The 1,153,433-nt window shown below is 44.9% G+C and overlaps 9 protein-coding genes, 1 long non-coding RNA gene and 4 pseudogenes across 44 annotated transcripts; 7 read left to right on the plus strand and 7 right to left on the minus strand.

Annotated features, from left to right (window-relative positions):
- Positions 1–21,728: 21,728 nt before the first annotated feature.
- Positions 21,729–196,314, minus strand: ESRRB (estrogen related receptor beta). The gene is made up of 8 exons (XM_067729811.1): positions 196,235–196,314; positions 195,825–195,977; positions 76,251–76,660; positions 57,165–57,281; positions 40,540–40,650; positions 39,472–39,633; positions 31,033–31,302; positions 21,729–25,477 (listed from the first exon to the last, which is right to left on the minus strand). Coding segments are annotated over exons 2-8 (1,317 nt in total). The 5' UTR covers positions 195,827–195,977; positions 196,235–196,314; the 3' UTR covers positions 21,729–25,232.
- Positions 196,315–223,939: 27,625 nt separating this feature from the next.
- LOC137224912 (small ribosomal subunit protein uS10-like) lies at positions 223,940–224,374 on the plus strand (annotated as a pseudogene).
- Positions 224,375–288,477: 64,103 nt separating this feature from the next.
- On the minus strand, positions 288,478–355,089 carry GPATCH2L (G-patch domain containing 2 like). Of its 8 annotated transcripts, none has more exons than XM_067729855.1 (10): positions 354,977–355,089; positions 351,918–352,589; positions 338,589–338,653; positions 333,994–334,170; positions 332,367–332,446; positions 329,043–329,110; positions 328,003–328,057; positions 325,991–326,076; positions 309,133–309,239; positions 288,478–296,840 (listed from the first exon to the last, which is right to left on the minus strand). In XM_067729855.1, exons 2-10 carry the CDS (start codon positions 352,577–352,579, stop codon positions 296,680–296,682), a joined length of 1,461 nt encoding a protein of 486 aa, XP_067585956.1. In that variant the 5' UTR covers positions 352,580–352,589; positions 354,977–355,089; the 3' UTR covers positions 288,478–296,679. The 8 variants fall into 8 exon arrangements, 7 of the variants coding, with proteins under 7 accessions (XP_067585956.1, XP_067585937.1, XP_067585927.1 ...); XM_067729836.1 differs by having other exon boundaries at positions 309,145–309,239; positions 354,993–355,071; XM_067729826.1 differs by having other exon boundaries at positions 354,993–355,071.
- A 69,923-nt stretch (positions 355,090–425,012) lies between these two features.
- Positions 425,013–513,116, minus strand: IFT43 (intraflagellar transport 43). Of its 6 annotated transcripts, none has more exons than XM_067730004.1 (10): positions 513,047–513,116; positions 510,220–510,312; positions 494,622–494,687; positions 480,393–480,457; positions 448,959–448,991; positions 448,262–448,308; positions 426,322–426,394; positions 425,996–426,071; positions 425,416–425,478; positions 425,013–425,284 (listed from the first exon to the last, which is right to left on the minus strand). In XM_067730004.1, the coding sequence occupies exons 1-10, from the start codon at positions 513,098–513,100 to the stop codon at positions 425,162–425,164; spliced, it is 693 nt and encodes a 230-aa protein (XP_067586105.1). In that variant the 5' UTR covers positions 513,101–513,116; the 3' UTR covers positions 425,013–425,161. The 6 variants fall into 6 exon arrangements, with proteins under 6 accessions (XP_067586105.1, XP_067586107.1, XP_067586106.1 ...); XM_067730006.1 differs by lacking the exon at positions 513,047–513,116 and adding an exon at positions 512,859–512,994; XM_067730005.1 differs by lacking the exon at positions 513,047–513,116 and adding an exon at positions 510,469–510,545.
- On the plus strand, positions 509,970–538,500 carry TGFB3 (transforming growth factor beta 3). 2 transcript variants are annotated; one of them, XM_067730002.1, is made up of 8 exons: positions 509,970–510,385; positions 517,691–518,893; positions 526,300–526,463; positions 526,757–526,886; positions 531,961–532,068; positions 533,819–533,987; positions 536,180–536,333; positions 537,270–538,500. In XM_067730002.1, exons 2-8 carry the CDS (start codon positions 518,407–518,409, stop codon positions 537,426–537,428), a joined length of 1,371 nt encoding a protein of 456 aa, XP_067586103.1. In that variant the 5' UTR covers positions 509,970–510,385; positions 517,691–518,406; the 3' UTR covers positions 537,429–538,500. The 2 variants fall into 2 exon arrangements, with proteins under 2 accessions (XP_067586103.1, XP_067586104.1); XM_067730003.1 differs by lacking the exon at positions 509,970–510,385 and adding an exon at positions 516,895–517,160.
- Positions 538,501–541,298: 2,798 nt separating this feature from the next.
- TTLL5 (tubulin tyrosine ligase like 5) lies at positions 541,299–847,814 on the minus strand. Of its 16 annotated transcripts, none has more exons than XM_067729894.1 (35): positions 847,685–847,814; positions 845,922–846,090; positions 839,723–839,829; positions 827,701–827,783; positions 825,872–825,978; positions 814,366–814,496; positions 807,016–807,098; positions 800,169–800,238; positions 799,646–799,730; positions 790,282–790,383; positions 788,378–788,469; positions 787,500–787,607; positions 775,858–775,939; positions 774,195–774,256; positions 772,931–773,025; positions 770,118–770,159; positions 762,145–762,258; positions 761,778–761,869; positions 749,736–749,798; positions 744,527–744,565; positions 736,950–737,107; positions 735,715–736,021; positions 731,067–731,187; positions 728,254–728,400; positions 727,042–727,145; positions 725,391–725,518; positions 722,800–722,883; positions 721,826–722,227; positions 714,915–715,102; positions 687,467–687,621; positions 668,056–668,157; positions 638,124–638,319; positions 620,285–620,502; positions 597,194–597,384; positions 541,299–541,951 (listed from the first exon to the last, which is right to left on the minus strand). In XM_067729894.1, the coding sequence occupies exons 2-35, from the start codon at positions 845,993–845,995 to the stop codon at positions 541,929–541,931; spliced, it is 4,155 nt and encodes a 1,384-aa protein (XP_067585995.1). In that variant the 5' UTR covers positions 845,996–846,090; positions 847,685–847,814; the 3' UTR covers positions 541,299–541,928. The 16 variants fall into 16 exon arrangements, with proteins under 16 accessions (XP_067585995.1, XP_067586029.1, XP_067586007.1 ...); XM_067729928.1 differs by lacking the exon at positions 847,685–847,814 and adding an exon at positions 847,397–847,627 and having other exon boundaries at positions 735,715–735,979; XM_067729906.1 differs by lacking the exon at positions 847,685–847,814 and adding an exon at positions 847,397–847,627 and having other exon boundaries at positions 714,915–715,099.
- LOC137224949 (small ribosomal subunit protein uS5 pseudogene) lies at positions 668,955–669,669 on the plus strand (annotated as a pseudogene).
- Positions 795,660–832,607, plus strand: LOC137220405 (uncharacterized). Of its 3 annotated transcripts, none has more exons than XR_010941705.1 (4): positions 795,660–795,961; positions 799,351–799,440; positions 800,625–800,749; positions 832,542–832,607. It is a non-coding gene; the product is annotated as an uncharacterized lncRNA (long non-coding RNA). The 3 variants fall into 3 exon arrangements; XR_010941699.1 differs by lacking the exon at positions 832,542–832,607 and adding an exon at positions 812,939–814,246; XR_010941707.1 differs by lacking the exon at positions 832,542–832,607 and adding an exon at positions 807,663–809,315.
- ERG28 (ergosterol biosynthesis 28 homolog) lies at positions 847,638–856,379 on the plus strand. 3 transcript variants are annotated; one of them, XM_067730013.1, is made up of 5 exons: positions 847,638–848,008; positions 850,354–850,516; positions 852,810–852,900; positions 853,397–853,553; positions 854,251–855,362. In XM_067730013.1, the coding sequence occupies exons 2-5, from the start codon at positions 850,384–850,386 to the stop codon at positions 854,266–854,268; spliced, it is 399 nt and encodes a 132-aa protein (XP_067586114.1). In that variant the 5' UTR covers positions 847,638–848,008; positions 850,354–850,383; the 3' UTR covers positions 854,269–855,362. The 3 variants fall into 3 exon arrangements, with proteins under 3 accessions (XP_067586114.1, XP_067586113.1, XP_067586112.1); XM_067730011.1 differs by lacking the exons at positions 853,397–853,553; positions 854,251–855,362 and adding exons at positions 855,386–855,504; positions 855,628–856,379 and having other exon boundaries at positions 847,667–848,008; XM_067730012.1 differs by lacking the exons at positions 853,397–853,553; positions 854,251–855,362 and adding an exon at positions 855,628–856,379 and having other exon boundaries at positions 847,640–848,008.
- On the minus strand, positions 853,473–920,815 carry FLVCR2 (FLVCR choline and putative heme transporter 2). 2 transcript variants are annotated; one of them, XM_067730001.1, is made up of 10 exons: positions 919,788–920,815; positions 890,215–890,356; positions 887,566–887,706; positions 877,776–877,843; positions 876,474–876,577; positions 865,852–865,962; positions 864,933–865,038; positions 864,671–864,782; positions 864,032–864,087; positions 853,473–853,608 (listed from the first exon to the last, which is right to left on the minus strand). In XM_067730001.1, exons 1-10 carry the CDS (start codon positions 920,454–920,456, stop codon positions 853,582–853,584), a joined length of 1,536 nt encoding a protein of 511 aa, XP_067586102.1. In that variant the 5' UTR covers positions 920,457–920,815; the 3' UTR covers positions 853,473–853,581. The 2 variants fall into 2 exon arrangements, with proteins under 2 accessions (XP_067586102.1, XP_067586101.1); XM_067730000.1 differs by lacking the exon at positions 853,473–853,608 and adding an exon at positions 858,350–860,014.
- Positions 867,459–868,129, plus strand: LOC137224985 (ras-related protein Rab-15 pseudogene; annotated as a pseudogene).
- Positions 920,816–946,721: 25,906 nt separating the features above from the next.
- Positions 946,722–968,049, minus strand: BATF (basic leucine zipper ATF-like transcription factor). The gene is made up of 3 exons (XM_067738451.1): positions 967,614–968,049; positions 965,206–965,310; positions 946,722–947,254 (listed from the first exon to the last, which is right to left on the minus strand). Exons 1-3 carry the CDS (start codon positions 967,674–967,676, stop codon positions 947,045–947,047), a joined length of 378 nt encoding a protein of 125 aa, XP_067594552.1. The 5' UTR covers positions 967,677–968,049; the 3' UTR covers positions 946,722–947,044.
- A 49,609-nt stretch (positions 968,050–1,017,658) lies between these two features.
- On the minus strand, positions 1,017,659–1,058,895 carry JDP2 (Jun dimerization protein 2). Of its 2 annotated transcripts, none has more exons than XM_067730014.1 (4): positions 1,058,580–1,058,895; positions 1,048,784–1,049,007; positions 1,027,153–1,027,257; positions 1,017,659–1,018,775 (listed from the first exon to the last, which is right to left on the minus strand). In XM_067730014.1, exons 1-4 carry the CDS (start codon positions 1,058,878–1,058,880, stop codon positions 1,018,590–1,018,592), a joined length of 816 nt encoding a protein of 271 aa, XP_067586115.1. In that variant the 5' UTR covers positions 1,058,881–1,058,895; the 3' UTR covers positions 1,017,659–1,018,589. The 2 variants fall into 2 exon arrangements, with proteins under 2 accessions (XP_067586115.1, XP_067586116.1); XM_067730015.1 differs by lacking the exon at positions 1,058,580–1,058,895 and adding an exon at positions 1,058,175–1,058,312.
- Positions 1,058,896–1,113,877: 54,982 nt separating this feature from the next.
- LOC137232840 (glutamine synthetase pseudogene) lies at positions 1,113,878–1,114,947 on the plus strand (annotated as a pseudogene).
- The last annotated feature ends 38,486 nt before the right edge of the window (positions 1,114,948–1,153,433 follow it).

A 1,153,433-nucleotide genomic window follows, 5' to 3' on the forward strand; every position in this document is an offset into this window, starting at 1 on the left:
TGGTGCATTCTCTGTGTTTTCTTTTTGCCTCATAAGCCCCCAAATGGAAGCTGAAGAAGCTCGCAACATGAAACACCAATAAGCACAGATTTTTAAAAGCCCAAACAAAAGCCTGCTCTCCCCATCCAAAGGATCAGGAAGGGCAAGACAGAAAACTTACAGACGATAACTACTCTAGCCAAATACCACCGGAAAAAATGAGGCCACATCCCCTCCCAGCAACAAAGACAAAGGCGAAGCCTAGGTTTCCATCCTTGCCAGGTTGTGATGAGGTACCCTACCCCTCAGGGTAGTGTCGGAGAAGGCCATGTAGGGAGCTGGGAATTTTACCCCATCAGTTGGTAATGAGGCCACTCCCTCACTCTGTGGTGTCAGTGAGGCCACATGGAGAGCAGGAACGAGGCACTCCTACTCCTCCCAGCCAGGGAGGTGTCAGTGGACGGCTGGTGAGGAGCCAGAGCTCCCACCCCCACCCAGGAGTAATAAGAAGCACTGTCTTCGGGCTTCCCTGGTGGTGCAGTGGTTGAGAGTCTGCCTGCCGGTGCAGGGGACGCGGGTTCAGGCCCCAGTCCGGGAAGATCCCACATGCTGCCGAGCAGCTGGGCCTGTGAGCCATGGCCGCTGAGCCTGCGCGTCCGGAGCCTGTGCTCCTCAACGGGAGAGGCCACAACAGTGAGAGGCCCGCGTACCGCAAAAAAAAAAAAAAAAAAAGAAGAAGAACTGTCTTCTACCCTCACCTAGCAGTACAAGGCTGCACCCCCTCACTCCCTCCTGGAGTGGAGTCAAAAGAAAAGTAGCTAAAAGTGAAGGCTTAAATAAGATCCAGAGTTTCATAATATAATACCAAGTTTTAATGAAAAATTATCATACCAAGGTTCAGGAAGATCTCAAACTGAAAAGAAAAAGACAATCAATAGATGTCAGTGTCAAGATGACAGAGATGTTAGAATTAGATGACAAAGATTTTAAAGCAGCTATCATTAAAAGGCTTCAATAAGTAACAAACATGCTTGGAATAAATGAAAGAAAAACAGTCTCAGAAAAGTAATAGAAAATATAAATTAAAAAAGTGGACATTTTAGAACTGAAAAGTTCAATAACCAAAATAAAAAAAAAAGACAAAATTCAATGGATGGGCTCAGCAGCAGAGTGGAGAGGGCAGAGGAAAGAATCAGTAAACTTGAAAATAGAACAACAATAGACTTTAAAAATGAACAGTCACAGGAATCTTTGGACTATAACAAAAGATCTAACATTTGTGTCATCAGAGTTCTAGAAGGAGAGAAGGAGGGTGTGATTGAAAAGTACTCAACGAAATAATGCTGAAAACTCCCCAAATTTGACAACAGACATAAACCTACAGGTTCAAAAGTTAAGCAAATCACAAACAGGGTGAACCTAAAGAAATCCACACCAACACACATGATAGTCAAACTTTTGAAAACTAATGACAAAGAAAAAATCTTGAAAGCAACAAGAGAAATGACACCTTACTTATAGGTGAAAAATAATTTAAATAGCAGCAGGTTTTTCATTAGAAGCCATGGGGCCAGAAGGAGGTGGCACAGCAGTTTTCAAGCACTCAAAGAAAAGCACCATCAACCAAGAATCCTATAACCAGAAAAAATATCCTTCAGGAATAAAGGAGGAAATCAGGACATTCCCAGAAGAAGGAAAGCTGAGATAAGTCATTGCCATTAGAGCTAACCTTGAAAGAATGACTAAGGGAATTTAGTTAAACAGAAAGAATAAAAGAAGGAACTTTGAAACACAAGGAAGAAAGAGAGAATACAGTAAGCAGAAATTCAGGTAAATACAACAGACCTTCCTTCTCCTCTTAGTTTTTCTAAATTACATTTGACAGTTGAAGAAAAATTATAACACAGTCTGATGTGGCTCTAAATTGTGTAGAAGAAATATTTAAGAAAATTATATAATAGAGGAGGGTAAAGGAATATAAAGGGGAGTAAAGTTTCTACAATTCATTTGAACTTATAAAATGATGATACCAGTAGATTGTGATTTGTACATATAATGTAATCTCTAGAGCAACCATTAACAAAGCAATACAAAGAGAAATACTCAAAAAATAGATGAATAAAAATGAAATTCTAAAAAATGTTCAAGGAACCCAGAGGAAGTCAGGAAAAAGAAAATACAGAAACAAAACACAGAGAGAACACAAAGAAAAAAACCTCTAGCATATCTATAATTATATTAAATATAAATGACTCAAAGATACTACTTAAAAGAGAATGGGGACTTCCCTGTGGTCCAGTGGTTAAGAATCTGCCTGCTAATGCAGGGGACATGGGTTCAATCCCTAGTCTATGTGCCACAACTACTGAGCCCGTGCTCTAGAGCCCACAAGCAGCAATTACTTAGCCTGCGCACCTCAACTACTGAGCCCGTGCACCACAACTACTGAAGTCTGTGTGCTCTAGAGCACATGTACCACAACCACTGAAGCCCACGCGCTCTAGGGCCTGCAGGCCACAACTACTGAGCCCGAGTGCTACAACTACTGATGCCCGTGTGCCTAGAGCCCGCACTCTGCAACAAGAGAATCCACCACAATGAGAAGCCTGTGCACCACAATGAAGAGTAGCACCCGCTCACCGCAACTATAGAAAGCCCACGCACAGTGACGAAGACCCAGCTCAGCCAAAAATAAATAAATAAAATTAAAAAAAATAAAAGAGAGCGGATAAAATAACATGACCCAACTGTCTTAGCTCAAGCTACTATAACAAAATACCATAAATTTGGTGACGTAAACAACAGAAGTTTATTTCTCACAGTTTTGGAGGCTGGCCATCCAAGATCAGGGTGCCAGCATGGTTGGGTTGCCTCTTCTGAGTTGCAGACATCTGACTTTTTTTATCCTCAAAAGGCAGAGAGAGCTAGCAAGCTCTCTGGCCTCTTCTTACAGAGGCCCTAATCTTATTCATGACCTCATTACCTCCAAAAAGCCCCACCTCCAGATATCATCACATTGGAATAGGGTTTTGACGTATAAATTTGGAGGGGGGACCCAAACATTCAGTCCATGACACCAACTATATGCCATCTATAAGATATTCACTTTATACGTAACAATATAGGTAGGTTGAAAGTAAAAGGATGGAAAAGATATGTCTTGCAAATACAAATCTGGAGAAAAGAGAAATGTCTATATCAATAACAGACAAAGTAAATTTCAGAGCAAAGAAAACTATTGGTGACAAAGAAGTACTTTACATAATGATAAAAGTGTCAATCCACCAAGAACACCTAGCAATCCTAAAGGTGTATGCACCAAACAACAGAGCTGCAAAATATTGATAAAAATGCAAAAGTTGATAAAACTGGAAGGAGACATAGGGAAATCCATAATTAATGTTGGAGACTTCAATACCCCTCTCTTAGTAATTGATAGAACTAAACAGAAAACCAGCAAGAGTATAGAAAAATTTGACAACACCATAAACCAATAGAATCTAATCCACTCCACTCCACAAAGCAGAATACACATTCTTTTCAAGTGCCCATGGAACATATATCAAGACAGATCATATTTTGGGCCATAAACTAAATCTCAACAAATTGAAAAGAGTTGGAGTCATTCAGGGTGGTTTATCTGACCAAAATGGAATCAAACTAGAAATCAATAACAGAAATATAATAGAAAAATATCCAAATATTTGGAAATGAAACATTACAATTCCATGCAATTCCATGTAATCTATAGGTCAAAGAGGAAAGTCTAAAGGGAAATTAAAAAAAAATCAAACTGAATGAATATGAAAGTGGTTAAAACTTGTGGTTTTGTAGGTAAAGCCATGTTGAGAAGGAAATTTATAACATTAAGTGCTTATACCAGAAAAGAGGAAGAGTCTTAAATCAATAATCTAAGCTCCCACCTCAAAATCTTAGAAAAATAAGATCAAAATAAATGCAAAGCAAGGAAATAAGAAAGATGAGACCCAAAATCAGTGAAATTAAAAACAGGCAAAAATTTTAAATCAATGGAAAACAGAGCTGGTTCTTCAAAAATATCAATAAAATTGACAAACCTCTAGCAAGACTGACAAAGAATAAGAAGAGAAAATGCAAATTACCAATATCAGAAATGAAACAAGGGGTAACACTATAGACGCTGCAGATATTTTTTTTAAGTAAAAGGATACTACAAACAATTCTACACATAAATTTGACAACTTAGATGAAATGAACTCATTCCTCAAAAAATACCAACTACCACAGCTCACCCAATATGAAGTAAGTAATTTGAATAATCCTATACTTTTGAAGAAATTGAATTTGTAATTTAAAAACTCCCATATTAGAAACTCCTGGCCCAGAAAGCTTCACTGGAGCATTCTATCAAATGTTTAAAGAAGAATTAACACCAGTTCTACAGTAATCAAAACTGTATGGAATTTGGCAGATGGATAGACACATGGATCAATAGAACATAATTTTTACAAAACAGAAACAGACCTCCCATAAACATGCCTACCCTTAATTCTCCTTTGTTATATAACGTAACCCCCCAGGAATTAGGACATGGGCATCTTTGGGACGCCATTATTCTGCCTACCACAAATATATCTAGAGAAATAAGTTTGAAGTAAGAGCAAGGAGTATGAGAATATAAAGAACAACTTAAATAGCTGGAAATAAAACAAAAGGAACTTGTAGAAGTGGGAACATAATAATTAAACTTAGAATGTCAATGAAAGGATCAAACAAAAAATTAGACACAACTGAAGAGAAAAATACTAATAATATGAAAGATAGATTTAAACATTTTCCAGAATTTAGTTCAAAGAGACAAAGACATGTAAAATATGAAAGAGATGTTAAAGAGGCATGGAGGGTGGAGTGAGAAGATCTAAGATACGCCTGTTTTGAGTCCCAAAAGGAGAGAAGCAGAATGAAGAGCCAATGCTTGATGAAATAATGCCTGAGGATTTCCCGGAGTTGTTGAAAGACATCCTCACATCCTGGATGTCCAATAAACTCTAAGCATAATAAATCAAAACACATTCATTCCAAATACATCAGAGTAAAATTGCAAAACATCAAAGAAAAAGGGATTTAAAAAATAGCCAGAGAGGGCTTCCCTGGTGGCGCAGTGGTTAAGGATCTGCCTGCCAATGCAGGGGACACGGGTTCAAGCCCTGGTCCGGGAAGATCCCACATGCCGCGGAGCAACTAAGCCCGTGCGCCACAACTGCTGAGCCTGCGCTCTAGAGCCTGTGAGCCACAACTACTGAGCCCGCGTGCCACAATTACTGAAGCCCGAGTGCCTAGAGCCTGTGCTCTGCAACAAGAGAAGCCATCACAACGAGAAGCCCGCGCACCACAACGAAGAGTAGGCCCCTCGCCGCAACTAGAGAAAGCCTGTGCACAGCAACAAAGACCCAATGCAGCCAAAAAAAAAAAAAAAAAAAAGCCAGAGAGAAAAGACAGATCACTTAAAAAGGAACTGCAACTGGGTGGTGGCTCACTTATCAATAGCACTAATGGAAACTAGAAGACAGTGATGATATTATCTTCAAAATGTCAACCTAAGATCTATACCCAATGAAACTATCTTTTAAAAACTAAAGTTAAGTAATACATTTCATATGAATAAAGACTCAGTTTACCTCCAATTAATATTTTATTAAGTACCTACTATGTGCTAGGCACTCTGTGTGAGCCATCAGTCTGATGAGGTAAGCATGATCATTCCCATTTTAAGTATAGAAAAACTGAGGCTCAGAGAGGCTAAGAGACTTTCCCAGATCCTTCTGATTCCAGAGTCCATGTTCTTTACCCCACACCAAGGAGGTGCATCTTACATTGACAGTGGACTTTCCAGGATCATCCTATTTCCAGGCTGGATATAGGATGGACATTTTGAAGACAGGAAGCCACCTATTTGAGGAAGTGAATCTTCAGACTCCCAGATCTCAAAGAGTTTACCACTTTCATCCAACAAATCTGGGTAAGTCTGTGCACACAAGCGATCAGGGCTTGGGTGGAAGAACTTTCTACACGTGGTGGTTGTGTGTGCGTGTGCGTGTGCGTGTGTGTGTGTGTGATGCTGCGGGGGGAGGGCTCTGGGAAGAGCAGTTCAGCTTCATTCTCCCTTTTCTCTCCTCTGCTTTGCCCTCTCATACCCACCTTGCAGGTCCAATGTTCCCCAGCTTGGACAGTCCTCATGATAGTTATAATATCATTTACCCTTGGTTGCCATGAAAACTAAGTGAGCAAATGTCCAGGAGAGCAACTCCCAATGTGTACACCCCGTCAACGTCACTCTCCTCCTCTCGGTCCTGTCCTCATCCCCATCAGCAACATTTGATGCCATGTTCCGTAACTGGCACTGAGAATCCAGTGACAAAAATGCCAGAATGGGATGAGCATCACCCAGCCAACATTTTCCCAGTCCCCAGCGGAAAGAAGAAAGTCAAGCGAAAATTCATAAAGAGGCAAACATGAAGCCTTTCTGTGGGAGGAGAGGAAAAGGAGATAGGGGAAGAAAGGGGAAGGGAAGTGGAAATCACCATTATTCTTAATCATTACATGGGGCATTAGAATAATATGATTATGCATTGGCATTCTAATTGGGCTTAATGGGTATGAGAGAAGGCCTAGCATATACATGGTTTTATATGCTGTACATACCCCCCTGCCAGGGAAGCACAGGACCTCACATCAGGACCCCAGGACTCAGAGGCTAGAACAAGATGGTGCCCAACCATAACTCCCTACATGTGTGGCTGATGGCATTGGTATCTGGGGAACCATGATACCAATGTGTTCAAGAACAGACAGCCCAGGATTTCCCTGGTGGTCCAGTGGGTAAGATTCCACGCTCCCAATACAAGGGGCCCAGGTTCCATCCCTGGTCGGTGAACTAGATCCCAAATGCCGCAACTAAGAAGTCTACATGCTGCAACTAAAAGATAACGCACGCTGCAGTGAAGATCCCACATGCTGCAACTAAGACCTGGCACAGACAAAATAAATAAATATTAAAAAAGGAAGAACAGGGTGGGGACGAGCAGAGGGACATTCTGTGAGCTGTGAGTGGTATGGACACTGGCTGAAGGCAAGCTGGTAGGTGGCAGGGGTGTGATATTGTGTGAGTTGTGACCTCCTCCCCCCTCAGGGTGTGTATACCTACCTATAAAGGTTGTCTCAGGGTACATATGAGTTAGGAGTGGGATGAGGGTCAGATTTAGAGGGTAAACACACTGTGAGTTTTAAGGATCCCCAAATAACTGGCTATATAGAGGACAGAGAGGAAAACTACCCAGCTCCCCCTTTGCTGTCTGAGGGTGGGCTGGGCTGTCTTCATGGCGGTGAACTCACTATGGACTTCACAGTTCTTTTTTTTGTGTGTGGTACGCGGGCCTCTCACTGTTGTGGCTTCTCCCGTTGCGGAGCACAGGCTCCAGACGCACAGGCTCAGTGGCCATGGCTCACGAGCCCAGCCACTCCACGGCATGTGGGATCTTCCCGGACCGGGGCACGAACCCGTGTCCCCTGCATCGGCAGGTGGACTCTCAACCACTGCCCCACCAGGGAAGCCCTGGACGTCACAGTGCTTGAGGCCATGTCTCCCAAGTGGCCATTCAGCTGGGTTCCTGGTTAATGGTATGATGGCTTTCCTTCCTTCCTCCCTCCCTTCCCTCCCCCCTTCCTTCCTTCCTTCCTTCCTTCCTTCCTTCATTGTTTCTGGGTGAGAGGGGGCTGGTTAGGCAAGGGTCAGCATGAGCAGTGAACTAGACCAGAATGAAGATAGAAGGATAGAATATAGTTTAGATTAAGTCCTTTGGGCCCCAGGGGCTACATGGGTGTGTTAGTTGTGATAGGTAACGCTGGTTAAACAAAAAAAATCAGAAACTTACTGTAACAAAGGCTTATTCTCATTTATCCCACGTGTTAATCACAGGTCAGCAGGGGGCTCTACTTGGCATTGTAGGCACTCTAGGATTCTGACTGATGGAGAAGCCACCATCTGGATCATTGCAGGTTTTCAGAGCAGAGAGAGGGAGAGCTCTGGCATTAAATGCTTCAGCCTAAAAGTGACTCTTGGTAATTCTGCTTATAACTCATTGACCACAATAATCACATGGTCCCCACCATGTGGGGGGCTACAGGGGGGCCAGGGAGTGCAATCCTACTGTGCGCTGAGCAGGTGGGAAGTTAGAACTACTTGGTGGATAGCACTAATGAGTTTAAGAAGCTCCATGGTTCCAAGCCCCTTTGTCAGGAGCTTTCCCAGGACTGTGGCCATCAGCTACTCAGTTGTCAAATATTTGCTGAGGGCCTATTCTCATCCATCATTGGGATGGGTTCTGGAAATATAAAAGTGAATAAGCTGGGCTTCCCTGGTGGCACAGTGGTTAAGAATCTGCCTGTCAATGCAGGGGACACGGGTTTGAGCCCTGGTCTGGGAAGATCCCACATGCTGCGGAGCAACTAAGCCTGTGCGCCACAACTACTGAGCCTGCGCTCTAGAGCCCGTGAGCCAGAACTACTGAGCCCACGTGCCACAACTACTGAACCCCACGCGCCTACAGCCCGTGATCCGCAACATGAGAAGCCACCGCAATGAGAAGCCCGTGCACCGCAACGAAGAGTAGCCCCTGCTCGCCGCAACTAGAGAAAGCCGGCGCACGGCACCAAAGACCCAACACAGCCAAAAATAAATAATAAATAAATAAATTTTTAGAAAAAGGTGAATAAGCCATGGATCCTGCCTTCAAGGACTTTGAGGATTTATGAGGCAGGTGGACAAAAAACAACTGGGACTCATTATTCTAAGTACTAGGATAAGTAAGGGCAGGTGCTGTGGGAACATGAAACCCAAATTGAAAAGTCTGGGCTGGCTTCTTGAAGGAGGAGAAGCTTCAGTGGATCCTGAGGATTGAGGAGGAGTGAGGCAGAAGAAGAAAGGGAAGGGCATTTCAAGCAGAGGGAGTGGTGTGTGCAAAGGCCCAGACACATGGTGCTTTCAGGGAAAACTACAATATGGCTGATGAGTGGGGTAGGGAATGCAATTGGTAAGAGATAATGCTGGAGAGGTAGACAGAGGCCAGGTCACGAAAGGCCTTGTCTATCATTCTAAAGACTGTGAGTTCAACCTGTGAGCAGCAGGAAGCCATCAGGGGGTGGAGCTGCATTTTGGAAACAATCCATTGGCTGTTGGGTGAAAAAAATGGCTTAGATGTGGTAAGACTGGAGACAGGGACAGTAGTCAGGAGATAGCAACAAACAATATTTCAGGTGAGAAATATTGGTGGCCTGACCCAGGCAGTAGCAATGGGGATGGATGGCAGTAGACAGAAGGGATGGTTTTAAGCTACTTATCGAGTGGTTGGGATTGGTTGACCAGTTGGACAGGATAAGCGTGCTGTGAAAAAGGGCTAGAATTTGTGTCATGCTTTGTTTCTGTGCACGTCTACTCTGTGTCGTCTGCTTTAATTGTTTTCTAGAGCAAGGCAGGGCATAAAACTATTATTCAATCTGTCAGTACTTCCTATTTGCTGGCTGTGCACTAGACACAGAGGAGTCAATGTGAACGAAGCCTAGCCCGTGCCTGGAGGAGCTCACAGACTCAAGATAGGTTCCTCACCCAGCCACGCAGAGGCAGAGACGTTGGCTGGAGGTGGCGAGGGGGCGGGGCAGGAAGTGGGGGGAGGCTCAGAGCTTCTCTTACACAAGTGCTGCCCAACTTCAGTTACTCCAGCTCCACCTTCGCAAAGGTCACCAAATTCATATCCCACTTATACTGTTACCTACTTGATATCTTTACTCAGACGAACTCACTTTGTAGCCTTATGGACCTACCTTAGCTTCTTCCTAAGCAAAATATCTGTAGATCATATTTGGGTAGGTTAGTAATATTTTCTCTAATACACATTAAAATAAAATAAAGCAAAACAAAATTTAAAAATAAAATTTCTTTTTTGGCCACACCATGTGGCATGTGGGATCTTTGTTCCCTGACCAGGGATCGAACCCGTGTTCCCTGCATTGGAAGTGCAGAGTCTTAACCACTGGACAGCCAGGGAAGTCCCAATAAAAATGTTTTAAATATCCAAGCGCCATGAGAAAATGTTTCATAATCACACTTTGAGAAACACTGTCCTATAGGGAAGAACTAGAAAGTCCAAAATAGAGTTCCTTTTCAGGTCTGCTCCCTAAGTGGCCAGGTGACCTCCCTTCATCATTCTTTTTTTTGCGGTACGTGGGCCTCTCACTGTTGTGGCCTCTTCCGTTGCGGAGCACAGGCTCCGGATACGCAGGCTCAGCGGCCATGGCTCATGGGCCCAGCCGCTCCGCGGCATGTGGGATCTTCCCGAACCGGGGCACGAACCCGTGTCCCCTGCATCGGCAGGCGGGCTCAACCACTGCGCCACCAGGGAAGCCCCCTTCATCATTCTTATACTCAAATTCATTTAGCAAAGATGAAGTCCCTGACCTCCACTCTTGCTCCAGTTCTTTTCTTTCCAGCTACCTAAGGTTTCAGACGTTCGACAGCACACTTGTTAAGGGCTTCTTGGAAGGCCAGCTCTATAAGCCCATGGAGGGCACTCAGTGGCTCCTTCCTTGTTGACTTGTTAAATGCTATTGGGCAGTGTTGGGTCAGGGGCAGTTGCTGAGGTTATGTGAACTGCTGACTTACCTGGCCTGGCCTGTTGGAAGCATCATTCAGGTCACAGGTGCACCCATGTCTGGGCTCAGGCACAGAGGAATACCCTGGGTGGGAAATGCCAAAAGACACTGGCATATATGGCATTCTCTAAGGGAGCCTCAGAGTTTTCTCAGAATTCTCCAAGGGATCCCCAGTTGCTGAATAGGCACCCTTTTCTCTCAGGAGCAGACAGTAAAACTTAACAAGATTACTCCCTGTTTCTCTATTAAAAGTCTCCCCAGCCGGGAGGCAGCTTTATTGACAATTCAATCTGCCATCTCCAGTCACTTTCTGATCCTGGATTCAGGATTCTAACAATTTATCATCAAGGTCACTGATTATAAACACCAGACATTGACCCTGGAGAAAAAGGGATTTTATTGGAGCAACACTGGAGAGTTTGAAGAGCTGAGGAGACGGACAATCTGACCTCAGGCAGGGCAGGAACCGGGGCAGCTGGGTAGCTGGACCCACGGCAGGTCCCTTGCGGGGGCTGCCGACACGTGACCCTGTCCCAGAGTCTGATTGGCTGAGTTTGGATCCTGGCCCCACCCCTTGTTGGGGAGGGCAGGATGGTTGACAGCCTGGCCAGGACTATGTGGAAAGGGAATGGTGAAGTGGGGTGCTGTTATCATAAAGACAGAAATGGGCTGAGAACACCACAGATGCCCATTGCTGAGTTGCACAAGGAATAACAGAATAAGAAAATAGGAAGGTAACTTGGGGTTCATTTACTCAACCCAACAAGTTAGGGATTAGGAAATCAAGACTCAGAGAGGTGAAATAACTTTTCCATGGCAAAGCCAGACCCCGAATCCAGGCAGGTTTCTTGACGGTCAGAGCACGGCTTCTTCCACTTCACACCCTACTGTGGACAAAGGAAGAAAATATGCAACAGTTAAGTCTCTGGGATCTTCTCATCACCCCCAGCAGGTGGTTTCAGTTTGCTTATTCTTAGAGCATCTTTACTTTAATATTTTAGTGCTCCATAAAAGAGGGTGGGACAAATGCCCTGCAACACGCATGGGAGCCAACGCCATCTGGTTGACCCCAGGCAAGGAAAGGACCCGTAGGGTCACATGAGACCACTACTGCCCAGGAAGGGGACGTTGAAGAGGACAGCTGGCTCAGGCTGACTTCCTTCCGTCTCACCAACCCCAGGATACACATCTCCCCCCAGTTTCAGAAGACACCCCAAGGAAGACGAGCAGAAGGGGACTGAGAGTCTGTGCCTGTTCCGAAAGCAAGGCACTGCCAGGTGCCCGCGTCTTGGAATGTGTTGGCTTCATTGCTCTGACAGCATGAAAGATGTTTGGTTTTGTTCCCAGCGCTGCTATCATCTATCATCCTCTTATAAAAGCTGGCACCCTCTGCCTGTTCCCCCTTCCTTCCCTCTCTCTCCCCACCCCCATCTCCAATCCAACCTCCTCATTCTGCCACTGAGGGGAGCCCTCTCACATTTACCCCAGAGGAAATTCTCTCACATTTGTTCCCAGAAGTGTCCCAAGAGACACCCCAATTGAATTCAACTCATAAATATGTACTGAGCGATTCCTCTGGGCAGAGTAATGTGCTTGGGGCTTTGGGTGGTAAAACATAAGACAAGTCCCTGACTTCAAGGACCTTGCATTCAAGCAAGGAAATAACATGATGTCCCAGGCAGCAGAACACAGACCGGTGCAGAGGGTGAGGGAGAAGAACCACATGTTTAGGAAGTCTGGGAAAGGCGGTACTGATTGCCTTTCAAAGAGCAGAGGCCATTGGGTGGAAGATGGCAGAAGACAGAAGGCATGCGTGAGGAGTGAATCGGGAGGGAAACAATGAAGACATCAATATCTCCAGAACAGAACAGCTAAGAGCACAGAGGAAGAGATGAAAGTCACAGCTGGAAGAGGAGCTATCAAGTTTGAGCTAGTTTGAAGGTGAAAGAGGAGGAGCCAGTGGAATGGGCAAGGTTGAAAGTACAAGACAGAGGAAATAATTGATGAAGCAAAGGCCCCAAAGGGGCTGAGGGGAGGGCTGGCTATGGAGGGAAGTCAGAACAGATTTCAAGAACAAAGGAAAGGAAGAAATTGGTGTGTGACCACGGGAGGAAACTTGGTGATAAAAGGAAGTGTGTTGCCTCCATCTTCTTAGTGCATCAGGAGGTGAGGTCACCTGCTAAAGGATGAGATTGGCTTGGGATCTTAAGAATACTGGAAGTCAGAATATCCACTGAAGATAAAAATATAGGGCTTCCCTGGTGGCGCAGTGGTTGAGAGTCCGCCTGCCGATGCAGGGGACGTGGGTTCGTGCCCCGGTCCGGGAAGATCCCACATGCCGTGGAGTGGCTGGGCCCGTGAGCCATGGCCGCTGGGCCTGTGCATCCGGAGCCTGTGCTCCGCAACGGGAGAGGCCACAACAGTGAGAGGCCTGCATACTGCAAAAAAAAATAAAAAAATAAAATAAAAAATATAAATATAAAATAAAAGTTCTGGGCAATGAAAGGGTTGGCTAACATTAAGCCCCACTGCTGAGAGTCATTCTTACCCCAGGGCCTTTGCACATGCTGTTTTCACTATTTAGAACATACTTCCACTCACTCTGCACAGTTAACATTGTCTCATCTTTCAGAGCTTGGCTTTAATGTCATCTCTTCAGAGTGACCCTCCCCAATAATCCCACCTAAAGTAGCTTTCCTCCCCATCCCATAGTTCTCCATCTCAGCTTCCTTATTCCTTTCTATCCCTCACACTTATAATTACTTTATTAGCTGCTGCTGCTTCTTTTTTAAAAAATCTGTCTAACCCAAGTAGCATGGAAGCCCCAGCGAAGCAGAGACCACAATTGTCTTTTTTACTACTGGATCCTCAGTGTCTACCCATGTGTCAGACACATAGCATGAACTCAACAAACAGTTGTTGAGTAGAGGAATGAATATTGAAGACAGTGTGTTTGGAGTGGAGCTCACAGCAAAGCTGAGCGGTTTTCCCCAGGGTTGAGGACCACAGGCAGAGGCTAAGATGGGGTTGGGAGTGCAGGACATTTATGGGTGGGGGGAAGTGGGGGGAACCTGTGAAAGATAAAGGGAAGGAAGTAAAGTTGTTGCGTGTGGTCTGGAAGGCAGAACCGGGATGGGCTGGGATGCGTAGAAATAACAAGAAGGCAGAGGTGGGCTCAACCCATGACTTAGTGATTAGATATGTGCAGAAATGGAATGGATCGTCCAGGCTGTAGGGTTGCCAGATTTAACAAGTAAAAATACAGGACACCGAGTTACATTTGAATTTCAGGTAAACGACAAAAATCTCATGCAATATTTTGGGCATGCTTATACTAGAAAATTATTCCTTATTTATCTGAAATTCAAATTTAACTGAGCATCTAGGATTTTACCTGGTAATCCTGCCAGGCTAAGTTTTTTCACTGAAGTTATACAAGCCGAGTCTGGAACACCATGATGAAGAGCAGGTACGGTGATTGGCTGAGATACCAGATGGTGGGCTTGAGTTTAAGAGCCCCACCCCACCCCTAACCAAGCTTCGATTTCCCCAGTTTTCCCGGGGCAGAGTGTTCAGGCAAGGGGCATCCTCCCCGCTCACCCATAAGGATTTAATTCACTGTCCCTGAGCCTGTCAGCTCCTTGTTTAGAGCTCTGTCCTTCTATCACCTGCAGCAGCATCCCACGCCCCGCATCCCCATCCAAGAGCAGCTCGCCTGGGGCAGGGGGTGGGCGGTGTGCGCAGGTGGTGAAGCTCATCCCTACTGCTGGGGATCCACCGACACCCCGACCCCATGCCCAGGGCTGGGCTCCCTCCCCCCACCCCCTTAGCCAGCCCCTCTCCTGGGTGGTGAGCTGTCACCCACCCTTGTGCTGCTCCCGCGGCCTGCCGTCACCACACGCACTCGATTAGGGGATCCGAGTGACTTACAGGGGCTCCTCTTCCCCAGGGTCTGTATTTGCATAGGGTGATGGATGCTAAGATGTCATCTAAACACATCTGCACTTTGCATTTTAAACAAAGCAATTTCCAGAGGAAGCTGGGGGAGCTTTGTCTCCTTCCAGGCACATTGCCTCTGAGTCAAATTCTCTCTCTCTCTTTTTCTGTTGGCCAGCTTTTCACATCTGTCTCAGGTCCCTCTCCTCTACTGGCCTCCTACTCACTCCCCACACCCACCCCATCCTCATGGTAGTGATCTCAGTGTGGAGCAGGGGGTTACATGTGCCGTAGGATGAAGAGGACGTAGGGCCTGGCCAGGGACAGGCAGGGATCGCCCATCCCCTCCTCTGTGCTGGACACTTGTACCCCCTCCCCATGTCCACTCTGCAGGAGACCTGTGACTAAGAAAGTGACCTTAGGCAGAACCAACCACCTACCAGACATGGTTTGAGGGACACAAAGTACCTGCGCCAGGCATCCCTGTCTACCTCCACCTCCCAGGGTACCCTACGATCCTCTGTGTTTTATATGGGGACAGAGGATCCCTTCTATCTAAGCTCTGACCTCTGGTAGCCTATAACTGAGGCTTTTCCTCTTAATGAGTCTACGCCTTCCATCCAGGGACCTTTCAGATGATGACAGAAATGTCATCACAATATTGGCCCATGAGGCAAGGCTGAAATTTTTCAAAGACAAGTGGGTAAGAATGAGGTATGGAGATCCTGGAATTTTGTCCCCAGTAATGTGGTCTGAAGGCCAGCGGCGTCACCCCAGCTACCTGCAAGGGGCATGACTTTGGGTAAAGTCACTTAACTGGCACAGCAAGACCCCCTCCAGAGGCCCCTTTGTGATCGTGCACATGAGCTGACCTGGATGGGCGGCGAGCTGGCCCTGGCAGGGGTGGGAGCAGACATCTGTGGCTTGGGGTGGCTCCTGTGAGGCCATGTGGCCCCCTGCTGTGGGAGGAGATCTGGGAAAGGAACAGACACTTGCTGAGTGCCTACTGTGTGCCTGGCCCTTAAATAATTAGTCTGAAATATGGTGTGGTGGTTAAGAGAAGAGAGTTTGGGCTTCCCTGGTGGCGCAGTGGTTGAGAGTCCGCCTGCCGATGCAGGGGACACACAGGTTCGTGCCCCGCTCCGGGAAGATCCCACACGCCGCGGAGCGGCTGGGCCCGTGAGCCATGGCCGCTGAGCCTGCGCGTCCGGAGCCTGTGCTCTGCAACGGGAGAGGCCGCAACAGTGAGAGGCCCGCATACCGCAAAAAAAAAAAAAAAAAAAAAAGAAAGAGAAGAGAGTTTAATTGAACTCATACAGATCTGGATTCAAATTTGAGCTCTGTGACCTTATGCAAGTTGGTTAACCTTTCTGAGCTTTAGTCACCCATCAAAGGAAGACAGCAGCATTCGTGTCAAACACGCATCATGAGGAACGAATGGGATAATACGTGTAAAGTGTCTGGGATGTAGATGGGGTCCCACGAATACGTAACTTGTTAGCATCTTTACAGGGTATGGTAAGCTCCATTGTGCAGATGGAAAGGGAGGGGCCTGGCCTTGGCCAGTGAGGGCAGAGCAGGGACTTCTGAGTCTAGGCCGGTCTGAACCGAAAACCTGTGCTTCATGACCGGAGCCAGTCCATGGAGGACAGAAAGCTTGACCCACTATCTCTAGGTGGGAGAGACGGATCTGACTATGTCCCTTCCCTGTTTAAAACTCTGCCAGGCTTTCCCATTTGTTCTGGGATAGAGAGCAATGTCCTCAACAAGGTTGGCCAATCCCTACGCAGTCTGGCCCCTCTGACTTCCAGCCTTCTCTCCTCTTCCACCCCTTTGCCACCGACCAACCAATCAAGTGGTCTTCCAGTTTCTTGAGCAAGCCTGGAGCACATCATCCTCTGTGTGTGTGTGTCTCTCCTCTCTCTAGTCTGGAAATTCTCTCCCCAAGGCTCACCTGGCTTCCTCCTCTCCTACAGGTCTCAGCCTCCAGCTGCTCCCAAAAGATGTTTACTTGCACAAACCCCACTCCCCCAAACACCAGGTTGGTTGCCCTGTTACACATGCCCATATGTTGCTGAAAGTCTCCTGGATAAGGTGGCCTCATAAACCGCTAGTTCGCCATCTATCTTCTCTGTTAAATCAGGAGCCCTCACCATACCCCCAGATCTAGCCCCATGCCGGGTGAAGAATGAATGAGTAAAGAGAGCAGGCCAAAGTGACTAGAATTAGCAAGGAAAAAGAGGGCTTACTGGGAAGAGACAGCACATCCTGGATCGGAAAAGATTTGCCTTTCTGGGTGTTTCCCTAAAACAGCTGCCAGACTTTGAGCCTGGAGGTGGGTTCCTGGATGGGCACGTCCTGGTTCTGTGGGACTGCAGTCTGCACGGCAGAGCCTCGGGGCAGGTAAGGGGCAGCTCTCTGGGATTCCAGGTAGCATCTGCTCCTTTGGGGGCGAAGTGAATTTGCATCAGAGGCAAAATAAAATATATGAGGTGGTGAGGTTTTCAGTCTTCTTCTACTGCCCCCACCACACACCCTCTGCTCAAGAAGAGATTTTGCTTCCTGGATCAGCATCTAACTCCTCTTTAGCTTGTGCAGAAAAGTGAAAGAAGCTGGGGAGGCTGAGCTGATCTAGGTAGCAAAGAGCCGAATCAGGGATGGGACAGTTGAGAAGGGGCGCCCAGAAGACTGAGTTAGGGGGAGCTGGGACGGTATGGAGAGGCACAAGAGAGATTTCCAGGAGCAGGTGCTGCCTGGGAGAGAGAGATGTAAAAAGAGGTTCCTGATGGAGCTTTGCTGTACATTGATAATTTAACATCTCACTGGTGGTGTTAAGCATATGCTAAGGGTAAGACTACAGTCACTTTAGTTATTTTGTGGTTGCTGGACTGTTGTTTCTTTGGAAGGGACCAGCTGGGCATTGAATGTGGTATTGCGGCTTTACCTGGAACATGTATTTAACGAGGGTTCTTGAGAACGGGGTCTAGTGCAGTCCGTGTGGCCCATGGGTTGCTCCGGAGTCTTCTCTCCTTTATGCCAGCCCCTGTCCCAGCCTTGCTCCAAGCTTGACTGTAGGGCTTGTCATGTGCGTGTGTGGGAGGAAGTGACGGGAAGCTCTGGTGTTCCTTCTTCTCCGCAGGGGAGGTGGGGAGACTCTTCAGTACCCAACTGAGAACCACAGTGCCCTCGCTTTGACTTGAAACAGCTGCCAATGGGATCTTTGCACAGATGGGCTGGGCATTTGGTCTGAGAACGGGGGGTTGACTGCAGAAGTGAGACCAACTTCCTGGAAAAAGTAAATTGGAAAAAAAGTCTCCTGTAGAGAAGAAGGCTTGGCATCTGACCATCAGACACGGGATTTTGAAAGGCTAAGCCCCAGGTTCCCTGCCCATCCCAGGCCAGCGAGGGAAATGATGAGAAAAAACTCACAGATGGAGCTGAACTTGTAGGGACAGTCATGGGAAGGCCACTTGAGGCCTAGAGGAGGTGGAGGCACCTTCATTCTCAGCACCTTAAACAGGGAGCACAGGGTTTGCCAGCAAGGCTCTCCACTTCTTCCAGACAGGAAGCCACAGGTGTGATCTTGCTTCCCCAAACCAAAAGTTTACATGTAAAAGGAAACCAGATCGGCCTGACTGCAGTACCAGACCCCTCTCTCCTCGTACCGCTAGGTCGAGTCTAAGTAGGAATCGTTCACATAGAGCGTGGGACATCTGCCCCGACAGATGTGTCGGAGCCAGAGCGAGACCAGGTGAGGCAGAGGTGGCATCTAGTGGTGGGAGGGGCTTGGTAAGGTGAGTTGACACCCCCAAATTCTGTTCCCTGGAACTCAGAGTGGGGGGTTTCCTTGATAATGCCAAGAATGTGTGTAAATTAGGGTTTTTCAACCTCAATGCTGTTGGCATTTGAGGTCAGATTATCCTGTGTTGTGGGGCCTGGTCTCCACCCACTAGATGCCAGTAGCGCCCCTCTTTGTGACAGCAAAAGATGTCTCCAGACGTTGCCAGTGTACCCCTGGGGACAAAGTCGTCCCCATTTGAGAACTTCTGGTCTAAATCAAGTCAAGCAGCTGTGCATGCCTGAGTCCAGCACCCCGCACTGTTTTTGAGAATCAAGGGTGAGGTTAGAGTTTAGGCTCATTTCTCACAACTGTCAAATGGGGATATAAAACGGTAGTTGCTAAGCCCCTTCTGTTCCAAAAATCTGTGTTTCTAAGATGAATCTACTTTACTGCCTTAGAGAGCAACGGCTGCTGGTGGCTGGATGTGAGAAGGAATCCACAGCCGCTGAAGATGGTCAGTGCTAACGTCTGCTCTCTAGGGATGCTCTCATTCCCTGGTCCCCATTTAGCAGGCCCCACACCTGCTGTCTTCTTGGTGTCTCCTCTGGACTTTCAATAGCTTCTCAAACGTAACACAGTTGATTCCCCGCCTCTGGCTCCCAGAGCTGCCTTCTCTGAATCTTCCCACCTCAGTGGATGACAACCCTAGACTAGTTGTCGGGGCCAAAATCTTTGAAATCCCATATGTCTCCTTTTTTCCCTCACATTCCACATCCAATCTATCAGCAGATCCTGGTGGTTTCAAAACTGATCCAGGACTCAAGCACTTCTTAACCCCTGCTCTTCCCTGACCCCGGTCTAACCCACTGTCACCTTACCTGTGGTCTCCTAATTGGTCTTCCTGCTTCCATCCTTGTCCTTCTATGGCCTGTTATTAACACATCAGCCAAAGGCTCCCATTGAGACATGAGGTCATAGGACTCCTTTATTCAAAATCTTCCGCTTAAAGTGAAAGCCACACTTACTGTGGCCTCAAGCCCCCTTGTGATTTCCCCACTCCCCCTCGCGTTACCAATTCCACTTTGGCCACACTTGTTCCCTTGATGTTCACTGAACGCACCAGGCATACTCCTACCTCAGGGACTTTGTACAGGCTGATCCCTCTACTTGGAGAATTTTTCCTCCAGACACTCACATGACCCTCACTTTTTCAACTTACTGTTCAATGAAACAGTCTCATTGAGGCTGCTCTGACCACTCCTTTAAAAATTTTTTGTTTGTTTGTTTGTTTGTTTTTGCGGTACGCGGGCCTCTCACTGTTGTGGTCTCTCCCGTTGCGGAGCACAGGCTCCGGACGCGCAGGCTCAGCGGCCATGGCTCACGGGCCCAGCTGCTCCGCGGCACGTGGGATCCTCCCGGACCGGGGCACGAACCCGTGTCCCCTGCATCGGCAGGCGGACTCTCAACCACTGCGCCACCAGGGAAGCCCTAAAAATTGTTTTTTTAATTAATTTATTTATTTGGCTGCGCTGGGTCTTAGCTGTGGAATCTTTAATTGCAGCATGCTGGATCTAGTTCCCTGACCAGGGATTGAACCCGGGCCCCCTGCATTGGGAGCATGGAGTCTTAACCACTAGACCACCAGGGAAGTCCCTCCTTTTAAAATTATATCCCAACCCCCCCATTCTTGATCCCCCGTATCCTGCTTTTTTCCCCTCATGGAACTTATCACATTCTAACAAACTATATAATCTGGTTATTTATTGTGCTCATTGTCTCTCTCTTTCTCCCACTAGACTGTGTGTCCATGAAGACAGAGACTGTGCTTGTTCTCTTTACTGATATAGTCTAGTCTCTCTGCCCTGGCACAGGGCAGACCCTCAGTAAATATTTGTTGAATGAATGAATGACCCTCAGTTGTGTTTTTTCCCCTTTCTTTGAAGCTTCAATTCTTTTGCTAACATGAAGGGGGGAATATTTGGAGAACGAACAAAGAGAGATAAAGAAATGGATAAGGGTTAAGTCTTTGAAAAAATGAGCTATTAGCTAGTCTGATCACAATTATCTAGACAAATTGAAGACGTAGTACAGAAAATCCTAAAATAGAGAGTCCAATAAAAATTTCTATTTTGATTGCATTATATGATGCTCTGGTTGACTCTTTCCTAATTATTTTTTCTTAAGGTAGTAGCATGAATACCAGCTGTGTGTTTGTGTACACACATGTACACATGCACCAGATGTAGGTGAATTGGGAATTTACCTAAAATAATCCACAGACCAGGTACTTTCATTCCCACAAACAGTTTATGTATCAAGTGCACAAGACTTGCTAGGTATTGAGTTCAAAGACTGCCATGTGAATCTTCTCTTCCAAGAGCTTCAGGAAACCTACAAAGAGCCCACTGAAAGTTGACCAGACCTTGAGTTGTCTAGGTGTGTGGGTTCTGTGGGCATCATGATTGGTTGGTCACCTCCTAGACTTTCAACCTAACCCTTTTTGTGTAGCAGCTAGACTGATGTGAGACTGGCCCCACCCCCAGGTGGTCACAGTGGTCCATTAATGGATAGGCACAAAAGCCGCTAGGATTTGGAGTGAAGCTCTCAGATATTTTCCATGGTTGTAGGAAGATTTTTTCTCTCTCCCCATGATGCTAAATAAAAATCTGGCAGCCTTCTTGCTACTATGAAAGAGGCTAGTTTGAGGACAGACAGAAGAGGGCAGAACTGAGAGAATCACAAATGTAGAGCCAGAGCCCTACTGATTTTGTGAACCTCTGGATCAAACCCTGCCTGAAGCCTGATCCACTTTTAGACTTCACATATATCCAAGGCAATAAGCCCAGTAAGCCTTATAAGCTCTGGTGTCTTTAACTTGCAACAAAAAAAATCCTGATACAGTCCTCTCGATTTCTTTCAGGTCCTCCCTTCTGCCTCTCACAGGTCCTTAGTGTGTCCTGGTACAACACGTGGGCTTTCTGCACTGTCTGCGTCATGTGCATGCATACACAGATGCATTTCAAAATCCTAAGGCCATGAAATGTTTTTGGTTCACATATACTTGATGCTCCATTTCTCTGACATTAATGAAAATAATAAAGGGCCTCACCATTAATACTAAAAGTCTGAAAAGCAGCAGAAGTGGTTCTCAGACCTGTATCAGCTCAAGTTACGTTCCTGAGTTTTGCTGCTGAATACACATTTTAATGCTCACTTGAATCCCCAGAGGACTCTGAGGCTGAGGTGGTTCTCCTGACGGTCTCTTCTAGCATCAACCTGAGACCTGAGGGCAGTGCTGTCCAGGGGACAGCCAGCCAGCAACGATAATGTGTGAAGAAACTCTCCGATAGGCCGTTCCTTATTTATTAGATTCCAGATACATGGGACCCGGATGGAAGCATCCTAGGGTGTTTGGGAGAACATATACAGAGGTGGAAGTACGTACAGGTGGGTGATGCAATGAGGGACCGCCATTTTAAAAAATATATACATCTTAAGAAGCCATTCCAGCCATATTATCATTATTAGAAAATAAAACAATCTCCACATAGTGCTTTTCTTTGGTGCTCTTCCGTGGGCATGGGCCCCTCTGTCTTCTGGTCACGAGTTTGTCACTACCTCCCCTCGCCACAACCCCCCTCCACCTTCGCCAACTGCGCAGGGGGAGGGGAGAGTCTGGAGGGAAGGGAGACCCTGACACAGAGGTGGGTGCAGATTCCGGCTCCTCTAAGGCCCTGCCATGGCCTCCCACCCAACATCCTACTCTGGTCTTCCTACTCGGTTCTTAAATTGTGCCCTGGGAAATCACCGAGGTTTCCCCTATGCCCAAACTGGGAGCCGCCATCAAGGTTCACATGAGACGAAACCAGTCTAGAATCTTTAGAAAGGGTGGGGACATGGGGACCAAACAAAGCCCAGCCAATACCACCTTCTCCATGGTTGGATTTTCTTCATTTTATTTCTTGGTTCATTTCAATGACCTGTATCATGAGAGTACAACAGAGAAGGGCTATTTCCTCTTTACAGATTTTCCAGGAAGAGCGGATTTGTGGGTAAACTTCAGTTTTGCTCTGTTTGGGGGGATGGGGTGTCCTAAACTCTCCTTGCTCCACTGTCTTCCACTAAGTCAGCCCCCCACCCCTTCCCAGGGAGGTCCCAAAGCTGGCTAGACTTCCAACTAAGAAGCTGGCTAGACTTCCAACTAAGAAGCTGGCTCCTGAACTTTTTCTCTGAAAGCCAGTGGATCCTTCAAGTACACACCAGGGCCTTTCCCACTGGACAGAATTCTCATCATTACCGATACATTTCCTGTCGCCGTTGGCGTTTTTTAAGTGTAAAAGCAGCAGCAGCAGGAGGGTCCACCTCGTTAGCACCAGGCCATCAGGACCACTGCCCCCTCTTTGCTTTAAAGGGGCTCTGATGCCGGGACACTTGCAGATGCGTGTGATCTGGCGAGGCGAAGCTGCCCTGCGTACAGAACACCCACCCACCGCAAACCAGTTGTTGCACTGTGAGCCAGAGATGCTTTTTCTAGAAAAGATGGACTGCAAAGGCCAGCTGTGCACAAGCCCCTGCCGCAGCTCACAGCTTGGGTCCTCATGCTTGAGCAGGGACGCTACAGACAGCGAGGGTGATGAGGTGCGACTCTCTGCCCCACCTCCTCGAGCACACAGCAGTGAGGGGCTAGGGGAGGCTCCCGCACAGCAGACCCCAAGTTCTCGCACCGTGCCATCTCCCTAGTCCAGACTTCATGGCATGGTCCCCAGTGGCTAGGTTAGGCCTGGGTTTTACCCCTGGTCCCTTAGAGGCACCTGTGTATCTGTCCGCCCAGATTGGAGACTGCAGAGAGAGATAGGGCTGAAGCATCCCGGATCATCCCAATGCTGACTGACAAGTGACTGTGGCAAAAGGGAGGGGGGGCACACTTTGCTGGTCTGTGAAGTCTCTTGGAACCCCTGACATTTTCTATGTGAAGGTATCTGAGAGCAGCTGCTAGGATTTAGCCAACCCTCCTGCCTGGGGTGACCTCGGCACGTCCCAGCAAAAGTTCAGAAGGAGCAGAGTCTGGGGGTGGAGAGCTGGAGCCAGCGGTGGCTGCTTCCCTTGGAAAGCTGCGAGGCTGTGGCGGAGGGCGCCTGGCCTCCTGGTCCTAGCGACGGGTGGGTGGGATCTGCCTGCCTCTCCAAGTGACTAGAGGTCGGGTTAGAATGTGTGTGTGGATTCCCCAGGGATGTGCCCCAGGGGGGATGCTCTTATCCCTGCTTTAGAAGGCAGCCGATAGGAAGCAGCTTCTCCATAACGCTCAAAACCATTCATCCTCGGGCGATCCCCTGAGCGGCCCTCAGCCAACCCCGTGACCACCGGATGGCATGTTCAAGGCTGCCCCCGACCTACCACAAGTGGGTGAGAACAAACTTTCAGAGCCACTCGCAGAAATGGGTGACCAACTGTCCCCATTTGGGCAGGACTGAGGGGTTTCCTGGGAAATGGACTTTCAGTGCCAGAACCGGTCCTGGGCGAACTGGGGTGGTTGTCACCTTACACAGCAGCCTGGAGGACTGATGGGGGTCCGGAGTGGTTGTCCTGCCAGAAAGCTGGTCTTCTAAGTGCACCAGGGAGCTACGCTACACCTCCTTAGGCCAAGGATGGCAGGAGCAACCCCTCCTGTGGCGCTGATTCACCCAGCCCTTGGGATGCAGGGGAGGGGGCCTCGGTGTCCACTGCCCCTGGATACCAGGAAAGATCAGGTGGGCTGGTGACCTCCACCGAGCCTCTGTCTTCAGGGTTCCCCCGCCTGCTCATCTCTGCTTCTGGGCCTTTCTGTGCTCGGCAAAGATTGGTTTGGGCTCTCCCTACTATCCTGACCCGGTCCTCCCAGGGCTGCCAGAACCAAGTGCCCAGGGTGCCCTCAGACGGGGTCAGGCCCCTGCATCTCCCTCGCTTCCCAAGGCCTAGCTGCTCTGGACCTGCCCCCGGGGAGTGGGAGAAGCCAGAAGAAGGGGGAGCGCTGGGGAGTTTTGCCTGGCCCCTGCTCTTCTCCGAGCCAGCACCAGTCCTACCCACGGGCCCTGAGGTCTTGGCTGGCTGAACCCACTGTGGGAGTGAGCTCTGAGGTAGGGCAGGAAGTAGCAGCAGGACTCCTGGGGGAGAGAGGGGGAGGACAGGCCCTGGGGCCGCGGTGACAGGCGGGCGGGGGGCGCACCGAGGGGTGGGGTCACCAGGGAAACGCATGAGTTCTGGCGCTACTCTCCTGATGGTAAGCCGGGCCTGGGAGCTCAGAGGAAGGATGGAGGGAGGGAGCCGTCTGGACTGTGGAAGGTGTAGGGCCTCTTGAGGGGCCCCACAGAAGCCCAGAGTAGGCAGCACCCCTGCAAGAAAGTTAACTGCACTCTGGGAGAGGGAAACCTCCAGAAGGTACCCCACTTGAGTATGCTGGGCGCTAAGCACTGCCCACGCAGGCCATGGACAGAGGACAGGGGTCGGGCATGGGGTTAGGAAGTGTGTTCTGCTAGTGCTGCCTCTTGGTGATTTGGCAGGGAGAGGGGGCACTTCCTCGGTGGTCTCCAGCCTCAGGGGAGTCAGCTCTGGCCCAGGCCTCAGCGTTGCCCGTGGCGGAGGAAAAACATACCAAAGAAAAAGCCAGTTACAGATGAGCCCCGCGCCCTGCCCTCCCATCCCCGTTCCCTACCCCACAGCACCCAGGGCTCTGCACACAGCCAGGAGGCCAGGAGCCCCTTCCTCTGGGACTGCTCGCGGCCATGATACAGGACTTGAATGTTGAGGCTGGTGGCTGTGGAGGTCTCCCCGTCGGTTTGTCTGTCCTTGGGTGCGACTCGGTCCTTGGGCCAGGCCATCAGACCTTGGCCTCCAGCATCTCCAGGAAGAGTTTGTGCATGGGCACCTTGCCTTGCAGTTTGAGGCTGTGGAAGTGCTGCACGGCCTTGGCAGCCGTCTGCCGAAGCAGGGGCAGCGTCAGCAGCAACTTGCCCGTCCTCCGCGGCTCCTCGTGGCGCTGGCTCAGCTCGTAGTCCTGCAGCGCCTCATGCAGCAGGTCCTGCAGCTTCTGGACCGCCTCCAGATCCTCGATGTACATGGAATCTGTGGACACAAGGCAGAGCATCAGCGGGCGTGGCCGGAGAGCACTGCCCTGGGCGTGGGGGCCACCCCGGGGTCCTTGATCTCTGCTTTGGAGCCAGAGAGAGAAACCCAGGCTCAGAGAGGTTAAGGTGCCAGTCTGAAGTCACAGAGGCCAATGACGGAGCTGTGGTTCACACCCAAGAAGAGATCTGTATCCATGGAGGACTTTTCTTGAGAACCCACCAAGAGGTGGCAGTGGAGACCCTGAAGGGCTTAAACACGAGCAGACCTGTCATTGTCCTGCAGGTGCCAGGTGGACTCTGAACCCAAACTGGTGGAATTGTAATCTTGCGTCCCTCACCTGCTAGCTCTGTGACTTTAGACAAGTTATTTAATTTCTCTGTGCCTCATTGTCCTAATTTTTGAAGAGATAATAGCCATACCTACACCTCAAGAGGTTAAGTGAGTTAATATAGATCAAGGGCTTAAAACAGTACTTGTCACAAAATAAGTGCCCAGCTAGTGGTATCATCATCACCATCACCACCACCACCACCACCAGCATCATCATTAACACCATCACCATCATCATCTTTTCACCACCATCGTCACCGTCAATCATCATCAATACCACCACCACCATCACCTTCATCATCATCGCCATCGCCACCATCATAACCGTCATGACCGTGACGACCTTCATCATGATTATTATTGTTGCTGCTGCCACCAGGCACCAGCTCAAGTCTTCAGCGCATTCACTAACCTTACAAAATAGCTGCTACAGTATACATACACCGATAAAGGGGCTGAGCTCTGTGTCTGCGTGCCATGCGGTGGGGGATATGGGGGCGCTAAGAGAGCATGGCTGGACACATGGGGCACAGTGATGGAAGATGCTCTTGGGAGTTCTACAGAATCCTGCGGAAGGCTTCGGGCTCAGGCCATGAACTTCAAATGAAATTTACCTAAATCCCAAAGGGACAGGGAGGTGCCTGCTGACGGCTGGGTCTGAGCAGAAGCAAAGTAGAACCCACTTCATGGCCTTGGGGAAAATAACCAGCCCTCTGCTGATGTGCCTGAACTGCAGCCCCCAGGGCCTGCCAAAGGTGGGAGAGGATGGGTGCATGTGAATCAAGGGAACTTGAAGCTCTGGGTGGGTTGTCAAGGAAGACTGGGCAAGTTTCCTGAATTCTTCAAAAAAAAAAGCAGGGCAATTCCTTTGCATGCTGGGTTGGTTTAGATACCAGACTGCCAAGGGCAGTTGTACCAACTGGCTAAGCCCAGTAATTCCCTCTGACATTTTGGATCCGTACTCAGCCCATGCCTCCAAGGGTCCTGTCTCTTTTTCTTAGGAGAATAGCAGTAGAATGAGGTGGGTAAGACTCTGGAGTCTCAGATGCTGTGTGACTTCGGCCAAGTTACTTAGGCTCTCTGAGATTGTTTCCTGTCTGTGAAATGGAGCAAATGAGAGTGCCTACCTCACAGGGTAGTGGTGAGGGTTAAATGAACTAGCACGTCATCAGGCACTAATAAATGTTGTTATTATCATTACTGTGAAAACTCAGACTGCAGGAGAGTGCTCTCGCAGGGCCGGCCCCATACCTAAGACTCCTCCACATTTTCCTGCTCCTTGTTACCAAGGCGGTGAGGACTCTTCCTTTGCCAGCTGGGGATGAAGCGTGGCTCCATTCCTACACTCTTGGCTGATTCCAGAGCCTGCAGCCAAGATGCACTAGTCCCTGTAAGGCTGGGACCTGGCCGTCCAGATTCCTCTCCTTCCTGCAGGTTTCCTCTCCCCACCACCCCACGCTCCCCAAGGAGGCCAAAATTGGCAGCTGCCTTCGACCAAAACTGAAATAAAATAACATTGGAAGATTAATTCCTTTGCAATCCATCAGCGAGTCTGTATCGATGGCATTGATAAACTGTTAATTACAAAATCAATGGCTATGAATTTTTTCTGCTGTCAGGGAGCCTTGGAGAGGCCGGGAGGTGGGGTGAAAGACAGCCAGCAGGCTCCGAGGGGGCGTGGTTTGGGGCCAAAGCCTCTGACCTGCTACCGCCCACTCAGCCTCCGCAGTGGCACCCGTGGTGGCCCTCGGGGCTGCCACCAGCACCACTCCAGTGATCTCCTAGCCCCTGTCTCTCCTCCAGCTAACACGCTGTCTGCCTGGGTGACTGTCCTACCTCGCTGCTGGGGACAGGTCGCTCCTCCACAACCTTTCACGGCTCCCTATACTGACCCTATTCCACCCCACTCCCTTCAGAGTCCTGGAGCCTCTGCTCTGACACCAACAGCTCTTCTAGCCTAACCTCCAAACAGGCCTGTTCTTTCTCTGTTTCCTGCCTGCATCTGATCGCTCCATGACGTAGCCAAGGCCTGAGGCATCACAAACTCCTCTTTTTCCACTTGGAGCTCTTGAACCTGCACAGAGCTGCAGGATGGCCTGGTAAATGCCACTGGGGCAAGAAGTCCAGATTCCCGGCACTTTGTCTCTCATGGCAAAGCACCTACTCCGGCAAAGCTTGATGCTAGCAGCAGCTCCTGCCGGGCTCCGTCGGTCCTCAGGTGTTTTATATTTGTATGTGTGTATGTCTGTGTGTGCGCATGTGCATGCGTGCATGTCTGTATGTATTGAGATCTAAGGCCAGAGCAGCTGGCAGAGCTAAAGAGTCCTCTGAAAGCTTGGCGTTGAGGAGTGGGTGGAGGCGACAGCTGAGTGGCCTCCTACCTCCTCACGTTCCTCTCCTGGCCTGGGCAAGCGTGAGCTCCGGGTCTTGTGAGAAGTGGTCAGGAGAGTCCAACATCCAGGAGGTGCCCTCCAGGGTCTGGGCGGCCTTGCTGCATCTCGCTGTGCTTGCCCTGTGTCCTCTGATTTCACTGGTTTCCTCTCCTCCTCGGCCCACCCAAACCCCCAGCCCCTCTACAACCGCTGATGACAATGCTTCCCTTGGAACAGGAGAGCGCAGGGAACTGTGACGGTGTGAAACTCTTCTGCATGATATGTGATGACGGAGATTTGTCGTTGTGCATTTGTCAAAACTGATAGAACCAGACAACACAAAGAGTAAGCTCTGAAGGCAACTGTGGACTTTTGTTAATAATAGTGTATCAGTATTGGCTCATTGGGCTTCCATGCTGGCTCAGTGGTTAAGAATCTGCCTGCCAATGCAGGGGACATGGGTTCGAGCCTTGGTCTGGGAAGATCGCACATGCCGCGGAGCAACTAAGCCCGTGCGCCACAACTACTGAAGCCCGCGCACCTAGAGCCCGTGCTCCGCAACAAGAGACGCCACTGCAGTGAGAAGCCCACGCGCCACAACAAAGAGCAGCCTCCGCTCGCTGCAACTAGAGAAAGCCTGCGCGCAGCAATGAAGACCCAACGCAGCCAAAAATAAATAAATAAACGAAACTAAAAAAAAAAAAAGCCTTCAGATTAAAAAAAAAAAATTGGCTCATTAATTGCAACAAATTACCAGACTAACACAAGATGTTAATGGGAATTGTGTACAGGGGCTGGGGAATGAAGGTGGGATGGTGTATGGAACTCTATATACTATCTGCTCAGTTATTCTGTCAATCTGAAACTGTACCAGAAAGAAACCAACAGCATTAGCATTCTCTAACAGACTACATTACAATTTTGGAATCAAGGTGTGTGTAAATGGTCTCTACAGAAGTATGTAAAATGTTTAACTCTTTTTTTGCATTAGTTTTTTAATAAAAGGGATTTGAACTAAAAAAAAAAGCTTCCTTCTGACTATTAGGTCATATTCCCTGGAAGCAGAGCCTGAGATGGGGGTTCGGGTGCATGGGATTTGTGGCGAGTGTGCTTTCAGGAGAAAGGAAGGTGAGGAGGCGGGATAGGGCGAGGGCGGGGCAAGCACGGTAAGGAGGCACACAGCCTGGCTTGTGCCTGATCCCACTCCGGGAGTCCAGCCTTTGGTTCCCCTGTGTGGGTCTGCTTTTGGCTGAAGGTGAGAAGGGGGTCGGGGGTTGGATATGTAACCCTCCAAGCAAGGCAGGTGAGGGTAGGTCTCTGGCGAAGGGGGCAGTTGTGTGCTATCAGCAGCAAAATTCAGCAGCTGGGGCACGGATGCACTAACCCAGTAAAGGGGGTCTGAGTGGGGCAGTGACAGCATCCCCTGTATTCTCTGTGAAGCCATTTGTTAGGGGACCAACTGTCTCAGTTTTACAGGGATTGAGGTTTCCCAGGACATGGAACTTCCAGTGAAAGTGTGACAGCATTAAGCAAACTGGCTGGTTCCCCTATTTGTACTGTCTCCATCTGGAACCAGCTCTCTCTCTTCCATACACTGATAACACTTGTTTTCTCTAATATTAATAATAATGATAATAATATTTATTGAACATTTCCTCTAGGCCAGGCACTGGGCTAAGCGTGTTATCTTCAGTCAATCATTTAAAAAAGTGCTTGGAGGAGGGATGGGGACATCCCAACTTTACACACAGGACAGAGCTACGGAAGGTTGCCAACTTGCCCAAGGTCACACTGCTACGAAGTATCAGAGCTAGAATTTGAACTTGGGTCCACTTTGAACTTGACTGAGATCTGAGCAATTGACTACTGCATGCGCCCAGCAGCAGAATTATGTGTCTGCGTGCCTGACACTCTCTCTTTAGGACAGGGACCCTGCCTTTCTCCTTCTTCTGCAATCCCCACCACAACCCCTGCACCTGGCCTGGTACCTGCAGAGTGTGGACACAGGTTACATTGAAGCTCACTCACCTGAGTTACCAATGCCCGGTCCCTCTCCCCAGATAGTCTAGCTAGAAGTTGGTGGGCGCTAAAAGAAATGGAGTGAAGCCTCCTTTTTAATGCCAGGAAAGTTTTCTCTCTTGGGCCTGAGCAATTTGAGTGGGAGATTCAAGGAGTGGGTATAAGCTTGGAGTTGACTTTGGAATCAGAGGACCTTGGTTTGGGTCCTAGCTCTGTCTGACACTCTTTAACTGTGTGACCCTGGGCAATTTGCTTCACCTTTCCAAGCCCCAGTTTCCCCATTTGTAAAATGGGGTTAAAATAATAACTTTGCTCATAGGGTTGACTGTAAGATGAAATCAGTTCATGGCTAATTGATTTAACAGACTGAGTACTTATTATATGCCAAGCATAGTGTAAGCATAACTATATATAAATAAATCCCTTCCATAGTCTTCTGGACTGTTTGTTGTTCCCATTATACTGATGAAGAAACTGAGGCACAGAGTGAAGTGCGGCACAGACTTGCCCAAGTGGCAGGAGCAGGACTTGACTCTTAGCAACCTGCCTCTGAAATCTGTGCCCTTAACCCTGTGCTGATCTTCATGGCAAGGGCCCAGCAGGATGCCCTGCAAATCAAGGCCTTAGGAAATACTCAGCCAATGCCAGCCTCCATCACCATCTCTTCGACTCCAGGCCACCCCTTGCACAATCTTTGGTGACAAGAAGCTCTGGCGTCCTCAGACCATTCCTGCCCCTTACAGAGGTCCTGCTCACAGGCCCCAGAGCTGTGCTCCCCAGGCCCAGAAGACCTCCTGGAGCTCCCCCTGGACGCCCCACACCCGCCCGTACCTGAGTTGGCCAGGGCCAGGGCCTTGAGCGTCACAAACTCCTCCTTCTCCACCTTGAGCTTCTTGTACCTGCGCACCAGCTGTAGGATGGCCCGGTAGAGCTCCAGCAGGCCCGCGAGGCGGGAGCGCTCCTCATCCATGATGTAGTCCTCAGCGTACACCAGCTTGTCGTCGTAGGGCAGCGAGCGGTACACGATGCCCAGGATGAGGATCTCCATCCAGGCACTCTGCAGCAGACTCATCTGGTCCCCCAGAGAGAGGCTGGAGAAGCCTGCAGGAAGAGGGCGCAAGCAGGGCAGCGGAGGTCAGGGGGCCTCCCTGGCGCTGGTGGGGAACCTCTGGACCCTGCCTCTCCCTTTTACCTGCTGGTCTCATTGTCCTTCCCTTGGTGAATGAGTCAGACATGGAATTCATGGAAAAGACTTAACAAAACAAGAGCTCAGTCAATGTTGACGGTTGTTATTATCATTATTATTGTTAGTTCTATGGCATTTTTCGAATGTGCAGAGAGGCTTTTTGATGAATGAAATGCATTTGTTATTTAAGGAGTTATTGAATTCATAGTAGAATCAGGAGGTGGCAGTATAGGGTGCCTTCCACTCAGAGGAGTTTCCATATCCCCCTCTCTGCTCAGTGTAGGGGACGCTTTAGTGATTTCGAGTGACGCCTGACCTCAATGCAGTCTCAGCTGTGCCGAGACCCAGGGGCCCAACCAGGAAGGAGGAGGAATCAGCTGTTCCCGGCCAGTGACCACAGCCTGGGGCTGCTAAGAGCTCAAGAGTGCCCAGGGTCAGGGGGCACTTTCTCACAGGCAGCCTGTCCTCCCAGAGGTCAGACCCCCCCTGGCCTGGCCATCACTCTCCACCTAACAATGACCCAAGCAGTCCTGTATTCTGGGAGCTTGGATCAGGGGTGTTTCCCCCTCCCTACTAGCAAGGAGGCTGAGTTCAGAGTGAAAGAAGGATGGGGGCAGGGGGGGCTCCAGAGTTATGGCACTGTCTTGTTCAGTGTGCTCTGAAGGTTGCCTGGGCTTGAATCCCGACTCTGCATTTACTACCTGTAGGCTGACCTTGTAAGAGCTGTGCTACTTCCCCAAACCTCAGCTTCCCCATCTATGAAATGGGTATAACAGTAGTGCCTGCTTCAGAGAGTCACTGTGAGGTCTAAATGAGACCATGATTACAAAACGTACATTTACTGAGCTCTTACTATTATTATTAACGATGAGAAGAAAGTCTTCATCTGCAAAATGAGAATGACGCACTGGAACTGTATTATATATGCACTTAACTTAGGTAAAGTCAATGAACATCTTGATTTAAGAGAAAGAAAAAAGAAAAGGAAGGAAGGAAGGGAGAGCGAGGGAAGCAGGGAGGGAGGAGGAGAGTTGATTTTCAAATATCTTGGTCACTAAACACAAGGCAGTAACTTCAACCAGAAACTCAGTGATGGGTGCCACGACTGACCACATCCGATGTACCAAAAAGGAAAGGTATCCACAAAGCCATTGCACTATGCACCCGTCACGGACAACTGAAATGAAGGGAGCTCCACGGGTAATTTTGCTTATGTAGGACTCTTTACTTGCTGACCTAGAACCTAACCCCACTTAGATGCAGTGTTCTGACTCAGGGTGCGGTGGGGATGAAAAGAGATGGCCGCGGGAAGCACCTAACACCTCCCCCTGCACACAACTGGTGCTCAGTACACGTGAACGAGGAAGGTAGGTACTATTACTGTTGTTGTTGTTGTTGTTAGCACGCTATTGACGTGATTCTTCTCCCCCACCCCCAGACTGGAGGCCCGGGGCGGTCCCAAGCCTCTGGATTGGCCCATCCCTCTGGGTTCTCTTGGAGTCTATTTCACCCTCATCTGCTGTCCTCTGTCTCTAAGAGCCACTGTCCCTCCCTGTTTTCCAACCAGCGCAACAACCAGTGTCCAACTATAAGGGGCATCCAGGGAAGGAAGCCCCCCTTCGCTCAGCAGGTACCCCTTTCCCAGTAAACACCCTTTTTAGTCTGACTATCACAGTTCGCAGGCCGATCTGTACAACCCGGACCTGGGATCACCACCCGGCTGCTGGCATCCCCGGTGATCGCCCACAGAGCTGGAGCGATTATACTGCCGACACGGGGTGAGCGTGGATTGATGCGTCTTCTCGGGGGAGAGGCTGTGGCACAGAGGGGTCAGGTGCTCGTGTGTTGTCGTCCAGATCCCAGAGTGGGAGCGGGTGTGGGCTGCCCGTGGTGGCGGGGAGAGCCGGGTGGTAATGAAAGATAGATAGAAATGGACATCCAATTTCCCTTATCGGGCCTCTGAGCAGGAGAGGCCTGGGGCGACATTAATTAACAGATAGCAATCAGCTAGCACGGGGGGTGTGTGTACGTAGGGACGTGTGGGACTGCACTGGGGGTGCGGGTCTGAAGGCAGACAGACTGGGAGGGAAGATGTAGGAGGTGGACGGGGCAAAATTAATAGACAATTGAACTGGAAGGTGGCAGAGAGGGAGGGTGAGGTAGGAGCTAGGCTTCTGGAAACGAAAGACAAAAGATTCACGAGAGGCTCAGGGCTAGGAGAACATGGGCAACACGCTCTGCCCCCTCGTTCACGCCCCACATATTTTCTGAGCACCTACTAAGTGCCAGGCCCTGTGCCAGGCACCAGGGACATAATGGCCAGCTGGAACCAGAGCCGATCCCTGCCTTCAAGAGCTCAGTCAAGAGGGAAAGCCACACCCCAAGTTACAGAGTGTCCCCATGAGGTTACAGCTGTAAGAAGAGCTCCAGTGAGATGAAGGGCTGAGAACATGCAACGGGGGAATGTGGCCCAAATGAGAGAGTCCTGGGGACTCTGCAGAAGAGGAGACTTTGGGGCTGAGCTCTGAGGGGCGAGGTGGAGCCCTGAAGGGGTGTGTCTGCACGGACCGCAGTCACTCCTGTGCCCCAGACTCCCGGGAGCACGGGCACCAAGCCGCTCACCTTCCAAGCCCCACTGCCAACTGCCCAGCGTGGTGCAAAGGGGCCCCACAAACATTCCTGGCACAGAGGCAAGAATGGACAGATGCCACCGGGCCTCGACTCCTGGGTGACGAGAAGATGGGCCAGAAGAACATAGATGGACCCTCTTAGTCCTCTAGACATGAGTCCAGATTTAGCTGCCTTTGCTTATCATGCCTGAGTCAGAGGCAGGCCTACAGGGCAGGTCGGTGGCAGAGGGTGCGGTGGAGGGGGGGATGGAGCAACTTGGGGATGTGGGACCACCACCTGAGGGTGTCCTGAGGCCTGTGTGCACACCCCTTGCTAGGCTGGTTTGAGGAGTGACTCAGCCCCTGACTCTTCTCTTCTTCCTTGAGCTTCTTCAGGAGGATCTAGAAATAGCTTTGAAAATCCAGGTGCACACCCCAAAGTGCTGCACAGCGGATAGAGGCTGCTTGGTTTTGTGCAAGGTCGGGGGGAAATATTGGATATTTTCTAATGTTTGAAATAGCTCCAATATTTTCTAATGTTTGACAAAAGAAACACAAGAAGGAAAAATGAGAAATAAAAATTATCTCTAGGAGAAAGGAGGGGGAGGGGATGGGGATGGAGGTGAGAGTTCTGCCTACGCGTTTTTGTCTAGTTTTGGCTTTTGAACCTGTCCGTGTTGAAGAAGTGACATTAAATCAAGCATGACACAAAAGGCATTCTCCCTTCAACCTAGCAATCTCACCGCTAGGAATTTCTCCTAGAAAGAAAAGTATGCATAAACATAAAAAGATAAATGTGAAAAGGCTGTTTGTTAGATCTGTTTGTAACGACCCAAAGCAGGCGACAACGTGAATGTAACCAATGTACTATATGTACTTATTATATAAATGTAATAAAATGTAATTATTAGCTGGGTGAATGGAACAGTAGAAGCCACTAGGGAGAATAAGGAAGAACCATGAATGTGGATGTAGAAAGATACTCACTGCCCAAGAGAGATGTTAACTATGAAGGGCACAGATGCCAGAGCCAGCCTGTCTGTTGGAATCCTAGCTCTGCTGACCACTGGCTGTGACCCTGGGCACGTTTTCTGTGCCCCAGTTTCCTCATCTGTAAAATGGGAATAATAATAGTACTTACCTCATTGGGTTGTTTGGATTAAATGAGCTAACGTGTGGACCGCTTAGAACACGGCTTAGCATATAGTAAATGCTACTATTTCATATAACTAAATGAAAAAAGCAGAGTGTAAAGCAGTGTTATAGTATGAACGATGGCAGGGAGGGGACACACACACAGTGGCTATACACATACACAAATTCCCAGAATGAGGCTTAAGAAAGATGGGTATTTGGAACACATCACTTCCACCCCTCTGCCACATCTTTACTGGAAGCACATATTCTTTCTTTTATTAAACCCAAACAAAGGAGCTGAAGCACTCCTCCCTGCCCTTCAGCAATGCACCCTTCACTTCTGCGTTCCTGTGCTGGGCTGAGTCTCCTCCATCAACTGATCAGCAATTCTGGGGCAGAGGGGCTGCTGGGAGAGGCTACGTGTGGCCCGTGCCCCTGGGGCTCTCCCAGCTGGCTGCCTACTCCCACCTCTCCCACCTTGAGCTCTGCTGCCCCCGGAAAGTTGCTTTATCTGCACCAACTGATCTAATAACATTCGGGCTCTTCCCAAGCCCCCATCCCCCAGTGATTTGACAGCATGAGCTTCTAGAATTTAAAAAAAAAAAAAAAAAGAGCACATAATTTGTGGCAAGTGGAGTTCATAATCTGTTAATTTATTATCGTTTCTGTCGACCTGGAGGGCCATTAGCAGAGGTAATAAAGGGAGATGTAATTATAGGATCTGAGGCCACTCCAGACACAGCTGCTGTCACTCGTCAGCCCATATTTCATCGGCCGCTGGTGTTCTTCTCTCCCCAGTGTGAGCCAGACAGTGGCTTCCTGGTAGCAGGGTCTCTGAGGGACCCTCCGCTAGGAGGCCCCTTGGGGGTGTCCCCTGCAGAAACCGTGCACGTGTCAGCCTGGGCTGGGCAGGGCCAGCTGGTTGAGGCTGTCCTGGCTGGGGCACCCTCGGGGCTGCCTGGGCTGGGAGGGTAACACCTAATAACATCTGCAGGCTGCAATTCATCAAGTGATACCCACTGCCTGTGAATATTTGTTGCCTCTTGTTCTAATCTCTCGCTCATGGGGAATAAGAGGCGGACACTCTAAAGACTTGGGCTTGTTCTCTGGGCAGCCCAATACTTGGAAAACTCAACTCAAGGGAAAAGCCTGTGCTGGGGTGGGCAACTTCAGACTGACTCAAACGAAAGAGTGGCTGCTGCTCTGGGGGAATCACAAGCAGCCCCAGCTTTCCCACGGAACTCACCCTTGCAGAAGTATCCTGTGTGTTCAGTAATATGGGGAAAAGGGAGAGGAGTGCTGGGAATGAGTTCGTGCTCAAATGAGCCTTCCTTCCGGCTAAGCTGGCCACTCAGTGCCCGCATGAATATGTCCGCTTCTGTGCACAGCACTTAATGTCCCTCTGGACTTTTCTTCCATGGCCACTTGCCCATCAATCCTGAAGGCCTCACTCTTGTTCTACTCTCTCCCCGCAAGCCCGCGGCATCCCTCCTGCCTCTGCACTCCATCCTGTGGTTCTTCCTGTTGCATTCTAACTAAGCATCTGCCTTCTCACGTCTGAGATACAGGAGGTGGGAAATGGGTGGGTAGAGAGGAAACAAGATTGGCCGTTGAGGGGATAACTGTTGAAGCAGGGTAATGGGGAGGTTCATCATACTCTTTGGTCTACCTTTGTTTGAAATTTTCCATGAAAAAAGGTTTTTGTTTTGTTTTTTTAAATTATCTAACTTATTCCCAAATGAGACCCTTAGGGCAGCAATTAATCTAATTCTTTAGATGGGCCACAACTCCTAGCAAGAGAGTTTACATACAGTTAGTACTCAATAAATGCATGCAAAAGCAAGTAGGAAGCACCCTCTGTGTGCCAGGCTCTGGATTAGACAATACTGACGCATGAAATGTGGTATCCTGTGCTTAATTCAGGGCAGCGGCTTGGGCTCCTCTCCAGAGCTCTAACCTGAGCGTCTAAAGAAGCCAAGCCAGTCCTTCTGTCTGTCCAGGGACCAAGATGGACAGTTGCTGACAAAAGTCCCAGGGTGGGGCCCTGGCTTCCTACTCAACCTGCCCTGTTTCTCATTCTCTTTCTCATTCTCTGACCAGGTCTTCAGATAAGTTTTCCATCTAATCTGAGATAGGATTAAGTCAATTAGTTTAACTATATCAGGCACTGGATTATGTCATCACCCTTAATATGAGGTTTACATGCAGTAGCAGGAGACACTATTAATTAATTTTACCTTAAACACTAGAAGGTCAGGCCCAAATAATTCAGCATGCAAATGTATGCAAAATAGGCAAATTAGCATTTGAGACAGACAAATGAGCCCCTATGTTTATTTTTTAAGCAAAAAGAATTCAGCTTTGGACAAGGAGAAATGATGATGTGAAAGGAGGCTTTTAATACTATTAGCAACGACCATGGTCACAGTCTCTGCCATTTATCAGGTGCCCACTCTGTGCGGGGCCTGGGCTAAGCGAGCCAGGTCCTCCCAGCAACCCAGTGAGGGAGGCGCTACTACTCACAGGTGGGGACCCTGACGCACAGAAAAATGAAGCATCTCGCACAGAGCCAGTAAGGACGGACCTGGGATGAGAGGCCAGGTCTGCCTGAATCCAAAGTCTGTGCCCTCAGCAACCATTCTGCTCTGCCACTGCACCCTTGGTTGGGCACAGACGGGAGGTGGGGCTGGGAGATGAGAAGGAAAATGGGTGCAAGGGAGGCACTGCCTCCTGGTGCTACTCTACCCCCTGGGGGTTACTGTGGGCACGAGGTGGTAGAAGAAGCGGGCAGTGACCCACGGGCCCGCCAGGAGCCACTCCTGAGCCGTGGCTGCGATGCAGTATCTGCTCAGCCTGGAAGAGGAGTGCGTGATGGGAAGGGGGTGTGTGCAGGGGGAGCTGTGCCTAACCTGGCCCTGGGTTAGTGGAGCAATCCAGGCTGAGGTGTCTTAAGCAGTGGCCTGACCCCACAGTGGTGCTGAATCAGCGCAGGGCAGATTCAAAAACTACTGAGTGTGTAATCCCAAGAGGCTGAGCTCCTTAGTAAGGGCGCTCCAGCCCAGATCCCCAGGGAGCCCACCCGTGAGTCAGGGAGTCCCTGTGGAAGGAATTCTAGGCTTCCTGCCAACTAAGTGACACCAGCACCCCCTCTGAGCCGTTGTCCGCAGGAAGGCTCCTTCCTGTAAGCTGTGCCCATAACATCTTATATGAGGACTTTCTGACTTGCCCCAATCAACTGTGGGCCTTGGCATCTTAAGTTTCGGACACCTTTGCTACATAACCATGCATGCTGTATTCATCTTTCAGAGCCGGTGGCAAACACAAAAAGGACGTAGAGACAGGAAGATAAACTGTCCCACATTACAAAGCTAGGAAGAATCTGAGTCCATGGTAGGTCACTGCCAGAGAAGAACAGGACGTCTCCCCGATAGTATGAGCCAAGCTGTTAGGACCACAAAGGAATAAACTGCACAGACTTTAGAAAGCCCCCCAAGAAGGGTGTGGTGCAGAGTATGTGGGTATCGGAGTCTACAAAAACTAATTAAAAATCAGCTCCCTCCCTCTATCCAGAATGAAAAGACTGAAAGAGCAGTTTGGGGCCACATGCAACGAAGAGAAGTCCGGATCACCCAAAACACATTCGTAACATGTACTTTTCATGCCAGAAATGATCTTAAAAATCACAGAATCCAAACTGAGAGACAGGCCTCCCGTAAGATCAGGCAAATGGCAAGAGTGAGCATGCAGCTGACGTCAGGATGTGCCAAGCATCATACACACGCTCGCATTTCAGCCCCACGTCAAAGCCCACGAAGGAGGTACTGCTGGTGTTTCCTGTTTGCAGAGAGGTCGGGCGACCTGCCTTGGGTTACACAGCTAGCAAGTTGCAGACCCAGAACCTGAATCCCAGTCTGATTCCAAAGCGCATGTTCTTAACCACTCCACTTCACCTGCCTCTAATAGGAAACAAGAGTCAATCCCTCTTCTGTGTTGTTTTCCGGTATATTGCCAATAAGATTTAGGATAAAACCCTGTTCTTTGGCCTTTAAGGATTCAAAGAACCTGCTCTGATTCTTACCTATTGTAGAAGCAGTCATACCCCTGCTAGAATGATAATCCGTTCTGAAGAGCCCCCAGCAGTTCAGGAACATCACTGGACCTTCCAAACAACGGCTCACCTCCAATCCCACAAAGAGAGAAAGGAGGCCAGAGAAAAATAGTTTTGCCAAGATTCCACAGGGCTCCTGGGTCACGGGTTCCCATGCATCAGGACCAGAGCCACGGAGAGAGCGGCTGTGAGCCTCTGACTACACTCTCTCCCAGTCCTCTGGGACTCACCTGGGATGTGCTTGGCCCAGCCAATAATGACCACGAGCTCCCTGTCTGCCAGGTCACAGAGAGTGGTCAGAGCCTTGATGTCGCCCTCTGGCATGCCAGGGGGTGGCATGGCGTAGAGTTTGTCCGGCTCAGCCACCAGCAGGTAGGAGACGATTTTAGTCACTGCAACAACAAAAGGGAGAATGTAAATGCCTGGGCAAAGAGGAAAGGGGCCGAGGTGGAATCTGAGATGGCTCAGGAAGAAAAGCCGGGTTCTGAGGAGCCCCAGGAAGCTCAAACATGGCTAAAAACCCCCTCCATTCCTCCCTCCCTCCCTCCCTTCCTTCCTTTCCTCCCTCCCTCCCTCCCTTCCTTCCTTTCCTCCCTCCCTCCCTCCCTTCCTTCCTTTCCTCCCTCCCTCCCTTTCTTTCTTTCTTTCCTTCTTTCTTTCTTTCTCTCTTTCTTTCTTTCTTTCTCTCTCTTCCTTTCTCTCTCTTTCTTTCTCTCCTTCTATTTTATTGGTGATAGTTGATTTATGATGTTTTAATTTCTGCTATATAGCAAAGTGACTCAGTCATACATATATACATTCTTTTTTATATTCTTTTCCATTATGGTTTATCCCAGAACATTGACTATAGTTCCCTGTGCTACACAGTAGGACCTTGGTGTCCATCCATTCTATATGTAATAGTTTGCATCTGCTAACCCAAAACTCCCAGTCCATCCCTTTCTGACTCCACAGAGTTGCTGGCAGTGATGGTTTGGGCTCTTGGGAGATATCCCAACAAGGGAAGTTGCCTGGTGGATTCTCCTGAGATGAACGTGATTCGAGCGGGAGGCGAGGGATGCTGGGCCTGGGCCCTCTTAGGATCATGCTGCATTTGAAGCTACATTCTGTAAATGCCACAGGAAAGGTCTTCTGAATGAAGCCTGAAGTACCCGATACCAATGCCAGACACTGATGCCCCTCCCCGTGACCCTCAGTGCCCCATAACCCAGCAGTGTGAAGATGGCATTTCCCCAAAGGGACGCCAGATGTTCCAGGAACAGATGCTGGCAAGAGGGGCAGGGATGCCCTGCACTCACGTGGCTTTTTAGCAGGAGGAGAAATCTGTAAGCTCAGGTACGGGCTGCTCTCTGAGTCCAGCCGTCGCTTGTATTTCTGGCGGCCTCCACGCACTCGATCAAGGCGCACACCTTTTGGGGAGGAAAGGGAGAAGGTCTCAGAGTTGTTCAACATCACCAGGGGTGTTAGCGCTGACTTTGGAATTTCAGCAACGACTAAATCTTCAGGGCTGCGCGCCCATGGCTTTTTTTACAGCTGCCACATGGCCAGCCTCAGGCCAGGTGATTGGACAATCCTAAGATAACTGTCTTCACGGTCATAATGGCCCATCCGGGTTGCCCTAGGCCTGGTCCTGCCTCTCTGGAGTCAACATCCTCCTGAAATCCATCCCAAGCAAACTTCAGCTCTTGAGTCTTTCTGTCTCCAAAAGACAAAGCACAACAAACACGCTCCTCCAACGGCTGGGGAAAGAAGACACATCATTTTAGATCTGCCGTGAATCCAGGCAGGACTGAGTTAGCTTTACGAAGAGAGGAAAGGAATGCCTGCCATGCGCGGCCCCTCCAAAGAGCTATAACAAAGACTTGCAAACTGCTCACATAAAAAGCATCTAGATGGGCACTCGTTACAGATGTCAGTTTCTGGATCCCTCCCTCAGAGATTCTAGGATTCAGTTCTGTCTGTCTATACGAACGCCCCACGGGATGAGCATGCTGTTTGTCCTGGCCACACCAGGAACACCGGTGCCCGGAAGGCTCTCAACAGCAGGTATGAAAGCAGCTGTGGCCATTCCACCCTGACGTCCCTTTCCAGGAGTGAGGCCCTATCCTAGGGAGACAGACCCCTTATCGTCACTGGGTCCATACCACCTTCAAGAGTGCTGCCCACCCACAGCTCCTGCTGTCTGGACAGAGCTGTTGGTACCATTTGACAGCCCCACCATTAGGCAGGGTGGACAGGACCTCCAGGGGGGGTCCTCACCCAAGGCTACACAAGCCTGTGTGTAGCCACCAACCTATGTGACCTGACATGAAAAGATGGATGGGACACATCGACTGAGCTCCAAGTGAGAACGAACACAGAAAGCAGAGCGGCTCTCCTTTCCTTACCATGAAATGGACCTTGACTAAAACACATAAGAAGTCAGAGACAGAGCCAGCATCCCCAGAGCGAGCAAGCTCGGTGGCTTCAACTCCTCCTCCTTTCCCCAAAGGTCAAGAGCGTCATGGGCACAGAGCCCCAGTCAGGTGATCTTCGGGGCCCTGTCTTTCCCCGGCACTTCCTCCTGCCGGTCCTACCTTCTTCCATCTTCCTAGCTCACGGGGGTGCTCGGAGGGCCAGGAGGATGCTGTAAGCACACCCAGCCAGACTGCCTGAGGGGACTGTCTTTTGGGGGCCAATCAGTGCTCGCCCTTTCACCAGCAGCATCCTTTTTACTCCACAACCTGGTACTTTTGTGTTTGATGCTGAACATGGCTGTAGTGAACTCTTTTCCCCAGGAAAGGGTCTACCCAGCATCCCACCCCTGCTTCCTATTTCAAGGCAATTCCCCTGTTGTGAGTCATCTTACTGGGGAGGGTAGCAGTAGTGCTGTCAGCCGCAGGGGTGTGGGCAGCCCTGGGCCAGACTCTCCTGATTACTGCATCTCCCGTGCCTGGGCTCTCAGCGGCTTCCCTTGGTCCTTGTCTGGCTAAGTGTGGTCCTTGAGCCTCCTGACGGGTGTGCCATGAACTCCCCTTCTGCTTCGAGAGTCAGAATGGGTTGCAACTGACCACCTCTACAATGGGTTCTCTGGGACAAGACACTGCGATAAGGACATGAATGTAGGCAAGTTTATTTTGGAGGCGTTCTCAGGAAGAAAGTCAATAACGACCACCGCTTCCTAGCGGATGTGGCTGTATCATCCACGTCCATCAGTACCTCGGACCTTGAAGGGGCAGCGGAATCCCATCCAGCACAAGACCACACTCACGTGCTGATGGGACTCTGGCTCACCCCTCCCGGCCCCTTCTGTGAGGGCAGAAGGAGCAGGCACATAAGGGCAGGAAGGAGGACAGTTCCTCCCTTTGGGGAAAAGGTTTTTGGGGAGAAGTGCCCTGTTTGCAAGAGTCTTCTTGACCCCATCCTGTGACACAGCCACAAAGCAGCTCAGCCCTGCCTACTACACCCGAGGCGAGTCAAACCCTCCACCAAGCTTCTCCCCCTGGAAAGCTGGCAAGACCAAGAGTGAAAATGCCAAGCGTCAGGCATAAAGGGCCGTGAGGACCCCAGTTTCCTGAGCACCTACTATATGCCAGGGTCTGACTTGGAGTCCAAGATGAACCCCTTCCCCGCTTCACTGACTCTGTCTGCTAGATGCCAGTCTCATGAGCTTCCCCCTCCCACCCAGGCTGCCCGATCCCAGACAGATGTCAGCAGGAGAGTGAACTGCTCCACAAAAGTAAAAAGAGGCGCCCATCCCTCAGCAAGGCGAGAAGATGGGCAGATGCCACCTCTGTCGCGGCATCCATGTGAAATACTCTCTGTCCTGATACAGCGCCTGGCTCTTTGTGGGTGTTCAAGAAAGTCTTGACACATACAGGAAGGGATATGCCTCCACCCAGGCTGGGTGCTTCTTCCTGGGCTCCAATAACACATCGGGCTTCCCCTCACGACTAGGCGCCCCTTACAGCCAGAGGCTGCTCACCGTGCTACTCCAGGGACTGTCGTGGCACCCGACGTGCCACGTGTTTGCTTAGAAAATGTGAGCTGTTACTATGATCGTCGCTGTCATCATTATTATTGCTCTTCCCCTGTGCTGCGTACAACCCTCTGGTAAGTCACATTGATAATGACAATGAGAACAGCCTAACTTACGGAGGACTTTCTGTATGCGTCGCCCTATTTAAGCCACAGCATATAAAGCAGGTGCTATTATCCCCATTTTACAAACGAGAAAAACTGAGACTCACAGAGATTTAGCAAGTTGCCCAATAAATGAGCCAATATCCAAGCTCTTTGCCATTCCAGGGTATGACCTCCCAGGGCACAACAGGTATAAACTCTCTAAATTTTCTCCACCAGATCTTTATAGCACAATGGTCAATAGCGCCAATCAATAAGTGTATCAATTAACAGGTTATTCTGTTTAAAAAAAAGAGTAGCCTGTTGCGTTTGATTATGCACAAATTGATACCTGGTATGAGGTGTGTTTGTCCTCCTTGCTACCTGTCTGCTTTCCAAGTCCTACTCTGAACACAAACCCAAGGCACTCAAGCCCACGGGATCCAGTGATCAAGGTCCCTTATGAGTTGTGTGGCCTTAGCCAAGCTGGCGCTCGTGGCCTTGGTCTGGGATACAGCGGAGGGGGCAGTGGTAGTAACAACTCTGCTCACCGCATGTGGCTGTTGTGACAAATGACATCATAGTGGGAAAATTATTGGTAAATTGGGAATTGGCTTCAGTAGCCAGGTGAGGCCATCACTCCCATGGCTCTGTGCTCTGACACCCACCTGGTACTCCACATGCCACCTCCAATTCAGTGGGCTCTTGGAGGACAGGGCCCAGGTCTGCCCCATTTTCTGAGTTCTCCCTTCCCCCCCTACACTGCCCCACAGTCAGGGTTTATCAAAGACCATTTAGGGTAGAGGGGTCCTGGGGCATAGACCCAGGCTGGGGCTGGGCAAATGGGCCCCCACCTAAGTGACCTGCCCATACCATCAAAGGTACCCTTGAAGGCCCCGTTCAACTATTATCTCTACCGGGAAACCTTTCCAGACTCCCCTGGCAGAGCTGGCCACGCCATTCTTGGGCTCCCTTTGTTCTTTCTCTATACAGCAACCAAGGTCAAAACAACTCTTCACCATCATGCACTATGTGCCCATCTCCCTGGCGGACTGTGGGCAACTTCTGGACAAGGACTTTCATTTATCGTTGCAGCCCAAGCTCAGCACACAGCCTGCGGTCAGTAACCAAGTGTCTGAGTAAAATGACGCGCCCAGTTAAAATGAAGCTCTTCAGAGTTAAGAAACGAAAGAATCTCAGGGTCTGATCCTTGCCCCAGCTTCCATTTGTCTCTCCAGCCTCCAGAAATTCATTCTCTCAAGGCAGCCTATTCCTCATGAAACTTTCTCCTTGTATTGAGCTAAATTCTTTCTCCAGATCACTCCTTACCCTGCATCCCATCCAACAAGGCCACCTCCCTTCCATAAGACAACCCTTTATGGACTTGAACATCCTTGGGCATCCACCTTCTATGCTCAAGTACCCTTTATGTTCTACATTTGTACAGTGTTTTAGGCCAGCCACCTCCTCGCCTTCCACACATTTGTCTGTACTGATGCGACCTGATGCGAGAAAGGTCAGCCCCTCAAGGGCAGAGGCAGTGGACAGAGGTCTGAATTCCTTTGCACTCTGCCTAAACAGACATTGGTCTATGTTTATACTTATTATCTGCCAATGTGTGTTTTTGGGGGGACTTCCCTGGTGGCACAGTGGTTAAGAATCCACCTGCCAATGCAGGGGACACGGGTTCGAGCCCTGGTCCGGGAAGATCCCACATGCCACGGAACAACCAATCTCGTGCGCCACAACACGAGCCCACGAGCCACAACTACTGAGCCTGCGTGCCACAGCTACTGAAGCCCGTGTGCCTAGAGCCCGTGCTCCACAACAAGAGAAGCCACCGCAATGAGAAGCCCGCACACTGCAGCAAAGAGTAGCTCCCGCTTGTTGCAACTAGAGAAAGCCAGTGCGCAGCAATGAAGACCTAAAGCAGCCAAAAATAAATAAATAAATTTATAAAAAAAAAAAAAAAGAAAGAAACAGCCCCTCCCCAAGAGGTAATACAGCAAGATGTTGTATCATGAATCCTTTAGAAGTGCATCACCAAATACTAACAGTTGGATCTGGCAGACATTATTAGTTTCCCACCCGATTTCATTCCATTCCCCCTCTTCCATGCTAACAGAGACTGGATTTTCTTCATAGGCACATAGGGCTTTCTTCATAGAGAGCCCTAGCCAGTCCCAGCATTCCTGTTCCCCACTTTCCCAGTTTCCCTGGTAACTAAGGCTGGTCATATGACCTGGTTCTGGCCAATGGGATGTAAGGTGAAGTCCATGGTGGGGGCTTCTGGGAATGGTTTTGTTTTTCTGATAAAAGAGACAGACATAAAAAAAAAAAAAAGAGACAGACATAGTTGGTGCAGCTCTTTTTGCCCTTCTACTGCCCTGACCTGGAAGATGAAGCCTAGAGCTGTGGCAACCACCTTGTAACAATGAGGCAGCCATGTGAGGATACCAGAGAAGAAAGGCGGAGCCTGAGCCCTTGATGCTGTGGCTGAGAAGCCTGTGCAACTGGCCATTTCTGGTCTTCTTAGGTGGGGCAATCAATCTCATTTATCGATGCTTAAGCCACTAGCAGTCAAGTTCTCTGTAACTTGCAGCAGAAAGCAATTTTAACTGATAAAATGGGCAATTACTTTTTAAATTAGGATGCTTAAGTCTTACAAACAGCAAATGGAAAAAAATAAAGGCGGGGACTTGAACCTGAAATAAGAGTTGCCTTATTGTTTGTGTTCTTATGTTAGTGAAATATCTAAAAAAGTAGGCTCAGGGAGCATATTAAAATACTAATTAACTTAAAATTGCTGTCCAGGATTATTAGATTATATCATCTTATTGATACTTTCTGAATTTAAAAAAGCATCAATAATATTCTCATGTAAAGTATACCAGAGCTCCAAATACTATAATAAATACTTATCCTTTGTTTTAACTACAGTTCAACACTGTGTCATCTTTTAACATGTGCAGGCCAAAATTTAAGTATTCATAAGTGTGTCATGAATACGTAGTGAGTGCTCAATAAATGTTAGCCAATGTAATTATTATTAAAAATATCAATACTTCACCCTTGAAACTGTTCCGTATCTTGACTGTATCAAAGCAAATATTCTGGCTGTGATATTGTACTATAGCTTAGCAAGATGTTACCATTGGGAGTAACTGGGTAAAGGGTACATGAGATCTCTCTGTATTATTTCTTACAACTGCATATGAATCTACAATTATATCAAAATTTAAAAGGTTAATTAAAAATTTGTTTAACTACTTGTGGAAATGTAACCCAGCGATTCCACTCCTAGGTCTATACTCGAAAGAACTGAAATCAGGACCTTGAACAGATACTCATCTGCAAATGCTCATGGCAGTATTATTCACAATAGCCAAAAGGTAGAAGCAACACAAGTATCCTTTCTTTTTTTTTCAAAGGTCCTTTTAAAATTTTAAGGTTTTTTTTGGCTGAGCTGTGTGGCTTGTGGGATCTTAGTTTCCCAACCAGGGATCGAACCCAGGCCCTGGCAGTGAAAGTGCCAAGTCCTAACCACTGGACCGCCAGGGAATTCCCCAACCTAAGTATCCATCGACACACAATGTGGAATTATACACACAATGGAATATTACTCAGTCATGAAAAAAGAATGAAGTTCCGATACATGCTATGGCATGGATGAACCTTGAAAACATTATGCTAAGTGAAATAAGCCAGACACAAAAGGAGAGATGTTGTAGGATTTCATTTATAAGAAATAACTCGAATAGACAGAAAGTAGATTGGAGGATCCCGGGGTGGGGGCTGGGGGAGAAATGGGAGTTATAGTATTGTTTCTGTTTGGGATGATGAAGAAGTGTTGGAAACAGGTAGTGGTGATGGTTGCAAAACACTGAACGTGCTTAATGCCACTGAATTTTATGTACACTTAAAAATGATTTTTAGGGAATTCCCTGGTGGTCCAGTGATTAGGACTCAGCACCTTCACTCCCATGGCCCAGGTTCAATCCCTGGTTAGGGAACTAGGATCCCACAGTCACACAGCTCAGCCGGGAAAAATAAAAAGTTTTTAAAAGGTGAATTTTGTTGAATATGTTTTGCCACAATTAAAAAAACAATGTAATATACCTAAAACCACTGAATTGTACAGTTTAAATGGGTGAATTATATCTCAATAAAGCTATTAAAAGATTTTTAAAAATACTTCATTTTTCTCTGATTAGTGGAATTAAATAACATAAAATGTATGAAACATAGTAATGTGCTTAGTACACAGTAGGCCCTCAATAGTCATCTCTTTCCTCTCATCTGCCTATGAAAGTGGTAGTGTCTGCCTTAAACTGCTAGCTTTCTTCATGGGAAGAGAGAGAAACACACCCCTTTAGTTATAACTACCGTAGGTCAGATGTGTTAAACAAAACTCTCAAGAAACTAAGGTTCAGAGAGGTTGGATATTGTGCCCAGGGGCACACAGCACCAACACAGGTACTCTCTTGAATATGCTCGGCTGCAGCCGTATAGTCCCCAACCCCCAGCGGTCTCATCACTAGGCTGGTGGCCCTCTATCTACAGCGTCCAATCCCACTTCCCAGCTCAGGGCACAGGAAAGAGCAAAGAAGCTGCTGGGCTGCTCTGAGGAAGAAACTGCCTGCGGGGAGGGGAGTGGGGCTCCCCCAAGCCCCTGCCCCATCGACTGACCTATCCACACTGCAGGCACGTCAGAGCAGTCAGAGCCTGCGGCTGCCGTGTCCTGGATCACATGTCCACTTGCTGACTTGATAAGATGAGGCTTCTGACTTTTTTCTTAATGGAAGTAAAATAATTCCTGCTTCCCTCCAACTCCCCCCTTTCCCCTCGGTCGCCGCCCCCCCCCCCCCCACTAAGCTGGATGAGATCCCAGCCTTTCCGAAGTAAAAATAGCAGAGTGTGCAGGGGCGGCAGCAGCGTGGGGGCAGTTTTAAGTTTCTTTCTTTTATCCCAGGCACTAAAAATAACCGGTTAAAGCTCAGAAAAGCCTGGCCCTGCACCTGGCCCCCAGCCTGTCCCAGGTGCTGCCCCATCACATTTCTCTTCCCACAGGAAAGGCTCAGACAAGGCAGAGAGGGAGAGGTTCTGAGCCTGTGTCCTTCTCCTGCCTCCTCTGCAGAGCTGCCGTCCTGACACTGCAAAGCTGTCATGGTCAAGACTCTTCTCTTCCCCTTACCTAGAAACCCGCCCCCCACACACACACAATTTAATGTCCTTGGTTTATTAAGGATGTGTGCAATGCTTTACAGTTTACAAAGCTATTTCCATATGTCATTTGATCTGTGTACCAGAATTGAGGGAGGGAGAACACATGATGATTATTATTATTCCCATGTGAAAACTGAGGCTCAGAAAGGGCAGGTGACTTTCTCAGGGCCACTTCCTCAGCCAGGAAAGGTCTGAGGGAGGATCTGAACCTTAATCTCTAAGTCTTATCTCCTTTGCCCTGAACTTGAGACCACCTACCCTGTATGATCGTCAGAATGCCCCGAAAGCCTTTGAACTACACAGACCTTAAGGACTTACCCACTTCGAGGTTCTAAGTCAATAGGGGAGATGTACAGGAATGGATAATTTTGCAATGCTCCTCCAATGGTTCTTACTATCTACCAGGTCTGGGGAGCATGCACTAAACCTATTTTATGCAGTACTTTTGTCTAACCAGTGTTCCTTCCAGGAGACTTAGGTGTTGACTCTCTACCTATAAGTTCTACCAAACTATAGCTGACCCATCTCCAGAAAGAGGAACAAATCACACAAAAGGTGAGAGGAGTACTCTGGGCTCCTGAGGGCCCAGGGGCTGTGGGTCACATGGACACACTGATGGACACCCCAGCCCAGCAGAATGCCCTCCTAAACACTCATCTACACCCCCCGCACGATCTGAGCTCCCTTCAGCCACCCTGTCGGGCAGGAGGTCCTGGGTGACAGGTGAGCTCACCTTGCTGCCTCCGACAGGACAGCCATCTCGGGCTGCCCCTTACCCTGGTGCTATATCATAATGGTGAAGAGTGCCTCACTCCTGACTCACTATAAGCCGAGAGAGCCTTGCGGGCGGGTAAACACACATGCCACCTAATATTCCAGGGCTTGTGCCAGCTGCTCCAGGATGGTACTGGGTGATGAGACCCTGGCCTTCGGCTTATTAAGGAGGTGTCCACTCTCCTGCTGCTCTCTCCTCTGGACCCTTCTCACCCAGGGCACCGTGTCCCCAAGGACATTTCAGTAGGGCTGTGCTATCCTTGCATTCCCAGCTGCCAGAAAGTCTCTAAAACTGAACACCTAACCAGGAAAGACTACTTCAGCTCAGCCTCCCTTTCCACTCCCTTCCTCTTTTTCCCACTTTGAGGAAGGGCTACAGACTTTGCTACTGGCCAAGGCATCTCAATGAGTTGGATTGGGCTTCTTAGAAGGAATTCTTGTATAACCAAGGAGACTAGATTCCACCCAGCTCTGTTATTTACTAGCTGCATGGCCTTGGGCAAATCACTTAAACTCAGTTGCACTAGATCAGTCATGACAAAAAGCTGTCAGCTGTGCCACCACCCTCCATTTCCTAGTCTGTGGCAGACATTGCTAATCAGTCACAGCACTCCTGCCTACTGATCCCAGGCACTGCCTAAAAAGCCTTCCAATCATGCATTCTAGGCGGCTGCTCCCCACCCTACAGTTGACAGTCCAGCTGAAAGCAATTTGCCATCCTGGAGCCAGCTCATTGTACTCAAAAGTCAAGTCCAGCAGGATCCAAGACCAACATGGGTAAGGCAGATTAGGAAAGCATCTTTACAGTAGCAGGTTAAGTAGATAAATAATATATATTTTAATGACACAGAAGTGCAAACCATAAAGGAAAAGACTGATACATTCAATTTATTAGAATTACTAACTTCTGTTCATCAAAGGATGCCATAAAGAGAAGAGAGCTACAAATGAGATTTTTACACCACCAGCTACTGAAAACATGACTCATAAAAATGACCAGAACATACAAAGATTTCTAAATGAAGTAGAAAATCTGAGGAAAGGCTCAGACAAGTACCTCACAGAATACAGCTCTGTTTACTCCTCTACGTACTGTCTGTGGCCACTTTCACATTACAACAACAGCAGATTTAAATAGTTAAAAGCATTTTAACTTCAAAAGTATAGTTAAAAGTATTTTAACTTTAAAGTATTTTAACTTTACTTTAAAATACTTTAAAAGTATTTTAATACTTTTAAATACTTTAAAATACTTTACTTTAAAATACTTTAAAAGTATTTTAACTTTAACTAGTTAAAAGTATTTTCACTTTTGGCCCACAAAGCCTAAAATATGTATCCGGCTGACTCCTGTAATACAGAATGAAAATAAATGAATGATAGCACCATGCAACAGGAAGCATTCATCTCGGAAATACTGATTAAAATAATTAAGATGCAGAAGACTATGTATAGTATAATTTCATTTAAAACGGAAAAACATGATATGATTTGAGATACAAATATATGATAAAACCATAAAGAACGGCAAGGGAAAATAATGTGGAATCAGGATGGTAGCTGCCCCTGAAAGTAATGAATGTGGCTCAGACACAGAGGGAAGCTCAAAAGTAAGGGTAAAATTTCTTTTTATTAGACTGGGTGGAACGTTATCAATGTTCTTCCTACTTCACGTATGTTTTTGGCAAATGACAATGCCTGTCCTTTAAAATATGTTATTCTTTTCCCATCCCAACATAGTTTTAGCTGGACACATGGCATCCCAGCTAAAGACTACAATTCCCAGACATCCTTGCAAAGACGTGTGGCCGAGTGACTAGATTCCACCAATGGGCTGTGAATGGAAGGAACTTGTACTACTCTGGGTCCTGCCCTTCGAGGGATCGGATACAGGCTTTTCTTCCTTTTGGCTGTCTCGGAGATGGGTCCACAAGTGGAAACCACTTGCTAAGGATGGCAAAGCCGCCAACCAGTCCTGGATCACCTTAGACATATTGGACTGTTATATGAGAGATGAGAGAGAATTAAAGTTCTATCTTGCTTAGGTTTGAGTTTTTTGCTTTGAGGGAGCGAGTCTCTTTGTACAGAAGTTTAGCCTTACCCTAACTAATATAACATACTATAAATATTTTTCTGGATCTACTTGATGCTTACTTAAAAAAAAATTATTTATTTATTTTGGCTGCGCTGGGTGTTAGTTGTGGCACGCAGGATCTCTTAGTTGCGGCATGCGGGCTCTTAGTTGCGGCACGCATGTGGGATCTAGTTCTCTGACCAGGGATTGAACCTGGGCCCCCCGCATTGGGAGCACGAAATCCCACCGACTGGACCACCAGGGAAGTCCCTCAATGCTTACTTTTTAAGGAAGTGTTTTGTTTGTTTTCATTTTTATTTTTAAAGTGGATAGATATATAGTAAGTGCTGTCAACCCTTCAGGAAAGTTTTGTTGAGAAAGGGAGCAGGGTAAGGTAGCAGCAGCTGAACAGAGATAAAGTTTGGATCAAAATACACTTGTGGGTGTTTTAAATTAAATTCTGTTTGGGTGCTGATGAAAATGATCCAGCAGTGAGGAAGGGTTTGATGGGGTTGGAAGCAGACATGATACTATAGGAGTGAAGTCCCTAATAAAGAAAGAGGAATGCGATTCAGCGCAGAGATGGGGAGCCTGGCTTTTGATAGGAACAGAAATACCTCTAACAAGAGTGAAGACAGAAAACAAGTAGGTAGGTTTGTGGATTCAACAGCAGGAGGTTTAGAAATTCCCCACTTGACTGTTTCTATTTTCTCAAGCAAATATGAAGCAAGGTCATCGGCCAAGGAGCAGGGGAAGAGGCTACAGGAGAGTCACAACTGCCTTCTGAAACATAGAAGGAACCAGTGATGTAACATGATGCAGAGTATCTCAAATCAGTGACTAACATTTTACTCTGTGGTACAACTCCAGGAGTTTCCCTGGTGGATCAGGAGCAAGATGAAACAGCAACTAACTACTAGCATTCCCATTTTACAGAGGAGGAAAGGGAGGCTTCAAGAAGTTAGTAAATCACCCGAGGAGTGTATACGTGGTGCCGCTGGGGTTTTATCGGGTCTGTGTGACCACTGAACCTGTTACCCAACGTCTGATGAGCCAGAAGCCCTGAATGGACAGTAATAAGGGCTCAGCACAGACGAGACCATCTTCTGTGACTTCATTCAATTAACACTTCCCCAACCAGAGGTCATCAGGTCATCGTGCCTGAGTGGCCCAAGGTGCGAGGCCACATGGGAAGATCTTGTGAGGCGTCAGATGTGTGTGCGTGAGCATGTGTGTGTGTAGGGTGGAAGGTGGTTCGGGGGATACAAACAGCCATCAGAGTTCTTGGGCTCTAGTTCAAAACTATTCTTTGAAGTGCTCGAGAGTTGTTTTGTTTCAGAACACTAATGTATTTTGGAAAAGAAAAAGAATTTTTAAAGGCAAGTCATCTCTCATCCTCTTTCTTCATTCACAGGGCCAGAAAAGTGGTATTTCTGGCATGGGCTAGAGGCGGGATACTCTATAAATACAAAGCCATTAAATCCCATGCAGCGGGAACCTGATCAGGGCCTCCTTTTAATTTCCTGACATGAGCTGGCCACTAACCCAATTACCCAGAATCCCCGGAGGAGCCCTCCGCCTTCCCAACAAGCACAAAGAGATTGAGAGCGTATCGCATGGATGTCAGCCCAGCTTTCACTGAAATCAAATATCTTTTCGAAAACACTTGGGGAAAGGCAGACCAGGGGCTGAGGGGAGGAGGAAATGAAGCGGGCCCGGGAGGCTGGTGGCCTGAGGGAGGTAAAGTGAGGTGAGCAGAAGAAGTTTGCGCGGACAGTCTGTGCAGGAAGATCTGCAGAATTCCCGGATGTACGGGTGCCCCCTGTGACACGCAGCAAATGGTTCTCCAGGTTCTCCTGGCTTAGAGGCCATCAGGCCACACCCTCACCTATCTGGGGAGGGCTTCTCCATGGTCCTCCCAAGGGACCCTCTCATCCTCATTTTAGACCCCAGACGGGGTCAGCCTAAGGCGATGCCACCTCTAGGTCTCCCACCAGCCAATCCAGGAGGAAACTCAAGGCAGCTGGACACTAGTAGGCCCCACCTAACACAATGGGCGCAAACGAGAGCATCTTTGAATCCAATACTACTTTAACACGCCCAGGAAGCTGACATTTTAAAGCGGTCCCACAGCAGATCTTACCAAGGAGTCGTCCCATCTGGTCCTCACCTTGACCTAGTGATAGAGAGCAGGTTTCAACACCCCTGCTCCACAGGTGAAGAAATGCAGGCCCAGGCTCGTAAGTGAGAAATCATAGACAAAGCAAGGATACCTAAGAGCCAGGAGGGGACACAGGCACTGACGCCCAGCCCGGAGCAGATTTTGTATTCAGTTTCCTATAAAGAGAATCGTCACTCTTTTCTCTGAAAATACAGATTTTCATACACGGGATTTGCTTGAAGCAAGACAGACCCTTGGACATCACCTGTGCTCCACAGCCGACGCTTCCAGAACTGACAGCAGCCTCGAGGCAGAGGCTGAGCCAAAGAAAGCCCCACTTCTGACCTTTTCCCTGGCAGTTGCTGGGCCCCCAAATCGCGTGGCGCTCTCTCAGGTTATTTTACTTAAGAAAGGAAAGACCGAATAAGGATCCAGAGCTGCTGGACAGAAGAGGGAAGCAGCGTTCTGACGTGCAGGTGAGATGCGGAGGAGGGGAGGCTGGCCTTCCATTCTCCCCTTCTCCATCCCCCTCCCCCAGAAGACCCAGGACCCCAGCCCCTGGCTCCCCGATGTCGAGGAGCCTTGAAGATGGGGTGCGGGGGGTCACCTGGGGAAGGCTGGGGTCTGCATTTCAGAGTCAGGTCAGAGTCTGAGGGAGACAGAGGGAGGCTGCGTGCCTGCACATGATGGGGGGTGGGGGGACGGGCACCTAAACAAAAGCAGAAGCCAGGGCAGCTCCCTGGCAGGGACACAGCCTTCTCAGGGAGGCGCGCTCCTCTGAAGGGGCCGGTCCCCGCGGAGCTTCAGAGCCCGGGACCTTGCCAAGGCTCTGTACTGTGGGGAAGAGCTAAACGAAGGCGCCTTTGTGTCATCTTCCCCCGTCAGCAGCGGGGGCAGGGCAGAGCGGGGGGGAGGGAGCGTTCTGGTGACTGCCCTTCTCCTGGGGCACAGCTCCTGAGGGCTGACCCCCGGGAAGTTCACCTCGGCACACCTGCCCGGCTCCCGCCAACAGCCTCAGACGCCCAGCACGCGTGTGCTCCCCACCTGAGGCTCTCGTTCCCCCAGCAGCCCACACCATCATCCTGGGCCACACAGCATCCATCTCGCTCCTTTTAAGTAGCTGGCGGGGCGCCTGGCCTGCTGTTGCCGATGGACTGTGCCCCTGGCCACCTGCTTCCCTGCCTCTGTGGATCCCCTCATCATTCTGCCTTTCTGGGGCGCCACTGGGAAGTACCCCTGCTCTCTTCCCAGCACTGGGTAACCCCTCAAGAGACTCTGCTCAAAGGTTGCAAGGTGGTCCTGGGATTTCAAGTGGCGGTCCCCACTTTTTCCTTCTCTCTCCCTCCCTGCTCATAATCCTGGGGGGAGGGCGAGGTGGCCTGGGATTAGAAGCCTCCCCACCCCTGACCTGGGCCATGCGGAGCAGACACAACACAGCAGGGAGAAGCTCCAGGCTCTGGGACCAGCTCCCCTCAAACCAGCGTGCGTCGCTGCAGGACTCAATTTTGTCTGCCTTCAAATTCAGGAGTATATTGATAGCAATCAGCTGCTTCTGTTCCAAGCTCCTCAGACGCTGTGAAGTAAGCCAGGAAGGCTACACGCTCCAACCAGGAAAGGCTGTTGGACAGCTGGCCCCTGCCCGGGTCAGGGCCCTCACACCTGGCTTCCCAGAACATCCTTACACACTTAAGAGCAGAGTCTCTCCAAGGCTGACAAAGCCTTCGGTTGCTTCTCAGCAGCATGCAGAGGGGGGATCAGGAGACCAGCGCTGAGGCACGCTTCTGAGGGCCTCTGTGCCTCAGTTTCCTCATCTGTGCACCCCAGGATGCTCTGGAGCAGCAGAAAGGACCCGGTACAGAAGACAGAGGACCTGGTTCAGCCACTAGCTGGGGTCACACCCTACACGGGGGTAGACCAAAATTGGGGAGAATCAAAATGAACAGACACAGTCTTTCAGCAGGTCCAGCGCAGCCTGTTTCTAATCTAGAAAGAGAGCTGTTTCTTCAGTTGGTTCCCCCGGTGGAGCAGCTGGCATGTGAATAAGAGCTGAGGGGCCTCCTCCATGTCAAAAGGGTTGCATGAAACAACTAGTAAGAAACGCAGTTTAAGGGTCAATGTGCCATGTTGACACAGGGGCGGTGGAGGAACCGGGCTCAGTGGAGGTGAAGGGGGCACCCGGAATGGAAAACGGACGGAGTCCCCGATTTCCACATCACAACAACGTCCAAGTCGTCCTACTAACAAAGCACCTTAGATTCGGGCCCTCTTCCCAGAGGGCGCCTGGAAGCCAGGATGGGAGGAGGGCCTCGGGCTCTTAAAGGCTGGGCTGGGCTCCAGAAGCCCCTCCCACTGAGGGCCTGCATTCCAGTCCTGCCCTTTCCTCTCCTCTCCCAGCCCCTCTGGATCCGATAATCTGATCACCAGCACACACCTCTTTTCCTGACTCCTCTCATTTCTGGAAGGATCCCAGGGCCCAGAATCATAAAAGCAGATCTGTAGAAATTGCCACTGGCTCCCCTTGAAAGCAGGGGAAGGGGAGACACACACACACACACACACACACACACACACACACACACACACACTACCCGTCTCCAAAAATGGCACTAAACGAGGTTCATCAGCCTGAGCAGATCAACAGGGAAGGCGGTGCGGGAGACCGAGAGCTGTGCTGTCCTAATAACGAGAGCCACAGGTCACTTACAATTTTCTAGTAGCCACGCTAAAGAAGGTAAAAAGAAGCTGTGATATCAATGTCATAATACGTTTTGTTTAATCCAATATGTCCAGAATATCATCATCTCAACATGTAATCATTTAAAAAATTATTACCACAATATTTTACACTCCTTTTTATCATCCTAGTAAATCTTCAAAATCTGGTGTGTAATTTACACTTAGAAGACGTGGCTCACGCTGCCGTGTTGGATGGCAGGCTCTAGAGGAGAAAGAGAGGCAAAAGGTAGAGAAAGGAAAGGGAAGAGAGAGGATGGGGGTGGGGGCAGGGGACAGGAGGAGGAAAACACTGGCCAGGGGACAGCCATGTCCTGTGCACCTGCTGGAAAACAGAGGTTGACCTTGGCAGGTGAAGGGTACATGACGTGTCATTCTGGGCCTCAACGTCTCTGCTCTCCGCATGCCCACACTCCATGGGCCACCGAGAGGTGATAAAGCATCCCAAGGCTTCCTTCCCAGGGTGGAGAGGGTTCTTGGCCCCGACGAGGGCCTTCCCCAGAGCGCCAAGCCAGCTTTTCTAAGGCCCAAGTGGGGTCATGATTCCCCAAAGGATCTTTAATGGAGAACTTCCACCTCCTGTTGCCCAGCAGCGTCCCGAGAGCGCGGAGAGCTTTAGCTGCCCACGGGGACTGGAGGCTGCACACCTGCCTGCAGGCTGTGTGAGACAGGCAGCCCGGGGGGCAGGGCCTTCACCCGGGCTGCAGGGAGAGGCCCGTTCCCGTGCGCCGCTCAGGGAGAAGGTCCTGGGCTTGCTGGCATTTCCCGGGGGGCTGAGGCCTCCCGTGGGAAGAAGAGCTTGCCCAGGACCCAGGCTTCGGCTCCGCCTTGCGTGGCCAAGCGGGGCCTCTTACCTTCCTTCAGCATCCCCACTTTGAGGCATTTCATGAAGCGACAGGCCTGGCAGGACTTGCGCCTCCGTTTCGTGATCTCACACTCGTTGGTGGCCGGGCAGCTGTACTCAATGTTCCCTGTAAGCAGACACAGAAGGGTTGCCAGGTACTGCCCCCATCTGCCAGCCACAGGCTGCATGGGGACTCACCGACCAAATCACTACTCTCCAGCCCCGAGGTTCCCACAGGGCAGTGGTTCTCAAAGTAGGAGGTGCTCCGAGACACATGTCAGGGTGTTTCCTCCTCTCTTAAATACAGAGATCCCAGTGCCAGAGGTCAGGTCGGCCAGGCAGCCACAGCTTTGAAGCCACCACTGAACTGGGACATCAAAACTCACTGAGCTGACATTTTATCCCAAGCAGAGAAATTTTATCCCACTGCTGACCAAAACGTCAGTGTGGCCCACCGGCCCTATGCCCTCAGCCTGGGCCCCAACTCATGGGAAAAACCTCTTGGCAGCTCTGAGCCCGCAGGGACCAGGGCCTGCATCCCACATCCCAAGGCAGAGGCCCAGGCCACCCAGCTTGGCTGACCTTGAGAAAATCACTTTCCTCTCACTGAGTTGCAGTTTCCTCATCTGCAAAATAGTGTGATATCTGCTAGATGAAGGATTAAGCAAGATCAGGTATATAAGATTGCTTTAAAAATTGTAAAGCACGATTTGAAGTGAGCTGGTGATTTTATAAGCACAGTTCATTACTGCAGAGGGAAACTGTGATTAATTTTCCATGTCACCCCTTAACTGGGTGATAATAATGGCTTCCGTGAACCTGACCCCATGCTCCTAGTAGGCTGTGAGCACCTACTCAAGGCAAGAGGTGTGCTGTTCATCACGTCATCTCTATTGCACTGAGATCAACCCCTGCTGCACAGAAGGCGTGCAAGACAAGCCTGCTGAATAAAAATCTACCGAATCCTCATAGCAACTCCATGAAGTAGGTACTGATACCATCCCCATTTTACAGATGAGAAACCTGAGGTTTACAGAGTGGTTTACAGTCTTATTCGGGATGAGCTGATCTTCGAATGCTCTGGGGAGGCCATTGTCCCTTTGCAGGGCCTCTTCCTGGGAGGGCTGACAGCACGGTCGGGAGAGGCTGCAGCTGCCTTTCTAACGTAGGGGCACAGCATCTGCCCTGAGTGCTCTTACGTGTCTGCACTCATGTCACAAATGTGCACTGTGCAGCTATAACAAGCCTGGAGGCCAAAGGAAAGGCAATGGGAGGGGGAAAGGGACTGGAATTGTTGGGGGTGGGCGGAGAGACAGGCAATAGAAAGATACAAGGGCAGGACAGCGGACCACTGTGCCGTTTTGGATTTTATCATGTCTCCTCGGCCCCCGTCCCAGTCAGTGCAGTCTGCTTGAGTCTGTGGTTTTCAGAGAACAGACTCTGAACTACTGCAAACCTTTCATCCCAACACCCATCCAGCTGCCACCTTCTCAGGGAGCAGGGACAAGTGATGCCCAGCAAGCCGCTTGTCCAGATTCCCCTCCCGGGCCCAGCTCACCCAACAAGGACAATGCCTGGCACGGAGCAGCCACCAAAAGGCCACGCCCAGCCCTGCACCGTGCTAGAAAGGGCAGCTCCAGGCCTGCCTGTGCCCAGAACCCCGCCCCCCCCAACACACACACACATAACCCATCCACTTTAGCAGCAATAAGAGCCACCTTCATTGTGCACCTGCTAGGAGCGTGACCTGCCTCAGACCCCTCCATCCTCACGGCAACCCTCTGGGACCCACCAGTGCCCCATTTTACAGACCAAGAAACTGAGAGTCAGGGAGCTGAAGTGAGTTACCCGAGGCCACACAGAGCCGCTGTGCCACCCCTGCACCCCACAAGAAGCTTGGGGACTTCAGACAGGCCCCTATGCTAACCCAGCTACTGAGGTGGTCTAGAGGAAGGGGAGAGGGGCTGTCCTCAGGTGACCCTGTGCCTCAGCCTCCCCAGGTAGCATTTGGATTTTCTGAGAACAAGCATGAACCAGGTTCCACCACTGACAAAAGTGTTTTGAAGCACTGAAATTATTGAGCCCCAATTACAAGATGCCTAATTACACTGAGTACTCACAACGTCCCAGTGAGCATTCCGATCCTCATTTTGTACAGGTGAGAAAACTGAGGCTCACAGAGGTCGATTTGGCCGGAACACCTTACAGATCTCTCTCTCTCTCTCTCTCTCAAGTCCAGCCGGCACCATCCTTCTGTGGGGAGGGGGGCCAGAAGCCATCCTCTGTGCTGGAGGATGGGAGGTAAGAGGAAAGGGGAGGAATAAAGATTCCGTGTGCCCCTCCCTTCCATTACCTGACCCTAACCATTTCTTAGGTCACTCTCTTTATGACTTCTTGGGAAATAATTTCAACATTCACATAAGCATGGTAAGATTAAAAAGAGAAACAGGGGAGGGATAAATTAGGAGCTTGGGATGTACAAATAAACACTATTATATATAAAATAGAAAAACAGGGCCTTCCCTGGTGGTGCAGTGCTTGAGAGTCCGCCTGCCGATGCAGGGAACACGGGTTCGTGCCCTGGTCCGGGAAGATCGCACATGCCGCGGAGCGGCTGGGCCCATGAGCCATGGCCGCTGGGCCTGCGCATCCGGAGCCTGTGCTCCGCAGCGGCAGAGGCCGCAACAGCGAGAGGCCCGCGTACAGCAAAAAAAAAAAAAAAAAAAAAACACATAAACAACGAGGACCTATGTATAGCACAGGGAACTATATTCAATACCCTATAATAGCCTATTATAGAAAAGAATCTGAAAAAGAAGAGATATATATGTATAACTGAATCACTTTGCTGTACACCAGAAACTAACACAACATTGTAAAGAAAGAGAGAGAGAGAGAGAGAGAAACAGAAAGGAGGAAATCCCATACGTAAGCTAGTTCATCCAGGTCTATCCCGGCTTAGAAGGTTCTGTAGAATTTGGCCCCGGCCTCCACCCCACTCCCCTCCTCTCTCTCCAGCCTCACCTTCCCCATTGCTCTGCATAACTCAGTTCCTGGAACTCAATGACCTCCTAGGCTCCCAGGCCTTTGCTGCTTAGGACAAGGCCACTCTGCTCCCTCCGCCTCCTGGCCTGGCCTGCCCACACCTCCTGGTCCCCCTTGGGAAGGTGACCCTTCTCTCCATCGCCCGGTCGCCACTGTGTGTCTCCTCCTCCCAAATCAGCTTTTCTCTGTAGTCCCAGCGCCTGGCACACAGTAGGTGCTCAATACACACTGAGAGCTGACACCGACGAGAGCTTGTTATGAAGCAGCTGCGGTTCTACTTTTCTTATGTTGAATCTTTAATTTTCCCAACAACACTGGAGGTAAACATCTTCCTCTCCACCTTACAGATGAGAAAGGTAAGCAGAGTCCAGGACGAGGCAGAGCAAGGACTTGAAACCAGGGGGTCTGGCTCTGCTCTGCTCCCCTGGGCGGTGAGTTTACAGGGCCTGGGGCCTGGGGACTCGGGTCGCCTTGGGATGCCACTTGCAGGTGGCTAACTCTTCACGTTCACTGGTCTCAGCCCCCCAGCCAGCCTGTCAATCCCTTGAAGGACAGATCTTAGGTTGTCACTCCAGCAAGGGGTCCATAAGTATCTGTTGATTTGGCACTGCTGCTCTCCCAGGACAAGAGACTGAGCATTAACAAGAACCTAGGGATGTTCTTGACTCTGTGGGTGTGGCTGTGTGTGTGTGTGAGAGGGAGAGAGATCTAATTTTATTTATTTATTTTTGTTCCTTTCAATTTGTTTTATGGCCCCAGCGGCTGACTGCCAGCAAAGCCAGGCTGGTGGCCCTGCCTTGTAATTTCTGTAAGTGCCTCCTTGATAAAGTGATGAGATTAATTCATCAGAATTCCTGTGGTCTCTGGAGGGCAGTCTAGGAGAGCACAGGAGCAGGGAGGGGCGTGTATACACACACACACACACACACACACACACTCACTCACTCACTCACTCACCAGGGGCTGAGGGGTGGCAGGGTTGGGGATGGGCTCTCACAGGACAAGGACACAGCCAACATCTAGCATAAATTCAGAGTTCTAACCTGGGAGTGTGCCCAGTATAGACATATGCAGACTCTACCTCAGGCAAATCACCCAACTTCTCTGGGCCCCAGCTTCCTCATCTGTAAAATGGGCACAATATGTTCCCAACTATACAGTCCTGAGGATTCAGCACATAAAGGGCTTAGTGAAGTGCATGCACTGGGTGGCAAGCAAAGTGAACATGCTTATTTTTACATGCATCAGGGCTGCCAGGGTACATATAGCCAGAAGACCCCAGGGTAAGTCCTTTCCAGGTGTCAGACCTGAGGCCAGCCACCCATTCTGCCATTTAAGAACATTAGGACTAGGCCTCCCATAGATAGACCTCAGAGCTCATGCTGCCTGTGGGAGGGAGAGGGAGTCAGGAATGATCTGGATTTCAGTGTGACCTCAAGGCACAGGGAAATCCCCACCATCAACTCTCTTCAATCCTGTGCCCCAGGAGAAGGAAAGCCCAGGGGCATCCCCATCAGCTGTCCTGAAACAGCTGCAGGAAAGTGGGCAGTCCCCTCCCTGGGGCTCAGGGATGGGGGCTGCAGAGCTTAGATAAACAGCTCGTGAGGAATTTATGGGCTCAGGGGCTGCTAGCTAACATTCTGAATGGCCACCATTTTTAGCTCTGAAGTGATAGGGCTGGGCTGGGAGTCACTTGGTTCCATTCCCTTATTTAGCTCACTCCTGGAGGAGAGAGACTCTCCCTTTCATCTCTGCACGGTCCGCTGTCCTCAGCTCTCCACCCTTCCCTCCTCCTTACCCTCCAGCTGATGATCTCATTCATGCCACTGGCTTCAGCTTATGTAATTGGCAAGGACGGGCAGCAAGAGGCACTGTCTGTGCTTCAAACCCTTATATCCATCTGCCTGCTGGCTACTTCCACCTGGAATTCCCTTGGGTTCTTCATACTTCCTCCACCTGAACCCATCCTCACCCAGACTTTCTCTTACTGTGTTCCTTGTCTCAGCAAAGCCATCACTAAGCCACCTGCCATCTGGGTCAGAAACTGAGGTGGCATCGTAGATTCATGCCTCTCCTTTACTTCTAAGGTCCTTTTCATCCCACCTGCCTGATATTTCCACCCTCCTTCCCCTCCTGCCACAGCTAGTTCCCACGCCCATCGTCTCTTCCCTCTCCTCTAACGCACTTGCTTCCTCTTGTCACCATTGCCCTTTCCAATCAGTCTACCCTCCACACCGCCCCTGGAGAGACGTGAATAACTCCTGTGCAAAGTGCCTCGATGGATCACCCACTTCTGTCTGCATGCCTTCCCAGGAGCCCGCCAAAGGGCAGTAAGGGAGTGAGAACAGTCACGGAAGAATGAAGGAAGTCAAAACCAAAGTAAACGGAGGGGATTCCGGATAAGAAATAAGCCCTTGTACCGCAGAACCTCAAAAAGCCTCAGGTGTTGAAGACACAGTGGAAGATGGAGTGAGGTATGGGAGTAAAAATGGGAATTTGCTGGAAGTCTGTATTTAAGGAGTACTTAGCTGCCACTACGGGTGGCCTCCAAGGATCTCCCCACAGCCTGCACAAGAGAAGCCAACTACATCTCTGGAGAGTCTAAGCAAGTGAATCCGGACTCAGGGGCCCCAGGCTTAGCTGAGGGCAGACGGGAAGCTGAAGTTTCCGAATACTGCACACCAAAGAGTGAGACCGCCCAGCCCCACTCCCCAAGCTCACCCCCAAAATTCTAGCAGGCAGACATCTACTCCACACCCTCACTCCCACCCTCCACTCCCTACTCCCCTAGCCTGAAGATGGGAATTTGTAGCAATCTTCTCTGGAAAAACAAATGGCATCAGAGAAAAGACCAGCAGGTATAGGGGCAGGACAGGAATAAAGACACAGACGTAGAGAATGGACTTGATGACACGGGGGAGGGGGAAGGGTAAGCTGGGACGAAGTGAGAGAGTGGCATGGACATATATACACCACCAAATGTAAAATAGATAGCTAGTGGGAAGCAGCCCTGTAGCACAGGGAGATCAGCTCGGTGCTTTGTGACCACCTAGAGGGGTGGGATAGGGAGGTTGGGAGGGAGGGAGACGCAAGAGGGAGGAGATATGGGGGTGTATGTATATGTATAGCTGATTCACTTTGTTATAAAGCAAAAGCTAACACACCATTGTAAAGCAGTTATACTCCAGTAAAGATGTTAAAAAAAAAAAATCAGCAGATAAAAAATAAGCCAAAGGAAAGCTCTTTCTATGCTTTTTATCCCTGTTTGCATTTAAGACAGCCAAGGATTATCACTACGTCTGTGAAAAGCTTCAATATAAAAACTAACCAAGATAAACAGGGGGAACATTATGTGGGAAGAAACCAGGACAAAGCAAGAAGGAGAAATGAACCTCCACAAGCAATACTCAGTATACTGTTGACTTGAGAAGATAAAAATACTGCATTCATGAAACAAGAACAGCATGCAATAAAAATAAAGTATAAAATGGAGCTCAGGGACTTCCCTGGTGGTGCAGTGGTTAAGAATCCACCTGCCAATGCAGGAGACATGGGTTTGAGACCCGGTCCGGGAAGATCCCACATGCCACAGAGCAACTAAACCCGTGCGCCACAACTACTGAGCCTGTGCTCTAGAGCCTGCGAGCCACAACTACTGAAGCCTGCACGCCACAACTGCTGAAGCCCGTGCACCTAGAGCCCGTGCTCCATAGCAAGAGAAGCCACCGCAATGAGAAGCCCGCACACCTCAACCAAGAGTAGCCCCCGCTCACCACAACTAGAGAAAGCCCGTGTGCAGCAACAAAGACCAATGCAGCCAAAAATAAATAAATAAATTTATTATTTTTTTAATGGAGCTCATAGAAATTAAAAATACAAAAAAATTCCAAAGAATCAACTAAGCAGCTACTCTAAAATAGAACAAAAAATCAAAGAGATGGACAATAAGCCAGAAAAGAGGTAAGAACTAGAAGATTGGTCCTGGAAACTCAATATCCAACCCTGAGGAGTTTTTGAAAGAGAAAACAGTGGAGAGGAAGTTATCACCAAGGGAGAAAGGGAAGGCGAGAAGAGGGGAGGGACGAAAATGTCTAAGACCAGAAGAATATGAGTTTCCAGGTCAAAAGGCCTGCTGAGAGTCCAGAAGAATGAATGAAAATGACCTGGACAGCATTATAGAGGTGGAGAACAGATCAGTGGCTGCCAGGGTCAGGGAGGGAAGAGACAGGGAGGTGGTGTGGCTGTAAAAGGGTAGCACCAGGAATCCTGTGTGATGGAACCGTTCTGTATCTTGACTGTGGTGGTGCTCACAGGAATTTGCAGTGATAAAACTGCACAGAACTTCACACACACACACACACACACACACAGAGATGAGAGTGTACAACTAGTAAAATCTGAGTAAGCCTGATGGATATCAATGCCATTTTCCTGGTTGTAGTATCTTGCTATATATACTTATGTTATATAGCCCATGTGTGTTATGTCATATAGCTACATATAGTTATATATGCTACATTGTTATGTAAGATGTTACCACTGAAGGAAGCTGGGTGAAATGTATGGGATCTATGTACACGGAATCTCTCTGTAATATTTCTTATAACTGCATGGGAATCTACAATTACCTCAAAACAAAAATATAATAATAATAATAATATAGGGCCTTCCCTGGTGGCGCAGTGGTTAAGAATCTGCCTGCCAATGCAGGGGACACAGTTCGAGCCCTGGTCCAGGAAGATCCCACATGCTACAGGGCAACTAAGCCCGTGCACAACAACTACGGAAGCCTGCGTGCTCTAGGGCCTGTGCTCTGCAACAAGAGAAGCCACCACAATGAGAAGCCCGCCCGCTGCAATAAAGAGTAGCCCCCGCTTACCGCAACTAGAGAAAGCTCACGCGCAACAACGAAGACCCAGTGCAGCCAAAAATAAATAAAATACATAAATTTTTTAAAAAGTATCTGAAGGTACTAAAAAAATAATAATAATATAAAGACCTATACACACAACATAGATTTTTCATCATGGAAGACCAAAAAAAGATCCTAAAAACTTTCAGCAAGAGTGTTAAAAACAAGTCAAGGGCTTCCCTGGTGGCGCAGTGGTTGGGTGTTCACCTGCTGATGCAGGGGGCGTGGGTTCGTGCCCCGGTCTGGGAGGATCCCGCGTGCCACGGAGCGGCTGGGCCCGTGAGCCATGGCCGCTGGGCCTGCACGTCCGGAGCCTGTGCTCCGCAGCGGGAGAGGCCACAACGGTGAGAGGCCCACGTACCGCAAAAAAAAAAAAAAGTCAAATACAAAGGATCAAGAATAAGATTGGCCACCATATCTCAAACCATAAGGGAAAAAACCCTCTCTGTACACACACAGATACACAAAACTAGTGCACATACTCACCACTCTTTTTTCTTCTTAGCACTCATCACCTGACTTTTGTTTATTTAGCTTGTTTATTATCTGCTTTGTTCATTGCTGTTTTCCAACACCTAGAACCATGTCTGGGAAAGAGTGAGGCCTCAGTATACATTTTCTAAGTGAATGAATCAAACTTCTGGACAGCAGCACTAGAAGCTAGAAGACAAAGCAGCAATCGTGTCCAAATTCTCGGGAGAAATTATTTTCAACTAGCATCTAATGTATGGGTTGAAGGATTGAGTAAAGACATTTCCACACATCCAAGATGTCAACAATTTTACCTCTCCTGTGCCTTTCTAGCATGAGCTTCTCCCCCACGCCTGACCCCAAAGGGAAAGACCAAAAAGAGGAAGAGGACAGAGGATCCTACCAGGAGAAAAGTCAAGGGGATATCCAGGAGGAATTGGCAATAGACAAAGAGATTTAACCAAAAATTGTGATATAACCATATTCAGACAATGGGAAGACGGGAAATGTATGTGTGTTGGGATGGTTTGTATAATGGGAACTAACTCTTCATCTTCCATAACAGGAAGTCAAGAAATAATGTAAAATTGCTGTAAGTATAGCTGTAAAATCATAGTCGTAATTAAGAAGACAAAGGGCTAGAAGAAAGATTTTCTTAAATGGCTAACTCTAGATCACGGAGGGAGAGAATGGATAGGGTCAGGGACGCTTATTTTTCATTATAAGAGTTATACTTTGGGTCTTTTTAAACTATGTGCATACATTATTTTGGTAAAAGTTAAAAATTAATTTAAAATTAATTTGTTCATTGTGTAAAGATGAAATCTAACCTCCAGGGAAAAGCACATCGGGCCCTTTACGATCTGGCCACCTCTGACCAGTCCACTGTAATCTCCCTCCACCTAGGCCCCCGGTTTGTAGGCTCCAGAAAACCACATGGCGCCTCTGGGCCCTCTCATACCTCCCTCTAGCTGAAACCCCTCCTGGCAAACTCTTCCACATCCTCGGAGCCTCGGCGTGCATGTGGCCTTTTCAGTGACGCCCTCTTCCCTTCTGTCCCAGGTAGGCTTACATGCCCCTTCCTGTTTGCCCCCAGAGGCCTCATCCATCACCCCGCCTGCCACACACATACACACACTGAAAGCAACTAGCTTAATGTTTCATAATCAGGATTTTGCATGCTGTCCTCCCTTCTGAACTGCGTGCTTACTGGGGATAGAGATTGTTAGGTCTTTCATTTCTGTATCTCAAGTACAGTGTCTGCCCCCTGAAGCACCCGTTGATCAAGACAAATAAGTTGAAAGCAAGAGTGCCCACCCAGAGAAACCTAGAATTCAACAATGACCTTCCAGTTGTCAAGTGCAATCCCCTCCCTTGGGCCTTCCCCATCCTGGTCCTTCCGGAAGCAGCAGACACCCATCACACCTCTTAAAACCCACTCTGTTAGATTTCATCTCCCTTCTCTCCAGGGACTCTTGTAACGTCTCTGATCGCTTCTATATTTATTGCATAGAATCTAAGATGCTTTTGATGGTAAGATTGCACCATTGTTTTATATACCACCAAGAAAGAGAGGAAAAACATCTGCCAATCAAAGTACGGCTTGTGCTTCCTCGCCACTAGCATTTTCTCTTTTTTTTTCTTATTAAAAGAGCTCTTTGAGACTTATTGATAGATACAGATTTGATCATACAGCATTCTTGTGGATACATGAAAGGGAAAACATAAGACAAATAAATTGAAGATATTGCTAAAATTTCTCAGAGTGTGACTCTTCTTAATCCTTTTTGATCAAAGTCATTGTCTTTGTGTTTTTCCACAGATCGGTCCTCTTTGCTGACAAACGAGCTGAGGACGCTGTGCTTCCTGAGTGTCCCTTGTTCTCGTAGGGGTTTCCTTCCAGGTCACTGGCCCCTTTCTGCAAGTTTTAATGTGCTTGTGAGGGCAGTGACAACCACATACATCTGTCACCTAGCAGACAGTAATCGGCCCAATTCAGAGACGTTACACGGGGGAAATGTGCATCTTAGAACTGACAAAATATGGTATTTCTCAGTCTCCTTTCAAGGCTCTGACCCCTTCCTTTCACCAGCGTCCCTCCTCCTGGCGCCTTATCCCTTGACCCTCTCCTTCAGAGCAGCTTTCCCTAGAACAAGCTCTCCCAGAGGGCCTGTTAACTCAGAGCCTCAGATTCTGCAGGCCTGAAATCTGCATTTCTAACCGGCCCCCTAGTGAAGCCTGTGCTGAGGTGTGGGGACCATACTTTGAGAACCCCTGCCCTAGAGGATCTCATTAGACCCAAAACCCCACTCGGATTTTACTCTTGGGGTCTAGCCCTGCATTTCCAACTGCCCAGGTTAAGGCCTGTGAACTGATCAAACTCAACATGCCTCAGACTTCAGCCATTATCCCAACCTCTCCTCCCTGCCCACCCCCCTTCCACCAGCAAAATTATTCTTTCTAGGTTTCTCCCCCGCCAATGGCCTGACCATCCTCTAGTAGCCTAAATTAGACATCTAAGAGCCAGTCTCACAATCCAGTTACTATTTTTTTATACTGAAATCACTTTCAAAATCCTAACCTCTCCTTTTAACCCTTCTGCCACTGTTGGGGTTTGGATACTTCTAAGTGGACTGTTAACTAGATCTCTGAACTGGACTGTTAAAATCGCCGCCTAGTCTGCCGGCCCCTAGACTCTCCCATTTCCAGCCCATCTTCCCTATCACTGCCAGAATTATCTTGCTAAAAGGAGATGTGATTAATTCCCTGCTCAAAAATCTTCAATGGCTTCTCGTTGCCAAGTATAAATTACAAATAACAAATCCTATTTATCTAATGGTTATCATAGGCCAGGCTCTAGGCTAAACACTCTACATTCATGTCTCATTTAATTTCTGCAAGAATATCCTGGGAGCGGGAACTATTTATTAGCCCCATCAGTCCCCTTTTACTGACAAGGAAATTAAGGACCAGAGAAACGAAGTAACTTGCCCAACTTGACACAACTACGAAATTGTGAAGTTGGGGTTCTAAGCCAGGTGAAGCAGCTCAAGCAGAAATATTACTCTATACTTTTCCTACCAAGGGCCTGTGAAAACCTTTGACATCCGGTCCCAGCTTCTGTTCCAGCCCCTCACCTACCACTGGTCCCCTCTTGCTGAGCAGAGCACACTCAACTCCTGTGGGCCTCTTCATGCTGTTCTTTCTACCAAGGATGTTCACTTTCCACTCCAGCTTAAATGTCCCTTCCTCTGGGAAGCCCTCCCTGCTCTGTCTGGCTGTGTCTCACCTGACTTTCACCCTGGCTGTGCCTCTGAAAAGAGGAACTGTGATTTGTTCTTCCTCTCATTGCCTCAGTGCCCAGCAGACAGCAATGTTTTGTGGGTTTAATTGACTCTTTTTATGCATTTGTACAGATGAGGAAACTGAGGCCAGAGGATCCTAGGCCCTGCTCAAGGTCAGCTGGCTGGCGAGTGGCAGGGCTGGGACAGCACTCCACTCTGGGCTCCCACTTACTCCTGGCTTGTCTCTGCATCCCTGTCACAGTCTCTGTCTCCTGGGATCCCAGGCCTCATTCACCAGGACAAAAGGCCTGGAGGTGGTCCAAGGCAGGATAAGCCATCAATCATCCCCCCGCCCCTCTCCTTGGGGAGTTTCCTTCCAAGCCTGCATCGGGGCCCCATGTGAACAGAGGGAGCTCGGTGCCAGGGCCTCTTTCTTGCTTGTTCCTCCTCATCTTAAGGAGCTACTCAAGGGGCCTCCTGGTGACCTGCAAAGTTGGCCACTTGCCCTGGGAACACAGGGAAGGGGACAGGGCAGTTTTACCCTCTGCACAGCCCCTCATGGCCACGCAGCATGTGTTGTCAACGGCTTCCGTCCCACCTAGAAGAAAATCCAAGTGCTGCACTCACCACGGCCTGAGTTTTGTCAGCCTCTCAGCCCCGTCTCCTTCCACTTGGCCTCTACTCACTCATAACAGCCACAATGGCCCTCCTTCTGGTCCTGAAACAGATCCGCTGTTTCCCCTGCCTGGAACGCCTGAACTTCCCCTTACCTTGAAAGTCGCCTTCTTAGCACGGCCTTACCTAATCCTCAGGCTAAATTAGACCCCCTCTCTCAGCCACCTTTGCTCTCATCACTGGTTTTTCTCTTTCACAGTACTCACCTGGGTCTGTCATTATGCCTCTTTGTTACCGTATATACTGTCTGCCTTACCCCCGAGAATACAAGACCACAGAGTAGGGCCCATTGTTCTGTCTTCAGCTCCCAGCACAATGGTTGGGACTCAGTAAAGTATCACCAAAGAACTGAACAAGTGCTTCCTAAGCTCAGATGTAAGGCAGGAGTTTTCCCCGAACACTGTCCTTTAGAAAAGAGGAAGTGGGCTTCCCTGGTGGCACAGTTAAGAATCTGCCTGTCAATGCAGGGGACACGGGTTCGAGCCCTGGTCTGGGAAGATCCCACATGCCGCGGAGCAACTAAACCTGTGAGCCACAACTACTGAAGCCTGCGCATCTAGAGCCCGTGCTCCACAACAAGAGAAGCCGCCGCAATGAGAAGCCCGCGCACTGCAGCGAAGAGTAGCCCCGCTCGCCACAACTAGAGAAAGCCCGCGCGCAGCAACGAAGACCCAACGCAGCCAAAAATGAATGAATTAATTAATTTTAAAAAAAAGAAAGAAAGAAGAGGAAGTTGCTTAATATCTGCGTCTTTGTGAAGTCTCTTATCAGAGGTGCTGTGTCAGTCCCTTCATATTGAACAACTGCCTTTTGGGGAGACTCAGTGCCCTGAGAAGACCCCAATCAAGGCTCGTCACCGGACTGAATCAGTAACAAAGGCAGAAAGAAATTTAGCCCAAATTTAGTTATTGCTGGGGATATGAACCATAATTAACAAACACTGAGAGTCAAAAGCAGTATGGGTGCTTCCCTGGTGGTGCAGTGGTTGAGAGTCTGCCTGCCGATGCAGGGGACACGGGTTCATGCCCCGGTCCGGGAGGATCCCACATGCCGCGGAGCGGCTGGGCCCATGAGCCATGGCCGCTGAAGCTGCGCGTCCGGAGCCTGTGCTCCGCAACGGGAGAGGCCACAACAGTGAGAGGCCCGCGTACTGCAAAAAAAAAAAGAAGCAGTATGGTACCTGATATGTTGTGGAAACCATGACTATAAATTGACCCAACTATATAAAATAGGTAAACATCAAAGATCTACTGTGTAACACAGGGAACTCTACTCAATATCTTGTAATAACCTATACAAAGAAAAAGAATCTGAAAGAATATATATATATACACACACACATATATATGTATAACTGAATCACTTTGCTGTACACTTGAAACTAACACAACACTGTAAATTAATCAAACTTCAATTAAAAAATACTGACACAACTAAAACAGAACTATCCTAATGGTCTAGGAAATGTACTTAGTGCTCAAAATAAAAATCTGAGGGACAGCAGCACATACACGCTCATATAATCTCCCATAACCAAGATGAAGTGAAGGTGGTGTGCTCTGAAACACTGCACCAAATGATGCGGAAAGCGGCAAAGACACTTTCATCAAAGAGTCATGTGAAACATTTGATAAATCTCGTCTTCCAAAATGTTAAGAAAAAGGTTTTCAAAAAAATAATACATGGTCTTACATAATATGACTGAAAATATGCAAGTTTAACAAAAGGGCATATTGTTGTGCTTTTTGTTTTGTTTTTGGCCACGCAGCTTGCAGGATCTTAGTTCCCCAAACAGGGATCAAACCCGTGCACCCTGCAGTGGAAGCACAGAGTCTTAACCACTGGACCTCCAGGGAAGTCCCAGAAGGGACTTTCTTTTAAGACTGGAGATACTAACAGTATTTAAATGCTGATGGAAAGGAGCCCATTGGGAGTGAGATGATGAAAGAGAGGAGATAATGGGTAGGAAGGTCTCTGGGAAGTGGTGAGGAGATGGATTCCAAGCCTGAGAAAAGCTGAGCCTGGGGTGGGAGCCACCTCTCCCCGCACGAGTGGGTAGCAATGAAGATGTGTACCATCAGTGAATGAGAGATGCTGCCGAGAGTGGGCAGGGCTGGTGGCAACAAGCTGAGGGAGTGCCCACCTGAGGGCCTCCACTTTCCCCATGGGACAGGAGAGGAGGCAGGGTGGCTGCTGAGAGAGGGTCAGAGTTTGGGGGTATAGCTTAGCAAAGATCCCCCAGGTGGCTCCCCGAAAGGCCCCCTCGTCACTGCGGTACTCATGACAAAGGTTTTCATTACTGTGGGTCAGCGTCCCAGTCCAGAAGCTGGCGCTTAGCCCTATGATCCAGAAGCCTGACTGTGTCAGCCACAGAAAAGGGCTCCATCTCTCAGGGGCTGACTCCCATTGACCCAATTCAGGGACCAGATGTATAAGCCCAGGATGCCTGCACACTCAAGTATGATAAGAAATTGATCTACCCAGCCAGCATCCTGCCTAACCAGCAAGGTGGCTCCAAGCAGAAGACCAACAGGGTACCCAGATTATAATCAGAAAGATGTTAATCAAATCCATTGAATGTTTAATCACAATAGGCTGTCCCAGGCTGACTCCCTTTACCTCGGGTGGGGACTTTGCCAAAGTCAGCTTTCTTTTTCTGTGCCTCCAGGGCTGATCCATCCTCTTTTTTTCCCATAGATATGCTAGTAAATTCAATCAGGTTGAGGGTGGTTCCTTTGCCATGGAGCCTTTCTGTCCCTTCAGGACTGTGCCTTTTTGTCTATCTCCGAGCTCATCTACTCTGGGTGAGTGACATAAGCCCCAGCACTGACGGCATAGAAATGGGCAAAGTGTAATGAACACTTAACATGCATTACTAGGCATTGAGGGCTAGTGGGCTGCATCTACCTGTTCAGTGCTGAAGTGCAGGGCGGGGGTTACAAGTTTTTACTGTAAAAAGCCAGAAAGTGTCAATGCTTTCTGCGTGTGGCCAGGTCTCTGACAACTACTCCACCAAAGCACCAAAACAGACAATATGTAAACAAATAGGTGTGGCCCTGTTCTAATACAACTTGATTTACAAAAGCAGGAAGCCGCCGGCAAACTGTACTTTGCCCACCACTCCCATCCCCTCCCCCATCCACACAGCGCTAGCCCCCGGCACAGACAAGCACACACTGAGTGCTCGATAAATATTTGTAGGCAAGGAATGGCGGTCTGAGGGCTTTCTCCCTAAGTCTATCGTGACTTCTTTGTTTCCATAAATTTCTTCCCATGTTGACGTAACCACCGAATTGGGCAGATGGAAGGGATCTAAGGAGGGAAGGGGGGGTTGTGAGCTAGCATGATTTTCAGAGCTGTCCAGGCGTTTACTTTGCGAATGGATCATTCTGTGACTAAAGGCCTTTTTAAAGATGGCCTACGTACCCTCCTTAATTGGGGAGGTGCTTAGAAGACTGCCCCGGCTGGGCTAAGGCTCTGCCTGCAGCCTCGTGTGCTCTAAGCCTCAGATTCCAGCTTCTTGAGGGCAGGTACCCTGTCTCTTTCTCTCCCTGAAGCACCTTACTCAGGGCAGGGACTAAATTAATGCTCTCTTGGTACTAAACTGACTCTGGGGTTGTCCAATTGTAGATCATTTGTTTCCTCTTTATATTTTCCCCATTTTTCCAAATTTCCTACAACTATTATGCTCAGAAACAACAAAATCAAAATCTTTGTTAGAAGAAAACCAAAGAATTGATAAGATAACCAGAGCAATCCGTCAGCCTTAGAGTTCACTGGTCCCTGTTTCAGATAGAGACCTTTCTGGTTGGAAATGAGTAACTCTTCTTGTGACAAAGAAACGAGAGTACTTCAGTTCTGATCGCAATAAAGGCTGCTGTTTGTCTTTGGACTTCTAGGAAGAGATCTTTATCCTTTACGTGGTAGCAAATAACTAAGACTATTTACAAATCCTTCCTCTGGGCTCTTTATTTATTTATTTAAAAAAATTTTTTTTGGCTGTGTTGGATCTTTGTTGCTGTGCGCGGGCTTTCTCGAGCTGCGGCGAGCGGGGGCTACTCTTGGTTGCGGTGCGTGGGCGTCTCATTGCGGTGGCTTCTCTTGTTGCGGAGCACGGGCTCTAGGCACGCGGGCTTCAGTAGTTGTGGCATGTGGGCTCAGTAGTTGTGGCTCGCGGGCTCTAGAGTGCAGGCTCAGTAGCTGTGGCGCACGGGATTAGTTGCTCCACGGCATGTGGGATCTTCCCAGACCAGGGCTCGAACCCGTGTCCCCTGCATTGGCAGGCGGATTCTTAACCACTGCGCTGCAAGGGAAGTCCCTTCCTGTGGGCTCTTGACTTGCAGAGGATGTTGTCAGCACCCAGGCCGCTGTTGAGGGTGTAGTAAGGTTCCTGAGTCTACACCAGGCTCTGCTTTCAGAAAATTTAATCCAGAACTCTCCAGCACATTTAAGAATATGGACAGAAGAAAATGTAACTGTCTCTTAAAAAGCAATTTTTCAAAAACCGCCCTCCGAGAGTCTAAAATGGTGGCAATCTTACCAAGATCACTTCCCAATTTGTAAAGAAAAACACTGTTATTTCAGTAGCTTAAATTGGTTTAAACATCTCATGTTTATTTGTCAAATATCCAATGATACTGATTGGATATTGGACTGGAGGTTTTCAACCCTGGTTGAGGCAGGATACTGAGAATTAATGCAGTGCTTTTGACATCTAGAGATTCCAGGGCCTCCTCCCAGACTGGAGAATGTGAAGCTGGCAGGGATCAGGATGCATCCGTTCACTGTGCTGAAGGCTAGCACAGTGCCTGATACAAAAGTGCTCAATCAATATTTGCTGAGAGAAGTTGGTATCATGACTCCTTTGGGGAAAGGTCTAGGGAACTGGGGCCTAGGGTTTTAGGAAAACTTACTCTTTACTGTCTTATTCCTTCGTACTGTTTGAATTTTTACCATGTTTATATTTTTTTAAAGTGTTCACTTAATGAATAAATTTATCTATAACTAAAGTAGCTAAAATAGTTTAAATCCTGTTAAGTCAAAATAGTGATCGTACTGTTTCATTTAAATGTACGTTAATTACAAAGGCCTGCTCTGGAAGATAAAACAAATTTGGTCTGTTGTCTTAATATGTCCTAAGTGATATTGCGAAAGTGAAAATAATAATTGCAAACATTTATTTAGCGCTTACTAAGTGCCAGGCAAAAGTATGAGTGCTTTAGGGCTTCCCTGGTGGCGCAGTGGTTGAGAGTCCGCCTGCCGATGCAGGGGACGTGGGTTCGTGCCCCGGTCCGGGAAGATCCCACATGCCGCGGAGCGGCTAGGCCTGTAAGCCATGGCTGCTGAGCCTGCGCGTCCGGAGCCTGTGCTCCGCAACGGGAGAGGCCACAACAGTGAGAGGCCCGCGTACCACAAAAAAAAAAAAAAAAAGTATGAGTGCTTTATAGCCATTAATGCACTTAAGCCTGTTTTAGCAGCTCTATGTGAGGTAGGCATGACATCATCCCACCTTACCCAAGAGCAAACTGAAGCAGAGAGAGAAACTGAGGCAGGCCCCAAAGGCATTGAGCTATAAGGTAAGGGATGGAGCTGTGTGACCCAGGAGCCCGCCTGGCAGTTGGCCAGGACACCACACCATCTCAACTAATACATAGAACTGGAAACATAGACAATCCTAGCGCCCTCAATTAGTTTAATAAATAACTCGTCACAAGAAATTGAAACAAATATTCGCTGAATGAACAGAATCACCCCAGGGAAGCTCAGCCTGCCTCTTCCAAAAGTGAAATAGGGGAGTGGCGGAAGGGAGGACACCCTCGGATCGCCGGGCAGGACGGGGACAGGATTGGCACCCCTGGGTTTCCTCCAGTCTGGTTTGCAGTTTCTGTCCCCAGGGGTCGGCATCTGCTCATCTCAGTGACCTCCACGAGCAGGGCTTTTGGTCTATCCTAGCGTCAGGCTGGACGGGAGGGAACGCATGAAGCAAGTGCCCCACGCGTGACCTACTGTAGAAAGAATCTTGGCTGGCATGCCCAGCCATTCCTCTGCGCTGCACCCTGTGCCATGACCTTCATAACAGCCCTGTGAGGGCGGACCCATTGTTATCCCCAATTTGCGCAGGACTGACTTCCTCAGAGTGAGTACCCACCGAGAGAGACAGCCACCGCATGGCCTTTGGAACATGACTCAGCTGATATGCACATGCCCTCAAAGAGCAGCCCCACGGGGATGGGACAGGATGAGTAGTCAGGGGGAGATTTCCCTTGCTCTGTGGCCCTGACCGTTTCACGATGAAGAAAATAGTCACATTCCATTTGTGCAATTAAAAAAGATAAAACCAAAAGGAGAGACCCATTACAGTTCAAGAGGTCTGGAGTTGCAGGGCAAAGAGGGCTTTTTCTCCAAAACATTCAGCTTTCTAGGGACACTCATTTGACAGCGTTCCCCATCCTAGCGAGAGAGACACCTGTGCTAAGGCATTTGTGTGGATTTTCTTTGGGTCTTCTGGGGCTCCCTATGGGGGTGCATGCCATTTCAACAAAAGCCTGGGACTTAGAACCCTTGTCCAGAATCCCAAAATGAGAAAACCTGGGATACAGAGAAGGGAGCCTCCAGAACTTGGGCTCCAGTGGCTCCCAGACCCAAGCTGGCAGCTCGCGGTTCCCTGCCGGGCCCGCACCCCGCCTGGGCCCACCCTGCTGCCACGCACCTTGGATGGTCCTCTTGAAGAAAGCCTTGCAGGCCTCGCAGGAGGCCACACCGTAGTGGTAGCCGGAGGCGATGTCCCCGCACACGAGGCACAGGCGCTTGGGGATGGCGTTGAGCATGTACTCGCACTTGATGGCCGAATCCTCCATGATGCCGCCGGCACAGTCCTCGTAGCCCTTGCGGCAGGGGGTGCCTCCCAGCCCGGCGCCCGCGAACATGGGCGGCGAGTCCAGACCGTTGGCGTGGGCGCCCAGGGCCAGGCCGAAGCCGCCACTGGCGTCGGACGAGCCGCTGGGGCTGTGGTGGCTGAGGGCATCGATGCCCGAGGACGGGCTGGATGGCTCGGTCTTGATGAAGGAGCCGCAGCTGGAGACCAGGTGCCGGTCGTCTGCGGACATCCTGTTCAGCAGCCTGGGGACACAGAGCGCAGGAGTCAGCTCGGAGAGGGTGCGGTGGGTGTGACGCTGTCCCCAGGAATTAGCTTTGGGCTCCGGGCACCGGGTGGGCGGGGTGGCTGGGAGGGGCCCTACATTAAGGCATCGGTGAGATAAAATGCTGGCCGAGAAGGTCAATTGGGCTGAAAAACGGCACAGCCCAGAGCAAGTTTCTGGCATTACCCACCAGAACCTTCTGAGTCCTCCAAACAAAAACTACATTTTGATCGATCAACAAACTTCAGATGAGGCCCCCCAGTCCTTTGCAAATTGCTGGTCTGAGGGTGACAAAAGTGGTAATAATTCAGCCAAAATATTTGGCCAACCTTCTGGCACAACAATAATACATTTGAAAGTCCAGGGGTGCCAGCTCCTGGACCAGACACCCTCAGTACAATGACCTGATGACCCACTTCACCTGAGCCCCGGGGGCAGCAGGTAAGCCCGAGCTTGGAGCTTCCCACAAATGCCACCATCGCTGAGATTGGGACCAGAGACGCCAAGCCACCTGGCCAGGGCAAGAGGCAGGGCTTGTGGCCAAGGCGTCCGCCCAACTGGCTGCCCTCCGGGTTTTGCCTCTGGCCCAGGGCACATCTGGTGGGTGGCCCCCAGGCCCCCTCTTTCATTCCTCTTCATAGCCCTGATCAGGCTGGCCTCCCCCTCAAGAGACTGTGCCTCAATCATGCAGCATGAGGAGGCCTTCCAACCCCAACTCCGCGCATCCCCCAGCTGTTTCTTAACTCAAACTTCAACCTCTAAGGTCCCTGCCTCACTGTAGAGTCAAGGGAGCGTTAACAGTGAGGCAGGATCACGAGGAAGGGTCATAAGACAGTTCCCAAAACGAAAAGCCCTCCTCCCAGAACCATGCTGAGAGGGTAAGAAGGCAAAGTGCGACCCTCACACATCCTAGCTCCCAGGATGAGGGGAGGGGCTTCTCTCCCACGTGAGCAAGGAGAGGGAAGGGCCGGGAAATGCATTCAGGAAAGCCCAGCTGCAGTCCATGCCCAAGAGCTCTGGGCCAGCCAGGCCCTGGAGTCGGGAGGCTGGGTCAGGGTTCATCTGTCCATGTCCTGGCCTGGCTGGGTGGAGGTAAAGAGGAGGCCAAGGCGGATGCCTAAGGAGCAGGTGAAAGTTAATAGGGAAGGGTCCTGCAAAGGTTCGATCCCTGGTCTGGGAAGATCCCACATGCTGCGGAGCAACTAAGCCCGTGCGCCGCAACTACTGAGCCTGCGCTCTAGAGTCTGGGAGCCACAACTACTGAGCCCGCGTGCCGCAACTACTGAAGCCCACGCGGCTAGAGCCCGTGCTCTGCAACGAGAAGCCACCGCGATGAGAAGCCCACGCACCGCAACGAAGAGTAGCCCCCACTTGCCACAACTAGAGAAAGCCCGCGTGCAGCAACGAAGACCCAACACAACCAAAAATAAATAAATAAATAAAATTGATTCTTTAAAAAAAAAAAAAGAGAGAGGGAAGTGTCCTGGAGAACGAAAAGGGCTGGAGAGGGTGGCAGTACAGCCCCATTCATCGAAAGATGGCCCCAGTGGGGAGGGAGGGAGTGTCCCAGTGCTGGAGGGCCCACTGGGGAAGCAGCCACAGTCCAACGATGCTCAGAGGTAGCCCCTGTTTTCTGAGCAGATCACTGGGGAAAGGATTATTCACCATGTGGGGAAAGGCCTGTCTTACCACACCCACAAAGCCCACCCTCCCAAGAAAACCTTGGCCACACACTTGCACCGCCAAAAGCAATCTTATGATGGGGAGGGGCCTCCACTGTCCCTGGTCCCACCAGTGATTTCATAGTCAATACCCCTCCCAGGGCACTGTCCCATCCATCTACACTTGAACATGTCCGGAGGCAGGGAACACATTGCCCCGCAGACAGTTCTAATCAGAAGCTGGGAGCTGCTTCTGATAAAAAGATAAAAGATACCTATAAGGATCCTACTGTCAAGAAGTTTATTATCTACTGGAATGTAGTGTTTGAAGATAGAGGCTCCCAGGTCTGTTCTGTTCCAAACTGAATATTTCTGAGTCTTCTGAGATACCTCTCCTACTAGCCCATCCCTTACATTGGCAGAGGGTACCACACTGAAAGTCTTCTCTGGTGGTTTTTTTTTTTTTTTACATCTCTGGCTGGTGCCCTGTCATGTCCCCAGCCTCCACAAGGCTACCTGCCACCCCCTCCATCCACCAGAGGCTCCCTGGTGTGTTCTCAGGAAATGCCATTGGCCTGAGAAACACAAATGCACCTGTGGGTTAACTCCCCACAGTGCCTTGTGCTGGGCCTGCAGGGAGAGCAGACCGGGTGCTCTTACATTTGTAATCCCCTCCTCCTGCTGCTTTAGGCTCTGCAGTGCCCAGGAACATCCCAGGCCCACTGTGACAAACACTGCAGGACAAGGCAGCTCCCAGACCCAAGCCCCCCATCCCATTCCTCTCCCAGGCTGTGAGTGCCCCTGAGATTTCAGGAGATACACTTGATATAAGCAGTAATGATAGCATCTGCTATTTAGTGAGCACGTGTTATATGCCACCCGCTTCAGATCTGTCCCTTGGACGGATGAGAAGCTTGTGCCCTGAGAGACGCAGCTGGGGAGACCTACAGCCATGCCTGGTGGACAGCAGGACACAGTTTCCCCAGCTGTCTTCCCCAGACTCACGGCTCAGCCAGCCCTGAAGGACACTCAGGGCAGGCAGTGGTTTCATACCCTAAGCCACAGGTCTCCCCTCCTGCCTCTCTCCTTATTGGTTCAAAGCCTTCTTTAGTGACCGCTGCCCCCAGGCCCTGGTCAGAGACTCTAGGACTGAGAAGGAAGTAAACTTGACCCTGGCCTCAGCGTTGGCACAGAAATCCACCTACTGGTTTAGTGCCTGAGCCCCAGCTGAGGAGGGTCTGATGATTTCATCCCTGCAGGTGTCTCACTTCTGTGACCATTATTTTGGCCCCTAGAATGTCTTTTCCAGGGTGAGTCAACAAGTACTTCGGGCACCTACCATGTGCCAAGTGCTGGCCAGACAGCAGGACGTGACCAGCGCAGCCCATGATGTCAAGAAGCTCATCCTCTCACCGGAAGGACGGACACAAAAGAAACACACGTGTGCAGAGCGCCAGCAAGGCAGGGGCTGGGGGTGTGGAACACGACACCGACAGGGCTCCCTCCGCCCCCCCCGCCATGCCCCTTTGGTCTGACTTCATTCATTCACTCATTTATTCATATTTGCCTTCATTTTCCCTCCAGGAAACCTACCCCTCCCTCCACCCATCCTTGACCTCCTGGACATTGTTCCTTTACTCAAAAGCAAAATTTAAAGGAAGGACAGAGGGAAAGAAGTCCAAGAATAGGGCAGAGAAGAAGTGGCCAGAGGAGCTGGAGGAGACGAGAGAGAGTCGTGGACATGCAGTGAGGAGAGCCATCGCGAGGGAGGTGGCGGCACGTCACGTGCAGCCACAAAGTCAGGTGAAGTCAGGAGTGCAGTGTCCCCTGCAGTGAACAGTCAGGATGTGGCTGGTCAGAGCAGTATCACGCATGGGGGGATGGGAGCCACAGGGCCGGGTCTGCAGGAGGCATTGAACAGCAGACAATCCTTTCAGGGAGTTTGGCCATGTCTGGCCAAGCCGGGCAGAGGAGGGAGTAGGGGTGGCGTCCTCCTTGCTCACCTGTAGGCAGCACCATCCCCTTGAACTTAGGGGCGGTGGCGGCAGGGAAGGAATGTTTTTGTTGTTATTGTCCGTAATTTATCAGCCTCTTTGATGAGGAGGGGGTGTGTCAAGAATGTAAGGAATTTAAAAATTACTTTCCAGTTTGCCCTGGGCAATCGTGATCCCACCTACTGACCCCTACTGACCCCGTATAATTATCCATCGCTCCCCATTACTCCCCAGAGGAGGCAATGAATTCTATGGTGACTCCATGTTACATGCTAATGGTAAAGAGCGAATCAAGATGGAAAGATTGCAATCACAAAAGATTTTTCTCAAATTCCAGTCCAATCTTCATCAGAGTCAGCAAACGTGCTGGTTGAACAGGTAGCTTCCTGGACCCAACCTCACCCCAGTCATATTCTGGACACTCAGCCCTGCAGGAGGGGCCCAGAAATCTGCATTTAAAAAAATCTTTTTAATTTATTTATTTTAGGCTGTGTTGGGTCTTCATTGCTGTGCGTGGGCTTCTCATTGCGGTGGCTTCTCTTGTTGAGGAGCACGGGCTCTAGGCGCATGGGCTTCAGTAGTTGTGGCTTGTGAGCTCTAGAGTGCAGGCTCAGTAGTTGTGGCGCACAGGCTTAGTTGCTCCACGGCCTGGGGGATCTTCCCGGACCAGGGCTTGAACCCGTGTCCCCTGCATTGGCAGGCGGATTCTTAACCACTGCGCCACCAGGGAAGCCCCTGCATTTTTGGTTTTGCTTATTGCTTTGCTTTCAGCACCCCAGATGTGAATCTTAGGGGAGTCAAGTTTGAATCCTACAGGAATAACACATGCAGTCAGGGGACCTGGTGGGAGTTTGCAAGGTATCTGGATGCCCTGGAAGAGAAGAGAAACGAGCCAAAGCAGTAAGAGGGGGAGGGAGGGTTGGCTGTGCAGAGGGGAAGTTTGGAGGTGGCCTCCCTTGCCCCCCACGTGGCCTCTCCTCATTCTGTGAAATGGGAGGTGAGGTCAGGAGATCCAGGAAAAGGAAGAAAGTTTGCAACAGCAACTGTGGGAGGAGGAGAGAACACAAATCAGGGGCATAAAGCTTTACCAGGCCCCTTAACTCACTCTGCAGGGCCAGCAACACAGGGGAGCTTTGATCTGCGTTTCTCAGCCCGGGCACTGCTGACATTTGGGGCCAGTGATTCTTCACTGTGGGCCATCCTGTGCGCTGCAGGACGTTTAGCAGCACCCCTGCCCTTTACCCACTAGAAGCCAGTAGCACCCCCAGCCCCAGATATGACAAGCCAAACCTTCTCCAGACACTGCCAGATGCTCCCCGGGGGGCAAAATCGCCGCCAGTTGAGAACCACTGACTTGGACGTTGGCGGGAAAGGGGTAGGCACAGGGCCCAGGAGCTGAAGCGTGGGCACATGGTGTAGTTTGGGGCTAGAGTGATGTCACAAAGAGAGGAATTGGGAGAAAACGGAGCGCCCGAGAGCATGGGGGTTTCCAGGCGGGGGAGGCTGAGGTACGGCAGGAGGAAGGAGCAGGACAGCTGCAAGGATGGGAGATTGGGTCAGGGAAGATCTCAGAGGTGGAGCCTGGATGCCAAGGCCCAGGAGGATGTGGCCACTGGGTAGGTGGCTAGGATGGGCAGCAGGGAGAGCACAGCCTAGGGGTGAAGGGGAGGTGGCTAACACTTGCGCTCTGGGGAGGAGAGGGTCATGTCGAGTCCATCATCTGTGGTTGGCTGGGTCCCAGTTCCCAACTGGTCGATGACTATTGACTTTACAGGAGGGGACCGCTGCCCCATCTGAGCCGCCTGTGAAAGAGCAGTAGTCAGTGGTCGAAGCCCCTCGAGGCATCATTTTCCCTCTGATCCATCTCGTAACAGGAGCACAGCCAGAGCTGCCCTGGCCTCAATGTCACCACCATCTGATTAATGTGGGTCCCCTCCCCCACCTAGGCCTGCCCCTCTTAGTGTCCAGTGTGGGACCCTTACCCCAGAGCGGCCTGACCTCCAGGGACGCCTGAGCTTACTGGGGACTCTCTGCCTCTGCTGGACATCACCTTGCTGGACAGTGAAGTGGGTTGAAGTTTTTCCAAATACAACAGAATCTTGGAAGTTCTGAAGGAAACCCAAACTCTTCAGCTATTTAGCCACGGACCTCTAGAGGAAGAGAAACTCCAGGGTATCAGCAAGAGACAGTCATAAATCTTTAGGTTGGAACAACTATACTGCAATACATTTTTTTTAATAAAAAGAAATAAAAATAAAAAATTTTAAAAATAAAAATCTGAGCTGGAATCCCAGGGACCTACCCCCCTCAAGGCTACCTACTGGTGGGCAGGCAGCAGAAGAGAAGCTTCTGGAGGAACAGAGGCTCCTGGAGGGAAGAGGGATGTGATGGTCTGATTAGGGCCTGGCTTGTTGTCATCTACTGAGTAGAGTCCACCCTACAACACGCCAGAAGCCGGATCACATGCCGAGGGGCTGCCCTCACAGCCGCCTTTTGGCTCTGTGCTGGGGTTGCCCCTGTAACAGCAGAAACAAGCCACTGAGTCACTTAATGGTTAAGAGCCATCACTCTGACGTCAGATGAGCACTGCAGTTCACAGTAGCTGCTGACTTTGCGTTAAACAGGTCACCCTCTCTGGGCCTCAGGGTCCTCATCTGTAAAATGGGCTCCACCACAGCACATCCTTCCTAGGGTTGTTCTGGGCGAGCAGGGGCTAATGCAGGCAAAACGTTTAGAACGTGCTAGAGCCCAGCAAGCTCTCAGGGGACAGTGGCTGCTGTTGTGATTCTCCCAGGAAGCCCCTTCCAGAAAATCCAGCAGCTGGCGGCAGCCTGTGGTTAAACCTAGCAAAGCTCTTCGCTCGGCCAAGTATAATAACTCCACAAGGAACCTGCCATTTACCAGGAAAGAAAGTAGCAGGTTAGGTGAATTAAGAGGATAAATAAGCCTGAAATGGGAATCCACTCTACGGAAGAAAAATGGTTCCCTACACTTGAGAAACTCTTACATACATTTCCATGATTAGTTTGCTAACCAGGGGCCACTGAGCTATTCATTAAAGCAGACCTTCAGACCCTCCAGCAAGGCTTTATTTGTTATGAATCAGCCCCTCAGGCACCTGAAAGTAACAGAGCTAAACTTCCTTTAAAAATATTATTAGACAATGCACAATGGGCCTTTAATGGACATATAGGATGGGGGGGGGGAACCATATGGCTAAATTGACAAGGTCCCAGTATTCCTGTTGGGACACGGATCCATGGGTACTTATTACACGGGAGGGACGGAAGAGAGGGGGAAAGGAGGAAGGGAAGGGAGGAGGAAGGAAGGAGTGGGAATGGGAAGCCAGTGATGAAAAGTATTACTAACCAAGGATTATAATTAATCCAATTCCATGCATCTATTTGTTATATATTCTTTCCTTAAACTCAGATATTTCTTTAATTCAAATTGACCTTCCCTCGGAGTGGTCTGAATCACCTGTTTTAATAAACAGTGTTTTTATCACTCCTTGCGAAATCCTGCAATGAGTATCTTTCATCAGTGGATCTATTTTTCTGGACAGACAGAGCACAGAGGGAGTCAGTGAATCATAAGTGCTCAGAGATTCTTCTGCCTGGCCTGGTGGCTTTCAGATGAGGAGCTGAAGGCCCTAGAAGTCGTGACTCACTCAGAGACACTAACTAGAGAGCCAGGCTGGCTGGGGGCTGGCTGGGGGCTGGCTAGGGGTGTAGAGACACGGTGGGTAGGTGACCTGCGCAGGGGAGCAGGTTGACTCAGCCCACCTGCTACCCTCCATCACCACGTCACTACCACAGCACCGGTCCTGTGCTGGTTCGATTTTGTCTGGTCTCCTCAGGAATACTTTCCTCATTCTTTCTTTCTCTCTGTCCCCTCAGGGGACCCTCTGGGACTTAAGACTACAAAATGACCTGATAGCAAACTGGCTTCAGTGAGAGCTGCCTCCCCCTGTACGCCAGAACTCAGGCAAAAATCTGTAATTAAGCATCTTGTCGTTAGAAAGATTAGTCAAAACCAGGTTGATCCCAGACAACTGATTGAAATCTCGTTCCATACAAATTACTGCATGGAAAATAATGATGGGTAATTAGTGCCTTTCAATCGGGGCTTTTTATCCATGATGTCCCAGGCTGCATCCATCATCATGAGAAGTGAGAGGCTCGCCAAAGCAGGAGGAGACCTCTGGAAGCAAAGTGGCTGCCACGGGACAGCTGGAAGGGCCCAGTCCCCCGGCAAAGCTCCGGCCCACAATGGGCAGCCGCTGCTGGCTCATTCTGTGGCTGTGTGTGGATTAGAAAGAGGGGCCCCCTCTGGGGAGACCAGTTCGAAATTTCAGCCCTCACCTCGGTCCTCTCAAGGGAGTGTGCTCATGCAGGAGCCAAAGGTACCTGATGGCTCTTACTTTAGCCCATATGGCCAACTCTAGCCTCTGACACCACAAAGGGGTGTGTCTGGAGGAAGGACAGCTCACAATTTCAGAAGATGCCCCCAAACACACCTCTAGCGATCTTCCTTTCAATATCTCTTGGAGATCTGACATCTGTGAATTTATCTTAACTCTACTTGAATCTGTTTTATTTTTACCCCATATCAAGCAGTGATACAGCATAAACATCCCACCTACTGTCACTGAACAAATTCAGCAGTTTCCAGATGGCATTCAGTCCTGGAGGAGCTGAGATGCTGGGCCGTAGAGCTGAGTCGTTGGAGCTGGACTGACTGAGTCCGAATTCCAGTTCTGTCTCTTACAAGTTATTTAACCTTTCTGAGCCTCAGTTTCCTCATCTGTACAATAGGGATGATAATAATTATTGTATTCATCTTATAGGGTGGTCTTGAGGGTTAGCGAGTTAATACAGAAAAGAGCTTAGAACTGTGCCTGGCGAAAGTGCTCAATAAATACGTTAGCAGTTGTTACTAGCACCCTTTTTGGTAATGAGCAGATGGCTTCCATTCAGTCTCTAAAAAGTCCATTCCCACAGCAAGCAAGACTGTCTTGCTCCCTCTCTCCTTCCCATCACCCATCCATCCGTGCATCCGTCCATCCACCACTTAGTCATGCATTTGTGTGCCTCTCTGCATGCGGGAACTTCCACTGAGGAAGTCCCTTTTCAGACAGAGGGATTCCTTATTCAGGCACTACTAGAACCAACTATTAGAACTAACTAGCCTCTCTTCTAGGAGCTGACAACTGACTCCAGCCTCCTTTCTCTCTTATTCCTGTGTGCACACCAAGCTCCCACAGGAATCGCCACCTTCGCATGCATCTCCACCTGCTACCCAGCAGAGTCACCCAGGGCTGCGCAACTGACCCAGGCTGGGCAGTGAGTCTCTCCCATGAGACCCTGGTGTCGTGGCTGCCTCTCCAGGGACAGAGGCAGTAAGACGGACAGCTCAAGTGTGAGCGAGGTCATACTTCACACCAACGTGCAGCGAGAAAGAAGAATACGGAAGCTGGCAGCAGAGAAGGGTGCCAGCCAGGGGTAGGGGCCCGGGAGCCTTAGTTAGCAGCTGCACGGCAGCACGGCAGCACCTCTGTTCAGGTGAGCGACGAGGCCTGACTCCCCGGTGTGGCAGCTCACACAAGGGGGTTCTGATAGCTAACCAACTGACACGCCGTCTCGTTCGTTCATCCACTCGCTCCTTCCCTCCCTCATTCATCCCATTACTATTCCTTGAGTACCCTCGGTGTGCCAGATACCGTTCTAGCCCTGGGGATGGTTGGTGCCCAAGGTGGACGTGTTCCTTTCCTCAAGGAGTGACAGCACCATATTTCATTGACTCTAAACTACACCCTTTTTTCACTTTTTAACATCTTGGCAATCAGAATGCATCTTGAGTGGATGGCTTGCCATAGTTTAATTTAATTAGTGGTTCCAGAAATAATGGTGTCTATGATGTCAAAGATTCAATGAAATATGATAATGAGTAGAGCTGAGACTGCCACGAGGTCATCAAAAGCAGTTTCATGTTCTTTCTAGACCCAGGAAGACCACATTTCCCAGTCTCCCTTGCAGTTAGCTGTGCGCATCAACCGGGTCCTGACCAATGGAATGTGGGCAAAAGGATGTAAGGCACTCCTCCCTCCGGCCCATAAAAATCTCCCATGGCCCTCCCCGCCCCCACTTCCTCCCTCTCTCTGTCCTCCCCCATCTGCAGGCCACACAAGATCCATGCAGAGGCTCCAGGAGGGGACTCCAAGGCCCTGGGGGATGGCAGAGCCACAAGTTGGAAGGAGCCTGGGCCCATGAAAAACCTCATGAAAGGTGATCTGCCAAGTACCTTCACCAAAATGTTCTGTGAGCAAGACGTAACCTGTCATCCTAAGCCACTGAAAAACTGAGGTTGTATGTAACAATAGCTAGCGTGACCCACTCTAACTAATAAATAAGTAAACAACCAAATAGTATAAATTCAGTTAGTGATGAGCGCTATGAAGAAAGAGCAGGGCTGGGGACAGATGGCAGAGTGGAGGAGTGTCCAGACACAGTGGCCAGAGAAGGCTTCTCTGAAAGGGTGACATTTAAGCAGAAGCCCGAGGAAAAACAGATAAGGAGGCATGCAGGGAGAGCTCCGTGTTGAAGGAATAGCAGAGAGATAGGGAGAGGTAGGCGGGCAGCGCCCTGTCCCAGCCAGGAGCACTTGGACCAGGCCAGGACCTCAAAGGGCTCCTGGTCTGTCCCATAGGCTGCCTGCCTTTGCTAAAGACCCCAGTGATAAGGAGATCACTAATTCAGGCAGCAGCTGTTTCCGTCTTTGGACAACTTAGTTTTTTTTTTTTTTTTTTTGCGGTACGCGGGCCTCTCACTGTTGTGGCCTCTCCCGTTGCGGAGCACAGGCTCTGGACACGCAGGCTCAGCGGCCACGGCTCACGGGCCCAGCCGCTCTGCGGCATGTGGGATCCTCCCGGACCGGGGCACGAACCCGCGTCCCCTGCATCGGCAGGCGGACTCTCAACCACTGCGCCACCAGAGAAGCCCTTTTTTTTTTTTTTTAAGTTCTTTGTCAAGAGCCAAAATATTTCTTCTTTCTGGAGCTTTCAGTTATAGTTTATACAGCTCCCTCCCTCAGGACCTACAGAACAAGTCTAACGCCCCACTTCCATCTGACAGCCCTCTAGATTGCTGAAGGCAGCTTCCTGCTCCCTGCTGAGCCCCGTCTTCACCAGGAGCACATCTCCTGGACCTAGAATCACTCCTGCACACATTTTGCCCTCCTTTGAGAACAGTCCATCTGCTCTGTTTACTCCTCACAGAAAGGAGCATCAGAATACAGCACAGCCTTCCAGGTGAGTTCTGACCAGTGCAGAGCAGTTCTGACACCTCTCTCGTCCTAGATACTATACTTCTGGGTTTTTTTTTTATCCTCTAAAGCTAAGTTTGTTTTAAAAAAAAAAATTTTTTTTTGATACTATACCTCTGTTGATGCAACCCTAGATGGGATCAGCGTTTAAGGCCCTTGGTTCACACTGCTAACTTCCCCTCTGCTCCTTATGCAATCACACACCTGAGTCTCTTTCATGTGTGCTGTTCCTGGGTGTCACCACCCCCTTCTTATGTGCGTTCCTGCAGGGCAGTGTGCAAACCCAGTGAGAGGGACCACACTTCCATATATCACCTGGTCACAGCAGTGGCCCTTTCCATGTGGCCTTATGCACAGCAGGGATGACACAGGAAGTTTGGGGCTCCCAGTATCCATTTCTCTTCCTGACTCTCTTCTGTTTTTCAGTCTTTGTGCCAATGGGCAGCCTGGGCAGATGACAAAGATACATCTTAACTCGGGTGAACAGGTGGGGACCTGACACTGCAGCCAACTGGGAACCTGCTTCTGAGCTCCATAATGGTGACGACAGAGGGCTCACTCTGCACTGGGCACGAAACTATACGCACGAGGTCAGCGATTCCTTTCAACAACCTGTCGTCATTTTGCAGATGAAGAAACAGAGGCCAGAGGGGCTAAATATCTTGGCAGGGGTCTCACTGCCAGAAAGTGCTGGAGTGAGTTACAATGCAAAGGGGAGTAAGTCACAACACTCCCCTGCTCCAGACAGCCAGGGACTTCCCATCACACCCCCAGGAAAGCAGGAGTCCTTTCCACAGCTGCCCACTCCCCCACGGGGCCACTCCGGCTGTTTCTGGACCAGATCACATGCTTCCACCTCGGGGCCTCTGCCCCCCGCACAGGAGGGCAGAGGCTGCCTCTGCTTTCCTCTCTGTTGCTCTCCACTGTCTAGGACGCTACCGGACACAACAGATGCTCAGAAAAGATTTGTTGAGTGAACAAATGAAGCAGGAGGTCTGAGATTTGGGTGGGATACGAGTCCCCAAGGCCTGCCCCCCCTCGGGCTGTGACAGTCACAGGCCTGAGCCACAAACAAGATAGGGCCAGAGTCAGGGCAAAGGAGTCAGCCAGCACCTCAAGAGCAGAGGCCCAGCCAACAGTCCCACTGAAACCTGCCCCCAGTTCCCATCAAATTCCACTAATCCTGGTGGAAAAGGCTTTGCTTATGATGTATGGATTTTTCTTACTTTTATTTATTTATTTTTTTAAGCACCTGAATGCCTGTCATGTGTTTGGAAGGAACTTAGAGAAGCTAGCACCTCAGACCCACTTATCAAGAAATCTAGTTTTGAAACGTTAAAGAAGATATTTTAACACAAAAGGCAAAGTAATTCATGAAAACCTGTGGGAAGTGAGGTTGGAAAAAGCTCGCCTTGACTTCAGAGCCAGGACCCGAATCTGTATAAGTGAAAAAATAGCCACTGCCTCTCCCTGCCCTCTAGAGGGGACAGAACCAGGCCCAGGCACAAGGGTTCTGGGCCCAGATCACCTGGGTTCGAATCCTGGCTTTGTTACCTACAGGCTGTACAACTGGTTGCTTTACCTCTCCATGCCTCAGTTCCTTCATCTGCAAAATGGGTAATATAAAGATACCTACCTCCGAGAAGTGTTCTGAGGATTAAATGACACAGTAAATGGGAAGCACTGACACCAGCGCCGGCACATAGTAAGTGCTCAATAAATGTGAGCTGTTACTATGATTCCTCAGGCCTCTGGGATGCAGGTCCTTCCAGCCATGGCAGGTATGGTCTGACAATTTGGCTCTCAGTCTTCTCCTCTATAAACTGGATATAAGAAGAAAATGAGGAAAGGGGGAAGCAGTGGTGGGTCACTCCCAGGCTCCTTGGCTCTCCTTAATCTAAACCTTTGGGAGTGAGGGGCTGGATTCACCAGGCTTGCCCTTGGAAATGCTGTCACTTATCACGCGGACTTCTCCAGATGGGGCATTTTGACTATTGATCTGATAAATAAACAGCCTGCTGGCTCGATCAAAATGTTATTTTGCATTCCAATTACTGCTCACTAATGCAACCTTCATCCTGCCAAGATGCTGCTGGCAATGACACCAGCCCTGCCACTGGCTTGAGAGGTGGAGCCACCCCCTGCCAGTACTAAGCAAGGATTAGGGCCCTTCTCCCTGGGAAGTCACAGCCGGGGTGGGGAAGACAGCTGCTCCAGGAAGGCGAGACAGGAGGATGACAGGAAATTGTCCTTTTCCTTCATGAGGGGAGCCCCAGAGGGGCAGGGGCTGCTGTCATTCCGGACAGGAAAGGCCCTTGGGGCTGCAGGTATGCCAGACTGGGATACCCCTAGGGACCTCAGGGTCAGGCCTCAGTGCCTCCACTGCCTTGTTGAGTGGCCTTGGACAAGTCACTATACTCCCTGCATCTCAGGTACTGCACTGGTAAACTGGATCCAAGAAAAACCACCCTACTTTCCTGGGTGGTTGTAAAGACTCAGTAAGAAAATAGACGTGGAAGCCCTTTAAAGGAAAAAAAAACAATTAATGCTGCTGTATTATTTAACGCAGTAATTATACTAAATTTCCTGTCTTGTTTAGCAGGCATTTACTATGTGCGAAGCGTTTTGCGCATGCAAGCTTATTTAATCCTCCCAATAATTCTGGATTTTTAGCCCTGTTTTACTGGGAAAACGGGAAAGTCTATGGGGGCACCGATGGGCCTCACGGGCCACACAGCTTCTAGGGTTCACTGAAGGTTGTATGTTAATCCAACCTGACGCCCACGGTGAGGGGTTCAGCCACTCTGCCCAACCTGCCCCCTTCCAAAGATCAAGGACTATCCCTGGAGAAGTGTGATGACTCCAAACAGTTACTTTTTCCCTTTCTTGGCCAGTCTGGTCTTTAAAGGTGGCAGAAGAGAAGCTCTTTCCTCCTCCTAGTGGGTCTGGCTGGTAAGAGGGGCAGAGGCTACTGACAGCCAGAAAGAAGACAGCAGGTGTCATAGACCCAATGTGTATGTCCTCAGCCCAACATTCATACGTGGAAAACTAACCGCCATTGTGATGGTATTAGGGGGGCCTATGGGAGGTGACTGGGTCATAAGGGAGGAGCCCTCATAAGTGGGATCAGTGCTCCTATAAAAGAGACCACAGGGCTTCCCTGGTGGCGCAGTGGTTGAGAGTCCGCCTGCCGATGCAGGAGAGGCGGGTTCGTGCCCCGGTTCGGGAAGATCCCACATGCCGCGGAGCGGCTGGGCCCGTGAGCCATGGCCGCTGAGCCTGCGCGTCCGGAGCCTGTGCTCCGCAGCGGGAGAGGCCACAGCGGTGAGGGGCCCGCGTTCCGCAAAAAAAAAAAAAAAACAAAAAGACCACAGAGAGCTCTCTCCCCTACCCCTTGCACCACATGAGGCCATAGGGAAAAGACAGCTCTCTATGAACCAGGAAGTGGCCCCTCACCAGACACCGAATCTGCCAGCACCTTGATCTGGGACTTGCCAGCCTCCAGAGCTGTAAGACATAAATTTCTGTTGTTCATAAGCCACCCAGTCTACGGTATTTTGTTATTGAATCACAAACAGACTAAGACAGCAGGTCTGAGCAGAAACTCTTCTCTGGATCACCCAGGTACGGTGACCCATGTCCCAAGGCCAACCACCAGGGCCAAGAGGAGGAGGGAGCGGGCGAACACTCAGCCCGCTCCGTGAGATGCTAAGCTTCTCAGAGATCTGAAAACCTGGGCACACCTTGGTGATGGGGGACACACAGAGGAGATGTCACTTAGAACCAGAAGAATTGCCAGGGCCACATCATCCTTGTGCAGAGCTACGAGGGGCTGGGGGCAGCCTGTGAGCCCCAAATGTATGTAGCAAGTTCAAAGAGGATGGAATGGGAACCTCAAATATCAAGGGAATGGCAGCCACAGGCCCCAGAGGTCCTTTCAGAAAGGACTGCCCACCCCTCCACCCTCTGTGTGCCTTGGTGGAATAGAGGGTACATTTTGGCTGTCAGGCTTAAATGCCAAAATTGCTTTGTTCTCTGTCCTCATAGTGTGCATACACACACACACACACACACACACACACACACACACACACACACACACACGCCCTCCAGCTCCCTTTTCTAGGGTGGAGTTGCCATTTTGTAGTTTACATTTCAGGTTTTTAAAGAAATAGTAAACAGCACAAGGGTCTTCTGAGCTCTTATTATACCAGGTAGAAAGAGCCCAGTGACTAATAAGGCTTCTGCCCCAGCTCCAAGGCTGTGTGTTCTTGAGACAGTCATTTGCCCTGTCTGATCTCAGTCACTCCATTTCCCTTTCTGCAAAATGGAGACAGCCTAGCCATCTGCAGGAGAGGCCTGAAGACACATGACACAGGAGGTAGCACAGTGGGCCCTCTAGGGGGAAGCTGGAGCCACTGGTCCCGAGATTTCCCCAGGAAGCAGGCCCCAGTCACAAGCTTTTGGCTCATCCCAGTTTCACAGGTAATTCAAGGGTTAAAAATGAAATCACTTAAAGAAAAAAAAAAAAAAAACCCCACATTACAAAATGAAAACACTCCCTGGGGCTTCCCTGGTGGCGCAGTGGTTAAGAATCCACCTGCTAATACAGGGAACATGGGTTCGAGCCCTGGTCTGGGAAGATCCCACATGCCACGGAGCAGCTAAGCCTGTGCGCCACAACTACTGAAGCTCGCGTGCTTAGAGCCCGTGCTCTGCAACAAGAGAAGCCACCGCAACGAGAAGCCTGCGCACTGCAACGAAAACCCAACACAGACAAATAAATAAATAAATAATTTAAAAATAAATAAAATAAACCAGGGTTAACTCATCCTGCTACCTCATGGAGTTACTGTGGGGATCAAGTTAGGATCTTAGTTTCAAAAGCTTTGCAAAGTGTCAGCTTCAGACAAAGTTGTCACACCTTCCGGGCCATCCTGCTCCCTCTGGCATTTCACAACCCTGGCTCCTGGAGAGGAAGTGAACAAGGTCTTCAGGGCAATCAGTCCCAGCAGGTGTCCATCGAAATGAAAACGAAAATGAAACCTGAATTTCTGAGCACTTAAGCAACCATCCAGTGAACCCTCACCAGGTCCCAGCGGGAGGCAACTCACGCCCACTGTAAGGGGGGAGGAACGGAGGATAGAAGGGTTCCTCAGTCGCCTCCTGGGTTGGGGGCACAGCCAGGATTTGAACCCAGGCCCTTCCAACTCCTGCGTTCCCAACGTCACGATTTCAGATGGAAATAGAAAGTTTAAAAATGCAAAAGCAAAATACCTAGCCAGCAAGCTTCAAAGCTGTCAAGGTCATGAAAACTAAGAAAAGTCAGAGAAGCTGTCACAGACCAGAGGATATTGAGGAGACATGACAATTGGATGCAGGGTGGGGTGGTGAGCTGGGTCCTGGAAGAGAAAAGGGACAGCAGTGGGAAATGAATGAAATCTGAACAAAGTTCAGTGTTTAGTTAATAGTGTCCCCATGTCATTTTCATCATTGTGACAAACGTACCATGATAACGTTGTAAGAAGTTAGTGACAGGGAAAGCTGGACAGGGGTATACAGGAACTGTCTACACTATCTTTGCAATTTTTCTGCAAAAGCAAAACTATCCTAATAAAGTTTTTTAAAAAACTAGAAAAAAAATGGGGACTTCCCTGGTGGCGCAGTGGTTAAGAATCCGCCTGCCAATGCAGGGGACACGGGTTCGAGCCCTGGTCCGGGAAGATCCCACATGCTACAGAGCAACTAAGCCCGTGTGCTACAGCTACAGAGCTGGCACTCTAGAGCCCACGAGCCACAACTACTGAAGCTCGCACACCTAGAGCCTGTGCTCGGCAACAAGAGATGCCACCGTAATGAGGAGCCTGCGCACCGCCGTGAAGAGTAGCCCCCGCTCGCCGCAACTAGAGAAAGCCTGCGTGCAGCAACCGAGACCCAACGCAGCCAAAAATAAATAAATAAATAAATAAATTACTTTTTAAAAAATACTGGAAAAAATGTAAAAGCTCCAACTTTGCCTCTTGAAGAGAAGGTGAAGCGCCACGCGTGCTGACTGTCCTGAGGTGGCATCTACCTTCCCATCGCCCACCGCTCCTTCAGGGCCAGAGGCCTCCGGACAAGCCTTACTCTTCCTTGGCTCTGCGCCTTGGCACTCACACATCCGCTGGCTGCAGTGCCTTCCCCTCTCTCCACCGCAAGTCACAGCCTGGCCGTGCTGGTCTAGTCACACAAATGATCGATCACCAAACCGGTCACCTCAATGCCTACTGCTTTAGACTAAGAAAGTTCACCAGAAGCCAAAAGCCATATGCCTGAAATGCAACCTGTAGTGTTCACTTCAGACACACACGAGTGCACACACACACACAATGCACACACACTGCCCCCTGGAAACAACCTCAGTGTTGGTAAATAAGGTCACATCCACTGGGTTGACTTTTGAAACAACAGGAACTGGAAGACAATGGCAAAACCTGTAGGGAATAAAAGCCAGCCCCTACCAAGGTCTACAAAGCCCTCATGCCCTAGCCCTGGCTGCCTTTCCAACTTCACCTTCCACCCTTCTCCCCATGTTGCAGCCATCCTGGCCTCCTTTCTCGTCCCCAAACATGCCAAGGGCATCACCACCTCAGGGCCTTTGCACTGGAGAGATGTATATATTCACAACATAAAAAGGGTATGCGTGGAAGATAATGTACAAAAAATGAAAAGAGAAGTGATATTTGGGGAAATCAGCTGAACATTTTAAAACCCTTTCTCAAACTATTGAACACTGTACATGGTAGAAAACTATATAAAGAGAACATGCTTTCATATCGTTCACACCTCATTTACTTGCTGTGTAGCTTTAGGCAAGCCATTTAGCCCTGCCAAGTTTCAAGTGTCCGTCTGTAAAATTGCTATTGCATTCCCCTAGTCACAGGCTTGCTGTGAGGATCACAGAGGAAATGAGAAGAAAGGGCTTAAGCACAGTACTTGGCACAGAGGGGTGACCTCCATAAAGGTCACTGCCCCCCATCACAGTCTGTTTTGTTTCGCTTTGCACTGAGGTCACCCCCTCTATGCTTTCCAGAGTTAGGGACTCCCCTCAAAACCCTGTTGAACCTAGAACACAGGGAAGTTATAAATGCTGGAATCTGCTGCTGGTCAGGCTATCCCCACCCCAGCTCCTGGAAGGCAGGGCCCTGGTCTCACTCACATCTGGATCCCACAACACCTGGCTGAGTGCTGGGCACAGGGTCTCAGTGACGCTGAATGAATGAATGATTCACAGCCCAAGGCGGGAGCGGGGGCAGGGGTGGGGGGTGGTGGTACTTAGATGTAGAGTCTTTATAGCATTTTTGGGCAGGAAAGGATCAGAAGGCTCACTGAGTTCAATCCCCTTTTTACAGAGGAAGAAATTCAGGCTCAGAGAGGGTAAGGAACTCACCGCAGGTCACTCAGCCAGGTAGGGTCAGGTGCCTGGCTCCCAGCCCACTGAGCCATGTCACTGCATCCCTAGGGCAGGAGCCCTGGACCCTAACAACCAGCCCAGGTACTCTCTGGGCAAAGGTACAGGCTGGGGGAGGAGAGGGTTACCGAGTATCTCCTTCCAATCAGTGATTGTGCTAATCAATCAACTCAATTAAATCTTGAAGGCTTTAAAAAAGTAATAAACAAAAACAGCAGCAGAAAGTAATGACTAATAATCAAGTAAAATTGGATTACTTCCGTGCTGACTGGTTGTGGTGGGGAGGGAAGTGAGAAAGTTCACCGGAGCGAGGGGAGAGACAGAAATGGCAAGCTCAGCAACTTGGGGGCGTGGGAGGGGGTGAGGGTGGGCTGGGAGGATCCGCAGGGGCAGGATTCCAGAGCCCTCCGGAATGAAATCCACCGCCCGACACAGAACGATGTCCAGGCCCTGTTCTAAGTGCAGCACTTACTTCATCTTAGCAGCAGCCCTAAGAGGTCTGAACTATTACAGTCCCATAGGAAGGGTGGGGAACCTGAGAGGCAAAGTAATTTGGTCACAGAGCTGGTGTAGAGCCAGGATTAATTTCGACTCCCATGGTCTAACACCAGGGTTTGGTTCTTAAGGACATGCTGTATGCTTCCTGGGGGATGTGGTGCCTGGGGATGAAGCACCTTTACCTCACATAAAAAAAATTTCATTTACTACAAGTTTACTGAGTCAAACACAAGGACCCTGCCCCAATCTCAGCAGCTCATAGCAGCTACAAACAAGTGAACGCTGACAGTAAAGTGTCCAGTAGTGTTCTGATAGAGTCACACATGCCTATGCACGGGGACTCCTGAAGCAGAGAGGAAGGGTGTCTAACCTTCCTCAGGGGAAAGGGGGTCAGGGAAGCCTTCCTGGAGGCGGTGTCCTCTAGGCTGTCTTGAAGGACAAGTAAGGTGTTCGCTAGGCCAATAAGGAAAGCGGGTGTGGAATGGCCTCTGGGTAACGGGACCACCACGTGCAAGTCACAGATGGGAAACAGCAGTATACATCGAGGAATCGGAATCTGGAAAGTCTAGGACAGGGGCAAATGAGGGCATGACAGGGGATCTGGATGGAGAGGTGGGCAGGGGCTCGTTCCAGAAAATCCCTGGGGGCTACGTTAGGGCGTCTGGACCTCTGAGCTTTTGCGGGGCGGCTGCGGGGCTCTGGAGCATCTGCTGGGCTGGTGCATCACACCCACAGCGCGTGAGGCGGGTCTGTCCCCCGCGCTGCGGTTCGAGCTGGGCGCCTTAGCTGTGCAGCGCAGCCTTGACACAGCGGTTGGCGGTCCTCCTGCCGGCACCTCAGGGCAGACGCTTCTCATTTCCGTCAAGGAAACTGAGGCTCCACGAGGTAAAATGCCCGTCACGCGGCAGGCGTAGAACGAAGACCTTCTGCCTCACAGTCCTGTCCCCTTTTTTCTCCCACCCCCTTTCTCTGCAGTACAAATGCATTAGCAAAGCCAGCTATTTAAAGGAACCCGCAGCTAATCCTTGTGTAAGCAGAAAATCTTTAAGCAAAGCTAATAATCGCCCCGTAATCCAGCTGTTACATAATTCTGGGTTTTACACTTCAGCGTCAGGGCTGAGGTCTTCTGGTCCCTACAGAATGTGGGGAGAGGGAGCCTAGCCCTTTACCCCATGCACTTCCCAGTCCCCCCCAAACAGCTTGGACTGCGATTGACTCCCCTCTTCTCATTCTCCCCTAGAGAAATTAGATTCAGAATGGAGATAAAAGAGAACCAAGATCTCGATTTAAAGCTGGTAAAGGGAAGGGAAAAAAATGCAAAATCACATTTATTGAGCGTTTCTTGTATGCCTATCATTACACTAATTCTGTTCTTTAAAAGCTCTATTATGGAAACAGAATTATAACTTAAATAATATTAGCTATTAAGTAATAGTAAATAACAGTATAATAATATAAGAACAGTACTATTCTTACATTTTGGTTGGGGTAACTTGTACAGAGTAGATGAGTAATATATGAAAGTTTACCTAGGTAGTATTACTAATAATTGCTAATATTTATTGAGACATTACCATGGGCCAGGTGCCATGCCATCATACCATTCAGACCTCCCAAGAACCTTATGAGGTTGGCACCAGTACCAACTGTAATAAGCTGGGCGCTGACCCTGGGTTCTGAAGCCACACTTACTTTACAGCCCACACTGCCACTTGCACACAGTTCTTCCCTCCTCCACACACATACAAGTGCCTGGTAGGGAAGGGGACAGAAGGAGGCCGCCCACCATATCCTGATAAAACAGACAAGGATTCACTCAAGGCCGTCTCATGAGGGCTGTCGAATTGAAGGAGTCTCCCACCAAGATGCCCTTGCAAGTTTCCATCCTGTTTTGAAGATTCTTGAGTAAAAGTGGACCAAATGACAGCACATGAGTGGACTCAAGAGAAGAGCTGGAGAAATAAAAATCCAAGGGTCTAGCTTTAAGCAGTCCCCTCTCTTTTCAGGACTGACACATGATTCCATGAAAAGACTCCAGGATTTAAAGCCAGGCCATTGACAATTTGCATCCTGGCCCTGCCACTCACCAACTGGCATTTTACCAATCTGAGCCTCAATTTCTCCATCTGTGAAATGAGACACCCAGGCTCCCTTGCAGGTTTGCTGGAGGCATTAAGAAAGCTCTGTATGCCCATGGAAAATCTGAGAAAACATAAGATTCATAGAAAACTTGGTAACAATGGTTACTTTGGGAAGGCTGTCTGTGGAACCAAGGATTATGGGAGAAAGAATAACTTACCAGTCACTGCCTATACTCTCAAACTCTTTGACTTTTTTGGTTATACATGTGAATATTACTTTAAAAAAATTGTAAAATGAAAAAAAGATACATATAGGGGCTTAATAACTTGGCAAGCAATGCAAGTCCCTTTAAAACTTTGCTTCATTCTCCTGGACTGGCTAAAACCATCAAAAATGCACACCCTTGGCTATGCTGGGTACAGCTACACCCAGGACCTGCGCAGAAAGCACCTCTTTCATCTCCTCAGCCTTCCCACCATCTCCCTGCCTCGCCCCCCCCAAACCCTCTCCCCAAAGGAGCCCCCTCAGCTTGTTTGGCTAATGTATTCGCAAACCAAATTAGGGGCCCTGGCTCCCAGGGAGGCCCCCAAGCCAGTTGCTAGATGCAGGGAATTAGATACCATCTAGTGTTCAAATCCGATTAGGCCCCCCCACTCCCACCCCACATGCAAAAGCCCACTTTCTAATCAATTTTACAAAGGGCCCTCTGCAGATATACACTAATGGTATTGAGCTGAGATCTTTAAACCAAGTCTGCAAGAAGTCTGCAGAGATAAAATTACACACTGTACGAAGGAGGAGGCCTGTCGCCACAGTGTCCCGGCCCTCAAAGAGAGGGGCAGGGGTGCAGGGGGACTGTCCGCTGCCGACAAATGCCATCCCTGCTCTAGGGATACCAGCCTCAACACTCTTTCTCCTCCCAGACTGAACCCTCACCCCAACTCCTTCCCCTTAAGGTTCCTTTTCACTTAACCTTTACACACTAGAGCCCAACAAGTGATCCAGAGATTACTATGTTATTTCCCGTCTCCTAATTCTTGGTCCCCTAACAGCCTCCCCACAGTAACCCCTGCTACCAAGTTTTTTTGTGAATCTTGTATCTTTTCACAGATTTTCCATGTGCATTCATGCATAGCTTTCTTAATCCCTCCAGGAAACCTGCAAGAGAAGCCTGGGTATCCCATTTTACAGATGGAGAAATCGAGGCTCAGACTGATTAAGTACCAGTTGGTGAGTGGTTTAACACCTGGCTCTACCACTTACTACCTGCATGGCCTGGAGCATTAACTTAACCTCTCTGGGCCTCGGGCTATGCAACTGTATAATGGGAGTGATAGCAATCTCCAAGGGTTAAAGAGATTGCTATCACTCCCATTATACATTGGCATCGCCTGAGGGTTAAGAGCATGTGTAAGAACATTGCCTGGTTGGGACTCAGTGTTTAATAAAAGTTAGCTCTTACTTCTCTCCTCTACACTGCCACTCACACCAAATTTCTTGGCACTCCCCGAATATTTTATGACTCTCACACCTTTGTCTGGAATGCCTTTTCCCTTGTCCTTCGAGAAGAAGCCTTCCCTTGCGCCATTCTCTCTCCCTCCTCAATGTTCCCCTGCACCTCTCTCTTCAGCAGAGATTTACTGGGTGTCTGCTGCGTGTAGCACTGCGCGTTTAATGGCTGCTTGCTGCTCTGTAAGTGCTTGTGCCTTGGGGCATCGTTTATTGGTTAAGTTCCTTGAGGACAGGGACTGTCTTATTCATCTTGGTGTCCTCATAGAAGGTGCCTAATACATTTTTGTGGAATGAACAAAAGAACGAGTCAGTGGGGCTTCCCTGGTGGCGCAGTGGTTAAGAATCCGCCTGCCAATGCAGGGGACACGGGTTCGAGCCCTGGTCTGGGAAGATCCCACATGTCGCAGAGCAGCTAAGCCCGTGTGCCACAACTACTGAGCCCGCGTGCCACAACTACTGAGCCTGCGTGCCTAGAGCCCATGCTCCACAACAAGAGAAACCACCGCAATGAGAAGCCCGCGCACCGCAACGAAGAGTAGCCCCCGCTCTCCGCAACTAGAGAAAGCCCACGCACACAGTAACAAAGACACAATGCAGCCAAAAATAAATATAAATAAATAAATTTATATATATAAAAAAAAGAACAAATCAATGAGTGAGGCCAGAGTTCTGGCAACGGCCACCTGCACTCTTTTTGGGCCAAGTCCTGATGGCCCCTCAAACCGGCCTCATGACTCGGGGGTCCCAAGTCTGCTCTGCAGATGTGAGTAACTGTGGCCAGATACCCTGTCCTCGAAGATTACTGGTGCATCTGTGACCTGCACACCATGTGCTGCCTGGTGTCTGTCAGAGGGCTGGGCAGCCAGGACGCACAGTCCAGTGTCAATAGTCACCCAGCCAGGGGCTGCACCAGAGGAATTCACGGGCGCTTTGCACAAGCAGATCAGGCTGGGAGGATCTGTCCTGCTTCAGAGAAGCAGCCAATCAGCTGCCTCCAACCACACTGGGCTCATTAGCTGTGGGCTGTTCAGCTTCCAATGCCAGCAATTCTGTGCCTCGTGCCAAGGGCTTCAGGCAGTAACCGGTTACCTCTGACCTCCTGGGGGCACCCAGACCTGCTTCTCCAAGACAGTTCAGCCCCTATCAATGTTCAGGCTGAGTGTGAATCAGGCCCAGTGGCCTGGCTGGCCCCGCAGGACCTGGTGTGCGCCCTGAGCTGCCTGTGTGGTTGGCAGCTCCCAAATCCTCTGGTCTAAAAAGAAGAAATAGGCAAACCAGAACTCCAGCACCCAGGGGTACCAAGCCAGAGTCACGGTTCTCAGTGCAGGCTCCTGGGACCTTCAGAGGGGCAGCCCCATTCCCGCCTGCCACCAACTTTGGAACCATGGGCTCTGGGGTCACACTGCATTCCAGCTTGAGACAGCCCAGGGGCTCTGGGTTCTTGTCTTGATCTGCGAAATGAAGCGAAAGTTACAACTAGTGCTCGGTGAGGGCTTCTCTCAGTGTGGTCTGGTGACCAGCAGCATCAGTATCACCCAGAAAGTTTGTTCAATTCAGATGCCAGGGCTCTGCCCCAGACCCATGGAATCAGAATCTTTGGGTGTGAGGCTTCAACCTGCACTTCAACACGTTCTCCAAGCGACTGTTACCAAGATGGAAGTTTGAGAACTGCTGTCCTGTGAGCCACGTCGTGAACACCTGGAAAGCCCTCTGCAAACAGAAAATGTGCTCTGACTCCTGGGGCCCCTGGCACATTAGTTTATCATTTGAAGAGTGCATCTCTTCTTACCTGATTCTCCTGACAGCCACTGGAGGCAGGCAGACAAAGATCATTCATTCGCTCATTTATGGAGCCAACAAGCATTTACCGTGTGGAGTTACTAGGTGCCAGACACTGTCCAAGGAGCTGGAGACGCCGCCATGAACAAAACACAGTCCCACTCAGGAAAAGGGTCCAGACAGACCACACACAAGTAAATAAACTAATGCACGACAGTGGACACCCCCTACTTCCTTGTCCTGATTTATCTGTCTTCATAGTATTAGTGGCTTCTTAACACCGCATCATATATTGGAGAAGGATGAGGTACCATTTTAACTAAGATGACATTTGAGTAGGGTCTTGACTGAAGAGAGGGAGGGAGTTAAATGGCTGTCTGGAAGCTTGGAGGAGAAGCACCCCAGGCAACAGAACAAGGCTTCAATGCCTTTTTACAGATGAGATCAACTAACAATCAGAGAAGACTCCAGAACACAGCCCTGACTCTTAGCCCTAGCTCCACCCCAGTTGGCTCTCAGAGACCCTGGGCTTCTCCAGCCATCACCTTCCCCTTCCCCACCTCCCCCTCCTGCCCGTTCCCTACCCTGTAACTCCCAAGGGTGGAACAGGGTCGGTTTGTCCACTCAGCTCTATATACACAGAGCCTCTGGCCTGTGAATTTTTTCAAAGACCTTCATATGTTTGAAATATGCAAAATATTATTAATGCCCAAATATGAAAAGGAAAAAAATGCAAAATCAAAAAATTTTTAATGTTTAATTGAATGTCCACAAAGCATAACATGATGTCAACTTGCCTCGTTAATGATTTATTCATAAACATTTCATCACATCTGAAAATAATCGGTAGGTTAGATTGTTTTTTTTTAGTAAGAATATCTGAGTTGGCTTAATGATTTCCAAGAAATCAGAGTCTATTGTAAATTCAATGAGTTATTTGCATCCCTGAAATTCCAAATGTTTTTCAACCTTTCCAAGTAATTTTTACAATAAAAATTATATTAATGAGGCATTTAACATGGATGCTTTGATATGGATTTGGGAAGATCTCAAACAGCCTTGGCTGGGAGCGTGCAAGGCTCTGTGCTAAGCTGTGAGAGCAGCAGCAGGGGCAATGGCTCCAAACCAGGCTCAGTGCCCAGTGCCCCAGGATCAGGGCTCCCGGAGCTTGGGCAGAAAGTGGCAATGCAGCCCAAGGGCCAGCGCTGTAGACAGAATGAAGGGCCTGCCCAGCAAGAGGTAGTCTGTGAGGCAGGGCACAGCCGTTCTGTCCCACCCTAACTACGCCCAGGGGTAACAGGGCCAACCTCTGCCTCTGCGGGGGTCCATCCATCACAGGAGAAGGGCCTGGCTTCCTGGGTAGCTGCTCTCCCAGGCAGGTAGTGAGCACAGGGTGGAATAAGATGCAAGCCCAGGAGAGAGGAAATCAGAGTGGGAGGAGTCGCTGCCGAGGTCCCACAGTGACACGTCAAAGGCGGAGGGAAGGCTTGGCAGAGAAGAAGAGCTAAATTAACCTTGGTTTACCAACCTGACCAAAGCAGGCCCTTGGAGATTCTGCGCTTTGTCCACTTCCCTCTCCCCTCTGGGATCTGTTTGCTGAAGTTCACAGAGCCTCACCCCCAGGTTCACTAGGAAAAACTGCCGGGAAAACTCTACCCTCTTCTGGTCATGCCCATAAACTCAGCATCCAAGCTCCCAAACCACCTCAGAAGGAAACTTAGAAGGCAGTTCATCCCACCCTCTGGGCGCTGGGCTGTCTTCCAAAAGGTATTAATATTCAAAAAAATATTAGTCTGATTACTACTACACTCATTTATCATCTCTGGGTTAGTGACCAACTTGGCCAACAAACCAGCTCATATGCTGGGTTCCAAATGACCTTTGTCTCTTAGAAAAAAAGGTAAAAATCGTCATTAAGGATATTCAAGAGGCTGGGCTGAAGCCAGAGATGACTCTGAGCAGCAGGGACCTGGAGGGGAAACTGAGCAAGAGGGAGGGGGAAGAGGAGACGAGGGAGGGGGAGGAGGAGTAGGGGGAGGGAAGGGGAGATGAGGGGGAGGGGAGGGGGAAAAGGAGGGGGAAGGGAGGGAAGGAGGGGGAGGGGAGGGGGAAAAGGAGGGGGAGGGGAAGGAGGGGGAGGGGAGGGGGAAAAGGAGGGGGAAGGGAGGGAAGGAGGGGGAGGGGAGGGGGAAAGGAGGGGGAAGGGAGGGAAGGAGGGGGAGGGGAGGGGGAAAGGAGGGGGAAGGGAGGGAGGGGACAGAGAAAGGAGGGGGAGTGGCAGGGGGAGGAGAGGAGAGGAGGAGGTGGGGGAGAGGAGGAGGGAGAGGGAGGGGGCACAGAAGAGAGGAGAAGGGGAGGGTGAGAGGGAAGGGTAGAGGGAGGGGAAGAAGGGAGAACTGGAAGGGAAGGAGGAAGGGGAGGGAGAAGGAGGGGAAGGGGAGGAGGAGGAAGGGAGGGAGAGGGTGGGGGGGAGAGAGAAGGGAAGAAGGGAGGATAGGAGAGGGGAGGGGAGGGGGTGGGGAGGGGAAGAAGGCTGAAAGAGCTAACTGAAGTTTCCGAAGGGCTCTGCTGAAGGGGTGCAGTTCACAGGAAGGTGTAAATTTCAGGACAATTTACTAAAAGATTATACCTAGTGGTCTGTCCATTCATCCATTCATTCATTCATAATATTTATTGGGTACTTCAGTGCTCTGGACACTCCCTGGCAGTGAAAATAAGGTCTGTGACCTCAGGCAGCTTTTATTCTCTTGGGAGGGACAGATGATTAACAAGGATATAATACAATATAATACATACTTATAATATAATTGAAATAACTTAAAAGTACTGTGTGATGCAGGAACACATTTATGTGTGGTGTGTACACAGTATGCAGACACACTCCTGTGGGTACCTCTGTGGCAGGAGCCAGCCCCTCCCTGATGGGCACCGACCGCTGCAGACAGACATGGTCACACACGCACGCACACACACCGCCCCTCCTCTGTGGAATACCCTTGTGCCAAATCGGACGCAGCCGCCTTGCTCACTTAGCAGATAGGCAGACAGCACGCCAGCTATTTGGGAGCACCCAGCTTGTCCAAGCCAGGCCTATGATTGGACCAGACGTCCTGCTCCCGGTTAGCAGGACCTTGCTGCCTGTTACCACCTCAGCCCACTGGCGCTCTCAGGGATCATCTCCAAGGGCACCAGGCCGTTCCTGCACCAAGTGAAACACACAGCTGAGCAGGGTCTGTCTGTCACCAGCAAGGGGGACCGTGGGCCAGGACATCCTAAGCTGATGCTCTTCTGCCTTTCCCTCTGGAACATGAGCACATTTTACAAACACAGTCTCTCTTCCCTAACTGGCATTATCTTCCTCCCCTTCCCTAACCTCTCCAATTTTCTCTTTTGCCATCAATAGACCGATTTCAAACTACATGCCTGTGAGAACTTTGCTTCCTTTGTTCCTAAAGGTTTCCCAGTCACACATTGCAAATCAGGGTAGCACGGTGGTAAAGGGCATGGTTCTGGAGCACATGGGCTCCAGAACCCATGTTCAAATACTGACTTCCCATTTGCTAGAAAGTAATGGAAACTCTGTGCCTATTTCTCTCTTTTTTTTGTCTGCGCCACGTGGCATACAGGATCTTAGTTCTCCAACCAGGGATGGAACCCGTGCCCCCTGCAGTGGAAGTGCGGAGCCCTAACCACTGGACTGCCAGGGAATTCCCACCGTGCCTAGTTCTTTTTTTTTTTTTTTTTTGCGGTACGCGGCCCTCTCACTGCTGTGGCCTCTCCCGCTGCGGAGCACAGACTCCGGATGCGCAGGCTCAGCGGCCATGGCTCACGGGCCCAGCCACTCCGCGGCATGTGGGATCTTCCCAGACCAGGGCACGAACCCGTGTCCCCTGCATTGGCAGGCGGACTCTCAACCACAGCGCCACCAGGGAAGCCCATGCCTATTTCTTTATCTGTAAAATGAGATACCAGTTCCTAACTCAAAGGGTCGTTGGAACAATTAAATGAGATCATGCATATAAATAAGGCACTTAGCACCAAGCCAGCACTGAGTAAGTACCTAAGAAAAGCCACCTAAATAAGAACTCTCAGAAAGTTCTCTCCTAAGTCGTTTTACATTTGGCTGCAGTTTGACCACGATAGTGCATGAAATCTTCTACATGCACAATAGCCCCAATCATGGACAGGCCACCTTTGTGCCAGCTCAGCATGGGGGAGAGCAGGGAAGAGAAGCCCAAGAAGCCAAAGTCAAATACTTGCAGGGAGGCAGTTATGGCAGAGGAAGTTCTGAGGACCAGTGATGTCTCAGCTAATGTCTCCAGGGCAGTGTTTCCCACTGCTTGGTCCACAGAATCTAGTTACATGAGATTTTAACAGGTATCTTGTCTGTTCCCCACACCACCTCCACAAAAATAAAAGAAAGAAAAAAATCATTGTCAAATAAATAAGCAAAACACTTGGGCGAACAAGTCAAATAGGTTTTTTTAACTGCAGAACTTCTCCGAACCTTTAATATACTAACGCACACTGGAAGGTGTGAGACACAGCTATAGTACACAGAGTATCCCAAGTTCATCTGACCACGTGATGGTTAATTTTATGCGTCAACTTTACTGGACAACAAGGTGCTCAGATATTTGGTCAAACATTTTTCCGGCTGTTTCTGTGAGGGCCTTTCTGGATGAGATTAACATTTGAATTAGGACACTGAGTAAAGCAGATTGTCCTCCCTTATGTGGGTGGGCCTTGCCCAATCAGTTGAAGGTCTGCATAGAACAAAAAGGGCCTCTCCCAAGTACGAGAGAACTCTTCCTGCCTGACTGCTTTCAAACTGGGACATCAGCTTTTGCCTGCCTTTAAACTCAAACTGAAACAGCAGCTCTTCCTGGGTGTCCAGTCTGTCGGCCTTTGGACTGGAACTACACCATCAGCTCTCCTGGTTCTCAGGCCTTTGGACTAGCTGACTGACCCGCAGGTCCTGGGATTTGCCAGCGTCTGTAATTGCATGAGCCAATTCCTTAAAATCTCTCTATATATACATATATATGTGTGTGTGTATGTGTACCTATATGTGTGATACACACACACACACACACACACACACACACACACACACACCCTCCCTATTTGTTCTGATTCTCTGGAGAACCCTGACTAATACAGCCACAGAAACCTTTTTTTCCCCCGAAAGCATCTTGCAGTCCCTAAGTTCCACGAATGCTTCAAGGAGCGCTGTAGCTGAGGGTCAGGATCGAAGAGGGCTGTAGGATCTGCTCCCACCCACTGCCCAGAAAGTGGAGCCAACCCCAACCTAAATCCTGGGGCGCTCTCTGAAGTAATGTGTCACTGTGGTCACTATTCATCATGGCCCTTTAATCTGAAGTCTTCCAGGCTGGAAAGGCTGGAGTGGGGATTAAGAAGACATGCTCTTTCATGGATGACAATTCCCAGTCTGTTTCAGATTTTCCTTTATTGTTCCCTTCTCCTTTGACGCAAGGAGTTACTTGCTTTTCTCCTCTCGATCCTCCCACGTGAATATCTGGGGCTATGCTGGCCTCAACAGTGGCCTGGCCCTGAACTGCCATTACCACAAAGGGTAACAGGAGCCTTTCTTCTCAGACACGCAGCTGCCGATGCCTCGCAGGAGGCCAGACCTTCGGGCGGAATCCAGGGAGGGTGAAGACAGCGTTCTCAGCAGCACTTGGCCAAAGCCGAGAAGAAATCTCCTCTCTCTGTGACTTCTAGTCAGCTGCCCTTTGAACAGCACAAAGAGCAGAGCTTCCAGGGGGAAGAAGATTCCTGGGTGGACGGAGCCCCATCTCGTAGGAGCCTCCCCTTGAAAAACATCAGGTGCGAGCACTAGTTTCCCGTGTCTGCACTTGCTGCCCCAGGTTCCCTGCAGAGCCCGTGGTCCAGCCTGAGGACAGCTGGTGTCTGGGTTCTGTGTTCTAGGCCAGTGGGTCCCCATCTTTCAGTCTCACAGAATGAACCTCACTCTACCCCACTACCACCAAATTTGGGAATCGGTACAAGGTTGACTATTTTGTCAGGTAAGAATGTTAATGAAAAAAAAAAAAAGAACCTAGTATGACCATCATTTCATAAAAGAAGAGCCATTTAAAAATAAAAATCTCACAATAAGGACAATCTTGCCCTTGAAGTGAACGCTTTTGGGAGGTTCGTGGTACTGCTCCTTTCCCATTCTGTTCTGATCTCTAACGGTCTTCAGACCAGCATTTGAGGTCCACCTGCCACTATTCAGGGTTCTCTGCCCCCGTACTCTGCCTTTCTCCCCAAGTTATGTTCTTGGCTTGCTATTTTCTTATTCAAAACTTCCGAATTTCTACGTTTCCCAGAACGGTTTCTCGGGAAGTTTTCCCAGAAGCAAAATGCCAGGGGATGGCAGTACCAGCAAAGGGGAATGAAGTGCCCATTTTTGGGGCTCCCACTGCCAGGCTAATTCTCGAGAGCAAATGATGTCCTGGGGGTCGGGGGGGGCTGAGTGTCCTTTTTCGCTTTTGCCTCCCGCTAGACTCTCCAAAGCTCCGGCTCATTTGGCCTTCCTGGCCGAAGCAGCATGGGTTCTGCTGGGTAATTTGCAGGTTTGGCTGGTAAAACGAGAAAGTTATAGGCATCTTGCTGGGCCGTTACTTATTCTGCATGGAGCAGGGACTGAGACTGACCCGCGGCTGCCACAATTACCCAAGTTCCCCTGGATGCCTGCATGAGCCCCCCGCCCCGCCCCAAGTCTGCTCTGCCAACGGGGGCAGCTCGTCAGGAGCAACGGAGTGTGACTGTGAAGTCAGGAGACCAATTGTGACCAACCGATATTTATACACCTGGAGAGTGCTGTCCCCTTCCACGTGGTCACCTTGGGCATCCCTTCCCAGTTCCCAGCGATGCTGTCTTTGGTCAAAGCCTTTTTGAAACTCCTCTTGGGAACTGCCTTGAGAGCTAGATTACCTGAGAGAGAGTCACATCCTCACTTTTCCTTGTAATCAAGAATCGCTTTGTCACCCAGCTAATTCCATACACTTGCCTCCATATGACCTTGGCTACATTAAAAATGAAATCACCCCCGTAGGAAGAAGACTCGCCACCAGCGGGCAAATTCAGAGAAGATGATGCAGACTGTGGGGCCCACCAAGGAGGGGTGGGGCATGGAGGCACTGCTAGGCTGTGCCTCCCAGGGAGTCGCATCTCACCGTTGTTGGAGACTTGATTTCACCTAACCCTCGCATGTACCCAGTGAGCTGGGGTGATATTATCTGCATTATACAGATGCGAAAATGGAGGCTCAGAGGCTGACTAGTTAAGATGACAGATCTACCAAAGGGGCTGAGCTAGGGCCTCAGACTCCACCACAGGGAACTTCCTGTTGGACTGGCCAAAGCATTCCACCTGTTTAAATCGGGATGTGAGTACTGATTTAAAAACAAGCAAAAAACAACCAGCCAGCCAACACATCATCCAGTTTCCTCCCCTTGCACACAGCCATGTGACCATTTCCTTCAAATTATCAGCATCTACTGTTTGGACCCCTCTGCAAAGAGAACAGACCGGAGACAGGGGACAAGGAGGGGCCTGGCGGTAACTTTGGTCCCCAACCTCTGACTTCAACAAGACACTCTGGGGCCTCACGGTCTTGATCTGGAAAAGGAGGATTAGAATAATCCCTCACTCACCTACGCAACTGCGTCTCTTCTGTTTCCCCATATATTCCCTCAACAAGAGAGCAGAGACTGATCTCTACGATATGCAGGATGGCGGTGGAGAGACTGAGTTAGGAATCAGGTAGATTCTGATCTGATCTGAATCTGACTCCACTGTCCACTAGCTGATCAACCACGCAGCCAATCTGGGCATCAGTCTCAGTGTCCGTGCAGCGAGGCACAGGAGAGCTTCTGCTCCACTGCGTTATTGCAACGACTGGATGAGCGTGTGTATCTGGGGCCTGGGAAGGCTGACCCTGAATGAGGTGCCCGACGCTAAGCACCCCCTACCCCAGGTGAATGCCCTCATGTGGCAAGAGTGTTGCCCAGAGAGTCCTCTTCTTGGACCCCCTCCCCTGTAGCCCTGCCCTCCTCCCAGCCATTAGGCCTGCCAAGGCAGGAAGCAGCAAAGCAGAGACCACCCAGTTTCTTGACTGCCTTTAAACTTTGATAGCGTAAAGAGTGACAAAAAGGAGAACCAAACAATTTCCAACGGGGAGCAAAGAATACACAGGGAGCCATTTGTCATCCACAAGTGTGTCCAGCAGAGTGGACTCGGAGGTGGATCTGGGTTCAAATCCTGGCTTTGCCTTTTATTAGCTCTGTGACTTTGGGGATGCTACTCAACCTCTCTGAGCCCCGGCCTTCTCATCTGTCAAATGAGAAAAATATATGTGCCTACCTTGCAGTACTGTTGAGATTCAAAGATGAAAAGTAGATAAAAGCATGCAGTGCTGTGCCTGGCACATAGTTAAACACATAGATATGTGTTAGCTATTAGGGTTATTGAACCAACTTTCCAATAAGTGCAAGGTAGCTCAGAAGGCGCTGCCCCATGCTGGAAAGATCAGAAGTAAAAAAGTGAGACGCTGTCCAATGTGGCCCTGTGCAGGTGCACCGTCTCCTCCCCGCCGCTATGAAACGAAGGGGGTTTTTCTAAAGAGCAAAGTGTACAACAGCAAGCTCAATCCAAACAGGTCCCCTTTCCACTTACATGCCCCTAGTGATGGAGAACTCACTGCTCAGAAGATAGTCCAACTTTGAGTACCAAACATCTAGGTTAACCAAAGACCCTCTCCTTTGGGACTTCCCTGGCGGTGCAGTGGTTAAGAGTCTGCCTGCCAATGCAGGGGACACGAGTTTGATCCCTGGTCCGGGAAGATCCCACATGCCGTGGAGCAACTAAGCCCGTGTGCCACAACTACTGAGCCTGCGCTCTAGAGCCCGCAGACCCTAGAGCCCGAGTGCGGCAACTACTGAGCCTACGTGATGCAGCTACTGAAGCCCGCGCGCCTGGAGCCCGTGCTCCGCAACAAGAGAAGCCGCCGCAATGAGAAGCCCGCGCACCACAACGAAGAGTAGCCCCCGCTCGCCACAACTAGAGAAAGCCCGCGCCCAGCAACGAAGACCCAACGCAGCCAAAAAAAAAAAGACCCTCTCCTTTGCACAAAATTACTTTACCCCAAATCACTCTGTTTTGGAATTACTCTAAAGCCAGCAACCTCTGCCTTCCTAAAGCAAATACGGACCTGAGACTAAAGCCGATATTCCCAGGGCCAAGGTCAAACTACACACATTTGCTGACACCCCAGACTGGGTACCTGGCACTTTGGCTATTTTGTGTGGGAAGAGTCAGACTGCAGGGAAGGAAGCCCAGAGCTGGTAGCACCAGGAAGTTCTGGGGCCAGGCCTGGCCCGTGGGACTGGCCTGCCTGGGGCAGTGAGTAGGGTCTTGCCCTCTCTGCGGTCCTGGGCCTCCCTGAGCAAGCCCCCTCCTGAGGCATCCACAGGACGGGAGGCCCCCGGCCCCGCAGGCAGCCTCTGGAGGCTGCACCTACCTGTGACCTTGAATCAGAAGGCCCCGCCAAAGGAATAACAATGAGAAATGTCACCAGACACAGCTCTATTTGATGTGTCCCGACCTGGGGAATTCGTGTCAGAAGACACACAGAAAAGCCAGATGGTGTGTTCCAGGGTCACGGTCCACCACAGAGAGAAGCCCAGGGCCCCTTTCATGTCCTTTTCCCGAGTCCGTCTGTGCCAGGGCAGCGGGGGTGGGAGGCCGAGGAGACACAAGATTAATGGCTTCTGAGGCAGGGGGGCAGCCGCCCACTCATCCAGCCAAGATCCTCCAGCGACTCCCCTGGGCTGGCTCTGCGAGGCGTGAAGCGGAAAACGGCTGTGGTGAGGAGGCCAGCCCTTGCCAACCCGGGAGAGCCCGGCTGCCTCATCCCCTGTCAGCACCACGCCTGCGAGCCCAGCCTGCGGGCGGACCTGCACCCAGGTTCGTCTCTGCGGCTGCTGCGGGCAGAGGTACCCACCCCTGCGTGGTGAGGCGTGCACTGCAGGGGCCAAGGGGGAGCAGGGGGGCAGGGAGCCCGGCAAGGACAGAGCCCCGTTTCTGGAAGTCTGTCTGTCCAGAGCGCTGGCTTCCAAGCTTGTAGAGGACCCTTTTTTATTTCGATGTTTTTCTTGGGAGCATTTGCCAATGTGCTTGCTTAAGTCGGTTTCCTTAACTTTTAAATTACAATTGTTTTCATATAGAACCCATACTCACATATGACCAAAAGGGTAAGGTCAAAAGAAAAATCTTTCCCAATTCCAGGATTCCCAAGCAGACTCCCCAGAGGTAACTCAAATGACAGCTTTTTGTGTCTCCTTCCCAAAATTCCCAAAGCATATGCCCAGCATTTGGAACTTAAAAAGCCATAAATGTAATTTTACTATATATTCTGCTCAGCCTTCTGCTTTTTCACTTAACTCTATGCTGTCTATATTTCTGCATCAGTCCATATGGACCTAGGAGGGCTTTTTCATATCAAAACATTTCCTGATTCTCCTGTATCATAATCTTGGTACCTTTATTCTTCATCAGTTGGAAAAATACATAATAAATTCACAATTCAGTCATACTTTAAAATGAATTTGCACGTTTCCTTTCAATGACCACAGAATGTTTACAGAGAATGCTTGGGGCATAATGGACATTATGAGGTCCTGTATGAACATTTTACAAGCATTATTGTATTAAAGCTTCTCACAACCCTTAAGGGAAGGCTTATTATTTCTTTTTTTTTTTTTTTAGCCGCACCGCGTGGCATGTGGGATCTTAGTTCCCCGACCAGGGATCGAACCCGTGCCCCCTGCAGTGGAAGCGCAGAGTCTTAACCACTAGACTGTCAGGGAAGTCCCAGAAGGGTTATTATTTCTATTTTTCAGATGAGGCCAGCGTGGCACAGGGAGGTTAGGTGACTCTCTCAAGGCTGCACAGCAAGGGGAGCCAGAATTACCAGGTGAATTCAGACCAGTCTGACATCAAAGTTTCCACCCTCTCCAGCACATCACACAGGGCTGGTCTATTCCTGCATGGCCGCTAGTGTGAGTCAGATGTCAGGAAAGGGTACCCTCTCCTTCCTCCAAGGGGCCCTTCTCTAGCCTCGCCAGCCCAGCCGGGTGCATTTATGTACCCGGGAGTATTACAGACCCTGATGCTGACCTCGGATCAGGGATGGCCAGTTAGGTGCTGACCTTGGACATGGGCTGCAGCAGCTTGGATGCTGCCTGAAAGTGCCCACAGGGTTGGCAGCAGGGCAATGTGTTCTTTTTTGGTGCCAGCCATGGGGTGAGGCACCAGGAAGGCCAGCGTGAGCCAGACAGAGCACGTGGTCATTACTGTCACGTGGCTCAAATCTCCCACCTTCTCCTCCACATGGGGAGATCCTTGCTGTCTCCACCTTGGTCACCGAGAGCAGAGCCCAGTCTAAGAGATGCCTTGGGAGGGAAACGTGAAGGAGCTCACAGGCGTGCATTGGGGATGGATGGCAGGGGAACCACGAGGAGTGGGGGGCCTCCTTGCCCAGGACCACCAGCTCATCTCTCTTCCTGCCAGTTTCCAACTATTGAAACTCTCTCAATCCTTCGATGTTTTAAAATGATTGGAATTGTTCATGTCAGTCTGTCCAGCACCCCTATGATTCTCTGTCTGGCTCCCACCGGCTCCTTCTGTTGCCTGACCCAGCCCAGCTAGGGTGGACGCACAGGGTAACAGTGGAAGAGAGAGATGGTAACGAGCACTGCTCGGCCCTGAGGCTCACAGTTCGGGTCCTGGAGGCCCTCCCTGAAGCTGAGGGCAAAGAGGATTTCCATCCAGAAAGATAGACAGTGCACGACCAGGTGCTGGGTGGGGCCTGGGCTGGATTCTGCACATGAGCTGCAGGACTGCAGACAAGACCCTCATCCGCTCAGGGCCTCAGTTTCCCATCTGTCAAATGAGGGCTGAGGCGCCCATGAGCCTCCTGGGTCTTCCGCAGCCCCCAGATTCTGCCTTCTCCCTTTGGGAAGTAGGGAGTCCCACACGCCACCCATGTATGGTGCTCAGGGGCTCCCAGGGCTGAGTCTTTAGAACAGAAGGTCTGGAAAGAGAGGACGGAAAAGATGCGAGTGTCCACAGGAAGCGATTTGCACGGTGCCTCACTCATAGTAGGCATTCAGCAGATGTTAGTGATGACGACTGTGGCCATGAGCAGCAAGAAGAGAAAAATACAGTGAAACAAGCCTAGGATAACAGAGGCAGGACTACAGGGCTGGGAGGCAAGTATGATGGAGAAACAGAAAAGAGCTGCAGACGCGGAGAGAAAGTGGTTTAGCCTGGAGTGGCTGGGTCTCCCGGTCATGGGCACCATCTCTGGCCTCACCTGCATGGCCAGGAGTTGTGATTACTGAATAAACCAGAATCCAGTGACCCCCCGAGAAGACTGCGGCTATGGCGTCCCTCGCCCGAGTCCCCGCCTCTACACCCCTCGGTCCTCCTGCATGCCCGTGGAGAGGCCTCTGATTCAGATCCTGCAGGTATCTGCTGCACATGGCCACTGGCTGCTGGCTGGGCCCCTGCTCGGCAACACTGCAGACCCACCGACCCATGAGCAGCGGCCCACACCGGCCACACCCACGATGACGACCTGGCACTGCCAGGACCCCTGCCTCCCGTCCTGACCTCTGCACTCCCTGTGGGCCTGGCTTGGCCGCCAGGGGTCCCTATTTTCTGGGACTGCTCTGATCTCAGGTTACTTTAACCTCTGCCATAAAGGTATTTCATGCAATATCTAGATGTCACAACATGTAACAGTTTTTAGATAAATATATTTACAGACCAAATAAAAAAAGATCCATTGCGGACCACTGTAACTATATTTTTTACTATTACCGGGGGAAAGCACCTGGCAGAGTAAAGACTTAGGAGGTTGCAGGGGTGGAGAAGGGGTGGGCAAGGCTGACAGCCATGAGCACACGTGCGGGTGTCTAGTTGGGCCAAGTTGGGGCCCTTCCCAAGGCGATGAGAGCCTTTTTGCTGAGGGGTGCCTGTCCCCAGGGAGGGCAGGGTGGGTCCCCCACTGTTGCCCCAAGTCAATCCTGAGACTGCTCTGCTGGTCGGGGTGGAGCTGCGGCGATGGGGAGGTTGGATATACAGGAGAGGGAAAACCTCAAACCCAAACCCAGGCCTGCTAAACACTGGCCACAGCACAGACAAGCCAATGCAGGCTCCCTCTCCACTGTGCCCTAAAGGCTACACGCAGGACCCTGGCCTCTGGAACATCCCCTCCCCCACAGACCTGCATGGAGGCCCCTGGAGGCACCACCACAGGCCTGAGTTCCAACTCGAGCAGGCTGACTGCTCTCAGCAGCTCCAAGGCAGCTGACCTGGAAGCAGCGGGGGGTGGGGGGGGGTGGGGGGGGTGGGGGGGGTGGGGGGGGTGGGGGGGGCGGGCGGGTACTTCATTCCTCCTCCTCCCTTTTTGGCGAGAAGAGGCACTTCCCTCAGCCCAGCACAGACATCCACAGGCACCTACATCCACACTTCCGGATGCCCTGACCCTCTGCTCAGGTGCCCCGGGCAGCTCGAGAGCCACATGCCCTCCTCGGGGGCTCTGCTCCCGTTCCTGAGCCCAGGGGCAGCTCGGGACCACGTTATCGTGACAGGGGAAGTGTCAGGAGGGCTGGTCTGGAGCGCTGCGCTATTCAGGCAGGTTCGGATTCGCAGCCTGGACCTTTAAAGTGGACCCACATGTCACCTTGGGCAAGTCACTCAATCTCTCTGGACCTCCAGTTCCTCGTCCCATAAAGGCGGATAGGACCCCCTACTTTACGGAGGTGTTACTGTAAATTTAAAGAGATCCTGCCTGTGAGCACCCGATCAAACGCTAACACAGCAGTTCCCTTCCCTTTCAAGTTACTAAGCTCCAGCGCTCCCCAAAATCTACTTACCGAGGCCCTTGGGGCCCAGGGACCATGTGAGACTCTCCCTCTAACATGCCCTGCCAGCCAGGGCCCCCGCCTGCCCACACCCACACACCACCCGGCCCCTTGAGTCTGGGAACACAGGGGCCCAATGTGTTGGGCAGCAACAGAACAGGGCCTGGGTGACCCTTCCTGGTCTTGCCTATGGAGAGCTCTGGGGGCCCACTAAGAACTGCAGTTAGACAAAACAGAAAGCTTTCTGAAGACCTTATCAGGCTCTAAACTCAGGCTGCAAGGATGGTGCTGAGCAGACAGAAACACAGCGGCTTTTAGACAACCACGGCATATGTTAGTTAGGGGGGTTGTTCCCATTGTGTGTCAGAGCCTGAGACTCCTCAGCCCCTCTAGGCCCTGAACTTGAATACTCACCGCCTCTCCTCCCTGCCATGTGTATCTTGGGGTTAATTAGAACAACTAGGTTCAGACCTCACCCACACCCTCAACCAGGAACTCTTGGTCAGTGAACAACCTGTACAACTGTACAGGTGGCCCATCAGCAGCTCAACTCAGTACATAAATTTTCTCAAATTGTATCCAAGCTTTCACCTCGTATTTACTGAAGGCTCCTCCATGCCTGGCCCTGCACTGCAGATTCACAAATAAATTGGACCCAGGCCTTTAAGGGGCTCAGGGTGATGGGGCAACACTCATGGAGATGTGGGAAAGAGGGTTTGATTCTCAAGGCTGCCTCTTCCTTGACAAGGCCACTTCTAAGGGCATTTCTCTACAGAATAGGGATTCAGAGAACGAAGTGAGCCCCCAGCGATGAGATGCACCCCTGGCCTGGAAAGCTGTGCAGATCTAGCTGTTACCCATGTCTGCAGGCTTGCAGGCCACCCAACACTGAAAGCGGGCTGGCCTGGCCTGGGGGCTGTGTGTGACTGAGTCATTGAGCTGAACCTCCTGATGCCAAAGGTCTGAGCCAGAAGCAATTTCCAGGGAACTGCCAGTGCAGAGACCTCCTCTGGGGCCAGAGTTGACTGCGGCCCGAGAATCCAGCCGAGGAAGAGTCCAGGAGAGCCTAGCGCACTCTGGCCTCTCCTGGGCCTCTGCTGTGCTGGGAGCTGTGGATTTTCCTGCGGCTTCCCCAGCAACTGCAGCATGGCCCATGCAACTCCAGCTCAAGCTGATTACAGCATGTGTGCTAACTTGGGGATGGTCTGGAATATTCCTTCAACTCCCAAACCAGGGCAGCCCTTTTCTCCGCAGGCATGGCTGCACTGCCCAGCATTTCCTGGGAGACGATCTGCCCCCTCATGTGATCTAAGGGACCCATTGTAGCCACTGCACAGCCTCCCTTCACCCTGGCGCTTGGCTATTCTTTGCATCTGCTCTGTTTCTCTCCTGACTTCACCTGTGCCCACCTCACCTGCTCAGCCACATTGGTGGCTGCTGTGGTCCCAGTTCCTCTCTTGGCCCGGAGGCTTGAGTGTGCCTCTCCACAGGGGCCTTTCCCCCTGGAAGATTAGTGCTTTCTGCCTCCTGCTCTTGGCTACCACAGTTAAACCCCATGGGCAAGGGTCCAGCAGGGAAAAACGATAACCTTACACTCTAAGGATAAAACTCACACTCTGCTATCTGGGAAAGTCATTAGTTTTGATAGAATTTCAATAGGGACATGCTTGGAACCGTGAGGAAGAAACACTAAAAAGAGTCAAAATTTCTGGAGCACTTACTGTGTACCAGTCTCTGCTTTAAGTACCTTATATTGATCAATTTTTAATCTTTACAGAAATGAAGGTCGTCACTGATAATGAGGAATCGGAGGCACAGAGAGATTAAGTAACTTATCCGGGGTCACAGAGTTGGGATGTCACACAGCCAGGCAGTGGTGTGACAGTAAATGTTTAAGAACTGGATGGAAGAAGGGGAATGATTTGCCTGCTTCCATAGTGTAAATACCATCGTGGCCAGCTTCAAGCTACCAATGTGACATCACTGATGCCGTGTTACTGTGAAGAGATGGGCAGTTAACAATCCGTCATATAGTATTCCTACCATGCAGACATACTAGATGCAAATTTAGTTCAAGAACATAAAGGTAATAAAATATTAAAGTAGTGAGTTTTGAGTATTTATTACCTTTGAGTTTTTTTGTTTTGTTTTTGTAAAAACAATTATTTTCTACTTAGCTTTTTTAAAAAATTTATTTATTTTATTTGTTTTTATTTTTGGCTGTGTTGGGTCTTTGCTGCTGCATGCGGGCTTTTCTCTAGTTGCGGCGAGCAGGGGCCACTCTCCGTCACGGTGCGTGGGCTTCTCACTGCGGTGGCCTCTCCCGTTTTGGAGCACGGGTTCTAGGGTGCGTGGGGTTCAGCAGCTGCGGCACGTGGTCTCAGCAGTTGTGGCACAAGGGCTTAGCCACTCCGCATCATGTGGGATCCTCCCGGACCAGGGCCCAAACCCGTGTCCCCTGAACTGGCAGGTGGATTCCCAACCACTGTGCCACAAGGGAAGCCCTACCTTTGTTTTTAAGACAATGTATTTACTAGTAAGTTTATATAATTTCATTTTTAATGATGATTGTGTTTAACAATCAGCTACAAAATTCCTGAAAATGGTCGGTTCTCCCGAGCCAGTTTGAGCTGGTTCCAGCACACCACTGGGGCCAGGATTTAGACTCAGTCATTCTGGAGCCAGCGCTTTCCCCCCTAACCATTACATTATACTGCCCCCAAGAAGGGCATGGAGGCCACCTAGCCAGCCAGATCTGCCCTCATCGGTCAACAGGGCAATAGATGCTGCAGAGCCAGGCCCCTCCTGGCCACTGTTTCCATGGCCTTCTACCTCCCTCTTATGCCTGCAGAATTCCCCTTTACTCATATCTGATCTCCCTAGGTGAGCCCCACCAACATGCATTAAGCACCTTCTTCATACCAGGTGCTGTTCTAGGCGGTGGGGACAGAGATGAGCTTGTACTCTAGGGGCTCATGAAGTTGTGGGAAAAGATAAGCATATATTCAAATCCAACAGGTTACAACGCAGTCAAGGTCATGGGCCAGACTGTAGCTGCAAAACGAGAGAGATTACTTCCCCCTGGGAGGCGTCAGGGATGGCTTCACTCAGAGGGGGACACATGAGCAGGGCTTAAAGGATAAATAGAGGGGACTTCCCTGGTGGTCCAGTGGTTATGATTCTACACTTCCACTGCAGGGGTCTCGGGTTTGATCCCTGGTCAGGGAACTAAGATCCTGCATGCTGCGTGGTGCGGCCAAAATAAATAAATAAATAAATAAATAAATAAATAAAAATTTCAAAAAGTTGAATAAAACTTACAAAATTAAAGTTAAAAAAATAAATAAAGGCTAAATAGAAGTTTGCCAGGCAGACTGGGGGTTGCGGGTATATAACAGCACGAATAGGAAATAGATCTGAGGTGTATATTTAGATAGACGCTCCATATCCTAGCTGGGGGCCCCTGCGTCAAGGGAGGGCGAGACAAGGGAGACACGGGGAGAAGCAGTTTGGAGGGCGATGCTGCAATTCTCTTTTGCACGTGCTGGCGTGAGGTCCAGCCAGGAGCCCAAGCTGGACACCAGAGTCCAACCCTGAGATTCAGACTTAGGAGCTGTTGGAGAGCCGGTGATAAGAAAACAAGGGGAAGGCATGAGATGGGAGAAAATTACAGCTTCAACATACATTGACGACAGTCTCAGAGGGAGGCACGAAGCGGGTGCCCCTGGAGGTTGGCCATGGGCTCTTGGAGGATGAGGTCAGGAAGACTAAAAGTTCCTTTCTCCAGCCTTCCCTTCTGCCCATGACACAGGCTAAGCGGGGAACAGGGCCCAACCCGCTGTGGCCATTCTTCCCTCTGCTTTTCTAGGAACAAGACATGAGGCCCAATTTCCCCCTTCCACCTCCACCCCAAATTTTACCTATGTGTTCGACCCACACAGCTAAGAAGGGGTGGTGTAAAAGCTGGAGTTAGAAAGCTAGAATTCTAGACTCACTGAGTGACATACAACACATATAGCACTGGCTGGAGTGCAGGCACACAGCCAGATTGCTCCTGAGCAAATCCCAGCTTTGCCAGCTGTGTGACCTTGGGCAAGTGACCTAGCATCTCTGTGCCTTAGTTTCCTTACCTGTAAAATGGGGATAGTAATTGGACCTAGTTCCTATTTTCTAATTAACCCCAATAGGGTTATTGTGAGAAAGCAGTGAGTTAATACATGAAATGTTCTTAGGACAAAGCCCGGCACCCAGTAAGTGCTCGATAAATGTTAACGACTGTTATTATTAGTAGTATTACAATTGTCCACCTCTGACCCTGCAGTTTATTTTCAGCTCTCTTGTCTTCCCCCCAATTTTTCTTCCAGCAAACCCTAAATGATCCCCAGGGAGTTAGGCGTCTTGGAGAAGACAGTCTGGACACAAGTGTCAATTGGGCTCTGAAAATAGCACTGGCTGCGGTGACGCCTGGAGGGCATTCCTTAAGCTGAGTGAGGCCTGAGCACTGCTCAGCCTGTCGGGAGGTCAGAGTCCTGCGTGTGTATGTGTGCGTGGGGGGAGGGCATTGGCATACCACACAAGGAGGCAACTGCAGTGCTAAAAAGCATGGAGCATGGCTCCGAAAGGCGATTCCAAAACCAGAGCTACTTTCTGAAGCCGGGATCCTAACCCTAACCCACTCCTCCAGGATCCTGTGTTGCTGCAGGCTCACCTGCTGGGATCCTCCACATTCCTTCCCACCCTCATAAGGCTCTGTAAGTGGGAGTCGCCCACGAGGTGCAGTGCCACTGATGGCCTGCAGGAGGCTCTAGAGCTCTTCCATTTCCCATATTCTGGGCTGCGAGGGTACCACGCTTAAAACAATGGGTTGTGTTTACCGGGCTGAGCAACTATGCTGCTCTGGGAGGTGAGTGAAGAGAAGCTGGGGTTTGCTGGTCCCTCGTATGTCCCAGTTCATCCATGCCCCCAACTGACTGTATCAGGTTCAGCCGCTTGGCCTTCCTACTCCACCACCTAACACTACTTTGGGCCGTTTCCCTCACAGCCCCCTAGGGGATGCCTCCAAAAGGTCAGCCTCTTGTCCTTGTGTGGGAAGGCAGGGAGAGGCCGCTGCTTTGGCCTCCCAGCTGCAGCAAGGGTAGCTTCCAATTGCTGGGATGTCAGGTTCTAACAATCCAGCCCCTCAACCTGCTTGTCAGGGAAACATCACGCAGAGGCAGGTTCCCGAAAAGACTGCTTACCCTGTTTCTCCGTAAGGCAAAATTCAGTAGCTCCGGGTGCTACGCTAGGAGACCTCATTCGGCAGGATCTGTTTACCTGATTGCAACTCTATCAATATATCTGGATGACAGAAATCACTTCTACGCACTAACTTCTAAGGACATGGCCAACCTAACAAGTTAATATTGGCAAAAAGTTAAAGATAGTCATTTAAAAAACACTTTGAAAAAACTACACATAATTGTTCTTTGGGGCTTTGTCGAAAGTAGAAAAGATAAGGGAAATGTGTTTTTTAATCAGACCAATTTAAGAAAAACACCCATGGTAGGGTTGCCAGATTTACCAAATATCACATGGGACATACTTATACTAAAAAATTATTTGTTGCTTATCTAAAATCCAAATGTAACTGAGTGTCCTGTATTTTACTGGGCAACTCTACCCATGGTCCAAGGATATAGGGATTCATTCAGAGGAAATTTCCTATTCATCACCTCGGCCCCAAATCGTAATTCCCTCTGTAATCCCCTTGTGTTACATATGGAAACCCAAGCCACATTGATCGCATTAAACAAAGTAATCAGTTCAAGCACCCCAATCTCACTGCTGAGTAGGAAGGACTTTCATTGTGAGGTTATATCAAAGGAATGAAAAGTAACTTCCAATAAGATAGCATCAAAAAATTAACAAGAACATCAAACATTTAATGTACACCCACTATGTGCCTGACACTTGTGAATTACCTCTGTTTAATCTTCACAATAACCCTGGGAGGAAGATAGTATTCTGGAAACTAAAGAGTATCTACAAGTCTAATTTCTCTGCTTCTTGCAAAGGCATGTAAATTTCTAGTCAATTACTTCCCAGGGAAAGAAAGGGGAGGGAAATCAAGAGGCAGACTCCATTCCATCAACAAACTGGCTTATTCATAATGCAATGCCGGGTCTGTTGCTCTTTGGTTATGTGCCACTTACACAGGAAACTGTCTTAATTTCAATGAATGATCACTGACTTGCGGTATGGGATCGTGGGAGAGAACTGGGTGGGAAACCCGTAACGATCTTCAGTAAGTTGGCCTTACAACTGAGGAAGACGTGTTACACTTCGGGATAATAAACAGCTCATTTGCTGTGAATAAAGGCACGCTCAAGCCACCCCGAACACTCGGTGACAATGACACGCAGATTCCAAATGTTCTCTGTAAGAAAAAACACCCTTTCTCCTAATCCTTCTTAACTCAACAAGACTGATTGGTTTTTATTATTCATGAATTAATTTTTTACTCAGGGTCCAGCAAGGGAATTGAAGCTATAACGTTTCTCACCGACTGAGGGGGAAAAAAGCAGATCTCAGCCTCAGCAACACAGCCAGATCCTTGCTGGGATTCCTTGTGGGGTAGGATGTTTTGTTTGTTAAATCAGATAATAATCAATTAATAACCCAAAAATTTAGGTTGTTGGGTATTTTTGGGGGAAAAATTGAGTAAGAACACGAGTAAGAATACTGAAGTAGAAAAAAAATACAGTCATGGGACCTTGGTATATTAGGTGTCTCCTGTTATGTTAGGCTGGTATATTAGGCTGTCTCCTATTTCCAAGTCGCACATACAAAAATAGGGGGTGGTGGTGAAAGAGGAAATAACAAAGGCAGCACCAATTTCAAAAGTAATGCGCAGATGAGCAGTTTGCAGGTGAGCAGGTCCAGGCCTGGGACTCGGCATGAAAAGTCACAAGAGGGGTCTCAGGGATCCAGAGGGGGCGGCTCCCTGGTGCCCTCCCTCTAATTTCTGCCTCCAGAGAACAGGTTGAGGTACCCAGGAACAGGGACAGCAGCCCTGGGAGACGCTGAATGGCCAAGAAGGTGATCAAGGGTGGTGAGGTGACTTTGCCTCTCTCTTCACCCAGTTCTTTTCCCAGCTATTCACATGTGCCAAGTCATAACCCCTCTTGTCCTCTGTGTGCCTTTGGTCTGCAAACTTCTCCTGAGATTGCAGCCAGAGGAACCAAGGAACGTTGGGGGCATGGAGAGGCAGAGCCTGGCATGGACCTCAGATGCTTGTGACAGGAGGGTCAGACCCGACCCAGTGTCCTTTACAAGAAACATTTCTCCCTTCCCAGTTCAAAGGCAACACACCTAGCATTTCTGAGGGGGACCGTGTGGCTGACACCATATTCTCCTTCACCAGTCTGTTCAAATTTCAAACACCAGGCATTTTTTGCTCTTGGATGAATTTAGACATGCAAACCTGAAGCCTGTGCAAGTTATGTTTGCAGAAAAACATTTATGTTCAGAGGCAAGACACAGCAACCCTCACCCAGTCACTACGAGGTAACTGGTTATGAGAATTGCTTTGCGCTTTTGGGGAAGAAAAAGCTGCAAGCTGTTATTACTGTTATAATTATTACAACCATCACATTCTTGCTATTATTTCTGTGAAAGCGGTGTTCTTTCTGCCAAAGCTTGTTAGCCTGACTGCTTAGGTAGACAATGTCAACACACCCAAGGGACAAATGACAAAGAGTGAGGCTAAAAGGAAAAGGATAAATACTGCACTCTGCATTGCGTGCTGAAGACATGTCTCACCATCAAAAGGGAATGTTTTCTGCTGATCAATTAGGAAAGCAAAAACAAAAGCATACACTAGCTCATTCACTCAGCAACACCAGGATCCCAAACTAGAGCTCAACGTGCTAGGAAGTGAGATAAGAGAGCAGAGAGATGGAAAAATAGACTTCGAATAAAGTTCGGTGTGTCCTGACACCCCTCACCTGCACCTCCTCAGGTAACAGACAACCAACCTGGAACGTGCGGTTTTTACCCTCTTTGGTGTCCCCACCACATGCGAGCAGGCCATTGACAGTGGGTCAAGGCCTTGATGGCTGTATCGGAACAGGGTGGCCCACGACAGCCATTCTGCTTTGGGACTTGTCTCGGCTGATCGCGCGCAGCAGCTCAAAACGGCTCCAACACACCCTCACACTCAGACACACACACATGCACACACGCTCAGGTAGACACACACACAGACGCACCACCCTACACTCCTTCCTCCAAAACATAGAAAACCGAAGAGGGATGAAAGGACAAAGGCAAACTAGAGCAAGTTGGGATGAAAATAGAGGGAAAAAAATAAGACAAAGGAAAATGTTAAATTGTAGAAGACATGAGAGAATTTCATCTGAAGCACCACCCTTCACATCCTCCACCCTCCCCTAGAGCATTTTCTTACGACTGTATTTCCTTGTTCTTTGCCCTTTGGAAACCAAGAACACACGAAAAGACCAGTGATGATCAAAAACCTTTTGCCGGGTATCTTTTTAAACATACAAGCCAGGTGAAAAAACCGAAAGCATCAATCTAAGTAAATATAATACTTTAAGAATTTTATAACAATAAGAAGAAAAAAACCCAAATTTATGAATTCAAGTTAATTCAAGCAATTAAAAAAAATAAAGAGCCACGTTAAAGTAACACTTAGCATTTGGGGTTTTGAAACTCATGGCTTCCTAGATAGAAAAGCTTGACTCTAATTGGGCACTTCACATCTGTGCAATTTTAATGTAGTGTTTCAGTAAACACCGATGAGGCGTGAGGCTGACTGCTGCTGTAATTGGCAGGAGAGGATTCTGATACAGTTTTAAATGAAAATTGATCACATTTGAAACAAGAAGATAAAAACAAAAGCTTGTTGGAGTTTGTTTAACTGTCTTTTGACCTCTGGATGAAATGACATTGAGAAACAAAATAACATTATCCAGAAAACCATTTCCAGAAAAGGCTCAATCCCGGGGATACCAAATGACAATATTGAATAGAATATTTTAAAGTCCTAAGGAACAGAGGACAGAAATTTAAAGAGAGAGAGAGGGAGAGAGAGGGGGGAAGGGAGAGAGAGAGGAAAAGAAGGGGAAAAAAACTTCTTTGGGACTACAATGTGTATAGGTTAAAAAGCATGGCAAAATGAAGATGAAAAAACTTATGTCTGTAACCCCCAGGAAAACTTTTGCTTGGGGCTTATTTTAACCCAAGCACACACAACTCTGAATTTAAGATATTTTGCCAATAGATTTTTCCCCCATCTTGTCCAATTCCATACTGAACGTCCCATGGGCAGATTAAAACCAGTCTGATTTTCCTTAAGAACACGTTTGACCTTTTTAGCGATAGACTGTCAGTGGCCCTATCCAGGGAGAGAAGGGTTAGTCGGGGACCTGGGGCAGAAATCCCAATGCTCCTTTGAGCGTGGCCATCTGTTCTGCTGGAGAAGGGCAGTACGGCCTGCTCACCCTCTCTGGGGTCTGCCAGCCTTACCCAGGCCCAGAAAACTCGAGAGAGCCTCTAAAGAAAGACTGAACTCCTCTGGCAGCAGGGACAGCCAGCCCTTGAGTCTCTCTGCGCTCCCTCTCACACCACGGAAAAACCCCAAGGCTCAGCAGCCCCTCATGGAAATGTGGCCACAGCCTGACCTCAGTCTAGGCAAGGGGTAGAAGGCAGGGTGGCCGGGGCTGTGTTTAAACAGCAGAGCCCGTCGCCCCCGTGACGCCCATCTGAAAGGGGAGCGCCACCATAGCACGCTCTCACACGCGTACACACACAGACACTCTCCTAGGAACAGATGCGGCTCTTGATGTTTCGGGGTTCAGAGATAGCCTCTATATCAAGGGTGTTGACGGCAACAAGAAAGGTCTTGACACTCCCTTAAGCCAATGCTTACAACTAAAGGTGCTATTAAAAATCCTTTCTGTTCTAATCCTGATCGGTACAGAAAGGCCCTCTAAGTGGGCAGAGACCAGTACACTCACAGGAGGGGCTGGGGCTAGGGACCAGGCGGCTCCAAGTTTCCCACTCATCTCGTTTGTCAGTGTCTTTTTTTTTTTTTTTTTTGCGGTACGTGGGCCTCTCACTGTTGTGGCCTCTCCCGTTGCGGAGCACAGGCTCTGGACGCACAGGCTCAGCGGCCATGGCTCACGGGCCTACCTGCTCCGCGGCATGTGGGATCTTCCCGGACCGGGGCACGAACCCGTGTCCCCTGCATCGGCAGGCGGACTCTCAACCACTGCGCCACCAGGGAAGCCCTGTCAGTGTCTTTTGCTGGATGGTTGCTTGGCGGTCTCTGCTCCTAGGGACAAATTGAGCCCACGCTGTCCTATGGCGTGCCTCCCCGTGCCACATCCGGAGTGGGGGCAGCCCCGCAGAACCTGGGAGCCAGCAGGCATTCACTCCCCTCTGCCCGCTGAGCCCCAGGAGCAGTCCTCCGAAGCCACAGGACGCCCCCTCCAGAGCCCTGCTTTCCCCAACAAGGCGCCCAGAGCCACAGACCAGCACGCACCCGAAGTCTTCTGGTGACCTGCTTCCAGCGTGGCCCAGGAAGTGCACGAGGAAATGCCCCAGGGCAGCCTGCCACGTGGGGCCACACTGTCACTAGTGGTAAGGGTCACGTGCTCAGTGGCCTAGGGAAAAACTACACCCTCAGCGACTGACCTCTCCCAGGCATTGCCCTGACAACCTCTCCGAGGAAGGGGTCTGGCCCTGCCATCCCTCCCCCGGGACAGCCCTGCCATTATCAGTGAAAGGTCAGCGGCCTCACCAGAGCGGGGGGGGGGGGGGGGGGGGGCAGGCTGGCCCGGGGAGGGTTAATCTGCCGGCCAGCCAGCACAGGGGTCACTGTGATGTGCAGAGAAGTTGAGCTTCCCAGTCCCCCCAGAGCTGGTCTGCTAATTACATTTGCAATTATAAACACCGCAACCTCCCTGCGCAGGGACCTGGCCATACCAGCCGATGGGACAACCGGGATGTGATCCTGCCGCAGGCCACCCCAGCCATGCGGGACACCGGGGCCAGCAGAAGCCTATGGGCCCCTCCTCCGAGGAATGACCATGCATGTGACCCTTCCCCGGAGGTCTGAGGCTGATGGGACTGAGAAAGGGGATGCTCACCAGAGATGAAACCCAGTCAGGGGTCAGCAGCACTTAACAGCGCTAAAAAGACCTTTGATTTATCCCTAGAAATCAGCAAATGGCCTCAAGGGCAGGAGGTGGGCTCAGACTTGTCTGGTCCCAGCATCCCCAAGTTGAGCCTTTCCAGGATTCCTGGCACGGTCTGTGGACCCCCTACTAGCAGCCCCCTCCTGGGCCCACGCACCCTCTGGGAACCACGGCCACTGCGGAGGACATCAGAGGCTCAGCCCTCAAGCCATGCTGGGGTCCCCCATGGGATCATTCAGCCAAAAGCCACCCGATACCAAGAAACAAGCTCCCAGCAAGAGCTGTGAGGAGTCCTGACTAATTCTGGGCAGACCTCCTGGTCAAGCTGGAAGAGACTGGGAGGGCCTTGCTTGCAGAGAGAAAAGGGACAGAGCCAGATGATGGCTGGTAGGTGTGGAAAGGCACCAGCCTGGGGTGTTCAGGGTGTGGGCTGGACTTTACTTTGAAGGAGTGGATTACGGTCTAAGTATCTGCTATTCCTTCCCCTTAAATTAGAACCGCGAATAATCTTAATCATATTGAGGAAACCACTTAAAGCATCCGCGAAGACAAGTTCTAGGGAACAGCGCTGCAGAACCGCGTCAAGAGCATCCGCCTCTTATCTAACTGTTCGGCTGTCTTCCGAACTGAACTTGATTTCCTTTTGAATCCTCACACAGCCAGCTCCATCGCCCACCCGCCAGGCAAACACGCTCACAATGTCTGTCTCACAACCCACCCCTCTTTTTGGGGGCTGCCAGACTTGTACAGAGCTTCCCAGTTCCAACTGCTCAAAAGAAACTAGGCATTTTGCAGAGCACTGAGGAAGGTGACAAACTTTCAATGAGCATGGATTATCTTAAATAAAAACCATTTGGCAAAATGTCCCATTATCAAGCACACAGGACAAGGTCACGAAGGCCCCCTGGGCTAGGGCCGGGGTGGGGGGGGCACTCTGAGAAGGCAGGGTTGTGACATGAAATCTCTATCACAGCCACTTCCCTCACAGAGCTTTCCCCGAAAGTCCCCTCTGTCCCTCCTCTCTTAGACTAAATGGAATAGGTATTGATTACTCCAAATCAATAGAATGAAAATGTTCTTGTTTGGTGGGTCAGTTTGTTTCTTCATATGTATTTTTTAAAGAAACATATTTTTATATGTCCCAATTATTGGTAAAATCGAGGACTGTTTGTAAAATGGAGTTGGGGAAATAAGCTCTGAGAGGAAATTTCCAGTTGATGTCAAGACCTCACTGAGCTGGAAAGGGCCTTACCAGGGACTGGGGCCCTCTGCGCTGACCCACTGTTTTCTCCTAGTTTATCACCCTCAGGCCTGAACGAGCCCACCCTCTTCCATGGCAGCCCACACCTCCAGAAGTGTGGCAGGCACGTAAAAGTTTCTTTCCTAGAGCCCCTCCCTCAGAAAACCAAGACTAATGTCCTCACTCTGATTTATTTTTACATGTACCATTAAAAATTAATTTCCCCCTTTGTTTTTCTCTGGGTCACTGATTCTGAATTACCATGTGGCATTTTTCCTACGTGTGAACCCACATATTTTACCTTCAGGACAGTTTGTTCTCTGTTTCTTTAACATCAGCAAAGTGGTCATCGGACGCTGGGTGACGCAGCGCCCCCTGCTCCCTGGATTTTATGCCGAGGGTCTCCATCAGGTCCGTCCCCGACGCATTTGTACACAAGCCCACACAGGCCAGCACACTCACTCCCACTCTAGCTGATTATATATGTACATAAAATATTGATTAGAACTGGTAATGGAGTCACCTACAGGATTGGCTACAGGAAAATGAAAATGAAGGCGAGAAAGGTATGAAGGTCCGGGTATATCTGTGTGTGTGTGTGTGTGTGTGTGTGTGTGTGTGTGTGTGTGTGTGTGTGTGTGTTAATTTCTCACCTGGAAAGTGAAAATAACACTAAAGCATTAAAAAAATGCTCTCCGTGTATCAGCAGGTGAGAAGGAAATATGGGAAGTTCTTTCTCACTGGACTGTGGTCCCTGCACCCTTGGGTTTTTTCCAGTCCAGGGATATCAACTAAGCCAAAGAGGTAGAAATTGTGTGTACAGAGCACTCGAACCCACTCTTGTATATGCTCCCCAAGAAACATCGGCACCGTAATGGATGGATTCATTCTATGGTCCTTCGAACAGACCAAAGAATGCAGTCCTCTGTCTCGTTACTTTGCTACCAGTGGCTCTAAAGCTGCTTGTGAAGCACCGGGGCTGAGGTCAGAAAGATGCCTCCCCCCAAACCAGCCTCTGACCTCCACAAGCTCGTCCTTGGAAATTCTGGACCCCTGTGACTACAGCAGAGGTAAACCCTAGCCAGGAGGCACACACCTGTATATGGGGCCAGCTCACTAATGCTTTGGTGGTTGCCCAGCAGGTCCTGGGCTCTGAGAAACAGCATCTCACAGGGATGCTTAGCTCCTCCGTAGAAAAAGCAGGCATGTTTCTGGCTTTTCCTCTGTCCCATGGAGCGAGAAGCTAATTCCTTGCAAAGAAACCAAGAAGGCTAGGGGGTCCAAACCACTCTCAGGCTTACTTTATAACTGATTTCCACTTCAAACCTTTCCCAGACACCCAGGACCTCAGCTCCCTCTCTCCCCTTTGCCGCTCCCCCGACATTCCTTTTTTGCCCATATTTCTCCTCAAACTCAAGCCAGGGTTGCCGTCAACTCGATGAATTACCCAACTGCTAAATCCCCCATCTCTCCTTGCTTTCTTGGTCAACATAATCAAAAGATGTACTTCCCCATAGGAAATTTCATATTTATTGACTGTGACTTGAGCCAGGGACAAATACATAGATATTTCAAGCTCAACTAAAGAAGGCACCTCTGGAGAGAGTGACCTAAATAATTTAAATATCCAATATTTGTCGTACTTGGTAGTTTTACGTGAGGAAATGCCCCCACGAACATCCTACATTGTTCACAGCTTCGCCCACACCGGAGGTTCCTCTGGGGGCTCCCACTCTCTTACGGAAGGAGCACCACCGTGTGAAACTACCCCTCACTCCAGCCCCACCAGCCACGCAAGCTGGGATCAGTGTAACCTTTAAAGAGAATGAAAAGCCACTTTTCAAACTGATGGAAATCTGAATCCATTATAATTAAAGATTCCCCTCATCTCCCAACGCAATCGCCTTCTTCTGACACTCTGTCTAAATTCCGGCGGCATCTAAAGGACCCTCTGTCGAGGGAAACCCCAAAACTACAAGCAAAAAGGTCAGCGTGGAGGCTGGACAGTCCGGTCACCCCCAGGAGATGCTGCTGTGAAGTTGCCTCCTCTCTCACGCGTGGTCCACCTGGGGTGGAGGTATTCTGTGCAGCGAGGGGGATGTAATCACACTTCCTGGGACCCCACGTTATCCAGAGTATTGTTGTAGGGATGTCGCGGTTCTTGGGAGGAAGGGGTGGTACAAAAATGAAAGGATGGCGGTACGAGAACTGACTTTGGTAGTTCTGTTTGCTTCAGGAAAAAAAAGGGGGAGGAAGAAGAGGAAGAAGTTAAACAGTTCCGCGAGAACCTAGAGTTTTCATTGTATTATTGTTTGAAGCCTTCCGAGGGACCACTTTGCACGCGCCCACACCCCGACGCCGGGACACCAGCCCGGAGCGCGGCGGCACGCGTAGAGCCCGCGGGGAGACCAGGGCAGGTACCCGGGCAGGTGGGACGACAACCGCGGAGGGCCCTGGGAGGGAAACCGCGGGTGGCCGGGGCAGGACCCCGGAGAGCCCAGGCTGGCCGCGCGGGGCAGCCTCCCACCGTTCAGGGAATCAGTTCTCCGCTTCCTCACTCTGCGCGCTCGGCACGCTGCCCAAGCTCGGGGACCCGCGGTTACTGCGAGTCGCTTCCTGCAGTCCCCGCCGTCACCCACGCGCACGCCGCTCAGACAACCCCGGGTTCCAGGGAGGCGAGCGCTAAGCCGCCCCGGGGCACGGAAATCACGCCAGTCTGTTTCGCAGGGCGCAGCCTCTCCTGAAGCCGCGAACCAACTTTGCCTCCGCCGCTGTGCTGAGCCGACTGTCCCCACTCCCAGCGGGATGCGGGCTCCCCTCGCAGGGCGTGCGGGGCGCAGTCTGCCCGGGCCGCGCCGCCCGCACCCCTGGGGTGGCTTGAGTCCACCGCGCCGCGTGCGTGCCCTCGGGGCGCCCCACTGGGACTGCGGTGCGAGACGGCGCTGGCCGCCCACAGTTTCCAAACCTGCGCGGCACGTTCGATTTCGTCCCCTTGCCGGGATCGTTTTTGGTCCCCAGTATGGAAATAAACATTAAAGTCAAAGGGCTCGCAGGGAGGCTTTCCCGGATGGGACCCGGTATCCTTGCGACACTCCCGCACCTGTTCTAGGCTTGCTCCTCCCCAACCCACAGAAACGCAAAGATTTTCTCCCCGCGGGGAAGGTCTGAGAGAAAGAGTGAATGAGAAAGCTCCGCTCTTACCTAAAAGTGAGGGTTTGTAAAAGGGGGTGAGGGAAAAGTTAGAGTCGGGTTTATCCCCAGAAGGAAACCCAGGAAGTGGGTGGTTTTCCCTTTCCAACCTCCCCACCCCCCCAAGTGCCCCCGGGGTCCCTGCCACTTCAAGAATGCCTAGAAGAAGAACTGCGACACCCAGACGGAAGGACAGACACAGACGGAGAAGCAGAGGACCTACTGGTTGTGGTAGCCGAGGGGGTCCGGGATGCAGAGTTCTGACACGTCCATCAGTCCCCTTTTAGCATTCCCAGTTGGTAGAGAAAGGCGGCGGGGAAATCACGCGGAAGAGCGAGTGAAGGGCACCGGCGAGGTGCGAGTCCGGGCAGGGGCACGGTGAGCGGGAGAAGGCAGAGTGGAAGGAAGCACCGTGGTGGGGCGAGAGGGAGGCAGAGAGCCTTGCGCGCCCAGCCCAGCGCTGCCACTGATGCACACACTCCGAGCGGGCAGAGGGGATGGGGAGCCGTGGAGGAGGCTCGGGCACCAGAGACTTGGAGCCCACTAACCCTACTGTAGCTTTAAGGCTGGGAGACTGATGTATGGTTTGGCTCCTATTGGCTATCTCTCAGGGGCTGGACTTAAAGTGACAGAATCGAGCTGGGGTGGGGGGAGGGGGGTGAGCCAGAGAGACTTCAATGGAATCAGACGCTCGCGCGAGGTCCCCACCTCCTGAGGAGTAGGATTGTGCTGTAGAGCTGCAAGGCCTGTCCTCTCGCCATTAAAGAAAAAAAAAAATTGTCCAACTGGCTGGTGGGTTTGGGGGGTTGAAAGATATGCCCCTTGTATATCTTCTCACCCCCATCCTATCTTTTAACTGGCAGGTTTAGCAAACTCACCTCTCAGCCTTTCGGAAGGGGTCTGTTTTACAAATTAAAAATGAGTCACATTTCTCCTCCCTCATATCAAGGAGAAGAGGCCAGCGCCTTAGAAATTCATAGCCTCAAACCTGGTGTTTGGTGCACAGAAGTGCAAAGGGTCAGGCCAGCAGGTGAGGCCCAGCAAGAGAGAACAGGATAGAAACTGATTCCCTTCCCAGCTCTCATCACCTGGGCCGGTGGGTTCTGAAAGGCTCTCACATGGCGAGACGCAGGGCACGCTTCTATAAGACGCTCTCTAGGTATATAAAATCATGCTCACTGGCAACTCTCAGAAACGTACCCAGGACACAGACACGAGCAAATAAATTCCTGTCTGCTTAGAAAAACACAGTTGTGGTTAAAACAACCGACTTACCTGCCACATCCACTTCGAGGCACAAGTAGACACTTCAACATACACACCTGAATCCCCAGCTACAAACACACCTGCAATCCCTGCCTGCTGCTCCCTCCATGAACCTGAATGTTATGGGCTGCCACTGTACCAGAGCCAGCTTTACGTCGAGCCCCTATCCTTCTTCTGGGGCTTGTCATCTTTTGAGATGTGACAGCCACAGGGATAATCAATTTGATGATTCAAATGAGTGTGGGGAGAGGATAGATATAGAATTATTTAAAGAGGGGGAAAAGCCCTCAGGAGAGACCACCACCTTATTCTCCTATACTCTGCAAAAGACAATGAGCCCAAGGGCGGGAAATTTCATTTTATCACCAAAATAATGTCTAAATGGAGTGTAACTGCAGGCAGTGTCCAAGCACTTCAGGAATAAAAGCAGGAGGGTTGTGAGCAACCCCAGAGGGGCTGGCCACTCAGAAGGGGCTGGGGAATGGGCAGCAACACAGCAGATGATACTTGACTTGGATAAATGGAAGCTTGTGCAGGCTGGGAAACAAAGCTGAGGTTTTTCCTATGTGCTGAAGTGGAGGAACGCATGGGATTCTCCAGGCTCGGGGCGCTGGCAGATATCTCACAGAGAGATGGATGAAGATGTCGACTCTGTCAGCAGAACCCCTGGCAGCCCGGATTGTTTTAATCACATAGGTACTTGGTTACGTTGGAGACGGAAAGAGAGGTGCAGAGCCACAACCACCATCTCTTGCCAAGACCTCAGTGACTGGTTTCTCTGTATCCTTTCTGGCTCCTGGAAATCCACTCTCCAAGCCACAGCAGCCAGGGAGTGCACTGTAAGATGCACACCCAAAGTCTCCTTTGCAATTTGTTGCAATCAGGAAAAAGGCCCCAGTCCTTCCCTGTGGTCTACAAGGCAAGCCCCAGATGACAGGCTCCTGTTGTCTCCCCACCTCTCCTCAGCCCATGCCGTGTCCCCCTCAGGCTCTGCCCCTGCCACCTAGAATGCCCCACCTTCCAGATCACGCCAGAACCTTCTATTTGCCTTGCTTCAGGTAATTTATTAGTTTGCAATTATACGCATATTGGTATGAATAATACCCCCTACCCCGTCACACACGCACTAGATTGTAAGCTCCATAAGGGCGGGGACCTTGTCTGTCTTTGCTCACTGGAGAATCCCCGGTGCTTACCGGTGCCTAGCACACAGCAGTTGCCTGATAAAGACTTCGTTGAATGAAATGTTAGACCACAGCAGTTTGGAGGGTGGGAGTGGGCAAAGCCTGCTGAGGGGACAGGCTGGCTACCCTGGAGGGGCTTAGTCCCTGACAGGTTGTAGGAGATCTGTTGGCCCCTTGCTTTGGGTGGGTGCACCTTTTTTTAAACTGGAGACAGCACAGTCGATGGAGCATGAAAAGAAAGACAACTTCACGGCCCGGAGCAGTGGGTGCAAAGCCACCGGGGGCGAATGAGGGAAAACAGGCTCAAAACACACACACGCTACTATATATTATATAAAGTAGATAATTAATAAGAATACGTACAGCACAGGCAACTCTACTCAGTAATGACCTGTACGGGAATAGAATCTACAAAAGAGTGGATATATGTATATGTATAACTGATTCACTTTGCTGTACAGCGGAAATTAACACAACACTGTAACTCAGCTATACTCTAATAAAAATTAATTAAAAAAAAAAAGCTAGGCTAACGCCCACACAACTACTGTCTGCATCCAAGGCACAGGGATGCAGGAACTGAGGGCCTCATCCCTGGGCACAAGCAGATTGTCCTCCAGGGCGAGAATGAGGTCCCTAAGATCTGGTCCTCTTCTGACCATCTTCCTCCGCGGTGCCTGTCCAGTCCCCTTGCACATGGCCCTGGGGCAGAGTTCTTCCTCCCTTCCCTCCCTGGCAAGTGTGAGCCTGTGGACTCCACTGCAGGAGAGAAGAGGACCCACCAGCAGAGACATCCTGGTGACCTGATTCAGCCTGGCAGACCCAGGCTTCTCCTGTGGTTTTTCCAGGCAAACATGGCCAGGACACACACTATTCATGGTACCAGCTTTTCTCCCTCTCTGTCCTCAGCCAGCTCATGGGGGGATGGATTTCCTTCCTGAAGCTAGAGTGGGTTCCACGCCTGTAGCTGGAGGAGCGGTAGTGTGGGAGCGTGCAGAGGACTCCGGGATCTGGTCCTAACCACTCCGCGTGGCCTTGCTGATGTCATCTCTTCTCCAGAAAACAAAGGGGGTAGAATGGGGTGGGCAAGGCTCTTGTGCTCCTTCAAGCTTGAAATTCATTCAGCCAATCATCATCTCAATCTTCCACTGCTCCCCTGGAGCAGGGGCTATTGGTAATCCACCCCAGCAAAAAACTCTAAGCCACCCCTTCACTGTCCCGTGTCCCAGTACTGGCACACCTAGGTGGGCAAGTCAGCCCAAAGGGAATGGAACAAAATGTATTACACACAGTAATTGTGGAGGGTAGAAGGGGACAGCAGCTGACTTTCTCTTGTGATAAATTCCTTTAAATAGATATTTATTACATTCACAGGACCTTACGGCTGGAGAGTGGGGGTGGGGAGGGTTCAGGGAATCATTTAGAACCATCAGCAGACTTTATAAATACGGAAATGCGTAAATGGCCCTGTGTGGTGAAGGGACCTCCCCAAGGTCACACGGCGAACAACTGGCAAAGCACGGGTTTCTACTTATTCAACTCCTAACTCTCTGTATGCAAGTCTCTTCACTTTCCCTCCTCCCTGCTTGCCCAAGTTCAAGCTCTTTCCTAAGGAATATGAAGACAAACCAGAACCATGCCCCTGGCAACAACACTCCACACACATCACCTGGGAGATGGTGGGGACCCAGCCTTCTGTGTCCACACCCTTCCCCAGGTGGTCTCCTTGGGGTGGGGTCCGGGAGTTAGATAAGTAGGAAAACATACCCAGACACAGCTCGGAGTGTTCTGTCCCCCAAATCTATGTTCCCCTGGGTACAAAAAGCACCAGGTGTCTCACGCATAGCCGAACCCAGGTCCACACTAGCCACCCACTCTTTCCCATCCCAGCCTGGCTAAGTCCTTAGAATGGGCTGTCTGAATGCCTGCACCTGGATCTCGAGGGCCACTCAAGCTGTCTTGCCATGATCTACGCGGCTGACCCCAGTGCAGCACCCCTTGCCACAAGTGTGGTGAAGATCGCCACCTTGCACTGGTCTTGGTGTGTATGTCCCTGTCTTGAGGTGCCCCCCTGCCCCTGACACTGCTCATTTCTGCACATGCAAGGCAGCAGCAAGCGGTGTCTCTCGGGTTCTTGAATCCCCTCCCTGGACGGGCTGCTTCCAGCTCAACCATGGGGACGCTTTTCTCAGCTTTCAAGCCAGGCAACCTAGCAGGAGAACCTAATGGCTTCATCACTAAAAGACAAGAGCAACGAGAATTTCTGGCAATTCCACCACGTGCTCCCTAAGCATGGTGAATGCGGGACACTGATTGTTTGGTTATAGCGTCCCTGTCCCTCAACCTTACCCATGTTCCCCGAACCAAGTTTCCAGGTGAGAATGATGCCTTGAGAAACACAAGGTGTATAGTTAATTCTTACCACCAGCCCAGGAAGGAGAGGATGCCTCCGTGAAACTGAATCACAGTCCAAGCCTGTTTCTGTTCCACCCCAGGGTAAGCGCTGGGGGAGATGAGTCGGGGAAGCACAACCATTGACGGTCCATGAGGACTATGGTGGGCCCAGCCTGGAGAGTGAGCCTAACCTGGACATCTCCGGATACCGTGCTGATCAGGCCAGGGCTCCATGGACTCCTGGCCAGAGACAATGTCCCAACCACACACCCCTGTGGGCCCACTCTCTTCTCAGTGCTTGAATTTGGGGTGTGGAGTTATATCCCCGAGTGCTGGTCAGCAGCCTGGCAGCCCACTGGCTGGCACGCGTCCCAAGAATCATAATGAACTGATAACGCTAATACAATGCGAGTTTGTGCTCCCATAATAGTCTCCTGCTGACAGATAAATGCTGCGGAAACATGATGGCTTTTCCTGAAGCTGTAATGGGCCATTATTGGGGCAAGAAGGCTCGTGTCCTATTAGTGCTGCCGCCATGACACCAAAGATAAAATGTGAAGGGGATGACGTCTTGAGTCGATAAATGCTTGGGTTCCCTCCCACCACCACTATCAGCCGTTTCATCATCTGAAATCCTTACCAGGGGTCTTGGAATAATTTCCAGATATTTCAAAGCTCCATTTTTTTTTTTTTCCCTGAGCCTCAAGATCCCATTCTCACCAACACAGCTGAATGGCATATTGAAGTTCTCTGCTGGCCAAAAAGATTCCTTGCCCTGTGCAAGATGGGGACTGCAGTGAGTGGGCCAGCTGTGGGGTCAGGAGGGTGAGACATGTCTCTCCATAGAAACAAAGATCGTTTTCCTTCCTCATCACCAGGAAAATAAGAACACATCATGACTCTAAGAGCTTTGTCACCTGCCAAATTTGGGGGGAAAGAAAGATGATCCAGAGAAGGAGTACAAAGAGAGGAAGAGAGGCAGAGAAGGAGGAGAAGGATGTGGGGAGGGGGAGGGGGGAGGAGAATGTGCCTTGATAGTACCTGCTACCTAGGAGGCATTAAACAACCAGCGATTAACTGAATGAATGATCTGTCTAATGAAATATTTTCCATTACAGTGGATTGTGGGGTTTTTTTTTTTTTTTTTTTTCAGTTCGCGGGCCTCTCACTGTGTGGTCTCTCCTGTTGCGGAGCACAGGCTCCGGATGCGCAGGCTCAGCGGCCATGGCTCACGGGCCCAGCCACTCCGTGGCATGTGGGATCCTCCCGGACCAGGGCACGAACCTGTGTCCCCTGCATCGGCAGGCGGACTCTCAACCACTGCGCCACCAGGGAAGCCCTGGATTGTGGGTTTTTCGTAACTAATAACAAAGAGATTTGACCTTATTTTCGTTTGTCACATATTAATTTATCATCTAATTTCTTGTGACTTTTGCATCAATTTAAGCATAAAACATAGTTGATTTCAAATACCAAGCAGACAATTTGTTTCTAGGGCCTCATCATTGGTAGAAGGCAAACTTTTTCTTTGATGATAGTTTTAACTGCCAAAATCTCACGGTCAACACTAGCCACAGAAAGAGTGAAGAATTTGCTTTGCAAACTCACAGATTACGCCTCCTATTTCATTTCTCTTCTCAGGGATCATTATCTTAAAGAAATCATGAAATACATGAAACTTTGGGCAAATTAATTCTAAACTACCAAACACATGTAAGGTGTCGTTATTTACTGGGAACAAAGAAACATGTTGGCTGAGCCTGTGTCCCTAGCATTAATGACATAAAAGTCAACCCTGGGAACATTGAACTGTGTTTTCATTTCCTAATGGCTCAGTTAAGGTAAAACTTATTTCATTATTTTTCAGAATAAAATGCATTTTATTTTTGTTCTAGTAAAATGTTTTATGGAGAGGGAAAAATAGCAAATGCTTTTAGGTTTTAGGAAAAGTCAAACATAAGTGTTTTATAAACTGTCAAATGCTCTAGCTATGTAAAACATGATTAAGATGATAGCTTTCGGCTGTGTTTTTACATGAGAAAAGTGCTGGCCAACTGTTAGCTTCCCAAATGTATATTATTGTAATGAAACCAGTTCCATGGGTGAAGTCCCCACTGCTCTGAATGATGTAATTATGAATGGGTCAGTACCAATTCCAGGTGAAGTCTCCAGCCTTGTAGCAGGGCCACCTCTAACAGCTTTATCCTTCGTAAACAATTAGAAACAAGCTTCACTAGAACTCCTGACTTAGAAGGGTTTGCCTTTCCAAGAAGGACACGGCAAGGCAGGAAGGGAAACTGCAGGAGGACCAAAGAGAGTTTACAGAAATGGGTAAAGGGCAGTCAACGATACAAGATTTAATATGGATAAACATGGGTAATACACTTGTCAGCAATGACCCTACAATGAGCCAGACTGTAGGAGAGCTGGTGGAAGAGCAGCGATGCAGAGAGACATCTGGGGTCAGGACAGATAGCACATTAAGCATGGTTCCTCCAGCTCAATGGCATGATAAACACTGCTTTGGGGTAATTCTACAAAACCCAGCCGAGCAGAGAACAGCCATAATTCCTCTTTACTCTCCCTTACTAAAGGCACTGATGGAATTTTATGCTCAGCCCTGAGGGACTTGCTTCGAAAGCAGACTGGAAGGGTGATGAGGAAAGGAATGGAAGAGTGGTGGAGAACGTGTCAAGGCCTCCTGAAGGGTGTCTGAGCCCCACAAGGAGAGGGACAACTGTGGGACAAGGTGGGATGGGTTGCCCCTGCACACTGAAGGACATTACCTGGGTCCAGAGCCCGAGCCACACGTGCACACTGTAGGTGTCATTGCAGGTTCCCTCGACTGTCTCCATTTTTCTCTCTCTTGCTCAGCACCCACTCAGGCTGAGTCTCACCTCCACGTCTGGTGCATGAGGTTTGGTTTACTGAGGGGCCGGACGATGCACCCCAGAAGTTCAGGAGGGTAGCTCCCTGAGTTCTTCCCTTTTTTTCTGCCCTCTGTGCCCTGTTTCACGGTGTGATTTCTCTTTATAAACCTTCCAGAAGAGCCATGCACCCCAAGCAACCTGCTAGGTCTCTTTGAGGCCAGATGAGACGTGGTGGCCAGCACAGTACACATCATGTCCTGTTGCTTGGCATCCGTCCTCCCCCCCACCTCCCCTTTACATCACCCTCCATTCCCTGGCCTTGTACCTCTCCAATGAAGTATCAGCATTTCAAAGCTGGCCTCAGGCTCTGTTTTGTAGGGGACCAAGGCTAGGATAAAGACTGAATCAGCAAATGGCTCAGGGCCACTGACTTTCTCTCAGTTCACACTATTTTATTGTTTACTATGCCTTCCTTGTTTGGGAAGGAGAAGCATAGTGAGTGCAGTGACTGATGGATTACATGGGTGGTCACTGCACTAGTAACAGCCTCCCTGGCTCACAAATGCCCATGTGGACGCTGCCCCATCCATCCCCCAACTCAGACACCTTGGTTCTGGTTCAGTTGCCAAGACGTTCAGGTCAGTGGTATCATCCGAAGCCAAGATCAGAAGCCCCTGGCCCCATGTCTCTTCTCCACTCCCCTCTTTTCCTTCTCCCCCATACCACGGGAGGCCCAGCACACACTGTGCTCTCCCTTCTCGCTGCTTTTCTCCATACTGAGCCGTGCCACTTCCTTGGGTGACCGTCTTTCCCCGCATGCACACCCACTCAACGATAACTCTATGCTGGTTTTGGCTTCAAGCACCAGGAGAGTCCAGTGGCTTCAGGGATAGGAGTCTATGATCTCACACGGCAAAGACTCCAGGGGCAGGTGGTTTCATCTTTTCGGTGGGCCGTCCTTAGCATACTGGCTGTCGCCTTCGCCTTGTTCCCCCAGGGATGAAGGTTGCGTCTTGTGGCCTAAGCACCACTTCCTCACCCAGTGTGTCCAAAGCCAGGAAGGGGATGTATGCATATGTGTGTTTATGCTGGGAGAAATGTCACCCCTTATGTCTCTAGTTTGTTTTTCAGTGTTTGTTTGTTTTGATTTGATATGATTCCGGAGGACAATCTTTCCCAGAAGTTCCCCATTCCCACTCCAGCAGACTCATCCTCACATCTTCTTGGCCAGAATCCAGAAACATACGGACCCCAAAGCAATCACTGTCAGAGGAGAAATGGATTGCCACGATTGGTTTAAAATATGTTTACTCCCTGAAGCTGGGGGAGAGGCTCACTTTTTAACGTTCAGTGACAAACAAGATGGACTCCTGTTAGAGGAGGAAGTAGGAATGGCTGGTGGGCGAGCACTAAACAGTGCCTGCCGCACCTGGGCCTTACCGTTGGCAGGGCCGTGGCGATAGGCCACCGACGGGATGTGAACAAGAAGAGGTTCATCGTCTGTAGGGATGTAAAAACACTAATAAAACTGACTCTAAGTCAGGCTACTTTTTTTTCTCGTCTTGCTCTAGAAAGTCGAAACAATGTCAGTGAGAAAATATCCTCCCCAAGAAAACCTCTCGTTGGTCTAAGTTCTAAACGACTGCTGTAGTCGCTGTTGAGTTTTAATAATATACGTAAGCTTCAAATTAGCATGTTCTTATTACCTGTTCTTTAATAAAAATCACATTCCACCTGGAGGTTATGAAGTCAGCCAAACACACACAAACTTAGCTCCCCTTAGCTCCCTGGGTGTTTCAAGAGTCCATACTTTACCTGCCATCTACTCCCTACGGGTAGCCCTGAGGAAACTCAGGATGTGAAAACACAGGATACTGGCCCCAGATAGCTGAGGTGCATATCAAAGGGATGATTTCAGTGAGCCCAGACTCTTGCATCTTCCCATGCATAGAAAAGCGCTAAATTTCTTAACTTGAGATATGTTTTCTTTTCTAATTAACAATAATCTTTTGAAGGTCAGACGACCTGCCCTTTTGTTGCAAAACTTCTATATAACCTGACGCCTGCCTGGCCTCCCTGGAGCAGTTCTCTCAGCGTTACTTGAGATGCTGCCTCCCAGGCTTGAAGTCCTAAAAATTCCTGCCGAATAAAACATAACTCTCAAAAAAAAAAAAAATTCCATTCTTAAAATGCAGAATTGTTCAAGCTCACTTATGGCCCGTTTGTGTCTTGGTCACTGTGGTACTTACTAAACATATCCCCGTGTTCAAACGGTAGGTTCAAAGTAAACAATGATAGCACAGTGTCCTAGAGACAGAGAAAGAACTCAGCTTACTTCAATCTTGTTATTCTATGTGAAATTTTTATTTGCATTTAAAATTTAAAACAGTGAAACAGAGCAGAACTGTGAGATGGGATATTTGTAAGCTCAAATATTAGTTCCTACATGACAAATTTTACTGAATTTGAATAATATCTTTAACATTGAAATTTGTTCATGGTTTCAAAGTGTTTATTTATTTATTTATTTATTTTTTGCGGTATGTGGGCCTCTCACTGTTGTGGCCTCTCCCGTTGCGGAGCACAGGCTCCGGACGTGCAGGCTCAGCGGCCATGGCTCACGGGCCCAGCCGCTCCGCGGCATGTGGGATCTTCCCGGACCGGGGCACCAACCCGCGTTTCCTGCATCGGCAGGCTACTCTCAACCACTGCGCCACCAGGGAAGCCCTCAAAGTGTTTATTTTTAAATTAATCAACAATCAGGAAAATAATGATTACTATTAATCATTACATGATTATTACTAGGTAGAAATTTGTCGTAGAGGAGGGTGGGTCCAGGCATCAAATATTCAGGGTCTGTCCACCATCCCTCCTCTTGCCCAGCTGTTCTGTCTCTTCCTACCCCCAGCTGGACTGGCAGTCCTGAGAAACAGAGAAAGACAACTGACCACATTCCCCTAGGATATTTTTAAGGGAATTCATCTCCAAACAGGTCAGCAGTAACCATCCCTGAGCCCAGAAACTGTCCAGACAGCCTCTCAGCGTCTTCATCTTGTCTCCATCTACTCCATCTTCCTCCAGTTGAATAATTCTGCCTGTTACCTAATACCAGCAATAGAGACAGAAACTCTATTTCTTATTCATGCTATGATCGATTCCCTGTTTCGGTGCCTCACTAATATTGTAGCATTTTCACTTTCTCCGCTTTTTTCATTGTTCATTGAAGAATACCAACTCTAGTACGACTCTTCAGACTCAATGATGGGGGTAGAGAGGGGTGACAGGGAAGTACCATTTACTGAGCACCCACTCTGTGCTGGGCACTCAGCACTGTTCTGCCAGTTAGCCCTAACTCAAGGTAATCGAGCCTACTTTACATCTGAGGTGGGTGTCAGCACTCTCATTTTATCTACTGAGGAGGAAATTGTAGCTCTAAGGGTAAGTGGCTCAAAGGCAGAAGATAATCTGAGATTTGAACCCAATTCTAGCTCATCCCCAAACCTGTGTTCTCTGTCCATTCCACCATGTCACCTTGAGAGAGTCCACACCAGCGCTGCCTCCCATGGCTAGAGAAGAGGCTTCTGTGGGCAGGCCTGGGAACCCAGGGCCAATGGCTGGATGGGAGAATGTGTGCTTAGGTCCAGTCAACCAATTTACAAAAGTACTTTAGGGACATAGCCCCTGGGAAGTCAATATGGGTCAGACCTACTTCCACTGTACATGTATTTAGCAAGACACGTTCATCCATAATAGAGAAGGTCTTTCAAACCAGAAGGAGGTGTGTGCTCAGCACTGAAGGGAGAAAATGAGAGAAAGAATAACACTGGGGAAGAAACCAACTGACTTTATGGAATGATGCCAAAGGGTGAATTTTAACTTTCTATGACTTGGAAAAGATGAAGGGCAGCCGGAAGAAGACAGAGGGGGTGGTGAAAAGGAAGACGATCTACTGCCAAGGAAAATTTCCCCATTAGGGTCAATTTGCTTGGTTGGAGCAGGTTCAAATGCGCAGGAATTCTGAAACAGCCTGGATGCACGCGAATGGTTTCTGCAAACACCCGAGAAATTAGGAGGCCCCCTCTGGAGGTAGAATAAATTCCCTAATAAAACAAGGAGGGCTCCTTACCCCATATTCCTTCCCCTTCCAGTCTGAAAGGCCACCATGAGACGGAATAGGTGGTTTTATTTTCCTGTTTCTTTCAACATCCACCAATGCACATTTCCTTTTGTTCCTTGGATCCTAGCTAGCCCAGCCACTCCACAAGGGAGACTCACTTCTTGCCCCATTATCAAAGCATAGGCCAGAGGATGGGTCTTTACATAGATTTAGTGCCTGAGCAACTCTTCCCTGCCAGCCGGTAAGTGGGTTCACAGGAGAGGGACTCGCCCATAAGCAGGAATGATATTGCCTATGGGATTGCAAAAGCATCATTTTAAAGCAGTGGCTTTCGAACTTTTAAAAAGATCCCCCAAAAGCCTTTCTTCAGATGGAACTGTACGTAGAACTCTGTTATATAAAGTGCAAAAAAGTAGCTGTTCTCTTTGGTAAGTCGTTCCCAGTCTAGGTCCTTCACCAACACCTCCAAGAAGTCCATGAACCATATCTATGGAACCTCTAAGCCCCACCGGAGCGTGCTTTGAAAATCAAAACAGTATCTCTAAAATCAGTGTTCTCTAAACATCATCGAATCAATCAATCAACCAGTAAATAAATAAATAAAATAAGAAGTGTCACTACTACAAATCAGACCCAGGCCTAGAACGGCAGCCCCTTTGGAGACCCCGGGGCCATGTTAGAGGAGGACTTTGTTGAAAGGTAGCAACCTGCCTAAACACCCTTGCTTTTTGTATCGATGTCCTTTGCCACTCAGGATGAGACCAGCCCCATTTAGGTGGCTGGCCTTGCAGCATATGTGAGCGAGGACCAAACTCATCATCATGGGTAGTACAGCTGGGTGATTCTCAAACAGGGTCATGATGTACAGGTGGATTTCAAATCGGGTATGGTATGAAGTCAGTTACTAGGAATGTTAATATTGGTAAAGTACCCAAATTTGCAAGCACAATATTCTTTCTCATTTAGTACTTAGTACTATCAAATGGTATTTAATAATATCACTTTCATTCACTTGCATGGGATGTGCTTTTTTTGAGTGGGAGCAAAAGGGGTGAATCAAGATACAGCTAATGCTTTGTGAATTACAAGGAACACTCGGATGCTGTCGGGAGACAGTCTCCAGGTAAAAGTCTCCTGCCGTCTGTGTCTGGGCGAAGCAGTTAAGAAGCACAGTAAAGGGTCTATCTTTGGAGGCTGGCAGACCTGAGCGCAAACCCTCACTCTGCCCTTCATTAGCTCTATGATCCTGGGACAGCATGTAACCTCCTTGTCCGTGTTTCCTCAGTCTTTAAACTGGTTTGTTGCATGGTAGTGTGGGTAGAGCTCTTTGCACAGTAGCTGGCACAGAATCTATGTTCAACAGACACTGGCTCCACTCTCACAGTGATCTTCTGCATAACACATCCACTGTCCACATTACGTTCAGCCCTCTGGAGAAGAGGGCCGCTGAAGCTAAGGTTAGCCAGTGGCTACACTTATTCGCTGAGAGTCCTGTTGACAGCTTCCCTCTCTGCTCTATCGCTGCTCCAGAGCCCCCAGCTGTGATGGGAGCATAGCTCTTCGTAGCCTGGCCACCCTCTGCCCACCTCACCATGAGCTTCCCAACCACGTAACCTAAGTGCTGAATGCCTGGTCCATCACGGTAAGCTGCAGACTCTCATGCAATATCAGGGTCATGGCCACACAGTTAGGACTACCCATTAGAGATGCCCTTGGGTCTGCTTTGAGTCTTTGTTGTGATTCAAACGTGGAATTTCATGCTGACCTAACATTCCACTGGGATCTGAGTCTTTCAACAAGGGTAAAAGGAACTGCCACTCCTGTAGCCTCTGAGGCTTACTCCATGCTTGGAAATCCTCCTACACACCCGTTGATACCATCGGGTGTTGCCCAGGCAACCCTCAGAAATGTATATATTACTCCCATCTCTTAATCTTGGAGGAAGAGTTATCAATATGTAAAAATCCAAATACTGGTTATTTCTTCTCTAAAGGACCTTTTGGAGGTAATGAAGAGACAAGGATTATTTAGTCTCCCGCGGTTGGACTCACTTCACCTCACTGTGTGGCGGAGAAGAAGCTGACTACTTTGAGGTCCCCCTCACACCTCAGCCTCCCATCTCAAGGTAACTCTCAGTGCAGCCACCTTGAATGGCCTCAGATAGCAGCCCAGGCAGAGAAGTGTGTGAGACCCTGATCCTACCTATCTGGTCCTGGGTAGCCAAGTCATCTGGGATATGTTGGGACCATCTCCAATGAAGGATGGTCTCAGTGTAATGAAAACATTGGAAGAGCTTCTCAAATGTGTCCTTTCATGATACCATGACCAATAATGTGAGAGAGACTGCAGGAGGGCCAGGTAGCAGCCCCTCCAAGTAGGGTGGAAGCTGAGTGTGTGTGTGTGTGTGTGTGTGTGTGTGTGTGAGAGAGAGAGAGAGAGAGAGATGCCTTGCCATCTCAAAACCCCTCCTGGACACTGTCTCGTGGCTCTTGTTAGCTCATGATCAGAGGCAGAACAGTACCTTCCATCTGGTGAGGGGGAAATAAATAAAGTCAATCCACCCTCTGGGTGACACTCCTGGGTCCCTTCCCAGTGTGGGGGTGGGTGGATTGTGGAATGAACAGATATTAAAGATGAACAGCATGTCCTTACAGTTCAGGATGGAACAGAGAGGCAGGCAGGTGCTGTCAGATCTGAGACCAGGGAGACAGAGCAATAGTGAATCTTGATCATCTATTAAGTCTTGTTATACAAAATGCCAGCCAACACGACAGAGCTTCATGATAAAGCAGTCTGCAAAGCAGTAGACTTGGTGAGGTGCCTCAACTCATAGAACGCTGTACACTAAAGAGAAAGGGAGAGACTTCCCCAGTGGTGCAGTGGTTAAGAACCCGCCTGCCAATGCAGGGGACATGGGTTCGATCCCTGGCCCAGGAGATCACATGCCGCGGAGCAACTAAGCCCGTGCGCCACAACTATGGAGCCTGCGCTCTAGAGCCCACGAACCACAACTACCAAAGCCCACGCGCCTAGAGCCCATGCTCCGCAACAAGAGAAGCCACCACAATGAAAAGCCCGCGCGCCACAACCCAGAGTAGCCCCTGCTCGCCGCAACTAGAGAAAGCCCGCATGCAGCGACGAAGACCCAACGCAGGCAAAACTAACTAACTAACTAAATTTATTTTTTAAAAAAGGAGAGAGAGAGAAAGGGAGACCTTCAGCCCCCTCCCTATGCCTGCAAGTGAGAAGGCCAGGGTCTGCTGCAGAGACCCATGTGTCTTGGGTCCATGGGGAGGCAGCAGGGAGCAGGCGTGAAGAACAAGCACCTACGGGGGAAAATCTGGGTACCAACAAGAGCCCTACAGAGTCACGCAAGCATCGGGAGTGGCTGCACAGGGCGGGCTCGCCCCCCTCACACACCAGGTTGCATCCAGAGCAGAGCAACACGACAGTGCGACAGGGGTGCCAGCAGGGCACTCTCAGCCCGCCACGCTCACCCAGGGGAGGGGGGAAGAGCAGCTTCTGGAAGGGCTCCCCACCAGGAGGCCTCAAAGCACTTCAGCAGCACCTTCAGGCCACTAAAACTAGACCCCTGGCCACCTGACCTTAGCCACTCCTTTTTTCTTTTTCTATTATGTCCCTTGTAGAAAAGTCAGAAATTAAGGAGAGGTGGAGTCCTGGTAGCCCTGGTGGATCCAGCCACCCCTGAGGGCAGGATCTGCAGATAAGTGAGCCTTTGGGGCTTCTGCTTCTCTGATTTGCATTTCTTTCATCCCCAAATCCCAGCAAATCCAGCCCATGGTGCCTTGCTTCCTGGATCTTTCCCTGCACAATGTATCCTCCTCCTCCCCGCCTTCTCAGGCCAGCCTTCCCCAGAGACTACCTCTTCCACCACCCCTTCCTACGAAACCCATCCTTTCCCTGATCTGCCCGTGCAGGCCGCCGGGCATCCCTCCTCCCTGGCCACCGCTGCAGGTGGTTCCAAGGGGGAGTGACTGGGTGCCCACCGGCTCTCCCCGCGCATGGCCACACGCTCTGCACCTGGGCTTCCATCCACACATCTATGTATACACCACAGTTGTGGGCTGCCCATGGGGGCAATGATTGTACTGACCTCGGAAGGTGGTTCTGAGAATGCACTGAGACACAGAACATAAAGCTCTCGGCATAGTGCCTGGCCTAGGGTAATTGCTCAGTAAAAAATGTAACAGTAAAAATAACAGTAAAAATAACAGTAAAAAATGTTGACTGTTTTTTCACCCCCTAAAAAGGCACTCATTTGAGTTTAAAGATACAATGCCAGGCATTCTAATTTGTATGTTCCCCATTCTTTTTTTGTGTGTGTGTGGTACGCGGGCCTCTCACTGCTGCGGCCTCTCCCGTTGCGGAGCACAGGCTCCGGACGCGCAGGCTCAGCGGCCATGGCTCACGGGCCCAGCCGCTCCGCGGCATGTGGGATCTTCCCGGACCGGGGCACGAACCCGTGTTCCCTGCATCGGCAGGCGGACTCTCAACCACTGCGCCACCAGGGAAGCCCTGTTCCCCATTCTTGAATGATTTTGACTCTATGTCCCTTTCACACCAATACCAGCCTTGGCTAGAATTTTTGGAAAGCATCTGTAAGGCCCATCAAAATCAATTCCTTCCGCACAGAGCAGAGCACCGATGACCAGAGGCACTGACATCTTTCGGGGTGACAGAATCATGATCATCAAGACCTAACACTAGCTTTGGTTTTGCAGAAGGAAGAGTATGTCTTGACATTCAAGCCTATGTCTTACAACCCTCAGAACGGGAGAAAATATTTGCGAACGCATCAATGGACAAAGGATTAATCTCCAAAATATATAAACAGCTCATGTAGCTCAATATTAAAAAAACAAACAACCCAATTAAAAAATGGGCAGAAGACCTAAATAGACATTTCTCCAAAGAAGACATACAGATGGCCAAGAGGCACGTGAAAAGCCGCTCAGCATCACTAATTATTAGAGAAATGCAAATCAAAACTACAAGGAGGTATCACTTCACACTGGTTAGAATGGGCATCGTCAGAAAATCTACAAACAACAATTGCTGGAGAGGGTGTGGAGAAAAGCGAACCATCTTGCACTGTTGGTGGGAACGTAAATTGATACAGCCACTATGGAGAACAGTATGGAGGTCCCTTAAAAAGCTAAAAACAGAATTACCAGATGACCCAGCAATCCCACTACTGGGCACATACCCAGAGAAAACCATAATTCAAAAAGACACAGGCACCCCAATGTTCACTACAGCACTATTTACAATAGCCAGGTCATGGAATCAACCTAAATGCCCATCCACAGATGAAGGGATAAAGAAGATGTGGTACATATATACAATGGAATATTATTCAGCCATGAAAAGGAACGAAGTAGGGTCATTTGTAGAGATGTGCATGGATGAAGAGACTGTCATGCAGAGTGAAGTAAGTCAGAAAGAGACAAATATCGTATATTAACGCATATATGTGGAATCTAGACAAATTGCACAGATGAACTGGTTTGCAGGACAGAAATAGAGACACAGATGTAGAGAACAAATGTACGGACACCAAGGGGGAAAGTGGAGGCGGTGGTGGTGGTGGGATGAATTGGGAGATTGGGTTTGACATGTATACACTGATATGTATCAAATAGATAACTAATAAGAACCTGCTGTATAAAAAAAATAAAATTTAATAAAATTAAAAAAAAAAGACTATGTCTTAGCCCTCCCCTACTACTAAGCTTGGGATTCCAGATGGTTATTTTAGGGCAGTGATTCTCAAAGTGGGTTCCACAAACCAGCAGCATAACCTGGGAACTTGTTAGAAATGCAAATTCTCAGACCCCACCCCAGATCTAGGTGGACCTAACAATCTATGCTTTAACAAGCAGTCAAGCCATCCGGAAGGTTCCGATGCACGGTCTGGTTTGGAAACCACGAAACTGAGGTTTCACAGAGATTAGGCACTATAAGGTCTTAAGCCCATCTTCTTTTTTGTTGTTGTTTTGAATCTTATTTTATTAATTTTTTTATACATAGGTTCTTATTAGTCATCAATTTTAAACACATCAGTGTATACATGTCAATCCCAATCGCCCAATTCATCACACCACCATCCCCACCCCCCCGCGGCTTTCCCCCCTTGGTGTCCATACGTTTGTTCTCTCCATCTGTGTCTCAACTTCTGCCCTGCAAACCGGTTCACCTGTACCATTTTTCTAGCTTCCACATACATGCGTTAATATACGATATTTGTTTCTCTATTTCTGACTTACCTCACTCTGTATGACAGTCTCTAGATCCATCCATGTCTCAACAAATGACCCAATTTTGTTCCATTTTATGGCTGAGTAATATTCCATTGTATATATGTACCACATCTTCTTTATCCATTCGTCTGTCGATGGGCATGTAGGTTGTTAAGCCTATCTTCTTGCTACCCAGCTTCAAACGATCCCAGAGAACAGGACTTTTAAAAACAGTCATTCCTTAATAAACTAAAAATAGTGCTACCACATGATCTGGCAATCCCACTCCTGGGCATATATCCAGAGAAAAACATGGTTCAAAAGGATACATCCACCCCAATGTTCATTGCAGTACTGTTTACAATAGCCAAGACATGGAAGCAACCTAAATGTCCGTCAACAGATGAATGGATAAAGAAGATGTGAGATATATATAAAATGGAATATTCTTCAGCCATTAAAAAGAATGAAATAATGCCATTTGCAGCAACATGGATGGAATGGACCTGGAGATTATCATACTAAGTGAAGTAAGTTAGACAGAGAAAGACAAATATCATGATATCACTTATACGCAGAATCTAAAACAAATGATACAAATGAACTTATTTACAAAACAGAAAGACTCACAGACTTACAGAACAAATTTATGGTTACCGGGGGTTGGGGGGACATATGGGGGAGAGGACAAGACTGGGCGTTTGGGATTGACTTGTACACACTGCTATATTTAAAATAGGTAACCAGCAAAGACCTACTGTATATAGTACAGGGAACTCTGCTGAACACTCTGTAATAACCTAAACAGGAAAATAATTTGAAAAAGAATAGATATATGTGTAAATGAATCACTTTGCTGTACAAAAGAAACTAACACATTGTTAATCAACTATACTCCAAAATAAAAAAAATTGTTTTAAAACAGTCATTACTAATTTTTAATAAGAGGGCCTTTTAGGGAAAAAAGAAAACCCTTACTAACTGTGTAGGCTACAGTTCAGAGTGTATGCAATAAAACATGAGGTAGTCACCATTTCTGTTTTTAAAATCTCATTTTTTTCTTTTATTTTCAACTTTTCATTGAAGTAACACACATACAGAAATGTTCACATATCCCAAGTGTACAGTTCACAAAATGTTCCTAAAATGAACACGCCTATGTACCCAGCACCTAGAACGAGACATTGAACGCTGCCGGCACCCCAGATGTCCCCCTACCAATCACTACCCCTGCGTCGTTCATTTCTTTCTTTTTCTTTTTAATTGTAGGAGTATTTCAAGCAAGGAAAATTATTTTAAAGGAAGTTACCACCCTAATCACTTCACTTACACCGAAATTATTACAGTTTTGCTCATTCCCTTCTGCACATACATTTTATGTAGTTTTGTATTTTATGTAGTTACAATGTATTGTACACATGTTCCCAGTTGTTACATATTCTTCATAAGCATCATTTAAAAGGATCTCACATGATACCATCACATCAAAGTCTCCATTTATTTCACCATTCTCCCATATTTAGGTTGTTTCTAATTTTTCACTTCTGTAATGAACCCCTTTAGGCCTCATGTTTCCTTCTTCTCTGAATGATTTCCTTAGAATCAGCTCTCAGAAGTGAAATTACTGAGTCAAAGGCCCTGAATGTTTTACTAGGGCTCTTTATTATTTGTACTGTTTTTTAAATACAAACTCCATTTCATTTTGGGTAATACTTTTGCACATTTCTGAGCTCCTCCCAGCATCTTATATTTCTGGATAGAGATCCTTCTCTCCCATCCTCCTGTGAACTCAGAAGAATACTTTTGGTAACCTTGGAGAGGAGTGGTGAGTGCTAGTAAATTACCATCCGCTGTGCCCCCGGCCCCATTAGAGGCTCTGCAGCTGGGCAGCGACACCTGACAGGAGCCCGGACAACCCTCCCCCCGGGGTGCATGTGGGGAGGAGGGGGGTTTCAAGGATAGCGGAAGCCTTCCCTGGGGATCCCCACAGGAAGCTTTTAGTGGCCATCAGAGGTCCAAAAAAAGCCCTTTCCTCTCCTCAGGAGAGACAGAAATCATGGTGGAGGCGGTACAGTGAGGCAGCATAAAGTTGGACAAAAAAATAAGGCCAAGTTAAACCCACAGAGAGTGTCCAGCCACCCAGAGCGATCGCAGGGCTGTGCGGGGGCGGGGGGGGGGGATGGGGAGGGACAGGAGTGTTACATATTCATGAGCTGCTATTCTCATCCCCTGGGGACTCTCCTCTTCCCCTTGAGAGCTGGGCAGTGCCAGGAGGGTAGGATGAGTCTCAAGGGAGCTTAGAGCTGGGAGGTCTGAGCAGAGAGCACTCACCTGGGGCCATGAGACACTGGCAGGCCCTGGTACCAGGCCATGAGCCAAAAAGGTGGGCTGGCACTAGAAGAAATCAGGCTGCGGGGTTTAAATTAAAATGTTCATTCTGTCAACCCGGAGACAGTACAACAGTGGTAGAGAGCACAGTTTCCAGAGGTAGATTCTCTTAGTTTCCTTATCTGTAACATGTGAGAAATATAGTACCCAGCTCACAGGGTTATGGTGAGGATGAAATGAGTTAATATGAGGAAACACTCAGACACATCCAATAAACCTGTCCACACCATGGGAGCCTATGCTTTGGCTTAAAGACACAGCCAGTGGAGAAGGGTAAGACATGTCTGTCATGCCCTTCGCACCATCACTCACGAACCCAGCGAGAAATCCAAGCCCCATCCCCATCTCCCCCCACCCATTCATTCATTGGGCCATTTCTGGTGGAGGCGGGATGGGGCTCTGAAGCAGGTCAACTCAATGACAGTCACACTGGCAACTTCAACCTTGAGCTCCGCAGTGCTCCAGCTGGATCCTGGGGTGACAACCGAGACCCAACCTCCACTTTGCTGGGGCCAGGGAGTCCCCGGCCCTTCCCTTCTAGTCCCCAAGGTTGCAAAGAAGACTACAAAGGAGAAGGCATTTGAACCTCTGAACACCAGCCACCAGGGCCCAAGGTGGAAGGTGCTACTCACCCCCAGCAGAGCAGGAAACCGGGGGCTGATCCAGCCTGATTTGACAGGGAAGATGGGAAACTGACATTGAGTGTTTGCCTCCTGTGTGCTGGGCCCTGTACTAGGTACGCTGACATACTCAGTCTCACACATATGGATATATTATCCCCATTTTACAGAGGAGGAAACTGAGGCTCAGATAAGTTAAGCAACTTGCCTTCTCTTAAGCATCTACTAGTGCTCAGCATTGTGCTGGCCACTGAAGGGAGGCAAACAGGACAGAAGACCTGGTTCTTCTCTTTGAGAAGCATCCACTGGCACAGGAGAAACAAGACTAGCCCAGAAACCCCTGACATGATCCACACGGACACAAACTCAGTGCTCAGTGACATGGCTCAGTGGAGTGCGATGGGAGTGGAGCAGAGGAAACAAACAGTAATGTGGCCAAGAGAGACATGGTGAGGCTTGGACGCGGGGAAAGGGGAGTGAGGCAAGCACTGCAGTCGTTAAACAGGGAGTGAGTGAGTGAGACATGCCAGGGCCCAGCAGGCAAACACCCAGCATGCCAGCCCCCAGCTGCCCTGGGTTCTCAACTCCTCCAGCCCCTACTTGGGTCCCCACTGCCTTGGTCACATGGTCCCTGCTTCAGCCTGCACAGAAGTCTACACGGAAAGGAGACATGCCAGGGAGGAGGATGGACCCAAAGGATAAGATCTTTCAAGGGGAGACCCTGGAGAATAAGACAAGTGCTAATTTTAAATTCTCTCCTCCCTGGCCTAGGCAGATAAAGCCCAGGACCTCCCCACATGAACACCTCCACTCTCCATCAGGCCTCACCTTTTCCTTGTCTCTCACTCGTCTCTGGCCTGAGAAGTTGAGCACAGAACAAGGGACTATGTAAGAACATCTCCTGTTTGCTTCACTCTGTGCAGTTGGCTGAGTCCCTTACCCTCTCAGCATTTCCATCTCTGAAATGGGACTAATGTACGTTTCCTCCCCACTTCAGAGGCAATGGTGAGATGTGTCCCTGGAAGAAGGCAGCTGCTAGTTGAGCCTCGCTTCATCTAATGAGCACCTGCCGTGCGCCTGGCGCTGACAGAGCAAAGACAAACGGCAAATAGTCCCAGCTATCAGCAACTCCAGAGCCCAGTAGCAGAGGCAAACAAGTAACACAGGTGACAGGCATATGGAGAGATGGGGCTGGGAGTGGGGGTCCAGGGGACCCACAGAGAGGCAGGGAAGAACTCACAGGAGAGTTTGCCAAGTGGGCATCCTGGAGAAGAGGAGGGGAATTCTAGATATAGGGGTCGGGGCATACATATACAAGGGTAGGGGTGCAGCACCACAACACAGAATTCATCAGGGGGGCGGTAGGACCGGTTGGTGGTGACATCAGCTTGGAGCCAGACTGTCAGGATCCAAATCCTTGTTCTGTTTGATCTTCCACAAATCGCTAACCTCTCTGAGCCTGTTTCCTCCTAGGTGCTACTGTCCCTCTAGGTCCGACTCTTTGCAGGATAAAAGGAGTTATGCACATATGGGCTTCCCTGGTGGCGCAGTGGTTGGGAGTCCGCCTGCCGATGCGGGGAACACGGGTTCGTGCCCCGGTCCGGGAAGATCCCACATGCCGTGGAGCGGCTGGGCCCGTGAGCCATGGCCGCTGAGCCTGCGCGTCCGGAGCCTGTGCTCCGCAACGGGAGAGGCCACAGCAGTGAGAGGCCTGCGTACCGCAAAAAAAAAAAAAAAAAAGGAGTTATGCACATAAAGCACTTAGAACCCCACCTGGCATGGGCTTAGTGCCAAATAACGTTAGAGATGATGACAATAAAATCCTGAGGCTGGGATGCCAAAATAGGTCCACATAACAGACAGGGCAGGAACTCTAATCCCCTAGTCTTAGGGGCTGGAGATGGCTGGATATTCCAAGATATATGGGGTGAACCCCCAAAGGGGCAAATTTATAGATATCAGGCCCTTTTAGCTGTCCAGTCAGTTTCAACATCATACTAAGGAAAAAAGTAGTGCGATGGGGGGGTGTAAAAGAGGCCCTCAGCTCTGCTCTCTGGATGAGGAGGGTGCCCTCTGTCCGCCCCCTCCGCGCTCTCCAGGCCGGTTCGGCTCCTGGACCCTCCAGAACAGCTGCAAGTGCGCGAAAGAGGCCGCGGAGAGACATAGCTTTTCCTACAGACCCCCCGCAGGGACGAAAGCCATGGTCAAGGGCATCTCAGAGAACAGGAAGCGTCAGCGCCCTGAACGTGCCCACAGATGACTCTCAGCGCGGCCGCCGAGCGCCACCAGAGGGCGCACTGGATCTCACAGTGCGCGGAGCTGTCAGGCGCGAGTGGGCGCTGGCGCGGGTGGGCAGGTGCATGCCGTGCGCGCGCTTTGGGTGAGGAAAAGCAGAAAGACAGCCCGTGTCCCCAGAAGTCAGCCCGGAACTCGAGGGTCAGGTTTTCCAAGGATCTAGCCGCGAGCAATCAGGGCAGAGTACTTACAAAAGTGATACTAATAATACTAACTGTACATACTTCTCACTGTGTGCCACAGTCACTGCAATTCAATCCTCACTAGAACCTCAGGAGATAGATGCTATTACCTCCCCACATTAGAGTTGGAGAGACTGAGTCTCGGCACAGCTGGCAAAGGCCAAAGCTGGGATTTGAACCTCCAGGGGCAGCCACAGACAGAGCCTGTGCCCTAATGGGTCACTCTATCACATTATCTCCCTAGCAATCCATTCTCCTCCTTCCACCTGAGGGTTAATCACTTTCTCACTAGCAGGTCACTGGTTAAAGCAGCTCAACCCTTCCCTGTGGAAAAGAAGTGTGTAGCTACATTTCCACTCAGCAGGTTGGCATCACTCCAGCTGTAAAACTCAAAGACCACACCATGGCCTCCAACAGATTCTGATTTAATTAGCATTTATTGAACACTTACTACGTGCCAGGAACCAAATTAATGCCTTTACATCGGATCCATACAATACTCCCAATAATGTGTGAATTGTGTGTCCTCATTCTTATTTCCATTTTACATGTGACTCAGGGAGGTAAGTGACTTTCGTGGGGTCACACAGTTAAAACCTGACAGCCTCTGGATTTCCCACCACCATATGCATTCATTCATTCATTCATTCAGAAAACATTTATTGAGCACCTACTTTGTGCCAGGCACTGTTTAAGTGCTGGGGACTCAATAGTCAACAGGACAGATAAAGACTCTTTCTTGGAGCTGACATTCCTCATCAGCTATAGGAGTCCCCAGCGACATTAACTTAGTTCTTGTTTCTAGATGCCTTATAAGAAGAGGCCATGTGGACTGAACAGCAAGGAAATCAAGCTTTTTGCATAGGGTGCCATATATGAGATAATATTCCTGACCTTTACCTGGAAGGAAGGGCATGGATGGTTATTATGGGTAGAATGGTGTCCCCAAAAATGATATATGAAAGTCTAACCCCCAGTATCGTGAATGTGACCTCATTTGGAAATATGGCCTTTGCAGATGTAATCAACTTAAGATGAGGTCATAGTGGAGTAGGATGGGCCCTCATCCAATATGACTCGTGTCCCTATAAGGAGAGAGGAGACAGTCAGACACACACATTCACACACATGAGGGGGCAATGCCATGTGACAGGGGGGGCACAGGCTGAAGCGCTACAGCTATAAACCAGGGAACTCCAAGGATTGCAGGCCATCGCCAGAAGCTAGGAAGAGGCAAGGAAGATTCTCCCCTCTAGGGTTCAGAGAGAGCATGGCCCTGCTGAGACCTTGATTTCAGACTTCTAGCTTCCAGAACTGTGAGACAATAAACTTCTGCTGTTTGAAGCCACCCAGTGTGTGGTATGTTGCTACTGCCCTAGGAAACTACTATAATAGTATTAACTCTTTTTTTTCCATTAATGGGGTTAAACCTGGCTTATCCACCCACTGTTTGCCTCACTCCACCCTCACAACTATCAGCATCAGGGTATTCCTGGTATAGAGCTCACTGGCCGCGATGGCATCAATCCCAAGCCTGTGGTCTCAGCGTTGCTGTCCTCTACCTGTCTGAACTAGCCCATGGCTCCCACCAGGATGGCAAAGGTGCCTCCAGTTGGCAGATAGCAGGGCAGATAGCAGGCAGGTGTGCCTGGGAGCCCGCACCTCATCTGCCAGCCCCAGCTCTGCCAGCCTCACTCAGCATCGCCAAAGCCCCGAGTTACTGCTGTACCGCTCGTCGACTCCTGGAGAGGGGAGGGGCAGAGGGAGAGGCGGCATCATGCCAGTCCATCCAGCTGCGTCCAGGTGGCCCACGACAGTGGCAGACAGAGGGCCCGAGCCTCCTGGGGAGTCACACGTGGCCCAGACCCTCTCACTCAGCAGCCGCCCTACAAAGTGCCTTCAGACGGCCGTCATTGTGCCTGGTTCACCTGAGAGCTCCAGGTTTGGGGAGGCAGAATATTGACTCTCTTGGCTTAGAATATTCTGGTTTGGAAACACATGAAGTGCCAGATCTGAAAACTACGAGGGACCCCGTCCCCCACCCAGTCCCCCACTGTGAAGCTGCCGATACACATGGGCCTAGCGGCTTCTGCTATCCTGGGAGGCTGGGGCCCCGGCAGCGCTCGCTCTGAATCTCCCTGCAGCCCTGCAGCTCAGCGAAACCCTTCTGGGCAGACAGGTTTTCAGATGCAGCTCCAGGAGACAGCTAACTTCGCAGGGCGGGGCTGGTCTAGAACAATGCCTTCCTCAGTCAACGGAAGCTGGGCGCGTGGCCCGCCCTGCCCGCAGCCCCAGCTGGCTTGAGGGAGGACATGCTTGAGGGAGGAGTAGAGGGTCCTTCCGAATTGTCCCGCCCAGCTTACGTGGGAAGGAAAGGGGCAGAGATTCCATTTACGTGTCCCGCCTGGGACTGGGGACAGCTCTTGGCTGGAACCTCCCCTGGGGTGGATATTTCAGAAATCAGAGCAGGTTGGTGGGTGGCAGCAAGGGTAAGGAGGCAGATAAGAAACCGCCACATCATTTGCTAAGAGAACACTTGTCTTCCCCATGAACAGGTGCCCGAGGAATGGGGTGAGGATGGAAGGATGGTATAGAGGAAGAATGGTACTGCTCTCACCAAGCTTGCCACTTCTCATTAGGCCTACCCTGTTGCATGGATTTCCCCCCCTCCCTCCCTCCTTCCCTCCGTCCCTCCCTCCCTCCCTCCTTCCCTTCTTTCCTCCCTCCCTCCCTTCCTTCCTTCTCTGTTCACTCATCACTTAACAAACCTTTAAGGAGTTCTACTCTGAACCAGGTATTGTTCTAGGTGCTAAGGGACCCAGTGGTGAGAAAACAGAGAAAACATCCTGCCTTTGTGGAATTTACATTCTAGAGGATGCATCTCTCTCTTTGCCTCTTAACAACTCATTTCTTTCATTCCTCTCTTACAACCTACCCAGCTATTGGCAGCCAAGATAAACCCCAACTGGAGAGCCTAAACCTCATTCATTCATTCAAAGCTGTCAAGTAAGTGTCTACAATGTGCGGGTACCATTCTAGGCCCTGGACATCTTGGGCATCTGTCAGGAGGCCACACCTCCGTGGGTGAATAGCAGTTGAAGAGAATTACCCACTCCCCGCCAGACCAGTCCATCTCTCTGGGCACAGAGAACGCACAGGGAATTCTTGATTATTTGTGAATATTGTGTACAGAATCCAAAGGACAGTGGAGACACCCAATATTAAGCCAAACTGTTGAGCTAGTTTGGAGAGCCAAGGAGGCCTCCATCGCCCCCTGGATTCATCTCCCCGCCTAGACTTGGATCACCCCCATTGTGACCATGGCCCCCTTGCACCCTTTGGAGCCCAGCAGACCACAGCCAAAAGCCCAGCTGCACTGGGCCCCATGCCTGCTGGGAGTCATCTCCTGCCACAGCAGACCCCTCTGGCGGCCCCCGCCAGCCCTCCCCGCTTTAATTAACTCCGCCCGGATGGGCTGACTCACTTGTGGGCTCCGTGACCTGCCTGGTCGCGGAGGACACCTCCTCAGACACAATTACATTTGAGGATGAAGCGTTTCCTCTGGGCACAGAACAAGCTTTTGCGGGGGAGCGGGGAGGGGGCCTGTTTGGAGATGACTCACCAAACAGGCCTTGAGGTGAGGATGCATCTCACTCAAACATTATCTGCCAGGCCAACCTTATTACTCCATGGAAGTTTCTCTTCTCGGGGGAAGGAAGGAATGTGTCTACCTTCCCAGACAAAAGGGGCCTAATACACACATTGACGGGGTCATATCCAGGCCCCAGCCAAAGCACCTATGCTTAGAATTCCCGAAGCTCCAGGTGGCAACTAACAGCTCCGTAATCAATCACCCGTATTTATTTAATACACTCTATGTGCCTGGGAAGACACAAAAGACATGGAATATGATCCTTTATCCTAGACTTGGGGAAGCATCAGGACTCCAAGCTCCGTAACGTCCCCGTGAGACAGATATTTTTAGTCCCACTTTATGGATCAGGAAATCAAGGCTCGGAGAGACCAAGTGACCTGCTTTCTCAGGAACCGCACCGCCTTTAAAAATGAAGTTAGCTAAAAATGATTCTGGGGTCTAGCACAGGTGACTGGGGACAAGCCCAGAAAAAATGGAAGCCTTAGTCCCCTTTCCTGACTTGTGTGTTGAAGACACGAGGAGAGAAAAGTGAGAAATCAGTCTGTGGGGATGTGATGGAACAGTGTTCTGCTGGGAGGACTCCTGTTGTCTTCCAAGTCCAGCCCCCTGCAAGTCTCTGGGGGCCAGCAAGCCAGACCCTACCCGGAGGCCAGTCCAGCCCTGCACTCGGGCCAGGGAGGAGGGGTCGGAGAAGGTCATTGGTGTTTTCTTTGCCGGGAGCCAGCATCTCTGTTTAAATTGAAGCAGAGGGGACTTCCCTGGTGGCACAGTGGTTAAGAATTCACCTGCCAGTGCAGGGGACACAGGTTCAAGCCCTGCTCCGGGAAGATTCCACATGCCGCAGAGCAACTAAGCCCGTGTGCCGCAACTACTGAGCCTGCGCTCTAGAGCCCGTGCTCCGCAACAAGAGAAGCCGCTGCAATGAGAAGCCCGCGCACCGCAACAAAAAGTAACCCCCGCTCGCCGCAACTAGAGAAAAATCCCACGCGCAGCGGCCAAGACCAAATGCAGCCAGAAAGAAAGAAAGATAAATTGAAGCACAGAAATTTGCATTTTAATGATGATTTTTCCAGGTATGTGCCACCTTGAAGTGGCTGTTATTAAGGATATCGGACAAGAAAGATCCAATGGGAAATGTGGCACATATTTAGTTTAAAAAGTACCCAGACGCTTTTCTTATGAAGCTAGTAGGGACATATCCATCCATCCATCCGACCACCCAGGTACTTCCTGCCGAGTTTTCAGGGGTAGGGAGATCGGTGAACTAGACACACATAGTGCATAATCTCTGAAGCTCACAGTCTGATGCACATGCTATAAGTCGTATAGACACTCCGTACAAAAAAAGCAAAAATCTAATAAGCTCCACCCCTGACCCCCCACTAGCCTTGAGCAACAAGATCAGGGTTTAAGCTCCACAGGAGGAGAAGCGTCCATCTGAACAGCCCCTGCATGGGCAGGAGAGGGGAGGGAAGGAGCCGCTGCTTTGGCAATTGAGTGGGTGGTGACTCAGTGGGGCAAAGAGGCTGCTTCTGAACTGTTTTCTTGGAGTCCTTGACTTCAAAGTGGGCCTAACGGAGATACCCTGGCACGTAGGGCCAGATGGAGCTGGCTTTGAGTCCGGGCTCCATCATTTAATAGCTATGCAACTTTGTTTTTGGTTTTTTTGCGGTACGCGGGCCTCTCACTGTTGTGGCCTCTCCCGTTGCGGAGCACAGGCTCCGGACGCGCAGGCTCAGCGGCCATGGCTCACGGGCCCAGCTGCTCCGCGGCATGTGGGATCTTCCCAGACCGGGGCACGAACCCGTGTACCCTGCATCGGCAGGCGGACTCTCGACCACTGCGCCACCAGGGAAGCCCTTAATTTTTTGTTTGTTTGGTTTTTTAGCCATGCAACTTTGGACAAATTACTTAGCCCCTCCGAGGCTTGAGTTCTTTATATGCAAAATGGAGCCATGCCCACCTAGAAGAGCCGCTGGGCAGATTAGTGAGCTGGCTCGGGATCTATGACATGCCTGCAGTAGCATTAAGCATCCATAATAATAGCTAACAGCATCTATCCTGCTACTGTGCTAAGTGCTTCACACGAATTCTTAGTTACCCCTCGCCCTACCCCACCCTACTCTCCTCTCCTTCTTCCTCTCTCTCTCTCCCTCTCTCTCACACACACACACACACACACACACACACACACACATTCATGAATGAGTGCTATTATTACTTCATTTTACAGATGAGGAAACTAGGACTCAGGGAACATGTAACCAGGGCAGGGTTGCATAAGTGGTGAGGGACCTCACTGGGATTTAAGCCCCATCTCTCTGGCCCCAGGGCCCGGGCACAATATTCATCTTCTCTCACTGCCTGCATGGACGGGCATAGACTGACTGCAGGCTAGTCTAGAGGCTGGACCCGTCCCTAAGTCCACAGACAATAAGCCCAAGTTGGATGAGAAAAAATAAAGTCTGAACGAAACCATCTCCTTCCAGAGCAAGGCTGCTGCCTGGGCGACCAGGCCTCTAGCTTGTTCCAAGGGGAACGGGGCAGGGGCAGGGAGGCAGAAGGGGAAAGGCTCCCTCCTGCTACCTCCCCAGTAGAGGTGGCTGGAGACCCAGAACAGGCCGGCTCTGTGGGCAGTGGTGCACTAGCACGGGTCTGTGAGCGAGTGTTGAGGGCGATGATATTCATAGCCGCTGGCCAGTGGTAAATAAGACAGTGGGGCCTGATTCATGAGGTCTGACAGGAAATCTATAGCGTGTGGTGTCTGTAATCCGCATGCTACGACGTGGCAAAATGAAAGAACAACGGTCCAATTACGGAATCCCGGTTGATCCCGGGCACATTCCTCAGACTGTGCAGGGCCTGGCTCAGCCTGGTCGGGGACAGCCTGTAGGAGGGGCCGGGAAGACGCCCCCAGGGCCTGGCCATGTGGACCCCAGGCCCCAGAGGCAGCAGAGCCGGCTGCTGGGACATGGGAAGGGCTGGCCTGGTGGCCGGCTTTCCCTGCCAGCTCACCGAGCACCTAGCGCCCTGGCCTGGCCCCAGAGGAGTCCCTCCGGCAGACACAAAGCTCCTATCCTCTCCGCCTCCTGGTTTAGAACCCAGGAGACCCAGTGTTTTGTCCTGGCTGGTGGAGTCATTTCAGGGTCTGGCCTTGGAGGTACTGAGAAAGGCCAGGTTCTAGGGTCTCAGCGGGGCTGTTAACTTCCCCCTTAGGCCATATAGCAGTTCCCTACCAGGTGTGACAGTTATCCATGTAGCAGGTTTCCTTCATCTTTCAAGCAGGATCTGCAGCTATTCTATCATTTTAGCCCCGAAAACAGCCCTGACAGTGTAATGACTGCTGTACCACTAAAATGCATGTCCACCTGTGAATGTGACCTTATTTAGAAACAGGGTCCCTGCAGATGTCATCAACTTAAGGGGAGGTCATGCTGGATTAGAGTGGGCCCTAAAGTCCTCATAAGAAGAGGGAAATTTGGACACGGGAACACAGACACACAGAGAAGACCATGTCGGACAGAGGCAGAGATGGGAGTAACGCATCTAGAAGCCAAGAACTCCAAGGATGCTGGCAACCACCAGAAGCTGGGAGAGCGACATGGAACAGATCCTTCCTTAGAGCCTGTGGAGGGAGCGTGGCCCTGCCAGACACCTTGATTTTGGACTTCCAGCCTCCAGAATTGTGAGAGAATAAATGTCTGCTGCTTTAAGTCACCCAGTTTGCGGTACTTTGTTACAGCAGCCCTAGGAAACAAACACAGACAGTATCCTGCACACAGTAAATACCTAAGGAGACGCATGTGTGCAGAGCACCTGAACGGTCTAAATTCAAATATTGGCTCCACCACGTAACTGAGCCTCCCTGATCCTACTCAAGTCACACTGCAATGCCTTCCCTGCATGGCAGCCAGAGCAAGTGTTCAAAAGCATAGCTCTAATGGTAACAGAGCAGGTTTTGAGCACATCATATGTGCCACGCACTGTTCTAGTCCTTTACAAGCAACAGTTACATTGATTTCATCCTCACAACAACCCTCTGAGGTAGGTACCGTTACTAATCCCATTTTATAGGTGAGGAAACTGAGCCCAGAGAAGTTACGAAACATATTCAAAGTAACACAGCTAATTAGTACAGGCACTGAAATCCAGGCAGCCTAATTCCAAGAATGCATGCTATCACCCACCACATTTGCAGTCAGCCCATTTAAAATCACCCAATGACTTCACATCACACCTAGAATAAGATAAAAACTCCTTACCATGACTGACAAGGTTTTGCCTGATCTATCTCTGCCCTAACCTACCTCTCCAAACTCCCTGGTACATGGTACTCTCTGGTACAAGGTTAAATTCCTATTTTGAAATGGAGTCTGATTCCTGTCCCCTTGAGTTTGGGCTGGCCCCAGTGGCTAGCTTAGTCAATAAAATGGGGCAAAAGTGATGACGCATGATTTCTAAAGCCAGATCAGAAGCAGCCAGTCAGCTTGGAATATTTGCTCTTGGAACCCAAGCGCCATGCTGTGAGGAAGCCCAAGCAGCAGAGGCTCACGTGGGGAGGGCTTGAGGCCCCCAGCTGACAGTCTAGCCAGTAGCCGGCACCACTTGCTAGATACGTGGGTGAGCCATCTACTCTAGCTCCGGCCCAGTTTGATGTACACAGGTCAGCCACAAACCATTCTCCCCATGCCTTGCCCACGTTTCAGGTTTGTGAGCAAAATTAATGATTTTTATTGATTTAAAACAATAAGTTTTGGGAGGGGTTGGTTACACAGGACTCGGATCCAGATAGCCTGGCTTCAGATTCCATGCTCTCGAGCACTGCATCACACCACCTCTCCCGTCCTTAAAACCACTCCAGGAGTTCACACTGTGCTTAGAATAAACCACCATCTCCTAACCATGACCTACGAGGCCCTGTGGGTCCATCTGTCCAACTTCTTCTTGGACCACCCTCTGCCTCACTGTGCTCCACACATTTCTGTTCTCAGGACCCCAGGTCTTGGCACATGCTGTTCCCTCTACCTGGGCTGCTCTTGGCATGACTGGGTCATTCTCACACTTCCCGCTAATGTCAAGAAGTCCTGAGCTGCCTTCTTTGCATACCCTGGGATCTAGACGATCTCTCCGTCTCTCCAGCCACTATCTCCCCACCACCCTGTTTAATTCCTTCCTCACCGATTATTCCACTTCGCAGGGATCTCACTCTATGTTTACTTGGTCACTTCCCACCTCCCCACTAGAACACAAGTCCCTCAAGAGCAGAAATTTGGGGGACTTCCCCTGTGGCACAGTGGTTAAGAATCTGCCTGCCAATGCAGGAGACATGGGTTCAAGTCCTGGTCCGGGAATATCCCACATGCCACGGAGCAGCTAAGCCCACATGCCACAACTACTGAGCCCGCGTGCCACAACTACTGAAGCCGATGCGCCTAGAGCCCGTGCACTGCAACGAAGAGTAGCCCCTGCTCACCACGCTAGAGAAAGCCCACATGCAGCAACGAAGACCCAATGCAGCCAAAAATTAAAATAATAATAAATAAATAAATTTATAAAAGAAAAAAAAGAGTAGAGACTTGGCTGTCAAGTTTGCTGCTGTGATCCCAGGACCTGGTACCGTGCCTGGCATGGAGTAGGAACTTGACAAGTATTTTCTTGATGGACGAATGAATGAACGAATGAATGAAGAATCCAGGCAGTTACTATTTACAGAGTTCTTACTCTGAGCCGGAAAATATGCTAAGTAACAGCTGTCTAACAACTCTGTGGCATGAATGTTACTCTTCCCATTTTACAGATGAGAAAATCAAAGCTCAGGTGGACCGAATTCAAACCAGAACTCTTTGGCCCCATAGACCCTGCTCCTAAGCACCTGTTTCCTCATCTGGATTAATAGGGATGATCCTATCAGCTACCTCCCAGGGTAGCCGGTGACTGGGGAAGAATGCAGGTGGAGGTATGTGTAACGTGTTATGTGTCGGGGGGAGGGATGCCATTTCTGTGATCGGCAGTGCTTTCCTTGTCTTGGAAAGGCCTGGAGCTCGGTGGGCTTTGCTTGCAGGCCTGCTTAGGGCTCTTGCCAAGTTTTCCCCGACCCCCCACGTTTGCTCACCATGTTCATTCTTCCCTGCTAGGATGCCACCTCTTCTGAAAGATGTGTGATCTGCAGAGGCAGAGGGGCCCGCTCCTTCCCGTGAATGCCCATTCTGCCGTCCACTGAGCCCTCTGCTGTTCCCTGGTGGGTCCGTGTGTTAGCTCCTCCCCCACACATACGTCCTGATGTCTCTAAGACGAGGCTGAGCTTTGCCCTTCTGTTCACCCTCATGGCCACCTCCACCACCTGTCCTCTCATGTCCCAACCAGCCTGGCATTCTGGAACTCCACCCTGGGGTCCCCGTCAGCCCATGCCCAGCGTCAACCAGGCCGATGGCCTCACGGGGCGCTCTCAGGGGCCATAAACCCTGCCTCTGAGTGCGCCACCTTCTATGCCATTCTCCAACAGACCTGGGGCTGTCCGTTTAGGGAAAGGTGAGTCTTGGCTTGTTAAAAGCATCTCACAAGAATTATCACCTAGGGACATTCTCAGAGTATCCCCGAGCCTGTGGTGCCCGGTCTCATTCAGTTTTGAACGTTCTCACTTGCCTGTCTGAGTAGTTTAAAGAAGATCAACTTGACCTCCAGAACTAGGTTCAAATTCTGGCTCTGAGAGACAGTGCGTGAGTTTATTCACCTATCTGAGCAGGGATTAAGATCTCGGTCTAGAAAGGCTGTTTTGATCAATTAAATACTTCGTAAAGAGCTAGCGTTGAGCCTCTGTTCCCCACTCTACCCTGGGAACCCCAGGGTACCTTCCTGGGACTTGGCCTGAGACCCCAGAGGCCGGAAGCGTGTGAAAGCTTTAAAGCCAAGTCTCTTGAGAGAGAAGCGCTGGCCGCTGGGGTCTGGGAACAAGGTTTCAATGGTGTCAGGAGAGCTGGGAGGCCTTGTGGGACAGGAGGCCACAGGGAGCGACCACAGGAGCTGGTTACTGGAGGCCTGGCCAAAGGGGTGTGCATTTGAGGTATCTGTGAAAGAGGCCCGAATGTGGTATGAGGGTAGGGGCCATCAGGACAGGAGGCCCCCAGCCTGAGAACCAGTGAACAAAGAGCTGGGATGATGTCTAGACAAGTGAGCACCATGCAGCCCGCTCTTCTGAGAAACGGCAGGTCTCAGAAAGCACCAGGCATGTGTGGATTAGAGCGGGGTTGGGCAACCTCAATCTCAATGAACCCACCAAGCCGCTACCTGGGTGCAGGGCTGGGCCGAGTCTGGGTACTTCATGTGCCAACCTCCCAGCCCTGGAGGGAGGGGTGATTACACCATTCTCGTGAGGAAACTGAGGCTTGGAAGTAATAAACAATTGAACACACTCATAAGAGTGCAAGCATTCCAGTTCAGGTCCCTGACCCTACGTGTGTTCCTGTCACCTCGGAGGCAGCGGACCTCACCCGAGGCGGAGCTCACCAGCCTGCTGCTCTGTACCTCATTTTCCAGCCCCAGCTCCACCATCCCTGATGATTTTCAACACTGCTGAGCAACAGACTCACCCCGGAATGGCAGGAGGCTTTGTCTTTAGCCTTTGATGATGTCAGCTGTCCCCACTCCCACCACATGGACGGGAAGGACGGAAAGGCAGGCGAGGAGGGAAACACACACATCCCTGGACACATTTCAGTTCACGGCCACAGCAATCCCACGAGTGGTGCGACCATCCCCGGTTCGCAGTGAGCCCAGAGAGGATACGCTACTTGTCTGAGGTCACAGAAACAGACTGACATGGAGCCAAGTAGCCCAGCCCTAGGATTCAAACTTAGAACTTCCTTGCCCTTTCTACGTCATTGAAAACACGGAGCAAACGTGGAATTCAGAGCTATAGAAAAGAAAGGAGCCAGTATCCGGAGTTCAGGGGCTGGAGATGGGGATCCTTACACCCGTCCATCTCCTGGCCTGGCCATTCCCCAGGCCCCATCCCTGCAATCACTCTGAGGGCTGTTATCTGAGGCCACATCCCCTGCCCCTGGGTATCAGGGCCAGAGCGACTCCCTCCAGGTAGCTTGGAAAGGACGCTCTCCTTGGGTGAACGGCTGCTCACCAGGCCCTGCTGTCCTTTCCCTGCCTCCTGGGCTCCCCACCCTACCCCCGACTTGTTATCTGTCAGTACACGGTAATTAGAGATGTGGCATGCTTGATAAAGATTGCCGCCTGCCCCAAGACGGAACTGCCCTCTCGGACGTGTCTAATTAAAGTCCTGATTGATAAGATGAAGAAAGCCCACCCGGATGGATGTGTGCCGGCCTCTCCCCTCCTCTGTGCACTCAGCCTCTTCATCATGGTGGCGAGGGAGAGAGATATAAAGGACCCCAGGAAATGCTCCTACAAACCAATCAATATGTCCTTTTGTGCGCCGTGATGAGGCATGCGGCATGGCCTTTTGAACCATTCCTGGGGTCGTGGAGACAGCTGTGCAGCTGGAAGAGCCCGCATTGCCTCGGGCTGGCCAGGCCAGGGGGCTGTTCCTCTGCTCCAGCCTGGGTCTGCTCAGGGGATGCTGGGCCAAGACGCCAGGCAGCCTGGCCCAGTTCTCCTACCCAGCCCGCCTCCTCCACACGGCGAACCATAGAATTCCTTGCAAAGAGCGCACACACGTCCACACAACTGGACACCACACATCCAGAAGCAACCTCAGGCTGGGTGGGCATGAACACGTACACTTGAGGTGGAGCCCAGAAACCACATGGGCCCCCCCATGAGGTGCAAGCGGAAGAGGGAGAGAGGATGTTGATGATGACGTCCTTTATCTGCGAGCACTCACCACCTGCCAGGCACATGGCCCAGCGCGTTTGTTATCTCACTTCATCCTCACAACAAACCCTGGCGAGCGGGTGCTGTTGTTATTCCCAATTTAGAGGTAGGGAGACTGAGGCATAGGGAAGTTAGGTTACTTGCCCAGGGTCACAGAGCTGCAAGCTGCAACTTGATGCCACCGTTCATGCTGGCTGACACCCATGGTGCTACAGAGTGGAAATGAGCAACAGTTCCCAACAGACTGTACCATCCTTGGACACACATACGTTATTTTAAAGAATTTTTAAGAGCCTAGAAATATACTTAATAAATTCATGATACTTGTCACTGGGGAGGGAGTGTGGGGAATAAGGGAACCGGAGGATGGGCACAAAGCAGTCTCTAACTTACCCAAAATGTGAATTCTGTTGTTATATATGTTTCCTGTTTTAACAACATATTATCAATCGTTGATTTGGGGTGGTAGATACATACTGTTTTCTGTACTGTTTTCTTAAAAACACTATTTTCTTTCTTTCTTTCTACTCGTTTTTTTTTTTTTAAACCCTATTCCCCAAAGGAAAACAAAATAGTCTATACTCTTCTCTCCCAAAGTAGGGGAGAATGCATGTGTTCTTATAAATACACTGCAATTTCCTTCCCAGCTCTGCCAAGGACAGGCAGTGTGGGGCTGAGATGCGCCCTCTTGTCTATGAGAATACGCAGGTACCCGCAAGGGGCCATCACGCTTGAGTCATAGGTGACTGCAGTTAGGTGTGCCAATAGCTCAGCCCGGCTCTCCTGTGAGGCAGGCCTGGTGCCAAGGTGCCAGGGGGGCAGAGGGGCTGAGCCGCAGGCCGGGCATCGAGCAGTGCCCTCTTCCAGCAGCCAGGGTGCTCTCTGTTCCTGCCCACCCTAGGCGGGCGCTTCATGGGATGACACAGTGCTGTACCAGCTAATAAATAGAAGTAATTTGATTAGCTTTCTCTAACTGGTGATAAGATCCTGACAAACCTTTTTAATGCGTTTCTGGAGCAGGATGAAATTGTTTCATTCGGAGAGTAGGGCCCCCGGGAGTCGCCCTGAAGCTCCTTTAGTGAGAGGTAAAAATATGCCAATCATTAATGAGGGGAGAATTACGGAGCCTTTAATAATATCAGAAAGAGGAGCCCTCAGGCAGCTCGGGAATAAAACCTGCCCTTAAATCTGAGAGAGGCGGCTGGAGGCGGGAAGAAGGAGGGGCAGTGTAAGCACAGGAAGCAGAAGCCTCAGGCTCCACTGGGCAAAATAGCCTTAGCCCTGTGGCTCGCTCCCCACAGGGGACATGTCACATCAGGGCCTCCTACCTCCGGGCAAGCAGGAGACGCAGGACGGGGTCGTAAATAATGAGGCTGTGTTCATTGAGTGTCCCCTGGGTACAGTCTCCTCAAAACAACGACCAGGAGCTCCTAAGTTCCTAGCAAAGTCATTGCCTGACTGAGGCCTCCTTCCTAGCGCAGCTGTGGGAACAGGAGCTTGGAAGAGTCCTTTCCCGGAGTGAAGAGAAAGATCATTTCCATTGTAAAGAATTCCAGGTGATGGAGCTTCGGCCAGACAAAAAGTCAAGCACCTGCCCCCACCTCTACGGATTCCGCCCACAGTACCATGGAAGGTGAGAGGACGACAAGGGGTAAAAGTGGACCAGTCTTTTTCTATAACTCCCTTGGTCAAGAAGCAGGGGTTGGAAGGACAGAAACTACTACCACTGTGTACTTTTCTACCTGCCAGTGGTTTTCACAGACCCTCTCGTATGTCTTGAGCCAATCATTAATGGGCAGCTCAGGGAGACTGACTCCACGGTGAGAGTCCTCTACTCCCACCCACTGGACAGGCAGCCTCAGGGCCACTGCAAGTGATTTCTGTCTCTCATTGACACCTTCAGTCAATGGCATCAGAGGGTGTCCATTCATCCTCTGAGGTTCACTCTCTCACGGCATCTCTTTCCACGCTTCTCATTTGTTCCACACCAGCTACCAGTCTCCTTGCTGTGCCTTGAACACACTGGGCACGTTTCGACCTCAGGACCTTCGCACTTGCTGTGTGCTCCCTAGTCCTGACACTTCTCTGGACTTTTGCAGGGCACCCTCCCTCACCTCCTTCAGGTCTCTACTGAACTGCAGTAAGGGCTCTCCGGCTCTCCTGTTTTCCTATTTCTCCATATACTTACCTATTTAATATACTAACTGCATTTTTTATCTTAGGTTTGGTTCTGTTTTGTTTTGATCTGCTCCCTCCCACCCCCCGACACACATGAATGTAAGATCCACGAGGGCAAGGACTTCCGTCTGTCTTGTTCACTACTGCATCCCCACACCCAGGACAGGCTAGCGCATGTGTTGGGATGCATGAAGAGCGAGGAGGGTCCTTGGGGCAGACTCCCTACTCCCACTCCTGCCCTGGGCCACATGGCGAGAAGCATGGGCTGATGCTGACTGGCACCCCAGGGGCAAGATAATGGAAAGGAGAAGGGAGGCGCTGGCTATGAAATGGGGGCATAGGGCGAGGAGGGCAGACAGCCGTGGGCCCAAGAGCCCAGGAATAAGGGTCGATGGAGTTCAAAGATTGCTGAGAGGCAGGTACAGACTCAAGGGGTCAGGGGCTGCTCACAGGCCTTTCTGCCCCCTCCATCTGAGACCAGCTGTCCGCCCCCCGGTCTACTAACCCCTGTAAAACAACGCTCAGGAAGTCAGCCCAGGGCTGAGGCTAGCCTGGGCCAGGAGGCCATTCAGTGAAGACTTGGTCTTAAGCCCTTGGACCAGCCCCTTCCCGTCCCTGGTCCTTGGTTCCTTTGGCTGAAACATGAGAGAGGTGCAGAAGAGGACCTCTGAGGCCTCTCAGCAAGGCCTTCTGGGATTCCTGGAGGGTGTGGTGCACAGCCTAGAAGTAGCTAGCAATGGCTGTCAACTAAAAGGCAGCAAGTTTCTGCAAATGGGGTGAAAAGGTCTTTCTGACCTATTTTATATATGATAGTAGGCAGCTGCAGGGCGACCCAGTATGGTTTAGAGCACAGACTCGGGTCAGGATGCCTGGGTTTCTTTCCCAGCTCTGCCCTTTACTTGCTGTGCAACCTCAGACAAGTGACTTAACCTCTCTGTGCCTGACGTTCCTCTTTGGTAAAATGGGTTGAATAATAGTACCCATTCCATGGAGTCGTTGTAAAGATTAAATAGGATGGTATTACCTGTATTGGCAAAGTGGTTCGCACCTAACAAGCACCTAATAAACGTTGGTGATTGCTGTTATTAATTTATCACACCTGAGATCAGAGTTAGCCGAATCAGGACAGGAGCTTCCTGGCAGGGAGTAGGTAAAGGCCCAACCTGGGAACCAGCCTCATAACTATAGAGCAAGGGGGAAGAAGGTGACACAATCTGAGAATTAGGCAACTGAGAACCAGCCAGCCAGCAAGCATTTACTGAGCACCTGCTGTGTACAAGACACAAGGGCAGATACAAAAAGAAGCATGGGACACCTGTTGGTTTGTTTAATCTTCTCCACCAAACTGTAAACTCTGTGAAGGTGGAGAAACGGCTGTTTTCTCCACCATTGTAGCTGCAGCACCCAGCACAGTGCCTGGCACAGATAGGTCTTTCATAAATGCTGGTGGAATAAATAGCATGTACACATTAAAGCATCCTGGCCCCTGGTCCCTACAGCTTCTTTTATGCCTCCCACTACAGCACTTCCCTTACAGTGAAAAGGTTTAGGGGCTGACCATTTGCCTTCCCCACTAGACGGAGCAAGCAGGCACAGCGCCTGGTGCATACTGGGTGCTCGGAGATTGGGAGGATGGACAGAGGGACGGTCAGAGGGCAGCAAAAGTGCCAAGGGGATGGTGCAGACTTGGGTAATGCGATTGGAAAGGAGACCAGGAGCTGGTTGATGGTGACTGTCATTGTGGCCCGGCAGCCAGGGAAGGCTCATGGAGGAGATGGGATGCAAGTGGGACTCTCAAGAATTCCAAGAAGGACGAGGAAGAACATTCCAGACTGACTCAGTGCAAAGCTAGTCACCAAACAGGATGGGCCAGGACCCAACAGACGGCAGAAGGTGATCCAACAGGGAACTAAGGTGCAGCTTCCTTCAGAGAAGGGCCAGCCAATCACCAGGTATCACCACGGTGAGGTCAGCTCAGAAGGCCCGCTCCGTGTAACCAACCCCAAGCGTGACAGAGGCTCAGAGACAGAAGAACGACTCCAGGTCTTGGAGGACGGGCAGGTCAAATTCTCTGCAACCTCCATACCCACATGGCCCCTCACCACCCCCATGGTTCCTTGTCCCTGCCGTGGACCAGCCAGAACCCTTAGGGAGATGGTCAAGTCTCTGCTACCCCCAGCTTCTACCAGCCCTAGCGGATGCGCATCCAGTGTTTCTGGTTCCCCTAACCCAGTAGCCCCCTTTTGGAAGAAAGTCACAGCCCAGAGAGAATGGCTTGCAGCGCACGGCACAGCCGGAGACTGGCGCCACAGCTAGACCCTCTAGGAAGTCGGGGAACAGTTCTGGCACCAGAATGGGGAATGTCTTGTGGGCTGGGAAGCCAGCTCCCCACAACCCCCTAAGCAGACCCTTCAGGGGGGCCAGCCAGCAGGGGCTGCCTTGCTGCAAATGACTCCCTTTGTCATTCTGTTTTGTTATGATTAAAAATGCATGTCGCAGGCGAGGCCCTGGAGTGGAACCCGGTTGAAAATTGAATCATTAATATTCCCCCTCCAGCTGACGCCCCGGTGCTTCCCAGACGGCTGTGAGTGGGAAGCATGCAACAGTTTCAGAGTCAGAGCAAGATGGGGAAGACTGAGGGATACACCAGGCCTCCCACCCGGGGCTCCCACCCCAGCCCTTGAGACAGGAACAAGTGTCAGGCAAAGTCTCAGCCCCTAGAATTTTCTCTCCGGTTTCTCTGCTCAGGGAGCTGTAAAGGAAACCAAGCTCTTCATGGTGTCCTGATGGTGTCCACCCTGCTGGCCTCTTCTGCTGCCCCTCACCACCCCGCCCGGCCACCAGCCTTTCCACTCTTCTTTCTGCTCTTTGTTTTCTGCCTTGAGTGAGTTCTCTTCCTTCAGAGATTTATTATTCTCAGTTTTCTAATTCTTCTTATTAATAGCTAACATCTAATAGCACTTTCTACTGGCCAGGCACTATTTCAGCTCTTTATGTTTATGAGCTTAATTCTCATAACAACTACAAGGGATGGGGTCTATTGCTACCCCATTTTGCAGGTAAAGAAACCAAAGCACAGAGGGGTTTAGCAACTTGCCCAAGGTCACACAGCTAGCAAGCGGCTCCAGACTTTGTACTCTTTTTTTTTTTTTTTTCAGTACGCGGGCCTCTCACTGTTGTGGCCTCTCTTGCTGCGGAGCACAGGCTCCGGATGTGCAGGCTCAGCGGCCATGGCTCATGGGCCCAGCCGCTCCGCGGCATGTGGGATCCCCCCGGACCTGGGCACCAACCCGCGTCCCTTGCATGGCAGGCGGACTCCCAACCACTGCGCCACCAGGGAAGCCCCAGACTTTGTACTCTTAACCTCTGGACATGCGCTGTCAAATACAGCAGCCACTAGCCACGTGTGCCTATTGAGCACGTGAAATGCAGTTGTTAGTCTGAATTGAAAAGTGCTGTGAGTGTAAAATAGACACAAGAGTTTGAAGATTTAGTACAAGAGAAAGAATGTAAAATATCTCAGTCATAATTTTTTACATTGATTACATGTTGAAATGATATTTTGATATATTGAGTTAAATAAAATACATAATTAATTGTACTTGTCTATTTTGACTTTTTAAAAATGTGGCTACTAGAAAAATTTTAATTACCCAAATGGCTTCCGTTTGTGGCTTGCATTATATTTCCACTGGATAACACTGCTCTAGCCCACAGATCCTAATTTAGCTCTCTCCCAGTTACTCAGGCTGAAGCTGAAATGTCACCTCCTCAGAGAGGCTGTCTCCATCCTCAGAGAGAGGCTGCCCCAACCATCCTCTTATTTACTTGTGTAACACTGGATTCTCCCGCTATGCACAAAATAGATGCTTCATGAATATTTGTTGAAAGAATGATCTGTAAATTGGCGGGGGCAGGGGGTATAGGCAAGACTGGCTCTTTGATTTTTCTGACTCTTAAGCTAGTTTGAGAGGCAGGGACCAAAGCCACAGTGCCCCAAGGCAATGGCCATCGGGGGACTTCCCGTGCTCCCAGTGCAAGGGGCCTGGGTTCAATCCCTGGTCGGGGAACTAGATCCCACATACATGCCATAACTAAGAAGTCTGCACGCCGCAACTAAAGATCCCGCACACCGCAACGAAGATCCCGCATGCTGCAACTAAGACCTGGCACAGCCATAAATAAATAAATATTAAAAAAAAAAAAAAAGGCAATGACCATTATTGAGAGGTCTGGGGGCTGGGCATCAGGCCTTCTAAACTCTGTTCCGGGGGTCAGACCAAGTCCAGGACCAGGGAGACTCCCAGTCAGCACAGTCAGGGAGTCACCCCTCACCCCCTGCCCCCCAGGGTCTAGGAACCGCCGCAGCTCCTCTCCATCAGAAGCACAGAGACAGGGGCAGGGCTGAGAGGGAACAAGGCTGGGCCTCCGTCTCCAGGTCAATGTGAAGATCTCCCAGTTAGTCCCTGGACAAGAGGACAGGGTGCTGCCCAGCACAATAGCGCCCCCTCCACCCCCGTCCCACCTCTCACCCCCTCCCATCATCCTTCAACCTGAGACCTTGGAGGGTCCCAGTACAGCCTCGCCTGTCCCGCTTCACAAGCAAGGAAGAAAACTGGGTGAAAGCAGGGCCATGAAGCTCCCTCCCCAGACCCTCACACGTCCCCCTCTCCACCCCATGTCTTTTTTTTTTTCCATTGAGCTATAGTCGATTTACAATATTAAATAAGTTTCAGGTGTACAACATAGTGCTTCACAATTTTTAAAGATGATACTCCACTTATAGTTATTATGAAGTATCGGCTATCTTCCCTGTGCTGTAATACATATCCTTGTGGCTTATTTATTTTATACTTAGTAGTCTGTACCTCTTACTCCCACCCCTATGTCTTTAAGGGCAGGCACTAGATGGCTGGAGTCCTCACCACAGCCAGCTCTGTGCTATGAACCTCACAGGTATTAACTCACATGAGATAGGGACTCTTTCATCCCAAGTTTATGGATGAGGAAACTGAGGCACGCAAAGGTGAATAGCGGATGGAGCCAGGATGTGACCTCAGGCCTTCTGATTCCAGAGCCCACGATCCTAGCCACTGGGTGGCCACCACAGGGCACTACAGCCAGGGGAAGCGTTCAGCTCAGAGGCAGGCCAGTGAGTGGTCAGGCGAGGGCTGGTCCATTTCTAATGTCCCCTGACAAGTTCCACCCGGCGGATGTGAGATTGCAGCTGCAGGGGAGAGGGAGGAGTCTGGGAAAGCCTGTCCTTCTCCCTTTGGCCCCCTGGAGGTCCCTGCTCCGGTCCAGGCCATTTCCCTTGAGTCCCAAGCTGAGGGTTTACCCTAACACCTCTCCTCCAGGGTAGGGCAAGGCCATCTGCAGGCTCTCTAGCAGGGCTGCTGTGCTGTTAATTTGGGGGCACAAGAGATGAAGACTGAGCCCTCGGCTGCCAGTCAGGCCCTCCCTGGGCCGGCCTCCCCCTCCATTCCCAGAATTTCCCGGGAGTCCTCAGCACGCCCCCTCACCCATCCCCCCTCCCACAGACCTGACGCTTTTCACCCCCAGTCCCAGGATTCCCCCTGTGCCTTTGCCCATGCTGTTTCTCCCACTGGGCTCACCCTCCCTTCCTGCCTCTCTACCTGTATTTGGTTTCAGATGGAAGCTCAGCTGGAATTCTGAATCCCTCACAAAGCCACCTGACTACCCAGCACGGGGCTGCCAGGGAGGGGCTCTCCAAACTTTTATTCCCAGGCCCTGCTCGCTGTGGGAGAAATGGGCCAGGGAGAGTGCACCAGAGAGAGCAAGGGGGCAACCCGACCTGGGGTCACCTCAGCCTCATTTTAGGGATGCACTCAGCCACCTCTGTGGCCCCTGCAAACTTGGAAGGGTCTTTGAGTTGTCATCCACACCGTTCTGCCAACAGAAGTATGAGGCAGCTCTTTGGGGCATTCTAACTGGCGACCCTCTGCCACTGTGTCCAGGCTGGATGACGGTCAAGGTCCAAGAGTTCAGCCCTTGGGAAGACAGAAGCCTGGCTCCAGGGACCCCACCACCCAGCCTCAGCCCCTCAGGCCCCAGAGGGTAATGGAGCGTGATCTTCCCTGAGCCCAGAGCCTCTTCGGAATCCAGGGCCCCTCCCTGCGCCGTGGAAAGTCTGGATGCCTTGCCACTTGGTGGCTGCTGCCCTGCTGGGGGCTGACAAACCATGTCACTCACCCGCCGTGGGAAGCGGGTGCCCAGCCAGTCGGGGAGACCCGAGCGAGCAGGTGCATCGTTCATTCGCTCCTCTTTTCCCCACCCCTTTGCCCCAGACCCTCACCCCGCCCCACCTTCAGCCACACTCAGTCCCCTCCCCCCTTACCCTTCCTCCCTCCCCCACCCCACCTCCCCAAGGACAAGCAAAGTTATTACAATAATGAATTAGCCAACCCGCTTACTGCCGCCACTGGCGAAGACAATTATCCCCCCGCACATCCCTAGCCGCTGCTGGCTCCCTCGTAAAGACAGGCTTTTGGGGCCGCTTTGTGCTTTGATTGGAAATGAAGAGATTGCTAATTAGGGAACACCTGCTGGGACCCGGGCTGGCTGGAACAACGGCAGGACCAGGGCGGACGCAGCGGCCATTTAAGGCAGGGCTGTGTCCGCGTGCCCGAGGGGTGGGGGGAGGCAAGAGGAAGCAGGAGGGCCAGCACCGCATGCGCACCCCAGTGATTTAATCCGACTCCCCGTCACTCCCACCTCGAAGCCGTAAACAAAACCCAGACATCTTATGGAGCTTTTCACCTTTTAAAGGATGCTAATTTGTTTATGCGTGGCTGTAGTTCCTCCTGTGTTTGCACAGGTCAGCGCCTGGCTTGGGCTGAGCGGTGTCTGTGATGCGCACAGCTGTTTCCAGCTGCGACAGCTAGTGTGGAGGGGCACACACAGCCTCCAGCTCCCTGCAGAGGGACAGGGATGGGGAATTGGCACGCAGGGGTGACCTGCTGGCACCAGCACTGCTTGGCGGCAGTGACAGTCAGGGACATGAGGTCAAAGGGAAATTAAACCTGAAATTGACTTGATCATTTATTCTTCAGCTGGGAACCGCCTCCTTCTCTTCACTCTTTCCTGGGCCCTGGGAAAACAAGCTTATCGGTGGCCCCTTTCCCAGAATGAAAATCCAATTTTACACTGGAGTTAGTGGGGCATGGTGGCCAAACAAATACGCAATTGCTTTTGCTTGAGTACCGTAAAACCCTGGCGATGAGCCCCCGACTCACTCTCCCAGCCCTCACTCTCCCAGCCGTGGCCCACGCTGAGCCGGCAGCTCCCTTCACAACCGGACCTTTCACTCATTGCTCCCTCTCTGAACTGGATTCACGAAAGTGTTTTGAGCAGCTATTGTGTGCACTGAGGATTACACACACACACACACACACGCGCACACACACACACACACACACACATCTCTTTAGGACAGTCTTTTGAACATTTGCAACACAGTTTCAAGAGATATCAGCTCTGGCAGGAAGACACGTCACTCTAATTCCAGGGAGAGTGGAGAAGGGGGCACAGGGTCCATGGTGCACCAGGGCCAGAGAGGTGACTTCTACCAGAGGGGGCGTGAGGGAAGGCTTCTCTGAGAAGGGGATAAACAGTTGTAAATGTGTCTGTGTGAGCTGGGACACAGGAGTGCAACTCAGCCTGGCCTGTGTTCAGGAAAATAGAGTATTTGAACAGAGCTAGCAACTGGGACTCAAGGGCAGTGAAGGGCAGAAGGGAGGTGGAGGTGAGGGCGGAGCCTAGGAGGTGTGCTGGGGGCTAAGTGGGGCCTGGGCCATGGAGAAACTTAGGATCTGTACACACCCAGGCTATTTAGGCTGCCTGCTGCTCCTGTGCCTGGATCGGGGGGTACCATCCAGAGTCATCCAGAAGATGGTGGTCCTGGACCCTGACTCAGGGGGGTTTCAGTGGCCTTCCATCCAGCACACCTCACTGCTGGGCCAACTCCTGATGCTTCCTCACTCGCCTCTACATTCTACGATTTTGATTTCTAAAACACATGAGTGCATTTGCCCACAGAATGGAGCATTTGCTAAAAGGCATGAAAAGTCTCCCAGCAACCCTGCAGTTCACTCCAGGAGGTGAGGACCCTCACAGAGTCCTGTATTGGCCTGAGCACTAGACTGAGAGTGCTCTGACCACTGGCCTCAGTTTTTCCACCTACAGAATGCGGAAGTATTCATGACTTGTTTGGGGTCTCCTACAGCTTTGATATTCCATAATTCCACTAAGCATTGCACAGTGTTGAAATGCAGTGCAGGAATGGCTGTTAAAAGTATAACTGTTACCAGAAATAAATCCTTGCAAATATGGTCAAATGACTTTCTATGAGGTTGTCAACACCATGCAATAGGGAAACAGTCTTTTCAACAAATGGTGCTGAGAAAACTGGATATCCACATGCAAAAGAATGAAGGTGGGCCCTTACCTGACACCATACACAAAAATTCACTCAAAGACCTAAATGTAAGACCTAAAACTATAAAACTCTTAGAAGAAAACATAGGGCAAACTAGATATGGCAATGATTTCTTGAATATGACACCAAAGGCACAGGCAGCAAGAGAGAAAAAGAGACAAATTGGAATTTATAAAAATTAAAAACTTCCATACATCAAAGGACACCATCAACAGAGTGAAAAGGCAACCTACGGAATGGGAGAAAACGTCTGCAAATCATATATCTGATAAGGGATTAATATCCAGAATATATACAGAACTCCTGAAGCTCAGCAACAAAGAGCCCCAAACAACGCAACTAAAACAATGGGCAAAGGACTTGAATAGATATTTCTCCACAGAAGATATACAAACGGCCAATAAGCATGTGAAAAGATGCTCAACATCACGAATCATTAGGGAAATGCAAATCAAAACCACAATGAATACCACCTCACATCCATGAGGATGGCTACTGTCAAGAAAAAAAAAAAAAAACCCAGAAAAAGTCAAGTGTTGATGAGGATGTAGAGAAATTAGACCCTTGTGGACTGTTGGTGGGAACGTAATATAATTCAGCCACTGTGAAAAACAGTATGGCAGTTCCTCAAAGCATTAATAATAGAATTACCATATGATCCAGCAATTCAATTTCTGAAGAACTGAAAGCAGAGTCTCAAAGAGTTATTGGTACATCCTTGTTCATAGCAGCATTATTTACAATAGCTAAGACGAAGAAGCACTCTAAGCATCCGTTGGCAGATGAATAGATAACAAATAGTGGTATGTACGTACAATGGAATACAATTCAGCCTTAAAAAAGAAGGAAATTCTAATGCATCCTACAACATGGACGAACCTTGAGAACGTTATACTTTGTGAACTAAGCCAGTCACAGAAAGACAAATACTGTATGATTCCACTTACATGAGGTAATTGAAGCCATCGAACTCATGGAGACAGAAAGTAGAACTATGATTGCCAGGGGCTGGGGGAGGGCGGGGATAGGAATTTATTGTTTAATGGCTCTGGAGTTTCAGTTTTACAAGATGAGGAGAGATCTGGAGGTGGATGGTGGTGATAGTTGTACAAAAATATGAATGAACTTATCACTTAAAAATGGTAAAGATAGTAAATTTTATGTTATGTGTATTTTACAATAAAAAATCTGGCAAACAAAGAAAGAAAACTGCAACACAACTATCAACCGCTTAATTTAAACAAAATTTTAAGTTTTTGAATATATAATATATACTTGTGGTTCAAATATTAAAATGTATATGAAAGTATGTGGGGGAAAAAAAAAAGAAAGCACACCTGTTAGAGAGAGGCCAGCCTCAAATCCCTGTGCTGCCATTCAGCAGCCGTGTGGCCTAGGACAAATGGTTTAACTCCTCTGGACCTCATCTTTCTCATCTGTACAATGGGGGAAATTAGAGCACCTATTTCCTAGGGCTGCTGTGTATGAGAAGGAACAACAGGACTAGGGCGCCAAGCATGGTGTGTGCTTGCTCCCTCCCTCTCCCCCTCTCTTTCCTCCTCCTCCTTCTTCTCCCCGCCCTCCATCATCATCACAAGCTGTATATTTTCCATGGAGTCAGGTTAGGAAAAAACCCATCCCTAGATTAGTGTCAATATCCTTTCAGTACAATTTATCAGGTATCTCTGCTTTCAGAGCCATCTGCACGATTTTCCCCTTTGACTCATGTGAGAATGGATATTTTTTAAGGAGTTTCCAGGCCTGTCAGAGAGAAATGGAAAAGCTGGTGAAGACCCACGCTGACTTGGGGCCTATGCCCCTGGTGGGACAGGCAGCCACGGACGCGAGAGGGCCTCTTGGTTGAGGATCCTTTGCCAGCTGCTGGCACAGGCCGGGCAACGAGAGCCTCTGGTATTGAAGGACAGTGGGCCCTCTGCCTGGCAGCCAGGATGGGCCCCAGAGAGACACAGAAACACAAGCCCCCGATGGGCTGAAGGCACAGCTGCGAGGTCACCCAGCCCGGGCTCCCCCAGCCCAGACAACTGCCAAAAGCTGGGGCTGGGGTCCCGGAGGCCGGGCTGGTGCTGGGCCCGGGCACGGAGGCTCCAGCAGATGGTGGCCCGTGCACCCCCGAGTCCTCCCTCCACCCAGGGAAGCAAACGTGCCAGGTGCTCGGAAAAGCTGCTGGCGGGAAAGTGCTTTCTTTCCCCACTCTGTGCATGGTACAGCCAGGGACGAAAGCTGTGTGGCCTTTTAAATGTGTCATGGGGTCCTAAGGGTCGAGGAGGAGTGAGGAATGGTGTGGAAACGTCTTGCAAAGCAAACCTCATTCCTACCCTCTTCCCACGTCTATGATCAAATTCTTGAGTCAGCAGAATTTCAGATTAGACTAATATTGTTACCATCAGAACTGCCCCTACCCTGGGGGCTTTGTGTCCATGAAAACCCTATGGTACTCATCGTCCGTGAACTTTAGCCACTGAGCCATGAGGAGGGCAGAGCTCCTGAGCCCAGCCGCGAGCCCGTGCTTCCTCTTGCCTCACCTCACTTAACCCTCACACCAACCCCATGAGACTGGGTTTGATCAACCCCTTTGCACATGTGAGAAAACTGAGTGCAAAGAGGCACATTAACTTGCCTGAGACCATGAACTGAAGACACAGCAGAGCCAGACTTGGAACCCAGATTTGCCCTAAGTCCAATGCTGGCATCGGCCCACCAGGTAGGCTCCTTCAGCATGGGGACATCATTGTGTCTTGAAGTTCTCTTTTCGTTTCGATAGTGCAGAGCACAGAGCGGTGTTGGGGACAGGCCTGTGGGCGGCATTCTGAGTGGGTACGTAGGAAGGGCGGAGCAGGGAATTCCCTGGAGGTCCAGTGGTTAGGACTTGGCACTTTCACTGCCAAGGACCCAGGTTCAATCCCTGGTCGGGAAACTAAGATCCCGCAAGCTGTGTGGCCAAAAGGGCTGAGCAGCTGGCACACAGAACGAGCGCCTGTATCCATGAGTGCGGCCGTGAACATCTGTGGGCTCCGGGTGCACGGACACCTTGTGGGAATCAGCGATGGGTGCTGGACATGCGGAATGGGGGTACTTTACTGGGCTTTATATCACTAGGGCGGCTCCGGGGAGGAGACATCTTAAAATATCACAGAGAAGATGTGGTTTGGCATAAGGCTCGGGGGGAGGGTGCACGATGGGTGTGCGTGACGGCAGGTGGATGAGAGGAGGGGATTGAGAAGGGCAGAGGAGCTCAAGAGGGAGAAGCATCAAGCCCTTGGGGACTGGGATGAACTGGGCAACCTGGAGTCGCTGGGCCAGCATACCCTCAGGGGCCTGACCACAGTGTTCCCAGAATCGGGTACCCAAGCCCTCCTGGTTTAGGGATGGGGTAACACGGAATAGAGAGGGAACCAGGCTTGATTTGAAACTCATCTTTACCATTCATAGGTCTGCAGTGCTCTCAGGTAGGCTGATGTGAGAGCCTCTGTTCCTTCAGCTGTAAATTGGAGATAACAAGTCCTTCAGGGTTTGCCGTGGCCATCAGATGCAACAACACACAAAGACCCTGGCTGCGTACTCTAAGCATGGTCCTTCGGCACTCGTGGTTTCCTCCCGCAGCAACTTGCTTTCCTTACACACATCCCTTGGCCTTTCCCCTGAGGTAGCCAGATGAGTTACAACCAAGTACAGGTATGCAGGTGATCCGCCCCTCCTCGCAACTCCGCCCCCCCCCAACTAATTTCAAACTCAAAAAAAAAAAAAAATCCAAGAACTGATCTTTCGGTATTTTCTCCACACAGAGCCAGGCACGTGGCCATTTATAATACAGTAAGTCCCCTACATGCGAACCTTCAAGTTTCGAACTTTCAAAGATGCGAACGTGCGTTCGCATGTCCAATCACATAAGTTAGTTCACGTGTCTGGCGTATATTGTCACGTGTGTGCATCCTCTAAAAGTAGTTGTGCTTTTGTGTACTTTACAGTACTGTACAGAGTACAGTAGTGCAGTATCTTTATTTCAAGCCCAGGATGTCCGGAAGCAACATAAAAGCAGCGGTGATGTAGCTGGTACTACTGTACTTTTCAAGGTACTATACTGTAAGATTAAAAATGTTTTCTTTATTTTCTGTGTGTGTTTGTTTTTATGTATTATTTGTGTGAAAAGTATTAGAAACCTATTACAGTACAGTACTATATAGCCGATTGTGTTAGTTGGGTACCTAGGCTAACTTTGTTGGACTTATGAACAAATTGGACTTATGAACACGCTCTCGGACCGAACTTGTTTGTACGTAGGGGATTTACCGTAAAGTGCTGCTTGGTAACAGGTAATGCCTACATACCCCATCTTTTCCTTTGGCTCTAGGCAAATCAAAGGCCAAAAGTTTCTCCTGTAGGGAGGCTCTTAATTCCACCTAAGGGACCTAGAGGGAAACCATCCTCTGTGCAAGAGGAAGAGGCTATTTCTTACTCTGTTTCCGGCTCCCACAGAGTGAAAGCATGAGGTGGTGAGTGATTCTCTCTTCCTCTGCCTTTGGTGAGCACAACCAGCAGGGAGAGAAGTGGAACGCAGCTCTGGGCATTGGCATCTTCAGAGTCCTTGTCTTTGTACCCTGCCATCTTCTACACCCAGGTGCTTTATAATGGCTCTTCCCTGGGCTCATGTTGGAGAGTGATGGAAGCCCACCGTCAAATTCCAAGTGGAGGTGGAGAGACAGAGGCCCACACTCGGACAGTCTGTCTGTGGCAGATGCTGTTGTGGCTCTGCTCAGATCCCTTTGCCCCCCACACCCCCGGTACAGCCGTCTCAAGATGCTAAGGGCTGCAGCCTTCTCCTGAGAATCGCCCTTGACCACTGGAGCCCCCTTGGTCCAGAAGGGTCTGGGAGGTTGCTGACTCACCTCGGGGCAGTTCCCAACCAATGCCTGATTGACATGGAGATGCACCTGGCCAGTATGCTTGCCTCAAGGTGGGACAAGTCTGTGGTATAATTCATGCTCCAGAGCGCCCCGTGGGATCAGGCTGAAGCTAGACCTCACCTGAATCCACGCACTTACTCAGCTTCCTCCCCTCCCCCCTCTCTCTTTCCTCACTCCCCTACAGGTGTCTCCAGACAGCACTCCCTCAATACATCTCTCGCCCAGAATTTCCATTTCAGGCTCTGCTTCTAGGGACACTGACCAAAGACACTCTCCTCCCCATCTCTCAGGAGTCTTCCCCAAACTGCCAAGGTGATGGTGGAACCCCAAGCAAGGTAAATGCCAAAACGGCGAAGCAGAGACACTTGCACACCCATCGGATGAAGAGGCAACAGCTAAGCAGCAGACTCACCCAACCTGGGGAAGATGCTGGCCTTGGATCTGCAAAGGCCCCAGAAGTAGGAGAGAATACTATCGGTCTCCTCTGGGTCACTGTTATCTGGGGAAGCAGAGCCTGGGTTAAGGCTACGACTCAGGAAACCAACAGGTCCTGCAGTTCACACGGCAACTGAGGACCTAGTGGGCTCCACCAAGAGCAATGACAGTCACATCAAACATGCTGCCGCCACCCCCGCCCGCCGAACACACACAGAAAGACTTTCATATTCTCCCTACAAAAAGAGAGATGGGGAATTAGAGACCCTAAGAACCTCAGACAAGGCAGGAAACAAAGTCTCCAAGGCAAGCGAGTAGTTCAGAGACAGAAAAGTTCTCCGCTGACTGTCTAAACAGCTTCAATGATCTCACATAGGTTCTCAATGTGACACCGTGGCTTGGGGACAAGGGGGAAACATGAAACACTGGAAATCGTAGCAGTGACTATCAAACACCCATTAGCATTTCATTGCAAAGGCCCGACAAGTGAGCACCATCGCCCCCTACCCACCGTATTCAGGAGGCAGACTGTAGGCTGTGAGGGCCCCTTAAGAGAAAGGGAAGCCAGAGGAAAGGCGGAAACCTGATGAACCTGTACCCACGGAAGGTCACAGACAGGGAGACGATAAACTCTTTGTCCTAAACAGTGAGCGCATGCTGGACTCCATCTAAGGTGGGGAGATATTATAACTCTGCTCTGGAATGTGATTGGCATCCCAAGAGCCAAGGTGGGCAGATGAAGAGGAACTAAAGACCACAGGAGACTAGGCAGCAAGTCCAGCCATCCAAGGCTGTGGCGTTGGCATTGGCGAGAGACCCCTCCTCCCTCACCTCACTCCCTCAAAAAAAAAAAAAAAAAGTGTGGTGGATTATGGTTGGTGTAGCTCACACAAGAGGGAAGGACACACAACATCCTACAGGAAGTCAGGACGATACTGATGGCGGGAGAGGGGGACAGCACCAGTGTCAGGTTTACAAACTAGATGTAGCTCTCAGCAGACAAAGTCAAGACAGAGGACGTGTGGTTAGAGGAAGGCGGGGGAAAAGACAAAACGGGAAACGTAAAGCCAATGAAAACCCTGTCTATGGGCTAATTGGAGGGAGGATATAAAGGCAGAAGTGGGACAGGTGATGGGGGAGCAGGCAAGGAACGGTCGGAATAAAGCAGGAGGAACAGGAACGTGCTTTCTGAAACAGGAACCCCGCATCATGGGAGCTTTTAAAGTCTACCCATTTTAGCCACAGGTTAGGTCCACCTGTTACCAATAGGGTTCCCAGTTCCTCTGGAGAGGTTTAAAAAATTGATGTAGGGGAAAGACTGTTGGTAGTGGCAAAGGAGAGCTAAGGGTGATTAACAGAGGACTCCCTTGATGGAAGCATCTGTGTTGTACTATTTCCAAGGATGCAGGGACTTGGGGAAGAAAAGCTAGAATTGTAGGATCTCTTGACAAGTCCGTTAAGGGGCACATCTGACACTTTTCGAGAAAATAAATAAAAACACTAAAACTTTGCAAATGTTGGAACAAGTTCAATATTGATGTAAATGATACCAAAGGGTACTGGTGTGGTTTTCATTGGTTGCCTGCTTGCACTTAGCCCTGCAGTATTCTGCGGAGGGTGATGTCAGACCATAGAGCTTACTACCTGGGTGACCTTAAGCAAGGTCCTCAGTGCCTCTGACCCCTGTTCTGTAAAACGGGAATAATAATAATACTTACATCTTTCAGTCGTTACAGGGGCCAAGTCAGATAAACTATGTAAAGTTTCCAACATACAATGGGCCCTTGATAAATGCCTCTTTTCTTCTCCCGTACTCTGAAGAGTAGTTGCAGAGGTGGGACACATGAAAAAGCCAAGAAACAAAGCAAGCAGTAAGCAACAATGTAAGGAAACTGAAAAGAAATGTCTCAAGGAAATGTCACGCTTAGGTACCAGGTAATGGTATTGTTGACATGTGGTGAGAAGGAAAAGAAAAGTGGAATCCTTCACAATATGGCGCAAAAGAGTGATGTTGAAGATGTTTTTAAGGCTTTAAATTCGTAATGTGGTTCATCTGCAATGGGAAAACTGCTGGTTAAAGAAAATATGAGTTTTAGGGGAAAGACAACAAAGCATGTCCCCAGGCTCAGTATGGAAATGACAGCGACCCAAGACCACCTGAACTGTGAAAGTCCAATTGTCAGAACCGTCCTCCTGGGATATTTTGGTGGAGGACTCGGAAAGGACTGAGATCAAGGGTCCAACTTATAAAGGAATCACTTTATAAGTTTTATGAAACAGCAAAGACAGAAGTGAAAGGGGCACAAGGGATCAATAAGAGTAGAGTTGGGGACTCTTGTGGGAGAATATTTTAGAAATAAGTTAGACAGTAAAAGAATTGTTAGACACTAAAAGAATTGTCACACAGAGATTAGTGATAAAATTAAGGCCATTTAGTAAAAAAATAAGAAAAAAATCTTTACAAGGAAGCACATAGGGACCCAGAAAATGGATAAGGGATATTTTGTGCTCTGAGGTCTCTTTATTTAGCAAGTCTCCAAATGTAATATTTTCAAATTAATAGAGTATGATGGAGAGAGGGAAAAAAGAACAGAAACAGACAGCAGAATGGTCATACAAAGAAGCAGGTATGGCAGTTGGGAAATCATGTCATTCCTAAAAGGTGTTTTCAGCGGGTTGGTTTTAGGCAGCTCAATTTACATGCTGCTAAAAGATTTTCCAGTTCACACTATGGAGGCACAAACCACCACCCCTGACCAATGAGGGAGGACACAGAGGGTGGAAATTCAAGCCATTAAGAACCATCAGCCAGGCCTGTGGCATTTCTGGAAACAGCCAAGTTGATACCGGGTTTGGGAGTTGGCATTTACTTGTGTCAGTTCTTTCATTAGTACCTTCAAAGGCAAGTTGGGTGCTTGTCATGTCCAGGCACTGTGCTGGGTAATGGGACCACCAGTTCCTGCCCTTGGAGCTTTAATTCTGGAAGGGAAACCACCACACAAACAGCTGTGGTTCAAGATGATCACTGTTTAGGTGGGGCACTGGGGAGGCTCAGAGCTGCACCCAGAGGAGCACTTGGAAGTTATCTAGTCCACCAATTCCTCTTACACATAAAGAAACAGAGGCAGAGAGAAATCAAGTCGCTTGTACAAAGTCATGAGACAGTGGCAGAGCTAGGAGCAGTATGGGCACCTGGAAACGAATCTAAAGCCTCACTCAATATACTGCCACACAAATCAGTTTTATTTCCGTAAGCAGTTTGGTGGCCTCCACAACAGTGTCCAAGTGCATCAGTAGAGTGTCATATTTCAAAGTAATATATCAGATATTTTTAGCAAATAAATTCTGCAGGTTTCATTACAATGCACCCACCTGCCTTCCCTCTACCCCATTCCCCACCTTCAATGATCAGGCAAATTCATCCCCCTCCCTCAAAATGGTGATGCACAGCATCTTTGCACGTTTTAAAACTTTAAATAAGTGCTACAATCCTATCTCTAGAATTTTTCCGAATGCCTTTCCTTTATCAGTGCTGCTGACTCTTCAAATCCACCAAGACTGCTCATTCGATTAATGGCTGGTTCTGCTTCGAAGCTTCTATCCCTAAGGGCAGAGATCTGCGTGAAGGTTCTGCATGAGAAAGATGCCACCACACTACTTCTGTTGCCCAAGAGTAAACCTTGACCTTGCAGGGACTAATATCCGTCTCATGACCTTTTTTCCATGTGGTGCTTGGTTCCCACTGACTTCCAAAGGAGCAGCAGCAGATGGGCATCTGAAGGCAGAATTAACTCAAGAGTCATTACATGAGGGTGTTCCCAACTGAGTGCCCTAGAGTAGACAGTAATTACATGTTCCTTCAAGATTACTCTCAGCCTGAGATGGGGAAAGAAGAGAGTCCGGGATGACTGACCACGATACCCTTAACGTGGACACGTGTGCACAAACACACAGGCTGGTCCCAAGTCTCAATCTGGAATTTTCCCCTAAGAAGGTGACGTTGGTTCTACAGGTCCCTTGAAATGTACAAATCGGGCCCCCTTGGAGACATCAGAAGTTGCTCTTACCTATTCCCATTTTTCTTTCCTTGCTAAGCACTCCCTAAATATGCACCATCAAATATATGGAAAATAAGCAATCCCCACTCAGTTACGTTGTACAGGAGGAGGAATTGGCCCTGCGCAGAAAACACACTCTAGTGACTTCACTGCACTTACGGACACACAAGACAACCCAACTAAACCATTTCCAACCTCACACCTGGACTTCAGCAGCCATGTACGCTAGGCCATGGAGAACAGATTTCCATGACAGATGACAGGCTTGGGCAGATCACCCCAAAGCCCGGCAGGCACCGGGACAATGCCCACTTGGTTACTGGATATGGAAGTGCAGGGAATTGCAGAGGACCCGGTATGTCTTTAAATCACCTCTAGAGTAGCACCTTCTGCTGCATTTGTAAGTTACCCAGAGGGGCTTTGGGAGGAATGTAGGGAAACTTTGAACGTTTCCTGCGTCTTGGCCTTTTTGGCATGGGACTCTAGAAAATGATGACAACAGCCAAGATGTTATCATCTTCAACAATGGCTTTCCGAATTTGTTATCTAGCAGGTACTGTTCAAGGGCCTTTACGTGGGTCTCCTTTAATCTTCACAACAACTCCACGAGGGAGATGCTCTTACCATGCCCATTATACAGATGAGGAAACTGAGCGTGGAGTGGACTGGGTGGGCAACCTGTCCAAGGTCACAACTAGTACAAGAGGACATGGGTCTGGCAGCATGGTTCTATCGCTCGTTTCGTCACCACCCAACCACTGCACAGAGTCACCGTGCAGGAGAATAAGTTAGTCTAAAATAGGTAAGCACTGCCCTTTCTCAAGGAACGTTTGCCCTCTGATTCTTATTTTAGCTTCACGCCAATCTCATGAGGCACTCAGAGCAGGTTTCAGCCCCTTTTGCTGGTGAAGAAATGAACGTAGGGCGAGGTTAAGGACTTGCCAAGGTCACCCTGTTTGGTAACTCTCTTCCCAAATCCCAACTGTGCTCCCACCTAAGGGTTTGAGCAAACCCCAAGGAGCAGCAGGTGCCCTGCCACTGGGGCTTCTCCAGACACCTAGAGGCCCGGATGCAACTTCTGGGGCAGATTGTGAGGGAGGAATATTAGGACCACAGAGGTATAAAACCATGGTCGCCACCAACTGAAAACAAAATTAAAAATGCAGAGTTTATACAATATTTGTTTTTGAAAAAGAAGGCCTGACCAGTTTTCCACTCATCGCCCAGGTGTACTCACAGACAGAGGGAGGTGAGGATAGAGAACAGGCTGAAAAAGATGATAGATAATAGGGACTGACTGAGTTGGTAAAGGCACAGAGCACCCCAAAGCCAAGTCTGGGCCCAAGGTTTTGCATTAAAGGGACACAGGCAGGGGCTTCCCTGGTGGTGCAGTGGTTAAGAATCTGCCTATCAATTCAGGGGACACGGGTTCAAGCCCTGGTCCAGGAAGATCCCACATGCCGCGGAGCAACTAAGCCCATGCACCACAACTACTGAGCCTGCGCTCTAGAGCCCGCAAGCCACAACTACTGAGCCTGTGCGCCACAACTACTGAAGCCCGCGCGCCTAGAGCCCGTGCTCCGCAACAAGAGAAGCCCCTGCTCGCCGCAACTAGAGAAAGCCCACACACAGCAACAAAGACCCAATGCAGCCAAAAATAAATAAATAAAATAAATAATAATAAAAATAAAAAAGAAGGGACACAGGCAGTCTGAGCTGCAGTTATTTGTTATGTCAGGAGTACCATGAACCAGGTCCACCACGAACAGTTCTAAAATGTAAACTTTTAGAGCTGGAGGGCCTAAGAGATCTCGTCCAATCCCTCATGTTATGATGCAGGGAACTGAGGCCCTGAGAGCCTGTGCATCTCAATAATTATCACTGATCTGGGAGTGAACTGGACTGAACCCGCCTGGCACCTGCCTCTGCCCAGGGTAGCCGGCTGGCCCTCTATCCACTAGAGCCACAGACAGAAGCAGCCCTCAACAGTGGGCTTTCCTCCAGTTGACTTCGGTCTTTAATTTTTTTTTTTTTTTGGCCGCACCTCGCAGTTTGTAGGATCTTAGTTCCCCAACCAAGGATCGAACCTGGGTGCCTGGCAGCGGAAGCGTGGAGTCCTAACCACTGGACCGCCAGGGAATTCCCCGTTTTTAACTTTTTATTTCAGAATAATTCTAACGTCACAGGGAGTCGAAAAGAAAATGGCCAGGGAGATTCTGTGCACAATTCATCCTGCCCCTCCAGCTGACTCGTACCCACACAGAGTTCTAATATAACTGCAGATACACGTGGGGTGATAGGTCTCTTCCTAAGACTGATTTAGGAGCAAACAATCCATAACATTGCTTTCTGAGATCTTATCCTACCCTCCTCACTGCTGTGAGCCCTCACACACACACACACACACACACACACACACACGGTCTAATCAGCAATAATTTCACTCCTGAATATTGCTAGAAAGATCACTAAGCCAAGCTAATCAATTGTCTCAGCCAGCGACCAGCCCCCAAGAGACGCCTAGATTTTTCACTGCTCTCATTTAACCCTCTGCGGCCTGAGCTTTTCTCCCCTGACTTCCCAAAGAGCAGAAATGCTGTGCTGGGAAGAATCCAGTGCCTAAGATGATGTTCCCAAGTTGCCACCTTTCGAAAGCCTTGTCTGTGCTAATGGCAGCAGACACTCTGGAGCACTTCAGAAGGAGGGTCTCCCTCTCATGTGCACCAACCGGGACCAGCGTGATTAAAGCAAAGGAGGAGGATGTGGACCCCAGAGTGAGAACAGGCAGAGGAAGCAGGTACAGCCCGGAGAGGGGAGAGGGGAGGGCGTGACAGATGAGGGAAAGCATCACAGGAGAGGTACCAGTTTAGCAATTAAATCTGACATCAACTGAGACAAAGCTTCCTTACTGAACAGCATAAAATTCCGGGGAAGGTTTGACCACATGTGCATAAAAGACACACCTCATTCTTTTTTTTTTCCTGGATGGAGGAGTGTGAAGACAGGAGGGACAGAGAAGGGTAGGGGCAACGACCATGGTCAACGGGTTACGAGCTGAGGTAGTTAAGGCAGCTGGACATTCATAACTTCAAATCACTGCCCCCTCCCTACAATGAACGGGTTGGGAGTGCCCCCTTGAGAGGAGAGGCTCCATGCAATTCACTTCGCGTGCAGTCATTGAACACATACTGTATGCCAGGCATCGTGCTTGGCACGGGGGCATCCAAAGCTGAATAGCAAGGAGGCAAAAGGGAGGCGGTGACAATTCAAGTGTTTAGTACTGTCATCTCCAGCTCTAGGAGGGAGAGCAGAGAGGAGGCGGGGAGAGGAACATGGGGCATTTTGCAAGTTTGGGTGGCGCTGCATACATACTCCGATCCCCTGATCAGCGGGGGGGAGAAAAGGAGGAGGGTTCACTGCCTTGCTGCCTAGAGTCTCTACAAAGACACACAGGGAGGGTCAAGGACATCGGCACTGCAGGCAGCCCAGGGGAGCACGCCTCTGGCAGGAACTCTGATGACACCCGTGTGGCTCTTGGATTCATTGGTCAAGTGACCCTGTTGAGAGAGAGGACTCTAGCAGGCACCTGCTGCCTTGAAAACACAGCCCAGTGGGCCTGACAGCCAGGACTGGCCTGGCCTACTGTGAGGGTAGAGCCTGAACTGCCATCTGAGAATGTAGGGCAGAGAGGGGTGCAGGATGACTCAGAGACCCAAGATCAAAGCTGTTCGTTGGAATGTGAGTGAGGCCAAGAGAGTTCACCAAACTCCGTTTCTGCAGAGCAGAAAAGAGTCAAGCCTTCTTCCCCTGACTTAGGATTGCTGCCTGAAGCCCAGCTCACATCCTCTGCTCTCCCAGAGTGGTTTAAAGCCCCAAGTTCCTTTTAGGTTGCAGGGAGGATGTTCCCAATATGCCTTGAACTCTGATTTCCATTTGGAATTGCCCATTGGAGGATGAAACTGGAAGTCTTGCTGACACAGGACTCTGCTCACCAAAATTCAGGGAAAATAACCTGTTATGTACTGAATGTTTGTGTCCCCACCCAAACTCGTGTGTTGCAGCCCTAATCCCCCATGTGACGGTATTTGGAGGTGAGGTCTTTGGGAGGTAATTAGGTTTAGATGAGGTCGTGAGGGTGAAGCCCCCATGATGGGATTAATGTCCTTTTAAGAAGAGGAAGAAACCAGAGCTCTCACTCTTTCCTCCATGTGAGGACACAATGAGAAGATGACCTACAAAGAGGAGTTTCCTCACTGGAACCCAACCATGTTGGTACCCTGATCTTGGACCAGCCTCCAGAACTGTGAGAAAACTAATTTCTGTTGCTTAAGCCACCAGTCTGTGGGATTTTGTCATGGCAGTCCAAGCTGACTAGGATATAGCCCCTTAGTGGGAGGCATAGGGACCTGTTTTTAGTGGTGTGACATGATGTGTGCAGAAGTGACTGCTCTGTGCTGAGCAAATAAAAGGGCTAAGACTTATTAATAGGGCAAAGGGCTAATACTTCACATGCATTTCATCTCCCCGACAACCCTATGAGGTAGGCTCTATATATCCCCATTTAACAGATGAGAAAATCGAGACCTTAAGAGATTAAGAGCTCAAGTCTCACAGCTGAGAAAAGGTGATGCTGGAACTTGAACTCTGGCTCTCTGACTCAGAGTGTACGCTCTTAACCACAGCTCCGTGCCGTCCGCAGGAGGCACCTGTCAGGGCAGGAGGACAGGAATGAGCAAGGATGAGCTAGGCTTACAAAGGGGAATGTCACGTAGCCCCTGCAGTTGGGGGTTCCTGGTACAGTGAGGGAGACCCATGGGGGCAATCGCCCCATAGGGGTGAATGAGATGATGGAGGGACATCAGCTGGGGCCCCAAGAAGAGGAAGATGCCAACCAGGTAAGCAAGGCAGAAGAGCTGGTGTAGACAAGTTACAAACGCCACCCTGACTCGAGAAAGGGCAAATGCAAGAGGCCTCACGGCCCCTGAGCATGAAGCACTAAGAGAAAGATCAGTGCCCAGGTTGGAGGGGAACAAAAGGACCCTGTGGACAGAAAGGTGGCTTCCAGAGCCTCTGCCGACTGACCCTGTGGAGCAGGAAAAAAGACCCAAGCGAAAGGACTAGAAACTGCTCACTTGGCTGGTGGAGAAAAAAGGCCAAGTGTCCACAGAGCAGTCAGAATCCTCCTGTATAAGGGATTCCTGCCCTTTTTCCCGAAGCTGGGGAAGGAAACTGTACTCTGGGGGAGCCAGGGCACGTTTTTGGCAGCCTTATGGCTCTGAATCTCCCCTCTCCTCTATCGTACGCTTGTGCAGAACTTAAGACTCCTGACCTCAGATTGGCCTTGACTTTGCTTGACCTTGGTCAAGTTGCTCCATGCCTTCTCTGGCTGGAGATGGGCGTTCTCCACCTGCTTTCTCCTGGGTACAGCCATCCAGATGGGCTTTGAGGTCCTGGTGTGCAGAGAGCAAAGCCAAGGGACCGAGGGACCCAGACCGATGACATAGCAAAGGGGGAGCTTGTGGGGATGTGAACTTGCTCTAGAAGGGGAAGCCAGCCCTCAGCATTTCAGAGACAGGACGGAAGTGGGGGAGACTCCTGCCCGCCAGCTTCACCAGGCAGCTGGGGGAACTCTCTCGCTGCTGGTAAATTGAGCCATTCTCCTGTCTCCACGAGCTCACCTCCGGACTGGAGGAGAATTGACTGGGGGAGTTGAAGGCACACAGGCCCTCCAGGCCCTTGGTGAACCCAGGATCCGTGTCTGTTACGGGGGACTTTTTTTCGGCGCTTCTGTCACAGTTTCCATCTTCAATCGTGAAATGATTCCCCTCTCTCCCCTCCGCCTTCCACTCTGCCCAAGTTGTACAGCAGCCTGAAAGTGCTGATGGCTTAACCGGTTTAATTTTTTCCCCCAGCAGCCCTGAGGGGCTTTAACTCTTTCCTCCTGCAGAAACCCTGCTTTTGGAGTTGAATGTTTAAACTCTCACTGGGAGACTCATAAATATTCGGAGTCACTCTCTCCCTCTCTGTTTGATTAGGAAATGAGCCTTTAACTCAATGTAATCCCCAAGCCATTAACAAAAAAGCCCTCAACAGCTCCACGATTAGAATTTCACTCTTAACCCGCTGAGGATTGAATTAGATTAACATAACTACCCACAATCTGAGTTTATTTTCTGTGCCAGATAGAAATGTGTTTTTCAGGGAAGGCGAGAGGGGGGAGGAAAAGGAGGAGGGAGGGAGAGAGAGCGACAGCGCGCAGGAAGATAATGAAATGTAAAAGTAGAGATAAGAAAAAGATGGACAGATACAGTGTAGAGGTGAAGTGATGGGGAGAAAGAGTTGTACATGGCCCGTGGTTGAAAAATCCTGCCAGCTGCCATTTTTTTATTTGTGGGATATTTGGAGAGACCTCAGCTCTGGAAAATTGTTTGAATGAGGGGAGCGCTTTCCAGGTATTTGCGATTCCTTCTTCCTCGAGATTGACGGTCCTGTACCTGAGCCTGCTGCGTCCGAAGCACCTGCTCCTTGGCCCCAATGTCCCCAGTTTGGGAGGAGGTCGGGGCTGGGTTTCCACAAGCTTAAGGGAGGAGGGGGAACACATAAAACGACAGCATGTGCACAAGCAACTGCAACTTTACGTCAAAGAAATAAACAAAGATGAGGGTGGGATGGGTGAGATTTCACAGACCTGAAGTCACAGACAGCCCTGTGACCAACTGCATGTAAGCAATCAGTTTGGGGAAAACATGAGATTGACGACAGCTTGGTCCACATAAAATGAATCGTTACTGAAGCAGAAACTAAGTAATCAGAGGCTGCCTTATGCAAATACATTGAAGTTTCCCCAACTGCATCGCTATAAATAAGCCCAAAGGGGAAAAGCCACATCTTGAACTTGAGGATGAAAGCCAGGCCTTCCATCACACTGCCAAACAAGCCCCCATCCCACCTAAAAGCAGCCACAGGTGGCCAAAGGAAGGAGCAGTTCTTGTCTAAATGTGCCAACAAATATTCTTCCCTCTCAACTGTTAACGCCAATGAGAACATAGGACTTGCTCAGAAATTCGGGACTCTCTCCCAGTGCATTTAATCACCGGCCAGCAGGCTCCAGGGTGCATGTTGAAAAGGGGAGGGAACAGTTTGCTCTTGTATGAAAAGGTTTTAAAAATGTCACACTTTTCCTAAAAAGCCATTGAGATCAGAAAGTCCTAACAGTTCAATTTTGCCAACAGCTGACTGCTGAGATTTCTGAATGCAAGGTCTCAATCGTTGGATTCACTCGAGCTTTAATTAATGCTCACCCACCAAATCCCACCGCAGTATTATTGTGGGAAACCTTGCAGGATATGTTTATTAAATCAGAGTCCTTGGGATAGAGAAAATAATAATGCTATGTATATAATATGCTCAATTTCTGTTTGTTTTTTTTTTTCCTCTCAATTTCTGGGACTTTACTTTCCCTACTAGGTTTGAAATAGTGACATTTCCCCCGATTTTACACCAAACTCCTTATTCTAATTTCTCTACCCATGAATATAGTGAACATGTGAATTGTACTTTCTAATCTCTTATTCCTTCTTGATCCCCATTCTGTCCTCCAAAATAATGAATGAATGGATTAAAGGCATTAATAACCTTAAATAAATACTGGTAAAAACAAAGAACCAAGAGAAGGAAAGCAAAAGTTTCATAAAGGTCAAAATAAAAATGAGACCAAATTGCCTCTCTAAATATATGTGTGTGTCCATATTATTTAACTTTCATCGTTAGATTTGCTGCCAAAACAATTTTGTTTTTAATCAAAAGCAAGCCAGACATGTCTGCTTTGTTTAATGCTTTTAAATTGTTGGGAAGATTGTTTTGTTAGGATACTGTTTTCCCAAACAAGCCAAGAAGTAGTGCTTAGCAATATAGTATATGGTAAGCATTGTTTTAGTAAATAGAAACTCAGGGACTATTTGACTCGTAAAAAGAGATGCATTTTAAAAGTTGTATATCACATACCTTAAGCATCATCCCATTCTTTTTCAAAATTTAGTAAATTAAATTTTACTAAATTTATTATTTACTAAATAGTACTACTATTTCTTCGTAAATAATATATAGCAAATCTCCCCAAGTGTAGCATTTTTAGTTAACTCTGGTGCATTTTCCAGAAACTAAAGTCCCAAATGTTCCACAGGAAGCTGGTGGCATGTTAGCTGTGTGGACCAGTGGACAATGCCTGGGGACTGCCATCTCTAGGAGCCTCCAGTGTGCTCACAGAGCCTGTGCTCTGAGTGTCTGAAACAAGCATGGCTTTGACAAGGATCGTGATATTAAGTTTCTTCCTTCGGGAAGGATGCAGAGCAAGGGCTCCATGGCACTCCACACCTGGCTTCTGTTCTTTCAGACATTCTTCCTCCCCACCTGCCCTCCGCCCAAGTTCCCCTTTCAGGATGAAGAAAACACACCAAATCAGTGAACCAACGAAAGCCCGGAAGGCCGGACAAATTGTCAGCTCTCATCCCTACTTCTCAAAGCAAACTTGCCCTGTGCAGCAAAAAAAAAAGTCATTTTCCTTTAAGGCGCTATAGAGAAGCTGGCCATTGGGACTGTCAAGACTCCCCCTGAACCTGGAAGCTCTTGGGCTCAGCCCGAACCTGCCGGCAGTCCTCCATCATCACCTGTCCTGTGTGAAATGGGTCTTCCCTCTGGAACCTTCCCAGCTCACCCTGTGCCGGAGCTGCCAGCAAATAAAAGTTTTTATGCTGGGAGACAACCACCCGCTGAGTCGCATGTAAACTTTCCCTTGCCCTTTTGATTTACTAACTTTTTCTCAGTGAAAACAAATAAAAATAAAAGAGAACGTACTGATTCTAAATGAGTTTGTATAACTGTCCCACCCAGCCATTCCGGGTCCCTCTGACCTTCCCAGGACAGTCTGTGAGAGGCAACATTTTCCTCTGGGCCACCCAGAGATGCTCAATGGTGCCGAAACCCAGGATGAAAGAGCAGGCATGCCGAGATATTTTTATCCATTAAAAAGAGAGAGGGAGAGAGAAAGAGAGAAGGGGGGATGTGTGGGAAAAAGGACAGGAAGGTCCAGGGCAGAGTCTGGGGCAGAGGGGAGGGAGAAGTCTGGTACTTACATGCTTGGGGCTGGGGAGGGGACAGGGCTGGCAGGGAAGGGTCTCTCCCTCAGCTGTTTCCAGTTGCTGATGGCTTGTTGCTCAGCTCCTCCGGCACCAGCTGACAGTCCCCTGTCTGTGTCTCTTTGTGACTAAGGACACAGTACTCCCAACCTATAAATAGATCCCGACTCCGTGATTGATATAACAGGCAGCTGACAAAAAAAAAAAAAAAAAAAAATCCCACAACCATAACCAGGTCTTAAACAAAACAGCAAAAGGCTCTAGACTTTCAACTCCGCAGAGCTCCATGCAGACTACACAGATGGGCACTGGAAAGGCAGGGGGGAAGAAAAATATACAATAAAGGGCAGGAGGAGACGGTGGGGCAGGGAGGACAAAAAAAGAGAGAAAGTGTGGAAGACAGTTACTTCTCTGGTGGTGGAGCAGTCACTTGGTGTCACCGGAGAGCCAAGGAGTGATGGTCGGCGGCAGAGACAGCAAGGGGGGGAACAGGCAGGAGGTCCTGAACCCCTGAAGGAGAGGCCCCGCCCCACATCCCTGAGCCCCTGGCCCGGTCAGGGCTGGAGTCAAAGTCCTGACTTGGGAGCATTCGTCAGCACAAGTGCTTTCCACGAAAGTTTCCATGCCTCCTGCCAGATCAGGAGGAAGGGAGGGAGTAGACAGAGATTTCCTAGCCCAGAGGCCAGGCAGGCTTCTTGGGGGACACGCAGGAGGCTCCTGGAGCCGGGAAAGGTGGGGGGAGGATTTGCAGGTGAGGGGTTGGGACAGCGTCACCTGTGCCTGGTGAGGCAGGGCCCAGTGGGCCCACTCGCAGCACATAATGGGTTTTTAAAAGCTCAGGGGGTGACATTCCAGACAGAAGAACTGCCCAAGATTAAAAGGCCATGGGGGCATTGCTGTCTCTGCTTCTTCTAGAAAGATTTCCTAGGAGGCTGAATTGTCTGAAAAAGTTTCTTCTTGGGGAAATGAGCCCCAGTCTTTGGGATACTGAGGGGGTCTCTTAAGAAACACTGGTTGCCCCAGTTTCTGCAAAAGTGGGGCAGCCTCCCCAGGGCGGTCCAGCCCATCTCTGAAAGCTGAGCCACAGGGCAAAGTTTCCGGAGAGTTGTGGAGAAACGACAGAATTGTGAACGTCCAACAAGTAACCAGGTGAGCTCTTGACCACCCCGGGGACTCCCATCCTGCCATCTGGAGACCACGTGCTTTGATCACACAAGGGTCCTCTACCTTTGATGATCTGGTTACCTGTACGCACTGATTTAGGTGGAATTTCAGGGGAGGCTCCCCGCTTCCAGAAGAGTGATGGATAGGCCCAGCCCCTTGCTGGTGGTAAGGGACAGGCACCTCATCACCCTTAGAACTTCCCCATCTCCAACTTTAAAAAAACATGAAGTGGAATTGCCTCTTCACGTTAGATCTAATTCTTTACTCTCCAGGTTAACAGAAACTCTGAGGCTAAGGGTACCCAGGCTGTTGAAGTCAAAGCCCGTTTAATATGCAGGACCTCAAACATTTCCACGAATAACCTGCCATTGGAATATAAGGTCTCAGAGGGGAAAGACATGTGTTCGTCTTATTCACCATTGCATCTCCAGTGCTACCACAATACCTGACACACAGGAAGACTTTCCTGGGTGTGGGTTGACTGACTAACTGATTGAATGAATGAATGAATGAGTGAATGAATGAGTGATGCCTAAGATACCCACCATTTGAGTTACGCGTTTAGACTAAGACATTCTCTCTAGAGGAATGTCTGTATTATGAGAGTGCCCCTAGGAAGGTAGAGAGTTATGAGTAGGACTTTAGGCGGATACTGTCTGACTGACAGACCATTTATCCATAGTTTCATCTGAGAACTTCTGTGCTCTGGGTTCCTGGCCAGTGTGGCCACCAAGCACTCCCTCTAATCAGGCCTGAGCACTCACGGGCTTCTCCGGTGAGTGTAGTTGCTAGGAAGTCCGATAACCCTGCTGAGAGGCAGGGCTGTAGACCAGTTCCCATGCTGATGACTGGGGCTATGGCCACTTGGACCCACATTCACTGCCAGGCTCGTTCTCAGGGGAAAACGTTTGTCTTCCGATGCAGACGGAAGACTTATCTGCTTTCTATTCAAATTTTTCGGCTGCGCCCATTCGGACTCTTGCTGACCCTTCCCTGACTTCTGGCAGAAATCATGCATGAGTCTCTCCCTGTGGCTGCAGCCTCTCCCAGAGCCTCCCGGCCTCCAGCACCATGCCTTGTCTGTAGTAGGCACTCAGTGAATGCACTGAACCAAGCCACACCTCCTAAAAGGCATCCTCCTTAGAAAGCTCCTGTGGGACTTCGGTTTTGGCTTTTTACCTCCAGGCTGATCTCTGCATTATTCCCAGTGATTCAGCTCTCGCAGCTGAACGAACTGAGCCTTGGTGTCTGCTCCGCTGAGCGGCCCTGGGCGGGGCTGGGGGTGGGGCATCTGATAACCATCAGGCACCCCTCTGATCAGGAGGGGCACCCTTGAAATGCTGGTCGTCGTCATGGGAGACCGTAGGCCTTTTTTTTTTTTTTACATCTTTATTGGAGTATAATTGCTTTACAATGGTGTGTTAGTTTCTGCTTTATAACAAAGTGAATCAGATATACATATACATATGTTCCCATATCTCTTCCCTCTTGCGTCTCCCTCCCTCCGACCCTCCCTGTCCCACCCCTCTAGGTGGTCACAAAGCACAGAGCTGATCTCGCTGTGCTATGTGGCTGCTTCCCACTAGCTATCTACCTTACTTTTGGTAGTGTATATATGTCCATGTCTCTCTCTCGCTTTGTCACAGCTTACCCTTTCCCCTCCCTATATCCTCAAGTCCATTCTCTAGTACGTCTGTGTCTTTACTCCCGTCTTACCCCTAGATTCTTCATGACATTTTTTTTCTTAGATTCCGTATAAATGTGTTAGCATATGGTATTTGTCTTTCTCTTTCTGACTTACTTCACTCTGTATGACAGACTCTAGGTCCATCCACCTCATTACAAATAGCTCAATTTTGTTTCTTTTTATGGCTGAGTAATATTCCATTGTATATATGTGCCACATCTTCTTTATCCATTCATCCGATGATGGACACTTAGGTTGCTTCCATCTCTGGGCTATTGTAAATAGAGCTGCAATGAACATTTTGGTACATGACTCTTTTTGAATTATGGTTTTCTCAGGGTATATGCCCAGTAGTGGGATTGCTGGGTCATATGGTAGTTCTATTTGTAGTTTTTTAAGGAACCTCCATACTGTTCTCCATAGTGGCTGTACCAATTCACATTCCCACCAGCAGTGCAAGAGGGTTCCCTTTTCTCCACACCTTCTCCAGCACTTATTGTTTCTAGATTTTTTTGATGATGGCCGCTCTGACTGGTGTGAGATGATACCTCATTGCAGTTTTGACTTGCATTTCTCTAATGATTAGTGATGTTGAGCATTCTTTCATGTGTTTGTGGGCAGTCTGTAGGCCTTTGCTTTCAGGAGGCTCTTAATAGCCCCGTTTTCTCATCTAAAGCTTCTCTAGCTTCAAGAGCCAGGCGCCCTGGGCAGATGCACACGCAGACACACCCCCAGCAGTTAAAACACAGACTCTGGATCGGGGCTCCCAGGGTTGGAATCTGGCCTCTTCCACTTAGTATTGGGAAACTGGTGAAATCCCATAACTTCTCTGTGCTTCAGTTTCCCATCTGTAATGTGGCAATTCTAAGTGTCTACTTCTTCAGATTGTCACTTGGACCAAATGACTCAATGCAAGGAGATGCTTAGAACAGTGACTGTCACATGAGAATCCTCCATAAATGTTTCGGGGAGCATTACCAGCCCCCGTGCACACCTCTGCCTACCTTTGCCACATTACACAGCGCGCTCTGGCTCTTCTCCCACAGCTAGAGGCGGTAGCATTGGCAGGGCGAGCACCTGACCACAAGAAGGGCTCTGCCTGCAGAGCCTGGCCAGAGGTCAGAGGTCAGGAAAACTGTGCGGGGACCTGGGGTCTTTAGTGTGTGAGCCTCGGGGCGGGTGAGGCAAAGAATGGGAGCGCCCAGAGGACCCTGATCCCCTTACCACCCAAAGGGCCAGGTTCATAACCTGCTCGCCTCTCTGTCCACCACCCCCTCCCATTTCCCAAGAGATTCTCTGCCCACCTTGAGTATTCTGAGCGTTCTGGTATCTCAGGATCCCGGAAGACTTGAGGATCCCACCTCCAGCTACCATCCAGCAGCTGGATAGCTGAACACGGCTTTGAAAAAAGCGACCAAAGTATCTCTGAAACCCCAATTACTGAACCTGTAATTCCCTGAGATTATGAGCTCTCCTTCCTCCTTCAAAGGTGATTTCAACTCTGGGACTTCTTGAGTTTTCTGTACTCACCTTTCTTTTTTAGCATGCAATATATACTTTTTCTTAATATGCAGAATTCACTGTTTCACCCATTTTACAGTGCACAGTGCAGCCGCATTTAATACACTCACAGTGTTGTGCAGCCGTCCCCACTATCTGGATCCAGAACATTTTCATGGTCCCCAAGGGAGACACTTTACCTTCTGTAGCAGCCACTTCCTGTTTCTCCCTCCCCCCCCCGCGGGCCACCTGAATCTGCTTTCTGTCGGAATGGATCTGCCCACTGTGGACAAATCCTGTAAATGAACTCCCATAACGCGTGGCCTCCTCCTAACCTCTTGCGCCCACCTGTCTGTCTTATGGAAACAGGAGCCTGACCCTTCTGCGGCACCTCTTGTTTCATGTGGTCCACCAGCCTCCACCTGTGGGCCTCCACCCTGGTCTTGGCCCCCGTGTCTTAGGGTGAGCCTCCTGGCGTGGACATTTGACAGTTCTCTGTGAGCACCCACGACGTGCCAGCTCCCTCACATGGGTTCCCCAGGTGACATTCTCACACACACCTAAGGGGAGAATTATTATTTCCCTGTGTCCGTTTGCTAGGGCTGCCATGACAAAGTACCCTAAACCAGTTTGTTTACAGCAAGAGAAATTGATTGTCCCACATTCTTCGAAGCTAGAAGTCCAAGATCAAGATGTTGGCAGGATTGGTTCCTTCTGAGAGAATGCAGGAGAATCTGGCCCGGGCCTCTCTCCTAGTTTTTGGTGATTTGCTCGGAAACTTTGGCATCCCCTTGACTTGTAGAAGCACCACCCCAACCTCTGCTTTCTTGTTCCTGTGGTGTTCACCCTGTGCATGGGTCTGTTTTGGGGTCCAAATTTCCCTTTTCATAAGGACACAGTCATATTGGATTAGGGCCCACCCTAATGACCTCACCTGAACTTGATCATCTGCAAAGACCCTATTTCCAAATAAGGTCATGTTCACAGGTTTTGAGGGTTAGGACTTGCACATCATTTGGGGGAAGACAATTCAACCCATACCATCGCCTTTTACAGAGGCAGCAGCTGAAAGTTCAGGAGGTCTTGCATTCAGTATGAGACACAGCTGAGTGGGTGTCACCTCGGGAAAGACACCCACTCAGAGGGAGGTGAAGCCTTGATAGCCCGTCTTCAGGCCGTAGGCATGCAGGCTCCTGCCCTGGCTTGGTGCCACTGGACTCTGTATGGCTTGCCCCAACGTCGTTAGTCCTGGCACATCAAGGTGACTTTATGCTGTTTACAAGGGCCACTGAAGGTACAGTCATGCCTGCTCTCACCGGCTTATCAACTCATTTACCTTTCAGAGTTCCCTCACAGACTGCCAAGGGGAGGGGTGGGCAAGGACCCGCCGCAGCCCAGGAAGGGCCTGCCTTCATTTGATCTGGAAAGAAAAATCTATCTTCTCAGGAATAGACCTAAATACAACACATCGGTGCAGCTGGGTCATTAATCATCTCCCACTGGGACACAGGAGACCAGGGAGCAGCACTGGCGTGGCCACTGGCGTTCCACACAAGGGCCAGGCAGAGCTGGGACACTGCTGGCTTTTCCCTCTGGGGGGCATTCCACAGGGATGTGGGCTGGGGATGTCTTGCATGGGAGGAGGAGGTGTAAGGGGCAGTTGATCCCCTCCTAGACGGTCGGCCATGAAAGGAGATGCCCCCACTGAAGCAAATACCCACCCCCCCTCAGTGGACGCAGAACCTCTTGACCAGGAACTCCATTTGCCTGGGAACTGCCAGGCCCAGCCTTTGGATGCAGGCCTGCAACCCTCTTGGGGGGGTCCTACACTCTTAGAGGAAGGGGAGGTACCAGAACAGGGATGGGGGAATAACAGGAGACCTAACAAGGGGCCAAGTCAACAAATCAAAAATCCCCAGGCCCAGCCCCCCCCCCAATTTCTCCCTTTACCCCAAGTGACCCTGCCCTGCTGCTCACCCAGGCTACACGGGTGTCCCATCAATAAGCTCTCCCTGCGGGGTGCATTCCTAGCTCTACTGCCTTCCCTCTCTCTCTCCCCTAATTTGTATTCATTCTTCATGAGTATGACGTCCTGCCTGTGCACTCCCTGCCCACCGGGGTCTGACCTGCTGGTCTCCCCACCGCCAACAGTACATCTCCTTCCAGCCACCCACCGCATGCCACTTTGCCCTGAGTCGTGTACCGTCTTCTCTTGAGTATTTGCCTCGTGCTACAGCAAAGCGGTGATAATGGAAATTAGGCACCGTGACCTGAGCACCTGCTGTGTGCCAGGGTCTGTGTAAAGCTCTACATTGCCTTATTTAATCCTTACGACTACCCTATCGGGCAGGGATACTTTCCCCCATTCATCATCCAGGAAAGTGGCAGTCAGAGAATGAAGTGAGATCACCCAGTGGGAGTCAGGATTTGAACCCACATCTGCCTAACTGGAAGGGCTGTGCTCCTAGCCACTGTTGAATCATCTCTGCCGTGGATTCCCGCTTGCATGGCTCTCTACATTCCATGGGGTAAAATCCAAGTCCTTTGTCTGGCTCTAATCTATAGTGAATAATTCTGCTCTGTGTCTTATATTCCTGGTTACATCTCTCGCTGTATCCTGCCACGTGAAGCTTTTTCCTCTACAACATTGCGTTCTCTTTCATACCTCTGCCCGGAACATAGCATGCAACCTTCAATACCCAGCTCCAATGTTACCTCCTCTGGAAGCCCTTCCCAACTGCAGCCACTCCTTCCTCTGTACTCCTACAGGATTGTGTGGCACACTCAGCTACAGCACTTATCACCTGGTACTGTACATATTTGCTCACATATTGGTCGCCATTCCTGGGATGCGACTGCTAGAGGATGAGGACTTGTTTTTTGTATGTTTATTTCATCCTCTGTCCCACTACCAACCAATGCCTATCACAGGTCCTGGCATTTACTAGGTAACCAACAAAGGTTTACTGACTGAATGAATGAAAACTGATGAATGACGAAATATAGAGTAAGAAGGTGAAGGGTGAGGTCAGAGATCGATGTAGGATGAGTGCGAAATGGTCCACAGTGCTGCTGGTGGAGTAGGTGGCGCACTGCACAATCCCAGGAGGCACCATTCATGTGAGGGTCCACATGAACTTCCTAGGATCATGCAGATCACTACCTTTGCAGCTATACGCAGCAGCCCCAGAAAAAGAACAGACTTAGGAAGGCATAGATCCTTTCCCAGGGAAAAAATAACCAGCCAGTTAATGTGCGTTGGGAGGGGTTTTGGGAAAAGGGAACACAGATGAGAATTCTAGAAGAGGAGCTTGAGCGAGCTTGGCAGACATGATTGGCTGGCTACCCTACGGTCTTCTCCCAGTGCGTTTCCAGGACCCGTCACACACTGTAGAGGCTGAAAATGCCACTGGTTTTCCCAGCCTTCCTTACAGCTAGAGGCTGCCTTATGTCCCAGTTAGACAGTAAGACTTAAGGAAGAGTCTGTTTGCGGAGAAGCGACATTTGCAAGAGACAGAGAGAGAGAGATGGGAAATGTTGCAGAGGCCACCTTGCCACCATGAAGAAAGAAGCTTGAAGGAGAAAAGCCCAATATGCAAAGGATGGCAGAGCACAAGAGGGGAAAAGGCATGGGTCCTTGAGGGCATCCGTGACCTGCTGAACCAAAATCGACCCTGGAATCATGTACTTGTTATAGGAGATAATGTGTGTTTTAATCACTTAAATCCCTATTCGTTTTTTTTCCCATTACTTACAACCCCAAGCGTTCTAAGTGATGTATTGGTGTGTGTGGGGCGGGGAGAGTTCATGCTAAATATGGCAATGCAAGTTGGGAGCCAGTTAATTAATGTAAACTGGGTGTACATGAGCAGAAAAATCCTGAGACTTCATAAATGAAGAATCCCTAAACACAAACATCAGTCAGTATCAATAGTGTGAATTTGATTTTTGGTTATTCCATTTGTCTCTGATTTGTGTATGATAAGTTGGTACTGTCTCCCCTTAGCTGTAATCCAAGCCCCAACCTTCACCTTCCCCCAAATGGTTAGTCTTTGGGCCAGAGAAAAAAAAACCCTGCATACTTTTTGTTGCAATTTACAAAACACTATTCATTTAGTTAGGCCACAATAACCCCCAGGTAGACGGGACAGGGGTGAGGAAACAGCCAAGGGACAAGCGGTAGCAATGAAGGTCACCCTCTTTCTCTGTATCAGTTGGGCCTTGTGAATGAGTCTCTTGAAGAACTCCTTTTGCACCTGAGCACTTACTTATTATGTGCCCTGTTCTGAGTACTTTACATATGTTAGCTTATCTGATCCTCACAGCAACCCTATGAAGTGGAGATACCATTCTCATCCCCATTTTACAGATGAGGAAACTGAGGCAGAGGGAGGCCCTGTAACATTCCCACCTTGAAAGAGGCAGGGCTGGGACATGAACCAAGTTAGTCCCACTCCAGACCTACACTTCCCCCACAACCTGCTCAATGATGGGGGCAACTCCTTCCTGGAAAGAAAAGAAAGCCATTCTATGTTTATGAATCTGTATCCCTCCAGGAAGAACCCAGAGTTTGGGGAGGAGCTAAGCATCCCTCTGTCTTGGCTGGTCTTTATATAAGCGTCCTGCCATCCTCCTGCTGGCTCACTCCAAGATCTAGGGAAACGGGGGTTTCCCTCCCAGCACTTGACACCCAAGGGGTAGGTATGAGGGGTGGGGTTACCACTGCCACCACAAGGACTACCAAGGCTTACTTAATAAGTAACCTGGAACTCCATAATCTTTCCCCGTAGATTGCTTGGTATTTGCCTACAGTAGACTCAGAAGTAATTAAATTAGCATGCCACAAGCCTACAAGTCTCAGGAAAAGACCTGAGCTAAAGTAAAGCTTTACTAATTCAGACAAATGGAAGGGGGGAGCGGGGGGAAACCAGAAGGAACTGACTGTGGCTTTCCTTTTAAAAGAAACACATTTTTTACATTTCTAGTACTTGCAGTAAATCACACTAAACATTAACAGCAACCAAATGGGGTTCTTGCTGAGTTTGCATGAATGAATAAATAAAACTAACTTTAATTAGCATATTCCTTATATGCAAATATCTTCTATTAATACTCTTTCGAGAGCTTGTTGATTGAAGGTTAAACATTCATTCATTCATCCAACAGGCATCATGGAGAAACATTACTAAGAATCTACAATGTGCTACTATGTACTCTGTGCTAGAAGCCAAGGATAAAGAGTTGAATGAGATTCAGACGATGCCTTGGAAGATTCTATATATGCAAACAAATAAACTATGATACAGTATGCTAAGATTTATTAGAAATACATAAGCAATGTACTGAGCAACCACAATCCATAGAACATCTGACTCTCCTTAAGAGGAGGTAAAAGAAGTCTTCCCTGGGAAGGTGGTATTTGAGCTGGGTTTTGAAGCATGAATAAGAGTCTGCCAGGAAGAGAAAAGGAAAAAGCCTTGGGTGGCCACACGACAAGGGTCTGAGGATCATTCAGGGACCCAGTGATGATGCTTCAAGGTGGCTACTTGTCATTCATAAGAGCTACCGCTCGCATGTCACAAATTGTGAACTGTTGGAGTAGAATTTTTCAATTAGATGATTTAAGGCAGAAAGCTTTTTTAATACAGAAAAGTGCAAAAGGTAATAAATACCTATGTACTCACCACCAAAAGGAAGAAATGTTAACCTTATGTCGTTAGCGGCAGATTTTTTTTTTTTAGGAAACAAAATTTTATATCATTAAGACATTGACACTGCTCATCAGGTGTTCTGTTACCTCTTCCAATGGCCCCTTCCCTGACTGCCCTCTACAGAGTAGACCCCTCTCCTCTCCTCTCTGTCTGGGGCCTCTGCTTATTTCCTTTAGAGCATCTCCCAAAGTTAGTGGTCACCTTGTTGATTTGTTGACTCGCCTCTCCCCCACCCCACTGTGAGGTCATCACTGTAAAAGAGATGCCTGGAATGGCTTATTTACCATCGGCCCCTCTGTGCCTGACATATATTAGGTGCTCAATTAACATTTGTAGAAGAAAGGAAGGAAAGGAGGAGGAAAGGTGGGCAAGCTTCTGGGTTAGTGTGAACTCTTCTAGGAGACAGGCCATCTTCACATGAAGGAAACTTAGCAGAAGGACAGCAATTTGGTTTAATTCCGCACATACTCTTTCAGTACCTCCAATGTACAAGGCACAGGACAGGCCGTGCGCCCTAGGCTCTTACTCTGAAAGAACACCCAGGGCTCCTAGGAGCTGGACGCTGGTCAGGGACGGTTTGGGGGCATGTCTGGGAGACTTGGGAAGTCTAGCCCTGTGCCCCTGGCACTGGAGACAAGGTGTCAAAGCCTCCGTCAATCAACATGGAGTGGAGGTGGGCAGGCTTGTGGAGCGACTGCAGTGGGACTGGAGCTGCGCACTGTAACCAAGGAGACTGAGCAAGGTGAATGTGTTACAGGCAAATAAAAGAAATTGACATTCAGGAAAGGTGACCAGTTACACATTAAACCATGGAGGGCCAAACCTCCCCCACAGCATATACCTAAAGACCTGCCTTGTGCTCAGCACACAGAAGACAGTTTCTCCCTTTCAGACATTCTTACCATTTCCCTTCCTGGTACTACGGGGGATGAGGCGTTGGGCTGGGGGTGTAAGGACTTGGCAGCAGTGACTTAGGAAGAGGAGTCAACCCTGGCTAATTATCCTGACTACCTGCCCAGCCTGCTGATACCATTCGTGGAGCAAATGTTTATTGAGCACCTACTAGGAGCCAGGCATAGGGCTGAGGACTAGAGATCTGAAGATGAGCAAGGCTTCTTAAGAACGCAAACATACAAAAGCAAAATATAACACAACATAATAAATACTAAGTCAGAGGTCAAGGTCAATGATCAAGTGCCTTGGATGCTCAGAGGACCCCAGTGAAGTTGTCAAAAGAGAGTTTATGAGGAAGTAGGATATTTGAGCAGGGCTTTGAAGCCTGAAGAGGAGATTGTAGGCATATAGGCAGGTGAGTGTTGTTTTCCAGGTCCAGACAAGCAAAAAGCATAAAAGGCTCTGGCATGCCCAGGAAGAAGGAGTGGGGAGGGGGAGGGAGTGGCAAGAGCTGGTCCCTGTGCCTAAAATGTCCAACCTTGCCTGGCAGGCTCCTTCATGTCATTCAGACCTCAGCTTTGTGGTCACCTCTCCGAGACACCTTCCCTGGCTACCCACCTGTCAGAATGTCTGTAACTTACCTTAAAAGACCCCAGCATGTAAGGGTGGTATTATATGTGTGAGACCTAGGTTAAGCTATAACCTAGGGACCTCTAGCATTTCAATCAAGAATGCACAGTGCAGGGTGAGGGTTGCCCATTAGCTGGGAGGCCCATGGTCAGAGCATCTGGTATTTTTGTCTAGATCAACCAGCAACACTTGGCTAAGTAGCACAGTGAATGTCAGAAATGGAATTTTATTGGTAAATTAGAAATGAGTTCTGTTGTGAAATTTTCAAAAACCGTGTGAGAGGGTGCCCCACCCCATAACCCCTCTGCCCATCTGGGTTCACCTGCGTCTGAGGTTGACAGTGTCTGACAGCTTGGCCACTTCCCACCTCAACTGCCTGTGTCTTTTCTGTTTTCAGCTTGATTCTTTCCTCTGCCGCCACTGGAGCTTGCTCTGCTAAAAGCAGGTCCAGCCAGGAGAGTTAATGCCCCCAGGGGCAAACTTCAACTGATAGGAGATGGGAGTCTCCCAGTCCTTTGGTGGAAAGATTTTTGAGGTATGCTCCACATGGTGTCCCAGAGGGTCCCTGATGGGTTAAGGTCCAACCACTCACAGCAATAACTCTCTCCTTAGTAAAACCTTTGCCGTCTTTCCTCTCTTCCCTGTTCTACCTCCCCTATTCCCTCACTTGTGTTTCCTGAAATAATCTCTGAAATAACATAGCTGTACCCAGGGTTTTGTCTCAGGGGTCTGCTTCTGGGAGAACCCAAAGTAAGACAGCAACTGGCCTAGCTAAATGTGTGGAAACATTCTCCCTCCCTTGTATGTAGAGTATACGAATCCAGTGGAGCCTGTAGGTTTTACCCATCGGGGAGATACTCTAAGCCAAACCCCAAGTTATTCTATCATCAGCCAGCTGTGAATTATGGAAAATTCTAGTTGCTGTTGGGCTTTCAGGGTAGTAAGAATCCTGCCTCTGGAATCTTGGTCATTTTTGGAGCACCTAAAAGGACAGAGAGCTGGGATTCCTTTGAGCCTACAGAATAGGTGTATGAACTGTTTTTGTGCTTGACTCCTGGTAGAAGTTTAGTTCATGAAGGTCTCTATGAGGGTGTAATTCGGTCTGCAGTAGCTTCTCTAATAACATGCTTGTGAAATTGTGGGGGAGAGCTAACACTCATCCTCTTCAAACTTCTTTAGCCACTCCCATTACCAACCAAAAATAACCTAAGGGTTATCATTGACCAAATGGCCTAGTTCAGTTTGCAACACCACCTAAAGTAGCCTCTCACTAGCATTCGTATAATCTTACTTCAATTTCCCAAGTGGCACTTATTAGTTTTTAAAAAATATGTTATTCTTTTTCTTTATTTGTTGTTTTCTATCTCTATACCCTCTCCAATCCCAGCCCTTAATGCAAGGTAAGCTCCATATGTTGTTTATCTCCATTTTCTCTGGCGCACACAACAATGCCCAGCACTTAGTAGCATAAAAATGCCTGGCTCAACAAATGTCCTGTTAAATATTGAGAAGTGACAGCAGGTACAACTGAAGTCAAATAACAGGGGACCTCGTATTTTAAGAAGGGAGATTGCCTGCTACCCTTCAAGCCTATGATTCTTAGCCTGTGGAGGTCATGGACACCTCCGAGAATCTGAGCAAAGCTATGAGCCGCTGCCTTCCCCAGAAACAAAAATGCACACATAGCCACACACATTAAATTGTATCTGAGATTTCAGGCAGTGTATGCGCCCCAGGTTCAAAATTCCTCCCTCTAGCCACGTGCAAGCCAAAAAAGGCTTTTAAGCAGATATGTGACAAATCCAGCTTTGTTTTTTAAGAGGATAACTCTACGGGTCCTATAATGATGGAGGAACAGAGAGTAGGAGGCAGGGAGACCCGTAGGAGGCCTTGGATAGACCAAGAGGAAGAAGACATGGGTGTAGATTTAGGCGATGCTGAGGGAATGGAGAGGCATGGGGACCTGCAGTAAACATCTCTGAAATAGAATTTACAAGATCTGATAATTGACTAGTTGGTGGAGGTGACAGAGGGAGAAGAAGCAAGGTAGCTGTGAGAGTTCCGGCCTGGGACCCTGGTGGATGATAACAACCAGAACCAAGGCAGAGATGGGTGCGCTCCTCCCTCTGCCGTGCCGGAGAAGTGATAGCCTGGCCTTCAGGGCTGAGTCCTAACTGCAGACTTCGGTCTCCCCTCAGGCTGCCCTGCAGTTCCTGGAAAACAGCCTGAACCAAAGGGCACGGGCAGGAGAGAAGGAATCTGCTTCTTCTGTTTCTGAAGGTGCCGCTTTCCCTTGGCACAAGCTTTTCCCCCTTTTGTCGAATCTTTGTTGGAGGAGCCAACTATTTAGTATGCAAATACAAGCGAGGGACTTCCCTGGTGGTCCAGTGGTTAAGACTCCGTGCTTTCAATGCAGGAGGTGTGAGTTCGATCCCTGGTAGGGGAACTAAGATCCCACGTGCCGCATGGTGCGGCCAAAAAATAAAAATAAAAAAATTAAATAAAATACAAGTGAAATACAGCAGTCATGGGATGAACAGGTCAGAAAGCTTATTCTTCTTGGATATCTGTGGCCAAAGCAGCCTTTGGCTCACGTCACGTGACTATTGTTGAACTGTCTGTGGTCCTTGCTGAGGCAACCCCCATGCATGCACGTTGCACAGTCTCTGGCACCTACTGAAGGACATTGCTCCTATAATTCTCCCCTCTTTCTCCTCTGTCATCAATTTCCCCTTCCGCTAGACCATTCCAGCCATAAGGGCAAACATGCCATTTTTTCTCCAATTTGAAAAGACACTCTGACCTCTCTTCCCAGTGCAGCTTCTGCCCATCATCTTTGTCCTGCTTTATTGCAAAGTTCCCGAAAGGAGTTGCCCATACTTACTGTCTACAATTTCTCTTCTGCTGAGCTCTCTTGAACCTAAATATAAGAGCTTTTCCCTCCTACCATGATGCCAGAAGGCCCTTATCAGAATCACCAAATGCCTCCATGCCACTGAATCCAGTGGTCAGTTACCCATCATTATCAAATTGGGCCTCAGTGACATAGGTGGTCACTCCCTCCTGGACATCATTCTCCTAATACGTCTTCATTTTCCTAGTGTGTCTCTGGATGTTCCGTCCTCGTCTCCTTTGCCAGTTTTTCCTCATCTCCTGGACCTCTAACTGTTGGAGGAGCCTGGGGATCAGTCCTGGTCTTTACCTCTTTTCTACCTACATCTCTCTTGGAGACATCCTTAGGTCTCATAGCTTTAAATACTAGCTATATGCCGATGCCTCCTAAATTTACATTTCCAGCCCAGCCCTCTCCCTTGAATTTCATATTTTTATATTCAACCATCTGATTCCACTTGAATATCTAATAGATATTTTCAGTCATCATTCAAAGTTGAGCTTTAGCAATCTCCCTTCTGGCCTCTACAAACTTGCTGTTCTCATCTTAGTAAATGGTTTTTCCATCTTCCAATTGCTCAGACAAAAAATCTTGGATATCCTTCATCCCCCTCTTTCTCACACCATATCTGATCCTGTGGGCTTCATCTTTGCCTTTCTTGTTTACATCCTGATCCAAGACCTTTCCTACCTAGATTATTGCCTTCCAACAAGTCTCCTTGCTTCCTCTGTCGCCCTTCTATCTGTTCAATACATAGTAACCAGAGTGAACCTGTTCAATCATAAGTCAGTCATGTCACACTTATGCTTAAAACCCTCCTATGCCTTCTCAGCTTATTCAGAGTAAAAACTAAGGGCCTTACAATGACCTCCAAGGTCCTTCATAAATGGCCCCTTTTCCTCTCTGACTTCACCTTCTACTACTCTCTCATCACTCATTTTTCCAGCCACACTGGCCGCCTTGCACATCCTTAAACATACTGGGTGCCCCTGCCTCATGGCTTTGTACTTCCTGTTCCATCTGCCTGGAAGGCTCTTCCACCAGATATCTGCATGACTTGCTCTCACACCTCTTGCAGGTCTTCATGTATGTGTTACCTTCCCAGTAAGACTTTAGCTGGTCATCCTGTGTAAAATTACAGCTCACTCCCCTAAACATTTTCTATTCCCCTTTCTTCACGTATTTTCCCTAACACTTTTATTTCATACACTATGTATACATTTTTAAAAATTTTTTTAAAAACATCTTTATTGGAGTATAATTGCTTTACAATGGTGTGTTAGTTTCTGCTGTATAACAAACTGAATCAGCTATACATATACATGTATCCCCATTTCTCCTCCCTCTTGCGTCTCCCTCTCACCCTCCCTATTTCACCCCTCTAGGTGGACACAAAGCACGGAGCTGATCTCCCTGTGCCATGCGGCTGCTTCCCACTAGCTATCTGTTTTACATTTGGTAGTGTATATACTTCGTCCCAGCTTCCCCTTCCCCTTCCCCATGTCCTCAAGTCCATTCTCTACATCGGCGTCTTTATTCCTGTCCTGCCCCTACGTTCTTCAGAACGATTTTTTTTTATTTAGATTCCATATATATGTGTTAACATACGGTATTTGTTTTTCTATTTCTGACTTACTTCACTCTGTATGACAGTCTCTAGGTCCATCCACCTCCCTGCAAATAACTTAATTTCGTTTCTTTTTATGGCTGAGTAATATTCCATTGTATATATGTGCCACATCTTCTGTATCCATTCATCTGTTATGGACACTCAGGTTGCTTCCATGTCCTGGCTACTGTAAACAGTGCTGCAATGAACATTGCGGTACATGGCTCTTTTTGAATTATGTTTCTCTCAGGGTATATGCCCAGTATTTCATACACTATATATTTTACATCATCATTTAGCCAACTTTCTGTCTTTCCCACTAAAATACAAGCACCACATGTACAGGTATACCGCGTTTTATTGCGCTTCACTTTCCCACACTTAGCAAATATTTCATTTTTTACAAACTGGGGGTTTGCAGCAACCCTGCATTGAGCAAGTCTATTGGCGCCATTTGTCCAACAGCATGTGGTCACTTTGTGTCTCTGTGTCACATTTTGGTAATTCTTACAATATTGCAAACGTTTTCGTTATCACTGTATTTGTCATGGTGATCTGCATTCTTTAATGTTGCTGTTGTAATTGTTTTGGAGCATCAGGAGCCTCACCAATATAAGACAGTGAACTTATTTGATAAATGTTGTGTGTGTTCTGACTGCACCACAGACTGGCCATTCCCCATCTCTCCCCCTCTGCTCGGGTCTCCCTCTTCACTGAGACATAACAATATTGAAATTAGGCCAATTAATAACCCTGCAATGGCCTCTACGTTTTCAAGCAAAAGGAAGAGTCAATTTATTTACTTCAAATCGAAAGTTAGAAATGATTACGCTTAGTGAGGAAGGTGTATCAAAAGCCAAGATAGGCCAAAAACTAGGCCTCTTGCCCCAAACAGTTAGACAAGTTGTGAATGCAAAGGAAAAGTTCTTAAAGGAAATTAAAAGTGCTACTCCAGTGAACACACAAATGATAAGAAAGAGAAACAGCTTTATTGCTGATTTGGAGAAAGTTTTAGTAGCCTGGGTAGCAGATCAAACCAGCCACAACATTCCCTTAAGCCAAAGCCTAATCCAGAGCAAGGCCCTGACTCTCTTCAGTTCTTTGAAGGCTGAAAGAGGTGAAGAAGCTGCAGAAGAAAAGTTCGAAGCTAGAGGAGGCTGGTTCATGAAGTTTAAGGAAAGAAGCCATCTTTATAACATAAAGGTGCAAAGTGAAGCAGCAAGTGCTGATGTAGAAGCTGCAGCAAGTTATCCAGATCTAGCTAAGATAATGAGTGAAGGTGGGGACACTAAACAACAGATTTTCAATGTAGACAAAACAGCCTTAGAGTGGAAGAAGATGCCATCTAGGGATTTCATAGCTAGAGAGGAGAAGTCAATGCCTGCCTTCACAGCTTCAAATAGGCTAATTCTCTCATTAGGGGCTAATGCAGCTGGTGACTTTCAGTTGAAGCCAATGCTCATTTGCTATTTCAAAAATCCTAGGGCTCAAGAATTATGCTAAATCTACTCTGCCTGTGCTCTATAAATGGAACAACAAAGCCTGGATGACAGCACATCTGTTGACAGCATGTTTTATTGAACATTTTAAGCCCACTGTTGAGACTTATTGCTCAGAAAAAAAGGTTCCTTTCAAAATATTACTGCTCATTGACAATGTACCTGGTCACCCAAGAGCTCTGATGGATGTACAACTAGATTAATGTTTTCATGCCTGTTAACGCAACATCCGTTCTGCAACCATGGATCAAGGGGTAATTTTGATGTTCAAGTCTCATTATTTAAGAATACATTTAGTGGGACTTCCCTGGTAGTGCAGTGGTTCAGAATCCGCCTGCCAATGCAGAGGACATGGGTTTGATCCTCGGTGCGGGAAGATCCCACATGCCGTGGAGCAACTAAGCCCATGTGCCACAATTACTGAGCCTGCGCTCTAGAGCCTGTGAGTCACAAGTACTGAGTCCGCGTGCCACAGCTACTGAAGCCCGCGCGCCTAGAGCCCATGCTCCATAACAAGAGAAGCCACTGCAGTGAGAAGCCCGCGCACCACAACGAAGAGTAGCCCCCGCTCACTGCAACTAGAGAAAGCCCGTGCCCAGCAGCAAAGACCCAATGCAGCCAAAAATAAATTAATTAATTTAAAAAAATATACATTTAGTAAGGCCATAGATGCCATAGATTGTGATTCCTCTGATGGATCTGGATAAAGTAAGTTGAAACTCTTCTGGAAAATACTCACCATTCTAGATGCTAATAAGACCATTTGTGATTCATGGGAAGAGGTCCAAATATCAGCATTAACAGGAGTTTGGAAGAAGTTGATTCCAACTCTCATGGATGGCTTTGAGGGGTTCAAGTCTTCAATGGAGAAAGTAACTGCAAATGTGGTAGAAATAGCAAGAGAACTAGAATTAGAAGTGAAGCCTGAAGATGTGACTGAATTGTTTCAATCTCATGATAAAATTTTGACAGATGAGGAGTTGCTTTTTATGGATAAGCAGAGAACGTGGTTTCTTGAGACGGAATCTACTCCTGGTGAAGATGCTATGAAGATTGTTGACATGACAACAAAAGATTTGGAATATGACATAAACTTAGTTGACAAAGCAGTGGCAGGGTTTGAGAAAATTGATTCCAATTTTGAAGGAAGTTCTACTGTGGGTAAAATGTTATCAAACAGCATTGCATGCTACAGAGAAATCATTCATGAAAGGAAGAATCCGTCAGTGCAACAAACTTCACTGTTGTCTTATTTTAAGAAATGGCTACAGCCACCCCAACCTTCAGCAGCCACCGCCCTGATCACTCAGCAGCCATCAGCATCAAAGCAAGACCTTCCACAAGCAAAGGTGGTTCAGATGATGACTGGCATTTTTTTAGCAATGAAGTATTTTTAAATTAAGGTATGTACATTGGTTTTTAAGACATAATGCTATTGCACACTCAATAGACAACAGTATAGTGTAAACATGACTTTTACATGCACTGGGAAACCAAAAAATTTGTGTGACTCGCTTTATTGTGATATTAGCTTTATTGTGGTGGTCTGGAACTGAATCTGCCTTAACTCCAAGGTACGCTCGTACAGTGATTTTTGCTCTTTATTTACTGCTGTATCTCCAGCACCAAAACAGTGCCTAAAATTATAAGTAGAAACTCAATAAATATTGTTCAGAAAATGTATGAATTCTAGTCCTGGATCAGAGCCTAAATGACAGTTCTAGAGATTATAAAAAGAATACTTGTTACATTCTGCTTCTCACTAGGATGCAGTGGCTTATAGTAGACCAATGTTCCCACCAAGAACAAACAGAAAAGCTGGATAAAATACAAAATTCTATCTGAGGTCAGCGGAGCGTTTCCAAAACAGCTGGACAATGGGGACGGGCCTTGAAAACATCCTTAACTCCCAGTTAGAACTGTCGGAGGGCTACACCCTAAGAGTAAGAAGCATCAGAGGTAGAACAAAACTTTAAAAGTCTAAGTCCAGCTTTGCATTATTTCAGTCTCTAATTGGATTGAGGTAATCTGCCTGCCCTAGCTGCCCAAAATCCAATACCTGCCCCAAATCCTGCTCAAATCCAATACCACAAATCTGGTATTGGATAAAATTTCCTGGCACAGAAAAGAAGAGGACAAAGCAATAGAAACAGATCCACAGATGAGTCAGATATGAACATTATTAGACATAGGTTTTAAAATAAATGTGATGAAAGTGTTCAAGAAAATAACTGACAAAACACTGGAGTCTCTATCACTGAAAAATATAATGTCAAATTAAGAAGTCAATACATGGATGTAACAGCATAATGGACAAAGATGAAGAGACGATTGCTTTGCTAGAAAATAGGTCAGTAGAAAAAAAGTCAGACTGAAGCACAAAGAGAAAATGTGGGAAAAAAAAAAAGCAAACAGGCATGAGTTAGGGTAAGAGTTCTAAAATATGTGGATTTGTAGTCCCAGAATTTGAGAAGAGAGAATTAGTGGAAGCAATATATGAAAGCCTAATAAAGGCCTAGAATTTTCAAAATTGATGAATGATATCAAAGCAAAGAAGCAGTACAAACCCCAAGGAGGATATATACAAAGGAAATCACACCCAAGCACATCCTAGTCAAACTTCTGAAAACTGAAAACAAAGAGAAAATCTTACAAGCTGCCATAGTGAAGATACATCACAGTCAAAGGAGCAACAATAAGTCTGACAGATAACTTCTTAATATAAATGATAGAAGCCAGAAGACAAGGAATGGCATATTTAAAGTGCTTAAAGTTTTCGGAGTACAGGTCTTTTGTCTCCTAGGTAGTTTAACTCCTAGGTATCTTATTCTTTTTGATGCGATGTAAATGGGATTGTTTCTTGAATTTCTCTTTCTGATCTTTTGTTGTTAGTGAGTAGAAATGCAACAGATTTCTGCGTGTTAATTTTGTAACCTGCAACTTTACCAAATTCACTGATGAGCTCTAGTAGTTTTCTGGTAGCATCTTTAGGATTTTCTATGTATAGTATCATTTCATCTGCAAACAGTGACAGTTTTACTTCTTCTTTTCCAATTTGGATTCATTTTATTTCTCTTTTTTCCCTGATTGCCGTGGCTAGGACTTCCAAAACTACGTTGAATAAAAGTGGCAAGAGTGGACATCCTTGTCTTGTTCCTGATCTTAGAGGAAATGCTTTCAGCTTTTCACCATTGAGTATGATGTTAGCTGTAGGTTTGTTGTATATGGCCTTTATTATGTTAAGGTATGTTCCTTCTATGCCATTCTGGAGAATTTTTATCATAAATCGATGCTTAATTTTGTCAAAAGCTTTTTCTGCATCTATTGAGATGATCATAAGGTTTTTATTCTTCAGTTTGTTGATGTAGTATATCACACTGATTTGCATATACTGAAGAATCCTTGCATCCCTGGGATAAACCCCACTTGATCATGGTGTATGATCATTTTAATGTGCTGTTGGATTTGGACTGCTACTATTTTGTTGAGGATTTTTGCATCTATGTTCATCAGTGATATTGGCCTGTAATTTTCTTTTTTAGTGGTATCTTTGTCTGGTTTTGATATCAGGCTGATGGTGGCCTCATAGAATGAGTTTGGGAGTTTTCCTTCTTCTGCAATTTTTTGGAACAGTTTCAGAGGATAGGTGTTAGCTCTTCTCTAAATGTTTGATAGAATTCACTTGTGAAGCCATCAGGTCCTGGACTTTTGTTTGTTGGGAGTTTTTAAATCACAGTTTCAATTTCAGTGCTTGTGGTTGGTTGGTTCATATTTTCTATTTCTTCCTGGTTCACTCTTAGGAGACTGTACCTTTCTAAGAATTCATCCATTTCTTCCAGGCTGACCATTTTATTGGCTTACAGTTGCTTGTAGTAGTCTCTTATGATCCTTTGTATTTCTGTGGTGTCAGTTGTGAGTTCTTTTTCATTTCTAATGTTATTTATATGAGTCCTCTCCCTTTTTTTCTTGATGAGTCTGGCTAAAGGTTTATCAGTTTTGTTTATCTTTTCAAAGAACCAGCTTTTAGTTTCATTAATCTTTGCTATTGCTTTCTTTGTCTCTATTTCATTTATTTCTGCTCTGATCTTTATGATTTCTTTCTCTCTACTAACTTTAGGTTTTGTTTGTTCTTCTTTCTCTAGTTGCTTTAGGTGTAAGGTTAGGTTGCTTATTTGAGACTTTTCTTGTTTCCTGAGGTAAGATCATATTGCTATAAACTTCCGTCTTAGAACTGCTTTTGCTGCATCCTGTAAGTTTTGGATCATCGTGCTTTCATTTTCATTCGTCTCTGGGTATTTTTTGATCTCCTCTTTTGATTTCTTCAGCAATCCATTGGTTTTTTAGTAGCATGCTGTTTAGCTTCCACTTGTTTGTGTTTAAATTTTATAGTTTTTTTCTTGTAGTTTATTTCTAATTAGAGCAGAAATTATTAAATAGAAAATAAAGGTATGTAAGATAAAATCAACAAAGCCAAAAATTGGTTCTCAGAAAAGACTGGTAGACTGAAAAACCCTTAACAAGAATCACACAAAAAAATTAATAATAAGAAGAATGAGAAGGGGAACACAATTACAGATTCTACAGACTTTTAAAAGATTAGAGAATAACAACTTTGTGCTGATATAGTTGAAAATTTAAATGAAAAGGACAAATTCCTTTAAAAATAAAACTTAAAACTGACACAAGAAAAAAACAGAAAATCTGAATAGTTCTCTTTTAAATTTGTAATTTCTAGGCCTAGATGGCTTCATTTGTAAATGCTTCCAAAGATTTAAGGAAGAAATAAAATAGAAATAAAAAAGGAAAAGAAATATAACGTGTAAGAACTGGAAATGAGGAAATAAATTTGTCACTATTTGCAGGTAACACGATTGTCTATGTAGAAAATACAAAAACGATACAGATAAACTATTAGAATAAGTGAATTTAGCAAGGTCTCTGGATACATGACCAATACCCAAAAGTCAATTTTATCTTTATATACTAGAAGCAAACAATTAGAAAATGTACTTTAAATAGATGTCATTTACAATAGCATTTAAAAAATCACATACCTTAAATATAACGAAAGATGTGCGAAATTTTTTTACATAGAAAATTACAAAGTTATTGAGAGAAAGTGAAATCCAAATAAATGGAGGGATATGCAATATTCATGAATTGTAAAAAGGGTAACTGTTCATTAATTGATGTATATATTCTGTATAATCCCAATTAGATCCCAAGCAGTTTTTTAAGAAATTGATAAGCTGATTCTAAAATTTATATGGAAATGCAAAGTAAAAAAACAAAACAAACAGACAAACAAAAAAGCCAATGTTGAAGTAGGAAAACAAAATTTGAGGACTTATAAGAAGACACCAAGAATTTTTACAAAGTTCCACTAATTAAGATAGTATGCACAGTTCTAAATAACACATGGGTCAAAGAAGAAATCTCAAGAGAAACTGTAAAATATTTTGAATGAAATGAAAATGAATACACAATTTATCAAAATTTGTGGGATGCAGTGAAAGCAGTGCTTAGGAAACTTATAGTAGTGGGGAAATTTATCTAAGCTTCCAACTTAGGAAACTAGAAAAGAATAAGAAATTAAGTCCAAAGAAGCAGAACGAAAGAAACAATAAAAGTTTGGGCAGAAATCAATGAAATTGAAAACAGAAGATTGATAGGGAAAATCAATGAAACCAAAAGCTGGTTCTTTGAAAAGATCAATAAAATCAATAAGCCTCTAACCAGCTAACTAAGAAAAACCGAAAGAGGTCACAAATTACTAATATCAGAAATGAAAAAGAGTACATCACTACAGATCCAATGGACATTAAAAGGTTAATTAAGGAATACTATAAACAACTCTATACTCACAAATTTGATAACCTAGATGAAATGGACCAATTCTTTGAGAGACACAATCTGCTAAAACTCACACAAGAAGAAATAGACAAGCTGAATAAGCCTATACTACTAAAGAAAATTAATCAATAATTAATAACTTTCTAAAACATAAAGCACCAGGTCCAGGTAAATTACAGTGAATTCTACCTAACATTTATGGAAAAAATTATACCAATTCTCTACAATCTCCTTCAGAAGACAGAAGAAAAGGGAATGTATCCTAACTCATTCTATGAGGCCAGCATTACCCTAATATCAAAACCAAATAACAACCTTATAAGAAAAGACAGTACAGTATTAGTACAAAGACAGAAAACTAGACCAATGGAACAGAATAGAGAAACAGACTCACACAAGGGTTACTTGATTTATGACAATGGTGTAACTGCAATGAAGTAGGAAACGGTTGCCTTTTCAATATATGGAACTGGGTCACTTGGATATCCATTCACAGAAGCCATTTCCAGATTGAATAACTAAATGTGAAAGTTAAAATAATAAAGCTCTTTCAAGAAAACAGGGAAATATCTTTATAACCTTGGAATAGGTAAAGATGTCTTAAACAGGTCGTAGAAAGCACTAACCATAAAGGAAAATATTGATACGGTGGATTGTATTAAAATTAAGAGCTCTGTTCAAGAAAAGACACCATTAAGAGAGCATAAAGTGTCACACTGGCCAGAATGGCCATCATCAAAAAGTCTACAAATAATAAATGCTGGAAAAGGTGTGGAGAAAAGGGAACCCTCCTACACTGTTGGTGTAGGGAATGTAAACTGGTGTAGCCACTGTGGAAAACAGTATGGAGGGTTCTTAAAAAACTAAAGATGGAGTTACCTACCATATGATCCATCCTGGGCATGTATCTGGAAAAGACAAAAACTCTAATTCGAAAGGATACATGCACCCCAATGTTTATAGCAGCACTATTTACAATAAGCAAGACATGGAAGCAACCTAAATCTTTATCAACAGATGAATGGATAAAGAAGATGTGGTACATATATATACCATGGAATATTATTCAGTCATAAGAAGAATGAAATAATGCCATTTGTAGCAGCATGCGTGGATTAAGAGTTTATCATACAAAGTAAAGTAAGTCAAACAGAGAAAGACAAATATCATATGATATCACTTATATGTGGAATCTAAAAAAGTGATACAAATGAACTTATTTACAAAACAGAAATAGACTCACAGACATAGAAAACAAAATTACGGTTACCAAAGGGGAAACAAGGGTGGGCGTGGGGGGGGAGGGATAAATTAGGAGCTTGGGATTAACAGATACATACTAGCGTATATAAAATAGATAAAACAACAAGGATTTGCTGTATAGCACAGGGAACTATATTCAATATCTTGTAATAACCTATAATGGAAAAGAATCTGAAAAAGAATATATATATATGTATATATATGTATGTACAACTGAATCAGTTTGCTGTACACCTGAAACTAATACATTGTAAAACAACTATACTTCAATAAAAAGAGCATAAAGTCAACTGTAGATTAGAAGAATATATTTTCAATACCCATATCTGACAAAGAGACCTGTATCCAGACTATACAAAGAATTCATACAAATCAGTAAAAGGTAAACAACTTTATTTTATAATTTTATTTATTTTTGGCTGCGTTGGATCTTCGTTGCGGTGTGCGGGCTTCTCATTGCGGTGGCTTCTCTTGTTGCGGAGCACAGGCTCTAGGCGCGTGAGCTTCAGTAGATGCAGCACGTGGGCTCAGTAGTTGTGGCTCGCGGGCCCTAGAGTGCAGGCTCAGTAGTTGTGGCACACGGGCTTAGTTGCTCCGCGGAGGAATCTTCCTGGACCAGGCATCAAACCCGTGTCCCTGCATTGGCAGGCGGATTCTTAACCACTGCGCCACCAGGGAAGTCCCAACAACTGAACTTTAAAATGACTTAAACAGGCACTTCACACACACAAAAATACCCAAATGGCCAGTAAGCATTATCAAAGGTGCTCAGTATCAGTTGTGACCAGGAAATATAAATTAATTGCAATGAGATACTACTCCACACCTGCTAGAATGGCTAAAATTAAAATTCATCAAGCTGTACACGATTTGTACATTTTCTGTATGTAGCTTTCCAAAACATTAACTTCAAAAATAGCTACATAATATTTTTGATTTGTGTTATTTTTATCGATGTTATATAATATAATAAAATGTACGTATTTAAAGAATATAGTTTGAAGAGTCTAGACCAGGGGTCAGCAAACTATGGCCCTTGAGCCAAATCCAGCCACATTCATTTGTTTACGTATTATTTATGTCTGCTGTCATGCTACAGTGATAAAATTGAGTAGTTGTAACAGGCACCATATGGTCCTCAAAGCTTAAAATATTTATTATCTGACCCTTGATAGAAGAAAGTTTGCTGACCTCTAACCATCATCACAATCAAGACATAGACTATTTCCATCATCCCCCAAAAGCTCTTTCCTGCCTCTTTGCCTGCCCTACCCCTGGTCCCAGACAACCACTGATCTGCTATCTGATACTCTAGATTCATTTTGCCCTTCCTAGAATTTCATGTGAATGGAATCACAGTATACTTTTCTGTGTCTGACTAAATTTATTTCTCATAATGTTTCTAAGATGCATCCATGCTGTTGAATGTGTCTGTAGTCTCGTCCTTTCTATTGCAGGTTAGTATTCCTTTATTGATATACCATAGTTTATCTATTCACTGGTTGATGGACATTTGGGGTTGTTTCTGATTTTTAACTTTTACAGATTAAAGCTGCTATGAGCATTCATGTTCAAGTCTTTGCTTGGACATATGTTTTCATTCATCTTGGGTAAATAACTAAAAGTTGAATTCTCGGTTATGTAGTAAATCTATGTTTAACTTTATAAGAAACCAGCAAACAATTTTCCACAGTGGTTGAACATTTTGCATTCCCACCAGAAATGTATGCAAGTCCAACTCGTCCTCCATCTCATTAGCACTTGGCATCGGCAGTCTTTTCCATTTTAGCCATTGTAATGATCAAGAGATAGTACTTTGTGGTTTTAATTTGTATTTTCCTGGTAATTGGTGATATTATGCATCTTTTGTGTGCTTATTGGCCATTTGTATGTCTTCTTTTGTCTGTTTGAATCTTTTGCCCATTTTTAAATTGGGTTGTCTTATTACTGAACTATAAGACTTTATGTATTCTTGATATAAGTCCTATGTCTGTGTGCGTGTGTGTTTTCTCAGTGGTGTCTGTATTAGTTTCCTATTGATGCTGTAACTAGTTATCACAAACTTAGTGTCTAAAAAGCACACAGATTTATTGTTTTCTAGTTCTGGAGGTCAATTTCACCTCCTTTGATGGCTAAAATCAAGGTGCTGGCAGGGCAGCATTTTTCTTGGAGGTTCGAGAGGAGAGTTGATTTACTTGTCTTTTCTAGTTTCTAGAGGCTGACTATTTGGCTGGTGGCCCTGCATCATTGCAACCTCTGCTTTCATCATCACATCTCCTCTCTGTCTCTGACCCTCCTGCCTCCCTCTTAAAAGGGTCTTTGTGATTATATTAGGCCCACTGGATAGCTCAGGAACATATCCCTAGCTCAAGATTCGTAATTTAATCACATCTGTAAAGTCTCTATTACCATGTAAGGTAACATATTCACAGGTTCCAAGATTAGGACATGGACATTTTGGGGAGGCCAATATTCAATCTACCACTGTGTCTTTCAATAAACACAAGTTTTCGTCTGTATTAGGGTTCTCCAGAGAAACTGAACCTGTGGGAGATATATCTATATATTTATGGAAAGAGATTTATTACAAGGAATTGCCTCATGGGATTATGGAAGCTGACAAGTCCTACGATCTGCAGAGTTGGCAAGCTAGAGACCCAGGAAGAGCTGATGTTTCATTTCAAGTCTGAAGGCAGGAAAAAGTCATCGTCCCAGCTCAAAGGCAGGAAAGCAGGAGGAATCCTTTCTTACTCAAGAGAGAGTCAGCTTTTTTGTTCTATTCAGGCCTTCAACTGATTGGATGAGGCCCACCAACATTAGGGAGGGTAATCTACTTCACTCAATCTGTTGATTTAAATGTTAATCGCATCCAAAAATATCCTCATAGAAACATGGAGAATACTAGTTGACCAAACATCTGGGCATCCCATGGCTCAGCCAGGTTGACACGTAAAATTAGCCATCACAAAGCTATAGCCCATTCTGAATAAATTTCTGTATGTGGTGTGAGGTAAGAAGAACTGAGGTTTTTGTTTTGTTTTGTTTTTTTCCAAATGGATATCCAGCCATTCCAGCACCATCTGTTGAAAATATTATCCTTTCCACATTGAAAACCTTGGCACCTATGTAGAAAAGCAACTAAATGGGTCTACATTTGAACTCTCCATTCGGTTTCATTCATCAATACGCCTATCCTTATGCCAATATTTACTGCTGTAGCTTTTAAGTCTTAAAATCTGGTAGTATAGTTCTTCCAACTTTTTTCTTTTAAAACATATTTTGGTTTATTATGAGGCCTTTGCATTTCCATATAAATTTTAGAATATGTGTGTCAATTTCTATTTTTAAAAAGCCTGCTGGCTCTTGGAGGAAGATGCGGTCCCTGCAGCGGAGCCTCGGGCCACCGGCTCCTGCTCCTGACTCACCGCTGTTCGCTCTGGCCGAGGAACAAGTCGGTCAGGAAGCCGCGCCGCAACCATGGCTTTTAAAGATACCGGAAAGACTCCCGTGGAGGCCGAGGTGGCGATTCACGGCATTAGAATCACCCTCACCAGCCGTAGCGTGCAGTCTTTGGAGAAGGTATGTGCTGACCTGATCAGAAGTGCGAAGGAAAAGAATCTCAAAATGAAAGGACCGGTTCCGATGCCTACCAAGACTCTGAGAATATTCTCAGACTACAAGGAAACCTCCTTGTGGTGAAGGTTCTAAGACTTGGGATCGTTTCCAGATGAGGATCCACAAGCGACTCATCGACCTGCACAGAGCTTCTGAGATTGTCAAGCATATCCCTTCCGTCAGTACTGAGCCAGGAGTTGAGGCTGAAGTCACCACTGCAGATGCTTAAATCAACGTTTTTCACAAATTGATAATCAGTTGTTAAAAAAAAAAAGCCTACTGGTATTTTGATTGGGATTTCATTAAATCTAGAGATCGATTTGGGGAATATTGGCATCTTTAATAGTTCTTTTTTAAAGTAATATTCTAACTGTTAATAATCTGAGGGTCCTCATTGTTGATGCTATTCGTAACAAATGATAATAAAAAGAAAAATAGCTCTAATTTACTGAACTCAGCCTTGTACAGGTACTCTATATAATTTCACTTAATAATCCCAACAATCTTATGAGATAGGTATTATTATCCCCGTTTTTAAAAATTTATAGATGAGGAATGATTCTGAGAGGTGACGTAATTTGCCTGAGGTTACAGTGTTAGCAAACAGCAGAGTTAGGATCTGAACCTATGGCTTCCTGACTCCAAAAATCCATCCCTTGTCTTCAAAAACACTATGGCTGTTTTATATTATATCTCTCCATCCCTACCTCCTCCTGTCCTGATTTCACTCCACCTAACTGACTCCTTAGTTAACATTTATTAGGCACCTACTGTGGGTGCCTGGTGCTGGGCTAGGTGATTTATGCCCAGTAGCTCATTAACTCCCTCAAAGAGATACACATTCGGACGGATCTATGGGCGCTTGTGTGTATATACATGCCTCTTCCACAGAAGTCTCCCGTGACTGGAGTGAGGTTCTGCCCACCATCAACTGTGCCATAAAGGCAGGAAGCAGCTGAAGGGGGGCTCCTAGGCCTGGCTGCCTCCCCACAGCAAGCCCCAGGCCTCTGGGTTTCAGGAGCCTCTTGCGTAGCTGCCCTGTCTAGTTGCTCACTGCAGAAGGGCTTGCAGATTTCCACCTGCAGGTGAATGATTTGGTCCTTTTCTCTAACCCTCAATAAATAAGCAAACTTGCACAAACCAGCCAAGACGACTCACAGAGGATCCATCTCTAAGCGTGGGAAACCAGCGCTGCTATTTTTAGGTAACCCACTTGCTCTGCTACCTCACCCCTCTGTGGATAGATTCCTTCTGCTCGCACAGGGCTCGCTCCGAGGAAGCAGGTTTCCTGGACACTATTTCATTCCCGGCCACTCTGATGTATCTCCCTACCCCATCCGTCAGCCTCCCCATGCCCAGGCCCTCAGGTCTGGATCTGCCTTTCAAAGGCCTAAGAGGGAGAACAGCAGTACCTGAACTCCAGTCACCGTCCATAGCAGTAGCAACTCCTCTGTACAGAGTCCCCACTCTTTCAATGTTAAGAGGGAACTTGCATGCACACAGGGTAAAATGGCATCTTGGGGGCACTGTCATCTGTGTGCCATACTTAGTTAGCAGAGAATACTTAGACACCCCAGTTCTGGTGTCTGGTGCAATAGTAAAAATTAGGGAAACATTTAGAGGCAGGTCAGATGTGAGCCAAACAGAGTCCTTCAGCCATTTACTCCCTCATTCAGCAAACATTCATGGAACACTCATCACAAGGTCCCTGGTACAATATTAAGTTCAGGGAACGCAAAGGTGAACATGACACAGTCTTTGGCCTCAAGAAACTTGCTATCTAGTGCACAGGCTACAAAGAGCTACTTTAATAGCAGGAGGAGATTCCAGGAAAGAAAGAAAGAAACAACAGGGCAGAACAGGACTCACCAGGCAGGAGGTTCACCCAGAGAGCAGAGGGATATCCTGTGGTCCAACTCTGCTCACAGGGAAAGGGTGGAGGGTGGAGGATGGACCGGCCCAGGAGAGGGCATGGCCATGAGATACTTTGCACCACAGCTTACGGCCCCATCTGCAGTGAGAGATTGTAAGCAAACAGGCAAACTCCACACGTGCACAATGTAGATGACTTGATGGTGCTGCCAGTGGAATGGGTTGGCCAACCTTCCTATTTGGTTCTCTAAAATCGGGAACTAAATGATGGCCTCAGACCTTGGGAAACATGGTGGTGCCCCTCCTGCAGGATATTTAAAGTTCCTGCATGTGACATACTGAAGAATATGCCTTGAGAACTTTAGGGCAGAAGTGGGGAACTCAGGCAGACAAAAGAAGACAATATATTTGTTGACTGTGCATTATCCACTGAGCAGTGATTAAGGGTAGGCAGGGCTGGAATCAGGACCACCTTGGGTGCAAAATTCAGTTTCACTACTTCTTACTTGCTGTGTGACTATGGGCAAGTTATTTAACCTCTCTGAGCCCCAATTTCCTTATGTATAAAAAGGGGCTAAAATACCTTCTCCCTAGTTATGAGAAACAATGAGGCAAATGAATGTTAATCTCCCATTCTCTGTGCCCCCCCACGCCCCTATCTCATACTTGTTGAACAAATGAACGAATGAAGTGCTACCGATACTTCAAAAAGCACCCATTGTCATTATTATCATCATTCAAATTCCCACCCAGGGCTTCCCTACTGTGCATGTTTTCGGAGCTTTTGCAGAAAGCCAGGCAATACAAGCACAAGTGTAGCTCTCCGCCAAGGGCTGTCCGCTACTCAGAACATGGCTGTCTTCTGTCATCTCCCCTTTGGGCTTTGGACCCAGGTCTCCTTCCTAATTCCAGCCAACAGTTTTGCACAATGAGCAGAGAAGATCCTGGCCTGCACCTCTCTCTCTGTCTCTGTTCCTATACCCTCCTCCTCCCTCCTTTATTTTGGCCCAGGAACATGTCAACAGCAGTGGGAAGTAACCTAATTAGTAGTTAGTTGATAGACTGCCCACCCTCATGTCCCACTGGCAATCCAGCAGCCTGTTTCTGCAGACAGGAAAATATTTCCTTGCTAATTAATCTGAGCACAGGGATTTGAGTTTGGACCAAGGCAGGGAAATCCATCTCCACGAGTCTTGTTCAATTGCATCTGTTTCTCCAGCAACCATTTCCTTCCCTGCGACTCCCCCTGCTCCAGCCCAGCCCTCTCCCATTTCATCTTCTACCTTTATTAAGGCTGGTTACCCTGATGACTTTCCTGCCTGCCCCCCGTGGCCCCTCTCATGAAGAGGCTGCTTGCTCTGAGGACTTGCTTTGGGTTGATTTTCCTCCAGCACCGGGTGCTGCCCAAGGATAGGAGAGATCATGCCCCTCAGCTCGGGGTGGATGAGGCTCCAACGGCCCCGTCTGTTCTGCTCCCAGGCCCCACCAGAATAGCACGCACCTCACTGCAGTGCCCCCTGCCCCCGCAATCCACACTGCCAAACAAATACAGACATCTACTGTCATTTTTAAATAAGGCTCAACTTCTGTCTCTGGGCCCTGCCCTGGTCCTCTGCAGAATCGTCTATTTGCATCCGAAGTGGTTCCTAAGAAAGGGTAACCATACACATCATTTCACATATGTTTCCTCCCTAGTCTCTTCTGCTCGGTCCTGTTATGTCTCTAGGACACACGCTGGACACAGGCAGTGGGAGGGGGACTTGGGTGTGGATGGGAGTCCATGAAGGGAAGAAGGGCCTTTCACAACACAGTGGTGATGAGCTCATTTCTGTCGGATGAGCTTGGGCTCCAATGCGAGTGAGGTAAAAGCCAGATTGTTTTCCTGTTGAAGACAAGTCCTGCTAGCCTGCTAGTCACCTTAAGGTCCCACTGGGGAATGATTCACCTTCAAACTCACTCCCAGCGTTGTTGGCAGGTTTTGGTTCCTCATGGGCTGTTGATCAGAGGCTGCCCTCCGCTCCCTGAAGCTTCTCCATACAGGAGCTCACTACCTGGCAGCTTGCTTCCCCAGAGCAAGTGACCTGAGAAAAGCTAGGAAGAGAGAGACTGGGCAAGACAGTTGTCACAGTCTTCTGGAACCTAATCTCTAAAGTGTCATCCCATCACTTTTGTCATACTCTGTTCACTAGAAGCAAGCCACTAGGTCCAGCCTGCCCCAAGGGCAGAGGATGACACATGGGTGTGAATGCCAGAGGTAGAGACCAGTGAGGGCATCTTAGAGGCCGCCCATCACATTAGCCATGTGACTTTGGCAAATTATCTAACCTCCCAGGTCCTCAGTTTCCTTATCTGTAAAATGAGAATGTTACTAACTAATAGCACATAGTTTATGGTGATATTATATTGATTAAATGCGGGTAAAGTACTTAAAATATGCTAATATGTGTCCAATACACATTAGCAGTTAGAAGGATTAGAGGACAGGAGAAGTACCAGAAAGTGGTTCTGAAATCCTAGCATGCACCCATCAAACCAAGCACCTGCCTGCTTTCTGCAGCTGCAGTTGCCAGTCCAGTACTACAGAGGGGGAGGTGAGGAGGAGGCTGCAGGCCAACGTGTTAGCAGGATGAGGATGCCAAGGGAGGGGAAAGGAACTTGGCAAACAGGGCCAATCCTGGAGCCCAGGTCTTTGTCTCCTAAAGGGAGACAAAGGTTTATCTCCTCTGCGGCACCTACATATACTGGGCTTTTCCTACATACAAGGAACTGTGCAAAGCACCCTGCATGCATTATCTCACTTAATCTTCATAACACCCCTGTGAAGTAGGTACTGTTACTACCCTCAATGTACAGATTGTGTACACTCCTACAGGGAGGATTGTAAATTCGGGATTTAGAGATTGAAAATTGAAGCTCAGAGAGGCTAAGAAACTTGCCTGGGGTCACACAGCTCCAAAGTGGCAGAGTGAGGAGTCAGAATCAAGGTCTGTCTGATTCAGTATCCACTGGGCTAGCAGACAGGGACCAGGCAGAGAACAAAGAGCATACTCATAGCATCACCATTCTTTCATCCTTTGAATCCCACTCCATGGCCTCCCCTGATCTGCACAAGCTGTTATGCAGCCTCCCCTCCCCCACCCCTGCAACCCAAATGTGGCTCTTAATAGGGTCCTGCTCCAGACCGCCCGACTCAGCCTGCTTGGCCCTGCACACCACCCATCTCAGCATCATTCTTAGACCCTGTCCTGCTCCTTTAGATTTCTCAGCTGGTCCAACCTGATTCCACCTGCTTCCCAAAGTCACCTTTCTTCTCCACTCTCGTATTAGCCTCTTTCTTCAGATTGTGTTCATCTATCTTGAGCTCACAAGCCGCCCTTGCTGACCCCTGATTCTTCCAACATCACTTGGTCGCTCTCTCCCACCAACCACTGCATCCAGACCCCTCATCACACAGTCACCATGCCAGGCCAGAGAGATGCCCACTGCCCTGACAAGCGGCCCTCCTGGAAGAGAGGGGAGTTTTCCCTGCTCATCATCAAGACAGAAGAGAAGGCCAAAGCCCCAGAGGAAGGACAAGAGAATGATGAAGCCCGAGGTGTTGATTCAAGGGGAGAGAGTGTGCTCCAGGGGGGCTATAAATTCCCTTCTAATTCCAAATAATTCCGATTACATGGATGAGTAGTTTTCAATCAGGAAGATAATCTCAGAGATAGATGGCAGGATAATTGTTCGTAGCGCCGACGTAAATATTGTGTCGTTCCTATTAATCTCCGCGAATCGGCTGTCAGAGGTGTCACTCATTCATCACGACAAATTAAAAATAAAATTTTAAGAGAGAAAATCATGCCTGGAGATAGGGTGGAAGAGGCTGGGGTTACTGCGGGAACTGGGACTAAGAGGGGGAGGTGTAGCCAGCAAGCTGTTGGCAGAAATAAATTTGGCTTACCTATTTAATATATTTATTTATGAAAGCAAATGGTAACGAGGGCTGTAGATCTCTATTAACCTCCCTGTAGGGTGTGCACACATGTGAGCCTATGCGTGGTGTGTATATGCATGGGGGGCCGCCCTGCTAACATTGCCTGGAGGTGAGCCAGATCCTCAGACCCACCTGGATTTTTCTATCCCACTCCAGCAAAAGAAGAGAGATAAACCTCTCTTCTTTTGCTGGAGTGGGATAGAAAAATCAGTTGTCCATGTGTGGAGGAGGGTAGGGGGTGGTCTAAAGGCTACTTTTACAAATTTAAACCAGTCCCTCTGTTTTTGGTACCATCTGTCCCCCTACTTTCCAAATACTACCTGGCGCCTCTGACATCTAAGCCTTTCTGGGATTGGGCTTAGCCTGCCTCCGGGCTCCTCTCTCACCTCACCCTACCTCCACCCCGTCCTGACTAAGGCTTCAGCTTTCCTGGAAGTGGCCGGTACCCACTTGTTTATGCGTTTTCCAACTTCCAAAATTTAATTGCTGTCATCTCCTTCTCGTTCTCTTTATCCTCATGGGTTCATGCCTTTCGAAAATCCATTTACTATACTTTTAGCTGGGTTTGGGGAAGGAATGGTAATAAATGCATGTGTTTCCATCTGCTCTACTTAATCTCAACAGCCTTCTTATAACAAATAACCTTGTGTTTTTCCTAAAACCAATGTGGCAGAGACAAGGCCGTGGGTTCACCAGCCTGTTTTCTCTTCAGGGGCACTCAGGGAGATGACATTTTCCAGAACCCCTTTTAGTTTGGAATCATGTAGCTGAATTTTCAGGGAAGAGAATGTAAGTATCAATGAATTCTGCTCACTGGTTCCCTTCCGCTCAGCTGCTTCATCCTCAAGAACGCGAGAAAAGAAATCAGAGACAGCTGAGGAGTCAGGTGGAAGCAGCTTAGATTCCTGAGTCTCTTTGGGAGAGGACCACCTGACCCACATCAGACTGCAAGGTGAACAAAAAGTCAACTTTTGTTGTGTTAAACCCCTGAGGATTCAGGGTTTATTTGTTGTTGCATCATGGCCTGGAATATCCTGACTAATACAATGGCTTTTTATAGTAAAAAACTATAGTAAGAGCATTAGCTACTCTTATAGTAAAAAACTTTTTTTCAGTAAAAACCAGTGGCATACTCCCAAGAGGTGGTTGCACAGGGGAGCCAAAGCCATGCAGTTGAAGTAGCCATACGGTTCTTGGGTAGCTCTGGCTTGACCCAGGGTTGCAGTCTGGAGTATCTGGAGAAACGACTACACTGTAAGCACTCTAAACAGTCTCCATGTGAATTACATTTTGAAATCAAAAAAATTTTTTAATTTATTTATTTCATTTTTGGCTGTGTTGGGTCTTTGTTGCTGCGCATGGTCTTTTCTCTAGTTGCGGCGAGCAGGGGCTACTCTTTGTTGCGGTGTGTAGGCTTCTCATTGCGATGGCTTCTCTTGTCGCGGAGCACAGGCCCTAGGTGTGCGGGCTTCAGTAGTTGCAACATGCTGGCTCAGTAGTGTGGCTTGCGGCTCTAGGTGTGCAGGCTCAGTAGTTGTGGCACACGGGCTTAGTTGCTCCGCGGCATGTGGGATCTTCGCAGACCAGGGCTCGAACCCGTGTTGCCTGCATTGGCAGGTGGATTCTTAAACACTGTGCCACCAGGGAAGCCCCTGAAATCAAATTTTTTATAAGAGTCAAATCTTTAAAGTTATATTCCTTATCAAGAATTTATAATGCAGATATTGTGTTTCCAGTGAAATGCTGAAACATATGCTTTGGGAGGTGGGATTAACATTCTCTTATGAAAATGAAGTTGCTAACCAGTACTCAGGCCTGAAGAGGAGGACAGCTTTGGAGCCCCTGAAAAATAGCAGACTAAGGGGATCCATCAAACAGGGCCAAAGAGTTCCCCAAATAACTGTTCTAAAAGTACTCCAAGGGACTTCCCTGGTGGCGCAGTGGTTAAGAATCCACTTGCCAAAGCAGGGGACATGGGTTCGAGCCCTGGTCCAGGAAGATCCCACAAGCCGCGGAGCAACTAAGTCCGTGTGCCACAACTACTGAGCCTGCGCTCTAGAGCCCGCGAGCCGCAACTACTGAAGCCCGCATGCCTAGAGCCTGTGCTCCGCAACAAGAGAAGCCACCACAATGAGAAGCCCACGCACCACAACAAAGAGTAGCCCCCACTCGCCGCAACTAGAGAAAGCCTGCACGCAGCAACAAAGACCCAATGCAGCCAAAAATAAATAAATAAATAAAAAATAATAAAATTACTCCAAGACCTGCACAAAGAAGGTAGAAGCCCCAAGGTGGATGGTCAGAGTGGAATCTATGTTTTATCTGACTGTTGGTTATTTTCTCTTCCTCTGGTAAGAATCTCTTAATTTCCCTTTGAGGGACCTCCCCTCCTTCTCTTACCATCAACGTGTGTTTCGTGGGGCTGACCTTGCCTACCTAAGGTCATGTGACCCCAGTCTGGCCAATCAGCATGCTGCATTCTCCAGGCCACAGTGACTGGTTCAGGAGGCACAGGAGATCTAGGTACAATGAAGGAGAGTAAACCCTGGGGATTTTGCTGAAACTATTGGGGAAGAATTGTTGTTTCCCTGGGGTTGTTAAGCTGAATGAACATGAGCCTGGGGTTGCTGCGAACTCTGTTGTCACCATGAGAGGGACAAGTTTCCTGGGAATAAATCTAACCCAGAGGAAAGCCAAGCTTTAGAGGGACCAGAATTGACTTCACTTGAGATCCTAGATCCAGACAAGCTCAAATCCCATTCTATCGTTGGATCTGGGGTCTATGTTTCCTTTCTTTCTTGGCCAGTCTGTGTTGTGTTTCCACACTTGCAATGAGAAGGGTTTTGACTCATAGAAAGATCTTTCAGCCCACCTGTTGCTCACAGTAAACTCCAAAGGCATTCCTGGATTCATAAATAGGAATGAAGAGCTGGAATAGGAAGGCACACTAGTCACCAACTGGATTTCCTTCGCTTTCACTTCGGTATAATTCACTCCCCTTGCTGTCAATATTGATATAAGACCTGCACCCCCATTACGCTTTTGGCTGGTGTGAGTTTTGGTTTTTTTTTTTAAACCAGTCTCCCTGGCATTCAGAGAAACATTCAGGAATGTATATGGAGGCAGACCATTTAAAAAAATCTATCTAGTACAGGGAGAGCCCTCAAACACTATAATTTCACTGCTACCCATGATTCTTGGTATCTCTCCATATATCTTTATAAACCAAATCATTTTAAAAAAATGGAGTGGTAGCAAAAGCTGCTATCGTTTATTGAATGCTCGTTTTAAATCAGGCCCCTTGGCTTTCACAGCGAGCCTACTGGGTCGGTATCATTATCTCCATTTGACAGATGGGGATACTCAGTAGTCAAGTAGCTTCTCAGGGTCTGTCAGCTAGTGAGTGACATAATTAGGATTTCTGAAACTGCTTCACTGAGGTACAGTTTACACGCCATGAACTTACCCACTTTCAGTGCACAATCTAATGACTTCTGGTAAGTTTACAAAGCTGTGCAACCCTCTCTACTTAGCTTTAGAACATTTGCACCTCCTTAAAAAGATCACCTTTGTCCCCATTTGCAGTTACTCCCTGTTCACGCCCCACCCCCTGTCTCCAGCCCCAGGCAACCACCCATCTTCTTTCTGTATCCAGACATTCGCCTTTTCTGGACTTTTGTTATAAATGAAATCATACAGCTTAGGAGCTTTTGCATCTGGCTTCTGTCGTGTAGCTGACGCTCTCAGGTTCATCCATGTTGTAGCACGTGTCAGCACGCTACTCCTGTGCTCTCAGGTTCATCCATGTTGTAGCACGTGTCAGCACGCTACTCCTGTGTACCGCAGAATTGTAGTCCACTGTATAGATGCGTCAGATTCTATTCATCCATTCTTCAGTTGATGGACATTTGGATTGTTTCCACTTTTTGGCTATTACGAATAATGCTGCTATGGACATCTGCATACATGTCTTTGTGTGGACAGGTGTTTTCATTTCTCTAGGAATGGAACTGCTGGATCATATTTCGGATTTGAGTTCCAAGTGCGTCTGACTCCAAAGCTTTAACTCACTACCCTATACTCACTCCGTTTCTCTTCCCTTAAAATCAGTCTCTGGCAGCCCACACCCTTACCCAGGACATTCCCTTCCTCTCATCGCCGAGACCCTACAGCCGGAGCAATTCTTTCCACCGGGTGAGACACTGAGAAGGCATACTCTGATGGTGGGTCCACGGAAGAAAACAGCCCTCTTCAAAGGCACAGGCAGAGAGAAGTGTTGCAGCTGAGGGACCCGTGACCCCCACTCCCTTCATCCTCGAGGGCAGGGGCTGCATCACACTCGTGGGGTGTTTCAGCACAGCTGCATGTGTCCTCTGGCCACACCTGCCCCCCATCGCTGGTCAACAGGCCGCGTGACGCCTGGCTCCTCTCTCCACCTTGCTCCCTCCATGCTTTCCAAACTGAAGTGACGCTTGGAGGCTGTGTGTGTATGTGTTGAGGGTGGGGTGGGGAAGGGACGAATAGAGGGCTGACAGACACCTGCTGTCAAGGGCTGTCAAAACAACGCTGCCCATAAGCAGTGCTTCCTGGGTCAGGTTCAGGACTAACACTGCTGCTTTCTGCACACGGTGACCAGCTCTCAATGGAGTCTTTGATGAGCAGCCCAGCATTTGTCATCGTGTTGTCTGGCTGCGGGGAGGACCCAGGGACTGTAGGCACTGGGGTGGGAGGTGGGTGAGAGAAAATAGCAGGGATGCTTTGGGGGTGGCGGAGCTATGGAAGAGAATGGTTTGTCTTCCCCACCATACTGTAAGCCTCCTGAGGGCAGGGACTGCTCGCCAAACCCATGGGGACCGCATGGTACCTGACACAGAGCAGGTGCTTCGTAAATATCTGTGGGATGAAGGAATGGGTGAGGTGTTTGGATACCTTCAGTGAGGCAGGTTTGAGGAAATTCAACAGAGGAGGTGGTTACTAGCCAAATAATCACGGCCGCGCTCCGGTTAGTTGGGGATGTCCTAGCCTCGGGATAGGGTGGCTCTTCAGAACGCACAAAACATGGGAAGTAGGGGTGGAGGGATCAGCCACTTCTGCTCACAGACCCCCCCCCCCCCAAGGTGACAGGAGTGCAGCCTGGGCCACCAACGAACCCTGGCCTCTGCGGCTCTGCCGGGGCTGTTTGCATAGAGAAAGGGGCCTCGTGGCTTGAGTACCTAGCAGCACTCACCTGTCCTCCCTCCTCCCTCTTCTCCTTTCCTTGACAAGCAGCAGCTGGACCCTCTGCATAGGCGCAGCCACACTGTGGCAGGAGGAGGCTCCGTGCCCTCTCGTGCCATCAGGAAAGATCTGCCTTGAGAACCTGAGGGCTGAGGGCAGCTAGGACATGTTAAAGACCATGAAGAGTCATCAAAACGCAGAGGTGACAAGGGTCTCTTATCGTGTGGCTGATGTAGCAGTTTTGAATATCCTTCCCTCCCACTGATTCCAGATCTCAGATGCGTGGCAATGTTCTAGGACTTCCTTTAAAACTTCTAGCCATACACGAGTCCATCTGAATAAGACCATACAGCAATTTAGATGGCCTCTCTGAGCCTCAGTTTCTTCAGATGTAAATGGGAATAATAATACCTACCACACTCAGCTGTGGTGAGGGTTAAACGAGTTAACAGAGCTGAAGTGCCCGGAATGATGCCCAGCTAATATCAGCACCTTCTTCTCCTGCCCTGCAAGGCTGGCTTTCCTTCTTTAGGAACTGAGAGCCCACTGCTCACCCTACACTTATCCCCAACCCTACCAGATCGTCACCCCACCATAGAATGTATAATGCATTCTTCTTGGTGTCTGTATCCCTCCAAAAACTTAGTCTTGAGTCCTTCTGGAATCTTCCCCCATGGTTAGTATCAGGTGACAATGTGGCTTGCAACGGCAATGCTTGTGACTCCTTGATGCTAAAGCTATAAATCAAAACCTCAACTCTCCCCAAGAGCATCCTCCCATCAGCCTTGATCACCACCATGTTTGTTACTTTTTTCACAGTTTCTCAGGCACATTTCACTCTGCTATGCTAACAGTCAATAATGTGAGGAATAAATCCTCTGGAAGTTGGCAGGCAGCTCTCCCAGAACTAAAATCGTATCTCTTCAGGTGATTCTGCATTTTTAAAACAACAATGAATGAGTGTTTCTCCAAATACCAAAGTGGAAAAGACTGAGGCATTGTGCCCTGCTCTGTCTGAGGGTCTTTGTCATGCCATTAATTTAAGAGAAGACTTGGGTTAACAGGCTCCTGCATTTTTAAGGCTTGGTTTACCAAGTGACGAGGACTCCTGGCAATAAACCTGAACATCTTCCATTCCTCAGAACTGACCTAAATATGGGATTCATCATTTCGTTGGCTGTCCAGCATATAATCCCCCTTCCTGTTACCATCCCAATATGGGAAATCCCCACTAGATGCGTTCTTGGGAAAGAGGCATCATCATAATGGGGAATTGTCCATGTGGTGACATCTTGGGGGTAGGGAGGGCCTGCCCATCATTAAGGAAGCTCAATCCTGACTCTTTTGGCCCATCCCCAAAGGTGGGCGAGAACATGAGTTCAAATTGGCCAATTGGACACTCTCTTCCTGGAGTGATTCAAGGATGTGGAACAGTTGGAGGCCATATTTATCTCAGCAGTCACTGCAGGGCATGGACCAGCCAGTTCCTGCTCAGGTGGCCTTGGCTTTTGTTCCTGCTGCACAGTCCTTAAAAACAGCCCCGTGCCCTTGGTTCCTGACATTCCCAAGCCTGGCTCTCCTGTCTCCTAACAAGTTTGTGAGCCCCTGATATCCCTTTAGAAAATTTCCTTTTACCCATAAGAGAGCCAGAGCCAATTCTGTTGCTTGCAACCAAGAATCCTGCCTGATACAATTTGCGTTATAATAGCTACCATTTATTTAGCACCTTCTGAATGTGGAATATTGTTCACCGTGTGGTTTGACTACAGCCGTCTTTGTATGAATTACAAGACACCACCCCTGGGCGGGAAAACTTGAAAAGTTTCTCCCTCTGTCAGACGAATTACCAAAGATGCCCCTTCCTCCATGGTGACACGGAGACACAGGGCTCGGCAGCAGAGCATGCACTGGTCCCTTTGGGCTTGAGCACCCTGCATGGTCATACTTGGGAGCCTTGATGTAATTCCTATAACTACTCCTCAAGATAGTTGTTTTCAACAGTTTCTAGGAAACCAAGGCTCAGAGACATTAGGTAATTGCTCTTTCCACTCAGCTAATAAGTGGCAGAGCCAGGAGACAGACCAAATCTGCTTGACTCCAAAGCTTGCCAATTATACAACATCCCCTGCCTGCAGCAAGAGAAGTGGACACGTGGAGACGGACCTAACCGTTGGAGTTAGAGAACTAAGAATGGACAGGAAATGAAGCCAAGGGAAAGACGATTTTACGGTAAGAACCAGCCCTTCTACTCAGCAGCAACCTGCTGAGCAATGTCCACAGCATTTGTTTAGGGCTGTCTGCTCAGCATCACCGGAGTGGGGACGGGATATAAATACGCTGCATGCACTGACGCTTATCAGAAAAGACAGCAAAGCCATGAGTGGGTGAGATTCCATCTCCCCACTGCTTCTCTTTCTACTAGAAGCCAGAGTAAAGGTACATAAAGTACAACTTCCCTCTGACCCAGCACTTCCGCACCTAGGTATTTTCCCAAAAGAAATGAAAACACATATCTCTAAAAAGATTTTGACACAAATATGCATAGCACTTTGTTCATAAAAACCCCAAACCAGAAACAACCCAAATGTTCGCCAACTAAAACTGGATAAACGAATTATGGTATACCCATACAACGGGATTCCGGTCGGCAATAAAAAGGGAGAAACTCCTGATACATGCATACGTGTGAGAGATAGCAGCCAGACGTGAAAGGAGCCAGAAGTGCGTGATTCCATGTAACTGAAATCCAAGACCAGACAAAACTAACCAATGGTGATAGAAGTCAGAACATCAGTTTTCTATGGTGGGGTGGGGGCCGGGGAATAAGAGAACTTTCTGGAATGGTGGAAATGTTCTATATCATCCAGTTTCCTAGGTGTACACATTGTCATAATCCGTGGAGCTGAGCTTGCGATCTGCTCATTTTATCATATGTAAATTATACTTGAATTGTCTTTTCAAATGTCAGTTAAAAAGAAAAAAAGAATAGAGGTCAGAAGCTGTTCTTCTCTGGGGCTTAGAATGCCACGTATCTCCCCTCCCCTACAGGTGTGGCCATCCTACAGGTGACACCTGGCAGGCACCCCACCCCCACCTGCTCTCCACCCCCAGGCGGGTCCACTTCTCCTCAGCCTCCAGCCTTATCACTCCTTCCCCCAGCTGGTGATGGAATTATCTCCACAGGCTTCTAGCTGGGAAGAAAGGCACTAAAGAAACCCCTCAACATCTGAAGGAACTCCTCGGCTTTGGTTACAGCGGTCCCGTTTAAGCCATCCATCGATCTGAGCCACCGCGTGGACAGACACAGCCTCAGAGGGGGAAGTGATAGCTCAGGTCTTCTGGTGCAGGGAGCTCCTCTGGGAAAGAGAAAGACCGCTTGTCTCAGCCCAAACTGAAGAAGAAAGATGAAATTCCAACCACCTGCCGAGATGCCCTTGATGACGTGCTGGGAATCTAAGTGGGGGAGAAAGCTCCTCTTTTCTGAGAGGCTTTGTAGTGTGAGAGAAAGAGCATGCACTCTGAGTCAGAGATGTGGGTTCAAATCCCAGCTGTGCCACTTACCAAGAGTGTGACTGGGAATGATGCACACTTAGAATCCTCCCTATAAAACCCCTACCCCTCCTCACCCTGAGCTAAGCACATGGTATGTGAAGATCCTTCCAACCTTCCTGCTACGTTTCCACAGGCACATAATAACATGTGTGCAGAGGGGACCTGTGTGCGCATGAACAGGCAAAGTCCTCACCTTTCTTTGCATCTCAGGCTAAATGTCAGTTCCTCAGTGAGGCCTTCTCAGACCTCTTGCAAACTAAATTAAACACCCTTTCCAAATTCTCTCTCAAGCACTTATCCCAAATTATTATTATATACTTATTTGGGTTCACTTCTCTCATGTCTCCCTTGCCCCCAGGCTACTATTTTCATGAAGGCAGAGACTACATCTGCTCTCTTTACCCACTACTTTCAGTAAATACACAACACAGTGCAGGGCACATAGTGAGTGTTCAGTACATCTTGTGAATGAACAAATTCAGATCCACAGTAAAGATGGTTTGAAATTTATTCTCCCCAGAATGTGGAATGTGACAAAGTCTGGTATGTAGCTACATACTGCAAAAGATATGAGATGTTTCTGCACAAAGACATGCGTTCATAGAGGTTATCATTAAAGTGAAACCCACAAAATTTTATTCCTGGGTTGGGATCCAGCCATAAACTAGCATCTGGCAAAAGCATCGTTTTTCATTCTAACAACCTGCATCTGTAAGTGGCATGTGCCCATAACAGAGCATACGCCTTTTCACTTTTAAAAGCTCAGTAAATCATTTGTGATATCTTTAATGGAGATGAAATTAAATTAAAACTATCAGCTTTTATTTTTTATGCAGTTCACATTTTCAGCATTTATTTTAGGGTAGTTCAAGATCTGTAAAATGAAGTGCTTTGAAATGGTCTGGGGTTAATTTCAGGGTTAATTTCCATATTAATTTAAACTACAAACGTGATTAAGAAGTAAATCTATTGCCAAAATTATATATATGTGTGTGTGTGTGTGTGTGTGTGTGCACTGTGAAATCACAGGTGCTTTTGGGATTATCAGAGGGTATAGATTTCCAAGGCAAAGGAGCCCTCAGTTAATATGAGGGGATAAAAATTGCTCCACTAGTTAAATTTTTATGGAGGTCAGCTTTTGAAGTTTCATGTCACCCTATTAATCAACAACTTCCCTTTCTTAAAATTGTTCCCTATGAGTCACTTCTTCTGAGAAGCCTGTTCTAAGCCCTCTTCAAGGAAAGCAAACTCAGATGTAACGCTGACTGCCTGCCCGTGAGCTCTCCCCTAAAGGAGACAAAACTGTAACTCTGAGTTGAGTTTGCAGGAATATTCTGAACAAGGAGCCAGCTCACCTTTGCTCATCAGGGTCTTTGCTCTGGGCTGGGCAGCCCCTGTCCAGCCCGGCTTCTCAGGAACACCTGACATTTTTATTTCTGAGCATATACAGTGAGTGGAACATTGAGCTGAGAGATTATGGTAGATCGTCTCAACTCTGTAAGGTCAACCTCTTTCTCTCCCCATCTTACACATAAAGAAACTGAAGCCCAGAGAGGTTAAATAACTTGCCCAAGGTCACACAGCAACTAAGTGGCAGAGCCAGGCAGACCACCTCTGGACTGCTCTCTGAATCTCTCCACTCTATTGCAGTGAGCCAAGCAATCTCTAATTCAATGTTCTAGTGTTTGAAAGTCTGCAAAGCCGTCTACAAAGAAGAAGAACAAAGGGGAAGATCTGAAGGATACTGATAGACTCACCCTCACTCAAAGAGCAAAGCTCAAGTCTTGGAGGGGAGAAATGGGAGACAACAGGCGGGTGTCCCACGTGCCTGGCAAAGCCGTGGGAAATGAGCTGTACCAGTCCCACCCGCCGACCTGCTCCTGTGTACCTCCAAGTTCTCTCCTCCCTGCCCCCCCTCACCGTCTCACCCAGAATTCCTTGATCACACACCCTCTGTTCCCAGCCTGGAGCCGTACCTGCCCCCACCCCAGGCCTGAGGTTGAACGCACTTTGCAGCACGTGCAACGTGCAACCGACTACCATCACCCTCTGGCCTCTATCATCTCTTGAGCGCCTATGATTTCTTACAGCTGGGCCAGTTGTGGAGGAAGCTGGAAGCTAAGTCCCTGCCCAGAAAGAGTTGAGAGAGGTGGCATAGTAGAGCAGTTTGGAGTCAGAGAGATTGGAACTTCAATCTAGTTCTCAACTTACCAGCTACGTGACTTGATTTACCCTCCCTGAGCATCCATTTCTCTGTTATGAACATGAGAATAAACAAAACCTCCCTCTTGGGGTTAATGTGTGGATCAAAATAAGATGAACAGTAAAGCCGTGGGGATGGAAATTTCTTGCTTTCTTACTCTGCACCCTGTTGCCCTTCTTCTATAACAAAGTCTTGGCTTTTCTACAGGGAACCCCTGTCCCCCTCAGTCTATGTGGTTTCATCAGGCTGACTCCACCTTTTGTGTGTGTGTGAGTGGGGGTGAGGGCATGCCAAGGTCAGTCGAATTAGAATCTCAGTGATTGGCGAAGAGATGGGCACATGACTAGTCAGTGTCAATGAGAACTGGCCCCAGGACTTTTCCTGGTACCACTGGGTTAGAAGCTTTCTTTTCCCTAGAGTTGCTGAGTTGGCAGAAGACAAGCTGAGAGCTGTGACAGCCATCTTGCCACAGTGGAAAGGAAGCTTTCTGAGAATGATTTCAAGCCAGAAAACATGGAGATGATGGAGGGAGTGAGGGCACAATGTTTCAAACAACGTGGGGTACCTGGATCCAGCTCTAACAATTTGATCAACCACAGCTTTTCAGATATTGGAGGTGATAAATTCTCTCTTTCACTTTATCCACCATGAGTTGGCTACTGTTACGGGCTGAAATGTGTCCCTCCCAAATTCATATGTTGAAGCCCTAACCCCCAGTACCTCAGACTGTGACTGGATTTGGAGATAGGACCTTTAAAGACGTGATTAAGTTAAAATGGGACTTTGAGTGAAACTTAATCCAATCTGACTGGTGTCCTTATAAGAAGAGGAAATTGGACATACAGAGAGACACCACAGTCATCTGCAAACAAAGGAAAAGCCATGTGAGGACACAGCATGTAGGTGGCCATCTGCAAGCCAAGGAGAGAGGTCTCAGAAGAAACCAAACCTGCTGACACCTCGATCTTAGACTTATAGCCTCCAGAACTGTGAGGAATAAATATCTGTTGTTGTAATCATCAGTCTGTGGTATTTTGTTATTGCAGCTGTGATGGTTAATTTTATGTGTCAATTTGACTGTCATAAGGGATGTCCAGATAACTGGTAAGGCATAATGTCTGGGTGTGTCTGGGAGGGTGTTTCTGGAGGAGATTAATATTCAATTCAGTAAACAGAGTAAAGAGATCCACCCTCTCCAGTGCGGGTGGCATCATCCAATCTGTCGGGGCCCTGCATGGAACACAAAAGTAAAGGAAGGTGAATTCTCTCTCTTCTTGAAAGAAGAATGTCCATCATTTTCTGGCCTCAGACAATCATAGTTCCTAGTTCTCGGACCTTTGGACTCCAGGACTTTGACCCAGGACTGGGAGTTATACCCCCAGTTTTCCTGGTTCTCCAGCTTGCAAATGGCAGATTGTGGGACTTCTCAACTCCATAACAGCCTGAGCCAGTTCTTATAATAAATATCCTCTTATCTATCTATCTATCTATCCATCCATCCTATTGGTTTTGTTTCCCTGGAGAGCCCTAATACAGTAGCCGTAGCAAACTAATGCAGCCACCAAGAGAATCTTGACTAACAGGGCTTTCCTTTTGTGCAACCTATGGGGAAAACCATAAGGAGCAACTTTTCAATACTGGATAAAGATACACGAAGAGTTTCAGAGATGGGAGAGCACAGGGTGCTGAAATAGTCAGAAAGGGCTTGAGTTGAGGGAAAGATGAAACTGGGATTGGGCTTTAAAGAATTCATAGAGTAGGATAGAGGAGAAGATAAAGACATTTGTGTAAAAGGAACAACTTGGCTAGGAATGAGCATTTTCTGTATAGGAGATAAGATAATTAAGTAAACCAGAGAATAGTTGGGAGAGAAGAGGAAGATTGGGTACTTAGGGGTTAGATTATAGAGGGTTTTAAGGTCCAGTCTGAGGAGTTTGGAACGTATGTTGTAAATGACAAGAGTCTGCTGTTGGTCTTGAGGTAGAGGGGTGACAGTTTGAAAGTGGTGTTTGAGGAAGCTTAGCTGCCCACAGGGACAGGGAGAGACCAGAATCCGGGAAGCCATCTCTGGAATATGGATCCCTTCCACCATCGCACTGGGAGACGGAGAGAGAAGGAGGCAACCCAGCAGTTTGCTTGACAAGGCCCAGTTCCAGGCAAAGGAGTCTCTGTGGGTGGCAAGGAAAGCTTTGGGTTTACATTTGATGAAAGCTTCAGCCTGCAAATGCTCTCTACAGTTCCCACAGATAAGCCTCTGCCTCTCTCCAGGGGCACAGCTGGATGACATTGTCACTGCCAAGGGCACCCAGCTAACTCACCCTGCCATTTCTGCCCCACCCCTGATGCCGGTCACTGTCGGAGCTTCCCAGCTCCACTAACCCCCATGGCCTTTGTGAATATGCCTAATGTAGACAATGAGGTCTTGCTACCCCAACAAAACACCCATGGGTCCAAAGTTCCCTCCAGATCCAGCCTCCATCCTGGAAGAGGAGTGAAACCATCCTCTTCCCACAGCCTTCCACAGTGGCAGCTCTGCAGAAACCAGCACCAGAGGCCCTTTCACTAAACAAATATTTCTTGAGTATCTATAATGTGCCAAGCACTGGGATAGGCACCGGGGATAGAAATATAGAATTCAGGTAAGATCTAGGTGGGAGTTCATCCACTGAGTATAAGACTTATTATAAAGCCACAGTAATTAAGATTGTATACAATTGGCTCAAGGATAGGCAAATGGACCAATGGAACTAAATAGAGTCCAGAAATAGACCCATACTTATAGGGTCACTTGATTTACAACAAAAGTGACGCTGCAGAGCAGTGGGGAAAGGAAGGTCTTTTGAATAAATGGTACTGGGTCAATTCAATATCAATAAGGAAAATAAAAAGAAAGAAAGTCAACCCCTACCTTGTATCATACACAAAAATCAACTCCAAATAGACTACAGCTCTATAACGAAAACAGAACAGTAAAGCCTCGTTATACAGCTCTACAATGAAAACAGGACAGTAAACAGGATAGTACGTAAGAAAAAAGCATAACGTGTGAAGAAAGAGATTGATATATTTAGCATCATTAAAATTAAGAATGTCAGTTCATCAAGACAGTGAAAAGCAAGCAACAGGGTGAGAGAAGATTATTTGCCAAACATATAACCAGTATAGCACTTATATTTAAATATATAACTCTTTTTTTATGGCAAACACAAAAAAGAAAAATGGGCAAGAGGCTTGAACAGCCAATTCAAAAAGAGGATTCCACAGAGCCAGTAAACACGAAAATGTTGACCTCATTATGAATCAGGGAGATGCAAATTAAGGCCAGAATGAGTTACCACCATCTATTTAAAAAACCTGACATCCCTGTGCTAGTGAGGCAAGAACCAACAGGGGATGGAAACTTGTAAAAACAAAGTGAACACTTCGACGCAGAAAGTCCACTCTTAGATCTACATCCAAGGACAATGCATGCAGAGGAACACCAAAAGACGTGGACACGAATGTTTATAGCTTACAGCAAGACTTTTCATAATATTCAAAAGCTAGAAACTGCCCAAATGTCCATCAACAATAGTCTAGACAAATAAACTATGGCAAGTTCCTACAATGGAGTACTGTACCAAAATGAAAATAAACGAATTACAGCGATGTATAACACCACCAAGCTGGGCGAAAGAGGCCAAACATGAAAGAGAATTTACATTATTCTCCCATGTAGCTCTAGTTCAGACATAGACAAAAGTAACCGTGGTGCTACAGGTCAAGGGAATTGTTACTTATGGAGGAGAGGAGGTGTAAGGATTGAGAGGGGGATGGGGGAATTTTCTGGGGTGCTGGCAATGCCTGGGCAGTGAATACACAGAAGTTTGTTTTACAATAATTTATTGCACTTTACCCTTTATGTTTTGTGCAATTTTCTATACATGTGCTATATCATACAATATAAATTGTTTTTTAAGTGAATGTTTATACCACCAACAAATTCACTGTCAAGCTGGGAAAGCCGAAATGTAAACAGACACTTACAACACAGTGAGGTAAATGTGAAGACCTGGCCTCCCCTCCCAGCTCTGCCACAGCCTAGTCATGCGATGACAAGTGAATTCGACTCTGTTGGACTTTTCCTCTTGTTTAAATGGGAATGATAATCACCCCCGCCTCATGGGGTTGTGTAAAAATTAGATGAGTAAATATAGGTAATACGGCTAGAATACACCTTATGTATGATAATTGATCGATATTTATTTTTATACATTTATTTATTTATTGTTGGCTGCGTTGGGTCTTCGTTGCTGTGTGTGGGCTTTCTCTAGTTGCAGCGAGTGGGGGGGCTACTCTTCGTTGCAGTACGCGGGCTTCTCATTGTGGTGGCTTCTCTTGTTGCAGAGCACGGGCTTGGTTGCTCCGCCGCATGGGGGATCTTCCCGGCCCAGGGCCCGAACCCGTGTCTCCTGCATTGGCAGGCGGATTCTTAACCACTGTACCACCAGGGAAGTCCTTGATCGATATTTTTGTTAGCTATTATTATCATCACTACTAGTTCCACGGGAGCTCAAAGAGGGGCACATAACCCATACAAGAGGCAGTAGAGTCTCTTCCATCTATTCTGTCTGCTCTTGATCACTCTCCAGCCAGCTATGGTACCCAGGAAGGTAGAAGAGGAAGGCACTGCGTTACCTTCCCCTCCCCTCCCCCCCCAGGGTCCTGGAATCAGCCACAGCAATCAATTCTCAACCTCAGTTTGCTCAGAATCAGGCAAGGGACCACCAGAGCCACTACTAATGCCTGAGACACCATGCCAGTGCTCTGTACACAGCAGGTGCTCAAGAAATGTTTATTGAATGTCTGTAAAATAAGGGAATGAGAATAAATGAGAAAGTGGGTGAGTGAGTGAGTGAGCAGAGCAAACTGAAAAGCAGGCAGGAGACCCACGTGCCCCGACAACTGTGACTACAAACGGAGGGGAGGTACCGTTGTCCTCTGGCCACCTCCTTTTCCCTCCTTGTGGCCAGAACCTTTCTTCTCCCCTGTTCCTCATACCGCTCAGATCTGCTGCTCACCCAGACTAGAGGTCACATCGTGATCCGCTGAGACACCTACTACTCAGATGGCCATGTGAGGGAATCACTACTTATCTTTGTTACTGCTGCAAGTTTCCGAGAAAACACAGCTTCAAAGATCACGTCTGTTGGGATAACCTATTGATTTGTGTCACATTTCTCCCAATCCCCATTTTATTGTTGTTCAAGACGGGGTCAGGGTAGGTCAAAAATAACTCTTTCCAATGGAGGCAACAGACTGGGGAATTCTAGCAGGAATTCTAAATTCTCTAACAGGCGTGGGCTGCGGAAGTAATGGAAGACCGAGGTAGCCCAGGGCCAAACTGGAGACTGTGGCAAAGGGAGGGTCAGAATGAGGTCTCTGACATTCGAGCTTAGGGAGAAAAGAAAACATTAACTAGGAAGATAGAATGGATTACAATTTAGGATTGATACCCAGTACAAGCTTTTAGAAGGCTTTTAAAAATTAGTTTTTCATACTGGCCAAACCAGTTTGCTGAATATAGGCTAAGTATTAGCCAGCTATCCTATGATCAATGCAAGGGAAGGCATTTCATGTTTGTGAATACCAGATCATCTGCCAAATACTTCATCTATAGCAGCAGTCAGGTGCTATATGACCAAATCCAACCACTGGCTGTTTTTGTAAATAAAGTTTTATTGGACCACTGTCACATCCATTCATTTATATATTGTCTATGGCTGTTTTGCTGCAATAGTAGAGTTAAGTAGTGGCCTTAGAGACCACATGGCCTGCAAAGCCTTAAATATTTACCATCTAGGCTGTTGCAGAAAGGTCTATAGGATCTTAGTTAATTGCCACATCTCCGTTTTACGTGAGAAAACTTTAACTCATAAGGGTTAAATAACTTGTTCAATATCATATTTAAGGATAGTACTGGGATTTGAATACAAGTCTGCTTGATGCAAAAAATTTCCCCTAGATGCGTGCTACTTTCCAAAGCAGAAGGTATTATGTTCACTCTTAACAACGCTATCTGTATGTCAAATATCTATACAAATCGTACCTATACAAGTCAAACTTGGCCCAAGGACCACTCAAACCCCACTGGTTCACTAACATGTCATTCAGTTGAGTGGTTTTTGAGGTTAAGGAAGATATCATCTTAGGTTTAGAAATCTTTTGATTGATTACGCTGAGATTTCAGTGTAATGGCATTTGTCATTGAGTTAACTTATGGTCCATTTCATCTTAATAGCTCCAACTTCCTCCTTAGTCTTGACCAATACTGACCAGTTGGATGCGGGAACAAATATGGCCCCCCTCTTACAGGAGGCTACGTAGAGGCATGAAAAGGCAGTAGTAATTTAGGGATAGCTCAAGTTTTCTCTGCGTTTGTCTGTCATCTTCACTCCCTTCCCTGGGAGTAGAGTCATTCCCTCAGACACTGGGCACAGCTGTCATGATACTCAGGATGGTGGAGGTAGAAAATTGTAGATTTTCTTTCTACAATGCTTTCCAAAGAATCTCTGATTCTCTCAGATAACTAATAGGAACAGATACGATACCTGATAACTCCAAAGAAAAAATAAAACTCATTGTGGTCAGAATGGAATGAGGAAATATGCTACTGTCTGAAAAAAAATAATTACTAAGTGAGGGGGAAAAGGCAAATACAGAGGCATTCACAGAGGACATGACATTAGATCAGCTTCTTGAGAGAGATCGTTTAGGGATAACTAAGAAGAAATAATTCATAGAATGCTATTTTTGAATAGTTCCAAAGGACTCCAGTGTAAACCCCTGGTCCCATGTGCTCTGTAGCTCTGTTATTTTGGAGCCATTTTTCCAATGCTGTGAGCAGCATGGTCATGGAGTTGGCAAAAAATGATGCCTGATACTTGCAGAAGGATCTCAAAGGTAAGGAAGGAATAACCATGGGGGTATTTCATTGGATGATGTGGAATAAAACCGATCAATGCAACTGATGGCAATTCCCCATCACTGCCAACCCTAATTCTGAAGCAAAATACCTTCAATATGACTCTACTCGAAGTCAACCTGGGAGCTCCCAAGAGACGCTAACCTTATCTATTTTGGAGAAGGGATACTCTAGGTTAAGCCTGCCCTTTTCCAGCTATCCCAACATCCTGACTCTCATCCCACAATTTGATTCCTCCCTTGCATTATCCTGAACCAGGCTTCTCTTCCTGCCTCCTCGCTAGCTTGAGGACATGGACCATATGACCGTGTGCACACTCTGTCCTTGCCATACAGCTGCCCTACATAGGATTGCTTGCCAGAGAACAGCCTTGGCATCGCTGCCCTATTGAGACTCTGGAGAAAGTTTAGAAATAGCAATGGGAAAACCAGGAAGGCCCCGGCAAGGGCAAAGCCCATGAAACTGACAAACACACAAGGAAAGATACAGGGATGGGACAGTGAAAACACCGCTGAAAAATCTCAACTTACTTTGTTTCTTCAAACTTCCCACCTAAATACTAAAAGGGAAATGAGAAAAAACAAGCCAAATACGCACTAATGATGGAAAATTGTATACGCCCTTAATAGCACATCTAACCCTGTTTTCCCTCCCCCTCTAGACCACCTTTTCCAAGGGGAGAACTTAAACCCCACTGTGGTCTTTGAATGCTGCTGAGGGTGTGCAACTTCAGGTCCAAAGCAGCTCTGGTCCCAGGCAGAGGCACCTCAGGAGTTAACCAGGGGTATTTATTTACAGGTTAAAGAGGCCAGCTCCAGAGTGAGCGCTGCGCTGAGGAGAGAGCGAGCGGGAGCTAACAAGACGCTCTCTCTAGCGGCATTCTGGGCGATTACTCCTGAGCACCCAGCCATACCAAAATCAATAAACAATTTCAGCGCAGCCCAGGGAACTTTGCCACACTTAATAAAAGTCTCCAGCTGCAGTTATGGCTTCATTTCACCCTAACGTCTTCTTTAACTGTCCCTTCTTTTCAAGATCAATTAGAGGTACATGCAAAGAGAATAAAGAATTCCGCACGTGCAGGCACCCACACGCTAACACAGACACCACAAGCAAACAAGGTCAAAACTAGTTATGTGTGCAGGTGAGCTCTCCCCTCCCTGCTCGTAATTTCCACTTCAGGGTGACCAGCAGTGGATACGTCCAGGGATGGGGTTGGGGGAGTGGAATTGGGTTTGGGGGGGAAAGGAGTGGGAGGGAGTGGGGGGATTGGCCACATATTTCCTAAGTACATATAACTAATGTAGATACGCAAAGCACTCCTACTCTGTTTATAGGTGTCCAAGGAGCTCTTCTTTTCTGAAAACCACCCATGATATTTTGCTTTTGGCTGTTTCCTGACTCCCCAGAAAATCAATTTGAGAATAAACAGAAAAAGGGAGAGAGGAAGTGAGACCAAAATGTGTTGATGTTATTGTTGGTGCCTTGAATTAAAGAGTTAAGAGACATTGCCTGGGGTAGGGAGGCTGGAGGGAGAAGAAAAGCTTCAATCTGTTGGGTTGTTTGTGTGTTTGTCTCATACATATTAGAAGCCCACCATCACACTGGCTCTGGAACTGGGACTGGTGCTTGCTTGACTGACCTGTCTCATTGGTCATTTTCCACGCTAACTTGGATATGTGACGAAACTAAATGAGAATCTGTTTAATTTTTTAAGAATGGTCCCAGTGAGTGTTACATTCTATACATTTCAAAGTTCATTACATATGCACATCTCTATGTACACAAACGCTTTCCTCTCGCTTTAGAAAATTACTGGACTCTGTGAGATGAACTGCTCACCCTTTTAGGAAGTCAATAACACTAATTAATTCATCATCATTCTTGGATTCTTTGCCACTAAAGTGCGGTTAGAAACAAGTAGGAAGCTCCAACTGCAAGAAGCAAGAAGATAAAGATCTTCTGTGAAACACACTTTACAAAAACAAAAGGAGTCACTCAGATGATGGGAATAGAGATAGTATTAGGACTTTTGGAGTGAATATAGAAATGGTGACACTCCCCCTTCTTATTTCCCTTTCTCCAACTATAACTAACTCTGAGCGGTGAGCTCCAAGAAAACATAAAGCCAGCTATCTTCCTTCAGGTAGAGAAGTCCTTTTAGAGGAGGAAACAGTGACGCTAATTGCTTAATTGATGCTCTATCTTTTCCCTAGACTGCAAAGGCACCCTTGCCATTGAGTATGTGAAAAGTGGACATGCACAGTTAAGGTGAAGGCTTTGACCAAGGGCTCTTAGTCCCAGCACCCTCTCTGCCTCAAGGTGTGTCAGTCCATCGGTGCTGGTTCTCTGAGCTATAGGCTTTCTCCACTTCTCTGAGGACTTGACTCTATCATCAAGACAGCTGCAACCTCTACTGGATTCTCTGCCTTCTCCCTCCAACTCCAAACGTTCTCATTCCCCATAGACTCTCACACCTCACCAGGTTTCTTCCAATCAAGCTTTGGGAGACCCCAAGCTCTTGGGAGGGTAGACGACATCAGAGTAGCAATTATAGCAAAGTTCACATTTCCCCCTGCCTGTGTAAGAAGTGGTTCTGTGTAAAAGTTCCATTTCTAGGGGAAGAAAGAATAGCGGTGAGGTATTTGACAACTTCTAATGCTGTCACAACAGGCTGGGATGCTAGAATCTGCAGTTTGACAGAATATTCTTTAGCATTTCAGGGCAAAGAATAAAGACGTGCCAACCACAGAAAGCAAGCGGACTTTCTAAATTTGTCTATTTTTGTTCTAAGACCAAACTAGGTATGCCGACAAGTCAGTCACAGATCTGTCCATGCACTAAGCGTCTGCTCAGGTCCCGGTGGCCTTCCATTGCTTACTAGCGTGACAGGTTCCTGACACCTAGTTAACACATTAGGCAGGAAATCCTAAGCCTACTGGTAGCTAACATAGGATAACCACAGGTACACCTACCTTTCTAAAACTCAGTCAATAAACACATTTGTAAAAAATATTCCGCAAAATGTAGACTGATCTGCAGGTTCCAGCGGAAAAACCCAACTACAAAGGTGTGTGCTCTTGTGCCTTCCTCGTGCTTCTAGCCTATTTAATATTTTCATGGTGAGCACAGAGGGGGAGACTCATGTCTAATTCTGTCTTTTGATGTCCTGCAGGAGCTCAGGATGTGCAACTATCTTTCTAAGCCACCTTCACAAGCATACTCGTTTAAAAAATAATCAACTGGGAATCTGGTTAGAGTAACGTTTAGCAGTTGAGGACTGAGAAAGGCAAACTGGAGATTAATACAAAATATATTAGGTAGCTAAAAAGGAGAGCAGTTGGACACCTGGGTATCTGAAGACCTCCTTTATTTGGAGAAATACATAAGACTTGTAGGATAACACACTTTCAAGTGGTGATTCAAATGGTATAATTCACCAAATTCACAAATGACAAGATCTGATCTGCGTATGTTTTCTGATCTCTGTATGGTTCTGTATATCATACAGAGCTTTGAAATATATATATTTGGAACCAAACAACATAGAAACTGACTTCAGCTATAAATCAATTCCTGGCTTGCTGATTGCTTTTTAAGGAAATTATTTGACGATTAAGTGTATATATGAGCTATGAGAGGTGATTGAAAATCACCTAGAGAAGATGAGAAATAATCAGACAACGTGCTGACCTGGCCTCTCCCAACCTAGGCTACCTCTATCATCCCTGCTCAGTCCACCGTAACACGCATGGTAACTGATCACCTCATACCGAAGTCTCAACCAAACTCACTCGGCTGCTGATACTGCGGTCTGCGGAGCCATAGCTAGCACTGCACTCCGTGCTCCTTTAGGGCGTGCCTCTTAACTCATCCCATATCACCCAAGTCCTGCAGGAAGATCTAAACATCTGCGCGAAGAGGACTGGGGCCTCCATTCCTATTTGCCGTATTAGTATAGGACCCAGGTTCTCAGAAGGTCTACGTCCCACTGTTGGGTTTTGTGGGGTCCCCTGTTGGGCTAAGAACTAGCATGAGTTCTTTCTTGGTTCTTTTCAGGGCAAATGATGAACAATTACAAAGACTTTTCTTTTTCATATGACTAAGGGGTTCTTACTAGTAACCTCTTAAGGAGGTTATTAAGGATTACTGAAATTTCACATTCATAAGCTTACATTAGCACATTCCCTGGGTTCACCAGGGACTTGCAGTCCTGGGTCTGCTATGCCATCTGGCATCTACGCAGTCCTGGGCCACACGGAGCAACTCCTGAACATGCACGCATAGACTCAAGGTTCCCACAGCTTTTGAAAAGGACAATTTATTATCAGTGTACTGTCAATCGTCAGTGTTATCCTAAGTTGGTCAGGGTTTTTTTGTTTTTTCGTCCATACCATGCGGGATCTTAGTTCCCCGACCAGGGATTGAACCCATGCCCCCTGCATTGGGAGCGTGGAATCTTAACCACTGCACCGTCAGGGAAGTCCCAAGTCAGGGTTTTTAATAGTCATCATTCTTTCCTTTAAATTATTAATGACTGTTTGTTTCGCTTCAACTTTATGAATTCTGTAGCATTTTCTGATACATATGTGCAGATCTACTTGGAATCTGTAGTTTTTTACTTGACTTCAATTACTTGACTTAAAGACCTGTAATTTTGCCATTCAATGTGAATCACCCATATTGCTTATGATAAAAGATAGATGGATAAATCCCCACCACACACACAATTTCATTGTAAGGGATCCTGGATTGCAATCACTGACTTTTTTTTTTACATTAGAAACTGAGAACAGGTAGGTGGTTAGCCAAAGTCACAGACTCTGGCCCTTTTCATGAGCACACAGTGTTCCTGGATACTAATAGCTTAATAAAGAAATTTAACATCTGTGGGAAATTATATGTTTCTTAGTGACATTAAATTTGCACATGAGACCAATCAATATTGAAGCAAATCACAGTACACATCTTAGAGCTTTCCCGTGATTAAAAAAAAAAAAAATCACCCAACACCGTAATGTTTCCATTTATAGAAATTCTGAAAGTTGTTCCCAGTTTTGGGAGACAGTTCACAGAAGAGCCGTACTAATATCACTATGCAAACCAAGTCCTTTCTAAAGGTTGAATCAGAAAAAACATTCAGGAAAAGGTAGCTTGTTGAAACGAAAATGATTCTAAGAACGTCAATAAGACCTCTAAGAGTCTTGGCCTGGCAACTTTTACTGGACTGTTCCCACACCAAAGATCTCGTTCCTCTTCTCCAAGTATCCTAACATGGCCCATTCTTCCCCATTCCAGCACTGCGGAAGAAAGATAAACTTTTTCTTCATTAACTCCCCTTCCTTACAAAGGCTTGATTCCATTTTGTCAACTACCACAAGAAAGAAGTTGTACCAACTTCTAGAATTCAGACAAAGGGCAACTGCAATACACTAATGGATGAATCCTTTGTTGACCCAAATTTCAAATGGGAATGGGTGCTCCCCAGCCACCCCCAGCTGACCTCACACCCTTTGTGATCCCAGCATAGCATAGCATGTATGACTGTTGGCTTACTAGGGTTATTATTACATTTAACTCTGTTATATACAGCATGGAGAGATGTAGATATACACATATATGTAATATATAATATTATATAATGATGCTTTGTTAAGTATCCATTATGTGCAAAGTAGGTTCTTTGAAGGTAGAAAGACAAGAGGGTGAGGAATGTGAGTAGATGACTAAGAAGACAACATCTGAAAAACCATTTGGCATTATATATATATCAAAACTGAACACACACCTACTCTATGACCCATCAATTCAGTCCCTAGGTATGTGTACATACATTCACCAAAAGAATGCAGAAGAATATTCATAGCAACCCTATTTGTAACAGCTCCAAACTGGAAACAACCTAGATATCCATCAACAATAGAGTGAATGCATAAATTGTGGTATATTTAAACAATGGAATACTATCACAATGAGAATGAACAAGACTACTGACAGATATTACAACAAGTCGGATGAATCTCACAGATGTAATAATAAGCAAAAGAAGCCAGACCAAAACAGTAGCACTGTACGCTTCCATTTGCAGGAAATTTAAAAACAGGCAAAACTGATCCATGTCATGAGAAGTAAGGATAGCGGTTACCCTTGAGAGGGGCTGATGATTAAAAGTGGGTAGGGAAAAGAATGAGAAACGGAAAGAGAAAAGTAAAAATGTTACTTTTATTTACTTTAAAAAAATAAAAATTGGATATATTTAAGATGTACAACATGATGTTCTGATATGCATGTACATAGTGAAATTATTACTATAGTCAAGCTAATTAACATATTCATCTCTTCACAAAGTTACCATTTTTTTGGTACTGTATATGGCGAAAGCACCTGAAATCTACTCTTAGCAAATTTCTAGTATACAATACAGTATTATTAACTGTGGTCATCATGTTGTACATTAAATCTCTAGACTTATTCATCTTACATAACTGCAACTTCGTACCCTTTAACCAACATCTCCCCTGTTTCCCCTACCTTCCCACCCCTGGTAACGATGGTTCTACTCTCTGCTTCTACGTATTCAACTTTTTAAGATTCCATATATGTGAGATCATGCAGTATTTTTCTTTATGTCTCTGGCTTACTTAAATTAGCATAATGTCCTCAAGTTTCACCCATGATGTAGCAAATGGATGTGTATACATTTCTTTATCCACTCATCTGTTGATAGACACTACGTTGTTTCCATGTCTTGGCTACTATGAATAATGCTGCAATGAACATGGGAGTGCACATATCTTTTTAAGGTACTGATTTCAGTTCCTTTTGGTATATACTCAGAAGAGGGATTGCTGGATCATCTGGCAGTTCTATTTTTAATTTTTTTGAGGAACCTCCATACTGTTTGCCATAATGACTGTACCAATTTATATTCCTATCAACAGTGTACAAGGACTCCATTTTCTTCACATCCTCACCAACACTTATCTTTTGTCTTTTTGATAATAGCCATCCTTACAGGTGTGAGGTGATAGTTCATTGTGGTTTTGATTTGCATTTCCCTGATGATTAGTGATGTTGAGCATTTTTCATATACCTGTTGGCCATTTGTAAGTCTTCTTCGTAAAAATGTCTATTAAGATCCTGTATGGTCAGGCCACACAAGATGGCTGTTCTCTTGCTCTTTGTACATCCCCTGCTGGACCAGTCCTTGCTTCACCTATACCCTACCTACATAAACGCACTTGCCCCCTGCCCGAGCTAGTGATAGTTCTAATCCTTAGGCCAGAACGGCTCCACCTGCTAGTTTATTAAAGAGAAACATCTGACCTTGTGATGGTCGTTAACCTGAGGGGCTGTGAGGGATGGGCCCCAGCTGCTGGTTTCCCTGGTAACTGATGAGCCAACCTGATGTCAATTCCCCCTATAAATGGTAGCCTCTTTCCCCACCAAGTAGCAAAGGTGGCTGCCATAGTCTGCTTGTCAGCTGCCGTTCACAGTGGGGTGTCACTCCAGGACCTTTTGCTGTAGACCAGTAAGATCCCCTGTCCAATAAACCGTTAATGTCTCTGTTCCTGTCTCCGGGCTCTTTCTTCAGTCTCCAGACTGGGCAGTTACAAGGCTTGCAGGCCCTCGGGTGCAGCCCAACAGTTGAAGAGCCAGCCAGGAGGCTGAGAAAACTCCTGTGAGCGCCAAGATGTCAGGAAATAAGGATGGGGAATGGAAAATTGCAGGGGTGATCCCGAGGTGGCCGTCCACTAGCCTGAGGGGCGCCGTGGCAGCCGACTGCCATGGGAGATGTCTTTCTCTTCCATTAGATTGATGATATCCTGTTAACCTTGGAATCTCTTACCAGTTTAAAAGTAACAGCCCTGTGCTTGTGGTTCCTCTGACCGCACGGGGATCCCTGGTGAATACAGAAAAAAACGCAAGGACCTGGATTATCTATCAGATACTTGGGTGTTGTCGGACCCTCCACCCCTAAACAGTTACAGACACAGGCTTTAGGGATATTAACTCAGGGACAGAGTTGTGACTTGGACGTGGCCAGTTACCTGGAAGGGTTTGCCTGGGGCCCGTGGCAACGGCAAACTAGTGAGAGTGTCCTTGGGCTCCTGATCCCAGCTACGGAAGCGGGCAGAGCGACCATATAGTGCGATGGACCAGCAGCCATGTGCATCTGCACAGCGTTACAGCAGGTGGGAGACCTTACAGAAGGCCTACCCGAGGCCTCGAGCAACACCCAAAATCACCATTCAGGGTCTAGAACAGCTGTGCGTGATGTACAGGACCCCCATGGACATTGGACAGTGACCCAGGGATCCACTTTACCGGCCATGAAGTTCAGGAGTGGGCCGATAAAAATGACATACGCTGGCATTTCCACCTGCCCTACAACCCCGCTGCTGCCCGGCTAATTGGAAGGATGAACAGGCTACTTAAACAACAGCTGAGACGGGAAACCGCTCTCTCAACACGAGGACCAGGAGGCTAACTCGAGCCCTACGAGCTATAACTGAATATCCCAGGAGCAATGGTCCCAGTGCCTAGGCCGTGTTAACCCATTGGGGTGAGGTGTCACTCCAGGACCTTTTGCCTCGGACGTGTAAGATTCCCTGTCCAATAAATCGTTGATGCCTCTGTCGCTGTCTCTGGGTTCTTTCTTCGGTCTCAAGCCTGGGCAACTACAAGGCTTGCAGGCCCATGGGTGCAGCCCAACAGGTCCTTTGACAGTTTTTTAAATTGGGTTGTTTAGGTTTTTTTGCTATTGTTGTATGAGTTCCTTGTATTTTTTTGTATATTAACTCCTTATTAGATACATGGTTTGCAAATATTTTCTCCCAATACATAGGTTGCTTTTTCATTGTGTTGATTGTTTGCTGTGCAGATGCTTTTTAGTTTGATGCAGTCTCACTTGTTTATATTTGCTTTTGTTGCCTGAGCTTTTGATGTCATATTCAACAAATCATCACCAAGGCAATGTCAAGAAGCTTTTCTCCTATGTTTTCTTCTAGGAGTTTTACGGTTTCAGGTCTTTAATCCATTTTAAGTTGATCTGTTTATGATGCAAGATGAGTCTGATTTCATTCTCTTGCATGTAAATATCCAGTTTTCCCAGTACCATTTATTGAAGACATTATCCTTTCATCATTGTGTATTCTTGGTGCCCTTGTCAAAAATCCTTTGTATATGTTTGGGTTTATTTCTGGACTCTCAATTCTGTTCCATTGATCTACGTATCTGATTTTATGCAGTCCCATACTGTGTTTTGGTTTTGGTACAGTGATGGGTATGTATTTATTTAGAAATCAGTACCTTTCATCAATGCAAATGAGACTATGTAGAAAGATATAAAGAGGGGGAAATATCAACAGAAATGATAAAATACTTAGGAATAAGATTACAAATGTTGTGTATGATCCTATAAAAGATGTAATACACTAGAAAGACACAATGACTTGAACCGGAATGATCTACCATTGTTGGGGAGGAAGAAATTTTCCTCTACCCTTCTAGGTTCTTCTGGCTGGTCTAAGAATTGACATGAGACAGATTAACAGAGAAAATCAAACTTTTACTAACATGTATACATGGGAGAAACCCAGAAAAACTGAGTAACTCACCAAAATGGCCTAAAACCTCACCTTTTAAATATCCTCTTCAGCTAAAGACAAAAGAGGATGTTGGGGGTAGTGATCTGGGACTTCAAAGTGGAGGAAGGCAATTCACCTGGAGATGGAAAAGCAAGTGTTTGGTAAACATTTGCTGGGCCATGCCGAAACAATAGGACAGAGTGGACCCTTAGCTATGAGTTTCCCCACCACACCTAGCCCATATTTATTGCAGATATCTCTGGTGATAGAGGCTCTCATAGGAATAGAGCTATCTAAATTCTTTAGGCACTTACAGGGAAAGTCAAAGTTTCTGAGTCTTTTGGGGGTTTGATTATTATTTTTTTAAGCTCAAAATAATCCACATGTCGAAGATATTTTGGGGTGGCAAACTTTGTTCCCCTACAGTCCCATCTTTGAAACCTCTTTAAGTTTCACTGTCCAGAAGATGAAATTGTTAGACTGTTCCATCTCATCAAATGGTCTGAATGCTGATAATAGGTCAGTACTGTTAAATTCATTTCAAGAGGTAGTACCATATTGGTTTTTTTGGGGGGTGGGTATGCGGGCCTCTCACAGTTGTGGCCTCTCCTGTTGCGGAGCACAGGCTCCGGACGCGCAGGCTCAGCGGCCATGGCTCACGGGCCCAGCCGCTCTGCAGCATGTGGGATCTTCCCGGACCAGGGCACGAACCCGTGTCCCCTGCATCAGCAGGCGGACTCTCAACCACTGCGCCACCAGGGAAGCCCCCACATTGTTTTGATTACTATATCTTTGTAATATAATTTGAAATCAGGAAGTATGATGCTAATCTAACTTTCTCAAGATTGCTTTTGGCTATTTGGGGTCTTTGTGGTTCCATACAAATTTTAGAATTGTTTTTTCCTACTTCTTTGACAAATGCTATTGGAATTTTGATAGGGATTGCATTGAATGTGTATGGACATGGGTAGTATGGACATTTTAACAATATTCTTCCAATCCTTAAACCTGGGATATATTTTCATTTATTTGTACCTTTGATTTCTTTCAATGTTTTCTAATTTTCAGTGTACAGATTATTCCCCTCAGTTAACTTTATTCCTAAGTATTCTTTTTGATGCAATTGTAAATGGGATTTTTTTCCCCCTTCTGGGATAGATCATTGTTGGTGTAAAGAAACACAACTGATTTCTGTACTTTTTTATATCCTGTAATTTTCCTGAATTCATTTATCCTAACAGTTTAATGGGATCCTTAGGGTTTTCTATATAAAGGATCATGTCATCTGCAGACAGGTAATTTTACTTCCTGATTTAGATGCACTTTATTTTTCTAGTCTGATTCCTCTTGCTAGTACTTCCAGTCTGATGTTGCTTAGAAGTGGCAAGAGTGGGCATCCCTGCTTTATACTGGACCTTACAGGAAAAGCTTTCAGTTTTCCCCATTGATTATGCATTTAGCTGTTCATAAATGGCCTTTTTTTGTGCTGAGGAAATTTCCTTCTGTATCTATTTTGTTGACAGTTTTTATCATGAACTTTGTTAAATGCTTCTTAATCTATTGAGATGACCATGTGGTTTTCTTTCAGTCTGTTTATATAGTGTATCATATTGTTTAATTTGCATACATTAAACCAAACTTACATCCCAGGAATAAATCCCACTTTGTCATGGTGTATAATCTTTTTGATGTGGTGTTGAATTTAGTTTGCTAGTATTTTACTGAGGCTTTTTGCATCTATGTTCATCAGATATTGGTCTGTAGTTCTTATGGTGTCTGTCTGGCTTTGGTATCAGAGTGATGTTTGCCTCATAGAATGAGTTTGGAAGTATTCCTTCTACCATCCCTTGTTTAAGAGTTTAAGAGTCTTAAACTATCTCTTAAACTCTCTTAAACTATCTCTTAAACTAACTCTTAAACTATCCCTTGTTTAAGAGTTTAAGAGGGATTGGTATTAATTCTTTGAATGTTTGGTAGAATTCAGCCATGAAGCTATCTGGTCCTGGGTTTTTTGATTTCTACAATCTCCTTCTTTGTTGGTGTGTTCAGGCTTTCTATTTCTTCTTGATTCAGTTTATGTTTCTCGGAATTTATCCATTTCTTCTAAGTTAGCCAATCTGTTAGCATATAATTGTCCATAATAGTCCCTTGTACTCTTTATTTCTGAGGCATCCATTGTAATGTCTCCTCTTTCATTATGGATTGAGTCTTCTTTTTTTCTTAGTTAGATTAAAGGTTTTTCAATTTTGTTTTCAAAAAACCAACTTAGTTTTGTTCTATTACATTCTCTATTTGAGGATGCAAGGATAGTTTAAAGATGGAAATGAGATCTAGGGAATATTTTCAGGCTGGTGGGCAAAGGCGTGAAAGTGTGAAGAGTGTTCAGAGCAAAGCCAATAGTCCAATTGAGACTGTTTAGGGAAGTTATGGGAGATGACGTAGGAGGGTCTTGGTCACCTAACTGAAGAGTGAGCACCTAATCTGAGGTAATGAAGAGTCACTGAAAGTGTCTCAGAAGGAACGTGACAGGATCAGAGTCTCTGCAGCAGTGGTGTAAATGTTTGTCTTGTTGTGTATTCTCTATTACTATGTAACAAATTATCCCCAAAATTAGTGCCTCAAAACAACAAACTTTTCTTTTAATTGAAGTATAGTTGATTTACAACATTGTATTAGTTTCGGGTATACAGCAAAGTGATTCAGTTATATATTCTTTTTCACATTTGTCATGATGGTTTATTGCAGGATATTGAATATAGTTCACTGTGCTATACCCTGTAGAACCCTGTTATTTTATATACAGCAGTTTGTATCTGCTAATCCCAGACTCCTAATTTATCCCTCCCACCCCCTTTCCCCTTTGGTAACCATAAGTTTGTTTTCTATGTCTGTGAGTCTGTTTTCTGTTTCATAAATAAGTTCACTTGTGTCATATTTTAGATTCCATATATAAGTGATATATGGTATTTATCTTTCTCTTTTTGACTAAACTTCACTTAGTATGATAAACTCTAGTTGCATCCATGTTGCTGCAAATGGCATTATTTCATTCTTTTTTATGGCTGAGTAGTATTCCATTGTATATATACCACATCTTTATCCATTCATCTGTCGATGGACATTTAGGTTGCTTCCATGTCTTGGCTATTGTAAATAGTGCTGCAATGAACATTGGGGTGCATGTATCTTTTTGAATTATGATTTTCTCCAGATATATGCCCGGGAGTGGGATTGCTGGATCATATGGTAGCTCTATTTTTAGTTTTTTAAGGGACCTCCATGATGATTTACACAGAGGCTGCACCAATTCCCACCAACAGTGTAGGAGGATTCCCTTTTCTCCACACCTTCTCCAACATTTATTATTTGTAGAATTTTTAATGATGGCCATTCTGACCAGTATGAGGTGGTGCCTCATTGCAGTTTTTTTTTTTTTTTTTTTTTTTGCGGTATGCGGGCCTCTCACAGTTGTGGCCTCTCCCGTTGCGGAGCACAGGTTCCGGACGTGCAGGCTCAGCGGCCATGGCTCACGGGCCCAGCCGCTCCGCGGCATGTGGGATCTTCCCGGACTGGGGCACGAACCCGTGTCCCCTGCATCGGCAGGCGGACTCTCAACCACTGCGCCACCAGGGAAGCCCAAGAGCCTGGATCTTAACTCAGCAAGTTAAATCTTTTAGACTGCCACCTGTATTGACATATTTTCCACACATGTGGATAATGTTTATCTCATTTTCAGAACATTCTCAGGATCTGAGCGGCACCACACGGTGTTTTGCCCAAATGAGAACTGTGGAAAAGCCCAGTACTAGTCTGTAGAGAGCATGCATGCGCATGAAGTCTACATTTGCTTCTCTGTGACTTCAGCAGGAGCTACTCTTAACCTTGCCCAGCCGAGGTCCTAGTTTGGGTCAAGAACAAAGCCAAAAGACAGAGGCTATTTTGGGCTAGTTTTAACTTTTTCATTTTGAAGATGAAAAAATGAGATGGGAACTCCCAGATGTACATGAACTGACTGTCCAACCTAGGATGGTTTAGGGGCAAGGAAGTTATTCTACAGTAGTGGTTCTCAAAGCATGATCCCTAGACAAACAGCAACAGCACCACCTGTTAGAAACCTGGTAGAAACGCAAATTCTCAGACCCACCCAGACCTCCTGAGTCAAACTCTGGAGATGGGGCTCAGCAATCTGTGATCTAACAAGCCTTTTAGGAGATTCTGATACATGCTCAAGCTCTGGAAAAATTCTACCCCCAACTCACTGCATGTAATTTAACAATAACTTGGTAAAGAAGCTGGACTAGACACTTGCATTCACTCTTGTGCAGGAGCACACAATGGCAGAAACACACCAGATCATGACACGTGGCACAGTGATACAGATAACCACTTAGAGTCAGCATCAGAGCCCAGGTTCCTTGATCCCAGAAAGTAGGAAACGTCTAGTCTTTCAAGAAGAATAAAGAGGTATGGGGGAGGAAGACAAAGAAGAAAAGGAGAGAGAGGAGGAAAGAAAATCATTATTTTAAACTTGATTCCATAAGACATCAATTCTTAAGACAGTCACAGAATTCAAACACTGGTGATCTTCAGACAGCCTTAAAGTTAAACATTTTCAATAATTGCTCCATGACACTCAGCATTATTGAGGGCATTGTTCACCTCTTTGAAAGAACAAACATCCCACCAGAGATGTGTCTGGTACTTCAGAACTTTCCCCCAAACAACTAGTTTGCTTTTATCTCATAGACACTGAGGAGGGAATCGTTGATTATGTTTCCTTCTTCCAGAAAACCCAGAATCAAATTAGCAAGTGCACATCAATCAGCCTCTGGTATAAGAGACTTGCGTGGCTGCTTTATTTTTCCTGCCTTTATTTCTCCCACCTGATGCTCCTCCCTTACCTTCTACTTTGCTGTACTATTTGTATTTTTGTCAGACATCTCAAATCCTTTTAGGAACAAGACTGGCGATAAGAATTCAAAAGGCAGAGGGAGTCTTTTCCCAAGCAAACTGAAAACCTAGGAGGAGTGGCTGGGTGACAGCCATCGGCACAACAGGACCTTCCCTGATCCCTTTTGGCAGCGGCCGCCGCAGGCACTGCACTCGGGGTCAGCCTTTGAAAAAGCAGGAGCGAAGGTAGGGAAGAACAGCTGTTAGCAGCAAAAAAGCTCTGTGCAAGTTGTTTTCTAGGGTTAAGAAAGGGGGATAAGGAGAGGAAATCAAGGTCTGGCTTCTCCATCTTATGAAATGGACCTATTTCTGTCTTCCTTAGTCTTAAGGCTAAGTCAGCATTCACACAAGACTGGCACACCTGATGCTGGCCCCCCAGATCACAAGCATTTCTCCCTTTGGGTATAAGGAACCAGCTACAGATACAGACCACCTGACTCCACTCTGCACAGAGTTCCCAGGGAGACAGGCTGGCTTCAGGACAGGAAAGCAGAGACAATTAAGGGGATCTGGTTCAGGCTTATTGCAAAACTGAAAGAATGTTGTTTTGATTTCCTATCTAGTTTGGAACAGGTCAAGGGTATTTTCCCTGGGTAGCTACCTTGGAGGGACTTATTTTAGCTTCAAGGCAGGCTGACTGGAAAGGATTCAGGAGTCAGCCCCAGAACAGGGCAGTGGGGGCCGTCTGGAGCTGCCCACTCCACCAGCCAGCAGCGGCCCCCAGGAAAATTTCCATCAACCGCTCCATCAGAACTGCAGCGTCAACCTTGACCAGTCCCTTCTGAGCCCAGTTACATCCATAATGACACCTCTCCACCTTCCCCTTCCCCCAGGAGCGTGACAGATGAGAGGCTTCATGGAACAAGTCCCTGAGCTGTGATGGGAATCCGTCTCGCTCCACTGAGGGAAAAATATATATCCCTGAACAGCTGGGAGGGATTCTTTCATTATTCATCTGCGGTCTTACTGGTAGTCCTGACTTCCTCATTTTACAGGAAAAAATGAAACCAGATTGAATGGCATATTCTGACAACACTTTTTTTAAACACCAGGCTGAATGGAATCTGGGAGGTGGCAGAGAGAGCACTGAGAACAGAGGGTTTGTGAAGCCCTGGGCTGGGCCGTGGAGACAAAGAGGAGAGCTGCCCCTGCAGGTGGAAGGCAAGGGAGCTTCCCAGGGTGGTCTGCGTGCACCGTGAGCACACAGGGTCAGCTCAGGGCTGCATGTTTATGTCCCACTCAAAAGCTTTTTGTTGGGAGCAATTCACAGTCATCCAGAAATCAGACTGGGGAAGCTGTGTAGAGAGGAGAAGGTAAATTATATCAAAGGCAGAGATATTCACAGGGTGAAGAAAGTGCAGGGCAGACACCCAAAGACCATACGCTCAGTGCTGTCCACATTAGAGCAAGCACCAGGCATACTGAGAAGGCGTAAACCCTTGGAGAGCTCTCAGGAGGGCGCTTAGCCTCCAGAAGCTCACCCTAAGGTCACCGTAAGCAGGCTGAGAAGCGATCATGGGGGAAGGATGGAGGTGGTGGGGTAGGGCGGGGAGGCAAAGTTGTTGGAGTATAGTGCAGTCGGCCTGGCTAGAAGGAGGACCTGGCCAGCTCAATCAGTGCCAATGTGGGTCACGAACCACCTCAAAGGCCATGGCAGTGGTGGTGATGTTCACCCACCTGGTCAATGGCTGGAAGACTCATTCAGCTAAAAGCAGAGTGTCTGACCAGTTCTTAACTAGCCTTCTGTATTATGCATAGGCTTAGCAAACACCCTCTGTATTCATTTTCTATGCCACATAACTACCACAAAGTTAGCATCTTTAAAGACACGTTTACGATCTATAGAGTAAATGTGCTCCTGCCTTTATTTCACCCACCTGATGCCAGAGTGAGGGTTTTAGTTTCTTGCTGGAATCTACCCTCAGCTCCTAGAGACTGCCCACAGTCGCTTGCCGCCTGAGCTGCTTCATGCAGGTTGCTTCTCCAAAGGCAGCAACAGGGAAGGAGTGGCAGGGGCAGAAGGAGACGGAGGGAGAGAGAAAGGAGTCTTACATAACATAGTCATGGGTGTGACATCCCATTGCCTTTGCCATATTCTAATTGTTAGAAGGAAGTCAGTCAAGAGGAGGGGGTTACCCAAAGGTGTGGACACCAGGAATACAGCCGTGAACAAGTCATGTCTTAGAGGGAGGTGGTGAAGGAGAGGAGGAAGAACAAAGTCATCTCTACGGGGGAGGCAGAGAGGGAGGAGGGTAAGAGAGAGCGTTCATAAATTAAAGAACATATGTTAGATTAAAAAATGTATCTACAAATCTCAGTATCTGGACTTCATTTGGATCCTGGTGTTTCTAATGTTTTTTTAAAAAAACCCTGATAATTATGAAACAATTGGAAATTTGAATATCAACTGGATATTTGAAGACATTAAGAAATTATTAATTTTTGAAGTATAGTAATTGTATTCGTGGACTTTTAGTCGAGTCCTAGAAATTCATACTGAAATATAAAAGATAAAATGATACGTCTAAGTGGTTTTCTTTAAAAAACGATGAGAGTGAGAAGGTAGAGCTCTGAATGAGGTAGAAGACCCAGAGGCTGATGGTTGTGCTGGGATGATGGGCGCATGGGAACTCATTAAGCTATTCTGTCAACATTTGTGTGTGCTCAAAATCCTGTATAATAAAAGCTTTAAAAATGAACATGAAGAGGGCTTCCGGGAAGATGGCGGAAGAGTAAGACGCGGAGATCACCTTCCTCCCCACAGATAAACCAGAAATACATCTACACGTGGAACAACTCCTACAGAACCCTACTGAACGCTGGCAGAACACTTCAGACCTCCCAAAAGGCAAGAAATCCCCCACGTACCTGGGTAGGGCAAAAGAAAAAAACAGAGACAAAAGAATAGGGACGGGACCCGCACCAATGGGAACGAGCTGTGAAGGAGGAAAGGTCTCCACACGCTAGAAGCCCCTTCGCGGGCGGAGACTGCGGGTGGCGGAGGGGGAAAGCTTCAGAGCTGCGGAGGACAGCACAGCAACAGGGGTGCGGAGGGAAAAGCGGAGAGATTCCCACACAGACAATCAGGGCCGACCGGCACTCACCAGGCCGAGAGGCTTGTCTGCTCACCCGCCGGGGCGGGCGAGGCCTGGAGTTGAGGCTCGGGCTTCGGTCGGAGCGCCGGGAGAGGACTGGGGTTGGCGGCGTAAACACAGCCTGCAGGGGGTTAGTGCGCCACGGCTAGACGGGAGGGAGTCCGGGGAAAAGTCTGGACCTGCCGAAGAGGCAAGAGACTTTTCTTCCCTCTTTGTTTCCTGGTGCGCGAGGAGAGGATTAACAGCGCTGCTTAAAGGAGCTCCAGAGACAGGCGCGAGCCGCGGCCATCAGCGCGGACCCCAGAGACGGGCATGAGACGCTAAGGTTACGGCTGCCGCCACCAAGGGGCCTGTGTGCGAGCACAGGTCACTCTCCACACCTCCCTTCCGGGGAGCCTGTGCAGCCCGCCACTGCCAGGGTCCTGGGATTCAGGGACAACACCCCCGGAAGAACGCACGGCGCGCCTCAGGCTGGTGCAACGTCATGCCGGCCTCTGCCGCCACAGGCCCGCCCCGCACTCCGTGCCCCGCCCCCCCGGCCTGAGTGAGCCAGAGCCCCCGAGTCAGCGGCTCCTTTAACCCCGTCCTGTCTGAGCGAAGAACAGACGCCCTCCGGCGACCTACACGCAGATGCGGGGCCAAATCCAAAGCTGAGCCCCTGGGAGCTGTGAGAACAAAGAAGAGAAAGGGAAATCTCTCCCAGCAGCCTCAGAAGCAGCGGATTCAAGCTCCACAATCAACTTGATGTACCCTGCAGCTGTGGAATACATGAAGAGACAACGAATCATCCCAAATTGAGGAGGTGGACTTGAGAGCAAGATTTATGATTTTTTCCCCTTTTCCTCTTTTTGTGAGTGTGTATGTGTATGCTTCTGTGTGAGATTTTGTCTGTATAGCTTTGCTTCCACCATTTGTCCTAGGGTTCTATCCATCCGTTTTTTTTGGTTGTTGTTTCTTTTGTTTTTTTAAAAAACTTTTTTTCTCTTAATAATTATTTTTTGTTTTAATAACTTTATTATATTTTATCTTACTTTATTTTATTTTACCTTATCTTTTTTCCTTCCTTCCTTCCCTCCTTCCTTCCTTCCTCCCTCCCTCCCTCCTTTCTTTCTTCCTTTCTTTCTTTCTTTCTTTCTACTTCTACTAATTCTTTCTACTTTTTCTCCCTTTTATTCTGAGCCGTGTGGATGAAATGCTTTTGGTGCTGCAGCCAGGAGTCAGTGCTGTGCCTCTGAGGTGGGAGAACCAACTTCAGGACACCGGTCCACAAGAGACCTCCCAGCTCCACATAATATCAAATGGCGAAAATCTCCCAGAGATCTCCATCTCAACACCAGCACCCAGCTTCACTCAACGACCAGCAAGCTATAGTGCTGGACATCCTGTGCCAAACAACTAGCAAGACATGAACACAACCCCACCCATTAGCAGAGAGGCTGCCTATAATCATAATAAGGCCACAGACACCCCAAAATACACCACCAGACGTGGACCTGCCCACCAGAAAGACAAGATCCAGCCTCATCCACCAGAACACAGGAACTAGTCACCTCCACCAGGAAGCCTACACAACCCACTGAACCAACCTTAGCCACTGGGGACAGACATCAAAAACAATGGGAACTACGAACCAGCAGCCTGCAAAAAGGAGACCCCAAACACAGTAAGATAAGCAAAATGAGAAGACAGAAAAACACACAGCAGATGAAGGAGCAAGATAAAAACCCACCAGACCTAACAAATGAAGAGGAAATAAGCAGTCAACCTGAAAAAGAATTCAGAATAATGATAGTAAAGATGATCCAAAATCTTGGAACTAGAATAGACAAAATGCAAGAAACATTTAACAAGGACCTAGAAGAACTAAAGATGAAACAAACAATGATGAACAACACAATAAATGAAATTAAAAATACTCTAGATGGGATCAATAGCAGAATAACTGAGGCAGAAGAACGGATAAGTGACCTGGAAGATAAAATAGTGGAAATAACTACTGCAGAGCAAAATAAAGAAAAAAGAATGAAAAGAACTGAGGACAGTCTCAGAGACCTCTAGGACAACATTAAATGCACCAACATTCAACTTATAGGTGTTCCAGAAGAAGAAGAGAAAAAGAAAGGGACTGAGAAAATATTTGAAGAGATTATAGTTGAAAACTTCCCTAATATGGGAAAGGAAATAGTTAATCAAGTCCAGGAAGCACAGAGAGTCCCATACAGGATAAATCCAAGGAGAAATACGCCAAGACACATATTAATCAAACTGTCAAAAATTAAATACAAAGAAAACATATTAAAAGCAGCAAGGGAAAAACAACAAATAACACACAGGGGAATCCCCATAAGGTTAACAGCTGATCTTTCAGCAGAAAGTCTGCAAGCCAGAAGGGAGTGGCAGGACATATTTAAAGTGATGAAGGAGAAAAACCTGCAACCAAGATTACTCTACCCAGCAAGGATCTCATTCAGATTTGATGGAGAAATTAAAACCTTTACAGACAAGCAAAAGCTGAGAGAGTTCAGCACCACCAAACCAGCTTTACAACAACTGCTAAAGGAACTTCTCTAGGCAAGAAACACAAGAGAAGGAAAAGACCTACAATAACGAACCCAAAACAATTAAGAAAATGGGAATAGGAACATATATATCGATAATTACCTTAAATGTAAAGGGACTAAGTGCTCCCCCCAAAAGACACAGATTGGCTGAATGGATACAAAAACAAGACCCATATATTTGCTGTCTACAAGAGACCCACTTCAGACCTAGAGACACATACAGACTGAAAGTAAGGGGATGGAAAAAGATATTTCATGCAAATGGAAACCAAAAGAAAGCTGGAGTAGCAATTCTCATATCAGACAAAATAGACTTTAAAATAAAGACTATTAGAAGAGACAAAGAAGGACACTACATAATGATCAAGGGATCGATCCAAGAAGAAGATATAACAATTGTAAATATTTATGCACCCAACATAGGAGCACCTCAATACATAAGGCAAATACTAACAGCCATAAAAGGGGAAATTGACAGTAACACATTAATAGTAGGGGACTTTAACACCCCACTTTCACCAATGGACAGATCATCCAAAATGAAAATAAATAAGGAAACACAAGCTTTAAATGATACATTAAACAAGATGGACTTAATTGATATTTATAGGACATTCCATCCAAAAACAACAGAATACACATTTTTCTCAAGTGTTCATGGAACATTCTCCAGGATAGATCATATCTTGGGTCACAAATCAAGCCTTGGTAAATTTAAGAAAATTGAAATCGTATCAAGTATCTTTTCCAACCGCAACGCTATGAGACTAGATATCAATTACAGGAAAAGATCTGTAAAATATACAAACACATGGAGGCTAAACAATACACTACTTAATAATGAAGTGATCACTGAAGAAATCAAAGAGGAAATCAAAAAATACCTAGAAACAAATGACAATGGAGACACGATGACCCAAAACCTATGGGATGCAGCAAAAGCAGTTCTAAGAGGGAAGTTTATAGCAATACAATCCTACCTTAAGAAACAGGAAACATCTCGAATAAACAACCTAACCTTGCACATAAAACAATTAGAGAAAGAAGAACAAAAATCCCCAAAGTTAGCAGAAGGAAAGAAATGATAAAAATCAGATCAGAAATAAATGAAAAAGAAATGAAGGAAACAATAGCAAATATCAATAAAACTAAAAGCTGGTTCTTTGAGAAGATAAACAAAATTGGTAAACCATTAGCCAGATTCATCAAGAAAAAAAGGGAGAAGACTCAAATCAATAGAATTAGAAATGAAAAAGGAGAAGTAACAACTGACACTGCAGAAATACAAAAGATCATGAGAGATTACTACAAGCAACTCTATGCCAATAAAATGGACAACCTGGAAGAAATGGACAAATTCTTAGAAATGCACAACCTGCCAAGACTGAATCAGGAAGAAATAGAAAAGATGAACAGACCAATCACAAGCACTGAAATTGAAACTACGATTAAAAATCTTCCAACAAACAAAAGCCCAGGACCAGATGTCTTCACAGGCGAATTCTATCAAACATTTAGAGAGGAGCTAACACCTATCCTTCTCAAACTCTTCCAAAATATAGCAGAGGGAGGAACACTCCCAAACTCCTTCTACGAGGCCACCATCACCCTGATACCAAAACCAGACAAGGATGTCACAAAGAAAGAAAACTACAGGCCAATATCACTGATGAACATAGATGCAAAAATCCTCAACAAAATACTAGCAAACAGAATCCAACAGCACATTAAACGGATCATACACCATGATCAAGTGGGGTTTATTCCAGGAATGCAAGGATTCTTCAATATACGCAAATCAATCAACGTGATACACCATATTAACAAATTGAAGGAGAAAAACCATATGAGCATCTCAATAGATGCAGAGAAAGCTTTTGACAAAATTCAACACCCATTTATGATAAAAACCCTGCAGAAAGTAGGCATAGAGGGAACTTTCCTCAACATAATAAAGGCCATATATGACAAACCCACAGCCAACATCATCCTCAATGGTGAAAAACTGAAAGCATTTCCACTAAGATCAGGAACAAGACAAGGTTGCCCACTCTCACCACTCTTATTCAACATAGTTTTGGAAGTTTTAGCTGCAGCAATCAGAGAAGAAAAGGAAATAAAAGGAATCCAAATCAGAAAAGAAGAAGTAAAGCTGTCACTGTTTGCAGATGACATGATACTATACATAGAGAATCCTAAAGATGCTACCAGAAAACTACTAGAGCTAATCAATGAATTTGGTAAAGTAACAGGATACAAAATTAATGCACAGAAATCTCTGGCATTCCTATACACTAATGATGAGAAATCTGAAAGTGAAGTCAAGAAAACACTCCCATTTACCACTGCAACAAAACGAATAAAATATCTAGGAATAAACCTACCTACAGAGACAAAAGACCTGTATGCAGAAAATTATAAGACACTGATGAAAGAAATTAAAGATGATACAAATAGATGGAGAGATATACCATGTTCTTGGATTGGAAGAATCAACATTGTGAAAATGACTCTACTACCCAAAGCAATCTACAGATTCAATGCAATCCCTATCAAACTACCACTGGCATTTTTCACAGAACTAGAACAAAAAATTTCACAATTTGTATGGAAACACAAAAGACCCCGAATAGCCAAAGCAATCTTGAGAAAGAAAAATGGAGCTGGAGGAATCAGGCTCCCTGACTTCAGACTATACTACAAAGCTACAGTAATCAAGACAGTATGGTACTGGCACAAAAACAGAAAGATCAATGGAACAGGATAGAAAGCCCAGAGATAAACCCACACACATATTGTCACCTTATCTTTGATAAAGGAGGCAGGAATGTACAGTGGAGAAAGGACAGCCTCTTAAATAAGTGGTGCTGGAAAAACTGGACAGGTACATGTAAAAGTATGAGATTAGAAAACTCCCTAACACCATACACAAAAATAAGCTCCAAATGGATTAAAGACCTAAATGTAAGGCCAGAAACTATCAAACTCTTAGAGGAAAACATAGGCAGAACACTCTATGACATAAATCACAGCAAGATCCTTTTTGACCCACCTCCTAGAGAAATGGAAATAAAAACAAAAATAAACAAATGGGACCTAATGAAACTTCAAAACTTTTGCACAGCAAAGGAAACCATAAACAAGACCAAAAGACAACCCTCAGAATGGGAGAAAATATTTGCAAATGAAGCAACTGACAAGGGATTAATCTCCAAAATTTATAAGCAGCTCATGCAGCTCAATAACAAAAAAACAAACAACCCATTCCAAAAATGGGCAGAAGAACTAAATACACATTTCTCCAAAGAAGATATACAGACTGCCAACAAACACATGAAACAATGCTCAACATCATTAATCATTAGAGAAATGCAAATCAAAACTACAATGAGATATCATCTCACACCAGTCAGAATGGCCATCATCAAAAAATCTAGAAACAATAAATGCTGGAGAGGGTGTGGAGAAAAGGGAACCCTCTTGCACTGTTGGTGGGAATGTAAATTGATACAGCCACTGTGGAGAACAGTATGGAGGTTCCTTAAAAAACTACAAATAGAACTACCATATGACCCAACAATCCCACTACTGGGCATATACTCTGAGAAAACCATAATTCAAAAAGAGTCATGTACCAAAATGTTCATTGCAGCTCTATTTACGATAGCCCGGAGATGGAAACAACCTAAGGGTCCATCATCGGATGAATGGATAAAGAAGATGTGGCACATATATACAATGGAATATTACTCAGCCATAAAAAGAAATGAAATTGAGCTATTTGTAATGAGGTGGATAGACCTAGAGTCTGTCATACAGAGTGAAGTAAGTGAGAAAGAGAAAGACAAATTACCATATGCTAACACATATATTTGGAATTTAAGAAAAAAAAATGGCATGAAGAACCTAGGGGTAAGACAGGAATAAAGACGCAGACCTACTAGAGAATGGACTTGAGGATATGGGGAGGGGGAAGGGTAAGCTGTGACAAAGCGAGAGAGAGGCATGGACATATATACACTACCAAACGTAAGGTAGATAGCTAGTGGGAAGCAGCCGCATAGCACAGCGAGATCACCTTGGTGCTTTGTGACAGCCTGGAGGGGTGGGATAGGGAGGGTGGGAGGGAGGGAGACGCAAGAGGGAAGAGATATGGGAACATATGTATATGTATAACTGATTCACTTTGTTATAAAGCAGAAACTAACACACCATTGTAAAGCAATTATACTCCAATAAAGATGTAAAAAAAAAAAAAGAAAAAAAAAAGAAATATTATTAAAGACAGTTTATCTTCTATCACTTATCATATAATTCAGTTTTTAAACATAAAATTATAATTTAAATGAAAACTACAGTATTGAGAAGCATTATGAGGCAAACCACATTTCACAAGTTCTTTCAAGGAAATTAAAAATAAACCAGCTGTAAAAGTTTCAAAAAAAAAAATGAACATGAGTATATACCCTTAGTAGTAATCTTAGATAAGCAAAATCCACGTGATACCACTTTGTGTCTATCTGATTGCCAGAAATATTTTTAAGTGACGATAGCCACTGCAAGTGAGGGTGTGATAAAACAGATACTCTGGTGTGTTCCTGGGTGGGGATGGAGAGGAGTGGAGTATAAATTGGTTCACTCTTCCAGAGTCATTTTGATAATATGTATCAAGTCTTATCCTTTGATCCAATTATTCCATTTCCAGGAATCTACCCTAAAGAAATAGCCCTCAAAATGGACAAAACTTATGCACAAAGATAGTCATTACAAGATGTATACCAAAGAGCAGTCCAGCCTTGGCCCTCAGCTATTGGGGGTGATCTCTAGGCCCTTAGAATGTCCCACCTGATAAGAGTGTCTTTGTTTACCTGTGGGCCTTGGCCACTGAACAGAGTCTAACACTATGATTTATGATGCGGGCTTTGGGCCATTGGTATCCACTCTGTGTCTGGATGGGCTGGAGACTAAAGGGGCAGTCACCCAGGGAGCCCTTGGATACGGCATATCTGTAATCTCTAGACATCAAGGCTCATGTGAGCTTCCCTGGTTGGCAGTGCTGGTGTCTGTTGTCACACATTGTTGCCAGAAAAGTAACCCTGTCTGTGACTCCATGGGAAGAGGACTGCTGGAAGCTCTTCCCTTGGCTGGTTTTAATCTGTATTCTTGAGCTGTAATAAACCATGACCACGAGTGTAATAGCTCCCAGTGAGTTCTGTGAGTCCTTCTAGTGAATTACAGAAACTCAAGGTGGTCTTGGGAACCCCTAAACTTACAATGGTGTCACAAGTGAGGGTGTTCATGTAAACTGTTCCCTAACTTTGCGGTTGGTGTCAGAAATTAGGATAGTCTTGTGGATTGCGCCCCTCCTCCAACCTCACATGGGATTATTTATAAAAGAAAAATTCCTGGGAATGACTTCAGTGTTCAATAATAGAAGACCTATGTTTCATGTATGCAATATTATGCAGGCATTAAATATAGCACTTATCAAGAACTCATATTGATAAGGGGGGGCGAATGTAACATGTCCAAAACTTTTGATATACAGTATTTTTACTATACACATGTAGATTTTGAAATACAGGTAGAATAATGTGTACATGAATTATACCAAAATGCCAATGGGTAGCTGTTCTGGGGTGGTAAGATTGTGATTTTTTTTCTACTTCTCTAAACTTTTCAAATGGTCCACAGTATGCCAATAAGTATAACTTACTTTGATAATTAGAAATGTGTGTGTGTTTAGTCTCTAAATTTTAGCCATATTAGCAATGATTCCATAGCATGAGAAAGGTAGTTCATGACTGGGAAACTCTCAAAAGCTCAAACCTGACTATGTAACGAAAAATGTCACCAAAAGGAAAGAAAGGGAAATGGACTGTAAGAAAATCTAAGTAGCTGCAGGAGGAGCTCTGACAAGCTCAAATATAAACGGTAGAAAGAAGAAACACGATGGGGCTTCCCTGGTGGCGCAGTGGTTGGGAGTCTGCCTGCAGATGCAGGGAACACGGGTTCGTGCTCCGGTCCAGGAAGATCCCACATGCCGCGGAGCAACTAAGCCCGTGAGCCAGTGAGAGGCCCACGTACCGCAAAAAAAAAAAAAAAAAAAAAAGAAGAAGAAGAAGAAACACGAAACCAGGGACCTACATAACTCTGAGAACAGTGATGGGCAGAGTGCTATAGAAGAGAAGTTTGTGATGACAGGGTGATGTGTGTCTATAATGGGGGCTGTGGCCTGGTGAACCCTTAGGATCACTTCCAGATTAACACCAACAGCAGAGGCTTCAGTCCTTGAGTGGGGCAACAGGATCTTGAACTGACACAGTGCTCAAAACACTTTCCCCAATAACGCTTCTATCTTCATGTGCTTCTGTTCTTCATAATCTGGGCAGAGCAGAATGTGGAAAAAAAGTTAATAAGCAGATGGCTTTTGGCTAAAGAGTCAGAAGGCTGAAGCCAACAATGAGTGGAGACTTGTGAAACGAGTCAAGGGCATCAAAAATGGCTTCTGCTTTTTAAAGTTAAGTTTAGGGCAAGTCAAAGAAAAAGATGCCATGGGCACTGTTTAGGAATGGTAGTGATTTTTATCAGAAAGAAAGCAGAACTTCTACACCCCCTAATTTGCTTCCATCTTTTCTGTCAAATAAAATCTTTTACCATGAAATGGGTAATACAAATGTTTGATAAGAAAGAATTAAAGCCCTGAATGAAGAGACTCACCTGTTTTCTAGCTACTCTAATGAATTAAAGTGGCTTACTTTGATGAATTACCCTCCTGGGTGCTGATAACTCTTGCAAATGGGATTGCTAAATTATTGTCAAGGATCTTGGAAGCAACCGGGAGAATAGAAGATTCTAGAAGATGAAGGTTGGAGCTTTTATAACAAACTGCTGCCTAGATATAATGCATTACATTTCACTCAGTATTTTCACACGAATTATTGTTGGTCCTTTGCAACAAGCAAGTGTAGTTGGATCAAATGAGAGAATAAATGGTAAATGATAAAGCCACACACAGAAGCTTGGAATCATAAGTGGGATGGCATCCATCTTACAGATGAGGATGCTGAGGTTCAAACAGATCTGCCAAGGGTCCCACTGCTAGTTTATTTTGCAAATAAAGGGGATTATCACTGACACCCAAACAAGAGCATCAAATTCTAAATAAACTCCAAGCACTTAAAATACAAAATGGTGAACTGAGGGACGCTGTGTGGCTTCGTTTATAAATGCACATGCGTAACGTCAGACTGACATCATTTCTATCTTTGCCATGATTAGTAGGCTCTTGGATATGGTATATCTGTAATTCAGCGAAAGATTTCCTGATCCCCTCCCTTCAGGCACAAGGCTGGGCTGTCCCTTAATGGATGTGGACGCATGTCAGAGGCATCGCCCAGGAAACCTGGAAAGTTGTGTTAATGGGGCCAGAAGCTGAATCAGGGAAAGCGGCGTCAGACCCTGGTAACAATCAAAGCCTGCACTTTATTTTTCTTAGTTATATTGCTATAAGCAATAGACTCCCTCATACATTTAAGGGGAACAGTGGGCTTCCCTGGGAAAGTAGTGGAGAACTCGCAGAATTGGTAGGAAGGTGGAGAGGCAGGGCAAGGACGCGCAGAACTCTCTTGTCAGGGCACTCCCACTGGCACGCATGGATCCGGTGTTGTCTCTGGGGGATGGGAGGCTGTCCTTGCTTCACTCACTTAAGATGGTTAGCAGTGGGACTCACTGTACCAAACTTCTATTTAGTGGTATGCCCATCCCTTGAGCTTAGGGAAGGGAAGGAGAGATTTCATCTAAACGTCATGAAGTGAGAGGAGGACAGATCCCCCTAAGGAGATCAGAGCTGTTGCTGGAAATACGGTGAATGAACTATGTTTGGACCCCTGGGGTAATCTGTTTCCAGGGTCTATGTTAACATGTGGAAGTACTTCAGCGAGGAAAGTATAAAAGAACTATACTTTATACCTCCACCTATAAAACAGTTGAGGTAGGATTGAATGAGAGAATGCATAGCAAAGTGATTCATAAATGGAAAGGCACCATAAAAGGCTTAATATTATTAACAGGACGGGAGGAGCAAAAACTTCTCTGGTGCATTTTGAGAAGGAACAGAGCGTGTCCACCAGCCCCTTCTGGGCTCTCTTAAAGCCTGCCTGCCCACTGGGAGTCACCGCCCTGTTATGTAGTAATTTGGTGGGGTGGGCTCTGTCCCTGCACTCTATTCTGTTAGAGAGTTGACATCTTGGTCTCCATCTCTCTGACAACTGGGTCTCTCAGTTGGTTCCCAACTTGGGAAGGCAAATGGATCTTATCTCTATACTTCCAACCCCATCAAACCCAATCTCAGTGAAATCAGAGGAGCCAGTGAGCAAGAAATATTGAAATGGGCTGGTGGAAGGCAAGCTGGAACAGGTCCCCAGGGTGGGACACTCATGCTCATGGTGGCTTTATCCAGCTCTCACACTGGCTTGCATAAGCATGCAGCTGCTGAATGTTCTAGAATACACAGACACATGACAAGGAATTTCACAGTGCAGTGGATGAGATATCAGTATAAGAGTGGGTAACAGGGACTTCCCTGGTGGCACAGTGGTAAAGAATCTGCCTGCCAATGCAGGGGACATGGGTTCGAGCCCTGGTCTGGGAAGATCCCACATGCCACGGAGCAACTAAGCCCATGCACCACAACTACTGAGCCTGTGCTCTAGAACCCGTGAGCCACAACTACTGAGCCCACGTGCCTAGAGTCTGTGATCCGCAACAAGAGAAGCCACCGCAGCGGGAAACCCGCACACTGCAACGAAGAGTAGCCCCCGCTCACTGCAACTAGAGAAAGCCTGCGCACAGCAACGAAGACCCAACGCAGCCAAAATAAATAAATAAATAAATCTATTAAAAGAGTGGTTAACAGTATGGACTCAGTCAGAACACTTGGGTTCAAATCTTGGCTCTGCTCTGTGGTCTCAGGCAAGCTGACTAACCTCTTTGTGCCTTATCTGTTTAATGGGAATAATGACAGTACCTACCTCACTAGGTTATTATGCAGATTAAATGAAACAAGTCTGGCACATAGTAAGGCTCAATAAGTAATCATCATCATTAAGAATATAGCATGTGCAACTAAGATTATCATACTAAGTGAAGTAAGTCAGAAAGAGAAAGACAAATACCATATGATGTCACTTATGTGTGGAATCTAAAGTATGACACAAACGAAACAAACAGAATCACAGACATAGAGAACAGACTGGTGGTTGCCAAGGGGGAGGGGGTTGGGGGAAGGAGGGGTTCCAAGGTCCTACTGTAGAGCACAGAGAACTATATTTAATATCCTATGATAAACCATAATGGAAAAGAATATTTTTTAAAAAAGAATGTATATATGTGTGTGTGTGTGTGTGTGTGTGTGTGTGTGTGTGTGTGTATAACTGAGTCACTTTGCTGTACAGCAGTAATTACCACAACATTGTGAATCAACTATACTTCAATTAAAAAATTAAATTTAAAAATACAGCATAGGGCTTCCCTGGTGGTGCAGTGGTTGAGAGTCCACCTGCCGATTCAGGGGACACGGGTTCGTGCCCCGGTCTGGGAGGATCCCACATGCCGCGGAGCGGCTGGGCCCATGAGCCATGGCCGCTGAGCCTGCGCGTCCGGAGCCTGTGTTCCGCAACGGGAGAGGCCACGACAGTGAGAGGCCCACGTACCGCCAAAAAAAAAAAAAAAAAATACAGCATAGGTGCTAGTTTAATTAGCAGGATTAGCAACTACCACACCCAATGAGATTGCCTCAGAGATACTAATTAAAGAGAGGTTTTAAAAGGTTATTCAAGGACCCTGTCCTGGACCCCATCCTCTCATTTTTGCCAGTGTTGTAGACCAAGACAGAAAAGGTATGCTTATCATATTTCAGATTAACCGAAGCTGAGAATGAAGGTGCATGCTTGCAATGGCAGAATCTGATTCCGATTTTAAAGATCTTAAAAAGGTGGAGCAACAAACCAATCTAACAAGATAAAATGTAATAGTAATAGTGGTATTGTTCTTCATGTAGGTCCAAGTAAAATCAAGCCATACAGGTATAAGATAGAAAAGTGGCTTTGTAGCATGCATTAAAAATGCAAAGAGAGTTTAGTTTAGAGCTATCTTAACACAAGTCCAAAGGATGTCTTCCAAAGCCAGCTAAGTGACCACAAGTACAGAAAATGGGAGGGGATGCTTCCCACTTATCTCTGGGCTGATGGTGGGGGATTAGGTGGGAGCAGGAAGGCTACCCAAGGAGTCTGAAAGGAGAAAGACTACTGGCATGCTTCCAAGCCAGAGTCTTTGATGAATAACCAGATATAAGGGTTAGATCTAAAGGAACTTAACAGGATTATTGGTGGGAAAGAATCAGAAGAGGTTGGGAACCAAGTGGGAACTGGATCTAAGTGAAAGCAGAGGGGCATCTGGAGAGGAAACTTTGAGTGCTGTCCACAAGCACCACAAAACAGATTTTGGTTAGTGTGAGAAAATACTTTCCAAGAGCTGAGCTTTCTGACAATGGATGGGCAACGCTGGGAGGCAGTAGTGTTCAGGCAACCATTGGGTTTATCAGGAAATTTATAGCAAATTCATACATCAGATGGGGAATAGGGCTGGAACGTAGATTTAAGTCCCTGTCAATTCTGAATTTCTGTGATTCTATCATGAAACAGTGAATACACAGCCTTGTTTTGACTGCAAGCACAACATCTATCATATTAGGGAACATCAATCCATTATGTAACCCAGAAATTAAAGTTCAGTAAAGTCACTCCTTAGCTGCCATGTTTGATAGTTAGCCAAGCTCCTGACACAAGAGTTCAAAGAAATTGAAATCATGTTTTTTCTTGATGCCCACACAGAGTTTGCAATCACCTGGCTGCGAGCTGCAGCCCTCTGGATGGAAAGCATGTCTGAGTCAGTGCCTGTGTCAGCAGACAGATGGGAGCTGGCCACATTACCCGTGGTCCCACATCCATTCCACCAAATGGAGAGACATGACAAGCCTTTTATTTTCAGGACAGAGCGCCATTGATTATTCCCTGTTAATGCTTCCCTGTTGATGGTGGGCAGGGACTAGAGGGAAATGGAAGGATGTGATATCCGGGCCCCCCAAAGGGAAAAATCAATGTGATATGGTTTGTATTTCATCCTAGGATAACCTCTTTCTCTGAGTCCCAACCCACAGGCCACTGTTTCTCTCCACCAACTCCTCCAGACACTGTTATGTCCTTTCACACTCACCAAAGGACAGGGAGGTGGGGGAGAGGAGATAAGGAACGGGGCACCAGGAATTATTAAACTCTGCTTTCACTTTCTTTTAGGAATTTACACTCACTAAACAGGCTACAGGATACACGGAAACTTCCTCAGCAGGTTCAGATCAGAGGGGAAGAGCCAACTAAGTCGAAGAAACCCTTCTCTGACTTGTTACAGATGCATCCAGCAGTCAGCTAATCTCAAAAGATGACCTTGGAAAACTGACAACTTAGAAACTGCATATGCCCCCAGCACAATGCTGAAACTTACAAGTTCAGAGAAAGAGGCAGAGACTTGTAATGTGGGGAGGTGAGAGGGAAGAAGCAACCTTTCTTTGTGTACACACACACACACACACACAAATCAAACACCAAAAGTGTTTATGTTCCTGCCTCCCCAAAAGGAACTCAACATTTGAAACAAAATGCTTGAGAATCTTGGATCTAACAGAGGGAACTTTTGTTCCTGTGGGTCCAGGGGGAAGAGAAAGCAATACTACTTTATTATCTTTTTAAGTGGGAATGCAAACCAGTAATATCCTGATACCTAGCACTTGTACTCGCCTTCTGGTTCCAGACAGGGCTTTCTATTAGCATTTAACCTCCTCAGTGTTGCAGCCACATAGACCTATAAGGCAGTGTTGCTTCTGGAAAGCTCCAGGATTATCTACTGCTATTTTTCCCTTTCATGTAGGAATTGCCCCAGGAGATGTGAATAGACATTTTTACTCCACTTACTTTATTTCCCAGGGCCAGGAATCTTGGACCAAGCCCTCTGGCTGGGGGAGGCTGGACCAGGTGACATCCAATGAGCTTTCCAACTCTCAGACTCTGTGTAGGGTCCCTGCGGTGATGATCGGAGCGTCCAGGACTAGGAGGCTGTTTTCTGCTTGTAGGTAGAATTGAGGAACTCATGTTTTACATACCTACACAATGTGGATACCAATTCCACTAGTTACATACAGTACTTTTCCCAATGCCTTTCTACATGTAGAGGATTATATCTGTGTTACAAAGATGAGCTACTTTTAAGTTTCTTAGAATAAAAGCATGTGTCCTAGCAGGAGCATGATTCATTTTATGTTACTCAATTCACAAATGACTTGCAAGCGACCCACACCAGAGAGGCTGTGGATCACGCACCTCCTAGAATGGTCTTGAGGCAGTGTCTCCTCACATCCCTGCATTCACTCCCTACAGGAGTTCAGCTTCATGCCTTGGGTTCTACCCCCATTGGCTGGTCACCGTCACTTCTGCCTGAGTCCTTCTCCCCTGGGCTCTGGGGCTCCATCAGTCTCACTTCCCTGTTGCCTGGGCTCTTTCCTCTACTCCACACTGACCAGGTAGGTACTCAGGCCCTTTGAAGCTGGAGGGGGACGGTGGTAAAGACATCTGTGGGCAGCTGCTTAGTCCCACACCAGGGATATCCTACAGGGACAGCGACTATCCTAATCAGAAGAGATGATGGCCAGAAGACTGGGGACTGAGTCCCAGCATGGCCTTCGCTATGGAAGATCTTTTTAAAACAACATGGAGGGGGCTTCCCTGGTGGCGCAGTGGTTGAGAGTCCGCCTGCCGATGCAGGGGACACGGGTTCATGCCCTGGTCCAGGAAGATCCCACATGCCGCGGAGCGGCTGGGCCCGTGAGCCATGGCCACTGGGCCTGCGCGTCTGGAGCTTGTGCTCCGCAATGGGAGAGGCCACAACGGTGAGAGGCCCGCGTACTGCAAAACAAAACAAAACATGGAGAATTATATATGGCCCCATGACCTATTCTGAAAGGAAATGCCAGGGCCTCTCAAGAATCCCCAGATGGCAGGGTGGGAGGACCCCTCAAGGCAGTCTAGGAGGGAGGGCTCTGGGTAGTACTTCCTGCCCAGGTCCTGAGCTTCAAGGGAAAGTGGGGTCTACACATGTCCTGTCATGGCTCTCAGACATGACCCTATACTCAAAAATACCCCTGCTCACAAACATTTTTTATTGTTTTATTTTGTGTTGTTTTTATTGACTACGGCATACTTCCAGGAAAATGCACAACTGTAAATCTACGGCTCAGTGAATCTTCACAAAGAGATCACACCCTCTAAACAAAGGCAAGAACATTGCTGAAACTTCCAGAGGCCTTCTGTCTCCTTCAGTTATACTCACACCTACAGGAAAGATTTCTAACAGCAAAGTTCGGTTTTGCTTGTTCTTAACCTTATGTAAATGGAATCATACAACACGTCCTCATGTACCTGGCTGCTTTGTTCAACATTATGTTTTCGAGCTTCCTTCATGTTGCTGCGTGTAGTTTGTTAATCCTTGTTTCTATGTAGTATTCCACCGTATGACTATATCACAATATATGGATTCATTCTGTTGATGGACTTTTGTGTCATTTTCAGTTTTGGCTACGCTGTATAGGGCTGCTACGTGCATGTGTTTTGGTGCACATATGTACACATTTCTATTTTGTATATACCTAAGAATGGTACTTCCGGGTGGCCAGGTTTGCATATGTTTAGCTTTAGTGGATATTGTCAAATAACTATCCAAGGCGGCTGTATATACACCCTTACCAGCAGTTTAGGGGAGTGTCTGTTGCTCCACATCCGTACCAGTACTCAGTGTTGTTAGTCTCTTTAACTTTAGCCAGTCTGTTGCGTGTGTATGTCTTTGTGGTTTTGATTTACATTTCATGAATGACTAATGATGTTTAACCCTCTGTCATACACTTATTGGCCATTTGGATATCTTCTTTTGTGATGTTTTGTACGAGTCATTTGCCTGCTATTAGATTATCTGTTTTAATTGATTTGTAGCAATTTCTAAAATAGATTCTGGATGCAAGTCTTGTCAGATGTTTGTATTGCAAGTATAATCTCCTACCCTGTGGCTGACTTTTTTACTCTTAATGAGGTCTTTTGAATAGAAAATTTTAATTTTAATATAAACTAATGCATCAGTCTTTATTTTTCTGGGTAGTACTTTTTATTTTGCGTAAGAAATATTTACCTACTTCAAGGTAATGAAGGTGTTTTCCTGTTTGTTTGATTTGTTTCTGATTTTAAGGAAATTGCTTCTCTAATTCTCAATTAAGCAGAATTTGGACTGAGATAAACATATTTTATCATATTAAGGAAACACCCAGTTAGTCTTAATATTAAATGATGCTGTGTTCCTGAAATAAGCATCACTTAGTCATGGTGAACTACTCTTAGCCAGAGCCCGCCTGACTGGATTCAAATCCTAGCACCATTACTTATTAGTTGAGTTCAGGCAGGACACTTTATCTCTTTTTGACTCCGTTTTCTTGTCTGTAAAATAGGGATGATAAGAATATCCACCTCACCAGGTTGTTGTAAAAATCAAACAACTGTGGAAAGTTGAGCATCTTTTCATATGTTTAAGGGGCATTTGCATTTTTTTCTGTGAACTGTTCCTATCATTTCTCTATTTTTCTATAAGACTGACTCTATTTTTAGAAGCTCTTTATAAACTAGAGATATTAGCCCTTAATCTGTGATATAAATTGAAAATGTTTTCCCAGTTATCACTTGTATTCTACGTTACTTTGGTATGTTTGAGATGCAAAAGGAATGTTTTTTGTTTGTTTTTTGGGTTTTTAGCATAGCCAAATATATCTCTGCTGTATCTGGATTTTTAAGTCATACTTAGTCTGGAGGATTACATTATTGGCCCCAATTCTTCACCCTTCTCTGTATCCCCATGCTTTACCATGTGAATTACAATTCCTTCCACCAAATGGGTGAATATTTTCCTACTGATCCAAGGAGACTGAAAGACATGTGGCATTATTATGCAATAATTAACCAATACTGTTAGGATAGTTTCCTCACCCCCATGTTACACAGCAGGGGTTGACAACCTTTAAAAAACTATTTAAAATATTTTAGGGTTTATAACCAGATATGATCCTGTCTTTTTCCTCCTTCTCCTTGTTTATTAAACCCTTCAAAATTGAAAAAAACATTCTTACTTAGCTCTCAGTAGCCCAAAAATAGACTCACAGATTTAAACCAGCCAGTCTACTGAGGAATTCATCTTATTTTTTCTAGTAGTTGTATGGTTTAATATTGTACAATTAAATCTCTGATCAATTTGAAAATTATCCTGGCACATAGTGTGAGGAACAGATCAATTTTCATTTTCCATAAGGCTATCCAGTTATCCCAATACTATTCACTTTTATAGTCCATCTTTTCCCCCCACTGACTTAAGGCACCACCTTTTATTTTATTTTTTATTGAAGTATAGTTGATTTAAAATATTATATTTCAGGTGTACAGCACAGTGATAATATTTTTCTAGATTATATTCCATTTAATGTTATTATAAAATAAGGGCTATACTTCCCTGTGCTGTACAATATATCCTTGTTGCTTATCTATTTTATACATAGTAATTTGTATCTCTTAATCCCCTACCCCTATTGTGCCCCTTCCCACTTCCCTCTCCCCACTGGTATCCACTAGTTTGTTTTCTATATCTGTGAGTCTGTTTATTTTGTTATATACATTTATTAATTTTTTCAGATGCCATGTCTAAGTGATAACATACAATATTTGTCTCTAACTTATTTCACTAAGCATAATACTCTCTAGGTCCATCCACATTTTTGCAAATGGCAGAATTTCATTCCTTTTCATGGCTGAGTAACACTCCATTGTGTATATATAGAGAGCTATAGATATAGATTTATGCTACATTTTCTTTATCCATTCATCTGAATCCATTTCATCTGAATGGATGAAATGGATTCATCTTCATCCATTCAACACAATGGATCCATCCATTGATGGATCCTTGTGTTGCTTCCACATCTTGGCTACTATAAATAATGCTGCTATGAACTTTGGGGTGCATGTATCTTTTCAAATTAGTGTTTTCAGTTTTTTTGGATATATACCTAAAGTGGAATTGCTGTGTCATATGCTAGTTCTATATTTAGTTTTTTGAGAAACCTCCATACTGTTTTCCACAGTGGCTGCACCAATTTACATTCCCACCAACAGTGTACGAGAGTTCCCTTTTCTCCACATCCTCACCAACATTTGTTATTTTTGATGATAGCTATTCTGACAGGTGTGTGGTGATATCTCACTGTGATTTTAATTTGCATTTCTCTGATGATTAACGATGTTGAGCATCTGTTCATGTTGGTCAGCTATATGTCTTCTTTGGAAAATGTCTTTGGCCATTCTTTTATTTTAGTTGCAGTATGGGGGATCTTTTTTTTTTTTTTTTGGTTGCGACATGTGGGGTTGCAGCATGCGAACTCCTAGTTGCGGCATGTGGGATCTAGTTCCCTGACCAGGGATCGAACCCTGCATTGGGAGTGTGAAGTCGTAGTAACTGGACCACCAGGGAAGTTCCCAGCCCATTTTTTAACTTGGGTTGTGTGGGGTTTTTTTTGCGGTACGCGGGCCTCTCACTGCTGTGGCCCCTCCCGTTGCGGAGCACAGGCTCCGGACGCGCAGGCTCAGCGGCCATGGCTCACGGGCCTAGCCGCTCCGCGGCATGCGGGATCCTCCCGGACCGGGGCATGAACCCGTATCCCCCGCATTGGCAGGCGGACCCTCAACCACTGCGCCACCAGGGAAGCCCTGGGTTGTGTGTTTTTTTATGGTGAGTTGTAGAGGTGTTTTACATATTTTGGATATTAACTCTATCGGTCATCTCATTTGCAAATATTTTCTCCCACTCAGTAGGTTGTCTTTTCATATTTCTGATGGGTTTCCTTTGCTGTGCAAAAGCTTCTGAATTTAATTATGTCCCACTTGTTTATTTTTGCTTTTATTTATTTTGCCTTAGGGGACACATCCAAAAAAATATTGGTACGATTTATGTCAAAGAGTGTTTTGCTCATTTTCTCTTCTAGGAGTTTTATGGCTTTAGGTCTTACATTTCAGTCTTTAATCTACCTTGAGTTTATTTTTGTATGGTGTGAGGAAATGTTCTAATCTTATTGTTTTACATGTAGCTATCTAGTTTCCCAGCGCCACTTATTGAAGAAACTGTCTTTCCTCCATTGTATATCCCTGCCTCCTTTGTGGTAGATTAAACGACCTTAGTTATGTGGGTTTATTTTTGGGTTGTCTATTCTGTTCCACTGATTTATGTATCTGTTTTTGAACTAACCACCTTTATTGTACCTTGAATTTTCATATGCATTTGGGTCTATTTCTGAATTTTCTATTGTGTTCCACTGGTCTATGCATGTGCCTATACCTCATTTTCAGTTTTTGAGACTTTATGTTTTAATACCCTCCCTTCCCAAATGCTCTTTTTTAAGGGTTTTCTTGGGTTAGTCTTGCACACTTGTTCTTCCAAATGAACTTTATAATTAACATACCTAGCTCCAGAAAGAGTTAGACATTTCCAGCATTTTCAGTGGATCACACAAAAGCTTTCTACAAAGAACATACAGTCTCAGCTTTTAAAGTATTGACTAGATTTGTCTAATGTTACAGGACTAACCAAGCTTTCTATTTCTCCCAGCTGAGTTTTGGTAAATCATATCTTTCTAGATATCTGTCCATTTTGTCTAAGCTTTCAAATTTATTGGCTAAAGTTGTTCATAGCACTACCTTATTAACTTTTAAATCTCTAAATCTATAATTATATACCCCTTTGATTCCTAATATGTTTGTGCCTTCCCTAGTTTTTCTTAATTAATGATGTTAGAGATTTGCTTATATTATTTGTCTTAATTTCTGGCTTTGTTGATCTCTCAATTACATGTTCATTTTCTATAGCATTAAGTTCTGATCTCACAACTTTTATTACTTTTGACTTCTCTATTATTCTTTTCTAGAAGAATAATGTTCTTCTAGTAAGTGTAAATGTAGAATGCTTACCCCATAAATTTTCAGTCCTTTCTTCTTCTCTAACTCAAAACATTTCAGACCATAAATTTTCCTCTAACTATCCCTTTAGCTGTATCTGAAGAGTGTTAATGCATAGGATTTTTATACAATTAGTTATAAGTATTTTCTTTCTTTCTTTTTTTTTTTTTTTGCGGTACGCGGGCCTCTCACTGTTGTGGCCTCTCCCGCTGCGGAGCGCAGGCTCCGGACGCGCAGGCTCAGCGGCCATTGCTCACAGGACCAGCTGCTCCGCGGCATGTGGGATCTTCCCGGACCGGGGCACGAACCTGTGTCCCCTGCATCGGCAGGCAGACTCTCAACCACTGCGCCACCAGGGAAGCCCAGTTATAAGTATTTTCTAATACCCATTAGGATTTTTTCATTGATTCATTGGTTTAGATATGTTATTAAATTTCTAAATGCATTAGAAAATCACACCTCCCCCCCTTTGGCTATTGTCTTTTAAATTTACTTTCGTTGTGATTAGAGTGTGATCTATGTGACTCTAATCTTTGGAATTTACTAAGGTTTGCTTTATGGCCTAAGAGTCAATTTTTATAAATGTTCAATCTGTGCTTGAAAATAATGTGTAATTCTTCATATTCTTGGGTGTGATTCCATTCATGTCCATTACACTAAGCGTATTTGTTATTTAAATATGCTATATTCATAACCATTTCTGTCCACTTGTTATATCAATTACTGAAAGAGTATATTTTAAACTTAGTTCTGCTTATGTATATTGAGGCTGTATTATTAAGATTAGTTGAGAATTAGTATATCCCCCTGACAAATTGAACCATTTATCAGTAATTGAACCAATGTTTATTATTTTGTAGAGATTATCCTTACTTCCTCTGATATGTGCCTCGTATATTTTTTCCATCCTTTTCCTTTTCAATCTTTCTTTAAAGTTTTAGATATGTCTCTTATAAAGAGCATATAGCTGGATTTTAAAAATCCAGTATTATAGGCTTTATCTTTCAACTGGAGTAATTCATTTACACTTTACTACTATATTTGAATCCTTTTACCATCTTATTGTATACTTCTTATTTTTCTTAACTTTCTAATTTATTTTCTTATCATTTTATCCATTATTAGTTTAAATGCTATATTCTTTATATTATTTTAAAAGTTACTCCAAATATTTTAACAGATCTACTTACCTAAAGTCCCTAACAAATAAGACTCTTTACTCTCCTCTTGAAAAATTAAAGGGCGGTAGGACATGTTAACTCTCATCAACCCCTTTCAAAAGTATATGCTTTTGTTGCCTGGTGTTTTGAGGCCTCTCTTTGACTTCTTGAAATATATTTAAAACATGTGTAACATGTTTATATTCTGTGCTAATAAGTACAATATCTAAGTTATTTGTGAGTCTGATTCTCCTGTATGTTGTTTCTGATGACTTGCGCTCATGGTACTCATTTCTTTCTTTGGTTTGTGGTTTTTAACTGTGAGCTACCCATATTCTTTGTGACTTTATCTGTGGGAATTCTTTGATACCTAGATTGAAGTTTCATTCCTCCAGAGAGAATGTGTTTGCTTCTGCCAGTCATCTGGGGTTACCACCTACCTGGGTCCATTGTAAATTAAATTCCCACTTGCAGTATTTTGGACCACACGAGTAGTATAAATTTGGGCCATAAACCTCTATAAGGGGCAACTTGTTAAAAATTTTTAGGTTAAAATAAAAGCTTTTCCTCCATCCAGGGCCAAGGTCAAGAAAGGCATGTTCCCTTGCTGTTATTTCTGCTTGGTGGGTTTATTTAGTATCTACCCTTACACTGTAAGTGTAGCACTTTGAGGGTCCTCGCTCTGTGGGAGACCTCAGATCTCCCTGCCTTGAGCAGACCCTGCTTTACCTCCTGCACGCAGCATCACAGTCATCGTGACAGAGACTCAAGGAGACCAGCTCTCAGCAGATACCTTCAGCGTGAAAGCTGGCTTTCATCTTACTTGCCTCCCAAGTTTCGAGCTTTCACATCCCTTTTTGACCTCTACAGATTCTTTCATTTCTTTCCACTGCTTTGTGCATTTAGAAAGATGTTTTTTGACCCTCAATGATCAATGATAAAACTAAACCCAAAAGTAAAAGTATTCAGTAAGTTATCAGGATAAAAAATTAGCATATAAAAATCAACAGCCTTCACATATAAGAACAATAACAAAGTAGAAGACATAATGGCAGAGAAAACCCCATTTACTAGCAACAAAGATTAAATACTTAGGGATAAACTTAACAAGAAACACAAACTTATACAAAGAAAATTTTAAAAGTCTTTAAAAGGCACAAAAATAGACTTGAACAGTAGAAATACATCCCCTGTTCTTGGATAGGATGACTCAACACTGTAAAGATGCCATTTTTCTCTAAGTTAGTTAATAAATGTAATACGATCTCAATAAAAATATCAACACACTTTTTCAAAATGGAGTTACGCCGGTTGACACTAAAGTTTATATAGAAAAACAAACATGTAAGAATAGCCAGAAAAACACTGAAAAAGAGAAATTATGAGGGGACTAGCTCTCCCAGACATTAAAACATACTGTGTTTAAGGAGTTCATCTCTCCCCAGTAGAAGCTAAACTTTCCAGATAACCTCATTCTCACAGGACATAGGCACCTGACAATCAGATCCACCTATCCCAGATTTTAAATCAGAAACTAGTGATGTAAAGAAGCCAGAAACACACAGTCCCTTATGGTGAGGGTGGAGCCCCTACATAGAGTTCCAAAGGCAGCATGCAGTGATGTGGAAAATCAAGTTCCACTTTATTATTAGTGGGGAGAATGCCTGAGACTCCAACAAAGTTTTCTGATAAAGTAAGCTCCGACATGGCACCCAAGGTCAAAAAGAGGTGAGGAAATGGGTCTGTCTCTCCCCTAAACTCAAACTAAAATCTTACCAACAGCAGCAAGTAAAAAAACTGAAGCAAGTACTACATGGCGGGTAGCCTTCTTATATGCAGAAGTGGGCCCAGGCCTCCTTACCAGCCCAAGACCCTGGAAAGGAGAAAGCAGAAAAGGGACCACAGTTCAGCCTGACTCTTCATGAAGAACAATTCCACCCACTAGTAAATAGGGGCTATCCATCATAGAAACTGACTAGTGTGGTTAGCAATTCTTCCTACTTCAGTGGGCTTGAAGGAGGAGCAAAGAGAAGTGAGGAAAGGAGCAGACACCTTGAGATGGCTTTCCTAGTTTACGGTAATTATCAATGAATGGAAGTGCTTCACTCCCATCTGTGCTTTAAGCCAGCACATTAAGGCGGCATGGCAAAGGAACTCACTAGCACATGGGTATTGATGAAGTAATGGAGGGGAGGGCAGAGGCAGACATTCAGTCTGCATTGGACTGACCTACTGACCACCCTGCCTGAGAGGCTGAGAAAGCAGGAGAAAGATCAGGAGAGCAGGGTCAGAAGACTCAGAATTCCAGAAAGGAAGCAGTTATATGGTATCAAGACATAAAAATCAACCTAAGGACTAAATTTTGGCAACCAGAAGTCACTGGTGAACCGAGCAAGAACAATCTTAATGGCGGCGAGCGTAGCGGCCAGGTTTTAGCGCATCGGCTCTCAGCCTCGGCTGCACGTTGGCTGAATGTCTTTGCTTTAAAAAGATTGTCCCACTACCCCATTCTCCTGTAACTGGCTTGTGGTTCAGTCAAGGGAATTAGGGTTTTTAAAAATCTCCCCAGATGATCCTAGTGTGCAGCCAGGGTTAAAAACTACTGCTTCAGTGAACTGAGAATTAATAGACAAAGTACAGGAAAGAACAGTATTTAGTGCTAGTCAAGGGGTTCAAAGGGTGGAGGAAAGGCATTTTTGTTTGAAGAGGGAGTCTTTGAACGTGTTTAAATGCAAAGCCATATGTGTCAGGAGTGAGAAGCTGTATTGAGCAAGGCATCTGATCAAGGGAGAGGACCTTGAGTGTAAGAGAAGGGATTTGTTAGGGGGAGGACAGGAATTTTCAAGACAAAGAGGTGAGGAAGGGTGTATGTGAAGGTGTGTAAGCGGAGTTTCCCCATCTAATGCTCTATTATCTGTTAGGGGAGAGGTGAGATTAGCTGCTGGGGTTGAGAGAAGGTGGGGACTGAAAGGGTTTAAAATGGCCAGTTTGCAATAGCTGCTAACAATAGGTGGGAGGTTGAGCAAGATAAATATTTAGAGCAATTCAAATTGTCGCCATGATTTTGGGGTAGCAGATTTTCATGGAGAAATACATGGCCCACTGGGAGGAACAAGGTGTAGAGTCTATATGTAGTGAAACGGGTTGATTTAAGTCAGTCACCAAGGCTACTTATAAGTTCTCTGATATTTTCTTCCCTTTTTCAGTTAAACATTTGAATGAGGGATCTGCAAGGATCAGAACTCACTTCTAGCGAAAGAAAACACTATTTTCATAATTTACGTCTTAAAATTTTTTATATTCCCACACCTTGATAATATCTAGTAACGCTAACATTTTTGGCCAGAGGTACTTTCAAATGGTTTTCAAGACGGAAAAGAAAAATTATGTGGTGCTTTAAAAGACTACAAAAATTGAAAGGAGAGCTAAACAGTCTATACATGTGTATTAATCATGTTTTATATTTCCAATATATTATGATGTTTTGACATCTTAAAAAAACTTTCTCGATGGGGAAAGATGACCCGTCTCAGGGCTGGCCGGTTCTTAGAGCCGGCAAAGGACTCAGCCTGCAGCATGCTTTTGATGTGCAAACTAACCACGTCTGATGGAGCCACACCTCCTCCATCTGGCCTGCACACCCCAGGACACAGTCATCCCAGGGCCAGGCACCAGGCAACTGGAGCCCACACTGTAGCCCTAAGGCCCTGGAATTATTCACTAGCCATGCCTAAACTGTTCTCCCTGCCCTGCTTTGCCAAGAAAATCCTGATCATGGCTCTGGCCTAAACCTATCACTTGTTCCCGTCTTCTGCCTCCTGACCCAAACTTGGTGTTTGTCCTGTGGCCCTGCATGGCAAACCGTGCCTCCTGTTTCTAGGGGAACTGTAACATTAGACTTTTCTTTCAATGTCACTGACCTTTCCGCGTCATCAGTCACCTTTATAAATAAAAATCCAGGCACGAAACATGAGCATCTGAGGAAATGATACTAGAGAACTCCTCCGTAGCCACACATATTCCAAGAGAAATTTGGTTCATAGGCTTTAGTAATAAAGTAGGGCCTAGGCCAATTCACACAAATAAAATCTAAAGAAAAAATGACCATACCACCACTTCAAAGCTTTAAGATTAGAGTACTGTCTTCTGACACACTGAATCCTAAGTCAGACGATGAAAAAATATAACATGTTGTTACTACTGGTTCCCAACCCCTGCGGAATCACTAGCTGAAAATGTAAAACAAAGACAGTAAGGTGTGATTAAGTGGGATCACTGAAAATTGATTTTTACATGCTCTGAAGTACTGAGATTAATTCCCAGCAAAAGATTACCAATAATTCAACAGGTATTTATTACACAATAGCTATGTACTCAGGGTGTTTTTTTCTTCCAATTATTTTTTTCATTTTTGTGAGCCATACTTAAAGACTTCATCATTATGAAAATATATGACATTTTCCCATGAAACTAAGATGTAATGAACAGGTATCATAAAATCATGGATGGCAGTATCTTACACAAATGTTTTCCTGTCAGTTATGAAAATCAATGATCACTCACAGACTAAAAATCCATTGTTATACTTTAATCCACTTTTAAAAGGTTGTTTCTATCCATCTAAAAATGGCCTCAATGGCATTTTTCTCCACATCATCCTTTCTCAATATTTCCAGGAGATCTTTCAGGAACTTGAGGGAAAAAGTATGGGAAATAAAGACATTTAACAGTTTCTGCAAAGAACCATATACAAAACATCTCCATACTTATGGAGTAAAGTATAAGAGCACCTCAGAGCTTGGGGGGGACACCAGTATATTAAAACACTTCTTTTTAACTGTGGCAAAGCCTGCGGTTCTTAAACATCATTGTGCATCGTTCTTAAACATCAAGTCCCCTGGAGGGCTGGTAAAAGACCCCTGGGCCTCACCCTCAGAGTTTCTGATTCAGCAGATCTGCGGTGGGGGGAGAATGTATGCATGCTGTTGATCTCGGGGCCCTAGCAGCCCTGCTCTAAGCATCTCCTTCTCTTCCCCTTGCCTTCCCAGTCTGAACCTTGCCAAGATTCCTTTCCTTGGTGAACATCTTCAGGATCTGCCCCATTCTTCAATACTGTGCTTGGAAAATTTTTTTTCCCCCACATTTGACAATTTTACCAAGTGCAGTGCAGGGCAGTGGCAGGAAAACTTCTTTTGGCCGTAAGTTTGTTTTGCTGGGCTTGTTAAAAACCTTCTAATCCACACTCTTCGGCAAGATCACTCAATTTCCTTTGTTTCTTTTCCATGTTGCTATTTCCAGGCATTTGATGTTCATCTGTTTCGTGATCTTGATGTTCATCTGTTTCGTGATCTTAATGAAAGCATGTGTGGGCCACTTGTGTTTAGTGCTAATAGCAGAACCCACCAATTTCCTCACCTTTTTTCCTCTGTGCCAGTTTTCTCATGGGGTAGGAACCCAACCTGATTGCTGTCACTATCAGTAACTACACTAACTGTCACAACTGGAGAGGGAGATAAGGAAATACTGAAAAGTAAAATGGGCAGCTGAAACATTAGCAAAGGAAGCAGCTGACAGCAAGAGCAAACCGCTTCTGCCACCCCTCCCACCATCCCATGAACCATGATACAGCCTATAAGCTATGCCCCCAACTAGACTGTATCCACTGCTGCTAGAGAAAGCCACTCTGTTCTCATCCCAGCTCAGATAAGGTTCACCAAATATACAGAATGCTGAATACGGCTAATGCTGTATTTTTACACAGCTTAATCCCCAGGAAATACAAAAGCTTGTGGCTCAGAATCATGGTAGTGAAGCCAAAATAAAGCAAAGGCTTGAAATGAATCAGGCATCCCCAGGAGCCTTTTCCTGGAGCCGAAGTGGAGAACCCATCACACCAGCAATGACAGTGCCACCTAGCTCCTTCCTCACGTGACACTCTGAGACTCGTTCACCTCTAAATGACTCACTGCTATGATAACTCTGCTCCTGTACTTTTAGCATCAGAACTTGCTATGCTGTGATCTAGACTGCATTTCTGGTTCCAAAGTAGAGATATGTCAGATTCACCTATTTGGGATTCACAAGTAGTTTAAATTACCTCTCCTAGGTATTGAGCTTTACTTAGCAAAGGATGCCATAAGCATCACGGATTAAGAAGCTTTATTTCAGCTTTTGGTCATTTTGCTGCCAAAATGGCCTCATTTGCAGCCTGTTTCTATAGCCCAGCAAAACTTTGTCACCTGAAATTTCCAATTGCATTTGATTTCTAAAGAATTCAAGGCTAAATGAGGCCTATTTATCGAGAACACACCACTCAATAAAGATCATACTCTGCCCCTCCAAACTTGGCACCATGTAAACAGCTATTAATTAACTCTTCTGAACAGTTCTTACCAAAAAGCAACACAAGTTTTGATGCAAATGAAGTTGTTCCCTTTAAAATACTGCACCTGAAAAATAATCTCAAATTCCCTTAAACCCGTAAGCAAAACTATCCTTTATGAATGATGCTCATGCAAGTACATAATGTTTTCGCCCATTGTGAAAAATACCCAAGATTAGGATTTAGACAAGCAGACTGGACAGCAAGCTGGGATAAATCAGAATCCTGAAATTAGGAAGAACTGTGGAACTCTGCTTCGGTTATTACTTTTGAGCAGATCAAACACAAGTGAGCTCAATGATTATCCTCAAAAGAAGCCAAGCTATAATTTTTTTTCAACAGATTTCAAAACCCGATTTTGAAATTATACCTTTTGTTGAAAGGTAACAGATTTCTCTTAATTTATGACATTATACACTTTGCCATATAAAAAGGAAATTTAAAATTTAAGATTCAAAATACACTTGATTCTAAGAGTATTCCTCTGGAATTGACTCATATAAAAAACAAGCAGAATAAGTCGGTGAATAATTCTGTAAGCATGCTCATGCAGCAGCTTAAGTAAGGAGCACAATTTACAACCCTGTATTGGAAGAATATTTGTGTGCTTAATGGCTATTCTCTTAGGCAATTAATTTTCTCTCCTAGTTATTACAGATATGGCATTTTGGGTTGCTCCCCATTGAAAGTATTCAAAATATGTAGGAAAGCTTGATCAAGAAAGATGATAAACATTCTGTTTATCTGGCATACTGTTTCAAAAATATGAATCTCAGAGTGACTCAGGTCTATCAATGACAACCCAAAGATTATAACCCAGGGCCAAGAAAGTCTGTAAGTCTGGGATTTTAGTCTTGACTTGATTATGAGATTTGGGGCAAGTCACTAAGACTGTTCTTGACTCTATAAAATGGTAGCAATCACCTACCTTTACATCATAGATGTTTAAAAGGTAAATAAAGTTGTACATACAAGTGATTTTTAATCGCAGGTAGAAAGGAGAATTATTAGGCTACATGTCATGAAGAAAAAGATGCTACCCGAACTACAGAGGTCTTAACAGGCGATGATCACAGGACTGATCTCTGAATGAGCCATGGAGCTTAGTGCAAAGAAAATAAAATTATTATGTTCATGAATTTCTCCCTTAAATCCAACAAATTATGTTAGAAATGTGTGCCTCGGGACACTATTGGGACTAGGTAAGAATGCACATATTACAACAAAAAGATACCTTCATCACTAAAACAACTGAGTAGAACCACTTTATATTCAACAGACATTATGTTTTCTATTCTGCTATGGGTGCAGCCATAGGAAGGGAAGTACACTCGCGACTGCACAAGAATCTGGGTGGCTCCCAGGGATGCTGGGCTGGCTTTAGCACTACTCCTCATGCCGTAATCTCCACCCGCTCCTCCCTCCACCATACTCCTTGTTGTGGACAACTGCCATGTTCTCAGTCTTACATTAAGTACTATGTAAACTTAGCTTCCAGTACCCCTTTCCCACCAGATTCACACCCACACCACTGACAAGGACATTCTGGCGCTACCAATGATAAGGACAACAATTTTTAAAGGAATACAACAGAGCGGCCCACCATTAAATTGTGTGTGAGAAAGGACAACTGCGCTTCAGGGAAAGAAAGGAGGCTCTGTCCTAGCAGGTGCAGGGGTGGGAGTTCCTCTAGAATGTCACAAGAGCGGCGGACACTTGAGAATGGCTTCTGTGTATCTCAGAGTAAAAGCATTCAATTTGTACAAAAAAGGGCCCTTCTGCCAACCAGGTCCCTCAACGACAGACAATCTTGATAATACTTTTTTAGAAAGGGTGGCTTTTCTTCAGAAGCTCTACGCAGTCACTTATTCCTCATTTTGACAAAGGAGCATCCAACTTGAGGCATGGCTGTATATATAACTCTTCATGCAGCTGAGCCGTCATAAACATACCAAGTATAAAGGCATGTCAAAAAGACATTTTTCCTCCCCAAAGTATGGCCTCAAAAAGCCATTATTATAATAGAGTATGAATTTCTGCTACAGGTTATTGACCTATAATACTAACAATAAAAGTCTTGTTTAGTACATAAAGGCTTACACCGCAACATGAAGTATTAAGACACAATCCACTGTTTTAAGTTTGCTGTACACCTAAAGCACCTTCTTCATGACACCGATCTGTATGTGTATATATATAGGTCCTCTTTCAGTAGAACACAGACTTTGGAGATGAGGCAAAGTACAACGCAGCTGCTGGCGATTCCAACAGGACATCTAGAAAAATGGAGTAAGCTTCCAAGGCCCATGCTGCTGGTAGTCTTTTCTGAGGCTCCAAATTGAGTACTTGGTGGATTTATCTTATTGGCACTCTGCTTGAATCAAGACCAGGCTCAAAGGCAAGCCTTATCTCCTGCAAACAATTCCACACACAGATCTTAAATCTGTGTTTAACTTTGTCTGGAACTGGCTGCAAATTTGGAACTTCCTCAAATGGTATTAAAAGCTCTACACAAAAAATATGCAAAAGCAGTTACTAGTTCTTCAAGAAAAAAGACATACCTGTAAAACAGCAACAGCTCTGTAAACAGAGCTGTAGGTAACTGTTGGGACAGCAATAGCAATGTAACAAATAGAGCATAGGATGACCTTTTTTAAAAAAATTGCTGTCCTAATATTTTACAATTAAAAAAAAAAGATTTTCACAATATGATTTTCTAAGAGAAAGAGTCCACTTCTTTGAAGAGGAGTCAGTCCTGGTGGCGAAAGGACTGGGAACGTCAATTAAGATATGCAAGACAATATAATACAAAGTCTAATATTTGTTTCAGCAACATCTAGTCGGCTCTTGGTGGGTGAAATTCTGCTGTCTAGCCGTATCCAGGGCTCTTTTCTTGTGGCATTTTAAAAAATGTAGCTGCAGTTGAGTCAGTGGTTTTCTCTGCAGCAGAGGTCCTGACCAACCACTCAGAGTTCGGAGATTTGGGGGCCTGTGATGCTGGTATGGTTGGCTCCACTGCATCCATGTGAACTGGTAAGGGTGTTACAATAAAAGTAAGGAGGAAAAAAGTCAAAAGGAGACAAATTAGAATGAGAGAGATGTCAACACAAAACTTTCTTAATTCTTATACTTTATGTCGTATTAAACCAAGTGGCCACATAAAGTTTCTTTTTTTTTTTAAACCAAAAAATAAAGGCAAGATTTAAGTAAGATAAGTATTGTATTTCTCCACCTCAGAAAATGGGTTTAACTGAACAAATGAATAAATTCAGTAGTACAAATTCATAATGTAGTAATAATCACTTATTAAGCATTTATGTGCCAGGCACTGTACTGTGTAAACAACGTATACTTATAATCTTATTTCTTAATGCAAACTCTTAGAAGTAGGTATCGTCATCTCCATTTCCTGGATCAGAAAACTAAGGCATAGAGAAAGTGGATAATTTGTTCAGGGACACAACTGGGCTGGTTAAGTAGCAAGACTCAAACTCATATACTGGACTCCAAGCCCTCTGCTCTTTCTACAACATCCTATGCCTCCAATACGACGGTGTCACCAATAAATACTGAATAATAAGGCAAATGGTAGAAAAATCACACACCAAGCCCATGGTTTTTCAACAAGCACATTAAGACATTCTGGACAGGATAATCATTGCTTGTGCAGGGCTGTCCTATTTTTTTTTAGGACACTTACCATTCTGGACCCTGTCCCTGAATGCCAAAAGCATTCCCCAGTCATTGTGACAACGAAACACTGTCCTCACATCTCCAAATGCCCCCTGAGCAGAGCAGTACAAACCACCATCATACCCCCAACTGTTGAAAACAAATATAGACACTAAAATAGAGCAAAATGTTAAAAAGTTTCGCTTTTATCCTGTTACAATAATTCCATTCCTAGGAATATAACCTAGAAAAGTAATTTTCAAATTATGTGTCACAAAATCAATGTAGTGGGTCATGACCAATACTTTTTTTTTCTTAATGAAAAAGATTAGATTATATCATAGTGCACCCAAGGGTTTATTTCAGATTTACAGGTACACCCAACATTCAAACATAAATTTCAGAAAGAAAAAAAAAAAACCTTGAAAGCTATTAACTCCATGGCACATATACAAGAGTTTTTAGAGGGTAGTGGCTTTCAAACATTTTGGAAACTGAATCATAGCAGCAAGAAATACATCTGACATCACCACCCAAATCTCTCTCTCTCTCTCTATTTCTCACACACATGTGCTCATTCACTCCTATTTAAGTGAAAATAAATTTCATAAAACTATAACTACCATTACTAGATGCTCACCAACCATGGTGAAAAAACTGTCCTAGATTCTTGGCTTGTTACCTTTTTGAGGAGTCCTATCCAAAGAAGAGGAATTAGACTATGGAAACTGTGCAATCTGCTTCTCTGGATACATTTCCTTCAGAAAATGAGAACTTTCTTTGTGATCTCATGGACACAGCAGTTACAAAGAAACCCTGCTCCTTAGAAATTGCAAGGGCCCCTTCTCCAAGAACTGGGTCTTGGTGCTCCAGCTGGGTGTCAGGCCTGAGCCTCTGAGATGGGAGAGCTGAGATCAGGACAATGGTCCACCAGAGACCTCCCGGCCCCTTGTAATATCAATCGGCGAGAGCTCTCCCAGAGATCTCCGTCTCAACTCTAAGAACCAGCTCCACTCAACGACCAGCAAGCTCCAGTGCTGGATACCCCATGCCAAACAACTAGCAAGACAGGAACACAACCCCACCCATTAGCAGTGAGGCTGCCTAAAATCATAATAAGGTCACAAACACACGACCAGACATGGTCCTGCCCACCAGAAAGACAAGATCCAGCCTCATCCATCAGAACACAGGCACCAGTCCCCTCCAGCAGGAAGCCTACACATCCCACGGAGCCAACATTACCCACTGGCGGCAGACACCAAAAACAATGGAAAATACAAACCTGCAGACTGTGAAGAGAAGACCCAAAAAACACAGTAAGTTAAGCAAAATGAGAAGACAGAGAAATACACAGCAGATGAAGAAGCAAGGTAAAAACCCACCAGACCAAACAAATGAAGAGGAAATAGGCAGTCTACCTCAAAAAGAATTCAGAGTAATGACAGTAAAGATGATAGAAAATCCTGGAAACAGAATGGAGAAAATAAAAGAAATGTTTAACAAGAACCTAGAAGAACTAAAGAGCAAACAAACAATGATAAACAACACAATAAATGAAATTAAAAATTCTCTAGAAGAAATCAATAGCAGAATAACTGAGGCCAAAGAACGGATAAGTGACCTGGAAGATAAAATAGTGGAAATAACTACTGCAGAGGAGAATAAAGAAAAAAGAATGAAAAGAATTGAGGACAGTCTCAGAGACCTCTGGGACAACATTAAATGCACCAACATTTGAATTATAGGGGGTCCCAGAAGAAGAAAAAAAGAAAGGGACTGAGAAAATACTTGAAAAGATTATAGTTGAAAACTTCTCTAATATGGGAAAGGAAATAGTCAATCAAGTCCAGGAAGTGCAGAGAGTCCCATACAGGATAAATCCAAGGAGAAACATGCCAAGACACATATAAATCAAACTATCAAAAATTAAATACAAAGAAAAAATATTAAAAGCAGCAAGGGAAAAGCAACAAATAACATATAAGGGAATCCCCATAAGGTTAACAGCTGATCATTCAGCAGAAACTCTGCAAGGCAGAAGGGTGTGGTAGGACATATTTAAAGTGATGAAAGGGAAAAAACCTACAACCAAGATTACTCTACCCAGAAAGGATCTCATTCAGATTCGATGGAGAAATTAAAACCTTTACAGACACGCAGAAGCTAAGAGAATTCAGCACCACCAAACCAGCTCTACAACAAATGCTAAAGGAACTTCTCTAGGCAGGAAACACAAGAGAATGGAAAAACTTACAATAACAAACCCAAAACAATTCAGAAAATGGTAACAGGAACATACATATCGATAATTACTTTAAATGTAAATGGATTAAATGTTCCAACTAAAAGACAAAGACTTGCTGAATGGATACAAAAACAAGACCCATATATACGCTGTCTACAAGAAACCCACTTCAGACCTAGGGACACATACAGACTGAAAATGAGAGGATGGAAAAAGATATTCCATGCAAATGGAAATCAAAAGAAAGCTAGGGGGCTTCCCTGGTGGCGCAGGGGCTGAGAGTCCGCCTGTCGATGCAGGGGACACAGGTTCGTGCCCCGGTCTGAGAAGATCCCACATGCCGCGGAGTGGCTGGGCCCGTGAGCCATGGCTGCTGAACCTATGTGTCCGGAGCCTGTGCTCCACAGCGGGAGAGGCCACAACAGTGAGAGGCCTGTGTACCGCAAAAAAAACAAAACAAAACAAAAACCAAAAAAACAAACAAAAAAAAGAAAGCTAGAGTAGCAATTCTCATATCAGACAAACTAGAGTTTAAAATAAAGACTATTACAAGAGACAAAGAAGAACACTACATAATGATCAAGGAATCAATCCAAGAAGAAGATATAAAAATTGTAAATATTTACGCACCCAACATAGGAGCACCTCAATACATAAGGCAAATGCTAACAGCCATAAAAGGGGAAAGCAACAGTAACACAATCACAGTAGGGGACTTTAACACCCCACTTTCACGAATGGGCAGATCATCCAAAATGAAAATAAATAATTAAACACAAGCTATAAATGACACATTAAACAAGATGGACTTAATTGATATTTATAGGACGTTCCATCCAAAAACAGAATACACTTTCTTCTCAAGTGCTCATGGAACATTCTCCAGGATAGAGCATATCTTGGGTCACAAATCAAGCCTTGGTAAATTTAAGAAAACTGAAATCGTATCAAGTATCTTTTCTGACCACAATGCTATGAGACTAGATATCAATTACAGGAAAAAAACTTTAAAAATGCAAACACAAGGAGGCTAAACAATACGCTACTAAATAACCAAGAGATGACTAAAGAAATCAAAGAGGAAATCAAAAAAACTTAGAAACAAATGACAATGAAAACACGACAACCCAAAACCTATGGGATGCAGCAAAAGCAGTTCTAAGAGAGAAGTTTATAGCAATACAATCCTACATCAAGAAACAAGAAACATCTCAAATAAACAACCTAAACTTACACCTAAAGCAAATAGAGAAAGAAGAACAAAAAAACCCCAAAGTTAGCAGAAGGAAAGAAATCATAAAGATCAGTTCAGAAATAAATGAAAAAGAAATGAAGGAAACGATAGCAAAGATCAATAAAACTAAAAGCTGGTTCTTTGAGAAGATAAAATTGATAAACCATTAGCCAGATTCATCAAGAAAAAAAGGGAAAAGACTCAAATCAACAGAATTAGAAATGAAAAAGGAGAAGTAACAACTGACACTGCAGAAATACAAAAGATCATGAGAGATTACTGCAAGCAACTCTATGACAAAAAAATGGACAACCTGGAAGAAATGGACAAATTCTTAGAAAAGCACAACTTTCCAAGACTGAACCAGGAAGAAATAGAAACTATAAACAGACCAATCACAAGCACTGAAATTGAAACTGTGATTAAAAATCTTCCAACAAAAAAAGTCCCAGGACCAGATGGCTTCACAGGCGAATTCTATCAAACATTTAGAGAAGAGCTAACACCTATCCTTCTCAAACTCTTCCAAAATATAGCAGAGGGAGGAACACTCCCAAACTCATTCTACGAGGCCACCATCACCTTGAGACCAAAACCAGACAAAGATGTCACAAAAAAAGAAAACTACAGGCCGCTAACACTGATGAACATAGATGTAAAAATCCTCAACAAAATACTGGCAAACAGAATCCAACAACACATTAAAAGGATCATACACCATGATCAAGTGGTGTTTATCCCAGGAATGCAAGGATTCTTCAATATACGCAAATCAATCAATGTGATAAACCATATTAACAAGGTGAAGGATAAAAACTATATGATCATCTCAATAGATGCAGAAAAAGCTTTTGACAAAATTCAACAGCAGTTTATGATAAAAACCCTGCAGAAAGTAGGCATAGAGGGAACTTACCTCAACATAATGAAGGGCATATATGACAAACCCACAGCCCACATCGTTTTTAATGGTGAAAAACTGAAACCATTTCCACTAAGATCAGGAACAAGACAAGGTTGCCCACTCTCACCACTATTATTAAACATAGTTTTGGAAGTTTTAGCCCTAGCAATCAGAGAAGAAAAAGAAATAAAAGGAATTCAAATCGGAAAAGAAAAAGTAAAACTGTCACTGCTTGCAGATGACATGATACTACACATAGAGAATCCTAAAGATGCTACCAGAAAACTACTAGAGCCAATCAATGAATTTGGTAAAGTAGCAGGATACAAAATTAATGCACAGAAATCTCTGGCATTCTTATACACTAATAATGAAAAACCTGAAAAAGAAATTAAGGAAACACTCCCATTTACCACTGCAACAAAAAGAATAAAATACCTAGGAATAAACCTACCTAAGGAGGCAAAAGATCTGTATGCAGATAACTGTAAGACACTGATGAAAGAAATTAAAGATGATACAAACAGATGGTGAGATATACCATGTTCTTGGATTGGAAGAATCAACACTGTGAAAATGACAACACGACCCAAAGCAATCTACAGATTCAATGCAATTCCTATCAAATTACCAATGGCATTTTTCACAGAACTAGAACAAGAGTTTTTACAGTTTGTATGGAAAGACAAAAGACCCCTAATAGCCAAAACAATCTTGAGAATGAAAAACGGAGCTGGAGGAATCAGGCTCCCTGACTGGAGACTATATTACAAAGCTACAGTAATCAAGACAGTATGGTACTGGCACAAAAACAGAAATATAGATCAATGGGACAGGATAGAAAGCCCAGAGATAAACCCACACACATAGGGTAACCTTATCTTTGACAAAGGAGGCAAGAATATACAAGGGAGAAAAGACAGCCTCTTCAATAAGTGGTGTTGGGAAAACTGGACAGCTACATGTAAAAGAATGAAATTAGAACACTTCCTAACACCATACACAAAAGTAAAACAAAAATGGATTAAAGACCTAAATGTAAGGCCAGAAACTATCAAACTCTTAGAGGAAAACATAGGCAGAACACTATGACATAAATCACAGCAAGATCCTTCTTGACCCACCTCCTACAATAATGGAAATAAAATAAAAAATAAACAAATGGGACCTAATGCAACTTAAAAATCTTTGCACAGCCAAGGAAACCATAAAGAAGACAAAAAGACAACCCTCAGAATGGGAGAAGATATTTGCAAATGAAGCAACTGACAAAGGATTAATCTCCTAAATATACAAGCAGCTCATGCAGCTCAATATCCAAAAAAACAAACAAACAATCCAAAAATGGGCAGTAGACCAAAACAGACATTTCTCCAAAGAAGATATACAGATTGCCAACAAACACATGAAAGGATGCTCAAGATCACTAATCATTAGAGAAATGTAAATCAAAACTACAATGAGGTATCATCTCACACCAGTCAGAATGGCCATCATCAAAAAGTCTTCAAATAATAAATGTTGGAGAGGGTGTCAAGAAAAGGGAACTCTCTTTCACTGTTGGTCGGAATGTAAATTGATACAGCCACTATGGAGAACAGTATGGAGGTTAAAAAACTAAAAACAGAACTACCATACGACACAGCAATCCCACTACTGGGCATATACCTGGAGAAAACCATAATTCAAAAGGAGTCATGGGGCTTCCCTGGCGGCACAGTGGTTGAGAGTCCGCCTGCCGATGCAGGGGACGCGGGTTTGTGCCCCGGTCCGGGAGGATCCCACATGCCGTGGAGCGGCTGGGCCTGTGAGCCATGGTCGCTGAGCCTGCACGTCCGGAGCCTGTGCTCCGCAACGGGAGAGGCCACAACAGTGAGAGGCCCGCGTACCGCAAAAAAAAAAAAGTCATGTACCACAATGTTCATTGCAGCACTATTTACAATAGCCAGGACATGGAAGCAACCTAAGTGTCCATTGACAGATGAATGGATAAAGAAGATGTGGCACATATATACAATGGAATATTACTCAGACATAAAAAGAAACGAAATTGAGTTATTTGTAGTGAAGGCGGATGGACCTAGAGTCTGCAGACTCTAAGTCAGAAAGAGAAAAACAAATACCGTATGCTAAAAAAAAAAAAAAAAGGTTGTTAAGAACCTAGGGGCAGGACAGGAATAAAGACGCAGACGTAGAGAATGGACTTGAAGACATGGGGAAGGGGAAGGGGAAGCTGGGATGAAGTGAGAGAGTGGCACGGACACATATACACCACCAAAAGTAAAATAGATAGCTAGTGGGAAGCAGCTGCATAGCACAGGGAGATCAGCTTGGTGCTTTGTGACCACCTAGAGGGGTGGGATAGGGAGGGTAGGAAGGAGATGCAAGAGGGAGGGGATATATGGATATATGGATACGTATAGCTAGCTGATTCACTTTGTGATACAGCAGAAACTAACACACCACTGTAAAGCAATTATACTCCAATAAAGATGTTAAAAAAACCAAACCAAAACAAAAAAACTCTGTCCTAGAAAAACTTTGTTTTGCTACATATTTTTTATTATGGTAAAATATATATAAAATGTACCATTCTAATAATTTCTAAGCATACTGTTCAGTAGCATTTAGTATATTCACATTGTTGCACAACCATTACCACCATCCATGTCCAGAACTTTCTCATCATCCCAAATGGAAACTGTCTACCCATTAAACAATAACTCCACATTCTCTTCCTCCTGCAGCCCCCGGCAACCAGCATTCTAGTCTCTGTTTCTACAAATTGGATTGTTTTAGGTACCTCTTATAAGTGGAATCATACAGTATTCATCCTTTTGTGTTTGGCTTATTTCACTTAACATGTTGCCTTCATCCATGTTGTAACATTCATAATTTCATTCTTATAATGAAGGTTTTCAGACTGAGTAATAACCTACTGAATGTATATACCACATTTTATTTATCCATTCATCCAGTGATGAACATTTGGGTTGTTTCTACTTTTTGGCTACTGTCAATAATGCTGCTATGAACATGGGTGTACAAATATCTATTTGAATCTTTGCTTTCAATTCTTTTGGGTATACATCCAGAAGCAGAACTACCATGGATCACATGGTAGTTTTATGTTTAAATTTTTGAGGAACTACCGTATCTTTTTCCACAGTGGCTGCATTATTTTACATTCCCACCAGCAATGCACAAGGTTTCCAATTTCTCCACATCCTTCAAACAACAACTTTTTTTCTTTTTTTTTGATATAGCTATCCTAAGAACTGTGAAATGGCCAAGAGAAACTTTTGCATATGTTTACCTGAAGAATGGTGCAGTACTTTTCACAATAGCGTAAAACAGCATAAGAATATGACTGAAATGTTCATCAAGAACAGTTAATTGTATTATATCTGTCAACTGATAAAATGGAATACCATACATATGGCAGTAAGAAAATGAATGGATTCTGGTAGGATAAGACCTGAACGAATCTCAAGAACATAAATGGGTGAAACTTGTAACTTATAAAACACAACATTCCATAACACAAGTTTCAAAAACATGCAAAACTAGACAATATACTGCTTAGAGATACATATGTCTGTAAAAACTAGTTGAAAAAAACAAAGAATGACAAATGATTAACCAAAAATATATATCAGGATAATGGTTACCTCTGAGGAGAGTGGGAAGAAAAATTTAAAGGTGATGTTCCTTTTCTTAAAGTGGATGGTGGGTATATGGATAGTTGCTGTATTGGTTTTCTTTATATCTTATACATTTTCTATAAATGTTCTTTTGTGGCCATTCAATATTTATTTTAAAAAACATTTTTAACTTTAGAAAACATTTAAACTTAATTAAAAGGCACAGTAGGCAATAAGAGTCTGCCCTATGACTCCTGAGACAAGGGCCAACCTGAAATGGAACTACTACTGAATCCAATCACAGGATTAGAATAATATTGAGAATAACTGTTTCATCTTTAATATTCTATTCATTTATTCATACAACAAATATCTAGAGACTGCTCTATGTGTGGAGCATTATTTTTTAGATGCAGTGGGGTACAGCAGTGAGCAAGACAGGTAAAAATTCCTGCCCTTGTGAATGCATCGCTAGCATTGCTGGCCTGGTATTTGAAATCTTATGTAACTAATTAACAGGTTAACTGTTGGGTACCCTTCTAAGGACACATATCCTATCCCAGGGTGAAGAAGGTCAGAAATGGCTCTTGGATGGCCAAAACAGTCAGGGCTCGTGGGAATTCCCTGCCGGTCCAGTGGTTAGGACTCCGCGCCTCCACTGCAGAGGGCACGGATTCAATCCCTGGTCAGGGAAGTAAGATCCCGCCAAAAAAAAAAAAAAAAAAAGTCAGGGCTCTTAACAGAATATCTTATTATCCCAATTCTCCTTCACCTACAGCCACGTGTTTACTTTTTTTTTTTTTAATTTTTTAAACTTTTTTGCGGTATGCGGGCCTCTCACTGCTGCGGCCCCTCCCGCCGCAGAGCACAAGCTCCGGACGCGCAGGCTCAGCGGCCATGGCTCACGGGCCCAACCGCCCCGCGGCATGTGGGATCCTCTCGGACCGGGGCACGAACCCGCGTTCTCCACATCGGCAGGCAGACTCTCAACCACTGCGCCACCAGGGAAGCCCCATGTGTTTACTTTATGAAGGAATGGGATTTGCCCAACCAAAGCTCTGATCTGCCATTCTAATGAAGAAAATCATCTCAAGGAAAAGAAGTCATATTTTCATCTGAGTTCCTTATGTTTCTTATAACTACTTAAGTCTCTCAAATTTTAGAGAAAATAACCCTTTTTTCTCTTCCAGTTACAATCTTTAAGAAAATATATGACAGCTGGTACACTTCAGCATGAGGGAGACATTGGTGGGCATTCCCTGTTCTGGTGTATCGACCTGAAAAGCAGGTTAACACAGTTACTCACTAGGATCCAGGGGTGGATCTGTACACCAGGCACCTGCATGTTATAAAGCCATAGAGGGAAGGGGAGTGGAGATAAAATGAAGAAAATAGAGGTGCTACACTTTCAAGATGGATCTACCTAATGACCCTATGAAAAGGTCCTTTTCCCTGGCCTTTGTTAATATTAGTACGAAAAAGACAGGAAGGCATGTTATTCCCTTTTGCTCTTCACCTTTCTAGCCTTATTAATATCTTTAAATGCAGTCAACTTAAAACTTTCCACTAGTGGGGGAGGGGAAAAGGGAAAAGATTTGTGGCTGCATGTTTAAGAAAGAAGCTGAATTCATCACAGTGACAGGAGAGAGTGTTGGCAGAGATCTGAGCTATTTATTCTTTTAGGAAAATCCTATAAAGAATGACACAAGGAAGCCTCTATCTGCAGTCTTGTTCATCACACTGGTGAGGAGTCCGATAACAGATGTATGCAGGAGCATGATTTAATGGCAGGAGCTGGCCCCTGATGTGTATTAATACAGCGGCAAAGCGGAACGCACCTCTCTTCATCACTCATTTCTATAAAAGAGGTGGAATCCGAGATGGCCCGACGTTAGGCAGAGCAAGCCCATTTGTTCTACTGACTGATGGCGTGGGCTTGGGCTATGTCCTTCACCTCCATGGGGCACTCAGGTTGTGGATAGAAAACAAAAAAAATGTTCAGTGAAGCAGGCCTGAGTCAACAAGTGAGAGGAGTTGGGCTCAGTAGGGGAAATGCTGAATGCTCAAGTCTTGGTTAATACTTCCCAGTACATTTCCTGATTTGAATATGGAATAAGGATTATAAACTTCTCAACAGCTCTTCTATTATAAACAACTAAAAGCTAAAAATAGAGCTAGATATTAAGGCGGAAAAAAAGAACAAAAAGATAAAGACTGTGTTTTATTGCTTCCAATTCCACAGACTGGATGAGGATCTGGGTTTTGACATGGAGTCATGGTTTGGAACCAATTCTGTCGTATACAAGACCAAACACCTGCAGTGTTTAAGAGGGCAGCTCAAGAGTCATAGGGAAATTGGTCTGATCTTGGCTCTACAATTTATTAACCATATAACCTCAGTGAGTGATTTAACCTCTCTAAGCCTTAATTTTCCCATGTGTAAACTGGGAATAAAAACAGCATCTGCCTTATAAAGTTGTTGCAAAGGTTAAGTGAAATAATTCATGTAAAATGTTCAGCTCAGAGCACAGCCATGTGAAAATCCCTAAGAAAAACTTACTACAATCATCAGACCCATGGTTAAGAATGTTCAGTATGAACCACTGCCAAGCAACCATTCCAAACAGAAGCTCAAACAGGTCAATTTCAGAGTATGCTGAAACTTACTAAGTAAAGTTAGAGAAATAGGAGTTCCTATCTGTCTGAGGTCTACTCTTTACTCAGGCATCAATTACTTTGATCTATATAATATATAGTATTTTCTGAAGAAAATAAAGTAATTTATGATATGCTCAATTCCCTCAGAGTGAATTCACCATCATCAAGAAAATAACCATAGGTATTTCTGATAGGTCCTACAAGCAGATATGCCCTTTTTAACCAGAGCAATTCACCCCAAAATGTATCGAAATACACAAAGTATTATTTCCTATGATTAATAATTACATTTAATTATCTTCTCTTAACTTCAAAGAAAAATATCTATAGACATCCAGTATTCTTGCTGATATAAATACGTAATTATTCCCCTTTTTTCATTTAAGGATAACATACCTGTATGTATGTAAACGTGCAGCTCAGTGAATCTTTACATGTATACACACTCATGTAATCCCCACCTAGTTCTTGATATAAAGTATTTCCAGCATCCCAGAAGACTTTTTTATGTCCTCCTCTGGTCACTACCTCCCACTGAAGATAACCATTATTTTGGTTTCTATGAACCAGTTTTGCCTAGAAAACCTTAAGTTTTAACGTGAAAACTTAATTAGAAATTTCTTGAACGGTAGAATATTAGCACTCTACTAGACATTAAAACAGTGATAATGTATTGTGCTGTATACCAAACATGAAAGTAAATAAATCCATATGGCTCCTTCGCTATTGACTAAACTGCCACCCTACCAGGATTTTCATTACCACACACGAATTTCCTGTCTGTGCTAGAGCAAAAGTACAGATGACTAAAGACTGTTGATAGTGGAATATAGGGATTCAAACTCAAGAAAGCTGTAAGACACAGTGGAAAAGCACAGACTTCAGGGTCAGAGATGAAAAGGTATATAAAACATATAATTTAGTGCCTGACACACAGTAGGTGGTCAATAAAGGATAACTACATATATAATTACTGGCACTTGGGCTGGACAGAGATGCTGTAGCCACAGGTTTCCGCTTCCTCTTGATGTCACGTGAACATGGCGGTCCTAGGTGTATGTTTGCCTGTCTGCAGATATGAGAAAGAAAAAATACTGTTTTAACTTCGTAATTCTTATTGTAAGAGAATATGTTCAGCCCAGATGAAACCCCTGACCCATTATAGACATAGACTAACAAAATGGGCACCATCCTTTGCCATCAAGTGTCAGTACAAGTTTATTCAGAATTAATCATAACTATTCTTTATATACTATATATACCCACTGTAAACTTCTTATCTGAATTCATGATTAATTTCAATAAGTATGTATTTCATTACATGCTCTTTTTTGTACAATTATTTTTCATAAAAACTGTAACCGAAATTGTTCTAAACTCACTAATGAAATACCTATTCCCAACTGGTAATATATTGAAAAGTTTAACATTACATGAACACAGATATTTGCACAGAATTTTAATAGGAAGTTTAACCCTTCTATCACTATAAATCTGGATTTTTAATAGTGTCTATATTACATAATAAGTAAGTTTAGTTTCTGTGATTTTTAAAAACATTATGTGGCAAAAATATGTTCCCTCAACTGAATATTCAGCTTATTTAAAAAAAAAAAAAAGGGGGGGGGACTTCCCTGGCGGTCCAGTGGTTAAGACTCTGCGCTTCCACTGCAGGGGGTGTGCGTTTGATCCCTGGTCAGGGAACTAAGATCTCATATGCCACACGTCGCGGCCAGAAGAAAAAAAAAGAGTGAGAGCTTCAAAGCTAGAAAAGCAAAACATTCTCTGAAAGGCAATGGACTTAACAATGAAATAGCTGGTAAGCTATTTTTTTTAACTTTTATTTTTATATTGGAGTATAGTTGATTTACAATATTGTGTTAGTTTCAGGTGTACAGCAAAGTGATTCAGTTAAACATATACATATATCCATTCTTTTTCAGATTCTTTTCCTATACAAGTTATTACAGAATACTGAGTAGAGTTCCCTGTGCTATACAGTAGGTCCCTGTTGATTATCTATTTTATATGTAATAGTGTATATGTGTTAATCCCAAACTCCTAATTTATCCCTCCTACAACCTTTCCCATTCAGTAACCATAAATTTGCTTTCTACGTGTTTCTGTTTTGTAAGTAAGTTCATTTGTACAGCTTTTTAGATTCCACACAAAAGTGATATCGTATGGTATTTGTCTTTGTCTGACTTACTTCACTTAGTATGATAATCTCTAGGTCCATCCATGTTGCTGTAAACGGCATTATTTCATTCCTTTTTATGGCTGAGTAATATTCCACTGTATATACGTACCACATCTTCTTTATCCATTCTTCGGTCAATGGACATTTAGGTTGCTTCTATACCTTGGCTATTGTAAATAGTGCTGCAATGAACATTGGGGTGCATGTATCTTTTTTTTAACATCTTTATTGGAGTATAATTGCTCCACAATGGTGTGTTAGTTTCTGCTTTATAACAAAGTGAATCAGCTATATATACACATATATCCCCATATCTCCTCCCTCTTGTGTCTCCCTCCCACCCTCCCTATCCCACCCTCTAGGCAGTCACAAAGCACTGAGCTGATCTCCCTGTGCTATGTGGATGCTTCCCACCAGCTATCCACTTTACACTTGGTAGTGTATATATGTCCATGCCACTCTCTCACTTTGTCCCAGCTTACCCTTCCCCCTCCCCGTGTCCTCAAGTCCATTCTCTATGTCTGTGTCTTTATTCCTATCCTACCCCTAGGTTCTTCAGAAACCTTTTTTTTTTTTTCTAGATTCCATATATATGTGTTAGAATATGGTATTTGTTTTTCTCTTTCTGACTTACTTCACTCTGTATGACAGACTCATTTTCTCTGGATATATGCTCAGGAGTGGACTGCTGGATCATATGATAATTCTATTTTTAGTTTTCTGAGGAACCTCCACACTGTTTTCTACAGTGGATGTACTAACTTACATTCCCACCAACAATGTAGGAGGGTTCCCTTTTCTCCACACCCTCTCCAGCATTTCTTATTTGTAGACTTTTTAATGATGGCCATTCTGACTGGCATGAGGTGGTACCTCACTGTAGTTTTGATTTGCATTTCTCTAATGATTAGTGATGTTGAGCATCTTTTCACATGCATTGTGGCCATCTGTATGTCTTCTTTGGAGAAATGTCTTTTTAGATCTTCTGCCCACTTTTTGACTGTCTTGTTTATTTTTTTTGCCATTGAGCTGCATGAGCTGTTTGTATATTTTGGAGATTGATCCCTTGTCAGTTGATTCGTTTGCAAATATTTTCTCCCATTCTGTGGGTTGTCTTTTTGTTTTGTTTATGGTTTCCTTTGCTGTGCAAAAGCTTTTAAGCTTAATCAGGTCCCATTTGTTTATTTTTGTTTTTATTTTCATTACTCTAGGAGGTGGATCCAAAAAGATATTGCTGTGATTTATGTCAAAGAGTGTTCTACCTATGTTTTCCTCTAAGAATTTTATAGTATCTGGTCTTATATTTAGGTCTTTAATCCACTTTGAGTTTATTTTTGTGTATGGTGTTAAGAGAATATTCTAATTTCATTCTTTTACAAGTAGCTGTCTAGTGTTCCCAGCTCCACTTATGGAAGAGACTGTCTTTTCTCCATTGTATATTCTTGCCTCCTTTTGTCGTAGATTAATTGACCACAGATGCATGGATTTATCTCTGGACTTTCTATCCTGTTCCACTGATCTGTATTTCTGTTTTTGTGCCAGTACCAATACTGTTTTGATGACTGCAGCTTTGTAGCATAGCCTGAAGTCAGGGAGCCTGATTCCTCCATCTCTGTTTTTCTTTCTCAAGATTGCTTTGGCTATTCTGGGTCTTTTGTGTCTCCATACAAATTTTAATATTTTTTGTTCTAGTTCTGTGAAAAATGCCATTGGTAATTTGATGGGGATTGCACTGAATCTGCAGATTGCCTTGGGTAGTACAGTCATTTTGACAATACTGATTCTTCCAATCCAAGAATATATTTTTCCATCTGTTTGTCTCATCTTCGATTTCTTTCATCAGTGTCTTATAGTTTTCGGAATACAGGTCTTCTGCCTCTTTAGGTAGGTTTACTCCTGGCATTATATTATTTTTGATGCAATGGTAAAAGGGATTGTTTCCTTAATTTCTCTTTCTGATCTTTTGTTGTTAGTGTACAGAAATCAAAGAAATTTCTGTGTATTAATTTTGTATCCTGCAACTTTACAGAATTCACTGATGAGCTCTAGTAGTTTTCTGGTAGCATCTTTAGAATTTTCTATGTATAGTATCATGTCATCTGCAAACAGTGATGGTTTTACTTCGTCTTTTCCAATTTGGATTTCTTTCATTTCTTTTTCTTCTCTGATTGCCATAGCTAGGACGCTGGTATGCTATTTCAGTTCCCTACTTCCTCCTTCCTCTCAACCTAGATAGATCCTACCCCTGACTAAGGACCAAGCTGAGCCTCACGTTTATACAAAGTTTTCCTTGAACATCTTAGGCCTTATCTACCATGAATCATTATTTAACCGGTGTATACATATCTTTTTTCCCTAATGAAGCTAATCTCCTTGAGAACAGGGACTATATTTACATTTCTTTCATAATTTTCCAGTGACCTACCAACTTCTGCACAAGGCATATAGCTGATCCCCACTAAATATCTGTTGAATAAAACTGATACGAATGACTACAAGTTCTAAAAACAAAATACTCAACTGTACACTTATAGGTGGTTAAAATGGTAAAAAAAATTTTTTTTTGGCCGTGTCGCACAGCTTACAGGATCTTAGTTGCCCACCAGGATTGAACCCGGGCCCACAGCAGTGGAAGTGTCAAGTCCTAACCACTGGACTGCCAGGGAATTCCCTAAAATGGTAAATTTTATGTTATGATATTTTACCACAATTTTTAAAACATAGCCAGAGTACAAAACATATAAAAAGGACTCTAATAAAATTATATCAGATGAACTCCTAATTCGTAGTCCTAGTTGGGGATTCAATCTCATGGCTTAATAGTCTTAAAACTGAAACCTCAGTCAAATCTAAAAGAACCTAGTTGGCAAGGCAACAAGACTACTGTTGAATGGGCAAATTTTCCTATTCAGAGGTCCCCAATCTGGCAACTTCCACAGTTTAAAAGCATATGGAGGGCTTCCCTGGTGGTGCAGTGGTTAGGAATCCGCCTGCCAATGCAGGCGACACAGCTTCGAGCCCTGGTCCTGGAAGATCCCGCATGCTGCGGAGCAACTAAGCCCACGTGCCCCACAGCTACTGGAGCCTGCGCGCCTAGAGCCCATGCTCCACAACAAGACAGGCCACCACCAATGAGAAGCCCATGCACCACAACGAAGAGTAGACCCCACTCGCCGCAACCAGACAAAAGCCTGAGCACAGCAACGAAGACCCAACGCAGCCAAAAATAAATAAATAAAAAAAATAAATTTTAAAAACGCATATGGGCCTGTGTATGCATATGGGTTCTCTCTCTCTCTCTCTCTCTCTCACACACACACACACACACACACACACACACACACACACACACACTCTTTAAAGAGCAAAAGCTTAGGAGTCAATTCAATTTATAAATAAGAAAATAAAAGAATTTGACTGAAATCATAAGAAAACTTTTAGAATGCAAAGAACACTACAACAGGTAGATATTTACAATATAAAGCCTGTGGTTTGGAAAATTCCACCAAATCACCTTATATTGATCATTTACATCTATACGGCAAAAGAGTTAACTGTAAGTTAGGTACTCCATGAATAGTTAATTCTGAAACCCCAGAGTGAAATGTAAGTATAAACATGTAAAATAGGGAAATAATCCATTTTTCATATCCTACAGAGTCCTGGGAATAAGTCTAAATCAGCATGCTGATTTAATAATTAGAAACATGGAGGACAGAACATCAAAGGTAGACAGGTCTAAATGCAGAGGTGATAATTCCCTTTGAAGCCAAAGACACAGGCAGAAAAGAAAGTGACACTACAAATTTTGTTTCTCCTCAAAACAGAAAAATGTACAGAATAGAACTTCCATCTTTTCCACAAACAAGGTACTTGAGTATAAACTATCCAAGCTCTTTGCTCTAATTCAATCATGCTTCTCCTAAAGACCTTCAGAAAGAGAAACAAGTCAAACAAAGGGTAACAGTTTACAGCCATGCTCCTTTCTTCTTTACCTTAAGCTCACTAAAGGACTCTCCAAAACTTTTCAGATTAAATATTAACACCATTTCTTCAAACTAAACTATGTTATTAGACAAGACAGTGGTTACCCTTGAGCTGTGGGTAGTGGGGGAAGAGGGACAGTGACTAGAAAAGGCACAGGGAACTTTTGGGATTCTTTCTGCTAATGTTCTGTTTCTGGATCTAGATGCTAGGTTACTTGGATATGGCTTCATGAAAATTCATCAGGTGTATATTTCTTTGTACACTTCTCTGTATGTGTATTATCCTTCAATAAAAAGTTTAATTAAAAAATATTGCTCTTTGGGCTTCCCTGGTGGTGCAGTGGTTGAGAGTCTGCCTGCCAATGCAGGGGACACGGGTTTGAGCCCTGGTCTGGGAAGATCCCACATGCTGTGGAGCAGCTAAGCCTGTGCACCACAACTACTAAGCCTGTGTTCTAGAGCCCGTGAGCCACAACTACTGAGCCCGCATGCCACAACTACTGAAGCCCGCGTGCCTAGACCCTGTGCTCCACAACAAGAGAAGCCACCGCAATGAGAAGCCTGCGCACCGCAACAAAGAGTAGCCCTGGCTCGCCGCAACCAGAGAAAAGCCCGCGCAGCAACGAAGACCTAACGCAGCCAAAAATAAATAAATAAAATAAAATAAATAAATTTATATATAAAAAAATATTGCTCTTCAAGGTCAATCAATGTTTATAAAATGCTAAGTTTTGACAGATGCAAAATAACAAGCAGAAGAAAAGCACTCAAAAGGGTTTTAAGATAGTAATTCTTAAAGTATCAACTTGAGCTAAATGAAATAAATACTGCCTTTTATTTACACACCATCCATCATTTCACAGCTCTGCATGTTTGATGTATGTCAGTAAGACGGTTGAAGGCACATATTATCACTCCTTTATGGACCTAGTAAGTAACATTTATCTCACATTTTCCAGGAATGACACATTTTGGAGTAAAAAGATGAAGCCATTTATGTACCAAAATGTTTACATTTTTAACCGCTTTAAATGGAAATATGGTAGTTTTTAAATGCTTATCTATTTCAGTAAAATGAAAATAAGTATTACTTACCTACTATTCTGCACATAGTTATTCACTGCACTATATTCTGCAATGTCCTTAGAAGGCTGCTGTGGACTCAAAGGCTTAGGTGGCCCTTGCACTACCAGCCCCTCTAGGCCTTGCTTCTTGGATCCCCACTCGTCCCTGCTCGGTGATGTTAAGGGCTTCAGGGTTAATAGTCCCTACGTTAAACGACCCTCCACCCCGACTGCTAAGCCTTCAGCCTGTAACTCCTCTGCAGTAAACGATCTACTTCTACCACCCCATTCCCACTCCTAATTGTTACGCCTTCAAATTTTGTAAATTCCTCTGGTTATAACTTAGGAAAGAACTGAAGGCTTTCTGAAACCAGGTAACACAGTTTATTAAGTCAATAACCTTATTTTGTTGTAAAAGTATATATTTCTGTGTGGACTATTGCCTTTCTACTCAGTAGGGGTTTTTTTTGCTCCTTTCATTGTTTACTGAGTTTTTACTGAGCACTGGGTGGGTTCGGTGGTGAACAAAACAGACAGTCTCTTCCCTAATGGGCTTGTAGCCTAGTCCCATTTCCAGCTGCACAGCTTTCCTAGTTACAGAATCTGCATAAGAGAGAAACTGAGGCAGAGATAAAGAGAAGTCATGCTCATTCCTAAAATTCAGCTTAGTGCTCCTTCCCTCTTAAAACATTTCTCTTAAGATCATTTCCAGGTTGGAGAGCTATTTCAAAAGAAGTAGAATAACTTCACAACTTAGGGCTGAGTACAGAAGGTATATCTTCTCTGTGTGCCTTCCTAGTAAAGATATGGGGAGGGAGGATGAGACACAGCCGAACTGTTACAGTAGGACAGGTCCAAGTGAACCCTAGTAATGGTAGAGTTTACAGCTTGGGGAAATCTAATTTTCCCTACTTGGGAAAAACCTTAGAGCAGGGGTCCCCAACCCCTGGGCCACGGACAGCTACCAGTCCGCAGCCTGTTAGGAACCTGGCCGCACAGCAGGAGGTGAGTGGCGGGCAAGCGAGTCAAGCTTCATCTGCCACTCCCCATCGCTCACATTACTGCCTGAACCATCCCCCATCCCCCCACCCTGTCTGTGGAAACACTGTCTTCCATGAAACTGGTGCCAAAAAGGTTGGGAACCGCTGCCTTAGAGGACAAAGAAGGACGAGAACTCAGAACGAGCCAGGGGAAAGTCAAGAGGAAGCTGGGTGCTCGGAGCAGGAGGGTTAAAGGAGACAGGAGATGAACCTGCCGTGCTGTGCAGCACATTAAGAAGGTTAGGAGAGGCCTGCACAGGAGTGGAGAGCACTCTATGTGGGCTGGAAGGGCCCCTTGTGTTCTTTGGGGACCTGTGTGTGGCGGCAGGCAACTGCTGCAGCTCAGCTTCCTATTCAAGAGGCAGTTCCAATTTTTTGTTTATCCCCCAAAATTCCGTATCTATAAATTGTAGACATAAAGCATTAAGGAAGGGAAAGAAAAATAGACTGAACTATCCCCACGCCCATTTTCACTTAGAAGTATTTAACCACTTGGCTCCCTTTCTGTTTAATGTGTTATTTCTTTAATTCGTGTTGTTTTATTTTTGTATCATGTTACTTTTTTTTTCACGGTACGTGGGCCTCTCACTCCTGTGGCCTCTCCCGCTGTGGAGTACAGGCTCCGGACGCACAGGCTCAGCGGCCATGGCTCACGGGCCCAGCCGCTCTGCGGCATGTGGGATCCTCCCGGACCGGGGCACGAACCTGTGTCCCCTGCATCGGCAGGCAGACTCTCAACCACTGCACCACCAGGGAAGCCCAAAATAAACTGGGTTTTTTTTGTTTGTTTGTTTGTTTGTTTTGTTTTTTTGCGATACGTGGGCCTCTCACTGTTGTGGCCTCTCCCGTTGCGGAGCACAGGCTCCAGAAGTGCAGGCCCAGCCGCCATGGCTCACGGGCCCAGCCGCTCCGAGGCGTGTGGGATTTTCCCGGACCGGGGCACGAATGTATCATGTTACTTTTTTGTAGACCTTTTATATTTTGGTTATTATAAACTACTACATTATTTTCGTTATTAAACTACTTTTTTGTATTCTGAAGAACAAAAAGAAAATTGTGTTCTTTTACTCTGTGTCGCTGTCTCACAAGACAGAAACTGAAAAGGGACAACACACAGGCGAGGCATCACAAAGGACAGGAGAAGAGTGTGAGCTTCCCCTTCTCACCAACACACAAACCCCCATCCTTATAGGTTGAACGGCAGAAGATTTAACTAGATTTTTTAAAACTCTTTTTAAGAGCAGTACACAGTTGCTTTTGTGTTGAACCATGTACTGTGTGAGGAGGGACAGGACCTTTCAATTATGCAGGGGCAAAAAAGGCTAAGTATTAGTTAAGCTAAAATCTCTACCAAGTTAAAACTTCCTTCTCAGTTGAAGTGGCATATGGTTATCAGAATCATGTAAGGAACTTTCACAAAATACACATCTCCCACCATGCTGGGATGGGAGAAGAATCTGTAATGTTTATTTTGAAATTCTTCCTCAGGTAATTCTCATAAGCTTCTACCTACTGTGAAAATTACTGAGCTAAAAAAAATAGACCAAATTCCCAAAGCCAAGCTAGTCCATAAAACAAATCTAAATATTTAACTTAAAGAATAACAGAATGACTAAATGAATATAAATGTAGATAAAAGTATTGTTCCCCAGTATGCAAGCAATGAACCCAGAGAAAAGACAGACAGCGAAGCTCACTCTTTTTCTGTTTCATCTGATCTGGGCCTCAGTACTCTTTGGGCACTACTTCTTTCACAGCATGAATGCCAGGTCAGCAGTACTCCCCCTAAAAGCATCACATTCAGCAGCATTTCCCGAAAAGAACTTAGGGAGGTGGAGGTGGAATGAACATTAAAAATAATAAATACACTCTTTAAAAATTCTTACTTCAGGAAAAATCAGTAAATTCACTTCATAAATGTGAAGGTGAATGCTGAAGATTAACAATTAATTGAAAGAGTATTCTGTATATCCACACATAAACAAAACAAATCTATTTCATTTTTTACTGCAGGTAACTGAAAAGATCAGGTGAGTTGTTAAAACTGCAGTGTTACTTAGGAAACTAGGCAGATCACTATGTCCCTGGGGCAGGAATGTACTTTTAGGGAAAAACAAAAACAAAAAGAAAACTTACTTTGAGAAATACATGCATGTTTAATAGAACCAATGTTGGCAAAAAAAATAACTGAAGTGACTGCTTTAGATTTAAAACAAAGATGTTTAGAGTCACTCCTAAGGAAAGAAAACAATCTTTATCTGCCGATGGCAAGCGAATTTAAGGAATGGTTCACCTTCAAAAATCACTCATTTTAAAAACTCATTGAAAAGTTCAGTTTTTGGTATGAAATAAAAATAAAATTTATTGGGAAAAGGTATTTATTTGCTGTACTTTTCCTTAAGCACACACAAATAAGTAACATCAGGAAAAAATTATTGATATTTCTAAGGACCATAGGTCATATACATCATATATTCCAATTATTCTCCTTAATTACTAATCTATTCACCTCAATTTTTTTTTTTTTTTTTTTTTTTTTGTGGTACGCGGGCCTCTCACTGTTGTGGCCCCTCCCGTTGCCGAGCACAGGCTCCGGACGCGCAGGCTCAGCGGCCATGGCTCACAGGCCTAGCCGCTCTGCGGCAATGTGGGATCTTCCCGGACCGGGGCACGAACCCGTGTCCCCTGCATCGGCAGGCGGACTCCCAACCACTGCGCCACTAGGGAAGCCCCACCTCAATTATTTTTAACAAAAATTTATGGAAGCCTACACTATGCTGGATGTGGAGAGGTTATATACTAGATGACTGAGCCAAGGGCCCGTCCACCAGGAGCTCACAACATAGTGAGGGAGGCCGATGCATAAAGAACTAACAGATACAAGACACTGAGCTGTAATCAAGGAACAAGGGAAGTGTGAAGGTAAATTGTGGTAAAAGAGGATTAAATCTAAGGATGTAGAAATCCCTTCCTCGCATATGATTTTTACCTTCAGGCTTAACTGACATTTATTAAACACCCAGTAGGGGAAATGTATTTTCACAGACTTGCACGTATGAGAGGATCCAGGCCTTCTGACACTAGAAGCAGCCAGAGAGAGAAAACGACCTCACAATTAGAGGACACAAAGGAGCTTTATCTAATAGGAAGAGATCCTAGCAATCCCACTAGTGTTTTCACGCAAACCTAACTAACCCTCAGCAGTCTACGACAAACTGCTCACTAGCACCTGAAAATTCTCCGTAATCTACTTCCCTTGGCTGGGCCAAGGTTAGCATATCATGAAGCTGTTTCATGCCACCCACAGGAACAGAATAGTTTCACATCAGTTGGAAGGATGGGTATATTACAATAGCAAAACAGAGAGAGAGAAAATGCTTTCATCATTCCACTCTGGCAGTAAGATGCCAGCTGGCTGAGAGCTGCTATAAACAAGACTGTCCAACAGCGGACAAAAGATTCCAGAACTGTGTACTATATAATGGGAATTCCAGTAGGATTGGGCAGCCTTATGGACAACATTAGAGCAGAAACATTTTCTAACACATGACCAAAACCAAGGCACTAAAGAGGTGAGCAAGAGCTGCTGTGCATCACAGCATCCCAACAGATAGAGGACTAATAAAAGGTTCTTTCCCCCAAGCCCTGAGGTAAAACCTGAGGCTGTTTACTATGGCTCCAAAGGTCAAAATAAACAGTATGAATTGAGTCTTCTTTTTGCTCTTTGAAACTCCTTGTCAAGTGGCACAGCCAGCTGGGCACACAACTCTGATATGCAGATCATAACGTTTGTGAACAGATAAAATGAATTACAATGAGTGCAGCCTATCACATTTCAACTCTCTATCGGGCAGGAAGGTCTCTCTTTTTCACCCAGCACTGTCCAAATGACTCCTCTTATAGTCCACCTGAGGTCATTTTAAGCACCTCAGGAAGCTGTACTACTTCTCATTAGCAAACAACTCTGGAAGCCAACTCAAGGTTTGTAAAACTGCAATTATCCTAAGAACAGTGTAGGGTGGTAACTATATAACAAAAATAATAATTTTAGCTACCAGTATGCTAAATATTCAAATATATTATTTCATTTTGAGCCCCACTAGCCCCCAAAATATTAATATTTTCATTTTCAAGGTGAGGAAATTGAGGTATGGGGAGGTTAAGTCTTTCACCCAGGTAAAGCCAAGATTCTTACCTGAGTCTGCCTCACACTAATATGAGATTAAGAAGGAATAAATGGAAATGGTGATACATTACCAAGTCACCACCCAAAATAGAGGAAACGTCAGGAAAGTTGGAGAAAACTCAAAACTGCCGCAAGATACTCAAAAACTACAACTGGTGACTTGTGTATCACACAAAGAGATGTAGCAATTGATAAGTTCCAGTTATGGTTTTCTAAGACAATAATGGTTAAAAAAGAAAAAAAAAGCTATCCTTCACAATCAATAAATCTCTCATTTTGGGAAAAGCTGCCTACAGCACTAGTTCCTTATTACCATTCCATGACTGTGTCCTTGACAGCAATACCACCGCCTCTACCAGAACACCAATCACACCATCTGCTGTTGGAGCAGCAGCAATCCTTAATACCGGAACCAAGTCTTACTACTTTAATAGCAACAGCCCAATACCAGCAACCAAAACAACCAAACCAAAACAGCTGGTTTACGAATTTCATCTGGGTACCCTGCCCACTACCCACACACCCACCCACCAACTCTGCCCATTTGTTAATCACTATGTGCTGGGCACTGCACTAGACCCTAGCACTCTCTTCCTCACCTGCAGCAGTTCTCCAAAGCTACATGAAGCCCAGGGTTCTACCTCCCATATAGAACTGTGCTCAGAACAGCAAAGCACAGAGCTCATACCAATTATGAAATGGGATTTCCTGCTAAGCAAATTACAAAGCACCAGTCATAAAACCACATGCATTTAGGGTGATAGTTCCCAACGCTGGCTGTATATTAGAGATACCTGGGAGCTTCAAAATACTGCTAATGCCTGGGCCTCATCCCAGGCCGATTAAATCAGAATCTTGGGACCTGGTGGCCCAGCATGGATATATTTTTTAAAGCTTCTCAGGTGATTCAAGAGTACAGCCAGGGATGAAAACCACCAAACTTACTTATTTCTAGAGTGGCACTTCTGAAAACCGCTTAGCCCCACAAATCGATTAGGTGGTACAAAGACTCGCTCTCATTGCACTTGCCATGTGGGCTGTATTAAAATGACACATCAATCAAACGTTCTCTTAAAATCAAGGTCCTGTTATTTCTTTGTTTATAGCAATGAAATTCTAAACAAGAGAGTACCTTGAGGTCACTCATCGCCCCCCAGCGGTCCCCAGGCCTCACTCAGAGAACCAGAGCTGTGTTAAGGCTCCAGCAGTGAGGAAGGAGGTTGTTGAGGAGCACTCCCTCTCACACAGCTGAGGGTTTGGGGAAGTGGAACTGGCCATGTCCAGGCAGCAGGCAGCCTCAGCTCAGTAACCCGAAAGGAGGAAATCTTCACCGTTCAGGCATGATTATCAAACTCTTTGTGCTCTTACAGGAGAGTAATTATAGGCACGTGAAAAAAGGGAAGCACTCCCCAAGGAACTCTTCCTCACATGCTTCCCAAGAGGCAGTAGGGCCATTAAAAATTCCATGATGAAGAGGAAAAACAGCCTGGGAACAGCCAGGAGGCAATACAGCAAATTAATACACCAGCCCTCCTCGGGGAAAGCTGTGATAAAACAGGAAACACTTCTCTCTTCGCAAAATAAAATTATACTCCTAATGATAACATAGTCACCACACACACACACACACACACACACACACACACGCGCGCGCGCACACACACACACACAAATCGTTCTAATAATGGGTATGAAATTCCCAATGCTGCCCAGATGCTTTGAAAGAAATCTTTTCCTACTACAAATAAAATAGAATAAGAAAAAGATAAAATTTCCATTCGAAACAGTTTTTCATACGGTCATTCACCTGCCTCTTCCCTACCACCAGCACTCTTTAACATTCCTTCCTAGGTGCCAGGCTTTGTTAAACAGTCCACTCTTTACAAAGCCCACCATCCACTTGTGAATCTGATCTCATCAGTCAGCCACACTGGAGCTAGACTGCTCCTTCTCTACTGACTACTTAGTGGGCAGGGACCCTGCTATTAGGGAAAACAGGGAGCCCCGAGGGCTAAGTGAGACCATCATCCACATTTCCTAAAACCTGCATAGGTCACTTGTCCTGACCATTTCCCACAGATCAGGGGTTGCCAAACCATTGATTGTGCACCCTCACCAGGAAAAAATCTGAACAAACCCTCCTTATATATGTAATACACACACATAAAACAAAAATATGTGCTGCTAGACTAATATATGTACAACTGAAAGCAAAAAAAAAATTTTAAGGATGATGATAAGTAACTGTATTTATTTAAAATACATTTAAAAATTTTTTAAATTTCTTCCCTCTACCCCAAAGAACCTTCATGTTTGCAACCTACTTTGTATCCACTGGCCCAGGAATGATGTCAGGCAGGACAAGGATGAGCTATAATTGCCCACATTCTCTCATCTTGCTTTCAGCAATGGTCTGAAGCAATAAGCAATATTTCCCTAGAGCTGAGTGCACCAGAAACACAGCCTAGGCTTCCTTATGTTTCCAAGTCCAGCCACCAGCACTGCTGGTAAAAGAACGAAGATAATGATGTGGGTAATGAGATACACAAAGAAACAAGAAGCTCACACCCACTCCAACCAGGATAAGGCCTTAAAGGCAACAGGAAACCTGATAAAAGCATGGATACCGATCTCAGCACAGCACAGTTCTAGGCAGCAAAGGTAAAGGGAGAAAGGCAAATAATACACTTTCAGCATCTGACATGACATGGTGTTACTTATACAGTCCTTCCAAAGACCACACACAGCCATGATTTTATTTGGTATTAAGACAAACAGCTGTGTTGGTGGGAATGTAAATTGATACAGCCACGATGGAGAACAATATGGAGGTTCCTTAAAGAACTAAAAACAGAACTACCGTATGACCCAGCAATCCCACTACTGGGCATATACGCTGAGAAAACCGTAATTCAAAAAGATGGGGCTTCCCTGGTGGCGCAGTGGTTAAAAATCCACCTGCTAATGCAGAGGACACAGGTTTGAGCCTTGGTCCTGGAAGATCCCATGTGCCGTGGAGCAACTAAGCCCGCAAGCCACAACTACTGAGCCCAACCAGAGGAAGCCTGCGTGCAGCAATGAAGGGCCAACGCAGCCAAAAATAAAAATTAAAATTAAAAATTTATTAAAAAAACAAACAAAACAAAAACAAAAAGGGGCTTGTAACACAATGTTCACTGCAGCACTATCTACAATAGCCAGGACATGGAAGCAACCTAAGTGTCCATCGACAGATGAATGGATAAAGAAGATGTGGCACATATATACAGTGGAATATTACTCAGCCATAAAAAGAAACGAAATTGAGTTATTTGTAGTGAGGTGGATGGACCTAGAGTCTGCAGACTCTAAGTCAGAAAGAGAAAAACAAATACCGTATGCTAACACATATATATGGAATCTAAAAAAAAGGAAAAAAAAGGTTCTGAAGAACCTAGGGGCAGGACAGGAATAAAGATGAAGATGTAGAGAATGGACATGAGGACACAGGGAGGGGGAAGGGTAAGCTGGGATGAAGTGAGAGAGTGGCATGGACTTATATACACTACCAAATGTAAAATAGCTAGCTAGTGGGAAGCAGCCACATAGCACAGGGAGATCAGCTCAGTGCTCTGTGACCACCTGGAGGGGTGGGATAGGGAGGGTGGGAGGGAGACGCAAGAGGGAGGAGATATGGGGATATATGTATACATATAGCTGACTCACTGTGTTATACAGCAGAAACTAACACAACATTGTAAAGCAATTATACTCCAATAAAGATGTTAAAAAAAAAAGACAAATAGCTGGAGGACTGCTTTTGTATGGATTGAAATCTCATCTTCCAAGACAGCCTGAGCACCACCACCTCTAAGAAAAGCTCCCTGAGCCTGAGTGAGGAGCTGCTCCTCTGTGCTGCTATCACTCTGGTGCACACCTTTAGGCACTTGTCACTACAAATTGTAGTTCTCCATTTCCACACCTGACCTTCCCATGAGGATAGATAGGGGCAGTACCTAAACAAAGTGCCTGGCACACAGTAGGGAGTCAGCAAATGATGAATGAATGATGACTAAACAGCATGCAACTAAAGAAAAGGCCTTACAGAAATTTATTAAGATCCCCTAATCCTCCAAGTTCTTAGTTAACACCATGTGTGATAGTCTCTCTTTTCAAATGACTTTCCCTATTGAAATACTACTTTTCCAGTAGAAGGCTAGGCAGTAGGTTATAGTGCAGAGTTTATTATTACAGCCCACAGCAGAAGTTCTAACTGTATCCATGAAAGAATAATTTCTTTGTGCAGCCTTTACCCCAAATCTATGAACATATCCACTTAAGAATATGTTAGGAAGAAAAACAGAAAAAAAAAATCATCAGAACCTTGGAAAAAAATTCTTTGTGCCACTAGAAGTAATAAAAGTTCTATGGTTCAGCCTATTCGTTGCTCCTTGTGCACAAAAACCTGCTAGGGCATGCCATCACTGAAACCATATTTACTCTGCATGTCACCCAACTTAAGAGAATTTATATTCAGAGGCACTGGTTTCATTCTGCTATGCAGGTGCAGGATTCTTTCTGACAAATATATACTGAATGCCCAGTAAGTGCCAGACACTGTGTTAGGTACTGGGGACATATCAGGGAACAAGACAAGGTCCCAGAACCTAGAAGCTTATATTCTAATGAGAAACCGGGGGGGAAGTAGGAAGAAAAAAAAAAAACAATAAACAAAGTCATTTCAGACTGTGACTAAAGCTCTAAAGGAAAGAGATAATGAATGGTGAGTGGCACAGGTGGCCCCTTTAGACAGGGCGGTCTGAGAGGTCCTCCCTGAGGAGGTGGCCTGAGCTGAGGTGAGAAGGAGCCAATCATGGGAAGAGCTCTAAGAAGGCAGTCCAGGCAAAGGGAACACGTGTGAAGGTTCAGCGGCAGGAAAGGGTTGCAATTTTTGAAGAACAAAATGGAGCTCCCTGGCGCAGCTGGATCTCTTCCCCATGAGGAGGACAAAGTCTATGAAAGGAGGCTGGACATGAAGGCAGGAGTCAGATCATGCAGGGTTTTGCAGGTCATGGCAAGGACTATTAATAATGTTCTTCGAGGAAGGGGCTTCTAGGAGAAGGAATACGGAATAGGAGCCAGAACTTAGGTCAAAGTTGAGATTTAAATCACATCCTAGCCATGTGACCAAAGGAGAGAACTTCAACACTCTGCCTCAGTTTCTGCACCTATAAAACAACTACTGACCTCAAAAGGTTGTTGAAAAGATCAAATTGGATATTATACACTAACATACTCTAATTTGCAAAGTGTTATACAAAGGAAATAGTATCATCTAGAAAAGAAGTCACTCGAAGACAATTACCTGGCAGAGCAGTGTGCTGGTGAACATCTTCGGTGAGAAGCATCAGCAAGAACATCCAGGGAGTAAAGGGGAGAAAGAGGATTAAACTGCAGGAATAAATGAGATTATTTCAGTATGGCTTATATGAAACAGACCTGATCCTAAAGGGCTACCTGCTACTTGCTTACTTTGGCCCTTTCACTGTTCAACTCTCTTGCCATACACAGACACCATTCAATAAAGTTGTGCATATTCAACAGTGTACCCAAGAATGTAGCATAACTGATCTAGCACGCCTCAAAAAACAGACTATTCCTTGGTAAGCAACAATTTTTCAAAAACTTCTGATACACAATAATTACTTAAATGGCAAAAGATAGTACTTTCTAACTAACATAAAGGGAACTCATGCCTACTGATTATCAGCCCTTGTTCCCAAGAATACTAGCATGAAATTACCTTTTCATTTCCTTATCCTGGCAGATGTTTCCAGTGAATAACTGGTTAGCACATACCAGCAGCAGTGTAGTGGAAACAGAACTAGATTAAGAATTAGAATACCCAACGTTTAGTTCCAGCCTACAACTGAGTTGCCATATATTAAAAAACCACAAAATCTCTTTGACCTTTACTATCCTCATCTGTAAAATAGACGTATCACTATCTGTCTTACCTATTTTATGGGATTATTGTGAGGGCTACATAAAATATTACTTTCGGTTTAACAAGTTATTTCAGTTTCTCATCTGTAAAACACCTATTCACCTCAAAAGGGGGCTGTAAGGATCAATTAGGACACTGTAATAAAAGTACCTCACTTTATGTTGGCTACCTTTCTTTGGATTTTTTCCACAATAAGTACTCCTTCCCCAAAATTTGAGAAGTAAATATATATCAACACTAGAAGAACACTGAAATGGTAATTTCAAAGGGACTTAAAAAGTATACAAACTAAGCAACTGTTCTGTCATAGAGGTTCCAGTCTCAATGTTGTATGACTTTGGGCAAATAGCTTAAACCTCATTTGTAAATAACACATCTCATTTGTAAATAACAGATCTGGACTAGGTGATCATCACAGGTCTCTTTGCCTTTAGATCCTCTGATGCAAACACAATTAATACCCTAGCTTAGTGTTCCCCAAACTGCAATCTCTCACATCCCACCTTAATGACTTTCTCTTTATCTGCCCACCACCTGCTCTACTTCTTATTTAATATTTTTCTTCATATCAATTATCTTTACTCACCCTTGTCCTTACTATATTTCTATGAAATAACAAGTTTGATAGAATGATCACGTTTCTAAAGTAAATTATTGGAACTTAAAGTAAAAATTCTGTATCCACAAGCCATCTAAAATCATATAATAAATACACACCAGTTAGGTGTACCACTGTTCTAGTTCATTTTGAAACAGTAACTTCAAGATGAAAGTTCCAAGTCTAAAATGTTTATCAACTTAACAAGCTAATAAGCAGTCAAACAAAACAAAACAAAACAAAAAAACGATGGAGCGATAGAAAGCCTGAGAATTTTTACCTATCAGTCTTCATCTATTTTACAACTAATCATCAAGGTAAAGCAACCTCTCTCCCAGCAAAACTCAAAAGCCTCAAACGTTAAAGGAACATATTGAGAGTCACTGTCAGTAATTTTAAAATTATGACCCCTATAAAGGATTAGACATGCCAAGGGCCCCCTCAGGGGTAGCTAGGGTAAAAGAGTAAGAGGCTCTAGGCCTCGATCCCACTTTACCCAAAGTAGCTCTACCTTCCTCTGCTTCATATGTTTAGGATTCAACACTGTACTTCTCAGCACAGGATGCTGATGCATTCTGATTTCTTACTGCAAAGTTCGAAACCAGAATGACAACTGCATTCCTATGAAATATGTGTTGTAAGTAATAAACTGAAGGTCACAAGTTGAAACTAAAAAGGGGAATTAGTGACAGTTCTTATCAGTGAATACTAGATATTCTTGGAAAACAGTCCTCCAAGAAAATCAGAATAACATAAGGAACAAGAACCTTACCTCATGTGCACAAGCAGAAATGTGAGGAAAATCAGAAGCCAACGCTTTATTCTTTCTAAAGAAAAGGAAATCAAATGATAAAATAAAGATGACAAAGAAAGGCAATCTCACCTGATTTCGTTCTCTTTTCCCAGCTGATGGTAACCAGAAACTAAAGAGAGGGAGAGAATAAGAGCAAAGAAAACAATAAAAGAAGTGGTAGGAACATTATTAGAGAGAAGATAAAAAGATGCTGGGTTAATGAAGACAAAGAAATGAGGAAAAAAATGGAGTTGGAAGAGAAAAGGAGAGAGATGTTAAATGTGTCTGAACTTTTTTGCAGAAAATAACTCTTCAAAGTAAAAAGCCTTTTAATGGAATGTAGAAGACTAGACACTTTTAAAAAAACTCAAGATGGTGGTGTGACACCCATGCACTCTCAGCTGTGCAATAAGAACAGGATCCCCAATTCAACAACGGCATAAACCACATCTTGCCTATTTTATAGATTAAAACTTCAACCAGGCTGGATGGGTATAGGAGTATAACTGGATACTGACCATGACATGTAGTGGAGACACCAAAGAGCCAATCATGTTAGGGGACAAGGCTGTCACAAGAAAGGGTGGAATGATTTTCCTATAGCTACACATAGGCTTTCCAGTGGCACTTATCACAGTAGTTAGAACAAAAAGATATCTCTCTGTCTAGAGGTCTAAAAATGGGAAGACCATATAGGAGAATACAGAGGCAATCAGCCATTTTGAACAAAAAAATTTTTAAGAGACAGAAAAATGAATTTAAAATATAATATCCTTATTGGAGGCTACTTTTATAATGCAGCACCTATAGACATAAATAGCAAAGAAATAAAAACTAGTCTAGAAAGGAAAAAAAATCACTCTCGTGAGTTTAGGGTGTTAGCCATTTTAACTGTTATAAAGTACCCATCTTTAAAACCTTCTTTTTCAGCTCTACAATCGAATTTTTAGGTTCTTTCATAAAACGTTCCCCTGCTGCCTCCTTCAAGGAAAATAGCCAGTAAATACATAAGTACTTACTCTTTCTGCCGAGGGTCACTAATGAGGTGGCCTATCCTCTCAGTACCCAAATTACTCATGCTGGACTCCTGAAAAGGCAAAGAAGATAACAGTGTCATCTAACCACAGAAACAAATATGTAAGTATGATCTGTCATCAAGCTCATGTTTTCCCATAATTACACCAGCAACCCCAAAGCACAAGTCAGATTGTCAATCTTAAAATCCAACAGCGCCTTTTTGTGGGACTCTACTGTTAAAGTACTGTATGTTATTATAAACTTATTTTTCTCTAGTGATCAAAAAAAGTCATTATAAACATTTTTTTTTACTATATACAGTATTTTAATATAGTGAGTAATACCTCTTAGAGTTATTAAAGTGTATCAAAATAGAAACACTTGGGGCTTCCCTGGTGGCGCAGTGGTTGAGAGTCTGCCTGCCAATGCAGGGGACACGGGTTCGAGCCCTGGTCTGGGAAGATCCCACATGCCGTGGAGCAACTAGCCTCGTGAGCCACAATTACCAAGCCTGCACGTCTGGAGCCTGTGCTCCACAACAAGAGAGGCCCGCGCACTGCGATGAAGAGTGGCCCCCGCTTGCCGCAACTAGAGAAAGCCCTCGCACAGAAACGAAGACCCAACACAGCCATAAATAAATAAATAAATAAAATTAAAAAAAAAAAAGAAACACTTTAAAAAAAATCCAACAGCAGCCAATTTTTTTTTTTTTTCGCGGTACTCGGGCCTCTCACTGTTGTGGCCTCTCCCGTTGCGGAGCACAGGCTCCGGACGCGCAGGCTCAGCGGCCATGGCTCACGGGCCTAGCCGCTCCATGGCATGTGGGATCTTCCCGGACTGGGGCACGAACTCGTGTCCCCTGCATCGGCAGGTGGACTCTCAACCACTGCGCCACCAGGGAAGCCCAGCAGCCAATTTTTAACAGGCCAGCACACCAATATCCCTAGAGTCATATGGTTTTAGCCTCAAGAGCCTTCATAATGGTATATTTACTGAGTCCTCACTGGTAACACCTAAGTATCTACTAACTAAATGTATACATGTCAAAGGACTTTTGTAACTTACAAAAATCGTCACCCTGTATTTTGCCTGTTAAACATGTCCTAAAGTAAAAATAGAAGTCTGTATAAATTGCTTCTTAAATTTCTGGTTCTCAAGATTGTAATATGAAATCATATCCAGAACACCACAAGCAATTCAGAAACTAATCATATCCAAAAAACTGGAAAATGGCAGAAGGCACTCACCCTACATTTAATGTGAGTACACTTACAGTGAACATCTATCACAGAACCTTGGGATGTGTACCAACAGTACAGGAGCAAGAGTTACACGCATATGAGCAAGTGTTAAGATGAGAGAGCGTAAGTCATAGACATGAATGTCAAAAATGTCAAGCCTGGTACTCAAACACATTTGTTTCTGAGCAAACATTATTATCTGCATTTGTCTATGTGTACACATTTTAGCAGAACTGGCTATAGAAAAATTAATTTGAGGTCAGATCTCAGGTGGGATTGGAGCTAAATGAAAAGGCTTCACATACTGTATTCTTCATATTCTTCACTGCTTACACCTATGCCTCCTGGTCACAGACAAAGCCATGGTAATGGGGCCAAAGGAAAAGATGGGTGAAAAATGAGCTATTTGTTACAGCAGAAAAATTATTAACTTAAAGTGCCATAATGTTTAAATTTACAGTTTATTACTGTGTAAATTACAAGCAGTACTTTGCGTAATTAGCAGCTCGCTGGCAGGGAGCTGTGAATGAAACTCATTATTTATGATTACAATTTAGAAAAAGAGAAGAGAGATGGGGGAGGGAGAAGAAGGGGGGCAGAACAGTGACCTCTGGTAGAAATGACAAATATCCCTTTAAGGTGATGAAGATGAATTAAACAAGTAAATATTATCCTATTCATCTGAAATCATTAAAGACACATCCAATAGGCCCTACTCTCTTTCCATGCAAGCTAAAGGGAGCCTCCAGGATGAAATGATTTACCTCCAAAGAAGCGGAAGGCTCTTATTTTATAGGAGCTGAAACAAAGTAAGGTAGGTGGTAGGGAGATCATCATCTGTCAAGCCTAACCAATAAAGAGAAAAAGTCAAACCAGCGCTCTGCTCCCCACTCCGAATCTCCTGCCTCCCTCATGTATTCCTACCCTGCTAGCTGTCCTCATAAGAATAAGCTCTCAGAATAGCAAATGCAGCATTTTATCGCCTATAAAATGAGTAATCCAAAAGAAGAGGTATCATTCTTCCAATAAGCAAATGTCTTTCTAATTAGAGAGTTGAAGTTGAATTGAAAGATAAAAAGAATATGAATTCATCTGAAAATAAACAGCCTCATTTCTTCTACAGAAAACAGTTCCCGGATTAATCTATGAAACAGTAGCTTCCTGAGGGCAGGCAGACTGTGGGTCTGACCACTGTATACCTGGCTGGGCATAGAGCCTGACACACATAGGCACTCTAGATGCTTACTGAGTGAACACACACATTAATGATCTAGAATGCCTCTCCTGTCCTTATTCTTTGTCCATCACAATCCTCTCTGACTGGGTATGAACCCCAGCCTTAACCTATTTTCAATCTCAAAGCCAGAGTAAAAAATAAATAAAATAATTAATTAAATTTAAATTGAAAAAGATAAAAAAGTAGACCTGGGTTCAATTTCCTATATTTTTCCACTTCTATCTGGGTAACATCAGACATTCTTTAACATCTTTGAACCCATTTTCCTCATCCTCTAAAGAGAATATCACATTTTTTACAAGATTTTTGGGAGGATTAAGTGAACTGAGTGCCTAGCACAGTCCCTGGCAAAGGCAGAACTGAGTAAATGGTAGATATCCCTCCCTCATGGCCAAGGAGGGGCTTTTGAAATTTGATAACAGGTTTTTTTTCCCAGTTTTTTTCTTTTTAAATGAATTCTAGAATAAAAGACCAAAGTTAGAACAAAAGAAGCATTCATGAATTCAAGGAGTCATAAAGAAGCCAAAAGTATTTCAACTTATATAATAATAATATAAGATTAATCAAAACAGTAGAAGAGACAGAGATCAGGCCTGTAGATTTACAGACAGCAGACACTGTCATGACAGTGTTCGCTTTGTCAGAACTTCTGTATGAATCAAGCTTCATCTTTTATGTGTGCATCCATTCATGCCCTATATAATGTTCACTCTTGTGAGCTTGCAAAATACACCTGGCTTAATTAACCCCAGGGAGTTCTGCAGCATCTTTGATTATCAACAATGTACACAAATCTTATAGGGAATATTATCTTCCCAGTGAGCCTAGAAAACAATGACAGCTATCACCTTCCCAACAAGCCTTCTTCGCCCCTTTCTGAGGCATCGAGCTGCAGCTCCAGGCAGACGATTAAAGCGAGCATGGTACCCTAAATAAAAAAGAAGAAAGACCTCAGTAACTGAATGCAGAAGATTCATTAGCAATGATATGCTTCTAGTACACCAAAAGCCTTCCCCCCCAAGATCTTACTAAAATGACCCTTAAACTAGTATCACTAGGCTATTTGCCAATGATTTACTATTCCCATGTCTTTGTCACCAGTAGTATGATCTTAGGCATGTCATTTACCTCTGACCTAGGCATCCTCATCTATAAAAAAAGAAAAATCACTGGCTCAGTCCTCTTTTACAGGACTGTTTTGAAGACTCAATGAAATAGCACATGGAATGTACTTTATAAACTGAAAACACTACACAAATATAAGGTATTATCAACAATTTCTAATTGCAAATTAAATGTTAGCTATTATCTTAAAAAATTCTAAAAATAGCATGTATAGTATAATCCCATTTTTCTAATTGCTGTATATGTTCTACACATAGAAGAGACAACTGGAAGAATCCACACCAAGATGTTATCAGTGACTCTGGGTGTGGGATTATAGGCCATTTAACGTTTCTTCTTCCTATTCTTGCTTATTTGCATATACTTTAAGTGGCACATAAAGAACTTTTAGAAATGGTCACTGAAATGTTTATGAAAGTTTTAAGGTAGCAAACAACGTGCCTCAGCCAAGCATCATTACCAAGAACCAACTGCTTTCAGAAGGACTTTCAATCACCCAAATTTATCACAACGAAATGCTACAGAATAGGAATTTACAGTTCTATTGTAATTCTGATCACCAATAGATGCTCAACATATACTTGGTAACTGACTAACTGGTTGATTATTGATTACTGGGAATCCTCACATCATAAATTTATAGAGCTAAAGGAAACCTCTGAAACAGTTTTGTTCCATGTCACGATATCCTAAGTGATGACCCTGATGTCCCTAGGAAATGAAGTGACTCTGCCACAGTCACAGAGCTAGGGAGACAGTACCAGACAGTATTACCAGAGTATTACCACATTTCCTTCCCCGTCCTAGGCTCTTTCCATTTCACTTTGCTACATCATAATTGATGGAAAGCAAAGGGAAAGGATACGTATTTGCGTTACAGTCCACAATAATAGAATTATTAAAATATTTTTTAAAATATTTTTAAATCATCCATTTTTAAAATGTCATTATACCTTGTACGTGAGTGTTGTTACTGAAATCTGTTCTCTTCCAAGATCCACTACTTCAGGCTTCCACTGAGCACTCAGTGGCCCATCAGCTTCACAGCAGGATAAGCAGCAGTGACAGGCTGCTAGGTTCCTTAAATCTGGCACAAATGGCAATAGCAAGCTGAAGGAACGCCCTGCTAATATATATCCCAAGAGTCTCCATGGATTGATTTAGGTAAGAATGGAGAGAACCTCAAGCTTTGAGACTCACCCTTGAATCTTCTAGAAAAATCCCTGGACTAGTTCTAAAATTCAGATAGGTAATGCATGCTTACAGGCACGAGTATGCTTGCCATGGGAAGACTCTCCCCAGAAAGAATCATGTAAGTGTGAAGTATATTTTGGTCTCCTCAGAACTCACCTCTTTGAGCTGGCCGAGAAGGTAAAAGGAATGTGGAATCTGAAAGTTTATCCAGTCCAGAATCCATTCTCTCTACTTCAGAGCAATGGTCAGGAGCCCACTTGGGCAGAAGATTAGGGACAGTGAATCCTGGGACACATTCTCCTTCATAGAACCAATCACTCTGCTCGTCATCCCCTAAAGTAAAGAGATTCTATCATAAGCTGGAATTTTAACATGCTCTATGAAAAACCAAATAGGAAGATGACTTCTCAGTGCTATAGGTTTGATTATACTTTTTAAATAAAGCCAAAATACAAAAAAATTGTTTTGATACTTCTTCTTGATCCATATTTTGATGAAAACTGGGACATCAAACTAGTTCCACATAAATGTCATACTGTGGTACACTGGACTGCTTTTGATAGTAAAAACTAATAAAGCTACCATTTACTAAGTCCTTACCACCTACCAGAATCTATGCTAAAAATCTGTAAATTTGTTGTCTCTTCCAAACCTTACACTAACTCCAACTTATCAATTAGGCAACTAAAGCCTAGAGAAGTCAAGGTCAAGTTAGTAAATGATGAAGCCATGGTTTCAACCCCAAGCCTGACTAACTCCAAAGCCTTCAACACAAAAATAAACTGCCTCCCATGTACCATTCTAAGTGGTAAAAATGAACTTGGAGGTTCAAAGCCCACAAATGTTTCTCAATTCAAAACTAGCTATTCCTGAAGAATTTCTTGCGATATTTGTATTTCTCATAATAGGTGAATGAAGAATGTGTATCCATACCTTGTTTCTTCCTTGATGTCTCATTAATGGGACACAAAATCATCTTGACAGTAGCAATCCAAGCTACCAGGAAAAAACTAACCACAAAGACAATATGAGCCCCCAAGGCTTGTCAAGAAGTTATACTATTTGCCCAAGGCCATACTTTTGATTATTGACAAAGTCAAGACTAGACCCATATAGCCCAGACTCTTGGTTCAAACTTCTTTCTACTGGCTACAATGATAGCATCTCAATTTCCCAAAAAGCTTATTCCTGCCCACAAAGAGTAAGATGGGTAACTTTATGTCTGCTACCCCACACCCCTTTCAAAACAGCAAGGATGAAGGAAATTATTACTAGAACATCTAAAGAGTTCATATTGCATTCATTTTCTAATGGGTACTGGATCTCAAGGAAGCTGCTCAGGCCATGCTAATCTCATGAAGTATCAGTTTCATGGACCACTAACACCCAGGAAAATGATAAGTCTTAAATCACTGCAGAGATCTCTAAAAGGGGAAAGAAGCCACTAAAGAAGTTGCTCCAAGTGTTCCCTTATAAAAACACACATCAACAGGCTGTTTTTCTAAAACAGTGGTTCTCAACCTTTAGTGTGCGTCAAAAGGACTGGGAAGGGTTGCTGGAACACAGACTGTTGGGCCCTACCCACAAAGTTTCTGATTCTGGCCTACACAGGACCAAAAATGTTCATTTCTAGCAAGTTCCCTAGTGATGCTAAACTGGTCTGGAGACCATACTTTGAGAACCACTACTCTAAAAGCATCTCACCAAACCAGGTACAAGGATGAATTAAAGACAGACATCAGAATTAACCATGATTAGTTTCACTGCAAGTCAATATATTAATTCCTTCCTATTCATAAGCATTTCTCAGGCCATTTATTAAAATAGTATTATTTAGCTAGATCATATTTTCTGATGACAAATGTCAGACTATACAGGAATTTTCTTTTTTTTGGTTCTCAAGCATTCACTCAAGATTTTTGAGAATACAGAAAGGGACTCACTGAACTGGAAGGAACCTCGTGAGATCTCATCTAGACCAGTAGTCTTCAACCTGGGTTCACTAGGATGCCTAATGCAGGAGCTCCTCAAAAGAGTGCTGCCAGAGAATAAGGAAGAGGCTGAGTGGATCAGGCTCCAGACCTCCTGCTCCTCTAGGATCTTGCTTTAACCAAAATAAGTTTAGTTGTTTTATAATTTGAGGTTCTATGTACACTTCTGTTTGAGGGAGAAAAAGGAGAATTTTCCCCTTATCTGGGTTCCCCAATAATTATTTGTTAAGAGCTTACTATATGCCAGGCAATATGTTACTTATTGTGGTAGAAAATTAAAAAAAACTCCTGCCTTTGAAAAGCTTCAATGGAAAAGACATGCATCTATAAACAACAGTGTAATATGGTAAGTGATAAGAAAGCAGTAAGTACAGGGAAAGAAGAGTCGAGGGTTCTAGGAGATGACGCCTACACTAAGTGTATCAGTCAGAATCCCTTTAGGAAACATGTACATTTGAATGGGGTATTTGAGACTTTAGTGATTATTTACAAAGGTATAGACAGTACTAAGAGAAGCCAAAGGGATGTTGAAGCATTCGGAGCCAGCAGAGCAGGGAGTCTTTACCATTCCTAGATCTGAAGAAGCAAGGGGATAGAATGGTTACCAGAGCACAGAGAGAGAACTGTGGTTATAGGAGAAGGGCCCAAAGAGGAGAGGTAGCCTTCAGCAGGAGAACACAACCCCTACCAACCAGCAGTCCCACAGAAAGGGAGTCAGGGACAGCTCTAATCCAACACTGCATTACTGTTTCCAACTCTTTATTACCTCACTATAATAGAATGATACATCCACACCCTTTTCCTTTGCCCTGGGATTCCACAGAGCCTTCCCCTTGAGGCAGAGCACACTTCCTCATTCCACGGACACAGACATGGAGCTCAGTCATCTGATTTGCTTTAGGTAGTAAAGCACTAGCAGATGTGATTCAAGCAAAAGCTTTCAATATTCATGCATGGTCTGGTTTGGTCACTTGGCATTTATGTCCTCTGCCATAAGAAGTCCATGCCACACAGAGCCATTGCTCCTTTAGCCTAGGTCCCAGAATAAGAAAACAATGAGTAGATACAAACCTAACTTGAAGCCTGGAGACAGGCTGAGCCCAGGCAAGATCAGCTGACCCACAGCCAACCCCCAGCCCCATAGCAAGAAATAAATGTAGTAAACCACTGAAATCTGGGGGTTGTTAAGCAGTATTAGCATAATAAAAACTTGACTAATACACCCAATCTCTTTCACCTTCCTCCCTCCATAGTTCTGCTGTTGCCTCCTATTGGCCAAACCCAACAAGAAATTGAGAGCAAGAAAACTCACAGATGTAGTCCATAAATATGCCCCAGAGGAGCAAAATGAGAACCGTCTTGGAGGATGACCAGCCATTCAAGGGAAGGTGAAGATGAGATTTCAGGCACAGAGACCAACATAAACAAAGACATAGAAGCAGGAAGTAACATAGCTTTGTGCTGAGAACTCTAAGTATCTAAATATCACCAAAATGTGTGAAGTTGAGGCAGAGACAAAGAGGAAAGCTGAGGCTATAAAACATTCTACAACCTTCCATAATATACCAAGGATTCCTTATCAGTGGAAGGCTTTCCAAAGGCCCAAAACTTAATTGGTTGTAATAGGTCCACACTTTCTTACACCCCTGTATACACATCATAAACTTTAAGAGATGCATTAGGATACTGTAGTAAAAGCAAAGAAAAAGTAATTCTGAAAGTATGCTCCAGTTCATCCATGGAAAGACAACCAGACTTTCCTGGTACGAGATAAGAGAATCAAGACCCTAGCTAGAGCCCACCGGGGAGTATATACACACAGCTTCTAATGACATCTAGCTCCCTCGGAATCAGAAAGGAACAGAAATGTACTCACAACAGCCTCCATTATAGTAGGAAGCTCAAGAACTCCATCTATGCCCACAACTCTGAGGCATGGGTGAGACACCTCCCCACCGCCTCTCTCCAAAATTAGGACTTGGAACCTAAGTCTCACTGTCCCAGGATCCCTTCAGTTACTAAGGAGCCTATCTGGATCAACCTAGACATGTAGCCATGTCTCTGTCCTTCAATCACTTAACCCTTGGAGAAAAATCACTGGATTTCAGAAGATCTACAAACCCCTTATTTAGATTAAGAAAACTACAGTCCAAAGAAGCTTTAAGAAATTCTTATTAGTACACACTTACTGTGGCACTAAGCAAGTGTAGAGGACAGGATCAAATTACTGTTTAAATAGTAAAAATAAAAAACTGATAATTAACATACACCAGCCTTATTCACAGTGCTCTCTACTAAACTTCAGAAAGAATTTCTATAATATATTCACCTAGAACACTATGGCCACTTATAAATAAGGTTAAAAAAATAAATCCTCCATATGCAAAAATAAGAATGTCTTAACATCCAGTAATACATAAGGTTATTTTTTGGTTTTAATAAAAAGCAACTTCCCAAAGTTCCATCTTTGACACTATAACCCCCCTGGATCAATGATTCTCAAAGTCTGAACTACCTGCACAAAAATCACCACAGGTGCTTGTGGAAAATGCAGATTCCAGGGGCCAACTCTAGACCAGTTTGATTTCCAGGAGCTCAGGAACTTGCAGTTTTAACAGTTCCCCCATGTGGCTTTTATGCCCTAAAGTTTGAAAACCACTTTCATAGAGAAACATCATATTCTCTGTGAGGCACTCCTAGAACCACTAGAATCTTCCCAGAAACACTGAACCAATGTCCCAAAGCTGGAATCAAGATTACCTTGCCGTCCTTCATCGTTGGTAAAGAGCCCTGTGTCACTGCTGCTACACACACTGCTGGTTTCACTGAAAAAAGAGTAAAACACAAGAGAATGCATCAGCTCCAGTCAAAAACAAAGCACTGTCCATTATGTCTTCTGGTTTTCAAATTGAAAGATTCCAAGTTTCCCTAATTTCACTCTAGCTCATTAGCCAATCAGAAATGTAAATTTCATAGTTAAGTCACAGAGGTAAGTTTATTTTCCCCCCAAATGAAAGAAATGTAAGAAGAGGAGAACTGTAAAACTTTTGCTTATATTTTAAGGCATTTTTTCTTTTTTTTTTTTTTTTTTTGCGGTACGCGAGCCTCTCACTGTTGTGGCCTCTCCTGTTGCGGAGCACAGGCTCCAGGTGGGCAGGCTCCGCGGCATGTGGGATCTTCCCGGACTGGGGCACGAACCCGTGTCCCCTGCATCGGCAGGCAGACTCTCAACCACTGCGCCACCAGGGAAGCCCCTAAAGTACTTTTAAAAGATCTCAAGTCACTTTGTTAGTTTAGCATTAGAAAGTTATTTATTAAGGCTCACAGAAGTAATCTCAACCTGCTTTGGTATATCAAACAACACAAATTTACCAACCAATTTTATTTTAAAATATTGTCTACTATTGGTTTCAAATGAAGCCATGCAACTTTAAGGCATCCAGCATCTTTCAAGTTTTCCCATTTATAAAGCAGCAAACAAAAATCCATGAACAGGAAAAAAAAAAAGAAAATCAGTATGACAAAAGTTGTATTTTCTAAAATTAATGTCTCTCTTGATAGCAAATGGATACAGCAAAATTCATCTTCAAAAAAGGAGGTTTAAAATTAAAAAACAAACTCCATTTGAACTCACTGAAATAAAACTTTTAGGGACTTCCCTGGTGATCCAGTAGTTAAGCCTCTGTGTTCCCAATGCAGGGGGCCCGGGTTCGATCCCTGGTCAGGGAACTAGATTCCACACGCCACAACTAAAGATCGCACACTCGGCAACAAAGATCCCACGTGCCACAACTAAGATGCGGCACAGTCAAATAAATAAATAAATACTTTTTAAAAAATTGTAGAGTAAACCATCATATACCCCCCAAGTAAATTCTGCAATTAGCACAGTGCTCTATTTCCTTTATCACACGTCTCTCCGTCTATCCATCCATCAACCCATCTTGTTTATATGCATGGAAAAAAATAAACGGAAATAAAACTTTTGCCCCATAGAATTCTGTCCAAGTCAGCTTCATTTTGAGCTACTTCCAACAATTGATTCTGCCTCTTCTGATGCTGCATTTCTCCCACCTAATCATCAAATTTGATTTATCTGGTTCAAGAAAAATTTCTCTGTTCTTTACAATATTAGCGATTTCCTTGATTGGGATGTTTCCTTCTAAGCTAGTCAATTTTGTTCACGTGCTCTAGAAGACGGAAGAAGCATTCTCACCATGCTGCATAGAACAGGCTTGGCAAAATCCCAGTCTACATTTCTGGATCAAATATCTGAAAATATTTTGTATTTTGCAACATTTCCAAATATCTTGCCAATACGAAATCCTAAAAATGCCGGTTAAATTAAGTAGCAATGTTTCCTCACTTAAGCTTGTCTCTGGGTAACAGATCCAAGAAATTTGTCTCAGCAAGAGCCAATAAAACATACCTGGTTTCTTTAAAGGTTCTTTCATTTTATTTTCCTCTATACTTATAAGTGGGAACATTCTCAGATGTCCATATAAGAAATGTCTCACAAAATTATACTGCTGGATTCTGATGGATTTAGAATCTTCAAAGAGCTCTGCAGTTAAATCCGGAAGACATCCTCACTGGGTACTGTATTCTTCCTACTTCTGAATCCAAGGAACTGTGCCTGCTGAACTTTATGGTGTTGTTTTTATGTTTTTAGCAAATTCCTAAGAATAGAGTGGTCTAACTCCAACTCCACTGAGTCTTAATACACATTCTCTCATATCAACTACTTTATTTCTCTCATCTTGCCTCGAAGGTAAAGCATATTTTATATTTTTTAGTTCCTCTTGATATTAAGGAGGGCTTAAAAAGCACATCAGGCCATAAGACAGACATTCTACTCCACCACTGTTACATGCTTTCTTGGTTAGCATATCAGTAACTGAGATGTAGGAGTCAGCAAACAGCCGCCCGTCAACCATTTTTGTATAGCCTGTGAGCTAAGAATAGCTTTTATAGTTTTAAATCACAGGGGGTGGGGGTGGGGGTGATCAAAAGAGGAATACTTTGTGACATATGGATATGACACGAAATTCAAATTTCAGTGACCATAAATAAAGATTTACTGGAACACAGCCAGGCTCATTCATTGACCTGTCGATTCTGGCTTCTTTCACACTACAATTGCAGAGTTGAGGAGTTGCAACAGAGAACGACTCACCCACAAAGCCCCAAAATATTTACTATCTGGCTTTTTACAGAGGAAATTTGCTGATCTCTGCTCTAAGTGTATTACAAGGTCTACTCTGCAATGTCTATTGAATATTTATTTGAATATTTCCTCTATTTGAATATTTCCAAGTAAGAAATTAAAACCATTGCTTTATTACAAAGTCTATGGATTCTTCTCCTCATTCATTTCCAGCCACCTGTAAGCACTACAAGATACAGTGCTTCTCTGATCCTTTTTTGCATGGATTCCATTCTCTCCTCATATTTACTCTAAATAAAGGGGGTAAGCGCAAAGAAACCTGCTGGATCAAGAAAGGTATTGGTAACCTAAAACCTTCCTGTCCCTGTACATTTTCTATTTCTGTCAACAGTATTTAAAGAGACTCACTGTTCTTTAAAGAGATTGGACTAAACTTGTAAGTTTTCTATAAAGTTAATTAGAGTAATGGCAATGATGTCACAGAAATATCACCAGGTTTTTAAGACTGTGTTCAAGGGAGATACATATTTTCTTCACTGAGAAAATAATTTATGCCTTAAAGAACACTTATTACATAAAAGTGTCATCATTCCATCAATATCTGGAAATGACTATTTCATCTGATAGCATCTTATTCCCTCAGAAGAACTTGCATTGTGGAAATCTAATTATATATAAGAAACTGTTAGCATAATTTTCTGAGGAAAAAAATGGGAACTTCATGGCATATTTGCACATAAACACCATGATACAGCATGCAAATATGTAGTGCTAGCTATGAAGCAGAAGTAAATATTTCCCCTTACAATTTACAGGCCAAAGCTATCCAGTCCTGTAGCTTTCATTCACTTCTGACTCAGAGATTATGATTTTTTTAAAAAAATCAGATTCATAGGATTTTAATAGTGATTTAGTCAACTATAAAATGTTAATATAGCTAATTAAACATAATGTTTAATACTCTGTTAAAAATAAGCTATCTTTCAATAAAAAATATTTTCTTTTAGTACCCTTGTAGATCACAAGGTCAAAAAGTTAAAAGATGTCAGGCTACTACACATTTTTCCTATGCCAAAACCGTCAAATTTGTTTATAACTTTTTTGCTATGAGCATTTTTATTAGGCAAGGAAAAAAAGCTCTGTTACTCATTTTTATAAGGAAAAAGAAATGTGATCCTATCCTTACTGTCCATTCCACTATGGTCCTCTGAAACTTAGTCAGGAATACAGAAACTCAACCTTTATTAATCTTCAGAAAAAGTAACAAGACAAAGCCCACAAAGATAGTAGGTAATGAAATCCTGTCTTTTCGTAAAATGACAGCAACTCCTAGAGGCATCAATGCCTCCTGTCTTTGCCTTGGGAACTGTTCTATACTCCCTGTTCTCACATGATTCTAATCTATAAATAGTTTGCATATAAAAGTCTTCATAGGGCTTCCCTGGTGGCGCAGTGGTTGAGAGTCCGCCTGCCGATGCAGGGGACAGGGGTTCGTGCCCCGGTCTGGGAAGATCCCACATGCCACGGAGCGGCTGGGCCCGTGAGCCATGGCGGCTGAGCCTGCGCATCCGGAGCCTGTGTTCCGCAACGGGAGAGGCCACAACAGTGAGAGGCCCGCGTACCGCAAAAAAAAAAAAAAAGAAAAAAAAAAAAGAAGTCTTCATAGAATATTTCTAAAATATTTTTGAGTAGAAATGTATCTAACAGGAGAAGGAGGAGGAAGGATTTCCCCTACATTTTCACTCATTCACTTAGTAAGCATTTATTAAGTTTTACTATATTCCAGTCCCTGCTATAACCAGCACTAAAACTAACAAAGAAGCATGTCAACCACAATTTAACTGCATGCATTTTATAAAAAAACTTAGACTATGGGAGAAGAGTGTGAAAACATAGAAAGAAGAATGCTTTCCAACGAAGAAAATTCTCCAAATAAGGGGTGGGGCAAGCCTAGAATTTAACCTTATAATACTGAGAAAGTCACCCCATTTTAGAAGCCAGAAAACGTCTCAAAAATATTCATATGTGAGTAAAAATAGTAATAACATCGCACTTCTCTATATGGTTTTCAATTAAAAAATGTTTCCACAATTCAGCAGCATAGCCATCATTTAAAATAAGACAAACAAAATTAAAGCCTAGATTTTGGACTACCAATTAATTGTATTATCTAATTATTATAACATTGTTAGAAGCAACTGAACCACATCCAACTGAAATAACGTAAATGTAAAGAAGAAAGTCAACCTAACCAGCAGTTCCAGCGGCTTTCCTCTCCCAACATTTTTTTTTTTTTTTTGCTGTACGTGGGCCTCTCACTGTTGTGGCCTCTCACTTTGCGGAGCACAGGCTCCGGACGCGCAGGCTCAGCGGCCATGGCTCACGGGCCCAGCTGCTCCGCGGCATGTGGGATCCTCCCGGACCGAGGCACCAACCCCTGTCCCCTGCATCGGCAGGCGGACTCTCAACCACTGCGCCACCAGGGAAGCCCCTCCCAACATTTTATAATGAAGACTTTCAAGCATACAGAAAAGTTGAAAGTTACCACTCACACTCCATCACCTAGATATTGCAATTAACATTTTGCTTTGTTTTTGTTTAGTCACACATGCATCCATCTAACCTCACCTGAGCATCTTTGTAATTCAGGGCACTCTGGGTAGACCAGATGACTGGGTATCACATTCATTTTCAGAGGGGTAGATTATCTTAGGAATCAAACCTAATAAAACACGATTGATACCTCTTGTCCATTTAAATAATTAATTCCAGGGCAAAGAGTTAGCTAAACATTGTAAACTGATATAAAGTTTTAAATGCTTTCATCTGAACTGCTCTTATTTACAAGTTCTGAAAACGAACTGTCTGCCCTTTTCAGAGCAATTAAAGGTACTGTTTTCAAATTAGCAAAAACTCTTTTTTTTTTTTTTTTCAGTACGCGGGCCTCTCACTGTTGGCCTCTCCCGTTGCGGAGCACAGGCTCCAGACACGCAGGCTCAGCGGCCATGGCTCACGGACCCAGCCGCTCCGCGGCATGTGGGATCTTCCCGGATCAGGGCACGAACCCGTGTCCCCTTCATCGGCAGGCGGACTCTCAACCACTGTGCCACCAGGGAAGCCCAAAACTCTCCATTTTAAAATCACAGTATTTTTATTCTACAGAAGAGATCAATGTTTTGGTCTTACTGAGTTCTCTAACTTGAAACTCATACTTGTTGGTAAAAGCAGAGTCAATGAGGTAAAACCCCAATCTCAATACCAGAAACATCTAGAGCAGTGGTTCTCAACTGGAGGCAATTTTGTCCCCCTCCTCCTACCTTCCTGCCCCACCCCAGCCCTCGGGGTCATTTGGCAATATCTGGAAAAGTTTTTGTTTGTCAGGACTTGGAGGGGGGAAGAGGAAACTGGTATTCTATTGGCATCTTGCGAGTCGAGGACAGGGTTGCTGCTAAACATCTTACAATGCACAGGATAGGCCTCACAGCAGAGAATTATCTGGCCCAAAAGGTAAGAACCCTCATCTAGAGTGATGAACAAAGTGGAGGGATGAAGGGGGTGGGACATCATGGTTAAGGGAAACCACTTCAGAGGAGGAGAGGAGCCTGTGTACTTCTGCTGGATAGGGCCAGCCTTCAGGAGCTCATCAGCTAAAAATGCATCATATGTGCTGAACATCAAGAAAGTGGATTACAAACTCACTTCAGAAAGAAGCTCTCTCCCTTAATGCCATATCTTAAATTTAAAAAGTAAACATTCATCTTCAGTATACTTACTGAAAATACATTCTCAGGGATCTATACCTTGCTTGCCTTTATAGTTCCTGAATGTCCTTCCTTTGAAATCACAGTAAAAACACTCTCTCAGTATGTTCTGAGGAAATAATTAGTTTGAGAATACTATTCCTGAATTTAGCTCCACACTAAGTTAGGAAAAATTTTCAGAAGACCAGTGGTCACCTGTGGTAACCAGACTCCCAGATGACTCCCAGTGATCCCAGCCTCCTGGTATTTCACACCCTGGCTGGGCTGTGTAACCAGTAGCACAGGCAGATGTAACTAACGGTATGTCACTTCTGAGACTAGGTTATAAAACATTAGGGTTCTACCTTGGGTACTTGAGTGAGAGCTCGCTCTCTCCCTCTCTCAGACAATTTGCTCTAGGGGAAGCTAACTACCATATCTTAAGAATGCTAACAGCCCTGTAGAGGGGCCCACGTGGAAAGGAACTGAGACTCTCTTGATCCTGCAGCCAATAAGAAAATGAGATCTGCCAACAGCCCTGTGAGTGAGCTTGGAAGTGGACTCCTCAGCCCCACCCAAGCCTTGAGACAACTGCAGCCCCGACCAACAGTTTGATTGCAAAAGTATGAGAGACTCTGGACCAGAATCACATAGCTAAACTGTTCCCAGATTCCTGACTTCAGGAACTGTAAGGCTATAAATGTTTTATAAAGCTACTAAGTTTTAGGGCAACTTTTTCTTCAGCAACAGATAATACAGCATCTTTATGAATGCTTTTTTGAAAATAATTCCCTCCTTTCTAGCCCTAACAAGAAGTTTCTAACTTCTATAAGTTAAATCTCTGAATTCCCACAGGTGAGAAGGGGAAAACACAGCTTGTCCTCTGACCCGAGAGCTTGATAATTCTTTCATATTCCTAACCACATAAGACTGTAAACTTAGAGCTGAATCAAAGTAGTTTATACTTGTCACAATTTCAGTAAGGAGGTATAGAATTAGTTTACCATCTATATTCAAAAGTTGGTATCACTAACTTTACCACCTGGGTTTCTCATCCATTTAAGATTATTAAATATGAGATGTCTTTTACATCTAATTTTAAAAGAAACAAGCAGGATAGAGTTAATGTCTTACTTTATCATGCTAAAAACTAAGGGGTTTTCATTTTAATTTTTTTATTAAATAGTAATACACTTAACAAAAATTTTTAATTGTCTTAGAATTTACAAAAAACGGAAAGGTCACTCCTAGACCTATCACCCAAAACATTTCTATTCAATTCTTTTTCCTTCTTTTTTCTGGACTGAGGTGGTACACTTGTAACTATATGTAATCGGACTTCTGATTCTGAAAGTAAACAGGACTGAGGGACAGGTTTTTCAGAGAAATATCTCACACCAACCGCAAAATTACTCTCACAGTAAGTTATGAGAATGCATAACGAAGGAGTTTGTTTCTCAGCTTCATTCAGATGGCACCACAAAAGAAGGCAGCAACCTCTCTAGTTTCACAGGTTCATTAGCGTGGCCACTGCAATCAGGTATACTTTGCAGAGATAATGATTTTTGTCAGGACTCTGCTACTGAGCCGCGGGCTGTGCCTTAGAGAAGTCCACCCATCCTTTTAAGACTCACCTTTTCTTAGAACTAACAGTTTCATCCTCAGTTAGATGAAATATCTTTTCAGGGTAAATTTTTAAAGAGCATATATTTTGAGACTTGATATCTGAAAATGTCTTTCTAGTGCCTTTCCATATGAAATCTATCTTAGCTATATATAAATTCACGGTGGGAAGGTGGGAGACTTTTGCCATCAAAATTCTACAGGCAAGTCGATAGCCCCTCACATTTAGTACTGTAGGCATCAACATCAACCTTATTTTCATCCCTTTAAAGATTTTTCTTTATAACTGCTCCCCTCCCACCACCAATGCACAATGCAAAAATATTGCCAGGATATGTCTAGGTAGAGGTCTCTTTTCATTAGTTTTCCCTTTTAATCTGTATACTTAAGTTTTTCAACATAGGAACATGTTTTCCCTTCAGTCATATTTTGAAAATCACTCTTCTATCCCTATGCTTTGGTTTCTTCCTTGGGAGTATTTACATACTTGCAGACTGGGCCTCTATCCCTGTGCTCCAGATCCATCACCTTCTCTCTCATTTTTATCTCCTCTCTGTGCATTTTGGGAGGGCTTCCAAAGTTTTCCACATCATCAACTCAATCTTCTGCAGAAAGAATTGTCCTTCATTTTAACATTACAATTACATTTCAAATTTCCCTACACTTTTTCCTCCCATACTACTGGGCTTCAAATAGCTATCTTTCTGTCCTTATGACTTACTACTCCTGTTTCAAAGTGATTATATCTCCTTGCATCCTAATGAAGATTTTCTAAAATGTTCTTCTGGTTTCCACTGGCAGTCATTTTCAAAGATGTGTTCTTCCACTGAACATTCAAGATGATGTTCCCTTTCCCTCATTCTGCATAACTTGTCCAAAAGCCTCTTGCTGAGAACCGGTTTACCTAAAATTTGGTATTTGCCAACAGAAAGGGTATGTAAATTACCCCTGGTTCCATCCTCTACTTCCTTGGATACAGGTAACAAGCTCTTGTCACATCTACAACTGGCCAAGAGGATGTGCAGAGCCCCTAGCCTAATCCCCAGTGTCACTGGTAGGCTTTTGTCTCATGTAGCTATGTGGGACTGAGAAAGGATCCTCTTCTGACCCTCACTGCCTGATTCTGGGCCCATTCCAGGAGTCTACAATAAATGAAGTTATATAAAACACTCCAGTTTCCAGGATGCACTACTACTAAGAGTGTTTTTTCCTTCTCTGTCCATGCCAACAGTAAACTACTCTTGGAGACTGTATTTCCCAGAACTCAATATGCTATGACTGCCTCCTATCCCTCAAAACAAATACACACACAGAAAACACTACGATTCCCTATCCAAGTATATTCTGGGAGTTACAGCCTCCCAAGAGAAACTGAAAGATAACTGATTGCAAGTAAAGGGTGGAACAACACTCTGGCTCAAACTGTAGCTGCCCAATTTTCTGACTGAACCGGACCCTGCCTTTCTGAACCAAGGGCAGACTATAGAGAAAGAATGCAGGGCCTCACTACCAACCTTCAGGGCAGGTTCAGCACTGCTGTGGGCTTCCAACTGCACTCTCTAGCGCAGTTCTATCAGCCTCGGACTTTGAGAAAATCTTGGCAGTAAGCCAGCTGTAAGTCCTGATCTCTGGTGATGTGAGTTTGCAATGTTTTATGTCTTCATAAATATTTTAGGGGCAGTTGAGGCTGCTTATCAGATGCTTTTTAAAGTATGAAATTACAATGATGGGAAGGAGGTTGTGACTGAAAAGAATTACATAATCTCAGTGTTGCAAGGGACCTTAGAAGTCATTCAGTTCAAACTCTCCAACTCTACAACTCAGTAAGTGGTCACCAAGCCCAGGCTTGAATCCCTCCAGTGACAAAGAACTCATCACCTGGTAAAACAACTCAGTTCATTTTTATAGAGTCCTAATTTTTAGAATGTTATATTTTATACTGAGGCAACACTTCACACGCTGTACTTTTTACCTATGAGTCCTAGTTCCTTCCTCTGGAGTCACAGAATAATCCTAACATTTCTTTCAAGAGACAGATCTTCAAATACAATAGTATCAAATCTATCTCCCAAGTTGTTTTTTTTTCCTCAGTTGTTCCTAAGGATATAGTAGCAGAGCTTTGAATAAATCTACAGAAGCACTCTATGCTAGCTACTCAATACTCTCAAATGCAATGGTACAATCAACAATGGTAAATATCCTCTTGGTCAGCATCCCTATTTACAGAATAGAAAACAGAACATCCTCAACCTACCACACAGAGTCTTTTCCACAGCTCCAGTAACCCCTGATTAATGACCTCCACTTGCAAAGGAGGCTACTTACCTTAACCATGAAATAATGAACGCTATTGATCCAACAAGCTACTGCTATAAAGTGTTATTGATCACCCAATCTTTGGTTAAAATGGTCCTCATTTAGCAATTTTACTGTTGCAAACACCTGGAGCAAAGCACCCTCATAATTAAAGAGTTTGGGGGAGTTAAAGTGAGAGGTGATGGACAGAGATCTCAGCTTTCTACCATTTATTCTTGCTTCTGAGCTATTGTTTGTGTCAGAAAGGATATTGATTTTCTATAAAAATAAGAAAACAAGAGGCACCAAGGGGCGCAGAAGGTCAGCTTGGGCTAGAGAAGGAGGGGGAAGGTTTAGCACTCTATCTCTGTCACTCGGCTTCCAACAGAAGGGAATATTTTCTTTCCTGTGAGATTGGCTTCTAATACATCACCTTAGGAAGGCTCCTGACTGTGACTTCAGGCCATCACCAAACCAATTCACTTATGAAAGAAAAGAAGCTAAATTATATTCAAGGGGAACAAATGAATGATGTATTAGTGAAGAATAAAGCAAAATTAGGCTATAACTCACCTAATTAATAGCTGCTATATAGACAATTTGAATAAAGATCAGTAGAAAGTAATCTTACAAAAGAGTTGATCCATTTTAGAATGGAACACACATGCAAAGAAAAATATTAAAATAATAACTGAGCTTTTTGAAGGCTTTAAAAAACTATTACATCATAACCACTTTCAGTTCCTCAGAACGCCTGAGGGATTGATTGGTATAGAATGGAAGGAAGAACAGAAACAGAAAAGCGAAAAGAATTATCGGTTAAGCTTAAAATTACTCTATGTTTAGTTAGCAGAATAAATTTAAGGAAAGTAGAAATAAAGCTCTCTGATTGAGACACAGATTTTCAAACCTAAAACACCTAACATATGCTTTTTTTTTTTCTTTTTCCCCGGTACGCGGGCCTCTCACTGTTGTGGCCACTCGCGTTGCGGAGCACAGGCTCTGGACGCGCAGGCTCAGCGGCCATGGCTCACGGGCCCAGCCGCTCCGTGGCATGTGGGATCTTCCCGGACCAGGGCACAAACCCATGTCCCCTGCATCGGCAGGCGGACTCTCAACCACTGCGCCACCAGGGAAGCCCAACATATGCTTTTTAAAAGAACTCTATCTATTGACTAGGCTAAGTAAAGCTTAATGATCAACTTCATCTTAATAATTTCACAAGTTGGATCATATACTCTGACAACCCTCAATACCTCTGATATAAAGTTCTACACTTTGATCTGTATGCAAACAAACTGGCACATCCAAGCAGATTTTTGAAAGAGTAAATTGCTGCCTACGTCAATTTCTCCAAGCTCTAGATGTATATTATCACAACCTGACTATAATGTGCAACAGATGTATCTGGGGTAAGAAGGACCTAGAAAGACTGAAGTGCCTCACTGCAAGGTTACAGGCTCTGCATTTGGAACCACACTTGGGCTGTGATCTTAGAGAAGACAGAGTTAACAGTCACTCACACACACAATTAAGTCATAGCTTAGCAAGAAATTCTGGGGAATACATACATCCAAAAATATCATCCCAAAACATTCTTAACAGTACGATGATTACTATTTGGTATGTAAGCTTGACATTGAAACAAACTTGAACACCTCAATTGAGGGTTTCAACAGTGTGAAGGATACAAGTTAACTAGGCATTTCTTGTTTGATTAAAAATAGCATGATAAGGAAAAAAGCTTTATAATCCAAAATTATACATATAAATTGGGTAAATAGGCCTTAGAATATACATTAGAGGAAAATCAGGAAAGCCAAATTATAAGCCTACCTAGTTGTACAGCCTGGCAAATATAAAGTTAGTTAAGAAAAATTTTAAAAACTTGACTAAAACCACCCATGATAAGTACAGGCATACAAACCTGAACAGCTTTTCCTGTTACCGACAAAACCTCACCTCCAAGTCTGTAAGATTTATGCCTTTGTTTTTCAGACAAACGTCAGAAGAAGCCAAGTCCTAAGAAAGGTCATCTGTTTTGCAGTTGTAAAAGTTCAGATGAGACAGAAAACGTGCCATGGCAAAGGCAAGCTCAAAGCATAGCAAAACATAGTGGTTAACTATGAGCTTTGGAATCAAGTTTGATTCCCAGTTTTGCTACTAGGTGACCTTGGGCAAATTATCTCCACACTCATAACCTCTATTTCCTCTTCTATAAAATACAAATAATGGTACCTACCAGACAGGGGAGTTATGAACATTAAAGAATATATGTTCTACACAATAGTACAGTGCCTGGCACACAGTTAGTGCTTAATAAATGCTAACTAATATTAACAATAATAGAATACACTGGTTCTCAATTGGCACTACTCAACCCACTTAGGGAGCACCCATGGAGGCATTTGTTTTGATACTGTGAAGGGTGATGGGAACAATGTAGGGATGGCAACTATCCTACAAGGCATGGGACATCCCTCACCACAAAGAACTGCCCCATCCAAAACACCAACAGCATCCACACTGAGAAACAGATATCACACATTAATATTAATAATAATATTAAAGTATCAAGCTGGGGAGTATCAGTGTCCCTAGGACTATCTATTTGAGATGTAAAAAATTAAAAGTCACCAAAAACTATACTGACGTTTTAAACATGCACCCATTCAAGACAGATTTTTCTGGCTCGATGACATTTGGTGTAAGACTGATGGGATTTAGCCCTGTTATTTTCAAAGCCTACCATGTGTTCAGACAACTTGAATGTTAAACTCAATACAGTCAAACTCTAAGTAGCAGAGAACAGAATTATAGTCCAGAAACATCTAAAGCCATGATTCTTAATGGGTAAAGGTAGCTTACCAAGAACATTTACAAACTCCATATGCCTGGCACCCGCGTTTTCTCTTTCTCGTACATACATATACACATACACACCAGCCTCTACTGAGGCCCTGGTTCTAAAGAACAGTATCTGTGTATGAACTACGTGGCACAAAGAGCAGCAAAATGTTTTTTAAAATAAGAGGTACACGTTTTAGATGATTTTTAGAAACAAATGTGTTTCTATAAAATATAGCCTTCTTGATGTCGGGAAACTGGATCACAGCTACACACAACCTGACTGGTTAAAGCAGAGCTACAAAGTCAGTATTACAAAGGCTGGTTTGAAAGAAAGTTGAACTCATCAAGACTGTGGATTTGTGCTTTAGGTAAAGTTAACCAGGAAAATCTATGACTTAGTAAGGGAGATCTCACCATTCTGACATATTCTCATCAGAGCCCTGTTTTTGTTCATCTGCTTCACACTCCATCCTTTCTTTCCTTCCCGTTTTGCTTAGGAAAGTCCTATTTTCTGCTGCTTCGCACAACCCGTGACCTGATGAGGTCCAGGGAGTATTCTCCTTCCAGCGGGACAGACGCTGCTTCTTAGCAGACTTGAACCTGCAGCCTCTCTCATAGCTCCAATCTGACACCTTGAGCTTCTGCTGAAGGCTGGCAGCCACCTCTGATGTTACGCGCTTCACCTTCCGTCGGCGCCTCAGCGGTCGACAAGGTGCATTTTCAGTAAAGGAGTCAGATTCATGCCAAGAATGTTGCTTACTCTTAACAATGGCATTAAGAGCTGGGTGCCGTTTGGCTACCATAGTGTCATCAGAGTCACTAAAATTGGTGACTGGGGCCATTTCTCGACAGTCCTTGATGGCCTCATCCAGACTTGACTCAGAGGCCTCACTGTAGCAGCAGGTATGCTCTGCCAGGTGAGTGAAGTCTGAACGGCGCTTCCGGCCTCTCCGTTTGCGAAGCTGCCGCCTCTGCTGCCGAGGGCTCAGCGCCATCTCCTCCCACAGCTCACCAAGCTTATTCTGCTCAGATGTCTGCTCCAAGGCTGAGGCTAAGTCATGTACCAGCTCATCCATGAGGCCACATCTGCCAAAAGGAGGTTCAAAAAAGAGAAAAAAGAAGAAGAAAGACTGAATAGGATCTGTTGTTTTTGAATAATTTTTCAAACAGATCATGGCACTGCAGAGTCCACCCCGTCTACAGAAAATAAAGTCACCTTTCACCTGGCTACCCTTAGACTCTATTCCTACCATCCATACTCCCTTAAGCCATTAAGAATAGGTATGTGGCCCTTGTTAAATGCCTGAAGTCAGCATGTTCTTAAAGCACAAAAACTCAAAATACTCACCAGATGACAACTGGGTTATTAGTAAAAACAAGCAAACTCAGGGGAATAAATCAGTCATTCCCCTTTTCCCCCAATTAAAATTGCTAAACTAAATTACCTGATGATCAGAGCTAAAAAGATTAGAGAATGTCTCATCTGTCCAAACAGGAGCAGAAAAACACTCAACTTCAAAACCACGGATGAAAAGACCGTTCTATGGTCTGGGGTCACTAATAAGAATGTGTGTGGCAGGAAGAGAAAGACAACTTAGTGACACACTTTACGGAAGGCTGCTTGCAGTTTTAGTGTTCCAAGAATCTGTAGTGACCCAGGTTTGTACTCTGCATGGAAAAAAAAGACCAAGTTTGCACCCATTCTGGTCCCAACTACCACCCAGAAGCTACCAGGTAAAGAGCCTTAAAGAGTATGTCATATATTTGTGAATAATTAGCAACTTTTAAGTCTTCTTGCCATCCTTCAGAAAATAAATTGTTATCCAAGTTTTGTGCTTTAGTGCCAGACAGTCACACAAAAACACATTATAACTGAGGTTGAAATGACAAGGATAAGAGGAGTCTCTAAGATTTCTAGCTAACAGCTTTCCAAAATTTCCTGTTTTTCAACTCATTCTTGTCAAACCATCATACTTCAGGGATCACTTCATAGGCAAACCTTCCAGAGGCTGAGCGCAGGAGGAGCGATTTTCAAAAGGCCTTTTTAAAGTGAAACGTTTAATATACTTCGTACATCTAATTAAATACGTTTTAGGGCTTCCCTGGTGGCGCAGTGGTTGAGAGTCCGCCTGCCGATGCAGGGGACATGGGTTCGTGCCCCGGTCCGGGAGGATCCCACATGCCGCCGAGCGGCTGGGCCCATGAGCCATGGCCGCTGAGCCTGCGCGTCCGGAGCCTGTGCTCCGCAGCGGGAGAGGCCACAACAGTGAGAGGCCCGCGTACGGCAAAAAAAAAAAAAAAAAAAAAAAACCATTTTAAATTAGCACCTTTTCCCTAGCCCTTGTTAAGTCCAACGTATTTCAAGACCATAATTAGAGCTTAAAACTCTGTGGCACCACTCTCAGACCACAGTTCCCTTCACACAGTTTACATTTTGCAAAGGACTTTCTAAAATCTATTTTCATGCTATCCTTATGCCAAGCAATTTAAAGGCAGGAGGAGCAACGGGGACACCTAGTCCCAAACTACCAACCAAACAAAACTCGAAGTGTCAAAAGCCACACTCATTTAAGCAATAAGTAGTTTAAAACACCATGGCTGGGGTTTGGGAAACAACTGTCTCTAAAACCAAAATAGATAAGTGGGGACGCACTTATCTAAATCTATTTCCCTAATAAAGAACTACTGCTTTAAAAGCTCAAGCAGAACTGTACAAACTTTAACGTGAAACGAAGTTACCAAACAACTTGCAGTTGGCTGTGCAGTCGAATGCCAGGCTCAAAGGCTGCAATTCGAACAGGAGGTGACAGAAGAACCCTGGAACTCCCACCCTTCCTGGAGGCACAGTCCGAGAGGGTCCCGGGGCCAGGCAAGCACTCGGGGAGACAAAGGCTGTCCGAGGCACGCAACGGAAGGAACGAGAAACTAGCAGAAGTAAAGAGGCAGGCAGGCGCACGGTCGGGTGGGGTGGGGGGACCGGGTTGGGGGAGGGGCTGGGGGAGGCAGGAGGCAACTTCTCAATTTGGGTGACCAGGGGCAGGGGGTCAGCCCTTCCAGGGCAGAAACTGCCAAAACGCAAGTCCTGGCGACTAAACTCCCTCAGTGCTCAAGGGTCGCAACGTGGCCACATCCGTGAGAAAAAGCATGTTTCGAAGGACTCCCCCACGCCCGGGCCCGCCCCCGAGGACTAGGACGACCACGACTCGGGACACCAAGCCCTCACGCTGTCGCCAGCTCAAAAGAGCCAGACACTAGAGAAGAGAGAAGGTGACTGTCGCCCGGGAAATGGCCCGACCCTCATCCCCCGGATCGGGGAGATGGGCCCTGAAAAACAAGGCCCCGCCACCCTCTCCCCTCCCGCCAGCCTCCGGGGCCCGATGGCGCCCGTGGCCGCTCCGCCGCGGCCCGGAGCGCCGATCCCTGCTGGCGCGGGCCCCCTGGGCCCCGACCCCCTCACTCCCCGTCCCCCTCACCCGCTGCCGCAGTCACCTCCGACAGCCGCGGCTTTTGGGGCCGAGTCTCCCCGCCGGGGCTTCCCTCTGTGACCTCATTTCCGGTCTGAGGCGGTGGGGTGGGGCGGTGGTGGAATGGGAGGGACAGGCTGCGCGAGAGGGCCCGCCCCGGCCCAGCGCTTCCTGCTCGCGGCCGCTCCCACTTCCGCCCCCTGGGGGCGGGGCCGCGAGAACCCGGAAGAAAAGCAAGGGGGTAAGGAGGGGCGGTGTTTAGGGGCTGACTGGAGCGGGGGTTCCCGTGGGGCTGAGGTGCCCATCTTGGTGAAGGGCCTACCCATGCAGGCCTCATCTTACTTGGAGGCGTCAGGAAATTGGGCGCTAGGGAGGGGCGTCGGCCTTGCCCTTGATCGCTGACCTACTTTATACAGGGTGTGTGAAATTAGGGAAATGGGTCCTCATTCTTAACCATGCGAATTGTACAACCTTTGGGGGGGGGTAGCACGAGTGAGTTGCTCAGACTATTAAAGATACACATGCTTGAGTAACAAAGTAGTGTTGGATTATAACTTGAAGTGTAAAAGTAATATCCATAGTCAAACTGGTATAAGTCAATTACTGATACAAATAAATTTATAAATGGGAAAGAAGAGCTAAGTCTCTGGTGCAGAATTCCAAACAATTTTTATAGATACTCCACCCTGAGGCATAACTCCTGATTCTAAATGTGGACTGTGCAGTGACTTCTTTCCAAAGAGTACACTATGGAAAGTGGGGGGAAGTGAGTAACTTTTAGAGTGGAGAAACAACTACAGTGGAGTAACATTTCCAGTGGAGAAACTAGCACTACCTCAGCCGGGTGATCAAGGTTAACATCAACGGTGATAAATCATGTTGACAGTATGTGGACTAGATATGATATGATGAGAATGGCATTTTATCTCTATGGTACTTTCCTTCTAAAACTCATAACCCCAGTCTAATCAAAAGGGAAAAAGTGGACAACCCCCAAGTGAGGGGCATTCTACAAAATGTCTGACCAGTATTCCTCAAAACTGTCAAGATTTTCAAAGACAAGGAAAGTCTGAGAAACTGTCACAGCCAAGAGGAGCCTATGGAGACATGACAACTAAATGTAATATGGTATCCTGATGAGATACTGGAATAGAGAAAGGACGTTAGGTAAAAACTAAAGAAATCTGGATAAATTATGTACTTCAGTTAATGTTGATAATAATGTCTGTACACTGGTTCATTAATTGTGACAAATGTGCTCTACTAATGTGAGATGTTAATAACGGAAGAAACTGAATATGGGGTATGTGGGGACTATCTGTAGTACTTTCGGATTTTTCTGGAAACCTAAAACTATTCTGAAATAAAAAGTTTATTTTTAAATATGCACATACCTTTTGACCCAGAAATTCTGCCTCTACGAATTTTATCTAAAGAAAAAGTTGGAAATGGGCACAGAAATGTTAAATACAGGTAAATTCATCTTTGTAGCATCGTGGAGGAAGGAGTGAGAAGACTAGAAAAACGGCAGACATCCTACAACAGGGGTTAGTTATCAAATTACGTCTATGGGATGGAATACCTTGCAGCCTTTTGAAATTGACTGTGGAAGAATATTTAATGACATGAAAAGTCATCAATTTCTGTGTACATTTCTGTATGATGGTTGTACCTTAATAAAAAGGTTAGTCTAAAAATGTAGCTTATGACTCTATTCATACATAAAGGAAACTAAATCTATACTTGCACAGGAATATGACCCGAATGATACACTACCTATCATCCAAAATAGTTCCATTATAAGGGACTGTCTCTGCTACCTGTTGCTTTTGTGGATTTTCAGAATTTTCTGTAGGTGAAACATTGTGTAAAGAATTAATTAAGGGAGGAGGCAAAGACTGAGGTTTTGAGCCAGAGTGACTAACAGAGTGGTTGGTGCCATTTGCACAGCGAGAGAAGACGAGAGAAAAAGGTTCACTTTGGACATGCTGAATTTGCGACTCCCACAGGACAAAAAGATGGAAATGTTCAAGAGGTGTCCACAGCCATCAGCCCTCTTTTCTGCTTAAGTGAAGTTCTCTCCCACAAATCATATCCACTCCCATCGTGTCAGTTGCCTCCATCAGCACTGAAAGCTCCCAAATTTCTTGAAATCCAGCTTTTGTTTTCAGATTTATGCTATATATTTCCACTTATTTTCTTGACCAGCATCTCTAATTTAAGATGTCAAAAGAAATCTTAGTTTCTCCCATAGTCTCTGTCATATTTGCCCCTCCTCCACTATTCCCAGTTTGGGAAATGTCAGCACCATCATGCAGTTACCCAGGTGAATTAGCCATTAGTCCCTGCTTTTTCCTTCATACCTCTTCATCTAATTAAATGCCAAGCTTTGAGGATTCTATTTCGATGGTATTCTTGCATCCACCCTCCCTCCTTTGCTTTCTGTCTGCCACTGGCCACATCTGGGTAGGCAACCACTCTTCTGGATGGTACAGCAGCCTCCTTACTGGTCTTGCCACTTCCAGTCTCTCCCCCAAAAGTCATTCTCTACCCTGGCACCAGAGTGAGATTCCTGAAACACCATTTCACGTCATCCGTCTTCCACTACTTCCTGTATCATGCTTGGCACACCAGACCACTTGCTCTTTCTTGAAAACCCCTGGGACTTGAGGGGATTTAAAGGCTCAATGCTGGGAGGAGATATGGGGATATATGTATATGTATAGCTGATTCACTGTGTTATACAGCAGAAACTAACACACCGTTGTAAAGCAATTATACTCCAATAAAGATGTTAAAAAAATAAGTTAATTTAAAAAATAAAGGCTCAATGCCAATGTCACCTCCATGAAGACTTCCCCTTGCTTGTCTACTCTGTTGGGCTCTCTCAGCACTTGCTGGTATCTTTATTACATCATCTTCTTCATTCAGCCTTGAATCTGAGCCATTTATGTGCAAGTTTGCCTTCCCAGCTAAACTACTCATATAACAAATATTTACTGACTACCTACAACATGTGTGGCCCTACACTAACTAAGCTCTGGACACATAGCTATGTGAACAAAAATGAAGCCTACACTCCATTGCCCCAGAGACCCCGTCCTAGCCATTGTATTCTCACCAATTCCTAGCACAGTTCTTTGCACATGCTATAGGTGCTCAGAAACTATTGTCAGTTGAAAAAACAAATATTTGTTTACTATGCTGGAACAGGAAATTAGAAGTGCTTGTCTCAATCTTAAGAGAAAATGTAAATGAAAGCTAGTGATGGTGGGATCTGTGGGCAGGGCCATTCTAGGAAAAAGGGTGCAAGAGAAGAAGCCTGTGGAGAACAAGGTGGCCAGCTCAAAGGACAGAGAGCATTGGAAGAGAACCAGTGTACAGAAGCCAGAGAAGGGTGACATTTAAGAAAAGGAGGACCAAAAGGAAAATTGGGGAGGAATAGTTCTCAGGAAAGGCCATCACACTTGCTGATTGAAGCAGGCACTGATGATAGTGGATGATAGGTTGTGAGTTGTGAGCGGACTTGGAGCAGGTGAAATGGAGGCGGGAGAGAAGCCAAGGGTGAAGCTCCGTATGTGCCTAGCTGTGTCCAGCGCTGACGGCTGAACTTCCTCATCTGTAAAATGAGACAACAACAGAACGTACTCATCTCCTGGGTGGAGGTTAAATGAAATAATGAATGCAAAGCATTTCATATAGAGCCCGACACAAAGTAAGCACTCCAAAAACATTAATAATTACCAAGAAGAGGAAGACAGTCTAGTCAACAAGTTTCCCTCAATTGACCATCAGGGTGGAACTGTAAGTTGAATGAGCAAATCACCAGTTTAGAAGGATCTGCACACAGTAAGCTTCTCCCTCCTTTGTCCTTCCCACCAAAAAAAAGTACCTCTGCTGATTCATTAGATTCCCTGCGGTTATAATAAGCTGAAAGTCCTCATCATGGTCTGCACAGCCTGGGATCTGGTCCCTGCCCCATGCTCCTAATATGAACCCACTAAGCTGTCCCTCCCTTTCTCCCCACTCCCACCCCAGGGCCTTGGCATATGCTTTCCTGCAACCAAGAATACCTGTCTATAGGGATTTGCAGGTGAGGGTCAAGGAATCTCCTCATCTTTGAAGTCTTGGCTAAAATGTCACTTCCATAAAGAGGGCTTTTCTAACACCATCTGAAGAAATCCTACTCCCCTAACCATTTTCTATCTTATCATCTTCTTTATTTCCTTTATGGCCTATATCATAATCCAACATTACCTTGTTTATTTGGTGTGTACTTATTTATATTCTGTCACCTCCCACTAGAATATAAATATCATAAGAACAGGGACGTTGTCTTTCTTTTTGCCTTCGTGTCCCTCCACAATTCTTTTCCTTGCTCAGAGCTTCTCTTTAAACTGATCCAAGATATTCTGGAATCTTTCCAGAAATTTTTCCAATAGTCACTGAAGAGATGTTCCTAATAGAAGCCGTGTCCACCAAGGAGGGCAGGAAGTGTCTGCATTTACCTGAAAAAATGAGTGACTCCCTGAAACTTGCCCTCCTCCCTGGCCCCAGACACCTGATGCCTTTTCTTTTGCAGGTGGCAGATGGCAGAAGTTTGCCAAACTCCACCTCTGCCACAGCTCTCGTACTCTCTCACGTACCCACCTCAACTTTATAGAACGGGGGGGGGGGTCGTTGAGGTAACATTTATTGAAGGCTTACTGTGGGCCAGGCATCATGCTAAAGACTTTAAATTCATTATTTCATCTCATCTTCTCCAGAACCTTTTTGACATTGGTGTACGTATTAGTTTCCTATTGATTCAATACCAAATTATCACATATTTAGTGACTTAAAACAACACAAATTTACTATCTTACAGTTCTGTAGGTCAGACGTCCCACATGGATCTCACTAGGCTAAAATCAAGGTGCCAGTATGGCTTGTTCCTTTCTGAAGCCTCTAGGGGAGAGTCCATTTCTTTCCTTTTTCTAGCTTCAAGAGGCCCCCCACATTCCTCAGCTCGTGGCCCCTTCCTCCATCTTCAAAGCCAGCAATGGCGAATCTCTCTTATCCCCCTTCTGCCATCACATCATTCTCTGACCACAACTGGGAAAGATTCTCTGTTTTTAGGAACCCATGTGCACCCACATGGATAATCCAGGATAATCATCCCATCTCAAGGTCCTTAACTTCAACCATACCTGCAGAGTCCCTTTTGCTATGTAAGATAACATATTCACAGATTCCAGGGGGCCATTATTCTGCCTATCACAGTGTTATATGATCCTCATTTTATAGATGACAAAACTGAAGCTTTGAGAGGATAATAAACTTGCCTAAATTCACACAACCAGTAAAGGATAGAGTCAGGACCAAAATCCAGCTCTGCCTGACTCCAAAGCTTGTACACACTATCTCTGAGCTGTGTTCACCTATTCCTACCCCTTCCTTTCCTCTCACTACTACTGCAGGGAATGCTACTGGCTGCCTACCAGACAACTCCCTTCCTTTTTTTAATGGAGCCTTCCCCCTTATATTAGTCTACTAGGGCTGCCATAACAAAATACCACAGACTGAGTGGCTTAAACAACAGACATTTATTTTCTCACAGTTCTGGAGGCTGGAAGTCCAAGATCAAGGTGCCAGCAGTATTGGTTTCTTCTGAGGCTTCTCTCCTTGGCTTGCAGGCGGCAACCCTCTTGCTGCTTCTTCATACCCCTAATGGCTCTCTGCGTGTCCCAATTTCTTCTTACTATAAGGACACCAGTCAGATTGGATTAGGACCCTACGCTAACAGCCTTATTTTAACTTAATCACTTGTAAAGGCCCTACCTCCAAATACAGTCACATTCTGAGGTCCTGGGCTCAGGGCTTCAACTTATGAACTTGCGTGGAGACATAATTTAGCCCACAGCTCCCCACTAATCCATGTGCTCGGAAAATGCTGACCACACCCCCATCTCAAGGGTTGTTGAATCCCATTCCCCATGCAGATTGTTTCAGGAGCAGGCCTATCACCCAACTATGAGCAAGGAGACATGAAAGGAGAATTGTTGGGGATGCCTACTGAGACAAGTTTCTACTCTAGAGAGAATCGTAGGAAGACATCATGTCTCTTCCTTTTCTGGAAATTGTTATGTCTAGATATGACATCTAGAATTGTTACAACCTTCTTGCTAACATCCCAAGGATGAAGCCAAAACTGAGGATAAAAGGGCAGAGAGAGGAAAAGAACCTGGACCTCAGGTAACAACCAACCCTGAAGGATCTATTCCAGAACTTATGTGTTCTGTTATGTGACATACCAAATGTCCATGTATTTTAAGCAACTTTGGGTTGCTTGCAGCCAAGAGCATCCTAGCTTTTTACTTGCCCACCATTCAGGCCACGCTCTGTATCCACTACCATCTTGTTGCCCCCCATTGGGACCAAAAGCTGCTCTACCACTTAAGGCTGGCAAAATGTGCAGCTCCTCTACTCATGCCCCTCCTGCATTCCCTTCACAGAAGTGACAGTGCAATGTGCACCCCACCTTCTGCCCTGACATGCGTGAAAGTTGTTCAGCCATTGAGAGCTTAGACAATACAAATCCTTGGAGTTCTGTTCGAAAGGGGCTCACACAAGATGTAGGGCCTGTCTGGACAGGTAATGAGGGGCTGAAGTAACCAAGCATAGATGAGCTTACTTTGACATGGAAGGCATTGGAAGTAACAATAAGCAAGAAACCGGAGTGTTCAGAGGGCTGGGCCGAGACTGTTTAAGCTGCAGCTCGTTGGAGAGCATATGGGGAAATGTGCTGTAAAGGCAGCTCGAACTGAATTATGAAGGGGCCAGAAAGGGAAATTAGTGTTTATGGGGCACAGTGCGCCAGAAACTGCCTCAGAAATGCATAGAAGATCAAGTTAGATGATAATATAATAGTAGTTAATACCTATTGAGTCCTCAGTAGGTGCCAGACACCATTCTAAATATTAACATGGATAAACCTAATAATCCTTACAGTACTATTCTTATTTCCATTTTACAGATGAGAAAACTAAGTCACAGAGAGGTTAAGTAGCTTGCCCAGGGCCACACACTGGTAAGCACGTAACCAGGCAGAGCCATGTCCTTAACCACTGAATTATATGCCCCTAAACTGAATAGCAGTGCTTAGCACACTGCATGACACATAGCAATATGTACACACAACCATGATATACATTAACTGTTAGACCTATGTTGACTATACAGAGATTTGTACCTCTATTATATATTAATAAAATCACTCAATTAATCCTCATAATAACCATTTAATGAAAGCGCTTTGTCCTAACTTACACAGAAGAGGAAACTGAACCTTAGAGAAGTTATCTGGAGTCACACAGCTGGTGTGTGAAATAACTGGTCAGAACGAGGCATCCGATTGCAAAGGCTACTCTTTGCACTACACTCTCTCCTCCCCTTTTGGGAGGCATTTGGCAGGTGCTGCCTGCACTGACATTCATTCGGCCAGTCAGGATATATTTAGTGAGTGCGTACCAAACCCTACATACTGAAGGTACATCTGTGAACAAAAGAGACCAAAGTCCCTGCCTTCAGTATTCTTCCCTTCTCGGGGGAGGAAGACAAACAATAGACAGATCCATATATGAACTGTCAGGTGGTGGAGGTGTTATGAGAATAACAAAGCAGGATGAGGGGAAAGGGATTGCTGGACTTGGGGCCTTGCTGCTATCTGTGATAGGTGCCTCTGACAAGGGCTCATCGGTGCAGACACCTCAAAGGAAGCAGGGAGTATGCCATCCAACCATCTCAGGGATGAACATTCCAGGCAGAGGGAACAGTTAGGGCAGGGGTCATGAGGTGGTATGTTAGTTTCCTAGTGCTGCTATAACAAAGTACCCAAAACTGGGTGGCTTGAAGCAGAAATTCATTCTCTTCCAGTTCTGAAGGCTAGACGTCCAAAATCAAAGTGTGAGTAGGGTCCCTCCCAAAGACTCTAGGGAAGTGTCCTTCCTTGTCTCCTACCTTCTCGTGTGGTTCTTGGCGTTCCTTGGCTTGTAGATGCATCACTCCAATCTCATCCTCACAAGGCAGTCTTCCCTCAGTGTGTGGCTGTCACTATGTCTCTTCTCTTCTTGTGAGGACACTAGCTATTGGACTAGGGCCCACCCAGATCCAGTATGGCTTCATCTTAACTTGATCACATCTGCAAAGATTCTATTTTTAAGTAAGTTAGCTGGAGGTTAGGACTTGAACATATCTTTTTGGAGGACACATGAAAAATTGGAGTCATTAATGGCATCATCTTATCACAGTCCTCCTGAGGGTCACAATTATTCATGTCCCTCCCACATGCAAAATATTCACACCCCATCCCAGGACACCCAAAAGTCTCATCCAACCACGGCACTGGGCTAGGAGTCTAAGATGCTGTGATCTACATTAGGACCAAATGCAGCTCCTTAAATGTGGCTCCTCTTGATCCAGAGATGTACTGATTAAAAGGACAATTTGGTCTGGCTGGGCTGGGGTGGTATGGTGGAGACAAGGGTTATTTAGAATATTTATATTTAATATGATTATTGATATGGTTAGTGTATTAGTTTGCCAGGGCTGTCATAACAGACTGGGTGGCTTAAACAGCAGAAATGTATTTTCTCACAATTCTGGAGACTTGAAGTCTAAGATCAAGGTGTCAGCAGGTTTGGTTTCTTCTGTGCCCTCTCTCCTTGGCTGCTGGTTGGCTGTCTTCCCTCTGTATCTTCACACTATCTTCCCTATGTGTGTGTCTGTGTCCCAAATTCCACTTCTTATAAGGACACCAGTCATATTGGATTAGGGCTCACACTAACAATCTCATTTTAACTTAATCACTTCTTTTAAGATCCTATTACCAAATATGGTCACATTCTGAGGTACTGGGAGTTAATACATCAACATATGAATTTGGGGGTACATAATCAGCCCATAACAGTTAGGTTTAAATCTATCATCATGCTATATATTTTCTATTTGTCCCATCTATTCTTTGTTCTTTTTCCCACTTTTTCTTCCTTCTTTTGATTGAGGGTTTTTTATTTCATTTTATGTCCTTAGTTAGCTTATTAGTTATACTTCTGTTTTATATTTTTAGTGTTCGCTTTAGAGTTTATAGTATACATCTTTAACTTATCTTAGTCTGACTTCAAGTAATGCTGTAACACTTATACCTAGTATAAAAAGCTTACAACAGGGCTTCCCTGGTGGCGCAGTGGTTGAGAGTCCGCCTGCCGATGCAGGGGACGTGGGTTCGTGCCCTAGTTCGGGAAGATCCCACATGCCGCGGAGCAGCTGAGCCCGTGAGCCATGGCCACTGAGCCTGCGCGTCCGGAGCCTGTGCTCCGCAACAGGAGAAGCCACAGCAGTGGGAGACCCGTGTACCGCAAAAAAAAAAAAAAAAAAAAAAAAAAGCTTACAACAATATCCCTCCATTTCCTCTCTCCTAGCCTTTGTGCTATTGTTGTCCCACATTTTACTTCTAAATATGGCAGAAATCCCACAATACATTCTTATTTGTTTGCCTTAAGCAGACAATTATCATTTAAAGAGATTTTTTTTTAATCCGAAACAAAAATTATGATTTCACAAATACCACTTTTGGTGCTTTTCATTCCTTTGTGTAGATCCAGATTTTTATGTGGTATAATTTTGCTTCTGCCTAAATTATTTTCTTTAACATTTCTTGTAGTTCTGGTATGTTGTTGATGATTCCTTCAAGTTTGTCTGAAAAAAAATCTTTATATTATCTTCATTTTTGAAAGATATTTTGCTGGGTATAGAATCTTAGGTTGACGGTGCATTTCTTTTAGTACTTTTTAAAGATTTTGCTCCATTGTCTTCTGCTCACATTATTTCTGAGATAAAGTCTCCTGTCACTCTTATCTTCTTATTTTTTTCTTTATATAGGCCATGGCTTTATACTGTTGTTGCTGTTAAGACTTTCTCTTTATCACTAGTTTTAGGCAATTTGACTATGATGTGTCTTAGTGTCATTTTTATCATGTTTCTTGTCCTTGGGATTCATTGAGCTTTTTGGTTCTGTGGGTTTATAATTTTCATTCAATTTGGAAAGTTTTTGGCTATTATTTTTTCAAATATTATTTTTCTCCTCTCACTTCCTCTCTACTTCTGGGACTCCAATTACATATATTTTAGATTGCCTTAAGTTGTCCTTTTGTTCTTTCTTTTTTTGTTGCTGCTGTCTTCTGGTTGGTTTTTTTTTTTTTTTTTCTGTTTTATTTTGGATAGTTTATATTACTATGTCTTAAGAGTCATCATCTTTTCTTGTGTATTGTCTAATCTACTGTGAATCCCACCCAATATATTTTTTATCTCAGACATTGTATACTTATAGAAGTTAGATTTGGGGCTTTAAAAAATTTCCATGACTTTCTTTAATACGCTCATGTTTTTCTCTACCTTGTTAAACATGAAATGTAGTTATAGAAGCTGTTTAATACCCTCATCTAATAGTTCTGTCATCTGTGTAATTCTGAGTCTGTATTTATTGATTGGTTTTTCTTTACATTATGGTTGCTTCTTTGTGCCTGGTAAATTTTTTTATTGTTTTCAGACATTTCTAATTTTACCTTGTTGGATACTGGAAAACTTTGTATTCCTTTAATTATTTAAGGTGGGAGAGTAAATACAGTCCCTATTACTCCATTAATGCCAGAAGCAGAAGTCCCAGGCCCTGTATTACATTGAGAATATTCTACTGGCTTGGGAGACTAGAGATTATTTTTCAGTCCGGGAAGTTCTGGCCCCTTTATATTCCCTCTAAATTCTGTTGACAAACTAGTTTCCTTTTTTAGTCCACCTCTTTCTCATAGTACCTTATAGTATTCAGCTAGCAAGAGCCAGCTGATCCTTTCAGGACTCTACCTGAAAACTACTCAAATCTATAAGTTGATTAAGTACTTTTTCTACTGTCCAGATTACCTCAGACAACAGTTTTACTGATTGTTTAAGCATACATAATATGGGCTACCTTTTTTCCAACCTGCTATAGCAATATCTTTATCATCTTTTCCAGCCTCTACTTCCTACTTGCTTTCCAATCCCAAAGCCAACGTTTGTATCTTAGGCTTGGGTTTTGATTTATTTTTTGTTTTTGGCAGCATCAAACGTCTAAGCACCAATCTGTGTATCAGTTATCTACTTCAGAATAATGCTGCATAACAAGCCACCCCAACATTTAGTTGTTAAAACAACATCCACTTATTTATTTCTCACAAGTCCATAGGCTGACTGGATAGCATTGCCCATCTGGGCTAGGATTGGCAGATCTCTGGGCTTGCTCATGTACCTGTAGTCAGCAAGGAGCTAGCTGCTCTAGTATATCTTTTTCTGGGACAAGTTGGCTATCTTCCACATGCCTCCAGCAGGCTGGCACAGTCATGTTATCATGACCAGAGTCTAGCCCTGATATAGTCTCATGACTGCGGTAGTGTTCTGAGAGGTACACACTGAAGTACACATTCTAAGATGGAAAAATGCAGCGATGACTCTGCTCGAATCAAGCTTGTAATTAACCGAGCCACTGGCTAAAGCTAGCAATGTGGCGAAGCCCAGAGTCAGCATGAAAAGGCACTAACAAAGGGTATACGTACAGGGAGGCGTGAAAAACCAGGCCAGTAATGCAATCAGTCTATCCTACCCTATGACGTAGATATCAGTATTATTATCATTGTCCCCATTTAACAGATAGCAAACAGGTACAGAGAAGTTCAATAATTTGCCCAAGGTCTCAGCTCATGTGTGGTGGAATTTGTGTTTCTACCCAGGTAAGTTGGCTGTGGAGTCCCTGTGCACAATGGTGTACTGCCCTCTGGGAACAGGCCCAGGGCATTATGGAGCCTCTACCCCTCTCCCCATTTGGATAATGGGTCATCCAGCCTCCTCCTGGGGCCTTCCAGGGACAGATGGCAAGCTCATCCCTCCCTAGCTCAGCCACTGCCCCCAGAGATCAGCCAGAAGCCAGGGCTCTCCAAGGTCTGGCTACCAGTGGTCAATAGGGTTTGGACCCTACCGGTCCCTGTTTCCTGGCCTCCAGTGCCTATGGCCACACAGTGAAGTCTTTCAGGGATTAAAGGCAAGGAAGAGAGAAACAAAAGAAGGAATAAAGTCAAGAAATGTGCCATGAAGCTTCTTGTAGCGCAAAGCAGAGAAAGTCATTTCCAACTTCTTTCATCTCCTAGATGAAGCCACTAAATAAAGGGGCAGAGCGGCGAACACAAGGGCTTTTAATCTGTCTCATCTCCTTCATAATAACTGCAAATTTTCCCTGGGCCCCTGGGAGTGAGCCTCTTCCCTCCGCTCGGCCTTATCTCCCCCTCCACATTTCGCTGGCGCCCCGCCGCTCCCCGCGCGCGCTGCCCGGGCCGTCCCGGCGAGGCCTGGGGGAGCCGCTGCTCCCCGCCTCATTGTTCAGGGGGCCCGGGGCTCGGAGGAGGGATGAAGGCCAGTCAAAGGGAAGCGGGCTCGCCGCAGCTTCATTAACGGCGGCCTTTCAGCGGCGCACATATCGGAGCGAGGCCTTTTCAGAGGCGCTAATTAGCAATTTGGATCCTTCCCCCCTCTGGAGAGGCGCCTTCAATCTAACAAGTGGGAACAGCGCTGCGCTCCCTTTTTTCTTGCACTTGGTATTTATTGTTTTCCATTTCTCCCTCGCCTTCTCTTCCCCTCCCCACCCGCCGCATTGTCCTGCTCACCGCCAACAGATAAGGGCTGTGGGGTGGGGGGAGGGGTGCATGATTAATCACTCTTTTAATTCTCTGCTAATGATAACTTTCTCGCACTGAGAGAAGTTAATCTTTCTTGGATGTTGAGAGAAGCGGGAGAGTTGGGACAGGTGGGGCTGGGTTGAGTGAACACGGAAGGGCGGAGATGACAGAAGGGACTATACTCTGCTCTAATCCCCTCTCCCCCACCCAATGTCCCAACTTTCCCGCCTGACCAGTTGGCCGTACAACTTGATACTCTCATTCTTCTGGCCCCCTCTGCCCAGCAGCAACCTTTCCCAACCTATAGGAAATTCAACTTTTACTCTTCAAAGGTCAGCTTGGATGCCACCTCCTCTGTGAAGCCAACCCTGATTGCCCTGTCCTGCCTGAATTTCCCTCCCTTCTCCTTCTGAAATCCCATAGCAGTCTGCACACCACCTTTATGTGCTGAATTCTGCCCATGCTGTTACGGTTGTTCACAACCAGAGTACAGAAACCACCAATCTTTAAAATGTCTATATGCTCCATAGGATCAGTACGCAGTAAATGTTTGTTGAATGAATAGATCAACAAATTCCTGACTGCCACTAGAATATAGGTTTGTTTTTCTTTTTGTGTGTTTTTTTACTTCTTTCCCAAACATATAAATAGCACCTGCTACCTGCCAGGTACTATTCTAAGTAAATTACATTAAATTAAAATGTTATTAAATGACATTCAGTCATTTAATCCCTATACAACCCTATGAGGTAGATGTGATCCACATTTTACAGATGAGGAAACCAAGGCACAGAGAGGTTAAGTAACTTGCCTATGATCACAGAGCTGTTAAGCAGCAGAGCTGGGATTCAAACCTAGGCTGTCTGGCTCCAGAGTCCGTGTTCTTAAAACCACCTTGCTAGGATATGATCTTGGCTTCCACGGAGGCCCCTGCCCCTCTGCCTGGATGGAGGGATGGACTGAGAGGGAGGCCCAAACCAAAAGTCCAGGCAGGCGCAGAAGGGATGGTAAAGGTGGCAAATGAGCAAGGCCTTCACCTGGAAAGCCCACACACAGCCAGATTTAACACCTGGTGTTTGGCGTTTGGCCACTAAGCCAGCACTATCGGTAATGGCCTAACCCCTGGGCCCCTGGACCACGACCATGCCCCCAGCTAACCTGATCTCCCTTCTCACCCCAGGCCCACTACACTCACGGAGGCAGCAGGAGTAAAATTCCCAACAAACTCTGGGTTCTGCTATTCCGAAGTGCGTGGAGTGGAGTGCCCCAGAGAGGGAGGGAGGGCAGGAGAGCCCCTGAAAATCCCCTCCGAATTATAAACATATCCTCTTTAAGTACATTTCTAAGGATAACATTTGTATTACTCTGTCCTGTGCCTGCAGATAGGGCCGTGCATATCTCCTCCATCTCCCCTCCTTTCTCTCCACTCTGCTGGGAGCGGTCCCTATCTGAAGCAACGCTGGCAATCCGCTTCCCTGCAATTGTTTCAATCGAGGGGAAAAATTAATTTCTGCCTATCGTTAATTGAGAGAATTGTGTGGAGGGCGAGGGAAGGGGAGGGGGAAGGAGAGGAAGGAAGAAGGTGGAGGGGAGCAATCGTGTTATTAACCGTGTCTCTTTCATAAGCAAATATTCTGATTGCCATCAGTGAGATGAGAGGCTCATTAATGCAGGAAGCAGAGAGGTGATTAGAGAACTTTCAAGAGCTATTGAGCTAAGTGTGAGGGAGGGTTGCAGGGATCTGGAGGCCGAGGGAATTTGGGAAGGACTGGGCTGGGGGGAAAGCCACTGGCCTTTACATGGGCCTTCCTTCTTCTGCCCCCTCCACCCCTCTCCCCACTACTCACTTCCAAACAGTTCCCAAAGCCAACAGCTAGAGTTGGGAAAAATGCTAAACAGTGAGTGAAAACTTTGCAAAAGTCATACCTTCTCCAAAGACTTCATCCATCCTGATGCTAAACTGATAGTCTACAGGTGAAATTTTCTAGCCCCCTTACAAGTTTGTCTAATAGCACAAACTTACGCTAGTTTAAAATTATGTTATTGTCTTTACAAGATTGTCTCTACTCTCTGATTTGCCAGTTCCCACCAGTTCCTGTTTATTGTCCCCATCCTGCCTCACTTGTTTGCACCCCTGCCTGGCCTGTGATAGCATTTGTGTACTACTGGAGGTCCTGGGGGTTGGGGATTGAGAGGGAGGGGCTGTTGAGAGGAGGTGGGCATGTGGGATGGTGGCAGGAGTAGGTGTTATTCATGCCACCTCCCTCCTCCTGGCCCACCTCTGATTTCAGCGATAGCTGTGCTGGTCAGGTCCCTGTGAGCCCGTCCCAACCAAACCCATCTCAAGAAGGAGCCTCACATTTCTCTCCAGTTTTCTGCCCTAGGGATTTCTCCAAGAAGAAGGTGCTCAGCAGTACCTATCACCCACGCACAAGCATGGTGGAGAAGTATGGGAGAGTTTAAATGTATATACGTGTATAACTGAGTCACTTTGCTGTACAGCAGAAATTAGCACAATATTGTAAATCAACTTCAAAAAATTAAAAAAAAAGAAGTACAGGAGAGTTTATACCCTTGGGGGCAAGCCTTAGCCAATGGGGCACAGGGCCCTGTGAACAAACACCCCAGGCTTTCCAGAAGCACAATTCCGGAAGGCATTGTGTACCTGGCTCAGAGGGCCTGGTGGAGTCAAGCCCCACTGCCAGCAAACAGCTCCCTCATTGACTCATGCTTTTATTGTCTGTTCCTCTTTATCACCCTCACTTTCTCCACCCCTCACTCCTGCGTCCTGATGTCATCTCTCGAACTATCTATGCCCAAGTCTGTTCAGGCTCTGCTTTCACGGGAACACAAATTAAGACAGTGGCCAGGTGTGTCCCCAATACACGGCAGGAGATGGTCACCAGGGAGAAGTGGCAAGCACCACAAACAGCGACGGCTCCATGTGGCTCCGGGCAGCAGTGGTGTTAAAGATAAGGGCATGTGTGAGGCTAGAAGAGCCAGGACCAGGAGCCAGGGAAGACATGGAAGCTGTAGGTTGTACTCAGTTACTGAGACAAAGCCACATGGAGAGCCAGAGATGAGAACACCCAGAAACTGACACTCTGTCTGCCTTGGTCAGGGAGAACGTTGTATGCAGCCCTGTGGTAGCACAGCCCAATGGCCAACTTCCCAGGTGGTGGCCAGCCACTGCACTGGGGCTCAGCGTGCTTCAGACACTGTATGGCCATCTCTAGGTGCTTCCAACCCCCTCCCAACCATCTCTTCCAAGTGTGGACATGATAAAGTCCCCATGACAAATAGGAACCCTGCCCAGTCCGTCCTCACATTCAGGTCCTTTAGCTCCCAGAATCAATCCCAATGCCTGTTTTCAAAGTAAGATGCTCCCAGCTGAGGCACAAAGAGAGGCAGAGGCTGCCTCTGGCAAAGGAATCCCAGGGAGAGAAAGCCGATGCGGGCTCAAGGGATAAGCAGCTGTGGTGGTTCTGTCCCCAACCCCACACGTCCAAAGGACATTTGGATTCTCTTCCAGGAACCAAATGCTCCCTTCCATCAGATTCCGACCAAAAGTAGGAGAGCCACCAGCAAAGAGTCCAAGACCAAAAAGAGGCCAAAGAAAGAACTGGAAAGAAGAAAAGAAAAGGGAGAACAGAGAGAGGGAGAGGCACTTGGAGATTTTCAGAACAATCTCCATTCTCTACGGTGCTTTCTGTTTAAAAAAAAAAAAATGAAAAAGGAATGATGGAGAAGGGGAGAGAGTCAGACAAGTTTAATGATGTGTGTTCAAAGCTCAGATTGGAAAAATGACAGAGAAAAGCAGCCTGTTTCGGCACTAATAAATTGTTCTCTGCCGTAAGAGGCGCCTGTCGCAGCATTAATACAGGCCCCTAATACACGGGTCAGGGTTAAGTAATTCTCTCCGGCAACTTAAGCGAATAATGAAGCTGGCAGCGGCTGGTGGTGCGGTGGGAGAGATGGTCTATGCCGCCGGCACTTTGTCTTCATTTATTATGCCAGCGGCGGCACGGACGGGAAGCCTCCGCAGAGGAGATATCGCTTCATTTCGGCAAGGTAATGAAAGCCGGGTTGGGGGGAGGATAAACCAATTTGCCGGCTGACACTGGAAGGAGTGATTTGCGGACTCAAGAAGGGGAGAGGAGGGCCCATGCACAAGGAGCCACAAGGCTAAACCAACGAGGGCCAAGGCCCTTCCAGCTGCGCAGGGACCGGGTAGAGGCACTGAGTGGGGAAAGTGCGCCAGACTGGGGGAAGGCCGGGGTAAAGTCCGGGGCCCAGGCCGGTGGAAACGTGGCTGGAAGGACCCACTAGGAGTGAGGGGAAGGAACAGAGAACAGGCTAAGGAAAAGAAAGGTCACAGACATAGTGGGCTGAGGCTTGGGGATGAGGCATTGTAGGAAGAAAACAGACAGAAGCTGGAGGACAAGTAAAGGTCAAGGTCATCTGGCAGAGAAAGCCGGATGGGGATTGCAGGGGAGAAGTATATGTTGGCTGATAACAAACTTGAACTATCTGGAGCTAAACTGCCTTTGAATGGCGAGTCTGAAGTTTTCCCAGAACACCCTGATGTGTGGTGATTGCTTCCTCTATGGGCAGCGCGGGCCAGCTTGGCCGTCAGAATCACCTTTGGCAGCTTCTGTCCTCCAGTGATAGCCTCAGGTGGCAATCCGAATCTGGGGACAGAGGGTCTGAGGTTGTTGTTAAGGGAGATAAGTTGGGGGTGTGATCTAAAGCCTGGAGTATCTCTTCAGTCTGGATGGGTCCAAGTCACAGCAGGACCCTCCTTCCCCCCTAGTTCTGTCTTAAAAGTGGGGGGAAACCCTCCCTTGGGTCAGGTGTTCCGGTGAATCTCCCTTGCAGTTGAGTACCTCCCTCTAGCAGTCTGGCCCAATTACAAGTTGCCATTCTTCTCTGCCACATGGGAAGTAGGCAAGCAAGCAGGGCAGAACTGGTAAAGGGACCCAGTCCTGCCAGCCCTCACAGAATGTTGGTAACTGCATCTTGTATGTGCTTCAAGGTCACATCTGAGCCAGAAGAAACACCTATAGGAGCAGGCATAACCCCAGGGGTCTAGAAAGGGTTATGTAACATTACCCTGTTATCTTCCCAGACACTATCAGCTTTCCCTCTTCTTTTCAGCACCAAGGCCTTTGGACAGTTCCAACCAGAGGTTCGACTTACTTAAACAGGCTTTCTGCCCCCAGCACTGCATTTTCAAGTTACCTAAGATCTATTCCTCCTCCCTTGCCCCAAGATTAAGGTGAGCAGATCTTCAGCAGTCAATAAATGGAGAAGAGTCTCAACTTCCCCATCCTCCCCTTGCCAACATGCACGCCTCTCCCTCTTGCCCTAACACCCAATCCTCCCACTCACACACTCCCAAGTAATGCTGCCACTTTTCTCCCCCTGATGTGGGTTAAGGATTTCCAATAAGGACCAAGTATTTGAAGCTTAACACTGCAGTCTCTGGAGGAGCCAGGCCAATTTCACACTAATCTAACCCATGAAGGGAGAGAGCAGCGGAAGCAAAAATTACATCAAAGAGAAGTTAATGCTGAGAAGCAGGAGACATAAAAAGGAGCTGCTTTCAGTTTCAAATGACTACACCAATCTGGATTAAGAGATCAGCCTGCCAAATGCCTGTATCACCATTTCTGTGCCCGGGCACCAAGCAGAATGAAGCCTTGTCCTCAGGCACCTCTCTGAATGGGAGTCAGGGGAGAAAATAAAGCTTCCAACCTAACTTCCACCTAACTCCGCATGACATAGGACATGCCCTGGAGTAGGTGCTTTTGAGAAAAAAAAAAAAGTTAAAGAGATACAAGAAAAAAGACTAGAAGGAAGCACACACTACGATATATAAAATAGATCATCAACAAGGACCTACCGTAGAGCACAAGGAACTCTACGCAATACTCTGTAATAACCTTTAGTGGAAAAGAATCTGAAAAAGAACAGATACATGTATATATACAACTGAATCGCTTTGCTGTACACCTGAAACTAACACAACATTGTAGATCAACTATACTCCGATATAAAATAATTTTTTTAAAAGACTAGAAGGAAGCATATCAAAATGCTAGCTTTGTCTTTAGGTGATTTTTTTCCCCTCTCTATTTCTCCACATGCTCTGTAATGAAGTTATATTATTTTCATAGTGACAGAAATAAAATAGATGTTTAAACAGTAGTGGAGACCCAGTGTTTTTCTCTCCATCTGGAATTTATATCTCCAGGCATTCTCCTTGGTACAGGACTTGGCATAGTTATGTTTATATGTGAAAAGCACTTTATAAATGACTGTGCTGAGGATTATGACGGTGCGGTCAGTGATGGAGGGGGACTATAGGTTCATTCACTAAGACGGAAATGGCAACCCGAGAAGTCCTTAGCAGTTTAATTTTCCCCTTTCTCGCAGGATGGGGGGCTCTGTGTTGTTGAATTCCCAGCACTTCACACAGAGCCTGACTGAGTACCGTTTATTAAATGAGTAAAGGAATGAGTGAAAGGAGAAATAAAGACCTTTTCCATTTCGTTGGACGACAATAGAATTGTCCCAAAGTAGGCAGCTTAAATCTATTCTTCATCCCCCACAAGGCCCCATGGCTCCCTCCCAAACACACAGCCTGGTGCCCGGGACAGAATTCTTTTCGCCCTCACGTGCTCCCAGCATGACAGAGTCGCTTGGGCAGCAATACCCCTGGCTCTGATATGGCCCATCTGTCCTCATCTTCCCACTGTTGGGCTTCTTCCCACTCCTTTAGCCTGAAGTCCACTGACCCCCGGTAATGACCCACAGGGTGAAGTAGAGGGGCAGCAAGAGCAAGTGGACCCAGCCTGCAGAGCACCACCCACCCCCTTCTCTTTGGGGGAGAAGCCGCCAAAGTCGCCAGTCCTCCCATTTTAAGTAGGTGGAGCTGAAGTGAGCCCAGTCTGCTGCCCACCCCTCCTCCTGCCCACCCCCAGGCGGCAGCCTGACAAGTGTAAATCCCAGAATGAATGAAGGTGCCCGGCCTCGAGGAGCCGGTGTCTCCCCGCGAATCTCCACGCTGATTAACTTGTCGCCTCCGTGAGGCTGCCTCTATCAGCTCCTCGGCGCCTCCAATTCCAGGTGTGATTTAGTTTGGAGATGAGAGGTGACAGTTAACATTGGTACTCGTCACTGTAGATCAGACGCAGTCATGCCGTCTTCCCCCTCCCCTCCTCCCCAGCCCGCCCGGCCCTCCTCCGGGAGACGCGGGGGTCGGCACGCTGGCTCCTGCCGCGCCCCCGCATCTCCCCGCGGGCTGGCGCGGTCCGCGGCTCCCGCCCAACCCCTTTCCGCCCTCCGCCTTCCCAAGGGTTTCCTCCAAGCCCAACGCCTTCCCCAAGCCTGACCGCGAACAGCCCAAGTGCCCTTGTCTCCCCTGGGAAGCTTGAGAGGCTCTGCCACCTCCTCGCCTTCTCTCTTTCCTGGCTACGCCAGCCTCTGGGTGTCCTCAGTCCCTGCTGGCACCTGGCTCAGGGTCCCCTGCAGGGACGGAAGGGTACTCACTGGGCTAGTGACTTCCTCAACAGGGGGAGGGTTTTGGTTGTGTTTCTTTTACTTTTCTTTGAGGCATAACACACACACAACGCACAATTCTTAGGTGTAGGGCACAGTGACTTACATATATATAAAACCAGCCCTGTGGCCATCGGCCAGACCAGGCTATAGAACATTTCCAGCACCTGAGCCCCCTCCCTCATATGCTCCTGCTGCCCCCTGCCCACCCTCTACGCCCCACCCCCACCCCCAGTTAGGGAGAGGTTTGAATATGTAAACTCTTGCTGAAAGGGTTAGATGTGAGTGAAATTCCTCAGGTCTGGAGGACCCAGAGGGGTCTAGGTTTTTGTGGGGAGGGAGGGGAGTGTCTCTGTGTCAGGTTGCAGGAAACACACAGCCCAGGGCAGCCAGCATGGCGGAGGACCTCTGACCTTCTGCACATTCTCACAGCCATCTCCTCTGCCTTGAATAGTGGGAGCTCCAAGAGTGGAAAAGATCTCAAAAGGCTACTTGGTCAGCACCCCCAACACTGAGCAGGGTCACGTCCCAAACCACTCTGGCCTTTCCAGTTTCTGAAGGGTCACCGCTGTTTCAGCAATGTGTGACTTTGTCAGTGGGGAAGTTTATTCTTCCTCCAAACCTTCTCCCTCTTCTTCTCTTGAAGCCCATTTCACTCATTCAACAGGCCCCTGTTAAGGCCTGGTGGTTGTAAACCCCACAGTCTTATCCATGCAGAGATGAGGGAGACATGGTCTTTATTAACCTCTAACCTTGCAGGGGAAACAGGCATGACCCCCAATCTCTGTATCACAGGGCTAAGTGAAGTGCTCTGTAGAGAGACAGGCAAAGAGCCAGAGAGGAAACAGCAGTGAATTCTATCTACAGGGTGTCGAAGAGGACTGAAGAAGGCAAATATTCCAATACGGCAGAGTAGTGGGGATAAGCAGTTATGCCAACCTTGCAGTTCTAGGCTGCTGAGGCACCAGTGGTGGGTACTCCCATGGGGGCCTCAGCAGTATCAACCAAGGCAGGTCGTGGATAGGCACACCCTTGGAATAGCCCAACCTGCATTAGCACCCTAGAAATTCCTCATGGAACGCAGCGGTAGAAGACAATCAGTAAGACCATTTTCGGCTGCAACTACGGAACTAGGAGTCTGGAGACCCCAGATATTTTTCTGAGGTATAACACACATGCAGTGAAGTGCACAAATTTTGGTGTACATCTCATTGTATATTTATATATGTATACAACCAGCGCTGTGCTAGCAAACGTTTAACTGGCTCTTCAAGGGAAAAAAAACCCTGATTGTAACTTTGCCCATCACTGTAGTGTAAATACTCAGACCATGGCCAATGTCAAGTCACTAACATGACATCACTGAATGCAAGGTTGGGAAGCGATGCTGTGTGAGCCAATTTGAGTTGGATCCAGCACCACTCTGTATATTGTGCAATATACTCATGTACTCAGATGAAGATATAGAACAGTTCCAGCACCCCAGAAGGGTCCATCATGTCCCCTCACCAGCAAGGGGTAATATATAAGTTTAGAATTTACAAATTTAAAAATAAAAATTGCATATATTTAAGGTGTACAACATGATTTTATACACACACACACATATATGTATATAAATGATTACTACAGTCAAGCTAATTGATGAGTGCACCTGAAATCTATCCTTTTACCATATTTCCAGTTTTCAACAAAGTATTATTAAGTATAGTTACCATGCCTATACCTTAGATCTCTAGACTGAATAAACCTATATAACTGCAACTTTTTACCCTTTGACCAACATCCCCCAAAGGGAAATTCTGGACAGTAAAAATCTTGTTGGAAGAAGAGCTGGATGAAATTTGAGCAAAGTCCCTCAGGCCATGAAGGACCCAGAAGCATCAAGACTGTTGATAGAGAGGGCATCCCTTGGATGAGTCACTGCCCCTTTCTAGGCGTCTAGAAAGTGGAATGTTGAGTAAGATGAGGGTTTTTAACCCTGCAATCCTCAGAGTTCTAAGGGATCCCCAGAGATGCTTTAGGGACACTGATGAAGGGGCTCCAGGAACAGGAGTTGGTGGGTCTCCAGATCCCAACTCCTCTGATTCAACTTCAGTCTTATCTGGGTAATATACTGGGTTTCTGTGTAGGATTTCATTTGAAGAAAGAGTTCAGAAGCTAAAACTAGCCTGTGCTTTCCTTTTGGCTCCAGTCTCTGTAGCACTAGCATGCATTGATTCCCTGACCACTGTCTGGCCCCACAGAACCTTCTTCATTCTATCCCACCTTCACTGAGCGCCACACTGGGCTGGGAGAAGGGGTCCCACCTTCTCAACAGAGAGTGTTCCTTACCTCCCCACCGCCCTCCACTCCCATTCTAACTTCAGGCCTATTTGCCTTGACAGCTGCTGAGAGTACAAATTCCTGATCTCTGGGTATCACCTTGGGGACTGCCTGGGGGTGGGGTGGGCGGTACTTCAGAGTTCTCCTGGGCGAAGGTGGAGGAACAAGAAAGAGAGGGAAGCTTGGCTATGTTATCCTCTTCCTCCAACCCAAGCCAGAATTAAAAGAAAGTTCCTTTCTTTTCATTGATCCAGGACCCTATAAATACTTTGATTGACCACAAAGTTGTTCACATAGGAAAGGAGAAAAGCAGCTTCCGACATCAAAGTGCTGGCTTGGCTCTCACAGCTAGACCGTGGTGCTTTCCTGGTGATTGTAAACAATTTCACAGAACACCAACATCAGACAAAGCCACTCCATGACCATGATGAATCAGGGTGAAAACAAGACCACTTCGAGATCACGTCTGAACACAGACAAAAGCAAGGACATTATCCAAAGCACAAAATGACCAACCACCCCCTCAGCTGGCCAATAGGATGACTGCTGCTTCTCAATCAATTACAGCTTTAGCCTAGATCTAGTCTTGTCTTCTTCTAGATAAGATCATGAAGATGCCCAGTCATAGAATTAGCCCAACTTCCTGTCAGCATCCAACCCAGAGCAAAGCCCCACTTCCTTGAACCCTCCCTCATATCACCTGCCATGAGTCCCAATCCTATAATAATTCATTTCTAACACCCCCTTGTCCAGACAGCCCATGGTGCCCCACGGTGTGCATTCGGCCTCGTTGCAGCAAGTCAGTGATCCAACTTTGCTCAACTAGTTACATTCCTGATGGCTTTGGCTTGGGGACGTTGGCACACGCATTGTGTTTTCCCCCATTCACAAACCTTGATGCAGAGGCTCAACGGCAGGAAGTGGTGTGCATGAGTGAGGGAAGCTGTCAGGAGTATGTGTGTGCTGGGTCCAGAAGGGAAGCAGGGAACAGGGTTCAAGTCACCAGGAAAATGGGATTCACATGTATAGGTCTTACATTTCTCATACGGGTGTTTCAAAGCTCACCACACTCCAGTGAAGTGAAGGGTGTGAGCTCCATTTTTACAGCTGAGTAGACAGAGTTTGAGAGAATAATAATTTGCCAAAGCCACACAGTAAATGACTGGGATTCTAACTCATGTGTTATAGAATGAATTGTTTGTGCCCCTCCAAAATTCATATGTTGAAGTTGTAACCCCCCATGTATTTGGAGGTGGGGCCCTTGGGGGAGAATTAGTTTAGATGAGGTCATGAACGTGGGACCCCCATGATGGGATTAGTGTCCTTATAAGAAGAGGAAGATAAAACAGAGCTCTCTCCCTCTCTCTTCCTTGTGAGGACACAGCAAGAAGGTAGCTCTGTACAAGCCAGGAGTCAGGTCCTCATCAGGAACTGAATTAGTTGGCACCTTGATCTTGCACTTCCCAGCTTCCAGAACAATGAGAAATAAATGTCTGTTGTTTAAGCCACCCAGTCTGTGGTATTTTGTTATTGCAGCCTGAACAAACTAAGATAGCAGGTTTGTCTAAGTTCGAGGTCTACACCATAGGAAGCCACACTCCTTGATAGATTTTTTCCCACTTCCGTATTAAAATTTAATTATACAAGTAATACAAAAATAAATTATCATTCTAAAAAAATATATTATTGATAATGTTTGACCAAATTTAAGTCTTGGTCTCTTCTTGATCTTCCAGAGGTCATTGCCATTAGCAATTTGGTATGTAAACTTTCAATACTTTTTTTATGTACTTACATACATATATGAACACCCATGGAAAAGATGTGTCATTGTTCTGTGGTGTGGCTTTATTTTTACAGAAATAGCTTTCTATGTGTTGTTCTACCACTTGCTTTTAAAAAAATTTTTTTAACATCTTTACTGCAGTATAATTGCTTTACAATGGTGTGTTAGTTTCTGCTTTATAACAAAGTGAATCAGCTATACGTATACATATATCCCCGTATCTCCTCCCTCTTGCGTCTCCCTCCCACCCTCCCTATCCCACCTCTCTAGGTGGTCACAAAGCACCGAGCTGATCTCCCTGTGCTATGCTGCTGCTTCCCACTAGCTATCTATTTTACGTTTGGTAGTGTATATATGTCCATGCCACTCTCTCACTTCATCCCAGCTTACCCTTCCCCCTCCCTGTGTCCTCATGTCCATTCTCTACATCTGCGTCTTTATTCCTGTCCTGCCTCTAAGTTCTTCAGAACTTTTTTTTTTTTAGATTCCATATATATGTGTTAGTATACAGTATTTGTTTTTCTCTTTCTGACTTACTCCACTCTGTATGACAGACTCTAGGTCCATCCACCTCACTACAGATAACTCAGTTTCGTTTCTTTTTATGGCTGAAGCTCAGGGATTTTTTTCTGTCCTGTTCACAGCTGTGCCCCCAGGACCTAGAAGAGTGCCCAGCACATAGTAGGTGCTCAGTAAATGTTTGTTAGTTGGATGAATCAGTGAACAAACATGGAGTATTAGAAAGCCTTTCATGTGAGGGCCTACAGAACTACCACAGTATTTTCACCACCGCCTGGTGCTCCATAGTGGGCAGGGCAGGATGTGGTTCTGTTCTTTGTGTAGAGATCCCCTGTTGATGGACACTTAGGTTGTTCCTGGTTTGTCACTACCATAGTGCAGCACTGGACATCATGCCCATGTCACCTTGTGCACATGTTTCTCTAAAATAGACACCAGGAAGTGGCATTGTGGATCGTAAGGAATGCATGTTTTTTTTCCCTGCGGTACGCGGGCCCCTCACCGCTGTGGCCTCTCCCGTTGCAGAGCAGAGGCCCCGGACGCGCAGGCCCAGCGGCCATGGCCCACGGGCCCAGCCGCTCCGCGGCATGTGGGATCCTCCCAGACCGGGGCACGAACCCGTGTCCCCTGCATCGGCAGGCGGACCCCCAACCACTGCGCCACCAGGGAAGCCCAGAATGCATGGTTTTAATTGTCTCTTCCAAACAATCCTTTCAAAGAGGCTTTACAATTTACCCTCCCACCAGCAGTATACGAAAATACCCATTTCCCCACATTCTTGATAATACTTGATATTACTACACTTTTAAATATTTACCTATTTGAAGGGTGGGAAATGGTACCTGCTTTAATTTTTCTTTCTCTCTTCATGTGATTACTTATACCAAAGGGGTCCCTAGTATAATTTCTGTGGAAGAAAAGTAGAGACAGAGATAGAGGAACCCCCAGAGTATATTCAGGGAAACTGAGTAAAATTATAATAGCTGACATTTACTAAGCACACCCCTATGTAGATGTTAAATTCATATCTGGGAGGCAGACATACCTGGGTTTGAATCCTGGCCCTGCCACATGCTAGCTGTGTGATCCTGAGTAAGTCACTTAGCCTTTCTGGGTCTTGGGTCTCCCATCTGTTAAATAGGAAAAATAATGGTACCCACCTTACAAGGTTGTAGGAAGAATTAAATGAGTTAATATTTATCAAGTTCTTAATGTGCCTGCCCATAATGCTCTATTAGAGTTCATTAGATAATTAAAAATACATGCCAGAGTCTACGTTCTTTATATATATTGACTCATTTGGGTCTCGCATCAGTTTTAATGAGGCAACGCGATTGTTAATCCTGTTTTAAGGGCAAAGAGAGGTTGAGAAATTTGTCCAAGGTCACATAGTTCTGCTATTACAGGCAGAGCTAGGATCTGAGCCCAGGTTTCCAGCACCACTTAACCACTGCGCTATATGTCAATGTTGCAAAAGGAAAAGAGGCAGATTCCACTTCTTGGAGTAGCTGTGAAAAGTGGAGGAAAAACCCCAGAGGAATTGAGGAAGAGGCCACCATGTCAGAGAACACCCCAGCCTTGCCCAGGGCATCCCAGCCTGGGCTTGGTCCGTGGCTGCAATTTGGGCTGCAATGTACAAAACGGCCTCCCTCTCATGCCTGGCCCCTCAGTGGGTATGGCTGGAACACTGCAACTTCTTCTCCTCCTGGCCTTTCATCCTCTAGGCCTTTCCCTGCATGTGATTTTTCTAACAGGATGACCCAGACTTTTTTCCACTGTGGCTCAGAACTCCAACAGATGAAAGTGGAAGCCATAAGGCCTCTTCGGTCCTGGGCCTAGAACTTGCACAACCTCCTTTTGGCCACAAGTCATGGGCCAGCTCAGGTTCAGTGGGAGAGGGAAGCACACCAGAGTGTGAATCAGAGAGGCACAGCACCCCACCCAGCAAGGCACCATCTGGAAGCCGTGACTGTCCTGCATTTAGGGAGTGGCCGAGCCTGGGTGATGCCGCTGTTCAGCTGAGGGTTGTCTCTGAAGCCTTCCATAGCCTCCGCCCAGTACCCAGTCTATGGGTAAGGCCTGGTCTCCCCAGGACCCTCCCAAACCCACCCTCCAGAATAACCCTTTCCAACTCCCACTAAAACTCACCATCAGGACTGACTGGCCCTACTGACCTGTGTTCACCCCGCAGGCAGCGTGCGAATAAGCCCCGGCCAGTCCTGGGCCTGGCCCTCCCACCTCCCAGGCCGCAGTGGTCTTCCGGAGCAGCTCCCTTGGTGAAACTTCCAGACGCTGCAGCAAGGGGGTCGGGGAGAGGTTCCTGAGCAGGTGGGGGCTTGACATCTCCTGGTCACCCGTGTTCCTTTGTGCCCCTGACTGACTATATGCCAGGGGGAACTGCCAGGCTGTCCAGAAAATTAGAGACCCCTCAGTCCAGGCCATCTGGGGGAGTTTTCTTTTCAGTTACCTTCTTCGCTTGCTCTGCAGGTGCCTTTCCTTAATCATGTCCTTCAGAGCTAACAGCAATCACAATCACAATGGCAAGTACTGCTTCTTCTGCCCCAGGCTTTGCGCTGCGGACTTGGGGAACTACCTCACTGCAGGGAGGGGGCTGCTGTCTGGGGGACCCACTGATGCTCCTCCTTCCCCAGTGCTCTAAGCGCACCTGTGAGGCCTGCTACACACGGCCCCTTCCAGCAGGCCCTCCCGGCATCTCTTAGCATCCCACCCTCTCCCTCTCTGAGCTGCACCCAAGTGTGTATGTCTACTAGAAGAAAGGGGAGAACAACCCAGCAGTATGTCACGGGAGTGATAATTACATCCCCAACTCCCATCATGCCGTCTGCTGCTGACCTTTCACCCTTCCTCTTTTTTAATCACCCCCCAGCATCACTCACTCTGACAGAGCAGCAGCACAGACCCTGTGACCTGTCAGCCCGGGGACATGACTTATAGGGCCTCGCAGGTGGACAAAGGGAAGGGAGATAGGCCACATAAATCTCCCGGCTGAATAAAAGAGAGTAATGGAGTGCGCTAGCAGATTCCCGTGGTCTTGTTATTCGGCACAGAGTTACGGTGATAAGAATGTGGCCCAGGCTGACATGTGGGTCCCAGTCAACCTTGCCAAAGCCAGCAGCCTCTACACGAGCCCCAATGTCACGTCTACCCCGAAGTCCCCAGAGAAGGCAGGACAGGCAAGGGCAGCTGGCTCCTAGGCTGGCTTATTGCATCCCTGAGCAGAGGGGAGGAAGGAGAACCAGCCTCAAGCCGAGTAACCCCTGGCCCAGCCCCTCCTTGGGTGGGGCTCCTTGAGCAACTTGGTCAGGAGCTTCTTCCAGGCAGGGGACAGGGCAGGAGCATCACTAGGCCTAGAGCTCTCCCCAGTTTCTAGAGAGAGCCTGGAGTGGTGCCCCCTACCTGGTGAGAAGTCCCCTGCACAGAGAACATCGAGGGGATGACTTCACAGGTTGTATGCAGGAATCATCAGGGCCTTTCCAAGCTTCACTAATTAGCATGAGGGGATCTGTCCCCACTAAAGCATCTGAGAAGGAATGGGCATCTGATGGCCTGGAACCCTGAGCCGGGCAGGAATGTCCCCCTTCCATGGGTGGACCCTGTAGTGCGGATGAGTTGATAATTCTGAAACACGCTCATTCATAAGACACTAGCTGCCTCCCAAGTCCTTCTTTACCTGTTCATTTAGCTGCAGGGCTGCAAACTGGGGCCCATAAGCCAAACACGGCCCACGGATGTCTTTTATTTGGTCTGTAGTTATTTTATCAAATTAGAATTTGCAATTCTTCAGACAGGGTAGGCTCACTTCAGTCCACACTCCACAGGCACCTGCCATCTCACTCCATCCCAGTTCCGGTCATTTATGTCACCTGCCTCTTCCCCATAGGGAGCATGACCTCCAAGGAAGCCCCTGCAGCCCAGGCCTGGATCCAGGTGGTCCCATTCAGACCCTCCATCCTGCCTGTGGCCCCTTTCCATCTCACCTCCCACATCTACCCAGACAGTGCATTAACATCCTCAAAGCCTTTATAGCTTTTACTTCACCTGAGCCTCAGACAGCAGATAGCACCATACCCATTTGGACAGATAGAGAACATGAGTAAGAGGGGTAACTGGCTTGCTTTGGGCCACTCAACTGATCAGTGAAAGAGAGAGGAGGACCCAGCGTCCTCCTCTGGGAGGAGGGAGGACCCATCTGATTGCAGATGTCTCTTTCCACCAGACCATAATTCTACTGAATCGTTGCCTCCACCACACCCAACCATATACATTTATAGTTGAATCATCATATCTCAGAGTTCAAGAGCTATTTGGTCCAATCCTCTGCCGTTCACAAAAAGAGCCTTCATGATAACCCCAACATAGATGGTCCCCTGCTGGCACCTTCTGTGGCCAAGGAACTCACCACCTCAGGGGGATGGTTTATTCCATCCTCAGGCAGCACTTGCCCTTAGAAAATTCTTCCTCATCTTCCTGGAGCCCAAACCTGTGAGGTCTTCTTACCACCACTATTGGCTCTTCTGCTCCTGTCAGGATCCACGTAGAAGAAGCTGGTCCCCTTGAAGAATTTGGAGACCTCTGTCAGGCTCAACAGACTCAGTTGCTGTGTCAGTCAGAATGACACGGGACAAAATCTGACCCCGAAGGGAATTTATTGACATGTGAAACTGGCAAGATCCAGGGTTAGCCACTATGGGACCCAAGGGTTCAAACAATGTTTTGAGGAGCATGTCCCCATTTCTTGTCTCTGCCTTTCTCTGCACTGACATCGGTCTCAGGCAGGAGCTCCTGATGCAGCAGCCCTTGACAGACTCAGCCTAAATCCCACCAGCTCATCAAATGCGACAGAATAAGACTTCCTCTTTCCCAATAATTCCAGAAAATGTCATGGGTAGGACTGTCTTTGGCTGAGCTTGGGTCACATGTCCACCCCGGAACCAGTCTCTGTGTCCAGAAAGATGCATATCTCTGAATGGTCAAGACTGAGTCATAAACCCACCTCCAGGGGTTGGCCTCACCTATATGACATGGCCAGTGAGGTGGGGTGAGTCCCCTAGGGAAAATCATGGAGCACTTTCCAGAACAGGCAGGATGGAGATTGGGCCAAACCACCTCTGCTCACTGTAGTAGTCATGGTTTCAAGGCCTATCCCAACCTGGTCACTCTCTCTGTCTGCATTGTGTGTGTTTCTTTTCTTTGAAGGGTATAGTTCAGAGAGTAGAACCTAATCTCCCATATGTGGTGTCAACTGTGAAAAGGAGGTCCCAGGTCCACCCCACCCAACTCCTGGACACCCTACTTTCATCACACACGAAGTGTCCCATTTGCTATTATGTGTCCACACTGAAGTTCTAGTCCCCTGAGCCTGCAGGCAACTAACATGCCCCAGTCTCGTGTCACGTGTACTGCCACTTAGCCACCAATATCCACCTCTGTGTTAGTACAATGGGTTTTTTTTTAAAATACAAAGGTGTAGTCCTATTCAACCAAGCTTAATAATTCCAGTCCCATCATTGCAGCCCACTGGAATCATCTAACATACGTTAGCTCTGGCAGTCCTCAACTGTGTCCATGTGTTTTCTATCCAAGTCCTTGATTTCAAAAAAGGCTTAACAGGACAGGATTAAGAGAAGAGCCCTGTGGCCTGCCACTAGAGACTCCATCCAGTCTGACATCAATTCAATGATCAGATCTCTTTAGTGAGAATAATAATAGCACCGATCTCATAAGATTGTCATGATGATTAAATGAGCTAATATTTGTAAAGCTCTTAGAACAGGGCCTAGCCCGTGGTAAGTAATACGAAAGTGTTCGCTAAACAGACAGCTGGGACTTTATTAATCAAGAGAGATGAACTAGAACTGTGCTATCATTCAACCCCCATTTTCTGTACCAGACCCAAGTCTCTTGTGATAGGTTTTATCAAATGCCTTGACATACAAGAATGGATATCTCTGACTTTCCCCTCATCAATATTATAAAACACAGAAAGTGAGGTTTGGCTGGTGTGAACAATGCTGGTCCCTTGTGATCCACATTCCTTTCAATGAGCTCCAAATCCATCTACTCGATAAGCACCCTCTTCTAAAACTGGCGACTATCAATCTTTCTGATCAAGAATATGTGGGGCCGCCTATTGGAAATTTGGGACAACATGGTATTAGTGTCTCTGTTCCTGGAGTCAAAGTTATACTCAATGAAAAACAGTAAATTCAGTTTCCTTGAGGCCCAAAACAACAGTTCCCAAAGTCAGGAGCCTTCCCTTGATCACTCTCTGAACCAAGCTAAGCAATAAAGAAGGCACTTGTATCAGTTAAAGATGCTATGACCTGCAAGTAACAGAACTCACAGTCACCATGGCTTAACCATAAGGATTGGTATAGCCTGCATACCAAGAAGTCCGGAGGTGGCAGGTCTTGGCATTGGTTTAGCAGCTTAACCATGTATTAAGAACCCAGCTTCTTTTTGTTTCTGTTCTGCCATCCTTATCTGTTGGTTTGTGCCTCATAGTTACAAGATTGCTGCTGCAGCTCTAGACGTCACGGCCTTCTAAGGGGCACAAAGAAAGTGGAAAGGTCAGCACCAGTGAATTCTCTTCCTTTTCCTATGGGGTAACAAAATATATTTTCTACAAGTCCCCAGTGCACTTCTCCCTTGTACATCATTAGTCACATGGCTACCCCTATCTACAAGTGAGGCTAGGAACAAGAGTATCTATATTGTACAGTGAGTGGTGGGAAGGGATAAGTGGGTTAGGAAAGGCTGCTGGGTAGCCAACAAACAAGGTCTACCATGACATCCTTGGCAAGATGGTAGTCCTATTTATCCACTCACACCCCCAGCCCAGATGTTAGCACTAGAATTAACCTTCAATTCATCTTGTCCAACTCCCTCACTTGGCTATGATAACACAGAGGCCCAAAGAGAAAAGGATTTGCCCAAGGCCACGTTGCCAGTTAGTAACTAGTTAGTAGCTGAACAGTGTCTTTATCCATACATGAGGATAATGATATGTTTTAGTGAAAGCTAGGCTCTCTCTCAGAGAGAGAGAGAGAGAGATTTTAAGGGTCATGTAATTGTGACAGCTGGCAAGTCTGAAATCTGTAGGGCAGGCCAGCAGCATAGAAATTCAGGTAAGAGTTGATATTGCAGTCTTGAATTCCAACTCTTAAGGGCAGCAGGCTGGAGACTCAGGAAGGATTTCTACGTTGCTGTCCTGAAAATTTCTTCTTCAGGAACCCTCAGTCTTAAGGCCTTCAACTGATTCGATGGGGGCCCACCCACATTATAGAGGGTAATCTGCTTTACTCGAGGTCTCCTGATTTAAATGTTGATCGTATCTAAAAAAATACCTTCACAGCAACATCTACACTGGTGCTTAACCAAACAACTGGGCACTACAGCCTCACCAAGCTGATATATAAAATGAACCATCACAGAATACTATCTATCCCATAAGGTTGTTAGGATGATTAAATGACTTATACTTACAAAGCCCTTAGAACAGGGCCTGGTACAGAGTCAGTACTCTGAAACTGTTTGCTAAATAAATAGATATGTAAACAAGCAAACAAACAAATTGGGACTTGAACCCAGGTCTTCCACCACCCTGGTTTCCAAACTGTGGACCAAGGTGCTCCTGGGCACTGAAGCACATGCACAGGGGAACAGTAGGATGTTCTAAACTTTCCGAACAAACACTCAACATCTGCCAGTGTTGAGGAAATGCTTGACGTCTGTCAGACACCGTGTGAATTACCAGGCGGAAGTAGTTCACCGTTTCAACATTAGATCACTCTACATTCTTTGCAATGGTAGCATATCTTTGAGAAGCTGTATTTTCAGTGGTTGCTGTGATAAAAATCAAAGCAGAACCGAATGAGGGGGGTGGTGGTGGTCCATCTTATTACAAAGTCTGAGAAGACGTGCAGTGTCCAAGAGGCACACACGTCCCATTGGATGTAATTGCAGTTAACAATGAAATAAAACCTTTTAAATTTACATGTACTGTTTTTTTTTTCAAATGGCTAATCAGTTGTGAAAACACAAATACTTAAGTTGTTTAGACCTAACTACTTAAGAAACAGAAGTTTTAGGTATTTCCTTTGACCAAGGGGTGTTGTGAAAAAATATTGAACAGTAAGAGTGCCATGAACCGAGAAAGTTTAGGAACCTCTGTTCCTTCTATTTCATCACACTTCTCATTATTGTGCCCGACACTTGTCCACATCCAAACATCCTGACAGATGACGGGAAGGGTAAGGGAGTCGGCGAGGCTTCATTTACTCAATGACTGAAAAAAGCTCTGGGCGGGGTGTTCCCGGCAAAGCCAGGAGTCTGGCAGGTGGGCCAACGGGTAGCCCTGCCTGGCCCTAGAGAGAAACCCAAACCCAGGTTCCCCTTTCTTCTCTAGGGCAGCACCTGGAGTGAGCAGCATTCCCTCCATCCTCCCTCCGCCAGCCCCGACCCACACCCCAAGCAGGGTCAGACTCAGCTGAATGGCTTCATTCTTTCTAGAAAAGGGGCTGCCATGCTGTCCTGGGGCAAGAGAGGAGAGAGAGGGATCCTCCCTCCCTAGCCTCACCAGCTGGGCCAGTGCCTCGGAAGAGCTGCAGTGCACAGCCCCCCTACCCTCCCCCCATCTGCTCTTTAACGATGATGGAAGCTGCTGTCAGTGCATGGCGACAGTAATAAACACTCTTCTTAATAACACAGGGTGTACCTCTTATTAAAATGAATGGACTCCCACAGCGCAGCCTGGGGCCGCACGGCTGGCAGCTAGCCGGGGACAGCAGCCCTCAACTGGAGCAGTTTATCTGCTGTAATTACTGGCAGGACAACGCAGTGGGGGCTTCTGGGGGCAGGCTGGGAATGGGTCCGGGCCCAGGCTCAGCTCAGAGTTACGTTCACACACTCAGGGATACGCCACACAGAAGGAGCTCAGTCTCCCCCAGACCTCACACCCAAGAGTACCCCTTCCCACATCCAAGGGGGTATACACACCTATCCAGGGTCACATGCGTAAAGCTGGAGTTGAAACAGGAACCCTCTGATGGGATCCATGTACCTAATGTAGCAAAAAGCAGGAAGAGGAACTGCCGTGCTCTCAGGGATGGCCCAAAACCACAGGTATGCAGGATAAATAGGGTTCTACACATAAATAAAGCTCAGAGAGGACCCACAGAGCTGCAAGGGGTGCCAGGAACCAGGTGGTAACCTACTTGGCAGTGTTTGGATCAGAGAGACCTACAGAGACCTCAGGGCCTATGACAGCACAAAATCATGGGCATATGCTCTCATGGCACCACGGTATTTAACAGAATTATAATTCACCATTTTAAGATTCGTTACTTAGTTTGTTAAAGGAATGCATGACTGGATGAGTGAGTGAATTAGTGAAGTAATCAGAAGTTCTCCAGGGGAACATGATGAGCCTGAGGACCCTTCTGAGAATTCATGCACACATGCCCAGACACACACGTGAACACACACTCAGGCACGGATATATACACGCATACGCACACACAGACGCATAAACATGTAGATGGACACACATACACGGGCACACACAGTCACGCATGCACACACAGACACACAGAGACACATAAACATGTGGATGGACACACACGGGCACACACAGTCACGCATGCACACACATGCACAGACACACACACATTCACTACTCACACTGACACACCCCTTTCTCTGGCTCAGCCAGTGTTGGAGACATGCAGTGCCAGGAACAAACTCACTGCCAGCTCATGCAGATGAGACCTACTAGCAGAGACCTCGTCTTTAAGCTACATTTCCCCTCGAGAAGTGAGGGAAAGGTGTGTGTGAGGTCCCAAGAGAAGGTGAGACAAAGGGACCCAGGGACCCACAGCATTGCTTCCTTGTGGCCCCAGTTGAGCCCGTGGCAGCCCAGCCTGCCCATGACTAGGTTGAGGCCCCATCAGGCAGAGGTCCTGTCCTGCCCCCCACTGAGCCCAGTATTTCCTTGTTCACAGGGACCTAGAGATCCCTCCAGGACTCTCCACAAGGAGGGGCCTTCCCACAAAGTAGTGATTTCCAGCTCCATCCCTCCCAGGGCTTTACAGGAGTTCCATTGGAGGAGGCAGTGGGAAAGCTGAGAGAGAAAGAGAGAGACAGAGTGTGTGTGTGTGTGTGTGTGTGCGCACACATGTGTGTAGGTGGCTGTGCCTGTGCCGGCACAGGGAGGGCCAGAATTTCTACTCCCCAGTTGGAGCAACCCTTCTTTTCCATCCTAGTATTGGGTCTACACAAAAGGATTTGCCCAAAGTGTTCTATTCTTTACAAATACACAAAAATTGAAAATCACGAAACTAGCCTGGGATCAACTACATTTTCCTTATCTCAGTCCAAGCTGGACAGTATCAGAAGCCATGGAGATGAGGTTTTAACCCATGGACTGCTGGTCAAATCAGTCATTTCAAGCTTCCGCCAAGGCTTTCCTCTGTGCCAGGCCTGGCTATGCACTTTAGAGCGGCCATCTCATCGAATCTCCACATCAACCCTGTCATCATCTCCCCTTTATAAACGAACAAGTAGATAGTGAGTAACAGTACCAGGATTCACACCCAGGTTGCCTGACCCCAGAACTCATGTTCTCCATCAGTGTACAACACTGTCCTTGGAGACAGCAAATGCATGAACTTGACCTCATAAGCCCACACTAAACCATCTGAGTTCACCAGCCTGGTGTTCTTGGAGCTACTCCTCACAAATGAGGTACTGAGTGGGAGGGAGTCTCTCACATTAGCCTCGTACAGGTGATGGTGGCTGCAGTGGGGGAGCTGGCCCCATGCCTCATGGCCATGAGGCTGCACTGCTTCTAGCTTTGGACAACTAGCTTGTATCTGGCCAACCCAGCTTCCGAGAACAACTAGTAAAGCTGGACTTAAAAACACAAAATATATAACATGGATGAACCTTGGGAACATTAGGCTAAGTGAAATAAACCAGTCACAAAAAGACAAATGCTGCATGATTTTACTCATAGGATGTACCTAGAGTAGTCAGATTTTCAGAGTTTCAGTTCAGGGAGATAAAAAGGGTTCTGGAGATTGGTTATAGAACAATGTGAATGTACTTAACACTACTAAATCATACACTTAAAATGGTTATATATTTTTATATTATGTTTATATATTTATATTTAGGAGTACCTAAATATATAAAGCAAATATTAGCAGACCTAAAGGGAGAAATAGACAGCAATACAATAATAGTAGGGGACTGTAATACCCACTTACATCAATGGATAGATTATCCAGATGGAAAATCAATAAGGAAGCATCGGCCCCAATGATATTAAATCAGATGGACTTAATAGATATATACAGAATATTCTACCCAAAAGCAACAGAATACCTATTCTTCTCAAGTATACATGGAACATTCTCCAGGATAGTTCATATTAGGCCACCAAAAAGTCTTAACAAATTTAATAAGATTGACATCACATCAAGCATCTTTTCTGACCACAATGTTATGAAACTAGAAATCAATTACAAGAAGAAAACTAGAAAATTCACCAATATGTGGAGATTAAACATGTTTTGAACATCTAATGGGTCAATGAAGAAATCAAAAAAGAAATTAAAAAATACGTTTTGAGGCAAATGAAACAAATGGAAATACAACATACCAAAACTTATGGGATGCAGCAAAAGCAGTTCTAAGAGGGAGGTCCATAGAAATAAATGCTTACCTCAAGAAACAAGAAAAATCTCAAATAAACAACCTAACTTTATACCTCAAGGAACTAGAAAAAGAAGAACAAATGAAGTCCAAAGTTAGTAGAGGGAAGGAAATAACAAAGATCAGAGCAGAAGTAAATAAAGACTAAAGAGACAAAATAAAAGATCAATGAAACCAAGAGCTGTTTCTTTGAAAAGTTAAATAAAATTGACAAACCCTTAGCTAGACTTACCCAGAAACAAAGAGAGAGGACACAAGTACATAAAATCAGAAATGAAAGAGGAGATATTACAACTGCCACCACAGAAATATATCATGAGACTACTACAAACAATTATATGCCAAAAAATTGGATAACCTAGAAGAAATGGATAAATTCTTAGAAACATAAAACCTTCCAAGACTGAATCAAGAAATAGGAAATCTGAATAAACCAACTACTAGTAAGGAGTTTGACTCAGTAATCAAAATCCTCCCAAAAAACAAATTTCAGGGCCAGGCGGTTTCATGGTGAATTCCATAAAACATTCAGAGAAGAACTAATACCAATCCTTGTCAAACTCTTCCAAAAGAGAACAGGAGGGGATACCTCCCAACTCATTTCATGAGGCCAGAATTACCCTGACACTGAAACCAGAAAAGGACACCACAAGAAAAGAAAATTACAGGCCAATATCCCGGATGAATAAAGATGGAAAAATTCTCAATAAAATATTAGCAAACCAAATTCAACAATATAGTAAAAGGATCATACACCATGACCAAATGGGATTTATTCCAGGAATACAAGGATGGTCCAGCATCCTCAAATCAGTTGATGTTATATACCACATTAACAAAATCATATGATTATCTCAATAGATACAGAAAACCATTTGACAATATTCAACATCAAATTGTGATAAAAACTCTCAACAAAGTGGGTACAGAGGGAACATACCTCATCATTATAAAGGTTATATATGACAAGCCCACAGATAACAGCATACTCAATGGTGAAAAGCTGAAAGCTTTTCCTCTACGATCAGGAACAAGACAAGGATGCGCACTCTTGCCACTTTTACTCAACACAGTATTGGAATTCCTAGCCAGAGCAATTATGCAAGAAAAATAAATAAAAAGCATCCAAATTGGAAAGGAGGAAGTAAAACCATCAATATTTGCAGATGACATGATGTTATATGTAGAAAACCTTCCAAAAAACTATTAGAGCTAAAAAAATGAATTCAGAAAAGTTGCAGGACACAAAATTAATATTCAGAAATCTGTTGTGTTTGTATACATTAATAATGAACTATCAGAAAAATAGATTAAGAAACCACCACATTTACTATTGCATCAAAAAGAATAAAATACCTAGGAATAAACATAACTGAGGAAGTGAAAGACCTGTACACTGAAAACTATTAGACACTGATGAAAGAAATTGAAGAAGACACAAGTAATGGAAAAATATTTTTGTGCTCATGGATTAAAATAATTAATACTGAGGCCTATGCTACCTAAAGCAATCTACAGATTCAATGCAATCCCTATAAAAATTCCAATGGCATTTTCACATAAATAGAACAAATAATCCTAAAATTTGTATGGAATCACTAAAGATCCTGAATAGCCAAAGCTATCTTGAGAAAGCTGGAGGCAGCAGCCTCTCTGATTTGAAACTATATTAGAAAGCTTTAGTAATCAAAACAGTATGATATTGGCATAAAAACAGACATATAGATTAATGGAACAGACAGAGATCCCAGAAATAAACCCAGACATATATTTCAATTAAGTTATGACAAAGGAGTCAAGAATATACAATGGGGAAAGAACAAGCTATTCAATAAATGGTGTTGAGAAAATTGGACAGCCACATGCAAAAGGACGAAAGTGACCACTATCTTACACCATACGCAAAAATTAACTCAAAATAGATTAAAAACTTGAATGAAAGTATAGAGACCATAAAACTCCTAAAAGAAAAAACAGGCAGTAATCTCCTTGTCATTTGTCTTGGCAATGATTTTTTTGGATTTGACACCAAGAGCAAAGATAACAAAAGCAAAAATAAACAAACGGGACTACATCAAACTAAAAATCTTCTGCACAGCAAAGGAAACCATCAACAAAACGAAAAGGCAACCTACTGAATTAGAGAAAATATTTGCAAATCATGTATCTGATAAGGAATTCATATCCAAAATATATAAACAACTTATACAACAGGGCAAAAAAAAAAACCCAAAAAACAAACAAAAAGAAATCTGATTTAAAAAATGGGCAGAGCATCTATATAGACATTTTTCCAAAGAAGACATACTGATGGCCAACATGTACATGGAAGAATGTTCAACATCGCTAATGATCAAGGAAAAAAATCATTATTTACAATATCCAAGATATGAAAACAACCTAAGTGTCCGTCAACAGATGAATGGATAAAGAAGATGTGAGATAGATAGATATATACACACACACACACATACACACACAGTGGAATATTAGCCATAAAAAATGAAATCTTAATATCTGCAACAACAAGGATGGACCTTGAGGACACTATGCTAAGTAAAATAAGTCAAACAGAGAAAGACCATATACTCTCACTTATACGTGGAATCTAAAAGACAAAAAAAACCCCAAATTCATAGATACAGAGAACAGATTGATGGTTGTCAGAGGTGAGGGAAGCACGAAATGGGTGAAGGGAGCCAAAACGCACAAACTTCCAGTTATAAAATAAATAAGTCATGGGGACGTAATGTACAGCATAGTGGCTATAGTAACAGCACTGTATTACATATTCGCAAGTTGCAAAGAGAGTAAATCTTAAAAGTTCTCACCACAAGAAAAAAATTCTGATACTATGAATAGTATGGATGTTAACTAGACTTGATCGGTGGTGATCATTTCACAATACATACATACAAATATTAAATCATTATGTTGTGCACCTTAAACTAATATAATGTTGTATGTCAATTATACCTCAATAAACAAAAAGGAAAGAAAATGGTTAAAATAGTTAAGATGTGTATTTCCCTACAAGTATCGATACAAATGGAATGAAGGGTTTGGAACAGTCAGGCCTGCAGCGAGTGTCCCCAGAGAGGGTTGTAGTGTATCTGGGTGTCAAGCCTTCAGCATCTGTCTCTGGCCCTCCTGCCACCAACACACACCCTGCAGCCTCATCCACCACACATCCTGAGCCTCCCCAGACTCCCCCAGATGATGAACAGATCAGCCTTCAGCTGAGGGTGGCCCTGCATCTGCCTCTTCCCCCTTCTCTTCCCCTTTTCTCTCTTCCTCCCCTGCCCATGGCTTGCCCTCCTCACCTGAGTCACAGCTATAACAGCTGGTGTCCTCCTCTGGTTCCTCTGGTTTCATGTTTCCACTGCATGTAACTTGGCTCCAAAGCATGGGAACCACCAATTTAGAGAGAGCCAGTTCAAAACCGCGGTTCCTGTCACAGCTCGCGCAGTTCCAGGGCCAGCTTTTGGTGGTAGGTGATGAGAAGGCACGGTCCAGAATTATGGAGACACTAATGATCATAAAATGACATGCCTTTGGTGCACACCATGTGAAAAGGGTTTCACATCCATCGTTTCATTTCATGCTCACAACAAAGCTATGGTGGTAGTATGAACCCATTTTACAGGTGGTGAAACTGAGGCTCTGAGTAATTACACAAGTTGCCCAAGGTCCCCAGCTTTTAACCACTGAGTCATGCTGCTTCTACTACTCCTAGAGGAACCCAGAAGCCCTAGGTTTCCCTCCCATGAGGAAAGAGGAGAGCAAGTGTCTTTTTGGGGGTTGCAGGATAGGGATGCTAGTGACTTCTGTCCTACCCTCAGGCAGCTCTGATGGCTGCAGTGAGGAAGGCTGGGCAACATCCACTGCTGTCCCAGCTTGCACAGTTGAGGGCGCCAATGACTAGACGCATCAAACTCTGGGTGAGGGGGCAGTGGCTGCCTCTGAAGATGCCTAATGGACAGGTTGGCCACTGGGCCACCCATGGTGGGCCCTGGAGGTGAGGCTTGCAATAAACCCCACTTTGGACCCCTCCAAAAGTTGTGTCCAGGTGTCCTCAAGGGAAATCTTAAATGGAACAGGAAGTTGTGAAGGAGGACGAGGGCTGTGGCAGGGAAAGGGACAGTCTCAACTGTTTTGCTTTGGCAGTGATGACAATAATAACCAAAGTCACCATTGTTGGAGCGCTCACTATGAACCAGGCACCTGCCCTGATCATCTACATCCTTGAGAGTAAAACTGCGATCCATCCGCATCACCTGGGAGCTTATTGCAAATGAAGGCTCTCAGGCCCTATCCTAGCCTTGCTGAGTCAGGATCTACATTTTAATAAGATCCTCGGGTGATTCGCAGCCACTACTTTACACCTTGTTGTATTCAGTCCTTAGTACAACATTCCCACAAAGTGGTTTTTGTTTTCTGCCCCCGTTCAGATTTTACAGACGAGGAAACTGAGGCCCAGGGAGGTGAATTTCATTGTTCAGGGTCACGGGTAGAAAATGGTTGGAATTTGAGCCTAGGGCAATGTGGCTTTAAACCCAAGAAGAAGTGCTGGGAGGTTTATGAGCTGATTCTGATTCTGAGCTTTTGACTCTTACTTTTTTTTTTTTTGCGGTGCACGGGCCTCTCACTGTTGTGGCCTCTCCCGTTGCGGAGCACAGGCTCCGGACGCACAGGCTCAGCAGCCATGGCTCACGGGCCCAGCCGCTCCGCAGCATGTGGAATCTTCCCGGACCGGGACACGAACCCGTGTCCCCTGCATCGGCAGGCGGACTCTCAACCACTGCGCCACCAGGGAAGGCCTGACTCTTACTTTTTAACCAGGCTGCCCGCCCAGAAGGACACCTGAAGCTCCCTTGGGGCTGGGGGAGTTACTGGAGGGCTGCTCTGGCCTCTGCCTTGGCCCCCTCCTCCCTCAGCCCCTTGTGGGAGGCGCTGGGGGGTGGGGCACTGCTCAGGGTGCAACAAGGAAGCCCTCTTACCTGCCCCTCCTGTAGCTCCAGCTTGGCCCTCCTGACTCCCACGGGCAGCCAAAGGGGCAGCCTAGGACATGCCGGGTTAGCCCAGCTCCCAGCGATCTAGAGCCGTTCTCCCACCTGCGCAGGGGCTGGGGCAGGAATGTGGCCCCCACTCCCTCCTCAGGAAGCCACGAAGACGTGCTACCTCGTCAAGAAGCATCTTGGCCCATGGGGCTGTGTCCCATGACGCGTCTCATTCCAAACTCCTCAATCTCTCCCATTAGCTGAGATTGCAGGTTCAGAGCACAAACATTGCCGCCTGTCACTGCCTCCTCACGTCAGCCATCAGCCGGGAATGGTCTCGTCTCCTTCAATCCATCACGAAGGCTTGCTACCGCTCTCACTTTGCGGCAACTCTGTGATCCCTTCCCCCAGCGCCTGGCCCAGGGGATTTGCTGCATTGCCACGTGGGAGGAGAGAGGAGGCAGGAAGCTGAGGGCAGGGACCTCTCAGGCACCCACCAGGGAGCAGGCCTGCTTCAGAACCAGAGGAAGCAGGTGAGGGGTGGAGGGAGCAGAGGCCTCCTCTACTGCTCCCAAGGCCTGGGTTATACACTTCCTGCCTCTGAAGGTGAAGTCACTGTGGTTAGAACTGCAGATCCTGGGGCCTCACTCCTGGGCATCCTGACTCAGTGTGTCTAAGGTGGAGCCTGAGAAACTGCATTTTTAACAGAGTGTTCCATGTGATTCTGAGGCAGTAGGTACCCGAACCCCAAAGCTGAGAAACTTTGCTGATGGAACCTCATATCAGTTAGGTTAGGCTGCACTGCACTGTCATAACAAACAACCCCCAAAGCCTCACAACAATAATTCATTTCTTGCATCTACGTGCCCAAAGCGGATTGGCCGGAGGCTCTGTTCATTGACGTTACTCAGAGACCCAGCTGACAGAACTTCATCTAGACCAGATTTCTATGATTGCCATGCCAGTGACGAGCGGAGCTGGAGGGTCTCACATTAGCAGACAAATGCTCCAGTCTCAAAGCAACACGTAGCACTTCTGCCCCCAACCCATTGGCCAGAACTAATCATAGGACCCTGCCCATGCGGGTGGAGAAAGAGAATCGTCCCATGTGCCAGGAGAGAGAGAGGAGTGGGATATGGGTGAACAGCTGGAATGCCTGGAAAGCACTAAGGCCAAAAGCCGAGCCCTTGCCTGGTGACACCTGACCCCCTGGCTGCAGTAGGCACAGCAGAAGATGGATAATGCGAGGTGAGGGCCTGGGCCCACCATCCATTTCTACAGCACTTTATCATCTCCTGAGCTTAATCACATGCGTTACTGCATTAATGATTCTTGCTGCAGCAGAATTATTTATAAATGCATATCATTTGTTATGTTATGTTTTATTATATCATTTCGCTTAGCTTTCAGAGCAGCTAAGTGCACAGCCCAAGGCTACAGTTAGTTAAAGGGAAGGACTGAAGTTAGTGCCCAGGTGTTTGGGTTCCTAGTCCAGGGCCCTTCCAATCAGGCTCAGGCCAAGGCAGAGCCAGGACAGGTTGGTTCCATGAACTTCATGTTTATTGGTTTGGGTTGGGCCTCCCCCCAGTGGGCTGGGTCCTGTGCCCTTGGAAGTCTCATGTTAGGTCTACATGGTTCCAACTCCGCTCTCCCACCCCTATGATGCTACTGGCAGCCCCAGAGCTAACCAACTTTCTCTCTCTTCCATCTACCAGGAAAAGGGACACTCCATCAGCCCCCAACCTCCAGCAGTCCCTCCATTAGCATTTCGGCCCACTTCTCCAAGCCTGGCAGGCAGAACACGTGCCAGGATTCAATTTCAAGGGTAGTGGGGAACACAGGTGAAGCAAATGAGTGGTGAATCTGATGAGACTAAGTAGGGTTGCTGTGGGATGTTAGGGCAGGAGGCTGGGGGTGGGGAAGACATGTCCAATCTTTGGGAAATTAAGGAGATGAAAAAATTAGTCTAAGTTGAACATTTCCTTTTACTGCCTACCTGTGAAACCGTGGCTAGAAGGGGCCAGTGAAAACAGGACAATGTGCTTACACAACTGCAGGGGCCCTCAAAGGCCCTGAAGCCCATCCTCAGGCTGTGCTGAGCTGGACAGCTGCTCCAGGTGTGGGGCGAGTGGGGTTGCTTTAGGATGAACTAGCTGGGGCACGTTACCACAGCCAGTGCAGCGAAGGGACCCGCGTAAACACAAGCACTGAAATGTGGTCACTTCTGCACTTTTCATCTTAAAAGCGGTTTGTGCCCCTCGTACATGTTTTTTCTTCTCCTGAAAAAAAAATACAGCATGGGGGCTCAGGGGTCCCCAGATCTCCTGAGACAGGCGTGTGCTGTCACTGAGCCACACCATGACCTTCAACCCAAGACCTCATTTTCCCTTTTCTGTCTCTACTTTTCACCCCGCTCCTCGCCCAGATAGTCAGGGGTGGGGTGGAGAGGCGTGAGCGTGGGTCTGCTGACCCTCCACCAGGGTACACTCATGAGGCATCTGGCCTCAGGTCTTGAAACTTCAGAGGTTGATGGGGGTTGGGGGCGGGGAGAGAGAGTTTTCAAGTTCAAAGACTCGGGATGGAGTTCCTGGCTCAATGATTTCCGATCTATGTGGTCGTGATAAATCTCTTATTCTCACTAACTTCCTTATCTATAAAATAGGACAATAATAACAGTCTGCTTTCTAAGACCTTTCAGTTCATTCCTCTGACAAATATTTATGGAGCAGGTGCAATGGTCGGGGGTATGTGGGGGAGATAGACAATAACCAGCTCACTAAGGAGGTAATTACAGTTGTAGTACGTGCCACGGAGCAGGTAATCAGGATGGTGAGATAAAGAGTAACCGGGTGAAGCTGGGAGGCGGCTAATTTAGACTAGGAGGTCAGAGAATCTCTCTCTGAGGAGGTGGCATTTGATCTCAGACTAAAGTGCATATGAAGATCTGGGGCAGTGCATTCAGAATGAGGGAAGTGCAAAGGCCCTGTGGCAGGAAAGGGCTTAGCAGGCACAGGGGCGGCCAATGTTTCTGGAGAAGAGAAAGTGCTCAGCGAGGCCACCCCTGGGAGAAAAGTGAGCTCCAATACAGGTCACAATGAGTAAGGCTTAGGGACTAGTAGGTGGAAATCCGGGCTTCCTGCTGTGTGATTTCTCCCCTCAGACTCATTCCCCCGCATGCAGCTGCCACAGGGGGAACCAGAAGTGCTAAGCAGAACCTCAGGCCGGCTAGGCTGCCCTGGGATCACACAGGCCCTCCCAGCGCACCTAAGCTCAGGCACTCGGCTGGCCTGGCTCGCAGGAGGGGAACAGCTCACGCCCTCTCAGGCCCAGACGTTGGGAAGGGCTGGTACTCTCACTCCTAGCCAGGTAGGCCTGGATGAACCCTCCCAGGAGATGCCTGGGGTCCCAGCACTCACTCAGCAGCCTCATTTCTGCCCTCCAGTCTATACACACAGATGAAGAGTGACCTCTAGTGATGGATGCCTGGAAGAGAGCTCGGCCGCCCAGCCGGCTGCCATCAGGCCCTGCTTCAGAACCCCAAGTGGGCAAAGCGGGGGCAAGGCCACGTGGGAACCGAGGAGCCACACGGCAACCTGTGGGCCCGGAGCATGGGCTGTTCTCTGAGGGGTGGGAAACAGCCTGGTGCTCTGGCCGGGGAGCTCGGCTGGGTTCAGGAGCCCTGAGTAGTGTCCAGGGCTGGGTGACCTGGAGGGCTGAAAGTCCCCCAGCCTCAGTTTCCGGTTCTAGGCTTTCCGAGATCTCCATGAGTCTCACATCAAGACTCTAAGGTAGGTATTTGTCTCTCCGTTTTAGAAATGAAGACACGGAGGCACATACGGGGCTAGAAAGTGTGCCTCATGCTTCCTCTGCCTGGACCTCACCAGGGGACCCACACTTCTCAGGAAACTGGTGAGCTCTGGGGCATGGTCGAGTCAGCCCTCAGGGGACCCATTTGGGGCTGCATGGTATGGGGAGGAGGGTCAGCTCAGTACACGTGTGCAGGGCCCACGTATGTGCAGGGTCCATACGTGTGCAGGGTCCACACGTGTGCAGGAGTTGGCTTGTCCAGCACAAGCCATGGGCATCCCGAGGTGTGGGATGGGCTCTGATGCTCCCCTCTGGTGGGGCCTCATGTTCATTTCCATCTGCTCAACTTAAGAACTTTAAAGATAGACCCTCAAACGTCCCGATGTCTGAGTCTTCTCTACAACATCCAGCTTCAGGAGGGATGACTCCAACGGTGGGGACTCGATGCCTCCATCACCATATCCCATTCCAATTTGGAGTATCCATCCATTAGTCACAGAAAGTTCCTCTTTATGCTAAGCTGTCATCTGCCTCCATTGAACTTTGAACTATCAAGTCTAGCTTTCTTCCTAAAGTCCATGGGCATTATTATGACACCTTTGAAAACACCTATTAAAAGGTCTTCTGCAGGGAAGACCTAAATAGACGTTTCTTCAAAGAAGACATACAGATGGCCAACAGACACATGAAAAGATGCTCCAACTCCAATAAAGATGTAAAAAAAAAAAAAAAAAAAAAAAAAAAGATGCTCCACATCGCTAATTATTAGAGAAATGCAAATCAAAACTATAATGAGGTATCACCGCACACAGGTCAGAATGGCCATCATCAAAAAGTCTACAAATAACAAATGCTGGAGAGGGTGTGGAGAAAAGGGAACCCTCCTACACTCTTGGTGGGAATATAAGTTGGTGCAGCCACTGTGGAAAACAGTATGGAGGTTCCTCAAAAAACTAAAACTAGAGTTGCTATATGATCCAGCAATCCCACTCCTGGGCATATACCCAGACAAAACTATAATTCAAAAAGTTACATGCACCCCTATGTTCCTAGCAGCACTATTTATAATAGCCAAGACATGGAAACAACGTAAGTGTCCATTGACAGATGAATAAAGAAGATGTGGTACATATATACAATGGAATACTCAGCCATAAAAAAGAATGAAATAATGCTGTTTGCAGCAACATGGATGCAACTAGAGATTATTATACTAAGTAAATCAGAAAGAGAAGGACAAATACCATATGAATCACTTATATGTGGAATCTAAAATATGGCACAAATGAACTTATCTATCTATAAAACAGAAACAGACTCACTGACATAGAGACCATACTTGTGGTTGCCAAGGAGGAGCGGGGGAGGGAGAAGGATGGACTGGGAGTTTGGGGTTAGTAGATGTAAACTATTACTAGAGAATGGATAAACAACAAGGTCCTACTGTATAGCACAAAGAACTATATTCACTTTCCTGGGATAAACCGTAATGGAAAAGAATATAAGAAAAGAATGTATATATGTGTATAACTGAGTCACTTTGCTGTACAGCACAAATTCGCACAACGTTGTAAATCAACTAGACTTCAATTAAAAAATACAGAATAAAAAAGTCTACAAATAATAAATGCTGGAGAGGGTGTGGAGAAAAGGGAACCCTCCTACACTGTTGGTGGGAATGTAAATTGGTGCAAGCCACTATGGAGAACAGTATGGAAGTTCCTTAAAAAACTAAAAATAGAGATACCATATGATCCAGCAATCCCACTCCTGAGTATATATCCAGAAAAGACTTGAATACCAATTCGAAAAGATACATGGACCCCAATGTTCATAGCAGCGGTATTTACAATAGCCAAGACATGGAGACAAACTAAATGCCCACCAAGAGATGAATGGATAAAGAAGATGTGATGTGTGTATATATATATATTTTATATATATATATAATGAAATATTACTCAGCCAGAAAAGGAAAGAAATAATACCATTTGCAGCAACATGGATGGACCTAGAGATCATCATACTAAGTGAAGTAAGAGAGAGAAAGACAAATATCACATGACATCACTTATATGTAGAATCTAAAAAAAAAATGATACAAATGAACTTATTTACAAAACAGAAATAGACTCATAGACATAGAAGACAAACTAATGGTTACCAAAGGGGAAAGAGGGGAGATAAGTTAGGAGTTTGGGATTAACAGATACACACTACTATATATAAAATAAACAAGGACCTACTGTATAGCACAGGGAACTATATTAAATATCTTATAATAACCTATAATGGAAAAGAATCTGAAGCTGAAACTAACACATACAAAAAATTTTGTATAACACATACAAAAATTTTAAATGGTTTAGGTGACAGTCACTGACTAGGGAACTACTTCAGCCTGGATGGTTGGGGAATCTGAATGAAAAGGAGTCAGCCTTAGGAAAATCAAGGGAAGAACATTCTGATAGAGGGATGGGCTAGTGTAAAGGCCCTGGAGTAGGAAGATGCTTGGCATATTGGAGGAACAGATGGCAAGTAACAATATCTTGCCTTTACTGAGCACCTACTATGTGCCAGGCAATGTTCTAAGCCATTTACGTTTCATTTAATTCTCTCAACTGCCCTATGGGGTAAGGGCTTTATCATTCCCCTTTCACAGATGGCAAGACTGAGACATAGAAAGGTTGCCCAAGGTCTCATAGCTAACAAGTGGCAAAGTTGAGATCCAAATCCAGGTGGTCTGACTTCAGAGTCTGTGCTCTCGACCACCATGTAAGGCAGCCTGAGGCAAGGGCAACGCTGCAGAAATAGATGTGAAAATCTTAAACACAGATGATATATGAAGTACCAGGGCCGGACTAGGTGGCTCAGCTTCATGCATAGAGAGAGAAAAGAAAGAGAAGAGGGCCGAGGTCCAAGCTAGGAGCACGCCAACATTTGAAGGTGGAACAGAGCCTGCAAAAGAACAGAGAAAGAGCAGCCAAGGAGGTGGGAGGGAAATGGGAGCTTGTACTGTCATGGTAACCAAGGAGGAGGCTGTCCCAGAAAGAAGGGTGAAGTCAGTGGTACCTCTGTCGAGCGCTGCAGAAAGGTCAAGACAGCTGAACAGAGAAGTGACCATGAGTTGGCATCAAGAGGGGTCAATGTTGACCTAGAGAAGAACAGTCTTAATGGAGTGGAGGGGTCAGAAACCCCTCTGGAGAGGGTTGAGAGAAGAATGTAAGGTGAGCAAGTGGAGATGGCAAATTCAGTTAGCTCTGAGATGCAGTGAAAAGAGCACTATACCAGGAGTCCAGAGACTCTCCCACGCACTAGCCCTGTGATCTTGAATCAGGGGTGTAATTTTTCTGAGCCTCAGTTTCCTCATCTGTAAAATGGGGATGATATTAATACCTACTTTGCAGGACTGCAATGAGGAATCAAATGAAAGAGATGAAAATGCTTCAAAACCCACAAAGCCCTGTGAAGATATAAGATATTTCAGGGCTCTTGAATGCCTTTCTTCATGTATGAGTCGGGATTTGCTCCCTCCCTCTTTTTCTACTTTAACCATCTGTCTCTCCGATCCAAAATCTGTTCCGCCTGACCCCTAGCTGACCAGAGCCTTCCCTCTCCCTCTGTCCTGCCATAGCCTCCTCCTCACAATCCTGGCTTGGCTCTGGGGGGCTCAGTTGAATATGCAAATGTCTCCCCAGCCAGCTGGTGTCTGCCACCCCGAAACACATGTTCCAAAGCCCCTCTGCCTCAGCGGGGAGGGGGCCAGAGCCTCTGCCGGCTCTCCAGCCCGGAGAGGACACATGGCTGGGCAAGGAACAACACAGCCAGCAGATGGGGAAGGGCTGCTAGGCACAGGCGAAGAGGCTGGGAGAGGGGCCGGCGATGTGTGTGGGCGAGGGGACCGGTGGGCATGGACGAGGGGAACAGAGTGTCAGGGCCATGCCCGCACACCACGAGGGCACACTGTCCACCCGATGCGTTCGTCCCTACTGACCCAACCATGGGGCTTCTTGGTAAATTTTATGGCCTCCAAAATTCTACTGGGTTTTGCAAAATTAGCCTTGCCTACATTAAAAATATATGTATCATAAAATACTTAAGACCTACCAAAATGTATCAAGAATAATATGAGGGACTCTCATACACTCACCCTCCAGCTTAAAATATCACTTTTTTTTTTTTTCAAATTTAAGTGAAGGCCCTCGAGCACCACTCTCCACGTGGCCTCTCTTCCCTGCAGGGGAACCACTATCCTGAATGCAGTGTTTATCATCCCTGTACCTTTCCTTAGACTTGTATCATATATGAATGTATCCCTAACCAAAAATGCACACTTGTTTTGCATGTTTTAAATCTCTATATAAATGGCTCCTGCATGGTTCATCTTCTTTTGCAACTTGCTCTTTGGGCTCCATGTTATATTTATGGGGTTCAAGCATGTTGACAATTCACCCGCCTTCCCTGCCATCTTGCCCATATATTTCATAGCAACTCAGTCCCCAGACAGAGAGCTCAGTCTATGGCCTTGAGCCTCTGGGTTCCCCATCCCCCTGAGCCCAGACACAGACTCCATGGGAAATTCGGCAGAAAATCTCAAGCTAAGACCTGCGGCCTGTTTCTCTTTGCAGCTGATGGTCTTGTGAAGGCCATGAGGAAGGAGGTCCCTGTAGGAGGAGACCCAGTAAAAATCTCTGCTTAAACCTAGTAGGGCTGGAATAATGAGCTGGCTAGAACAGGGCTGATGATCACCACCATCACCATCATCATCACCATCACCATCATCACCATCACCATCACCATCATCACCATCACCATCATCACCATCACCATCACCATCATCACCATCACCATCACCATCACCATCATCACCATCACCATCACCATCATCACCACCATCACCATCACCATCACCATCATCACCACCATCACCACCATCACCACCATCACCATCATCACCATCACCATCATCACCATCACCATCACCATCATCACCATCATCACATCACCATCACCATCACCATCACCATCATCATCACCATCATCATCACTGAACACAACACAATGTGCCAGGTGCCATTCCAAGCACTTGATATGCACTGACTCAGTTAATTCTCACACAGCCCCATGGGGTAAATGCTATTATTTCCCCCATTTTCCAAGTGAGGAAACTGAGGCATAGAATGTTGAAGTGATTCGCCCAAGGTCACAGTTGTAGAGCCAGGACTTGAACCTGCATGAACCACAGCATTACTGCTCCCAAGTGTACCCCAAGTTTCACCACGTGTGCCTCTCTCCCTGTTGGCCAGGTGATGGTCACCTCTGGGCCCTGAAGTTGTTGCCTCCCCCAGGCTGCAAGCTCCCGAGCCTGGGGATGCAGCTAACTTGGTGCCAAAGGAGGCCCAGGAAAGCATCAGGCACAACCATGGAGCAAAGAGTCCTACTTTCCAGCCCCAGCGTAGACAGCCGTGAGCCCAGCTTCCTGGGAGCAGGGGGACCTGGACCCGAGGGCAGCCTTGGAAAGCAGCTGTTCAGATGAGATGGGCGTCATGCTGCTTATTTGGAAAATGGGTTAAGAGAGAGGCAAGGTTTTGTTTACTACAGTTTCTAGAACCTCTTCCATCTCCCAAGTTATATGACTCTAAAGCAGAAGCTGGCAAGCACTTCTGTAAGGGCCCAGGAAGTAAATATCTGAGGCTTTGAAGACCATGTAGTCTGTGTCACAACCAACAAACTTTGCCAGCACAGCATGAAAGCAGCGGATGGTATGTACATGTATGGGTGTGGCTGTCTTCCAATAAAACTATAAACATTAGAATATCTATAGATATCTGTGAATATTAGATACTGAAAGTTGAATTTCGTATCATTTTCACTTGTCATTAAGTATTGTTTTTTCTTTTCATCTTTTCCCCCAACCATTTATAAATGTAAAAACCTTTCTTAACTCACAGGCCACGTGAAAATGGGTGGCAGGTGGCAGTTTGCCAACTCCTGCTCTAGAAGGAAAAGCCTGGATCAGGAGACAAGAAGTCCTGGATTTGAATTACAGGTCTGCCATTTTTAGCTGCACAATCACAAGCAAGTCCCTAACCTCTCTGAACCTGTTATCTCCCAGGTGCAACGGAGATACCACCATCTACCCACCGCCCCCACCAGCATGGACTAAAATGGGAAGATTCAGGGGCACATAGTCAGGTCTTGGCAGCAGGTACAGTTCTCCGGAATGTCAGCAGGGCCATGATTCTTCCCCACAAAGCCCTTGCAAGCTGAAAAGTCCTGGACACTGTTTGTCCCTTTCCATCCTTTGCTGCCACATCTCCTCCATCTCCCAGCCCTGGGTCACCTCTGCTCCCCAGCGCCTGCTCGTCTGAAGGTCCAAGCCATGCACTGTGGAGAACCCAGGATCAGAGTGTGCTCCTCCGGCCACCCTGGGCCCCTAGGGCCACAGGCCTTCCCTCAGAGGGGTGTGTCCAGCGTGTCGGAGCCCTTGGGAGGAATTCACCACTGCTCACACCAGACATTCAGACCTTGGAAAGCTCTTCATTTACGCCTCCTTTTTTACAGCTCTTTGTTCAGGAATCTTACTGACTGGGTAGTTCCAGATGTATGAGGACTCTGGCTTCTGCAAAGGCCCTTGTGCCACCAACATGGGATACTTTTTGTGGCCAATGGCAAAAAGGGAAGAGGCTTAAGAGCAGAAGGAAGGCATGGAAGGAAGTTGGGCCTCACAGAGCTATGAGCATCCCATCCCCAGGGCCTGGTGGTGGGCAGCACTGAGTCTCGGAGGAAGAACCCTGGGCAAAGGCTGGCATGCACATTCTCCTCCTTGAGCCACATGTCATCTAGATTCTGGCCCCATCGGGAAAGGGAAGCAGCTAGAGTTCCTGTCTTTGGTACTTTCAAGCACACATTATGCATGTCTGGGCCAGGGAGGGAGGGGACCCAGGGCAAGGAGCATCACAGGCAAGGTCCCCCTGCCACTCACCATCTGTGTTAGTTCGCTAGGGCGGCCATACCAAAGTACCACTGACTGGCTGGCTTAAGTAACAGAAATTTACTTTCTCACAGTTTTGGAGGCTGGAAGTCCAAGATCAAGGTGTGGGCAGGGCTGGTTTCTCCTAAGGCCTCCCTCCCTGCCTTGCAGATGGCTACTCTCGTGTCCTCACATGGCCTTTCCTCTGTGTGCAAGCATCCCTGGTGTCTCTCCCATTTCATATAAGGACACCAGTCATACTGGATTAGGGTCCACCCATATGACCTCCTTTTACCTTAACACCTCTTCAAAGGCCCTATCTCCAACGACAGTCACAGTCTGAGGTACTGGGGGTTAGGACTCCAACACGTGAATTTTCGGAGGACACAGTTCAGCTCATAGCACCGTCTCTCCACCTCCAAGCCTGAGCTCCTCATAGCCTCCCCTACCCCATGATGATGTGGGCACTGGGGGAGCCCTTGAGATCCTGAGCCCACAGGTTCTTGCAGACAGGAAAGGGCAGCCTCACAGGGAAGGGGGGACATGTTTTTGGAGGTGGAGGGGTGACTCTATGTACGGATAGCACATGAGGTTGGTAGGACAGGGGGGGTTGTTTCAGTGTAACAGCGGCACATTTCTTGAGGACCAAACATGACTGTCTGTGAGTCTAGGGAATAATGGGCTGGAGGGCTCCCGGAGGACACTCTAGACTGCCCACAGCCCCACAGCCTGGAGGCTGCATCTGCCCTCCAATGGGCAGCACCTTCTGCCCCAGCTCCACGTGTGGCTAGCAAAACTGAGTAGTGGCAGAGTCCCAAGATTTTGAGCCAAACAGAGTCCCACTGCAGCCTGTTCAAAATCACTCCAGCAGTCTCCTGGGCCCCGGTGACCTCACTGATAGTCAGCCTCCCCTCAAAGGGGGATGGGGGGGGTGAGTGGAGGGTGTGCAGGAGGTGAGGGCACCCAGCATGTTGACTCGGCCTTCATCTCAGCCTCTCAGGCCCGCCCCAAGCCGTGCCCTCTCTCCTGCCACCGCCGCACGGAGAGAACTTTCTCCAACTTGTGTGTGTGCTTCCTTCCCGAGCTCTCCCTTCCCTGCCCGCCCCTCCCCCCTGAGCAGGGCCAGGGAGAGGGAGGGTGGCTGGTGGGCTGGGAGCTGCCTCACGTGCCGCCTCTCCTCCCTGAGCAGCTCCTGGTACAATTATTAAACGCAAATTACAAAAGATGTGACCCAAACGATCTTTATTTCTTCTTTCAACAAGTGCTGCCTGCAGGGCCCTGATTCCAAATTCCGTTTCAATTATCTCGGCCATTTTAGACACAAAGCCGGTGTTTGTGATCGCCAGCAAGGAAGGATGCAGAGAGGAAGGCCCAGTGGCTCAAACTCGGGATGCCTGCCTCTCCTGTCCGAACTTGCAATTGCAGCGATTAAAGGCACCCAAAGCAAAAGACAAGACCGGCTGGAACACGTCGCATCACCGCGCTACCTTATGCCCAGCGGACGAGGTTAGAGATCCACAGGCACCAGAGGCTCCCCTGGCAGCAGAACGTGCTAGAGCAGCCCTCCTCAGCTTCCCCCAGTGCTAAGGCCCCCTCCTGCTTCTCCATGCTGGCGGCACCCTCACTGCTCCAGGATGGACAAGAGCAGAAGCACGGGCTTCCCCACCTCTGATCAGTCATTCTGGGGAGAAGCAGCAACACACCTCCCCTGCCCACAGGTTGTGGAGCCGGCAGGAGGATCCTCACGAAGCAGAGAAGGAAACCCGTTGTGAATCCATGATCTTCCTCCAGGACCCCCAGTCCCCTCAGCACGAAACCATAAAGTCCCTGGAGGATGGAGATTACATCTTGCTCCCCAACGTGCCCAGCCCGATGCCATGCACATGGGATGGACGTGGTGGTGAGAAGCCCTGATTCTAGAGTCCGGGAAGTCTGCCCTCATCCTGACTTGCCATTTACTAGCCACATGACCTTGGGCGAGTTCCGTGACCTTGCTAGGCCTCCATCAGGGTTTTCATCTGTGAAACAGGGACGGTCTTGGTAACTACACCTTGTAGGGTTTTTGTGAGGATTTTAGACAATTTGATGGCAAGCCTTAGCATGGTGCCTGGCACACGTAAGCGTGCAGCGAGTGCCAGCTGCTGGAGTTCTGGCTCAATACGGGCGGAAGGCCAAGCTGCTTCAGCCAAAGCCACAGGTGTAAACATTTCAGGGGCCCCTTCCCTCCCACTCGCCACCCCTGCTCCCTCCTGGACGCCCATGATCCCAGGAAGGCCTGGGGGTGCTGGCCAAATGCTGGTCCCCTGGCTGCCCCATCCCCACTGCCGGGCTGCCGGGACCAGGCCCGCCCGGCCACGGGAGGGGCGATTTACAGCTGCGCTTAGAGGGCTGGTGAGCCATTTGTCACAGGGGCCCGGGCACCTTGTTCCACCCGTGTTGAGTGTGTTTTATTGGTGTTGAGCAGAGTGAGGCCAGAGTTGAGTCGGGGATAGGAAACCCACTCAAGTGAAAAATGAGGAAAGCCAAATGGGATTGAGAGGGCGATAGGGGGAGAGCCGGCGGGAAGGAGGTGAAGGGGTGGATTGTAAAACACAAGACAAATGTGTGCCGCAGCCCTGGGGTTACTGGAGAGGGGCTGGGGCCTTCTGTACCTTCCCCGCTGTCTCGCGACCCCACCAGGACCCCAGGAGGCGCCAGCAGCTGCAATGGCAGGCAGGTCAAAACCATCAAGAGACAGAGAGAGACAGAGGCACAGAGACAGGAGTAGGGGCTGCAGGCTCTGGACCAGAGGATCCTCTGAGCCTGCAGGCCACGGGACCAAAAGAAAAAGGGTTTTAAAAAGAAAAGCAAACCCATCCCAGCCTGGGCTTCTGCTCCGAAGTCCTCTCCTTGCAGCATCCCTCTCCCCAGCCCACTCTGGGGAAAGGAGGCGGGCTGATCTGCTTAGAATTTCATCCCCTTCCCTCAGTGTCCCTCAGCGCAGAAGTTTCAAGTCCAAACTCATGAAACGAGGCTGTGGCGAGGCAGAGTTAGAGATCTCTCTGCCAGGAACAAGAAAGGAAAGAGAGACGGAGAGAGAGGCAGAGGAAGAGAGAGGTGGGGGGAGGAGAGAGAGGGAGATGGAGAGATAGACTCTCGGCTTTGTGCCTGCAACAAGCCACTAAAGGTGCATTTTTAATTAAATTTATACAAAATGTGTCAGTTTTATCTCTAGGTTTCAAACCTGACTCTTTCCTATCAAAGAGGAGTATTGATCTCCATTGCCCCGGAGCTACCTGACTGAATTAAACAGAATAAATAGAAGGAGGAGGACTGAAAGGGCTCAGAAACAACTGCAGAGAGGCAAAAATCTAATGGCTCCACAGTCATTTTCTGCAATTAAAAAACAAAACCATTTAGAGAGTCTGTTAACACCTTGAAGTCAGAAAACTCTCGCTTCAAAAAAAACCCAAAAAGGCTCCAAACAGCTCCCAGGCAAAACATTTTAATTGCTCTAAATTCTTCCATCTTTGGCGGGCACTTGGGTGTCTATGCGTTTCCCTGTGACACCCAGGCACGTGCACAGCTCTGTCCCCTGGCGCCCCGCCCCCCCGCCACATCAGTCCCCCAGTTCTCTGGTTGTCTGCACTGTGCAACCCCCAGCCCCAGACGCACACTCAGGCTTCAGGAGCTGGCTCTCTCCCTCACTAGCAAGTGACTGTGCCTCTCTCCACCCGTTTCCTCATCTGTAAAAGAGGGACAGTAATATACATTTTATGGGGTAGTTGCAAGGATACTAAAGCAATACATTAAAGGACTTTGTGCAATGCCTGGAAAGGGGAGATGCACCATCAGTGGTGCCTTAAAAAACTAAAGGTCCAGCCGCAGACATTGTCCGGTTGTCCTGAACGTTGTGACTTCATATAAATACTGGCCATGGTACCCTCCCCTGTGTCTTACCGGCAACTTCTCTGAGGTATTAACCCATTGTGTTTTCCTAGTTGGGCCTTTTCCCTCATAAGACTCTAACTGTGACTCAGGCCCTATGACCTCTCATTTAGTCTCAGTGGCGTCAGAAGTGGACGTTCCAGTCCCCTAAGAGACCCGCAGAGTGACCGGCAGGCCGCCAAGGTGATGGTCGTTCTGTCTGGCTATGGAGCTACCATGGGAATCTGGCCAGGGCCGGCTTTGTGGCATGTGGTCGTGTAGTTGCACAGAGCCCTGCACTTTAGAAAGGCCCCACGCTTGGGCTAATGCGCGGTTCTCCCCATCTTGAGATTCTTAATCATTTTGAACAGTGGGCCTTGCATTTTCATTTTTCACTACGCCCTGCAAGCTCGGTAGCTTGTCTTGACCTCAGCGTATCCGTACTCCGCCCCCATGCATTTCCTTTGTACTTATTTCTGTCAAGCACCACTGTGCTGCCAGTTACTCAAAACCACGGAGGTGTCTTCACTTTCTCTCCTTCACTGCTCCTACTGTCACTGAGACCCGCTGCCTCTCTAGAGCAGGCACTGAATCCATATACATCCCTTCCCTTTCAGTCCGAGCTTCCCTTGACTCAGGCCCTCACCAACATCGGGGAATTGAAATAATTCCCCCCTGCTCAAGTCTCTTCCTCTTCAATCCATTCCCATCGAGGCACACTTGGGCCTGGCCAGTGTGCGTCACTAAGCTGAGGTCAGCCTGCGGATGTGGGGCTACTCCAGGCATGGTCCTCACACCAGCAGCATCAGCACCAGCTGGGAGCTTACTAGGATTCCACATTCATGGCTGCCTCCGAATCAGAATCCCTGATGGGGCCCAGGGATCTGCGTTTCAACAGGCCCTCCCCGTGATTCTGAGGCTAAGGTTTGAGAAGCATTGCTTTTCGATGGGTACTGGTCATCAACCAGCCCTGCCTCCCCAGCCGTCCAGATCCGATGTGGCCCTGCCTGGGACTCATGTCCCTGCCCTCAGGCCCCTCTGGGGAGGTGGAATGTCCAGGCCACAGAGCCCATCACTCCTCTGCCTATTAGGAGAACCGCTCACGCCCGTCTCCACGTGGGCAGTAGTGGGCTGGCCAATGTGGCTTAATTAAATGGGGGAAAAGATCAGGTTAATGCCAGATAAGCAGGCAGGATTAAAACAGACAGAAAGAATGGACAAGGGGGGAGCTGTCAGCACCCCGGCCTGTCTAGAATGATTATTAATAATGATAAGCAGGAGAACAAGAATAATAAAGGAATAATGAACTGGTTCTGAAAGTGACAGGAGATGGAATCTGATAGAGGGCCGAGCCCTGGGGGCCTGCTGCCCTGGGGGTGGGGTGCAGGCTGTGTTTGTGCTGGAGGCTCAGGGCTGAGGACAGGACTGTCTTCCTTCAAGGAGGCCAAAGACCCAAGAGGCCGATCTGACCCAGGGCCCAGTTAAACCTACAGCCACTCTCCTCCCTCTAGATGACTACAGGTCTTAAAGCCTTTAGGTGCACCCAAATCACCTGGGGCACCACATTTAAAATGCAGATTCTCAGGTCCCGCCCCAGAGATTCTGATTCCCCAGGTCCAGGGTGGTGGCCAGGCCTCCGCGTTTTGTAAGCCTTCCCTGGAGGGTCCACACAGGTGGTCTGTGAACTACGCTTTTAGAAACACTGATTTCTACACCAGGTACAGGGGGCACATTTCATGTTTGGATCATTTCCGAAAACACATCTGGCAGCAGCTGCCTAAGGACAGAGAGCAGAGGGCTGAGGAGGGGTGAACCGACGCCGTCCACGTAAGCTCTGCAAAGCAGGGCGAAGGTGGGCCTACATACAGGGAGGACGCTGCGCCAGAACTGGCCTTGCTTGTTAAGCCCTGGTACCTGGTGTTGGCACTGACAGACACAAGTACTGCCATCTCCTTTGCCCAGGGGTCACAAACTCAAAATGTCCATGGAAGCCAGAGGAAAGAAGCAGGGCCTGGGGGCGCTGGGGGCCCCAAGCCCTGTCCTGTCCCCTCCAGGTAGTGTGGCGAGGGAAAGCGGGCTTGGCACTGCCGGATCTTTCCAAGAAGCAGAGGTCTGTTCGTTTTTCCTGTGATACTCCTGATTTTTAAATATTGACCGTTAATGTAAAAATGTCAAGAAAACTGTTTTAGCCAGTATACCGTGAGTGCAGACTTCAGCCTGTGAGCCGGCAGTTCGCAAGGTTCTCGAATAGGGTTGGGGGTTTGGGAAGGTGCTTGTTTAAAATGCATATACTCAGGTGTCTCCTGCCCGGACTCTAATCCAGCGGGTCGGGGCTCAGGAACCTGCGTGTTTGGTAAGCTCTGTAGGGCCCTCAGATGCAGGTGGTCCGTGTCAGGTGGCCACCTCTGAGAAACCCTGGCTTGCAAGTGTTGTCGTTGTGCCTCTAGACTCTAGGATAATACCTTAAACAGCCCACTGAAGGGAGGGCACAGGGCAAACCTGATGTCCTTGTCACCCTATGCCCAGTGCTCCTGTCATGCTGGGTGGATGGCAGAGCTTCAAGGGTCTGGCATCGCTGTGGCACATCTACTGCCCCTCACTGAGGGAACCCCGGTGTGGGTTCAGAACCTCGCTGTGGCCCCAGTCCAGAGGAGGAACCAACAGAACACTGAATATATGCAAAACAGGAATGAACACTGCCCACCTCATCTACTGCTTCATGAGGATGAAACGAGAAAGGCCTGGGTTTAAGCCTTACTTTCTCTTTCCTCTAAAATGCGCACGACTGCAGTACTCACCTCGTGGAGTTGAGAAGACTGAGTGAGATAATGTACAGAAAGCATTGCATACGTTGCCTGGAACCTGGTAAGGGCTTCACGAATGACATCGACTACTATTACTATTACTGGAGATAAACAAGAACTAGGACACATGCTAACAGGGACACAGCAGGGACTTAGCTCTTAGTCTTAACCAGGCTATCTCAGGGAATAGCGCCTGACACCGTGCCTGGCCACAGAGAACTCACCAGTGTGTCAGACACGTGATCAAGAGGCCGGCAGCGGATTCCCACTCTGATTTTCCCTCTGGGACCAAACAGAACACGCCCAGCCCCACCTTCCCCCTGCACACAGACTGGCCTAGCTTTTCAAGCCAGGCCTCCCCTGTCTCCACCACGGGTACCCGGGTCTTCTCCCTGTGGCCTCACACCCGCTCTCCTCAGTCCCCTTTGCCCTGGACTAGCCACCCCAGGGGACTGGTGTTCCCTCTGCCATTTTTTACCCAATGGGTGGCTGGAACGAGTAGAAGAGCTGACTGTCTTTCCAGGGGCTTGATGGGAGGCTGGCAGAAGGAATTGAGAGGTGAGCCAGCGCTGGGGGGCAGCAGGGTCCTTCAGAGCAGTCAGGGTGGAAGGAAGTGGGCTCAGTCTGCATGACCATCGCATGGAAGGGCTGATGAGGGGATGGAACTGTGGGGTAGCGAAACCTACGGAATAATGTCCACCATTGAAAAGAATGCGGAAGAGTGGTACCAAGAGGAAGGTTCCACAGGATGTGTTGTGAAGTGGATGAAGCAAAACGTGGGCCATGCCTGCAGAATGGTCACTACTACATAAATAAAACCAAGCTCTGGGTCTCTATTTGTACGTCCATGTGTATGCAGGTGCACAGAAACCTCTGGAAGGACATCATGGTCACCTCTGGGGAGGGTGGTGAAATGAGACGGGGCAGGGCAGGGTAATAGGGATATTCACTATATTTAGATATACAGTTTTTAGTTCAGTGATTATGTATATATGTAGATGCATAATTTGGTGAATATGTTAGTAAAGATCATATTTTTTTAATGGGATTTGTAAGCTTTTAAAGAGAGAAACTTTTTTTTTTAAAGATCGGGCATCAGATGTTCCTACGTCTCTGCTCATCCCCCAGGTCGAAAGATTTCTTGCAATGCATTACATGGCACAGCCTGCTCTCTCTAGGGTCACATCTATTTTAAAAGGTCTTGGGTCTTCAAGGTTCCTTGTGTCCTTCCTTGCTCTGTGTTCAACGGACCTGCGTTCCCATTAGAAAGTCAAAAATGATTCCCAAATGCCTGTATTTTACTTCAAATTGGACTACAAATTGCCTACCTAGTCAAACTTGCTGTATTTCCCTTTCATAGAAAATCATGGAAAATTAAACTGCAGATAAAATTTTAACGCTAGCTCCGGAGTCTCAGCAGACCCCTAGTCTGAGGGGCAGGGGCGGAGGTGGCACTGCAGGGCCTCTCTGCTTCCCGACCCAGTTCTCAGGGACGGCCAAGCTGCCGGGCACCACGGCACAGGGGATGTTGCAAAAATTGGTACGATGCTGTGGGACAAACAGAAACTCGGCCAGCTCGGCTACCTGAGGTGATGAGGGAGTGATGGGGAGAATCTTTCTAAAGTCATGCTTATTGAGGTACAAGTTACATACAATAAAAAAACACCCTTTTTTAAGTGGATAGTTTGATGAGTTTTATAAACAGACATGTAAACATCTCCACAATCAAATTATGGAACATTTCCATTACCCTAAAAGGTTCCCTCCTGCCCCTATGTAGCATCCCCGCCCCGCTCTGCCCTGCCCTGCCTTATCCAGGTTTCAGTTTCATTCTTGTTTTTTCTGTTCTCTAGTTAAAGAGCTAAACTGACTTCTCTTTGCTTAGCTTCCCCTACCAAGTGCTATCTCCTCCAGCTACACCCTGGGAGGTGGCTTCCTTGTTCAGTCTTGGTTGCAGTGTCTTTGTCCTTAAAACTGCACGAGCACCTTGGAGGGCGTTGTGCCTTAGGTACAGTGTAGTGCTGCCCACTGGGCTTCAGTCAGAATGAGCCTGGCCCTTCACAAAGCCCGAGGCAGCCTCCCCTCTGCCGGCGGACAGCATGCCGCCCCGATCGCTGTGTGGCATGGGGGGCTCGGCTACCAGGTCCCTGCTCCTGGAGAGATCTCGGCACAGTCGCCTAAACACCATCTCTTCTCCCACCTTCAGCAGTGACGCCTCCAGACCATGATGGGTACCATGTGGCCCTCTGGAGGGCACACCCTGTCTCCTGGTAGGCCTGGTAACCGTGACCCCCCCTGTTCTCTGCCCATAAAGCCACCAACAGAGGCTCTTCGTGCCCGACCCCAGCAAAGAAAGGGAGCTATCTTCTTCTCCTGCTGAGAGGACACCAGATTCTTTTGCCACATGTCCACTGTGGGATTGCAGCTTCTCCTTCCCGGGCCTCCTCAGCTGGACTGGGTTCTAAGGCGGCACTTCCACGAGTGAGAGAGGGATCGAGCTCTGGTCAACCCCCGTCTATCCCTCTCCAAACCCAGCCCACACCCCAGCCATGCCACTGGGTTTGGGAGGCATATGGATTTGGGGGAGAAGCCGCTACCCACACCCCTAACCAGCTGTCTCCTCTCAGCCCTGCCTGGGAATCTTTCCTCACCAAGTCTAGCTGGACCACCCCAGGCCCACTGTTTGGGTCCTGTGAGAAGGACACCAGGACAGAAAGATAAAGGGGAGAGGAAGCAGGAGGTAACAGGGAGAGGCTTCAGGTGATGATGAAGGTCTGACAGCTGTGAAGAGAGAGGGGAGGAAGGAGGATTGGATAGCAAGGGTCTCAGACCGCTGTGCAGCTCTGAGAAAGCCCTGGTCAGACCCAGGGGAGCTCTGGTGCGAAGACTGTCGCAGAGGAGTCCTGTGCTGGCCAGGATCGGTGAGCCCTGCACCGCCGCCACGTTCAGCAACTGGCTGGCTGCTGCCTGGGAAGCTCATGGCCTCAGCCTGCAGGCTGACCCTGAAGGCACATCACTCCTTGTGCAAGTTCTCCTGAAGGGCGAGCTGAGTGGCGCAGCCAGGGCTGTCCCTCCTCCTGAGCTCGGCACGGGGACCCTGCTGGCCGGCGGATGGGGTGTGCTCTCCTGTCCCTGAAGCCTGAAAGCCAGACACATTCCCTGCAGCCTCAGATGCTCCCTTCTCCGTCACACCTCAGTCGCACGACTGACGCACTGGTGGCAGCCACGGAAAGAAGGCAAACCTGCTAACGTTGACTGCTGAGCTGGACCCTCATCCCGAGCAAATGCCGTCAGCTCCAGGGCAGAGTTTAAACAATTCAGTGGAGGGCAAATGGCGGAGGGTCCAGTTATTGGCCCTGGAAATATCCCAGGACTCTGCTCAAACTCTTGTCAGACCCATGATGGAAACAGGGTTAAGCTTCCTGATCAGAGGGGGATGACTCCAGGGTAGGGAAACTGGATCTTCTCCAGAGCTCGTGTGGTTTTAGCTTATCCATCAGGCAGGGGGTCCTGGTTACTGACAAAGGACACTGGCCAGCCTGCAAGTCAGGACTCGAGTTCCAGTATCCATGACCTTGGGTGAGTGCCCCTGGCGAACAGGACCCTTACAGGCAAAATGAGGAGGTGGGGCAGGTGTCTCAAAGTCAGTGCCTGCAGTGTCCAGGCAGAAATGTAAGTGAGGGTGAGGGTGAGGGTGAGAGTGGGGTGGGGCGTGCTGACCTGCCCTTACCCAGGGGAGCTCTGGCCTCTCCGCTCATGTCAGTCACTGCCCTAGTGACTGTGGCCCCAAGGTGGACAGATCTCCCAATTTCCTAAGAGAGGCTGGAAATCTGGGTTTAATGTGAAACCTTTCCATTTTAAATGTTGGTAATTAACCAAATAATTAAAAAGTCGTGTGTTGGGATGCAACTAGAGATTATCATACTAAGTGAAGTAAGTCAGAAAGAGAAAAGACAAATACCATATGAATCACTTATATGTGGAATCTAAACTATGGCACAAATGAACGTATCTACAAAACAGAAACAGACTCATAGACACAGAACAGACTTGTGGTTGCCAAGGATGGGGAGGGGGGCGGGAAGGAGAGGGATGGACTGGGACTTTGGGGTTGGTACATGTAGACTATTACATTTAGAATGGATCAACAGCAAGGTCCTACTTTATTGCACAGGGAACTATATTCAATACCCTGTGATAAACCATAATGGAAAAGAATATTAAAAAAGAATGTATATGGGGCTTCCCTGGTGGCGCAGTGGTTGGGGGTCCATGTGCCGATGAGGGGGACGCGGGTTCGTGCCCCGGTCCAGGAAGATCCCACATGCCGCGGAGCGGCTGGGCCCATGAGCCATGGCCGCTGAGCCTGCGCGTCCGGAGCCTGTGCTCCGCAACGAGAGAGGCCACAACAGTGAGAGGCCCGCATACCGCAAAAAAAAAAAAAAAAAAAAAAGAATGCATATATGTATAAAACTGAGTCACTTTGCTGTACAGTAGAGATTGGCACAACACTATAGTATAGTATATACTATAGTAAATATAGTATATAAAAATTTACAGTTGATTTACAGTTGATTTACAGTTGATTTACAGTTGATTTACAGTATAGTAAATCAACTATACTTCAATTAAAAAAAACAAACTTATGTGTTGGCCAAATCAATCATGTCCTGTGGGTCGAAGTCAGTCCGTGGGCCTCCAGCCCACGACCTTGGGTTAGATGCCCACATAGGTGCTGTCAGCGCCTAATGCCCGTGACTTGCCTTCAGGGGGAATGTTGCCTGTCCACCCAGTGTGATCAGAACTAATCACCATCGAGTGCTTGCTTCGTCCGGACACTTGACGTATAGTATGTGGTTTAATCATCATAATTCTACAACAAAGACAGGAATTGTTTTCTACCTCACTCTATAGATAAGAAAACGGACGCACGAGGAAGTATGCAGCTGTGACCTGGAAGCACAGGCACTTGAACTTGGCATCGTCTGCATTCTTAGCCTCCGTGCCCTCTTACCTTGCCCCCTCCGGGTTGACCTCTGATTCCTGAGGGACACTTTAGCACCGAGCAGCCCAAATAGTATCCGGGGGGTTTCTGAGACTGGCACTTAGGAGGGCGTCCCAACCCTGTGCGTTCTTTCCATCCAGGGCTGTGGCTCCCCTGCCCCTGCCCCTCTCAGTGCCGTCCTGTGCATCACCTCCAGTCTGCTGGCAGGACGCGCGTCTGGCGGGTCGAATCCACTGCAGCCCAAGACCTGGAAGAGACGGTCTTTTGCAGGACTCTTTCTGGTCTTCGTCCAGCCCCTTCACAGCAGGTGTTCTCTTGTGGGGAGCACTCCCCCCCCCCCCCCCCCGCAGCACTGTTTGCTGCAGCTGCAGCAGATGCTGCTAGGAGAGCTGGACAGCCATCATTCTGTGGAAGCCAAAAGCCTCTGTGGCCCGGGAATTCTGGGCTAATGCTCGGCGCTGGCACGGTCCCCTCTCTCGCTGACCCCTCCGGTCCAGGTCACCACGACAGATGCTGGGAACATATGCCGGGAATTAATTCACTCCGCCTTGGCCACAAGAGGGGCAGCCTCTTTCTCTCGCTGCTCCCGACACCCTTACTTTCTGATTTCTACTTCACCAAAGGAGAAATCGGGCTTTTCTCCCTCCCTTGCTCCTAACCCCTTTCCACTGGGCTTCCTCATCATTATTCTGAGCCTGCCGCCAAAGGTATTTGATTCCGAGAGACCCCCCTCACCCCACATCTCAAACAGGATCAAAGGCCAAGGAACCCAGTCACCCTTTCCAGCTTTTTGTCTCCAGATGGATTCTGTCCCAACTTTGCTGCAACTGATAAGTGGTGTTTGTTTGTTTTTTCCTTTTCTTAAGGGAAATTTGTGGCTCTCTTTTAGGAGCCAGAATCTTCCCACCCTTCCAGTCTTTCCTTACATCTAACTCCAATCACTCCTGCTGCGATTGCGTTTCTGAACAGCAACAAGCAGCTGAACTTTGGGAGCCTGCGGCTGTTATTTCTCACCTTCATTCTTCCGTCTAAGGAGGAATTGGCAAACTTTTTCTGTAAAGGGCCAGAGAGTAAATAATTCAGGCTTTGCCGGCCACATGGTCTCTGTCACAACTCAGTTCTGCTACTGCAGCCCCAAAGCAGCCATAGACAGTATGTAAATTAAGGAGCATGGCCGTGTTCCAGTGAAAGTTAACAAGAACAGGTGGCGGGCTGGATTTGGTCCACAGGCTGTAGTACGCTGACCCCTGCTTTAAGCAAACCAACCCACCTCTGTATTTCTTAGTGGAAAAACCAAGCTCCCTTTCTCTCTCTTCACCTGCACTTTGCAGTGGATCATTTGGGTTCCTCCACTCATCCGGAAAGCCTCTGTTTTTCAAAACCAATGCTTTGAGAACACAGAGGAATCTTGTCTATTTCTCTACTAGCTTGTAAGCTCCTTGGGGTCAGGACCATGTCTTATGTGACTTTGAACTCCTGCAATATGCAAAGGCCTTGACAGAAACTCAAAGAACACGCGGTCTTACCCTGAAGAAGCTTATAGGCTGGTGGGGAGAGCAGACCGATGAGCTCTGTGCTCTCAACAGAGATAAGCTCAATGACAGAAAGAAGTCAGGGAGGGAGGAATCAGGAGGTGGTGCCTCCTATAAACTTAGCAGTGACCTTTGAAACACGTACGGAAAGGAGACAAGAAAAAGAATCTTAATTTTTACTGAATTAATCCTGATACTCTAAAGCACTGAAAAACAAACAAACAAACAAAACCAATGCCCTGGAAAACAGTTTCGGCAGTTTCTTAAAAGTTAAACATAAATACACCATCCGACCCAGCAATTTCACTCTTAGGAATCTACCTTAGAGAAATGAAGACATCTGTCCACACAAAGACATGGCCATGAAGGTCCACAGGGGCTTTATTCTTAAGCCCAAACTAGAAACAACCCAAATGTCCATTAACTGAGGGATAAACAAAATGTGGTACGTGTCCATACAACAGAGTAACATTCAGCATTCCAAAGGATGAACCACTGGCACATGCTACGACACGGATGGACCTTGAAAATACACTAAGTGCACGCAGCCAGACTCAAAAGACCACATGTTATATGAGTGCATTTATATGAAATTTCCAGAAACAACCAATCAAGAGTCGGTAGGAAGATCAGTGGTTGCCCGGGGCTGGGAGTGGGAGTGGGGATTAACTGTCAACAGACACAAGGGAGCCTTATAGGATGATGAAAATGTTCCGGAAACAGAATTATGGTTATGGTTGCACAGCTCCATAAATTTACTAAAATCACTGAATTGTATACTTTCAGGGGGTAAATTTTAAGGTATGCAAATTAAACGTCAATAAAGTTGTTATAAAAACAAAACAAAAAACCCTGGTACCAAACCATTCTCTATCCATGGCTGAAAGATGATGCAGGAGGGGAAACGGAGGTGGGAGCTCCTTGAGAGATGCAAATGTTTGTTGTTGCAATAAAATACCCAATGTGACTTTCCCTAGGTTCACTTTTCCACCCCATCAGTTCCAAAATCGAATAGCCGTCAGATTTTACCAGGCATTACAATCCTAAGATTATCCCCATTTTATAGATGAGAAAAAACAGGATCAGAAGGGGAAAGCAGGGGCTTCCCTGGTGGCACAGTGGTTAAGAATCCGCCTGCCAATGCAGGGGACATGGGTTCGAGCCCTGGTCCGGGAAGATCCCACATGCCGCGGAGCAACTAAGCCCATGCGCCACAACTACTGAGCCTGCACTCTAGAGCCCGTGAGCCACAACTACTGAAGCCCGCACGCCTAGAGCCCGTGCTCCACAACAGGAGAAACCACCGCAATGAGAAGCCCGCGCACCGCAACGAAGAGTAGCCCCCACTCACCACAACTAGAGAAAGCCCCCGCGCAGCAACAAGACCCAATTCAGCCATAAATACACAAACAAACAAACAAATAAATAAATTTATATATTAAAAAAAAGAAAAGAAGGGGAAAGCAGCTTGCTCAAGGACCCACAGCGACTAAGTGAAGAGATGCGACTGGACCCCAGGCCCGCCTGATTCCAGAATCTGTGTTCTTTGACACTGCTCCTTACCCCCTCCACTCACGCCCTTCCCCACTGACTCTTTGGCCTCTGGGAGAAAAGCATAGCACTGCTTGGGCAAGCAGAGCAAGGATGCTAAACTTTCTTATCTTGCTGTGACAAATCCTACCTTTCATTCCAGCACCAATGCTCCCAGGAGCCGCCCTCAGCACTAAGCAAGAAAGGCCTTGGTCTCTGTGAGCAGTACTCTGGGGTCCAGCAACACCGGGCCAGCACTGGAGTCCACTTCCGTCTGGAGCATGTAGCTCCAGAAGCCTGTCTGGGGGTGTCCTGGGGTTCAGCAAAGACGAGCCAACCATCATGGGTGGAGATGGCCTCAGGTTCAGCCACAGGCCGGCCTGCCCACATGAATTTCTTCCTTGAGCTTCTCATCAGAACTACAAGTTTCCAGGGAGCGTGGCACTCAGGGGCCTCACGGTACTGCCATCTGCCCCACACACGGCACGCCCCTGCCTGCGGGAGCTGGCAGCAGCCGCCTGGCCTCAGTTCTGTGGCAGAAGAACTCACGGTTCCCCTCTCCCTCGATGAGGCATCAACCCTTCTTCCCAGGCAGAGGCATGGAGGGGCCGTGCAGGCCTCTGAGGAAAGTTTTCCAAAGGCGGCCTGACGAGCCCACGGAGCCTGAGGGTGCGCGTGTCACTGGGGAGAGCGGACCCTACGTGCACAGAGGCCTCTTCTGTGGTGGGCCCAGGGCTGGGCCCAGCAAGACACAGCGTCTCCTCTCCCCTGGTCCCCTCCCGCCAGTCAACCGCCTCCTGCCGCTACTCAAAGAAGCCGGGCCTATGCCCCCCTCTTGCCTTTGCAAATACTCTTCTCTCTCCTTGGAATGCTCTTCCCCAGGGACCAGCCCCGCTCCTTCCTTCACCTTCTTCAGGTCTTTGCTCAAATGTCACCTTCTCAGTGAGACCTTCCCTAACCGCCCACCTAACACTGCATCCCGAGCCCAGCACTCCCTTCCCCGTCCTGCTGGACTTTTCTCCATAGCACCGATTACCATCTGACGCCCTATCTTACTTATTGCTCCATCTCCCCCACCAGAACGGAAGCGCTTTGAGAGAAGGGAGTTTTGCTTGGAGTGTTTGGAACAGCGCCTGGTGCGTCCTACGTGGTAGGCAGAATCTCATGAAGGAACCGACTTTCCCACCAGGGCCCGGCCTATGAACAGCAGCTCTGCAGCTACCACCCCATGCCAAAGACACCACGGGAGATTTTGCCAGAGACCAGCTGGGGCTTCTCAGACACGAGCCAGTCTGGGAGAAACTGGTAAGGACCCAGTCAATCCGCCACATGCAGGAGGCCCACTCCATACCTCCTCCCCGCCGCCCCCCCCCCCCGCCGGTGTCTGTGGAAAACGACGTTGAGGTACCTGTCGAAGCTCAACCATTCTATCATCCTTCTTGGGTCATCTTCTTGGGAGGCCCTCTGAAGTCTCGGGTGGGCGACAACACTGGTTGGAACATAAAGGTGTCTGAGAAGTAAAGGGAGGAAGGAAGTCAACCCCCAGGCCCCGCTCGAGCTGGCTGAAGACCCTCAAGGTTATCAGGGTTGAACTTGCCGGTGATTAAGGTACTCGAAATACAGCAATTCCTCCTTTGGGTTTCAGAGTCTTGCAGGCTCAAGAAAAACCAGCCTGGACGGAAACTTCTCAGTGACCATGGGAATTATTCCAAAGAGGGGCTGTCTGGGCTAAAAGTGTGACTCTGGAAAAGGAGGAAACGAGACCCCAAAGCCACTAAATCCCTGAGTTTATAATTAACAGACAAGTATTCTCTTTGCCTGCCCCGGAGCCGAGCCGGTGGCTCACCAGGGAAGGGCACTGTAGTCAGAAAAAAATAACCCCCAGTGTGTTTCTGAAGTGTTGAGCCTCTTTGTTTTTCTGAATTTTAATGAAGGGCTTTCCAGGCAGGGTGAGAGCAGCATTCAGCACTCAGCACTCCCCACGGCCAGGAGTGGGGCTTGGTTAGTTGCCGCCAGACTGCGCAGGCCTGACCCAGAGTGGCATCTAGGAGAGGTGGGCGGGGAGACGTCCTGCCCTCAGATGAGATGTCTTGGGGAGTTAAGAGAAAAACAAAAACAAAAGATGTCTCTGTTTAGAAAAAGGACTGGGCTCTGCTCCAGATCTTGGCACATTTTGGAAACTGGCAGTGATGATGCTTGGGGGGAGCAACGGAGACAAACAGCTACACCTCTGAAAGGTCAGCGGAGACCCAGGCTCCCTGAGAGAGTGTTTCCGTGGACGTCTCAGGGCTGCTGAGCTGGCTCCTGCTAATAAGAACCAGAAACAAGGCCCTGGGAACCTGTGGCAGAAAGGAAACATGTGCTTTGGAAGCCCCAGGCATGGGTTGCAGGAAGAGGGGGGAAAGGGGCGTGCTGTTAGAAGAGCCACCCACTGACGTGGGCAGTGGGTCATCTGATCGCACCCACTGAAAGCTCGAAGGAGACAGTGCAACTTCACCAACATAACTGACCGTCCAAAGTGAGAAAGGCATGTGGCCAGGCCCTCCCCAGGACCCCAGCAGGCAGCTGCATGCCACCTCCCGTATCCCTGCGTCCAGGTGCTCACAGGTAAATGCTCCGGGGAGCTGCTGTGGCTTCTGTGAACCGAACGGCTTCCAGGAGCACCACCGCTTCTCCCCCTGAATCTAGCTTTCCCTCCCAAGCTTCAACGATGGGGAGACATGCCCTCCTTCACTCTTGACGAATCTTTCCAAGGGAGTGCTGGAAAGAAACGGAAGAGAGGGCTACAGAAAAAAGCAATTTCTTACAGTCGAACGATCCAATGCGGTCTACTGAAAATAGATATTTTTATTACAAAATAGTCCACATAAAAATTCTGAGCTGCTTGCAAGCTTCTTTAGTTTTAGGTTTATGGCCTGTGTCTCGAGTCCAAAGCAGAGGTGACCGCGTGCAGGGAGAGCGACCCCCGGGCTCAGGTGTGCGAGGGCTGCTGTCCCACGGGGTCCTCCTTGTCCGTCTGCAGCACGTCCCACTCGCTGAGGAGCTCTGAGGACACCTCAGTGTACAGACGGTCCCAGTCCCAGCTGACGTCATCCTGCCGAGACAGGCATCGCGGGGTGAGCTGGGGGACGCCGTCCCCTCGGTCACAGCCAGCCTCCTGCCGAGGCCAGCCTCGGAGCCAGCTGTTCCCGGGAATGAGGGGCAGGCACTGCCGCCGCTACGTACCTCTCGAACCTCATGCTCCGGCGCCAGGACTTTGGTGAGGAGCTTCAGGTCGATCTCTCCATCCTGTGAATGGGCAGGGAAAAAAAAAGGAAAAAAAGGCAGGCTGTGCACCTCGGAGGCCTTCGGACAACGACCTCTGGCAAAGAGAGGGGGGCCAGGTTGAGTGTGGTGGAACTTCCCAAATCCAGAATGCCTTGCGAAATTGCAAATGCCTTGTGAAAGAGCAAAACTGTGGGTGGACCCCAATGCCACTGAGAACTGAGGGAACACCATGATGTCCTACAGGTTGGGCACTCCTTGGGGGAAGGTCAATACCAGGATGGCAGGCATGACAGCAGCATATCTACTGATGCCACGCGGGCAGCCAGGGAAGCAGGAAGGAGACTGGCCCTGGGAACGCTGGAATATGTTGGGTCCAGGGATGCTGTAATACCCGAGGATGATGTCTCTGGCAAAGGGACTGTTGCCCGGCAGCCTCAGAGACCCACGGAGGAGAGGCTGTAAGGCTTTGGAGAAACTGAGAACTCCCTACGGATGCTGCCTGGAGCCTGCTCCTCTACACAGAAGCTGCCTCACTCACCAAGGTCTGAAAGGCTGCGTACTTCATGAGGTCATTATCCAGGTCACGGTAGGTCATCACCCGGTTGACCTGGATGCTGCAGGAAAGACGGAATGTGAGGAGGAACCACAGGCAGAACCAGTGCCAGGAGTGCTGCCGGGCCACCAACCCAGAGCCTCGTAGGCAGCTGGGAAGGACCAAAATGGGGAGAAAACGTCTAATAAAATGGGAACCCTGGGATGGAGCCCATCCAGAGACATCTGGATCTCCCCTGGGGGGCAGCACCACTGGAGATGGTGTGTGGCATGGTCCCTGCCTCCTGCCAACTTCATATTAATTTAACATACCTGGGAGGGGCCGCCACCTGCAAAACAAAGTCTTCCTCCTGTACTTCTTCCAGGTCCGGAATAACAGGAATATCTGCAATGAGAGGAGAAGCCAAAAATGTCAGCAGCACGAATGGGGGATCTTGCCTGCTTCTCCACTGGCTACTTACCACCTTCAACGTGCCGGCCACAGTTAGGGCTACAGGCTTTGGGTAGAATGGACACAATGGTCTCTGGCCTCTAGCACCCCAGTCTAGGGCTGTGGAACTGAAGTAGAGGTGTGCATGGGAATCAAAGGTAGAACTTCAACAATTCCCAAATCTCAGGCTTTACCCCAGAACCTGCTGGACTAGAATCTCCTAGTGGGGTGGGGCTCAGGCGTCTGTATTTTTCCCTAAGATTTCTTGGGTGATCCTGACGTTTGCTCCAGGTTAGAAGCCACTGGAGTGGCTCTCTAAGGAGAAATATAAAGAAATGAGAAGAAAGTCCCAGACAGCACTTGGGGAAGTGTTTTTATTAGAGGAGAGAAAAGAAAAGAGGAGCTGAATGAACCTGGCGTGGTCAGAGACAGAGGAAGTGGGAAAGCGTAGTGTCACGAGGTGGATGTCACCTCGTGGATGAGTGCACCTCCTCATGACCAAGGTTCACACCTGTATCAGCTCGTCCTAGTCTTTGCAAGGCCTGAGCCTGTATCTGAAGGTCACTTTATGCCTAATGATGTGACCTGGCTTCCCAGCAGTGTGTCCAGGATCAGAGTCTCCACTTACCGGGTCTAATATAATAAACAACACTGACTCTAAAGATGACACTTCCCTTGCTGTCTCTTGGAGATTCTCCTCCTCTGAACTCTCCACATGAGACAGACATACAAACATAGGAAGAGACATGAGGCCATTCCCTTTGTCAATCTAACAAAGTCATGCAAGTGGAGAAACAGAGAGACAGCACATCACTTAATTGTGGAAACTTGATTATAGCAGAAAAATCGTCCATCTTCTCCTGGGGACAACCTAACACCTTAAAGAAGTACTGCCTTCTCTCCGTGAGTATCACTGACTGGTAGAGGGGCTTTCTTTGTTTTAACCAGTCTGCACAGAGAAAAAAAGAGATGGGGCAGAAAAAAAGGCCAAGCAGGGAGGGACAGTCCTGGAACTCCCAAACCAACTGCAAATATTAAAAGGAGGAAAAATTCCAGAGAGGAGAGAGCAGTGAAGACACCCTTCGTTTTTTTTTGTTTGTTTGTTTTGGTTTTTTTTGCAGTACGCGGGCCTCTCACTGTTGTGGCCTCTCCAGTTGCGGAGCACAGGCTCCGGACGCGTAGGCTCAGCGGCCATGGCTCACGGGCCCAGCCGCTCCGCGGCATGTGGGATCTTCCCGGACTGAGGCACGAACCCGTGTCCCCTGCATTGGCAGGCGGACTCTCAGCCACTGCGCCACCAGGGAAGCCCCCACCCTTCGTTTTTGCTTCCATGGACTAAATTAAAAAAAAAAAAAAATTTTTTTTTTTTAAGAGATGCAGAATCATTCCAAGAACAGCTAGGAAGACCCTTGCCACTTTCAGGCTATTCATTATTTAGACTTTGCGATGGTTCCCGTCAAGCTAAGCCCGAGTATATAAATGTCAGTTCCCAGCCTGGCGTCTTTATTATTGCTTCCAATGGAGGGGTTACAGATGCCGTACCTGGAAAGAGAGACAGAAAGCATGCAAGGGAGAGACGGAGACAGAGAAAATAAGACAGAGAGAAAGAGACAGGCAGAGAAAGAGAGTGATTAAAGGGATGAAAATAAAAAGAAAATGCTGATAGGGAAATAAAGAAGACACATACACCAGCCCCGAAATAATGAATCACATCAGCAAGTCCTCTATCTAGAAAGACGCAGTGCAGAGCTTAGATGAGAATTAGAGATGGAGTTCTCTAATTTTCTATTTCTTATGCTAACAGAAATTCAGCTTGCTCGTCCCTGTTCACTCCGAGTGAAGAATACAGTCCATGTGAGGGCTGCCGATGGCACCGTCCCTGAGTCCAGGCCGAGAGGGCTCCTAGGCTGGCAGGACTGCACGGGCCCCGCAGTGGGGCAGGGCGGAAGCTGGCCGTGCCATGCGCCATCAGCAGTGTGACAGGTCCGGCGTGAGGCAGTTAGCTGCTCCTGGCTCTCCTCGGTGTGAGGCCCAGCCTGAGATGAATATTCAGAAGTTGGTAAGAAAATGCTCCCTGCTGTGCTCAGGGCTCAGGACGGGGTCTTCCCCAAGTCCCCTCTTGCTCTGCAATGTCAGCATTTGGGTCCTGTCAACTCTGCCCAGCTTCTCCCAGCTCTGAGGAGCTGCACTTCTGCCCACTATCCACTCTGAGTCCCCGTGGCTTCCCTGTTTGTCCCCACCCCCCTTCTCCAAATGCGCACGAAGGAGCGTGGGGCTGGCCCATCTGTGACAGAGCGGAGGTCAGCTCGGGCCTTGGCAAAGGGGCCGCTCAGAGCGGCACTGGCGGGGCTGGCCACACAGTGGGACTTCTCTCTAATTGGAAGCCTGGTGTCCAACAGAAACCGGTGAACTGCCTGAGCGGGACCAAGCCAGCGATGACAGCCAGGCCAAGGCAGGCTGGAGCGTTCCGGTGCAGTGACAGCTTGAGCCATCGCCGCAGAGCCTGGCCATCCAACTGCCGGCCCCAGTGGAACAGGTGGCCGTGGAGCAGGTTTCGGGCAAACTTCAAAGAACTTCCTAATTTTACAGTTTCTGATTTACAATCACAGACAAGTGCTTGCTTATGGATATATATAACGTGTTCCCAGGAGTTTCTGTCCTCTTTCTCTCTTCCCTTCCGCCCACCCCTCTCTCTCATACACACACATGCAGGATGACCCAAGCTAGAAAAAGAAAACGGGCTTGAGAAATCAATCCGCTTCTTCACAAAATTACCTGCATGGAATGATCCGGCCCTGCCTGTAATCAGTGACGGCTACTTGACCTGCAAGCCTGAACCAGTGACCTAGTGTCTGATTCAGGGTGTCAAGCTTAACATTCAAAAGCAACAATTTTAATAGAGACAGTAAGAGGAACAAAGAAGTATGCTCTAGGACTATTGAAAAGCAGCCACTATTTAAAAAAATTCAATAATTATGTTAACTTTAGTTTCATTTTCTTCGATGCTGCTGATAATAAGAACATTAACAGAAACAATGGGTTACTTAAGCATATGGGTAAGACTCCTGTCCAGTGGCTAAGAGTGCAGGCACTGGAAGCATTCGAAGTCTGGCTCCCCTGTGTACTAGCTGTGAGGCTTCATCCTCTCTGTGCCTCAGTTTCTTCAGCTGTAAAACGGGGAACATAACTACACCCACCTCACAGGGTTGCTGTATTACATGCGATCATCTAAAATATCAAGCATTATGCTTAGTAAGTAATAAATATTCTATATTATTCTTATTCGTTTAACAGATAAAACATTGAGCATGGAGAGAAACTATATGGCTCTACCCTCATTTTCTCATTTAATCCTGCCCAGTTGTCACCATCTTCCCGATGAGAGCACTGAGGCTCAGCAAGATGAAGTAGCTTGCGTGAAGTGAGTCATTAAGAATGGACAGGGCAGGCTTCCAGCTCCAGTTCAACTGCACCCCTCCCAAAAAGGCTGTCCCCAGCCCTGCCCAGAGGCTTTCTTTGCAAAGGTCCAGTGACTTCAAAGACGCCTCTACTAGTGGAGAGGTGAGACAACCGCCTATAGTTGGGACAGCTTTCGTTTTGCCTGCGACCGAGTGTCCTCTGTTCTCGGTGTTTCTCTGTCTCCCAATAACCGTAACTAAGGGAAGTCTCTCCCTCACCATATGGCCGACTGGCTACTTCCCTACAACAAGGCCAAATGGTGCAGAGAGAAAAATGGACCGACACTGGAGACCCGGTGGCTGCGTGGAGAAGGAGGGGAACGGACGCCTCGAACGGCCCCAGGAAAAGGGCCGGCGAGGCAAAAGGGCTGAGACGTCAGTGCCGCAGCAGCGGGTGCCCTCATCCTTCGTTTCAGCTCCCCCAGACAGCGCCCCCTGCTGACCAGTTACCCGCTGCTCTTGCCCAGCTCAGACTCCTTAACAAAACGGGCCTTCCCTGCTCTTTGCATTTGCTCCCAGCCTCTCATGTCAGTCATCTCACTTGCCTTTCACCTGCCTGTATCCCACGTGTTGCCCAATTAGCCACACTGTGGGGAAACTGCATTTGTTCACTTGTTCATTCGTTTATCCATTCATCCTTGAAGGGATGAATGGAGCAGCCCCTCTGTGAAAGGCACCGTGCTAGGAGGTGCCAGTAACAACAGCAGATAAACCTGACATGGGCCCTGTCTTCCTGCAGCACCAGTGTAGTGGGAGATAGCAATAAACACAAATAAATGTGCTGCCTGTAAATGAAAACACACACTGTGAAGGGAGCTAACTGGACTCTGAGACCAAAATAACAGGGAGACCTAATGTTTTATTTTTAATGGCAAAAGTAATATCATATGTGGTAATAAATTCAAATGCTATAGACAAGTTTAAGATGAAAAATGTCCTTTCCTTATATGAATCCCAGCCATCTCCCTAGAGGTGATCACTATTAACCATTTCTCATATATGTTTACTGAAAAGAATTTCTGCATACACAGCACATATGTCCTTTTAAAATGTTTGCAAATGGCATCATGTTACGTATCCATTGTTTTACAACTTTTTTTTTTTTTTTTTTTGCGGTACGCGGGTCTCTCACTGTTGTGGCCTCTCCCGTTGCGGAGCACAGGCTCCGGATGCACAGGCTCAGCGGCCATGGCTCACGGGCCCAGCCGCTCCGCGGCATGTGGGATCCTCCCGAACCGGGTCACGAACCCGTGCCCCCTGCATCGGCAGGTGGACTCTCAACCACTGCGCCACCAGGGAAGCCCCAACTTTTCTTTTTTTTAAAATTATTTTTTGGCTGTGCCATGCGGCATGCGGGATTTTAGTTTCCCGACCAGGGATTGAACCCATGCCCCCTGCAGCGGAAGCATGGAGTCTTAACCCCTGGACCTCCAGGGAAGTCCTGCGACTTACTTTTATCTGTCCTTTTCAATGTACACGTGCATCTTATTCTTTTAAATGACCATCTAGTTTTCTATCGAATGGATGCTGCATAATGCCCTTAATTCAGTCCAGAGAGGATGCTAATTCAGGATTTTGGGGGGGGTGGAGTGTCGAGTTAGGGAAGGTCTCTGAACTAGGACAGGGCCACTGAAGGATAACCAGGACTAAGCCAGGCAGGGGACAACGTGCACAAAGGCGCTAGGAGGTGAGGAAGAACTCGCTAAAAGGGTGGCGTGGCTGGCGTGCAGGGCCCAGGAGAGAGCAGCTCGGGGCGAAGCAGGAGAGAGGGCGTCAGGTGCCAGGTGAGGAAGGACCTGCATCAACCGGCCAGGAGACGCCTGGGTGCCCGCTATAGGCAAGATCTCTTTGGAGGCATATTAGGAGCAAACCAAGATGGACCCAGCTTGGAAAAGTTGCAAAGGGAGGGTCTATACATTAAAAAAATGATGATAAATGAGCAGAATAAGGAAAATGCACATCCCTTCCTTTGTGAATCATCTTGGAACCCAACAGGCAGAATTCAGAGCTTCCTACTCTACCTTTCCACAATGCTTTATATTCAAGGACACAGGATGGACCTGATTACTTTGCTGTAGGTAGAGCAAGTGAAATTTGCCCTCGGCCTGCCTCCTAGATGCTGAACTAGTGGAGGGTGAAGACCACGTCCCAGTCACTTCTGCATTCCCAAAGATGGGCAAACTAAAGGACAACTGAACGGAACTGGATCAATAAATGCCCCTCAAATCTGCAAGTCACACACATGGATGGGCCATGTCCATCTTCTCTATATCATTCTAATTATAGTATAAGTGTTACTGAGTCCCAAAGTTGCCTAGGCAGGATTCATTTCGCAAGAACCACCAAGAGCAATCCTTAGATACATCCTGGATTTGATGACATCCCAACAGAGGCTTTGCCTCACTTGAGAGCTGCAAGGCCTCCTGGGAAGGGCCTGTGCATATACAAGAAACAATGGAGGAGTGGGGACAAAGTTACAGAGGAAGGGTCATCCAAATTGGGTCCATATGGACTGCTGGGCTTCCATCCTGAGGCTGGGTCACACTGCTCTTCACCCTGGGCTTCCTCTTGATCTCTAGCGTGCCCCACTCCATCATGCCACCTTCTGGGAACCCCCCAGTAAAGGCTTGTTAATGAACAGCAACAGCAGTAAGAGCTAATTCCAAAGAGAGAGGTTGCCAAATGGAAAACTCATCAAGATACCATCATACTAGCCTGCCAACAGATCTACCAACAAACCAACTACCAGATGAAACCACAGAAATAAATGAGCGGTGCTTAAATAAGTAATAGAAATAAATAATAGAAACATGTGGGAACACCAGTAGGATCAATTACAATTGGTTTCAAAGATGCGAGAAGCTGCCACTTGCCCTGAAATGCACACGTTGCCCGTAATACCATCACACCCGCACACTAAAATGCTAAGTACCCAGGGAAGTCCCAGAGGGATCCTTTTCTGCCCCTGTGGCTCGACAGCAAGAAGCCTGCCTGCCTCCTGCAGAGACCCTGGCCCCAGATCTCTGCAACGTATTTCATGATAGCCTGCCTTCACATCTAGCTGTTGTTGGCTTGTTTTGGTACAAGAACAGAAAGTGATTTCTTAGATCAGGCTCCGCTTGTAATGAGTACACCCTGAGCATTACTCAGGCTCTTTCCCTGGCGCAGAGGAAGGAGAGAACGAAGGAGGCACCCTTATCCGGCCCTCGGTCCCACCCAGGCAAAGATGGCTCAGGCAGGGAACCCCTCCTCTCTGTGTCCCTTTTAGGTTCGACTCTTTGCTGATTTTCTTGGTTGGGGATTTCTGAATGGAATTTTCTGGTCGTGGCCAGAAGGGTTTCTAGAGAGCTACATAAAGTCTCTTCTAACTCCAGCACTTTCTGACCTTGATGCCTTAGTAAACGATACCAGGGGCTGGCCTACCTTGTCAGGTTCCTCCGGGTGCTGAATGATGACATCTGCCCCTCTCGCTTCACCCACTAACTGTGCCCCCCACGGCAGAGGCCCCATGCGGACCCACACCATCTTTTCCCAGAGCTGTTCCCCCGCCCACTGCCCTGGCCACAACAGAGCACCCGTGGGCTGCTGAGGGCTCACGTCCACCCACCCGAAAGGGGCCTGGACACGCTGTGGAGGGACATCCCGAGAAGAGCAGTCCAGACAACCCCCAATGTTGCACTCAAAGTCAACAGACTCTCAGCAGAGCTGGTGAGCGAAAGGAAAGAATGTCCATGTTTCCAGGAGATTGCAACTTTACACCTGAGATCATTATAATTTTTCTCTGCAGCTGCAAAACTTTGTTTTACTGAATGCTGTTACCTTCTGCATCACGTATGGGGAATTTTAAACAGGCAAATGGAAGAAGGTCTGATTGAAGATGAAGTTAAATGAAAGAAATTGGTCTCATTTAGCACATGACAGGATTCATCTGTGTTCCCAAGTCCACTGAGGTGGCATCATGGGCGTTTCATATTCATGAGCTGCTGCGACACTGTGTCCCCTCATTTACAAAGAGCCGTGTTCAGCAAATTCTGTCCCTGTGGACACTCCATGCATTTCATGGTCTTGTCAGAGAGACATCAAACACTCCAGTAACCAAATACCAGAAAATGGCTTTAATTAGTGGATCTCAATCGTATAAATAATTTTTTTTTCTAAGTGAAAAAATGGAGAATTTTTTTAAAGGGAGAAGAAAAGGGGAAAGTGGTAGGCAACAGGCTTCCAACACCCGAAGGAACAAGGGAAAGGGACGGTCTCAGAGGAGCTCCTGGGCCCCTGCACTCCCCGGACGCACGGGGGTTCCGGGGCAAAAATGCATCTGCAGGTCCCTGGCGGGTCTGCTTTATGAGGACCGATCCCCGGTGATTTCACCTGATCCGGCCAGGTCACGGGGAGGGGAGGAGTGAGGCAGCCATGGGAGAAGAGTCTGAAAACTGTGATGTTGCTGGCCAGAAGGTCCACTGCAGGGACCGAGAAACAGGACTGATCACGAGCAAAAGGTGCCCAAGCAGGTCCCTGAGGAAGCGAATGACAGGGGCAGGAAGATGTCCGTCCTGAGGCGCTGGCTTGGGTGGGGGGCGGTTTATCTATGTCCCGTACGTTGAGATGTCTCCATGCTCCTGCCAAACCCACCCCCTCCTCCTGCTGCTGGGGAAAGAGATCCCCGACCTCAGGAAGAACATCGAAAGAGCCGGTTGTTCCTCCCAGCCACCCACGCCGTGGCCACTCTCCTGGCTGACGACGGGCTGGACGGGAGGGCTTGGACTGAGTCCATTTCTGAGACAAGCCGGGCCTCAGGGGGTGTGGTGCCGGCTGGGTGGTGGGCAGACAGGAGGCTGTGCTGAGTGGTGACTTAGCTCGCGGTCTACTGTGGGTGTGCAGGCCCGGCCTCAGCATATTACCCACAGAGGGGTGGTGGCACTCTCCGGAAGGAGCATGAATGCAATCCCCTAGAATGTGATTTGCCCCATCACCCCACGCAGTCCACCAGGGGCTGTGGAAGAGTCAGTATTGACCGCGCAAAGGGTCGTCAGCCAGGACTGACCCTTTGGAGCAATTCAAAGGCAGTGCTCATGGGAGGCAAGCACGGCCCAACAGGGGTTCTCCATAGGGAAGGATCCTGTTCAGCCCAGGAGCCTGACACTGGGAGGACCCTGGTGTCACGCACTGGAGTGGTCTCTAGGGAACAATCGCACAGTGGTTACCAACAGTTGAAGGAAAAGAAGAACAATGAACAGGGATGCTCCCTGCCACCCCAAGAGCTCTCTGGGAGCTTCGTGGCAGTTCCAGCTTTGATCCGTAGAGATGTGTTAAGGACGAGGGGCGGTAAGCGACTTCAAAGGTGACGAGGAATGAAGTGGCTGGAAGGAATGGAAAGTGAGGAACTCTCCACTCTCTTCAATAAGGCCCAAGATCAGTGATATGGTATTAATGTGACAGAGAGCACCTTCTCAGAGCCGCCAGATATGCCTGGCTTCTGTGTTAGAAACCAGGCATATCTGATTCTATTTCATCCTCTCCGTGTTACGCTGAAAAAAACAAGACAAACTACCCTGCTTTTATTCTAAATCCTTAGGTTTTGTATTTTTTCCTTATATATATTTATTACAAAAATGCTCCTTTGATCAGTGCCAGCCGTGACTCCGCCACATACAGAATGCTTCTGAGCGGTTCCCTCCTCGCAAGGCCACTGCCGGTGACAGCCAGCTGGTTTTGATCACAGCCATTCCCAATCGGATTTTCATAAGATAGATGAGGAGTCTTACTGCTGCTCTCTCTCTCATCAGATGAGAAACAGAGGGGGAGGGGGGGAGGGGGGGACGGGTCCTGAGGGAACGGGGCAACAATCAAGGGCTGCCGGGTTCTTTCTCTGTCCCTCCGCTGCAGCAATTTTCAAAGGCATTTGCCTCGGGCACTTTTAAATGATGGTGTCTCAATTCTGTAATCATCTTTCAAGAGCTTCCTCTTAAAGGGTCTTTTAGGTAAACCCAGTCCATCAACCACACTTATGCACTCAGGAATCACATTCCCAGTATGTGTCCCCTCGCGTGTGTGTATATATATAGGCGAGTACACACATGCACACACCAAACATCTGGGCATTTTTAGAAAGCTGGGAGGACCTGAAGCTGGAAAGGAAGACCTACCAGTTGGCCATATCAAGTTCGTCTCTCGCTAGGGTAAGAGGGTCCCCTGTCACCGCTCCCCTGGATTTCTGCTATACCTAGGCTTTGTTATCTCGGGTTCTTCTTTAGAAACTAATCCCCGTGTGTTGGAAGGAAAGACTTCAATTGAGGTCTAAGTGATGCACTGAGTCCAACTTCAGATGAACAATCACGCCTGTCCCTTCCTGTCTCACCTAAGCACTATCTGACCGTCAGACTTCAAGATGAGCGAGGCATCACGGCCGTTTGCTTGGAGAGCACAGTCCCCAGGCCACAGCTTGCTGTGGTTTGGGTTACAAAGACTATTTGGAGCAACCCACAAATCCACCTGTCTTTTTTTTGTGTGTGGCAGAGAACGCCATGCCTCTTCTCTATACAGTCCCCGTCACTTGAAACAGATATCCTAAAGCACTGAGCCTCTCCTTCTAGTCACATAAAAATCTGAGTCTAAGATGTCCCTGGGCAATGGTTCTCATCAATATGGCCTCATCTCCTCTCTGCCCTCATCCACCACTCGTTTCACAGCTGTGCGGAGAAGTACCTGTGCCTCTCCCCAAAGCTGGACCAGAGCTCACCATCACATCTAGGACCATCTCACGAAACTAAACGGGATTGGCTTTGTCCTACCCTGATCCCGTCTTCCATATTCAACAGGGACAGAATCCAAGGAGTTACGGAATAAATACCCAGATCTCTACAACTATTTCAGGGAGATTTAACTCTCTTTACTTTTGTCAGTGTTTAATGTTGGATGATTTACTATTGACCACATTCCTCCAAACCGACTACAGCACGATGGAATGCTGACAGAGCTTTCTCTGTGTTCCTGGAGGAAGGTTAATACAACCTGCTTCCTTTACGATGCGCGTGCATGCGTGGTGCAGGACGTCTGTGTCATGCTCCCCACTCTTCCTCTTCAGACGGGGACATCCCAGTAAGCTGCTCACGTGAACAAAGAAAATGGAGTCCCAGAGAGGTCGCTGTCAACCACGTTTCGGGCAGAGCTGTTTGTGACGGAACGCTTGAAAGGCTGGTGTGACCCAGAGATTGTAGGGGCCCACTAGGGGCCTAGAGCACTCTGTTCCAGCTCTGCCAGCAGAGCAGGAGGTCTGGTCAACGCTCTGGGCTGTGCTTTGCAGCTGGACCAGGGCGAGGTACGGAACAACTGAGGTGACAAAGCAGAACAACCAAAATGTGCTCCAAGCTTAACTCCATTTGCAGAAGCTCCCCTGACTCTCTGCCTCTGCAAGAGGCAAGAAGAGCGCAGCCAAACCAGTCTCTACTATGTGTGCTGAGCTAAGCCATTCCATCCCATCAGCTCTTAGATACCTACTCCACGATGGTGTATGCTTGTCCCACGGTAGGTGAATGGGACCCTGAATTACCTCCTGCAGAAAACAACAGCAAGTCAAAACAACTTTTCTTGCTTCATTAAAGAAACTTCTGGCAAGTCCCCTGTAACTCCTCTGGCATCTCACTCACTCTGGGGCCAAACCCACACTGGGGAGTAAAGAAGTTGCCCTTGGGGCCCCAAGAGTCTACATCTACTAGAGTTCATTTTTCTTTTGCTGCCAGGAATGTGGCCTTAACTGTCTATCAAGGAAGAACTGAACCCAGATTCCTGGTCCACAGAGCTGTACTAGAGGGTCCACCTGATTAGGAGCAGGAAACCTGGGTCCCAGATCTGCCCCTGATTTGCTGACCATGTGCAGTTACTTGTCAACTTTTGTCCCAAGTTTCCTCATCACCAAAATGAGGTGCCTTCTATCTCTACGACATCCTTATTTCTAGGCTGTCCATTCCCATATACCTAGTGATAAAAAAAACCCAAAAACACCTGACTGTCATATTTGCCTATGGAAGTCTTTCCAAATGTCCCAGCCACAGACATGGCCTACAGGTAAAGCGCACCAAGTCTTTTGTTTAGAGAATCACTTTACAGAAAGTTTATTTTCTATACTAAAATGAACCTGCACTGAGTCCACCTGTGGCCCATGATGATCTCAGCTCAGTATTGGCACCATGATCCAACACCCCTGGCTGGGGCTCTTTGACGTTCCATGCAGTCTTTTGAGTGTCCCAAGTCTCTGTGATGTCAGTTTGTTCCCTCAGCTGTGTCTCAGAGCACTGCGCTGGTGGGAGAGCTCCAGCCATAGCCCGCCACAGCCCAGGAAGTGCCCTGCGGGGTCTCTGTTCTTCCAAACTTCCCATACTCCCCACTACTCACCCTGACACCTGCACAAGCCCAGTGACACTCCTTCCTCTCCCCTTAAAATAGGCTCTCCTCTCCAAAGGACCCAGAAGAGAATTCATTATCTAAAAGCAATCCCAATGGATTTGATAGAAAAGAAAACATAACATGAAGGAGAGGCGTGGTCCAACCTGAAGATTCTGCTTCGTGTTGCAGAGCCCTAAAGACCTAGTCTCTCTGGCTTTTCTCTGCTCAGCCTGGATGTTGCTGCCAAGACTTCACGGGGAAAGGATCAGCAGAGCTGAGGACAGGGGCCAGCGGGTTAATCTGAGAATCAGGAAAGGATAACAAATCTTCAGCAGGGCAGTGGGAATATGAGTGGAGGCAAGCTTCCGGGATAAGCAGGCTTGAGAAACGAACCTAACACTTTGAGAGCAAAGACGAAGGTGGTGAGAACAGGTGATCATGAGTCACAAAGGCCATGTCCCAACTCCAGCTCCGTCACTTACTAGCAGTGATGTCCTGGAGCAGCTCATGCTGGCTAAAAATTTTAGGAATTTCGCATGCAGGTTGTTAAACATAAACATTATTAAAGATTAAATTATACATCCTTATAATTAAATAAATTATATTAAAAACAAAGGTAATACTCAAAACTCACCACTTCCTAAATTTTACTACATTTTACTTTGCCTATGCTCTTGAAATTATTTACATCCAATGTACCTGTATGATGGAAACATACTGGTGTGCTACTGTCCATCTCTTCCCAGTTCTGTGGTCACTGATGTCATGCTGGGAGCTTGAAAACAGCCCTCATGGGAGCATTTACACCACAGAAATCGGCAAACTCTACCAATGAGGACTTTTTCTCCCCCAGAGAGCTGGTTGTTAAATATTTCCCAGCACATCATTGCTTACTAGCCATGTGACCTCTGTGAGCTACTAAACATCACAAAACTTCAATTTCTTCTTCTGTAAAAGGGCGATGATCACAGTGTCTCTTCATAGAAATGTTGTGAGGATTAACTGAAATATTGCAGGTAAAGCAGCACAGGGCCTGGCTCTTGGTAAACACTTACAAACATTGATTATCAATACCATTTCCTATAAGAAGGACTTCTTTTTCAAATTTCATACCCAGTATCCTATAAACAGAATGAAGCTTAACAAGGCACAGAGAGGGAGGCAAAGGAACTAGGTTTGGGTACTACCTAATAAATCCAGTGTGCTGCAGTAAGCTTAAGGAAGGGAATGCCAACATAACGGAACATTCATACTAAGCAAGAGAAAAGAATTGAGATATCAGGGTTCCAATTTATCTGCACTTAAAGAATTCTTTCCACTTTCTCTTTCTCCACATTAAAACTGCTTGGGCCAATAGTGACTGCTGCTTGCAGGAGAACGGATGAAGGATAGGGTGGAAGGATTAAGCAGGCAATGAGAAAGAGCCCAAAAGAGAGTTAGAAAGCCCGGAGACAGAGATGAACGGGGAGAGGGGCGACAAAGCGATATCCCACTACATATAGCATTTTTCTAATTCCACTGACAGTCTAGCATCTCACATCTCATCCAGCCTCATTGCTTGGCTGTGTTCAGCCACTTTTACCTATTTTCCCTGTTGACATGGATAGAAAATTGAGCAATTACCCTTAAATTTGGAGCTCTCAGATCATCCAGATTGCTATACTTGCAGAATTAAGTTCCCAATTGCCCCTGGCTAGAAGTGGCTCAACTCAGTCTGTCCTTTAGGAATTTCACACTTTTGGGTTGGCCATAGGATTGATCACTCCTAAGGTTTTAAGGTATTCGATTCTGTCACACCTGGACCCCAGGATGCAAAGAGCACAGCCCTCTCCAGTGGGGAAGTGGCATGCCCCAGAGGCACTGGGAGATGCCAGGAAGAGGGAGTTATAATTCCACCCGCAGTCCTGGGTTACACCAAGATGCGATGGTTATAGGCAAGAAAGAGCTAATCCTTTTTTTTAAGCTCCTGTTTTCAGAGGCTTTCCACTTTTTTAAAGCCATTATTTGGGGGGCTCACAAGTTCTATCTTAACTTGACTTTACCTCAGAGATAAACTTTTTGAAAGTTGAGTCCACATCTAATTGTGTTTTAAGAGATGATCTCAATCTGAATACTGTTTACCTTTTTTAAAGACAAAGAATTTCTTTTCTCCCATTTGTGTGCCTCTCAGTGCCCCTTTTGAAGTTTCACTTTCCATCCAGGGTTCACTTTCTGAGAGCTGGATTTTAGAGCCGGAAGAGACCAAACAGGCCTGGAAACACTTCTGGCGTCAGAGAGATGACAGGACTTTGTGCCTCCTGTCTCCTCTACCAGGGTCTTCCCAACCCCCAGCCTCCACACTCCTTTCGCTGGCAAGCAATTTTTTATTTATTTTTGGCCATGCCACGTGGCACGCGGGATCTTAGTTCCCCGACCAGGGATCAAACCTGTTGCCCCCTGGATTGGGAGCACGAAGTCTTAACCACTGGGCCGCCAGGGAAGTCCCTGCTGGCAACTTCTACTCTTCCTTCAAGTCGAAGTTTGAAAGTCACTTCTTCAGAGTGGCCCTCCCTCAGTTCCCAACCCCAAACAGGTCTCCACGTCATTCTCCTTCATGGCACTCCAGACTCTTCCCTCAGTGGACTCAACTGCAATTTGTCCTTACTTATTTAGTGTGTGACTATTTGATTAGTCCCCATATCCCCGACTAGACTGTAAGCTGTATGAGGGCAAGGACTAAGAATGGTTTGTACACCATCATGTTCCCAGTGCCCAGCTCCAAGCATCACACATAGCAGGTATTCAACAAATGGTGGTTAAAGGAATGAGTGAATGAATGACTTGCCCACTGTCGCCTGTAGAGACTGGGTTCACTCCTATTCCAGATCCAATGTTCTTTCTCTAACATACAACCTTCCATGACAGAAGAAGTCTGAAGGCCTAGGGCAAACTAGAAACTTGATTCCAAGAATAGGAATGGATAATTAAGCCACTAAAGGAAAGATCTGTTTTGCCATCCTACAATTTTGGGACCCTGAGGTCATTCGGGGGCTCTGGCTGTCCATTATTCTTAGCTGTTCTCCAGAACCACGAATCCCAACTTCCCCGAAGCACGGTGTCAGCTCTAGCTGTGAGCAAATCTACCTAGAATCAGCAAATTAGATGACTGGCAATCTTTAACCTTCATGAAAGGCAGTTTATGTGGGGATGTTGACTATCTGTAGTTGAGAATGGACCAGAATCAGGGCTTAACTCTGCAGAAGCAGCTTCCCTCCTGGTTATGGTGAATGAACCCCTTATTCATCCTCAACGTGGAGTCGCTCCTCATGCCAGGCAACTTATCTTGGAAGGCTGTGCACGTGTTTCTCTGCCTAACCTAATCCTATCCAGCCTTTAGGACCCAGGCAAGTTCTTCCTTCTTCCTGAAGGGCCCTCAGCCTACAGGGATCACTTCCTCTTCTGACCTCACGAGAGCCCTTAATAACATAAATCACCAATATAGCAACAACTACTTGCTACCTTTGTCACCCAGTACACTGCTGTCTAAGCTATTTAACCCTTGTAATGCTTTCCATCTTTCATGTTTTGTCTCCCCAACAAAGTCCTGTGTTCCCCTAGAGGAGAGCCCTCCAATGTCTTAGGAAGGATTTGCAAATCCCTTCCCAAAGCCCTAATCCAACTTGCAGATGCATTTTGTCCTGTTCATAAAGTGATATTTTAAAATTCTGTCATTTTTTGAAATCTGAATTTGAAAACTTTCAGGTCATGCCATCTCCCCTCCAAGCTCACCACAGGCCCCACCATTCTTTACAGTTGAACACTTCTGCTGTTTCAAGTGTTTATATTACCTGCCTGGCCCCTAAAAACATTTGAGCTCAGCATGCCTTGGTCTTGCAAACAGTCCCGCTGCCAATACATTCCGGTTAACCAACAGATCCCCCAAACCACCCCTACACGGCACTCACTCTTTGCTTCTCGTTCAAAAAACACACCCGATCTCAACAGCTCCTTCCTTCTTCTGTTTTTCTGTTCTCTTCCCTCGGAAGCCTGAGGGGTCAATGGATGGGAGGAAGTGCTTCTCTTCTCTCCCTCGGCTTCTTCCCCAGGGAAGAAGAAGCACCATGTATCAAGAGTGATCCAGGGAGGCTGAATGCTGAGAAATATATCTCGAGAGACATGGCTTCTCAAAGTCTTCTATAAAAGAAGAGGAGGAAAGATAGGCTTCCCTGGTGGCGCAGTGGTTGAGAGTCTGCCTGCCGATGCAGGGGACGCGGGTTCGTGTCCCGGTCTGGGAAGATTCCACGTGCCGCGGAGCGGCTGGGCCCGTGAGCCATGGCCGCTGAGCCTGCGCGTCCGGAGCCTGTGCTCTGCAACGGGAGAGGCCACAACAGTGAGAGGCCCGCGTACCGCAAACAAAACAAAACGAAAACAGAAGAGGAGGAAAGAAGAGCGGGCATTTCTCACTAGGTCAGAGAATCCTGGAGGGCACGGGCTGTCTCACTCATCACCGTCGGCATGGGAGCAGCACGAGCCACAGGACGCGCTGCATGAAGACCCCTTGGCTCTCCTCAGTGGAACTCACCTCCAAGGCGCTGGGAGGAGGCCCTGGACCGTGGCTTCTCATCTCTGTTCCTGGAGATTCATCTTCTCCTTTGAGACGACTCGTCAACTGCCCACCCCCACCGAGTACCAGAAGACGAGCAGTCTCTTCCCAGGTGAGAATACTCCTCACTGATGACCCCAAGGAACTGGATGTGATTTTATTAAGGGAACCAGCAGGTTCCCTCACAGGTGCCCAGAGATCTGTTTAATGTCACTGCTGAATGAGCGTCCATGGATGGTTCAGGGCAATCATTTCGTGGAGTCTCCCCACCCACTGGTTATTCTAAGTTCAAAGGAGCAGCCTTAACTAGCCAACCAAGTAATTCCCTGAGCAAAGATAATTCTAGAAACTAGTTATATGTAACATATGATTCCTATTGCATAATGGATTCTAAACATTCACATACAGTGAAATGGACTAAGTCGAGTGTGAAGTGGAACATATGAACTGATTTTCCACTACAGGACTCAGGCATAACTGCATGGAAAACAGATTTATGCCAGGGAAGAGGCATACCTCCTAGAAGGTAACATCAAGTGCACTCTGACAAGAAAGGGTTTTATGCGTCAAACCTCTGGAGCCAAAATTAAGGCCAATTCACAAATTTCACATTCCAAGTTTGTGAAGGGGAAAAGAATAGTAGGGGTATTCTCTGAAAACAGTATCTTTCTTCTCCCCTTCCTTAATGAAATTGTATTAAGCATCCCATCAGTAATGCCAGCACTCTATCTTACACATCTGGGCACTGACATTGACACAACCAACCTGTGCAAGGAGATGCCAGCACAGTGGAGGGTCGTACCATTGTTACAGCTCAGAGGCCAAGAGCAAGGACTCTGGAGCCAAGACCTGCATTCAAAGCCCGGTGCTGAGCTATGCTGCGTTAGTAATGGAGTGGTGAGCACAGCTGCCTTCCAAATCCTGATGTTGTCATTTACTAGCTGTGTGACTTTTGGCAAGGTTACCTTTCTTTGCCTTAGTCTGCTCATCTTTAAAATGGGGATAATGAACAACTGAAATGTCCTTTAACAGGTGACTAGATAACCAAAATGTGCTATGTCCATATATTAGCAATAAAAATGAACAGGGTAATGATACATGCAACCAGCTGGATGCATCTCAAAATCATTCCAGTGAGCGGAAAAAGCCAAACACAGAGGCGTACATACATATGATCCAATGTGTATAAAATTCTAGAAACTACAAACCACTCTATCTTGACAAAAAAACAGATCATAGCTGCCTGGAGGGGCAGAGAAAGGGTGGACTGGCAAGGGGCATGAGAAACTTCTGGGGGTGATGGAAATGTCTTGTGTATTTATGGTGGTGGAGATTTAACTGGGTATATACATGTATAAAAATTCACACTGTGTACTTTGAATGGATGCAGTCTACTGTATGCAAATTAGAACTCAATAAAACTGATTTAAAGGAACTTTCCCATAGATTTGTTTTGTGAATTAAATGAGAAAAAAGAAGTACTACACAACGCGGTAAATGTTTGGTAATACTGGTGATGGCAGTGATGCTGGTGGACACCACAGTATGACAGCAGAGTGTTTGTTCCCTTGAGGGTCAGAAGATCAGAGCTTCCCTTTGAGTCCTGAGATTCTGTATAATAATCTGTAAAGCTCGATCTCTTAACACGTCAAATGGCAGGTTTGGACAAGGTGGCCTATAGAGTTGCTTAAAACTTCATCAATTTGGGACTTCCCTGGTGGCGCAGTGGTTAAGAATCCTCCTGCCAATGCAAGGGACACGGGTTTGATCCCTGGTCTGGGAAGATCCCACATGCCGCAGAGCAACTAAGCCCGTGCACCACAACTACGGAGCCTGCGCTCTAGAGCCCGCAGGCCACAGCTACTGAGCACACGTGCTGCAACTACTGAAGTCCGCGCACCTAGAGCCTGTGCTCTGCAACAAGAGAAGCCACCGCAATGAGAAGCCCGCGCACCGCAACGAAGAGCAGCCATTGCTCGCCACAACTAGAGAAAGCCCGTGCGTAGCAATGAAGACCCGACACAGCCAAAAATAAACAAATAAATAAATAAATTTACAAAAACAACCCCTGCAACAATTTGATTCTAACGTGATGATGTCACAATGGCGGCCAGCACAACCTTCTAATAATGCATTTGTGATGTGTGTAAACTTCAGTATTCAGAGGGTTTTGCTGTAATATTTAACAGGTACTCCTTGAAATGGAGCATGTTCACACACTGAAAAAAAATGGAGAAGGTGGGATTTCAGAGGTCCTTTGAGGGGAGCTGGAAAGAGGTCCAAGGTGGGGTGGGGAGAGGTGTGGAGAAAAGTCCCAGTTGAATAAACCTTCTGTAGACCATGAATTGAATGAGCACCTCAGATTCATCAGCATCACAATTTCCAAGCACGCTGTGCCTTAACCACCAAACAGCTCTGTTCATGTCTGGCAGGGACCTGCCTCCTTGAGTCCAGGGAACATCCTCCTGGGTGGTTGCCCTGCTGCCCTATGCAACCAATGGCTGAAGCAACAGAGCGTTTGTGAGGACAGGCCAACCCAAAGGGTGGCAGTAGCCACCAATCACTGAGCATCACAGCTGCCAGTGTAGCACTGGCAGAGGACATCCTAGGAACACATCTGGGAAAGCAGACTCTGGTAAAAGAAGTGCAGGATACCTTGCTGAACAGGGCCGCTGGGAATTATTAGTGGGTGGAGAAGTTTGGCAGCTGAGAGGAATTCAGTGAGCAGAGCTAAGGAGGAATATCTGGCAAAAAGAAATGAGCTTGTCAATAAGAGATAATGGAAAAGGGAAGTGCTGAAGAACGATGGGAGCAGCGGGCCCAGGAGCTCTTACTAACTCCTAGAGTGCAGGCTGAATTCCTGACCTCCAGAGACTCCCTTTCTACCTTCAAACCCCTTTGGCAGGAGATGAGGCAGAAGTACTCTTGCACACAACTCCCCCTCCAGTCTTCAATCCTGGCTTTGGAGGCACTACAGCAGGGTTGTCAAACTTCAATGTGCAAAATATTTATCCAGGGAGCTTACTTAAATTAATGCAGATCCCTGGGCCCCAACTCCAGCTTCTGTTTTGTGGGTGGCCTGGGAATCTGTATTTTAACCACCATCCCAGAGTATTTCACGATTGTCCTATAAGACCCTCGCCCTAATCCTGTGAGGCAGCTAAGGCAAGAGAACCATCCACGTTCCACAGATTTAATTCTCTCCTCCACTCTGTAGTTGCAAGCAAAGGTTATTTAATAGAAAGCTTTGGGACTCCACTTCTCGCCATGAGAGAATAACTGTTACCAGACCTGCCTTCCGGCTATAAACGATTAGCAAACTGGAAAAAATACAAGATACAACTGTTTTCACACAGTGGACAAGAGGTAGCACAGAACTGTGATCCCCAAGGGAAGGGAAACAAATGAAGTGGGCCCTGCAGTCACCCTGGCTTCTGCCTGAGATGCTTCCTGGACACTGGCACAGGGGTGGGGAACCCCAAGTGGAGCATGGGGAGGGAGGTCTGGCTGAGCTGAGGAGACAGAGGTAAAATTTTAGGGGGCTAAGGCAGCTGGAATTTGAGAAGCCACCTAGGTGTTCATCAGTAGATGAATGGATAAGAAAGATACGGTATATATATATATACACAGTGGAATATTACTCAGCCATTAAAAAAGGAAATCTTGCCGTTTGTGAAAACATGGATGGACCCGGAGGGTATTATGCTAAGCGAAATAAGTCAGACAGAGGAAGACAAATACCATATGATCTCACTTATGTGCAGAATCTAAACACCAAAACAAACACAAAACAAAAACTGACTCACAGATACAGAGAATAAACAGGTGATTGCCAGAGCAGGGGTGGGTGAGGTGAAATAAGGAAAGAGGATTAAGAGGTACAAACTTCCAGTTATAAAATAAATAAGCCACAGGGAAGTAATATACAGACAGCATAAGGAATATGGTCAATAAAACTGTAATAACTTGTATGGGGACAGATAGATTTATCATGAAGATCATTTCATTAATGTATGCAAATGTCAAATCAGTACATAGTACACCTGATCCAGCATAATGTTGTACATCAACTATATTTCAATTTAAAAAAAAGAAAAGAAACAATGGCTACAATTATCTGTATCTGATGAAAACCATAAATGCACAGACTCAAGAAGTTCAAGTAGGATAAACACAGAGTAAAGCACAACAAGGCCCATCACAACCGAACTGCTGAGAATACAAATAAGGAGAAATAAGTCTTAAAAGCAGGAGAAGAAGATATACTGCATACAGGGGAACAAACGTAAGGAGGACCACTGAGCTCTCCTCAGACACAGTGCAAGCTAGCGGACAATGAACTAAGTATCTAAAATGCTCAAAGGAAAAACAGAGTTGCCAGCCCAGACTTCTGTATCTGGTGAAAAGTAAAGACATTTTCCGACAAACAAGGCTGAGACAATTTGTTGCCAGAGGACCTGCTCTACAAAAAAGATGTTAAATGAAGCGCTTCAGGCACAAGGGAAATGATACAAGATGGAAACTGAATTCTGCACAAAGGAATAGTGTGGAAATGGTAAATATGTGGGTTCAAAAAGAGGCTTTGATCATTTAGGTCTTGAAGATAACCTCCACTCTAGTAGGTTCCTTGTAAAAGTACACACAAACTTTACCTTTTCTCTTGAGTTTCTGAACACAGGTTTCAGCTGTGACATGGCTGCTGGACATGTAAGTGCTGTTTCTCCCTCATTTACAATGTCAGCCTTTAACTGGCTACTGTGTGTCGTGCATGAGAGATGCAAAGATAACTAAGACACAGTGTCCACTATCAAGCAGCTTAGAGCCTGGTTGGAAGAACAATCAAGCCAATAAAGAATTGAAGTGTGATAATCACTTAGCTCTGTGACCATGGGCAACTTAACTTCTCTGTACTTTAGTCTCCTTAACTATAAAATGGGGATAATAATAGTACTGCCTCATAGGGTTGTTGTGAAATGAAACGCTTTAACATCTATAAAGTGGTGGGACAGTGCCTGAGATATAATAAACACCTGATAAGTATTAGCTATTGTTGCCATGGTGGTGTGTTACAATGGAAGTTTGCCCAGGAGGTTGCCGGTACAGAGAAAGAACATCAGACTCAGAGAAAGGCTGGGATGGAAGGGAAGACATTTCAGAGGAGGTGATGCTTCCAGCTGAGTTTTGAAGGACAAAGAGGATTAGTGGATAAAGAAGAAGGTGGGGTATTCTAGGCAGGGGCAGTAGCACTTAGCAAGGCGCAGAGATGCAAAACAAAAGGCTAGCATGAGGCCACAGGGGATGTTTCCAGTAAGCCTGCAGCAAATGGCGCCTTAACTGTAGCTCAGGAAATGCTCTGGGACGTCTCTGGAAGCCCTTCTGACTTCCCCAAGGACATCTTACCTCCTCCATCATCTGATCCATCCAGGCTCTGCTGTCTGAGGCGGTGACTGCCCCCAAAAAGAAGGAAAGGAAAGCAGAAAGTGAAAACCCTATATTGTCATTGCTTCCATTCTTTCTCCCAGATGAAAACGCTTCTGGACCCACTCCCTCCACCAACTTGGTCAGACTTGATTTGGTAGCTGGTCTGCCACGTACGGCCACACGAGCCATGGGGTGCTACGTCCCACAGGCAGCGTCACCCCGACCAGGACGGGATGCTCCATCCACCCCGCAGCTATGAGATCCATGGCCCTACCTTCCCATTCCGTCTTTACCCAGAAACCTTCCTTCTTTCTTTTTGATATAAGTCTTAGGAGAAGGGGCTAGGTTTAGAAGGCTGGAGTTGTTTCTGCCCATCTGCATCAGTAAAGCAGAACCCATGGGTCACTACTCTTGATACCTGAACATACAATTCTAAAAACCACGCAGCGGGAGATATGACATGAGCATCAATGCCAGAGTCCAGCCCTTCAGCTGAGGAAGCCGCATTAACCGAACCCTTGACTAGTGTTCCTAACTCCAGCCCCAGCCCGTGGCCAACTTCCTGCTGTCTGTCTTTGAATGCTGTGTTCAATAAAGGCTGAACAGATGAGGACCACCCAGACTGCACTGTTGACTATGGTCACCACAGGATGTTGTAAGAATACTGGAAACATACTCTTCTATCTCTTCAGAAGCCCTCCTTCCTGACCTGAAAAAAAGAGAGACAAGGTTTATGAGAACCCTCTAGTCTCCTGCGCTGACATGGCCTGCTGGAGGGGGTTTCAAAAGTGGGAGCAAATGAGCATAACCCAAGTACTTTATTTGTCTAGATTCCTCTTTATAGACCAAGGCCCACAACCAGCGTAAGAAAATTACAGTAATGCCTTCCTATGGCCTTATTTCAGCATGACTCCAAATTAAGTTGTTGAGCTTAAGTGCAAGTTGAGTGAGAAGCTCAAAACGCAAAAGGGTATAGATGACATGGTGCCTTCCTTTCAACAGTTAACTGACCAATTTACAGAGCACTTCCTCAGGACTGAGGCCTTGGGTCTTATCTGAAGCTGCTGTGCTAACATGTGTATCTTCCCGTGAGCAAAAGGGGACGAACTAGCCGCTTAGTTCAGGCCTGACTTTCTGTCTCCTCCACCTGAAGGACTGGAAGGCCCTGTGAGTGATGGTGGGCAAGTAAGACATTCCACGAGCAGGAAGTCTGTTTGCACAGTCGCTATGTGAGGTCCTGGTTCCCCAAGCTGAACGTGTGTAAGAACCATCTGAGAAGCTTGTCAGACGTGGAGATTGCTGGACCCAGCAACGAGAGATTTCTGGATCAGTTGGTCTTGGGCGGGGGGGAGCCCAGGAATATGCATCTTAAACAAATTCCCAGTAATTCTAATCCAAGAGGGTCACTACTGATACTCTGAGAAACACTGATCTTAAGTCTTCTAAATGAGATCTGCTAAACGCTGAAGATTTTTAAAGTTGGGTGTGGGTTACACGGACATACCTTTCCCGTATGTGTGAAAATTTCTGTGATAACAGAGTATTCGTTTTCTATGAATTCTTTTAAGTCAGAAATCAATCACCATGACGATCGAGGGCAAAGGGTGGTGGCAGCGTCATAATGGCCAGCAGGAGGCCGAGAAGGCCTCCCAGTAAGAGCTGCATGGGGGCCAACCAGCACCTTCCTCAAAAGGCAAATAATCCCCAAAGAGTAGAATCATAAACCTAAGTCTAAATAGACTACTTCCCATGAAATAGACTATAACTGCGCTGTTGAGAAAGAGAGAGACAGAGTAAAAGAAGGGAAGGAGGGAGGGAGGGAAGGAAGGAAGGAGGGAGGGAAGGAGGGAAGGAAGGTGGGAAGGAAGAAAGGAGGGAAGGAAGGCGGGAAGGAAGGCTAGAAGGAGGGAAGGAAGGTGGGAAGGAGGGAAGGAAGGAGGGAAGGAGGGAAGGAGGGAGGGAAGGCAGGAAGGAGGGAAGGAAGGAAGGAGGGAAGGAAGAAAGGAGGGAAGGAAGGCGGGAAGGAGGGAGGGAAGGAAGGAAGGAAGGAGGGTAGAAAGGATTAATTTTGGCTGAAGTCAGGGAGGGGGAAGTGAGCAGGTAGGTAAAGTTGGAAGAACAGTATGGAACAACTCTGAGGGGACCTCCTAGGCTGCAGTTTTCAACTCTTAAAGGGCCAACTGAAGAGACGGAGCAACTAGGGGTAGGGGGGCGAGTGGAACCTTCAGGGCAGCAGGTGGGGCACAAAGGTAAACTGCATCGGGTACCCAGGGCATCCCCACCGTGGTGATGGCAGATGACCCAGGTTTATGACCTGTTCTAAGTCAAAGTCAAAGGAATCCTGAACGCAGCCCCCGCCCTGGCCCCCGCCGCCAGCACGGCTGCCTTCTGTCTGTGTGGAGGGGAGGCTCTGCTCCTGGCTTGAGTTCCCAGGGACCACTGCCTCTAACTGTCCTGGTGAGGCTGAACTCCGAACCCACTGTCCGAATGAGCCAGTCCTATGTCACTAGCGGCAGAAGAGCTTGGATGGAAACGGGGGTCACAGAAGAATAACGGGATTCAAGAGGCTGGGCAGCCTAGGCCGGCGCCTTCCTGTTGCGCAGAAGGGGCAGCTCCCTCTCTGACCACCCTCGGCAGGTAGGACAGAATCCTTCCTTCCTAAGCCACGTGCCGGGGCAAAAGGAGCGGTGATTCTGTCTGAAGGAAACAATAATGACAACACTACTCTTCCGGGGGAAGGCTGATGAATTGCCATTTATCTACTCATCATCCGAACAGGGGCTGAGGTCCATCTTCAGCATAATTGCCGCTGAGCCCACAGCCTGCTCCCTGTCACCCTGGGGGGGCCCAGGGTCCTCCCGCAGCAGGGAAGGAGCAAGAACAAGAGACAGCCCTCAAGGATGGAGGGCACGGATGCCCCACGGGGCGTTCTGTCTGTCTGTCTGCCTGTCCGTCTGTCTCTCAATCTCTCTGCTAGAAAGAGCAGGTTCTGGGAGAGCCTTCTGCTCGGGAGATGGAAAGCCTAGTGGGAACTTGGGCGGGGCCCTGGAGAAACATCAGGAAACACTGCCTTTGAAGCAGTTGGCCACTTCTGGGCTGTCCCTAGCTTGCAGATAAGTTTGGGCGGCACCACACCGCTGCTTATTTTGGTTTGGTTTAATTTTTTTTCTGTTTTAACATTAATGTGTTGTCCAGATTGGGAGATTTTGTACAAAAAAGTCCGGATTTCTGAATTCTTCAGATACAAACCCTGGCCACACTGGGCCTGCATTCCCACGAGGAAAAACTCAGGGAAGCTGGGCTGTGCCCCACCCCCTCCAAGCCTGAGCTCCCACCCTCCCTGGCACCTGGGGGTCCCTACTAGCTCTTTACCGCTGAACCTGCACTGCTGCTTTTCTTACAGAAGTTAAGAGGCTAGTGAAGTATTTCCTGTAGCTCTGCCGCTACCAAAAGCGAGAAAGCAAAAGGAAGTGGGAAGCATGCTTTAGGAGAAGAGGCAGAGAGTACATTTCTTTATAGAAGTGTGAGTATGCAAGTAACTTGCCTATGTATCTCAGTGATGTAATTTAACGTGCTATTTTGAAATAATCCCCCACTCCACAGATTTATACTTTACCTGCCTAGTCCCCAAACGCACCTCACACCATGCAGTGACATGGAACCTAGCATAAGGATTTTCAAACCACAGGTCATGAACGATTAGTGAGCCATGAAATCAATTTAGAGGATCACCACCAGCCTTTATTTTTTGTCTTTTTTTTTTTTTCCAATAGCAAAGAACAGTGAAGAGAATGTACTGCAAATAGTAAGGATAAATGTTACATAAAATTTTTTTCAGTTTTATATACAGAAATACCCAGTCACGATGCAGAGCGCATTTTTAAATTGCTGGTGACAGGTTAAAAAATAATGAAAACCTGGTGGTCTATCATTGCCCAGCAGGGTAGGTAACCCAAGAAGGATGTGGGCTAAAGCCCCGCCTCCCACAGACTGTGTAGGTCGGTGGAGGCTGAGGGAGAGGACTGCAGGTTCTGGGTCATCCCACACTTCCGGGGAAACGGTGTGAGCTGGCCCAGACCTATGGTAGGAGGACTGCCAGCTCCACCCTGGGCTTCTGGTCTCTTACTGCCCGCCGTGGCCCACGTGACTGTTTCCCCAGAAGTGGCCGTTAGAGGGTTTGGGAACCTGACAATTATAATACTGGTGAGACCAATGTACAGAGATAGAGCACTTTTGGGGAGCCTGCAGAGACTTTCATGTCTATCAACATTAGCTCTGGAAGAGAGGCAAAGCAGGCTTCAGGAGCACCGTTTTATATATACCGATAGATTGGGACAGTGGACACCAACCCTCCAAAGCTCTGTGTGCTTTGTCCACAGAGCTGGTTAGTGACGATGCTGAAACGAGAATCCTTATCTCCCAAACCCACTGCCCCAAGCCCTTTCACAAGCAGATACACGCTGATTTTTAGATGTCCTCCGGGCACCCCGCCATCTGGTTGGATTTACTGTGCTCACAGGTCTTCCATACTTACAGGAGGCAACAGATAGCTAATTGAAAGCTGGAGAGAATCCTTTACACCAGGAGTTCTTAACCAGTGGTGCACAAGAGAATCACACCTGGGAAGCTTCTGCAGCACCCGTGTGCTAGGCTGCATCACAGGCCCCCTGAGGTAGTAATTTCTAGAAATGAAGCCCAGTCACGTATGTGAGAACCACTGCCCGAAACCTCATCTCAGAGAGTAGACTGAACTCTCTGTCGCTAAGCAGCAGAATGTAAGCCTTGCTGCCTTGTCCTTCCGAGTTGCCTACTTTCTTCTTGCAGAAGCGTTCACGAACTCTGACTTGACCTACAGGCTGAGGGGAGGAAGGAAACGGCCTCACAGACTGAAGGCTCCATTCCGAGTGACTCTGAGTTGGCCCTCCTGAAACTCAGGATCCTGTGTTGCTCGTAAAAGCTCAGCAGGTGCCGTCCACCGGGGGAGGCCCAGAAGCAATTCAGATCTGATTAGAGATGCTTGTTCAATATTCAAAATGTAAAACATAGAGGTTGCTGAACCAGCACTTTGAAAAGTTAATTAAATGCCAGGTTTCTTTTCAAGAGCTACTCCATCACTTGCTGATTACTTTGGCCATTTTGAAGAACAAAGCTTTAACTTTGGACACTGAGAGTAAGCGTCCTCCCTCACCTCCCACCTTGTGGACACGGGGTGTCAGGAGTAAGGGCATCCTGGCCTCCTGCTTTGCAGCAAGGGATGCGCCGGACCTGGTCAGTGACTTGACAAGAGGGGAACCACGGCCCTCTCTGTGTGGTGCTTTCCAAGTTTCTAAGATCTCTCAGCCTCACGTGAAGCCGTCTGTTCTTTAAACAGGTGGAGACTTCAAGGGTAAGGGCGTTGTCTCACTATCCTCACCTTCCTTTAAAGCCCAGTCCTTCAGTTCTGCACTCAACCAGTCCCCTCCTGGTGTTCACCCCGCTTCTCTACAATCCACACTAGGTGACTCGGCCTGGGCTCCACACATCCACCCTCGATTCTCAGGGGAGAGTCCATTCCCAGGCCCCCGCCCCCATGGCTTGTCACAGGAGGACTGATGACTGATGATAACAGTTAACACTTACTGAGTTTGTTGGGCGCCAAGCATTGTTATTATATTATCTTGTTTATATGTTACTATTATATAACACTATTATATATAGTATTATATGTTACCTTATTTAATTATCACATTATCTTGTTTAAACGTGCTCCCTTCTACAGATGAGGTGACTGGGGCTCAGAGAAGTAAAGTAACTTGCCCAAGGTCACCCACCTAGAAAGGGGTCGGGCCAGTACACAAGGCCCGCTTCTTAAATCCTACATGATACAGGCATGCAGGCAGTTCTACACCGGGGGAAAGGCTCATTCTACAGACTCTGCTTCAAATTCAATTAACATTTTCCATGATGAGATGACATACTTTCAACTTACAGCAGCACTGTAGCTTTGTCAGCCTGACCATGTGGTAGTTAACGTTGGTTAATTTACAACACGACAGCTCGCGTCATGGGAGAAAGGAGAACCCACCTAGCCAGGTCACCCTTTCCTCCAGGCACTCGCTTTTTCTAACTTCTTTTGCTCAGATGCACTTCCCTTCCTTTCACATTTACAGACCACGCTGACGTGCACTGGGCATGATTTGGTCAGTGAAGGACAAGCTTGACGGCGCTGGCACATCCTGCGCCTGCAGCCACGCAGAACCACTGCCCAATCCCGGATCCTCGGTTTTACTCTGGGGCTCAGTGGCAGAGAAGGACCGTAATGTAAGGACCCTCCCCACCTGCAGAGCCAGTCTCCTCTGTCCGCCCTGCTGCATCAGACAGAAGGCCTCAGCTGCTGCCTACACGGGTCACGTGCTGAAGGGTGAAAGGCGGCCCTAATGTAGACATCATCTTGGTTAAAATGTTGCTCTCGAGTTTAATGGAATACTGCAGAGATCTAAATGGAGATAAAGTACCATGGCTCAAAGAACAGCCAGGATGCTATCTTTATGCAGCATGACAATGTTCAGTGGTTAATTAGATACCGTTAACCTATTTTAGCAGGGGACATAACTGGGATAAATGGGGGGAAGTGTCCTTGAAGTCTCTTAATATCCACAGCACATATTGGGCCCTAGACTCACCTCCCTGCTGCAAGACAGCACAGGCTTAAAATAGAGCAAAGTGCCGGGCATCCAGAGCCCTGATGTCCTAGTGGAAGGCCCCCTGCTGGACCATCCTGCCTGGGCCACGGCCTCTAACCAGAGAGTGATGTGAAGGGTTTGGACAAATGGTTACTAGCGCAACTTGTTGCCCATGAGGGAAGAGCTAAAGCCACAGTAAGGAGCTTACAGGGCTCCCATGACAGAAAGAAGAAACTCTGCAGCCAGGGGCCAAATTCATAAACACTTAGCAAGGGGAAGTGCAGAAATGAGAGACCAGCTAAAGTGAAGCCAAAGCTACCTTATATTTTCAAAACATATCACTCCTCTGGAAGAAAAGCAGTCAAAATACCATTTTCTTGAGACGTTTTCTACCCTCATAATTCTTAAATGTCCAATAAAAATCTCACAAGTGCATCCAAACCTCATTGAGGTCAGTTTTACAAAGGCCTGGGAGAGGGGAGGTCATCTGTCCTAGATCATATAACACATCACTAGCACTGCATCTAACACCAAGGCTCTACTTTATAAGTTGTGTGACCCACCAAATTGTGTGGGTCACAATTGTGACCTTCACCTTTATAAATTGTGTGACCTTCACAGCGGAAACCCAAATCTGAGCAGAGGAGAAGTCTGCCGTTGTCATCATGGCTACAAGGTTCATTCAGCATCAGGCAGTGGACTGCTTAACTGGGGACCCCCTGCTCTAAGATGTTCCCCAACTATAATACTGATTAAAAACCAGATATTTTTCATAAACTGACGTTTTCTTTGGCCAATAGATTTCTCCTCATTGAAATCTCTCCTGAGAGCTGAAGTCCCCACTCTTTTCCCCCTCAGTTCCTAATTCTTGCCATTCATGTTTAGTGTCCAGATGTATTTGCAGGTATTGTACCTTCTCCCTTCTTTTAAAGACAAACAAGAACTCCCCAGCACCCCAATTTTGGCACTTTTGGGTTTTAGGTCATATTAGAGCACATTTAGCTCCTGCTGGCATTATCAACAACAAGGTGTCTAGTAGAAAGATGAAAACCAACTTCCAGATCCTATCTGTAGACTCCCAAGCCCTATCAAATTGAAGCGATAGTGATTTACATGGCAATTCCTGGGTGAAGTTTGCCCCCTGCTGGTCAGATTCAAAATAACATCTCTATTCCAATTCAAACTCTAAAGCAGCATTTATCAGGAGGAAAAAGGGTCGAAATGTATAGAAACAGTTTTAGTGGCTAAAAATAATTATGGGAACATATAATAATGTATGTATATTTCTGCTATGAATAAACTAAAAAGTGGTAAAGTTTAGATCTCTAGATGTTAGGTATCTCAAATGAACATTATTTTATTCAGAAACCTTATTGGGTAACTAATTACCTATTAGGCACAAACGGGAGGTGTTGGGATTTGGGACCTTTTGCTCAGGATTTTACAATCTGGCTGGAGAAAGGAACACTGTAGAGATAACAGTAATGCCTCAAGAAGACTCACATACTGCAGTGACTGAAAGACTACTGCCACCATCCCCCCTGTTCATCTTCCAGGTGAGGAAACAGAGACGAAGAGGTGCCGAAGCGACCTCGCTACAGCCCCAAAGCTAGCTGGACACAGAGCTGGAACTAGAAACCAACAATCCCTCATCTATTGCTGGTTCTATTATGCCCTACTCTTAACAAGACAAGAGAGGTTATAGCAAAATATCATGGTAGCACTAAAGAGAGAACTGACCCGGACTTCCCTGGTAGCGCAGTGGTTGAGGATCTGCCTGCCAATGCAGGGGACATGGGTTCGAGTTCTGGTCTGGGAAGATCCCACATGCCGCAGAGCAATTAGGCCCGTGAGCCACAACTACTGAGCCTGTGCGTCTGGAGCCTGGGCTCCGCAACAAGAGTGGCCGCGACAGTGAGAGGCCCGTGCACCACGATGAAGAGTGGCCCCCGCTTGAGGCCCGCACACCACGATGAAGACTGGCCCCCGCTCGCCGCAACTAGAGAAAGCCCTCGCACAGAAACGAAGACCCAACACAGCCAAAAATAAATAAATTAATTAATTAATTAATTTTAAAAAATTACAAAAAAAAAAAGAGAGAGAACGGACCCTTCCGGTTGGGGGAATCTGGGGAGACCTCCTAGAAGACGTGCCAACTGAAAAACTGAGCAGGCTTGCAACTGGCAGAAAAGCTACAGGAAGGATGTCCAGCTAGAGAAAACAACCTGAATAAAGATGGGAGGCAAGAAAGGCCCAAGTGTGCTGTGTGTGGCTGAAATACAGATGAGGTGGTGGCTGAAAATGAGAAGGGAATCGGAGCTGGCTGGGTGCGCAGCCAGACTGGAACAAGATGCTCTTACACATTGGTATCAACTCCAAAAACACAGACGCTGACATTGGTCTGGGACCAGGAGGGAACTATGGGGCTAGAAATTTTCACTGGGTTCCTTTTTTTCCCTTCAGGTTACTACGGCAATTTAGAGAGGACGCAATGAACGATAGGTAACTCACCGCATATCCTGTGATATAAAAGCCAGCACGGAGGGTTAAGTGGAAGAAGTTCTGTTATCCCTCCTGCTGGGGAAGGATGGGGAGAAAAGCCTCTGGGAAGAAGTGCTATCAGACAGTGTTTCCCAAACGTCTGCGATTTTCAAACTCTACCTGCATGAATTTTGCTGTAGCTGTGTACTTTCTGCATCTACTTTATATTTTCTTTAAGTTGATTATATTTCTTTAAGGTGATTCCTTACTTTTACTGTAATAAATTTATTTAAAAGAAAACTTTATATTCTCAGTGGAAATTTAGCATCACCAGTCATATAGAAGGTAATTATAAAAAACAATAGAATTTAAATAAAACACAAATTTTATTTTATTATAGCCACATATTGCTATTTGCCAGAAGTCTGAGCATATTCTCTCTTGGTTAAAAAGGTAGATTAGCAAGGTTACAAAGGTGTTAAGGAAAGACTAGGTGCAAACTGAGACTTTCCCATTGACATGATCCGAGGGGCTGAAAGCTGATGGGAGAGACAGTAACTTTGTGACTCACGGCTGGTCTCTGGGAAATGTGGCCATAAGGATGGAGAGTGAAATGACGTAGGATGTGGTGACCAAAACAAGCGAAATCATGGCTCCAAAAGTCAGGGGGCAAATTTTTATCAGCGTTTCCGAAAACCTTTATTTCAGTCCATTTTAAAAAGACTGAAGTATAGTGGATTTACACTGAATGGGTTGGGTCTTTTACTTCTCCTGGAGAGAATTTTCTTCACTGTAATAAAGGAACCTGTAAAGATTTCTCTCCAGTCACTAACCCATTGTTTTCTCTGCACTTTTACAGCCTGTGGTCCCCCAAAAGCCCACGATTACACTGAGACTGACCCAAGTAATAAGCTGCTCGAAGGGCAGGTGGTGCCTGCCGTTAGAGGGGCCCCCCTCCAGCTGCCGGAGAGCGAGGCCCCCAGGGCCGGGCAGGGCATCATGTGGGGCAGCCTCCTGGGGACTCCCCGGTATGGATGAACCAAGGACACCCTGGCACTGCTAAACACGGCCTCTTATGCAGTGACCACTGTGAAACCAGGAGAAACCTGCACAGCCCCCGGTAACCAGCCGTGGGGATGGTAGATGGGACAAAAAGTAAAGTCACCGGCAGCCCCACGAGACCAGAAAAAACCTCGATTTTATGAGTGGGGCTCTATCTCCTGCGCATATTTATACCCACGTCCGCCTGGGCTGCGGCCTCTACAATTAAAACTGCTTTCAGTTACTTCTCAGTAAAGGGCTAAAGAGAAAAGGGAAGAGGCAGGTATGATGTTCACAGATGCATTTTATTTTTGAGAGACTGAACCCATCAAAGGAAGAACAAGGAGATCGTTTATGTCGGGAGAATTTTCACCAATGGCTGGCTGGCGTCCCTAGTCACTCCCTGCTGGCTTTTAGCCGCTCACTCTGCGAAGCCGCGTGTCCCCCTCAGCAGACTGGCTGGCTCAGGGGACACAACTTTCCCTGAAAGTTTTTTTGTTCACTGAGATTGCTTCATATGATCAACATCTCACTTCTGCGAGAGTCCCAGAGGATTGCAGTAAAGAGAGTTTTATTCTCACAGACTCGCTGTTGCACAAATAGTGCAGTGCACGGCCTTTTCATGAACTTCAGATAAATGCGTGCAGCTCTCAAGGTTTCAGGATGGCATGGCTGCAGAAAGAGAGGCACATTCTATTACACTAATTAGCTGTGTGACCTTGGGTGGGGGGGGCAAGGTGACATCTGAGGGCTTTTCTAACTCTTACGATTCTATACCTGAGCCGCTCAAAGGCCCACCCCTCATCTTCTCCACCTCTAAACCGAAGGGGCCACGCTCCATGACCTCTCAGGTCCCTCCCCGGCTCTGGGAATGACACTGACCCTGCCTCTCCCGATCCTGGCCCCCATCCTCATCTGTTCCTATTAATACCATTTCCTAATCTGATACTTCCCAGCCACCCCTTTTCCCACAGCTGGTTTATCCAGCCCTAACATTTCAATCCCTGTAATGTGCTGGTATGGAGATCCCAAAGTCAGCATGGCGGGGGAGACACACCAAAGAGGAAAGGGGAGGAAGGAAGGAGGAGGGAAAGGAAGGGGGCAAAAACCCTTTTCCCTATTCAGTCATTTCTAGAGACAACAAAGTTAACGCAAACTCTCTTCCTACTAAAGAATTTAAGACATTTTCCTCCTTGGTCCTCTCTTCTCTTTTCTTAGGTGCTGTCAAAACGGGCCACCACTCTCCCAGCTTCATGGAGAACCTCTACCTCCCCTTCACTCTCCTCTCCTAGACAGTTCACCCACTCATAACCTCCCCAGCTGCTTCCTTCCTCCTTACTATGACTCCTTTCTACTTCCTTTCCCTCTAAGCAGTTGCAAAGAGGGTATCTGTTCAGACCTGCTGAGCCTGCAAACCTCCCAAGAGGGCACCCGAGAACTCAGCCCTCTCTTCTCCAGGTCCAGGAGGACTTAAGGTCCGGGCTCAGCTGGCTCTGACTACGGGCTCTGGAGTCAGAGGGCTCAGATCAGAGGGTCACCGTTGACTGGCTCTGTGCCCTGGGGCAAGTCACTTAAACTCCGCAAAACTGGCGATGACACCACATTTTGCTTCACAGGGTTGTTAGAATCAAATAAGTTATTTCACACAAGCACAGCACTTGGCACACAGGACGTGTGAACAGTCACTGCTGCTGCCATCATTATTATTATTCTCTCTCCAGTCTCTACTCCCTGTGCCGCTAATCCTTGCTCAAGATGCTGTCTTTCTCCTTCTCAGTCCTGTAACTGAACCCCTGCCCAGAGGTGGGTGCTGGCCAGGTGTGCCCAGCCAGTGCTTCCTACTTTTTGCCTCTAGACCCCTGACGTTCCCCTGCTTCCCACATTCTTGCTGCCTCTGGCTGAACCTGTCTGGACCCCTCAGCCAACATGCCCGGCAGCCTACCCTGGAGACGTATCCTCCCAACCTGGCCGCCCATCTACACACCCCTTCCCCACATAAGAACTATTTGGGCCGGCTCACAGAGCCTCTGCGGCAGCCGTCCACAGCCTTCCACGACAACATTAACTTAGCCTCCAGGCTTACCTCCCAGCTCTCTCATTGTGCACCCCTCTTGTGCTATCCATCTCCTGCTTTTCCTTTTTCTGCCTCCTGGTTCCCTTCGTTCACTTCAGCCACTTTTGTTTATCCCTGTCTAAAAAGCAACTTTTTCTGGCTTTCAAGTCCTTTCCAAAGGATTCCTCACATCTGAGAAGCTTCCAGAATTAGGTGAGACTGTTTTTTATGTTCCTTAGCACACCTGACCCTCTACATCACACGACGGTCTCAGCAGGACAGTCTTGTCCAGTGATTTCTGCAGCTCAGCCTGATGGGGTCGACCACAGAAAAAGCAACGTGGTACCTACCCAGAAGTCATGTCCCCTTCCTCTCGATTCAAACCCTGATTTTGCTTGGGACGGCAATGAGCCCAGCTAAAAATATTCCATTTCCTAGCCTCTTGCGCACTGAGGGGTGAGCATACACCATATTTCTGATCAGTGAGAAAGATGCAGCAGTCCCTGGAAAGCATATCCTGGCCCCTCGCCTCCAAAAGACAAATTCTTGCTAAGAAAGAGCCCTTCACCTCCACCTCCATGTCATCCTCCATTCTTCCTGCCTGGAAAACAGAAGTGAGGCCTGGAGGTACAGCAGCCATCATACAACCACGAGACATGAGCGTCATGACAAAGGCCCACATACAGTCTCATAAGAGAAAGCAATGATTTGAAATGGATACAAGAGGAGAACAATTCCCAGGCAACAACGGGTGAGTGACATCACCAAAATCTGCCAGAAGAAAAGGTGTCAAACTCAGGGGAAAAGCTGAGCAGGCCCCTCTACAACTCCATCCAGCCTAGAAAGACAAGAGCTCACTCACTATACAGAGTGGAGCTGAGACAACACTTAAGAGGAGGCCTCTACACTGAGAGAAATGGATGTCGTTTTGTATCTGCAAATACCCCAAGATCGTGCCACATCAAAAAGGCGTGCAGAAGAGGTGTGATCATGTGTCCCTTGCACCACTGGTCACACACCTGTCAACATGTCAGTGGGTCCTCGTTCCCAACACTGTAAAGCACACGCCTGGAATTCAAGGCCCTGCATGCGGGCCCTTCTCTACCTTGTCCATCTACTTCCTTTACGTCTCCAGGCGAACCCCAGGACTCAGCCCCCCGCTCTGCGCACTCCAAACACACCAGGGCACATCCATGCCTCCTCCACTGGCCCCTGTGCCTGGGAGGTCTGCCTCGCCTCAGGGTTTGTCAACTGTTTCATTTCAAGGCCACGATTCATGGACCAAAATGAATCATTTCAAGCGGCCATCTAGAAAGCCCAGTTCAGAAGGGCAAACACTCTTTCTGAGTTGTGCGGGGCCTTTGAGACCACTCAGTTCTAACGCTGAAGAGACAGAGCCCAAGGCTGCTGAGCTGGCGGCCCCAGGTGACACTGGACCTCCCCTCCTCTCTCTCGCAGTCAGCGCTCAGTGGAAAGAAATCCTGGGTACACAGGGCTTGAACATCTGGGATTTACCAGAATCGTGACATCCTACGGCTGAAAGGGGAATTTTGAGATCATCTAGTTCAAACCCCTCGGGAACCTCAACCCAAAGAGTTCACATGACCTGTGCCAAGGTCATAGGGCGGGTGGGTGGCAGGGGGACTAGCACACAGGCAGATATCCCAACTCCTAACACGTGCATGGGGAAGGGGGGGCCCTAAAGAAGGAGGGTGAGTGGAGACGGGTTCAGGAATGGCCTCCAGGGCAGATGCCCGCCCGCATTCCACGCGCACTTGGAGCTCCCGGCTCTGGGCCGAGAGCCTCCCGGACAACTCTGCCCTCGGCCTTGGAAGGAATCATGGCCTAAACCCGTAACGAGAACTGGCCCCCGAGCTGGCTGCCTGGGAATGGGTCCAGTTCTTGGAGGGCACGGCAGGCTTAGAAGCAACAGTCATTTCCAATGCCTAATTGAACTTAATGATGAGCCTAATTAGGCCTTTTAACGGCGGGACTGGCATGGCTTTGGCTCGCGTCCCGACAGGCAGGCTGCGTCCTTTACGCTCACCTTCCCCTCTGGCCAGGAGGCTGGCTGCCCGGAGCCAGCTCTGCAGGCAGCTGGCTGGGGAGGCTGAGAGGCCGAGGTCAGGCATTAACCCCCTGCTGCGCTGCCCACAAGGGAACAAGACGGCCCTCGGGAACACCCGCCGAGGCTCCACCCAGTGCAAAGGCCCTCTGCCAGGGCTCCAGGGCACAAAACAGAAGGTGGCGAGGCACAAAGTACAGGAACGTGACCCCGCGGTCAGACTCACCTGGGTTCAAATTCTGCTGGCTACTTACTAGCTGTGTAAGCATGAGCAGGTGAGTTAGCCTTTCTGAACTTGCCTCCTCATCTGCTAGCGAGAATAATACCACCACCTACCTCAAGGGGGTGTTCTGAGGATAAAGTAAGACAACTGTGCTTAGCACAGCACCCAGCACAAAAGCCACATTAAATGGTGTGGGGTGTGTGTGTGTGTGTGTGTGTGTGTTTTCCCATCCATACAACAAGAGGGCTGGGCAAGACATGTGGGCTGTCCATACGTGGTTCTGCAGTGTGGCCCCAGAAGATGGAATCTGGATCAGAGGATGGAGCTGCAAATTTCCTAAAGATGAACTGTTTAAGAAACATCGCAGAGCGGGGAGGTTGTGTGTATGTATATATGTATATATGGGTACACACATATAAATACACACACATATAATCCTCCCTCCATATCCATGGGTTCTGTATCTGTAGATTCAACCAACCACAGATTGAAAATATTTGAAAAAAAAATCTCAAAAAGCTAACCTTTAATTTGCTACACTCCGGCAACTCTTTATATAGCACTTACAATGTATTTACAACTATTCACATTTAAGTTGTATTAAGTATCATAAGTAATCCAGAGATGATTTAAAGTATACGGGAGGATGTGTGTAGGTTATATGCAAATACCACACCATTTTGAGCATTGACGATTTTTGTATCCAGGGGTGTCCTGGAACCAATCCCCCTTGGATACTGAGGGACAACTACATATATATATTTCTGTAAGTATATCTATCGTGTAAAAATATGTTATATATCTACTGTTGGTGAAAGATACCAATGAGGGACTTCCCTGGTGGCACAGTGGTTAAGAATCCGCCTGCCAATGCAGGGGACACGGGTTCGAGCCCTGGTCCGGGAAGATCCCACATGCCGCGGAGCAACTAAGTCCGTGCGCCACAACTACTGAGCCTGCACTCTACAACCAGCGAGCCACAACTACTGAGCCCACGTGCCACAACCACTGAAGCCTATGCACCTAGAGCCCATGCTCCGCAACAAGAGAAGCCACCACAATAAGAAGCCTGTGCACCACAACGAAGAGTAGCCCCCCGCTCACCGCAACTAGAGAAAGCCCGTGTGCAGCAACAAAGACCCAAAGCAGCCAAAAATAATAAGTAAATAAATTTATTAAAAAAAAGTACTAATGAACTGTTATGAGTAGTTACTCCTAGAGAGATGACTAGGATTGGAGGAGATGGTAGTTTCAGACAAATCTAGCCTCATATCTTGTTTGAATTTTTATATCATTAAAGTGTCTTTGGTTTGCTTGTACAACTAAAACAGACTTTATAAAAAATATAAATGTTTCCATTGAATTCCCCAGCAATAGAGGGGGTTCAGGCAGACCCCAGACCAGCACTTGTAGAGACACCAGAATTTGACAGGAGATTAGACAGAAACTTCTAGTTTCAAGACCTCTGCACTAAGTGATAATCCAGAGAGACAAAGGAATATTCCATAGGATGCTGTGCTTTTTGGCTGGTGACATTTAAAGGATACTTCTGTGGGCCTGTCAGTTCCTTCCTGACCCTCCTCCTTTACAATCCTACCCCTGGTTCCCAGAAAGAACCAGCTCCAGGCATAGGAAAATTTGCACCTCTGCCAAACTAGAAACTGGAAAGGGCTAAGAGTCAAAGCCTTCACAGGACACACTAAGAACCCATTCTAGAACCACTCCTGGTTTTCAATCACAAAAATAAAACTCAAGCTAGTCAAGGAAAGCTGAAGGCCTGCAGGGGAGCTGGGAGCAGGCTCTGGATGAGGTGGGGATCGGAGCCCGTACTTTGCAGTCTTTGGCAGCCCTTGTGACAGGTCTCCCCTCAGGCAACTTGGGAGCAGTACTGCTGACTTCGGTCCTAAAAACACAGCTCCTGTGTGCTGTGTAGCCTTGGGCCTCAGCTGTCCTCTCCCTGGTGCACAAGCATAGGCAACAAGTTCATCTCAAGTCACTGCATGTGCCCCTCCCCATCTCCCTGGGCATCTGGTGCTCACCTCTGCTCCAGGGAGGGACTGACCAGGGCCACTTGTCAGGAAGACTGCTCCACTTTTCAGAGTGGGAAGGGAAGTATCCAAATGCTGCCCCACATGGGGCTTACGGGAAAAGACTGCTATCGCCTTCAACTGGGAGGCACTTGACAGAATTGTAAGGTTCCAATTATTTCATATTTAGTCATTTGCATAAGTAAATTGGTTCTGTGACACCAGACTAGCCATCCAGGGCCCTAAACTGCAATGAATATAATGTAGAACATCACTTTTATCACTCCAGATGTAAATGCATGAAAATGCCCCTCCCCCAATCCTCAGTGGGGAAAAAGGTTGATGCATGCTTCCTATCTCTTCCCTAGCCTATGGAATCCATATGTACCATATCTGGAGCCTTTATGATACTTTCCAAAGAGTCATGTTATGGTTATTACATGAATAAATACTGCAAGTCTCCTTTTACAGCCTGGGAAAATATCAATATCATACCTTTCATCTGCTCATAATTACTTTCATTGAGATAGGAAATTCTGGAGTACTATGCAGCCCTTAAAAATGAGGCAGTTCTTACCATATGACCCAGCAATCCCACTACTGGGCATATACCCAGAGAGAACCATAATTCAAAAAGACACATGCACCCCAATGTTCACTGCAGCACTATTTACAATAGCCAGGTCATGGAAGCAACTTAAATGCCCATCGACAGATGAATGGATAAAGAAGATGTGGTACATATATACAATGGAATATTACTCAGCCATAAAAAGGAACGAAATTGGGTCATTTGTAGAGACGTGGATGGACCTAGAGACTGTCATACAGAATGAAGTAAGTCACAAAGAGAAAAACAAATATCATATATTAATGCATATATGTGGAATCTAGAAAAATGGTACAGATGAACCAGTTTGCAAGGCAGAAATAGAGACACAGACGTAGAGAACAAACGTATGGACACCAAGGGGGGAAAGTGGTGGTGGTGGGATGAATTGGGAGATTGGGATTGACATATATACATTAATATGTATAAAATAGATAACTAATAAGAATCTGCTGTATAAAAAATAAATAAAATAAAATTCAAAAATAAATAAAGAAATGAGGCAGTTCTACTCTGTATTGAGATTCTGAAAGATCACCAAGAAATACTGTAATATGATAAAAGAAAAATGCAGAATAGATATGCTACCATTTATGCTGGGGTGGGTAGTAAAAGAATACATTAACTTATATTTTTTGTAAAGGCATAGAGTATCTTTGGGAGGAACTCAAAAAAACTGGTGAACAGTGGTTGCCTCCAAGAATCTGGGTGCCTGGGAGGAAGAAGAAAGGGAGAGAGAAACTTCCATTTTATATCCCAGCCTTTTTTGTGTTTTGAATTCTATACTATGATTTTTAAAAATTTGTTTAAAATAAATAAAAGTAAAAATTCACTAAGAGTTTTAATGTCTCAAAAGATGACATGAAGTCATACAATGTCTAAAATGTAAGGATTTGTATTGTCTCCGTATCCTCCTCTTTCTCACAATCCTCTTCAGGAAATGATTCACCTTTCTCAAACTTAGTTACGTTTGAGCTTTAAGGTCAAATAGACCTTACTCCATAAAAAGGCAGAATACCGTCATTCCAAAAAGGGCTTCTGTCTGCCAAAGATAGACCTGGGGGCACGTGCTAGTCAAGGGGCAGTGCTCTGTCCACATGTCCGCAGAATCAACAAATGCTCACCTTCACCTCTGCCCGTGCAGGGTGACTTGCAGTAAATACCTTACGGCTGAGGACACTTTGGGGCTGAGTAGGAAAGGACAGCTCAGCTGAGTCCTGCCATCACCTGACCCTTATTCTCATTCCTCCCTACCTAATAGCTACCAACACAAGTGTCTGAAGACAGGAAGGGTGTAAGGATCAAATGAGCTCGACAAATCACACGCTTTCCCTGTTCCGTGGGGTCAATTATTTTTCACTAGTTATTTCAATTGTACACAGTTTTGGTATTATTTATTTTGTCCTCAGATCCTACTGAATGTAAATGACTTACAGTGATAAACAACACAATTAAATTCCAATTTTCTAAAAAAGAAAACCCAAACAAACAAACCAAAAACAACCCTGTGAATTCTCTAAGTTCACTAAAGTAAAAACTTCTCTAGCTCTTCCTCTACCATCTTTCCATCCAGGCTCTGAACATAACTTGAGAGCAAAGCAAGAAATTCCTCTCTGGGGAGCCAACACAGAACAAACAAATGTAAGATGTACATTAAAAAGATATGCTGTTAGATGACATGATACTATACATAGAAAATCCTAAAGATACCACCAGAAAACTACTAGAGCTAATCAATGAATTTGGTAAAGTAGCAGGATACAAAATTAATGCACAGAAATCTCTTGCATTCCTATACACTAACAACAAAAAATCAGAAAGAGAAATTAAGGAAACATTCCCATTTACCACTGCAACAAAAAGAATAAAATGCCTAGGAATAAACCCACCTAAGGAGACAAAAGACCTGTATGCAGAAAACTACAAGACACTGATGAAAGAAATTAAAGATGATACAAACAGATTGAGAGATACACCATGTTCTTGGATTGGAAGAATCAACACTGTGAAAATGACTATACTACCCAAAGCAATCTACAGATTCAATGCAATCCCTATCAAATTACCAATGGCATTTTTCACAGAATTAGAACAAGAAATTTCAAAATTTGTATGGAAACACGAAAGACCTCAAATAGCCAAAGCAATCTTGAGAAAGAAAAACGGAGCTGGAGGAATCAGGCTCCCCGACTTCAGACTATACTACAAAGCTAGAGTAATCAAGGCAGTATGGTACTGGCACAAAAAGAGAAATACAGATCAATGGGACAGGATAGAAAGCCCAGAGATAAACCCACACACATATGGTCACCTTATCTTTGACAGAGGAGGCAAGAATATACAGTGGAGAAAAGACAGCCTCTTCAATAAATGGTGCTGGGAAAACTGGACAGCTACATGTAAAAGAATGAAATCAGAACAATTCCTAACACCATACACAAAAGTAAACTCAAAATGGATTAACGACCTAAATGTAGGGCCAGACACTATAAAACTCTTGGAGGAAAACATAGGCAGAACACTATGACATAAATCACAGCAAGATCCTTCTTGACCCACCTCCTAGAGTAATGGAAATAAAAACAAAAATAAACAAATGGGACCTAATGAAACTTAGCCTTTGCACAGCAAAGGAACCCATAAACAAGACCAAAAGACAACCCTCAGAATGGGAGAAGATATTTGCAAATGAAGCAACTGACAAAGGATTAATCTCCAAAATATACAAGCAGCTCATGCAGTTCAATATCAAAAAACAAACAACCCAATCCAAAAATGGGCAGAAGACCTAAATAGATATTTCTCCAAAGAAGACATACAGATTGCCAACAAACACATGAAAAGATGTTCAACGTCGCTAATCATTAGAGAAATGCAAATCAAAACTACAATGAGGTATCACCTCACAACGGTCAGAATGGCCATCACCAAAAAATCTAGAAATGATAAATGCTGAAGAGGGTGTGGAGAAAAGGGAACCCTCCTGCACTGTTGGTGGGGATGTAAATTGATACAACCACTATAGAGAACAGTATGGAGGTTCCCTAAAAAACTAAAAATAGAACTACCATATGACCCAGCAATCCCACTACTGGGCATATACCCTGAAAAAACCATAATTCGAAAAGATACATGTACCACAATGTTCATTGAAGCACTATTTACAATAGCCAGGACATGGAAGCAACCTAAATGTCCATCGACAGATGAATGGATAAAGAAGATGTGGTACATATATATACAATGGAATATTACTCAGCCAAAAAAACCCCGAAATTGAGTTATTTGTAGTGAGGTGGATGGACCTAGAGTCTGTCATACACAGTGAAGTAAGTCAGAAAGAGAAAAACAAATACCACATGCTGATGCACATATATAGAATCTAAAAAAATGGTACTGATGAACCTGGTGGCAGGGCAAAAATAAAGACGCAGACGTAGAGAACAGACTTGAGGACACGGGCGGGGGAAGGGGAAGCTGGGACGAAGTGAGAGAGTAGCACTGACATATGTACACTACCAAATGTAAAACAGCTAGCTAGTGGGAAGCTGCTGCATAGCACAGGGAAATCAGCTTGGTCCTTTGTGACCACCTAGAGGGGTGGGATAGGGAGGGTGGGAGGGAGGCTCAAGAAGGAGGGGATATATTGGGATATATGTATACATATAGCTGTTTCATTTTGTTGTACAGCAGAGACTAACACAACATTGTAAAGCAATTATACTCCAATAAAAAAGATATGTTGTTGCTTGGCCCTGAAGCCACCTTTTCTGAATCTGTTTGGTCTTGGAAGCCACGTGGAGGAAAAGCACATATGCAAGCAGGAGCAATGATGATAAAGTTGAGACAGAGATTCAAGCAGGGGGCTCTCATGGGCATCTCCAAAAGCCACAGAAACAGGGACATGGTGCCCAAGCCCTGGGCACATTTGTTGGAAATGGATGCACAATAAACTACCTAAGACCTTCCCTGCTCAACCATCTCACATGCAACCGCCTCATCTGATTTCATCCAATACTGGACACTCATCTCTGATACCTGACCAACCTCGCTGAGAACTAAATAACTGCTCACCCATGATGCCCAGGACCCCTGCCATGTCATACCAATTCTGGGATCTTTGTGGCTCAGGGCAGCATGTGGAAAATAAATTCTCAATACTTCAACAAAATCATACATACTGATGAAAATCTGAAGGTCAAGGACTCAGGGACACCTGGTCCCTTTTTAATTACTGGAGCTCTGTAAGAAATGTCCAAAAGTCACTCAATCATCAGATATGTACTGAACACCTATATGTGTCAAGTACTACAGACCGAGAAGCAAACGGTATAGACAAAAATCTCTTGCAAAGTAACTATTTGCTGTTAAGTAATGGAAATGCAAAGGTAGCTACAGCTCTCAAACAGTTCAGTAAAAAGTAAAAACAAAAAAATAGAGAATAAGCCACATGCAGTGAAACATTGTCAGAAGGATGTTTTGTTGTATTATTCTCAAACTTTTCCATAGGTTTGAAATTTTTCAAGATAAAAAGACTGGAGCGGGCAAAAGGCAGGATTATAGGTATAATAAGTTGTATTTCAGGCAACCAAATAGTTGATGAGAGAAAGTTCCTTATGAAAGAATTTCTGTTAATAAGTGAGAATTAGAAAATCACCACTTGGGCTTCCCTGGTGGCGCAGTGGTTGAGAATCCGCCTGCGGATGCAGAGGACACGGGTTCGAGCCCTGGTCCGGGAAGAGCCCACATGCCTCAGAGCAACTAAGCCCGTGCGCCACAACTACTGAGCCTGTGCTTTAGAACCCACGAGCCACAACTACTGAGCCCGCATGCCACAACTACTGAAGCCAGCGTGCCGAGAGCCCCTGCTCCACACCAAGAGAATCCACCGCAATGAGAAGCACGCGCACCGCAACGAAGAGTAGCCCCCACTTGCGGCAACTAGAGAAAGCCTTTGCGCAGCAACGAAGATCCTGCACGGCCCCAAAATAAATAAATTAAATAAATTAGTTTTTAAAAAAAATCTTTTTTTTTAAAAAAAAGAAAATCACCACTTGACACCCTTTAATGAAATCATGGCTCTAGGCAACAATCATCAATGGATGCTTCAACCAGCAGGCAGGAGTCTGGTGGGGAACTAACATGGAGGCCACACCCCTGACCCCCAGGATCAATCACAGCCTCACTTAAAGTGGAACCCCGGACACCTGTGCCTATGGATGCGCTACAGTGGGATGTACACAGCACTGCCTCCAAAGTACTCCTGCCAAGATTGCGAGTCTGCGTCTAACCCCCAGCTGATCTAGATGTAACCCCCAGCTTCACAGGGAACATGAGCGCCAAAGGAACAAGTTAGAAACCTTGACTAGGAAGCAATAGGCCAAATCCAGAATGTGGGACACTCTACAGGACAAGTTTCTCAAAAAACCAATGACATGGGAGAAAAAAGAGGTGGGTGTGGGGTAGGGAAGGCTGCAGAATGAAGGAGACCAAAGATGACTAAATACAGGTGCAGACCTTGATTTGCTCTTTTTATAATCAACTATAAAAAGACATCTTTGAGACAATGGAAGTACTTGAATATGATCTGGCCATCAGATGACATTAAGGAATCATTATTAATTTTGATAGGCATGATAATGGAATGATGGTTAATAAACAAAAACAGTCCCTATCAGTTAACAAAAATTATCTTCAGCAGGAAAGGAAGGAGGGAGGAGGTCAATGACATTTTAATACGTTGTCAAGCTCCTCTACTCATCCTTGGCCTCATAAAGGATAAAGGATTTTACACACCCATAGGTACACCTTCTTAAGATGAAATAACTATATACCCTTATATATATCTAACCTAGCACTTCCCCATCTTTTTCAAGACTTGGGGCACTTAAAAATAACAGCTGTATGGAAAACTGGGGTGCACGGATGAGACTGCTGGTGGCTACTGGTGACAGCCTGGAGACCTTGGTAGCTCTAAGCCTGGCCCAAAAGGTCCAAGGACAGAGCACCCACATCCTGGTACACCTGCACTCACAGTGCAGCACACAGCACATCAGTGGGCAAGCTCTGGTTAACCTACCCTCTGTGACATCTTTCTAAGAAACTGACTTCTAAGGAGATGGACAGCCTATAACAGAGCTGCTTTAAAGAGGACAAAACGTGTCTGCAACTGTGCTTACAGATCTAGGAGCCTGGCAGCTCTGAATTTTTGCCTTTTACACTTTTGTAGCCCAATAAGAATTAACTACTCGTGGCTAACAAGAAGGTAAAGAGACTCTGGTATGACAATGACACAGAGGGAGAGGGCAGAAGCCCTTTAGTATTCTTGGAACATCTATGCCATTAAAAAAAAAAAAAAAAAAAAAAAAGCAAGAGGCAAAGAGAGAAGGAGGAGGGAAGGGGGCAACCTCAGGACCAGCACACGGCTGTTCTACCGCCATCTTGATGCCCTTGACACGTGCAGATGGTGTGGAAGTGGCTGGCACCAGAACAGCCCATGAGAAGGAACGAGCGGCCTACGGAGATTTATGTGAGGAGAGTGAGATGGACAAGGTAAAATTGTCAGGAGGAGTTGTTAGAAAGTAAAATATATTGTGACAATTCCACTCCTGCCGTTCATCAATAAGCTGACAGATCATTTAGTGTCAATTAGGAGTGATAGATGGACAAGTCCCCATGATCCTGGGCCAAAATTAATGGCTGGGAGGGAGAGGGTGATTGAAAATGACGGCTGACATTGAGAGCAAAGTCCTGAAAGTCCCCGAGGGGCCATTACTTACCTCATTCCCTTGCAGATCAAGGCAGGGACAAACCCCAAAACAGACACTTTGAGACAAAACTTAATCAGACTACCTTTCCTTCCTCCCTTTCCCAAGTCTGGTTGACTCTCGTTCAGCTCTATTCCCCACCGACTACAAGTGCCCCACCTCAGACAACTTTGGAGCCAAGGCCAGCCTGGCTCCAAGATGGAATCTTTGGCATAGCTGTGACTGTGGTGCCAAGAGAGGGGACAGGATCCCAGGTCCCAGGCCATTCCTGAATACAGCCGTTTCCTGTGGCTCGGGGTGAGTATTTGGGTTCCAGCAGTCAACGGCTCTAGCCAGTGAGGTGGGTGACACATGTCCTGCTCTCTATCTTGGGCAGTGTTATGCAAACAAAACAAAGGCATCCCAGAAACTCACATCCCTGGTTGAGGGCTCCTCAGGCAGATCTGTAAACAGCCCGCCTACTTCCCACTGGTGACAATGTAGACCTCGGTGAGCCTCACTTTCCTCCTCCCTCCCTTGTAGAGGGGTACCTACCTTAGAAACTAAAACCTACCCAATAGGGTTGGTGTATTGCACATATAAGGTGTAGCTATGGACTGAATGTGTGTGGCTCCCCAAATTCATATGCTGAAACCTTAACCTCCAATGCGATGGTGTTTGAAGGTGGGGACTTTGGGAACAAATTATGGTTAGATGAGGTCATGCGGGTGGAACCCCCATGATGGGATTAGTGCCCTCATAAAATGAGGAAGAGACAGAAGATCTCCCTGTGTGTGCACAGAAGGAAGGCCACATGAACCCAGCCTCTAGATTTCTAGCCTCCAGAACTGCGAGAAATAAATGCTTGTTGTTTAAACCATCTTTTCTATGATATTGTTATAACAGCCTGAACTGGCTGAGACAGGCATCTAGTACAGTACCACTATTATCATTCCAAAAGAATTTAAGGTGAGAACAATATTTTTAGTGTGAATTCTCTGCTCTAACCAGACTGACAGTGTGGTTACTGCTCCCCACCCCCCAACACTTATGCCTACACCAATCCTTGAACCAAAATGCCCTCCTCACAGTGCTCTTTGCCCATCAGAATTCCTCCAGCTTGACCCCCATCTCCTCCGCAAGGGGCTCCCTGACCACTGCGAATACTCTCCTCTGACGTCACAATACCAGGGTTGGCCACTCCGTTAGTTTCTCACTTATGATGTGCTCCTTCTGCCGATCCTGACTTTTGTGAATGAGAATGCCTCATCTCCCTAACTGGAATCAAAGCTCTTGCAGGGCAGGAAGCACAGAGCTCCCCTGGGGCACCTGCAAATAGCAGGAGCTCACGTTCTCCAGCCTTCACGGGGCAGACCCTCAATCCAGCCCAACAATCACCTCTCTGACCGCTAGTTGGCCCCCTTTCCTCTTTGTTTCAAATGTGTTCTACTTGCCTCCAGATGCCAGCTCTCCTTTAAAGGCTCCAATAAGCTCAACACTGTTTGCCTTCCCACTTTGAAAAAAGAAGAAGAAAAAAAAAAACGCAGGCCAATTCAAAATGGCCTCTTCCCCCAGTTCCCTACTCCCCTCAGCCTTTTTTGATAACTTACCAGCCTTTCCAAGCTCCCTCCTGTCCTGGAGGAAAAATGTCCCTGCCTCTTCCTGTCCAAGGTTAATTAGTCTCTCTCGGAAGGTCTTATCCTATGTCTCCAGGATCCTACTCCTTCACACCCCCCTATTTCATCTGTAATCACTCTTTCCCCAGGTTTATCACACACACGAATCTCAACACAGACTCCCCCTTCCAAATACCGCCCCACCTCTTTCCTTTCCCTCTCAGAGTAGGAGCCTGTACCACTGTCTCCATTTCCTCACTTCCACCTTCCTCTTCAACCCACTGTAATCGGCTTTTGTCCCAACACAAATCACTGTGATCACTTCCTCAAAGGCCCCTAGTAACCTCCAAACAGCCAAATCCAAGGTTCTGTCCTTGTCTTCTATTTGTACGTATGGCTCAAACTGTAACTGCTTTTTGACCTTTCTTCTGGACTCCCACACCATGGAGACGATCTGCATGGACCGCCACCGCCCCCAAGTCAGGTCTCTCCTCCTGCCTTCTCCATGTGATGGCACCACTACCCAACCAGTCACCGAAGCCAGGCACCTTGCAGTGGACCGTCAACTCCACCCTCTGCCCTGCATCCAACTAATGGCACTTCTCTTAAGTCTACCCCCAAGATGTCTCCAAATCTCTCCTGTCCATGCTCACACACATTGCCCCAGTTCAGGCTCTTATCACCCTTCACACAGAGCATCATCTCCCCAACAGGTCTCCCAGCCGTCTAGAGCGCCATGTGCCACGCCGACACAGTAAGTGACCAACCAAACTACTGACCTCATCATTCATGTGTTCAATAAATAGTCACTGAGTGCTCATCATGGACTGGCACTGTTTGAGGCACTGGGGGTATGTGAACGAGGGTGTGTCTCCTCTCACGGAGCTTACAGGAGAGTAGAGAGAGAAAGACAATACGTGTATGTGCACGTGTGTGTGTATGGATATATGTAAGGTGGTGAAACCTACAGCAGGAGATGGGGAACACGGACTGATGAGGGGTGCTATTCTGTATAAAGTGAGGTCAGGTGGAGCCTGGGAAGCCATGGTAAAGACTGGGGGGTTTACTTTGGGGTGGGGGTGGGGGATGCCCCTGGAGGGTTCTGAGCAGACAAACGTGAAATGACCTCACCTATGTTATAAAGAGGTCACTCTGGCTCTTGCAGATAAGACTAAGGGAGGCGAGGGTGAAGGGGGAGGCCAGTCAGGAGAGCCTGGCCTGAGTCAGCACCAGGAACGATGCTGGCTGTAGCACTGGCCGCGCAGACGACAGGTGTGTTTCAACTGTGACTGAACAGGTTTGCTGACAGACTGAACCTGAGTGGACATGGAGGAGTCCAGGACGACCCCAAAGTTCAGCGTCTGAGTGACAGGGAAGGTGGAGCCCATTTATGAAGACCTGAGGGGCCTTGGGGAGGTGCAGATTGGGAGACGGGGTGGAAGGGGTGGAAATGAAGAGGACCGATTTGGACGTGTTAGGATTGAGTTGCACATTCAGGTGGAAAGGTCATGTGGACAGCTAGATGCTCAGGGGAAGGACTGGGCTGGAGATACAAACTCTGGGGTTATCAGTATACAGGTGATAGGAAAACGCCCGAGAAGGGATGGAGAGCATGCCGAGAGCGAGCGTCGACAGAGGAGAGGTGGCTGGAGGACGAGCCCTGGGCATGCCGACAGACACTGAGGGGTCAGGACCAGGCGGCAGACCGAGGAGCCAAGCAAGGGGATCCCTTGAAAAGTAACACCGGAAATGGAAGAGCACTCCCTCCCAGGGAAAATGGATCTGATCTGGAAAAATCTTTAATATATTCATCGAGGAATTAACACTTGAGATTCTCTTTCTTTTTCTCTAAGAGGCAGATATAGGATTTGACTCATTTCCATATTTCAAAATAAATTCCAGATAATATAAACACTAGGATCCCCTAATAACTTAGAAAAGTAGGGCTCCTCAATTAGCCTCTCACTAGCATACTTCAAAGTCACCTTCTTCTTAGTTAACACGAAAAAGCAGTGTTATGTTCACCAAAGGAACAGTGTGGCGCTTAAATAGCATATGGCATATATGGCATATAAACAGACAGACCACCAGACAGAATAACGAGTCCAAAAGCAGACCCAAGTACATACAAAGATACAGACTATGGAAAAGGTGGCTTCTAAATTCACTGGAGAAAGATGGATTTTCAAATAAATGGTGCTGGGACAACAGTCATTTAGAAAAAAGATAAAACTAGATCTGCACCTCATACTGTACACTGGAATTAATTCCACATGGATCAGAGATCTAAATTTTAAAATGTACATTTATGTACCAATGTTTCCTTAGGTCTTTCTCCCAAGGCAATAGAATTAAAAACGAAAATAAACAAATGGGACCTAATCAAACTTACAAGCTTTTGCACAGCAGAGGAAACCATAAACAAAACGAAAAGACAACCTATAGAATGGGAGAAAATATTTGCAAACGACGCAACCAACAGGGCTTAATTTCCAAAACATACAAACAGCTCATACAACTTGACAACAAAAAAAACAAACAACCCAATCGAAAAATGGGCAGAAGACCTAAAGAGACATTTCTCCAAAGAAGAAATACAGATGGCCAATAGGTACATGAAAGATGCTCAACATTGCTAATTATTAGAGAAGTGCAAATCAGAACTACCATGAGGTATCACCTCACACTGGTCAGAATGACCATCATTAAAAAGTCTACAAATCACAAATGCTGGAGAGGGTGTGGAGAAAAGGGAACCCTCCTACACTGCTGGTGCGAATGTAAGTTGGTGCAGCTACTGTGTAAAACAGTGTGGAGGTTCCTCAGAAAACTAAAAATAGAACTACCATATGATCCAGCAATCCCACTCCTGGGTATATATCCAGACAAAACTCTAAATCAAAAAGATACAGGCACCCCTATGTTCCTAGCAGCACTATGCACAATAGCCATGACATGGAAACAATCTAAATGTCCATCAACAGATGAATGGATAAAGATAATGGATAAATGCCATTTGCAGCAACATGGATGTAACTAGAGATTATCATACTAAGCAAAGCCAGAAGGAGAAGGACAAACACCATATGATATCACTTATATGTGGAATCTAAAATACGACACAAATGAAGCTATCTAGGAAACAGAAACAGAATCAGAGCCATAGAGAACAGACTGGTGGTTGCCAATGGGGAGGGGGTTGGGGAGGGGAGGACTGTGAGCGTGGGATTAGCAGATGCCAGCTGGTATATATAGGATGGATAAACAACAAGGTCCTACTGCATAGCACAGGGAACTGTATTCAATATCCTGTGATAAAACCATAATGGAAAAGAATTTGAAAAAGAATGCATGTATGTATAACTGAGTCACTTTGCTGTACAGAAGTAATTAACACAACATTGTAAATCAACTCTACTTCAAAAACAACAACAAAAATAAATAAATAAAATGTAGACTTAGCGTGTGGTCGTGTTCCAATAAAACATGATATATAAAAACAGGTGGTTGTGCACTTACAGTCACCTGATCAATGACAAAGGAGGCAAGAGTATACAATGGAGAAAAGACAATCTCTTCAACAAGTGGTGCTGGGAGAGCTGGACAGTTACATGTAAAAGAATGAAATTACAACATTCTCTAATACCATACACAAAAATAAACTCAAAATGGATTAAAGACCTAAATGTGAGACCAGATACTATAAAACAACTTGAGGAAAACATAGGCAGAACACTCTTTGACATAAATTGCAGCAATATTTTTTTTTGATCCTCTCCTAAAGTAAAGGAAATAAAAGCAAAAATAAATAAATGGGACCTAATTAAATTTAAAAGCTTTTTCACAGCAAAGGAAACCATTGACAAAATGAAAAGACAACCTTCTGAATGGGAGAAAATATTTGCAAATGATATGACCAATAAGGGGTTAATATCCAACATATATAAACAGCTCACACAACTCAACATCAAAAAAAACCAAACAACTTGATTAAAAAATGGGCGGAAGAACTGAATAGACATTTTTCCAAAGAGGAAATGCAGAGAGCCACCAGGCACATGAAAAGATGCTCAGCATCGCTAACCATCAGGGAAATGCAAATCAAAACCACAAGGAGATATCACCTTACACCTGTCAGAATGGCTATCATCAAAAAGAATACAAATAACAACTGTTAGCAAGGATGTGGAGAAAGGGACCCCTTATACAGTGTTGGTGGGAATATAAATTGATGCAGCCACTGTGGAAAACAGTATGGAGGTTTCTCAAAAAACTAAAAATAGAACTACCATATGACCCAGCAATGACACTCCTGGGTATATATCCAAAACAAACAAAACAAAACAAAAACACTAATTTGAAAAGATACAAGTACCCCAATTTTTTTAGCAGCATTATTTACAATTGCTAAGATATGGAAGCAACCTAAATGTCCATCAACAGGTGAATGGATTAAGAAGTGGTGTATAGAGATACAAGGGAATAGTACTCAGCCATTAAAAAAATGAACAAAACTTTGCTGTTTGTAGCAACATAGATAGACTTGGAGGGCATTAGGCTAAGTGAAATAAGTCAGACAGAGAAAGACAAATACTGTATGATATCACTTCTATGTGGAATCTAAAAAATACAAGAAACTAGTAAATATAACAAAAAAGAAGCAGACTCACAGAGAACAAACTAGTGGTTACCAGTGGGGAATGAGGGTGGGGAGGGGCAATATAGGGTGGGGGAGTGCGAGGTAAAACTGCTGGGTGTAAGACAGGCTCAAGGATGTATTGTACAACAAGAAGGGGAATATAGCCAATATTCTGTAATAACTATAAATGGAAAGTAACCTTTAAAAATTGTATAAAAGCAGGTGGCTGGCCTGTGGGCCACAGTTTGCTGAATCTTAACATATAGAAACAAATAGGGATCCATTTTAAATTTATATATACATGCTTATTTTTTGCAAAAAGAAGTACAGGAAGGATAAAACAGAAACTAATAAAGAAGTTACCCATGGGAGATGGATGGGAATGAGGTAGAAAGAATAAGGATGGGAGTGAGATATCTCTGAGTATATCTTTCTATACCATTCAGATACAATAAAAAGTACACAATATCACCTGTTCTTGCCAAAAACATTTAACTTGAATCTGATCATGAGGAATCAATCAGAGAAATCTAGAATGTGAGACGCTCTACAAGACAACTGACCTGGATTCCTCAAAAAAGTCAATATACTGGGTGGAGGTGTAGTACGGCGAAGGGGAGCTGGAATTATTTTAGAGACTAAAAGAGCCTAAAAAGAGACAGAACTACCAACATAATGTGTGAATTCTGATTGGATCCTGGAACTACAGAAGAGATTTTGGGGACAACTGGGGAAATTTAAATATAGACTATATTTTAAATATTATTAAATCTTTATGAAATTTCTTAGATGTGATCATTATATGTGATTATTTAGAGAATGTCCTTAATCTTCAGAGATGCATGTTGGAATATTAACAGGTGAAATATCATGATGACTGCAGCTTATTTTCAGATGATTCAGGGGAGAAAAAAAGGGTGTATGCACGTGTGTGTGTGTGTGTGTGTGTGTGTGTGTGTGTGTGTTTAGAGCTGGGGAGTGGAAGGGAGGAGGAAGGGGGGAAAACTGGAAAAAAATATTTTCGATAGTGCTATTTTGAAGGTAACAACTGCTGAAGGAAATTCTGAACAAAAGTAATGACTCTTCTTTGAGAAAAAGAAATTCCTTCCCTGAGTTTATCGTTGGCCATCACACTGGTGTAGTAAACGTATATACATACATACATGTATATTGGTTTACCTTTCGTCTGAGACTTACTACAAGGGATTAAAGACCAAAATGATTTGTAATCCAGCAGTAACTAACAGGCAAGTCCATTCTGTTTAGAAAGTAACTTTAAGAGCTTCCCTGGTGGCACAGTGCTTAAGAGTCTGCCTGCTGATGCAGGGGACACAGGTTCGTGCCCCGGTCCGGGAAGATCCCACATGCCGCGGAGCGGCTGGGCCCGTGAGCCATGGCCGCTGAGCCTGCACGTCCGGAGCCTGTGCTCCGCAAGGGGAGAGGCCACAACAGTGAGAAGCCCGCGTACCGGGAAAAAAAAAAAAAAAAAAAAAAAGAAAGTAACTTTAAGAAAAACACAGAATGTTAGAATACGGAGGAACTTTGAAAACATGCCAAGTGAAAGAAGCCAGTCATAAAGGACCACGTAACATATGATTCCATTTACATGAAATGTCCAGAATAGGCAAATCAGAGAGACAGAAAACAGGTTGGTGGTTGCCTGGGGCTGGGGAGGTTGCAGGGGGACACAGGCAGTGACTACTAATGGGTATGGCGTTTCTTTAGGGGGTAATAAAAATGTTCTAAAAGTGATTGTGGTGATGACACTACAGCTCTGAAAATATACTAAGAACAGCTGAATTGTACCTTTCAAAGGGGTGAATTGTAAGGTATATGAATTACATCTCAGTAAAGCGGTTATAAAAAATAAAAGAACAACACAGGAGCACAGTGTCCCCTGCCCGCCCCCCGCCCCCGCCCCCCACCCCGTGACCTGCCAGCACTCACTTGGAAGCCTTCATGGAGTCATCTGCCCAGCCTCCTTGCCTGCGTGGTGGCTTGGGAGGGGGAGCCTGCAAGGGAAGAGACGTCAACAAAACAGTCACCCAAGACCAGCGTTCAAGCACACAGGGCTGAGGTTAAGGTAACCTAAACCAACCTTCTGAAACCTTCAAATGCAAATACAATACTATGAAACCTGGGTGCTTTCGTACCCTTCTGGAGGACAATCTGGCAACGTCTACTGAAAGCCTTAGAAATGCTCACACTTTTTGAGCCAGCAATTCTAACCCCAGGAATTTATCCCAAGGAAATAATCAGAGAGAAACACAATGTCATTTTTGAATATAATGAATAACTGGATGTCAATAAGGAATTTAAGTAAATCACGGAATACACATGTGAAAATACTATGCAATAATAAAAAACTGTATTAAAAAGGAATTAATGATATGAGAAAGTTCAACATGTGCTAACTTTTTAAAACATGTTCAAAATAGTAGCTATATGCTTCTAATTTTGTGAAAAGATCACTAACACAGAACATGTAGCGTTAATCAGCTATCAGTGCATGAATGAGAGGATCCAGTGAAAGAATTATGGCGATTCCTTTTTCCTTCTTTATGCTGTTGTGCATTTTCCAATTCCTTTTTACCGTCAATTTATATCACTTTTATAAAAAGAAAAGTAATAAAATAACAATATAAGAGAGAGGCTTGCTTCAAAGACACAAACTCAAGTGGTGGGTTAAAAAGCTACTCAAGTTATTTGGGCAGGAAGCATTCACCTGCAATAGATACATCCACAAACCCAAGTGCAGGAATTCTTGTAACTATTTTTGATTTTGTGGGCCGCACAGTCTCTGTTGCAGCTACTCAACTCTGAAGCTCCAGGGCAATCAAACCACAGACAAGAAGTAAACACCTGGGTGTAATGTGTTCCAATAAAACTTTACAGAGACAAGCAGTGGGCCAAATTTGGCGGGAAGTATTCTGCAGACTCCTGCGCTAAAATCACTGTAATGCCCTTTCAATCTGTTGCTTTAAACCTAGCTTGCAGCTTTTTAAGAAAACATTCCCTCAATATGGTGAAATACCTTTTAACTTTTGATATTTTTATTTTACACCAAGATGTGTTTCCTTTCCTGCTTCTCTGGTAGCACCCCAGCCTGCCAAGGACATGTTCCATCTAGAGACGGAGTCTTTCTGCGGGATGAAGCAGAAACTATTGGAAAGGCCTGATGGAGGAGAAGGCAAGTCCTGGAAAGCCTGCATCCAACTTAGCTCCTGGGAAACCTAAGTAGTACTTTAGAGAAAACAAACTTGAGTAATGAGGTTCTGTACTCTCAGAAACAACAAAAATGTAGAAGTAGAAAACGCACTATTGCTTGTCTCTCTCGGGGGGAACCCAAAGAAGATGAACGAAGAGATCCCCACCATTAATTCCCAGTCCATGCATCCTTTTTTAGTATCCCTGCCACACACAATCACCGGTCCCCAGGCTGGACGGAGAAGCCTTCCATCCCAGGACCCCTCTTCCCTTAGACACAGGTGACTGAACCAGGGCTGCACCAGTCAGAGCCAGTCACAACCAATCAAGTTCTCTGTCCCGGGAATCTGGAACTGAAGCTCAGAGGTTAGGCTGCTCAGACAGCACTGAGTGTTGGAACTATAAGGACCAGCTGGAATCAGAATAAGCCCAAACTACCACAAGCCAAAGTTGTCTATAAGCAGAGACCAAGAACGTTGTCTTGTTCAGCTCTTACCATGTGGAAGGCATTGCAAATGTTAAAGAGATTGGAACTGAATCATATCGGGCCCCTACAGGAGGTTTTAAACGAATCTGGCCCACAGCTTTCTTCCCTATGCTTTTGCAGATAACATCCCACTTTCCTTTACCCAAGGGTAGGACCATCTTGTGACAATGTGCATTCCTGAATTTGGAGGTCACAACTAGGAACTGCATATTTGGTTTGGCCATACAGTGGTTTTTGTCTGTTTTTAAATTTAAACTACCATTCTAAAAATTGTAAGATTTCCATACAAAACAGGACTCTCCGGCTTCTCTCGGAAAACTGGAAACTCTAGCAATGCTGGGGCTGAGAAGCAGCCGCCCTCTGGTGACTGGACACGTGCATTCTAGCTCGCCACGGCCCCCACCCGCTCTGTCTCTCTCCTTCCTGCTGAAGTCAGGTGCCAGTTGACATCTATTACGATGGCGGTTGTGCTGTTGTTTCTCTTCCAGTACAGAATTCTCTCTCGCTTCCTAGGCCTACTGGAAGTGGGAAAATGAAAGCTATGTCAGATGTTTTGACAAAAATGGGAACAAGCATATTTCTTGGGTGGAAGTGAGATCTTTTCTTACCACGTCAGTGTGCACACTGCAGGTATGCCTGTGTCTAACCCCCAGTCCCACTTCACTCACCCAGGTGCCCTGCCTAGCCCCTGTGGCATCTGAGTGTGTGGCCCTGGAACTAGCTTCTCAGAGCTGGGATCCCCTGTTGTCTGCTCTTTGCTCTGGGTGTTGGACAGAATAAACCCACGTGAAATCCGTGTTGCCATGGTGTCAGGAGGCCCAGGCCTATTTGGCACTTTTCCACTGATAGTCTACAAGAAGAAGGGAAGGGGTCTGGTGGCCTTGGCAAGGTTCCCCAACCTGTGTGTCCTGACCCCACCTCTGCTTTCTGCCATGGGGTGTAGGTGACAAGGGGGACAGGAGGGGACTTCCCTGGTGGCGCGGTGGTTAAGAATCCGCCTGCCAATGCAGGGGACTTGGGTTCAATTCTTGGTCCAGGAAGATCCCACGTGATGCAGAGCAACTAAGCCCGTGCACCACAACTACTGAGCCTGCGCTCTAGAGCCCACGAGCCACAACTACTGAAGCCCGCGCGCCTAGAGCCCGTGCTCCGCAACAAGAGAAACCACTGCAATGAGAAGCCCGCGAACCATATCGAAGAGTAGTAGCTCCTGCTTGCCGCAACCAGAGAAAGCCCGCACACAGCAACAAAGACCCAACGCAGCAAAAAAAAAAAAAAAAAAGGTGGTGGTGGACAAGAGGAGCAGGGATTGAACTGGGGAGAGATTGTGAAAGGTTAGGCATCGTGGAAAAGGAGCATAAGTGACATAAATTTAGGTCAAAACTCACTCCTTTGAGTAACCACTGAGCTGTTGAGGGATTAAATTAGTGACTATATGGTAAATGCTTAGAGCAGTGCCTGGCACATAACAAGTACTATATCTTTACTGTTAGCAGCAGCAGCAGCATCACTAATGTCAATATTTGAAAGGTTAGGCCACGTGTAGTAACATATACTGTACCATTTGGAAAAGAGGGGGAATAAAGACTCCTCTGAGCCTGGCGTGAGCTGTCATTTTGACTACTGATGCATCATATGGTTAATAAAGTTCCCTAAGATTCCAAACCCCCAAATGATCCGCTTTCTCTTCTTTAACCACAAACCCCAGAAAGTCACAGCTATTGGAAGGATGAGTGAGAATCCCTTCGGCCTAGACGTAACACAAAGACACTTCTTTTCTCATCTTCTTTCCACTCCGAAACAGTGCCAGCTGCTAAATTAGGACAGCAGCTTCGAAACAGAAAGACCACCACACAAGAGTCACTCCTCCGCAGCCGAAGAATTTAACAACTAGTCCCCAAATCAAAGGGGCTTTTGCACTAATAACTGAAGACTTCCGGAGTTGACATAATGTTGTAAAAACCGTATAGGCTGCTTTTCCCTGAGATCACCTGGGAGAGGAAGAGTTACAAAGTACTTCTCTGCACCAAATGGGGCAGGGTTATAGTGGCCTTCCCTGCTCCCCACTGGGAGTCCTGGCCAACCTCTGAGAGAGCACTGAGGTGGCCGGGAGATGGGGGGCGGGCAGAACTCAGCTCTCTGCAAGGTAGGGCTTGGGTGTTTGGCGGGAGATGTCTCTCCTGATGGGGAATCCTTATGGTCATGATTTAATACTCTGAGTCCTAGGATAAGAAATTCTTCGTTTTTCTTTTTTTAATAAATACTCCCTACTATGAGTCTTGTTACGGGCACACACATATACCCTGTCTCCGGGCTTCCCTGGTGGCGCAGTGGTTGAGAGTCTGCCTGCCGATGCAGGGGACACGGGTTCGTGCCCCGGTCCGGGAAGATCCCAAATGCCGTGGAGCGGCTGGGACCGTGAGCCATGGCTGCTGAGCCTGCGCGTCCGGAGCCTGTGCTCCGCAACAGGAGAGGCCACAGCGGTGAGAGGCCCACGTACCGCCAAAAAAAACCAAAACAAAAAACACAAATACCCTGTCTCCATGAGACAGATGTAATTAACCATTATTACCAAGTGACAAAGGCTTCTCCCCAGAATTCAACTTTGTTCCTATGTGGGGAGCTGAGCACTGTCCTACACGCATCAGGTGAGTTAGAAAAAGCAGAAGACGTCATCCCTGTCCTCAAATGATACCCCGGGTCCAATGAGGCTGGAAAGAGGCAGAATTCAGGATGTATCAGGTCTGTATGAAATCTATGTGATGGACATTGGGCTTAATCTGAAAACGCCAAAGCCACACTGGAGTGGGGAGGTAGGTATCAGGGATGGAGGAACTGACAGTCCTTCCAGCGAGAGGCTGCATCAGGGTCCAAAGGTGAAGCTGAGGAGGAATCCCTCAGCCCTGGGGCAGTTCCACTAAACTCTGCAGTTTTCTCGTCACCTTTGGTGGTTTTTATTGGGCCACACTCTCCTGGGGCATCATTCAGACAGCGCTCTGACAAGCGTGCATACGTTTGCAAGGCCTGACTGAAGGCTACACAGAATCGTACCAGCGTGGGAAGTGCTGAGGACGAGGAGGTTGACGGAAGCTTTATGGAATAAGTGGGGCAGGCCCTGGATTGGAAAGCTAAGCAGAAATGTAAAGGAAAAGCATTCCAGAAGCAACCAGATGCAAGGTGCAGTGACACCAGGATAGCACATAACACTCAGGCTGTAGCAAATGCTGTTCACTGATCACTGTACTGGTCAGGGTCCAAGGTCCTCAGCACCTATCACTGTACAACGCAGGCTGGAAGCGAAAGCTGATGCAACTTGATCACAATGGAGTAGTTTAAAATTAGGTGCAAATGATCTTTGAAACGTAAGCGGGTGACTGGTTTTTCACAATACAATTTCAAAGGTCTGGTGGGTTCTTTTGCATGGACAGTCCAGCCCCTGAATATCTGGCTGCTCTCCCTAAGAGCTATGACGACGTCATCGAGACACCTGTTAGCACAGTTTCAGAAAGAGCGCCGCGGCCCTCCCCCCACGACGACGTGAAACACAGGACACACTCTAGACCAAGACCCTGCTGTTGCTCCTTTTAGAATCAGCTGCCAGAATTGCTGTGCTCTCCCTGCCTGTGGTGACAGATCAGATGCTGGGCGGCTCTGGGAGCCTGAATGCCCTCCCCAGCTCACTGTCAGAGCCCAGTCCTCACAGAAAGTGCTGAGAAGTTGTCACCCTTCATTACGGACCCCACCATTTGGGCCAGGGGTCCTTCCCTCTCCTGCCCACCAGGTGTGGGTAGGACAAGAGGAGACATGAATGTGTGAGTTATTATTTCTCAAATCTTGTGCGTCTGGGTTCTCTGTGTAATGACCTGGGCATTTAAAGAAAAAGGAATTTACTCTTGCTCCATCCTTGAAACTAGAAACTTAGTCTAAGACAGCTGTGGCTTTTTTTTTCACCGAGCCCACCAACTCCACAATCCTCCTTGACCAAGCACCTGGGAAGACATTACCCATCTGTATGAGGTATGACTCTGGAAGAAATCTGTTTCCTATCCCTGTGTTAGGAAGGAGGGAAAAACAAACAAACGAACAAACAAACCCAGATGGGTGAGAGAGAGTAGAGCTCGAATGATCTTAAAAGCCAGAAAGAAGAGAGGACCTAGACCTAGAATTCAAAGGTCCTGGCTTATCCTTTAAATAAGGCATGGCCCCAAGACATCTGCTGGGAAAACGATTTCCAATTTTGGCAGATTTACCGCCAGGTAACATTACCCAAACTTGTTTTTGAAAAAGAAAGAGTCTTAAAATGTGCAACCCCAGGAGGGACAGAAATAGGAGCGGGTGACGGTAGCCCTTAAGCAGTGCATCCCTCGTGTTCTCTCTTAAAAGCTGGAGTCACGTCTCCGAGTGTGGGAAAGCAGCACAGCCCGCCGGGGCTGCCGCCTGATGGACGGAGGGGGCAGGACCCCGCATAGCTCCTGGAGAGAAGCAAAAATGTGCTCTCTCCAAAAATAAACAGGGGCAGAAATGACTGCGAGTAAAGGGGTGGAAGCACGTGACTGGTGGTTGCGGTCCTGAAATACCAGCTTTCTACAAAAAGGAGCCGATGAGAGGCAGAGAGCAGGAAATTCAGGAAACGGCCACTTTATATGGTCTCATCCGAATGGGCCAGGATTCAACTAACTGGAATTACCAAGTCACAGGGAGCCTTTAGGGCTAGACTTGTTTCTGATCTTTATATGGTTCCCCCAGATTCTTAAGATGCCGAAATAGAAAAGATACTGCAGTGCCAAAAAAGGAGCCTTTCGAGTTTAGAAACTTCTCACACACTCTCAGAAGTCCTGGAGAAACCCCACAATGTGAATCAGTCCAAAATCCAAACGGCAGCCTGTTTCAAAAAGCCAGTCCAAACACACGCATGAATTCCCCAAAGAAAAGGCATTCAGTTAAGCAAGAGCCACTGCACACCTCCCACCTCCCACCTCCCATGTCCAACCCTTGATTTCTGGCTAAAAACAAACTTCCTTTCCTTCCTCCAGCAACCTGACGGAAGACCCAGGAAAGCTGCTCTTATGTGCTTGAGGAGAGAGAAGACTAACATTTATTAATAGGTGCGCACACTGCAGGGGCTGCATTTATTCCTCAAATCTGTCCACCAGGCACAGTTCCATCTCTGCCAGTTTCTTCCTCCAGCCTCAACCTGGGTCTGACAACTAATTCGTCACAGACCTGAGTCTTCCCCTCACGGGTTTAAGGTCATGGCAGGTAATGGAGCATGCAAGCTTATAACTGAACCCTTATGAATAAATGTAGCTCTTTCAAGCTGAAATGGACATAGCAAGATGCGAACTCTATTTTAGTATAAGACAGAAACCTGATCATCAATAGATGCTAAAGCCATTAGGTGAAAGACTGATTGACAGGGAACTGGACATTCTCTTGATGCCAAAGAATCGCCCCACACATTATGTGCCAGGTGCGAGGGAGAAAATGTTCCTTGACAACAGAGATATCTGTCAGCACCCTAACTCAGTGATCACACTTAGCACGTCAACAATGGGGACGTGATGTGCTACCACCTGAGGCATACAGTGCCACCCAGGAAAAGATACTGCCCCAAGCATTCAGCTGGAATGTAAGCAAGCCTTCCAATCTGACTTCCGGCTTACTGCAGATCAGGTGAAAGAGGAGGAAGTTCAGTGACACAAGGAAAAAAGAATCAGAAAAGCCAGCACAAGGGAAACTCTGAGAATAACTGGCCCAAACTCTTCAAAAAGTTAATACCATTAAAAAGGGGGCTGGGGTGGAGACTATTCCAAATTTTTTAAAAGAGACTTAAGAGAGAGAAACTTAGTAGAGTGGTTCTTGATTGGATCCTGGTTTGAAAACAGTCAGCTATAAAAGATATTCTGGAGACAACTGAGGGAAATGAATATGGCCTGGGTAATAGATGGTATTAGGGAATTGCTAATACTGTTAGGTGTGGAGTTGTGGATTTCTAGGAAAATGTCCCTATTTCTCAGAGATATATGCTGAAGAATTTAAGTGACATTTCATGATGTTTGCTTTGAAATAACTCAGCAAAAAGTTATATATAAAACATGTAAATACATATTTTAAAATATTTAAAAAATTATCATTCAAGCAAATACAGCAAAATGTTGAAAACAATTGAACCTAGGTGGTGGGTGTATGTTGTTCATTGTACTATTGTTTCTACTTTTCTGGATGTTTCAAATTTTAATGAAAAGCTAAAGGTAAAAAAGAAAAACTAGATGCATGAAGTTCAGATTAACAAAAGAGAAAAAAGACAGGGGTGGGGAAGAGGAGAGCACCAGTACGAGGGTTGTTCGTAGGTGTATCTGCTCAAAGAAGACCTGTGCTGAACAGGAACAGAGACCTTCTCCACTCTGTGGCTGGGAACTCCGAACACCAGTACCCTGAGGGCCAGAAAACAACTCTACACCCAAAAGGTAAGGTCAGATCCCTGCCAGGACTAGACATGACGGGAGAATGAGTTTCTAAATAAAAGTGCCTCCCCGCACCTCTCACCCCACCCCCAATTTGCTGTGGATTGTGTTTTAATTGTGCATATATGCATATGTGAAATTTGGGTAAGGAAAAAAATGTGGTAGAAAGAACACTAGACCAGACTGCTTCTAGTCTGGGCTCTAGTCCTGACTCTGCCACTAACTAGTTTCATGATCCTAGATTTTAACTCATAGTAGAAGTGATTCCTCCCAATTCTACAATTCTGTGATTCTCTGAGTCTACGAATTGTATTTTTCAATTCAGGGAGAGGGTATCTAGGCAAAAAGATGTAAACGATGACATGAAATGTTTATATTCAATCTGAACTTGTATGAAGCGGGTGGGGACAAAAAACAGAGAAGAAAAGGTTACAGGGAGAAATGAGAATATGTAAGCACACAGATTTGATCAGTGGTGAATAAGCCAACCTAGCCAATGAGAAAGAATACATTAACTAATTGATAGCTCATAATTATAATACCAGCCAACATCTACTGAGGGTTTACTCTATGCCAAAGCTTTAGAAGGATTACTTTGCAGAATCCCCGAGACCCTGTGAACTGTCCACTACTGTGCAACAAGTTTACCCACGAGGAAACTGAAGCTGAGAGATTAATTTAAAATCATCCTAGCAGTAAGAAATGAAGCAAGGATTCAAATCCAATTTGGTTTCTGACACCAAAGCTTGGCACTGAACCAGATGATACATGATTTCCCAGATGCTAGGTTCATGCCAGCTAGAACAGGAGTGAAAGGACACAGCGGCTACAGAAAAGAATCTGTCTGGACTGGAACAAAGTGCCCAAGAACAAGAGAGACTAGATCAATGACAAGGTTAAGACCTGGGAAGACCAAACCAAAAGGACCACCTCCTTCATGTATCTTCTGGGCACAGAGTACAGTTGACCGTTGAACTACACAGGTTTGAACTATGCGGGTCCACTGATATGCAGATTTTTTTCAGGAAATACAGTACAACACGATCCGTGGTTGGTGGAATCCATGAGGAACCATGGATACGGAGGGTGGACTGTGGGACTTGACATCCACCGATTTTGATATCCATGGCGGGGAGTCAGAGGAGGTGTCCTGGAACCAAATCTATATGTACTGATAATATAAATATGTTCAGTAAGACAGGAGGAACAGCAAGAGGCTTGGTCTAACCCTTACCTCTTTCGTGAGGCAAGATGAGGGAAGGGTTAAGGGTAAAGTCAGGATTAAAAAGTGATGTCAAAAATAAACCTTAACAGCTTGAGCACTATGCCAAACTGTGTTAGGCTGAATTTAATATAAACCTCTGTACTTAGAAAGTAGCTGTCTCTTTACTGCATGTCACAGATACTCTCCACATACCAACAGCGCAGTAGCTTTGAAGAATGAGTGACTGGGGGGCAGGGGGGAGGGAGTTTGCCAGAAAGAAGTAAAGAGGGAAAGCTATAGTTTTCAAGTTATAGTTTAAGGGGGAGGGGAGGGAGGAGAGGGACAGGAGGGAAAGGAGGGATGGTCCTGGGCTCAGATTCTAGAATCCTCACTTTCTAAGCTAGGTAGCCTTGGGCTAGTCACACTTTCACTAAGCCTCTTTTCCTCCTGCACAAAATAAGAGTGATCACGAGTCTCTTACAGACCCACTGTAAACACAGGAGACAATCTTGGGCACAGAGCAAACACTTAATAAGTGCTGGTGACAGTGGCTACTATATTATTTATAAGAAATGATAAAAGTAATGAAATGCAGCCTTTGGAGGAAAAAAATCCTTAATGCCCAGGGTTGAGACAACGGGAAGATTGGGGGAGGTAAACATATTATTTGGGACTGCCTTGCACAAGTTTCATTCCAGGGGTCCAGCTCTTACCTAGTCCAGCTTCCCTGAACAGAGAGAAATTCTTTCAAGTTGCCTGAACCAAGAGGAGGAAGTCACAGTCCCTCTGCTCACTGAGAAATAAATGTGATGTTCAGGCAACCACAGTATCTGGCGATTACTCTCGTGGTGTCACACTCCCCCCAGTATTCCCACATACCCTATCATAAAAAGACCCAAATCCCGTATCTCAATACAGTCATCAAACTGCCCACTTCAGATGACTCATGGGATAGGGCTGCCAGCCATTTGTTACAGAGGCTGATCCAAAGAGAACAGATTTCAGCCCCCAAAATCATTCTTAAAATTCACCCTGGATGTTCTTACCTTGGGTGGCATCCTCTTAAGCTCAATTACATCCCTCTGGGTCATCCGAAATCAGCTTTCTTGGGTCTATACCTTCCACACACTTATAAAGAAATACCCTGTTCCCCCAGACTTTCTTCGGTTCAGCCAAAATAAACATTCCTTTCAACTTGCATCATAAATCAAAACCTATAGTTTTTGTCATTCTCGTAACTCCTTTCAGTTTGTTAAAACCCATGTGCATGTGTGTAACCGGAAGGACGCACAGTGTGGAGGATGTGAGTTCCCAGCACTCCAGGAAGCGAGCCCTCCCGGCACCTGTGACTTCGGATAAGCAGAGCCTAGACTTGCTACCTCAACCCAATCCAGACTGGGATAACCTGGAACAGAAGGAGAGCAGAGAAGCAAGCTGTAACCTCGCTGCTTTAGGAAACCTGGTCTCTCACAATCCCTCAAGGGCTTTGATGGAAAAGAAGTGGAGGGAGCGTGGAAAAATATTAACCCTTGCGTCATTTGAAGTGGGCAGTTTGAGGACTGTGTATTGAAATATGGGATTTGGGTCTCTTTATGATAGGGTACGTGGGAACATTTGGGAATATTCCCCATCCTGTGGGATGCAGAGAGGAATGCCCGTCCAAATCCCTACTCTGTTCACCGCTGTGAGACCACGGACAACACAGGCCTTGCACTGCAGTTCTTTACCCTGCGGTGGCCCTGGAGGCGAGGGAAGGTGCTCTGGGCGAGACCAAGTCATGGCTGGCAAATTAGCACACACCTCACTACCTCCCCTCACAAGATTTCAAGGGAGCCCAGCAACCCTAAAATATTGTTTTAACCTTCTAGAACTGTGTTTCCTAGACTTCCAGATTTCATGGACAGCCAGTATTTCGAAAAACAAACTTTGTTTGTGGGGGTGGGGGTGGGATGTGGTTGGCAGTATCGAGTTCACAACTTTTAATTTTGTTAAGAATCTTTAAAAAAAACAACACTATTTCCTCTCACCACTATTTCATTAAAGAAGGGATCTGTTCAAGCTCCCCAAATTAGGAAGGACACAAACCAGAATAAAGAATGGTCCTTGATGGTGAATAAATTTAGTTTATGAAAAACGTGCTACATTGTTCTTGGTTCTCTCATTTTGGAAAAAAACATCCTCCTAGACCAGTGTTAAGACGTGCTATGCTCTCTCTCTTCTTCAGCTTTTCAGTCCAAGCCCAAGGTTGATTTCTCAGGCTCTCTTCCCACCCTTTCACAAACAAGAAAGGCGTAAGGCCATCCGCTCGACTGCTCCCAGGTGACAATGGCCTGGTGCAAAAGGCGTGGCCTGGGTACACGTAACCCGTAAATCTTCCTACTCAGCTGACGTACAGCACTGTATAAGTTGAAGGGGTACAGCATAATGATCTGATGTACACACATCATGAAGTTATTATTACAGTACGTTTAATGAATATCTATCATCTCATATAGATGCAGAATTAAAGAGATAGAAAAAAATTTTTTCTTGTGATGAGACCTCTTAGGATTTACTTTCTTAACAACTTTCATATATATCATACAGCAGGGTTCATAGTATTTATCATGTTGTACATTAAACCCCTAGAACTTATTTATCTTATAACTGAAAGTTTATATCTTCTGACTGCCTTTGTCCAACTCCCCCTCCCCCCACTCCCACGCCCACTCCCACCTCTGGTAATCACAAACCTCATCTTTTTCCATGAGTCTGCTTGTTTTTGAAGTATAATTGACCTATGTTAGTTCCTGTTACACAACACAGTGATTCGATATTTCTATACTTTTCCAAATGATCACCACGATGAGTCTTGTCACCATACAAAGATATTACACAGTTACTACTATATCCCTCCACACTGTACATTTCATCCCCGTGACTCATTTATTCTGCAGCTGGAAGTTGGTACCTTTTAATCTCCCTCACCTATTTATTTCCTCCCCCGCCCCCTCCCCTCAGGCAAACACCTGTTTGTTCTCTGTATCTATAACTTCAGAGTTCTTTCTCGACTACCTTTACAGAGTGTTCAGCACAGCACCTGCAAGGATTAGCTCTTACATCATGGGGACTGAATCCCATGTCTCTGGGCCTCTTGCATACCCATGTTTCTGATCATTACTCCCAAATCACCAGGGATGTTAGAACACTTCCTGTCTCAATAGCTAAGGCACCTGAATGCCCGTCAGTTATTCCAAGAGAAAGTGTTTGTTGTTTCTGCACCAACCACTCTCATTCGTTTCTTGCCAACAGTACCACTTGAAAAAAAAAACCACAGTGTAGTCTGAAACAATCCAAAAGCAACTGACAGCTTCTGGATCCAGTAATGGGGGAGCAGTTTGTATTCAACTCACCTTCACACAGATACCAAGTATAAACTCTGGACAAAATATAGAAAACAACTATCTGAAGGCACTAGTGGGCAAACAAAAGCAGTAGGGAAACTGGAGGGATCTGATCCTTGAAAGACAAGAACTGCACTGGGTAAAAATCCATGTTTAAATGGATTTTCCCTTTGAGTGCACTCTCCAGTCTGGGCAGCAACTGAGTAGCTAGAATTCAAGCAGGAAGCTGCAGTTTTATTGGTTTGAGGACAAATTTGGGGCTGCCAGAGTCACTAAAGATAGACAGGGAGAAATCCTGGGAAGGAGTTAGCCCCAAATCTGCATATAAACTCCCCTAAAATCCTTTGGTCATGGAGGAGACTCCAAGAAACTCAGTGAAAAGCAATTGCTGAAGGGCTAAAAATAAAAAAGAGTGGAGGTAAAATTTCAGCTGCTGCCCACTGCAGGCAAGACACAGATTGGAATATGAGTTCCAGGTTAAAGGTACTTGATACACACCTTGGATTTTCCACTGAAATCCCAGAAAAACCACACCTTAGGAGTAAAGACCACGTCCTGGGTCTATGGGATTTGCTCTGGGACTAAAGGCAAAACCAAAACAGACCTGACCTAGCAAAACCTAAAACCAAGTCTTCACAAATTCAAGGTGATCTGAAAATAATTCAACTGCCTGCTAAAACAAAAATCAACACTTTTCAAAGAAAGGTAACATAATCCAGAGTTTCTACAATGTATTATCCAAAATGTCTGGCATATCAACAAAAATTACTAGACATGTGAAGAAACATGACCTATAGTCAAAAGTAAAAACAATAAAAACTGACACCAACATGACCCAGATATTGGAATTAACAGACAAGGGTTTTAAAGCAGCTATTATAAATATATGTTCAAGGATTTCAAAGATGGTCATAATGAATGAACAAATGGGGAATCTAATAGAGAAATAGAAGCTATGTAAAAAAAAGAAATGGAACTTTAGAATTTAAATGTTCAGTATCTGAAATGAAAAGTTCAGTTTGAAGACAGCAGAGGAAATGATCAGTGAACCTGAAGACAGATCAACAGAAAATATCCAATCTGAAGAACAAAAAGATAAAGGAAAGGGGAAAATTAACAATGCTTCAGGGACAAAAAAAAAAAAAACACACAGGACGAACCGAAGGGACAATATCAAGCAGTTTAACATACAGGTATTGGAGTCCCAGGAACAAGGAGAGACAAAGCAGAGCAGAAAACATATTAGAAGTAATAATGGCCTAAAATTCTCCAATTTCGTGAGACATATTGACTTACTGACCTAAGAATCTCGGCAAATCCCAAGCAGAACAAATACAAAGCAAGTCAGCTAGGCACATCACAGTCACACTGCTGAAATCCAAAGATAAAAAGGAAGCTTTAAAGCAATCAGAGGAAGGAGAAAAGACTTACATAACGGAGAACAATCGTCAGAAACAATGAAGGCCAGAAGACAAAGGAATGACAATCTTTAAAGTGCTGAAAGAAAAAAATGTTCAGTTCAGAATTCTATATAGATAGAAAAGATCCTTCAAAAATGAGGGTGAGGGCTTCCCTGGTGGCGCAGTGGTTGGGAGTCTGCCTGCCGATGCAGGGGACATGGGTTTGTGCCCCGGTCCGGGGGGATCCCACGTGCCGCGGAGTGGCTGGGCCCGTGGGCCGTGGCTGCTGCACCCGCGTATCCGGAGCCTGTGCTCCGCAACGGGAGAGGCCACAGCAGTGAGAGGCCTGCGTACCGCAAAAAAAAAAAAAAAAAAAAAAATGAGGGTGAGATAAAAATATTTTTAGATAGAGCAAATAGAGAAGTTGTTCTTGGCAAATCTGTACTGCAAGAAATGCTAAGGGAAGTTCTTCGGGATAAGGAGAAATGACACTAGATGGAAATTTGGATCTACAGAAGGAGATGAAGAACAATTATAATGGTAAGCATATGGGTGATAAAAGACTATCTTTGCCAAAGCAATCGTGAGAGAAAAAAACGGAGCTGGAGGAATCAGACTCCCTGACTTCAGACTATACTACAAAGCTACAGTAATCAAGACAATATGCTACTGGCACAAAAACAGAAATATAGATCAATGGAACAGGATAGAAAGCCCAGAGATAAACCCAAGCACCTATGGTCAACTAAGCTATGGCAAAGGAGGCAACAATATACAATGGAGAAAAGACAGTCTCTTCAATAAGTGGTGCTGGGAAAACTGGACAGCTACATGTAGACGAATGAAATTAGAACATTCCCTAACACCATACACAAAAATAAACTCAAAATGGATTAAAGACCTAAATGTAAGACCGGACACTATAAAACTCTTAGAGGAAAACACAGGAAGAACACTCTTTGACATAAATCACAGCAAGATCTTTTTGGACCCACCTCCTAAAGTAATTGAAATAAAAACAAAAATAAACAAATAGGACCTAATGAAAATTAAAAGCTTTTGCTCAGCAATGGAAACTATAAACGAGACAAAAAGACAACCCTCAGAATGGGAGAAAATATTTGCAAATGAGTCAACGGACAAAGGATTAATCTCCAAAATATATAAACAGCTGATGCAGCTCAATATTTAAAAAAAAACAACCCAATTAAAAAAGGGGTGGAAGACCTAAATAGGCATTTCTCCAAAGAAGACACAGAGATGGCCAAGAGGCACGTGAAAAGCTACTCAACATCACTAATTATCAGAGAAATGCAAATCAAAACTACAATGAGGTGTCACCTCACACTGGTTAGAATGGGCATCATCAGAAAATCTACTAACAGCAAATGCTGGAGAGGGTGCGGAGAAAAGGAAACCCTCTTGCACTGTTGGTGGGAATGCAAATTGATACAGCCACTATGGAGAACAGTATGGAGGTTCCTTAAAAAACTAAAAATAGAATTACCATATGACCCAGCAATCCCACTACTGGGCACACACCCAGAGAAAACCATAATTCAAAAAGACACATGCACCCCAATGTTCACTGAAGCACTATTTACAAAAGCCAGGTCATGGAAGCAACCTAAATGCCCATTGACAGACGAATGGATAAAGAAGATGTAGTACATATATACAATGGAATATTACTCAGCCATAAAAAGGAACGAAACTGGGTCATTTGTAGAGACGTGGATGGACATAAAGTCTGTCATACAGAGTGAAGTAAGTCAGAAAGAGAAAGGGCAAATATCGTATATTAACGCATATATGTGGATGGAATCCAGAAAAATGGTACAGATGAACCGGTCTGCAAGGCAGAAATAGACACAGATGTAGAGAACAAACGTATGGACACCAAGGGGGGAAAGCGGTGGTGGTGGGATGAATTGGGAGACTGGGGTTGACATATATACACTAATATGTATAAAATAGATAACTAATAAGAACCTGATGTATAAAAAATAAATAAATAACATTCCAAAAAAAGGCTATCTTTTTTCTTAATTTCTCCAAGTGACAACTGTTTAAAGTGAAATGACAATTGTATTGTGGGTTTATAAAGTATGTAGTTTTAAAGTACATGACATTACTAGCACAAACGATAAAAGGGGACAAATGGATTTATACTGTCACAAGGGTCTCACATTTTATGTGAAGTGATATAATACTAACACTAGCTAGCCAGTGGTAAGTTAAGGATGCATACTCTAATCCCTAGAGCAACCACTAAAAAAATAGTATAAAAAGCTATACCTAAAAAGCCAACAGAGGGATTAAAATGGAATATAAAAGCAATCAGCCAAACACGGTGACATAATTCTCTATCATGCTGGGTAAAGGCATGTGACCAGAAATGTTTCAGTCTATCACCAATCACATTCAACATTAGTCTGAACCCTTTTCCTGTAAAGTATCATTATTAAGAGAATATTTTACTATCATTCTGCTCCTTCTCAGTAATTACTGACATGCCACATAATGAGAAGAAATCTAGCCTAGCTAACGATGTCAATGAGGCTTTCTGCCCACAATCCTATGGTTCCCAAGCAGATTAGACATTCTCTATTCACAGCCCACTCTTTCCATCTCCTTGCCTCTCTTAAATCCTGGCTTTCCCCCATGGACTTCATTTCTCCTGCAGCTCTTTCAAGTACAGCCTGTTCATTTTTTGAAACCCCACGAACAAGGGTCCCAAGGTAACCCTCCTGTCTCGCTCCCCAAAGTTCCTCTAGACCATTACTCTTTCAAATTATTATGGAACATTTTTCTGAAACTCATATTGTTCAGCTACATTGCATCTCTTACCTTCTTCATCCCTGTCACAAATAATTGCCTGAGCACACATTGAGCAAAAACGTGGGCATTCCTCCCCCAACACTAGTGCCATCATTCTAAGTCAAGTCAAGGTTCACATGAACAGTTCATCTAATGCTTAGCCTCATAGTTCCCTGATCCTTTAAATGCCAATGACCTTGCTACTTTTTCGAACTCATACGCTGGAGCTGCTCCAATCTGAAATACCTAGTCCCTTCCTCCCCTCCTGATCTAAGAACTTCCTTCTTGGTTTCTCTTCCTTCCCTATCAACCCAGCTCACTTCCATGGTCCTGATGGCATTCATGTCCTAATTTCCCCTAGAGCTCCCCTGAACCTGGATCAAGCCAATCCTATGCCTTCACTGCGTCAATACCTAGCCTGCTGAGGGGTGTTGGAGAAAACTGCACAACCATGCAAATTAAGGCTTCACAAGCTCATGTTTTGCCTTCTCTCAGCTGGGTCCTACCTGGGCTCCCTGCTTCCAGTCTCACCTTCCTCCAGTCTGTACTCCACCCCTGCCTGCACGGGACCCTAGGAGTTACAGAGAGTTCTAGACAGGAGTTACAGAGTTCTAGATAGGGAGGAGAAGCTAGCTCTCAATCAGGAGGCGTGTCTATGCAAGCATTTCTAACAAGAACTCCAAGAAAGAAACCTGAATGTCCAAGGCCTAGTAACTTGGCTGTGATTTCTTTTCTCATTACAACTATTTACTTTCATATCCATTTTGAATTCATAATTTTGAATTTTTTTTCTTAAAGAAGGTCTCTAAATTGTATAAATTTCAGGACCCACGAAACCTGGATCCATCCCTGACCAATTACTGTCAACGTGCTCTTTCTAAAATGCAAATCTGTCTCTCTTCTCTGCTTAAAATCCTCATACATTTGCACCTGGAAATAATGAAGGGTCTATGTGCCACACAAAGGAATCAGAAGTTCTTCCTGTATGTTCCTCTTAGAGACCCCAGATTATATGATATATGCTGGTAACTCCCACATCTGTTAACACTCGTTTCCAACTTTCTCTCTTAAGCTCCAGACCAAATTTTCAACTGTTTACTCAACAGATCTCTTCGAAAATCCTGAAGGCAACTCACATTCAACATGCCCCAAATTGAAACAATCATCTCTTCTTGGTCCCCGCACTGCTGAGACTCTTTAAGTTCTCAGTCTCAGAAATATCATTATCCATTCAGCCTTTTCGGCTACAAATGGAGTCAACTCCAGACATTCCTTGTCTCCTACTTCCAACAGTCCATCTGTTACTACCTCTTACCCATCTTCCCTGAAAAATGTCTCTGGGCACTGCCCTCTCCTCTCCACCTCTCTGCCAGGCTTTATTTATCGTTTCCCAAAGTAAGGTACGCACGCCACTGGTGTAAGCAAGGTGACTGGAGGTGGCACATGGATGTGCCTCTTAAAAATAGCCATATGTGTATTTTAATGTGTCCTGGGAAAAACATAACTATCAAAAACTGTAGTTTCTTTTCAAAAATAAACGCATTTAAGTATAAAAAGAGAGGTGATTTAAAGAAAATTGTTAACACTAATGCGAGTGGTATGTGGATACCCGAAACTGTAAAAACGGTCTGGGAATGCCTGAAGTTTGGGAACACTGCCTGGTTCATGGCTCATCATCTCAGGAGGAGATGCTCCAACCGCCTCCCACTGGTCTCCCTGCCAACAAGTTCTCGCCCTCTAGACTATCCTCCACATAGCTGCCAGCTTCACTTTCCTAGAAAACAAAGTCAATAACATTTTCCCTGCTTTAAAATCTTTGTGGAATCCCTACAACATATAAAATAAATCCAAACTCCTCCACTTGGAATGCAAGGCCTTCATTCCTAAGACACTAAGTTGTTCACTGTGCCCTGGAAACACCAAGCCCCTTGACGCATGCCTTAGAACAGGCTTTTCCCGCTGCCCTTCCCTCTTACTGGCAAATCCCTCCTCGTTCACTGCAACCCACCTCAAGGGTCACCTCCTTTGGGATGCCATCCCTAAGTCCCAGGCAGGGTTGGTTGCTCCTTCTGTGCTCCCACTCTCTGATGCCACTTAAATATCATAATTTTTTGCTCTAAGTGTGTGGGTCGATATAACTAGAATACGAAGTTATCTTATTCATTTTTGCATTGGAAAGTGTATATTATATTAAATGTAGGATAAATAAGTGAATAAATAAATGAAGGAATAAAGTTCTACTTTTAAATACATCAATAAAAATATATAGGAATGGATGGGCAAAAAGGAGTATGGGGGATGGAGTCCTCTGTTATCGCTGGTGAAGAATAAAAAACAGGAAGAGATATGGGAAAAAGAGAAAGAGGAGGGAAAAAAGGAGAAACAGAGGAAGGCTCAATAACAGAGGAAAAGGAAGAAAGAGACCTGGGAAGGAGACAGGGAGGCCCTTTACATTTGGTGGTGAGTACACGAGCATCGTAACCTATCCACTGAATTCCTTCAGCAAATATTTACTGACAGCCTGCCCGCTGTGTGGTCCTGTGCCAGGTGCACATGGCCCCTTCTCTGACTGCTCCCCTGTGAAAAAAGGGACCCCTAGTTGCTCAATCAGACAGACCCTGCTCCAGAGGGAAGGTCTCGCCTTCCTGGACCCTCCTGACCCCTGAGTCCCTGACACTGTCCCTTACCTGCGCTCTGGACAGCACAGGGGCCTGGTGACGCCCTCTCCCCTCCGGCCACTCCTCCTCCTTCCTTGGCCGTGTGTCCCTTAAACATGGGGGTTCCTCGGATTCTGGCTGAGAGCCTCTCCTCTTCTCTCTCTACAAACTCTCCCTTCCAGAGCTGGGCTCTCATTTACCACCTCGATACAAATGGCTCCCAAACCCTTAGCTCCAGCTCAGAGCCCAGTCCAAAGCATGAGTCCCACACATCAAAGCCTCCCGGACATCTCCAGATGGTGGTCCCACAGGCCCCTCAAGCTAATCTGCCCCTGAGCTGAACACAGCATGCTCCACGCCTGGTTCTCATTCACTGAGGACCTACAAAGTGCCAGGCTCAGGGGAGCGAACAGGAGCTTCTGGAGTGTGCAATTAGTGAGGGAGATGGACCCAAATAATTACACAGACATACAGTTACAAACCGCGGTTGGGGTGACAGGAAAAAAAGTAAAAAAGAAAAAGAAAACACCACCACCAACAAAAAAACACTACCAGAATACAATGCAGGGAGCTAAGTTAAATGAGAAGGTAATATTCTCATTAAATAGAAGAAGGGATATTCAAGCTGAACCCAAAGAAGAAGTTGGAGTCAGCCCAGCAAAGAGCATGGGTAAGTATTCCAGGGAATATTCTATTCTGTTCTATTCTATTCTATTCTGTGGAATTACAGTACTCTAAGGAACCAGAATAGGGAACTGTACAAGCAAAGTAACGACTCCCTGTGACTGCCACAAGGTAGCCGCTGTGAATGAGGCTGGAGACATACATAGGAAGGCCCAAATCACAAAGGGGCAAAGTAAGCATTTGGGATTTTTTGTTTTAAGGGCAATGGGTGTCCTTTAAAGGGTTTTGAGTGTGAAATGAATGATGCGTATTTTATAAAACCACCAGAGCTGACTGCAGGAGGGCAATAATACAAAAGGAGAGACCAGTTATGAGGCAACTGACTCAGTCCAGGAGAGTTTATAGTGGTTTAAGCCATTTCTCTAATTCTCAATTTATTTTTTTCCTAACAGAATACTATTTACAGCCAAAGATTCTGAGAAGTCTTTGCTCTGGGAACCTTGCCTGAATATAAGTCAATTTTCATTGCAACAAAAGTATCATTACCATGAAAATTTTCACATGCCAAAAAAAAAATCTCTAAATATAAGCCAGTAGTCTACTTACCCCCAAAGAAGTCAAACCAAATTCCAATACTATGATTCCATATCTGACCCATACCAAATGGGTCAGGTATGACCTATGGCTGTTAATCATGTGTATGCAAATTAGGAACACTGAGAAGACTACAACAGGTATTCTCATCTTACTTGAGGCAACGCAGTAGTAATAGATCACAGGCACTAACTGGGCTTGTATCATTGATCCACTTACACACACTTATATTAAGCATCTAGCATACACTTGTAATTACTAGAATCTGGGTGACAATCTCTTATTTTGTGAAATCAAAAGACATTTTCTAAATCCTATCAGATCATGACTAATTCAAAATTACTTCCATGATTTCTCTCCTAGAGTTACCAGGATCTAATACACACACACACACACACACACACACACACACACACACACACACACACAATCTATCCTTAGAGGAACCGAGGAATTTTTAGGACATAAATTAAGTGTGAACACTGCAAACTACTGATCTACTAAGCCCCTCCTTAAAAAGGATGAGCCAGAAGAGTTCCAAGCCATCAATACTATACTCAAGCACTTCTCAGAGGTTTCCTGACCAGAAAACATAAACGCATAGAGAGAGGAGTGTAATGGTTGCACTGAAGATGCATCAGTGAAAGACAATGCTAGAAAAATATTGAAAGGTCACAGTCTAAACTTCATAATATTACCAATTATTTCAGTGTCATATAAGAAATGTTGGTCTCACATGGTTCATTTGTCAAAAAAGGCAAGGGGGCTGGTTTTTGAATATTTGAAAAACATCACACTGCTTGTAAAAGTCACTGAGGACCACTATTCCATCGCCTGTATGGTCAACTGCTCCACTAACAAATCCCACGTGCCATGCTCTCTCCTTGGCCTCCAAAACTTGGCATATGCTCATCCCTCTACTTGGAATATTCTCCCCTCCTTGGCCCATCCTGGCCCCTTCCCTTGGCTAACTTCTAGTCATCCTTCAAGTCTCAACTCAAACATGATTTTTTCCTAGAAAACCTTTCCAGATTTCCCCAAAAGTAAAAGGCCTCGATGAAGGCATTCGCATATCTTTCTGTGTTCACCCCCACCTGGCACTTAATTCTCTGCAGCCCCCAGATCGAGGTTCAGAGAGGACAGGGAGCATGTCTGGTTTGTCACTGTACTGCCAGTGCCAAGCACAATGCCTGGCACACAGAAAGCTCTCAATCAAGTTTCATAAGCAAATGAATGAAGAAATGAATGGATGTTACCTTCTACTCCAAGGTCACTGAGGTCACCAAGGTCACTCCTTGCCCTCCTCATTTTTCTACCCATATGCCCCAGAACAACAAAATGATGTTAAGTCAGCAATTAAGGATCACTCTTTGGAAAGACAGCCAATCTCTAGACAGAGGGTTAGATTTTGAAAAGAAGATGAAAAGGTATTAGCAAACAACTAGTCAAGGAGACATACAAAATGGGTCCTAAGCAGCACAAAGAATTCTCACCAAAAGGATTTTTCATCCAAATGTTTCTTTGCCCTAAGAGCCAGTTAGGTCAATGAAATAAGAATATCTCTGTATCTTGAACAGAACGGCAATTGAAGATAAACTGAAAATACCTTCTAATTCTCATGTGACACAGTTAATGACGATAATAGCATGCGGCGGGCACTGTCCTAAAAGCTTTGTACATTCTCTTATTTAATCCTCCAGCAACACTAGGAGATAGCTACTACTATTATTCCATTCAGCAGATGAGCAACAGGCTCAGAGTGGTTAAGTAACTTGCCTAGAATATACACCGAGGAATTGGCAGAGCTGGGATTAAAGACAAAATGATCATCGTTTCTACTTCTTACGTTGTGTAGATAATAACAGTGGCTAACTTAAGGGAGCACTGAGCTAAATAAACTCTTCCGTGTAGTTCTGACTCAACCCTCCCCACAGGTGAGGGAGAGAATTTTAAGTGATCTTCAAGCACCATATTTCTGGTAGGAAGCCAGCTTTACACGTAATACACAGTAGAAGGAGGCACGAGGCATCGTACTGGAGCGCTGAAAGAGACCGAGTAAGCGCTGGAGGAGAATCTTGAGACGCTATTTCCAATCGCATGATCTACCCCGGGGATGACGTTCCCGCCCACATAGTGGCCAGCCCCAGGGATGGGTCGGGAATGCACATCTGCCCACCCCGAGGGAGAGTTCAAAAGTGAGGCATACAGAGCATGACCTAAAGATGAAGTGTGGAAAACGCATTCCTCGTCAACGGGTTCCACGTCGGATTCCCCGCATCCCTCTCCTACGACGTTATCAGAAGCATCATTCAATCCAGCCCATTGGAGAGGGACTACGAAAAAGGCTGAAAAATGTGACTAATCTAGGAAAGTTATTTTTGTGAGAAAGAAGAAAAATGTCACCAAAAAGGGTCAGCAGATAACCCTAGCTGGGCTGAAAATAACTGCCCGTTGGCAGACCAGTCAGGAACAGGCAGAGGGCAAGAGACGTAATGCAACGTGCCAGGGAAGCTCCAGCTGAGTAGAGCTGCTGGGGGATGAGGAAACTGGCCTAATTTGGGAACATGAGCCCAGCAGCATTTCTCAGATTCCTGCAAGAGAATCTGGCTGAGTGTCAGTTCTGCGTCCTAGGAGGAGCACCAAAGAGATGGGGGGCGGAGGAGGAAGAGAAAGAGAACAGCTGTGTCTCAAACACTTTTCCAGACAAGTGGACGAATAAGGATAATCAAGTGAGAACTTACTCCCTCACCAAAACGATTCCAAGAGGAAAACCCAAAAGTCTCTCAGCTCCCGCCAAAAGCCTTTCTCTACTGGGAGGTCTGTGCATCTAACTACCCAGCAGGTAGGAAAAGTTAGGTGGTGTTTAAGAGTCTGTCTGGAGTCTCAGGGAGTACAGCCAGACGTCAGCTGAATGACTGTGGACAAGTCACTCGACTCCCTGAAGTCTCAGTGTCGTCACAGCTAAAATGAGACAATAAGTACAGTAACTACTTTAAGAGTTACCACGGGGCTTAAACAGGCTAGTGTGTGTAATTGACAGAGAGGTAGGAACTGTCCCAATGTCAGCTATAATTATTATTATTACAAGGACAATCTGCAAAATGGAAGTTAAGCTACAAACTACTTTAGACCCAAGTGAGAAATGCTCATCCAAAAGACAGGCCAGGGAATTCCCTGGTGGTCCAGTGGTTAGGACTCTGCTCTCTCACTGCCGAGGACCTGGGTTCAATCCCTGGTCAGGGAACTAAAATCCCACAAGCCACGTGCGGCAGCCCCAAAAATAAAAACAAAAAACAGGCCAGTCCTGAGAGGTTTTGCCCTGAGATTCCTTTTTCCCAACTTCAGCGTATGGTAGTGTAACTTGATGGTAGAAAGCGTCCAGGTCTTTTCTTGAGGTTGTGTAGGAGAAGCATCATTTGAATTACAGAAGGTGAAAGCTCAGGCATAGAAATCCAGTTTAATTCTCAGAGCTGCTCTGCCCAGAAAAAGTTATTCACTGCAGATGTGAAGATGCTCATCATGGTACCAAAGTCTCCATAATTGTAATGCCAACCTGAACTGCTAACTGAACTATGCATCTAGGGATCCAAGCCTGATTTGTAACAGGTGGTAAAAAAAAAAAACACAAAAAAGCAGAGGGATGCAGTCATAAACTTTCTTAGTAGTTACCGTTTCTTGAGAGGTGCCTGTGTGCTGGCACCTTTAGGTGCATTACCTAATTTGACCTTCACAACAACCTGAAAGAAGCAGGCATGACGCTAATCAACTGTGAGCTAGTGAAACTACAGGAAGAGTTCATCTTTCTGGTTAATCAGTATGATTAGGCAGGTAAATTCTTTGAAATTATTTGAAAATTTACAGATTGACCAAGCAATAAAGAGACCTTTCCTCTTCTTTCAGAGAGGGAGGAAGAGTCTAATTACCTGGGCTGAGCCACAGGTATCCTCCAGGCAGAAAGCCCCGAGGGGTTACTGAGAAAACAGGAAGAAGGAAAAGATCGAGGCAAGATTTGACACAGGCAACTGCATCAGATGTCTTGGAACTTGAGGGCATACAAATTTTCACTGAACTCTACACAACCCCAAATTAGAAAACGGGAGAGGAATGTGGATTTTTTATTTTTATTTTTTTTGCTACTAAAAATAATTCTTTCCTTTTATACCCAAGCCTATAAGAAAAAAAACAACAAAAAACAAACTCTGTATAAATTCTATTTTTTTTTTAAATTGATATGTCAGTCGCAAACTGCCTACTCAACAGTCATTCCTCTTCTCCTTAACCCCAAAACCCCAATGTGATGGGTGTGGCAACGTGCCCAGCTGAGAAAGCCCTTGAAATTTAGGTGGCTTTAAGACCCAGTTCTGACCAATGACATGTAACTAGAAGTCTACTTGGTGAGGTCTCTGGCTATCATTTTCCTGATAAGAAGGGACACACTTCGTTGGCATGAACCCTGAAGTCTTCCACTCTTCCCCATCTCCTCACCTAAAATACAGATTGGATCCCTGGGGAACAGCCAGCCATCATGTCAGCAACCATGAGAACAAGTTACAAGTTCCAGATGGCAGAGCAAGTGTCTAGACGGGGTGAGGGTAACGCAGGACCTTCTCCAGTGACCGCACCCACCCTGCCCTCCACTGGACTTCTTGCTGTGAGAAAAATCACTCCTGCCTGCTCCAAACCCTGGGGCTGAGTTTCTGATGCATATAGCCAAATTCAATGCCGATAAGGATACCTGAAAATCAATCCATCCTAAAAGAGCAGGAGTTTTAACTTGAATGGAAACAGGAGCCAGGTAGATCAGATGTGAGTAAATCTGACCAGGTGTATTCAAGTAAGAAATGGTGAGCTGGACAGGGCAGGCCAAGCGTACGCAAGCACTGTTCTCAGCTGCAGCCAACTGCTGCCATGTGGGATGCCAGCCCAGCATTCCTGCTGTGCCAGAACTTCTGGTTTCAAAGAGGGGCCCCAAATCTGGACTTTCACGTAAATTTTCCTAATTTAGAAATAATAACAACCAAGTTTTAAAAAATGTTTAATTTTGTACAGGTCAAAGAAGACACAGTTGTAGCAAAATTCAGCCTGAAGGCCACCAGTTTTTAACCGTAGCAGGGTTAAGGCACAATAACAGAACACCCGAGCTCTGGAGAGACAATAATGGCGAGCAGTTATATACTGAGCACTTATGGGTCAGACTGGGTTAAGGGCTTTCTTTATACCTGTTACCTTGTTTTTTCTTTCTGGCCACCCTATCAAGTACGTAATACTAACCCTGTTTTATCAATGAGGAAACTGAGGCTTGAAGAGGTTAAGTAACTTGCTGAGCCATAGAGCTAACATGTGGCAGGGCCAGGATTTCAGCCCAGGGCTGTCTAACCGCAAGGCCTGTGCCCTTATCCACCCTTCAGGAGGAATGCCCGCTGCATCTGGAAGCACAAAACCTGCTTCAGATCACTACTAGTCAGCCTGTGGAGAAATGAGTAGCAACCCTTGGAGAGACTTCCAAATCGCTTCTAAAAGAGACTCAGGCTCACATCCTCCTTCTGTGCGGCCCTTTAATAAAAAGAGCAAAGCTCCATCCAAATATTCTCTTGTTCACTACTTACTGAATGAATGAACATTTGTACATTGTACATGTAGCGCCTTTCCGTTTACTAAAGTGCTTTTAAATAGTATCTCACTTAATCTTCACATCAGCTTGGTAGTATTGTTACCACTGTTTGACAGATAATGAAATGGAGGATTAGAGAGATTAGTGGAGTTGTTCAAGACCCAGGCAATTAGCAGAGCCCACGCTCAAGCCCAGGTTTTCAGATGCCAAGCCCGCCTTCCCGCTATTCCAGCACACCTGGAAGTTGCTCCGCTTCCTCCACGGAGCTCCCCATCCCGCCAGCTCGCTTTAAAATCATCATTTGCTTGAACTAATTCCTATATAACTCTAAAGTAACTCCAATACGTCTGACAGCCCCCAGGTACCATATTTACGTTTTCATGAATAGCTTCATCCTAGAATATAGTCAGTGAAAGGACAAAAATAAATATATCAAGTAATACATTCAGAACTGGAATGTAAATGGGCACACACACATAAGTCTTAGAATCTAATCTTAGAAAGAAACAGCCAAAAAGGCCCACACAGCACAATGTGCATCTGGCCCCAGGGGAGGCTGCACGCTGCTTTAAACCTCAATTCAGGGAGAGAAGGAATCCTGGAATTCTGACTGGCATTTTGCTGTCAGAGGCACCAGCTGGGTGAAGAACAGAATGACTTTTCTTTTTTCTTTCTTTTTTTGAAAAAATAAATTTATTTATTTTTGGCTGCATTGAGTCTTCGCTGCTGCATGCGGGCTTTCTCTAGTTGCGAGAGCGGGGGCTATTCTTTGCTGCGGTACGTGGGCTTCTCATTGCGGTGGCTTCTCTTGTTGCAGAGCACGGGCTCTAGGCACGTGGGCTCAGTAGTTGTGGCTCGCGGGCTCTAGAGCGCAGGCTCAGTAGTTGTGGCGCACGGGCTTAGTTGCTCTGTGGCATGTGGGATCTTCCCGGAGGGCTTGAACCTGTGTCCCCTGCACTGGCAGGTGGATTCTTAACCACTGTGCCACCAGGGTAGTCCCCAGAATGACTTTTCATCATCTTCCAGAAAAAATACTAAGGACCAGATGGGGCCAAAAAAAAAAGGTACATGCCTCTGCAGAAATAAGTAGGTATTCTAGAAAGGCTGAAACCCTGACAAGTTCATCACAGTCTGCGACTTTGGAGTTAGGTGCTCACAGTACTGACTCTCCCTTGAGCCGAGGGGAAGGGGACAGGTAGGTGAACCAGGCCTACTGACCCCAGCTTGGTAGCTGATTTGGTGTGGGTGCCACAGAGGCTTCAAGGCCATCAGGACATCCCGGCCCATCTCAGACTCACTCACCTCACCACTAAGGTGGCTATAACCTCCTTCACAATTGGGTAGGCTTGTAATTAGCCTCTGTGACTGCCGGTGATCACGAGAAAATAAGTTCCATTACGGCAGGGGATTTGGCTCTTGTTCACTGAAATATGCCAACCCCCTAAAATGGTGCCTGACACACAGTAAGCTTCAGTAAATACTTGTTAAATAAATGAATTAATGATCTGGTGTTGGGACGGATCCTCCAAAGGCCAAGAGTAGACTTCCACTGATCCAGTCATTGGCTTGCCCATCCATGCAGTTCAAGCTCCTTGAGATCCAGGGTTGGGTCTAGTATATCGTCTTTCACTATCTCACTCCATTATACCCCCTTAACTGTGTCTCCAGTGTGCCACAGTCTGCCACCCCTGACCCTGTGACGCTCTTATTTAGCTTCTAAGAGCCCCTCATCACACACTATGTACTTCACCCCCTCACCCTTTGCAGTGTCAATGGCATGCCTGCTCTGTGCCAGGCACTGCGATAAACAAAGGCGGACAAAGGTGAAACACAACCGTCGCCTTCCAAAAGCTCACATCTTCTGAGGGAGCCAGGCACATAAATAATTAGAATACAATGTAATAAGCTCTACAATGGAGGTGCTATGGTCAAAGTCACAAACTGACAACCCTCAGCCCTAATCTAGCCCATATGGTGATTTAACTTTTATAATTAGTCGCTAACCTCGAAAACCGTGCTGCTTTCACATAAAATTTTAGACTGCCATCTCTTGGAAAAATCAGAAGAGCTGGCAGTACTGGACCTATATTCCCCACAGCATCAGCTGGCTGTGGCTAGATAGTGGTTACCCTTTGGAGGGTACATGTGGCCTCTGGTTTTTCCACAATCCCACCCCAGTCTCTCCCTACCATCTTCAGGCAATGAGGCCAAGGTTCAGTCACCAGCTTTTCTGTGTTGGCATGGCTGTTATCTGAGAGGAGGAATGATTCTCTGTACCCATATTTCTAAAATCAGTGAGAAAATGAAAGATAAACTAAAGGTCCATGTGGAACACTTAAAGACATGGTAGATATCTTATTTCTGATGAAAGTGAAGGATATTCCTACCTACGTGATATGTAAGTCAAATGTGTCTGTATCTTGTCCCCAGCATGCTGTACTCGGGCACCTGCATGGCCCATAAGGCCTCCCAGCAGAGATGCCCTCATCTGTTATAAACCTACTATAGGCCAATGAGCTGGGCAACTGAGAAGCCAGGTTGCCTGTTGCCCAGAAGCTCACTGTCTAGTGGGCCAGGCACATAGAAAGAAAATTAGTGCATAATGTGAGATGTTCTATAACAGGTACTATGGGAACTGAGAAGTAGCAGCCCTAAGTCGGCCTGGAGAAGTTAGGAAGAGCTGACAGCGAGGATTACCCTGAAGCCAGCTCTTGAAAAGGGCAGAGTTTTTTCAAATGGGCAGAGGAGGGTGAAAAGAAGTTCTGAGTAAACCGCTGAAAATAGTGCCCTGGCATTAAAAGCAATGCTCATCAAGATTACCCACCCTCTGCAAAGAGGCTGGATAAATTCCCACGATTCCAGGCCACTTGGAAAAGTTTCCAGGAAAGTAAGGCCAGTACGGATCCCCTTCCTGCCTGAAAACTGTAGAAAGCGCAGGTCACCACCAAGAGCAAATGTCCAGTTGTGTAATCCAACTTTACGTCACCAGCATGCCTCCCTGGCGTTTATCTGGCAGGAATAAAAACCCGGATCTTGGCTGGATTTTGAAACCTCCCAGTCCCTTGCTTCAGTTAACGTACAAAACTTCTTCACTGGGAATATAAAGCAATGCACAGAAACTACTCTGGCATCAAAAGAAAAAAGTTCCTCTTTCACTTCTTGCTAACAGGACAAATGCCGAGGAAGGGAATTCCCAAATCAAGATAGGAGGAAGGCTGACATTAAAGAGAAGAAGGAGAAAAAAATATGAAATACCAAATCCTTGCTCACTGAGTAATCGCTAACTCTTAGAGTGCATTTCTTCAGAATTTTTTAACACTCACCTCTGCAGTCAGAGTCGAAGAGGAATTCTTGCCAGTGAGATGATTCTCGGCTTGAGCTGACTCCTGTTGAGCTCGGCGCCCCATCTTGGCTCCCTGTAAGGAGAGATGAGGGGCATTGCTGACCCAAACGTCTTTGAGCCACTATGAGGAAGACAATCCTGCCAAGGTAAGCAAGGACTGGATTTATGATGACACGGTGGAGGATGGGATTTGAGCAACTTGAGTATATACTTAGAAAAGGCTCCAAACCCTTAAAACAAAGTGCCCATGGTCAGTTCTATACAGTAGAGCAGGAAATTCATGTACTGATCACAGTGTTTTCTTTTAATGGCCATAGACCTTTTCTACCCAAAGAAATGCAGCTAGAAATTCCTCTAGAGGGGGCAGGGACCTCATGCCATAGCCCAGGAAGAGTGTGGTCAAGGCTCCCATGTTCCTATGCGGGATTTTATGAAGGCCTAATTTCAAAGCTGTAGCTTGGCACGAAAATAGTTATCCAAAAGGCATTTGGGGGGGAAAGAAATTCCATGGTAACTGAAACCAGAGAAATACAGATAGCATTTGCTTTGACGTGTACACTACTTGGATTTGCACTTACAGTCATTAAAGGAAAGATGTTACAAGAATCTTGAGACATTAGCTTTGGACATCAGACCACTTCAAATTCTGAGTCATCAAATGAACCATCTGCACGTGTTTCCCAAAGCCCTGCTGGGGTGGAGGCTCTGTGTCTCAAATACCTCCCAGCACGTACACAAAACATTCTTTAGGCAGACTAGTGGGTGGTGAAATGTTTACATTTTTCTCAAAAAACAAAAAAAAAGCCAGCATTAATGTAAGCACTTTTCGATCTCATTTGATGTAGCTTCATTTGATTTCACAGTAACAGTGACTGGGATTCAGGCCATTTTACAAATAAGGAAACTGAGACCCAGGAAAGCAATTAAGTGGCAGATAAATCTAAGAGCTAAATCTTCTTCTACCTTCAAATCCTGAGTTCCTTCCACTATGCCCTGCTGGAATTTCTTTTAAGATGTTCTAAGACCTGACTGCATCAATAAACTGAGAGCAGTTACATGATACCTACATAAAAACCCTTACATAGTATTTACATGTCAAATTCTAATCAATCATTTAGGTTTCAGGGATGACAGAAACAATCTTTCTGACAATAAGCAGCTCGTTTTCTTCCCAAGACAGACAACTGCACTCCTTCACCTATGGCTGCCCTTTTCCATTTATCATAACGTTGGGTTTCTGAATACGGCATACTACATGCAGTGAGTTGTGCTCAAACAAAAATTCAAGGATCTTGTCTTTAAATGCTGTTTGTAGACGGTTTCTCTAATAATTGTCAAGTATTTTAAGGTTTTAAACTTTTTGAAGACCCTGTATAAATCCACAGGAATGACTGGCAGAAAACCTACTTTACTACCTGGTTTTATATGTTTTAAATCTATAGTCTGTTTATTGTTCATCTTCTGCCACTGAAATGTAAGCCCCATGAGGGCAGGGACTTAGTTTTTTTCACTGGTATATCCCGAGCAACTAGGACAACCAATGCCTGACAGACAGAAGGGGCTCAATAAATATTTGCTGAAAGAATGAATTTATAACTACATTCACATCCCCTGGTACTAAAAAAGCTCACATATCAGAAAGGCTTGGTGACATAATATTCTCCTTGGTCAGTCAAGCAACCTGCTTCTTCGTAGAACAATTTGCTCCCAATGCTCATATCTCCTCTCCAATTACTTAGAGGATCTCCGATGTTACTAGGGCACTTCAAAACATGTAGAGATTCCACAGCAGAAACTAAAGACCTGCCCTGTGGGCCAATCTTTTAGTGACTGTCATCTTTGATAATTTTAAAGGTAAAAAGGCTTGATGAGGCTGTGTTGGAGTTAAAACACACACACACACACACACACACACACACACACACACACACACACACACTGAACTTGGGTCTTGAATCTAGCTCAGCTTATTTATATATAAGCTTGGGTAAATCACAGCCTCAGAAGCAACAGTCGCTAACCTCTTCTAATAACTTAGCACATGCCAGCCACTGTGTTAAATGCTCTCCACGCACGCCTCATTTCATCTTCACTGCAACCCCTTTAAGTAGACATTAACATCTCCATTCTAGACATAAGGAAATCGAGGTTCCTGGAGGTTGACTTTTTTTAACCCATGCAACAGCTTTATACGCCCTCTGACCTCTGGGTCCCCCGAGCACCTAGCCACTCCCCTGCGTTATAAATCTTTATTTCCTTAACTATAAAACTGAGGTAACGCCCACCTCCCCATGAGGATTAGTGGCAAGAAAGGACCTCCCTGTCTAACGCCTTCCTTCCTTCCATGCATAAAACAGTACGGTTTTTACATCAACTTCTGCTATGAGATGTCCCAAGGGAAAAGCACTAGGATGAGTGCAAGCGTGACTCTGGCCAGGGCCCCTCCAGTCACCCTCAGATCTGTCCATTCTAGGGGAGTTGGCACTTGGAGCTCCAGAAAGCGGAGAGAAGCTGGGAAATTTCCCACCGGTCCCAGAGGCCGGCGGGGGCAGGATCTGTTTTCCACTCTTTGAGGATTTTAAAGAAAGCAAACCCTAGGCCAGCAGCCGAGGAGCTCACCGCTGCCTCAGGGGCGGGGCAAGGGAGGCCGCCTCCTCCCCGACCTCACCCCCGCAAGGCTCAGAGCCGGCCCGCTCAGGCCGCCACGGACAGGCCGGGCCGAGGGGACTCAGGGAAGCCGGGGCCGGCGGGGTCGCTCCTCCCCACCCGCTAATTCCTGGCCCCAAGCCCCCCGAGTCGGTCCTCACGGAGGTGGCCGAGCCGCGACGCCGCTCCTCGCCTAGGTCCAGCACGTCCTCCATCTCTGCGGCCGCCTGACGTCACTTCCTGGAAACCCAGCGGCCCAGTCGCGTCCCTGACGACGGCTCCGCCCTTCCATCCCAATACTTAAAGGGTCCGCCGCATCGTTCCTGGAGTCTACGTGCCAACCTCCAATTTAAACCAAACCTATCCTAAACCTGCCTTTTTTGACATCTGGAAAAAATCTCCAGATATTAAATCCTGATAAGGGTGCTCCTGTGGGACAGTGAACAGTTTTAGTCTTTAGAAACTGCCTACATCTGTAGCTCTGTTCAAACACATAAGTTGTCAAGTGCAAACACTGCTAGTAATAGTAGTAATTTTTCTGATGCCTTCCATTTGTAAAGCTCTTTGCAATGTACAGAGGACCTTCACAGTTATTAGCTCATGGGAAGGGCATAACAACCTTGTGTGGGAAGCAAGATAAGTTGTATTGTCTCCAATGGACAGATGAAAGAACAGGCACACAGAGGGTCAGGTGCCAATAGATGATTTACAATGAAAAGAGCAATATACATAATCTCTGCCTTCAAGAATACAGAGCCGCTGAAGCAACACATCAAAAACCTGTGTACTGGGCTTCTCTGGTGGCGCAGTTGTTGGGAGTCCGCCTGCCGATGCAGGGGACGTGGGTTCGTGCCCCGGTCTGGGAAGATCCCACATGCCGTGGAGTGGCTGGGCCTGTGAGCCATGGCCGCTGGGCCTGGGCGTCCAGAACCTGTGCTCTGCGGCGGGAGAGGCCACAGCAGTGAGAGGCCCGCGTACCGCAAAAAAAAAAAAAAACCTGTGTACTAATAACTTTCAAAAGTACAAATAATCCCTCCAAGACCCCATGAAGTGAGCAGGAGCAGTATCTCTAGTCAACAACTGAAGACACTCAGGTGCAGAGCAATGCCTTGAGGAAAATCACCTGAGTGTTAAGCAGCAGAGCCAGGTGCTTTCTAACACCAGATCTTACTGAAGAATTTTTCTCTGGTGCATGTTACTGGGTGCCAGCCAGTCTCCTGGGCCAGCAGAGGAAGACGGCCCCCAAATTCCCAGTCTAATGGGACAAGCGAGTTGAGTCTTCATTGACTCTCCATGTAAGATCCCCACGTCAATGCCACTGACCAGTCCCTAGTACTGAGGACCCCCAGCCGGGACCCCAGAAGATGGGCTCATGACCCTGAAAGTGAACAATGTCCCCAACACCATGCCTGGGGTAAGGCTTAGATGACTACCTCTTAAAAGTGAGGACTTGGAAGTGGGATTAATGACTCTAAAACAGGAATGCAGGATTTCTTAAATGCCTAGTAAATTATTCAGTTCAACCATTTATCAATACATGTTTACTGGGTAGGGCTATGCGTTAGCATGCCTGTGACAACAACAGTACTGCCTGGATGTCAGAAGAGTTGAAGCCTCATCCTAGCTCTGCTGCTAACTACCTGTGTAGCCAGGCAGAGCCCTCTCTGGACCTCAGCTTCCTCCCTTGTAGTGGCTCTTAGAGATTACCCCTAAAATCTTTCACTCACAAACTCTGATTCTCAGTGAGGAAAATACCCTGTTAGATTTTAGCCTGAAGAAACATTCACTGCCAAAAACCCAGGATGGATGAAATATAGGCTCCAGTGAAGCCCTTGTTCCCTTCTTCCTTGGCACCAGATGACGAAGAAGGGGTTAATCTTTGGATTATTCCATTTCTTGTGATCTCTGTTGAACAATAATCAATATCGAGGCTGCAAAGAATAAAGAGCTTTATTGGGGGGGGGTCTTAAGAATTGCAATTCAGGAGACACAGATTCTGGTAAAGTCAAAAGAGTGTTCCAGGGAAGAGAAAGGGTCAGGGGCTTACAAAGGCAAAAGCCACAAGGCTGTACTCTGACACAAGAAAGGAAATATTTGTCATTAAGGAATCATGAGTTATTTTAGAGTAAGGGTCTGATCAGTAGATAGGCTGTCACGAGTTATTATAAGGTAGGGGTCTGATAACTATCTTGAGTTTCTGGCAGATCTTCTGAATGCCTTCATTAGGACAATAAGTGGTCAAAAGGTCAGATTTTATCCAAGCTGAGACTCACACACTTCACACTTCCTCAAAGGCCTCTGGTTCCATTTTAGAGAGCTCTTAGCAATACCGACTCCATTTCTATTTTCCTTCCACTGCTCATAGCCACACCACCACCACTTTAGAGCTAATTTCCAGGACTCCACTCTCACTTCTTCCCCAAATTCCTGAAAGCAAAGGGTGCACATTCTGGGCAGAAAGAAGCCCTGGAGTAGGGCTTTCCAAACCTTGCTGGGCACCTGGATCGCCAGATCTTACTGAAGTATTTTTCTCTGGTGCATGTTACTGGCACCCAGTAGCATGAAGTTTGTTAAAAATACATGCGTCAGTGCCCCGTCCCTGTAGACTCTGATTTGGTACAGGTGGGGTGCAGAAGGACATCACTTTAATAATTTTCCCTCTCATTTTACAAGTATTTACTTGAAGGTCTCAGTAGGGCCTTCCCTGATTTTAAATTGCAGCGTGCCCCCAACCTAGGCACTCTGTCTCCTCTTTCCCTGCTTCATTCTCCACCATGGCACTCACCTTTGATCATACTACATTATTTACATATTTAGCTCATTTATTGCATTTCCCACGGCCCTACTTCCACTTCTAGATGTGAAGTCCATAAGAGAATGGTTTGGTTTGCTTTGTTCACTGTTGCATCTACAGAGCCTAGAACAGTGCCTGGCATATAGTAGACGTCAAAAATATTTCTCAAATGATAGCTGAATTCCAGAGTCAGTAGAGCACAGTAGTTAAATGCATAGACTCCGGCAATAGATTTTCTGGGTCCAAATCTCAGTGTTGACACCCACTGACTCTATGACCTAAAAGTAATTCAAAAGCAAGTTACCTTAAGCTTTCTACACTTAGGATTCCTCATGTTTTATGCAAATAAAAATAATGTCTTCCAAACCAGAGAGCCCTTGTTAAATATCACCTCCACCACTCACAAGCCTCTTAAATGGGTCTATGCCTCACTGTCCTCAACTTAAACTGATCAACCAGGGCCCTGGGGATGCAGAGAATCTCCCTTCAGTTAGTGGCCTATGAGCCAGGGGCAGGAACCAGACCTCGCAGGAAGGGTCTGGAAGGCTAGGGCGAGGTGGGCTGGGTGGCAGGGAGCAGCGCTGAGTCCCAGGAAAGTGATCAATTCAGAGACAATCCTGGGGACGGGCTCGGGCATGGTGGCTTGCCCTCCCTAAGCTTTTGATGGGAAAAGACCTAGAAACTTAGGCTGAGAAAAGGAACGAAAGCGGAGAGAAAACCTCCCCTCACCCATCTGGGAAATGGGCTCGGGCCAACTGCTGACTCTGCGCTGGCTGGCGCAGCTCCCCGCGGAACCCTCGGCGGGGAGGAAGGCCGCGAACATCTGGAGGACATTTCTGTGAGAGGGGCTGCAGAGCGGGACCGGGAAGGGAAAAGTGCACTTGTACGCACGTCGGGCCGAGAGGGAAGCTGTTCCCCAGGGCACTCGGTCTTGTTTTCCTCGTCCTCTTTCGCGGCCCCTTCTCCGCAGGCCCCCAGCCTCACCCCCCCCACCCCCACCCCCGGCCCTCCCGGCCTTCCCGGCTCCGACCCGCGGAACCTCCTTCACTGGCGGCCTCGCCTCGCCAGAGGGCACCCTTGATCTGCCGGAAAACGCCACCATTTTTCAATGCCCCTGGAGCATCTCCAAGCTTCCGCGAGCCACCCGACTCCAATCTTGTCAATGAAGAATCGGGGCCAGGATCGCCGCGGGGCCGAACCCAGTTCCAACGCCGCTCCCAGGCCGGGCGTCAGCCCCACCGAGGGTGGGCACGGCCGCCCCTGCCCAGGCCCCGCGCGCTCGCCGGCCCCTGCCCAGTGTCCCGCCAGGCCCGGGGGCCGGCCTGGACGGGGGGCCTGGGAGGGAGCAGAGACGCGCCGAGGAGAGGACGGACTGACAGCTGGCGAGAGGGCGAAGGAGTTGGGGTAGAAGGAGGGAGGGGATTCATCGGAGTAACTTTCCAGAAAAACAGTCAACGTGTAGCAGGAGTGACTCCAAGAGGGTAAAAAAAGTTCAGTTACCACGTCGATCGAGAGGACTCGCGAAGTATTTTTCAAATGGGCTCGGCTTTTCCTGTGCCTGTTTAAAACATTAAAATCGTGCCGCAAAAGAGGCTGCGTGCGCTGGTCCCTCCCCCCACCCCTCCCCCTACCTCCCCCCCACCCCTCCCCCCACCTCCCCCCCACCTCCCCCCCACCTCCCCTCGCCCCCTTCCCCCCCACCCCGCCCCGGGCCAGAAACGTCATGGGAGGGAGGTATAAAATTTCAGCGGAGAGAAATAGAGAAAGCAGTGTGTGTGCATGTGAGTGTGTGAGAGAGAGGGAGAGGAGCTTGAGGGAGAGGGAGAGGGAGAGAGAGGGAAGCTGGAGGGAGAGAAAGGGAGGGAACCAGAAAGCCAAGTCCAAGGGAATGAGCAAGAGAGGCGAGAGATAGGGGAAGAAGCATGAGAAAGAAGGAATAACAGCTTTCCGGAGGAGGCGTGCAGTGAACTGGCTTCTATTTTCTTTTTCTTTTCTTTTGTATCTTTTAAAGAGAAGCAGGGAACAGAAGCAATGGCCGAGGCAGAAGACAAGCCGAGGTGCTGGTGACCTGGGCGACCAAGTGGATTACTGGGGCTGCTCTCCAGGGGCTGTCCCCCCTGCCTTCCAATTGCACATAAGCCCACATCCCAGCCAATGAAGATGAGAGGCAGCGTGAACAGAGTCATTTAGAAAGCCCCCGGGGAAGTGTAAACAAAAGAGAAAGCATGAATGGTGTGCCCGAGAGACAAGTGTGTCCTGTGCTGTCCCCATCTTTAGCTGGGCCAGCAGCGGCCTAGCCCTGCCTCTCCCCACCTACTCACTGGTGATTTTTTTTTTTTCTTTTCTTTTCCATCCTCTTTTCTTATTCTCCTTCAGGGCAAGGCAAGGATTTTGATTTTGGGACCCAGCCATGGTCCTTCTGCTCCTTCTTTAAAATACCCACTTTCTCCCCATCGCCAAGCGGCCGTTTGGCAATATCAGATATCTGCTCTATTTATTTTTACCTAAGGAAAAACTCCAGCTCCCTTCCCACTCCCAGCTGCCTTGCCACCCCTCCCAGCCCTCTGCTTGCCCTCCACCTGGCCTGCTGGGAGTCAGAGCCCAGCAGAACCTGTTTAGACAAATGGAGAAGAAACCCAGAGCTTCAAGGCACACAGTCGGCGTCTTCGTGCTCAGGGTTGCCAGCGCTTCCTGGAAGTCCTGAAGCTCTCGCAGTGCAGTGAGTTCATGCACCTTCTTGCCAAGCCTCAGTCTTCGGGATCTAGGGAGGCCGCCTGGTTTTCCTCCCTCCTTCTGCACGTCTGCTGGGGTCTCCTCCTCACCAGGCCTCGCAGCCCCCGGGCCTCTCTCCCCTGCTCACGCATGAAGATGCACTTGCAAAGGGCTCTGGTGGTCCTGGCCCTGCTGAACTTTGCCACGGTCAGTCTCTCCATGTCCACTTGCACCACCTTGGACTTCGACCACATCAAGAGGAAGCGGGTGGAAGCCATTAGGGGACAGATCTTGAGCAAACTCAGGCTCACCAGTCCCCCCGATCCATCGGTGTTGGCCAACATCCCCACCCAGGTCCTGGACCTTTACAACAGCACCCGAGAGCTGCTGGAAGAGGTGCACGGGGAGAGGGGAGACGACTGCACTCAGGAAAACACCGAGTCGGAGTACTATGCCAAAGAAATCTATAAATTCGACATGATCCACGGGCTGGAGGAGCACAGTAAGTCCAAATTCCCGCTGGGGTGTCTGCTCTGGAGGGTCTGACCTGGAGTGGGGAGCTCCACAGAGGGGGGCCTAGCGGTAGCCACACAGCAGGGTGCCCGGGGCTCACCCGCACCGGCTGGGGAGGTGCGATGCGCAGCTGGGGCTGGGGAGGTGGGTGGGGAGGGAGACAGAGGCACTCTGGTGAGAGTCGAGTGCTGCCGGGAGGCCGGGGGCCCCGGAGCTGAGCAGCTTGCTGAACTCACATCACATGAATTTGGAGTGACATTGCGCTGTCCCGTTAGCACGCGTGCTGTGGCACGTGTGGTCAGATGGGTGCGTGTAGGTGCCATAAAGGGGCAGGGCTGGCTCTCTCATGAGCGAGGCCGTGCGGTTCCATGAGCTGGAGACCTCGGTCTTCTCCCTGCTTTTCACACCTCATTGTGACACGTCTCACGTTCTGTTTTTCCAGTTCTGGGGAAGAAGAGTATACCTGCCCCAAGTTACTGTCTGTCCAGCTTTTTGAGGCCCAGGCAAGGGACAGCTTCTCGCTGCCTAGGCCCTTCAGTCCACACCATGCCTGTGACCCATGTGAGCTGTGTGCGTGAGGGAAGGGGATGCGCCTGTGTTCACGTGGCTGTGTGCTTTAAAGCGATGTGTAGTCTGGTTTCGTACGGTACACAGATTCATGGGTGCAAAATGGGCGTCTTCCGGGCCCGTGGACACGGGGAAAGCGGGGATGTGGCTCTGGATGTGTAGATGGCGGCCGGCAGCCCTTTTGTGTCTGCGTGTCAGGGGGAGAGTGGGTGGGAGGTGTGGCTGTGGATACAGAGGGGACGTGTGTCTGGGAGTGTGTCTTCCCAGGAAGCTCCCGTCTGTGCCGAGAAGCTGGGAGGCTTCTGGGTGAGACGTCTGTGTGTGTTTGTACACGTGTGGAAGTCATGTGTATTTACTGAACGGGGATTTAAAAAACCTCAATACAACAGAGAGAGACTTGGCAGATGCTGGGAAACTGACAGCCCAGGAAGGAGGAATGTGAGCCACTCACAGGCCAGGGACTCTGGGAATAGCTCTGTTTGCTTTTCCTACCAGCAGGTGTCCTCGACGCCCAGGCTACCTCAGCCTTGGCTCACCTGAGAGGTGGGCAGTGCCCAGAGTGGGGGGTGGGAGAATGGGATGGAACAGGCAAGGTGAGGGTGGTCAGCGGGGGTGCTGCAGGGGCTGAAAGGAACTTGGCTAGAGAGAAGGAGGAGTGGGCAGCCGATGGATGGACCGGCTCTGGCAGAAGGTGCCAGAGGCCTCACCGGGAGCTGGCCCGTGCCAGGCCCAGGAGCCTGCGGTTGCTGGCGAGGGGCTCCCGCTCCGGCTTCCTGTGGCTGCGTTAGGAGGTGGCTCCCGTGTGGGGTGGTGGCCGGAGAGTGAAGCACAGCTAGTGTTCCCTGGCCAGGGTTCTCTAGGTGAGGCTGACTCAGGGTCCTCAGGGGACTGTGGTTCCCAGAGGCACCAGCAGCTGAATGGCTGAACCCCCAACCCCCTGGGCACCCACAAAGGCAGGACATAGTGGCCAAACATCGGAGAAGGGTGGAAAGCTGACGCCTGCGGGAGAGGTGTGAGGAGAGTCCAGGGCAAGAGGAACAGACTCCGGGCCTTAAGGATCCGGGCCAGGAGGAGGAGTCCCGGGAAGAGGGATCTACGTCACCGGGGCCCACGCCGCCTGGAATCCCAAGCTGAGAACAAATGAGCCAGAGACATGTAAGGGCACCCAGGTGCCAGTGGACATGTGTGCAGAGACTCAGAGTACAATTAGTGGACAGCCCTGGGGACAGCCAGGACAGGGCTGCACAGATGCTGGGCAGCCCCGGGCTGCAGCACCAGGACCTTCCTTGAAACTGCAGTAGGTGAGGGTGGCCCTGGGGCCACAGAGCCATGATCAGGCCAGGAAGAAACCTGGCACGGTGGGCAGGATGTGACTTGAGATATCATGAAGGGTCCGGGGCCCTGTGGGACACGGGTGATGCCAGTGAGCCTTGCAGGTGCAAACAGGAAGCAGGCCCAGACTCTGCAGCTGTTGGAGGTGACACAGAGGCTGAGCAGACGCAGGCCTGGCCTGCCCTCGGGCTGGTCAGGTGTTGAGCCAGTCCCAGAGAGACAGATGCACGAGGCACACTAATTATAAAGAGGCCGTGGGCAGATGCAAACGTCTAACAGATGCTGAGAGCGAGCAGAGAGCCACCCTCCAAGGTCGGGGCGAGGGAAGCCTAGTGTCTAGAACTCCTGAGGGTGGGCCGGGGTCTACGAGTGGGGCACTGGTAGGATCTGAGTGCCAGAGCTCCTGCTGCCGAGGTGATGAGATCACATTCCCTTCCACATTTCATCACTCCCAGCCCCTTCCGGTACCCCGTGGACAGGCTGTCAGAGGGAAGTGACAGCAGGAGCTGGGGCAAGGAGACAAGGGTGCCTGGAGTGCGAAGTGCAAGAAGGACTAACTTCCAGTGGCGTAGGGGAAAGGGCATCAAGGTGAGAGCAAAGAGGATAAGACTGTTCTCTGGCTCTGCCCTGTCAGATGGGTACCCTGATTTCCCTACTTTCCAGATAAGGAGACTGCAACATGCATCAATTAAGTGATTTGCCCCAAGAGAACCAGGGTTGTAACCTAGACATTCTCCCTAGAGAATGCATGCTGTTAAACAATAATGCAAAACATAAAATATGCATTGTAAGTCCCACCTTTAACCTTTGGGCTCCAAGAGAACTTTGGTTTATGATATGAAGGAATCACATGCTGGACCAAGCAGGTGGGCATAGGAGCTATTACTATATGTTAGTAACCCTGGTGGCAGATTGCTTAGGGATCACTGGGTGTGCTCTTTCTTAGCTCTGCCTGTTTTTATGGCCTGGAGATTCATCCTGCCACAAACGTTCTCCCAAATTCAACAAAAGTGTTTTCATTATCTGCTTAAGACTCTCAAGCAGGTTAAGCAACTACACCATGTGGAATTGAGCTAGTCACACCTCTGACCCTCAGTTTCCTCATCTGTAAAGTCAGAGATAATCTCTACGCTCCCTTCCAGCTGAGACAATTCTTTGTATACATCTGGGATGATTCAACAGGTCTCTGCTGGGGAGTGAAGGCAAGACTCATGTATATCTTATTCCTATATAATTGTCCAGGATTTTGCTATGGGAAGCGGGTAGAGGCTTTCTCTGACCCACGTGGTGGGGAAGCACACAGCTTTTTCAGTTCTTTTGTCATCCTTGTTATCAAGATATCACCAGTGTAGGTGCTGTTTTAACTTCTGGCTTGTAATTATCTGGCAGGAGACTCTTTATGTGTCTGGCAGGAGACTCTTGTTTTCATCCGAGGTCTGACGCTAAGACAACCAGCGAACCCAGAGTTCATGAGCAAAGAGAAAACGATATTTTAGCGTTTCTTTTCTGGATGCTACTTTTAGATCTTGTTCATTCTGAAAATTAAAAGAGGTTTCTTATTGAAAGAACTCATTTGATCTAAGTGCCAGTGCTCTCTGCACGCTAGGTCAGTGTTTCTCCAAGTGTGGACTAGAGACTAGGTCAATGTGAAAAACATGAATTCCCAGTCCCTAGCCTACCCTTACAGAATCAGAATCTCTGGGGGTGTCGTCTTGAAGTATCTGTATTTTTAACAAGCTCCGTATTGATTTTTAAGTTCACTGACGCTTAAGACTCAGTGAACGAGGGCAAAACCTTTCCTTAGAAGGCCTGCAAACACAAGAGCCCACAGAGCCCAGGCCGCTGATGCAAATGATCTAGAGGAAAGGCTGCAGCACAGGGACCATGACAAACTGCACAGGACACTTGGCTTCGGGGTCATGGAGAGAATAGGGTGTATGGGGAGACTGGTGGCGGGGGGACTTGGAACTGCCCATGTCCCATTAAAAGAGGGCGCCCACCACTCAGCTCCTGCCAATTTTTGCCTTGGGGAATGTAGGTCCACCATGATTAGATCTTAACTGCTTCCCAGAAGAGCAGAAAATCTTTCTGTGAAATTTCCCAACTTTTAACCTGGGCTTAAAATGTTTATGGGCTTCTAATTCAAAATTTTACAAAACAATGCATTGGCCAAACAATATTTTAACGGATTAACATTTAAAGGTTAACCTATTTAAAGGTTGAATCCTTAAAGCTGTGGTTTATCAGAACATCTGGATGCCATGGTACCCTTTGCAGAGCACTATAAACTGTGGTTCTCAATCCTGGCTACACATTAGAATCATCTGGAGATCTTAAAAAAAAAAAAAAAAGCTCTGGACCCACCCATACTCCAGTGAGGTAATCAGAATCTCTGGGGATTAGGTCCAGGCATCATCTGTTTTTAAAGCTCTCCAGGTGATTCTAAGGAACAGCTAGGTAGAGGAGCACTGCCACACTGATATACGTAGTCCCATCATTGGAACCAGAAGTAATTTTACTAGCAGAAATGATGAGCACAAGCAGAAGTACATCTAGGAGCCCAGGTGTCTGAAAGCATTAAAAAATGCCCGGTCTAAACATGGTCAGCTGTTTCCAGATTTTTCCATGAATACCCTGCATGAATATTCTTTGCTTAGTTTTCTCTCCCTATAGTAAAAAGGAGAAAATAGCACCCATTAATATATATACTTTGTGTGCAATAGAAAAAGTTGGTCATAATTTAATTTGTAAAGGTGGACCTCCTAGGCCAGCTCTCAATAATACTAGTGTTCTGCAGAAGCATGGCTTAATCACAAAAATGGGAAGTGGTTTTTGTCTGAGGCATAAGTTGGCACTCTAGCCCCATTTCATGGAATCCTGCTACAGTTTGTTGGTGAAATCACCCCTCCACTAAATGATCTCTGAGGTCCCCTCCAACTTCCAGAGTCTTTGCTTCAGTAAATGAGGTCAGAAGACCTGGGTTCAAATCCCACCTCTGCCACTTACTGTGTGAGTGATCTCGGAAGAGTGATTTAACTTTCCTGATACTTACTTTTCTCATTTGTAAAATGATAAATTTTACTTATTCTCATTCTCCTCAAGGATTGTTAGAGGGTCAGATGAGTTAATAGAAGTTCTATGAAATGTAAGATAGTGTTATTACATTTTGTTTATTTATTTATACTCTGGCTCATTCCACAAATTATTTAAAGCGTGGATTTAATTGTCAGGAAGATTATGTTTACATTTTATTTCCTCTCCTATACAGTTCTTTTAAAATCACTAATGATTGTGTCTGAGCTTTGCTTGCTAGTGTCAGTTTGCTTGTGTCAACTAATTCATGTGTGACCCTGGCCAAGACCCTCTGGGCACGAATTTATCTGAAGTGGGTTGCACTAGATGACCCCTAATGTCCCTTCTGAGTCTGTTACAAATCTGTAGATCCCAGGGATAAAATATGACCTTTCCATCCCCTTGAAATCTCCTTGAAATTCCCACCAAGAGGAGTCTAGCTTGGGGAACAGATACCTGATTGATGGGCTGGAAGAAACAAGGAGGAAGGGTGACGAGGGTGTCCTGAAGACCCGCTTGGCTCGTCATCCCCCGTCCCCTGGCTCCCCACTGTCTTGCCCCCCAGTCTGACTCTCCTCACTGGCACGGGCCATTTTCTGTTCCCCTTTTCCTTTTTATAGCAACGCACACACTGTGCTGACGTATCTTTTATTCCCTCTTTCAACAGTTACTGGAGGTACTAGTCTAACTGAAGCCATATTGATGACAGCTCCTCTGAGACCCAAGTATGTCAGTACTTGAGAAGGTTTCCCTTCCAAGGAGCTTACCCATGTCCAGAGGGTTACAGGCTTGCAAACTCAAAAATTAAACGGCCATCATGATCCCTCTTTCTGGTTTTATCCGAAATGGTTTAAGGAATAGTTGGCAGTATTCGTTCTTTCAAAGCCAGTTATTAATCAGGGCTTCATTAGCTAGCATTCACACATTTGTTTTCCCAACATCTGTTCCATTAATTTTCTAAGAACCAGTGTCAGACCCACCAGATGGCAACTTCCAGAAACACTCACTCATCCTTTCCTACAGCTCAGTAGCGCATGTGCCTGTGTCCAGGCCTCTGATCTCCCGCCCTGTCCATGACTTCCTAAACCCCCCCTGGGGTGATTATGGGCTTGTTCCAGCCATGTTCATTATGTGTGGAATCTGGGTCTCTGGGCTTGAGTTTCAAGTTCTGGCTATTGTTACCATTTGTGTAGAAAGTTTTTCTCTGGGTGTTAATGCTGCTCAGACCTTGAGGTTGTAAAGAAATGACAGGATCTTCCTGTCTCCTTTATCTGGCTCTGAGGGGGTGGGAAAGAGCATGTGCGGCCTTCTGTCTTGTGGATGGAGGTTCAGAGGCCAGCAGGGTGACAGAGGCTGGCATAGCGTGTGCTGTCAGGGAAAGTAACCCTTAGAGAGACAGGAGCCAATGGTGATAGACCGGCTTAGTCTAAAGAAACATCTGGGGGGTCTGCCAGGCTCCAGATGTGTGGGCTCCTTGTCACACCAGTGCTGTCTCATTAGATCCAGAGTGTCACTTTCTATGACTGCCTACTGTTAATAATATACAATCCAGCCCCTCGGTCTGACGTTTCAGCCTCCCCACAGGTGGACCCCAATCTACTGTCTTGACCTTGTCTCACGGGCTCCAGCCTGGCTGCTTCAGGTCCCTCTTACTCACGTGCGTTTGCTCCCCTCCCTGCCTGTGCTTCCAGCAGTCCTTTCATGTAAAATTCTTTCCTTTGCATCCTTAGACCCTTTCCTCCTGCAGGACACAGATTAAATAATCACCCAGATTAAATAATCACCACTTCCACGAAGTGCTCTCAACCCTCTCCCTCCTCTGACCTGTTTGCAGCAACTCCTAGGCTTCTCCAAAGGCCCTTAGCACTTTCCCTCTGGTCCTGTTGTTTGGTCCATGTACTAACAGCCTCCCCTGGATATTAATCTCCTTGAAGGCGGGGGCCCTGCCTCTTCCTTTTTGCTTCCCAGTGTTAGCCTGTGCTTGGCACATAGTATTTGTTCACTGCATGTCTGATGAATGAATGAATGCCTGAATGAACAAACGCATGAATGAATCAACTAGCTAACAATGATTAAACTGCTAGAGGAAATTGCTGATATCACTGGAGAATCTGTATTTTCTAAAAGAGTAGGAAAGCAGGTTGGAGAGCCTGCCAGAGTGGGGATGGCGAGGTGAGGGGTCGGAGGGGCCAGTTGTTAGTGCCATGTCCTGGGGCACCATGTCCTGCTTCACCATGAGGCCTATGTGTGGTTCCAGGGCCACCCCGGATCTTCCTTGGGTTTTTCCACCTTTAGGTCTGAGGCCTCAAGCTTCTAGAGAGGTCACAGGTGGAACACTGGCCCCTTGGTGAGTGTCTGCTGGCAGCACACTGTCCCTGTGGGTCTCGCTCATGCTGTGCCTCCCCCCACTGCTCTGCCTCCTAGATGACCTGGCCGTCTGTCCCAAAGGAATCACGTCCAAGATTTTCCGCTTCAACGTGTCCTCAGTGGAGAAAAATGAAACCAACCTGTTCCGAGCGGAATTCCGGGTCTTGCGGATGCCCAACCCCAGCTCCAAGCGCAGCGAGCAGAGGATTGAGCTCTTCCAGGTGAGCCCCCTCCCAGGACAGACACCACTCAGGCGGGAAAGCTGGTTCCTTGGCCAGATTGGGCCTCCACGCTGCTCAGAGTTCAGCAGACCTGGGTGTGAGTCCTACCTTCTCTGAGCCTTAGTTTCTGTATCTGTGTCTGTCGTTAAGAGGATTAAGACTTAACCGGAGGAACTCAAAGGAACATTTAAGAAGTCTTAGTTTGCTGTTGCTGCCCCTCTCCGTCCTCCTACATCATGACACGCGGGTGCCCTGTCCTGGCCTCGGGACTTATTCCTTCCTCTGCCCTGTAGATCCTCCAGCCGGATGAGCACATAGCCAAGCAGCGCTATCTCGATGGCAAGAATCTGCCCACGCGGGGCACTGCTGAGTGGCTGTCTTTCGACGTCACAGACACTGTGCGTGAATGGCTCTTACGAAGAGGTAGGTGGACTCAGGATGAGCATTTTGGAAGGAACCTCAGGTCTCTTGGTCCTTCATGACACAGAGGGAAGAGGCCAGAACTAGGGGAGACACAGATCTGGGTTCAAAGCCTAGCTTTGCCATTGACCTGTTGTGTGTCCTTTATTCGTTCACTCAACTGATATTGACTAAATGCTCACTCTGAGCCAGGCCCTGGGGATTCAGCAGTGAACCAGGCAGGTGAGGTCCCAGATCTCATGGGGCTTTCAGTGGGAGAGACACGTAGTAAACAAGTAAACATATTGATGAATAAGACTTTTATATATATTATAGTGATAAGTACCAGGAAAAACAGAAAGAGGGCAAAGTGATAATGACTGAGTGGGGTCCAACATCAGATGTTCAAGGAGTCTCTATGAAGAAGGAATTTGTGCACTGAGATATGAGGGACAAGAAAGACCCAGTCTGTGAAGGTCAGGATAAAGGATGTGCTAAGCAAAACCAGTGAGAAGCAGCAGGAGCCTGACTGGTGTGGCTGCAGCAGAGTGAGCTGGGGGCTCAGAGAGGAGCTGGAGCCATGTGACGTAGGACTGTAAGGCCACGGTCAGGTGTCAGGACTTATTCCAAGTGTGATGAGACGTCCTGAGTGGCTTACAGCAGGGCTGGGGATGTGGGGGTGAGGTGATTTGGTTTACATCTTTCAAAGACTCTCTGGTTGTCATGAGGTCAAGGGAAGAATTTAGGGGCCGTTGTAGCAGCTCACGTGAGAGCAACATGGGCTTCGTCCGGGGCGGTAGCCGTGTGTATGGAGATGATATGGATTTGTTCTGTATTTTGGAGGTGGAGCCAATAGGACTGACTGGTGATTAGATATGGGGTGAGAGGACACAAGAGGAGTCTAGATGACTGAAGATTTTGGGCTGAACACCCATGTGGTAACACATTGAAATAGGGAGGCTGGGAGAAGAGCAGGTTTGGGGGCAGGTTCCATTTTGGCTGATTAAGTTTGAAAGCCCTGGCAGTCATCCTGGTAGAGCTGTCCAACAGGCATATCCAACTTCACACATCCCAAATCTCTCACCCACTCGCTCTGCTTCCTCACCTGGAAAACAGGTAATGGTGTCTTCCCTTCATGCCTCACAGAGCTATTTTAAGGATCCATTGTAGTTAAGAGAACTTCCAAGTTTTTGGCCTGTTATGGGACAGTAAGCTTTTATTAGGTCAGACGAGGAAATGGAGGCCCAGAGAAGTTAAGTGGCTTGACCAGAGTCATCCAGCCTGGATTAGAACTTGAGTCTCCTGATGGACAGTCATGGTGCCTCATGGCATCACGCTCTGCTACTTCTTCCCTTCTTTGCTTGGTGGTACTGCCTGGTCTGGTGCTCAGTGGGTTGAGGGTATCTAAGGTGGTCCTGTCTTGTGAAGAATTTTCTTTTCTCATCAGCTGCTAGGGAGCCACAGTCCATCCATCCACGTACTGATACCCAGAGTTCCTTGGGCAGGTGGGTCCTTCCTTGTCCTCAGTGTTTTAGGAAATTAGGGGTTGAAGCTCTAAGGCAGAGATCACAAACTGGTTGGCCTACCAATATTGTTTTAATTTAACTAGTGGTCAACAGTTTTTGTTTTAAAGTCAGGAGATTTCACATAAAACCTAGACTTCTGGCTTTTCTTGACAAATGGGAAGATTTCCTGGTAACAATCCATCAGAGGTGAGTAGGGCCACCTCTTGAGGCCGGGCATGCATTCTTCATGTCACCACAGGCCCTGCCATTCCCCAGTGTTTCCCAAGAGTGTGGCTGCCAGTCCAATTCAGCATGATACACTGGCTCGCTTTGCTCACTTACATAACCTGCTGGGCTCTGTAGGCATCCAAGTGTGCAGGTCCCCATCTGAGGGGCATAACCTGGTGGCTGAGTCGGCAGATAGGGGGCTGGAGGTCCTGCCTCAGCTCCAAGGGTACTGGGATTTCCCTCCTATCTCCCTGACTGAGCATGAAGGCAAAAACCCGGGAGAACCCATGTGCACCAGCTGACAGCAGCACTGTGGGAATTCTGACTCAACTCTGCCTAGAGCCCGACATGGCTACAGAGAGGAGAGGCTGGGGAAATGAATCTCTCAGCTTCCCTGTCTGATTTTGATCAGCTCCACCTGGATTTCTTTGAAGCCCCGGGCACTTGAAGGAGTTCTTATTTTCACAGCTGCAGAACTCAATGAGAAGTTTGCACTGAGAATGATTTCCATCCTCCTTGAGACATCAGAAAGATAATTTCGTAATAAAACCTATGGGTTCCCCACCCACCGTCCCTACCGCTGCCAATTCTGAGGTTAGTTCTTCACTGGAACCTTCAGTTCCCGCTCTGGCCGCTGCCGCCCACCCCTCGCATGGGGGAGTCATACACAGACCTTTACTTCTGCAGAGCTCCTGAGTCTCTTGAGGGTTCTTGGCCCCAAACAAGGCAGTAAATGGACTCCAAATGGAGCCGTTGGCGGTGTGGACTGTGAGGAAACTGAGTCACATATACGGTCTTGTATTAGTTCAGCAAACATCTAAGAGCCTTCTGTGCACCGGTTCCCAGGCTGCTTTCTGGGCCCAGAGCCGGCTGGAGCCCTCTCCAGGGCTGTGGGCCCAGGTCTTCACACCCCTGTGCTATTGTTCCACACAATCTGTGGCTCCCCTGTGTGCAGAGCCTGGCCTCCCCAAGCAGGCCGGGCAGGGAACACGCCCAGCACCATGGCTCAGGACAGGGGGCACACTGGGAATACACAGGCGTTTCGTATCTCAGTGACTGTGTGGGCATCTACCTTGATGGTCCCGGCTGGGCTCTCTTTGGTCCCTCTTTGTCTCTAACAGTTAGGAACGTGGCTCTGATATCAGGCTGCCTGTGTTTGAATCTTGGTTCTACCACTTACTGGTTGGATACCTCGGTCAAGCCATTTAATTTCCCTAAGTCTCAGTGTCCTCATCTGTATAATGCGGGGAGGGGGTAATAACAGCTCCTGCTTTGTAGGATTAGTATGGGGATTACGTAAATGACTTAATGCACACATAGTCTTAGAGCGGTGCGTGACATGTAGCAACACTCAACAAACGTTGGTGATTATCGTCATCATTCTCTGAGCCCTCTACCTAGACAGAGCCTGCTAGCCAAGCCAGGCACCATCACACACGCACTCCCTGCACCCTAACCCTAACTCTCCCTAACACATCTGTCTGCGTCTCGACTTTCTAACTCACAGACTCATAGGACTTGTCCACTCTAGGTCTCTCCCGGACTACTTAAACCTTTCTGGGTAATAGGAAGTGTACTATGTTTTATGTAGCCTGTTTCAGCTACTCTAGCTCCTTCTTTCAGAAAGAGGACACTCCTTATACATCCCTCTCTATTCACTTCTTGTTCTCCATCTGGGGCTCAGCTTCCTTGTTATATTGGCCGCTCCCCAGCCCACCAAAGCTAACCTGGGACAGAAATCTTCAAGCTCAGCAGGTGTCAGTGTGTCCCAGAGGCTGCCCTGACTGGGGGAGAACAAACGAAGCTGGGATCTAGAGTTTATGGGAGAAGGGATTGGGCTGGTTTTTAACTAGTAGAACTGGGACATCCAGGTCTGCCTTTTGCTGACTGGAATCTCTGGGCTTGGGCCATTCTGCACATGAGAAGGGTGCTGAGGCGGCCTGGACTCTGGGGTTTTCCCTGCTGACATCAGATTTCTGGAAGACCCCAGGTTGGCCCCAAGGCTGGATGCTCACACAGAACTAGGGTGACCTCCAAGAGCAGGGCATCAATCAGATCCCTGAGGCGCTGACCCTGACTTCAGAGGTCATCCCCCCACGACCTCTTCCATACCTGACCAGAGCTGGCTGCTGCCCCGGATCAAGAGAGCTTCCCCGATTGAGTCTTACCCACCAGGACTGACATGATACCAGACTACCTGGTTTCCCTGCACAAAACTACTGGATTCAGTTCAAATTTTTCATTCCTTATTCCTCCTTTTTTTTCCTTCCACTTTATGCAACCCCTTTTACTAGTTTCCTTGCTTTCCCAATTTTAGTTACCAAAATACCCGATCCCACAGGCAATAGGAGAAAGGGCCAGAGCTGGCCTTCTTGCCCCACAACATCAGCCACCAAACCCTGGTGCCTCCAGGCTTCCTCACACTTGTTTTCTCCGAGCTCATGCCATCTGGGCCCTCGGCCATGGCCCTCTGCCTTCTCTTCCGGCCTGTTCTCTAATTTCACAACCATCTTCCTGAGCCAGTGGCTGTCCTCAATGAGCCATCCACAGCCCCGCTGGATACATTTACAACTCCCCCGTTAAGGTGAACAAGGATTGCCAAAGAAGAAACTCTAAGTAATCTTGACCTCATCATGTCCTTGTTCCTTAAGGGAAATATAGCCAAGCATAACTGAGATTTGCATCTTATCTCCTCTGGAATCTACCTCTCTCTGTCTGTCTACAGTTGTAGCCCTGGTAGAAATGGTGGCCTCTTCCACCTTACTGATTCTGCTGCTTGCTTGCTGGAGACCTTGCTCTAGCCTTGCTTTCTGAATTTTAATCCTAGAGCTCAGCCTGTGCCCCTTCCTCCCATCTTGTGGCCTTTTGAATCACAGCCTCTCTACCCCACAGTTCTTTAGTTTCCCCCTTTCCCTGGTCTCTTCCAGGCACTCTGCCTCTCTCCTCTGTCCTTTCACAGCTAGAACATCTCCTCTCTCAACCGACATGTATGGGGTGTGACTGGTTTTCTCCTTTCCTGTACCCTCATCCTTTTGCCCCCTAGTAGGCTGGTGACATTTTTTTTTTTCCCTAAACCATTCTTTGAAAATAGATGACTATTAAAGTTCTCCTTCACGGTGCCCACTAGTTTATACCTCCATTTGGTTGTCTGTAACACGACAGAAATTTGTGGAATGTGGCAGCGTGAGCGCGAAGGTCTGCTATCGCCTTGGTAGCACTTTCTGTCACCTGGGAGCCTCAGTCTAACTCAGTTCCTATGACTGCCTGTGGCGGCAGAGGCCCTGGCTCTTCTGTGTGTGACTGGTGGGTACCCTTCTTCATCACACAAACTGCTTTTCTCACCATTGCTGTGTCTTATTTTGCAGAATCCAACTTAGGTCTGGAAATCAGCATTCATTGTCCGTGTCACACCTTTCAGCCCAATGGGGATATCCTGGAAAACATTCAAGAGGTGATGGAAATCAAGTTCAAAGGTAACAAAATGGATGTGTATATGGTGGAATGGGTGGGGGAGTTCATGAAGCAAGACGGAACAGGAAACCCCTACCAGGCCCCAAGGAAAGGAACCAAGTGAGCTCCCTCACGGAGATGGCCAACTGTTTTGTACTTGAGGGATTCCGCTTTGTCCCAAAGGCAAGCACTCTCTATTCTATAGAGAAATACATTAGCATCTGGGAGACAGTGTTATGCTAGTAAGAGCCGTGAAATCATGTAGGCAAGCTGGTCCACTTCTCTGAGCTCAGACAGCAAACTGGGGATGACAGTACCTCTTTCACCAGGTTGTCATGAAATCAAATGCGATAACGAATGTAAAATAGAGTGCATGGATGCTCAGCAAGTGATAGTTGTCTTTGCTTTCCCTAAAAGAAATGAACTTTGGTGGCTGTGAATATGAGCACTCTGACTATTGGGCTTTGCAGATGTCGCAGAGCCCACGCGATCCGACATCCGGGTTTGAACGACTGCTTTGGGCCTCAGGGTATTTGCATTGAGGGCAAAATAGTTGAGAGTCATTTCTGGTTTTCCAGTATGTTTCCAAGGCACTCAGCCTAGACAGTCTCTGGATTCCAGGGAAGTACTATTTTCCTTTCTAAGCTCTGTTGTGGGTGACTGAGGCACACCTGAAGCCAGGAGGTTTGTCAAGGTCAAACCAACCAATTCAAAGCCTGAGGTCAGAGGCGTGTCTGGAAAAAGGTATAGGCCTCTCTTGACTCCCAGCCCTGAGCAGTCCTTTGACCCTTCATGGGCCTTATTTCAGAGCCTAATTTTTTTTAAAGCACATCATTTGACATCCTAATCACAGAAACTCATAGCTCAAAAGACCTTGGAGTCCCTACCTGCAGCCCGGGTTGGGTTGAAATCCTCCCACTTCACTAATCGTTATCTTGTTCATAAAGATTTTCAGAAAAAGAAGTTTGAGGTCCATCTTCCCATTTATCTTCCAGTCCCAGTGCCCCTGCGTGAGGTCCAAGTCCCTCCTGTCACCATGCAAATTCATCTCCTCACGTTCCTGTCCCTGGTGGAGGTGGACCACAGCCAGCAGCTGGCCGTCACAAGATAGATCTTCTTTTACTTGAGACTCTTTCTAATTCAGTTTTCAGTCTTTGCAGATGAAATGGCAGGTTTCCTTTCCAGTTTGCCTGCTAAGCTGTTTACCGTACACTTCATGATCTTATCTGAGTTTTATAGAGAAAACACTTTTGAAACTATAAGTGCAATGCGAATGTTAACAATTACTCATTCTTGTTCTTCTGGCTCCCATTCAAACTGTCTTAAATTGTGACACCTGAAATCATAGTAGGACTTCTGTGCTATTTTTGACCAATTCAGATTATAAGAGGAAACTCATATCCCAAGCTCTAAGTCTCAGAATCTAAACTGACAGCTCAAAAAAATGTGTTAGAGCTGCCTAGTGACAAGGATGCTTCATGAATCCCTGTGGATTCCCTAGGAAGCATCTCGGGAAGGGCTCTCTGCCCTCTGTATGCACAGGAGTCACGAGGGGGTCTGACCGGGGGCATCTTGCGCGTCCCTAGATACCGGTTCCTCCACCCAGTCTTCCCCTTCCTGCAGCTGGACGTTAGCATGAAGCTGCATCTCACCCACCCCTTCCTTGTAGACCCCACTGTCCCTCCCCCTGAACAGTGGGGGGATGGGATGAGAAAGCAGCAGCCACCCTGCCTTCCCTAGACAGGAGACCATCATCTTCCTTTCCTTCCACAGGTGTGGACAGTGAGGATGATCCAGGCAGAGGAGATCTGGGGCGACTGAAGAAGAAAAAGGAACACAGCCCTCATTTAATCCTCATGATGATTCCCCCAGACCGGCTGGACAACCCAGGCCAGGGAGGTCAGAGGAAGAAGCGGGCCCTGGACACCAATTACTGCTTCCGGTAAGCCTGGGCTCACGCAAGACCCACAGACTCCTGAGACCACATTGATTGCACGCCTTCTATGTGTCAGGCCCCAGGCCTAAGCCACCCCCAACTGAGGGTCCCTGATGCTCTTCACAAACATCTCCCAGGAATGGAGATTTAGAACCTCTTATAAATCTCTTTCTGGGAGCCCCACTGTTTTCCCACAGCCCAGCCCTGTAAGGGCCTGGACAAAGTAAAGGGGGAGGAGAGAGTTGCTAAAACGGTTTGGATTAGAGGCTTGGCCTCTCCATGGTTTTCATGCTTTAAAATACTTGTAGGGTATGTTTGTGTGGCAGGGAGATTAATGCAGAGATTTCCATTAAAGAAGGGCTCAGTTCCCTGTGAAGGGTCCAAGGATGCTACTGGATGAGGGAAAACAGGACAGTCTCCATTTGCAGTGGGGAATGGGAGCTAGGGAAATTATGAACTCATTTGGAAATAGTTGGGTAGCCATTGTAAAGAGATTAAAACATAGCATCTTATTTAGGAATACTTCAGTTTCTCATTTATAAGGGAGGGGGATTAAGAAAGCACACAGAGCAATTACTGAAAGGTAGAAAATGGCCGCATCCATGAGGAGGTCTGAAAGATAAAGTACTTGAAGGAATTTGGCACAAGGAGCTCATCTATGGACGCAGGAAAGGCTTCTGAAGGGTGTGGAATTTGAGCCGAGGCTTCAGGGCTTTGTGAGGCTTGAGCACGTAGGGATATGGGAGGAGGAAGCACTTTGGGTAGAGGAAGGTGCACGAATGGGTCAGCTTGGCCGGAGAGGAGGATGCCCGAAGGGAGCTGGGGAGGATGAAGTGGGAAATCTTTAGATCTAAAGCCATGTCTTCTGAGGAACGATGGAATGAACCGGGGATGTTGAGCTTGCGGAACAGAAGGTATAGGAAAGGCAGCGTGGTTGCCTCCAACTGAGGGCTGGCACGTAGATTTGTCCTGTGTGGCTCTCAGTCAGTTAGGAATGGATGTTCTTGGCTGCAAGTGACAGTGGCTTAAACCACAGGGGATTTCCTGTTCATAAGAAGCGTGTAGCAGCAGGCCCAAGGTTGGTCTGGATGCTTACTTACGCCATTGAGGACACAGGCTTTCTCTCTCTCCAGTCTGCCACGCTCAGTATGTTGGCTTTTCATCCCCTTGCTTCTGGTCACATAGCAAGACTGCTAGAGCTCCAGGTATCCTGTCCATGCTCAAGACAAGAGGAGGGAAGGAGGTAACCAGCAGCCTTCCTCTTCCATCTGTGACTTATGAAGAATCAAATACCTTTGCCAGAATTTGCCCTCGCCCACTGCATACTTCTGCTTATGTCTGATCGGTCATTGCTGGGTTACATGACCATTCCTACCTGCAAGGGAGGCCAGGAGAACAAGTATCTGGTGTTCCAGACTGTAATGGGCGGTGGCAAGAGAGAAGGCAGGGTAAGAATGGCTCTTGAGTAGAAAAATGAGAATGTCTGCCACGGTTTACCCTCGGAACCCACAAGAAGCCAGATTTTGGCCAATAGTTGCCTTTGGAAGTAGCAAGTTCTAGGTCTCAGCAGGTACTGAAGGACAGGCCAGACGCCCACTTGGCAAGGGGTATTGCCAAACGGATTTCTGCAGGCAACGGAATTGAAGTGGCCTGATAATCACATTTGGGGTAATCTAGGAATCATGAATCTAATAGAAGGATATGTCTTGTTTGGATTCAATAGCCTCTAGACTTAGACTAAGCAGTCATTTACTATAGTACATAAGTGCCTAAGCTTAGAGTTTATTTCTGGTTGGGTGCACATTAGGCAGGTAACAATAAAACCGACCTCAACGAAGTTGAGTTTGCTAGTAACATTCAGTGCTTGGTTTTATGTGGAACACTTCAAGTCTTTGTTTTGATTCATGCTGTAAAAGGGGCATGGCCACTTCTGCCTTTTTTCTCTTCTTCATACATTATCTATGTATGTATATATCCACGCCTACTATGTCCTTGGGATTCTGGTCTTCAACAGAGGAAAATGCTTTTATAGTTAGTACAGCTCAATGCACTCGAACCTGGGAGTCCACTGATCAGAGCCACCTCTTATGATGACCAGGAAGGATTCCAAGTGCAAATATGAGGGCTATTTGTGAAGTTTTTTATGTTGGTGATTGCCTTTTAGGTTGATTTTTAAATCATTTTCGTTGTCATTGTAGCAATCTGGAGGAGAACTGCTGTGTGCGCCCTCTCTACATTGACTTCCGACAGGATCTGGGCTGGAAATGGGTCCATGAACCTAAGGGCTACTACGCCAACTTCTGCTCAGGCCCGTGCCCGTACCTCCGCAGCGCAGACACTACCCACAGCTCAGTATGGAACAGGGTCATGCCGCGTGGGGGGTGGGGCTAAGCCAAGTGCGCCACTTGTTAGAAAGGATGCATGAAGGGCTGCATGTTGAATGAGCGGAGGGTGACCTGGGGTGTAAAATCCCTTTGGTGGCGGTTCTGATCTTGGCACCTGGCCCAACTCTAGTGGGCCACATTCTACCCTTTAAAATTCCTTCCCTAGTTTCACCCAGACTTTTAAGTTGCTTTGTCTATTTGCTTTTGTAATATGGAAATGAATTACTGTCACATGCCACCCCCTATGTCAGAGATGCACATGGCTGGCAAGGAATATTGGGGCCGAAAGGCCTCTACTGTTGGATAAAGAACTCTAATAATTCTGGCCTCTTGAATGTAGAAAAGTTATTTTAAAAGACAATGTAAAGCACACAGAAGAAGACTATATGAAACAAAGGGAAAGAGAGGGAAGTCCACGACCGAACCTAGCTTGTCTTTCCCTCAAGAGGAATCCAAGATAGGGCAGTAACTTGTGAAGCGTATTTCCTCATAGCTCCTTGTTTCTGCATCCTGTCTGGGGCCCTATACTCTGGCACTGAGTAAATGGCTCAAGGCAATGTTTAGTGAGAATGGTTCTCAACGAAGTGACCAGTTACGGCTAGGATGAACCAATACAGGGGGGCTTCTTCACAGCCAAGAGACTTTCATGATCAATTCCAAGTCCCCCAGTTATGGGGGTTATGCTTAAACCGATAACGCTCAGACGCCACGTGCTGCATCCCGCGTGGATGAACAGTAACCCGCCACTCACCCGAACTGGGTTCCGCCAGTTCCTCTGAAGGAGCACCAGTGGCCCATTTACCATGTGCTCAGTCTCTGGAGCAGCCCCTAGACCTTGTAGAGTCCCTGGGCCCCTGGCCTGAGGTTCAGCTTTCCAACCTCTCAATGATGCCTCCCTCCCCAGGTGCTGGGACTGTACAACACCCTGAACCCTGAAGCCTCGGCCTCCCCTTGCTGCGTACCCCAGGACTTGGAGCCCCTGACCATCCTGTACTATGTCGGGAGGACCGCCAAGGTGGAGCAGCTCTCTAACATGGTGGTGAAGTCCTGCAAGTGCAGCTGAGGCCCGCCTGCTACAGAGAGAGAGGAGGGATTGCCACTGCCTGCCTGCCTGCTCCTCGGGAAACACAAGAGCGATGGACCTCACCTTGAGGCCTGGCCCACAACCTTCAGCTCCAGGCAGATGGCTGAGATGGGGGTTCCCTTTTGGAACATTTCTCTTTCTTGCTGGTTCTGAGAATCACTGTAGTAAAGAAAGTGTGGATTTGATTAGGGGAAGGTTGAACTCTACGGAACACATGGATTTTCTGTGTCACAGACAGAGGTGGTGGGGACAGAGGAAGAGGGATGGCAAGTCGACACGTCGCAGGGCCATGGGATTTGGGATACCCTAGGGAGGAGGAAGGGCAGAGAATGGCCGGGGGGCCAGACTGGAAGACACTTGGAGCTGAGGTCAGACTGGTCATCCATCGCTGCCCCACGTCTGCTCGAGGGGACCTGGATTACGTCATACAAGGCAAGTGTTTTTCTTCAGGCAGGTTCCCAAGACAAAGTCCCAGAATTGTATCTCATACTTACCTGGGATTATGGACAAATCTGTTAGTTTTGCAAATTGTCCCCTGGACGTCAGTCGGCATCAAGGGTCATTACGGGGTTGAGGGGGAGGGTGGAATCCAGGTAATGCAGTTCCTGGGCCCTATGGATATGCTGAACTCAGAAGCAGAGGGTGGGAATTAACCCTCTCTGGTCTGCCCCCTGGGTTCCTCCTCTCACCTTCTTCCTAGATCGTATTTCTCCTTGGACATTTGGCTAGACACCTTCCAGGTCAGGGTGCACGTATCTGGATTTTGGGTCTCTGCAGCCTTTGGGCATTATGGGTTTCCCCTCCTGACCCCCAAGACCTTGTGCTCATCTGGTGTTCCTGGAAGCAGGTGCTACAACGTGTGAGGCGTGCGGGGAAGTTGCACAAGTGCCACACAATGACTTGGCCCCAGACGCATAGACTGAGGTATAAAGACAAATACAAATATTACTCTCAAAATCTTTGTATAAATAAATATTTTTGGGGAATCTTGGATCATTTCATTTTCTGGAAGATTGTTTCTAAACAATAAAAGCCTTATTCTAAGGTGTAAGTCTGACTCAATGTGTCCTTAATTACCCTCTTCTTAATTCCATGTTCACATCTAATGATCAGAGGTAACTGGAATCGGGGGCTGAAAATCTCAAACATCGAAACATTGCTGACCGTGAATTCCCCTGACAGTGACACACTGCACTGCCTTCTGCCATCTGAGAGGGCTGCACTACTGTTTGTGTTCCCTTCCGTCTTGGATACATTATCCTCAGACACACAGAGGCAGTGGCTCAGATGTGCAGATAGCATATGAATTTGACCTCCATTTAGTTGTGGGCAAAGTCACTTGGGGTGATTTCACGTATGGAAATGTGTTGGTTTGTACATTCACTATAAATTCAGTTGAGAATTAGAGAAACTGCCTGTGGCAGATGGCCTAAGAATATGAGGCTAATTCTGTTACCAGGTTGAGCCTAAAAGAGCTCACCAGGGACTCCTTTTCAGAGGATGGGCCTCTTGTCAGGGATTTGGGAACGGGAGAGGGCAAGAAAAGCGCAATCCCATAGTTCTCTTGTGAGGTCATGGATGCCAGAGCAATGCAGAATTCTATTGCGGCTTCATGTCCACCTGAAGCAACCATCTGCAGTAAGTGAGGAACCATCGAGCAGCTCCTGAAAAACATGTTCCTCTAGAAATTACTTTACCACTGGTAAAAAAGAAGTCTATCTGAAGCTAACATTTTGAAGGTGGAAGGATGTGTACAATATGTCCGTGTCTGGAGTCGTCCCAAATTAAACTCCTGAATTTGGTCCCTGAGACTCTTTTCCTGCTTCCCCTATGCTCAGGCAGTTCTCAGGCCTCCTCTCTCAGACTTCAGCCTATGTGGCACCCATTTACTTCCACTCTATTTCAGGAACTATGTCCCTGCTGTAAAATCATATCTGGTGGCACTGTGCTCTATCTTACCCAAGGGAGCCAGTGGGTCTGAAGAGGGGATGCAGCATGCCTAGCTCTTCAGCCATGGCCATAGCCAGCCCAAATTTCAGTCTCTCCATTGATGGCAGTCCTTCTCAAATTTCAACGGGCAGAAGAATCACTCAGGTGCTTATTTAAAATGTACAATTTCCGGCTGCAGCTTTAGAGATGACTTTAGGACTGGGGTAGGTCCAGCCTACCTAAAAACTGTATCTTGAGAAGCAGTGCCTTATACCTGACATCGTTGGTCCTTGAGGCTTAAATGAGGAAGAGGGAAATAATCTTACAGGGCCTAGAATAAACATTTTTTTTTTCTTTTTGGCCGCACTGCGGCATGTGGGATCTTAGTTCTCCGACCAAGGATCAAACCTGAGCCCCCGGCAGTGGAAGTGCAGCGTCTGAACCACTGCACCGCCAGGTAAGTCCCAAACCCTCCTTTTTATGCAACCCCATCAGACATCATTAGAACGCTGGCCTGAGGGTTCATCCTAATGAACCAAGGCAATGAGCAGTGTTTCCTGAAGGATCCCAGAGGAAACAGACCCACTGTGATCCCAAATCTTCCTTTTATGTTAGACTCTATTCTTATCTTAGCTGATACAAATATGGGCAGGGGTCTTCAGCCTTTTCTAGAAACTCTGAGTCAGCATTATTAGCATTCCCAGCCTCCCCATTCGACATGTCACTTACAGGCACTATAGAAACTTAAACCATTTGTCTGTTCATCTGTAAAAATACGTGCCTGTTTTGGGGAAGGGTAAGGAGGGACACTACTGTTGGAGGGAGGATCATATGATTTGCTTGGTTTGTTACCAAGAGAAGTCCAATACCAATAATAATGACACTAAAGTACTTGGATAAATGAAGGAAGAGATCCGGAGTCTGGTCTTACCCCTGATCAGCACATGGTGAATGCAGTAAGAAATTCAGCCTGAGGATTCAATTCTGATGGTTACCTAGGGCAATTCCAAACACTCTAGTTGGTCTAAAAGTTCTTTTACTGGACTCATGCCCTCTTATGCTTTTTTACAAAGAACCGTATGGTGAGTCTCCCCAAACACCTTATTTCCCAATTCTACACATCAGCAGGGGACTATGAAGGAATTCTAATTTGTCTACTAACCAATTCATAACCAAATTAGCAAAACAGTTAAGATGGTCCTCAAACTACTAACCAGAAGTCACAGGAACACCTGGAATGCTCTCATTTCTCCCGCAACTGACAGACTTCATCCCTCACAAGCAAACAGAATGCTTCAATGGGCTCAAACCTGTTTTCATTCACCAGGAAGGCACTAGAGCCCTTCTTCTCTTTGCCTTTTTTGGGGTACTTTTTCTTTTAGGATTTCAATGCTGAATCTATAGGACTTTGTTGTGGAAACCCCAGATGCTGGATTCTCCCCCAGTAACTCCTTGTGGCAGCTAAGTCAACCTTCAATGGGCTCTGCAGTCACCTTTCAACCTTTTCTCCAGTGGAGGCCAGAGAGAGGACCTAGGACAGATGAGGAAGCAAGAAAGCAGAGGTAAAGCAGAAAGCAACCAGGGGGCTGAGCTGCATCTTTTTGATGAGCTGTTTAGGTAAACACTGTGCAACTGGATACAGATTCACGTGCCACTGGAGGACCCGTCTGCTGTGGTCTGAAAATGGAGACATTTGCATGCCCCAGCCTCCCAGGTGCTGGAGCTGCCCCTGGGGAAGAGCCTGGGCCCACCATCTGTTGAAACCAAATATAAGAATAAAACATCTCTTTATAGCTCACATTTCTTACCTGAAGTTTAAAAAATTGCCCAGCAATGAAATCAAATGAGAAGTTGGGCCTATTTCAGTCTCGTTTGTGAATACTGATTGTTTGGAACTTAGTAAATGGAAAAAAAAGAAAATAAAAATAGACTTACTTTATTAATTTTAGAAATCAGTAATTCCAAAGGGTGACTTTACCATGGCTCATGTGGTCAGCAGCACACGGACTTTTTTTCACTCTCCGGGGAACTTGTGATATAAACTCCCCCTTTCCCCCAAACCCTCTTGCAAGGGAAGAACAACTTTGGTACATAATGTTGTTGGGATTTTAGGCTTTTAGGAGGTAAAGCTTAATACTGCAATCTGGAAAAGAAGGGGAAGCAAAATGCAAATAGCCAAAGAGCCTCTTTTATATCATCTCTGTGTGGTAGCAGGAGAGGGACAGAGAAGACCTAAGCAGGTGGGAGAGGGGGTGAAAGGGGTAAAAGATACACGTGTGCTCTGATGGGGTATATATCGCTTCCGCTGAATGTCCCCACTGCCAAGTTCCAGTGAAACCGAGCTGACATGTTTTCCTGTCGTCTCAGGAAAAGTCTGGATTGGCTGATAGGCAACAATCTACTGCCACTTCTGCTGGTAGGCACTGGGGACTGAAACAGCAAAAAAAACAATACTCTGGACCCCTTGCAGCACTGGTGGATGCTTCACTGGAGTCACGCACCCAGGAGTAGTGGAGTAGTGGACAGGTTCCTCCTCCGCGTGTCTGTGCTTCATCTTTTAGTGTGAGCGGGATCTGAAAAAGAGGAAGTCAACCAACCACTGAGTGTCTGAAATGAGCACGTGGGGTTTTACTAATTTACAGGAATGTTTGGATTAGTTAGCATTACTGAAGAATAAAGTAGCTGTGGCCCAAATAAATGAAGATCACTTTGAAGTAAAAAACTATTAATTTTAACTACTTTTGTTGGAAACGGTTCTAAAACACTCCCATCCTGCTGCTGCTTCTTTGTTGTGTCGTTTTCTTAGTTTCTCCCGGCCCCCCATAAGAACATTTTATCCCTTCTGCTTCTTAAATAAAAGATGCTAAGTAAGTTAGCCTTTTCTAGAAACTCAGAGTCAGCATTATTAGCATTCAATATTGAACCACATGGAAAAATTGCTCTATGTACACTCTAGAGTTTGTCTAAATCTTCCCTCCGTGCTGGGTTATCAGATAACACTCTGCCTTGTACCTACTGCCTCCACCCCCAAAATACACATCTACATTTCTCCATCTAGTTTAAGAAAAGGAACATTACTATTACCCTAAATCCCCTGTGAGACCCTCCCAATTCTTTCTCATTTCCACTATCTTGAATTTTGGGTTTATCTTCCCCTTGTTTGCTTTTAAAAAACAGGTCTATTTACTACATATACTTATATCCCTACACATTTTATTTTAGTTTTATGTGGTTTTGAATTTTATAGTGCTATTTTATTATGTGACTATTCTTGTATGTGATCTCAGTACACAACTGGAAGAATTTCTTTAGATAGATACTTAGGAGTGGAATTGTTGGGTCATAAATACTTGCATCTTCAACCCTCTAAAAATAATGCCAGCTTAGTTTCCAAAGCAATTGTACCAGTTCATACCCCCTCTGCCAGTGGATGAGCTTCCCCCCCAACCTCAACCTCCTCTACATGTGGAGAAGCGGTATTGCCTGAATTTAAAATTTTTGCGAATCAAGTGAGGATATGATGGTATCCTACTGTGGTTTTAATTAGCATCTGACTGATTAGGAATGAGGCTGAGCACCTTCTCAAGTATCTAGTATTACACACACGTTTTGTCTTCTGCAAAATGCCTAGATATGCCTTTTGCTTATTTTCCTATTGAGTTGTTGCTTCTTGATGTTTTTGAACAGCTCGGTTGAGATATAATTCCATACCATTCAATTTACCCATTCAATGTGTAAAATTCAGTGACTTTTAGCATGTTCAGAGTGCATCCATCACCACTATCAAGTCTAGAACATATTCATCGAAAGGAAATGGAAACCCACCTCTCAGCCATCACCCCCATACATCTCATCCCCCTAGACCTAGGCAACCATTAATCTACTTTCTGTCTCTATAGATTTGCCTATTCTGGACATTGCATATTAAGTGGAATCATATAATATGTGGTCCTTTGTGTCTGGCTTCTTTCACTTACCATAATGTTTTCAAGGGTCATCCACATTGTAGCATGCATCCGTATGCTATTCCTTTTAATGGCTGAATACTACTCTATTGTGTATATATACTGTATTTATTTATTCACTCATAAGTTGACGGGTATTTGGGCTGTTTCTACACCTTGGATATTATTAATAATGCTGCTGAAAACATTCAAGTGCAAGTTTTTGTTTGGACATATGTCTTCATTTCTGTTGGGTTATATACATATTGCTGGGTTATAATGGTAACTCTATGTTTAATGGTTTGGGGACCTGCCAAACTGTTTCCCAAAGCATTTGCACCATTTTGCATTTCCACAAGCAGAGTATGAAGCTTCCAATTTCTCCACATCCTCAACACTTGTTATTGTCTTTTTTTGAATACTGCCATCCTGGTGGGTATGAAGTGGTATTCTGCTATGCTTTTGATTTGCATTTCCCTAGTAGCTAATGCCATTGAGAATGTTTTCATATGCTAATTGGCACTGTATATCTTCTGTGCAGAAATGCCTTGTTCAGATCCATTGCCCATTTAAAAAATTGAGTTGTCTTTTTAATCATTGAGTTTTAAGACTTCTCTACATATTCTAGATACAAGTCCCTTATTACATACATAATTTGCAAATATTTTCTCCCATTCTGTGGGTTGTCATTTCGACGGTGTCCTCTGAAGCACAAAATTTAAAAATTTTGATGATGTCCAGTTTGTCTACTTTTTCTTTTGTTGCTTATGCTTTTGATGTCATATCTAAGAAACTATTTATTGATTTTTAAAGTTCTTTGCTTAATACCTGGATACTAATTTTTTGAGGGTGTGTGGCAAACACCCTCACCAAGTTTGTGACTTGTTTCTTCAATCTCTTTAGGGTATCTTTTTTTTTTAAAGAGGTTGTTTCATGATTTATTAATTTATAAGGAAAGTCCTGTTCAGAGATAAAAATTAGATTGCATTTAGATATACACTTAACAAGTGACCTTTTCAGAAAATGATTTTGTTTTAAATGTTAAAACTTCCAGAAAATACAGGGCAGTCACCATAAAAATGGATGGTTTCTTTAAAAAACTTTTTAAAATAAAAAATTTCAAACATACACACAAACTAGAATAGTATGACACCTTCCTGTTCTCATCCTCTAGCTTTGATAATTATCAACGTCCTACCATTTTTGTTCCATCTCTCTCCCCATGTTTTTTCTCCTGGAATACTTCAAAGAAAACCCAAGATAACGCAGCATTTCACTCATAAATACTTTAGCATGTATTTCTAATAGAGAAGAACTTAAGGATAAAAGGAAAACAAAACAAAAACCCCACAACATCTTTATGGTGTCTTAGAACAGAAGTTCCTAATTTGAACAAAGTCAAATTGATCAGTTTTCACCTTTCTAGTCTGCACTTTCTGGGTCTAATTTAAGAAATCTTTCCCTTACATTATGGTCATAATGTATTGTCCTATAACGTCTTACAAAAATACTGACACTTTTGCCTTTTGTATTTAAGCTTTTAATTCAAACTAAAATTGTGTAGGGTATGAAGAACAGATCTACTTTCATTTTTTTCCCACACAAGGAAGTCTCCCTTGATAATAATCTTGATAATAATTTTTGGTATCTAGTAAGACAAGTCACACATGGCTCCCTATCTCTCATTCCCATTATTTAAGAGTATAAGGGTTAGGCTTGACCCTTTTCTCTTTCATGTAAATTTCAGAACCAACTTAAGTTAAAAAAAAAAAAAAAGAACAACTAATATCCTGGCCAATCTATAGATAAATTTTGGGGTGAACTGACATCTTACCAAACTGACTTTTAATCTATGAACATGTTTCTCTCTCCATTAATTTTTTTTAAGTGACTCTCCATAGGGTTTTATAATTTTTTAAAATTGGAATATAATTGCTTTACAATGTTGTGTTAGTTTCTGCTGTACAATGAAGTGAATCAGCTATATGTATACATGTATCCCCTCCCTCTTAGACCTCCCTCCCACCCCCACCCCCCCATCCCACCCATCTAGGTCGTCACAGAGCACCAAGCTGAGCTTCCTGTGCTTTATAGCATGTTCCCACTAGCTATTTTACGCATGGTAGTGCATATATGTCAATCCTAATCTCGCAATTCTTCCCCCACCCTCCCCGTCTGCCCCATGTCCACATGCCCGTTCTCTACATGTACGTCTCTATTCCTGCCCTGCAAATAGATTTATCTGTACCATTTTTCTAGATTCCACATGTATGTGTTAACATACGATATTTGTTTTCCTCTTTCTGGCTTACTTCACTCTGTATGACAGACTCTAGGTCCATCCACGTCTCTACAAATGACCCAATTTCGTTCCTTTTTATGGCTAATATTCCATTTTATATATGTACCACATTTTCCTTAGCCATTCATCTGTCGCTGGACATTTAGGTTGTTTCCATGTCCTGGCTATTGTAAACAGTGCTGCAATGAACATTGGGGTCCATGTGTCCTTTTGAATTATGGTTTTCTCAGGGTATATGCCCGGTAGTAGGATTGCTGGGTCATATGGTAGTTCTACTTTTAGTTTTTTAAGGAACCTCCATACTGTTCTCCATAGTGGCTGTATCAATTTACGTTCCCACCAACAGTGCAAGAGGGTTCCCTTTTCTTCACACCCTCTCCAGCATTTATTGTTTGTAGATATTTTGATGACTACTATTCTGACTGGTGTGAGGTGATAATCTCATTGCAGTTTTGATTTGCATTTCTCCAATAATTAGTCATGTTGAGCATCTTTTCATGTGCCTCTTGCCCATCTGTATGTCTTCTTTGGTGAAATGTCTATTTAGATCTTCTTCCCATTTTTTAATTGGGTTGTTTGTTTTTCTGATATTGAGATGCATTAGCTGTTTGTATATTTTGGAGATTACTCCTTTGTCAGTTGCTTCGTTTGCAAATATTTTCTCCCATTCTGAGGGCTGTCTTGTTTATGGTTTCCTTTGCTGTGCAAAAGCTTTTAAGTTTCATTAGGTCCCATTTGTTTATTTTTGTTTTTATTTTCATTACTCTAGGAGGTGGGTCAAAAAAGATCTTGCTGTGGTTTATGTCAGAGTGTTTTTCCTATGTTTTCCTTTAAGAGTTTTATACTGTCTGGTCTTACATTTAGGTCTTTAATCCATTTTGAGTTTATGTTTGTGTATGGTGTTAGGGAGTGTTCTAATTTCATTCTTTTACATGTAGCTACCCAGTTTTCCCAGCAGCACTTATTGAAGAGGCTGTCTTTTCTCCATTGTATATTCTTGCCTCATTTGTCATAAATTAGGTGACCATAGGTACGTGGGTTTATCTCTGGGCTTTCTATCCTGTTCCATTGATGTATATTTCTGTTTTTGTGCCAGTACCATACTGTCTTGATTACTGTACCTTTGTAGTATAGTTTGAAGTTGGGGAGCCTGATTCCTCCTGCTCTGTTTTTCTTTCTCAAGATTGCTTTCGCTATTCAGGGTCTTTTGTGTTTCCACACAAATTGTAAAATTTTTTGTTCTAAATCTGTGAAGAATGCCATTGGTAGTTTGATAGGGATTGCACTGAATCTGTAGATTGATTTGGGTAGTATAGTCATTTTCACAATATTGATTCTTCCAATCCAAGAACATGGTATATTTCTCCATCTGTTTATGTCATCTTTGATTTCTTTCATCAGTGTTTTATAGTTTTCTGAGTACCAGTCTTTTGCCTCCTTATGGAGGTTTATTCCTAGGTATTTTATTCTTTTTGTTGCAATGGTAAGTGGGGTTATTTCCTTAATTTCTCTTTCTGATATTTTGTTGTTAGTGTATAGGAATGCAAAAGATCAATTTTTTAAAAATTTATTTATTTTATTTTTGGCTGTGTTGGGTCTTTGTTGCTGCATGCAGGCTTTCTCTAGTTGTAGCGAGTGGGGGCTATTCTTCATTGCGGGGCATGGGCTTCTCATTGTGGTGGCTTCTCCTGTTGTGGAGCACAGGTTCTAGGCACATGGGCTTCAGTAGTTGTGGCACACGGGCTCAGCAGTTGTGGCTCGTAGCTCTAGAGTGCAGGCTTAGTAGTTGCGGTACATGGGCTTAGCTGCTCTGCAGCATGTGGGATCTTCCCAGACCAGGGCTCGAACCCGTGTCCCCTGCATTGGCAGGTCGATTCTTAACCACTGTGCCACCAAGGAATCCCTGTGCATCAATTTTGTATCCTGCAACCTTACCAAATTCATTGATTAGTTCTAGTAGTTTTCTGGTGGCATCTTTAGGATTTTCTATGTATAGTATCATGCCATCTGCAAACAGTGACAGTTTGACTTCTTCTTTTCCAATTTGTATTCCTTTTATTTATTTTTCTTCTCTGACTGCCTGGCTAGGGCTTCCAAAACTATGTTGAAGAAGAGTGATGAGAGTGGACATCCTTGTCCTTTTCCTGATCTTAGTGTAAATGCTTTCAGTTTCTCACCATTGAGAATGACATTTGCTGTGGTTTTGTCATATATGGCCTTTATTAGACTGAGGTAGGTTCCCTCTATGCCCATTTTCTGGAGAGTTTTTATCATAAATGGGTGTTGAATTTTGTCAAAAGCTTTTTCTGCATCTATTGAGATGATCATATGGTTTTATTCCTTAATTTGTTAATATGGTGTATCACATTGACTGATTTGCATATACTGAACCGACATCTTACCAGACTGACTTTTAATCTATGTACATGTTTCTCTCTCCATTAATTTTTTTTTAAGTGACTCTCCATAGGGTTTTGTAATTTTTTAAATACTAGGTCTTACATATCTTTTGTTAGATTTTTCCCTAGGTACATTATATGTTTTGATGATTATAACTTTGATACAAAGGGTATCTTTTGTATAATCACACGCTCTACCTGTTTGTTGCTGATGTACATAAATGTAATTGATTTTGGAAAACTCCTATAGAGCTAATAATTTTTTTAACATCTTTATTGGAGTATAATTGCTTTACAATGGTGTGTTAGTTTCTGCTTTATAACAAAGTGAATCAGCTACAGAGCTGATAATTTACTTGAACATTCGTTTTGGGTTTCCAATCAGACAAATACGTTATGTAAGAATAATGGCAGATTTGCTTCTTCCTTTATGATTCTTAGGTCATTTATTTTCCTTGTTCTACTTTACTGACTAGGACTTTCAGTACAACACTCGATAGAAGTGATGGGTTCCCTCGTCTTGCTCTGCATCTTAAAGGGAATATTTTCAAGGTTTCCCAACCAATAGCATGATAGTTACTGCTGCTTTTTTGTAGAGATACTCTATCATTAGGCTCCCTTCTATTCTTACTTAGGTAGGATTTTTTTTAAAGTCATGAGGGTATTGAATTTATCAAATGCTCATTCTGTATCCATTGAGAGGAGCATATGATTTTTTCCCCCGTTAATCTGTTACTGCAGACAATTACATTAGTCAATTTTTAAATATTGCACAATCTTGAATCTCTGGGATGGACCTAACTTGATCATGATGTCTTTTTTAAAATTGCTGGACTCAGTTTGCTAATGTTCTATTCAGACTTTTTCACATTTATACTCACAATTAAGATCTTATAATTTTAGAACTTTGGGGGGGTGGGGAACTGTCTTTGTTAGGGTTTGATATTAAGATGATAATAAGAGTTAGGAAGTGTTCCCTCTTTTCCGCTACTCTGGAACAGTTTGTGGAAGACTGGTATATCTGATCCTTGGATGGCCAGTAAAACCATAAAAGCCTAGTGTTGAATTTGCGGTAAGACCTGTTCTTGATTCAATTTCCTAATAATTAAAAGAATATTTGGGCTTTATATTTCTTCTTGAGTAAATTTTTATAAGCTAAATACTAAAATTGTATCCATCTCACCAAAGTTTAAAAAATGTATCAAAGTAAGGTTATCCACAGTATCTTCCTACCATCTGTTTAATCTCTGAAGGATGTATAATAATGTCCCTATTTGTTCCTCACAACTGTGAGTTCATTTTCTATTTTATTAATTTCCTCTTTTATCTTTATTATCTTTGAATTTATGTTGTTGTTCTTTTTTTTAACTTCTTAAGTCAGATACTTAGCACATTAACTTTCAGCCTCTCCTCTTTCCCTAGTACTGTATAAATTTTCCTTTAATATTACTTTTTAATATCCCTCAGGTTTTGATAAATAGTATTTTCTAATTGTGATTTTTCTGATGAGTTAACTCTTTCTTAATTTCTAAACACATGAGGATTTTCCAGTTACCTTTTTGTTATGGCATTGTGATCAGGGAATATGGTCTTTGAAATGTGATTTAAGGCCTACTACATAGTTTCCACAAATACTCCACAGACACTTGCAAAGAATGTGTATTATGCACTTACTTAGTGTGATGTTCTATACATATCTATTATATCAAGCCTGTTAACTGTGTGGTTCAAATTTCCTAAAATGTTTTCAAGATTTTAAGACTGCTTGATCTACCAATTACTGAGTTACATTAAAACATTCCATTATGAAGATGGATCTGTCTATCTCTCTTTGCAGTTCTGTTCATTTTTGCCCAATATATTTTTCATAAGTATGCATTGTATTTAATTTGAAAAGTCAGTAAATATACTAGTTAAAATAAGTCAACAAGAAAAAGTTAAATACTTTCCTGGTGAATCTTTAGAACTTTTAGCCATAATGTAGTGATCCTCTTTCTTTCTTTTTTTTTTTTTTTTTTTTTTTTGCGGTATGCGGGCCTCTCACTGTTGTGGCCTCTCCCGTTGCGGAGCACAGGCTCCGGAGGTGCAGGCTCAGCGGCCATGGCTCACGGGACCAGCCGCTGCGCGGCATATGGGATCCTCCCGGACCGGAGCACGAACCCATGTCCCCTGCATCGGCAGGCGGACTCTCAACCACTACGCCACCAGGGAAGCCCCCTCTTTATTTCTTGACATGCTTTTTGCCTTAAAATCGATTTGTTTAGTTTTTGATGATGGCCATTCTGACTGGTGTGAGGTGATACCTCGTCGTAGTTTTGATTTGCATTTCTCTGATGATCAATGATGTTGAGCATCCTTTCATGTGTTTGTTGGCTATCTGTATATCTTCTTTGGAGAAATGTCTATTTAGGTCTTCTGCCCACTTTTGGATTGGGTTGTTTGTTTTTTTTTTTTTTTTGATGGTTCTGAAAAACCTAGGGGCAGGACAGGAATAAAGATGCAGATGTAGAGAATGGACTTGAGGACACAGGGAGAGGGAAGGGTAAGCTGGGACGAAGTGTGAGAGTGGCATGGACATATATACACTACCAAATGTAAAACAGATAGCTCGTGGGAAGCAGCCGCATAGCACAGGGAGATCAGCTTGGTGCTCTGTGACCACCTAGAGGGGTGGGATAGGGAGGGTGGGATGGAGATGCAAGAGGGAGGAGATATGTGGATATATGTATGTGTATAGCTGATTCACTTTGTTATAAAGCAGAAACTAACACACCATTGTAAAGCAATTATACTCCAATAAAGATGTTCAAAAAATATTATATTAAAAAAAATCTATTTGTCTGATGACTATAGCTACATTCCCCTGGTATATCGTTTTCCAGCCTTTTCCTTTCATCCTTTTTATATACTTATATTTGAGATGTGCCTCTTTTAACCAGCTTTGGTTCGTGGGGTCCTTCATAGTCTGGCCCCTCGTCATCTCTTGAGGCCCATCTGTGCCCACTCTCTTCTTCGCTCCCCACACTGCAGCCCCACTGGTGTGCTTGTCTTTCCCAAACACAGCAGCCATGACCTCCTTCAAGGCATGTACTCATGCTGTTCCCTCTGCCTGGAATTCCCTTCCCTTCATGACCACCAGCTCATTCCCTCACCTCCTTCAGGGCTTCACTCAAATGACACTCTTCTTGACTACTCTGTTTAGAATAGTGCCTCTCCTATTCTCTATCTCCTTTCATGGCTTTTCTTTTTCTCTAAGAACACTCACCACTACCTAATGTACTATTTGTGTTATATTTGGTTTGTTGTCCATCTCTCCCATTAGGGATTTTTGGTTGTTTTGTTCACTGCTCTGTGCTGTGTGCCTAGTGCTGACAGTAGTGTGTAGCACATAGTAGATGCTCAGTAAATATCTGTCCAATGAATCAGTCTTTGACTTTCACTGGAACATTTAGTCCACTCAAATTATTGTAATTACTATTATTTTTATTTATTTCTACAATCTTAAGTGTGTTTTCTATTTGTTCTACCTTTTCTGTGTTTTCTTTTCATCCTCATGGATTTATTATTTTTCTCATTTCATTTCCTCTTGACTATTTTGGAAGTTTCACATTTCTAATCTTTTAGTAGTTACTCTATTCATTTTTGCATTTGTATAAACTAGGTAAAGCTGAAGTTAATCAATATCTTCACCTTTTTATTGTACAATGTCAGGTTAGACTACTTTAACTCTGATCATACCTTCTCTCTTTATTTATATGATATTGATGTTGGATATTTTCATTCCCTCTCTCTCTTTTAACCACACAAGAACATAATTATCACTTCACTGGTTATTATGTTTACATTTGCCCATATTTTTACACATTCTTTGCTCATAATTCCTCCTTGCATCTCAGACCTTTTTCTGGTATCATCTTTCTCTATTTGAAATACATTCTTTAGATTCTTTCCTTTTGTGGAGGTTTGCTAGGGACAAATTCTTTGGGGCTTTATGCGTTGAAAAGTGTCTTTATTTCATCTTTATCCTTGAAAGGTATTTTTGCTTTAAGTACATTTCTGGTGTGGTAATTGTTTCTTGTCATCAATGGCAAGATTAAACTGCGTTTTGGGTTCCACTCTTGCTGTTGAGCAGTATGCTCTCAACCAAATTGGCATTCCTTTGGTAAGGCTTCTTTTCTCTCTAGCTGCTTAACATCTTTTCTTTGTCTTTGGTATTCTAAAGTTTTAGTATGGTGTGTCTAGGTGTGGATTTCTTGTGATTCACTGCAATTTGTGTACCTTTCATTAGCTTTGGAAAATTTCTAGCTGTGAGCTCTTCAAATATTGTCCCTGCCCCATTTTTCTTCCAGAACTCCAGTTAGATGTCTATTAGGGCTTCTCACTTGGGTTTTCCACCACTTTTTCTTTCTGTGCTACATTCCAGATAATTGCTTTAAATACATCTTCAGCTCATTAAATCTCCCATCAGCTGGATCTAATCTGCAGCTAAGCCCATTCATTGAATTTTAAACTTTACTATATTTTTTCAATTCTGAAAGTGCTACTTAGTTCTTTTTCAAATCTGCTTGGTCGTAAGTTTAACCTCTTGGTTTTACTCATACTTTTATTCCCTCCTTTAATTTCTCTAAACATATGAGAATTTTTTGTTTTAAATTGTATGTCTGGTAATTTCAATATCTTAGTCTTTGCAGGTCTGATATTGTTATCTGTTATTTTTGCTGACTTTTGCTTATGGCGCTGTGTTTCCTTTTCTGTTTTGTAATTTTAAACTGTGATACCACAGTTCTCAGAATGTTACTTGTGGGAATTATTTGAGATTTGAGTTGAAGGAGGATTTCTCCAGAAAAAATATGCATTTAATGCTACTGGATGCCTGGGGCCACCACTAGCTTAGGACCACCTTAAACAAGATTCTCAGTTTGAAGTTTTTTGGAGCACCTAGGGAATACGATTCATGCCCAAGCTTACATGAGAGCCAGTTTGTGGTTATAAATGAAAAAGGGAGAGTCCTCTACTCCAACTCACTCACCACCAAGGTTCAAGACAGGCAATTTCTTTCAGTGCCTAAGCGGGTGGAGCACAGGTGGGAGGGGAGGTTTATTTCTGGTTAACCTTCACATGGAGAATACAGCCCTTTGGGGTCCCATCTTTATGTGAAAGGTCTCCAGTTAGACTCTCACCTTGAGATTTGCCAGTTGTCCCTTACACCTGCCATAATTCTAGTCTAGAGCTGCTTTAATCCCTGCTCCTGCCTGGTGACCCAGTGCTGGGGTAATTAGGGCAGGAAGGATATATGGAATAATAATGTTATTGCATTTCCCCCCTCACTGCCTCTGTGGCCATGATCAGAAGCCAGCTCTTTTTTGTAGCACTTTAAAAAAACAGCCATTGAAGTTATCCCATCTTCTGTTTTGCTTTGATGTCCTAGTGTGGAACTTTTCTTGTTTTTTCGTCAAATGTCTATACATCATACTGCCTATTTACACACTCACTTGGCATTTACCAAATAAACAGTTACATCTTATTAGGTTAGTTCTAAAGTCAATAAGCAACATAAACATAAAATCAGAATTACTTCTGACAACCTTAAAGCACCTGTAAAATACATTATACTGGTTTGGCAACTATCAGAGTCCAACAAACCCAATTTTTCTCCCAGCCTAGCACCAGACTAAAGTAACTGCCTTGTGTTACACAGTGAATAAAAATATTTTTAAACATGGATCGACATTCTGCCAAGGTGAAATACACCATGAGAGGCACCTAGGAGTGGAGAAGGCACAGCAGGTTCACACTCCATGCTCACTTTAAGGTATACGTTCCCCGAGCAGAATGGTGGACAGACTTTCCTAAATTACCTAAAACATTGTTTCTTAAACTTTTGGGGGTGGGGTGGGGGGGAGGGGACTTCGTCTTGCACGTGCCCCTCATTTCCCCTGCTACCCTCTTCTCAGGGCAGAGACCCTGTCTTTACAAGGCCTAAGCTCACAGCATTTTGCCATGTAAATATTTACAGGGGGACTGCTTGGTAAATATTCCATTGACTGCTGTGGAAATGAGCAGAAGCACAGCAGTGTTCCTGATGGGAAGTAAAAGACTTCCAACTAACAATACAAACTATGCTTCTGCAAACAGCAGAAGGCCCCGTGTGATCCGCAATCCACACCCCAGACGAGTGCTCTAGCACCCATCAGCTGCTGGAGGAAAGGGAGGCAAGTTTCCCATGAGGTCATCTGATCATGGCTTTTCTAGTCTAGAAAAGACAGAAATTCATCATGACTTCCATTCTAATAAAGAAGGCCCAGACCTCAAACAACATGAACATAAAACTGGAGTTATTTTTCTCCTTCCAAGGTCTGAAATGATTAGGAGAAATAAAATTAAATTCATTTTTAAAATTACCTAAATGCAAAGACTTTTTAAATTGTGCCTTAGATTTGTCCCTAAGGCCTTTCCAATGGATCTGAGTGGCTCTGGTAGTACACTCTGGCCGCATTCTGGTTTGGTAAGAAAGACAGTGAATGAATCACTTTATTTATATCCTGAGTGACATTAGGAGAAAGGGACAGCTGGGGAGTGAGGGCCAACCTGCTGGCCCTTCACCTTCCTGGGCACAGCTCTAGTATGCAGGAATGAACAACACAGGCACAAGAGCATCAGATCCATTTCATGAAACCCTGCCTGGGTGACACAAAGGCACTGCGCACAGCTGCAAGGGGTTTGTGTAGAGCAAAGGCAGCCCCTGAGTGACGCTGAAATGCAGTCACGTGGGAGAGGGAGCTGCTGACCACAGCAGCACCGTCAAGCGCTCATGCCCTCCCAGAAATGCTTCTGAATTCTCATGAAGAATACAAGCACCTGGTGTAACTCTTTGATGCCAAAACCAACATGGGCTCAAGTGTCCATCCATGGGGGAGATTTACTTCCTACTTGCAAATGAGTATTGAATAGTTTTAATAAAATGCCGTTTTAAGGAATTCTACTATAAAGAACTAAAGTCATGTAGACAATAAGCCTAATTCTTTTAAGAAAATTATACGCAACTGATTTCTGAAAGTATATTTAATTCTTACAAACCTGTAAAAACCATATTACCCTTATTCTGGTTCACTTTCTTATTACAGCAAACCCTAAGATGAGCATGATAAAGTTACAGCATGGAATAGAAAGATACACATCTATTTGGATGACTTTCAGACATCACTCAGTGAAAAGTGTTTCTTTTTTTTAACTACATTCAGATAACGTATCTTAAGGGCAGACCATTTAACACATTTACATAGAGCTTTTTTTGGCATAAGAGTATTTAATAACTTCCCTTTTTTGAAAATTTAAGAATTGCAAGGCTGATCTAAATCAAAGTCCTTGGGATCTAATTCTATGATCTATCTACATCTATTTAGTTTTGAAGCGTAATCCACTTAAGCGTATCTGAGATATATATTTATATATATGTTTACATATTTTTATATATGCTTATATATAATGTCTATATATAAAATGTTTATATGTAATATACCTGTAAATAATCTGGATTTATAAGATAAATCACTAAGTCATTAAAAGGGAAATGATTTATTTCACCAAAAGTTTCTTTACTTTCTTAAAAAGAATTAATTTCTTATGCAAATCAAAACTACAACGAGGTACCATCTAATGTTGCTCAGAATGGCTATCATTTAAAAAACCTACAAATAATAAATGCTGGAGAGGGTGTGGAGAAAAGGGAACTCTCTTGCACTGTTGGCAGGAATGTAAATTGGTGCAGCCACTATGGAGAACAGTATGGAGGTTCCTCAGAAAACTAAAAATAGAATTGCCATATGATCCAACAATCCCACTCCTGGGCACATACCGAGACAAAACTATAATTCGAAAAGATACATGCACCCCTATGTTCATAGCAGCACTATTTATAAAGAAGATGTGAGATATATATATATATATATACACACATATATATATATATATAATGGAATACTACTCAGCCATAAAAAGAATGAAATAATGCCATCTGCAACAACATGGATGGACCTAGAGATTATCACACTAAGCGAAGTAAATCAGAAAGAGAAAGACAAATACCATATGATATCACTTATATGTGGAATCTAAAATATGACACAAATGAACACATCTACAAAATAGAAATAGACTCACAGACATAAGAGAACAGACTTGTGGTTGCCAAGGAGGAGGGGGGAGTGTGGGGGAAAGGATTGGGATTTTGGGATTAGTAGATGCCAACTAGTATATATAAGATGGACAAACAACAAGGTTCTACTGTAGAGCACAGGGAACTATATTCAATATCCTGTGATAAACCATAACAGAAAAGAATATGAAAAGGAATATATATAACTGAATCACTTTGTTGTACAGCAGAAATTAACATTGTACATCATTATACTTCAGTAAAATTAATAAAAATACAGTAACAATATAAAATTTAAAAAAGATTTTATTTCTTTATAGAGAGTTCTAGAAATGAAGAGGGATAGAGTAACACAATACTATGAACTTTAACCTGATTTCTTCTATTCACCAGCCTTCTAATCTTTGGAATTTAATAATGATTACTGTTTTCTGACTATAGGATAAATTCATGCTCACTGTAGAAAAGCTTTGGTGAGGTTTAAGAACAAATTTTTATATAGCTTTGAGTTCAGAAGAACTGATGTACAGAGGGACCTTTCCTATTCTAGAACAATTATTTTTAGCCTGATAAAAATTCAGTCTCATTCCTCCTATAGTAGATGCGTCATTAATTCAAAAAGGGCGCTGGATACCAGTTCTTTGCCTAAGGATCAGGAGAACAGTAGACGTTCAACTACCTGAGGAAAGTAAATGAAGGGACCCTAAACCGGTGACTTTCAAACTTGCTGTTTTTTTTTTTTACTGCAATGCATAGGTGTAAAAAATACATCTCATATGAACACTCAAATAAATAGCTTTATGACTTAAAGTCTCACAGAACAATTCTTACTTTTATGATAGATGGACCTGGTATTTTCCTTTCTATTCCATTCTGTTCCATTGTGGGGGGAGGGAGGAAGAATTGATGGTTATGACCAGTGGTATGCTAGTAATTGTTTAACAACAGGCCCTCTGTGGTAAAATAAGCAAACAAAAGCCCTGACTTTGTCTTGTTGGCTGATTTCCACTACAGCCGAGTTCAAGTAAGCAATGTGAAGTTATTGAAGGCAGGGTTGAGAAGAGGCATGCACCACGGTCTCTCGTGAGCCTGGTTGTGACCCACCAAATTGATTTGATGACCCACTCGTAGGTCATGACCCACAGTTTAAAAACCACTGCTCTAGAGTCTAGACAATCAAATTCCTTAGCAGTTCACAGGAAGCTGAGAGAGACCAGTAGATACTGTTCCCAGGAGGCACTGAATGAGAGCACATGCGCTGGGATGACAAGCTGCCTGGGCACCAGAGGGGAACAACCAGCCCCTCGCGCCTCCTCAGACTCAGGCATCTCTGAACTAGGGCCTTCAGCTTCCCAAAGACTGATCATCTGGGGAAAGTGAGAGATGCCAGGAGAAACCTTAGGAAAATCACAGTCTCTCTGAGCTTCCTTTTCTTTCTCGTATAGGAATAATAACTTGCGTACTCCACTGGATTGTTGGAAGATAATTCACATGAAAACATTCTGAAAATCGTAAAGGAATCTACAGGGCAGTATTCGCATGAAAATGACTACATTTAACAAAATCTTACTCACAGGCAACTAAATATCATCTATCTTAGCATCTGAGTTCATCAATCATTCCCACCCTTTTGATCTCTCCTATGTGGTCCTCTGAGATTCTGAAACACCCAGGCGTCTCCTCTCAACGCTGGTTCCTTGGACTCCTCCACTGCCTCCTTTTCTCTTTTGCACTTTGTTGCTCTTTCTTACATCCTTTCCTTCAGAGAATTTATCCACTGACAGTTTTAACAGGTAGCTATACAAGGACGATTGCCAAACTCTACATCCAGCTCTGACTTCCCCCTGGCTTTTGAGAAGACTTTTCTGAATGTAATGTTCAGCCATCATCTCAAATTCGACTTCTAAAATACTATCTAGGAAGCACAGAGACTCCCAACAGGATCAACCCAAAGGAGATCACACCAAGACACACTGTAATTAAAATGGCAAAAATTAAAGATAGAGAATGTTAAAAGCTGCAAGGGAAAAGCAACAAGTTACATACAAAGGAACTCCCATAACACTATCAGCTGACTTTTCAGCAGAAACTTTGCAGGCCAGAAGGGAGTGGCATGATATACCTACAACCAAGAATACCCTACCTGGCAAGGCTTTCGTTTAGATATGATAGAGAGATCAAAAGTTTTACAAGCAAGCACCACCAAAGAGTTCAGCACCACCAAGCCAGCTTTATAAGAAATGTTAAAGGGACTTCTCTAAGGGAAAAAGAAAAGGCCACTACTAGAAACATGAAAATTATGAAAGGAAAAATCTCATTGGTAAAGACAAATATACAGTAAAGGTAGTAAATCAGCCATGTATAAAGCTAGTAGGAAGGATAAAAGACAAACGTATATAGTAAAATCATCTACAGCCACAATAAGTTGTTAAGGGATACACAAAACAAAAAGATGTATGATATGATGTAAAAAACAGTAAATGTGAGGGAAGGGGCAGTAAAAGTGCAGAGTTGTTAAAATGTGTTTGAACTTAAGAGACCAGCAAATTAATCATTCATATATATATATATATATATATATGGCTACGTACAGTGTGGGGAATAAAGTAAATAACCATGTAATACCTTTGTATGGTGACATAACTAGACTTATCATGGTGGTCATTTTGAAATGTAAAGAAATACCAAATCACTATTTTGTGTAACAGGAACAAACAAACTCATAGAAAAAGAGATCAGATTTGTGGTTACCAGAGGCAGGGAGGGGGAATTAGATGAAGGTGGTCAAAAGGTACACACTTCCAGTTACAAGATACACAAGTACTAAGGATGTAATGTACAACTTGATAATACAATGAACACTGCTGTGTGTTACATATGAAAGACGTTAGGAGAGTAAATCCTAAGAGTTCTCATCACAAAGAATTTTTAAAAAATATTTCTTTAATTTTGTATCTATATGAGATGATAAATATTTCCTACACATATTATGATAACCATTTCCTGATGTAAGTAATTCAGCAATTCTACATCTTGGTATATACCCAAAAGAACTGAAGGCAGGGTCTTGAGCAGATATTTGTACATCCATGTTCACAGGAGCATTATTCACATAGCCGAAAGGTGAAAGTAACCCAAGTATCCAACGATGGATGACTGGATAAACAAAATGTGGTACACACATACAATGGAATATTATTCAGCCTTTAGAAAGGAAGGAATTCTGACACATGCTGCAACACAAAAGATCCTTGAGGACATTATGCTGAGTTAAACAAGCCAGTCACAAAATGACAAATACTGTATGATTCCACTTACATGCAGTCTCTAGAGCAGACAAATTCATAGAGACAGAAAGCAGAACGGTGGTTGCCAGGGAGTGGGGGAGGGGAAACAGGGAGTTAGCGTTCAATGGGTACAGAGTTTCAATTGTGCAAGGTAAAAAGAAGTTCTAAAGACGGATGGTGGCGATGGTTGTACAATGATGTGAATGTCCTTAATCCACTGCACTGTACACTTAAAAATGGTTAAAATGCTAAATTTTGTGTTATGTGTATTTCTTCACAATTAAAAAGGAGATATTGAATAATAATATATATTGATCTATCTCTTATTCTGTTTCAGGTACTATATGAAGTATTGATATTTACTGCATACATTGTCTTATGTAACCCTATATCTGTATAGATGCTAGGAAGGGTGGAAAGCAGGGGGAAATCTATTGTTTTTGTCTGCCTAGCGTCCCTTCCCATCTGCTTATGGTTTTAGCTCCTTTCACTTCCTCTGGGAAAACTATAACCCTATCTCCTCTATTCCAATCAGGTGATTACGGCCAGACTACAGATGTTCCTCCTATACCCTTTCCATCACAAAAGCTGGCAGATGACCCAGAACTGGCCAAAGTCCCATCCCCTTACCCGCAGCAATTGCTTTAAGAGGTGGTCATGTCATCCAAGCCAAGCCAGTCACAGCCCTTCCTTAGGACGTATATATACTAACATAGAAGAGTCCTTTTCACCCTGTGGTCATTAAACTGCAAAGAATAAGGCTGGAGCTGCTGCTCAAATTACCCTCCATCTAACCTTGCTACATGGAAGAAACCATTTAAAGAAGAAAGAGGGAGGTTAATGAAGCTGTGAAGAGACATGAAGAGAGATGAAAAAAGATAGAGAGAAAGAAGAGGCAGAGAGGGACGGAAAGAAAGAAAGACCTGACCACACTTAAAAAACTGTTCCTATTTGTATTTTTAAAAAGTAATCTGGGGGACTTCCCTGGTGGCACAGTGGTTAAGACTCTAGGCTCCCAATGCAGTGGGCCCGGGTTCCATCCCTGGCCAGGGAACTATATCCCACAGGCATGCCACAACTAAGAGTTCGCATGCCACAGCTAAGTAGCCGGCAAGCCGCAACTAAGGAGCCCGCCTGCCGCAACTAAGACCTGGCGCAGCCAAAAAAAAAAAAAAGTAATCTCTGCACAAATTAAAAAAAAAAGAAAATCAAACAACACAGACGGGTGTAGAGTTAAAAGTGTCTCTTCTACCCTAGACTGTTTGCTATGTTACTGCTGTGTGTATCTGTATCCGTCTCAGAATAGTCTTTGCACATACAAGCAAACATACGATAAACATATATTCCTTCTCCCCTTTTTACACGGATGGGAGCATAATCTACAGTGGAATTAAAAACAAAATCTTTCACTTGACAATATATTTCAAAAATTGTTCCATACCAACATAAACATTTACTTCAGGAGAACTCTTTAGGTAATCCATAAAAATATTATTCAAATTCCAAGACACCTTTTTAGCGTGGGTCATCTTGTGAGATCCTCCCGTGTCTCACCCTCTAATTCCACACCTTTTCGTAAGGAAAACTGAAATGGACCCTAGAACCTGTCTGTCATCTTGTTACCGTGCAACCAGGAGATAACAGGAAACAGCTTCTTCCTCTCTTAAAACAAAGGGCCACCCAAGGGGGAGTTCCAGCAAAGCAGGAGCCAAATTATTGGAGCTTAATATGTGGAGATGTTATTACAAGTGATAGCTCTTAGAGTGCTCTGAAAGGGAGAGTTTAACCTCACGTTAGCATCATTTTAGAGACCAAAAAGAGGGCTGTAGGTGAAAAGAAGTTTGACCTTAGGTGGGAATAATGACAGCTTTGCCACATAGACTCTGATGGTTAGACAAACACGAGACAATCAAGCTGACAGCGCTACTAAATTTAGAGGCTAAAGCTATTGGCAGCTCAGTGTACTTTCTGAGGAATCAGATGTCAATTCACTATCACCACAAAGCAGATGTCCTCTGGATCCTTTGAAATAAAGCTTGAGTTTAACTATCATCTATCCTTCTCTTGTAAAGATCTTCCTATTAGTTCTCGAAAGGCTCCTGAATATGTCTGTTACTTTACATTTATCTTCTAAACTAATCCATACGGCCCACTAATCATTTTTATTACTTTTCACTGGATTTTCTAAAGTGTACCATCTCTCTGGGTATTACGGTTCATTGCATGCCCATTTCTAAGCTACTGTCTTCTATCCCTCTTTTTGTCTATTAACAATAAAAGAATGATGAGAGTAGTTTCTCGACCTTTTATGACTTATGCTCCATCAGCCAGATGGAGATTTTGTTCCATCTTACTTTCTGCAGTTTGTTTTATGAAAGCTGTAAATTTCTTATCACTCTCCATACATAATTATATTACAGTTTGACTATGCTTTTTTTTAAACTTATGGTAACTCCCCTCCTCTTTTCCCTCTTGGTATGCACCGCTGGTTGAGAATCACTGTATTAGACATAGACTTAAGGCTCCATTGTACCATTTCTCTTCAATCTAGTCCATAAAATGCCGTTTTTCACTCCCAGAAAAACTTGTCCTAAATGTCAAAAATTTCTATCTGCCAGATGAGAACCTTAGCTTCACAGAATAGTAGTATGGCCTACAGATTATATCAGTCAGAGTGCTCGTGTATTTGATGAAGTTGAACCTACTTTACCATGTAAAAACTGCCAATGTGTCCATCTCTTAATTTTTTATTTTTACTTTATTGAAAAAAAAACTAGTGTGGTAGGCAGCCTTTAAGATGGTCTGTGATTCCTGCCTCCTGATACTCATGCCCTTATGTAATCTCCCCACCCTGAGTATAGACCAGACTTACTGACTCTCTTCTTACAGAGAATACAGCAAAAGTTATGGGATGTCACTTCCAAGGTTAAATTGTACAGACTGTGGCTTTTGCCTTGGGTGCTCTCTCATTCTCTCATGTATTGCTTGTTCAGGGGAGGCCAGCTGCCATGTTGTGAGTCAGCTGTATTAGTTTGCCCAGGCTGCATAAGAAAATACCACAGAATGGTTGGCTTAAACAACAGAAATTTATTTTCTCACAGTTCAGGAGGCTGGAAGTCCAAGATCAAAGTGTAGGCAGGTTTGGTTTCTTCTGAGGCCCCTCCCCTTGGCTTGCAGATGCCCATCTTCTTCTTGTGTCCTCACAGGGTCTTTCCTCTGAGTGAATCCCTGACGCCTCTCTGTGTGTCCAAATTTCCTCTTCTTCTAAGGACACCAGTCAGACTGGATTAGGGCTCACCGTAACAGCCTCCTTTTAACTTAATCACCCCTTTAAAGGTCCTATCTCCAAATATAGTCACATTCTGAAGTACTGGGGGGTTGAAATTTCACATATGAACCTGTGGTAGGGGGCATATCTCAGTTCATACAGAGGCCCTTTGGAGAGGACTGAGTGGAAAGAGGCCTGCCAATAACCATATGAGTGAGCTTGGAAGCAGATCCCCCAGTTGGGCCTTCAGATGAGATCACAGCTCCCAGCTGACAGCCTGATACACCCTCATGTGAGACCTTAAGCCAGAGGTTTCCAGCTAAGCTAGAATGCCTGACTCATAGAAATTGTGAGATAATAAATGTTTGTTGTTTGAAGCCATAATTTTTGGGTAAAATTTGTTATGCAGTAATAGATAACGAATGTTACCAATAACCTCATGTACCAACAAAGAAAAACCTGTCTTAGCTGGAATGCTTGGGCAAAGAATATTGAGGCTACTTGAACTTCTTTGTTAATTGGGGTTAAGGCCCAATTTTTCTTTGCTTCATACCTTGCTGCAAATGAATCAGTGTACTTTTCTGCCACAAATTATGTCTTTGATGACTGAAGATTGAAACTGTTCTAGGTGTTGCTTGATAGAAAAACCACCACCACCACCACCACCACCAACATTTTCACATGCAATATCTCATCTAGTTTTCACAGCAACTCCATGAAGAAGACATAGCAGCTACAGTATTTTAATTCAGGTGCCAAGCAAAGCACCTGACACATAGTAGGCATTAAAAAAAAACTTCTAAATGAATGTGTTTCCATTTTACAGATGACTATACTGAGCCTGCAGAAGTTAACTAACTTGTTCAAGGTTGCACAGTTCCTAAGTGGCAAGTATGGTAATAGAATCCAAGTCCAGGATTTTTTCCTATTGTACCATGTCACCTGATATGTTTGCTATTTGCATCTTTCTTTCTTGAAGTTATGGGTAAAAACATTTTTTAAAAAATAATAAAAATTACAGTTAACTGATACTTTATTTTACATTTTTTCCCCCTTTAGGGGCTGTGATAGGTGAATGAAAAGTAATTATAAGCAAATAGCTACATTCTGAAAATGATCAATTCATAAGGTATGGGCACATACACCCTAGTAGTTTGCTACTGAGTCAATTCTGGAAGATTTGTATTTACATCTCCTTATCTTTTTTTTTTTTTTAATTCCTTATCTTTTTAAAGTCAACAAGTAGTGGATTTAACATCTTAAGCTTATTAAAGATAGGTACTCTATTATATGCCTCTTCTTTTCCCCACATGGGTTTCTGGGTAAATCAAAGAACACAGCCCTTGAACACCAGGAAAAAGCTGATTACAAAAATGGCATGAAGTTTCATGAAGTTTCTTCTCTTCCTCTCAGAAGTCCAAGGAAGAGAAGGAAGCATAGACATAGTTATTAAAATACCCCAAATTTACAGGATGTGAACACTGCACAGTTAATCTAACATTGTCCAGAGACTTATTTAGTGAATGTTAAATCTTATAACAGCAATAGAAACTGATCTTTTATCCCACATTCACTTACTGAATACCTATTAAATGCCCAGCACTATGAAAAGCACTGGTGATATAGAGGTGAATGACATAATTCCTAATCCTTCTGGGAGTTTATAACCTGGTGGTAGAGGTCAACAAATGAAACATAATAATGTATTTTAGAAAATTCTGTTACAGAGGAAGGCAAAGGGTATTACAGGAGTTAATGGTAAGAGGGGGAAGTGGGTACTGTGGTCGGTGAAGGACTTTGGAAGAGATGACAAGATCTGGAAATGGAAGCATGGCCGGAGTTAGCCAAGGGGAGGTGGGACTTCTACAAAGAGGAAACATCTTGTGCAATGGCACGGAAGTGTGAGGTAGTGTAGCAAGTAGTTTAGAATGACTGGAATTTAAAGGTACGTGTTGGGGGAGTAGTGGAAAATGTGGGTAGAGAAGGGAGTAGGCCATGAAGGGCTCTGGTTACCCACTGAAGAATTTGCACTTTAAGGAAAGCTTTTGAAAACTTTTTAGTGGGGAAGTATCATATTTATAACTGTTTCTAAAAGACCACTACTAGCAGTGTGGAGGATAAAATCAGAATGAGGCCGAGGGCAAAAAGATCTGTATGGAAAACACTATAGTAATTCAAACAAAAAGTGGTATGTGTCTGAATTAAGTCAGAGGAAATGAATGAGATTAGACATAAGATCTGAGAAGTGTTTAAAGGGAAAAATATAATAATTGATAAACAATGGGATATGTGGGGTGAGGGGAGTAGCTAGAATGATTCTTAGGTTTCTGGCTTTACTTTATTGAAGGTGAACAGGGAGGGACCATAAGGGGAGTGTGTCTGAGAGGATGACGAGCACAGTTTTGGACGTGCTGGGTTTGACATGACTGTGAGAGATTCAGGAGAGATGTCTAGAGGTGGCTCCAGGGAGAAGTTTGGGCAGAGAAGGGCTGCTACGTACCTGTTTTATGTATATGTTATTTCCAGAATTGTGCAGTGCACAACCAATCTGTGAAGCCATACATGACAGCCCTGGCTGGAGGTACAGGTTTGGAACTGTCAAATATGGAGGTCAGTTGAAACTACTGGAAAGAACTAGGGCCCCCACCCAGGTGGGGGATGGTAACTTCAGGCTGAGCACAAGATTCCTGGAGCACCGCCCTCCTACCTCACTACCAACCAATCAGAAGAAAGTGACACACCCTGCAGTTCTCACCCCAAATTTTGCCTATAAAAACTTTTCCCCAAAAACTGTTAGGAGTTTTGAGCATGAGCCACCCATTCTCCTTGCTTGGCCCTGCAATAAACCTTTCTCAAAGGCAGGATTCTAGAGAAGGAAAATTCACAAGTAAGCAAAGGATGAAGAGCTTTAAAAGAGTGACTAAGAAGGATTTTTCAGAGAGGTGAGAAAGAGGAAAGGTAACCTTACCAAAAACTCAATATTATTAAAGGTTAACACTTTAAAGATGTGGATTTTTCTCCAAACTGAGTGATTAAGTAAACCATCCTTATTCATTCCTTACAAGGTTTATTATTAGCCATACTTTTTAATGATGTTAGTATTGTCCAGCTATGGTTGATCTTAGTCAGAACTTAATTTCAGCCTCAGGTGAATAATTTTATACCAGGAGAAGTCACTACTTTTTCATGTTACTAAAAGTACTGCCTTTGCTGGATCCTATTTTCTCATTTTTTCCCCCCATATATCTCCCATCTGACCCTTGATCCAGTTGTTCCTTGAATTGTGTGTTTTATTTACATTGCTGCCTTAATACACCTAATCTACCAAACATCATAGCTTAGCCCAGCCTACCTTAAACATGCTCAGAACACTTACTAGCCTGCAGTTGGGCAAAATCAACGAATACAAAGCCTGTTTTATAATAAAGTGTTGAATATCTCATGTAATTTGTTGACTACTTTACTGACAGTGAAAAACAGACTGGTTGTCTGGGTAGAGAATGGTTGGAAGTGTATTGCTTGTTGACCCCTATGATCACGTGGCTGACTGGGGGCTGTGTTCCCTGCCCAGCATCATGAGAGAGGATTGTAATGCAAATCACTAGGCCAGGAAAGGAGCACAATTCAAAATTCAGAGTATGGTTTCTACTGAATGCATATTGCTTTCACACTATCATAAAGGCAAAAAACTATAAGCTGAACCATTGTAAGCTGGGGACCATCTGCATATACTAACATTTGTCAAAATATGAATTTGTCTTTTGCTTCACTCTGAAATCTGAAATTCTGTTTTTCCTTGTATATATGTTTATTCTCTGAATTAAGGTTGGGGATCTTGTGTTTCACTTAGTTTGTTATTCCTTATGTGCACCTAATAGTGTGTGGAACATAATTATTCATAGAAAATTCCTACCATACACTCAAAGGCCACATGAGAATGCTAAACATCTCAAAGATGGAAACAGAAAACAGAAGTTCCAGAAAACTTTTAAAAAACTCTAGTTACAAGCCTGTGTTTGTTTGAATAATTGCTTTGGTTGGCCCTTAAGTTCAGGTTTTAAAACTAGAAGTCACCTTGCCACATATGAAATTATTTTTCATTTTCCCATGAATAAGATTTGAAAGTTGAAAAGTTACTTTAAACTGAGGTTGATAAACATAACATGTAACAGATTACAGATTTGTATCATTTTCGAGTTGAACTTCATTTCTCAAAGTGCCAAGATGTTAATTTCACAGATGAGGGCTTTGAGCCTGAAGAGGTTTGGTGACTTGCCCGAGATCACACAAATAGTAGCCAAGGGGAGATGAGAGCCAGTTCCTTTGATTTTTAAATTGGGTCCTCTTTCCATTATACCACACTACTGGGTTTAGGTTTTACCCTAAACCCTTCATGGAGAGCAGAGCACAAAATTGATATCACTGACACACAGAAATTCTGACTTCCAAGACTCCTCCTATAGCAATGACAGGATGATTTCTCGGGGAGTCTGTCAGCTGCTCTGTGGCCATGAAATAAACTGTGGGGGCAGGGAGCATGCCCCGGGAGGAGGAGCTCCCTGGGATGCTTCAGGATGCTTGAAAGAAAAGTGGATTTATGCCGAGGATAATTCCTGGAACAGATGTGAAACCAAATACTTCATATCACAATCCTGCCCCCACCCTTTCTGAAAGGGAAATGAAATAGCAGGATTAACCTGCTCTTCATCAGATCATGCTTTGTTTCTTTCAAAAAAATCCCATGACCAGGGCAGATTCCATTTCCTGCTACTCCCCTCCTATAGCAATGAGGGGAGAGCCCAGCAGGGGAGAAGAAGCTTTTCTTATGCTCTGCAGGCACCAGGAGCATGAGGGTGGTGGTTAGAGAGGCAGGCTAAGGGCCAACACGAGCTTTTACCCCCCAGACCCAGCTGGATTTCTCCATCCACATGCCACCAGGAAGCATTCTTTTGTAAATGTAATGAGCGTTTTAGGATACTGATAAATTCATCAATTTGGGGGGACAGAGAAATTAGAATTAGTTTAAGTCTAGGGCTCCGTGAAAAAAGTACACATAGACTGAAAAGTGGCTCACTTTTTTTTTTTCCTTTTGGCCATAAAACTCAAGGTTTGTGAAAGAGATAGACAAATTTTAAAATAAACTGTAACGCCTTGACCAGGGAATGACACAGCAAAGCAGAAATACAGCGTATAACACACACACACACACACACACACACACACACACACACACACACACACGTATAAAATCATCACTAAGCTAGTTGTCCCATGCTTTAAAGCGATTTGGTAACTCAAGTGCCAGAGCATAAACCCTTCTGTAAGAACCAAAAGAGACTGGCGGCTTCTCACTGTTTGCCCTTAGCACTGAAATGCTGCTCCCTCTAATGACCCTGGCAGCGAGGCCGGGATCTCAGGGGAGTCAGCAGCAGCTACCTTGAAAGTGTTACTAGCCCACAGGGGATCTCTGGTGCTCCATGGTAATGAGCATCAAGAGCATGCCCACAAGCCAGGGACTGGGTCACTTGAGGTGTCTCTAAGAATCACCTTTCAAAGCCAAAACCACTTGTTCAGTCATATCACAAGTGGGCAACAGGACAGTGTGAAGGGAGGGGTGCCTGCGGATGGCAGAATTAAAGGGATTAACAATGGGAGAGAAGCAATTGGTGGCACAGCTAGCTCCATTCTCAGCTGCTCTGTCTTGGATTTGGAGCATGAGGTGAAGCTTAAGGCCCTGAAACTATAGTCAAGGTCCTCCTTGCTCTGTGCTGACTAAGGCATCAGAAATACCCGACACCTTTCCAAACGGGGAAAAATGCAAGTGAGGCCAGGCACAGAGACAGCTGCTGTCCCCCAGGCGTACCACCTTACTTGGAAGCCTAAAGAAGTAGAGGCAAAGCTGAGGCGAGGCATCTTTCTACCTAGCACCTGACAGCACACCTAGCACAAAAACGGCAGTCAATTATTTGTTGAATTAATGAATAGGAATAACTATTTACTGTATTTATAAGTATTTATTAAAGAATTTGGCTACCTAAGAAGTAAATACAATTTGACTGCTTACACACTGAAGGCTTTTTGTTCTGTTTTTTTTTTCTAACTTTTCAGATATCAACTATCAACTTTTTAAGGTTTGAGATATATTTCACACACTAATAAAATTCACCCATTTAAAGTGTATATGTCAGTGGTCTTTAGCGTAACCATCACCACAACCTACTTCTAGAACATTTTCTTTACTCCAAAAAGAAACCCTATGACTACTGGCAGTCACTCCTCCTTCCTCCTCCCCCCAGCTCTAGTCCGGGGGACCCACTGATCTCCTTCCTGTCTCTATGGACTTGTCTATTCTGGACATTGCACATAAACAGAATCTACAATATATAGTCCTTTACTCACTTAGCATGACATTTTCAAGGTTCATCCATGTTGTAAGCATGTACCAGTACTTCCTTCATTTTTATGGCTGAATAATATTCTATTGTATGTACACATCACATTCTGCTTACCATTCTTTTTTTTTTTTTTAATTAATTAATTTATTTATTTTTGGCTGTGTTGGGTCTTCATTGCTGTGCGCTGGCTTTCTCTAGTTGCGGTGAGCAGGGGCTACTCTTCGTTGAGGTGTGCGGGCTTCTCATTGCAGTGGCTTCTCTTGTTGAGGAGCACAAGCACTAGGCACGTGGGCTCAGTAGTTGTGGCTCGCGGGCTCTAGAGCGCAGGCTCGGTAGTTGTGGCACATGGGCTTAGCTGCTCTGCAGCATGTGGGATCTTCCCGGACCAGGGCTTGAAACCGTGTCCCTGCATTGGCAGGCAGATTCTTAACCACTGTGCCACCAGGGAAGCCCCTGCTTATCCATTCATGATCTGATAGACATTTAGGTTGTTTCTACATTTTGGCTACTGAGTAATCCTGCTATGAACATTCACGTACAGCTTTTCTATAGACATGTTCTTGTTTCTCCTGGATTTATACTTAGGAGAACTGGGTCATTTGGTAACTCTGTTTACCTGTTTGAGAAATTGCCAAATTTCTCAAAATTCTCTGCATCCTCACCAACACTTGTTATTACCAACACTTGTTATTACCTGTCTTTTGATTGGGTGTGAAGTGGTATCTTATCACAGTTTTGATTTGCATTTCTCTAATGACTAATGATGCATCTTTTCATGCGCTTATTGGCCATTTGTAAGTCTTCTTTGGAGAAATATCTATTCAAATTCGTTGTTCATTTTAAAAACTGGGTTATCTGTCTTTCTATTGTTGAGCTGGAAGAGATCCATACATATTCTGAATATAGGTCCTCTGCCAGATACATGATTTGCAAATATTTACTGCCATTCTGTGGGCTCTTTTCACTTTCTTGATGGTGACTTTTGAAGCACATAATTTTTTTTTTCACTTTGTATAGGGCTTCATTCAATTCTTTTTTTAAAACTGAAGTATAGTTGATTTATAATATTATATTTGTTTCAGGTGTATAGCACAGTGATTCAGTATTTTTATATATTATACTCTATTAAAAGTTATTACAAAATAATGGCTATAATTCCCTGTGCTGAACAATATATATATTGAAATATATATATTTATAAATAACTATATATGTATACAAATACATTTATATATGTGAATAAATACACACACCACAACTTCTTTATCCTTTCATCTGTTGATGAAACCTTTGGTTGTTTCCATATCTTGACTATTGTAAATAGTGCTGCTATGAATGCTGGGCTGCCTGTATCTTTTCACATTAGTGTTTTTGTTTTTTATGGATATATACCCAGGAGTGGAATTGCTGGATCATACAGTATTTCTATTTTTAGATTTCTGAGGAGCCTCCATACTGTTTTACACAGTGGTTGCACCAATTTACATTCCCAAGAACAGTATATGAGGGTTCCCTTTTCTCCACATCCTTGCCAACATTCGTTACTTTTTTTTTTTTTTTTTTTTTTGCTGTACGCGGGCCTCTCACTGTTGTGGCCTCTCCCGTTGCGGAGCACAGGCTCCGGACGTGCAGGCTCAGCGGCCATGGCTCATGGGCCCAGCCGCTCCACAGCATGTGGGGTCTTCGCGGACTGGGTCATGAACCCGCGTCCCCTGCATCGGCAGGCGGACTCTCAACCACTGCGCCACCAGGTAAGCCCCGTTACTTTTTGATGATAGCATTTTGACAGGTGTGAGGTGATATCTCTTTGTTATTTTGATTTGTATTTCTCTAATAATTAGCGGTGTTTAGCATCTTTTCATCTGCCCCTTGGCCATCTGTATGTCTTCTTTGGTGAAATGTCTATTTAGGTCTTCTGCCCATTTTTGGACTGGGTTGTTTGTTTTCTTAATATTGAGCTGCATGAGCTGTTTATATATTTTGGAGATTAATCCTTTGTCCGATGATTCATTTGCAAACATTTTCTCCCATTCTGAAGGTTGTCTTTTCGTCTTGCTTATGGTTTCCTTTGCTGTGCAAAAGCTTTTAAGTTTCATTAGGTCCCATTTGTTTATTTTTGTTTTTATTCCCATTACTCTAGGAGGTGTATCAAAAAAGATCTTGCTGTGATTTATGTCAGAGTGTTCTTCCTAGTTTTCCTCTAAGAGTTGTATAGTGCCCGGTCTTACATTTACGTCTCTAATCCATTTTGAGTTTATTTTTGTGTATGGTGTTAGGGAGTGTTCTAATTTCATTCTTTTACATGTAGCTGTCCAATTTTCCCAGCACCACTTATTGAAGAGACTGTCTTTTCTCCATTGTATATTGTTGCCTCCTTTGCCATAGCTTAGTTGACCATAGGTGCGTGGGTTTATCTCTGGGCTTTCTATCCTGTTCCATTGATCTATATTTCTGTTTTTGTGCCAGTAGCATATTGTCTTGATTACTGTAGCTCTGTCGTATAGTCTGAAGTCAGGGAGTCTGATTCCTCCAGCTCCGTTTTTTCCCCTCAAGACTGCTTTGGCTATTCGGGGTCTTTTGTGTCTCCATACAAATTTTAAGATTTTTTTGTTCTAGTTCTGTAAAAAATGCCATTGGTAATTTGAAAGGGATTGCATTGAATCTGTAGATTGCTTTGGGTAGTAGAGTCATTTTCACAATATTGATTCTTCCAATCCAAGAATATGGTATATCTTGGCATCTGTTGGTATCATCTTTAATTTCTTTCATCAGGGTCTTATAGTTTTCTGCATACAGGTCTTTTGTCTCCCCAGGTAGATTTATTCCTAGGTATTTTATTCTCTTTGTTGCAATGGTAAATGCGAGTGTTTCCTTAACTTCTCCTTCAGTGTGTATAGGAATGCAAGAGATTTCTGGGCATTAATTTTGTATCATGCAACTTTACCAAATTCATTGGTTAGCTCTAGTAGTTTTCTGGTGGCATCTTTAGGATTCTCTATGTATAGTATCATGTCATCTGCAAACAGTGACAGTTTTACTTCTTCTTTTCCAATTTGTATTCCTTTTATTTCTTTTTCTTCCCTGATTGCTGTGGCTAGGACTTCCAAAACTATGTTGAATAACAGTGGTGAGAGTGGACATCCTTGTCTTGTTCCTGATCTTAGAGGAAATGCCTTCAGTTTTTCACCATTGAGAATTATGTTTGCTGTGGGTTTGTCATATATGGCCCTTATTATGTTGAGGTAGTTTCCTTCTATGCCCACTTTCTGGAGAGTTTTTATCATAAATGGGTGTTGAATTTTGTCAAAAGCTTTTCTGCATCTACTGAGATGATCATATGGTTTTTATTCTTCAATTTGTTAATATGGTGTATCACATTGATTGATTTGCATATATTGAAGAATTCTTACATCCCTGGGATAAATCCCACTTGATCATGGTGTATGAGCCTTTTAATGTGTTGTTGGATTCTGTTTGCTAGTATGTTGTCGAGGATTTTTGCATCTATACTCATCAGTGATATTGGTCTACAATTTTTTTTGTAGTATCTCTGTCTGGTTTTGGTATCAGGGTGATGGTGGCCTCACAGAATGAGTTTGGGAGTTTTCCTTCCTCTACAATTTTCTGGAAGAGTTTGATAAGGATGGGTGTTAGCCCTTCTCTAAACGTTTGATAGAATTCACCTGTGAAGCCATCTGGTCCTGGACTTTTGTTTGTTGGAAGATTTTAAATCACAGTTTCAATTTCATTACCTGTGATTGGTCTGTTCATATTTTCTAATTCTTCCTGGTTCAGTCTTGGAAGGTTATACCTTTCTAAGAATTTGTCCATTTCTTCCAGGTTGTCCATTTTTTTGGCATAGAGTTGCTTGTAGTAGCCTCTTAGGATGCTTTGTATTTCTGCAGTGTCTGTTGTAATTTCTCCTTTTTCATTTGTAATTTTATTGATTTGAGTCCTCTCCCTGTTTTTCTTGATGAGTCTGGCTAATGGCTTATCAGTTTTGTTCATTTTCTCAAAGAACCAGCTTTTACTTTTATTGATCTTTGCTATTGTTTCTATTTCATTTATTTCTGCTCCGATCTTTATGATTTCTTTCCTTCTGCTAACTTTGGGTTTTGTTTGCTCTTCTTTCTCTAGTTCCTTTAGGTGTATCGTTAGATTGTTTATTTGAGATTTTTCTTGTTTCTTGAGGTAGGCTTGTATAGCTATAAACGTCCCTCTTAGAACTGCTTTTGCTGCATCCCATAGGTTTTGGATCGCTGTCTTTTCATTGTCATTTGTCTCTAGGTATTTTTTGATTTCCTCTTTGATTTCTTCAGTGATCTCTTGGTTATTTAGTAACGTACTGGTTAGCCTCCATGTGTTTTTGTGTTTTTTACGTTTTTTTCCCTGTAATTGATTTCTAATCTCACAGCGTTGTGGTCAGAAAAGCTGCTTGATATGATTTCAATTTTCTTAAATTTACTGAGGCTTGATTTGTGACCCAAGATATGATCTATCCTGGAGAATGTTCCGTGTGAACTTGAGAAGAAAGTGTAATCTGCTGTTTTTGGATGGAATGTCCTATAAATATCAATTAAATCTATCTGGTCTATTGTGTCACTTAAAGCTTGTGTTTCCTTATTAATTTTCTGTTTGGATGATCTGGCCATTGGTGTCAGTGAGGTGTTAAAGTCCCCCACTATTACTATGTTACTGTCGATTTCCTCTTTTAGAGCTGTTAGCAGTTGCCTTATGTATTGAGGTTCTCCTATGTTGGGTGTATATATATTTATAATTGTTATATCTTCTTCTTGGATTGATCCCTTGATCATTATGTAGTGTCCTTCCTCGTCTCTTGGAACATTCTTTATTTTAAAGTCTATTTTATCTGATATGAGTATTGCTACTCCAGCTTTCTTTTGATTTCCATTTGCATGCAATATCTTTTTCCATCCCCTCACTTTCAGTCTGTATGTGTCCCTCGGTCTGAAGTGGGTCTCTTGTAGACAGCATATATATGGGTCTTGTTTTTGTATCCATTCAGCAAGCCTGTGTCTTTGGTTGGAGCATTTAATCCACCCACGTTTAAGGTAATTATTGATATGTATGTTCTTATTACCATTTTCTTAACTGTTTTGGGTTTGTTTTTGTAGGTCCTTTTCTTCTCTTGTGTTTCCCACTTAGAGAAGTTCCTTTAGCATTTGCTGTAGAGCTGGTTTGGTGGTGCTGAATTCTCTTAGGTTTTGCTTGTCTGTAAAGCTTTTGATTCCTCCGTCGAATCTGAATGAGATCCTTGCTGGGTACAGTAATCTTGGTTGTTGGTTGTGAAAGGTTCTTCTCTTTCATCACTTTAAGTATATCATGCCACTCCCTTCTGGCTTGTAGAGTTTCTGCTGAGAAATCAGCTGTTAACCTTATGGGAGCTCCCTTGTATGTTATTTGTCGTTTTTCCCTTGCTGCTTTCAATAATTTTTCTGTGTCTTTAATTTTTACCAATTTGATTACTATGTGTCTCGGTGTGTTTCGCCTTGGGTTTATCCTGTGTGGGACTCTCTATGCTTCCTGGACTTGGGTGTCTATTTCCTTTCCCATGTTAGGGAAGTTTTCTACTATAATCTCTTTAAATAATTTCTTGGCTCCTTTCTCTCTCTCTTCTCCTTCTGGGACCCCTATAATGTGAATGTTGTTGTGTTTAATGTTGTCCCAGAGGTCTCTTAGGCTGTCTTCATTTCTTTTCATTCTTTTTTCTTTATTCCGTTCCGCAGCAGTGAATTCCACCATTCTGTCTTCCAGGTCACTTATCCGTTCTTCTGCCTCAGTTATTCTGCTATTGATTCCTTCTAGTGTAGTTTTCATTTCAGTTATGGTATTGTTCATCTCTGTTTGTTCTTTAATTCTTCTAGATCTTTGTTAAACATTTCTTGCAACTTCTCCATCTTTGCCTCCATTCTTTTTCCAAGGTCCTGGATCATCTTCACTATCATTATTCTGAATTCTTTTTCTGGAAGATTGCCTATGTCCCCTTCATGTAGTTGTTTTTCTGGGGTTTTATCTGCTTCCTTCATCTGGTACATAGCCCTCTGCCTTTTCATCTTTTCTATCTTTCTGTGAATGTGGTTTTTGTTCCACAGACTGCAGGATTGTAGTTCTTTTCGCTTCTGCTCTCTGCCCTCTCACCAGGACTTCTGATACCGTGTTGAACAGGATTGGAAAGAGTTGTATCACATTGACTGGTTTGCAAATGTTGAACCATCCTTATGTCCCTGAAACAAACCAACTTGATCATGTTGTATGATCATTTTTATATATTGTTGGATGTGATTTGTTAATATTTTGCTGAGGATTTTTGCATCTATATTAATCAAAGATATCGACTTATAATTTTCTTCTTTTGGTAATGTCTTTGCCTAGTTTTGGTATCAAGGTAATGGTGGCCTAGTAGGATGAATCTGGGAGTGTTCCATCCTTTTAAATTTTTTGGAATAGTTTGAGAAGAATGGGTATTAGCTCTTTATGTGTTTTGTAGCATTCTCCTGCGAAGCTGTCCAGTTTTGGACTTTTGTTTGCTGGGAGCTTTTTTTTTTTTTTTTTTTTTTTTTTGCGGTACGCAGGCCTCTCACGGTTGTGGCCTCTCCCGTTGCAGAGCACAGGCTCCGGACGCGCAGGCTCAGCGGCCATGGCTCATGGGACCAGCCACTCCGCGGCATGTGGGATCTTCCCGGACCGGGGCACGAACTTGTGTCCCCTGCATCGGCAGGTGGACTCTCAACCACTGCGCCACCAGGGAAGCCCTGGAGTTTTTTTTTTTTGTTTTAATTACAAAGTCAATGTCAGTACTAGTAACTGGTCTATTCAAATTGTCTATTTCTTCTTGATTCAGTCTTGACAGGTTCTTTTTTTCTAGAAACTTGTCCATTTCTTCTAGGTTGTCCAAATTGTTGGCATATAACTGTTCATAGAATTATCTTATGATTTTCTGTATGTCTGTGGTATCAGTTATTTCTCCTCTTTCATTTCTTAATTTGTTTATTTGGATCCTCTTTTCTTCTTTGTGAAACTGGATAAAGGTTTATCAATTTTGTTTATCTTTACAAAAAACATTTCTTGGTTTCACTGATCTTTTCTATTTTTTTTTGTCTCTATTTTACTTATTTCCTCTCTGATCTTTATTATTTCCTTCCTTCTGCTGACTTTGGGCCTTGTTTGTTCTTCTTTTGCTAATTCCTTTAGGTGGTAGGTTAGGTTGTTTACTTGAGATTTTTCTTGTTTCTTGAGGAAGGCCTGTATCACTATAAACATCCCCTTAGAACTGCTTTTGCTGCATCCATAGATTCTGGAGTGCAGTGTTTCCATTTTCATTTGTCTTGAGGTATTTTCTGATTTCCTCTTTGATTTCTTCATTGACCCATTGGTTTTTTAGTAGCATGTTGTTTAGTCTCTACATATTTGTTCTTTCCCTTTTTTTCCCTGCAACTGATTTCTTGTTTCATACCACTGTGGTCAGAAAAAATGCTTAAGATAATTTCTATCCTCTTAAATTTGCTGAGACTTGCTTTATGGCCTAGCATGTGACCTATCCTGGAGCATGTTCCATGTGCACTTGAAAAGAATGTGTATTCTGCTGTTTTTGATATAATGTCCAATAGATATTTATTAAGTCCAACTGGTCTGTTGTGTCATTTAAGACCACTATTGCCTTATTGATTTTCTGTCTGGATGATCTGTCCATTGATAATAAGTGGGGTGATTAAAGTCCCCTAATGCTGTACTTTTGTCTCTTTCTCCCTTTATGTCTGTTAGTATTTGCTTTACATACGTAGGTGCTCCAGTATTGGGTTCATATATGTTAATGAGTGTAATATCCTCTTGAAGCACACAAGCTTTTCTTTAAATGAAACAGGGGCCATTAACAACCTCTCTCAGTTTATAAAGCAGCTATACTGTGAGCAAAATTTTAGGAAGACAACATACATGAATAGAATTTAGTATTGTAATAAAATTAAACTTATAGCAACTTAATATGCATAATTTGAGTATACCCAGTCATTCTTTTGCAGAATAACCAGGAGCAAATAGTAAACGATTCATGTAAACGGTGTGGAATGTCATAAATTTATATTATACTTACAGGAAATTTATCATTTTAATAAACATATTTATAGAATTCTTTTTTTTTCTCTATGCCTCATTTCTTCCATCTTCCATGAAGATGGGGACTCTTATGTGTTCCTGAAACCTTCAGGTACAGTCACCCCTTCCAACTCCATGGGGTAAGAGCTAGGTCTGGGGCAACTAGGGTCGAGTAATGGCATTTCTATTTGCAGCAGTCAAGAAGCTGGTGGAGAGGGGCTGTAGAAAGATGATGATTTCTATCCAGTAGAGGAGGAGACTCTGGAAAGAAAACGTGTTATGACAGAAACTGGTAGATGTTTCTCAACACCATTCTTCCTTCTTCTTCTATAAGGGAACTTCAATTGCTTGGGGAGGCCCTGTGTCCAGTTAAGAGACTACCTCTCCAGACTCCTTTGTTGCTAGGGAGAAACAAGCATGGGACCCAGAGCTGGTTAATGACATATTAGTTGGAACTGCTAGGCTTCCAAGAAAGCCATTTTTTTCAAGTGGACAGATTTAATAGGCATCTGTCTTTTGCCCACTTCCCACCCTTTTCTTCCCTGGAACATGGAAACAATGCCAGTAGGAATAGGAAACACCTTATGACAAACAAAAAAAAAAAAAAAAGAGAGAAAAAGAAAAAGCCAATGCTTTAGAGTTAGTCAAGCCAAAGACAGGAGTCTGGTTCCTCCATTATGTCTCTGAGGAGCTGCAGTACCCCTGGATTTCCTGCCTCTGAACTTCTTGATATGTAAGAAAGCCACTTATGTAAGCCACTGATTTTCTGAGTTTCTGTTACCTGCAGGGAATGCTCTCCTAACTAATCCAGGGGTGATTCCCAAGCCACCCCTCCTTCCTCCCCAACCCTCCCAACCTCCCACCTTCAGCTCCACCCTCTGCTGTGGAGGTCCCAGGCTCCTTGCCAATCAGTAATGCTGCCCCTTCAGAGGCGTTTCTGGAGGCATGGGAAAGATTATTGCCACCTCTTGCTCCCTCTACCCCATCCTTGGGAGTGGAGGCAGAAGGTCCACGTTGATCCTTATCCTCCCCCTTCACAGGTCTGGCTCCATCCAAATGAGGGAAAGTTAAATGGCTGGATTAAGGGCAAGCCAGCCTCACCCACAGATGTCCCCACACTGCCAGGAATCCCCTGCTGAGCAACTGGAGATAACCACCAGGCACTTCAGGGAGGTCCAGGCCACAGGGCCTGGTCACCAGCCACTTAGCTGCATTAGGAAAGGAAGTTGGGAAAATGAAATCAACTAGAGGGGCCTAGAGTTTTGATATGATGAGGCAGTTCAGCAGGTTCTAGAATAAAGCTGCCTTGGTTTGAATTTCAGCTCCACTGCTGACTGTGTGACTTGGACACATTACTTTTCTCAGCCTTAGTCTCATATGCAGAACAGAGATAACAAAGCCACATACTTTTATAGGGCTGAAGAAGATATAATGTGATAAACACACAATGCTTAGCATAGTCCCTGGCATATAACAAGTGCACAATAAAATGATGACTGGTTTTTAACTGCTGTTGTGATTACAGTGGTTAAGAGCAAGGGATTGGAAGTCAAATCTAGGTTTAAAACCCAGCTTCACCATCTGTCAGTTATGTGAACTTGGGCTGTTTCCTAGTCTCTACACTGTAATTTTCTCTGTAAAGTGAGGACAAAATTGCTAACTTACTTGGTCATAAACACCTATGGCAGGCCTGCTCTACAGGTTCTCTGCTCAACCCTGGGCATGTGAAGGTGAATAACACAAACAGTCTCTGTCCCCATGGAACTTAGAGTCCAGTGAGAGAGACATACATTAATGGAAAATCACAAGGAACTGTAACAAACGCTACAAAGGAGAGCTACACGGGTCTCTGTAAAAGGGGGACATGCCCTAATCAGAGAGGCCAGAGAAAGGAAATGCACTTGAGAGTAGGGGAACAACATTCCAGGTAGAGCAGCCATCTGCAAAGGCTCTGTGGACTGAGGAACCGTAGAGAGTTCAGAGAAGGCCAGGATGGTTCGTGTGAAGAAAGCATGGAGGAAGGGTGGTGTGGGGTAAGAATGGAAGGTAGGTAGGCCATGTAAGACCTTTTATCTAGATCCTAAAAACAATGGTAAGCTTTTCTGAAGGGCTTCAGGTGGTGTGTGTATGTATTTGTCAGAAACAGTTTGCATTTTGAAATGCTCATTCCACAGTGATGTGAGAATGGAACGGAGGTAGAAGAGAGATGGTAAGGGTTGATGCATTAAGAAACCAGTACAGTAGATCCAAGTGAGAGTGTTTGGTAACTTGAGCTTGAATCCTTGCAAGTAGGGAAATATAACCCACGTTTCAAACTAGGAAGGTAAGTCAATGATTATGAGTTTTTGGGTCACTCTATGAATCCTCTCCAAAAAGACACAGACGCAGCACACCTGATGTTCTGTATACAATTTCAGGGGATTCATAGATCAATGAAGCTACAACCATGGGCCACAGCTCTTAGGTCATACTCCCCAAATTAGATAAGAAGGCTTCATAAACTCTTTGAATGTATCATGACCCCTTTGTTTTACCAGTACTTCTTTACTGAAGGATATACTCTGTCAGCTCTCCTTTCCCTGTTCTCTTATCTCCCTACCCCTACATCATATGTCCCAAGAGCATTACAAGAGATGAGTCACTTTTCCTAGTCCTGGGAATAGGACTGATGACTCTTATTTTGTCAAACAAGAAAATGGTCTTTGTTCCTTTCATCCATTAGATCCTTGAGTAAGTAATGGCCTTAGGACTACTTATACCTGGAAGCTGTGATGCTGATGGTATAAGCAGTCCTCGATTCAGGCCAGGCTTTAAGAGAACTATGGATTGCCCAAGAACAGCAAAGATCAGATCTTTAGATTGAAGAATAACATTCATTTAATCCAATATATCGCCAATGTCAATTTAGAACACCAACAATGTTTTATAAGAATCCTGTAACTCAGGATTATTTAGAGTGGAGTCCCAGATTGGTACCAGTGTTGAGAACTCTTTGTTATTAGACTACATGATACAAGTTTAGAGATTGAAAGTAGGCAGTTAAAACCTTTATAGCAAATTGTCACAGCAATTTTATGTCTGTTGAATCTAATAATAATAAATTTGAGCTTGTCTGTAAGATGTCTTCTTATTTAATTGATCCAGTAACTTATTTTTTGTGTATTTTATAAAAGTATCAGTCCATGAAGGACTGGAAAGGAAAATAACTAGCTCTTAACCACCAATGGTTTGAAAAGCATTGCTGTAGTCAGTTGAAAGTTCCTCAATTATTTCTTTAATGATGTGAATGATAACATGGAAATTTTACTCATGAATACAGAGGACTGGAAATGAGCCTGAATGGACTAGGAGGCACTGAAACCTGAGTTTTAGTTCTAAATTTTTGTTGTAGTAATGCACATTCCCTTCTCTCCTCCCTTCAGTAATGAAAGACATTCCCCATCTCCACTGCTGCTCTCAGCTCTCTCTGGAAACTGCCCCATTACCCAAGGGCATATCCTTCTTCCCAGGCAGCCCATAGCCAAGGACAGATAAACACAGATTAAGTATAAAAGCTGTATCCCAGCCCCCTCACCACAACTCACAAACCTGAAAGGCCATTTCAGTTTTACAGTGTCCTGTGGGGCCAAATTCGGTGTTCTTTGTCACTGCATCACAGGGCAACTTCTCCCATTGTCCAATCCCGTTTCCTTCCATTCCCTTTCCTTCTAAAGGTGCTGATCCCAAGAGGACTCCTTAATAAACTTCCTGCAAGCTAATCTACATCTTAGAGTTTGTTTTCTAGGGCACCTAACTTTTTAAATGATATTTAACAACAATATGACCTCAAGGATCATAATGGGAGCTAATGAAGCCATGGGCATTGAATGGTGACACCACAGTAGAACCACCATTTATTGAGTACCTATCATGTGCCAAACACTGTACTAGGTGCATTACATACAGAATCTACAGTTTTTCAGTGTGTGGTAAAATACACGTAACATAAAATGAGATTGAATCAATAATCAAAAACCTCTCGATAAACAAAAGTCCAGGACCAGGTGGCTACACTGGTGAATTCTACCGAACACTTAAAGAAGAATTAATACCAATCCTTCTCAAACTCTTCCAAAAAATAGAAGAGGAAGGAACACTTCCAAACTCATTTTATGAGGCCACCATTACCCTGATACCAAAACCAGACAAGGATGCCATAGAAAACAAAAATTGCAGGCCCGATGAACAGAGATGCAAAAATCCTCCTCAACGAAATATTAGCAAACTGAATCCAACAATATATAAAAAGGATCATACACCATGATCAAGTGGAATTTACTGCAGGAGTGCAAGGATGGTTTCACATCCACAGATCAACATGATACACCACATTAAAAAAATGAAGGATAAAAATTATATCATTGCAATTGATGCAGAAAAAGCATTTGGCAAAACTAGCATCCATTTATGATACAAACTCTCAACAAAGTGGGTATAGCGGGAACATACCTCAACATAATAAAGGCTATATATGACAAGTCCACAGTTAACATCATGCTCAACCGTGAAAAGTTGATAGCTTTTCCTCTAAGATCAGGAACAAGACAAGGATGCCCACTTTTATTTGACACAGTACTGGTCTAGCCAGAGCAGTCAGACAAGAAAAAGAAACAAAAGACACCCAAATCAAAAAGCAAGAATAAAACCATCACAATTTGCAGATGGCATATTGTATACAGAGAGCCCTAAAGACTCCACCAAAAACTATTAGAACTAATAAATGAATCCAGTAAAGTTTAAGGATACAAAATCAACATACAAAAATCGTTGAATTTCTATACACTAACAATGAACTATCAGAAAGAGAAGTTAAGAAAACAATTCCATTTACAACTGCATCAAAAAGAATGAAATACCTAGGAATAAATTTAACCAAAAAGGTGAAAGACCTGTACAATGAAAACTATAACATGTTGATGAAAGAAACTGAAGAAGACATAAATAAATGGAGAGATATTCTGTGCTCAGAATATCTGATTAGAAGAATTCTGGATTAGGAGAATTAATATTGTTAAAATGTCCATACTACCCAAAGCAACCTACAGATTCAATGCAATCCCTATCACAATTCCAATGGCATTTTTCACAGAAATAGAACAAACAATCCTAAAATTTGTATGGAGCTGCAGAAGACCCTGAAGAGCCAGAGCAATCCTGAGAAAGAACTAAGCTGGAGGCATCATGCTATCTGATTTGAAACTACACTACACAGCTACAGTAATCAAAACAGTATGGTTCTGGCATAAAAACAGACACATAGATCAATGGAACAGAACAGAAAGCCCAGAAATGAACCTATGCATATATGACCAATTAATTTAGGACAAAGGAGCCAAGAATATACAATGGGGAAAGGATAATCTCTTCAATAAATGGTGTTAAGAAAACTGGACAGCCACATGCAAAAGAATGATGCTGGACCAACTATCTTATACCATACACAAGAATTAATTCAAAATGGATTACAGCCTTGAACATTAGACTTGAAACGTAAAACTCCTAGAAGAAAACATAGGAAGTAATAAGCTCCTTGACATCAGTCTTGGTGATGATTTTTTGGATTAGACACCAAAAGCAAAGGCAACAAAAGGAAAAATAAATGAGACTATATCAAACTAAAAAGCTTCTGCACAGCAAAGGAATCTATCAACAAAATGAAGGCAACCTATGGAATGGGAGAAAATATTTACAAATAATATATCTGATAAGGGATTAATATCCAAAACATAAAAAACCTCATACTACTCAATAACAATAAAACCAAACAATCCAATATAAAAACGGGCAGAGACTCTGAACAGACACTTTTCCAAAGGAGACATACAAATGGACAACAGGTATATGAAAAGGTGCTCAACATCACTAATCACCTGGGAAATGAAAATCAAAACCACAATGAGATATCACCTAATACCTGTGAGAATGGCTAATACCAAAATGACAAGAATAACAAGTGTTGGCGAGGGTGCGGAGAAAAGGGAACTCTTGTACACTGCTGATGGGAATGTAAATTGGCACAGCTACTGTGGAAAACAGTATGGAGGTTCCTCAAAAAAATCAAAAATAGAACTACCATATAATCCAGCAATTCCACTTCTGGGTATTTATCTGAAGAAAACGAAAACAGTAACTGGACAAGATATATTCAACCCATGTTCACTGCAACATTGTTTACAATAGCTGAGATATGAAAACAACCAAAATGTCTATTGGCGGGTGAAATGGATAAAGCAAATGTGGTAGGTATACACAACAAAATATTACTCAGCCATAAAAAAGAACGAAATCTTGCCATTTGTGACAACATGGATGGACCTTGAAGGCATTAAGCTAAGTGAAATAAATCAGACAGAGAAAAACAAATACTTGTATGATCTCACTTATACGTGAAATCTGAAAAAAAAAAAAAAAAACAACAGAAACAAAAAACCAAGTTCACAGATACAGAGAACAGATTGGTGGTTGTCAGAAGTGAGGGGAGGGGGAAAATTTATCATCTTAAACATTTTTAAGGGAACAGTTTGGTGGCATTAAGTACAGTCACATGTTTGTGCAATCATCACCACCATCTACCTCCAGAACTCTTTTCATCTTAAAAAACTGAAACTCTGGACTTCCCTGGTGGTGCAGTGGTTAAGAATCCACCTGCCAATGCAGGGGACATGGGTTCAAGCCCTGGTCCGGGAAGTTCCCATATGTCACAGAGCAACTAAGCTCGTGCGTCACAACTACTGAGCCTGCGCTCTAGAGCCCGTGCACCACAACTACTGAAGCCTGCGCGCCTAGAGCCCGTGCTCTGCAACAAGAGAAGCCACCACAATGAGAAGCATGCACACCGCACGAAGAGCAGCCCCCGCTCACTGCAACTAGAGAAAGCCTGCGCGCAGCAACAAAGACCCAGTGCAGCCTAAATAAATAAATAAATAAAAAATATTAAAACCCCCTGAAACTCGGTACCCATTAAAAAATAACTTCCATTCTATCCTCTCTCCAGCTGCTGGCAACCATCATTCTACTTTCTGTCTCTATGTATTTGACTACTCTAGGTCCCACACATAAGTGGAAATGATACAGTATTTGTCATTTTGCGACTGGCTTATTTAACTCAGCATAATGTCCTCAAGGTTCATCCATGTTGCAGCATGTGTTAGAAATTCTTTCTTTCTTAAGGTTGAATAATATTCCATTGTATGTGTATAACCACATTTTGTTTATCCATTCATCTATTGATGGATACTTGGGTTGTTTCTACCTTTCAGCTATTGTGAATGCTGCTGCTATGAGTATGGGCGTACAAATATCTGTTCAAGACCTTGCTTTCAGTTCTTTTGAGCACATACACAGAAGTAAAATTGCTGAATTGATGGTAATTCTGTTTTAAATTTTTTTTAGGAGCCACCATAAGAGGCTGTACCATTTTACCCTCTCACCAATGGTACACACAAGACTTCCATTTCTCCATATCCTTGCCAAAACTAGTTATTTTCTGCTTTTTTCTTCAAATCTTTTTTTTTTTTTTATAAATTCGTTTTATTTATTTATTTGGCTGTGTTGGGTCTTCGTTTCTGTGTGAGGGCTTTCTCTGGTTGCGGCGAGCAGGGGCCACTCTTCATCGCAGTGCGCGGGCCTCTCACTGTTGTGGCCTCTCCTGTTGCGGAGCACAGGCTCCAGATGCGCAGGCTCAGTAGTTGTGGCTCATAGGCCCAGTTGCTCCGCAGCATGTGGGATCTTCCCAGATCAGGGCTCGAACCTGTGTCCCCTGCATTGGCAGGCAGATTCTCAACCACTGCGCCACCCGGGAAGCCCTCTGTTTTTTTTAAAAAATAGTAGCCACCCTAATGAGTATAAGGTGTTATCTCATTATGATTTTGATTTGTACTTCTTTTATGATTAGTGATGTTGAGCGTCTTTCCACGTGCTTATTGACCATTTGTATATCTTTGGAGAAATGTCTATTCCAGTCCTTTGCCCATTTTTATCTTCTTTTTTTTTTTTTTGATGTTGGGGGTAGGAGTTTATTAATTATTTATTTTTGCTGTGTTGGGTCTTCGTTTCTGTGCAAGGGCTTTCTCTGGTTGTGGCAAGCGGGGGCCAGTCTTCATCGTGGTGTGCGGGCCTCAAGCGGGGGCCACTCTTCATCGCGGTGTGCGGGCCTCTCACTACCGCGGCCTCTCTTGTTGCGGAGCACAGGCTCCAGACGCACAGGCTCAGTAGTTGTGGCTCACGGGCCCAGTTGCTCCACGGCATGTGGGATCCTCCCAGACCAGGGCTCGAACCCGTGTCCCCTGCATTAGCAGGCAGATTCTCAACCACTGTGCCACCAGGGAAGCCCCCTGCCCGTTTTTAAATCAGGTTGATTGGTTTTTGTTGCTGAGGCAATCTATAATCTTTACATCAGTCCTGCAAGATTGATGTTTTTATGCTTATTGTACAGATGAGAAAACTGACACTCAAAGAGGTCATGTGATTAGCCCATGGTTGCCAACTGGGAAGTGGTGGAGCCCAGACAGGTCACGCTAACTTCAGAGTTATGCTCTTCCTAGTTTACACTGGAATTCTTACAAAAGTTAGGTATTGTAACTGATGATGACAGTGATACTACCATACGGCACTGAACTTGAAGGAAGAGGAAGGAAGGAAGGTGAAAGGTAATAAGGGTTGAGAGAACTTTAGTTTTGTTTTCGAGAACATAGTACAAACAAATAAAAAGTGTAACATATGACTCCAGAACCATAATGATAAATTTTAAACTATAATCAATACTAGGCAGAGCTCTAATATTAGGGTACAGTGTCCAGTTTCAGGTACTGTACAATTTAAGAGGAGCCTGAAGAATTCATGGAGAGCTCGGGAGAGAATAAAAAAGACAGTTCAGTTTTGAAAAGCAAAACCTAATCTGTGTGATAAAGTTAAAGTGCCCCAATTCGTTGGTATAGAGAAAAAAAAAAAGCTGAAGGATAATGTTTTTCAAAAACTAAACCTCATTTTAACTTTGTTCCCTTATAATGAGATCCTTGGATGTGGTCTAAAATAGAACATCTTTATCCTGAATTCTTCACTGCAACAGAATATAGCAAGGTTATGAATGTGTATGAGGTTGTTATCTGAAGGGTAATGACCAGTCATTCTTTATTTTATAGGAAGTAGTTTTAAAATATTGCCAGAAATAGGTTAAAATACTAGGTAATTTATAAGGTAGGTGTGATTCTAATTTTGAAGATTATTTAATAATAAAATGCATTATTTGTGAAATTTTCATTGAAAGATTTCATCTTCTGAGGTTAAGCATTTTACTTGAAGCCAGAAGAATAGAGGGAATAAACTATTTTCCAGAAAAATTTTATGTGTGTTATGTATTCTTTTCTTAAGGGCGGGTATTACAAAGTAATGAAGTATTTTAGATGTTGCTAGGAATTTAAGAAATTTACAGAACGTAATCCTGCCTTCAAGGAGTTTCTGGTCACACTGAAGAGACAGTTCACCCTAGAAGTAAGTAGTGATAAAAGATGACAAAATACAGCGAAGTGTTGATTGTTGTGATATAAAATGTAAGTGCTCTAGGGATTTAAAACATGGCAAGATACATGGAATTATGTGAGTAAGGATTATTGGAGGGGACAAAACTTAACTGGATCCTTAAAGGATAAGAAGCATTTGCATATGTGGATAGGTATTCCAGATATGGCCAAAGAATACACAAAGAAAGAAATATGAAAATCCACTCATTCATCTATTCGATCTGAATTTCTTAAGTCCCTACTATGGGCTGGGCACTATGCTAAGCCTTGGGGTTTCAGAGTCAAATCACAGCTGACCCTTGCCTTCCAGGGAATTACAGTCTAATGGAGGAAACAGTCAAGTAATCCCTAAGGATACTAGAGTGTTGTAAGTGTCACAGTAGAGGTAATCAGAATTTCATTGGAGCACAGTCAGAAAGTGTCTCTATCAGACTGGGCATGCGAATGGGCAAGAGGAGGCAATGGTGTGCAGGCACAGGAAACTCTACATACAAATAAAGGCACAGAGAAGAAATATGCCGTACGATTGGGGTGAGACTACCGCTTAGCTTCCACGGTTTTCACAAGATGTCACCTGTGTCACCTGCTTTCCAAAGCATATAGATGCATCTTCAACCAGTAAAGTAGAAGACTAGGTGTCCGGGCTTTTGCCTAAGAGCACAGCGAGCTCTTACTAAGCAATCAATTGAGAGAAGTTGTATTTTCGGGGTGTCTAAGGCACATGCAATCCATCCAGTCCTCTAAATAACCAATTATCTTACCCTTGGATTATGCTGGACCACAAAGAAACTAAGGTTACGTTAGTTTTGTCCTTCACAAAACCGTCTTCATTGATTTGCACTGAAATATTTTGCCTTCATGTTGGTCATGCCAAGAAAGACGACCTACTTCTGTTATGTTAGGTTGCTGAGGGCACTATTACTTCATTCAGTGTCCTCTACCTAAAGTAGGAAAATACTTCTTTTGGAGTAAGAGCTAGGAAAAAGCTTAATTTTCCCCCAGAGTATTTTTCCCTTCTTTATAATGAGAACTATATACTTTTATTTATCACACTTCCCTTTTTGTCCTGGTTGTTAGGAGATTCAGAACCAAATGTAACCTCAATTATAGTAATTTTCTTTGGTCTCGTATTTGGAAATTTTGAAATATCTTTTTTTGGCCTTGATTTTCCCTTTATATTTTATTATTCTATTGCACATGGTTTTATATTTTAAGACTCTGCTAGAGATGAAAAGTCTATGCTGTACCTGCCTAGCTACAGTCTCACCTGAAGAAAACTGCCAGAAATGCATACGTTGGCAGCTTCTCATCACATGATCGTGCTAACAGCAGAAGCAGCCTGGCATCTGGAAGGCAGCAGCCGCCTACCTTTTGTTCTGCACACCAGTGACACTTTGCTGGATGAATGAATGGAAAATATTTTGATTCTGTCTTTTAAAGCTGAATGCAGAAAGTGGGGAGAGAAAGAATCTCACAGAGAGGTCGAGCCATGAGTATGGCAGAGCTGCTAACCTGGGAACAACGGAAGCCAGTTGCCGAGCAACTGGTCATAGGATGGACTAACAGACTCGCTGTTTAGCCACTATAGCTGCTAACTGTCCCAAGTAATGTTGCAGATTTTCACGAGGTCTGGTTCTTGAGACCGTTTCTTCCCTGTGCTTATGTAACTTTCGGTAACAGAGGTAAACTGAGGGTATCTCTCGTCTCAACAATCAAAAGGCTATATTGTAGACGACCCAAATCCTCTGCATAAAAAGAGGAGGGTAAGAATATGTACCATGCATGATGGTGACTTACACTGGAGGACAGTAGAAGGGAGGATTAAATATAAAATAGAACGCCTGAGAGAAGTCACATTTCTAAACATTGCACATTACAATGGCTGATAAGTAACTATAAACAAATCATTATCTAATAAAATTTGCAGCTCAGCCATGAAGAAATTAAAAAATAGCTTGTCAAATTCCAAAATATCTTCATTTTGGACTTGTCACATGTCTTAATTTCCCTGGGAAGCAAATTAGAAGTGAATGGCGGGGGGGGGGGGAAACCTCAAAGTCATTTTTCAGTCCAGCTGATATAAAAAAAAGAGTGATTTGTCTACCCAATAACAAAAACCAACCAACAAACAAGTAACACTAAAACAGCAACTTCTAACCAGCTGACTTTTCTCTTCACACCCTCTTACGACCAGGTCGGCTTTCCCAGGTATATCCCCATTTTATACTGGGGATACGTGCTATGTTTTATTGATGTAGCTAAAGGGACATTCCACACATTCAAGCTGCTCCTCTCTGGTATCACATAACTAGTTATCCTGGGTTTAAGTTTCAAGAGAAGAGGGCTCCTTGATACTTACAGAAGCCCTAAATGGACATACTTGCATGTGCAAAAGGCAAGAACAAAGAACTACAGGAGACTGTTGTTTTACTAGTGATGCTCTTCATTCTGGGGACTTAAGAGAATCTGAGTCTTTTGCCTTATAATCATAACTGGAAAGGATACAGAATAAATACCAATGCCAATCATGCCAACAGGGCAATATGCTGCAAGTCACCTTTCTCCATGCCCTGCATTACCTACCTACACTCTTTGCGACCCAGTTCAAATTCTACAGATCAGGCAAGCAGAGCTGTAAATATTTCCATGGGCAAAACTTGTTTTTTCCAAAGACAGGCATGGCTTAGCATGCTGTTTTCTTTCTTTAGAACTTTTAGGGGCAATTATGTCCTACGGATAAAAGGATGGTAAAGCAAAGGTATGTCCCTATAACAAGCATCTCATTGAAGCTAGAAGCATGATGTGTGGGTTCATGGGATGAATAACCACAGAGTATAGATTGATAACTTGTAGTGATAAGTATAAAGACTCCCAGAGTAAGGCAACGTTATACTGGTTACTTGCCCAATTCAGAACTACAAGAACAAACAGGATCTCTTTCCACTCAAAGTGAATGGATATTACACAGGACAGCACAAATCTGCTACAAGATGCCGTGGCAGGTACAGCGCTAACAGTGCACGGTGCCAGGCGTTTTTTCCAGGAGGCACGTGTGCTTCTGTAACGTAAATGTAAGTTGAGAAAGGAGCCAATGCACTTCCCTTGTCTCTTAGTAACAAAGTAGTAATTGTTAACAATTGAAGAATCATCACTCCTCTTTTGGGGCTTTGCCAGCTCAGCAAGAGACAATATCAGTTTTCAGATGTTATCTCAGTAGTCCATTTCTTAATCTGTTTCAGAAATAGAGTTCCCTGGTTTTCTTTAAGGCAAATGAACTCCCTTTGGGTGGGTTCTTAGAAGTACCCACCTTTTCCCCCCACAAACTGAAATCCAGGCTGTTTCCTCCCCCATTTCCAACCAGGTTGTTCAGCTATGTTTGAGTTTTGTTGCTGAATGTAGAAAGAGTTACTAAATGAAATGAAAGAGGCCTCAGGACAGGAAAGCATGAAATTTCAATGGCTGGCAGCCAGGCGATCTTGCCATGTAGAGGGATCCACATCCTTCTTGTGTGGCTGCAGCCAGACTGAGACTAGCAAAACACATACTGTTAAAACATCACTTGTGCAATACAGCCTATAATGAAGTAAGTACTGTGACCAGTTGCTTAGAACTGGGTGATACAAACCTAATTGATTCAGATTTTTTCCTGGTTCCTTGTACTACAAATCAAAGTTATTCTTCCTGCTGATGTCTGTTCTAAGAACGTACATGTCGGGTATGGTGTGCAACGGTCCGCACGGCCAAGGAGGATGTAAGAACGAGGCCTGGCAGGAAGAAGTTGATTTTACTTGCAGGTCCCAGAGAGGGGGTCACTGCACGCCACGCAGGGTCACAGGGGCAAACATCAGCGTGCTCAGGAGACAGAAGACAGGAGTGAGGGGAAAGTCTAGGCCAGAGCCTTATTTGGGGTTTCCTTGGGAAAGGCTAGGCAGGGCAGGGTAAACAGCTTAGGACTGGCTAGTTTAAATAATTCGGGCGGGCTTTGGGCTATAGGGGTGGTCTCTAGTTGCCTGGCTCCTGGCGCTGGAGTGATTTAGGGCAAGGGAAATTTTGACTTGCCATGTGAGAGTTAGATAAGGAGGTGGTCGGGGATATAAATGTAGGATTGGCTGGTTTGTGTGTGAAAGGCATGCTTGTGGGCAAGTTGTTATTATCTTTAGGAATTAGCTCGCCTGGCAGGGGCAGTCTGTAAGGTCCCCAAATGCCAAAGCAACAAGAATACAGAAAGTATAGTTAAGATACTTGACTCTGTGATGAATGGATGTCAAATTGACAATAAAGAATCCAAGAAGACACAGAATAATGCATATATTTAAATACGACACTTGCCTGGGGCAGCATATTGGGGGTCTTAAATAGTCCTGAGTCCCCAATATCCTTCAGCACCTCTCATTTTTTGATAAGAACAACTGATGCTTTGTCAGTCTTATATATAACATGCTAGGCAAACACATGTCAAATCCTTGAATTTAACCCGACTGCCTCTCTAAACCCATATATGAAGAGGTTCTAGGACTGTCACAGCTGGTGGTGACATTCATTCATGACTGTGGATGGGATGAAGGGGTCTCTGCCCAAGCAGTGATTCTGTCTACACTGCATTTAAACAAAAATAAAGCATGCATCTGGGTGATGGGCTGTGGACTCTGGGGTTCTGCCTCTTCACTTTGTAAACTACCTAACTCCCCTGATCAAGGAGAGGCAGCCCACTGCCATCTGCCATCTGCCAGGCCTGCCCCTGGAGTCTCCCAGCAGTATGCTGCACCTACTGTCTCTGGGTTCACACACATTTGGCATGTGGTCTCACCACCTCAATACAGCATCCCCCATCTTTATGTACAGCTCAGGCTCAGTGGGGCTGTGTTTGCAACACAGATTTAAGTGTTGAGAGATGGGCTCTTTCCCAAGGCTTTTTTGCTGATGATCCTATTTTGCCATGTAATGTTCTGGGTGGATTGTAAGGGATACTAGTGAAATAGGTTCAAGGAAAGTGATATTATAACCGAGGCAAGTCCAAGTCTCACAGTCCTGGAAACGGACGGACATTAGTGCTTCTTGGCAGGCTGCTGGTTTGGTTTGGAGCTTGATGTCATAGTCATTCTTCTGGCTGCCAGTCTCCTGAAGGAAATATTGACCTTCTTGCTTTAGCTTTCTATAATATATGTTATTAGTGATGAACACATCACCAGATAGGCTGCTTAGTATCAGGATTAAAGGACCATTGGTGAAGTATTACCAATGCAACTCTGGTTGTTTTCAGTTTCTCTGGTACATTTTGGTAGGTAGATGACCAAGCCATGGATTTGGTGTTCCCTTCTCTCTTCTCATTCCTTTTTGGAAAGAGTTTAGATGGGCTGGGGAAAGATATTTGAAGCTTTCTGGTCCAATGTAAATGAATCCTGTGGTGGGTAAATAATTTTCCTCCCTCCTTTGCTCTCCTGGGGTAGTTTGATGAATAATGCTTCTCAAATAAGTTTATAAATATTCCCCTAGAGGTAAGAAGAGTATTAAGCTCATAGCAGGTGTGCCATTAATGCTCTAGTGTGTAGGGTAGAGCAAAGAGGAAAGAAATCATCAAAACTTTGCAGTTTCATTGAATTTTCTGGAAAGTTTTGAAGGCGATAGCTGGGAACAAAATACTGGGGGTAGCACTGATGAAGTGTGGGTACAGCCTCACATGATCAAAGTCAGGCCATTTCTTTAATGTAGGAGCTTTTTTTTGGATGAGTGGTAGGATGGGGTTTATAGTTCGTTTTGCTGCCCATTATAGTATATGCTTATATTAAGTAACTCAGAAAGAAGCTTAATCAATCTCACAAAACAATTTAAAAAAATGTGTTCCCTGCCTGTCTCCCATTAGCTGAAAATCCAGTTCACAAACTATCCAACGGTAGTCTAAAAGCCTTCTTTAATAATAAATATCTTTAATAAAAAATATTCATTCTCTTTAGATGCAATTGTAATTTGATCTTCAAATGTCATGCTTTTCAGTATAGTCTGTTACATTTTACCTGTGAATAACTCAATTTTGGCTTTAGTTTCTTTCTCTGATTGGCCTGAATGTCCCCATACTTTTCATCAAATGCCTCCATAATAGGAAGGAAATTTCTTACTGCCACAGTGCCACCTACTGGTAGGTCAACATAGAAGCAAGCTAGCAGTAGGTGGACCCACAGATTTGGAGAGTCCTTCTGAGCTTTGGTTTTATAAAATGCCAATTTCCTTGTCATTTTGAGAAAATATCACTTCTCTTGACAGCTATTAAGTCTCTTGCTGTGGCGTAAAGTCAGCAAGTTATAATTTAAAAAATGCTCTTATTTCTTACTGTTACCTTAAATTGGCCCTGACTTCACCGACTTTGATTTTCTCTGTCCTATAACTGTAGCAAGGGCTCCAGATTGTGTGGGCAAGGGTTTGGATCTGGCAAAAATAACTTGGGGAGCGTCCAAAGATCCTGAAAAATGTAAAAAAAATCCCCACTTAACACTTTATTTAATCTTGGCTGAAAGGACAAGAGGTCAAATCTAAAATTAGACTTTAGGGGATCATCATTCTCCCCGATGCTGGCGCGCCATTGCCAGCCAAACATCATATCCATCCTCTCTCTCTCTTGCTTTCTAACAGCATTAAAAGTGGGTAGTAGACCCAAATTCTTGTCCCTTTGACTCTGGGGAGAGAAGAACGTTTTGGGAGCAATAAAGGGTATAAGACACTAGGGCAAGCATCTCAAGAGTTTATTTTTATTATTAATTTATTATACTCCAAATCCACCCGGGATCTCCAACAACTATACAACGCATGTGAAACGAACAAGAATCTGATAGTGAAAACAGGTCAGTCTGCTGAGAGCTGCCAGGCAAATAATTTCATTTGAAAGTCAAAGTGATTTCTAGATCCTTAGGGTTTGGGCTCCACTGGGTTTACTTTATATTAAAATAAGTTCCTTTCTCTTGTTGTCTCACTTAGAGACAACGAAATGGGCAGGCAGAGGCACACTGACGTGCTGCTGCCTTGTCCCCACGCAAAGAGCATAAAGCTACCCTGAATTTTACCAGGGTCCGAAATGATAAACGCTTAACGCGGGACACTGCTTCTCACTCCTTGTAGATGTAATCCAGCATTGGTGTTCAAAAGGTGGTATGGTCCCTTCCTCCAACTATAGATCTACAAGAGCTTAAAAAAAAAAAAAAGTTGGGTGGAGTGCATATAGAGGCTGGGCTCCAGGACAGGAAAAGCTTAGGCATAAGCTAAGCGGCTGGGATGAGGGCAGCTGGTATGGCTTCAGGCCCTACAACAATGGTAGTTTACACCATCAAATCAGCATGAGAGAAATGCCAGTTATCTAATCTGTTGCTCTCTGCTATTTTAGTTCACCATCACCACTTCAGACCTCAAGAAGAACACCATGGTTATAAAGAAGGAAGGCCAATGGCTTTGGCTTTGAGCCAAAGGCCCTCACTCCAGCTTCCTTCTCAGATTTCCAAATTTGCTGACTCTACACCTTCCCCTTCTATAGCAAACACAGAATATATAGCCTGAGGTAGGGAAGTCAAGGAAAGTTAACACTCATGGAGCATTCCAGGCACTCTGCTAAGAGCTTTCCCATTCACTACCTCATTTAATGTTCATAGTAACAAGAACGCCACTAGGCCACCATCAGCGGGAAAGGACTGACTTGCTTTTCAACAGCGCCCTGGGATGAACCACTATCTATCTCATTCAGACTATCTGACGAACAAGGTCGCACAGCTTGAAGGCCTGGTTGGGCTAGACTTAAAGATGGGTCAAGGGGTCAGGAAGCAGACTTTTGCTATATTCACGGACTCAATAACTGAGTTAACCAGACCAGACAGGGGCTAAATACCTTTCATAGTCAGTCTAGTGATTCCTATACACGCAAAACTTCCCAGCTCTCAGAGAGATGTGTAAACGTTTTGATTTATTAGGGGTTGTTCTTCCTTCTTGTAGGTTTAAAGAAAAATGTTTTTAATAGCAACCTAACCTTTTCCCTGTTAAAGGACATGCTTCTAAACCCCTAGAATAACACCTTTAAATCTATGTGTAATAAAGAAAAACATAATTTGTAGGTAAAACACTTAAGTGCCAGGTAGTTATTTACTAGCTCTATAAATGACTCTAACAGTGTTAGTTATTATTATGTTGCTAAGGTAAAACATTTACTGGGAAGTATGGAAAGTGCCTGAACCTTGCTACATCATGTTCATCAGCATTTCTTTAAGTATCAGGAACACCAGGAAAGTCACAGAAGAGGAACAAATTCAAAGGACTTTAGAGGCCCAGAGTCATTTGGAGACAACAGCAGTAAACAGCAGGCTACCTAAACAAGGTGAGAAGAATACTGCACTTACCTTAAGGTAGAAGCAGGGAGAAAAGATAGATATTAGAAGCCAGGGAGAAGTACAACTCCTCCTTGCTCTGTGGTTTTATACTGATACCAAGTTCAGTACAACTGTTACAAAAACTTCTAAGTACCGTCAACAGTCGGTAAACACTAATTCATGATCAAGATGCTGAAAGTATGACCCACCTGTCCCTCAAATTTCCAACTTGCTCACCCAGAGTGCATGCAAAGAGTTCAGTTCCATACTTAATGTATCAATTAGACACACAAATGAAATACGCAGGTTTCCTGGATCTCCTCAGCTTTGGAAGCGTCTCCAGCCTCAGCAAATCTGAAGAGCTACAGAGGCTCTAAAAGCCGTCTCTCATGGGAACCCTGCAACTAGTCCACGGTTCTCCTGGCCACTCAGTTCTCAGGCCATAAGAGTTCCAAGGCGAAGATTTCACTTCCTTAAAAATAACTACCATCTTCTAGCAATTCTGTTTTTGGGGAAAGGGGGGTTTATATTCCCATCAAATATTTCTGGAATTCAGGTTCAAAGTGTTTAAGTGGAAAACAAGATCTTTATACTCTTTTCACATTACTACCTGACTTGGGTGCAGTTATAGAGTCTTTCTCTGTATACTGCTTCCTTTAAACCTCACAGTAAGCCTATGAGGTATATGGAATTATCCCCATAATACAGTCAAACTAACCAGGCTCCTTAGCGATCTTGTAATCATTTGAAGGTGTATTACGTCACACACACACACACACACACACACACACACACACACACACACACACACACACACACACACACACACACACCCTCGCACCCTGCCCTTAAGCTCCTCGATGGCTCCCTACTGCTCTCAAGAACAAGTTCCCTCCCCGGCTCCTAGGCTGGCCCTGCTACCTCTACAGCCTATTCTCTTGCCGCTCCCGGCTCAGATCCCAGTCCTCAGGACGAGGGCTCCCTGAACACAGCACCTTTTCACCACCCGCCCCCTTCCCTCAACTGGCCTTTGCCCACATTGTTCCCTCTTCCTGGAACTCCTTCCACCCCGCACCTCCCCTCTCCCGGCTGACCTGTCTACAGTCAAACCCCAGCTTAGATGCTTCTTCCTCTAGGAAGTCCTCCCCAACCCCTAAAGAGCCGGGGTCAGGTTGGCCCTTGGGTTCAAACACTGCTCCACCATTCACTAGCTGTGAGATTTGAGATAACGTTTCATAATCTGTCTGTGTCTTTATTTCTTCAGCCGTAAAACGAGGACTACAGCTGCTACGTTATATGCATGCTTTGTGAACAAACGTTAAGCGTTCAGAAGTGTGCCTGGCACACAGCGATGCGCCAAGGCTGTCTGTTGTCGTTCTCTGCGTCCCCAGTGCCAGACATCCCTCCCCACCCCACACAGCAGGCTCCCGCCGACCTCCCTCTCTCCCGGCCTCTAGGCTCCCTGACAGCAGGGACTGTCTAGTTCACCCTTTACGCACCCCAGTGCCCAGCATGTTACTTTCTCCACAGGAGGTGCTCAAAAAAAAAAAACACTTGTGGAGTTGAATCCAAGTGGATTTGCTTTCAGTCTTCTGATTACCTATTAGTATATTTTTATGAATTATTCCTCACAGAAAACTATCCCTGGACCAATGATGCCTGACTTCTATGTTGAGAGGCTTGAGGTCCTCAGCAACTACCTGGCAACCTGACATTAGCATGACAGGACGCAGATTAGACCACAGCTCCAGCTCTGCATGCCTGGATCGTCTCCCACAGGCCCCTTGACTTCCTGAGCTTCTGTTTTCTCATGTGGAGGTGACAAAGCTATACCTCACAGGGTTGTGGTGAGGATTTAGTGTGAGATACTACATGTGGAAATACCATAGAAACAGTAGAACACCAGTCAAATACAGGCTTTTTACTAAATGCTGCAAATCTGATAACATTCTACCAGACGGGGAAATTTTGCCTACCCCAAACTAGTTCTGGAAAACCATTTCATCCTAAAATGTCACTGTCATTTGGAAGAAGAGAGTAACAAAATGCCCACTTGCCAGTGCTCCAGAGGCCTGGATGCTTCGTTCTCTGAGCTGGAGCTCTCTTCAGAGGCAGGAGAGAACTTGCTGGCCCAGACCCTGCCCGCTGTCCCACCTGGAACTGACCTGTGGAGCTGGTGATGGGCACAAAGGCTGCAGAGTTAAGGCTGCTCTGGAGTCCGTCCAGCTGCCCTTCTGTGGAGGACGCTCTGAAACACAAGCAGCGTGGTTAGACCTGAAGACAGAAAGGTGAGGTCAACTACAGCCCTGCAATGGCTCTGCCTCTTGCTTTTGGTGTTGCCACTCATTCCCTTTCTTCTTTCAAGTCAAATGTCGTCTTATCAGAAAGAACTTCTAAGACCAACCTATTCCCTACTTCTGAAATGTTACATATTTTAAAATTTATTGTCCATCTCTCCCCATTGGAACACAGCTTCAAGAAAGCACGGGCTTTGATCACTACTGTGTCCCCAGTGCCTAAGCATTCAACAAATACTTACTGAATGAATAAATTAAGTTCCTGGTATTGACTTGGATAAATCATAAGTAAAGACATTAAAAAAAAAAAAAGTTTCACGTAGAGCAGTGATTCTCAACTGGGGGAGGGAGGGGGGCAGATTTTGCTTCCTCCCCCCACCCTCTCACAGGGGACACTTGGTGATGTTGAGATATCTGTGGTTGTCACAACTGCCGGGCCTACGGCATCCAGTGGGTAGAGGCCAGGAATGGTGCTAAGCCTTTCCTACGGTGCACTAGAAAGTGCCCCAAAACAAAGAATATTCTGGTCCAAGATGTCAGCTGTGCCGAGGCTGAGAAGCCATACACAGAGGCACCTCCCCTCGTGCCACCGTTGACAAGAGATAGGACAGAGTATATTAGATTCTTTGGGCACAGTTTCCCCAGCCACTTGTCTTAGAAGTTCTGTGACTGGCCTGACGCCCTACAGACCATGCCAGGTCTCCCTGTTATAGGCTCTTACAGCTTTGTCATTCTTTCATTGCATTTACCAAAATTACAGAACCGTGTAACTGGTTGCTTAACAGCTGTCATCCTTGCTAGAATGTGCGTTCAGTCTCATTCAGTGTTGTATCCATAGCTCCTAATATTGCATTTTGCACATACTAGGTACTTAATAAATATTTTTTGAAGTAATCTCACCCACTGCCCCATTAATACACTTATTTGTTGGGCCCATCTCCCTTGACTTTAGCTGACATGTAACAATTTTACCTGGGAGATTCAAGTTCTCATACTCGGTTCTTTATTTGTTGAGCAGCATCCAACCCAACCTGTAGTACCTTCGCCCAACACTACTTTTCCATTTACTCACTCAAGCAAAAAATACTTATTAAGCATTCCTGCGCTTGGTGCTAGGTAGGAGGTAGGCATTTGGCAAATCCATAAGATACAAACTGTGTGATAAATGCTACGGAGAAAAAGCACAAGGTGTTATGAGAGAATGAAACAGGGAACCTGATTTAGATGGTGAGGAGAAAGGGATTTCCCTGGTGGCCTAGTGGTTAGGATTCAGGCTTTTACTGCCGTGGCCCAGGATCAACCCCTCCCTGGTCAGGGAACAGAGATCCCCCAAGTCACGCTGTGCGGCCAAAAGAAAAAACCTCTTCAAAAAATAAATAAATAGGGCTTCCCTGGTGGCGCAGTGGTTAAGAATCCATCTGCTAACGCAAGGGCGGGTTTGAGCCCTGGTCCAGGAAGATCCCACATGCCGCAGAGCAACTAAGCCTGTGTGCCACAACTACTGAGCCTGCACTCTAGAGCTCCCATGCCACAACTAGTGAGCCCGTGTGCCACAACTACTGAAGCCCGCGTGCCTAGAGCCCGTGCTCCGCAACAAGAGAAGCCACCGCAATGAGAAGCCTGCGCACCGCAACGAAGAGTAGCCCCCGCTCGCCGCAACTAGAGAAAGCCCGTGCACAGCCAAAAATAAATAAATAAATGAATGAAAAATTTAAAATAAATAAATAAACGAAATTTTAACTAACTAAATAAAAACCATTAGTTGTGTACATGGTGAGGAGAGTGGTGAAGGATGGCCTTTCTGAGGAAATCGTGCTTCAGGCACGTCCTGAAGTCAGGAGAAGCAGGCACTAGCCAAGAGCAGGGAACAGGAAAGAGCCTTTCACGGAGAAGAAATGTCCATCTAATGATTCTGAGGCAGAAAGGGGCTTAGAATGTCCTGGGAGACTTTAAAGACCATCAGAGTGTGCGCGTGGGTGGTGGTTAGTCAGGCAGTGTTTGCCAAACATCCCTGACGGGAGTCACCTGGGCTCGCTTGTCAATCACACAGCTTTCTAGGCCCTTCACTTGGAGATTCTGATTCAGTGGTCTGGGATAGGCCTTGAGAACTCAGGCTTTTTTAGCTCCCCAGGTGCCCAGGTGATTCATATCACCAGAGAAGTCAGGGAAACACTGACTGGTGAGTAGAGGAAGGTGGGATGGGAAGCGCCGGGAGAGGCTTAGGTGCCCAGGTGGTCCCTACACCCCTGACGGAGATGTGCCACTTGAGAACACACCCCAGCAGCGATGCAAGGATCACACTGTCTCACAGCCCTTCCCCTCTAGCGAGCCTCGATCCAGGCGCTGCCCACTCCTTTCCACTTTCGCTTTGAGGACAGGGGAACCACAGAGGCAAAAAGAAGAGAAAGGAGCAGAGGGCTTTTTCCCTTTTCCCAAGCCTCAGCCTCAGAGAGCTACATCTGGAATGCGTATGCAATTTATTTAAGCCCCTTATGGACCCAAAAAAACATCCAAAGCATCTGTAGGCCGATATTTGTGCTTCCAGGTCCAAGTGAAAAAGGCAAAGTTCTGGAGGGCCTAGCATATGCTCTTTCCTTTATAAAAGTTAAAAAACCCAAAGGCCCATTCACTTGTGTTAGGAGAAGTTAAGTCAAGAAAACTTACGGGGCTGATCTCAGTGTCCTGGAGGAAGCCCTAGTGTTAGCAGTAAAAAGGGAAGCAGGCAGGCGACATTTTGGAGGCAGTAGAATACGGGCAGGGAACAGAAAGCTTCCGGAGGCATGTGAAGAGTCCCTGGGGACTTAGAGCTAGTGACTTCTTTCTCCTCTCCTCTCTGGAATTCCTCTCCCACCCTTCACCTTTATAGGCTTCCTCCTCTTCCTTACCCAAGATCTCCTGCCCCTGTGTCCCCTTTGTACCCAGTTCTACTCACTCTTCCATCCTCCTCCCTCCAGCAACTCCCACCACAGGCCTCAGGAGCCATTGCTGATTCCGACTTTGAACATTCTGAACGGTCCTACTGTTTCTCGCACGAGGTCCCCTTCTCCCCAGTGGAGGAGAAATGTGTCCACAGATGTCCAAGGGGAAACTCAGAGTAAATTTTTCCATAGAGACACTGGTACACAAAATGGTTTGGGTTTATGTTATTACAACTTTAGGCACATCATGGGTAAATATGCTTTTGCTGTGATAACATCATTTCCTTGGGAAAATATGTTCCAACTTCTGGACAAACCACTCCGAAATGAGAACTTTTAAAACATCGCTTGTCTAGAGGCTGTATGTTAATTTGCACTTGCTGATCTGCTTCTGCAATGATTCTTTGCTGCTTTCCTGAAAGTACTTGTGTTTTAGGAAGTAGTTACATAGAAAGGTATGTATATGTCCCCTTGGTTGTTTCTTTTCTTTTTTTAAAAAAAATAAATTTATTTATTTATTTATTTATTTATGGCTGTGTTGGGTCTGTTGCTGTGTGCTGGCTTTCTCTAGTTGTGGCGAGTGGGGGCCACTCTTCCTTGTGGTGTTTGGGCTTCTCATTGCGGTGGCTTCTCTTGTTGCCGAGCACGGGCTCTAGGCACACGGGCTTCAGTAGTTGTGGCACGCGGCTCAGTAGTTGTGGTGCACGGCCTTAGTTGCTCCGCTGCATGTGGGAGCTTCCAGGACCAGGGATTGATCCCGTGTCCCCTGCATTGGCAGGCGGATTCTTAACCACTGCACCACCAGGGAAGTACCCCCCTTGGTTGTTTCTAAGTCTGTTACTGGGCTTTGACATTAAGGTAACAGGACCTACGTCATAGGGTTGTTGAGGATTAAATAAGATGGTGGATGTAAAGCACATCCTAGTACAGTGTTGGGTTTTACATTAAGGACTAAATAAATATTAACTATTACTAGTATTTTTATTTTTACTTAGGAATATTGACAATCTTTGCATTCACTATAAGCCTATCTACATAAAAAATATTAAGTTGGATGACTCATTGATTCTAATTCAGTATGGATTATTGGTGCTAAACTGTAGAAGAATGACCACAGATATTCAGAACTTGCAACTTAACAGTGATTTGCTATTGAAGTCAAAAGGTAATTATTGGCAACCTACCAGTCAGAAATCAAAATCAGTCAAAATTACTCTTAAATTCCCTTTGGAAGAGAGGTCTCATTTGAGGTTGACAACCTGTCTCTTAATAAAGCTAATACACACCTTTTTTCCCTGCCAGCATCAGAATTAATCACTGTTGCTTCAACTGTGCACCAAATGAAGTAGCTGGCTTGTCACATAGAATATGCGTCTTTAAGCATGAGAATTACACATAGTACAGTGGGATGCTCTTCCTATAAGAGAAGCATGCATCTCCCATCTTGTCCTGAGGGGAATATCAAGTAGAATGAGCCACTATCGAAATTGTACTTTCTCTTTCTCTCTGAAGAGCTGAATGTGCGAAGTTAAATGTGTGTTGGATGCAGCTACATTACCTGTGGTGTTCTGATCACAGTACAAATGGAATACAAAGAGGTGGCTAAAGATGAATTCAGAAAAATGAGTTATAAAAGTATGCAGGGACTTCCCTGGTGATCCAGTGGGTAAGACTCCCCGCTCCCAATGCATGGGGCCTGGGTTCGATCCCTGGTCAGGGAACTAGATCCCGCACGCATGCCACAACTAAGAGTCCCCATGTCACAACTAAGAGCCTGCAAGCCACAGCTAGGACCTGGAGCAGCCAAAATAAATTAAAAAAAAAAAAAAAGTTCAGGAGTTTTGCGGTGAGAAATACTGAAAAGATGGGATGAGAAAGGTGCCGTTAACGTTATATCACACAAAAGTTAGAGTTCAAACCAAGAAGAGTGCTAGGTATGACTATCTGATCCTGTAGTTTTCCTTAATTGTTATTCTCGGAAATGGTGCAAGTTCTAGGAGACGGAAAGGAGATGTAGTCAAAGGTTGAGTGTTAGAGGCTTACTACAATCTCAGCTGTGGTCATGGGCTTAGTTCAGACCCTTCTCTGCAGGTGAACTGTCTCTAATCATCAAAAGCTGCTGAAGGACAGGATTCCTGATTGACGGAGCCACTTAAAAACTGAAATAAGATATGTGGCCATATACAGTGGCAATGAAGAATTAGAAGACCTCCATTAACAGTGACATCTCCATGAAGGCAGGAACTTTCCTTGGGACGTGTTCATAGCTAGTACTTAAAGAGTTTCCTTAAAAATTAAATACGTACTTCCTAACCCAGAATTCAATTCACTTGCTCCATTTCTCTCTACTCCTCTTGCCTCTTCCATTTTCCTGCAGCCCAAGAAAGATCCTGATATGGGCATTGAGGGGAAACAGCTCTTCTGGGCCTTTCAAAGATGTTGTTCAATGATATGTTACAAACAAATCATATCTCTGTAAGTGGAAATATTGTCTTTAATAAATACTGCATTTATTATTTTGAAAGACTTCTTGTAGTGCAAGTCTCTACTTAGGGAATACAAGCTGATCAAATGGCTGGCTAGCAGTTCCACTGGCATCAAGACCACACCATACAGCAGGCGTATATAACATGCCATCACCAAGGAGGGTTATAATGAGTAAAACCCCCATTATCCATTTTGCTGGTAAGGGTGATGTGTCTTTTCATGGGTCTGTATTTCCTTTATTTGTGGTTTCCTCCCCACACCCCACCCCAGGCCATTATTTTAATCAGTGGAAGCTTTCCTGAAAGTGATACTCTTTCTTTAAGATCTGTTTTGTTCATTACTTCACAAGGTTGACTGTGGTTTGGTGCTATATTTCAAGGCTTTCCACATCTCTAACACAGAGGTACTAGTTTTCTATTTAGTGAAAGTCTATCTTGGATTCATGTCACCACATCAGGGACGACCCTTCTGTAGAAGGAAGGACATACAAAAGGAAAATGCTCAAGATTTTACAGAAAGAGTAGAGCGAGAAATGCTGATCTTGTCAGGGTGTGGCAAGTGGCCACGGTGGCATCTGTGAAGGTCCTGAAAAGAAAAACCCTCAAACTTGATCATTTTTGTAAAATACCGGTGACAATCAACCACTTTTCAATTCTCAAAGGACAGAGGAAATCCTAAGATGCAAGTTAGGTTAAAGAACTGAATTCCAAAAAAAAGACTTTGACTTTTCTTAGTGAACATTTACTCACAGATTAAATGTCTTATAATTTTCCTTACAACATACCTACGTGCACACAAGTGTTTGTGTAATCCTGTCCAGGGATTACATATGCATTTCACAAACAGAAGCTAACATGTTACTCCTTAGCAAATAACAATTAGAACATTGTTAATGTGGGTCTGGTTCCAAAACCAATTCAAGAAACATTTAGTGGGCTTCCCTGGTAGCGCAGTGGTTGAGAGTCTGCCTGCTGATGCAGGGGACACGGGTTCGTGCCCCGGTCCGGGAAGATCCCACATGCCGTGGAGCGGCTGGGCCCGTGAGCCATGGCCGCTGAGGCTGCGCGAGAGGCCTGCGTACGGCAAAAAAAAAAAAAAAAAAGAAACACTTAGTGAGGTTAACTTGTGTGTAGTAGTGGTGCACAGGACTCATTTTATAAACATACTACACGTGATCTAATCCATCATATTTCTTGGTACATTCCTTTTCATCCCTAATATTATTTATGTGGGACTTTCTCTTCTTCTTATTTATTAGTCATTGCGAGGTAAGCCTCGCTATTGTTTGCTGTCAATTTCATTCATTCCTGCACCAAGTATTTAATGAACACCTAACGTGCCAGACACTGACTGAGGCACTGTTCTCTCATGTTCTCCCGTGTGCCAGGCTCTTCTAAGTGATTTCTATATTTTTATTATTTTATTTTTATTAATTTACTCTGTTGTTTCTTTTATAGCATTTCAAGTTAAATGATTAACTCACTGATTTTCAATCCTTCCTGTCTTTGTAATAAATGTATCTAAGATTACAAATTTACTTTCGAGTAGTTTTGGCTATCCCACAAATTTGATATGTCATACTTTCATAGCCATTCAGTTCTAAATGTTTTATGATTTTCCTTATGACTACCTCTTTAACAACTATTACCCTATTTTAAAAAAATTTCAAACACATAGGCCTTAAAAAAAACTATCTTATTATTTCTAAATTAAGTATATTTATTATAGTTACAGAGTGTGATACTGATGTTTTGAAATGGGTGGAGCCTTCATTTGTGACACAGTATGTGCTGAAGTTTTATAAATATTCCACGTATACTTTAAAAGAATGTATATTATCCCTTTTGGGCCCAGGAGTCTGTGCATGGCTATTAATGTTTTCCTGTGAGTTGTGACTCATAACGGGGTTGTAAAATCAATTTAGGAGACACAATCAGCATTTTAAAAAGGATAGGAGCCCGTATCTGTAGCCCTCCCTCCCTCCGGCCTGAGTGAGCCAGAGCCCCCTAATCAGCTGCTCTTTTAACCCCCTACTGTCTGAGCAAAGAACAGACGCCCTCAGGCGACCTACACTCAGAGGTGGGGCCAAATCCAAAGCTGAACCCGGGGAGTTGTGAGAACAAAGGACAGAAAGGGAAATCTCTCCCAGCAGCCTCAGGAGCAGCGGATTAAAGCTCCACAATCAACTTGATGTACCCTGCAGCTGTGGAAAACCTAAACAGACAACGAATCTTCCCAAAATTGAGGAGGTGGACTTTGAGAGCAAGATATATTATTTTTTCCCCTTTTCCTCTTTTTGTGAGTGTGTATGTGTAAGCTTCTGTGTGAGATTTTGTCTGTATAGCTTTGCTTTCACCATTGGTCCTAGGGTTCTGTCCGTCCGTTTTTTTTTCTTTTTTTACTTAAAAAAATTTTTCTTAATAATTATTTAAGATTTTAATAACTTTATTTTATTTTACGTTACTTTATTTTATCCTCTTTCTTTCTTTATTTCTATTTTTTCTCCCTTTTATTCTGAGGCATGTGGATGAAAGGCTCTCGGTGCTCCAGCCAGGAGTCAGTGCTGTGCCTCTGAGGCGGGAGAGCCAACTTCAGGACACTGGTCCACAAGAGACCACCCAGCTCCACGTAATATCAAATGGTGAAAATCTCCCAGAGATCTCCATCTCAACGCCAAGACCCAGCTTCCCTCAATGACCAGCAAGCTACAGTGCTGGACACCCTATGCCAAACAACTAGCAAGACAGGAACACAGCCCCATCCATTACCAGAGAGGCTGCCTAAAGTCATAATAAGGCCACAGACACCCCAAAACACACCACCAGACGAGGACCTGCCCACCAGAAAGACAAGATCCAGCCTCATCCACCAGAACACAGGAACTAGTCAACTCCACCAGGAAGCCTACACAGCCCACTGAACCAACCTTAGCCACTGGGGACAGACACCAAAAACAATGGGAACTACGAACCTGCAGCCTGTGAAAAGGAGACCACAAACACAGTAAGATAAGCAAAATGAGAAGACAGAAAAACACACAGCAGATGAAGGAGCAAGATAAAAACCCACCAGACCTAATAAATGAAGAGGAAATAGGCAGTCTACCTGAAAAAGAATTCAGAATAATGATAGTAAAGATGATCCAAAATCTTGGAAATAGAATGGAGAAAATACAAGAAACGTTTAACAAGGACCTAGAAGAAGTAAAGAACAAACAATGATGAACAACACAATAAATGAAATTAAAAGTTCTCTAGAAGGGATCAATAGCAGAATAACTGAGGCAGAAGAACAGATAAGTGACCTGGAAGATAAAATAGTGGAAATAACTACTGCAGAGCAGAATAAAGGAAAAAGAATGAATGGATACAGAAGATGTGGCACATATATACAATGGAATATTACTCAGCCATAAAAAGAAACGAAATTGAGTTATTTGTAGTGAGGTGGATGGACCTAGAGTCTGTCATACAGAGTGAAGTAGGTCAGAAAGAGTAAAACAAATACCATATGCTAACACATATATATGGAATCTAAGAAAAAAAAAAAAAGGTCATGAAGAACCTAGGGGTAAGACGGGAATAAAGACACAGACCTACTAGAGAATGGACTTGAGGATATGGGGAGGGGGAAGGGTAAGCTGTGACAAAGTGAGAGAGTGGCATGGACATATATACACTACCAAATGTAAAAGAGCTAGTGGGAAGCAGCCGCATAGCACAGGGAGATCAGCTAGGTGGTTTGTGACCACCTAGAGGGGTGGGATAGGGATGGTGGGAGGGAGGGAGATGCAAGAAAGAGATATGGGAACATATGTATATGTATAGCTGATTCACTTTGTTATAAAGCAGAAACTAACACACCATTGTAAAGCAATTATACTCCAATAAAGATGTTAAAAAAAAAAGTCATTTCTAAAACACAAGTCTTTAGATTAGAGCAGACATCACAGTCTTTCTTTAAACCCAGTACCGTTTCTTTCGCGAGGCTGTTCGCAAGATCTAGCTTCTCAAGTCTTAGAAATAACACCTTGAGACTGAAATATCAAACTCTACAATAAAGAAGGAGCCAGCACTTAATACTATCTCACTTGAGATCCAGTCAGGAAGATTTGGGTAAGCCTGAATGAACATGAACAATTACTACGGCTCTTCTCCCTTGGGTGTTATGACCATGGGTCAGTTGGTGTGAACTGTTCTGGCCTCCATGGCTTCACCTGTTCTACGAAATTTATAGTTCCAAAGTGTCATATCCTAGGGAGAGTTTAAAATCCCAGTGAGAGAAATAGGATCATCCCCAACTTTACGGACTAGGTACACTCTCTCAAGTGTTTTCATGTGTAACTATGCTTCAGTGCATAATGTCTGTGAAAACAAAATAATAATTAATAAATTAAAAGGATAGGAAGTAGTATTTCGTGAAACTTTTATTTCATATACATAGAGATATTTTTACTGGGTTGCGTATAAAATGTATTTTTAAATTATGAGTGGTGGTCAAAAAAGATTAAAAGCCACTTACTAAAGCAAACTGTTAATTCTCCATTTCAAATATTCAAAATCTTCAGAAATTTTTGTTTGAGTTACCTGTCAGTTAATGATAGAAGTATATTTAAATAAATTACTCACCATGATAATTTGTGAATTTCTCTTAAATAATTTGTTAGCTTTTGATTTATATATTTTGAAGTTATGTTAAGTGCATACAAGTGCTTTTCTTTATCCCTATCAATGATGTTTGCTTAATTTTATCTATGGATATACTAGTTTTCCTTCTAATTAGTATTGCATGGTTTACCTTTTTCCAATCTTTGACTTTTCTGCAAGATTTTACTTTAGGTATGTCTCTTTTAAGCAGCTTATAACTGAGCATTTTAAAAAATGGAATTTGGTAATCTATCTTTTAATACAAGAGTATAATCTGTTAACATTTATTGTGATTACACATGTGTTTTACTTTATCTTAGTTTAAATTTTCCATTTACCATCTTTTTCCTTTGCTTTTTTTCCCCTTCATTTCCTGCCTCCCACTGGATTCACAGAGTTTCTACATTCCCTTCTCTTCCCCTCTGTTGGTTTGAAAGCAATAGACTGTATATTAATTATTTAGCTATTATTTTCTAAGAAAGTATAAAGCCATTCAGTATTCTGTCCTGTCCTTAAACTTGACACAGATCTGTTATACATTTACTATCCACTGACTACTCTTGTCCCTGACTCCTGTTGTTGTCTTAAATGTGTTTTATCTTCTTAAAGAAGACCAACAATTATTTTTATAGTCACTAACATTTATAGACATTTTATAAAATTTTTGCACTTCACTGTTTCATGTTATTCTGTGTTCACTTTTATCTTTGCTACTTCTTTCAGTGAAGGCCATGGGTGGTATACTCTTAGACCTTGAATATCTCAAATTATTTATTTATTTATTTTGCGGTACGCGGGCCTCTCACTGTTGTGGCCTCTCCCGTTGCGGAGCACAGGCTCCAGACACGCAGGCTCAGCGGCCATGGCTCATGGGCCCAGCTGCTCCGCGGCATGTGGGATCCTCCCGGGCCGAGGCACGAACCCGTGTCCCCTGCATCGGCAGGTGGACTCTCAACCACTGCGCCACCAGGGAAGCCCTCAAATTATTATTATTTTTTGCCTTCTTTCTTGAATGACAATTTAGCTATATATAAAATTCTAGACTCAAAGTTACTTTATCTCAACACTGTAAAGCTATTAGCTCTCGTCTTCTGCCACTTATTACTTCTGAAGAGAAGAATGCTGGTATTCTGTTTTCCTTTGTAGTTAAAGTGAATATTCTTTCAGATAATACATGAGACTCCCCATTTATGCTTGATGGTCTGCACTGCCACTATGATGTGTCTAGAGGTGCATTTATTTTGGTACAAGAAATGATTTTTTTTTTTTAGCTGAGGACTCATATCTTTCTCCAGTTCCAGAAAATTCTCAGCTATTTTTTATTTTTTTTTTACATCTTTATTGGAGTATAATTGCTTTACAATGGTGTGTTAGTTTCTGCTTTATAACAAAGTGAATCAGCTATACATATACATATGTTCCCATATCTCTTCCCTCTTGCGTCTCCCTCCCTCCCACCCTCTGTATCCCACCCCTCTAGGTGGTCACAAACCACCTAGCTGATCTCCCTGTGCTATGCGGCTGCTTCCCACTAGCTATCTATTTTACGTTTGGTAGTGTATATATGTCCATGCCACTCTCTTGCTTTGTCACAGCTCACCCTTCCCGCCCCCCCATATCCTCAAGTCCATTCTCTAGTAGGTCTGTGTCCTTAGTCCTCTCTTACCCCTAGGTTCTTCATGACATTTTTTTTTCTTAAATTCCATATATATGTGTTAGCATACGGTATTTGTCTTTCTCTTTCTGACTTACTTCACTCTGTATGACAGACTCTAGGTCCATCCATCTCATTACAAATAACTCAATTTCGTTTCTTTTTATGGCTAATATTCCATTGTATATATGTGCCACATCTTCTTCATCCATTCATCTCTTGATGGACACTTAGGTTGTTTCCATCTCTGGGCTATTGTAAATAGAGCTGCAATGAACATTTTGGTACATGACTCTTTTTGAATTATGGTTTTCTCAGGGTATATGCCCAGTAGTGGGATTGCTGGGTCATATGGTAGTTCTATTTGTAGTTTTTTAAGGAACCTCCATACTGTTCTCCATAGTGGCTGTACCAATTCACATTCCCACCAGCAGTGCAAGAGTGTTCCCTTTTCTCCACACCCTATCCAGCATTTATTGTTTCTAGATTTTTTGATGATGGCCATTCTGACCGGTGTGAGATGATACCTCATTGTAGTTTTGATTTGCATTTCTCTAATGATTAATGATGTTATTTTTTAAAGTATTGCTTGTTCATCTATCCTTCAGCTCTCTCTTCTGATATTCCTATCAGAGTCACATGTCATGTTCCACAAGATACTGTTAGATACATGATCTAATATGTCTGACCATTCAAAGATATTAATTTCATCTGCAAGGAATTCATGGCCCAGTTGCTGATTCTGCCGGCAATCCTTCTTAATATTAGATTTATTCATGCGTTTTAGAATTTTGGTTTGCAGGCTCATTTTGAATAGAAATCACTTCCCCTCTTTGTCTCCCTACTTGCTCACCCCTCCCTGTCTGAAGATTTTACAGTTGCCTCTACCCAGTCCCCCTGACCCCAGTCCAGAACCAGACTTTACAGTGGTATTCTGGTGCCCCTGCCTCAGAGATAAATAGAAATCCAGGTGAGTTCTGAGACATGAACAGTTGCAAGGGTATTTCATTATCTTTCTAACTCTGTAGGCCCATAGCCTTATATAAAGATGGAGCCTCAGCCAGTGGGTCCATGTCAGCTTTGTCAGTCTCCCGGTAGAAGAGCCCAGTGCATTCTTTAGCTCAGGATTTTTCAACCTTGGTACTACTGACATTTTGGACTGGGTAATTCTTCGCTGCGGGGAACTGTCCTGTGCTTTGCAGGACGTTTAGTAGCATCCCTAGACTCTATTCATTAGATGCCAGTAGCAACACCCCTCCCCCTCCCCCCCTCCCCCCCGCTCAATTATGACAACCAATGACTCCAGACATTGTCAAATGTCCTCTGGGGGGCAACATCATCTCCAGTTGAAAAAAATCACTGTTTTATTTTCTACTAAGGAGTCTCTCCTCTCGGGTAGGGTACTCTCAGGCCCCAATATGCCACAGGAGCTGAGCTCCAGGCTGCCACCGCCTGCTTCCACAGCAGGGCTCAGAAAACTTGCTGCTTCAGCCTCATTCACTGATTGCTATTCATTTCTGTACACTTTGGGGCCAAGGAGATGCTTCCCTTGTTTCTTTTTTCTTCTTTAAGCTTTTTATCTATCACTGCTATTTGAAGCAGAGGCGGAATACTAAGTGAGAACTTACGGAGCCAACTTGACTGGAAGTCAGTAAGTCCAAATCTAATCTTTTGTTTTGTTTGAAACTAAGCCTTTGCCTTCAGTAGTCATTAGAGTTATTAGTGTTCAGGAAATCAGAATGTGTGTGAATTTCCATAGCCTTGCTAGCTAGAGCCAAATCATACTTATGAATATCAGTTTACTAACAACAAAAGTGAGATTTCTTTTAACAGGGAACAATAACGGCAGCAGGAATTACAAACTACACCAACCGGCATGCAATGGACACTTAATATATGTCAGGGAAACACACGATCTCCTTTAATCCTAAGAACAGCTCCACGACGTAGGTAATATTTTGCAGATAACAAAACAGAAGCTTAGAGGTATCCCTAAATAACAGTCAATTAAGTAAAGGAGCCAGGATTCAAGTCTAATTCGAAATCTTGGGATATTAGCAGTTGTACTCTACTGCCTCCCATACACTACTCTACATGGTCTAAATAACTAACGAAGAGATAATTGTTATTTAGTGATCCTTGATGCATTCACCTTGATGCAAAATACTACGGTGCCACCATCTCTATCTTCACCACCACCTCCTTCACTACCATTTCCTGAGAACTTATCATGAATATAAGCCATATCAGGGGCTGGACTTCTCTCTTGTCTCTCAAAAACAACCTTCATGAAAAGAGGGCTCATGTCTGTCTCGTCCACTGGTGTCATCACCGATATTTACAGCAATGCACAGCAGTGAACATTCAGTATATATATGATAAAAGGATGAAGACAAGATATCTGTCCCTAATAGACTTAACGAAAAGCAGAACACATATGAAAAGGAAAAATAAGACAAGGAGGCAGATGGAAGAGTCAGCTGAGGAGCTGAGAATGGGGCATCTGGTCAAGCTGTGTCAAGATGATAAATTAGAACCTGATCTTGAATAAAAGGCAGGACTTAGATTCAAGATAGTTAAGGGCATTCTGTGCAGGGGGCATGACATGAGCAGGTAGGAACAATGAATGGAGCCATGTGTGAAGCAGACTGGAGACAGGACGGAGGACAAACTGCAGAGGGCTTCAATGTCCAGAGTAAGGACTCTCAACTTTACTTTGCAGGCAGCTGGAAGCCTCCAAATATTTCAGGAAAAAGGTTCAAAGAACTACTTTAAAGACGATATTTTAAAATTGCTTCCTAGGCCTACGTGTGTACCCTATTTCTTTAAGAACCCATTTGGATAGTTTAAAAACTTCTACCTTGTTCTACTTGGTTTTTTTTTTTATTCAAGAACCAATTTTGATAGTTCATATTTTTCAAAATATTATCTTTCATCCAGTTTAAAAAATTTAGTAGCATACGATTGTGTGCAGTGTCCTCATAATTTTTCAATCTCCCCTATATCTACTTTTAAAAACTTCTATTTTTAATTCTCTTATTTTTCTGGCAGAACTGTGTTTATTTTCTCCTTCCCTGTCCCCCTACCCCGAACTAAACAAGGTTTTGGATTTAACTAATTTTGCTGCTTGCTTTTCAGTTTATATTGCTTTCTTCTTGATTTCCTTTGATCTGTTTTTCTTAGCTTTGTTTTATTGACCCTTTTTTAACTTCTAGAGATGGAAGCTTAGTTCAGGTATGACAAATATGTGGCGTGCATACTCACTACGCTCAACATCAGACATTACTAATCTATCACAGCACTCTGTCTTGCTGAGCTCACAGAAGTCCTCATAATTCTTTTTAACCTGACACTCTGCTGTAATCAGCTGAAACCACTATATTGGTTGAAGCTAATTTGCCATTTGTATCTTGGTTAATCTCTCTACAATCTTTCCATATTTAACACTGAAAATAATTATGAATTTACCTTTGAGTGCATCTTTGCCTAAATTTCAAATATAAGTTTTGATACATATAATTCTTTTTCTTGTTTTTAAAAATTATTTCAGCTTTATTGACTTGACATATAAAATCACAAGATATTCAAAGTACATTGTGGTGATTTGACATACATATGCATTGTGGAAGGATTCCCCTATCTAGTTATTTACCTCACATACTTACCTTTTTCTTTCTTCTCCTTCTCCTTGGTGAGAACATTTAAGTTCTACTCTCTTAGCAAATTTCTTTTATTTTTTTTTTTTGCAGTATGCGGGCCTCTCACTGTTGTGGCCTCTCCCGTTGCGGAGCACAGGCTCCGGATGCACAGGCTCAGCGGCCATGGCTCACGGGCTCAGCCGCTCCACGGCATGTGGGATCTTCCCGGACCGAGTCACGAACCCGTGTCCCCTGCATCGGCAGGCGGACTCTCAACCACTGCGCCACCAGGGAAGCCCTCCACTTGTTTATTTTTGCTTTTGTTGTCAAATCCAAAAACTCATCGCCAAGACCAAGTCAAGGAGATTACTGCCTTTGTTTTCTTTTAGGAGTTTTATGGTTTCCATTCTTACATTCAAGTCTTTAATTCATTTTGAGTTAATATTTGTGTATGTTTTAAGATAGTAGTCCAGTTTCATTCTTTTGCATGTGGCTATTCAATTTTTCCAACACCATTTATTAAAGAGACTGTCCTTTCCCCTTTGTATATTCTTGGCTCCTTTGTCGTAAATTAATTGACCATACATGTCTGGATTTATTTCTGGGATCTCTATTCTGTTCCATTGATCTATGTGTCTGTTTTTATGCCAATACTGTTTTGATCACTGTAGCTTTGTAATATCGTTTCAAATCAGGGAGCATGATGCCTCCAGCTTTGTTTTCCTTTCTCAAGATTGCTTGGGCTATTTGGGTCTTCTGTGGTTCCATACAAATTTTAGGATTTTGGTTCTATTTCTGTGAGAAATGCCATTGGAATTGTGATAGGGATTGCACTGAATCTGTAGATTGCTTTGGGAAGTCTGGACATTTTAACAATATTAATTCTTCCAATCCATAAGCATGGAATATCTTTCCATTTATTTTTGTCTTCAATTTCTTTCATCAGTGCCTTATAGCGTTCAGTGAACAGATCTTCTCACCTCCTTGGTTATATTTATTCCTAGGTATTTTATTCTTTCTGATGTAATTGTAAAAGGCACTCTTTTCTTAATTTCTCTTTCTTATAGTTTATTGTTAGTGTAGAGAAATGCAACAGATTTCTGTATATTAATTTTGTATCCTGAAATTTCACTGAATTCATGTATGAGTTCTAACAGTCTTTTGGTGGGGTCTTTAGGGTTGTATGCAACCTGTATGCAATATCATGTCGTCTGCAAATAGTGGCATTCTGCAAATAGACAGTTTTACTTCTTACTTTCCACACTGATGCCTTTTATTTCTTTTTCTTGCCTAACTGCTGAATAAAGGTGGCTAGAGTGGGCTTTCTTGTCTTGTTCTGATATGTACAATTCTTATTTTCAAGGTAGTTTCCGAAATAATTTTGATCCAAGTTACTTAAAAGAATGTTTTAACATTCTAAAATTATTTGGACATTTGTCTGTATTTTTAATATCTCATTTTATTGTAAAGTGGTCAGAGAATGAAGACTGTATAATTTCCGTTTTTTTAGGATTTACACTGAGATAGTTTCGTTTTGAAAAATACTCCCTGGGAGCTCTGCAGGGCATAAAATTGCATGTCTGTTAATTTAATCTTATTAATTACATTGTTCAAAACCCTTTATGTCCTTATGTTAGGTCTATTTTGCCTATAATAATGACTATTCTATTCTCATTCTGGAATTCACTATTTTAGGTTGAAGCTATCTTTTCTCTCATCATTTTTACCTTTGTATACCTTTTCCTCAGAATTTTGGCAGAATTTTAAAAATCTGTCCTGAATTTCATTAATTCAATTTTCTGCAGTGCCCAATCTCGATTCACTGTGTTCAACCCAGTTTTTCACTCAGGTGTTCTCATTTCCATTTAATCGTTCCTGACCCCAGACTGCTTGCTCTCTCTTAGATAGATTTTTCTAGCTCTACACACCAATGCACATTAGGGATTTTCTAAAATGTTGTTTTCTTTCTTGATTAAACTTATTTTGGAGGTTGGCAGCTCCTCTGAATCTGCTCCACGGAGCTTTCTTTTAAGCTATACTATCTACTCCCAGGCCCCAAGATTTTAAAATATTTGCTCATCCTCGGAGAAGAAAGTCTAAGTTTGCTAATAAGGACAGAGGATTACAGAGAAACTGATAGGAATTCTATCAAAGGCTATTTTAAGTTTCTGTCCAAACCTTTAAAAAAGGGATTTTCATAATCAGATAAGAAAGAAGGGAAGTGAGAGATGGGAAATACCCAACATTTATATTACCATTTTAACATCCCAGCAAGCAGGAATGAGAAGTAAGATTTTAATTTAAATTACCTAAGTATGAATCACCAAAGGAAGATCATCATTCTATGACTCTCACGTATTTCTCTCCCCACTGGACCATACATATCCCAATGGCAACTTTTGGTTAGAAGTGATTACTAGTACCTAGTTCTCTGACTGATGTCATCGTCGTCATGCCCAAACCAATTCCTAAGATCTCCTAATGCCACCACTGAGGTCCAAACGCTGAGGCCTGGTAGAGGAAAGGGAGTCTAAGTGGTGACTCCTCAACGGGCCCTTAGCTCTTTCTAGCCCCAGGCCTACCCCTTAGAGTGAGAGGGCATTGTCTGGTGTATTCCAGGGCTCCCAGTATTTTCCTACACTGCACTCCCATAGACAGGCAGTATATAAAGCCCTCGATGTTGTTGTTCTATGCAATCCTTCTTGTGCTACATCTAACAGACATTTCCCCAACACCGCAGTATGAGGGTGACACTAATTCTTCCTCCTCTTGCGTATTTCATTGGCCACTTAAGTGGTAAAACTGGCGTGGAAAGGAACGGAAGTGAGTTCCTAAGTGCTGACACTGCATTTTCCCAAAGGCAGTATTTTAGGATGATTAATCTGCCACTTGCTGTACAGAATGGATGTGAATGGACTGGTGGGGGGGGTGGGGGAGGGGTCTGAAATCAGTGGTCTACTGAGAAGAGTATGGGGTTAGCACAGTGGAGGATATGAATTCTGGCTTTGGTTCTGCCACAGACCATCTGTATATCTTGCTACACCCGAAGCCCGACATTGTGCCTTCATCCAGGCCTTTATCTTCCAGCACTGAAAGTCTATAATTATATATTTGGGAAATGCATAATTTAGAAATTTTATATTTAAGGATGGATATGCTACAGATTCAATTATATTTCTTGAAACTACACATAATAAAAGGCTGAAAGGCTGAGAGAAGATGGTTAACCTATAATATGACATCTCCAGTACTCACATCAAGACCCTACTTTAGGACCATTGTAACTCCTGATCACTTTGCCTCCTGTTAATGACTCATATGTTAAAAAGATATAGCATATTTTTTTCCTGATCCTTATTTTTATATTTTTCTGACATTAACCTCTGAGCACCTCCAGCACATTGCTGACATCACCAAATGTTCCAGTCACATTAACTGGTATTTGGTTTAACATGCTCCCGGGCTCTCGATTGCTTTCCTCCTTCCTACTCCCTAGCAGCCTTTAGCAAACACCACTGTCCTGGGTGCTGACACTGAACGGCAGTTGACTTCAATTTCTACTGAGGTCACCCTGAGGCAGGATATCCTAAAACCTGGCAAGGAAAGGTAACCCCAGCTATTTAAAGAAAAGTCCTTTAGTTAACACATTATTGACTGGGGGATTTTTGCAGAAACTAATGCCTGTGGCCGTAATACGTCTCCGGTCAAAAATGTGTTAAGTCTGGTGTTTCTCATACAGTTTTCTTTCTTCAGAGAAGTCCCAAGGTCAACAGCTTTGACCCTGCCCTTCCAAATTCATCTCTAGTCTATGAGTTTTGCCCACCTCCCTGGCAAACTTTAATCATCTCAGGTTTCTTTCTCCATATTTCCTGGAGAGTGTGATTCTGGCTCTGGAAAAAAAAGAGGTCTTTTACAAGGAAGGAACAGTTCATATGCATGCAGTTGTTCACAGGCTGTCATCCTTCCTAGTTCAGCTGACTGCTTGGAAGAAATACCACAAATAGTTTTGAAAGGAGGATCTGAAGTTGGTACTAAATTATGAAATGTTACAAACATTAAAGAGGAAAATCAAAAAAGGGTATTGGCACCATGGAAAAGGTAAAAAAAAATTCTAAACCACTCTCTTCACAGAATTGACAAGTGAGATTTAGCTAAAGGAAATATAAATATATGAATTTGAGAACTGTAACAAAGAACTGTTGGGCCAAGAAAGGATGAGGAAAATGGCCGTAAAGCATCAATATTAAAAAACAAACGTGTTCATTAAAAATCTTTCAACAGAATAGACTGAAAACAGGTTATTTTGGTTAATTATTCAGTGGGGACAGTGGGTTTTGTTTTACAGATGGGAAGCTGAAACCTTTAGAGGAAAAGTGACCTGACTACTATCATAAAGAAACAGGACCCCACTGTTCTGATTCTCAATTCCCTTTGCACCAAAATCCAAACGACATTCCATCTTTTATGTTCCATTGTTCTCTAGACTCAACCCTCTAGGATGTGGAAACTTTGATGCTCTTGGAAATTGCTTCTATATTTGTCCAGTGCCAACTGCTGTGCTAGGAGAAGCCTGAAGTTCAACCAAAAACACAGGGCTTGGCACGGTCAAAAGCTCATCACGACTTCTCATTAGCTGTGTCTCTTGGGACAACTATGGCATTCCTGAGTGTGACTCTGTATCTCCCTCCAGTCATAACTGAGGGTTCCTGATTAATCTGAACTGAGCCCGAATAAAGGCCTCAATAAGCTCCGAGCAAATGAAGCAACACATCTTGCAGGAAGAAAGTAAAAAATTACATGAAAATTTCTTGAAGTGCCAACTTAGTATTAACCATAATACCTAACATTTATTTAGCATTTATTATGTACCAGGCACTGTATTTGTGCTTGACATTCATTAATTCATTTATTTCTCTTAAAAACCCCATGAGGCAGGTACTATTATTATCCCTATTTTAAATAGGAAACTGAGTCCCACAGATGTTAAGTAACTTACTACGCTTGCTAGGAACAAGAATTACTTCAGAACAATAAGAGTAGTGTATCGACTGATACTCAGGATCCTGATTTCGGGAGCCATGAAAGGTTTCTCTAGATTAAAAATAACTTCATCAATCCAAATACAGTATGGAGTTTAGTTCATAGTAATGTACTGATGACAGTTTCTTAGTATGGCAGTCTTCAAATGTACCATGGCAGTATAGGATGTTAACCGTGGGGAAAACTGGGTTTATTTATCTTTATGTGTACTATCTTGACAGCTTTTCTGTCTTAAATAAAAAGATTATTTTTAAAAACTTTATCTAGATACTTCCTAGGGGGAACTTTTCATTGAGTCAGTTCAGAGAAAAACAATGCTATTCTTTTTCCTAAGAGTCGGAAGCACATTGAAAACAGCAGGGGCCTCACGGCAGTTTACATATAAGGGAAAGGATGTTCAGGTCTCCATTAGTGCTAACTTGTTTAGCTTCAGAGACTTGTGCTAGAGTTTTAAAGGCAAATTGGAAACTATTTCCTGGAACAACGCCTCATAGCATGCCTTTTGATACTTGGATTATATTTCTTAAATTCTGAAGAAATCTTGCTTCCCCCCCTCTTCTGTGCTTTTTTGGTGCTGAGCTGCTTCCGGTTTTCCCACACTCCTGCCCGTCAGAGAGAAGAAACCGCAAAAATGCAGCAAAGCAAAGTTTGTCCATAGAGCTGCAATTCCATCTCAGAAGCCTGAAGTGCTCTCCTGCCAGCAGTGAGTTCAGGGCAGTGAGTGGGGTCCTCGAATGTCCAGCCCTGCTGCCTGCTGACGAAGCCCCCCTCTCCACCAGCAGACTAGCCACAGGGGCACCACGGGCCATCTCAGCAATGATTGGAACAGCCACAAACGAGGAGCACACTGGCAAATTCAACATTCATATCCAACTCACTGATATTCCCACCTAACTGTGGGCTTCTCAAACCTGGGAATGAAAGTGTGGTTTTGGAATGCTTATAATGGTTACTAAGGCTTACTGAGTTCTTAAGTGTACTAGGTCTTGTGCTATGTACTTTACAGATGTTAAGTCTGCTAATATTTATCAACTGTCCTATGAAGCAAATACACTTTGTTATCCCCACTTCACAAATAAGGAAACTGAAGTCAAGAGTTTAAGTGATTTGTAACTTGTGGAAGATCTCACGTTAATAAAGTGTGTGTGTGTGTGTGTGTGTGTGTGTGTGTGTGTGTGTGTGTAGGGGGGGTGGGTGGGATGGGACACAGGCAGGCTGGCTCCAGAGGCTGCACTCTTAAGGATTCAAGGCTATTCTTTCTAGGGTGAGGGACCATACATCCTTCTGATCGTGCTATTGGCTCTCAACCACGAACTGCAGCCTTCCCACTGCCCTCTCCTACTGCTCCAGATAGTTCTATAAAGTCATTACGATGCCTGTTATTCTTAGAACAGTGCTTGGCACTTGGTAGGCACTGAATAAACGTTTGTTGGATAAATGAATAATGGCAGCAATACTATTAAAACAACCACGAGGGATTGTTTTCGATCCAAATCCAGAATTTGATTCATTATCCAAGGGGGGAAAAACACTAACTGCTTTTTCTATGCCCTAGGATTCCTTCTTACAACTAAAACTGATTTTGTGAAGGACAAATGAATGGGGAGCCTCAATGAGAACAAGAGAAATGCACAAACCTCCTCTAGGCCTTTGTCCATCAGGGAATGCCTGCCTCTTCCAGACATCTTTGATAAGTTCCCCAATTTTAAATGGAGAGGGGCTGTTAGAACCAGCACTCCTTTTACCAGTCCATTTCTGGTTTACTAGGGAAGATGGCTGGAGGTACAGTGAAGGACGTGACCTAAAAAACGTGATTCAGGTACGGAAATGTCTTTTTTGAGGTAAAACAGGTAGATGACAAAAGGTATTAGAAACATTGTTGCTACACAGAGCCTGATGACTAAGGTCAATGAAGTTAATCCCTCTAATGAAATCCCAATCCTATGTCTTCCCTTTCAAATGCCTAAAAATGAAGAAACAAGGGTGGGGGTGAGGGAAGAGTATTGCATTTTATCTGAAATATATATGAAAAGATCTAACTCTGTAGAATGACCAAAAGAAAAACACATCCAGGAGGAAGTTTTCATTTCCTCCCTCCAAGCCCACAGTTCAGCACTGTTACCCAGTGCACTGTCTGACTGAGGTTCCTGCTAGGGGCCAGAAGAGTTAGTTAGCAATGACCCTGAACCCTGCCGGTGGCAGCACTCATCACAACCACTGGGGAACATAAAAGAGCAGTGCCTGCCCCTCCCACAGGACACAGCCTGGACATTGGCCATGTTACAATAGCTCCCCAGGTGATTCTAATTTGTAGCCAGGGGCTGAGAACCAGTTAGCCTTTATTCCCCATCAGGTGTTCTTTTCAACATTTCAGCACAAACTCTCGAGCCTCCAGAAATAGAGAGTACTGTTTGCATAGAATTGACACAACTCAGAAGAAACTGAACAGAAGATTACTGAAAACTTACTTGGAAGCCCTCTGGGATGCTGCCTTTCTGAGGACTTGTTTGTGATTGGACGGGGGTTTGGGGACCAGGGAAGAGGAAGAGCTTGGAGCCGGCACCACTGTTTGTGGCAGAGTGGTTGGCTTCTGGCCACTAGCTGTGGCGCTTGAAATTCTGCAAGCTGCACCGTTATTTATTGTCCATAAATTGGAGTTAGGTAGTGTCTGGCTGCCAAAGATCACCTACGAGAAAAAGAAAAAAAAGAAAGATGGAGATGCCCTTCGCGAATTAGTTTGCTGTAAGTCAGTAACTGGTTTGCAATCCTGAGGTGGGACAAAAGGAAATGGGAAACCGTTAAAATTAAGTAATTTTTAAGGAAAAACTTCTCCTCCAATAAAGCCAATGCAGGTTTAGGTTCAGGGAAGGAAAATCTCTTTTAGCAGAGAGTTGAGATTATCTTGCTGAAAGTACACTGGAGTAGGACTCAGGGCGGCTGGGTACTATGTATTGTCCATACGCGTGAACTAGAGAAGCATTTGGTCTCTCTCAGTCTTAGTATCCCTTCATTGTTAAAGTCAACAAGTATTTAATGAATGCCTCTTGCTGGGTATCGAGTACTAGAAATACAGCACAGAACAAAAGTGACTTGAAGCCTGACTCAATTCCAGCCCACTCCCAGAACTCTGAACTCCTCTAGAAGGTTCGTACCTTGGAGGAAAGGGAAGGAGCCAGTGTGGCGTGGTAACACCTTGATGACCTAAAGATTAACATAAAACTACACTTGAAAACACTTTCAAAGTAAAATTACTACATGAATAGTAGTTACTATATACAAATACCAGAGCAAAACAAGGGTATTTTCGCTCAGAGGGTAAGCCTACAACTATTAAATAATGACCTAAAAACCATCTAGATGTCACAAACACCAACATGTACCTGCAGTAAGGATGTATTTAATTGTACACTTCCTCAGGGAGAGGCTTAAAAAAACTCTTACAGCTTAATTCACCCCATTAGAAATAGTTTTTTTGTGTCCCAAATTTTGTTCCTGATTCTTCAATTGTGTTAACACTGCTTTCAATATGCATTGCTTCATAAAAGCTTTAAATGTAAAATAATATTAGGAGGAAAATAGTATAATTGACAAAATACGTAGGACTTTTTATTAAAAGGATTTCTGGCAACTGATACCTATTTGTAGGCACGACATTTTAAGAGGCATGGAAGAAATGTCATTTCCTCATGGCAAGGCCTAAAGGAATAAGTTCAGATGCTCTTACATTCACCTTTTAGGTGAACTTCACCAGGTAAACTTATTTTTTAAGATATAAGAGACAAACTGGGTAGCTTTAGTAAATAAATGTTAACCAACCCTTCTATACTCATGCCTTGGAAGGTCCCATTTCAGGAAACTGTGTCCAAGGGCTCCGGGCTGGGCAGGTATGAGTGGGGATCAGGGAGGGGGTCTTGTGTGGAGGGAATGTGTTTGGCTGAGAGGCTTGACAAAGAGCACAGTGATTTCAGAGGTGGAGGATTGGGGCTTTTTCACACAGACCAACTGGACTGAGATGTTCCCCGTCTCTGGAAACCACCCGAAAGGGAACTGAAGAGCTGTTCGCTTGCCTCTATCTCTGACCACAGAAGGGGAGCTGAGGAAGACCTGAGCCCAGGGGCAAAGCCAGGAGCCCGGGGCTGCAGAGTGTGTACATGGGGGTGTACATGGGAGTGGGGGAGGCGAGGGGTTGGGTGATCTGCAGAAACCAAGGGGTGCAGCAGAGGCCAGCTTGTGGGGACTGGCTCAAAAACAAACCCACTCCTTTCAAGCACTGTTTCCATATCTGAGGGCCTCAGAATCTGTGGGAGAGATTCAACTGGGAGGAAGGAGGGAGGCAGGAGAGGGCTAACCTAGGCTTCTATTTTCACCACTTCCTCCCAATAAGTGAGCTTAGACTGAAGAGTGCTTGAAAGATGCCTCATTCAGGGTGGGGAGAAGACCAGAACTCAGAATGGGGGCTGAAGAGGCCTATGTCGACCATCCATAAACACGTTCACTGGATGAGTAGTAGAGGAGGAAAACCACTGTTAGTGAAATGCTCTTGGAAATAAAAACATTCTTTACTGAGTTAGATTTTTCACACTGTGACGGAACTGCCATCAGTAAGAACATCTATTCGATACATGTTGCCCTGGTGACAACCGTATTTCAAATTCATTGAGTTTTTCTTTTGTTAAAAAATCTTCCTGGGACATCTAAATACAAATAAAAAGATGAATAAAAAGAGCAAGATCAGAACAGTGAGTATAGTAAGCTTCTACGTGAGTAAAAAAGAATACATACAAACATACATTTATATGCCAATACACACACACAAACATAGATACAATGTTGGTATCTGCACAGAACAATTTTGAAAGGCACTTAAAAATAACTGGCATCCTCCATGGAAAAGAACTGTTAGCTAGGGGTCAGGGGGAGAGGGAAACTAATTTTTTACTATATATCATTTGTACCTTTTTGAATTTTGTACCATCTATATGTAGTTATTTATTACAAAAATCAATTATTGAAAAGTCAAAAGGAAGTCAAGTTCTAACAAGATTTGAGCAGGTAACAGATTAACTTTCTGAGTACAAATCAAAGTATCGAAATGAAAACCAAGTTTCAGGCAGCTCGTTCTAGGACTTGCCATTAGACTGGGTTGAAGAAGGAAGTGACTGTTCAACACTTACTATGGCTACAAAACCAGATTAGGTCATCAGCAAAAAGGAGACACTCAGGTAAGTGGAAAGGAGCATGGCTCTGCAGCCAAATGTGCTTGGGCTCAAATGCAGGCTCTGTCACTTATACACTGGGTGGCCTTTTCAAGTTACTTAACCTCTCTGAGCTTTAGCTTCCTCATAAAACAATTATAATCACTTGGCTGGATTGTTGGGGATTAAATGAAGATCACATAAGTAAATGTAGCCCAGGCACTCAGGAAAGGTTTCTTGAAATAAATCAAAGTGCCAGGCACACAGTAGAAACTGAAATGCTCCCTTCCTTCCCAAACTACTGCCTTTTACTGAGGAACCAAAGGACGGGCTGATATGTAAGTGCTTATCTGTAATGACTTGTGAATGGTAGTTGGTTCTACGTTTTTCAACATAGTTTTCTAGTCTTATAATGATGCTCACTAGCTGCAAAAACAAACTCTTAAAGTGAAAACATATGTGTAGGTTCCCCAGCTCATATTTACTCAATTCTCTTTGGCAGAAATGATCTTTCCCTCTTCTAAATGCTTATAAAAATGTATTTGTATGTGTCTTATCACATTTAGCACATTCTACCTTGTATTACAGGCACTTATATATGTACTTTTTTCTGCTTCTGAACAATTCATACTGGAAATGCCTGGATTTATATCTGATTAATTTTTGTTTCACTAACTGCCTAGTAGAATGCCTTGTGCATAAAAGGTGCTTAATAAGCATTTACAACATGAATGGAAAAAAAAACCAACTCACATTATACCAACTATTGATTTTTTTTTTAAGCATCAGTTAAATTCCTATACAAGAAAATAGGCAAGTTTGTGTTTACATAGAGATGTAATCTTGTAATAGGACCATTCTCTGGAGTTTGAATAGTGCCTAGCGTGGTATGTGTTCAACTTATACTCAGCCACAAAATGTAAGTAAGCCCTTCTATAGACCCCAAACAAAAATAAATTCACCTTCCTAGATGCAAATTTTGTGGCAGGACCTTAGACACCAATGTTCCATAAGTAATAAGATCAGTCTTTATCTCAAAACACAAAATAAAATAAATCAGAAGAATTTATTGCTTAGGAGACTCACTTGCTTGGGTACTAATAATTCTTCCTTTCTTCCCAATAAAACTGCCCTGATTTTGTTTGGGTAATAATGTGTGCCCAGCTAAAAAATTACATTTCCCAATCTCTCCTGTACCTTGAGATAACCATGTGACCTAGTTCTGAGTTGTAAACAGAAGTTTCCAGGTACGGGTTCTGGGAAAGCTCTTTAAAGGGGGCAGACTGGGTTGGTTGGTGCACAACTTTTGCCCTTTACTGCTCTTCTTCTCCCCACCCAAAACATGGATATCTACCTAGAGGTGGACAGGCACAGGTAACTTCCATAGGGTGGAAGTTACTTGTTAACGGACCGCAGAGGAGAAAGACAGGAGGAGCACGGGTTCCTGATAGCACCACGGACTTTAGGAGCACCTAGCTCTAGATTTCTGACTATACTGGGGAAAGAAAATAAACCTCTAACTTGTTTAAGCCATGGGTGTGTGTGTGGGGGGTGCCCTATTACATGCAGCCAAGTGGAACCCTAACTGAGCTGAGATATGATTCTCAATCTACCAAAGAGTCAAGCTTGTTTCAGCCTCAATGTAACATGTGCTGCATCTCAAAAAAGCAGATACTTTTTCCAAATACAGTAAAAAGCTTCCAGGTTCTCATTTGTTGTTTGGTGATCATATGCTCATATACTGAATGGGTAATGAAATTATTACAACTCTATGCCATCCAAAACTCCCAAAAGTCAGTAATGTGGACAAGTCCCCAGGTGTTTCACCAAAGCCAAGACTAAGTGGAATGAGATTAAAGTAATCAAATCTGATTAAGAAGCAAACCAGGAAAGTATTCAGGTAATGTTAAAGGCAGACATATAAATAGATGTTTTTAGACTACTGGCAGAAATCAGCCTCCCCAGGTACACCCCGTAGCCTGTATTGGCCCTAATCCTACAACTCTACCAATGACAGATTGTATGAACTGTTTTGTCCTGATATTCATTCAAAAATAAGCAGAAGAATTATATAAAGTTCTCTCCATATAATTTCTAAAAAATGTGAGGTTTGGATATACAGTATTAGCACTCTGCACTTGTGGGTTAACCCAGGGATGGGGGCTGCACCGTCATCAGTCAATGTCCTGGGAATGTGAGAACTGTATAAGCACCAGCTGTATAAGACCTGGTCAACAAGCACAAGCCCTTTGCTTCCTTATTGGGTGTGGGAAACAGCAATGCCTCAGCAAGGAGACTCAGAGAAAACCACAGTTTGAGCGTTGGCTTGGCCACAGACAAAAGACTGGAAAGGCCCTCCTTCTCCCACAACAGAAGGGTACTCGTGGGTGGGAAGGAGGAATTTCTGATAGACAGAACACAGACTGAAACTTGGAAGGTCACAGGGAAGCAAGATCTGAGCTCTCTTACTAGAAAGATAACACTGTTCAGAGATTAAATTCTGGGAGTGTGTTTGTGTGTGTGTGTGTGTGTGTGTTTTAATTCCTTCCAGAGAAACACCCCTTTTAGCCTTTACTCAGGCTTCTTGGTGATGGAGTAGAGCTGGATGCCTCCCTGCGGTGAAATATCAATAACTCTCTAATTCATTTTTTTGAAAATTAAGGGGGATGAAGCAGGTAAATGTTAACCTCTATTGAGCGGGGTTAATGTCTCTTTGTACCCCTTTTACTCTGATATCAGAAGACCAAACATTTGGGGCATTATTCTCCCCATATGAGATTTTTATTGTAACTTGGATAAAGTTCCCATTATGTAGCATACAAAGCCACTTCTAGTTCTGGCAGCTCAAGTACTGGGATGGTATATCTTCCTGAGCAGGTAAGGTGCTAAGCGCTCATCCTGCTACAACCAGGCCGAGAGCTGTTCAATGCAAAGAACACATTTCGTCTTTTGTGCAACCGTATGATGCTGTAAAAAGCTCAGGGCCAGGGTGAGGGTGAGGGTAGCTGTTTCTATTTTGGCAAAAGCAAGCTTCCAAAAGGCCTTTGTCCCACCCTGCATGCAGTTCTTGGCTGTCTTCCATTCACAATGTTTGTCAGCTGGAACAAGATTGAAAGCCGAGCAAGAGAAAGAATACAACTTCCGGTACTGCAACAAGGCACTAGGCAATGCTAGGACCTCGACAGGGATGGGGCAGAAACCCTGAAGATGCTCCCGTTCATACACAGAGAGACTGAGGACACAAGCACCTAAGACAGGACTTTGAGATGCCAAAGAGATTGGAAGTCCTGTGGCATTCCCTTTCACTTCTAAAACAAATGAAGAAGCTACTTCTCCTATAGCAACTAGGAAAGAAGGCTCTTACTAGTGCAAATCACCTATTCTAAAGGATGTGAATATAGGTGCTTACGTGGACAGAACAATTTAGAAGAAACTATTATTCACCAACCAACTGAAAACACTGTGCTTCAGGCAGCCCCTAAATCAACTGTACCTTCTAACATCTGAGAAACAATGCAGGCCATTAAAAACAGATACTCAAATATACTTACATGCCTCAGACTCCTGCATGTACGCAAACCAAAGATACCAGCAGTGTCTCTGAGTTGGGTTTTCAATAGCATTGAGACACTTGAACAGATCTTGGGCTAGGTGTGTGTTACAACCAAAGAAGTCCAACTATGAGGCAGCTGGCTAAGGCCAGGGCTGCAGCCCGTGATCAGAAAACCCAGTGAAACTAGCCCTAAGACATCACATGGATGACATTTCCTCACTACAGGCCCACCCCCCATTCTGACAACAGAACTAATAGTCATACATCGGTAGAGGCTCATAGTCTGATGGCAAATTTAGACTCCTATGACTGTAGACTCTGCTTTGCTTTCTATTTCTTTCTCTCACAATGCCCAGCAATATTTGGCAGACCAAAGGTTTTTTGTTTTTTTGAAACACGTTCATTACAAAAAGGAAAAGTTTTAAAAGTCATTTCGGGGCTTCCCTAGTGGCACAGTGGTTGAGAGTCCACCTGCTGATGCAGGGGACACGGGTTTGCACCCCGGTCCGGGAAGATCCCACATGCTGCGGAGCTGCTGGGCCCATGAGCCATGACCGCTGAGCCTGTGCGTCCGGAGCCTGTGCTCCGCAAATGGGAGAGGGCACGACAGTGAGGGACCCGCGTACCGCAAAAAAAAAAAAAAAAAAAAAAAAGTCATTTCGAATTCTACTCTCAGAGATAACCTCTGGTAACATTCAGACTTTTTTCTGTGTATAGTCACTTATTTTCTTTGTATATACATGCATTTCCATGGGCTTACAAAAATGGCATATGATATTTGATGTTTTGGAGACTTTTTTTTCATTCAAATATCTATCTTGAGCATTTTTTCATATATATAAGGGTAGATCTAGATGATTGTTTTTAATGGCTGTGTATTTTCTATCATGGTTTATCATAATTTACTTAACCAATCACCAATAGTAGAATGCTATAAACTGACACAGTAGATCTATATTTGCAATTAAGGAAATAAGTTCCTAAAACATTTTTAAGTGGGAAAAAGTAGGCCCCCTAAAATCTTATACTTCCATTGTGAAACCACACACATAGTAAGGCTGTCACCAGTTCATTTTGCTATTTAAGAATACTGTTGTGATAAACATCATGTTATTTTTTATATCTTTTGACATATACCAGATCATTTCCTTAAAGTAATTTCCTTGAAGTAGAAGGGCTAGATCAGAAGGCTGCTTCTTCTTTGTCTTTTTTATACATATTCTCAAACTGCCCTCTGTAAAGGCTGTACCAAATACATTTCTGTCAGTATGTTTGGGAGAATAATTCCCTTACCTTTCCTTGATTATTATAAGGAAATACTACGTGTCCCATGGAAAGCTGGCTCATAATTTGATGCTAATGCTGTTTCTCCTTTTTTTTTTTAACGTTTATAAGACATTTATGCCTTTGGACAAACATATTCTTTTAATCGTTTTACCATGGTACTATTAATCATTCTTTCTCCTCACATCTCTCTCTAGCAATTGTGAAATTAATTTGCTATAATTTTCAGCTGTCCAAACAAGTAAATATTAGTTTAAAAAGGTGTAGCTAATTAATATTTTACGAGCCTTGAACTTCTCCTAAACCACCTTCTTGAATATCATTTAAACCAATTTCTGCTTCTGGCACAGGGGGTTTAACTAAAACCCCAAATTGAAATTATAATGCAATAGCTAAGATGTGGAAGCAATCTAAATGCCCATCACCTGATGAATGGATAAAGAAAATGTATATACATGTGATAGAGCATCACTCAGCCTTAAAAAAGAAAGAAATCCTGCATAAGTTACAATGGATGAAACTTCAGGACATTATGCTAAGTGAAATAAACCAGCCACTAAAAAACAAATACAACATGATTCCACTGATATGAGGTATCTAAAGCAATCAAACTCATAGAAACACAAAGCAGAATGGTGGATGCCAGGGGCTGAGGGGAGGGGGAAACGGAGCTGTTCAATGCATACAGAGACTCAGTCATGCAAGATGTAAAAGTTTTAGTAATCTGTTGTACAACAATGTGCATATAGTTAACAATACTGTACAATTCACAAAAATTGTTAAGAGGGTAAATTTATGTTATGTGTTTTTTACCACAATGGAAAAAAAGTAATACATAATAATAAGAGAAATGAATTTTTATTGAGCTTTTATCATGGTTAGCATTGCTCTAAGTGCTTTACATGTTATAGCATGTTCCCAATCATTTGAGGTGGGTCCCATCATCACCTCCATACACAGAAGAAGCAACCAGAGCACAAAAAGGTTCCGTAATTTGTGCATGATGGCAAAGCTACCAAGTAGTAAGTGAGATCCAAGTCGTCGGAGGAATCTGATTTCACAGCCCTACTGTACTACACTGCCTTCCTCATTTATGCTATGCTGACTCCCTTTTTAAAGCAAATCCACTGAAATCAAATCTCCCTTCCAAAGCAAATCTAAAGCAAACTTAGCAATGTGTCCAATTTTCACCAGACGCATTTAAAAGACAGAGATTTCCCTGACTTTACTCCAGGAAGAAAAGGTTGAAAAAAAATTGTGTGTAAGCAAATCTTTGTTACTTCTTTTGAAAGTTAAAATATGTAAGTGTATGCGTATGTGAGTCTGTGCGTGTATAATATATAAATAAAGGTAACTTCAAAAGATCAGCAATGACCCCAGATTGAGAGTTCAATTGGTTAAAAAAAAAATAACTCATAGCCTCATTTTCAATTGTCTCTTTTATCTTTTACTTACTAGTAGTTTTAGTAAGGCCCTTGTTCTCCTAATAATGTTTGTGTCTTACATCGTCTGATAAGTAAAATGAAATAATTAGACAAGGCAATGTCTGAGTTCTTTACAACTTTAAATTCAGAGTTTATAAATATCTAACTTGTCTTTGTCTTCAAATGTTTAGTTTGTTTTACTTGGCTCAGAATATCACATATTGACCTGTTGTTCATCTTACACAGACTTTGCTGTCATATATACCTGATAAGTTTTTTCCTGTGGCTGCATCCATTGCAGATGGGTGGGGTTCTTTACATTTAAAGATGAGGTCTTTCATCATCTCACGCAAAGTTACTGCTGTGAGTCCCTCATATGCCCACAGACAAACAGAAAAAAGCCACAGGTCACAGAGTGAGGGGAGGGAATGAAACTGGCCACCAGGCAGCTGTAGCGAAACCACATTTTAAGGATATACAACAAACAAGGTCGATCCCAAGCAGCTGGTAGGTGAAGAGCTGCCTCTTAACAAACCTACAACCAAGTGGAGTTCTGAATTTTGATTCATTGTGTTGACCTTTTCTTTTATACTTGTGTGTATGGGTGTATAGCAGCAGCAACAATAAAATTGGAATGTCTTCTCTGACTGATGATAAATGTATAAAACAAGAAGAAAATGAAGAGTCACTTACTCAAGGGGGAGGGAGGTAGAGTGGAATAGGGCTTTGGAAGCCTCTGACCTGGCTTAGCTATTACAACTGCAATAAGCCAGCTGGGCAACCTTGTGTAAGTTACTTAAACTTTCTGAGCAACAGTTTCCTCATCAGTGGAATGGATATAATACTATATCTAGCATACAAGAGGCACTCACTGTACACCCATTTCACTGCCTTCACCTTCCTCCCTCCAAGATTCCAGAGAGACCCTACTCTAGCAACAGCTTAGAAAACACCCTGGTGGTAACCAGGGGACTTCTATTACTAGTAGTAAGGAATCAGCATAATGAACTGATGTTTATATTGAAATAATGCATTAAGAATCAGATTTCTGGGGACTTCCCTGGTGGTCCAGTGGTTAAGAATCTGCCTTCCAATGCAGGGTTCGATCCCTGGTTGGGGAACTAAGATCCCACATGCTGCGGTGCAACTAGGCCCGCATACTGCAACTACTGAGACCACGCGCTCTAGGGCCTGCGCACCACAACTAGAGAGAAGCCCGCACTCTGCAACTAAGACCCGATGCAACCAAAAATAAATTTAAAAAAAAAATCAGATTTCTATGGTATTGAAAAAGCAAGCATAATATTAATCATGCAAAAGTGTCAATCTGTGTTATTCACATTGGTAGACACCTGTTGTGTTTCCTGACAGTATTCTCAAAAACACCATCATAGAAACAAAATTAAACAGTATGACCAATGACAACAACAGGGTTGAAAGGATGAAGTGATTATTGAAGAGATAATTCCTATGTTATCAATAACAACCCACACACATGCCCTGAATCTCCAAACTTCTAGAACATATTTCAGGATTCTACAAGACTCAGTGATTCCTGACACTGCTCCTAAATAACAAAAGCACAAGGGAGCACAGAGTATGGGCATTTCTAAGAGTTTTAAGTCCCGGAAGACCTTATTAAGACATCTCTTTAAGAATTTGAGGTAACTGGGATAAAAGTTTAGTAAACCTTTTCTTTTGCAACAGTGTATCTGACTAGTAGGAGACTAGTTAAGATACCTGAGATTAACTTTTCAAATACAGTTTTATAGGTGTCAATATGTACTTGTCGATGTACTTGTCGAACGCATGAATTGCAATTTAAAATGTATGTAGGGCTTCCCTGGTGGGTTAAGAATCCGCCTGCCAATGCAGAGGACAAGGGTTCAAGCCCTGGTCCGGGAAGTTCCCACATGCTGCGGAGCAACAAAGCCCGTGCGCCACAATTACTGAGCCTGTGCTCTAGAGCCCGCAAGCCACAGCTACTGAAGCCCGCGTGCCTAGAGCCCATGCTCCGCAACAAGAAAAGCCACCGCAATGAGAAACCTGCGAACCGCAACGAAGAGTAGCCCCCGCTCACCACAACTAGAGAAAGCACGCACGCAGCAAGGAAGACCCAACGCAGCCAAAACTAAATAAATAAAATAAATACATAAATTAAAAAAATAATAATAATAAATAAAAATAAAATGTATGTAACAATACATATAACTATTAGTTATTGAACGCCTGAATATTGTCAGAGAGGTAGTATAGCGCATGATAGCCAAGAGCTAGGATGCCGGAGGCTGACACCCCTGGATTCCAAAACACCAGCTCTTCCATTTATTACTTTTGTGAGCCTGGGAAAGTCACATAAGTGATGCTCTGTTTTTATATCTGGAAAATGGGGCTAATAAGAGGGCAGCTGTGAAGATTCACTGTGATAACACAAATGACACTCCAGGTTCAGTGCTTGGCACATGGTAACACCCTGAGGAATATAATCCTCATGAAAACCCACAGATATACATTATCATCACCATACTAGAGATAAAGAAACCGAGGTTCAGGGAAGTTCAGATAACCTGCCGCAGGTTATGGGTTCAGGTTTAAACAGGATTATCTGACTGCAAAGCCTGTCCACAGTGCCTATTTCTAAACAGCTGAATGTAGTTTTACATGTATTATTTCACGTATTTTCAATGTCTTTTCATTAGGTAAGAAGAAAAGAGTTTGGCTTGGCAAAATCTGCTAAATCAAATGGTTCTAAGAAAATCATAATCATAAACAAGCTATAAACTAAGTGTTATATGAATTTCTGATACAGGTCAGAAGCAAATATAAAATTGAACAAAAGACCCCAAAACCAAATGAAAACAAAAAAACAGAGCAGCAGTATGTTAGAACGTTCAAGTCAACCTGCTCCAGGAGCTACGCCTGAGGTCGTGCCCACCCCGCCCCCACCCCCACCCCAGCCAACCTTCTTCCCAGGTACTCTCCTTGGAAAGACGTAAAAAGACTCCCCCTGCAGAGCCAGTCTGCTTGCCTGCTCTCCCTGTGCCGCGCTGAGGGGCTAGCGTGTTATTGCTGGCTGCCTGGAAAAGCCCGGCGCCTGCTGAATTTCTCTTTCTTTCCCCTCCCCTACAACACAAACACACAGCAGCTGAAGGCCTGGAGAAACAGTATTCACTGCTGCAGGTGGGGCAGAATTTTTCTAGACACATGCAATGAACTTTTAGGAGCAGAATAACAAGACTTGGCTGGGTTTATACGGGAATCCTTTCCACACCTGCGAGACTATGCTCTCTCTCTCTCTCTCACACACACACACACACACACACACACACACACACACACACACACACACACACACACACACACACACACACACACACACAGGCCGTTAGCAAAAAGCTCATTACACTTGGCCCTCAAGATGCTGCTATTGTACGGAAAGGACCCTTCAGGCGAACACTGAGCTGCCCCCGCTGCCCTGCTTGTCTGGGGACATTAGTCTCTGTTGCCCCTCACCGAATCTGGGTTAGTCTGGTGAAATTGGCCATCTTGGGATGGGGGAAGTAAAGCACAGAGTGGAAGGATTAGAGGAGCTGAGGATGCACGGTTTTTTCCTACCTTGAGTTACCTTATGATGTTGAAAATTAAGTCTACTAAAAATTGAAGGGCTTTGGAAACCAGTGAAAAATTAAGATGTACTTAAAATCCCCTCTCTCCCCCTTTGTTGTTAAAAGAAATTTCAGCAGTTCTTCCTTGGCCATCAAAATATCCTTAATTTTTCTGCTTTTGGGGCTTTTTTCAGTCTGGAGTAGGTAGAGAAGAGAGTGGGAGGGCAGGAGATGGGGGTTGAGAGCAGAGGTTTAACAAAGGATCACTTTAACAGAAACTACTGAGTAATCGCTCTGCCCTGGGCCAAGAATAACATCAGCTCAGCGTTGGCAATTAGAATCAGGTCAGTCAGGCCTCAGAGCCGGTGTAGCCCTCCTCACAGACCCCAGCAGGGAGAGCTACTCATGCTGATGTCACCAGCAGTCACTGCTGCCCAAGAAAGTCCCCCCATTCAGCTGACAGAAAAGTTTTTTATCCTTCTCCTTCAGGGGCAGGAAGCCAGTCTGAGAAGGAAGTGGAAAGCAATGAGGGAAACCGGAGAGAAGACACATTCAGATGTATCAACACACAGAGTCACTGTACCATCCCTAGAATACCAAGATCCTGCAATTTCCTCAACTATCCTGGAACTCATTTTAAATGAATTAATACATGTAAGGCACCTGGAATAGTGCTTGGACCACAGTAAGTGCTTATTAAGAGTTAGCTATTCTTACTAAAACAAAGAGGGAGGAATCTGTCCCATTATTTATCTCTCATCCATCATAAAACTTGCATCCTGGGAGTAGCGGTTGCTGAGCAGAATGTACCTTGATAAGAAGAATGAACAGGAAGTTTTCAAGTTTGGAAACTTATTGATAAGGAAACTGTAGTAGATGAAGTGAAAAAGATGGAAACAAAGTTCCTATAAAAAAAAAGATTGCCTGAAATTTTATAAGGGCAACACTAAATTTTAACAAATCCAGCCTCCCTTTCAAAAGACAGAAGACAAATAAAAGGGAGACATTTCTAATCTCTTTCTCTCTAGCTTAATGGTTCTCCAAGTGCGGGCCCCAGAAGAAAAGGCTTAGCATCATCTGGGAACTTGGAAATAATTGAGGCCCATCCTAAACCTACTGAATCAGAAATGGAGTCAGGGAAGCAATCGGTGTTTTAAGAGACCCTCCAAGGGGTTCTGCTGCTCAAAGCCAAGGATCTGCAAACTATGGCTTGCAGGCCAAATCCAGCCTGCCATCTTTTTTGTAAATAAAGTTTTATTGGAAAACAGCCACACTCATTCATTTACATGTTGTCTATGGTTGTTTTCATTCTACCATGGTAAAACTGAGTAGTTACCACAGACCCTACGTACAGCCTGCAAGGCCTAAAATATTTACTATATGACCATTCACAGAAAAAGCTTGCTGACCCTTGCTCTGATTTAGAATGATTTTTTTTTTTAAATTGCTAGTTTTACCCATCAGTGTGTAAAAGCTCATAGTTTCAATTTTGTCTTATTTTGTTTATCATGCTCTCTATCAAACGGACTGGATCACACCTATTTCCTTGTACCTCTGGCCCTGGAAGCCTCCGCCAATGGCTCCAGGTGACTTTCCTCTCCCAGGTCCATGCTACAGGACCAGTCTTTTGTAGGGGTGATTCGGTACATGAAAATTCCTAGATTTATGAGTGAAATGCTAGACAGAAATGAGGATCAAAGCTTACACTGCATGAATGGTTAGAGATGCCCATTTCAAAACTCATATCCTGAATCAGAGTTTTCCTCCTGAAATTAATACCTACAAAAAGTTATCTAAAAAATAAATAAATTAATTAGTTAAAAAAAAAAGCTGGCTAAGTGCAGAAAGGATGGAGAACTTCCTCTGCATGTAATGCAAGAAAGGCTGCATGATTATTTTTCCAACAATATTTTTAGGAGATCACTATGAAAGGCACTGTCTGTCCATGTATGATATGATATGATATGATATAATATAATATAATACAATACAATACAATACAAGGCCCCTTTTAATGTCCTGGTCCATAAACACATCTCTCTTGTGAATGGATACTAGGTAAATCAGATTTCAATTCTACTCACTGCTCTCAAACAGGCAATTAACCAAATTGTTAGTTATATCAATGCCTACCTACACTTTAGAAAATTGAATCCAAAGCATAAGAAGTTCATCAGAGAAACCACCTCTATCTAAAGGGGTTAACCCAAGGACAGACATATAGGACATCCTGAGAAGGCAAACCATGTTTCAAGCGATCATTTGGTTGTAATTATAAGGGTCAGGTCTAGCACAGTCACAAGGTGAGCTAAAAACACAGGCTTAAAAATCTAATTAGGGCTTTGCTCCTTCTGTGGAGTGTTTCTTAATGTCCTCTGAAATAAAGCGCTCTAAGGTACTATTCTTCATGTTAGAACACTTACTATCTTATTTGCTATTTTATTAGTTATAAACTCTTCAAGCTAATAGAATTTAGTTTCCTTCTCTCTCTCCCACAGTCCCAAGCTTCACGCTTACTCATTTTGACCTAAGTCAACTGTGGATTAGAATGGGGGAAAAAATAAAATGATGTTATAAACATATATAAAATTATGATAAAAGATTTTCTGTTCCCTCTCCAGAAGACACGAGATAACTCCCTTCTTGGGAGTGCTGACTCCTCCCTAAAACAGGCATTCTGACAGATTCTAAAAAACATATTTTCCATATACTTCATAGTTCAGTGAAACTCAATCAGTATAATCCTCAGTAAAAAAAAAAAATCCACACAAGAATAGCAGTACTCTGAATTTTCAAAGGAATGTGACTTGCTGGAAGCTAATCAAAAGAATGAGAAGGACTTATAAATGAAGCAGTTTCTAAAAGTGAAAATCAGCAAAACTGTCTCTCTTTCCTCAAAACCTCAGTGCTCTGCAAACCACCTCCTTTTTTTTTTTCTTTAATCATCCACCATTTCAAGGTATGGAAGCATTAAAAGGGACCAACTGCCTAGATGCATTAGAGCCACAGATTATACTCAAACAAGGGGAATAAGGCTATATATATTTCCACTATCCAGCGTCTGATTAAGTTGGCATTCTTAAGTAATCTGAATGGCAGGGGGTTCAGAAGTTTAAAAAGTTTTAAGAAATTTACACAGATTGAAAAAAAACTAAGATATACTGCGGAAGAAAAATTTAAATGGAGTTGTTATTGCTAAGAGGGCTCTCTAAAATGGAGCCAGGAGGCCATTGAGGAAGTGTGACTTTTGCACATCTCAGCAGGGATGGAATTTGAACTTCGACCACTTCTTGTCTTAACATAGGAATCCAGAACATCTGCCCAATGTTCCAGAAACTCAAGATACTTAGTGGACCCTTACACTCTAAACCAACTTGTGATAGCCTATTTATTTATTGGACCCTTACCCTAAAATAACTCATAACTGCCTGTCCTTTAAGGATAAATATTTCCTTTCGTGCATCAGGATCAATCATAATGCTTGAACAACCTTGTGGCTTTTGCCTTTGTAAGCCCCTGACTTTTTTCTCTTCCTTGGAATAATCTTTTGGTATTACCCAAATCTGTCTCTTGAATTGGAATCCTTAAGACCCCAAATAAAGCTCTTGGGGACTCCCTGGCGGTCCAGTGGTTGAGACTCCATGCTTTCACTGCCGATCCCTCGTCAGGGAACTAAGATCCCCACAAGCCGTGCAGCACGGCCAAAAAAAAAAAAAAATTTTTTTTTTGTTTGCAAACTGGCCTAAATGCCTCCGCTATCCCAAAGACTATTTAAATAAGGAAATTTCTACATGGCAGAGGGCAGTGTGATGATGCTATATTCCATGCTTTACAGATAAGAAGTCTGGATTTTTCTCCAGTAAAAATGACCTAAAAAGCTACTTCACAAATGCCTGGGGACTTCTCTGGTGGTGCAGTGATTAGGACTCCGCGCTCCCAATACAGGTGGCCCGGGTTCAGTCCCTGGAACAAGATCCCACATGCTGCAACGAAGAGCCAGCATGCCACAACTAAGACCTGGCGCAGCCAAATAAATAAATAAATAAATATTAAAAAAAAACAAACAAACCCTTAAACAAATGCCTGCACTTAACGACTTCTCAATTCCAATGAATTAATATAATATACAGATTATACTATCACAGATAAGATGATCAAGTGGTGAATGACACTGAAAAAAATAAAAATTTCTCTGGACCTGGACGGCATTTGAAAAAACAAAGAGAGAGAGCATGATGATAACTGTTTTATATAGAAGAAAAAAAAAACTTGGGAACATTACCTTAGCCTTTGAGTGAATATTAATTTTGCACACACTAATGCACACTACATTTTTATAAGAGCAAATGACAAGAGATCAAGCTGATATAAGCTATTTCTTCACACAACCAAGTATCAGGGAAGCTCACAGAATCAGTACGGATTCAGCCCAGCAGAACATGTAGAACACGGTAACTGATTCTAATGATGATCCTGAGTTATCAGGAAAAAGTTAAGTCTTCACGGCCTGACTGTTTTGTGAAGTCATCCTTTCTCTGTAATTGGGGCCATACTGATTCGCTAGTGCAATATACTTATATAATTCCCTTACACATATACTCAGGAGTTTGTCATTTTATAGACAGTGAGTAGGGAATTAATATTTCAGTAGAGTGTAAGTTCCACTACAACAAGAATCTTTGTGTCTATTGTTACATTTTTGTATACGTTGTTCTATGTACAAACTGTTAAACCAGAAGACCAACGACCTAGATTAAGACCATTTCCTATAAGAACCTGAAAGTTATTTATTCCTTGAAAATCTTGATAGGCCATAAAGGATTAATGTGTGCTTAAATAGATCAAGTTAATGAAGGCAAGGAAGTAGTACATTTAGAAAAAAATTTTTAAAATGCTAGCTTTTAGGTATCTGGGAATTAGACCCTTTGGGAAATTACTGAACTAAGATCAGGCAACAGAAAGGGTAAATACTACAAAAGAGATTTTTGTGGAGGAACATTCATTCAAATGAAAGAAAGAATGTCAAAATTGGTTCGAGATCACTTTCCCACAAAGCCAATGTAGATTCAGAACATTTCTTCCCCGTGGGTAGATTCCCCATGAACCATTCAAGCCATGGTGGCATTGGTAAACTTTTGAGAAACTATCCCCACATTTCTCATGAAAAAAAAAAAAGTTTTTTTTTTTTTTTTAATCCACAGAAGGAAGATATTATTAGCACATGGAAAAGCCTTATCTTGAATTACCTGGTGCCGGGCTCGACTCTGGTCCAGAAGCTGCCGGGACTGAAGTTTTTGCTGTTCAAGTTGTTGCAGGGCAAAATGGAGTTGGTAGCTGCCTACTGTGGAGTGGCACCTGTGCTGCGGGACCACCCCTGTAGCCTTGCTATACGCGTTGTTCTTTACCTCTCCCTCCCAGGCAAAGCCACCTGTTTGGAGGCTCCTGAAGAGAAAAGAAAGCAGATTTCTTAGAATGGTTGTGTGAACAATGAAGGTAAGGAGAGAAATATTTCAGTTATTTTTCCTTTATAGAACTGAAAGCAGTTTGGAGTTACAAATCTGTTTGTGGGATAAATTATCTGACTTGCCTATGAAATCGCAGCTCCATGAAGACAAAGGCGGGCTGCTCTGCTCTCCATTCTATTCCTAGCGCTTTGCCATAAGGCTTGGCATGTGCTCAGCACACAAAAATATCTGTTGAATGTTAAATAATTAAAATAGCAATTTCACTCCCCTGTGATTGTCAAAAGGACCTCGAAGAGGAGCCCAGAGAGCTTCAAATGAAGGATGGTAGGTTATTTCAAGGTAAGAACAGAGGAACAATCATCTTATCTAAACATCAACTTCAAAATTATAGGGGTGAATTGTGCAAGAGTCTTGGTTTTTCTTAGCCACCCATCAGTGAAGTACCTAAATTTTTAAAATAAGTGTTTGTATTTGAGCTTATGTCCCCATATCATGGGATAACATAACTGGTGTGAGAAGATACATTTTTCCTTATTCTGAATTCATCTCATCAGGGTCCCCAGCCAGGTTGACATTTAGCCTACACACATTGAAGACATTATGCTAAGTGAAATAAGTCAGCCAGACAAGGGCAAATATTGTATGATTTGTCCTAGAATAGTCAAATTCATGGAGACAGAAAGTAGAATGGTGGTTGTCCGGGGCTGGGGAGACAGGGGAATGGGGAGTTATTGTTTAATGGGTGTCGAGTTTTACCTTGGGATGATGACAGAAGTTTTGGAGACGGATGGTGGCGACGGTTGCACAACACTGTAAACGTATGAAATGCCTCTGAATTGTACACTTAAAAATGGTAAATTTTATATTATGTATTATTTTACCACAGTTTTTTTGAAAAGGTCCCCATTTATTTTTAGAACAGTCTTATTTGGAAATCCTTCCATCTCCTTAACATTTTGGCTATTCATCTCTGAACCTTCTTTAACTACCTAGTATTTTTGGTTTTTTCTTTTTAGAGTTACAGTGACCAGAAAATTGTACACAGAAGAAACACAAAGAGTGTCATAGTGAACAACCTTATCCCAAAACCTTGGTGAATGGTGCTTAGAGAAATAAAACAGTGCCTAATTCAAGAGACATATTCATAGTGATTTAAATCATCGTGTTATTCTTCCCTTTGTAAATATCCTTTGGTGTTAATGGTCATTTCAGTGGCAGAGATGCAACAACACATGGGGTGAGTTTACACAGAACCTTCCTGAGTCCTGACCTACGGCTGCCTGGTTATTAACAGCCTGGGTCCTTGTGACCTCAACAGAGCCCTGTGGGAGGGAGCAAAGTGGGATGTCTTCTGAGGCCAGAAGCCTACGCTCCTCTCTTGCCTGGGGGGACCTCTCTCTCATAGCTTGGTCATTTTGGGTCTCTGCTTTGGTTTCTCTACCTCTCTCAAAGAGATTTCCAGACACAGAGTTAAGGGAAAGTCTGTGTAATATATTCTGAAGTCCACGGATGAAAGGTTTTCTACTCACATAATCTCACCTCTGATATGTCACATCCCTTGCTCACCTCCTCCCACAGTTTGGCTCCCACAGTTCAGTTGCACAATTACACACATTCAGCTAATCTTCCTGGAGGACAGTACCAAAAAGCTCAGAGCTTGCTTATTAACTTTTCTTTAGTATGACATTTGATCTTCCGTGATCCCTCTTGAATTGTCTCAGTGTGCGTGTTATTAGACATGATTTTTCCCAAGGGGCTTCTAGAGATGTGAGGAAATGTGGAGACCAAGGAACACATGTAAATAAATACCCGACTATGTGAATAAAATGTTAATATTATTCACAAAGTGAAGTGCTGAGTGGGAGTCAAATAGGACTTCTGGGGTTAAGAAGGGAGGGGCCAGAGGAAACCATGATCTCTGTTCTCATTAGTGAGGGAAGAGAAAAGCTTACTGAAGATACAGCAAATAGCAAAGGGAACCAAGTGAGCTCTGAGTGGAAGGCGAGGCAATGGAGCAAGGTATTCAGGTGTAAATGAAAAGCAGGCTCAAGGCAGGAGTGAGCTGATCCAATGAACACGTGAACACACGGAAGAGACAGATAATACAGCAGGAACTGCCTGGATGAATAACTCTGAGATTTCCATACCAATTAAGGCAGGAATTTGAATCTAGAATGAAACTATTATTTATGATAACCGGGCCCAAGGTTAGAAAATTCATCAATTGTGATTCTGCTTCCATTCCTGGCTCGCTGGTTACAGAAGTTTGTAGCCACAAGAGGCAATCCAGACTTAGGGATTTGATATTTAAGGATTTATATAACTATGTAGCTTATATCAGAATTCACCTCACGGGCTAGCTAGGTTGGTTTTACTTTCTAAAAACTGCTTTCATAACCAATATTCCTAGCAGGCATTTACTTTAATGCCTTCCTGCTGTAATCAGAAATCAGAGTCTGTAACTAGGCCCCCTTGTTTGGAGGTGACCAGGGACAGAGCCTCAGCAGGGGTCTGTGGATGTGTAAGGGGCAGGACAGTGGGCAAGAGAAGATCAAACAAGGGACTCTGGATAGAGGAGGTTTATTCGTCCAACTGCACACACACTGAACAGACTGCAACAACATAAGCTTTTGTAGTGAAAGCTGTTTTTAATCTCATCAGTAACATAAGTGCAGTCTCCAAGTCACAGAAAGAAGTTGCTTAAGCAAGTGGAGGCTATTAGCAAAGAGGAAGGAATTTTTACAGTGCAACACTGGATGGGTGCAGGAGTGCTCAGCTGTCTAAGGCAGTGTGGTCAGTGCCATGAGAAACCTGCTTGCTTTGAATTCCAGTGGGTGTTACTCAGGGCACGGTATCTCACAGTTAAAGCACAGGCTTTGGGGGTTAACAATATGCAAGTGTTGTAATGACTGACACGGAGGACACCAGGTGCACTGTTACTTGGGTTTTGCCTGAGATTACATATTGACATAGTCCTTTCTATGGCAGCTATGAGTTTCCATTTCCATCCAAAATTCCGTTCCATCTTCTTGAACCTCAGTTCATTCTAGTTTACTAGTAATACATTTTCTACTCCCACCAAACTTTTGAGATTCAAGTATTCTCTATAAAATTTAGTTGTTATGTTATTCTTTGCTCAACACTAACATATAATATTGTATATGTTCCCTATAAATAACTTCTTACACTTCTTTATTATTTCTAGAGTAGGACAGACAGACTCAAAAGAGTTAGCTGTGGGAATGCCCTGGATGTTTAACAACTGATTCAAATTCAAAGATTCAAAGTGAACTATGCTGTATCTTGTCCTGACTACATATGCAGCTAATTGCCAACAATACGGCGAATTTTTCTAAACCACGCATCCTCTTATTAGAACGTTGTCTTACTTTCTGTATTACACCGTGGCACTGCAGGGCTAAATGTTTCTCACCATCACTGCCCTTCCTGCAGCATGCCCTATTCCCTCCAACTTCTAGCCAAAACACACTAAAGGGCTGTGTCTTTCTCTCTGGTTTAATATCTGTTCCATCAAATGGATGTTGGTTGTAAGGAACTCGAAGGAAATTTGTAAAATGCATGGGTCTTTAGCAAAGCAAAAACTCCTGAGCAGGCTGTTGCCCTCTTCATAAAGATATGCTTTCAGTGTCAAGATTTCCCAAGAATGGGGAATTCCCTGGTGGTCCAGTGGTTAGGACTCCGTGCTTCCACTGCAGGGGGCACGGGTTTGATTCCTGGTGGGGGAACTAAGATCCTGCAAGCTGCGCGGCACAGCCAAAAAAAAAAAAAAAAAAAAGATTTCCCAAGAATGATGTGATGTCTCAAGATGGTACGGTAGGGATGAGATGGAGGAATGTGACAGCTGTACAAAGAGTATGATTCCGCGTCCATTTCCCCAGCTTCCTCCACCAAGTCTGAGCAAAACCTGAGCGACCACGTACGAGGACGTCCTTGCCCTCTTCAGGGTGTTGGCAAGTGTGTGGGTGTGCTTTCAACTGTCCTAATAATGGGGGTGGGGGATTACTTACATTTAATAGGTAGAGGTCAAGTGTGCCAAATGTCAAAAAATATAAGGAAAAGCCAGCCCTGTGCTAGGAAAATATGTGCTTCTCAAAATGCCAATGGTGCTTCTAATGAGAAACACTGTAAGGCCATGAAGGAGGTGCTTTCTGGGGACAATCTTACTATTTCTTGGTAAGAAAGAATATCTACCCACCTCCATGGCACTTATTCCACTACACGTTATGGAATGTATAGATATTCAAGGATGGCAGAGGCTACATTTTCTTTGCCTATAAATTTTCAATCTCAAACAAAGTAGTTGGGACACACAGTAAGTGCTGGAAAGGTGCTGTAAATGCCCAAAATCCTACAAATGAGAGAAGAACTCCCACGAGCTGTACAAAGCAGTGCTGGCCAGAATAAGGAAGCTATGTGATCAGAGAGTCATTATAAAATGTGGTGGGGAACCCCCTTAGCTTTGGGGGGTATTTCCAAGGACAAAATCAGAGTGATTCTTCATGGAGTGTTGTGTGTCCCATTCCTAATCCTTCCCAGGGCAGCTGGGGTGGGATCACATCTACAAAGACCAAATGGATGAGGAGAGACTAGACAGACGCTACTGCAGCCTTTATTACATCCAACTTCTCTATCTTTATTATTCTTAAACTTTCCTCTTCTGTAAAATGGGGATATGATAATAGTACCTATTTCATAGGGTTATTGTGGGGATTAAAGAGCGAACACAAGTGAAAGTACAGGCACATAGGAAGGGATCCAAAAATATACTACCACCACCGCCATTACTACTATTATTACTATTCATTCCCCTCCCAAACAATTCCATTTCACTGCTGCCCTACAGTTCTTTAAGTTAGTATATAGAAAACATAAATTCGGCCATTTTCCACCAGAGGATTCTGTGTTGCAAAGTTAACACAATCTAGTCATGAGTACAGTATTTGTTGTGAGGTCAAAAGTGCTCCAAGTTACTAAAAAGAAAAGCCCTGATGTATAGTGTATACAAATGGTTATTATAATTGTATTGCAATGCTCTATGCTGAGGACTAAAACAGGTTATCTGGAAAGGGATGGATTTTTCCTCCTCTTCAATCCACAAGTGAAGGGGGCACCTATATAATCTACCCTTGTAAGCAGTCAGTTTTCTGCTCAATCCTCCTTCCTGATCCTCCATTAGAGCCGATCATCTCAGAGATTGAAGGTGTGATCTACAAGCAGCCATCAGTCTACCTTCTTCTACTCTTCACTGGCCACCTCAGAGAAAGGACTTTCTGTTTACACTGCCTGTTTCTGTCCTAACATTCTCCCCAGTCTTTCAGCGTGGTTTCTATCCATATAAATATAGTGGCTTCCTTTGTTTTGTTCTAGACGGTGCTCAAGGGAGAGTGAGAGTGAACTGGACAGGCCTCTGGAACTCCTAAAACTCATGATCCCAAAGGGGAGTCCTACCCTCCACTTTCAGAAATAAGGAAATAGAACCCTCTCTATTTTATTATAGCTCCGGCATTCACCATCTTGTGGTTAAATCAAAGGCAAAAAACAGAAAACATTCAAAAGTTTCTGTTGGACTTATGCTTCTGAGCAAGTAGAAAGTTTCAAGAGACTGTCACTTTTACCTTAAAAAAATAATAAGCTGGGCTTCCCTGGTGGCGCGGTGGTTGAGAGTCCGCCTGCCGATGCAGGGGACGTGGGTTCGTGCCCCGGTCCGGGAGGATCACACATGCCGCGGAGCGGCTGGGCCCGTGAGCCATGGCTGCTGAGCCTGCGCGTCCGGAGCCTGTGCTCCACAACGGGAGAGGCCACAACCGTGAGAGGCCCGCGTACCGCAAAAAAAAAAAAAAATAAAGAAAAATAATAATAAGCTGAATAAGCTGCTAAATCATACTTATTTCAAACCTAACAAAATGCCGAGGACATACAGTAAACCTAAATGAATATAATCCCAGGAAGTGACAAGCTCTTCACTTTTAGCCAGGATGGCCCCTGGGAGGAGGAGGAATGTGTCATAGACGGGGGTTAAGGCACTACCAGCTAAACTTCTGACGAGCTTTTAACACCTGCATGTGGGCTGGTATGATATTTTAGAAGCCCCAGCATAGAACGAATCTGTAGCCACCCATCAACTCTTTCATCAATTGCATGGGGACACTGAAGGCTGGGGGATGGGGAGGGACTGATTAAAGTCCCTTTCAGAGAAACTGTGGATATTGTTCTTTGACCTTCACCAAAACTCAACATGTAGTATAGTCTAAAAGTTAGTATTGTAGAATCTGAAACCAAATCAATGAGCTTTTCATACTCTGTTGGTCTATCCTGCATGTTGAATGGATCTTGTATCCATACGAGATTTTTGTAACATCAAGCATTAGTCCTTAGGAATACTGGTTCACTGAGTGATGCAGACCTTCCAAATGTTGACATATTTCATTATATAATATTAAAAAACCATATTTGTTAGTATCACTCCAATCTCACCAGAAGGAAGGTGTCAAATTCATAGGGGTGAATATAAGTTTTTCAAAATTCTTTGCACAGAAGGCTCTTTAGAATCTTACTGGTGGTCCCATCCTGGCCCCAAGACATCTGCAGCCAGAGGTGAATTTAATCTAATTAAAGCTACAACAAAGTCCAGACCCAGCTTAATTATCAGATTGGCTCAACCCCTTCTCCCTTTGCCCCTTTCCCACACATTAGCAGCCTGAGAAAAGGATGAGCATGGCTTTTTTTTGGGGGGGGGGGGGCGAGGGTATGTGTGTGTGAACATTATTTACTTAAGTCTGTGGTTTTACCTAAAATGTCCAGCATACGATTAGTAATTATAAAAGACATGCAGAAGCAAGAAAATATGACCCATGTCAGAAAATGGTCAATAGAAGGACACTGAGAGGTGTTACAGATGTTGGACTTAGCAGACATGAACTTCAAAATAACAATGATAAATATGTAAAAGAGTCTAATGTAAAAGCTGGGAAACACATATAAACAGATGGAGGATTTCAAGAGAGAGATGAAATCTTTCAAAAAACAACCAAACAAGGATCCTAGAAATGAAAAAAATATAAAATCAGAAATGAGGAGTGCATTCAAAATGATTAACAGCAGACTGGACACAGTAGAGGAGAGTATCTAACAGGTATAAAATTGGAATCCCAGCAGTTGAGAAGAGAGAATGGGGCAGAAGAAATATTTAAAGAGATTAGGGCAGGGAATTTCCAAAGTTGATTGTAGACATTAACCTAAAGACCTGAGCTGCTCTGCAAATCCCAAGCAGAATACGTACAAAGAAATCCACACGCAGGCAGATCACAGTCAAACTGCTGAAACTAAAAATAAAGAAAAAAAATCTTAAAAGCAGCCAGGGTGGCGGGGTGCTCGGTGGTAGTGGTAATATTACATACAAAGGAACAGCAATGCAAATGATTAGCTGACTTATCGTTAAAAAATGATGGCCAGAAAACACTGGTGAGCTATCTTTAAAGTGCTGAAAGGAAAACAAAAAGAACTGCCAACCTAGACTTAAACATTTATACAATACTGTCAACCAACTCAATCTATTTGATAATTATGGAAAACTATACCCAACAACTTCAGAATACATATTCTTTTCAAGTGCATGTGGAACATACACCAAGACAGTCTAAATGCTGGGTCATAAAACCAATCTCGATAAAAACTGAAAGATCAAAATCACACAGAGTACACTCTAACCAGAATGGTATTAAATTAAAAATCAATTAATTTTATATCTTTAAAACAACAAGATATCTAGAGAATTCCCAAATATTTGGAAATTAAACAACACACTTTAAATAACCTATGGATCAAAGAAGAAATCACAAGAGAAATTAGAAAATGTATCAAACTGAATGGTAATGAAATCACAACCAAACAAAATCTGAGATGCAGTGAAAAGAGCCCTTAGAAATGTATAGTATTAAATGTCTATATTAGAAAAGAAGAAATACGTAAAATCAATGTTCTAAGCTTCCACTTTAAGAAACTAGAAAAATAAAAGCAAGTTAAACAAAGTAGGAGAATAAAAAATAAAATAATAAGAGCAGAAACCAATAGAGTAATTAAACAAGGAAGCCATCAGACTGAGGTCGCTCTAATGTCTTGGCAGTCTGTGTAAGCAAACCAAAACCCACGCCGGAGTCATTGCACTTACATCTGAAAAGTGAAATTTAAGAACAACCAATTACAAACAGCCAACTAGGCTTTCCCAAGTAAGGCAACCACTTAAGCTATAGCCAAATAATTTGCTTACTTTGCTTAAGAGTCTGCTCTATTAAAAAAAAAAAAAAAAGCCTTTCCCTTAGTCTGTGCCAGTGGAGTGCTCTTACCCATTTTCAATTTGGCACTGCCCAATTAAAATCAATGTGTGCTCAAATGAACTCTTTGAAAATTTAATGTACTTCAGTTTACATTTTAACACAATGAAATAGAAACTGGGCAAACAGGAAACATCAATAAAATCAAAAGTTGGCTATAAGAAAAGAATTTAAAAGTTGATAAATTCCAAGCAAGCTGATCACAAGGAAAAAAATACATGAATTATTAATATCAGAAATGAAGACGGGGGAACATCATACAGAGAATATAGATATTAAAAGTATAAGGAGATATCATGAACAACTCTATGTCAAATATTTAACAACTTAGATGAATTGGAAAAATCCTTGAAAATACAACTTTTTGAAAACGACACGATGAGAGAAAATCTAAATATATAAATTTAACTTGTAATCAAAAACCTTCTTAACAAAGAAAACTTTAAGCCCAGATGGCTTCAATGAATTCTATCAAACATTTAAAGAAGAAATAATTTCAATCTTTCACAAAATCTTTCAGAGAAGAGAAGGGAAAACTTCTCAACTCATTTTATGATGTTAACACATCTCTGATATAAAAAAAAACTTGACAAAACCATTACAAGAAAATTACAGACCAATACGCCTAGTGAACATACACACAAAAAGTTTTAATAAAATATTAGCAAATATAATCAATCTATCTGTCTCATGTATGGGATATATATCATGACCAAGTGGTATTTACGGTGATTTAAGGCTAAAAAAAATCAATAATGTAATTCACCACATTAAGAGAATAAAGAAGAAAAATCATATGAGAATATTATTAGATATCAAAATGCACTGGACAAAATTTATTCATCTCCATTCATGACAGAAACTCTCAGTCAACCAGGAACAGAAAGAAAGTTACTGAACCTAATAAAGGATATCTATGAAAAATCTATACCTAACATGATACTTATTGGTGAAACACTGAATTCTTTTCCTCTAAGATCAGGAATAAAGGACAGATGTATGCTCTCACCACTTCTATACAAAATTAGTAATATAAGACCTAGCCAGTGTCATAAGAAAAAAAAAGCAAAGTTGCAGGAATCAAAGTCCATAAACAGAATAAAATTATATTTTTATATGCCAGTAATACACAACTGAAATTTCAATGTAATAAATTAATTGAAAGTGAAATTTTAAAAAGCAATGCAATTTACAATATCATAAAAATACACCAAATATCTAAGAATAAATATACTGGAAAATGTATAAGGTCTCTACATTGAATTTATAGAACATTAATGATAAATATTAAACAAAACCTAAATAAGTACAGAGGTATACCATATCTTGACTGATTGGAAGATTCAATATTGTTAATATGTTTATTCTGGATTACAGATATTGGTCTCCTCAGTTCCAAAATTTCCATCTGGAAATTCGTCTTGAAATTTCCTACCTTTTATTCATTAAAGTCTATTTCCCTTTACACCCTTGTTCATAGTTATAATGGCCACTTTAAAATCCTTGTCTGTTAATTCTATCATCTGAGCCTCCTTAGGATTGGTCTCCATTGATTATCTTTTATTTTGAAAATGGGTCCTATTTTCCCACTTTTTTCATATGTTGAATAATTTCATATTGTATCCTGGATATTGTGAAACGTTGTAGATACTGGACTATATTATGTTGCTCCAAAGAGTGAGTACGTACGTGTGTGTGTATAGGCAGTTAACCTGGTTGAACTCAAACTGCAGTTCTTTCTTCCCCTCGGTGGGCTGTGGCTCAGATCTATGTTCAGTTCTTCTAGCTTCAGCTGTATAGTTTGGAGTATAACTTGCATATACATTGTCCAGAGGTCAGCCCAAGATTTGGATGAAATTTATACATACAAGTTAGGTTCCCCTTTTCTGGTTGCCTCATTTCCAAAGTTGTCCTCTTACTCCCTAGCAAGTGTGCTTGTCCTGAACTCCATCCTCCAGGTTGTCAAGACAGACTTTGGATTTTTATGTTGGATTTTTATGTAAGTTCTAACTGCTCAGTGTGGTGTGAACTATGGGGATCGATGGTGGTGATGCCTGCACGACTATGAATGTATTTAATACCACTGAACTGTATACTTAAAAAATGATTAAGATGGTACATTTCATATTGTGTGTATTTTACCACAATAAAGAAAAAAGAATAAGGAAAATTAATCTATGATGAGAGAAGTCAAAAGAATGATTATGGGGGAAGAGGTAGAATTGACTGGGAAGACACACAAGGAAATTTTGGAGTGTGATGGGAATGTTCTATATCATATGTTGAGTGGTGGTACGGTGGATATATAAACCTGTCAGAACATCAATTTGAACATTTAAGGTATGTGCATTTTATCTTACGTAAATTTTACCTCAATTTAAAAAGATCATTTCACAATATATACAATTATTGAATCTTTATGTTGTACACCTGAAACTAATGTTATATGTCAATTATACTTCATGAAAAAAATAATGTGGAAGGTAAGCTTCATATAATTTTTTTAGTATATATTAATTATATGATCATGGGATCATGAATTTGGGTGGTGGTGGGGGGAGACCTGAAGGATAAGAGAGAACGGTGAGTTCATGAACCTCAGTTCTCTATTTCTTATAAGATAAGCATACAAAGAGAGAGTGTGCTTAGAGTTTGCACTTATGAGTACTGAATTGGAAGTCTACATTTTTAAAGTGACAATAAACATTAGAGAAACTACAGACAGTCCTGGGGTTCAAGAAATGGAGGTAGTACTTTTTTAAAAAAAGACAAATACGCAAATAAAAAGTTATGCATTTTCCCTTATCTTTCATTAAAAACCTAATTATCAGTATTTCCTGTTCGTGTGTATGTTATATCTTTTTTCTCAACTTACTTGATTTTAGTTATAAAATTATTTGTTCTCTTCATGAATTTTGCAATACTGGAATCGTATGTAAAAATACATGCTTAGGTAGTTATTTCATTTCAGCGAAATTCAACCTGCATTTATTGGACACTGTTCCTAGATGTGCAGGGACTACCAAGAAGAAAAACACAAGCTCCCGCTCTCAAATTGCTCATAATCTGGAGGAAGTGTACTCGTTTAGGTGAATCCCCAGGGAAGATTAGGAGGTGGAGGAAAGTCAGGAATGGCTGGACTCTGGAATAGGTGACACTTTCAAGAGAGATTCAAAGCCTCGGAGGAACAGCATTGGACAGAGACTCAAGGGGAGCTAGCAGACATGATACTAACAGTGAGGAAAAGTACCTTAGCCCCTGAAGGATCAAATAAGCTGGCCAGAAGGTCTGAAGAAGTGAGAGATATGTAAGCAGAGTGACAGTAATGATGGTAAATGAGCACTCTGTTTGAAAGGCAGAAAGAATTGTTGGCTCTGGGAACCTGAGCCTGAAGATTTATTATGAAATTAAAAGTTATATGTAGTTATGGGTTTCCCTGGTTGCACAGTGGTTAAGAATCCACATGCCAATGCAGGGGACACGCGTCAATCCCTGGTCCAGGAAGATCCCACATGCTGCAGAGCAACTAAGCCCATGCGCCACAACAACTGAGCCTGCACTCTAGAGCCCGCAAGCCACAATTACTGAGCCCGCGTGCCATAATTACCAAAGCCTGCGCGCCTAGAGCCCGTGCTCCGCAACAAGAGAGGCCACCGCAGTGAGAATCCCACGTACCACAACAAAGTGAAGTCCCCACCCACCGCAACGACAGAAAGCCTGCATGCAGCAACGAAGACCCAACACAGCAAAAAATAAATAAATTTATTTAAAAAATAAATAAATAAAAGTTATATGTAGTTAGAAGAGAGTCAAAAGGTCAGTGATAATTAAGTTTAGCATTAAAATTGCATACTGTAGTCTCCAAGAAAAAAAAGTATGCTTATGAAAGGCTTCCATTGAATGAGAACTACTTTCATTAGTGAAAGAATAAAAGTCGAATTGCATGTGCCAATAGATATCAATTTAATAAATTTAATAAATAATACTGAAAATGTCTACTAGTAAGTCTTAAGGCTTGCTGTTAGTAACTGCTGACTGGGAACAGTGATAGCTGGCCAAATGAAATGTGTGCCTAAAATTATTTAAGTGGAATGAATTAGACAGACCAAGAGATTTTATGCTCATGGTGACAGGTGCCTTGCTTAGAGAAATTTTGTGCTGGAAAATTATTTTAAAACAATCTCTAAAAATGCAAGTGCTGCAAAAAAAAATGCAAGAGTTAAAGGCAAAAATTTATTTTTTTTACCTTTGAGTTTGTTCCTTGAGATAAGACTATACTTTTATCTTTTCTATTTTGAATCTATGGAGTTATACTGAGATGGTTCCTTTGCAGGAAGAGTTGAAGTACAACAGAGGTAGTATCAGAGGTACAGAAAAGTTCAGAAATTATCTGGAAAAACTATGTGAACTTTTGACAACCTGTATGCTAGGTCAAAAGCACAGAACTATATGAAATTATAAATGCGGTCTGATCTTCCTGCTTGAGAACAGGATGAAAAGCTTAAAAACCTTTAAATATTTTGTTTATTTGAGCGGATGACAGGCTCTTGGGAAAGGATTAAAGAAATAATCCAAGAAAGAAGGCAAGAAGAAATAAAAGGTTTTAGATGCTGGAAAGGAATCAAAACCAGTGCAAGAGCTGGGTAAGTGAGAGAATTCTGGAGGGAGAGCAGAGACCCTGTGCCCCTGGATCTGCACTGCAGGTTCTGAACTGGACAACTCTCAGAACAGGAGCAGCACAGCTTAATGATGAAGAGCTGGGCTCTTGAACAAGACTTCTAGGTTCAAATCCTAGCTCTACCACTTAAAGCAACATACTTAACCTCTCTGTGCCTTGGTTTCCTCAGCTGTGAAATGGGAATAAAACTCAATCCCACATCTCACAGGGCTGGTTCAAGAATTAAATGTAATAATCTATCTAAAGCATAGCACAATGTCTGATGCACATAATAAATGCTCAATACATGTGAGCTGCTATTATTAACATCGTTCCTGTGGAAAGTGAATCCAAACCTTTGTGAAAACGAACAATAAGGATGCTAAGGAACAGGTGTGAGCAACTCTATCACTTCTCAGAAAGAAGAGAAGCAAAGAAGTATTTATATTCCCCTTACCAAGTACTATGTTCACGTGGGGTAACCTGGGTGATAAACGGGGGAGCCAATCTAGTGGATCTGAAAAAAGGACTCAGGAGTCACTCAGTGTGTGTGAGCCAGGGAGCCAGGTCTCCCCAGCTAGAGACAGCCGCTGCACGGCAGTCCTCACCTGAGGTCGCGTCCTCATGATGGAGACCTGCTGCTCCAAACCAAGCCAGCCAGAGAATGCTCTAACCATAGGCAGGGTGCTGCCCCTGTGGGGAAGTGGGTGTTTACTAATCATGCTGATTACCAGGGAGGGGCAGCTGTTCAGGCACTGATGAATGATGGAGATTATCACCATCCTTCTTCCCCACCCCCACTCCTGCTAGTAAAAGCCTGAATTATCAGCACTGGCTACACTGCCTTTCACCTCTTCAAAATGAAACAAAAGCAATTTTTTTTTTAGGAGCAAAATGTCATAACCTGGAAAACACAAAAAGATAGAAAGGTAAAAAACAAAAGTCATCCATCTGCACTCCAACAACCAAAGATGGCTACTATGAACATTTTGTCAACATTCTGAGGTACATACTTCCTCTGTGTGTATTTCCCTCGCACAAACAGAGTGATTCTGCACTATCTGCTTTACAATCTGCTTTTACAATCTGGCAATATGTTGTAAAAAATTTCCCACATGATAGTACTGGTTTTGACAGCCTTATTCAACTGTTAACTTCTATTACGCTTAAAGTCAATTTAAACCCTTAAGCCTTCTTCACTTGAATTTCTGAAACCATGTGAAGAGCTTTTATATTTTTTCTTATTAAATTCCATGAATTAGACTCATCATTCTACCCTGTTTAAATCATTGTGAATTCTGATTTTCATCCAAGGTATTCAGTATCCCACCCTACTTCATGTCATCTGAAAATAGGCTTAGTATGCCTTCTAGATATGTAGGTGCCTAGTATATAGTAGGCACCTAAATAAATATGAATGGATAAATTAATTCATTGATTAAAAAATGGTGACCTACTGAGCAAATCACAGAGCCTCAATGACTTAATTCTCAATCTTACACTGATTCATTGGGTACAGTTGTCTAGTTATCAAAGATTCTTAATGACAGTGTTATCTTGTTCACATTTCTCTTTCGTGCTCACAAGATATCATCATGACTTGTCGAAACGCAGTTATGGTAATTCTTTTTTTGTCCCCCTGATCTTCTCTTACTAAGGTGATTCTACCATGAAGGGAAATGAGGTTAGTCTAGCATGACTTATTTTTTTCGTGAATCAATGCTGGGCTTAAGTGATTCCCTTTTCCTTCTCTAAGGGCTGCCAAATCCTTGGTTTGCTAATCTGTTAGATTTTGGCTTGAAGTTGACATCTCAGTTATCAGTTAATATATTCAGCATCTAATTTATCTCTATCTCTTCTTTTCTGTTCCCAGTGTATGAGCTCCTTTGTTGCACATGAAATCATACACTGAATCACAATCACAGGACTAGAACCGTAAATCACAAATTAGTAATCATAAGGACTGCTTCTCTTTGGACATAGTAATTCAATTATTAAGTAGAGAAAATAAGATTGATTCAATAGCCTGACCCTTGTGAGCTTCATTTTCCTTGAGGAATAAAGGGAGGGTTTGCATAGGACAAAGATGTGCCCTGAAAACTAAGAATCTAGATAAGGGGTCTTAGTATCAGTATAATATCAATTGGCACCCCCAAAATAAATCTATCACCTATTGTTTACTACACATGCCGAAAGGGGAAGCAGGACAATACATTAAAATAAGGTGGCTCAAAATCAATCAGAAGAAAAGAAGGAAAAAACAAGCAAGACTCAAAAGAGACTAAGAACATGAGCAGGGTCCAAGTAAGATACATACTTTGAAATACAGAATTATAAGCAATTGAGAGGGGAGGTTTCTGATCATTCATTCAATAAGCAGATACATAGAAAAGGAAAAGGAAGCGGTAGTGATGACTGAAAAATGTCTAGGGGGATTATTCTGGCTAACTTTAACTTTGGTTTTATTAATACTGTGTGACCAGGACATACATCTGGAAAGAACACACTGAAGTATCCAGTCAAAAAGCTAAGAGCTGATATGCCTGCCCTTTAAAAGTACAGTGAGATCCCAGCCAGCTGGACTTGACAATGGATTCAGAATGTGAACCAGACTTCTGCTGTCTCCATACTCGTACCACTCCATGATTGATGGAATGATCCCCAGGAGGAGGAAATTAGGACAAAGTTGGATTTCTCAGTACATCTGGCAGAGAATCTGGGGGCAAGCTTTACGGAACACAAGGCTGGATATAAAACCAAACCTTTCAAAAGGTTAAGTTCACAGCACTGTTCTAGAAGACAATTTAGGATTCTGGGAGTCAGCCAGGTTTGTAGATGGAGGTTCCTTGGTCCTGTATCTATTAACAGTCTGGATCTGCAAAGACAGATGGATCCTTAGCCTTATTAACAAGAAATGTCTTTGATCCAGCTCTTTACTTTGGCATAACCAGCATACCACATGAAGCCTGAAAAATGGAGCTGTGAACTTAAAAAGAAGTGAGCAAAGGGTGACCTTTAAGAAAGCCAAAAGAGAACTCCCTGACACCAGTTCATTCAACAATGAAGACTGAATCCAGCTCAGCAGGATTTTTATAAAATAAAGGGAAAAGTCTGCTGCCTTTGTGACAACAACACAGGTACACACAAGCACAGCTGGGCCTTGTAAAACTGGACCACCATCACCTAGCTTTCACAGCCTGCAGAGACAAGCCAGGAAAAGTTTTCAAAGTGAAAGTTAACGTGCAGATTGTCTAGGGCAGCTGACATGCCAGTTTCCAAGAATTTCTACAGTGAATTGTAGCTGGGTTCAAACCTAGTACACACAAACAGCTTGCAAAGTGTCACAAATTTAGAATTCCTGCCTCATCACATCAGTTAGGCTCCTTTCGTTTCTCCTATTTTCCCCGGGAAGCAAAACAGCTGGCGATATGGAAGTCAAGTCTATAGCTTTTCTGGTTTCACTAACCTGTCTCTGCCCCCATTCTCAATTGGCCAAGGGAAATGGGAGACAATGCCAGAATTCCACCTTTCTTCCTTTCTTCTTCTTCTTTTTTATTTTGTAACCTTCTCTACCTGTCCTTTTTCTTTTCTTTATAAATAATGATGTTTTTATAAAATAGGGAAGATACTGGGGAAATCACAAGAAAGGAGATTTTCTTTTTAAAGCTATAAGGCTAAAGAGGGGACAATAAAATGTGTATAACAGTCAAGCCTTTTTCTTACCACTCCATGTGTGTATACGTGTGTGTGTGTGTGTGTGTGCACTGCATCTAAGAGCCCATTCTCAAGGTACTTTCAACTACAATCTATAGAAACAACCCTTCATTGTACTAGGAACTGGTCTCTTATTCATCAAGTCCACAACAAGGCTACACTGGCACCTGCTTCTGTTGTGTCAAGACAAGTCTACTGAAATTTGCTGCCCTCAAGATTTACTAGAGGGTGCTCTTTGGTGGGGTTAATGGCGGACTCCCAGAGGGCTCACGGAAAGGAGTACTTCCCAGAGCTTCTGCTGTCAGTGTCCTTGTCCCTGTGGTGAGCCACAGCCACCTCCTGTCTCTGCAGGAGACTCTCCAACACTAGAAGGGTACTCCATGTTTCATTGGCTTGGGAAAACTTTCTAACTTCATGAATAGAACAGAAGCCTCATAAAAATCTTTCAAAGTTCTTCTGGCCGGCATGACACAGCCCATCACAAAGAGTTTCTCATAGAACTTCCATCCTAATTAAAGGGCCATCAGAATAATCTTTTGGAGAGGGCAGAGAGTAGAAACAAGAAGAACTACAATTCTGCAGCCTGTGGAACGAAAACCACATTCACAGATAGATAGACAAAATGCAAAGGCAGAGGACTGTGTACCAGATGAAGGAACAAGATAAAACCCCAGAAAAACAACTACATGAAGGGGAGATAGGCAATGTTCCAGAAAAAGAATTCAGAATAATTATAGTGAAGATGATCCAGGACCTCGGAAAAACAATGGAGGCAAAAATCGAGAAGATGAAAGAAATGTTTAACAAAGACCTAGAAGAATTAAAGAACAAACAAACAGAGATGAACAATACAAAAACTGAAATGAAAAATACATTAGAGGGAATCAATAGCAGGATAACTGAGGCAGAGGAATGGATAAGTGACCTGGAAGACAGAATGGTGGAATTCACTGCCGTGGAACAGAATAAAGAAAAAAGAATGAAAAGAAATGACGACAGCCTAAGAGACCACTGGGATAACATTAAACGCAACAACATTAGCATTATAGGGGTCCCAGAGGAGGAAGGGAGAGAGAAAGGACCTGAGAAAATATTTGAAGAGATTATAGTCAAAAACTTCCCTAACATGGGAAAGGAAATAGCCACCCAAGTCCAGGAAGCACAGAGAGTCCCAGGCAGGATAAACCCAAGAAGCAACACGTGGGACAAACGGTAAGCAAATTGTTTTCTCAAAGACACAGAAAAATGATTAAAAGCAACAAGGGAAAAACAACAAGTAACATACAAGGGAACTCCCATCAGGTTAACAGCTGATTTCTCAGCAGAAACTCTACAAGCCAGAAGGGAGTGGCACGATATATTTAAAGTGATGAAACAGAAGAACCTACAACCAAGATTACTCTACCCAGCAAGGATCATCTCATTCAGATTCGATGGAGAAATCAAAAGCTTTACAGACAAGCAAAAGCTAAGAGAATTCAGCACCACCAAACCAGCTCTACTACAAATGCTAAAGGAACTTCTCTAAGTGGGAAACACAAGGGAAGAAAAGGACCTACAAAACCAATCCCAAAACAATTGAGAAAAAGGTAACAGGAACAAATATATCGATAATTACCTTAAATGTGAATGGATTAAATGCTCCAACCAAAAGACACAGATTCACTGAATGGATACAAAACAAGACCCATACACACGCTGTCTACAAGAGACCCACTTCAGACCTAGGGACACATACAGACTGAAAGTGAGGGGATGGATAAAGATATTCCAGGCAAATAGAAATCAAAAGAAAACTGGAGTAGCAATACTCGTATCAGATAAAATAGACTTTAAAATAAAGAATGTTACAAGAGACAAGGAAGGACACTACATAATGATCAAGGGATCAATCCAAGAAGAAGATATAACAATTATAAATATAAATGCACCCAACATAGGAGCACCTCAACATATAAGGCGAATGCTAACAGCTATAAAGGAGGAAATCAACAGTAACACAATAACATTGGGGGACTTTAACACCTCACCGACACCAATGGGCAGATTCATCCAGACAGAAAATTAATAAGGAAACACAAGCTTTTTTTTTTTTTTTTTTTTTTTTTTGCGGTACGCAGGCCTCTCACTGTTGTAGCCTCTCCCGTTGCGGAGCAAAGGCTCCGGACGCGCAGGCTCAGCGGCCATGGCTCATGGGCCCAGCCGCTCCGCGGCATGTGGGGTATCCTGGACCAGGGCACGAACCCGTGTCCCCTGCATTGGCAGGCAGACTCTCAACCACTGTGCCACCAGGGAAGCCCGGAAACACAAGCTTTAAATGACACAATAGACAAGTTAGATTTAACTGATATTTATAGGACATTCCATACCAAAACAGCAGATTACACTTTCTTCTCCAGTGCACATGAACATTATCCAGGAGAGATCACATCTTGGGTCACAAATCAAGCCTTGGTAAATTTAAGAAAACTGAAATCATATCAAGCAACTTTTCTGACCACAACGGTATGAGAATAGAAATCAATTACAGGGAAAAACATGTAAAAAACACAAAGGGAGGCTAAACAATATATTGCTAAAAAACCAAAAGATCACTGAGGAAATCAAAGAGGAAATCAAAAAACACCTAGAGACAAATGACAACGAAAACATGACCATCCAAAACCTATGGGATGCAGCAAAAGCAGTTCTAAGAGGGAAGTTTATAGCAATACAATTCTACCTCAGGAAACAAGAAAAATATCAAATAAACAATCTAACTTTACACCTAAAGGAACTAGAGAAAGAAGAACAAACAAAACCCAAAGGCAGTAGAAGGAAAGAAATCATAAAGATCAGAGCAGAAATAAATGAAAGAGAAGCAAAGACCAATAAAACTAAAAGTTGGTTCTGAGACGATAAGTAAGATGGATAAACCTTTAGCTAGACTCATCAAGAAAAAGAGGGAAATTATACTCCAATAACGATGTTAAAAAGAAAAAAGAATAAAAGGGAGAGGACTCAAATCCATAAAATTAGAAACGAAAAGAAGTTACAACGGACACCGCAGAAATACAAAGCATCCTAAAGGACTATTACAAGCAACTCTATGCCAATAAAATGGACAACCTGGAAAAAATGGACAAATTCTTAGAAAGGTATAACCTTCCAAGACTGAATCAGGAAGAAATAAAAAATATTAACAGAACAATCACAAGTAATGAAATTGAAACTGTTATTAAAAATCTTCCAACGAACAAAAAGTCCAGGACCAGATGGTTTCACATGTGAATTCTATCAAACATTTAGAGAAGAGCTAACACCCATCCTTCTCAAACTCTTCCAAAAAACTGCAGAGGAAGGAACATTCCCAAACTCATTCTACGAGGCCACCATCACCCTGATACCAAAACCAGACAAAGATGCTACAAAAAAAGAAAACTGCAGACCAATATTACTGATGAATACAGATGCAAAAATCCTCAACATAATACCATCAAACAGAATCCAACAACACATTAAAAGGATCATACACCATGATCAAGAGGGATTTATCCCAGGGATGCAAGGATTCTTCAATATATGCATATCAATTACTGGGATACACCATATTAACAAACTGAAGAATAAATACCATATGATCATCTCAATAGATGCAAAAAAAGCTTTTGACAAAATTCAACACCCATTTATGATCAAAACTCTGCAGAAAGTGGGCATAGAGGGAACCTACCTCAACATAATAAAGGCCATATACAACAAACCCACAGCAAACGTCATTTTCAATGGTGAAAAACTGAAAGCATTTCCTCTAAGATCAGGAACACGACAAGGATGCCCACTCTTGCCACTCTTATTCGACATAGTTTTGGAAGTCCTAGCCATGGCAATCAGAGAAGAAAAAGAAATAAAAGGAATATAAATCGGAAAAGAAGAAGTAAAAGTGTCTGTCACTGTTTGCAGATGACATGAAACTATACGTAGAGAATCCTAAAGATGCAGCCAGAAAACTACTAGAGCTAATCAAAAAATTTGGTAAAGTTGCATGATACAAAATTAATGCACAGAAATCTCTTGCATTCCTATACACTAACAACAAAAAGATCAGAAAGAGAAATTATGGAAATGATCCCATTCACCATTGCAACAAAAAGAATAAAATACCTAGGAATAAACCTACCTAAGGAGGTAAAAGACCTGTACTCAGAGAACTGTAAGACACTGATGAAAGAAATCAAAGATGACACAAACAGATGGAAAGATATACCATGTTCTTGGATTGGAAAAATCAATATTGTGAAAATGACTCTACTACCCAAAGCAATCTACAGATTCAGTGCAATCCCTATCAAATTACCAATGGCACTTTTTACAGAACTAGAACAAAAAAATCTAAAATTGTGTACACAGACACAAAAGACCCCGAATAGCCAAAGCAATCTTGAGGGAAAAAAACGGAGATAGAGGAATCAGACTCCCTGACTTCAAACTATACTACAAAGCTACAGTACTCAAGACAATATGCTACTGGCACAAAAACAGAAATATAGATCAGTGGAACAGGATAGAAAGCCCAGATATAAACCCACGCACCTATGATCAACTAATCTATGACAAAGGAGGCAAGGATATACAATGGAGTTAAGACAGTCTCTTCAATAAGTGGTGCTGGGAAAACTGGACAGCTACATGTAAAAGTATGAAATTAGGACACTCCCTAACACCAGACACAAAAATAAACTCAAAATGGATTAAAGACCAAATGTAAGACTGGACACTATGGAACTCTTAGAGGAAAACTAGGAAGAACACTCTTTGACATAAATCACAGCAAGATCCTTTTTGACCCACCTCCTAGAGTAATGGAAATAAAAAGAAATATACACAAATGGGACCTAATGAAATTTCAAAGCTTTTGCACAGCAAAGGAAACCATAAATAAGAAGAAACGACAACCCTCAGAATGGGAGAAAATATTTGCAAACAGATCAATGGACAAAGGATTAATCTCCAAAAAGTATAAACAGCTCATGCAGCTCAATATTAAAAAAATAGGGGCTTCCCTGGTGGCGCAGTGGTTGAGAGTCTGCCTGCTGATGCAGGGGACATGGGTTCGTGCCCCAGTCCGGGAAGATCCCACATGCCGCGGAGTGGCTGGGCCCGTGAGCCATGGCTGCTGAGCCTGCGCGTCCGGAGCCTGTGCTCTGCAACGGGAGAGGCCACAACAGTGAGAGGCCCACGTATCGCAAAAAAATAAATAAATAAATAAACAACCCAGTCAAAAAATAGGCAGAAGACCTTAACAGACATTTCTCTAAAGAAGACATACAGATGGCCATGAGGCACATGATAAGCTGCTCAACATCACTAATTATTAGACAAATGGAAATCAAAACTACAATAACGTATCACCTCACACTGGTTAGAATGGGCAGCATCAGAAAATCTACCAACGAGAAATGCTGGAGAAGGTGTGAAGAAAAGGGAACCCTCCTGCACTGTTGGTGGGAATGTAAACTGATACAGCCACTATGGAGAACAGTATGGAGGTTTCTTAAAAAACTAAAAATAGAATTACCATATGACCCAGCAATCCACTACTGGGCATATACCCAGAGAAAACCATAATTGAAAAAGACACATGCACCCCAATGTTCATTGCAGGACTATTTACAATAGCCAGGTCACGGAAGCAACCTAACTGCCCACCGACAGACAAATGGATAAAGAAGATGTGGTACATATATACAATGGAATATTACTCAGCCATAAAAAGGAATGAAATTGGGTCATTTGTAGAGACGTGGATGGATCTAGAGACTGTCACACAAAGTGAAGTAAGTCAGAAAGAGAAAGACAAATACCGTATATTAACGCATATATGTGGAATCTAGAAAAATGGTACAGATGAAACAGTTTGCAGGGCAGAAAGTGAGACACAGATGTAGCGAACAAATGTATGGACACCAAGGGGCAAAAGCGGTAGGGGGTGGTGGTGGTGGTGTGATTAATTGGGCGATTGGGATTGACATGTATACACTGATGTGTACAAAAGTGATGACTAATAAGAACTACTGTATAAAAAAATAAATAAAATTAAATTAAACAAAACAAAACAAAACGTATGGACACCAAGTGGGGAGAGTGGTGGGGGGGTGGGGGGTGGTGGCAGATGGCAAAAAAAAAAAACTTTTGAAGTCTTATAATTTCCATTTTGGATTTCACCCATTTCATTAAAAGTTATCTGCTTTACCTGTAATAATAAAAAAAAAATTTACTAGAGGGGTTCAGTTCTAGGTCACAGCTGCCACCAAATGCAGGCACCCACCTCTGATAAGATCAGACCATTGAAACTCATTATCCTGGTCCTCAGCTGCTTGCACTGAATATTAATTCCTTTCCAGCCCTAGCAGAGGCAGCACAGCATAGGACTGTGGTTCTCAAAGTGTGGTACCTGGACCAACAGCACAGCATCACCTGGGAACTTGTTAAAAGTGAAAATAACTGAACCTCACCCCAGACCTACTGAAATCAGAAGCTCTGAGGTTGGGCCCAGCAATCTTTGTTTTAACAAGCCGTTCAAGGGATTCTGATGCATCTCACTGAATCACCGGCAGAGTGGTTAAGAGCATGGATTCTGCTACCACTTGTTTGAGTTTGAATCCTGACTGCCATTCACCAATGTGTCATTTTGGGAAAGTCACTTCATTGCTCTGTGCTTAGTCTCTTCATCTGTAAAATGGGGATGATAACAGTACTTATCTCACAGAGGATCTGGGAGCACTAAATCAGTTGCTGGCACAAGGTAAAAGTTAGCTATTAAATGAGTTAAGGTACAAAAAGCATTTAGGGCCTGGCATATCATAAGCACTGAATGTTACTATTAGCATGTTACTATTTTTTCTCTTTTTTTTTTAGCATTTTAAAAATACTTTATTTATTTAATTAATTTATTTTTGGCTGTGTTGGGTCTCCGTTGCTGTGTGCGGGCTTTCTGTAGTTGAGGCGAGCAGGGGCTACTCTTCATTGTGGTGCGCAGGCTTCTCATTGCGGTGGCTTCTCTTGTTGCGGAGCACGGGCTCTAGGCGCACGGGCTTGAGCAGTTGTGGCACACGGCTTAGTAGCTGTGGCACACGGGCTTAGCTGCTCCGCAGCATGTGGGATCTTCCCGGACCGGAGTTCGAACCCGTGTCCCCTGCATTGGCAGGCGGATTCTTAACAACTGCGCCACCAGGGAAGCCCCCTATTGTTTCTTATGTATCATCTTATTTTTGAGATTCAGTGGGATGTAACCTGGATTTCTCACAAATCAACAGGCAGGCCATATTCCTGCATGGTAAACTGTGTCCTCTTGGTATGGAGAAGCTAATCACTTGTAGTATGAATATAATAAAAATAGGAATACAGAATTTGTATTTTAGGGATGAATCAAACAAAACTCTTTACCTCTAGGGCTCAAATTCCAGACATTACACTTGCTGATGAAGTGTAATATATGATTACACTGATGAAGAAATGTATGATTCATTTCTGTGTCTGTCTATGGCCAGATTCCCCACACACTGAGTCCATAAATAGCCTGGAGGCTAAAAGGGACATCTTCCATTATTACTTCTTCTGCTTTACATCCTTTTCATGATACTCTGGTTCCTTCCCTTGTACATTTGATCGTAGCCAAAAGTCCAAGAAACAATGGTTCTCTTCTAAAATACCAAAGCTGTTGAACATATATTAAACCACAGCTAAAATGACAAATCACATTTATAAGACGTGTTGACCAGCACCTGTATGATCAGGCCATTGTAAGAAACCAAGAGGACCAAAAAAATCTACAACTTCTATCCCCGAGAGTCACGATATTGCCCTTGTATGGAATTACCCACCTTCAAAACAGCCATCCTAATCCGCCTGACCTGCTGGTTCTAATCTGTGACAGAAATTAAGTTATATCCAGAAGAGGCAGCATACAAAGCAAGAAGAAATTTAATCCAAATTGTAAATGTAAGCCATATACTTAGAGTTAGCTGCTTCAGTCTTATTGATGTTTTCTGCCCACACACGAAGCATGACATTAGTGTCTCATAAAAGTAAAATAATGTACATGTTCATAGATGATGGGACATTTTTCTTCACTTTTGTTCACAGAAATACTGGTTCTTACATTCCAACAGTGAGAGTTTATCTTCAGAAATATTTCCACCTCTCCTTTGCACGTTATCATCACTAATAAATGGGTCTAGACTAGCCTGGGATGCCACTGTGAAAAGACTGGTACTGATTTTCCTCTTCCCACAAGTAGGGAAGTTCAAGCCGTGAAAAGAGCATGAACTTTGACATCAGAAAAAGCTGAACTCAAATGTTAACATTTCTAAGGCTATTTCATTATCTGAACTTGAGGGTAACAATACCCACGTTACAGCCATGTTTTCAGGAGTAAACAGGGTAAATCATACAAAGCACAGGCTCTGGCATGAGCTGGGCACTCGGTGAATGTTAGTCCCTTTCTCCTTCCCTTCCTTTTGTTCCTCTCTTTAACAAATGGCAGAATAGAATCGTATCATTTCAAAATAAGGGAGAAATATTTCTGACTTAATAGCAAATTGTAGGGCACTTTAAGCAAATAAAAATCAATTTAAAAATTAATGCATGCTTACTATGAAAATATATAGTAAATTGTGATTATACTATCCTGCTTTTATCATTTAATGTTCATGTCAGCATATTTGGATATACTTTATGTATTTATGCACTTTTAAAACGTGTATTTTTTTTAATGAAGAAAAGAACTCCTGCCACTCCCCATACTCTGTATGCCACTGTGCTGGGAACAGGACACTGGCTTTAGAAGACAAGAGAGGGGAGCAACTTCCTATGGGGGAAATCAAGGAAGACGTCAAAGTAGAAGTGGTCGCAAAAGATGACCAGCACTTTGACAACTGGAAGGACACTGCAGGTAGAAGGAAGAGCATATGAAAGAGCAGGAAGCATCAGGAAACCCAATGGGGGTAGTCTGCAATTACAGCTGTAAGACAGATCTCTCGTATATTCAGAAACACCAATGTTAGTGATCAAAACCGCCATCTAAGTAAGGCCCAGCACAGCAGCTTTAACTGGAATCACTCATGTGCTCATGATGAACTATAACGAAAAGTGTAAAGTTAAGGTTTGGGGAAGGCAAGGGGCATGAGTAAGTGTGTCTTAGTATGGCCAAGCACAGAGATAGCTAAGTCTCACTACCATCACCAACATTAGCTTGAAGGCTTTCCAAATGCCTAATTTCAAGCTAAGCCCTTTATATGCCCTACCTTGGTTAGTCCTCAGAGAAACCCATTGAGAAAGGTATTATTACCATTCCATTTTAGAGATGAGAAAACTGAGGCTTAGGTTAAATGACTTAGGTTTAACTTCACTCACAGTAAGTGAAAGAGCCACTTTTGAACCTAAATCTGTACGATTCCAAAGGTACAAGGAAGAAAACTAGAACCTAAAACACTCCTTGCTAAAGAGTCTCTAACAAATTATTATTGCTATAGACCTTTGTTTTTGGAATACCAAAATCATCCAAGACCCACACGAAAATGCTCAACTGACTTGACAAAGCTGGAAAAGTCAATACGATGGAGGAAGGATAACCTGTTTAAAGCCATTTGTTTGTTAACAAATGGTGCTGGAGCAATTGTACATCCACAGGCAAAAGAAATGAGCCTCAACCTAAGCCTCAGACTTCATATAAAAATTAATTCAAAATGGATCATTCAAAACGTTTACTTAAATGTAAAACGTAAAACTATAAAATCGTCCCAAGGATGATTCTGGAAAACATTTGAAAAAAAGATGTTTCCGTTTTAGCTGTAGGTAATATGAGGGTACCAACAGACAGAGAAGAGAAGAGGAGGTGGCAGGTGGGGTGCTAAATATTCTCCGTGCCTTAACTCCCTGAAACCTTTAACATGCCAAGGAGGCAGAGACTAACAGTTGTCTCCTGTTACAGCTGAGACAACTGCTGCCGAAGAGTTCCGGAGCCGCCCAGCTACCTGCAGAGCCAAGCACCTGCCTGCCCTGGTGCCGCCTGCCCTACTGCTACCAGTGCCTCCCCTCTGAAATGGTGAATATTTGACCTAAAAAATAAGGTTTATTTCTCAGGCACAATGGACTTTTAAAGGCACCTGAACAAAATTGGAATCAAGATGGCAGTAAAAGCCAGCTGGAGCAGGAACTTCATTCATTCCTTCACCCCTTTTCATTCGCCCTCCATAGATAAATGGCTAGGCCAAGGGGCAAGTGCCTGTCCTTGACCACCTGGAGGTCATATGGTCAGAGAGTGCCCTACGGCTGCAAACAGTCTTTACATCTCAATTCCACAGCGGCAGGTGTGGACTTCCAAGAAAATAAAGGCCGGGGCCTCCACAGGAGCGCCTGTACTTGCACACGGGCACCCGGGGCGGGGGGGGGGGGGGGGGACTTCGGTCTCCATGGAGGCCTTTTCATGTTGTGGGATCATTACTGATGGAGGGAGGCTGCCTGCCTATCCCATGGGGGTTTTCTCATCAGCTCTGGGCAGCAAGGGGAGAAGATATCATCATCCAAACCTGGCAAGCTACAGTCAAGCAGGCTGCTGCTTGTCCAGTAGAAAAGCCCAACACACAGAAAGAGAAATGCAGCGTACTGTGAGGAGTTCCAGCAAGCGAGTGCTCCCTTACTGTTCTACTACTTGCTTCCACCTTCCTTCTTTTTGCCCTGATGGCAAGCGGGACACAGACATCGTCCATGTGCCAGGACTTCAAAGCTGACACCGCCTCGGAAAAGCTGAGGTGGGGCTGTTCAGGTATGGAAGGGTTAAGGCATGTCCTGTACTGTTGGTGCTCCATTATTATCACTTTGAAAAGCCATGGCGTTACAGGAAGAGTGTGAGAATGCTGCAGCTTTCCCGGCCAACATTTGGTTCCCATTACCGTGAATAATCTCTCTCCGCCCTCTTTCCCCAACCCCCGCCCTTCTTCTACTTTTTCCACATTTTATATTAAAAGTACATCAAACACTTTTCTTCCTTTTTAATATTTTCCTTAAGCTTCCTTCACTCAATTTGCCTGGTTCTGTGACTTTTCTGGTTATTCATTACTGAGGGAGGGGAAAGGGTAAGCCTCTTGGATGAAATCAATCAAAAACAAAAGCAGGGGAGAAAAGCACTTCAGCAGCGCAGTGTAGGGGAAAGAAGCTAACACGTAGGGATTCTTCCTGGTCTTAATTGATAGTAAGAAAAGAAAGAGCCCACTGAGAATACTTTTACCTTCCTGCTTCTTGGCCTCATCTCAGTTATATTCTTGCCTGAAAACAAAGCATCTCTAAAATAATATATCTGAAGATAGGTCTATGCCTAATTTCATCATCAGTAAAAAAGGAGAGAATCTGCAGGAAAGGAATAAGTGATAGTCTAGTAGAATAGATGCTGGCAAGTGTGTGAAGAAAGAGCACGCTCCAGATTGGAGGGGGTAGTGGTACAGCCCTTTTACAGCCCTTTTGAGGCCAATTTGACAGTATCTATACAAATTCAAAGCGTATATATCATTTGATCCAACGAATTCCACTTCTTGGAATGTATCCCATAGAAATACTTGCACATGTGTACAAAGATATATGTACAAGGCATTCACTGCAGATGCCTAAATTGGATACAACTTAGTGCTCTTTAATAGGAGAATGGCAAAATAAATTATGGTACATTCATCCTTTGGAAAACTACATAGTGGTTAAGAATATTCAGATAAGCTTACATAGGGACTTCCCTGGCGGTCCAGTGGTTAAGACGCTGTGCTTCCACTGCAGGGGGCATAGGTTTGATCCCTGGACAGGGAACTAAGATCCCGCTGCGTGGCCCGGCCAAAGAGAAAAAAGAAAAGCTTATATAAACAAACCAGAGAAACATGGAGACATTAGGGAGGAAAAAAAGTCACAGAAAAATATACAGATCAACCTTTTAACTGTGGCTACCTCTGAGGAGGGGGCTTAATCTCCTCATAATCTGTATATGTTTCTGTTAGATTATTTTATGACGTGGCTACATGTGTGTATTACTTGTACACTTAGCTTTTATAAAGTATGAACATAAATATTTCAGTCAATAGAAAATAGGAAAATACATAATATACACATGTATGTGTGTATATATATATTAATATATATACATATACATATCCTCCCCTCCCATATAGCCCTGTGTAAACTGTCTTAACCTGCAAGAAATTTGAAACTTGGAAAATTTCTTAACTGTACAACATGTACCAAGTCAGACAAAATGACAGAGAAATGGATCAAAAGGAAAGAAGAAATGATGATTCTGAGAGGCCCAAAAGTTTCCAAGGGCCCAGTCATGATAATGAAAACAGTAAACACTGATCAAATTGTACTATGTGTTCACTGCAGGGATGGGAGGAAGGGGAGAGTGTGTGTGTGTGTGTGTGTGTGTGTGTGCGTGTGTGTGTGTCTGTGTGCGTGTGTGTGTGTGTGTGTGTGTGTGGTTGGGGGGGGCAGGAGGAGGCAGCACAAGAATTCTCAACTTCCACCTTCTGATAGGAATTTAATAAATAAATAATATATAAAATAAAAAGCCCCCAAATGGCAGATAAACATATGATTTAGAAATATGAAGGCAAGTAACAGAAGAAACAGCTGAAAAAAAAAAGCTGAAAGCAGTTATCTCTGGAGTGTGGAAATTAAGGTTTGGTAGCAGTGGGAGAAGAAGGGGCAGGGGATTCCCATTTTCATTATAAACTTTATAGAATTACTTAACTTTTAAAACTATATACCTGGGGCTTCCCTGGTGGCGCAGTGGTTGAGGGTCCGCCTGCCAATGCAGGGGACATGGGGTCGTGCCCCGGTCCGGGAAGATCCCACATGCCGTGGAGCGGCTGGGCCCGTGAGCCATGGCCGCTGAGCCTGCGCGTCCGGAGCCTGTGCTCCGCAACGGGAGAGGCCCGCGTACCGCAAAATAAAAACAAAAACAAAAACTATATACCTGAATGATTGTAGGAACCAACTTCCAGGATGGCCCCCAATGATCCCCACCTCCTGGTATTCATATCCTGGGTAATCCCCTCCCACACTGAATGGAGCTGGCCTGTGTAAACAATAGGATATCGCAAAAATGATAGTGTGTTTGAAAGACCTAAACGTAAGAGTTAAAACTATAAAACTCTTCAATGAAAACAAATGGCAAAAAAGCTTCACAACATTGGATTTGGCAATGATTTCTTGGATATATGCCAAAGCCACAGGCAACAAAAGAAAAAATTAAAAAATTGTTCTTCATCAAAATTAAAAACTTTTGTGCATCAAAGAATACTATCAACAGAGTAAAAATGCAACCTACAGAATGGGAGAAGATATTTTCAAATCATACATCTGATAATCCAAATATATTCTAAATACATACAGAACTCCTAAAACTCCACAACAAAAAGCCAAACTTGATTTAAAAATAGGCAAAGGACCCGAATAGGCATTTTTCTAAAAAAGATACACGAATGGCCAAGAAGCATATGCAAAGATGCTCACCATCACTAATCATGAGGGAAACACAAATGAAAATCCACAATGAGATACCACCTCACACCCATCAGGATGGCTACTATAAAAAAAAAAAGTGTCGGCGAAGATGTGGAGAAACCGAAACCCCTGTGCACTGCTGGTGGAAACGTTAAATGGTACAGCTACTCTGGAAAACAGTATGGAGATTCCTCAAAAAATTAAAAATAGAATTGCCTTTCTGCTCCAAGAAAACACCAAATGGTGGATGACGCTGGTGTTCCAGGAGACCAGAAGGTGGCCGCAGCAGCTCCACAGGGGTATGGGGGGCAGCTTCCGGGGCCAGCGCTGCAGCTACGCTCAGGCTGGAGCCAAGGCCACAGAGCTCGCTGAGGGGAGGCTGAGGACAAGAAGTGGCTCCCGGTCCCCGAGCCAGGCTGCTTGGTCATGGACATGGATACCAAGTCCCTGGAGGAAATACATCTCTTCTCCTCGTCCGTCACGTAGTCTGATATCACGGACTTTTTCCTGAGGCTGACTCTAAAGGGCGAGCTTGAAGACTACACCTGTGCAAAAGCAGACCCACACTGGCCAGCAGACCAGGTTCAAGGCATCTGTTGCCTCTAGGGACTACAAGGGCCATGTCAATTTTGGTAAGCGATCCAAGGAGGCAGCCACGGCCGTCTATGGGGCCATTACCCTGGCCAAACTCTCCCCTGTTGCCAGGCAGTGAGGCTACTGAGGAAGCAAGATCAGCAAGCCCCACGCTGTCCTTTGCAAGGTGACCAGCCACTGTGGCTCTGTGCTGGTGTATCTCATCCCCACCCCAAGGGCACCGGCATGCTCTGGGCTCTTGTGCCCAAGAAGCTGGTGGCCAGTATCAAGGACTAGTACACCTTGTCTGCAGGCTGCACTGCCAGCCTGTGCAACTTTACCACGGCCACCTTTGATGCCATCTCCAAGACTTACAGCTACTCACCTCGACCTCTAGAAAGAGACCATGTTCACCAAGTCTCCCCATCAGGAATTCACTGACCATTTAGTAAAGAGCCATACCAGAGTCTCTGCAAAGAAGACCCAAGCTCCAGCTATGGTCACCACGTAGAGGACTTATACAGGAAAGATAAAGTGAATTAATTAAGCTTGGAAAAAAACAGAATTATCGTATGATTCAGCAATTCCACTCTGGGTATATATCCAGAAGAACTGAAAGTAGGGCCATGAACAACTATTTGTACACCCGTTAATAGCAGCATTACTCACAAGAGCCAAAAGGCAGAAGCCAGCCAAGTGTCCATCGACAGATGAGTGGATAAACAAAATGTGGTATAGACATACAATGGAACATTATTCAGCCTTAAGAGAAAGGAAATTCTGACACGTGACAACATGGATGAACCTTGAGGACATTGTGCTAAACGAAATAAGCCAGGCAGAAAAGGACACACATTGTATAATTCCACTCATAGGAGGTACCTAGAGTGGTCAAATTTATAGAGACAGGAAGTGGAAGGATGGTTGCCAGGGGCTGACAGAGAGAGAATGGGGAGTTATTTTTTAATTGTTACAGAGTTTCGGTTTTGCAAGATGAAAAGAGTTCTTGAAGTGGACAGTGGTGACGCACAGTAATGTAATGCACGTAATGCTACTGAACTGTACACTTAAAATGGTAAGTTTTATGTTATGTATACTTTTTCACAATTAAAAAATTAAAAAAAAAAGACTGTGTATGACTTCTGAGCTAGGTCATAAAAGACACGTGCCTTTTGTCTTTCTCTTAAGTCACTCATTCTGGGGGAAGCCAGCTGCCATGTCATGAGGACACACAGGCAGCCCTGAGGAGAAGTCCATCTGTTGAAGAACGGAGGCCTCCTGCCAATAGCCAGCATGAACTCATCATCCACGTGAGGGTGAGCACCATGGAAGTGGATCCTTTGGCCTCCGGCAAGCCTTCAGATGACTGCAGCCCTTCTGGCTGACATCTTAACCATCACCTCATGAAAGAGCCTGAGGCAGAACCACACAGTTAAGCTGCTCCTCGATTCCTGACCCACAGAAACTGAAATAATAAATGTTTATTGTTTGGCTGCTAAAGTTTGAGATAATTTATTAGGCAGCAATAGATGACTTGTGCAACTATTTAGATAAATTTGAAAAGGAAAAGAGAAATTAGCTTTAACGCATTATCCTATCAGAGTGGCCTGCTAGTCTACCAAAGCACGCATCAGGGTACGTTACTATGATGGCGTGCTGCTAGGTTACAATGCATCTCTTCACTAAAGCCTTAAGAGAGAGATCCTCAACTATGCTGTACTGAGAAAACTTCACAAGAATGTAAAGTGTGATGAGTAGTATATAAAGTATATTTAACTACGTATCTTAATACAGTGTTCTGGCTCTGTTTGGCAGATGAACGCTGAGCTGGCAGCAGGGTGTACAGCACAGTATACCTGCAATATGTAAGAGGAGAAATTAACCTCGAGCTGGTGCCAAGTACGGATACTATGTGTTTGTTAGACTACGGAGAAACTTTTCCTCATGAGTATATTAGAGTCTAATCAGGGCAGCAAATAAATAAAAGCACTCACACAGCCACACAGTCCTGAAGGATGACCAGGTGAGGAGTAAAATTTCAGCTTAATGGACACTGTGAGACATTACTCTACTTTAAAACTGATTCCACCACGTGGAATTCACCTGGTTGAGTACTGTTTTGAGTCTTTTAACTCCTTAAAGTGTGTTGAGGAAAATCCTAGTATGTGGAAGTGTGTTTCAAGTGTAAAACAGGTGACAACTGCTCCCACAGCAGGTTTTTAACCAGCTCAGTGTTAGGGTTCTTGTCTAGAGGCAGCCAAAGCTCAAATCCTAAAGATGGCAAGCACGTTGAGTTGTGGCTGGTTAAAGAGGAAAGTCTTAACCTAATCCACCTAAATGTTTGTGGTACCCAAGACAGGTATTAGTAAAAGAGCTGCCTAGGTGGAAGTCTGCTCTGTGATTATGAATCTAGATATTTAAATGCATTTGGCATACATTAAATTAGTGGATACTGTGTGTCAGATGCCACATTAAGAGATAGGAATATAAAGATGTATCAGTTCGGACTTCTAAGGAGGCGGTAAGGGAAAGACATGAAAATCTGTAATACAATGGAAATGACAGAGCTACAGGCAAGTAGGCAGACTCCATGTGGGATGGCAGTAGAAGGTGCACAGAGTAAGGGTCGGAACTGGGCTTGATCCAGAATGACACAAAGAATTTGCCAGATATGAATGGGGAAGGGAAAGACAATGGAAGTAGTACATATGAAAACCCAGAAATGTTAAAAAAAAAACAAACAAACCCAAAACTCAAAAAACTCTGCTGAATTCTTTGGTTGACATTAATTAAAAGGGCAGATAATGGGATAAAATCCCCTTAACATGGCATATCAGGCACTTGAACTTTTCCATCTCATCCTCAACCCTCCCCTACGCGCACGCCATGCTCCCACAATGGTGCACTCAGGCATGCTCTTCCATACCTCCCTGCCTTCACACAAGGCTCTGTGATGCTCACTTAGTTAAAAAACAATAATCCATCCTCTGCAAAGTCTACTCCGGTCTTCCTCCGATAGAGCTTATTTCTCGAGGTCTCAAGATGCCTTCACTGGCATGTTTTTGGTACTGTGACTATTCTTCACAACGACTATTTCTTACTCACTGGACCAACCATTTAAGGCTGGTCATCATTCTGGTCTTTGTCCACTCAAAGCCTGGCAATGTCACAGTCATGCAGTGTTTGCTGAATGAACAGATGCATGAAGAAATGAACACTCCTCTCTCTGGAGTAGTCCTATGTTCCACCTGAAGAAGGGAAACTAGAACAAATAACCCTTTGAGAAGTTAGAGGAATCAAATGGAAAATTCATCAGGCTGAGAATTAGAAGTAGGTTCTCAACCTTGCTTTACCACCAGGTAGGCATGAGAATTTGCACAATCCACTTACTTCTCTAGGTCTCAATTTTTCATACCTGTAAAACAGGGTATGGATAGATGATGTGGACAGGTTTACAGTAATTCTCATTTACAGAGGCAGGCCCTGTAAAAATGCTTTCCTATGTCATTTAATTTTCATTTGCTCCTTAGGACATCCCTAGGGATTAGGCTTTTTTTTTTTTTTTTTTTTTTTTTTGCAGTACGCGGGCCTCTCACTGTTGTGGTCTCTCCCGTTGCGGAGCACAGACTCCGGACGCGCAGGCTCAGCAGCCATGGCTCACGGGCCCAGCCGTTCCGCGGCATGTGGGATCTTCCCGGACCCGGGCACGAACCCGTGTCCCCTGCATCGGCAGGCGGACTCTCAACCACTGCGCCACCAGGGAAGCCCCGAATTAGGCATTTTATCCTCATTTAGGCATAAGTACAGTAGGTTCAAAGAACTTGCCCTAAGCAACATAGCTAGTAAGTGGCTAAAAAGGGGAGGGATCCAAATTGGTCTGCCTGTATAGAATACCTGCTCTCAAACACTAGGTCACAACATTTAAATGTGAGAGTGTAGATATTTTAAAGTAAAAGAATTTGGACCTCCTGAAGCCATATGATAGAACAACAACAACAAAAAAATGGCAGTGCTTTTTTAATCTACTTTTCTCTGAGAAGGAGATGCCTTAAGGTGATAGGGACAGGGTGAGAGGTACATGGAAATGCACCAAACAGAGTCTTAAAAGGGGGAACATCCTTTCTGGATGAAAGGTCTGAGCCTAGAGAAAGAAAGAAAATGCAGGATGAGATAAATGGAAAGGGAGGATTAAAGGGATATAGCCTGGCAGAAAAGCAAGGGAAGGGAGAAGAAAACAGGAAGGGGTGCTGAGCCAAGCTGAGGATGAAGATGGGGGGCTGGACAGGGGGAGGATGATGACAGGGCCCAGTGCTGTTGATGGGCAGAGCGATGGGAAGCGGATGGCCACACTGAGGAGAGAAGGATCCACCAGCAAGGCAATTCCAGCCAAAACTGGGAAATGGGATGGGATGCGTTTGGTTCTTTAAGAACTGAGGGGGTTAAAAGAGAGAGCTCAGCCTGAACCTGAGAGGAGGAAAAGGGGGAGACTAGTAAGAAAAACAATGACCCCACAGGTCTGAAAAGAAGAACCTGCAGACTGAAAGAGAGGTGATGACAGAGAGTGCCTGGAATGGACCATTTAATGCTTTAAACCTGTGCCAAGCTGAGTAATGGGGGATTGAGCTTGTGATTTACCTGAACTCTGGGAGAGATTAGTCTCTGTATCATCATCAGCATAAACAAACATTACTATTTTATAGTGATAATAAGTATTATTAATACTGAAAAGACCTAGTCGTGTGTAGTACTTTGTAGTTTACAAAGCATGTTCATGTAGATGATCTCATTGAACTCCCATGACAATCCGAGCACCCTTGCTTCCCACCTGGCAAAATTAGGCTTAAGTTCAGTCAAATGATTTACCTCCAGTCAGGAAGTTCCAGGTGGACCTGGGATTGGCACCTAGGTCTTCCTGTTCCCGCTCCAGGGTTCTTTGGGTAGGAATAAAACATAGCCTGTGCCTTTAACAGACTTACAGTTCAGGAGATCAAGAACAAAGGCATAGAAGATGATTACTCAGGGGAGTATATACTATACTCAAAAAAGAGTGGAGTTCAGAGGAAGGAGCAAATTTGGGGGCCGCTGGAAAAGGTCTGAGCTAACTGTAGACTGGATAGGAGAAAGGGACTATTTAAGCAAAGAAGCAAGGAAGCGGAGAACGCTCGGAGTGTGGGCTTTAGAGGGGTGCTTTACCTACCCAGTCCTTCCCCCCACCAGCTTAGCAGCTGCAAGTGCAATCATTTAACAAATACTTATGGTTGACATTGCCCTAAATGCTGAGGATCCAGTGGTGCACAAGATCTACATTCAAGAAATTTACTCCAAGTCTGAAAGTATCAGGGTTGCTTGTTGGGGGATGTCAACTGTTCTTTTGGAAAAGGGTGATGTTCTATTCTCAGGATGATGCTCTAATTCATCAGAGAAATGTAGGAGCTCCAGTTTTTCAAAACTTACTATTTTCTCAAATAGAAGAGGACTCTGTTTGCCTCTCCTTTGGCAGGTGATCAGAAAAGATCAGAGCTGAGAAGGGAAAAGGGAGCATTAAAAGTGGCTATTTCACAGCAGAGTCAAAGAAAAAAAGAAAAAGCGGGTTGTGTTTAGCACCTTACTCCACAATTTTATATTTACCCTCCCAACAACCAAGCTCCATTGTATATACTATGCACATATAGTAAAGAAAAAATGTGATATGGGAACACAGTGAGAGAGTCTGTGAAGTGCTGAAACAGCATACCTGGCAGCTGCTAAAACAAAACTTCAAAGATTTGGCTTCTTTGAAAAGCCATCAGGCAGGACCCCACCCACTCCCCCTGCTAGCCCACAGCTTCCCTGGGAGCTGGTACATGTAACCACTTCCGCATGTTTGGCTCTGTTCCCCAGGGCTATAGCAGCTCTATAAGCCAAGTCAGAACTGCCAGCCAAGCAGGTGGGGGGCTGGCGGCTAGGTAAGTGTAGGGAAGCAAGACCTCTCCCCAGTATCTAGTCATGAGCATATCTCAGAAAATAAAATGGTAACGCTAGGATCTGCTTTAAAAGTCCCTTCCTCTCAGCCAGCCCAGCTCTGATTGGTTAGACACTAGTAATTCAGAAGCTCTGAGCTGTTGAGATTCCCAAGGCATTAAAATATGCCCCTCCCAGTACCACAAATTAGTTTAAGAACAGCATCTGTGGTAAATCTCTGGATCTAAACAAAAGAAGCTTGACAGCTACAAAAGAGCCTAAGAGGATAATCAAGAATATGCCTTACTTTGTACTTTTTTTTTTTTTTTTCCACTGACCAAGTTTGGGTCTCTACACATCTTTGAATCTTCTGGGACAACCTTTTTGTCCTGTACTGTCCAATATGGGAGCCACGAGCCACATGTGGCTTTTGAGTATTCGAAATGTGGCTAGTATGACTGAGGAACTGAACTTTTCATTTTATTTAATTTTAATTGATTTAAAAATTTAAAATCCACACGTGGCTTGTGGCTACCATGTTGGACGGCACTGATCTAGCCACTTATTCACCAAACATTTACTGAGCACTTTGTAGAAGAAAGTGTAAGGACATAATGATGTGTAAGACTCAGTCTCTGACCCTCAAAAGCTTACAATCTAATACAGGAGGTAAGACAAGTATACAAACAACAATAATACAAAGAGGAGTGGTATGTGTCATAGCAGAGGTAAACAGATATTAGAACTTGGAGCAGGGAGATGGTGGCCTGACATTATGCATTCCCCATACTAGCCACCCAGGAAGGGGATGCCAGTACAGTCGTCCCTTGGTATGTGCAAGGGATTGGTTCCAGGACCCCCGTGGATACCAAAATCCAAGGATGCTCAAGTCCCTTATATAAAATGGCACAGTATCTGCATATAACCTACACACATCCTCCCATATCCTTTAAATCATCTCTAGATTACTTCTAATACCTAATATAATGTAAATGCTACGTAAACAGTTGCTGGACTATAGCAAATTCAAGTTTTGCTTTTTGGAACTTTCTGAAATTTTTTTTTCTAAATATTTTGATCCGTGGATGCAGACCTGTGGATACCGAGGGCCAACTATAAGTCTATCAAATAAAGGACAGTGAGGAGAGAGGAACTACTGTAGAGAACACCAAAAATCTGAAATATCACACATATTCAGTACACACCATGACTTACTGGTCAACCAATGTTAAAAGGCTGGAGTAAAGAGATAAGTCATCCTATACTGACTGGGCTGTTTAAGCACCTTCTAGGAGTGGCTCTCAAGACTCCTGAGGGTTAGGTGGGGTGGGGAGAAGGAGGGTAAAAAGAACGGTCTCTGCCTTTTCTTCTTCTTCCACACCCTGCCTCTTCCAACAGCACGCCCCCGCCCCCCAAAATGCAAAGGGTCTTTTGCTTGTAGGGCACTTTCAATCTTGGATAACTAGAAAGAACTGAATAGGGTTCAAAGGAGAAGCAATAAGGACCTGATGACTTGGGAAGGCAGCTGTGTGAGCTCCACCTAGAGGGGTGGGATAGGGAGGGTGGGAGGGAGACGCAAGAGGGAGGAGATATGGGGATAAATGTATATGTATAGCTGATTCACTGTGTGATACAGCAGAAACTAACACACCATTGTAAAGCAATTATACTCCAATAAAGATGTTAAAAAATAAAAATAATAAAAATAAAAAAGGAAAAAAAAAACTTCAGTGGAGAAGAAACAGGGCTTTTTTCTCTAGTTTTCAGATCACTAGGATAGGAAGAGCCACAAAAATTCATTCTCTAGGAATTAAAGCTGTGCATTTAGCCAGAGCCTCCTCTGAGTTACATCTTTTAGGAACATGAGTCCAGGGGATGAAGAACAGAAGGAAGAGAAAGCCTAATGACATCTGCTTGGGATGTCATCAGGGAAGGTTGCAGAAAGGCTGAGCTGAGCTGAGCCCTGTAGGAGAACAGGGTTTGAACATGTAAACATACAGGTGAGGAGCAGGGGGTCTGTTCATTCCCTCATTCTTTTACTTAATATTTGTTCTTTATGTTTAAGTGTCTGCTGTTTACCAAGGCACTGGGATACAACAGTGAATAAGACAACTTACACTTTCGTGAAGTAATTACAGTAAATTAACAGGATAAGTGCTACAGAATGGTATAAGGATGTAGTGATGGGAAAATGTACTATTTTTGATCCATAGAGTTTGGCTGGAACTAAATGTGTGAAGAATAAAACTGGAAAGGTAGATTGGGGCCAAATACAGATATTCACCTGGAAAATCAGGCCAAGTTATTTTTTGTTTTTGTGGTACATTAGAAGGTCTTTTTATTTCTTCCTTAAAAATTTTGTTTTAATTATCAAAATTAACAAAATATCAACAAAGAAAATCTTTAGAATAAATAAGACAAATGAGAAAGACTTAGCCATGAAAGGTAGAATTGTACCATATTCCCAAGATGTATTCTCCAATTTATCTTTATCAGCAATAAAGTCGGTATTTTGCTATCTTTGATATTTTTCTATAATTTCTCATTTAGTTGTGGAGGCAAGACCTGGAGACAAGTAGAAAGTATGATTAATGATGCTTCATAAGCCTCCAACATCAATTTCTAGACCTTTTAGTTGTATGAACTGAAAAATCGCCTTTACAGTTAGGATCCAGCATGATTTCAGCTTCTATCACTTAAAACTCAAAAGTGTTTTGGGACTTCCCTGGTGGCACAGTGGCTAAGAATCCGCCTGCCAATGCAGGGGAAACGGGTTCAAGCCCTGGTCGGGGAAGATCCCACATGCCGCGGAGCAACTAAGCTCGTGCGCCACAACTACTGAAGCCCGCGCGCCTCAACTACTGAAGCCCGCGCGCCGAGAGCCCGCGCTCTGCAACAAGAGAAGCCACTGCAACGAGAAGCCCGTGCATCGCAACGAAGAGGAGCCCCCGCTCGCCACAGCTAGAGAAAAGCCTGCACACAGCAACGAAGACCCAACGCAGCCAAAAATAAAATATAAATAAATAAATTTACAAAAAAACCCCCCAAAACTCAAAGTGTTTTGACTAATACATTTTATCAGCTGGACTGGTTCCCATTCACTCTCCCTTGAAAATGCCTTAAACACCTTGTACATTAGCTCTCTTTTTCTTCCTCTCCTTTTCTGCAGGAGTCTGCAGCCTATATACAATCTAGGATGTATTTAAACTCTACCTTAAACCCTTCCTCTGCAGAGCCTTAGATTTCCACCCTTCTTTAGTACCTTTTCTGAACTGCGAGCTCCACTGAGTCCATATGCCCCCCCTTTAATCACTCGCTCTACATTTCACACGCCAAAAATAAGCAAACTTCCAGGGCAGTATTCTCTAGACCGCCCTGCTGAGTGTCAGCTCTAACTTACAGGACTGTGGAGCACATTTCTTGATCCTCTCCTAGATCCTCGCAAAGCACGGAGCACAAAGTAAGTGTGCAGTTACCTCTTGATTGATTAATTTTAGCCTCTCTGCCTACCCAAGCCCCAGCTGCCCTTCCAGAGTCAGCTCACACACCTTTCTTTTCCGTGAAGGTTTTGCCACTTTCTCCAGTCAGAGTGATCAATTTCTCCTCTGAACTTGTACCACTTAACAGCATAATCCTCTTCGTCAACAATTAAGAACATATTGCCTTACAATACTTGCATTAGTAACTTAAGTGACTATCAACTTTCCTCCAGACAGAGTGAGACCCTGTCTATTACCTCCTTCAGAGTGAGCCCCAAGCCTTGCATTTAGGAGATATTCAGTAACATGCTAACTTTTTTAGGATAACATTGTTTTAACAACTACCAGATGAAGCCATTTTCCAGCTGGAACATTACTTATTACCAGTTTCACCTTTCTTCTTTTTCAAGTATTTCAATATACTAAATATTTGGTGAAGAAGGTAAAAAAACTCTTAGGGTCTTGTATTTCAAATGTCAGTGTTGGGTTCAAGCAGCTAGCAAGATATTGGAGAATACAAATAATATAGACAGATTTTTTCATCTGCTCAGTTTTGCTTGGTGCAACCCAGTTTCACAAGAACATAATTTGATTTCCTGTAGCCTTTAGGTACAACCTATTTATTACCCACCCCCCTTATGGTTTCCTTACCTGTGGTGCCAGAGAGCCTAATTTTCTCATCTTAAGCCTTCTAGATTATAGTCACATTACTGAGATGCACCCATATTTCATTTTCATTACAGAAAGATAGTAAAACTTCTTTTAAAAAACCAGGCAAAACGTGGCATTGATTATTGACTTTGAAGCCAAATTAATACAAGTCTTAGCCTGATAATTCATGAAAGCCAAAAAACACCCCTTTATTGCCTCTGAAGCATAAGAATGGTCCAATTAGGACAAGAGTTCTACTGTTACTTGTTACTAACACGTGGGCCTGCCACATGATATGACATTTTGAATTCCTAAGCTCTCATATATTGCCTCTCTCACTCTAGCCCTACTCGCATTTCCCAAAGAACGCTTGGCTCCATGTTAAAATGTTACCTTTTAAGTTTAGCTTCTCTTATTTTTCCTTAGGAGCATTTTAATAGTTTATAATCAAAATTTTAATATATAGATCCTTACTTCACTATAAAAACAAATAATGTACACCTGAGCATTGTGATTAGGTGTAACTGCTTTTGTCACCGTGATACGATATGACAGTGCACGTAAGTGATGGCCAGTTGTATCTGAACTCAGTGGTGTAGCAATACCGTATCCTAAGCAAGTCTAATTTTTTATGTTTTTCTCTTTTCTGAAAAGGGAACTAAGAGTTATCAGGAAACTACACCAAAACCAGAACCTACACCAAAATTTTGCTCCTCAAAAGGGCTGCAGGGACGAGAGAACCTGTACTCCTTTTCAGACCGTATGAGTCTATTGTTTTCTTTTATTAAAATACAGATACAGGAAGATTTTTTTCCTTTTAGCCTCTTAAATCCTAGGACTTAAAAAAAAAAAAAAAAGCATTGATATTTTAGCTGTACTCGGTCAGTAATATATGCTGAGAGTCTTTCAGCAGAAAGATGGGCAGGAGGGCAGGATGAGGTCTTTAGCTAAAGGTTCAGTGAAGCCAGCTGGTTGTCCTAAATTTGTTGAGTCAACATTAAGTAAGCTTTAAAAATGGATCATCAGTGTTCCTCTACAAGAGTCAGAAAGAAAGATATAGTGTTTCTTCACCACTGTGGTTCTTTCCAAACTCTTTTAGGGCTGGTAAACAGCTATGTTGGAAAGATAGAAGATGACAGAAAAACCATGTGAGAATTAAACTGAATTATGAATTAAGTAACTGTGATAAAATTTCCTAATTCTAGAAAAGGAGTCTCACTCAGCTTGTACATGGATTTTTGTCATTCAGTCCTCTTAGAACCAAAATAATCATCAATTGCGGATGGATATCAAATTACAAAGTGAACAGCTAAATAAGACAGAGTCTTGCCTCTAACAATGACTCTGTGTGTATGTGTCCGAGTGTGCATGTGTGTGTGTTAATCCTGAGGAAATGTATATAAGGTAGTTTATCTTTAATGCTTTGAGACGGAGGGGAGAAGGCAAACGAAACTGGAAAAATGCTACCCTGGCAAACCACAAAGCAAGCTGCATTTTATTCTGGCTTGCAGATAAGAAAAGATCCCCGTCTTCCACTCCTGATACTAGGCCCAAACATTCCCTAACTTACTTTGCCTAGGCCTTGGTATGATGTCCAGCCAGCGATCTCTGACACATTTCCAAAGTTTACCAACATTCCTTCAATAGGCAGAAGTCCAGTGATTCTGGCCTTGGTACAAACACCTACAGCACTCAGCTCTCTTGGTGAAGGAGGAACTGTAGGATCTGTCACAGAGCTTGAACTGACACAGAGCATAACCCTTGAGAGGTTATGTGTCTGGCTGAGTGAGAAAAGAAGCAGAGGAATTTCAGATAGAAGTTCAGGTCTTTATCACCCGTGTGCCAGAGAAGCGTTTTTCTCAAGGGGAAGGAGTGGTTAAGAGCTAAGACTCAGGAGGAAGGAGGTCAGGTAAACTTTGTTTTATGGGAAGGAAGGAGGATGAGAGAAATAGCCCTTCTACATAACTCTGAACAAGAAAGAGTTTCTTTTTGTTTTTAGGCCCCCCAAAAGTGGTTTCTTTTTGTGATTGTGCTCTTTGGCTAGAGAGTGTTGTTTATATAACAGGATAAAGTACAAAATTATAAGCTCCAAACTCCTCCAGAGGAAAGCTCTCCCAAAGCTCGACCCCCAGGATGGATGGAAAATATGAGTGTTTACTGGCTGGAACATTGAGCCGCAATGGAAATTTCAACATTCAGAAGAAGATAGCAGAGAGGAAGGGCCTGTTAAGTAGAAAGAAGTCACCCTTCAACAAAGGGGTCAAAGAAAAGGAAGAGTCTCCTGTGGGCCCCACTCTGATGGCCCTTCCTCAGCTGGAAAGGCTACATCTCTGCGATCCAGCTCCAGGAGTGCACTGCATATGGCTGATGGCCAGTTTCCTCTAAACCAGATACTAAAACACGGAGTGTAGCAATCCCACATCCCAAGCAAGTCCAATTTTAAGTTTCTCCTTTTTTTTTTTTTTTCCTGGAAAGGGAACTAAGTGGTATCAAGAACCTACACCAAAACCAGGCACTATACTGGTTACTTTCACATGCACAACTCTACTAAATCTTATAACAACTTAATGAGGTAGGTATTATTATCTGCACTTTTAAGCAGATGGGGAAATTGTGGCTCAGAGAAGCTAGGCAACTCGCACAAGGTCATACACTCAGTAAGGCAAACCCTGAAGCCCCTTCTCTTTTCACTATACCCTGCCATCTTCCTAACAGGGCTTGATGGCCTCCTTTCCTATAAAGGAAACATACTGGGCTTCCCTGGTGGCGCAGTGATTGAGAGTCCGCCTGCCGGTGCAGGGGACATGGGTTCGTGCCCCGGTCCGTGAAGATCCCACATGCCGCGCAACGGCTGGGCCCGTGAGCCATGGCCGCTGAGCCTGCGTGTCTGGAGCTTGTGCTCCACAACAGGAGAGGCCACAACAGTGAGAGGCCCGCGTACCGCAAAAAATAAATAAATAAAGTAAACATACTTTTAAAGAAATAGAAACATTTAAAGGACTAGTTTCAGAATAATTCCCCTAAACAGAGGAAGAAAATGGAAACAAAGCCTTAGCATTTTGGTTGCTGAATAATTTTTGCAGAACTATGGGGCTCTCTTTTAAAACCTCACACACTCCTCCTCCTATTCTCTTTTTATTGTGGTTAAAAAAAAAAGTATAACTTTAAATTTACCATCTTAACCATTTTTATGACTACAGTTCCGTAGTGATAAGTACTGTCACACTGTTGTGCAACAGTTCTCTAGAACTTTTTCATCTTGCAAGTTTGAAACTCTATAGCCGTTAAACGCTAATTCCCCCTCCTCTATTCCCCCAGCCCTTGGCAACCACCTTTCTGCTTTCTGTTTCTACAATTTAGACGACTTTAGATACTTCATAGGAGTGGAATCATACAGTATTGGTCCTTTTGTGACTGGCTCCTTTCACTTAGCATTATGTCCTCAAGGTTCAGCCATGTTGTAGCCGGTGACAGGGTTAAATCCTTACACCCTCTTCTTGATTCTCTTTCTTCTAATTGCCTGGGTCACACAACTTAAATCTTTTTGTTATATGCTGCCCAACACTGTTTCCTAACTGTTCCATGTGTATGTGGCTCCTTCTCGTTGTTAGACGGTAACCTCTTAGTGATCCAACACCAGGTCTTCAAAGTCTTTTCGACTCTACCCAGCGCTCAGCACTACGCCGAGAGCATAGAAGATACATCCTGGACAGTAAACTCTGGGAGACTGGGGACGATTCTGTCTTATTTGTCGCTACTCCCAGCAGCTAACACAATGCCTGACACATAGAAAATGAACAGAACATGTTTTATTAAAGACAATAAACTCAATATTTCTGAGAACTGAAAATGAAAAGATGGGAAGTCAGGGTCCTGAATCTCCAGCAACATTCGTGAGAAATAATCTAGGACTTTCCCGGTGGCGCAGTGGTTAAGAATCCGCCTGCCAATGCAGGGGACACAGGTTCGAGCCCTGGTCCGGGAAGATCCCACATGCCGTGGAGCGACTAAGCCCGTGTGTCACAACTACTGAGCCTGCGCTCTAGAGCCCGCGAGCCACAACTACTGAAGCCTGCACGCCTAGAGCCCGTGCTCTGCAACAAGAGAAGCCACTGCAATGCGAAGCCCATGCACCGCAATGAAGAGTAGCCCCCGCTCGCCGCAACTAGAGAAAGCCTGCGCTCGGCAACGAAGACCCAATGCAGCCAAAAATAAATAAATAAAAAAATAAGTATTTTTTTAAAAAAAGAAATAATCTAAAACAAGGGAGAAAAGTATTAGTTAAACTGGGATCAGAATCTCTGAAAATCTGTTTCAAAAAATTATGTAAAGAAAGGTACCAGACTATAATTTATTACTAAAGAGTAAGAGGGCAGAGGAACAAGGTGACATGAAATATCACCCAATTTTCCAAGATTTGGGGCTTCATTGTATTCCATTCCCCAGTACAGAATTTAAAGTTCTGACATACAGCTGTTTTCCAGAGTAGAGGCTACCAGGCCACACAGCCTAGGCCCACGATGTCTTGCCCCGTCACAAAAAGAAGGAACAAACTCATGACTGTGCCTTCAACCTCCCTCACCTTTAACATCGAGGAACAGATAAATCCCCAGGTTGCATGTGTGAAAAAACCAGAGATGGATAAAAATAATTCAATGACAAATGCTGGAAAAACATACAAAGGGGCAGAAGCCAGACATTCGTGGGATTCCCTGACAGCTCGATCCACGAGGAAGGGCTGGACTGGAAAAAAACAGAGCCTCAGGTTCCTGCCAAGCCGTCTGAGGCCCTGTCCTTCCCAAATCATTCCAAGCAGCAGCCAGAACTTTACAGTAACCCTTCCAGGTCTCCCAAAGAAAGATGCTCTCCTCACCTAGAAAATGCTCCTCCCTGACATGGTCCAGTTCTGTGCAAGGCTGGTGGTAATGAGGAGATGCCTCTGCACATCAATCTCAGCTCCTAACAATTCCCCAGGTACCCAGAAAAATAGAGAATTAAAAGGCAGCTTGAAAAACCCGACCCATTTCATTGGCTAAAGAAAAGCTTAGTACCCAGGTATCAGCATCTAGAAATCAAATACAATCCCTTTAAGAAAAAAGAGGTCGCGGACATTCGGTACCTGCATCCTGGAGGCCAGATTGTATAATTCTCAATTGGCCTTGCTCGAAGGCACACCTCAGGCTTCTAAACATGTGACTGTATTTGGCCCTGACTACATTCTCTTCTGGAGAATGGCCTGCAATTAATCTCACTTATTACCTCTGAAAAGTAACAACAGAGGAATGGCTGGCCAAGTCCAACTCCGAGTGTCTAGGGAACTGCAAGCTCCACGGCCAGGCCTCAGACTGTCTGGGCAAGGCGTGGGCTCTCTGCCTTCCTCTCCCACAACAAAGCTCCAACAGGGACTCCAGACAGACCAAAGGAACCGAGGGATTTGAGGAGCTGGGCTGAGCTCACACTGACCCAATGGGAGACGACAGCCCTGGGCTACATTTGGGGTGGTTTCAAAGCAGCGGGGGAAGAACAAGGTTGTCTGGTGAAAACTTGTGTGATCCATAAAATTGAGAACAATAGCAACGCCACAGGGAAATGAAAAATAACACTATTTGCTGAGTTCTTGTGAGTCACCAGTTTTCATTCCTGTGGCTACCAAGTCACTGAATCCTCCAAGATGCAGATGAAAAGTACAGCCAGCATTGGATTCTCTTTACATCTTTTTACTGTTTACAGGGCAGCCCCTGGTTGAGTGAATTATGAGAGTTTATCAGCACTGGAATCCACTGATGCTTTTGTAGATGTACAAGTAAGAGGACATGTTATTTACTTAGCACCCACTTCCAGGGAGATCAAAGTGCTTTAAGAACAACCTAAAAGCTCCCAAAACAGGCCAGTTTATACATAAGTATGCTTATCCAATAAAAAGATTAAATGAATAGTTTAGGGTCACTTAGTGTAAAAATCAGTAATAAAACTCACATCTCTAAGCTACTAATCCCTTATTCATTAAACTTAGTCACCCTTACTACTAAGGAAGGAACAACAAGAGACTAAATAAATATCCTCAAAACAGTGACTTACCAGGTAAATAAAGAAACTGGGGCATGGGACAGAGCGAATGCCTGAGGGAGGTCTGGCTGGGGCCCATGTCATAGCCAGTTCTGAAAGGACCTCTGAGAATTCATTTAAGGCTCTTTAGGGTGGGTATCTCTGGGAATTCCACATGGAACTGGAACTCCCAAGCTGAGCTTGCAGGCTGTCATGGCAACCAGAGGTTGCGCGTTGTTGGGGGTTGGGGGGGAAGGGAGATTTTCCAGGGCTACCCTGGACTAGAATGGGGCCTGAGAACTGACCCTCTAGCTTGAAGAGTAGGTGAAGAGACGGCTGTTATGGGTACAACTAACCCCCAAAGGGAAAGACCAGGGGGCTTTGCAGGGGCTACTTCCTGGTGCCAGTGGTTCTGAAGTCGATCGTATCATGTGGCATTCTACCACAGCCCATGAGCACAGTCTGGCTGGGAGAAGGTCACTCACAGCACTGCACCCTAGGTCCTGCCTCTGACCTTGATGGACCCCTTCATCTTTCTGTGGCTCGGCATTAACAGGTGTCACCAAGAGAAGGCTCAAAACCCAGCCATAATTTTTATTCCAAACACAAGTATGAAAAATGCTAAAACTCAGGACTTCCCTGGCAGTCCAGTGGTTAAGAATCCGAGCTTCCACTGCAGGGGGCACGGGTTTGATCCCTGGTTGGGGATCTCATCATCCCGCATGCCCTGTGGTGCAGCCAAAAAAAAAAAAAGCTAAAACTATTTTTCCAAAATGTACAGTCTTGACATTTTGCTTACCGTATGGAAGACGGTTGCAGCCTTGTCATATAGACAATATATCCAAGATTGCAGAGAAAGTGTTTTCCATAGAAACAAGCCTCTGATTGTAAAATGAAAATGGAATATTTGGAAATATTTTATATGGAAAATAAAGCTCTGTGGTATAAACAGAATTTCTTTTTTACGACTTATGTTTTAGGAATGCGGTTACTCTGGAATCATAAATCACCAAAGGACAGACTTCTCCTATGAAGAGAATATAGTGTGGGAGGATGTCCTGTCTTCAAAAGTCCTGCCTCTTGGTCTTCAACTCTTCATAATTCTAAATTGAGATGATTCTTTTCACCCTTGACCACAATGATCACTGGTATGAAAGACACCGTACCAGAGCATGATGTAATGCGCTTATGTTTATCTTGCTTCCTGGGCAGAGTCTCTGCTTCCCAAATTAGTTCCTTAAGTAATCATTCTAACACCAACAGATACTTGAACAACAGTTAGGTATTTCCTCCATGCCCAAGCCTTCAGTCACCCCTCCAACCTCAGGGCAGGGCAGCATCCAAAGAGGTGGCTGGTTGGCAGAGGCTGATGTGCTGGCCTGGGGTAGGGAGCTGGTGGGACACCTGTGGCACAGTGTCTTTATTTGGAGGGAACAATATCTCAGCTGGTTGGAATACTTCATTGTAACAGTCACATTCCATTCTAGCTCATCTGACTCAGGGACAGATGCAATTAAACCCATACTCAATAGCCACTAAAGCAAGATGTACTGGGAATCTGTTTCTTCTTACGTTTTTTATACAGGGGAACTTGAAATACAGATCGAGACTAGAATCCAATACAGTGGTTTCTTTTTTAAATCAGAAGTTGCTGACGTTATGGCCAGAATCTATTTGGATCTATCCTCTGCCACTTTGCTCAACTACATAAAGGGAATTTCCTTCCCACTTTCCAAATGAACATTGTCCAGGGAGGCTGTTTGAGTTTAATTAGATAACCTACATAAAAACATATAAAATATGTGCTTCAAAAGAAAAGAGTCCAAAGTTACTGAAACACAATGTAATACAAGGTATAAAAAAAGAATTAGGAGACAAGGAGAAAATGTCAAAAGTCAATACACAAAAATGTTGACTGTGAGCGAGGATTAAGCATAGTATAAATTCTTGCTCTTTCACCCAGAAGTGAACTTGCTGAACTGTATCAGAAATTTCCTTTTCATTTGATTTGCCCACAAACTGTCTTACAAGTGAAATGAGGCCCTATATTCAAGCACCAGAGGATTAGGACATGAGGGGAAAGGCACTTGTCTTGCTGGTGCCTGTGCAGGGAACTCAAAGTGAGAATGACTTGCTTAGGATCCAGGCTGCCCCTGTGTGACCCAAATGCCGGCTCCATGGCCCTTGACATACCTGCTTCCAGGAGGGGCGGAGTGGCTCTCAGGAGCTTGGGGGTCTGACTGTATTGACCATGTTGGGCCACTAGGACTGATGACAGGCCGAAGTGTGTGGGGAGTTGAAGCACTGCTTCCGTTTATGACGCCACTTGCCAAATTCAGGTTTGTTACCTAGAAATGAAGTGAGGGAAATAACCTGATTTTACAGAGTTTTAGAAAAGTATCATTAAAATCATAATGGGGAAAATCATGTAGAGCCCAGGAGATGCTGACCCACCTGAGCTTAAACAGTGGTTGCCACAAAGGCACTCATTAAAGGCTGGCTTCTGTGAACATCCAAGAGCACAGGTGAGGGTGGCTAGTGTCAATATAAATTAACGAGTATTTATTCTGCCCCTACTATGTGCAAAGCACCATACTATGCGAGGTGCTGTGAAATACAAAGATTAATAACAAAAACAGCAAGTACTTACTGAGTATTTACTCTGTGTCACACAAGGTTCTAAGAATTAGGCAAACTACTTAGTCCTTTCTGACCCTTGTGTCATATGAAAGTTCTAAACGCTCGATAAATTTTAGTGTAAATAATAACTATTATTAATAAATAATAATTTATAATATTTAATAATATTTATTATTTATTGATTAATAATAAATAATTACTGTATAAAGAACTCACTGATTTAGAAAAAAGATGCACAGGCAATAGAAAAATGGGCACCGACTTCAATAAACAATTTACAAAAATGGAATATAATTAGCCAATTAAACAATTAAAACTAGTCATTTCCACTGTCAATCAAAGAAATGTAAATTATAAGATAACACTTTCATATGTTACACTGACATAAATAATAACCAAAAATATAGTACCCTAACCATGGCAAAGGTGATATTAGATATGTACTTACACTATTTATGATACTATTAATTGGTACAATCTTTCTACAAATAAATTTGTCAATATATTATTAAAAGTATCAAAATATTTGTACACTTTGATGTTACACTCTAACTTATAGGAACTACGCTAAAAACACAACTGCAGATCATTAATGAGGTGAGTATTATAATAGCAGTTACTATGTAGCAGCACTTACAATGTGCCAAGCTCTGTATAAACGAGTATATTACATGCATCTCATTCAAACTGTCATAATGCTATTGGCAAGTACTATTATAATCCCCACTTTACAAAGAAGGAAACTGAGGCCTAGGAATAAATGGCAGAACCAGGATCTGAACCATAGTCTTTGAAACTCCAAATCGCATGTTCTTACTCACTACACTATGCTGTGAATAGAAATTGAAAACAAGCATTGATTTTAATACTGAAAAAGGAAAGATCTAAATGGCTGAGAGTATTTAAATAAATTATGTTAAATAAATATGTTAAAAAAATTTTGCTCTAAACATATAAGGGAATATTATGTAGCCATTAGAATTTTTTTGGAGAATACTTAGCGATATAGTAACATGCTGATATCTCAAGTTAAAAAACAAATCACAATATGAAACTATACAGAGGGCAGAAGCAATTTCCTTAAATGAACACATACACAGACACAAACTCTAAAGGGCATGTATTACTTTTATAATCTAAAAGAAAAAAATGTAAGTTATTATGAAAAATACAGGTGCGAGGTGATAACCTTAAAACCTGGCTGGAAAGAGTGGAATCAGAAAAGAAAGGATGGTTCAAGAAGCATTTCCAATGAGATGTACAGGGGATGCTGAAAAGAGGGGGTGTACTCAAAGCTGAATGCAGGGTGCTGAGTAGGAGACACTAAGGAATAGTGAAGTGAGGAGATATGAATTCCAAGAAAAGTGTCCTCCTATGAAGTGTCCCAGGAAGCTAACAATTTTGACATTTACAAATAGAAGAATTCTGGATTTTTAAAAAATTTGATAATTCTGAAAGAAAATAAGTCATTTTTAGTAACGGTATAGTGCTTCATTCCTAGTTACAGAATTCAGTGACAACAGCCCAGGACTGTGTCTTCACATCAAAGGACCCAAATATTTTTCTTGTGACGAAGTCCACTTTCTCTAAGTCAGGAGTGATCTCTGGTGTCTGTGGAGGCTGGGGGCCGGAACACTCAAGACTGCACACTCCAGTGCGGCCCCAGATTCAGAGGAAGTCTCAGGAGCCAACCTTGGCTTGTCAGTTCTGACCCCCTTCTGCCACTACCAGGGGAGGAGAAAGACCATGCTGATGAAAGGGTGGGGAAGACAGAGTGGCAGATTAGGGCAGTGTTCTCTGGCCCCCAGGGCCTCTGAAGAGCCTTGTCCTTCTTCCGGCACCCTACCTAGTGGCAACAAAGGCCAGGTTCTCGGACGATCAAACAGATTCCCTGTAGGACTGAACTCACCCCCGTCCCATACTGAGCCCTCCTCCTTCTTGCCCTGACCCCTGGCACTAAATATTAGGCTTTTCAAATTAGACATGAGCTTGGAGCTTATAAAGATACTACAAAGTGGAAAGGTCTTTATGATAACTAACAGATTCTCCAATTACTGCCTCAGTCAGTTGCGACAAAAACCTCATAAAAGAGGTCTATTAATAATTTATAGTGGAACAGCAGGAAAATAAACAAAAGGTACATACTTTACCATGTCTAGTATAAACAGTATAGCTGGAGATTAGTGAATGGGAAGGAGAAGAGATATCAGATTTGGTACATCTTCTCTCTTTTGTCCAGGCTGCCCTTAATTGAAACATCATCATTTTCACCATAATCACGAACACTTACTGAATGCTCACTATGTGCCATGGGCTTAGATGTCTTTGCATTATCTTGACGTGTATTATCTCACTTAACCCTGAGCAAGCCTTTGAAGGAGGTTCTATTGTTACCCCCATTTAACAGAAGAGGCAACTAAAGTCTAGAGAGGGTAAACAATTAGACAAAAGTAACACACCTAGTAGGTGGCAGGGCCAAGATTAGAACAGAGAATGTTCTCCTCCAAATGCACGTGCAATACTTTTTCCAAATAATATGGCTTAACATCTGAGTCCTTACAGTGGAAGTGTCAGGCACTTATAAGTGAGGTTTTATCAATATATCTCCCTCCTTATCTATTACTCATGGAAGTAGATACTGTGATACTCCCTTGTGGGATTTTAGTTCCCCAACCAGGGATCAACACTGGGCTGTCAGCAGTGAGAGGATGGAGTCCTAACCACTGGACTGCCAGGGAATTCCCCCAGTACTCCCTTTCCAGATATGGAGAAACAAAGGGTCAGAGAAGTTACGGTAAGCAATTTGTTCACGGTCACATAACAGCTGCAGAACTGGTACTCTTGTTTTAAAATCCATTTTCTAGTTTTGAAACTAGTAGGGAAACTGTCCTAGTTACCCTTGATTATTAGAGATTTTTGAAAATATAATCAGATGCAGACCTCAAATTTGGAAAACAGTGATTATACAGGGATTGATTATACCTAACTATTCCAGCATTTTCTACCTTTCCTTAAATTTTATTTCCCACTTGTTACCCTTCACCAGAGGATATTTAATAAGTAGAGCAACAAAAAAACCAAAACAAAACCATCCTTAGGGGCTTCCATGGTGGCGCAGTGGTTAAGAATCCATCTGCCAATGCAGGGGACACGGGTTCGAGCCCTGGTCTGGGAAGATACCACATGCCACAGAGCAACTGAGCCCGTGTGCCACAACTACTGAGCCTGCGTTCTAGAGCCCATGAGCCACAACTACTAAGCCCGCACGCCACAACTACTGAAGCCTGTGTGCCTAGAGCCTGTGCTCCGCAACAAGAGAAGCCACCGCAATGAGAAGAGCGCACACTGCAGCAAAGAGTAGCCCCCGCTCGCCGCAACTAGAGAAAGCCCACACACAGCAACGAAGACTCAACACAGCCAAATATAAATAAATAAAATAAATAGGGACTTCCCTGGTGGTTCAGTGGCTAAGACTCCGTGCTCCCAATGTAGGGGGCCTGGGTTCTATCCCTGGTCAGGGAACTAGATCCCACATGCCGCAACTAAGAGTTCACATGCTGCAACTAAAGATCTCATGTGCCACAACTAAGACCTGGGGCAACCAAATTAAAAAAAAAACAAAACAAAAAAACCACAAAATGTCTAGAAGAGGCAAATCTATAGAGACAGAAAACAGATTGGTGGCTGCTAGAGGAGGAGTGGGTGTGGGGAGTGTGTAAAAAATAAATAAATAAATAAATAAATAAATAAATAAATAAATTTATTAAAAAAAACAACATCCTCAATCAGTTTCGTTTCTTAGCAGATATAGTAAAAGATGGCATGAACATAAAACTAATTTTGGACTCTTGGTGAGTTTGTTTTTTCATGTAACATCCATTATGCATTTCATGGATAAACCAAAAATTGGTAGTCATTATGATTTCCTTCTACATAAAAGCAAAGCATCCTTAATTTATTTTGAGAAAAATAGCAAAAATGACCCCTGCTTAAATATGAGACTATGTAAGGAATAAGAAAACTTTTTTTTTTTTTTTTTTTTGCGGTACGTGGGCCTCTCACTATTGTGGCCTCTCCAGTTGTGGAGCACAGGCTCTGGACGTGCAGGCTCAGCGGCCATGGCTCACGGGCCCAGCCGCTCCGCAGCATGTGGGATCTTCCCGGACCGGGGCACGAACCCATGTCCCCTGCATCAGCAGGCGGACTCTCAACCACTGCGCCACCAGGGAAGCCCAGGAATAAGAAAACTTTTAAAGCTTTTCATCTTTCCTTCCAAAGCATTCCTGCTTTTAAAAAAAAAAAGAAAAGTAACTGGTAGATAGCCTTATCCACCAGAGGGCAGACAACAGAAGCAAGAAGAGTTACAATAATGCAGCCTGTGGAATAAAAACCACATTCATAGAAAGATAGACAAAATGCAAAAGCAGAGGACTATGTACCAGATGAAGGAACAAGATAAAACCTCAACAAAACAACTAAATGAAGTGGAGACAGGCAAGCTTCCAGAAAAAGAATTTAGAATAATGATAGTGAAGATGATCCAGGACCTCGGAAAAAGAATGGAGGCAAAAATCGAGAAGATGCAAGAAATGTTTCACAAGGACCTAGAAGAATTAAAGAACAAACAAACAGAGATGAACAATACAATAACTGAAATGAAAAATACACAAGAAGAAATCAATAGCAGAATAACTGAGGCAGAGGAATGGATAAGTGACCTGGAAGACAGAATGGTGGAATTCACTGCCATGGAACAGAATTAAAAAAGAAAGAATGAAAAGAGATGAAGACAGCCTAAGGACCTCTGGGACAACATTAAATGCACCAACATTCGCATTATAGGGGTCCCAGAAGGAGAAGAGAGAGAGAAAGGACCCGAGATAATATTTGAGAAGATTACAGTCAAAAACTTCCCTAAGGCTTCCCTGGTGGCGCAGTGGTTAAGAATCTGACTGCCAACGAAGAGGACTCGGGTTCGGCCCTGGTCCAGGAAGATCCCACATGCTGCGGAGCAACTGAGCCCATGCAACACAACTACTGAGCCTGTGCTCTAGAGCCCACGAGCCACAACTACTGAGCCCAAGTGCCACAACTACCGAAGCCCATGTGCCTAGAGCCTGTACTCCGCAACAAGAGAAGCCCTGCAATAAGAAGCCTGCGCACCTCAACGAAGAGTAGCCCCCATTCGCCACAACTAGAGAAAGCCTGCACTCAGCAGTGAAGACCCAAAGCAGCCCCCAAATAAATAAGTAAATAAAAAAATTTTTTTAAAAAAAGAAAACTTTCCTAACATGGGAAAGGAAATAGCCACCCAAGTCCAGGAAGCAAGCACAGAGAGTCCCAGGCAGGATAAACCCAAGGAGAAATACGGGAGACACACAGTGATCAAACTGACAAAAGTGAAACACAGAAAAATTATTAAAAGCAACATGGGAAAAATGACTAATAACATACAAGGGAACTCCCACAAGGTTAACAGCTGATTTCTCAGCAGAAACTCTACAAATAGAAGGGAGTGGCACGATATATTTAAAGTGATGAAAGAGAAGAACCTACAACCAAGATTACTCTACCCAGCAAGGATCTCATTCAGATTCGATGGAGAAATCAAAAGCTTTACAGACAAGCAAAAGCTAAGAGAATTCAGCACCACCAAACCAGCTCTACAACAAATGCTAAAGGAACTTCTCTAAAGTGGGAAACAAAAGAGAAGAAAAGGACCTACAAAAACAAACCCAAAACAATTAAGAAAATGGTAATAGGAACACACATATTGATAATTACCTTAAATGTGAATGGATTAAATGCTCCAGCCAAAAGACACAGATTCACTGAATGGATACAAAAACAAGACCCATATATATGCTGTCTACAAGAGACCCATTGCAGACCTAGGGACACATACATACTGCAAATGAGAGGATGGAAAAAGATATTCCATGCAAATGGAAATCAAAAGAAAGCTGGAGAAGCAATACTCATATCAGATAAAATAGACGTGAAAATAAAGAATGTTACAAGAGACAAGGACAGACACTACGCAATGATCAAGGGATCAATCCAAGAAGAAGATGTAACAATTATAAATATATATGCACCCAACATAGGAGCACCTCAATACATAAGGCAACTGCTAACAGCTATAAAAGAGGAAATCGACAGCAACACAAAAATAGTGGGGGACATTAACACCTCACTTACACCAATGGACAGATCATCCAGACAGAAAATTAATAAGGAAACACAAGCTTTAAATGACACAATAGACCAGATAGATTTAACTGATATTTACGGGACATTCCATCCAAAAACAGCAGATTACACTTTCCCCTCAAGTGCACACGAACATTCTCCAGGAGAGATCACATCTTGGGTCACAAATCAACCCTCATTAAATTTAAGAAAATTGAAATCATATCAAGCATCTTGTCCAACCACAACACTATGAGATTAGAAACAAATTCCAGGGAAAAAAACATAAAAAACACAAACAAAGGGAGGCTAAACAATACATTGCTAAATAACCAAGAGATCACTGAAGAAATCAAAAAGGAAATCAAAAAATACCTAGAGACAAATGACAACAAAAACACGACCATCCAAAACCTATGGGATGCAGCAAAAGCAGTTCTAAGAGGGAAGTTTATAGCAATACAATTCTACCTTAAGGAACAAGAAAAATCTCAATCTAACGTTACACCTAAAGGAACTAAAAAAAGAACAAAACAAAACCCAAAGGTAGTAGAAGGAAAGAAATCATAAAGATCAGAGCAGAAGTAAATGAAATAGAAACAAAGAAAACAATAGCAAAGACCAATAAAACTAAAAGCTGGTTCTTTGTGATGATAAACAAGATGGATAAACCTTTAGCCAGACTCAGCAAGGAAAAGAGGGAAATTATACTCCAATAAAGATGTTAAAAAAAAAAAAAAGAAAAGAAAAAGAGGGCGAGGACTCAAATCAATAAAATTAGAAATGAAAAAGGAGAAGTTACAACAGACACCGCAGAAACACAAAGCATCATAAGAGACTACTACAAGCAACTCTGTGCTAATAAAATGGACAACCTGGAAGAAATGGACAAATTCTTAGAAAGGTATAACCTTCCAAAACTGAACCAGGAAGAAACAGAAAATATGAACAGGCCAATCACAAGTAATGAAATTGAAACTGTGATTAAAAATCTTCCCACAAACAAAAGTCCAGAACAAGATGGCTTCACAGGTGGATTCAATCAAACATTTAGAGAAGCGATAACACCCATCCTTCGCAAACTCTTCCAAAGAATGGCAGAGGAAACTCACTCCCAAACTCATTCTACGAAGCTACCATTACCCAGATACCAAAACCAGACAAAGGCACTACAAAAAAAGAAAATTGCAGACTAATATCATTGACGAATATAGATGCAAAAATCCTCAACAAAATACCAGCAAACAGAATCCAACAACACATTAAAAGGATCATACACCAGATCAAGAGGGATTTATCCCAGGGATGCAAGGATTCTTCAATATATGCAAATCAATCAACGTGATACACCATATTAACAAACTGAAGAATAAAAACCATATGATCATCTCAATAGATGCAGAAAAAGCTTTTGACAAAATTCAACACCCATTTATGATAAAAACTCTCCAGAAAGTGGGCAAAGAGGGAACCTACCTCAACATAATAAAGGCCATATACGACAAACCCACAGCAGACATCATTCTCAATGGTGAAAAACTGAAAGCATTTCCTTTAAGATCAGCAACAAGACAAGGATGGCCACTCTCGCCACTCTTATTCGACATAGTTTTGGAAGCCCTAGCCATGGGAGTCAGAGAAGAAAAAGAAATAAAAGGAATACAAATTGGAAAAGAAGAAGTAAAACTGTCACTGTTTGCAGATGACATGATACTATACATAGAGAAACCTAAGATGTCACCAGAAAACTACTAGAGCTAATCAATGAATTTGGTAAAGTTGTACGATACAAAATTAATGCACAGAAATCTCTTGCATTCCTATACACTAACAACAAAAAGATCAGAAAGAGAAATTATGGAAATGATCCCATTCACCATTGCAACAAAAAGAATAAAATACCTAGGCATAAACCTACTTAATGAAGTAAAAGACCTGTACTCAGAAAACTATAAGACACTGATGAAATAAATCAAAGATGACACAAACAGATGGAGAGGTCTACCATGTTCTTGGATTGGAAGAAGCAATATTGTGAAAATGACTCTACTACCCAAAGCAATCTACAGATTCAGTGCAATCCCTATCAAATTACCAATGGCATTTTTTTACAGAACTAGAACAAAAAAATCTTAAATTTTGTACAGAGACAGAAAAGACCCTGAAGAGCCAAAGCAATCTTGAGGGAAAAAAACGGAGATGGAGGAATCAGACTCCCTGACTTCAGACTATACGACAAAGCTACAGTAATCAAGACAATATGCTACTGGCACAAAAACAGAAATATAGATCAATGAGACAAGATAGAAAGCCCAGAGATAAACCCACGCACCGATGGTCAACTAAGCTATGACAAAGGAGGCAAGGATATACAATGGAGAAAAGACAGTCTCTTCAATAAGTGGTGCTGGGAAAACTGGACAGCTACATGTAAAAGTATGAAATTAGGACACTCCGTAACACCAAACACAAAAATAAACTCAACATGGATTAAAGATCTAAATGTAAGACCGGACACTATGAAACTCTTAGGGGAAAACACAGGAAGAACACTCTTTGACATAAATCACAGCAAGATCTTTTTTGACCCACATCCTAGAGTAATGAAAATAAAAACAAAAATAAAGAAATGGGACCTAATGAAACTTAAAAGCTTTTGCACAGCAAAGGAAACTATAAACAAGATGAAAAGAAAACCCTCAGAAAGGGAGAAAATATTCCTGTCACCAGGCTGCCTCTGCTTCTCTGTCCACCTACATTTCTCCAGATAACATAATAAAACATAACAAAACCAGCTTTGAACAGATGAAGAGAAAATGGAAAATGGCATTTATTTATACCTGATTTGCAACAATGGTTAACATTTCACTGCTGGAGAATTTTTTTAAAAAGACAGGCTCACAGCACATAAAGACACAGCGCCAGTGCCAAAACAGAGGCTCATCGTTTTAGTTAGGAGTATTAGGCTATTAAGGTAGAGGGTGTCGCCACCGGGCCAGTTGGCTTCTCTGGGCTAATAATCAGAGACCATGCTACTAAATCTCAATATTAAAAAAAACAAACACCCCAATCAAAAATGGGCAGAAGACCTTAACAGACATTTCTCCAAGGAAGACATACAGATGGCCAAGAAGCACATGAAAAGCTGCTCAATGTAACTAATTATTAGAGAAATGCAAATCAAAACTACAATGAGGTATCACCTCACACCAGTTAGAATGGGCATCATCAGAAAATCTACAAAAAAGAAATGCTGGAGAGGGTGTAGAGAAAAGGGAACCCTCCTGCACTGTTGGTGGGAATGTAAATTGATACAGCCACTATGGAGAACAGTATGGAGGTTTCTTAAAAAACTAAAAATAGAATTACCGTATGACCCAGCAATCCCACAACTGGGCATATACCCAGAGAAAACCATACTTCAGAAAGACACATGCATCTCAATGTTCATTGCAGCATTATTTACAAAAGCCAGGTCATGGAAGCAACCTAAATGTCCATCAGCAGACGAATGGATAAAGAAGATGTGGTACATATATACAATGGAATATTACCCAGCCATAAAAAGGAACAAAACTGGGTCATTTGTAGATAAGTGGATGGACCTAGAGACTGTCATACAGAGTGAAGTAAGTCAGAAAGAGAAAAACAAATATCGAATATTAACGCAGATATGTGGACTCTAGAAAAATGGTACAGATGAACCAGTTTGCAAGGCAGAAATAGAGACACAGATGTAGAGAAGAATCGTATGGACACGAAGCGGGAGAGCGGGTGTGGGGGGATAAATTAAGTCTCTCTGGAAATACAGGGATCATATGTATTATCGGCCACAGCACTAAGTGCCCCTCACATGACATATGCCTGGGAAATGGCAGCTTACTATCACCTTTAGCATCCTCTTGGATAATGCATCTCAGTGGATTATGAAAAGTAGTTCTTTTCAGTAATACATTATACATTTGAATAATAAAGTTTTGCTAGACTTTATGTTACCAAGTTCAGCTGCCAGATGCCAGGCATGTTTACACAGATCTTCTACCTTTCATAGTGCACTTTTTGAGCAGCAGATAACGAATCCAGAGATTCACATATGCACTCACTTGCTGAAATCAACAGTACTCTTATGTACAAAATTTTCTAGCTGGGATGTCACAATAGGAACATTTATTATATAAAAACCATAGTGCCTCCCATAGAGTAGGAGCAAAATAAAATGTTTTAACTTTAAAAAAAGAAAAAAGTAACCGGGACTTCCCTGGTGGCACAGTGGTTAAGAATTAGCCTGCCAATGCAGGGGACGTGGGTTCTATGCCTGGTCCAGGAAGCTCCCACATGCTGTGGAGCAACTAAACCTGTGAACCACAACTACTGAGCCTGCTCTCTAGGGCCCGCGTCCCGCAACTACTTAAGCCAGTGCACCTAGAGCCCATGCCTTGCAAGGAGAGAAAAGCCCGAACGCAGCAACAAAGACCCAGCGCGGCCAAAAATAAAAATTAAATTAAAAAGAAAAGTAACCTATCTCTATTAAATAATAACAACCAGACCCTCTAAAATATTCTACTCTTACTTCTGTGGTTTTGTCTAGAAGACACTCAGTGCCTAGCCCAGAACTACCTCCATTCCACCCAGCTCTGTCTTCCTAGGACATACATTGCTAATGAATAATCAAACAATTTGGGGCTCACTTAGATATGGCCTCAGAGTCTTTTTTACACAGTCCTCCGGGCAGCTGTCACTAAACAATCAGAACTGACAGGGGAGACAAGTACTTTCAATCCTTGTTCTAGAGCAGCACTATCCAATAGAAATGGATGGAATCCATCATCCATTAACAATTGTGATGGAAATGTTCTATAATCTGCACTGCCCAATACAGTAGCCACTAGCCACAGGTGACTATTATGCACTTGCAATGTGACTGTGACTGAGGAACTGGGTTTTAGACTTTAACTTAAATTTAAAAAGCCACATGAAGGTAGTGGCCACCTTAAAAGACAGCACAGCTCTAGAGCCTCAACCAGATCTGACTGAATCTTATGGGTACAGATTTATGCCTGGCTAAAGTTCAGTCTAAGCAAATTATCTCTAGATTAAATGAATTAAGAATGCCTCTGGTCCTTCCTTTCAGCTTCTCAGTTTTTTCTAGAATAGGCAGAAGAAGCCACTGAACTAAAATGGACCAGAGCATCAATTTTGGCCCTAGCAGCACCTTGTCTTTACTAGGAAAGACCAAAGGGCAGGGCTAATCTCCCAGCATTGGACAGATCTTAAGACACTCTACAAGCCAGTTAGAGTTCACACCTGGAGGTTTCTTCCTTAACAGGACAGAAGGATGATGACTATTCCTGTCACCAGGCTGCCTCTGCTTCTCTGTCCACCTACATTTCTCCAGATAACATAATAAAACCAGCTTTGAACAGATGAAGAGAAAATGGAAAATGGCATTTATGTATACCTGATTTGCAACAATGGTTAACATTTCACCGCTGGAGAATTTTTTTAAAAAGACAGGCTCACAGCACATAAAGACACAGCGCCAGGTCCAAAACAGAGGCTCATCGTTTTAGTTAGGAGTATTAGGCTATTAAGGTAGAGGGTGTCGCCACTGGGCCAGTTGGCTTCTCTGGGCTAATAATCAGACTATGCTACTAAATCTAGGCTGGGCAACTCATGAATTTATGCCTTGGTCACAAAGGGGTCTGGAAGATGGGATACTTAACTAAAACTCATTTTAATTATTGAGTTGAAGAACATGCCTTACTGATAATGGATATCAACATCTTTATGTTGCCTATAAGAATTTTATAAGTCTATGTTTGGACCTCTAAAATGTTCTGCCATAATTAATTTTTTAGCAAATATGAAATCTCTTAGGTTCCACTACAATAACAGTAATAATAACAACAAAGTCATATTAGCACGAATGATGGCTAAATTTAATGAACACTTTGTTTTTGCCAGGCATTGTTCTAAGCAATTAACTCAATCTTCAAGACAGATCTGTTAGGTACAATTACTGCCCTCATTTATAGATGGGGAAACTGAGTTTAAGAGGTAAAAACCTTGCTCAAGAACAAATAATTGTGTCAGCCCCTAGTTTCAATTCCTGGCCTGCCTGATACAAAACCTCCCAATCTTGTAGTTTTAACCACTGTGTTACTCCCACTGCCTCATACCTTTGAACCTGAACTTACTATTCTGTCTGGGGACCAGCAGCACCTGCACTTACCTGTGAGCTTGTTAAAAATGCAGACTCAATCCAGCCTCAGCCCCAGTGAACAGAAATCTGCATTTGACAAGAGCCACAGGTAATTCTTATGCATCTTAAAGTATGAGAAGCACTTGCTACAGGGGATGGTAGGAAAGGAAAGGAAAGAACAGGAAAGAAAAACCTTTCAATGCTTCTCCTCCATAAAGCTCAGGGGATCTTCCAAAAACTAGCAGAACTGCCCAAACAGAGTGAGGAACAAGATATTAAAACAACCAACGGGAAGGAGTAGAGATAATAATTCTATCAAGAACTTTGAGGTTTTACTATTTCTCATTGCTATTTGGATGTTCAAACATTAATAATTGTTAAATATGCCAAGGATGCAAAAGTGGATAAAACAGTTTAGAACAAGCTTCTAAAATTTCAAGTCTACTCACTATGCTGCCATGAGAAATAGTGGTCATTAAAAATAAATCAAGACATTCTCTTTCTGACTTACTTCACTCTCTGTATGACAGACTCTAGGTCCATCCACCTCACTACAAATAACTCAATTTCATTTCCTTTTATGGCTGAGTAATATTCCATTGTATATATGTGCCACATCTTTATCCATTCATTTGTCAGTGGGCATTTAGGTTGCTTCCATATCCTGGCTACTGTAAATAGTGCTGCAATGAACATTGTGGTACAGGTCTCTTTTTGAATTATGGTTTTCTCAGGGTATGTGCCCAGTAGTGGGATTGCTGGGTCATATGGTACTTCTATTTTTAGTTTTTTAAGGAACATCCATACTGTTTTCCATAGTGGTCGTATCAATTTACATTCCCACCAACAGTGCAGGAGGGTTCCCTTTTCACCACACCCTTTCCAGCATTTATTGTTTGTAGATTTTTTGATAATGGCCATTGCTAACACGTATATATGGAATAAAAAAAAAATGGTACTGAAGAACCTAGTTGCAAGGCAGGAATAAAGAGACAGACATAAAAAATGGACTTGAGGACACGGGGTGGGAGGGCGAAGCTGGGGCGAAGGGAGAGTAGCATGGACATACATACACTACCTAATGTAAAATAGCTGGCTGGTGGGAAGCAGCAGCATAGCACAGAGAGATCGGCTCGGTGCTTTGTGACCACCTAGAGGGGTGGGATAGGGATGGTGGGAGGGAGGCTCAACAGAGAGGGGACATGGGGACATGTGTATGCATATGGCTGATTCGCTTTGTTGTGCAACAGAAACTAACAGTATTGTGAAGTATAGTCCAATAAAGATCTATTAAAAAAAATAATAAACCAAGACATTTAAGCCTCCTAACAACCAGCTTGTTAAATATTCTTCCACCCCTGCCTTTCTCTAGTTGTTTAGCTAAATGAATGAGGGTCTGTGGGAAAATCTAGCCACCAGCTTGTATCATGGCCTAAGCCTTAGGGGCTGCTGGGAGATGTTTCACCCCTTGCTCTCCTCCTCCTCTTTCTCTTCTGCTCCCTCTCTCCTGGAGCGGCTTCTCCAGAGGTACCACTCCCATTCCCTTCCTCATGTCCACTGCCACGGTGACCTCAGTGCATTTTTTTCTTTTAGTACCAAAACTGTTTATTTTAGAGCCAACCTTCCGAATAAGGCAGGTGAGCAAATATCTGAATGTGTGGGGTAGGGACACATTGCACGCATTCCATCTAGACAGGTGTTTAAATTACAGCAGGAATAAATACAGGTGATGGATTGAAAGAGGGGGTAGAAGAAACACAGAGGGGGAGGCCAATTTCCGGTGGCTGGCCCGCCCAAGTGTTACTGCTTGTTACTGCTGTTTGCTAAAAGTAGCGCTGCTGCCAGTGCTATAATTAAAATATGATAGTATTGCCCTGATGGCTTCCCAGAATATACCCACCACCCACCCAGATACATAACCTTTTGGTGTCCAAAGAGGATCCAGGGTCAGGCCTAACTAAATCACTATTGCTCTACTGGCGCACGCTCTAGAAATGCTACGGTCCTGAATGCTCGAATGAAGTCCAGAACTCAAAGATAATTCAATAAATATTTACTGTATTGCTGATCATGGGCAAAGCCTTGGGTAAAGTCCTAAGAGAATGGGTACTAAAATGTAGCCTTTGCCCCTAAGCCATGAAGGAATTGGTAATCTAGTGAGACAGACACCTAGACAAATAGCAATATTAAAGGCCTCCAGAATATGATAATTGCCATAATAAAAGTGTTAAGGAGGGCTTCCCTGGTGGTGCAGTGGTTGAGAGTCCGCCTGTCGATGCAGGGGACACAGGTTTGTGCCCTGGTTCGGGAAGATCCCACATGCCGCGGAGCGGCTGGGCCCGGGAGCCATGGCCGCTGAGCCTGCGCGTCCGGAGCCTGTGCTCCACAGCGGGAGAGGCCACAGCAGTGAGGGGCCCGCGTACCACAAAAAAAAAAGAAAAAAAGAGAAAAAAAGTGTTAAGGAAATTCAAAGAAGGCAATTGAACCGGGCCTAAAAGGATAGGTAGTAGACCTGGTATGGGGCTGGTGGAATGGTAGTGGTTCCTAGGGGAAAAGAAAAGGTGGAGTAAAAATGCAGAGCCAGATAAGCAGGAAGAATGTCTGAGAAACAGAAAGCACTCTAATTTGGCTAACATTTAGAGTAATGGAAGACAGGAACAGACCTTGCCACTCATTCTGCTCTCCATCTAGTAGACGGCAGTAAGCTATGTAGTGCTATGTCAGCATTGTGGTGGAAGCAGAGACATCTAGCTGAGAGTCACCACAGTCAGGTGAGAGATAACAAGGCTGGGACGCAGGACACACTCTTGATGGTCTCTCCTCATTTCCCCCGAGGCTGAAGAAGAGTGTTGGGCCTTCGAACTGGAGAACTGCGTTCGGAGTATGATGATAAAAGCTCTCAAGTTCATGTATTCATTCTTCATGTTTTCTTTCTGGATCAGCCCTCTTTTGTATTACATCTTCCCAAGCGGCTGGCAAGGCAAGGTGGCACTGCCTGCCATTTAAGAACGGAAGGCCAAAGAGTGGGCATCTTAGGACAGCTTTATTCTAGGGCCTCATGGGAAAATACACCTTTCCTTAGGTTTATCTTTCCATGCCTCTCTTCAACAGTAAAATGGTTTGAGGATCAAGACTGGTGGGTGGGCCTGGGGTGGGGGGGAAGTGCCCATGAGGCTGACTTGATGGCTTCAGTCTAGGCTGGAGGCCTGGCAGCAGAAGAAGACATTGGATCATCTAGCCCACGTCAACAAAGCTAGGAATTCCACTCAGGAGTTTGAGGCCAAAAATCTTATAGTAATTAAGAGAAGCTTGGTCCTGGAGGATCCTCTTTGGGCATCTTCTCCTGACCCTCAAGTTAGCGGCTATAGAATCTGGATTCCGGCCACCGTTCTCTCTCAATCAGTGTTTAACGACCACACGTGCAGTAACTTCTAGATCCACCATGGAACAACAAAACCAAACAAACTGACATTTAAGGATGGTGAGGTTTTAGTATATATCTGAAAAGACAACACGGGTTAATGAAAAAAATAAGATGCCGGTATCCACTGTGATACCGAGTCCTCCGCCAGAGCAACATTAACCAGCATCTACCTCTGTGTATGCGTGTGCTATCAGTCCCTCAAGGACAAGATACTCTCCACTCACAGCAGAACCCAGGATTCTGCATTTCTACGGTATGTCTACAAATGTAGTGGCAAAAACCCTTCTCTGACTGGGGCTTATGGATCTTCACATGACTTTTACCTTTCTTAACACAGTACCAAGGTGTATCATTGCTGCTTGGGAAAACACAAGCAGCACATATAGTTACAGCTATGCCAGGAGGGGCAGGAATTATTCCCAACCTGGAAATTGAAAAATGAGAGGCTTAATTGGTGTTTCATCATTAGCCCTAGGAAGGTCTTTCACACCACTTCAGCACAGCGGTATCCTGAAATCTTGTTGCTACCATCTTGTGCTTCACTTCCTAATGTTAGATTTATTTTTCACAAAAGAGCTCCCTCAGCTGTAAAGGATCCTTGCCATTACACTGCTTCAAAAACATAATGGTAGGGCTTCCCTGGCGGCACAGTGGTTGAGAGTCCGCCTGCTGATGCAGGGGACACGGGTTTGTGCCCCGGTCCGGGAGGATCCCACATGCCACGGAGCGGCTGTGCCCGTGAGCCATGGCCGCTGAGCCTGCGCGTCTGGAGCCTGTGCTCCGCAACGGGAGAGGCCACAACAGTGAGAGGCCCGCGAACCACAAAAAAGAAAGAAAGAAAAAAAAAAGAACATAATGGTAGAGTTGAAAAGCTTCATGCCATGTTTTGCACTGTATTATAATTACAGGTTTATTCGCCTACCTTGCCCCACAAATAACATGCTCCTTTAGGACAGGGACTGTATCTTATTCCATTGTACCCCTAGAGTTTACCCAGTAGGCACAAAAGCATTTATATAAATGAAGTGGGTCTCATCTAGTCCCAAAGACACACACACACACACACACACACACACACACACACACCCTCAATCTCCAGCTAGTAGCTAGTTTCACCAGTGAGTAGAGAAGTGATTCATGTCACTGGAAGGTTAGCAAGGAAATTAAAGGTTCCAAATTACCTCTTTTTACAAATACCACAAGGGAAGGACTGCTTTGGAATAAGGGGAAATGAAATAATCAGTGACTAGACTGAGGGATAAGTGTTGTTCTTGCTATATCGCCCTGCATAATTTTAGAGATGATTTCTGCCTGGTCTTGAAGTTTGGGGCAAAGTTCTCAAATGAGTGAAATAATAGCTTAGACGTACAGATTTTGTTCCTTGTCTACACAATGAATATACTACATCTGTTTCTTCTTGGCACTGAAACTGCAAAGGGCTAACACCCTTTTTGAGATTCGCTTAGGGAAGCTCAGGTTCACTAAGGCAGTTTGCAAATTTCATGTATCTTATTTATCAAAATGGAGATGGAAATTCAACATTAAAGACTTGGTAACTGCTTAACACGTGAGCAAATCAGTGGCATGGCATTCCCAGTGCAGCTAACAATCTTGGCGTAGCTCACTCTCCTCATTATAGCATGGTCCATAAAATCTTAAGTAAATCTTGTCTGATGAGGTCTAGAGATGGGGTTTCACAAGATTATTTCATTAATCCAACAAATATTTATCAGACACTCTGTGGCATTCTTTTGAGAATTGAGAACAATTTTTTTAAATTACAAAAATCCTTGCCTTCATGGAGATTATGGCCTAGAAGGGGGTGTCACTGAAATATACAAAGAAGGTGTTAAGCAAACATAATCACAAATTTGGAGTGATCATTTTTGGTGAAATTACTGATATTAATGACCACATGCTACCTAAAAGTTTTCAGAAGTTTTTAACTTGGAGACCATGGGCCCATAGGGCATCAAGAGGGAGTCAAGTTGGAGGGGGAGGGAGTGTCTATGAACCCTCTGAAATTAATGCACATCTCTAAGTGTGGGTGCATATTTTTTTCAGGAGAAAAATTATAGCCTCCATTCAATTCTCGAAGGGAATCTCTGACTCCAAAAAAGGTTAAAAATAACTTCATATCACTGATGTGGAGATAAATTTTTCTAAATCTGTATTCATACTGTACTCAGAACTACACCAATATCATCTTGAGAACAACGTTCTCTGTGTCATTCATATATGAAGGCTCATCAGAATATGATGGGATCAGCTGAGCCTGTCGTGGAACTTTCATTCCTGTGACCACAGGGCCCTGACTGATTTGGAATAGGGAAATGCAGTGGCTAGTCCTGCCTGACTTGTTTTTACCATGTGTTGCTGGAACAAGAGGCAATCCTTGAATAAAAAACACCAGTGGACCAAGACCTGTTTCACTCAAGAAAAAAGAAAATGAAAACCCAAAGTGCCAGATCTGTACTTATTACACGATTTTCATCACTGGATAAATATTAGAGAATATATTCAATCAAGAACATGAAAAGAATCATCCTTACACAGCTACATTTTAACCATTCTTCCAAGGGCATTTCCTGAGCAGGTATTAAATCAACAGTCACAACAACCAACATGTTTTAAGGCAGCTTCAACTCCTTTATAAATTCTTGGATACTGATAAAGTGAACCTCAAGAAATTTACACTCCAATCACCAGGAGATAAGAGTTATAACATTAATCACATTTTTAAAGGGGTTAGGAAAAGCAAGGAATGCCTGTAGTTCTGCTACATTAGCAGTAAGTTCTCTTGTCGTACCTTCCCGCTCTCTTGAACGTTGTCATTTACATAATATACATACACATATAGACACTTGGTGTTCCAAAATCTACAAAGAGCGCCAGATCAAGAATTGCCAAAGATATTCTTGGAAAACCTTACAAGATGGCCACATCCCTTTCGAGCGCTTCCAATTTATACATTCAGTTTTTGAGTCGATAGGGGCTGCCACCACCACGATAAATAGATCCATTCCCACTGCAACCCTGGGGATTAAGAAGGCTGCACAGTGTTGAAGTTGACTTCACTACAAAATAATCTGCTGGCTTGGCTACGACTCTACAGCAGTGTTAAGCTCCATCACTGTAGTCTGATGAGAGGTGAGAGTCCTGTTTCAAACAGGAAGAGACAGAAAAACACTGATGGAAAGAGTGTGAAGTCAAAGAGACTTGGGTTTGAGTCCTGGTGCAGTTACTTGCCATTTATGTGACCTTAGCAGAGTCACTTATCCTTTCAGCTATTTTCTTCACCTGTAAAAAAAAATTAAGTATCTACTTCATAAGGTTAAAGAGATAATGCATATAAAGTATTTAGCACAGTGCCCAGTACAAAGCAGACATTCAACTAATGTCAACTGCTTTATTATGAAGGGCAGGTGCAGCATTGTCAGCAAAAAAAATGGAAGAGGAATAGTTTTTAAAAAGAACATAAAAACCAACATAACACAGAAGAGAAATTCTTTTCAATTCAGCAAGCATGTGATAAGTGCCTACCAAGGGCAAGGTTGCTGTGCTGGGTGATGGGTTAGAAAGAACAGCCATCACATAGTTTATAACTCAACAGGAAAGAAGAGACATAAAATAACAATAACAGATTTATTATAGAGAGTGACTAATGAAGGGCCAAAGGGACACAGACAATGGAAAGATGACTTCTGGCTAGGGCAGCAGGGGGTTCTTCTTTCACTTATTTATTTTAAAAAATGTGTGTTGAATACACACTATATACCACGCTGGAAAAAACTGGTGAAAAAATGGACATGGTCACCTCCCCATCTTTTTTTTTTTTTTTTTTTTAGCGGTACGCGGGCCTCTCACTGTTGTGGCCTCTCCCATTGCGGAGCACAGGCTCCGGACGCGCAGGCTCAGCGGCCATGGCTCACGGGCCCAGCTGCTCCGCGGCATGTGGGATCTTCCCAAACCGGGGCATGAACCCGTGTCCCCTGCATCGGCAGGCGGACTCTCAACCACTGCACCACCAGGGAAGCCCCTCACCTCCCCATCTTTAATCAAGTACCTTACAGTCCCGTAGAATCAGCACATTTACTGAGTACTACCTGTGAGTCAGGTTCTGAGGCAGCAAAGGACATTGCCTCCAAAGAGCTCACTGTCCACTAAAGGAGATAGCTGTATGGCAAGTAAAACGTCATGTGTACAAGTGAAGTGGCACCTTTGTTGAGCCTGGACAAATGCAAACAGTTAGATATGGTGACTGGGGAACGTTTCCCATGAGAAGATAGCTCAAACTAAGCATGGAGACTGAGAGAAATTCTGGGTGAGCTGCACAAAAACATATGTGATGGGAAGGAGAGAGGCTGGAGAAATAGGCTGGAGCCAGATTCCACACAAAGGCTTTGAATAATATTCAATAGCTGGGGCTTCACCTTGAAGATAACAGGAAGCCCCTTTGAGATTCCTGAGCAGAGGAGTATCATTATCAGACTTGTGATTTAGAAAGATTCCTTTAGGGCAAAGACTAGGGTGAACAGAGGAGAATGGCCAGGAGACCACTTAGGAGGTAATTGTAGATGTCCAATCAAGAGATAATTAAGTCCTTAAGCAGGACAGTAGATGTGAAAGGTAAACAGAGAAGATATATATCAGAGACATTATACAGTCAGAATCAATAAGAACTGGCAACTGCCTGGACGTAGGGAGAATGAAGAAGCAAAGAGAGATGATGAGAAATCCAAGGCTCCACACCTAACTCCCTAGGAGAACTGCAGTGTCACTAATCCAAAGGGGAAAAGGGAAGAAGAACAAATAGGTTTTAGATATGTTGAATATTTTTTGAATGTTTTCAAAGCATGTTTAAAATATGTTGAATATTTTGGATCCTTGTAATACAGTCAGGTGGAAATGTCTAGCAGGCAGTTGGAAATTTGGACATGACACTCAGCAAACAGGTTCAAACTAAAGATGCATATTTGGGAGAAATCTGCAGAACAGCACTAGATGAAGCTATGGGAAGAGAAAGTTTACCCAAGGGGAGACTACAGAGAGGAAAGAAGCTCGGTTGAGCTCTGGAATTCAGAGGCATGTTGGAAGATACCTATGAAGAGCAGCGAGAAGCAGATGCCCAGGCATCAACCCCCTTCTTTAATCAGAGAGACTCTGCTGGTGTCAGTTTCTATATTTCAGGTCTCTATACCAGTGGCTTTTTAAAAATGTTGAAACTGGTATCTAGTTTTTCAGGGGGTAAGTAGAGGATGAGCTCTCAGAGGACTTACTGAAGGCTGGAGAAGCTAAGGGAAGTTTTCACGTAGGAGGCAGTCAATAATAGTGTCATGTGCTAAAAAAGAGAGTAAGGATTAAAAATAGGTGACTGAAGTTGGCAATTCCAAGGTCATCAGTGACTTTGAGAGAGAGTTGGTCGATACAGTAAGAGAAAAGAAAGGTTATTTTAGAGTAAGAGACCATTAGTAGGCCAAGGACCTAAGGAAAACCGGGGGTTTAAAGCCTCAAAAGACATAGAAGAGCTAGGGAATTAGATAGGATCAACTGGAGCTAGAACCTAGAGCAGGGAGGCACAGAGATGCAGGAGAATTCATCTTGATGCTAAAGTTATCCCACTCGACAGAGAAGAAAATCAAGGCACAGGGAAGTTAAATAACTTGTCCAAGGTCTCGATGACTCAAGAGCTTCTGCTTTTTCTATTTACCCTTTTCTGTTTCTAGACATGGGAAAAAGTAATGTATATAATACAAAGAAGTACAATTTTTCTACCCAGAAAAATACAGAACCAAAGAAGCTAGACTTGGGGAAAAAACTACAAAATCAGAACACAAATGTACAGTAGTTCAAATGTGTCCAGATACACTGACGAGGCAGGAAGACAGTCTCCAGTGCCAAATGCCCAAGCTTGTGATAAACTGGGGGCCACTGGCTCCAATCCTAGAGAACTGTAACCATTTCAAAAAACTGAGCTTCCTCTCTGCCAGTTTCAACTTCAAATTGATGTTTCTGAAACTGAGATTGACTCAGGTCCACTGTGGACCCTGACGAAACGAGCATGATCACAATGGTAACCGCTGAAGCAGAAGAAATGATACAAGAATTCCTTTGTATAGGAATGAGTGCGAGTGAATGAGTAAGCAGTGTAAGCAAACACTCTCTACCTCAACATATGCCCTCCTCTAGGACTAGGCAGAAAAGTATCAGGGTAAGGAGCAAAAGGGGAAAGAAATTGAACGGTTTTCTTTCCCACTCGCCCTCTAAATGAAAAATGTGAGAAGCAAAAAGCATCTCCTCCCTCCTATGTATCTGTCAGCACATTTCCAGGAGGCCTGGCCACATCCCGGGCACCGGCTGGCCTGGGAACAGAGCCTGACACAGCACATGCGCAAGCATCGGAGCCCTCGCCTGGGTGGTCTGCTGTTATTCCTTTGATTAAACTCCCAGGCTGGAAGAGCTGGCGCTGCTCCTAATGATAGCTGGGTCCTGCAATCTCACACTGGCCCGCACAGACAGGCCAGGGCTCCCTCTCCTCTCCCTCTCCTCACCGCAGAGCTGGGTTACTTCGCCACATTCTCCTGTTCGCTGACAGCAGTGACCACAAAGGGCTACTTCTGTGCGTGCAGAGGGCTACAGTTTTAAAGCACACCTCTCCCGGCACTGGATGAGGCAGAGATAGTGAGACCTCACACTCAAGCTCTACGCCAGCCCACCTCAGCTACCATAGCACTCTCCCCCACAAGAGAAAGACGCTTCTAGAAAACCCTGCTTTCAGGGATGTATGGTTTCCAAAGGATTCCAGTCCCCAGAGATAACCAGCTTCTCACGTGCCAAGGGAAAGAACTAAATTTGACCTGCCCTCTGCTCAGATTTGTTAGGTATTTGTTGAATAATCATATGTTAGGAACACGTGTCTCTGTATTTCCAGCATATGCAAACACTTCCAAAGCGGCCACGGTGGCCACTTCGTGCGGCAGGGAAATCTCAATATTCTCACATGTTCTAGCCTATAAATAAAGTTAAATCGTAGCAGAAAGAGTAAAAGTAATTGCAAGATAAATGAGGTTCTGTTTTTAGCCATACAAATTCATAAGAATCTAGCCTCTAATGGAAATTCAGGGAACTTCAAGCTTTATTATCAAATTTTGGGGTTGTCAGAGTACTTTGCTTCTTTTCTTCTGGCTAATTCACTGCTCCTCAGCATCTTCAACAGAGAGCAGGGAGGAAAAGGGGATGGCATTGCTTCATCCTGCAATCCATCCTCCTTCCAGCTACCTAAGCGATGCAGCTAAAAGGCAAGCCCCATTTGTCTCTGTGGCTCCTGGTCATCTATTAGATAAAGAGCGAGTTCCTTCACAGGGCATTCAAAGCTCTCCTTGAATCAGCCCTTGTCTTCTCCTCCAGCTTCCATCCCAGCTGCTCCCTATCCTCCATCACCACTAACCACCAGCTTTCTGTTTCCCCACATACACACATGCTAGCTTATTTTGGAGCCTGCCCTACCCTTCTTCTGCCACCCACCAGCCTACCCTTAAGATTCAGTGTAGGTGTAATCTCTTTCAAGAAGGCTGCTTTGGCCTTCCCACTCCCACCCAAGGCTGGGTTAGATACCCTTTGGTGGTTTTGTTATTCCCTAGAAACACCTCTGCAGATGCCATGCTAGTACTATCATATGTTTATGTGGCTGTCACCCTTACCAGATTGTGAATTATTTCACGCTGAGGTCTATGTCTTTTTTTTTTTTTAATTAATTAATTTATTTATGGTTGTGTTGGGTCTTCGTTTCTGTGTGACGGCTTTTTCTAGCTGTGGCAAGCGGGGGCCACTCTTCACCGCGGTACGTGGGCCTCTCACTGTCGCGGCCTCCCTTGTTGCGGAGCACAGGCTCCAGACGCGCAGGCTCAGTAATTGTGGCTCACGGGCCCAGTTGCTCCGCGGCATGTGGGATCTTCCCAGACCAGGGCTCGAACCTGTGTCCCCTGCATTGACAGGCAGACTCTCAACCACTGTGCCACCAGGGAAGCCCCAGAGGTCTATGTCTTATATCATCCCTGTGGCTTAGTACCAAGGCCTGGAACACTCTCAAGAGCGTAATAAAATGTTTTTGAATGAACAAATTAAAAGGATACATTTGAATAAAAAGTTCTATGGAGAATGCCACTAAAAGCTTTCATGAGCAAGTAGTTGAAATCATAGACAAAATAAAGTGATTTTTCAGAAATTCCCTCAAATTTCATTTTTTTTGGCCACACTGTGCGGCATGCAGGATCTTAGTTCCCCGCGACCAGGGATCAAACCCACGTCCCCTGTGGTGGAAGCACAGAGTCCCAACTGCTGGGTCACCAGGGAAGTCCCAAATTTCAGGGTTTTTATACTCATCTTCCAAAATAGCACAAATAATTTAAAATCAGCATACCTTATTTAGTGGAAGGTCTCTTAACACCTTGCCCAGAAAAGCAATGTAAAGATATATCAGGGTTTATGGCATATAATGAAAGCAATACTCAGAGGAAAATCCATAGCTTTAAATATAATAAAAAACAAGACATGAGTGAAAATAAATGAAGTACCCAACTCAAGAAACTGGGAGGAAATAACAAAATAAAGCTAGAGAAAACAGAAGGAAGGAAGTTAGCAAAGATAAAACAAGAAGATAACCAATTAACAAACAATAAAACAACAGAATGAATAAATATATCCTATCAAAAAAAGGGAAGGGGGAAAGAAAATCTTCATTAACCCTATTGGAGATGGGAAAAAAAGAAAACGCAAAATAGGAATTGAAAATAAGGAAATAATCACAGGTAAGAGGAAATAAAAAACATTTAAAGTGACTACTGGACACAGAGTTATTTCTGGTGGAGCTGAGTTGAAGGTTTCACACTCCAAGCCCCGAGAGGAGAGCAGAGCTTTCAGCACATTCTGTCTGGATGCCTGCCTCTCACCAGGACTACAGATACCTTACCACTCGCCTCAGTGAGTAAGGAACCAAGGCACTTTCTCTCAAACACAGCTAGGAGTAAAAGGAAATGGCCAGTAAACAGACGTCCCAGGGCCCTTATTAAGCCATTATAACATGTTATTATTTACCAGAAAAAGAACAATAGAAGAATTTCCCAAATTCCAAATTAAGGAGCTACTTTCTCCAAGGGGAAATAACACAAATAACACATACTTGAGCTTTTCAATAACAACATTCATTTCGGTAACACAGTATTTTATCCAAAAACTGATTTCAAATCAAATTAGAAACCATTTATTATTAAAAGCCTTTTACGGTTGAGATAGCAATCTTTTCCAAGTATCAATATATGGCATTCAGACTTTACAGAAAGGTTTCCGCATACTATCCTCATGACCCTGTTGTATTTTCCTCATCAACAAATAGAGACCCTGAGGTTAACGGAAGTTGAGTGAATTGCCCACGATCACACAGCTAGTAAGTGGTAGAAGAAAGCAGGTCTTTATATGGCTAATCCAGCCCTTTTCCCACTACTGCACCCTGCTTATTACATACTACAGTCCCTCCCTCAGTATTGCACCAAGGATTAACCACCCTATTTATTACCAAGGCTCTAAAAGTTAAGACTGACATCTAATGGCGAGTTCAGATCTCTATGAAGAGAAGTCTGATGGAATTTTAATTCACTGGCACTGAAATTCTTCTTAGATGAGACAGACTGAAGGGGAATGACTTTCCAATAAGGATACAATCACCTTGGATTCCCAAAGGATCAGGATCCCCTCATTTTGGCAAGCTTTGCTGTCTACCAAATGATAGGAGGTGAAAATAGGTAAACACTAACACTGGCTATGTTTTTTACTATAATTGCAAAGAAAATTTCTTAATGTCTTGGTGCTTCTAGCTGCTCGTTAAAAATTGGAACATATACTCTAGTCAGTGACCCACTGAAAAAAGTGTAGCAGATCATTGGCCCTCTCCCTTCCTCATAGCCACTTCACATTTCACACTTCCTTCCCATTCTACCACGGCCATGATATTCCGTTTCCTTTTCCCACCATTCTGTCACTAAAATCTAACTATTAACTCCCTTCAAGTCTCAACACTACCGTATAAGATTCTTCACTTCCTAATTCACATTAGGCTTCCTTATCTACTCCCTTCAAACTATCAGGGATTTGAAAAAGAAAATTAATTACAACCTCACGCTCTGGGATGAGGCTGAAGTAAAGCTAAGGCTTACTTTGAATTGTGGTCCAGAATTTTACACAGAAAAGTAGGGCACCACCAGGGAGCAGTATGTTGCCTACTTTTAACATGCACTTGAAGTAATCTACAGCTTCACTTTTTCCTAGACTCAATTATCACTAGAGAGTTGCCACCAGTGAAGGGACATGACACCACAAAGATATAGCAAAATATAACTGTGGAGTTAAATCAGAATAATTCCTTTGGAGGACTTTGATGCCGTTTGCATTAAGGAAAGGGAAAAAAACATGGCTTCTACTTCCAGTTAAATACCATGGGGATAATCATCAAGAAGGGCAAAAAGAATCCCAAAGTTCTTAAAAGGTTCATCTAACTTCACTGTGTTGTAAGCTTGTCAGTATATATACAACAAAGTCAAAATCCTGGTATCCATCAAGCTTGCCGGGTGACCTTGACATCACTCATTTCAGCCCCAGTTTCTTGACATCACTCATTTCAGCCCCAGTTTCCCCCATCTGTGAAATGTGAGGATGATATGTGTTGGATGAGGGTGTATTGAAATTCATTAATCAGTGCCCAGAAAAGATCCTGACATCATGAGATGAAAGGCAGTAAAAAAAAAAAAAAAGTAAAAAAAAGTAAAAGGTAATGTTATGGCATTCTGGTAAAAAGATTTATAAGACTAGAACTCACTGGAAAATTTTACCAGAGAAATAAGTTATTTTTAAAGATCCTTTAAAAGTGCATTTACAGCTGAACATTCAAGTCTATTTATCCATGAAGTAAGTACATCATAGCTAGCAGCACACTTAAGTTTGCAATACCTGTGACAGAAACCCTTTCTTTAAAGCTGAAGGAATGCTTTTATTCTTTAGCTTGAAACCAACTAATATTCATTCAACAAGCAACAGCATATGGGCATTAGTAAAGACAGGGAAGGACAGAGTACCCTGTAGTTAACCCTATCCAGTGATCCAAAGAACTCTCTGGCACCCCGAACTATCCATACCTGCTGGGTGAGGACACTGACGTGAGTGGATGGAGAATACTGCCTTGCTGCCTGCTTCTCAGCTAGCCGCTGAAGTTCAGCCGTAACCGTACTTGGGTTGTACCGTCTGCTGTATGAGGAACCATCTTCTCCCTCCTTCTGTGTTTTGGCTACTCCTGAATGCTGCTTGTTTGGATGGCATGAACCTGCTAAAAAAGAAAAGTTTTCATCCACTTAGGAAAAAAGCCCTGAAAAACTTAGGATGATGACAGCAAAATCTCAGCCAACAGATACTTTACTGACTCCTAGGGATCTCTGACAACATAAGGAGCAGTAAACTATCCTCAGATGCTCACAAAAGTAAAACTAAATCCTTACCATACTCTAGAAACTCTTCCTACCACCAAATTGTTACCTGCATTTATTACTGTGTTTTTGCATACTATGAATCCTTCACAAAAGAAGGATTTTCATCATATGTAGTGGGGAATAATTGATCCTAGAATCAATGAATGAAAAACGTGTAGCCTTGAAACTCATTATAGGTCTTGTTTTCCTTGTTGTGTGACTGCACTTGTCAGTAGTTTACGGCACACACTGTCAAATCATGCACAGTCCTCCTTACAGAGCTCAAAAAGGAAAGAAGGACAAAAGCAAAACAGTATATTTGGAAAAACAGCAATAATCCTATAATATAAAATTTCAATTGATTTTCCTTTCAGACTTCAATTTTCTTCTTTCAACTATAATATCACAGAATTCCATTATTTCCGAGCACTGAAATTCTGGCACAATGAAATTACTTAATATAAAATCAAGGTTAATATTTTTTCTATGATAAAAGTCACACAACCCATTGAAAAAATATGAAAAACCCAGAAAACTGGAAACACTTTAATGTGTTTCCTTTCTGTCTTATTAATGCTTATATAACCACGATCATTCTGTATATACAATTTGGTGACACTACTTTTTAAAAAATCTATATTTTTTCATGTTTATTATGTTATTTGACACATACCAAATACTATTTACAATTGATGTAGAAGTTATAAAACATATTATAATGAACTGACTACCCAACTCAAGAGTCACATTATCAACCCATGTGTTCCTCCTCATCCTTAATCTTCCCTTATCATTCACCCCTTCTTTTTTTTTAAATATAGTTTTATTCTTTGTTTCTGTGTGTGTTTGCATACTTAAACAAAATACAGTTAATTTCGTTTGTTTTTGAGCTCTATAAAAATGGTATCTATTGTAGTAATTTCCTGGGACTTGCTTTTGTTGCTCAATACCGTACTTCTGAGATTTATCCTTTCTAAGTATAGCTGAAATTGATTAACTTTACCTGCTGCTTGGTATTCCATTTTGGAAATACATTACAACTTATTTTTCTATTCCCTCATTAATGGCTATTTTGGCTATTTCAAGCTTATCGCTATTATAAACAGTGCAGTTGTGAACACTCTTGCATACATGTCCTGGTGCACATGTGGAAGAACTTCTCTTGTGTATACAGCTAGGAGTTGAGTCACAGAGTATGTGAATTTTCAAATGCATGTGATAACAACAATTTTCAAATTTATGTGAACTTTCAAATTTATGTGATAAAAACAATTTTCAAATTTATGTGAATTGTCAAATGTATGTGAATTTTCAAATGTATGTGAATTTTCAAATGTATGTGATACATTGCCACAAAATATAAGCACTCCTGCTGACCCACATCCCCTCCAACACTTAGTACTGTCAAGTATCTTAATTCTTCCCTCTTTTAAGAGGGTGTAAAATCTCACTGCATTCTTCATTTATATTCATCTGATTAATAATGATGTTGAGCACATGTTACCTCTTTTCTGATACCACTATTGGGTTGTCTTTTTCTTACTGAAGGAATCTTGCTTATGTTTTTACTTTTGTTTCCTACAATAAGGTGTTAAAGATGGTCTCCCTTATTCTATTCTAGAAGTTTAAAGTTTTGCACCTGAAATTGATTACATGGATAGTATGAGGCTGAGATCTAATTTCACTTTTCTTCCTGTATGGATAACCAATTATCCCAGCACCATTTATTGAGAAATGCATCCTTTTCCACTATCTGCAATGCCATCTGTCATATATCAAACTTTCATCTATCTGTATGATTGCTTCCAACTTTCTATTCTGCTCCACTGGTCACTTTGTACCTTTTCAGATACTATATTTTCTTAATGATCATATCTTTATATTCTTAATAAGATACTCCTCCACCCTTTTCTCTTCTTCAGTGAGTTCTCACTATCCTTGGTCTTTTGCCTATCCATTATCATTTTAGAATTGGCTTGTCAAGTACAACAACAAAACTTGAGATTTTGGTTGGAACCTGTATTGAATCCAGAGATCAATTTGATGAGAACTGAAACATTTATGATATTAAGTCTTCCTATCCATGCACATCCTATTTATTCATTTATTTAGGTTTTCTCTGTCTCTAAACGAAGTCTTATAAAATTTCCTTATAAAAGTCTTTCCTAAATTTATCCCTAGATAGCTTATCATTTTTATGCATGTTGTTCTCTTGGTGATGTGGTTGTACAACAATGTGAATGCACTTAATGCCACAAGTGTATCTGTAGCTTATTTTCAGTTTTCTATGTAGATAATGTATTATCTGCAAATAAATAAATTTTATTTCCTCCCTTTTGATCCTTATGCTTTTAATTTCTTTTTCTTGTTTTATTATACTGGCTCTTGACCTCCAGTAAAACACTGAGTAGAAGAAATGTCAGTGGGCATCCTCTTCTTGCTCTTAACCTTAGAAGGAATGCTTTCGACATTTCCCCATTTACACTGATATCTCTTGTGAGATTTTGGCAGACACCCACTTTCAATAAAGAGGGTTTCCTTCTCTTCCTAGTATGCTGAGAGTTATTATCATGAACGAGTACAGAATTTTACCAAATTCTTTTTCTGCATCTACTAAGAGGATAAGTACAGTTTTTCTCCTTCAATCTGCTGATGTGACAAACGACATTTATAGATTTTCTGTTAACCCCCTTCTGTATTCCTTGGATAAACTTGTTCATGGGATCTAATCTCTCTCATATATTGCTAGATGTGGCTGGCTCATATTTTGATTAGAATTTTTGCATTGGTGTTCATAAATGAAGCTGATCTATAATTTCCCTCTCTAATACTGTCCTTAATTGGTTTTGTTATCAAGATTAAACTAGCCACACAGAGTTATTACTGTTGTCTCTTTTTCCATGCTCTAGAAGAGTTTAAGATTGGAATTATCCTTCCCTTGAAAGATTGTCAGAACTTATCTATAAAACCATCTGGGCCTCAAGTTTTCTTTGTGAGATTTTTTAACTACTGTATAACTTATTTTAATAGTTATAGGACCATTCAGGCTTTCTTCATCTTTTTTTTTTAATAAATTTTTTCTTTTCTTAAAAAAATTTATTTATTTATTATTTATTTGGCTGAGCCAGGTCTTAGTCGGGGCACGCGGGATCTTCATTGCCGTGTGCAGGATCTTTTTAGTTGCAGCATGCAGGATCTTAGTTGCGGCATGCATGAGGGATCTAGTTCCCTGACCAGGGATCGAACCCGGACCCCCTGCATTGGGAACGCAGAGTCTTAACCACTGGACCACCAGGGAAGTCCCTCTTCATCTTCTTGAACCAATTTTACTTACTTTTGTAGGCATTATCCACTTTGCATAGGTTTTCAATTTTATTGGAATAAAGTGGTTAACAGTATTCTAATATTTTTGTCACCTATGCTAAATTTGTATTTTCTGTCTGCTTTTCATTCCTTACATTATTTATCCATATCTTCTCTCTTTTCCTGATCGGTCTCACCAGAGGTTTGTCCACCTTCTTAGGCTCTTCAAAGAAATTTTGGCTCCGATATTTTCTCTACGGTACCTTATTTTTGAATTCTGTAATTTTTACTCTTGTCTTTGATTTTTATCTTTACTCTTATCTCTCTTTCTCCTTTATTTAGATTTGTAATATTGCTGTTTTTATAACATCTGAAATAGATATTTAGCACATTAATTTTTAGCCTTTCTTCTTTTCAAATATAAGTATTTAAGGCAGTAAATTTCCCTCCAAATACTGTTTTTCATTGCTCTCCACACATCTGAACATGAAGTTTTTTCACTGTCTTTCAATTCTAATAGTTTTACATTTATTTCCATTATGATCTCTTCTCTGAACTCTTGTAAATTTTTAAATATATAAGGATTTGTTATGTATCGTTGCTGTCGACATTCAATTTAATTGCAGTATGGACAGAGAATGTGGCTGTATATGATACCAACTCTGAAATCTGTTGTCTTATGATGTAGGACATGACTGTTTATTATAAACGTATCATGTGTGCTTAAGAAGGTGTTTTCTCTAATTATTGGGTACAGAGTATTATGAATGAGCAATAGATAAAGTTATCATCTTGTTCAAATTGTCTTTATCTTTGCTGATTTACAAAATCTGTGTATCTACTAGTATTGGACAGAAATATGTGGAAATCTCCCACTAAGACAGTAGATTTGTAGATTCCTCATTAGTTGTATCAATTTTTGTTTTATTTATTTGGAGGTTATTTTGTTAGCTGCACTTAGAACTGTTTTATCTTTCTGCTGAACTAAACTTTCTGTTTTATGTAATTACTCTCTGTATCTGTTAGGAAAATTTTCTCTCTTAAAGCCTAATATAAGCTAATATACACTAAATTAAGTTAGCATATATTAGCACCACCTTTATTCTGGTTGGTATTTACATGGTATTTCTTTCTTCATCCTTTTACTTTCAACCATTCTACGTCCTTATCTTTATATATGTCTTTCGTTGGTAAACAACATACAGTTAGATTTTTAAAAAATTCAATCTGACACTCTTCTAACAAGTTCAGCCCATTTATATTTATTTGATTCTTGATATATTAGGACTTGGTTTACCATCTTTCAAGCTTCCATTTCTTGCATTTTCTAAGCTTTGCACTTGTGTGCTTCTATGTTTGTGGGTGTTTCCCCCGACCCGATCCATTTTTCTTCTTCCCACATGTTTAAATTTCCATATTTTAATTTTTTCAGTGGTGACCTTTGAAACTTGATACTGTATATTTATCTTGAAAAAGTCTAAATTCAAAATAACATCTTGGGCTTCCCTGGTGGCGCAGTGGTTGGGGGTCCGCCTGCCGATGCAGGGGACACGGGTTCGTGTCCCGGTCTGGGAGGATCCCACATGCCACAGAGCGGCTGCGCCCGTGAGCCATGGCCGCTGGGCCTGCGCGTCCGGAGCCTGTGCTCCGCAGGGGGAGAGGCCACAACAGTGAGAGGCCCGCGTACCGAAAAAAAAAAAAATAAAAAAAATAAATGACATCTTAATCTCATCCCCAAACTATTCAATGACCACAGAAAAATTTGACTCCAATCACTTATAGGATATTATTGTTGTCAAGTATATTGTTGCCAACTATATATTGTTGTCTACTGCTGTTTAAGCCATTCAGAATATGTTCTTTGACCACAGTGGAAATAAGCTGAAAAGCAATCACAAAAAATAGAGAATGCCAACTATGTGAAGATTAAACAATATACTTATAAACAATCCATGGGTCAAGAAAGAAATCACAACGGAAATTAGGAAATATTTTTGAACTGACTAGCTTCTTCCGTTCCTTATCCTCCTCTGCGATAGGTATGAAAAAAAGGAAGGTTTAAAAAAGAAGTTCTGATGACAGCCACAAGGTACTGGAGACACTGACCTTACTGAATTTCTCTCACATGGGAGAAAAAATTTAAACCAGAGCATAATTATTATTGATTTTAGAAGATTAAATCATAAGAATAATCACTCAGAATTAGCACTAATACATATATACGTACATATTCATATGATGACTTATTAAAGTAGACCCTTTCATATCTCTGATTCAAGCTCCATATTACTATATCCATTTCATTTGAAATCAGACAATGATTAAGACATATAGATTGGCTACTTATAAAACATAGCTTAACTGTAACTCACCTTAACGTGGATATTACTCAGGTGTTTAAAAATCTGGCCAATGTTAAGATACTCGCTAATCTACAAATTCAACACAATCCCTATCAAAATTCCATCTGCCTATTTTTGCAAAAATTGACAAGCTGATCCTAAGGTTCATACGAAAATGCAAGGGATCCAGAATAGCCTAAACAATATGAAAAAGAAGAACAAAGATGGAAGAATCACCCTTGGTGATTTCAAAACTTACTACAATGCTATAGTAATGAAGACAATGTGGTACTCGCATAAGGGCAGATATACAGATCAGTGGAATAGAATTGAGACTCCAGAAGTAAACCCTTACACTTAAGATTAAATGATTTTTGACAAGAGTGCCAAGACAATTCAACAGGAAAATAACAGTCTTTCAACAAAAGGTGCTGGGACAACTGAATAACTACATGCAAAAAAAGAGATGTTAAGACCTTTATGCCACACCATATACAAAAATTATATCAAAATGGATAAAAGACCTAAACTATAAAATTCTTAGGAAAAACATACTCAACAGAATGAGAGAAAATACTTCTAAATCATGCATGTGGCAAGGGACTTGTACCCAGAATATATAAAGAACACTTACAACTCAACAGTAAAAAGACAAATATCACAATTATCTCTTGACTATGCTGTAAGCTCCCAGTAAATAGAAGCCTTGTCTTACTCATTTCTTTACCCCCAGCACCTAAAAGAAGTTGTTTCATTTTCTTACCAGTGAATGAGTGCTACTGGACCAAATGCAAGACTCTTCCTTAGTCACATCAGAACTATGCACCCTGTGTCCCTTTACCTTTCAAAAGAAAAGCCAACGGGAAGAGATGGCATTCTTTTTTAACTGGGGCTGGGGAGAAGCTGACATTGTGGAGTGCCTTTCATTCTCTCACTCACCTGCCTTTGCTGAAGAGGGACGAGACAGTTTCTGGCTATAGATGTGCGCAGCACTTTGGAAAGAGGAAAAGGGGCCAATGGTGTAACTGCCTGATCGACAGTGCGGCAGGCCGGCGGGGCTCAGTATGTTCTGCGTCCCAGGATGGATGGAGGGAGAAGCACTGCCAGGGACTGTGCTCAGTAGAATTGCTGGCTGGTGAGCCATGCTGGGGATAGCTGGAGGAATCTGAGATAAAGAAGAATGGTGGCCTGGCCCTGGTGAGAGGTCAGAGGTGGTAATAACAGATGACAAATGGGTGTTGGGAATTTTCTGCAGAGGAGTAGCAGCAGGACCAGAGAAAGAAGTAGAGGAAGAACTGGTATAGACTAATTTAGCCTCTTTTTCTGCTGAAGTGGTAAAACCTGTTAAAACAAAACCAAACAAAAACAGATCATTTTAGGAAAAATTAATGTAAATTCTGTATGTAAACATGAAGCAAACATTTTTAAACATCAAAGTAATCTTAGCATGAAACAGACATAATGAAAAATACAAACTTTAGGGAGATTCATCATGAACCTAATGAATACTGCCCACTGAGACAATGTGGCAATGGAAACAGTTTATTTTTAGTCCCTTCTGAAAGCTGGTGTTGGGACTACCTCCATCAACCAGAGCAGGTGCTTTACAAACGTTAGGGCCTCAGGACAAAGTTTCTGGTAATGACAGCTAACTCCTCTCCCCCTGATTTTCACCGTTCTAGAAAAAAAAGTGCTCAGAATTTTAAACATTAAGAAAGTGAGAAATTCCTTGGAAGGATAATAGGCTATGAGTAGACAAAAGGAAATTCTAAGGGAAAAGGAAAAACAAAGAAAAGGAGCTTTCTGGAGTAATGTCACACGCCCGAAAATCATTTAATATCTGATGACATTTTTTTTTTCATTTAGAGATTTATCAGAGAGCAGCAAATCTATGTAGGTTTGAAGTCACTCACGAGATAATTTATCAGAGTGAATTTCTGTTGCTTGTTGCTGCTTGGGCTGCTTTATTTTCACTTCTTCCATCGTTTCAGGGTGATCTGAAATAAGAAATAAATACTGAGCTTAGGCTCTGTTACTAATCAAATGCTACAGCATTGTTCTACACATAATTTTGTTTCCAAAATATAACACAACTAGTAATCAATGCTAGGAACCATTGCATTTCTCACCACACTTTTCCAAGGATGGCCACGCTCACAGCCCTGTTGAGTGGGACACCAACCAAATGATTCCCAACTAGTCCTAACCCCAGCTCCAGCTGACTGAATCAGGAAAAGATACCAAAACCCAGGGCAGCCATCCATGGACTGCCAACAAGCTAGAACATGCCTGGGAAAGAAAATGAGTAAGGGCAGTAAGATGCCTCTGTCAAGAATTCAGACTTGGGGAGCTAAGAGACCAAACTGGTCGGTGGTACACAGTGGAACAAAGAAGTCGTAATATATATGGACCAGGCAACTGCCAAGAGATAGAAAGAACAGCCCCAGTGTTTGTTGGCAAGATACCTGTTTACCACAACAGCTCTGTATCTTAATCTCCTTGGTTTTACTTGAATAAGCTGAGTGAGTTTGCTTATTAGACTGACTGATCAGTATATTCAATAACAAAATCACTCTAATAAAATAAATTTCCACCGTAATAAATTAGGTTTTTTTTCTACTACAGAATTTTGAAACAGAACAGCCAGAGCTAATCATATACTTAGAGAAATATTCCAAAAATCTTTCTCAAGGGCCAGGTTCATACAAAAACTTAAGACAGGCCATTTTACAGATCATCTTTCAGAATGAAAGAATAAGGACATATGAATTCTCTTCTGTCCATCACCACCAGCACAGGTAATACTGTCACACATTTGTTTGCTCATGTTTTTAACAAGTCCAGATACTACCAAATGTCATACTGTTGTTCCCTTGATTGAGGCCTTCCTACTGCCCCTCTAGTTATTCTTGATTGGTATTGCTAGGTACAGACATTATTATGTAAAGGTAGCCCTTAACACATGAAGCCCAGAATTTCCGAGGACGCATCTGTACAAACAGGTGCTGCTAGTACGTGCTGTTAGGGCTTCTCCATTACTACCAGGGGAGAAGATACTACCTGAATGCCAAGCTAGGACTTCACCTGCCTAGCACACTTCTCCCTACCCCAACCTCATTACAAAAACTCCTCAGCCTCCCTTTCTCAACACTGTTAGAGGGTCTTTTCAGAGATCCTACCAACCTTCTTCCTGTATTTACTCACCCAAGTTCATCCAGCAGACAATAAATCTTATAAAGTCAAGAATTGTGACAGTCCTGGTCCCTGTATCTCTAGCAACTATCACCATGTCTGACACATGATAGGTGTTCATTAAAAATATGTAGAAGGAATGAATGAACGGATAAACAAACTAGCTTTAGAACTTAGATACGTTAGGAAAGCTCAAAGAAGAGGGCTGGACTCAGAAGTATTTCTACTAATACAATACTTTAAGTGTACAGTGAGCCAAATAGGCTTTTGTAGACTAACCTCTGAAGCTAATCAGTTATTAAAACAGTAACACCGTTTCCTTGGGAAAACTCACTCTACATTTTAAATGACCGATATCCCCAGCTCTTTCCACATTAGACTATGATAGCCTTAAGAGTAGCAAAGAAATCTACATCTTTGAATCTAGGGGTTAGCATACTACAAAATTAGTATATTATCTATGTCTTATGCTTCCATCTAGATTTTAAATGAATCTTACACTTGAAGCACAAACTTTGTTTATAACTGAGTATTGCTGCTATTTTTTGATCATATGACATGAACTAGATAGTTTGGTCCACATCAATTCCAAATCCCCAATCATGGAGTTCCCCAGCAGTGACAAATTTTTGAAATGCATGGGAACATTGGGTTATCACAATGACTGAAGGAAGATGGTGACATTTAGGGCTTGGGACTATGGATATTAGACATTCCACCAGGTATGGAATAGTCCCACACAACAAAGAATTCTCCTACCCCAAATGCAAATGGTGATGAGCTGGAGGAACCAAAAAATTTAACAGGAGTGAGAAATAATCATTAGGAGAGGCAGAAGAACAGAGACTAAGAGCACAAGCTTTGAGTCAGGTAGACTAAAGTTCAGATTCCTGTTCCACTGTATGGTGCAGGGCACCCTTGGGCAAGTTACTCTGTCTCTTTCAGCTCTGTTCCCTCATCTGTAGAGAAGTTTTATAATAGCACCTACTCCATCTGGTTTTTGGAAGTAAAAAAATAAGATCATGTCCAGTAGACAGTAATATGAGCGCTCACTAACTGTTAGGTATTATTAGCTTGTCTTGAAAACAGCTCTCTGATGTTAATTTTCATGAAAAAAAAAATTAGACCACGTCCCTCTTGCGCTTTTAGGACAAAAACATAAGGCCTCCTCATCCCCTACCCACACACTGCAAAACTTTACCACCTTGGAGTCTATTAGTGCTTAGGCAACATATTATTTTTGGTTCCCCTTTGCACATCTCATTTTTTCACTTGTTCTTCTTATTTTTCATTAATTAACCAATATACTTACCACCCTTTGCCCCGCTATCAGAAAAACTGTTGCTGTTTTTAGAACTTTTTGAGTGAGTCCCCAGGAAGACACTTGCAGACTTGTTTTTTTGTGTATAAAAAGTCAACACCTCCTCCAGTTCAGCCTCACTGAAATGGGGAGAGAAAGTATGGTTAGAAGGGGAAGGTGTTCTGGAAAATCTTTCTACCAGATTTTATTATGAAAATGGAGTAAGCTGAAGAAGGGGAAAATGAAAAGCACAAGCTGGAAACTCCCTATTAATAGATGGTAAAAAAGAAATATAAATGAAGCAGTCTGAAAAATTTAAAGCATGACAAGGTTTTATTCATTCCACAGTGAATATTCTACATCTGCACTGTCCAATATAGTAGCCACTAGTCATATGTGACTATTTAGATTTAAATGAATTAAAATTAAAGATTCAGTTCCTTGGTTACACTAGCCACATTTCAAGTACTCAGTAGCTACAACACAGAAAGTTCTATTGGACAGCCATGTTCTAAATCAGGGGTCAACCAACTACAGACAGTGGGCCAACCCTGACCAGCAGGCTGTTTTTGTATGGCTCCCAGCTAAGAACGGTTTTCATATTTTTAAAGAAGAGTATGCTATAAAGACCACATGTAGCTCACAAAGTCTGAAACATTTATTATCTGGTCCTTGGCAGTTTGTCCACCCCACTTCCAGATAATTGGAGTATATTCACTAAAGAAGCCACTTTGTCATAAATACGGAAACTCACCAGCGTAACCAAGGAAGATTTCCCTAACCATCTATACAGTGGAAACTGAACCAGATGGTCTCTAGGTCACTTCAAATATTGAAATGATATGCACTTTTTACGAACACCCACAAAATGGAAAGTGTAAGGAAACAGATGAGGGCCCATAGAATTCTTCCAGTAAACATACTATGATGGATTTTGTAAAATCTGTAGCAGCTCCTCAACGGCCTTTTGCATTTTTTTCCTGGAGCCTGGCTATGTTCCAGATAAGTGGCCTTCAAATAAGCAAAATATTCCTGCAATATTACAAAGAACCTGTATCCTATCTTCAGAATACACTGTAACGACAACCTTGGAAACTGCTCCTATGGATCTCAGAGTAAACCCCAAGGTCTCCAAAGTAGCAAAGAATGGCCTGGCTAATTGGATCAAGATAGAGAGCTGAATGCTGAGATTTTTCAACCCCTAAAAGCTAACCTTAAGCATGAAGGACTTGTTTTCTTTTATATACATTAGGCGTAACCCTTACAGTGCTGAGAAACTGCCCATTCCTCAAGCCACTCAACGTAGGCAAAATGTAGTCATCTCCACTGCATCAGTAGGTCAGGGCTAAATTCAGATCCAGTAAACACTAGACACCTCTAACTTCAGCTTTCCGAAGTGCTCCCTCAGCCCTTAGAGTGGTGTGTACTTTGAAGCTGTCTAGAAATACAGCCCAGATGCCCAGCAGCAGTGTTTTGATAACTAAAACCATGACAACAGCCAATAATTGGCTGAGATATAGAGAGATCAAGTCTATGAAACCCTTCTTCTCCTTCTAAGAGTGATTTTATTCACATCCATATGTTAGAAACAAGGGGCTACTGGGAATCAATGGGGCAGTGTGGAAGGCAGAATAAGATACTTTTTATTAAGAATGTCTTCTACCTTGCTTGTCTGATGAACTCCTGAAAGTTTTCCGTATTCACCCCATCTTCCTCTTCTTCCTCAAGTTTCTTCTTCGATTTCTTTCCAGCCATTTGTTCTGTTTCCTATCCAGTCCCCAACCCCACAGAAAAACAAGATAAAACTGACTCCTGATAAATGCATACTTCATCGTCTGGTTTCATTACCCTTGGGTTAATTTGTCTTTATAGTAAAGACATTTAATTCCTCCATGTACTTTTGCCACCTATAAATCTGATATATTATTTTCTGTCATTATTTCATGAAACATTTTAGAGTTTCCAAGTAAGAGTTGCATAATAAATATAAATTTTTATCATGTTTTTACTTTTTACTCAGGTAGCCCAGTGAAAAAAGAGCTTGGTAATGTCTGTGGTCACACTTGAAGCTTTAATAGAATGACAACAGAGACACTGTATTTTGTTACAGTTAGGGAGAGGAAAGATAGGTCTTGGAAGATACTCCTATAGTAGTATGCAAATTGAGTAAATTCTTTACTTATGTAAGTTGTCCCAAAATTCTCAACAGAGCTGGAGTAGCTATGTAGCTATGGATTTGATGTGTTGATACTGTACCGACCATTCCACACATTTCAAAAAAGCTATTTAAATTTCCAGACCTCAGCTTTCCTTTCTGAAAAATGACCATGTTCCCCGCTCCCCCCACCCCAAAATGACATTTCTAAAGCATTCTAAGACCCTTGGATAAAAGGTGCTTTGCAGACTATTCTCACTAAATAGTCTATTTTCTGGGCTTGGTTGTAAAATGAAGTCACTATCTAAAATGTTCTAGAGAACAAAGTGTAACTCACTCAGGAAGGAAGACTGTGTCTCTGTATTAAATCCACAGTTCAAATTTGCTCTCAAATAGTCAATTCACCACTGTCTCCAGGCACAATAACGACAATGCAAATTCACATAGCCCAGGATTCATCTCAGGTGCAACAGCACTCAAAAGGAATGTGCCTTTGGATGAGACTGAACTACGGCCCCTGGGCCTTCACAAGTAGTCAAAAGTAGCTTTTCAGACCAGCTGGTTAGGGAGTGACGTCCTGCTCCCCATAACGTCCCACAAAGCACGTGATAATGCTAAAAGGGAAGAAGAACCTCTCCACTCAGCTGGACAGAGGCTTCTAGCCTGTTTCTGACAGTGCGTGGCGATCCAAAGCACAAGACTAACAGATGAACCACCTACCTTGTTGTACACAATGATAAATTCACCCAGGTGGTGGGCCAGCATTCTTCTGCGCTCCAGAAGTGCCAGTCTCCGACTGGGTAATACCATCCTCAGTGAGTGCTGGAGGTTACTTGATGCGCGCTTGAGGAAACGAACCACTAGCTCCTATAAATTAAAGAGTCATTGGGGGAAAAAAAGAAGGCATTGTGCTTAAGCAACAGAAGACAAGCTACAAGGGGATTACACAATAGAGAGATAAGAAGAGGTATACTATACACTTCAACAAATAAGACCCAGAGCAAACATACTAGGTATAGCAAGGACACAGTAAGACACGAACAAAATGAAACAAACATATCCTCTTCCTTTAACAAGCTGGCAGTGGGAAAATCAAAATCAAGTATGTGTGCAAATAACTATGTAATAAAGTAGCAGCTGTAAAAGTACAATTCATATATACATAGTACTATAATAATTCAAAGTGCAGCTATCACTTCCAATAGGGTGGTCAGAGAGAGATACTTAGGGAAAGTAATAGGTAGAGGAAACTAAAACCATGGATCAAGTCATCAAAGGTGAGAAGGGAGAGAAAGAATACAGAAATACTGACACTCAGAGGTCGGAAAGAGGAGGAAGAATCAGAAAAAAACAAACAACCACCACAACAAACCATGACAGAAACATCAGAAATGTAGAAAGAAACACGGGAGAAAACAGTGTCATGCAAGCCAAGGGAGGAAGGCTCCCATGTCACAGTTTCCAAGAGGCTGGAGCAGGAAAGGACCACAACCACTTTCAGCAGAGTAAAGGCGACAGAAAGTAGAGGTTAAGAAACGAATGGATACTGAAGAATACAGGTGAAGAGCAGAAACTACTGATTTAAAAAGTTTAGTGACTAAAGGAAAGAAAGAACTGTTACCAGGCTTGCAAGGCGATAGCTTTTTATTTACTTTTTCTTCCCCAAGAATAAGGATGCTTTTAGAGTTGGGGGTTGGCAAAGAGGGCATAGTGAAAGGTCATTAAGGGGTAGCAGGGATACATCTCACTTGAGATGGGGCAAAGGATTTTGAAATCTGAACAGATACCAATCAGATCATTCATAACATCACAAATGCTTCAAAGAGAGATTCTTGCAGGGCCAAGGGCCTTAAAGATAGTAGTTCCCCGCACCCAACCCCCAAACACAGTAAAATTGCCTGAAGATGATGGATTTGGGGAACTTCTGTCTATGTGCCTTCTGTGAATTACGTGATAAAGAAGCTCTAAACCTAACTTGGATCAGAGAAGGCAATTCTACACTCACCTTCCTCATAAACAAGATCACTGCCACAATCATCAGGTAATGCCTTAGGGTTCGTTGTTTAGATAGATTTTCAAACAGGAATGCACACAACTGATACTAAGTTCTGCAGTGATGATCCTAAATATTCTTATAAAAAGCCCCATAGAAATCCTGTGTGAATCCCAAGTCAGCAGTTGCAATAGTTATTCTCTTCTGAGCTATTTTTTTCTTCTTGAATTTGATTTTGGTTCACTGTCCTTTGGTGACAATTTACTCCAACATAAAGAAACAGTCTCATAACCAGAGGGTTGGATTTCATAGGTCTACCCTGCTGTCTTTACTATAGGCTGGTTTAAGCTGTTATATTAAAATATTATTTTTTCACAGTGAAGCAGACAAACTGACTCTCAAAAAGGCAGTTTCAATTTTCCACTTGGAAAGAGCAGAGCTAACATTTTCCATTGATGGTTGAAAAATTACTCACAACACACAAGGTTTTATCTCTGGGTTGTATTGGCTACTTTAAATTCACAAGTTGTTTTCTGGGATATCCATCATGCTTTTATAATAAGCCCAGCATATTGTACGCCTCTTATATGTGGAGCACTGAAAATTACAGTAGGATCACCACTGAGCTGGACAAAGAATGCAGCTTTCTCAGACTTAATGGTCCTTCTCTTTTCAGTGACAGATCCCTGTGGTTAAAAAGCCTAAGGAAGGGCTGTATGCGTTGACCTTACCAAAGAGCTTGAAGCTCCCTGTCATTCTGATCCAAAAAGAAAAACATTGCTAGTATATTAAATTTTAGGCAGGTTCGAATGACCAATATACAGTAAAAATTATTACACAAGTTTGTTTCCAGTAATCTAAGACTTTTATAAAGTGACAACTAGTAAAGAAAAAAAGGTTAAAATGGAGGATGGTACATTCTCAGAGGGCCCATGATAAAGTGTTGATTTTCAAAGAGCTAACTTGACCCCCCAGGACAGAAAATAAATGCCTTATGACCCATGGAAATAGTGCAAGAGCAAATAATGTGCAATTGCAACATTTGAGTTTAAGTTCCAGTTTCAGCACGTATGAGCTACAGGACAACAGGCAAGTTACCCCCTTCCTCTAGGTCTTTGTTTCCTCATCTGCAAATGGAGATGACAGTGCCTATATCAAAGAATTAATAAAATGTGAAGCTGCTTGAGAAAGGACTCTGCAAATCGTTATTCCTTTCTAGGGCTTTGCACAGGCCTGACATCTAATAAGCAATCAATTTCCATTTTCTGAATGAAGTAAATTAATGCCCTCAACACATACTGTGATGAACATGGCTCCAGATCCAAGATTCACTTCACAGAAAAGTAAGAGAAATCTGCAAGCTGTACTGTGGAATAATTCTTTCACCACAAGTATACTGTTCTTTATCTTAGTATAGGAAAAAAAAGAAAAGAAGGAAGTAAGGAAGTAAGGAAGGAAGGAAGGGAGGGAGGGAGGGAGGGAGGGAGGGAGGGAGGGAGAGTAAGAGAAAGTAAAAAGGTTCCAACAAGAAGAGCCTCACCATCTGTTCATCTTCTTTGGCAGCCCAACTGGCACTGAACGTTTGACCTCCACTGTCTTTCATCAGTCGGATTTGAACATGCTGGAGATAGGCAGAGAATGCTATTCGGGCCTGCACTTTGCTACAGAAATCCAAAACAACATACCGTTATGAGACAGAATGGTGCACCTACCAAATGTGTGCTTGCCTCTCTCAAAGTGGCCTTTGAGGATCCTTCTATTAGGATGGCTAAGAAAAATGAAGCCCATCATACAGTCACTGAGTAAAGATTCCTTCTACCCAGTACATGAGATTTCTTTTTTTCTATTTAAAGAATCAGAGATGGAGAATCCTACTTATTTTCTCATTATTACCATGGCGTGGGGGGCAGGGGGGAAATCAAGCAAGAATAGAGAATCATGTTTCCTACTCTTATACCTTATCTTTTGGAACTTTTAAACAACTTTCTCGGGGAAATGGACAGGAAAAGTACCGAATTTTCACAAGAACCTTTGTATTGATACAGAAAGGTTTTTCTGCCTTGGAAGCCCTTAAAAACATACTTATCAGTTAGTATAAAAGTATGGCTTTTGCTATAGCAACTAATTTCTGGTGTGCAAAAGCCTCCAAAGCAGGAAACAGATAAATCGTACAAAGGAACTTTGGGACCAAATTTAAGGTCAGGCTTTTCTCAACTACAAGACGGGAGTGGCTGGAGCCCAGAACAAATGAGTGAGGTCCAACGGAGTTTGGCATAGATGCACTGACCGGCTAGGATGAGCCCAGATGTTCAGGGGGAAAAAGAAGTCCACACATATAGTAAAAAGCACCTCAGCAACATCAGTGAAGAAGCCAGCTGATTTCTGCTTGGTGGTCTAGGTTGGAAACAAGGAAATCTGATCAAGCTATCATTTAGAAGACAGGAGTACCAGAGAAACACTGATGACTTTCACTTCGGCTGCTAACTGCAGCCGATCTGTTTTCTTTCAGGAGAGACTGTAGTTACTTCAGCTGCTTGGCCTTCTGACATGCTAGCCAAAATTACATCAGCGAAGATTAGGGCCCAACACAAACTTTGTTTACAATCCTCACACATGCAATCACTGAATGCTTTCTACTCACTGTTCCCCCAAGGTTAGGACGAAGGACTTGTCCAGAGTAAACTGGAAATCCTAGGAGGGTCTACATCTATCTTCTATGTGTGTGCTGGAAGGGAGAGGAGTCAGGTTGGGGAGTAGATTTGCTTTTCAAGCTCTTCAGAGTATGAAATATAAGGCTACATCTTTGTTATTAACAGGAATAGTTTATGGGAGCACAACATGATTTTGAAATTTATATTTTCAAATGTTTTTCATCAAGAAGAACACTTAAAATCCTTGTTCTGGAGACCATATACACTTTCCCCTCAACCATTCCCATAAGCTAATTATTTTCAGGTCAAAATAAATGAAAAAAGACTTTCCATTTTGGTCAACAAATTCACTTGCAATAAAGTGAGCTAAAAATGGCACGTTTCAGACACCTCCAAATGTAGCAAAATACCCAATTTTATTGACTATTTCCCTAATATTAAAATATGAAGGTCTTTTGGATAAGGGAATTACTGCTTGGAAGCTGAGATTTCAATCAACCTTTTGTTGCAAATCACTGTTGTAAATCAAACGAACAAGAACTGAGTTTTCCATCTCTAAAAATCTTACTAGAGATCTGTGGGATGTTAATCCTGAGGTTGTCCCTAAGGTATTGAACACACTGGTCAGCTAGTAATCTGTAACTGACAAACCAAAATAATAGAATAATTTACACCAAAGAAATCTATTTAAAAACAATAAAAGCCTATGGAGATCCTCAGTATACAAAAATATACAACTAGTGGGCTGGGGCCTGGAGCCTTGAATCCTTGCCATGGAACACCCCCAGATCCCTCAGTAGCCACTGAGATGCTCCACAGAATTATGGGCAGCTCCAGGGAACACAGTTTGAAAACCACTGATTTATTACATTAACACACCCTGCAATTACAAGAATTTACTCTTTAAAAGTAAGATCCGTAAGATTTATGAATAACTAATTTATTTCTACAACATCTAAGTAGAATTTTATTGCTGGAAAGGACATTAGAATATAGTCCAGTGGTTTTCAAATGTTCTATTTCAATTCAGTGGACTCCTCCTTCCTCTCTAGAGAGCACAGTTTGAAAAACCTGTCTATGTCTAACCCCATACCCTGGCCTAACGAAAAGAAAACTGAGGCCTAGAGAAGCTCTCTAACTTGCCTGTGGTCACACTGCCAGTTGGCAAGCACTGAAAAGCCAGAGTCAAGTCTTCTGACAGAGCCCTCTCCGCTCTCCACTAACGCAACTACTCTCATTCTCCACGCACCATTCCAAACTATAACTCTACCCTCCAACCCCCTAAATGCCAATATCACCCTCCATCCTTGCAGTATAAGAACTGACCTCTAGCTTAGAAACTAAAGGCCGTCATGCTTATATAACTACACTTCCTGTCTCTTTAACCTCTAACTACTGCATTCATTACAGGAAGAGACACCCCTCCATTGGCCTCTTCCTACCTTCCTTTAGGACAATATATCCATTTCTGTATCTCTAATTCTTTTACCGTCAAAGCCTTCCCCTAATCTCTAAATAAGCTCCAGAATCCCAGAATCGTTTTTCTCTTAGCTTGCTCCCTCTCTCTGATGAGTTCTCACCTGTCTTTCATTCATTGTCAAACTCGCTGAAAGAGTTAGTTCACACTTGCTTTCCTATTTGCTCAGCTCACAAGTTCTCTTCTACCCACAAAGTCCACCCCCAGGTCATAAATGCAGGAGACTCTTTTCAGGTCTCATCCTAACTTGGGCTGCCAGAGGCACTCTATAGCTTGAAACTCTCATCTTGTAGCTTTTCTATACTGTCTCCTCCCAGTTTTATAGCTACCACTCTAACTGCTACTTCTTGGTCTCTTTACTATTAAACACTGGTTTTCCCCAGGCCTCAGTTCTCTTCCTTTTCTCCTGTCTATGCCTGCTGAACTAAACTGAAATGGACAAGCTCATCTACTCTGAAGTTGTACAGTCCTGTTCAACTCTGACTTTCAAAGCTGTATTTTCACCTATCTACTGATCATCTTCATCCCAGAGCACTTCCACCTCACCGTGTCCCAAATAAAACACATTCTTTCTATCATGAAACCAACTCCTGTGCTCCTTATATTGACTGATGGCAGCACCAAGTTACCAAACTTGGAAAATTCAGTCTCTTTGGAATTCTTGCATCTACAGGGACCAAGCCCTACCAATTTTAACTTGCAAATTTCATTAACTCCAACCCATTCTCTTCATTCCTATAGCCATTGCTCTGATCAGGACCTTCATCTTCCTGGCTCCGGACTACTTTAACAGTCCCTAACTCAGCTCTCTACCCTTAGTTCTCCTCTTATCAATCACTTTCCCACAATGCAACCAGAATTTACTCTCTTTTCTTTTTTTTTTTACATCTTTATTGGAGTATAATGGCTTTACAATGGTGTGCTAGTTTCTGCTTTATAACAAAGTGAATCAGTTATACATATACATACGTCCCCATATCTGACCATATCACACATCTGCTTAAAAATTATCCATCTAGGAAATAAAGTCCAGGCTCCTCTATGGCACTTTATGATCAAATGACATCCAATTTTTTAGTCTCACTTCTTATTGCACCCTTTTCTCCATGTAACGTCACACCACTAATCTGTATTTCTCAAACTTGCCAAGCTCATTCCAATTTCAGGTTCCTTATACTTGCCGGTCTGCCTGGAATATTCTGTTCCCTGATATTCACATGACTTACTCCTTCTCATCATTTAGGACTCACCTTAAAGCTTACCTCTCCATGCCCAAAGCACCAGAAGCTACAGAAACTTTCTGTCCAATTACACTCTAATACTACACCCTATTTTATTGTCTACACAGCACTTCCTACTGCCTGAAATTACCTTGTTTCTTTGTTTACTGTCAGTCTTCCCCACTAGACTGTGGGCTCCACGACTGTTTGGTCTCCACCGTAACACTATACAGCCCAGCTCAATTCCTGGTATAGATCAAGTGCTCAATAAATATTTGTCGAGGGACTGAATGAATGACTGTACTATCACCCCTCTGTGCCTTTATTCCCTCTACTAGCACTCCCATACTTAGCTGTCACCTCCCAAATCCGGAAAGCCTACCTATCGGGGAAGGCCTGGTTCAAATATTGCCTCTTCCCTAATGTCTCTCTAGCCCTCCCGAGCAAGACCAATCACTCCTTTTCCTGTGCCCTAAGAGCCCTTTGTCCATACTGGGGTCATAGCCCCCGCTCTTTAAGTGTCCCCACTCTAAGCCATGAACTGCTTGAGCTCCCTGCCTCAGTCACCTTGTCCTCTTAAGTCACTAATGCTGAAACCCAACAAATATTTGTTGAGCCAATGAGACCTGCGTTTGTATCACAGTTCTAGACCTTGGACAAGCAACTTCTCTAAGGCTCAGTTTCCTTGATAGTAATAATATCAAATCACAGTCATTAATTCACAGGATTCCTGTGCATAAGAAATGAAAAATGGCTCTAAGGCCACAAGCACAATACCCTGGTACACAGTACAAATTAGCTGTTTTCAGTTTTGCTATTATAATTAGGAAAGGTACATACCTAAGGTTGCCATTATCTCGCAGAATCTGCATCAGGTTAAATTTAGGCTCTGGTTCCTGAGTCTCGGTTTTGCAGCACTGTTCACCTTTGTCATTCCATTCAGGAACTTTCATGGCATTTTCTTTGGGTGAATTTTCTACCATAACAGTCAGTGAGGGTGTGTGTTTGGCTTGATTTTCTCCGAGGGACCCTGCAGACTCCTCCTGGGAAGCTTCCTGTTCTTCATCTTCACTGTCTAAGGCAACTTCTTCCTCCTCTTCACTCTCTGTCTCAGTTTTAACATTCATTTCAGCTGGTTGGGTAATCACTAAATGCGAAGAATCACTAATGTTGCTGAAAAAAGGATTAAATTTTCCTCTCTCCCAATACCTTCCTTTTATCTTTTCAGTAAAAACCCACTTCTAAATCAGACCACAAATAATGCACAAAATTAACAACATACACACGTCCCTCTTATATATTCTAAAAGCCTATTAACGATCTTCATTAGAGTTGATGTTTCTCATGGTAATACCAATGGTTCTCTCATAACTTAAGGCAAAAACCCTTTTAGTAGAGTAATCTCTATAGCGTGTTAGAGGTTTTCAGAAGGGCATCTTTCACGGGGGTACAATAAGCAGGGGAATATCTTTCTATCATATGTTTATCCATTATCCTTCTCCTTCACTGCCTTGGAAGGTCTATGAGGACAAGGACCATAGCTTTTTTATTCACCAATGAAACCCCAGTGACTAATGTGCTTGATACAAAAACAAGAGAAGGAGGGAGAAAAAGGAAGTCAATTCGTCAGTGACAAACAGATCTGTAACAAGGGAGATTCTAGGAGAGAAAGAAATTCCCCTTTTTCTGTTCATGTTTAAAATACTTACACAATTCAGCAATGTCAAAGGATGAACTGGACTTCATACCTAATCATGAAAAACCCAAACAATGATGCTCATTGGGTTCCATTGAACTTAAGCTAAGTATCAGGTAGTTAAATGATGCTGTAAGAGTAAAAGCAAAGGCCAAAATGTGTGCACTTCGGATATTCTTCAATACAAATATCACAGAATGGAAGGTTTAAAAACTTATTATCCTTTTGAAACAAGTTTCCGAGGAAAAAGACTATATCAAAAAAAGTAAGCGCATGTGGTCAGAAAGTTCTGATTCATTAAGTGTTAATTAAGAAGCTGATTAAATCGGTCTGACAAGACACAGATCATAGAGCTTGGTGGAAGCTCACCAGCCGGTACCTGGGTATTTTGGCCGCATTGCCCTCAATCTGCCACTCCGTCGTCGACGTTTTCGCACCTCCAGAGACAGGAGCTTCCTCTCATAAAGAGCAGCGTGCAGCTTGGCCCTTGAGTTCATACTCTCTACCTTCAATTCCGGTGCTCCATCAACCACAATTCTATGGGAAAAAACATGGTAGCTAGAGCCTTCAGAAAGTTCTCTCCTTTATTCCAAGGCTAAGTTTGACAGGACTCTGTAATGATGTCAGGCCAGGCATGGTTACTCTAGTGAATTCTAAAATGTTTGAAATGGGAATACTGGAATCTACATCAGAATTTCACTAATGGGCTATCTGAATTTGTTAAATGTTCTGAACGAAAATATATCTGAAGACAATGTTTAAGTATTTTTAAGTATTCAGTAATACTGGCTGACTATTCAGTACAGAGATCATAAAGTGCTACCCAACTATGCCTTAAGAATGACTAGAGATACTGGTTAACACTTTAATTCTCACTAAGCTGGTGATGGCTAGAGGTGTACTTATTATTTTATTTATTCATTATAACTTACTCAGAATTACACAAATATTCCTTTGACATATATAGTATTTAATAAATACAGATTTAGCACAGGTTGAGATGAGAGGAATGGCTGATAATCTGTGAATATGGCAGCACAGAGCTGAATGAGACTCACAGGGAAAGCATCTTCGTGAAAAGTCACCAAGACCTTGGGACGCACCAAGCCTCAAGTGCTCCTACAGGAGGAACGTCCCTTAGAGCGTACTTGGTTACAGGAGGAGCTGGGGAGAGGCGGCAGGGACTCTCCAGGTATTGAGTACAGGTCAGGAGTTAGGGTCAGAGGCACAGACAAGGGAAGGCAGCAGATGCAGGACAACACCAAATTCCATCAGATCACGGATGGGAAATGGGATGAGGAGATGGAATGGCTACAGGTACATTAGGCATTAGATAAAATAAATCATACATTAGGTTAAGTGACAGGAATCAGACCCAATACACACAAGGACCGGGCAAAGTACAGCACAGGCAGAGATAACCAGGTCACAAAAGAGAGACAGGGTTCTCGGTCACTAAGTCAGAAAAGACGTATCCATGTTAGTGTCGGAAAGCAGGCAGCCAACTCTGTATACCCAGAACTCAAGATCTAACTGGTTGGCTCTGAACTCTCTCTCTTGTGAACTCTTCACAACTCAAAGCGTATTCCCTTTGAGGTGGAAATTCATCCTCATTCCTCTGGGAGTTTTCAGTCCCTGAGTATGATGGAAAGGCTGTGTCTTTTGGTCCAGTTAGGACTTTTAGAGATTTCTGGGTGGATGGACTGGATAGTAAGTATTTTGAAGGCCTCCCCTCTAAAGCGGGAAATTGAACCAAGAACTGGGAAGGTCCTGGGGTGCAGAAAAGGGAAGCAAATTAATAAACTTTAAAAATAGTTCAACCCCAGTTTATCATAGTCTCAACAACTGAACATTACCCCCTCACACACACACACAGTTATGAAAATAGATTTTTGGCCAATTAAATAATAAAGAAAATAAAACAAATCTGATATTTTAAAATAACAACTATAAGCTTCTAAGAAACCCTGAACAGACATATAAATCACAACTATTACAAGGAATGGAGGTAGGGAATGCTGGGGAAAGAAACAGAATTATAGTTCTATAGAGGCAAGGCCCACGCTTGTCTTGTTTCTCATTGGGTCAGTGATGCTTATGAGAGTGCTCAGCACGCAGCTGACATACCATAAATACTTCTGAATTAATAAACAATTGAATTCCCCATAAGTTGTAATAGCTTTTATCTATGTCTACTTTATTTCATTTTCTACACTTTTACTATGAAATATTTAAACAAATAGAAAGGTTTAAAGAATTATACAGTGAACATCCATACACCCACTGGCCAGCTTCTACAGTGAATATCTTACTATATTTGTTTCATCACATATATATCCAATCTTCTCTTCTTCTATCCATCCATCAGTCCACTTCATTTTTAAAGCATTTCAAAGTTGCACAAAGACATCAGTGCACTTCACTCCTGAACACTTTAACACTCAAATCATTAGGATCTAGAGTTCAATATTTTATAGGGCTTTGAAAGTTTTTTCTCTTTTCTTTTTTTTGGGGGGGGGGGCGGGGGGAGCTAAAAATGACACACAGTGAAACATCCAAATATTAAATGTCCATATGTCCATCTGATGAGACCTAGAGCTATATGACCCAAACTCTAACATTGCTATCCCCTCAGAAAGTTCTCATGCCCCTTCCCAGTAAATCTCTCCCTCATTCTCCCAAAGGAAACCGTTCTGAATTTTTGCATCACATGTTAGGTTTGCCGGTCCTATAACTTCATAAAGATGGAATAGTATAGTATGAACCCTTTTGTGTTGTCTTTCATTCAGCATGTTTTTGAGATTGATCCATGTTGTGAGTATCAGTGTGGATCCTTTTTTTTGATGAGGATTAGTCCAGTGTATGAATAATCCACAGTTCACCTATTCCCCTATTGTTGGACACCAAAGCTGCTTCTAGTTTTGGAATATTATGAATGAAGCTGCTATGACCATTTTTGTACAAGTCATTTTGTGGTTATGCTTTTCATTTCTTCTGAGTAAAGATCTCAGAGTGGAATTTTCTAGGCTAACAAACTGCCAGACTCTAAAGTGCCTATACCGGGCTTCCCTGGTGGCGCAGTGGTTGAGAGTCCGCCTGCCGATGCAGGGGACGTGGGTTCGGGCCCCGGTCCGCGAAGATCCCACATGCCGCGGAAAGGCTGGGCCCGTGAGCCATGGCCGCTGAGCCTGCGCGTCCGGAGCCTGTGCTCCGCAACGGGAGAGGCCACAACAGTGAGAGGCCCGCGTACCGCAAAAAAAAAAAAAAAAAAAAAAAAGTATTAAAGTGCCTGTACCAGTTTATGCTGCCAGCGACAATTTATCAGAGCTCCATGAGCTCCACATCCTCACTATTTGATGTTGTCAGCCATTTTTTTCCAGTTTTATTGAGGTATAATTGACAAATAAAATTATACGGTATTTAAAGTGTACAATGTAATGATTTGATACAATTTTAGCCATTCTGCTGGATGTTTAGTGGTATCTCATGATTTTAATTTGCAATTCTCTTATAACAAAGGCTGTAAAGCACATTTTCATTAGTATATTGGTTATTCATATATCTTCCTTTTAAAATGTCCAAGCATTTTACCCATTTGTAACTGGGCTGATTGTCTTATAATTATTTAGTTGTAGGAGTTTGTTATATTTTCTATATACAAGTCCTTTGACAGATATGTTTGATGAATATCTTCACTCAGTCTATGGCTTGTCTAGTAATTTTCTTAATAGTGTCTTTATAACAAAAATATTTAATTTTGAGGAAATCAAACTTATCATTTTTTCATTTTTGCTGATTACTTACTGTGTCATGTCTAAAAACTTTTGCCAAGCCCAAAGTCACAAAGATATTTTCCTTACAAAGTTTTAGACTAATAGCTTTTACGTTTATGTCTATGAATCACCTCTAATTTTTGTGGGAGACAGAGGTTGAAGTTCACTTTTTAAAATATAATATTCAGTTCCAGCCCCATTTATTAAAGTTTCCTTTCCCCATTGGATTACTTTAGGCCTTTTGTTTAAAGTCATGCAGGCCTATTTCTGGGCTCTTTATTCTGTTCCATTGATCAATTTGCAACAGTTTTGATTACTATAGTGTTATAATATTTCTTCTTCTAGGTACTCTAGGTCTTCTTCAAGATTACTTTGGATATTCTAAGCTCTTTGCATTTTCATATACATTGAAAAAAAAAGGTCAATTTCTACAAAAAAATCTACTAGAATATTCTTTAGATCAATTTGGGGAGAATGAATACTTACAATATTAAGTCTTCTAATCCATGAAAATGACATATCTCTGCACTTATTTAGATCTTCTTTAATCTCTTAATTTATTTATTAAATTGCATTGCTGTGTGCAGGCTTTCTCTAGTTGCAGCGAGTGGGGGCTACTCTTTGCTGCGGTGCACAGGCTTCTCATCGCGGTGGCTTCTCTTGTTGCAGAGCATGGGCTCTTGGTGCACGGGCTTCAGTAGTTGTGGCGTGTGGGCTCCAGAGTGCGGGCTCAGTAACTGTGGCGCACGGACTTAGCTGCTCCGCGGCATGTGGGATCTTCCCGGACCAGGGCTCGAACCTGTGTCCCCTGCATTGGCAGGCGGATTCTTAACCACTCTGCCACCAGGGAAGTCCTCTTTAAGTAATATTTAGGAGCTTTTAATATATAGGTATTGAGCATATTTTGTTAAATTTACCCCTAAGAATTTCATATTTTCAAAAGCTATTATAAATGGAATTTTAAATTTCATTTTCCATTTACTGCTAGTATACTAAAAAAACAACAGATATTAGTATATTGACCTTGTATCCCAAGACCTTGCTAAGTGCACTTGAATGTTCTTGTAGTTATTCTGTGTATGCCTTATAACTTTCTACTAACCTGATCATGTCATCTAAGAGTAAAGATATTTAACCTCTTCCTTTCTAATCTGTATGCCTTTTACTTCTTTTTCTTCCCCTTGCTTTATTGTACTGCTTAGGACCTCTAGTATAAAGGGAATACAAGTGGTGAAAGCAGACATCTTGCCTTATCACTAATCATAGGGTAACCCTCATTATGTCAGTATGACGTTAGAAGTAGGTTTTTCATAGAAGGCCTTTATCAGACTGAAGAATTTCTCTTCTATGCCTGATGTGTAAGAGTTTTTCTCATAAACATGTGGTGAATTTCATCAATTTAACACACATGGGTTTTTCTTTTTTTTTTTTCAGCAATAAAATGATGATCTGGTTTTTTCCCCTTTATTTAACATGGTGAATTATATTGACTAATTTTCAAATGTTAAATCAACCTTGCATTACTGGGGAAAATCTCACTTTAGTCATCTGTATTATCCTTTTCATATACTGATGGATTCTATTTGCTAATATTCTTTTAAGAAATTCTGTATCTATGTTCATGTAGATATTAGCCTATAATTTTTTAAAATGTCTTTGTCAGGTTTTCATGTCATACTTTTCTGGCATCATAAAATGAATTGGGAAGTATCCTTGCCTATGGTTTTGAAAGAGTTTGCGTAAGACTGGTGTATATCCTTCCTCAAATGTTGATACAATTCACCAGTGAAACTACCTGGAGTTTGCTTTGTAGGAAAGTTTTTGATTACAAATTCAATATTCTGATTAAGTATTGCAGCTCTATTTACAATAGCCAGGACATGGAAGCAACCTAAGTGTCCATCATCGGATGAATGGATAAAGAAGATGTGGCACATATATACAATGGAATATAACACAGCCATAAAAAGAAACGAAATTCAGATATTTGTAGTGAGGTGGATGGACCTAGAGTCTGTCATACAGAGTGAAGTAAGTCAGAAAGAGAAAAACAAATACCGTATGCTAACACATATATATGGAATCTAAGAAAAAAAAAAGTCATGAAGAACGTAGGGGTAAGACGGGAATAAAGACACAGACCTACTAGAGAATGGACTTGAGGATATGGGGAGGGGGAAGGGTAAGCTGTGACAAAGTGAGAGAGTGGCATGGACATATATACACTACCAAACATAAAATAGATAGCTAGTGGGAAGCCGCCGCATAGCACAGGGAGATCAGCTCGGTGGTTTGTGACCACCTAGAGAGGTGAGATAGGGAGGGTGGGAGGGAGGGAGACACAAGAGGGAAGAGATATGGGAACATATGTATATGTATAACTGATTCACTTTGTTATAAAGCAGAAACTAACACACCACTGTAAAGCAATTATACTCCAATAAAGATGTTTAAAAAATAAATAAATAAAAATAAAGCTATAAGTCACACCCATCACACACCACCACCAAACAGTACTTTAGCTGCATCCCACACATTTTAATGTTATATTTTTATTATTGTTCAGTTCAAAATGTTTTGAATTTTCCTTATGATTTCTTCCTTGATCCATGTATTATTTAGAAGCGTGTTGTTTAATTCCCAAATATTTGTTATTGATTTCTAATATCATTGTAGTCAAAGGACACACTCTGTATGATTTTAATCCTTTCAAACGTATTAAGACTTGTTTCATGCTCCAGCATAAGGTTTGTTATATGCCACCTTTTATTTGCTTATACCTCTATACCACCAGAAAACCCATAATGATGGCAATATAAATTGTCCTAAAGAAAGGACAAAACCCACTGATCTTTAAATATTCTGGTTGTTTAAGTATTTTTTTCTAATTTCCAAATTGATAGTAGTATACTCTAGGAAGTATATTCCTTGACTAGTAACTGGAGAAAATCTATAAACTAAGCATGACTTTCATTTGGAAACAAGCTACAAAACTTGATTTCTCTCAGTTTTCCCTACACTAAATGGCAATCATATTTTCCTTCTTTAAATAAGGATTAGATTTATGCTTCAAAAGATTTGGAAGAGAAAACCAAGTTTATCTTTTTTTTTTTTTTGCGGTACGCGGGCCTCTCACTGTTGTGGCCTCTCCTGTTGCGGAGCACAGGCTCCGGACGTGCAGGCTCAGCGGCCATAGCTCACGGGCCTAGCCGCTCCGCTGCATGTGGGATCTTCCCGGACTGGGGCACGAACCCGTGCCCCCTGCATTGGCAGGTGGACCCTCAACCACTGCACCACCAGGGAAGCCCTTATCTTAATTTTTATTTTATTTATTTATTTATTTTTTGCGGTACGCGGGCCTCTTACTCTCGTGGCCTCTCCCGTTGCGGAGCACAGGCTACGGACGTGCAGGCTCAGCAGCCATGGCTCACGGGCCTAGCCGCTCCGCGGCACGTGGGATCTTTCCGCACCGGGGCACGAACTCGTGTCCCCTGCATTGGCAGGTGGACTCTCAACCACTGTGCCACCAGGGAAGCCCCCCTTATCTTAATTTTTAAATGTAAAACAAAAAGCTAGCTATAGGAGGTTTCTTTCTTATTGTCATTTTGCTTTGTACAGAGAAATAGCACAAAGGGGATTTACATAATCTCTCAAACCAGAAGATGTGTAATTAGGGTTAAGAGTTTTTGTTCTAGTTGCAGTCTTCAGTTGCGCAAGGCCATCCCAGCGGTTCTTCTAAGACCTTTCTCTCCTCTGCCAAAATTAAGAGCCACAGGTATTTTTCACACTTTTAGTTCCAAGGCAAAGTGGAAGCAACTCTGGTCAGTCCCATAAGGTGCAAAGCTGTATGCCCCAGGTATGTCAAGGCCAAAACATAACCTTTTCTTTGAATTTAGCATGAGACAGGTCTTGAAATCTCATTAATACTTTGGGCTCTCTCACATAGCCAAACAAGAATACTATTATTATCACTGAAATGACATATTGTAGTTATAAAATTATAAATCCCAAACTTAGTTTGTAAAAAGTTGCCACAGAATAGTGCTTCAATAGAAAACATTTTTATGTTACTATTTAAGCTGAGTCGAACTGAAATGGTTATATAAAGTATCATGCTTAGCCTGTGTATGGTCACATATTATGCACATAGAAAAGAACTTCTCAACTTTCAAAAATCAGTTACCGTGTTCTTCCTGTCAATAAGCTTCTTCTTGGGTTTCCCCTACAGAATTAGAAAGGACAAGTGGGTTAGAGCACTACACAGATACTCATTCTCTCCTGAGTTCACACACACACACACACTTCTGAGATTTGTACTACAGAAATTCAACACAGAATTATGCCAGGGAAGGCATCTTGGGGTAGAAGCAGACAGATGAACTGAGAACATGCTCAGAAAAGAACAGAGTACCATAACCTTTAGGGAGGATCAATAAAAAACAAAAGGAAGAGGACAAATGAATTCTAGAGGAAATTTCTAACAATTACTTGCATTTGTGTATCTCGCCACAAATCTAATCACACTTATTCTTCACAACAACTGTTGAGCCCCGTTTATAAAAAGGAGCAGGATAAGACCATTTTGTGACATGCCCAATGTCAGAGCTTTAAAGGGTTTAATGTTGAACCTATTAACTTTGATCTCAGACTCCAGTGTTCTTTCTACTTGCACTGAACTGTATTAGGGAAAGAAGCCAATCTCAATTCTCATGGGGTTCAAAAAAGATGCTCATGAGAAATAGATTTTCCATAATTAAAAAAATCTCTTTAAAAAAGAGATGTTCTTCATTGTCTCTAACTAGAGTTGGGGTCTAACCACAGGAAGTAAGTACCATTCAGGTTTAAACTGGCTTTTGTTTTTCATTCAAATTCCTTTCACTTGATCCTCTCTTTTTTTAAAAACATTTCCCCAGTTTTATTTGTACTCATTTGTGAGTGTGTGTACTTAGTTCTGTATAATTTTATCACTGTGTAGGTTCATGTATCCACAGACAAGATACTGAACAATCCTATCACCATAAGGACCCCCTATGTTGCCCTTTTATAACCTAACCTCTGGCTTCCTTTAATCTGTTCTCCATTCTAAAATTTTATCCTTTCAAAATTGTTATATAAATGGAATCATACAACATGTAACCTATGATATTGGTTTATTAAAAAGGAGATGGATGCAATCAATACCAAGATCTTCTATCTATAGAAAAATCAAGTGAAAAATTTGTCTCCACCGAAACATTTTATCTTTTCCTTCCCGTGTCTTCTATCTGTGCCAGTGTCCTAATACTGTCAACTTATCATCAGAAATTATTTTAACTTTTATTGTTTTAACTTTTTTATCAGATAATGGTTTGCACCAGTAATTCGCAATCATGGCTTCACATTATAATCACCTGAGCAGCTTTTAGTAAGTACAAGACTTCAGTCTGGGAAGGGCTAGGGCACAAATATGGTGTTACTAACATGCAGCCAGGGTTAAAATTACTGTCATGCTGTGAGACAGTAGGTATGACACTGTTTGCCAGGGCAGGGTGGGTAAGTGGGGGATGAGTCGGGGAGGGCAGAGAAGGCAGACAAAATGAACCAATTATGAAATGAAATGATTAGAGAATTAGCTTGAAAGTAGTTCTGACAGTAACGCAACAGGATTTGCAAGAGAGAACACATCCGTTCAGGTTGAAGAGAACAGATTTAATGGAGGATGTTAGGGCTTGCAACAAACACAATTTCATTTTTTTAAGGCATGTTTGTGTGTGTGTGCCTACCACGTGGTAGGTTCTTGATACTGACAAAGATGAACATAACAAAGTACCTACTCTTTAAAGCCAACTTGAAACTAGACAGAGTAGTTAGTAAACAGACAATTATAATACAATATGTACAATATGGGAATCTAAATCAGAAGGAGGGATAAGAAGGGCGGGGAGAACTTCCTTCTAGTCTAGGTAAGAAGATGAAGGCCATGGCTAGAATAAGAATTCAGGATAAACTGAAGGCCACTCCAAGGGAATGTATGGGAATTCCAAGGGAATGTGAGGATAAAGAGGCATGAAAGAGCAGTAGATACGGTCTGATTGGCCATGGGTTGGTATTGAAAAGCGGAGATTAGGCTAAAAAGATAGGCAAGAGCAAATCAGGAGGGCCTTTCTTTGCTAAACAGGGAAATTCATGTTTTTTGAATCAAAGTTTTTAGAATGCTTTATAAGCAGGAGTTGTTACTGCAGCCTTAAGAGAGAAGTCAGGGAAGGCACCAATTTGGATGGGAAAAAAGATTAATCCTCTATCTGAAGTTTAGCATCATATACATGTAGGGGACCGTCCACAGTAGTATAAGTGCGATTTTTTTTAACATCTTTATTGGCGTATAATTGCTTTACAATGGTGTGTTAGTTTCTGCTTTATTACAAAGTGAATCAGTTATACATATACATATGTCCCCTTATCTCTTCCCTCTTGCGTCTCCCTCCCTCCCACCCTCCCTATCCCACCCCTCTAGGTGGTCACAAAGCACTGAGCTGATCTCCCTGTGCTATGCGGCTGCTTCCCACTAGCTATCTATTTTACCTTTGGTAGTGTATATATGTCCATGCCACTCTCTCACTTTGTCCCAGCTTACCCTTCCCCCTCCCCAGGTCCTCAAGTCCATTCTCTACGTCTGTGTCTTTATATAAGTGGGGTTTTGCTACCAAAAGAAATAACACGTTTTTTCATATTACTTTAGAGCTGTTCCAGGGTCACAAAATATTGCCAACACTTATCACACTTTTTAAATTATGGTAGTTATTAGACCCACTGCTATTAACACATCATTGAATGTGTTAATAGAGAAGCACATATGTCATTACATCTCAAATCTTTTTAATTGCTATGCTCCCCCCTAAAAGAATGCTTCCTAATTTTGGTGGTGGTTCCCAGATTGCCTGTTCCACCTTCCTTCTACCTCATGGGAAGATCAACTGCAGAAAGATCTAGCCTCAAGCATAGAGTCCATGTCAGTTCAGAAACAGACTGACACAACCTTTGAGGAAACTCATGCAAACTACCAATCCTAAGCAAACAGTCCATTACTTATAAATATGACTGGACAATCAAAAATCACCAGATATTTCAGGAAATATAATAGCATAAACTAGAAAGAATGAGATGAACAAATAGAAGTAATCCAGAAGAATTAAACATAGTGCAAAAAATAGAAAGGAACTTTAAATAAAGTAATTATGATAGTCAGAGAGATGTAAAAAGATATTTGTAATACTGTGATTTATAGTGAGAAACCTATATTTGGTCTTCATCCCTGTTTCTGGCACAGAGCTCCTAAAACCCTTGAAATGTTTAAGTGATGAGTGGTAGAGGAGTTTTTTGTCATGCTAATGAGGTGACTTTCAGAAAGCCCTTGGATCAGCTAAGGATGGAGGGCTGGTCACCAGAGGAACCAACCCTGTGATGAGAGGGTTGAAACTTTCAGTCCCATCCCCCTGAGCTCCTGGGAGGGGAGAGGGGCTAGAGATAGAGTTCAATTACCAATGGTTGATGATTTAATCAATCGTGCTCATGTAAGGGGGCCTCCATAAAAACCCAGGAGTATGGGGTTCAGAGAGCTTCCGGGTTGGTAATGTGGGGAGAATGGTGTACCTGGAGAGGGCATGAAGCTCCGTACCCTTTCCCTATACCTTGCCCTGTGCGTCTTTTCCATCCGGTTGTTCATGAGTTATATCCTTTTATAATAAACTGGTGATCTAATGAGTTAAATGTTTTTCTGAGTTCTGTGAGCCGCTCTAGCAAATTAGTAGCACCCAAGGAAGGGGTTGTGGGAAGCTCTGATAGACAGCCAGTAGGTAGAAGTAAAGGTAACAACCTGGGCCTGTGACGAGCATCTGAAGTTATGGGGGTGGAATCTTGTAGGACTGAACGCTTAAACTGTGGAATCTGATGCTAATCTCCAGGTAGACAGTAACAGAATTGAACTGAATTCTCGGACAACAGAAGGGTGCAACTGCTTGGTGCTGTAGGGGAAACACCCTACCTCCTCCACATTGGAATTGGTACCAGAACAAATTTAATATTATATCCATAAACTATGAAAACTAGTCAGAAAGCAAAAATAGTTCTTGGATGTTAAAATCATACTTGCCAAAATAAAAAAAAGTAGATCAAACAATCCTCTTCTGTGCTGGTACTGAGTAACAAAATAGGTAAGGCTGAAGATCAATTGAGAATTTTAGAAGACAAAGTTCAAGAAATCTCCAAGAATTTAAAGCTAAGAGACAATGAGATCAAAAGTATGAGAAAAAGGTAAAGAAATACAGAGGATAGAGCAAAAGATCCAAATTTCATCTAACAGAAGTTCCACAAGGAGAGGAAAGACAGGATAAGGGGAATATTTCCCACAGTTAATAGACTTAAATCTCCAGACTGAAAGGATTCATCCACTGCAAAAGCAAAATAATGAAAAGTAACACGCCAGAACACACCTCGGTATAATGTCTGAAAAGTAAAGATAAAGAAGCCTTGTAAAATCTTCCAGGGAGGAGGTAGGGGGTGGGGCACTGGGACCAGGTTATATATAAAGAATTGAGCTTCTATGTCTTCCAAGTAAATCTCAAGATCTCTTTCGTTAGAAGCTACACAGTGTAATTACTCAATGGTAATAACCACAAATTTACAGAGAGAAACTGGAAATCCCATATAGATCCTGAGAGTGGATAATGAAATTACAAGAAATGGCTGGAATCTGGGTATCTATTTTTAAGAATCCCACAAAAAAAGCACACATACCTTGAAAATAATGCAGATTTCTTTAAATAACTAAGGTTCCTTGTTAGTCAATTACTGAACTGTACTGTAATGCAGTTATGTCTCAGGGGCAACAAAAGTATGTGGGACTAAGCAGTCCCTGACTGCTGTGCTAGTTGAATTCCAATGTCTGCTTTCCATCATTTCTCCCCTATTTTCCCTTGTATTGAGGTTATCAGTTGTCATTTCTTACAACTCTCACTGTATTTATTTTGTGAATTACCACCCCTCCACCTTTTCTAATCTGATCCTTCTAATCTCGTCTAGTCTAGAAAAACAGATAACCATGTCTGTTAAAATTGCGTCGGAAAGTAAAAAGGCACTGAGTAAAGTCCGTCCTTTAAGAAGGACAAGTTTTAGGGTATGTGTTAAGATTGCTTAAAGATCTTTACGGTTTAATTTTGTAGCATCTGGAAATATTACAAAGTGCTGAGAGTTAACGAATTCTGAAAAAATGAGGTTTTATATTGTGTTTTCCGTAAGGCTCTTTCTATCAGATATTACTGAAGACTTTTATAAGGCCTCTTTTCTTCTTTTGCACGTACTTTCTCTTAATTTTGTGACCTAGTCCTACTAAATTTATAAGATTAGCAAATCTCCACCTGTCCTGGAAGAGACGTGTCGCCAGCATATAGTTCATGGAGGTCTTGTGTTCAAGGTAGGACCTGAAAGACAAAGAGAGGAACTGGTTATTTCTTAAAGCTTAGCTGAAGGGGAAAATACAGAAATAAAAACATGAATCAAGCACAAGAGTGACAGGTTATTTATATACTGTTTCTAAAAATATATAGTCTCTAAAGTGACAAAGGAGGAGATAGTTGCTCGAATCATATTATAAAATACTAGAATAGCAGAAAATACAATAAAATGAAAAGAATAAAGAGGACTTAAATTAGAAAATAAAAAGAAAGAAAAGTCAGGAATTCTTGGACTAATAAAAGCTGATATACTAAATTCAGAGAATACAACTGAAAGACAAAAATAAAACCACCACCAAAAATCACGTATAGCTAGAAAAGAGGTCAAATGAAGCTGGGAATGGGAGGTGCATAAAGGGCATGAAAATGTTGACAGATTGTTTCAATCATCTTACTTCTCAAAAGCTTTCAATGGCTCCTTGATGCCAACTGCAGGAGGCATATACTTTCTCTTACAAGGTTTCAAAAGTTGGGTCATCTATACCATCAATTCATTCACCCTTTCTCCACACAGAGACCCAACGTGGGTCCTAAAGTACAGTCAGACAAGTCTCCTTATAACCCTCTCACACCACACCTCCCACTGGTCCTTTTGCCTCTGTCTGGACACCTTCTCCTCACACCCTCTCTACTTATCCATAATCTACCCTTCAAGAAGCAGCTCAAGTCCACTGTGCTGCATGAAGCCTTCCCTGATATGACTGCTCCAAGTCTACAGAGGTGCCCTTGTCCCGGCCTCCTACCTCTGCCTTCACTGTATGCCTAAGGGACTTGTCAAACGCTGCCTCATAGAGTAAAATTTCTCTTCTCGGAAAGCAGCATGATGCAGCGGGGAAAAGCAGGATCTGGAGTTAAAATACCTGAATCAAGTCCCACTGTGTGATCATGGATAAGTCACATTACTTTACTGAGGCTTATTTTCCTTATCATTACAATAGGAATAACAATGATGTGTATAAAGTACATCATAATTACAAAGAGCTATACAAATATGAGCTATTTTTATTACATGTATAAGTAATTTCTCCATCATCAGTACTGTTAACTCTCAAAGGACCGGGACCCCATCTAATATTTGTTACTCCAAAGCACCAAGCATAGTGCTAGTTACTTGTTGATACTCAATAAATATATATTAATTAAAAAGACATGTTTGTTAGCAGATAAATACATCTTTCCCACACTACATGAAAATAACTCAGTTAGTTTAAAAGTCTTGGTGTTCTCTTCCACTTTTCTCAAAGGTCCTGGGAGAGGTGGAGTGATTTACCAGGTTGGTAATTTAGGAAAAATTCAACAAGCTTCTCCCTTCTTTCTCTGGGGAGATAATCTCTCCTTAGGAAGCACATATCCTCTGGTGCTCCTACAGGGTCAGGTATTCCTGATGCACAGCTCAGACCAATCTTGCCTAAAAATGGGTATGTAAATCTGTCCAATTCTGAGGGTCAACAGAAAGTGCATTGACTTGCAGATAGATATAATCAAGTCTCCCAACCTAGACTTTATCAGTGTGGAGTACGGAAAGTGATATTTTGGCCTGCATCTATCTTAGTCTTTGTCATCTCAACTGGTTCAAAACCAAACCAGGAAAGGAAGGCATCATTACTGGACTCCCTAAGAAACCCCAACATTATCTGTGATTGGTTCCTTAGAAAAAGGTACTCAAATTAGGGTCCTGCCTCTTGAAAACTTAAGAGGATTCCACTTTCATTAATTAAAAGATATGTTGTCTAGTAATTGCAAATATTCAACCTCTTCAAAAACGTATCAAAAGATAAAAGTCTAATTTTGAAAAGCCAAGCAATATCTTTTTGTTGAATTCCTGGGTCTTTATAAGGTGTAACTAAACTACATGTATAGAATATTTTGCAAGATAAAAAGATTTCTCTATGAACAGCTGGGTTTTCAAAACAAAACAGACAAGAACTAGTTCTTTCTTTTATTCCTCTAAGTTTTGGCTCTACTTAGAACCACTAATGTCCCAACCAGAAGCCAGTCACCAGAGGAAGAAAAATGTGTTCCCCATAATGAAGTACAATCTTACTAGTAATCAGAGAAATGCAAATCAAGACCAAAATAAGATATCATATTACACTCAGTATTTTGACAAAAATTAAGAAGTTGACAGTACCACGTGTTAGAGAAGATATTGATCAACGGGATATCCTAGGCACTGCTAACAGGAGTATAAATTTATATAGTCACTTTGGAAAACAATTTAGCAATACTTTTTTTTTTAGCATTATATTTTAAAGTTGAACATTCACATATCTTAGGGCCCTAGATATATTCCAGCCCTAGATATATACCTAGGAGACACATATAAGCATATTCAGAGCACAGCAGTCTTTAACAGCAGAAGACCAGAAAGAAGTCGAATACCATCAACAAGAGAATGGGAAATTTAACAGCAGTATAAACACACAGAAGAATAAAATAAACTGAAAAAGAATGATTTCTAGCTACATGTAACAAAATGAACCTTAGTAATATAATACTGAATGAAAAAGGAAGAATACATACTGTTTTTTAGAAGAAGTTCAAAAGCAATACAAACTTATCAACAGAATTCTGTTTCTACATATGATATGATAACTGCTATAGGACCTGCCCTTTCACCATAAACAGCTAGAAAAGTGCACAAAATACATGAAACAACTGTTTCCAGACATGAAACAACTGGCAGTGCAGGACTGTGATAACTGAAAGGGGGAAATAAATAAAGGGAGCCCTCTGATTGCTCCACCTTCCCACCTAGATGCAATTCCAGACAGTGCAGAAAAAGAAGGAATTCAAGTAGAACCCAAGAGTCTCTGTGTTGAGAAGACAGAGATCAAAGTTCTAGGAAGTGCTAAAATTTTCAAAGCTATGTCCTGGAGAGGAAGAAGCTACGCATAAGAGGAAATCAAAAAAGTCATCACAAGGGACCCTTTGAGTCTTTGGGTGAATACAGATCTACTCAGGCATAGGGTGAAAGTCCACAAGGCTGTGCAAGGAGCAACTGTCAGGATAAAGAACATTAAGGAGAAAGTGTAAGCTGAATACTTTCCAGAGTTCACACAGGGCTGCCAATTGATTGAGTTCCCACCAGCCAGAATGGAGAGATCTCATTGAATATGGGGGTCATTTAATAGACACCCCAAAAGAGTCTTCAGTAGTGGAACTATCCTACACCTAAACAAAAAGCTATTCTAAACAAACCATACAAATGCTTTTAAATGAGGCTGAAAAAGATTGAGCTGATCTACAAGTAACTTAAGTGTATGGCCACAAAAAAAACTTTCGATGGGCTTTACAGAAGCAATAAAATCCGAACACAACAATACAACATTTACAATGTCCAATTAAAACATCTAATTAAAAAAAATCACTGTACATGTGAAGAAACAGGAAAAATATAACTCATTAACAAGAGGAAAATCAGTCAATAGAAACAGACTTAGAAACAATAGAGATAATAGAACCAGATTTTAAAACAGCTACTATAAACACAATATATGCACAAGAATCTAAAGGAAATCCTGAAAATAATTGTAAAAAAAGAGAAAAAGAGGATATAAAGAGAAATAGATGGGAGTTGTAAAGATGAAAAGTAAAATATCTGACATGAACATTTAATTGGATAGAATTAATAGATTTAACACTGCAGACAAAAAGATGACTAAACTGACAAACACAGAGAAACAGAAACCCATCCAAAACGAAGAAAGAAAAAGTATAAAAAAATGAACAGAGCCAGACTTATAGTACAACATCAACCAATTTAACATGTAACCAGAGTACCAAAAGGAGAGGAGGGAAATGGAAAAAAAATTTGAAGAAATAATGGCCAAAAGTTTTCCAAATTTGATGAAAACTATAAGCCCACAGACCAAGAAGCTCAACAAATCCCAAGTAGAAGAAACAAGAAGAAAGTGATACCAAGGCATACCTCATAATCACACTATTGAAAATCAGTCATAAAGAAATAATCTTAAAAGCAGGCTGATACATAAAAAGAAACAAAATTGAGTTATTTGTAGTGAGGTGGATGGACCTAGAGTCTGTCATACAGAGTGAAGTAAGTCAGAAAGAGAAAAACAAATACTGTATACTAACTGTATATACTGTATAATACTGTATATATGGAATCTAAAAAAAAAAAAAAAAAGTCGTTCTGAAGAACCTAGGGGCAGGACAGGAATAAAGATGCAGATGTAGAGAATTCACTTGAGGACACAGGGAGAAGGAACGATAAGCTGGAAAGAACTGAGAGAGTGGCACTGACATATATATACTACCAAATGTAAAACAGATAGCTAGTGGGAAGCAGCTGCATAGCACAGGGAGATCAGATCAGTGCTTTGTGACCACCTAGAGGGGTGGGATAGGGAGGGTGGGAGGGAGACACAAGAGGGAGGAGATGTGGGGATATATGTATAGCTGATTCACTTTGTTATACAGCAGAAACTAACATAACAATGTAAAGCAACTGTACTCTAATAAAGATGTTAAAAAAATTTTAAAAAGCAGGCAGAGAAAAAGAGACACATTATGCACAGAAGAACACAGAATTACTGCACACTTCTCATGAGAAAAATGCAAGTCAAAATATAACAAAACACTTTTAAAGTGTTGGGAGAAAAGTGCCAACCCAGAACTCTACAACCACTGAAAAAAATCTTTCAAAAATTGAAAGTATTGATATAAGAAAGACTTTTTCAGACAAGCAACAGTTGAGAGAATTGATTGTACTACAATAAATCCTAAAAGAAGTTTTCCAGATGGAAGAAAATGAGGCCAGATAAAAAACTGATCAACGTAAAAGAAGGAAGAACAGAGGAAATTGTAGTAAATGTGTAATTATGAGACTTTTCCTCATACTTAAATTTCCCTAAGCTGTTCAACACAAAAATAACCAATGTACTATGGGATTTATAACATATAGAAATAAAATGCAGGACAATAATAGCCCAAAGGACAGGAGGGGGAAATCGAATTATACTGGTTGTAAAATTTCTAAATTATACCTGAAATAGTATAACATTATTTTAAGGTGCACTGTGGTAAGTAAAAGATGCATATTGTCACCCTAGAGCAACCACACTTTAAAAAAAGCAAACCAAAGAGGCAAGAGAAATGAGTTAATCCAAAGCCGGCAGGGGAAAATAAAAAGGGAACAAAGGACACATTAGACAAATGGAAAACAAATAGTAATTTGGCATATCTAAACTCAACCATATCACCATGCTGTACATTAAATCCCCATAATTTATTCATCTTAAAACTGAAAGTTTGTACCCTGTGACCCATAGCTCCCATTTCCCCTGCCCCAGCCCATGGCAACCACCATTCTACTCTTTGTTTCTATGAGTTCTACTTTCTTTCTTTCTTTATTTTTTTTGCGGTATGCGGGCCTCCCACTCTTGTGGCTTCTCCCGTTGCGGAGCACAGGCTCCGGACACGCAGGCTCAGCAGCCATGGCTCACGGGCCCAGCCGCTCCATGGCATGTGGGATCTTCCCGGACCGGGGCATGAACCCGCGTCCCCTGCACCGGCAGGCGGACTCTCAACCACTGCGCCACCAGGGAAGCCCTACTTTCTTTTTTAAAAAAAGATTCCACATATGAGTGAAATCATACAATATTTGTTTTTCTCTGTCTGGTTTATTGCACTTAGCATTATCCCTGCAGGTTCATCCATGTTGCCACAGATGGCAGGACCTCCTTCTTTGACAGAAATCTACTTTAACTATAAAGACACAAGATAGATTAAAAGTAAAACAATGAAAAAAGATACAGCATGCAAACACTAGCCATAAGAAAGCTGGAGTGGATAGGGGTGAGGGGAGAAGGAACTGGATGAAGTCAGTCAAAAGATACAAGCTTCCAGTTATAAATAAGTACCAGGGATGTAATGTACAACATGATAAACAGAAGCAACATTTCTATATGTTATATATGAAAGTTAAGAGTTCTTTAGTTTTTCTTTTAGCTTTTTTCTATTTATTTAACTTTGTATCTCTATGAACTGATGGATGTTCACTAAACTTATTGTGATAATCATTTCATGATGTAAGTCAAATCATTATACTATACACCTTAAACTTAAAAAAAAAAACAACCAAAGGAAGCTAGAGTGGGTATATCATAGCAGATAAATAGACTTCTGGACAAAGAACATTATCCAGGATAAACAGGGACATTTCATAGCAATAAAGAAGTCAATTTATGAAGAAGACATAACAAATCTAATGCAGATGTACCTAATAACAGAGTTCCAAAATCCATAAAAAGCAAAACTGACAGAACCAAAAGGAGAAACTGACAAGGTCACAACTACAATGGGCGATTTCAACACCAGACTCTTGATAATTATAAAATTACTAAAAATAGAGAATATCTGAACAAAACTGTCGAATCCCTTGACCTAATGGACATTTATAGAACACATCAGCCAACAATAGCAGGATATATATATTTCAATGTACATGTTACATTGTACCAGGATAAATCAAATTCTGAACCATAAAACAAGTCTCAGTAAATTTTAAAATATTCAACTTACACGAAGTATGTTCTCAGTACAACAGAAGTAAATTGGAAATCACTGAAAGAAAAACCTCTAGAAAAACTCCCAAATATTTTAAAACTAAATGACACACTTATAAATAACCCACAGGCCAAAGACAGAATAAAAACGAAAATACAACAATCAAAATGTATGGGAAGCTGCAAAAACAGTACTTAGTAGGAAATTTATAGCTCTTAAAACACATATAGAAAAGAAGAAAGGTCTCAAATCAATGACATCAGCTTCTACCTAAAGAAACTAGGGGAAAAATATAGAGCAAATGAAGCCCACAGTAAGTTAAAAAAAGGAAATAATAAATATTAGAGGGGAAGTCAATGTACCAGAAATAGAAAAGAAAACAACGAAACTAAAAACTGGGTGTCTTAGAAGGTCAATAAAATTGATAAACCTCTAGCCAGACTGAATAGGATAAAAAGAAGAATCAAATTACCAATATCAGAAATGAGAAAAGTAACATCACTGCAGATTCTATAGATATTAAAAGGATAAGTGAATATTATGAACAATTTTATGCTTATAAATACAACATATATGAAATGGACAGATGCCTTAAAAGACACCAACTACCAAAGCTCATTCAAGTAGAAACAGATAACCTGAACAGTCCTATGTCTGTTAAAAAAATTGAAACTGAACTCCTGGTCCAGACAGCTCCATTAGTGAATTTTATCAAACATTCAAGAAATAAATAATACCAATTCTCCATAAATTCTTCCAGAAAATTGAAGATGTGAGAACACTTTCCAACTCATTCTGTGAGGCCAGAAACCAAAGACTGAAATATCTTATATATCTTATCCTCATACTAAAACCACAGACGTTATAAGAAAACTACAGATCAGTATCTCTTATGAACATAGATGTAAAAATCCAAATACAATTTCAGTAAATCAAATTCAACAATATATAAAAAAGATACCGTATCATGACCAAGTAGAGTTTATTTCAGGAATGAAATGTTGGGTTTAACGTTCAAAAATCAATGTAATTCACTATATTAACAAACCAAAAAAGAAAAACTATATGATTATGTCGAGTGATGCAGAAAAGCAACTGACAAAATCCAACAACAATTTCTGATCAAAACTCTTAGCAAAAGAGAAATAAAAGGGAACTCCCTCAATCTGATAAAGGGCATCTATGAAACACCTAAAACTAACATCATACTTAATGACAAAAGACTAATTGCTTACCCTAGGCAGGAGCCAGACTGGGATGTCTGCTCTCACTGGTCCTATTCAACACTGTGCCGGAGGTTCTTGCCAGTGTAATCACACAAGAGTAAAGAAATAAAACACATCCAGATTGGAGATGAAGAAGGAAAACTGTCTTTATTCACAGACATTTTCAACTAGGTAGAAGATCCAATGGAATCTCCAAAAACTTTCAATAACTGATAAGTGCGTTTAGCAAGATTACAGGAACATGATCAATATGGAAAAATCATTTGTACTTCTATGTACTAGCAGCAAACAATCAGAAACTGAAATTAACAAAACAAAATCATTTACAGGGACTTCCCTGGTGGCACAGTGGTTAAGACTCCATACTCCCAATGCAGGGGGCCTGGGTTCGATCCCTAGCTGGGGAACTAGATCCCACATGCGTGCCACAACTAAGACCTGGTGCAACCAAATAAATAAATAAATATTTTAAAAAATCATTTACAATAGCATCAAAACATATTAAATACTTAGGAAGAAATCTGACAAAAAAATGTAAAAGACCTGTACATTGAACACTACAAAACACTGCTGAGAGAAATTAAAGATGACCTGAATAAATGGACAGATATACCTTGTTCATGAGTTGGAAGACTCAATATTGTTAAGATGTCAATTCTCTTCAAACTGATCTAGAGAGTCAATACAATCCCAATGAAAATCCCAAGCAGGCTTTTTTGTAGAAACTGACAAACTAATTCTAAAATCCAAATGGAAAGGCAAATGACCTAGAATAGCCAAAACAACCTGGAAAAAGAACAAAGTTAGAACAAGATTTTTTATAAAGCTACAGTAATCAAGACAGTGTGGCACTGTATTGGCACAAAAACAAAAAGATCAATGGGAAAGAATAAAAAATAAAGAAATAGACCCACACAGTTTTCCACAAAAGTGAAAGACAACTCAATGGAGAGAGGGTAGTCTTTTCAAAAAATGATGCTAAAACTACTGGATATCCATCTGGAAAAAAAAAGAACTGTGATCCATATCTTATACCATATACAAAAATTAATTCAAAATGGATCAGACTTAAATGTAAAACTTAAAACTACAACATTTCTATTAAAAAAATAGAAGAAAACTTGGGATAGGCAAAGATTTCTTAGATACTAAAGCACAGTAATTAAAAGAAAAAAAGGACACATTGGACTTAATCAAAATTAAAAATTTCTCCTCTTCAAAAGACACTGTTTAAAGGATGAAAAGACAAGTAACATACTGGGGGACAAAATCTTTGCAAAGCCCACATCTGATAAAAGAATTATATCCAGAAAATATAAAGAACTCTCACAAACTAATTATAAGAAAACAAATAATCTCATTTAAAAAATGGGCAAAATATTTGCTCACCGAACAGCAAACAAGCACATGAAGACATGCTCAACATCATTAATCATTAGGAAAATGCAAATTAAACCATAATGAGATATCACTACACATCTCCTAGAGGAGCTAAAATTAAACTGACCATACCAACTGTTCGTGAGGATATGGAGGAACTGGAACTCTCATACATTTATGATAGGAATGTAAAATGGTAAACCATATGGCAGTTTCTTAAAAAGTTACACATATACAATGATATGATCCAGTCATTCCACAAGTAAGTATTTTCCCAAGAGAAATGAAAGCACATGTTCTGACAAAAATTTCTATATAGATGTTCATAGAGTCTTTGTTTACAATAACAAAAAACTGGGAACAACCTAAATATTGATCGACAGATGAAAGGATAGACAAATTCTGATATATGCCTATAACAGAATACTACTTGACAATAAAAAGAAATTAAACCATTGATACATACTGTAACATGTACGAATCAAAAAATAATCTTGCCAGGTAAAAAAGAAAAGCAAATAAGAGAACAACCAACAGAATTCTATTTATGAAATTCTAGGAAATGCAAATTCCTCTTTATTGACAGAAAGCAGATCAGTAGCTGCCTGGGGACAGGAATAGGCAGGGAAGGGAAAAGGAGGGGCAGGAGAGAGGAATTACAGAGGAGAACAAAGAAACTTTTGGTAGTGATGCATATGTTCATTGTGTTGATTGTGGTGGTAGTTTCATAGATATATACATATGTGAAAATTTATCAAATTGTACAATTTGAATGCATGCAACTTATTGTATGTCAATTATCACTCAATAAAGCTGTTAAAAATAACATTTACAATATCATCCAAAAGCATGAAATACTAAGTGATAAGTTTAACGTGTTCAAGATCTTTACACTGGAAACTACTATAAAATATTGCTAAGAGAAATCAAAGAAGACCTAAATAAATGGAGAGATATATCATGCTCATGGATTGGAAAATTCAACGTTACTGAAATATCCACTCACCCAAAATTAATCTATATGTTCAATGCAATGCCCATCCAAAGTCAGCAGACTTTTGTGTAGAAATTGACAAAGAAATTTTAAAATTTCTTTGGAAATACAAAGGACACAAAATAGTCAAAATACTTCTGAAAAAGAACAAAGTTGGAAGACTTACAACACTACCTAATTTCAAGACTTAGTATAAAGCTACAGATATTAAGACAAACATGTAGATCAGTGAAACTGAATAAAGTCTAGAAATATACATACATATATATTTCAGTTAACTTTCAATAAAGACGCCAAGTTAAATTCAATAACATAATTTCAAAAAGTGGTGCTGGAGCAAATGGACATCCATATGGAAGGAAATGGAAGTCAACCCTTACCTCACACCATACATAAAAATTAAATCAATACATATCATAGACCTAAATATAAAAGCCAAAATTACAAAACTTCTAGAAGAAAACAAAAGAGAAAAAGCTTTGTGAAGTTGGCATTGGTAAAGATTTCTTTTCTAAGTTTTCTTAGAAAACACGAAATGCATAAACCTTAAAAAAATATTGGCCAATTGGACTTCATTGAAATTTAAAACTTCTGTTCTTTGAAAGCCACTGTTATAAAAAAGAAAAAGCTAGCCACAGACTTTGAGAAAATATTTATGATGTAAATATCTGGGAAAGGACTTGTATCAAGAGCCTTTTATAACACAATAATAAAAAGATAAAAATCTTAAAATTTAAAATGGAAAAAAGAAGATACATAAATGGCCCATAGCACATGAATGCTCAATATCATTATTAATCAGAGAACAGTAAATTAAAACTACAGAGAAACACTACACACACACTAGAATGCCTAAAATTAAAAAGCCTGACAACACCAAGTGTTGGCAAGGATGGAAAGGCAAATGGAACTCTCATTCATCATTGGCAAAATGTAAAATGGTTCTATCTCTTATCCCTTTTCATACGACCCACCTATTCCACCCCTAGGTATTTATCCAAGAAAAATAAAATCATATATCCACACAGAGACTTGTACATAAATGTTCATAATAGCAGCTTTCTTCAGAACAGCCCAAAACTGGACACAATCCAAATATTCCACACAGGTGAATGGATAAACAAATTGTGCTATATTCATACAATGAAATAGTACATAACAATAGTCAGGAATGAACTACTACTGTTTCACACAACAACACGGATAATTCTCAAAAACATTATGCCAAACAAAAGAATCCAGACATCAAAAAATATATAATGTATGATTCTATTATATAAAATTCTAGAAAAACTATAGTGATATAAAGCAAGTCAGTAGATGTTTGAGGCTCACAGTAATGGGGGGACTCACAGTGAAGGGGCATGAGAGGACATCTGGAGGTAATGGAATGTTCTATATCTTAATTGTGGTGATTAAACTGATGTCTGTATTTGTCAAAATTCATCATCAAACTTAAAATGGATGCTGCTGCATGTAAACTTGATCTCAAAGATGATTAAAAATAAGTAATTTATTGTTTAAGCACACATATAGATGATAAACCAATTTTTTTTTTTTCAAATCAAGGTAATGATAATCACAAAATTTAGGACAGTGTCTAACCCTGGGTTAGGGGGCAGTTAGGAAGAAGGAAGGGAACTAGAAAAAAGGGAGGAATAATGCAGGGTTGGGTAATATTCATACTGTCATAAATAAATAAACAAAAAAATGTAAGAAAGGCACCATGTGGAGAGCAGTGATGATACTGTGTCACAATTAATCCAATTCTCTTGACCTGAAGTACAGATTTAAAAAAAAAGGTAGTCACCTCACCCATATATTTCCCATGTCTCTGATGTAGGGAATATGCGAATAAATCCACCTCTCCGATCATTCTCTTCCTTCACCCTCCGTAAAACTTTGATCTACACGGAGGAAGAGAAAATAAAATAAAATGAGTACCTATTTTAAAAACTGTAATCCATGTGGTAATAGGACAGAGGAAGAGAGTTATGAACCGAGAATACAAAAGAAGCATGAAGGAAGAAATTAATTCCATTTAAGATGCTGTTTTTTTGAGAAGCTATTTCTCCCATGTTCAGTATAAGATATGAGTTGGTCATGAATATTACGAATCACTCACTAATTTTCACTGAAGCCTATGTTAACCCGTAAAGGCCTGAAATAGAGTTATCTTTACCTCCTCCATTGACAGACCAAGCACAGAACCACCTAACTTCGCCGGCACCTTCTCCCGTGCTGAGCCCACAAGGTTTTTCATTTCCGCGTCACTGGCAGAGAGTGGACGGCAACGCTAAGGAGAAGAAAAAAGAAAAACAAAAATATCTTTTCATCACCTTTCTTCATTTCCCTCTAGTCAGTCCCTCAACACCATTATGTTTCATAACATGTATAAGCTCAAATCCAAAGCCCATTTTCTGTAATTGATCTCTTAGCCTGAAACCCTGGGAAATAGATGAAAGCCAGTAAACTCAAAGAAAAGAAGAGAAAATAGAATAGTAGGAAAACACTATGGGTTAAGAGAGATACAAATTAAAAAAAGAAAGAAAGATGTCCACGTGGCTTTGTAAGCTAGTAACTTATTCCTAATCTTGGTTTTAGAATACATTTAATAGTTTGAAAGATATGGGAAAAAAATCTGAAAATAACCTCAACATAAGATTAAATATGTATTTATTTCAGTAAGTAACTATATTCTTTTCAGCACTGGGGAAGTAAAGTTAGGAAAAGTAAGACATAAAACAGAAAAACACAATGAAGACCCGACGCAGCCAAAAAATAAAAATAAATAAATAAATAAAATTAAAAAAAAAAAAGACCGAGAAACAGGAGCAATCTATTATGTCACAGATGAAAAAGTTGGACAGTGGGATGTTTTAGAACTTGAGGGGGAAATATTAGGATGAAAGTTATCAGTGACACAGAAGAGAGCTGTGAGCAAAAGGCTACAACTTGAGAAACACTGTAGTTGCTAGACTACAAGACACTGGATCTAGGATGACTGCCTTGGGTACTCCAAGGAGGCAGCCAAGTGGGTCATGTTCCTTATGGATCCCCAAAGATGATCTGGCTACTTCAGCTTCTGAATGATGATCAGGAAGGCTGTTGGAGAACAAAACTTTTAAGAGATTTTGATGTTATGAGAGCAGAGAAATACAAAGGTAACAAAGGAAATCAAATAGTATGAAGCATGAAGACACACTATTATTGAAAAAGATGACTGAAAAAATAAGGCAAATAAATCTGCCAACTACAAAGAATAAGGAATAATCCAAGAAATGGGGGTATAATTTGTCTCTCTAGAGTCCTGGAAGTAACTCTGACCAGACAGAAGAAGTCCTACCATCAGGAACCATTGTTTATTTTTCTTTTTGTATACACAGTCTATGGAAAGGCTTTTTGACAACTAACTTTTGACATTTTCAGCAATACTCATTGTTATGGACTAAATGTTTGTGTTGCCCCAAAATTCCTACGTTGAAGCCCTAACCCCCACAATGTGACAGTATGTGGAGATGGGGCTTTTGGGAAGTAATAAGAGTCAGATGAGGACATGAGGGTGAGGCCCTGGTCTGATGGGATTAATAGCCTTTAAAGAAGAGCCACCAGGTTTCCCTGGTGGTGCAGTGGTTAAGAATCCGCCTGCCAAGGCAGGGGATGCAGGTTCGAGCCCTGGTCTGGGAAGATCCCCCATGCTGTGGAGCAACTAAGCCCATGCGCCACAATTACTGAGCCTGTGCCCTAGAACCCGCGAGCCACAACTACTGAGCCCACATGCCGCAACTACTGAAGCCCACTGGCCTAGAGCCCATGCTCCACAACAAGAGAAGCCACTGCCCTGAGAAGACTGTGCACTGCAACAGAGTAGCCCCCGCTCGCCACAACTAGAGAAAGACTGCGTGCAGCAACGAAGACCAAACGCAGCCAAAAATAAATAAATTAATTTAAAAAAAAAAAAAAGAAGAGCCACCAGAGAGCTTGTTCTCTCTCTCTTTCTCTCTGCCTGAGCAAGCACAAGGAGGTCATGTGAGCACACAGCAAGATGGTGACCACCTACAAGCCAAAAGAAGAGGCCTCAGAACAAAACCTACCTTGCCAGCACCTTGATCTTGGATTTCCCAGCCTCCAGAGCTGTGAGAAATAAGTTTCTGTGGTTTAAGTCACCCAGTCTATGGTATTTTGTTATGGCTGCCCATGCAGACTAATGCACACCTGTACATAAACAACCATGAATGGCTTTACCTTTGGACACAAGGGAGACCAATATATACTAATCTTCAAAGTTAGCATGGAGTTATAAAACACAGATTTTCTGATAGGAAACTCCATGGAAGAAAAACCACGAAATGAGCAGATACAAGCACCAAGTGAAGGTAGGAACTTTTATCTCTTTAACTTTTCCTGTGGTATCTTCAGCATCTAGAACAGTACTTGGGATGGAGTAGGAGATCAATAAATGTTTTTTGAACAAATAAGTAAATGAATAATGTGCTGACACATAGATCAACCATGGTTAGAATTAAACTTTGCAGAGGATTTTGGGAAAAAATTTAACTCCCTTCTGATCTCTGGAAATACATTATACAGCACATGTTGGAAATACAGCACATGTTGGAAATCTTAAGATTTAAGAAGGGAATCAATATAAGTAATAGAATCATTTAAAAAAATTTTTAAAGTGTGACTTCTTATTTAGCATATAACTTGGAAAAGCCAAAATATTAAATGGATGTTTTGAGGACTTCTGTCATCTTCACACACTACTTATTGTTTGCTAAAAAGACTTATCTACCTCACATGTGACAGCATGGCTTTGATCAGAAAGCCACTGGCAGTAAATCCTCCAAAGTCAAGCTGCCTTATCACTTCACACTATTTAAGAATATCTTGAAGTCCTCTGAAATTGTGAAAGAAGACAATATGAAGTAAGCATTCATTTTAATGATGTAATAAAAATAAAGATTAAGCATCTTAGAATAGAAAGAATGTTATTTTAAGATGCTGATTAACTGTATTACCAGGTTAATAAGAAAAACTATTTTAAGAAATAGTTATTACCTATAGGAATAGTTTTAAGGAATGGTCATATTTATAAGAACATGGATCAAGTCACTACTGAATAACATCTAATGAGCACATCCAATTTTTAAAAAATTATTTTCCTTTTTTTTGTCCTTTTGTTTTGTTTTTGTTGGTTCAGTCTCTTATCTGTTTTTTCATTGTTAGGGGTTTTTTCTGTTTGCTTATTTATTGTTTACTTTTCGTTATCTTTTTAACTTTTTTTTTTTTTTTTTTTTTGCTTTTCTAGGACCTAATTTTCATCTTTGTGGAACTGCTTCATGATATTCCTGGCTTCCAGAGATTGAGACTATTATAATGATGTTGCAATCTTCCTCTATTCATCTAAACCTGCTCCCCCAAACAATGAATTAGCTCTCCAAAACTCTCCCAGTCATTTTTAAAGAGTTGTCTCCTACATACATTCACAACCACTCTTTTGTTACTCACAGTCCACAGTCCTAACTCTAGCCACTGTGTGCCTACATGAGGGCTATTTGGGTGGGGTGGGTAGGAGTTTAAGAGGTGCTGCTGGCTGGGGCTTTTGGGAGGTTAGAAAAGGAAGGGGTAATGGTGCTTGTTAGATGAATGCTTCAGCTGTTAACTCCCATAAACCGACTGTTTTATTCTTTTATTGCCACAAATACCACCAGAGCGCAAAGAAAAGGTCAATGCTACTCCAAAAGAGAAAAAAAAAAATGTGGCTAGAAACTCCTTTAATCTCTTCACCTATTTACTTCAATGTCAACTATTAAGAAGGCTGAGAGGGAGAAAAATAGGAAAAGTTGTAGCTCTCGAAGTCTAGGTATCTCAAATGCCTCTCTAAAATCCACCCAGGTTTCCTGTGTCTTTGGGGAAGCCAGTGGAAAATAATCAGACTAGAAAGTCAAAAATATTTTGCCAATCTCAGCTTTTCAATAAATTTGAGACGAGAGAATTTTTTAAATCTACATAATATCTGCTGTACTGGTTTATACAGGAATGTATTTATACAGGAACAACAAAGCATTACTATCCTAGACCACTGGTTGAAACCTACCAATATTTATTAATGAAATGAACTCTTAACAAATGAATTATAGACACAGATGAGAGAAAAAGCAGAGGGAAAAGGGGAGAAGATGGTATAATAATTAAAAAAAAAAAAGAAAAAAACCAGAAATGCTTATGAGTGCCAAGGAGATACTTGGAAATTAAAAGCAAAGCAAAAGAAAAAAAGGAATCAGAATGATTTGAAAGGCCATCAGGACTGTCAAGAGCAAAGCAGTTCAAATACAAGCCATTCTGTGGTTTTGACTTTGGGCACATCAGCTCAGCTATGTTCTCTGGGTAGTGGATAGAATACATCCACATACTCCAATGGATTGACTAAATACACTAAGGAAATAAAGCTCCTCTAAACTTAAAGGGAACCATTGCCCCTGGCTAGTTACACAAGATTTAAACTACTGGGTTCTCAGATAGACTTTAAACTGTCTCAGTAAAAATTCTACCATGCAACATGCATCAAAGTTGTTAAATTATAATTAGTACAACGTAGGACTCAGAAATATACCCAGAGAAGAAACCAATATGCATCTAACCTTCATTGCTAGGGAAGAACTGGCTGAGAATGTGAAATTATTGAGACAGGGAATCACCTGCCCCCACTCACAGCAGTAAGAAACAGGTGTTGAATCAGAAAAATGGTTCTCACCCTAAAGAAAGCTGGCAAGTACCAGTAAGGAGAACTGGACAAGAGGTAGAATATGAAAAAAAACGGTGAGGTATCCTCAAAGATATCAAAATTGAGGGGCAAAAAAAAATCTGCTTGACAGAGAACACATACAAAGAATAAAAAGCCTCCCAATGCAACTTTACAAAGTTTAGAATTCTGTGTTAAAAATACATGGACTAGAAATAGCTCAATTTATATGTGATGCATCTTGCCACTCAGAAAATAAAAAGTCAAGTTTAAAAAGCAAAATGAATCAGTTCTATCAAACAAAAGAAAATGAACAAAAAAACCACATATGAATAAATCTGGGTGGAAACAGACCAAAAATGGCTAATAGAGAAGGCTTACATATAATGATAACCGGCTTACATATAATGATACTACTTTGAAATTAGGGGAAAAAAAAAAAGCAAGTAAGTAGGTTTGTGTTACAGTAAAAAAAGATATGCAGCATCTGAAAATCTGTACTAAATGTAAGTCAGCAGGTCTGAGAGACATGCATCTTGCTATTAACAGAACTGGCTTTAAAAACAAAAAAATTTACCAAAACCACTTACAATTATGTTTGAAAAATCATGAAGAACTAAGGAGGTACCAGAGGATTAGGAAAAAAAAAAAAAATGAGACACCAATCTTCAAAAATTTAAGAAGTATGCTTCTGGCGATTACCGCCTGGTGAGTCTAACTTGAATCCCTAGTAAAATAATGGAACAAATATTAAAAGAAAAAAATCCATAAACATTTAGAGTTTAATGGGCTCATAAAGAATAGTAGTACAGAGACTGCTTATTTATTTTAAAATATGCTTTATAATTTTGATATTTAGGACAAAATAACAAAAAGGGGGAATAGAGCAAATATATTTAATGTCTTTGGATTTTAGAGAAGCATTTGTGAAAACTTCATATAGTTTTTATTTTAAATTATATTTCCAATCAGGACTTAGCATCATGATATAATAAATAAAATATACCAACAAAAGCTGAACACAGTTAAAAGATGCAACTGTAGGATAAGATAAGAAGCAGTGGATCAAGTTGGGAAGTGATCAGGTACTGATTAAGCATTATTTAGAATCTGTATTGATGTCTGGGAGGATGAATAATTAATTAATTATTTATTTAATTGGGTTGATTTGCATTTGTTGATGACAGTAAATGTGAAAAGACATGACTATAGATAAATGAATATCAAAATAACACCAGATACTGACAATGCAAAAAGGGAAATCAAAACAGTACTCAAGGGCTTCTCTGGTGGCACAGTGGTTGAGAGTCCGCCTGCCGCTGCAGGGGACACGGGTTCGTGCCCCGGTCAGGGAGGATCCCACATGCCGCGGAGCTGCTGGGCCCATGAGCCATGGCCGCTAAGCCTGCGCATCCAGAGCCTGTGCTCCGCAACGGGAGAGGCCACAACAGTGAGGGGCCCGCGTACCGCAAACAAAACAAAACAAAACAAAACAAAAAACAAAAAACAGTACTCAAAAGTATGAAGGAGACTAAATCTTCTGAGGGTAAACTATGTGTCCAAAAGTATCCCCAATATTTTACCTACTTTTGATCATTCCTTTCTCAGCATAACTCCATGTACGTATTACTATCCTCATTTGACAGATGTGGGAAGTGAGCCTGAGACGTAAGGGAACATGCCCAAGGTCTAACAGTTACTGGCAGAGTTCAAATTTGAACCCAGGTCTATCTGACTTCAAAGTCCTCATTCTTCCCACAAAACCATATCACCTGCTTGAACACTGAAATGTAATTTCTGGGGCGTGAAAAATGTTGAACCATAGGTATTCAAGGGAAGGGAGAAATGTAGAAAGAGAATCATCAGACAACAAGCAAAAAACTGTGACTTCACAATCTGACACCACCAGAAAAAGAAAAGCTTACACGGTCTAAATGGCCTGAGCAGAAAGTTTCTTCTCTTTTCTCACTTAGCTCTGATGAAACTACTGTGGATTTGAGAGTGCTTCATTAATAGAAAGATAGGGACAAGGTAGAACATTGCAAAGGACAGTAAGAGTCGAAGAATTCAATATGTTTAAGGTTGGCTGAATAAAGCCAGAAAGACTTTGTGTCATGTGAGCAGTGTTGAAATAAATAACCACTAAAGAGAGGCCTTGCTCGTCCACAGGTTATTCGCAACTTATGGCAATTCAAGCAATGGAGCTAGGTGGAATAGAATTAAAATGAGTAATGGGACATTAAGATTAGATTTCCACGTCAAAGACACTTCTTTGGAGTCAAATTCAGAAGGCTATGAAACAGTACTTTAATGTTCTCCTTAAATAGGTTAGGTCAAGAGATATTTAGAGTGCAAGCTCTTTGAAGTCAACAGCCTTGGTTTTTGTTTGCCACAGAGAGCAGCTTGCACACTTAGGTACCTGCTGAATACAAAACACTATTACAGAGTTTTGAATTCTACCAACTAAACAACAAAACTTGTGTTACAAAACCATACTAATCAGTTACCAAATACTAGACAACACAGCCAGTGAGTCTTTTTTTCATTTCTTTGATTCATATAAACCATGTAAATCACTTTATCAAAAACAGTAGCTAAGAAAGTTATAATTCCAGCTTCCAGCTTACCAGAAACACTATCTACAAATGCCAAAATAAATATACTGGGGCTTTTTACTAAAGAACTAATAATTGCAAGTGACACACTTATAAATGAGAACATCTACATCACTCATATCAAAGCATCAAATCCTAACACTTCAAAAGATGTTAAAAAAAATCTGCACAGAAGAAAGCGACAGTTTATTTCACATACTGCTAACAAGAATAGAAAGAGGACAAATGCTGATCATTAAGAGACTGAGATAACATATTTTGTCTTTATTTTAAACGTAGCATCTGAGACACCAAATATGGCAGAGTTTCTAAGATTCATAAAACTGCAAATTACTACATATAAGAAAAGTCATCTGTTAAAAAACTCAAACACAGCCCAATACCCAATGTGAAAACATTTCCAATATTAAGCTACCGACAAGGGTATGTTTCATAAGATGTCTGCACAAATGAAAGGTTACTTGTGCACTATGATATTTCTTTCCTGGAATATTTTGGTCAGAACAATAGATATGCCTCTAAACTCTGTTCATCATTTAAATTCAACTGCCTCTATCACAGCATAATCACCATCAGAAAAAGAGGATTCATAAATTCCTGCAACCTCTACTCTTATATACTACATCCAAAAAGATCTCTGTGCATTCACTTTCACTTATTCTATTTTACATTATTAAACTGTTCAAAAAGCAGGTGCATGAAATATGTACTGTGAAACAGTGAAGCTAAATGGCTTTTCATTTGGGGAATGGAGATAAAACTTTGAATGAAATCTCCAAACGATCCAGAACTTACCTGTTTGGTGCTTGAGGACTGAAACTGTGCAGATACTGGACGCTATAAAAGACAGAAAAATGGAATAAAGCCTTATCTTTTCCTAACATGCCTGTATTTTCCAACTCCTACATCTATGGTGACAAAAATAATCTTCAAGCAGACAGCAAAAGCCAAAGCCCTACATTTTGCTCTTAAAAGATTAGAGCATTTATTATCGTTCACACTGCATTCTCCTGCGGTATAACCATTCCAGTTTCACCTTCTCACCACTGAGAACTCAATCCTACTGTCACGTACTGAAGATCCTGAAGTTAACTATTCTACCTGATAAAATGGTCTCACACAGTACATGTAATCTATAGCTTCTTTAGCCTTTAAGTAAGTGTCCTGTGGACTGCTCATGGATGAAGTCATGCCATTACCCACCAGTATGCAGAACAAACAGTGAATAGAGTCTCCACTACGTGCAAAGAGTCACCAGTAAAAGCTGACAGGCAAGCTAAGAAAAGGGATCAATTCATCCAAGATTGACATACAGCTACTCCTAGAGTGGAACTTGCAGAAACTGTCAATGATGCACAGAAACATTCGTAATCCTTTATACACAGTCCTGTGGCTCTTGCCACAGATACTGCAGAAAACAATTTGCAAAGGAACGCGATTGCCTAAATTCAGTTTTCCTAGTACGCCTAGGTTAACGCTCTACCAGCTTGGTGCTTTGTGACCACTCAGAGGGGTGGGATAGGGAGGGTGGGAGAGAGACGCAAGAGGGAGGAGATATGGGGATACATGTATATGTATAGCTGATTCACTGTTATAAAGCAGAAACTAAGACACCTTTGTAAAGCAATTTAAAAAAAAAATTAAAGAAAACCCTTTGATCTGTGATGTACTGATCAAGTACAACCCTGTTGCCTGGTTTCACTTCTAATCTAAGATAATATCCCTTAAAATATAGTTCACCCTGTTCCACACCACAGCACTAATGCTAATAGGGAATAATTCTAAGGCAAGAGGTCACAGGCAACCAATAAACTGAATCCAGCTCAAGGACATGCTATGTTTCATCTGCAAAGTATTAGTTTTTAAACTGAACTCTTGTTGCCAGTATTTTAAAATAAGATTTCTGATTTCTCTTGACAGTAGGAAGATCTAACAACACTTGGCCCACACTCACGCATGGCAATGATCAGCCAGAGCACGTAAGTAAAAGAGCTGCCCTTTTGCTAGGAAGCATGCACTGCCCAGTTTACTGCAGTCACAGCACTCTTAGATGTCTCACACCTGGCCCTAGTTACCCTTTCACATTGTCTCTCTGAAGCCCCTAGAGGCATCTGAGTTTGTAAACCCTGTTCTAATGAAAAGTTATGTGAATAAATAATGGTACATAAGCTTAGCAAACAGAAGTAGCAGTAATCTACACGGGACCAGCGAGCAAAAGGAAGAGAAGTGGGAGGAAAAAAGGGAGAGGTGGAGGGCTAAAGTGGCGGTAGGGGGAACATAGGAGGGGCGAAGTAAGGGAAAGGGGAGGGACAGGGAGAAGCAGCAGCTGTTTCTGCCCTCAAAGAGCTTACAGTCTAGCAGAGGAGTACTGGACAATTTAAAGGCAACAAGTCAACGAATGCAAAACAATGCAATAAAGAACCAGTAAATAATGATGCAATGAAAAGAAAAGGTCATGACAGAGTGGAATGGATTTAATAAGAAACGATCTCCAAACTTCTGAGCAGGTGAGGTAATCAATCCAGATGGGAAGACAGGAGGAAAGTGGACCTTCTGGATAGGAAGAAACGCTAGAGGCAAAGAAACACAAGTGGAAACTAGCCAGGTCTAGATGGGCGGGGACTGATCAGATGATGGAATAGGTAGGCAGAATGATGAGCTGATTGGTTTAACTGGAACAAAAATGCAGAGTACACAGACTGGCGCCACACTGGGTCAGGTGATGTTTCAGACACCCATGCACAGTTTTCTGCAGGCATTTATCTCATTTAACTTCAATCTACACCTCATGATCATTGAGGGTCCCTGTGAAGAGACTCACATGTAGAGAAGATACTATTTCAACTGAGCATCTTCTCTGCGAAGCTAGTCTGAAGATCAAAAAGAATGCAGCAGGGCTTCCCTGGTGGAGCAGTGGTTAAGAATCCGCCTGCCAAGGCAGGGGACACGGGTTCGAGCCCTGGCCCGGGAAGATCCCACATGCCTCAGAGCAACTAAGCCCGTGAGCCACAGCTACTGAGCCTGCACTCTAGAGCCCACGAGCCGTAACTACTGAAGTCTGCGAGCCACAACTACTGAAGCCTACGTGCCTAGAGCCCGTACTATGCAACAAGAGAAGCCACCACAATGAGAAGCCTGCACACCCCCACGAAGAGTAGCCCCCACTCACTGCGACTAGAGAAAGCCCACACACAGCAACAAAGACCCAAGCAGCGAAAAATAAATAAATTAATTAAAAAAAAAAAAAGAATACAACAGAGTAATGATGAGGAATTTGTAGATTCCCTCTCTGTGCCTCGTTTATGAGCATATCAATTTGAGAAAACAGAAAGTGATTTTTAAAAAGAGAGAAAAAGAAAAAAGGAAAAGACAATGAAAAAAGAAGCCAAAAGAAAAGAAAGAAAAAAGCAGAGAGTAAGTTGGTTTGAAAGCATTAAAAGCATAAGCTATTAGCTGTGGCTGAATATAACTGCCTCCTGTCTAGAATGGTCCCCCAATTCTCCGGCTGTAAGTGACCTTATAATCATAGCGCTTCTGCTCACTCCTTGACAACAGCTGCCACTTTGCAATAAGCTTCCTTGGGGCTTCCTGTTGCTGAATTTGCTTACCTGAGGTTTCTGGAAAGGGTTTCGCCTGGAAGACTCAAAGGTGGGATAAATTGGCCGGGTTGAGGCCCGCTGGGCAGGATCTTGACATACAAACCCTGAATGGGGAATGGGAAATATTAAAGCCTGCCATTTTCTAAGAAATTAGCAGATTTAGCTGCACCTTTCCTTTAGATGGACAAACTCAGTTTCACTGTCATAAACGTTACAGAGATCCATCCTCAGGAGGTTTAGGCATGACTCTCCCATACACATACTCCACTTGAACTTCGAACCACCACAACTGCAGCAAACAAGTAAGGAATATATGCAGATAAACCAACCTTCCTCGGGGAGTTGGGGGGCTGAAATGTGATACTGATGGAAGAAGAGATGTAGACTTCTGATGAACTTCAGAGTAAAAGTGCAAACCACCACTTAAAAACACACAGTGGTTAATAAAGACAAGTTATTTCAAAGTGGCTTCCTGGATGGTGACTGGAAAATAATGTTGTTTACCAGGAGAACCCAGAAGCAAGTGAGGGGTCTTGTCCTGTTATAGGATCCACTTCTGGAACTGCTAAAGGTGGTCTATTGGCAGCTTCCAAAATGGGCTTTGTAGATTACCCATTGCTTAAGAAATTAAGCTTCGGCCAATTTCACTTATTTCCTAAAAGGAAGCAAATTCTCATCTAAGGAGAACACGGTAGCAAAGTTTTACAGCATTTGCTGGTACACCAAGTGTCAGTTCATTTCAAGTGTATTTTATCATGTCTTTTTAGAGTACTTAAGACAACAACAACTCCAAACCCAAAACATACCCACCTGGCTGCCCATCTCCATCTCAAAGTTCTGGCTTATCTACTCAGAAAGGGATTGCTTCCTTGGCTGCTTCAGTTACAACCACTACAGAAGAGCGCCGACACCAGTAGAGACTGCCTAGCAGAAACACAGCCAGTCTCCTTCGTAACAAAGCCTCTTCAGTGGGTTTCACTATCTCAGCTCAGAGAAAAATATATTTTCTCCAGATCTTTGCTTAATTCTCTTCCTCAGCTCCTAATTCCTGTGCCCCAGGAATTAGGTCTCAGCCCTAGTTGTGGTTCAGCCTCAGGGCAGGATGGAGCCAGGGGGAATAGAAACATATAAACACTTCCCTGAAAATATCATTTTTTAGTACAAAACATTTAGCATGGCTGAGAAACTGCCAGTTGGCAACACCTACAGAACCTGACAAAATGGATGCACTGCTTAACTTTTATATGAGTTTTCAGAAAACACTACTACTCACCTACAACAGTGAACATATCTGAAATCATACTGGCTTTAATCTTTAGGTCCAGAGGTGCATCACTAACAGAACAAAGAAAGAAAAGAGCAATCAATAATTTTATAGGTTAACAGAATAGCTGCCCCTAATAGGCCTTAATACAGCAAAGCTACCAAATGTCAATGAGGAGATACACATAAAGCACATCAAATGCATGGGGGAAAAAAAAAACATCTGGGCAAAAATTCTAGAAATAAAAGCCTGGCATCAAACTCATCCTCTGCAAGGCAGGCCCAGATCTAAGGCGCTTATCCCCTGACATGCAATCTTTTTATTCCAGAAGGTATTGTGCAATTCAAACTTTGCACAGGTCATAACACTGCTTCACTATCACTGTGGATTTGAGAGGTTCAGATTTTTAATATGCTCTTTGATGAGTGTGCCCATCGTTCAATTTTTTTTTTTTTACTGCTGTGATAGTCAAATCACATTCACATGCAAGAGAAGAAACTTGGGCTATCTCTGTACATTTTTTAAGGCTTCATTTTCCATTCTAAATCCATCTTCTTAAGCTTGCAGGCTTGCAAATGAAGGCAAAAAAAAAAAAATACAAGTTATACCAAAATATCACCAGATGATGCAGCAGGAACCCACATGGAAACAGAAACAACATGGTCCGAAAGCAGGGGGCATCCCTATGGCAGTGATGCCATACTGGCTTTGGAGTTGAGGTGTTCCTGCAGAAACCAGAGTCCTCTGGCTGCTGACCCGATGCCTTATCCTGGGGCTCTCTAACATTGTATAATGTACATTGCTGGGAAATCTGCAAAATGTTGACTTAACCAAAGTGTAGCACAGCATCTGAAGCATCTGTATTATCCAGCGCTATACCTTACTACTGGGGTTAAGCCAAACTCCCACCCTACAAAGTAGTCAGTCTGTCTTTATTTGATTACTTGGCATTTTCCCCAAAGTTCTCATTGTTAAAAATGCAGCAGCTGGGTGGTCTCTGTCATAAATCTCTTGGGTTTTCTAGCTGTTTAGAGAAGCACAGAGCTAACAGAAACTCTGGCTGTAGCCACAGATAGAAGCAGAATCTTCTCTGGTATTGAAAAATAAGTTTCTTTCCTTCTTCTAAACAATAGATAGGTTAAAAAAAATTTTTTTAAAGATTGTTTGAAGTCTTTAGGCTTTAATCTTGGATAGATAACACCAGGATGTGGACAGGATAAAAGGACCAGATATTATCTACACTACCGTAGGCCCAGCTCTGTACCTTTACGGTATATGTGGATTAGAGTACGTATAAACTTTTGGTGGCGAAGGAAATTCAATATCTCATGTATTTCTTTACCCTTAGCAGAACACCTACAAAGCTTAAAAAAAGAGAGCGCGAGAGGAAGCGCACTGGGGATAAAAATGAAAGAAGCATCCCTTAGAAGCCCAATAAGACAGTAAACAGAGATTGCAAATTGACTAGTAAGATAGGGGTCCATGGTTGCAATATGGACTCTGACAATATACCACAAATCCCCCAAATTTAGAAATTCTAGTCATCTCAATCTAATAACCATGGGGAAAAAAATCTCCCAGCGCCAAGAGAAATGACCAAAAAAAAAAAAAGTGTTTTAGAGCTGCTTATTGAAGGTTCGTCCTTTTCTAGTTGATGGAACAGACTACTTACCAGGCCAAAGAGGGAGAGAGATTCACTTCCAACAACCATGGCTTCAGCGTAGAATCTATGAGCACGTCAAAGCCATAGAGTTCTAGAAGTACAACATAACACAATACACAAGATCATTTTCCACGCCACAAGCGAACAAAGATCTGGAAGGTTCAATCCAACCAACTCCCATCAAAGGCCTAGAAATTTGCTAAGTATCGAGAGGCAATAGAAGTAGAGAACTTTCAAGTCCAAGAGAAATCAAGTTCTAGAGATAATAAGAAAATAATGCTATAAAACTCCAGTTTCTATCATCCACTCTATTGACATTCCTGAGCTCTACACAGAAAGTGACCTGACTCTAGAAGTTAACCAGCATGATTCTGCTGCTGTCTGGAAGGGTAAAAAAAAAAATGTTAGGAAAAAGAATGCAACAAGTGCATCCAATATCAAAGCTGCTTTGGGCTTGTTCTAGATTGTTCTCCCCCACTACTTCCCCCACCACACTCTGAAAACAGGAAAATCTACAGAAGGCACCTCTCTAGGATCTTCCCATCACACTTTCTTAAACCAAGACCTTACTTCTGCAACCTAGGTCAAGAAAACAACCAAGCAGAAAACATATTCTTTCCCCTCTATGGTTTCAATTCCTCTTTGAAGATAGAAAATAAAATACACTGGCCCAAAACAGAAAGACAGAAGAGAAAGGAGAGAGCCAGTGGCAGCCAAGCAAGACTGTGACGAGCCATAAAGGAGGGAGCCAGAGATCAAATTTCCATGGCTTCTGGATTCTTTACTGATTCTTGTCCCCTAAGTCCCCAACTGTTACAAAGACCAAAGCCAGAACCATTAGCAGGCTCTTCTCCCAGAATGCAGGGATGAGAGGCTAACTTTGGAACCTCAGCTGGCAAACTTTACTCTCATTATTATCATTATTATACTTTTTTTGGCTGCACTGGGTCTTCGTTGCTGTGCGTGGGCTTTCTCTAGTTGCAGTGAGCAGGGTCTACTCTTCCTTGTGGTGCATGGGCTTCTCACTGCGGTGGCTTCTCTTGCTGCGCAGCACGGGCTCTAGGCACGTGGGTTTCAGTAATTGCAGTAGGTGGGCTCTGTAGTTGCAGCACGCGTGCCCTAGAGCACGTGGGCTTCAGTAGGTGCAGCGCATGGGCTCATTAGCTGCAGTGCACGGGCTCTAGAGAGCGTGGGCTTCAGTAGTTGTGGAGCGCGGGCTCAGTAGTTGTAGCTAGCAGGCTCTAAAGCGCAGGCTTGGTGGCGCATGGGCTTAGTTGCTCCATGGCATGTGGGATCTTCCCGGACCAGGGATCAAACCCGTGTCCCCTGCATTGGCAGGCAGATTCTTAACCACTGAGCCACCAGTGAAATCCCTCATTGTTATTATTAATGAGGCCCTCTTGGGGACTTCCCTGATGGTGCAGTGGTTAAGAATCCGCCTTCCAAAGCAGAGGACACAGGTTCGATCCCTGGTTGGGGAACTAAGATCCCACGTGCTGCAGGGCAACTAAGCCTGCATGTTGCAACTGCTGAGCCTGCGTGCTCTGGAGCCCGCGTGCCACAACTAGAGAGAAGCCCGCGTACTGCAACGAAAGATCCCGCAGGCCGCAATAAAGATCCCACAACAGCCAAATAAATAAATATTAAAGAAGAAAACAAAAATGAGGCCCTCTCCACAGCCCTCCTTAGTATACATACATCAAATACATCAGACTTTCAGAAGCCCCACTCGTTCCCAAACATCCCACTCTGTGTCCCTCAGATAAACTGTTTACACACACCTTCTTCCCAAGAGAAAAGACTAGCTTCCTTACAGTTCGACCAGAGGTCATAAGCCACACAGCTCACAGCCATGGAACACAACCAGGTATTTTCCAGAAATTCACTTTGAAACACATCTCTTTACTTCAAGAAGGATTTCCCATTTCTCAATCCTCTCAAAAACATAGAACAAATGTAGGCTTCTAAAAAGCTGGTGCCAAAGATTCTCTTCTAGAACATGAAGTCTGGTGTAATGGGAATCTAGAGACCTGGATCCTCCTTACCACACCACCTTTTATTCACTGTGGAGCGTGGGGGAATCATCTCTCTCTCTGATACTTTATTAGCTCCCTCTGGCTTCCCCTATTCTCTTTATTAATCACCATTTGTCAATCTCCATATGCTCAGCTAACCTATACCCAGAATTCCTATTTAGGCAATATAGATTCAGGTAGACATTCATATTCAAATTCTCTCTCAGGTAAAGTTTGCATGAAGGAGTTGGTTTCCATAGTACTTATTTAGGATTCCATTTAATTTGCAAAAATAATCACAAACTATGAGAGTCTGAGATAGGATTCACCTTCATGTAAACCACACAAAAATCATATATTATCTATACTTTAAAGGTGTAAAGAAAAGAAAGCTCCTTTACCTATCTTATTTTTGGTAGCACATTCATAGCTTTTATAGCTGGTACATTCTCATAACCTGATCTTCAGTCATCCCATGGTATATTCCCCCCTTTCTATGACACAGCACTAGTAAAGGCATTTAAAAGGAAAAACCTAATTACAAAAACTACAAATCCATGTTAGAATTACACGAGCAGAGAAAGTATAATGAGTCTGATTCAAGAAAAATAACATTCTCTTCAGTTTTTAAAAGCTAAAGCACAGGATTCAATTATTTCATAAAGTGGTAATATTAATAATAATAATAATAGCTAAGGAATGGAGTGAGAATAATGACTGGTGCACATATTGATCAGATTTGCAGAATCAGCCACAAATGAACACAAATTGAAATCAGAAAAACGATCAATAAGACCCATTATTTAAACACCTCACAGTAAGCAACCGACACATTTACTTTACTGTCTCCCCAGTTGAGAGGCAGATTCCAAGAATCTAAGCTGAAAGGCTGAGAACCAATAATGTGGAAAGTAAGGGGAAAGGAAAACACAAAAACAAAAAAACAACCCAAAGAAAGAAAACACCCTTTACAGTGCAACTTAATTTTCACTCAGGTGAATAAATCCCACCAGGGCTAAACGATCTCAAAATCAGCTTTGAATCTAACTGACATCTGTACATGCACCAGGCTTGGATCTACCATCACTTGAGGGTCGGGTATGTGATAGCACTGCAACACAGCGCAAAGCCCAGCTCACCTGAGAGGCGGAACTGGGGGAGAGGACTGGGGTGAAAAAAGAGAGCATTTGTATCAGGTTTATCTCTTACAACAATCAACTCAGCTTAATCAAAAGCATTTGGGTCCTTGGCAGGCTACTAGAGTCCTTATAATGACCCTTTTAACTGACGATTGGTCTTTTCTGAGGACATTAAAGATTTTAAACGGTAAAAAGTATCAATAGGTTGTACTGAGGATATTAAATTTCCTCACCTTTTAATGTTGTGTGTTTTAGCAGCAGTGTCTACAATTTCAAAAATTCAGTACGCAGGATGAGATACACCAGTGTTCCTGTCGTTTAAAGGTGTAGGCAAGCTAGGCTTTTCCAGTTCTGAGAGCTACTTTCTTTGTTCCTCTGCATTGTCTTCATCGTGACAGAAAAGCAAGTGTTTTTAAAGGACTGCTGCTACCACCTTATTCAACAATGTTTCCTCAAGAAAATTTTCCTTGGTGAGGTATACTTCCTTCAGCCCCCAGCCAAATCAAAACAAACTTGAAAATGTGACTAGTGAACGGTAAGAAGCCTGACTCCACCTCGTATTTTACATTAGCGCCCTTACCCCCTATTTCTTTCAAGCAGCGTTTTTTTTTTAAATTTATTTTATTTTTGGCTGCGTTGTGTCTTCGTTGCTGCGTGCGGGCTTTCTCTAGTTGCGTTGAGCAGGGGCTACTCTTTGCTGTGGTGCGCAGGCTTCTCATTGTGGTGGCCTCTCCCGTTGTGGAACATGGGCTCTAGGTGCACAGACTTCAGTAGTTGTGGCTCGCGGGCTCTAGAGCGCAGGCTCGGTTGCTGTGGCGCACAGACTTAGTTGCTCCGCGGCACGTGGGATCCTCCCGGACCAGGGCTCGAACCTATGTCCCCTGCACTGGTAGGCGGATTCTCAACCACTGCGCCACCAGGGAAGCCCTCAAGCAGCCTCTTGAAAAAGCAATCTAACTTTCTTAACGCCTACTGACTCCCTGGCCCATAACAATTTGCTTCTGCTGCCACTCTTTAATAATTGACTATTCTCACTGTGATCCCCAAAGACCACCTTGCTGCTTTAAGCCCAAGTATCTGAAACTGTTGACAACCCTTACTTATTGGAACTTCCCTCTCCCTTGGTTCCAGGACACTGCTCTCTTCTGACTGTCCTCCTCCTTTCTCTCCTTCTTTCATTCCTTCTCTCCTGCCCAGCTAGTCATTGGTAGGCTTGCTCAGGGTAGCATCCTCGGGTCTCTTTCCTTCTCAGTTCTTCTTCTCTTCTCGGGTGATCTCGTGTATTCTCATGGCTGCAATTAACATTATGATGATGACATTCAAATCTGTATCTTTAGTCAAGTGTCTCCTGGACACCAAATCCATAATTCCAAATGCCTTGCAGACATCTTCACTAGGATATCCCACAGGTGCTTAACACTCAACAAAACACAGCTCGTTATCTTCTCCCAAAACCTGTCTGGCTTCCCATTATTCTTCATCTTCGAAAACCCCAAGCGCTCGTCTCCAAAGCTAGAAACACTCTCTTTACCACCTCCCCAATCCATCACGTTACCAGATCTCTTTCTCTCTTTGTTTCTCTTTAATCCAGCCTTTCTTCTATATTCCCTTTTGAGGTAAAATTTATATATTTAATGAAATGGACAGACCTTCAGTGTACTATTTGGTGAGTCTTGATACATCCATGTAACCCACACTCATATCAACACACACAGAACATTTCCATCACCCTGGAAAGATCCCTCGTGCCCTCCCTGGCAAATACCCTGCTCCCTGCCGCCTCACCCCCAGACAACTATTATTCTTATTTCTTATCCCGTAGATCATTTTTGCCGATTCTAGAGTTTCATATAAATGGAAGCATACACTCTTTTGAGTCTGGCTTCTCTCATTTAGCATGTTTTTGAGGTTCATCCACCTATCTTTATTTTTTGTTTTAAGATAGGTTTACTGAGGTATAATTTACATAAAGTTTACCCTTCTAAATTATAGTTTGATGAGTTTTGACAAATGTATAGTTATTTAAGTGCCATCACAGTCGATATGCAGAACAATTCTATCACAAGTATTCCCTTTGTCACTGCAGTCAGTCCTCACTCCCCATCCACCAGCAATCACTGATCTGACTTTTGCCCTTTCCAGAAAGTCAAATCAATGGGATCACACAGTATGTAGCCTTCTGAGAGTGGCTTCTTTCACTTAGCGTTGTGCGTTTGAGATTTATCTATGTCGTCACACATATCAGTAGTGTAATTCATTCCTTTTACTGCTCAGTAGTATTCCATTTTATGGACCACAATTTGCTTATCTGTTCAACAGCTGATAGACATTTGGGCTGCTTCCAATGTTAGGCGATTATGAATAAAACTGCTATAAACGTTCGTGTAAAGGTATCTGTGTGAACGTATGGTTTCATTTTTCTTGGGTCAATACCTATGAGTGGGAGTGCTGGGTCACATGACTGAGTGTATATTATCACTGGGTACCTCCTACCACCAAATCATTTCCCTAGCACTAGTCTCTCCCCACTGTAGTCCATTCTCCATGTGGCCATCAGAATTACCTTTCTTTTTTTTTGCGGTACACAGGCCTCTCACTGCTGTGGCCTCTTCCGTTATGGAGCACAGGTTGCGGACGCGCAGGCTCAGCGGCCATGGCTCACGGGCCCAGCCGCTCCGCGGCATGTGGGATCTTCCCAGACCGGGGCACGATCCCGCGTCCCCTGCATCGGCAGGCGGACTCTCAACCACTGCGCCACCAGGGAAGCCCAGAATTACCTTTCTAAGACACACACCTAACAGTCAGAAAGACAGGCAGTGAATTGGCCCAGCAACAGACGCTGATGTCAAGTTGGTTCCTGGAGGATTTTAAATTAGGCACTTCTAATAATGTCGTACAGTATTCCCTGTGTTATAATTCTGTCACACCAAGCTTTGGGTCAAGTCATGATAAAAGTTAAAGGAAAAATAATAATCCTGTTGTTCCACTGCTCAAACAACTCTGATGGCTGTTTATTGTCTGCAGATAAATTTAAATGTGCCAGTCCTCTACAATCGGTCCCCAAACTACTTCCATAACCTTATCACTCGTCACCTCATCCAACTCAGGCTACGTCTAGTCACACTGAACTTTCCATTTCAGAACATGCCACATCGTGTCATGACACTGTATTTTGCATGTCATATTCCCTCTGCTAGGAATGGCTTTCCCTGGCTCCTCTAGGCATAGCTGGTAACTCCTGGTGTATTCCGAGAGCACCCGAGTCACTCTGCTGCTTGTGCTGTCCTGTGTCATTTCATGTCCGGTTCTCCCCACTACCCGAGGGCAGGGGCCATGTCTCGTGCACTGCTCTATAGCAAACAGTCTGCACTACACAAAGCACATAGGGAGCAATCAAGAAAATACTGATAGAAAAAAAAAAAGAGAAGAAAAAAAATTTTTTAATTAAAAAAATTTTTAATGGAAAACACTACAATTTTTGAGAAAGACAAAATGATTTGCAGCTACTTCCCAAAAATGACCTTAACTGCAAGACTCATAATAAACTTAATACTCATAATAAAGCCACCAATCATCAAGAAAATAAGAGAAGTTCTCATTAAGATTTTTACATATTAAGACATATTAAGGAAAAACTTAATAAAAGATGGTCTAGAGAGGGAGGAAGAAAAGATTTGATAGGGAAATAACAATGCATCCAGGTCCTAAGAGATTACTAAACATGTCACACCACTAGTTTTGGAATCAACCCACTAACCCGCCCCAGAAATAAAGTCCCAGCTGAAGCTGTAATCCCTGAAATTGGAAAGTGCTGACATTAGCCAGTTCTTGCTGTCAGTCAAATGCTATTGTATGAAGGAAATTCTTTTCACCTTGGCTGTGGATTGGAGTTGAAAACCTAGGGAGGAAGTCTTTATCTGGGGTCCAGAAGGAAAATCTGGAAAAAAAAACAGACCAAAATCCCACAGGAAAATGAACTAAATAAAAGAAAAAGTCCAGAGCCAATTTGTTAACTAGTCCAATAAATCAATATGGTACCTGGCTACCATATGCAAAGGTAGATTTGAGAGGAATATCTAGAACTAGGTACTGCTGATTAGAGCAGAAAGAGTACCCTTTTTTAGGCCTGATCTGCTAAAAAGGATGACATCATTTTTCCTGAGATCTAGTTACAGGAGAGCAGAAGGAGAATCCAGGATATGGAGCATGCCAAAAATGGCTGGACACATCAGAACTTGTCTTTATGTGGGTGGAAAATGAGCCAGAGAGACCTGGCTCTCACACTTGGCTTTGCCATTTATTAACAGCATGACCTGGGACAAATGATTTAACCTCTCTGAATCTGTTTTCCTTGTCTATAAAACATGAGTACTAAACACCAACAAAACTCTTAAGAGGACTAAAGGAAATAACCAATGAAGTGTGCCTGACAAACAGTAGGTACTTTCTTCTAAGTCCCTTCTACAGTAAACTTCCCATCTAAACAGGAGCATGAGATAAGCCAGAAAAGAAAATTATCTCAAAAAGTGAACTGTTTGATGACTTTCATTATTTTTCTTGTTGGTCAAGTAGTTTCCATTATAAAATGTATGCTGCCTACTTCCATTCCTCCAACAAATATTTACGGACACTCCCACTTTAAGGATGTCAGCTTACCCTGTGAAATGGTCTTAAACAATACCAATAAAAGGCCAAACCAGCAACCATCCAACATAACACGGTATACTGAGCACGGTTTGTCCTGAACAAAGATGTCACTGGTCTTACCTAAACAAGGCCAGTCTGATCAAGTCTACAAGTGGCAGGACAGCTGGTTCATACGCTCTCAGGCTAGAGAGGACCATGGTCATAGCCTGTCACTTCAGCCATCCTCACACACATAGATGAAACCACTGTCAGCAGCAGCATCTTTAAAGGATAGCTAACATCCTGTTTGGGGCTGTTTTTCTCCAACTGTTCAAAAAAAAAAAAAAACAAAAAGCTGCTCTCATAGCCAGTAATCTCACAGCGCCAATTTCCTAAGCAACCCTGTTTATAGGGCTGCTGTTTAAGCATATACTTCACATGGTACCACATTTTCAGAATTCTGAAGGCAGTAAAAATTAGACTGTCAAAAGTCTGTTTTATTGGGAGAGGCATCAAAAGTTCTACTGATCAAGAGTCTTATGACCAAGATGACTTGATTGCCAAAACCCATCTTCTGACCCCCTTTCTCCAAGCTGAGTCTCTTTCATCTGAGTTCTCCCACTCAGTAGCTCTAGAACCTGAGGCAAGGGTCTTAATTTCTCAGGGCCTCAATTTCTTTATATGGATTAATTATTCTCTGAGGTCCTTTCCGGATGTACAAATCTATTAAAAAGCATCAAATGGCTAAGTTTCTGGTAGTTTGTGAGGGTTCCTAAGCCTACACTTAAATGCTATTAATACAATGCAGGTATCTGTATATATCATCCCATGTAAAATTTGGTTTGAGAGGAACAAACTCATAATCTACACCCTGAACACAGCAGGCACTGAGAAAAGTTAACTACATAAATAAACAAAGGAATGGGAATATTGACCGTACCTGGAAACAAAGCTGGACACTACAGGTGGGAGGGTGGGAAAGAAATCATAGGCCAGAAACACTTAGATACGAATGGAATGCTTCTGGCAAAGATCCATGTAATGTGGAAAGGCAGAAACAACAACCAAAAGAATATAGTGAACCCCATCACCAGACTATTAGCTTCCTCTACAACACCAATGCTCTGTTCAAGCCAAATTCTTCTGGGAAGCTCTCAATTCCTGTTTACTCTAAAACAAATGAAAAACAAAAGAAAAAACCCAGATTATTCCTTGTAACTTAAACCCCGGGGGAGGCTGGGAACCAGTGGGAGGCAAAGAGATTCACACAAATAGACACAACGTATACAAAATCATTTCTGATGGGGGAAGTTAACGAAGCACACAAAATCCCAGGGCTGACAGGAAGTGGAGTTAGAACCACAAAAGCCAAGAAGATAGTCAACAGTTTAAAAAACTCCAGATGCACTCAGTTTATTAAAACTGAACACAAGCAGGGAGGGGGCTGGAGACCCATGGCTGATGAAATAGTCTTAGGCGGCATTTCACTGAGTCAGAGAAAGTCACTGCTTCTCTCACATCAGAACTTCTAATGCCATTAAGGTCAAGAAATTCTTAAGCTTCCAAAAGGCAATCTGGTAATGAAATAAAATAGAAAAGGAAACATTCAGAAGAGCTTGTGATGATTTCCAGAACAGAGATTTTTACATTAAGAGCTACTAGAAGTTTACTCTCACAGAAGAGCCAAGTAGATGTAGAAAAGAAATGTTTAATTTTTTTTTAATCTAATAAGGTTTTTGCAGTTGCAGTCATACTTCCCACACTCCCTCCTCAAAAAGTCTGCAATAATTCTAAGAGCCCCTGGCCCTTACCACACCAGATCCATTCGGAAGCCTACTGTCAGGCCACCAAAAGGCAATTAAATCAAGACCAATCATTCATTCAACAAACATTTCCCGGACATCCTTCAATAGCAAAAAACGCTGCTATGCACAGAAGGCGCAAAAACAAGGGAGACGCTGTTGCTGTCTTCAAGGAGCTTCCAGTCCAGTGGGGGAGACAGACACGTAAACAGGAACTAAAGGACATGCAGGCGTCGCTGGAGACTGAACAGAGTGCTGGGGTCGAGGTGGCTAACTCTGATGGGAAGACTTAGGGAAAACGTCACCGAAGAAGTGATACTTGACTTTATCTTGAAAAGATGTCAGTTATCTTTTAGGTAAAGTAACATGAGAAAGATATTTCAGGCACAGGATAAAGCAGGTGCAAAGGCAAAGGGTTAGGAAAAGAGATGATAAAAGGTTTGGTTCGGCAGAAACAGGGTGAGAGTGGAAGGGGAGACACAATGACTACTAAGAATTCAAGACAATAAGCTCAGTGACTACCGGTAGGAAGAGAACATAATGGAACAAGTACAGAACAGCAGGACAGAGGAGACGCAACAGGGCACTTTGTTAGGCAAGCGTTCCTGGAGGAGCGTTCCTGGAGCTGAGTCTCAGAATATAAAGAGGAGTGTGTAGGGCAGACAGGGGCAGAGTCTAGCTGGACTGCAGGACCTACAGAGAGGCACAAAGGCATGGAGTCCTCAGTGGCACCACTGGATTCTAAGGTGTAGGAGGGGAAATGGAATTCTAGAAAAGTCAGCTGGGGTCAGATCCTTGGAAGCTCTGAAGTCCTATCAAGTATCTATTTACAAGTTAAGTCTAGGGAGCCATTTAAGGGTTTTAGAAGACATGAACATATTTGCATTTTAAGAAGATATACACATATCATAACCTCTTCTTTGCCTGTATAATTTTAGGTCCTGGTTTATCTACCATCTTCTATTCAGAGTCTCAACACTTCCCTTTGTTTAGTGCCCCTCAAGTACAAGCTGTTATGATAATCGATTAAAGAGATCAAGAATTATAATGTCTAATTATAAAAATAATAAAAAAAACTTTTTATGGAGTACAAATAGTGCTTTGCGTACGTCATCTCATTTGCCCTTCAAGGTACACTTAGAAGGTAGGAACCATCATTACTGCCATTTTATAGTTGAGGAAACAGGATTAGAGTAACTTGCTGAAAATCAGAAAACTAATAAGGGGTACAAATGGGTCTCAAACTAAGTCTGTCAGGCTCTACAGCCCATGTTCTTTACTTCTCTGTTACGCTGTCTCCTACTGTATTCCTTTAATTATCCCCCCATCAATGACCCTACTGTGTTTTACTAACACAGCCTGCCACCTGCTGAAAGCCTGTGTGACTGCACAGACATGCATACCAGCAATCACTAAGGACTCACATCCACACAGACAGCAAACGGGGGCAGGCACCCTCGGTGCTACAGTCACAACTAGCCGGTCAGTGAGCAACAGGCTTCCTGGTCCAGTAGTTGTGATCTGCTTCTTACTCCTTCTCTGTGCAAATAGGGAATTAGGGGTGGGAGAGAAGAGAAGGGGAGGAGGAAGAGAAGGGGAGGAGGAAGAGGAAGGGAAGAAAGAAGGGGTGGGGGTGGGGAACCCACCAGAAAGAAGACTAAAACAAAAAGGAGGAGCCATTGGAAAATGGGAGAAAGCACATACTGGTACCAGCCAGAGCTTCTTGGAACAGTTCCCAGTCTGGCTGCCAAAGAGCTCTGGAATATATTTGTTAGAGCTGGATTCCTGTACAGTCCGTTGCAGACTTTTTCTGATTGCGCTCTGACAAAGAGATCCACACTTTAGTTACAATCCCTGCTTCCCACACCGAAAGCTAGTTAGTCCTCAGGGGACCTCCAACTAAGTTCACCACCGGCCTCTTCATACGCTACGTGAGTTTAGAAAGAAATAAAAGTCCACCACATACCTTTTACTCTTGTAGAATCACTAAGCCTCTCTACCCCAGTATCCCATCCCAATTTCCCAAGCCCCTTTTCACAAAATATGTTAAGCTTCTTGAGTCTCCTTACCAAAACAACTGCTGCGATGAGGAACAAAAGTTTTACAGGCTGTGGCAATAGCTAGTTCAGCAGAGATTATAGTCTTAATGATCAGGTCTTCTACATGGGCCATCAATGCTACAAAAGAAAAAAAACCACTATAATGCATGGATTAGGACTGGATTCCAGAACACAATGTAATTATAACAGCACATGTGCTCATTCAAAGAAGTCTCCATGTGGCAGTCTTACAAATGGGTGCTCCAGGAGAAGGCATGGCTGTGAACAGAGGGACACAGGCAAGAATGGAGGTGCTGGGGGATGTACTCAAGTGGTCTCCTATGACAAGAGATAGACACAGACTGGAAAAGGAGCCTTCCCCGCTTCTCACTCTCCTCCTCTCACCCTTCCCTTTGTGGACTGAGATAGGCCTTTCGGCACACTGCTTCCCATTCTGCTCAAGGCTCAGCGACAGTGTCCATTTTGATTCCAAGCCTTTGTACTCAAACTTGACACTGTCCATTCTCCAATTCATCAAGCAGGAATGAAAGAGATTGCCTTAGGAAAATGTGAACTCAGGGCCAATATGGAGATAGACAATTTGTTATGTAAAAAGCTGACCATATTTTAGTGAGCAGTTCGACATTCAAGAAGGATAAATTCCCTAAAAACTAAAGGAAAAAGTTGTCTTCCAAACTAGAAACAAGAGAAGGGATTTGGGGAGCCATGGTAAGTAAGCCTGTTGTTCTCCATCTTGTAAAGGGCAGGAAAAATTAACACCAAGAACAATGATCCCATCAGACATCTCAGCAACACTATTAGAATTCGAGAGAATGACTCCTGGTTAGAGATAATAGTACAGTTATACGAAGAAGAGAAGTCAAAAAGGAAAAAGCCCTGGTACTCACCAGTTGTATCTTTGCCTTCCTGTTTCAGATACCTAAGCATAGCACTCATGCTCCATTTGTTCCCATAATCCTCCACTTCCGGATCATCACAACTAAAACAAATTCATGGATCAATGTCACATATGCAACTAGGCCTGGCTCTAGAAACAAGATTTTTTACAAATAGCCTTCTTTCCTTATCGGTCTTTAGAAAAATATTCCCTTTGCTGACTTCCACTCACCCACTTTTTCTTGGTCCTTTTTGTCATATACGCTTTTGTACCAGTTTCTTCCATTGAAATGAAAATGCATATAACTTGCCTTAATGAGGTGGGTAGGGGAAAGGAAGGCAAATTCCTCCTTAACCAAACAATTATGCATCATGAACCAGTAGAAGAAATTTGTGAAAGAATGTAAACAAATTTAAGAATGGCTACAAAACATTAACACATTGAAATGCTTGGGGATACTAACCTTGTCTTTGAGGTAAATGTCACATGAGCCCACAAACCGGCCTCTAATGCCATTTTCAGACCAGAACTGAGTCTAGATGGGCTAGTAAGCTAATCTAGCGCAGCATTTTAATGAGTTAACCCTGGACAGAACTGCGCTGGCCTCTGAAGTGAGCTCCCTTCTATCTAGTGATAGACACGGCTTTTTTGGATACCTTTTGAGGTATCACCCAAGGGAGAATGCACTAGAGCAACAACAGAAGTAATGAAGTACACCACCACTACAGCAACAAAGTGGCAAACAGGGCACATTCCCAGATTGTTGGAAGGGTCTTGCAATCTGAAACCTGTATTTTACAGCTGCCCCCTTATTCCCTATCACCACCCCGCAACCCACCAGCTGCATCTTTGCTCATCTTCCGAAGTGCAAGATATTGCATCTTCAACCAATTCCTAACACCGGTCACAGGACACGCAATGAAATCTATATAGCTTCGGCAACTATGCCATCACTTCCAGATTCCTTTCTTTTTTTCCTTGGACCTTCTAGGCACCTATTTTTAGTCTGAGTAGAAAGTAACTGTTTGGGTTTCTTTTTCATTTTTCCAGTTTCTGGCAAAATTATCAGGATGAAAGAAAACACAGCAGAAAGAATATTTCCACACAGCTGGGCTGGTACTCCGTTCCACTGAATCTTTTTCTGAGATGGCCTCATTTCTTTTTTTATTTAATTTATTCCTAACGTTTTTTCCCCCGATCATAAAAGTGTTTCTTTTAGAAAAACTTAGGAAATAACATGAAAGTACAAAGAAGAAGACAGACATCCCCCACCCAAAATCCCATCCATTATAGTTAAAGACTGTTAACATTTTAAGATATATCCTTCTAGTTTTCTTCTCTCTCCCACACCCCCTCGGGGGGGAAAAACAGCTTTAGTTATCTTACATATTCAAAAAAGAAATTAAATTGCATGTACTGTGTGGTAACTTGCTTTTTCCACCTGACAATGTACAGTGATGCACATTCTTGTTTCTAATCTTGTGTATAAGTCCTTTATTTCTTAAGGTTAAGCTCCTAGAAATAGAATTACTGGGTCAAAGGGCACAAGCATTTTTGAAGCTTTTGATACATTTTGCCAAGTGCTGAAATGACCTAATTTCTTGACTTCGAAAAAGTTCCATATGCCTATAAAATTCCTACCTCTAAGTCAAGTGAGGGAACTTGACAATGAGGCAGACGAAACTCGGGAAGGAAGGCATATATTGGTGGAGAAAGGGGACATTGTAGGTGGGCAAGCAATAGAGAAGCTGTAGCAGGTAAGCCTCAAAACTACATGAAATGACTCCAATAGCTCTAAGTTACATGGATATGAGCGTAAAGTTTTCCTCCAGTGCAACAAGTTAACTTTGCACTTCTCCAATGTCTGCCTCGGAGACCGACTTCCCTGGCTCCTGGCTCAGGCGCAGCCAGTACCTGACATAGTCTCCACTCTTCTTATTCACACTGTAATTGGTCAGGTGCATGAACTGGTTCCGAATATTCTTGGTTCCTTGGTCATATCGTACGGTGGCAAACCTGAAAGAAAAGGCACAGGTTAAATGTCAGGAACAGGGCTTCGATAAAATACAGGATCAATGAGATGTTAATGCAGGGAGGTGGCATCCTCCTCAAATGCTGAGTGCTTATTAAGTGCCAACCCCCACGCTAAGTGTTTCATGTACAATATCACATTTAATTCAATCATTAAAGCAATTCCCTGAAGGAGGTACCATTATGTCTAATTTTTAAAACAGATATGAACATTAAAATATGATCTGGAAGATTAAGTGACTTGCCCCAAATCACACTGACTCCAAAACCCACGTTCTTAACCACGAGATGCTGCTTTTTTGATACAGAACCTTAGACGGATAGGAAAGATGAAAAGTGAAAACAAAGTTATTCACAGTCAAGGAAACCGTGTATAGGATGCTGTGGATGATGGGACATTAGCCTGTCAAGAAACACCTGAGTGCCTACACAGTGCCTGGTACTAAAGCATTCTATGGAAAATATTATGCAAAAAGAAAAAAAGGACAGCATAATAATATAAAGACTTAGAACTCACATCCATAGGAAAAAACAGAACTGATCTATAAAATTAAGAGAACAGTAATGGCAGCATTAACAGCATACAAAGCCTAAGTCTGCAGAACAGCATAAATACGAGTGTAGAGTGGATTAATTCCTGAATTTGGAATGACGGCGAAAAGGGGGATTAAACACGGAGCCCACTGAAAACAGAGCAGCAATTTGATATCCTGGACTGTTGTCAAAAGAAGACCGAAGTATAAAATATATGTGCCTCTGAAGGAAGTAGCCGAGGAAAGAGAAAACTTTCCAGTGATGCTCAGCATCAACAAAAGTACACTCGAGGCGAACGGTTATGGTAAATATCACCCTGTTTACATACCACGCTAACCGTATCACCCTTCGCTAAAGTGGTTTTCCCCAGAGGCACAACCAAGTGTGTGAAAAAAAATCCTGGAAGGCCACAAGTTTATTTTCACATGATTTACAAATTATTTACATGTGCTTACTCAGACTATGACGTCAACGTGAATTTTTACCACATTGAAGGGCAGCATTTAAAATTTTTCTTCTCCTCTATTTCTTCTCATTCACCCACTATCTCTGCTCCCTAATTCCCTGTACTAGAAATCTACAAGAGCCAAAGAAAGAAGAGTGGAAAAAGGAAAAATAAAAAAAACAAACCAAAAAAGAAACCCCAAAACTAAAATAAACAAACATGAGGCCAGGAAGAAGGATGTGGACAAACAGAAAATGTTGACCAGGCATGTATGGCTAAGGGGCAAGAGTCTGATGAGCATTACGTCTATGCATGAGAAGGACCTCAGATTTTCCAGAAACTTCCGGCAGTTATCGCTTAACTTCACCCATGTCACTCCGTGGTGGGTAAACCTTACCTATACATCCCAATCTTCCTTCGTCAGAGATCCTCCAATCAAGCGGGAAATAGTCATTCTCTGAATTCTTGTGAAATGCGAAGGGGGCCCAGGCAGGCCTCACAGAGGCTGCCTGCCTCAACCAGACATTACCTCACAGTGACATACCACCTGCCATCTCTCCCCCAAAATAATGATTTAGAGGGAGGGAAAAGGTTCTGCTTCAGAGAAAGAGGTTTTTCTTCTCTTTTAAATACAAGTACCTGATCTAATTTGGTCAACATGAAAAGACTGGCAAAGGCCTGGCAGTTAACTGTAAACTGGTACCCAACACATCAGTCATTCTTATCCTCCTTTTTTCAATAGGACTGCATCTCTAAAAAAAATAAATTTTCTTCTTCCTAGTCTTCCTTTTAGCTGGGACATTTATATTCTGAAACTCAGGAAGGACAAGATCATTAACGTTACAGTTCTTCTAAGTATAAGAAGAAGTAAGAATTAGAGAAAACAGAAACAAAAAACTAAGCTCAGTGGAAAAGTTACCCAAAAGGGCAAAAGTGCTACACTCTTTATTTCAGTCAGCTGAACAAGGAATGCAGAAGACCATGTAGAGGAAAGGCAGGTGTATATGCTCATCTTTCCTCCTAACGCAGGAAGAGCTTATGGTTCTCACTAAAATCTGGATTAAACAAACCACATCCAGGTCTGATCACCATTTTACAACATTTTCTTCTTATTTTCTAGATCAGAGGTCCCATTAGTCTTAGATCTGGCCTACTAATCAAGTTCTGATTAACCTACAAAGGTTGTTTTTTGCTTTTAAACTTGAATAACTTGGCCAGCATTTAAAATTCAGACCTTCCTTCCTGAAGCCCAGTGGCAGCCAGGGCCCATGTGAGGAAGACGGTGGACAGGACAGGAAGGCAGCCCAGAGGCAGTACAAGGAGGTTATCTAAGCAGGGTGGTGCCCCACAAGGGTCAAAGTCCACACAAGGAGGGCATCTGAATGGGGTAGTGACAGGGAGGTTGGGAGACTGGCTACATACGAGGGAACTGAGTAAATAAATATGTTGAAGATAATAGAAGTCAGATTTCTCACTGTTGGAAAAAAGATAAAAAATATGGAAAGGGAAAAAGCTAGAATGAATGCTGTAGTTTTGAGCTAGAATTGGAGGTATTTGTATGAACTCCTGATTTTCAATACAGAGATACAGAAATAAATATAGATGTAAATGTGTATGTATGTGTACATGTACGTATATCTATACACGTATTTCCTAGGTATGTCCATTGCAAGGACCTGATAGCAGAGACACCCCAGAACAATGAGCATATCTAGCACCTGGATCTCTATGTCTAAACACTATCCTCCATTAAAAGCAACCACTGCTCCTTGGAGAAAATAGCTGATTCCAGGCTGGGACAGAGAAAGAAGATGAGCCTGAAATATCTTGTGCTCAAAGAATGAGGGGACATGTCAGAAGGACACAAAAGTCAGCTTAAACGGGCTCCCATTGGCCAAATCTGGGACAATTTGAGCATCAAAATAAATCACGATAGTAAAGGATTACAACCCATTAAATAACACAGGAATCCTTAAGTCCACATTGGTGTATATAAACAAATGAATAAGTGAACAGGATGGAGAGAAAACTCTTCCTGGGAGTAAAATGCCAAATAATAAAAGTAAAAGAAATGATGGAATTAGAAAATCATTATTCCACAACCATCACAGTAATAATTCATTCAGGCAAGAAACACCAATGAATATTAAAATTGTTGGGTGAAAGTGAGATGAAGAATGAGATTTTACATGGTCTCAAAGTATCTCTTCATAAGATATTTATTAATTACAGAGGGGAAAACAAAGTAAATTTACAGTGGAGAAATCTGCCAGACATTGTCTTAAGTGCTCAAACACCACTAAATAGTTATCATGTACCATCGGATCTAATGCAATGAGAACATGGCATCACTTCTGTGACATTCTGGCCAAAAATACATAACCTCAGTCTAATTATGAAAAAATATCAGACAAACACAAATTGAGGGCCATTCTACAAAAATGACTGGCCTAAATCTTAAAAAATGCTGAAGTCATGAAAGTCAAGAAAAGACAGAGTAAATGTTCCAGATATAAGGAGACTGAAGAGACTTGACAACTAAATATAACATGTGATCCTGGATTTGGAGCTTTCTGTTATAAAGAACATTATCAGGACAGATGGCCAAATTTGACTGTGGTCTCTAGAGGAAAGTTAAAAGGCAGTTCTTCATACTATTTTTACAGCTTTCCCATAACTTTGAAATGGTTTCAAAATTGAAAGTTTACAAACAAAAGTTTCTCAATAAAAATCTAGATTTTTCAGCCTCCCTTAAAAAACCAGAAGATCTGGCAATACCACCTGTCTTGGTCCATTCAGGCTGCCGTAACAAAATACTATAAACTGCATAACCTGTGTAGCTTACAAATAACAGAAATTTATTTCTGTTGGCTGGAAGTCCAAGGTCAAGATGCAGGCAGACAGACAGCACCTTCCTGCTGTGTCCTCACAGGGTGGAAGGGGTAAAGAATCCCTCCAGGGCCTCTTATATTAAAGGGCACTAATCATATTCATGAGGGCTCCACCCTCATGACCTAATCACCTCCCAAAGTCCCCATCTCCTAATACCATCACCTTGGGGGTTAGGATTTCCACATATGAACTCGGGAGGTAGCATCCAGACCACAGCACTACCACATATCAATGACTTGCTGCCAATGAATAGTAAATACCCTTTAGGTGGGATATGTGATCTCTGGTTCTCCAGTCTCCACTGGGCCAAACTTTTCAGTGAATGTCCTTGTAAGCATTTAAGTTTGTGACTTGTGATTTAGATCTTCACATATCAAATTTCACCCTATTTAGGTCTGAAAGCTTCAACACAATTTCTTTATTAGAAACACCTAAAAGAGGTAATTCTCTACTAGGTAGCCCACAACCAAGTTTGCAAACACTGCTCCTAACACATACTGAAATTTACACGATGAATTAAGTCTTGAACCTCCCTCTTAATGAAATCAAGATTTAGGAAAAGCTCTCATGACAGAATTTCATAGCCTTGACCTTTAAACAAACAAACAAACAAAAAAGAACAAAGGAATGGGGGGGGGTTCCTACTTTCTTTGTAAATCTGAAACCCTGAGCTCTATTTCACCACCTATGATGAACAGAGAATGCTATGCCCTTTTCTCTTTTTTTGCCACATTAAGATATATATAGATAACCTTTATTCTGACAAATTCTTAAATCAAAAACTACATTTCCTTTTTGCTTTCTAATGTTTCTCAGTGAGAATCAATACAATGATGATAACTGTCTCAAACTCTTGAATGTGTATGTGAAGGAAGGGTTTCAATGTTAGACATACAGTAGGTACCTGATAAGCACTAACCGAAACTACAGCTGAGCTGCTTGTTCAGGAACTTTACCAACATGGAACTCAAACAAGAAGGAAAGCAGAGTTAGTGGGGTCTTTGGAACTCTCTTCCCCCGTTCAAAAACGACTTTGTTCTTCTATGAATACGACACCATAGTCAGAGTTACGGAGAGTCTAGATGTAGGACAGTTAAACCGAACCCCCCAACCCCGCTTTGATAGCTACATGTTCTAACAAACATTCACTACAAATGTACAAAGTAAGGGAGGCCAACTCTCAGGAGACCCTGGCTGTGGCACATGTGTTATCTTTCAGCAGGTGTAACCATTCAGCGCCAGAAAGGCCTGGAGGATGAAGAGACAGCACCTCAGGCAGCCTTGCCAGGAGCCACTGGGTTTCATCCTGGCCTGACCCAGAAAAATCTTATGGAAGAGAACAAGAGGCCCAAGAGCCCTCTGATCTGCTGTCAGCCAGCTGCGGCCGGGAGACTGCCAAAGTGCTGCAGTGACTAGGCAGCGCCCTGCGGAGCCGTCTGGGAGGGGATTACCAGCCTGATCCCCTGGTCTTCAGAGCCAGAAATGACTCAAACTTCACAAACAGCAAGGGCCTGCCAGGGAGGGTGACAATGAGCACTGGAGAGGGGTTTCTTCCCCTTGTTGGTGTCTCTTCCCCCTCTTGCTGCTATGGCAGATTCTGGACAGTGTGCAGCCTGTGAGGTAATCTGAATTCCTTGGCAACCGGCAAGTACCTGAATTCTTTCAAAACCACAGGAATCCAGCAGAGAAAAGGTAAATATCCCTGCGGAGCCAGTGTTAATTAGCAAGGAAGGCTACTGAAGAAGTAACTGGGGGTGGGGAGGAAGGCAGAGGCATTACAAATGCTTTGGGATCTCTTCTGAATTTCCACTGAATAATATGGCTGAGTAGAAGAGAGGCGGTCCCTGACCCGGGCCTTCTCAGTGTCCCATCTTCCCAACCCACCGTGCGGATGGATCTCTCCCAGTTCTCTGGACGGGCACTTTCATTTCCCTGCAGCTGACAGTGCTACCTATCTTTGGGTCTCTAATATGATAGCACATTTGATTTTCAACTCAATTTTGTTTTAATTTTTTTCAACTTTTAATTTTTCCTGTTTCAGTGAAAATTTGGCTATTAGCTTTGTCTCAAAAAAGGGCCTCGTCAAATCATTTAGACCACATACTGGATCCACCTAAAACTGTAAAATCCAGAACAAAGTCTTTTTGGATTCCACCTCTGTCAGGAAAAAAACCCTACACCATTTTGGTAGAGAAAAGCACCCCTCTCTGGAAACTTGAGCGCCCCCTGCTGGTGTAAAACAGTAACATACACGTGAAACTCAAAAAGTAGGAAGGGGCAAAACACTGGACTCAAACACCACTAAGACAATTTTTTAAAATGTCTCAATATTGTGCCCACGTATAAGAAAATAACGAGAGTCTTTCTACTTCCTATGTTAATAAAGCAAGGACAACTGAAATGATTAATCTAGAAAGAAACTATTTAGGGTCTTTTTCTTTAGTAAATTTAAGAAGGTAAAGAATTTACACAAAATTCTTACTTCACAGAACCGTCTTATGAAATCAACTTAATCTTTCTGTCATTAAACATGCATTCTGAGGCCCCAAACAGAAGTGATATGGGATAAGACCCTTCTTTTCTGAAGAAGGAAACCAATTACACTGCCACCAGTTCTGTCTCTTTAGGAAAGATTATGGTTTTCCTTTTTGAGCCTCAAAGTAAAATGGTCTAGTGATCTCATCCCAAACTGATTACCTTCAGTAATGTCTATTTAAAACAAACGTGACCCAAGATTACTAGAGGCTGCAGATCTGGAGATGCTGTAGACTATTGTTGAAAGTAATGACACAGTCGAATGGCTTCTGAGGATTAAAAAGCAGGAGATGAGTGCCAAGACACACAGTGGTTAAGACACAGGGACTTAGGCACATGGAAGTTATTGTGCAGAGCAATGCACCCCTTGCAGGACTGGCTAATAGCCTGTCATAATGTACTACTGTAAAGCTTTTATATTCGCCTATACTTTTAGGTAAAATAGCCAAAACCCTGAAAATTCTTTTTCTTTTGTTTCACAGTTTAATCCAAATTTCTAAAAATTTGTTTTCCAAATTATTCTAAGAAAGAGCATCCATTTTAAAAATATATAAATATATATACTCAGTTCCTGCTGAAGGCAAGAGAAGAGTTACTCAATTCAGTGGGTTCTGACTTCCAACACACAGCCAATAGCCAAAGCACTAGCACATCTGCAGTAAGTTCTATAATAAATATTAGTATTGTTCTCATTTTGCATCTGAGCCATTGAGGCTTTAAAACAATGCCGAATTTTACCAATAGCAAGGGCTATTAATACTGTGGGTGAAATACCTTTGGAATAATTTGCAGAACATATTGCTATGATATCCTTGAGACACAGTAAGCATAAACTTGAGGTCTTTTCCCTATTCAAGAAGTCCAGTTCAGGGCTTCCCTGGTGGCGCAGTGGTTGAGAGTCCGCCTGTCGATGCGGGGGACACGGTTTTGTGCCCCGGTCCGGGAGGATCCCACATGCCGTGGAGCGGCTAGGCCCGTGAGCCATGGCCGCTGGGCCTGCGCGTCCGGAGCCTGTGCTCCGCGGCGGGAGAGGCCACAGCGGTGAGGGGCCCGCGTACCGCAAAAAAAAAAAAAGAAGTCCAGTTCATGGCAGGACATAATCAGTTTCCGAGAAGGGTACAGGAGACAAGCTGGTTGAGGATGAGCGGAGGGAGAAGGGTGAAGGAGCTCATGATACTCATATTCATACTCATGATACATCTCATATTACAAAATGGAAAATCCTCAGCATCTTATACATCTGAGCAGAAGTAAGAGGCCTTATTTCACCTTCTTTTTGCTCTAGATAATATGGAGACTCAGCTTTTATCCCTATACTTCAAAATATGAGAGCACATGTGCCTAAAAACACTACAGAAAACTTCTTTCCGATGAAAATCTGATTAGATTAGTAGTTTGTGCCCAGATACCTGGTTCAGCCCTTTAACTAAAAACTGAGAAATATTTTAGTTTTCTCCCTCCTCAGTTTTCAAGGAACCAGAGGCCTGAACTAGGGAGCTTCCGTGGCCTTCAGTGTTCCCAGGGTTCAAACTCAAATCTTAGTTAAGAATGTGACCACGCTTATAGATGCTGTCACTGCCACCTAGAGGTGAAGGCAAGACATAGCTCAACCAGGTAGAATCTGGTTAACTGTTCTCACCCTCTGACTCTAGTCACACGATGCATCAAAAAATTTTAGTCTAAAAAATAATTAAAATAATTGAAATCCGATTCTAAAAGAACAGCTGTCAGAGTACAATGATATGTCTCAAAGCACCTACACCTAAATATGTAGCCTTCTTTTATCCACGGTATTTCCCATCTTTGATGTACATTTCCTAAAATACAGAAACATATATAGGCCATGCTTTTTACAGATGCAAACCACCTCCTATACTGCTATGCTCTATACAAAAACTATGCATAAAAAGAACTTCAGAGTTCTTTGGTAAAATAGATATATAAGTTTTGTGGGGGAAATACATATATATATATATATATATATATATATATATTAGCTTTGTGAGAGAAAAGAACACAAGCACACCAAAGTTATATACTTATTTTAAACAATTCAAAGGGTCTAAAAAAAACACTGTCACCTGTAAAATCCTATGGATATGGGAAATGAAAATTCAAATTATTATAAGTTGAACTTTATTTTGTAAGTCACACTACCTTAAAACTTAAGAAGTACCTCAAGAAAAACAGAAATATATATATATTATATATATATATATATTATATATATATATATAAAATCACTGTAAAATATATTACAGACTTGTAGGTGAAAAAAAAAAAGCAGCTAATGTCCACCCTAGATACAAGAGGGCATGAAACAGCTCAAGCCTTCAGCTCTGGAGTCAGATCCAGGGGTTCAAATTCCCACTCCACTATCCACCTGCTGGAGACCTCAGGGGAGTGATTTCAAGTTCCCTTACGCAAAGCCTCAGTTTCCGCAACTGCAAAAATGCATGACTTTAAGGTTGTTGTGAGCATTAAAATAAATGCTTGGTATATAACAGGCATACACATGAAAGATTTCTTTTTTTTTTCCTTTTTAGACCATTTGTGAACAACAGTGGCCCTAGGATCTTCATACCAATTGCCATTGCATGAAAATACAATGTGACCCTGGATCCCTGCTGGGAAAGGTGTGTGTTTACATACAAATGCTTGTTCATATGCGTGGATATGCAAGAGAGACTGTGAAGTGATAAGACTGATTTCTGTAATCTGAAGCCCATCTGGGGACACTCTTATTTTCCTGAGTTGAATACAACAGAAAAAACAACCTGATCTTAATACACTCTTTAATGGGTCAACTCGAATAAACACCCTCCGCTCAAGGTCTCTTACCTAGCCAGTCCTTCTTCATAGAGATAGATGACAAGAGGATCATAGGAAGTCACAAGCACATAGAGGCGCACGTCAAACTTGAAATCTGGAAAAAAAATTGGGGTACACAGGAAAAGCTAAGCTCATTTGTCTTCTGTTACAGAAAGAATAGTACAATGTAACAAAGAAATATGAAAGACAGTCCTCCTCTCCCCATGAAACATACACTGCCCACACACCTTCCCTTTTGAGGATAAATAATAAGTATACCATACATTGTAAATATATACATACATGCATTGTACAGTTTTCATATATATTTGTTTCTGTTATAACATATAAAGCACTTTCTTTTTCATTATGTCAAAATCAACTTCAAAATAATACCGTGAGGTAGGTAAGGAACGAGCTTCATCTCTGGAGCCACAGTTGCCAAGAATTCCACACTAGCTTAATAAAGACTTAATAGAGAAGACTATAAAAACGTTAAAAAAAATTTAGTACGATCTAGCCCAATCCAGTCAAAGACCTAATCACAACTCACCATCTATGAGCAGGGGGTTGTTAATGTAACGGGAGACCAAGATGTTCTCTTCCAGGGAAATCTGGTTTGGCTGTTCAGTAAAGAGAAAAATGAAAGGTAGAAGTGCAAAGGAATCCTGACTTACAATAAAGAAGCAAAGTTCTTAACCATTTAGAAATGATAATATGGAAAACTAAAACTCTAAGAAAAGGTTTCCTCTAAGCTACCCATATATTAATTGGCCATATAACACACCACTTCCATAAACACTGTGAGAATCCAATTATAATGGGAGAAAACAAAATTTACACAGCACCTCTCATGATAGAGCCTAAACAGCTTTAAAGATTTATATACATGATATTAAATATTTACATGCCAAGAAAATAAAAGCTACTTAAAAAATAAATTAAAACTTGCTTTCTCCCAAATGTAAAGCATGTTGGATATTTTAGAATACTACCATTATTCTTACAGGAAGGCTTTCATCAAGTTGCTCAGAGAACTTACAGATCTTTCCACAATGGATCCTGGCATTTTCCCTGTGAAATGGGATGGATATTTCACTGACTCACTCCATAGTGCTTGCTATGCCACTGCAGGTAAAGAATGAACTAGATCTTTTAAATACTTTTTTCAATGAAGAAGAGCTGTCTATACAATAAATAATGATGAGTATGATGGGTATTGTAGAAGGCACTGGGGATACAGTGATGAATAAAACAAACGCAATCCCTGCCCTCACAGAGCCCAATCCCTACTCGCAAAGAGTTTGATGTTTGAGTAGAGGGACAGCAAATATATAGAATTTAAAAGAACACAAAGCAGCACACCTACAAGTGCAAGATGTGAGGCTGCAGAGTGGAAAGAGATCTGGAAGAACAATTCCAAATGAGACTAAAACAGAAAAATCAGTTGTCAGTCACCACAATCCATACAGGACAAAAGAACTCCAAAAGGGAAGTGGCTATAATGATAACTGTGATGATAATAGCTATAGTGGCAATAACAGAAACACTATTAACATTTGCAGGAAAAAAATTTTAATAAATGTACTGAAGATTTGTTATGTGCCAACACTGTTCTAATCCCTCACAAGTATTATTTCATTTAATCTTCATCCAACCCATGGTAGGTATAACACCATCCAAATATTACAGATGAGGGAAGAGTCAGAGAGGGTTAGGAATCTGCTCAAAGTCCCACAGCTAGTAAGTGATAGAGCACCATTTGAACCCAGGCAGTCTGCCTCAGAAGCCTAATTCTTAAGCACTATTTGCACCTTTTCTCACAAGTTCTGACCTAAAATAACTGTCCAGACCCAAAAGTTTGCCTTTATAATAATGCATGTGCTATCCCAAGTACTACAGTTATAAAATAAGGATAATTGTGTGACCCATAACATCATACACAACCACAAGAAGCAACTCCGGGGTCAAGATAATGAGATTCCTCTCTCATTTCCCACTGCTGCCACCTCAAACTCAGAACACAACTTCACAAGCCATCTCTATGCATCATACGGACACTACAACATCACTACTGATTCATACTCTGGACTTGGTGATCCACACCATTTCCTGATCAGTTTCTCACACGTACTATCTCTATTTTGAGTCAGCTTAGTATGTAAGAACTGATGCAATCACAGTACAAAGAAGCAAGCTGCAGGTTTCCAAACCTAAAATTAAACAATTGCAGCTCTTTTTCTACTAAGTAACACCTACAGGCTACAACAGATATGTAACCACCCAACTCTACTTGGAACCAGAGACTACAATGGTAATGGTCTTCACTCTATGACACATCTAACATCCATGCCCATTTCCTCTCTTCTCTTCCTCATCATATACATTTGTCCTTTGAATTATGCAGAACATAATCTCTTACATTATTTCGGTAACTTTAGTATTTGTTCAATGGTCTATACCTCTCATTTCTATCTGCACTAGTAATTAAATTGTAAGCTCACGGAAGAAAAGAATTGTTTGAGTACAGTTTTTTTGTATAGTGTAATATACTGATAAGCAACTAACGAAATTTTTGACATCTTCAAGCCTGTCTCCTTTTCATCCATCCCCAATTAACTCATTTTAAATGATGTCAATTCTAAGCTCAAATTGCCCTCCCAAGTATGCTAAAGCAAGAATCTGAATTGTTGGGAAAGTTGGAAACCCATCCATTTTTCTAATTCAACTTTAAGATTAAAGCTCATGGTATCTGTTAAGTTATTATAAGGTAGACTGGTACAGTGGTTAAGAGGGCACGCTCTGGAATCAGCAAGACGAGTTAAAATCTTCACTTACTATGGAAGGAATAGTAACTACCTCTTAGGGTTCTCATAAAGTCTAAGTGAGATTATATTTGGAAGGTAGAGTGGTAGGCACATAGTAGATGCTCAAGAAGTATCAGTTAGTATTATTATTGCAAACTCAAGAGTATCTATGTGGTTCCATTTACTGAGTTCCACAACTCAACAGCATTCCTCACGACGTGCCACACACCATTCTGCTCAGAGCAGTGCACTGATTTATAATGAAGATACATAAGAATAGGAGATGATCCCTATTCCTGAAAAGCCTTTAAGGAGTGGCAGCACCTGGCACACAACAGGGACTCCCTAAATATTTGTTGAACAATGAGAAAAATGGAGAGCACCTAAGAAAACATAAACAAATAGAAACAAGAGAGCTGTACGGAATTATATTCACAAATAAAGGAGTGAAAAGAGTGACCAAAATACTCTCCTGATACTTCAAAATCTCAGAGAAAACACTAATATTTTATTTACCATGAATAATGTGTGAGACAAGGATGACTAAATTTGACTTCCATAAATCAAATTCATACCTTAATCAGAAAACACCAGATCTTTTCCCTCCTCTATATGAATATACTAAATTGGGAAAACATGGCATTTAGTCACGGTTACTGCAGGAGCTGAAGCAAACACAACTCTGTTCCTTTATGCTGTATTTTCAGAGCTAAAAAGCACATCATTAAGAGACCACGTTCTCCAATCAGCCAAGATGCTTCCATCTGTAGGAGCTCACACTCCTCTCTCTTCAGTATTACGTAAAAGTAATCCTTCTTCTATCCTTTATCCTATTCTCATAGTGGTAAAAGTTGCTATTTGCAGATATTTTCCAAAGGTTATGACTATTGGGGGAATTTTTAATACGAGGCCCTCTCATTCCTCACTCCAGTGGGAAGACAGGGAAAGATGTTTTTATTTGGCCCTCACACCTAACTCTGCCCTCCCTCCCCCATCCCTCACCCACTCACACTAGCTCTGCTTGCAGACCCTCCACTGGAGCACTCCCTCTCCCTCCCCCTTGAATCTAAAAGGAAAGCAGGCAGCAGCCTTGGAAAGAGTTACTTCATCCAGTTGGCTAATGGGTCACATATTCCATGGGAAAGGATCCAGGTATGGAAAAGAGGAGATGGTTAGGCCTTGTGTGTAAGGAGGGAGAGAAGAGTATTAACTGCATGGTTTGTAGGTCTGGGTAAAAGGTGATAAAATTCCAGATTTGGAGAAAAGTGGGAATATTTTGCCATTATGTCCACATGCTGCCAGCTCCCCTGGTGCTTGCTGGCATCTTCCCAGGCTTCTGTCTGGCACTTCCACCAAAGACCTCAAAGAATCAGACTCATTCCAAAGCTTCACTGAGCGGGAGGTGGCAGGCAAAGGGTCCTGCCAAGTACTTTGATCTCTGCAGGGGGTCTCTAGGGAGTCAGCCCAGGGAGATGTGGGAGGGAGGAGAGCCTGCCAAGTGCATTCTCTAAAGACTTGTCACCCCCTGTATGAGACGCGTGCGGCATCCAGGGAAGAGTCAGGGCATGGGGTTCTCAGCCCCACCAAAGAAAGTTTAACTTTTCTATTCTTTATGATGTTGGTTTTAAAATAACAAATCACCAGGGCAAAAGAGCATTCCAAGAGAAAAAAGTCCCAGATGAGCTGGGAATAGATCCTATTCTTTTTGACTCATGTCTAAGAAAATAAAAAGCAAACTTGTACCACAGTTGACTTTCAATAGCAATTCCATTTGGCAGCTAAAACCCAAACCCAAACTAGTGCCGTCTATGAGATTCAAACAACACTGGAGCTCCTGGCACAAAGCTGAAGGAAAAGCTGTTGGACAGGAGCCTTCACACCAAGGTCAGAAGAGAGACAAGAAAAGAGAGATCCAAGGCTTATGAGCAGTGCCTTCTGTCACAAGAGACCCAGGGCAAAAGGCCCTCCAGAGTGACCCAGGGTCAGGTAGCAGAACTTGTAGCCTGGGCTTGGGGCTGTATAGCTACTGCCTCAGAACCAGATCCTATATTTCTTCAGCATGAAAGGTCTGGCCATCAGTATTTACTGTAGAGTTTTTAGTCCAGACTGAATTTAAGGATTTTCCCATATGAAAGACCCCTTAGAAAGTTAGTTTCTGCACATATAGGAAATAGCTCAGACCATGTGAAAAGAAAGAGAACTGGGGAATTTGGGATGGTGTACCGACCACGCACATGACATATCCGCCTCCCCCTCTTCCCTTCCAGGGTTCCACCGTAAGGACAGAGTAGACATTTTATTTATTTATTTTTTAATGTGATACGCAGGCCTCTCACTGCCGTGGCCTCTCCCGCTGCAGAGCACAGGCTCCGGACACACAGGCCCAGCGGCCATGGCCCACGGGCCCAGCCACTCCGCGGCATGTGGGATCCTCCCAGACCGGGGCACGAACCTGCGTCCCCTGCATCGGCAGGCGGACTCCCAACCACTGCGCCACCAGGGAAGCCCCAGAGTAGACATTTTTAAACGTCTGAAATGATAACAAAGCTAGAAAACAGTTAAAGGAGCCAACAAAAGACCAAAGGTTTAAGGAAATCCTGAAAGACAGAAAGAAGATAGGAACAGGTTGAGGAAACAGAGCAGAAGAAGCCCAGCCCCAAATATCAGAGGTGAGAGTGATCTTCCCAAGGAGACTTCTGAGAAGTTCCATGCTGGCAGTGAACTAACACGAAGAGCAAGAGGGAGCCAATGGACAAGAATCAGATAATTAATTAAATAACAAACAGCATTTAAAACAGTGCGGCCAACAGGCCTTCTTCTCCAGCAACCAAAGCTTTGCCCTCAGGATGAAACCTAACAACTGTCTTGGGAGGACATCTTCTGTGGGTGGGCACAGGCATCCCACAGAGCAGTGGAACTTGAGGCCACTGCATCCCTACAGCAGACACAAAGGTGAAGAGACAGGAAAGGTAGCACCGCCCCACAAGGAAATCACCCAACTCTTCCTTTATATCCACAATCAGGCAGGCCCTGTTTTGGCAAGGGGGAAGGAAGAAGCACGCTTCCTCACCCATATCCACCTAAGGTGCGGCCTGACATTCAACACACTTTGCCCTCACACAAAGCACAGTCAGCCTCCTGTCCAGTGAGATGTTATTAGGGAATCAGTCCTACACAACAGTAGGGGAAACCCAGGCCAGCTGTCAAAATTTGAATCAGTCTAGTCTTGTTCATCAGTGTGACTCAACATCTAAGGTCACTGAAATTGAGAAAACCCCACAGCAGGAAAAAAAACCACGATCCCATGAAAATTGGTGAAACAAAAGAGAACTTTAAAACACTTTCAATTCGTATCCTCAGAAAGACCCGCCAGCAAACTGCATCTACTAAGCAACAACAGGCTGTTATCACAAAAGAAAAAAAAAAGGCAAATGAGAAAATAAGAGTGTTTGTACCTTATGATAGCCAATATAGAAATACAGTAGATGGAATGAACGATAAAATGGACAGAGCTCACACTGGTGATCCAGAAGGTAAAGATGGGAAAAGACAGAGAATTTAAAATGAGAGAAAAGCTGACATGAAGGAAACACCCAGAATGCCTCAAAAAGAAGTTACAGAAGCAGAAGCATAGACAAAAAATGAATGATTTTTCCTGAACTAAAGAAAAATACTAGCTTCCAGATTGAAAGGGCTGACCAAAGGTCCAGGAGGAAGAATGAACAAAGACCCAGACTGAAATATTGGTTAAATTTCAGAATTCCCATCTGTAAAGTTTCTATTGAGTTAAAATTTTTTACTCAACTTATAGATAAAGCAAAAAAACTGAATCATAGTTACTGAAGAGAATGTAAATATCATAAACCTTTAAAATATAAAAATAATAAAAAGTAATCAAAGCTGGAGATGTAATGTGGAAGGAAGGGTAGGGGGTGATATGAGTGCAGTGAATATCAAACTGAGAATTAGAAACAAAATGTAAAGTTGAGAAAAGAAGAAACATAAATCAACTGTATTAGGTTACTACTGTTGTTAGTCTAGCCAGTGAGAGTGGGGTTGGGATTTTATTTCATTTACTTTGTATATGTATTCAACTGAAAAACAACTTTTAATGAGGATTTTGCAAAGAATCAAGATATTAATGACTTTTGAAAAAAGAAGAGGATGAGGAGGAAGAAGAAGAGGGGGGACGGAGGGGGCCAGGAGCAGCAAGGATGCCATGCCAGACTAAGGTTAATTTGCTTGATGACCTTGAGGGTAGGAACCCACAGTTCTCCTCACAACAGAAACTAAATGTATGTGCTACCAATTAATGCTTAGTGCCAAGGAATTAGCAAGGCAGAATGCTGAAAGCAGAAAAAGTACCTCTTTTCTGCTGACACCAAAGGCTGCCCTCCCCCCAAATTCAATCAAGTGACTTATTAGCCATAGAGTAACTGTTGGCATGGGAGGAGGTTACTGCCAGTAAGGTGAATAGTAGACTCATACCCCTCCTCAAATCACACTTCTGAATGCAGACTTAGTAGCTAAGACAAAGGGTGAAGCAGGGAAGAACAAACACAGAGCGAAGTATGCCACCCGCTGCATACTTACATTGTTGATCAGGTAGACACCCCGCCCCCTGGAAGAGGCCACTGGTTTTACTATCCAAGGTCCCCGGTCCTTTGAATATGAATCTGCTCAAAATATTGGGAGACAAAACAGGGAAGAAAGAAACAAAGAGAAAGAAGGGACATGAGTTTATTATCTTAAATTTTAACACTAGTTATCTACTCAGGTACCCAAAGAATTTTCCAAATTTCTAAGTGGAGGACAGCAACTAAAATAACCTGTATTTTTGGACTAGCCTTAAAAATGAAAACAGAGAAAGAGAGAGAAAGGAAAGAGAGGAAGAGACAGCAATATTACATAATATATTTCTTCCACCATTTCCCCTCTTGAATGAGAGGATGAAGACAAAATAAGGCAAATATCGGGATGTTCGTCTATTACTGTCACAAACAACCTTCACGAATCTTTGATATCCTCGCCTCCTTTAACTAAAGGACCTCCAGAGGCTCACACTGCAGACGGTGACAACGCGAGTCAAAGGCCAGATCCCCTAATATGGTTACTTTCCTCAAGCAGTTTCTCTGAGCTTGTAAGAAAAAATCGCCTTAAATAAAACAATGTGAGTAGAAAGGTAGGACAATAATTGACGAGTGGTTAAAAGGTGCCCTTTACTTTTGTTCCTTTCGCAGGTTCAGGTTTACGCTTTAAATACCTTTGGGTCATAGGAAAAGAAAACACACAACCAATATGAGGAGTCCCAGAGGCCTGCAGATGGCTCCGGCCTCCACTTAGGGAAGGTCAGTGGACACGAGAGAGAAGCAGAGACAAAGGACTCTCCCTCTGATAGGAGCCAAACTGTCTTTTCAAGGCCTCCCAACAGGAACTTGATTTGTGTCGGTGCCACAAACCATTTCACCAGGAGAGAAAGAAGACCTCCTTGTCTTCTCTCCGCCACCCTCCCCTGCTTTTTCCCTTGATGTGACCTCACAGAATTAGAAAAAAATGTCACGTGCCACACAGAATGTAAAACTCCATGAGCAACTCCACTTCTGGGAATGTATTCTCTGGTCCTACTCACACATACTGGAACATTCTTTGTAGAAGATTATTCAGTGTTGCATTTTAATAGCAAAAGACATCCATCAACTAATTAAATACACTATATTGCATCTATATGAGGGGCTGGCAAAAGCTATTTTTTGGTAAAAAGCCAGATAATAAATAGCTTAGGCTTTGCAGGCCATGCAACTATTCAACTCTGTCATTGTAGCTCAAAAGTTACCATAAACAATACGTAAACAAAGGAGCATGGCTGGGCCCCCAAAAACCTTTATTTATGGACACTGAATTTCCTATGATTTCCACATGCCACAAAATTTTATTCTTCTTTTGATTTTTTTCAAGCATTTAAAAATGTAAAAATCATTTTTAGCTCTTGGGATACATATAAAAAGGCATAGGACCAGATGTGACACAAGGGCTGTAGTTTGCAGACACCTGCTCTACATAATGAAATATTAAGCAGACACACAAAATGAGAATGTTATTAAGGAACAGAGAGGGAATGAGCTCAAAGAGACTGTTGAGTGTTACGAAGTAAAGTGCAGGGCACTGGGTATTGTATGCTCCCATCTGTTCACATACACACTCAAGCCATGTGCCAGTAAGTGCAGAGAATACCTCTAGAAGGATATGTAAAAATACTAATAACACTGATCACCTCTGGGGAGAACTGGATGACTGAGGAAAAGAGGAGAAAAAAGGCTTTTCACTGATTATTGTTTTGTATGTTTTGGGGGGTACCGTGACTATATTACCTACATCATTTACATAATTTTAAATTCCTGCAATAGATGGCATATTAATATAAGACAATTTAAATCTCTATAAACTGAAGTCACTGAATAGATGTATATATATATACACTTTATATATTTTTTCCATTTTGCCATTTTCCCCAAATTCTGAGGATACAATAGTTTGAGAACAAAAGGAACAATTAATAGTAAAATAAAACAAAAAAATTACAAAAATTTTTAAACTTCATTCATTCATTCAATACTTCTAAGTACCCAACCCGTGTTACACAGTTTGCTAGTATGGGGCATGCAGAAGTGAAAAGACAGCAGAAAGGCAGGCCCTAAGCAAGTAATTAGACACACCGAGCTCACAAAGAGGAAGTGAGGGAGCTACATACAGCAATGCCGAAGAAAATGACCAGACCTGTCTGAAGACAGTACCCCCTGTGGTGACAAACGGACGCAGAAAATGCTCGTTTTCAGAACAGGGAAAATCTAGCTAAATGCAACTTCTGCCATCTAACGCGTTTAATAAATCTTACTTTGTGGACTAGGCTTATCAGAAGTTTCTGGTGCTTCACTTTTATCATGTTCTTGAAATTCTAAATATCAAAAAAAGTGTCTTCATGCTAGGCCTTTCTCCTTGATTTGCTGTATTTCAGAACAAGGATTGATTTCTTTCACAGGTTCCAAAAATGTGGGTCAGAAGCAAAGCAAGGCAAAGAGCTTGGCAGCCTGTCAGGATGAAGATATACTAGACAGGGCCTGCAACTCTTTCTGGTGCCTTCCAGGTCCTATGGTTGCAGCATGCTCAATCTAATGGAAAGAGCACTGAACCAGGCGTAGGAAGATCTGAGTTCTAATTCTGACTTTTCTAATTCCGGGCAATTTGCTTGAATTATCCAGTCTCATCTTTAAAATGAGAGGTTTAGTCATTTGAATTATGAGATCTCTCACAATCCTACTATTATGATTCTATAAATTTACTGATTACTTTGAAATCCAGTCATCTGAAATTAACTGGCTGACATTAAAGTTTTGCTCATTCCTTAGAATTATTTCTGTCTCTCTTGCAACTAAAGATGACCAGAGGATGCAATTCTGGGCAGTGAGAAGTAAACAGAAATCTGCCAGGGCGTGGGGGGAAAGTTCTGCTTTTCTGATATTGGCGCCACCCTGCCTTCCTTGTTGTTTCCTTTTCCCTGCTTAGAAAGCTGTCCACAGCTGGGGAGTGGCTGCAGTTGGCAAGATCCTTAGTTAGGTTCTTCGGGGTCACAGACCTCCGACTGTACTATATACTGTTACACTAGCAACAGTGGCACCAGGAATCTAGCAAGATCTGGTCTGTATATTGCAAGCCCCACATTTTAATTACTGGGAACAGTTTGGCAGTATCCAGGCTTTCACATCTCTTGAGGCAGTGTTTGGTCTCTGGGCTAGGTCTCTACAGAGATGGATTTCAGGTTTTCTCTTATTAGAACAAAAAGCTATACAAATTCATGAGATCTGCCTTGGCTGGTCTCTCTAGAGTCTTCAGGCAATCCTCATATCTGTTCCTTATCAGTTCCCTTTCAAAGGCTCTTTCACAGGCTAGTCACATGCCTTTCTGCTCCTCTCAAACACCCAAACCCATCCCTAGGCCCCTCATTCCTGGTATGTGCCCTCATCACCCTCTCACCAAGAAGGCTGGGAATCTGTAACATAAACCCGCTCACCTGCTTTCCTCTCCATCTCAAATGTTACCTGGATGACCACTTAGCCGCCTTCTTTCTCTCCTTTTAGGGGAGAGACACGCCCTGCTTCCTGAAGCTCACCCTTCTACTTGGGCTCTTGACTAAACCCTCTCCTGCCTCCTCTGGGACCTCATTCCCTTGCTCATATCTTCAAGGTCTCTCTCCCCTCTGATTTCTCTGTAGTTCTTCTTCTCTTCCTTTTTCCCTTCCTTGGTAGTAACATCCACCTCCATATCTGCAACTTCCAGAGCCTATAACTGGCCAGAACTCAAAACTGCCTTTACAACTGCCTGCAAAACATCACCACGCGGAGGTCTGTAGGCACCTCAAATCCACACCAGGTCCAAAATGTGACACTCCTCTTGCCCTTCAACACTTTTCCTCTACGTCAGCGGTCCCCAACCTTTTTGGCACCAGGGACTGGTTTCGTGGTTCCACGGCCGAGGGGTTGGGGAGTGGGGGGCAGGGGTGGTGGTTCAGGCGGTAATGCGAGCGGTGGGGACGATGGGGAGCGGCAGGTAAAGCTTCACTTGCTCGACCGCTGCTCACCTCCTGCTGTGCGGCCCAGTTCCTAACAGGAACCCCGGGGGTTGGGGACCCCTGCTCTACATTCCTCGTTACACTCCCTGGTTAAAGACTTAATGCTCCTCCCAGCTTCTCAGACTCACACCTTTGACCTCTGCCTCACTACTCACAGCCACTTAGTAAACTGTGTTTATTCTACCATTCTTTCCACTGCCTCCATTCCGTTCCAGCTACCTAGCTCAGTCTATCTACACTTCTTACCTGGATTATGACTTCCAAAGCGACCACTGTGTTTCCTCCCCCTGCTCCCTCCAATTCATTTCATGCAGTTATTTTCCTAAAGGCCAACCTGTCCATGTCACTTGCCTTCTCAAAAATATCCTATTGTCTGCGCTCAAGCAAGCACTGGAAGGTCAGGAACACAAGTGTCATGGAGAAAAGGGAATTTCTGAGTTATAATATGCTAGGTGGACAGCAGAGGAAATGAAGAGAACTTAAAACAGACTTTAGGAGGAAGAGGAATGTCTCTTTGAAAGAGGAAGTGGTAGGAGGAGGCAAGTTTCTCCCCTAATATGTAAACTTAGCAACACAACTGACCTACTAATGCTGGATTTCTCCCCAGTGGATTTAAGTGTAGAGGTCATGGACTCTGGACTACTGGCAAAGAATGACTGGCATCCTGGCAGGACTGAAACCAAGAAGCTTCCTCTTTACCATCACATCTTCCCTGGTCCCTCTTCTACCACACAATAAGTCCCTGCTGTGGTCTTTGGGAGGCAACAGCAATGAGGGATTTGTTTTCAGACTGAAGAACATCATTTGCCTGTAATAACTGCCCTGGGGCTCAATGTGGTGGCTTTGGGTTGCAGCTATATTCATTCTATGTGTGCTACTGACCTTTTGAATTCATTTTTGTTAGAATGTAGAAACTGTAAGAGTTTGAATAATATGCTGAAGAAATGGGGCTTCCCTGGTGGCGCAGTTGTTAAGAATACACCTGCCAATGCAGGGGACAGGGGTTCGATCCCTGGTCTGGGAAGATCCCACATGCTGCGGAGCAACTAAGCCCATGCGCCACAACTACTGAGCCCATGTGCCACAACTACTGAGCCCACGTGCCTAGAGCCCCTGCTCCGCAACAAGAGAAGCCCGTGCACCGCAACGAAGAGTAGCCCCTGCTTGCTGCAACTAGAGAAAGACTGCACGCAGCAACAAAGACCCAAAGCAGCCAAAAATAAAATAAATAAATTTATTTTTAAAAAAATATGCTGAAGAAACAATTCTACTGAAACACAGGTCAGGCTTGAACGCATGGAGGAACTCTAACTCTATCCAATCTTCTGAATGAGCATCCAGCCCTCAAACTGCCTCCAAAGGGTGGGGAAGAACCACAGAATAAGAGACAGCAGAGAGGAGAAAGGGAATTTTCAACTTAATATCCCTTTAGTGTTTACTAGGAAATTATTCTGGACTCTGATTTCTCAATAGGAATTCAACAGCAGGGAGTTCATATCAGGAATGCTTTTACGTTGCTAACATGTTAGTTGAAGCATTTTTATGCTATCATGTTGGCTTATTACACAATTTTTTACTTTTATTATATAACAATACATCTCTACATAACTTGAAATAGGAAATATTATTGCACATTTATTAAGTACCCATCAGGCACCACTCCAAGTGCTTTCCATGTGTTAACGTATTTAAACATCCCAACAACACTACAATGTCAGTACTAGTAACAGTCCCATTTTACAGAGGAGGAAGCTAAGGCACAGGAGGTTTCAATAACATGGCTAAAAATCCCATAACAAAAATTCCTAACTATAAATGTTCAGCTTTGAGTGCACTGTAGCTTTGAAGTTAACTTAATTCATCTAGTGAATACTCTACTCTGACCCATTTCAGAGCCTTCTGTGGGCAAACACTGAACTGCCAACCACTGGTCCCAGCGGGGTAAACAAGTGCTCTCAGAAGAATGGCCTCCCCAAGGTGGGAGCAAGAGACCCTGTGACCATTCCTGATGCAAGTCCCAGAGGATGAACACCGCACTGCATGACCAGACCAGACCACTAGGTCCAACAGGTTAAAAGAATCAAATGTCAGGAAGTCTAGAGAAAAATTTCTCTTCCTCTCTCCATGCTTCCTCTACCTATAAGACAGGAAAAGTCTTTTTCTTGGACTTATTGAGAAGAAAACTGTCTTGCTGTCCTCTCTGTGTGTCATAACTGATCCTCCTCACAGAAGTGACTTCTCCCATGGGTGGTCCTGGGAAATGGTCATTGTGTGCATACGCCCACTGTCTTGGCCACAAAGCACAGTGGCGAGGAGCCTGGCTTCTGAAGCCAAACTGCAGGGTCTGGATCCTAATCCCACCATTTGCAGCCACATAACTTACAGAAAGTTACTTAACCTCTCTGTACCTTAGTCTCCTCACCTATAAAGCTGGGAACAGTAACAGTACCTACCTCAGAATAGAGGCTCCACTTGGAAGAGGGCCTAACAGAAGGGAAATGTTCATTAACTGTTAGCTATTATTATTTTTCCTATTTAGACTCTCACAAAAGACCTGCCTCACACCTTCTCTGTACTCGTGCCTCTTCTGTGCTCTAAGCCTACTGAGGCAGGCATTGCCCACCATGGGGGGAGAGTCCAAAATAGCCCATCTCCTCTGCTTGGACCTGGGGAGGTAAGTTCACTTCAAGACAAAAGAAGCAATGAGACTTGGATGCAGGCCATGCATTCCCAGCTAGCTTTACCACCAATACAGCAGACGTTCATGTGCCTATTTCGCTCCCATGAATATTTTTCAATTAGTCTGTACTCCAAGGAGAGAGAGTGTGACTAACTGGTACCTCTAAACCCTAACACCAAAAGATGCGTGATATGTGTACCCCAAAGAACATAAGTCACACAAGTCCAAAAATCGAGGGGATAGGGATATTCCTTAAATGACAAGAGGAAGAGAGATGCCGAAAAGGATGCATATGTAGTTCATATGCAGAAGTATATCCATCCTTACATGGGCACTAATTCTTGTCAATGAAAAAGAGACTTTTTGTAATAAACAGGAGCACATTTATACAATACCAATGTGTCCTTACATAAATGTCCTTACTAAGAATAAATACCCACATACACGCTCAGAATAAAACAGTTTTAAAGTTATCTCTGCAATTGTTTTACTAAAGAAACAATTTTTTAAGGATCTGAAAAGCCCTGATTAGTTCCTGACTTGAGGCAGCCCTTGGAGTAAATCTGCCCCAAGTTCAGCTGCTGGGGATGGGGGACAGGGGACGGGGGTGAGAATGGAGCATCAGGAGTCAAGCACTTACTACAGAATTCCGCATACTCAGCTGGCAGCAGGAAGGTCTGAGGGAGGATGTGAAAAGCCTTGAATCCGTGCGTATGCTGCATTCGAATGATGTTTTTGTACAGTCGGTCCTTCCGGGTTAGTTCATACGACCTAAATTTCATAAAAGCATTTCCATTTCAGTACGCTATGACTCAGAGGTTATCCTGTGTCATCACATACTAAAGAGTTCACAGTTCATGAGCAGTTACTGAGGACAGTATTATATCCCAAATCTATCACTTTGTCAAGGAAATGATCACCTTAAAACTAGGGCGATAAATGCTGCCTATCAGGGAGTGTAATCTGGCAAACTACAAAAAGGCACTTCAGCTGGCCTCGACTGGATTCAAGAGTCTATGGTTTGTTGCACTATTTAAAAACCATCTAAGAATCTTTGCTGTAACCATTAAAACTGCATTCTAGCTGTTCCTCAGTTCAAAATTTTCACTTTGATTTCTTAAAATCAAAGGTTGCTTTGCCAAATGTAGGTATCACCAATACTTCTTTCTTACCCACTGTCCTCTTCAGATCTAGAGCAGAGGTCCTCAAATTTTAGTGTACGTAAGAATCACCTATAGAGTTTCTTCAAAAACGAATGTTCCAGGGTCACATCTCTCAAAATTCTGCGATGAAGTCTAGGGCTCTGCATTTTAAGCATGGACCCCAGGTGTTTTGGTACAGATGGTCCGGAGACCACAATGTAACAGTGATTTAGTCTAGATCAGTAATTTCCAAACTTGACTGAGATACATATTACCTCATTGCTTTTAAAATATATAACTTTCTAGGTCTATATTTGCCTAGAAAGATTAAGCACCTAGAAGGTGCTTTTTAAATATACACCATCCCTGGAGATGGTGATTCCTTGAATCTGCAGTAAGACCTATGAATGTAAAGTACCCCTAGTGACGCTTATCATTAAGGAATTAGAAACAATGAACCAGGCTGAGGGGACCTTCAGGATGATGGAGGAGTAAGACGTGGAGATCACCTTCCTCCCCACAAATACATCAAAAATACATCTACATGTGGAACGACTCCTACAGAACACCTAAGGAACGCTGGCAGAAGACCTCAGACTTCCCAAAAGCCGTGTGGCTGACAGGGTCTTGGTGCTCCAGCTGGGTGTCAGGCCTGAGCCTCTGAGGTAGGAGAGCCGAGTTCAGAACGTTGGTCCACCAGAGACCTCCTGGCCCCACATAATATCAATCAACAAGAGCTCTCCCAGAGATCTCCATCTCAACGCTAAGACCCAGCTCCACTCAACGACCAGCAAGCTACAGTGCTGGACACGCCACACCAAACAACTAGCAAGACAGGAACACAACCCCACCCATTAGCGGAGAGGCTGCCTAAAATCATAATAAGTTCACAGACACCCCAAAACACACCACTGGACGCAGTCCTGCTCACCAGAAAGACAAGATCCAGCCTCATCCACCAGAACACAGGCACTAGCCCCCTCCACCAGGAAGCCTACACATCCCACGGATCCAACGTTACCCACTGGGGGCAGACACCAAAAACAATGGGAACTACAAACCTGCAGCCTGCGAAAAGGAGACCACAAACACAGTAAGTTTAGCAAAACGAGAAGACAGAGAAATACACAGCAGATGAAGGAGCAAGGTAAAAACCCACCAGACCAAATAAATGAAGAGGAAATAGGCAGTCTACCTGAAAAAGAATTCAGAGTAATGATAGTAAAGATGATCCAAAATCTTGGAAACAGAAAGGAGAAAATACAAGAAACATTTAACAAGGACCTAGAAGAACTAAAGAGCAAACAAACAGTGACGAACAACACAATAAATAAAATTAAAAATTCTCTGGAAGGGGCTTCCCTGGTGGCGCAGTGGTTAAAAATCCACCTGCCAATGCAGGGACACAGCATCGAGCCCTGGTCCAGGAAGATCCCACAAGCCGTGGAGCAACTAAGCCCATACACCACAACTACTGAGCCTGCGAGCCACAACTACTGAGCCTGCATGCCACAACTACTGAAGCCCCCACAACTAGAGCCTGTGCTCCACAACGAGAAGCCACCACAATGAGAAACCCACACCACAATAAAGAGTAGCCCCTGCTCACTGAAACTAAAGAAAGCCCACATGCAGCAACAAAGACCCAATGCAGCCAAAAAAGAAAAATGCTCTGGAAGGAATCAATAGAATAACTGAGGCAGAAGAACGAATAAGTGACCTGCAAGATAAAATAGTGGGAATAACTGCCGTGGAGCAGAAAAAGAAAAAAGAATGGAAAGAACTGAGGACAGTCTCATAGACCTCTGGGAAAATATTAAACGCACCAACATTCAAGTTACAGGGGTCCAGAAGAAGAAGAGAAAAAGAAAGGGACTGAGAAAATATTTGAAGAGATTATAGTTGAAAACATCCGTAGTATGGCAAAAGAAAATAGTCAATCAAGTCCAGGAAGCACAGAGAGTCCCATACAGGATAAATCCAAGGAGAAACACACGAAGACACATATTAATCAAACTATCAAAAATCAAACAGAAAAGAAATAATATTAAAAGCAGCAAGGGAAAAGCAACAAATAACATACAAGGGAATCCCCATTATGTTAACAGCTGATCTTTCAGCAGAAGCTCTGCAAGCCAGAAAGGTGTGGCAGGACATATATAAAGTGATGAAAGGGAAAAACCTACAACCAAGATTATTCTACCCTGCAAGTATCTCATTCAGATTCGACGGAGAAATTAAAACCTTTATAGACAAGCAAAAGCTAAGAAAATTCGGCACCACCAAACCAGCTTTACAACAAATGCTAAAGGAACTTCTCTAGGCAGGAAACACAAGAGAAGGAAAAGACCTACAAAACAAACTCAAAGCAATTAAGAAAATGGTAATAGGAACATACATATCAACAATTTCCTTAAATGTAAATGGATTAAATGCTCCAATCAAAAGACACAGGCTCGCTGAATGGATAGAAAAACACGACCTGTATATGTGCTGTCTACAAGAGACCCACTTCAGACCTAGGGACACATACAGACTGAAAGTGAGGGGATGGAAAAAGATATTCCATGCAAATAGAAATCAAAAGAAAGCTGAGCAGCAATTCTCATATCAGACAAAATAGACTTTAAAACAAAGACTATTACAAGAGACAAAGCACACTACATAATGATCAAGGAATCAATCCAAGAAGAAGATATAACAATTGTAAATATTTATGCACCCAACATACCTTAATACATAAGGTAAATGCTAACAGCCATAAAAGGGGAAATAGACAGTAACACAATAACAGTAGCACACTGAAACACCCCACTTACACCAATGGACAGATCATCCAAAATGAAAAAAAATAAGGAAGCTTTAAATGATACATTAAACAAGATGGACTTAATTGATATTTACAGGACATCCCATCCCAAAACAATGGAATACACTATCTTCTCAAGTGCTCATGGAACATTCTCCAGGACAGATCATATCTTGGGTCACAAATCAAGCCTTGGTAAATTTAGGAAAATTGAAATCGTATCAAGTACCTTATCCAACCACAACGCTATGAGACTAGATATCAATTACAGGAAAAAATCTGTAAAAAATAGAAACACATGGAGGCTAAACAATACCTACTAAATAACCAAAAGATCACTGAACAAATCAAAGAGGAAATCAAAAAATACCTAGAAACAAATGACAATGAAAACATGACGACCCAAAACCTATGGGATGCAGCAAACAGCAGTTCTAAGAGGGAAGTTTATAGCAATACAATCCTACCTCAAGAACCAAGAAAAATCTCAAATAAACAACTAACCTTACACCTAAAGCAATTAGAGAAAGAAGAACAAAAAACACCCAAAGTTAGCAGAAGGAAAGAAATCATAAAGATCAGATCAGAAGTAAATGAAAAAGAAATGAAGGAGACAAAAGCAAAAATCAATAAAACTAAAAGCTGGTTCTTTGAGAAGATAAACAAAATTGATAGGCCATTACCCAGACTCATCAAGAAAAAAAGGGAGAAGACTCAGATCAATAGAATCAGAAATGAAAACAGAGAAGTAACAACTGACACTGTAGAAATACAAAGGATCATGAGAGATTACTACAAGCAACTATATGCCAATAAAATGAACAACCTGGAAGAAATGCACAAATTCTTAGAAAAGCACAACCTTCCGAGACTGAACCAGGAAGAAATAGAAAATATAAACAAGTCAATCACAAGCACTGAATTAGAAACTGTGATTAAAAATCTTCCAACAAACAAAAGCTCAGGACCAGATGGCTTCAAAGGCAAATTCTATCAAACATTTAGAGAAGAGCTAACACCTATCCTTCTCAAACCTTCCAAAATATAGCAGAGGGAGGAACACTCCCAAACGCATTCTATGAAGCCACCATCACTCTGAAACCAAAACCAGACAAAGATGTCACTAAAAAAGAAAACTACAGGCCAATATCACTGATGAACATCGATGCAAAAATCCTCAACAAATACTAGCAAACAGAATCCAACAGCACATTAAAAGGATTATACACCACAATCAAGTGGGGTTTATCCCAGGAATGCAAGGATTCTTCAATATAGGCAAATCAGTCACTGTGATAAACCATATTAACAAATTGAAGGAGGAAAACTATATGATCATTTCAACAGATGCAGAAAAAGCTTTCGACAAAATTCAACACACATTTATGATAAAAACCCTCCAGAAAGTAGGCACAGATGGAACTTATGTCAACATAATAAAGGCCATATATGACAAACCCACAGCCAATATTGTTATCAGTGGTGAAAAACTGAAACCATTTCCACTAAGATCAGGAACAAGACAAGGTTGCCCACTCTCACCACTATTAATCAACACAGTTCATGAAGTTTAAGCCAGAGCAATCAGAGAAGAAAAAGAAATTAAAGGAATCCAAATCAGAAAAGAAGTAAAACTGTCACTGTTTGCAGATGACATGATACTATACATAGAGAATCCTAAAGATGCTACCAGAAAACTACTAGAGCTAATCAACGAATTTGGTAAAGTAGCAGCATACAAAATTAATGCACAGAAATCTCTTGCATTCCTATACACTAATGATGAAAAATCTAAAAGAGAAATTAAGGAAACACTCCCATTTACCGTTGCAACAAGAAGAATAAAATACCTAGGAATAAACCTAGTAAGGAGACAAAAGATCTGTATGCAGAAAACTATAACACACTGATGAAAGAAATTAAAGATGATACGAACAGATGGAGAGATATACTATGTTCTTGGATTGGAAGAATCAGTATTGTGAAAATGACTCTACTACCCAAAGCAATCTACAGATTCAGTGCAATCCCTATCAAATTACCAATGGCATTTTTTACAGAACTAGAACAAAAAATCTTAAAATTTGTCTAGAGACACAAAAGTCCCTGAATAGTCAAAACACTCTTGACGGAAAAAGGTGGAGATGGAGGAATCAGACTCCCTGACTTCAGACTATACTACAAAGCTACAGTAATCAAGACAATATGGTACTGGCACAAAAACAGAAACATAGATCAATGGAACAAGATAGAAAGCCCAGAGATAAACCCATGCACCTATGGTCAACTAATCTATGACAAAGGAGGCAAGAATATACAATAGAGAAAAGACAGTCTCTTCAATAAGAGGTGCTGGGAAAACTGGACAGCTACATGTAAAACAATGAAATTAGAACACGTCCTAACACCATACACAAAAATAAACTCAAAATGGATTAGAGAGGGCTTCCCTGGTGGCGCAGTGGTTGAGAGTCCGCCTGCCAATGCAGGGGACATGGGTTCGTGCCCCGGTCCGGGAAGATCCCACATGCCGCGGAACGGCTAGGCCCATGAGCCATGGCCGCTGAGCCTGCGCGTCCGGAGCCTGTGCTCTGCAATAGGAGAGGCCACAACAGTGAGAGGCCCACGTACCGAAAAAAAAAAAAGGATTAGAGACGAAAATGTAAGACTGGATGCTATAAAACTCTTAGAGGAAAACATAGGCAGAACACTCTTTGATAAAAATCACAGCAAGATCCTTTTTGACCCACCTCCTAGAGAAATGGAAATAAAAACAAAAATAAACAAATGGGACCTAATGAAATTTTAAACCCTTTGCACAGCAAAGGAAACCATAAACAAGACCAAAAGACAACCCTCAGAATGGGAGAAAATATTTGCAAATGAAGCAACTGACAAAGGATTAATCTCCAAAATTTACAAGCAGCTCATGCAGCTCAATATCAAAAAAACAAACAACGCAATCCAAAAATGGACAGAAGACCTAAATAGACATTTCTCCAAAGAAGATATACAGATTGCCAACAAACACATGAAAGAATGCTCAACATTATTAATCATTAGAGAAATGCAAATCAAAACTACAATGAGATATCATCTCACACTGGTCAGAATGGCCATTATCAAAAAATCTACAAACAATAAATGCTGGAAAGGGTGTGGAGAAAAGGGAACCCTCTTGCACTGTTGGTGGGAATGTAAACTGATACAGCCACTATGGAGAAGAGTATGGAGGTTCCTTAAAAAACTAAAAATAGAACTACCATACGACACAGCAATCCCACTACTGGGCATATACCCTGAGAAAACCATAATTCAAAGAGACTCATGTACCACTATGTTCATTGCAGCTCTATTTACAATAGTTAGGACATGGAAGCAACCTAAGTGTCCATCGACAGATGAATGGATAAAGAAGATATGGCACATATATACAATGGAATATTACTCAGCCATAAAAAGAAACAAAATTGAGTTATTTGTAGTGAGGTGGAAGGACCTAGAGTCTGTCATACAGAGTGAAGTTAAGTCAGAAAGAAAAAAACAAATACCGTATGCTAACACATATATGGAATCTAAGGAGAAAAAAAAAAGGTCATGAAGAACCTAGGGGCAAGATGGGAATAAAGACACAGACCTACTAGAGAATGGACTTGAGGATATGGGGAAGGGGAAGGTGTGACAAAGTGAGAGAGTGGCATGGACATATATACACTACCAAATGTAAAACAGATAGCTAGTGGGAAGCAGCTGCATAGCACAGGGAGATCAGCTCACTGCTTTGTGCCAACCTAGACGGGTGGGAGGGAGGGAGACACAAGAGGGAAGAGATATGGGGATATATGTATATGTATAGCCGATTCACTTTGTTATAAAGCAGAAACTAACACACCATTGTAAAGCAATTATACTCCAATAAAGATGTTTAAAAAAAAAAGATATCTAAGAAAAAAAACACAAGAAAACTCTTAGAGGAAAACATAGGAAGAACACTCTTTGACATAAATCACAGCAAGATATTTTTTGATCCACTTCCTAGAGTAATGGAAATAAAAACAGAAACAAACAAATGGGACCTAATGAAACTTAAATGGTTTTACACAGCAAAGGAAACCATAAACAAGACGAAAAGACAACCCTCAGAATCGGAGAAAATATTTGCAAACATATCAACGGACAAAGGATTAATCTCTAAAATATATAAACAGGTCATGCAGCTCAATATTAAAAAAACAGGGCTTCCCTGGTGGCGCAGTGGTTGAGAGTCCGCCTGCCGCTGCAGGGGACACGGGTTCGTGCCCTGGTCCGGGAGGATCCCACATGCCGCGGAGCGGCTGGGCCCATGAGCCATGGCCGCTGGGCCTGCACATCCAGAGCGTGTGCTCCACAACGGGAGGAGCCACAACAGTGAGAGGCCCGTGTACCGCAAAACAACAACAACAACAACAAAAAAAAAAACAAACAACCCAATCAAAAAATGGGCAGAAGACCTAAACAGACATTTCTCCAAAGAAGACATACAGATGGCCAAGAGGCACATGAAAAGCTGCTCAACATCACTAATTATTAGAGAAATGCAAGTCAAAACTACAATGAGGTATCACCTCATAACAGTTAGAATGGGCATCATCAGAAAATCTACAAACAACAAATGCTGGAGAGGGTGTGGAGAAAAGGGAACCCTCTTGCACTGTTAGTGGGAATGTAAATTGATACAGCCACTATGGAGAACAGTATGGAGTTTCCTTAAAAAACTAAAAGTAGAATTACCATATGACCCAGCAATCCCACTACTGGGCATACACCCAGAGAAAACGATAATTCAAAAGGACACATGCACCCCACTGTTCACTGCAGCACTATTTACAATAGCCAGGAAATCGAAGCAACCTAAATGCCCATCGACAGACAAATGGATAAGGAAGATGTGGCACATATATACAATGGAATATTACTCAGTCATAAAAAGGAATGAAATTCGGTCATTTGTAGAGACATGGATGAATCTAATGAGACTGTCATAGAGTGAAGTAAGTCAGAAAGAGAAAAACAAATATCGTATATTAACGCATACACGTGGAACCTAGAAAATGGTACAGATGAACTGGTTGCAGGACAGAAACTGAGACACAGGGTAGAGAACAAACGTATGGACACCAAGGGGGGAAAGCGGCGGGGGCAGGGGTGGTGGTGTGATGAATTGGGAGATTGGTATTGACATGTATACACTGATGTGTATAAAATGGATGACTAATAAGAACCTGCTGTATAAAAAGATAAATAAAATAAAATTCAAAAGTTCAAAAAAAAAGAAAAAAAGAAAAGAAAGATCGTAAAAAAATTTTTTAAATAAATAAATAAATAAATAAAATAAACTCTTGAATGCAATGGTATGTCAAAATCAAAAAAAAAAAAAAAAAAGCAAACACTGAACCAGAGGATAAGAAAAACGACAAATTCTTCTACAGTTACCCAGTATTAGTGGTCTCCAAACATTTTTGCTTGGTGCTCCCGATACAAATTTTGGGAAACTGTATCCTTTTTGTCGGTGGCATCTAAGGTTTTTCATCATAAATTTAAAATGTTCCAAAGGATCCAATGAATGGCAAATATAATTTTAAAATAAAACTATAACAGTATCCTTTTAAGTATATTCAAGGGAAACTAAATAACATCAGGATTCACCAGCCACTGTACATTTTAAAAGTACTATAAAAGAAAAGGCTCTTTTTGTCAGTAAATTTTTCACTTTTTACAATACTATACTTTTAACTGAAAGTAACATATGAACAGGAAAGTACACAAATCACAACTGCAGAGCATGATGAATTCTGGTCACCTGTGTGAACACCACTGAGCATAGAACATTCCCAGCACCCCAGAAGCCTCCCCTACTCTGCCCAGACATCCCCCAATTCACTTTTGTTTTTACTTCTTCCATTCCATTTCCCCCAAAGAACAGCTTAGCCTAACAGAACGTATTTAATGCTTGTAAGTCTTGTACATTATATTATACCTTCTCTACAACGAAAATATGTATACCAATTACATTTAATATTTTTAAGTTTCCTGTGATAAGGCCGTACTTGTTATACATATATTGACCTATCATTGTAAGAACATAGTACACAATTCAACAAAACACCGTAAATATTTTAAATTTTTATTAAAATGTACATTATACTAACATCAATTTCTCCGTTTTGATAACTATACTATGGTTATAACTGATTTAACATTAGGAAAACTGGGTAAAGGGCACATAGAAACTCTATATTATTTTTGCAACTTTTCTAAAAGTCTAAAATTATTTTTTTTAAAAAAAATACATAAAAAGAGTACACAATAATATTGGAAACATTTCAAGTGTTTGCATTCCTCTTGCATGTGAGTTAGAAGTCTCTGGATTGAAAAAGACTTCTAACTTCTGGTGCTCTGTATTTTCTTAGAAAATACAGAGCACCAGAAGCCACAAAGTATACTGCATTTAGGTAATGGATTATTAATATTCCCAAACATACATGTACAACACATTCAAAGAGAAGTGAAGAAAATATAGGTTAGAATTTATTAATACTGAGTCCAAATTGAGGTGGAATTCCTATACACCTACAGGAATAGTTCAAAAACTATCGAAATAAATAATATACTACTAACAGGAATTAGGAATGCAGTCTCTACTGCGAGCTATTTTAGGACTGTTTAAATACCTATTTAAAATAGTTGCATCTGATTCACTTCAAGCACCCAGTCACACATTTAGAAAACCAAATCCACATCTTCCAGGCAGTAAGGAAGAAAATAAAGTTTAAATTATTTTCTGCCCATGAAGCTCAGACATAAAATTAAACTGGAACTTGTTATAAAGATTCAAAATATACATTTATCTAAGATTAGGAAGAAACTATTTGACATTAGAGACAGCATAGGCTGGGTATTTATACCCATTGACTGAGTATAAGACAGTAGAATTGAATAATCAAGAAAGAGCCTTCGTTTCTAAAAAATGAGGAGACAAGTATATGAAGTGACCAAAAGCAAAACTTGTTAGCATGAGTGAGTACCTGGGGCATAAGTCCTGGAAATAAAATATAACTCAACCACTGAGCAAATAACAAAATTCCTATTAGATATGCATCTCTTCATTAGACAGATGAGATTAGCTGCCCTCTTCTCCAGTAGGTCATGTATCTCTCCATAGTTGAAAATTACTCACTGCTAGAATAAGGCAGCGTTTCAGCATCAATTCTATTCCTATTTTCTCTTTCATAGATGTAAACACTGATAAACCTTGTTCACAAATATAATAGCTAACACTTATATAATGTTTACTATGTGGCAGGCATGTGATGTTCTAAGCACTTATTAAATCCTCACGATAGTCCTACAAAGTGTGTGTCATTAGTACTTCTCTTTACCAATGAGGAAGCTGACGCTCAGAAAGCTCACTTGCCCAAGATCAGTCAGCAGAACTGCGATCTGGGCCCAGGTTAGCTGGCTGCAGAGCCCGTGCTTCTAGCCACTAGGCAATATTGCCTCTCTAGGCTGATGTTAACCAATGAGACTGGCTGAAGTTTAATATAGCAATACCATTCAATTCTTTGAACTCTTTTCTAATTATATGTCAAAAGTCACAAGATGACCTATCTTTAAATCTTATATTTAATGATCTATCAGCTGACTACTTGATTATGTCCTTCTTCAATTCTGTTAAAGCAAAGAAATGGAAATCATTACCATGCAAAAAGATTCGTTATGCTATTACCTGAATTAAACACCAATATTTTTGTTCCTTTCTTTGGAACCCTTGAAATTTTTACACCCCAGGACAATGCACCATATTAAGATTCTAGGTGGGCCGTTCTTTTATAAAGGGAAAAAACAGTAATTATGAAAAAGAAGGTGAGAAGGGAGAACCTGTCCACATGAGGGGCTCACAAGCAGCTCAATTTTAGGAAAGAGAATCTATGGGATTTGCAATCCAGAAGTAGTGTATTTTAAAACCATCCATCCTACAGAGTCCTTGCAAAGTCTTCAGGTATGTCCAGGGATGTGAACACCTCAGTCTGATTTGCAGACTGCTGCCCTATATCACAGACTTCTTTTGTTTTTAAAGGATGTTAATTATCTCTGCTGGCTACATGCCTCAATGTCAGGTACCTTTAAATGGAACAAAGTAGCTACAAGAGCATTACCTGGGAAAGTGATTAACCTTTTGTGCTTCAGAGAGGGTGCGAAGTAAAAAGGGCTTCAGGTGGGATCCTGTCCACATTAGGTTATAGTCAGTGCTGCTTGGGTGAACCTAAGGGCAGATAAAAAGACAAGATAAGAAACACCAGAGGGACTTCCCTGGTGGCACAGTGGTTAAGAATCCGCCTGCCAATGCAGGGGACACGGGTTCGAGCCCTGGTCCGGGAAGATCCCACATGCCGCGGTGCAACTAAGCCCATGCGCCACAACTACTGAGACTGCGCTCTAGAGTTCATGAGCCACAACTACTGAGCCCGCATGCCACAACTACTGAAGCCCGTGCACCTAGAGCCCGTGCTCCACAACAAGAGAAGCCACCGCAATGAGAAGACCGTGCACCGCAACGAAGAGTAGCCACCACTCGCCGCAACTAGACAAAGCCCGCACGCAGCAGTGAAGACCCAACGCAGCCAAAAATAAATAAATAAATTAATTTTTTTATAAAAAGAAAGAAACACCAGAGACAGCCCCTGGAAGAATGATGGAAGTAAAAAGTCATAGAGATTTTTCATCCACAGAGCACTCACAGGGGCGGGTCAGTTAGGATGTGAGCTTAGTAAGACAAAAGTTGAGTGTACAGAACAGAGGGATAAGCAAGTTTAAAGAATGAGAGAGTTGGACAAGTCTCACATGCAAAAAGTAGAATTAATCCTTTTATAGAAGTCCATGATATCTCTAAATATTCTTGCATATCAAAGTGAGAGATGAGGACCCAACCCCAAAACTCCCTTCTCAGACTGTCCTTATATCCTTGCAGATGCTGGGTATAAAGTGATGATCAGATCTAAAACCTTATAGTAGCAAACCAACTTAGAATTCATTCATTCATTCATTAGAATTCATTTGTCCATTCATTCAACAATTATGTACTCTCTGCCTCTGATGTGACAGGTACCATGTTAAGCCCTGGAAATAAAACAGCAACAAAGACAGTATATAAACTGGTATCAGAACTTCCTCAAAATGTCTACTTCATACCTCAACCTAGGATAAGAAGCGAGCAACCAGACTTTTATCAACTGTCTCAAAATATCCACAGTGGAAATCCATCCAGCATTTTTGCCTTTGCCTTTTGATGTCAAATCCCCATTTTCCCAATTTTCTTTGGGAATAACATACTCCTTGGTTTTAAAGGACCTGGCAATCACCTGGCCCTCCCTTCCCCCAAGGAGTGGACCCTTGACCCAAGCTAGGCTAATCATTCTATCTCCAGAATATGCTTCTTTAGCAGAGAAAGGCACAAGGATAATGAATGCAGTCGATTCATTCCACAGCAGTAAAGGTGGTCTTGAAGACTTCTGTTGCCAGATCCCTGGAGCTACTGCATTCTCTCTTCTTCCAAAGGTCTGCTTTTTCAGCTTTTCCTCTGGTTCTGCTAGCCATTCTATGTACATCTTAACTATAAATCCCTTTTGGTTTATGTTGGGCAGAGTCTGTTTCTGTTGCTTGCAATCAAAGAGGTTTAATTGGGTATTAGACAATTCCTTATGGGAAACTCTGCCTCTAGCCCATGCCTAAAAATACAGCAAGGAAAAAAAAAATTTTTCCCCTAAAAAAAAGCCCCACAAAATCTTGTGGAAATGTTTTCCATGTATTTCAAGGGAAAACTGATAAAGTGACTCAGAAAGTCAGAAAGTCAATGCAAGTTCTGCATCATCACTAAGGAGTGGTCCCGTGTACTTTCTAGAGCTGGCCCTGTTAGCTGACAGTCAGTTAGGTGGCTAGGATTTTCAGCTTTTGAGCAGATAAGGTAAGGTAGTAAAAATGAGCTTACTTCATGAAATCCATGGGCTGTCAGGATGCTGCGAACCAGGCGACTGTCTGTTCGTACGATCTTGTAAGACAAGTGATAACGTTCTAAAGAAAAACATAGAATCAAGTTCAGTAACCAGAAAGTTAACTATAGAGAAAGAAATAAACTGTAAGATGGTGGCTGGACTAATTACACTCAATAACACAATACTGTTATCCTTAGGCTACTATAAGTAGGTTGAGGATTATTTTGGACTAAGGGTCCTAAACCTGAGATTCACTGACTGTCACTGAACATGGATGGGGGTGGGGCGGGGGGAATGACATCCCTGTTTTCACCAAATTCTAGTTCCAGTTTAACATTACCTTCAATTAGGAATGTAGGCAACAAAGGAGAATAGTATGAGCAATGCCTGTGACCCTGCCACCAACAGATATCAGGTATTCTAACATTCTTTTACAGTTGTTACAGTTATCTCAAAAAATCACTTATTCTCAAAAAAAAAATCACTTATTCTCTGGTGGCCTAGTGGTTAGGACTCCGGGCTTTCACTGCGTGGTGCAGGTTCAATTCTTGGTCGGGAACTGAGATAATGAAAGCCGCACAGCATGGCCAAAAAAAATCACTTACTCCCACAGTACTTAAAAATTATGGCAGTGAACAGACCTACCACTAGATCATGTTATTTAATGCACTAATAAAAGGCATACATATCACAAATTTGGTTTTTAAAAATATTTTGAGAACTATATTTTAATACAATTTATTTTCTTTGTAGTCTTACGTATTTTTAAAATACACTTAGAAAACATTATTCTGAGAAGAGACCCATAAGTTTCCCCATACTGCCAACGCACCCACTGCACCAAAAAGGCTAAGAACGCCGTTCTAAATAGCCCTCATGTGCAACAATGTTGGTTACCAGCATATCTTAGACCAGAGGTTATAAACTGATGACACGAGGGCCAAAACCAATCTGCAGACATGGTTTGTTCTTCCTCCTTGTGCTTTAAAAATAAAATTGAATTAATTGCTAACCTTTTGAAATTGGAGGAATTCATATAAAAATCTAGATTTCTGGGGGCTTCCCTGGTGGCGCAGTGGTTGGGAGTCCGCCTGCTGATGCAGGGGACATGGGTTCGTGCCCCGGTCCGGGAAGATCCCACGTGCCGCGGAGCGGCTGGGCCCGTGAGCCATGGCCGCTGAGCCTGCACGTCCGGAGCCTGTGCTCCACAACGGGAGAGGCCGCAGCAGTGAGAGGCCCTCGTACCGCAAAAAAAAAAAAAAAAAAAAATCTAGATTTCTGGACTTCTCTTGAAAACCCTGGCAACCCTGGGCTCTCTCTCTGGCAAGGCAAGAGTCAACCAGAGAAGTGCAAGTGCTCCCTGCAGGACAGGCCTGCGCTGTCCAGTTCAGCACCGTCCCCACCTGACCTGCTTCACTCATTCTTATCTCCTGTCAGGCCCCTGAGAGCATTCTGTGCTTGTGACCCCTGTCTAAGAGGAATGTCTGTAATCATGTGAGGTTTCTATATATCCCCAAAGACTAAAGTTTTCTCTGGCGCATTACATTCAATCTCTTTCTATGCATCACTATCAACTGTTAGCTAAGAATTCTACAGAACAATTTTTTTAAAGGACTGCATACTGAACCATTTCTGAGTGAGTATAATACAGAAACTTATGGACAGGCTCTGGAACAAAATTCAGCCTCTACAGTCAAAGATAAGCATTTCTTTTTATAACTCTATGTGAAAATATTCATAAATCCCTGCTGCTACTTGCCCAGCCCTGGCAGGAGCACCATGCCAAGCAGACACAGGAGGATTGGAATGATAAGGCCAGACACTCCATACTTCTCATTCTTGCGGCAAACTTTAAAGCCCAGTTACAAGGTTTTCCCAATGGTCAATCACTATTATGTTGTCTTTGCAATATTTTTATAAGAAAAACAGTGCAGAGTTTAATGTAAGCAGCAGCACAGTGCACTGCTCAAGAGTTTGTGTTCTAAGGTTTCCTAAAGCTTACCTCTATAAAAACCATCAATAGAAAGAGAAATCAGCTGAACTCTGTTTCATTCTAGCAATAAGCAATATTCAACCATGGATAAATGAACCAATTAGTTTTGTAAACGCTCAATTCATATTATGAAGAAATGGATTTTTTTTTACTTTTATGTTTATTATTTATAAAAATTTTAATTTATTCTTATTCTTTTGCTCAACTGTATATTCATTAAGACTGTAAGATAGCTCAATCCAGGACACATTCAATCTTTGGAGATATATGAACATAATAAATCTAATAAGATATAAAAAAAGGAGTTTGTGTTCTGATTCCAAGTTGGGGAAGGAAAGTACAAGATAGGTGTGGAATAGCTTGCTATGCCAAAAAAAGAGGACAGTCACAAGGATCTTTTTTTTTTTTTTTTCCACTGCTGCGGCCTCTCCCTTTGCGGAGCACACGCGGACACGCAGGCTCAGCCAGACACGCAGGCTCAGCGGCCATGGCTCACGGGCACAGCCGCTTCGCGGCACGCGGTATCTTCCTGGACTAGGGCACGAACCCGCGTCCCCGGCATCGGCAGGCGGACTCTCAACCACTGCGCCACCAGGGAAGACCTTTTTTTTTTTTTTTTTTTGGCACAAGGATCTTGAAGGGGCTCCCCAAGGCCAAATTTGAGGCAATCTGAATGTAAAAATGAATACTGACAGAAAAAGATTTTAACTCACTTATAAGAAAGAAAACAACCCATGAATCCACACTGCTAAGAAAGTGAGAAGGTATACTACTGGTTTTCTAGGTCAGAAGTACGATACAAGTGTCATCAAGGCATTGGCAGGACTGCGTTCCTTTCTATAGGCTCTGGGTAGGGTCCACTTCCTTTCCTTTTCCATCTTCTAGAGGCTGCCCCTATTCTTCTTCTATCTTCAAAGCCAGCAATGACAGGTCTAGTCCTTCTCACACTGCAACAGTCTGACTCTTCTTCTGTCTCCTTCTACTTTAAAGGACTCCTGTAATTACATTGGGCCCACTTGAAGAATCTCCTTATCTTAAGGGTTAGCTGATTAGCAACCTTAATTCCATCTATGACCTCAATTCCGCTTTGCTAAGTCAAGTAACATTTTCACAGGTTCTGGGGATTAGGAGGTAGACATCTTTGGGAGACTATTACTTTCGCATAGAAGGGAAAGCTCTTCTTTACAGAAAAGCCAGCTAATAAATGCAGAAGGAAAAACTGAAATAGAAAATCACCATTTTACAAAAACTGCAATAGTAAGTGATTCAGACAAGAATCAATGAATTCCAACAGTCAGAGACTACCGGAGAACAGGATATTCACACATCTCAAAATATCACCCCAGAGAATGCTTTTAACAAGGGAGAAGGGTACCTGTACAATGAATCAATCTGGTAAACACTATCTTAACCAAATGATCAAATTTGTCATCACCAGTAATGCAATATAATGACATCACATGCTTTCTAATGTGATACACTGAGGACATGACTTCATTAAATGATATTCCTACAAATGTTTTTCAACTTTTTTATTCTTTTTAACCTTTTTCAACCTTTTTAATCTAAACATGTGGAATCAATCTGACAAGCCCAAACTTAAGGACATCTGCAAAGCAACTAGTCTGGAATCTTTAAAAATGCCAATGTTATGAAAGACCAAAAAAAAAAAAAAAATCCAGTAAATGGCTGTAGATATAAAGGAGACTAAAGAAATATGACAACTAAATGCAATCTCTGATTGGATTCTGGATTAGAAAGAAAAGAAAAAGATAAAGGACAAAATTGGAAAAATTGAGGAAATCTGGGCAGGGACTGTATATTAGATAAGAGTGTTTTAGCAATGACAGATTTCCTGAGTGTCATCAGTGTACTGTGGTTATAGAGAGGATGCCCTTGTTCTTAGGATAAACATGTTGAATAAAGTATTTAGGTCTGAAGTATGTGAACTAATTTTCAAATGGTTCAGAGAGAGAAAGAAGGTAAAGCAAACACGGCAAAATGTTAATAACGGGTGAAAGCAAGGAAATAGTATACATGAATTCATTGTACTATACTTATAACTTGCCAGGCGGCTTTTTTATTTCTTTAAATAAAATGTTCAGAAAACTAGAAGAAAACCAGGTCTTTTTCATTGTGATAACTGATCACTGACAGCTCCATTTTTGCACATAAAAAGCCAAAGCCTCATCAACTGCTGGGGACCAGGACTGTGCCCGATTCTCTGACTGTTCTGCAGTGCTTGCCCCAGGCCACGGAGATGATTGGTCAGGTGTGTGGAAAAATAGAGAATGATTATGTGGGGACTGGGGGAGAAGGGGAATAATAAAAGAAAGAGTATGTCTCTGGAGTTGAACTGCCGGGGTTCAAACCCTGGCTCTACTACTTCCTGCCTGCTGTCTTAAATAAGTTATTTAATTTCACTATGCCCAATTTCCTCACCTATAAAATGGGGTTGATAACAAAGGTACTTATCTCACAGGGTAGTTAAAAGCACTAAATCAGTTAATACATGTAGAGCTTTTAGAATAGGAAAGCTTGCTGATACGGGAATTCCCTGGCTGTCCGGTGGCTAGGACTCGGCGCTTTCACTGCTGCGGCCTGTATTCAATCCCAGGTTGGGAAACTAAGATCCTGCAAGCTGCACGGTGCAGACCCCCGAAAAAAGAAAGCTTGCTGATACATAGAAAAATAATTTCATACAGTAAAACAGTAAACACATAGTAAAATAGCTACTAATACACATATAAATACATAGTATAATACACAGTAAATTATACATTTTATATAGCAAGTTAAAAAATAAAAATGCTATTAATACTCTTTCTCCTACTTCTAATATAGAAGTAAAATGCAGTCATCACTGTGCTCAATGGCAGACCTGATTCTCATGGTATGTAAGCAGTGACCACCTACTTCTTTTTTTTTTTAAATAAATTTATTGATTTATTTATTTTTGGCTGTGATGGGTCTTCCTTGCTGCGTGCAGGCTTTCTCTAGTTGAGGCGAGTAGGGGCTACTCTTCGTTGCGGTGCGTGGGCTTCTCATTGCGGTGGCTTCTCTTGTTGAGGAGCACGGGCTCTAGGCGCATGGGCTTCAGTAGCTGTGGCATGCAGGCTCAGTAGCTGTGGCTTGCAGGCTCAGTAATTGTTGGTTGGGGGCTCTAGAGTGCAGGCTCAGTAGCTGTGGCGCACGGGCTTAGTTGCTCCGCGGCACGTGGGATCTTCCCGGAACAGGGCTCGAACCCGCGTCCCCTGCATTGGCAGCGGATTCTTAACCACTGTGCCACCAGGGAAGTCCCTGGCCACTTACTTCTAATCCAAACCAACTAACTGTAACCCAGCTCAGATACATTGAACATGTTCTAAAAGGGGAGTGTAAGAGAGGCAGGGTGGAATGATGGAAAGCAACTGTGACTGCTTTAGGGATTTTAACCCGCATTCATGCTCTGTGTTCAATGGCCCTACAACCAATAAGGCTGATTACCAGCGCATATTAGACCAGAGATTATAAAATGGTAACCCAGGAGCCAAATCCAGCCTATAGACAGTTTGTCCATCCCTTGTGGTGTTTTCAGTATAAAGTTGAATTATTTGCTAACCTTTTAAAATTGGAAGAAGTCACATAAAAATCTAGATTTCTAGGCTTCTCCTGAAATAGCTGGTAAGCCTGGGCTCCCTCTCCCTAGCTAGAGTCAAATGGAGAACTGCAACTACAAACTGAACCTGTTCGACTGTTCATGACAGAACCACCTTCGCCATGTTTTCTTCCATAAAAAAACAAGAGGCAGGGCACGGTCCTGCTAGCAAACTGCAAAACACCCAACATCTAAGCCTCCGAACACACACGCATCTCATCAATTCCACTATGAGACTGCAGAATTTCCTCTTCAACAACTCACATGCATCGCAGGGGACAATCTGAAGAACTAGGACCCCTGGCAAGTTCCAGGACTGACTGTAGCAGAGTAAAGACAATCAAGGAACCAATAATCTAACTGTCAGCACAGAAGCACCCTAAGGGGTTTGGTCCAAACTAGCATGGGAAACTAGAATGAAGATAAAACTAACATTCCTTTGACTTTAGAATACAAGAATAACCCCTTCGATGGCAACACAGTGTATCCTTGCCTTACTGTCAGAAAACCGGGTCCTTACGTGCACAGTCGAATACGGTTGTCACTAGCCACATGTAACTTGAGCACTTGAAATGTGACTAGTGTGAAAGGAACTGAATTTCCCATTTTATTTAACTTTAATAAATTCTATTTTCAATTTTAAAACTGATACTCAATTCAGTTATTGGAAAACTTGTTTGGAACAACTTGAACATAGGAATTGACTACAATTTCAACTATAACATTTATGAAATCTAAATACAGACCAAATGCTTCCAATGAAAATTTTGCACCATATGGAGATGTACTAAAAGTGTACAATACACACTGGATGTAAAATATCTTCACGATTTTTTTATACTGAGTAAAAGTGGAAATGATAATTTGGATTAAATAAAATACATTATTAAAATTAATTTCACCTATTTCTGCTTATTTTTTTGATAAGGCTACTGAAAAATTACATATACAGCTTACATCGTATTTCTGTTGGACAGTGCTCGTCTATACAAATCCAAATTTATGAAACTGACACATTCAGAGGCAAAATACAAAATACTTCATTCTAGGAAAAGATTAAATTGAAAATATCTGTTGCCCTTAAAATGCAATCCCAGGACTTCCCTGGTGGCGCACTGGTTAAGTCTCTGTGCTCCCAGTGCAGGGGGCCCGGGTTCAATCCCTGGTCAGGAAACCAGATCCCACATGCTGCAACTAAGAGTTCGCATGCCACAACTAAGGAGCCCACGTGCCACAACTAAGGAGCCTGCCTACTGCAACTAAGGCCCAGCACAACCAAATAAATAAATAAATACTTTAAAATAAATAAATAAAATGCAATCCCATTTATATGTTCAAAGTATACACAATTTTGAAAAAAAAACATGGATATGGTGAGGAAAAAAACATACTCCTGGAATACTTCACAAATAAAGCATATGAAATCTTATTGTATCCAAAATATTAACAGTGAATTCAATGAAACATTTAACAGATAACAGAAAAAACAAGGTTGGAATCTAACACTCTAAGATCAACAGAAGATAACTAATGCCCCAGATACACTTCTCAAGGGGATTTAACTCAGTATTATGATCTGAGCAGATCTATGTCAGCTATTTAAGAGAGAGAGAGAAAAAAAAAATAGACCAAGAGTGTTTAACAATTCAGAAATCTGAGGTAGCAACTAACAAAACTCATTCAAATTGTTCTTTTCATAAAGGAAGGTGAAGAAAATTATTAAACCTCAAGGAATTGGGAATATACAGAAAATTTAAAAAAAAACAGAGTTTGAGAAAAAAGTTTAGTGGCTTCTTCCTTAAACACAGGAAGATGTACAGGAAAATAATCCAAAGACTTAGAGGTTCTAGAAAATAGTGATTGCTTGAATAATGGCATGATTACATTGATGGATGCTCATTTCCAATAAATGTTGGGTATTCTACAAAGGAAGGGTCTGTTGCCACAGAATACATGGATTCTTTTATGAATCCAAAGAAACCAAAAGAAGTATGTCGGGGGGGGGAGAGGATTATTTACTTCTGTTGTTTTTATGCACCTTTGATGTTCTGACTCTAATCATATTTAGTGGGAGACTCTCAGCAAATGTTAGTAGATCTTCAGAGACTCCAGCTTCAGAGAACATGAATGAACCATGTCCCTTTAAGTGGTAACCTAGCAACTTGCTGAGGGGATTAGAACACGGAGACCCTTGGGGAAGGAGGAGAATTCAAATCCCAGAAGCAGGTGCTCACCGTCCTTTGAACTCTGGCTTATTATGGGGCAAGGACAGACCTTAAAGTCATGTCAAGGTAGAGCAGATCCTGTTCAACAAATAGAGTAAGCAGCACAAGTTCTGAATGCGTGCTGTGTGCTGAACATTAGTGATCTCATTCTTACAATGCCTGCAAGGTAGCTATTACCTCCATTTTATAATAATGAAATAGATTAAGAGAGTTTAAGTGATTGCACAAGACTCACAGCTAGTAAATGCCAAAGCTGGGATCTGAAATATTGACTGAGAACCCATGTATAGACCCTTTCCACCATATCGCACAAAAGTTTGGATCCACAGTATGTAACCTTTGAAGACAGCTACAGGCTAACACCAGGATTCAGAGCACTGCTTAAAGTCAAAGAGGAGTGGACATAAATGAAATTAAGAATAGAAAAACAATAGAGAAAGTAAGCAAAATAAAAAGTTTGCGCTTTAAAATGATTCCCAAATTGACAAACTTTTAGTTAGACTAACTAAAAACAAAGAGAAAAAATTCAAATTACTAAAATCAGAAATGAAGGTGGGGACATTACTACTGTATTACAGAAATAAAAAGGATTATAAAAGAATACTATGAACAACTGTATGCCAACAAAATTAGATAAACTAAATAAAATGGAAAATAACCTAGAGAAACACACAAACTACCAAAACAGACTCAATAAGAAATAGAAAATAGAACAGATAAGTAGAGGTTGAACTAGTAATCAAAAACCTTCCAACAAAAAAAAGCTAAGGACTAGATGCTTCACTGGTGAATTCTATCGAACATTTAAAGAATTAACACGAATCCTTCTCAAACTCTTCCAAAGAGGAGGAAGGAATTCATTCTATGAGGGCAGCATTACCCTGATACCAAAGCCAGACAAAGACATCAAAAGAAAAGAAAATTACAGAACGATATCCCTTATGAATACAGATGCAAACATCCTAAACAAAATACTAGCAAACCAAATCCAGCAGCATATTAAAAGGACTATATACCATGCTCAAGTGAGATTTATCTCAGGAATGCAAGGGTGGTTCAATATACAAAAGTCAATCAATGTAATACACCACATTAATAAAATGAAGGAAAAAAACCATAAAATCATCTCGATTGATGTAGAAAAAGCATTTGACAAAAATGCAACACCGCTGTATGATAAAAACACTCAACAAAGGAATAGAAGAGAACTTCCTCAACATGATAAAGGGCATTTATGAAAACCCATAGCTAACATCATACCGAATGGTGAAAGACAGAAAGCTTTCCCCCAAAGATCAGGAAGAAGACAAAGATGCCCATTTTCACTTCTATTCAACACTGTACTGGAAGTTCTAGCCAGAGCAATTAGGAAAAAGCAGAAGAAAAAGAAAGAGAGGGAGGTAGGGAGGTATTTAGGTTACAGAGGAAGAAGTAAAATCTCTATTTACTGATGACATGATCTTGTATAGAGATAATCCTAAAGAACACACACACACACACATACACACCACACACACACTCTCTCTCACTAGTAGAGCTAATAAATGAGTTCAGCAAGGTTTCAGGATACAGGATCAGTATACAAAAAATCAATAGTAAGGCTTCCCTGGTGGCACAGTGGTTGAGCATCTGCCTGCCAGTGCAGGGGACATGGGTTTGAGCCCTGGTCTGGGACGATCCCGCATGCCACAGAGCAGCTAAGCCCGTGAGCCACAACTACTGATCCTGTGCTCTAGAGCCCATGAGCCACAACTACTGAGCCCACGTGCCACAACTACTGAAGCCGGTGCGCCTAGAGCCTGTGCTCCACAACAAGAGAAGCCACCACAATGAGAAGCCTGCGAACCACAACGAAGAGTAGCCCCCGCAACCAGAGAAAAGCCCTCGCACAGCAACAAAGACCCAACGCAGCCAGAAACAATAGATAAATAAAATAAAATAATAAAATAAATTTATTTTTAAAAAATCAATAGTATGTCTATACAATGACAATGAACAATCCAAAAATGAAATTGAGAAAGCAATTCCATTTATAATAGCATCAAAAAGAATAAAATATTGAAGAATAAAGTTAACCAAGGAGCTACAAGACTTGCACACAGCAAACCATAAAACATTGCTACAGAAATTAAAGAAGACGTAAATAAATGGAAAGACATCCCATGTTCACGGACTGGAAGACTTAACACTAAGACGGCAATACTTCCAAAAGCAATTTACAGATTCTATGTACTCCCTACCAAAATCACAACAGCCATTTTTGCAGAAATGAAAAAGCTGATCCCAAAATTCATATGGAATTGCAAAGGACCCTGAATAGCAAAAAAATTTTGAAAATGAAGAACAAAGTTAGAGGACTCACACTTCCCAATTTCAAAACTTAGTACAAAGATACTGTAAGAAAAATAATATGGCACTGGTATAAGGATAAATAAACAGACTGACAGAATTATTAAGAGTCCAAAAATAAACCCATACATCTAATGGTCTACTGATTTTCAACAATAGTGCCAAGATTATTCAGTAAGGAAAGAATAGTCTCTTCAACTAATCATGCTGGGGCAACTGGATATCCACATGTAAAAGAATGAAGGTGGACCCTTATCTCACACTATATAAAAAAATTAACTCAAAATGGAACAAAGACCATTTAGCTCTAAATTTAAGAGCTTAAACTATAAAGCTCTTAGAAGAAAGCATAGGGATCATGACTTTGGGTTAGGCAATGGTTTCTTAGATATGACACCAAAAGCATAAGCAACAAGAGAAAAAGTAGATAAATGGAACATCATCAAAATGAAAAACTTTTCCCAATGAAAGAACACTATCAAGAGCATGAAAAGACAAACCACAGAGGAAAAAATATTTGGAAATCATTTTTCTGATAAGGGTCTAGTATCCAGAATATATAAAGAACCCTTACAACTCAACAACAAAAAGATAAGCAACCCGATTAAAAAATAGGCAAAAACCTTGACAGACATTTCTCCAAAGGAGATAATATAAATGGCCAAAAGGAACATGAAAAGCTGCTCAATGTAATTAATCATTAGGGAAATGCAAATCATAACCACAGTAAGATACCAATTCACACCCATTAGTATAGCTATATTCTAAAAAACAGAAAACAACGAATGTTACTGAGGATATGGAGAAATTTCAACTCTCATATATTGTTGGTAAGAACATAACATTGTGCAGTCACTGTGGAAAATCCTTTGGCAGTTCCTTAATAAGTTAAACATAGAATTACCATACAACTTAGCAATTCCATTCCTAGGTATATACCCAAAAGAACTAAGAACAGGTGTTCAAACAAAAACTTGTGCATGAATGTTCATAGCAGCACTATTTACAAGAGCCAAAAACTGGAAACACTTACCCATCAACCAATGAATGGATAAACAAAATGTGGTATATCCATACAATGGGATGTTATTCAGCCGCAAAAAGGAACGAAGTACTGACATATGCTAGAACATGGATGGACCTTGAAAACATTATGCTAAGTGTAAGAAGCCAGACACAAAAGGCTATGTATTGTATGAGTCCATTTACATGAAATATCCAGATTAGGTAAAGCCATAGAGACAGAAAGCTTAGTGGTTGCCAGGAGCTGGGATAAGGGGGTTGGGGAGCGACTGCTTAATGGGTACAGGGTTTACTTTTAGATGAAAATGTCCTGAAACTAGACAGTGGCGATGGTTGCACAATACTGTGAATGTACTAAATGCCACTGAGTTGTATACTTTAAAATGGTAAAAACAGTAAATTTTGTTATGTGTATTTTACCATAATTATAAAAAACAGTATCATTAAACTTATTGTGATAATCATTTCATGATATATGTAAGTTAAATTACTATGCTGTACACCTTAACCTTGTACAGTGGTGTATGTCAATGATCTCTCTATAAAACTGGAAGAAAAAAACAAAATATAAACACATGTACACGTAATTCAAAAAAAAAAGAGGAAAAATAATTTAATAAGCAGAAAACAATTTAAGAAATCACAAATAATCCGTTCAAGTATAAAAAAATCAACAGAATATTCTCATGACCAAAGCCCTTTCCCTAACTAAATATGGTTATCACTTTCTGTAAGATGAGGTTATCAGGGCCATGCCCAGCCCTTCCCTCAGTGGGGAAGGTCACACCTACCTCCAATTACTCGAACATTGTTGTCCTTTGTCAGAATAGCCTCAGCATGGAATACCAAAACTGGAATTTTCCTGCAGCCTCCAGTCCACATGATACATGGATGATCTCTACAACCGTAATAAAAGACTTTATTAATTTACAGCTCAAAATCTGAATTAACAACTGAAGCAGATCAGTGTGGTTTGGTGCTTAGCACCTTTCCCCTTCTTCTGGAACAAGCATCCCAAATGTCCTATGGGAAACCATTCATCTCCCATTCTTAGTCAGATGGTCTGTTTAAGATTAACTCCGTTCCTGCTGTAGGGATGGGTCTTGACTGGCTTTAGCCAATCAGGGTTTTCCATCCCCCAGTTATAGTTACTGGTTCAGGGATGAGGACATAAACCAGCTGGAGCCAGTGTGTCAGGAGATATGTCATGTGACCCTCTAAGAAAGCGATGCTTTCTCTTCTGTAGCAGTTGCAGGAGAAATGGCCTCCTCCCCTTGATGGTGTAAGAGAATGAGGTCGGGCTTCCCTGGTGGCGCAGTGGTTGAGAGTCCGCCTGCTGACGCAGGGGACCCAGGTTCGTGCCCCAGTCCGGGAAGATCCCACATGCCGCGGAGCGGCTGGGCCCGTGCGCCATGGCCGCTGAGCCTACGCGTCCGGAGCCTGTGCTCCGCAACGGGAGAGGCCACAACAGTGAGAGGCCCGCGTACCACACACACAAAAAAAGAGAATGAGGTCTGAAAGTGCAAGTGTCATTTTGTGACCTTGGAAGGAGAGCCTGGAGCTGTTGGTAAAGGAGAAAGTCTGCAGGAGCCTGACTGAAAGAACAAGAGAAATAAGATCCTGAGTGGTAAACGTGCAGTTGCAGAATCAAGTCTTTCCTAAATATGAGTTCATAAATTCCCTTTATTATTTAGGACAATTTATGTCTTAGTCCCTGGCACAAATAAGAATCCTAACTAAAATAGTCACAATAATTGACAGACTACTTTTACACCCTATAGTCCCTTTTTAAGCCAATTTGATGATCCATCCTAAGATTCTGAGCTAGGAACCCTAAATTAATACACGTACCCCCATTAAAACCACATATTTTAAAGGAAGCCTATACCAAACGGAACAATGTTTTCCTCCAGAAAAGGACCTCTGACTTTATTCTCTTCCTATCTTCCAGAAATCTCTGTTTAATCAATCTCAGACAGATGTGTATTTATTCACAGATGAGAAAAATCTCCAACTGCCTTAGTGCATGAAGGTAGGAAAGAAATGACCTGAGTCCTTACTATGTGTCAGGAATTACACTAAAAGCTTTCACATGTTATCTCACTTAATCCTCTTGCCTGCACTATGAACTGAAGAAAAAGTGTTCAGAGAGGTTGAGCAGTTTGCTTAAGGTCATACAACTGGTTAAGCAAAGGAACAGGTATTAGAACCCAAGTGTCTGTGCTCTTTCCACCCTTCCATCTCCCTAATCACACATTTCAGTGATTTTTTGTATAAACACCTTAAACTCAACCCTTTGGGAACTGAAATTAATCAATTCCTTTTATGGAATAAGATCCATTTAGCCATGATTCAGGCTGCTCTCAAAAACTCACATGACCACACTCCTTAACAAAGGCCATACCACAAACCTCAGGGCCAAGTTAGACTCTCCCAATACAGGTTTAAACAGATCCATGCTTTGAATGCACAGGCTGCCAGGCTACCAATCTTAGAGGTGAGGCAGCCTTTAGACTTGGGGTGAGCTGCCAAGAGCTTTGTTGAGGAAAGCAGAGAAACCATACCTAGTTCACTTCCTGGTTTCTAGAAGTGGAATGTGGATGCTTATTTTTCTTGCAATTTGACTTGGGTGACAGCGCCCTTTTGTGAGAAATTGGTGTTTATAGGGTGCAAGAAGGGATTTTTTGTGTGTGGTTTGCTTGCTTTTTAATCTTAAACGCCTGTAAAATGTGGGTATAGGGCCAGATGATTCCTATGCTCTCTTCCAACTTGAATTTTTTTCACTATATTTCTAAGTCGGAGGACAGAGGAAAAATTAGGCAGCCTGAACTATCAAGTCTTAGACAGAAACCCTGGAAACTATCGAAAGCTCCTTGTCAATCCATCTCTAGCTGCAAACTGGCACCACTGTGCCTTAGCACTTACAAACAATGGATTACGGAAAAAAGGTAAAAATGCCTGACAAGAGCCAGGAACACAATAAACATACACCCAAATCCCTGACACAGAATCTTTTCACTTACAACCTCTGAAAAGAGAAAAGAGGTAGCAGACAAATCATTAGTTCAGTAAGGTCGACCCAAACACACTTAAGGCAGACGTTGCATTGTCATTAAAAGCATGCTCCCACCAGGTGGTGCTAAAGGAAAAAGATTCAAAATGATTAGGAAGCTGAAAATTGGGACTTTAAATTTTCATTTACACCAGAAACTGGTACATTTTAAGAAATTATGCTTTTACAGACATAAAAGAACAAAAAACTTGGATGACTAATAACCAAAGTAGACCAGTTTTATGGTTTACTTTACTGAAAGCCTAAGAACGTTTTGGTTTTTAAGAAGCAATTTCATGTGGAATAGATATTATTCACTCCTGGGATCCAGCCTACATAACTCAAAGCCTCGGTGCCTCATTCATACCAATGTCCCTGCTGGAAATGCCTTCCCCACTTCTCTCTGTTCATTTAATCCCACTCTCTAAAGCCCAGTTCACCTCACCACCTCCTTGGAGCCTTCCTTAGCTCCTCCAGCCCACAGTGATGTATTCTTTCACTGAACTGTAGCACTCACTACATAATCATTTGTTGATGATCTTTGTAACTGATCTAAAGCCAGCTTTTACAATCAGAATTAAAATTTTTTTTAATTCCTAAAGAAACCTTACATCAAATTAACGTTTCCACATCTCTATATAAATTTATATTTGGGAACCCCAAACAAAATACAGAAAAAGAGGCCCTTTACATTTACTATTTGAAATAATGCCATGCAAAACAAGGATGCCTGGACAGTTTCTAGCTCTAATGTCCAGGACTGCACGGCATCAATACTTTAATACAGCCTAGGATTCTGAGCAGATCTAGCAGATATCCATGGATATATATCTTTGGATCAAGTCAACATCCTTAGATGATTTAAGACCCTGTAACTTCCAAAACTTTAAAAATGTAAGCATGTTGTTCCAGGTGTGAACAAGATTGACTTAAGATTCCTAATGTATAAAACAAGTATCTGATAGACATGAGCTGATGGAACATTAACAATCAAAACTCAACAGTAGGAGTTTAAAAGGAAGAGGAGCCATAAGGTCTGTGAATTTGGATGGGGAGGGCGGGGGGAAGGTGGAATGACACCTATATTTTCACTAACTTCTACTAGAAATTTAATGTTTCTCAATTACGAATACAGGCACCAAACACAATAATAATAGTATTACCTGTGTTTTTGACTCTATCTGAAATTACAGATTTTATTATACCAAATTACAGTTGTTGCAGACATCTCAAAATATCACTGACATTTATCACTGCTTATAAGTTATGGTAGTTATTAAAACTGCCACTAGATCACCTGTGATTACAGTCGTCTCATCTGGTGTGATGAGAATGGACAACAATTTGGCAACTCTCCACTCTCAAGCAATCATTCAGCTACCAAATGGTGACATTTCACAGTGGTGATCCAGACATCTATGATGTTTCTTGGTATTTCCCACTTTTAATTGTTAATCAAAGACCACCCAAGTATGATGGTCTTATGCAAACTAAGCAAAAACAGTCTTCATGTTCCTGTCTTTAGAAAATAAAATCTAACTTTCTCATGTTTTAAATGAATGATCTTGTTATTTAATGTATTAATAAAAACGTACATATTATTATACCACAAGTTTGGTTTTTTAAAAAATCCTGATAACTGCACCTCAATGCAATTGGTATTCTTTGTAATGAAATGTATTTTAAGCACTTAAAAGACCTAAGGTGATCTAAAGCAGGAAGCCTCCATTTATTTACTCAATAAGTTAGTCACTCAGTCAGCAAGCATTTATTGAGTGCTTACTAAAATATTAGGTTGAACCACCTACAATTCTCAATATTTGACTGTTTTTGACCTACCAAAATAGCAATTTCATACAGTTCAACCTAATACTTGTTGGGCCCAACCTATAAGACCACTAATAAAAGAGACAGTCATGAAGTAAAAGATCTTGAATCAGAAAGACTGATGTTTGAAGCAGAAGTTAAAATTTTTGTGAAGTGGGTAAGAGGCAGCACACAGAAAACAAAAAGTCACAAGAAGGCAAAGTGACAAGAGAGAATTATCCATTTAATTATCCTGAATGAGAATGACCCAAATATATCAAATCTCTATTATTTTCTATGATCTAATAGTGATGAGAAGCCTTTCCCCAAAGCTTTACTAATGCTTCAATAATTTTTTTTCAAATTACATTAAATAATGTAATCTTCTGCTTTATAATAAGAAATACACTTTAAATTCAATATAAAATCCAATAAAAATAATGCCTTAACATTTGTATGGCACGTTATCATGTAAAAGTAATTTCATACACATTATTCTATTTGATCCTAACTATACCCCCAAAAACAGCCTGCGAGGGGCTTCCCTGGCGGCGCAGTGGTTAAGAATCCTCCTGCCAATGCGGGGGACATGGGCTCGATCCCTGTTCCAGGAAGATTCCACATGCCGTGGAGCAACTAAGCCCGTGCGCCACAACTACTGAGGTTGTGCTCTAGAGCCCGCGAGACACAACTACTGAGCCTGCGTGCTACAAATACTGAAGCCTGTGCGCCTAGAGCCCGTGCTCCACAACAAGAGAAGCCACTACAGTAAGAAGCCGCGCATTGCAATGAAGGGTAGCCCCCAGCTCGCCGCAACTAGAGAAAGCCCACGTGCAGCAATGAAGACCCAACACAGCCAAAAATAAATAAATTAAATAAATAAATTGTAAAAAGAAAGAAAAAAAACAGCCTGGGAGATATCATCCCCACTTTTCAGGTTACATAGCACATGAATCCTAGTGGACTTATACAGAGAATCTTAAAAATTAATGTTACCTTTAAGCCAGATTCTCTCTTTATTCTCTGTGCAAGTAATAATTAATGTTAAAGGAGGCAAAACATCTAAGTGCTTCAAAATCCAGGAAAGCTAGGTCTGAATCTCAATTTATCACTCTCTGTGCATCCCTGAGGAAGTTCTTTGATATTTGTGGGGCTGAACTTAATAAAGTGGGAATAATAACATCTTTAGATTAAATGAGGTACAGCAGTTAAAGCTCTTACCGTCACCTATAACAGCTACACTTATCACTATCATTCATTTATATTATTATGAGAATCCAGCAATGAAGAAACTTGACTCTTATCTAAAAGAACTCAGGAAAGCCATGTGTCTCAACAGACTCAGCACAGGCTACAGAATTCTAATGTCCTGCTTCACACTTACTCAAATAACTTCTTTTTTTTTTAAATTTATTTATTTATTTATTTTTGCCTGTGTTGGATCTTCATGGCTGCGTGCAGGCTTCCGCGGCGAGTGGGGGCTACTCTTTGTTGCGGTGCGTGGGCTTCTTATGCGGTGGCTTCTCTTGTTGTGGAGCACGGGCTCTAGGCGCGTGGGCTTCAGTAGTTGCAGCACGTGGGCTCAGTAGTTGTGGCTCGCGGGCTCCAGAGCGCAGGCTCAGTAGTTGTGGCGCATGGGCTTAGCCACTCCGCAGCATGTGGGATCTTCCCGGACCAGGGCTCGAACCCATGTCCCCTGCCTTGGCAGGTAGATTCTTAATCACTACACCACTAGGGAAGCCCTCAAATAACTTCTTATTATCACCATTCTATCATCCTAAAGGCTTTTGAGAAAATACCCAATGTCACAGAATTGAGAGACCTACTTTTCTTCAATATCTAAAAATTTCAAAATCTCCTGTTAGGAGCTCTTATCAAGAGTTGACTAAGAGCTACTACCTGCAACGTCTAGAGCTGATGTTCACTCATGAACCCAGAAACAGAGCCTTATCTCATTTCAGATAGCTGATGGTCACTCAATAATAAGATCTTGAATTAGACCATGTATGAAAACTAAAACCAGAGTCAGACAACACCAAAGGAAGGATATTGGGTAAAAGAGGATTTGAGTAAAAGAGAACTATTTTCCATCCTGAACGCAAAGGGTCAAAAGCAGGCTTGCTATTACTTACTCTTGGCTTACCGCCTCCTCATCCTCTGAGGATGATGCTGTTTCCTCCAGGTCCCGGGCCATCACGACTGGCATTTCCTTTAGAGTTTGTCATGCAGTCAGCAGACGGGGGCCTCAGAGACCTTTCCTTGCAGATTCACTGGATCATACAATTTGGGTGGCACAGATTCCTGCAAGAAAGCCAAAAGACCTGAAACACAATGCAGTTGTCTTTTTGTTCATTACTGATGATGATCTTCCAAGTAATGAAAATGGATTATTTACCTAAATAGTGTCAAACCTCTAGAGGCTTACCTTCTCTCACAGTGCTTCACAAATGCCACAAAAATCAAGATTTTTTTTTCAAACATACTGTCTGCCCTCTGTATTTGAAGAGCTGCTGTGAAGTTTCAGTTTCTCGTTTTTCTTTTACATACTAAATCTAACGTGCAACAAAAGGATACACTTACTTAAGAAAGCCTGAGGTAGGTGGCTGATTGCCTAAAACATAGACTCCTTGCTAGAAAATCCTGACGTGAGTTAAAAATAAAAACGCAAGTATTAAGATCCTTGCAAACATTTCTTTAGATTCTATGCCAAGCACAGGTAAAATACTCTCATGTTTCCGCTAAAACAAATTCAACCACTAAACCAAAAAATGAATATATTCTGCTGAATCAAGGTCATAAATAGCTGGGGAAAAAAAAAACTGTCCTTTCACACTCTCAAAAATTATTCGCCCTTACTAAAAATCACAAACTATGATCCAAATATCAAATAGACATTAAAGTTAGCATATTTCTAACTTAAAATATTTTTAATAGAGAAAAGGTACATGTTCATTGCGTGTCTTTTTGGATGGAATAGAAATTACAGGTAAAGAAAATGAAAATGTTTTAATGACCATATTCCCATTACTCAAAGATAACCATTTAACGTCAATCTTTCCAAACCTCATTTTTCAATGCATTAATATATGTGATCAGAACGTAAATAGGGCAAAAAATGCCAATTCCGATAACGATCCTTACACATATTCAGCGAAATGGGCAATATCTAACAATCTCAAAGGCGTTCTTCCGAGTATCCCCAACGGGACCTCTCAGTATTTCCCCAAATGTTGCAAGTCCCTTAAATTAATACAAAACAAACAAAACCTCCAAGCGAGGAAGGGATGCCAACCTGTCCTAGGCTGCCAGCAGAGCAGGGAGAGACAGGGCGATCGGAAGAAGATTAAGGGCACTCGCCCAAGGAGCGTCCTCGCCCTAAAGGGATCGGGCCCTCAGTCCCACCCCCGGCTCACTCCAATCCAGGTAGGTCCTCAGATGCTCCCTACAGTAAGGACGCGGGAGACTCCGCCGCAGAGATTCAGCCCAGCGCGCCCGGAAGCCAGCAGCTGCTCCCAGACTCTGAGAGAGAAGTGCAGCGGATGGCGCCCGCCCAGACTTGGGAGCGCATCTCCCTCGGGTAGAGGAATGCGCTGGCGCAGGCGTTTACCTGTTTCATCTGCCCATGGCTCGGGGCGGGCAGGCGGGGACAGCGCTCTGCGCCTACCTCCCTCCTCCTTCCCCAGCCCGGCTCAAGGCGGCCGCCGACCGCTGCTTCCCCCGTTACTACAACAACCAACAAGCAACCGCCCGCTCGGAGCCACTGCGCAGGCGCCCGCCACCCGGCGCGGACAACGCTCGGCTTCGGGCGCGGGCAATTGTCGTCACCGCCGCGCAGCGCAGGCGCAGGGCCCTGCTTTCCGCAGAAGTCTTGACTTCTTTTTTCCGCTCTTTTTACCTCCGCCGCAAAAAGATTGGCTCCGAACCTGGAGTTCTTCCGCCACGCTCAACACGAGGGGTCACTGCAAGAGTGGCGTACCGGGGGTGTGGCTTGGGCAGCGGCAACCGCTGATTGGCAGTGAAGGGGTTCACGCCCCATCTCCTGCTCGAGCAGAACGGGAACAGCCAATCAGAGCGAGGACTGATGGAAACGACCCAATCCTGGAGACGGGCTGAGAGTGGGGGCGGGGACAAGTGGTTCAGGTGGATTCAGGGCTGGAACTGTGCTGGGGAAGCTTCTTGCTCTTGCTGCTGCTGCTGTTCTTGGGAGTCCAAGCGCTAGGTAAGGTGAATGTGGGGGAGAAGAGGTAGGTGTCTGTGTGGCATCTGATTGAGAGGATCCGGACAGTCTGGAAAAATGGATGTGGGATAGAAGGAAGATACCAGGGAGGCCACCTTGTGGGGGAAAAGAGGTTCCAGAGACCAAGAGAAGAGGGAGCTGGGAAGATGAAGAAGGCTTGATAGGTTCGGAACTAGTGAATGGATGAACGAATGAGCGGCCACTCTGAGCCTAGCACGGTGCGAGGAACCTTTACTTTCTCATGTAATTCTTATAATAACCCTTGAGATAGGTATTTTTAATCTCCATTTTGCAGGTAAGGAAACCTAGGCTGTAAAGTGTAAATTACTTGCCCACGGTCACACAGTTACTAAATGGTAGGGCCAAGAAAGGAAACTCTCACTGCCAACTCTACTAAACACCACATCTTTGCTGGCCTGGGCCAGGGCAAAATTTGAGAATGGGTGTTGGATGCTCTAGGGGGCCCTCCAAAGCTTTAGGGAAATTGTGCTGAAGGATTGGCAGAGCAGTTCGGAAGAGTGCTCAGGCTCTGTTCAGCAGCTGTCTGCTGGGGTTTCTGAGAGCTTCTGTGAAACAGGCATAAGTTCTGTCAGAGGGAGGCCATCCATGCGGCTTTTCTGACCCTGAGAGAGCCTGAGTCTCCTGCTGAAGGAGGGTGAGAAAATAAGGAGGATGGCAGGGGAGGGGAGTGTGCACATCTTGGCCCATGCTGTAACTGCTTGTGATTCCAGTAGAACCCCATTCTCTCTGGACTTGGACAGAGTCCACTTTTGTGACCCATTTTCACTGAGCGATTCACCCATTGACCCTTCCTCCTCTAGGACTCTTTGTTTTCTGGTGCTTCACACTGTCTTGAGCCATTGCTGACTTTAATAGCTTTTTCAGCTGGGTAGTGTAGGAACATAACGAAACATCTACTGCCGAAGTGACAAAGGAAGCCTGATAATTTATCGCCACTTCAGGCCCAAGAAATTAACCTGACAACAGATAAACCATGGGCCAAGAAAACATAACGAAGGTGGCGAGAAGCAATTCCATGATAAGATTTTTTTTTATCTACATGGTTTTTACTTAAACCAAGCTGAGTGCTCAGCAAGAGTTGATCTAAAGTTTTGTTTTTTAAACAAAAAGTACATGACCTGATGGTATTTTCTATACAAGTTGAAGACAGAAGTGGCTGTGGTATGCTTGTCTTCCTCAAAAATGGAAACTTCATCAAAATATTCTCAAACAGTTAGACAGTCTTGCAACATATAGACCAACAGACCATGCTTCGTATCTCAGCTCTGCCATCTATTACTGTGTAACCTCAAGCAAGTCACTTACCTCTCTGTGCCAACCCTCATCTGTAAAATGGAAATATTAAGTGTATCCACCTTGTTTAAGGATTAAATGAGATAATATATGATAGGTTCTTGGCACAGTGCATGGCATATACAGGTGGTCAATAACTGTTAGCTATTGTAATAGCTAACCCAACAGCAACATTGCTGTTTCCTTCTCCATATGATTTTCTTACTAGTTCTCAAGTCACTGCAATTTATTTATTTTTAGATTGTTCTCCTAGTTCACGGAGGATGGTGCACCTGAGAACCACAGTAGAGAAAACTTAAGGATGTAAATATTGCCCTCACACCATAGATTCCACTCAAATGTACAAGGCTTTTCTGTGCTTGGAAGGATCTGTCACCAGTAGCCAGGCAGGTATCTGTTAGTAGATTTATAGTCACCTTTGAGCCACTTGCATTACAAAGGAATGACATGAAATGCCAGGCTAGAAGTAAAGATCCCAGGGGACTGATTCCAGCCAAGAAAGAGAGTTCTGATTTAAGCTAATATTTTCGGAGAAATTCCTTAGACAAAAATAAGCACTGTGCTCCTTATTGCAAAGTATACTGTTGACTCACCACTATTAGTATGACTAAATATTGAGACCAATTTCTGTAAGTCTTACACCGAAGTCCATTTTACTTCTTTATAGTGATATTTGTACACCTCCCTTTCTCCTGTTCCCTTTCTTCTCTCCATTTTTTCCACTGGTTCTGTCATTTTTACCCACTGCATTATTTAGCGTTTTTCACTCTGGGTAAAGGTCAGCACACTTTGATTTAAGGTAGGTATTCAAAGGCAGTGTGCCAACCCTGTGAAGGGTAACTGGGAGTGGATGAGCCTCAGGTACTTGGAGAGGAGTTTATGAAATGATTGATCAAGTAAGCTTAGTACAGCCCTCACGGGTGGGACACAGGTTAACTACAGAGGAGAGTGAGCTTATGGTTGAAGTACACTAACCAACTGTTGTCTCGTGCCCTTTGCCTTTGTTTCCAAAGCAAAAAGCCCTCTCAGATTTGAGGGGAGCCATGAGCCGGTTCCTGAATGTGTTACGAAGCTGGCTGGTTATGGTGTCCATCATCGCCATGGGGAACACGCTACAGAGCTTCCGAGACCACACCTTTCTCTATGAAAAGCTCTACACTGGCAAGCCAGACCTCGGTAAGAAAGCAAAGACCTTCATCCTTTGTGGGAGTGGCTTAAATTGTGGTTTCCACGTCTGGCTATACATTAGAATAACCTAGAAAAACTAAAATCAAACAAAGCACAGGTGACCATTTCCCTCTCCAGACCTACTTACTGAACCTTTCACCCCCTGGGGGGGCCCAGGAGTCTTTTTTAAAAACTTCCCAGGTGAATCTGATGCTGCCTAATCTAGCCTTAGGCAGCCAATAGAGTAAGAGATGTGGTGGATAGCACTTGGTCCTTTCTTCCCCCAAGCTTCTCTGAATACCTTTTCATTCATTTTACACCGCCCTAGGTAGCTAGTCTGTACAAAAAGCATTACAAGGGCAAGTGAGGAAACAGTTCCTTGGTGATTCTGTGGTGCCCGACTAGAGAACCATAAAGAAGCTTTTCACATTAGCTCAGCCCCCTTTCAGAAATCAGATCGTGGCGCACATGGTTTATACCCTACGTTGCAGATGGAGAATTACTAATCCAAGGTCTTCTCAAACCTTGACATAGACCTGAGAAGATATCCCAAATCCCTCCAAGTTGGTCTCCCAAATTGAACTTCCGCCGGTGCATGGCGCCCTCTCCCAGTGTCCTGAGCCTCTCTGCTGAGAGTGTCTGCACACTTCAGCTTGCACTTTGTTGCACTGATGTGTGGGGAGGCTTGAGCTGCAGCACCATTTCACAGTAGCTGATAATTCTGTGTCACATTTATAGCTAACCCAGATTCAGGCTCTGACCTAACTCATTTTTCTGTAATATCTGAGTATAAAATGAAACTAAGTAGGCTAAGGCTCACTTTGAACAAATCTCAAATACAATGGGTGTAAAGAACCTGGAAAAGTGGGCAGGACAGTTCCACTTTTCACCCTCCAGTGCAGTTCTCAGATGCTCCAGGAACCCTGTATAGGTTCACAGGGTTTAAAGGATGTCTGGTCTAGCCCTTTGAATTTAAAGTTGACACAGAGAAGCCCAGGGGTAGAAAATGCCTCCTCCCTCATGACCTGGGGGCTGTCCTGGTACTTTTCTGATCATAGCAGGACCCCGGAGCATCCCATAGAATTTCACCTGATGCCTAATTTAGTTAGGGTTGGTGAGATATTCCACTTCTGTATCTCACTCACTAGAGAAATTTCCTGCCTTTTAATCAGAAGAGCTATCAAAATGCTTTCTAAAGAATGTTGCCCTCCAGGGCTAACCGTTAGATATTTGTTTGGTATATGGAATTTTTTCTCACCTTACTACCATCTAAAGGTCTTCAAGGTTGTGAATTTGGTATTGCCGTCTGGTTTCCCAAAGGCTGAAAAATCCTTAAAGCAAAATCCTGAAAGACCTTTCAGTTGTCAGTGTTGTCCCTGAAAATTTCTCTTGCTCAGTAGACCAGCAAAGAATGTATCTTTGCTTTCACCGTGTTGGTATTCCCCCTCCCCACTACTGGACGCCTTAGATCAATGCCGGTACAGTAACATCACCAAGGCCAGGGAGGTTTTAGAAAATACCAGGTGGGCCCTGGCCCACCTCCAGAGTGTATGATTTAACTGTTCTGGTACCCAGGTCGTGGTAGTTTTATAAAATGTCTTCAATTGATGCTAATAAACGTCCAGGGTCAAGAAGCACTGTTATGATGGACTGTGATCCATGCTCAGGACAGTACAGCAGTGCCAGGATGAAGCTAGCAAAAGCAGAGTGGCCCCAGCAAACGCCAAAGCAACAGTGCTCTGTTCCCTTCCCACATGCACAGGAAACCAGCCTGGTCAGGGCTTCGTTCACATAAGATTCAGCAGACCCAGGGACTTGGGTCTCTTAAAGACCGAGTGTGGGCATCTAGATGGAGCCCAGTATTTCTGAGTTATCTCCTGTATCAGCCTTGAAAGTCTGCTGACCTCCTAGGCATCTTGTATTGACAGAACCACTCTCCACCACGTTCCCCCAAACCTGTCCGGATCCAGGTTCACTGGGCTTCGCCAACACCAGAGCGGCTTCCAGGGCAGAGCCGTAAACTACTGCAACCAGGAGTTACTGCCTAAGTGGGCTGTCTGTTGGGCTCCTACTCTTGGAACTCGCCCACCCAGCTGTAGGCGCTTGAAGAGGAGCTGAGCCAGTTCTCATTCTGGAACTCTTTCCATTCCTTCTAGTTCCCATGTGCAGCACCAGAGCCTCCTCTGTGCCCAGCCAAGGGGAGTTCAGGCCTAGCTCCCTGCCCCCTTCAGTGAAGTAGGAAGAGTTTGGAGGGAACCCTGACCCTCCCTTCTCAACACTCTTGCTTTTTTCTGCTGCACAGTGAATGGCCTCCAAGCTCGGACCTTTGGAATCTGGACGCTACTCTCATCAGTGATTCGTTGCCTCTGCGCCATCGACATTCACAACAAGATGTACGTAAGAAAGGGAAGAGCGTTAGCTGCCTTCTGTTGGAAATCAGGTGCTAAGCATACACACTGTGGTCCTCTCTTGGAGACCCGTTAATTTTGATACATTAGCCTTGGATGTGGATAATAAAAGGTTAATAGGTTCCATTCCTTCCAGGCCTAAAAAACATAATAGGCCTGAAGGTCTTTAAAGTTTGAAAATTCTTTGAAACTGACAGAGCAAACTGGTTATGTCATGATCCAGTAGCCTGCGTCATACCCCTCTACTTCTTTACTAAAGAGTCAGCCTTTCTTTTACTTTCTTTTACACAGGTAGTGTGCTCTTTTTAGAGAGGCCATGACATACCTTATTCTTACATTCCTCCTTGAGAAGCAGGAATGAACAGAAATCACGATCCATGAAAAAAATGAGCCCACAAGTTAAATGGTTGTATGCTTTATGCAGAGTCAGGAGGTGGGGGTGACAGAGAACCCAGGACTCCTCTGTATTCTGCCTCTTCAGGGGACTCACATGGACTAATGTGGAACAGTTGCAAGCAATCACAGCCTCTGGTCTAGATAATGTTGTAACCCGTGCCGGCCACTGGAGGGGGCTCGAGCTTTCTTCCCAACAGCAGTCATCACCACAGTCAAGGTGGAAAGTTTGCTCAGGTCCCCAGGTGAGGCCACCAAAACACCAGCTTCATACTATTGTCTTACCGAGACTCTCAGCATCTGGGCAAGAGAGGAAATAATGATATTTATTGAGCCCTTCTTATTATGCCAGATGCTTCCATCCACATGGCCTTGATTAAGTCTCCTCTTAGTAGCCCTGGGAAGCAGTGATTTTCATTGCTGATTCTGTAGATCTACATATAAGAGACCCAACTAATTTAAATTGAGGAAGACTGACTCAAGTAGGATTTGAAGCAGGGCTATTAGCACTGCGATCTCTCCAGCTTTATTTTTTCATATTTTTGAACCTGAAACTGGTGTACTTGTTCTAGATTGACACGTATTTTTGGAAGCAGTGCAGTTTAATGGAAACAGCCTGGGGCCCGAGAATGAAAACAAGAAAATAGGCTCCGGTTTCAGTTCTATTGGTAACTAGCTTTGTAGCAGCAAGTGCATTATAGACCTTCTCTGCATCTTGGTCACTTCATGTATAAAATGAGACTGGTATATCTGTTCTGCCTCTCAGGGTGACTGGGGGGAAGTAAGGGCTGAATAATCATTTTAAAGGCCTTTACCATGATGAAGAATTGCTGTCAAGTATAAGGGGTATGTCTTTTGCTCGCTGTGCTTTGGGGATGAGGAGAGACAGCTGAGACTTACCTTTACCTCTTTACCCTTTCATTACCCCTTCACTCAACACAGGACAGCTGCAAATGCTGACTTCTGTTTCCAGCATTTTTTGAAAGCCTGGGACTTTGGTCCAAGGCCTTCTGATATGCACTCTGATTCTATTCCCTCCCTAACTGGAAACTCAAAATCAACTCCCAGCTGCTCTCACTTTATGAGACAGTCTGTTCTCAGAAATTCTGCCTATTTAATGTGTATATCTCTAAATAAACCTGCTTTCACTTAAAAAAAAAAGACAATCCCATACATACGTATTTACTAAGTGTATAAAAACATGCACAGGAATGATAAAAATCAAACTTAAGATACTCCTGGGGAAAAGGAGGCAGAAGAATGGGATCAGGGTGGGAAAAGGATACACAGGAGGCTTTAACTGAAATCCGAATATTTTATTTCTTAGAAAAAAAGTATCTGAAGCAAAAATGTCAAAATATTCAGTTTTTTTTGTATATTTGAAGTATTTCATAATTTTTTTAATTTCTTAGTTAAAGAAAAGGTACCAGCAATCTAAGTGGTCGGTCATCCTCTCTTCTCCACCTCCTTGTCAAAGCCGAGGAACAAGTCCTCTTCCCATGAGGTTGTCACTGTGTCCTCCATCTGACCGTCTTGCTAGGTTAAGATGCAAAATATCCACCCCACGTTGCAAGAGCATCTAAAGGCCCCAGAAAGGTCCTTGCTACCCTTTCCCCACACATGCCCTTCGTTCTATGGCATCCATCATATGAGCACTGACCAGCCCCTGGCCAAACATCTGCCACGCGGGCTTGGACTAGAGTCAAGCCCATTTGAGTAAGTAGAATACGTAAGCATGATTGGTCCAGAATTGTCTACAGTGCCTAGGATTGCCATACTGCAGACTCTGCTTTGCTATTGCTGGCTTCACCACCTTGCTAAGTAAGACTTGCAGAGGCCCTCTGGTTGCCTGGACCATTCCCCTCTCAGTTTAGCAGTTGAAATCTTCAATTTTGCCCTAGATGTGAATACATTGATGTGATCAAGCAGCCAGGTCTTTCCCAGGACCAAGTCTCGTTTTTCTTTAGCCATAGTCATTTCCTGGGTTTTGATTTGCGTGTTTCAAGTCCGATCACTCCTTTTTCTCTGCACTGAACAAGCTGTACCTTCAGTCCCGTTTCTGTCTGCTCCGCTGTAGGCTCTACCACATCACACTCTGGACCTTCCTCCTCGCCCTGGGGCACTTCCTCTCCGAGCTGTTTGTATATGGGACCGCAGCTCCCACCATTGGCGTCCTGGCACCCCTCATGGTGGCAAGTAAGCATCCAGTGACCCTAGAACTCCTGCAGGAGCTGTCCCAGCCCTAGGGACGAGCCTCATACAAGCAGTATAAGAAAATGCCGTGCTTATGTCAGCCACTAATCTTGTCTCTGTATTAAGGTTTCTCAATCCTGGGAATGCTAGTGGGGCTCCGGTACCTAGAAGCAGAACCAGGATCCAGACAGAAGAAGAGAAACTGAGGCCAACATCACCACGTCCGAGACTTCATCTTCCACCTTTGCCAGCCTCTTCCTTCACCCTCTTTGCTCTTAAATTTCTTTTCTGCTCCATCTTCCACTTCTAGGCCTTTCCTTTTTTTTTCTTTAATTTAAAACGTTTTAAGATATTTAAATATGCCTACGGCAAGTCGGTGCCATTTAAATGTATGTACCATTTAAAGAATCATTTGAAAGTGAATACTCTGTCCCTCCATCCAAATCAAGGAATCGCCGGCACATCCGAAGCCAGCTGTGTGCCCTTCCCCCACCCGCAGCCTCTTCCAGGACCCCTCTTCCGGCCTTCTGCTGTCTTCCTTTTATTTTCACCCGACGATTTGACTTGTATGGTGGGAACACGTGAACTGCGAAACTTAAAGCTGCTGGCGCACCCACAGCAGCTGCCACCAAGGGCTGCTTCGAGGGGGTGTCCACCCACGTGGGGCTCCTCTCTGCTGCTGGACCCAGGACTCTGAGCCATCCAAGGGACAGGCAGCTCTTCTGAGAAGAAGGGCTCCCCTGCAAGTGAGCATGGCTCCTTACCCTTGTGCCTACGGGTGGATCAGGGTTGGAAGAGTCTGGGCTGTTTTTAGACCTTCCGGTCAGCTGTATTTGTGTAATGAGATTTGTAATAAATAGAAAAACCTTCTGCTCTGATCAGTCCTCGTACTTTGGCCTCCCCTAAGCCCAGAGCACTCCTGCCCCTCGTCTGAGGCCTAGCAGAGGAGAATCACAGCTTTCTGCTGATCAAATATACCGTGGGTAAGCCAACTCAAGACTCAGGCAAACCTGGCTGCCTTTTGTCCCTTGCTCATTTCTTGGGAAGGCAAATCTTCCTCCTCTCCACCCCTACCTTAAAGATTCTGAGTTCACAGCTGAACAGCCAGGACCCTCTCTTGTTTTCTTCCCAAGGAAGAAACAGATTCTTGAGAAAGCAGAACCAGGCAGCATAGAAGAAACAGCCGTATGACCATGAAAAGAAGAACACTGGGGCCCAAGGACAAGGCACTGGAGAAGACTGCTGCCATCCAAACACAACCAAGTGTTTATTGAACACTTACTGCATGCCGGACACCTGGGAAAGACAGATGAACGACCCAGGCAATGTCCCTGTAGTCAAGGAGACAGACTATCAACAAGCCCATACCTGAAAGAACAACTCCAGACAGTGATAAGAACTCTAGAAAACAAGGTACTGTGATCAGGAAGGGGAGGGAGTTGCACAACTTAGATCATCGGGAAAAGCCTCCCTGAGGAGTTGGGATCTGAGTTGAGACTTGAATCGCAGGGATCATATGTCTTAAGATGTGAGGTGGGCATTTAGGGCAGAGGGAGCAGCAGCTAGTCTTGTTGAAGGACTACAATCACTGTAACTACAGAATGGTGAGGTTAGGGAGTGGAAGATAGGAGATGGAAGGGAGGCAGGGGGCTTGTGAGCACCTGACAGGAAGCTTGAAGTTGATACTTCAGTTGGGAATTCTCAGTCAGTTAAGGCTCTTTAGGTGAAAATCTTCCCTAACCTAGCTGAACTAATAAAGGTAACATTGGCTCACAAAACTGAAAGGATTCCAGGCTTCAGGAATGGCTTGATCAGGACTGAGCTCTATTTCTCTGGGATTCTTTTGGCTCTCCCCTCCTACATTGGCTTCATCCACAGGCTGGCTTCCTTTATGATGATCATGGTGCCAAAAGTGGTTGTTACGATTCCAGGCCTCACGTCCCCACCTGGAAAAATAGCTCAGTGTACGAACCATCTTTCCCTCACCAGCTATTGTAGGAGGCAGTAAGAAAAGGAATGATCTTACAGAACATTAACATGCGTGGAGGTCCACAGGGAGCCCACCCAAGAAAGGAATGAATGAAAGCATAAGAGTATGTGGATCCTCCAGGCATGCACCACAGAAACATGATTCCAGATAAATAAAGACAGATCCCGAAGGATCTAAAGACATGATACAGAGTATTGGCAGACGCTGTGAGTATAAGATTTCTCTAACAGCCCAGGCTTGGCTCCCTTCCCCGGTGGTTTAAAGTGGAATCACAGTGTTGTCTCTCCACTTAAGAACTGCTAGCAGATACGGAGCCAGAATGCCACAGACACAGTGCAACTCTCTAAAGAAGAAATGTGCAGGGAACTGATCGCTGCAGCCCACTCACGTAACACACATAAGGTAAATGCAATCGCAAAGGGAAGAGTGGCAGGAAGGGGGACGATTCAGAAGAACTGCAAATGACAAAACTGGATCCCGGCCAGCGCGACCTGGTGAGTGACTGCTCTGATTATAGAACAGACATTCCAGCCACCCTTTGAGGCAGAGCCAGAAACCACAGTGGGCTCTCTGGGCAGCAGGCACACTCAGGTGAACTGTCTTCCTTTGGATGCTGTAGGGAAAGCAGTCCCCGTCACATGTCAGACGTTGAGTTGCAGTCCCCCACAAAGGCCAGCTGTCACCCCTGCAGCCTCATCTTTTAAAAGTCACCCACTAGGATGGCAGTATCTGTGTCAGCAGAAGACCACCTTCCAGGGTACGGAGGCCACAGGAGCACCTCCTCTACCCCGAGCCCCCACCCCTCCAGACCGCTCCCACCACCAAAGCCATCTCTGCCCCAGTACATGACAAGGCAGACCACATGGAGAATCTTTTATTGCCTTAAAACATCTGACATTAACAAGTAGAAAATACTAATTATGTTTTTTAAATAAATCAATGGTTTCAGTAAACATTTTGTTGATACATTTTAAGGGGCTGAAGAGTAAACACTTTCTCCTTATCAAAAAGTAAGGCGCTATCACTCTCCACCTCCCCTCCGCCCCTACCTCAGTCCTCCCACCAGAAGTGTGAACTTCTTTTATTATGTACAGAATATCTGTACACACACACACAGACACACACACACACACACACACACACACACCTGGCTCCCCTCGGGCAGTGGCTCAAGCACCCCAGCGCCGCTGCCACACAGGCTGCTCCAATATGCTGAGGCCAGGGCAGCATAGGGGTCATGATCACGGAACTCAACGCACAGGAGAAATGACCAAGACGTCTTATTTTTGGAAATACTACCCAAGCCCACGAGTAGAGCCAGACAGCAGGCAAAGCAGGAGAGGTCAGCTAGGGCTGGTTGAAGGGGAATCTTTAAATTCAGAACATCTGAGAAAAAATTATTGCTATTAAAGAAGGGGGTGAGGGGAGAGGTGGGGATGCAAATACTGTCCCCATCAGATGGAATGCACTTATCTAACCCAGCAGACCTGAGTCCCGTTCAGTGGCCACCTTCTGCCCCTTTCATCTCTCAGAAGCGTTTTGGAGTTCGCAGGGGGGAAGGTATCCAGGCTGGTTTTCACTAACAGGTACAGGCAGTTGGCTGGGCTTGCCCTCCCTCTGGAGAACACGTGGGCAGCGTCCAGATGACAGCAGCAGAGGTGACAGTGACACACACACAAGGCCCTAGGCCAGGACATCTTTTGTAGAAAAGAACCTTTCCATTCCCAAATCGTTTAGGGACCAGAGTCCCCAAATTCGTAAGCACCCTCACATCCCGAGAAGTTCAGCTCTCTGAAACCGGCTTCTCCTTCACAGCCACAGCAAAGTTTCTGTCAAGTTTACTGATGATGTTTGGTTTGATCAGCTCTTGGGAAAGAGGGTTTGGAGACAGACGCCAACGTGAGCCGGGAGAACCTGGTCCCAGAGTCCTGAGGGGTTTGTCCTGATGGTGTTTTCTCTCCCACAGAACGTTAGCGGTCAGTCTGGTGGCCCAAGAATGACCCTCGTCCAGAGCAGCTGCTGCTCCTTAGAACTGGGCTCCTAAGGGTCTGAAGACACTAGGAAAAGTTAAGCTCCGGAATAAGCTTTCTTTCCGTGATAATTTGCAGGCTCTCTCCCGAGGGATGGGGTGGAGGGAAGGCAAGGCAGCCGGCCAGGACTGACTCCAGGATTCCCTCTGCCCCCACCCACCAGCTCCCAGACCTACGTGGGGGAGGGGTGGGGGAGGGGCGGGGAGCCGATCGGCACGTGGTGAAAAGTGCAGTCTCCCCCAGGCAGACGACACCAGCTCTGCGGTGGGTTCCAGGCGGAGGCACTGCCGTCCAAGCCACAGCTATGCCCCCTGGTTCCCTCCAAAAGCTGCTCCGGTGAAGCCCGCGGTGCTGGGAGGGAGAGCTGTGCTGGCTGAAGAGGTGGGCGTGGTCCGTGTTCCCTGAGTCTCACCACCTTTCTCTCTCAGAAGTGCTCCTCCAATACACCAGTGGGGGCTTTGCTGGTTTTGCTCTCGTCCTCCTCCGGGGGTTTCTACAAGGCAAACAAGTGGGCAGCCCTTGAGGTGAAGGGGCAGGGACTCCATCCCGACCGGAGCATCTGTCTGCCAGGGAGTCTGTAATCCGCGGGGAAAACCAGAGTCCCAGGCACTCAGCACCCCTGACAGCGAACAAAGGGAACAGGAACAGAAGCTCCGGCCCGGCCACAAGTGTGCTCCTCAGACACACACACCATCACGACAGAATCAAAGGAAGCACAAGAAGGCAGCTTTCTGTGACACCGCAGCCACCACGGGCCACCTCACTGCGAGTGCCACTGAGTTCCGCTCACCCTTCTCCCCCTTCTGACAGCCTCAGCCCACCTGGACGGACCCCCAGGCGGCTGTGCAAAGGGCCAGGTCTGCACCTCCCTCAGGACTGCTGACCACCCCCGGTCGGGGGCAGCCCCAGGATGAGGAATACTGTGACCATGTGGGTGGAACAGCTGCAGCAGAGAACTGTTATAAAGGCAGGACGCTTAATGGCATATGTCAGCTGAAAATAATGTATATATAATTTTCACATAGAAAAAGAGACTTTGGGTCAGTTTGTCTTCAGTTTTCTTGGGGGCGGATGGCACAGGATTAGAAGACCTTCTGGGTCACACTTGTTAACTGGGTGGGATTTATATATGGAGATTATTCTGTGAGGCCCCTAGGTGCCAGCGGCCAACTTGGGCATTTGTCTGCCGTTTTAGGAACACTTTGCTTCTTCCATCAGGGGCTCATCCAGTTCCCAACAAGGCCTCGCGCACAGGCCCCACCCCACACAGCCCCCACCATCGAGGCTGGAGGAGCACGTCCAGGACACGTCAGCTGGACAAATGGCGCTCCCTCTCCAAGGACACTCTCAGGGCAACCTGTGGCAGAGATAACAGCAGTATATCCAGCTTCCTGTTCTCCATCCTGCTAACGTTTTGGCACCAGCTCGGCCTCAGCCCTGAGAAGCCCTCACTCAGGCAGCCAGCAGCCAGCTTCAGCCACACAGGCTGTCTCCTCTCTCTGAAACACTCATGCACACACTCCCGCCTCTTCCAGAGCCGTCACCTTGAAATCACAATCAAACAGGGCTTAGTGCCTCTGTGGCCAAGAACTAATAACTGGAAGAAGAATGGAAACCCAAATGCAGACTGTTGCTATGAAGGTCAGTCATGACCCCCCAGCCAGAAGTTCTGGCTCTTTCTACCAAAATGACACGCTTCACTGATTAGAAAGAGCAGCTCTGAAAGAGAAAAACAAATACCATATGCTAACACATATATGTGGAACCTAAAAAAAAAAAAAAAAACCTAGGGGCAGGACAGGAATAAAGACACAGACGTAGAGAGTGGACTTGAGAACACGGGGAGGGGAAGGGTAAGCTGGGACAAAGAGAGTGGCATGGACATATATACACTACCAAACGTAAAATAGATAGCTAGTGGGAAGCAGCTGCATAGCACAGGGAGATCAGCTCGGTGCTTTGTGACCACCTAGAGGGGTGGGATAGGGAGGGTGGGAGGGAGACGCAAGAGGGAGGAGATATGGGAACATATGTATATGTATAACTGATTCACTTTGTTATAAAGCAGAAACTAGCACACCATTGTAAAGCAATTACACTCCAATAAAGATGTAAAAACAAAAAAAAGGAAGAGCGGCTCTGGCCAGACGCGCTGCCTGCCCTGCGTTCACCTGGAGCTGAGAGTGAATCCCTGTGACAGTTCGCAGGTCCCACTTACACCCACCACCTCGGGGTGTCAAATGAGAGCCGTTGCAGGGATGCCCTCTGACAGCCCTGGCTTCCCTGGGCATTAGCCCAGCATGACTCTGGACACCCCCCCATCCCACCAGGCTCCCCCAGATGCAAGGGAGGTGCGGAGACACACAGTGAGTATCCAGGACACCGAAAGCTGAGCACCAGCACCGGACTGGCCTCCTGGTCCTACTCGGTGCTATTTCCCACAGTCCATTCAGATGAGCCAACACCTCCATCCCGGATTAACAAACCTGGTCCTAGTGGACAAGGATCTGGCTGCAAAATAGTGAAATATGGGAACAACCTAAATAGCAAACGAGAGGAAATGGAAATGTATATACGTAGATGTGGGGTTTGGGGGGTGCAATGGTGTAGAAAGGTTGCCAGGCTCTAGTAAGGAAACAATCAGGGTAGAAAACCCAATGTGCACAAGCATATTCATAGAAAATACACTGGGAAATGACGAAATGTTACTAGGGTATCTCTTGGCGCTAGGACTATAGGTGGCCTTTACTTTCTTCTGTTTGCCTTTATCTGCCCAGGGAAATACAGATTATAAAGTAAACATAGCAAAATCACATATCACTTGACACAAGGCGTCACATTCCAAATTGAAACCTTTTCACGAGAAACCTATCCTGTTATCACGGGCACCTTTTCCCAGGCTCAGGATATATTCGCCAAAGTGTCCCGAATCACATGTTTCCTCATCCACGGCACAGGGGCAAACCCATCTCCACAGTGGTGATGCCACAGTTCTCACAGGCTCCTGAGAATAACACTCCTGTCTCAGGCTTTCCCTGTGTCCCCACTGAATGTCCAGTCCCAGCCGCCTCCCTCCACCTGCTCCCTGCTGCTACCTGCCAACCCCAGAGTGTGAGATCAGAGGACAAACAGTAAGGAACTAAAGATTAGCATCCATCTGCCAACACGTATTCTTAAAGCGCTAAATGTACCTCTTTCGGATGACATTTTTGCCTTAGAAAATTGGCAAAGGTTTTGAAAAATGATAAATACTCAGTGTTGGCCTCATACACTGCGAGAGCAGTGAGCATTGGTAGCATTGACAGTACCTTTCTAGAGGACAGTCTGGCAATACACATCAAAGCTTAAAAATGGGCATGACCACTGATCCATTTCTTGGGGAAATACTGTGCTTAAGAACGTGTCCAAAGTTTCAGCTCCAGGACATTAATCACAGTATCATTTATAACAACAATCAGAAACAACCTTAGTGTTCCCGGACAGGAAAACTGTTAAACAAATCATGTTTATCCATGTGCGGTCATTAGAACACTGTGCAGTCATTAAAAGTATGTTGTAAGAGACTAATGACCTGATAAAGCACTCGCAACAAGTAAAAAGGCACATAGAACAAGATTCCACTTTTGTTTAAAAAATACGAACATGTATCTATATGTATAGATCATACGTGGACACAGACATGCATAAGAAAATGTAGAAAAACAGCATCTCATCTCTAGCTGACGCTATTACAGGATGACTTTTAAATTTTGTACACCTTTCTGTATTTTTTTACAGAATATGTATTACCTCTGTAATAAGTTTTGGGTGTTTTGTTCTGTTTTTGAAGAAAACCCTACTACGCTCTTTGAGCTGAAATTCCTTTCATCCTGGCTCAGATTTGACACTTAACACTTTGGTTAAAATACTTCCCAGCCAATTAGAGCTATGGGAAACACTTTTCTGTTCTAGATCAAACTGCTGGTCCTCTCTCCTTCCATGACCATCAACTCCTGCTTCCTGACTTGTCCTCTTAGAGCCCTGATGGCAACCCATTGGCCCCGGTCCCACTATCCCCATGGCACTGCCTGGGGGGCTGTCACATGCCCAGAGGGCCACTGTCTTGAGGCCACCACCACCATGACCGAATGGGGGGGCCCCAGGTGGTTACCCTTCCTCTCCAGTCACCAACCCCAGGCTGAAAGGAGATGACCCAGGGCCTGAGGACGTGTATCAGGATCCGGTGGGCGGGGTGGGGGGGCTGCTGCTCAGAAGACTGTGACACAGTGAGGAGCTCCGGGGACCAGAGCAGGGAGGCCAGGAGAAGGGAAGGAAGCAGGAGAAGAGCCCAGACAAGGCAGCAGAAAAGCAGGGCTGAGGCAGCTCCCAAGGAAACTCTTTGTCTCCACGTGCGTGATGCTGAGTTGCTCTCACAGCCACCCGTCACTCTGGGAGCACCCCCACCCCTGCTACTGCAGCCTCAGCAAAGCCGGGACCCGGATCTCAGCCCAGCAGCTCCCCACATACTCACATTCTCAGGAGTTTCTTTGTTTGCTTTCTGCCTCCGGAGATCTGCCCGAATGAATGCTGAGGTCCAGGATTGCAGAAGGAAGGGCAAAAGAGGCAGTTACCAAGCAGAGCAATGGTCACGTTCATCCACGAGAGGGAGCCCTCACTCTCCTAAGGGCCACAGGTATCCCACCTCCTTCAGATATTCCAGGGATCTGAGGTTCAGTCAGCCTTGCTAAGCCTGGGGACCACTGCTGTCCCTGACAGGCAGAAGCCAGTGATGACAGTGCCCTTCACTTATAGATCCCTGATATTTGCAGGGAGTTTGCACACATTGCTCCAATCCTCACAACAATCCCCATTCTACAGATTAGGAAAGTGGGGCTCCCAGAAGCGGGTCCACTTGCCCAAGGTCAAACAGCTATGGAGGTCGGTGTCACAGTCTAGGATTCGAAAAAGGGTCTTTCGGGGCCAAAACCCAAGCTCACTCCAACAAAATATGCTAATGCCTCCCCAAAGACGTCCTAACAAGCCCTCTCGTCTGCCCCGCTGCACAGGAATGCCCAACTGTATGATCAATCGAGGCACCGGGTGCCAAACTGCCAACAGCCTAAACCCATGAGCAGTCAGAGCGTCATGTTGTCCTGAGGCCCTGACTCACCAGTGAGGACTGCTCCAAGGGTGAGGAACGCACACAGGAAGATGTTCCCAGGCCTGGTTCCATAGTTGTCGATAATCTGGCCCTGGGAGATGGTGAAGATGATCCCGAATACCTGCAAAGGCACAGAGAAGACTGGAAACAAGGGGCCAGCCAACCAGCCCACGGGGGAGCTGAGCTGCCATAACGTAGTGTCTGCACCGGACAAGCCCAGCAGGGAACAAAGAGCCAGGGCTCTGGGGCCACCACGAAATGAGAGGCCTACCTGGGCAGACACGTTGAGGAGGCCAGACGACATGCCTTCTGATTCTGGGTATGTCAGCTCCACAGCAAACTCAAATCCCAGCGGGAGGTAGCCAGTCATAAAGAAGCTGAAGCCCAGATCACAGAAACAAGGTGATGGAGAACTTCCGGAACGAGGAGAAAAGGGAGCCTACCTCCTGCCCTACAACTCCTTTTCCTAGTCTCTTTCTCCCCATCAAGACATGCCTTGAAAATCAGGCCATCCCCTACGCAGCCATTACACACACACACACACACACACACACACACACACACACACACACACACGTACTGCCCACAGGAAAATAAGTGGGAGGTGAAGCTGAGTAGAGACCCCTGTGGAAGAGGTACCCTTTCCTACACTTCCTCATACATCAAGTCTAGAAAATTCCAGCTCTGATCTCTTACACCTGCACCACACTTCCTGCTGCTTTCACATCTGCTATCTCTCTCATTCTTTCCAACAACTCCACAAGGCAGGCCACTCATCTTAAATTACAGATGAAGAAACTGAGTCTCAGAGTGATTAAGGGAGGTGCCTGTGGTCTAACAGATAGTCAACAGCAAAACTGAGATCAGGACCCACACTTTCTGATTCCCAGCCCTGTGTACTTTCTCTGAGCCCATGTTGTCCCAAGCAGGGCTAATAAAGACTCCATATATTTCCTAGCCTCCCAGAGATCTGTGAAGGACACAGTCCATCCCAACAGCATGGATGGGCCTGGAAGTCCCAGGTGGGCTTTCAAAGTGTTACAAGTGAACATGACCTCTGGCCACCATTTCCACATTTCAGGAGGTCAGTGAGAAGGCAGCAGAGGGATACCTATTGCTTCCTAGGATGTTGGCAGCTCAGGAACCATGGGTGGAGCTTTCCAGTTAAGCAGGTTAGAGGTGAAACTTACCCCATTGCACCAGCCGTGATGAACACTACCCACAGGTGTCCCAGGTTCAAGGTCAATGTGTAAACCACCATGCCCACCAGAGTCATGATATAGACCACCAAAGTCGTCTCCCTACAAGCAGAGGCAACGAAGTTGAGTCATATACTGCGGACTTTAACAGGATCTTTCCCTCCCTCTCTCCCTCCCTTCCTTCCATTCCTTCCTTCCTTCCCTCCCTCCTTCCTTCCTCTCTCTCTCCCTCCGTCCCACCTTCTATCTATTGGGCACGTGCTGCGTGCCAAGCCCACTTCTGTGAGCTATTTGCTCTCATAGAATTTTCTGTCCATGAGGTTGATGGACATCGGACCAATGATCACACTGTGGTCAGAGCTGCAAAGGGTAAGACCAGGACAGTATGAAGTCATCTTGCGGCACGTGTGTTCTCCTGCAAAACCCTCTCAACAAGATCGTGCTGCACCTGGACTTGTCACGTCCTACCCACAAGCAACAAGGCATAACCCTTGCCTCTCCTCCTCCCCCACTGAAAAAACAAACGGGACACACAACAACTGTGGTCAGGCGGCAGTGGCATGCAGACGACCCCAGCCCGTTCTGCTTGTCTGCTTTGGCCCCAGACCCCAGGACAATGCTGGGCAGAGCCCTGGCTGTGAGAGTCTCTGTCATCGTTGAATTCTTCCTGTTGCCACCTGCACACGTCCAGCACCGTTTTTCCTGCTAAATCTGAACTACTCTGCTCATGACCGTGGCAACTAAGAGAGAACATTCTCCAGCCCTGAACTAAGTCCTTGACTCCAAAGCTGAGGTGAGAAAGCTCCGCCCACGCCCAGTTGCATTTCCCCTTGTTGGTCCCTCAGAAGGACCCTCAGCAACGTGCTGGTTTCTGTTTCTGGCTCACCCTACTTGTGCCCCTCCCCACACCTCTCCCCCCATGTTGCCCACTCAGGACTCTGCTGCGGCCCTGACTCCTGCACTGGGACCTGCATCCCTCTCTGTCCTACTGACTGAGGGCAGGGACTCTGCACATCCTTCTGCGCTCTGGCCACGAACGTGGGAACTCAGACTATGAAAGCTCAAAGCCCTCACTCATCTCTGCTGAAGCCAGAAACACAGAGGGGTTGCCAGCAGGTGTGTACTGTGGTTATGTGAAACTAACACTGCATTTACTGGATGCCAGGGAGTCTGCTAAGTGCTCTACACGCGTTTATTATTTCATTCAACCCTTAAAAAGCCATGCAAGAAAAGTATGACTAATTTAAGAAAACTGCAAGCATCTTTTCTAATCACAAAACTATGAGATCAGAAATCAACTACAAAAACTGCCAAAAACACAAACACGCAGAGGCTAAAGTTATCTACTAAACAACCATCAGGTCACCGAAGAAATCAAAGAAGAAATTTTAAAAACACCTGGAGACAAATTAATAAAAAACACAACAATCTAAAATATATGGGACACGCTTCCGGGCACCGAGCGAGCGGCGGCGAGGTGGCGTGAGCCGACCCCGCTTCCTTCTCGCCGCCGGCGCCGTTCTCGGGCGGGCGCGCGCGCTCCGCGATGGCCCCGGCCGAGCGGGGATGTGCCCGCCGCCCGCCTGCCCACAGCCCACAGCCCCTCCGGCCCAGCCATGGCGAAGCAGTACGATGTGCTGTTCCAGCTGCTAATGATCGGGGACTCTGGGGTAGGCAAGACCTGCCTGCTGCGCGGCTTCACCGACAAAGAGTTCCACTCCTCGCACATCTCCACCATCGGTGTCGACTTTAAGATAAAGACCATAGAGGTAGATGGCATCAAAGTGCGGATACAGATTTGGGACACAGCAGGGCAGGAGAGATAGCAGACCATCACAAAGCAGTACTATCGACGGGCCCAGGGAATATTTTTAGTCTGCGACATTAGCAGTGAGCGCTCTTGCCAGCACATCATGAAGTGGGTCAGTGATGTGGATGAGAATGCACCAGAAGGTGTCCAGAAGACCCTTAGAGGGAATAAGGCTGATGAAGAGCAGAAACGGCAGGTGGGAAGAGAGCAAGGGCAGCGGCTGGCCGAAGAGTACGGCATGGACTTCTATGAAGCAAGTGCTGCACCAGCCTCCACATTAAAGAGTCCTTCGCGCGCCTGACGGAGCTGGTGCTGCAGGCCCACAGGAGGGAGCTGGAAGGTCTGCGGACAGCCGCCAACGATGAGTTGGCCTTGGCGGAGCTGGAGGAGGATGAGGGCAAACCCGAGGGCCCGGAGAACTCTTCGAAAACCTGCTGGTGCTAAGCATCTTGCGTGGAGCGCCCCCACCCCGCACAGTCCCCTCTCCCCGCAGGAGGCCTGCGGGCACACGGGCACACAGGGAGCCTGGGCTTTGCCCTGCGTCTCTTCTCCTTCGGGTGACCCTGTGGAATCTCGGCCGCTGCTCCTCCTCCTGCCTGGCTCCGGGGAGCAGCTCCTCTGTCCTGTCCGAGCAGCCTCGACCCCCTCCACCCTCCCCCCGGGATGGCCCCCTCCAGCCTGTTTCCCCAGCCACAGGCCTGCCTCGAGCCCCTGATAATACTACGAGCACCGCCTCCACTACCCCGAGGTCCCAGGCGATGGCCCAGTCCGGAGTCAAGGCCACTGGAGGTTCCTTCTCTCAGTGCATCTGGTCTCCTCTCCACTTCTCCTCGCTTCTTCCCACCTCTCTTTCTGTCCCTTCCCCTCTGCTGTGTTCCTATCAAAGCCCTCCCCCGGCCCCACACATGTCCCCTGTGGCTGCTGGTACAGCACCTTTCAATTCCTCCCTCTTTGCCGGGCTGAGGGAATGGACTCAGGCCCAGGGGCACGTTCCCTGCTCTGCTCTGGGAGAAGCCCCACCCCGCTTTGTGGGAAATTCTTCCAGTCCTCTCCTCCCCACTGCCCCTTCTTGTGCCATGGACCTGCCTCCCCAGTGACCGGGGAAAGATGAGAGGAAGGAAAGCCCAAACTGGTGGTCCCCATGCCTGGGGCTGTCCTACCACCACCACCACCCCGCCCCGTCCCCAGCTTCCCCTGCACTTGGCTGCCTGCCCTCCTGCCTCTTGGGGGAACTGAGCTTCAGAGAAGAAAAAAAAATGATGAGGGGTGGCAGGGATGAGAAGTAACCTCCATTCTCTACCTGCCCTGCAGCACGTACTCTATTTCTCCCTGCCCCCGGGCTCCCGAATGTAAAGATGTGGACCAAGGCCTGAGGGCACTGCAGGGGCAAGGAGAGCCCTGGGGCCAACCACACACTCCAGGAAGGGGAGTGTTTGGAAATGAAGGGCCAGCTCCTATACACCAGGTTAAGAGCCGGGACAGCAGTTTGCAAACCAGGGGGGAATTCAGCAGCAGCAGGGATTCCTGGGCCCCATCGTCCTTTTCTTTTTTTTTTTTTAACATCTTTATTGGAGTATAATTGCTTTACAATGGTGTGTTAGTTTCTGCTTTATAACAAAGTGAATCAGCTATACATATACATATATCCCCATATCTCTTCCCTCTTGCGTCTCCCTCCCTCCCACCCCTCTAGGTTGTCACAAAGCACTGAGCTGATCTCCCTGTGCTATGCGGCTGCTTCCCACTAGCTATTGGTTTTACATTTGGTAGTGTATATATGTCCATGCCACTCTCTCACTTTGTCCCAGCTTACCCTTCCCCTTCCCCATGTCCTCAAGTCCATTCTCTAGTAGGTCTGCGTCTTTATTCCCATCCTGCCCCTAGGTTCTTCATGACCATCTTTTTTTAGGTTCCATATATATGTGTTAGCATACAGTATTTGTTTTTTTGTTTCTGACTTACTTCACTCTGTATGACAGACTCTAGGTCCATCCACCTCACTACAAACAACTCAATTTTGTTTCTTTTTATGGCTGAGTAATATTCCATTGTATATATGTGCCACATCTTCTTTATCCATTCATCTGTTGATGGACACTTAGGTTGCTTCCATGTCCTGGCTATTGTAAATAGAGCTGCAATGAACATAGTGGTACATGACTGTTTTTGAATTATGGTTTTCTCAGGGTATATGCCCAGTAGTGGGATTGCTGGGTCGGATGGTAGTTCTAGTACAGCTAATAATGAATTTGGTAAAGTAGCAGGATACAAAATTAATGCACATAAGTCTCTTGCATCCCTATACACTAATGATGAAAAATCTGAAAGAGAAATTAAGGAAACACTCCCACTTACCACAGCACCAAAAAGAATAAAATACCTAGGAATAAACCTACCTAAGGAGACAAAAGACCTGTATGCAGAAAACTATACGACACTGATGAAAGAAATTAAAGATGATACAAACAGACGGAGAGATATACCATGTTCTTGGATTGGAAGAATCCACATTGTGAAAATGACCATACTACCCAAAGCCATCTACAGATTCAACGCAATCCCTACCAAACTACCACTGGCATTTTTCACAGAACTAGAACAAAAAATTTCACAATTTGTATGGAAACACAAAAGACCCCGAATAGCAAAAGCAATCTTCCACTTCTTATGTAAGATGGGCACCTCCCCACCGCCCCGGCAGGTGAGAGGTGACAGAACCACGCTGGTGGTCTTTCACCGAGCCCAGCCTTCCGCTCTCAAGGCTTTCCCGAGACCCAAAGTTCGTGGGAGAAGGGCAGGGGGCTCACGGGCAGAAAGCAGGCGAGCCCTGGGTGGGAACGCTTGTGCTGTTCCCTTCAGCCTTCAAGACCAAGCGCTCATCTTGTTCCTCAGCTCCTGAGTCAGAGGCCTGAGGGTTTGCCAACTGCACTGTGGCTACAGGTGGAGGGAAGCGGACTCCCTCCTCCAGGGCCCTTTGTTTCAGGAAGAAGTTTCTTTAACCCCATATGGTCCAATAGTCATTTGCAGGAGGCCCTTTAAGGAGGGAACAAGTCAGTTACCAGCCCTAGTAGGGTTCCTCCCCACCTTCCCAAGATGGGAGAAGCCTAGGGAGGAGGATCAGTCTTAAGCTGCGTTGCATGGCTGGCGCTGGAGCGAAAACAAAACTGGGCATCGAACATTCACTAATTAAAGACTAAAATCCAGGACACACACATGTGAAGAATTAAGAGCCCCACTTCCTTACTCCTCTGAAAAAAAGCGTGGGGGATGAGATCACCAAACCTTTTCTTCTGACTCTTATCAAATCAGGAGAGAGCAGGAGAGGGTAGCTCAGGATGAAGGAATGGGGGATGAGTTATCATAGTTGAAGGAAAAGGAAGGCAGGAATAGTTATAAATCGTCAGCTAATGAGAAATGTAAAGAGCTGACTCTTTAGGACGAAGTCACGACCAGAGCTGAGGATGTTTCCTTGAGGACTAACTCCTCAGGTGTTAAAACATGCAGCATCACTCTGGGGTGGGGAGGTCAGCAGTGCCAACCCTCAGTGTGCCCTCAGCCAGGGACTCGAGGGAGTGGAAGTTATACTGGCCATTGGCTCCAACCTGTGGTCAGTGTCACTGCTTTCCCTGAAGATCTGGCCGAGCACCATTGCCTTTCTCTCCTAGCCCCCTCGGGGAAGAGGGACTATATTTTTACTGTACCCTACGGGTTCTGGAAGGGAACACTTGGGGTTAGGATTCTATGACCTGAGAAGCCCCATCCATAAGGGCCACAGCTGGGGAGAAGTATGGGGCCGAAGAGGGGGTGGGATTTTAGGGTGCAGCTATGCTCATGAGGTACCAGAGTCAGCCTCTCACCCCTAAACTTCTCCAGTCCCGGAGGTAGCCTGGGACCTGGCCTTAGACTGTTGAGCAGGTGCACCTGCCTGTTGACTCCTCACCACCTTTGCACCTGTTGTCTTGAGACTCGGCACAGCCCCAGGCACTCCACCTGCTCCTGAGCCCCACCATCTCCCTGTGAACTTTGTGTGCTGTGTCTTGGGTCCAGCATATGAATTGTGAGCAGGGTTCATCTATTTTAAACACAGATGTTTACAAAATAAAGAATATTTCAAGTCAAAATAATTAATTAATTAATTAATTAATTAAATATATGGGACACAGGAAAAGCAGTTCTAAGAAGCAAGTTTATAGTGACACAAGCCTGTCTCAGGAAACAAACAAACAAAAAAATCTCAAATAAACAACGTAATCCAAGGCAATCAGCAGATTCAATGCAATTCCTATCAAAACACTAATGAAATTTTTCACAGAATTAGAACAAATAATTCTAAAATTTGTATGGAAATACAAAAGACCCCAAATAGCCAAAACAATCTTGAGGAAGTAGAACAAAACTAGAGGTATCAGTTTGCCCAGATTTCAAACTATACTATAAAGCTATAGTAATCAAAACAGTATGGTACTGGCACAAAACAGACACACAGATCAATGGAACTGAATAGCGATTCAAAAATGAACCCACATTTATGTGAGCAATTAACCTACGACAAAGGAGGCAAGAACATACAATGGGGAAAAGACAGACTCTTCAATAAGTGGTGTTGGGAAAACTGGATGGCTATACACAAAAGAATCAAACTCAACTACTCTCTCACACCATGCAGAAAAATAAAGTCAAAATGGATTAGACTTAAATTTAATTTAAGACCTGAAACCACAAAAATTCTAGAAGAAAATATAGGCAGTATACTGTTTGACATCAGTCTTAGTAATTTTTTTTGATATATCTCCTCAGGCAAGGGAAACAGAAGCAAAAAACAAACAAATGGGACTACATCAAACTAAAAAGCTTTTGCACAGCAAAGGAAACTATCAACAAAATTAAAAGGTCAGCTACTGAATGGGAGAAGACATATCTGATAAGGGGTTAAAATCCAAGATATACGAAGAACTAATACAACTCAACATCAAAAAACAAACAACCCAATTAAAAAGGGGGCAGAGGATCTGAATAGACATTTTCCCAAAGAAGACATACAGATGGCCAACAAGTACATGAAAAAGGGAACCCTCGTGAACTGCTGGTGGGAATATAAATTGGTGCAGCCACTACGGTAAACAGTACGACGATTCCTCAGAAAAATTTTAAAATAGAACACCCAGATGATCCAGCAGTTTCACTCCTGAGCATTTATCCCAAGAAAATGAAAACACTAATTCAAAAACATATATGTACTACCCCTATATTCACTGTAGCATTATGTACAATAGCCAAGATATGGGAGCAACCTAAGTGCCCATCAACAGACAAATGGATAAAGAAGATGTGGGTACATATACATATATTTCAGCCATAAAAAAGAATGAAATCTTGCCATTTGCAACGACATGTATGGACCTAGATGATATTGTGCTAAGTGAAATAACTTAGACAGAGAAAGACAAATACTATATAATATCATTTATATGTGGAATCTAAAAAGCAAAACAAATGAACAAACAAAACAGAAACAGAGTTACAGAGAACAAACAGATGGTTGCCAGAGGGAAGGGAATGGGGGAGAGGAAAGAAACAGGTGAGAGAGATCAAGAGGTACAAACTTTCAGTTAGAAAATAAATGAGTCAAAGGAATGAAATGTATGGTGTGGGGAATACAGTCAATAACTATGTAACCTCCTTGTATGGTGACAGATGCAAGTCAGATTTATCTTGGGGATCGTTTTGAAATGTATAGAAACATCAAATCTCTATGTTGTGTATAGGAACTAACATAGTGTAGTAGGTCAATAATACTTCAAACACAAACAAGCATGCAAACTCATAGAAAAAGAGACCAGATTTGTGGTTACCAGAGGTGGGGATAGGGTAGGGGGAGGGAGAATTGGACGAAAGCAGTCAAAATGTACAAACTTCCAGTTAGAAGATTAGTAAGTACTAGGGATGTAATGTACAATACGATAAATATAATGAACACTGCTGTATGTTATACACGCAAGTTGCTGAGATTAAATCCTAAGGGTCCTCATTATGAAAATTTTTTCTATTTCTTTAATTTCGTATCTATATATGATGATGGATGTTCACTAAACTTATCGCGACAATCATTTCATGCTGTATGTAAATCAAATCATTATGCTGTATACCTCAAACTTATACAATGCTGTATGTCAATTACATCTCAACAAAACTGGTAGGAAAAAAAGAGATGTATGACTCTCCCTAATATGACACATGAGGAAACTGAGCTCAGACCAGTCAAGTTACTTGTCCAAAGTCACCTGCCCAGGAAGTGCACAGCTAAGATTCGAATCCAGAGGTGGGATTTGAAACCTGTGCTCCCTCTACTCCCACACACAGGAATACTAACACAGGATGGGGCTGCATCTGTGGGAAAGACCAACAGCCTCTGAAGGACGCCCTTCCCTCCTGGGTCCTCAAAGCAGCTGCTGAGGGCAGAGGAGCTTCATCCCTCCTCCCCCTGCTCCCCACATCCAGTCCCTCCCCCTCTGCAGAACCCAACTCCATGGACACCCATCTCCCTCACTGACCCCACAAGCTCATCTTTCCCATATTCGTTTACATATAGCTTCTTCTTAAACCACTAGCCTGTCTACAAAACTGTAGTCTCAGCCAGAGATAAAGGGACCTGACCATCCAATTTCCAGCCTCCAAACCAAACAGGACAAATCTGGGAGGCTCAGGGAAAAGGGAACTGGCACCAAAGTGACCAGATGACAGAGCTCTCTTGCCCTTTCTCTGCCTACGTAGTAGAGCAGGGAGAAGACTGTCCCATGCTGACTGCAGGATGCAGACATCGTGTGACACTAGGAACTGGTGGCAGCAGGATTCTGCAGTGTCCTCCCCAGCCCTTTCACTGTATTTTCACCATATTTTCTAGTTCACCTGAATCATCTGGCTGCCCACATCCCCGCCCAGGCAACATTCCAATCTCTCCCTTCTCCTGCTACACAGCAAGCCCAGAAAAGGAGACACTGCTGTATCCTGGTTCGGGAGTGGCGTCCTCACTACCCAAAGCAAACAACTGACATATGGCAAAGACAAGGCAGCAGCCCAGCTTTACCAGCAGTAATTAAGCCCAGCTGGGCTCCTCGTCGTGTCCAGCCAGGCAGCCACATCCCCAGGGTTGGCCTTTGACAAAGGCAGACAGAGAGAGCCCTGGTCTGACCAGAGCCTCACAGAAGCGGATCTGTGTGGCAGAGAACAGGTCTGCCACTGTCTGTTGCCTCCAGACACTGGGAACTTTGGAGGCTTTGACAAAGCAGCCCAGAATGTTGATCTGCCCCAGAGCAGGACAACCCTGGCCTGGCAGCTGCCCTACTGGCCAGCACTAATTGAGTGCCCAGTGCATGCGGAGCACAGGAAAGACACAAGTTGGGCCTCTGTTTCCAGAGCATTTTCCCCAAGGCTGGCTACTGAATTGAGGCATCCGGGTTGATTTTTTTTTTTTTTAACATCTTTATTGGCGTATAATCGCTTTACAATCGTGTGCTAGTTTCTGCTTTATAACAAAGTGAATCAGTTATACATATACATATGTTCCCATATCTCTTCCCTCTTGCATCTCCCTCCCTCCCAACCTCCCTATCCCACCCCTCTAGGTGGTCACAAACCACCGAGCTGATCTCCCTGTGCTATGCGGCTGCTTCCCACTAGCTATCTATTTTACGTTTGGTAGTGTATATATGTCCATGCCACTCTCTCACTTTGTCACAGCTTACCCTTCCCCCTCCCCATATCCTCAAGTCCATTCTCTAGTAGGTCTGTGTCTTTATTCCCGTCTTACCCCTAGGTTCTTCATGACCTTTTTTTTTTCCCTTAGATTCCATATATATGTGTTAGCATACGGTATTTGTTTTTCTCTTTCTGACTTACTTCACTTTGTATGACTGACTCTAGGTCCATCCACCTTACTACAAATATCTAAATTTCGTTTCTTTTTATGGCTGAGTAATATTCCATTGTATATATGTGCCATATCTTCTTTATCCATTCATCTGTCGATGGACACTTAGGTTGCTTCCATGTCCTGGCTATTGTAAATAGAGCTGCAATGAACATTTTCGTACATGACTGTTTTTGAATTATGGTTTTCTCAGGGTGTATGCCCAGTAGTGGGATTGCTGGGTCGTATGGTAGTTCTATTTTTAGTTTTTTTTATAAACGCAGATTCCCCTACTGAATTGGCATCCATGAGGGTAGGGCCCGGGAATCTGTATTTTTAGTAAGCGTCCTGGATTAGCCTGACATCCACTAAAATCTTCGTGGCTCTTAGGAATGCACTGGGCAATCAGGACTAAAGCATGTCGTAATACTTACCAATGAAGTGGAAGCAATTGCAAGATGACACACTGTAAATTGTTGGAAGCACAGAGCACCTTGGTTAACCCCATGCGGTCCACGAGGGAGCTATGGGAACGGGGCAGAGGAACCACCTCCTCGTCCCCACTCCGTGGAGTTTCCACAAACTGTCCGACTGTTGATGCTTTTCCACATTTATTTTCTCCTTCCTCTGCTTCTTCCGCAAGCTACTTGGGGGATGGAACTCTGACAGGCCTCATGTCCCCTATCTCTAATCTTCCTATGATCCCCACAGGGCAGGCATTGCTTCCCTCATTTTATAAATGGGGAAACTGAGGCTCAGAGAAGATATATTTGAACTCCCTGCTTGACCATTCAGACCCCCAGCTGCCACACCCACATCTTTGGAGCCGTGTTGCTAATGAATATGTCATTTCAAGACAGGGGTCCCCGATTCAGTCCAAGAGGAAGAGTCACTTACTTGTAGGTTTTGGTCCTATCCAGCCAGAGGCCTGAGATCATAGCCCCAAGCATTCCTGCAATGACGATGGTCAGGCCGATTCTTCCAGCATTCAGTTCTTCGCCCTGGTGAAACCACAGCCCCAGTGACTGCTCAGTGATGGGACAAGATATCTGACAGGGCGCAGTCAGCAGAAGGCAAAGGGGCAAAGGCAAGTAACTCCGGCTTCATTAGAGCCAATTCTCAGAAAGTATCAGGACAAGATGGCCTGTAAGAAGCTGCCAGTGGAGAGAGAATCCTAGAATAATTGCTCCTCCCAACATAATATAACCCTGGATGTGTGTGCATGATACTGGATGCTGGGGTGAACCAAATTCTGTCCTTAGAAACCACTTTTAGATGGATTTTTAAAAATGTAATCCTTATAGCAAACCTTTACCATTATTCCCATTTCACAGATGGAAAAACTGAATTATGTATATCGAAACATTCCATACTTAGGTTTTTTCAGTTATCACTGTTGAAGAGATAGGAAGATAATAATTATATATTTTTGAGCGTTTATTCAAAGCCAGACACCATGCTGATGATTTTATATCATCATCTCATTTAATTCTCCTAATTCCCCACCAGAAGGTTAATCAATATTCTCCATTTTACAGATGAAGACACTGAGGCACAGTGAAAATAACCTACTAGCCCAAGGTCATGAGGCCTTTATTAAGAGCAGAGGCAGGATTTGAACTCAGACCTGTCAACCTCCAACACTGGAACGCTCAGCCACAGTGGCTCACCCCTCCCACAAGCGTGAGAGCCTTAACCTTTCAAAAGAGGGCTGGACCCGGGATCCCAACTCCTGGTTACTCAATGTTCCATTCCCAGTATCCAGCCCTCGCTGGTTCTGGAAACATTTAAAACATGCTTTCTGCTGGGTAAATAAAACGTTAAAATTAAACCTTGCCCACATTTCACAACTTAATTTATTTCATATGTGATTCTACTGTATATATGTTTACCTACTGTGTTGCCAGGCACCATGCTATGCGCTTTACATATATAAACCTTATTATTTACTTTCTAACCCTAAAATCAATCTTTCAGTAAGTAATTAGGCTTCCTTTACAGAAAAGAGAATGAGAGCTCAAAGACACTAACCAGCTTATTACACAGCTGAGGGCCACCGGAGCTGGGGCTGAGACCCAGGGCCGCCTCCCTCCAAATCTCAGGAGCACACGCCGTACCACGCTGCCACCCCAGCTCCTGCCCAGACAGACTAGGAACCTCCTTCTCTCAGGGCCCAGCAAGCTGAGGGAACACCCTTACCGGGTAGTGCAAGATCACCATGCGATTCAGCAGAGTGGACAAGGCATAAAAAGCACCAGCATTCAGACCTGAAGGAGGGAGGGAGAAACACAGCATTAGGGTCATTCTCCTGTTCGGGTCATTGCTGGCTTCTCCCCACAGTGGTGAGGGAGGTCAGAAATCCTCATTCTTGTTGCCACTGGAGGTAATGTTTCAAAGAAGAAATACTCCAAAACAACCAAAACTAACCATTTGAACCTCTTCTTAGCCACACACCACTGCCCTCTCATCCCTTTATCCCTGTCCTGGAAACACAGGCTCCAGAAAGTATTACTCCCAGGTCAGAGCCATCTACATTCCTCTTAAGCGCTGACCTGACCTAAGGGGCCAGCAGAAGTACTGGACCCCTTCCACCTCCTCCTGATGACCTGTCCCCCCTCACCAGAATGCTCCAGACCTCTGACCCCTGACAACACTCCCTCTGCAGGTAGATTCTCACCTCTTTCCACATCCCTCCAACTTTTTTCTCAGATTCAACATCACACAAAATCTTATATTCAAAACCATAAAAGACCCTAAAGAGCATTTAGTTGACTCTCCTAATTTATCGATTCATCCAAGAAACAAATGGAGCACCTAGCATATACTGTAAGAATCTGTGTCCTTAGAAGATGAGGTTGTTTGTCAAAAGCCATACAGTGACTTAGTGACTAAGATGAGACTGAAACTGATCCAGAGGAGAAGGGCCTTCTGCCTTCCCTTCATAATGATGGTGGTGATGTTGGTGGTGATGGTGCTGGTGGTAGTGGTGCTGGTGGTGGTGATGGTGCTGGTGGTAGTGGTGATGGTGGTGATGATGGTGATGATGGTGGTGATGGTGGTAGTGATGGTGGTAGTGGTGATGGTGGTGGTGATGGTGCTGGTGGTAGTGGTGATGGTGGTGATGGTAGTGATGGTGGTAGTGGTGATGGTGGTGATGATGGTAGTGATGGTGGTAGTGGTGATGATGGTGATGGTGGTAGTGGTGATGGTGGTGATGATGGTAGTGATGGTGGTAGTGGTGGTGGTGGTGGTGATGGCAGTAGCATACACTCATGTACTAGGCACCTTACAATCTAAACACCTTACGATCCTCATAACAATCCTAGAAAGTACCTAATATTCTCATTCCCATTTTGCAGGTAAGAAAAATGCACACAGATTTTAAAAACAAATACAGAGGTCACTCTGGAAGGCCCACCAGGAGTCTTTTTAATTTTAACTAATTTTGAGGCTCACACAACTACCACTGGCACACCTGGCATTAGGTCCACTTAGCAGCATGTAAGAGAGGACACAGTTCATAGACAGGGCAGCCGCAGGAGCTCCTCTTCACTGGAGCCAGTCCACAGAACCCCAGTCCATAGAGCCATTCAGAAGCTATTCTCTTTTGCCCCCGAGGTGACAGCTCAGTGCAGAGAAAGGTGGGCATGGCACCCAACCCTGGCTTAACCCCTCCCAGGAGCCACTATTGCTGACTCATCCACAGGCATAGCTACCAGGATCTCCATAAAGGACAGGCCAGTGGAAAGGGTCACTGTGCTCAGAGAAGCACAAAGAATGGTTTCCCAACAGGGGTAAGAAGATCACCCAGTCCACCTGCAGTCATTTATATCACAATAGGTCTTTCTTATCAGAAGCAATGTTGCCTAAATGCAGTTGACTTACTCCCTTTGTCAGGTTCCCAGGGGAATGAGATACAAAGTTAAGTGAAGGTCAAATTCTCCTGCAAAATGGGGAAGGGAGTTTGGTTTGCCCTTCCCACCATCACACGGGTAGTAAGAGGCAGGGTTCGATTCAAACCCAGACTATGGACTCCAGGTCCTCCATCTTAAACCGTTGATTTCATATCCTTACAGATTTGATCCTCAGTGATTTCCCCAGCTCAGGTTACTGGCAATTTCGTGCCCCAGCCTCTCCCAGCAGGTCACCTCAGGGATGCAACAAGGTTGAGCTCAATGCCACCTGCTGAGGGGCACAGGGCCAACAGTCAGTCGGCAAACCCAGAAGTGTGACCAGATGTGACTGCAACTGCCACACTCATGGTCAGGAGGACTCTGAGACTCTCGGCAACTTCTCACCCAACAAGCATACCGGCCGCACCTTCATACCGCACACCCAGCCACTTGGAAATTCCATTCCTGGGTCAAGAGAGCCCACAAGGAGTCACATTCCTGAACTGCGGGCGGGTGTGGGGAAGAAGCGTGCAGGGAGGAGGATGAACTCAGCCCCCTTCCTGCCCCTCAGCCCAACAGGGCCAGGGGCCAGGGCATACACGAGGCCAAGCTCAGCTTGTGCCCACCTGGAATGAACAAGGAGGGCAGAATCCTCAGGAAACTGCGAAATTATCCAGGAGGACTGGGCGAAAAAACACCCCACGTCAAACACCAGCACTTTCCTGAATGTGGAGAGAAACAGTCCTGATCAGGCTAACCCAGGCTATTGAGGCTGAGCAGCTCTGAGGCTTAAAGGTTTAGAGAAATCACTTCCAGATCAGCCTCCCTGGCAGCTTGTTAGAAATGCAAATCCTGACCCCACCCAGACCTCCTGCTGTAGACACTGGGAGTGGGGCTCCTCAGGCAATGTGTTTGAACAAGCCCTCCAGGTAATTCTGATAAGGCTCAAAGTTTGAGACCTACTGGCTCTGCTAGACTAGTTTGGTTTACCAATCACCATCCCCTGCTCCCAGCCAGACAGGAGACGGAATCAGGGCTAAGGTAGGGAGGATGTGGAGGGGGCAGGGGTTCATCCTGGAAGGCTACCATTCTTTCCAATTCTTTCTACAGTCCAACCTTAAAGGAATTAGAAATTCTGACTCTCTCTCTTGAATCTAGATGTCCCTCCCATATTGCCAAAGGTTGCCAGACACAGTTAAATGGCACAAGTCCACTCCACTGCCCAAACCAAAGGGTCCAGTGTCCATACTGAAGGGCAGGAATGACATGTGTGCTCTGCCCTGTGCATAAGTACCTCTTACAGGAATGCAGGTGACTGTGTTATATTCGGGTGTGATTATCCCCAACAAGGTAAGCCTGCCAGGTGAGGAAATGTGATGGCCCCTGAAAGGCCTGGTCACCCCTGATATCAGCCACCTGGGAGAAGTGCAGGTCACTGAGGGGGTGAGCTTTAGGAAGGCACAAGGGACTGACTTGTCATCACTCTGAGTTTCTCTCCTGTGTCAAGACTAAGTTTTTTCAAAGGGTGGTGGCATTTAGAAACCACTGGCATTAGAAAGCCTCAGAGTCTAAAAATGCAGATTCCTGGGCCGCACCCTGGACCAACTCAATCTGATTCCCCTGGATTGGGGCTAGGAATCCGCATTCTAACAACAACACAACAAAAGCCCTTGGCATTTCTTAAACTTGGGGATAAATGGCCTTGGGCATAGGAAGATCACAGACCAGGCCCAGGCCCTCAGAGGCTGGGGTTAACATGGAGGCAGCTGGGATGGGAAGGGGCTTCAGGAGAATCACCCATAGCACACCTACTCTAGAGGTTCTCAACCCTGCTGCGAACCAGAATCTCCAGGAATGCTTGTGAAAAGCAGATTCCCAGGCCCGGACCAGACTATCTGAATTTGACTTTCCAGAAGAGAGGCAGGAATCGAGGCACACACCACCCAGCACCCCAGGGGACTCTATCATCAGGCCAGCGTGGGAAACGCTGATCCCAGATCCCATCTCTGGGTTCTGGTTACTCTGTGTTCATTTCCCTTTTGTCCTTCCTGAACTTGTAGAAAACCCTCTTTTTAAAGGGCCAGCCTGACCTCGGCAAAAGCTCCAGGGAATCCCAGAAGGACCTTACACCCACCCTGAAGCCAGCATCTTGAAGGGGCACAAAGCCCCTGCCCAGGCCCAGGTCGGGCGGTGTAAAGCCCTTGAGAGCCCCAAGGAAAGGTGTCCTCAGGACACATGTTGAGGCTCTGAATTCAGACGCCCAACACTGCACAGATTCTTCAGAAGCATAGCTGGAGGCAAGGCTGGGGGATGACAGGGAAGAGCAATCCCTTGGAGGACACTGTCCAGAAGAGGAGCCTTTCACCAGTCTGTTTACCAGGGCAGTCGTGAGCCATCAATGCAAAGACGTTAGGGAAGCCATATGAAAGCAAGGCCTGGAGATCCGAGGGGGAGCCAAAGAAAGGTTCTTACTTCACCCCACCCCATGCCCACGGCTGACGCTCACCACAAGACCTGCCCAGCCCCAGGCTCTGGTGGACCCACGGGGAATCTGCTTCCAGCCCTGTGTCTTCCTGCGGTGACAGGGAGGGTATTTTGCTAGAGGAGGTGGTAGTTTCTCATTCCTGTGATATTTCAGCAACATCAAGCACAAACCCAGCCTCTGCACCTCCTTCTCTCTAAACTGGGCTGCTAGATTTAGTAAAAAGCAAAAACAGCACACCCAATTAAATTTGAATTTCAGCGTAAGAATGCTTCAAATAGTTGTGGGACATGTTTATACTAAAAAAGAATTTGTTGTGGATCTGAAATTCCAACTTAGCCGGATGGCCCTTAATTTTTGTCTGAAACCTACCTCTAAGAGTGTGGCCAGAAGCCCGTGGGGAAAAGGCAGCCGCACTGGAATTCCTCCAAAGCCTTTACTGTACCACCGCACCTTAGCTCGGGGCAGCTGACTCAGCAGCTTGGAGAAGCACTTGGAAAGTCACTACCAGTACAATACTGGACAACCCACTGGCTGCACGAGAGCTACTCCCTACGTGTCGAAATCTACTTCATTCAAAAAACAAAAAGACTGTAGGAAATGGTCAAGTTTCCCAACACAACAGCATTATGGCTGCACGCAGTGTTTTGATTCACAATTAGTTTAAAAGCTTTCATTTCCATCCAGGGAACTCCAGTGGGAAGCAAATGTTATTACTCTTTTCTGAGGGGTGGTTCTTAGAGAGACACACGATGAGCACAGGATGGGTGAAGGTGGTACACTCAGTAATTAGCAGAGCTGACACTAAAACTTAGACCTTATATTCCTTACGTACCAACTCTGAACTCACTGGTCCCCCAGCCAAGGCTCTTACTCCAAAACATGTCCACCCAAATCCAGAAAATACATCCATGAAACACTATCAACTGCTTGATTCCCAACTACATGCTCTTAAGTGTTTATAATTCAGAGGAAAATAGGAACATCATATGTACTATGTAATGTACATATGCACTATATGGTTATATGTGTGTATATATAAACTGTGAACCATTTCCCTCTTCAAAGCTCAACCTGAAACTGCATGGAAGGTGGGAGGCATTCTGGGAGGTCTCAAAGGACTTAGTTGAATTTATAGAGGGTTTTTTTGATTGTGTGTGCATTTTTAATCTGGAGCAAAGATAGTGGGAGAAGAAAGCAGGGATTCTCAGGTGGACTGAGTGCCTTTACATGACCTGTAACCCTCAGAGAGATGCACTACGGATGAAACCTCACCATCCCCAAGTCCCAAAGATCGCCGGTCAGTGTAGGTAGGTCCTGCTTCTAAACCCCAGAACTACAGACCCTCATCTCAGAAGAAAGGCCATTGGTCTGAGGACTGAATCTGAGGAAGGACATACACCACTTCCACCCCTGCTAGACAGACCCAGAGGCTACTCAGTTGAGTGAGGTTGAAAACAGACCCCTGGCTCTGTCTCCAAGAGGCTCCTTTCTGCACAGGAAGGCAAAATGGTGTGGTGGTTAGGAAGACAGGCTTTGATCTCAGACAGACAGAAGTTTATATCTAAGCTCTATTGCTTGCTAGCTGTCTAATTACGGACGAGGAGCTCAATCAGAGCCTCAGTTTTTTTAGGTATAAAATGGAGCAGTTGAACACCTAATTCATGGGTTTCTTTTGAAGATTAAATGAGATAATGCATGCACTTCACATGGTGCCTGACACACAGTAAAGGCTCAATAACACGTTTTCCCAAATCTGTGATTCAGCCTAAGAATCATTTCCTTGTAGGCAAAGATCCCTGTCACCAAGTCCAACTCTCTACCACAAAAATAAGGCTTGTGGTTCTCTGACTATAATGAAGTGTGTACAAACAACCAGATTAGTTTAACTCCTCACTGGGATCACCTCAGGCCTTTGAGAAAAATGTTAATAAATTCTATCTACACACAACATAGTCAAATGCTTCCAGAGGCGCAGAAGTGGACTGTTTTTCTGAGGGCAATTTACTTCCACCTGTTTCTCTCTCCTCTGCTTCTGGGACTCCTGTTAGGCATGTGTTGGTGTGCTTGCTGGTTGCCCACAGGTCTACGAGGATCTGCTCATTTTTCTTCTTTCTTTTTTCTTTCTGTTCCCCAGACAGGATAATTGCATTTGACCTATCTTCAAGTTAACTGATTCTTTTTTCTGCCAGCTCAAATCTAGTGTTGAGCCTTCTAGTGAGTTTTTCATTTCAGTTATTGTATTTTCAACTCTAGAATTTATATTTGGTTCTTTTTGATTTGTCTTTCTTGATATTCTCTATTTGGTGAGACATCATTCTCTACTTTTCTTTCATTCTTTACACACTGGTTTCCTTTAGTTCTTGAATATATTTCTAACAGCTGAGCTACTTCCTTTTTCTGTTACATCCAACCTCTGGGCTTCCTCAGGAACAGTTTTCTAACTGTGTATGGGCCCTGCTTTCCTGTTTCTTTGCATGTCTCATTTTTTTTGTTGTTGAAACTGGACATTTTAAATATAATGTCAACTCTAGAAATGAGATTCTCCTCCTTCCCCAGGATTTGTTACTGTGGCTGCTGCTTGTTCACTGACTTTCCTGGACTCATTTTGTAAAGTCTGTGCTCTTTGTCATGTGCAGCCACTGAGGTTTCTGCTCCACTAGCTTAGTTTTGAACTAAGGATTAGACAGATTTCCTTAAATACTTTAAGCCCACAAGCGTCCCACCTTTGCTGAGGACCTCTATGTGTGCGTTGGGACTCGCCTGTGATGCTCCAGCAGGGTGGTGACAACTCTGCCTTAGCCTTCACCTTCTGCTTACACAGAGCCTCCAGTTCAGCCAGAGGTGAGACTTCAGGGCTTTCTCAGGTCTTTCCTGGGCATGTGCACAACTCTGCATGTGCATGTGGATTTCTAGATTCCTAAGAATACGTCAGAGCTTTCCAAAGCCCCCTGGACATCTCATTCTCCAGATTTTCCTTTCAAGACCTTTGGTCAGCCTCTTGCTTACCCCAACCGGTATTGCCACCTCAGGCAGCTGTGATGTTAAACAGTGATCGCTTTCAACACATGCCCTGGAAATAGCGCTTTCCCACTGAGAAAGCTCTGAGTCAGGTCAAATATAGGCAAATCCTCTGAATGGGGCCTTTGCAGGGAACTGCCACAGAAGTCAAATAGTGACCTAGGGATGGGACTTCTGGGGGAGCTCCAAACTTGTTTGGCCCCCTCCAGTGGCTGTGAGGCTGCTGGTTTTCAAGGCTACCACAGAGCCTGGAAGAGGGGATCGGAATAGGACAAGTTAAAACACAAAGCTTGCGACTTTACTGTTATTCAGATATTTGTCTTGAATAGATGCTCACTGGATTGTTTCAAGCCTTTGGTTAAGAACCCTGAAACAACTGATTTTGATAACGTCTGCCGGTGGTGTTCTTGTTTTCATGGAGGAACAGATGATGCAAGGTCCTCACTCCACCATTCCAGAAGTGCTAACCCATTTATTCCCTGTGTTATCACTTAACCAGATAGATTAAGGAAGAGTGTCCAGAACCAAAGGATTAACACCACCCTGCCAGACTGAAGATCATATAAGCAACCAGCCGTACAAGATGGAAGGAAAAGGAGTTGCTTTGCCCCTAAAGCATGGCCCGGAGCTGAGCCACAGCGACCAGGAGCAACACTGTTCCTGGTACATTTTGTTCTTATTTCTTGCTATCATGGGTCAGTGACCTGACCCTGCCATAAACAGCGTCCAGAACCGAAGACCGCGGCCTCTGGAATAAGGCCATTGCCCCGTTATTGCCACCATCACCACTCTCGTTCACAGAAGATGTTTATTAAGCACTCATCTGCCCTAGAATTCCAAGGTAAGCCTCAAATGCCCTGTTGTCAGGTGCCATAAGGTTTATGGTGGTCAAAGGTTGATGCACTCGAGATGTTTAACTCTAGGGAAAAGTGAAAGTTCTTAGAGGCATGGAATGCTGAGTCTGGAAGGGAACCCAAAGATCATCAGGTTTCACTATCCAGCTATAGCCTGATATTCCCCACAATATCCCCACTAAGTGGTTGGCTCCACCTACACTTGAATACCTCTCAGTGATGAGCAACCCATAGTATCTTTAGCTGGCCATCCTAAGTATTGGAAACTTTCTTTGTTTTGTGAATGAGTGCAGAGACATACTCAGAACTGAGAAGCTGTTCTGAGAGAGGGAGGAATGGAGACCAGAGGCCTTGGAGACTAACGTGGGTACCTGGGGCTATTCCAGATGAGAGGTCACCTAATCTGTGCCTATGCCTGAAAACCAGGTGTGCCTCTCTACTGTGGATGATACCACCTCTTATCTAATGCCTCCGCAGATAAACACTTTAATTCAGGTGAAGGGCATTGATAAGCCTAAAGTGAAGCCCTGGTACAAGTCAAGGAAGGAGCATAGGCAATCACGGATCGGGAGCGTAGGCTTTGGAGTCTGACAAATCTGTACTTGAATCCTGGCTCTGCCCTTTGAAAACTGTGTGTTCTTGAGCTATTACCTAATCTCTCTGAGTTTGTTTCCTCATCTGTTAAATGGGGAAAATTATACTATTTACCTCTCACCGGTGTGGTGAGAGTTAAATAAAATAATATATAAAACGTCTTGGCACGTAGTAAATGCTAGTATTGTTGTAAGATACAGTTTGCGAGCCTAGAGAAAACCTGAGGTTATAGCCAACTGGGGTTTCACTGAGAATAAGTCACGTCAACCAATCTCACTTCTTTTCTTCTTCCGGTTACTGAGCGTGATATACACGCTTGATTTTAATCAAACAAACTGGAGGGTTAAATGGTCAGGGGTAAGCTGGATAGCAGCAGAGCTGGGTGGATCTGTAAAGACACCTTTAATGGGATGCCTTGAGGTTCTGTCCTTGCCCCTGTCTAGGACAACATTCTCATTAAACGTTAGAATGAAGATGCAGCAAACACCTTGCTGGAAAAGCAAGCCAATACACCAGCATAAATGTTGAAATTTATCTTACCAAAGCCAAGAAAGCGAAATGAAAGAGGGATGTTGTCTTGCATTCAGGTAAAGAAGGAGCAATGTTCCAAGATGAAGGATTGGCTGGGGAGTGATCATGTCACAAGACTCATATAAATATCCACCCACCCGCTCACTCAATCACTCATTTAATAACTCTTGGAGTATCTACTCCAGGTTGGCCACTGCTGAGGAGTTATAAAGATAAAAAGACATAAATTCCTACTCCCAGGGAGTTCCCAGTTTAGTGGGAAAACAGACCTGGAAATGATCTTTTTTTTTTTTTTAATGCTAAGTGTTAAGATGTACCAGGAACAGCACAATAAAAGAGGAAAGGTCGCCTAATACTGCTTTACAGCAGTCATACTGAGATGAGACTCGGAGGATCGGCAGGCGTTTTGCCAGACAACTTGATATGGGGAGGAATGGTTGTCTAGGTAACCCAACATCGAAGGCCCTGAGACAGAGCTGTCTCTTCTGGTTGACCCTAAACGACGACTTCACACATACATTTGGGATTTGGAAACAGTAAGATGCACAGACACATCAGGCCTCTTGTCTCACACTCCCAGTTCCATTACACTCCTGGACACATCTGTATCTTACCATAGGTGATGATAAGCAGCACAAAGTTGAGGTTTTTGAAGAGTCGGACGATGGAACTTAAGTATGAAGCATCAGGGGACGCCAAGGCATAGCTTAGGGATTGGGCCCTGCTGGGGGGATGTTTAGGCTTCTCCTTGAATACTGAAAGGAAAGAAACAGAGAGATCACTGCAAATCCCTATGGTCCCACCCTGCAGAGCTGATACATAGACGACAGCTGACTCCCTCATCTGAGAAGGAACGAAGACTCCAAAAGGAAATATTAATTCTTCAATTAAATCCTTTATAGTCTCCTCTCTTGAAGCTGCATCTCACTGTCTGTGGCTCCGTGACTGTGCCTTCGATTATTTTTTCTTAATGGCCTTTGGACGGCTGCAATCACTGGGCTTCCCAGGCAGTATTCAAGGATCAAGGAGCCGAGTAACAACCGGGGAATAACATACGGCAGAGCACTGAAGAAATTCAGTAGTAACACGGAGATAGGAGGGAAGTGAGAGCTGAGGCTCTGGGATTAGTGAGTCCAGTTAAGGACTCAGCACCAGAGCTCCCCCCAGGGGGGAAGGGACTGTGATGCCCATGCTGAGCACAGAGCCTGGCACATGCTGCCAATAAACATTCCCCGAATAAGGGAAAGGATCTTCTTCTATTGGAAAGACCCGGAGTCCATCCCTAGCTTCTCGAAGTCTGAATCAGACATCTGCCCCACGAGAAACCAGAGGATTAACACATGCTCCTGTAGGTGTGACCACTCTGATAGGAAGGACTGGGGAGGGACAGTGGGAAAACCATTTGCTTTATGTTCTATTTTCAGTACAACTGGTACAATCCATTTGACTGCATTGATGGCAGTTCAGTTCTCTGGGGGCCAAATCAGTTTAACCAGCTGTTTGGCTAAATTGGTCCCCCAATTGGGTCCAAGTAAAGAAGCACCTTGGTGTGTCCCCAGCCCCCATGAGAACACCTCTGAAAGGTCAGGAAACTGCCTCCAGCTGGAGGAAGCTCTGGAAATGAGGTTTAGTCTCTTGAAGATCAAAGGTCTCCCCCCTCCATCCAGATAACCCTCCAGCCCTGACTTCACAGCCCTGCTCCTTCCTTCTCCGGAAACAGTCCTGGGTAACTTCCCACCACTGGGTACTTCTCAACCATTGTCTTGCCTGTTCACCTCCCCTTCTATCAGGGGAAAGAAATCAAGGCAAGAGGTTTTTTTTAATCTCGGCAACAGCAGCTGTTTGCTCAAGGATTTGGCAACCACAAACCACAGTTTGGATAAGATTTTTCAGTTCTTTATTCAATGAGCAACCGTCTGTGCTTACTAGTAAAACGGAAAGTGTAGAAATGGCCTACCTCCAGGATCTCTGCAAAGAACCAGGCCCTCATCTGCTACAAACACAAGAATTTGGAGCTGAGCACATTACAATTTGAAACTTCAAGTCTGGCCGAGATGGTTCTTTCCTGTTCTCAACCACAGCTTCAAGGCTTCTCACCTTCCCAGGAACACCAAGTTCTCCGTCCAAGAGATCCTGTGAGCTTTGAAAAGCCATCAGGCAGCCCTTCCTCAGCTTGGACCGCGGGGAGGAAATGACACAGTGAGAATAGCTGGATGACATACATGATTATAAAACTGTTTGACTCTGGAGTTGAGGCCAGCAGGAAGGAATGACACCTTTAACGTGTGAGGTGGAACTTTCAGATATTAGGAAGACAGCTGGTTAACTTTTAAAGACAAATGACTCACTGAAAATGAAAACCTCTACTGAATTTATCACAGCCCATGTGATAGCACTCAGAAGAGAAAAAAGGATATAAATGAACCAAATACCTCAATGATTAAATATACATACATATACATACATAGAATATTAACAATATTAATAATCATTAATTCTCTGGGGCTGGTGGCTGGGATTAACAGGTACAAGGCTAAGTTAATGGTCATTCTTTTCTTTATGCTTTTTTGTATTTTCTAGATTTTTTCCATAATGAGCGTACCTTATACACATTTTAAAAAAGCATTTTAAAATGTGGGCCCCAGGCATTCCCAGGTGAATGTATGAGAGCATTAGTGTTTGTGGGTCAGTCCTATTTTGTTTTCTTGTGTTCCAGAAATTTAGGGTATGGAGTTCGACAACCTTAGGCTGGAATCCAGCCTCTGCCACTCACTGTCTAATCTTGAATAATTCCCTTATCTCCTCGTAAGTCACTGTTTCCTCTTGGTTAAGTGAGACTGATGCTGGTACCTCCCCTATAGGGCTGGTATCTCCCCTATAGGGCCATTGAGGAGTCAGTGAGATCAGGCACACTCAGCACAGGGCCTGTGACATCGTAAGTGCTCACCAGGGCTTCATCAAGGGGATCAGCAGGCTGCCCATTCATTCTAATGAGGTCATACTGGGGAACTGGTTAATCACAACTAACCTTTACTGAACAGCTAACGAAGTACACAGGACCAGCTAGCACTGAATCGGCAGCAACTACTCAGGCTAAAACATTTGAAGACCATTGGAAGCCTGGCTTCCAGTTTCTATAGATATGTTTTATGGATTACATGGGACCTAGAATGCTGCTCTAGGGCCACAGTCACAAGGTCCTCACCCAGGTCAGCAGGACCTCCCTGCCTCCCCGACCCCCATGAGCCTATTAATGACCTTACCGATGATGACAAGGATGAAAAGCAGAGTGGCCACACCTGCTATTATGTAGAACATGATGCTGATGTGGTAGGCAAGCTTGTCCTGGTCTTTGATGTTGGGTACCAAGACAGGAGGGACCAAGAACCCAATGGCAATTCCAAGCTATAGAAGACAGAGACAATCAATCGTTGTATCAATGGCCCAGAGGCGACAGCACACATTTAAGAGCCTCCTAATTAGAAACATAATCCCCAACTTCCAGCCCTTCTTAAACCTCAAACAGGGATTGCTTCCCCCCTCAAGACATCAGAGATCTTTCTTTTGACTGACAGCTCAACTCACACACCCTTGACCACCCTCACTACCACAGTCTGTGAAAACGATTATAGCTGGGGTTCTCAACGCTGACAGGCTTTTCTCTAGCTACAAACTAATGAAGAATGGTCCCTATACTCCCATCTCTATGGTAGAGTAAAACAATGCTGGTTTTGCTTTTTGTGCCATTTAAATTCTTGATTTCACTGTATCTGTTCACCTGGAGCTGAGAGACCAGCTGAGGGAAAAATTCTACACCCTACAACCCCAAGAACCTGCATTCAGTGAGAGACAGAAGCCTAACGTCGCTACCACATTTACGAACACAGAAGCTTAAGTTCATTGTGTAAGTTAACTTTGTAATTTATAAAGCATCTGTGGTGTGAAGTCACACAACTGCATAAATTTATACACACAGGACATGGGCACATGCAAAGTGGCTATAAATACATATACAAACACAACCCAACAAACTGAAACATCTTATATCTGCGTTGCAGTTCAAACTCCAGTGACCTGAGATAACATGCCTTGGGTGTTTCTGAGGGCAGAAATGCCTTGATTCAGGAATGACTAGCTGTGATAGAACTCCCCAAACCCTTCTGCCACACAAAATACCAAGGTGGAAATTTGAAAATAGTGTGAGAACACACGAAATACCCAGGTCCAAATTGTAAGAGTGAGAGAAACTGAGTAAGTCTTTTGTGTTAAGGTCCCATGTTTCCTTTATTGAACCTGAAAGCAACCGCAGGTAGAGAAGCAATTTGCTTTCAGGCCAACACCATTCACCAGCTGCCAATGTGCTGATCATTGTTATTGGTTTTCCAGCCTGTCAATTATAGCCACTCAGAGTGGTCACCAGCGATTCTCAGCTCTGAAATACTCTCAAAAGTCATCATCAATAGGCTCGGTGCAGGGTTGTTCCAATGTACACTGTATACAATCAACAAATCAAACTGATCTTTAAAGCATCTACTATTTGAGGAGATTGGTTCAAGATGGCCGAGTAGAAGGACGTGTGCTCACTCCCTCTTGCGAGAGCACAGAAATCACAACTAACTGCTGAACAATCATCAACAGGAAGACAATGGAACTCACGAGAAAAGATACCCCACATCCAAAGACAAAGGAGAAGTTACAGTGAAACGGTAGGAGGGGCACAATCACAATAAAATTAAATCCCATAACCGCTGGGTGGGCAACTCAAAAACTGGAGAACACTCATACCACAGAAGTCCACCCACTGGAGTGAAGGTTCTGAGCCCCACGTCAGGCTTCCCAACATGGTGGTCTGGCAATGGGAGGAGGATTTCCGGAATCAGACTTTAAAGGCTAGTGGGATTTGATTGCAGGACTTCGACAGGACTGGCGGAAACAGAGACTCCACTCCTGGAGGGTACACACTAAGTCGTGTGCGCATAAGGACCCAGGGGAAAGGAGCAGTGACCCCACAGGAGACTGAAACAGACCTATCTGCTAGTGTTGGAGGGTCTCCTGCAGAGGCGGGGGGCAGCTGTGGCTCACCACAGGGACAAGGACACTGGCAACAGAAATTCTGGGAAGTACCCCTTGGCATGAGCCATCCCGGAGTCCCTCATTCACCCCACCAAAGAGCCTGGAGGCTCCAGGGCTGGGTCGCCTCAGGCCAAACAACCAACAGGGAGGGAACTCAGCCCCACTCATCAGCAGACAAGCAGATTAAACTATTACTGAGCCCTGCCCACCAGAGCAACACCCAGCTCTAAGCACCACCAGTCCCTCCCATCAGGAAGCATGTACAAGCCTCTTAGATAGCCTAATCCACCAGAGGGCAGACAGCAGAAGCAAGAAAAACTACAATCCTGCAGCCTGTAGAACAAAAACCACATTCACAGAAAGATACACAAAATAAAAAGGCAGAGAGGACTATGTACCAGATGAAGGAACAAGATAAAACCCCAGAAAAACAACTAAACGAAGTGGAGACAGGCAACCTTCCAGAAAAAAGAATTCAAAATAATGATAGTGAAGATGATCCAGGACCTCAGAAAAAGAATGGAGGCAAAGATCAAGAAGATGCAAGAAATGTTTCACAAACACCTAGAGGAATTAAAAAACAAACAAACAGAGATGATAATACTATAACTGAAATGAAGAATACACTAGAAGGAATCCATAGCAGAATAATTGAGGCAGAAGAACAGATAAGTGACCTGGAAGACAGAATGGTGGAATTCACTGCCACAGAACAGAATTTTAAAAAAAGAGTGAAAAGAAATGAAGACAGCCTAAGAGACCTCTGGGACAACATTAAACACACCAACATTCGCATTAGAGAGGTACCAGAAAGAGAAGAGAGAGAGAAAGGAACCGAGAAAATATTTGAAGAGATTATAGTCAAAAACTTCCCTAACGTGGGAAAGGAAATAGTCACCCAAGTCCAGGAAGCGCAGCGAGTCCCAGGCCAGATAAACTCAAGGAGAAACATGCCGAAACACATAGTAATCAAATTGACAAAAATTAAAGACAAAGAAAAATTATTAAAAGCAACAAGGGAAAAATGACAACATACAAGGGAACTCCCATAGGGTTAACAGCGGATTTCTCACCAGAGACTCTACAAGCCAGAAGGGAGTGGCACCATATATTTAAAGCAATGAAATGGAAGACCTACAAACAAGATTACTCTACCAGCAAGGATCTCATTCAGATTCCACGGAGAAATCAAAAGCTTTATAGACAAGCAAAAGCTAAGAGAATTCAGCACCACCAAATCAGCTCTACAACAAATGCTAAAGGAACTTCTCTAACTAGAAAACACACGAGAAGAAAGCGGACCTACAAAAACAAACCCAAAACTATTAAGAAAAAGGTAACAGGAACAAACACATCGATAATTACGTTAAATGTGAATGGATTAAATGCTCCAGCCAAAAGACACAGATTCATTGAATGGATACAAAAACAAGATCCATAAATATGCTGTCTACAAGAGACGCACTTCCGACCTAGGGACACATACAGACTGAAAGTGAGGGGATGCAAAAAGATATTCCATGCAAATGGAAATCAAAAGAAAGCTGGAGTAGCAATACTCATATCAGATAAAATAGACTTTAAGTTAAAGAATGTTACAAGAGACAAGGAGGGACACTACACAGGATCAATCCAAGGAGAAGATATAACAATTATAAATATATATGCACCCAACATAGGAGCACCTCAATACATAAGGCAAATGCTAACAGCTATAAAAGAGGAAATCGACAGTAACACAATAATAGTGGGGGACTTTAACACCTCACTTACACCAATGGACAGATAATCCAGACAGAAAATTAATAAGGAAACACAAGCTTTAAATGACACAATAGACTAGATAGATTTAATTGATATTTATAGGGGATTCCATCCCAAAACAGCAGATTACACTTTCTTCTCAAGTGCACACAGAACATTCTCCAGGATAGATCACATCTTGGGTCACAAATCAAGCCTCGGTAAATTTAAGAAAATTGAAATCATATCAAGCATCTTTTCTGAACAAAACGCTATGAGATTAGAAAACAATTGCAGGGAAAAAAGCGTAAAAAACACAAACACATGGAGGCTAAATAATATGTTACTAAATAACCAAGAGATCACTGAAGAAATCAAGGAGGAAATCAAAAATACCTAGAGACAAATTACAATGAAAACACGACAATTCAAAACCTATGGGATGCAGCAAACAGCAGTTCTAAGAGGGAAGTTTATAACAATACAAGCCTACCTCAAGAAATAAGAAAATATCTCAAATAAACAATCTAACCTACACCTAAAGGAACTAGAGAAAGAAGAACAAACAAAACCCAAAGTTAGTAGAAGGAAAGAAATCATGAAGATCAGAGCAGAAATAAATGGAATAGAGACAAAGAAAACAATAGCAAAGATCAATAAAACTAAAAGCTGGTTCTTTGAGAAGATAAACAAAATTGATAAACCTTCAGCCAGACTCATCAAGAAAATGAGAGAGAGGACTCAAATCAATAAAATTAGAAATGAAAAAGGAGAAGTTACAACAGACACCGCAGAAATACAAAGCATCCTAAGAGACTACTACAAGCAACTCTATGGCAATAAAATGGACAACCTGGAAGAAATGAACAAATTCCTAGAAATGCACAACCTTCTGAGACTGAACCAGGAAGAAATATAAAATATGAACAGACCAGTCACAAGCACTGAAATTGAAACTGTGAATAAAAATCTTCCAACAAAAAAAGCCCAGGACCAGATGGCTTCAGAGGCGAATTCTATCAAACATTTAGAGAAGAGCTAACACCTATCCGTCTCAAACTTTTCCAAAATATAGCAGAGGGAGGAACACTCCCAAACTCATTGGATGAGGCCACCATCACCCTGACACCAAAACCAGACAAAGATGTCACAAAGAAAACTACAGGCCAATATCACTAATGAACATAGATGCAAAAATCCTCAACAAAATACTAGCAAACAGAATCCAACAGCACATTAAAAGGATCATACACCATGATCAAGTGGGGTTTATTCCAGGAATGCAAGGATTCTTCAATATACGCAAATCAATCAATGTGATAAACCATATTAACAAATTGAAGGAGAAAAACCATGTAATTTTCTCAATAGATGCAAGAAAGCTTTTGACAAAATTCAACACCCATTTATGATAAAAACCCTCCAGAAAGCAGGGACAGAGGGAACTTACCTCAACATAATAAAGGCCATATATGACAAACCCACAGCCAAAATCATTCTCAATGGTGAAAAACTGAAACCATTTCCTCTAAGATCAGGAACAAGACAAGGTTGTCCACTCTCACCACTATTATTCAACATAGTTTTGGAAGTTTTAGCCATAGCAATCAGAGAAGAAAAAGAAATTAAAGGAATCCAAGTTGGAGAAGAAGTAAAGCTGTCACTGTTTGCAGATGACATGATATTATACATAGAGAATCCTAAAGATGCCACCAGAAAACTAGAGCTAATTAATGAATTTGGTAAAGTAGCAGGATACAAAATTAATGCTCAGAAATCTCTTGTATTCCTATACACTAATGATGAAAAATCTGGAAGAGAAATTAAGGAAACACTCCCATTTACCACTGCAACAAAAAGAATAAAATACTTAGGATTAAACCTTCCTAAGGAGACAAAATACCTGTATGCAGAAAACTATAAGACACTGATGAAAGAAATTAAATATGGTACAAACAGATGGAGAGATATACCATGTTCTTGGATTGGAAGAATCAATATTGTGAAAATGACTCTACTACCCAAAGCAATCTACAGATTCAATGCAATCCCTATCAAATTACCAATGGCATTTTTTACAGAACTAGAACAAAAATCTTAAAATTTATATGAAGACACAAAAGACCCCACATAGACAAAGTAATCTTGAGGGGAAAAAAAAAAGATCTGGAGGAATCAGACTCCCTGACTTCAGACTATACTACAAAGCTACAGTAATCAAGACAATATGCCACTGGCACAAAAACAGAAATATAGATCCATGGAACAGGATATAAAGCCCAGAGATAAACCCATACACCTATGGTCAACTAATTTATGACAAAGGAGGCAAGGATATACAATGGAGAAAAGACAGTCTCTTCAATAATTGGTGCTGCAAAAACTGGACAGCTACACGGAACACTCCCTAACACCATACACAAAAATAAACTCAAAATGGATTAAAGAACTAAATGTAACACCAGACACTATAAAACTCTTAGGAGGGGCTTCCCTGGTGGCGTAGTAGTTGAGAGTCCGCCTGCCGATGCAGGGGACACGGGTTCGTGCCCCAGTCCGGGAAGATTCCACATGCCACGGAGCAGCTAGGCCCGTGAGCCATGGCTGCTGAGCCTGCACATCCAGAGCCTGTGCTCTGCAACGGGAGAGGCCACAAGAGTGAGAGGCCTGCGTATCACAAAAAAAAAAAAAAACTTTTAGGGGAAAACACAGGAAGAACACTCTTTGACATGAATCACAGCAAGATCTTTTTTTCTTTTAAATTGTTTTCCTTGTTTCTATTTCATTTATTTCTGCTCTGATCTTTATGATTTCTTTCCTTCTACTAACTTTGGGTTTTGTTTTTCTCCTTTCTCTAGTTCCTTTAGATATAAGGTTAGATTGTTTGAGATTTTTCTTGTTTTTTTTTTTTAATTATTTATTTTTGGTTGCATTGGGTCTGCTGCTGTGCACAGGCTTTCTCTAGTTGCAGCAAGCGAGGGCTACTCTTCCTTGCAGTGCAAGGGCTTCTCATTGTGGTGGCTTCTCTTGTTGTGGAGCAAGGGCTCTAGGTGAGCAGGCTTCAGTAGTTGTGGCACACGAGCTCAGTAGTTGTGGCTCACGGACTCTAGAGCACAAGCTCAGTAGTTGTGGCGCACGGGCTTATTTGCTCCATGGCATGTGGGATCTTTCTGGCCCAAGGCTTCAACCTGTGTCCCCTGCATTGGCAGGCAGGTTCTTAACCACTGCATGACCAGGGAAGCTTTTTCCTTGTTTCTTGAGGTAGGCTTGTATTGCTATAAACTTCACTCTTAGAACTGCTTTTGCTGCATCCCATAGGTTTTGAATTGTCGTGTTTTCATTGTAATTTGTCTCTAGGTATTTTTGATTTCCTCCTTGATTTCTTCAGTGATCTCTTGGTTATTTAGTAACATATTATTTAGCCTCCATGTGTTTGTGTTTTTTACGCTTTTTTCCCTGCAATTGTTTTCTAATCTCATAGCATATTGCTCAGAAAAGATGCTTGATATGATTTCAATTTTCTTAAATTTACCGAGGCTTGATTTGTGACCCAAGATGTGATCTATCCTGGAGAATGTTCCATGTGCACTTGAGAAGAAAGTGTAATCTGCTGTTTTGGGATGGAATCCCCTATAAATATCAATTAAATCTATCTGGTCTATTGTGTCATTTAAAGCTTGTGTTTCCTTATTAATTTTCTGTCTGGATTATCTGTCCATTGGTGTAAGTGAGGTGTTAAAGTCCCCCACTATTATTGTGTTACTGTCGATTTCCTCTTTTATAGCTGTTAGCATTTGCCTTATGTATTGAGGTCCTCCTATGCTGGGTGCATATATATTTATAATTGTTATATCTTCTCCTTGGATTGATCCTGTGTAGTGTCCCTCCTTGTCTCTTGTAACATTCTTTAACTTAAAGTCTATTTTAACTGATATGAGTATTGCTACTCCAGCTTTCTTTTGATTTCCATTTGCATGGAATATCTTTTTGCATCCCCTCACTTTCAGTCTGTATGTGTCTCTAGGTCGGAAGTGGGTCTCTTGTAGACAGCATATTTATGGATCTTGTTTTTGTATCCATTCAATGAATCTGTGTCTTTTGGCTGGAGCATTTAATCCATTCACATTTAACGTAATTATCGATATGTTTGTTCCTGTTACCTTTTTCTTAATTGTTTTGGGTTTGTTTTTGTAGGTCCTTTTCTTCTCTTGTGTTTCCCAGTTAGAGAAGTTCCTTTACCATTTGTTGTAGAGCTGGTTTGGTGGTGAATTCTCTTAGCTTTTGCTTGTCTATAAAGCTTTTGATTTCTCCATCAAATCTGAATGAGATCCTTGCTGGGTAGAGTACTCTTGGTTGTAGGTTCTTCCCTCTCATCACTTCAAATATATCGATGCCATCCCACAGTGACTTTTCTCCAGGAGGAAATCGGCTTTGGCAGTACTTTCATGCCCAGTGTGGAAACCAAAACATAGGGATTGGACTGTAAGCTGCTGGCTCTTCTGTTTTTTTCAGGGCATATTTTTTCCTACTTCTTGAGAGCTGTGTTCAGTGATCGTGCACAGCTCTATACCCAGCTCCTAGTTCCTGAGTCTGTCCCTTAGCAGGAACTCAGTGATGTTGGCTGGCTGGACAGACAGACAGATGGACGTTGGTGGAAGGTCTTGTCTACGCAAAGCTGGCAGAAATACACGGGTCTGCCCACTAAGGACCACATTCTTTCTACAAACCACATTGTCCTCTCATTGGTAAGGGCAGAAAATGGGTACATGGGGGACTGGGAAGAGGGCAGAATGGCTGACTGGTTTTTGTGCATCTACTAGGCATTGGGTATCTAATAGAGTTTATCTTTTTCATTCAGCCCATGAACTTTTGCAACAAAGACAAAAATGAGAAAAACTGGGGGTGGGCACCCAGCCAGCCTATGGGCACACAGGCGGGTAGCAGAAGAGCTGGGCTCCTAAACAAGTTTTGTCTGACTCCAGGCTCCAGCTCACCTCCTGCCTACCAGGAAATGCTACTGGTGTGACACTAGTCAACACGGAAGCCTGTATTTTCACTCCTTTGAGTTCTGTCTCGCATTTGATAGAACACCACCAGGGTAAAAACCAGAGACCCGCAGCCCAAGTCAGGACAAGAATCATTTAAAGAGTTGATGGAATGCTGCTCCCAAGGGTGGGATCCGTACCTTTCTCACACTCACAAAAAAACAAAGACCCAGACTATGAATGTAAGGGATTGAAAATCACCATTAACTGGCTTTGACTTGCCTTATGCCCCAGCATTTGTTCTGTAGTTTTATCCTCCTCAACAAAATACAGTCAGGAGCAAAATACACAATACACAGACAGTCTCCGCTCTTCAGAGCCTATGAGCCTAATCACAATGGTTCACTTCACCCCAAAAGAAGATGTTTTACCAAAATGGGGTGAATAAAGGATGGAGAGGCAGACTGGGATACTCAATTTTTGTTTTCGATTTGATTTTTGCCCTTTCTGCAAACTCAAGGGTGATATTTAAACACTGTTGCAATAGCAGCGGTCACGAGCACTTCCAGAGCAAACGTCACAGTTAAAAACATGCCTGTGCAGCCTGAGGGCTTCGGGTGACAGGAAGAAGCCGTACTCTGTGTCATGCATCACTTGTCACTCCAGCTCACGCACTCGGCAGAGCCAAAATAAACCCAGAAACCACTAGGCTGCATCTGGGGTAAGATGCCCACACTTGACCAACAACACAACACAACACGTGTTATGTTGGCTCTGAGATCCACAGAACTACTGTCCCCAACACCATCCATGTGGGGCACCCCTGCAAAGCCCCAAGTCACAACTGAATCCAGGCAAAAAGCTGCCCTCCCAGTGCTGCCTGGTCATGAACATGCCCAGACCATCAAAGGAAGACCCTGGGGCTTTCACAAAAGGCAGGGAGCTCTGCGTCAACACCATGGTGAGCGCTTAGTCCCCTGGAACAAGGACAGACCACTGGTCCCCATCTGAACCCTCTTCCAGGGTCCCAGGCACCTCATCCTCCAGACCCAGGTATTGGCCAGCAGGATCCTGCTCATCTTGGTAGGAGGCAACCACATCAGCAAGCAGGTTCTCACCCGCCCAACCTCATTCCTCCTCGGTCCATTCCTGCCCCAGGCATGCCTGCTGATCAGAGAAAGATGCGCCCACTCTCAGCCCCATGGCTGGGTCCCCATTGCCTCATTCCTTCCCCCTGGGCACAGTCACCCAATCAGGGTGGCATGTCTCTTGCATTTCAGGACTCCCAACAGCTCGCTTTCTGGCGTCAAGGGTCAAAAATGTCCCCTTACTGGGCCAGCAGCTTTCCCTGCAGCAAAGCTCCTGGGCTTGAAGGCTTGCTTCAAAGTTGGTCTCCTTATGACCTAATCGGAGGGTCACCATGCTCCTCAAGGAGCTCACACCCATGTGGTTCATTTTAACAGTGAACATTGTTCATTTTGAAGTGAACCCCTCCCCCTTCCTCCTTTCCACCCCAACATCCCTCAGACATGTCGTCACTCTACACAGTGGTTAAGGCCTAGGGCTCCAAGTTCAGAAAGGTGTGTGTTCACATACCAGCTCTGCCAGTTAGGAGATGTCTGGCATGGGCAAGTTAATTCCCCTCTTTGTGCCTATTTCCTAATTCACAAAGGAAGGTACTGCCTACTTCACACCCTCTAGCTCAGGGGGGTGCTCTGACGCCTAGTGAGCCCATTTGAGTGGACTACTCTGCAGAACGCTTTACACCAGGAGGGCTCACTCCTCTTCTGCAAGCCTGCCTCTCCCACCCCGCACGCTCTCCCCCAGCAATGGCGACAGGCAGGGGAGGAGAGGCCACTGGGACAAACAAGATGTGCTTGGTTGACCGATGGCAGCCCCACAGACACCTGCCCTGGCTCTCCTCATCCTTCTCTGCTCATTCTCTCTGCCCTTTCTCATCTCTCAGCCCCCTGGCCTCTGCCCTCTCACAACCACGCTGTCCGACCCTCCCCCGCCGTCCTTGGACGTCCACATTGCATCAGCTCCCCGCCCCCTTTCGGATGATGTGACCTCTCTCCCACCAGCCTGCATAGCGTGTTCAGGGGCACCTTCCTCGGCGCTGCTCTGACCACGCGGTCCTGCTCAAGGACCCTCAAGGAGCCAGCCCTCTCCCAGGGAGGACCACATCCACACCCCTCAGCCTGCTGTTCTTAGCTTTCTTCACATCCCGTCCCACCTCCATCTGCTTCCCTGGATGTCCCCGGACTGGATGATTCACAAGTCCAACCTTTCATCGACTGGTCTCAACCTTTATCCCAGCAGATTCATTGCTTGCAAAGGTCTCTCTCCTTGAGTCTTTTAGAGCCCATCTCACCCTCAGCTCCTTCACTGAGTTTTCCTTGGTCATGCTAGTGAGGCTTGATCTCCTTGCCCTAACTCCTCTAATCCTTTGGTTTTCAACCTTATTTGTGACACTAGTCTGGTGCCTGGTAAACACAAAAGGAGTTTACTCGATAAATGGGTACCGAATGAATGGGCTGCAGTTAACTGGCATGTCAGGAAAACGTCACTACCCTTCCAGATTAGCCATGAGCCCAGATCTGGGGAAAGATGTCGTTGGAAATTTAAATCTAGACAAGACTCTCAGAGAAAGTATGCTATTTAAAAAAACATCATTGGGGGTTGTTTTAAAATCAGCACCACACGAAAGATAAATTTGGGTTCAACCTAGATTTCCACACTCCATGTTTGCTCAAAGCTGACCAACCCCTATGAGCAACGTTAAGCACACGGCAGGATGCCACCCTCACAAGGGTGTTTCTATGTGATGGGTGACCACATACAGGTGTGTATCTATACATGTCTACGTACACTAGCAAGGATCTTAATGATCTAAAGATTAATCAGACGCTAAGTGTCACAGAGTACAACAGTTGAGGAAAACTTAGCTACATAGGCAAATGTATGAAAATGTGACTATATAAAGGGTCACTTAAGTCCATGCAGAATTTATGGGCACTAAAATGTGCTACAATTATAGTATGTCTAATTTCCATCCCATACAAAACGCGCCCACCCTCTCCTGGGGCTGCGTGTCTGGACACTGGTACCTCAGGCGTGGCCATCGGGGCCACCAGCAGGGAGGCCACCACTACAACCTGTCTCCCAGGCCCACGTCCACGTGGGAATTATACACAGCGCTCGGAAGTGACTTCAACACTCACGGCCCATCCCTACACCCTGCTGTGAGCATTTAAACACCACGAAGTGGTGCTGCTAGGCAAGTGTGCACACCCGCTACATAGTTCTGCTCCTATTGGCCAGTGCCAGGTAAACTTAGACGTGTGTTTACACCTCAGTGAAAACACTACACCTCAGTGACTGAAGAATAACTAATTTGGGTAAAATGATGCACAAACAAAGGTTCCAGGATCCCCAATGTGGGTCTCCGTTAGAGTGAAGGTACATGGCAGGAAAGCCAACTTTGGATGTGGAGGAGGCTCAGAGGGCGGTCCTGGGACTGAGGCTTGGATGCCCCAGAAAGAAGCAAGGAGAGCGAGGTGGCTGCTGGGCACGGAAACACTGAACTTGAACTACAGCTTAATCATGAGGACAAGCTCCCAGCCACCCAGGACCACCAGGCAGCGTCTAGGAACACACCGCAGTCGGCAATCACGTGCACGCAAAGCCTGCTCACATGATCGTATTTTTGAAATTCCCAAATCCAACCCCTTGGCTTCTTCTAAAAAGGCCAACTGAGGATTAAGGAGGCAGCAGACCTTCAGGAACAAAAACAATCCCACTAACCTGGGGGCAAATCGCCCATGAAAGAGCTTTATGGATTTAAAAGGCTAGGCTTAGGTCCCTAAGAACTTGGGAAGCAGGGTCACAGCTGGTTGAATATAGACTTTCTTAGAGTCCCTCCCCAATCACAGGGTTTGTCTTCAAACCTGTGATTGTGCTGGTGGCTTATATAACCTCAGTCCTTTGGGGTAAAGAGGTTAGGGAAAGGCAAGAAGAGCACTAGTGAAATCAGGACAGCCTGTAATCACTGCTTCCCAGGGAAGGTAAGAATAGTGACCACGGCTGACCCATTGTGCTCGCCACGCCACAGTTACTGGCCTAGGCACTATTAAGTGCTATACACATACACACACTCTTTTAATCCCTATTTTTAAATGGAGAAAACTAGCCTTTAGGTAGCTTGCCCAGGGTCATAGAACAGCAAGTGTTCTATGCTGGGCTTCAAGTTCAGGCCACGGGTACTAGAGTTTGACCCATTCACCATTTGGCTGAATGTTCAGGTCTTGGCTGTTATTCAAACTAGAAGGAAGGAAACTAACACATAATGAGCACCTACTGTGCTAGGCAGTTGCTAAATGATTTTTCACGTTATTTCATTTAATCCCTTCCAACAACTCCCTAAAGTTGTCAGGATTATCTCTGGTTTGGTTTTTACAGATGAGAAAACTGTAACTTGCCCAAGTTCACCCAGCTTCTAATAGCAGAACTGAGATTCAAGCCCATGGCAATCTGACTCCAAACCCCTTGACGAAACAGGTGAATTTCACGGAAGTAAATGCCTCAGGGACCTGACAACATCTCCAGTCTTACACACTCGATTCTATCATTCAAGTGTCCCCCGTTTGTCTAGCTATTGGAGGAAGTGACCATGAGAGGTGTGTCCGGCTATAGTCTGTTTTGTTGACCACTGAGTTACACCCTATGGGGTTCCTTGTTCTTATGCAATGCTGACTTTTGGTTGTTTTCCACGTAGGGTGTTTGTTGTCTCCCCAGCTAGATTTTAGCACCGTGAGGACAGAGACATTGACTAACATTTCCTTGTGTGACCCCCTCCCCCCGCGCCCAGTACAATGCTAAGAACAGAGATGGGGATCAGGAAGTATCTTCTGAATAAAGAGAAGCCTTTTAGAACTGTGCAGCTCAAAAGTAACTCAAGAATTTCCAGTTTCTTCTACAGCAAAGAAGTTGGGCACAGTAGCAATTTGCTGCTTTCAGTCATCAACTCAAGAGGCTCCTGGTGCACACATGCCTCCTTTTAAGGGTAGGTGTTCCTCCTGAAATTGTCCTTGTGACAACATCTGCAAAGGCTCAGTCCTGGTCTAGGTGAGACCATATGCCAAGGCTCCTCTGCTCCCCTTTCCCCGAGCGCCCACCTCACTGCCGGCTTCTCCACCCAAAGGTCCCTCTCACGACAGAGGTGACAGTCAACGACCATAGGCTCCTAGAACTTCCCCAGTGACTCAGCCGGGGAAGAGGAAAGATGAGGGGCATCCTTCCAATCACCAGGCCAGAGAGGAAAGATGAGGGGCATCTTTCCAATCACCAGGCCAGCAGAGATGCAGACCATACTTTCTCCAACTTTTGGAGAAAGTGAAGAGCTCCAGGCAGATGCTTTGGCACTTCCACCAACTCCCAACCAGATGCCAGCTCGCAGCAGCCAACAGATGAACCCAAATGTCTTGTGTGGTGTTGCTGCGCTCAACCTTACCACTCCCTGCCTGGTGACAGATGGTGAAACCAGAAGAACTGTTTCCTTTGTCTGATATGTCACGAGCTGTCATTCCTAAAAGTAATTCATGTGACAAAACATGTTTCTAATTCTCCCAAGTTTTCTTCTGAGTCTGGTTGGGCTTTCTTGGTGACAGCTCTCCCCTTCCAACTTTCAGAGGTGAAACTGAGACCAGGGGGTTTACTCACAGGCAGGCCCTGGAAGAGTGATTTCTTAAAGTGCTACCACAAGCCAGACCCACTTCAGGGTGCACATCCAGAAACAGGCTGGGCTCTAAGTAGATTTTTCCAAAGAGCCAACTTCATAAGGCAACTACCCCTGCCTCATTATCCCAGAGCGATCTGCAGAGAAAAAGAAATCTAAACCTTGCACCAGGAAAACTATTAATCACCCATACCTACCACCACCCCAAGAACGCAACGCCATCAGCTCTCGCCCTGGGATTCAGGGAGTTAATCAGGACCTACATACATGAGGTCATCGCCCCTCCTACTTGGCCTGACATTTCCACCACTAGTCACTCCATAAGTAATGCCTTACGGTCTAATCCCTCTCCTCTTAAGTGTGAACTCAGGAACTTTTCTATTCACTACTGTAACCTCAGAGCTCAGAACGTGGGTTGGCACAGAGTAGATATTCAATAAAAATTTTTCAAACAATAAATAAAGGCTGTGGTGCACTGTCTCAAAGAAACCACAGCTCCCAAGAATTGACATAAAGGTCAGAGTGCTTGGCCCTGTAAATGGAGAGTACAGCCCTTAATCTGAGGTTGTACCTCATGAGATAGACAGCCAAGGGGATGAGAGCCTTCATTCACTGACTCTCATTTGTCCCATTACCTGCTGTCAACTGGGGAGACACCTGGAGGCTGGCCAGAGTGGATGCAATCCAGGACAAGCAGAATTCAAAGAGAAACAGAGACTGGATGGCCAGGGGCCTGTGTGGTTTACTCGCAAGCGACAGACATCTGGCCCACAGTGGGGGCACCCTCGTAAAGGACTTGGATTTTTGTGGAGTAGCATGAGAATACAGGGCCAGCGTTCTTGGGCAAATAATGGGATCCCCTCTTCCCTAAGGAGAGAGAGAAGAATTCCAGAGAGAGGAAAGTCAATTATCACAGTCACAAGGGCTGTTTGAGCCCCACCAGTCCCCACTTGTTACCATGGGTCGGTGCCGCTTGCTAAATGTAAGGGGCCTGGGAGAAAATGCGGTAACATCAGGACACCAGGCCCTTAGGAGAAGACTTCTTACTCCCGGGACCCATCTCCTGACGGTAGGGGCTAAGTCAGTTCTGTGCTCTGCCACCACTGCCACTTCCTACACTGAAGAGAGGAGCCATCCAAGGCACACAGAGATTAAAAAGCTGCTTTGTGCCTATCTCTGGCAAAAGGCCCTTCTTGGCATCAAAAGGAATTAGAATGGTCCCCAGGACCTTAGGAGCTGCATCACGGCTCGAGTCAAAAGGACCACATCAGCAGGGATGCTCCAGAAACCAGGAGCTCTGGGAGAGGTTCCTACAGCCAGAACGACCAGAACATTTTCTGAAATGAAGAGCTGACTCTAAAGCCAAGAATGCTGAACCCTGTAAACCGAGGGCATGGCCCCCGAATCCAAGGTGGCTCTTTACCAGATGGACAGGACCTGATTTATGTACAGGAAGCCCTTGCACTCTCTGAGTGTCACGAGGCAAGTCCAGAGTCCTTTTTTCTTTTTTTTTAAGGGCACGTAAAAGCCCACATTTGCACAAAATTTCAGTTTTCAAGGCACCTGCACACCCAGCATATAAACTGAGTCTCAAAACCATCCAGTGAGGTGACGAGCCAGATGCCCACAGCACAGGAGAGGCACAGAGCCTGGGAGGGGACCGTCCTTTTCTCCATCTTGTAACTGAGTTGGCTCAACTTGCTGAAGTTACAGAGTAGATCAGCAGCGAGGTAACATCGGGACTTCTGATGGTCCCATTCGCAGCCCTGCTCTCTTCCCACAGAGCTTTGCTGAGCCACGACGAGCCACCAAGCAGCCACGCAGCCCAAGAAGACGTGGTCTGAGACCCAAGATGAACCAGGGTCTGATGGGGTCCTTTGCAATGGGGTTTGTTATGTAACTGAGAGATGCATCTGGGTCATCATAAAATGGCTAACAGTTACTCTGTACCTCTTACCAGAGTTCTTTCTGGACAGTGAGTCAGAGGCAGTGCAATGAGTGGAGAGAACATCAATGTCTCTGGGAGTCTCTCAACAAACTTACACTGGTGAGCTGGGCCCTGCAGACACAACTTCCTACCCCCCACAGTAGCCTTGAGAGAACCAAACATTCCCAAGGAGGACTCTCCTTGCTCCACAAATAAAGCAAACCATTGTCAAGATGCCTGTCCCAAGGCCAGAGGCCGAGAATGTCTCTTGGTGGCCCGGTCTTCCCAGGCCTTACCCCCTCAAGTCAGCCAGCCCGAAAGAGGGAGGAGCTCTACCACCTGCAGCTCTTCCTGAGGACCTGCTTCCAAGGCCATAGAGTTGAGGAAGCAGGTGGAGGGGATTTTCTCAGGAGGCCCACTTACACATAAAAGGTGAAAAAGATTAGTAAGAGGGTTGGGTCAAGCTGCACTCTTCCCCCACCCACCACCCCCATCCTCCCGAGGCCACAGTTGACATGTTACTTGATGGCAATCACAGAACATGCTCTGGAATGTGACGGAAGTCAGCAATGAGAAGACCATTCCCCAAAGCATAAAACCAGAACACCAGTCGTCCATCTTTCCATTCACATGTTCTCAGTCCCCACCACGTGCCAGGCATGTGGCCTCTTCCGGCCTGTGTTCTATGAGCAAGGTCTTTAGGGGGGTGACCTATTTCTAGAAGGGTGGTGATGTCAGCCCCAACCTAACTCATCAGCAGAGACTGGACAGGCAAGTCTGCTTAAGTTCCTGACCTATGGTGTCAGGGAGGAGGATCTGTCAGCAAATATTCCCAGGACAGCAGCTGGGATGAAAGAAAGGCCCAGAATCCAGAGATTCTGGAGTCTGACGGGGAGGTAGAAGACGGATGTGCCTTCAGGGAATGTCAGCGGAGACTCATCTGGTTCAGGAACTTTCGCAACCCCTTTGACTTTAGTGTCCATCCTGTGAGGCCGGCTTCCTTATTACAGAATAGGTAAGCTGATGCCCAAAGAGAGCAGGTGTCTAGCCAGAGGCCCCAAATACGGGGGTCAGCAGAGCCGGGTCAGGGTCTCATGGCTCCCACACCAGGAGTTCTCCAACTTCAGGGCACACCACAATCCCCGGCAGATAATCAAAACCACAGATTCCTGAGCTCCACCCTGGAGAGGCTGATTCCTTGAATCTGCCCCGGTGCCCAGGCATCTGCATTTCTAACAAACACCCCAGGTGGTGCTGGTGGTTCATGGAGCACACTTAGAGACAACTGACCTCCACTGCCCCAAGGACAGAAATCAAGAGCTAATTCTCAGCTGCTGGCTTCCCTCGGCATCCCAGGCAGGGACAGATGGTGGGACCAGTGTGTGCTCCTGCCTAGCTCCTCGGTAGAGAAGCAACCGGCCCCTGAGTTCATCGAGTGGCTCCACAAACATGTCCAGCCCCAAACAGGAAGCTCGGGACAAAGGTCTGAGAAGGCGAGGATTGCTCAAAGGGCAGCCACCACCCCAAACAAACAGCCCATTGCGACGGACCCTGCTTTAACGCCATGACTCATGGAGGCTCACTTCCTATATTTCTGAGTTGATGGGCACAGCAAATGGACCTGAGCGCAGACAGCAGCTTCCAGAGCCAGCATGGGAGTCCCGGCCATGCCAACACCGCAACATGGAGCAGAAATCAGGAACTTCCAGGGGAGAGGAAAAGGAAAAAAAAAACAAAAAGGAAGAAAAATAACCTGCAACCTTGCTCCAGCTTCCGTGCCCCCTCCCTTCTGGAGCCGGCAGGGTTGTCTAGTCAAAAGGGATCTCCTGGAACTGTAAAGGGCTTGTGTTCACCTCCTCTCTAGAGAAAGAATCGGATGGGAGCCAAAGCAAACACCGCTCCACTCGTGGTTGCGAGGCACACTGTCTAATCCTGAGAAGTTGGTAAGCAAGTGAGGGCCAGCCCTACCTCCCATCCCCCTCCCGCAAACACACATGGTGCTGGTGCTCTCTGCCCTTCCGCTGGGGCAAGACCTCATCTTGAACTGTGTGGGGCTCAGAGGCCAAGCTACAGTTTTTGCAAAGCCTACTAAAGGAGAGATGCCTGGAATAAGGTGGGGAGGCAGAAGAGCCAGGATGGGCTTCCAGAACCTGCAGGAGACCTCCGACCTCTGAATGACTCAGCAAAGACAAAGGCCTCCGTCCTGAAGAACAGAGAGAAAGGCGATGCTCCCTTGGGTTAAGTTTGGGATGGTGCTAGATAGAAGTCAGGAGACAGAGAAGAAAGAAGAGGAGACACCCGCTTTCACCTTAGCCCTACAGTTCTTCGTCATCCCTGATGGGGAGCTAACCAATTCGCATGGGGCTGTTTGATGTTGGGGGTTGGGGGAGGTGAAGGCAAGGGAAGGACATCCTGTTAACAGTGTTGTTGGATAAAGATCAAGAATCAGGCAGTGGAAAACAGCTGTGTCCACCTGATAAGCCTGGGCACCCCACTTCCTTCAGTAGAGTCTTAGGTTTGTAAGACTAAGGTCTGATGTGCAGGGATGGGAACTGGCCCAGTACCTATGTCATCCCTAAGACCCCAAAATCTTCACCACAGACAACCGGTCTCATCAACCACATACTGGGAAGATAACACCGTCTCCCGGCACCAGCACAGCTCTTAGTTTGAGCAGCTCTCAAGAGGAACAAGTCTCCATCAAGATACTGCCTGGAAACTTCCAGAAAGGCCCACCTTCCCCTATTCACCCAACTCCTGGTCACTTTGCTTGTTGAGAATCGGCTCATAACCATCACCTCCTCAGGGAAGCAGTCCCGCTGGCTCCCCGCTACACTCACTCTGGGGTGTGTCCTCCCTCCCACACGCTGTGACCCCTGAATGTCCTGTGCACATGTACCCTTAAGCCTGCCACACGGTGGTACCGGGAGCAGTTAAGTGTTGGCCTCTCCTTCTAGATCAGTGGCCAATTACCTTTATTGATGATATAGTAGGGACAGCATCTGTTCTTCATTTAGCAGACAAACTCTGCTGGCTAAGTGCCCTCCACTTACTGTCTCATTTACTCCTCTCCTCCACTACTGCAGGAGCCAATATTATCTCCATCTTACAAAAGAAGAAGCCGAAAGTTAGAAAAGTTAAGGGTCTTGTCCAAGGGTACACAGCAGAGCTAAAGATGTGTTCTCAACTACCCTGGGTCCAGCAGAGTTCAAGGCACCCCGTAAGGAATGAATAGCTTTTTCCACTGAAAGAGTAAGATTGAGTCACGTCAGAAAGACAATCCAGGCATGAGAGTCCCTTCCTGCAACCACCTGAGCTCTCAGCTGAGTGGTCACCTTAATTCCTTTCAGGAAAGGAATACCTGTTTATTAATTTGTCCATCCATTTTTAAGCGCCTGTTATGCCCAGAGCCTTGACATATGGGAGAGATGTATTAGTCAAGGTTCCAGTCCTTTGACAAGTTTCCCATTTAGTAGGAAGAGGAGGTGGAGGAAGAGGGGGAGACACAAACCCTAGAAAAAAGAAGGCCAGTATCCACAGAAACTCAGGAAGCACACAGAAGGGCAAGGACTGCTTTCCTCCAGCGCAGAGACTGAGGAGATGACGGCAGGGGTGAGCAGTTACCCAGGTACCCAGCCAGAGGGAACACCTCCCAAGCAGTGTATCTTTCTGTTTTTGGTGCCAGTGGTAAAATATACATATAGCATGACTTTTACTGTTTTAATCATTTTTAGCTGTACACTTCAGTGGCATTAAGTACATTCACATCATCGTGCAACCACCACCTCCATGCATCTTCCCAAACTGAAACTCTGTACCCACTAAACACTAACTCCTCATTCCCTCCTCCCCCAGCCCCCCAACCACCATTATACATCTTGTCTCTATGAATTTGATTACTCGAGATTACCTGTGGTACAATAAAAATATATTTGGTCTTCATTTCTGGTTCCTGGCACAGAGCTCTAAACCCTGGGCATTTCCTGAGTGATAGGACTGTCCTTTGTTATACATAAGGATCCTGTTTCCAAGGACTGTCCTTTGTTATTCATAAGGATCCTGTTTCCGTCACACCTGAGGTTAGGCTATGAGGTGACTTAGAGTGGGACCCCTCTAGAGCCTCAGGATGGACGTGGTTTCCAGAAGACCAAGTGATAAAGTTTGGGAACTTTCAGCCCCACCCTCCCCCCACCCCTGAGAAGCAAAAGGGAACTGGAAATTGAGCTCTAGAAAAACTCTTGAACAAGGAAATTCGGTGAGCTTACAGGCTGGTGAACCCATCACATCAAAGTGCTGGGAGGGTGGCCCACAGAGGCTCTGGCGTCTCCTCCATTTGGCTGTTCCTGACTTGTAGACTTTATAATAAACCAAGAAAAACAGTGCTTACTTGAGTTCCCTGAGCCATTCTAGCAAATTACAGAACCTGAGTAGGGCTCGTGGGAACCCCCAACTTACAGCTAGTCAGTCAGAAGTCTGGGTGGCCCCCAGGACTTGCAGATGGAGACAGTCTTACGGGACTGAGCTCTTAACTTGTGGGGTCTGCACTAAGTCATTAGTGTCAGAGTTGAACTGAATTGAATTGTAGGACAGCCAGCTGGTGTTAGAAAAGTGAAGAATTGATTGGTGTCAGAAAAAAAGACAGCTCAAAGACAGGTAGAATCACAGAGTGTCTGTTTTTTGTGACTACCTTATGTCACTCAGCATGACGTCTTCAAGGTCCAGCCATGTGTGGCACGTGTCAGAATTTCCTTTCAAGAATGCATAATATTCTATCATATGTATATTTCATATTTTAACAATCGTCCATAGATGAACACTTGGGATCCTCCCACCTTTCAGCTATTGTGAAGAACGATGCTATAAACATGGGTGTACAAATATCTGTCCAAGTTCCTGCTTTCAATTCTCTTGGGTAACTACCCAGAAGTAGAAATGCTAAATATATGGTAATTCTATTTTTAATTTTTTGAGGAAATGCCATACTGTCTTCCATGTGACTGCACCATTTTACGTTCCCATCGGCAATGCACCAGGGTTCCAATTTCTCCACATTCTTGCCGACACTTCTTACTTTTTTCTTTTTCTTTTTTCTTACTGATAACTGTCTTAAGAGGTATGAAGTGGCACCTCATCGTAGTTTTGATTTGCATTTCCCTAATGTTGAGCTTCTTTTCATGTGCCTATTGACCGTCTATGTATCTTTTTTGGGGGGAGAAATGTCTATTCAAGTCCTTGGCTCATGTTTCAATTGGGTTGTGTTTCTGTTGTTGTTCAGCTGCAGGAATTCATTATATAGTCTGGCTATTAACCCCATATCAGATATACGATTTGCAAATATTTTCTCCCATTCCATGGACAGCCTTTTCACTCTATCGATAGTGTCCTCTGATGCACAAAAGCTTTTAATTTAGATGTAGTCCAATTATTTGCTGTTGTTGCTGACGCTTTTAGTATCACATCCAAGAAATCACTGCCATCACTGCCAAATCTATTATCATGAAGCTTTTTCCTTATGTTTTCTTCCAAGAGTTTTGTAGTTTTTCCCAATACCATCTGTTGAAGAGACTGGTGATAATTATGTGTCCATGTAGGTTCATCAATTGTAACCAACGCACCACTCTGGTGGGGGTGTTGAAAATGGGGGAGACTACACCAGAAGGGGGTGTAGGGAATATGTAAGAAATCTCTTTACCTTCCTCTTAATTTTGCTGTGAACCTAAAACTGCTCTAAAAAGTAAAGTGTATTTTTTTAAAAAGGCTGTCCTTTTCCTCTTGGAATGGTCTTGACACCCTCGTTAAAAACCATTTGACCATATATATGTGAGGGTTTATTTCTGGACTCTCTATTCCTTTGGTCTCTCTGTTTGTCTTTATGCTGATACCACACTATCATGATTACTGTAGCTTTGTTATTAGTTTTGATATCAAGAAGTGTCAGACCTCCAACTTTGTGATTCTTTTCCAAAATTGTTTTGGCTATTCAGCATCCCTTAAACTTCCACATGAATTTTAGGATGCATTTTTCTTCATCTGTGAAAAACATCATCAGGATTTTGATAGTGATTGCACTGAATTTATAGACTGCTTTGCCTAGTATTGACATCTTAGCAATATTAGGTCTTCCAATCCGAACACAGATGTTTTACCATTTATCTGTGACTTCTTTAATTTCTTTCAGTAACATTTTATAGTTTTCAGCATACAAGTCTTTCACCTCCTTGGTTAAACTGATCCCTAAGTATTTTTTGGATGCTACTGTAAATGGAATTGTTTCCTTAATTTCCTTTGTGGATTTTTCATTGTTAGTGTATAAAAACACAGTTGGTTTAGCAATTATACTCCAATAAAGATGTTAAAAAAAAAAAAAAACACAGTTGGTTTAAAACGTTGCAAATTTGGTCTGCTTTGCGTTCTCAGGTTTGCAGAAAGGAACTGGGTACTGGGAGGCACAGCAGTTGGGTGGGGTCAGGGCAAGGGTGAGCAAAATGGCCATGAAACTTTCTACCATTCTGAACGTGGTTTTTTCTTGGTTGGGCGTTTACTTGGTTGCTGTAGATCTTTGACTGATTTCCAAAACTCCCATAGGGAAGATATTTTAGCAAGTTTCTAGTTTATTTAATGTTTCTGTGGGGGAACAAGGGTCTGGAGCTTCCTGGTCCACCATCTACTGATGTCACTCTCCGAGGCTTTAGGCTTAACCTCCAAGCAGTGTATCTTCAAGGAGAGAATCAAGAAGCCAGACTGGTCAGAGCAGAGACAAGGCTGGGAGGGAACAAGAGACAGGCTGGATGTGAAGGACGAGGGAGGAAGGGTCCTGGATGCTAAACTGGACACTCAGACTCGATTCCACGGAATTGTCAGGCCCTGAAGAATGTCTGCCAAGGCAACGCGGCCAAGACAGAAGTCAGGCCAGGCCAGCCAGAGCCTCTTCTCATGTAGCGCACTGAGCTGAAGGTCAAAGAAACAGAAGGATTAGGAGCTTCTGCTGTGGTTCCACCTCACAGGCCTTCAGGGCTGCCCTTAAGGTTCTATTTTCTTAAGGTTCTAATTTCAGAACCTTAAGTGAACCAGAATTACGAGCCCCGCCCCAAGCCCATCCTCTCCCCTCAGTCTGGAGAGTGAGTGGCTGAGCTCCCAGCTGCATCTGCCTGGGAACTGGACCCATCACACAGCAGCACAAAACACACCAGCCCTGACAAGAGCCTGGCTCCAAGCAGGAGGGCGCCTTCCCACAGCACGCTGCTCCTCTCTCCTAGAGATCGCAAGTCTAATAGTGAGCCTCACCTGGGAAGCCAGGTAAAAACACAGGAGCCTGGGCCCCTCCCCTGGAGAGGCTGATTAGGAAGTCCAGGTGAAGGCCCAGGCATCTGTATTTGGTCCCGGCCCCAGAGGTGAGGCAAATGGTCACCATCTGGGAGAGCACTGGTCTAGCTTCCTTCCCAGAGTCGCCAGACTCTAAGCTCATCCACCTGCCGGCCGACATCTTTGGTGAGGGCTTTGTGATGAAGGAGAAACCAGAACTGGAATTCGGTTCCACTTTACCTTCCCCAGAAGTTTCAAACTAGAAGTTTTATCTGACCCACAATTTTAAAACATGGAAAATAATAATAATAAAATAAAATTTGGGGGCTTCCCTGGCGGCGCAGTGATTGAGAGTCCACCTGCCGATGCAGGGGACACGGGTTCGTGCCCCGGTCCGGGAGGATCCCACATGCCGCGGAGCAGCTAGTCCCGTGAGCCATGGCCGCTGAGCCTGCACGTCCGGAGCCTGTGCTCCGCAGCGGGAGAGGCCACAGCAGTGAGAGGCCCGTGTACCTCAAAAAAAAAAAAAATTTGAGTTTTATCAGCATTTTAAAAAACAGATTTCATCAGCCAGACACGAAGACAAATATTGCATGATTTTGGTTATATGCGGTACCTAGAATAGGCAAATTAATAGACATAGAAAGTAGAATAGAGGTTACAGAGGAGGACTTACTGTGTAATGGGGCACAGAGTTGTTGGGGGTGATAAAAGTATTTTGGGTATAGACACTGCTAATTCTTACACAACATTGTGAAACTATTTAATGCCATTGAATTGTACACTTATGAACGGTTAAAATTATAAATATGTCTATTTTACCGCAGTTAAAAAAACAGATTTCACAATAAAATCTGGATTTCTGGTTTCTCTTTAAAGAAAAAACAAATGAGACGATCTGACAGCACTGGTCATGCTGTGTATGGGAACAGCTGGCAGAGGCTCAAGCAGCTGCCACCTTCAGCTGGGACACGTGCTCTTACGGTGCTGTGACCCCTCCACACTCCAATGTCACTTTTCCTTTGTCACACTTTCTACGGCCTGGATGCCCCTATGAGCATTTGAGGGTTGGTCCTGGTTCCACCCCTTCTCATTTCAGTCTCCACTAGCCTTGCTCTGCTCTCCCAGCCCCTGCCTGGTCCTCTCTTCCAGTCCGAAGGGGAGACCAGCAAGTGGTCAGCCACATGGGCAGGTGCTTCATGTGCCTTGACAATGACAACAAATGAAAGCACAGAAGAGCTTGCCTTCACCTCCCCAGATGTCACTCAGAGCTTGAAAGTTTCTCTGACATTGCAACAGCCAGATTGATAAGCCTGGACTTTAACACACCCAAGTGCCCAGGAGTCTGGAACAAGATGAGGCTGACCATTCACCTCATGACCTGGACTCTTGAGTCAGCCTCTGGACCACCCAGCCTCGCTGGGTGACAGATGATCGGCCAGTCCAGTAAACGCAACCTCCTCAAGACTGGACTCACTTTCCTAGAGTCCATCTTTGTCTGCTAGAACCTGATTTCCAAATGCTTGAAATACGATGGGGTTCAGGACACAATACCCCCAAATTTGGTACCTTGGCATAGTGAATATTTTAAGCTGAAGCAATTTGAGAGAATTGAAAAGCAGGAAGGTCACTCTGACCCCCTCCCCCGAAACAAGCCTTAAAACCCTCCTGTGGGGCTTCCCTGGTGGCGCAGTGGCTGAGAGTCCGCCTGCTGATGCAGGGGACATGGGTTCGTGCTCCGGTCTGGGAAGATCCCATATGCCGCGGAGTGGCTGGGCCCGTGAGCCATGGCCGCTGAGCCTGCGCGTCCGGAGCCTGTGCTCTGTAACGGGAGAGGCCACAATGGTGAGAGGCCCGCGTACCGCAAAAAAATAAATAAATAAATAAAACCCTCCTGTGGGAGGTGCCCTCCTGGTCACAGAGGAAGGGAGCATCCTTGTCTCATCCTTGTCTCTCAAGACCCTTGTCTCTGGAGATAAAGAGGCACTTCCTCCAAGAATCCTGACAAAAGGCCTTGCTCAGTGGCCCCCCGGTTCTACAGACCTCAGACTCCTTAACCTATCACATTTCTCCACCACTGTCTGCTCTCCAGCAAATCTGGCATAGAAGTGCACAAGTCTAACTCTTCCTTCATTTCCTTACAAAGACTCCCGTGTCACCTAATACTTATAGGAAATAATTATGGATGATTTTCTCTTATTAATCTGACTTCGTCAATTTAATTTTTAGCTGGGGACTCTAAGACAGTCAAGGAAAACCTCTTCCTCCCCTACAATTAGCATCGTTGTTCCAGACATGGTGGGAAATGTTGCTAGTCTGTAAGCGTAAAACACATGCCAACTTCCGAAGACTCGCCATAGGGAAAGAATGTGAACCAGCTTGTTAGTAATTGTATTACATTGATTACCTGTTGAAATACTATTCTGGATATATTGAGTTAAACCGAATATAGTCCTAAAACTAATTTCACTTGTTTGTTTTACTTTGGTAAAAAATTTACATTTTACCTGGTTTTTTTTTTTCATTTTACCTGCTTTTCATGTGGCTACTAGAAAATTTAGTCATATATATGGTTTGCATTTGTGGCTTTCATTATATGTCTATCAGACAGATAGACCGTGGCTACTACAGAACTGATTTTGTAAGGTTACCGTAATTTTTTTTTCTTTTTTTTTTTGGCCATGCTGTGCAGCTTGAGGGATCTTAGTTCCCCAGCCAGGGACTGAACCCAGGCCACAGCAGTGAAAGCTCAGAGTCCTAACCACTGGACCACCAGGGAATTCCCAGGTGACTGTATTTTCTTTTCCTCGAAAAGCAAACTGATTCTCTCTAGACTTTTTCTGGGTGGCGCTGTGCTATGACCTGCCCAAGGGTCCCGGAGGAACTCCCTTCTGGTCTCAGGGCTGGAAGCTCTTCATCGGGGCTGGGGCTGCCTTGAAGATCTCTTCTCACTCCCACATCTCCCTCGCCCTGTGCCACCAAGCCGTCCCCATACTCTCACACGAGGCTCTCTTCCCAGCCTTGCTCAATAACCATGTGTCCACATCACTCAAAACCCCAGATGGTTTTCCCTGGAAACAATGGAACCAGTGTTGTTAACACTGCCGGGCTGCTACCACCTGTGTGATGGTCACAGGGAAGTGCCCCAGCTGCAGTCCAAGACTCCCTGTCCTCCCTCACGCCAGCTCAGGATCCACTGGTTTCTTCTCCCCAGAGCCTGGAGCCCCACCTTCCTGAGGCTGAGAGAGGGAGAACCAGCCCCTCAGCGACCAGCACGTGGGGAGGCACTGCGAATGCCTGGAACTTCAAAACAGAAGGCAGGTGCTAGCTCTCAAATTCTAGAGAAACTGCTGGACACTTTATCACCACCGACAACCCACAACCCTAGAGACACAGGGCCAAAACTTGAAACTCAGAATCCTGCCTTTTTTTGTTGTTGTTTAATATACGCTTTGTCCACCTGAAGACTCAATAATGGCCCACTGACAGGGGCTCTGGGGGTGGAGCTAGCTTCAAACCTCCTTTCTATCACTCAGCACCAGCAGGACCCTGGATAAGGTTGCTCCGTTTATCTGGTCTCAAGTTCCTCGCCTATAACAACAGGGACAACCCCACCCACCTCAAAGGTTAAAAAAATTAAATAATGCATGAAGAAGTGCCTTGCACATAATAGGTGTTTGATAGATATTAGCTTCCTTCCCCTTCAATCTTCCCATAGCAATGCCACGAAGAAGATACTTAAAAACCTCATGGCGAACTGAAAACAAATCCTCTATACTCTCATCTGGTTGCTTCCTGTATGTGTGCTTTTTTAAATCTGAATGTTGGTGCCTGATACAATTTAAGAGGGTGGTAGGAGAACTGTGCGAAGCAGGGATTCTCTTTGCAGCCCTAGCACAGCGTCTGGCAAGGCAGGTGCTTGTTGAGAGAAGGAATGAGTGTTGGATTTAGGCCAGCAGGGACTGGCGCCTCGTGGAGCCTATTAGCGAAGCCCTAGAAGAGAGGGGTCAGAATTACCATGAAACAGGGGTTTGGCTGATCAGTGTGATGTCTGCGGCCACAAAGAGTTATTCTCTGGAAAGATGCCTCCAATCTGTTTAGATAGCTTTGTGGAGGCTTTTTTTTTTTTTTAAAACTTCAAAGCGCAAGGTGTTCTGTTAATATCTCTTCTCCATTCGGCCATGCTCTCCTCAGAGAGAAAGGTTAAAACATATGCCAAGAACCAAACGCAGTCACCTCTACGTGAGGAAGCATAAACAAGTCAGCTTTTCATATTTCTTTTTTTTTTTTTTAACTTAGCAAAGTGGGTTAAGCCTAAAAGAACACACTAAACTGATGGCTCTGTGATACAAATATATGCTGTCAGGGTGTTTTTAAATGTAAAATTCTTAGCATTTTCTGACCTAAGTGGGGAGTAGGCATGGGCAATGAGTAACTATTCTTACTCAATTTTAAAGATATATTTGGTTTTAAGTTCCTTTACAGCTGTGTGCAGAGGGGTCTGAAAACCAATTCGGTTTTGCTCCATGGTGAACAAAAAAAAGTGTTGGGTTCTCTTATGTCACCAGGCCACCTGAGGGCCCAGTTAGCTCTTCTGCCCTCCCCAAACAATGGGTTTGGGATTGCAGTGACCCTGTCTGAATCCCGTTGGGGCTGCGAATAGTGAGATTTAACCCTCTGGAAGCTTGAGAAGTCCTGCGCATCGCTCCCCAGCTTTACCCTCCTATGAAGAAAACATCCAATAATGTCAAACCTGCCAGCAAAGCTGCAATGAGATGTTCAAATTCACAGTCACATCACCTTCAGGAGGGGGTTGGTACATGTCACCCTTAATACCTATTTTTTTAATTGCCTTGAACAAAAAGATCCAACCTGTTTCATCCCCAGACTTCAAATCCATTCAATCTTCTGAACATTCAAACCCACAGCTTAAAGAAAACTGGGTAAAGGATTTTATGTTGCTTGTTTGTGCTGAAGAAGCCCTGTCTGTTGCTTTCATTGATTGCTTAAACTATTACCCAAGTGGCAGGCCTTACTGGCCTGAAAAAATTTAGCTCAAGTTACCTTTTTGGTGGCAAAGATGAACAGAATGGAAATTTACCTTTAGGGAAGTTTGGAAATTTCTGACTCAAATAAGAACTTCCTAGATGAAAGCTTAAATATTCTAAATGCAATGAACAGGTGAGAGAAAACAAGCCTACAAGAACTAAGGGTTACTGGTCATTTGTTAAATGCATAGCCACAAATGCATGTGCTTGGGAAGAAGTGAGACGCCAGGCAGTGGTCCAGATAAAGAAGGGCCCCGAAAGTAGTTGCTTCAACCTTTCAGAGACAGCAATCAGACTCACGACATGCCCACCTTTCTGGGTCATATCCACACTGAGATGCCAAGAATTTGAAATTCTCCTTCCCAAAAGAAGGAAAGACAAAGGAGTAAGATATGAGCTTTCCAGGTCTTTCCAAGGTTTCTAGACCTTGAAAATTCAGAGCAAGAATTCGACTCCATCCTGCTGCCCTTGGCTCTAAACCCCAGGGAAGGAGGTTGGCACAAAGCATTGTTCCCACTGTCCTGGCTTCAGCTGTGTATAAAGAAGGTGAGAGCAGCGCCAATGCCACCAGGGCCCCGCTCTGCCTTTCCATGTGGTGCAGGAGATACTGTGCTCTAGGAAAAGCTGGCTGGACAGGAAAAAAGCACCTGCCAACCTCTGATGACACAGAATAGTCTGACGCCCAGGGGCTGCTCCCCGGGAAAGAACAGCTTTCCTGTCCAAGCTGGTGAAGTAAGTTCAGGAATGAGATCATAAAAACAGCATGTGTTCCAGAAGCACCCTTTCTGCTGGTGGACGAGAAACTGTGAGTGACAGCAAAGGTCCCTCCTTTTGTTTCCCCACTTCTCTTACACAGTCACCCAGTCATAATCACTCACTCACACTATCAGTCACACCCAGCCACAGTCACCCAGAGTCACAAACACACTGAAGTCAGAAAACTACAGTCTCCACACAGGGAGGCGTGCGGTACAATCAACACACTCAGTCCCACAGGGAACAGTACCCACTCTCTACCCACCTGATTGCCAAAGACAGCTACGGAGCAGGCTGTTGACACCTCATTAGCCCCGAACCAGACAGAAGCAATGCGGGAGGGCATGCCCAGGATGAAGACCTGGGCCACGGAGCAGATGACCTGGCCCAGCACAGTGACTGGGAAGAGATGTGGCTTCAGGCTGCCCAGCTTCACCCAGGCCCCCAGGCAGTTGAGAGCAGAGCCAGTGAGGGCGATGGTGCGCAGGCCGAACTTCTCCAGGAGCCAGGCCACCGGCAGGAGCAGAGGAATGTAGGTCAGCATGTAGCACATGGACAGCCAGTCGATGGCAAAGGCACTGACCCCATAGAAGTTCATGAAGATGTTATTGATGGAGCCGTACTGGATCCACTGGAAGGCGTTGCACATGGAGTAGCAGCTAAACACCAGGACCACAGCCCATCGGCGCTTGCTCACCTTGATCACGCTAAGGTCCTCAGGGCCCGAGCTACTAGGGTGGGCCAAGCCACTGGGTAGAGCCAAGCTACTGGGCTGGACCGAACTACTGGGGTGCGCAGAGACACTGGGGTGGATGGAGACGCTGGGATGGGCTGAGACGCTGGGATGGGCCAAGAGGCTGGGGTTCTCCCCGAGGGCGGAAGTCTGCGAAGGGGTACCATCGCGCTCTTGCTGGTTAGGCTCTTCATTCACCATGACCACAGCCTCTCCTGGAGCCCTAGACAGGTGCTGAGGACTCTAGTGGCGTCGTCTGGTCACCTAAAGCTGACGTAGCACTTACCCGGCCCGCCCGGAAGGAATAAATGGAGTCCCCAGCCTGCGTAAAAGCCGCGAGTGGGGCTCTTTTGCTCACCCCCAAGCTTCTGCTCTCACTTTTCCTTGGCGTCCTCTGTCCCTGACTGCTGTCCCCCAGCTTCAGACGCCTCAGCCTGGTCCTGGCTCTCGGTACCTTGAGTCCTCCCGAAGCGCCTGTCGACGTTCACTCCTCCGTCCTGGAAACAGTTCTCTCCGGGCGCAGCCACTCCGCGGGACTCCGGTCGCTCCCGGGCGGACTAGCGGCCTCGCCCCCTCCGGCGCACGTGACCGCCCCGCCCCCGCCCCGCGCGGCTTCCCCACCCACGACCCACCCGCCCGCCCCCGCCCCCTGCCCCTCCCGCCTTCGCCGGCCGCTGGCCCGGCCATACAGTGGTTTCGCCACCGCCTGCGGGTGCATTCCTCCCCCACGCCCCGGGCACCATGGAAACCGCCGGGTTAACCCGCACCCGGGCACTGCCCCTCAAATTCATTTGTCCCCTCCCGGGGGACTCCGCAAGAAAAGACCCTCTGTCCTTCCGAGGTGATCCTCTAAATAGAGTCTCCTCCTTGCCGGTCCGCATGCCCTGAGCGCCCACACGGATGCCAGGCGCCCCCAAACTGCTCTGTGGTATCCAAGAGGGATTCCCGACTTTTTGCACTTGGCTGGGCTCCCCAAACCTTGCTGGACTTTCGGTATAAAAAGACATTTGTAGATTTCCCGTGCTGGCTGGGACCGGGAGTAAAGGCGAGCTGCGGAAAACTCGCTTCGCTCCTTGATTTCCCTGCGAACCTGGTTGGGGAACTCAGATCTGAACCTGTTCGTTAGGACTCTTCTTTCCTGATGGATCCCCGGGCGACCTCCAGGCGAGGAGCTGAGGGTGGAGGGAAGAGGCGAGTTCGGAGACGCTGAAGACCCTGTTTTGTGGTGAAATGCCCAGCACAGCGCTGGCTCTGGGCTTAGGCTGTAAACGGTCTCCGCACCCACGTAGCCCTAGGCTGCCACCTGCTGGTCCACAGCCCATTCCAGAAGGTAAGCCCCCAAGTCAGGGCCTCTAGAAGGTCAGGCCTGCACTGACTGATCAGCCCTGGGGAGGGATAAGAGCCCATATCTTCCCTGGGTTCAAACACTGGCTAAGCTCCTCTTGGTCTGTTATGTAAATTGAGATACACCACCTGTCTGTGCCTCAGTTTCTTGGAAAATCTGATGATGAAATAATAGTACACACCTCACAATGCTGTTTTGAGGCTTGAATGAGTTAAGGCTTGAAAGCACTTGGAAAATTCCTGGCAGATAGTAAGCATTTCAGGAGTGTCAGATATCCTAACAATTAAAAATTGAACATTTATATTGTGTTTACTTTATTACCTCATTTAAGCATCACAAGAATTCTGTGGTGTAAGAGTTACTGTTGTCTGCATTTTATAGATCAGAAAACTGACCCTCATGGAAGCGCAGTTACTTCTTAAAGTCTCCGCTGACCTGAAGAGCCATAATTCTCACTCTCATAATCATTCAAGCTACAGCCTAGCTACTCAGGCGCAGTCTGGGGACAGCAGTGTGGGCATCCCCTGGGAGCTTGTCACGAAGGCAGAAGCCCAGGCTCACCCTGGACCTACTGAATTCGATGCTGCATTTTAAAAGACCTCAAGGTGATTTGTTTGAACATTAAAGAGCCACTGGGTGCGTGTGCTTTCTTGTTTTCTTTTTAAATCTTCACACCCAAAATGAAGAATTTAAAGCTCTGGGGCTGTGATTCTCAACTTGGGTTTCACATTAAAATCACATGGGGAAAAAAAAAAAAATCACATGGGGAACTCTTCACATTCCCAATGCCTCTGCCACATGCCAGATCAGGATATCTGAGGGTGGACCCCAGCATCTGCATGTTTAAAGCTGCCCAGGTGATCTTAATTTGCAGCCAAGAGTGAGCACCCCTGTGGTGTTAGAATCGCTGGTTCCCAGGAGAGGGAACATTGCTTGGAGGCACCCAGTTTTTGGTAGAAATTATGGGGCCTTGGATTATAATGAAATGTTTGAAGAGGGAACTCATACCCATCTAAAAATTTCTACGTTAATTTCACATCTCCTATTCTCTAATTCCAACAGTGTTTCCCTTTTTCTCCAGGGAACACAGAACCTCCATTCTCTCGGAAAGCCTTCTGAGACCTCTCACTGTTTCTTTCCCTCGGTTATCACGGTCCTAAAACTCTGCACATACATTCTTAACTCCATTTTACAGATCTGGAAACTGAGGTCCAGAGTCAGAGTGCGTTATCAGAGTCCCACAGCTAATTAGCGTCAGAACAAGCAACAGTGAGACAGGTTTCCTGTGTTCCCTTCCACACATCTCTCCCATGTGCTCCTCGGGGGCAATGCTTCAGTTTGGTGACAATTCCCAAGGGGTCTAACCTGAGATTCAAGTGATATTTGGGGTTGCCTTTGGGGTGGAGCGAGTTTGATCTCTTGTGAGCTCTGGATTCGGTCTACTCAGGATTTGAAGCTCTGTTCTGCCCTTATGAGCTTTGGGATCTTGGACAAGTTACTTTAGCTCTCTGGCTTTCAGTTTCTGAATCTGTAAATTGAGGATTAAAAACTACTTGCCTCATAGGGTTGTTGTGAGAATGAATTAATATAACGTGTGCCCATTGCTTCGGTAATGATACTCTGGCAGCTACCTACCTGGGTGGTGCTGTCTCTTGCCTGATTCCCACCAGGGGCAGGACAGGTATACGAATGTCAGGTTGATTTTACATTGAGAGAAATATTCTGTATTCATCCATTGCAGAAACATGTATTGAGCAGCTTACTATATGTTACATCTATTTTTCAGTATGTCTATCTATCGGTATTGATGGGCACACCTGCAGGGAGAAGGAGAAGCACATTTTAGGGATTGCTTCCTAAAAAGAGGCCCTCATTCCTGGTTCTAGTTCAACCTACTCCCCAGGGAGCTGGCCTTGAACTCAAGCATTCCTGGCTGTCTACAGAAAGGTAGCAAAGTCTGCTCCCTAGAGGCCAACTACTCCTGGATTGAAGTCAAACTGTGGCACCGTTTTTGACAGCTTACCAGCACCTCCACAGGAGCTGTAGATGTGGGAACATGGAGCATGGGGAGGGCATGGGAAGGCTAAATGGCTAATGAATCAGGTTGAGACCCTGGATGAGGCCCCGTTAAAAAATACTGACACTTGGAATTTGTAAAAATGTTTCCCTGGGCTTCCCTGGTGGCACAGTGGTTGAGAGTCCGCCTGCCGATGCAGGGGACATGGGTTCGTACCCCGGTCCGGGAAGATCCCACATGCCGCGGAGCGGCTGGGCCCGTGAGCCATGGCCGCTGAGCCTGCGCGTCCAGAGCCTGTGCTCCGCAATGGGAGAGGCCACAGCAGTGAGAGGCCCACGTACCGAAAAAAAAAAAAAAAAATGCTGCCCTTACACATCTTGTATGTGTAATTTACATGTGTAATACTGCACACTCACCCACACCCTGTCTGCCTCACCTCCCGCACTTCCCGTATATTCCAGCTCTAAGCTCTTGTGCACGTCTCTGTACAGCCTGGAACCCTGAGTGAGGGAAGCTCCACGACACATGCCTGTCTCAATACCTATCCACAGAGTTAAGCTGAATTCCACATCACCACGAATTTCAGAAAACTGGGACAAAGAAGAGATCCAATGAGTTTTCAGAGATATAAGAACAGGTTTCATAAAACATTTTCAAGAAAACAGGTACAGAATGTCATCATCAAGCCAGGAACCTGGAGGTCAGTCGAACAATGCCTTCTGAGGGAGAATCATTTCCTGCCTAGAATCCTACACCCAAACTACCAAAAAAAATTATTGGGAAAGAATCAAACATTTTCACACATGAATAGTTTTTTTAAAAGGTAGTGGTGGACTTCCCTGGTGGTGCAGTAGTTAAGAATCCGCCTGCCAATGCAGGGGACATGGGTTTGAGCCCTGGTCCGGGAAGATCCCACATGCCGCGGAGCAACCAAGCCCATGCTCCACGACTACTGAGCCTGCGTTCTAGAGCCTATGAGCCACAACTACTGAGCCCGTGTGCCACAACTACTGAAGCCCATGCGCCTAGAGCCCGTGCTCCGCAAGAAGAGGAGCCACCGCAATGAGAAGCCCGCGTGCAGCAACGAAGACCCAATGCAGCCAAAAATAAATAAATTTATTTAAAAAAAAAAAAAAGGTAGTGGCATATCCTCTCTCAGGAAGCTGCTAAAGGATGTGCTCTACCAAAACAAGGGAGGAAACCTAGAGAGAGTAAGATGTAAGATCCAGGAAACTGGGACATGAGGGCAGGTGATGGGAATCACCAAGATGGCAGTAAAGGAGCATCCCAAGTGGACAGCCAGGCACAGAAGCAGCCTGTTCAGATTGAAGCTGATCAAAGACTACAGGAGAGATTTATCAAAAAGATGACACTGAGTGGATTGTGTTTGAAAATATTGAGAGGGGTTTACAGAGTTGGGAGAGAATTAGGGTTGGACTAGTGATAAGTACCACAAATATAACTAAATAAATAGGGAGGGGGAGGCAGTTTTGAACTCTAGTGAAATGTAAAAAGCTATGGAGGAAAGGGGAACAAAGTCATGGTTACTTTAAGTGACTCAGTTGTGAACAGCATGAACACAACCATAATAATGTAAAGACTGAAAATTGATATAATCAAATACGACATAACTATATTTGGAGGATGGGGGAATGGGAAGTGGGCATATGTACGTGGTGGAGATGAGGGTGGGGTGAGCAGAGCTAATCCTCATCTGCCGTACTGGAAAGTCAGTGGATGATGCCTAACATGGACAAAATCAGACAGCATCAATACGCCCATGTTACTCAGAGCTATGGAGGTAAATACCAAAACATCATCTACTCACGGCTGAAAGTGGTTGCCTCAGAGAACCAGGAAAGCAGGGTAAGCAATGATCTTTTTGTTACATGACTATTTGATTTTTTAAACTATATATAACTTTCATTAAAAAAAAAACTCTAAAATTTAAAGATGGAATCAAATTGAATGGAGATTGAGCTGTTCCACTGAGGCCCACAGGTGACGTCCAGGGGGGAGGTCAATTCCATCCTGGACTTTATAATGTTGGTGTTGAAATGAACACCCAAGACTCCAACTCTGGAGCCTCAGGGATGCCTTTTCAGTCGAGCTGTGTCCTCCAACGTTGTGCTGGGGTGTCACCTTAGAAAAGTGGGTGTGTGGTCAGAGGCCCTGTTACCCACACCCAAGTCTTGACCCTTCTCTGACCTTCTGTCTGCTTCTAGTGACTTTCAGGCTTGCAAACTCTGTGGGGGTCTAATTCCTTCTATTTATGACTCAACTTCTGCCCCAGCACCCAAAGGCCATGCCCAGGTCTGCTTCTCCCCTGGAATCCTTTGTGTCAGCTCCCAGTCAAGCCAAACCCAAACCTTGAGAACCACCCATCACTCTGTTCACTGGGTGCTGACCTCCTCACCATTTTAGTTCAGATCCTCATGGCATCTCACCTTGATTCTGCGATGCCCTCCTCATTGTTCTTTTTTTTTCTTTTTTTTTTTTGCAGTACGCGGGCCTCTCACTGTTGTGGCCTCTCCCGCTGCGGAGCACAGGCTCCGGACACGCAGGCTCAGCGGCCATGGCTCACGGGCCCGGCCGCTCCGCGGCATGCGGGATCTTCCCAGACCGGGGCATGAACCCGTGTCCCCTGCATCGGCAGGCGGACTCTCAACCACTGTGCCACCAGGGAAGCCCCCTCCTCATTGTTCTTACTCCTCCTGTTCCCCATGATGCAGCTCCACAGGGCTCTCCGCTTCTCTCTGGGCCTCTCCCCTGCCTTGTGTCCTCCAGGGGCCGCCACTAGCTTGCAGAAGGTTCTCACTCCTTGACTTAGTACACAGGTCTTTGTGATGTCGCTCTGGCCACCTCTCCCACCACTGCCCACTCCCACCTTCCTCTCCAGGAGGGTGGACACACCTGCAGCTCCCTGCCAGCATTATGAACACATCAGACGTAGCATGTGCCATGCTTCACTTCAGGACAAGCATCACCTCCTCCAGGAAGCCTTCCCCAGTGTCCTAAGTGTGACTCAGAGGCTTCCCTCACACCCTGCCTGTCCACCTTTATGGTACCCTCTGTCTCAGTGTAGCATGAATGTTGATTTTCTTCAATAAGTCATCCATTTACTGTGAGTCCCTCGAGTTATGAATCATTTCCATTCATATTCAATCCCCAACCTCTAGCTGGCTGTCTGGCCCCCAGAGGGGACATGAAGACGTGATTGAAGTGACTTGTGAGATGCAATTCCTAATGAGTCCCCTCTCCAGAGGCCTCAGCATGAACGAAAGCAGGTCCAGCTGTCCTGAATGCTCACGTCTCCTCTATTTTTTTTGCCCTTTTGTTTCCTGAGGCGCCTCCCCCATGGGAGTTGTGCCCCCCCATCTCACGGAGCCTGTGGTCAGGATGATTGGGGGCACTCTGGATTTCTTCCTCTCTCGGGTCCTCTCAGTTCAGAGAGTCTCCATCTTGAAGGGGATGTAGGGCAAGGCCTGCTGAGGCCTAAGGCAGGAGGGAGACCCCTTCTCCTTAGCAGAGAGGACAGGATGAGGGTCTCCTTCCTGGACGTGGAGATGCCAGGCTCTGCCCTGGGCGCACGGCTTGAGTTCCTTGGGAATACATGGCTGCATCTAAAGAGGCCGCAAATGGCATCAGCCCTGAAGGCCATGTACCTGGGTCCCATTTTATTTCCTTGTGTATGTTCTTGGGTGTCCACTAAGTTGTTCTTCATACCTTTTTATATGTTTTGAGTACTTCTTAATAATTAGAAAACCAAAAAAGTTGCTCACAAACACGAGGAAGCCCTAACTAAAAAACATGAGTCAAAGAAGAAGGAAATATTAAAATGACTTTTTTTTGCATAATCTATAGAAAGCCCAGAGGTGCGAAGCTTTCTTTGCATAATGATATAGAGGACCCGCATTAGCAGCGAGATTTGTTGATTGCCTGGGCAACAGTTAAAAGCACACAGGGTGACAAAGCAGAGGGGTGCTGACCAGGCAGGGTTATGTGGTGTTGGAACCGCAGTGTATAGAAGAGACAGAAACATCTGGTCCAGCCTCTCGCTGTATAGTGATATTCTCAGGCTTGGGGAGCTGTCTTCACAATCATTCCTTCATTCTCACAGTCATCTCCCACACGCCCAGTGCAGTGCTGGGTGTCAGGGAAACCAACACAACAAAGACCACGGTTCTTGCACTCAGGAAACCCGCAGATTAGAGGTGAGACAGATGTGTGAGCACATCATTGCAGGACGGTGCCATGAACACGTGGTAGAGATCCATGCTGGTTCACGGTTGACAGAGCAGGAGCCAGAGGGGCCTCCTCAGAGAGATGTTCCAACAGAATCTTGAGGGGCAGGTAAGACTCGGCCAGGGCCTGTGGCAGAGTTAGGGTCCAGTGGTGAGCAAAACAGATATGTTCCCTCCCTCCCTGCACAGAGCTTGCAGTCTAGTTGGGAGGACAGCCATCAATCCAACAGTCACGCCTATAAGTAAAATTGGGATAAGTGCCATGAGGGTTATTTGTAAGAATTTATAAAGAACAGATGAGCTAGATCTTAAAGCAGATCTTAAGAAAGAGTGAGAACGTAGTAAGTGAAAGACAGGGGAAAGGCATTCCAGACAGAGGGAACAGTACACGCAAAGGCCCTGAGGCAGGAGGGAGCACAGCCCTTCAAGGAGTTAAACAAAGTTCACATGTGTGGAGCAGAGTGAGGGTGAGGACAAGGTTGGAAAGAGGCAGCAGCTAGTCGGGCAGGAACCATCAAGGGCTTTTCACTTTATCCTGAGAGCAAAGGGGAGCCACTGAGAGGTTTCGAGCAGATGAGGGACATCGTCAGACTGGGAGAGGTTGCTCTGGTGACTTCCTGGAGAACCCAGTTGGGGTCGGGGGTGGGGGTGAGTGAGGGGACAGAGGGACCTCTCAGGAGGCTGCTGTGGTCACCCAGGTAAGAATGGAGTTTGTGAACTGAACACAGGTAATGACGAGAGGATGAGGAGCAGTGGGCATTGAGAGCGAGGGCTGGACGGGATTGGATGGGGAAGGAGAGGCAGAGGGAGGACTCAGGATGATGCCCTTGGAGGGAGAGGAACAGCCTCCTCCTGGAAATCTCGCAGAGAGACAAGTTGTAAAGGAAAAGTGCCCTGTATTATCACCCCCTGCCCACCGCCACCCTGCCCTGAGTTGTTTCTCTCTCCTGCTTCCTTATTGTGCCTTCCACCCCTTCCTGCAGCTGCTGCAGCCACTGCAAGGTCCAGAGGCCACAGAAGTTGCTCTAAATTCAGAGCGTGATTCCCATGAAAATCCAATAATCAAATCGTATGGAGAGTAAATCCTTTCATCTTTCACTTTTTGGCTTCACACCCCCTTGAGACTTCAGGGCGGGACACTTGGCTCAGGTTCACCTTAATTCTGTGAATAAATAGATTAATGAGAAAGAAACAGGCAATTCCAAAATGAAACCCAAGGATTTATGGATTCCCTTACGTTCTCCCAAGTCAATAGCTGGGTGAGGTCCCTGCGGTTGATGCCGTCAGCTGCCCTGAGCTCTGAGCAGCCTTGAAAGTGCTTCCTGGTGTCTCAAATGGGGAGACCAAGAATGCTGACTGCACCCCACTTTTTTCAATCACCCTTTCCTTTTATCGTTGCATTGACTGCAAAGGACAGATGCCCAACTTGAACCAGCTTAGGTGCAAAGAGAGTGTGTTTCGAGGGCGCTGGGGGAGCTCACAGACTTCAAGGAGGATGTGACCAGTCAAGTGGCAGAAGGGGCAGAGCACGGCTGACGCTCTGGGAACGCCCCAACCAAGGGCTGGACGGCGCTCAGGACTCTTTCCTTCTCTGAGTCTCCCTGTGTCTCAGTCCCCCTGAGCTGCTGTAAGCAAAATACCTTCTACATGACAGAAATTTATTTCTCACAGTTGTACAGGCTGGGACGTCCCAGGTTCTAGGTGCCGGCAGATTCCATGTCTGGTGAGGCCCCCTTCCTTTTCCTAGGAGGCTTCTCTTACCATGTTCCTGCCTGGAGAAGGGGTGAGGGAGCTCTCCGGGGACTTTTTTTTATAAGGGCACTGATCCCATTCGTGGGGGCACACCCTCATGATCCAGTCACCTCGGAAGGCCACACCACCTAACACCATCACATTTGGGGGGTTAGGTTTCAGTATATAAATTTTGGGGACACAAACAGTTCATAGCATCCTGCATGTCAGCTTTCTTTGTCTCTCTTCCTGAAGACTAGGTTTTTCCAGCTGGAGTTCCACCTCTTGACATCTTCAGCTGCCTGAGAAAGGCTGTCCTGATTTTCTGTCCTAAACACGAACTCCCAGATGCCCATCCCAAGACCCATCAACCATAACCATGGGGGCAAGGGAGCCAGCTCCACGGGGGCCACAATGGAGTCGAGGAGGACAGTACCCATAAAGAGAGGGGATGAAACCAGGAGATAAAACCAGCAGTGCCTTCCATGGCCGTTAACTCATATGAATTGAGAATCAGGGGCCTTTAGAGGTGAGGTAGCTAGTTCCCCTCTTCTTGGTGCTTGGAAGCATCTCCTAATAAACACCATCACACTCTCCAGAGTGACGACTCAAGATCACAGCCACACCTGAGGCTGCCTGTGTCAATTTCTCATGCACAATAATGATGACTCTAGAATCCAAACACAGCTTCGTGTCTTTGCTGTTGGAATTTCACTTCCCTGTGACAACGTTATCTTTCTGGTCCTCCCCCACTTCTTTCTCATTCTTTAACATGCTTTAGTCCCCGGTGCTCCCAAGACCTCCTTTATCTGCCCAGCAGGAGAGCACAAATGGGTTTCTGGCCCACAAGCTCCCTGATGGACCTCCTTTAGAGTAGAGGTCCCCATACCAGGGGTTTGTGAGCCCATTTCAGACGTAAGCAACAAAACGGCTGCCGCCCAGCCGAGCCCAACACACTCACTGTCCAGTCCCAGGAGGACAGCCAGGCCCATCCGGGAAGGGGGACACCCAGCGCCGTCTCTCCCCATCACTGCCCTTCTTCCAAGCCCGTTTCTGGTTCACCCCAGTGTGATCCCTCAACCTCCGCTTTCTCCTCCGCGTCCCCCAGCCTTCCTCCCTTAACTCTTCAGGGCCACCTTCGTTGTGCCCCACTTCCAGCAGACCCTTCCTCAGCCTGCTTTTGTCTCACCCCCTCCCCTGCCAGCTCCCCCTGCAGCCCCCTCCTCTCCTCCACGCCCTCCTCAGGCCCCCCGTGGCCTCCGCCCTGTCTCACCCCCAGCGCAGCTCCCCGATCCCCCACAGCAGCACCCCAAAATCCGTCCCCACCTCAGGGTCCCTCAGCTTCCCCTCCACAGCCTCCCAAGCCCAGCTTTCAGTCCCACGCTGCACCCTCCTCCTGCCCTCCTCCCAGGGTCCTGCGGCCTCTCCCCTGCCCCTTCCTCCTCCCCTCTGCTCAGCCCCTGGGACCTGCCTCCCCCTCCCAGCCCCTCTCCGCCTGCACCGCAGGCAGCTCCTCCTTCTTCAGGCTGCTCTCACGGTTCTTGTTGTTCTCCCTTATCTGCTAGCTCCCTTTTCAAATCCACGTATTCAAGTAATGAAAGTAAGGTGATTTAAAAAATGAAGTCACACAGTCTCTTCAGGAAGTGGTGTTGGGAAAGCTGGACAGCCACATGTAAATCAGTGAAATTAGAACACACCCTCTCACCATACACAAAAATAAACTCAAAATGGCTTAAAGACTTAAACATAAGACACGACACCATAAATCTCCTAAAAGAGATCAAAGGCAAAACATTCTGACATAAATCGTACCAATGTTTTCTTAGGTCAGTCTCCCAATAAAAACAAAAATAAACAAATGGGATCTAATTAAACTTACAAGCTTTTGCACAGTAAAGGAAACCATAAACAAAATGAAAAGACAACCTACAGAATGGGAGAAAATATTTGCAAACAATCCGACCAGCAAGAGCTTAATTTCCCAAACATACCAACAGCTCATACAACTCAACAACAAAAAAACAAACAACCCAGTCAAAAAATGGGCAGAAGACCTAAATAGACATTTCTCCAAAGAAGAAATACAAATGGCCAATAGGCACATGAAAAGATGCTCAATATCACTAATTATTAGAGAAATGCAAATCAAAACTACGATGAGGTACCACTTCACACCAGAATGGCCATCGTTAAAAAGTCTGCAAATAACAAATGCTGGAGAGGATGTGGAGGAGAGGGAACCCTCTTACACTGTTGGTGGGAATGTAAATTGGTGCAGCCACTGTGGAAAACAGTGTGGAGGTTCCTCAGAAAACTAAAAATAGAGTTACCGTATGATCCTGCAATCCCATCCTGGGCATATATCCAGACAAAACTCTAATTCAAAAAGATACATGCACCCCTATGCTCATAGCAGCACTATTTACAATAACCAAGACATGGAAGCAACAGATGAATGGATAAAGAAGACATGGTACATATATATTATGTAATAGAATACTACTCAGCCACAAAAAAGAAAGAAATAATGCCAGTTGCAGCAACATGGATGCACTAGATATTATACTAAGTGAAGTAAGTCAGGAGGAGAAAGACAAATACCATATGATATCACTTATACGTGGAATCTAAAATATGATACAAATGAACCAATCTACAAAACAGAAAGAGACTCAGGGACATAGAACAGACTTGTGGTTGCCAAGGGGGAGGGGGTTGCGGGAGGGATGGAGTGGGAGGTTGGGGTCAGCAGATGTAAGCTATTATATATAGAATGGATAAACAACAAGGTCCTACTGTATAACACAGAGAACTGTATTTAATATCCTATGATAAACCATAATGGAAAAGAATATTAAAAAAAGAATGTATATATATGTATAACTGAATCACTTTGCTGTACAGCAGAAATTAACACAACATGGTAAATCAACTGTACTTCAATTTTAAAAAAAATGAAGTCATAGTGAAGAGAGTTCATGGATGCTGCAGAAATGGTGGTGCTGGTATGTGGGTGACTACAGTGTGGGAAATACCGAGTTAGAGGAATGGGTATAAACTCAGATGGAAAACAGCCACCAGACTCATACAGTGACAATAGCTGTGTCATGTCGTTTCACTGTTGGCACAGCCCCTCTTTCTGTGAATCAGGTAACCACAACATGAAACTACTCACAAACCCTGTTTCCATCCCCTGCAGCCTCCCTGGCACAGGAGCCCAGACTCAGTCTCCCCTTGGGTGTGGCTGGAGCAGAGAGACTGAAAGCGAGAGTGGAGGACAGACGGTCAGTTAGGTAAGTGGGGGCCACTTTGCATGGGGTTTTGTGGGCTCTGGGGAGGACTTGGGCTTTGGCTGAGGTAAGAAGCTAGGAGAGGGTTTTAAGTAGATGACTGAGGTGGTCAACTTGCACTGAAAAAGGATCACTCTGGCTGCCATATGGGGAGTAGACAGGGGAGCAAAGGTAGAAGCAGAGGGGCAGCTGGGGGACCTGGCAAGGGAGGAAGGAGGGGGCAGAAGTGTCTGCTCTGGGGTAAGAGGCATCGACAGGTGGGCTGGGCGGGTCATGTCACCAACTGTCAAAAATGGGGGACCCCTCTGTGGAAATGTAACTCAGCACCGAAGAGATTGAGCCACGCCTCCAGTTATTTGGGTGTCTCAAGCCACACGCGCGCACACACACACACACACACACACACACACAGAGCAGCAACAGCAGTGTCTTTCGCTGTGAAGCATAAAGATATGTTGATTACATAAAATCTCGAATCAGGACACTTACTGAAGTTGGAGTAGGAACCGGGACTAATATTTAGATGGCCAGAATTTGTCCTTGAGGCAAGCGATTCAATCAACTCAATCAAATGAGTCTCAATTGAAATCAGGATCAATCCTGATAGAAATCATGACATGTTCAATTCGGTTTCAATGCCTTTAGCGCCCTCCAATCTCTAGCATTCTTATGCCCTCTCTAACCTCCTGTAATTCAAAAAACAAAAGACCTTCAGTGAAGGAAGAGGCAAAAATCCTGCCTACAGTGTAAATGGCTGATAAGACAAAGTATTACTCTTTTTTTTTTTTTTAGAAGATGTTGGGGGAAGGAGTTTATTAATTAATTTATTTATTTTTGCTGTGTTGGGTCTTTGTTTCTGTGCAAGGGCTTTCTCTAGTTGTGGCAAGCGGGGGCCACTCTTCATCGCGGTGCACGGGCCTCTCACCATCGTGGCCTCTCCTGTTGTGGAGCACAGGCTCCAGTCGCGCAGGCTCAGCAGTTGTGGCTCATGGGCTCAGCCGCTCCGCGGCATGTGGGATCCTCCCAGACCAGGGCTCGAACCTTCGTCCCCTGCATTAGCAGGCAGACTCTCAACCACTGTGCCACCAGGGAAGCCCCAAAGTATTACTCTTACTGGGAGAATTTGTACTTTGGATGTAATAAATACCTTAAACCACAGGAACAAAGTCTGGGGTTCTTCTGCCCTTGTAATTGGATTCTATGAACAGCCACCTGTCTCACAAAGGTTGTCCTAATCTTTCATTCACTGTACTTGGAAGGCACTTGACATGGCTGTTTTAGCACAAGAGCATCGTGTCAAAGGGACATTCTTATATACTATTTTAAAAACTATTAAGCTTCCAATCATTATAAAATTATCAAGCAAAATACTTAACATACGTCTTCCTTCCATCCCTGAACCTCATTCCATCCTCACCCCAACTCCTTCCTTCTCACCATTTATGACACATTGTATTAGAGTTGCCAGATCAAAATGGCCCTTGAGTCAAACATTCTGCTTCATGTCAAGTAAGTTTACTTCTCGCAAGTATGAGGCTGTCCTGGCTCACTAAATAGCGACAACAAATGAGAACTTTTGATTGCCAATTGAACACTCCCTGCCCTGGACCACACTGTCTACCAGCAGCTGAGTTTCTTGAATCTTAGGTGCTTGCTGTGTCAACTGATGAATTGTTTTTATCTTGGCCGGTGGGACTACAAATAGATTTCAAGAGTCTATCAACCCCTGAAATCGTATAATACAGATTTGGTGAGTACCTATATATTTGGTAAAGGGAAGGGGGAATGCCTAGTTTTCATCAGCTCTTCAAAGCAGTCCGATGGCCCCCAAATGTAAGACATTGAGGTAGGAGATAGATGGGCCGCTGGGCTGGACAGCTGGTGTTTGTCAAGTGGAGTAAAATTGAAGCTCTGTTCTCCCCCGGACACTCCGAGGACAAAGCTAGTGGCAGAAGCTGAGCTCTGTTGGAGTAAAGAGATAAGATGACCACTCCTGAGGTCAAGGAAAACGCCCCTGTCTGCACAGGCACAGGAAGGCTCCTTGGGGGTCAAAAAGGGAGGGGCGCCACCCCATAGTTAAGTGTGGACGTGCACCCACGGGCCTGTGCAGTGGGATCCATCTTAACAAAAAGTTGCACATGCACGTTGGGGAGGGTCCTAGGGCAGGTCACGTGTGAGAAAAGCAGCAAGATGATTCGCCAAAGGTAAACAAAGACCCAGAAGAACCGTCCTATGTGATTTAAATCACCACTTTTTTTTTTTTTTTTTTTTGCGGTACGCGGGCCTCTCACCGCTGTGGCCTCTCCGGTTGCGGAGCGCAGGCTCAGCGGACATGGCTCACGGGCCCAGCCGCTCCTCAGCATGTGGGACCTTCCCGGACCAGGGCATGAACCCATGTCCCCTGCATCAGCAGGCGGACTCTCAACCACTGTGCCACCTTTAGGGAAGCCCTAAAACACCTCTTTACTGTGCTACTCCTCATTAGAGAGGACGCCCATACCCTTTCTCTCCAGGTGTGTATTTCTGCTTTGCTTCTGTCTTAAATAAACTGCTTCTTTGTGTGCTCTCCCACATGTTATTCTGTGTCTCTAATAATAAACTTTGTACCTGTTTGTAGAGTTTTTGCTTCCTTGAAACATTCTTGCTTTCAGTGGGGGTAAGAGCCAGGGGAATTTTGCTTCTAGCCTCTAGTGCCTGGTGGTCTAGTGGCTAGGGTTCCTGGTTTTCATCCAGGCTACCCACGTTCAATTCCTGGGCAGGGAACTGAGATCTCTCCTCAGGACCGCTCACTACTGTCTCTCTGAGATCAGAATCACTGGTTTCGATGGGTAATCAGATATTTCAGGTAAAAAAAAGTCTACTTCGGAGTATTCCACCTAATATCTGCCCTCACTAGATACACAGCGTTAGGTGCTGACTCTTCCGTTACATTTATTTCATCACTACGGGCAACCAGTTTATATAGCCCAAATGTTAAGTGGATTTGCTGACACAAATGATGCACTTTGGAGGCAACCTTTGAGGACTAAACAGAGAAGTGACTGGATTAATTTTGGGCAGAGTGAAGCACGTTTCGTGAAACCATTCCTGCCTTCTAGAAGGTGTTATTCTCTCTCCATTTCCAACAAGATTCCAAGAACCGGGTCTCAAAGGAAAACTTAGCTTCTGGCTTTCATGTTTCAGGTGACTTTGGGTTTGGGTGAAGACCCAGAAAGAGCCGTGGGAAGCGCAGGGAGCGGGAATTGCTTCTGCTTATCTGCCCAGCTATGATGTCCTATTACGGTCGAGACCGAAATCGCTTGTCAGCCCCACGTTTCAGGTTGAGGTAACTCCCTGCTACCTTAAAGGTCAGGAAAGCCGCTGTGCTGACACAGGCCTCCTCGCCCTGGCGGTGTGCCCCACAACTCTTGAGTCATCACGTCTGGATGACTAGGCTGACAAAAACAAGGTTTCGGGGGGTGAGTCGAATTGGTGGGAAGCTGGGTGGCAGGGCAGAGTGGTGGAGCAGGAAAAACACTGCACTTGGAGTCCCAGGATCTGGGTTCCAGTCCCTGCCCTGTGAACTTGGGCCTGCCACGTTGATCTCTTTGAGTGTCGGATGAAATTAGATAACGCAAAACATGCTGCGTGAACATGGGCCCAAGGAGTAGAAGGTGCTCAATGAGACGGATCGTGCAGGACTCACAATGAGGCAGAAGTCTTGCCCCTAGATCAGGATGTGATCAACCCGGATCTTCACAGTAAAGTGTCTTCAGATGTTTTCTATGGAGACCAGGTTGATCCCCAGACCTGTAGAGATTTGCATCCCTGGCCATTCATTTATTCAAAAGACGTTTCTACGGCGCTATGCTGAAGCCTGATGAGGCACCCGCTTGCATCTAGAGGTCAGTTCTCTGTATCGCAGAAACACAGAAATGGCTGGCTGCTAGAGGTAGAATGCAAACTCTCCAGGTCTCTCTCAAGCTGGAAAGTGAGGATGGATCCCGGAAAGAGAAGGAAGGAGGGGGTTTGTCTCCACAGTTCTCTGCCTTTTCACTAGGTGGCAGCACCAACTCAAGGCTGCTGTCCCCATAATCCTGCCTGTAACCTGGGACTTGAGAAATTCCCTCACGTGCGCTCAAGCTTGGTATATAGCTCCAGCTTCGGAGGCAACAGGGGCAAGTTTGAGTCCCATATCTGCACATAGCTGTGTAACCTTGGGCAAACCACTTAACCTCTTTTGAGTCTGTTTCTTTATCTGTAAAATAGGGATAATAATAGTTCCTAAAATAATAGTGAACAGACAATAAGGTAAATGTTTGATAAGTGGCAGTCACTATCATCCCTGCCCCCAGTAAGAAAATTAAACAGCATAGTCCCCTTACTCTTTTATCACTCTTATTTTGTGCCTCTTTTCCTCTTTCAAGAGCACCCCTGATGCTTATTTCTAATAAGCACATAGATAAACATTTTGGGTTGAGGGAGTGGGAAGGTAGGGGGAAGGTCCAGTGTGATTTTCCTAGAACAGACTCAACTTTTCCCCTTCCTTCCCTCCTTCTACCCCTTTTCTTTCTCGTCATTTTCTTTCTTCTACCCTGGGATTTTTATTTTTTATTTACAAATGTATGCTAACCACCTGCTCTGGCAAATGCAAAGCCCTGGACTAGGTAGGGACAGGTCAGAGATGGGGTGTGCAAACGGAGTGAAGAGCAGAATTTTTTCTTTTTTCCTGGCCCTGACACGGGGCTTGTGGGATCTAAGTTCCCTGATCAGGGATCGAACCCGGGCTCCCTGCAGTGGAAGCACCCGGTCCTAACCATTGGACCACCAGGGAACTCCCAGGGGAGAGCAGAATTATACACACTGGAGAGAGTCCTCCCTCAGAGGTGTTCCCGGTCCTGTAGGTGCCGAGCTGATACCCAGGTGGTGTGCGCCCAGTGCAGCTGGACCGGTTGTTAAAGCGTTAACATATTTACATTCTCACTGGTCAATAACCCCTGCCTTCGTGCTGCTCCCTGCTGCAGTGCAGAGCACACGCCACTCTGCTCTAGCATCAACATCCAATCTGATTGGCCAGTGCCTGGCCTGAATTTTGAATATTGCCCCTAAGCAGGTTGGCTGGACTCCACACAGAATCAACTAAGGGGGATGGAGAGTGCAGCCTGGAGGCTGAGTTGCAAAGTCCATCTCAGGGATGGTTTTCAAATTAGAGCCTTTGGTTCTTGCCAGAGGCATTGATGGGTCTTATTCAGGTCAGGCACTCCAGGGATGGAGGGATGGTGCAGGGATGGCTGAACGCCCACGTCTCTTGGGGCACAGGGCCTCCCAGAACCCTCTCAGAATACAGTCTACTCCTGTTGGCCCCTGAGAATTAGGATCCAGTGCCCCCTGCCTTCCTGGTAAACCCAGGTATGAGTCATCGTTCCTGAGTTTGGGGTTTCTTAATAGAAAGTGACTCTGGCTGATTTAAGGAGGAAGTGAATTTGTTGGAAGGAGATGGTGTGGCTCACAGAATCCAAAGGAATGCCGAAGAAAAGGCTCAAGATAAGGCAGGGCTCAGGATAGTTCTCTACCGTAGAATTCTCTAGTCAGGGTTCACAATGGGAGTGGAAGGCTCCCTCTCTCTTTTGGGTCTTGCCTTTGCTCTGCTCAAGAGTCATTCCAAAGACAGAGTCTGATTGGACCAGCCTGGGTCACATGATTACACCTTGGACAGATGAGGCAAGGCACCTGACTGACAGCTCTACACATGGGAAAGAGGCAGCTCTTGAAAAGGAAATTAGGGTGCTTTACCAAAAGAAGGAGGCATGGATTCTGGGTGGTGAAAAATGACCCTTCTAAGCACCTGCATCTCAGTTCTAGGTCACAGCTCAAATGACACCCTGTCTTCAGCCCCCAGGTGTTAGACCCAGACAGAACTAGATCCCCATCCTAATAAACTTCCTGGAGGCCACCGGATCAGCCCAGTCAGCCTGGATCCTCAGGATTTCCGGTTCCTACAGCTTTGTTCTTCTTACCCCTGGGGATAAACAATGGGACAGCATCTGAGGGGGCTATACGTAACTTTAACCTGAAGTAGACAAGCCTTAAGACTGTAAGATGTGGACTTCCCTGGTGGCGCAGTGGTTAAGAATCCTCCTGCCAATGCAGGGGACACGAGTTCAAGCCCTGGTCCGGGAAGATTCCACCATGCACACAACTACTGAGCCTGCACTCTAGAGCCTGCGAGCCACAACTACTGAGCCCATGTGCCTAGAGCCCATGCTCTGCAAGAAGAGAAGCCACCACAGTGAGAAACCTGCGCATCACAACGAAGAGTAGCGCTCGCTCACCGCAACTAGAGAAAGCCCGTGCACAGCAAAGAAGACCCAACGCAGCCATAAATAAATAAATAAATAAATTTATTTTTTTAAAAAAAGACTATAAGAAGTCCTTCCTTCTTCCCTTCCTTCATTTATCGAACAAACAAATATTGTGTCTCCTTTGCTGGGCACTAGGGATATAGAAGTAACCAAGACAGAGACAGTCTGTGCCTTTGCTCATGGGTTATGAATGGCCTATTTAGACAGCCATTTGACTGTCCACCATTAGTCACCACTGGTGGCTTTGTCCATGATATGGGTGGATGTCTTGTCTTTATCATTATCTCTCAGGAGAAACCAACGTATTTGCAGTCATATTTGAGGCTCCAATTGAAGAGGTTGCTTAAGAATGTGTCTTCTTTCTTTCTGGGTCAGAGGACTGGTTTATAGAGAGGAAGTGTGTGTGTGTGTGTGTTTGTGTGTGTGTGTGCGTGCACACACACACGCGTGTATAGGGGGTGAGGGCATGGAGAGCCAGCTGGACAGGGAGGCAGGCGAACTTCCATTGTACATCATCATGGAAACAGGACTTTGAGGAATAGAACAGAGACTGATGAGGGTAGACAGACACAAACGTCCTTTTAGAGTCCTGTTTAGGACTCTGACTTGCTTTTACTTTGATCTTGATCCTTGCCTCTGATTGGTGAGGAAACAAGGAACAAGGAAACAAGAAACAGAGGAAACAAGACTAAAAGCTAGACAACAGTGTGACTCAAGAGACACAGCTCACCTATGTCTCCTGTGGCCCCATCTAGGGCTCCTGTCCCCAATTTCTACCATCTCTGCAGGAATGAGTCCCTTCCCTTGACTCCTGCTCTTAAAAGATCTGAATGTTGCTTACTCTCCATATGTTGTTGGTCGAATGGTAATTTTGTTGCTCGTATTCCACTGTCAGAATAAGAATTGTCTTGGATTATACATTCCTAAAACGCAGGCACTGTGCTTCATCCATCCACCCATCCATCCATCCATCCATCCATCCATTCTCTCACTCATTCAGCCAACAAATATTTATTGAGTTGCTACTGTGTGGCAGGCTCTTTGCTACTGTGCATGGGGCTGAGAATACAAAGGTGAGCAAAACTTTTGCAAGGTTCTGCCCTCATAGAACCTCATGGTCTAGGAATGGAGACAAATGTTAGCCAAATAACCACACAGATATGTGTGAAATTTCAATCTGTTAATGGCTATGAAGGAAGTGTGTGTGGTGCTATGAAACCATGTGATAGCTGGAATCGGATCTAGCTGAGGAATCAGGCGAAACGTCCCTAAACCGATATTTGAAGAAAAGGTAGGAGGTAACTAGATGAAGGGGGAGTACAGGATGAAGAGCGGTCAGTTGACACTGAACAGCATGAGTAAGACTCTGAAGTTGGAGGGAGGACAGAGAACTGGGGAAAGGGACAGAGGCCAGTACAGAGGAGATGAGTGTGGTGTGAGATGAGCTGGAGGGTAGAGAATGTAAGATGTCCAGGGTCCCATCAAGGATTTGGGTCTTCACCTTAATAGTCACCTGGAGTAACTATTACACCCCAAACATGCCCTGTGCCAGTGGGCAGTTGATAAGCATTTGATATGAATAATGCTGACTTCACTCAGAGAAGATGCACTAATAGGGATGGGGCGGGACTTGATACGGAGGAGACTCTTAACCTAATTTCACTGCTCCAATGCACAGCTATGAAGAGCCAATCTCCACAGCTGATCTATGACTGCACCGTAGCAAGATCGTCTGGAAATGCCTCCAGATGGGGAAATGAGATATGTTGTTTTTCACTTTTCAGACTTGTATGTTTCTCTAGAGAAAACAGAAAGGGGAAATTTCAGAGATGCTGCTGGGCTTCCAAACTTTAGTATTTATACCTTATATTTCCCGGCTTTAAAAATCTAAATCTATCTATCTAATCTATATATATCCATATATAGATATGGATATCTAGAGAGAAAGAGAGAGAGAGTTGGTTTTGGTCAACATGGAAGTTTTATTCATCTCTCTTTTACCCCTTTCGTCCTTGTCTTCAATGCACATTAAAAAGCAACAACATAGAAAACAGAGCAAATATTTACATACTGTGTACATTAACAAGTGATGTTTCCTAATCGACTGTAGTTTTTAGCATGTTTCTTTAAATCATTTCACTTTATTATGAAAGTAAATTTATTTGTAAAGGAAGATGTATATCATTATAAGAAATGGAAAACCTCTAACCTTATTGGAAAAAATATATATACTGACTAAAGTAAATAAGTTTTATCCGAGTATCATTTAAAATCATCTTGCATTCCCGGCAGGCCCTGTGGTGATCGAGTTGAACTTTGAAAAACAGGTAGAATTTCAAAAAACTAAGGTGGCACAGTAAAGTCATGCATCTCATGCCATTTCGATCAGATTCACCTCATGCTACTTATATGGGAAACAACAGGGAATCTTATTAAAAATGAAGACTCACTTAAAGACTGACTGAAGAGATGATAGAGGGATTCTAGGCAAAGGAAACAGCACATGAGCAAAGGCTTAGCGAAAGGAAAATGCAAGATATGGTCAGGGACATGAATTTTTCAGCCTGGCCAGGATACAGGGTCTGCTTCCAAGAGAAGAGGGATGGACAAGGGTGCCAGGGCAGGTTAGTAGGCTAAGGTCTAGTGCTCTGGAAGCACAGTGCTAGCTGCAGGGTTTCTCTCTTTTTTTTTTTTTTTTTGGCCACGCTGTGAGGCTTGTGGGATCTTAGTTCCCCGACCAGGGATTGAACCCGTGCTCTCGGCAGTGAAAGTGCCGAGTCCAAAGCACTAGACCGCCGGGGAATTCCCTAGCTGTGGGGTTTCTCAACCTTGGCTCTACTGACACTTGGGACTGGATAAGTCTTTGTTGTGGCATCTGTCCTGTGCATTGTAGAATGTTTAGCAGTATCCCTGTCCTCTACCCACTAGATGCCAGTAACACTTGTCTCCCAAGTTGTAACAACCAAAAATGTTTCCAGACATTGCCCAATATCCCTCGAGGGACAAAATCACCCTGAGTTGAGCACCACTGACTTGGGGTAATGGTTTAAATTCCTTGTTTGGTTGTTTGCTTCTCTTGGCTCCTGCATTAGACAGACTAAGGTAAGCGGCATTTAATACTGCTATGCATAGTGGCTTAACCAAATAAACTCTTATCCACTTTCAATTAAAAGAAACCCAGAGACAGGCCTTCCAGAGTTTGTATCATCACATTTCTTCAGTATTACCAGGGATCTGGAATCTCTTTTCCTCCTTTGTATACATGCTTGTCTCATGGTCCTAAAATGGTTGCTCCACCTCCTACATTGCACCCGCCTTCCAGAAAGGAGAAAGGCATGTGCCAATTGAGATGGCCCCACCTTTTTTTTACTTAATATTTATTTATTTATTTAGGCTGTGCCAGGTCTTAGTTGCGACATGCAGGATCTTCGTTGCAGCTTGGGAACTCTTAGCTGCGGCATGCATGTGGGATCTAGTTCCCTGATCAGGGATCAAACCTGGGACCCCTGCATTGGGAGCATGGAGTTTTAGCCACTGGACCACCAGGGAAGTCCCGAGATGGCCCCACCTTTTAAAGAGCTTTCCCATAAGCCCTACCCAACAATTTCTGCTTATATCTCATTGGCCTGCATCACATGGCCATCCCTAGTTGCAAGAGAGTCTGGGAAATGTAATCTTGTTAGCTGGGCACACTGCCTTCCTAGACAAAATGAGGGTTCTGCAGTAAGGGAAAAGGGGAGAATGGCATTGAGAGGTCAACTGTCGGTCTCTGCCACTGCTCCTAACCTTGACCTCTCATCAGGAATCTTCCAGAAGGAGGCAGACAAACTTCCTAAGCAGCAATGAAATTTGCCTCTGTAAATTTCTCCTCTAAGAGGGGGCTCTTTATCTCTGCCTGCTGGTAGATTGTTTAAACCAGGATCAAGTTTTTATTCCATCTTCCTGGAAGTTGATTAACTCAAATCACACATCAAGCAGTTGAGAAACAAGATTTTCAGGAGGGATACGTCTATATTCCTCTCCAGCCCCCAGCCCCCAGTCGCCTGGTACCCACACAAGGCCAGTGCGGTAGCCTGTCATCCACATGGCAAGAATTCCATCACATACACGCTGGCCGCCGAGACTAAAATGCCCCATTAGGCATTGTTCCTTTGGGCCAGGCACTACTCTCCTTAGGTACCTCATAAAATGCCAATCCCCTCTGCCAGAGATAAAGATGATTCAATCTTTCTCACCTTAGTGTTGGTCTTAGTTCACCTGACTATCCATTTCCCCCCTTGGAATTCCTGAGCAGCTTGGGGGCACTGCATCCTGTGAGGGAGAAGGAGGCCAGGGCAGCACATTGAGCCGGCCTGTCTGTCCTGAAGAGAAGTGGGGTCCCCAGCTGGCTCTGCTCCTTCACTGTGAAGCCATAGCTGCAGCTGGGACATTGGCTGGCGGTATGAATAAACACTGCTGGGAAGTCTGGGTCCAGCAGATGGCAACCCCATGACCTTTGAGTTGAATTTGCCTCCCTTTCTCTCCCTACCCATACTTCTCAACCTGAAGACAAAAATTCTGGCTTTCCTGTCATTTGTTTTGACACTAACTTGGGGAAGAACACTGAGAGTAGGAGATAAACAGTGAGACGGCAGGTGGGGAAACAAACATTCCCCAGGAACCCCCATATCAAACTGATAGATAGCGATGTGCCCATTTCTTGCTGCACAGAGCCTTCCCCTCACCTGGGCTTTCCACGGAGACATCGTTAACCTAGATCAGAGTGACAAACTGGCAGACCTCTGCAGGGCCACCCTCAGACCCGAGCAAAAGAGGCCCCTGCTCTGGACTCCCCACATTACAGGGACTCCCCTCCCCCTGCGACACCCTTCTCATGGGGCCAGTAGTGCTGAGGACCAAGGGGACATGCCTACCCAGAGCCCTCTGTTCTCTTTAGACTAAGCTCCATATACCCAGCAGATCGGAATCCCCTGTCCGTGCCCCTGAGCTGGCTTCCAGCAGCTGTAGTCCTCTTCCCTGGATAACTCTTTGCCAGAGTAGGTCAGACACTGGTAGGTGCACCCCTGGGCCTGACGGGGTGGCCCAGGGATGGTGCTGTGGGGGAGGAGTGTGGATGGACCAGTTTTGTAAGCTGGTATGTCCACCAACATGCACGTGAGGCCGCTGAGGAGAAGCCAGAGGAGAGATGAGAAGAGAATAGGCTGCAGTCTGGGGGCCATTTCTCCCTGTGCTTCCTGTGCTGCCCACGGCAGCAGGGGATAGAACCGAGGGGCGGCTGTCTGCTTTAGGCAGGTAAGCACTCACTCCTCGGTTTGCCACACTCCCTGCCACTCCCAACTGTCCTGCTCCCGGTGAGTTTCATGTATTTACAGTCCCTGCCTGGGCCCTGAAGGCATTTGTGTGTCACTGGTCCACCAGCCTGAGGGAACTATCCCTGTCATGGGTAGGAGGCTGGGACAGAACCTGGATGGTGCGACATCCGTGGTCAAGGTTCTGGAAGTTCACACCTATCTGCAGCTGCCCCTCCAATTTCCCTGCGTGGCAACGAAGTCAGCTTTGGCGCTCACCCTAGACTTCTATAGCCTCTGTCAGACTGATCAGAAAGGAGAAGTGGAACTGCCCCAGGTCATTAGAAAGTAGAGAATGAAAGGGGAAGAGAAGTCCTTCCGAGAGATGCGAGCCGCACATGTGAGCTCTGCATTTCTGGTTCTGGCTCTGAATGTCATCTGAAGATGCTCAGTACTGGTCATGTGCCTTCTGCGGGGGTTTCTGGGGGGAAATCACAGCACTAGAGCAGGGTGGGGGGAGAAACATCTCTGATTGGAAGGAGGCCCATGAGAGGCCTGGTGCAGGTAGAACTAGCTGGAAAGTTCCGCTTCCTAAGACTAAGAAAGAAAAATGAATTCTATTCAACGCAGGCCACATCTGAAGTGACCATAGGCTTCTTTGCTTTGCCTGTCACAACGGGGGGGGGAAGGAGCTACCCTGAGCATCAGCTACCAGGAACCAAGCCCTAAGGAAACTGATGAGAGAGAACCTCCTTGCTGTAGCCCCTCATCACACACCCAAGTCTACACCGAGTCCGTGCACAGGAAGGGGAGCCTCATTTACCAAGTTTTGTTGGGAGACGAAAGGTTAAAATGCAGGATTCTGCACTGGAAGCGATGCTGATCCTTGGGGAAGGTCTTCTGGCCTGTCTCCCACAGGGCTCTGAGCCCACTTCCCGTACTCTGGGCATCCACAGGCACTGGCTTCGGGGGTGGGCAGCCCAACGATGGCAGTGTGCCTTCAGAGGCTCGTGGGCTGGACTCCTCCCATAGTTAGGCTGCAAGGAAGTCAGATGCCCACGTGCTAGGACACAGCTTTTCCAGGCCTCTGCAGAGTTTAGTAATCACACTAGCACAACATCGGCATAATCCCAGGGGTTAGGAGACACTGGGCAGGGGAGGTCTAGAGCTGAAACCTTGCCTCAAGCCAACCAGAGCTGTTGGTGGGCAGGCTGAGGAGGTGCCGGCACAGCGGAGCCGGCCTGTTCCTCTCTTTCTCCTGTGCTCAGCAAGACGGCCACCAGCAGGGGGTCCGCAGGCAGTGGTAGTCCCACTGAAGGCTGCTGAAGGGGCTGCATCCGACACCTTCCATGGCGATCCCTGTCGCTTTGGGCCCCAGCTGGCTCTGCAGGGGCCATGTGTGTGGGAAGGCCCTGCCACGGCTCTTGGGGAGTGGTGTGGGTAAGGCCAGCGGGCACTTAGCCTGGGGATTTCTGAGGAGCAGTTGGACATCAGAGCAGGGGAAGCAGAGCACACTGGTTTCAGCTCTGCCAGCACTTGTGGATTTGATGCCCTGAAGATAGCCCTGTGTTATCTGAGCCACTGCTGCCCTCAGACCGTGCTCAGAATGGCAGCCTGTGGAGACGGCAAAGTCGTGTGTGCTTTATCACAGCTTCCCAGGGGAGGTGGAGTCCTCAGCAGGACACGCAGCGCCTGTGTCTCTGAACCACATGTTGCCCCACGAGAGCATGAGGAAAGCCTCGCCTTCACGTGAGGTGCTGGAGTTCCTCGCGTGGGGCCTGGCACGCAGCATCCTCCAGCGCTGGCCGTCTGGCCGGGGCTGAGTCAGTGTAGTCGTGGGAGATGAGAGTACCAACTCGAATGACCATCCCACTCCACAGCATCTGGCTCTGGTCCTTCTCTTGTCTAAAGAAGGACCCTAGAAACGTCTAGACAATCTAGAAAGCATGATGCAATGAGGAATGGAAAGTGAGAGGTCACAGTGAGATGCTTTGGGGAGGAAAATCAAGAAGATGCCTAGAAGGAGAATTGAAGATTCTTTGAGAAAACCCAGCTTCCCAAGTAGATTAACAAGCCGTGGAAAAGAAGCAATATTAGCTGAATCTCCGGAGCTTTAAGGGCTCCTGAGGCCAAGAACCAATAACGACCCCAACCCCACAGAACTTAAGGTTTCAAGCCCTGGCCAGACTGGTTTCTTTTAAGACATTTATTTAGAAAAATAACCCTTCCCTACCCCTCCTCCCTCTGTGCCATGGGACTTGGGCGTTATGCTTGACATAGCTCTGGATCCGGCCTCCCACCCACGTGAAGGTCCAGCCCACGCTGCCGGGCGGTTGGCCACGCTTCGGGAGGCCGTTCACACGTCCAGCAGCTGCGTCCTGTGTTCCATCCCGGTCCAGGCCTCCGCCTCCGGGTCTCCGGGTCGAGAGAGGGCGCTGAGGGACGAGGGCCGCTGGCCACAGTCTGCGTGCCCCTCCCGAGGCCTGGGAGCAGCCGGGGCTGGGGGCTCCGCTCTCTCCCGCCCTCGGGGAGCTCAGGGCTGGAAGCGCGGGGAGCTGACGTGAGGCTGGTGGAAGGCGTGGGCGCTGTACACCACCTCGGGGGGCGAGGGCGCGCCGGGCGCCAGCACCGAGCACAGGGGCTCGTGGCTGCTCAGCACCGACGTGAAGTACTTCACCTCCTCCGTGAGCTGTTTGATCTCCTTCCGCAGCGCTGCATTCTGTTTCTCCAGGTCTTCACTCTCCTGCGAGCGGAAAGGATGGGCGTTGCAGGTTAATGTCAGCGCTCTGCAAGATTGCGGGGGCGGGGCAGGGGGGCGTTGTGAAGCGGGAGTCTGCGTTAGATTTTCACTAGCACAGCCATGGAGAAGGGCATCGGTGATTTTTTCTGCACATGCGAGTGTGCACGTGTGCATATATATTTGTATGTGTCCTGTGTGTGGATGGGTGCATCTAGAGCACACGTATATTTGTGCATGTATATGCATAGCTTTTAGCTTGAACCATATGAAATTGCTACTTGTCTGTTTTGACCTATAAGAATGGCGGTTTCATATGGTCCCAACTAAGAGAGACGTGTGTGTGAAGGCATGCGTGAATTTGCATGTGTGCTCCTTTGTGTGCAGGTGTACATGCATAGATCTCTGTGAGTGTGTATGAGGGTTGAGAGCGGCAAGTATATGTCGAGGGAAACCGGCTGGGAGGCTAGAGCCCAGCAAAAATCAAAAAGAGTTTGTGAGACCGTCTTAAACTAATTTCAGTCTTTTCCTCTCTATGTTATACGGTGTCTTCTCCTAACGTTACCATTTGCATTTAGTCTTACAAATGGAGTCCACGGTTAATTGTCTACTTCACCCAGATTCTAGAATGTTTAGGGTATTTCTAAATAGTAAATAGTCAAACTCCAGCACAGCGTTCGATTCCACGCCATTCTGCTCTTCCAGCAGCTTGTTCTGTGGTACTCTGGGTGTGTCCCAAGCACCTGTGCTTCCTTTTTTCCAGAAACACCTTTCCCCTGTTGCTTAAGGGAACCATCAGATAACATGCTAATCAGAAAAACTCAGGGTAAAGAGTGCTAATTACTGATCACATCATTAATTAATCAACAATGACACCCTGGTAATTAGCATTTACTGGAAAACGATCCCACCTTCAGAAAACCCAGGGGAATTTCATTTCCAATGTGATTTTAAGGTTCACATTCCTTGACTCAAATAGACCTTCTGGGCTAATCATTGGTACCCACAGAGGAAGGAAAAATAGCACTGGAGATGCAAATAAATTACATTTCAGTTCAAAAAGCGACCTAATATTTGGAGTCCAGATCTTATTTTTCTAGTTCTGTTTCACTTAGGTTAGTATTTTCCAAACTTGCTGTATCATTAGAATTAATCTGAGGGCCTGACAAAAATATAGTTCCAGGCCCTTCCTCAAATCTAAAGATTTGAACTCAGTGGGTTTGGGATTTTCTGTGAATTCTGGGAATCTGAAGTTTTAACAAGTGCCCCAGATTATTCTGATGATCAGGCAAGTTTGAAAACAATAGATATTAATGTTAAATATGGTAATAAATTTATTTTAATTATTCAAGCACTTATTAAGTGCCTGGCCTAGAGTATGAACTCAAGTGTTTGTTGATTGGCTGCCTGATGACATCAACGGCTGGACCAGAAGTTGACTCAGAATTACAGTGGGGAATGAGCAGATGTGAGATAACTTGACATTTAAATTTTGCCTTAGATAATCCATCAGGAGCATGAGCTACAGGTTAATGAGAGCTAGTTACACTGCCAATTGCCCTAACCCATGCACCTGGGGGTTCTTTTTAAGTGGTAGAGGAGAATGTGGCCTTATCCATCAAGCCAGATTCCATCCGTTTGTACAGAACAAATGTGAGCGTGCTCAGCCTCAGCCTGGCATTTCCTGTATGTGGCACTGAGCTAGAAAATGTGCCTAGGTCAGTACAGAGAAAACCCCCATCTCTAAAATGGGGTGGGGGAGTTGGGATACCAACAGCCGTGATGATAGAGTCAGGGACGTGGGCTGCCGCTTCTGCGGGGTGTGACCGGCTCATTCATCTTACCATTTGGTTGTTTCCGGGCACATCCCAGAGAGAGGGCATCCCCTCTTTACCAAAAGGTAAGATAAAGCAACACATGAGACCGGGGGGGTGTTGGTAAGACGGGAACTGGGGGCCGGGAGTCCTGGCCCCTTCCTCTAGCCCTTTTCCTCACCCCCTCTGAGAGTTTCCACTGGTGACAACATTTACTGTAAGTTCTGTGCTCCAAAGAGCCTGGGCAAACCCCGAGGCAGAAGGGAGGGGTGGGGTAGGCGGGCCGCAGGGACCAATCGCTCTGACCTTCTCTCCGCCTAGAGGCCGGCCCAGCTTTCGGGAAGTGACAGCGGGCTCTTCCTCCCTCAGCGAGCCCTGCTGAGCTCTGGCTTTCTCCTCTCCCTCTCCCCGCCCTCCTGGGAGATCCCAGAGCGCTAGGAGAGCATTCATAACCGCCACCGCCTCTAAGTAGAAAATAACCAACTGTGACAAGAAACTTGTCTTTACCTTGGGAAGCAAGACTGCTTCCCGCCAGGGCCCCAGAGAAAGCAGTACTGCCAGCCCAGGGGACCTGCCGCCAGCCAGACACTTAGCAGAGGAAGAGTTTGACTTCGCTCGCAGAAGGAAGTGGCTGATCTGGGGTTTTCATCCCTCCACATCCCCACCTGCCACTGCTTGGTCCACTCTGACCCTCCCTGGGGCCGTCATGCTGTGGAAGGGGCTCTCACACGGGGACAGATGGCAAAGGTGGCCATGGGAGCAGCTCTTGACCCAGAGGTACCATGATCACACCCCTCTAATTTCCCCCTGAATTCCCAGTGGGGGCTGGAAACCAAGAACTCAAGGGGAAAAGGAAAGTAATGTTTAGAAAGTAAATTTTGGCTTCTAACATGCATGTCTTCTCCTGTGATGGGGGAGGGGTGAGCCTGCCCTTGGGCTTCCAAGTAACCTGCTTTTTACTTTTTGGAATTCATTCAGGCACTTCAGGCTCCTCACAGTAACCCTCTGAGGTGGCTATGCAAGGCCAGCTGCTACTATCCCTACTTTACAGATGAGGCCAACTGAGACCCTGGGACAAACCTATTGCGCACACCCCCCAGAATTATTACAGGTTGGTGGCAGCAGCTGCTAGGGCAAAGGGCTATAGATTCACCTCAAGACACTGACTTTCTCAGAGGGCCAGAAACTCTGAGTGATTGATCCAAAGCCCCATAACCATGTAGGTGCAGAGCAGGGCTGGGCTCAGGGCTTCCCCATCCTCAGCCCTAGGCTCCTTTTAACACACCCATGGCTTCTCCTGAGAGACTTCGTGACTTAGGGTCTCTGAAGGTCACTAAGATCAGTAGCCTTCCAAGAGAAAACTGGGTCTTGCTTTGGGTGATCCTTAAACACAGTACAAGAACCCTGAGTTGGTTACACTCTTCCAATCACAGAGCTGATCATCGCCTCCTGACCTGAGTTGGGAGGGAATCTCCTGTCCTGCTACTCTGTGAGAGGGTTAACTCGAGGCCAGACCTTCCCCAGATGCACAGTGAGGTCCGAAATATGTGACAATGGTGGGCTCCATCAGTTAACTGTGGACGGGGGTCCTGGTCCTTGTCCTGGCTGGGTGACCCTCGGTGACTCCCTTTCCCACTCTGAGCCCCAGTTGCCTCACTTTAAAACAGGAAGACTGGACCAACACAATGATTCTCAGCCTTGGTCACACGCTGGGATCAGTGGGATCCCTGGAAAGTTTTAACAGTATTGATGCCTGATTCTGATTTAATCCGTCTGGGTGCACCTGGGCATTGGGCTGTTAAGGGCTCCCCAGGGGATTCTAATGTGCAGTGAATGTTGAAAACCACAGGATTAGAAGATCTCCAAGCCCTCTGCAACTCAAATATTTCAGATTTTAAACTGACTACCTGTGTATATTAGCCAACCAGAGCCTCTAACTGTTGGGAAGGGGTAGGTGTGTTGGGAGCAGAGTACATAGACTCAATTTATATGAGAAAGATTAGTAGAAACCAAAATTTTAAAAGAATAATCCAGTTTGATTTAATAATAACTAACATTTATTGGGTGCTACCATGTGCCCAATTACATAATTACAATTATCATTATATTTAATCTTTGCAACAATCCTATGTGGTAGATAATATTATTAGCCACATTTTACAGAAGAGGAAAACCTAAGGTACAGAGAAGTTGAGTAACTTGTTCAAGGTCACACAGCTTGTCAGTTGCAGCACCAGTGCTTGAACTGAGACAGTCTGGCTTCAGAGTCTGTGCCCACCATGCTCTCTTGCCTTTGAAGTCTGTTTAAATCTTATGATATCTGGTAATTATCTCCTGTGAGGCCTCAGCCTGGTTGACTTTCCAATTTCATCTTCCCTCTTTTCCCGCCTCGTGCAAATTGAGTTGCTAATGTTCACAGTTCACACTCACCTGTGAGGTTACTTGATGCCACCCCTACCAGGAACCACAAGCAGCTTGGGGGTGGCTAAGGAGGAGGCTTCTGGGGGTGTGGGAACATTCTGGGAAATTCCCTAGTGGAGGGGCCAAGTAACGGGTCACTGTAGAGCGCTTGAATGATGGGGAATCCCCAGGTGGGTCCCTTACCCACAGGGAAGCCAGTTGGGACCAAGGCTGAGGACAGGCCCTGACCCAAGGCTCTGGCAGGGCCTCTCCAGGCCTTCTGAGCAGGGCTTGGTCCTCCTTCCTGCCAGTTCTGGTTTGTGCCTTGACCTTCTCCTTGAATTTTCTAATCACACTTTCCAGAAGGGTGAAAATAGTCCCTGTGTGTTTCCTCCTCAACAGAACATGCAGTCATTTATTGGCAAGGTGACCTTTCAGCTCCCACCCACACTTCAATGCGAGAGTAGTGTGTCAAGCTCATGTCCCTCACACCCAGTTCTTTGTTCAGTCTCCAGCAGTTTCGGACCCCTGTCCCCCATGCAGACATAGGGTGGAGCCCAGGTTTCCTGGAGGAGTCTGTGAACTGAGAGGTAGGGCACATCCCAAGCCATAGTGGGATCTATGCCTACCTTTCCCCTGAATCCTGGGGAAATTAACTCCAACTCCTGTTCCTCACCAGATGAGAAGAGAAGAGGAATCACTAAACCACAGGTCTTTGCACTGAATAATTCTGGAGAAATCTTCACTTTCATACCTTAAAGCTGAAGCTCCAGGGCCGTCAGCACCTCATCATCCACTGATGTTTAGCCACGTCAGCCATGCCCCTCAGGCCCCTGCCTGGGTTCCTCTCTCCTGTTCTTTGGCTTTCAGGGCTATGATTTCATTGACCTCGTGTGTGAGAAACACTATAGGTTGGCTCACTCAATATCTGTTCCAAACTCCTTCCCCCTGCTTTCCTCTAGAGAGGCTGGGAAAAGAATTCCTCAATTACCCAGCTTCCCCTGCAGGTAAGTATGACCATGCGACAGAGTCTGACCAATAAGACATAAGCAGAAATGGGGAGGGGGTAGGGGGTAGGAAGAGAGGGGACGAGCTTCTCTCCTCAGGGAAAAAGGTAGAGCTTCACCAGACAAAGGCTACCCTCCCTGGACACGGATTGATGCCTGGAGGTTCAGCAGCCATTTTGCAGCCCTGAGGATGAAAACTCATCCACATACTGAGGATGGCTGTGCAGAGAGAAAGAAGGAGCTTGGTTCTTTGACGACATCCTTGCACTATCCCTGGACTGTCTACTTCTGAACTTCTTAGTATATGAGAAAAATATAAAATACAAATGGTGACTTGTTGATGCCTCTGTTTGATAGTTTTTCTATAACTCATAGCAGAATGCAATCCTGACTGATACCTCAAGTTAGAAAGGTTATCACTAGCAAGTCCAATTTTGAAAAACAAACAACTAATCATTGCCATCAACATCAAGGTTTGAATTGTTTTGTTTTAAGCTGCCGGGCCTCTGAGACAGACTGTCTGGGTATATACCCACAAAATTGCCCCAAATTCACTGCACACATTCCACCACACGCACCTGACAGGCTTCAAATGTCACTGCTCCCTGATTCTCAACCCTGGCTGTACACTGCAGTTGCCTGAAGAGCTATAAAAAAATCTTAATTCCTGGAGCTTCCCTGGTGGCGCAGTGGTTGAGAGTCCATCTGCTGATGCAGGGGACACGGGTTCGTGCCCTGGTCCGGGAAGATCCCACGTGCCGTGGAGCAGCTGGGCCTGTGAGCCGTGGCCGCTGAGCCTGCGCGTCCGGAGCCTGTGCTCCGCAACGGGAGAGGTCACAACAGTGAGAGGCCCGCGTACCACCAAAAAAAAAAAAAAAAATCTTAATTCCTCGATTTCACCCCTGACAGGTTCCAATTTAATTGTTCCAGACTGGGTCTCAGGCATCAAGATTAAAAAAACACTTCCCAGGTGAGCTTAATGAGGAACGACTTGACAATTATGTTCATAGTGGATTCCTCTTTAAAATAATATAACAATATAAATATATACAATGTTTGATTTTGTTAAATTTATTATATCATATGTTATATATTTATATATTTTTATTTTATTAAATAATTTTATTGTATAACATAGTATGAATAATATAACTATAATATAAAGAACTTTAAAGAAGGAGGAGGACATTTCTAAGTCAAAAATTTTTTCTAAAAGTAAATGACTGGGTTTCCCTGGTGGCACAGTGGTTGAGAGTCCACCTGCCGATGCAGGGGACACGGGTTCGTGCCCCGGTGCGGGAAGATCCCATGTGCCACGGAGCGGCTGGGCCCGTGAGCCGTGGCCGCTGAGCCTGCGCGTCCGGAGCCTGTGCTCCACAACGGGAGAGGCCACAGCAGTGAGAGGCCCTAGTACCGCAAAAAAAAAAAAAAAAAATTAATGACTGTTCAAGGCAAAGAATCACATTTGGTGAAAATTTCAAGTAGCCCAGGATAGTTCATTCTTACAGAAAGGTGAGAGGTAAGGCACTTATTGGAATCTCATTAATGATAACTTTATCAAATTAGTTGTCCTTTAGATTGTTGAGCTCCATGAGGACGGGAGCTATCCTTGTCTTCACTGTTTTGTCCTCAGTGACTGGGACTGTGCCTGGCACATAGTAGGTGTTCAGTAAAATCATGTTGCTTGATTGCCTACTTGGAGTCTATAATAATTTACTAAAATCTGAGACCTACATTTGAAGGGTCTGCTGTTTGTGATGTCCATGAAATTCCCCAGGGAGTGCTTAACCAAGCATTTAAGTATTTTTATAGCTTCTACTTTTAACTCTAGGATAGTTACGAGTGAGTGTAAGGTATTCATTTTCTTAAAAAAGGCCCAGTCAAACCCCTGCTTTTGTTCCCCAAACTGAAGCTATGGAGTGGGGACAGCAGAATCACACCACTGTGAGAACCCTGCATACAGTTTCCCTGGCTTGAACTTGACCTGTCTGAACCATACCAAGCAAAGGAGACTTGACCAGTGGTGGTGAAAAGCCCAGCCAGTGAAACCGTTAGCGTTCTTTTTTTTTTTGGCATGTAGGATCTTAGTTCCCCGACCAGGGATCGAACCTGTGTCCCCTGCGGTAGAAGCACGGAGGGCTAACCACTGGACAGCCAGGGAAGTCCCTTTGTGTTCTTAAAGTTCATATAAATAACTGGAAAGTAGGGCATATGTTTTCATATATGATAATACATCTGATATCTTTACCTGATTGATTTATAGGAAAATGCCAGCCTCTCTGCATTAAGCAAATAAAGTCTTCTCTCCAATGCAAAACAGACAAAAAATGCACTATTGCTTTGTTTTTACATTTGTTCAGAGAACAAACTCTCAAACAGCCCAGTGAGGTGTAATTGCTTCCCATTTTGTAGATCAGAATTTAGCTTCAGATATATCTGCCCCCACTCTGTCCCCACTGAATCTGAATTCATTCTGTTGACCCTCCCCCCACCCCCCACCCCCAATCTGGTTCCTGCTCCCTGCAGCACAGTGGCCTTTGTTCCTGAGTTCCTCCTCATGCTTTCACAGTCCCAGGCCCCACAAGGCATCTTTCTGACCCTGACAGGCCCCTCACAGTTTGACCTGAAGTCTCTGCAAGAGAACATCCTTTCCCCAGATCTTCCCAGGCTCCTTCTCTTGACTCGTATTTGATCTCAAATGTCAGGGCCTCAGAAAGACCTTCCTTGATCACTGTCCCCATCCCTGTCCCTAAGTCTCTGTCAATATTGCACTATTTGGTTTTCTTCAAAGCCCTCTTCCCTTTGTGTGATTAGTGAAACAATAAATAACGATTGGTCAGTTGATTTTCCAGTCTGACTTCTGGTTGAACGTAAGGTCCCTGAAATCAGGGACTTAGTGTGTCTTGTCCCAGCTGAATTCTCAGCGCCTAGAAAAAATGCCCGTAGGAGGCATTTCACATATACTTGTACAGCAGAATGAATTATTTCTGCTGACGTGAGCTCTAGTACTAGGAGTATGGCCTTTGCTTTTGTCATTTTCTGGACCTCCCCAAACTCTTAGCTATAAGGCATAGTCTTGTGCCAGCTGAGTACCTGGAAAATATGTTAGTTACAGAGTTATCTAGTGCAGGAAATTGCATTTTGGTACCAGGAATCTAGTCCCCTCTGCTTGGCTCTAAAATTTATTACTACTCTTGAATTTTCCTAAGAGCTTTAGGTCACCCTCCTTGGTTCCCCTAAGTCCAGCGTGACCAGATGTTTACAGGGACAGTCCCAGTTCATAGCTACCCTCCTAGTGTAATTTCTACTAGTGCCTCTTTTCACTCATAAGTGTTCCTATTTGGATGATAAATGATAAGATCTCCTACCAAAGCCTGCCCCCCAAATTCTAACTCAATGATACCCTCTCTGTTCTCATCCTCGATTTCTACCAGAATTCACTCAGCGCTCTATTTGATCTTTTTTTTATGTCTTTAAATAAAAAATATACAGTATAACTAAAGACATTTTTTAAAAAGTATACCCACCCATGATCACAGTCCTCTAAACGTGACTCTTTTCATTTGTATATGTTGCCATCTTGTCCTTTTTAACGAACATGGATACTTATTTTTATAAAATCTCAGAGTACATATACAATTTGTATTTTCCTTTTTGTCATAATTTTGTCATACTTAAAAAATCACCATAATTATTCTTTTAATGGTGACGTCAACAAATAGATGATCCACAATTTACTTAACATGGCTTTCTAATATTGGACATTTTGGTTGCTATTATAAATAATGCTGCAGTGAACATCTTCCAGTTCATGTAAGTATTGCTGTAAAAGGGTTATGTAATATATACAGTGTCATCGACAGTGAATGTATATATTAATTTTACTACAACTTCGTTGGGATTTAGGTGTCGTAATTTTAAATAATTTATTTTGCCAACTAACTTCTTGAAGGTTTCTTAATTTCATTTTAATGTTACAAGTTATCAATTACCAAGAATAAGATTTCTGCATGTCTATTCGCTAGTACAGCATTCTCAACCAAGGACAATTTTGCCCCCCAAGGGAACATTTGGGAAGATTTAGAAATATTTTTGATTTTCACAACTAGAGGGGTGAGGTCGTGCTACTGGCATCTAGTGGGTAGATTTTACATTTTACAGTGCAGGGGGCCAACCCCCTCCCACATACACAGCAAAGAGTTGTCCAACTCAGAGTGTCAATATTGCTGAGGTTGAGAAATCCATAGTGTATATTGTTTGCACAATCAGAATAGAAAATTGGGTTATTTTCATTTTGGTAGGAAAAAATGTTACGTAAGCTTTCTGTTCATAGCCTTTGCCCACTTATCTATTGGAGTCTTGATGTTTTTCTTAAAAAGAATGTTCTTTCTATAGTATAAATATTAAATCAAGGGGACTTCCCTGGAGGTCCGGTGGTTAAGACTTCGTCTTCCAGTGTGAGGGGGAGCAAGTTCAATCCCTGGTCGGGGAGCTAAGATCCCACATGCCTCACGGCCAAAAAACCAAACCATAAAACAGAAGCAATACTGTAACGAATTCAATAAAGACTTTAAAAATGGTCCACATCAAAAAAAATTCTTTAAAAAAGAAAATATTAAATCTGAAATTATTTAATTTGACACAAATATTTCCCCCAATACGTCATTGTCCTTTTGATTTTGGATTACAACTTTAAGACCTTTTTTAAATAAAGGAACATTTAAACTTAGCCCCTCTCAGCCTGGGACTCTCTGCCTTTTTCGTCTCTTGCTGCGTGCTTGGGTTTTGTTGCTGAAGAGTGCCTAGGCCGTTTACGTGTCCTAGTTAATGGCCTACTTCTTGGCTCACCCTTTGCAAAAGGACATGTGAGGGCAACACCATCTGCCGAGCAAAGTCCTGTTCAGCAAAGTGGCACAAAAACAAAAGCAAGAGGTGGGAAGGCAAGAGGTTTGGGTTCTTGGGTGTCCTTAAGGAAGATATCAGTGTCCTCACTGGTAACACAGCAGGGTGACCTAGAGTATCTCTGAGTTTCCTTTTAATTCTGTGATTCCATCAAGAATGGTGTATGACTATAGTTTTTGTTATTCCCTCCACAAGCTACCATGTGAACCCATGGCAGGCTTCTCTACAGATACCCCACAATCTGAAGGGGACTTTGTCCTGTGGAATCAATCTATGGAACCCCTTAGGACTCAGAGGGCCAGACCTAGTCCTACAGAGCAGCTTGGGGTTTAGAGAGACTCCCTCATCCTTTCCAAGAGAAAGTAGTCTGGTAGCTGCTGAGAACAGCTTCATGAAGACTTCAGCTGAATGGGTGTCGTCAATTTCTGACCTGGGACATGTAATCGCATTAGACAGAAATTCCTTATAATGCCAAGACTGGTGAGAAGCTGGCCTCCTTTCAAACATGCCTCCCGACCATAACCATACTGACCCATTGTCAGTAGGACAAGCAGTTAGGGCTGGTGAATTCCTTAGTGTGTTTTTCCTTCCCAAATGAGAATAGTCTAATTTTTTATTCTGATTTTTTAAATGGTATACATTCATCATAATAAAAAGAATTACAGAAAAGTACCAGGAATAAGGTGAGCTATTCAAAATTCAACCACTCAGAAATAACCATTATTATCATTTTGGAGAATATTCTTCCAGACATCTCTTTATGCATGCAAACATGCCCTCCAAACCACAAATTTTACATCAATGGAATTATACTCTGCATACTCTTTGTCACTTGCTTTTTCTCTCAGTGCTATGTAATTGACATCTTTCTCTGTTGATAAATACAGATCCACTTAGTCATTTTTATTGCCAGCATAAAATTCTAGCATATGAATGTGTCGTAATATACTTAATCTCCAGTAGTTGGGTATATGTCCAATTTTATAGTATTGATAAAGTGTTTACTGTTCACAAATAATGATGAATTGAGCATCTTTGTGCATCGTTTCTTCAAATTCCTGTAAGTGGAATTGCTGCACCAAAGAGCAAGATGTTAATAGTTATTGCTACACAGCTTTATTTAAAAATGGTCTCAATGGCTATATCAATCTATTGCTTAGAGACATCATTAATTTCTCGACTAGGCCTAATGATGGAGGAGGAAGAGTGTCAACTTTGGAGGATGTTGCTTAAAGAACAAGAGAAAAAAATTCAGGAAGAGATTCAAGGAGGATCAGTTAGGGAAGATGAATACATCTTCATGCGAGTCCAAAGGAAGAGGCTGTGTTGCCTAGTGGTTAGGAAGATGGGCTCTTCAGTCAGACAGACCTAGTTACAAGATGTATGACCTCAGACAACTTACTTAACCTAATACAATTAATATGTTTTTAATAAAAAGAAGTTCATAGCAATAGAGGCCCAAGAGAAATGGCTCTTTTCCACAGAAAGTTCACTGATTTTACACTGAACTTCTTTAGGGTGGAACTAGCTAAAACATACTTTCTAGCTTTTTGTTTTGTTTTATTTTATTTTATTTTACCTGTGATTTCTCTATGCGAATAAATCTTATGGCATGGTCTCCCAGAGAGAGAAAAAAACTGACGGAATGAAAAAGGACCATGAACAGGCTTCTCTCCCAGGCCTTCCCAGAAAACCAAGAACAACAGTGTCTCTTTCTAAGAAGGCCCAGGAAGTTAATATCTTTGCTGAGCTTCGTTTCCTCCATTACTCAGTTTCCCTCCAATTGTAAATACCTTATTTCTCACAGCAACAACTTAATTTCAGGCATAATTTACACTCATGATGTTTGTTACATATGGCATTAAAGATCTACCCTGGAACCTGTAAATCTTTTTCTTATTTTAAACTAATGTGAAACTCCTTCAGGAGCCAGCCCCAGGCAAGCACCTGTCCTACCCCCATCTAAGTACCTGAAGTTCCAGCTCCAGATTTGGCCCTGTTACTGTACTTTTATTCCAGTTCCACCCTCAAGGCCAGGTCTGACTTGTCAACATCACAGCTCTCGGCTAATATTGCTGTCTGCCCACCACCCCCTCTACTTTTAGCCTTTTCATGAACAAAGTTTCTCAACTGATCTCAACTCTCCTGCTAACCTGGGATACAGACTCAAAACACTTCCTGCTCCAAGGCACCAGAGATATCCTACAATTACCAGGATAACCACACAAATGAAACTGGTCTGTCATCTCTTACTAGCGCTGGAGACCTTAGGATTACTCATTACAAATCCCAGCTGACAGTTGGTTGTCCCAAAGGACTGAGATATTTATGTAGGATGTTCAAGGGATAAAATGTCACAATGGAAGACTATTCAATGTTTGAAATCAAATTAGAAAAGAAATCATCCTAATGCATATGTAATAATGATCGATATTGGGAATTTAAATATCTACATTATAAAAATAAAAGCACATGATAAAAACATCCAAACTATATAAAAAGGTAAAAAAAAATGCAAAGTATCTCTCTCCTGCTTTAGACCTTTTGTCCTACTTTTCAGAAATATATATCGTTAGCAATTTTGGGGGGAAACCTATTTGAAAATTTTAAAGTTTATACACATATGCACATATGTTTTTCTTTTTATTAAAAATATGCATGGGAGACAACTATATACCATACTCATACTTTTTCACTTAAGAGTATATAGATAATCTTTTCAGATTAGCACATCTGTATATAACTCGTTATTTTAACACCTTCGTGGTATCCACTGAATGAACAAACGATAGTTTATTTGAGTCCCTTACTGATGAATATTTAGCTAGTTTCCAGTCTTTGCTATGAAAAACAATGCAGCAATGGTTATCTTTACATGTACATAATTGTGCAATCTGTGGGTATGTTTCTAAACAGACACCTAGATGTAAAATTGCCGAGTTACAGTGTATGTGCACTTGTAATTTGGATGGACATGGTCAAATTGCCCTCTAACGGAACTGTACGCACTTAGACTTCTAGTAGTGTGTGGTGGTACCTGCTTATCCATCACCTTGGCAACATGGTGTATTAGCAACATTTTTTGTCTTTGCCAATCTGGCAGGGGATCTAACTGTTGCTTTGTCATTTCCCTAACTAAGTAAGGTCTAGCACCTTTTCCATATTTATTTGCCATTTATTTCTCTCTTTCTGTAAATTGCCTATTCCTAATTATCGCTCATTTTTTCTTTTGGGTTGTTGAGCACTTTCTTATTCATAAGAGCTCTCATATATTAAGCAAATATGCCCTTTTTTGGTCATTTGTGTTGCAGGTATTTTTCCCAGTCTTCACTTGCCTTTGATTTTGCATATTAGGTACTTTGAGCTGTATAGACACTTTCACTTTTCATGTATAAAGGTAATGTATATCAATCTTTCCCTTTATGGCTTCAGGGTTTTGCATTTTATCCGGAAAAGACTTCATTCCAAGATAAATATTTTAATGCTAATTTTTTCAAATTTCTTTAATTTTTTCCCACATTTAATCTATGTGTGTGTTGTATAAGAAATGAAAACTCTACCTTTTTTTTTTTTCTTCAAATGACTAGCCAGTTGTCCCTATTTATTTAGTCCCTACACTATTTATTGAATAATTCATCTTTCTCTCTCTGGTTTGAAATGCCATCCTAGACATTTTGCATCTGTACTTGTGTCTTAGGAACTGACATATGTATTGGGGTCTTAAATTTGAGCTTGCTTGGGGGTCTATTTCTGTGTTCTATTCTGTCCAATGTTTTGTCTTTTCCACACTGCTTTGAAATCTATATTTGTAATTCACTTTAATATCTTATTCAGCTAATCGTCTCTAATCACCCTCCTTCTTTAGAATTTTCCTGGAAACTCTCACATGGTTATTTTTCTCCAGGTACTTAGAATAGCTAATTTCGTTTTCCTCCAATACCCAGAAAATCCTAGTTTATTAAGATCATATTAAATTAATTCAATTTCTAAATTAACTTAAGGAAAATTGCTATCTTTACATAAGGTATATCTTTCCATTTATTTGAGTGTTTTTTTAATCACTTAGAATAATTTTGAAGTTTAAAAAATTAAACCCTGCATATTTTTTGTTAAATTTAGTCCTTCCTTCCATTTGCTGTTCTTGGTATTATAAACAGAATCTTTCTTCCTATTAAATTTTGTAATCTAATTTGCCTAGGAAAAGTTATTACTTTTTGTGTTAACTTTGAAAGCTGACTGGATTCCTATTATTTTTCTTAGTTTTTCAGCTGACTATCTTGGATACACTTATTAGCTACTAATATCTTTTGAAAGTGAACGGGTCAAGATATGACCTTCTCCTTTTAATCAATGTCTTTACTATGCCTAATGGACTCTATAGTTGACTGCGAGAGAAAAGGAACTGAGTGCGATGAGTGCTGTTTGAGACACCAACCAAAAGAGAATTAAAACAGAATGTGGGAGAATTCCTGGTGGTCCAATGGTTAGGACTCCTCATTTCCACTGCAGGGGTCATGGGTTCGATCCCTGGTCCAGGAACTAAGATCCCGCACGCCATGAGGTGCAGACAAAAAAGACAAAAACAAAGCAAAAAAACCCCACGGAATGTGGACCTTGTTGATAATCACAAGTATGAAAAGAAGCACCTGATTCGGTTTATGTGAGGGATAGTCAAGGCCAGAGATGTTATAACATTGGCATGAGGTTAAACACATTGCTGAAAGCAGCAACTTCCCTACTCTGCTATTTCAAAAGCAATCAATATACAGTGTTTCGGTGTAAACCACTTATAGGATAGATACTGAAAACGTTAAATAATAGGTATCCCACACTCTCACTAGAGAAACAGGATAATTCTTTTGGTATTTTAAGAGAGAGAACAGTGACGAAGTTGAAACCGAGAAATCAATGTTTATCCCAGCATATATGAGGCTAGCACACTAATACAAACTTGGTACTGTACGCTCAGCAATTTCTAAACCCTGGTCTTTAACATCTTGTAGATGAGTCCTATGGCTATGTCTGAGGGCCAGAGAATGGTTCCAGAGCCTCAGCATGTGGAGACAAGCACAGAAAGGAGTGAAGGGCAAACCAAGCACCCAACCTTAAGAATGCTGGTGGTAAAGTAGAAGGTTTTCTACCTGAATCACAAACATAATTAAGAGGATAATGGATGCAGAAGATGGGTGATGATTGTCTGAGAGGAAATGAACATTTCAGATCACAGCCAAACCCTCTGTTTGATGGTGGCAGATTTACCTGTTGCTGCCAAAAGCTTCCACCCAAAGTCAAGAAACATAAATCGCATTGGTTGCAACCCTCAGGCTTGCTGTGTAAACTCTGAGGTGTCCTACTCACTGGGCAAAAATTGAAGATGAGTGCCGGGGTGCTCAAAAGAAAGGAGTGGGGAGGAGTTTGTGTCCAGGTGTGGGAAAGATGAGAACATTCTAGAGACTGAGGCTGGGGGTTTGAGTGTGGATGCGGTGACTACATGACTGGGGGCTCCAGGGACCCCCAACCCCCAGAGATTATCCCAATAGAGCCATGCCTAGTATAATCAGATGGGCTAAATCTTCTGGTTCTAACTCTTGTCTTGCAAAGAGAGACAGATTAGTTAGTGTTGAAAACCTTGCCACAGCAAAGAAACATACATGTCACCCTCACTGATACGTCCCCAAGGGGTTGAAGGAAGACCAGGGGGTTGAATTTCCAGGGAGACAGTGGCGCAGCTCGAGATAAGGAAGACTCCTCTGCTCGTGTTAGGAGGCAGGGAGCTCTCTATCATTAGAAGTGACCAATACACTGGGAACCATTTCCGGAGGGTGTTGTAGAGAGCCTCAAGCATCAAACGTGTGTCTGAACTTTCCAGCCTTTAAGAAATCTTTCAGCCCTGAGATCCTGTGATTTATATATTAGTATAAATTCATATACATAAAATCTTAGTTGTGATTATCGTTTCTTCTAATAATAACTATTATTAATATTACTTTTATTATCCTCAAAACTTTTGAATATTTACGATATGTCAGTGACTGACGCTTGACCTCTTTATATGCACTATCTCTATGAGGTAGGTAGTTACTGTCCCATTTTCCTAATAAGAAAACTGAGTCTAAGGGAGGTTAAGAACATCTCTAAGGTCTAAGGTGGGTCATACGGATAAAAACTGGCAGAGCTGGGATTCAAACCATGTCCTTATGACTGTGGCACTGCTGAGCTTTACTTAGTTTCCAGCGTTTTTTATTTTTTAATATTACAAACTTATAAAGCTTGTAACATATTTCCAGTCTTGGGACATTGTCTACTTCTACAAAAAGGTAGGTTTTATCCTTACTAATTTCTATTTATTTGTTCATTTGCTTGCTCCAAAGAATATTGAATTAGAATCAGACTGCGATGGAGACAAGTGAGTGATCCTAGATTTTCAAGCTTAAAATAATAAACTGGAGTGTTGTGAGCCCCTAAGCCATAATGAAATCATGGAGAACATATAAGAAGCAGGGCCACCACCAACTTAACATTTAGACTACTGATCACAGTCATCAAAGAGAAGAACAGACTTGGTGTTCATTCATTCTTTCTTTCAATTCAACAAATATTCATGAACATAAAACTACATTAGTATGCAATGGAAGACATGTTGAATATATTTCAAATGAAACACGAGCATCCAATCAGAGATCTTGGTGCAGCCTGCTCTCTGCTTCCTTACAAGGCTAAAAGCAGCATCTTTTTACCTAAAACTACATCTTACTTTTTCTTGACAGGAATAAAACAACTGTTCTTTAACTGGCCAATTACCAGGCTAATCTTTCAAATAACCATAAGCATATTCATTTTTGGTGTCAATTGCCCTTTTTACCATTGGAATGAATTACTGGGATGCCAGAGGTTTGGGAAGGGCTCAGGAGGAGGGACGAGAAGGCAGAGGTGTCAGAGGAAGGGCTGAAGGGACGGAAGAGGAAGGAGCCAGTGAAATAAGAGCTGGTCGAACAGGGAGCAAATTGAGGGGCAAAGCGAAGAGAAAAGAGGTGGTAAGGTGTGGGAGATGAGGAGGAAGCTTTGCTTTATGAAGCACACAGCCAGAATTTAGAAACACTGACCAGGATCTTGGACTGCTGGGAGAAATGCAGTTCAGATCACCCAAGGCGCCTGCTCAAGCCAGGGATCAGGGCTTCCCTAGAAAGTGTGAGACTGGAGGCAACTCAACCAGGATGGTGACCATCCCAGATACGTGCACCTGAAACTGTATCTTTCACAGACCCCTTGGGATATCATCAAAATAGAAATTTCGAAATCAAACCTTAATAATGTTCAGAAAAGAGGTATGGGGTGCAGCACCCTGTGGACCTCCTTGTCCCAAATGCAAACCTCAGGGTGGCTGCCCAACTGGCCTCCCGGGGGATGGGACTATATGTGTTCCCAGCACTGTGGGACAATGGGCTCCTCTACACCTTCTACCTTCCTCCCAAAGGCAGTCCTGCCTTCTGCTCTCTGGGTTCATGAGGGATGGAGCTGTCTCAGGCTACCCCATCTCTTAGCATGTAGATCTGCCTTCCACCAGCCTCTGGGCTGCCCACACTCAGCTCCTTTACTCCTCGTGCCCCCTTGGCACTCATTTCTCTTTCAGCCTCCTGGCCCATCCCCTGTTTCGGAATCTTCTCAATGCACTCACAGGAGAGCCTCCCCTCCCCGCCTCACCTGCATCCCTCCACCAACTCCCCCACATACACATCCCCACGCAGGCAGACTCAAAGCTATGGTCCAGGAGTCCACAGGCGGTGGGGAGCAACGCCTACGGCTCAAGAGGGTGAAGAAAGGTCTGAACACTCACCAGATGGAGGGTGTCAGCTTTCTGTGTCTGCCTCTGCCTGCTCTTCTGGGCAGCAATGCGATTTTTCTCCCTTCTCTGAACTTTTCTCACATCATCAGATGAGTCCTGGGAAGCAGAGATGATGAGAATTAGGGGAGTCTAACACTCTCTTCTGAGTGGAGGCAGGCTCTCATGGTGTTTGATATCCTGCTGTCCACCCTTCCATTTCTTCATCTTTACTTGCCCGTCCACTCCCCTATTTACCAAAAGGCTGAACCCAAAAGGGAACCTTTCTCCACACTCTGTTACACTCTCTTAGGTCTCTATAACTTTGGCCAAAAGATACAGGAAGAGGGCAAAAGAGCTTGAGAACTCAATAGGGCCGTATTTGGAAAAAGATGGTTAAGGCGATGAAGTGTGTTTTATCACCTCTCCTCTTCAGGTCTGCTCCACCCTCACCCTCTAACTTTTGGCCTAGAACCTTCTTGCTATTTTTTTCCCCAAAACTCTGTTAAGTACCTACTATGTGCTAGCTTCTGTGCAAGTGCCTTTTCTCAGAGGTGCTCCTGTTGAATTCCCCAATTCTGTGAAGTTGATACGATTATTTCCATCTTATACGTGGGGGAAACTGAGGCTCAAAGAGCTTGCCCAAGAGCTCACAGTAATCTGAGAGTTACATCTTCCAATGCTAAGTCTGATGCCTGTCCAAGCCACCCCCGCCCCTGCCACCACTACCCTCCTGGTTTGTACCCCTTGTGTCTTCTGCTGTGCCCGTGGACCGAGGTCCCTCTCCCAGATCTGCCTCTTCTTCCCCTGCATTCCCTTCATTATGCTCAGTGACCTTGATATCCCCCATGGCCCTGAGCACAATGCCTAGTACAGACTGGAGACCAAGAACAGTTTTAATGGTGGAGATTTCCTGGCCGCGGCAGATAGTGGATGGGTGCTTAGGAGGACACAGGGAACCTTGGGTGTTCTCTAAGTGCACCCCACAGATGGGCATGTGCTCTACGTGCGCAGAGAGGTTAGCTCCGGCTTTCCCCCAGATGCTGCAGGGTAGGTGGGGGAATCTGAGTGAAACCCTTCTGTACCTTCGGCCCTGTCCCCTCTCACGACCCCACAGGCTAGAGGCACACAGTTCCTCGGGCAAGACTCTGCCCACCAAGCATATGTCTCACCAACGTGCCCAATACTTCCAGGCCATTGCAGTCGGAGGGCAATTGGTTAGATAGGAAGGAAGTGCTCTTTCTCTAAGGGGGATGGGGAACGAGGTTACCAGGAAAGCCATGAGTAATTTCCTTCCTAAGAAGAGTACAAACTTCCAGGTAGTCTGAACCCCTCTGATACCATCTTGAGCAGAGGACTGGATTGTTCGTCCTCTAGAGGTCTCCACTAGGACTCCTTCCTACCTGCTGCTCTCCCGTTAGATGTTGATGACAGAAGCTTTAGTATATGTTTACATACTGTTATTTGGTCTGCAGCATTTTGAAAGCCCTCTTGGATATCCAGGCTAATGAAAGAATGCAGTTTTTAAACCACAAAGTTGGATAAGGAATTGTCCTCCACTGATGTATTAGATGAGAAGGAAGAGGGCTTCCTATCGAGAGGGCTGTCGAGGGATGTAGTGAGGAGAAAGCCCCAGGAGCTGCAAAGGCAGCCAGGGTGCCCCGTTTTTGTTTTCTTGTTTTTGGCAACCCTCAAGCTGAAAGCTTTTGAGGTGGAAGTCACAACCTAGACTCCCAATGCTCCCAGAATCTCCACCTTCATCTCTCTGGTTTCCCCAGAGGTGAGCTGAGCTACTAAGGAATGTCTCCGAGTCCCCAGAACCATCTCCTGATTCATTTCCTTCCTCCCCCAGCCCTCTCTCCGCCACCCGTGCTAGGAACAGTAGCCATGCCCAGGAGGTAAGATAGATCCTCTGAGCTGGCACGGGGTCCTGCTCCTTTCAACTTGCTCTTCTGCCGCCTTTTACTTTACCCCCATCCCTTTCCTCTCTTGTCCTGCGGGCTGTCTCCTGGGCAACCATCTAGCATTCAGGGTGTGCGTGCCCGTAGCCCGCGTTAAGACTCCTCCTCTCATTTTGCTGCCTTGGAGAGAGGTAGACTCTTTCCTCTGAGAGACCAGAGTTCTTTGGTGCTAATTCTCCTCTTGGCTTCCTCGAAAGCTTCATGGGGTGGGACCCCAGGTGAGGTGGAGGCGATGCGCACCATCGGGGGATGAGGAGGACATAATTTGGCAGGATGGGTGGAAGGACGAGGGTCTCCGCCAAGATGCACAGCCTCACTGCAGATCCTGTGTCTTTAGTCTAACTCCTGCCACCAGCCATCTCCTGGCCTCTCAGCTCCCGGGGCAGGCCCAGGCAGCCCGGCCCTCTCCCCGCCCTTCCCCGGAGAATCAGAAGGCAGGAGGAGGAGAAGGCAGGACCCTACCTGTTTGCTGGGGGGCGGAGAGCGGCTGAAGCTGGAGTCACTGCTGTCGGAGCTGTGAGGCATGGCTGCAGTCTTCCGGGCTCTCCACGCAGCCCCTCGCGCCTCTGGGTTCTCCTGTCCCCAGCCGGCCTCCCTTCCTGACTGCTCCCGGGCCACCAGCCCACCCCCCCTCCGCAGGGCCCTCCTCTAGCCCGCCTTGCAGCCACCTCTGACCCCAGCGGCCTCCTCACTCTGGGGTGCAGAGGCTCTGCTCCCCACAGGGACATGTCGCTTGCTTTGGGGCTTGCGCCCTCTCTCTCTCTCTCTTGTGGTTTCTGGTAACTCGCGCTGGAAGTCACATGGGCGGAAACTTAAACAAGTTAGAAGTTAACTTGAGAGAAAATACATATCTGGGAAAAGACCCACAGAATTATGTGAAAGAAAGAAAAAAAAAATACACAAAACCCCAGATACCTTTTGGCAGTCTGAAAGAACAGCTCTCTTCAATTGATGGAGATAAAAGAGAAAAACAGCGGAGGGAGGGAAAAACCCCAGCCAGAATTAGCAGGTCTGTCTTCTGTCAACATGGGCAGAAAGGAGAGGACAGCAAGGAAAGTTTCCATTGTCACCCGACTTGATTTTTAAACCAAAATAAAGCAGCGGGGCTGGGATTTCTTTCTGGTTTTCACCTGAAAACAGCTGCCGGTCCTGTCTTGCGCGAGGCCTTCCCCTTTCCCCTTGTAGCCCGGCCTGCCTTGGGGTGGGCTAGGGGCGAAGGGGCCCAAGGGCACGGTCCTTTCCTGACTATCAGACAGAAGAGACTGTGGTAGGTCTGAAAGCCACAGGGGCCGGTCTGGAATTGATGCTCTAAACGCTTACTCATCACCTATGCCTCTTGGCAGGTGCTGTCTTTAGAGAAAAGATGCCTCCTCCGTTGAAGGTCTTTCAGGGGGTCAGGACTGACCTGGAATCTTAATGATTCAAGAAGGTCACAAGGTCAGATCCCAGAATGGAGAAACAGTTAAACACACACACACACACACAGAGTGAAATGATCACTGTACTTGGAGTCAAAACAACCAGGAATTCTGCCTCTACCACTTAGTTTGTCTGTGGCCTTGGGTAGCTCACTTGAACTCTATACCCCTCATTATCTTTACATGTAAATGGAGAATGATAGAACCTGCCCTGCCTACCCCTCAGAGCTGTTTCAAGAAGCAAATAAGAGTGTGGATTAGAAGGCTCCCAGCAGACTATAAAATATGTCACGAAGTCAGCTGTTACTTGTCTGGCCGTGAGCACGTTGGAATAGGTCTCAGTAAGCAATCCCACACACACCTGGGCATTCTGGCTTTTAAAAACTGTCTTGCCTTATTCCCAGCATGGCTCAAAGCTAAATACTTGCCTTGCTTAGTCCTAATTGGCAGGAAGTCTGGCCCCTGAAGGATGTTGTGTCCACTGGCTGAATTTCTGCCCTAAGACAATACTGTCCTAGAGGTAAGTTGAACAAAGCAAAATTCCTTACCCCGTGGAAATTATATCCGAGTGACGGAAGCAGACAGTAAACAAAGAAGTTAATATCTAATACGGCAGATGGCGACAAGTGCTGTGGAGGAAAATAAAGCAGGTAAGGGGTAGGGAATTCTGTGGGTCAGTGGGTTGCTACTTCTACAGGGTGGTCAGGAAGGCCTTCGTGAAAGGGGGATATATGAGCGGAGCCCGGAAGGAAAGGAGGGAGTGAATGGTATGGGTATCTAGGGGAAGCACATTCCAGCAAGGACCTGAGGTGGGAGTGTGTTTGGTTGGTAGAAGAGCAGCAGGGAGGCCAGTGTAGCTGGAGTGAGAAGCAGTGCGTGGCGGGAGGTGAAGTCAGAGAGGTACCAGGAGTTCACTTCGGATCTTGGAGGCCACTGTAAGGAGTTCGGCTTTTGTTCTGAAAGAAGTGGGGAGCTCCCTAGAGGACCTGCCCTCCCATTTCCACGCTGTGATTCTCTACCTCAGTCACTGTCTGTTCCCTTCTCGGCACTTATAAAACTTGGTAACTGCTTACTTTGTTTCCCCTGGCTTCCCTCATTAGAATGTTAGCTCCATTTGTGAATTTCACTCAACAAATGTTTATTGAGCACCTACCTTGTAGGAGGTTCTAACTAAGGAGGATACAGTTAGTATTTTGACTGTTTCTCTGAATGAGATGATGATGAATCAGTTAGTTTTGCTGCCTGACAAACCACAAAAGAAGAAAAAAAAATCTCAGTGGCTTAAAACAACAGCCATTTAGTTAGCTTGTGAGTTGGCAGGTCATCTGGAAGATTCCTCTGGTAGCAGCTGTGCTAGGCTGATCTCCAGCAGGACTGCATCATGTGTCCTCAGACAGCTGGTAAATTGGCCGATCATTGGCTGGTCTAGGATGGCCTTCCCCAGGAGAGTTCTCTTCCACGTGGTTTCTCCGCCCCCAACGTGCTTACCGGGGCTCATTAACATAGCCCTTCAGGATTCCAAGAGGAATAGTGGAAGCATTCAAAGCCCCCCGAGGCTCAGATTTCCCACCACGGTCCTTCCGCCACATTCTACTGGACAAAGACAGTCACAAGGCCAGCCCAGGCACTCTGGGTTGAGAAAGAGCCTTCACCTCTTGATGGGACGAATTTAAAGAATTGTGGCCATGTCTGTGGTCTCCCACAGAAGAGAAGCCATTGGAGGTTTTAGAGCAGAAGAGTGATGAGCTCTAACTCAGGTTTTAACAGGATCTCTCTGGACACAGTTGAGATTTACTGTAGAGGAGCCAATGGAAGTAGGGAGACCAGTTAGGATTACAGCGCTGGATTATCTTAAGAACCCAAGTTAAAAATACTGGTGGCAGTGACCAGTGAGGTAATGATGAAGGTGGTGAGAAGTGGGCCATATAATAACTGATGACCGTGACTCTCTTGTTTACAGTTATATACCCAGTGCCTGGTAGATACCTAATAAATAGTTGTCAATGGAATCAATATCTGAATGAATTCCCAGAGAACTTTGCTCATAACTTATGACTCTTATCTACCTTGTCCTATAACTTTTCTCACCCTTAGTGTACAGAAAGTTTTGTAAAGATAAAAACCTTCATGTTTGTGTTTCATTCGATTTAATTTAACATTTATTAATCCCTATTATGTAGCAGAAATTGTAAGTCTGATAAGACAGAGACCCTGCCCTCCTAGAAAGAAGTCAAATAACCAAAAAGGCTATCAGAAGCGTTATATAATGTTCAGGTGAAGGTCTTAACTCTGAACTTTCTACCATTCAACAGGAAATACTTGTTGAATGAATGATTGCTTGATTCAGTGGTTCCAAATCGACACACTGCTTTACTATTTAACAGAGACTAATGAGAAGAGAAATGAAAAATTAGCTCTTACGTAGAAAGATGGTCTCTTCAATAGTACTGATTATAAATTATTTTTAAATATTTAAGATTAAAGAATAATAAACTCTTGCATATCCACCATTAAGCTTAATTAAGTTATGAATAGAACAGAAGGCCCCTGTATATCCCTCCTTAATCCCATTCCCTCTCCACCCAGGTAACCGTTAACCAGAATGTGGTTCTTATCATTCTTATGCATTTCTCTATACTTGAACCATATCTGTATGTATACCTAAGCAATACATAGTGCTGCTGTGCATGATTTTTAACTTTTTACATTGCCAATATTTTTACATTGAATTTCTATTTTTTATTACACAGTATCTGAATGGTCACCGCAAGGCTTGGAATACAGGCATTCTCACTGAGGTGTTCTGAGAACACCACAAAGCCTCCAAGTACCTGTTGTAAAACAGCCAGCATCAGCTCAGTTAGCATCAGCCCAGAGCCTAAGGGTAATGCTAAGGCAGCATTTGCTAGAAACTTAAATCCCTTATGCTAACAACACCTATCACGACAATTGTTGGCTCATGCGTGGCCCTGGTACAAATTAGAAAACAGTGCCACCTCTTGGTAGGCAATCGCAGGCCACTGGTGAGCCCCTATTTGACTTCTAAGGTCAGGGCTCTTGAACAGTGAACAATTTGTACAACTGTACCCAGCACCCTTGCTGTGTATCACTTACTGTATGTCAGGCACATAAAATGACTCATTTAATTCTCACAACCGTCACAGGAGGTAAGTACAATTGACCTTTGAACAACTCAGGGGTTAGGGGTGCTGACCCCCGCATTGTCAAAAATCTACATATAACTTTTGACTCCTCCAAACCTTTAACTACTAATAGCTTACTGTTGACTGGAAACCTTACCAATAACATAAACAGTCGAGTAACGCCTATTTTGTATGTAATGTGTATTATATACTGTATTCTTATAATAACGTAAGCTAGAAGAAAGAAGATGTTATTAAGAAAATCAAAAGGAAGAGAAAATATGTTTATAGTACTATATTTCATTTATTGATACTGTAAGTTTACATCATCTGTTTATAAGATGAATTGTCTGTCAATACCTACATCAATATTGTCTTATATGATACAAAAGACTGTAGATGTTATACATATTACTAACACTAGATATCAAAAATGAAAAGGCAATGTGAGGGGACTTCCCTGGGTGGTTCAGTGGGTAAGAATCCTCCTTCTGGACTTCCCTTCCCTGGTGGCGCAGTGGTTAAGAATCCTCCTGCCAGTGCAGGGGACAAGGGTTCGAGCCCTGGTCTGGGAAGATCCCACATGCCGTGGAGCAGCTAAGCCCATGCGCCACAACTACTGAGCCTGCGTTCTAGAGCCCACGAGCCACAACTACTGAGCCCACTTGCCACAACTACTGAAGCCTGTGCGCCTAGAGCCCGTGCTCTGCAACAAGAGAAGCCACCACAATGAGAAGCCCGCACACCACAACGAAGAGTAGCCCCTGCTCGCCGCCTGAGCGCAGCAACAAAGACCCCCAAAACAGCCAAAAATAAAAATTAATTAATTAAAAACAAAAATCCTCCTTCCAATGCAGGGGATGTGGGCTCGATCCCTGGTCGGGGAACTAAGATCCCATGTGCCATGGGGCAGCTAAGCCCATATGCCACAACTACTGAGCCCGCACGCTCTGGAGCCCACATGCCACAACTAGAGAGAAGCCCACAAGCCACAATGAAGAGCCCCCTCTCCACAACAAAAGATCCTGCATGCCACAACTAACACCGACGCAGCCAAATAAATAAATAAAAATATTTTTAAAAAAAGACAATGTGAAAAAGAAGAAATTCCTATTTATTCACAGGTATAATGATTCATTCATGGGTAACAAAGAAGCAGCAGTATGATTGCTTTATGGTAGCCTAGCCTATATGCTAATGAACAAATTGGTATAAAATTTTTAAGGCATACAGTATTACAGTCATATTTATAATAAGTATGGGAAACATTTTTACATTGTTTTACCTGTGATAGGCTGACAGACAGTTTCTCCAATTACTTGAGAGAGAGGCACACTGTAAGGCAGTGTAATTCTTTGAAAGCAAATAACTTTTGAGTGGTGGGATCACAGAGGTGGGAGAGGGGGTGGTCCTGAGGGAGGGGAGGGGATAAGTGGGGGGAAGGGAACTCTGGGAACTTAAGACAGCAGCCATTTGCCAGTATGTATTTCAGTGTCTCAATAACTAGTATCATAATACAAGTGCCTATTAGATCAGCCTTGTTTAAAATTATCAGGATACGTTGTAGACAAATGGGCTTCTTAAGGTAATTGAAAATAGATATTTTTTAAGTGCCACAAACTTGCTATGTTCACACCAGTCTAGTTCTCCTGGTCCTTTGCTCTTGCCAGTGGCAGCACAAATATAGACTTCAGTCCAACCCCTACTGAATCAGCTCATTTCCAAGACCCGGGTTTTACGAAAGCAGAGATGCTCTGACCAAATTGTTAAGAAAATGGATTGAAACTAAGAAACCTAGCAAAGGAGAAACTTCCTGAGTGTCTGTGGCATGTCCCCCGGCGTGGGGGGGTTGGGGGGTGGCTGACTACAGAACTAGGTACTTTTCCTTCAGGACAGTGATTTCAGGAGTCAGGCTTCCTTCCCTGGAAGGAGGTGGGAAATCTCCCAATGTCAAAAAGAAGGAAGGAAGTACTTGCTTGGGACACCCCTCAGATATTTTGATTTAATTGGTTTGAGCTCAGGTATTTTTTAAAAGCTCCCCTGATGGTTCTAACATGAAGCCATTGCATGGAGGGGAAATCGTGGAGCACATGTCTCCAGGAGGGGGCACTTTGTGGCCTCAGAGTCCAGTTAAGCTTTCAGGCCCAGCTCTTTCATCTCTGTTCATTCTCTCTCGCCCACTCTGGGACACACAGACCCTCACACCCTGGGGTTAACAGGCTCCAAATCTACTTTCCTCACCCGCTTTGAGCTGGTACAGGACCTGGGTGCGTGAACCCTAGGGTTCAGTCCACCGAAGCAAGCCAGGAAAGGGGGGCTGGCCGCGGAGGGGGCTGAGGCTCAGGAAGGGTTAGGTGTGCCCCCCCCCCTGAAGATGCCCAGGTGCCCTCAGTGGGCGCCTGGCCCCACGGGCTGCATTTCCAGGCCCCTGTGCCTTTTCCTCTGAGAGGCGGTTTCACATTCCTAGAGCATTTTGCCTCGCATTCCCTGACAGCTCACTGTCTAGTTAGTAAAGATGAGACCCAGGAAGAGGAAAGAAGAGTCTCCTGAGAGGGCAGGCAAATGTCCCCGGGGTCCCCAAGGGCCCCTCACTGTTGGCTGGGGGCTGGCGGGAGGTGGGAGGCCTTCCCATCAGCGGCCACTCATCTTTCCAGGCTGCACCCGCCCAGGTCAGAATTTCTAGGTTATCACCCCTCCCATCTAGACCATTAATGCATTGACACCAAACCCACTCTTTTTTCTGAGCTCTATCTGAGCACCGTGCTGGATGTGCCACCTTTGAAATCTTAAGAACTGACTGCAACTCTTTAGTTATTTGAGCAAAAATAATAAAAATCCCCTAGCTGCCTTATTAAAAAAAAATTTTTTTTTTTTTTTGGTGGTAAAGCACAAAGCAGAGTATGGTACATCTTCAAGGCTTACAAGATGGCAAAAGGGGATTTTTCTCAAAGTTTCCCAAACAAGTAGGGAAAATATTTACCTGAGGGCAGAGCCCACCAGCAAAGGGGCCAGAGTGGGTGGCCAGGTGATGATAGGGAAATTCCCCCTGAGGGCATGGGCAGGGCCTGTAGTCCAACCATTTAATCTAGGCTTTAAACCCAGATAAAGGTCTGTAGGAAGCTTCTTAGGAGGGAGTGGCCGCCATGAATGTGCAGTTCCCAAAGGGTTAAATAGGGTTTCTCAACTTCAGCATTTTGACATTTGGAGTGGATAAATCTTTGTTGTGGGGGGCTATGCTGTGCATTGTAGGCTGTTTATCGGCGTCTCTGATCTCTACCCACCAGATGCCAGTAAAACTCCCCACTTATGAAAATCAAAAATATTTCCAGACCTTGATTAGCAGATGCAAACTATTATATATAGAATGGATAAGCAACAAGATCCTACTGTACAGCACAGGGAACTATATTCAATATCCTGTGATAAACCATAATGAAAAAAATATGAAAAGCAATATATATATGTATATATGTATAACTGAATCACTTAGCTGTACAGCAGAAATTAACAAAACATCATAAATTGTAAATCAACTATACTTCAATAAAATAAATTTTAAAAGAAGCCTCCAGACCTTGCTAGGTGTCCTTTTGGTGGGGGGAGGGTGGGATCAAAATTGCCAGGTGAGAACCAATGGATTGAAGACCATGCGTCCTAAAGCAGCGATGCCCCCTATCAACCTGGACCTGGTAAACTCCTCACAAACCCCCTCAAAGCTCAGGAAACCTCTGGACAGATATGCTTTGTTCCATGCAGCTTCTGAGTCCCCAGGTTTTGGACCTACTTCAGCCTGTGGGTGTAGCCATGCTGACCACGGAGCCATGGGCAGCTCCTCGGGTGAGCATCAGAGCTGCTTCTGGCAGGCTCCCCTCTTACCTGCCCCTTGCAGACCAGAGGGAAGGGAACAGGGGCTCTCAAAGGATGAGAGAGGCCATTCCATTTTTTAGTTGCCGACTGGATTAAAAAATGAAGGTATATCAAGACAAGGTAATAAAAAGGTGTATTTTGAAAGCAACATATTTGCACTAGAACCAGATAATTATGGTATTTATACAATTATTAGTTCATGGCTCGCTGGAGGTGGTACTGACTGGCAGTGGGAAGTAGCTTCAATGCTGGATGGATCCCTGAACGTTCTCTCAGGCCTGGCTGAGTCTTTCTGGCTGGATATATGACCTCGTTTGGACATAAGGTGCTTTGGGAATATGAGGCCTACCAAATCACTTTTCAGCACCCCTCCCTCACCCACCCAACCCTGAAAGGGTGTGGAGAAAGCTCTATGGAAGAAGGTGAGAAAAGGGAAACAGCTTCTTAGCTTTGGGTTTGAATATGCAATCAAATGTTCTGTCTCTGCCACTTAGTAACCATGTGATCTCAGGCAGAGCACATAAAACTCTGTGCCTCAGTTTCCTCATCTATGTAATGGGAATTACAGTACCCACCTCATAACATTGAACGTATTTAAATTGCTTAGCACAATGATTGGTGCCTAGTAAGCATTTGGTGCCTATAGCTATTACTGTTGTTGTATTTATTTTATATAGCCCAAATAGACGTGGGCTTATCCCAGTACAGTGTCTCATCCAAAAGAAGCATTAAGAAGAGTGAATCACGGGCTTCCCTGGTGGCGCAGTGGTTGAGAGTCCACCTGCCGATGCGGGGGACATGGGTTCGTGCCCTGGTCCACGAAGATCCCACATGCCGCGGAGTGGCTGGGCCCGTGAGCCATGGCCGCTGAGCCTGCGCGTCTGGAGCCTGTGCTCCGCAACGGGAGAGGCCACAACAGTGAGAGGCCCACATATCGCAAAAAAAAAAGAAAAAGAAAAAAAAAAGAAGAGGGAATCACATCACATACCAACTTTCTGAAGTCCTCTTTACACAGTTTCTCCCCAGAGTCACCCTCCTCAAAGCTATTGTACCAGGCTATCCTTTCTGTTCTGGGATCTTTGTTATTACTTCCCAAATCTCACAGTCCTGTCTGAGACCTTCACTCCTCTCTTGCTAAGCAACTCTCCTCTCTACCTCCCAACCAAGTGTTCTTTATTCCTAGGCTGGCCAGGCCAGATTAGTATCACTTACCTTACTGTCCCATTGCCTTCCTCTCCACCCACTCCTGGCTCCACAGGGCAAAGGTTCAGTAGCAACTGGCCCCTGAACAAAGATGTCTCCTCCAAGGGCAGTTTGTTATTTATTCGCCTGTTGTTGGACATTTGAGTTGTCTTCAAGTTTTGACTATTATGAGTAAAGTGGCTACGCATATTAAATGTAAAAGTCTTTTGGGGGATATATGCTTTCATTTTTCTTGGGTGACTACCTAGTTAGGAATACCTGCAACCTTGCTATAGTCATGTATTAGTTCTAGTATCTTTTATGTAGATTCCTTAGGATTTTCTTAGATGATTATGCTTTCTGTGAATAAAGACAGTTTTACTTTTTCCTTTCCAACCCATTTGCCTTTTTTTCTTGCTTTGTTGCATAGGCTTTGTGTATAGTTCAGTGTTGAATAAAAGTATTGAGAGTTGACATCCTTGTCTTATTTCTGATCTGGAGAGATAAGCATTCAGTCTTTACCATTAAGTAGAAAGTAACCTATACAGTTTTATACTTTATAGATTTTCCTTCATCAGGTTGAGGAAATTCCCTTCTATTTCTAGTCTGTTGAGAGCCTTCATCTTGAATGTATGTTTGTTGAATTTTGTCAAATGCTTTTTCTTAATCTATTGATATAATTCCATGATCTCTCCCCTTTATTCCATTTTATGATAATTACATTAATTGATTTTTGAATGTTAAACCAACCTTGCATTCCTGGGATTACTTTATTTGCTCATACTTCTTAGCAGATTTTAAAATTGAGATATAATTCACACACCATGAAATTTCCCCTTTTAAAGTAAAAAATTCAGTGTGTTCATAGAGTTGTACAACTGTCACCACTATCTAATTTCAGAACATTTTCATCACCTCAGAAAGAAATTCTGTACCTGTTAGCAGTCACTCTCCATTCCCTCCTCCCCTCCCTTTCTGACAATCACTAACATACTTTCTATCTTTGTGGGTTTACCTATTTTGGACATTTCATGTAAATAGAGTCACACAGGCTTTGTGACTGGTTTCTCTCATTTAGCATAATCTTTTCATGGTTTATCCATGTTGTAGCATGTATAGTATTTCATTCCTTTCTATGACCCAATAATATCCCATTGTGTAGATAAGCTACATTTTGTTTGTCCATTCATCATTTGATGGACATGTGGGTTGTTTCTACATTTTGGCTTTTATAAATAATGAAGCTAGAAACATCTGTGTACAAGTTTTGTGTGGAGATATATTTTCAAGTCGCTTGGAATGGGATTGCTGAAATTAAAGCTGAACCTGGATTGATGACTTGCTTTTTCTATTGAAATAATGTCTTTTACTTTCTTGATAGGGCCCTTTTAAGCAGAAAAGTTTTAATTTTAATGAAGTCCAAATTACGTATTTTTTTTTTCTTTTGGTTGCTTGTGTTTTTGGTGTCATATCTAAGAAACTATTGCCTAACCCAAGGTCACAAAGATTTACAGCTACATTTTCTTCTAAGAGTTTTAATAGTTGTAGATCTTACATTTAAGTCTTTGATCCATTCTGAGTTAATTTTTGTAGGGTGTGAAGTATGGGTTCAAATTAATGTTTTTGCATGTAGATATCCAATTGTCCCAGCACTATTTGTTGAAAAGACCATTCTTTCCCCATTGAATGATCTTGGAAACTTTATCAGAAATCAATTATCTATAAATGTGTGGGTCTATTGCTGGACTCTAAAATCTCCTTCATTGATTTATATGTCTATCCTTATGCCAGTAGTACCCTGTGTTGTAGTATGTTTTGTTTTGTTTTCTTGTAGTAGTTTTGAAACTGGGAAATGTGAGTCCTTCAATTTTATTCTTTTTAAGATTGTTTAAGCTATTCTGAAACCCTTATAATACCATATGAATTTTAGGATCAGCTTATCAGTTTCTGCAAAAAACGGTAGTTGGAAAATTATGTGGATTGCATCAAATCTGTAGGAACAATTTAGGAAGTATTGCCCTCTTAACAATATTAAGTCTTCCAACCCATAAACATGGGATGTCTTCCCATTTATCCAGGTCTTCTTTAATTTCTTTCAATGATGTTTTGTAGTTTTGGTGTGTAAAGTTTGCAGGAGTTTTTTGGTTAAATTTAGTCCTTTTTGATGCTAATATAAATAGAATTGTTTTCTTAATTTCATTTTTGGATCATTTGTTGCTGGTGTATAGAGATATAATTGATTTTTGTAAATTGATTTTGTATCCTGCAACCTTGCTGAACTTGTTTATCAGCTCTAACAAATTTGTATCTGTGTGTGAATTCCTTAGGATTTTCTATATACAAGATCATGTCATCTGTAGATATAGTTTTACTTTTTTTCTTTCCAATATGTAGGTCTTTTATTTCTTTTTCTAGCCTAATTTCACTGCTAGAAATTCCAGTATAATGCCAAATAGTAATGGTTAGAGTCGATATCCTTTTCAGTCTTTCACTATTGAGCATCATGTTAGTTATGGGTTTTTCATAGATGTCCTTTATCATGTTGGGAAAGTTCTCTTCCACTTCTAGTTTGTTGAGTTTATCATGAAAAGCTGTTGGATTTTGTCAAATGCTTTTTCTGCATCTATTGAGATGATCATGTGGGTTTTGTTCTTTATTCTAATAATATGATTATATTGATTAATTTTTGTGTGTTGCACCAATCTTGCATTCTTGGACTAAATTCCACTTGGTTGTGGGGTATAATCCTTTTCATATGTTGTTCTAATTTTTGGAAGATTTTGAGAAGGATTGATGTTAATTCTTTTTAAACATTTTGTTGTATAGTATTCACCAGTGAAACCTAGGTCCTAGACTTTTCTTGGTGGCAAGTTCTTGACTACTAATTCAGTCTCTTTATTTGTTTTCATTCTATTCAGATTTTAAAATTTCTTCTTGATTAAGTTGCAGTAGTTTTTATCTTTCTAGGAAGTTACATTTTATCTAGGTTATCCAATTTGTGTGCATAAAATTGTTTTATTATTCTCTTATAATCATTTTTATTTCTATAAGATCAATAGTAATGCCCCGTTTCATTTCTGATTTTATTAATTTGAGTCTTTTCTCTCTTTTTTCTTGGTGAGACTAGTTAAAGGTTTTTCATCTATGTTGATCTTTTCAAAGGACCAACTTCTGGCTTTCTTGAATTTTTCTACTGTTTTTCTCTTCTCTATATAATTTACTTCTGCTCTATTTTTTTTATTATTTCCTTCCTCCTGCTTCCTTCCAGTTAGTTTGTCCTTCTTTTTCTAGTTTCCTAAGGTAGAGGTTTAGGTTATTTATTTAAGATATCTCTTCTATTCTGATATAGACATATACAGCTAGAAAATTCCCTCTAAGTAATGATTTAGCTGCATCCCATAAGTTTTGATGTGTTATGTTTTTGTTTTCGTTCATCTCAAATTATTTTTTCATTTCCCTTGTGATTTCTTTTTTGATCCATTGGTTATTTAGGAGTGTGTTATCTAGTATCAACATGTATGTGAATTTTCCATTATTTTTTTCCTGTTGCTTATTTCTAATTTCATTCCATTGCAGTTGGAAAATATACTTTGTATGATTTCAATCCTTATAACTTTATTGAGACTTGTTTTATGGACTAATAAATGGCCTATTCTGGAGAACGTTCCATGGTGCAATTGAGAGAACATGTGTCTGCTTTTGAATGGAATTTTCTATCAATGTCTGGTTTAGTTGGTTTAGAATGTTGTTCAAGTTTTCTATTTCCTTGTTAATCTTATGTCCAGTTGTTCTATCTATTAATGAAAGTGCGGTGTTAGAATTTTCAACTATTATTGTTGAATTTTCTATTTCTCCCTTCAATTCTGTCAGTTTTTGCTTCATGTATTTTAAGGAGTATGTTGTTACATGCATCTATGTTTATAATCGGTATGTCTTCTTGAGAGAATGATCCTGTTATTATTGTAAAATATCCTTCTTTGCCACCCTGCTAATACTTTTCTTAAGGTTTATTTTTTTTTCTGATATTATCATAACTACTCCAGCTTTCTTCTGACTATTGTTTACATGGCATATGTTTGCCCATCCTTTTACATTCAATCTATTTATGTCTTTGAATCTAAAGTGCATTTCTTCACAGATGTAGAGAACAAATGTATGGCCACCAAGGGGGGAAAGTGGGGGTGGGGGGTGGGATGATTTGGGAGATTGGGATTGACATATATACACTAATATGTATAAAATAGATAACTAATAAGAACCTGCTATATAGCACAGGGAACTCTACTTCACGTCACTGTACAGTAGAAACTAACACAACATTGTAAAACAACTACACCCCAATTTAAAAAAATGAAAAAATATATTGTGGCAAATAGCAAGAAAAAAAATAAAGTGCACTTCTTATTGACTGCATGTAGTTGTATCACATTTTTTAAAATCCATTCTGCCAGTTGCTGCCTTTTGATTGGAGTGTTTAATCCATTTGCATTTAATGTAATTGTCAATAAAGTAGAGTTTATGTCTGCCATTTTGCTACTTGTTTTCTACATGTCTTATGTTCTTATGTCTTTTTTGTGCCTCTATTCCTCTATTACTTCCTGCTTTGGGGTTAAATATTTTCTAATGTACCATTTTTTGTTGTTGTTGTTTTGTTTTTGTTTTTTAAAAAGTCTTTATTGAATTTGTTACAATATTTTTTAAAATTTTATTTATTTTTATTTTTGGCTGCTTTGTATCTTTTTTGTTGCACACGGGTTTTCTCTAGTTGTGGTGAGTGGGGGCTACTCTTCATTGCAGTGCATGGGCTTCTCATTGTGGTGGCTTCTCTTGTTGTGGACCATGGGCTCTAGGCACACGGGCTTCAGTAGTTGTGGCATGGGGACTCGGTAGTTGTGGCTCGCGGGCTCTAGAGCACCGGCTCAATAGTTGTGGCACACAGGTTTAGTTACTCCGCGGTGGCTCAATAGTTGTGGCACACTGACTTAGCTGCTTCTGCAGCATGTGGGATCTTCCTGGACCAGGGCTCAAACCTGTGTCCGCTGCATTGGCAGGCGGATTCTTAACCACAGAGACCAGGGAAGTCCTTAATTTCCTTTTAATTTAATTTTTTTAAAGATTTTTTTGATGTGGACCTTTATTTTTTAAGTCTTTATTGAATTTGTTACAATATTGCTTCTGTTTTATGTTTTGGTTTTTTGGCTGTGAGGCATGTGGGATCTTATCTCCCCAACCAGGGATCAAACCCATACCCCCTGCACTGGAAGGTGAAGTCTTAACCACTAGACCGCCAAGGAAGTCCCCGCTTTTAATTTTAATTTTCTTTTTCTTTTAACCTATGTGGTTACCATTACCAGTCCTCTTTATTTTCATCATGTGGATTCAAGGCACTGTCTTGCATCCTTTCATTTCAGCCTAAAGGTCTCCCTTTAGTATTTCTTGTAGGATAGGTCTACCAGTGATAAATTGTCAGCTTTTGTTTATCTGTGAATATCTTAATTTTGCCATTATATTTTAACAGCTTTATTGAGATGTAATTTACATACTATACAATCCACCCATTTAAAGTGTACAATAAATTGCATTTACCATACTCAGAGAGTTGTGCATTCATCACCATAATAAATTTTAGAATATTTTCATTACTCCAAAAAAGAAACCCTGTACCCCTTAGCCATCACTTCCCAAATCTCTCATCTGTCTCTATCACCTCAAGCCCTAGGCAACCACTAATCTACTTTCTCTATAGGTTTCCCTATTTGTTGGTTTACTCGATCTTTTAAAAGAATAAACTTTTAACTTTATTGATTTTCTCTTTTCTTTGTACATTTTCTCTGTTTATTTGTCTATTGAGTGTAGTTGTAGTTTGTTCCTTCTGATGTTGATATTCCAATGAATGAATATAATTAATTTATTTATCCATTTGATTGTTGATGGAATTTTGGATTGTTAGGCACATCTTTGATGTTATATTTCTAGCATTTCAACCCTATTATTTAATTACTTATATTTCCCCCTTTATAACTGAATATCCATTGGACTGATTTATATCAACTGGGTAAAGTTTTGCTGCACTCAACATGCTCAGTGATTTCCACTTTTTATCTCAGTTGCTATAAAGTTAGAAGATTTACATTTCTTGTGATTAGTACAGCACTTTCACTTTTCCAGTCTTTACTTTTTTTTTTTAAGGAAAGAGGCAATGTTTTAGTTAAAGAAACAGAACAGAACCTATATATATATATATATATATATATATATATATATATATAGACACACACACACACACACACACACACACACACATATATGAGAGAGAGAGAATTATTATAAGAAACCAACTCACACAATTATAGAGGGCAAATTCCAAAATCTACAGCTGGCAAGCTGGAGACCAGAAGAGCCAATGGTGTGGTTCCAGTCCAAAGGCCAGCAGGCTCTAGACCCAGGAAAAACTGATATTTCAGTTTGAGTCTGAAGGCAGGAAAAAAAAAAAAAGACTTAGGGGCTTCCCTGGTGGCGCAGTGGTTGAGAGTCTGACTGCCGATGCAGGGGACACGGGTTTGTGCCCCGGTCTGGGAAGATCCCACATGTCGCAGAGCGGCTGGGCCTGTGAGCCATGGCCGCTGAGCCTGCGCGTCCAGAGCTTGTGCTCCGCAACGGGAGAGGCCACAACTGTGAGAGCCCTGCATACTGCAAAAAAAAAAAAAAAAAAAAAAAAAAAAAAAGACAGCTTGAAAGCAGTCAAGCAGGAGAAACGCCTCATACCCATGTGTGGATGAAGCTTTTAGTTCTGTTCAGGCTTTCAGCTGATCTGGTGAGGCCCACCAGATTAGGGAGGTGTTACAACTTTCTTAAATTAACATTTGTTAAATGATGCACTGGGTACAGGATGGTGAGCCCTGGTTCCACAAAAGACCACAAGAGAAATCGAAATGGAGAAGTTTATTACTCACAGGTCCTGGAGGAAGCACAGGGCACACCTGGAGGGGAGGTCAAGGCAGGGCGAAAGCAGGAAGAGTGGCAGGACCTGGGGCACATGCCTCTATTTGTGCTTTGGGGTCCCCAGGCTAAAGCTGGGTTGGTCAATTTAAACCAAAAGGAGCAGGGTTTTGGGAAGCTCCATGGGGGTCTTATCTAAGGTGGAACACAAGGGGAAGGTGCTGGGCAGGCAGGGCAAGGGGAGTGGGGTGGGCTGTTAATCACAGGGCTGCTGAGTCATATCAGGAACTCACATTTACTTGTGACCTGGTGGGCTGTTACCTAGGGTGTGCCTTTCCATGCAGGGCTAGTGTTAGTTCAAGGCCCCCTCAGGCCACTTGGCCAAAAATGGATGTTGAGGCAGCAATGCTATGGAGAAACTTAGCTAAACTCTCAGCTGAGGGCAATCTGCTTTATTCAGTCTATGGGTTTAAATGTTAAACCCATGTAAATACACTCTCACAAAAACAGCCAGAATAATGTTTGACCAAATATCAGACTCTCCCCCACTCCACACACAGAATTAACCATCATGGGCAACATGCAATAAAATACTAAAGAGGTGCACAAAAAGACTAATCAAAGAGGCAAGGCTGCTGAGACTGAACTGTGGGATGAACGGTATGTATATAATTGGGAGACTCTACACCAGAATGGTAACAACTATTTTTTCTAGTAAACATGTACACTGTAATAATAAGAAAAATGAATTTAAACTATTACGTACATACAAGAGACTGGTATTTTAGAATATCTCCATACATTTCTTTTTTTTTAAATAAAAAAAGCAAAGGACATGAGCCCTCTTTTACTTTTTCATATTTATTTATTTGGTTGCACTGGGTCTTAAGTGGCAGCATGCAAACTCTTAGTTGCGGCATGCATATGGGATCTAGTTCCCTGACCAGGGATCGAACCCGGACCCCTTGCATTGGGAGCATGGAGTCCTATCCACTGCGCCATCAGGGAAGTCCCAGAGTACCTCCATACATTTCTAAGTCTGTGGCAGTTTGAGGGAGATGGTGGTATGGATGGATTGGTGGTTTGTATAGCTCGACAAAACCGATGAATTTATGCAAGACTGGTCACCCTCCTGTCCATCAGCCTCAGGTGTCCCTCTGTCAAGTTTCCCAACCCTCCTGTCCATCAGCCTCAGGTGTCCCTCTGTCAAGTTTCCCAATTCATGTCCCTAGGAACTCTTTCATCACTCTGGTGTCTCAGCAAACAGAATGTCTCTGTGTTTGGACAGACATACATACATGTTCCCATACTCCCTGTGTTCCCTGTGCAATTCCTCAATCTTATCTGCCCCGTGGTAGAGGTAATCATCCTGTCCTCGGGAATCTAGATGACCAGACTCGTGGTCGGGCCCAGGTAGCCTCACTAAATGCTACACAGGAGTGGAAGGACTATTTTTCCTTGTGAGCTATTCTTTGAAACACAGAAGCATTCACGTAAATGAGAAATCTCTCATGAATGCATTTGTAAATAGAATCCTGTGGTACTGAATTAGCTGTGGAACTCATTTAGGGAGCATTTTATCTGTATTACCACCTGGACATAGATGGGATAGAGTATATAACAGTCCCTCTGTGCTCACTATCACCCTCAAGGATATATCTAAGAGGATACAAAAGTATTATTTCTCTCTCATTCTACTGGCCAATGTAGCTTCCTTGAATTCATGTAGTCACGTGGTAGGATTACGGGTAGGGGCTGAGAAAATAGATGTACCAGTGGACTTTCCAAGTCTGTTATTATCTAAAGATTACTTTCAAAACGCCCTTATACCTTTGGTCTAAGATGGACTGAGCCCAGGTGCTTGACAGGAAAATCCCATTGAAATGACTTTCAAGTGACTTACATAATGAGAGCGGGAGATACCGTAAAAAAGACACTGTAAAAGGTGATGGACCAAGAATATAGATTTAAGCAAACTGTTTCAAGTGACAAAGATTTACCAATAGACTAAAACCAAAAATATAAGGAAACATTGGGAGGGGAAAAATGAGGTGACATATCATGGAATTAAATTCCTCAGTATTCAATGGCCACATTATTTAAAGTGAGGGGGTCTTTAAATAATGTTTAAAGTGGATAAGCTGAGAAACAGAAGTATAAACATATTTTTGAATTCTGAATGTAACCACTAGAAGCACAAAACCCAGATGTGATTTCAAATGTTTGCCTGTGGAGAGTGGGCCTAGGGGTAGGCCTGGAGATGCGGAGAACTTTCACATTTTCTTTACCCTTTTTGTAATTGTTTGAAATGTTATGACCCGGTATGTAAGCCATTTTTATGGTAGTTAAAAACAGTAGCGACAATGCAAATACTCCATCTTAGGAACCGCAAGGAAAAAGTTTTTCCTTTTCCCTCCTTCTTACAGGTGAACTGATCCTATGGCCTCTCCCACCTCATTCCTGCCAGGGAAGCATACAATGACCAGGCTTTACAAGATGCCCTAGAGTTTAAAATTTTTTTCTTATTTTATTTTTAACTTTGTGTTTATGTCCTTGAGCTGAAAATAGAATGGTGGTGGTTGCCAGGGGCAGGGGGGTGGTGGGATGGGGAATTGTTGTTCAATGGATATAAAGTCGCAGTTAGATGAGATGAGTAAGTCCTGGAGACCTGCTATACCACCCAGAACCTATAGTGAAAAATACGCTGGGTCCTGAGCACTTCAAAGCTTGTTAAGAGGGCCTCTCATGTTAATTGTTCTTAACATGCACACAGATACATAAAGCCGGGGGACACAAATAGTCTTTTGAAGGTGACGGATATGTTTATTACCTTGATTGTGGTGATGGTATTACGGGTGTTTGCATATATCCAAAGTCATCCAAGTGTTTACATTAAATATGTGAGTTTTTTTGTGTGTATCAGTTATACCACAATAAAGCTATACATTTTTAAAAAGTTTTTACCTTTTTATTTGCTGGGTTTTTTTACTTAACTATTCGTTGCCCTACAGTTCTGAGTAAATATCATCAGGCCATCCTTTTATGAGTTCTCTTTTCATCTGACCTGGTTTAGTCCCAGCTTGATTAGCAGAACCTCAAACGATAGCAACTTGCAAAGGCATGAGGATAGAAGATGAGGTTCCAAAGCCCAGCCCTCCTACCGTGGGAAGGAGCCTGGGAGTCGGGGATCCTGACTATCCCAGGTCCCCATGGACCGGGACTCAAGGAGTCAACCCCTCCCAGGCCCATTTCCTTGTGTGTAGAGTGGGGCTTGTCAGCGTAGCCACTCACGGGTTTGTTGAGAGAGTTAGACTAGATGATAACTATATAAAGAGGCATTAGTATGGTGCATGTGGTCACCACGCTCAGTGTCGGTGGTGTTGGTGTCATTGTGCTATTGTTTAGTTGTCACAGCTGTTCCTGAAGTCCTCAGAAAGAGCTCAGGGAGATGCCATTCTGCAAGCCCTCATTAGGCATCTCATCTGGAGGAGCTCAGCCCCTAGGACAAGATGAGGCCCCAGTGCCTCAAAAGTCTTTACTCTCAGAGACAAAGAAAGTGAATGGTAGACAGGAAGACAGCAGTCCAGGTGAGCTCTACACTTCTCTGCTGTCAGCCTGCAAGCCATAAAGTCCAGCTTTCAGTTAACTTTAAAAAAAGAAGAAAAAAGGGCTGTCACGGTGGTATGCACATCCAGAAATTCAGACTGGGAAAACCAGGCACAAGGATTTCTAGAAGTCTAGGCTAAGCAACCCACAGCCCGGACCTAGCTGAGGTTTCCTGATCTGAATCACCCAGCACAGAGGCTGTCAGCTGCGGCTGGGACAGCTCAGGCTGCAGTTACACATCTGGCTGGTGTACAGCCAGAGGAGGAGGGAGATGGTGCCCCACATTCTGCAGGGGCTCCTGATCACATCTGCAGAGCAATTCTCCATATGCGTTACCAGGTGTGGAGAATAGTTTAGAATTTCTATGTGTATTTATTTTTAACCCCCCAGAAAAGGTCAGAAGGAAATTAAGCTACAATCTTTAACATATTAGTACAAGAGCAAGTATCTATTTTGTAGATAAATATACAATGTTGCTTTGCAAACAATTAAACGTGCTAATTAAAACTTTTTGCACGCTCAAAAAAATTTAACAGATGAAGCACACAGTTGAAAAGGTTCAGAGATCACGACTCTGCAGAAGCCCCAGCTCCCTTGAAAAGTCACACCCTCCAGCTGTGATTTAGCCACTTGTACTTCTCGGCAGCCACCATTGTCTTTCTCGACTCTGCTCTTCTATTTTTGCTGTTTCCTCTGGGTTGTCCCTTACCCCGCTGGCCTGGCCAACTCCTACACACCCCTAGGCTCCTGCTTGGTTGTCATCCCTGCCGGGAAACCCTCTTTGACCCCCCACGTTGGGTGTTCTTAGAGGACCATCCCTGCCTGTGCATTTCTTTATCATGACGTTTATGTCTCATCTCATTGCTGTGAAATTCTAACCACATATCTGCCTCACTCACTAACCATGAGGCAGGAAGGTCCTATCTTGTCTCTGGTCGCCAGTACCTAGCACAATGGTTGAAGCGACCACTGGGGTCTTTTTTCTCCCATTCACACCACTGACTAAAAAACTTTGCAAAAAAGAAAAAAAAAAAAAATTAACGTCTTTTCCAGAGTCCCATTCCTTCTGGAGCTTGGGTCAAATTGAGACCACCAGGCCAAGGGTCTCCCTTTGAGAAAGACAAGAAAGTTCCCCTTCACCCACACTCCCCCCTTCCAGAGTATGGTTCCTCTAACACAAAACACAGCCAAGGACTTCCCCTGTCAGACACTGGCTGAGTGAGTCCCTTCTGCAGAAACTTGATAACATCAGAGCACGGTGAGGGTTCCAGGCAACAGACTGTCCTTCTCGTGTGACTGGAGGAGGGCGTTCACAAAGAGGTGAAGGCCTCCTCGGGGCGGGGGCCTCCACCGGCTCAGGGCGGTTGGGTCTTGGGGTTTCTTGGCAGTGCTGCCCCTCAGCATCTGCTTCATCTCCCGCCTTCCCGCACGGGACTTCTCCATGTCTGAAGATGGCTGTCTCCCAGTTCCTAAGCTACCATCACCTCAGTGCAAACCATTAGAGAAGCCTGAGGAGCCCCTCAAAGTTGCAATTCCAAATTGGGATAGAGGGTCTCATGGGTGCAGTGTGCGTCAGGGGTCCACCCCTGTGTCACTCAGCCACTCACAACTCACAGGGTCAGGGATTGGTCTTACAAACATGGCTGCCAGGGCCCATTCCTAAGGGGGCCGGGGGGCTGGATGGCTCTCAGAGACTGTAAGTAAGCACACACTCTCAAAAGTGTCATCCGTAAGAAGGAAGGAAGGAAGCGGAAGGAACTATAAGCTGCGTTTCTATTCAGTGCCAAGTGCTTTAGCAATTCTCTTAAAACGTGGAATCAGATCTTGAGTGGATATGGAGAAGTTGGCCTCATTCATCTCCCCAACAGTCCCTTTGTGCCAGCCCCACGCCAGGAACTCAGAAATGGGGAGAAAGTGGAGGAGACAAATGCCTACCTTCTGGGAGCTAACGGTTCAGTTAGCAAAGCCACAGAGGAGCCTAAACTGGCATTAGGAAGCCTGGCCCCTCTTCCAAGCCCACCCATGCCCCATGCATCCTTCAAAGCCCAGGTCACGTTCCTCCTTCTCTGTGAAGCCTTCCCTCACCACACCTACTTCGGTGTAGAGAGGGATGTAGTGTGGTGGCACAGAGAGAACCAAGAACTGAGTATCAGTCACCAGGGACCTGGTCCTGCCTCTGCCACCAGCTAGCTGTATAACGTTGAGGGCATCGTTGGTCCAGCATCAGTTGCCTTATCCATGGGCTGAGGACGCTGATCTACTGAGGGGAAGCCTTCGAGGAGCCTCAAAACTCTTAGAGTCTATGAAATTTTTCATCTTCAACTCCTTGGAATTTCTTTAGATTGTGAAGTGTATGCGACACAATTCCTTTTCCTTTTTCTTTTTTTTTTGATTTTTTAAATATCTTTATTGGATTATAATCGCTTTACAATGTTGTGTTAGTTTCTGCTGTACAACAAAGTGAATCAGCTATACGTATACACATATCCCCATATCCCCTCCCTCTTGCACCTCCCTCCCACCCTCCCTATCCCACCCCTATAGGTGGTCACAAAGCTCTGAGCTGATCTCCCTGTGCTACGCAGCAGCTTCCCACTAGCTATTTATTTTACATTTGGTAGTGTATATATGTCAATGCTACTCTCTCACTTCGACCCAGCTTCCCCTTCCTCCATTGTGTCCTCAAGTCCATTCTCTGCACCTGCATCTTTATTCCTGCCTTGTCACTAGGTTCATCAGTACCGTTTACAATTCCTTTTCTAATTGTTGTATTGTGAACTATTTCAAGGTGAAAAAAATGTGTGGGTCATGAGGATGAGACTTGTCTGTGCTCTATGGTCTCTTCTTATTGCAGAATGATCGAGAATGGACTATCTGGCTGCTTCCTGAGGTGTCACTGGCTTTATCCCACTTCCAGGGATTTCGCACACCTGGTAGCATATCATCTCTGGGTGATCCAAGTAACACCTGTGTTTCCCCAGCTACATCTGGGATCTTGACTGGCATTATGGCAGAAGGTTCTACAACTCTGGAAAATTGAAGCCTGCAGCCTCTAATGCTGGACCAGGATGGTTGCCAAACTTGGAATTATAATGTTAAAGAAATCCCATTCAATGAGATCATGTGAATGTTTGCGCGGTCGTGGAACTGGAAATCTGCCAACTTCCATTACTTTAATGCATGAAGAGAAATGAGAACAGAAGTCCTAAGTATTTTCAAATATCTTGATACTTTATAGAAGAAGAGGAGGAAGAGGAAGGGGCAGGAGAAGAAGGAGGGGGAAAGGGAGAGGGGAGGAGGTATAGAAGAAGAAAATGGCGCTGAAATCTGAGACAAAATAATAAAGCAGTAATTAAGTCCTCAGGACTGGGCAGTGACTACTGCAACCTCATGCAGTTGGGTCTTTTTTTCTTTCTTTTTCTTTTTTTCTTGGCCACATTATGCGGCTCATGGGATCCTAGTTCCCCAACTGGGGATCAAACCCAGACCTCAGCAGTGACAGCGCGGAGTCCTAACCACTGGACAAGCCAGGGAAGTCCCCAGCTGGGTCTTTATACACTGATGATGTTGCTACTTTCTGTGCCTGTAGATAAAATCTCAAGGTGTCAAATATCAAATGTCAGCAAAATAGAGGGGCCTTGAAACTCTACTGAGAGGAATAATATGAAAGGAAACCCTTTTACATTGAGATTTGAGCTATCTCTTATGTCCATCTGTGCACACGCTTAATGTGAAATTATGTCAAAAGAAATTGCATCTTCCCACACATAGAAAAGCTCTAAAATCATTAGCTTGAGATGTCTGTTCTTTGTGATTAGCAGTAATCTTTTGATGTTTGACTACATGTTTTTCCCAGCAAAAAATTCATATATACCCTAGCTTCTCCCTTACCTCTTCAGAGCAGGTCCTCAGAGCTATCTGAGAGGCTGTCTCCTGAGCTTTAGTCCTCAGAAAGTCCTCGAATAAAACTTAACCCACAACTTTTACAGCGAGCATTTTTATTTCAGTTAACAACTATAACCGGGAGGGGTGGTGGTGATCTAGAGTCAGATAGACTGAATTGAATCACGGCTCCACCACTAGCTAGCCATGTGACTTCCGGCAAATTATTTCATAGTTCAGCACCTTAGTTTCCTCACCAGAACAATGAGGATGTTACCAGTATATACATCATGGAGCCTTTTGGAGGATTCCTTGAGATTTTTACATTTGGTGCCCTAGGTGAATGGCAGCCGCTGCTATTGCTGATACAGCCATAGGCCATATCCTGTTTCTTCTCCCAAACTGACTGTGTGCCCACTAACAGCCGGGCCGATCACGGTTGTCCCTGGTATTCACAGCAGTGTCCAGCGTGGTCTAGGCACACAGCATTCATTCAACGAATTGAATTGATGAAGGCCTGGACCAAACTGCCCTGGCCCCTCTGAAGTTCCCCAACTTAAAGAGTTTGAAGAGGTGTTGCATCATGTGACAAGTCTTGAGAGCAAATGTCCAGTGACTTCCCAGTTCCCTCCCAGAGCTAAGAATAATTTAACTCCACGGCTGGTCATTTTTGCAGATTGAATTTCACTATTGAAAGAACTGAGTCCCCAAAAGGAGAGGGACTTTGGGTTGACTATCTTGAGTCTTAAATTCCATATCTATCTATCTATCTATCTATCCATCATCTATCTATCTATATCAATTTTTTCCCATTATCCTCCCAGATATACCTGTAATCCAATGCACCCTTAGGTGGGCTGGAAATGGCAGCACAAACACCTGCAATGGACATCAATCCTGGGAGCCTTGGGCTCACCAAAGCCACGCTTAAAATCAAAGTGCCCCCAGCAGCCCATGTTCCAGCTCAGGCTCTCATCTCTGCAGAGATGCAGCAATGAACAATTTCCCAACACCACCCCTTCTCTGCAGCCTGATAGAGAAAGAGCCCAGCACTTTGCGTTCCCTGCACCGAGGACTAAAGGCCACTTCTCCAGGAACACATAGTGAATGGACACCTGAGTGGGGATTCCCAGGGGTCCTGTGCTTCTTATTCCCAGATCATCACAGGAATGGAGAGAGTGGGTGGTGGAATCCGTATTTGAAAAAAGAGCTACATCAACGTGGCCTGCTACCATCCACTCAGGCCAGAAAAGACCTCAGAGATACCGGAAAAGGCACCTACTGATGCGAATCTTTAAAGACTAATCATAATACATTTCACTGTGACCAGACTTCTTTTAAAATAAGTACGTAGTTCCAATTTCTTTTATCACATTAATACATATAAAGAGTTCAGAATTTCTAGCAGTACAGAAGAATTTATAATGAAAACCAGAGAGATGCTTCCAGAAATAATCATCGTGACTACCATTTACTGAGCAACTACTACATGCCATGCACTTTACAGCCATGATCTCATTCAAGGCTCACACCACTCTGTGAGGTGGATGCTGAGAGGGTCACATTTTGCAGATGAAGAAACTGAAACTTGCCCAGTATCACACCATGTTAAGAAAGAGAGAAAGAAAGAAGCTAATATCATAAGTGCAGTAGACCTATGATTAAACTCTGAAGATTGGGATGGAAGGAAGCCCAAAAAACGAAAACAGTTGATATGGTGGGGTGATAAGATTATGGGGCCTTTTTTCTCCTTGGTAAATATTTCTGTTGTTTTCATGCAGCGGTGCACTATACTACAGGATGGATAAGTTGATTTCAAACACCCCAGGGGTGATGGAACCAGGAAGCCTATGGGGGAAGGGTCATGGGCTGTCAGCCTGGTGATAAGTGCCCCCCATTCCAGCTGCCTCTCCCCTTCCCCACCTTCTCTCCCGGCCCACTTCCCGGCACTTTCTCAGCATCTTTGTCAATCGCTGTCGTGTGTGGAGGGAGAGTTTGGGGGAAACCCCTTCTCCAGCTCAGATGGGCTTTGGTTCTTTTTAAAACTGACTGGAAATTTGCTCCTTTGGAACCCAGGGTTTTTTTCTCTTTCCCTTTTATGAATCAACACAGAACTGGCCTATGTGGGCCAGAGAAGGTTCTGGAATACAAATCTTGCTGAGGTCTTAGTGCTTCTCAGCCTACAGACTCTCTCAGATTCACTGGTCCAGGCTTGCTTCAGCCCAGGCTTCAGGCTGCCTCCTGCCCTCCCTGTGCCCAGGAGGCTGGGCTCAGAGACAAAGCTCAGTCCCCAAATCCCAGAGACAACCTAGAGGGTCCCTGTAATCCACACGCCTTAATGAAGGGAGACGTCAGCAGGGAACGGTAGTCTTCCTCCCCATAACTCAACTTCCCCTGGGGTGTCATGAGACTACCCTGGCCTCCTCCCCAGGAAGAGCTCAGAGCTAAGTGACCCCACGATCCCATCTCCCCCTCATTTGCCCCCCTCCCATAGCTGGTACTGAGAGCAGTAACCTGAGACATTTGCCCTTGTTAAGGGGTTCCTTGCAAAGTGTGTTGCCCCTCTGAGGCCATTTTGGTTAGCCCAACTCTCATACCGACCCAGGGTATCTGGATTCAGTTATCCCACTTCATAGATGAGATGATGGCAGCTCAGAAGCACGAAATGACTTGCCAGCAGGCTCCAGGCTGGGATTCTTGCCCATCCCCCTGCCAACCACCCCCTTCTGTCTTGTTAAATTGGCTTTTTCATCTCATCTGAGGTTAGTTGACAGCATAGCAGGACTGTCTTTTTGCTCATTGCTACTACCTTCATCTTAGCGCCAGTCTGTGGAAGGGGGTTTGTAGCAAGGGAAGAGGAGTGGGGATGAGCTCAAGGGGTTGGAGCTGAAGAGCGGCTTGGAATCCTGAAAAGAGAGGCTATGAGCTGTTCACAGTCCCCGCCCCAATCCCAGCCTCAGCTACAGGCCAAGGCTTATCATTAGCAGACACCCAGGGAAAGTGAGGGGGAGAGAAGAACAAGAAGAGCCCAAGAGTAAAACATTCTAAATATTGTCCCGAAATAGAGATTTGGATTGTAAGGAAAAAACACTTATCTTGTTATGTCTGGAGCTACCAGATTTTCAATGATCTAATATCACCAGGACAGGACTGGATTTTCCCTGCCATTCAAGTTGCTCTCTCTTATCGTGCTCATTTTATAAGCTACTGCAAAGTTTTTGGGGAAGTGGAGAGTATATAAATCGTCAACAGATGGATAAATGAGCTGCATCGTTTTACCTTTGTGGCAGTGGTTTGTTTCCTAAACTTGAAGCCAGGCCCTGTTGGGTACATGTGCAGGAGGAGAGGTCTGCATGGAGTCCTCCTTGAGGGCAGGTGCAGAGGCACAGACAACCTGTGACCACACTTGCTGTCTCAGATCCACTCTTAAAGCACAGACGCACCGACCTCAACCTCAGAGGGCTTTCCAGCCCTGTTCCCGGATGAGCCGTCCATGATTCTGAAACTCAGTGCCTCCAGGGTAGGAGGGGAGCCCAAGAGACCACTCCCAACCACTTCTTCTGCCCCTGCAACCATTTGCAACAGATGTTATCCATTCAGCAATTATTGAGCACCTACTATGTGCCAGTTCTGTGTAAGAGCTGGGAATTCAGCAGTGATGGAAATCAGCATAGCCCCTGCTCGAATGCAGCCCACAGAATAATGGGGAGACAGATGATTAAAGAATTACAATTACATGCACCGAATGACACAAGAAAGGCAGTACACAGGAGAGACACCCAATCCAGACTCGAGGGGCCAGGCTTTTTTACTGGAGGAATTGAAATTTAAACCGAGACCTCAAGGCTATTTAAGACATAAGCCAGGGGGAATTCCCTGGCGGTGCTTTCACTGCCGGGGCCTGGGTTCAATCCCTGGTCAGGGCACAAAGATCCTGCAAGCTGTGTGGCGTGGCCAAAAAAAAAAAAGAATTAAACAAAGGCATAAGCTAGGTATGGCAGAGACTGGCTGACAGGTTGTGTTTCCTCTGCCTCCTGACACAGAGCTAGACTACATTTCCCAGCTTCCCTTGCAGTTAAGTGTGACTATGGGACTGAGCTTTAAGTTATGGAATATGGACAGAGTTGAGAAATGTCACTTCCAGGCCTGGTCCATGTTCTTTGCTCACTCACCAGTTAAATGCAGAGGACTCCAAAGCCCTTGGGGAGAGCAGAACCACGAGATAGAAAGGAGCCAGGATCCCTGAATCACCATGTGGAAGGCCTGCCACCAAATGGGACTGCTCTCATGAGTTATTGCATTCATGAGAAACACAGTTCTATTACGCAAACCACAGAGATTTGGGCTTTATCTGTTACAGCAACTGGCATCACCTTAACTTATAACCAAGTATTTCAGAAAAACATATCAGTAAAAACAAGCTACCTTAGGAGGCAGCAGTCAATCAGCCAGACGGGAAAGAACAGATTCTTTGAATCTTAGTTTCCTCATTTGTAAAATGAAGATAACACCTTCCTTGAAGGGTTGCAGTGAGTATTAAATAAACAGTACCTAGAATGGTTTCTAAGACATAAAAGACTTATCAAATAATAAATCCCTTACTACTAACTATATGCATTCTTAGAATGACATTTAACTAATAATATGCTTTGGTAACTGGTAACTGTAATAATAATAATAAAAATTTATTGAGAACTAATTATGTTCCAGGCATTGATCTAATCACTCACATGTATTAATTAATTCCATCCTCCCAGCCCTGTGAATTAGACACTGTTTTCCCCCAGTTTTATAGATAAGGAATCAGAGGCACATTGATGTTAAGTAAGGCATTCAAGTGATAAGTGGTAGAGCAGGGGTTTAAATCCAGACAGGCGTGGTCACAATTCCCTTGTTACAGATGAAGGAACAGAGAAGTGACACAATTTGCTTAAAGCCACACAATCTCAACGAGTCCCAGTTTGGGGCCCTGGAACCAGCCATTGCTTACTGTGATTCCGTGGGAGTACAGGGCGTTCTCGGACCGTGAGAAGCACCATCCTTTTGCGTTTCAGCAGGTGTGCCGGTGGCTTTACAGTAATGATACTGACCAAAACCAAATACTGCTTTGATCGACTGTTAGAAAGCAGCAGGTGAGTGCGCACCAGGGCCCTTCACATGATGTAACTCAAGCCCTCTGGCTGTGCAGTCAAGGCTGAGGGGGCTTTGGTCTTGACAAGAATGACATTTTCACAAGAGCTTTAAAGAAGCTTGCACTGGAGCAAATCTCATTCAGTTTAATAAGGATGCTCAACCTCAGGGGGTAAAAAACAGTTGTAAGAAATGGGACTTGGGCTTCCCTGGTGGCACAGTGGTTAAGAATCCGCCTGCCAACGCAGGGGACGCGGGTTCAAGCCCTGGTCCGGGAAGATCCCACATGCCGTGGAGCACCTAAGCCCATGTGCCACAACTACTGAGCCTGTGTGCCGCAGCTACTGAAGCCCGCGCACCTAGAGCCCGTGCTCCGCAACAAGAGAAGCCACCGCAATGAGAAGCCTGCGCATCGCAACGAAAAGTAGCCCCTGCTCGCCGCAACCAGAGAATAGCCTGCGCGCAGCAACGAAGACCCAACGCAACCAAAAATAAAAAATTTAAAAAAAAAAGAAATGGGACTTAGGAAGGCAAACTTGGTTATTGGACTTGCTGAGGTCTCAAATGACCACCAGAGGGCAGCAAAGACATTGGTCAGAGGCAGGGAACTTCTGTTTGAGGTTCTGTCTAGAACCGTCCTCAAAGGATGGGAGGTGGACAAGAAGAGAAAAGGCCTCTCCTTTCACGCAGAAAGCATCCCCTAGACTTGGAATCCCAGCCTTTTAAAAGAGAATGGGCTTTGAACTTGTTCTTCAGATCATGTAACTAATGCATGATAGTAGCAGAAAAATTGGAAAATACAGAGACATGTCAATCAAACCATTATAATCCCACCATCTAGAGAAAACTGCCATCAGTTAGTATTTCAATGAATATCCTTCTGGATAGATGTAGCGTTACATATATATACATATAAAGGTATACATTTACACATATTTTGGCTTCATGAAACTATCAGTCAGCATACTGGCTATTGCGGGTTCAGTTCCAGACCACTGCAATAAAGTGAGTACTATACATACTTTGGTGATTGACTTTTAAACCCAACAAGAAAAAAAATGTGTGTATGTATATGTATATATGTGTCGTTCTTTTGTCCAAGTGTCTCTCATTTGCTCACCTGTGAGCTCCTTTGAAACCCAGTCCCCACTGCACCCAGCACGGGGATGAGAGATGGCTGGAACAGGAGCAGTGTCCTCTGAGCTTCACTGGTCACTCTGCTTTGTCTCTTCACAGTCTGGGTCTAAGCTTCCTGAGTCTTGGGGGAGGGGAATCGTGGAGATTTCTAGCTAAAAAAGACTCCACTCAGTAAGCAGGTGCTCAGAGTTCGCTGAATTTCATCAAAATGAGTCACACTGAAGATGCGAAGCAGTGACAAGGTTTAAGGAGTTACCACTTCCTGGATCCACAGCAGCACATCATCCTTTTACCCCGACACAGGCGCCATGATGGTGGGAATCTAGGCAGCAGCCACAGGCGTGCCTGTTCTCCCCCAGTGCAGAGCCTCCACACCATTTCTTTGTCTTTGGGTATGACCATCTCTTCCTAGAGAAATACATCAGCATCCTTACTCTGCGACCCCCTTGATCACTATGAGGTGAACGTCAAATCTAAAAAAACCCACTGAAAGTACAGCGGTGCTTGAATTGAGTCTTAAATGAGACACAAGTGTTCACCAGGTGAAGGGAGGGAGTATCACACCGCCTGGATTTCTAACACTTGCTTCATTCACAGGAATAGATGGTACACCACTGAGCCCCCAAGAGAATTCTCTTTGGCAAGTGCTTCGGAGTGAGACCAATCTGGTTTTGAATCAACTCCATCACTTCCTGATTGTGTGTTCTTGGGCATGTCATCATATAACCCTGGGCATTCTAGGGAAGGACCAAGGTAAGAATGTCGGAATAGTTTTGGGGGAAGCATCTGCTCTTCAGTCTGGCTGGAGTCCAGGATGAGAGGAGACAGAGCAGGAGGGAGCCAGGAGGATGGCCTTTGTTGCCACACCAGGCAAGGCCACCAGGAGCTATGGCTGGATTTTAAGTAAAGGCTAAATCATGCAATAATATATATATGACCAATTGTAAAGCACTGGAGAATTTAAAGAATCTTTCATTCCATTTAAAAATATATATATTTAGGGAATTCCCTGACGGCCTAGTGGTTAGAACTCCGTGCTTCCACTGCAGAGGGCCGGGCTTCAATCCCTGGTTGGGGAACTAAGATTCCACAAGCCATACAGCATGGCCAAAAAATAAAAATAAGAAAATATATTTTTATATATTTAATAAATCAATATTCATTTATTAATATTTCTATATAAATATACATTTAATATTACCTGTTTTACCAATCTCACAAGGGTCTTGGTAAAAACCAACAAAATGCATTGGAGGAAGAGCTTTGTAAACTAGAAATATACTTGTCACTGGCATTGTTCTCTTATTTGAGTGACCATTATTGGCTCCCAGGTGCAGCCCGGAGGGTCCCCACCCTGACTCTCCATCCTAGTCACGCCCATGAAACACTTCCAGTGTATGTGTTTCCTGCCCTCTCAGATCCACTGCGGTCACGGTTCACAGCTCAGAGGGTGTTTCTTAACCTTTTTCAGTCCTGCTTAAGCCTAGTCAAGTTGGTGTGGCAGAGTGGGGAGGTAAGCCAGAGGGAGGAAAGGAAAGAGGCTTCCTGCCTGGCATTTGGGGACATCTGGGCACTGAACAGAGAGATGATGGTCAGGGGCAGTTTCCCCCAGATCTAAGTGCACCCAGGCCTCTCCCCATGCTCTGTCAGCACCCATCATTAAGTTGCAGCATTTTGCTGCCGCCTCTACTGCAGTGGGTCCTTCATCTTGCCTTCCCTGCTGTAGATGGGAAGCAGGGCTCCAGACAGGGAAGTATCCAGGCATGTGGTCGCAGACCTGGGTCTGAATCCTGCCCCTGTCCCTGACGTGTTCATCACTGTGGGCAAGTGATGGCAACCCTCTGGGACTCCATTTCCTTGCCTGCCAAGGGAAAAATAATGTTATTTATTTACTAATAAATTTTGTATTTTTTATTTACTAATAAATTTTATTATTAATAATTTGCTAATATTATATTATTTACTAATTCTTAGGTTATTGGGAGACTTAAATGAGATAAGCAAGCACTCAATACATCTGAGCTAGAATTATTGTTAATATTAGTCATTTTGTTCTTATAGCTTCCATTGAACTGGAAGCTCCTTGGCGGTCCAGAATCATATCGTATCATACTCAGCTTGTGTGATAAGCTGTGTGGACAGGGCCTGTGGCCCACAATACTTTTAGGAGCCCCTGAAAATGTTTTAATTTCTTTTACGATCAAAAGGAAAAAAATGAATATAACCCAATCTTGGTTATATTTGTTTTTATATCAATGAGGTTGTAAACATATGATTTTTAATATATTTTTTTAATGGAGGAAGGGGCCCACAGAGGCAAAGTGCATTCCACTCAGGAATGTCCCAATGTGGTCCTGAATGCAAGGGCTTGGAGTGAGACAGATCAGGTTTGAACCCCAGCTCCACCACGTAGCTAAGAGAGAGATCTAGAGAAAGGTACTTAATTTTCCTGAGCCCCAGTTTTCTCATCTGAAGAAAGGCTCATCTGATAAATCCAACCTCCTAGGTCACTGAATCCTACTTCCCCTCCTTTTCTGTCACGTCACATTTCTAATTATGTATTCCATGTCTGTCCTTCCCCACTAAGCTGTAAGCTCCGCAGAGGCGGGAATCCCGTCTAATTTCATGCTTCCCACCCACAACCTTTACAGCGCTCTATGTGCTGTGCATGGTTCTGAAGCTTTTAAATGTGTGACATCAGTTATGAAGGGCTTTAGCCCCATTTTACAGGTGAAGAAACTAAATGGTTAAGTGACTTGTTCAAAATCACACAGTAGGAAGTGGCAGTGTGTGTGTGTGTGTGTGTGTGTGAGTGTGTGTGTGTGTGTGTGTGAGTGTGTGTGTGTGTTTGAACCCCAGAACCTGTGCTCTTAACCACAGCCTCTAGCTGTGATATGGAGCTCAGAGCCTGGCAGACAAGACAGGGAAAGAAGCAGGTACCTGAGGATGCACGGAGCAGAGGAAACCACCCCTCAATGCGATTCTGATAAACTGAAATGAAGATTTGTTCATTTTAGTGAGTAGGTGGCTGTGAAATCGAGGAGACAGGAAATCATTAGGGAGAAGTCTTCCCCATAGACAAATGCTTTCCATTCATGAAGGGGGGAAAGTTTAGGTAGAGAGAATAATCTGACCACATCAAGCATGATAGTGATTGTGGCTGCAGTGAATCAAAGGTTCAGTCACCCTGGGGAGCCGGTCAGCTCAGGTCTCCCCGAGGTAGGGGAACTGACAAGCCGAGACGGGGCTCCCCAGAGTTCAAGTGTTGTCCAGGCTCAACCTGAACAGAATAGGTGCTTCTTAGCTGGAACCCCACCCCTGCCTGCTCACTTCGTGCGGCTCTCACACAGAAGAATTGGTTTTTTGTTTTTTATAATCATTATTTATATTGTTTTTATTTTATCATCTTTACTTTTATAATTTTCTTTGCTTTTATAATTATCTTTTCTGATTATAAAATAACACACATATCTTCATCTTAGAAAAATTAGAAAATACAAATACACATGCACACAAAATAAGTGAAAGTCAGTGATCATCTCACCACGCAGGAATAACATGTTTAATATTTTGTATGTTTCTTTCCAATCCCTTTTCATGGCATATGAATACATATTTATTCTTGCAACATTGAGATCATAAATAATACAATTGTTTGTGTAGACAATTTTTCAGAAGCTTTAAGAAAAACAATCAATACAATTAGAATTATTGGTCTAAAATTTAAATATATAAAATAAAATGTAAATTTGGGTTTAGCATTCCTTACTTCCTTCTAGATATCCAAGGCTGTTGTAATGCACCTAAAACAAGCAATGAGTAGTCAAAAGTGAGACCTTTGGCTCTTATCATCACCCAGGAGTTGATGGACTTGACTTTTTTTTCTGCCAAGTGGGAGAGGAATCCTGGAAGTTCTATGAAGTAATAGACACAAGTTAGCTGTTCACCACATCTATTTCCTTTTCTTCCTGGGGACACACCTAGACTGTATTTCCCAGCCTCTCTTGCAGTTATATGACCATGTGACTGAGTTCTAGCCAATGAAATGCAGGTGGATATGTGTATTAGTTATCTATTGCTGTGTAACAAAGTATCCCCAAACTCAGCAATCTAAAGCAAGTTATTTATTTGCTCTATAAAAAATTATCCCCAAAGTTAACAGTTTAACACAACAAATAATTACTACCTCACACAGTTTCTGAGAGTCAGGAACCCAGGGGTGCCTTACCTGGATGGTTCTGGCTGAGGGTCTCTCATCCATCTATTGGCTGGGGCTGCAGCCTCTGAAGATTTGATCGAGACTGGGGGTTCTCCCACTCCTCGCTGCATGGGCTCCCACAGAACTGCTCAAGACGGGGCTTCCTCCAGGGTGAGTGATGGTAGAGAAAGAGTGACAGCACCTGGGACGGAAGCTGCAGTCTCTTTATAACCTAATCTTGAAATTGACCTTCACTTCTGAACTCTATTTGTTAGAAGTAGGTCACTCATTAAGTCCAGCCTGCGCTCAAGGGGAAGAGAACTAAACTCCACCTCCTGAAGGAAGGTATATCAAAGAATTTGTGGATTTTTTTTTTTTTTTGGCCACACCGTGAGGCATGTGGGATCTTAGTTCCCCAGCCAGGGAATGAACCTGTGCCCTCTGTATTGGGAGTGCAGAGTCTTAACCACTGGTCCACCAGGGAAGTCCCTGTGGATATATTTTTAAACCACCACAATCTGCTGCACATTCAGGCTTGTGTGGCCCTCGTCTCTCTTTCTCCATCTGCTGGCTGAGTGGAGAGGACTCTAAAGTTCTGGAGGAGGAGAAGGGCACAAAATGGAAGGAACTTGGATCCCTGAGCAGGGTGTAAAGAGCTCCCCACTCTGCAGCCATGTGGGCTGAGAAGAGAGGAATTGAACTCTCCTGATGTTAAGCCATTGAGCTTTGGAGTTTCTCTGTTACAGCAGCTAATTAGCACATAAAGTAGATTTGTTTTGTTTTGTTTTCCTTAGACTCATGCTTGTGGGCGTAGGTTCTATCAGGAAAAGTCTACTTTCAAAATAATAGAAGTGCCTTAGAGAAACGATCCCTTTTACTGTGCAGAGAGATTGAGAGCCCTGACCTTTGAGAGAAGTAATCACATTCTTTGGAGGAAAAGTGTAGGAGAATTGAGAGGCAGAAAGCCAGAGGACAGTGGGGGTCCCAGTGCAGGTGCAGAGAGCTGAAGTTCAAGCTGACAGTTTAGGGAATCTGTATTGAGCACAGCAAAACCCTAACAGGAATGTGAGCATCTGAGCCCAGCAGTGCCACACAGTGAGTCCCCATCCTCCTAAAACACAGGGAAAGAAGACGGGAAAGACAGATCAAGAAGGGCAAAGGAAAGTGACTCATTTGAGAGCTGTATGCTACAGAAATGAACATACGATACGTGTAGGCGTATATGTATGAGAATGTTCACTGCGGCCAGGTTTATGATAGCGGTTGGGGTGGGACATGGAATGGGGGAGAGGAATAGACTAAACATTCATCAACGTGGGAATGGTTGAATAGAGTATGTTCATACATACCACGGTGTATTGTGAGGGTTAATTCAAGCAGGACTGAAATTAGCGCAAGCTGATTTACTGAAATAAGAGACGTTTGTGCATAGCACAGACCCCTGGCCAAGTCATTAAATGTACTGATTAATTGTGTTGCTTTGTAACCACAGGTCTGAGGAATTGGTACCAACTGGTCAGCAGGGTTTATTTTTTGTTTTTACTTTTACTTCGTTCATCATTGTTTGTTGACAATAGTGAAATTGATGATTTGTACCTAGTTTTGGCAAGACCCCTGAAGGTCTCTGCTGCTGGGGATGGTAAACCAGCAAGAAATATGCCTGTGTGACCAGCAGGGTGTAAGAAGCCCTGGTGGAAACTCCATCTGGGGCTTCCTAGGTCTGAGGTGTTTTGTGGCACACCTGTGACCCAAAAGAGAAAGTGTCTGGTACGGCTCTTACAGAGGGAGGACAGTAGGAATTTATACCTGGCCTCTCTGGATCCCTTACTGTCTTACTTCAATGTTTTTAATACTTTTCCTGCAATAAACTGTAGATTTGCAAGCACTGTCAATTGGATTCTGTGACTCTTCTTTAACAGGCAAACTCTGCCTAATGACCACGGTGAGTGTCCATGAGATGGTAACAGCTGTGGTTGCCAAGAAAGAGTGAGATCTACATGCACGTCCTGGAAAGAGGTCCTTAATGTAAGTGCAATAAGCAAACTGCAGACTAATATGTAAAACATGATTTCATCTTTTTTTTTTTTTGATGTGTGATGCTAGATAGGTATAACTATCAATATATTTGTAGAAACTTAGGGAAAGAATCAGGAAGCATACACATGAAGTTATAAACAATGGTTACCTTACTGGGACTGCGTAGAGCGGGGAATGAAATAGGCTGGAATATCTACTTCTAACTTTATGTGATTAAAAGAAGTGGAATTATAGATCTTTTTTAAAATGAATAGACTATTTTTTAGAGCAGTTTTACGTTTATAGAAAAATTGAGCAGAGTATAGAGAGTTCCATATATTCCCTTTCCTTTCCCCCAGAGTCCCTTCCAAACACTTTCCTCCATTATTTTTTTGTTTGTTTGTTTGTTTTGTTTTTTGTTTTTTTTGCGGCACGCGGGCCTCTCACTGCTGTGGCCTCTCCCGTTGCGGAGCACAGGCTCCGGACGCGCAGGCTCAGCGGCCATGGCTCACGGGCCCAGCCGCTCCGCGGCATGTGGGATCTTCCCGGACCGGGGCACGAACTCGTGTGCCCTGCGTCGGCAGGTGGACTCTCAACCACTGCGCCACCAGGGAAGCCCCTCCATTATTAATACCTTGTACTGGTGTGGTATGTTTATTATAATTGATGAACCAATACTGATATATTATTATTAGTTAAAGCCCTTAGTTTCACATTAGGGTTCACTCTTTGTGTTGTACGGTACTTAGAGTTCGGGGGGGTTTTCTGCTTTTTTATTCTTTGTTCGTTTTTTGGCCTCGTGGTGCGGCATTTGGGATCTTAGCTCCCCAGCCAGGGATCGAACCTGTGCCCTCTGTATTGGGAACACAGAGTCTTAACCACTGGACCGCCAGGGAAATGCCAGTACTTTGAGTTTTGACAAATGTATAATGTCACGTGTGCACAATTACAATAGCATACAGAATAGTTTTACCACCCTAATCATACCCTGGGCTCACCTATTCACCTCTCCCCACCTCCCCTCTGAACCCCTGGCAACCACTGATCTTTTTACTGTCTCTTTTGCCTTCTTCAGAATGCCCTATAACTGAAACCATATATATGTAGCCTTTTCACACTGGCTTCACTCAGTTAGTAATATGCACCTCAGGCTCCTCAATGTCTTTTCATGGGTTGAGAGCTCATTTCTTTTTATTGCTAAATAATATTCCACTGTCAGGCTGTACCGTAGTTTGTTTATCCATTCGCCCACTGAAGGACATCTGGATTGCTGTCAGTTTTTGGCAATGGTGAATAAAGCTGCCATAAACTTTTGGGTGGACATATGTTTTCGACTCATTTAGGTAAATACCAAGGAGGGCAATTGCTGGATTGTACGGTGAGAGTGTGTTTAGCTTTGTAAGAAACCACCAAACTGTCTTCCGAGAAGCTATACAATTTTGCATTCCCCCAGCACTAAATGAGAGTTCCTGTTGCTCCACATTTTCACCAGGATTTGGTGTGGCCATTGTTTTGGAGTTTGGCCATTCTAATAGGTGCGTAGTTATATCTCATTGTTTTAATTTGTGATTCTCTAATAACATGTGACATGGAGCATCTTTTCATATGCTTATTTGCCGTCTGTATACCTTCTTTGATGAGGTGCCGGTTCAGATCTTTTGCCCATTTTTAATTGTTTGTTTACTTATTGTTGAGTTTTAAGAATCCTTTGTATATTCTGGATACACGTCCTTTCTCAGATACGTGTCTTGCAAATATTTTCTCCCAGTCTGTGGCTTTCATTCTCTTAATTATAAGCCATTTTTCACTTTTGTATTTTTCAAGTAAATGTTTAAATAAAGAAGATGACGGTGAACAGGAATGACTTAGTTTAGCCTCTCTTGCCTGGTTACATGACTAGAACTAATTCCTAGTGAGGAGGAATCCACGTCTATGTGTTATACTTTTAAACAGTTCTCGTATTTCTATAACTAATTTACTAAATCCCATTCATTGTTTATCTATAGTTTATGATGAAAGAACCTTCCCCCCACTTTTTTTAGCAAGGCCTAATTAAAGAACTGCTGTCCAGTATGGGGGAGGGGTAGAAACTGTGGACCCCAGGTCACCTTTGTGGGTCAACTTCTCCTTGGTGGGGAGCCCAGTCAGGGATGGAGGGTGAGTGAGGGGCTACCTGTCCCTCCACCTACTTGATACAGAGTGTGTGTGTGGGTACCTGACCAGGCCCCCCAAATCAGTTCCCTAAGAAGCTGAATGTTTCACTTGACCTTATCTCATGAGACGCACAGTGGTGACCTTCGACTCCCCCTCTCCTCAGGAAAGGGACTCCGTAGAGATTGGGCTGGAAGCTGCTTAGAAATGCAAAGGTTCAGCTACTTGAAGGGAAAGCATTTAAGGGAAGTCTCTCCTGATTCCCCCTGTGCTTTCAAAGAGGAACAGAACTTTTTCAGAAGCCCTGTATAAAGACGGAGAGTTCAGAGGCTCTGGTCCCTGGGCCCTGAGGAGGTATCTTCTCAGGCAGTGTTATGCAAATCTGGCTTAATAGAAGGGTGGACTGATTCTTATTTTAAGCAAGGAAAGGAAGGGAAGGAGAATGAATACCCTTCACCTTTGGACTATAAATACCACAGTAAATAGGACTGAAAGGGAAGGATTTGGGGCCTTTGGGGAGCTTGACAGCTGTGAGGCCTACAGCTGGTGTGTCAGCGGTACTTCTGACAGGAAGGACAGGAGAAGCTGGGATTGAGTGACTGGAATGGGAACCAATTAGAACATCCTCCCTGAGGACATGGCCACCACTACCAGGGGTTGAAGAAAGGGTTCCTGCCCTGTTGGCTGACCGTCAGGGATCAGAGAGGCCAGGACTGCTGTCAAAGATTAAAACACTGGGGCTTCCCTGGTGGTGCAGTGGTTGAGAGTCCGCCTGCCGATGCAGGGGACGCGGGTTCGTGCCCCGGTCCGGGAAGATCCCACATGCCGCGGAGCGGCTGGGCCCGTGAGCCATGGCTGCTGAGCCTGCGCGTCCGGAGCCTGTGCTCCGCCACGGGAGAGGCCACAACAGTGAGAGGCCCACGTACGGCAAAAAAAAAAGATTAAAACACTGACATGAAAACTACATTTGGGGAAGCAAACTAAGATGGTCCCACACCAAGTGTATGCTCACCCAAAATGGGGTATTATTTTCCCTCAGAAGGAAAGAGCACAGGCCCGAGGGTCACCTGACCCAGGGTAGAATCTCCCTACCTTTTGCCCTAGACCTGCCCCTGCCACCTTCCCAAAGGACTGTGACCTCCTTAAAGGCAGGGATTCTGTCAGGTCCCTATTTGTCTTCCAACCTGGTTCAATAAAATGTTCTTGGACTGAATCCAGTAGTGCTACCTGCCTCAGTTTCCTCGTCATTAAAATGGGACATAAAATTATAAGAACTTAGCACATGGTACATACTCAGTAAAAATTAGTATCTGTCCTTTAGTTCATTGTGAAGTCATACCATCTGCTGCAGTCGTGCAGTAATTTCTTTTTTACAGCTATGGAATCATGAGTCTGTGAAACTTTATAATCAATATCTACCCTTTAACTCAGAAAACAATGTATCAAGATATTAAAGTTTTGACTGAGACACCAAAGCACAACATATGTGAGGTCACATCACCAAGTGCAGACTTCACACAAAAAATTTTTTTTGAATAAATTTATTTTAGGCTGCATTGGGTCTTCATTGCTGCGCGCGAGCTTTCTCTAGTTGTGGCGAGCGGGGGCTACTCTTCGTTGCAGTGCGCAGGCTTCTCTTGTTGCAGAGCACAGGCTCCAGGCGCGCCGGCTTCAGTAGCTATGGCTCGCGGGCTCTAGAGCGCAGGCTCAGTAGTTGTGGCGCACGGGCTTGGCTGCTCCGCGGCATGTGGGATCTTCCCGAACCAGAGATCGAACTCGTGTCCCCTGCACTGGCAGGCAGATTCTTAACTACTGCACCACCAGGGAAGCCCAGACTTCACAAATTTTAAAGAACTGGTTTCAAGATGACTGGACCTTTATCCAATTTGTGAATATAAAAGGGGCTCCAGGCATGGAGAGATGGGGAAAGCATTTGTAGAATGCCATTTCTTTGAAAACAGAAAACTGTTGTGGTGCGGAGTACTTGTTGCCACCAGGCCGGAGGGAGGGGCTGCTGCCTCCTTTTCCTAAAGCCAAGTGAGAAGGGGGCTGCCATGGGGCCTCTTGAAGAACGGTTGTACCAGGCTGGGTCTACATGCCCTAGTATTTCTGGGCAGGAGATGACTGAGAGCTTCCTAAGGCCGGTGTGGGCTGGTGTGGGCCAGCTGGAGACTGTCTAATAAGGCCCTAGAAGATCCTGGATGTGCCAGCAGGAAGCCGGAGGTGAGAGACAGTCTCCTGGGCCTCAGGAAATGCTCGCTGCAGATGTATCTGCCCAGGTGGAGGGACATGCAGGAGAGGTCCCTGGAGACGGAACCTATGAAGAAAGAATCAGCTTTAAACATTGGCCAGGCCCAGTGCACCCAAAGCCAGCTTAGGACCCTGACAGCTCTAGGACAGTAGGCCATTCCTACCCCTCCGCCAGTGCTCCAAGCTCCTGCTCCACCCCTGGGAGGGGCCAGAAACTGGCCAGTCAGCCCGGGGTGAAGGAAGGGAAAAGAGAGGCGACGGGAGAAATGGAGAAGAGACACCAAGTTGTCTCTGCCGGCTACAGGCTGTCAGCCTGAAGCAGGCCTGTGCTGGCGAGGGGAGAGGACTTGAGCAGATGAAGTTTGGCATTTCCATTTTTTTCTTTGACTGGACCTTCGTTTTTTGGGTTATTTATTTATTTATTTTTGGCTGTGGCGGGTCTTTGTTGCGGTGTGCGAGCTTCTCATTGCGGTGGCTTCTCTTGTTGCGGAGCATGGGTTCTAGGCGCGCAGGCTTCAGTAGTTGTGGTGTGTGGGCTCAGTAGTTGTGGCTCGCGGGATCTAGAGCACGGGCTTCAGTAGCTGTGGCACACGGGCTCAGTTGCTCCGTGACATGTGGGATCTTCCCAGACCAGGGCTCAAACCCGTGTCCCCCTGCATTGGCAGGCGGATTCTTAACCAGTGCGCCACCAGGGAAGTTCTAGACTGGACCTTCTAATGAACGAGTTGAAGACTTAGAATGGCACAGGACTGTCTCTCACCTGAGAGTCAGCAGAAAAGTTCCTGACCTGCTGGAATTTTCACCTGGGGCAAGGAAAGATGATCCTCGTTGGATACATTTCAAGGAGACCGTGGGAGATAACATATTATGTTGTGAATTTAGCTTGAGTTGTGCATTCAAAACAGCCAGCACCTTATGGTCCATGGTACCTCTTAGCCTCACTGGGTCTGCCAGGTGATATGGTGGCAGCGTATATGGTGATACGGTACCACTGGCAGAGCAGTCGGTGCTGCAGCCTGGCCCTGATGCGCAGCCTTTCTTGCTCTAGGTCCCACTCAAAACTAGCAGCTTTCTAAGCCACTGAGAAGTGGGTCAGAGCAGTGTTCCTACGTGAGGTATATATATGCTGCCTCCAAAATTCCGAAGCGGCCCACTAGGCCCTGTGCCTCTTTCTCAGTAGCGGAGTGCCAGGTGCAATTACTTATCCTTTGTCTTGAAAGGGATGCTTCCAAATGCCCTAGACCGCAGAACCACTAAAAATACCATCCATGCGGCAGGCCCCTGAATCCTCATGGGGTTTCTTTCCAATCCTCTCTCATGCTCATGTGCCTTCCTAGGGTGTTAGCCACTTCTGCTCCGCAGGTCTTATCAGCACCATGTTATCAATATAATGGGAGCAGCTGGATTCTTTGGAATGTCAAGGGGATCAAAGCTCCTGTGGATTATATTCTGACGGGGGGCAAGAGAGTTAATATAGCCCTTGGGCTAGACAGTAAATGGGCACTTCTGCCTTTCTCATGTAAAAGTGAGCTGGTTTTGATTTTCTTTATGGATGGGAATTGAGTAGAACGCATTTATCAATTAATAGCTGCTTACCAAAGGCCAGGTACTGTATAACCTGTTCTAATCATGATAACACCCCAAGCATGGCAGTAGTGAGAGGGAATACCACTTGGTTAGGTTTACAGTAGTCCACCATCACTCACCACTACCCATCTGATTTCACAGACATCAAATGAGTGAATTCTACAGGGAGATGATATGGACAGCCAGCACCCTCTTGCATCCTTTAAGTCTTTGCTGGTGGTGCTGTTCTCTGCAGTTGCACCTAGGATGTAGAGTCATTTCTGATTTGCCATCTTGGCTGGGGATGGTATAGTTTCAAGCACTTCCATTCAGCTTTTCCTACCAAAACCCTCTTATCAGTAGGAGCTGGGGAAAGAGCCACAGGGAGGGTCTGTGGGCCTATTAAACCCACTAGAGGCAGACTTGGGCCAGAACATCTTTTATCTCCTGGCCTCCACAAACCCATCTCCAGCTACTCTGGAAGAGCATAATAGCAGGTGCCCTGGTATCAGTGTCATCTCATACCCTTAATTTTAATGGGGATGTTGGGATTCAATGCTCCTCAAAAGATGTGAGAATTCCCTTCCTCCCTATATATAGTTACCTTTAGGGAAGGATCAGGGAAGTGTTTACTCAATAAATGTATTGTTTATTAAATGATGTACTGAATACATGTGATGGTAACACAGGGGGTTTCCTCAAGGGGAGCCTATCCTTCAATCAATGGGCTCTGGGTCTGTGAACTTAGATCTAGAAAGTACACGAGGCCCTGCTGTCCATGATACCAGTTAATTGCCTTCACCTGGCCTCTACTATTCTAGAATTGCATAATCCCCATTGACACTAGGGAACCCCAGTTCTACGGCAGCAACTCCTGCTGTCCAGCCTGGCCTGCAGAGGTGACCAGTTCAGGGCCTCTCCAAGGATCTAGTGGCCCCTCTCCAGTACCTCATCACTGCCTTAGTGACACTCTGGTTCTCCTGAGGAGCGTGGTCAGGTGATGGGGCCCCCAGTCTCACATAACAAATCCATCTAACTAGGTCCTCCTCCCCGGACCATCTGACTCTTCCTTAGTTCTCAGCCAAGGCAGTGCAGCATCTCCACCTCATTTACTGTATAAGTTCATATCATGGGTAAGCCTCAAGGAGCGATACTGGCCGTGTACTAAGATACCTTCCAGGTGTCAATGCCATGGCATTGAACCTTGAGCCACAAGTGAGTTTTTCCATGTAAAAAACGTATCCCCTTCCCGGTTGTATTCCGGGCCCCTCAAGACCCAGTCATTCTTGTATGTCTTCTGCTGCTGCTTGCTAAGATGGATCTGCCACATCCTGTAGTTCCTTCAACAGATACGTGATTTCCTTCCGGAGCAGGCACTGTATTTCCCCTACTTGGGCTGAACTGAGATGTGACCCTATTTATCTGCCTGGCAGTAATGAGTGTGGCAGCAGTGGATCTTGAGGGTAAACATCACGCTGCAGGGTACCTGCTTCGAGTGCAATCTTTCCACGGTCTCCAAGCAAGGGAAGGCTGCTTTTAAGGGGCAGGGGGCCGCTTTTGCCAGTCCAGAGGGCTCAAGGGATCCTAGAGGTTCAAGTCTCATTTACACAGATGCCCCATTTCAGGTCTCAAGGTCCTACATTTTTCCCTTTTAGCATCCTGACTTTGATATTGAAAATTTGTCAAGGATGGACATTGGTTCTCCTTAATGGGTCTGCCAGCCTTACAATTAGATTCTGGGCCTGATTCTCAGCACAGTGTGCCCTGGGACTGGGAGAGACAAGTGTCTCCTTAAATACTGCCAGAGATGCAGTCTGGTTTTCACAGCACATCTTGAGATTATAGTTGTCTGAACTGTTTTGCATTTTCTTTTTCTGAGGCTTCCAAAATGGTTAACAAAAGGCAACTAACTCAAGCTTTATAACTTATCCCCATACCATTCAGATGCCACAGCAGTCACTTCCCTTTCCACCTGTATCACATCTCAATCCACAAAGGAGAGTCTGAGTAAATACAGCAGGTCAGGGATTCTCCCCACCCCACTCACTGTCACTGCCACCTGACTGGCAAATAGACTCAGCTCTAAATACCCCATCCTAAATATCCCTGAGGGTCTGATTTCTAGGGTTACTTCTGATACCACCTCTTTTCACTTGGGTGCCCCCCCGAAGCAGAACCTGAGACAAATGCTTGTGCTCAGGTAGTTTATGTGGGAGTGAGAGGAGTGAAACAGAGAAAGAGAGGAAACCAATACAAGGTGTGTTATTGACTTGGGTACCTCTATCGGTCACTTCTGCAGGTCTTGCTTAATCCTGCAAGACCTTTTGAGGAACCTAGGAAACATGCCTCAGAACTCTCCACCTGGAGGATGAAAGGGGAAAGCATCTATCCGTTGATTCTTCCCCCCAATTAGTCAAAGGGGACCCTATGGGCATTGATTCCCCCAAATTTCAAGTTGCATATGTGTAGGTGCCAAGGGGGTAGTCATGGATGTCCCCGGGACGGAGGTGGGAGGCACAATCTGTGTGCAAGCTGCACCTGTGTGAAGTTGCTCACACCTGCTCAGAACTGGTCACGTGATAGAGCTGGGGTCAGAGGACTTAACATGGGGCACGACGGGTGCCCGGTACAGTCCACCCAGGTGAGTACTGTCCTTCCGAACAGCAGAAGCTGATGCTTAAGTATAACTTCACTGAAGTCGTTCCAAAGCGCTGGGAGTCGTTTCTTTAGGAATAACCCACAGAGCCAGTTTAGGACCTAAATGAGTAACTCAGTCTCTTACTGTATTTAGTTTTTAAGCCAAAACAGTATGCCTGGATTAATTAACCTGATCATTAACCATAATTTAGCTCTTACCAAAGAAAGACAATTTGCCAGTATGGAGAACAAGCTCATTTCAAAGTTACAGGAATGTAATATAAAGGAATAAGATTGGCATCAATCTCATTGCTTTATACTTAGTCACACCTTATATGAATAAATGTGTGTCTATATACCTGTGTGTTGTGTATGTAACTGTGTTTGCCTCTGCCTATATTGTGTCACATGTCTGAGCATATCTGTGGATTTGTGTGTGGTGTCTGTGTTCATCGTGTGTTGTGCGTGTTGACCATCCACTAAGTGCCAAGCGCTGGGCATGTCTGTATAGAGACTCCATCCTTAAGGCACTTACTCGGAAAACAGTCTATCTTGCCAGGGAGTGAGGAGGGCTGCCGTTAAGAATCTCCGACTCTTGGGACTTCCCTGGTGGTCCAATAGGTAAGACTCCATGCTCCCAATGCAGGGAGCCTGGGTTTAATCCCTGGTGGGGGAACTAGATCCCACACGCATGCCACAACTGGGAGTCCACACGCTGCAACTAAAAAGATCCCGCATGCCGCAACGAGGATTCCGCATGTCGCGACTAAGACCTGGCGCAGCCTAAATAAATTAAAAAAAAAAAAAAAGAAAAAAAAGATTCTCCAACTCGTAAATTCCTACTGTGGTAGGCAGAATAATGGCCTTCCAAAGATGGAAACTGTGACTATGTTATGTCACGTGGCAAGGGGGAATTAAGGTTGCAGGTGGAATTAAAGCTGCTAATCAGTTGACCTTAAAATAAGATTATCCAGCATTATTCAGGTGGGGCCAATATAATCACAAGGGTCCTTAAAGGATGTAAGGCAGAAGAGTCAGTGTCAGAGTGATCAACAGGAGAAGGACACAAGCAGCCAGTGCTGGCTTTGAAGTTGGAAGGGGCCATGAGCCCAAGGAATGTGGGCAGCCTCCATAAACTGGAAAAGGCCAGAAAACAGATTCTCCCCCAGAGCCTGCAAAAAGGAACGCAACCTGCTGGCACCTTGATTTTAACCCAGTGAGACCCATTTTGGACTTCTGACCTCCAGAACGCTAAGATATTAAAATTTGTGTTGTTTTAAGCCATTCAATCTGTGGTACTTTGTTATAGTGGCAACAGGAATCCGATACACCTGTGACACCTGGGTCTTTAAAAGGTTCCCCCTTTGCTTTAAAGCTGCACTTAAAGGTGTGGTGGAGTTGCATTTTACACAGGGATTGGGTTGAATATTCAGGACGTAACAAGAAAAGGTAGAGTCGGAATTAACCTTGAACATAACTTGCATGGCTCATTATGTAGAGGGCAGTGACCAGGACCCGCTGAAGTGGTACAGATAAACACGCCCCAAGGTGCCCTCACCCCGGGGTCCCCTCACCACCAGGCACTCGGCTTATTAACTGGAAGGGCCAGCTAAACAAACCACACGTTTTGAATCATCTTTCTCTCCCTCAAGGCATGCAATTAAATTTGCATAAATTCAAAGAACGTATGCTGCAACTCTATTGTAATTTCAGATTTTGTTTTATTTTCTGAGTTTGCCAAGGAAAGAATGGAAAAACAAAACCTTCTATTTGTGGTGTTTGTGGCTTGTTCTTTTTATTAGGAAATATACCAAGCATACAGAGAAGCATGAAGAAGATAACCCGCGTCTGTGTGCGTATCCCTCACCCCTGACAAATTCTAAGATTATTCGACATTTGATTCAAATTTTTAAAAATAAATGAAATGTTACACGTACAGTTGAAACCCAGTGTCCTCTTTAGCCTTGCAGATACCATCCCCAAACCCCTTCCTCCCCACCCCCCAGGAGTAATTCCCTATTACTTCTTTTTTCTTTTCTTTTCTTTTTTTTTTTTGCGGTACGCGGGCCTGGCACTGTTGTGGCCTCTCCCGTGGCGGAGCACAGGCTCCGGACGAGCAGGCTCAGCGGCCATGGCTCACAGGCCCAGCCCCTCCGCGGCACGTGGGATCTTCCCGGACCGGGGCACGAACCCGTGTCCCCTGCATCGGCAGGTGGACTCTCAACCACTGCGCCACCAGGGAAGCCTCCCTATTCCTTATTTTGATGTTGACAGCATTCCTGTGCATGCTTTTGTACCTCTATTACCCAGATCTGTGTGTACCCATAAACAATAAAGTATCAATTTCCATGTTTGGAAACACTGTATAAACGGTGTACCGCATACATGCTTCTGCAGCTGGCTCCCCATCCTCAACAGTTTCTGAGGTTCACCCACATTGATACCTGTAGCTCTAATTCATTCTTTATAACTGTTGAGTAATACTTGATTTTATGAAAACACAATTTGTTTACCTGCTCTTCTGTTCATAGGTATTTAGGCTGTTTGCCACTTATCTTTATTACAGACGAACATTCAGTAAACGTGCTTGTACTTTTCCTTGTGCCCCTATGCCAGGGTCCCTCCTAAAGGTGTGTCTTTAGGAGGGAAATTGCTAGGTCAAAGGTGTGTGTAGCTTGAGTGTCACCGGTTATCGCCAAACCGCTTTACACAGTAGTCACACCAATTTCCCACCGGCAGTGTAGGTAAGTTCCCTTTAACCTGAATCCTGACCAATACATACCAGTTGCTGCCTCCCTGATAGCTAATGGGTCTTGTCCTTCTTGGGTTGCCCAGTTGATTCTCACAGCAACCCTGGGCAGATGTGGCACAAGTCTCATATAGGACCACGTGGCAGGAGGGCACAAGGAAGCCCAGGGAGAGGATGATGAGCCCGACACAGCTGGCTGTGGCCGTTCAGGAGCCGAAAGAACCCAGGAGTCTTGGATCCCGGGCACCCATCGCCACAGGAACCAGATACATGGCCAGAACAGTAACTCTGCAGCCACTGTTAGAGAATAAAAGATATTCAAGTAATCAGTACTATGTGGTAAATAACCACCATCCCCGCTAACAGAGGGCAAGAAAATTACCATTTTGTGCAGCTTTGTATTTCACCAAACACTTTTACATGCATTCCATATCTGACCTTGACAACAACCCCATAAGGGGGTTGTTGGATTACTGTTCCTACTGTACAGATAAGGGGTTGGATTACTGTTCCTACTGTACAGATAAGAAAAGGGAGGCTCATGGCTGGTCAGTAGAAGACTGGATCTTGAACCTACTTGCCTTTAAAGTTATGTCTTCTGTACGTACACTTGGAGATGGGTGTCTGAGAGTTGGCAATGCTCAACCTGTGCCATCTCTCCTGGCCCTCTGCACACAAGTTCTCCCAGTAACTGAGGTCACACCACAAACACAGCATTTCCCCCAGGGTGAGGCCCAGGCCAGCTTTTTACACCTGGAGTCAGACTGTAAGAACATCCTGACTCCGTCACTCAAAGGACTGTGATCTGGGCAAGTTACTTCGTCTCTGTGCCTCGGTTTTCTCATCTGTAACATGGGAATGATGGCATCTACCTCCCAGCAAGGTCGTAGTACGGACTGGCTGCAGTAGCACATCTAACCTGTCAGGCACACAGAAAACATGTGAACATTAGCCCTTAGGAGGCAGACTGTGACTGACTTCTGGCTTCCCACAGCAGGGAGCTGTGGTCCTGCTGAGGAAAGGTGGGCCACAGCATAGCACATGCCACTGATTCTGGGAGACAGCCCGTCCTCGGAGGCGAAGGAGGGCTCTGTCCTGGAGGTACAGGCTCGCGGCACCCAGCACAGGACCAGAGGAACCACAGCCAAGGGCAGGCGGTGGTCCTGCAGGAACGTCCACCAGATCACATGAGGGGCCTGTAAGTCCCCATCTTCACTTTTCTCAAGGCTTGGTAAATGTCAAAGGATTACAGCCTGAGGGTTCGCCGTGTGCCACCACAGCTGCCAGTGAGCTGACCAGGCACTGCTTCCAAGGCAGGGCTCGGAGGGTGAGGGCTGGGCGTGGCGCACCGGGCGTGTTGGGTAGAGGGGACCTGAGATAAGGCAGTAAGGAACCAAAGGTGTATTAATGACCTGTTCTTGGTTCCTGTCCATCCCAGAAGGAATCGTTCAAGATCTGAGAAGCAACCCAAGCTCACTGCTGTCCTTGACGTGAAGCCTCACCATCAGCAACTAGTTATCTAGCCCCAGTAATGGAGAAGAGAGAACACACAAGTCTAAGTTAGGACAGTAGGGCTCAGCTCCTGGGTCTGCCTGTTTACAGCTGGGTGAGCGTTAATATTCGTAAGCCTCAGTTTGCACAGCAGTACAATGGGACTAAAACACCTATCCCACCTGCCTCATAGAGCTGGAACATCAGATGAGTAACTTGCATGGAAGTGCCCTGTGAACCATCACATGCCACGTAACTGGCAGCTCTTGCCTGTGGCACTGAGCTGTTCTTGTTCTTGGTGGTGGGGGGGCAGGTAGTATCCATTCACACCATTTGCTCACATCACTGGTTCACTCCATGACCGTGGCACAGCCTGGAACTCTACCCAGCCCTCCCAGAAACTAGATCTGTAACCATGGCCTCATAGGCCTCCTGTTCTAATCAGGTGAGACATTCCACCACGGGGACAATCACACAGTCAGCTGGCCACAGGTGGAGAAAGTCATGGGCCTTTGGAAGTAGAGTTCAAACGTCAGCTCTGCTCCTCACGAGCTGGGTGATCTTGGATGAGCCACTTACCCTCTCTGAGCCTCAGTTATTTTTAAAATGGAGGTAATGATGCCTATTTTGTGCTGTTGAGAGAAGTGAATGAGACTATATATGCTGGTCACCCAGTAAGTCCTCAACAAGGCAAATTTAAACTCCCTGGGCCTAGAATTCCTCATCTACAAATGGGGACAACGGCTGCTCCCTGATAAGGCCATTGTGAAGATGAACAGAGACAGTGTGTGGAGCACACACAGGATTTAGCTCATGACCGTCAGCTCCATAAGCGCAGGGCCTAGGTTTGTTTTATTCCCCAGGGACTACCCAGCCCCTTGTAGAGTACCTGGCACACACCCAGCTGGCACTCAGGAAACATTTGTTGAGTGAACGAGCAAAGTAAGTACTGCAGATTTAACTTCTCTGAGCCTCGACTTCCTCGTCTATAAAATGGGCATGTAAATACTTACCTGGGAGGGCTGTTGTGAAAACCAAGGGCCCACAGCAGATGCTCCAAACATTCTCCGACACCGCACACCGGGAGGCCACCAAGTGTGCCTTGCACCCCATTCCCCAGGCAGACACCACAAGAGGCGGCTGGGTAAGTAAGAGTAACGTTTACTGAGCGATACAGGACTGAGTACTATGAAGGGTTTACCAGGATGGAAACGCACCCCACCCCCTCCCCGGACACCCCGCAACACCCAGAGACTACAGTACTTAGGAGTTACACACAACGGCCATAACTGCTGGATATCTGTTCGTAACAGACAAACCATAACATATTTATACTGTATCACATCGAGTGATTATAGAAATCCATATATATATTGCTTGTATAAAATCTTTTTTTTTGTAAAAAATATTAAAAAAAAAAAAAAAAAGAAAGATAAAAAACATGTGCAGTTGAAAGCCCTGCCAGGACAGCCAGTCTGTAAACATTCAGTGAGTATGTGCTTTGGAAGGGCGCCCGCGCCTCGTGCCCGCAGCAAACTCCAGCAGGGCCGGCGAGGGTGCACCCGGCTGCTACTCCCCAGCAAGGCCGCACCGGGCCCCGCATCACGGCCCTCTCCAGCCTCGCATCAGGGTCAGGGGTCAGGGCTGGGGCAGGCAGATGGCAGTGTTACTCAGCTCCATCCTCAGCCGTGTTTGGTTGTAACTCATGGCTTTTCCTGGCTGCTCGGAGGTCCCTGGGGTAGGTGGCCTGGCGGAGAGGCCGGAGAAGTGCCCAAGGCTGCCTGGCTGGGCGTCTCTCCGGCCTGGGTGCCTCTGTCCTGCCTCGTTTGCGCTGGGCCCCAGCAGGACAGCCCCACCCTCAAGTCTACTTTGGTCTCAGCGCTTGGTCCTTCTGGGTTTCATCAGCCTGCTCTTCCCCTTATGCGGCTGATCTGAGTTTCACAAAAAAGCCCCACTAATTACTGGCTGTGCTGAGCCTTGCTGTAAAGTTTTTCATGCACCAAGGAAGGGCCCTCTGGTGGCCTCCTCCTCCTCTTCCTCCTCTTCCTCCTCTTCCTCCTCCTCCCAAGCCCACGGTCACTTCTTCTCTAGCTGCTCAAGCAGCGGGTTGCCTTCCGACTCGGGCGTCTTGACGCTGTCCGTCCGAACGATACAGGTGGGGCGATGCCGGTTCAGCATCAGAATGAGCTGCTGTCGCTCCTGCTTTAGCTCCTCAATCTGGGTCTTTAGCTCTGCGTTCATGAGTTCCAGCCGCTCGGATTCCTGCATGCAAAACAGACACGTGGCTTTAGGCTCTCACTGGGAACCAGCTCCGGGAAGAGACTCTCCCTCTGGGTAGGCACAGGGCACAGCAGGCTGGCGTTTGCCTGTTTTCTGTCTGCCAGGTTCCCACTAGAGGAAGCACAGAATCTGCTACTGAGTCCCCCGGGGTAACTGACTTTCTTTAGGCCGTGCCTGTCACACCTGTGACACTGGCCTGTGTTGCTAGTGGGATGAATCCAGGTTATATCCTGGGGCCAGCCTGGCTCATGTCCCACCTCTCTTCCCCACTCAATCCACTCCAGCCACAGTGGCTTCCTTGCTGTTGCTCAAATACGCCAAATACTCTCCTGCCTCAGGGCCTTTGCACAAGAAACAAAGGGTGGGACAGGAATGGAGGCCAAGCGTATCCAGAACAGATGCATGGAGGGTCCACGGAGGGGTTAAAGGTGGCCCACGATGGCAGTGCAATGGCAAGGTGCTTTATGTATGATAAATGTATGTTGGGGATATATTGGCCTGTAGGGTCCACAGGCCCAGTGTGGTCACGTAATTCCTCCTAAAACATGTGCTTCCTGGTTATTAGTCTATAATGATTTAAACAGCCTCTTCCTTATCCCCTGATATCTAGAACCTCTGCCCACTGGGAGGCAATCAATAGTCATCCTTCTGGATCCAAAATGTGGCTTTAAATAGACCTCAAGTGAGATTTCCAGAGAACTTCCAGCTCAGCTGGAGAGGCTCCAGGGCAAGGAAGCAACGTTGATTTGATTTAGGGGGGTTTACCTGTTCATGATGACAGGTGATGGGCGTACCAATTCAAGGCTCTGGGGGTCAACCCAGGAAAACACAGAGGCACCAGAATGGTATTTCTTGGACTCTGTCTAAAAACTTATGACCAGTTTGGAGGTTGGAAGTTACTCAAGGGCCAGCAAAGGGTGACCAGTGATTCTCAACTAGAAGCAATTCTTGCCTCCCAGGAGACATTTGACAATATCTGGAGACATTTTTGTTGTCACAACTGGGGAGGGTGGGTGCCCTTGGAATCCAGTGGGTAGGGATCAGGGATGATCCTAGATATCCTTCAATGCACAGGACCCCACAACAAGAACTATCAATCCAAAACGTCCACAGTGCCAAGGCTGGGCAATCTGCATCAGACCGAGTGTGGGCTGTGGTTGCGATGGGCTGAACGGCCCCGCCTGGGGGCCCAGCCGGGCAGCCTCCCTCGGGGCTCTCCAGGGCCCCAGGGCTGCTGTCTTCCCCACACCAGCCAGGCTGACTGAGTTGTTCCTTTTGCTCATGTCTGCGGAGGCAGCCCAGTGCTGGGGACTCAGAACTGCTGAGATATATACAGTCCTCATGACCAGACGCTGAGGGAGAACAGCCTCAAAGAAGGAAAAAGTGCTCAGGGGAAAATATTAAAAGCCAGCTAGGGTGGTTTTGGATTCAGCCGGATAAAGCGCGACAGGGAGGCCGGCCTGGTCCATGGTTCTCCAAATTCCGAGAGAAGAGCATCGCTGAGGGCCAGGAGAGACCCCACGTGAAACCATAAGTCTGGGGCAGGTAGGTGCCCATCTTAGCTGCCTGCTCACTGGGTCTACAACCTGGTGACCTTGGGAATGTCTCTGACCGTGCGGTTCCCCCCAGTCAAGGTTTTAGCTCCAACTTCTAAGCCTCTGAGCCTCTTGCCTCCAGGAGTTTCGGTTCAATCCACCCACCCACAAGCGTGTGCCGAGAACCTGCTGTGTACAGTGAATGCTCTAGGGGGTCCAGAGGCCCATGAGCCCCTACACAGATCTTGTGCAGCTTCCACTCTAAGGGGAAGAAGGATTTCTAGAGCAGGGCAGAGCTTATCATGTGCCCATCAGCCATCCAGGGTCTAGAAGACCATGAGAGAGTGGGCTAAATGGCTGGGTCTGACCTTGGGTTTGAAAAATAGGTTGACGCTGGTTGAACAGAGAAAGTCGGTAGGAGTGGGGGGCATTTCAAGAAGCAAGCCCTGAGTGAACAAGGACGCAGACAGGGGAAAGCTTAAGATGTGTTTAGGAGATAAAAATCCTCCATTGTGACCATAGGTCACTTTAGGATATAGTAGGGTACAAAGCTGGGAAGGTGGATTTATAGCCAGAACCAGAAAAGCTGGTGGGGTTTGGAATCAGAGTCAAGAGTAAGTTTCCTAACTTCCCTGAGCCTCAGTTATCTCGTCGGTAAAAAGATGATGATTCTGGGGATTAAATGACTGCACATGGGAAAAGCATTTTGTAAACTGAAGGGTTAGGGAGGCTTAAGGAATTTTTACTTTAAGCCATGAGCAAGGGAATATGAAGACAAGAAGGAGGAGAAGCAGAGGAGGAGGCCGTTTCCAAGAAAACTTGGCAGGTCTTGGAGACTGCCTGCATTTGCAGAATGGGCAGCTGGGAGGAGAGCTGCCCTTGAGCCTGGGGTTGGGGGTATCCAAGGAAGCAGGGAGGTGGGAGTTGTTCTGGAGAGCAGTGGGGAGGGCAAGGAACGAGTTGGGTTGCACAGTGGATGGAAGTTACAATGGACATGCAAGGGGCAGGGTCCAGCAGCCCTGCATACACAGCCTTTTCCTTGAAAAGACTGCACGTCAAACCCACCTTACACGTGAACACCTGTATCGCACAAAAAGACCCAGTGGGTATGTGGCGACTTGCTTCCCTGTGCGTGTATCATAGGAATGGCATGATGTTTTGCTGGTTTGAAAATGTATGGGTACCTCATAGACTATCCTGACCCCTGACAGTCTGGCTATCAGACTGTAACTAACTGCTTTTTCACTTTATTTTCTTCTGTTTTATTAGTTGGTGCTATGTATTTATTTAATGTGTAAGTATACGTTGAGCTCAGAGGAATTTTTTTTTAACCATGATTGTAGAAGTGGTTTGTAGTTTTAGAACAGCAATTGCCTGATCTGTTTTCCTAATAAACTCAGGAACGTGGGCTAGGATCTTCACACCTTAAGTATGAAATGAATAACCCTTCTTGCATTTTTGTTTATCGTTTTGCCTCTGGTAGATATTTACTGCCCTAGAGAAAATGAAACCATTTGTCGTTTCAGAATGGAATTAATGCAAGTGAAGGAGGTTAATGTCTCCTCCACGGTGGTCAGTGAAAGGAGCAGAAAAAACACAGGGTGACGGGGCTTCCCTGGTGGCGCAGTGGTTAAGAATCCACCTGCCAATGCAGGGGACACGGGTTTGATCCCTGGTCTGGGAAGATCCCACATGCCACAGAGCAACTAAGCCCGTGCGCCACAACTGCTGAGTCTGTGCTCTAGAGCCTGTGAGCCACGACTACTGAGCCCACGTGCCAAAACTACTGAAGCCCGCGCGCCTAGAGCCCGTGCTCCACAACAAGAGAAGCCACCGCAATGAGAAGCCCGTGCACAGCAACGAAGAGTAGCCACCACTCGCCGCAACTAGAGAAAGTCTGCACGCAGCAACGAGGACCCAAAGCAGCTGAAAATGAAAATTAATTAATTAATTAATTTAAAAAAAACCCCACAGGGTGAGGGGCTGGGCATCCTTCTGTGTGCCCTTGGACTAGTCACTTCCCTTCTCCGGACCTCATTTTCCCCCTTAAAATATAATAATTGGCCCAGGGAACTTTAAGCATTAAGATTCTCTGACTCTATTATTTTAAAAAGTTACCCTAATGCACTTAAAATAGGGCTCCACTTCCCAACTATTTCTGTTAAAAAAAAAAAAAAAAAAAAGTCTGGTGCAGACTTCTGAGCCCAAAAGCCCTGTCTGAGTTAAAATCTTGACTCTGCCACTGGCCAGCTACACTGCTGTGAACAAGATTCCTAAGTCCTGGAGCCTGGGCACCTGAATAGAGTGCTGGGCCACAGAGGAAGCTCTGGGCTCCGGTCCTGACTCGGCCACTGTGTGACGCTGAGCAACTTTCATCCCTCAGAACCTCAGATGCCAGTCAGTGGAATGGGGCTGCCTTGCCTCCTCCATAGTCACCGTGACCATCAGGGAGAGAGTGGCTATGAAGAGCAAGGAACGCTGTGAGGGTGTGAGACTGTCACTGATGCCCACACCCAGGGAGCTGTGTCAGGCACAGCGGGTATACAGAGGCCGGCTGTACAGCTGTGGGGAGCCAAGGGGCCGCTGCTCCCGAACGCAGGCAGCGGAGGTGGCCTGGGGCCTGCAGGGCGTGGACCTGACCACCACAAAGGCCTGCCTCCTTCAGGGATGTGGCTGGTCCTGCAGGTGAACTCTGAGAGGCTACAGGAATCTCCCAGGGTGGCTCTGAGTGTCCAGGGGCCAAGGATGGGAGGGTAACTTTTTACATTATACGTATATGTGTGTATGCGTATATGTGTGTGTGTGTGTGTGTGTGTGTGTGTGTGTGTGTGCGCGCGCGCGCACATACACATACATATACCTTTGTACCTCCGAGCCTTGTACATATGTGACGTGTTAAAAATAAATTACAGAAATGCAAATCAAATCTACAGCGAGGTATCACCTCACACCAGTCAGAACGGCCATCATCAAAAAAGCTACAAACAGGGCTTCCCTGGTGGCACAGTGGTTGAGAGTCCGCCTGCCGATGCAGGGGACACGGATTCGTGCCCCGGTCCGGGAAGATCCCACATGCCGCGGAGCGGCTGGGCGCATGAGCCAGGGCCGCTGAGTCTGCGCGTCCAGAACCTGTGCTCCGCAACGGGAGACGCCACAACAGTGAGAGGCCCGCGTACCACAAAGGAAAAAAAAAAGCTACAAACAATAAATGCTGGAGAGGGTGTGGAGAAAAGGGAACTCTCTTGCACTGTTGGTGGGAATGTAAATTGATACAGCCACTACGGAGAACAGTACGGAGGTTCCTTAAAAAACTAAAAATAGAACTACCATACGACCCAGCAATCCCACTACTGGGCATATACCCTGAGAAAACCGTAATTCAAAAGGAGTCATGTACCACTATGTTCATTGCAGCTCTATTTACAATAGCCAGGACATGGAAGCAACCTAAGTGTCCATCAACAGATGAGTGTATAAAGAAGATGTGGCAACATATATACAATGGAATATTACTCAGCCATAAAAAGAAACGAAACTGAGTTATTTGTAGTAAGGTGGATGGACCTAGAGTCTGTCATACAGAGTGAAGTAAGTCAGAAAGAGAAAAACAAATACCATATGCTAACACATGTATATGGAATCTAAGAAATAAAAAAAAAGGTCATGAAGAACCTAGGGGTAAGATGGGAATAAAGACACAGACCTACTAGAGAATGGACTTGAGGATATGGGGAGGGGGAAGGGTAAGCTGTGATGAAGTGAGAGAGTGGCATGGACATATATACACTACCAAATGTAAAATAGATAGCTAGTGGGAAGCAGCCGCATAGCACAGAGAGATCAGCTCCATGCTTTGTGTCCACCTAGAGGGGTGGGATAGGGAGGGTGGGAGGGAGAGGCAAGAGGGAGGGGATATGGGGATATATGTATACGTATAGCTGATTCACTGTTGTACAGCAGAAACTAATACAACATTGGAAAGCAGTTATACTCCAATAAAGATGTTAAATAAATAAATAAATAAACAAACTAATTACTTAATTACAAGAGAATCCCCCATGTCTTTGGGTACTGACTGTGCACACAGCCATCTGCCTTCACGCCCTAAACCTCACACCCGGCCTCTGCTTCCAAGGCCAGAGGGGAGGAGGAGGTGGGCGTGGGGATGAGGGGGGCTGGACTTGAGCCCCGACAGACTTCCCGAAACCTCCGTCCTCGAGGCCTGCACTTCTCTTGGTCCACCGCTGCCTGCACCTCTCTCCGGGATAGCACCATCGCCACATAACCGGTCTTCCCACTCTACTCTCAGCTCCCCATTCCGTGCCCCACGCTGCAGCCACAGCGACAGGGTGTATCTCTCTCCTCCTGAAACCCTCCCATGGCTCTCCATGACCAACACACTTCATCGTCCTAACAGGGACACGTGAGAGAGTGAAAGAATGTACCATTAATAATCAGGCCCGGCCGGCAGGCACCAACTGGGACCGCCCCAGACAGCCCAGCACAGGGATTGCCCGACAGGTGAAGGCTCTGGGGCCCTATTCTCTCCATGGGCTGTACACTCCAGCTACACTGGTATTTTTTTCACTCCCTTCACCACATCCTTAAACAACACCTCTTGCCTCTGGCCTTTGCTTTGGCTTTGGTGGTGACTGACCCCTCCAGCCCTGTCCTTCCACGCGTTGCCTCCCGCTCCTGTCTTATGTCTCAATCAGCAGTCTTTCCGCAGCCTAGACTCAGACAGGGCCCCTCCGTCTGTGCTCACAGCCCGCCGCGCTTGCCCAACCTAACGCTCAGCACATATCCCATCCCTGTTGCCTGCCTGCCACCCCACTGCAGCCATGGTCTGAGGGCCCACTGTGTGGCGGGCACTCACTCAGCGCTAAGGATGGACAGATGGGTCAGCGAACAGCTGGGTGAGTCCCGGCTCCACCGCACACTAGCAGTGTGACCTCAGGCAAGTAACCTCTCTGCGCTACGGGTCCGTGTCTAAAATGGGGATCATCAATGTCTAGCTCAGTGGAATGTTGTAAGATTAAACGAGATACGGGAACTGCCTGGCACACAGTAGGTGCTCAGCCGGTGTTACTGGAATGTGCGGAGCAGCTCGTCCCGCTCACTTGGCGCTGACCATTCGCTGCACTAGTGTGTTACTGGTGTGCGTTCACTTGGCCCTTCTTGCCTGCTGGCTGGCTGACAGGCCCTTGAAGGCGGGGATGGGATGTGAGATTCTCTGTTCCCTGCTATGCCTCGCCCAACTCCACAGGCACTCAGGGCTGGAAATGAGGGGTGTGACACTCCATCTATCTTAAAGGCCTATGTGAGACCCATGTCTTAGAATTTTCTTGAAAACTTCCCGCCTGGTGTTGGTCCACCATCTCTTCCAAGGGGCTCCCAGCTCCAGGAGTCTAACTCCGCCTCCACTGACCTTTCCCCTGCCCTAGATGCTCACAGCCGGAGGTGTACACACTGCCCCACGGTGTTGACACCCATGATCTCAGATTTGCTCTCTGCTTGTTGCAAGCATGAGAAGAGACCCACAGATCCCCAGTATCAGAGAAAACCCAGTCCAGCCCGGCCTTGTCTCTCCAGATCCCACAGGAGGGACGACGACTGGTCCTTCCTGTGTGTCACCAGCGCACCTAGCACAGGGCTGGGCACTCAGTACATGCTTAAAACTACTTGTCCACAAATCAACGAACGAGCAAAAGAATGAATGAACAAAGGAATGAACAAACCCACGAATGAATGAATGAGCGCCAGCAGGGCAGAGTGCTGAGGATGGATGCTCTGAAGTTAGCCTCAGGCCGAATCTCAGTTCTACTGCTTAGTTGCTGAGGGACCTGGGCAAGTTACTTAACTCCCCGTGCCTTCCTTAGTGTCCCCGTGTGCAGACAGAGAATAATGCAGCCCCCTACCTCTTACAGTTATTATGCCAATAAAATGAGCTAATATGTACACTGCGCTTTGCACAGGGCCCCACTTTACACGTTAGCAACTAGTGTTAGCGGTTGCACGCTGTAGAAGGGAGCCTGACCTGTGATGTTATTATTCTATGGTGTTACTACTGTTATTTAGAAATCAACAAGGGATTGGGGGTGGGGAGGCTGGAGACCACCGGCTTGGACTAATTAGCTTTCTGGTCATGTCCCTTCACAGCCATCTACCGTTTTTGAGGAGCAGGGAAGGCCCATTTGGCACATTCCAAATGAAAGGGCAGGGATGTGCTCCGAGGGCCATGAGGCAAGGCGGCCGTCCACTGGCCTTGGCACGCAGAGCTGACCTCTGGTCCCAGAGGCAACAGCCGAGAGCTCGGGGGTCAGCTTCGGTGGGGCTGAGGCCAGGCAGATGGGAGGCAGAGCCAGAAGAGCCTCCTGCACGTGAGGGAGGAACTTTTCTCTGCCCCATCGCTACGCCCACTGCCCACGTGCAGGGAGCTCTCACTGACTTCATCTGCACCCGTGCCAGACAACTCTGGCAGCCCTCAGCGCACCGGCATGGGTAGTGCCAGTCCTGGGCCCTCTGGGCCCATTAGCATCGCGGGTCTGACCTCAGTTAGAGGCGGGGAACTTGGCTCCTCCCACCTTCTATGGCGGTCCAGGGATCTGGGTGGGCGGAACGGCTGCTGGCTGCCCCTGGGCGTCTTGGCTCAGGGAGGGGGCATCGGAGAGAAGGCAGGGAAGGCAGAGGGGTCGAGGCCGGTTGGGCAGATGCCAGCGAGTACACATTGATTCTGCAGGCATTCGATGGCATCTCCTGATCTATAAGCACACTAGCCACTAAAGGACAAGGCCGGGGTCCCCCCTGGCCACTGCCCTGCTCACCCGCTGCAGAAATTCCGTCCGTTCCTTCTTCTTGTTCCGGCATCGGGCGGCCGCGACTTTGTTCTTCTCCCGACGCCTTTTCCTTCGCTCTTCTTCCTCGTCTAGCTGTGAGGGCAAAGAGCCACGGATGAGACATTGAGGCAAGCCTGGCGTACAGCTTCCCTCCTTACGCTCAGACCGGCAGATGGACAACCTAACCCACACCTCGCCGTGAGTGAGCCGCACTGCCGGCCCGATGGCCTCTTGGCGGGTGGGATGGCAGCGTTTCCCAGCCGGCCCGAGGATGCTCTCGGAGTAGGTGGGCATCCCTGGGAGAAGTCAGTGCCCCAGGAGGGCAGGGCCACCTGGGTTCTGCCAGCGTTCAGGAGGCCCAGAGCCTAGCGCTCTCCTCACACAGAGGTGACACCCCATGGGCGGTGGCAGTCTGTTCTCTTGCCTGGCCCAAGCCCTCTGGGCATTATTTTCCAGGTCAGTGGCTCCCTGGCACTTTCAAAACACCTTGGGCACGAGTGTTGATTTCACCTTCTGCCCCGCTGTCACCTCCCTGAGGGAGGTATTCTGTCCTCCCTCTCGGTCCTTCCAAACCCTCAGATCTATCTCCTGGTGACGGAAAACTCTCCCCAGCCCCCTCACCTGGGTTCATCCTTCTCTCTGCCTCTGCATGTTCTTCCCCCAGGACACCCACTTGCATCCCAGGATCCCATGGGCTCCTTAAAGTGCCCTGCTTGGGACACAGACAGAGGGGCCTTTGGAGTCTCCAGGCTTGCTTCTCCCCGAGACACACAAATTTACCACGCATGAAACAGGGCCCGTAGAATGGGAAGGAGAAGGCTCGCTGCCCACCAACACGGACTTTCAAAGCTGCAGTTATTGTTGTTTCATTAATAATAATAACAAGAGCTGCCATTTGTTGCCTACTTTGCTAAAGGCTTTAAACACAGGTCATGTAAACCTTACAGAGTCTGATGAGGAAGGTACTGTGACTGCCCCATCTCACAGATGGTGAGACTGAGGCCCACCAGCTCAGTTTGCCCAAGGCGCTACAGCGAGGAAACGGTAGAGTCAGGCTTCCAACTCAAGATTTCTCCGACTTCAGCCTTCCTGCTCTTGACCACAGCCCCAGCCCATTAGGATCACTTTGACGTGATGTCTCTCACTGTCCATTACCCATCAGGAGAATCTGGAGGATACACAGGACCAGCCGGTCTGGGAATGGCCTAGAGTCCGAGGCCGCTGGAGAAGTGTTGGGTTGCCAACTCTCTCACTTCTGGAGCCAGTTGCGGGTGCTTCTGGCAGCCTGAGGCCTGGAATAAGGTCTCAGCCGAAAGGGCTTCAGGCCAGGAAAATAAACAGCCTCTCTGCCTGCACTCCCGGCATGCTCTAGGAGCTCAAGACCGAGGGCCTGGGCTGGAGACAGCACCCACGGCCCTCAGCACAGGCCCTGGCCGGGCAGCCCCTCCTCCTTCTCCACCACCTTGGAGCTTCTCCCTGACCCACTCCCACCCTGCCTGGGAGGCTGGCTGGAGAGGCGCCTTGTCAACACGGCCGCACCCAAGCACCTCCCAGCCCCTTGGCCTCCTTTGAAACAGAACCAGAAGTGACAGCTCCTCTGGCTGACCCGCATCTGGGGAAATAGAAACCCGGACAAGGTTGATTCCACCCAACCTCTACCTCACCCCCAACAAGGCCGAGGTAACCGTGACGACAGGCAGAGGGAAGGAACTGGAGGAAGTGGCTGGCAGTGCAATCTCCCCTCGGCCGAGAGGGTTTGCCCACAAACTGCCAAGGTGATGTGTGCAACCTGGGCCCTGCCAGGCTCACAGGGTTCTGGGGTTCTGGCAGAGCCGCCGTTTCCTAGGAGACACAACCTCTGTCCTCCACCTCCCCACCCCACCCCTGCGCAGGGCCTCATCCTACATAAAGCTGGAAGCCAACGGAAGCTGCGCTAGCAGCAGACGCGAAGAGGCTCAACGCTGGAAGTTTAAGAGATCAACTGGGCCAGGATGACACCTAGATGGGGGGCTGCTCCACCCTGCCTCCGCAGCCACATCAATTCCCTCCTGCCATTCCTCTCGACTCCAAACGTCTCACCCTTCTCCAAGCCAGCCAGGCCCTCCTGAGATGACCTTCCTTTCCTATTTGTAAACTCTTACAACCCTCAAGAACAAATGCCACCTCCTCCAGGAAGGCTCCTTTGACTCCCCAGATAGAATTAACTGCTTTTTCTATGCTGCTACAGCACTTTGAATTCCCCACTGTAAGAGTCTCTATCATACCCCACGGTAATTCTCTGCTTATGTAGTAGCGGCCTTCCCTGCTAATCTGGAGAATGGGGGACCTGGGTATCCCCAGCACCTGGCACAGAACATGGCACTGAGTAGGGGCACAGCAAATGTTAGTCAAATGAATGAATGGAATAAAAGATTCAAGAGAAACCTGCCACAGGCTTGGATTCTATAATTATAAAAGTGATTTATTGCCTACATTTGCATCTGCATAACCTTTTCTCCAGTGCTTATAAGGAACTGTCTCTGCCAGGGATGGCCTCTTCTCTCCGTCTGCAGGAGGCCAGCAAATCTTGGGGATTGGGTGCTGCCATCCCCAGAAGCACATTGGTCAAAGATGGGTGTCAAGATTCAGGGTGCAGGGACTTCCCTGGTGGCACAGCGGTTAAGAACCCACCTGCCAATGCAGGGGACACGGGTTCCAGCCCTGGTCCAGGAAGATCCCACATGCCGCGGAGCAACTAAGCCCGTGCGCCACAACTACTGAGCCTGCGCTCTAGAGCCCACGAGCCACAACTACTGAGCCCGTGTGCCACAACTACTGAAGCCCGCGCACCTAGAGCCTGTGCTCCGCACAAAGAGAAGCCACTGTGATGAGAAGCCCGCGCACCGCAAGGAAGAGTAGCCCCCGCTCGCCACAACTAGAGAGCGCAGCAACAAAGACCCAACGCAGCCAAATAAGAAAAAAAAAAAATTCAGGGTGCAGGCCACCGATGGCTGTGGTGGGTGGGGTGCACAAATCCCAAGCAGGCCCTGGAAGGATCCAGGCTGTGCACTTAAGCCTAAAGCCCCCAGCACCACAGCACCATTGGCTTCCACGTCCATCCCTGGGCCTTTCCTGTACCCATGCCTTGGCTAATATCTCCCAATAAAGCAAGAAATGGCCCCAAAACCCCATCGTCACACTTTCCCCTTTGAAACTGTGCTGCTTCTCCCCCAAATCCTCCTTCTGCTATTTAAGAGCCTCCCACAGGGCACATAGAAAATGGATGCTGAGGTCCTACTGGAAATAAGACAGAGGTTGGGCAGTGCCCTTGGCCTTCTCCAGCCCCACGGGCTCACTCTGGCTCCTTTCGCTGGGCCTGCATGGTCTGCGTCCTCTGACTGGAGCTGCCTGGACCGGCGCAGCCCTCCCCCAGGCCTTTGCTCATCCCCGGAGTTGAGGCTGCTGCCTTCTCCTTGCTGCTCCCCAGATTCTCTGAAGCATTTGGTCCCGCGTGGGTGAGAGACAGCAGAGTGTTTTCACCACCCACAGCTCAGACATCTAAAACCGGAACCCCAAATGGGAGATATGACTTTTTCTGCAGATGCAGCGGGAAGATCCAGCATGTCTGAGGAAGAGGCAGCTTGGGGCTCAAGACATTTAAAAACCATGAGATGGGGGCAGGGGTGGAGTAAGCATATCATTCCCTCTTCTCAAACTGGATCCTGGCTCTGTTTATCCCCAATTCCCAGGAAGGCCCAAGGATAAAGCTGTCTGTGTTCTGGCAGTGAGGGGGGCCCCTGCACCACCCTTCACATTGGAGGGACAGACCTGGGGATCCGCGGCCAAGGGTGCCCTCCTGTTGAGCAGTCCCTCCTCAGACAGCCTGTTCCCAAGCCCCTGGCCCAGGTGACTGGATGAGGTGCGAGCGGCTGACCCCAGCTGGGCTGTATTCACCAACTAGAAATTTGAAACTGAACTGCTGGACTGGGAGGCATACAGGCTAGACAACCAATTTCAACCCAGAGAAGCAGAAAGATCAGGCTGCTGATGTGTGGAGGTGAGCAGAGACCACGCGGTAAGAGAGAAACCAACGCTCAGCTATAGGAGGGAGTCGGACAAAGAGAGGGAACGGGTGACAGAGAGAGAAGCTGGGCCTGGAGAGGGCGTGGTGAGCGAGGTAGCCAGGGCACCCATTTCAGGAGGCACTCACTCTGGGGCTTGTGCCAGGGCAGGGTCAGCACCTGAGGGTGGGTGCCTCCTTAAATGCCATGCCCTGGGCATCTGGCTTGCCTCACCCTGTCTAGACCCCGAGAGATGGAGGGAGCTCCAGAGAGAGAAAGGTAAAGACAGAGACAGAGAGGAGAGACAGAGGAACACAGAGAGACAAAGGTGGGTGGAGAGAGACAGAGGGAACAAGGCAGACACAGAGAGAGAAACACAGGGATATGGCCACAGGCCGATGGTACAGACAGAGGGATAGACAGAAACTCTCTTGGTCCTTCTGATTCCACCCCTGGAGAGGCCTGACTATGCTTCATCTCCATGGGGTCCGTGATGGGTACACCTGAATCTACCCTGGAAATGCCTCCTTTGGCCTGAAGGGAGCTGGAGAAGGCTTCTGCCTCTTGCCACTGAAAGATGCCTGGGACACCAGGGTCCCACCCTTGTGAAGTCAGGTGATGCAGAAGGTGGTCCCCAGTAATCTAGGGGAGAAGGCCTATCCAGGAGCAATGCTTCTAGAACAGCTGGGAAGGTGGCAGAACCTGGATGCAGAAGAGCCCTTGAACAAACAGAGGCGGGTCACCTCAGCAGGTAGAAAATCTCAGGTATCAGGGCTCCCAGGGGGTTAAATGGCCTCAGTAAACCAATCAGGACAGGCCTATGATCTTCCTCACTTTCACAGATGAGGAGACTAAAGATACCAAGGCTGTCCAGAAGGTCAGTGACAGCTTTGGATCCAGGCCTTTGGCCCCAGGGCCTGAGCGTCTTCTGCTCTTGGAGGGCAGGTGGCCTAGGTGACAAGCCCCCCACCCTTTCAGCTCCACCCTGATGATGGCACCCTAAAGCAGCAGCAGAAGCGTCTGACTCTGAGCACGATGACCATTTTGTTTTTTCCTACCTGGGTATGTTTAAACAAAAAATACTTTTTGCACAGTTAACATTAAATGTGTAACGCTGAAAGCAGGAGGGGGGCCTCCCCTCACCCTGGTCATGTTTCTCAGGCCCCGTCTGCCAGCCACGTGGCTCTCACACGGTGGCAACAGTCACCCAGATGTGATTCTGAATTCTGACATTTCATAAGCATTTCCAAATATGTATCTTGCGAGACCCACAAAAAGACAGGATGAGAAAGAGCAATGACACTTTTTAACCCCAGGCGCTGCAAATACAGAAACTCTCACATGGACAAAGCAATAGGGAACAGAGCAATAGAGCAGGTGACAAGCAGAAATAGAGAGCGGGGAGAAAACCAAACCAAACCCCCGGCACTAAGCAGAGCAGTGAAGGTCTGAGAGGCTCATTCAGACCAAGAACTGTCTCACGGGCAGAGAGAAGTAGGCTTATCTGAGACTCAGGGCAGCAGGGTCCTCAGCATGAACTTTGGGGTCTAAGAGGCCTGGGTCGCCCTCAGCAGCTCTGCTGTGTGCTCCTGGGCAAGTCACTCCGCCTCTCTGAGCCTCCGTCCCTCACTTGTACAAGGAAGGCACTTGCACAGGGTCGTCATGGGGACTAAGTTCCAGCCCAGAGCCGGGGACCCAGGAAGGGCTCTGAAAATGCCAGCTTCCCTGCCTGTCTTCCCAGGTGAGGCCAGGGCTGCCTGGGGCCCACCCAGCCTCCCGCACAGGCAGAATCTGGCATAAAAGGAGACCTGGGGGTGGGGGGGCGGGTGCAGAGTGGAGGTGCTTCAGGGCACGCGAGCTGTCAGTGGGCAGGCCTGGAGTGACTGCCCTGCTGCCTCCAAATCTAGCCCTGGCCACGCCCACTGAGGGCCCTCCCCCCTGCATAGAGGAGCCACATTTCAACACCAGGGACCCAGGAGCACCCTGGGAAGTAAACACCCAGATACCAAACATACCAGACATTCTCCCACATAAGCACGGCTGCCCGGAGCCAGGGGCTGCAGAACCTCCCCACCCCCTGCCTCCACCACCCTACCCTTCAGACATCAACAAAGCGGGCCAGTCCAGGGGCAAGACCTCGGCCAGGCCGGCCAGGCTGGGCCCACAGTCCCCTCTGCCTCCTGCCACCCCTGCAGGGAGGAATGAGGAAATGCCAGGGGCCCTTGTCCAGCACCCTTGCTGACCCCCTGCAGCCCGCATGGCACAGGCCCTCTCCCCAGTATCTCTCCTGGGGCTGAGCCGTCGGAGACTCCACCCTCCTCTCTGTCCCATCTTCTCCAGCCAGGCCCTCTCACTCCGAACGGCCAAGGTATGGACCTCAGCTATGAAATACCGGACAGTTTTAGTAAACAGTGGGCCAGGCTGTAAGAAAATTCAGGACAAACGGTCAGTCAAAGGGCTGGCGTTGCAAACTCAAGCCACCCCCAGGAGCCAAGCAGGTCAAGGTTACTGAAGGAGGACGGCTGGATGAGGGTCTGGCCCCCAGAGGGGACACCCCCCACTCGCCCCAGGGCAGAGAGGGCTCAGTGTGGCCAAATCCTCCAAGTTTTCAAGTCTAGCTGAAAATGTGAGCTCGTGGGTAAAATCTCCCCATTTTCAAGGTTGGCAACGAATTCCATTTTGAAAAGAACGCTGCAGGAGCCAAGCAAAACCCATCTGTGGGCTGCCCCGGCCGTGGGCTGCTAGTGTACGATCCCTGGCCAGAGACAGACCCCGGCGGGGTTGGTCACCAGACACCCGGTTCCAGTCACCGCGCTGCCCCCTCTCTCTGACCTTGGGTCAGTCAGCCCACCTCCCGTCCCGTGGCGCATCTTTAATAAACACAAAGGCTCCCACTTCCCCTACCCTTCAAACACTTCTACAGGGTGGGTGCTAGGGGCCTCATTTTACAGGTGAGGAACCAAGGCAAAGTGTCTGCCCAAGGCCACCAAGCTGGGGAAAAACAGGGATTCGGTTCCCATACAACACACTGCCTTCCAACACTGGGCCGGACCAAGAGCTCCCCAAACCCCAGCCAGCTCTGACTCCCTGGGGTTTCATTCGTGTGACCCTCAGGGGTCACGAGTGCAGCTTTACTGAGGGCTTTACTGAGGGGAGAGGGAGGGCCGTGTGGGAAGGGGACTCTTGGCAACACTGAGGCCAAGATGATGAAACCAAGGCCCAGGGGAGGGAGAGCTCGCTCCAAGGCTCACGCTGGAGGGCAGGGCCTGGGTCCTCACAAAGTCCAAGGGACACTGAGGGTCAGTCCCTGGGCCTCCTGGCTCCACCGACTGTGCATCACACCCTCTTTCTGGAATTCTCTCCGCCCTGGACGCTCAACACTGACCTTGTGTGGTCTCCTACTTCTCTGACTCTCCTTTCCTGTCTCTTGCCCGGGACCCTCTATACATACTGCCTCCGGATCACCGTTTCCATCTACTCGTGTGGTTTCAGCCACCACCTCTTCTCAAATGCCAAACAAATCTTTATTTTCAGACCAAAAGCTCCACTGCCAGCTGGACATTCAATCCGGATGTCCCTCAGCCCCTCAAAGTCTTTATCCTCAATTGGTGGCTTCACCTCTATTCTCCACCCCACCTGGCACCACTGCCGAGTCATTCAAGGAGGCAGAAACTCAGGCCTCGCCCCTCACCTGTCCCTCTCCTTATCTCCAGTTTTGACCAGACAGGCCATCCAATTCTACATCCTAAACCTTCCTCAGATTTGCTCCCCACTCTCTATCTCCCCTGCCACTTTCCAGGCTCTCTCTCTTCTCGCTGTCTCTGTCTCTGTCTCTCCACTTCTGTCTCTCTCTCCTGCAACACCTCCTAGGAGGCCTCCTGACCCTGCACAACGATCCTCTATCCCAGTCATTGGAGGGAACTTTCTAAAATGCAAATATGATCCAGTTATTGGCCTTCAGGGGCCTCCTCAATACCCTCAGGATAAAGCCCAAGTTCCTAATGTACCCAGCAAGGCTCCCCGTGACTGGGCCCCACCTGCCGTGGTCTCACCTCCTATCTATTCCTACCCTACACGCCATGTTCCTGCAACCTGGAGCCTCTGTTATACCTCACACTGCCCTGGCCTCATGCCTTTGCCTCTGTTGTCCCCTTGGCTTACTCTCACGCTGTACCTTCAGCTCAAGCATCACCTCCTACAGGAAGTCCTCCCTGATTCTCATCACCTCCAAGTTGGGGAGGTGTCCCTCTGCTCTGGGCTCTCATAGAACCTTGAGTTTATCCTGGCCTCTACTGTGCTATATACTAGCCTCAGTTTCTGCCCCCACTGAACTGGGAGTTCCATGAGGGCAAAGTCCATGTCTTGTTGACTTTCTGTGTGCCCAGCATCTTGTAGAGTTTATGGCCATCAGTAGCACTCAATAAATGTTTGCTTAAGGGAGGCCCGATCCACAGAGCTGGTGACCTGGACCAGAAGCCAGGACTCCTGACTCCCAGTCCAGTGCCCTTTTCAACTGCTCCCAATGCCAGGCTGTAATCCAACACTTTCACCTATGAACAAACCCACACATCTGGACGCCCTGTTCACTCAAAGCTCCAGCCCAGCCAACCACCAGGTGACGGCTCTGAACAAGAGCTGGCAGAGGCAATGGCTCCACCTGCCAAGACGGTGCACTCGGCTCTCCCGGCTGGGGGCATGCGCAGGTGGAGAAGCGATGGCTCGGTGCGCTGGGCCTCTGCAGGAAAGCGTGGGGAGCAGCAGGGCTGAAAAGTAACTCCATCCTGAGGTTCTGGAACTAAGAAGACCTAGAGATCCTTGATTCCTGCTGCATCCGCAGGCCTGGGAACTCTAGTTCAGGGAAGGAGAGTGAGTCTGCCCAGGTCTCTGGATCAGACAGCAGTGAGACCAACCAGAACACCACTGCTTTCTGGAAAGAAGCAGGGAACACCTCCTTTACAAACTGAAAGCCTGCCCCCACTCTGGTTGCATTAGAGCCATGGGGGATCCATCCAAACTGACCTGAGTGCTCACATCTCAGCAAGAGGAAGCAACTCTGGACCTTGGCCTTCCCAACCCCCACCCTTACGCCTGTGGTCCTCAGAAAATCCTCCTCCTGGATTAAGAGAACCCATAAAACAATAGGCTGCCCAAGGCTTGGGCCTGGTTTATATGCACAGAGTAGGAAAGGGCCATTCTCTCAGAAAGCAGTGGAGAACAGCCCATTTCCACTGCTAAGAAAAGGCAGCATTGTGTTTGGAACAAAGCCTGAAAAAGCCGGCTGGGCAGGGTGGCAGCCATCTGTGGACCGCCCTGCTAAGCGGAGAGCAAACACTGTTACTGCAAAAGTGAGGGGGAGGCCAGGAGACAGGAAAAATCACCTTGGCTCCGGCAGAAACGTAACATTGAAGAGAAAAGGGACAATGGCTGCCAGGATATCCTTCTGTGGACAAGAGCTATCTGAAGAATGATGGCTCTTTTTTGTTGAAATACGTCTATTACAGGCCCGTTTCATATTTATGGTTTAGGGAGGTTTGGTTTCCCACTAGGCAATCAATCAATTTTCTTGCCCAATTGACACTCACTTCAAAAAGATGAGAAAAGGAGAGAAACAGTGGCCCCCACAAGATTCTCCCCACCCCCAAAAGACTGGTAAGAAGCAGAATATATCTGGCAGGGAAAAATCCATTTTCTTCTCAAAAAGAGTTAACCATACAGTTGAAACTGGGTCTTTAACAACAGCAACAAGAAGCAGTGTGGCATGCCTTGATTACACCAGGGCAAAAACAAAAAAAACCCAAAACACCAATAACAACAACAAAAAAACAGAGACGAGAGCTCCTGCAAAATGACTGTCTACAATTAAATGAAAATGCAGTTGTTGCAAAGAATATTTATGAACAGGGCTGTTCTGAAAGTCCCAAGCCGGCCAAAGTAGAAGAACATTTCAAGTGTCATCATCCTATTAAAGCCTTGGAAGTCATTTGTCTTTCATCATGAAGGTGAAAAACAAGGTCCTTGGCTTAATTATTCTCCACCAACGCGGTTCTGTTTAATCTGTACGCAGAGTGTGCAGCTGAAACACAGATTTCGGCCAATTTCTTTCAGGCACGAGGTACAGACGACAAATCGCTAAGCAGAATGGCGAACTCTACTTCAAGGGAACAGAACGCCAGCTGATAAGAATCCCACTCAGATGACAATGGTCAAAGGAACGCACGACCAGAGATGCCCGGCCTGGAGGATGGAAGGGTGATTTTCACCATGCGTGACTTATGCAATGAAATGGATGCAGCGAAAGTTCATCGAGGGGGGAAGGAGGGGTTTCACAGCACCCAGACAGATGAGGGGGGCAGAGAGCAGCCCCCTGTCCCAGTTTTCAGACCAGAGCTGCTGAGACTCTGGGCCAGATTCAGCAAACGAAGGTTCCTTTGGCATCCGAACAGTTTATCCGATTCTCCCTCTTCTAAAACAATAAAGGAGCTGGCCTATTGACAAGCTCGGCTGCTTCATTAATTGGAAAGTCCCTTCGGGTGTGAATGCTGGCAGCAGGAGCAACTCAAGACCTGGAAATAACTGCTTTGGAAATGCTAAGGTGTTTGCAGACGCAGAGAGCAACCCTGCCTAACACAGATTCAGGTACCACGTGATGGCATGCGTGTTGCTCCAGGAAGCTTGAGATAGGTTTGGAGAAAAATGTGGCTTTAGGCCCTAGTAGCCATTCTCAGAGAGAATCATTGCCAGTCAGAGCTGGAAGGGACGCTCAGTTCTGAGAGCATCAGAACCCACTGGAGGGCTTATTACATCACACATTTGGGGGGCTCTACCCTCTAAAGAGTCTGCTTTAGTAGGTTTAGGGTGAGACTCAAGAATCTGTGCTCCTCACATGTTCCCAGATGCCAGCTGGTCTGTGCACCCGACTTTGAATAGGGCTGATGTAAACCAGTGGACTTCAGATCGGTTTCAGCAGAAGTCTCTTCTCCAAAGGATACTGCAGTATGCTAAATAGATAAAGGTGGCATTTTATTAAGGGGCTCAAATTGTATCATATGCTTATTAGAGTCATTCAGTGAGAACATTAGGATGTGGTTGATGCCGAATCTTTAACTCAGAGGTTATGAGGGACATTTGCAGGTTTCTGACAGCTTCAAGATCCAGATTATTCCTGTCTTATGTTTTCCCTGCACACACAGATCAGTAGTTACAAACGGTGTTTATGTGTATATATGTGTATACATATATACACACACACACACATGTAAATAATGTTTTTTTCAGTTTGCCTTGCACTTTCAGGATGCTCATCAGTAAAGAGAAGTAGCAGAAAGAGCTCTGTTCTGAAATCTATGCAAAACAGATTAACCTGGCACCAGACGCCACCTTGGCAGTGCTCTCCAAAGTGTTAGATTTGATAACTAATAGGTATGAGCATGGGTGTGGATCTTCCTTTTTCTAAAAAACAGATTAGATAAAATTATGCCTTAAAAATGAGACCCTGGAGGCTTCCCTGGTGGTGCAGTGGTTAAGCATCCACCTGCCAGTGCAGGGGACATGGGTTTGAGCCCTAGTCCGGGAAGGATCCCACGTGCCGCGGAACAACTAAGCCTGTGCATCACAACTACTGAGCCTGCTCTCTAGAGCCCGTGAGCCCCAACTACTGAGCCCATGTGCCACAACTACTGAAGCCCGCGCGCCTAGAGCCCGTGCTCCACAACAAGAGAAGCCACCGCAATGAGAAGCCTGCGCACCGCAACGAAGAGTAGCCCCCACTCGCCGCAACTAGAGAAAGTCCGCACGCAGCAACAAAGACCGAACGCAGCCAAAAATAAAATAAATAAAATAAAATAAAATAAATTTAAAAAATGAGAACATGGCAAGTTACTTAATCTCTCCGAGCCCTGGTTCCCTAACAACTAATGGTACTAAAAGCACCTACCTCACAAGGCTTTTGAACAGATCAAAGGAGATAATCTCTACAAAAGCAGTTGTCAAACCATAAAGTGCACTGCTCATGTGATCCTTCCGTCCTGAAGGCAAACGTCCTCACTCCTTCAAAGACCTGGGCTGGTTTATAAGGTACCACGGGTCTCGACCAATGGCTACAGATTAGAACCACCAGCCCGCCCCACCCAGACCAACTGAACCAGAATCTCTGGGCTGAATGTCAGTATTTTTTAAACACTCTCCAGGGGATGCTAATAAGTAACCAAGATTATTCCATATTTCCTCCCAAGTTCCACACAAAACCCTGCCAGGCTGCTCCCATTGCTTCTGGATGGCCACTAGCAACAAAAGAGAAAGAGAGAAAAAATGTCCCTAACCAGACCCTGACTTTTTCACTGCTGTTGGCCTAAAAGGGGGGCTTTAATCACCACAGCTACTAATTCTGGAGCACCGATACATGCTGGGTGATTTACATACATTATCACTTTTAATCCTCCCTGTACCTGGGTGAGGTACATATTATTCTTGCCCATTTTTACAATAGCTTTATTGAGATAAAATTCACACATACTGTACAATTCACCCACTAAAACTATACAAATTCAACAGCTTTAAGTATATTCACAAAGTCGTGCAACCATCACCACAATCAATTCTAGAGCATTTTCATCACCCCCCACCCCCCCCCAAAGAAACGCCATACCCTTTAGCCATCACCCCTGACTCCTCCCATCTCCCCCAGCCCTGGGCACCAGGAGACTGGTTCTCCTTCTTGTCTCTATAGATTTGCCTATTCTGGACATTTCATATCAATGGAATCATACAATATGTGGTCTTTTGTGACTGGCTTCTTTCTTTTTTTTTGGCTGCGTTGGGTCTTCGTTGCTGCATGCAGGCTTTCTCTAGCTGTGGCGAGCAGGGGCTACTCTTCGTTGCGGTGCGCAGGCTTCTCATCGCGGTGGCTTCTCTTGTTGCGGAGCACGGGCTCTAGGCGTGCGGGCTTCAGCAGTTGTGGCGTGTGAGCTCAGCAGTTGTGGGTCATGGGCTCTAGAGCACAGGCTCAGCAGTTGTGGCGCAGGGGCTTGGCTGCTCCGTGGCATGTGGGATCTTCCCGGACCAGGGCTTGAACCCATGTCCCCTGAATTGGCAGGTGGATTCTTAACCACTGCGCCACCAGGGAAGTCCCATGACTTGCTTCTTTCACTTAATGTTTTCAAGGTTCACCATGTTGTAGCATGTACTTTATTCCCTTTTATGGCCAAATGATATTCCATTGTATGGATATAGCACGTTTTATTTATCCATTTATCAACTGAGGGACATTTGGGTTGTTTCCACTTTTGAGATATTATGAACATTCCTGAAGAACTTTCTGTGTGGACATATGTTTTAATTTCTCTTGGTCATATATACCTAGGAGTGGAATTGCTGGGTCATATGGTAACGCTATGTTTAGCCTTTTGAGGAACTGCCCGATTGTTTTCCATAGTGTCTGCACCATTTTACATTCCCAACAGCAGTCTATGAGGATTACAACTTCTTTACATCCTTTACTGATACTTGTTATTATCTGTCCTTTTTGTTATAGCCATCCTAGTGGATGTGAAGTGGTATCTCACCGTGGTTTTGACTTGCATTTCTTTTGTAGCTAATGGCGCTGAGCACCTTTTTATGTGCTTATACTTCTTTGGAGAAACGTGCATTGAGATATCTGCCCACTTTTTAATTGGGCTATTTGTCTTTTTATTAGAGTTGTAATAGTTCTTTATATATTCTAGATACAAGTCCTTTATCAGATCTATAATTTGAGAAAATTCTCATTCTGGGGATTGTCTTTTCACTTTTTGTCCTTTGAAGCACAACAGTTTTTAATTTTGAGGATGCCCAATTTATTTTTTGTTGCTTGTGCTTTTGGTGTCATATCTGATCCAAGGTCACAAATATTTGTGGCTTTTTCTTCCAAGAATTTTGTGGTTTTAGCTCTTACAGTAGGTCTTTGATCCAACTTGAGCTAATTTTTGTATATGTTTGGAGTTAGGGAGGAAGCTGAAGCTCAAATGTCTAGTAACCTCCAGAGCCAGACTGTTCCGATCAGCAGTCCTGCCTGGCTACATGGCTTCCAAAGAGCCACGGTTCTGTACTGGTGGTGGCTCGTGGTAGAGGCAGGGAGGAGGGCCACGGAAGCAAGCCGTGGAGGAGCTTGCCACCCAAGACAGGCACAGGCAGTGTACTCAGTAAAGGGGGACCCTGCGGCCAAAAAGCAGAGCACAGTCAACAAGCCCCACAGAGGGCAGGACATGTGCGGGCTCACGGGGTCGCTAAACCCAGAGGTGACCCATCGACCTCACTCCAGGGATCTCTGCAGCCTACCCGAATCTGCCCCAGTGTCCTTCTAGGTCTCCGAGCTCCAAGCTCAAGTGAAGTTGTCTTATGTCTTTTGGGCACAGTTGAAGGGAAAGAGATTTGGCTGGCTCCAGAGTTGTTCAGCCAGAGAAGGACCCGGGAGGGGACTCAGTTTCCCAACTCTGAGTCCATATTACCAGTGGGTCTGGGGACACCAACGTAAGATGACCAGCATTGATAGAAGAGGCCACTTCATAGGGCTGCTAAAAAAACTAAGGATTCATGAGAATTCTTGACACCACAGGAAACAAGATAAGGGGTCACACAGGGCAGCTTAGTGGAAATCACAGGGCTGAAGGGCCTTTTCATTCACAGTTGGTGATGGTAACTACAACTGTGGCTGCATCTAAACTATCAATACATAAACAGAAACAGGAAGGTCCGCCTGCCTCCCTGAAGCCCAGGTCACGGGTACAAGACATTGGAAAGACAAGTGCTGTCAGAATTTGTAGTGTGATTCACTGCAAGTGGACTCAGTCCCTAGTAAAGGTGATCTACAGGCGTAATGCACTGTAGTCGAGGTTATCTTCACACACAGTAAACTTCACAAGGAAATTCTACGAGCATCAGTTTCCCCCTTTTGCAAATGAGGAAACTGTGCTCAAAAAAGACCAGCTGACGTATCCAAGGCCATACAGAGAGTGGGAGATGGAGCTGGATTTTGAACCCAGAAGCTTGAATCCAAGCCTAGAGCTCTTCCCAGGCCCAAGAAGCAGCCCGTCTGGTTAGAAAGCCAGGACGGTGCCCCACTCCCACGACACCTGGACACCTCCAAACACTCAGGCCACCCACCACATCCAAGGGCAAAATACCTCAAGCAAATGAAAGCCCAAGGAACAGTTTTTGAATCAATTATAAAAACTAACTTGCCTGGGCTTCCATGGTGGCGCAGTGGTTGGGAGTCCGCCTGCCGATGCAGGGGACGTGGGTTCGTGCCCCGGTCCGGGAAGATCCCACGTGCCACGGAGCAGCTGGGCCCGTGAGCCATGGCCGCTGAGCCTGCGCGTCCGGAGCCTGTGCTCCGCAACGGGAGAGGCCACAACAGTGAGAGGCCCGCGTACCGCAAAAAAAAAAAAACCACTAACTTGCCTGATCCACACATATGAAAAGTAATCACAATCATGTCTTACATTTGTTGTGTATCTTACTAAGTGCCAGGCATACGTAAAGCCCTTCTTTACCTGCATTAGTTCACTTAATTATCACAGCAGCACTAGAAGGTAGGTGCTATCATTATCCCCATCTTAAAACAGAGATCTAAGAAGGCAGCATGGGACTCCTTGAACTTTTCAGAAGTGTCTGATTTCTGCTAAGAACATACAGATCCAGCCATGTCCCTACGACCACCTCTCCAAGGGACCCAGTGCTAGGACAACAGCGGGTGTGACCAACCTGTGATGTTAAATAAGAGATTTGGAACCCTCGTGAATGCTCAGGGTATGGTATCAAATAAGACTCAATACCACAGGGACCAGAGTTAAACACACGCATGGTTGCCTTTAGCTATCACTCGTTTGCCCTCAAATTACATGATTAAAGATAAAAAAAAAAAAAGCTAACAGCTTTGGAAAATGTGCTAACAAAGTGACGGAACTAAAGTGGAAATTTAGGATTTCAAAGATGAGTTGGGAGACTCTATTCCAAGAAGGGACAGATTGGATCTCTCTGCCAAGCAAGTATGAGACAGAAAAAGCGTCTGAGTCAGAGGGAAGAAGGCCAATGCTATTCCAAAGAGCCACAAATTAAAAACCAATTATGCAAGGCTTGCTAAAAAAATGTCAGTGGGCTGCCTTTATGTTTTAAATCACTAAAAACATAAGCATGCTTATGCCAACATTTACCCAGCACATCAGCTGGTTTGGGGAAACTTTATGCTCAGGCTAAACATGGATGAACATTTTGGTCTTTTTGGTGAGCAAACTCCTAGGGTGAGCACACCTTCCAAGACCACACTGTAGTTCATGGATTCGAAGTCCCACTTCTTCCAAAGGCAAAAGCCTTCTAAATGTTCTCTAGGGCCCCTGGAGAAGTTGGGAGATGGCCAATGTGAAATCCACGAACAGCTAAGTCTCCTCTCCTGTTCTCAAGAGGAGAGCAGAAGGATCTTGTCGCTACATGCAGGATGTGCTGGAGAGACAGAATCCACGATGGAATGCACACACTGATTCCTCAAGGGGACACCCTCAGAAGCCTCCCTGATAGGGATCAGAAGAGAACAAGAAGTACAAACAGATAAAGTCAGGTTCCCAAATGTAGCCAGGTACTCTCTGGGCCTACTAAAAACACAGATTCCCTGGACTCTGGCCTCTGAGATTCTGAGTTCATGGGCCCAAGGTTGGGTCTGGAAATCTGGATTCATAAGAAGTCTGCCAAGTGGTTTTGATGATCAACCAAGTTTGGGAATGGTTGGTTTGATTTTCATTGTGTCCTCTTGTCTTTGGCCTGAAGTCGCTTATGTTCAGAAATGGAAAAAGAAAGGGACAAATGCTTGGAGGTGAGAATTGGGAGATATAGAAACCAAGGGATGGAAAGTGTAAGTGACTTGCCAAGTTGACACAGCTAATTAATGTTCAAACCAACAAGCATGTGTTAAACAGTCTACAGGCCAGGCACTGTCCACCGACTGGTGGAAGTAAAAAGGAATGGAAGATGTAGTCCCCATCCTTGGGACCTAAGCACAGGACACAAACTCAAAAGCCGGCTGGTGACAATAGGCATTGTGAAACGGGCTGAGAAAGGCAACAGGAGGTGGTGGGGACTGCGGAGAAATGAGGACCACATGCCAATACAGTGAGCTCAGCTCCAGCTTCTCGTTGCATGTAAGGGTGTGGGTCTAGAGTGCCCAGATATTCTGGGTTTTTTAAAGAAGCCAAAAAGTCCACATTTCCTGGCTTTTAAATATAGCAACTCATTCAATAAAAAAAAAGAAGAAGAAAAAAAAAAAAACCACACTGTGAGGGCCAAACAAGATTCATCTGTAGGCTGACTCCTGCCCGTGGAATGACAGTTTGCAATCTCTTTCTTAAAAGGTCATCCAGACTCTCTTGAACTTGAGTCCCCTCTAGAGCACTGCAGAGTGACACAGAGGGTGAGGGGTCCCATCCAGCAGGTTGTTAGGTCATTGCTTGCTCTGCGTGTGTGTATGCGTGCTTGCACGCGCACGTGCACGTGCACACACACAAGGGCGGGGCTTCTGGCCTCCCTCCGCCACTACTGGAAATGCATTCCAGGCCCAGAGGCAGGGCATGGCCACTGCAGCCCACTCGGAGATGACCCACCCAGGAAGGGCCGAGATCTCCAGGACAACAGAGAGTGCTTGGTGGAGGACTCCAGCTTAAGGGGCTGCAGAACAAAAAGTGGAGGAAGGAAGGAAAGCTCTGGAGAAAGCCAGAGAGCAAAGCTGTCTTGAAAAGGAAAGAAGAACAAAGAGAGAGAGAGAAGCATCGGCTCTAAAAATCCCAATATAACATGCCCAGATTCCCTAGCCAACCCTCACAACGAGCAGTCTGGCCACTTCCCATCCACTTGGTTTTCTTAGCTTTTCTTCACGACACTGACCACTACCTGGCCTTTTATATTGTATATGAATTTGCTTATTTTTGGATATCCCCACTCCAGTACATAGTCCAAGAGAAGGTGGACTTTGTCGACTTTGCTTATGGTTCAGTTCCCAGTGTCTGGCCCGGTGCTTGGCACATGGTAGGTGCTTAGCATGTATCTGTTGGACAAATGGACTGCGGGGAAGCACCTCCACAAAAATAGTTTAACGTGATGTGACAACCCTATAATATTGGGTTGGCCAAAAAGTTCGTTCAGGTTTTTCGTAACATCCTACGGAAAAACCCGAACGAACTTTTTGGCCAAGCCAATAAAAACATCAGCACAAAGCATTTCATCATTTACAAAATGCGTCCTTTAACTTAATTCCTCTGATTTTCTTTTACCCAACTGCTTCATGTATTTGGACATGGCCCAAGAGGCTGCTGGCCTCCATAAGGCGGACAGTCCAAGAGCCAGCTGGGACAGAGCTGCCTGCACAGCAGCTCGGCCCGTCCTCTCTCCGGGGGCCTGGGAGATGATACGGCTGCAGAACTGACGGGCTCAGCGTTAATCTGGGCGTGTCATCAAAATGATGGAGGATTCTGGGGCCAGGTTCATCCGGCTTCCCCAGCCCAATAGAGTACTGATTAGAGGCCTGGAAGTCTGGCAGAGAGCACAGGAGGCAGCATAGCATAAGGTTTAAGCTTTGGCTGAAAAGTCAGACTGCCTGGCCTCGTTTCGCAGCTGCGTGACCTTGGATGTCCCCAAGGCTTGTTGACTGCATCCACAATGTGGACATAACAATAACAACAGCAATAATAATGACCTCAAAAGGGTTCTCATGCGAGTTCAACAAGATGCTGCACAGAGAGCACCCAGCACTGTGCCTGGTGCACACTGCTATCCCAGCAGCACCGTCTCGCCCACGCGGGGCCCAGCTCTGCCACCTTCCAGCCGTGCGACCCCGAGTGACTTGACCTCCTCCTCCCTGGACCTCAAATTCCTCTTCTTTATTTTTTTATTTATTTTTCAATTTTTTAATTTTATTATTATTATTTTTGGCCGTCCCGCGTGGCTTGCGGGATCTCAGTTCCCTGACCAGGGATTGAACCCGGGCCACGGCAGTGAAAGAGCTGAGTCCTAACCACTGGACCACCAGGGAATTCCTCTTCCTTAAAATGGGGAGAACCAGATCACCAGGATCAGGTAAGGAATACACAAGACTCTACATGTTGAGCCCTTAGCACAGGGCCTGCTACATATTAAATGTTTAATAAATGTGAGCTTGTATCTTATTATTATTCAAGAAAGTTTTACTAGTCCAAAATGCCAGTGTGAAAATCCACCAAAGGCAGTGTGCCGTATGCAAATAAATCTTCGGGACATAAGGTTCTCCAGCTGCAAGTTTCTCTCCCAACCCCCTTTGTCTTTCAGTTGCTCTCAGAATGAACCCCCACCCATCTTGGGTCTGACCCAGAACATCGGAGGTCGGAGGTCGGTTCCCAGTGCAGGGCTGACCTTACTCGACGCCAGCACCCACTACGCTGCAGTCTGACAGCGAGGGAGGGGACATGCAAATATGCCCTAAAAATGGCTTGTTATTTTCACAGCCTGGATGGTGTGTGTTTGGGAGGACGGCACGTCACTGTCAGGTACAGGGCATATGTCACCAATTTGGGGGAGGCTGTGTAATGTAAAAATACCCAATCCAAATAAAGGCCTTTTCAAAAAAAAAGAAAGAAAGAAAGGAAGAAAGGAAGAAAGAAAGAAAGAAAGCTCCTCCGGTGCCTTTTGCGGAGTGGGGAGGTGGTAAGTCAGCCCCTGCCTCCAGGCAGATCTCAGAGACCAAAGCACCCGCCCCTCATCAACCCCACAGCCTCAGTGCCCCTGCTCAGCTACTAGTTTTAAATACTATGGAATGACCCAGAAATGAATGCTTTCAAGTTCTGGGCCTGGGAAGGCAAAATAGTACAAGACCAAAGATAAGGGCTCTCCACAAAGAACACAGAGCACTAACTAAGCCAGGAAGTGCTATCCACAGCACGCTCATTGACAAAATCAATTCAGAAGAATATAATTACCCGTCAACTCTCATCTTGTAATCAACCGTCTTTAGTGGGCATCTACAGGGCACCTAATCCAGGTGTCTCCAGCATAAATGTCTACAGTAGGGGCCACGCGGCCCAAGGTAAACGAAGGCAGCCGGCGGCAACAAAAGCAAAACTGACAGCGTAAGCAAAATCGAGAGGAACAGGGAGGCGCCGGGCCTGTGGGAGGCTGGAGAGAGCAAAGAAGTGAAGCGGGTCCCCCGCTCCTGGCCGAGCCAGAAGAGGGCACGGTGTGGCCACATCTTCCCGCTTTGTAATCAAAGATTAAAATCCAAATTTTCAAGTGAAATGTTGGTTCCAGCTTCTTTTAAAACACTGCGCAGGCCAAACAAAACACACCTGAGAGCCACATCCGGCCCGCCAACAGCCAGTGTGCCACCCCGGCCGAGCTCCCCAGCAGCCCTTCTGTGCAATTTTTATGGTACTTATGGGGAGAGGGAGGGCAGAGCAGGAATGGCATTAAAATACCCAACTCCCCCCTGCCGGTACCCAGACACCTTTCTCCACTAAGAGTCCCCCTTTCTGGGACGTCCAGCCCTGTGAGCTCCATCCTACAGGATGAGCCCCCAGCCGGGCGCACCTCTGTCTGTGAATGCTCCCTCCCCGCAGGGCGGCCCAGCACCTGCGTTTGGCTGCCTCCCCCCAGGCCTCTGGCCCAGCCGCCTCTCCAGCTCTCCAGCTCCCACCACCGGCTCCTTCTCCCTTCCGGGCGGGCAGCTACTCTGTCTGGCCTCTGAAGAAATGGCCCTGCTGGGGACCTCACTGGGGCAGGCCTTTGGACAAATCACCAGCCCTGGGGAAGTGACCGGGGGCGTGCCCAGCACTGATGCTCACCCACGCTGGGGACTTCTGCTTCTCCCCGGGCCCCAGGGAAAAGCTACTCTTCTACAAGTACGGCTCACGAGCACTGCAGCTCCAAGGGACCCGGGGAGGGCGTGCTCCACGTGTGGGTCCTCTGCAAACACCAGCTAAGGCAGATGGTGCCGGGCAGCTGAGGCCAAGTCCAGCTCTGGCAGCCGCTTGGGAAGGTAGCCCACACCACCCCTCCTCCAAGTTCCTGCTTTCAGCTCCAGCCTGGGGCCAAGAGCAATAGAGACAATGATGTGACTAATGATAATAATTGTTAAAGCTAACCCAATATTGGCATTGCCTTATATACTTTTCAAAGCATGTGCACATTCCCATTATCTCCCCTGACCCCACCCCCAGCACCCCAGAGACATGGCCAAATGTTATTACTCAATACTTTTATTATTAATCACTCTTCCCTTGCCCCTCAAAGAACCAGAGACAGGTTGGGCATCCTGCCCTAGCCCAGTGCCTCTCAAACGCTAACACGGCCCTGAGTACCCCAGGGGAGCTTGTTAAACCGCAGATTCGGATTCCGACAGTCTGGGGTGGGGCCTGAGATCCTGCACGTCTAACAACCTCAAGATGTTACTGACATGGATGCTACTGGTCCTCAGACCCCATGTTAAACGGCAAGGCTTAGGTCACACGGTGAGTTTAGGGCTAGACCTAGTACACTAATCCAGGCGTCCTACCCTCCCCCCAGGATCCTGCCCTGGGGGAACAAGGCTCGCTCACCTCACTCTTCACGGGTTGGGGCCTCTTGCCCAGTTTCACCTCCAGGAAGTGCAAAGGGGCAATCATGGCCCCAATGTTGCGGATGTCGGCGTATTTCAGCTCCTCTGCAGTCAGAGCCGAGCTGGGGAGTCCGGTTAGGGGGCCGAGCCCTGGCAGAGAGCCCGCAGTCATGGAAGGGTCTGGGATCTGCCCAGGCATCATAGCAGGAGGAGCGGCAGTCCAGCCTGGAGTGGACAGGAGAAGAGCAGGACAGGCACTGTCAGCCGGGTGAGAGGTTCCATGAGGGGTTTAAGTCCCTGTGTCTCACCAGGACCCCACCCTTTCTTTCACCAATGTCCCCCTAAACCCCTTCCCCACCTTAAGGTGCTCTTCCTGCCCTTAAGTCCATTCTGTTATTGAGGGAAACTTGATCAGTTAATTTACACCAAGGTTATTGTTGGCACTTAGGCAATGCTTAACCCAATCACAGGCCACACTGATTCAGCATTTGCCATGGGCTGGGCACTGCGGTAATCCTTCCATCAGTCCCATAAGACTGGGTCAGAGACCATGACACGGAGGAAGAAGCCAAGGCTTAGAAAAAAGAACTCGCTCCAGACTGTACACAGTTAAAACTGGAGGAGCTGGATTTAGACTGCAACACGCTGCCTGCGAAGAGAATGGATCAGAATGGAGGCATCAAGCACCTTTGCACCTGTTTAAGAGGGAGCTATTTTGGGGCTGTCATGGTGCTTCCCCTCAAATCACACATCCCATTCCGCATACTTGTTAAGACACCCTGAATACGAGATGAAGCAGATCTAAGTTAACAGTGAATGTGTGTGTGAGTGTGTGCATCTGGCATCTATGAGGAAGAGACTGCGGCACGGGAGATGGAATTAATTAGCATGTGCTTCCCCAGTGGAGCCCAGTACGAGAAAAGTCCTCCACGGGCTCTTCACTTTCAAAGCAAACACATATTCTAGCTCCACCAGACCCAGAAGGTTTGCAAAGGAAGGCAGATTCAGGCATGAAAGAAAGACATAAAGTAGACAGGTCAACACTAAGGGAATTCTTTTTCCTTCTTTTCACTGGGGGAAGCTCATGGGTAAGAAACTATCCCTTCAAGGCACAGATGGCAGGGAAGAAAGCTTGTCTGCTAATAAAGCCAGACTTTCTGGCCACTTACAGGGCTCCTACCTATCCATCCATCCATCCGTCCATCCCATTGTCAACCACCTACTAGGAGCCAAGCGGCACTGAGAACACTAGAGGTCAGTTGTGCACAGTGCTGGCTTCTAAACAGCCTTGTAAGTAGCATTTCAGTACAAAACTGCCTCTGGATTCTAACCCTAAGGAAAAAAAAAATCATTTCTCGGGCTTCCCTGGTGGCGCAGTGGTTAAGAATCCACCTGCCAATGCAGGAGACACGAGTTTGAGCCCTGGTCCGGGAAGATCCCACATGCCGCGGAGCAGCTAAGCCCGTGCGCCACAGCTACTGAGCTTGTGCTCTAGAGCCCGTGACCCACAACTACCAAGCCCGTGTGCCACAACTATTGAGTTCACGTGCTGCAACTACTGAAGCCCGTGAGCCTAGAGCCTGTGCTCCACAACAAGAGAAGCCACCACAGTGAGAAGCACGCGCACAGCAATGAAGAGTAGCCCCCGCTCGCCGCAACTAGAGAAAGCCCGCGTGCGGCAACGAAGACCAACGCAGTCAAAAATTTAAAAAAAAAAAAAATCATTTCTCCCCCTTCCCGCCTCGCTGCACAGGGCTATAAAATTAAAACTTCATCTGTCTTGGAAATCCTGGGGGAGAAGCTTTGACCTATCTTTCTATCTTCACTCTCTCTTCCCATAGAAAGGGGTGCATTTGGCAAGACAGAGAAGATGTGATGTCCGTCAGACCACTTTCAGTGAGAAAGTCACTCCCTCCACCCTCTGGAGCCAGGCCTGCAATGCAGAGAGGGCTGCAGGCTGCCACGCCAGGAGGCTGCTCTGGGGCATGGTGGATGAGCTACTTGTCTCCCTGGAACTCCTCCAGGGAGAATAAGAAAGGGGCCAGTGTAAGGACTCACTCCGCTGTGGCGAAATGATGCCTGGACCCAGCCGTGTGGATGTTTGGCAGGCGGTGGGGGGTGGGGGTGGGGAGCGGAGGGGGGCGATTTCAGGCTACCTGAGCCAAACTGACAAAGGAAACTCATACCTTTTCCTCAGAAGAGGGGAAAAAAACCTACAAAACTCCCCCTTCTAGACCTGAACTGATGCTACAAGGAGTCGGCAACCCCAGGAAGGATGTTTAACTGAGCTAGTCAAAATGGACAGGAGATGGGAAGCTTGAAAATGTCCTATGCCTGGTGTTTCATCTGGACACAAAGCCCTACCAGGGGAGAGAGGCATCACACCTCAGGTATGGAGCAAAGCAAAAATATAGCGCAAAATTCCCTCCTCGGTCAGAAGCCCCAGAACCTCCCGATACTGTGAGGGCCCATCCATGTGTGGCAAAATGTGCCATGTGGCCACTTAGCGAGTGGAGGGGTGATCTCAAGGGGTGAGGCATGCACGTTTCCGGCGCAGAAAGGATAATCAACAAACACTTGACAAATGAATGAAGGAAGAAACGAATGATAAATTCATGGCGGAGCAAAATTCAGTGAGTAGGGTAAGGATGTGTCTCTGGAAGTTTATATGCTTGTTATCCACCTCCAGATTATTCGTTCCCACGGTAGACCCCAAGAAAAACCCTCCAGAGGCTTCTGTATGTTTCCCCGCCAGAGCCATCTCAGGAGACGGAAGCCAGACCCCACTCTGTTCCGGGAATGATAGGCTCGGCTTGCAGCTTCTGTTTATTTTCAAACAGAAGGTATAAATGAGACACTAACAAATGATCCCAAAATATAATGAATTCTCTGCTCCTGTGAGAACCCCCCTGCCAGAGCAAGAACCCACTGGGAGCTGCAGCCCCATGAATTCTTACCATTCCTGCTCCCCTGTGAACCTGTCCCACTGACGAGCCTCACCCAGGGAATTAGGCACCAGGTTTTCCTCTGCAGAAGCAAAAAATCCCCTCTCCTGCCTTTCCTCTCAAGGGTGCCCCTAACTGCTCAGATACAAACCACAAAGTCCTTAACACATGCCATTCCTAGGAGACAACCACAACAGCTGACATTCACCAGCGAGAAGTCATCCTAAAGGGCTCCGGGGGTGGAGGGCCGAAGATGGAGGAGCTAAAGCAGCTGCCTTTCATAACTGGATCCCCATTAACTGGAAGGAGCTGACTGATGAGCCAAGGCTGAAAGGCAACTTGGGTGCTTTGAAAAATAAAACAATTTGATGTGATTTAGGAATCTATAAAAGGCGGGGGGGGGGTGGTGGTGGCAGGGAACCAATAACAGCCAGGAGGAATTTACCCACTTCAAGGAAGACAGAGGAAAGATGACAAGATGTGAAATCATCTCCCACACTGGTTGTTCCATACAGAAGCAATTTAGTGGGAGAAAGAGAGGTACACACAACATAAGGAAGATAAACACCCTCCATGTCTCCATTAGTAACTGAGATGCATAAATAAAGAGCAGACACTATACACTGGCAGAAGACCCATATCGGCAAATAGTGCCTGTGCTTCAAAAGACAGGCCTAGAATCCAAAAAGACTTTGGCACCCCAATGTTCACTGCAGCACTATTACCATAGCCAGGTCATGCAAGCAACCTAAATGCCCACAACAGACGAATGGATAAAGAAGATGCGGTACATATATACAATGGAATATTACTCAGCCATAAAAAGGAATGAAACTGGATCATTTGTAGAGACGTGGATGGACCTAGAGACTGTCACACAGAGTGAAGAAAGTCAGAAACAGAAAAATTTCGTATATTAACGCATATATGTGGAATCTAGAAAAATGGTACAGGTGAACCGGTCTGCAAGGCAGAAAGAGAGACACAGATGTAGAGAACAAACGAATGGACACCAAGGGGGGAAAGCAGGGAGGGGGGTGGTGGTGGGATGATTTGGGAGATTGGGATTGACATATATACACTAATATGTATAAAATAGGTACTAATAAGAACCTGCCGTATAAAAATTAATTTAGGGCTTCCCTGGTGGCGCAGTGGTTGAGAGTCCACCGCGGGTTTGTGTCCCGGTCCAGGAAGATCCCATATGCCGCGGAGCGGCTGGGCCCGTGAGCCATGGCCGCTGAGCCTGCGCGTCCGGAGCCTGTGCTCCGCAACGGGAGAGGCCACAGCAGTGAGAGGCCCGCATACCTCAAAATAAATAAATAAATAAATATAAATAATAAATTCAAAAAAAGATTGGCAATTCAGGACACTGACCAGGAACAACTTGGAAAACAGCCAATGAAGAAAAACTGGGTAATGCACAGATCAACGATGAGACTGACAAGCAAGGCATGAATAAGACAGAAAGCATTCTGGAAGTCACAAGTGGACCCTAAGCTGCTGCTGAGTCTAAGATTCGGGGTGGTTTGATGCAGCTTCCTGAGAGGCAGCTTGAAAGAAACAGGGACCAGGTGGATCCGAGGGAAAAGAACCTAAAGAAAAAATCTGATATCTGTCTCTCTCTAGCCTGACTTCCTCAGGGACTTGTAGGCACACGATTTGGGATGCCGCCTTGTACAAGTAGAAAAAAAAGTCACAAAACACTTCAAGTCCAGAAAATGGGCCCTGTTGGGAGATATTAAGATGAAGTCATTTCAGCCAAAAGAATGAAGAGATAACTTAAAAACTTAAGTTTTTCCACCTTATTTTCTTCTCTTGTTTACTGTCTGTAAATCTAAGATGTTACCATATTCTCTAATGGGAGTATCTATACATAAACAATAGTCCTGCTTTGCCGTGTCAAAATCGTAAAGGGCTACTCATATTAGAAAGTGCCCACTAATTGGCATCTTCATCTAGAATGGCAAAGATAGATTTTCTTTTTTAAAGACAGATCAAGAGAAAGTTAGGATCTGCATCATGAACTTTCTGTCCATCCATAGGAAGAAAAGTTTAAGGAAGGCTCTAAAATCCCTGGGTCTCTTTGAGAAGGTTTGCTCCCCTCCAGGCAAACAGCTGGCCTGGACTGGCATCAGGAGGCAGGAATGGGTGTGCAAATGAGTGCAGATAGCCTAAGGCTGCAAGGTTTGGTGCTACAAGAAAGTGGAGGTGAGTGAGGGCAGGTCGAGGAGCAAGGGAGTTCATAGGGTCAGGCCCCAGGAGCACTAGTGGGGTTGGAAGTCAAGAGCAAGTAACTGGCAACTGAAATCAACGGGTGGGAGGTCTTGGGAGCTGGAACCCGGGAAGATTCCCAGGAGAAAGATATGAAGGGCAGCAGTCCATGGCAGGGGCCGGGGGGCAGAGAGGGCAGAAAGGTGCCAGACCAGTCATCACAGAGCATAGTACTAACTATCATGAATCTTGGAGAATTAAACACCAAATCTGTTCTTGGAGCTAAGGAATCACCTGGGATGACCTCTCTCCTGGAATCTGAAATGATGCAGGTCACCCAGCTTCCAAAAGACAAGGAGATCCAGGAGGCAGGGAGCAAAAGGATGGTGAAAGCTCCGAGATGGAGAAAAGGGCAAGCAGCAAAAGACCATCTCCGATGGCTGGCTCAGCTCTGCAGGCAGGAGAGTGAGGCAGGTTAAAGTGGAAACTCCAGAGCCAGATCATCTGGGTGTGAATCCTAGCTCTGCCCCTACTAGCTGTGTGACCTTAGGCAAGTTCCCGAGACTCTCTGTGCCTCACTTTCCTCAGCTGCAAAATGGGACTAATAACATTATTTGCCCTGTAAGGCTAAAAAGAAGATTAAATTCGTTAATACTTGGAAAGCACCTGGAGCAGCACCTGCACTTGGTGAGTGTGAAGTCAGCGTAGCTTCAAGGGCCTTCCTTCCTGGAGCAACACTAGTGCTTGATGACCCCTCAAGGTCCCTTCTGCACAGTTCCCAGTTCCCATCTAACACCGGTCTCCCGTTCCTATGGCCATGAGGAGGATCCCTGGAGGATTCTCTGAAGATCCAGCCCAGAGAATTCTCTGCTCTCCCACTTTCCAACTCTAAATCTCAAGGAGGCAGGACCACCCTGCATCCACGCAGTTATTGCAGAAGAGAAACAACAGGTGGCAGATCAGGGCTGGGTACAAAGGTGCAGAAATGAGACCCAGCACCTGCCCTCTGCCTCAGTTTCTCCTAAGTCCTCCTCCATCTCACAGGCCAGAAGACAACTGCACAGATCACTGGCAACAGGGCACTCCCAGCTGGCTGGTTTTCCACGCCCGCCTCCAGAAGCAGAGCGCCAGCATCTCCTGTGTCCTTCAATCCACTGTAACCCTGCACTGCTTAGAAGGAGTCACTCCTCAGATCTTCATAAGAGAATGCGATGTGGTGGGTGTCAGGAGAAGCCACTGACACAGCCTGATCCCTGCATAGCCATCCCAGCCATAGAAGAAACTGGAACCTCTCCCCAAGAAATGTTCTTCCCTGGAGCCCAGGGAAATGCTTTTGACAAGCCCTGCCTGTAAACACAGCGTTCTCCCCTGCCTAATGTAGGTGCTCAATAAAAACACAGCAAGTCATTTCTGCCAGGATCCTTATCCTGAGCAGCGAGAATACGCTGGGAAAGAACTGCCGGCAGGCCAGACTTCTAGACTCTCTTCCCACCTCACCCCATCTCTGTTCCTTGGTGCCAGGAGTTCATAGCCTCATACATAATACAGACACACACACAGAATGTGACCGATCCTTTGGCCCTTTTTAAAAAATACGCCATTGGCCAGTTAAAGCTTTGGAAATGGAGCTCCACGAATGGAATCCCAAGGGCTGCAGCAAGAAAACAGACTGAAAAAAACCCAGAATGGTGGGCTCTGGCCGGGCCCCCCGCAGCGATTAGTGTGAAGAAACACAGGCTGAAAATTCCAACCGGGGGTCGCTAACGCATTTGTCTCTGCTGCGCTTTGGGAGGCCAAACCATACACCCACGCACAAGAGCAAGCGTGCGCACACACGTATGTGCACACACACACAGGCACACGGAGCTTGGCAGCCTGTAAGTTCCAGAGCTGGTAACACAAGCCACAGAACCGACTGCCAAGACAAGCAACAGATTGAGCCAGGCCCAGTTTCATTGGCCACCATACACTGCATATGGCCCAGGACGCAGCCAAAACAGTGTTCTCACCCTCCTCAAAGGCATAGGAGACCCTCTGTTTTCAAACACACCTCCACAGAGCCTTAATTAAAGGAAAATGGAAAAATAATGTGCCCGCTGCTCTCCCCCTGCCTATATAGGGTATGCACACACACATACCCATATACACTCACTCTATTTTTCTCTTCCTCCCATTTCGGTTTCTAACATAATTCATTCACATGGAAAAAAAGCAAACTGCATCCTGCAGCAGAAAAGCAGAAAAGAATGTAGCTTGCCCTCAGCCCTGGCTCTGATCGCTCAAGTTGAGCTGGGGCTGAATGAATACAGAGCAGGCCAACCTAGAGTCTGCACTGGCCCCTTTCTTCCAGAACAGAGCTGGAAACAGAGACACTTGTGCGAGGGACAGTCGCAACACCAGCAGCCCCATGACAAACAAGGCCTGGAGAGCCTAGCCCTTCTCAGCCTTCTGCCGAGTTTTCTGCAGGTTGGAAAAGATGCCCACACATCCTGCAAACAGGTGGCAGCTGCAAAAGCCAGGTGGCGAGTGAGTGGAGAGATCCTTGTCCAGATTCTCCCTTAGGGGACACTGTTACCAGTTATCAACACATCTCCTTGGAGGTGGCTGCAGCCCACCCAGGAGAAAAGTCAGAAGCCTCCACATCCATGCCTTCCAGCTGCCCTTCAGATCTCACAGCGCCCTGCTCTTCAGGAAAATTCTGGAGCTGCCTGCAACTCTGAACCGAAGCCAAAGTAGCAGGGAAACAGAAGAGTCTTTGAGAAATCCGTCCTCCCTGTTTTAAACAAGGCAAAACCTTAACCAGCCAGAGGCACGAGAATAGATCTTGCTTCTCTTCCCTGGTCGTCAGGTTTATATAAAATCAGAGCCAGGCTCACACCTGATACCTAGTTAAACTCTCCCCTAGAAACCTGCAACGGAAGATAAGGCGTCCATCCAAACTGCAGCCAGATTGGCTGGAAAGATGAAAACAGTGGGAGGTGTTTTAAAAAACCCTCAGGGAAGGGAGGTTGGGGGGAAGGGAGATAACATGTGAACACAGTTCACTGCAAGGCCTTAAAGGACAAGCAGGCACCCAAGCATGGTTCAAAGCTTCAGTTTCTCACAGTTCCTCAAACTAAGACCCTGAGGAGTCCACGAAGATTTGAACCTGGGAACACACACCCACACAGTCTGCAAGCCCTTTTTAGAGAGGCAGACCTGAGCCCAGCTGCCCTGAGCACATGTGGTCAGCCACAGCCCAATGCCCTGGATGGGGGGGAGGTGGGGGGGAGAGGCCCAGTGCAAGGGTCAGGCAATTTTGCTACGGGAGCTGACCCGAGGGGTCAGTTGAGCTCCTCTTTTACCAGCCTCTCCCATCTCCAGCCGCAGGGATGGCCCATCCATCCCTGCAGAGGTGCGGAGGCCTCCCTGTCCCCCCTACCCCACCACTGACCCAGGCAAAACCGGGTCTGCAACCGCAGGGTCAGGGGTCCACAGCCGCTCAGGCTCCTTTTGGTTGGGGGGGGGGGCAGAAGACAGCCGTCTGGGCTCGTTACCTAGAGGAGCCGGCTGGCCTCCTTATGTAACCTGGCTTGGGAGCTGGGGGAGACCAAAGGGGACCCAGCCACCCCGAGACCCCCTCCCAGAAGGGGAATCCCGGAGCAATGGCCCTGAGAGAAGCCCTCTTCATTGTATGGAGAGCCCCAGCCCTTCTCAGTGCCTTCCTCCAGGTCCTCAGGGGGCCGTGCTTCCTCCCTGCGACGGGGTTGGGGCGGGCAAGACTTGCCAGCAGGTCCCTGTCATCCCTCCACCACCAGCACCCTGCACTTCCCTGGCCTTTCACCCTCCATCTCCACCCCGCGGCTCATCTCCCCGGGCAGTTTTCTCCCCCACTCACCCGCCTTCCCCGCCGCGCAAGGAGAGCACCTCCCTGCAAACGGACGGGGGAGGAGAGCACGGGAGGGAGACGGAGAGAGAGCCTCGGCTGCCCCGGGAGCGGACGGAGCCTCCCGTCCCAGGGTGGGAACCAAAGGGAAGCCACCGGCTCTCGGACCCTTGGCGGGAGGGGCCCGGACTGCAGCGTCCCCCTCCGGGGCAGCGCGAGGTCCCGGAGCTGCGGGAGCCTCCCCGCGGGGCTCGGGTTTCGGGGCCCGGCGCTCTCCGCCCGCGCGGGGGCGGCAGTCCCAGGTGCCCGCGGCCAGCGCGCCCCACCCAGCCCGGCCCGGCGCCCCCAGCGCGTGCCCTCGCACCCACCGAGCAGAAGCCGAGGGCGGAGGCTGCGCCCCCGGGACCGGGACCCGGCTGCAGGCGCCGTGCCCGCTCAGCGCCGCTGCCGCCCGGCCGCGGAGCTCCGCCCGGTGCCCAGGCCCGTCCCGGCCCGGGAGCCGCCGCGGCGCCAGCCCCGCCGCCGCTGCAGCGTCCGCCGCCGCCAGCGCCCCCCCGTCGCGGCCGCCGAGCGTCCCTCCCGCAGGCTGTGGCGGGCGGCGGGACGGGTTGCATCAGCCCCGGCTATATAGCGGCCCCTGGGCGGCGGGGAGGGGTCGGGAATGCGGAACCGGCCGAGCTGCCAGCTCCAGACGTCAGAGGGGGACGGAGAGGAAGGGAAGGAGGGGACAGGGGAGGAGGGGGGTGTGGATCCGGCGCTTCACACCCACTGACCTTCACCTCCCCCGCCGCATTTCGCGCCCTCCTCCCGCGGCTCCTCGCGGTCCGCTCCCCGCGGGGACGGCCCCGGCCCCGCAGCAGCGGCCCTGACTCCATCGCGGCCCCCGGCTCTCCCAGCCGGCGGTGCAGGAGCGCGCGAGGAAGCAGGACGCGGCGGGCGGTTATGTAAGAGCATCCCCAGCGCACAGCCGCCCGGCTTCCACCCCGAGACACAGCTCGGGCCGAAAGCAATGAGAAGGTGGCGGCCGGACAAGTCAAAAGGCCCTGGAAGCAGACGTAGCCTGTGTTGAACCATCTTCCTCAGTCCTTAGCTCTTTTTTCCCAAACCGAGAGAGAGAGAGAGAGAGAGAGAGGGGATTTCAACACATTTTCATCCTTGGACACTTAAGCACTGAGTGAGGAAGTGATCTCGCAAGCCTGTTTCGTTTTTCTGGGCAGAAGGATGGGCAGAGGATCAAGGCGTTTGGGTGCCTCTACCCCCGCCTACTAGCCCACCTGGCCACCACAGCCGCCCTTCAGCCCTGGGGTGGTTCACTGCAAGAGACCTGCCCTCCTTGGACTGCAGCCTGAGCCCCCCACCCCTTTCCCTTTCCCCACGGCTTGCACAGTTTGACCCCTGGGCTTTTTATCACACTCCAGCAGGCTTCTCCTTTCCGCTCACGGACGCGCGGGCGGACACCCGTGTGAGCAGCCGCCGCCCTCAGCCCACCCCGAATGGCCTTCTTTCCCTTTACAACTTCCATTGCCAACTGAACTCCTACCTTTCATCCTCCTAAGAGTGGCAGATGGTTAAGGGTGACTCCAGAGGAAATGCGTCCTCCACGGTGCCTTCAGTATGTAAAGGCACAGAGACACCAAGCCCTCAAGCACACGTGTGGCACCTGAGACCTTGGCATTCCGGTTTGCATCTCCTTCCTCCAGACCCCCTGGTTGCTCAGCCAACCCCCTGCCTTTCTGCCTCAGCCAGCGAGGAGTGACAGTGTTTATATTCAGTGACCTTCAGCCTCCTTCTCAGAGTGATGTCAGATCATCACCCATAGAAGAAAGGAAGTGAAAGAAAAAGTTCATGCCTTCTTGGAGTGCAGATGCTCAGAGAGAAAGAAACAACCAGCCTTGAGACCGATGGAAGCAAGTGAGCAGAGCCCAGTGAGCAGGTCTCTTCAATTTGAGGACAGTGAGCTCCTTTTCTTATTCCCAGTGCAGGGAAATCTTTCTGCATCAGAGTACTGGTCTTATGGAGGGAAAGACAGAGCAGGTCCCAATGACATCGACTGACCATTTTCACCTTCACTGTCAGCTCTCTCCCGTGAAGCATTGAAGTTAGCAAATAAAAAGAAAGTGAGGTCCTAAGAGAAGATACAGTAGGAAATGAGTAGTAATTTGACAGTCTTGTGGAAGAACATGACTCTCAGCCCCAGAAAGGCCAACTACACCTCTACTACGGCAGAAACATCAAACCTGGGTGCTGTGAAACCGCCTTACAGTGTTTCCCCATGAGCCTGAGGTTTGGACGTTTATATGGAAGAAAACACTGAATGGGGGCAATGTTACTTTATGCGTCTTCGTCTGGAACTTTGGAAAAACTACACTGGTCTATGTGTAGGGACGGATAATTAGTGTGCGTGGTTAGAGCAATCCTTTCCAGGGCTGCCTTTGGACGTGGTTAGGCCACCGGCAGGCTGACTGGGCCTTTGCTTCACTCACAAATTAAATATACTACAGGGGGTGCACCGAGGGGTAACCTGGAGGTCTTTAGCCCCTTCAATCTCCCTATAATGTCCATTAGGTCTCCTCCATTATTTGATATGGATGCTTTTTAACTTTATATAAAATGCTATGTAAACACAGCTTCAAGACCTACAGCCACATTGCCCTCTACTAGGCCCCTCTACGTAGTTATTGCCCCTGGAAGTGGCTGGAGAGAGAGACCATAAATTGGCCCATTTATGTTAACATTGGTCTGCTTCTCCCTGCCTTGCTGGTTGGAGCTGATCTACCACTGGCTCTTAGAGATGGATGAGTGACCCAGCCTAAGGCAGTTTAAATTTAGGTTTCCTATTGCTTGCAACTAAAGAAGTCCCAATTAATACATCCAGCCCTGGCCAATGGGCTGCCTCAGAGATTGCCATATGTTCAAGTGAGTCTGATGACACTAGGAATTTTGTGGATCTGCTAGGAAGAGAAGCGGACAGAAGCTGGACCTGAAAATGCCTGAAGCTACCACGTGGAAAGGGTCTACTGAGAGTGAAGCTAATGCAAAGAAGAGTAGAGAAGAGTATAGCCCAGCAACAGAGGGGAAGACAGATCAAGTTCAGATGTCGTTGTCTGCGTTCCTGAATCCAGACATGCCTGACATCATCCCTACCTCTGGAGTTTTTAGTTATAGGAAACTATATTATAATTTATATAATATAATATAATTTCTATATTACAGAAATTATATCTTACCTAAGGCAGTTTGAATTTAGGTTTCCTATTACTTGCAACTAGAAAAGTCCTGATTAATACACTGGGTTTTGTGTCTCTGACTTATTTAGATATTGCCTTTTAAAGCTTAATGGACATTGATGAATCCCAACCTCTTTGCAAACAGGAAAAAGTGAACCAGCAAGGTAAAATAATTATTTCCCCACACCTGTTTCTCCAGTATCAATGGAGGAAGTGGTATTTCTGAGTAAACAACCAATTGACTAGTCTTTATGCTAGGATTTATGGAAACTATATTTTGTGCCTGTGAGATACACAAACTTTAAGACATGATTCCTCACCTGTCCCCATTTCCCATCTAGTTAGGAAGAATAACTTGAACACTAATAAACAGCTAGACCAAGAGTAACTAAAAGCTACTAAGTGACACCAACTATAAGCACTGTAGGAGTTCAGACAGGATTGTTGCACAATAGAAAAATCATTTGTTAATTGTTCCATTCTCTACTCAAACTGTGTAGACCCAAAATTGCAAACTAGCAGCTGCCAGGCTGAACTTGGCTTTGATGGCCAAATTCTCTTTTTTTTTTTAACTTGAAGATTACACACAAAAATCTAGATTTCTATTCTCTTGAAAAAAATCAGTCAGGTAACATATAATAGTCAGTTTAAGAAACAGACCCACAGACTTACAGAATGAATTTATGGCTATGGGTGTGGGGGGGAAGGGACAGTTAGGGAGTTAGGGATTGACATGCACACACTGCTATATTTACAATGGATAACCAACAAGGGCCTACTGTATAGCACAGGGAATTCTGCTCAATATTATATAACAACCGAAATGGGAAAAGAATTTGAAAAAGAATAGATACATGTATATGTATAACTGAATCACTTTGCTGCACACCTGAAATGAACACAACATTGTTAATCAACTATACTCCAATATAAAATTAAAAAGTTATTTCCTGAAAAAAAAATCTAAAGGACTAGATTCTTCCTCCAGAATAAAAAAAGAAAAAAAAAGTCAGTTTAGGACAGGTTATGCCGCAGTAGCAGACATCCTCCAAAACTCAGTGGCTTAACACGATAAGGGTTTATTTCTCACCCTCACAAGACAACTGTGGATTGAGGTGACTGTTCAAGGCAGCTGTCCTGCAGGTGTTGGCTCAGTATGGTACCTCCATAGCAGCAAGTGTATCCCTGGTCAGGATGGCATGGAAAGAGAGAGAGGTAGAGAGGGCCAGGCACCAGCAGTTAAATATTTCCTCCTGGAGTAACATTTAACACTTTAGCTTACATCTCATTGGCCAAAACAAGTCACATGGCCATTTCCCTTAATTTCAAAGAGGCAGGGACGTTCAGTCCTCCTATGTACCAGGAGGAGAAGGGAACTACATATTAGTGAACAGTCAATATTTGCCACATCATGCCCTCCCTAATGGCAACAATGGGCCGTAGCCCACTTGAAGCTGCCGCCTTGCATGGGACTTAAACACCCCAGTCTGACACAGTTTCCACCCAGCCTGCCAGGGCATTTACATGGCCTGCCTAGCCTCTGGGGGCATTTGATTTTGCAGCTTCTGTTATAAACAAAGCCAATCTCAATATCAGTCTTTCAGTGTCCCTGGTGATCCATGGGGTTATCACAAATTTTTCAAAAACAGGGTTTTTAAAATTTGCTAATTAAAAAAAAAAATGCCACAGAGAATTCTTAGATGAAGGGCAGGATGGTACCACAAAATCAAACAAGAAGTTGAGACTAGCTGTTATATAGTCTGCAAATTATGGAGACCTGTGTATGATCGTTTCTTCCTCCTACTCTTCCCTCACTCAATCAAATACCTACCAGGAGAGACCAGGAGAAATGAGACTTCCACTCTCTCCCTTAGGGTAGGAGGAGAAGATATATGGTAGTAATTTTGTGGGGAGGTCTGTTTTAAAGTTTTTTAAATTTCCCATATATATGTATGTATATATATTCATGACTGAAGTATTTGAGAAGAAAATTTGAGTTGGGAACAGAACTGCTTCTCTTCCAATAACCACCAATGAGACTTTTATAAAACAACAGGCAACATGTCTAAAGGTTTAATAATAAATCAGCACCCATGGAAATACAGCCATCTCTGGGGAAAGCCCAGCATCTTCTCCTTAATCTCCTAACACAATTCACTAGATAAAATTCTGGGCCAGGTGGGGTTAGGAGAAGAGGGGTGTAGTGGAGGTATGTTGCTCTCCTCAGCATTCCTTTCTTTGGAAAACCACTTCTCTCCCTCTCCCTGAGGCCCTGGAAGGATGTCAATCCTGGCGCCTCATCATCCCCACCCAAGTGTGGGTGTGTGGCCTCAGCTGGCCAATTAAAACAGACCATTTCCAAAGCTACAGTGATTGGTTCAGGGATGGGCACATGACCCAAACAGAGCCAATCATAGTCTTCCCTGAGACTTGATATGTGAATGTTAAGGAAGAGGGGAGCTTCTTTCCTTTAAACATCAGTGTAAGGATGTAGTTTGTGGCCATTGGTGGCCATTTTTCTTATCATGTGACAAGAGCCTGACTGAGAATGGGATCAACACACAGAGGAAAAGAGAGCCAAGACACGTAAAGACAGAAAAACCATGAGATCATCATTTGAGTTCCTGAACCTAACATGCCATGAGAACATGCTGAATTGGTCTTTGGACTTCATGGTGATGGAGTCAATACATCCGCTTTCTCTTTCTTACTAAGGTAGTTTGAGGGTTTTCTGCCTCTTAACCACCAAAGAAGTTTGAAAAAATCATGAATAAAATGGCCCAAAGTCAAGCTTATAAAAGGATGCTGAAATGACACTGTAGAATTTTATCTGCTTAGTATTCTTGCCCCACTCATCAAATGCCACTCAACCACCTGAGACTGAATACAGAACTACACTGAGCTGCTTTCTTACAGTTCAGGGTTTGGTTAGTCATTTAAATAATTTAGTCAGACAACCTTGTTTGAATGTTTGCTATATGCCACCTTTTTTGAGGGGGCAAAGCAAAAAGAAGATATCATCTGTGCCCATAAAGATGACAGAGTAGAGGGCCAGGAAGACAGATGATATTCATTAACATGGAGAAATGAGGACTTGAGTGATCTAGGGAGATGCTGATTCATTCTGCTCCCAGAATATTATGTTTCAAAACATGTCTTGAAAACACCTGGGAGAAGATGAAAGGTCCATGTGGGGATGTCATTGCGTAGGTCATCCATATATATCGGTGCTCCCTGAAGTTGACACCAGGATTGTAGGTAGAATCACCAAACTCCTTTAGATTAAAAATGATCTTTAGATATATTAAACTGCAAATAATAGGTGATCAACAAATGTTGAGTTAATGAATGAGTAGACAGAAGCTGGCCTAGGACTCAGTCTTAGGAGATGCTGATAATTAACAAACTGGGGATATAAGAGGAGGCAAAGAATTTAGCAGACAAAGAGTACCCCAGAAGATAGCAGAAAGGAAGGCACAGACAGAAGCACAGAACCTCAGCGTCCCTCAACTTCCCTCTCCCTTAACACAGGAGTGGGCTTCCCCACTGCCATGGAAGCCAAAATGGGTTGTTGTATGGTCAAATGTAACACAGAGAAAATCTGAGATGAGTCCACTGTATTCGTTCAGATCTAGAAAGTACATTATAAACATAGGGATGTATATTCAAGAGGTCTCAAGTCATTCGTTTTTTGTTTTTTTTTTGCTGTACGCGGGCCTCTCACTGCTGTGGTCTCTCCTGTTGCGGAGCACCGGCTCCGGACGCGCAGGCTCAGCGGCCATGGCTCACGGGCCCAGACGCTCTGCGGCACGTGGGATCTTCCCGGACCGGGGCACGAACCCGTGTCCCCTGCATCGGCAGGCGGACTCTCAACCACTGCGCCACCAGGGAAGGGAAGGGAAGCCCCTCAAGTCATTCTTAAAAGAGGGAGTTTAATCCGAAAATGTAGACATTATGCCATGAAGATGTTTCCACTTAGCACCCACTGAATGCTGCTTCTAGAGGGATTGAGGACCCTTCTCCACTCTTTCCTTTCTTCTTAATCCCTGTCCCCCCAAACCTAGAAGGTGTTACGATGGTATTGGTCGGATTCCCAGATAAAATGTTTGGACCTCGGTTTCCCCAACTGCTAAATGGGGACAATAATGGTGCCTACATTAGAGTGTTGATATGAGGATTAAATGTGATACTTATAAAGCACCCTATCAATACCTGCCACATGCGAAGAGTTCAGTAAATTTGGCTGTATTCCTCATCACCATCATCACCACAATCATCACCATCAACATTAAGTTTTAGCCAACCCAAGCCCTACTGCTAGGTAGCCTTCTCAGATCTGTCAAACCCAGAGTGATTTCTCCCTCTTCCAACCTTAAGTAGCACATCCCTGCCCATCTAACAGTAATCATATGCTATTTTAAAATCTTCTCTTTATTTCATACATGTAGTGTCATTCCAATGTGCTTGAGTTTACCTTAGATGTAGAGACAACATCTTACATTTTTAAAACTCCTATAGCACCTACCGTATGTTGACTTTATAGTTGGCATTTAATGGATACTTAAATAAATGATGGGCAAGGGCCAGAAAATCATTTCTTTGGTATCCCCAATAATGTCAAAAGCAGTCTGCGCTCCTGACACTTAAAGAATATTCATCAAACAGATGCTGAGCGGAATGCAATGATCAGTCACTCCTTGTACAGCACACACTTGCAGAATATTGAAGTGAGGAAGGGACGCCATATTTTATAGATGAGGAAATTGAGGCCCACATTGATGACACAGATCTAGCTGAACAAAAGTTATGATGGGAATAATTCTCAGGACTCTTTTTATGCTCTGTGTTTTAAAACAACCACCAATAAAAAGTTATTTCAGCAAATGTTTATTGAAGGGAAAAAAAGTCCCCTAGGTTTTCTGCGGGAGGTGGCATTTCCTCTTACACTCAATAATTTTGGTGGTGTGGTAGAGAGAGGTGTGGGAAGGAGCTAAGGGGGTCCTATGACTGGGCTGTTGTGTGAGCCCCAGTGTCGGGGGCAGGGGTGGTATTTTCACTTCTAGAAAAGCTCTTCCAGCTCCAGGCAATCCAGGCCAGGTTTGGACACCTGCTTTCCTAAGCACACCGCCCTAAGTTGGCCCAAGGGTGCCTTCCAAAGAGCTCCCAGCTTTGTACCTGTCCCCAGGCCAGGCTAACAGAAACTCAGCCCAAGAAGCATAAAAGTTCCCCACACTTGGAACCTGGGGGGATCTGCTGTCCTGGGGCAATGAAGATAAAACGTTTACAATTAGAACTCACTGCTGTTACAGGGAGACATCTGGAGGCTGGCCTCAGGACGAGGCTGTGAGGGAGGCTGCACGTCCTGCAGAGGGAGGCCTATGGACAAGGCGTCTTTGGTAGCCCTGGCCAAGCTCACAGACTCCCTTTCAGGTCTTACGCCCACATTTCCCTACCCTTGTCTCCTGCCAGTGTTTCCCTATCTCTTAAATACACCTCCCTAATCCTCTCCTTCCTCCCGTTTAAAGCCTGCCTTTCCTTTCAAATACTTCCTCAAATGCCAACTTGTTATTTTTGTGCCCTCCCCTTCAAGAACCTTCCCAAGAGCTCTGACTAAAAGTATACTTTAGATCACAGGGCCGGATTTTCATTCATTTCTTCATTCATTCATTTACTCAACAAATATTTGATTATATGTGCAGAGCTGCGGCAATACAATCCTGAAAGAGGCTCGCCCAATTCTTTGGTGAGAGAATAATTAGCTAATTAACTAAATAATTACAACTGTGCAAAGGAGAATTAGGGAGTGTTACGAGATAGGTAGAAAAACCATCAGAATCAACCTTCTCTACTTGTCAGGGACTCTTATCCAAATCAGCTTGGTGCTCCAGGCCTGTTCCTCTCAAGCACAGGAGCAGGTGTCCTATAAAAACTTGTTCCCTCCTCCCATACGTCAAAATTTCAGTGCTCCAGGGGGTCTCCTGAGGCTCCATTGCCTAGCCCTAACTCTCCCAGACTTCTTCATTATCTTGGGGTCTCAGGTTGTCATCCATGGCCATCCATATACAAGGTTTTCATCTAGTTACCTGGTCTGAGGTTAATGCATCGTGCAGGGCAGGAGACCATAGTGGCAAAGAGCATGGACTCTGGAACCAGACTGTCCCCATCTCTGATACATACTAACTGTGTGGCCTTGGGCAAGTTAATGAATGGATCTGTGCTCAATTTCATCATCATTAAAACGGGGTGTGTGTGTGTGTGTGTGTGTAATACCCAACCCATAGGGATATTATAAAGATTTCAATATATAAATATACAAAGAGGTACTGCCTATAACGCACTTGGAACAGTGCTTAGCACAAGTAAGGGCTCAGCAAGGGAGCTCTTGGATGCTATAGTTTGAATCTTCCCCGACAAAGGTGTCCAGGCTTGGTCTGAACCCAGCCCAGGTCAGAGGCTCAGGCCGCTGCTTGCCTGGGAGGAGAGGCTGGACCTTTTTTAAAGAGATGAGATACTGACAGCAATGAAGACTGCCTGGAAGCTAGACAGACAAGGGCAGTGAAGCCAGATGGATGTGGGGTGTGTTGATCTCAACTCCCTGAGACGGGGAGCCACTCCCACTGTCTGTTCCTCGAGCAATGAGAAGGGAGCCCAGAGACCTTGTTTTGAGCAGGCTCACCTACCTCCAGCGTCTTATGTGGCCCCGAACAAAGATAATTTCTAGGCTTTGTTTCCATTTTTCAAAGGCAGAGGATAATATTCATAGCATCATAGAGTTTGAACTAAACTTGACCTTAGAGAGTCCGTATTACAACACTTTTATCTTCTATCTAAGGAAATGGACACCCAGAAATATCATGTGACATAGGTGGCAGGGGCTAGATTCAAATCCCAGCCCCAGGATTTATGCTCTTCTCTGAGGTTCATTATACTCTGAGGTAAAGTGAAGGTAGGACTTCCTGCTGAATAGGGTCACCGTGAGAACTAAGCAAGACCACGCATGAGGCACCTAACCCAGAGCTTGGGTATAGCTGGGTAGGTACACATAAAGGCATTTCCCAGTGTCATGTGACTGCTTGGTAATTCCTTCCTTACCTTGTCCACTGGGTTGACAGAAGAATAAAGGAAGCAACAGAAGACTCACTCTGAAAATAGAAACGCCATGTACTCATTCTGTGCTGTTAATGTTCCCCATCCAATTAAGATTTACTAAACCCATTCGGGCAGCTGGCCAAGGTACTAGAAACTAAGGAGTTAATGTCCATGTGTAAAAACTTCGTTTCTGGTTCTTGGTTTCTCACTTGGGATTTGGTCTCTCAAAGAAGAAAGGGCTTTTCCAAGCCACAGTGCTTAGGAATCATGGTCTCACAGAGAAAATTCGCTTAAGGAGTCATCATTGCCCGTCACCCCTCACCCGCGCTGTTCCCGAAGCACTGGAGTAAAGCGCATGTGTGGTCGGGGGCTTGGCTGCCAGCCTCCTCTGAGAGCAACTGGGGGGCCTGAGTCCACAAATGCTCCCACTGGGCCAGCCACTCAGGCTCATCCGACAGGGGACAGCTGCATCCTCTCCCTGGGGTAGGCTCCCTGCCTTGGGCCAGTGCGGAACTGCAGCCAAGCACCATCAAACCGCGGACCCAGTCTCGGTGTCATCAGAGATGAGCCAAGGCCCACAGGCCGAGTCCAAGGAAGTTAGCCAGGTGCTCTTTAAAAGAGATCATGATCAGTAAAATAGGAATCAAAATAAAACCGTGGAAAGACAGAGCTCTGCCCATCAGCGGAAGAAGATAGTTTCTTCCGCGCTCAATTCTTAAGGTCAGAAAAACCCCTTCCTTAGACATCCCCTCGCAACTCATTGGCCAGATTTAGTCACATGCTCAACACTAGACCAATCCCTGGCCAGGGTGCTGGGTTGATGGTGACTGGCCTCATCACTTGGAGGCAGTGTGGATATGGGAACTAAATAAATTGAAGCTTTGCCAGCCGGGAAGGCAGAGGTGGGCTGTTAGATGCTCAAGTCCAGCCACCAGTTACAGCCAGCAAAGGGAGGAAGTGTTAAAACTTAAGGGATCAAAAAAAAAAAAAAAAAAAAAAAAAAAACTTAAGGGATCGAGCGTGGCTTTGAAGCCAAAGAGCTGGGTCCAAATTGTGCCTCTTACCAACTGAAAAACCTTGGGTTCCCACCTTGGTTTCTGAGAGCCTCAAATTCCTCTACCAAGACTGTTGTGAGGGTTAAACAAGGTAATTTAACGTTCATGCAAGCCCTTGGCAGACTTTAACATCCCCTGAGATAGAGTGTCCTCTATCGCAGTTATCATTATCAGTGAAATGGTGATGCAAACGTATCTTCTATGGAAGGGAAAGTGTCTGGAGTTGCCTGTTAGGGGCAGTCACTTCTTGGTCTCTACAGGCCGTGGCCAAGTGACCCTTTTTGGCCAAGGTCAACTATAGTACCTGTTCTTAAGTACATTAATACCTGGCTCATTCTTTATCTGAAAGCAATATATATCATTTAAGGTTCTTAGACCCTTTTTAAAAAAAAAAAAAAATCCTGGGCTTCCCTGGTGGCGCAGTGGTTGAGAGTCCGCCTGCCGAGGCAGGGGACATGGGTTCGTGCCCCGGTCCGGGAAGATCCCACCTGCCGCGGAGCGGCTGGGCCCGTGAGCCATGGCCGCTGAGTCTGCGCGTCCGGAGCCTGTGCTCCGCAACGGGAGAGGCCACAACAGTGAGAGGCCCGCGTACCGCAAAAAAAAAAAAAAAAAAAAAAAAAATCCTAAATTGCAATGCAAACTAATTGTGTTGAAATGCATATGTGTAAATTCCAAATACAATTATGCCATTAGAACTATTGGGGAGAATGTCCAATAAACATTAAATGCATTATAAGTATGCGACAAAATGTCTGAGTTTGTCAATGGTTCTCAACTAATCTCTCAGATGTCATGATGCTCAAGGGTGTTTGCTGTGGTCAAAGATAAGATCACCTCAAACTTGAACACGAATCTTTGTTAATCGTTGAGGTTTCTTCCCCAGAGTGACATCAGAAACAGAAGAGTGTTTGGTTGGTGAAGGAAAGAATGGGGATGGGGGGAATCTGCCAGGTCACTCAGGCAAATGAAATGTAGGTACATGGCTGTTTTCCCTGCCTGATCCATTGACATGGTCCCATTAAGAGGCATCTTCTCTGGGCCTCAGAGCATGCGTGGGCTTGAAAGCTCTAGCTCTGAAAAAGATCTTCTACCCCAACGTACAGTGGAGAGAAGTTCCATTCTGCCAGGCATTTGATTGTGTCTCCTGAGTGCAAGGGATTGCTATGGCCAAATGGTGGCAACAGCTGATCGAATGGAATCAGCTCTTAAAGAGGTTCACATTTTTAATAGCAGCTAGTACTGACTGAGTACTTACTATATGCCAACCACTGTGCTAAATGCTTTAGATTATTAATTCCTTTAATCCTCACAGAAGACCATGAAGCAGGCATATTATTATACCCATTTTACAGATGAGGAAATGAAGGCACAGAATGTTTAGCTCATTTGCTGTAGATCACAGCTAGTTAGGGGGCAGAGCTAGGACTCACACGCCGACAGTCTGGCTCAAAAGTACATGCTCTTAACCATATACAATATAGTGTTTTATTTGTTTTTGTTTTTTAATAGACTTTATTTTCTAGAGCATCTTTAGTTTCACATCAAAATTGAGCAGAAGATATAGAGATTTCCCATATACTTCCTGTCCCCCACACAAGCACAGCCTCCTCCACTATCAACATCCCCACCAGAGTGATACATTACAATTGAAGAACCCTCACTGACACATGACTACTACCCAAAGTCCATCATTTACGCTAGGGTTCACTCTTAATGTTGTACATTCTATGGATCTGGACAAATGTATAATGGCATATATCCATTAGTATAGTACCATACAGAGTAGTTTCGCCACCCTAAAAAGTCTCTGTGCTCCCCCTATTCATTCCTGCCTCCCCACTAACCATCAGAAACCACAGATCTGTTTACTGCATCCATAATTTTGCCTTTTGTAGAATGTCACATAGTTGGAATTACACTGTATGTAGCCTTTTCAGACTGCCTTCTTTCGCTTAGTAATATGCTTTTAAGTTTCCTTTATGTCATATCATGACTTGATAGCTCATTTCTTTTGAATACTGAATAATATTCCACTGTCTGGATATACCACAGTTTATCCACTTACCTACTGAAGGACTCTTGGTTGCCTCCTAATTTTGGCAATTATGAATAAAGCTGCTATAAACACTCCTTTGCAGGCTTTTATGCAGACATGTTTTCAGCTTATTTGGGTAAATACCAAGAAGCACAATTGCTGGATCGTATGGTAAAAGTATGTTTACCTTTGTAAGAAATCGCCAAAGTCTCTTCCAAAGTAACTGTCCCATTTTGGTTCCCACCGGCAATGAATGAGCATTTCTGCTGCTCTACATCCTCACCAGCATTTGGTGTTGTCAGCGTTTTGGATTTTGCCCATTCTAAGAGGTGTGTAGTGGTATCTCGTTATTTTAATTGTTGTATATCTTCTTCAGTGAAGTGTCTGTTCAGAGCTTTTGCCTATCTTTTAATTAGGTTGTTTGTTTTCTTATTGTTGAGTTTTACAGTACAGCATTTTTAAGGATAAAATTATGGATTCATAGAATGTCAGGGATGGAAAGACCTCAGCAATCACCCTGTCCATCCCCCTCACTTTACAGATGTGAAAAATAAGGCCCAGAGACACTCAGATGGAGCAAAGCCGGAACCAGAGCCCAAGAGTTCAGTGCCTCTTCATCACAGTGCGTGTCATCAGGCAATTTCCTCTGTGAGCAGGTGGCTCCCTAAGGACAGGAGTCACACCTGGCCATCTGTCTGTCTTTCCCTCACACCTCAACTGGCACACATTCAGTGAATGTCTGTGGGAGAGAGGAAGAAATGATTTTCCTCTGGCGTCTATGCACCCTTTCCAAAGGGCAGGCCCCTCTGCCCTCTGCTCTAATCTGTGAAACAGGGAGTGAAGAGAATTAACGTTTTAGATATTCCATGGTGCAGCAGGATGGGGGCAGAAGCCAGGTCAGAGTATAATTCTTAACCTTGGCTGTACATCAGCATCACCTACGCGGCGTGTTAAAAACTGGATGCCTGAGCTTCATCCCCAGACATTCCGTACACGGTTGTAGTGTTTACTGTATACCAGGTCCTGGGCTAAGCCCTTCACATGCAGCATCCTAGTTAATCCTTCCTTATGCAATCCTATGATGTGGGCAGTATTATCCTCTTCCATCTGCAACTGAAGAAACTATGGTTCAGAAAGGTTAGGAAACTCACCCAGGGTCACACAGCTAGTATTTGCTGGAGCCACCATGCAAATAAAAACCACCTAATTGCTGTCAGAGCTGTTGGCCAACCTGTGTCCTGCACGTGTGGGTGCATGCACACAGGCACTGGGGTCTTTATAGTCGACCCTGTGCAAACCCTATGTTTTGAACCCCTGGAAGCTGAAAGGCAGGGACACGGGATCTCCAGGAGGCTGCTAAGAGAAAGCGCTTCACAAGGGTGTGACGGTGAGGCAGCCCATGTAGAGGCCCTGAGAGCTATATGCGAGGCCCCAAATCAGAGCCCGTCAGCTCCACCAAAAACCAGAGATCACGGGCGCCCACACACTTGTTCTCATTTGCACACCATTCAGACAGAGCCCTCACTCTTTTATTATTCTGATACTTAAGGGAATTTTTTTTTATTGAACTATAGCATACAAACAAAAAAGCACACAGATCTCAAGTGTACAGCTCGATGAATGTTCACGAAGTGGACACGTCGGGTAACCTGCTCCACTTACTTTAGGTAACATCTTTAGGCCTCTCCAGTTGTCTTAAGGGGGTTCAATGAAGACTTCAAAGCAAACATTTTAAAGTTGAATCTCATATCACAGATAAATGCCCTTTTACATAAGTGATATTTACAATAATAAAACGGGCGGCAGCAGTGGCTGTGGGGACAGTGGCGTCGTCCTGGGGCTCTGGTGGCGGGGGGGGGGAACGGGGGGCGCCGGCCTCACTCTGGGGTAGGCACTCTGCACTGAGGCAGTAGATGTAACCCCCGGTAAGATGCAAGGCTCATTTGGGTTTTCCTCTTCCTCTAGCTGCATGCACGTTGCATGAACTTCTCATGTCTTTTCCCTTCCCTCTACCAGAAGGAAAATGTGGGTAGTTTTTCCATTCTTTTTGCATCTTGTGAGTGATGCCAATGAAGAAAAAACCCGCAGAGCTCCCAGATTTGATATTCTAGGAGGGCTTTTTGCAGGAAGATAAAAATAAAATTTAAAAAATTTTAAAATAATAAAACAAACAACCAAAAGCAACAGAGCGCTGCAAGTCTAAAAAGCTTGGAAATCACTATGTTGCTATTTTAAACAAAATGCGAACTTTTTATTTAGGAGGTACGTTGATACTTCTTCCAGATCATTAAATCCTGGGAAGGGTCATTTTACACTTAGACACGTTGGTTTCCAGTGGCAGTGACAGGGAGAAACCTCTATCCTGGGCCACATTTATATTCCTTGCAGCTAGATTTATGCAACTCACCAAAGACAGTGCTCTCAGGACTGAGACTGAGAGGCAGTGTGCTAGCGGTTCTAGCACCGGCTTCACAATCAGACAAACTGGGCTCCCATCCAGGCTCTATTACAGCCTGGCTCCATGACCCCAGGCAAGCTGCTAACTCTCCTTGAACATCAGTGCCCTCACGTGTAAAATGAGTCCTCGTCTGCACCTTCTGTGACCGTAGTGAGGGTAAATGAGGCGTGTCAAGTATGGCCACCATGTCTGGCATGTTGATGAACTCTTCCTCAGTCCTCATTAGGAAAACCTGCCTCTTATTTTCTGAAAATATGCAGGAAAAGAAAGCAGTGGATCCAGTACCAAAGCAGCGAGGGGAGGGAGACAGTGAAGGGGAGTCCAGGGGACGTTCCGAGTTCAGGGGACATTTGTCATCTGTCTTCAGGCCCTGACACAGAATGCCGAGGGGTAGGTTAATTCCTGTAGGTGAGCAAAGAGACTTTCCGCGCTGAGCCAGAAATAAAAATATTGATTCTCGAGGTTCAGTCCTGGAAGCCTGAGGTGTCAAAGCAGAAAGACAATGGTCCCTTCATCTGGAGGGGCGCTCAGCCCAGCCTGAATCAGCACTGTCAGCCAGGAAGGCTTGCCTTCAGAAACACCCAGACCAACGTGAGATTGGTTCAAGGAAAGGTTGCCACGACAACCCAGGGGCCAGGGGGGCTAGTAGCATTTGAAGCCCTCCCCACATGCATGTGCACACACCACATGCTCATACCCACCTTGCAGGGATCCCGGCTCTCTGAGCCACAGACGTTGGGTCCCGTAGTTAGGAGAGAGTGTGGGGCCCTTCAGCTCCACCTCTCAACGCAGCACTCCGAGCTCAGGGCTTCTAGAAGCCACAGTAGAATATGAGAAGGAGGTGAAGGCATTCAGCATAATTGGCCTCCCTAAGTAGCTCACTGGAAATGATCAGCCTTGGGGCCCCTGGGACTCGGGTAGGAAGCTAACCTTAGGTTCATCAAGGCCCCAGGGGAAAGGGGCTCTGAGCCAATTAGAAACGTTCATTCTCCTTCCCGTCCCCAGGCCCTCCCTTAGTTGTCCTCCCACAGGACCTGTACGTGAAATTCTCCCTACTCCAGTGCTGTAAAATAAAGGTTTAGGGGACTTTACTTCCCAGGGGCTTCTGCATTTTAATGGAGACTCTTGAAAATCAAAATGCTTTCAGCATCAAGGAATAAATCTATTAATGAGGAATCTTCAGGCTCCCTGGGAATGGTAGTGGGGAGTAGGAAGCAGGAAGGAGATGGCTAAGGGACCAGGTGAGAAACACCCTTACCAAGAAGACTACAGTCAGTTGTTTTTTGTTTTTGTTTTTGTTTTAATTCATTTATTTATTTTTGGCTGCGCTGGGTCTTCGTTGCTGTGCACGGGCTTTCTCTAGTTGCGGCGAGCAGGGGCTACTCTTCATTGCGGTGCATGGGCTTCTCATAGCGGTGGCTCCCCTTGTTGCGGAGCACGGGCTCTAGGTGCCCGAGCTTCAGTAGTTGTCTCACCGCGGGCTCAGTAGTTGTGGCTCACGGACTCCAGCGCGCTGGCTCAGTAGCTGTGGTGCGCTGGCTTAGTTGCTACGTGGCATATGGGATCTTCCCAGACCAGGGCTCGAACCCGTGTCCCCTGCATTGGCAGGTGGATTCTAAACCACTGCGCCATGAGGGAAGTCTTACAGTTAGGTTTTATTGTCCAACAGGTTTGGATTTGAGTCCTCCCTGTATGACCTTGGGTAGGAGCCTCAGTTCCCATGTCTGTAAAGTGGGGTCATAATGCTTAAGTCATATGGCTGTTAGCACAGAGCCTGGCCCAATGTCTCAAGTTCCGAAGTAGGACCAGACAAGGAGACTGTTGTGCAACCCAGCCAAAGACCAGGATCGGTTCTGACAGTGTGGGCCTGGGCTGGGGTGTTTATTAGACAATGGAGGGGAAGAGGGGCCTGAAAGAAGGAGCAAGTTAAATAGCCAACACTTCGATACAATATGTTTGTAAGTTCGTTTGTTTTTCTCAGGAGTAGAGACTGACATAGCATGAAATTACGAGGCCCTTAGAGTAGGGAAGAGAGAGAGGAGGTGCTTCGGGGGACAGAGAAAGGGAAGCAGTAAGGACCACCTGCCCAGGCACTGGGGACCTCCAAGACACAAGCCCTGCTGAGTAACATGCTTGAGCTGAAGTCAAAGGACTTGTTTCTCTGCAGGAAGTTTCTGGCAATGGCAGTGGCCGTTTTAAAATTAGTGATGTATGACTATCTCTATGATAAATGGATTGGCATTTATAAAGCTAGTTAGCTACTAGACACAAAGGATGTTGAGCTAGAAGAATCCTAGTCGACTGGGGGGAGGTCTGGATTTGAGACAAGCCCCCAGGTGCTCTCACTCCCATAACACTTGGCTGACTTTGCTAAGGCTACCACTCTCCCCTTCAGGGCAGCAGTGGGATGGAGCAGAGAGACCCTGGCCCTACCTCAGCTCTACCACTGCCAACCGAGGTGATTCATGTAGGTCTTGGGCCTTTGTTGCCTCATCTGTGTAATGACAGGATACTTCTACTTGGATGAACTGTGAGGTTAAATGTCATATATATGAAGCAACTAGTGTAATAACCAGGGACAGATCGGCACTCAACAAATGTTAACTTCCTTCTTTTTTTTTTTTTTTTTTTTTTTGCGGTACGCGGGCCTCTCACTGTTGTGGCCTCTCCCGTTGCGGAGCACAGGCTCCGGACGCGCAGGCTCAGTGGCCATGGCTCACGGGCCCAGCCGCTCCACAGCATGTGGGATCTTCCCAGACCGGGGCACGAACCCGTGTCCCCTGCATCAGCAGGCAGACTCTCAACCACTGAGCCACCAGGGAAGCCCTAACTTCCTTCTTTGACAAGCTAAAGAGTACACTCTCCCTACTGTTTTCTCCTTCTCCCTACATCCCTGGTGGCAGTCATCAAGACACATTTTATCAGGCATGCTATAAGCTGCAAATAACAGAAAATCCATCTAACAATGGTCTAAACAGGCATTCATTTTCCTCATATAAGGAGACATCTAGAGACAAGTAGCCACTGTTCTGGTTCTGTGGCTCAGCAACTTCCAGACTATTGTGTCTTTGATTCTATTGGCCTTTCCTTCATGGTTAAAACATGGCTACTGCAGCTCCAAGCATCACAGCTCAGCTCCAGGCAGGAAGAAGGAGACAGCACCAGCTGTGAGTTCCTTTTACAAACAAGGAAAAAATTTCCCAGAAATCCCCAGCAGATATCTTATGGGCATGACTGTGTCCCATGGTCACTTCTATGTACTAGAGAGGCTGGGAAAGCAAACTAGCCTCTATAGAGAGTAGAGGCAGGCAAGGAAGAAAGAAAGAAATGAAGAAATGGCAGTTGAGGAAGCCAACCCACAGTGTGGGCCACAGCTGTACATCAGGTTAAATACGATGTTTCCATTTATTCATTCAACAAGTGAATACTGAGCACCTACTATGCCCTGAGCTGGGTGCTGGAGAGCACTGGTGAGTCATATCAGACTTGGTGCTGTGGGCAATCAGCCCTTGACACGTCTATGTGCAGGGGGTTGTGGGAGCAGCATCAGGTTTGTGGGGGGAGGGGGTAAAAAAGACTTCCGGGATGGGTACTGACAATGAGTGGGAGTGAAGCCAGTATTTGGAGTGGAGGGAGGCAGGCCGGCTGCCCATGCAGTGTTCCAGGCAGAGGGAACAGCATGTGCAAAGTCCTAGCAGCAAGACAGATCATCACTGGCGTTCAGGGAACTAAAAGAAGTTCCCCGAGGCCACCAAAGTTTATTCAAACAAGAAGGATCAAAAGCAGCCCACACAACTGTGAGTGAGTAAATTTGACTAGCAAGACCATTAAAGCGTGGTCTACCAGTCCCACCCCCACCCCCCACCCCCGGGGAGAGAAAGCCCTGGAAGCTTCTTTAAACACAGAGGCTGCAGGAGAAGCAGAAAGCCTGGGGAGCTGCTGTGGACAAATGTGTCTACCTTGCTGACAAGATCATTTATTTATAGAGACCCCAGACCTGGCCGGCTGGGTTCTGCCATCAGGGTGGGCTCTCTGCCTTCCACTGAATCGTTTACAGAAGGCCTTCACACCTGCTGTGACTTCTGCCTGGAATTCTCTTCCCTGAGTCTGCGCGCTCCTCACTCACCTGCTTCAGATTTCACTTCTGACCACATTTCCTCAGGGAGGCCTCTTCTGACTGACCCCCTCCCTGAAATACATCAACTCATGACAGTGCGTGTGTGAGGGGCCTCCACCGTGTAACTATTACAAGGTGATTGTGATTTTGCATCTATTCGTGTGGATTTTTTTTTTCATTAAAGACCACCTCTCCCAGTGGACTGTAAGCTCTGTGAGGGCAGTGACCAAAGCTAGTTTTGCCAGAAGCTATTTCCCCAATACCTAACATTGTGCCTGGCACATAATAGTAGCTCAGTAAATATTAAGAGCTAGACCATATCAAACTGACAATAGTCAACCATTTTTGAATGACAATTTCATACAATTCATCCTATTATTAATGGAATGAATGAATGAATTTGAATTTTTCTGAACACTATTTACTGCAGCATGGAATTCAGTACAAGAAGTGTCCATGTTGAGACTGTTCAAAGAGCAGTTTTTCCTAAAATTATAAAGAGCTGAGTATCTGGTCCCTGGTCATGGTCCTGACCTGAGCAGTGCTTCTCATACATCAGTGTGCATTTGGAGCCTCTGAGGATATTGTTCACATGCAGATTCTGATTCTGTAGGTCTGGGGTGGGGCCTGAGATTCTGCATTTGTAACAGGCTCCCAGGTGATGCCATGGGGAAGCAGCCAGAGGGAAGGAGGCCAAAATGCAGCCTTAGAGCAGGTTGGTGAAGGGCTTCTGTGCCACTAAAGAGCTCCCACTAAGGCTGCGCTCTCTTTTCTTTCTCAGCCAATACGAAATCAGAAAGTCATTTGAAAAGAGATGGGACTCCAGGTCATTACTGAAGTATCTCATTGTATGGAAAAGAAGCTGATGAGCTGTCACGCATAAATGAACTTTCCAGATCACTGAAACGTAGCCTTCCAAGGGCCCCAAACTGTTTTTCTTTTAATAGTTCTTGGTGGAAATGTTTCTAATGTTATTAAATGCTATCTTGCCTTCTTCAACAGAGTAAATCGGACAGAACCTGACTCTTGGGGTTTTTTTTAACTTCTTTTTTTAAAAAGTTGGTGAAATATATCACACATGTATAAAGCACACATGTACAGTTTAAAGAATATAAATCAAGTGAATACCGATAGACCCACCACGATAAGAAAAAGAATACAGTAAGTCCCCTACACGCGAAACGCTGACTTTTAAAAATGTACAACATGAGAGTGGGAGTTAAGTTTTATTTGGGGCAAAATGAGGACTGCAGCCTGGGAGACAGCGTTTCAGATAACTCTCAGAAACTGCTCCAAGGAGGGGAGGCGGGGGTGGGGGTGGGGGATGGAGGGGGTGGAAGAGTCAGGATATATAAGAGTTTTGCAACCAAGGGAAGGTAGTGGGGGGGGGACATCAAAAGATTATTGTTAATTAAAGAAAACCAGATATCTCAAGTTAAGGAATTTAGCACTTTTCTATGCATGGGAAGATGCAAGAGTCTGGGCTCACTGAAATCATTCCTTTGATATGCACCTCAGCTATCTGGGGCCAGTATCCTGTGTTTTCACATCCTGTTTCCTCAGGGCTCTTTGCAGGGAGTGGCTGCAGTCTGTTGGCTGCTAGACAGCAGGTATTCTTTTCAGCCCTGAGTTTCCTCAGGGCTCACCGGCTCACGTTGGAGGGTTGCAATCATGGATGACTGTGAAGTCCTTTGTTGATTGATATGGCAGGAAATATTCCATTTATAAATATTCCATTTATCAGAATCTTCAAGTTGCGAACTTTCAAAGATGCGAACATGGAGCTTACTAATGAAGACCTGTTGGAGTTGGAGGCCCAGAGAAAGGACGAAGAAGAACAAGAGGAAGAAGAAGTAATTGAAGAACTGAAGAGATTCACGACACAGGAAATGGCAAGGGGATTTTCTTTATTTGAGGAGGCACTTTTTGAGGCACAGGACCCAAACTTAGAATGGTGCACGAAGGTTGCAGCAGCCATGCAGAATGCAATCCAGTTCTACCAAGTCATCTATGATGAGAAAAAAAGAGCTACTACCCAGCCATCACTAGGTCATTTTTTCAAGAGGGTAGATAGAATTGAATCCAGCAAGGAACCAGAACCTCTGCCATCAGAGTCAGGCCTGAGTGAAATTGCAGCTTGTCCTCTGTCTCCTATTGCTGATGATCCTTCAGCTCTACCATCTCCCACCTCGTCTCCCTCCTCCAGTCAGTAACTTTTTTTGCCTGTTGACTCGATGCCAGCCCCCTGTATGCCAGCCGTTGTACTGTACTACTGTACTTTTCAAGGTACTGTACTATAAGATTAAAAATGTTTTCTTTATTTTTTGAGTTTTTTTTTTATATATTATCTGTGTGAAAAGTATTATAAACCTATTATAGTACGGTACTATATAGCAGATTGTGTTAGTTGGGTACCTAGGCTAATATTACTGGACTTACGAACAAACCGGACTTATGAACACGCTCGGAACGGAACTTGTTTGTATGTAGGGGACTTAATGTACACTACAGTACCTTAGGAGCTCCCTCTTTCCCCATCAGAGGTAACCACTACACCAAGGTATGTGTTAATCATGTCCTTGCTTTTCTTTATTGTTTTACCACATATGGATGTAACCCCAAACAATATAATTAGTTTTGTCTGTTCTTGAATTTCATATTAATTGAATTCTGCTTATGTATTATGTTGTGACTAGTTCTCTTGTTGAACATTGTGTTTTTTAGATTCATCCATATTGCCATCTGCAGTTTGTTCATTTTCTCTGCTGTTTAAGATTCCATCTCAGATGATGTCACGATGCATTTACTCACTCTACTCTTTGATGGGCATCTGAGGTATTTTGAATACTATTACAAACTGTGCTGCCATGAATTTTCTGGCATGAGTCTGCCACGACCATGTGCCAGGGTTCTCTCTATACCTACTCAGGAGGGGAACTGCTGAGTGAAGGATTCTGCACGTGCTTGGCTTTGCAAGGTGCTGCCAAACCAGTTTCCTAAGCGGTCATTCTCTGACCAGCAGTGGGGGAATCCCTGTTGTTCCACATGTTCACCAAAACTGGATACTGGCCCACTTTGTAATTTTCCCTGACTCTCCATGATGCCCAGAGTTTTCATGAATTGCGCTGTGTTAGTCCATTCAGGCTGCCGTAACAAAATGCCGCAGACTGAATGGTTTATAAACAACAGAAAGTTACCTCTCTGTTCTGGAGGCCGGAAGTCTAAGATCAGGGTACCAACATGGTCAGGTGAGGGGCCTCTTCCGGGTTGCAGATTCCTCATCATAGCCTCACATGGTGAAAGGGTCAGGGATCTCTCTGGAGCCTCTCTCGTAAGGGTACTAATCTCATTCTTGAGGGCTCTGCTCTCATGACCTAATCACCTCCCAAAGCCCCCGCCTCCTAATGCCATCACCTTGGGGGTTAATATTTAGCATATGAATTTTGAGGGGACACCAACATTCAGACCATAGCACCCACTATGCTCCCACACTCCGTTCTTGGGCTGGACTGTAACATGGTGTTGTTCCTATTACTCTAAATGGTCTCAGAGGCCATACTGTGCTCTCCTGCCTACTTTTGATTTTAGGTTTGTCTCTGCCTTTAACACAAACTAACGACCACCTTGTCATTCCTATCAGAGTGTCAAGTCTCCACGAGCCTTCACCCCTCCATTTTTAAGGTGCTTTTTCAGATCTGCTGTGGAATGGGAAATTCTTTACCCAAATGTCCCCTTGAATTGTGTCTGCACAAAGAGTAAATGGACCCTGGAGAAGGGTCTGAATGCCTCGCCTATGAGCAAATACATAAACTGCAGAGCGTGAATCCTATGACATTCATTCTGGCTGTGAATGGTCTTTTTTGTTTTATTTTGTTTTGAGGGTGGTTGGTTGTTTCCTTACCCATTTTGGGGTTTTGTTTAGTTCTGCTTCTTCTCTGGTTTCTGACAGTGTTCCAAATAACTGAGGTTGCTTTGTAAATCACCTCTGAATAAGTGAAGTACTGCTGCTCTTTGAGTATAATTTAATTTTGTATTAAATGTAATTAAATTCCTATTTAATTTTGGTTGCTGGAATCCTCCCAAAATACCATAGCTTCGACTAGCAGATGGTATGTATCCCTGTAACAAGAGACACCAAATATTCCAGAGAGCCTCATTCAACCCGCCCCCCCAGAAGCATCTTTAGAAACAAGGGTATTGGAAAATTCTGACTTTTATTAGATGGGATTCGTGTCTCATATTGAGTCTGAGTTAAACTCATTTGAAGGCAAAAACCAACCATCTTGGTGAACTCTTATTGTTAAAAAGTATTTTTACCGTGGGTTATTGACCAACACTGGCAGATGTGAGCAGAAAGAGGATTTATTGACAGGTTATTGAATAACTTACAGAATCGTCAGGTGGGCTGGCAAACTAAGTTTGAGACCATGCAGCCAAAAATTGTACCCAAAATCATGAGACAAAACTGGCCTAGTGAGGTGAGGACCTGCTGCCACCACCAAGCACTGGGCATTTCATCCTGCTTTGCCCCCATCCCCAGCACTGTACACTAGGTGCAACCACTACTGCACGAATTCAAGCTCACTGCTGAGGCTGCCTTGACCAAAGAGCCTGCCTTGGTAGAGTCTGGTCACGTGCTGCACCCTAGCTGCAAGAGAGGTTGGGAAGACAAATGAATTATTCAGGCTTGGGTTCCACACCACATAACAGAAAACTCAAAATACTTGTAGTTTTAAATAAACCACAAACAAAATAGAAATTTATTTCTCCCTGGGTAAAAAAAGTTTAAGGCAAAGAGTGCATGCAAGGTGCTCTGAAGCTCCTTCAACTCTGCCTTTGTGTGCTGCCTTATGGACCAATATGGCTGCTTGAGTGGCTGCCATCAAGTCCACATCCCAGCCATCAGGAAAGAGAAAGGGGCAAAAAAGGATGACCTCTTCCTTTACTACCACTTCCCAAAACTCATAAACATTACTCATAGCTCAATGGTTGAAACTTGATCATTTGGCCAAATCAGACATAAAAGGGTCTAGGAAATGTAGTCTTCGATGCAGGTAGCCATGTGCCCAGCTAAAAATCGGGGGTTCTCTTACTAAAGATGGAGAGAATAGATATCAGGAGAGATGACTGGTGTGTCTGCCATAGCAAGTTCCTAGCATTTTTGTCTTCCATACAGGAATGTGAGCTCTCTTCGCTACCAAGGCTCATAAAAGTGTGTGTGTACAGGATGGGATATTTCCCAAATTCAGAAAGGGGGTTCTGAATCTAGGTAACCAAAAAGGAAAAACAGAGAGGGCTTCCCTGGTGGTGCAGTGGTTGAGAATCCACCTGCCAATGCAGGGGACACGGGTTCGATCCCTGGTCTGGGAAGATCCCACATGCCACAGAGCAACTAAGCCCACACGCCACAACTACTGAGCCTGTGCTCTAGAGCCCACTAGCCACAACTACTGAGCTTGCGTGCCACGACTACTGAAGCCCATGCACCTAAAGCCTGTGCTCCACAACAAGAGAAGCCACTGCAATGAGAAGCTCGCGCACCGCAATGAACAGTAGCCCCCGCTCGCCGCTACTAGAGAAAGCCCAGCAACGAAGACCCAACACAGGCAAAAATTAAAAAAAGAAAATTAATTAAAAAAAAAAAGAGTACATTATGTTTAAAAAAAAAAGAATAAACAAAAAAGAGTCAACAGAGAAAACAAGATAGCCACTATTCCATTACTGCTGCCCTCACTATAACTAAGGCAAGCTTTATTAACTGATCCTTATAGTACGGAGCTTTTGAACAAAGGCATTTACCAGAGGAGACCCGGGACATGGAGAAGAAGAGATTCAGAGGTACAGCTGAAAATAGAGGCATCCACAACAGGCAAATCTTTGTTGTTTTGTAGGTTTGGGGGACCAGGGCAAAATTCAAATAAAGACCCACATACCATGTATCTAAATATTTAAAAACTATTAGTCAAGCTAACAACTTGTTAAATAAAATATGTCTTCTCCTCCTACCTTCACAAACATACCTTCCTAACATTCGTGGAAGGCCAAGCTTGAATTTAGAATTCTCAGGCTCCTCGGACCACAGTGTGGCAGCACAGGGCCAGGCAGTCCCAGATCAGGGCCTGTCCCCCTTTTGTTCTGACCCTGAGCGGGGGATCTTGCCCACCTGCATGTCCCTAATGCCAGCATGTACCTCCACATTCTGTCCACTGCCTGTGCTGCAAGCAGCTACCCTTTGGCCACTGGCTGCACTGGGCACCCTGGACCAGGAAAACAGGCCTTCATGGGCCCTGGAAGCAGGCTTGGACCATTTGGGCAGAGAATCTGGGGTCCTGGATACTAGGAACAAGGTCTAGACAAGGGTAAGCGTGGGCATGGGTGTAGGCTCTGATTGGGCTTCTCCCTTGGTCCTGAGGACTTCTCACCCCAGGCATGCAGGGATGCCAGGGCAGGGATCTCCAAAGGTCAGGGCCTGATTACCTAAGTCTCGGGGTGGCACTGGGTCACATTGTCACACTGACCCAGCAGGCCTGTCTCAGTGCATTGAGAATAACTGGAAGCTCTTTTGAGAGTTTTTCCTACTAGATCTGGGGTCTGGAACTTGTCTCTGGATTATTGACTACGGGAGAGGATTTCTTTTGCTGTGACTGTATTGGGGGCAGGATTCAGCAGTAAATATATGTCTCCTCACCTCCAGAAACAAACCCAAACTAAAAAACCAAACCCAAAATAGAACAAAACAAAACAGAAATCCCTTTTCCGTCCTTGATGCACTCAGCCTATTTCTCTGTTTCCTCCTCAGACACCCTCCCATCCGGCTCTCTCCCATCGTCGTCCTGCTTTTCCCTGCTCACTTTCTTCCCTCCGCCCTCCTTCCCTGGCACATATTAATCCCTGCCATCATGACAGGGAAAACAACATAACACTGGGGCAGATGAGAGCTGAATCTCAGAGCCCTTGAGAAGCACAGCCTAGCAGGGGGCTGGGAATTTCCATGGCGAAACAGACCAGGGGAAAAGCTTGAAATCTTGGAGAGGTGATGAGGAAAACATTGGGGTTGGAAGAACAAGGGGTGTCTCAAAAACCCATCGGAGGTTGACATAAAAGGAATAAGGAAGGGTGCCCTGCAAGGTTGGCAAAAGGTTAATGTAATTCTCCTCAATGCCCCACAGCCTGTGACTGTCCCAAAATACAGTCAATATCCTATGGGATGAACTATTAGCTGAGGGGGAAATAGTGGGGAGCAGACATTCAGGAAAACCAAGATCTCTCTTCTGAAAGGAGCTAAAGGGTTAATATTTTTATGAAGTGGAACCCCAGCATATTATGCTTGGAGGGATGGGAAGGTTAACTCTCTCAGAGAGCAAACCCGGGGTAGCTTGGAAGGGTGTGGTTCCGAAACTGATTTATTTTAGAAGCATGGAAAGCCAATGAATGTATTTCTGGCCACAGGACATGACAGGTGAGAAAAAAGAAAGGAAGGAGGGCTGGTTTCTACTTCCTGGAGAGGAGGTGTTGTTACAGATCTCCTGGGGAGCACACACGCCTGGCATGAATGTGTGTAAGTCCTGATTACTCTCTCCCTCTCACCACCCTAGCTCTTCCCAGCGGCTGGCTTCCCAGCATTCTGGCACTCAGGCTGCCGACACCCGCCAGCAACAAGGAAGCTGGGTATCCTGGTTGCAGCTTTTGGAGGCTACTTACGAAAGAGATGACTAAGCCCTGGGGGCGGGAGGAGGGTGCAGCTAACGCCTAGCGCAGCAAGAACCGGTACGCTATCAACTCAGTCCAATTCAGGGTTGATCAAGTGCCAACCATGTGTCAGGCTGGTCCCTGGGGATGTGAAGATGAGGAAGCACGGTCCCTGCTCTAGAGGACCAGGCATGCCCATGAGGAACTGTAATCAGACGGATGAATACACAAAAAAGGAGAATAAAGAGTCTGGCAGTGGAAATGATTTCATGGGGGTACAGTGATGGAGGTAGAAGGAGGAAGAAAGAGAGCTTCTCCATTCGTGTATTCAGGCTAAGAGTTTTAGAATCTTCCCCAAACACACCCTTGTCCTCACACCCTCTTATCCAGTCAGTCTGCTTCAGTCACCTGAGTGCCCCTCACACTGTCCCCTTCTCCTGTCTTGGCTCAGGTTCTCATTGCACTCAGCTCCCTGAGGCAGCTTCCTACAGCTCAGGTCCAATCAGCTCACTCCCCTGCTTGAAAACCTTCCACTGTTTCCCTCTGCCCCCAGAATAAAGGCTAAACACCAAGGTCCCTCACACTGTGGCCCAAACCTGCCTAAGACCTAAGGGTAGAGTGGGCTTCAGGGTAGGTTTGACTTAACTTCTCAATATGCCGTCAACACCCCTGCTTCTTTCTGGATGTCCTCCCTGCCATCCATGGTGCTGTATTTAACCTCGGGCAGCCTTCTTCTTCTTGTGACAAAATGGCTGCAGTAATTCCTGGCCTCACACCCACACTCCATGCCATGTAGAAAGAGAAAGATAAAGAGTGTCTTTTCCTGAAGCTGCCAGCAAAGTCTTCTCCAATCTTTTTGGTCAGAACTGGGTCACTTGTTCATTCTCAGGCAAGAAGGGATTTTGCTGATGAGTCTATACTGGGGCTATTTGCCCCCACCCCTAGGGCTGGGGTGGAGTCAACTTCCTCCAGAGTACATGGGAAGTGGAGGGAGGGTGGATACCCAAAGGAAAATGGGGTAGTTACCAAAAGGGAATGGATGTTAAGGAGGCCACCACAGTGTCCACTGCAGCACCCTACCAGCACCTCCTCCCCTCAAGCCCCACCCAGCTACTTCCTATTCCCAAACCTGTCATGTGCTTTGATGTCTCTAAACCTTTGCACCTGCTGTCCATCCCTTCCACCCGGGATGCTGCATTTTCTGCAACCAATTCCAATGTGTGTGTCTGGGAGGGCAGCATGCTGGGACAGGGGTGGGCTCCTACACAAACAATAACCAGCTGGGTGTCCTACAATTCAGCTCAATTCTGACACTATCTACCTGGAGATAGCATGAGATTCCACAGGCTAAGAACTCAATCCCACAAGACTGCCCTCTGCTCCAGAGGCCAATCCCAAGACCAGATAGTTGCATGTGCTTCGGATTGACTGCCTATAGATTGGAGGTTCCCATGACCCGCTCCTCAAGTTCCATTAATTTGCCAGAGTGGCTCACAGAACTCAGGAAACCACTTACTCGCTAGATTACTGATTTTTTATAAAAAGATGTAACTAAGGAACAGCCAGATGGAAGAAATGCATAGGGCAAGGTATGTGGGAAGGAGCACAGAACTTCCATGCCCTCCCCAGGGGCACCATTCTCCACATATCTCTATGTGTTCACCCACCTGGAAGCTCTCCCAACCCCGTCCTTTTGGGTGTTTACGGAAGCTGCATTTTATAGGCATAGTTGATTAAATCATTGGCCATGGGTGATTGATTCAACCTCTAGCCCCTCTCCTTTCCCTGGAGCTCAGGGAGTGGGATGGAAAGTTCTAACCCTCCAGTCACAAGGTTGATTCTCCTGGCAACCAGCCCCCATCCTTAGGTTTGTCCAAAAGTCACCCCAGTAACATAACAAAAACAACTTTGTTGTTCTCATCACTTAGGAAATTACAAGGGTTTTAGGAGCTCTGTGCCAGAAATGGACAAAGATCAAATATAGATTTCGCATATTATAAATCACAGTACCACAGATGCCTTTTCACTCCTGGTACTCAGTGTACACCTATTCTTTTTTTTTTTTTTGCGGTACGTGGGCCTCTCACTGTTGTGGCCTCTCCTGTTGCAGAGCACAGGCTCCGGACACGCAGGCTCAGCGGCCATGGCTCACGGGCCCAGCCGCTCCGCGGCATGTGGGATCTTCCCGGACCGGGGCATGAACGCATGTCCCCTGCGTCAGCAGGCGGACTCTCAACCAGTGTGCCACCAGGGAAGCCAGCCCCACCTTCCCTATTCTTTAGATATTGTGATCACCACAAGGACAGAAAGTAGGTTCTTATTCACTCTCAGCATAATGCAATACCTGGCACACAGTAAGTGCTCAATAAATGCTTGTCCAGTGAATGAATGTTGCTGATGAGACAACAGTATTTCCAGAGCCTATAGCAAGGAGCCAGTGTTTATTCAAAATCTCCTCCCAAAGTCTAAAATGTAACTAATGTAAGCAGAGTTTGTAATGTGCAAAACTAGGATGCGGGAAGGATGGAGCCCCCAGGAAGTTCAGATAAAGGAACAATGAAGGGCAGGAGTTTGTCCAAGTGGCTCTAGCATCATCCCAGAGAGGGAGCTTCCTCACAGGTTGGCAGGAATGATTTAGTTCACTTGGCAGGTCAGTATACCCTTAAATGGAAAGGGGTCTCTCAGGCCATCAGAGTCTGATCCATTAATCTTCCAACCATTTAGATTATCCTACTGGGAAGAGACTGCAGGAGCAGACCCACGCACACCCACCCTGTTGGCAATTACAATCTCATAATATCCTCATAAACTGGCTTTCTGGTTTATCATTCTGATCTACATTGCTTTAGTGTGGATTGGTTTGAGACCAACACTACCAGTTGATTCCCGATATCTCCTCTTTCTCTTCCTTAGTCACAGAACTCCCCAAATTTTAGATAGTCACATGGTCACCTAAAACATAGACTACATTTCTCAGCTTCCCTTGCAGCTAGGTAGGGCCATGTGACTAAATTCTGGACAATGGCATGTAAGTCAAAGCAATGTGTAACTTCTTGGAAGTACCAGTACAAGAGGGTAGTGTTTCCTTCTCCTTCCTTTTCCCCTTTCTGCTGGCTGGAATGTGGATGCACTGGCTGGAGCTGAAGCAGTCATATTGGACTGTTGAGGAATTTGGAAAGGAAGTCAATGCAGGGTGGAGCAACAATGTAGAGGACAGAAGCAACAAGATAGAAGGAGCCTGGGTTGAATATTACCACAGTGCCATCTAAGATAGCCCTCAATGCCTACCTGAACATTTACATAAGAGAAAATGTACTTCTTTCTCGTTTAAGCCACTTTTGACACTAGCAGGCAAACCTGATTCTAGCCTAACAACTGTACTGTTCCATACATGTGACTACTGGGCACTTGAAATGTGACTGGTACAAACTGAGAAATCCATACCGAATTTTGATTTTGTACTCCAAAAGATGAATGTAAAGTATCTCATGAATAATTTTTATATTGAGTACATATTGAAATGATAACATTTTAGATATATTGGGTTAACCTATTATTCTTTTTGCTTTTTAAAATATTACCACTAGTGGTTGCCAAGGGGTGGTGGGATGGGGCAGGGAAGGATTGGGAGTTTGGGATTAGCAGATGCAAACTATTATACATAGGATGGATAAAAAATAAGGTCCTACTGTATAGCACAGGGAACTATATTCAATATCCTGTGATAAATCATAATGGAAAAGAATATGAAAAAGAACATATATATATAGGTATAACTGAATCACTTTGCTGTACAGCAGAAATTAACACAACATTGTAAATCAACTATACTACAATAAAATTTAAATAAATAAAAGATTACCACTAGAAATTTTTAATTACATTATGGCTCATATCATATTTCTACTGGACAGTGCTTCACTGGGCCTTGTCATCTTTGTCTGAACTGATAATATCAAACTACTGAACCATGTAAAGCTGAGAGAGGATCAGAAAGTGGGCCCAGGCTTACTCACCAAGGCCCAAACTCTAACTTTGCCTCTGGCTCTTTCTGTCTGTCTTTTGCTCACTGAAACCCCTCACCCTATTTACTAAACTACTTTATCTGTAGCAAGAATAGCTGCAAAGCTTGGCACAGAGCAGAGCTAAACTTAGAAAAAATGAGAAGAGAAAACAGGAGGTGATCAGGAAGTTTAAAAGGTACAGCTCTGGAATCCAGGCTGTGGTACCAGGCCAGTCACACATGTATGGACCACTTTTATCAGCGGCTGAGAACGAAATTTCAGCCGTGCTAAGCCTTCCTGGAAAGCTTCAGAAAGGGATTTTGTATTTGGACCTGAGGGGAAATACAATGTATATATCTAAGTGTCTATTGATTTGAGGGAGACAGAGGAGGTTGAGGTACAAGTCTACGTGAAGATTTTCATGTAGGGCCCTATTACCCTATTAACAGGAGTCTTAGTCAATAGAAAACACCTTGAACTTGCATAGGTGATAAGAAATCTTCCTAGAAGAATCCTGGAGTATCCATGGAAGCCATAGGAAGTCTTCTCAGTGGATAGAAACCAAAGGACTAGAAAGTCACCAGGAATCACAGGCAGTGTCTCTCCTTGCATATTTCACCTGCACTTCTCTCTGAGCTTTTGTTTCATCTCCTCTCTCTGCAAACCAACCTACTTTGTTTCTCTGCCCTCCCAGCCCCAATAGACAGACAGAAAGACACACACACACACACACACACACACACACACACACACACACACACACATCCCTTCCTATCTCCTCCATTCAAGGGACCAAGTAAAACCAATTGGCCGTCTCTCTGTCTCCAAAATCCTGAGAATCTGGTTGTTGGTTGTTTTCTTATCATCAAATTCAATGTCACCTAGATTTTCTCCTGTTTTCTTCTAGAGGTTTTATGGTTTTACATTTCGTATTTAGGTCTATGATCCATTTTGAACTAATTTTTGTGAAAGGTGTACAGTCTGTGTCTAGATTCTCTTTTTGCATGTAGACATCCAATTGCTCCAGCACCATTTGTTGAAAGACTACCTTTTCTCCACTGAACTGCCTTTGCTCCTTTGCCAAAGATAATGTAACTATATTTATCTGATTCTATTTCTGGGATCTCTATTTTGTTCCATTGAGCTATGTGTCTGTTCTTTGACCAATATGACACAGTCTTGATTACTGGAAGTCTTGAAATAGGTGGTGTGAGCTCTCCAATTTTGTTCTTCTTCAGTTTTGTGTTGACCATTCTAGGTCTTTTGTCTTTACATATAAACTTTAGAACTTATTGATATCTACAAAATCATTCTGGGATTTTGATTGGGATTATATCAAATCTATAGATCAAGTTAGGAATAATTGACATCTTAACAATACTGAGTCTTCCAATTCATGAACATAGAATATTTCTCCATTTATTTAGATCTTTGATTTCTTTCATCAAAGTTTTGTAGTTTCCACATATAGATCCTGAACATATTTTGTTAGATTTATACCTAAGTATTTCATTTTTTCCATGCTATTGTAAATGATACATTTTTAAAATTTCCATTGTTCTTTGCTGGTATGTAGGAAAGCAATTGACTTTTGTATATCAACCTTGTAACCCACAATCTTGCTGTACTTGCTAAGTAGTTCCAGGAGTTCTTGTGGGATTTTTTTGGTCAATTTTTTTAGTTTTTCTACATAGGCAATCTTGTCATCTGTGAATAAACTTTTATTTTTTCCTTCCTAGTCTGTATAAATTTTCTTTTCTTTTCTTATCTTATTGTGCTAGCTAGGACTCCCAGTACAATATTAATAAGAGTGGTGATAGGGGGTATCCTTGCCTTGTTCCTGCTTTTAAGAGAAAAGCATCCAATTTCTCACCATTAAGTATGTTAGTTGTAGGCTTTTTGTAGACGTTCTTTATTAAGTTGAGGAAGTTTCCCTCTATTCCTAGTTTGCTGAGAGTTTTTATCATGTATGGATGTTGGATTTTGGCAAATGCTTTTTCTGTATCAGTAGATATAATGGTATAATTTTTCTTCTTTAGCCTATGGATGTGATGGATTAAATGGATTGATTTTGGAATGTTGAATCAGCCTTACAAACCTGGAATAAGTCTTACTTGCTCATGCTGTATAATTATTTTTATACATTGTTGGATTTGATTTACTAATATTTTGTTGAGGATTTTTATATTTACATTTATGTACATGAAAGATAATAGTCTTGCATTGTCCTTTCTTGTAATGTCTTTTCTCATTTTGGCATTAGGGTAATGCTGGCCTCATAGAATGAGTTAGGAAATGTTCTCTCTGCCTGCATTTTCTGGAAGAGGTTGTAGAGAGCAGTATCATTTCTTCCTTGAATGTTTGGTAGAGTTCACCAGTGAAATCATCTGAACCTAGTGCTTCCTTCTTTAATAGATATACCTATTCAAACTATTTTTCCTTGTGTGGGTTTTGATAGTTTGTGTCTTTCAAGGAATTGATCCATTTTATCAAAGTTATCAGATCTGTGAGCATAGAGTTGTTCATAGTGTTCATTATCATCACTTTAATGTCCATGGGATCAGTAGAGATGACACCTCTTTTGTTTCTAAATCATTTGTGTCTTCTCTATTTTTTTCTTGTTTAACCTGGCTAGAGTTTTATCAATTTTATAATATCAAGGAACTAGTTTTTGGTTTCATTGATTTTTCTCTATTGTTTTCCTGTTTTTCAATTTCCTTGATTTCTTCTATTATTTTTTCTGCTACTTGCTTTACGCTTAATTTGCTCTTCTTACTCTAGTTTCCTAAAATGAAAACTTAGATCAATGATTTTAGATATGTCTTCTTGTCTAATATATGCATTTAATGCTATAAATTACCCTCTAAGCACTACTTTCACTGACCACACACATTTTAATAAGTAGTATTTCCATTTTCAAATATTTTCGAGTTTCTCTTGAGACTTCTTTGGCCTATGTGCTATTTAGAAGTGTGTTGTGTAATCTCCAAATGTGGATTTTCCAGCTATCATTCTGTTGATTTCTACTTTAATTCCACTGTGATCTGAGAACATATTTTGTATGATTTTTATTCTGTTAAATGTATTAGGTGTGTTTTATAGGTCAGAATGTGGTCTGTCTTGGAGAATGTTCCATGTCATCTTGAGAAGAACGTGTATTCTGTTGTTGAGGATTGCGTATTTCATAAATGTTGACTAAATCAAGTTGGTTGGTAGTGCTATTCAGGTAAGCTATATCCTTACTGGTATTCTCCCTGCTTGATCTATCAGTTACTGAAAGAAAAGTGCTAAAGTCTCCAACTATAATAGTGGATTCATCTGTTTCTCCTTGAAGGTCTATCAGTTTTGCAATATGTATTTTGATGCTCTGTTTTTAGGTGCACACAAAGGATTGCTGTGTCTTCTCAGACAATTGACTCCTTAATCAGTTCATCTCTTTATTTCTGATTTTTTTTTGTTCTGATCAGCTTTGACTGAAATTAATGTAGCTATTCCAGCTTTCTTTGATTCATGTTAACATGGTATATCTTTCTCCATCCCTTTACTTTTTTTTAAATTTTATTTATTTATTCATTTTTATTTATGGCTGTGTTGGGTCTTCGTTTCTGCGCGAGAGCTTTCTCTAGTTGCAGCAAGCGGGGGCCACTCTTCATCGCAGTGCATGGGCCTCTCACTATCGAGGCCTCTCTTGTTGCGGAGCACAGGCTCCAGACGCGCAGGCTCAGTAATTGTGGCTCACGGACTTAGCCGCTCCGCGGCATGCAGGATCATCCCAGACCAGGGCTCGAACCCGTGTCCCCTGCATTGGCAGGTGGACTCTCAACCACTGTGCCACCAAGGAAGCCCCATCCCTTTACTTTTAACTTATCTGAGTCATGATGCTTAAGATCAGTTGTTTATAAACAACAGATAGTGGGTCTTGTTTTATTTTTGTGTTTTTTTATCCACTCTGACAACCTCTATCTTCTAATTTATATATTTATAGCATTTACATTTAAAGTGATTATTGATATAGTTGGATTAAATCTACCATGCTTGTAACTGTTTTCTACTTGTTACACTTGATCTTTCTTTTTCTTTCCCCTTTTTTTCTGCCTTCACTGAATGTTTAGCTGAACATTTTATATGATTCCATTTTATGTCTTCTCTTAGTATATCAATCACACTTCTTTTAAAATTTTTTAGTGGTTGCCCTAGAGTTTACAACATACAATTACAACTAATTTAACTCCACCTTTAAATAACACTATAGTACTTCACATATAGTACAGGATCCTTACAACAAATATTTCCAATATCTCCTTCCATCCCTTATAACATTGTTGTCATTCATTTCACTTATCCATGTGCCAGAGCCATCCAGTTATATTTTATATCAATGAATAATAAGAAAAATAAAATTTTATTTTACATCCATTGATTCCTTCTCTGGTGCTCTTCCTTTCTTTATGTACATCTGATCATACATCATTTCCCTTCTCCCCTGAAAAACTTTTAAGATTTCTTGCAGGATTGATCCACTGGAAGTATTTTCCCTCAGTTTTTGTTTGTCAAAAAAAAGGCTTTCTTTTTCACTTTTGAAGGATAATTTCACTGGATATAGAATTCTAAATTGGTGGTGGGGGGGGTGGTTTCTGATACTCTAAATATTTCTTTCCACTCTTTTCTTGCTTGCATTGTTTCTGACAAGAAATATTCTATAATTATTATCCTTGTTCCTCTGTAGGTAAAGTGTGTATCACCTCCAGCTTCTTTCAAGATTTTCTCTGTGTCTTTGATTTTCCCCAGTTTGAATACCGATTTGCCTAAGTGTAGATATGTTTAGTGTTTATCCTGCTTGGTGTTCTCTGAGCTCCTTTGATCTGCAGTTTGAAGACTGTCATTAATTTTGGAAAAGTCTTGGCCACTATTACTTAAAATATTTCTTCTGCCCTGTTCTCTCTTTCTTTTCCTTCTGGCATGCCAATTATATGTATGTTATACCTTTTGAAATTGTTCCACTAATTCATGGATGTTCTGTTTGTTTTTTTCCTTTTTTCTCTCTCTTTGCATTTCAGTTTGGGAAATTTCTTTATTTTGTTTTGCTTTAAGTGTACAAAATATTACTGTTGACTAAAAGTACAATGTTGTGCAGCAGATCTCCAGAGCTAGTTCATCTTGCTTGACTGAAACTTTTTGCTCTCTGATCAGTAACTCCTCATTTCTCCCTCCTCCCAGGCAGTAGCAACCACCACTCCACTCTTGACTCTAAGTATTTGACTATTTCAGTCTGGGAAATTTCTACTGACGTATCTTCAAGCTCACTGATACTTTCCTCGATCAGTCATCATCAGTCTGCTGATGAGTCCATCAGAAGCATTCTTCATTCTTTTGCAATGTTGTTTTTTTTTTTTTTAATTTCTAGAATTTCCTTTTGATTCTTTCTAAGAGTTCCCAAATCTCTGCTTATATTATCCATCAGTTATTGCATGTTGTCTAATTTTTCCATTAGAGCCCCTAACATGTTAGTTATCTTAAATTCCCTGTCTGATAATTTCAGAATCTGTGTCATATCTAAGTCTAGCTCTGATGCTTTCTTTGTTTTTTTGTTTTTTGTTTTTGTTTTTTTGTGGTACGCAGGCCTCTCACTGCTGTGGTCTCTCCCGTTGCGGAGCACAGGCTCCGGACGCACAGGCTCAGCAGCCATGGCTCACGGGCCCAGACGCTCCGCGGCATGTGGGATCCTCCCAGACCAGGGCATGAACCCATGTCCCCTGCATCGGCAGGCGGACTCTCAACCACTGCGCCACCAGGGAAGCCTTCTTTGTTTTTTTACGTCTGTTTTTTACCGTCTTTTAGCATGCCTTGTAATTTTTTGTTGAAAGCTACGCATGATATACACAGTAATAGGAACTGAGTGAAAAATCTTTATGTTAATCTGGCTAAGAGTTGGGCTGTGTTTAATGTTGGGCTGTAACTGTAGGTGCCAGAGGCTTCAGATTTCTCTAGTGTCCTTGTTTTTGTCTCTTCCATTGTCTTTGGGCTTCCCTAAGAACGTGTCCTTAAACGGAGTCTTCACCTTACAGTTCATTCGGCTGTAATTCACTAACATCACACAGGAGCCCTGTTGATGTGTTGGCAAAGTGTGAGGAGAGGAAGTGTTATATAATCCTATGATTTAAACTCAGTCTTTTAGTGGATCTGTGCCTCTGGGCTGTGACCTTCACAAATGTTTCTTAGCTTTCTCCTTCCCTTTAGGTGAGACAGGAAGGCTAAAGGGGGCTGGAGCTGGGTAAACACACTTCCTCCAGGTAGGCTAAGGCTCTGGCAAAGTATTTTCCCCAGGAGAGTAGTCCTTTGTTATAGAGAATGCTCTGAATGATTACTTTTCCTCTCTCCCTGTCAGAATCACAAGGGGCTCTTCACTGTGAGAATCTGGCAGTTCCTGGAGGTAAAACCCACAAGAGTGTGGGGGTCCCTAAGTCTGTGGCCCCCAAGAATTTCTCACTCTCATGATAGTCCACATTCAATCTCTAGCAATTTGTCAAATTATCACTTAAGTGTTCTCACCAGTTTATGGCTCTAGCAACATCTGCTCCAGGTAAGCTGATCACAGCTGTGTTCCTCCGTATTCACATGTCTCTACAGATTTCAGAGTGATGATTTGCCCTGCAACCCTAATTCTGTGAAGAATTCAAGAAAAGTCATTGATTTTCAGTTTGAATCACTTTTTCTTGTTGTAAAGACAGGAATGACAACTTGTAAGCTTTTTACATGCTAATTCCAGAAGTCTATTGGAGTTTTTTTTTCAATAAAATTATATAAAGTTCAAAATACATAGTAATCTGGGCCTACTTCGTGTGGGTCAAGTTATCCAATACACAAGATCATAAGGGTGACAGAGTACTCTGGTAGAAAAGGCTAAATCATGTTCCAAATACTCTACTAAACAAAGCAAAGAAGCATGCATACATTTTTAAAGCCCATCAAAATGACAAGTTTGGGCACCAAAGTTTTAACCCTTTAGAACAACTTATCCCTCTGGGGTTCAAAATAGCTGAGGTTACAAAGGCTAAAAAGTAACTGAATAAAGAGATTCTAAATCAGGTTGAAGTCCTCCCTTCCTTTCCTTAGTTATTACTTAAGAAAACAACCATAGTATAGAAATTTATACATAAATCAGGCTCCATGTGAATGGTCCCTGGACCGTATTCCTTCTGGTATCAGGAGGTTGGGTGCCCAGTCCATTCCCTTAGGGATAGGTGTCCAAATCTGCTCTGACCTGGAAATCTCTGCTTGGTTCCTTCTCTCTCTGAGAGGCAAAACTAGCCTCTCAGAATTCCCCCAGGTATCCTGGGAGCTGGGGTAGCTGAAACAAAAGTGCCATAGCCAATGTGCTAATGAATTCTTGAAGTGGCCTAGTGGAATGAGGTTACAGGGGGGTGTTGGAAATGTTCCTTTCTCTCTTTTCTTTAAAAAAAAAAAAAGGCCTTTCTTTTTGTAAAGGGGTATACACACACACACAGACACACATACCCCAGGCCTCTAACTGGAAAAAACTTTCACTTTCCAACCGCCCCCAAATTACTCAAGGTAATTTTCCCATCTCTGAGATCTCAGAATGGTCAGGTTCTGGCCTGATTTCTGTTCTTTCCCTTCTGAAATCCAATCCCCTTTCTCAAAAATCAGTTGTTACTATTGGTCTCACTTGCATGGCATTCCTTCTGTTTGACATGTTAGTATCTTCACTTTCTTGTTGACTGAAAGCACCTCAAGAGCTGGGCCCACCTCTTATTCTTCTTATTAACCCTCCTATCTCCCAAAGCTCCTGGCATCCACGATACCTCACCCAAACACTCAACAAATGTTTATTATTTTCACTCACTCCTCCAATAATAATAACAGCTAACATATATTGGGCACTTACTATGTAACAGACATTGTTCTAAGTACTTCACATGGATGAATTCACATAATCCTTCTAAACAACCCTAGTATTATCCCCATTTGACGTATGGGGAAACTGGTGCAAAAGTTGGTTAAGTAACTGTCCACAGGTCACAAAGTCAGTAAATCATGGCAGAGCTGAGATTTGAACCCAGGTCTATATCTGGCTCCACAGACTATCTTCTAAATGACTTGACTCTATTGCCTCCCCCAATATGCATAAGTCCCTGAAATTATTTATCAATTTAGCCCCCGTTTGCTGTCATAGTAACAGAACAACTAGCTGGGGTTTAACTTTCCAGTGGGTAATTGTCTGTAATTGTATCATAAATGAGCTCCAAGGTTTGGCTCCCACCCAAGTAGTCTTTGCATCACTGGGAAGCCCTAGGTATGTATGGAAAATACAAAGGAAATAAGGAGCTGTAGTTGACTCCTTTTCAAATTTGAGAGCCAGGTTTTATAAACAAAAAACAAAAGCAAACTTATGACACTGGCGAAAAGCAAGAACATTGTGATAGTTGATTTTATGTGTCAACTTGACTGGCCAGAGAGCTGGTTAACCATTATTTCTGGGTGTGTCTGTGAAGGCATTTCCACATGAGATTAACATTTGAATCAGTGAACTCCCTAAAGTAGATTGCTGTCCCTGGTGTGGGTAGACCTCACCCAATCCACTGAAGGCTTGCATAGAACAGAAGGTAGAAGAAAGATCAATTTGTCCCTTTCCCTTCCCACCTGCCTGTTTGAGCTGGTACACACCTCTTGATATGGTCTCCTCCTGCCCTTGGACTGGGATTTACAACATCGGCTGCCCTGGTTCTCAGGCCTTTGGACTCCTACTGGAATTACAGCTCCCTTGGGTCTTACAGCAGATTGTGGTCTATAGCGTGATGTAGGGGAGAACTAGGGCAGCCCTGGCCTATAGGCCAATCACTTTGCTTTAACCCCGATCATCATCAGTTGGTTCTTTAGACCTCATTGGCCTGTTCCCTTTGTCTTTTTGTTGAAGCATACACATTTCCAGAAGAAAAGTCATGCATGGTGTACGCAAAAGGATCTCTTGATGTGGAGTAGGGAGACCCGCAGTCTAGCCCCAGCCTAGTCACTGTCTCTGTAGATAACAGAGGTCCAATATCCACACACCCCATTCCCTGTGAAAAAGAAGCAGGGTTAGACTTGCTTTCTCTGAGGACCCTTCCAGCAAAAAGAAACTGTGTTCTTTGATTCAGGTGTGGGTGGCCTCCCTGGACAGCCTTCCTCCTGGATAGGGCACATAACACAAAAACCTAATTAGATGCCTGGGATCCCAAGACTCTGTTGCCTGAGCCCTAGATTGCCACAGAGCTGGATCTGGCCAAGGGCAAGGAGAACTGGGTCTGTGGACACTGCCAGGCCTCAGCCAGTTCCCACAGCCCCACAGCTCCATATTAGCAAGGCTTTGTACTGGAAAGGTCCAAGGAGAAATTTATTGGTATAAACTGGAAGTTGGTTGGCCACGTTAAGAACTCAGCTTCCCCCTTCCCTTGGTCCCACTGGTTACAAAAGGAGCTTTGTCTGCCATGGGGCAGCCAATCCAGGATGTGACCACCAGACGGAATTCAAAACTTAATAGGCTGCAAAGTCTGCTCAGAAACACACAACTCCAAGCTTCTGCACCTCCAGTGCTGGATGCCCTCTACATTGATCGAAGTCATAGGGAGTGGGTCGGGCCTGGCTCTGAAGAGAAGGGCCTGAGATGAGGACCAGCTTGGGCCACGCTTCTTTTCCCATGTCTATCCTGAAAATGAACAAAAATGGCTGGGGATCGCACCCAGAAGAAATGGCTGGGTGAGTTAAGGGATTTCCCTTTCTCTGTGGTTCCCTCAAAGGTAATATTACAAGGAGCTGTCCAGGGTCTCACCTAGGTCAGGAGAGAGTATGGCGCATGAATGGGATGGGGAAAATCCTGTATTCGTAGGTTGCATCACCTTCCCTTCTACCCTCTCCCCAACCTCCTGCCTCACCTGGTGACCAGTTGGGATCCATCATACCTAAGACCTAACCTGTGAAATTGAGAAAAATCCATCTCTGGTACCCCACTACTCTGTGGATCCTCTTTGACCCAAGCCCTTTACTTTTAGGGAAACCACTTATTTGGTGGAGTTAAATCCCAATGGAAGAGATATTTGGTGGCAGAGTACTTTCCCAGGGGCCATAAGACCTCACCAAATAGGTGGTTTCCCAAAACTAAAGTTGGCCCTTCCATGGGGTATAGGTGGGGAGGGGCTGTTCATGGGGGAGGAAAGCTGCACTGGCAGGAGAGAGGAAAGAAGCAGTAGTTTCCTGGATCTCTGAAAATGTTGCCTAAGGCAGCCTGGATCCTGCCCAGCCTGCAAAAAGAGGGTCATTCACTGCTGTGGTTGCCCCAGCTGCATAGAAGTATTAAAAGGGTTTGGTCTGTCCACAGGCAGCCAGCCAAGTGTGTGGCCAAAACAACTCTAATATCCAGTAGAAAGGGATAAAAGCCAGAGACTGCTGGATTGCTTATAGCTGGAGATCGGGGGAGGATGTATGGTGGAGAGGGCACTTGAGAAGGGAAATGGGTTTGGACAAACAGACAGTATAGGAAAGGCTTTTCAGGCAGAGGGAACACAGAGGGTCAAGGTTCGATGGCTGGAAGACACAGGGGCTGGGAGAAGAGTTCGGCAGGGCACAAGTTACATGAAGGGAGTAATAAGAAATAAGTTTGAAAAGGTCAATTAGGATCCAATTATGGAAGGACGGCCTTGGGCCGTGCTAAAAAATTTGGACTGTATTCCATAGGCAGTGGGAGCATTTTAAGATCTTAGCCAAAAAGTGGCTTAATTAAGGAAATAAACCAAAAGTTGCTCAGCACCAAGGATCAGGCACTCTACAAATGTTATCGCATATAATCCCACAGTGATCTCATGAGGTACATGACATAATCCTCATGTTGTAGGTGAGGAAATTGAAGTACAAAGAGGTTAGAAACTTGTCCAAGTCACACAGCTAAATCCTCACATAAGTACAGTTGACCCTTGAGCAACACAGATTCTAACTGTGCAGGTCCACTTACGTGCAGATTTCTTTCACTGAATACGTACTACAGTACTACCCAATTGTTGGTTGAATCTGGATGTGGGGGGGCTGACTATAAAGGAAGCTTTATAACCACAGGGAAAGTTGGTGCCCCTATTCCCCACGTTGTTCAAGGGTCAACTATACTTGATATTTCCTTCTTGTACATGCTTTATGAATAAACTAAATGAGAATGTACTCCAGGAAAAGCGGAGTGAACACCAGGGCAATAAAAGGGTAATGTGAGAATACAAGAAATGGTGGAATTAACCCAGAAGTCAGCTGTTTAGCAAGTCTCAAAAGAAAATGGTGTCCAATAAAATGTCAGTGAGTCCCAAGGAAAAAGACTTCTAGAAGAACATAATGCATCCAAGACACACATAAAATAAGGAAAAACCTAGATGATAAAATTGAGACATGATGGCAAAGACCTAGCTTTCTTTGCCCAAAGAGAAAAAAGGAAGCAATCAAAAACTCAGGAAAAAACAAACCACTGAACAAGAAAGTTATGCTCCAAAAATGAGACAACATAAGAGGTAAGATGCATTTGAGCAAATGGTGGCACATAAAGTAAGAAAATCTATTGGATCCTGGGGCTAAGAATATTGTCCTTGGAGTGGCACTGGTGTCTGCCTTCGGATATACAGGAAAAGAAATGTGATCATTGACCGTCACCAGGCCCTGTGCCCATTCACCCACACAAAATACACTATTCCAGTTGCTGTTTATTGGTCTTCCACTTTTAGAACGGACCGTGAACAAAAAAGGGAAAAGGTCACTATGATTTTAGGACAGGATATAATGTTACCACACTTAACAATGTAGAAATTTTAAAATAGCTGATAGAAGAGGTGAGAGGGGAAGACTAGGATGGTGATGCTAATATCCTACCTTACAGGGTAAGGTGTCAAATACAATTGAGAGCTAATGAAACAAAGTTACCAATAGAGGAACTAGAAATAGTGACTGTATCAGTTAGAATTCAAGAAAAAAGGAACTGTTATGGGGAGTACACAGTCATGGGACCCGATTAAATCGTCTATGTAAGCCTACTGCACCAGCAGTGGAGAAGAAAAGATGCGAGCAAGGAAGAGGAAGGACAACCTGGAACCCACACGGACAACCTGAAACCTGTATCTGTCTCCATCTCCAATCGCCATGATGTGAGTGACTTTCATCATGGAGCTGCACATGTGTCCAGCCCAGGACACAGAAGAGCTGAAGGAAAGTTGGAAGGAGTGGAGGAACCTCGGGCAGCAGGCCAACAAGGTGAGCCACTTGTCAGTGACAGATGTGAGCTGCAATGGCACCTGGCCCTGTGCCGACCTTTAGAGAGTAAAAAAGGCTGTGGCCTCACTTCCACCTTCCAAATTTTGCACAAACGTCCTTCGTGGCTAACCCTAACTTGGAACCATGATGGGGAGGGAATTTTGGGAAATATAGTTCCTGCTAAGTTGCCAATGTATATACAAATTGATATCCTCTGAAAAACTGGGAGAGGGACAAGGACAATTGTTACAGGATTGGGTCCCTGGAAGCAGACATTGAGCTAGTTAGGGGCACATGATGTTTATTAGGATTGGCACCTGTGAAGAGTGGGACCTTGCAGGACTTTGGTCTTCTCCAAAACGTCCATTGGATATTTGGTCTACAGACATTTGGTCCATGACAAAAGGTCCTTGAAATTTGGTCCTAGCCAAAATAATCCATGAATAATCCATGAATGGTCCATGTCACAGGGCTTTTGACAGGACCAAATTTCAAGGACTTTATGGCATGGACCAAATGTCTCCGTGGATGTTTTAGACAGGATCAAATATGAAGGACATTTTGGTGTGGACAGAATGTCTGCTAACCAAATGGGAAGGAAGCAGTTTGGACAAAGGGACAAGTCAAACTACGATGCAGACTCTACAAAGCCTCCTGCCACCAGCCAGGAGCACCGAAGTGAGCGTTCACCATTTGAGTCCTGCATTGAGCGGAATGGCCTGACCTTATTCCCTCATGTGATGCACTGGATGCAGGCTGCCCCAGAAAGGGCATGGCCTGGGCGAGGGCGCTGTGTTACCTCTGAGGCTGACCCTAAAGGGGCTGGCAGCTGGTGGCTGTCTGCTGACCACTATTCACACGGCTGGTCTGCACGTTGGTTTTTGAAGGGAGCGCCTGGATGGCTCTTTTCTGCGTCTACCCAAGCGTACAGATGAACTAAATCCTGCTTTCTTCAAGCAGGGAAACAATAGATAAAGTTCCCTAAGGAACCACCAGGACACAGCAGGATTAGTATATTATATTACTCAGAAAGAAACTGGCAGAACCGAGAACGGCAACAGTTAGAAGCTGTTGCCTCCGGGAGACAAGACTGATTCCAAGGAGCAGTGCAACGGAGGTCTGCTTTAAATATAAGCCTTCTGTACTATTTTATTTTCCTAACCATGTGCATGTAGTTCTTCGATTAAATACTTGCAAATTTAAAATAAAATTTTGGGTTGTCTGATTCCACACTACATCCCAGAGTCATGCCCCAGGCAGGCCTGTTCCGAGTGAGCACACAGAACCTTCGCTTTCTCCGGAGGCACAGGCACAGCTGTGAGTGTCTGGCTGTGGCTTGGCAGGCGGTACCTGGCCCATCCATTCCCAAGGTGGGAAGCTGGCCAAGTCCTTCATCTCATGGCCTAAGTGGACTGGTGCCCGGGCCATGAGAGTGGGGGAAATACCAGCCCCCGCATTGTGCTGGATTGGGGCCCTCTCCATTTCCACTGGAGAACTGCTGAATTTGCCATCACCGAGAAGAGGAGTGCACTTTTGCATATCCGGGCCCCTCCCAAACCTTCACATCTATGATTCAGAATCCGAGGAGCAGAGCCTGACACCTGGAGAAGGTCAGCAGTCGGTTGGCACGGGAAGACCGGCTGGTCCAGTGTGAAGTACTCCTTGAAGGATGGCTGGACCAGTGGTTAATGTGGGAGGATCGCTTGGTCAGATGATGTCCCTTATTTTTTAAAAAACTTTTTTTTTTAATTTACTAATGGACTACAACTACTGTACAGGAAGTTAGGAAAATAAAGGCAGGTTGGCCATAACTCCACGTGCCCCCCAACTCAGTCATTACTTCCTTGCCATATTTTCTCTCACTTCATTCTCCTCTACATCCATCTTTATTTTTTTTTAATCTAGTGGTCATCACACTGTGCATAAATTTGGACACTTGCATCTTTTGCTAAATTTATATCATAAGCGTTTTCCATGGTGTTACCTAAGCTTCATAACTATCATTTTAAATAGCTGCATAAAACGAGGCCAGGGATTTTGTCCCAGAATCTAATAACACCGGTCCCTGGTGCAGAGTAGACAATTCATACATTTTTTTAATGAACAGAACGCATGATTAGGCCATAATCTGTCTTACTATCCTCTTACTGTGAGGTATTTAAGGAATTTGTTTCCAGTTTTTCAAACACATTGTCTTATTTCTCTCTCCTAGACAGCCTTCTTTTTTCAATCAATTTCCCCAACAAACCCTTACACTCTGCTCTTTGCTGGCCTCTCCCAAATCACACAGACTCTGTTCTTCATTTATCATAAGTCAACCTGGGTGTGTGGAACAAGCACCAGTGCCTGGCAGTGGGTTACACGAGGCAAAGCAAATCATGTTAATGGGTAGGTTAGCAGAGTGGGGAGCCCTGGGCCCATCTGAGCTGGGGCCCTCCATGTACTTCAGAGGCAGCGTGTTCTGTCAACACCGCTGTCGCCATCAAGTACCCTTCGTCCTGAAATAGTGGCCCAGGCCCTGCCAGTTATTTCGTCTCAGTGCTTACGGTTTGCATGTGAATTTAAACATTCAAACATCATGAGCATGAAACATAAACACTCAACCCGCCGTGGCATTTTAATGAGGTTCAACTGGGTTCAACACGTCCCATTACTTACAATTGTGTAAAAGCTTTTCGCCCCAGATCACTTCCTTAGGTCTGGCCCACTATGGCCAAGACAAACTTTGTGCTTTCTGAGCGCTTTAAATTTGGGGGAGAATTATTCTGGGCAGATGGTGAGCTCCCACAGGGTCCTCCTCGGCTCTGCTTAGCTAGACCAATGGTTTAACTGAGTTTCTCCAAAACTCCTTAAGAGGAAATGACTGAGTGATAAACCATGATCAGAAACCATCACTCACTCACCCCGACATTGCTCCCCACGCACCCTTGCCTTGCTCCTGCGGTTTTCAAATCATAGCCACATCTGCAGCTCTTAGATGCTTGCCATGGAGCAAGGAAAGAGTTCTTAATATTCCCATCTGACAGATGTGGCAACTGAGCCCTAGGAAGATAAGGTGACCTGTGTAAGACCACGAAATAAAGAACTGTCCAAGGTTCCCTCTACTAAGCATATCTAGGTATAGACTAAGCTGCCATAACAAAGACACTTAAAAAATGCCCAGTACACAGACAGGTGGTCCAGGCCATTAGGTGACGCTGCCCTCCTCAACACACAGCTCCCATTGCTGAGTCCAAGAGGGCTTCTCCAGGTGTCCTCACCGCCTGATGTAGGAAGGGGGAAAGGGCAGGGGAGTGGGCATGCATTCATTTTATTTTTTTAAATTTCATTGATAAATATTTTATTATGAAAATCTAAAATGTAACAACTTTTTAGAAATATAACAGCAATGCCATTACCACACCTAAAATTAGGTAAATAATAGCTTAATATAGTCACTGTTCATTTTTTCTGATTGTCTCACAAAAATGTTTTAACAGTTGTTTTGTTTGAATATGAATCCAATAAAGCCTAGCATTTAGTTGATGTTTCTTCAGTTTTTTAAAATGTATAGTTTCTCTATTCTCTATTTTTCCTTGCAAATTATTTGCTGAAGAAATGGGATTTTTCAGTTCTGTAACTTTTAAATAGTATTATATTAGGTATTAATAAAGTCGTACTTTATGCATACAATCTGAAAGAATTCAAATAACTCAAATAATTTTTTTTTTTTTTTGCGGTACGCAGGCCTCTCACTTTTGTGGCCTCTCCCATTGTGGAGCATAGGCTCCGGATGTGCAGGCTCAGCGGCCATGGCTCACGGGCCCAGCTGCTCTGCGGCATGTGGGATCTTCCCAGACCGGGGCACGAACCCATGTCCCCTGCATCGGCAGGTGGACTCTCAAACACTGCACCACCAGGGAAGCCCTAATAATTTTTTAAAGAATCATGTAATTAAAGAATAATGATGTCTGATAGCCAACTTTGTTTCCAGTAACGTAATGTGGTGATCCTACTTTTTACTTTTAGTCGATGAAATGATTGCTCTTATTTTTAGAGATAAATGTTTAAAGTTTGTATTAATTAATTTATTCCTTATTTCTGATTTTTTAATATAAGGAACATGTTTTTAAATAGTGTAAGCTTGGGGTTTCCCTGGTGGTGCAGTGGTTAAGAATCCGCCTGCCAATGCAAGGGACACGGGTTCGAGCCCTGGTCCGGGAAGATCCCACATGCCGTGGAGTAACTAAGCCCGTGTGCCACAACTACTGAGCCTGTGCTCTAGAGCCCACGAGCCACAACTACTGAGCCCGCATGCTACAACTACTGAAGCCCACGCGCCTAGAGCCTGTGCTCTGCAACAAGAGAAGCCACCACAATGAGAAGCCCGCGCGCCACAAAGAAGAGTAGCCCGTGATCGCCTCAACTAGAGAAAGCCCACGGACGGCAACAAAGACCTAACACAGCCAAAAAACTATAAATAAATAATAAAATAAATAACTTTATTAAAAATAAATAAATAGTGTAAGCTTATTAGTTTACAGTTAATTTTATTATATGTTCATTAGTCATTCACAGCAAAATAAATTCCAATTAGTTAAGTCTAGTTTTCTATTGTGTGTATATATATATATATATATATATCTCTTTTGGCTTTATCCAATAAGTTTATTTTAGATAAATTTATTCTATGTACAATACAGGCTTGAAAACTTCAGTGATCTGATATACATATACAACTGGGAAACCAAAGCAGAAATTCTGTGTTTCAAATATAAACTATAGATTTTATACAAAATAAAGGATTTTTTAAAGTTTTACCAAAAGCAAATCAAACGAATAAAAAGGAGATTAATACCAAAGATTAACAAGGTTAATGTTACAAAGAACTACAAAATTAAATCCCAAATGTGCAATGCTTGCTATTACAGTTCCAGGTTCTCTTGTGACATTTGAAAATGTTAAACATTTTTTTAAACATCTTTATTGGAGTATAATTGCTTTACAATGTTGTGTTAGTTTCTGCTGTATAACAAAGTGAATCAGCTGTATGTATACATATATCCCCATATCTCTTGCCTCTTGCATCTCCCTCCCACCCTCCCTATCCCACCCCTCTGGGTGGTCACAAAGCACAGAGCTGATCTCACTGTGCTAATGAATTCCTTTTAGGATCATGCATTCCTTTTATGGCCAACTCACTCCTACTCACACCCCAGTGGCTGCAACACAGGTGTATGGACATACCAAGTAGCCAGGGAGGCTGGGTGGCGTGTGTCTGGTTCAAACTCAGTTCTATTATGAAACAAAAGGGATCGGATATCAGTGGACAATCAGTGCACTCCAGCATGTACACTATGGGTGACCCCAAAGGTGGTAGATGAGGGAAGCTCGGGGGGAGCTCAGTCTCAGCAGCTCTGAGTTTGCTCCCTAGTCACTCAGTAGAGCTCATGGCCAGCCTCTCTTGGCCAGAGGATCTGGTTATGATCCATACTATACTGGGCTCAGCACACACGCAAAAATATGCATGGGGCTTCCCTGGTGGTGCAGTGGTTAAGAATCCGCCTGCCAATGCAGGGGACACGGGTTCGAGCCCTGGTCCGGGAAGATCCCACATGCCACAGAGCAACTAGGCCCGTGCACCACAACTACTGAGCCTGTGCTCTAGAGCCCGCGAGCCACAACTACTGAAGCCTGCGCGCCTAGAGCCCGTGCTCCGCAGCAAGAGAAGCCACCGCAATGAGAAGCCCGCTCACCGCAACCAAGAGTAGCCCCTGCTTGCCACAACTAGAGAAAGCTCGCGCACAGCAAAGAAGATCCAATGCAACCAAAATAAATAAATTAAATAAATAAATTTTTTAAAAAAATGCATGGAAACTGGCTTTGCCCACTAGTAGCTCACATTTTAAGAGGCAACAAACATAAATAGGACATGCTGACCAGAGAACAAAGTATGAAACCAATAGATGACTGAATGGCAAAACATAGACAGATACCAGGCAAGGGTTTCCCTGCCAAGGGGCCAGGGCATCTAAGGATAAAGTGGAAATCCCTGAACCAGTCCTCAAGCTTCTCCTCCTTCCCACCTTCCACTTCCCGCCACCTCCCCCGAGCACTGAGTCTCCCCACTCTAAGCAGCTCACCATTCCTCCTCTAAGTACACCCTGCACTTACCTTTTTCCTTTGCTCTGCTAGTCTAGCTCAGAAAACATCTCCTCAGCAAGAGTTCCTGAATCTCTCAAACAAAAATGAGTCACTTTTATCTCTATAATCCCAAAGCACTTTTTTATATGCAGATCACATCACTTATCACATTGCTTGTACTGTAATCAGTTGGGCATAAATGTGTCACTCCACCCTGTCTAGAATAAGCCTTTCACCAAATCTTGTACACCCAGTGCTTAACACAGTATCTGGGAAATAGTGAGGGTCAAACAAATGAGTGGCCCTTCAAATGGCCCTTAAAATTGTGTCATATTTATCACCATACACCTGGTGCCCAATATAGGCACGATGCCTGGCTTATAGTTGGTGCTCAATAAATGGAGTTTGATTGACTTAACTTGAACTTAAAGAGAAGTGCAATCAGGCACAGCAAAGACAGGTCCCAGAAGACACAACTCACGTGGTTGCCAACCCAGTCCTGTTGTACTAATGGGATTTTCAGAGTCTGTAGGTCCCATATGTCCAGTTTGGTCTGCCCAGCAGATGCGAGGCTTGTGGTGCATTTGGTGAAGGTTGTCTGGGGCTGGGACCAACCACGCTGCACTTTAGGCTCCCATTACTTTTCTTTCCCCATGCTCACTCCCCAAGGCTCAGTCCTTAGCCTGGGTCGCTGGTCCCATCCTCCATTCCCAGGGAGACTCAGGTCATCAACAGAGCTCTACTGGATCACTTTATATTCAGTGCCTCTTGGGGGCCAAGCACAGAGCTCGGCACTAAGGTAGAGCAGTGAACTAGACAGATATGATCCCTGCCCACATGGCGTGTAACACCTAGCAAGGGCTCACACTAAGTAAATGACCCCAAAGTGACATGGTCAGGTGTGCCTGTCACCTTGAGAGTAGCAGAGGCCTTCAGGACACCAGGCACTCCACACTCAGCCTGTCTCCCCTCCTGAACTGGGATTCAGAGAACCTGAGTGAGAGTCCACCATCAGAGTTCCAGACCTGCCACCTGCCAGCCAAGGGCACATCCCTTATCCTCTCCAAACCTGTCCCCTCATCTGTAAAATGAGGTCAGTAACAACACCTGTTCTGCCTTCCTTTCTGGGTTAGATGAGGACTAAATAAGGTATGTGAAAGGGCTTTGTAAGCTGTAATAAATGTTACTTACTACTGTTGTTGTAATTAGTATTATTATTCCCAAGTAACCCTTCCTCCTGATTTTTCCCTCTGATTGTCAGGGGTGCCAACATTCCCCCAGTCCCCTGGCCTAAGCTTATCTGTTGTTTCTGTCTCCCCAAACCTATTCTCCCCTTCATCAGACACCGAAGCTCAGCTGGTTTCCCTGAGGAGCACATGCTTCCTCCATCCCCCTGGCTACAGTGATTGGCTCAGAGAATGGGCATATGACCCAAGCCAGTCAGTAGGAGTCCTTCTGGGATTTTCCCACCAAAGCTGTGAAAGAAATGGTCCCTTTCTGCTGAGAGGATCTGATGCTGGGGTTCCAGCAATGACTGATACCATCGTGTGGAGAAAGCTTGTCTGAAGAATAAGCCAAGCAGAGAAAGACTTTCATGGATCAAGCTGTTCATAAAGCCAGACGTAATCCCGGATTTCCCAGGCACTCAAATGTAGGTAAGCTGTCTTGTATATAAGCTGATTGAGTTGGGTTTCTATCAACTAAAAATGGAAGACTCCTGACCAATTCAAGACTCAAAACTTAGGTGATATGTTCTATTTGTCCATTGCTTTCAACTCCAACCTTTGATCTACTGGAGCTTGTAAACAGAGTCCTTTCTGCTACATAGTTCTGCCACCATCCTGGCCAGACCCTCTTTGTCTCATACCTGGAGGCTGCCTGGTGGGGAGAGCTGAGGGATTAGAGCCAGACAGACCTGGAGTGAATCTCGGCTCCGTTACTTACTCATCAGTCGTGTGATCTTGGGCTTCTGTGGCCCTCAGCATTTTCCTCTGTAAAGTGGGACAAATAACCCATACCATGCATGGCTGTTGTGAGTATGAAATGAAAAGATATCTAATAGGGCCTGGCGGAGGCTCAGTAAGAGGCAGCTATTATCACCATAACAATATAGTGGCCTCCTAGCTCTGTCAGTAGGGGGAAGGCAATGCATTGATCCTGTTTTCATTGGGGGGCCCTGACATTAAAAAATGGCCATAGCTCAGTCTGAGAAAATGGGGCCCAGGCAGCTTGATGCTTGGTAGCCACTGGGGCAGAACAAGAGTTGATGGAGCTGCTGGAGGAATGACGCTTGGGCAGGGATAGTCTCCCAGCAACAAGGGGAGGGGCCTTGGGTAAAGAAGTCCCAGCCACCAAGCAGCCAATCAGAGGCAAGTGCCTGAAGAGGCCAGGCCAGATGAGGTCAGAACTGGGATAAAGGACTGGTCCTCAGATATAAGGAGAATCCTCTCCCAGGAGACACTGAGGGTGGGGTCAGTGCTTAGGAACTTAGTACATTCATGACTTGCGATGTGTGTATAGTTTTGTAGGCTCTCTGCAAAACACCAAACTTGGGATCTACCCTTTCCTTTTATTGACCTCGGGTCTGGCTTATTGCTCCTAAAGGAGGAGAAGAGCACTGGGACTCCAACCTCATTTGCAGTGGATGAGCTCTGTGACCTTGGGAAAGCAGTTTCCCTTCTCTGGGCCTTGGTTCCTTCACCACTTGAGGGGGATGGCAGGTCCCTTCCAAAGCTAACAGGCCATCTCCAAGCCCTAAGGGGTTAATCAGGCTGGCCAGGCCCCACTACCTGAGACCACACCAGAGCTTTTGTTCTCAAAGAATCCAAGATAGGGCAGGGGGAGGGAGCAGCCTCCTCAATTTCCGTAGCTGTTTAATCTAAGAGAGATGATGAGGTGTGCAATGAAGGTGGGTAGCCCTGGGGACATTCTCCGCACTGGACAGTGCTGCCTCTGTGACAGCTCCACATGGAGAAAGGTGAACCTCAAGCTACAGGGTGACCGTCCCTGTGTAACAGCTTTCCATTTGTTTACCAAAAAAATATTGCTCCATCATAAAAATTCCCAAAATAGTTCCTTCCCTGGCCAGACTGACTGGCGGGCGCCCAGCTCGGGAGCCCAGCCTTGCTGGAGACACACTCTCAGCGAGGCACAATTAGCCGGGAAAGTTGGGGGCTGCAGTTCGAAGACCACCAGCCCCACACATCCTGCGGGGTGCGGCTGGGGGGGTTAGAGCCACAGAATCGTCTCTCTGGGGGGATCTGGGCAGTGACAGGATTTTCTGAGGCTCAGCAAGTTTATTTTTAGCTAAGAAGGGCTTCCTCTGCTCTAAGGGGATTGGCGGGTGGATCTCACTGGCTGAAGGTGGAACAAATGCTTTGCTCTCTGCTGGAATTCTCTCTCCCACGCTCGTACTCTGGCACCTTCTCATCCCACAGTTCTCGACTTAAAGCAGCTCTTCAGAGAGCCTTTCTCTTAAAGCCCTCCTCTGAAACGACCCAAATGAGGGCTTCAGCTATCCAGTCTCAAAAGATTCTTCCTTTTCCCTTGGGAGAACTTACCACAGTTCGTACTTACAAATATGAACGTCAGTCTTTCCCACAGGTTGTAAGGCTCTTGGGCAGAGAACGTTGCTTAGTACTTATCCCCAGTACCTTGCACATAGTAGGTGCTCAGTAAGTATCTTTTCCATTTACAGAATGACTTAATAACTTGCTTGAGACTTAGAAAAGCCAAATAACTTGTCCAAGGTCATGTAGCTCACAAGTGCCAGAAGTGGGATTTGAACCCAGGCCTGTCTGATTCTAAAACCCAGGTCTTAACCCCACTGTCCTGCTCCACTGGATCCACAGGGCTGGACAAATCACCGAATGAGAGGGCATGGAGCAGCCATAGTTGTGTCTTCTCTTTCACTTTCTTCCTGCCCCCATGGCAGGGAGGAAGGAGGGTATACAGGCTGCCCCCAAGAAGACTCAATACTTATCCCAGTGCTTCACATATAATAGGTGCTCAATAAGTAAGTGTTGGGCGAATGTTCCCTTGCCAGGGACCCCAGACATCTCCCAGGGGCATACCAGTCTTGTGGGGACCTGTTTCTATCTGTGAATGAGAAAGTGAGGGAGAAGGACATATAAAAATGATTCTAGGGATTCCCTGGTGGCGCAGTGGTTGAGAGTCCGCCTGCTGATGCAGGGGACACGGGTTCATGCCCTGGTCCGGGAAGATCCCACATGCCGCGGAGCGGCTGGGCCCGTGAGCCATGGCCGCTGAGCCTGCGCGTCCGGAGCCTGTGCTCCACAACGGGAGAGGCCACAACAGTGAGAGGCCCGGGTACCGCAAAAAAAAAAAAAAAAAAAAAGATTCTATTCCATCCCTCCAACCTATCTCTCCTCCTGCCCACCACCCCAAATAGGAAAGTGACCCAGAGTTAAGAGCCACCTTCACCAACAACTTGCTGCGGCAGCTAAGAGCTTCCAGGCTGGATTTCCAAGCAAAAGTGGGCAGGCCCTTCCTGGTCTCCTCAAAGTTCCTGCTTTTATACCTAGACCTCCTCCATTCCAACCACCCCATACCGTACACAAAGCTTTCTTAACTTTACGTGAAGTGGGAATAAATTCACCTTAGAATTCAATAAATTCAATTCAATTAATTAATGAATCCACCTTAGAATAAAATGCTAATTTTATTGATCTAGAATATGCGATCTAAGTGAATATAATGGCTTGCCTTGCAAACCCAGCTCTAAGACAAGCCCCCTCACCACATCCGGGGAGGAGAGAGAAAGAAACAGTGAGAGAAACAGAGAGAAAGCAATCTGCAGAGTAAAGATCTTCCTCAGGCCATTCCACTCAGTGAGTAGAGGCTCCAGGGAACGCAGAGCAAGATGACAGATACTCCCTCAGCAGCTGGTTTCAGTTCCCACAAAGCTTAGCACCTTTTCAGCACCTTGAGTGGATTCTGATGTATGAACATGTGTATCTTTTCATATATCTTGGCCCCTAAATTCAAGGCAACTACTTTGTGATACACAAAGCCACATATATCCCATTCTAGTAGGGAAGTAGTCTTCAAGGGGTAATTTTAGGGGACAAGATTTTCTTCTTTACATATGACTTTGGAACCTGACCTTCACTTAGCATCCAACAATATTGCCATTCACATTCACTGTGGGGAAATCAGACCATAGATCCAAACAAGATAAAAACAATCTCCTGGAATCTTACCATTCAGGATAACCACTATGTGTTTCTGAGGCGCTTTCCTCAAGGCAAGTGTGTACAAATGTGTATTTATTATATCCATATTTTCTAAACGGAAAACTGGAAAGAAGATAGTCTTTTGAAATCTACAAGTTGTGATTTTTTTTCAAAGTCTTTTCTTTAAGAATACAGTGGGCTTGATTCTTTCCTTTTCAAACTCCTGTTTATACTCAGGGCCAATTTTCCACACTGTTAATATTTGTACCAGAAAGCTCCTTGGCATCCTCAATTCTAAGCAGGTGAGAGTCAGAATCACTCCCAATGGAAAAGGGGTCAAAGGAACCAGGATGAATCTTTTCCTTCTTCCCAATTTGGCCTCTGGTTAGTCCTGTAGGGAAGCAGGCCCAAGAAGACGGAATCACATCCATAAATCATGCCTCTGCTCTGTCTCCCCCTCCCCCTGACGCTGAGCCATCATCACTGTGGTACAAAGGATACCATGTGCAATTGGGTCCAGATGGTACCCAATGCTTGTGCCATCTGGAAACAGGTAAGCTCATCACCATTTCTTCTTGAGATTAGGTGACCCAGAGAGGAACAGAAGGAATACTTAGACTGAGAGGGGATTTAGGAAATAGACACCCTCCCATTGTCCCATTCAAACCATTTCTAGATGAGAAGGAAGTGATAATTTTGGCAGAGCTGAGGATGGGAGAAGAGCAGAGCGTCTGCACAGCATCCCCGGCCTCCTTGCCTCTCCTCCTGCACCTCATGCTCACCGCCTGCCTGCCCTGCCACCCAGGATGCCTCCTACCACGGCCACTTCCGCGAGTTCCCACTTGAAAGAAGGCATCCAGCAGGTGGGCATGTCCCTGTCTCAGGGTGAGGAAGCCCAAGCTATGCGTACCTGGATTGACGGTGTTAGTTGAGTTGCCTGAGTGGCATTTTGATGGTTCTAGTACTTTTCAGTCTGAAGCTCCAACAGTGACAAGTATCTCACCCTTGCTGTCATGTTTCAGGACCTTTTCTGCAAGGACCCCAAGCTGGTGTTCTGTGAAGTCTTCAAATACAACTGGAAGCCCACAGAGACCAATTGAAGGCACACCTGTAAATGGGTCACAGACATGGTGAGCAACCAGCACCCCCGGTTTGGAATGGAGCAGGAATATATTCTCATGGGCACAGATGAACACCCCTTTGGTTGGCCCTCCAGCCACTTCCCTGGGCCCCAATGTCCATATGACTGTGGTGTGGGAGAAGACAAAGCCTGTGGCAGGGATATTGTGCAGGCTTACCACCAGGCCTGCTCGTACACTTGTGTTAAGATTTCAGGGATGGAATGCCGAGGTCATTCCTGCCTGGTGGGAATTCCAGATAGGACCCTGTGAAGGAATGGATATGAGACATCATTTCTGGGTGGCCCGTTTCATCTTGTGGCATGTATTTGAAGACTTTGGAATGACAGCAACCTTTGATCCTAAGCCCATTCCTGGGACCTGGAATGGTGCAGGCTGCCACACTAACTTCATCACCAAGGCCATGAGAGAGGACAATGGTCTGAAACGCCTTGAGGAGACCATTGAGAAACTGAGCGAGCAGTACCTGCATCTGAGCCTACAATCCCAAGGGGGACCTGGACAATGCCCGGCACCTAACTCGACTCCACGAAACCTCCAACTTCAATGACTTTTCTGCCGGCGTGGCCAACCCTGGAGCTAGCATCCACATTCCCAGGACTGTCGGCCAGAAGAAGGGTTACTGGGAATACCATCACTCCTCTGCCAACTGCGACCCCTTTTCAGTGACAGAAGCCCTCATCTGCACATGTCTTCTCAATGAAACTGGCAATGGGCCCATCCGGTACAAAACCTAAGTGGACTAGACTTGCAGCCATCAAACACCTCCTAATACTACATCCCGCTCCTACTCTCGTCCCTCTCTCCATTGTCCTAATAGCTGTAACTCAAAGGATGGGGTATCAAGGTCTTTTTTTATTCCAAAAAAAAAGGAAAAGAGAGAGTTTGAAGAGCAGCAGGGTTCAGTGTTTAGTGATACCTAGCAAAAAAAAAAAAAGTTCAACACACTATGTATTTTGGAAGGGCCTGGTTCCATTTTGCTTTGCTTTCTTCAATATTTGGTGGCTGCAAATCTAGTCCAAGATTGGCTGTGCATTTGCAAAATCAGTGGTTTTGATTAAGTATTTGGACTTTGATCTTTGAATGGAATTAACCTTAAAAAGAAAATAGCGCTGCTTAGATGAAAGAAATTACCAGAAATCTCCCCTGGGCGGAGAGTCGAGTTACTTCTACCCCATGGCCAAGTGACTACTAAGGAATTTGATAATTACCTTTTCAGTTAGAATAGCACATATTCACTGCTCAGATTCAAGAATTTGTTTAAAAATGCAACTATAAATAGTGCAGGTACTTCCAGTTTCTAACATCAGTCTTGCAAATTTCCTGTACTTATGAATAGCCTGTTGTTCAAGCCACCCAACCACAGTCAGCAAATGGACTCGCGTGAGCTAGCACCCCTTCACCACCTTTGTATTTATTTAAGCAACTTGCTCTCAGAATAATTTAAGATGACTTTTTAAAATTACATGCAATATAATAAAGCAAAACAATAGATATACAAGAAAGATTTTAAAGGGGAAAACAAGAAAAAAAACAGAAGATGAACATGCTAAGGGTGAAATTCAGTTCTGCAGGTTATGAGGATCTGTACGCTGGCTCAAGATTGCTTCAAATTTGAATATAAGCAGGGACTTCTCCAGTGGCGCAGTGGTTAAGAATCCGCCTGCCAATGCAGGGGACATGGGTTCAAGCTCTGCTCCCAGAAGATCCCACATGCCGTGAAGCAACTAAGCCCGTGAGCTGCAACTACTGCGCCCTCATGCTGCAACTACTGAAGCCCGCATGCCCAGAGCCCCTGCTCCGCGACAAGAGAAGCCACCGCTCGCCACAACTAAAGAAAGCCCATGCACAGCAAGGATGATTCAAGGCAGCCAAAAAAAAAAAAAAAAATTGAATATAAGCAGAAAAAGGGGGAGACATGGTCAGTTATATGATCTATAGTGTCCATAAAATAAAAGCCAGGTGTTTAGGGGAAAAACAACTATTCCTGGAATGAAGAACTAAGAGAAATTTCTTCCATGGCTCCTCATAAAGAAAACATTCTTACCAGAGATATGACAAGGAGTTCCGTAAGTCCTTCTCTTACAACCTCTCAATGTAGGCTGATGACTTCTCCAGAAATCTGAGTTTGTTAAAAAGCATTTCCCCTGGAGACCGAAAGCACATGGTTCAGATCCACAGCTGGTGTGATTCAAAGAGAGATTTTAAGAACTGAAAGAATACATAAACTGTATAACCTTCAGACCATCCTCATCAAATTTTATTTCTCTAATCCAAGCATTTGTAAGCATTGTATGCACGAGTTTATGGATGCTTTCCCCCTAACCAGCACTTGTGATGCTAGTTAAACATCACTCTATTTGCTTTAACTTGAGCCAAGTCAGGGGTAGGGTCAATGTCCCTGCTGGATAGTGCAGGGAAGTGACCACACCTCATCCCCACCAACCCCTTTCTCCTCTTACAGGGAAAAGTTACAATGTCACGTTCTCTCTTTTGCCTCCTTTACTAACCATTCAAGGTCTAATTGGGCCCATCTCAGGATAGCTTTCTCATGCATTACTGCTTTTAGACAAGTAGAGCTCATGCCCCCCTCTTTTGCCCCAGACCCCATACCTTCTCTTTGGGGTGCTCTCCAGTCCCTCTGCCCACCCTATCCTCTTCCCACTCCCCAAACATATGGGGTTGACCAGATATCCTGAGGGATTCCAGAATTCATGTCTGTGGAGTTGTCCCGGGGTTCTGGTTGGGTCCAGGTTTCAGGAGGACATCAGTGAAAGCAGATAACTCCTGCTGGCTAACAAGATATTCCTTTCATGGGATTGCATGGGACTGGGCTTCTGGAATGGTGCTGACATTCTGATTTGGAGTGACTCACTCACATCAGACACAGGGAGAGTACAGGGCTCTGGGCTATCAGGAATCACCACTGACCGTGAGGGTTGAGCCGTGTGGGTGTGCTGTGCATCAGTTCTCCTCTGCTCCTTCCCCTTCCCCCCACCAAAAAGCAATTCAGTGCCAGGGGACCCACACACAGCGGGCGTTGCTGCTGACGTACACAGGCAGTTTATTTGTCCACTTTCTTCCAACTCCTACCTAGTGATCTCAGGAGGAACAATGTTTCCCTCTTTCTCCACTTTATTCCATTTGTCAACAAAAGCCCAAGCCCTAATCACATCTGATCAACTTAAACAGTGTGGCTAATAATAATGTCTTACAGGGGCTTCCCTGGTGGCGCAGTGGTTGAGAGTCCGCCTGCCGATGCAGGGGACGCGGGTTCGTGCCCCGGTCCCGGAAGATCCCACATGCCGCGGAGCGGCTAGGCCTGTGAGGCGTGGCCGCTGAGCCTGTGCGTCCGGAGCCTGTGCTCCGCAACGGGAGAGACCACAACAGTGAGAGGCCCGCGTACCGCAAAAAAAATAATAATAATAATAATAATAATGCCTTACAGAAGAAAGAGAAAGCCACAAGTGTAAAAGTCAAATTAACCATACTCAAATACCAGAACCATCAACACCCCAACCCCTTAGAATATCTAAAGGTCCCATCCACAGTTCTCACAAAGCCTTCATCTACCTGCACTTCTAATAAAACTGCTCACCCTCACCACCAACATTCATGATAATTAAAAATGAATTCTTATTTGGTTTTATAGCTCTTCTATTTAAGCACAGTTGGTGAAAAAGCAGTGTTTCATACTTGTACTAATTCAAAACAGGCAGTATTTCAAATATATATGTAGTTAAACAAGTTTCAAGGATTAACTAAACCACATAGCCATACATGACATGGGTTTTTTGGGAAAATGTATTCCCTGTTCCCATCACTTTATAATTGAACTTCTGGTGTAGCAAGTTGGGTACTTCCTATCCAATGTCACCTACACACACGAAAAGCACAAATTAGGAACTCTGGCCAGCACTAGCGATGAATCATGCCTGAATGACATGACATGTCAGAAGGAATGACATGTCCTTCTGACAAGGACAGACTCTTCCAGAAGCGGTCACTTCTGGAAGCAATGAATTCTTCCAGAAATTCATTTGAGATATCAGTGCAACAAAAGCAATTACAACAAAAATCCTTTGATAGTGTGTACACACGTCCACACAACGCACCCACGCAGGTATCCACACATACCGCACAAAGATTTCTGAGGTGTGAGGGTTGGATCAGGCATTAAAGCACTGACAATTACCACAGGTTCAGGTTTATTATATTAAGACTTGTACTTGGGAGCATGGGCTTGCATTGTCTCTCCGAGAAAATGATACAGACATTGGGAAGAGCTGTATTCTTTTCCTTGCAGGCTATTAAGAATATTTAAACCTCTTACCAAAAAAATATATTGCTCATACTTTTGCTCATGAAAACATAGACATGTGTCTGTATGAAATTAAATTACTATTGATGGGTTTAGTATAAAATGGGGGTGAAAGAGCAGTGAATTAAAAGACAGGCATCCTCAACTCCAAACCAACTCTTCTACTGACTGTGTGACCCTGGGTAAGTCATCTCATGTGTCTGAATCTCGGTCTGCTATGCTGTGAAAGAGCAGGGTTAGGCCAGAGTCACATCAAAGAGACCTTCCAAGCTGAATGTCCAGGACTTTTCCCTTTGACCAGCCCCAAGCCACTTCAGGCTGTTGTCATGTCCACACAGGCCCTTTGGCACCAGTGCCAAAGCTGGGAACCTCTGACCAACCTCCTAGGTAAGAACTGCATCTCATTGTCACTTTGGCAAATGTCTGTACACTCTCGCCTCCCTCCTCCTTCTCCAGACATTTGGTGGCCTCCTGTGTACAAAAACTCACAGACCTTTGTGCTGCCGAGTATAAACAGAGCGACGTTCATACCCTGAAACCGTGAGGGAACAGCTGATAGTATTGTAACAAAAGGCAGAAAACTTGGCGAGCGGGTCCAAACCAGACAGCAAATTCACAGCGTGCTGCTCGCCCACTGCAGGAGGAGTGGGGCTGTTTCCCGAGGCTGATGATTTTCCCTTTTCTCACCTGCCAGCTCAGACCCCTGGAGGCCCAGGCAGCAAGCCTGGATCGAGGATAAGATTGGATTCTTCCTCTGGCTTCCAATCCCCTGGAGCCTCTAGCGCTGGGCGGCCCCTGAGAATGTTCACCGGCTGCAGTCTTGGCCACACAACACTCAGAAAAAGCCCCTCCTAAGTGCTGATATTCCTAGCACAGAAATGCAACCTCCAAGACTAAAGGGGAAGAGAGGAGAGCTGGGTGAAATGCTGTGTGTGGCAGGGCTCCTCACACTTTTATAATTCTAACCAGTTATGGATGTGTTTCTGCCGCACGCATCTAGAGGCTAAACCAGGGTACGCTAAGAACCCAGAACTAGGCCTGCATTGTGGACTGAATTCATTATTCTGCCACTGGATTGGAAGGCCCAAGCAGGCCAGGGTTTTGTCTGTCTTGCTCACTGTTGTGGGTGTGGCTTGGCATCCAGGAAGACTTCCATAAATATTTGTTGTATACTTGTCAATTAACCGAAAAGCAGGTAGCCTTTGAGTGAGAGGAAGTTTATTATTTTTTTTAATAGTGAATGGGGCTTCCCTGGTGGCGCAGTGGTTGAGAGTTCACCTGCCGATGCAGGGGACGCGGGTTCATGCCCCGGTCCGGGAAGATCCCACATGACGCGGAGCGGCTGGGCCCGTGAGCCATGGCTGCTGAGCCTGCGCGTCTGGAGCCTGTGCTCCGCAACGGGAGAGGCCACAACAGTGAGAGGCCCGCGTTGCCGCAAAAAATAAATAAATAAATAAATAAATAAATAAATAAATAAATAGTGAATGGAGGGTCTGGCCAGAGAAAAGACGACTACAGTCAAAATGAAGGATGTGGAAAGGGGCCACTTTGCAGGTCAGGTCAATGTTGTAGCCTTTCCAGAACCACAAGCATGCACCCCGGGAAGCTTGTGAGCCACCCTAGGCTGCTGTTTGCCTCCCCAGCTGTAAATACATTACATACACGGGGAGGCTATTAGCTCTTGGGGTGTGACATGGTGAAAGTTGTTGTTTGTCTCAAAAGGCCCAGCCTTGGAAAGGAGCCCCTGGTTAGCTGAGGGCTGGGCCCTCTGTGGGGCAACTCTGACCAGGCCAAAGCCCTCGTTCCCGCTGCTCCTGAGGTGGTGGTGGGGTAGCAGCAAGAGTGGAGGAGAGAGGAGGCCAAGGAAGCCTCTTCTATTCCCACTCCAAGCCCACTCCCCACCCCCACTGCCTTGAGATCTTTCCTCCCCAGGGTCCACAGGCAGCAAATCCCTCCAGCTCTTCCATGGACAGCTCTCTCCTCTTTGGTTTGTTGCTAATTTCTGGAAAGAAGGTTCTGGGACCTGAGATTGTCCTATACCCCCAAAGACTTTCACACCAAGGGAGGTGTGAAGGTGCTGGGATCAGATGGTGCTATTAATAGCAGCCAGGGTGGAAACCCCCCAGACGCTGGTTAAGTCTGGTTGGTCTATCCTGAGGGCTCCTGACACCAGGTCCTGGCAGGAGAATGCAGGCAGGGGCGTGGGGGGACATATCTACTTCTCTATCTGCTGAAATTGGTTCTCGAGCCCAGCATGGGCAACTTCATAGGCCTTTGAGGATTCAGTGAGATAATGCATGGGCAGCACTTAGCACAGTGCCGGGGAAACAGGCATGCATTCAACAAATATTTATTAACAGCTACTCTGTGCCAAGTACTGTTCTAGGCACTAGGGAGACAACTCTGAACAAAATAAAATCCTCTTCCTCCGGAGCTTCCATTCCACTGAGGGAGGCAGACAATACTTGAACAATATATCATGTGCCATGAAAAAAATAAAGTAGGGTGAGGGGGTGGGAGGCTTCCATCCAGACTGGAGTGTCAGGTAAGGCCTCCCTGAAGGAGACCACAGAACAAGAGCCACCAGCACTCCCAGAGGTGAGGGAGCTGAGTCTAGAGGAGGACGTTCACTACGACGTGTGGCTGTGCCTTAACGCAAAGTGGGGTGTGATGGGGAGGGGAAGAGGAGGTGGGCTGTCATTATCCATCCTTCCTCCTTAAAGAGAGCTTGGTATAGTTTGAATGATCTTTCCAGAAGCCCTTCCCTCAGCTGTTGCAAAGGAGCCATTGTCCAGAAGAGCTGCCTATTAAACATTGTCTCCAGCACTTCAAACCAGCATCACCGAGACTTCCCTGGTGGCTCAGTGATTAAGAATCCACCTGCCGATGCAGGGGACACGGGTTCGAGCCCTGGTCCGGGGAGATCCCACACGCTGCGGAACAACTAAGCCCGTGCGCCGCAACTACCGAGCCTGCTCTCTAGAGCCCGTGAGCCACAACTACTGAGTCTGTGCTCCTAGAGCCGGTGCTCGGCAACAAGAGAAGCCACCACAGTGAGAAGCCCATGCACCGCAACAAAGAGTAGCCCCGCTCGCCGCAACTAGAGAAGGCCCACAGCCAGCAACGAAAACCCAACGCAGCCATAAATTAATTAATTAATTTAAAAAACAGCATCACCATCCCCGATGGGTTGGGGGGGAGGGGTGGCTCCTGCCGCCAACAGCCAGGGTCGCCCAGGTGCTGCTTCAGTTTCCCCGGGATGATCAGCTTCGGGAAGTCTAAACACCAAACCATTCAGATCGAGCTCTTGGTCTGGCACTTTCTGCCATGTGTCCTTGTGTGGGAAAGTTACGTCACCTCTGTGAGCCTCTGTTTCCTCTTCTGCCATGGGGAGATTAGTAATGGCACCTACCTTGGGGTGGCCGTGAGGATGATAAAATGTGATAATCCAGGAAAGCACTTAGCACAGAGCCTGGCACACGTAATTGTCTCAAAAATGTTTCTCACAGACCCCAGGCCGCGTCCTTTATCTCACTGTGTACCAGACTCTTGACGTCTTCACCTCTCTGGTGCCGAGGTGGCTGTACCCCTACCCAAGGAGCTGAGAACCGAAGGCCACTGATAGTACGTTCTTGTACTAGAGGAACAGGAAAACATATTGGAGAACCTGACGGAGATACTCGTACTTCTGGAAGAGCACTGAGTCTCAGGAATCTACTGTTTTTGCCACCTAGCTTCTATTCGTGCTAGTTTCAGGAACGGTTCCCTGATTTCCCCTGGAGAACCTGCTCCCCCACTCTCAGCGCCAGAGCCTCAGATGGAGGATGGGACCTGGCTTCCCACCCAGTCGGCACACTCCATTCTCCGCACCACAGCAATTGGTCTAAAGACAGATGGGGCCCCATAGAAACCAATGCACATCAGGCCTGGACTTGTGTGGGGTGGAGAGATGTGCTTTCCCACTGAATTGGGTCTCAGAAAACGTGAATTAGAGGCCCTACAGGTTTCTTCCTCCTTAAAATTAGCATGCCTCTATTAGTGTGAATTATTATTTTATTTTATTTATTATTTTTAAATTTATTTATTTTTGGCCGCGTTGGGTCTTCATTGTTGCACGTGGGCTTTCTCTAGTCATGGCGAGCAGGGGCTACTCTTCGTTGCGGTGTGCGGGCTTCTCATTGCCGTGGCTTCTTTTGTTGCGGAGCATGGGCTCTAGGCACGCAGGCTTCAGTAGTTGTAGTGCACTGGCTCAGTAGTTGTGGCTCACGGATTCTAGAGTGCAGGCTCAGTAGTTGTGGCGCACAGGCTTAGTTGTTCCACGCCATGTGGGATCTTCCTGGACCAGGGCTCGAAACGTGTCTCCCACATTGGCAGGCAGGTTCTTAACCACTGCACCACCAAGGAAGTCCCTGAATTATTATTTTACTATTAAATATAATTTAAATACTAATGTGGCATTTATACACCAATTCCATCAGCCATTCGTTGAGGACTGCTCCTAGGAGATGTTAATTCCCTGGCTCTCTGGCCTGTCTTGAATGTGTGCAAGTGGTCTCTGGTGGTCCGAGAAAGGCTTCAGGTAAAGAGAGGCAGATGTTAACAATTGGAAATTGAGCCAGCATTCACTGAAATGGGAAAGGACCAAGGGAAAAAGGATGAGGAACCTATAGCATCTGCTAAAGTGACCATCCCTCCATGTGGTTGGGGTGAAGGTGAACTTGCCCTCTTGGGCCATGTCCCAGATCTGGTCAGTGAGAGACCCCTCATTCCCTTGGTCAAGGTTATAGTTCTGGTAGGGATAGGGAGTGATTGCTCATGACCCAGGCTGAGCCAATCAATAAACCTCAGACCTGAGAATTCTGCTAGAAATATTGGGCAAGAGATTTCTAAACTGAGATGATGTAAGCCTGGGGTTGCCAGGGACCACCACAAGGAGAAAGCCTGCTGGAAAATGAAACTGACACAGACTAACCCAGAGCTGAGAGATACTGAGTCCTGATGAGATCATCTGAATACCTGGATCTAGCCGGGTCTCAAACTCATGCCCTTGGACTTTTTAATTAGATGGAACAATAAATTCCCTTTTTTCTTAAGTTGTAACTTGAGTTGTATTTCTATCGATTAAAACTAAAATAGTTCTGACTAATACACAGGGCAATCAAGATTCTCCAAAACACGGTCCCAATTCAAGTATCTATTGTTATCTTTTACAGTTCTACTCCTACCCTGCACTGCTTCCAGACTTGTAACTGACTGGATCTCCTTTGTATACACACGCCCCACCCACTCCAAGCATCACTCACCTCATTCCCATCCTCCAGGACTGCCTATCTAAATCCTACCCATTGTTCAAGGAGCAGCTCCAATCCTGTCTCCTCCAAAAAGCCATACTGACCAGCCCACAGCTCTGCACCCTTCACGCGATGCTTCTCATAACGTGGTTATTTCTGTACTGTTGGTGCGAGTATGTTTTCCTGACTCCCCATCAAGACTAGAAGTCGTGTGTAACTGTGTCTTGCACAATGCCCATAATGGACTACATTGCTTATGCAAAACAACACCCAGGTTGACTCAAATCTCTTTTTGAAAGTGTCTTAAAGCTAAATAAATGGATGACAGTTTGGGTTGGTCATGTGAAGAGCTTAGAAGGCAAGCACAGCTTCTCTGTTTTGCCTAAGACCAACTGAGCGGAATGCTGCTGAGGGAGACCGACCAAGGAATCTATCACTTCACCCACACACGGAGCACGACCTTTTCCTGAGCATCCCAGGCTGCAGCTCACAGACCCCTGGTAGCAGATATCTGCCCTTCCCAACTTCTCGAGTCTTTGCGTAATCTCTCCACATTTTAAAGGTATTTACGTTGAGTGTGTGTGTGTGTATAGACATTTCTCACCTTCCTGGGTACAGACATGTGGCTTAGATTTTGTCACTTAGATGCACCCACAAGAGACTTTGATTTGGAAGTCAGCTGAGGAAACAGGAGGGGTGTGGGCATCCTTCTGGGAGGTTTCTGGGAGTGGAGCTGCAGTGGCTGCGCCTTGCCTGCAGCAGAGGCAAGCATGGGTCCGTGGTTGGCAGTGGCAGCTGCTCTCTACCAACCCAATCCTGCAGGGTGGTTCCAGGCACTGTTCCTAGAGGTTCAGCTTAAAACCTGCTCCTCCAGCCCTTCTGACAATTCTACGAGCTTCCCAATGTCCCCAGATAAACTCCTTCCTGCTTAAACCAGCTAGAGTGAACTCTGTTGTCTGCAACTGTGTGCTCTGACCAGTGCAATACTGATGTCTGTTGTGTGACCCAGTGGCTTTCCCCATGTCCCAGGCAATAGTGAAAGTTATGTGGCCTCTCCCGGCTGATGGCCAGCCTCAGTTCTTCTAGAGGTCCAAAGCGCTGGAGCTTTTGGATTTATCTACTATTTCACTCTTGGGGGGAAGAGGTGGGGTTTAGCAGCAAGACCAGGTGGCCCTGGAAAATCTGCTCAGGTTCCTGGCATTCTGGAACTTCTTCCTGGTCTGACTGGGGACTTTCCCATTCACCCCAAAGGTGACTTTTAGTTGATTAGAAGGTTTCACTAAATAAATATGAAATCACTTTGTGTCTCATAAAGATTTTTATGGCACCAGAAATTCAAGATTTAAAAAAAATAAAAGCAAAATCCCAAGTCTCTCTCCCAGCGTGAGGCTGCCTCTGACCCTACAGACCAAGTTCCTCTAGTTCAGGTTCCTCTTGTTGGCTTCTGACTCAGCTAATTTTCCCCTTTTTGGGCCGCTTGAAGACCTTTCTCAGCTCCCCCACCCCTGCTCCTGCACAGCTGCCTAAATCATATTTTCCCCTGGAGTGGCTGGTGACTTCCCAATAAAACTTGACCATGTGTCTGCAAGGTCTGGGGTCTGGATCTGGGTTTAGGGTTGGGGGTCAACCTTCATAAATGCTTTTTCTCTTCTGCCTGATCCTGAATTCTAATGTAACCCTTTCCTCCCTCTGCTTCCCACTCTCTACTCCAGCCGGCTCCAGACTAAGACAAGAATTCCCCAATCAGCAAGTTCGGCTGCCTGTCCAAACTTTATGGTCTCCTTGAAGGGTGCCATGGGGGACGAGGATACCAGGCAATTGGGATTCCCCAATTCTTCTAGTGAAGAAACGCATGCATTCTGGCTTTATTTCCACGTGGCCACCAAAGACACTCCACAGGAATTCTTCCCTATCACCCTTCTAGTGTTCGTTCATCAAACACTTATTCCCTAGAGAAATGCTCTGGACTGAAACCCTATAAGAGGATAGGTTCAGGATGGCTTGCCAGGGTCTGTCGCAGAGAGGCTTTTGTGGACAAGTCCTGACCAGCAGCTTAAGGGGAAACAAGGTCCCAGGAGGCCCCTGACTGTCTGATCATGTGACCCTCTTGGCTCCGTTACAAGGACATCCTGTTCCTCTTGGAGTGATGGCTCTACTGAGGAAGTGACTGTGTCATATCTGGGACAGGAAAAAAGCTATTTCAAGTCTTGAAGTAATCACTCACTCAGTTAATGCAGCCTTTTCAGGAACCGCTCAGACAGTAGAGAAAGATGAAACTTGAGGGAGGGTAACTAGAAGCCGATGTTGCCACAGCAAACCCGGACCACCCTGGAGGGAGAAGATAGGCAAGGGATTGCCATGTCGCTCCTCCATGTGACGCATGTTTGCACAGCCATGAAATGATGACAGGTGGAGATCAATACACATGACCCCCAAGCCAAGATGCAGAGGCCTCTCCACACTTCCATGTAGGCAGGGAAGAGCGGGAACATCCTCAAGTTCACAGCATCCTTGCATTTCAAAAGCACATGGAGCAACAGAATGGTACCTGAGGGCTGTGAAGGTCCCTGCTTGGCTGGCTAGGGTCCCCCGTGTGCAATGGGAGAGTTAAGGGGCCTTATTTGTATATTTCCTTCAGGAATTCTGGGAGTCAGATCCAAAACTTATTTCCTCATCACTAGGGTAGACTGGGGGAAATAAGAGTTACATTCAGAAAACTCATGGACCCACACATAGTGACCAGTCAATGGTTTGGCCACCACTCTTAAGGAAATAAGAGAAGGGGGAAATGCCTTATCCCTGGAGAAATCATCTGTGTTTTTAGCATAATGCATTACCTGGGCCTGTCTGGCACATTGTAGGTGTTCAACACATACATACTGGGTGAATGGGTTTATGTTTATGTGTAGAATTTTTATGTCATTCTACGTTCTCATTTTCCTTAAGAACAGAGACCATACAGCTGTCTGAGTCTCAGGGTGGTAGAGACTCTTGAGTCTGTATTTCGCTACTCAACAATGAATTAGTCAACCATGACAATTTTCTTTATTTGCCTAATAAATAAAAAGGAAAAGCAATGAAAGGCAGAAGGGTGATTTACTATAAGTCTGTAGAGCTCTGGGTTTACCTCTAGGAAACCCTGGCTTCACCCAAGTGGTCTCTCCGTTATCATGCAAAATCAAAGAAAAATAACATTTCTCCCAGAAACTCCAGGGCAGTTGTTTTGAACATCAGATTGGAGATGGCAGATATTTGACATGCTTGCTACTGCTTTATATTCTGTGCCCATGACAGACATCACTAATCAATCATTATAATACTATATCACGGACCTTCAGAGCCTTTCTCAACATTGCATTCCAGGCAGCCACTACCAATCGAATGGGATTCACACAAGAAAAGAAATCAACTTGTCATCCTTGCTGTAGCCCGTGACAGTATGTGATACTTTGGTATCCCAAAGCAATCTGGAGATCTCACGATACTCTTCATAATAACAGTGAACACAGAAATTACAGAATTACAGATCTGAAAGGGAACTTAGAGATCATCTAGTTTAATTCAAAATACAAGATGAGCCTGGAGCATCTTGTATTGCAAATGGGGACCCTGATGTCCAGAGAGGTTGAGCAACTTCCCCAAGGTCAGAGCGTTAGTTAATGCTATTAACATTCCCTCACGTATGTATAGTGCTTTAGAAATAACAAGGTATTTTACCTGAAGCATTGCGTATGATCATTCACTCATTTAATAAATATTTATTGAATTCCTACTGTGTTCCATGTACTGTGCTGGAGACTAGGAAATCAGCAGTCAGTAAAGAAAAGAAAAAGGGTTGATTCCTTCCTTCCAGTTAGGTAGGGAACCTTAAAATAACTCATGACCTGGGCAGGACAGACACTACTCTCCTCAGCATTTTAGATACTAGGCAGATGACAATTAAGAGAGGATGTGACTCTAATAAAAAATGGTAGCTCTGGAATTTACAAGATCCCTCAAATTGCCACTTTTAGATGTAGTCACTACTGTGTGACACGTAAGGATCAAATTTCCAGACCCTCCAGTCATTTTTTAAGCAACCCTCCCCCTATTTCTGGAGGTACAAGGTATGAAGGAATCTTTCTGGATCTACCTCTCTATTCAGGAAACAGTGGTGAATTCTCCCAATGCTGTTTAAACAATTTCAAAGGGCTTTTTTCTGAAGACCTCTTCTCACAGAGTGATGAGAAAAGCACAGATATGGCAACGCAGAGTCTTGGCTCCTGTTCCCGCTTATGTCTCTCACCAGCAGGTTCATCTCGGACAAGTCACATCACCCCTCTAGGTCTCAGTTTCCCCATCTGTCAGGGAAGTAGTTGGAGCCATGAGATCTCTAAGCTTCCTTTCCCCTGACACCTGACAACTCTGCCTGATCAACAAAAGGACAAGTGGCTCAGCCATACTTGACCTTCTCATTTGACCAGACATCCCATGTAACAGCTGTCTTTGTGGCCCAGGCCCACCCTGCAAACAGCAGCTCCAGGGAAAGTAGCGTGCTCCAGCATAGCCCGAAGTACCAAGTTCTAATCATGGACCCAACTGATCACGTGACCATAGGCAACCAATCCAACCTCCACATGTCATGGTTTTGTCCTCTCTCACACAACAGTAATGATACGATCAAAGGTGAAGCCAGATGTGGAAATGCTTTGAGAATATTAAGATGGGATCAAGAAAGGAAAAAAAGAACTGACCTCAGTAACTTTGGAAAATGATGTTTTGACTGGGCTAAAGACAAAAACAACTCTACAAAAACACAGTATTCTAGTCAAAATTTTGTTTTTCATAGAGATATGGGTTAGCAATTCTGAAACTACATGTACAATAGGGTTGAACAAATAACTATATAATATACAGACAATGGGAGCCAGGTTTCTTACTGTCAGAGAAAGAAGTGACAATGAAGAGAGAGGGAATGCTAGAATGAATCCTGCAGTGCTGGGTCAGAGTTGGAGATATCAGTATGAAGTCATTTTTATTTACGTATATATGCAGATAGACAGATACTGAAATAAATACAGATATGTGCATATACATGGGTAAGTATACATATATATATTTCCTAACTCTGTCCACAGAGAGGGTGTAGAAGCAGTGACACCCCAGTAGCAAAAAGTACACCAGGAGCTCAGAACTTGGTTTCTAAATCCATTCTCCAGTAAAGGGCTCCTCAGAGAAAGAACTGATTGTAGGGCTGGAGCAGGGAAAATACATGGTGAGGCTGGAGCATCTTATAGTACCAGAAAGTAAAGAAAGGGAAAAAAATGGGGGATACATCAAAAGGACACAGGAGCCAACCTTAAAATTCCCAATGACCAAAGCTGCAACAATTTGAGAAAGTATTGGTTATAACTCCAAGAATAAAGTAAATTCCATGAGTCCGTGCTGATGTAAATAAATAATTGAATAACCAAGTCATGGAGAAGAGACAAATCTTCTTTATATGTGGATTCTTCCTCCTCAAAGGAGTGGAGCTTCATATCCCTCCCTTTGCAAGTGGGCTGGACATGGTGATTCACTTCCAATAAGTAGAGTCTAGAAAGGGATAAACAGTAACTTTACAGTGGAGAAAACTGACAAAGCCACCTTACACATGTGATCAAGGTTAACCTCACCACTGATTAGTCATGTTGGTGTCATGTACCATCTGATATGGTGTGAAAAGCAAGGGCAGTTCACCTCTGTGGTATTCTTCCAGAAAATCCATAACCCTGGTCTAATCCTGAGAAAAACTCAGATAAATCCAAATTGAGGGACATTCAGTAAAACACCTGAAAGCATCAAGGTCATGAAAAATAAGGAACAACTAAGAAACTTTCACAGATCAGAAGAGACTTGACAACTAAACGCAATATGGTATCCTGGAACGGAAAAAAGACATGAGTGGGAAAACTGGGGAAATCCGAAGAAAAGCTGTAGTTTAGTTAATGGTATTATACTAATGTTAATTTCTTAGTAAAGTAACCCGGGGAAATGCTACCTGTAAGAAAGGATCGTTACACCTGCATTCAGAGGTAAGGCTGGAATCCTAGACCACTAACTACAGGATGCCCATCACAGTGGCCAGGGACCAGATATGCCATTGTCTGAAACAAATTCTAGGAGAGGACCAGAGTTAAGGGAGAACACCTTGAGCGAGAGTTGATAGCCGTCAGGGTGGGAGGTGGAAAGCTGTATGGGGCCTTCCCAGCCCTCACTCATGTCTCAGTGACGTGAACAGGCTCCCGCAGGAAATCATTTCTGTTCTACCACTCAGTTCTTTACCTCTAGGCAAAGTCATTCTGTGGAAGCTGTTTCTCTGAAACGGGCCTGGTTTGTGATCAGAATCTATTGTCAGGGAGAAAAAGTTCCTTCTCCCACACAAATGCCAGGCAGTGGATGGTGCCAAATGGTCACAGGACCCTCATTTTCTGCAACAGTGATTGCTTTGTGTAAAGGGGGCAAGATGCCAGAGCAACTGCTGGGGAAACAGCCGGCTGCATCAGAGGGCTCCGAGCTCTGGGGGAATTTCAGACTGAGATGGGTGGAAGAAAAAGAACTTCACCACGTGGTCCCGCCATCTTCCGGAAGTCCTTGTCAGGGAAATAGTGGAGAGACACTGTTTGTTCCTGTTATGCAGATGCAACAGCAACACTGGTGACATAAGAGCAGAGCTCCTCCAGAGGGGACAATGTTTAAAACTAAGCATCCTCTAGAATGAGTTACCAGAGTAGCCAAGATTTTCAAAGAGGGGGGTTAATTCCTATAGGTGTTTAACTTTGTTAATTTGGTTTTGATGGAGACCTTTTCAAAGCTTGTTACTTGCTCCCCCACCTTATTAAACAGATCTGGAGACCACAAATTAACCTTTCTTGGGTGGTTGCAGGTCATCATGGTGAACAGCAGTTATGCCAAGTGCTTTGACACAGAAGACCATTCAGCGTTTGGGACATTTGCTGAATGGGTGGTGATCTCAGCAACGGCCCTGAAATTTGCTTTCTTGAAAGAATTCCTGACATCAGCTTGTTTTTCCTTCAGAAAAGTGCAATGCATGTTCCCACTTCTTCACAAAGGCGAAACAGAGCACTGACCCCAGAAGCTGTGTGACCTTGGCCAAGTGATGTCATCTCTTAGTGGCTCACATTCTTTATCTGTAAAATCAGGAATAATGTTATGCAATTAGATAATGCGTGTTTAAAACAGGCACGAGATGCATTAGAACAATGCTTAGTAGAACAGTGCCCAGCACATAATAAGAATTCAATGTGCTAATTATTACTATTTACAGATGAAGACAAGTCCCCAGATCGGATTGATTTAGTCTACTTCCTTTTGCTATGTGTTCACCAACATTGCTATCTGGGAAGTTTAGTTACACCACTGGTGATTTCATCCCCTGGGCCTCATGTGGCCACCAGCCCATTGTGCCGTTTCTAATCAACGCAACTCACCTCCAGCCTGTAACTTGCCTAGAATGAAAGGACAGAAAGAGATTTCCCTGGGTCAGGCTCCTCACCGGACCAGGGGCCTCTGGCAATCCATCCCAGACGTCCCAGAAGGAAGCGCTCTGCAAAAGTACGCTCAGGGTGGCGCCAACCGGCCGACTGGCCATTAAGGAACCGCTGTCTCTGCGCTCCTGGGGGCACTTCCGCCGGGTTTGGAAAATGAGCACCTGACTGAGATGGAACTAGAAAGCTCCGGGAGGCGCGGGCCCAGGACTTCATCAGGAACTGGGGGCAGTGGGGTGCTTAGAGTCCTGGGGCAGCCAGGGTACCGGCTGCCCACCCCTTGCCCCGTGCCTGCACCGTGGGTGGGCATTGAGGGAGGAGGTCCGGAGACTCTCCCAGCGGATTTACCCAAACCCGAAACCCCCCTATTTACCCAGGTCACCCTCCCCACACCCTGCGCTGCTTTTGCCTAGAAAGGGCGCTCAAGGTCAAAACCAAGTGTGCCGCTCTCCACACTCAGCGGAGCCCAGGGGAGGGATTTCAACAGCACCCTCGCGGTCCCTCTCTGATGGGAGGTTCAACCCCTTCGTTTTTGCTGCCTTCCTTCTCCCTGCTTTGGCAGATGCCATCCTGCAGACAGCACCTCCTCAGCTTTGCCAAGGCCCTGATGCAGGTTGCCCCGCTGGTGCTGGTGGAGCCCTTCCCCTCTTCTGCCAAAGACACAGAACCCTCTTTGCTAATAGATACGTACATACCTGCTCTGAACCTCCCACCACAGATACAGTAACTCACTAAAGGGATGAGCAAGAGACCAGGCAGGTTTGGGGGAGCCTCTCTCCTGGAAGCCGGGAGGGGGGCAGAGGTAGGACCCCGACCCCTGGCATGCTGTGGGCGTTCCGTCATTATTTAGTTTTGCTCTCCCCTTCCTCTTTTTCTTTCTCTGTATCAGCCCCTCTCTCTCTTCCCACCCCTTCTCTCTGTTTCCTGCTCCATCCCTTCTTCTCCGAATTTCTCTCCCTTGGATGGAAGCCTCCTGCCTGCCAAGGCCACCCAGTAGGGTTGAGGGGGCTCCCTGGGTGTGCTCAGAGCTTCTCCTGCCCCATAGGCTGCTGACTTCTGAACTAGCCTCCTACCCACAACCCTACCTTTCCCTAAATTCACTCCAACTCCTTCTCCCCCACACCCACCCCCAGTCTGATCCTGGCTTGGCCGGTGTGACCTGGTTGAAGGAATCAGATTTATACCAACCTGAGCATCCACATTTACGCACAGTCACAGGATTTTCTGGCTTCCAAACACCTCCCCAAAGTTTTTTAAATGCTACCTTATGAAGTAGTTTTCAGTTTGTTAGGAGTGATAATGATACTGCAGTTATATTTTTAAGTCCTTATTAGAGATATATTCTTTTAAGTATTTACAGGTGAAATGACATGATGATAGGGGAGTAATCAGTTGGGGGCATGGCCTTGGGTTGATGTTTCCTGGGGTTAGGTAATGGGTACCTGAGGGTTCATTATACTCTCCTGCACTATCTTTCTCCATAGTAGAAAGCTGAAAGTAATACTCTAGTAATCAAGAGAGAGGGAAATAAGTAAATGAACAAAGACTGGCAGAATGTTAAGACTTACTGAAACTGGGTGATGAATACATGTGGGTTCACTGTATTATTTTCTCTACTTTTTTATGTTTGAAGACTTTCATGATAAAATTAAATGTTTAAAAAATTTTTAAAGATGTCACCTTTTCCTGAATTCTTCAATCATGTAAAACTGCTCTCCTACTTAGGGTGCGCTGCTGAGATGTTGATGGACAGGTGTTTCCTCAAGGCCTCCAGTGCAGCTGCGGCCTCTCCTCTTAGATGAGCACACTTGAAGTGCTCCAGAACCAAGACTTGCCTTGGCTGGGCGAGGCTGCGTTTACATCTCCAGGCCTTTGCACATGCTGTTCCTTCCACAGGGACTGCCCTTCCCTGACCCACCTACCTAACTCTCATTCAGTCTTGCCCTCTGCTGTCAAGCTTTCTCTGATCCTGCAGGCTTTGTGCCATCACTAAGCCTTGTACATTCCTCAGTGTTCTACCATTCACCTTGAATTCTAATATTTGTTTTTATGCCTGGCTCCCACCCCACACTAGACTTTTAGCTACTCAAGAGCAGGGATTTTGTTTTAATTCAACTTTCCATAGTCTTGATTTCAAATACCCTCTATACCTTCATGACTCCCCAGTTAACACCACCGGCCAGATTCTCCCTTGAGAATGCACCAACCTCTCTCATCCTCACATCTCATCCTTCCTGTTCAGGCACCATCATCTCTCACCCGATCAACGGCAAAAACTTCTTAACCATTCCCCAATCTTGCCGCCTCCCTCTCAGTCTCTATAAGAAAGCCTGATCTTTCTAAGATGAACTTTCTGGAACGCCAGTATTATCCTAATAAAATTCTACCATGTCTCCATAAAGTCCAAATTCCTCAACATTAAAATGGATTGTAAGGCCCTTTGTGACTGGCCTCAGCTTATCTCACTATTTACAATTTCTCTCCCCAGCCCTGCCCACCAACCCCCAATACACACAAACACGATAAGCTCCAGCCATTCGGAATGACTAGCTGTTTCCCAGTGTGCGACTTACACTCTCTGTACGGCACAGAGAGTGTCATTCACCAAATGTTAAATATGCTCACCTACATTTCTTATCCTGCAGCAATTAGATGGAGCCATGTGACTAGTTCTGGCCAATGGGTTGTGAGCAGAAGTCCTGTGGTTACTCCCAGACTAAAGCATTGAATATCCAGCTCATCTCTCTCTCTCTCTCTCTCCTTCCTCAGCCATATGTTGAAATGGTGGAGTCTTGAGATGGAAGCATCCTGGATCACTGAGTCACCCCATGGAAGACAGTTGCCCCGATCTCACATCAGGCTTCTCTTGAGTGAGAAAGAAACTTTCCTTGTGTTAAGCTACTTAGAGGCTGAGGCTTTTGTTTTTTTTTAACTGCAGCATAACCTAGCCTATCTCCTCCAGTTCCTTTGCACTTGGTCTCTCCTCTGCCTGTAACAATTTTCCCTCCTGCCTCTCTACGCCCACCTCCACACCTGGCCGACTCCTGTTTTCTATCAGGCTTAGCTTAGCTGTCACTTTCTCCTGAACCCCCAAGTCTAGGTCTGGGATTCTTACTGAGAACTTCCTCGGCACCCTGTGTAATCCCTCTTAGCACTTTGCACTGTATATTATACTGGCCACTCATTTGCCACTTATTCCCCACTGGGTCTGCAAAGCTAGGGCCCATGCCTGTCTCCTTCACGGCTCCATCCCCAGACAGGTGCAGGGGATTTAGCAAATATTTGCCCAATGAATAATCTCTGTATTCACAGAACCTAGCCCCTAGCTCAATAAATATTTGTTAAATGAATGAACGAATGACCTTACAATCCCTAAAATCAGACAAGTTATTTGTTCTACAAAGTAGCCCAATACTCATAAACAGACTTGAATGATGAAACTACACTCACAAAGAGTTGTAGATATGCAAATTAGCATACTCACCCCTCAGCTCTGCCCTGACACCAAATGTCAATTATTTTACTTTAGTGAGTCTTTGGTCCCTCTTCTAGTGGTAAAACTATTAGAAATAATTGAGGAATTGTGAGGGTGGGATGTTCCCCTCTTTAATGACTTATACTCAGTTGGGGAAACGAAATACAAATGTTGAAAATCTACAGCCAGGTCCTCACTCTACTCCTCCCTCACTTTTTTCATGTCTGTTTAACTTTTCCTTCCCATTACCTGCTGGGACCACAGAAGGACCTACTCTAGTCATTAAAACAGCAGCTATGTAAATAAGGGAAGCATCTTAAGCTCTAGTGCCATTTAAGGCCACAGTTGTGCCACTAAGCCACAGGCACTGCTGCTGAGTCAGGTGGCCGGGAGGGTCAGGGAGGGAGGCTAAGCGGCCCCTCTCCTTCGCTGTCAGATGCCTGCAGTGGCACTCAGGCCCTGCAGCTTCTCCATTTGTCATTTTCAGCAGAGCCAAGAGCTCAGGGCACTGGGGACTCCGGCAGGCTGCTGCAATTTTCCCCAAGGGTTTTAGCTCAGTCTGGGAGAAACCTTGAGAAATCAACAGGGAAAGAGCCATCCATCAGATGCAACTCAAGGCAGCAAAGATTTATTGAGCCCGCACATATGTGAGTCCCTGGAAGGAATACTAAAGAAGTCTAGGTTCCAAATGGCACCTTCAAGGGTCTGAGCCTCGTGAAAAGGGCCAGAGTTAAAGCGCATGAAAAAAAAACAAGAGGACAATACAAGGCAGTGTATAATCAAGGGCTATGTCATGCAGTTCAGGCTTTACAAGAATCAAAAAGGCAAAGAGTGACCAGGAGACAGCAAGGAGGACCTCATCATAGTAGCTGGTGTTGGATGCCTACTCCGGGTCAGGTATTACATACATAAGTGCTCAGGCCATACAAACCCCGTGAGGTAGGCTCAGAGAGGCAAAATAACTTGTCCAAGGTGACAGAGCTTGTGAAAGGCAGAACTAGGGTTCTAACCCAGATCTAACCTCAAAGCCTGTGTTCTAGACCACCTCATATATACAGCCTCATAAAGGGTATTATTTATTATGACAAAGACCCTGAGCTAAAACCTTCATACATATTGCTTTTTGCCCCACACTATCTTTTTTTTTTTTTTTTTTTTTTTTTTTTTTTTTGCGGTACGCGGGCCTCTCACTGTTGTGGCCTCTCCCGTTGTGGAGCATAGGCTCCGGACGCGCAGGCTCAGCGGCCATGGCTCATGGGCCCAGCCGCTCCACGGCATGTGGGATCCTCCCGGACCAGGGCACGAACCCGTGTCCCCTGCACTGGCAGGCAGACCCTCAACCACTGCGCCACCAGGGAAGCCCTGCCCCACACTATCTTGAAGAGGGAGGTAGTACTGACACTTGGAAAAACTGAGGCTCAGAGAAGTTAAAGAGCCACAAAGAAGGAGGGAAATTGGGAGACCCTTAATTGCAATACGATTCAAATTTATTCAAATTCAGGTATCCTGTGCTTTTTCATTTTCCCCAGCCACTGACTTTTATTTAAACCACAAAAAGTTTAGAGATGCAAATGTGCTATTTTAGGAATTGGGCATATTGAGATATTACCTGTTTCTGAAAGACAAATTGATAAGTAGTTTTACTGCTGCAGCTCAGAAGTCCTTCCTAGAAGGTGAACATGGCCTCGGGGCAGGGGGTGGGGAGACACTCACCACCAGCCGAGATCACAGTCCTCATCAGCCCCACACTGGCTGACATCGCCCGGAAATGTCATGGGTGAGCCTTTTAGAGCAAGCTTCATGTTATGTACCTTTGATTTCTTGATGTTTTTCCAACTGTCATAAACATTTGTCAATCATATCAAACATTCTGTTATGCCAGACACAGTACGAACCCTTCTCCCCACACAAATCCCATTTTGTAGACCAGGAAACTGAGGGACGGGGAGGTTAAGTTACTTGCTCCAGATCATACAACTAGTCAGTCGCAGAGCCAGACTTCCTGCCTCCAAGACCAGAACACGTTTTCACATCTTTCTCAGTAAAAATTCTCACCTGAGTGGGTGGTAAGGCACTGCTTAAATCATTTTTGAAAAAGTTTTAAACCAGCAAGTGTGCATTTTGTTCATACCAAAATACCAGAAACGGTATTCGTCCATCTCTTTGACTACATTTGTAGCAAGTGACGTAACCTCTCTGGGCCTCTCTGAGCCTCTCTGAGTTTCCCATCTGTAAGACATGAGTAAGTTCCTGTATCACAGCATCGTTATTAGGACTAAGTGAGATAATGCATATAAAACACCTAACATCATGCCTGGCATATTGTAAGCACTCCATAAGTGATATTTATTAGCCTTGGTGATATTTATTGCCTAATCTTTGCCAGGACTTACGCTGTGCATTATAAAATAGTATGTAAAATGAGACCCAACATGTACATGTGGAAAATACATATATGGGTATACATATATACGATTGGGAGTACAAAGAAAAAAATGTGGAATGACATAACCCAAAATATTAACAAGTGATGATGAGAGGTTTTAATTTCCTTCTGTGTCTTTATACATTTCCCAAATTTTTCTGTAAATGAACATGAACGGATTACTTTTGTAATCAAAACAAAGAAAATTTGGGGAAATGCATTTGAAGCCCAATTCATTTTGGAATGGGAGGATACTTTATTTCAAGAAATAATAAAAGTTTAAAACCTTTTAAAAGGTCCTCTAGATGAGGCTTCCCTGGTGGCGCAGTGGTTGAGAGTCCGCCTGCCGATGCAGGGGACACGGGTTCGTGCCCCGGTCCAGGAGGATCCCACATGCCGCGGAGCGGCTGGGCCCGTGAGCCATGGCCGCTGAGCCTGCGCGTCCGGAGCCTGTGCTCCGCAGCGGGAGAGGCCCTCGTACCGCAAAAAACAAAAAACACAAAAGGTCCGCTAGCTTAATAGCGTCAGGAGGGAAGAAGTAGCTATTTCCCAGCAGCGCTGAGCAAACCCTGCTGACTTCTGCAGTGGCTGTCACACCTCGTTCTCGAACAAGGACCTCAGGATTATAAAGGAAAGACTTTTCAGTGGTAATCACCCATCTGGTGGTCACCTGAGGGAGGTGGTTGGCTACTTTTCAAACCTTATTTTTAGTTGTTCTGAGGCCAAGCCCAGCTATCAGAGCCCCCCTCCACCCCAGTCACCCCTTCCCCATGACATACGCATCCTTCTTGGCTAGAGACCTCATACTGATGCAGGTACAGCAGCAGCGAGTAGTTTCCTCCAGCCCTCCCATCCTAGGAAGGCAGATCCAGCTGCCAAGCAAGGAGCCACCTGAGCCCTTTCGAGAGCAGAGAGGAGCTTCCATAGAGGGAAGCAGTGGGGTCTGGGAAGCTGACAGTGGGGTCTGGGAAGCCGGGGGAAGGGGAGAGGAAGTAGAAGAGCAGCACATGGGGGAGGGAGCAGAGTACCTTCTGCTTCCCAAGGACTTTCTCATCCAATCCTCACCCCAGACTCAGGGGAGCAATGGGGAACTCCATCTTGCAGATACAGGGGTCTCAGGGAAGTTGAGAGCTTTGCTCTAATCCCACAGCTACAGTAAGGAGAAAAGCTACCATGTGTGTGCTCTATTTCGGATGACACCAAAGCAAATATTGCAGGAATGGTGAGGACTATGGCAAATCGGAGAGCTGAGCTAACACAGGGCAGCTTCTCAGCTCGGGGACTGTGCTGTGCTGGAACACAGTCCCACTGTGGCCAGATCTGCTGAGCTGTTTTGTGAAATGTGTCAGTTTCTGAATGTTGGCTGTATTTTTTAAATAAAAGAAAGGCATCTGCAGGCCAGACAGAATCCCTGCAGGCTGAGTGTGACTGACGAACCTGTGCCCTTGGCCTTGGAGGCAGCCTGGATCAGAGCTTCCCCATTGCCACTTGCCCAGTGGTACACTTGTGTATGTGGCCTGGCAATGGTTACGGAGTTTCCTACTCCTCTGGAGAAGAGGTGACACTTCCCATTTGGCTGGGGAGCTAATCCCATGAATAAGAAAAGATATACATACCATATGATCCTGCCATCTCACTCCTGGGCATATATCTGGAGAAAACTCTAATTTTAAAAGATACATGCACCCCAATGTTCATAGCAACACTATTTACAAAAGCCAAGACATATAAATGGATAAAGATGATGTGATATACATATATGTGATGGAATATTACTCAGCCATAAAAAAGAATGAAATCATGCCATTTGCAGCAACATGGATGGACCTAAAGATTATCATATTAAGTGAAGTAAGTCAGACAAGGACAAATATCATATGATATCACTTATACGTGGAGTCTAAAAAAAGGATACAAATGAACTTATTTACAAAACAGAAATAGATTCACAGACATAGAAAACAAACTTTTGGTTACCAAGGGGGATAGCAGGGGTGGGGAATAAATTAGGAATTTGAGGGGTTTTTAATTCATTAATTAATTTACTTTTAAATTAATTAATTAATTTTATTTATTTTTGTCTGCATTGGGTCTTCATTGCTGTCCACGGGCTTTCTCTAGTTGCAGCAAGTGGGGGCTACTCTTCATTGCCGAGCTCGGGCTTCTCATTGCCGTGGCTTCTATTTGTTGCGGAGCATGGGCTCTAGGTGCGCGGGCTCAGTAGCTGTGGCTCGCTGGCTCTAGAGCCCAGGCTCAGTAGTTGTGGCACACGGGCTTAGTTGCTCCGCGGCATGTGGGATCTTCCCGGACCAGGGCTCAAACCTGTGTCCCCTGCATTGGCAGGTGGATTCCTAACCACTGCGTCACCAGGGAAGTCCAAGGAATTTGAGATGAACATGTGCACACTACTATAAATAAAAACAGATAAACAACAAGGTCCTACTGTATAGCACAGGGAATCATACTCAATACTTTGTAATAACCTATAATGGCAAAGAATCTTGAAAAGAATATATATAGGGACTTCCCTGGTGGGAAGGAAGGGGTTAGCTGGACACTGTGCAACGGGACCCACCCTAGAAGAGTCTCCTCCCTCAAACTTCAGGGAAAGCCACACCACAAAGAGACAAAACACTTGAAAGTTTAACTTCTTATGGAAAAATAAGTGAAGAGGCTGAGATTTGTGTCGGGGTTAAAGCACACATAGGCCCAGAAGTGAGAGAGCGTGAGGTACCCTGAGAACTGAAAAATGGTTCATCCCCCAGAGCCCAAAGTGTGAGGTGGGAAGTGGGAGGAAGAGGGTCTCTGAGGTCAGGATGGCAGCGATGGACCCTGCCTTGTATAGCTCAAGGCCACGTGCTTTACTCCCATGCACAGTCCCGGTCTTTGCCTCTCTTCTGTGTTTACTCCAGGTGTGAGCGCCCAAGAGGTGACCCAGACCTTGCAGAGTCCCGCATCAGAGTCATGTCAATGCCCCTGCTAGACGGGCATTGATTCCTGTTCTTGACCCCAAATAGCCTTCCCCAGGCCCCAGAGGCTGTGACGTGACAGGACTCAGGCAGCTCTCTCCGAGGAAACCACTAACACCTGGCCCTTTGCTAACAATGGCCTTTAATGGGCATCAGGGACCCCAGAGCTAGGACAGCAAGGATTTTCCCCCAGCTGCAGCATGCCCTCCGCTTAGACTTGAAGTTCACCCTGTGGTAACACAGCCAGCTCCAGGCAGTGACTAACCTGGGTTTGAGATGAGTCTTTCCATGATGGGCAGTGAAGCCTTGGAAAAAGCCCACTCCCTCTGCAGGGGGTCTTCTTCCTCATCTGCAGCTGTTTCATCCTGAAGTCATAGATTTCTTGCCTTCCTCTTCCCCATTTTCTAAGGCTCCTTGAAATCCAGTTCCTGTGGGGAAAGGAGGATAGCTCCCACAAGGCCAGAACCCAGCTCTTCATCACTCTGACCTCCTGCCTTCCAGGGGCTAGAGCGGCAAGGCCTGTCACTGCTATACACCCGCATCGCCCTGGAGCCCTCAACCCAGCGGGATGGGGGACAGATGAGTAACAGCTGCAATGCAACATGACATGTGCCCTAATGGGGATCAGCCCAGGGCCCTCTGAGGGCCTGGACACCGGAGAACACAAACCAGCCTGGGTAGGTTGGGAAAGGCTGCCCAGAGCTGGTGGCAGGTGAGTCTAGAATTAGATACCCGGGTCCAGTTAGGCTGGCCGACATTCAGGGCCAGGCCGGTTCAGACAGAAGCAACAGCATAGACATGAGAAAGGAGGCATATCAGGATCTGATGGGCAGTTGGCCTGGTGAACTACCCTCTTGTTTACATTTTTACACCCTGATGAACTCAGGCATGGCTCAGGGACTTACTTGGCCATCGAAATTTGAGTAGATGTGACACCCACGTCATTTCCAGACAGAAATGCATGGCTCAAGAACCAGTGTCCCCTCTCCTTACCTCTGTATTAGCGGAAGCACATGTCAAGCCAGAGCTTCCATCAGCCTGGATCCCTGAGTTACCGTAATGAACAGACCCCCCTGCTGGTCTGAATGGCCATGTAATGTGAGCAAGAAATGAACTTGGTGGCTCACTTGTTATTGCGGCATAACCCAGCTTGTTCCTGGCTGATACCATTGGCCTGACTATAGTGGGCTTATATTGGAGAGTGTCAGGACACAAGCCTACCTATGTGTGCAGTCAGCTAGATCTACTGGTCTTTTTCTTGATCTCACATAGCAGCACAGTTCAGTGGGTCAGAATCCTAGATTTGTCATTTACTATTTGAGTCCTTGAGCAGTTTAGTGAAACCCTTTGAACCTAAGTTTATCCATCTGTAAATTGAGAATAATGAAAATAATATTACCTACTTCACAGGGCTGTTGGCTTTCCTAAGTAAATAAATGCTGGGTCTTCTTCCCTATCCCCAGTTATGTTGCTTGGACCATCTGTTCCCGGTCGCCAGGGTAATTATTTGAAATGCAAATCCCTCACCCCCATCCCAGACATACAGAGTCCAAATCTCTGCAAGCGGGGCCCGGACACCTGAGCTTTTAGAAAGCGCTCCAGGGAGTGTTTCTCATGCTGGAGTGTAAGAACCACTGTTCTTAAGGCTTTGACAGACAGTCAAAACCTCTGCACAGAGGAAGGATCATTTCATGGAGGGTGGCTTGGTCTCAGGCCAAGAATCTTCAGTCTGCCACTGACCAGGTGGCCACAGTGCTTCGGATAAAAGCCAAAGGCTTAACAACTCTATATTACTTAGAGATCAGGTAACCCCACTTGGAGCGAGCTGGCAACTCGCATAACAACTCCGGCATTAGTCAGCGCTCTGCAGCCAGCCTGGATGTGCTGCTGAGTTTTTTATGAGGTGTCCTTCTCTGAGGGACAGCCTTCAGCAATGTAGCTCTCCCCATCCTTGCCCCCCCCCCACACCTGGCTTAGGGAGGCTTACCTCTTGGGCATATTGCACCAGTCCCTTTTCCTTCCAGACAAGGCTGATTCTTAAGAGAACAGAGACTCTGTAAGATGGAGGCCAGGGAGATGACTGCGTACTAGACCCTGGGAAGTAGCCTTCTGAGTGTATAGAGCTACCCAAAGGCCACAGAGGAGGAAGATGCTCTAAGCTACCTGTACTACTGCCCAGCCAGGCCCAGCTGCTCTCTTTGCCTAACACATGCCACCGCCACATGGCTCTTCCGAAGCTCTTCTCCAAAACACACACGTGCCCAAGAGCACACATGTGGCTCCCTATAGCTCCCTACCTGTGGAATCAGGTCTTAACTTCTCTCTCTGGCTTCCAGACCCCACCAAGTCATACTGTACCTTGTCTTTCTAATCCCTGTTCCCACTACTTTCCCAACCTACTAAGTTCTGTCTTCCCTCCCTTGACCCTACGACTTACCTGGGCTGATCACTTGTAGCAGATGCTGCTGGTACCCCCCCCAGACCCCCTTTTCTAAGCTGGTACATCATCCCCAAGTACAAGGTACGAAAGACTGGCCCTCTTGCCTTCAGGGAGGCCAAGTCTGCGGCACCATCTACACTCCAGAGCTCTGCACGGGGCCGGGCTGAGGTTACGCTTCAGCAGAACCTCATATTTGTGTGGCCTCTTCCCAGCTCCTATCCTGTTTTCCTCACTTTGTCACACACTTTTTCTCTGGAGAGAACTCCCTCGAAAATCAGTCCCACAAGAATCCCTTGCTCGGGCTTGGCTTCCAGGAAGCCTCACCTAACGTGCCCCTGTCATCTGGGAAGCTACGTTGAAGCAACGGTATCGTCCAACTATACCTCCAGGCAGGCTATCCCAGAGGTCACAGAGCAGAAAGGCTGGCAGGCCAAATTACAATACTTGAATCACACAATTTATTTAATCAATTTAAAACACGGTGAGAAGCAAGAAACAGGCAAACGCACTTAAGGGAAGTGCAAGCAGGTAGAAGGGTCACCTACCTGAATCCTGGATTACACACATTCACATATCTCATTCTCCCTCTGCCACAGCAGCCTTCCCTCCTAACGGTGTGGCAACAGGGCTCAGAGGTGACGCCAAGCTAAGGGGGTCAGCTGGAAGGTGGCGCCTGGGGCCAAGGCACAAACTGTCCCTGTCAGGAAGATTCAGGGGCAGGTACCCAGGTCATACTGCAGCACCCCAGTTAATCTGCTGAGCAGTTATGGATTTCATCTATGTTTCTTGGACATAATGAGTGTCGCCATTGGGCGGCCATCTCGGGAGTGACATTGCTTCCACCTGGAGAAGACACGATCCAAGCCTCGTAAATACTTGAGGTTTACTTGGTCTTTGTAGTCCTCTGCCGGTAAGTTACATTCTCATTTCTTTCATCATTTTATCTACATTCAGCACACACACATTCTGTTTAATATATCTGTGTCTAAAATAGCTGATAAGCGACTTCCTTCTGTACATAACTTCTCTTGTTTTCTATAGCAGAGTTGAATATTCTTAAATTACACAGCGAACACAAGACAGTGCCCTTTTCCAGAATTACTGTCTCCTATGCATTGGTCCCCATCACTCTTTGTGCCACCCCTGATATAAAACTACATTCTTCAGTAACAGAACTAGGATTCAACTCAGGATTTGAGCACTGGTCCATCTGGTTCTAAATTTGATGCACAAACCATTGTGCTATGCAATATGTTATTTGGGAACATGGCTTATCTCCCCTGCAAATGGTAGGGAGTCTATCTTTCTTATCTCTGTATTTCACACTCGCGCTCTCTCTCTCCCCCTCTCCCCAGCCCCGCCCTCACATGCACATGCACAAGCACAAACACAGTGCTTGCCCATGGCAGGCCCTCCAATGATGCTTGTGGGGTTCAACTGAATCTATTGACATTTAAAAAAGAGCACAGGGATGGTGGGAGGGAGGGAGATGCAAGAGGGAAGAGATATGGGAACATATGTATATGTATAACTGATTCACTTTGTTATAAAGCAGAAACTAACACACCATTGTAAAGCAATTATACCCCAATAAAGATGTTAAAAAAAAAGTTGGAATACACTTAGACCATCTTTAGAAAATATCTGTATTTTCCATAACAATGTGTTATGTAATTTTTTTTAATAAAAATTAATTTCAAAAAGAAAAAAAAGCACAGGGAGGGTGGGAGGGAGGGAGACGCAAGAGGGAAGAGATATGGGAACATATGTATATGTATAACTGATTCACTTTGTTATAAAGCAGAAACTAACACACCATTGTAAAGTAATTATACCCCAATAAAGATGTTAAAAAAAAAAAAAAAAAAGAGCACAGCCAGCCTGCTTTCCTGCATCACCATCACTTAACTTAAAAAGCCAGAGGACAGAAGCAGGCTTCCTCCTCTAGCAAAGCTCGGACAAGGATTTAGAGCTAAATCCCGGGTTTTATTGCCCAGATTCAGACTGTGAACACCAGGGTCCTGATACCTCTCCAGATTCGAGAAAACAAAATCCTGCCCCCAAGAAACTTTAAAACCATATACGTGACCTCTCCCAGTTAGTAGGGAAACCTCTCCCCTTTGCATCCTTTCTCTTATTTTCTCTCTCACCCAGGATGCTTTTGGATGATGACAATGACAGCTAAAATTTATTGAGTCATAGGTGGGGTACCAGGAAGCAGACTCTGAGACCAGCCTGCAGGATGTGCTGTTTGGATCCACACCTGCAGAAAGGGAGGGAAAAGAAGCAGGACTGGGCAGAGGGAGAAAGAGAGCTGAGATGGAAGCCCAACAAGAGCCTCCGTCAACCCTTGAGAGCTCTAGAACTGGGGTGGCCTTTCAGAGTGGTCCTGAGAGGAGGCAGGGGGTCCAGGCCTTTATAGCTCCCCATAGACCAATCACTGGATGTAAACTGTTCTCCTGAAGAGGCCATGGCCTTGAGTAACGTGATCACCTTCAACTGCGGCAATCGTTGTAAAGGCCTGGGGCTGAGCATCCCCAGTAGCTGGAGAAATAAGTCCTCTATTCCCAAGGTGTGATTGGGGCGGCATGTCACAGACTAGGTACTGTCCTACACCCTTTACCTTATCTCATTTAATCCTCACAACAATATTACGAGGCAGACACTAGAATTATCTCCTTTTGCCTGTGTTAACTGATGCACAGAGAGGTTAAATAACTTGCCTGACGTCACACAGCCAGGGAGTGGTGGAGCCAGGATTTAAACCCAAGCAGTCTGACTCTGATGATCATCTGCCCATCACTCCTCCCATGCTAGTAAAAGGAAAGCCAAAGAAAACTGGATGGGGATTTTTCTCAAGCATGTGGAAAAGTGTCTAGCAAGTAACAAGCATATAGGATGTTTTGAATGAATGAATTGGTTCACAAAGGGAAAAATCCAGTGCTAGGGATTTCAAAAGCAACTGGGAGTCTGGCTCCACTTCTCTGCTCTCTGCCCTCTTCCATGTGGTGGCTTTGTCCTCAGGATGGCTTCCATCAAGGTCACAAGATGGACCTACACCTGTATCCGTGTCTACCCCAAGAGAGGAGAGAATTTCACTTCCATATGCATCAGAAGACTCAAGCATCACACTTCATACTTCCATCTGAGCCAATCACAGAGGAAAACGGATTGATATTCTCCTGATTGGCTTAAAACAGTCAGGACTCCCCCTTGACATCTCATCCAAACCCAGGAGGAGAGTCTGGGTGCTGTTTGGAAGTGGGGAGGAGAGGAATGGATATTGAGTAGGTAATCAATGAACACTCACTACACTTTTCATCCCTTGGGTCTCCAAGCCCTTGAACCTTTTCCTTCCCTCCTCACGGTCTGGCTTCACCTTCTCCTTATCCCCTTCCTAAAATGTCCATGATCCACCTCCATTCTGCTGCTGAGGGTTTAGGAAAATGGGTCCCCCTCAGATTCTGTGGGAGAAGGTGAACAAGAAGAAAGTGGTCCTACTGAGAGTGGGGTCTGGGCTTGGGATGGAGTATGTATAAGAGAATCAGATTCTTTGTGCAATTAGATTAACCTCTTTGCAGAGCCTCAGATGACCCTCTCTATGGCCACACTGTCTAAAAGATGCCTCCACTTCCACTCCAGGCACTCTCTTTCCTCTTTTCCTGCTTTATTTTCTTCAGAGCCTGATCTCTATCTGGACTTGTATTGTTTTTATGTTTATTTGTTTGATGTCTCTTTTCTCCACTGGAATAGATGCTCCACAAGAGGAACTATTTTATCTCACTCATCATTAAGTTTTTGATGCCTAAAACAGTGCCTGCCACATAATAGGTGCTCAATAAACATTTGTTAGAGGGGTGGATGGATAACTATCTCCTTTGTGTTGCTATAGTAACAGGCTCAGAGTCCTCCTCCACCTTGAGTGGCATTACCAAAGACCTCCTTCTGCTCTCCTCAACTTCAAAGCGACAGACCCCAGGAAGGCAGTTGGAGAAAGAAAAGAGGGGAAATGCTATACTACCTCAAAGAAATCAGATATCCTCATGCCCTAGAGAACATCTGATCCATAGATACTGGTCATCTGTAGGCAGTCCACAGTTTTAGAGGAAAAAATATCAATGAAACCATTTTGCCCATACACATTTCACAAACGTGAAACATAAGATTTTTTCAGCAATCTTTTCAATTCTTAATAATTATTAAATTGATAGAAATCGCACATACACCACAAGGCCAGCAATGGCTGGCCTACCTCAGCTAATGTTTAATTAAGGAGCGCTGATTGTCTCAGCCACATGTGTTCACATTGTCCACAGACTCTCCACAGAATGAGGAGACTAATTCTATCAATTCTCACATGGTGATCTGGGGGCACCAATTAAGAAAAGAATAAAAGATCACAGAATTTGAAGCCAATCTCCCTGGGTTCAAATCCCAGCTCCACCTCTTGAAACTTGAAAGAACAAGTTTCAAACACAAGCTTCAGTTTGTTATCTATAAAAAAGATTCGCCTTGCGTGGTTCTTCTAAGGAGTGAAAAGATAAGGAATGCACCACATTTAGATTAGTGCTTTGGCACGTGCTAACTTATGCTAATGGAACATATGTTGCATAAGTGGTGGTGGTGGTGAATGGAGTATATCTTTTTCTATAAAATATTTATTTATTTGGTTGCACTGGGCCTTAGTTGCAGCAGGCAGATTTCTTAGTTGCGCATCGCCGGCTCCTTAGTTGAGGCATGCAAACTCTTAGTTGCGGCATGCATGTGGGATCTAGTTCCCTGACCAGGGATCGAACCTGGGCCCCCTGCACTGGGAGCATGGAGTCTTAACCACTACGCCATCAGGGAAGTCCCTGAATGGTGTATATCTTTAAAACGGGGAGAAAAAAATTGCTTTGAATAGATTGTTGACAGTTAATGGGACTCTCTGATGGTAACCTGAGTTCCACTATGCATTTGTGTTCGAGATCCCATAAACTTTGACCCAGCATTGTGTTGTAACTGTACCATTTCCCTTCATGAAATTTGAGAGGTGATGTTTTGACATTGTTTCATTTCATTTCATTTCCTCCTGATGGGTGGGCTTAAATGGTTTCTCAATTTAGGCAGAGCAAAAGAGAGAAGTATTTTAAATCGCTGTGACAGCCCAAGTTGGTCATACCTTCTGGCCTCTGAGAATGAGCCCAAAATTCTCTTCTACTCTCATAAAATATTTGGGCTTTTTCCAATTCCTATAACTGCCAAATATAATCTTTTCCTTGGTTTCCTCAAAGCTCCCCCCTTCCCCTTTCAACTTGCCCCCTGGCATTTAGATTCATTAAAAATGAATTTTGAAATAATATCTTAATCACATTTCACGTTCTTGTGGTGTATTTCTGTTCACTAAATGCCCTCATGTCCATTCTTCCTTACCGGCATCCTTCCTTAATGGATGACACAGCAGAGGCTCAGACAGCTGAGCCAACACGCCTTGGGGGTCAGCCTCCAAGCAAACGCCACTGTCTCCTGGTACAGCTAGAAGACAGTCTTTAAGTGAGAGACACTTTAATATATATATATATGTATATGTATATAGGCAAATGTGCATAACAGAATTTACCGTTTTAACCATTTTTAAGTGTACAGTTCAATGGCATTAAGTATATGCACATCATTGGGCAAACGCCAGCCGCCACCCATCTCCAGAGCTCTTTTCTTCTTCCCAAACTGCAACGCCATCCTCATTAAACAGTAACTCCCCGTCCTCCCCTCCCCCAGCCCCTGGCTACCACCATTCTACTCTCTGTCTCTATGAAATGACTGGCCTAGAAACCTCATGTGGAAGGAAGCATACAGTATTTGTCCTTTGGTATGACAAGTACTTTTGCAGCAAGATTTCTGGAGGAAGGTACCAAGATTCTTTCCTCCATTGCATTTATTTTGACTAATGTCTCACTTTAGCCAGAAAGGGAGTCTCTTATTTACCCTAAAGTAACCTGCTGTCATGGACACGAACACCTTTTAGGCCCTACCCTGCAAAACAGAGGTTTTCTAACGTTTTGTTTTCATCGAATGCTGTTCCTTCCTCCAGACAATGACTTGAATTGTGGTCATCAGAAAAAAAAAAAAAAGAAAAGAAAAGAAAAAGAAAGAAAGAAAATGAAAAGAAAAAAAGCTCCTGGAGAAGGACATAAAACACTTTCATGTGCCACCTCTGAGGTTCCCAAAGGCCTCTCCTCCACTGGCTGCTGTGTGTATGTATTGTTTCTGGGTTTTGTTTTATAGAACTCTGTGATCCACTTCAATTCATGCTTTGCCCAGAAAGCTAAGACCGCTGTAAATCCACCTTCCAGCCTTTCCAGAGGCGTCTTTGCTAGTTCAGTGACCACTTCCCTCCCTCTCAGGCTGGCCAGCCTCTCTGAGCCCACTGACCCCCAGGCAGCCTGCCTGGCTCCTGAGAGAAGAAACCACTATCTGGAAATGCCCAGTGCCTTCTCTGTGGGTTTCTATTACTTGGAGAAGCTCCCCACCCCCCAACCGCACCCCGCCCAGGCACCGCAGCCCCCTCTTCGGGCTTCCCTCCCAGAGAACTGGCTCCGTTGCCCGCTGGTAAACCGACTGGCCGTCGCCAAGACAACGGCCTGGCCCAGAGCCTGGATGACGCCAGGCCTGACCCCCCTCCCAACCTCACCCAAGTCTGTTTGTTTGGGTTCCAGCTGCTTTTGTTGGGCTTCGTTTTGCTTGTCAGTGTGAGGCAGCTCCGTTGTTGATTGGCTGCAGGCGGCTGGGCTTGGAATCCCTGGGGTGCCGGGAAGTCAGCTCCCTGCCCAGGCAGGAATTTCCTGGTACCCTGGGTATTCCCCTATCACAGTAACACGATCTAGAAGAGCCCTTCATGCAAGGCAGAGCCCACAAGAAGCCTGGGTATCAGATAATCTGCTAATACTCTGACCCCGCAGGCAACTTCCATCAAGGGCACTATTACTAACCCACGTTGGCTTTGGGATGCTACTCTCATGACGACAGGCCAGCCTGTTGTTTGATGAAACGAAGGAAGCATTACAACACGTTGGCAGAACAGTCCAGCTATGCAGAAGCGTCAAAAATAAATAAACCCAGGATGAAGAAGAAACAATTATGTGGATTTTGAGGAACAGGGTAAGTGAATGTGGTGACAGAGTGAATCTGTGAATCTCCACCTCATCGTTGGGGATGGTTTATTTGGATAATGCAGAAGCGGGACTCTGGAACATTGTTTGTGACTAATTTGAAAACATACCTTCCAGCCTTTTGTCATTTCATCAGGTTTTTATCTCTCAAATGACTCATTTAAATAACTTGCTTGGCCTCCAGGCTTCCTGAGTTTACCCCAGATCCTCTGATTTGGGACATAAAAGGGGCTCCTCTTGCATTGCCCTTTGAAGCCATATCAGGGCTGCCTCAGCTCCTCATCTGTAAAATGGGGGTAAATAAATAATGCCATCCCGCCAGGTTGCACAGTATTTAGCTCAGTCCTGGCACTTACTGACCTACTATCATCATCATCATTAACTTCTACCTATGCCTTTTTTCTGAGGATCCTGACACTTGTTATAAGAATTACATCACTGGGAATTCCCTGACAGTCCAGTGGTTAGGATTTGGCGCTCTCACTGCCAGGGCCCCAGGTTGGATCCCTGGTCGGGGACCGCAAGCCGTGCAGCACGCCAAAAAAAAAAAGAATTGCATCATTGATTCATTTAACAAATACTATTTACTAAGCCTCAGTGGGCCAGGTCCTGTGCTAGCCACCAGGGATAAAATGATAGACAAAAACAAACACAGTTCCGGTCCTTTGGTAGCTTCTGGACTAGTGAGGGAGACAGTTATTAATCAAATAATCACACAAAATGTTAAATGGCATCTGGTCATGTGAGTGAAGCCATCTCAGACCCTCCAGACCAGCCCCTCCCCCAGCTGAACACCACGGAGGACATCAGTCTTTGCCATATTGAGCAGAAGAATTTCCCAGCCAATTCCTGTCTTAATTCCTGACCCAGGAAATAATGAGATATAATAGATTGGTTGTTGTTTTAAGCTCCCCCCCCCAAAAAAAAATTACATCTGTACTAAGTGCCTAAAGTGTTAGGAGAACATGAAATACAGAAGACAAACTACATTTTAGCCTTTTTTCCTAGTTAGGATACTAGAGTCAAGGTAGGTTTAGATATAAGAATTTAGAATGGGGCTTCCCCGGTGGCACAGTGGTTGAGAGTCCGCCTGACGATGCAGGGGACACGGGTTCGTGCCCCGGTCCGGGAAGATCCCACATGCCGCGGAGCGGCTGGGCCCATGAACCATGGCCGCTGAGCCTGCGCGTCCGGAGCCTGTGCTCCGCCACGGGAGAGGCCACAACAGTGAGAGGCCCGCGTACCGCAAAAAAAAAAAAAGAATTTAGAATGGAATGACTTGACCTCCTACATCCTAAAGCTAAAAGCAAAGCCTAGGGTTGTAAATTCTCAATCCACAATCCTGCAGAAAGATTCTGGTGGTCTCTTATATCAAACTTTGTTTCACAGACGCACGCCCTGTTCTGGCTCCGGGCGCTTTCTCCAGCCACACTGTCTCCTGTCGCTGCTTTTCAAGGGATTTGTGGGATATCATGCCCATTCCTTCACCAGATGTGTGCTGAGCACCCAGGCTCCGGGGGATACAGCCTGAATCAGACACAGGCTCCCCATCCTTGTGGGGCTGACAGTCATTTGAACTTCCTGACATCTCAGAGGGTAGGGCAAGCTTCATAACTCCCATTTGACAGATGAGGAACTGAGACAGGGAGGATGGATAAAACTTTGCTAGGTTATTGATAATTCAGGACTAAATTTTAGGACTCAAGGGAACAAAGAACCTCCCACTGAACGTTAGACTGGGCCCAAATTCCTCACCCCCTATAGCCACACCCTGCCTCATCGCCCTCTGCTTCCTAACCTCGAGTTCCCTCCCACTTGGGAAGTCTCCTCATGGCCCCCCCCCCGAACCAGGGGCCCACCTCCACACCTCTGTGACCTCACATGCCTTTCCCTGCCATTTCATTCTCTGCAATGACTGTTGCTCCGAAGCCGACCTTCAGTCTCCCTCCTCCCTAAGACTCTCCAGCCCTCCCTGACATCTTGCCCCCTGGTGGCCCTGATAGTGTAACATACATTTGGGAATATACATCCAAGCAGGCACCTCACTGGATATCCTGTCACAGCCTGTGGAGAGGGTCAGACAGACCTGGGGTTCAAATCCCAGATCTGCCAACTACTCACCTGGAATGTGAGAAAATGATGTCACCTTCTCAACTCTGGTGCTCTCCTGGGTACAACGTGGATAGTAGCTGTTCTGAAACTTGAGAGATATGTTTAAGGCGCTTAGCACATTGTAAACACTCCACATATTATATGTCTAAGTCATTTAACATGTTCAATCTGGTCACCTACTTGAACAGCACAGTGGCCCTCAAAGCATCTAGTACAGTCTTGGGCGTATGTAGAGAGACAGCATACAAGAATTTTAAAACACACAAAATTCTTGGGGAACGAGATCTTCCATTAAAAGCAGGTGGGTACACAGATTCAGATAGCATTAAGAATGCGCTCTCTGCCACCTCGTGGAGAACAGGGCGGATACAAGAGGACTGGGCTAGGGACCCATGCTATTTTTAGAAACCCACGAAAATGTTTTAATTTCGTCTAAAAATCAGAAGAAAAAAATTAACTTTTATTTCCAAAAGGACAATATATTATATATTCATCTTCCTCCGACTATTCATCTTTATAACAATGCAGTCATAAAATGAAAATTTTAATTAATTTTTATAGAGAAAGGGAACTTCAAAGTGCCCAGGGCCCACGAAAGTCATAATGCAGCCCTGATGAAGAAAAAAAAACAAGAGTGGGAAAAGCCAACAGTGGCAAAAGAAGAAAATCGCTGCAGAGATGGGTTCCCCCAGTCTTAACATCCTTCAGTTCCGGGAGTTTCTTTGCCTCAGCATGGCTGGGATCCTTTACAGAGTGTATTCTTTTTTTTGGCCCTGCGACATGCATCGAACCCAAGCCCCCTGAAGTGGAAGCACAGAGTCTTAATCACTAGATCGCCAGGGAAGTCCCTACAGAGTGTATTCTTTTTTTTTTTTTTTTTTGCGGTACACGGGCCTCTCACTGTTGTGGCCTCTCCCGTCGCGGAGCACAGGCTCCGGACGCGCAGGCTCAGCGGCCATGGCTCACGGGTCCAGCCGCTCCGCGGCATGTGGCATCTTCCCGGACCCGAGCACGAACCCGTGTCCCCTGCATCAGCAGGCGGACTCTCAACCACTGCGCCACCAGGGAAGTCCCAGAGTGTATTCTTATGAGTACATTTTCCTTAAAGACACAGACGTAGAGAATGGACTTGAGGACACGGGGAGGGGGAAGGGTAAACTGGGACAAAGTGAGAGTGGCATGGACATATATACACTACCAAATGTAAAATAGATAGCTAGTGGGAAGCAGCCACATAGCACAGGGAGATCAGCTCGGTGCTTTGTGACCACCTAGAGGGGTGGGATAGTGAGGGTGGGAGGGAGACGCAAGAGGGAGGGGATATGGGAATATATGTATACGTATAGCTGATTCATTTTGTTATATGGCAGAAACTAACACAACACTGTAAAGCAATTATACTCCAATAAAGATGTTTAAAAAAAAGAGTACATTTTCCTAATGCTATTGGAATCTGTGTGCCCATCTGCTTTTAGGAGAAGATCTTGTTCCCCAAGAATTTTGCATGAGTTTTAAA

Source organism: Pseudorca crassidens, chromosome 1 (genome assembly GCF_039906515.1).
Source record: "Pseudorca crassidens isolate mPseCra1 chromosome 1, mPseCra1.hap1, whole genome shotgun sequence".
NCBI classification, from domain to species: Eukaryota; Metazoa; Chordata; class Mammalia; order Artiodactyla; family Delphinidae; genus Pseudorca; species Pseudorca crassidens.

What these genes read in the sequence shown, in the direction of transcription:
- TTLL5 (XM_067729894.1), bottom strand. Translation starts at nt 845,995, where the DNA reads ATGCCAGTCGTGATGGCCCGGGACCTGGAGGAAACAGCATCATCCTCA. An exon ending in GGAAGGCAAAGATACAACTG is followed by an intron (nt 787,608 to 788,377) that starts GTGAGTACCAGG and finishes TTTCTTTTGTAG; the next exon opens with CATTGATGGCCCATGTAGAA. An exon ending in TGGTTCCTACAATCATTCAG is followed by an intron (nt 638,320 to 668,055) that starts GTATATAGTTTT and finishes TTTTCTCTTCAG; the next exon opens with GAGCCTCCAAACAGGTGGCT.
- JDP2 (XM_067730014.1), bottom strand. Translation starts at nt 1,058,880, where the DNA reads ATGGTTCAACACAGGCTACGTCTGCTTCCAGGGCCTTTTGACTTGTCC. An exon ending in ATGCGGCGGGGGAGGTGAAG is followed by an intron (nt 1,049,008 to 1,058,579) that starts GTCAGTGGGTGT and finishes TGTCCACTCCAG; the next exon opens with GCTGGACTGCCGCTCCTCCT. An exon ending in CCCAACCCGTGAAGAGTGAG is followed by an intron (nt 1,027,258 to 1,048,783) that starts GTGAGCGAGCCT and finishes TTGCCCTCACAG; the next exon opens with CTAGACGAGGAAGAAGAGCG.
- ESRRB (XM_067729811.1), bottom strand. An exon ending in TCCTCCTGCTAAAAAGCCAC is followed by an intron (nt 39,634 to 40,539) that starts GTGAGTGCAGGG and finishes TTGTTGTTGCAG; the next exon opens with TGACTAAAATCGTCTCCTAC. An exon ending in CTGGGCCAAGCACATCCCAG is followed by an intron (nt 31,303 to 39,471) that starts GTGAGTCCCAGA and finishes CTCTTCCTGCAG; the next exon opens with GCTTCTCCAGCCTCTCTCTG.
- TGFB3 (XM_067730002.1), top strand. Translation starts at nt 518,407, where the DNA reads ATGCACCTTCTTGCCAAGCCTCAGTCTTCGGGATCTAGGGAGGCCGCC. An exon ending in CCACGGGCTGGAGGAGCACA is followed by an intron (nt 518,894 to 526,299) that starts GTAAGTCCAAAT and finishes TCTGCCTCCTAG; the next exon opens with ATGACCTGGCCGTCTGTCCC. An exon ending in CAGACACTACCCACAGCTCA is followed by an intron (nt 536,334 to 537,269) that starts GTATGGAACAGG and finishes CTCCCTCCCCAG; the next exon opens with GTGCTGGGACTGTACAACAC.
- IFT43 (XM_067730004.1), bottom strand. Translation starts at nt 513,100, where the DNA reads ATGGAGGACGTGCTGGACCTAGGCGAGGAGCGGCGTCGCGGCTCGGCC. An exon ending in CTTCGACTCTGACTGCAGAG is followed by an intron (nt 494,688 to 510,219) that starts GTGAGTGTTAAA and finishes TTTTTCTTTCAG; the next exon opens with CACTTTAAAGATTGTCATTC. An exon ending in TGACGATTGTTCTCCGTTAT is followed by an intron (nt 480,458 to 494,621) that starts GTAAGTCTTTTC and finishes CTTCCCTTGCAG; the next exon opens with GCTCCCCCTCCCAAGCCACC.
- GPATCH2L (XM_067729826.1), bottom strand. Translation starts at nt 355,054, where the DNA reads ATGAGGTCACAGAGGGAAGCCCCGGCGGGGAGACTCGGCCCCAAAAGC. An exon ending in AAAAGCCGCGGCTGTCGGAG is followed by an intron (nt 352,590 to 354,992) that starts GTGACTGCGGCA and finishes TCCTTTTGGCAG; the next exon opens with ATGTGGCCTCATGGATGAGC. An exon ending in CAACGATGAAGGACGGCAAG is followed by an intron (nt 334,171 to 338,588) that starts GTAATCTTGATT and finishes TCTTTACTTTAG; the next exon opens with GGGATGACGAGCAGAGTGAT.
- ERG28 (XM_067730011.1), top strand. Translation starts at nt 850,384, where the DNA reads ATGAGCCGGTTCCTGAATGTGTTACGAAGCTGGCTGGTTATGGTGTCC. An exon ending in CACTGGCAAGCCAGACCTCG is followed by an intron (nt 850,517 to 852,809) that starts GTAAGAAAGCAA and finishes TCTGCTGCACAG; the next exon opens with TGAATGGCCTCCAAGCTCGG. An exon ending in ATCGACATTCACAACAAGAT is followed by an intron (nt 852,901 to 855,385) that starts GTACGTAAGAAA and finishes GCTCCGCTGTAG; the next exon opens with GCTCTACCACATCACACTCT.
- FLVCR2 (XM_067730000.1), bottom strand. Translation starts at nt 920,456, where the DNA reads ATGGTGAATGAAGAGCCTAACCAGCAAGAGCGCGATGGTACCCCTTCG. An exon ending in TAGCTGTCTTTGGCAATCAG is followed by an intron (nt 890,357 to 919,787) that starts GTGGGTAGAGAG and finishes TGTCTTCTATAG; the next exon opens with CTTGGAATTGCCATTGGGTT. An exon ending in GATAGGACCAAAACCTACAA is followed by an intron (nt 865,963 to 876,473) that starts GTAAGTGACTCT and finishes CTCTGCTTGTAG; the next exon opens with GGAGACGACTTTGGTGGTCT.
- BATF (XM_067738451.1), bottom strand. Translation starts at nt 967,676, where the DNA reads ATGCCTCACAGCTCCGACAGCAGTGACTCCAGCTTCAGCCGCTCTCCG. An exon ending in CTCCGCCCCCCAGCAAACAG is followed by an intron (nt 965,311 to 967,613) that starts GTAGGGTCCTGC and finishes TCTGCTTCCCAG; the next exon opens with GACTCATCTGATGATGTGAG. An exon ending in AAGCTGACACCCTCCATCTG is followed by an intron (nt 947,255 to 965,205) that starts GTGAGTGTTCAG and finishes TTCCGCTCGCAG; the next exon opens with GAGAGTGAAGACCTGGAGAA.